Source organism: Diabrotica virgifera, chromosome 8 (assembly GCF_917563875.1).
Source record: "Diabrotica virgifera virgifera chromosome 8, PGI_DIABVI_V3a".
NCBI lineage: Eukaryota > Metazoa > Arthropoda > Insecta > Coleoptera > Chrysomelidae > Diabrotica > Diabrotica virgifera.
In genome coordinates, this window is record NC_065450.1 from 207,120,770 (window position 1) to 208,183,564 (window position 1,062,795).

The 1,062,795-nt window shown below is 33.1% G+C and overlaps 10 protein-coding genes across 23 annotated transcripts in view; 4 read left to right on the forward strand and 6 right to left on the reverse strand.

Moving 5' to 3' along the window:
- LOC114331046 (gustatory and odorant receptor 22-like) overlaps positions 1 to 15,589 on the reverse strand; it is a 39,556-nt gene extending 23,967 nt beyond the window's left edge. The window contains exons 1-2 of the mRNA XM_050659202.1: positions 15,495 to 15,589; positions 6,788 to 6,984 (exon numbers count right to left, since the gene is read on the reverse strand). Of these exons, the coding sequence (XP_050515159.1) occupies positions 6,788 to 6,973 (186 nt within the window). The 5' untranslated portion in view covers positions 6,974 to 6,984; positions 15,495 to 15,589. The remainder of the gene's footprint in view (positions 1 to 6,787; positions 6,985 to 15,494) is intronic.
- An 8,717-nt stretch (positions 15,590 to 24,306) lies between these two features.
- Positions 24,307 to 255,439, reverse strand: LOC114331044 (probable phospholipid-transporting ATPase IA). 12 transcript variants are annotated; one of them, XM_028280509.2, is made up of 19 exons: positions 255,279 to 255,439; positions 162,978 to 163,104; positions 115,006 to 115,162; positions 112,946 to 113,129; positions 107,347 to 107,507; positions 106,987 to 107,184; positions 99,379 to 99,656; positions 98,866 to 98,972; positions 93,366 to 93,587; positions 92,700 to 93,225; positions 92,405 to 92,643; positions 90,208 to 90,405; positions 87,818 to 88,029; positions 84,965 to 85,361; positions 82,518 to 82,636; positions 82,326 to 82,460; positions 80,468 to 80,566; positions 54,770 to 54,855; positions 24,307 to 36,053 (listed from the first exon to the last, which is right to left on the reverse strand). In XM_028280509.2, exons 2-19 carry the CDS (start codon positions 163,078 to 163,080, stop codon positions 35,956 to 35,958), a joined length of 3,519 nt encoding a protein of 1,172 aa, XP_028136310.1. In that variant the 5' UTR covers positions 163,081 to 163,104; positions 255,279 to 255,439; the 3' UTR covers positions 24,307 to 35,955. The 12 variants fall into 12 exon arrangements, with proteins under 12 accessions (XP_028136310.1, XP_028136312.1, XP_028136311.1 ...); XM_028280511.2 differs by lacking the exon at positions 255,279 to 255,439 and adding an exon at positions 254,823 to 254,997; XM_028280510.2 differs by lacking the exon at positions 255,279 to 255,439 and adding an exon at positions 240,252 to 240,417.
- Positions 255,440 to 269,987: 14,548 nt separating this feature from the next.
- LOC114331043 (RNA polymerase II subunit B1 CTD phosphatase Rpap2) lies at positions 269,988 to 293,605 on the forward strand. The gene is made up of 8 exons (XM_028280508.2): positions 269,988 to 270,382; positions 270,473 to 270,584; positions 276,434 to 276,723; positions 281,850 to 282,004; positions 287,343 to 287,876; positions 290,950 to 291,166; positions 293,156 to 293,308; positions 293,394 to 293,605. The coding sequence occupies exons 1-8, from the start codon at positions 270,309 to 270,311 to the stop codon at positions 293,563 to 293,565; spliced, it is 1,707 nt and encodes a 568-aa protein (XP_028136309.1). The 5' UTR covers positions 269,988 to 270,308; the 3' UTR covers positions 293,566 to 293,605.
- A 22,976-nt stretch (positions 293,606 to 316,581) lies between these two features.
- On the forward strand, positions 316,582 to 328,283 carry LOC114331042 (guanine nucleotide-binding protein-like 1). Its single transcript, XM_028280507.2, has 7 exons — positions 316,582 to 316,746; positions 316,845 to 317,170; positions 320,206 to 320,346; positions 321,124 to 321,334; positions 324,450 to 324,956; positions 327,649 to 327,873; positions 327,964 to 328,283. Exons 1-7 carry the CDS (start codon positions 316,665 to 316,667, stop codon positions 328,215 to 328,217), a joined length of 1,746 nt encoding a protein of 581 aa, XP_028136308.1. The 5' UTR covers positions 316,582 to 316,664; the 3' UTR covers positions 328,218 to 328,283.
- A 7,820-nt stretch (positions 328,284 to 336,103) lies between these two features.
- On the forward strand, positions 336,104 to 339,813 carry LOC114331041 (40S ribosomal protein S10b). Of its 2 annotated transcripts, none has more exons than XM_028280504.2 (3): positions 336,104 to 336,201; positions 336,439 to 336,639; positions 339,483 to 339,813. In XM_028280504.2, the coding sequence occupies exons 2-3, from the start codon at positions 336,440 to 336,442 to the stop codon at positions 339,754 to 339,756; spliced, it is 474 nt and encodes a 157-aa protein (XP_028136305.1). In that variant the 5' UTR covers positions 336,104 to 336,201; position 336,439; the 3' UTR covers positions 339,757 to 339,813. The 2 variants fall into 2 exon arrangements, with proteins under 2 accessions (XP_028136305.1, XP_028136306.1); XM_028280505.2 differs by having other exon boundaries at positions 336,148 to 336,255.
- A 6,918-nt stretch (positions 339,814 to 346,731) lies between these two features.
- LOC114331040 (anaphase-promoting complex subunit 10) lies at positions 346,732 to 364,784 on the reverse strand. Its single transcript, XM_028280503.2, has 3 exons — positions 364,596 to 364,784; positions 364,289 to 364,525; positions 346,732 to 347,817 (listed from the first exon to the last, which is right to left on the reverse strand). The coding sequence occupies exons 1-3, from the start codon at positions 364,702 to 364,704 to the stop codon at positions 347,606 to 347,608; spliced, it is 558 nt and encodes a 185-aa protein (XP_028136304.1). The 5' UTR covers positions 364,705 to 364,784; the 3' UTR covers positions 346,732 to 347,605.
- On the reverse strand, positions 350,566 to 359,813 carry LOC126889250 (52 kDa repressor of the inhibitor of the protein kinase-like). The gene is made up of 2 exons (XM_050657348.1): positions 358,662 to 359,813; positions 350,566 to 354,197 (listed from the first exon to the last, which is right to left on the reverse strand). Exons 1-2 carry the CDS (start codon positions 358,975 to 358,977, stop codon positions 351,784 to 351,786), a joined length of 2,730 nt encoding a protein of 909 aa, XP_050513305.1. The 5' UTR covers positions 358,978 to 359,813; the 3' UTR covers positions 350,566 to 351,783.
- Positions 364,785 to 371,874: 7,090 nt separating the features above from the next.
- LOC114331049 (uncharacterized) lies at positions 371,875 to 899,688 on the forward strand. The gene is made up of 25 exons (XM_050659330.1): positions 371,875 to 372,248; positions 379,488 to 379,664; positions 413,235 to 413,371; positions 415,771 to 415,979; positions 424,430 to 424,635; positions 454,102 to 454,290; positions 506,309 to 506,427; positions 580,507 to 580,684; positions 616,716 to 616,882; positions 620,282 to 620,897; positions 621,993 to 622,235; positions 623,130 to 623,836; positions 632,685 to 632,884; positions 638,092 to 638,684; positions 648,564 to 648,806; positions 701,054 to 701,214; positions 711,699 to 711,948; positions 722,538 to 722,817; positions 758,389 to 758,572; positions 794,324 to 794,534; positions 809,264 to 809,443; positions 873,176 to 873,280; positions 876,024 to 876,250; positions 886,864 to 887,099; positions 897,707 to 899,688. Exons 1-25 carry the CDS (start codon positions 372,113 to 372,115, stop codon positions 898,020 to 898,022), a joined length of 6,270 nt encoding a protein of 2,089 aa, XP_050515287.1. The 5' UTR covers positions 371,875 to 372,112; the 3' UTR covers positions 898,023 to 899,688.
- Positions 394,124 to 909,947, reverse strand: LOC114331039 (RWD domain-containing protein 2A). Of its 2 annotated transcripts, XM_050659333.1 has the most exons (6): positions 909,783 to 909,941; positions 841,308 to 841,446; positions 752,024 to 752,060; positions 632,588 to 632,610; positions 411,081 to 411,647; positions 394,124 to 395,719 (listed from the first exon to the last, which is right to left on the reverse strand). In XM_050659333.1, exons 5-6 carry the CDS (start codon positions 411,643 to 411,645, stop codon positions 395,421 to 395,423), a joined length of 864 nt encoding a protein of 287 aa, XP_050515290.1. In that variant the 5' UTR covers positions 411,646 to 411,647; positions 632,588 to 632,610; positions 752,024 to 752,060; positions 841,308 to 841,446; positions 909,783 to 909,941; the 3' UTR covers positions 394,124 to 395,420. The 2 variants fall into 2 exon arrangements, with proteins under 2 accessions (XP_050515290.1, XP_050515288.1); XM_050659331.1 differs by lacking the exon at positions 841,308 to 841,446 and having other exon boundaries at positions 394,125 to 395,719; positions 909,783 to 909,947.
- A 74,667-nt stretch (positions 909,948 to 984,614) lies between these two features.
- Positions 984,615 to 987,058, reverse strand: LOC126890421 (piggyBac transposable element-derived protein 4-like). Its single transcript, XM_050659334.1, has 3 exons — positions 986,719 to 987,058; positions 986,546 to 986,659; positions 984,615 to 986,486 (listed from the first exon to the last, which is right to left on the reverse strand). Exons 1-3 carry the CDS (start codon positions 986,987 to 986,989, stop codon positions 984,991 to 984,993), a joined length of 1,881 nt encoding a protein of 626 aa, XP_050515291.1. The 5' UTR covers positions 986,990 to 987,058; the 3' UTR covers positions 984,615 to 984,990.
- Between the last annotated feature and the right edge of the window lie 75,737 nt (positions 987,059 to 1,062,795).

Genomic DNA, 1,062,795 nt, shown 5'->3' on the forward strand with positions numbered 1-1,062,795 from the left:
TATATACGATTTTATTTATATAACAGTACAGACGAATTTATTTTTACAGACTTTACTTTACAACTTTTAGCTTAAAAACTAACTCTAATAACAGCGCTCTCCGCTTAAATAGCCAATAGGTCCTGTTCTCGAAATGTCTACATATCCCTCGGCCTAATGAATATTCTGGAGATCTTCACTCCCAGCGCCGTCGCTTCTGTGACGTCACGGCTACTGTTATTCCGACGGTTGGAATTCTCCCAAGCCGGGGACTGTTTATTGCGCCGATTCGAAACTCTTTCGTTACAGTATTTTTGAAAAATTTAAACGCAGAATGAAATATTACATTATTACTGATGGCCGAAAGTGACTGAAAACTTCTATAACGTTTATCACAGAGGTGAAAAAAAAGAGAACTTACGTTATCATTTCTAAGTATGTTCCTTGCTGTCTTTCTCCTTTTCATAGGCGTAACCAGGGGGTTTTGGGGGTTATAACCCCCCATTGGGATGTACTTTGAGCTCTATACGCTTAACACCATAGCTCTCAGAGACCTTCCAGTAGTTGTACCCCCCCCCCCCTTTCAGGTAGTTGTAACCCCCCTTAGGATTATCCTGGTTACGCCTATGCTCCTTTTAATGATGGTCAAAAGTTCTCTGTTACTTTTCCATTTTGTGCAACACCATTTCGTCCATGGTATTTCGATATGATTGGTCCATGGTATTTTCACAATTCCCCTAAAAAGCCACATCTCAAAAGCTTGCAGCTTTTTCATTAAGTCAGCATTAACAATCCAATAAAGAAGAATAGAGTAGACATAACATTTTTATTATTATCCCTGATATTTATAGCGTTCTCCGCCTTCCGGTTGCCAGTTTCCAACTTCGTCCATCATTGAATTCGTCAGGGTAAAGGTTCCTTTCCGACATTGTCTTCTGAATACCGCCTATAGCCAGGATTGTTTTGGTGTTCCTTTCTTCTTTCTTTTCCTTGGCGTCCATTTTAAACTTTGTTTTTGGCAGCCTGTGGTCGCCCATTGACGTCGTACATGACCATACCAGATCAGTTGCCTCCTTTGAATTTCGTCTATGACGGTTGACTTGACATAACATTTTACCATCCGATATCAGATTTGCAGATTGAATCTTTGGTTACTCAAAAATTTCCTCATCTTCAAAAAGGCTGCTCTTAATTACTCTATTCTTGATCGATTTTCTGAAGTTCATTTTTTATCTGGATCCTTGTTATGGCTTAATAGTCAAATACAATTGACTGTAATACATACAACTTTGCGGTCAAAATATAATAAAACATTTCCACCCCCGAGATGGGGTCGCAACCACTCCCATGGTAAAAGCGGCTTTCGGCATCATATAGATTTTGATCCTTGGACTATCCACTACTTATTCTCAAATTTTCAAGCAAATCGATTCATCCTGTAAAAATTGCGAGGTGAAAAGCTTCGGTTCCTGGACTAATTTAGCCCGATCAAAGAACAATCTGACCCCAAAAAAAAATAAAGGAAGGATGAAAATTTGGGAATAGGTAGTTGAAATTGTCTATTATAATATAAGAAAAAGTTTACAATTCTACATCCCTTCCATTTTAAAAAAATGGATGGGAATACCCACCTCTCGAAGATGAAAAAAATACATTCAAAATAAGACCGGAATTGGATAAAATGACCAATTCTAAACAACTTTTCTTCTATAGAGTTTTTTCACTAAGTCAATACTTTTCGAGCTATTTGCGAGTGAATATGTTCATGATTAACAAAATAAAACATGTTTTTGGACGGTTTTTCGGAGATAACTCAAAAAGTAAGTATTTTAGCGAAAAAAATATTCTTAGCAAAAATATAGCCCATAAAAATTGAAAAAAATGGTGAAAACATCAGGTCTGTAGACCCAGTATAAGCAGAGTTGCAGCTAATGAAAAGTAGGTTCTTCTTCGTCAAATTCCAAATCGAATATTTCAATGCGAAATAACCCAAAAACGGAGCATTTTTAGGGGAAAATTCAATTTAAATTTTTTTAAGTGTTTAAAATAAGGTTTACTTTTGTTTTTTAAAAAAACTTGTAATATTAAAAGTAAGTGAATTACGCTCAAAATATTGTTGGTCCCTTTTTTTATTTTTTGGTAAAAAAATCGCGAAAATCACCTCCTAATTAGCATTACATATAAATTTTAACATTACCACTACAGAAGTAACTTTGTATATGTATTATTTATATGATCGGTAAGTTTCATCGGTTCAAAGTGCTTCGTTTTGAAAAAGCTGTATAGTTAAAATGGCTTGAGCGAGTAACTAATCACGAGTTAGGCAAATTTTGAACAGCCATAGCATTACCAATTTTTGTCTAGCAAGAAAACAAAAATAAAAAATATTCAGAAAAGCAAAACGTACATTTTATTACTCTTTGAGATTTTTGATATTCCGAATTGTTTTTAAGTTAATTCCATAAACAATTACGATTTTTTTCAACATTAAAAAAATGTTTTATTTTACACCTAATTTTTTTCAAAACTGAGCACTTTGAACCAATTAAACTTATTGATAATATGAACAATACATAAGTAAAATAACTTGTAAAGCGCGTAAAGATTAATTTTATTTGATAAGCTAATTAAAGGGTGATTATCGCCATTTTTTTACCAAAAAAATAAAAGGGACCAACAATATTTTGAGCGTAACTCACTTACTTCTAACGTTAGAAGTTTTTTTTTAAACAAAAATAAAACTTTTTTTAAATACAATAAAAAAGTTGTAATTAATTTTCCCCGAAAAGTGCTCCGTTTTTTGGTTATTTCAGATTGAAATATTAGATTTGGAATTTGACGAAGAAGAACTACTCTGCTTCTACTGGGTCTGCAGACGTCATGCATACACCATTTTTTTTTCAATTATTTATAAGCTATATTTTTACTAAGAATATTTTTTTAGCTAAAATACTTACTTTTTGAGTTATCTCCGAAAAAACCGTCCAAAAACATTTTTTTTTTTTTTGTTAAAAATGAACACATTCACTCGCAAATAACTCGAAAAGTATTGACGTAGTAAAAAAACTCTATAGAACAAAAGTTACTTACAATTAGTCATTTTATCAAATTCTGGACTTATTTTGAACGTAAATTTTTTCACTCCCGAGAAAAAAATTTTCACCCCGTATTTTCCAATTTTTGTAAAATGGAGGGGATGTAGAATTGTAAACTTTTTCTTATATAATAATAGACAATTTTAACTACCTATTCACAAATTTTCATCCTTCCTTTATTTTTTTGGAGGTTTTCGTAAAATTTTCCGTTCCCTGATCGGGCTAATTGTAACAAGCTGAAAATTGAAGCTGAAAATTGAGAGTCAATGATGCAATACGTATGTTTCGTAAACGGAGCTTAAGGCACGTTTCAGCTTAAGATTTGTTGGTGAAATCAGGCATTAGTCATCAGGAAACCTTTTGATATTATATTTCCGAGTTTAATTTTGGCTGTAGAGTTTCTACTCGTATAATATATTTCTTTCAACGCCTGTATGACTTGGATTTATGAGAATTTTTTCTAATATCTACCATAGTCTATTAATGGATACCGTGCCATATGCCCTCGTTAGATCTGTTATTTGCTATACTTAAATGCAACCATTGAACCGTAGAACAAAAATAACGCAAAATAAAAATAAGAGTTACAAACAGTGCAAAGAACAATCACCATTCAATATATATGTAGTTTACTTCAAATGTCTAGAAAATATACGTAGGTATATACACTTGAGTCCATGATTCTTTACCCTTGCCTCATCATTTAAAGCAGGGATCGGCAACCTTTTTCGGATGGCGGGCCATGTTCAAAACAAAATCTTTTATGCGGGCCGCATATTCAAATATAACAAATAGTCTTCTTCTTCTTCAGTCTGTTTGCATCCACTCCTGGACAAAGGCCTCCAATGAGTTCTTCACTTCTCTCTGTTTTGTATTATTTAGTGCCAGTTACTTGTGCACTTGTGCTTTGATATCGTCTAGCCATCGTTGTTGTGGTCTTCCACTACTAAGGCTTGCTCGTCTGGTCTCCGATGTATAATGTTTGTCGTCCACATTTCGTTGTTTTGTCATGTCCCGTGTCCTACCTAGTTTCATTTAATTGCGCAATTCTTCCAATTACATCATCCACCTTCGTCCTGCTTCATATGTCCTTATTTTCGTATATGTATGTTTTTTCAGAGATACTCGTAACATAGCTTATTCGATGGACCTGTGTTTTCTTAATCTATACAGAGCGAGTTTTATGTATGTAACACCTCAATTATCTCGGAAACGGCTTGCACGATTTTTATAAATTTTGGTATGTAAGGGTCTTGTGATACGGCCGATATGAAAGTGGTATTTACATTGTTTTCGGATCTTTCGTTTTTCTGAAAATCTAATGAACTTTCTTATTTGAAATAGGACACCCTGTATATTTTTTGCGTTTTGAAGTCATTAAGAAATGCTGATTATTTTTTATAATATTCCCATACCTATAAATGCCATAATTTCGTCGTTATTGCTATATTTATTTAACAAAAAATTTAAAACAAGTTTAAACGTTAAAACGACCAGACATTATTTTAGGTTCTTTGGATCATTTTAAATAAAAAAAGGTCCCTTGTAATTTTTCTCTAAAGTCGATCGTTTTTGAATAGTTATAAACAATTTTATACTGAAAAAAAAACGAAAAAGGACGGTTATAAAAATTAATTTTCTCGGACCGACCAGACATTATTTTAGGTTCTTTGGATCATTTTAAATAAAAAAGGTCCCTTGTAATTTTTCTCTAAAGTCGATCGTTTTTGAATAGTTATAAACAATTTTATACTGAAAAAAAACGAAAAATGACGGTTATCAAGGCTCAAAATCCGAAATAAAAAATATTACTTTTGTAATTACAACCTAAATTCAAGTTCAAACCTTATTATACGCAGTTTGGACTTATTTCATTTTAAAAGATTGTTTTTTAATTGTTAATGCAGCATGATCGCCCGTTCTCTCATAAGCGATTCTCATGGGAAACTGATAGAAGAAAGCATCAAATTTAATTTAGGCTCTTCGTGATTTAAAAAAAAAATGTTTTTTATTTATGTTTTTGATTATTGAAAATCGTCATTTTTCGTTGTTTTCGGTATTAAATTGTTTATAACTCAAAAACGTTCAAACGTACAAAAATGTTCGTTGTTTTCAGAATTAAATTGTTTATAACTTTAGAGAAGGATTTTAAAGAACATTTTTTGTTAAATAAATGTAGCAATTACTCCGAAATTGCCGCATTTAGGTATAGGGAATATTACATAAAACATAATCAGTCTTTTTTAAGGACTTCAAAACGCAAAAAATATACAGGGTGTCTCATTTGAAATATGAAAGTTCATTAGATTTCCGGAAAACGGAAGACCTGACAACAATGTAATTACCACTATAATATCAGCCTTATCACAAGACCTTAAAAGATTTTACACACCAAAATTTATAAAAATCTTGCAAGCCGTTTCTAAGATAGTTGAGGCGTTCCATACATAAAACTCACTCTGTATATTCATTTTTCATCTGTTTTAAGACATTTATAACTTCCTCGTTAGTAATTTTGGTAGTATTTCAGATCCTACATTTAACATTTTCATACCGTGGTTTTCTGGTTTTGCTACGCTGAATGAGTAGGTAAATTCTGTATAAATAGTAATCTTCAACAATATTTTTTATTATCTTATTTTTGTCGTTTTATTGATTCCATTTTTATCTTTTATCTGGTGTATTTGTGTCGGTCTTTACTACTTATTTAGAGTTTTCAACACTTTCAAACTCTTGTTTTTCTCTATAATATTTTTGATTTGTTCGGTGTTGTTGCCCCTGATGTCTTGTCTTATTCTTTTTCTTATTGCCTTATTAAGTTTCTTATATTCTGGTGAATTTCGGTCCATGCAACTTCTGTCCTTAATCGTCTGTTGTGTTTCTGTCTTTAATTTTTTATTTTTCATAAATTTGTTGATTTTTCCTAAAATTGTATTAGTGCTTTGGCGGGCCGCACAAAAAGTTGCAAAGGGCCGCATGCGGCCCGCGGGCCGCAGGTTGCCGACATCTGATTTAAAGCATACGAAATAAGTCGGAAATATATTCCACGATCACGGATTATATTATAAAATTTGACGTTATCAAATAAATAGAATTTAAAATTTTGGTGCAAAATTACAGCCACATTTGAAGTAGCTTACTTAATTCTTTTAATATCATGAGTGACATTAAATACTTGTTATGATTTAAATATTTAAAATTATAATATTTTCTGTTTTTTATTTATTTTGCTTTTACTGAAATTTAAGCAAAACCATTCCTTAACAACTGTGAATGAGGTTAACTTTGTATGTAAATTAATGGCAAAATAAATCACACTTACCGCAAAATTTCAAACTCCAGTATAAAATTAGTTGTAAAAACAACTGTTGGTTTAATATAAATAACTTCTAAATGCAAAAACAGCAAAAAATAAATCAAACCAGTGACAAGTAAATCATAAGTAAACAAACGAGAAACGTCACAAATTGTACTTAAAATCTGAAAACGTCCTTAAGCGTCTCTTTTGTACCTATCTCTTTTCGATATACTGACTTTAGAGCGTTTATAAAAATAACATGTGTTTTTACTTAATAACGGGCGGTATTTGATTTGTATTTAGTTTCATGCGTGAAAGAGAATGATGCTAGATAAAAAGTGTGTGTTTTACCTCGCCAGGTATTAATAACGCAGGGGTAAAGAACCCCATGGACTCAACTCTACAAAATTCTTACTCTAAATAATAGAAGAAGCAACTTGTGATCTTTGTAAAATTGATCATGGTCATCGATGATTTGTCCATCGGAAGAATCCAATTCTTGTCTTTTAGCAATTTCCTGAGCACGTGCCGAGCTTTTTCTGATCAGTTTTGTTAATTTAAGTTCGTCGCCATATAAATCTGCCAGGTCTTTTATTTCCATGATGAATATAACTGAAATAGAAAATGTTTCATTGAAAAAATAAAATTATTTTAAGACAATCATTATTATTTTGAAAACCTACGGAATTTTTTGTTATTGTAATTCAAATATCAGCAGGTTTTAGAGCAGTGCTTTTGGATTCAATGAATAATATAAAGATGTCTATACATTATACGAAAGAACGATGCATATAAACAGATCCAGCAAAGAAGAACCCGAGAAAAACAACAAAAATATAAAGACCTTAGAAGAGAAAAAAAGTGAATTCATAGAAGAAAAAAGATAATTTATGAAAATAGAATACTGAAAGAACTTGAGGCATTAAAACAGGAAAATCAAACAAAAAAATCCTATAAAACTCTGAATAATGTAAGAAAGGAATTCAAACGAAGCTAAGACTATGTAAAGATAAGGAGGGGCACATACTCAATACAAAAGAAGAAATATTTAGAAGGTGGGTGGAACACTAAAAGAACTAATTACCATCGAAGTAGAAGATCCAAATCAACCACCCCCAGGAGCAACCAACAACACACCATTAGAGCCTCCATTAATTCAAGAAGTACGGTATGCAATAAAACACCTAAAAAATAATAAATCTCCAGGAAGATATGGTATATCCGCGGAATTTATTAAATATGGAGGTGCTACTCTGACTAATCAAATATATAAAATAATACTGAGAGCCTGGAATGAGGAACAAATCCCGGAAGAGTGGTGTGTTGGAATCGTTTGCCCGCTACACAAAAAGGGTGATCAATTGGAATGTAGAAACTATAGGGGAATAACCCTCCTTAATACAGCTTACAAAATATTTTCGAGTATCTTATATGGTCTTCTAAGTGCACATTCAGATGAGCTTCTTGGAGAATATCAAAGTGGTTTTAGGCCTGGTCGATCAACAACAGACCAGATCTTTGCGCTAAGGCAAATACTGGAAAATACCAATGAATTCAATATCGACACATACCATCTTTTCGTAGATTTTAAATCGGCCTATGATAGTGTCCTAAGAAATAAATTGTATGAAGCCATGGATGAATTCCACATCCCTGATAAACTGATAAGATTGGTTAAGGCCACAATGCGTAAAGTCGTTTGCAAAGTCGAAACACAAGGCGAACGATCACAGGCGTTTGAAACGAATGTTGGGCTGCGACAGGGAGATGCGCTGGCGTGTCTCCTCTTCAACATAGCTCTGGAAAAGGCGGTCAGAGATGCCCGAATAGACAACAGAGGAATATTTTTAATAAATCATCCCAAATTTTGGCACATGCAGATGACGTGGACCTAGTTGCCCGCACAACAGGCATACTAGAAGAAATGTATACCACCTTCTCAAATGCCTAAAAAAATATGGGCCTGAAAGTAAACGAGGAGAAAACTAAGATGATGGGATTAACACCCAACAATAGAGCCAGAAACATCGGTCACCAATTCACTGTTGATAATTCTACCTTTGAAGTGGTGGACAATTTCACATACTTAGGCTCCCTGATCACCAAAGAGAACGTCATGACGGAAGAAATCAAGCGAAGGATAATCCTAGCGAACAAATGCTATTTTGGACTGAGTAGATATATGAGAAGCAGAAACGTAAGCCAAAAAACAAAAATAACCATATACAAAACCCTTATTCAACCAGTGTTGACATATGGATCGGAGACATGAACCATCTCCAAGGTAGATGAAAACCTTCTGCTTATATTTGAACGAAGAATCCTGAGAGGAATATTCGGTGGCATCTGTGAAAATGGTATTTGGAGAAGGAAGTACAACTACGAGGTATATCACAGATATAAACATATATTTAGCAGTAAAGACGTAGTATCTCTTATAAGAATAGGAAGACTAAGATGGGCAGGACATCTAGCAAGATCACAGCATAACAACCCTCCTAGAAGAAACCTTATGTCACAACCTGTGGGAAGTAGAAATAGGGGTAGGCCAAAACTTAGATCGAAGGATGGTGTAGACGAGGATGGGATAAAAATAGGCGCAGCAAACTGGCAACGGTTGGCAATAGATAGGAATGACTGGCATAGTAGACTTGGGAAGGTCGCGGCTCTTTCATAGGGCTGTAGCACCATTGACGATGATGATATATTATCCCTTATGAACTAATATCTGAACTAAGAGATCGCCAGTAAGAGGAAGGAATGTACTGTCAGATGACAGACTACGGCGGCAAGAGGAAGAGGTGTAGTAATTAAAGCTATAAGACTGGATGTGGTATAGCATGCGCGAAAGAAAGTACTGATCAAGGAGATCCGCGCCGAGAAGAAGAAGCACTGAAGAGAACGGTGTGACAAGTTGGATGAGGACGTATGGGGTTGGATGCTGAAGCTGAGCGAACTGTACCTTTTAAGTCGTTGTTCTCTGCTTTTAACACAGATAAACTCGATGAAGCGTTGAGTGACCGAGAGACACGAAAAGCTCCAGGACTCGATGGGATATCAGGTAAAACGTATCAAGTATCAGCAGTTTTGAGGGGGCATGGCTTAGATTCATAAATATTCATATAAAATTCACATAAATACACTGCTTGAAACACAGCGATTTCCAACAAATGGCAAAGGGAAACCTTTTTTTATATATGGGAATAAAAGTGAGCTTACCCCAGTCATTTGACAACTTTCCGGTATTCCAGATTTCATTTCAGATTCTAAGTATTCCTTCAATCCCTACCTCTCCCATTTCTTTAAGTGCCTCGGCTGTTATTTCATCTTCCCCTTCTGCTTTTCTGAATTTTACCTTTTTTATTACCGCTTCAATTTCTGGTTTTCTTCGTCTTTCTTCTACAAGGTTGATTCTTCCAGTCATCCATTGTTTTTTCCTATCTATTTTTTCTTTGAGGTTTATGTGACTGATGGCTTCAGTCATCCACTTCTTTTTGTGTATTTCCACGTTTTGTCTGGGTCTCAGGTAGTCCTGGTAGGTCAGCTTTTCCTAATAAAATATAATGCTTAGCTAAAATTGTTTAAGTGTTTTGGAACCAATCTTTGTCTTTTATTTGTAGTTGTCTTACTGTGTGGACTTAATGCGGAATTCCGCTCTAATTCTTGTCTAACTGGTTTTGTCTCCACATTGATTCTGAGCTCATCCAACGTTTAGTGACAAGAATATAATCTCTTTGGTTTTTGTATCGTCCTCCAGACAAAGTCTGTGTTGATAATATTCGCAGATGATGTTTAAACATTGTTTATTATACTAAGATCCGTATCGATGGTGAACTGAAGCAGCCATTTCACTCGACTAAGTCAGGATCGTCCATCGTTCCTTTGAAATGGTCAGCTACTTTCGTTTTTCCTATTTTTGCAATCCAACCTCCTACAGTAATCATCAATCTTCTATATCAAAATGACACACTAGCGACCAATACAGGCAAAACGTAGCATCGGAAGATCCCAGAAGAGACGGCTTGATGATTTCAAAAAGTATGCAGGAAATAGGTGGTTTTAAATACCATATCTTCTTCTTCTTCAGATGCCATCTCCGCGACGGAGGTCTGCACATCATAGCTATTCTGACTTTAGAGACGGCTGCTCTGAAAAGCTCATTTGATGTACATCCATACCATTATCTCAGGTTCCACAGCCACGATATTCTGCGTCTTCTTATGCTTCTTTTTCTTTGAATATTTCCCTGCATAATCAATTGGAACAAGTTGTATCTCTCTCCACATGTAATATGTCCGAGTTATTCTAATTTTCTGGTTTTGATGGTATCTAAAATTTCCATTTCTTTATTCATCTTCCTCAGAAATTTTTTGTTTGTGACGTGTTCTGTCCACGACATTTTCAGAATTCTTCTGTACACCCACAGCTCGAATGATTCTCGTTTTTTCATTGGTGCTGCATTCAAAGTCCAAGCTTCCATCCCATAAACAAAGTCGAGAAAACGTAGCTCCTAGCTAACCTAACTCTTAGCTCCAACTTCAAATCCCTTGTGCAGAGCACTTTCTCATTTTGTTAAAATTTGCTCTAGCCTTTTCTATTCTAATTTTGATTTCCTGGAAGTAATCACCTGTGGAGTAGTTAATCATTGTTCCAAGATATGCATATTGGTCTAGTCGTTCGATATTGGTTCCGTTTATGAAGGGATTTTCGTTATTTAAGTTTTGATATTTTTATAAATTTTGTCTTCTTGACGTTTATTGTTAGACTGTATTCTTGTCCAAACTCTGCTATTCTGGTCACCAGCCTTTGAAGGTCCTAAATATTTTCGGCTGAGATGACAGGGTCATCCGCATATCTAATGGGACCTACATTTACCTTTATTCCAGCTGTTTCGCCCTCAAGAGTTTTTCAAGATCTCTTCCGAGTAGGCATTAAAAAGAATTGGCGACAACACGCATCCCTGTATCACTCCACGTCTAATTTCAATTTCCTCTGACAACTGTTCGTTAACACGTACTTTTGCTCGTTGCTTATAGTATAAATTCGATATAATCCTGAGGTCATTGTAGTCTGTCTTCTTTGACTACAGGACATGCATAATTGTTCATGTCGTACTTTGTCGAATGCTTTATTATAGTCAATAAAACACACATATATCTTGATTGATGACATATTATGCTTGAAATATTATATGGCAGAATATTATGAAGAAATATTAAAGTGGCTGAAAAAGTAGAAGAAGTCGATTCAAATGGTAAAAAATATGTTTTGGTATCTTATGATGAGTGCCATTAAGTACGATTTCAGACAAACGACTAACCTGTTAATTAAAATACAGTTATAAGTAATAGACCTCAAATCGGTGTCGATTCCAATTTATATTATTTATTCCCGTATCAAACCCAACAGGTAGGTTTCTTCTTTTTTATGCACTATATATGTTAAATGAAATAGATAAGCTAATAGCCCAATAAATGACCGTTTTGGAGTGTAATTTCCAGGGGCAACTCCGAATTACATGAAAATTTGGATTTAGGTTCTACTTACCCTCCACTTCAAAGTTGAATTTGTGCCGTTGGTTGCTTTTACTTGGGGGTGACATTTACCCCTTCTCGGGGGGTGAAAAACGCGTGTTTAAAATGTTTAAAATAAGGCCGGAAATGGATAAATTGACTTTTTTTAAGCACCTTTTGTTCTATAAAGTTTTTTACGTAAGTCAATACTTTTCGAATTATTCGCGATTTAAAATGTTGATTTTTCGACAAAAAAACTACGTTTTCAGACCGTTTTTCCCAAATAACTCAAAAAGTAAATATTTTATCGAAAAAAATATTTTTAGAAAAAGTGTAGCCTATAAAAAAACGAAAAAATGGTGTACCAGTAAAGTCTACAAATTAAGTAGAAGCAAAGTTGTAGCTCATGAAAAATACGTTCTTATTCGTCTAATTCCAAATCGAATAATTCAACGCGAAATCACCGAAGAAAAAAGTGTTTCTCGGGAAAACCTTATTAACATTTTTAAAGTATCGAAAAAAAGCTTATTATTTGTTGTTTACAAAAGTTTAGAGCATCAAAAATATACGAGTTACACTGAAAAAAAAAAGGTTGGCCCCTTTTTTTGGTAAAAAAAATCGTGAAACCTCCCTCTATTTAGCACCCTAAATGAAATTAATAGTTTGGCTTTACCATCTATTTTAACTGTATGTGTATTGTTTATATGATATGTAAGTTTGATTGGTTTGAAGTGCTTATTTTTGAAAACATTTGGTTTTAGAGTAAAAAAAATTTTCTAAAAATTTCATTTTTTCAAAATAACTTAAAAAGTATTAGTGATAAGAAAAATCTTAAAGATTAAAAAAATGTAGGTTTTGCTATTACAAATATGCTAGTTTTATTTTGTTTCTCCGTAAGACAAAAATTGGTTAAGATATGGATGTTCAAAATTTTCATACACTCGTGATTAGTGACCCATTTTTTGAGCCATTTTTTGAGCGGCCGTGGAGTAGCGGCAATACCGCTGGCCTCATACGCCAGTGCACGTAGGTTCGTGCACTGCCAAAGACAAACCATTTTAATTTCCAATAATGACACTAGCCGTCTCACCGTGCCTCGGAGAGCACGTTAAGCCGTCGGTCCCCCTGGGCTAGTGTACATCGGCACTAGTTACTTGAAACAGGTTTAAAGATGTAAATGGCGCCGGAACTATCCGAAAGGATCTCCCCGGCAAAAATGCCATACGACATTATTATTAGTGACCCATTCAAGCTTTCTCAATTATAACCCTTTCAAAAATAAACACTTTAAACCGGTGAGACTGACAGATCATATAAAAAAATAGATAGGTAAGTAAATTGTTTGTAAAGCGGTAGCGATTAATTTTATTTGGGGAGCTAAACACGGCGATATTTTCATGATTTTTCACAAAAAAAAAGAGGGCCAACTTTATTTTGAGCGTAACTCGCTTATTTTTAATGCTAAAACTTTTGTTAACAATTAAAACAAAGCTTTTTATAAACACTTTAAAAAAGTTTAAATGGGTTTTTCCCGAAAAGTGCTTAATTTTTCGGTGATTTCACCTTGAAATATTCGATTTGGAATTAGACCAAAAAGAACGTATTTTTCGTGAGCTACAACTTTGTTTTTATTTGATTCATGATACACCATTTTTTTGGGTTTTTTATAAGCTACACTTTTGCTAAGAATATTTTTTTCGATAAAATATTTACTTTTTGAGTTATTTGCGAAAAACTGTCTGGAAACGTAGTTTTGTTGTCGAAAAATCAACATGTTCAATGGCAAATAACTCGAAAAGTATTGACTTACGTAAAAAACTCTATAGAACAAAAGTTGCTTAAGATCAGCCAATTTATCCATTTCCGGTCTTATCTTGAACGTATGTTTTTTCACCCCCGAGAAGGGGTGACTGTCACCACCCAAGTAAAAGCAACCAACGGTACAATTTCAATTTTGAAGTGGAGGGTAAGTAGAACCTAAATCCAAATTATCATGTAATTCGGAGTTGCCCCTGAAAATTACACGGTATCGCCGAATTTCCCGTTCATTTACTGGGCTATAATGTGAATTTACAAAAAATATTTATCTAACAATAAAACACTGAAAACGTTTGTTTTCTATACTTCCACAAAATTTATTATAACTATGTGACTACAGCTGTTTCGGCAGAGTGCCTTTCTCAAGTGATTTAGATTACTATGGGTTTGCCTTTTTAAAGTCTTTAACTGAAGAGGTGGGGAGCTGTTTGTCTCGAGTTGGTCATTCACAATTATATTTGTATTTTTCAATTTATTAATTTCCATAGATTCTAATAAAGATAGCTTAAGGCCTTTATTTTGAATATGCAGAATTTGAAACTGTTCATTAAAATAATGATTATGATTTAGAAGGTGAAGTGCGTATGTACAAGTGTCTGTTTTTCTATTGTTGAAAGCCCTTTTGTGTTCTGCTATCCCTTTGCCAAAGGTTCTGCCAGTTTGACCGATGTAAGTTTTCGGACAGTCACCACAAGTTAGTTTGTAAACACCACTCTGTAGTTGTTTACTGAATTTGGTTTACTGCTATTTGGCTATAATGGCTATAACGAACAACCAATTAACAAAATTTTAAACCAAAAACTCCATAAGAAAGCCCTGAAATTAGTCTATTCACCATCGCAGAAAGAACCCAGTACCTTCTGCTCTATCACATATACTGGCAAGATAACAACAAAAATAGCCAGATACATAAAAAAAGAAAGGAATAACACCAGCTTCCAGAACTAACAATAACTTAAGCAAATATATTAAGAACAATAAGAGCCGAAAGAGAAAACAACTACAGAGTGGTGTTTACAAACTAACTTGTGGTGACTGTCCGAAAACTTACATCGGTCAAACTGGCAGAACCTTTGACAAACGGATAGCAGCACACAAAAGGGCTTTCAACAATAGAAAAACAGACACTTCTACATACGCACTTCACCTTCTAGATCATAATCATTCTTTTAATGAACAGTTTCAAATTCTGCATATTCAAAATAAAGGCCTTAAGCTATCTTTATTAGAATCTATGGAAATTAATAAATTGAAAAATACAGATATAATTCTGAATGACCAATTCGAGACAAACAGCTCCTCACTCCTCAACCTCTTCAGTTAAAAACTTTAAAAAGGCAAACCCATAGTAATCTAAATCACCTGAGAAAGGCACTCTGCCGAAACAGCTGTAGTCGCATAGTTGTAATAAATTTTGTGAAAGTATAGAAAACCAACGTTTTCAGTGTTTTATTGTTAGATAAAATGAACTTCCATCAAGTCACGGTCGAATCCACCAATTACTTTATTTATTTGTTTAGACTTTTTTGAATTGGCGTATTAACACTATGTACCTCACATATACAAACAATTTTGACATATTATGATAACACACACTCTAAATATTTGATGAATTCGACCGTTACTTGATAGAAATTCATTTTATCTACCAAAACTTTTGTTTTCAATACTTACACAAAATTTATTACAATCTATTTTGACTACTACAGCATTTTCAGCTAGGGTGCTTTTCTCAAGTGATATCAATTAAAAAATATTTAAATACTACTTGTATTTGAAGACTATACTTACTTTTTCAACCCAAAAGCTATACCATTAGCACCGACAAAAACATAAACCTACCCCTAGCCCTGTTGAAATCGGCAGAGCTGGCCACTCGACCATACAGAAATTGACGTCGAATACAATTCAAAAAAATTACAGGATTAATTGAAATGTAGGTAATGGAAAATCGATAGTGGATTGGTAGGTGTAGCGTGGCCTGGGCGACAAAATTGATGTATTTGGGGTGAAAAAAGATTAATTACCGTCATTCATTTATTTGTAAGAGAGTTCACGTGAATGGCAATTTGTTAAGGGTGAAACGATCAGTCATTTGTTCTTTTCATATAGAGATCTTGAATATCGATGGAGGTGCCTTCAGTAATTTTTAAAGAATGACTCAGTTTTACATTTGTCAATGTCATTAGCTTTTAATGCGTTTGTAAAAACTTAAAAATACGGCTTTATTCAAGTTCATTAGCAGATCGATAATGTTACGTTACTTGAATAACGTTAATAAGAGCCGAAAACAGGAAAAAATGGATTAGTAAAATTAGCAAATGCATTAATATTTTCATTATCTATAGACTTCAGGCTATTTTTGTTCTTTCGTCTGCACCAATAGGATTCTGGACGAGCTGGTTTCTGTTCCCTGGTCTTGGCTTCTCCAGTGGAGAATGTTTGTTCCTAGCCCTGGACGTTTGGCTGTTACCGTACCCAAAAGTTAGATTGTTTAGTAAATATTTAAAAAAAACTGCACGCTAAAAAATTCGGAAAATCCTACTATGACTGCGCCAATTATGATAATCAAATTGACGCTAACTCGAAGACACTATAAAATATTGGCAAAATCACATCCTCGTTATATCGTTGTTTTGTCCCTGGTAGGTACCTACAATGCCATTGCTAACACGGGCGTTAAAGTCACCCTTAATGAACATAATAATTTTCTTAAATTTCATTTAGTGTGCTCTAGAGATGTTCGTAGAAGTTTTCTCTTGTATTTCCATCTTCTTTATTCTCAAGTGCGTAAATTGCTAAGACATTTAAGGCCTTGATGTCTGGTTTAATCTATGCAACCTATTCTTTCTAAGATATATAGATAAGTACTAACCGTAAAAGGCCTGGGAACTCGTGAAGCTCTTTTTTCACTTAACATACTTATACACAGGTGCCTGGACGTCAATCAAGATATATATGCGTGTTTTATTGACTATAATAAATCATTGGACAAAGTACGACATGAACAATTAATGCATATCCTGGAATCAAAGAAGCTGGACTACAATGACCTCAGGATTATATCGAATTTATACTATAAGCAAGGAGCTAAAGTACGTGTTAACGACCAGCCGTCAGAGGAAATTGAAATCAGACGTGGAGTGAGACAGGGATGCGTGTTGTCGCCAATTCTTTTTAATACCTACTCAGAAGAGATCTTGAAAAAGCTCTTCAGGGTGAAATAGCTGGAATAAAGGTAAATGGAGTTCCCACTAACAACATTAGATATGCGGATGACACTGTCATCTTAGCTGAAAATATTGGGGATCTTCAGAGGCCGGTGACCAGAATAGCAGAGTTTGGACAAGAATACGGGCTAACAATGTATGTGAAGAAGACAAAGTTTATGAGAATATCGAAAACTCAAAGAAACAACGAAAATCTCTTCATAAACGGATCCAATATCGAACGAGTCGACCAATATACATACCTTGGAACAGTGATCAACTCCACAGGAGATTACTTACAGGAAATCAAAATCAGAATAGAAAGGGCTAGAGCAAATTTTAACAAAATTAGAAAAGTGCTCTGCACAAGAGATTTGAAGTTGGAGCTAAGAATTAGGTTGGCTAGGTGCTACGTTTTCTCGACTTTGGTTTATGGAATGGAAGCTTGGACCTTGAATGCTGCATCAATGAAAAAACTAGAATCATTCGAGCTGTGGGTATAGAGAAGAATTCTGAAAATGTCGTGGACAGAGCACATCACAAACAAAGAGGTTCTGAGAAAGATCATCGTTGTCCTCGCTTTGAATCATTTCTGCTTTTATTCAGTTTCTGGTAAAGCTTTTTCGTCTCTGTGGGCTTACTTATATAGTTTTTTTTTCACAATTTCTTCGGTGGATTTTCTTTTCTTCTTTACGTAGTTGTTTATAATCCTCCTGTACTTGTCGGGTCCTGTGCTACTGTTTCATCGGTAAATATCAGCTTTATTGGTCATTTCCGTTATAATCTGACAATTCGTCAAACCAGTCATCTGGTCTTATTCTTCTTAGTTTACATTCCATTCCTAATACTTCTTTAGCTGCTTTTTTTACGATGTTTCTGCACTATTTCCACTCATCATTCATGTTTTAGTCTGTTTTCTAGTTTGGGGTGTATATTATCTTCATATTATCTATTTTTGTTCATTTCTTCGAGTCCTCCTACCTTGTATCGTTCAAGTTTAGAACCTCTTTCCCTTTTTTGTGTTTGAAATATTGTACCTTACCCTACTTTCGACCAGGCAATGATCTTCTTCTTAACGTGCCCTATCAAGTCCCCTTGAGGTTGGCGATTAACATGGCGAAACTGTTTCTGTCTATTCTAAATAGTTGTTCTGCTTTCTTTATTCCTATCAACTCCCTGATATTCTTTAACCAAGAGGCCTGCTTTCTACTAATTCCTCTGCGTCTTTCGATTTTACCCATCATGATAAGTGGAAGAATATTATATCGGTTTCCCCTTACTTCGTGTCCAAATATGCCATCTTTCTCTATTTGATGTTATCAAGCAGCTCGCAGGCAGCATTTGCTCTCTTAAGAACTGCCACATTTGTCAGCATAAGCCGTCCATGGTATTTTCAGTGTACGTCTGTGCAGCCACATATCAAAGCTTCGACACCATACAAGAGGACTAACCATATGTAACATTTAATCATGCGCTTTCGAAGTTGAAATTATCATTACAGATGAAGAATGACCTCATTTTAAAAAATGTCGTGCGGGCTATGTCCATTCTACATTTTATCTCTGTGGGGACAGTATACAACCCTGTCTGACACTTCTTTGTATTTTACATATTTCTGTTGATTTTCCATCTATGCAAGTTGTCGCTGTTTGACGCCAGTATAATTTTTCTATGATTCGTACAACTTGACTATCAACTCCGTTATCCTTTAATAGATATTTTAATAAATTTGTGATGTTGTACTCGATCAAAGGCCTTCTTATTTCTGAAGTCAAATTGTGTTTCATCCTGGTGTTCTTCACATTTATCTCTGATTCTACTGTGGATTATACGTAGAAAGATTTTCAAAGTGTGGCTCATGCTTATCATTCTATAATCGCTACAGTTTTTCGTTTGTTTTTTTTTTGGTAGGGTTATGATGAATTCGGACTTTAACCAATCTTTAGGGATATCACAGTCGAACAAACATCATTGAAAAGTTTGACCAGTATTCCAATGTTTTCCTCATTTATAAGCTTTAGGTAACATCTTTGTCGGTATGTTGTCAGGACCAACGGCTTTCTTGCTTTTTGCCAATATTATAGCCTGTACCTAGTAATTCTGATTTTAGTCATTCTGGTCCTTCACCTAGTCTCCTTTTCTTCGGGTCTATCATCACTAAAGACTGGATTATATGCAAAATGCATATGCATATATATGCTGCATATTTCTCATGTTTTTCATAAATGCATATGCCTTGCATATTTGGAGATTTAAGAGCATATAAATGCATATTTTGATGGGAATTTACTCTACCCCATTTAAAAATAAGGTATATATTAGTAACATCAACATCCATTAAAATAAAATGTGAAAGTAAATATTTTGCTGTTAAGCTCCTTTGTTGTTGTACCCATAAACATAATGGGCGTTATTTATAGCTGCAGGTATCATTATCCGGATATTTAAGATTTATAGACTTCTCAGAATTTACAAATTACCTAAGTAAATACCGATTATATTTTGAATAACATTACAAATATTACCTGTACTTTCTGCTGGTGTCGGCCAACTATGAATTATTCTGGGAAAACCAACCAAAACGAAATTTTAAGCATTTTAAGGGTAGGATAGATTATTTTATTTTATGAATGGTTAGTCTTAAATCAATCGCCGATTATTCAACTTTTGTGATTGCAAGTTATTGACTATACTGTGTAAAAAAATCATTTTATTATTATTGTGAAAATGCCTAAAGTAGCAAGGGAAAAATCAAGTCTTCTCAGAAGTTGGATTGGAAGTAACAATCATCTAAAAGTTATCGACAGTGAAAGTATGTTTTGCACCATTTGTGATAAAAAGGTAAGTTCTCCACTTCAATAGATTTTTAAACTTATCAAACTTCTTTGCACATCTATGTGTCTGTCTATTCTAAAATGACAAACCGTCCCATTTCTTCAAAAACTGTTTTTTAAAGTTCGCAACGGTTTGGCTTATACAGAGCGAGGTGTTGAGAGTGGCCCACCCTGTATACTACGGTACACTGACTGTACTTTATTGTTTGACGATTTCAATTTCACTTTGAGAAATAAAAAAAAATTGGGGGAGGTTTAAAAAGTTTGATCATTTTAATGTAGGTATCTATTTACGAAAACATCTAAAACATCATTATCATTATATTCCAGATTCCATGTCAAAAGAAATTCCAAGTAGTTCAACACATAAAAACTTCACTTCACCAAACTAAGCTATCAAAAAATGATAATAAACCTCGCCAGCAGATTCTACAGAACAGTTTGCAGATTCAGAATACGTCAGTTGGGCAAGAAACCTTTGCAAAGGATTTATGCCATTTTTTTTTTAACTGCAATATCCCTCTGCACAAGTTAGAACATAAATCGTGTCAAAACTTTTTAAAAACTTATTGCAAGATTAAAGATAAACCAGCTCAAATACCAAGTTCTTCAACTCTTCGGAAAAAATATGTCAGTGCATGTTACAAAGATGTGATGACGAGTATTAAAAATCAGTTAAAAGCCGAATATCTTTGGATTTCCGTCGACGAAACAACGGATACAAAGGGTCGACAAATTGCGAATCTAATTGTTGGAGTTCTTAACGACTCTGGCGATTTTAAAAACTCATACTTAATTAGTGTAAAATGTTTGGAAAAAACAAACTATGCTACAATAGCTAGATTTGTTAACGAATCCCTAACAAATTTTTTTTTACCTGATCAAGTACCATTTGAAAAAATATTATTAATGCTTAGTGATGCCGCCTCATATATGATGAAAGCTGCATCCAATCTTAAAATCTTTTTCCCTAATTTAATTCACTGTACATGTTTGGCGCACGGCCTAAACAGAGTTGCAGAGAAAGTTAGAATTGAATTTCCCAATGTAAACACCTTAATAAATAATGTAAAAAAAGTATTTCTGAAAGCACCACTACGTGTACAGGTATATAGGGAGATGCTTCCCGATATTCCTTTACCACCAGAACCAGTATTAACCAGATGGGGAACTTGGCTTAAAAGTGCTATATTTTTATCTGAACACTACGACGACATCAAAAGCGTTATTTCAAGTCTTGATCCGACTTGTACCGCTATTGATAACTGTCAAAATATTTTTAAAGAAAAGTCTATTAAAAATCAATTGTTGTATATAAAATCGAATTTCGATATCATTGAAAGTTCAATTACAAAATTAGAGGCTCAAAATTTATGTCTTCACAATAGTATGTCTATTGTTGATTCGGTTAAACAGAAAATAACAAATCTGAATGGGGAAATTGGAGTAAAAATTAAAGATAAACTTGATGACGTTTTAAACAAAAATGAGGGTTTCACTTTATTGCGTTCAATAAATAATATAATCAATTTTGGAAACTTCGATGAAAATATTAATATGGATCCGTCTCTAATAGCAAAGTTTAAATATGCCCCAATTACATCTTGTGACGTTGAGAGATCTTTTTCTGCCTATAAACAAATATTAACAGATAGAAGACATAATATTAGTTTAGAAAATATGAATCAATATATGATTATTTATTGTAACAATAAAAATATGTAAATTTGTTTTATTGTACTCTTTTTATAATATTAGTTTAGAAAATATGAATCAATATTGTAACAATAAAAATATGTACATTTATTTTATTGTACTCTTATTTATCTTGTGGTCAAAATAAAATATTTTGCCGTTTTATTTGTCACAAAACCTGAAGTTAAAAAAATATATTAAGAAATAATAATACAATTTGGTTTAAATTCAAACCTATTTATTTATTTTTATTATTTTTTATTTATTTATGTATTTAACGTAAACCATAAAATTATTCATATAAAAATAAGTGCATATATAAATGCATATTTGCATGTTAATTGTGCATATTCAGCTTGTTTTAAAATGCATATTGCATGCATATTTTAGACATTTTTTAGTGCATATTTTCCAGTCTCTAATCATCACTATACAGTTCATTTATATAATTATACCAGGTTGTTCGAATTTCGTGTTCGTCTATTATCATTTTTCCCGACGAATCGGTTATAGTACCTATGTGGAGTTTTCTTATGATAAAGACCAGCTACTTCTCTAACTTTTTTAAACATATTAAACGTATCATGTTTTTCATTCACCTTTTCTAATGCAATTCAATTCAAAGGTAATGATCAGAATCCACATCTATTTCTCAACTGATGCAGACGTTTATTACATTCATTTGGTGTCTTGAGCCTAATAACATGATATATTTATTGTTCGCCCGTCTGGTGCTTTCCAGGTGCCTTTATGTATATTTTTTATAACTATGTCCTGTCAATAAATCATCATGTTAAGCGATCTTGCTAGATTTATTAACCTTTTTCTGTTGTGATTTGATTGCTCATGGAGACTGTGCTTATCTATTGTGGATTGATATTGATGTTCTCTTCCAACTTATGCATTTAAGTCTCCATAGAATATGTTTATATCATTTTAGGGCATGACTGGCACGCGCTCTCTAATTCATCCTACAACTTTTCTTTAACTTCGTCTTCTCTTTTCTCTGTCGGGACATGCGCATTAATTATACTAGAGTTGAAGACACATTCTTTGCGTCTTAAAATCCACATTCTGGGGCTAATGGCTCTGAAAGCTATTATTACATGGTTCATTCACTTGTGTATAACTGAACAGATTTAACTGAAATCCTCAAGGGCACTTGCACCGTATTCTTTTTCTCATGATCATCTTTCAGTGCGTCACAGTTTTTCGATTTCTCTCTAACGCATTAAATTGTATGTGACAGAAAAACAGGCACGTCTGTGAACACTTTGGTAATTATTCTAGTTCGGTGATTATTCTAGTTGTCGATAGATGGCGCCATAATCAAAAAAGAATTATTTATTAAATAAAATAATAATATTATCAATATAATCTGTACAATTTATAAGACTATACAAATGAAAGAAAATACCATTTTATAAATGCAATAGACACAATTGATTTGGTTTTATTCCAAATTGAAAATAAAATTTGACAACTGTCAGATTTAACTAAAATGTCACGTTAGAATAAATGTCATAAATGTGTATTATCACGGACTTACCTTTTTTTCTATAATTTGTGACGCACTGAAAAATGTTCATGAAAAGGAGAATATCAACGAACTTCTGTCGTGTATTTTCCTTGCGGTTTCAGATAAATGGGTTTTACTGTCTATGAATCTAGTGTCTATTTTTAGAATCGCAGCTTTAGAAAATCGTATGGTTTCTTTTTTTCCCTTAAGGTAACGTGTGATCCACAATTATTGTCACCATAGGTGGCTCTGAACGACAGAAATAGCTATACAGTGCATGTCTATTATTATTTCAGATATACTTTCGAGTTTACGTCAACTTTGACAGATACTTGTCAGTGTACCTACGTCAAATTAAAAAACACTATAATTGAACATAAAAAGTAGCAGAGGAAGCAAAATTTTAACTTTATACGAATTAAAAGGTCTTGAGATTGGGTATCTTTTCAACGTGTTTTCAATCTTTATTCTTTGTTTGGAAAAGTAATCATAACAACACTGAAAATAGCCGCAGTTGGCCGTGACGTCACACTCCGGCGGTTTTTCAGATTAAAACAAGACATACGTAATTTTTTGCACGGATAGCTTTGATCCCAATAATTGTGGATCGCCCGTTATGATTCCGACAACGACTGCAGACGGCTGTTGCAAATGTCGCCGTGACAGACGTCACTACTTTGCACTATTAATTTGTATGAGACTGATTCCGACTGCAACTGCTGCCCGGCAGAACGTCAGTTGCTGTGACGCCCGACGGCTGACGACACACTTGACCAAACGCAGTACTGCCGTTAGTGCCGTCGTGAAGATGGACGACATGGAGGTGTTAACAAACGAATAAATTGATTATTTTATTCATATAGTGTCTATCCCTGCTGATTCGACTGCAAAAATCCGAATTATAAAAATTCACATATGAAAGAAATTGTTTGGAAGGATAACGCGCAAACTCAGCACAAGAGGCTCCTGTCACGCATTCTGAATATAATATCCAACAAGCTATTTTGTGTCTATGTAGTTCGTTTAGAAGATTTTGGAGAGCTTCAAATCTATAAAAGGTTCGAAAACTTATTCCATATCACAAGATAATACATGGCTTTTTAAATCTTCTCTTGGTCACACTAAGATATAACCTGTGTTGACTTTATTGAGAATGTATCAGGTATGGACTTTGCAACGTAGCAAAACTTTGCAACTTAAACAGCCTTTTCGCTTTTTAAAAAAATGTTATCGTTACGTGGCGCCATCTAATTTAGATGGCAGAAAACAGATAGGTACACACCCCTTTGTGTCTCTAAACTACTTAGATTCCGCTGAAATATTTGAAAAGGCATTAAATAAAAGACTGTTATTTTACAACATTTATTTTAAATATCCAGTTTATCATATATAAAAATCAATAATCAGTTTTGTTAAAAATGGTGTTCATATTAGATAGAAAAAAAAACAAAACATTCGTAATACATCTACCATTTGGTGTTGATCGATAACAGATTTAAAATTCTTTACAAGGATACTTTGGACAATGATTTTGGTACTAGGATTAATCATGTACGTTCAATAACCGAAAGTGTGGTGGACAACCAGAAGGTTTAAAGGTTTTTGCATAATATACAAGAATCAAAAACCGCTAAATGCCGTAAAAATGAGTGACGCACACAATATTCCAGCTACAAATGAGCTGATATGAATATTACGTAACGCAAAAATGTAGGGGAGGGAAGGGTAAAGTGAAATAGTGGGGTAAAGCGAAATAGCTCGTTTTCAAATTCTTCCGCAAACGAAGTCATCACTGTTTACAATCCAATCGAGGTTTAGAAGTAGTAGGTACGCGCTTATCGGCCATTTTTTACCGGTCGTTTGTCGATATTATTGAAAATATCACTGTTTATACATTCTTGGGCGATTGTTTGTAAAATCTGTAGGTGTGTGTAATTGATAATTCTTTTATATTATTTAACTAAACATATTTCTGAAAGCAACACACAAAAGCAATCATACTTAACATTCTTTTATATAAAATATAGATTGTTAGGATAGGGTTAATAGCTATTTGTATAACAAGGGAGGAAAGTGTTACTTTTCCTCCCGAGAATGAAGTTTACTGCCCGACGCGTAGCGGGGGGCAGTAATCATTCAAGGGAGGAAAAGGCACTTTACTCCCATGTTATACATATGGGTTTTCCACCTTCCTCAAATAACAAGTCATTTTTTCATTTTTACTTAATTTATTTATGTAACTAACCAACAAAATTTATTAGAACTAAAACAACAAGTAGGTACAATATAACTGTCAACTGTCAAATATAAGTCAAATTATTAATGTAAACATTGTTAAATCAAAATAACAATTTACTGTTTTTTACCATTCTGCAAAATACAGGATGTTTTATAAATAAACGTTAAAATGTATAGATACTTCGTAATAGAAAATAGATATTATACCATGAATGAAATACCATGACGTCATTTTTACTTTTCCTCCCTAGGGAGGAAAAGTACAACTTTGCTCCCTACAATCAGGTCCGGAAAAGTATACTTTCGGTAGAGGTAGGTGGAAAAAATTTTTACTTGACATGTTTGCTTTTAAATCCATTTGGGGTAATGTGAAATGTTAATAGTCTAAGAGCTGGGAGCGGATTTTGTGCGTGATAAGTAATATGGAAAAACTATACGGGGATATGTTGATTTAGTTGTGTACACGACTTTCACCAACGGCCGGAAACCAGAGTTGGGGCCGAGGGTAGTTATAAGGGGTCAAAGTCGCGGATTTTATTATTTTTTTTATGACGCTCATGATCGAGATAGTTCACCGAAATTTGGGAATAAGTAGGTCATGACGTACCTAAGTAAAATCTCTAGGGGCTCAACGCTGCGTGGCCGACAAAGGGGTGGGGGTAGGAGTGAATATAAAAAATATAAGGGGCTTTTTGCGACGTTCGTGATTGAGATAGTGCACTAAAATTTGGGTATAAGTAGACCATGACATAAATAATTAAAATCCCCAGAGCCGGAAACCAGAGTCGGGAAGGAAGGTAGTTATAAGGGGTCAAAATTCTATTTTTTATTATTTTTTTTGTGACGCTCATGATCGAGATAGCGCGCCAAAACTTGGGAATTAGTAGGTCATGACGTAACTAAGTAAAATCTCCAGGAGTGGAACGCTGCGTGGCTGACAAAGGGGTGGGGCAGGGGTGAATATAAAAAAGTGTAAGGGGTTTTTTGCGACGTTCGTGATTGAGATAGTGCACCAAAATTTGGGAATTAGTAGACCATGACATAACTAAGTAATATCCCCAGACGCGGAAATCAGAGTGGCGGACGAGGGTAGTTATCAGGGGTAAAATTCGCGGTTTTTATTATTTTTTTTTGTGGCGCTCATGATGGAGATACTGCACTAAAATTTGGGAGTAAGTAGGTTTTGACTTAACTAAGTAAAATCTTCAGGGGCGGAACGCTGCTTGGGGTACAAAGGGGTGGTAGGCAGGGGTGAGTATAAAAATATATGGGGTTTTTTTGCCGTTCGTGATCGAGATAGTGCACCAAAATTTGGGAATAAGTAGATCATGACATTACTAAGTAAAATCTCCAGGGGCGGAACACTGCGTGGGGGACAAATGTTGTGCCGGGTCACAAAAAATAATACACACTGCGACTTTGACCCCTTAAAACTACCCTTATCCCCAATTCTGGTTTCCGGCTCTGAGGCTTTTACTTAGCTAAGTCATGGTCTACTTATTCCCAAATTTTGGTGCACTATCTCAATCTAGCACGTCGCAAAAAACCCCTTATATTTTTTATATTCACACCTACCCCCACCCCTTTATCGGCCACGCAGCGTTCCACCCCTGGAGATTGTACTTAGTTACCTCATGACCTACTTATTCCCAAATTTTGGTGCACATCTCGATCATGAGCGTCACAAAAAAAATAATAAAAACGGCGATTTTGACCACTTATAACTACCCTCATGCCCAACTCTGGTTTCCGGCTCTGAGCATTTTACTTAGTTATGTCATGGTCTACTTATTCCCAAATTTTGGTGTACTCCCTCAATCACGAACGTCGCAAAGAAAACCCCTTATATTTTTTCTATTCACCCCTGCCTCACCCCTTTGTCGGCCACGCAGCGTACCACCCCTGGAGATTTTACTTAGTTACGTCATGACCTACTTATTCCCAAAATTTGGTGCACTCTCTCGATCATGAGCGTCACAAAAAATATAATAAAAACTGCGATTTTGACCCCTTATAACTACCCTCATCCCCAACTCTGGTTTCCGGCTCTGGGGATTTTACTTAGTAATGCCATGATCTGCTTATTCCCAAATTTTGGTCCACTATCTCAATCACGAACGTCGCAAAAAACCCTTTATATTTTTTATGTTCACCCCTACCCCCACCCCTTTGTCAGCCACGCAGCGTTCCGCCCCTAGAGGTTTTACTTAGTTACGTCATGACTTACTTATTCCCAAATTTTGGTGCACTATCTCGATCATGAGCGTCATAAAAAAAATAATAAAATCCGCGACTTTGACCCCTTATAACTACCCTCGGCCCCAACTCTGGTTTCCGGCCGTTGGTGAAAGTCATGTACACAACTAATTCAACATATCCCCGTATAGTTTTTCCATATTACTTATCACGCACAAAATCCGCTTCTATCTCTCCGACTATAATAGATGGGGCAAAGTGAAATATCGTTTCACTTTGTCCCACATGTAATTATACTTGATTGCCACCATTAACAAGGAATATCTGTATTTCCAGGTGTAATATGCGAAAATATAAACGAAAAACGACCTAACAACAATAGTCTGTGGAGTCAATGACATCTGTAATCAGATCTTTGCGAACGGGCATCCTTTGCCAAAATCAAGCTGCTATGCAACACGGATTATCTGTTGCTATGTTAAATCGGAGGATTAAATCCGAAAAAAAATTTAGGAAGAAGCACCAAGTAAGAAGCTAGGCCGATTTCAAATCGTACTCTAGACTATTTCACTTTACCCAACCATGCGGGGCAAAGTGAAAAAAAGACAATGCCTGACAAACCCTCGCATTACAAAAAATTTATTGTCTCCATTTAATTTATATTTCGATATATTGATCTTAAACATTACTGTAATAAGATATGTTATTTACAAAATTCCATTTCGAAAATTGTAAAATTTATTTAATTTCAACGTTTAGCTATTCCACTTTACCCTACTCTCCCCTATTTTCATTTTAATGGAAAATAAAATTCTAGTTTTATTTTGAAAGATAATTCCATAATATTTGCTAAATTTGCAGTAAAACTGCGCCACAAAAGAGTAACTTTGATACAGTTTGCATTTTGAGGCTCTTTTGTGGCGCGTTTACTTCAAATTTAGCAAATAAGAAAAAAATTTCAAAATAAAACTAGAATTTTATTTTCTATTAAAATAAAAAATGTATTTTTGCGCCACGTAATATTCACATCAGCTCTTTTCTAGCTGGAATATTGTGTGCGCCACTCATTTTTACAGCGTTTAGCGGTTTTTTATTCTTGTATCAGGAGTTTTTCATAACTTTTTTATAAATTAAATATATCAACTTATATGTAATCTCGATTACACGTTAAGCGTTATAAATGGTCGCCTTTGTCACATTATTGCCCAAATGATCTAGCGGTTACGACACTAAACTTGTGATAAGGTAATCCGAGTTCATATCCCAGCCGTCCCAATACTTTTTTTTTCGATATAATTTTTTGTGTGCATCAAATGTACATTGTCGTAAGTACATCGTATATACAATTATGTACAGCATCGAAGTAAGTCCTCCAGTCCACTGAACTAACGAACTGATTCATTTATAGTGATCCTGATTAATTTTTGATACTTCGTTGTACAACTAGTTATATGAAAGCCAAATTTAAACATAAATATGTCCAAAAAGTATTAAAAATAACTACCATCGTTCTTTTACAGTGATCCTGATTCGTTTTCTTCTTTCAATTCATTGTAAAATTGTTTCTCATCTCAATTTCACTTCATGTACGTCGTAAAATCAACGAAGTTATAGTAAGAAATGATGCGACAGCCTTGCACCAAAAAACAGTCATAGAAACAACCAGAATCTTGGACAATTGTATCAAAACCGTAAAATTTGAAGCTGAGTTGTACAAGTACTTGTATGGGAACAAAATTTAAACAGAAACATGACCAAAAAGTACTAAAAATAACTATCATCGTTGTTTTCCAGTGATCTTGATTTATTGTGTTCTTTGATTCAATTGTAAGCTCGATATTTTACTTCACCTTAGTTTTAGAATCAGCGTAGCTGGAATAAAAACTGATGCGGCGACCCTGTGACCAGACACAATCGGAGAAATGATGTGAATTTTCGATAATTGTATTAAAAACCTTCAAGTATTTTATTTCTATATTTATTATTTCTTTTGTAAATTTTGTATTAACAAAATTCATTTAAGAACTGATAATTTTTTATTAAAAACTGAATTTTGACTGAATCGTTACCAAAAAATTATTCCTGAAGATTAAATTAAAATTCTAAATCAAAATGTTATCAGAGACACATTCTAAGCATTAAGTTGTCATAATAATATGATTTATTTTAAAGCATTACATCAAGCACCAAATATAAAAAGATAACAAAATATAACAAGAATTGGTAACATGAAGAAAACATGTTTATTGTTCCAAAAAAAGCTTGTATCACTTTTTTTGAATACTTAAATATAACGGTGTAAGTAAATGCTGGATAATTTGTAATTACTCATCGGTACATCTCTAAAATTTTATGAATTTTCAATGTTTAGTAATAATCTTCAAGATTCAAACAACTCAGGAGATTCTCATAGAAATAGCCGTGAAATATCAAAAAATATAATCTTTCCTAGTCATTTTCGTAGCTTCGCCCAAAAAAATCACTTGGACTTAAATCTGGACTACAAATAGGTCATTATCAACATGAAATTTTCACAAAATCTAAAGATGTAAAAAAGTAGTCGGTGAGTTTAGAATGCAGGAATAAGAAAATAGTTTTGAAGTTCACTCTGGCGACAATTCAACTAAACAATTATGTCGCCCTATGGAGCAGCTAAACTACAGAACTAAATACGAAAAGGCACGTTAATTTAAGTGATTTTAATCTATTGTAAGTCTAAAACGAGTGACTGTAGATTGTAGTTATTTGACACACCGAGTTACAATAAGTGGGCAGAAAGTTCTGGAATCGATAAAATAAACTTTCTGTTGAAATATCAACATACTTTTTTTTCTATTTTTGTTTCTCCTCGTATACTTAGACAAAATTTTGCTGGTCCAAAACTAACTAACTATAGAACAACAGACTGTTGTTTGCTATAATCCAATAGCAATTGAAGCAATTTGCTAAAGAATCCAAATCTGCAATAAAAATTTGGGGTCCCATTTAAGATTTTAAAGTAACCCCCCACCCTACCTCCGTGGGGGTCGTGTTTGGTACCATTCGATTTGAAAGTGTATTTTGCAGTTTTTCGATCTGATGTTAATTTTATAAAATATCGCGGGGTTTCTATTTAAAATTTTAAATTTACCCACACCCCTCTCCGTGGAGGGTTATGTTTAGTAGGTACCATTTGATAGATTTCTGAAAAATATTGAACACGTATCTTTTAGTTTTTCGATCTGACGTTCATTTCGCGAAATATTCGCTTTTTTCTTATGAAACTTTGTGACTCACCCATTTCCGTATAAATTTTCAGATTTTTTAAATACACACTCTTTTGCATGTGCTTAACTTACCTTATCTTAATCTGACAATTTCGAGTATTTTTAAGGATAGATTTTATTTCGGGCCCCCCTTAACGAACTTCCCTGTGTTAAGAGCCAATTTATGGTAGAGATACTGGCATTTATGACACCCACACAGGTCGCGTCATTATCGCAAAACAGAATATTTTACCCCTGTAAAGCTACCTGTTATATAAAGAAATATAAACTCATTCTTAATTTTTTTTTAATAAACATCCATTTAATTTGTAATCTGTAAATTTTACAATAGGCAAATGTTAACGACAGTAAACACACTAAGGAAAACTGTCCAGTAATATAAAAAGTGACTTTTCTATGGCATATCCCCCACATACAGGGTGTTTCATTAATTATTGTCCATATAGTAAGTGGAGAAACCTTAGCACAAAATACGAAGATTTAACCTAAAACACTTGAATAAAATGTGGTTCCTTACTGAGTTACAGGGTGTTTTATCTAAAAATTTAAAAAGTATTTTTGCTGAACATTTTAACACTATTCAACGTATCCTTTTCATACTTGGCAGAAAGTGCGACTACTATAGACCCTACTAAATTATGATAAACAAACGTTTCTAGCTACTACCAGAGGCGTGCGACAGGGGATAGTGAATGGTTGACCCTTCTCAAATTCTACGCCACTGGAGGAATTACTCATTTAGTACAATTTTTAGATTCTCCAATATTTTCTACGTAAATAATATACTCCTCATTGGTAACGATAAAGTCATTAGTTTTCGAGATATTTGAAGTTAAATATGAAACGGCACAGTTATTTTGATTAATTTATGATATTATGATTCAGGTGATTAAAATTTAAAAATTATTTTTACCCAGCACTTTATAACTATTTGGCGTATCCTTATCATACTTAGCAGAAAGTGTAATCCTACTAAATTAAGATAAATAAACGTTTCTAGCTACTAACAGAGGCGTACGACAGGGGATAAAGTCTGGTTGACCCTTCCCAAATTCTACGCCACTGACGAAATTGCTATTTTAGTGTACTTTTTATGTAAATAATATACTCTTCATTCGTAACGATAAAATGATTAGTTTTCGAGATATTTGAAATTAAAAATGAAGCTACACAACACATTAATCAAAATAACCCTGTGGTTTCATTTTTAACTTCAAAGATCTCGAAAATTAATGACTTTATCGTTACGAATGAAGAGTATATTATTTTCATAGAAAGTATTGGCGAATCCAAAAATTGAACTAAAATAGCAATTCCGCCAGTGGCGTAGAATTTGGAAAGGGTCAACCTTTCACTTTCCCCCGTCGTACGCCGCTGGTAATAGCCAGAAACGTTTGTTTAACATAATTTAGCAGTCTGTACAGTACCTATACTTTCTGCCAATTATAAAAAGGATACGTCAAATAATTTTAAAATGCTGAGTAAAAATAGTTTTTAAATTTTTAGATAAAACACCCTGTAACTCAGTAAGGAACCACATTTTATTTAAGTGTTTTAGGTTAAATCTTCGTATTTTGTGCTAAGGTTTCTCCAGTTACTATATGGACAATTATTAATGAAACACCCTGTATATGTTAAAAAGATGTTTTTATGTGAAAAAATCATTAGACAGCTTGGAATAACAATAATTAATAAAAAATAATCGCAATCTATTTTATAAATTCCAGAAAAATCTTCCCCCTAATGAGAAATAAACTATCAACATAAATTCCAACATCTGTATCAACAATTATATATAAAAATTACATCAATATAATATTAAAATTAAAAAAATTCAAACTTAACAATGGATGGTATATGTAAAACATAACTAAAATTAATATTTACATTTTTAGACTTATTAAATTAGATCAAGATAATTTCGTTATAGTGGACAATATAAAACAAACATTGCTGAAATTACTTGGTTGGTGACAATAAGTGATGTCATAATATATCCAAAAATGAAGTGGTATTAAAAAGGTTTGATTTTAGGTTCTGTCTATATAATTAGCCTTCTTGGGTCCATCTTTGGACATAGGCATCCTCAATCCTTTTCCATTCTTCTCTGCTTATCGCTACAGTCATCCACCTAGAGCCCACTCATTTGGGGCTTTCCTCTGCTTCGTTTATATTCCCACGGTCTCCAATTTATAAGAATTTTGTTCCATCGGTCTTCTTTTTATCTCATATTGTGTCAGGCAAATCTCCATTTCAATTTTGCAACTTACTGTCTAGATTTTAGGTTAGAGGGTTAGAAAACATTGTTAGTTCTAATAGTGAAAATACTATTATTATACCAAATCTTATTTGTTTAACCTGACGCTTTTTTATTTTTCTTCTTCTTTGTGTGCCGTGTTTGTTTTCAAGCGTTGGCTACCGTCGTATAGTCGTATTAACAAGCTGATGAAATGTTTCTCGGTCGGTAGCTATATTAAACAATTCCTCGGCCGTTCGACCTGTCCATTGTCTAATGTTAAGCAGCCAAGACAATTGTTTTCTTCAAACCCAGCGTTTTCTTTCGATTTTGCCCTGAATGATCTGAAAGAAGAGGGGCAATTAAACAGATTTGTGTAATGTATAAGCTGCATCGTCACCTTCATAAGACACCCGATTCGTTGGTAAAGTAGTGTCCTAAATCTAGAAAGAAAAATCACCAACCAAATCAATTTCAGTTCTTGTAAATACTGTTAAAAATCTGTTGACTGAATAATGTATATTCTATTTTGACACTGATCGACTAGGTACGTGCCACTTCTAATCTTCGATTTCCCGCGGAAGTTTTGTTTATCATTTTTGTTTTCTTTATAAATCTAACAATAAAACACTGAAAACGTTTCTTTTCTATACTTCCACAAAATTTATTATAACTATGTGACTACAGCTATTTCGGCAGAGTGCCTTTCTCAAATGATTTATGGGTTTGCCTTTTTAAAGTCTTTAACTGAAGAGGTTGAGGAGTGGGGAGCTGTTTGTCTCGAGTTGGTCATTCAGAATTATATCTGTAATTTTTAATTTATGAATTTCCATAGATTCTAATAAAGATAGCTTAAGGCCTTTATTTTGAATATGCAAAATTTGAAACTCTTCATTAAAAGAATGATTATGATGTAGAAGGTGAAGTGCGTATGTAGAAGTGTCTGTTTTTCTATTGTTGAAAGCCCTTTTGTGCTCTGCTATCCGTTTGTCAAAGGTTCTGCCAGTTTGGCCGATGTAAGTTTTCGGACAGTCACCACAAATTAGTTTGTAAACACCACTTTGTAGTTGTTTTCTCTTTCGGCTCTTATTGTTCTTAATATATTTGCTTAAGTTGTTGTTAGTTCTGAAAGCTGGTGTTATTCCTTTCTTTTTTATGTATCTGGTTATTTTTGTTGTTATCTTGCCAGTATATGTGATAGAGCAGAAGGTACTGGGTTCATTCTGTGGTGGTGGATAGACTAATTTCAGGGGTTTCTTATGGAGTTTTTGGTTTAAAATTTTATTAACTGTTTGTTCGTTATAGCCATTGTTTACTGTAAAATAACAACAAAAATAACCAGATACATAAAAAAGAAAGGAATAACACCAGCTTTCAGAACTAACAACAACTTAAGCAAATATATTAAGAACAATAAGAGCCGAAAGAGAAAACGACTACAGAGTGGTGTCTAGAAACTAACTTGTGGTGACTGTCCGAAAACTTACATCGGTCAAACTGGCAGAACTTTTGACAAACGGATAGCAGAACACAAAAGGGCTTTCAACAATAGAAAAACATACACTTCTACATACGCACTTCACCTTCTAGATCATAATCATTCTTTTAATGAAGAGTTTCAAGTTTTGCATATTCAAAATAAAGGCCTTGAGCTATCTTTATTAGAATCTATGGAAATTATTAAATTAAAAAATACAGATATAATTCTGAATGACCAACTCGAGACAAACAGCTTCCCACTCCTCAAACTCTTCAGTTAAAGACTTTAAAAAGGCAAACCCATAGTAAACTAAATCACTTGAGAAAGGCACTCTGCCGAAACAGCTGTAGTCACATAGTTATAATAAATTTTGTGGAAGTATAGAAAACAAACGTTTTCAGTGTTTTATTGTTAGATAAAATGAACTTCCATCAAGTAACGGTCGAATCCATGAATTCTTTATAAACATTCACCATAAGCAGATTCTTGGCGAATACTACCGTTATCGTTGGATTTCTTTACAATTGCTCGATCATTCAGTTTTCATCATCAGCTTTGTGTTCCAATTTAGATTTCTTACTAACGAACTTCTAGTTTCCATAGCATCATTACAACACACCATCAACAGCGTCTTGCAGAGTGGCATAACGTGATGTGGTTCCAGGCATAGACATATAATATCTATTAAAATGGGTGACGATTGCGACAGAGATGAATGAGCCTATTATGTAGGAAGTCTCTTTCTAATCGGAGGAGTTCATCCAATCGGCGACAGTGGGAAAGTGACGTGATCGACAAACCCAACGTCATTGGATAAACCCCGTCGATTAGAAAGAGACTTCCCACCTAATAGGCTAATTTATCTCTATCGTCACCCATTTTAAGATAGCAGCGTGCAGTCTAGATATTATATGTCTATGGTTCCAGGTTGAATTTCACAAAAATTTGGAGGTTATATTAGGTTAGGTGATCAATTATCTATTTTATCAAACGTCTATACATGTATTCTCGTCAACAGATTCCTAAACATGTCAAAATATAACTTCTATATCAATACAAATTAGTGACTATAACTCTAGAAGAGTTAATGTCCAAAAATAGTTGTAAATTTTTACGAAAATACCGTAACATAACAAGTAGTAATAAGATTCCTATATGTGCAAAAATTATACACAAACGTTGAAGAAGCGAGCGAAAGAAGAAACAATATGGCACTTGTCTACAGTTCGAGCTACTGTATGGCCTCTAAAATATTTAGAGGCATATATAGAGTAAGTTTAGTTTGGGCACAGCCTCTTTTTCCACTCGCCTCTTCCGTTGGTACTATAAAAACCAATTCAAGCTACTCTAACGTTAAAAATGTTACCTTTTAAACACACATTATGCATTTTACATAACTGTTAGAATTTTCGTAAAAAAATAATCCGGAACAACCGAGTCTTCTGTCCATCACGTTGAAAGCGAGACACAGAAGATCGGGTTGGACCGAGCAATAAAATTTTCTGTTTTATCTGTCAGATTTACACTTTGATCCGAAAGGGATATAAGTACTTTCGAGACTCTCCCTGCTGACGTTCTTCTACATTCCGTCAGGCTTCGGGATGTTGGTGTTGTAGGCTCTTATAACGGCTGATTGCGATACTGCTCCTCCTTCTTCTTGGGAAAAAGCGAAACCATCTGTCAAAATACAAAATATATTAGAAAAGGGAAGGTGAATTAAGGGGTAAGTTGCGTATGTTTTGAGTCATGGCACCAACTTGTATAAACTGTTAATTGGTTACGTATGATTTTCATCATGAAGGATACTAAGATTGACTAAGTAAACTTAGGCTACTTGTACTAAACTACTTGAGTAAAGTAGTTCTTTCAACGCAAGTTATTTTTCTTATAAAACTGAAGGTGGTACCATTGTCTCATCTATGGATACCCCGTCTCCGGTCTCACATATGGATCGGAGGCATGGACCCTAACCAAAACAGACCAATCCTCTCTCATCTATTTTTGAAAGAAAAGTACTACGCAATATATTAGGAGCGTTCTGTGAAAACGGAATGTGCCTGTAGTATATAACTGTAGAATATCTACAGGTGTAAGTTTGGTAGAAAATATATTACCACTATAATCAAACGAAACCGTCTGCTGTGAGCAGGATATGTAACTCGGGCAGCTTACATCTGCAGAGGGCAATAAGAGAGGGCAATCCAAAGTTGAGGTGGATAGATGGGGTAACACAAGAGCTGAGAAAATCGGTGTCGCCAATTGGAAAATTCAAGTAAGTAACAGATCAGAATGGCGCAGAAAGCTTGGTAAAGTCGACATCCTTTGACACATGGCGTGCCACGCTTTAATCGGGATAATAGTCTCAGGGGCCATTGATATCCACGGCAATGAAAGTAAGTCATACGTGTATATCAAAAAATGAGCGACGTGGCCCCTGGCAAAATATCTGTATATCTCATATATAGTCTGAGCGTCTGAGCGACGCGGAACGCAATGTGTTAAGTGATGTAGCACCGTGATGCTGAGGTACCCAATCATCTTAATATCTTGATCGATTTTCCCCACTTTTCCATGTTCTATTTTACTGGAGTGACCCCTTTTCTTATCCTATTCATAGTTTTCCACGTTTTCCCACGTTTCCAAGTCTAGGGATTTTCCGATCCATTGAACCTAGGGAAGAGAAAAATATTGTGTTCCAAAGAATATTTTCCTGGATATCAGTCACTTTCGTTGCATTGGAGCTAAAACACTTCCTTGTGGAAGCCCGTTCTTTTGATTTCCCCATCTACTTACTTTGCCCTCCAGCACGAGAACGATAACACGTTTTGCAGCAAAGAATCCACGACCCTGATGGTGATCATTGAGAGTCGTACAATTTGTGCAGCAATGTTTTATGCCTTATTGTGTCAGAATGCTGTCACACATTGAAGTCCTCTTCCTTGTGTTCTGTTTGCTGGGTCCTCTTTGTTGTGGAGTGAGGTGATTGTCAACATTTTTTTTCACTATGCCTCTCTTATAATTTGGAAAAGTGAAGAAATATACTTAAACAACAAACAACCTTTTAAAGGGTAGACAAACAACTTAATATACGTCCAGAAAAAAATGTAGAGATCAGTGTTGGAAACTAATATACAGCGTGTCCCAAAAGTAGCGGAACGGTCGAATATTTCTCGAACTAAACACCGGAGCGAAAAACTGAAAAATACGTTTTCAATAATTTTTAAAAATCTATCCAATCACACCAAACGCAATCCCCCACTCCACTCGCTAGATTTGGGGTGGGGGTAACTTTAAAATCTTAAATAGAAAAAACCAGTTTTTATTGCAGATTTTGATTCCTTATGTAAAAGTAAGCAACTTTTATTTGAGACATTTTTAGAAAGGTGGATAGATGGCGCTATAATCGGAAAACACAATTTATTGTAATACCATAGGTAAATTATAAAACACTCTAATATCTCGAGATATTATAAAATATGTGTTTAATATTTTTCACAAACCTATCGAATAACACCAAACATGACCCTCTACACAACCCCCTACAGATGGGGTGGGGGTTAACTTTAAAATGTTAAATGGCAACCTATATTTTTTATTGCAGATTTGGATTAATCATGAAAAATTGAGCAACATTTTTTAGAATTATTGATAGATGGCGCTATAATTGGAAAAAGACTTTTATTAGCGCCATCTATCAACCATTCTAAAAATTGTTTCGAACAAATGTTGCTTAATTTTTCATGACAAATCCAAATCTGCAATAAAAAATGGGGGTTGCTATTTAAGGTTTTAGAGTTACCCCCCACCCCACCTCCAGGTTGTGGAGTGGGGAGTCGTGTTTAGTGCCATTCGATAGTTTTTTGAAAAATATTAAATACGTATTTTTTGTTTTTTCTTTGGAAGTGTATTTCTCGAGATAGTAGACCGTGTCTATTATTTACCTATGACATTAGGATAAATGATTTTTTTCGATTACAGCGCCATCTATCCATAGTTCAAAAAAATGTTTCGAATAAAAGTTACTTAATTTTGCATAAGAAATAAAAAAATTAAATAAAAACTTGGGGTCTCCATTTAAGATTTCAAAGTTAGCCCTCGCCCCACCTCAAGTGGGTGGTATGGGGGGTCGTGTTTTTTGTCACTCAATAGATTTTTGAAAATTATTGAACACGTATTTTTCAGTTTTTCGATACCATGTTTATTTCGAGAAATATTCGACCGTTCCGCTACTTTTGGGACACCCTATATAATTAAATCAACAACAAGGGACTACAATATATCCGACATCATCAAATGAAGAGTTGACCATGTGAAAAAAATGACACATAACAGAGGACTAAGAAGACAATGGAATGATCCCGCGAACTGGGAAAATATAGCTAAGCGAAGCTACACTTTCGACAGATTATTTAATAAGATTGAGAACAAACTAAATCCAGTAAACTGCGATAAGAAATATATTAATCGTCAAAGAAATCATCCACCATTCCGCCCTGATTTGACACCAAGTGAGGTATTTTCGTTACACAACACAATTGCTTGTGATATATGAAAATCAGTTATCCATATGTATGTACTCAAACCGTCCCGACCTCATACTGTGCGAGGGAAACTCTACTGAATCGGAGTTCACACAGAATAAACTGGGTGGGACGTTGGACGAAGAAACGTATTTTATACTTACCACATTTGGAGTGGAAAATGCTTTTAAAGTAGGCTTAAACGACTATTTAACAACGATGGGTCCATTGACTCAAAACATATGCAGAAATCTTCATAAAGCTATTAAGGGACATAATGTGTTTCGTTGCTTGTCATGTTTTTTTTTGTTTTTTCTCTTCTTCTTTTCCGACTTTCCTATTCATATTTCCAATAATTATTTTTATATAGTAGATATTTATGTATATTTGCTATTAGGTATGGATCCCGCATAAGAAAAAAAAGTTGATTAATAGCAAGCTGAAAATTTGTTAATAGCTTAACGGTGTCTAGTCGGACAAACTTTGATATATGGGAACACTGGAACAGGGGAAGTTTTAATGGTGGAACAGGTTAAAAATTTGAAACGTCAGACTACGAAAACGTCAGATATATTTTGTCCGACAGAACTTCCAATTGATTTGTTACCCTTTCATTAAACTCTCATGCAAAAATCAGACTGCTATTACTAACCAACATGATTCCTGTCATTTGACATGTTCTTTGTGTTCCACTCATTAAAATGCGCATTTGGTGATAAATACCAGTCTGATTTTTGCATGAGAGTTTAATGAAAGGGCAACAAATCAATTGGAAGTTCTGTCCGACAAAATACATCTGACGTTTTCGTAGTCTGACGTTCCAGATTTTTAACCTGCTCCACCATTAAAACTTCCCCTGTTCCAGTGTTCCCATATATCAAAGTTTGTCCGACTAGACACCGTTAAACTAGTAACAAATTTTCAGCTTGCTATTAATCAACTTTTTTTTTTCTTATGCGGGATCCAGACCTATATAAGGGTGCCTAGCTTTTCGTAGAACTCTGTTTTGATTTCTAAATCTTTATCTTCAGCGGATGCATGTACGTTAACGATAGTTATTTTTTCGTAACAATCTTAACCAAACAAAAAAGTACAAAATTAAAGACCTTGCTTATAAATGACCAGGAATAACTTCGTTATTGATCATCGTAAATCCTCATCAGATAAAACATGACAAACAACAGAGCAACAAGATTATGATACTTCTTAAAAAACTTTCTTAGTGAGTTAAAAACTACATAATGTTATTATATCGTTAAATTCCACTACTAATACCATAATATCCATCTTTTCTTTGTTGGTTCTACTATTTCGTTAATAAGAATTAAAAATTAAACCAAATTAAACCCAAATAGTTAGTGGATTCTTGTTAAGCTAAGGTTTTGCGTAGGTCTTAGGCAGGCCGCACATCAAAGAAACATGAAACGTAAATTACGTTTCATGGAAATAAACCACTGCTAAACAAATATATGTCCGGCCATTTATGAAACTCGCCGAAAATAAAAATGTGTCATGAGCATGAATCACACTCGTTTCATTGGTAGGCGGACTTTGAGATTTGTTTAGCAGTGTTTTCTTTTCATGAAACATGTTTTTCGTTTCATGTTTCATGTTTTTCGATTCATGTTTCTTTGGTGTGCGGCTTGGCTTACAGTCTGTGTACCTTTATTTGTTTCATTGAAATTATATCATACAGGTTTACAAAAAAGCTCTTCAAAAAGATTCATACCCTAAAGTTTTATTATAGGATATATTTATATTATACAGGGTGGTGAATTGGAAAACGGGCCATAGGAAACTCAATGTAAAATTCTAAACTGTTGAATTCCTGCTTCCTTAATTATTCTACATCAAAAGACATGACAAACTATTTGTAGAGGATTGAAATCTTTATTGAAAACAATTGTTACAATTGTTCTACGAATTAAACACATTCCAAAATTTTGTAAAATATAATAAATTTTATCAAAGTATTTGCCAAATTTAGGCCACACATAGTGCAAAAATGTGTATAAGGTTGCCTTCGGTCACAATGAAATTATTATAAATATTAACAATATTTTGAACTGTCAGTAATTTTATTTTATCGTTTTTATTGTTTAAAAAACAATGAAGTCGAAATAGAGGAGAAAGTAGTAATAATAAAGATGTTTTATTCAGTCAATAGTTTGCGTACTGTCAGAAATAGTAACGTGTGGCCTTACTTTTACGCACTTACTTAGGTATGGCAAATGTATTCAATTTTTCAAAATTTTGGAATCTGTTTGAAGTCGTAGAACAATTTTAACTTTTGTTTTTAATACAGATTTTAATCCTCTATAAATAGTTTCTCATGACTTTTAATGTAAAATAATTAGGGACGCAGAAATTCAACAATTTAGAATTTTACATTGAGTTTCCTATGGCCCGTTTTCCAATTCACCACCCGGTATATACCTAGACAGCACGTTTGAATACAGCACGTAGAGACCTAAAACTTTTTGCATTGTGTCCAGGATGATGTCAGGAAAAAAGCCTACTATAAAAAATGGGTGGAAATGCATAAATGCATTTTAAGTGCATAAAATGCACCCAAAAAGCATAAGCATGTCAAATACGCACCAGATTTTGTCACTCGGGGGGTTTTTGGGGTCGCTTAACACGAATAAGCCATCAGAAGCTACGCCCGGAGCACCTGCTGCCCAGTGTCACTGCTAAGACACGCCATTTTCTGGAGTTTTGAGGGTTCTTGGCATTAAATTGGCGCAAACAGATATCTCGGAGGATTTTTGGGGTTGTTGAAAACAATTATGCCATAAGAACGACACACGGAGCACCTGGTGCCTAAGGTCACGTCATCTTTTGGAGTTTAGAGTGATTGAGGTACTAAATTGGTACAAAAAAATGACAGAGGAAGGATTAGGGATGCTGAATTCAAATACGTCATCAGAACAGACCCCCGGAGCATCTGGTGACCACGATCACGGCTAAGGCATGTTATCTTCTGGAGTTTTCATGGTTTTTGGGCACCAGGTGCTCCGGGGGTAGGCGTATCCTTGTTTAGCAACCTCAAAAACCTCGAGTAATCTGTTTTGTATCTTAGTAGTGAACCTAGGCACCAGGTGCTGCGGTGATCGGTGCTGATGGCGTATTCGTTTTCAGCGATCCCAAAAACTCCAGAGTAACAAAATCCACCCCTTAATACACCCCTTTTTTAACATGTTTATGCACTTTCTGATGAATTTTATGCATGTTAAAATGCAACTATGCATTAGAGCAGACTTTTTTCTTGACATCATCCTAAACATAATGCAAAAAGTTGCAACTTGCTAGATGCTGTATTTATGCCCTGGTCTAACCAGGTAATCATCAAAAGGGCAATAGGAAACAACTCCGGCTTCCATAATTATTTTACATCAAAAGTCATGAGATTCTTTTTGTAGAGAATCAAATTTGTATTGAAAACAAAAGTTAAAATTGTTCTACGAGTTAAACACATTCCAAAGTTTTGCAAAAATATAATAGACCAGGGCGCATGTGTAAAAATATTAGTACATTTGGACGTTGAGAGGTAACTCATATTTTTTTGCAGAAATTGTTTGAAAATAACTCATATAATAATATTTGAGTTATCCTCCCACTCAAAAAGGTCCGGAACATTGTTTAAATAATCAAAATGTCAAAAAATTAAGGAAAATTTCGATTTCTTTCTTCGTTTTTTGATTATAACTTTAAAAATATTCATTTCCGAGAAAAGTTGTACTAGTCCAGAAAGCCACTGCGCATCCGCTAGGAAAAATATTCTAATTCAGATTTTTTGCACAATCTTACTCAAAAAGGACTCCTTTTAACAAATTTGCATGTTGCCAGGACCAAAAGGTGGTCAAACATTTTTTAAACGTTTTTTTTTTTGTTTTTTTCCTAAAATTATTTTTTTTTTGCATGGAAAAAGTTTTTTTAGGTTTTTTGGATCATTCCAAACAGAAAAGGTCTTTAGTGACTTTTCTCTAAAAATGATAGTTTTTGACATATAAGCGATTAAAAATTGCGAAATCGGCCATTTTTAACCCTCAAAAACTATGTGAAAAAGTGAAAATTTTAATGTTGCCAAGGTAGGTAGATATTCTTTAAACATCGGTTGATAAAATCCCGAAGAGTTTTTTGCAATACAATATTCAAAACTCCTATTTTTTTTAATTGCCAATCAAGCGTGCTCGACACTATTTTCCACCGACAGTATGGTGCAAATGAAAGGAATAAATTCGTTATTTCGTAAACCGGCGACTTTAAGGAAAAATCCCGAAACATGTCGATTTTTATTTTTAAGTTATGATATTGTGGCATATATGGTATACTAGTGACGTCATCCGTCTGGGCGTGATGACGTAATCGATGATTTTTTTAAATGAGAATAGGGATCGTGTGGTAGCTCATTTGAAAGGTTCTTCAATTCTCTATTCAGTAATGTAAACATTTACATAATTATTTATACACGGTGTCCTTCTACTTCTTTTTTTGTCAAATAATTTAATTTAATAAAATTTTTTTGGACACCCTGTATAAATAATTATGTAAATGTTTATATTACTGAATAGAGAATTGAAGAACCTTTCAAATGAGCTAGCACACAACCCCTATTCTCATTTAAAAAAATCATCGATTACGTCATCACGTCCAGATGGATGACGTCACTAGTATATCATATATGCCACAATATCATAACTTAAAAATAAAAATCGACCTGTTTCGGGATTTTTCCTTAAAGTCGCCGGTTTACGAAATAATGAATTTATTCCTTTCATTTGCACCATACTGTCGGTGGAAAATAGTGTCGCGCACGCTTGATTAGCAAATAAAAAACAAAGAAGTTTTGAATATTGTATTGCAAAAAACTCTTAGGGATTTCATCAATCGATGTTTAAAGAATATCTACCTACCTTGGCAACCTTCAAATTTTCAGTTTTTCACATAGTTTTTGAGGACTAAAAATGGCCGATTTCGCAATTTTTCAATTTTTATTCGCTTATATGTCAAAAACTATCATTTTTAGAGAAAAGTCACTAAAGACCTTTTCTGTTTGGAATGATCCAAAAAACCTAAAAAAACTTTTTTCCATGCAAAAAAAATAATTTTAGGAAAAAAACAAAAAAAAAACGTTTAAAAAATGTTTGACCACCTTTTGGTCCTGGCAACATGCAAATTTGTTATAAGGAGTCCTTTTTGAGTAAGATTGTGCAAAAAATACGAATTAGAATATTTTCCCTAGCGGATGCGCAGTGGCTTTCTGGACTATACTGACAAAGAAGTTGCGTTATTAAATTTCCTACAATATAGGATTCGTTAAAAATTTTAAAAATTGTCACCCTTGTTGCAAAATAGCAATAATTGCGAAAAAAACGATAAAAAACAAGTATTCGCATTTTACGTTTTTCAACCATTTATGCTTCACTTAGGACCTTCATATTTTACCCAAAAAAACTTTATGATATAAGAAAACAATACTGTGAATTTCATTAACATCGGTTCAATAGATTTTGCAATCCAGACTGAAAATAAAGGAGACAGCAAGTTGAATTTTTTACATATAGAAGAATACTGTACCTTTGATTTGCATTTTTCAAAATTAAAATCGGTTAACCACTACGGCGTCAGGATTTTTTTTAAATTAACATTATTTTTTGGTGCTACGCGCAGGACAGCGGATAGTTTGCTCTGATTGGGCATTCCAATGACCTTTGATAATGATTGATAAATTTTAATTTTTGGTACATTTCGATATAGATATATAAATTTGTTTATTGCAAAATAGTAACACATACTCTGTCCTTTGAAATAACACTTTTTTGACAAAAACTTTGTTCATATATTTTAAGTTAGAGAATAAAAGTTTATTATTTTTAAACATATGAATTTTTTTAAACAATATTTCACAAACAATAATCAAATTAATTTGATTTTTGTGGAATTAAAATATTCAAATACAAGAAAATATAGAGTAAGGGAATAATATATTAGATAAAGATTGGAAGAAATTTTGGTGGAAATCAACTTGTGTGAATCGAACACCGCTGTCCTGCGCATAGCACCAAAAATTAATGTTTATTTAAAAAAATTCCTGACGCCGTGGTAGTTAATGAATTTTTTAATTTTAGAAATGGCAAATGAAAGGTACAGTATTCTTCTGTACGTAAAAAAAATTCAACTTGCTATCTGCTTTATTTTCAGTCCTGCAACATTTTGAAAAAATGAATTTTTTTTGCGAAAGCTGGATTGCAAAATTTATTTTGCAAAATCTATTGAACCGATCTTAATAAAATTTACAGTATTGTTTTATAATGTCATAGAGTTTTTCTGGGTAAAATATGAAGGTACTAAGTGTAGCATAAATGGTTGAAAAACGTAAAATGCAAATACTTGTTTTTTTATGGTTTTTCGCAATTATTGCTATTTTGCAACAAGGGTGACAATTTGTGAAAATTTGTAACCAATCCTATATTGTAGGAAATTTAATTACGCAACTTTTATATCAGTACAACATTTCTCGGAAGTGAATACTTTGAAAGTTATAATCAAAAAACGAAGAAAATAACCGATTTTTTTCTTCATTTTTTGACATTTTGATTATTTAAATAATATTCCGGACATTTTTGAGTGGGAGGATAACTCAATTATGATTATAGGAGTTAATTTCAAGAAATTTCTGCAAAAAAATATGAGTCACCTCTCAACGTCCATCTCAAAATAGATGCGTCCTGGACTATAATGCATTTGCCAGAGTATTTTTGTCAAAGTTAGGCAACACGTAGTTCAGAATGTGTATAAAGGGTTGCGTTTGATCACAACGAGATTAGGTAACAATCGGTTTGTTCCAACTCGATACAAAACCGTTCTTGAACGGTTACGAGTATGCGCAGTAACGAAAACTGTGTTACTGCGCATAATTATTCGTTATTTCGCATGCGCGTAACGATTCAAGAACGGTTTTGTATCGAGTTGGAACAAACCTAATATTTGAATTGTAAATATTTTATTTTATGAATAAAAGGTACTCAGTGAAGAAGAAGGTAGCAATAATAAATATGTTTTATTCAGGCAATAGTGCGTGCACTGTCAGTTCTTTATTTAGCATAGCAAGGTTTAGCAAGATATTTTTCCTTTGAAAGTTACGTTAGTTTTTGCCATTCCTAGTATGAATCTTCTTTAAGAAATCATAACAACATACCAACTATGTAAGATAAACCTGTATGAAAAAATATTGATCATAAGCTTATATTCAAGCGAAAAAACTCTAGCTTTTAAGGCGTAAGTTAAAAAAAGCAACTTCTTGTTTCTCTGTTCCATTCTATTTTTTATTTACAAGAATTATTTTATATAATATCAAAAAGTAAATAAGAGAAAGTGAAAATACGGTGTAGTTGTTTCTTGTCGCTGTGAATTTTGGGTTCCGGTGGAAAAATTATTCTAGAACCTTTAAACCAGTTATCTTGTAGTGTATCAGCACACAGTATTTAAAAAATAATTTTGCCGAATACTCGACGCAAAAGAAAAATATATGTTTTTATTTCAGTCCTATCTTCCATCGTTGATTGATATAGATCAATCAACGCTTACATATATTCAGAATAAGAATCGTTAAAGAACTTAATTATTAAAATACTTTGTGACTAAAATTTTAAATCAGAAAAGGAGGTTACAGAATATGCAAAAGTTTACATAACAATACATGTTTACATAACATTTATAACAACATAAAACCAATCCATACCAACAGATACTTAAATTAGGTACCACTCAAACCACAACGTAAACATGAAAAAGGAAATTATCAAATCATTATATTTATGATAGAGCCTAAAATACCTGCTATAATGAAAATTCATTTCAGGAAGAAAAAACCTGCTAAAATCGGTTTTAACAAAAAATTATTACTCATTGTCATATACAGGGTGTTTCATTGGGAAACGGAAATACTTTACTGGTTAATAAAGGTCACCGAGCCGGTTCTAGATATACTACATTTTTTGCCCTATCGACTTTTATAACCGAGTTACAGGGTGTTTTAGCGATTTTGCCAATTTATTTCCTAAGCCATAACTTTAGAACCACCCTGTATATTTTCTTGATATTTGGTACACATATGTCTCATTCAAAACCCAAACGACCAACATACTAACCATAAGAAAAATCCAGGACCGGATTAACAAAAAATTATAAAGTAATTGTGACCTTGAAACAACACCCTGTATATTAAAAATTTGAAAATTTGTTTGCGTATTATACAAGAGCATAAAAACTACGTTAAAAGGTACATGTCAAATTTTTGCGCAGATAATTTAATCACGGCTATTTTGAAATCATATTGATTAATTCTGTTAAGGTGACAAAAAGCTGCCAGAAAATTAAGAACAATCACAATGTAATAAGAAAATCGATTCGAAATCTTTTAAAACGAGCAAGGAAATGCATCGAACAAAATGGCGGACATTTTGAGCAACTGTTATAGTTCAAATATTTTTAATTAATGTTAAATTGTTGAATTGTTTAAACGAATTTTTTTTATTGGATATAACTGTTTTTTATAATTCTTTACTAAATCATTAAAATATCCCAATTCTCGCAATTCTAATTTTTACTAATGTGCATACAGCTACAAATCCAGAGAAGCCATGAAGCCAGCTTAGTAAATAAGTATTTAGTATTTTTAAAATAAGTATTGATTCATTAACATTAAATTATTAAAAGTTAATAATACCTGGTTTTTAATCTCGGAGTTCTTTAAAATTCCAATATAATTTCAAAATTGATGTAATTAAATCAACGGCGCAAAAAATTAAAATGAACCTTTAATCACAGTTTTTTATGATCTTTTAAAATGCGCAGACAAATTTTAAAAATTTTAATATACAGGGTGTCAATTCAAGGTCACAATTATTACTTTATATTTTTTTGTTAATCCGGTCCTGGATTTTTCTTGTCATTAGTAATTGGGTCGTTCCAATGTGGTAAATAAGTATTGATTATTTTTAAAATGAGTACTTATTCATTAACTTTAATAATTTATAACTAAAAGTTAATAATACCTGCTTTTTAATGTCAGAGTTCTTAAAAAATTCAATATAATTACAAAATTAAAGTCATAAAATTGTCTGGCCCAAAAATTGAAGCGAACCATTAAACTTACTTTTTTGTGCTCTTTTCAAATATGCAAACATATTTTCAAAATTTGAATATACAGGGTGTTGTTTTAAGGTCACAATTACTTTATACTTTATAATGTCTATTCAGTTTTGACGGAAAAGTGTATAGACAAATAGATGACGTTGCAATGGGCTCTCCTTTAGGACCAGTTTTCGCGAATACTTTTCTATGTCACCATGAGAAAACATGGTTAGCTGACTGTCCAATTGATTTTAAACCACTTCTTTATAGACGATACGTGGATGATATTTTTCTCATCTCCAAACATGCCTACCGATCACATTCAACATTTTTTAGATTATCTCAACCAGAAACACCACAATATGAAATTTACTAGTGAAATTGAAGTCAATGGAAATCTGCCCTTCTTAGGAATTAACATCTTCAGATCACTTTCAGGTTTTTCCACTTCAATATATAGAAAACCAACCTTCACCGGCCTGTATATAAACGCAGATAGCTTCATTCCCAACAAATACAAAACAAGTTTAATCAATATACTTGTTCACCGCGCTTTCACTATCTGTTCAACCTGGCAATTCCTACATGAAGAGTTAGAAAACATAAAGGTGATCTTAAGTAAAAATGGTTTTTCGTTGAACTTCTTAGAAAGATACATCAGGCGTTTTTTCAATAAAAAATTCCAACCAAACAGCAAAGTAGAATAAATCAAAGAAAAGATATATATCAAACTTCCATATACTGGTTACCACAGCTTACAAATCCGACGCAACATCCGTAGAACAATTAAAAAAGCATTTCCCTCTATAGAATTAAAATTTGCTTTCACGACTTTGGAAAGAATAGGATCTCGTTTCCATGTGAAAGACATGATTCCTAGTGATCTCGCATCTAACATTATATATCAATTCAAATGTAGTAGCTGTGCAGCTACGTACGTCGGGAAGACTCGACGTCACTTTAATGTCAGATGTTGCGAACACTTAGGTGTCACTCCTCACTTAGGAAGACGATCAAGAACAATTCCAAATTCAGCGGTATTCCAACACATGACTGATTCTGACCACCCTATTAGTCGTAAGGACTTCTCAATCATTGGCCATGCAAGTTCTCCAACGGAACTCAGCATCAAGGAGGCATTATCCATATTTCTTTTGAAGCCACCCTTAAACACGCAACAAGACATGGCGTGTTTGAAATTATTGACTTAACCCAATGATTGTCAATGTCATTTTTACGTTTTCATTAATTATTGTTTGTTCCTTTAAAATTATTTTAAAGCATCCGCTCAAGAAACTTATTATTCTGACGATGATTAAAGTAATAATTGAAACGTCACCATGAATTTTAATTTAGTTATGGGTTTTATCTTTAAGTTTATTATAATTTTTTGTTAATCCGGACCTGAATTTTTCTTATGGTTAGTATGTCGGTCGTTTGTGTTTTGAATGAGACATATGTGTACCAAATATCAAAAAATATACAGGGTGGTTCTAAAGTTATGGCTTAGGAAAGAAATGGGCAAAATCGATAAAACACCCTGTAACTCGGATATAAAAGTCGGTAGGGCAAAAAATGTAGTATATCTAGAATCGGCTCGGTGACCTCTATTCACCATTAAAGTATTTCCGTTTCCCAATGAAACACCCTGTATAAACAAGGAATGTCACAATATTGAAGAAATGAAAAAACAAAACAATAAGCAATCCAGAAACGCTCACAAGGGACTTAAAGATTATAAAAATACCATACGTAAAGGACTTGTTGGAAAATTTTAAAAGGAGAGGAAATAAAAGTACAACATTACAACAAAATTAGAAGTGTTAGAATAAAAAAGCATGAAACATACATCAAAAACAGCGGCTTCGACAAATTATTGATATTTAAAAATGCCTGGCATAATGAACACAGAGTACAACAGAAGGATCACCAATAATCATAAAAGAAACAGACATGAAGGAATAGAAAAATGAAAGAATGTCATCCTACTTAATGAAGAAAAATCAATAGAAAAAAAGAAACCCATCAGCAGAATGTAGCAGGGTTGCCAATACTAAAAGATGAAGTCAACAACAAGAATATATCAACACTAACTAATTAATAGAAATTCGGGGACACACCTACAATTATATGTAATACATATACAACACACAATACATAAACATATAATATATAAAAACATAATACACAAACGCATAATATACAAACACACAAAATAATCAGAATTTGGTATCATCCTGAGGGTAAAAACTACAGCCCCAAAATTTTCAACTAAAAAGCATGGCTATTTGCCTACAAGATCGAGGCCAAAGTAATCACTCGTTGAGTTTGAAATAACATAACCCTAAACAACTTTGGTTATAAATAAATTCAACAACAATCAATTGTGGCTTAATCCCATATAAAACAATATTTAAATATTCTTTTTCTCATGAGCATCTTTCAGTGCGTCACAGTTTTTCGACTTCTTTCTAACGCATTAAATTGTATGTGACAGAAAAAATGCACGTCGGTGATTAGACATTTATTTATAACATTTATTCTAGTTGTCGATAGATGGCGCTATAATCGAAAAAAATTATTTACGAATTATATAATATATCTACGAATATAATCTGTACAATTTATAAGACTATACAAATCAAAGAAAATACCATTTTATAAATGCAATAAACACGATTGATTTGTTTTTATGCCAAATTGCAAATAAAATGTGACAATTGTCAGATTTAACTAAAATGTCATGTTAGAATAAATGTTATAAATGTGTATTATCTATCATTTGTGACGCACTGAAAAATGCTCATGAAAAGGACCATACCTATATACAGTGATGAGCGCGCTAGTAACCGGCAAAATAGCATAAAAGATGAAAAACGTATTGAGTTGTAAGATAAAAAGAAATGCAACTAGTCGAGCTGGGAAATTTAGCGATATTTCCCTAAAAATTTACATTATATTGATTGTTTCCCACCTTTAGATGTATCGGACGAATTTGGCAACTTCCACTGTCACAGTGACAGTTTTAGTTGACATACTCCTCTGATACGTGTAAAGGTGGGAAACAATCAATATAATGTGAATTTACATGTTAATATCGCTAAATTTTCCAGCTCGACTAGTTTCATTACTTTTTATCTCACAACTTAATACGTTTTCCATCTTTTGCGCTATTTTGCCGGTTATTAGCACGCTCATCACTGTATTCGCGTATTGTATATTGATCCCCCTACTATCTACGCCACTATAAGAAAATTCTGTTCATTTTCAACACAGTAAATCGTTACGCTGTAAATAAAAATCTGTAAAAACCATAAAATATCTAAACATGTGAAAATGTATATATCTCTATATTAAATTCACAATAAAGATGCACTAGAAATAAACAAACCAAGACACGTTTAATGTTACGAGAAGCACTCCCGAATCATGTTTTACAATGTATGAACTTTGTAAATCATGATTTGAAATTTACAAAGTATATACACTCAACCAAACTTATATGGAATCATCTGATATTTTTTATTATTTTAAGCGAATTAATGCTAAATTAAATTTTCTTCCATCGCATCTCTCAGGAGCCTAACTACACGTTATAGAACCAAATTATAGTAGAAGAGGCAGCGCTGAAAAATCTCTTTGAATTTACTAAAGCTAAATTTTTCACAGTTGATTACTGTGAGTCTGTAGAGAAACATTCTGCGGTGGGTCAAGCGAAACGTAGAACAGGGGTTAGTGAGAGGGTATCAAAGTTCCTTTCCTACGAAGGTAATTAAATCCTTTTACTAAGGGTGAGAATCAGTACACATATTTTAAATTAAATATAAATAAAAATTATTATAGTCGGTCAGCTGTATGACGGGACAGAGCCGGTCGGTCTGCCCCAATGAATGTACAGGGTTATTCATTATATTTTGACCCCCTTGTAAACTGCTTTATTTATAGAATTAGAAAAAAATGTAAACTACAAAAGTTATTCGATTTTAAAATTATGATTTTTGACATATATATCGTACTAGTGACGTCATCCATCTGGGCGTGATGACGTAATCGACTATTTTTTTAATGGGGATAGGGGTCGAGTGCTAGCTCATTTGAAAGGTTATTCAATTCCCTATTCAGTAATATAAACATTACCATGATTAATTATACAGGGTGTCCAAAAATGTTTTTTAATAAAATTAATTGTTTAATTAATAATTCAATTTTGTTTGGACACCCTGTATAAATAATGATCTTAATGTTTATAGTACTGTATAGAGAATTGAATAATCTTTCAAAAGAGCTAGCACACGACCCTTATTCTCATTTAAAAAATAGTCGATTACGTCATCACGCCCAGATGGATGACGTCACTAGTACGATATATATGTCAAAAAATCATAATTAAAAAATCGAATAACTTTTGTATTTTACATTTTTTTTAGTTGTGTAAATAAAGCAGTTTAAAAGGGGGTCAAAATATAGTGAATAACCCTGTACATTCATTGGGGCCGACCGACCGGCTCTGTCCCGTCATAGAGCTGACCGACTATAATAACTGTTATTTTTATTCAATTTAGAATGTGTGTACTGATTTTCAGCCTTAGTACATGGATTTAATTACCTTCGTAGGAAAGCAACTTTGATACCCTCTCAGTAACCCCTGTTCTACGTTTCCCTTAACCGACCGCAGTATGTTTTTCTACACAATCACAGTAATCAACTGTGAAAAATTTAGCTTTAGTAAATTCAAAGAAATTTTTCAGCGCTGCCTCTTCGTCTATTAACACACCTGCGAGCTATTAAAGTTGGTTGGATAAAAATTAAAGGATCTTTTTTGCCGATCATAATTCCTCCCCAGAACATGACCCCTCCTCTTTTAAATTTATGAACAAATCTGGCAGCTCCGTTCTTGCTTATCTGATTTGCCCTCTAAGTACACGAATTCGTTAATCATCTGCTTTTACACATCCTACTTTCGTTTGAAAATAGCACACTTTTCCAATTTCCAATGTTCCAATTGTGGTGTTGAAGACACCAATTTACGTGATTAATCTTGTTCTGCCTGATTAACTCGGAATCCCGTAACTTCCTCCTGCTATATAGTCCTTGGGCACGGCAACTCTTCTTATCGTTTCAACTAAAATATTTACACCTATAGCTTCCAAAAGCTGCAGGTTTCAAATACATAGTGATTCCATGTAAGTTTGGTTGAAAATACATTGTAAATTATGATTTGGCAATGTTCCTCGTAACATTAAACGTGTCTTGGTTTGTTTATTTCTAGTGCATCTTTATTGCGATTTTAGTATAGCTCTTGTTAATAACTGGTTTAAGGCAAATCTTCAATTCAAGATGGTTTTGTGGATGGATATTTAATAAAAATTTAGAAAAATCAACAAAAAAAAACGTTTATTGAAATTGAGTCTAGTAAGTTAGTTGAGTTGCTCTTTATCGAATTTTTATGTTTCTTTGGAATCCACATTGCGTTACTTCTAACGTTGGATCTATTTTAGCCCATATTCTTTTCTCTACTGTTCCTGCAAATACTACTCCTATTATACCTATACTTGATATGGTTATGACTATAGTTGGTACCGCTTGTCTTGTCTCCCATCTTATTATTATTAGCAGATTAATGTGTTTCCAGTCCTGTGGTATTTTCGCTTTGTTCATTATGTCGTTTGTGTTCCTTTCTCTATATTTTATCATGTTATCTAATATTTCCTGGTAGTTTTCTGTATCTCTTTTCTTTTAGTTTATACCTTTTTATTTTTTCATTTCCCTTTCTTCTCCTCTTGTCTTCCTTTCCTTCTATTGTTTTCAGTCTCATATGATTACTAAGTAGTAGTCGCCTCCAATCACTGTCTTTCACCTGTTTCTTCTACTCTGTTCCATTTATTAAAGCTCACCAGAAAAAGTCTATTTTTAATTTTTCGTTTCTGTTTTCAGCTACTATTGTATATTTGTGTATGTCTTTATGTTTAAATTTCGTGTTTGTTATGACCAGTCAGTTTTCTCTACATTTATTTTATTCCTTCTCTGTTTTTCTTTACTATCTCTTAATTTCCTTACATTGCTTCCATGCATTCCTCTAGTCCGTTGATGCTATTTCAAACTCTTCCATTTAAGTCGCCCATTATAATCTCTAATTGTAGCCCATCACAAAATTGTCTCCCACTTCTTTTCTTGCGTTCCCTATTTCTTACTTAGTTACTCACTCCGTAGCGTTACAATCCTTCCTGAGCTATTATTTCGCCACCGGAGTCGAGGTGGTCTACACAGAGTTCTTCCAGTTGGGACTTCATCCCATATCAGCCTAACTATTCTTTCGTCAGAATGTCTTCTGAGGTGTTCTGCCCATACGACTTTTCTGGACTTTATTTCTTTTAGTTCTCTATTTCACCGTTCGATAATACTTGTATAAGAATCCCGTTATTACTTCATTGCAGAAATTTATTCCTGGGAGAAAAATGTATTTTCAAAAATTTCAGAGGGCGCTGTAATTCAAAAACACAGTGGTGTCTGTTTTCTGTCGTCTAAACTAGATGACCCTACTAGTAATACTACTCTGTTATGCGGGAAAGTTGCTTAAGCATCTTCTGCATTAGAAAATCTTGTGGAAAAATATTAAAGCCAACAAAACATTTCGTAGCATGGTGATCTAGAACAACAATTTTAAACAAAATACTCAATAGTGTCTTTAAGATTGACCAAATATCCAACACACAAAACCCAATAATCGAGACTCACGTGATAGTTCGACATCTTGTTCTATCCTGGGAGCCGTGCTCCTCCTGGTGAAGACGTTCCTCAGCAGCCGGGCAGTCTCAGACAGTCTGTAACCATGTTTCGATACTCTAGCGCTATCTAAGCTCACGGACTATTAAGGAGCTCTCGACCACGCTTCTTGCGGTCGATAGGGGGTGGATACAGAGGGGATACAATAGGTTAAGATGAGTTAGACCAAGCGCATGCGATTCAAGCGATAGGTGGGTGAGGTGCGGGAAGAATTCAGCTAAAAGAGGTTAACCGTGGTATCAGAGACCAGAAAGTACTTATTATTATCCTAATCCTGTTTTCCGAATTAAGTGATTTTTACCATGTTATAGCCTTATTCATTAATAATATGACTGTAATAATATTGTTGCTAGACAGGTAAACTGTCATTGTATACAGGGTGTACGAATCAAACTGTGTTCTTTTCTCAACGTTCGCATCACCCTGTGGACTATCCTAGCATTTATAAAATACTGAAATTAAAACCCAACTATAGCCTCAGGTTTTCTTAACATTCTGTTTTTAAATTCATTCGCTTATGTTGGATAATAAAAAAGTTAGGTACTTTAACAACGTGCCAAGTTCGTCATCAGTACAGGGTGTTTCGAAATAATTGCGGCAAACTTTAAGGGGTAATTTTAAACATGAAAATAATGACAGTTTGCTTTATAAACAAATGTCCGCAAATGTTTCGTTTCCGAGATACGGTGTGTTCAATTTTTTTACAAACTGACGATTTATTTATTGTTTCAAAACCAGTTAAGATATGCAAATCAAATTTGGTGGGTTTTAAGACGTAGTTATTGCACATTTTTTGACACACAATTAAGAACTTTATATTCACCATTGGCGTGCATACGGGTAATATGATCGGTCATAATACCCGTTTGCGCGATAATGGTGAATATTAAATTCATAATTGTATGATTAACTATTTAGTGGGAAATAAGCCACAATTAAATTGAAAAAATAATTTTATTAACGTTTCGAAGCCCAAATCGGGTTTCGTTGTCAAAATACAAAATACTACTAAAATAAACAAAAATGTTGTTGCTAAGTAAAAAAATTCTTCTAATAATTTATTTAATCTGACTCATTTATATTGGCAATTCAGACGTATATTTACATTTTAAAGTAGAAGACTTTAAAATGATATCGCTAACATTTATGAGTTGCGTTCCTGGGATGACTTTACTAAAAGATAGTTCATTCGATTACATGAAATCAATCCCAACTCAAGAATATCCGTCACAAAAAAATCATAGCATGTGATTTGTCTTTAAAAAGACAAACAAATGCAACGACGACAGTAAAATTCTCGCGTTAGAGATTCCATAGTAAATCACGAGGGAAAACCAGGAAAAAACCTCGTGATACTATCCCGACATCGTAAGTATTTGGTCTTACATTTAATTTACTTTCAAAAAACTAATACCAAATTCTGACTTTAATATGTTTAAATTATAAATAATATTAATAATATATAGATATACAATACGTAATACTAAAATATAAAATTTGTACTAACTCGTTATTGACTTACTAATCGTGGTATTTTCTTTCTATTGACTTCCTCTTTCAGTATGTGTACCCACATCCTACTGCATTCTACCGAGGAATTTGCGACACAATTGGTTTCATTTAGCATAATTAGAGTCGCTTCTTTACTATCTGATTCGTTCAGGACTACACTTGAATCTCTCCACTGAACTCTATGTTCATTATCCCATGCATGTTAACATATTTGAGATCTATCAAATTCTCTATTTTTAATATATGTAAGACTGATGTTCACTTATTCTAACGTTTAATGGTCTTGATGTTTCACCTAAATAAAACTGTTCGCATTCACAAGGTATTTTATAAATGCAATTATTTGTTCTTTCTTGTTCATTGTTAGGTTTAGTTTTAGATAGAATAGATCTCAATGTGTTTGTTGTTTTGAATGTTGTTAAAATGTTGAATTTATTTCCTATTGTGTTAAGTTTCTCGGATAGTCCTGTTATATATGGTATTGATATTTTCCTCGTATTATTTCTTGTGAATGTTGTAGGATCCCGTTCTAAGTTGTTCTGTTCCATTCGATTCAATCTTGACAATTCCTTATTTGTAAACGATAAAGGATAATCATTTTTTAATAAAACAGATGTTAACAATTGTTTTTCTTCTAAAAATGAATTTTCGTTAGAACAAGTAATTTTGGCTCTATCATATAAGGATTTAATGATTCCCTTTTTAACGTTGAGGTTGTGATTTGATTTGTAATTGAGATATCTGTTGGTGTGTGTTGGTTTTCTATACACTTGAGTCTCATATCCAGTTATCCTTCTTTGAGACTAAAACATCGAGGAAAGGTAAAGTGTTATTGTATTCTTTTTCCATTGTAAATTTTATTGTCTCTTCTTGATCGTTTATAATATTCAGGAATGTATCCAACAATTCTGATCGATGAGGCCATATTGAAGACACATCATCTACATATCTCCACCATACTGTGGGTTTTAAATTTTGTTTAGAAATTATATTAGTTTCGAAATCCTCCATAAATATATTAGCCAATAATGGAGATAAAGAAGAGCCATTGCTAAACCAAAATTTTGTTTATATAATTTATTATTTAGTTGAAAATAGGTATTATTAGTACATAATGTCAATAACTCCATTATAGCTGATACATTTAGTCTTGTCCTAGTTGTCAATGTATTATCATTCTCTAATTTCGTTTTGATTATGTATAAAGTTCTATCTAATGGCACATTTAGTAAAGTCGTCCCAGTAACGCAACTCATAAATATTGGCGATATCATTTTAAAGTCTTCTACTTTAAAGTGTAAATATACGTCTGAATTGCCAATATAAATGAGTCAGATTAAATAAATTATTAGAAGAATTTTTTGACTTAGCAACAACATTTTTGTTTATTTTAGTAGTATTTTGTATTTTGACAACGAAACCCGATTTGGGCTTCGAAACGTTAATAAAATTATTTTTTCAATTTAATTGTGGCTTATTTCCCACTAAATAGTTAATCATAAAAATGCCACAAGGAAATAGCTTCAGAATCTTAATTGTATGTCAAAAAATGTGCAATAACTACGTCTTAAAACCCACCAAATTTAATTTGCACATCTCAACTGGTTTTAAAGCAATAAATAAATCGTCAGTTTGTAAAACAATTGAACATCCCGTATCTGGGAAACGAAGCGTTTGCGGACATGATTATAAAACAAACTGCCATTATTTTCATGTGTAAAATTACCCCTTAAAGTTTGCCGCAATTATTTCAAAACACCCTGTACTAATGACGAACTTGGCAAGTTGTTAAAGTACCTAACTTTTTTATTATCCAACATAAGTGAATGAATCTAAAAACAGAATGTGAAGAAAACATGAGGCTATAGTTGGTTTTTAATTTCAGTATTTTATAAACTCTAGAATAGTCCACAGGATTATTCGAACTTTGAGAAAAAAAACTCAGTTTGATTCGTACACCCGGTATACAATGGCAGTTTACCTGTCTAGCAACAATGTTATTACAGAGATATTGATAATGAATAAGGGTATAACATGGTAAAAAAATCACTTAAATCGGACAACAGGTTTAGGAAATTCGAGACATCAAAAATGATCAAATTTTCAGTGGATCGATTTTTTTGCACCCGAGTGTGTATAAGCGACCTTTTTAAAAAACTAGATATTTTTAAGAAAACAATTTTGATTGAAAATTAGGGTACTTTTTCGATAATTAATTAATCAAAAAAGGTAGGTTTCCATCAAATTTTGTGAATTTTTTTTTGTGGAAGATAAATAAAAAAACCAAAAACTCCGTTATTTGAATTTTTCGTATAAATTTTGAGGTTTTGTGAAAAAAGTATAAACACAAAACTTTTTACTATCTACGACTTTGCTATTTAACGTTTTCCATTGAACTTGTAGTTTAGCTGAATATCGTGATAAACCGTTTTTACTTAAAATAAATATATTTACAATAAATTGTTTTTTACCCTTAAAAACTTACCCCCTTCCACTTCCCGACCACAGATCGCCCCTAAATTATTTTTCTTTAATATTCGTTGTATTTTCTTCCTTTTGCAATAGATTCAATCTTGTTACTATTTTTTGTCTCAAAAATTATCGGCACTGGCCTAATCACTTTTCTTGTAATAAAATGACTATAGCTATAGTCCACAGTACATCGTCTTTTTGGAAGATAATTACAAAAAGACTAAGTTTTCACTCTAATGGCATATAAAACAACATACATAATGCTATTCTACACCCCACCAGAATGAAAACAATGGGAACCTTCTCTGGTTACACCTCCGAGGCTTCTACAATTTGCAAGCCATACGGATGCTGAGACTAAGGAAGATGAGGGAATTCTACAATTTACAATTCATGTCACATCTGCTCAGCGCGGTAAAGTTCCAACGAGAATGGTTCCCTTCATACTCCACACAGAGTAAATGTAAATCAAAAATGAATAACCATTTTCATAATTTCATTTCATATAATCATTTCATTTTTTATAATTACAAAAGTCAAAGATGGTCTTAACTGCTTCGTTTGAGCGAGTCTACAACATTCTGAAAAATATTAGAGTGCAGGTTGGAAGCGTTTCCGCGTCCCGCGACATTAACATATTTACGTTGTCGGACTAACGAAACGCGGCTGTAAATTTGTCGGGCAAGAGATCGACAATATTTCTTAATTAAATATAAATCCTTTAAATCGAAAATTAAGAGTTTTGTAATAACAAGACTACTGCACTAGAGTGACATGTTGCGGGTGTCGGACTCTACGATTTTGGTATTACAAAACTTTTAATTTTCAATTTAAAGTACTTATATTTAACTAATAAAGATTGTCGATCTCTTGTCCGACAAATTTACAGTCGCGTTTCATTAGTACGATAACGTAAATATGTTAATGGCGCGGGACGCGGATACACGTCCAACCTGGGCTCTGAAATTTTTCAGAAATAGGTCTGGATCCCGCGTATGGAAAAAAAGTTGATTAATAGCAAGCTGAAAATTTGTTACTAGCTTAAGGGTGTCTAGTCGGACAAACTTTGATATATGGGAACACTGGATAAGGGGAAGTTTTAATTGCGGAACAGGTTAAAAATTTGGAACGGTCAGTAAATTTGAAAACGTCACATGTATTTTGTCCGACAAAACTTCCAATTGATTTATTACCCTTTCATTAATAGTCTAAGAGCTGGAAGTGGATTTTGTGCGTGATAAGTAATATGAAAAAACTATACGGGGATATGTTGAATTAGTTGTGTACAAGTTTTTCACCAATGGGGGGAAACCAGAGTTGGGGCCGAGGGTAGTTATAAGGGGTCAAAGTCGCGGTTTTTTTAATTTTTTTTGTGACGCTCATGATCGAGATATTGCACCAAAATTTGGAAATAAGTAGGTCATCACGTACCTAAGTAAAATCTCTAGGGGCGCAACGCTGCGTGGCAGACAAAGGAGTGGGGGTAGGGGTGAATATAAAAGATATAAGGTTCTTTTTGCGACGTTCGTGATTGAGATAGTACACCAAAATTTGGATATAAGTAGACCATGACATAAGTAAGTAAAATCCCCACACCCTGAAACCAGAGTGGGGGAGGAAGGTAATTATAAGGGGTCAAATTTTCGTTTTTTATTATTTTTTTTTGTGACGCTCATGATCGAAATAGTGCACCAAAATTTGGGAATAAGTAGGTCATGACGTAACTAAGTAAAATCTCCAGGAGTGGAACGCTGCGTGGCCGACAAAAGGGTGGGGCAGGGGTGAATATAAAAAAATGTAAGGGGTTTTTTGCGACGTTCGTGATTGAGATAGTGCACCAAAATTTGGGAATAAGTAGACCATGACATAACTAAGTAATATCCCCAGAGGCGGAAACCAGAGTGGCGGACGAGGGTAGTTATAAGGAGTAAAATTCGCAGTTTTTATTATTTTTTTTTGTGGCGCTCACGATGGAGATAGTGCACCAAAATTTGGGAGTAAGTAGGTCATGACATAACTAAGTAAAATCTCCAGGGGCGGAACGCTGCTTGGGGTACAAAGGGGTGGTAGGCAGGGGTGAGTATAAAAATATATGGGGGTTTTTTTGCCATTCGTGATCGAGATAGTGCATCAAAATTTGGGAATAAGTAGATCATGACATTACTAAGCAAAACCTCCAGGGGCGCAACGCTGCGTGGACGACAAATGTTGTGTCAGGTCAAAAAAAATAATACACACTGCGATTTTGACCCCTTAAAACTGCCCTCATCTCCAACTCTGGTTTCCGGCTCTGGGGATTTTACTTAGCTAAGTCATGGTCTACTTATTCCCAAATTTTGGTGCACTATTTCAATCTAGAACGTCGCAAAAAACCCCTTATATTTTTTATATTCACACCTACCCCACCCCTTTATCGGCCACGCAGCGTTCCACCCCTGGAGATTATATTTAGTTACCTCATGACCTACTTATTCCCAAATTTTGGTGCGTCATCTCGATCATGAGCGTCACAAAAAAAATTATAAAAACGGCAACTTTGTCCCCTTATAACTACCCTCGTCCCCCACCTCTGGTTTTCGGCTCTGAGGATTTTACTTAGCTTTGTTATGGTCTACTTATTCCCAAATTTTGGTGCACTCTCTCAATCACGAACGTCGCAAAAACCCCCTTATATTTTTTGCATTCACCCCTGCCCCACCCCTTTGTCGGCCACGCAGCGTGCCACCCCTGGAGATTTTACTTAGTTACCTTATGGCCTACTTATTCCCAAATTTTGGTGCACTGTCTCAATCACGAACGTCGCAAAAAACCCTTTATATTTTTTATATTCACCCCTACCCCCACTCCTTTGTCGGACACGCAGCGTTCCGCCCCTAGAGATTTTACTTAGTTACGTCATGACCTACTTATTCCTAAATTTGGGTGCACTATCTCGATCATGAGCGTCACAAAAAAAATAATAAAAACCGCGACTTTGACCCCTTATAACTACCCTCGGCCCCAACTCTGGTTTCCGGCCATTGGTGAAAGACTTGTACACAACTAATTCAACATATCCCCGTATAGTTTTTCCATATTACTTATCACGCACAAAATCCGCTTCTATCTCTCCGACTATAAACTCTCATGCAAAAATCAGACTGCTATTTATCACCTGTCATAATTCCTGTCATTTGACAATTTCTACGTTTTCCACTCATTATAATGCCCATTTGGTGATAAATAGCAGCCTGATTGTTGCATGCCAGTTTAATGAAAGGGTAACAAATCAATTGGAAGTTCTGTCCGACAAAATACATGTGACGTTTTCGTGGTCTGACCGTTCCAAATTTTTAACCTGTTCCACAATTAAAACTTCCCCTTATCCAGTGTTCCCATATATCAAAGTTTGTCCGACTAGACACCCTTAAGCTATTAACAAATTTTCAGCTTGCTATTAATCAACTTTTTTTTTCATACGCGGGATCCAGACCTAAAAGTGGTAGACTCGCTCAAACGAAGCAGTTAAGACCATCTTTAAGACTTTTGTAATCATCTTCCAAAAAGGACGATCTATTGTGGACTGTTACTACTCGATTGCGTAACTTCTGGTCTCTGTTTCCACTCCTACGGGTGAGTAAATGTGACAAAAGGATATAAACCAAACATCATGCAACGAATCAATACTTACATATTGCAAATTGCTCCAACGCATGCAATGGTCTTGCAAAAAACAAATTGATTACTCAAAACAAAATATCTTAACAGTTATCGAAAGGCCTATGACATAGTCGAACTTACATTCACACGGTAACGAAAAAAATAACAACAAAAATGATCTACAATGATTTATATATAATTAGTTCCTCGATATATTGGATAACAGTATATAAAGGTACATCTTAAATGGTGTGAATATAGAAAAAAATGGAATTTTAGTAACTCCTTTAAGTTTTATAACAATGAACAGCAAATATTTTATTTGTGGAGTAAACCATCACTTATATATCCACTTGTTATCTATTGTGTAAATAGGAAGCACACATCCATTGTTTCTGTCTCAGAGTTTATTTTTTTTCTGTGTTACATGTTGGTTTTTGGTCTCACAAAATGTTAATAACATACAAGAGAAAAAAAATATAATATGAGTTCCCAATGAGCAAACAAGAGTTTTAGAAAAGTTTTAAAATATATTAAGGAACTACTACTCTTTGGTCTGCAGAACCCCAGGACCAGCATTTCAGAAAGATTCTAGCTTATGCAGAAAAGGAGACTTACTGGAAAAAGAAATTACAAGAAAGATTTTGTGTTTACGACGAAAGAAAGTCTTAATCCATCGATACTTCTAGATTCTGACCAGCTGTAAAAACATTGCAATAACTATCCAGACTGGGTTGTGTGTTTCCTTTGTCCCATTCCTTTCGTGATCAGATGGTCCCTTCATCTATATGCATCATATGCGTATCTGAGTACCATATGGCCAGGTATGCTGCAGGGAATTGCTTTGGCACCCTTACTGTTTAGTTTAGGCATTGCAGACCTGCGTAGCATAAGTTCGATAATGTTTTAGATTATATTGATGCATTAGATATTGGTTTGCAATACCCCATTTGTTTTTAATTAGTTACTCTTCTTCTTGTAGTTCCTTCTCCTATCGTAGGTTGGCTATCATCACAGCTATCCGTACTTAGAGGAAGGTCTATCCTTACTTAGAGGAAGCTCTTATCCTCAGCTCCAGAGGAAGGTTTCGATTAACAAACATTATTGTTATTTTTATAAATGCTTGTCTTGCAATTTCAATGTGTGTCCTGATTTCTCTACCTTGGTCATTGTTTTCATTTACCCAGGTCCCCAGATATTTGTAGTTATTCACTCTTTTTACTTGTTTTCTCTCGATATCTAGCCTTCTCACTGTATGTTGCTTAAAAATAATCATGAACTTGATTTACTTAACGTTCATTTGTAGTCCATATTTTATACTGACTTGATGTAATCTATTTACTAATCGTTGCAGTGCTTCTAGACTGTCTGCAAAAATAGCGGTGTCGTCTGCGAATCTTATGTTGTTCAAGATGTTTCCGTTTGTTGATATACCTACCATGTTCTTTCTCTGATACTGCTTCTTTAAAAATAGCTTCGCTGTTCAGATTGAATAACAATGGAAACAACACGTAGCCCATACTTATGTATACCATACGTTAAATAAGAAAATATGGTCAGGAGTTATCATTTATGTGATATCTCGTATTAATGGTTTTGTTAAAAGGTTTAAAAACTGAACTCGTACTAATCGCAGATAAACTATGACTGCCTCACCAAAGAAATAGAAAAAATATAAAATAAAGACATTTTACATGTGGCACACACTATCTAGCAGAGGCTAGAAATAGCAAAAATAGTACTACTTACAGACACTGTATACTGATGCAATATCTGAAAGTACTAACCTTAGTTAAATTACCAGCGTAGAGTTTTAAAGATGACGAAAACACTAGGTATCTGCCTAAGGAACTCATAGCAAAGTATAACTGCAGGAAGAAAAGAAGCAAGCAACAAATCCAGGTTCGAAAAAATCAAGTCATAAAGACTAGGTAAAATCAAGTAAGGAAGGTCCAGAACAGATATATATATATATATAGAGGATTAGATGACTTCAAATAGGCAGAAAGAGTATTTGATGAAAAAATCTTGAATGTGAGAGATTGATTGCATGAAATTATAAGTTAAAAAACTATTTTAACATTTATCAAAAATATAGTTTTTGCACTGACTTTTACTACCAAGACAACACCAGAAGCAATGCACTAAAGTATTAAAAATTTATCCACATTTAAATTTTAACATTTTTTCTCCATGAAGAGCTTGACAGATCCTATAAAACATTGTTTCACGTTAAGAATGGAACATTGCGGTTATGGAGATCAGTGTTGCCAAACCTCTAGGGCACGGGTGGCTACTTGACTGCCGATAAACGATCCATTCTAATCAGTACGGCGTGGCATCGGCGCGCTTCTATCGTTCATAAGAAATACATTGGCCTATCTAAGTAACGTTCCGTTCATAACGTAAAACGCTGTATAGTAATGTTTTTCATAAAGCAAATAGTCTCCAGTATAAAATAAAACTAGAACTAGGTAAATTTTCTATATTCACACCTCAGGATACAATACAAATTTCGCTTGATAACCGAGTTTAAGAGAAGACATGCTGGAAACATTGACAGTGTTAGTTCAATATCAATGTCAGAATAAAATTTTGGTCCCTTGATTACACGCAGAAAAGATAATTTTAATATTAAATATTTCTATTTAGTAATTTTTGATCTATATTACCTATGAATCACTAAAATATTCTTTTGTACTTTTCCTATCGTACTTAAAATAATACATATATTCATGTAATAAGAGTAGTTGAAAAAAAAGTTGCAAAAAAAATCAAATATGATTTTTTTTATCAACTACTTGGAATCTGTATTAATTGGTATTTTTGTGAATTTATAATATAAGTATGTATGTCCAACAAGTAATGAAAAGAAAGGTTATTCGATAGAAAAATCATCAAAGCACATACAAGGATTTTGGAGGAGATAAAATGATGTTAGCTAAAGAACTAAATATGCTCATCAATACCGAGAAGACTAAGTGCGTAGTAATTTCCAAAGAACCGATAAGATGCAAATTAGAAATCGACTCAAAAACTGTGGAACAGGTGAATCACTTCAAATATCTTGGAGCGAAAATAACAAGCTATGGAAATCTCTCAAAAGAGGTCAGAGAACAAACAATGAAAGCAGCTAGAATCTTGGGATGACTGAAAGAAATCGTTTGGACGAACAAATATCTAAATACTGAAAGCAAAGTCAAAATATACAAAACAACAATAAGACCTATGCGGCAGAAACAAGACCAGACACAAATATAGTACGTTACAAATGATGAGAACAGTTGAAATGAGAACAATAAAGTATACAAGGCAAAACTCTACTTGACAGAATAAGAAGTGAAGACATCAGACAAAACTGTGGAATACAGGACATAGGAAGGTGGGTCAGACAGAGACGAAGATATTGGAACAAACATATACAGAGAATGAGACTCGTTAAAAGCGCAAAAACGAATAACCCAGTAGGTAAAAGACCACAGGGTAGACCACCAAAATGGCGAGAATGCTGGACCTCATCGTCGGGGAAAGACTTAATGGCAATGAACAGGCAGTAGCCTACTAGCATGCTCTGTCATGCTAGAAGGAAGAAGAAGAAGAAGAAAATTATGTCTGCAGTCTCTAAAGTAACGTAAAGTTCGTGTAACCTTCTTGGTCTAGATCTGCAGATGTTGTAGATATCGTAAATCTGTATTTTCTGAACAGCTTTTTTACCAGATATACCAGGGTCTCGTAATCTGTAGAAGCAGGATTCAGATTTTCAAATTTCTGGTCAGGCTCTCTTAAGGAGTCATGTCATTTGGCCCAGTATGGAGTCTGGGTTTATTGAAGCTACTACTTTTCATACAATTGTATGTACAGTATTCTAGGAATTGGGTTCATGAGTAAGTTAGCTAGATTATTCTATTTTTATTACAGCCACTCGTGTGCCTTCTACCGGGTAAAGGATACTTGTGATCAAGAATGAGATAGAAATGTTTCTGCTCGACCCCAGCTTTCAAATATTCCCTGTTCTAGGAATCTACAAGCTAGCACACCATGATGATGTAGAAAATACTTTTGTTCTCTCATGAGATGGCCCAAATATCCAGGTTTTCTTCTTTTTATAGTCTGCATAACTGCCCACTTCTCCTAAGTGTGCTGTATTTAAGAATCTAGAGATATATATCATCTAAAACGGCATCAATTAGGAAGCATCTCTATCTTGCCAAACCCGTTATTTTGATTTGTTATTTAGCTTGTTGCAGTTTTCAGTTACAAAATGTATCGATTTATATTTAGGATATACGTACAGCAATACATCAAATCATAATGAGGGAAGACTCAAATAAGATGACACCAGAACTAATCGTCACTGAGAAGCTTAACACAATTATACTAACTAGAGAACAAAAAGTCAGAACTATTAATGGGGATTCATTTGATGGATCTAAAACTGCTCATAGTACTGTATCAGGAGTCTTTGAGCAGACATGTAATTATAAACAATCTTACAGCCTAGGTCAATATACAATTGTCTTCCAGGCTGACGTTTTTACTTTTCGAGCCTACGTTAGTGAAATCATGGATGGAAACACCAAAGAGAATCAACATATATATCGATAGCCAAGCCTTGTAGGAAGGAAAAACCATTGTAGGCCCAGAACCCTTTTGTAGCAACACTAAAGATGCTACAAAATCGAAGTTTAGAAATGGCTGATAGGAAATCAACAAAATAAATAAAGAGCCATTCAAGGGCAAATCCAGACTAAGAAAATTATCAAGAATAAAAAACTCTTGGACAATTTGATGACCCTCAATAAATGACAGATCAAAAAGGTCACGGAAATGGTGACTGGACGTTGTTGTTTTAGAAAACACCTATACAAACTAAGTAAGATGAATGAACCATGGTGCAGAAAATGCGAAATAGAAGAAGAGACTTTCATATACATATTGTGCAATTGCAATGTGCTAAGTGATATAAGCCAGGAATTCACTGTTCAAATGAGGACTGAATCAGAAGAAATCCTAAAATTACTAATAAGGAAACGGTTCCCCACAGGACAAGGTATGGTACCAAGGTCTTTCGATCAAGTGCCAGGGATTTCCGAGTTTCACCTGAACTAATAGGAACAAGAAGAATACAGATTCCAAGTAACAAAATAAACTAAACAAAATAATTTTTAAGTTTATAGCTTCTTTTAAAATCGTTTTACTAAAAAATGATCATCTGATATAATATTATTAACTGAACAAACACTTGGTACTGTCAAATTCAACAAAATTCTTACAAAATCTGGTAGACTATAAAATTGAACAGTAAACATTAAAAACACTCATATTTGTGCGTGATTTTGTGCGTTCATTACTTTTAAAATACTCGTATATCAATATAATACTGCTCTTTAAAGGATAATATCACAATTTTTTTTATCTGGTGTAGTATCACACGTGATTTCATAAACTAAAACTCGCTTTAACAACTTCTTGTTCAAAAAATATTTATATTAAATCATCTAGATAAAAAACAAGAAGTTGTTTGGGCGAGTATGTTGATTTATTTCAGTACGAAGTTGATAAAAATTGGAAGTAATTATATGTATTGTGCGTATACAGTTTTGGAAACAAATTCAACTACATGAACAAGCAATTGCACTTCATAACTCCTAGGTTTTTACCAAACGTGACCAGAAGTTGAACCAGAAGTCAATATTTGAACTCTTCGTGTAACTTTGCGTCGATTGATATACAATTTCACTAGTTTTGAGTCATTTTTGTCATAGCTTTTTAACCGGTAGTGATATAAAAACCGGAAGTATATATTTGCTCTTGTGTTGATAAAGCGTCTCGAATAATATGTTGCTTGTACTATTTCTTTAAACTTTTCTTTAAAACAGTACTTCCGGTTGCAACTCTGGAGCTGCATGTTCGAGGTCAAATTTCTCACCTTTACTACCATCCTTGGATTAAAAGTTCTCATTCAACACCTCATTTGTCATTAAATCTCTGACGATTAAACTTTCAATTGGCTAAGATAACGGGATCATCCACATAGCCCACGACATGATGTATGCCGTTGCAGAGTCTAGCTGTCAACCCCTCCAAAACCAAATTCCGTAAGAGAAGAGGTAAGGCTCTTAGTATGCAGCCTATCCACCTGCAGCTTGTTTGGTCTATTCCTTTCAGTGGAATAGCCCTAATGATCGTTCCGTGTGAAGTGTCGAATGCTCCCCCTATATCGAAAAAATCAGCCAGCATCACTTCAGTGGGGAAGTGTATCTAGCAGTTTTCTATAGTCTTTAGTATAAATGCCAACAAACGATCTTGATCAAGAGGTTGAAATACGAACTCTAATACAATTGCCAGCAATTGAGGCTATTAAAAGCGTTTGAAATGTGGGTTTTTAGATTGTAAAATACCGGAAAATAAGTTATCTAGGGTATATTTATAGAGAAAAATACGACTTCCTACGACTTAAAATGAAGAAGCTTAAAACTTCCTTAGAGGGAGAATAAAATGCTCTGAGTTGAAGAGTCTGAAAGACTGAACAGTCCTGGATACTCAATTATTATGAGGAATATCATAAAATAAGCACTTTAACAAAATTATCGCAACACGTCAGGAACGAAGAAGACTCATTAAACTCAGGATGTGAACCTCTGGGTACTTTTAAACATACCCAAATAAAAATATTGAGTCGTGAAGTCTCCGTTCGTGTTTTAAAGAAAAAACTGAAGACAAGAGAGAAACAGAAGGAGATCATTTTTTTGTTTAAAGATATTTTTTTATAATATTGGTTGCCAAAATTTTTTGTTTCGGTGATAGTGAAATGTGTCAGTCATAAAAACTTCACCACAAAATGACTCATACTCAGATACCTTTATGAACCTCGTTTTCATGTTTAAAGGAAAGATGGAAGGTTACAGAAGCCTAGATAGAAGAGCAAGAGTTTTGTTCTGTCGCCAACGTGAATCGTATAATACTGGTTGTCGATATTCTTTTGAAAGGTGGCAGCTAAACAAATACGACAAAATCATTCATCCTCATTCATATCTGGTGACACTACCGATCATTTTAATCGTCAATGCTACGTTAGGTCGAGACTAAGAATATTTGCAATTTCTGTCAAGTATCTGTAAGAAAACAGGTCATCTCGACATGTTTTCTGTCATTACGTCATTGAATATCCTTAAAATACTGTTATTTTCATGCCAAATTAAAGGCGAAAATTTTTGGTTTACTACAACTTTGTACTGAAATAACTGTCACATACTTGAGGTGTTTTGCAAAAGATATGCCTTGTCATTTTAAAAACTACTTGTGGTCAATATCATGTAGGATTAGGCCTTTTAAATAGTCTGCCTTCAATTATGACATATACAGTGATGAGCGCGCTAATAACCGGCAAAACAACACAAAAGATGGAAAACATATTAAGTTGTGAGATAAAAAGAAATGAAACTAGTGGAAATGGGAGATTTAGCGATAAAAACATATAAATTTACATGATATTGATTGTTTCATGATATTGATTGAGAGGAGTATGTCAACTAAACCTGTCACTGTCACAGTGGCAGTTGCCAAACTCGTCCGGTACGTCTAAAGGTGGGAATCAATAAGTAGAATGTAAATTTATAGGTTTTTATCGCTAAATATCCCACCTCCACTAGTTCATTTCGTTTTATCTCACAACTTAATGTGTTTTCCATCTTTTGCGTTATTCTGCCGGTTATTAGCGCGCTCATCACTGTATAACAAAATATCCATGTTTACCGAGGCTCTATTTTCAAGATTTTATATTTACGGCGTCCTGTCATAAGCGATTCATTACAAATTAAAAAACAATGTTTTAGAATAAAACAAGCCAAAAACTCTTAGAAGATTTGAACTTGAATTTTGGTACTTGATGATTTCAAAAATAATATTTTTTATTTGTATTTTTGAGCCTTAAAAAGTTTTGGTTTTTTTTTTACAATTTTAAATTGTTCATAACTCGAAAACAGTCAACCAGAGAAAAATTACAAAGGATCTTTATTGTTCACAATGTTTCAAAGAACCCAAAAAAATCTATCCGGATTGATTTTTAAAATTTATGAATAAAGAAATACTGTTTGAATAAATTAGGACCATTTTTCGCATGGCCGACCTCATGAACCTTACTCTGGGGTATGAAAATGAATGAAGAATGTGATGCTGCAAAAAAAATCTCATGGGAATATTTTTCCGAACGTAAACATGGTATGCAGTATGCATTTTTTTGTCTCTCTAAAAATATATTTTTCGTTCACACTGCGAATACGAGGGCGGGTCAATAAGCCCTTAACTATTTTAATGAAACACAGGTTTTTATATAAAAAGTTATTTTACTTTTCAACATAGTTTCCTTTGAAGTCTATACACTTAGTCCAACATTTCTCCATTTTTTTATGCCTTCCGAAAAATATGATTTGTCGAGGTTATCAAAATAGGCATTTGTCTGTGAGATAATTTCTACAAGTTTAGGAACAAGAAATAGTCAGTAGGGGCACGGGCTAAATCTGGAGAATGAGGCGGATGAAGGAGAAATTCGGAGAATAATTCATAGACTTTTACCAAAGAAACTGCACATGTGAGCAACTTTGCGTTGTCCTGGTGGAAAAGACCTTTTTTCTTGGCCAAATGCGGTTGTTTTTTTTAATTCCTCATTAAATCGACCTAATAAGTTGTTGTAATATTTGCCATTGATTGTTTTCCACTTTTAAAGATAGTAAATGTGAATGATACTGCGAGCATCCCAAAAAACGGGCGCCATGACTGTATTGGCTGACAAACCCACTTTTGCCTTCTTTTGCACCGATTCGCCCTGAAAAAAAATCCACTCTTTTGACTGCTGTTTGGTCTGCTGTATTTTAGAGTGGATTCACGTTTCACCCACGGTTACAAAACGACGCAAAAAGTCGTTCATATTGCATCTGTGCTCGATTATGAGAAAATGTGGCACCCTCCTTGCAGAAAGCTTTCTCATACCCAAGTGATCATTCAAAATTGAAACCACCGAGTCATGTGAGATGCCTAAGGCTTCCATAATCTCTCTCACTTTCAATAGGCTAAAACTATATCGTGAATTTTTTTAATTGAGAGACCTCAACTGGATGTCCAGAATGTTCGGCATCTTCCGTGCTTGTCACATTCAACAACAGGAAAGCACTTCTTTGTCATGGATGGATCGTGTAGAGTTCCCATAATATCTATCAAGCTGAGCCTTGGTTTGAGTGATGGTTTTTTTCCTCAAAAAAATAATGCTTAGTGAGCAAACAAAATTCACATTTTCCATTTTCTTCTCAAAACGCGCAGTAGTCTGCTATCAACGCCTGCCAAACACAAGCTAAATGACGCAGATTGTTCAAATTTAGGCCGGAGTCAAGTGACAGTTGCCTGTTGATAGGAGCAGTGTTGCCATTCAAATTAAGAGGCGGGAAATTCAAAAAGTCAAGGACTTATTGACCCACCCTCGTATTTCAGCCTATCTGTGGGTCTCATCAGACAGTGACAGATACTTCAAGACAGACTCTGAAAACTAAGTATTCTTAACCAAATGACCAGATCAAACCACGATTAATAATACGAACATATCTTTTGGAAAACACCTCTGTTCACTAAGACGAACACCACTCTACGGTACTTTTTGGATTCTAGCTAATACAGTTACATGTCGTCGTTCTCATCTGATCCTACTTTGATCTGACGGCGAGACAACGTTTACTCTTGACCATCTCACAACGGCTACTGTGCTGTCACAGAAAATTCAATGTTTTTTTTTTCGAAAGAAATACTACTTTTGGGCAACACTAGTATGGTTTTTGCTATGGGTTTCTTATCGGGGTTTATAACGTACTCGTATGATATGGTCATAAAATTGTTTTTTAATTGTAAATAAATGACGATGACAAAATTTTGATGAGCACTGTACCTACATATAACATTTCATACACTGTTTTTATTAATTCGAAGTATGGCGTACTTCAGTTCCCATGACAAAATTCGTATGGGTGTGATTATGTTGAAATAACGCAGAACTTTCCACTAAAATAACCTCTCTGGTCCCCAAGTATCTAATAAAAATTTCTATACTGACAGTCAGATTTTTATAGTCTTGCTGAAGGTATAAAGAACCAAACACCACTATAGAGTTTAAGTAGTGAAAAAACGCACAGTTTGTGGTAAGTTTCAATTAGTCCTATTAATTTATTTAAATATGATGTAAAAGAAAGATACTTCCTTCTTTATAGGGTTTCTTTCTACACCAGTTTACATCCCTGGTTATTTTGTACCATGTTCTGCCTTTTTGTCGATAAGGACATACCTGAGGATAACGCACCCTTGCTTTTGTGTCGGTCTCTCAATGCCAACCCGATTTCTTGCCATACGGTTTTTCCGAGTTCGTGAACTTTCGAAATTAAGTTATTTTGTATTTTATGGAGATATTAGTATTAATTCGTATTAATTCCAATCATTAGAAAGTTACGTTTTTTGTATTTGAATTAAAGAACATGACTCATTTGATATTTAGTAAAAATTAATGCACCTTTTTTTATGATCCCAAAAATGCTATGTCATTACTTTTTGTAATCGATTATAAAAGGAACTGAAAAGCTTTTAATGATTTATCAGATTGTAGCCCTTATTCATTAATTTTTGAGTAACCATTATTAATAATTTATGTTCAGATTTTATTTTGTTTTAATCTAGGACTGCAACCTAGTGAGTAATAAGATTTTTTATGTAGTATTTGTCTGTATTTTTAGAGTATTGAATAAATACATTTTTTAAAGTTTATTATTATTACTATTTTTGAGTACCTAATGATTTAACGGATTTAATCTAGGATGTATTTTTTTTAATGTACTATATTAGTAAACATGTCAATTTTAGCAGTGTTGATTATGTTTCTTTATGTCGTCTATAAGTCCCTTATGAGTCTTATGTTAAGTTATTGGCCGCCCAATGATTTGTATGTCCGGATAATTTAGTTTTTGAATATTTATTTTCTCTTTCCTCTTTTAAATCTCCTGTATTTATGAGATATTCGTTCTTTAAACGTGACAACCAAATAGTTATTTCTAACTGTGTTTGCTCCTTTGAAAGACCTAACATCTAAAAGTTTGGAACAGTGTTTTGCATCAATGTCTACATGACCTATTTGGTTAATTGTTTTATTATAAGGAGATTTGCAAGTTCCCTTATGCATGCCCTTGTGGAGAAATCGTGTCCCATCGATTACCATATTCTTGATCATAATAACAAAATTTATGAGTCTCAGTCTGCGTGTAGGCTCTCTTTACCAACGGAGGAAAAAATTATAAGAAAAGGTATAAAAGATAGAAAATATCCATGTGGTTTTTGAATAATGCAAGTACATGCTTTACTAATTTATAATATTATAGTCCTCGTATATAAACCCTTTCTTGGCATTGCGGTTTTGCAATTCTAAAATTGTATACATTATGCCATATATTCGCAAGGCAAGGACAACCATGTTTTTAAAGATTGCTGAAGCTAATATTGGTTTCTTCATTATTTCCGGTAATTTCGACATGTAAGAACACTTCAGTCCATCATCTACAAGTAGAGAACAACATTCAGTAAATCATCCTCAAATTCAACATCACATAAAAAACTTTCACCTGCAGCACGAAAACATGAAGAAGCTAATAAACAATCACCTGCAGCATCAGTACATGAAAAAGTAGTAGCAGTTTCAGTAAGCAGTTTTCTGTGGCTTGTACAAGTATTTTGGAACCAAAAATCTTCTCTTCAGTTAAGGACAACATAGCATAAGGAACCAGACAACGGTGTGTGTTGTCCTAGCTTTTTTTAACGTATATTCAGAAATATACTTTGGGTTTGCGGTTACCCTGGAAAATTTGTCGCAGACAATTCCTAACCTCACCTTATATAAATTATACCGTTAATAGATAAATATACACGGTGTATTTACTTTTAGTTAATATTAATAATTAATTATTAAATTATACTAGGTAAATCTAACTTGTATATTTATCTATTAACGATATTATTTATATTATTTTAAAGTGCGCATGCGTTTTCTGACAACTTATCCAATTTTCTGACAATCTCAGGTACCCGCGAACGCAACTAATATTTAACGAAGCTAAAGGGAAACTTGGCGTTATTACTCAGGTTTGCCACTCGGTGTGTTAAGCTTATGTAACGGCGTTGTAACGGTCTGACCTTTCACGGGACTTTTTCTTGGAGTTGGTTCAGTTTTTGTTAGTTCCGTGATGTTTATCATCATCATAAAAGATGATGATGGAAATACCATAACAAACCCAGAAGTTATTACAGCGGTGTGATACGACCGAGCCAGGCAATAATACAGAGCAAAGAAGTTATGAAAAAAAAACTGTAAATACTGAAACCGGAAATTGTGGCGACATCGACAATACAATGCTAAAAATTCAGAAAAGCAGAAAGGGAAGATGTAATAGCTGGGACATTAAAAAAATAGAGGATGTAGCGATTAAAGTAATTCTTAGAATCTGCAATAAAATCTGGAATACCGGAAAGTGGCCGAATGACTGGAGTAAGCTCACTTTTATTCCCATATTATATAAAAAGGGTTCAGATCACCGACAGATTGCAACAATCTCATGTGAGCAAAGTACTCCTCCCATGGGAATGTCTTAACAACGTTAAAAATACTTCAAATCTCCAATAAATACCACTTTCACACTCAATATTGTGTGTATATGTGTGTGTAATAAATACCCCTTCCTCCCTTAAGTTCGAAAAGATTGAACAGTGACCTCTATCATTATTTAAAATATGAAAAATGTGAAATCCTTTACAAAACATGATATGTCGTCAATTCAGATGTTAAAATACAATTCCCCTATCAGTATAATTTGAGTATCAATAATGGAAAAATAATACGAAGTCAATTGTAGTAGACTAAAAGACTACGTTCTAAATAAGGATCGATCTCAATAACCGGTGCCAAAATAGTCTACGAAACAATCAAAGCAACGAGTGTGTTTCTTTTTCTTTATGCAATACGATGTCTCGAGTATCAAATTTATTGTTATCAAAAAATGCCTTGTTCAGAGGATTGCAATATGTTATTATATAATTCAATTTGTAAGTATCTGTGAAATTACATTAACTAGATTAATTTAGACGTTCTAAAAAATCTCCTGGCGCTTTTGCAGATTAATTAAACTAAAACTTTGTATACACTTATAGATAAAAGATCCTACGAATACCATTATAAACCCAGATAAGCACCACGTGATCGTAAAAGCTTGTCAAAACACTCGATGACTTATATTTTTCTTAAAGCACAGGTGCTTGCCGTTGAATGAGATGAGTAAAATCAGTTAAAATTGCAGTGTCGAACGTGCACAAAATCAACGCAACACAATAACATCACGATGAAAGAGAAGAACAGTATAGGCAAGAACAATCACCAATCACTAACGAAAAAAAGTTACGTTAGAATTACATTATGGTACTGATAGAACAGTAAAATACATTTTAAATAAGATTCTGTTTGTTGTTTATTAGTTTATTGGTATATTTTAAGATTTATTGTTTTTTGTTATTACAAGGTAATTCAGTGAAACGGTACGATTTGACAACGCTGTTGACGATAAAATAGAGGAGCCGCGGGCTTGCGACGTAAACGTTGTGAATCTAGAGAGTGGGAAGTTTGGTTATCATGGAGGCGTGGTCTTGTGAATAACGCGCATTTGCTGTGAAAGCTTATTACAAAAATGGTGAAATTTTTATGCGTGTATAACGAGCATTTCGTTTACACTACCATTTGCCGCCCCGCGCAGTAGTTCCGTCTAACATGGCTATTAACACTGGGTTTAGGAACTTTGAAAGTAGTGGTTCAATATCACAGAAAAGAGTGGCAGTGTCTGCTCGCACACCACAGAATATTGAAGCGATGCCAAAATCATTACATGCTAGTCGTCTCAGGGATCTTCGAACACTCGCGTGAAATGAATTTGGCACCGCTTCAATATTCTGTGGTGTGTGAGCAGTTTTGACACTGCCAGCGCTTTTTTGTGATGTTGAACCATTACTTTCAAAGTTCCTAACCCAAGTCTTGTAACTTAGTCTTGTAAACGGGGCGGCAAATGGTAGTGTAAACGAAATGCTCGTTGTACAAGCACAAAACTTCCACCATTTTTGTAATAAGCTTTCACAGCAAATGCGCGTTGTTCACAAGACCACGCCTTCATGATAACTAAACTTCCCACTCTCTAGATTCACAACGTTTACGTCGCAAGCCCGCGGCTCCTCTATTTTATAGTCAGCAGCGTTGTCAAATCGTACCGTTTCACTGAATCACCCTTTATTTGTATAACTGCCTTATTTTTCCCCTAGCATCCCTCAATAGTTATTGAATTTAATATTATAGCTGAACAAAACAAACCTGGGCACCAAAAACTATTTGAAGAACTTTAAATTAGTTTCTTCATAAATTAGTCAAAATAACCTTGGAACAGAAATTTACCCATACATCAATGAACAGATTGTAATAACAAGATTAAAATTTGATAGAGATCATTGTCACACAAATCGGTCTTGGGCATATGGAAAACTGAGAGAAACTTTTAGAAGTGAGTTGCCCACATGCCTAAAGAGAAAGGTATTTGATCAGTGCGTCCTTCCAGTCTTGACATACGCAGCAGAAACACTTAAAAACGAAAAGATCAGGAGAAGAACAAAGGTAACTGACGTCATCGAAAGGATTGTCAGACTAAAATGGAGATGGGCAGGACACATAGCCAGAATGACATGGGCGATGAACAAAAAGGTTATTGGAAGCATCGGTCGACCGCCTTCAAAATGGACTGACGATTTAAGAAGGACAAATAAAAACTAGATGAGAGCCGCGCAGGATAGACAGGGTTAGAAACAAGAGGAGGGGGCCTATGTACAGCAGTGGACTTTTGAGGCTGGATGATAATAAATAATAATAAGAAATCATCAAGCTAGCGAGACCAGTTTCCTCAGAAGAGTGAAAGGCATTATAAGACTTCATAGACATAGAAATTTGACAAAGGTAATTAGTACAAAAAAAAAAGTGGAAGCGACACAAGGTAATGGATCTGAGCCAATAGATAGATCCTTTTCTAATCAGCGTAAAGTTGAACGGGGAAAGAATTAACCCAGGGGACGAGTTTTGCACGGAGAATCTTTACGCCTCCTTCAACCGAAGCTGGCAAGAAGTCTGTTAGCAGACCTTTACTTGCCTACCTTTGTTTATTAGGTCTTCCGTAGATATTGACGAATATTCTGTAATGAACTGCTTCGCCTGCTTTTGTTCTGGTGAATTCCTCCATTATTCCAGATAATTGTTTCCCCTTTTTCACTGGAGCGAGTTACAGAATATTGGTCAATATCTACGGAAGACCTAATAAACAAAGGTAGGAAAGTAAAGGTCTGCTAACAGACTTCTTGCCAGCTTCGGTTGAAGCTGGTAAGATTGGCAGATGATGGCCTATGCAGATTCTGTCACCTAGAAGAAGAAACAGCAGAGCTCATTTTATGTCAGTGTCACAGCCTGGCAAAGTAATAGTAGGCTAGTAAAGAAAAATATTTGGAAACGACATCCAGGAAAAATACCACCGTTGCTTAAAAACCTGAGATACAAAGGATACCCAGAAAAGATCTGTTTTTTTATCTAGCAATTCTATAACTAAGTGGATACAGCAGTCCAAGAAGAAGAAAGGGTACTCACAAAACAATTCACAAAATAGTGTTCAGGTTTTTTAGACCAGCAGTCCCTTATTTAGTATCTTGTAATAACACAAATCGTAACGAACTTTTTAGCATTTTTGTTATTTTTTTTATCGTTCAAACTCTTTTAACCAAAACAAAGTTACTAAACCAATGTTTCTGTTTTAAAACTGTGTCATTTAATGCACTGATGTATATTGAGTTTATTATATACATCAAATCAATTTTTATTATGTTTTTTACGGTACAAACGACTAAAACAACACATATTTTTGTTCAGAATCGTACAGATTTTCAATGTATAATTTATGTTTGAAAATGACACTGATAAAACTAGTAGAAGTATTAGTATACATTTTTGTTGAAAATTTACGAAAATTTTGAAAATATTGTTAGTATACATTTTTGTTGAAAATTTACGAAAATTTTGAAAAGATTGTATTAGTCGCAGAGGCTGACATAATGCGTGAATGATAAATACATGTTTTGAAAAAGTTTCAATGAAATACTGTTACATTTCTGTGAGTTGTTCTTGCTGAGAAACACTTTCAATTTGAAAAAACTCAGTGTAACGTGCTTGGCAGTAAAAAGGTAATGCATTTTGAAAAATCTAAGAGGCAAATTTGATTTTTTTTAGTCTCTAATCACAATAATGTCATATTAGTCTGAAGAGATCAAAGGCAGCTATAGCGTCTTTCTTTAAATTCAAATAAAACAATGAAATGTCCAATTTTATATTACTCCGGCACATAAGTCAGTCTGAATTTGACACATGGCATGGTTTAAGATTTTGATATCCACTAGGGTTTGTGAATTATTCGCATAGATCTGTGACTTAAAAAAGGCATGAAAAAGTCTAACGGGGTCAAGTCTCCCGATCTCGTTGACCAATTCCTATCTCTACGTAAGATGACCTTCTTCTTTGGGTGCCGTGTCATGAGTCATATGTTGGCTGTCATCAGGTTTACAATTTCCTGAAACCTTTCTGGACTGCTGCGCGAAATAATTCTTCTACTGTGGAACCACACCACTGACTAATATTATGCAGCCTGACCAATCCAGCTCTTTGCCTTCAATTTTTTTTCCTATCATAAGGTGAAGTAGATGGTATTTCTTCTTTATGTGCTGTGCTCGATTATTGAGCGTTGGCTATCAAATTGGCTATAGTAATTTATTTTGTTGTCGGCCGCTCGAAAAACGGGTGCAGAGGATCTGTTAAACCATTCTCTCAGGTTTTTAAGCCATGACGTTCTTCTTCGACCTGCCCACTTCTTCTTCCGTCTACCTTGCCTTGTATGATTAAATGGAGTATATTATATCGCTCTGGGTGGCGCATAACATGGTCAAAATATTCCAGTTGGTATTTAGGTCCTCTAATTATATGGCTGAAGTATTCTGTTTCTCTCCTCTTTATAATGTTTATGAGCAGACGTTCTGAATTCATCACTTTAAGAACATATTCATTGGAAGTGTGTGAAACCAACGATATTTTCAAGATCTATAGATAGCGCCACAATTCGAATGCGTCTAATTTGTTATGCATTGTGGTTTTTAATATCCATATCGCATAAATGTCACGTTTTATGTCAAACGTCAAATATCACGTTTTATGTCAAGCGTCAAATGTCACATAAATGCCACGTTTTATGTCATACGTAAAATCTCACATATTATATCACGTTTAATGCGAACTACGTCAGTCGGTAATGTAGATTCCTTCGACGTAATATGACGTTAACATATATCGCTCTCACTCGTTATCATATATCGCTACACACGTAACGAAGCTACTTCTCTCTACAACACATTGATTGTCCTGCCCACTTTTCTCACACTACTTAGAGGTTTTGTATTTACTTTATCATGACGTATTTTTGAAAGGCGTACATGCGCGACTTTTTAAGCAGAAATGGTACTGTTATGTTTGTTTAACAGTTTATGTTGCAAAATAATTTCATATTTTGCACACCCCCGTATTTCTTGATGTATTTCATCTTAGCTGCACTATAACCTACTTTACTTAAATTTACTACTACTTACATTCACTTAAATTACTGTGACCGAAACTACAGCCAGTTTAGTCATCAAAATGCATTCTACAGTCTACTGCCCGGTGAGATGATTCGTTTCGATACGAAATTGAAAGCGTTTCTTCGGTACACCAAGATGAATTAAACATATCAACGTTACGGAAGCGCCAACATTGCGCATGCTTCGAACGAGACACACATTCAAAAACTGTTCGTCACTCAGTTCAAAATGTAACTACGGAAATACAATAGGGATACTTACGAATTTTTCGGCTCGCCCCTGTACACTTCCGGGTCGCTTTTCTTGATCTCGCTCTCCCGTATGAGATCCGTTAGAGATTTAAAAATGGTTCCGTGGATACTGCAACAAATAATACCACAGACTTAATATTTACTCGAAGAAAAATAAATAAAAAATATTACATATTATTATGTTTGATATCAATATTCGCGTATTTTTTGTCGCCTTGTAGCCTGATTACATTGTTTTATCGCGTGTCATATGCTTTACAAGAGCTAAAAAACTTGTTTATTTGGACTTTGGTTTACGAGGTCCCGGGAGGTAGCTCCCTAGCCACCTGATCGTCCGTACTTCAGTCCAATCGATTTTTATGTTAGATGCCACACAATTAGATTATCATTTTGTGAAAGAAATTTGTAGCTCAAGCAACGAACAAGTTGTAAAAGATTTCTAAAAGGAAATTTCATTTCAGTCCTTTTATTTTATTTTTATGTATGAAAACAGAAAATTCTTGCATCAAATGATTATTATATTTTTTATAGTGTGTATGTAACTACATCACACTTTAAAGGTTTTTATTTTTTTAGATATAAAATTTTCTCATCACTCATGACTAATATCGTATATATAGTTCGTCCGCTATAACTTTTCCCATGCGTCACGATTCATTTTCAAACAAATTAAGTCAAAACATAAAATGAAACGAACGTCGATGTGTGTATACATTTTATATACTGTATACTATATACTACACACATCGGCGTACGTTTCACTTTAAGTTTTGACTTAATTTGTTTGAAAATGAATTCTGACGGATGGGAAAAGTTATAGCGGACGAACAATAGGTCTGTATTATCTTGTGCTGTATGACCTGAGTTGGCTCTCTACAACAATCGTGCACCACCAAAGAATTTGCCTGTCCTAATGCCACGCTGAAAAAATAGCTTACCAGTGATGCACTGCTGAGCAAATCTCTCAGCGGTGCATCTATGAAGCAGAAATACGTCTATCAGAACGAAAAATAAACTTATTGACTAATCCGTCGAATGAACTGCAGCTAAAACGTTAATATCTTAACTGAGATCAAAGATATTCTCTTGGAAGCAGGATATGTGTCCAAATGGACACCAATCAAATATTACGAACATTTGGCACATTCTTTAATTGCCTGGTGTGCAGTTCCTCCCCATTCTGGGCTCTTGTTATGAGCGTTTGGAGGTCTAATCCTGCTCATGATTAATTTGTTGTTAACTAACCACGTATTTATTGTCTGCCAAGAGTATGTCTGCTTTCTGTTTTCTCTTCATCTTCAGTAACAGGGAGTTAAATATGGCATTATATAAATGTCCGTCTGTGGTAAGATGTTATGCGTAAGAGTTTGTAATTCGTAATCCACGTTATCTTGCTCAGAAGAGCATCTACAGATTGAAATACGTTTAATCAAAATGAAGAAATGAACTTAATCACTTTTTCATAAAATTAAGAATCTGATGTGATTGGCACATAATGACCTATGCATATTCTGTCATCTAAAAGAAGAAACAGCAGAGGATATTTTATGTCAGTGGGGCAGCCTGACAAAAAAACGGTTCTTTTCATTGGTAAAGAGAAGCCACCGAAAAAGAACTACATGGAACGATCACTCTCGAAGTTATTAGACCGTTTATAAAGGATCGGGCTAGATGATGTAATCTAGGGCTACAGAACCACAAGAGATCTGAAAAGTTCACAGTGGAATATGACAAAAGCCAAGCTTTATAAAAATATTTTTTCTAAAAAGTGATAATACTGTTAAATGTTTTTTTTTTCGATATTACATGAATAGTTTTGTTTTGCGACGAACGTACATAGTAATTAATTTTATATTATGTATACTCACATTTTAATTGTAAAATCAGGCAACGCAGTAACAATTGGCACAACAAACAGGCCTAACCAGAACAGAGTCGAAGAAAACACCATGATGTACATTCCCGACATAACTGAACCAAACGGTATGGTAGGCCAAAACATACTAGAAATGAAAAATCAGTTATGCAATACCGCAAATTAAAATTATACCAGTACATACCTGTAAACAATAATAAAGAGAAACCATAAAACTATAGATCCCCATATAGCGCAATGGGTCAACCACGTCCAGGAGTTCGTCACAAGTCCAGCTTTTAGGCAGACTGTGATCACGACGTACTGAAAAAAAAAAGTTGATGTAGCTTTGCATAAAAATATCATTTGGTGTTATAATGGTAGTTTTGCGCAATATGGACCAGAACAAGACGTCATTACATTATCTCCATAATACATTTAATCTGAACACTAGGTACATAAAACTTTGTATAATTTTTTAATTCCGTTCTGTATAAAGTTTAATAGTCTCTAGTTTTTAAACGTTTTAATTTAAAAGACTAAGTTTTAAAGTTAAGAATAAAAATGGTATACATTTTTATTAGTTTTAATTTAAATTTTAAAAGAATTTTCTAAGAAAAACACTTTTGTGTCTGTTCGACCGAGCATAAACAAAATTTGAATATTTATTTTACTAAGCCTAAAGTGTCTTGGGTAAATCACATTCTTTGTCTCACAAATAATTATTGTTGTTTGCATTGCCAGATGCTTCTACCAAGATAGTTACAATCTTTCTCTTCAATCGTTTTCTTACCCCCGGAGAATTTTTACTGGCGAGAAAGCGAGGATATGTGTGAGAAATATGAGGGTTCTCGGTTGAGATCTTGAATAGGTCATGGGTTTGGTGTTTCGCTAAGTGATGGGATTGCCCCAGTACCATCATTTCAACTCAGTCCATTTGAGAGTCAAGTAAAACTGTTTGTCTTCGTTCGCTCGCCCGAAATGAGAGTGACCGTATAAGTTTTGTTTTCATTTTCGTGAAACATAGTATGGCTTCCCTAATTTCCAATTTATCTTTTGGTCACAAGAGACAGAACATGTCCGCCGTACTACACATACTTAAACTGTATTCTTCAAAGGACATCGCACACATCTTATGGAAAATATAATGTCACTCAAATTCAATAAAATTTATACGAATAGATGCGTTTTAAATTAACGGTCAAATCTTATCATTGCGCCAACTATATATTTTCAATAATAAGAGCAGAAATTGATATAAATAAATCTGAAATCAAATGGGTACGTACATAAGTTAGAGAGAGAAAAAATATTTTAAAATACCCAAATTGTCGGTACTCCATAAATCAGCGGATTAGTTTCACTAATCCGCTTAGACCCAGCGGAGTTTAAGCTCTTGTGAATAGCACCCAGAGCAATAGTAATTGTAACTGACACTTTTACTGACTCAAAAAATGTGATTTCGATAAACTTTAATTGCAATTTGCGCCGTAATTAATCATAATTAAGAGTTGGCGCAATGATAAGATTTGACCGTTAATTTAAAACGCTTCTATTCGTATACATTTTATTGAATTTGAGTGACATTATATTTTCCATATCGTGTGCGATGTCCTTTAAGCTAAAATTTGCAGGTGGGGTTATTAAAATTCCTTCTGTAGTGTTGGGGCTAATATCGGAATGGAAATTTGCAGTTTATCAGGTATTTCTCTCGGTGACCAATTTTGTTTTATTTCATAATCGAGTTAGGTCATTTTATAATTATTCAATTATAAAATATTGCATTACAAAAAAGGAACCGTAAAATGGGGTTACTTTGACCGCTGGGGTGAATTTGACCGAAAACATAGAAAAAAATCTATTGTGATATACTTCAGCCACCCTGTATAATTTTTAAAATTATTTTTAACGATTATAAATATCAAAGAATTCATTTTTAAATTAAAAAAAAATTAATATTCCAAGGGTTGTTAAATCCACCGATATAACGAATTAAGAAAAATGGTTTAAAAAACGGTCAAATTAACCCCACCTAAAAGAAAAATAAGTTTAACAGGCAAAAAGCATATACGGTCAACTTCCCCCCAGATGGGGTGAACTTGACCAAAAGCATTTTTTATTTTTTTTCTAAGTCATGATTATTTTCTTGTAATTATAATCTAAGCTACTGAAAGCAGACGCCTAAACCCATAACATATTTGCATATACAAAAATGTAGTAAAATTTAAAATATGATTTTTATAGGATTAAAGTACAAAATCGGTCAAAGTCACCCCATTTTACGGAATATCCCAAATTACAGTCATATACTGCTTTGGGATATTGCTCCTTTTCCAGATGAAAATATTAAATCTTAAATATAATCTTTAACTCAATTTTAGTTCCGCCGAAATCCACGAGAGGTCGTCATTGTGACTTAACGTCGCCAATCACTTGCTATATGACGTTTACAATAATTTTACAAAATGGCGCCTGTCCGTAATTTTTAATTAATGTTACTAGGTGTCATAGGACTTTAGATACGCACTGGGGATACTTAAGACACTACAAATTTTTAGATTATTAAAAAAGAAAGTCTTGAGCTGATAACTAAGAGTAAAGTTGTAATCAATATGTTAAAACAATGGAGATGGCGTAAAAAATAGAACTTACTGTATATACACAATTTCCTAGAACCAAATATCCTCCGTCGTGTCCATTTAGCCACAGAATGTCGTGTTGGTAAGCCAGTAAAGGCAACCAGAACAAAAGAGCCGAATGGACCATTCCATTTATGATCCACACCCAAAAGACCTTAATGTTGAACAGCTCTCCACTCTGGGACGGTTTGTACAGCTTCGGGAACTGCATCATCTTGTCAGAGCTGCAAGGTTTGTCGAACAGACCCATAGCTAGAGGTGGTAGCGCTGTGAAGATGACGTTGTAGAGACCGATGGTCCACCGCTCAAAGAGGATCTGCCCGGACCAGCCGGAGTAGATTGCGAACCACAGTTCGATGACGTAGAGACAAATGTTCTTGTAGAAACTGTACAGGATGATCTTACACATTCTGAAAACAAGTAGGTAAGTTTAAAAATGTTTTCATTCTTTTTCCAAAGTTAGTTTGCCAAGTGTCGGCTTTTGAGATTCTTTGATGTAAATGCCGACCATTGGCGTGGAAATTAAGAAAAAGGATTAGTTCATCAAACGCATATTTCAAGAAAAATCATATAATTTTTATTAATTTTTGCATAATTATATTCAGGAAAATCTCTTAATTTTTGGGCAGAAATTGTTTAAACAATTTTTTAAACAAATTCAAAATATCACCTTTTGGGCTCCAAAAAATATTGTTTTAGGTTTTTGGGTGACTCTAAATAAGAAAGTTACTGTGTCATTTTTCTCAAAAGTTGATAGTTTTCGAGTTATAGGCGATTTAATATCTGAAAAATGCGAAAATACGCATTTTGGAGGCTTAAAACTCATATATTATTATCTTTGAGGTTCTCAAGAGCTTCAATTGAAGTTTATATATTAATTTTGAATATTCTGAACAGTAATCGGGTCTAACTTCAATTTAGACCGTTGTTTTTTAATTGTTAATTATGCGCATCCATCACATGTTTATGCCGTATACTATTTCAAAAATCTCTTATTTTGCTTTGTTCTGAAAAACATTTTTATGTTTATTTTGTGTCATTCTAAACAAAAAAGGTTTCTTGTCATTTTCTAAAAAAGTTAATAGTTTTTGAGTTCTAAGCGATTTAAAATCTGAAAACAGCAAAAATACGCATTTTCGGGGCTCGAAAACTCATATGTAAGTTATAATTTTTGAGGTTATCGTGTGCTTAAATTGAATTCTAAACATTCATTTTCAAGATTCTGAAGAGAAATCGTTTCGAACTTTAATTTAGACCGTTGTTTTTTAATTGTTAATTATGCGCGTCTATCCGATTATTATGCCGTATACCATAAGAGAAATCTCTTATGAACTTCTCAGAAAAATGAAAAGAAATATTTTGTGTTTAGAATGGCCTACAAAATCTAGTTTTTCAGGGTTAAATAAGAGATTTTTGAAATAGTATACGACATAAAATCGGATGGACGCGCATAATTAACAATTAAAGAACAACGGTCTAAATTGAAGTTAGACCCGATTACTATTCAGAATCTTGAAAATGAATGTTTAAACTTCAATTTAAGCTCTTGACAACTTCTAAACATCAGTTTTTAAGCCTCTAAAATTCGTATATTCGCATTTTTCAGATCGCCTATAACTTGATTCGCCTATAACTCGAAAACTATCAACTTTTGAGAAAAATGACAGGGTACCTGTCTTGTTTAGAGTGACCAAAAAATTTAAAAGAAAATATATTTTGGAGCAAAAGAGGTGATGTTTTACATTTAGTTAAAAAAATTGTTTAAACAAATTCTGCACAAAAAAATAGCTCGGCGCCCTTCAGATATGTTTAAGGGGATATTTTTGAACAAGAATCTGCAAAGAAATCGAATTATAATTTTTTTTCAGATTGGAACGTCCTCACAATATGGACTATCTACCTATTTTCTTTATAATAAACTAATAAGTTATAAACTGTTCATTGATAAACGTCCTTTGCAACAGTGTCAACCCTACTCAGTTTTTTATTTCGTCGCTTTCGTTTTAAGGAATGATATGTAACAGTTCCTAATTTAACAATTTTATAGATCGTCTTATACCCGATTTTTGTTAATTCCTGAATCCTCGAAACAATTGCATTATCAGTCATTCCAGTTTATTTTTTTTAAACGAGTTCACATTGAACGTGCAAATCGTTATTTTTTAATTCTAGTAATTATTTAGTAGCAAAATATAACCTAACCTTCCAGTTACAACTCCGCCACTGTTGTATGAACAAATTTTGGTTGTAGAGACACAGATGTTCCGCGGTGTTGTTATCGTAAAAAACGATGCCAAGTTAAGTTTAGGCAGAGTAGGGAAGAACTAATACTAATAAACTAATAGTGTTCTTTTATTTTTGAATTGAAACGGAATATATAAGTAATGGATGTGACCATCACAGTTTGGTTTTTTATTACTTAAAATTTAATACTTTCGATGTTTAAACTTGTTTTACTAACATTAAAGCAAATTCTTAATAACTTGTCTCTTAACTAAAATCATCAACATGGCAACGTCAATGTAAAAGGAGCTTCTTAATTTGGTCCAGACTACAGTGTTGCCGATACTCCAAAATTTCTTTAAAGTATAATATATACAAAGTTGCTTCAATTTATTAGTGAAGCCCCATTGAAATTTTAAGTACCTAGTTAACTAATTTATATATTTTTTAAGAATTTTTTCATATTATCTTTCTAACAGTGTCATTGACTAACAATTGAATATTAAAGTAGGGAAAACATTTTCAGAATATATAAACTTTGGAATTTTACGAAATATATCTGACAACCTTGATTCGAAAGCCGGTCAAAGCCGGTATGTTGGAAAATTATTAGTGGATAAACTGTACCGGTAGAGATTTGTACCTTGAGTAGTTCCAGGCCCCATGTACCAACAATAATCTCAACAGGAACCTGAATTGCGCTATACTGTAGTCTGAAGCGCAAGCAGCTTGAAGACCTTCCACTCCTGAGATTCCCACTCCAACGTGTGCTTTCTGGATCATAGCTACGTCGTTTGCGCCGTCTCCAATGGCGAGCGTAACTGTCTTCGTGTATTTAGTTACATATTCTACCACCTATAAATAAAATAAACCCTCTATGTACGAAAAATCATTGCAATAATCGGCCAAAACCCAGAATACTGTTATACGCCAGTCAATGGGGAGCAAGAATAGGATATTACCTCCGAATTCTATCCTACTGCATGGATTTTAATGAAATTTTGGGAATAGCCTCTACTTATCTCCTATTTCAAAGTCTACCCTATGCCGATGTGTGCTTTTATCTTGAGGGTGGTTACCACCCCTTGTTAGGGGTGTAAAATTTTATGGTTAAAATGACCACGGAATTCGCTAGAAAACCTAATTCTAAGCAAAAATTGTTCTATAATTTTTTTTGAAAACTCAATACTTTTTGAGATATTCGTGGTTGAAAATTAACCATTTTCATTGAAACATAATACCTTTTCGAACGGTTTTTGCGAATACCTTAAAAACTATGCATCTAGGTTATCAGAAATCACAGAGACAATTGCCCTCATAAATCTTCTAGTTATAACACAAAAAGAGATACGGTGGGTGAAAATAGTTTGTTTTTTGGTACATTCTCAAATTGGTGTATTCAACTTAAAATAACAGAGAAACGGTCGATTTTAGGTGTATAATGCTACTAATACTTTTTGTAGTGCTTGAAAAGACCTTTAAAATGAGCTGTATTAAAGGTCCATTACATTAAAACTAAGCGAGATATGCTGCAAACAAAATTGATAACTAATGTATTTTAAGAAAAAATGAGAATTAATTTTAACCCCCATCCACCAAAATGTAAATGCATCGTTTTTCTTCTACAATACCTTTTATTATAGTGTTATTTCTATGTTCAAAAAGTTGGACGGGTTTAAAATGAATGGTTTTTGAAAGAAAATATCAAATTATAGAGCGCATTTTTAAAATTTCTTAAAAATCTTCCTTTTTCTCCATGTAACTTGAAAATGGTAAGAGATACAGTAATGAAAAATAAAAAGGAAATTTTTATCTGAAAAAGCCCTACATTTTTGTGTGGTATCTTTTTTTCGTATCTCTTATCTTTTTCGAGTTACATGGAGGAAAAGGAAGATTTTTAAGAAAATTTAAAAATACGCTTTTTAATTTGATCTTATTTTTTTCAAAAACCGTTTATTTTAATCCAGTCCAACTTTTTGAACATAGAAATAACACTATAATAAAAAGTATTGTAGAAGGAAAATGATGTATTTAAATTCTGATGGATGAGGGGTTAAATATACTTCTCATTTCTCCTTAAAATACATTAGTCATCACTGTAATTAATTATATTATTTTGTAACCTATGTATGTTTTTAGTTCTTACCGTAGTGAAAAAGAAAAAAAAAATTAATATAGTTGTATTTATTAACATAGTACGTAGGCATTGTTATTTGTAAGCTTTATTTTTTTTTATTTTTTATTTTTAAGTGTATACTGGACAATTTTATACTTATGAACGAATAATAATTTTATATGTAGTTATGTGGCTAAAGGTTCTGAACCAAGGCCAGAATAAAAAAAAAAATTTTTGCAGAATATCTCGTTTAGTTTGAATGTAATCGACATTTAGTATTGCTCATTTTAAAGGTCTTTTCAAGCACTACAAAAGTTATTAGTATCATTATACACCTAAAATCGACAGTTTCTCTGTTATTTCAACTTGAATACATCGATTTGAGCATGCAGCAAAAAAACAAACTCTTCTTACCTACCATATCCCTCTTTGTATTTTAACTAGAAGATTTATGAAGGAACGAATCTCTTTGTTTTTTTATAACCTACAGAAACATTTTATATAGTTTTTTTGTTAGATGCATAAGTTTTAAAGATGCATAGTTTTAAGGTATTCGCAAAAATCCGTCCGAAAATGTGTCATTTTTCAATTAAAATAGCCAATTTTCTGCCATGAATAACTCAAAAAGTATTGAGTTTTCGAAAAATAATTATAGAACAGTTTTTGCTTAAAATTAGGTTCTCTAGCCTCTTCCGTGGCTATTTTAACCAAAACATTTTTCACCCCCGAGAAGGGGTGGGAACCACCTCCAAGGTAAAAGCGCACATCGGCATAGGGTAGACTTTGTTTCTTGAGTTATTCCCTAGTTACTGTGAAAATATCAAGTAAATCGATGTAGTAGGATGGAATTCGGAGCCAAATACCCTCATTGACTGCCCTATTAAGAATGTTGCTTAATAAATGATTTTGATACTTACTTCGGCTTTTTGCATCGGCGACACCCTACAGCAGATCACGACTTTGCAGGAAACGCATAATCTGAGAAAATCGTTCCTTAGTTCACACGTCAAACAATACGTCAATGTTTTGCCGTCAATTATCAGTGCCAGCTCGTTTTGCTTTTCCAAATTTACGCCAATGTCTTCACAATGTCTTAAAATTGCTTCCCTACTTTTCTAAAAGCAAAGTAAAAAGTGAAAAAATATTCGTATAAGGTCCTTTTCATGAGCATTTTTCAGTGCGTCACAAATGATAGAAAAAAAGGTAAGTCCGTGATAATACACATTTATGACATAATATTCTAACATGACATTTTAGTTAAATCTGACAGTTGTCACATTTTATTTGCAATTTGGCATAAAAACAAATCAATTGTGTTTATTGCATTTATAAAATGGTATTTTCTTTTATTTGTATAGTCTTATCAATTGTACAGATTATATTCGTAGATATATAATTCGTAAATATTTTTTCGATTATAGCGCCATCTATCGACAACTAGAATAACTATAATAAGTGTTATAAATGTCTGTAATCACCGACGTGTTTTTTTTCTGTCACATAGAATTTAATGCGTTAAAAAGAAATCGAAAAACTGTGACGCACTGAAAAATGCTCATGAAAAGAACTTTAAGTACACATATTTTCAAGGTGTGTGACTGATATATTATAAGCAGCTAGGGACTGATTTCAGTGGTACCAAAGAATATAATTGATGAAAAGTGTTAAAGAATGTATGACAGAATCTACTAGAGAAGTATACATAACTGATTTTAGAAATCCTTAACAACGTGTAAGTAATCGATTTTAAAGGTTCTTAGGAACGCTAAACCGAAGGTATGACTAATTTTAAAGGTACTTAAAAACACAGTAAAGGCGTATGACTGATTTTAAAGGTACTAAAAAGGTGTGACATATTTTTCTCATCTCTTGTTTGCTTAAAACATTTTAACAAATTATGAAAAGCAGATTAAAAGCAGTAGGAATAAAAGAACTATAGATTGTGGTTCTCAATAAACAACTGGTATTCAGTTATCGTACTCAAATAATAAATTATCTCAAAAATGAATAACCATTTTCAATTTCGTTGCAACACGAAACTACAGCCGCATCATTATTCGAGTTCAATCAGAGAGTGCAGCAAGCACCTCTACCGCTTTCGAAACTTATTAGTCTCTCATCAGGAGGCACATATGCTCTGACCCAACAAGAACAGACCCCGACGTGCAGTCACGAATTGCAACGAACGAAATGACTGGGATGCCCTAGCGGCAACTGCTAGCAAAAGACTAAGTTTTCAATGTAATGGCACATAAAATAACATCAAAAATATTACTCTACATCCCACCAGATTGAAAACAATGGGAACCTTCTCTGGTTACACCTCCGAGGCTTCTAAAATTTGCAAGCCATAAGGGATGCTGAGACTAAAGAAGATGAGGGAATTTTACAATTTATAATTCACGTCCCATCTGCTCAGCGCGGTAAAGTTCCAACGAGAATGGTTCCCTTCGTACTCCAATCGGAGTAAACATGTAAATCAAAAATGAATAACCATTTTCAATTTCGTTGCAACACGAAACTACAGCCGCACAGAGAGAGCAGCATATGTGCCTCCTGACGAGAGACTAATAAGTTTCGAAGCCGGTAGAGGCGCTTGCTGCACTCTCTGATTGAACTAGAATATAGTGTGGCTGTAGTTTCGTGTTGCAACGAAATTGAAAATGGTTATTCATTTTTGATTTACATGTTTACTCCGATCGGGGTGAAGGGAACCATGCTCGTTAGAACTTTACCGCGCTGAGCAGATGGGACGAAAATTATAAATTGTAAAATTTCCTCATCTTCTTTAGTCTCAGCATCCGTTATGGCTTGCAAATTTTAGAAGCCTCGGAGGTGTAACCAGAGACGGTTCCCTTTGTTTTCAATCTGGTGGGATGTAGAGTAATATTTTTGATGTTATTTTATGTGCCATTAGATTGAAAACTTAGTATTTTAATAAATTATCTATCTACCATGTTCTTGACATCTCAGGGGTTTATGACCCCTAAAAATCAGCTAAAAACGTGTGACGGATGTAAAAAGTCGTAGGAGCTAATTTTAAAGACACTTTAGAACTAGATTTTACGTAACTGATTTTAAAAGCAGATAGAAGATGCTAGTATTGATACTTACGTCCAATCCGTCTTCATTAAGAATAAGCAGCTGCATCCCTTGGGATAGAAGTCTACAAGAGTATCCAATGTTTATGGCAGTTTCTTGTTTATCACCCGTCAATACCCAAACGTTAATATCAGCTTGAAGTAGAGCTGCTATCGTATCAGGCACCCCTTCCTGTAATTTGTCTTCTATGGCAGTAGCTCCGACCAATTTCAATTTACGTTCTATCAAGTTTGCAGCTTCCTCTATTTTTTCTATAAAAAAAACAGATACTAAATACCAGAAACAAAACTATACCTGGGTTTAGTACCTTCTCTATGTTGTAAAGATATGCTGGCTTTATGATACATCTCTTTCCAGTGCTCAAAATCAGCTTCTTTCAATTCTGCCACTGCTAAACATAAAGTTCTCAATCCTTCGCTAGCGAAATGCTCCAAATGTTGAAGAATCATGTCGCAATGTTCTCTACCGGAGTTGTTGTCTAGTCTTTCGTATATAACCGAATCTGCGCCTTTACAGAACAGCTTTATTTTACCTTTAGGATCTCTCACTATAACGCTCATCCTCTTTCTAGCCGAAGTAAACTCAAGTACAGTCAGTATCTCATATCTTTCCCTGGTGCCTAAGGCATCGATTTCTACATGATCTGGAGTTCGGCTTTCGAAGACGTATCCGTATTTGGCAGCTCCATACACTAGCGCCCTCTCGTCTGGAGATGCTGCATGGTAAATCACTTCGCCCTCTGGCGTCTTCTCTGGGATAACTGTATGACAGACAGACAGAAGAACCAGCATTTCGCGCATCAAGTGGGCATTTTTGTGGCCGTCGCGAAGACTCTGAAGATAAACATCGAAAAATATAAAACTAGTATAGTTAAAAAAAAACAAAAAGTTATAAGAGACAAGAAAATATCAAATATACTCGTAAAAACGAACAAAAAGCAACAAATAGAGTATAAGGAAAGTTTTTTCATTACCTTTACTAAGACCGAGTCTTCTACGTTCTCTGTTGTCCCAAAGACATCCCTACCGATGGCTAGCTTCTTAAATTCCATAATGTTTCTTGTTAGGGTGCCAGTCTTATCGGAAAAAACATACTTAACTTGCCCCAGCTCTTCGTTCAGATTGGAAGTTCTCGCCATCGCAGGGGTGTTTGTCTCTGCGTGGTACATTTCTGCATCCATGTTGATAAATATAGCCTAAAGACGTTGGTTCATTAAATTTATTAGAAATATTGACAAACAAAATACAAAATGGGTTATGTGGTAAGGTAACGAGAGTTAAAAGTTAATGACAATGTGGCAACACTGTATTGACCGCAGAAATTCAGTAAGAAGTGTTTTTATTGATGAGCTACACCCATTTCGTAGGGGGTTGTTTATAGTTTGCTTCATGAGGCCTCCAGGAGTTAGTCTTCATACCTCGCACCTCACAAGTATTAGGCAAATGAGTAGACGAGTATTCGCTAAAAACTTCAATTGCATCATATATATCTGCATGAGGTATAAAAGGGATGCAGAGATGTCGACTATCTAGTTCAATGTTTTTCAATATGTGGGTCGCGACCCCCTGGGGCCTTACTCGGGGGTGTCGACTGAAAGAAAAAGTTGAGGTTCTTAAAACACAATTTTAGTGGGAAGGATGTGCTTGTTTGTTTTTAAAAAGTTTATCAAATTGTGGTACTACTTTTGAAAGGTTACTAATCAAATAATTTTCTAATTGCAGTCTATTTTTCTTTTTAGTTTTAGTGTCTACCATTGAAGAAAATGTCAGTTCACACAGGTATGAAGTGGCGAATTGCACTAATAATTTAAAAGGTTCCCTTGTCAGCTCTGGATATTGGTGTTTTATTTTTATCCACAATAAAATTCCATTTTAACCATGACATCAGCAGCTAAATCTAGAAGATCAACATTCTTTCATTTTTGAAGATATTCCTATTTAGCGGCGAATCGATTGAGGGTAAAATTTGATTGATCCGCGCGCATGCGCACACCGACATTATGGTATTAGTTGTTATACGGGCTCTGATTGGGTGTTGAAATTTTGAAATGATCTGTCAATAATTGTTCAATATGGAGGTTATCGGTAAACAAAAATATTGTATAATATTAGTTTTTATTGATGTGTGGACAGAAATAAAATCAAATTTATAATTATAGTGACTTTTTAAATAGTTTTGAAAAGCCGCAGGTACGTAATTCTAAATGTTTCAGTTGGAAATACCTAATAGTTTCCACCCTAACATCAAGTTCACTATGGAACTAGAACCTTCCCAATCAATTAACTTTCTTGATCTCTGGACAAATCCACCCTAACATCAAGTTCACTATGGAACTAGAATCTTCCCAATCAATTAACTTTCTTGATCTCACTATTACCAGATTAGATGACCATTTCGATTTCAGTATCTATAGGAAACCAACACAGACTGATCATGTCATACCTTTATCTTCTAACCACCCTATGTCACATAAATATGCAGCTTTCCATAGTTACATCCATAGACTTGAAACTATTCCTTTATCACCATCAAACTATGATAAAGAACTTAATATTCTTCGTCAAATAGCGTTCAACAACGGTTACGATCCTAATATTGTCTACAAACTTATTCAAAAGAGACACCTTAGAGTCTTGAGAGAGACTGCTTTCCCTAGAGATTTGACCTTCAAACCCTCATATGCTTCCTTACCATATCTTCATGAACGTCTTTCTGGAGACATTAGATATATTCTTAAAAGAGCAGTTGATAATACTCATATTTCTTTCAAAGTGCCCAACAATCTGGGACAGTGTCTTACCAATTCCAAAGACCCTATCAACTACATGGATCGTAGTGGTGTGTATAGATTACAATGTTCTGATTGTGACGCTACATATATAGGTAGGACCTGTAGATCCTTATCTTCACGCTCCTTAGAGCACACCAAAAGAGAAAACACTTCTACTTTCTCTCAACATCTTGTAAAAAACAAACATACCCTTAATATCCCAGAAGATGTCTCGTTATTACATAATATTTCACAAAAAAACTTCCTAAAATTGGACCTGTATGAAGACTTAGAAATAGTTAAAGAGAAGCAGAGAAGTCCTAATTGTGTCAATCGCCATGTGTCATTTAACCGAGATTTTCAACCCCTACACCGTCAACTTTTTTCATAAACCACATCAGATACAATCTCCTCTTCTCTGCTACACCATTCATGACTACCACATACATCTATTTCACTACTTATTGTCGATAAGCAACATCTTACTTTAACACTTTAATATTCTTTTGTACCTTATCCTCTTACATCCCCATTATTTCTCACCAGCTTTGACAATTTCATACCACTAATACAACACCTATTGGTATTGTTGACTGCATAACTTCCTGTAACGTAAACATTTCATTTCCCTATTTTGAATACTTAATTAATGCATTATTTCTAGGAAAAAAAATCTTTCATATTTTGTGAACATCTTTTATTTTTACTATTTGTAAATTTGATACTGTTTTTTATCTTAAAACATTTAAATTAATCTTTAACGTTGTGGCTGAAGTAATATTACAACTAGGTTACATTGACAGTTCCTGATGTCATTTCGGGTTGCTCTTGAATTCACTTGTCAGTTGGCCATTGAAATCCAATATGTGAGGTTTTCTCCAAAAAAAGTTCCAACCACGTGGGGAGAGTCCTGTGTTGCCCTGGGTAACATCCAGGTTTATCTATAACATCCGATGAATTTTATATAAATATGTAAAATATCTTTATTATTTACATTTAAAGGGTTTTTACCCTATACATTTTGGTGGCTCAGGCATGCAAATTTTGTAAGTATGACCTCTTGTTCTTGAAAACTTCTGTCAATTTTAACTTTTATCTCATTTAATTAGGTTATACTTAATTTTAGGGCTTTTAAACACTGATGATGGATTCCTTAATCCGAAAACGTTTTGTATTGTGACCCTTATTTAGGGTATTTTAATATATACCTTTTACAAGAAACTTGGTATTTTTGTGATTTATGGTATACAGCCAGCTACAGGAAGTTTATTTTCCTCGTGGATTTTTTATATAATAATATACCTACAATCATAAAATCTATAAAATAAATAAAAAAATAATAACTTGCTTGGAGCTTGAACCCACTTCACGTCTACCGCGCCGTACGAAAGTTGACGCCATTTCAAACTGCACCAAACTCTCGTATATGTCATGTGGGAATATACACAAACTAAACGTTTACACCATAAATTTATATGAATTTAATAAAATTATTAGTTTGATTTTTGTCGAAATAAAATACAACAAAATATAGAGTAAGAAAACGATATATGAGATGAAGATTTGTAGAAAGTTTGTTCGTAATCAGATTATGTAAATTAAAGCATTGCCTACTAATAGGTAACTACATTATTTTGTTTACATTTTCCAAATAGATAGGCATTGAAACTATTAGGTATTTCCAACTGAAACATTTAGAATTACGTACCTGCGGCTTTTCAAAACTATTTAAAAAGTCACTATAATTATAAATTTGATTTTATTTCTGTCCACACATCAATAAAAACTAATATTATACAATATTTTTGTTTACCGATAACCTCCATATTGAACAATTATTGACAGATCATTTCAAAATTTCAACACCCAATCAGAGCCCGTATAACAACTAATACCATAATGTCGGTGTGCGCATGCGCGCGGATCAATCAAATTTTACCCTCAATCGATTCGCCGCTAAATAAGAATATCTTCAAAAATGAAAGAATGTTGATCTTCTAGATTTAGCTGCTGATGTTATGGTTAAAATGGAATTTTATTGTGGATAAAAATAAAACACCAATATCCAGAGCTGGCAAGGGAACCTTTTAAATTATTAGTGCAATTCGCCACTTCATACCTGTGTGAACTGACATTTTCTTCAATGGTAGACACTAAAACTAAAAAGAAAAATAGACTGCAATTAGAAAATTATTTGATTAGTAACCTTTCAAAAGTAGTACCACAATTTGATAAACTTTTTAAAAACAAACAAGCACATCCTTCCCACTAAAATTGTGTTTTAAGAACCTCAACTTTTTCTTTCAGTCGACACCCCCCGAGTAAGGTCCCAGGGGGTCGCGACCCACATATTGAAAAACATTGAACTAGATAGTCGACATCTCTGCATCCCTTTTATACCTCATGCAGATATATATGATGCAATTGAAGTTTTTAGCGAATACTCGTCTACTCATTTGCCTAATACTTGTGAGGTGCGAGGTATGAAGACTAACTCCTGGAGGCCTCATGAAGCAAACTATAAACAACCCCCCACGAAATGGGTGTAGCTCATCAATAAAAACACTTAGTTAAAAATTAACCTGTCATATTTAAGACTAAGGTGTACAGCATGTTAAAATTAGAAATGATGTAACAACACACTCCATTGTGAAAATTATCATTTAGAATTCATTAAGCTAGTTGTTATAATTAAAAATGTATTCACGTATACTGTAAATGCAGTGAGGCAAACCACATTACACAAAAGTTTCGTGTTCAATAACTAAATTCAGTAAAAAAAACTTTATTATCGAGAGATCTAAGATTTAAAAAGCAATTTTGTGTTGATTACAGTTATCGAATTTATTTAACTTATTGGTAGCTGTTGGAATTCATGTGGGTAAGTGTGTAAGAGATCACAATAGGGGTGACTAAGGTGTAAAAATGTCTTAAATAATATGGGCGATGTATCATTAAGAAAGCACAAGCTCAAACTTAGACGACTAATTCTTAAAGGCATCGCAGGCTGGCCGGATCCCTAAGGGTCCAAAAACCAAAACCTTAATAGGATGATGACAGTAGGGGCTGGGGGTATGAGATGTCTGTGAGGGAATTAGTGGGAAAGGGACATGAACGAAACCTAGAAAGAGAATTAGACTTTAATTGGTTTTACTAAAGATGAGTGTTATATTTTGGTAATGACAGATTGAAAAGGTACGGTGAGCATAGCCATAAGTAGAAATATGATGGTGGGTTGTATGTAGATGAAAATTTGTATATGTGGATGTCTGTGGATGATGATATCAGTAATTTGTATGTAATTATGAATAGATAAAAGTGGTTAGCTGGCTGAAGATGACAAAAGGATTATTGTGGCTGGTACCAGATAAATTATTATAAGTGTAAATGTGAACGAAGCAGTAGAAGGGGGGTGGAAAGTGATATTGTAAAAGTGTTAAGAAAAAAGTGGTCGATGGAGTGGTTGGAAGTCCCGATTGAACGAAACATGGCGGTTGACACAATTCGGACTTTTCTGTTTTTCCTTTATTATTTCTAGGTCCTCGTACAAGTCTAATTTGAAGAATTCTTTTTGTGGGATGTTGTGAAGTAGAGCGACATCATCTGGGATATTCAACGTATGATTTTTTGTTTGAGATGTTGAGAAAAGGTAGAGGTGTATAAAAAAAAAACTCGTAAGTATATGAGAAAATATTATATTTACCTGTACGAACCTGACGACTTCCAATGTTACTTGAAGCGATATTGGTATCAAATTGTTAAAAAGAATCAAAAATGTAAGTAAGTTGTAGAAAAAATTATAGGAATGATCTGAAACAAAAAACATTTAATAGTATAAAAATGTATCGCGTCTAGAAAGAGTGTGGAACTTTCCCATTTGTGATTTTTACTTTGTTTAAGCTTCTGAAAGACCACAAGGAATTGGAGTTTGTAATTTGACAATCAGGCTACAGTTGGACTATATAAATCCACGATTTTATTTTCTAAAGTTGCCTTTAGTTAAAAGCGAGTGAGTGGATTATCATAAAATTATAAGAGAATGATAACAGTTATGTGGCCAGAAAATTTTCCCGACTTAAACCCAATTGAAAAAAATTAAAGAACATTTTTTAAGCGTGGCAAATTAATACTCACACTTATTCGTCCAACTTTATACCACACTCTTTCTAGATGTTTTATATCATAGTAAAAATAGAGTCTTAGAAATCAAACTTACCTTCTAAACCAATATACCAGTCACTATCAGCATGACTTTTGGTCCACAAAACGTTAAAAATGGAACAGATCAAGCACATCACGAACAGCACACCGAACAGAAGAAGGATCTGGACATTGGTCATCTTATCGACTGTCGAACGCTTTAAGGGTGGGATGGCAGAGTTCTTCATCAGTTTGGTCTCGTGGCCGGTGTATATCACGATTCCGAAGACCCAAGCGGTGTTTCGCAAGATAGCGCCGCGAAGAAGGATCTGGTCCGGTCCAAGAGGTTCGGGACTAAGGAAAGAAGTTTAAAAAAATGTAATTGCAGTAAGTTATCAGAAGTTATGTTAACTTGTAAGCAGATATAAACTCATATAAACAATATAACCAAGAGGGCTGCACGACTCTCTGGAACTACAGATAAGGTGTAGGTAAAACCTGGGGGTTGAAACAAAAGGTAATCTGTTAATAATGACGTCAGTGATACGACTTACAGTTACTTGGTTCAGTACTTTGGTGGTACTTTCAGTCTTGTTTGACCTAGGTAAGGTGAATGAATCATAGCGCAGCAAGTGCGAAATGGAAGAAGGTACTGCCATACACATCATATGTCATTGCAATGTATTAAGTGATGTGAGGCATGAATTCACTGGTTGAACTGAGGATTGAACCAGAAGAGGTTCTAAAACTACCAATAAGAAAACTGTTGGCCTTCGTTGAGGCCACAGATCGTATTACAGTTTAATGGAAAAAAACATGGATGGTACAAAGGTCTTACGACCAAGTGCCAGAGACTAACTAGTTTGGCTTGAACTAAGAAGATGAAAAAAAAAGAAGAATAGATCTATAGTTTTAAAATAGAAATAGAACTAATTAACCATCTTTAGTAACATCCCGTTAACCTTTGTTCCGCTGCCAAAGACCAAGAAGCCCAAACACTGTAGTGACTATAGATTGATCAGCTTAATGTCACAATTATTTTTTTTTCTTTATTAATAACAGCATCAACCACTTAGGTTGCTTACAGAACAGAACTTAGGTTAGGGTTATTAGCTGTACTATAATTAATACATGGTTACTTAAACCTAATACATAGTATTTTTAATTATTACATACGTTCACAGTTAAGTAACAATATTATAATTTACAAATTAGAAATGGGATTTACAAAATGTTAACAGTGGTTACAGTTTGTTTAAATCATTAATGTCTTTCAAATAATTTGTTAGCTTACAGTGTGGTCTTAAGACTGCTTATAGACTGTTAGGTATTGAGTGTTTTTTCGTTTGTTTATCACTTTTCTTTAAGGAACGATTTGTAGTCGGAAACAGAGACTAAGTTCACTAACACTGAAAACGCACTGTGTATTGCTTCTCTGGTATGAAAAACTGCTTTTTCGTTTCCTTGAAGTCTAATGTGTGATGGAACCCGTATAAAGCCTACTTGCTGCCTAGTGTTCTTTAGGAAATGTAATTGTTCTATTAAAATGCCTTTAGGATTACTTGTATATAGCTGTTCTATCGTATGTAATGCCCTGAGAGAGTCGGTAATTATGACAGATTTTGGAAATTTTTGAGTACGAATATGAATGAGGGCTTGCATAATTGAATATAGTTCTCAAGAGTAAATACTGCAAGTGGAAGATAATTTAAATTGTAATATAGTATTCGAATCTATAACTGCTGATCCCACACCATCCATAGTTTTGGATGAATCTGTATAAATATGACAATGATCTGGGAAAGAAGCATGTATGTTGAGAAACGATTGAATAATTGTTGTATTGGTGGTATCAAACTTATTGTATTCAGAAAGAGTTAGATCACATATTGTAGAACGAAAGGTCCAGGGAGGAGAAGTGACTGTATTTGGCTGATCAAAAAATTTTGGCAATTAAATATTAAGGAGAGAGAGATATCTGTCTAAAGGGGTTAGAAACCGTTAACATTCCATTGAAGAATCGGATCGAAGATTTTAGTTTATTTCTTGAGTTGAATTTGTTGTACCATCACTTTATTGATTATCGGCATCGTTAGCATTTTGTGGATTTTGTTTATTAATTTAGTGCATTTGGTTTTCATGCTTTTTTCTGTAAGATACGGCTTAATTGTTGTTATCATGCCAATAAAGTTGGGTATATCCGTTGTGTATGTTTGTAGTAAACTCAAGGGATCAGTCGAGCTAGTACAATTTTCAAAAAAGTCAACAGTTTGTTCATATGTTAAGTTAAAATTATTTGACATTTCGTGACATATTGTATTTGTTGGCATCATCATTTCTTGAATTGATGTGGTAGCTTCAGTTTGCTTTTTTTGTTTCTTTTTGGTTTGTGTTGGTATTTTAAATTCTTTATTTAATTCTTCAGTGGGAGATGGAGTAGTATTAATTTCCGAAATTGTTCTCTTATTGGTCGTTGACTGATCCTTAGATATACAATTAGTTTCCATAAATAATACGGGAGGTATTAAATTAGTATCTTTTTGTTGGTTAAGTGAAGGTTCGGCACTAGAATTACTGACTGGATGATCTGGTTCCATTTCTAAGGGTGATGCATTAGACTGGGGGGATTCTTGCGGTTGTTGTTGTATTGGTTGTTGTGGTTGGTGTTCGATATGAGAGGAATAATTTTGTTGATTATGATTTGGACAATTTGCTGCAATGTGATCTGTTTTCTTACAGATAAAACACGAAGGTTTATCTAAACTTAAAAATATGCGATACGAAGTTTGTTCATATGTAATTAAGAAAAAAGAAGAAAGGTCTATATCTACAAGTGGTTGAATATAAGTTTGTCTTCTAAAACTGAGGACGTGTTGAAATTCTGGAAGTTGACTACCGATTCTAAGGAAGGTTAAAGGTGACATTAATTTAAGACCTAATCTGTTTAACCCATTCTCTATTAGAATATGTGGAATAGAAGGGCAAACATTTGATAGTAACAGTCTTTCGTTCCGAGTTACCAATTTTCGTGCTTTTAGATTTTCGCCTTTAATTGTTATTTCTGCTGGACCGGACATACATTTTTCCACCAAGGATTCCCTGGAGAGATAAATATATATTTTGTTATTTGATAGTCTTGATGAAAATAAAATATTCCGTGGATGAACAACTTCACCAAAAGCTATTAAGTACTCTTCTATTTTAGTATCAGGCAGCGCATTAAATAAAATTGATTGGTGCTTTGAAGGGAACTGAATTAAAATGTTGTTAAGCACAGCGGAATATGATGTTTTGTTTTGAGGTTGTTGATCGTCAGTCATGACTGTTGACAAATTTGTTAGGTTGGATCCGGTATCATTTGTTACGTGACCAGACAGCTCGTAACGCGACAGTTCGTAACCGGACAGTTGGTAACGGACAATTCGGACAGTTCGTAAAGGTTCACGTAAAGGTATGTAAATAAATGACCCACCGCGCACCGGTCGACAGTCGAACGTTCTTAAGCGGTGCGCGGTGGGTCATTTATTTACATGCATAGCAAAATCTGCCGATTACTCTTAGCCGAGCCGATCGCTCTATGCCGGTTCGGTGCGTGGCCTGCTTAACTATACAAATTCGTAACGGACAATAATTCGTAACGTCCAAATTGAATTATTATGTTTATTTTTGTTAACGTGGAAACTAACTTTTATTACAGTTATAATTGAAATTATGTTTATCAATTTAACCAATCAGTATGGATAAACATGTTTAAAACATTTTATATGTGTTTCAGAATATTTAAAAGTCTTTAAACAACAAACAAATATATTTAAATAAGTACATAGAAACTTTTAACATTATTTTTAAAATTTTATCACTCTTATTGTTCCTTTTTGCATATACCTAGACAAAGGAACAATGACAAAGGAACAATTCCTGAAATCTTTAATCTGACAACCGTCTTTAGACATTCCAAACTTTTTAAATAAACATTTTGTAAAGGAAAGATTATAATTACCTGTTATTATAATAAACCTTGTGATTGGTAATAGCTTTGGGGCATTCAATCAACGGTTATAGTTGATAAGAGGGATGGCTTGTAATACTTTAATATGTACTTGGTTTTTAACTACTTTTAGTATATTCTGAAACACGAAATATGAAATGCCTTAAAAATGTTTATCCTGATACTAATTCGTTAAATTGATAAACATTTCATTTATAACTGTAATAACAGTTAGTTTCCACGTTAACAACAATAAACAGAATAATTCAATTTGGAGGTTACGAATTGTCCGTTACGAATTTGTATAGTTACGAACTGTCGCCGTTACGAAGTGTCGCCGCTACGAACTGTCGCTGTTACGAATTGTCCGTTACCAACTGTCCAAGTAGTAGTGTCCAGTTGTAGAACCAAAACTGGTTCTGATAACTGGCCATTCAGCCGTCACTTAACCTTACAAACGGTATGCTTTGTAATGTTTTGAATAAATAAAATAATATCTCACTGTTTTATTCCATAAGCTAACTGCACTATATAGGGTGAGGCAGATAACTGGCAAACATCTCGAGAACTAAAGGCAACAGAATCATGAAAATTGGAATAAAGCTGTTTTGAGGGATGATCTATTTAATGAAAATATTTTCATCTCTTTGCAACTTCCGGTTATACCGGAAGTTGCTTATAACTTGGTTTTTTTAAATGGGACACTCTGTATGTTTTTACATTTTTGGATTCTCCTCAATATCTTCTTTCTTAAAATATGAGTTTTTGTAATATTATACCGGGTATTTTAAAAGATATTTACGTTTTTTTATTAATTTCGTAGCAACATTCACACCCTGTAGAATTGTAATAGTTTGACATTAAAAACTCTGTTTACGTTCAAGTGATTTTTAATATAGTCTATTATTGTTAAGAATCATTAGTATAGCTAATTTTGAAATTTTAATATACAGGGTTGGTCGAAACTCGGAATGAATATTTTCTCAGTTTTCTTAAATAGAACACCCTGTATTTTAGTATTGTAATGAAATGATATTTCATAGTACTTTTTTATTTTATAAGTATTCCCTATATCTAACTGCTTTAATTTGTGAGTTATTGGTGATTCAAGCTAAACATTAATTGCAACAAAAAATACGTAAAATTTTATTAGGTTGGCCGTGAAAATATTCAATCACAAATAATTTTTCGGAAATAAATACATATTAATCCAGACTGATCCTTAAAATTACCAATAATGGTTTAGCTATCAAAATACCTACGTAGTTAAGATTGTTGGTGCGACTTACAATTAAGCACAAATTAAAGCAGTTAGGTATAGACAATGCTTAAGAAAAAAGTACCATAAAATATCATTTCATTACAATACTAAAATACAGGGTGTTCCATTTAAGAAAACTCAGAAAATACTCATTCCGAGTTTCGACCAACCCTGTATACTAAAATTAAAAATTTAGCTATACTAATGATTCTTAACAATAGTAGACTATATTAAAAATCATTTGAACGTAAGTAGAGTTTAATTTGTCAAACTACAATTCTACAGGGTGTGAATATTGCTACGAAATTAATAAAAAAAACGTAATTATCTTTATTATTATATTCGGCCCAGTTCGTGCCCAGTTGAGCCCACTTCCGGGCGCCTTAGGTCCATTCTGAGACCGGATTCGGAATCAGAAGGCCCCAATTACTAACTATGCCGAATTTCATGTACTTCGGACGACTTTGAAGTATCTCACGTTTTTACGGAGGGATCTGAGAGAGACTTATATCGATTTTTCTCTACCGAACCTTGACAACCCATTGACGGAAATTTCGAAGAAATTTAAGTCGTCCGAAGTGGATGAAATTTGGCATGGTTAGTAATTGGGGTCTTCTGATTCCGAATCCGGTCTCAGAATGGACCTAAGGCGTCCGGAAGTGGGCTCAACTGGGCACGAACTGGGCCGAATGTCAAAGTTCGGTAGAGAAAAATCGATATAAAAAATTCTCCAGCTCCAGCTGTTTGCGCCAGAGGCATGTTGATTTTTTTCATGATAGATTGATCCTTTCCGAATAATTTGACGTAAAAACCAGCGCCCTGGGTCCAGTAGTGGCTGCTTACCGATTTTTCAACCGAACGTCTACATGCCAGATGTATGAATTTTCAATCCCATTTTCGACCATTATCGAATGCTTCAACTTTGACCGCATTTTTTTACCTTAAACGGCCGTTCCCCTTAAGCTTTACATTTTCCGGAATGAAAATTTTCTCGGCAATCGATTGGGACCCATCACACTTTTCCATCTCTTATAGTTTGGCTGGAAAATCGACTTTTCCGTATTTTTGTAACTTACCGGCCCACTTTAGCATGTAGACGTTCTGGACAAAAATTCCTGTGTAGCTCCTAGTGAACCTAGGGCGCCGGTTTTTGCGTCAAATTATTCGGAAAGGATCAATCTATCACGAAAAAAATCAACATGCCTCTGGCGCAAACAGCTGGACCTGGAGAATTTTTTATATCGATTTTTCTCTACCGAACCTTGATATTCGGCCCAGTTGAGCCCACTTCCGGGCGCCTTAGGTCCATTCTGAGACCGGATTCGGAATCAGAAGGCCCCAATTACTAACTATGCCGAATTTCATGTACTTCGGACGATTTTGAAGTGGAGATAGCTCAGGCTCGTCTCAGACATGTTCAGTGGCAAATTCCTAAAACATTATTTAGTCACGAATTCGGCTTAACGTACACTTCATCTACTTAAAATATTTGTTAGCTATCTGATTCCTTGATTTATTAGTAACATTTTGTAGTTGGAGGAAGTCATAAGATGGTCTAATTAATTAATTAAATGGGATTTAAAAATTCATACATCTGGCATGTAGACGTTCGGTTGAAAAATCGGTAAGCAGCCAGTACTGGAGGTAGGGCTCTGGTTTTTGCGTCAAATTATTCGGAAAGGACCAATCTATCACGAAAAAAATCAAGTTGCATCTGGCGCAAACAGCTCGAGCTGGAGAATTTTTCATATCGATTTCTCTAGAGGTTCGGTAAAGAAAAATTCAGTTCGTGCCGAGTTTAGTCCACTTCCGGAGGAGCTAGGTCCATTCTGAGACCGGATTCGGAATCAGAAGGCCCCAATTACTAACCATGCCAAATTTCATCCACTTCGGACGACTTTGAAATTTCTTCGAAATTTCCGTCAATGGGTTGTCAAGGTTCGGGAGAGTATAACATTACAAATCCTTATATTTCGAAGAGAATCCAAAGGTTATGCATGCAAGAATATTCAGAAAGTATGAAGCGGATATGAGTAATAGACAGTTTGGCTTTCGTAATGGTTTCGGAACAGTCGAAGCTCTGTATAGTTTCACAAATCTTGCCCAAAAATGTGAGGCAACAAAAAGATCTTTTCGTCGCATTTATAGACTACGAGAAAGCTTTCGACAAAGTTAAACACAAAATTCTCATGGAATGTCTAAAGCGAAAAGGACTCGACACAAATAAAATCTTGATTGGAACTAACAGGCTGTGGCTGTTGTAACATTAGATGGAAATAGAACGGATGCGCAACAGATAAGTAGAGGAACGATACAGGGTTGTGTACTTTCACCATTACTATTTAATATATGTATACTCCGAAGAGTTATTTATAAATGATGAAGAGACGTTTTTGTTCGATTAAGATACTTCCAAGAATGTAAAAAGTACTTACGATCGTCCAGATTGTCTGATGACACCGTTGAATTCATACAAGTGTTTATTGGGCGGCTCACACTCGATGGTACCGAACAGCTGCACCAGGTCTTGTATGCTCGTCAAAGTGGAGGTACTAGACAGAGCTTGCCTGATTTTCAAGTTGGTCTCTCCGTCTAAATTTGCCGTTTCGATAAAACTCATTCCTTGAGGCTCACTGAAAAATTATTAGAGATATGTTCAATTTGTTCAGCAGATCAGGTGGCCTGTTATAATGAGAATTCAACAATCGCACAGCTCTTATTTTAAAATATACTTAGTACTAATCGTAAGCTTACAGATCCTTTAACAACATATTTTACAATATTTTTTATTTTACCTTGAAGATAAAAGGACCAGATCTGCCGGAAAAAAATCGTTGTTCCAAACCTTCACTATATCTCCCACCACTACGTTCTTCCACCGCACATGTATCCAGTTGTCCCCCCTCAACACCTCTACTTCCCTATGGTTCGTTTCGTCATCGGCTCTATGTCTTTTCTACAACAAAACCATTTAAGTGAGAATATAATAAGGGCAAGCACATGACAGGCGCTTAACGCGCATTTTGGCAACGTGCGTTTACAACTGTGCAGTGATGAGCGTGTTAATAACCAGCAAAATAGCGTAAAAGATGGAGAACACGTTAAATTGTGAGATAAAAAGAAATAAAACTAGTAGAGTTGTTAAATTTAGCGATCTTCTTCTTAGCCTTCTATCGTCCACGTTTGGACATAGGCCTCTCCCAACTCCTTCCATCGGTCTCTATCCTGAGCAACATATTTCCAATTCGTTCCGGCTACTCTTTTAATATCATCAACCCATCTCATCTGTGGTCTTCCTCTCGGTCGTTTACTTTGGTAAGGTCTCCAATGTTGTATCGTGGCATGACATTTAGCGATAGTAACATATAAATTGACATTATATTGATTGTTTTCCACCTTTAGACGTATCAGAGGAGTACGTCAACTAAAACTGTCACTGTGACAGTGGCATTTCTCAAACTCGTCCGATACGTCTAAAGGTGGGAAACAATCAATATAAGGTCAATCTATAAGTTACTATCGCTAAATTTAACACCTCCACTATGTTCATCTCTTTTTATCTTACAACTTAATATGTTTTCCATCTTCTGCGTTATTTTGGCGGTTGTTAGTGCGCTCATCACTGTATACATTTTATTCAGTTCGTACACATGTTAACGCGCGTGTTAATTCATTAAAACGCGCGTTAGCATGTGTACCGCCTGCTTAAAATTTATGTATGGTCGGTACAGTATAAATCCCGATTCACGTCATCCGCGTCATGGCAAGTGACGTCACATGATACCAACACAAAATATTTAAGTCGTAGGTATTATATTATATTAATGTCACATAGGTGATATTATATTATATGGCTCTTTGAGCATTAAAATTAAACTTAATTTTAAACTGATTATGAAACAAAGTTTTTCTAAAAAAACACAAGATTGATAAAAAGAGTACCTATAAGAAAGACTAAAATCTGAAAACAGAAGTATGTACTATACTTTATTTCACGTTAAGAATATAACGTTACGCTTACGGAGATCAGTGTTGCCAAACCTCTCGAGCACGGTTGGATACTTGACTGCCGATATACGATTCATTCTAGTCAGTACGGCGTGGCATCGGCGCACTTCTATCGTCTATAAGAAATAAATCGGGCTATATCGGCAATGTTCTATTCTTAACCTGAAACGATCTATAGTGTGTAACTTTAAGCGCCGGACTCCACTTGCGATTTGTAGTCGCGCGATTGTTTTGTCGCGAAGAACAAAAACAATGTGTTCAACAATTTTGTTGAAACAATGTGTTCAATCTTCGCGACAAAACAATCGCGCGACTACAAATCGCAAGTGGAGTCCGGCGCTTAAGCACCACAGTTTTTTTACATACATTGTTCACAAATTATACAAAACCATCATTTGTACAATAATTGTAATGAATCGATCAAAAAACTGAAACTTAAATAAAGCTGAAGAAAAAAGATTGATTAACATTTTAGTCGAGGAAATGAAGCATTTTGGCTCGCAATTTTTTCGTCCAGCATGGATTTACTTGAAATTTTCACAGAAGGTAGGCAATAGTCCAAGGATCATTTTCTATATCATGCCGTTGTACGCTAAAACCTTGTGGGTAGTTGCCACCCCATCTCGGGGGCGGGAATTTTTTATTACTTTTTAACCATGTAAATCCATGTAAAAAGTAATTCTAAGAAAAAAATGTTTTTTACATTTTCTTCGTACAACTTACATTTTTCGAGTTATTCGCGCTTGAAAGTAACAGTTTTTCGATGAAAAAATCTACTTTTTTAGAGGGTTTTTGAAAATACCTCGAAAAATATGCATTTGATCACAAAAACTGTAGATATCCAAATTGTATCTTTTAGTAACACAAACCAAATTATTTTTCTGTTATATAAGACTAATACAAACCGAGATACGGCATGTTAAAAGTTAGCTTTTTTCGTCAAATGCATAATTTGAAATATTCAAAGTAAAAGAACGGAAAAACTTTGCATTTTTCGAGGAAAACGTAAAGTATATTTCTTCAAGCATACAGTTAGACCTTTTAAAAAATAATAATTAAAAGTTTCTAGCATGAAAATTAAGCGACTTATGATAAAAAAAAAGATCGTTACCTGCTTTTCTCTATGAAAAAATTAGTGAAAACAACCCCCTAACTACCCTCCTGATTAAAAATTGATCTTCACTTTTCTGTAATTCATTTTATATTTGTATTATCAATACACATAAGAAGTTTGACCTATTTAAAAGGGCTAATTTTAAAAAAATTTGAGTTTAAAGAAAAATTAATTTTTTGGAATTTCCCATTTTTTACCATTTACTTTAAAATATCTCTGAAAATACTGGAGATACGAAAAAAATGATAGACTACTAAATTGTAGCTTTTTTAATAACTAAAATTCCCTTGTGCATAGATTTTCATTACAGTGAACAGTTAGCGAGATATAGCTATTTAAAACCTCTATTTACGAGTAAACACCCCCTTATTCGAGCCCTTTAAACCCACCCTAATTAAAAACTAAGGGATCTTACGGAATTTAATTTACACAGTCTTATAACTCTTCAAAACTCCTACAAAGTCATTTTTTAAAAAACTTTTTATCGCCAAAAATGAAGGAGCTATGTTTATAAAATGATTTTTTTTTTTCGAAAAATTCGGATAGTCCCCTTATGGATAATTTTCAACGTATGTATAATACCACACCGCAGACGTTCGGATACAATCAGCGTCTCTTTGCAAAGACAATGACGTCGACTTTGCAAAGTAACAAGACACTTACTCAACATACACACTACACATGACACTAATACACATGTTGTGACTGGATGAATGACATAAAGTCCATGCCATTAAAAAAAATACCACAGAAAAGGTTCATATACTGGAAGATGACTTAAAAACTATTTGTATTTGCACATATTTGTAAATTCGTATTTTTGTGTACATAAATGTTTTTGTAATTCTTTAATTCTACTTTTTTTCTGTATAATCTATTAAAATATCTACTTGTAAAAACTGTAATGTTATTAAGGGTGGCTTTTAAGGGTTGAAATTTTATGATATTATATCCTAAAGTATAAAACAATCATATAACCAATCAAAACCAAATTTTACCCATATTAAAGTTTACAATGTTTTTATATAATTTTTGACAATAAGGGGTAGTTTACACCCCTAAAAATAATCAACGCCCTTAGGCATGATATACAATATGAAGTACAGGGTGAGATGATCCTAATCCCACATTTTTATGTAAATCGATGCAAGCCGAAATTATTCTTTTAGGATAAGTAAATTTTTTATACAAGGTGTCCCAAAAGTAGTGGAACGGTCGAATATTTCACGAACTAAACATCGGATCGAAAAACTGAAAAATACGTGTTCAATCATTTTCAAAAATCTATCCAATGACACCAAACACCAACCTCCTCTACACCCCCTGGAGGTGGGGTGGGGGGTAACTTTGAAATCTCAAATGGAAACCCCTAGATTTTCTTGCAGATTTGGATTGTTTACGTAAAAGTAAGCAACTTTTATTCAATACATTTTTTCGAACTGTCGATAGATGGCGCTATAATTGGGAAAAACGATTTATTCTGACCACCATGGGTAAATTATAGAAACGGTCTAATATCTCGAGAAATACACTTCCAAATGAGAATCCAAAAAAAGGTTTTTAATACTTTTCGAAAACCTATCGAATAACACTAAACATGACCCTCCAACCCACCCCCTGGAGGTGGGGTGGGGGTAACTTTAAAATATTAAATAGCAACCCCACTTTTTATTACAGATTCGGATTCGTCATGAAAAACTAAGCAACATTTATTCGAAACATTTTTTAGAATTGTTGATAGACGATTTAATTGGAAAAATACGATTTATTAGCGCCATCTATCAGCATTTTTAGAAAATGTTTCGAATAAATGTTGCTTAATTTTTTATGACGAATTCGAATCTGCAATAAAAAGTGGGTGATACTATTTAAGATTTTAAAGTTACCCCCTACCCCACCTCCAGGGGGTGGGTTGGAGGGCCATGTTTGGTGTTTATCGATAGGTTTGCGAAAAATATTAAAAACCTGTTTTTTGGCTTCTCATTTGGAAGTGTATTTCTCGAGATATTAGACCGTTTCTATAATTTACCTATGGTATCAGGATAAATCGTTTCTCCCAATTATATCGCCATCTATCGACAGTTCGAAAAAATGTCTTGAATAAAAGTTGCTTACTTTTACGTAACGAATCCAAATCTGCAAGAAAAACTAGGGGTTTCCATTTAAGATTTTAAAGTTACCCCCCACCCCATCTCCAGGGGGTGTAGTGGGGGTTGGTGTTTGGTGTCATTGGATAGATTTTTGAAAATGATTGAACACGTATTTTTCAGTTTTTCGATCCGAGGTTTAGTTCGCGAAATATTCGACCGTTCCACTACTTTTGGGACACCCTAACAAGGATGGTTTTAAGAGTTGAAATATCATGATAGTATATCTTAAAGCATAAAACAATCATTACAGTCGGAAAAATGAAAGAATACCCATGAACGAACATATAAAACACGCTGTATTTTCCTGTCACCGTGTCACAAAGAAAATTGTCCAGTGCAAGTACATGTAACAATAATATTTACATGTACTTGCACTGGCCAATTTTTTGTGTGACACGGTGACAGGAAAATACAGCGTGTTTAATATGTTCGTTCATGGGTATTCTTTCATTTTTCCTACTGTATGTAACTAATAAGAACCAAATGTTGACAATATTAAAGTTTAAAATGTAATTTAATAATTGTTTACAAAGAGGGGTATTTTTCACCCAAAACAAAAAGCGTACAACGGCTCAATATAGAAAATGAACTAGAGGGTGTAATGAGGCTAATTCCAAATTTTTGTACAAATCGATGCTGGACGAAAAAATTGCGAGGTTTTGTCATTTTTTCAGCTTCATTTCCTCGACTATTTGAAAATCTAATTGTAACAAAATATTTCAAAGTAAATAAGTAATGAAAAAAGTGTTGATTTTTTATTCTATTTTACTTCGTTATACTACACAAGCGGCTTAAATTGTTTTTAACGTAAGATTATTACTTAAGTCTTGTTTTCTATTTCTACTTTTTTTTTATTTATCGTGAATAATGAATGAATATCGTAATGAATATTAATTTGGTTCGTTGTATAATCTGCAATAATTATCTGATATATTTGATTTAACATGAATTCAGGATTTTTTTTGTAATTTGGCAACAACGTCAACTTAGATCTCTGACATAGATAATGACGTGCGTCGGGATTTATACTGCATCAACTGTAGTTGTAATCGCGCGTTATCCAAACGCGCGTTATGCGGTTGTCATGTGAACTTTCCTAACTTTAGTCTAACGTTTACTTACGACGTCCTCTATGATTTCCTTGATGGCAGATACAGATAATATAAAAATTAGAGGCACTAAAGTGGTGTATCGGCCAGTGGGCGAAACGTCGGGGATCTGTTGTAACATCGCTATCATAAGAAAAAACACGTTGGCCCATCTTCGGAACTGTTCGAACAGGAACAGGGGTATGAATCTTACAATACTGCAAAAAAAAACAATGTTAGTATAAATACTTAAATAATATTAAAAATAATATGTTTTTTCTGCTATTTGCGCAGTCATTTCATAACCGAATCGACGCTATTTTGGACTAAATACTTGGAAATCGCACGGTGATAAGTCAGGACTGTAAAGTGGATGTACTCAGAGTCCCCATCTCGTAATTCCAAGCAGATTTTGAACTATACCTGATACCTGTTATCAGGGCTGAGCACTGCAATTGATATTTATTTTAAGAGCAGATTATTTATTATCCAAGAGCATTAACGTAATGGTTTAAAAGGGTTGACGTTGCAGGATTCAAAAGCCGCAGTCAGAGTAGATGGAGAACCGACTCCCTTGATTGACATGGACATGGGAGTAAGACAGAGAGGCGCTCTACCAACCATGCTATTCAACCTAGTTCTTGAGTCAGTCATCAGAAAAACCAATGTAACAGGCCATATAAACACCAACACTGTACAAACTGCTGCATATGCAGACGATGTAGCTATCATTAGTAGGAATTAGCCACAACTAATGGAAACGTCCAAAGAAATTGATCCTGAAGCACGGAAAAGGGTGCTTAAAATAAAAGAAGCAAAAACGCAGTACATGACCGTCAAAAGAACATCAGACAAAGAAAATAATATCACAATAGACAACTACACTATTGAACGTATAGATGTCTTCACATATCTGGGCACAGAAATCAATCAGAAGAATTCCGTAAGTAGCGAAGTTAATGCACGTATTTCCAGCTGGAATCGTACATACTATGCTAATAAAATATTGATGACATCGAAATTATTAGACATAGGAACCAAAATGACTATCTACATAACGTTGATTAGACCCGTAGTAACCTATGGTTGCGAAACTTGGGCAATGACGAAAAAATATGATGCCCAACTTAGGACATTCGAGAGAAAAATACTGAGAAAAATATATGGCAAGGTGCAAGAGGAAGACGACACATGGAGAATCAGGAGAAACGACGAGATTAATGAATTGAATGAAGGTTATGATATTGTAAGATTTGTAAAAAGTCAAAGACTTTCATGGCTGGGATATGTCCAGAGACAAGGCGATGCAAAAACAACAAAGAAAATATTACAATGGAAGCCGATATGAAGGCAAAAAAAAGGAAGGCCCAGAACGACATGAGTGGATGACGTGAAAGATGACCTGAAAACCATAAACATAAGACAATGGAGAAGAAGTGCACAAGAGAGATCTGAATAGAAGGACATAGCCAGACAGGTAAAGACCCATCCAGGGTTATGATGACAAAAGAAAAAGATTAACGTAAGGAAAAATAAAGGGCGAGTGGTGGGTTGCGTGTTGGAAAGATTCCAATGAAAGTTACAGAAAAAAACCGATAACACTGCCAGAATGTCAGCTACAAGGCAGTGAAAATTAGTCAGAGTTAAAAAGAGAAAGGAACAACGAATTTATGGATCAGAAATGAGAATGCTTAGTTGGATGATTTAGGGTAGCATCTCCTATTTTACATTCCCGGTAGAAGATAGACCTAATTCAGAGATGCGACCTTGTCCACGTGAGCTATAATTAATTATCTCCCAATCTCCTGGTATCTCGGAGAAATTGTCTTAGATCCATTCTCTCCCTAATTTCCAAAGTTTCCCTTCCCATATCCTACTCTGATGTCGGGCAGCAGCATCATCAGTACTAAGATAGAACATAAGGGAAATTATCCTGGATCTTCTTACATAGAAGAATGACAGTATTCTTCAAAATTAGTGAAAGGGACTCCAGCCTTTGTTTATAAAGTCCATTAAAAAAATTAAGAGACATCTTATTCACCATTTACAATACCTTGAACATATTTCTGTACTTTGTTTAGGATGTTATCTTACCTGTATTTGGCTGTTGATACCCTATTATTAACAAATTTGGTAACTGGCGGTTGCGTCCTATTGATAAATATCACACGTTGCTCGGCACTAACTCTAGGGTCAGCTGAGGTCTCAGTGTCCCTGTCCAGTGCAGATGATAGTTTTCCATCTTCCTCATCTAAAAAAAAAACATTTCAAATGTAACAATAATATTATTTTCGTACTTTTCTACTATTACTAATTTTATGTTGTGCTGATTTCAATCTGAGTTTGATCGTGAGCTTCATCAGATGTTCATAGATTTTAAAAATATCAAAAGTAATTCAAATTCATAAAAAAAAATTTTAATGCACAAAATAGTTATAGACCTATATCTACGAGTATAGTACCAATAATGGGTAAAACTTTTGAAATCTTAATTAAAGACCGTATAACAAATTATTTCTTTGTATTTAAAGGTATAAATGAAAATAAAAGACAACAAAATGTTCACAAAACATGATGATTTTGAAGTTGGTTTGCCGTTGGATCCCTCATTTGCTCAAAGAAGAGCAAAGAGCGGTTCGCGTCAATTGGTGTCGAAAAACATTGGAACGGTTCAACAAAGGAAGCTCAAAAAACGTTTATAGTATTGTTAGTGGCGATGAATCTTGGATTTACTCCTACTAACCGGAAAATAAACGCCAATCCGCTGTGTGGGTGTTTCAAGATGAGGAAAAACCAACAAAAGTGGTCCGTTCTCGAAGTGTGTCACAGAAAATGGTCGCAACTTTTGTGTCAATATCTAGTCATGTGGCAACAATTGCTTTAGAAGACCGAAGAACGGTTACTTCTGATTGGTATATAACCGTTTGTTTACCAGAAGTTAGCGCGAAACTCCGACAAAGCAACACACAACGGCGAATCATCCTACATCATGACAATGCAAGTGGTCACACTGCCCAAAAGACAATAGAGTTTTTGGAACTTCAAAACATCGAATTATTAAACCATCCACTGTATAGCCCCGACCTAAGTCCCAACGACTTCTTCACGTTTCCAAAAATCAAGAATTCAATGCGTGGGCGGCGATTCCAGTCGCCAGAAAAAGCCATCGATGCCTTTAAAACAGCGATTTTGCAGATGTCAAGTAAAGACTGGAATAACTCTTTTATCAATCGGTTTGAACATATGCAAAAGTGTGTCGATCCTGGTGGGATATTTTCAAAAGCAATAAAGTATTTTAAGGGCCGGTTGTTCGAAAGCTAATCAACAATGATCATTATCAAATATATAATTACTGTCACCAACTGTCAATGTCAACTTTGTTTGGGTTGCTGAAAACATAATATGAAATTACTTAATCAATTATGTTAATAATTGTTATGTTAATTGATTAACTAATCTCATAATTTTAATCAATTATGTTTTCAGCAACCCAATAAAAGTTGACATTGACAGTTTTGGTGACAGTAATTAAATATTTGATAGTGATCATTGTTGATTAGCGTTCGAACAACCGGCCCTAAGTCTATATATTTTTTGTTTTTATGGCTATATGCAAAACTAAAAAGACAACCTATCGTATAATAAAAAAAATAGCGGAATCCGTTAATCTGTTCACGAGAAAATCAACTATGACAATGAGCATAACTTTTGCGGTCAAGTGTATATTTCACTGTTGCCAAAATTACCAAAGGGGCTTAAAAGTGTTTGAAATAACTGTATTTTCTTTAAATTTGTGTTTTTGAAAAAGTGAAAAATTGTTAGGTTAGCAAAAACCTATAAAGAAAACTTATTTTGAATTCTTTTGTGGAAGAAACTATTATTTTTTCTCGATCGCGCTATATAAGACTCTGAAATACCTACAGTATTGTGTGTAACAGAAAAATCAATTTAGAAGATTTGATGCATTAATCTTACCTGTACAGTAGTCAGATTCCTCATAAAATAGATCCGTATAACAATAACTTAAACAATATTTGTACAGATTTCTTCGCACTCCACTAAAAAACCTACTCACAAAATTCAACCGTCTAAAAACAGACATATTCCTGATAAAAAGTAAAAGATTCCAAACTAGAACAACGGAGAATAAAACAGATGATTGAGCTCATAATTCGAAGGACATTACACGATATTATGTTTATTATTCATCGATTCATTAACTTTCAAAACATCATCTAATTATCTCTATCATAGAATGTTTTGCTTTTTAGTTGGATAATTGAGACAATTTATCAAGTTTTTATATAAAATACATGAAAGTAAATCTTGGTGAAGAAAATAAGTGCATTACTCTAATGGCAAATGACAAAGATTATAAATTTGAGAAGGTAACTGAATTTGAGTACCTACCTTCGAGTAACAGTTACAAATAGAGGAAACGAAGAGAGAGAGATAGATAAACGGTTGTTGAAAGCTAGCAAAGCAGTAGGTTCGTTAAACGCACTGTTGAAGGCAAAAAACATGTCCAGTGCAGCCAAGATCCGAACGTATGAAACAATAGTGAGACCAACGGTGTTGTATGCATGTGAAACTTGGACAATGAACCAGAAAGAAGAAATAAAGCTAGAGGTTTGGGAGAGAAAAATATTGAGAAAATTTTTTGGTGGTATAAAGGAGGCTAACGAGGAATGGCGCAGAAGAACAAACCAGGAGCTAATGGAGATGTATAAGAAACCTAAAATAACTCAGAAAATCAAGGCACAGAGAGTTAGATGGTTGGGTCATGTTTTACGAATGTTTTACGAATGCCACAAGAGAGAAACGTCCTAAGAGTTTTATCAGCAGGAGAAAAAGGGAAGAAAAGAATAGGGAGACCACGAAGGAAATGGTTTGATGCCGTCCGGACTGACCTAGAAGAAATGGGTACAAGAGACTGGAGAGGACAAGTACAGGACCGCAAAAAGTGGAAGAAATTAGTCAAGACTATCGGAGCCAAGGGCCCGTAAGGCCTGTAGTGCTGTTAATATATAGTTAAATCTTATCTTTATACAATAGATTCAAAAGTTTACATAGTGCTTCTTGAGCAAAAAGCTGGTATACGGGGATATTCCTGCACATAAAGTGATATACGTATACGGTATACGGGATGTTCCAATAATATTGGAGGTCTATCTGAGGCCACGATATTAGAAGCAGGGCCGTCTCAACCCGGGGGTGCAAGGGGTGCGAGGCACCCGGGCGCCAAGTCCAAGGAGCGCGAGCCGAACACTTGCTAGGCTAAAACTTGCGCTTCTTGTCCTTAAAAAAACTACAAATACCAAATATATATAATTGCACTTTCGGTATTTTTTACAAAGGCTATTAATGCTTAAAAATAGTTAAAGTTTAGTGAAAAGTAAAAAAAATGGTGTACGTAATATGATGTCTGTATACATACCCAGTAGAGGCAGAGTTGTATCTAATGAAAAGTAGGTTCTTATTTGTAAATTCCAAATCTAATATTTCAACGTGACGCATAACCCAAAAATGAAGCACTTTTCGGGGAAATCTCATTACAGCTTTTTAAACTTAAAAAAGCTTTATTTTTGTTTTTTTTTAATCGTAAAAGTCACCTCCTAACTAGCATCCCAAATCAAATTAATCGTTACCGCTTTACAAGTTACATTACTTAGATATCTATAAAAAAATTGAAAAATTTGGTTTTATTGTAAGTGATTTTTCTTATTTTGCAAAAAATGCTTTTTTCCAAATTTTATTTGAGATCCCAAAAATCTCAAACAGTAAAAAAAATGTAGGTTTTGCTTATTTAAATATTTTGCATTTTTTTTTCTGTAGGACAAAAAAGATATAGCTGTTCAAAATTTACATACACTCGTGATTAGTTTACTATATAGGTCTGGATCCTGCGTATGAAAAAAAGTTGATTAATAGCAAGCTGAAAATTTGTTAATAGCTTTGTTGATTTAGCAAGCTTAAGGGTGTCTAGTCGGACAAACTTTGATATATGGGAACACTGGAACAGGGGAAGTTTTAATTGTGGAACAGGTTAAAAATTTGGAACGGTCAGACCACGAAAACGGCACATGTATTTTATCCGACAAAACGGACTTAAACTCTCGGAACAGAGACTAAACTCTCATGAAAAATCAGACTGCTATTTATCACCAAATGGGCGTTTTAATGAGTGGAACATGTAGAATATGTCAAATGACAGGAATTATGACAGGTGATAAATAGCAGTCTGATTTTTGCATGAGAATTTAATCTCTGTTCGGAGAATTTGAGTCTATTCTGTCGGACAAAATAAATGTGCCGTTTTCGTGGTCTGACCGTTCCTAGGTTCGTTTATCTGAATTCATCAACAAAGCTTGCCGAAGTTAGCGCCGGACCCCACATGCGATTTTCTAGTCGCGCGATTGTTTTGTCGCGAAGATTGAATACATTGTTTCAAATACAAGTCAATCCACAATTATTTAGTCGCAAATGGACTGACTTGTATTTGAAACAATGTGTTCAATCTTCGCGCGACTACAAATCGCAAGTGGAGTCCGGCGCTTAGAGAGCATTTTCTAGGTTTTTATTACCGGTTACTGATATTACCGGACAATGATTAGCAAATTATTTGTTAGAATTTTTGAAATTAAGGAATTATGATTTAGATGATTTACGAGACCAAGGATATGATTATGGGGCAAATATGAGGGGAAAAATATTGGCCTTCGAAAAATAATAATTTTAGACATAAATCCTCGTGCGTTTTATGTATCTTCTGTAGCTTACAGCCGTAATTTGGTGCTAAATGGTGCTGCTAAATGCTCATTGGAAATAACAATTTTTTTAATTGTTTAAGAAATTTATGTTTTTTTTTCGCATCAATATTACAGTGGAATGTCATAATGAATGAGATACCCACTATTAAATGAAAATCGCTTTCAAATACGCGATGGGAGAGTAGAATTGACTCATTAAAAATATTTTGTTTTAATATGGGGAAAATTTACGATGCATTTTTACTCAATTTTTGATAACAAGTACGACAATGGCACAAGAAACATCGCAAGCTCATTGATGACAAAATTAAACAACTTAAAGTTTATCTGCTATGTCGTGAGATGGAACAATATTTTCAGCAAAACTTTGCAAACGAGCGATATTATTATTTCGAAAGCTGTAAGGTGCTTGATCAAGTTAGTAAATATTTAGCCAACAACCGCACTGACATTGTATTTGAGCAAATATTAATTTACTTAGTATGTTCGGTTCGCTAAACTCAGATAAAACTGGCTAGTGATTTTAGTAAGTAATTTTGCCAATTTGGTAAAATTGGCAAAAAAATAATTACTAAATAGTTAATAATTACTAAATAGTTAGTAATTTTGCCAATTTTGGCAAAATTGGCCAAAAACAAAAAAATTACCTACTAAAATCAGTAGCCAATTGAGTCTGAGTTTATCGAACAGACTATATCAATTGCTAAAAAACTAGATTGCGCAACTAAATTTTCTGTACTGTTCGTCCATGTCCTCGAAAAACACATTTCAATTACTGCGGTTGTAGACGAGCCTCTTTTAGACCCAAAATAATATTTTAAAGTTAACTTCTATTAATATTTATTGGACATTGCCATTGCAAAATTAAGTGAAAGATTTGAAATGTCGAGGGAACATAATTATATTTTTTCTTTCTTGGAAAATATATTGAGTTGGAGAAACTCCGAAGGAAACTTAAAAAAACACAATGTTTAAATTTACAAAAAAAAAACTAGCGCATTAAGAAAGCAAACATAATTAGTTTTAATTTTAGCGTTCCTACAACCTATACCTAAAATCTTCTGGCAAAAGGGGGCGCAAAGATGAGTTTTGCACCCCGGCGCCGTGTATGATTAAGACGGCCCTGATTAGAAGGTAAAGTACAGGGCAAAAGAATAGTTGGAAAATGCCAGAAGTGGTGGCTGAAAGACCGGAGAAGTAGTGATGTTGATTATAGTTACCTACTTTCGAGTATTGGTTACAAATCGTTACTTTTGTATAAAGTAATCATTTACAGTATTCGTTACTTTGATTACTATGATTAATTTTGATACTTTTGTATTTGAGTACCGGTACGAGGTAGGTATTTTGTATAGGTACTTCCTGTATTCCGATATAACAACGACCTTCACCGATCTGTTTAGGGGATAAAAATGATTTGATTACTATGATTACTTTTGTTACTTTCAAAGAAATTGAAAAATTTTATAATGATTTAGGAAAAGCATCAGCATCTCCAAAGAAACACGAGCTCAATATCGTCATTGTGGATTTTAATCCGTATATGCGCACAGGTAGTAAAATTAGAATCTACAAGACTTGCATAGCATATGGCATATAAGTCCGCGAAGACACCAACAAAACGAAACAGATGCTAAGAGTTGCCGAAATGAAACCCCTAAGAACAATAGTGGGGAAAACAAGAAGAGACAGAGTAAGAAATACAGATATTAGAGAGCAATTCAAAATTCAAGATATTGTAAGATGGGGAAGGCAGCGCAAGAGGATGTGGTACAACCATGTAAGACGAATGGATGAGAATATACTCCCAAAAATTGCCCTAGAAAACAACCCGCCCAGTTCAAGACCCCTCGGAAGACCACCTAAAAGATGGAGGGATAGTTGGCAATCTACCTCCCAGGAAATTAACCAGAGGCAGCTTCAGAATTAAACAGATCGAAAGATCTCCAAGAAGAAAAAGAAGAAGAAGAGGATTTTAATGCGAAGATTGGCGAAAGAGACCATGAAGATATCATGGGAAAATATGGTCTGGTAACACGAAATAATGAAAGAGGAGATGTTGGCATCTTTTTGCGACAGGCAAATAAGACATGCGGAAACACAATCACAATTCCATAGAAAAGAATGTAATGAAGAGTAAAAGATATCGCCAGAAACAAATCGAAACAATTATCCCAAAGAGATATGAGAAGTCCCAGATCTAAACAATAAATCTGAAACTTCTCTTGAAACCACTTTCTGGTAACATCCTTAATCTCCGCCTCTTACAATTTATATCGGCAAGAGACGACGAATAAATGAGACGAAAGGGCCTCCATAATATGCAGTCACATTCCGTCTATTCGTCTAGGAAAAATTCCAACGAAAGTTGATTCCGTGTACTCAAAATATGAGTAAAATAAAAAATTCTTCTTCTTCTTCTTGTGCCACTCCTATCGGAGATTGGAAATCATTAACGCTACCCTGACCTTGTTTACAGCTGACCCCTAAAAAGTTCATTAGTGGTGCAGCCAAACCACTCTCTTCAATTCCGCAACCATGACATTCTGCTACGGCCTGGATTCCGTTTTCCATCTATTTTCCTTGAATTATATTTTAAAGTAATGCGTATTTATGTTCTCTGATCAGGTGTCCTTCGTATTACTTCAATGAAACATAAGCTGTTTTTTTTTTTTTTTTTTTATTAACAAAAATCGCATCAGCCAAATTGGCTATTAGCGAAACAATAGTGGTGAACAATAATTTTTATTACATTTGTGTTTTTATATATTGTATAAAATGTTAATTGCACTTAGGAACCTCTTTAAATTTGACATATTGCACTGTAGGCCTAGAATGTCACTCAGTTTGTTTGGTATATTGTACAATATGCGCTTTGGCGTTAATGCTGCGCAATTCTCCAATAAATGTTTGATTGTTAACTTTTCTTCACAGTTGTCACATCTTGGTTCTTGTTTGTAGGAAAACACATGACTATTAGTTAATCGCGTATGACCCAATCGGAGTCGCGTTAATATTACCTGGTCTCTCCGACTTGTTGGTAATGTTGGCCAGGGTTTTATCGATTTTTTAATTTCGCGTAGCTTGGCCGATGACACTTTCCACTTTTCTTCCCACATATACCGCACTTTACGTTTGACCGCCGCTTTCACATCCGCACTCGTAAATGTTTCCGTACACTCCGCACTATCACTAGTTGCAGCTTCTTTTGCAGCGTTGTCTGCCTCTTCATTTCCTTGAATTCCAATATGGGATGGTATCCAGAGGAATATGATAATTTTTCCATTCAGTTGAGCGGTATGAACTTCTTGTTTTATTTTGATGACCAAAGGATTAGATGGGTAGACATATTGGATTGACTGTACCGAACTTAGAGAGTCTGTGAGTATGATATATTTGGTATTACTGGACGCATTGACAGCAAGGGTGGCCTGGTATAGAGCGTATAATTCAGCAGAGTAAATAGAGTACTCTGAAGGGAGTTTGTATTTATTTGTTGATGTTGGGGTTATGACTGCAGCACCAGTGCCTTCATTTGATTTAGATGCATCGGTGTATACTTGTGTATACTCCTTGTAATTGCGGAGTATATCATTGAAGGCGGATTTGATTAACTGTGGATTTGTTGAATGTTTATCGAAAGAAATGAGGTGTGTTAGGCACTGAGGGTTCTTTATTTGCCACGGAGGAATTGAGGACAGTTTGGAAGGAAAGCATTCTGGGAACGCATAGTTTATTTGATTTAAGTAGCTTCTAATTCTTGCGTAGAAGGGTTTGGCCGTTCTTGGTTTATTTATGAAGAGATTTGGGAACTTTACTGTAAAACAATTTTGTATAGTAGGGTTTTTTGAGTTACACCTGATTTTTGCGGCGTATGCTACACTTAAATAAACTCTTCTGTCTTCTAAGGAGGGTTCTCCAACTTCACAATACAGACTTTCGATTGGTGTTGTGCGAAAAGCTCCAGATATTATACGTAAAGCGAGATTGTGAAGACTGTCAAGTTTTTTCAGCAGCGTCTTAGCCGCTGTAGAATACACAGTAGACCCATAATCTAATTTTGATCTGATTAATGTTCTGTATAACATTAAAAGTGTTTGGCGATCCGCACCCCATTCTTTATTGGCCAGAGTTTTTAGAAGATTTAGTCGCTTGTGACAAGATAACATCAGATTTGTTATATGAAGTTTCCAGCTTAGGGTTTCTTCGAATGTCATGCCCAAGAACTTAATTGACGTTGCGCGCTTTAGGTTTTCATCACATAGTCTTAGGTTGGGGATATTTGTGACGTTTCTCTTTGAAAATAGGATGAAGCGAGTTTTTTCAGCGGAAAAACAGAAACCTGTTTTTTGTGACCAGATTTCTAAGTCTTGTATAAAGTTCTGTGTATGACGAAATATATTTTGTATATTTTTACCTTTGCAGAAAACTACAAGATCATCTGCGTAGACTCGTGCCTTTACAGGCGATTTTAGGTTTTTGAGGATATCATTGATTGCCACTATGAAGAGAGTAGGACTTATAACCGAGCCTTGAGGGATACCATTTTCTGGATACATTATATCTGATGTTATGTTATTTGTCCTAACTCTGAAAGTTCTATTTTGAAGGAAATTTTTAATAAAGAATAGGCTGTGACCTTGAATGTTCCAACTATGTAATTTTTTTATTATATAGTCGTGCCAGGCTGTATCGAAAGCTCTTGATATGTCAAAGAAAACCGCTAGACATTTACCCCCTAGTGCGAATGCTTCAGAAATGTCACTCTCCAAATCTATGATATTATCTATAGTTGACCTTTGGTCTCTAAAACCACTTTGTTCTGGAATAATCAAATCTTGTCTCTCCAAGTGCCATCTTAGTCTATTGTTAATAATCTTTTCTAGTAACTTACACATGGCGCATGTTAAAGATATCGGTCTGTATGACTCGGGACTTGTCTTAATACTATTAGGTTTTTGTATAGGTATTACTATGGATTCATGCCATTTTCAGGAAATTTGTGTTGAAGCCAAATAATGTTAAACAGATCTAGAAGTTGTTTGTGAGCGCTCGCTGGAAGGTGTTTAATAAAAATACTAGGAATATCGTCCGGGCCAGCGCTAGTTTCTTTAATATTTGACAATGCTTCCGTATACTCTAATTGAGAAATGGGTAAATTTAACGGTTCATCTGTGTTAGTAGTAATGCTAATTTTCTTATTTTCTTCATGTTGTTTGTAATTAATGAAAGATTTTTTATAATTAATATTACTGGATCGGTTTTTGTATGTGTTAGCAAGGATTTTAGCAATCTCAGTATTACTAGTAACTGCCTTTCCATTTCTCTCGAGGCTTTTGATATTCTGATTGCTGTTTAATCCAGATATTCTTCTGACTTTGTTCCATACTTCAGTCATGGGAGTGTTTGCATTTAATGTTGATACATATTGAGTCCATGACTGGCGTTTGGCATTTCTAGTTGTCTTCTTGGCTATTGCACGTTGTTTTGTATATTCAATTTTATTCTCGAGAGTCTTGTAGCGCTTGTATTTGTTAAAAGCTCTTTTGCTAGATTCAACTGCTGTTTTGCATTCATGGTTCCACCATGGGACGGGGTTGCGTTGTTTTATGTATGAAGTTTTTCCTATTGCTCTTTCTGCTGCTTCTGTGATAATGGTAACAATGTTCTTAAGGGTCTCGTCTATGTTTGAGGTGCTTTTAAATGTGGTCATACTGCTTTCGACTAAATTTGAAAAAAGATTCCAGTTAGGTTTTTTTAAATTCCATTTTGGGGTAAATGTCCGTCCACGTTGGTTTTTGTTGTTATGAATAAAAATTGGGTAGGGATCACTGTTATACAAGAAATCCAGCCTATCCCAGGTGAGCTGTGGGGGTCAGACCTGGTTCGCATATCGTAAGGTCTATACATGAAGATTCACCGTTCTGTATATTAAATCTAGTGGGTCTGCCGTCGTTTAAGACTGAAAGGTTGGACTGTTCAAATATCTCTTCCAGCAATCTTCCTCTGGTATTTATAGTAGAAGAGCCCCATGAAAAGTTGTGAGCATTAAAATCGCCCAAAATAAGCCTGGGTTGGGGAATTTGTTGTAAGAGTTCAGTTAATGCTTCTGAGTCTACTTGCGTTGATGAAGGTAAGTATAAGTTACAAATGTAGATATTTGGACTCGAGTTAACTTTAATGCAAATTGCTTCTAGATTAGTTTGGAGAGGAACTACTGTAGTTTCAATTGACTTTTTTACAAAGATAGCTACACCACCACTGGCTTTATCTTGGTTAGTTCTGTTTTTGCAGTAATTTTTAAATTTTTTTAAAGCTTGTATGTTTTCATTTTTGAAATTAGTCTCCTGAAGACAAATTATATCTGGATTGTGTCTGGACAGAATTATTTGGAGCATTGGAAGGTTATTATAGAAACCGTTAATGTTCCACTGCAAAATTGATGAGAAGCCCATTTATAATAAATAAAACTGAAATTTGGGATTGTCACAGAAGTTCATGACTCTATTCTTGAGAAAACTCACTTTCAGTCTCTGATGCCTCAGTATCCGAGTAAGCCATCTGTAAATGCTTCAATAGTTTCTTTCTAATTTTTGTACATCTAGCTTTAATCGATCTTTGTTTGAAATACGGGTATATTGCTGTTAGCATTTTCACTAAAGCTTCAAATTCGCTAGTGTAGTTTTTTATGATGCTGACTGGGTCCTGTGCACCATAAACATTTTCAAATAGATCGGATATTTGATCAAAATCAAGAACAAATGAAGGGTTTTGCTCTGAGATGAATGCCTTGGTCGGTTCCATGAGTACGTGAGTTGGAGTCTTTCCCTTACTTTTCTTTGGTTTTTTAGCTGGAGCAACATTAGGTTTAACAAATGGTTCAAGACTTTGGTTTTCTGAATTAGCATCTTGCGCTAGAGGAGGTGTAACAATGTCATCCAAACTGCGTTTTGAGCTATTTTGTGTGGACTGGGTTGTATCTATATTGATAATTGGTTGTGAGGTTGGAGTTTTGGAGGGGTTGGTTGAAAGTATTTCGGAAGGTATGGGTTGCGATAATGATTGGGAGTGGGGGTTTTGGTTATAATTTTCAGAAACTGATTCTTGGATTGTTTTGCAATTTGCTGCAGTGTGGCCTGGCCTTTTACATGAAAAACAGATCAAGGAATCTTGTGCAAAATAAATTCTATAGTTGGTGTTATCATAATTCATTAATATGGATTCAGGTATTGGGGCAAGCGGTGGTGTGATAAAGATTTGTCGTCTAAAACTATAAATGTGGTTGAATTCCGGCAAACCGGCGCTTATCTTGAGAAATGACATGGGAGACATGGGTTGAAGGCCCAATTTTTCAATTTCTTGAATTAATACAGCATGCGGTATGGAGGGACAAGCGTTTGACAGAATTAGCCTTTGTGATGGAGTGATTAGTTTGCGTGCTTGGACTTTTTGGTTATTAATTTCTATGGATCCTCCATAATTATTCATGAAATTTTCAACAACATTTTTGTTTGCAAGGTACATACACACTCTGTTGTTAGAAAGCCTTGAGGAAAATAGGATATTTTTGGGCTCGATCAACTTTCCTAGTGAAATCAGATAATCTTGAAGTTTAAGGTTTTCAATGGATGGGAATACAATGGCTTGTTCTTTTGTTGGAAATTGTTGTTCAATCAAAGCAGTAGAATAAGTTTTAGTAGTGTTTTCCATTTGGGCGCTCCTGTAGTCAGAAGTCCCGGCAGTCGGATTTGACATATTTTATTTATTATTCAAAACTAAGTAAATCCCGAAATACGGACCTGTCTTACAACAGGTGATTTTATCATGTCGTTATAGATAACGAATAAACGTGTTTAGGGTTTTTTGTACCAAACCGACTTCTGATAAATAATAAATTCCAGTGAAATAACTTGGCTTTATGTAATTTTAAAGAGTACTTACGTACAATAATTGAACGCACTATAATACACTTATATATGCGAAAATAAAAATTTTTTACTCATTAGCTACTATCTAAATAACTATTTTGTTTGGAGCTGACAAATACGCACCAACTAGTATACCTGCCAGGACCGAACTCCCATAAGCTGTTTTATCCCAAAGTTTAGAAGATAAAAACGTACACAAAATATTAGATATCAATGAACAGTTAAAATAATGGAAAAATTGCATTTCTTAATTATTTGAAGATGAGGGAGTAGAACACTATACACCGATTGCTAAAATAGGTCCATCTATAACAGAAAGTGGGGTTACATGGGCAATACTAACGGCAAAAAAATGGAAAAGGACTTGGCACCGATGAAGTGAGTGCTGAAATACTAAAATTTTTGGGAGAAAATGGATTTAAAGGACTGTGTGGTCTATTTAACGGAAATTATGACACTGGAATACTAGTCGAATTTCCAGTTATTCTTAAGCATATTCTTGAATCCAATAGTTCGTAGTCAGAGACTTGAAAAATCAGAATGCTGTTTTTCTGGGTTGTAAAAATGTACTTTTCATCTAGCTAGGTAATAATTACAGGATTCTAGCATACAGGGTAGTTTTGGATGGCATTCAAAAGCTGTAATACAAACCAGAATATTCAAACTTGAAGACAGAAATATAATTTTGTTTTCTACGTACCAAGTGTATGAATCTAGCCTTGTTCGGAAATATCAGAAATATTGTGATGCAATATCTTTCTTCTACTGTGCAAAAAACTATTAAAATTGGACTATAAATTAAAAAGTTATTTAGATAAAACTTTGTTAACATTGTGAAGCAACCGTTTTTTATGCCTGAGTATATTTTGCTGCCATTTTTATGTACAGGACAGGGTGAGATTCGTTGTCTGTGATTCCAATAATATTGCACAACAATACCCGTTCTAGGTGAGGACGCGTTGATAAAGAAAAAGGCGCAGAAAAAGACGGAAAACAAAAGAACAAATAAGAAAAGTGCCAAGGGATAAAAAAATAGTGAAATATTCCATTTTTTTGCTTTTCTTCATTTAAATATATTGTCCAACGCTCAATTCCATTTAGTAATGCATAATTTTGTTTTTTATTTTAATTACAAATTAGAGCTTTTTTCTATTCTGCTCTTATTATAAGTGTTATCTCTATTGACGGAAATTTAGCGATACTAAATCAAAACGTTTCATGTCCTCTGCTGATCATATTATTATAAATTATTTGGAGCCAGGATGGCCTTATTGGAGGATATAGTACTTTTATTAATTCAATATATAATTTATTCATTAGATATTTAAGCTGCTCCTGCTATTTTACAGAATTGTAAGCGGTTTAAGACTAAAAGGCATGAGACCATCACCAACGTCCTTTAGAACATGACGAGATGGCTGACAATCAACTCGAAAATACCACCACAGTCTTAAGATCGGACAAGAACAGGCCTAGGGGCTAATATAAGAAGAACAAGTCAAGAAATCTACAGATGATGACAGCTGCAGTCTTCATGCAATATATTCCGTTGTTATATTGTAGATTGCAGATCACTTATGCTGGGGCCACACTAACGTCTAATGCCGTCAATTATCGCATTATTTGACATTAATGCTGGGCCACACTAGCGTTAACGTTTAACGTTCATTGTCGTATTAATTTATACACCAAAAATGATGAATTAAAGTGACTGGCCACACTTATTTTAGCGCGTAGTCAGTAGAAATCGCGTTTTTTAATCAAATACTTTTAAGAAGGAAGTAGAAGCTGCTACGCTGTTATATTTTATGAGTGCTAACTATTATTTTATGAATTTATTACATATTTTATAAATGGATCAAGCAAAAACCAAGACTCAAAAGAAGATGGTGGATGACAAAAACGCACAGAAAACTATTTTTTATATCTATTTAAATAAGTCGTATGTATAGTATCCCATAAATTATTTTTTCATTACACCACTCCATGTTCGTAGAATAGTATGTATTTCACAAAAACAAATTACACTTCTGCAGTGCAAGATAGAACTTGTTGCGTATAACTAAAACAGCGCTAGTGGAGCCAAAACAACGCGATAAGTGACGGAGTAACTCCTTTGATGTGTCGAAAGAAACCGACACTCGAGCTATCGTCTAACGTTTAACGTGATTAATAATGGCATAAAGAGACGTTATTAATCACGTTAAATGTTAGGCTATAGCTCGAGTGTCGGTTTCTTTCGAGACATCAAAGGAGTTACTCCGTCGCATATCGCGTTGTTTTGGCTCCACTAGCGCTGTTTTAGTTATACGCAACAAGTTCTAGCTTGCAGCGCAGCAGAGTAATTTGTTTTGTGAAATAGGCATACTATTCTACGAAAATGGAGTGGAGTAATGAGAAAATAATTGAATTTTTAAGAGTGTTTGAAACAGAACCTTGTTTATGGGATCCCCGACAAAAATCACACAAAAATCGTGGTGTTCATGGTGACGCTTGGCGACGAATTGTGCAGTCATTATCTTTTCCAGCGACGGTAGGAGATTTAAAAACGAAAAAAGACACTATTCTTATGGGATACTATACGACTCATTTAAATAAATATAAAAAAATCGTTTTCTGTGTATTTTTATCATCCACCGTCTTCTTTTGCGTCTTGTTTTTTGCTTGATCCATTTATAAAACAGGAAATTCATAAAATAATAATTAGCACTCATAAAATATAACAGCATAGCAGCTTCGACTTCGATCTTGAAATTATATGATTAAAAACGCGTTTCCTGCTGACTATACGCGCTAAAATAAGTGTGGTCAATCACTTTAATGCGCAATTTAATCCATCATTTTTGGTGTATAAATTAATACGATAATGAAGGTTAAACGTTAACGTTAGTGTCGCCCCAGCATTACTAATTCCTCAGAGCGCCGAGATTCAAATGATTAATACAAAAATAAAATATTTAATAAACCCCAAAGAAAATTTACCGCGATACGCCTATGTCCAATTTGTAATCAATTAATGCTTACAAAACGACGACGACGAATCCTTAACGCGCTTAATGAGATTTCTACGTAAAGGTAATAAAATAACCTTAAATCTAATTATTGATTTTTTGAAATAGTTCAATAATAGATTGACTTCTGGCTCATTATGTGAGCATACCGGTTTATAATGTCGATATATTTCTATTTTGGGTAATATAGCCGATATTAATAATGTAGGTTGTAGGTATAGGGTTTGATATTGTTTAGTCACGTGCCCAGAAAAACTTCGTAACATTCAATTTTTAGGAGATTGAAATCAAAGAAAGTAAATATACCTACACCTTATAAACCTTAATTTCCACCATGTCAATAGCAATTTTGATAAATAGAGTATTAATAGGTGTTTGTAAAAATATTTAGTAAGTATATTATACAATTGTTTTTGTACATTTTTTACTGTATACAGTTTGTACTAATTTTAGCCTATAACTTATAGGAAGGAAAAGACTATCGTGGCTAAGAAACATCCGACACTAGACAGGGCTAGTGTAATGACTACAACTATGTAATTGACCGTGTATGTGAGCTGTGATATGTTTATGTAGGTTATTTACGTTTAATTTTTTGAATAGTTTAGTTTAGTACCATAAACTTTGTAAAATTCCCAAGGCCTAAATGTGTTTTTACTGACAAACTTAAAGAAGGATAGAAGTATGTACAATGTAGAGGTAGCAACACAGTCAAGTTCACATTTTACATTTTCTACAACCCCTTGGACTACCCCTGTCCGGATTTGGCCTTAATAAATTATGGTAACCCTACCTATAAGTCACTATAGTCATTATAGTCACACAATTTTGTGCACTCTGTAACGAACGGCCTCTCAGCGGATCACCGGCAAGGTACCGAGCGCGAATCAACTCCAACGCACTCCCACTAGACGTCCTCCACTACCGATGGATGCCAGGTGAGGGACCGCCGGTATTTAAGAAGAGAGCCGAGGAAGAACTTGCGGCGAGAGAGTCTTGCTAAGCTTTAGGCTCCCTGACTAAGTAGTATACTGAACTAGTAAGCTAATCTGGGCGACAGAACTCTGTAGTGAAGAGATGCTTCGCTCGTAACTAAACAAAATCCGTGTAATCGTGTAGTGAACGGTTGCTGCTATCTCCGATCCGGAATTGTTGTATGGATCTACTTAGGGTGGCCCTTAAAAATGAAATTTAAAAATTTTCACCTCTCACCACCTAATATTGTTCCATAAAATTATAAATTTTTATTGAAATCTGAAAATATTTAAAGGTGGCCCCGGGCCCCTGAGGCCGCATGCAATTGAAATTAGACGTGTACTACCAATTTCTGCCAATAATGTAAAAGATATCAATAATTAATCGCTTATCAGTTACAATTAAGCACAGGAATAGAGTATTAAAATCGGTAAAGATGAAGTGAAATGGACTTGGACAACAATAATAATGCTAACGTTGGTGCGGCTACGACTTCTGAAGGTGAAACCTTACCTAAAAGAGAACGAATCAAAATCATGACTTCTGTACTTTCATCTGTCCTCGATAGAACCCAGGTATCGTCCAGGAAAGCCACATTTATTATTGGTAAGGTCGCATGTAGTCTTGGTCATGATGTAAGCTCGTTAGTCATCAGTCGCAGCTCTATTCAGTGCGGGAGAGAGATAATTCGAGACAAGATTGCAACAAAATTAACCATTGCTAATGGGAGTCTTAATTTCCAAGAAACATGTAGATCGCCGTCCTGTTCTTGTATCAAATGTCAATGGTAGATATGAACAGCTATTGGATGTTCCAAACTTACACAAGGGAACGGCAATTGCTCAGGCAAATGCCATTTTGGAATATTTGCAGGAGGTATTATTCATCAAGCCGCTGCTCTATGTTTCGATACTACTTCATGCAACACAGGGCCGAAGTCTGGGAGATGTACCATTCTTGAGCGTAAGTTGAGAAAGGACTTGCTTTTTTTAGCCTGCCGCTACCACATTTTAGAACTCTACATAGAACATAGTTATATCTCTGTTTGATAAGGTAATGAGTATTAACTCCTTACCTCATCAAACACAGATATAACTATGAGTTCCATAATTATATGGCCTCCAAAAAAGGGTTTTCAAAATATTCCAAGACAGCTGGGAAATTATAGATAAAAATACTTTTGAACTGGCTTCCACAGATCCTGCTTTTGAAGCTATGATTTCAAAAAATCGCAAAGACACTTTAAATTTTGCCATGGAACACTTGCAAGGAGTTCAACCAAGAGATGACTACAAAGAATTCTTAGAGTTGTCAGTAATTTTTCTGGGTAAAGTTCTCCTTTCTATTATCCTGGAGCCATGCATAGGGCGAGATGGATGTCTAAAGTTATATAATATGCTATAAAGATGTGGTTGTTTTGCAGCCAATTTAAGTTGACAGCTTCGGAGCTGAAATAAATTTGTAATTTAGCGGCCTTCGCAGTCAGCGTATACTTGAAGGCCTGGATACAAGCATCATTAGCTATTGAAGCGCCATTTAATGATTTTCGGCTCATGTAACAGCTCTTTAACTACCCGAACCAAAGAATTGCCACTGTAACAAGCCAAAAACTTCAAAAACACTTATGGTATCTATCTAAACACCTCATCCCGATGAGTCTTTTGATTCCAGGATACTTCCAGAATCAAAAAGATTAATGGTTGGAGCTATGGAAAAAGAAGCTCCTGAACACCCTCCAAAACGTGCTACCGATATGAAATCTTCTGCATTTTTGGAGATCAGAGGTCTGGAGCAGTTTTTTACTGTAAACTCCAAACAATTCTTTAACATGAACATGCTTTCACTTCCTGATGACTTTTTGAAAAGAGATCCGGTTCAATGGAAAGATAATGAAAGTTTCAAGGCAGCCAAAAAGATGGTGAAAAATTTATTGACGGCAAATGATAGGGCAGAAAGAGGAGTTGCACTAATTGAAGACCTCAACAAAAAACTCACTAATAAGGAAGAACAACTACAATACCTTTTGCAAGTAGTTACGGAGCACCGAAAAATGTTTCCGAGCTCTACAAAAAGCGAAATCTTGAAAACAAAACAACAAAGAAGTTAGAACTATAGTGACCTTTTTTTATAAGTCAAAAATTATAGAAATTATTTATTTTTAATAATAAATTATTAAAATTCTTTTATAATGGCAATATACTAACTTGAATAATGAATATGCGAAATTTCCAGCCCCGGGACCACCTCTAAATATTCACTGATTTTCATGAAATTTCGCACGTTTAAGTTTGATGTATAATGGAACACTTTTGGGGGGTGAGATGCTGAAATTTTAAAATTTAAATTTTCTCACATATTTTAAGGGCCACCTTAATGGATACCTATATAGTTATTGATATTTTGATTGTGAGAGTATGTGTGGTTACACTGGATTGAAGTGTAATTGAAAGTCTGTGCGTAATTGCTTCTTGTATTACATTAATTGCGTTTACTTTTGATAGTAAATACAATTTTTTTTTCTTTTGCAGACGTCCGCAATAGGGCCTTTCTTCGGGGGCGGAACGAAGACGGGATATTGTTTTATTTTATCATTTTGATTTTACTTTGTATATGAATAACAAGAATACATTTATTTTATTTTAACCTGTATTTTAATGAGTCTGTTGTCCGGAAACCCGTCACCGTCACAACTCTCCCGTATTAAACATAACTAAAATCTTTCTCCATTTACAAGCCCTATCTCACTATTTTCGTTATTAAAGTAATCAAAGAATAATTATGGTTTGTTTTGTGTTTTTGGGTGAATTATACCAATCAATATAATTATTAATTTGAAATTCAAAACACGTTGAAGAATAGAGATAAAAATAGACGCATAAAAAACTATGAAATGATTCCGTTTTTCTATAAAGGAAATACTGTAAATGTATTCGCGTGCTACTGAAATCAAAACACGGAATATTCGGGAAAAGACTTTGATATAAATCGTTGATTAGTTGGATCTACGGGGTCCAAGAAAAATATTGTTTGAGTTTCGGTTTAAAATAATAGGCTGTTCATCTGTTCAATAAGTTTTGCGGTTCGATAAGAAAAGCACAATTTTGTGGTTTGAGATACACTTTATTTTACAGTATAGTCTCCCTGAACATCAATACACTAGTTGCAACGGAAGTTAGAATCTGGAACGGCTGCAGAATAAGATTCCACAACTGTTGGACCAGTCAACAAAAACGCATGGATTTTTTAGGTATTGAAACAGATGAAAGTCGCTAGGGGTCAAATTTGATGAATACGGTGGATGCTTCAACAACTCGAACTTCAATTCATGGATTTTAGCTATTGTCAAAATGCTAGTTACTACTAGTAATTACTAACTAGGTTGCAGTCCTTGGTTAAACAAAATAAAAGATTATTCTGAATGTAAATTAAATTAATAATCGTTACTTAAACGATTACTGATTAGTGGATACAACCTGTAAACCATTAAAAGATTTTAATGGTTTAATTATTCATTATAGTAATCTATTACTAATAGGAATGACACATAACATTCTTCTGATAGTAAAAAAAGGTGCGTAAATGAATGCAAATATGACAATATAATTTTTTTATTTAATTATATACAAAGAAATTATATCGCTTTAATTCTATTACATGCAAAAACTTCTATTTTAAATGGCATTTCGCACTTGTCGAAACAAATTATCGAAATTTCATGTTAATGATCTAAGACTTTCAGTCAACCTTATGATATGACATAATATGTCATATCATAAGGTTTGTCATAATATGTCATATCAATAGTTTTAAGTGAAAAAGGGCAGTGACCCTCAGGCTGGATCCCTTTCTTACCTAATCGGCAAAAAGGTGGTGCTGACGACATGTTAAAGGGTACAGCAACTAAATTCCGGAAGATAAGAAATCTCTAGGAAGATAAGAAAATATTTCTTTGTTATTGTTTGAATTAATTAAGATAATTAATTAGACGTAGAAGAATGCAAAGACTTAGAGGCCGAAGAGCAAGCCGGTTTCCGCGCTGGCAGATCCACCACTGACCACCTATATTGTGTAACACAGTTAACAGACAAACAAATAGCCTACAATCAAGAACTTCATTTAGTGTACATAGACTTAAAAAAAAGCATACGATACTGTAGCACAAAGTAAACTTTGGGAAGCCCTCGAAAGAACTAACATCAGTCTGAACCTCATTAAAGCTGTAAAAAATCTATATAGTCGGTTCGCTAAACTCAGACGCAACCGGCTAGATATTTTAGTCGATAATTTTTTTGTTTTTTGTCAATTTTGCAAAAATTGGCAAAATTACTAACTATTTAGTGATTATTAACTATTTAGTAATTATTTTTTGCCAATTTTACTAAAATTGGCAAAATTACTGACTAAAATATCTAGAAAGTTGCGTCTGAGTTTAGCGAACAGACTATACCACCATAATATAGCAAAAGTTAAGCTAGGCAAGGAAATCTCGTCAGTATTTGAAGTGAATAAGGGACGTCCATCAAGTTAGCAGAACAAAGTCAGCAGAACATAGTTATTCTTATACAATAATTAAGTATAAATAAAATGCAAATTTAATGTTCCAAGAAAAAATGTATTGCTCTTTTTTTAAGTTATCCCATGTTCTGCTAACTTGATAATCAAGCTAGCAGAACAGTAAATAGTTCAAAAATTTGATAAATAATCATCTATAATTGAATGCCAAAGTAGTCTCTAAATTAAATGCAAATTTAATATTCCAAGAAAAAATTTATTGCTCTTTTTTTTTAAGTTATCGCATGTTCTGCTAACTTGATAATCAAGCTAGCAGAACAGTAGTTCAAAAATTTGATAAATCATTTATAACTGAATGCCAAAATATTCTCCGAATTAAATGCAAATTTAATGTTCCAAGAAAAAATTTATTGCTCTTTTTTTTTAAGTTATCGCATGTTCTGCTAACTTGATAATCAAGCTAGCAGAGCAGTAGTTCAAAAATTTGATAAATCATTTATAATTGAATGCCAAAGTATTCTCTGAATTAAACACAAATTTAATGTTCCAAGAAAAAATGTATTTCTCTTTTTTTTAAGTTATCGCATGTTCTGCTAATTTGATAATCCAGCTAGCAGAACAGTAGTTCAAAAATTGATAAATCATTTATAATTGAATACCAGAGTATTCTCTGAATTAAATGTAAATTTAATGGTCCAAGAAAAACTTTATTGCTGTTTTTTTAAGTTACCGCATGTTCTGCTAACTTGATTTCAAGCCAGCAGAACACTAGTTCAAAAATTGATAAATTATTTATAATTGAATACCAGAGTATTCTCTGAATTAAATGCAAATTTAATGTTCCAAGAACAATTGATTGCTCTTTTTTTAAGTTATCGCATGTTCCGCCAACTTGATTTCATTCAAGCTAGCAGTAGTTCAACTTTAACATTGAACAGTAGAATAATTATTGATAAAATATAAATAGTTGAATACCACAGTATTCCAACAAAATAATGTTCCAACAATAATGTTCCAAGAAATGTTCCAACAATAAATTTAATTAAGAAGTTAATAAACCGTGGGAATTTTACCAATAATTACTACCAAAAGCAGATGCGATTAGAAACTCTAGAGCCATTCTCCCTCACTGCACAATATAAGTTTTTGTACCATATTCGGGGTTGTCAATTTAGTAGATTTTCTACTAGATCTACTAGAATCTGGTAGAAAATACATATAGTAGATTTCAGTAGTAGAACATGCGGTAACTTTTAGAACGGTATGCGGTAGAACATTAAATTTGCATTTAATTCAGAGAATACTTTGGCATTCAATTATAGATGATTTATCAAATTTTTAACTACTGTTCTGCTAGCTTGATTATCAAGTTAGCAGAACATGCGATAACTTAAAAAAAAGAGCAATAAATTTTTTCTTGGAACATTAAATTTGCATTTTATTTACACTTAATTATGGTATAAGAATAACTGTGTTCTGCTAACTTGATGGACGTGAATAAGGGTCTTAATCAGGGCTGCTGTCTATCGGCGACGCTATTTAAAATATATTTGGAGCAAGTTTTGAAATCCTGGAAAAGGAAATATAAGAATATGGGTATACCGCTAAATGATACACACTCTATGTTTTGTTATACATGATATACACTCTATGTTTTGCGGATGATGAGTTTCTTATGGCCCAGGATTATCACGATATTGAATATATGACCAACAAAATCATAGAAGAATACCGGAACTGGGGTTGAGAAGTGAATACCAAAAAAACGGAATATATGTGCGTTGGAGGTATACAGCAGGATCTAGCGTTGGAAAATGAAATATCTATTAATCACTGTCAGGAATATAAATAAATACTTGGGGCTTAAAATTACACAAAATTGAACATTAGAGAAGAATATCCAAGAAAAGTGGAATACAAGGAAGGAAAGCTATCGCATTATGGAACACAATCCTATGGGATCGAAGTATCTCCAAAGAAAATAAGCATAACATCTAATATATAGCAGCGTATAAACCCACCAAATTCCATTTGCATATCTCAACCGTTTTAGATCAATAAATAAATCGTCAGTTTGTAAAAAAAACTTCAACACCCATTATCTCGGAAAAGAAGCATTTGCGGACTTTATAAAGATGTTTATAAAGCAAAGTGTCATGAGAATTATCCCTTAAAGTTTGCCATACTTATTTAAAAACACCCTGACGAAAAATAAAGCTAGTTGTTAAAGTACCTAACTTTTTAATTATCCAACATAAGCGAATGAATCAAAAAACAGAATGTTAAGAAACCATGAGGCTATAGTTGGGATTTCAGTATTTTATAAATGCTGGAATATTCCACAGCGTCACGCGAACTTTGAGAAAAAATCACAGTTTGATTAGTACACCCGGTATACAATGATAATTTACCTGCCTAGCAACAATACTATTACAGCGATATTGTTGAAGAATAAGGCTATAACATATTAAAAAAAAAATAAATCCGACAACAGGTTTAGGAAATTCGAGACACCAAAAATTGCCCATTTTTAAGGTAATGCGTTAATTTCTTGGAGAAGTGTAGAATAACCTTAACGAACTTTAATTGAAACATACACAATCAACCAAGCTTAACGCCATCCCTAATGGGAGCTTTTTAAATTGTTACTCTTCCTACAAATATTTACCCAATCGAACATCGGCAACAAGCTCATTACAAGCGCAATAACACTCATTCATATTGTCGAATAACGCTAGCTCTGTTTACTTAACGTACATATTTGCGCATGTTTTCGCTAAAAGCTTTCGAAGCGTTTTTCCGTGCGTTTCGAACCAATTGCTGCATTATTTACAACAGCCTCGGACTTTTTTACGACAGGAAAACAGGATTATGAGAACCAGCTGTACAAGTGGTGACCTTAGAAGGAATGTGTCGTAAATATTCATTGGAAATTGATTGGAGGGTAAAACGCAATATTACGTCACGACGTAATTATTAATGCACAAAAACTAAGCACAATAAAAGTTATACGGAGTGAGTTAAGGTCTCTTGTAATTGTTTAAACAAACGAAAAAATTTTTTCCAAAAAATAACTAAAAGCAGACGTGTCCTACTCAAGTACGTTACTGTACATGCCCACTTCTTTCAAAAAATGACAAAATGGATACCTGTTGAAACCCTACCTCGGTTTTTCTTGTCCTTTTCAGTTCACACGTGAAGTATAACATGTCGCACTATAAAATCTATACACATGTGGTATAAACATGAAAGTACAATAAACCCGAAGAGAACAACGCAAATATTGTTATAAACAATTAACAACAATCTACTTAATCAGTTCGTCAGTAACAAAGTTCGTTCAATCATGGCGAGATTTCAAGAATTGAAGTATCGGCTCCATATTCCGGAGTTGTATTTTCACAAAGACTGAGAAAAATCATTTACACAGTGGTGTATATAAACTGACATGTGCTGACTGTCAAAAAACTTACATCGGTCAAACGGATAGAACCGTTAATAAACGTATAGCAGAACATAAAAGAGCTTTCAATAATATAAAAACAGATATCTAACAATAAAACACTGAAAACGTTTGTTTTCTATACTTCCACAAAATTTATTACACCTATGTGACTACAGCTGTTTCGGCAGAGTGCCTTTCTCAAGTGATTTAAATTACTATGGGTTTGCCTTTTTAAAGTCTTTAACTGAAGAGGTTGAGGAGTGGGGAGCTGTTTGTCTCGAGTTGGTCATTCAGAATTATATTTATATTTTTCAATTTATTAATTTCCATAGATTCTAATAAAGATAGCTTAAGGCCTTTATTTTGAATATGCAGAATTTGAAACTGTTCATTAAAAGAATGATTATGATCTAGAACAGGGGTCACCAATTAGTTTCCATGGGGGTCCGTTTCGAAAACCTAGGACACTTTCGGGGTCCGGATTTATGCTGCCTGTGTCTGACTGTTCTGATTCGGTTTCTTTGTGTATTCTTGTTAAAAAATATCACCTATAAAAAATCAGAAAGGTGTCGGGCGAAATTTTTGGGCAGAAATTGTTAAACATTTTTTTAACAAATTCAAAACATCACCTTTCTTGCCCCCGAAAATATGTTTTTAGCATTTTTGGGTCATCTTAAACAAAAAATATCTGTCACTTTATTAAAACTTAACAGTTTTCAAGCATCACATATGCATATTTTTGCATTTTTCAGATTTTAAATCGCTTATAACTCGAAAACTATCAACTTTTCAGAAATATGACACGAGCCTTTTTTGTTTACAATTACCCAAGAAACCTAAAAATACATTTTTCGAGGCAAAACGTAATTTTGAATTTGCTTAAAAAAATGTTTCACCCTTCTGATTTGTTTAAAGGGGACATTTTTGAACAGGAATTATCAAAAAAATCGAGTCAGAAACATTTTTCATACGAAAGTGGCCTCACACATGGACTAATATGGAAAGGAAAACTAATAATATCTGATTGTTTTTTGGTTACTGTATACTTTCCTGTAAGTTTTCCTGGTACAATAAATAAAATATAAATTCATTGTCTTGATGTTATTATCAGTATATTTTGAAAACAGCAGTATTGTAAATTGTTACTGAAAATATTTTAAAAGTTAGGAATTTATATTTTGGATGCTAATTCAGTTTTTAGACATCTTCAATGTTGTAGAAAGGAAACTGAGGAGTTTAAAATAAATAATCATAGTACAAAATGCTAATTAACATGTTATCTTTTCTACATTAGTTTCAATGCAAGGTGTTTGTTGCAAACTTATTAAATCTGAAAATTATTTTAATTAAATGCACATCTGAAAAGTACTCCTACTTAACATATAGTAGAGAGGAAATGAATATAAAAAATGCACATGACAATTTTATATTACAGTTTACTTAATTTCAAAATTAATGATTAGTAAGTATAACAATAAGGGAACTCTTTACAAAATTAAATTATCAGAGGGAAAAATGACATTTTTTATGTACAACCAGTCTTGGAGTTTAGTGCACCTGAGTCTCATTAGGGAGTTGAGATATTCATCTGTTAAGTGAGATCTCTACCGATTTTTAATAAAGTTCATTCTTGATAAAGTGGGTTCGCACACATAAGTTGAGCCAAACATAGTACACAATTTCATAGCCAAACATTTTCAAAATAATTGCCAAACACTAGGTATATCCTGAATTTATTGACGGTCCGCACAAAACCAGTCCACGGTCCGGATGCGGACCGCGGTCCGCTAATTGGTGACCCCTGATCTAGAAGGTGAAGTGCGTATGTAGAAGTGTCTGTTTTTCTATTGTTGAAAGCCCTTTTGTGCTCTGCTATCCGTTTGTCAAAGGTTCTGCCAGTTTGACCGATGTAAGTTTTCGGACAGTCACCACAAATTAGTTTGTAAACACCACTTTGTAGTTGTTTTCTCTTTCGGCTCTTATTGTTCTTAATATATTTGCTTAAGTTGTTGTTAGTTCTGAAAGCTGGTGTTATTCCTTTCTTTTTTATGTATCTGGCTATTTTTGTTGTTATCTTGCCAGTATATGTGATAGAGCAGAAGGTACTGGGTTCTTTCTGTGGTGGTGGATAGACTAATTTCAGGGCTTTCTTATGGAGTTTTTGGTTTAAAATTTTGTTAATTGTTTGTTATAGCCATTGTTTACTGCTATTTGTTTAATGATGTTCAGTTCTATCTCGAAGTTATTTTTTGACATGGAAATTTCTGTCAGTCTATGTATCATGCTATGGTAGGCTGCTAATTTATGTTGTGTAGGATGGGATGATGAAAATTATGTATAGTTGTGTCAGTATGGGTAGGTTTATGATATACGGAGAACTCATATTTGTTGTGTAGTCTGGTAATTGTTACATCTAGAAAGTTTATGGACTTATTCTGTTAGGTTTCTATTGTAAACTCAATGATCAATATCAATTAAACTCTATGGTAAACTCAATATCAAATAAAAACAGATATGTATGCACTTCACCTTGATAATAATAATCATTCTTTTAACGCCCAATTTCAATTGCTCTACATTCAAATATAGGTTTTAAGCTTTCTTTATTAAAATCTATACAAATTAGTAAATTAAAAAATACAGATATAATTTTGAATGACCAACTTGACACAAACAGCTCTCCCCACCATAACTTATTCATCTAAAGAACAGACAAATAGTAAAAATATATCACTTGAGAAAAGCACCCTAGCCGAAAATGCTGTAGTAGTCAAAATAGATTGTAATAAATTTTGTGTAAGTATTGAAAACAAAAGTTTTGGTAGATAAAATGAATTTCTATCAAGTAACGGTCGAATTCATCAAATATTTAGAGTGTGTGTTATCATAATATGTCAAAATTGTTTGTATATGTGAGGTACATAGTGTTAATACGCCAATTCAAAAAAGTCTAAACAAATAAATAAAGTAATTGGTGGATTCGACCGTTACTTGATGGAAGTTCATTTTATCTCATAATAAAACGCTGAAAACGTTTGTTTTCTATACTTCCACAAAATTTATTATAACTACGAGATTACAGCTGTTTCGGCAGAGTGCCTTTCTCAAATGATAAGTGATTTAGTTTACTATGGGTTTACCTTTTTAAAGTCTTTAACTGAAGAGGTAGGGGAGTGGGGAGCTGTTTGTCTCGAGTTGGTCATTCAGAATTATATCTGTATTTTTTAAATTATTAATTTCCATAGATTCTAATAAAGATAGCTTAAGGCCTTTATTTTGAATATGCAGAATTTGAAACTCTTCATTAAAAGAATGATTATGATCTAGAACAGCGGTGCTCAAAGAGTCGATCGCGATCGACCGGTCGATCGCCAAAGTTTTTGAAGTCGATCGTGATTCACGGAAAAAATACAAATGAAAAAGATGTGTACACTAATTTACTTCTGCATACATATGTGAGGTGGTTGAAATAATTAGTCCCGTAATAATTTCTTTTCTAGAAGAACGAGGGAAAAATTTACTTCAAAACGAAAAGCTCATTGATCTGGCTTTCATATCAGATTTAGCAAATCATTTGAACCTCCTTAATTTGGAACTACAGGGTAAAAATAACAATTATCGATATGATGAGCGCAGTAGATTCCTTTGTCAACAAAGTGTTATTTATTATTGATTAATCAAATGAACAGAAAGGATTTAACAACTTGCTGTCGTTGAAAAAAAGGTTAACCGCCCATTTAAATTATAGTATTTATTATGAGACGGAGATGCAAGTAGTTCATTGCGAGTTTGAAAGACGCTTGGCTGATTTTAAGAAACTGACAGATATTGTAACATTCATGTCTAATCCATTTGCTTGGAAGACGTGGAAAAAATTGCCACTGAAGTATTAATTACTTTCAATATGGAGATCATTTCCATCCAAAATGAGGCACTGAAAATAATTTCGGATACTTATATACACCTTAAGTCCAGAGCGGCTGATAAGAAATTTTGGTCTTTCATAAGGTATAACAAATATCCACCTTTGAGGCAAATAGCTCTGAAGCTCATAGCATTCTTTGGATCAACGTACTTGCGTGAGTCTGCACTTTCCCAAATGAAGGTAGTGAAATCAAAGTATCATAATGGGCTAACTGAAGAACATATCTCATCATGCTTGCATCTGGCCCTCGATAATTCCGTACCATCATATGAAAATCTTGTGAATATTATGCAGTGTCATGCATCAACATCCAAATAAAATTAGGATGAAAAACATGACTTTAATTACAACTCTCTGAAGTTACAACTTTTTATGAAATAGAAATGTGCAACAAAGTTTTTTATTTTCAAAACTGTTGTTTTTTACTACTAGCAGTCGATCGCTGGACGCTTGCAGTTTATGTGAACACTATGGACACTAATCTAGAAGGTGAATATGTATAAGATGCGTATGTAGAAGTGTCTGTTTTTTTATTGTTGAAAGCCCTTTTGTGTTCTGCTATCCGTTTGTCAAAGGTTCTGCCAGTTTAACCGATGTAAGTTTTCGGACAGTCACCACAAGTTAGTTTGTAGACACCACTCTGTAGATGTTTTCTCTTTCGACTCTTATTGTTCTTAATATATTTGCTTAAGTTGTTGTTAGTTCTGAAAGCTGGTGTTATTCCTTTCTTTTTTATGTATCTGGCTATTTTTGTTGTTATCTTGCCAGTATATGTGATAGAGCAGAAGGTATTGGGTCCTTTCTGTGGTGATGGATAGACTAATTTCAGGGTTTCTTATGGAGTTTTTGGTTTAAAATTTTATTATTTGTTTTTTCGTTATAGCAGCCTACTATAGCATGATACATAGACTGACAGAAATTCCCATGTCGAAAAATAACTTCGAAATAGAACTGAACATCATTAAACAAATAGCAGTAAACAATGGCTATATAACTAACAAACAATTAATAAAATTTTAAACCAAAAACTCCATAAGAAAGCCCTGAAATTATTATATCCATCACCATAGAAAGAACCCAGTGGGGTGTATTCTGTAACACCTCCGTTAAATTTTAGAGGCCTTTAAAATTTTAGCTCCCGCTAAAAATATTTTGGTATTCTGTAAATTATGGATCCGTTAAAATCATAACCTAAACCGTTAAAACTCCCTCTAAATAAAAATATTTTAGAGGATGTCAAAATTTATCAGTCCGTTAAACGTGGTTTGATTATTTTTGTTGGGTTATGTTTGTATGAATAGTAGTTTGTTATTCTTGTATTATACTGAAGATAAATGTTTAAAAATGGCAAATGGCTTTTTATAATGTATTTGGTGAAGAAGTACTTAATAAATAATAATGAAAGGTAAGTCTCATTTTACTTTAAAATCGACACACTACACCTATAAGTAGGTAACAAAATTCAAATTTTTGGTTCTTTTTGTAGAGCTGATTTCAGATTACAACAAAAACAAAAAGTAATTGACCTGAAAGTAACTACAATTACCCTTTCAAAGGAAGTAGGTACCTACCTACCTAGAAATGTGATTGAAAAAGTGTTGGAAGTCAAAGATGTTTGTCAAAGCAATTAAATCCTATTAATGCAGATAAAATTATTTAAAGTTATTGTGGAACAATACAAAACATACCATATGTTTATAAAGGTGAAGTTTCAGAAGGTTTATAACCAGATGCAGATTAATAAGATGAACTTAATGTTATTGAAAATAGACCATTTGACCAAAATTAGTGTCGAAGGGGAGAAGAAATAAGATATGCAATTTTTCAGCAATATTTTAATGTATACCTTTATAAATAAAAATGTTTAATTGGAAAATATGAGTTTTACTAAAAAATAATTAAATACAATAAATATTGTTTTCTAGGAAACTGACAATTTCTTCTTCTTAAGGTTTTTGGCCTCTGATAGTCAATTTTCGGTCAATTTCTAGGTTAAAAGTAGTTCAAAAACGATCAACGTGCAACGTTGCCGTATTTGTTCCAAAACCTTTTAGAGGATTCCTCTAAAAAAATATTATTGTAGCGGTCCTCTTTAATATGTGTTTACAGAATGTCAATCTAACCTAAAAATTTTAAAGGACTGTTAAAAGTTAAATTTTATAGGCCTCTTAAATTTAACGGAAATGTTACAGAATACACCCCAGTACCTTCTGCTCTATCACATATACTGGCAAGATAACAACAAAAATAGCCAGATACATAAAAAAGAAATGAATAACACCAGCTTTCAGAACTAGCAACAACTTAAGCAAATATATTAAGAACAATAAGAGACGTAAGAGAAAACAACTACAGAGTGGTGTCTACAAACTAACTTGTGGTGACTGTCCGAAAACTTACATCGGTTTGTACAAACTGGCAGAACCTTTGACAAACGGATAGCAGAACACAAAAGGGCTTTCAACAATAGAAAAACAGACACTTCTACATACGCACTTCACCTTCTAGATCATAATCATTCTTTTAATGAAGAGTTTCAAATTCTGCATATTCAAAATAAAGGTCTTAAGCTATCTTTATTAGAATCTATGGAAACTAATAAATTAAAAAATACAGATATAATTCTGAATGACCAACTCAAGAAAAACAGCTCCCCACTCCTTAACCTCTTCAGTTAAAGACTTAAGGGCAAACTCATAGTAAACTAAATCACTTAAGGAAGGCACTCTGCCGAAACAGCTGTAGTCACATAGTTATAATAAATTTTGTGGAAGTATAGAAAACAAACGTTTTCAGTGTTTTATTGTTAAATAAATAAAGGCAGACGTGCTCTACTCAGGTGCGTTAATGCGCTGTATTATACATGCCCACCTCTTTTAAAAAAATGACAAAATGGATACCTGTTGAAACCCTACCTCGGTTTTTTCGTGTTCTTTCCAGTTCACACCTGAAGTATAACATGTCGCACGTTAAAATCTATACATACGCGGTATAAAAATGAAAGAACACTACATCTGGGGAGAATAACGCAAATATTGTTATAAATATTTAACAAAATCGACTAAATCAAACACTGCACATCTGTCATGACATTGTAGCAAAATCTGGATAGGCAAAAGGTACTCACGTCCAAAAAATCGGCTCCTGAGTATATGGCGGAGTTCCCTGTAGAACGACATCGCATCTTTTCGAAAAGTTCGTTCAATCATGGCGAGATTTCAATAATTGAAGTATCGGCTCCATATTCCGGAGTTGTATTTTCACAAAGACTGGGAAAATCGATGGGATCCGTGTAGCGCATGCGGCATCATGCTATGCATACGATTTACGTAGCGGTTAATTTTTCACGGGTAGCGCAGGAAAACAAAAATAAAAGTTTCAAACGGGGAGAATATCAACCGTTCAAGCGTGAAATTGCACTAACAATACGAAAAGGTTGTGGCAACATTTAAATACATTTATGTATTTTCCGAACTATTTCAAAATTAATAACGACTGGTAATCTCAAATAGTCCAGAAAGCCACTGCGAATACGATAGGAAAAATATTCTGGTTCGGATTTTTTGCACAATCTTACTAAAAAAAGGACCCCTTTTAAGAAATGTGCATGTTGCCAAGTCCAAAAGTGGGTCAAAAATTTTTTGAACTTTTTTTTTGTTTTTTTCCTAAAATTTTTGTTTTTTTTGCATCGAACGAAGTTTTCTTAGGTTTTTTGGATTATTCCAAACAGAAAATGTCTTTAGTGATTTTAAGTTGATAGTTTTTGTCATATAACCGATTAAAAATTAAAAAATTGCGAAATCGGCCATTTTTAACCCTCAAGAACTATGTGAAAAACTGAAAATTTCAATGTTGCCAAGGTAGCTAGATATTCTGTAAACATCGATTGATGAAATCCCGAAGAGATTTTTGCAATATAATATAGAAAACCCTTTTGTTTTTTTAATTGCTAACCAAGCGGGCGCGACACTATTTTCAACCGTTGCATGTACAGTGGAACCCCGATAAGTCGGCCCCCATAACCCGGAAGTCCGGCTAACCCGGACCGATTTTTATCAGACAAACATTTCAACAATAAAAATGTATGTAATATAATATTTGAGAGATAATGGGTATTTGTGTAATTTGAACTACATATACGATAGTAAAAATGACTCATGGCACACGACGTTCATTGTCGTGTTATCGGAAACAACAGGCACCTGTAGTATCCTTCATTTATTTTAAACTGTCTTAGCATTGTTTAAGAAAAACTAAAATACTATTAAAAAATTATCTTTTAAACAATGGTCTTAGTCTTCACTGTTATTAAATAACAAAACATCTTTACGATTGAGACCGTATTGTGTGTAGTACAGTCGTATTTTTCGCTTCCGTTCTGTGATCATTCGTAAATCTATTCAGATTTTGTGTTTGCGTGTTTCTTTGTCTACGTAATGGCAACAAAACGTAAAAACGTTGTAGTGACAATGGAAAAGAAACTAGAAGCATTAGGTAGAATTGATAAAGGCGTAATTGATACGTAATTTAGATGTGTACTGTGCATATATAGTCCGTCTAGAAAGTATCCGGAATTTTATATGTTTCCTAATTTTAATAGATTTCCTTTTTGTAACATTTTAAGACAAAAGTAATGCATCAAGTAGGTTGTGCCGATAGTAGGTTATGGACAAAATCGCATGATAACACCACCTGTCTAATATTGTTTTTTGTAAACAGACTTAAGATTTGTGAAATAATGTCGCAAGTAGAAAAAAGAAAAGTGGTGGAATATTTGTATAGAAAGGGTGTCCGAAACGTTAAAAAATTAGTGTAAATTGACTGAACTCGGAAAAAGTGCAGTGTATGAGAGAATAAAGAGGATAAAAAATGACATAGCTATGAGACATAGACCAGTTTCTGGCTACATATGGCTAAAAAGCAAGGCAAGGAATCAAGGAATCCAAAAAAAATCCCTACAATGACACCTCTGCAAAGGCAACGAAGAATAGATTTTTGTCAACGTTTTCAAGGAGATAATTTTAATAATGTCTTTATATCTGATGAAAGTTGTTTCCAGCTTGGTGCAAATCATCTAAAAGTCCTATCAAGAGAAAATGTTACCGTTCAAATTTAAAAATTTCCCACTAAAATAATGGTTTGGGGAGCAATATCTCAACGTGGTGCTACACCTCTCTGTATAGTTAATGGTACTGTTGATAGTGCGAAATATTGCGACATCCTAAATGGTTTTCTTCTTGAAACGGCTCATGTTTTATATCCAGAGGGGTGGTGTTTTCAGCAAGATAATGCAATATGCCATACTTCTGCTTATACTCAAGGTTTGATTCGGTCAGTTTTACAGGCCTGGAACACCATTACCGAAAATTATGGCCTTGACCTAGTTTCGGGTGTACCTGGACGTTTAGTTAAGTGTTTAGATTTAAATGGAGGTTGTACAAGTAAATGAGATGAATTATTTGTTGAAATTTTATATTTCAAGTGATAGAAATAAATACCGTAAAATTATAATTCTGCTTTCTTTTTTCCGGATACTTTCTAGATGCACTATATATTTCATGTTATTTCAATTATAACGGAGTTTACCTGTAAGTATACCGTATTTTATTAATTTGTACCATTTTCTCCTGCTAACCCGGATTTTCGATAACCTGTACTCCACCTGTATTTCCACTGTACCTATTGGGACCGTTCGGAAAGTTCGGAAAAGCGACACCTGGTTTCTTCGCTCTGCACTTTTATTCGTACTTTTAACTATATTGGCCAATCATATGATCCTGGTTACTGGATAATTGTCAAGGCCATAGTCCAAAAAAAAATAATAAGAAGAAAAAATAAGATTTAGGTTATGTTATTAAAACGTAAACAATTGTATGTAGTAAATAAAATTAGTTATTAAAATGCAGTACTGCAAGCAAAATACAATTAGTTAAATTTAATTTTATATAATAATTGCATATCATATCAATATTGTGGAGCAATATATATTTTTTCTTCTTAAATGACAATAGGTATGAAATGTACGTCAATTTGACAATTTCAATTGGCAATATGAATTATTTAAGAAAGTTGCAATATAGGGCTTTTCATTCACAGTCATTTGTTTCGAGCTTCTGTCATGTGTCACATAATATTAATATATCTACGTCATACGTTATTGGTATATAACAATGATACAAACCAAAGACGTATGGCGTAGATATATTAATATTATGTGACACATGACAGAAGCTCGAAACAAATGACAATCGATGAAAAGCCCTATTTCTCCGCTATTCGCGCACGATCTTTTCGCGGATCCCTTCCGAGTACTTGCACACTGCGAATAATATGTACCCGGAAAACATTTTTAGTTTAAAAAAATTGTTTGACCCATTTTTGACCCGGGCAACATGCAAATTTGTTAATAGGAAACTCTTTCAGGTAAGACGTTGAAAAAATATTGAATCGGAATATTTTTGTTGCACATACTGGGTTGGGCTAAAGAATGGAACTAAGCAAATATCTTTGAAACGAAAAGAACAATCTTTTTGAAACTTTGCATGCAAGTACAGTGACGCAAAACGCATCTGTTGCTATACTTTTTGTTACTAGTTCACTTCCGGTTTCACCGGAAATACCCTTAACTTATTTATTTTAAATGGGACGCCCTGTATATTATTGCAGATTTTGAAAGAACTTATTATTTTTAATTCATACATACCAAATTTGGAAGAAAAAAATAGTTAAAAAGTGTCTGTAGATAATTTTTTGTATTAAAAATAAACGACTACTACCATCCATACTATAGACTAAAACTATTGTTGTATTTATTTGAATTTAGCATAATAGGTAACTGCTACTGAACTAATTGACAGAAATAAGTTTTATTCAAAATAGTTCATTTAAGTGAAAGAGATCGCATTGAAATATTAATGATAATCGGTCATGGTGATCGTGTTAGAACTCATGACGAGGTGTGTAATATTTTTATTGAATTGCATCCTGAAAGAAATCCTATATCACGTTCAACGGTTACTAAAACATGAAACGTTTTAATGCAGCTGGGATAGTCAAAAATTTGCCAAAAACTGGAAGACCACGGACTGCAACGAACGAAGTTATTAAACAAAATATTGCAATTGATTTAGAGGAATCACCTTAAACTTCCACAACAAATTTGGCACTAAACCATGGAATAAGTCAACGTTCTGTAAGGAGAATATTGAAAATGGAAAAATATCATCCGTTTAAGATACAATTGGTTCAAGAATTGTCAGATGATGATTTTGACCGACGGCTAGAGTTTTGCGAACGAATGATGGACATTTGTAACAATGACGAACATTTTGCAAGTAATGTAGTGTTTTCCGTTGAGGCAACTTTTTGCTTAAATGGAACCGTTAACCGCCATAACTGTAGGTATTGGTCGAATGAGAATCCTCGTTGGATTATTGAAGCACATACCCAACATCCACAAAAGTTAAATGTTTGGATGGGAATTGTTCAAAATAGACTAATAGGCCCTTTTTTCATAGACGGAAATTTGAATGGTGACAAGTATTTAAATTTACTAAATAACCAAATTATTCCTGCACTTCAACAGAATGGCGAGTTACCACAAAATTTTTGGTTTCAACAAGATGGAGCGCCTCCCCGCTATGATCGACGGGTTAGGGACATTTTGGATATGAATTTTCCAAATCAATGGATTGGACGTAGAGGATTCCTAGAGTGGCCAGCTCGTTCTCCCGACCTCAACCCGTTAGATTATTTCTTTGGGGTTATCTAAAATCACGGGTTCACGTTAATAGACCAACATGCTTGCAGGATTTGAGACAGAGAATAATTGATGAATGTGATCTAATACGTGGAGAAATTCTGGAAAGAGTGACTCAAGAATTTATTTATAGGCTTGCACGTTGTCAAGAGGTGAATGGCGGGCATTTTCAACATTTGAAATGATTTTTTTTTATTTTTATTATCATTGGTCTAACGTAAATAAATTAACCTATTTTTTAACTATAAAAAGATTTATTTCTTGTTTTAATGGTTTTTTCTTCCAAATTTGGTATTTATGAATTACAAATAAAAAGTTCTTTTAAAATCTGCAAAAATATACAGGCTGTCCCATTTAAAGTAAATAAGTTAAGGGTATTTCCGGTGAAACCGGAAGTGAACTAGTAACAAAAAGTATAGCAACATATGCGTTTTGCGTCACTATACTTGCATGCAAAGTTTCAAAAATATTGTTCTTTTCGTTTCAAAGATATTTGCTTGGTTCCATTCTTTAGCCCAACTCTGTATACTAGCACATTACATACAATGTTGTATACATGCAGCGGTTGAAAATAGTGTAGCGTAGGCTTGATTATATATAGACCGGTCACTCTAGTAGCGTATAGGTCGCTCAGGTTCATGAATTCATGCGGTGTATTGGTCCGCATAAACCCTCTTCATTATCCTTTATAGATTTTCGTGTTTTTTTGCTTTCCCTGTGATCCGTTTCCATTCTTTCCTATTCTGTATTTTTTCTCTCCAGCCTGTAATTTCCAAATTGGATATATCCTCTCGCAGTTGATGTTCCCATCTTATTTTCGGTCTTCCTCTAGGTCTGTTTATTACTGGCGTCCAATTTGTTATCTGCCTAATTAGTTCATCCACTCCTCTTCTTTGGATGTTGCCAAACCATTTTAGTCTTTGTGCTTTAATGAAGCTCACTATGTCTTCTCCTTCCATTAGATTTCTTATTTCGTGATTCATCAGAATTCGTATTTCTCCTTGATCTGTTTTAATTGGACCATGTATTCTCCTGATAATTTTTCTTTCTATTATTCTCAGTTTTTCTTCATCTTTTTTTGTAAGGCACATTGCTTCTGCTCCATAGGTGATGAGTGGTCTAATTGCCGCTCTATATATCTTTGTCTTTGTTTTCTTACTCAGGTTTTTATCTTTAAGTAGTTTGTGGTATTTCCAGAATGCCCTATTCCCTGCTTTAATTCTTTCATTTATCTCAATGCTTCTTCTGTTTTGACCATCTACTATCACTCCTAAGTATTTAAAGCAGTCAACCCTTTGGAATACATTATCACTTATTCTTATTTCTTTTATTCTATTTATTTGGTCTTGATTTCTCGTACTTATTAAGTATTTTGTTTTTTTCTGGTTAATTATTAACCTCCTGATTTTTGCCTCTCTTGTCAATGTTAGCAATGCATCTTCTAGACTTCTCTTGTCGCGGGCTATCTATCCTAGGTCATCTGCATAGGCGTGAAACGTAGGCTTGATTAGCAATTAAAAAACAAAGGAGTTCTCGATATTGCATTGCAAAAAACTCTTCGGGATTTCATCAATCGAGGTTTAAAGAATAACTACCTACCTTGGCAACATTGAAATTTTCAATTTTTCACATAGTTTTTGAGGGTTAAAAATGACCGATTTCGTAATTTTTAAATTTTTAATCGCTTATAATGTCAAAAATTGTCAACTTTAGAGAAAAGTCACTAAAGGCATTTTCTGTTTGGAATGAACCAAAAAACCTAAAAAAAACTTTGTTCGATGCAAAAAAAATAATTTTAGGAAAAAAACAAAAAAAAACGTTTAAAAAATTTTTGACCCACTTTTGGACCTGGCAACATGCAAATTTGTTAAAAGGGGTCCTTTTTTAGTAAGATTGTGCAAAAAATCCGAATCAGAATATTTTTCCTAGCGGATGCGCAGTGGCTTTCTGGACTAAAAGTGAAACCACAAATAGTAAAACGAAAATTTATTTAAAAAATTCAGGACGCGTTTCGACGTATTTAACACACCTATCCAACTAAAAAAAACGTGCAAAAACAGCTGACTGTCTTGTTGGTGAGATAGCTTCGACAAAAACTTCACAGCAAATAAAAAAAATCATACTTTTGTTGTACAACTTCCTCTCATATTTTTGTTGTCTGTCATAGATTGAAACAAATACATCATATTATGAAAACTGCAAAGTTCCCGATGTTTCCAAACCTAAATAGATACTTTTCTTGTTGATCGAAGAAAACTTATTAATTATTTCGTCTTTATTCGATCTTTATATACGACGTATATGCTTGCTTGACCTACCCTTGGCGCATATACAATGAGACACATACATAATATACAATGTATAGAAAAAGTCATTGGTTTTACAGCCAATGAAAATTAAAGCAAGTCACAGATTCGACCGTTACTGTAGGCTATTGATTATGTATTTTAGAAAGAAACTACAACGTTAACAGGGTTTTATTGTTTCATATAGTCAAGTGGATCTCTATATTTGAAAAAACCACGGAGTTCTACCATTTAAATGGGTGCGTTTTTAAGAAAGGGGTTAATTAGTCCCTAGGCACAGTCCGCTTAGGGTGAGTTCTAAGCACATTTAGTGCAAACACGTCTATAGGAAAATTGTTCCAGGTTAAATTTAGTATCGAAATTAGGGCGCGAGGATCTATATCCACTGATATATATCACGATATATATTGTGATATATATCATGATATTTATATTATATATATATATATATATATATATATATATATATATATATATATATATATATATATATATATTTGTACAAATATTATCGACCGTACTGTGTTAAATAGTAATGTTTGAATAACGGCAATTCGGTCAGTTGAAAGAAAAGTTGAAAAAAAAAAAAATTCCTTTCTAAGTTTTCTACTATTACCTTTCCACCTTAAAATTTCGTAAATGTATAATTTCCTTTTTTACTTTGACCTATTCACTAAAAATTGTATATATCAGATATAGTCCTGTCGCCAGGGGGGGTACAACGGCCTTCTTAATTCAGATGGACTTACCCAAGTTTTTTTTATGTATTTTGACCCGTAGAACACGAATTTTTTGGGTAACAGTTGATCCGGATGTCGATAAGATTGTTATAAACAAAGAAGTTGAGGAATGACATAACAGCGATTTCTTGCAAAACAAAACATTTTTTTGTATTTTTTGGGTCATTCTAACCAAAAAATGTTCCTACAAGTTTTTTCGTAGGATGCATAGTTTTCGAGATAAACGCGGTTAAACTTTCAAAAAATGGAAAAATTGCAATTTTTGAACCCGAATAACTTTTGAATAAAAAATAAAATAGCAATTCTGCTTACCGCCTTTAAAAGTTTAAGTCAAATTATATCTGTTTTGAATATTTGTATTGCTAAAAATTTATTTTTTGATTGTTAAAAAAAACTATAAACACATACTGTTTTCCGTGCCTAATACATGCGTTTTAATGCATGCTACTTAGAAATAGCCCCGCTTGCACTTTTACCTCCTCTACGTACTCGTTCGATTTTAAATGAGAAATCATTGAAACATCACTCAAGCACTAGGTGTTTATAGCTTTGTTTTAACAATAAAATAATACATTTTTGGCAATACAAATAATTAAAACCGATATAATTTTACTTGAACTTTCAAATGCGGTAAGCAGAATTGCTATTTTATTTTTTAATCAAAAGTTTTTCGGGTTCAAAAATTCCAATTTTTCGATTTTTTGAAAGTTCAACCGCGTTTATCTCGAAAACTATGCATCCTACGAAAAAATTTGTAGGAACATTTTTTGGTTAAAATGGACCAAAAAATACAAAAAAATGTTTTGTTTTGCGAGAAATCGCTGTTATGTGATTCCTCAACTTCTTGGTTTATAACAATCTTATCGACATCCGGATCAACTGTTACCCAAAAAATTCGTGTTCTACAGGTCAAAATACATAAAAAAAACTTGGGTAAGTCCATCTGAATACAGGAGGCCGTTGTACCCCCCCTGGCGACAGGACTAATAACATTCTATTAATATAAAATATATTGCAGTTACCATAACTCCCCAATAAGTCAAAATAAAATCTGTCATTTTCTAAATCAATTTTCAAAATAATGTTAAAGAAATTTAAATTTTTACTCTTATAGTTGTAAGTATCGAAATATTTAAGTTTGTCCATGTCTAATATTAATAAATTTGCAGTTTTCTCCTGAAGAAGTCACCAAATAGTGACGAAATATTGAGACTTAAAACAAATAGAGTTTTCTTTCAACTGACCGAATTGCCGTTATTCAAACATTACTATATATATATATATATATATATATATATATATATATATATATATATATATATATATATATATATATATATATATATCGTGATATATATCAGTATTTTATTTCGTCTTGATTTTTACATAAGAAGGTTAAAAAGCGGCAACGTCGCAACTGCGTTGACTTGCCTTCTAACAGGAATTCAAATCATCCAGATCAACCAATTCAAATTAAGAACTTTTATTACAAAAGGAGGAATATTGCTCTAGATTCGCCTCATTTTTTGGCAAACTTACTGGACCATCGCTTTTTGGGAGAAAGACTTACTGCCTAACAAAAAGAGCAGGCTTATGAATATTTAAATTCTCTATTAAAACCCAGATTTTGTTTCGTTTGTAATGGCCCTAACTTCGAAGTCTAAACCTTTTCCGTCTTTCATGTACGGTCCAAATTTCAAAAAAAAACATCTCCATTATTATGGTGGAAGTCTGTTCCAATCGCTGAATCTGCTTGGCCTGAAAACATTTCTCGAACGAATTAACCAATTACTTACAGCAGTAGCCTCAACGGCAAGCATTGAAAGGTGCTTTTCAAGCTTTGGACTTGTGCATTCCAAATTACGAAATAATTTAGTAACCGAAAAGGCTGCTAAACTTGTATTCACGTTTAAATATTTAAACAGTTCTTCATACCAAAAACATGACAATTTGGAATGGATTTGGCCTGAACAAGAAACTGAAAGAAGGGAAAATGAATAGGCAGAATTAAGTCTTGGGTGCTTTACTGGTTTTGATTCAGACCAGACACTTACGATGTTGAACTATCATCAATTAATTTACTAAATTTGATTGTGTTTTTTAAATGTTCAGAATTTTAAGTTATTTTGGAAAAATAGAAATACCTATATTAGACCAGTAAGGATCTGTGAAAAAAACGTCTATTTTTGGATGTGAAAGTATTTTTGCAGATAAAGGTAGGTGACACCTTCAGTAATAATAATTGACTTATGCTCCTTCTCAAATATGCCCGGAACATTAATAAAAAAATTAAAATATTTAAAAATTTCGAAAAACGTCGATTTTTTTCTGCTTTCTTTCCTTATAACTTTAAAACGATTCGTTTTGGAACAAAGTCGTAGAGAAATAAAATAAAGATAATTGAATTTTGTATGATATACGACTGGTCAAAAATGTCTTAACGTATTACCTATTCTGCAATATAGCAATAAACACAAAATAAGGAGGCAAAATACGCCTGTTGTTATTCAATGTTTTTAACCACTTTGGTGGCACTTAGAACCTTAGTAATTCGCTTAGGAAATTCTTTGTAACATACTTAAACCGTGTACCAAATTTCATTAAAATCGACCTAATAGATTTTGCATAATAAATTTGCAATCTAAATGTTTTTAAAAAAGATCAAATTTTTTAAAATCTTTCTGAACAAAAAATAGACCATTTAGAAGTTGTCTAATTTTTTTACATATAAAGAGGTGCTCTACCTATCTAATACACTTTACAGAATTAAAATCGGATTATTTAAGGGGCCTCAGCAATGTTTTAAACTTATAAACAATTTTTTGGCTTATAAACAAATAGCTTTGTTTAATAATAAAAAAATTAATTTTTAGCAATGCAAATAATTAAAACCGGTATAATTTGACTTAAACTTTCAAATGCTGTCAGCAGAATTGCTATTTTATTTTTTAATCAAAAGTTATTCGCGTTCAAAAATTGCAATTTTTCGAATTTTTGAAAGTTCCACTGCATTTATCTCGAAAACTATGCATCCTACGAAAAAACTTGTAAGACCATTTCTTGCTTAGAATTACCCAAGAAATATAAAAAAATGTTTTATTTTGCGAAAAATCGATGTTATGTAATTCCTCAAGTTCTTTGTTTATAACAATCTTATCGACATCCGGATCAACTGTTACCCAAAAAAATCGTGTTCCACGGGTCAAAAAATGCATAAAAATCTTGGGTAAGTCCAACTAAATAAAGGAGCCCGTAGCACCCCCTCCTGCCAACAGCACTAATTTGTTTATAAGCCAAAAATTTTTTTATAACTTTAAAACATTGCTGAGGCTGCTTAAACAATCCGATTTCAATTCTGTAAAGTGCATTAGATAGGTGGAGTGCTTCTTTATATGTAAAAAAATTGAAAAATCTTTGTATGCTCTAGTTTTTGTTGTGCAAGATTTTAAAAAATTTTAATGTTTTAAAAAAAGTTTAGATTGTAAAATTATTATGCAAAATCTAGTAAGTCAATTTTAATGAAATTTGGTGTACGGTTTTAGCACATTACAAAAATTTTCTAAGCGAATTAGGAAGGTTCCAAGTGTAACCTAAGTGACGGAAAATCATTGAATAAGGACAGGCTTGTTTTGCCCACTTATTTTATATTTATTGCTATTTTGCAGCAAGGGTGATAAATTAAGACATTTTTAACCAATCGCATCTGATAGAAAATTTAATTATCTTTGTTTTATTCCTATACGACTTTGTTCCAAAATGAATCGTTTTAAAGTTATAAGCAAAAAAATTACAAAAAAAACGAAATTTTTTGAAATTTTTAAATATTTTATTTTTTTTATTAATGTTCCGGGCATATTTGAGAAGCAGCATAAATCAATTATTATTAACGAAGTTATCACCTAACTTTATCCGCAAACATCTGAATGCCACCTCTCACATCCACCTAAAAACAGATCCTTACTGGTCTATATGTTTAAGTTAATGTTTTCAATTTTGTTAGTTAATTTAGTTGTTACTTGGATACTCGTATCATTTTGTTTTCTGTTTATGTAACATAGTACCATACGTACGTTTATATTTTTGTATTTTTTATTTAAGGTAAAAATATATCTTTTATATTGTTACATTCTACATTTAGAGTCTTATTTTGGTCAATTTAGTTTCTCTATTGAAATGTTTTCCAAAATATCATAAATATCATGTAAATATCACATTTTGGATATATATCGGATATATATGATATATCCGATATTTTGATATTTATATAAATATCATGGATATTTTGTGCCCTGATCGAAATATCACATTTTAAAGTCAAAAACATGTTTTTTACAAAAATATATCCAAAATAAAAGCAAGAAAAAAACATGAAAGATAGCAATTTTGTTTTTTGCCCCATAACTTTTTTCCACGGGGATGCAGGTATGAACATTGCTTCACAGAAAAAAAACTTCCATCCTTCCTTTTTAAAAAGGCGTTTGGTAGAAGTCCCTGTAATTTACAATTTCCAAAATATGATTTTTCAAATTTCGCCATTATACTTTCTCCACCTCTTTTTGACATCCTTTTCGTGAATTAGTAGGGGTTGAAATAAATATTTCCCCAAAAATCCCCCCAAAGTTAAAAAATGGTATAAATTGATATTACAAAAAATATCTTTAATATAATTATTACACAAAAGTTTGGGGGTGGGGGGGGGTTTAAGGGACCCAATATTTATGGGGTGTACAAATTTTACTATATTAAGATGCCATAAGAATGCCACATGTCCATTTTCAATAAAAAATCTATAATAGTTTTCGATATATTGGAAAAAATTTATTTTCATTTTGTAACTTCAAAGGGCTGTAACTTTTTTATATGCACATTTTTGAACTAAGTTAATTTAGGTTTAATCGAACTATTGTTGTACCAGAATATGTGATTTAAATTATGACCTGCCTTTTTGTCACACCCTGTATGTAAGGTGTATCATAAAATTTAGATCTTCATTTAGAATCCGTTTAACTTTCAGCTCTTTAGATTAATAATAAACGGAAATACGATTTTAAGAAAAACAAATCGTATAGGGCTTTTTATTCACAGTCATTTGTTTCGAGCTTCTGTCATATGTCGTATAATCCATGTATATTAATATTATACAACATATGACAGAAGCTCGAAACAAATGACAATCGATGAAAAGCCCTTTTGAATAAAATAATCCGTATTGAATAAGAACATTATTAAATTTTTCTTTCTTCAAACATATTTTCGATATACATTTATACATATACGATGTATATACAAACGATGTATATATAATGACAGTTCTAATGGTGAGCCTTATATTTAAGCATAAAGATAGAGCTGAGAAAGCAACACCCAACACCAAAACTAACAGAAACAATGGACTAATATCTTGCTTATGTACAAGGTGTTACATTAAAAAATATTTTGATTTTAGTGTCTCTCTTAAATTTATTTGAAGTAAGTTTTTTAACTGTAGTTAGAATATTGACATTTTGTAGCTTATTCATAGGGCTTTTCATCGATTGTCATTTGTTTCGAGCTTCTATCATATTTCATATGTTGTGTAATCCGTGTATAATATTAATATACACGGATTATACAAAATATGACAGAAGCTCGAAACAAATGACTGTTGATGAAAAGCCCTGTTATGCAGCGCTATGCTCTGCTGTCACTGTTTTCACTTCAACAACTCGAAAGGTTGTCTTCTCTTGTGTGTTGCGCATTCCTAGAGTTCGCACCATATCTCCGTACTAGTCGAAACATTTCTTTGCAAATCTTCTTCCTCTTCATCTTCGTCCTTTATATAAAAAATTTTGCTTGTTCATTGGCGGGTCGTTGCCGCTATGGAAGATTATTACTCATAGTCGTAACCAGGGGGGTTTTGGGGGTTATAACTCTGAGCTGAGCTATAGCTCTATAAGCTTAACACCATTACTATTCCATACCCCCCAGAGACGATCAAGTAGCTGTAACCCCCCCCCCCTTAGGATCATCCTGGTTACACCACTGTTATTACTCCATCTTTTATGCGATCGGCCGATACATCTTCGACCACTAGATGATTTGCTCCTCGTTTATCATTTTATCACCCTTTTTAATAATAGGATTAGCTCGCTTGTCCTCCATTTTTCTGGTATTTGATGGTGTCATATAATCTAGTTAATTGTTGTTGTCAGTTGATGCTTCATAACCGCTCCACCATATTTCAACAATTCATTTGGTATTCCATCTTTAACTGCAGCTATTCTGTTCTTTGGCTTTTCAATGATCAACTCCACAGGTGATTACTTTCAGGAAATCAAAATCAGAATATAAAAGGTTAGAGCAAAGTTTAACAAAATGAGAAAAGTGCTCTGCACAAGAGATTTGAAGTTGGAGCTAAGAGTTGTAAATTGTGATAAATACGTATGCTTTATAGATTACCAGAAAGCATTTGACAAAAACATTACAAATTAATAACTCTAATGCAAGAAATTGGAATTGACAACAAAGATCTAAGAATTATCAGAAATATTTATTACAATCAAACGGCCAAAATAAAAATAGACGACCATTTAACTGATAAAATTGCAATAGAACGAGGAGTACGACAGGGCTGTATTTTATCTCCGCTATTATTCAATATTTACTCTGAATGGGTATTTAAGGAAGCTTTAGTTAGACGGTTGTGCGAAAGGATTATTAATAAATGGTGAATGGTTGAATAACAGTAGATATGCAGATGACACCATAGTCTTTGCCGATAATCTGAATGATTTACAGATATTATATAACAAATCGTATAACAGAAGTCAGCAACAGACACGGACTAGCTCTTAACATAAAGAAGACCAAATTTATGACAATTAGTAAAAAAAATACTAAACGCTCAACTTACAATCAACCAACAAAATATCAAAAGAGTTGAGCAATATACATATCTGGGTACGAATTTAAATAACCAATGGGACTACTCAACAGAAATTAAACAGCGAATAAAAAAAGCGAAAGTAGCATACGTTAGAATGAGACCCATTTTCAACAGTCGAGACATATCATTTAAAACAAAATACCGTCTGTTGAAATGCTACATATTCACAGTTCTGCTCTACGGAATGGAAGCGTGGACACTAACTGTTGCATCTATGAATCGGCTCGAAGCTTTCGAAATGTGGTGTTATTGGCGTACCTTACGTATATACTGGGTTGACCGAATTACTAATGTGGAAGTCCTGCGTAGAATGGGGAAAGAGTGTGAAATTCTCATAACCATCAAAACAAAAAAATTAGAATATCTAGGACCTGTAATGAGAAATCAAGAACGTTACGGCCTTCTCCAACTGATTCTCCAAGGGAAGGTAAACGGTAAAAGTGGACCGGGAAGAAGACGCATTTCCTGGCTTCAAAATTTACGAAAGTGGTATAACACGACTACCACTGAACTGTTCCGCGCTGCGGTAAACAAAGTCAAGATAGCCATGATGATCGCCAACATCCGGAATGGATAGGCACTTTAAGAAGAAAAAGAAGAAGAGTTAAGAGTTAGGTTGGCTAGGTGCTACGTTTTCTCGACTTTGTTTTATGGAATGGAAGCTTGGACCTTGAATGCCGCATCAATGAGAAAACTAGAATCGTTCGAGCTGTGGGTGTACAGAAGAATTCTGAAAAAACCGTGGAGACAACAAGAGGTTCTAAAAAAGATGAATAAAAAATGAAAATCTTAAATACCATCAAAACAAGAAAATTAGAATATCTCGGACATATTACACGTGGAGAGAAATACAACTTGCTCCAATTGATTATACAGGCAAAGATTCAACGAAAAAGAAGCAAGGGAGACACAACCTGAGAGAATGGTACGGATGTACATCAAATGAACTCTTCAGAGCAGCCGTCTCTAAAATCCGAATAGCTATGATGATTGCCGACCTCCGTCGCGGAGATGGCACTTAAAGAAGACAAAGCTTTTCAATGATTTTTTATACTTGATCTTAGGTGAACTTCTTCGTATTTGATAATTTCTGGTGTTTATATTATATGTATTTATATTTTCTATGTGTCTTGGATCTATTAATTCCTTCACCTCCGCTCTTTAATCTCAAAGCGTCATACTTCTTTTTGTAACCCATAAAAACATTATCCCATTCGTTTGACAAGCGATCCCAGTGCTCGTTTTTAATTCTACTTACAAGTGCATGTGTTTCATTTCTTATTCTCTTGTAATCTTCTTAAGCTTTTTGCGTCTTATTGGACATGTTCCTTAGCTAAGCTTTTTTCTTTTCCTGGCATTTGCCCTTCACCTTTGTATAACACCACAGAGTTATTCGCTTTGGTAGATACTCGCTTTTTTCTTTTCGCCCAGAGCTTCTCTAGCTGAGTCTAAGATGTCTGCTTTAATTATTATTACCCAGCTTTCCTCGTTCCATTACTTTCTATTTCACCTTTTATTGGCTAAAAAAATGTAATTCACACTTTTTATCTGCTATTTACTACATTTTTAATATAACACCGTGTACACAAGCAAAGGAAACAATCCATAGGTAAGAGAAAAGAGGATAAAGATACGTTACAACTTAAACCCAGATTAAAGCAACACGACATAAAAAACATGATAATATATGAAACATTATGCACTAAAATATTTTTTTGGTTAATTTTGTAACCTGGGTTAAATTTGCAACGAATCAAACGGAAGAGGTACCTGCGGGGGGAGGTCCACGATGGTCATCTCGGTTTCTGGTAGAGCCGTTGGTTGGACTGACGGGGGTCACCTGGCCGAGCTCGAAACTCTGCTCTCTCTGCATTCGTCCCTCGATTCACTGGACACCCTGGATTGAAGGTATGTTAGTATATCAATTATTGTTTAGTTCCTAACTTTCAGAGCCGCTTTTTTAAACAGTTTACAAATAATAATAAGTGTTTTTACTTTAAAATTTTGTGATTACTATGTTATTTTAATAATTGTACCTAAGATGAATAGAGAACGTGAACTCACAGAAATTGTCAAGAAACGTAAAACATCTTATCTTGGACACATATTTAGACATGATAGGTATAACTTCCTTCAACTTATTATAGAAGGGAAAATATAAGGAAGGTGCGGCCCGAGTGCAAAGAATGCATCAAAGAATGGACAGGATTAGACTTTCAAGGTCTAAGGCCTTTCGCACACACAGCTATAAAAAAGAAACTAAACTAGTTGGTAACTAGAATTGTCAACTGGTTATCAACTATGGCTCGCACACAACGCTACTGAAAATTAATAAAACGAGTCACTTCTTGACTGTACTTTGTACTGAGTAGCTTTGTTAGGCGGTGTTTAAGTTTATATAATGTTGTTCCGAAGCTATTTTCTTGTGGAATTTTTGTAATTAACTAGTTTTTGATGGGAAACAAGCCACAATTTGACTAAAAAAAAAAAATTTATTAACGTTTCGACGTCCAAATCGGATGCCGTTATCAAAATACAAAAAATGTTAATGAATTAAACAAAAATGTTGTTGCTTAGTAAAAAATTCTTCTAATAATTTATTTAATCTGACTCATTTATATCGGCAATTCAGACATATATTTATACATTTTAAAGTAGAAGACTTTAAAATGATATTGTTGTTATTATTTATTGTCACCGTTGCATGTAGTTGTATTTTTAAAGACAGATCACTTGTTATGATTTTTTTGTGACGGATGTTCTTGAGTTGTGGTTGATTTCATGTAATCGAATTAACTATCTTTCAGTAAAGTCGTCCCAGCAACGCAACTCATAAATATTGGCAATATCATTTTAAAGTCTTCTACTTTAAAATGTATAATATATGTCTGAATTGCCGATATAAATCAGTCAGATTAAATAAATTATTAGAAGAATTTTTTACTAAGCAACAACATTTTTGTTTAATTCATTAATATTTTTTGTATTTTGAACGGCATCCGATTTGGACGTCGAAACGTTAATAAAATCATTTTTTTAGTAAAATTGTGGCTTATTTACCATCAAAACTAGTTGATTAAGTTTATACAGGGTGTAACAAAAATACAGGTCATAAATTAAAGTACATATTCTGGAACCAAAAATAGTTTGAATGAACCTAACTTATCTTAGTACAAATATGCACATAAAAAAAGTTACAGCCCTTTGAAGTTACAAAATGAAAATCGATTTTCTCGAATATATCGAAAACTATTGGAGATTTTTTATTGAAAATAGACATGTGATATTCTTATGGTAGGAACATCTTAAAGAAAAATTATAGTGAAATTTGTGCACCCCCTAAAAATTTTATGGGGTTTTGTTCCTTTAAACCCCCCCCCCCCCCAACTTTTGTGTACGTGCTAATTAAATTAATATTATGGTACCATTAGTTAAAAAACTTTTAAAAAACTTTTTTGCCTCTTAGTATTTTTTCGATAAGGTAGTTTTTATCGAGATGCGGCTTCTTTTTTAATAAGTTTACATACAAAATTTATGGGGGATTTGTGCGTTTAAACCCCCCAAATGTTTGTGTACGTTCCAATTAAACTATTACTGTGTTACCATTAGTTAAAAACTTTTTTGCCTCTTTGTATTTTTCCGATAACGTACCTTTTATCGAGATGTGGCTTCTTTTTGAATACGGTTCAAAATATATCTAAAAATGTAAATCATAAATAAATTTTCATATTATTACGAAGTCTCCATAATCGTACTTAACCATATACAAATATGTGGTGGATTTGACAAATATTCAACTTATCTCGATAAAAACTGACTTTTGGAAAAAGTACTAAGAGGCAAAAAGTTTTTAAAACATTGTGTTTAACTAACGGTACTACAATTATAATTAAATTGGAACGTACAAAAAAGTTTGGGGGGTTTAAAGGAACAAAACCACCATAAAATTTTTAAGGGGTGTATAAATTTCACTATAATTTTTTCTTAAGATTCTACAGCCATAAGAATGCCACATGTCCATTTCCAATAAAAAATCTCTAATAGTTTCCGATATATTGGAAAAAATCGATTTTCATTTTGTAACTTCAAAGGGCTGTAACTTTTTTTTGTGCATATTTCTACTAAGGTAAGTTAGGTTCAATCGAACTATTTTTGGTTCCAGAATATGTGATTAAATTTATGACCTGTATTTTTCTTACACCCTGTATAGGCACGGATGTTTTCCACTTCTTGCACTAATTTTATATTAAACGACTCTTCCGCCAATTTCGCGTGTTAAACTTTAATAAAATATCACAAAAGGCTAGAAACCAGTCCCCAAGCGACCTGCATGTCCAGTCCGCTTTCGACTGATCACTCCCGCACTATAGACCGGCTGCTAACTAGTAGCGCTGTGTGCGGACACTCATTAAAATACATGGGCAGTGACTAGTAAGTAACTGATTGGTAACCAAAGTTACCAACTGGTTTCTTTTTAGTAGCTGTGTGTGCGGATGGCCTAATAAGAAAAGACCAAAATAGAGAAGACTTTGCAGAAGTCATCGCAAACCTTCGCTAAGAAGACGGCATCCAAAGAAGAAGAAGTACCTAAGTTATGTAATACTTACACCCTTGGACTTCCTCGTGAAGAACGAAGAAGAAAGGCTTGAAGACGAATGAAATAAGATAAATGAAACTGAAGAAAAATATGAGAGGGAAGAGGAGCAATCATAAATTCTTGAAGAAACAAGCAAAAAACTGGCCAAAAGCAAATCACTCGTAATAGATAATCTGTTAGTCGAACTGTACCAGGTGGTGAATAGTCAAACGAGCCATATTAAACTTAATGGGAAATTATAAACTGTTGAATTCCTACTTCCCAAATTATTTCATATATCAAAAGTCATAAAATACTATTTGTAGAGGACTGATATATGAATTGAAAACAAAATGTTAAAATTGTTCTGTTAAACACATTACAGAATTTTGCAAAAATATAATACATTTGCCAGAGTATTGTTGTCAAAGTTAGGCCACACATAGTACATAATGAGTTGCGTTCGGTCACAATGATATCAACATTTTTGTTGAATTGTCAATATTTTCATTTCATGATTTATTGTTTAAAAAGCAATAAATTAATGAAATGGTTCGGTTGAAGAAATATCAGCAACAATGTTGTATTCAGGCAATAGTGCGAGCACTGCCAGAATCTTTATTTAGCGTAAGATATTTTAATAGATAATTCCAGGTTATACAAAAATTCAAAGAATTTTAAAAAATTAGAAAATCTACGATTTTTTTGATTTAAATCTGTCTCCTGCCATCCCCCGATAGTACTATTTCTAGGTCTACCCGTTGTCAAGGAGGTTCTGCAGAAGACAAATTTACACCAAAACGTCCGTAGTTCTCGGTACAAAAATAAAACTATTTATACCGTAGTATGGTTAGAACGCTCTCTAAGGGGAATAAGTGAAATGAATGTCGACTCGATTCAAGTTTTCTGTTTAACCCAGATATGACAATATCAAAAGGCACAGATAGGAAAATATTCCAATATGCGGTTCAGAGAACCTGTATGAAACGAGTCTTTATCAAAGACTTGTGACTATTGTCATATCTAGGTTAAACAGAGAACTTGAATCGAGTCGACATTCATTTCGATTTTAAAAAAGTTTGGAATCTTGATTTGAAAAATACTGGAATCTTGATTTGACTTTGATATGTTTAGGGCAATGGAAGTCCTAGGAATGCAAAATCAGTTGGTAATGTTGTAGCGTTTAACCTTCCGATGACCAACCTTTTTTTGTTACACGGATGACCAAGGGGGGGGGAGGAATGGGTCAAAAATGTCGAAAATGACAATTAACAAAAAAATAAACTTTTTTTTTAATTTTTAATTTTTAATTTTTTTTGGCATGGACTTTATGTCATTCAGCCAGTCACAACATGAGTATTAGTGTCATGTGTCTGTTGTATGTTGAGTAAGTGTCTTGTTACTTTGCAAAGTCGACGTCATTAGCGTAAAACTACTTGTAATTACACATAATAGACGCTATTTTACTAAACATCAACTTCAGAATATATTTTTTATTCGTAAAATATAGGGAATTTTTTTTATTTCAAAATATGAGGATATGTAGAATGATATTAAAGTCAAATAAAAAAATAATGAGTTAAAAATTAAAAATACTTTTGAATTTTGCATGCTTAAGAATAGAGTTTTTACGAGGAAATCGAAAACGTCCAATATCTAAAACATTGGACAACTATCGCAATCTAGTAAGATAGTGTCAATGTGGAATCGCGATGCTTGTTCGCATTATGAGTTTGATCGAAAAACGTTATTTGATGTGTATTAAAATGAATGGTGAACATTTTGAACACTTATTGTAAATATTTTTTGAAAATTTGCCAGCTGAATTATGCCCATCCCTGTATATGACAAGAAGAAATGACGATTAGTAAAGCCACGAAAAAGTTAGTAAGAAAAAAAAAATGATTTTAACCTTACGTGACTAACATTGGGTCTGTGACACCGACCAGTTAGAGCTTTTACGATTATATCCAAATCGTTCGTTGTGAATCTTCGCCACTATCAGTAACTGCCAGATTTATATGCCTGTTTTTAGTGTTGAAGTTTGAGTCTTCAGTGTCAACTAATTATGCAATTATCGGCAAATCTTTTCTCAGAGATCTATGTTGGACCCATGACCTACTCGATGAAAAAAATATTTAGCTTAACGAAAGACCGTGCAAACCAGTGCTGATAATTTAGTAACCCAATTGCCAGGAGTAAAAAGTGAACCTAGGTACAAGAAAACAGCAATGGAAATATTGAGGTTGTTTTTGACAAATCAGATGTTATGTGATTTGGTTCTTTTCTTTGGTACTTTGCTAATGTTAAAGAGGTTTAATAATTTAAAAATAGGTATCATTTATGTTTAATTTTACTCCTTCAGGGAGTAAACACAATCCTACACTTAAAAGTGTGTCAATGGAAACATTTTTTTATGTCGGTTTCTGCGACCCCAGAAAACTTATGTTAGTTGCGGAAGGTTAAACAAAAAAATATTTTCTTGTTAGAATAAATAGTCAACCCCGTACAAACTAATAAACTACAGGAATCTGACGATAAAACCGCCATAAAACAAAGTTATAACATTTTTATGTGAGCCATAATGAGTGTGAAATAGCCTCGCAAATATATGACATATAAAGTTAAAAATATCGTTGCATATCAAACAAAATACTTCGAACAGTTCATAAATTCGGGTCAAGTATTTTTAATCGTATTTTGACAATAGGTTTTAGTCCAGAAAGCCACTGCGCATCCGCTAGGAAAAATATTCTAATTCGGATTTTTTGCACAATCTTACTCAAAAAGTACTCCTTTTAACAAATTTGCATGTTGCCAGGACCAAAACGTGGTCAAAAATTTTTTAAACGTTTTTTTTTTTTTTGTTTTTTTTAGGTATTTTGGATCATTTCAAACAGAAAAGGTCTTTAGTGACTTTTCTCTAAAAATGATAGTTTTTGACATATAAGCGATTAAAAATTGAAAAATTTCGAAATCGGCCATTTTTAACCCTCAAAAACTATGTGAAAAACTGAAAATTTAAATGTTGCCAAAGTAGGTAGATACTCTTTAAACATCGATTGATAAAATCCCGAAGAGTTTTTTGCAATACACTATTCAAAACTCCTTGTTTTTTAATTTCTAATCACGCGTGCGCGACACCGTTGCATGTGTATTCAGTATGGTGCAATTGAAAGGAGTAAATTCGTTATTTCGTAAACCGGCGACTTTAAGGAAAAAACCCGAAACAGGTCGATTTTTATTTTTAAGTTATGATATTGTGGCATATATGGTATACTAGTGACGTCATCCGTCTGGCCGTGATGACGTAATCGATGATTTTTTTAAATGAGAATAGGGGTCGTGTGGTAGCTCATTTGAAAGTTTCTTCAATTCTCTATTCAGTAGTGTAAACATTTATATAATTATTTATACAGGGTATCCAAAAAATTTTTATTAAATTAAATTATTAACAAAAAAAGAAATAGAAGGACACCCTGTATAAATAATTATATCAATGTTTATATTACTGAATAGAAAATTGAAGACCCTTTCAAATGAGCTAGCACACGACCTCTATTCTTATTTAAAAAAATCATCGATTACGTCATCACGCCCAGATGGATGACGGCATTAGTATACCATATATGCCACAATATCATAACTTAAAAATAAAAATCGACCTGATTCGGGATTTTTCCTTAAAGTCGCCGGTTTACGAAATAACGAATTTATTCCTTTCATTTGCACCATACTTTCGATGGAAAATAGTGTCGCGCATGCTTGATTAGCAATTAAAAAACAAAGGAGTTTTGAATATTGTATTGCAAAAAACTCTTCGGGATTTCATCAATCGATGTTTAAAGAGTATCTACCTACTTTGGCAACATTTAAATTTTCAGTTTTTCACATAGTTTTTGAAGGTTAAAAATGGCCGATTTCGCAATTTTTCAATTTTTAATCGCTTATATGTCAAAAACTATCATTTTTAGAGAAAAGTCACTAAAGACCTTTTCTGTTTGGAATGATCCAAAAAACCTAAAAAAACTTTTTTCCATGCAAAAAAAATAATTTTAGGAAAAAACAAAAAAAAAACGTTTAAAAAATTTTTGACCACCTTTTGGTCCTGGCAACATGCAAATTTGTTAAAAGGAGTCCTTTTTGAGTAAGATTGTGCAAAAAATCCGAATTAGAATATTTTTCCTAGCGGATGCGCAGTGGCTTTCTGGACTATTTAATCAAATTTGCTCGCTAACAATTCCCACTTTTCGCGCGGTAGCAAATATGAACAGGTAAAATAGTACAGTCAATGAGAGTATTTGCCTCGGAATTCCGTCCTAATGCATCAATGTACTTAATATTTTCCCAGTATACACAACCAAACTTATATGGAATCATCTGATATTTCTTATTATTTCGTGCGGATTTAAAGAAACGAACTCACGAATTTAATAACAAATACATAACAATTAAATAAAACAATAAAGTATTTAAAAAACAAATTGAAACTAGTTCTTTTAAAGTCGATAGCATAAAAAATTTCAATGTAAAATAAGTAATGTTTAAATTGTTTTTATTTATTTTTTTTTTGTTTTTTTTTTGGTAGTGAGTGTTATTACCTCTAGTCCTATGCAAGCTTTAGTTTGCGTGGGCACGCTCCTAATCAAATTATCAACATTTTGTTGTGGTAGGTTGCTCCATTCTTCAAGAGCAGCTTGTACTAGCCGTGCGGTGTTTTGTGGATTATCCCGGCGAGCTCTAATTTTTCTTTTAAGCATAACCCACAAATACTCTATAGTATAGGGTTAAGCTCGAGTGAACAAGCAGGCCACTCCAAACAAGAAATACCTTCTGCTTCAATGATGTCTCTAGTCACTCTAATGGATGTGGAGGTCCATTGTCATGCATGAAAATTAAATTTTCTTCTGTTGCACGTCTCCAGAGCCTAACTATAGGTTATAAAAATATCTGTGAGCAGTTAAAGTTGATTGGATGAAAATTAAAGAAGTTTTTTTAAAATTCACTTTCCTCTCCAGAACATTACACTTCCCGTTTTATATTTGTAAACAGATCTGACAGTTTTCGTTCTTGCTTGTCTTCCTCGACCTCAAGTAGGTACACAATTTCGTGGGTCATCTGTTTTACACAAATCCTGACTTTTTCTAAAAATAGCACATTTTGTCAATTCCCAATGTTCCAGTTTTGGTCGTGAAGACACCAATTTAGGCGATCAATCTTGTGCTGCCTGGATAACTCGGGAACCGACAACTGTCTCCTGCTGTATACTTCTTGGCATTAACTCTTCTTCTTATCGTTTCAACTGAAACAGTTACACCTGTAGCTTCCAAAAGCTGCCTTTGGAGCTGCAGGTAAGAAATTGTTGGGTTGGAAAATTAAACGAGCATGGCGAGCCGTTATTACTTTTTGGCTACTTTCCTTTGCTTTATTTTTGAGCTTTCCTAGTTCCTGTTACCTAGCATAGGTTTTGGACAGAACGCCCTGTGTTACGCCTAGCTCTGCAGCTATCTCCCTCTGAGAACATTACTTGCTCCACAAGACCAATAATCTTTTCCCGTTGTAAGTTCTATAACCCCACGTGAGGCCTATTTTCGTTTTTGGACGCAAATAGTACAGCCACTTATTTGTGATTAATTAGCGCATGGTTTCTTATGATTTCCATTACAGCTAGGGAAAAATATTTTTTTTAAAAAACGTCTTTTTTTAAAACTTGACAACTTTGGGGCGTCACCAACTTTGGGAGCGTTCAAGTATTACGTAACGCAGTTTGGGGGGAGGGGGGTTTTGTAAAACGTTACGGCGCGTTACATGTGGGGGAGGGGGTTCGAACAGCGCGTTACGTACCATTCTTTTTTAATTTAAATAAAAATTGATTATCGTTATCCATAACATAATTTCTTTTATGTTTTACATAGACCCCTGAATTGTATTTTGATTTGTCTACTGATTTTTCAGTAGACCCACTGATTTGAACAACGATCTACTGAAAACTGTATAAAACCTACTGATTTGAACTCCAATCTACTTATCTACTGAAAACTGTATAAAATCAACCGAAAACTCTGAAAAAAATTCATTGCTCAAATCTAAACCATTTCTCATTCATATTATACAACCCAAAGCCCAACATTCAACAGCGCATAATCTTCTTTCGTTTCACTTCACCTAAATTATATTTGATGGTAAAGTTAGCGACATAGGATTTTCAGGGTAAAATCATGTAAAAATGATGTCAAGTGCCTAACCTAAGATAACAAGAGATTCTTTCGTTGAGAATTGTTTTGTTTTCAAAAGACCATGTGTCATATTATGTTTCCAATATCCGGAACTGTTCCCTCGGAGTTATTTATGGGTTTATCTGATGAATAGATAGGTAGGTACTTTATATTTTGGTAAAAATGAAATGGGTAATTTAAGTCCATAACATGCAGTATCGTTTTCAGCAGTAGGTAGGTATTCATTAATGTTTTAAATACGCAGATTTTCAAATTATTTAAAAATGTCTTTAAATAAAAAGCATTAAATACAAAACCCACTATATTGATACTTAGTTTAGAAAAGAGATAGATATTTTAAAAAGTAATACCCTTATTTAAAGTGTGATTCCTGAATTATTAATTTCAAAGTTTTATGTGATTAACATCTTGACGAAAATTATACATAATTTCAAAATTTCACCTTGCATTATTCATAATAGACTCTACATACACATTTTTGAGATGAGGTTGTTAAGCAGCTTCTAGAAACAAAAATATACAGGGTGTTTAATTAAAATTAAAGATAATGGACTACGCTAGGCTTGCATGAATCACCCTGTACATTTAAATTTATGTTTAAAAAGCACACATTTTTATATATGAAAATCTACAAGTCCCAGCGTTTTTTAATAGTTATTTGTGATATACGTGTTAAAAGTACACGTTTAAGGCACGCATGTGAAAGTTTGCAGAATGAGCGATAGCGAGTTCTGCAATTCACATGAGTGCCTTAAAAATGTACTTTTTAACACTTATATCATACAATATTTTTTCTACAAACGTAATTACAGGACAATATCTACAAAAACTTTTATTTGAACTTGACTGACATTACATTTTTATATTTTTTTGACATTACATCAAAATTGAATATACGGTCAATACGAACGGCAGTGCCTTAAAAAATTTTTAAAGCACTAGTGCCTTAAAGTAGCATTTTTAACGCTCGTATGGAGTGCTAAAAATTGCATTTTTAACACGGTTGTAGAAAAAATTATTTAAAACAAGGACAGAAATAATTTTATTCCATAAGTGCCTTCTTATATATTATATACAAAGTGTTTCAGAAAAAGGTAACACGATCTCTACGATAGGTGAAAAATTAAAAAATAATTGGGGTTTGCTTACTAAATAATTTATGTAACGGCATGCGTTTTCACGATACAGGGCGTTGAAGAACAAAAAGTTTTACACATTTTTTTCACTATTTTTCCGAAACTACTGGTAACATTGTATATTATTCGTTATACAACAATTTTTACTAAGCAAAATAAAATGTTGAAATAATAAATATGTTATTTAATTTTAAGCTTTTATTAAAATAGATAAAATAGAAGAATGCATGAGAAGAACAATAAAGAATGAAACCAAAAATGTATGTAAGGATGGGGCCAAGTAGGGAAAATGTAAATGTAAATGTAAAATTAATAATAAAAGATTATTATTGTAAGTTTTGAACATATTTCATGTCATGGGACATGAAATTTCGAGTGACAGGGATAACCAGACACATGAACTGAATAGAAGAATCGTTCTTGGGTGGGCAGCATTTGGAAAACTGAGAGAAACTTTTAAAAGTGAGTTGCCCACATGCCTAAAGAGAAAGGTATTTGATCAGTGCGTCCTCCCAGTCTTGACGTACGGATCAGAAACACTTACCTTAACTAAAGCCTCGGCTACCAAACTAAGAGTAACGCAGAGAAGAATGGAGCGCTCAATGTTAGGAATAACTCTGCAAGACAAAATCAAAAACGAAGAAATCAGGAGAAGAACAAAGGTGACTGACGTCATCGAAAGGCTAGCGAGGTTGAAGTGGAGATGGGCAGGACACATTGCCAGGATGACAGATGGGCGATGGACAAAAAGGTTATTGGAATGGAGGTCAAGCGAAGACAAGAAAAACGTCGGTCGACCGCCTACAAGATGGACTGACCACTTAAGAAACCTAAATAAAAACTGGATGAGAGCGGCGCAGGATAGACATGGTTGGAAACGAGGGGAGGAGGCCTATGTTCAGCAGTGGACATTTAAGGCTAAATGATGATTGTAAGTTTTTATTATTACCTCAAATGCCATTAAAATAATAACAAAGTTCTTTTACCGAGTTTCCGGTACTTTTCGCAGCCTCGTTTTCCAGTTAGGTTCAAATGGCCACTTGGGTGTTACGTAACGTTTAGGTAGGGGGAGGGGGTTCAGAAAAACGTTACGGTGCGTTACATGGGGGGAAGGGGGGTCAAAAATCCTCAAAAATTGCGTTACGTAATACTTGAACGCTCCCTTTGGGGTGGGTGATAGACATATGCTGTCGGGAAATAAATAGGAAATATAGCCCTCTTCATTTTACTATTAAGTAAATTTTTCGCAAAAACCACAAATTACCCCCTTTAACCTTCGTAAGGCGGTGCGGGTGCAGCTGCACCCCAGACCTAGTTTTTCTCACCTATCTTTTTTAATAATTTTTTTTATTTTTGTCCATTTTTTTATTCGCATTAAATTCAATTCTAAACGCACTCCACCCATAACAGCATTTAAAACTCTTTGAGTTTAAGTGTTTTTTTTTTTGGAAAAATGACTGTAGGGTGCATATGATGAAAATTTCATATCCTGAATTGGGCGTTTCTGATGTTACACCTGGAGCTAATGAACAAGGTCGGTGTTACTTATGTCACAGAAAAAGACAGAAAGTCCCGACATAACTGTATTGTGTGTAAAAATTTTGTGTTTCTCACTCTGTGAAAAATTTCATGTGTTTGTGATGTAATGATAATAATTTTTTTTAAGAAGAAATGAGTACTTTGTTTGTAAAATTATGTTTCATAGTTTAATAAGCAAGTCCTATTTATCTTTCAAATCAATTTCCCCGACGTGCACATATGAAAAACAATGGATGTACGGATGGGGTGCAAATGCACCCCACACCGTCGTTTACGTAAGAATCTAAGCACCGCCTTACGAGGGTTAAAGGAGTCAAAAGGGGGTTCCGGGGCAAAATTTTGAAGAAAAAGTTAGTCTCATAATAAGCACTCCTTGATATACCAGAAAAAAAAACAAAACGGGACTTGTGTCCATTTTGCGAGGTTCAACCTCTGTTTCCTACCCTAAACTATACAAAAATTTAAGGTTTTTTGCCAAAATTTTTGATTTTTTTGCATTACTGTAGCATAGAAACGGTCAGAGATATCACTACTTTAAGTTTTATTTCTTGCGCCCTTTAATCCTTTACCTTTTAAAAACTAAAAATTTTGAATTGATGTGATCAATGTGGTTTTATTAGTCTATTAAATTTCCTTTAAAATGGTTCAAATTGATGCGGTATCTTGAAAATGAACGGAGTTATTATAATAACACCAAATAGTCCATTCTTTCACGGTTTTTGCTCTAAATTTTAAAGAACCGCTTGGATTGACATGAAATTTGGCATACGCATAGCTTAGATGTCAAAGAAAAAAATGATATTGTGCCGATGTGTGCTTTTGCCCTGGAGGTGACTTTCACCCCCTCTTGGGGGTGAAAAAATATATGTCCAAAATAAGTCCGGAAATGGGTAAACTGACTAATTTTAAGTAACTTTTGTTCTATAGAGCTTTTTCGCCAAGTCAACACTTTTCGAGTTATTTGCGAGTGAATATGTTCATTTTTCAACAAAATAACCACATTTTTAGACGGTTTTTCGCAAATAACTCAAAAAGTAAGTATTTTGTCGAAAAAAACGTTCTTAGCAAAAATATATCTTATAAAAAAGTAAAAAAAATGGTGTACGCGTTAGGTCTCTGGATCTCGTAGAACCAGAGTTATAGCCAATGAAACATAGATTCATATTCACCAAATTTCAAATAGAATATTTCGACGTGAAATATCCAAAAAATTAAGCACTTTTTGGGGAAAACCCATTATAACTTTTTTAAAGTGTTTAAAAAAAGCTTTATTTCTGTTTTTACAAAAAGTTTCTAGCATTAAATTTAAGCAAGTTACGCTCAAAATAAAGTTGGTCCCTTTTATTTTTGCAAAAAAAAAAATCGGGAAGACCACCCCCTAATTAGCAACTTAAATGAAATTAATCGTTACCGCTCCACAAATTATTTTACTTATGTTGTGTTTATATGATCTGTAAGTTTCATTGATTCAAAGTGCTTATTTTTGAAAAAATTTGGTTTCAAAATAAAATTTTTAAAAATTTAAATTTTGAAAAATATGCTTTTTTTCAAAATAACTTAAAAATTGTTAGAGATACCAAAAATGTCGAAAAATAAAAAAAGTCAGATTTGCTTTTTTAAATATCATGTATTGTTTTGTTTTTCTGTTAGACAAAAATTGATTAAGATTTGGTGTTTCTAAATTTGCATACATTCGTGATCAGTGACTCGTTCAACCCCTTTTAACTACAGCCCTTTCAATAATAAGGACTTTGAACCGATGAAACTTACAGATCATATAAACAATATATACACGAGTCAAGAAACTTGTGAAGTCGTAACGATTAAGTTCATTTAAGATACTAATTAGGGGGTGATTTTCTCGATCTTTTTACCAAAACCAAAAGTGACTATTCTTGTTCTCATGATCATTTTTCAGTGCGTCATTAATTATGACGTCATATACTGTATTGGGTGTGTCGAGACTTATTTCATGTAATTATTGACGAATCTTGACAGATGCCAGAATCGTACTTAGCCATAGGTGAAAAGTTTGTGGAATTAAACTAATTAGTAATTTAGAAGATTTGATTTTTACACAATATATGTTAGGTATTTTTTATAAAGGGGAATAAAATTAAAAAGTAAACAATATTGTTAATTAAATTTATAAATATGGAAACATTAAAAAATGACACAAAACTATCCATAAACTATGTTTTTATCTTCTTCTCTAGGTGCTGTCTCCGCTTCAAAAGTTGGCAATCATCAGAGAGATCTTTATTTCTGAAACCGCGGCTCTAAATAATTCATTGTTATTACATCCAAACCAGTTCCTAAGGTTCTTCAGCCATGAGTTACGTCTCCTTACTATGGATCTTTTTCTTGCATAACGATCTGAAGTATTAGATATACATCTCTCATCACATGTCCCATATATCTCAGTTTTCTTCTTATTTGTTAGTTTTTCTCGTTCCTTATGCGTAAGTCTCATTACCTCCACGTTGGCTATTCTATCTACTCATGAGATATTTATCACTCTTCGGTACATCTTGAATGTCTCTAGCCTCCTCACGCCAATGACTAACTTTTAACGAACTAAATTCTAAACCAAAACACAAAATAATGCACAAAAACGTTGTGAAACACAAGGGAATTCGAAATTTCAAAATGACAGGTACACAAAATAATGACCTGAATAATAACCGTCACTTGACTCTTTGACACTTCTAAAAAATGGCCAAAATGGACGAAGTTCTCGTCAAATGTTCGTAATACGTGTATTTGATTGGCTAGAAAAAACGCGCATTCTAAATATCAACGAATCAAAGGTAGGTTAGGAATAGACATCTTATGTATATGTATAACCATTATAATGCTGCATTATTTTTGTGTTTAATCACGGAGCTACCGCTTTTTCCGTCCCATCTAACTTAATGCATTAGAGAGAAATCGAAAAACTGTGACGCACTGAAAAATGATCATGAGAACAAGAATAACTTTATTTTGAGCGTAACTTGTTTAATGTTGATGCTAGAAATTTTTTTTATAAAACAAAAATGAAGCTTTTTTTAAACACTTTAAATAAGTTGTAATGAGTTTTCCCCGAAATGTGCTTCATTTTTGGTTATTTCACAATAAAGTATTCCGTTTGGAATTTGACGAATATGAACCTATTTTTCATTAGCTATTACTCTGCTTCTACTAGGTGCAGAGACGTGATATATACACCATTTTTTTTTTAAATTTACAAGCTATATTTTTGCTAAGAATGTTTTTTCGACAAAATACTTACTATTTGAGTTATTTGCGAAAAACCGTCTAAAAGCGTAGTTATTTTGTTGAAAAAAGAACATATTCACTGCCAAATAACTCGAAAAGTATTGACTTAGTGAAAAAACTCTATAGAACAAAAGTTACTTCAAATTAGCCAGTTTATCCATTTCCTGACTTTCTTTGGACGAATATTTTTTCACCCCCAAGAGAGGGTGAAAACTACCCCCAGGGCAAAAGCACATATCGGCACAATATCACTTTTTTTCTTTGACTTGTTAGCTATGTGTATGCCAAATTTCATGTCAATCCAAGCGATTCTTTAAAATTTGGAGATTTTGCAATATTTTACCGTTAAAGAACGGACTAAAACAGGAACGAATGATAGTGGCTACATGATGTAGATTCGAATAAGTTATAGTCTGTTTTTAAACCAAGAGGAGTAATTCAAATTTCCTGCGCCGTAAAGCTTATTTGTAATTGGTCCAACCCCAGGCAAGTATACTCCACTGTTATCAAATTTTGACACTAATGACATTTATAAAATTTTGACACATTGGCATTTTATAGGTTAATTAAATTATATTAGCAATTTTTTGTATTTTCTGCGTTATTCCTTTAATTTTTAGATTTTTAGTCTGTTTTTATATAAAAAACAGTTGTTGTTAGAAGTCTTTAGCGACGTATTAGTATAATATAATATTTATGGATTACCGTCAAAGACCGAAAAAAGATGTATTTGGAGATATTTCTAGTGAATTTCTTGGGTGTGAATCTGTCTTTTTAGTTTACTCCTCTTGGTTTAAAAACAAAGCTTAGTTATGATGTTGTGACTGGCTGTATGGCATTTACCAATGCGAATTAAATAATTAAAAAAAAGTTAGTGACATGACTATTTTTCTTTAAAGCTCTAAAAAATGTTTACATATTTTGTATAAATTTTTTTCTCTGGTTACACCTCCGAAGTTTCTAAAATTTGCAAGCCATAACGGATGCCGAGATTAAAGAAGACGAGGAATTTGTTGGAACTTTACCGCGCTGAGCAGATGGGACGTGAATTAAAAATTGTAAAATTCCCTCATCTTCTATAGTCTTAGCATCCGTTATGGCTTGCAAATATTAGAAGCCGCGGAGGTGTAACCAGGGAAGGTTCCCATGGTTTTCAATCTGGTGGGATGTAGAGTAATATTTTTAATATTATTTTATGTGCTATTAGATTGAAAACTTAGTCTTTTGCTAGCACTTGCCGCTAGGGCATCCCTGTCATTTCGTTCGTTGCCATCCGTAACTGCACGCGGAAATTGTCCTGGTTGGGTCAGAGAGAGCAGCATATGTGCCTCCTGATGAGAGACTAACATAATATAATCGATGATCCTCTTATACCGTAAGGTGTCGAGGTGTCTTCTTTACTCGTTATTCTCTGCGAACTTACGCCACTTTTTTCGGTCCCTAGCTAATTCTTTGGCTTCCTGCCACGATTTTCCTCTATTCTGCAATATTTCCATCACACTTGTATTCCACGTTTTCCTTGGTCGGCCTCTCCTGTTTTTCCCTATCGGCCTCGCTTCCCATGTCATTTTAACCTGTCTGCCGTCGTTCATTCTAAATAAGTGCCCAGTCCATTTTAATCTCTTTTCATGGATTTTTTCCTGTAATGATTTTACTTTTAATTCTCTTCTAATATCTTCGCTACGTCTTTTATCGGTTCTCCTAGCTCCCACGACTTTTCTTAAATACCTCATTTCGGCGGCTTGCAATCTCTTTTTTTGTTTGTCGTTCAATACCCAATTCTCTGCTCCATATGTATGTAGTGATAGGTAAGTAAATTGTTTTAAATATTATCATTTTGCTTTTCCTAGATATTTCTTTTTTATTTAAGAAGTTGTTATACAGCGAATGATATGTTCTTGTGGCTGCTTTTATCCTATTTCCAATTTCGTCTTCTTGTGTTCCCTTCTTATTTAAAATTATTCCAAGGTATTTAAATGTATCTACCTGTTCTATTTTTTTGCCTTGGATTTCAATATTTAGCTTAACATCTTTCTTGGATATTGCCATTACTTTTGTTTTTTCCATATTAATTATTATATTGTAATTTTTTAATTCTGCCTCCCAGATTCTTATGTTCTCCTCCAGAGCTCTTTCAGTTCTTGCCACAATGACAATATCATCTGCAAATACACAAGCTTCGATTTTTATTTGTTGTAGGTTTCTGTATCCTAGGGTAAAGTTTTTTGTTTTTGGTCAGCACTTTTTAATTACTTCGTCTATTACACAGATAAACAGTAGGGGGCTCAATATCCCTCCTTGTCTGACTCCGTCGTAATTCGTAAATTTGCTGGCAATAAGATTGCCTGTTCTTACCTGATTTATGGTATTGCAACACAAACTCTGGATTGTTGTTATCAGTTCCATATCCACTTCCTTATTTGTTAAGCTTTGCCATATTCCCCCTCTGCTCACCATGTCAAAAGCTTTTTCATATCTAGGAATCCCAAATATACTGTTTCATCCTTTAGTATGGATTTTTCGATGATCTGCTGTAGAGTGAAGATATGGTCCTGGACGCTATGTGCGGGCCTAAGCCCACTTTGAATATCTGCTAATCTAGGCTCGACTAAATTCCGTAGCTTCCGCTCTAGGATAATTTCGTAGACTTTTAATATTGAGATGAGAGAAAAATAAGTTTCGAAACCGGTAGAGGTGCTGACTGCACTCTCTGATTGAACTGGAACATAATGCGGCTGTAGTTTCGTGTTGCAAAGAAAATGAAAAATGGTTATTCATTTTTGATATCCTATTTTTGTTCTCATTGCCTGGAGTATTTTTAATTGTATTTTGACAATAGGTTTAATCAACTTTGTTCGCTAACAATTCTTACTTTTCGCGAGTATAGCAAATACTAAATAAAAAAAGGTAAAAGGTGAGCTTGATAAACAAATTGAGTAGGCGTATACAAAAACGTACGTACTTACGTCATTAGATAATCATTTTTTTATGAGCTTGTACAAGGATAGGGGAGTTATTGAATGATTCTATGTAGTTATTATTTCAAACGAAAACGTTAGGACGAAATTGATATCTCTACTTACGGGACAAATCGTTAAAATTGCTTTATAAGAAAACTCCGTTTGAAACTTATTGATATTAGACCAGGGAAATAATGATTTTCCCAAGTCACTCCTTGATAGAGGTAGATAATATCTACCTCTATCAATAATATCTACCTCTATCAAGGAGTGACCAGTTAGATATATTATATCTAACAACTGATTTTGATAAAGTTGGTAATAACAATGCATAATAAGCAAAATATGCAAAAGATTAAAGGTCATTATTTACTTATAAACAATATCAGTATGGTGCAAATGAAAGAAAAAAATTCGTTATTCCCTAAGCCCGCGACTTTAACCCCTTTACATGCACGCTCGAGTTAACTCGAGCGCGCTAAACTGGCCACTGTGCACACTCGAGATAATTCGAGCGGCGTTGTTCTTTATGTGTCTATAATTCCTCACACTCGAATGCAATCGAGAATTGAAAATAACAATGTCAAAGCAAAAACAAACGTTTTTTGACTTACACTTACCACTTCTTATTTATTTAAGTATGTATTCAGTATTCACAAATTTGGGTATTCATATTCTGATTCTAAAATATGTAAAATAAAATATAGTATAATAATAATAGGTTTAATAGGAAATTGTTGAATGCTCGAATATATGAATTTTACAAAGGCAAAGGCAGATATCGAGCACTGAATTTATTTAATCTTGCCCAAGTATACTTTCGCTATCTAGAGCATCTTCAGGGGCATTTCGTCAATAAAGAGAAGGTATTATCCTCAAATGTTATTTAATATGAAAGAGTTTGGTGGCAACTTAAATTAACATATAACTACACACTTAATAACAAAGGACAAAATAGATAAATTTGAGTGCCTGGTAAGGTTCTATATTTTTGCAAGATGGAAGCAGAATTCAGGTTCTACATACTGTATAAACAATTCTGCTTCCATCTTGCAAAAATGTAGAACCTTACCAGGCACTCAAATTTATCTGTCTTGTCCTTTGTTAAGTGTGTAGTTATATGTTAATTTAAGTTGCCACCAAACTCTTTCATATTAAATGACATTTGAGGACAATACCTTCTCTTTATTGACGAAATGCCCCTGAAGATGTTCTAGATAGCGAAAGTATACTTGGGCCAGATTAAATAAATTCAGTGCTCGATATCTGCCTTTGCCTTTGTAAAATTCATAAAAAAAATAATAGGTTTGTTCCAACACAACGAAAAACCGGCATATAACGATCACGCTCCTGCGCAATAAACAAAAAAATGATCGTTGATCGCATCGTCCTTCCGAATGTTTTAACAAAAATTGTGATCGCCCAGTAACAGTTTCATGACGATAATTTTAGTAATCGGATAAATGCAAGTACTCGTTGGGCTGACTTGAGCACTAGAATCACTTTTTACATTAAAAAAATTGAATTTTTGGCCGGTCTCTAAAAAAAACTGTGCATTAAGGTGTTAAGAAAAAATCTTGGAACAGGTCGTATTTTATTTTTAAATTATGATTTTTTGACATATATGTCACACTAGTGACGTCATCCATCTGGGCGTGATGACGTAATCGATGATATTTTAAATGAGAATAGGGGCCGTGTGCTAGCAAATCTGAAAGGTTATTGAAATCTCTATTCAGTAATAAAAACATTAACAAAATTATTTATACAGGTTGTCAAGAAAAATTGAAATAAATTGACACAAAAAGAAGAATGTATCTAATTAATTTAATTCAAAATACATTTAACTGCTGTCAGATAACAGAAAATATTGTTTATTTGACAAATAAGCATTGCTTTTCCCTTAAATTCAATGTTCAAACTGCCACCCACCTGCTTCTTGGTAGTTTGAACATTTAATTACCATTGAACTGCCAAGAGGCAGGTGGGTGGCAGCTTGAACATTGAATTTAAGCGATAAGCAATGTTTATTCGTCAAATGAACATTTTTTTCTGCTTTCTGATAGCAGTAGAATGTATTTTGGATAGAATATATACGCTCTGAGCTTCGCTGGTGTCGCTCCTAGCGGACTAGTAATTCAACTTTCACCGGTAATTTTTAAATTTCTTATTTAATTGTTATCGCTTAATATTTACCATGCAAAAAAGTAATTAAATTGTAATCGATTTTTTTAAGATTTTGCTAATCATTTTGACGTTCTATTGATAAAATATGAATTTCTTACTTCGGATACTTTCACAGTTATCGTGTAGATGGCGCCAAGATTAATAGATTAATTTATAATTACATATTATGGAACATTAAAAAAACTTAAATTTAGTATTTAAAACATAAGTATATTTAAGGTAAAAATATATACCACAGCTTTGACCAACTAATATTTTTTATAATTAATGTTTTTAATTTTAATTTTAAATTAATCACTTTGACATTTATGTCAAATTTCCAGTAAAGGTTTACAGACTTGCCACTACTGGCGCTCGTGAATTTGTAAATATCCCCTCTACGTACGAGCTCACAGCGTATAGGATATTTTTGGATAGCAGTAGAATGTATTAAATTTAAAAAAAAAGGTTTGGACACCCTGGATAAATAATTATGTTAATGTTTATATTACTGAATAAAGAATTGAATAGCCTTTCAAATGAGCTAGCACACGACCCCCTATTCTCATTTAAAAAAGATTTACGAAATAACGAATTTATTCCTTTCATTTGCACCATACTGTATAAACAATGTAAGATCGCTAGTTGATTTTTAACTTGGGTCAACCAACCTAAGTAGAAAGAGTGATTACAACTACATTGGCACTATAATAAACGAAGAATTTAATTCAGAGAAATAAGGAAAAAAATATCCTGTTGGTGACACAACCCCCTTCAGCCCGAAACTAAATTTTTTGCGTAGTATGGACATCTATAATAGTAACCTATATGTTTCCTGCAGCCAATTTTGATGATATACATAGTTATAAACAAATGAAGATCAAAAAACGGTAAATTTTCGCTTGTTTCGTCTATTACCAAAAAGTTGAGCTGATGCTTAAATCTTAACCTAAATTTTAATGCAATTGGTCAAATAGTTTAAAAGTTATTTAATTTGTTTATCCCAAATTATTTTTTTTGCAACACTCTAAGTCAGAAAATGATGAAGTTACAGTAATACTTTGAATAGTTTATGAAAGAAGAAGATTTACACTATTAATTTAATTTAAAAAAAAATGACAAAAAATAATTCTAAATATTGCAAAATTATTTTGCAAGAACATGTAAATTAAAAAAGGGGGGCTAACTTCGTCCCTAATTGTCATAGGACAATTGTTTTTCTTTCTAAATGTGTATAAAAATTCAGTCTTTCTAAATATAAAAATTAAGAAAAAATTGTTTTTCTACTGGTAACGGTTAAAAAGTTATTCTAATTGTTTATAAGTAAACAAAAAATCGACATGCTTTTGCAAAATAATTTTACATTGTTTAAAATTACTTTTTGTCATTTTTTTTAATTAGGTTAATAGTATAAATGTTCTTCTTTCATAAACTGTCCGAAGTATTACTGTAACCTCATAATTTTCTGACTTATAGTGTTGCAAAAAAAATGAATTTGGGATAAACAAATTAAATAACTTTTAAACTATTTGACCAATGGCTTTAAAATTTAAAATATAATTTAACCACAAGAAGTCTCAGCATTCCGTGTAATAAGAAGGTTCTAACTTAATTTTTACATGAGTTATGAACGTTTATAAAATCTCAAAATTTATGACTTATTTTGCAATTTTCTAAGCAACAAATAAGGATAGACATATATGAGTTTATTATTCTCAAATTTGTTTAGAATGCCTCACTTTTTAGTAATAGACGAAAAAAGCGAAAATTTACCGTTTTTTGATCTTCATTTGTTTCTAACTATGTATATCATCAAAATCGGCTGCAGGAAACATATAGGTTATTAATATAGATGTCCATACTACTCAAAAAATTTGGTTTCGGCCTGGAGGGGGAAGTGTCACGAGAAAAATCTTATTTCTCTGGACTAATTGACTAACAATCAGGAGATATGAGAGCCCATCGAAAAAAACTAGATCCACCTTCAACCCCGGGTGACGGCTTTCTTCAAGAGCCACAACCTCTCTCTTGGTACAAGAGTAAGAATGTCTTCTCTATCATTTTTTATGTTGTCGAATCATAAACCTTGAACGAAGATATGTGCAGAAGATTGGAAGAATTTGAGATGTGGCTATCGGAGAATACTTAACCCTTAAACTCCTAGCCTTACATATATGTAACGCAGAAACCGCTAAAATCTTAAGCCTTAAATTCGGGAAGTGATTCTAATTTTAACTAGATGATGATGTAAGACTGTCAAGGGACACTACTTGTTTACTAGTTTTCAGCAGTTGGTTCGACCTGTTTATTTAGTTGAGTGTTTTATGTGACGGTGTTTATTATTTATGGTAAAAATGGATCTCAAGTTTGAGTAAGTATAGTTTTACTATTGTTTTGTTATTATTAAAGTGTTTTCAATTGAGAATAAATTAATGTCTTTTCTTATCGATAATATAAATTTTTAGAAATTGTATCCTGGTTTTGTAAAAAAGCCTTTAATTTTTGGTGTTACATATATGTAACGCTAGGAACATATGGGAGCAAAATCGGAACTTTTGGAATTGTAACGTATTCTTTGTTCCAGAAAAGCGTTTTCTATTCAAGAAGCGCTGGAGACGATTGATGCCGTTGACACTTTAGACGTTGGTGCTATATAATAGGTACTGAAACCCCAGAATTGAATGTGCTTACAGACGAGGAGTTTGGTGATGAGGAATATAATGATTTTAACAGGCTGTCCGAGAGAATTCTAAGAGCACCTGTTGAACTTGTTTTACGAAATAGTGAAAGAGATTTCGAAATATATGATGATATTGACGAGGCTAAGCCTTCCAGATCATCAGCAAAAGCTAAAAAACTAGTGGAAGGAAAGTTGAAGTTGATCTTATGGACCAGAATGTAGCTAGATACCAAGTAGGAATTTAGTCTAAAAAATGATGGTGGTGTCTATTGACATTGATGCTGGACATATCTATGGACATAATGGTCTATTTACATTAATGCTGGACATAACTGGACATAATAGATCCTATGATCCTATACCACAACTAGAATTTCGAAGGTATCTAGTAACATCGTATCTTACGAAATATGGTACCAAACCAAAAGATGCAGGCAGGCCATCTTCGTCCAAAGTAGTCGTAGATATAAAATATGATAAGATTGATCATCTCCTGACCTATATTCCTGATAAGAAAAGGAGACGTTTTGCAGATGAATGCTGTAGTTCATATGTGCGTACCATGGGTTGCAAGTGCAATGTGGGAGTGTGCATCAAGTGCAACATAGATTTTCATCTACAATAACTTGATTATGATTTTTCATTTACCTAGTTGTGTATTTGTTTGTTATTTTGAAATTTATAATCGGAAATATTTTAAATATGTTTGCTCCTATATCTTCCTAGCGTTACATATATGTAACGGCAATTTTATAAAAAATCAAAAATAATTAAGAAAAAAAATTTATGTATTTTGTTTTAAAACCTTCTCCTGAATACATCAAAATCAAAAATCCTCAAGTCATAAATGACGAGGTCCTCAAAAGAATGAAGAACCGAGAGGTACTGACCACCATCAAATTTCTAAAATTATAATACTTTGCAGACGTTATACGAAATGAATCCAGATATGCCATCCTGCAAGGATGAATGTTTGAAAATGGTCCAGAAAGAACATCCTGATTAAAAAACTTCAGAATCTGGTTCAACAGAACATATGTGCAGCTTCTCCGTGCTGCTGAAGATAAGATAAAGATTGCCATGATGATCGGCAACATTGTAATAATAGATGTCAAGAAAGGGATTATATGACAGACGATGATTTAGTCATCATATCAAACGCGAAGTTGATACTTATAAATGCAAATGAAAAATTAGATAAGAAAGCAAAGAAAATAGGGCTGGAGATAAACTAGCACAAAACAAATTCCATGATGATAGGGAAGGACGACACAACAACTGAGAAATATCTAATGAGACAGAACCATAAATTTGAAGCTGCATGCACATTTAACTACTTGTGAGTAAAAATAGGGAAACCGGAAAAAAAGAACAGAGGAAAGAACGATAAAAAGGCAAAAAAAGCATATTGAATGAATAGAAATCTGCCGAGAAGCAAGACTCTTAGAAGATGAACCTATACAAGACCTTAATAATACCAGGGGCGTAACAAAGGCCACCGCAGCATGAAGCTTGCGGGGGGGAGGCAATATGTCAGGGGCCCCATCTTGTCGTCTTAATATGTAAAACTGTGTTATTGTTAAATTATTGTGCGCATACATAGGCAAAGTTTTTTAAGCAATGCAGTATTGAAAATAAAGTTGCCCATCAGATGATACAATGTATCGTATGTATGTATTGTATGCATGTATTAATAAAATTGTAGATATATTCGCTGATAGTAGTGCACGAAGAAAGTTATTCATCTCATGGAATAATACTATGTAATAATATAGTGGTTTATTAATTTTCTTTTTATTTTATTCTATACCAACAAAGATCAAAAATGTAATTTGTCATAAACAGTGTATGAATACACTAACAGCCCAGTAAATGACCGTTTTGGAGTGTAATTATCAGCGTCACGACGGCGTATTTGCTTGGCAACTTGGATTTAGATTCTACTTATCCTCAACTTCAAAGTGGAACTTGTGCCGTTGGTTGCTTTTACTTGTGGGGGTGAAAGTCACCTCTGGGTGATGAAAAACATACGTGTAAAATAAGTCCGGAAATGGATAAGTACATTGACTAATTATAAGCAACTCTTGTTCTATAGAGCTTCTTTATTTAAGTCAATACTTTTCAAGTGACTGCAAGTGAAAATGTTTATTTTTCAACAAAAAAAAAACACGTATTCAGGAGGTTTTTCGCAAATAACTCAAAAAATAAGTATTTTATTATTTATAATTTAATTAAATATTATCAAAAAATTATCGAATTTAGCAAAAATGTAGCTTATAAAAAACAAAAAAAAATTATGTACGTACTCGTGAAGTTTATCGACACAGTAAAAGGAAAGTTGTAGCTCATGAAAAATTTGTTCTTATTTGTTCAATTTCAAATCGAATATTTCAACGTGAAATAACCAACAAACGAAGCACTTTTCGGGGAAAACTCATTGAAATTTTTTTAATGTTTTAAAAGGAGCTTTATTTTTTTTATAGCATTTTATAGCAAGCTTCTAGCATCAAAACTTAGCGAGTGACGCTCAATATAAAGTTGACCCCTTTTTCTGCTAAAAAAATAAGTGAAAATCTCTCCCTAAGTTGGATCGGTTCGAAGTATTGGTTTTATAGTAAATAATGTTTTTATAAACACCTGTCCTGCTTGCTACGAGAAAAATGTTTTTATTTTTGTGCTGAACGGTAGTAAAGGTTGTGCTGAACGAGGTAAAGTGTGAGCTAACCTAAGCTATGCATGAATCATAAAAAAGTTCATGCCCCCCCCCCCCCCCCGAAAATGGGTCTTGGATCCGCCCTTGAGTATTAGTGATACCAAAAATCTCAAAGAGTAAAGAAATGTAGGTTTTGCTTTTATATAAAAAATAAGCACTTTGAACCCGTAAAACTTACAGGCCATAGAAAAAAAGTTAAGTAATTTGTAAAGCGGTAATGATTAGTTTAATTTGGGGTGCTAAAGAGGGGGAGATGTTTTTTACCAAAAAAGTCTTTAACTGTATTTTGAGCGTAACTCGCTTAGTTTTGATGATAGAAATTTTTATAAAAAGTAAAAAAACCTAGAACTTTTTTTAAAGACTTAAAAAAAAGTTTTATTGATCTTTTCCCGAAAAAGGCTTTATTTTTTGGTTATTTCACGTTAAAATATTCGATTTGGAATTTGTCGAAAAAGAACAATTTTTCATGAGCTCCAAATTTGCATTTACCTGGTCGATAGACTTGATTTTTGTATGAGCTACATTTTTACTACTTACTAATACTTGCTTTTTGAGCTACAGTAGAACGTCGATAATCCGGACGTCAAAAATCCGGACCGTCAAAAATCCGGACCGTCAATAATCCGGATTTGTATCTAGCAGAAATATCTGACTCTTTTAAAATAAATTAAGAACTTAGCTGCGAAAAACGAACCTCTACCGCAGTTCAAAAATATTTTACACATTTTTTTAAAAGCCCAAATAGTGCTGATGTTTTTTACACATGCTGCTATTATAAATTAATTACAATACAGTGTGTAAACATAAAAAAAAATATTTTGATTAATTTCACCTCTAGACACTTTACTGTACAAGAGAAAGCATAAAATTTTAAAACGTTTGTTGTACTTTAATGTGTATAGTGACGTTTTTTTGAGGTAATTTCGATAATCCGGATAATTTGATAATCCGGATGGGGTCCGGTCCCAATTAATCCGGATTATTGACGTTCTACTGTATTTGCAAAAAACCGCCTGAAAACGTGGTTTTTCTCGTAAATAACTCTAAAAGTATTGACTGGACCACTTCGGTGGTAACATTGAAAATTACACGGTATCGCCGTATTTCACGTTCATTTAATGGGTTATATAATAATAACACATATATAAGTTTTTGTTACACATGCCGCATTTAGTAATTTTTTAAAGGGGGCCCTATTTCCAATTCTGCGGGGGGCCCCGACGGATTTAGTTACGCCACTGAATAAGACCTGTTGTTACATATGGGATAGAAATAACGCCGATTAACAAGAAAGAGGAAGATAGCCTTCTGAAATTTGAATGACAAGTAATGAGAACTATACTTGGCCACAATGTAACAAGAGAGGGAGAACGCAACAAAAGCCGAAATTGAAGAATAATTAAAGAATTAATTAATTGAGAAGGATAACTAACTGGACACCACTATGGCCCTGGTATAGAAGAAGGCGTGGAAGAAGATGGCTGGATGATGTAGAAGAAGATATAAAAACAATGACTGTTAAAGAGTGGAAAGTTCAATGCAAGGACTGGAAGAAATGGAAAAGAGTCACGACAGCAGAAAAGACAAACAGCACACAGCAAGCTATAAATGACATAGAGGAGTTATCCACCTTACCCAAGAATAGGATTTTGAACGCTATGTCGTTAGCTATAATCCCTATAGACCAGGAGGGATCTGTTTTTAGGTGGATTTTAGGTGAGAGGTGGCATTCGGATTTTTGCGGATGAAGTTAGGTGATAACTTCGTTAATAATAATTGATTTATGCTCCTTCTCAATTATGCCCGGAACATTAATAAAAAAAATAAAATATTTAAAAATTTCAAAAAATTTCGTTTTTTTTCTACTTTCTTTTCTTATAACATTAAAACGATTCATTTTGGAACAAAGTCGTATATTCGTATTAAACTTAATTTAACACCCTTGCTTCAAAATAGCAATAAATATAAAATAAGGGGGCAAAACAAGCCTGTCCTTATTCAATGTTTTTCCATCACTTAGGTTACACTTGGAACCTTCCTAATTCGCTTAGAAAATGTTTGTAATGTGCTAAAACCGTCCACCAAATTTCATTAAAATTGGCTTACTAGATTTTGCATAATAATTTGGCAATCTAAACTTTTTTTAAAAAATTAAAATTTTTTAAAATCTTGCACAACAAAAACTAGAACATACAATGATTTGTCAATTTTTTTACATATAAAGAAGTACTTTACCTATCTAATGCACTTTACAGAATTGAAATCGGATTATTTAAGCAGCCTTAGCAATGTTTTAAAGTTATAAACAATTTTTTTAGCGTATAAACAAATTAGTGCTGTGTCCAGGAGGGGGTGCTACGGGCTCCTTTATTTAGATGGACTTACCCAAGTTTTTCTATGTATTTTGACCCGTAGAACATTCAAAAAATCGAAAAATTGCAATTTTTGAACGAGAAAAACTTTTGATTAAAAAATAAAATAGCAATTCTGCTGACAGCATTTGAAAATTTAAGTCAAATTATACCGGTTTTAATTATTTGCATTGCTAAAAATTAATTTGTTTATGAATAAACATAGCTATTTGTTTATAAGCCAAAAAATTGTTTATAATTTTAAAACATTGCCGAGGCCCCATAATCCCATTTTAATTCTGTAAAGTGTATTGGATAGGTAGAGCACCTCTTTATAAATATGTAAAAAATTAGCCAACTTCTAAATAGTCTACTTTTTGTTCAGAAAGATTTTAAAAAATTTGAACTTTTTTAAAAACATTTACATTGCAAATGTATTATGCAAAATCTATTAGGTCGATTTTAATGAAATTTGGTAGACCATTTAAGTAAGTTATAAGAATTTTCTAAGCGAATTACTAAGGTTCTAAGTGCCACCAAAGTGGTTAAGAAACATTGAATAACAACAGGCGTATTTTGTGCCCTTATTTTGTATTTATTGCTATATTGCAGAAAAGGTAATACCTTACGACATTTTTGACCAGTCGTATATCATAAAAAATTCAATTATCTTTATTTTATTTCTTAGCGACTTTGTTCCAAAACGAACGGTTTTAAAGTTATAAGCAAAGAAAGCAGAAAAAAATCGATGTTTTTCGAAATTTTTAAATACATATTTTAATTTTTTTATTAATGTTCCGGGCATATTTGAGAAGGAGCCTAAGTCAATCATTATTACTGAAGGTGTCACCTAACTTTATCTGCAAAAATCCGAATGCCACCTCTCACATCCAAAAATACACGTTTCTTTACAGATTAGTCCTGGTCTACTAGGGATTTCTCATAATTAGTGTGACCAACTAGCCCGAATTACGAAGTCGTGTCCCGGCGTCCCGTACAAGTCTTCCGGACCATCCGAATTTTCAACGTTTTGGTAAAATTCTATTTTGAATACGTTATTCTTCTAATTCACATCAAATTGAATTGGTGGGACGAAAAAAAGTCGACAATTTCTAGAGTTTAATTCTAATACCACATCCATAACGCATGCATTTTATATCGGTGGACTTCTTTTCGTTTCTGTATTTTAATTATCGTCTTCTGAAAAAATAATGGCCCGATTTTCATTGAAAAGTCCCGGATTTCAGGTACTTTTTTCAGCCTTGTCCCGGATTCGACTGAATTGGAGTTGGTCACACTACTCATAATTAATGAATGAATGAATGAATGAAAAGGCTGGCAGAAAGAATGACAAGGAACGAAAGTATAACCTAAAACACGAGAAAGAAAAATTCGAGAAATCTCATATCCTCCTCGCAACTATAACTTACCATAACGTAAAATATCACATGCCCCCGGTAGGAGGCGCCGAATAAAACACCTGACTATCGCTCGCGACAGGCCGCCGTTAACTAGATCCGTCTTCCTGGCCTTAGGTGTAGTTTTCGACGGACGTCGTCGGCGTCTGTCTGAGCGCCGTTCTTTGTCAGACACGCCGAAACGATCTGCTGAAGCTAAACAATAATACAGCGGACGAATTTGTAAGGATGACCTTCCTTTTGCCACTTATGCCTCCTACAAGGTGTGACAGTTGGAGTGGAAACTGATGTTATCTTTAGTTTCTGGTTATAAAACTGAAAATATCAAAAAAATGTCTTGTTTTCGAAAAAAAAATAAGAGTATTATGATTGAACAAATCATAATTGTACTAATTAAGACATAATACTATACCACAGAAAAGATGTTATAACATTTAGGATAAACGAAGGATACAAATCTAAACTTCCACACGTTCATGAAAAATTCCATGCTTGTGTACAAATCTTATGAAATGGTTTATCTATGTGTATGACAAGAAATCTTTAATGATATTGCATAATAATATTTGTTGTGAGCCTGTAGCCAGCAGAGACTGGATATTGAATGATGCATATACAGGGTGTTTCATTGGGAAACGGAAATATTTTAATGGTGAATAGAGATTACCGAGATGGTTCTAGATATACTACAGTTTTTACCCTACCGACTTTTATAACCGAGTTACAGGGTGTTTTATCGATTTTGCTTATTTCTTTCCTAAGCCATACTTTAGAACCACCCTGTATATTTTTTTGATATTTGGTACACATATGTCTCATTCAAAACCCAAACGACCGACATACTAACCATACGAAAAGTCCAGGTCCGGATTAACGAAAAATTATAAAGTAATTGTGACCTTAAAACAACACCCTCTATATTCAAATTTTGAAAACCTGTTTGCAATTTCAAAATGGCACAAAAAACTAAGTTTAACGGTTCCGCTTCAATTTTTCGGCCAGACAATTTTATGACTTTAATTTTGAAATTATATTAAATTTTTTTAAGAACTCTGACCTTAAAAAGCAGTTATTATTAACTTTTAGTTATAAATTACCCGACCCAATTACCAATCACAAGAAAAATTCAGGTCCAGATTAACAAAAAAAATGTAAAGTAATTGTGACCTTGAAACAACACCCTGTATATTGAAATTTTGAAAATTTGTTTGCGTATTTTAAAAGAGAATAAAAAACTGCGTTAAAGGTGCATGTCAAATTTTTGCGTAAATAATTTAATTACGACAATTTTGAAATCATATTCATTAATTCTGTTAAGGTGACAAGAAGCTGCTAGAAAAATTAAGAACGATCCCAATGTAAAATTTTTAGAAAATCGATTCGAAATTTTTTAAAACGAGCAAGAAAATGCATCGAACAAATTGGCGGACATTTTAAGCAACTGTTATAGTTAAAATATTGTTAATGTATGTTAAATTGTTGAATTGTTTAAACGATTTTTTTTTATTAGACATAGTTATTTTTTTTTAATTCTTTACTAAATCATTAAAATATCCCAATTCTCGCAATTCTAATTTTGAATGATGCGCATACAGTTACAAATCCAGAGAATCCATGAAGCCAGCGTAGTAAATAAGTATTAAGTATTTTTAAAATTTTATTGATTCATTAACATTAAATTATTAAAAGTTAATAATACCTGGTTTTTAATCTCAAAGTTCTTTAAAATTTCAATATAATTTCAACATTGATGTAATTAAATCATCTGCGAAAAAATTAAAATGAACCTTTAATCACAGTTTTTCTCTTTTAAAATGAGTTTCAAAATTTCAATATACAGGGTATTGGTTCAAGGTCACAATCACTTTATATTATTTTATTAATCCGGACCTGGATTTTTCTTGTCATTAGTAATTGGGTCGTTCCAATGTGGTAAATAATTATTGATTATTTTTAAAATGAGTATCTGAGTAATTTATAAATGAGCTTTTAAGTTTCAGACTTCTTAAAAAATTCAATATAATTTTAAAATTAAAGTCAAAAAATTGTCTGGTCGAAAAATTGAAGCGAACCAATAAACTTAGTTTTTTGTGCTCTTTTCAAGTATGCAAACAGATTTTCAAAATTTCAATATACAGGTTTTAAAGTCACAATTACTTTATAATTTTTTGTTAATCCGGACCTGGTGATTAGTATGTCGGTCGTTTGGGTTTTTAATGAGACATAATATGTGTATCAAATATCGAAAAAATATACAGGGTGGTTCTAAAGTTATGGCTTAGAAAAGAAATGAGCAAAATCGATAAAACACACTGTAACTCGGTTATAAAAGTCGGTAGGGCAAAAAATATAGTATATCTAGAAGCGCCTCGGTGATCTCTATTCACTGTCTATTCACCATTAAAGTATTTCCGTTTCCCAATGAAACACCCTGTATATATTAAATTTGATTAAATTTTTGTAGGAGTTTGAATGCTGTTAGAACTTAGGATATTCAAAAAAGATCTGACCAATATCACCCAGTTTTCCGCAATATTTCAATTATCGTTTTCGACCACATTTATTTTAAATAAATTACTTGGATAGCACGCATGTCCAAAGCTTAGTCGATTTATGGTGGTTATATATTTACGTGGAGCTTTAAAACTTTTAAACAAAGTAGTCTGTGGAATAACTGGTTGTAAAATGATGTTATCTTGTAAGGTTTGTGAAGCAGTACCTAATAGGCCAGGGTAATAAAACAAAAATATACCCTGTTCGTGACGCTTCAACAGCCAGGGTACTGAAGCGTTTTTTCGACAGGTAATACCTAGAAGAACAAATTGTAACTATTTCCTGCGTAGGATCTGGCGGCCATTTTTATTTATAAACAATTTAGTGTAAAAAACGGCCTTTTTTCCTTTTTTTTCAAATCAATGGAAAACATTAAAACTTATGATTTTCTTAGTACAAACATCTTCGAGAGAATGGAAAAAGCTTTAAAATGGCGAATTACAAAGTTTGATATACTCATTTATTGTTAATATAATTGCGAATACAGGTCAAAATAACAGAAAAGTTAATTTCGCAATAACTATTATAAAAATAAGTATACAGCTTTGAAATTTTTGTCAAATGAGGGCTCTTTGGTGCTTAATACGTGATAGAAATTTCAAAGCGATTCATTCAATTGTTTAAATTTTATTCAAATTGTTTATCCCAGAGAGCTTTTTTTTCAATAACATAAGTCAGAAAAAAATGATATTAGAACCATTCTGCAGGTGTCAAGTGAAAGAGCATGAGTTAAACTTTCAAATTGGTTTAAAAAAAGTAAATAAAAATTCATTTATTAGTAATAAATAATTATGCAAAAGTATCGTCAATTCTTCCTTATAAATTTTTGAATAATTTTTTTTCAAAAAAATCTATTTTTTACCGTGCAATGTTATGTACATGATAATTGATGAAAAATTGTAATAAATATATATAATTTGTGATATAAAAAAAATAAAAATGTATAAGGAAAAATTGACCATACTTTTGCATAATTATTTATTACTAATAAATGCATTTTTTATTCACTTTTTTTAAACTAATTTGAAAATTTGGCTCATGGTCTTTCATTTGATACCTGTAGAATGGTTTTAACATTATTTTTTTCTGGCTTATGTTATTGCAAAAAAAGCTCTCTGGGATAAACAATTTGAATAAAATTTAAACAATTGAATGAATCGCATTGAAATTTTTGTCACATATTAAGCACCAAAGAAACCTCATTTGACAAAAATCTCAAAGCTGTACACTTATTTTTAAAATAGTTATTGCGAAATTATTTTTTTTTTTTAATTTCGACCTTTTTTCGAAATTATATTAACAATAAATAAGTATAATATTAAACTTCAGAATACGCCATTTTAAAGCTTTTCCATTATTTCGAAGATGTTTGTACTAAGAAAATAAGTCTTACTGTTTTCCATTAATTAAAAAAAAAGGAAAAAAGGCCGTTTGTTGACACTAAATTGTTTATAAACAAAAATGGCCGCCATATCCTACGCAGGAAAATGGTTGCAATTTGTTCTTATAGTTATTACCTGTCGAAAAAACGCTTCAGTACCCTGGCTGTTGAAGTGACATGGGAAAAACCTTATTACTCTCGACTATAAAGATACATTGATCTTTGTAGCAGTAAAGAATATGGCAATAAAGTGTCTAATGTTACACTAGTTTAAGCTAAGAAGTCTAGATATTCATTATTTTTGAGTCCAATATGTGCCTTAATCCAAATAAATTTTATATTGAAGCCAGATAGTCTAGGCGCCAAATAGAGGTCACCGTGTCATTTTCAATTCTGATGGACAAACTCAACGGTTTCTTATGGATTTTGGGCTGCTGATTACAAATTTCGAGGGGGATTTCGATCCGAGTGGTCAAAAAATTGTTATAAACAATTTAATTGTTTATAAATTGTTTATAAGGCTCTGGCTCATAAACTAAAAGAGATAAAAAAATGTTTCAAATAAAATTTGTTCCCTAATAAAAAACGAGGAATCAACCGTTTACTAAACTTAAATCGGACAATTAGAACTCAAGATATTGTAAAATTAGTGCACAATGCAAATTGCAAATTGAAAAATAGGTATTTTTCGAAGCTTTACCGATCGTAACTCGGCTTCTACGCATGCAAATGAGCCTTATAAGATGTCCTTTTAAAGCTTAATTAAGAGGCTTCCAAACACAGTTTGTTAAATTATTTGATCTTCATTTGTTTTAAAGTTATACCCGTTTGAAGTTATAATTTTCTTAAAAAAATTGTACATTTATTTGTTTATAAAGGTTTCAAGCAAACTTGAGCTATAAACATTTACACTTTAATTAACAATAATGATAAAACAACTCAAAAGGAACAATTTGAGCTTAGGAAAATGTTCGTAAGTTTATTTTTAGCTAAGATGTCGATATTTTAATGGCGCGCTATGAGGCGCATGATTGGCTCACAGTCAAGTAAGTATGTATTCTTCGACGCTTTATCGATCGTAACTCGGCTTCTACGCATGAAAATGAACCAATATGTGATATCCATATAAAAATGGATCGAGTTCTTTTGCAGCATCATCATTGCATATAAAACGAGCATTTATGATGTGGCGGCATACACACAATTGACGGGCCTTGATGATGCTGCAAAAGAACTAGATCCACTTTCTATGTATATCATATAGATAATTAGACTCTGAAGCCTCAAAAAGTTTTAGTTTTACTGCCTACAAGAACAGACTTGTACCACCATGTAACTGTTAAAATTTCGCTAAGAACTTATGCAGATGTAAAAAAGCTGATATTACCTGTATATCTCTATGCATATTTGCAGATGCATGAAAAAAATGTTTGTAAAAATAGTATTAATAAATAATATCAACTTACTTTTTAATTATACTTCTGAAATATTAGTTTTTAATGTTTTTTTCTCATTTAGTGCAAAAAAAAAGAAGACAATGTAAATAGAATGAAAGGTGATACGAGGTACAGTATGATGATTTAATTATAAGAATTATATGATAAAATTTTATTAGGATCTTCAAAAATGAAAAATGAAGATAACGTATGTATACATAGAAATTATAATTTGCATCGAGAAGTTAGCGCGTGAACCTTTACGCGGTGAGCCGATCTTGCACCTCATAGCGCGCGCCATTAAAATATCGACATCTTGGCCAAAAATAAACTTATGAACATTTTCGTAACCTGAAATTGTTCTCTTTGAGTTTTTCTTTCATTATTGTTCATTAAAGTATAAATGTTTATAGCTCAAATTTGCTTGAAACCCTTATAAACAAATGAATGTACAATATTTTTAAGAAAATTGTAACTTCAAACGGGTATAACTTTAAAACAAATAAAGATCAAGTAATTTAACAAACTTTGTTTGGAAGCCTGTTAATTAAGCTTTAAAACAACACCTTCTAAGACGTATTTGCATGCGTAGAAGCCGAGTTACGATCGATAAAGCTTCGAAAAATACTTATTTTGCAATTTGCAATTTGCATTGTGCACTAATTTTACAATATCTTGAGTTCTAATTGTTAGATTTAAGTTTAGTATACGGTTCTTTCTTCGTTTTTTATTAAGGAACAAATTTTATTTGAAACATTTTTTTTATCTCGTTTAGTTTATGAGCCAGAGCCTTATAAACAATTTATAAACAATTAAATTGTTTATAACAATTTTTTGACCACTCGGATCGAAATCCCCCCTCGAAATTCGTAATCAGCAGCCAAAAATCCATAAGAAACCGTTGAGTTTGTCCATCAGAATTGAATATGACACGGTGACCCCTCTGGCGCCTAGACTAAGAGTCTACTAAATGCTTTAACTGATACTTTATTAAAAATATATAATTATTACTAAATGTTTTTAGCAAAACAGTAGCTTTTTATGTTCGTCAGAACTGAAATGCAGTCTGAAAGACTATCTGAAACATGATGTCTAATGGATTCGTATACTTAACGTTTTCTATGAAGGGATGAAGTGGTAATATCCTCGTTTTCTCTATTCCTCTATTCCACTGCAGTTGCCTTTAACCCTCACAATATAGTAATATACACTCAATTGTCCTTGTGTGTATATGTATATTAGTAGCATGACATATGGAATACTAATGAGTGGTAATTAAAGAAATAGATAAAATATTTGTTTGTGGGTATTAATTCTTAGTAGTTTTTGTTGTTAATGGATATAAATAGAACTAGATGGCTGAAATAGAAATACATACAAGGTGGGATTTTAGTACGACATTGGTCGATAATTACATTATGTGATACAGACTACCCAAAAAACTTATTTAGAAAAAATGCAATTTTGTCATATTTAGGTCCCTCTCTTAATATCTTTGTTAAAAGTCATTTTAAATAAGTAGGTATATATACCAAACCAAACTTATAAGGAATCACCATATACCAGGTCTCTATTACCGTACTTAACCCTATACAAATAATAATATGTGGTGGATTTGACAAATATTCAAAATATCTCGATAAAAACTGGTTTTTGAAAAAGTACTAAGAGGCAAAAAAGTTTTAAAAACAATGTGTTTAACTGATGGTACCACAATAATAATTTAATTAGAACGTACACAAAACTTTGGGGGGGGGGGGTTTAAGGAACAAAACCCCCATGAAATTTTTATTCGGTGTACAAATTTCACTATAATTTTTTCTAAAGATGTTTCTGCCGTAAGAGTGCCACATGTTCATTTTCAATAAAAAATCTCTAACAGTTTTCGATATAAGTATTGGAAAAAATCAATTTTCATTTTGTAACTTCAAAGGTCTGTAACTTTTTTTATGTGCACATTTGTACTAACAGTCCTGTAGCCAGGGGGGTACAACGGCCTCCTTAATTCAGATGGACTTACCCTAGTTTTTTTAAGTATTTTCACCCGTAGAACACGAATTTTTTGGGTAACAGTTAATCCGGATGTCGATGAGATTGTTATAAACAAAGAACTTGAGGAATTACATAGCAGCGATTTTTCGCAAAACGAAACATTTTTTTGTATTTTTTGGGCGATTCTCAGCAAAAAATGGTCTTAAAAGTTTTTTCGTAGGATGCATAGTTTTCGAGATAAACGCAGTTAAACTTTCAAAAAATCGAAAAAGTGCAATTTTTTAACCCGAATAACTTTTGATTAAAAAATAAAATAGCAATTCTGCTTACTGCATTTGAAAGTTCAAGTCAAATTCTATCGGTTTTGATTATTTGCATTGCTAAAAATTAAGTTTTTATTTGTTAAACAAAGCTATAAACATATAGTGTTTCCCGTGCCTAATGCATGCGTTTTAATGTACGTAATCTACGTAGAAATTGTATGTATGCGCGCTTACTCGTTCGATTTCAAATGAGAAATGCATTCAAAACATCATTCAATCACTATGTGTTTATAGCTTTGTTTAACAATAAAAAAATTAATTTTTAACAATGAAAATAATCAAAACCGATAGAATTTGACTTGGACTTTCAAATGCGGTAATCAGAATTGCTTTTTTATTTTTCAATCAAAAGTTATTCGGGTTCAAAAATTGAAATTTTTCGATTTTTTTAAAGTTCAACCGCGTTTATGTCGAAAACTATGCATCCTTCGAGAAAACTTGTAAAAACATTTTTCGCTTAGAATGACCCAAAAAATACAAAAAAATGTTTTGTTTTGCGAAAAATTGCTGTTATGTGATTCCTCAAGTTCTTTGTGTATAACATTCTTATCGACATCCGGATCGACTGTTACCCAAAAAATTCGTGTTCTACGGGTCAAAATACATAAAAAAAACTTGGGTAAGTCCATCTGAATTAAGGAGGCCGTTGTACCCCCACTGGCGACAGGACTATAGGTAAGTTAGGTTCAATCGAACTATTTTTGGTTAGAGAATATGTGATTTAATTTATGACCTGTATTTTTGTTACAACCTGTATAATCGCAAGGTTGCTGTACGAGTCTCGATATTTCGCGTCACGCTAAATATTATTTCGGGCCGGTGCAAAAAAAACATCATACTGAACAATAAGGAGTATTCGCTTAAAAAAATAAACAATCAGACGCTGAAGGGTAAAAGGATCCACGTGAAGAAGTTTGTACCGTCTGCTAATAGGTAGGTACTAGTTTACTGAAAAGATTGCAGAAAATAATGAAACGAATCCACCCTGTATACGAACGTGATTTTAACGATCCGCATCAGTTTTTATGACATTTCCGCTCATTTTCTATTTTCCGGCTCGGAAAAGGTGATGATCGATAAACAAAACAAAAATTTGCTATCTTCGGGGTTGGTTGGCTGTGCAAATATAGCAGCCAGTGCGAAACCGTTACCCTTTAGCGTTAGCGAAAAGTGTAGTCTTAATGCAGGTGGATACAAATTGGGTAAATGTAAATGTCTAAAAGGTCTCAGCGGGGTCCGGACAAATAATCCCGGACAAAAAGCCCCACAAATTATCCCTAGACAAAAAATCCTCGGACAAAAAATCCCCGGACAAATAATCCCCGGACAAAAAATCCCGGAAAAATAATCCCCACAAATTTTTTTGGACAAAATATCCCCACAAAAAATCCCGGACAAAAAATCTCCAAGAAATATTTGCTGCCGAATGAATAGTTGTCTAAAAGTATTCCCGAAATTTTACGAAATTTCGAATTTCAAATCCGTGCTGAAAACTTCAAAAATTTACATGACAAAAGAGTGAGTTTTTCAAAAATCGTGGAAGATTTTATGGGGAATGAGCTAAGGCCCCGTTCTCATGACAGGCGCGTAACACTTACATTTAGGTCATTAAAACTCGCGTTGGCATGTGAACGGTCTCAAGTAAAATGTATGTAGTTGTAAGCGCCTGTCATGAGAACGGGGCCTTAGCTCATTCCCCATATCTTCCACGATTTTTGAAAAAGCACACTCCTTTCTCATGTAAAATTTGAAGGTTTCAGCATGGAATTGGAATTCGAAATTTGGTAAAATTTCGGGAAAACTTTTAGAGAACAATTCGGCAGCAAATATTTCTTGGGGATTTTTTGTCCGGGATTTTTTGAGGGGATATTTTGTCCGGGGATTTTTTGTCCAGAGATAATTTGTGGGGATTTTTTGTCCGGGATTATTATTTGTCCGGGGATTATTTGTCCTAGCTTCGTCTCAACTGTGTGACAAAGTAATTTACCTTGATTGGCACCCAAAAAAATCTCGCTAGATTCTTCGTTTTTGTGGACATATTTCCTGGTCATTAGATAATTCACAAGTTTTCGCATGGCAAATAGCAGTATGTTTTTGAAAGCAGGAGAAAGCATTTATATGTAATCTGTATAAAAATTTGGGAATCTGCGAATCGAGGATCAAAACTATTGTTGGTTTTGCTGATGATCTAGATGAAGTCACTCATTCTACAAGAGATGTGAGAGGTGTTTTCACAACTAGAGGAGGAAACAAGTAGACTCTTGTACTTGATACTTGGTCTGGGTCAAAAATCCGAGATCAAGAATTAGGCAGAACATAAATATTTATAAAAAAACAGTAAAATCCTGTATAAAAGGTATATTTAAAAACCCTCAAAAGGGCCACATCAAATTCACATAACTAGTTTTCGACTGGTTTACCAGCCATCATCAGTGCTTACCTAAAATGAATATAACGTGCAATGTACATGCTAACCACCAAGATAGTATTATACAAAAATATGTGTAAATAGTAGTCCGTCAAGGAAACATTGGTTTAAAATGCTACCTTAATCCTAGATGTTTAAAATATTTTCTAATTTGCCCTAGGTAACATCTGAAATCTAGATATGACTTGTACACATGTTGGAAGTGAGACGGCAAGTATATATTTTTTATAAATATTATAGAGACGGCATATATGAGATGGCATATTTTTTATAAATATTAATGACCACAACTTCGAAGTAGTAAAAGAGTATTATAATTATAATTATTATAAGAGATTATTAAAATTTTTTCGCGTTTGATAGTAGGGCTTTTCATCGATTGTCATTTGTTTCGAGCTTCTGTCATGTGTTGTATAATATGTGTATAAGCGTACTTATATCCAATGGCTGCCAAATGATAAACAATTTATTTTCAGGAGTTAAGTGAAATACCCATAGATGTCACTATTGGTTTTAAATTGACTTGTGTTCTTTGGCCACAACATTAAAATGGGTATTAACTATCTATTACTGTACTTGTCTCCAACTTGAACAGAATTGCACTTATACCCCTTGGCTTATAGACGCCTCATATATGGTCGGTGCTCCTATATGGCATGGAAGGATGGACTTTAAAAATATACACAATGAATAAGCTAGAGGCATTTGAGATGTGGATTTATCGACGAATCGTTAAAGTTCCCTGGATCACACGAATAACAAATGAAGAAATCCTGAGAATTGGTACAGAACGATAACTGCCATGCACAATTAAACAGAAAAAAAACGGCATACCTAGGACACGTAATTAGAAACGAAAGATACCAATTTCTGCAAACCCTAATTGAAGGAAAGATCGAAGGAAGAAGAGGAGTGGGTAGGAAGAAAATGGCATGGCTCCGTAATGTCAAACAATGGACAGGGCTAAGAAACATAGAAGACCTAATACACACTGCAAGGGATAGAGAAAAATGGTCAAACGTGACCGTGAACATCCATTAGTGGATTGCATAAGAAGAAGAAGAATAAGGAAAAGAGGTATAATATAAAAGTTTAGAATTTCCCATTGGCTTTTCTTTAAGTATAAGTATAAAAATTAAGTATAAAAATACCGTTGTACTCTTCTGTTATAAAAACTTTACCATCATACTTTTCTACATCGAGTATATAGTCCAGGGTAATAAGGTTTTTTCCATGACCCTTGAACAGCCAGGGTACTGAAGCGTTTTTTCGACAGGTAATACCTATAAGAGCAAATTGTAACTATAGTATTTTTACTACAAAAGCGATATTACGTAGGTCAAAATTTTTTACGTAAGAGAACTGTCAAAATATTAGAATGTGACTTTTCATTATTGCCATGTTTATAATAAACATGGCAATAATGAAAAGTCACATTCTAATGTTTTGACAGTTCTCTTACGTCAAAAATTTTGACCTACGTAATATCGCTTTTGTAGTAAAAATACTATATTTCCTGCGTAGGGTCTGGCGGCCATTTTTATTTATAAACAATTAAGTGTCAAAAATGACATTTTTCACTATTTTTTTCAAATCAATGGAAAACAGGAAAACTTATGGTTTTTAGTACAAATATCTTCGAGATTATGGAAAAATCTTTAAAATGACGTATTACAAAGTCTGATATACTCATTTATTGTTAATATAATTGCGAAAATATGTCGGAATTGCAAAAAAAATATTTTCGCAATAACTGTTGTAAAAATTAGTGTACAGCTCTAAAATATTTGTCAAATAAGGGTTCTTTGGTGCTTAATATGTGATAAAAATTTCAAAGCGATTCATTCAATTGTTTAAATTTTATTTAAATTGTTTATCCCAGAAAGCATTTTTTTGCAATAACATAAGTCAGAAAAAAATTACGCTAGAACCATTCCACATGTGTCAAATGAAAGATCATAAGCTATATTTTCAACTTGGTTTAAAAAAAGTGAATAAAAATGCATTTATTAGTAATAAATAATTATGCAAAAGTATCGTAAATCTTTCCTTATATACTTTTTATTTTGTTATATAAGAAATTATATATATTTATTACAATTTTTTATCAATAATGATATAAATAACATTACTCGGTAGTTGTACACTTAAAACAGGGTAAAAAAGTTAATTTTTTTTGGAAAAAGTTATTCAAAAAATTTGTAAAGAAAAATTGACGATACTTTTGCATAATTATTTATTACTAATAAACGCATTTTTTATTTACTTTTGAAACCATGTTGAAAATGTAACTCATGCTGTTTCAATTGACACGTGTGGAATGGTCCTAACGTCACTTTTTTCTGACTTAGGTTATTGCAAAAAAAATGTTCTCTGGGATAAACAATTTGAATAAAATTTAAACAATTGAATGAATCGCTTTGAAATTTTTATCATATATTAAGCACCAAAGAACCCTCATTTGACAAAAATTTCAAAGCTGTACACTAATTTTTACAACAGTTATTGCGAAAATATTTTTTTTTGCAATTCCGACCTTTTTTCTCAATTACATTAACAATTAATGAGTATATCAAACTTTGCAATACGTCATTTTAAAGCTCTTTCCATAATCTTAAAGATATTTGTACTAAAAAAATCATAAGTTTTACTGCTTTCCGTTGATTTGAAAAAAAAGGGGGAAATTCCATTTTTTGACAGTTAGTTGTTTATAAATAAAAATGGCCGCCAGAGCCTACGCAGGAAATAGTTACAATTTGTTCCTATAGGTATTACTTGTCGAAAAAACGCTTCAGTACCGTGGCTGCTGAAGTGTCAAGAATAGGGTATATTTTTGTCTTATTACCCTGGCCTAATATCCCTGAGCGTATTATTAAATCTACGCAATATTTTCGTTTCCAATATTTATAATAAAACTTATATATAACTGTTTCCGATTTTCCGTGCAGTTATGGATCAGTTTATTTTCCATAATATTTTCTGCTTGAATTTTTTATAGAGCCGGTGGTTTATGTTATCAGTTTCCTTTTTTAATCGCGATAATGTATCGTATGGGTTATTAATATTTATGATTCGAGCGACAAAACTTTGCGTTTTTTTATATACTTATACGCGAATCGCCTCATATTAAGGCGGAGATACATATGCGCTCTGCGCGGTGTGCGAGCCGCTCGCGCGCAGCATGTTCGTCAGATTAGTACGTGTTTTCAAGTGGTGCACAAACGGCTCGCACACGGCGCACCACGATCTAAATTCTGTCGGTTTTTCAACAAACGCTTTGAAGGTTCGCAATACGTATTTGGACGGGTTTGCGAGTGGTTTGTTGGTTTTGGCGCGCATGAGTTGAATATTTGTTAGTAATGGAATGGTCGGAACTGTCGGAAGGAAATATCTAACTTATTGATGTTTACCGTGGAAAATCATTATTGTGGGATCCTCAATAAAGAACCATATAATTTAGAAACAACTTAAATCCGATCTGAACGGAAATAGAAGCTGAAATAAAAAAATGTACATGCGGACCTTTTTAAAAAATGTCAGTTCATTGTTGTACTAAAAATAACGTGTATTAAAAACAAGATTTACTATTTTATTTGGGCATAAGCCACAATTCGAGTTTGAAATCAAGTTTATTTGACCTTTCGCCTTTCACTTCGGAAATAGTTATCAATATCAAAAAAATATTCATAAGCAGATATATATTATGTGTCACCGGAAAGCGAAATAGGTAACGCACGACTTGGAGAACCTATAGTTTTCTAACTTCGTGTCTGGTGAAGCAACGCAGTTGAAACAAGCGGATATATTATAATTGTGTCACCGGAAAGCGAAAAAGGTAAGGCACAACTTGGAAGACCCAATAGTTTTCTAACTTCGCTTCTGGTGAACCAACAGAGTTGGAACAAGCAGATATATTATAATTGGGTCACCGGAAAGCCAAAAAGGTAACGCACAACTTGGAAGACCCAATAGTTTTCTAACTTCGCTTCTGGTGAAGCAACGGAGTTGGAACAAGTATATATGTTACAATTGTGTCGTCGGAAAGCGAAAAAGGTAACGCACATCTTGGAAGAGCCTATAGTTTCCTAACTTCGCTTCTGGTGAAGCAACTGAGTTGGAACACGCAGATATATTATAATTGGGTCACCGGAAAGCCAAAAAGGTAACGCACAACTTGGAAGGCCCAATAGTTTTCCAACTTCGCTTCTGGTGAAGCAACGGAGTTGGAACAAGTATATATGTTACAATTGTGTCGTCGGAAAGCGAAAAAGGTAACGCACATCTTGGAAGAGCCTATAGTTTCCTAACTTCGCTTCTGGTGAAGCAACTGAGTTGGAACAAGCAGATATATTATAATTGGGTCACCGGAAAGCCAAAAAGGTAACGCACAACTTGGAAGACCCAATAGTTTTCTAACTTCGCTTCTGGTGAAGCAACGGAGTTGGAACAAGTATATATGTTACAATTGTGTCGTCGGAAAGCGAAAAAGGTAACGCACATCTTGGAAGAGCCTATAGTTTCCTAACTTCGCTTCTGGTGAAGCAACTGAGTTGGAACAAGCAGATATATTATAATTGGGTCACCGGAAAGCCAAAAAGGTAACGCACAACTTGGAAGGCCCAATAGTTTTCCAACTTCGCTTCTGGTGAAGCAACGGAGTTGGAACAAGCAGATATATTATAATTGGGTCACCGGAAAGCCAAAAAGGTAACGCACAACTTGGAAGACCCAATAGTTTTCTAACTTCGCTTCTGGTGAAGCAACTGAGTTGGAACAAGCAGATATATTATAATTGTGTCGTCGGAAAGCGAAAAAGGTAACGCACATCTTGGAAGAGCCTATAGTTTCCTAACTTCGCTTCTGGTGAAGCAACTGAGTTGGAACAAGCAGATATATTATAATTGGGTCACCGGAAAGCCAAAAAGGTAACGCACAACTTGGAAGACCCAATAGTTTTCTAACTTCGCTTCTGGTGAAGCAACGGAGTTGGAACAAGTATATATGTTACAATTGTGTCGTCGGAAAGCGAAAAAGGTAACGCACATCTTGGAAGAGCCTATAGTTTCCTAACTTCGCTTCTGGTGAAGCAACTGAGTTGGAACACGCAGATATATTATAATTGGGTCACCGGAAAGCCAAAAAGGTAACGCACAACTTGGAAGGCCCAATAGTTTTCCAACTTCGCTTCTGGTGAAGCAACGGAGTTGGAACAAGCAGATATATTATAATTGGGTCACCGGAAAGCCAAAAAGGTAACGCACAACTTGGAAGACCCAATAGTTTTCTAACTTCGCTTCTGGTGAAGCAACGGAGTTGGAACAAGTATATATGTTACAATTGTGTCGTCGGAAAGCGAAAAAGGTAACGCACATCTTGGAAGAGCCTATAGTTTCCTAACTTCGCTTCTGGTGAAGCAACTGAGTTGGAACAAGCAGATATATTATAATTGGGTCACCGGAAAGCCAAAAAGGTAACGCACAACTTGGAAGGCCCAATAGTTTTCCAACTTCGCTTCTGGTGAAGCAACGGAGTTGGAACAAGCAGATATATTATAATTGGGTCACCGGAAAGCCAAAAAGGTAACGCACAACTTGGAAGACCCAATAGTTTTCTAACTTCGCTTCTGGTGAAGCAACTGAGTTGGAACAAGCAGATATATTATAATTGTGTCGTCGGAAAGCGAAAAAGGTAACGCACATCTTGGAAGAGCCTATAGTTTCCTAACTTCGCTTCTGGTGAAGCAACTGAGTTGGAACAAGCAGATATATTATAATTGGGTCACCGGAAAGCCAAAAAGGTAACGCACAACTTGGAAGACCCAATAGTTTTCTAACTTCGCTTCTGGTGAAGCAACTGAGTTGGAACAAGCAGATATATTATAATTGGGTCATCGGAAAGTCAAAAAGGTAACGCACAATTTGGAAGACCCAATAGTTTTCTAACTTCACTTCTGGTAAAGCAACGGAGTTAAAACACGCAGATATATTATAATTGGGTCACCGGAAAACGAAAAAGGTAACGCACAACTTGGAAGAGCCTATAGTTTCCTAACTTCGCTTCTGGTGAAGCAACGGAGTTGGAACAAGTAGATATGTTATAATTGGGTCACCGGAAAGCCAAAAAGGTAACGCACAACTTGGAAGACCCAATAGTTTTCTAACTTCGCTTCTGGTGAAGCAACTGAGTTGGAACAAGCAGATATATTATAATTGTGTCGTCGGAAAGCGAAAAAGGTAACGCACATCTTGGAAGAGCCTATAGTTTCCTAACTTCGCTTCTGGTGAAGCAACTGAGTTGGAACAAGCAGATATATTATAATTGGGTCACCGGAAAGCCAAAAAGGTAACGCACAACTTGGAAGACCCAATAGTTTTCTAACTTCGCTTCTGGTGAAGCAACTGAGTTGGAACAAGCAGATATATTATAATTGTGTCGTCGGAAAGCGAAAAAGGTAACGCACATCTTGGAAGAGCCTATAGTTTCCTAACTTCGCTTCTGGTGAAGCAACTGAGTTGGAACAAGCAGATATATTATAATTGGGTCACCGGAAAGCCAAAAAGGTAACGCACAACTTGGAAGGCCCAATAGTTTTCCAACTTCGCTTCTGGTGAAGCAACGGAGTTGGAACAAGCAGATATATTATAATTGGGTCATCGGAAAGTCAAAAAGGTAACGCACAATTTGGAAGACCCAATAGTTTTCTAACTTCACTTCTGGTAAAGCAACGGAGTTAAAACACGCAGATATATTATAATTGGGTCACCGGAAAACGAAAAAGGTAACGCACAACTTGGAAGAGCCTATAGTTTCCTAACTTCGCTTCTGGTGAAGCAACGGAGTTGGAACAAGTAGATATGTTATAATTGGGTCACCGGAAAGCCAAAAAGGTAACGCACAACTTGGAAGACCCAATAGTTTTCTAACTTCGCTTCTGGTGAAGCAACTGAGTTGGAACAAGCAGATATATTATAATTGTGTCGTCGGAAAGCGAAAAAGGTAACGCACATCTTGGAAGAGCCTATAGTTTCCTAACTTCGCTTCTGGTGAAGCAACTGAGTTGGAACAAGCAGATATATTATAATTGGGTCACCGGAAAGCCAAAAAGGTAACGCACAACTTGGAAGGCCCAATAGTTTTCCAACTTCGCTTCTGGTGAAGCAACGGAGTTGGAACAAGCAGATATATTATAATTGGGTCATCGGAAAGTCAAAAAGGTAACGCACAATTTGGAAGACCCAATAGTTTTCTAACTTCACTTCTGGTAAAGCAACGGAGTTAAAACACGCAGATATATTATAATTGGGTCACCGGAAAACGAAAAAGGTAACGCACAACTTGGAAGAGCCTATAGTTTCCTAACTTCGCTTCTGGTGAAGCAACGGAGTTGGAACAAGTAGATATGTTATAATTGTGTCGTCGGAAATCGAAAAAGGTAACGCACATCTTGGAAGAGCCTATAGTTTCCTAACTTCGCTTCTGGTGAAGCAACTGAGTTGCAACAAGCAGATATATTATAATTGAGTCACCGCAAAGCCAAAAAGGTAACGCACAACTTGGAAGACCCAATAGTTTTCTAACTTCGCTTCTGGTGAAGCAACGGAGTTGGAACAAGCAGATATATTATAATTGGGTCACCGGAAAGCCAAAAAGGTACTATTGGACCTATTGGGTTGTGATTATTAGGTCCTAAAACCAAAAAAGTTAAGTAAAATTTTCCATTTTAGTGGGGACTTCCCAATTTGTAATTTAATTTTCCATTTCCAACAATCTTTTTACCGATTAAAGCGCCATCTATCCATAATTCAAAAAAAAGTTTCAAATAAAAATTATTTATTTTTATACAAACAATCCAAATCTGCAATAAGAAACGGGGTCTACCATTTAAGATTTTAAAGTAACCCCCCACCTCACCTCCGTGGGGCGTCGTGTTTGGAACCATTCGATAGATTTTTCAAAAATATTGATAAGTATTTTGCAGTTTTTCGATATGATGTTTATTTTGCGAAAGATCGCGGGATTTGTATTTAAAATTTTAAATTTACCCCCCACCCCTCTCCTTGGGGTTCAAGTTTGGCATTTTTCGATAGATTTTTGAAAAATATTGAACACGTAGTTTTTAGTTTTTCAATCTGACGTTCATTTCGCGAAATATTCGCTTTTTTTTTTGTGAAACTTTTTGACTCACCCATTTCCGTAGCCCCGCTCAAATCGTCATATTTTTGAAATATAGACTCTTTTGCATGTACTTAACTTACCTTATCTTAATCTGACAATTTCGAGTATTTTTAAGGATAGATTTTTTTTCGGGCCCCCCTGAACGAACTCCCCTGTGTTAAGAGCCAATATATGGTGGAGGTACATCTGCAGGGTACCACGTTTCTCCCCATATGATAATCTGACGCGCTCGAGTAACTGCAAAAATCCCCGCTTGGGCTCCCCTACCATTATATTTGTGTTGCCGGGAAGCGAAAAAGGTAGTTCCCGAAATGTTCCCAAACTGTGGCTTATTCCACATAAAATAGTAAATTGCATAAGATGACACAAGAAAATAGTTTCAGAACAATACCAAAATAAGATGTAGTAGAAGTACAGGACAGAGACATGATTATCTACAATTACTAAACGTTCGTAAGTTTCCTCTGGATCGTCAAAATGAAAAATTTTAACGAACAATAACCGCGCCACGAACGCGCGGCGCACACACGGCGCGGAGTTCGCGGCGCGGATATCTGTCTCCGCCTTAATACACACATTTCTTTGTATACCATTACGCATTTTTATGCTAGAAATAACAAACACTCGTCATAGAAACGTAAAAAGGTATAGGCCTGGATCCGCGTACCAAAAAAAAAAAGTTTATTAATAGGAACCTGAAAATTTGTTAACAGCTTAACGGTGTCTAGTCGAACAAACTCTGATGTATGGGAACACTGGAACAGGGGAAATTTTAATTGTGGAACGTGATTTTAATTGTGTAACGTGTCATCCTGACAAGATGAGTATGATTGTGAAAACTAGCAGGTTGTTTTTAAGTTTATTCAAAAGCAAACTGTATATAATACATATATGATATGAAATAATGTTTTTCCGACAAATATTTTTAGCCCGATCAAAGAACAATCTGACCCAAAAAAAAATAAAGGAAGGATGAAAATTTGGGAATGGGTAATTGAAATTGTCTATTATTATACAGGGTGTCTGCGTAACTTGGAACCATATGGGAAACTTTTTCAATATCAATTTTACGAAAAAAAGTCATTCTTTATAAAGTGCTCTGCATAGTCTAAAACCTAAGATGCAATCATCAGATATCAAATTTTGTCAACAGTATACGAGGTATGTCAAAAAATATTAATTTCGCTCAAGAGCAAACTACCTTTATATTTCAAAATATCAAAAAATTTTATTAAGAAAAGTTATTTGTAATTAAAAACCATATTCAAATATGCAACAACAGCCTTCTACTTGAAAAAAAAAATTTCTGAAATTTTCCTAAATTACCGATTCCGAACATCATTTTTATTTGTTAGACATGTAATAACTCTTTTATTAATAACTTTAGGAAAAAAGTTATTCTTCATAAAAATCTGTGCATGGTCTAAGCCTCAAGATGCAACCATCAGTTATCCAAGTTTGTTAATTTTATACGATGTGTGTCAAATAATATGAATTCTAGAATTCTTTCTAAATTCATATTATTCGACACACCTCGCATAAAATTAACAAACTTGGATAACTGATGGTTGCATCTTGAGGTTTAGACCATGCACAGATTTTTATGAAGAATAACTTTTTTTCCTAAAATTATTAATAAAAGAGTTATTACATGTCTAATAAATAAAAATTATGTTCGGAATCGGTAATTTAGGAAAATTTCAGAAATTTTTTTTTCAAGTAGAAGGCTGTTATTGCATATTTGAATATGGTTTTTAATTACAAATAACTTTTCATAATAAAATTTTTTGATATTTTGAAATATAAAGGTAGTTTGCTCTTGAGCGAAATTCATATTTTTTGACATACCTCGTATACTGTTGACAAAATTTGATATCTGATGATTGCATCTTAGGATTTAGACTATGCAGAGCACTTTATAAAGAATGACTTTTTTTCGTAAAATTGATATTAAAAAAGTTTCCCATATGGTTCCAAGTTACGCAGACACCCTGTATAAGAAAAAGTTTACAATTCTACATCCCCTCCATTTTTCAAAAATAGAGGGGAATACCCCCTCTCGTAGGTGAAAAATATACATTCAAAATATGTCCGGAATTGGATAAAATGACTAATTCTAAGCAACTTTTGTTCTATAGAGTTTTTTCCCTAAGTCAAGACTTTTCGAGTTATTTGCAAGTGAATATGTTCATTTTTAACAGAAAAAAAACATGTTTTTGGACGGTCTTTCGGAGATAACTCAAAAAGTAAGTATTTCAGCGAAAAAATATTCTTAGCAAAAATATAGGTTATAAAAAACTGAAAAAAATGGTGTATGCTTGAGGTCTGTCGACCCAGTAGAAGCAGAGTTGTAGCTAATGAAAAGTAGGTTTTTCTTCATAAAAATCCAAATCGCATATTTCAATGTGAAATAACCCAAAAACGGAGCACTTTTCGGGGAAATTCATTTCAACTTTTTTAAAGTGTTTAAAAAAAGGATTATTTTTGTTTTTTAAAAAAACTTGTAACTTTAAAAGTAAGTGAGTTACGCTCAAAATATTGTTGGTCGCTTTTATTTTTTGGTAAAAAAAATAGCGAAAATCGCCCCCTAATTAGCATCACAAATAAATTTTATCATTACCACTTCACAAGTTACTTTGTTTATGTATTATTTATATGATCTTTAAGTTTCGTCGGTTCAAAGTGCATATTATTGAAAAAGCTGTAGTTAAAATGGCTTGAACGAGTAACTAATCATGAGTTTAGGCAAATTTTGAACAGCCATAGCATAATCAATTTTAGTATAACAAGAAAACAAAAAAGGAAAAATATTCAAAAAAGTAAAACGTACATTTTATTACTCTTTAAGATTTTTGGTATTACTAATAATTTTTAAGTTAATTCCATGAACAATTCCATTCTTTTTCAAAATTAAAAAAAAAATGTTTTATTTTAAACCCAATTTTTTTCAAAACTGAGCACTTTGAGAACTAATGAAACTTATACAGCGTGTCTACTTGAGTTGGAAACATATGGGAAACTTTTTTATTATTAATTTTACGAAAAAAAGTTATTCTTTATAAAAAGTTCTGCATGCCCCAAAACCTAAGATTCAATCATCAGATATCAAATTTTCTGAATATTATACGAGGTATGTCAAAAGATATGAATTTCGGTCAAGGGTAAAGTACCTTTATTTCTCTCAATATCGAAAATTCTTATGATAAAAAGTTGTTTGGAATTAAAAACTAAGATCAAATATGCAATTACATGCTTCTTATTGAAAAAAAAAATTTTTCTCAAATGTAAGGATACCCAACATTGTTTTTAATTATTACAAATATGATAAATCGTTTATTATTCATTTTACCAAAAAAATTATTCTTCGTAAAAAGCTTTGCATGGTCTAAAATCTAAGACACAACCATGATATATCAACTTTTATTAATTTTATACGAGGTGTGTCAAAAAATATGAAATTCGCTCAATATTATAGCACCTTTATATTTCACAGTATTTCAATTAGAAGGATGTAATTGCATATTGACACATAGTTTTTAGTTCTAAACAACTTTTTTAATAACTGTTTTCAATATTGTGAAAAATAAAGGTACTTTACTCTTGAGTGAAATTCATATTTTGTGACATAACTCGTATAAAATTAATAAAATGTGATATCTCTTGGTTGCATCTTCGGCCTTATGACCTACAGAGCTTTTTATAAAGAATACCTTTTTTTCGTAAAAGTAATAATAAAAGAGTTATCGTATGTGTAATGAATCAAAACGAAGTTAGTATCAATAAATTTGAGAAAAATTTGGAAAATATTTTTTTCCAATTAGAAGCATGTAATTGCATATTTGAGCTTAGTTGTTATTTCCAAACAACTTTTCAGAATAAGCATTTTCGATATTGAGAGAAATAAAGGTACTTTACTCTTGAACGAAGTTCATATTTTTTGACATACCTCGTATAATATTCAGAAAATTTGATATCTGATGATTGAATCTTAGGTTTTGGGGCATGCAGAACTTTTTATAAAGAATAACTTTTTTTCGTAAAATTAATAATAAAAAAGTTTCCCATATGTTTCCAACTCAAGTAGACACGCTGTATAATATAATATAAACAATACATAAGTAAAGTAACTTGTGAAGCGGTTACGATTAATTTTATATGGGCGAGCTAATTAGGGGGTGATTTTCGCGATTTTTGTACCAAAAAATAAAAGGGACCAACAATATTTTAGAGCGTAACTCACAATGTTAGAAATTTTTTTAAAAAACAAAAATAAACCTTTTTTTAAACACTTTAAAAAAGTTGTAATGGATTCTCCCCGAAAAGTGCTCTGTGTTTTGGTTATTTCACATTGAAATATTCGATTTGGAATTTGACGAACAAGAACCTACTTTTCATTAGCTACAACTCTGCTTATACTGGGTCTGCAGACCTCACGCGTACACCATGTTTTTCAATTCTTTATAAGCTATATTTTTACTAAGAATATTTTTTTCGCTAGAGTACTTACTTTTTGAGTTATCTGCGAAAAACCGTGCATAAACATGTTTTTTATTTGTTATCATGTTATCATGGTGTATGCATGAGGTCTGTAGACCCAGTAGAAACAGAGTTGTAGCTAATGAAAACTAGGTTCTTCTTCATAAAATTCCAATTCGAATATTTCAATGTGAAATAACCCAAAAACGGAGCACTTTTCGGGGAAATTCATTTCAACTTTTTTAAAGTTTTTAAAAAAAGATTATTTTTGTTTTTTAAAAAAACTTGTAACTTTAAAATTAAGTGAGTTACCCTTAAAATATTGTTGGTACCTTTTATTTTTTGGTAAAAAAATAGCGAAAATCGCTCCCTAATTAGCATCACGAATAAATTGTATCATTACCACTTCACAAGTTACTTTGTTTATGTATTATTTATATGATTTGCAAGTTTCGTCGGTTCAAAGTGCATATTTTTGAAAAAGCTGTAGTTAAAATGGCTTGAACGAGTAACTAATCACGAGTTTAGGCAAATTCTGAACAGCCATAGCATAATTAATTTTAGTATAACAAGAAAACAAAAAAGGAAAAATATTCAAAAAAGCAAAACGTACATTTTATTACTCTTTAAGATTTTTGGTATTACTAGTAATTTTTAAGTTAATTCCATGAACAATTCCATTCTTTTTCAAAATTTAAAAAAAAATGTTTTATTTTAAACCTAATTTTTTTCAAAACTGAGCACTTTCAACCAATGAAACTTATAGATAATATAAACAATACATAAGTAAAGTAATTTGTGAAGCGGTTACGATTAATTTTATTTGGGAAGCTAATTAGGGGGTGATTTGCGCGATTTTTGTACCAAAAAAATAAAAGGGACCAACAATATTTTAGAGCGTAACTCACTTATTTTTAATGTTAGAATTTTTAAAAAAAAAACAAAAATAAACCTTTTTTTAAACACTTTAAAAAAGTTGTAATGGATTCTCCCCGAAAAGTGCTCTGTTTTTTGGTTATTTCACATTGAAATATTCGATTTGGAATTTGACGAATAAGAACCTACTTTTCATTAGCTACAACTCTGCTTATACTGGGTCTGCAGACCTCACGCGTACACCATGTTTTTCAATTTTTTATAAGCTATATTTTACTAAGAATATTTTTTTTCTACAACCACTATTCAAAGTGCACTTTTCTGCACGGTTTTATGTTAGCAAACTTGATATTTTCTCACAGTATAAGATATTTGACATTAGTGTGCAGAAAAGTGACGTTTCTGTGCCGCAAAGTGACGTTTCTGTGCCGCAAAGTTCTTTTCTGCACAGTTGACTACCTCATTCTGAGTAACGTTATATTCTGTTTACATCCGTGGACTACCGCATTCTGAGTAACGTTGTATTCTGTTTACATCCGTGGTTAAACTTTAGACAAATATATAACCTATAAGACAATTATTATATTTAACTATAGCATAGAAACTAAATTATGGATGTTACAACTGTTTTATTTTACAATTTTATTCTTATTAAACATTTTATAATTATCAAATAACCAATAAGGATTTAGCAACCTGTGCAAGAGACGTCGAATTAAGTAGGTTTTGTGTAAATCCGTGACTGCATAAATATAATGTCAATAATGTGTAATAATTGTTTAAATTTAAACAAATTAAGGCAGTGCATTAATTTTTTAACTGATTTATGTGCAATTTATTTAGGTATAAGGAATTTAAATTGATTAGTAGGTATTAACTAAATACAGTTTAAAATTTATCACATAGGTACCTATTATAATTAATCGTCGTTTGGAAATTGTGATTTTTATTTTTAGGAAAAACTGTGCTTGTAGAAAAAGTATAGTGTGAAACACGTGCAGAAAGGTAATTTCTCACTCGTTTGAATTGCGGCACTCGCTTGCGCTCGTACCGCAACTTTTCAAACTCGTGAGAAATTAGTACCTTTCTGCACTTGTTGCACAATATACTATTTTCTACGACCGTGCTAAAATAGCCACTTCCACGCACACATTTCGTTTCCGAAAGTTGCACTTACCCACACGGCGTGCGTGAAAGTAAATTTTCCCGCACGGCGTGCGGGAAAGTAAAATACCTTGTAATATGGCATTATAATATATTATAATACATGCAATAAACTAATATTTATATATTATTTACTAATTTATTTCAAATTTATCTTATTGTGTTCATGTTTTAATGAAATTAGCGCGATAATTCGATGAAATAAAATTATTTTGACATATTATTAAAAGTCAGATCAGTAGAAAATTACAATGGTTTTGAATCGTCGGCATGGAAACCAATATCGGCGTCGTGGTAACCCATTATATTAGAAAGTTTGATTTTGACAACCTTGCCAAAGAATAATTAATTTGTGTATTTCCACTTCTAAATAAAAATTGATATAACTCTATTTTTTGTGGCTATTTTTCCAAATTTACGGCCCTAGAAAAAATATTGTTCCTAACTCATGCGGAAAGTGTCTTCCCCGCACTCGACTGCTTGCCCGAACTCCGCTATCGCGTCGTTCGGGTCAACGGCAGTCTCGTGCGTGAAAGTATCACTTTCCGCACTAGTTAGGAAAATAACTGTTTCCACCTACCTCTACCGAAAGTATACTTTTCCGGACCTGATTGTAGGGAGCAAAGTTGTACTTTTCCTCCCTAGGGAGGAAAAGTAAAAGTGACGTCATGGTATTTCATTCATGAAATATAACTTATTGACGCCCTGTACAATATCTATTTTCTATTACGTAAATATCTATACATTTTAACGTTTATTTAAAAACACTCTGTATTTTGCAGAATGGTAAAAAACAGTAAATTGTTATTCTGATTTAACAATGTTTACATTAATAATTTGACTTATATTTGACAGTTGACAGTTATATTGTACCTACTTGTTAGTTTTAGTTCTAATAAATTTTGTTGGTTAGTTACATAAATTATTTAAAAATGAAAAAATGACTTGTTATTTGAGGAAGGTGGAAAAACCATATGTATAACATGAGAGTAAAGTAGTGATGTAACGAATATTCGTATTCGCATTCGCATTCGCGAATATTCGCATGTTTTTGCATATTCGCATTCGCATCCGCATTCGCGAAATTTGTGCGAATGTTTTGCGAATATGAAAACGAGAAAAAAAATAATTTAAATATAATATTAAGTTAATAAAATCAAAATCTATTCACTTCTCATCGTTTTTTATTAAGAAACGGTAACTTCACCTCAAACATGCAGCTACTCTCAAATGGAAATATGCAGGACAAAACAGCAGACAAAGAGACGGAAGATGGAATGAAGCGATAACTTACTGGAGACCTTGGGACTACAAAAGAGGAAGAGGCAGACCACAGACCAGATGGTCGGATGATCTAAAGAGGGACCAGATCGACAGCATTAGCACTGAACCGAGAAGAGTGAAAAAATAAGAGGGAGGCCTACGTTCAACTTTGGACAAATGAAGGGCAATAAATAGATAGAACTTAACCTTGTATAATCACATGATCAGCCTTCACTTTTTTTATTATTTGGTATTATGTAATAAAGCTCAAGATTCAGATTGATTTACACTAAATATCAATTAACTTTTCATTAAAAATTTAGGAAACATTACAAAAATAGAAACAAATTAAAAAAAACTGGACATTCGCATCCGCATTCGCGAATGTCAGTAGCAGATATTCGCATTCGCATTCGTATTCGCGAATGTTAAAAAAATGACATTCGTTACATCACTAGAGTAAAGTGCCTTTTCCTCCCTTGAATGATTACTGCCCTCCGCTACGCGTCAGGCAGTAAACTTAATTCTCGGGAGGAAAAGTAGCACTTTCCTCCCTTGTTATACAAATAGCTATTTCACTAGAGTACTTACTTTTTGAGTTATCTGCGAAAAACCGTGCATAGACATGTTTTTTTTTGTTACTCGAAAAGTATTGACTTAGTGAAAAAACTTTATAGAACAAAAATTGCTTAGAATTAGTAATTTTATCCAATTCCGGGCCTATTTTGAACGTATATTTTTTCACTGACGAGAAAATATTTTTCACCCCGTATTTTCCAATTTTTGTAAAATGGAGGGGATGTAGAATTGTAAACTTTTTCTTATATAAAAAACAATTTCAACTAACTATTTCCAAATTTTCATTCTTCCTTTATTTTTTCGCTGTGTCTAGGTACACGCTAACGTGTACGCAAATAAAAAAAGTTAGGTACACGCTTAAACGTCATCAAGTCAGTGACGTCATTATTTAGCGTGTACTATGACTGGGTTTTTTGGTACACGCTAATTTGAGCCGCGTGTATGCTGTGGTATTTAAGTATCTGTAAGTATCGCGAGTGTCAGAGTGTGGTTAGAATTTGTCTAATCGCATTATGTTTACACTTTAATATTGATTTGTAAAGAGTTTCCTTATTTTTTACTTGTTTAGTGTTTTTTTTTTTAATTAACTATATGGAGTGTGGACAATTATTTAGTTCTTTTAATGAGTTTAACAACATTCTAAAACAGTATGAAAAAGATAAGAGACAAAAATTAGTGATTAACGGTAGCAGAAGTAATAAGATAAAATATACGGGGCGATTGATTAGTGTGATAAAGCTCAGTAGATCCGCAAGTAATAGATAGCAATAAAAGTTAGTATCAAAAATTTTAGCAAACTTTGAGCTTCATATTACAAAATTACTAAAATTAGTTAGAATGTTACAGGGCGTTCGATAATATACTGGCGGACCAAACTTATGTTTTTTAAATGGAACACCCTATATTTTATTTTATGTTCGAAATCTTCTTAACTTCCATATCACAAAAATATAAGGTTTATTATGTTATACAGGATATTTACAAAGTTATAACCAATTTTCTATGAAAATCGTAACAAGTTCAACTCCCCGTATAAATAAAAATAAACACCAAATAAACTGGTATAATTAACTTACGTATAAAAATTATTTTAGCAGTATTTTGTATATATCATGTTAACTAATATTTATTTTGCTAACCTGAATATATACTTTTATACAGGGTAGCGAGAAAGTATGGAAACACGGTGATTTCTCACGATTTTTATAAATTTTGGTGGGTGGGGTGACCTAATGCGGCTGATATTATAGTGGTAATTACATTGTTGTCAAATCTTCCGTTTTTCTGGAAATCTAATGAACTTTCTTATTTTAAATAGAATACCCTGTATATTTTTTGAAGCGTTTTGAAGTCCTTAAGAAATATTGATTATTTTTCATGTTATGATCCCTATACCTAAATGCCATAATTTCGGAGTTATTGCTACATTTATTAAAAAAGAAATTTTTAACAAATTATACAAATTTTTTTTGGTCCGGGTAGATATTGTTTTAGGTTCTTTGGGTCATTAGAAACAAAAAAGTCTTGTGTAATTTTCCTAAAAAGTTAATCGTTTCCGAGTTATAAACAATTTAAAACTGAAAAAAAATTGAAAAATGACGATTTTTAAGGTTCAAAAACACAAGTAAAGAAATAATTTTTAAAATTACGAAGTACCTAAATTCAAGCTTAAACCTTTTTTAATCAGATATCTATAAGAATTTTTGGCATATTTTATTCTAAAACATTGTTCTTTTTTAATTGTTAATAAAGCTCATATGCGTGGATGGGCTATTGGGCTGCATTAACAAATAAAAAATAATGTTTTAGAATGAAATAAGACCAAATCACTTATCGGCATCTGATAATAAATAAGGTTTGAACTTGAATTTAGGCACTTCATAATTTCAAAAATAATATTTTTTACTTATGTTTTTGAACCCAGAAAATCGTCATTTTTCGATTTTTTTCAGTTTTAATATGTTTATAACTCGGAAACGATTAACTTTTGAGGAAAATTACAAAAGACCTTTTTTGTTCCCAATGACCCAAAGAACCTAAAATAATATCTACCCGGTCCAAAAAAATAAATTTGTATAATTTTTGTTAAACATTTTTTTTTTTTTAATAAATGTAGCAATAACTCCGAAATTATGGCATTTATGTATAGGGAACATAACATGAAAAATAATCAGTATTTCTTAAGGACTTCAAAACGCAAAATATATACAGGGTGTTCCATTTAAAATAAGAAAGTTCATTCGATTTTCAGAAAAACGGAAGATTTGACAACAATGTAATTACCACTATAATATCGTCCGTATTAGAATACCCTTACCCACCAAAATTTATAACAATCGTTCAAGCGGTTTCCGAGAAATTACCGTGTTTCCATACTTTCTCGCTACCCTATATGCATATTGTTTTATTACAATTAAGTTTGAAACATCTGAATAGTTTTGCTTCCCTTCCCCTTCCCTTAATAAAAATATTTTCTATCAAACAAACAACAAACACAAGGGCCGGTTGTTCGAACGCTAATCAACAATTATCATTATCAAATATTTAATTACTGTCACCAAACTGTCAATGTCAACTTTGTTTGGGTTGCTGAAAACATAATTAATTAAAATTATGAGATTTATTATCAATTATATTAATAATTATTGTTATATTAATTGATTATAGTCTCAGAATTGTAATCAATTATGTTTTTAGCAACCCAACCAAAGTTGACATTGACAGTTTTGACAGTAATTAAATATTTGATAGTGATCATTGTTGATTAGCGTTCGAACAACCGGCCCTTAAAATATCAAAATAGCGTGTACCAAAATATAAAGTCACCGCGCACGCTAAATAATGACGTCACTGGCTTGATGAAGTTTAATTCGCGTGTACCTAACTTTTTTATTTGCGTACACGTTAGCGTGTACCTAGACACAGCGTTATTTTTTTGGAGGTTTTCGTAAAATTGTGTTCCCTGATCGGGCTAGTTGGGCGTTTTAATAATCCGACACGTAGAATTTTAATTTGATTTTGTACAAACTTCTAATTAATATATTTTCCTGTTCGACTCAAAAAATACTATAAATTTTACCAGAATTTGTACTTTAAAATTTTGTATTAGAAAGAGGTACTAGTCCGAGAGTCGGACTACCGACGTCATCAATTGCGACGTTGCCTTTTTCTCTTCATGGCCTGGCCACGGTACAGCATAAATATATTAAGTAATTAAATATGTACTTTCAAATTTTGGTTGTTCTATAATTGTTCAACTTATCCTCGTATAAACTCCTCTTCCACACTTAAAATCTCTAGCTAGGTGTAAAAAACTGAAAACAACTCTCCGTGTCAACTGTTTGTAAAAAAGTAATTTTACGATGGAAACAAAGCATTAAAAACTATCTTCACGGGAATACAAAAACGAGAACAAGGCTTCCACCCCCGCTACACCCCTCACACCCTCCGGATCCTTTGTTTCGCGTGTCTAACGTGGTGGCGGTCGTCTGCCGAGCCCTTTTTTTAGTAATAAAATTAACAGAATCGAAAGAGATTTGCTGGAAAATTAAGTGACACTGGGCGAGACCATAGATGTCGTATCAGATTTTGCGGAACACTAATAGCACCGCAAGGAGTGTCCCTAAAGGGACGTTCAAGGATAGGTGGTGCAATCCCAGCCTTCTCGGCAGGATGAAGTCACTGACGGAAACAGGGCAAGGTTTTTTTACAGAGTGTCCCCTATTCAGTAATTTATTCCACTTAAATTTTTTTGAAGTTATACTTCTTTAGGCACGTTGGGTGTAAATTTATATGTGCTCGAATTCTTCAAAAGTTTTGGTCCTGAGCGCAGCTCAAACCTTATACGGGCTCTGATTGGGTAATTACAATGACCTGTCAACAATTGTTCAATATGTCGGTTATGGGTAAACACATGTTGTGTATATTAGTTTTTATTGTTGTGCGGACAGAGAAAAAAGCAAGTTTATAATTGTAGTGACTTTTTAAATAGTTTTTAAAAGCAACAGGTACGTAATTATTGTAAATGTTTCAGTATTGTAATAAAAAATTACATATGTACTTACCTATTTGGAAAATGTATGTATGGTTCAAGTGGAAATCGGTGGGACTGTGCATTTTATCAATGAAATAAAATATGCCTCAGAGACTCCAGAAGCCGCTAACGATAAAATGTTTTAACATCGCATTAATCATTGTTAATTAGTCGACGGATTATTAGTACTGTGAAAATAATAAGACGAGAACTGGACGATAATTATTATAAAGAATAAAATTTAAAGTTTTTTCTACTTTAATGACAAAAAAAGTAAGCTCATTAGCAGAAACCAATTCAAATTTATTTTGCACATCATATGTGAAACATTATTTGGTTGAAAAATCTCATTTTTGTTGGCACAAAAATATATTAATTTGTCTGGACTAAATTACAGTTCTGTTTATCTTGTTATTATCAACATGCACACAGTGTTGCCCAAACTGAATTTTGTTACTTTGGGTGTAAATTTGTTCCACGGATCTCCGAGGGTACATTACAGGGTTATTCACTATATTTTAACGCCCCCTGTAAACTGCTTTATTTACAGAATTAGAAAAAAATGTAAAATACAAAAGTTATTCGATTTTTAAATTATGATTTTTTGACATATAATATATATCGTACTAGTGACGTCATCCATTTTCGACTATTATCCATAATCGACTATTTTTTTAAATGGGAATAGGGGTCGAGTGCTAGCTCATTTGAAAGGTTATTTAATTCCCTATTCAGTCATATAAACATTAAAATGATTAATTATACAGGGTGTCCAAAAAAAAATTTTTAATTAAATTAATTGACACAAAAAAAGAATGTAACTAATTTATTTAATTTAAAATTATTTTTACTGCTGTTAGAAAACAAAAATAAAAGTTTATTGCACAAATAAACATTGATTTTTGCTTAAAATGTTCAAACTGCCAAGAGGCAGATGGGTGGCAGCTTGTACAGTGAATTTAAGTAAAAAGTAATGTTTATTTGTTCAATTAACATTTATTTCTGTTTTCTGACAGCAGTAGAATGTATTTTGAATTAAATAAATTACATACATTCTTCTTTTTGTGTCAGTTAATTTAATTAAAAAAAATTTTTTTGAAACCCTGTATAATTAATCATGTTAATGTTTATATTACTGAATAGGGAATTGAATAGCCTTTCAAATGAGCTAGCCCCCGACCCCAATTCCCATTTAAAAAAAATAGTCGATTACGTCATGACGTCCAAATGGATGACGTCATTAGTACGATATGTATGTCAAGAAATCATAATTTAAAAATCGAATAACTTTTGTATTTTACAGTTTTTTCTAATTCTGTAAATAAAGCAGTTTACAGGGGGGTCAAAATATAATGAATAACCCTGTACATACCTATCTAGTGGGTAATGCTTTGATTTACATAAATTTATTACCAACAAAATTTCTACCAATCTTCATCTAATATATTGTTTTCTTACTCTATGTTTTGTTGTAATTTAATATTTTAATTCCACAAAAATCAAACTAATTTGATTAAATTCAGAACTGTCAACGAGTAAAACGTTTAGTTGACCTATCTTCGCACATGACAGGTACGTATATATGGTTAAATAAGTAGAGGCTTAGATTCAAATCCTAAGCATCCGAATAAAAGCGGGTTCGAATCCCAATGCAAGTTTTTATTTTTTTATACATTTTATGATTGTAAGTATATTTGTTATATATATATTTTTTTAGAAAATGCGTATTTAGTTAAAAATTTTGCCAACAATTATTGTTCAGAAATCATTTCTTTGTGGCATTTTACAATGTGTTTTTGTGTGTTTTATTCTTTTATTTTTTTAATTTTTGGTATTGTTTCAATAAAAATTTTTGGAAAGTAGTAAGTATTAAAATTAGTTTAATATTTAAATAAAATATAAATAAACTGTGTAAAGTACATATTAATTTCGTTGGAATCATATAACAAAAGTATAACTTCTTACGTGCGTACAAAGTACACACACATTCTTTTTTTAACACGTGACATAATTCGCGCAATATTTGAAACAAGTTTTCTCTTGCTACGTCTTCTTCTCCTTCTTTCTTTATTTAAGTGAAATGAAAGATTTTAGAGTAAGTTTCACTGTGAAAAACCCTTAAAGAAGGTGGATGCGTTGCACCAACAACCTCTTAAGGGAGTAGGCGCAAAATTTCGGGCCAATGTGTTTTAAATGCATTCATTTTGTTGAATCTTAAGAAATAAGTATTTTTGAAAAATTTAAACGCAGTATCAAAGATTGCATTATTACAGAGGGCCGAATGTCCCTTAGAACAGTGTTTTTCAATCTGTGGGTCGCGACCCCCAGGGGGGTTACGAAGCTTTACTCGGGGTGTCGCCGATTGAAAGAAAAAGATGAGGTTCTTAAAACACAATTTTAGTGGGAAGGATGTGCTTGTTTGTTTTTCAAAAGTTTATCAAATTGTGGTACTATTTTTGAAAGGTTACTAATCAAATCATTTATTTATTGCAGTATATTTCTCTTTTTAGTTTTAATGTCTACCATTGAAGAAAATGTCAGTTCACACAAATATGAAGTGGCGAATTGCACTAATAATTTAAGAGCTTCCCTTGCCAGCTCTGAATATTGGTGTTTTATTTTTATCCAAAATACGTCGACACTTTGGGAATAAAATTCCATTTTAAGAATGCCATCAGCAGGTAAATCTAGAAGGTATTCTTTCATTTTTTTGTTGACATCAGTCAGATCTATTGATGTGTCCAACAAAGGGTTTAGAATCCATCTACGCCTATTGTCAGCTTCAGAGTGCAACTCTGGAAAGTATGTCAAAAGTTGCTCTTGTAAATTATGCAAGCTCTGTATAATGCAAGGAAAGTGAGCCGATACTGCAAAACTGTGGTCTGTTGCATTATCTTCATCAATCTTCTGAACACATGTAAAAGACTCAAACATTTTGTTTTGCAGAGAGGTTGGCCACAAACTAAGTTTTGCGTGTAATGCTTTTACTTTATCTTTTGCTGTTAAAATATTCTCTTCTCTTCCTTGAAGGTTCTTGTTCAAATTGTTAAGGTGGCTAAAGAGGTATGTCAAAATGCTTATTTCAAGAGCCAATAGGGTCAGAAAAACCGTAAGCATATTTAGATTTTGCATCTTGTAAGAACATTAACAATTCAGAAAAGAAAAGAAACCATATACCTTACTCGGTTTAGAGTACAAAATGACCACGTTTCGTTAAAGTAATCTGAGAAGCATTGTTGGAGTGTTCTCCTAGCGGCGCCGCTTGGTACTATTGTATCTCGGTAAACAGAATACTGACTCGTGGTCGAAATTTATTTTTACTCATTAACAATTCAGCTCTCAGTTCCAGGACTCTTGTCAATACCTTTCTTTTGGATAGCCAACTGACCTCTGTGTGATAAAGGAAATTTTGATGAAACGAGTCCATATCTTCACAAACGATTCTGAATAGCCGGTTTGCAAAGCTTTAACTTTGATAGAATTTACAATTTTTATTACTTCCTTGAGAACATTATTTATATCAGAAGGTACTACCATAGAGCCTGTCGATGAGGAAAACAGTGTGTCCAGGATATGTTTGGCATTATCGATTTTATTTTGCAATGAGCCCGCTATTTTTGCCATTCATAGCTTTAACACCATCGCTACAAATAGCGATATATTTTTCTCAATCAATATTGTAGTTGCAAGTGCTTTCTAAAAACATATTTTAAAAAACATATATAGATTTCTTCCATGATATTGTCATCTGCTTCAAAGTGCACAAACACTGCAAACTGTGCACAGTCGGAAACACCTGTAGATTCGTCAAATTGCAAAGCAAAATGTTGGCTGTTCTTTAATTTTTGGCCCGCGTGAATAAAAGATAAATGTACCAAAATAGGAAATAGTATATTACGTTATGAGGCGGAGAAGCATGACTTTTCTTGACGCGCCCGATATTACGAGCCGAACGAAGTGAGGCGCGTAATAGAGGGCAAGTCAAGAAAAGTCGCTTCTTTGCCGAATAAAGTATACTATTTTTTCTTCAAACGTAGCAATTTTCAACCATAAATAGTACAATTCATACGCTATTTTTACTCGAAATTAACTGTGACAACTATCAAAGTCGTCTAGATGTTAGAAATTAAAATAATTAAGTCGTCGGTGGGATTTGCGTCTCCCTGGTTACAGTTGTTTGACAGTTGTTTGCAATTATTAAAGACAGCTTATTGTTGTTGTAACCGCAAGCGCAAATTTAGTGCGAAAATGGAAAACCTAAACGAAATTGAGTCCGCGGCTAATGATGCAGTAGCACGTTTGGGGCCCTCCAAGTCCGGAATAAAGTATCGGTTAGCGTACAAGCACTTACAAGAGTGGTGCGATACAAGAGGAGTACGGCAAGTTACCGAAGACGTTTTACTGGCATATTTTAATATAATGGAAAATGAAAATAAATGGAAATCTTCTACAATGTGGTCACGATACTCTATGATAAAATCCGAGTTAGTTATTAGAAAAAATGTGGATATAAGCAAATTTTTAAAGTTACGTGCCTTTCTGAAAAAGACAAGCGAAGGATATACTGCAAAGAAGTCTAAAGTTTTCACTAAAGACGAGTTTGATAAATTTTTGTTTGAAGCGCCAGATACGTTGTATTTAGGATTAAAGGTAAAAAAAATTATATTGCAAAGCATGTAGTATACTCTACTAAATTATAAAAATATTTCAGATTGTTTTGTTAATTAGGGTTACCGGCGCCTGTCGATGCGACGAAATGGTAAAAATGAAGACTGTGGACATTGAGGATAAAGAAAATGTAATAATTATCAAAATCCCAGACAGTAAAACAAAACAAATTAGATCTTTTACGATAATTGGTCAAAACTACATTAAACTGTATAAAAAGTATGCATCACTGCGGCCTGAAAATTTCACAGAAAACCGATTTTTTATCAAGTACCAAAATGGAAAGTGTTACCGAAGCGTCATGGGAATATATTCGATCAGCGCAGTAGCCCAAAAAGTAGCTAGTTATTTAAATTTAAACGATGCAAGCGCATACACGGGTCACTCTTTACGACGAACTTCAGCAACACTTTTAATTGATGGAGGCGGAAATCTAGAATGCCTCAAACGACATGGGGGCTGGAAATCAAGCACGGTTGCCGAAGGATATATAGAGGATTCAATAAGAAATAAGAACGATAATGCTCAAAAAATTTTAAACCCTCATGATTCGCCAACATCGGGAATGATTGCTGAAAGTTGTGCTCGACCATCAGTATCATCAACAATTACCAATGCGTATCAAGAATCGGGAACATTTTTGCACGGTTTCAATTTTGAAAATGCCTCATTAACTAATTGTACTTTTAATATTACTATAAATAAAAATGATGTTTAATTGTTGTTAATAACATTTGTATTGTTGCTTTGTGACATGTTTCATATTGTTGCCATGACAACATTTTTCCCTCCGCCGCGCCGTAAAGAAATGGGAAAAAAAACTGCTGCCGGCGGAGACATCAAACTTTGACAGGATCAAGTTAGATAAGTAATGTCATCATTATTTGACGTTTGAAGAAAAAAATTATTACGTAACGTATGTAGTTTTTAATTAAATTATTTCTTTGGCTTTCTATGACACCAGGGGGCGCCAGAATATTTCAACCTCTAAAGGGGTCGCAAAATCAAAAAGATTGAAAAACACTACCTTAGAATAATGTAGTAGTACTAGTAACTAACAATCCAAATAATTCTGAAAGAACTGATCAAAAATCACCGCAAAACTTTAAAGTGATCAATTAAATTGTATCCGCTGTGAGCTCGTACGTAGAGGGGATATTTATAAATTCGTGAGCGCCAGTAGTGACACGTCTGTAAACGTTTACCGGAAATTTGACATAAATGTCAAAGTGATTAATTTAAAATTAAAATTAAAAACATTAATTATAAAAAATATTAGTTGATCAAAGCTGTGGTATATATTTTTACCTTAAATATACTTACGTTTTAAATACTGAATTTGCGTTTTTTAATGTTCTGTAATATGTACTTATAAATTAATCTTGGCGCCATCTACATGATAATTGTGAAAGTATCCGAAGTAAGAAATTAATATTTCATTAATAGAACGTCAAAATGATTAGCAAAATCTTTAAAAAATCTATTACAATTTAATTACTTTTTAGCGTTGTAAATATTAAACGATAACAATTAAATAATAAATTTAAAAATTACCGGTGAAAGTTGAATTAGTAACCGCTAGGAGCGACACCAGCGAAGCTCAGAGCGTATAGAAAAATATAAAGCATTCATCAAAAACAAATTAGATTTTTCTGGATGCCTCGATACTGCTTTCACTTATCTTTCTACAAATTGGACACTGTCTTACAAAATATTGTTATAATTTATTATCAATATATCGTGGTTTAGCACCTCATATCATCCTACTGATGTATGTATTATACAGGGTGTCCCGAAAAGATTGGTCATAAATTATACCACAGATTCTGGGGTCAAAAATAGGTTGATTTAACCTCACTTACCTATATACAATAGTGCACACAAAAAAAGTTACAGCCCTTTGAAGTTACAAAATGAAAATCGATTTTTTCCAATATATCGGAAACTATTAGAGATTTTTTATTGAAAATTGACATGTGGCATTTTTACGACAGCAATATCTTAAAAAAAAAATTAAGTAAAATTTGTGCACCTCATACAAATTTTATGGGGGTTTTGTTCCCTTAAACCCCCCCAAACTTTTGTGTACGTTCCAATTAAATTATTATTGTGGCACTATTAGTCAAACACATTATTTTTAAAACTTTTTTGCCTCTTCGTACTTTTTCGATAAGCCAGTGTTTATCGAGATATTTTGAATATTTGTCGAATCCACCACATATGTGTATATGGTTAAGTACGGTTATAGAGACCTGTTAACAATCTGAAAATTTATTTATAATTTACATTTTTAGGTATATTTTGAAAAAGAAGCTACATCTCGATAAAAGGTGACTTATGAACAAAAGACTAATGAGACAAAAATTTTAAAAACACTGTGTTTAACTAATGGTACCACAATAATAGTTTAATTGGAACGTACACAAACATTAGGGGGGTTTAAAGGAACAAAACCCCCATAAAATGTTTACGTAAATATATTGAAAAAGAAGCCGCATCTCAATAAAAACTGGCTTATCGAAAAAATACTAAGAGGCAAAAAAGTTTTAAAAACGTTGTGTTTAACTAATGGTACCACAATAATGAATTAATTGGAACGTACACAAAAGTTTGGGAGGGTTTAAGGGAACAAAATCCCCATAAATTTTTTATGGGGTGGACAAATTTCACTATAATTTTGTTTTAAGATGTTCCTGACATAAGAATTATACATGTCCATTTTCAATAAAAAATCTCTAATAGTTTTCGATATATTGAAAAAAATCGATTTTCATTTTGTAACTTCAAAGGGCTGTAACTTTTTTTGTGAGCACATTTGTACTAAGGTAAGTTAGGTTCAATCGAACTATTTTTGACCCCAGAATGTGTGGTATAATTTATGACACATTCTTTTCGGGACACCCTGTATAATCGGTGTCATTTATCTAAATTTCACAACCGTAAAAAATAGCTTCCTGGTTGTTAAATTTAAACTGTTATCCTTATCATTCATTTCTACAATTATTTTTTCAGTACGGAAGAACTAACTATGTATTAACATAATAATGAACGTTTTTCCATTCATATATGGGAAAAACCAATTAAATGAAAAAATAAAATCTATGAATGACTGGGCTTAAAATAGTATAGATAGAAATTTACAGACGGAGATATGAGTATGGCCGAAACATAAACTTGCTTGGAATCTATCAAGTGCCACTAACCAATTAGAAGCATTAATCGTTAAGAGTATGATTTCTCACTCAACATAAAATATACAGGGTGCGAGGAAGTCTGGCAACACGGTAATTTTTCGGAAACCGCTAGAACGATATGTATGGATTTTGGTGGGTGAGGGTCTTTTAATACGGCCGATATTATAGTGGTAATTACACTGTTGTCAAATCTTCCGTTTTTCTGGAAATCTAATGAACTTTCTTATTTCAAATAGAACACCCTGTATATTTTTTGCGTTTTGGAATTCTTAAGGGATACTGATTATTTTTCATATGATATTCCCTATACCTAAGTGCCATAATTTCGGAGTTACTGCTACATTTATTGAAAAAAAATTTTAAACAATTTATAAAAATCAATTTTTCGGCCCGGGTAGACATTATTTTAGGTTCATTGGATCATTGTGAACAAAAAAGGTCTTTTGTAATTTTCCTCTAAACTTAATCGTTTCCGAGTTATAAACAATTTAAAACTGAAAAAAATCGAAAAATTACGATTTTCTAGGTTAAAAATCACAAGTAAAAAATATTATTTTTGAAACTACGAAGTGCCTAAATTCAAGTTTAAGCCTTATTTTATCAGTTACCGATAAGCAATTTGGTCTTGTTTCATTTTAAAATATTATTTTTTAGTGGTTAATGCAGCCCGATCGCCCGTTCTCTCATATGCGCTTCATTAATAATTAAGTAAAAAAAAACAATATTTTAGAATAAAACATGCCAAAAATTCTTATAGGTGTCTGATAAAAGAAGGTTTGATCTTGAATTTAAGTGGTTTCCAATTTCAAAAATTATTTTTTTTTTTTTGTTTTGAATTGTTTGTATTGTTTTTGAACCTTGAACATCGTCATTTTTCGTTTCTTTCAGTTTTAAATTGTTTATTACTCGAAAACGTATAATTTTAGAGAAAAATTACAAAAGACCTTTTTTGTTCCCAATGATCTAAAGAACCTAAAATAATATCTACTATCTACTAATAAAATTGTTTAAAATTTTTTTTAATAAATGTAGCAATAACTCCGAAATTATGGCTTTTAGTTATAGGGAATATCATATGAAAAATAATAAGTATCCCTTAAGGATTCCAAAACTTAAAAAATATATAGGGTGTTCCATTTGAAATAAGAAAGTTCAGTAGATTACAAGAAAAACGGACGATTTGACAACAATGGAATTACCACTATGATATCGGCCGCATTAAAAGGCCCTCACCCACCAAAATCCATAAAAATCGCTCTAGCCGAGCGGTATCCGAGAAATTACCGTGTTGCCAGACTTTCTCACAACCCTGTATAGAGTCCAATCATCAGATATGTGACCTCCAAAAACGAGACTGACAAGCTAAATTTTCCCGAGAATGTCAATTTTGGGACAAAAAAAAGATACAAAAAACAACGATTTACTAAGAATTTGTACGCCGAAGAAAAAAATGTTTCAAACAAGAAATGTAGCTGACATGATTTTGAAGAAACATTTCTTATAGTAGTCCTGTCGCCAGTAGGGGTACAACGCCCTCCTTAATTCAGATGGACTTACCCAAGTTTTCTTTATGTATTTTGACCCGTAGAACACGAATTTTTTGGGTAACAGTCGATCCGGATGTCGATAAGATTGTTATAAACAAAGAACTTGAGGAATCGCATAACAGCGATTTTTCGCAAAACAAAACATTTTTTTGTATTTTTTGGGTCATTCTAAGCAAAAAATGTTTTTACGAGTTTTTTCGTAGGATGCATAGTTTTCGACATAAACGCGGTTGAACTTTCAAAAAATCGAAAAATTGCAATTTTTGAACCCGAATAACTTTTGATTGAAAAATAAAATAGCAATTCTGCTTACAGCATTTGAAAGTTCAAGTCAAATTCTATCGGTTTTGATGATTTTCATGGCTAAAAATTAATTTTTTTATTGTTAAACAAAGCTATAAACACATAGTGATTGAATGATGTTTTCAATGCATTTCTAATTTGAAATCGAACGAGTAGGCGCGCATACAGAATTTCTACGTATAGGCCAGGGTAATAAGACAAAAATATACCCTGTTCGTGACACTTCAGCAGCCAGGGTTCTGAAGCGTTTTTTCGACAAGTAATACCTATAGGAACAAATTGTAACTATTTCCTGCGTAGGATCTGGCGGCCATTTTTATTTATAAACAATTAACTGTCAAAAAATGGCATTTTTCCCTTTTTTTTTAAATCAATGGAAAACAGAGAAGTTTATGATTTTTTTAGTACAAATATCTTTGATATTACGGAAAACGCTTTAAAATGACATACTACAAAGTTTGATATACCTATTTATTGTTAATATAATTGCGAAAAAAGGTCGGAATTGCAAAAAAATTATTTTCGCAATAACTGTTGTAAAAATTAGTGTACAGATTTGAAATTTTTGTCAAATGAGGGTTCTTTGGTGCTTAATATGTGATAAAAATTTCAAAGCGATTCATTCAATTGTTTAAATTTTATTCGAATTGTTTATCTCAGAGAGCATTTTTTTTGCAATAACATAAGTCAGAAAAAAAAGTGAATAAAAAATACATTTATTAGTAATAAATAATTATGCAAAAGTATCGTAAATCTTTCCTTATAAACTTCTTGAATAACTTTTTTCAAAACAATTAACTTTTTTACCCTGTTTTAAGTGCACAACTACCAAGTAATGTTATTTATATCATAATTGATAAAAAATTGTAATAAATATATATAATTTCTTATATAACAAAATAAAAAGTTTGTATCCCGAATGAAGTACGTGCCTCCTAGTGGCGGGATACGGGCAACAATACATTGGCTTATAGGGCAGTCCTTACAGTAGGGATCCTGGCCTATACAGAAAAATGCAGGCGGGTGTGGGGTAATACTGCACTTTGGTTGCATTGGTGGTGTATTGGCTAAACGTGCAGGACAGGGCAGGGTATGGTGCTGATAGAAAAGGCATTCAGGCATCAAATATCCAAAAATCTTTTCAGGCCATAATAATGAAAAGACCTTCTCCAAACGAAATAAAAACTTATACTGAAATGATGGCATCTCCTGAGGTAAAATGTTCCGGAAGTAAAATGAGCCTCCATTCGGATCTCCGGGTGAGGACTATCTCAGGGGGAACACCATTGCAGGTTAGAAAAATCAGGATAGGGTCTTGGAATCTTGGTAGTCTTACAGGTAAGAGTCTGGAGTTAGTGGATGCGCTCAAACGAAGAAGAGTCCAAATTGCTTGTATTCAAGAAACTAGGTGGAAAGGACAAAGGGCGAAAGAACTAGGTGATGGATATAAATTGTGGTATGTAGGGAGTAGTAACACTAGAAATGGAGTTGGTATAATTGCTGATAGTGAAATGAAAGATAACGTAGTAGATGTTGTAAGAACGAGTGATAGAATGATGTCAGTGAAATTTGTAATTGATAAAGAGGTATTGAATGTTGTGTGTGTGTATGCTCCTCAAACAGGTCTGGGTGAGAATGAAAGAAGAGCTTTCTATGATCAATTGGGAGACATACTGAGTGATATTCCAGCGGAGGAGAAAGTTATAATAGGAGGTGATTTCAATGCACATGTGGGCCAAGCCAAGACAGGATATGAAACAATACATGGGGGATTAGGCTTTGGAACTAGAAATGAAGCTGGAGATGACATGCTAGAATTAGCAACAGCATTGGATATGGCGATTGTTAACACATTCTTTAAAAAGAGAGAAACTCAACTTATTACCTACAAAAGTGGACAACATCAATCCCAAATAGACTACTTCATGATAAGGAAAGAAGACATACGTGAATGCAAGGACTGCAAGGTAATAGTTAGTGAGACAGTAAGCCAACAACATAAGCTGCTTGTTCTGGACATCGAAGTAAAAAGCGAAACTAAACAAAAATATCGGAGAGGACCACAAAAAATCAAGTGGTGGATGCTAAAAGATGAGAAGGAAGGTCTATTCAGGGAAAGAATAGTAGAAAAAATATGTTGGAACATGAAAGGAAGCCCTAACACAATTTGGAGAAAAATGGCCAATATTATTAGAGAGACGGCTATTGAAATACTTGGGAAAACGTCAGGAAAGAAGTTTGAAGATAAAGAGACTTGGTGGTGGTCAAATGAAGTACAAGGAAACATAAAAGAGAAGAGAAAATTATATAAAAAGTGGCAAGAAACCAGATCGGACATAGATCTTCAAAACTATATGGTCGCCAAAAAGGAAGCGAAAGTAGCAGTAGCAAAAGCTAAAGCAGAAGCGTATTCAAACCTATACGATCAACTTGATACCAGGGAAGGCGAAACGAAGATATATAAAATAGCCAAACAGAGAGCAAAGAAAGCAAAAGATTTTAATCAGATTAGATGTATCCGAGATGAAAATAATAAAATACTAGTTCACGAAAGGGATGTCAAAAAGAGATGGAGAAAGTACTTTGACAGCTTATTAAATGAAGAATTTGACAGACAGCCTGTAGAGTCAACGGAGACAGTAGCAGCAATGGTCACCAAAATAACCAACAAGGAAGTGGCTCAAGCGCTTCAAAAAATAAAGAAAGGAAAAGCGGTAGGACCAGATGATATTCCTGGGGAAGTATGGAGAGCATTGGGAGAGACAGGAACAAGGTGGCTAGCAGGTCTATTTAATAGAATTATGGAAGTTGGACAAATGCCAGACGAATGGAGAAGCAGTATACTGGTACCTGTTTACAAAAACAAGGGAGATATACAACAATGTACAAACTACAGGGCTATAAAACTGCTTAGCCACACCATGAAAATATGGGAAAGAGTAATTGATAGACGGATACGTGAAGAAACCGAAATATCCGAGAATCAATTTGGCTTTATGCAGGGTAGATCAACAACAGATGCAATTTTCATTATAAGGCAGTTGATGGAAAAATACAGGAGTAAAGAAACAAACGCTCATATGGTATTCATTGATCTTGAGAAAGCATATGATAGAGTTCCTCGAGAGATTCTGTGGTGGGCACTCAATAAGAAAGGAGTCCCTGGTGAATATGTAAAGATTGTGAGGGATATGTATGAGGGAGTAACGACTAGTGTTAGGACAGGTGTGGGAGAGACTGATAAATTTCATGTGAAAGTAGGATTGCATCAAGGTTCTGTGCTTAGTCCGTATTTATTCTCATTAGTTTTGGACCAGATAACAGCGAAAATACAGGGTAACATTCCATGGTGCTTAATGTATGCTGATGATGTCGTGTTAGTAGGAAATAGTGAAAGAGACTTAGAACAAAAACTGGAACAGTGGAGACAAGCTCTGGAGGAAAAAGGTTTAAAACTTAGTAGGACAAAAACAGAGTATTTGGAATGTTCATTTAAAGATGGAGCTACTACAAATAAAATGGTATCTTTGGATGGTGAAATGATTGTAAAAAGCAATAGTTTTAAGTACCTAGGATCGGTATTACAGAGTAATGGAGAAATAGATGGAGATGCATGCAGTAGAATTAGGGCTGGATGGATGAAGTGGAAAGAAGCGAGTGGTGTGTTGTGTGACAGAAAAATTCCAATGAAGCTGAAGGGAAAATTCTATAAAACAGCCATAAGACCAGCTATGATGTACGGAACTGAATGTTGGGCAGTGAAAAAGAAAGAGGAACAGCGAATGCATGTGGCGGAAATGAGAATGCTTAGATGGATGAGTGGAGTGACAAAGAAGGATAAAATTAGAAATGAGTATATTAGGGGAAGTCTAGGTGTGGCACCAATTGATGCCAAAATGAGAGAGCATAGGTTAAGATGGTTTGGTCATGTTCAACGTCGAGACGTTAACCACCCAATACGAAGAATAGCTGAAGTGCAGATTCCTGGAAGGAGTAGGAGAGGAAGACCAAAGAAGAACTGGGGGGAGACGATAAGGCAGGACATGTTGGTAAAGGGGATTAACATTGATATGGCCCAAGATAGAATTGTGTGGAGAAATGCAATTAGGGAAGCCGACCCCGCATAGGGATAAGGCAAAGAGAATGATGATGATAACAAAATAAAAAGTTTATACGGAAAGATTTACGATACTTTTGCATAATTATTTATTACTAATAAATGCATTTTTTATTCGTTTTTTTTTTAACCAAGTTGAAAATATAATTCATGCTCTTTCATTTGTCACCTGTGGAATGGTTCTAGCGTAATTTTTTCTGACTTGTTATTCCAAAAAAATGCTCTCTGGGATAAACAATTTGAGTAATATTTAAACAATAGAATGAATCGCTTTGAAATTTTCATCACATATTAAGCACCAAAGAACCCTTATTTGACAAAAATTTCAAAGCTGTACACTAATTTTTGCAATAGATATTGCGAAATTAAATTTTTTTGCAATTCCTACCTTTTTTCGCAATTATATTAACAATAAATGAGTATATCAAACTTTGTAATACGTCATTTTAAAGCTTTTTCCATAATCTCAAAGATATTTGTACTAAAAAAACCATAAGTTTCACTGTTTTCCATTGATTTGAAAAAAAAAGGGGAAAAATGCCATTTTTTGACACTTAATTGTTTATAAATAAAAATAGCCGCCAGAACCTACGCAGGAAATAGTTACAATTTGCTCTTATAGGTATTACCTGTCGAAAAAACGCTTCAGTATCCTGGCTGCTCGAGTGTCATGGAAAAAATCTTATTACCCTGGACTAGTATATTATGTACATTAAAACGCATGCATTGGGCACGGGAAACACTATGTGTTTATAGCTTTGTATAACAAGTAAAAACTTAATTTTTAGCAATACAAATAATCAAAACCGACAGAATTTGACTTGAACTTTCAAATGCAGTAAGCAGAATTGATATTTTATTTTTTAATCAAAAGTTATTCCGGTTCAAAAATTGCACGTTTTCGATTTTTTTAAAGTTTAACCGCGTTTATCTCGAAAACTATGCATCCTACGAAAAAACTTGTAAGACCATTTTTTGCTGAGAATCACCCAAAAAATACAAAAAAATGTTTTGTTTTGCGAAAAATCGCTGTTATGTAACTCCTCAAGTTCTTTGTTTATAACAATCTTATCGACATCCGGATAAACTGTTACCCAAAAAATGCGTGTTCTACGGGTCAAAATACTTAAAAAAAACTTGTGTAAGTTCATCTGAATTAAGGAGGCCGTTGTACCCCCACTGGCGACAGGACTATAGCTACTTTTTGTGTAGAATGAACCGTTTTCTCAAAAACAACACTTGAATCGACCGGCGATTTTGAATCTCAGTTACGCGCGCGAAATCAATTACAGTAGAACGTCGATAATCCGAACGTTCGCTAATCCGAACGCAAAAAAATTATAAAATTAAAAAATATGATCTCGGAGCGAATTTTTGGATTTAATGTGACAATATGGGCAAACTATGACCGCGGATTTTTGTTTTTGTTTATGCACAAATACATACAATATATTTGTTTATTAGGTATGCAGGTGTTTTATTCCTTGTAACTAACACGTATGTACATATGTAGTATGTTTATGTGCTTTGTATGTATTTTGAACATATGTTCGATAATCCGAACAATTTGATAATCCGAACTACCGCTTTACAAATTAGTTCGGATTATCGACGCTCTTCTGTAGTTAAATAAAATTTGTATCAACTTGATGGTAAATTTTTTTGCATTTTTCCGTAAATGAAACTGATTCTATAAAACTGTTAAATAAATAAACGTTGGGCGATTTTTGTCATGTGTTACGAATCTCGTGAGATCAATGAGATTGATCGGAGCGGATAATGCTCTCCTAGTGAATCGCATAACTGATTCGGACTTGGAAGAGCTTCTAGACAACTCTAGACCTCTCTCTCTTCCTTAGAACATACCAAAAGAGAGAACACTTCAACTTTCTCACAACATCTCATACAAAATAATCATACTCTCAACATCCCAGAAGACGTCTCATTGTTACATAACATCCCTCAAAAAAACTTCCTAAAATTTGACCTGTATGAGGACTTAGAAATAGTTAAAGAGAAGCAGAAAAGTCCTAATTGTGTTAATCGCCATGTTTCTTTTAATCGAGATTTTCAACCCCTACACCGACAACTTTTTTCATAACACATATCATCTATATCCTCTCATCTTATGTGTATCATCATACTTTTGACTATCATCTACCTTTTTTATTTCTATACAAATTTTCTATAAGCAACATCCTACTTCAAAGTCTCAATACATTTTATTCACATTTTATCGTTCCACATTCTTATTATTTCACTTCTACAGCAATTTAGACATACTTCTACATTATCCGGTTTATTTTCTACATTATTGATTATCTCCACATCCTTCCACCCTGATTATCCACCCTTCTTCCTTATTCATCCATTCATTTTCGGGCGGTTTGGGGTTGAGTCTCTTGGGTTATCAGTCTTATCAAGTGTTTTTAGTCTCATTCTCATTCGCACATAACAACAAAATTTCTTCAGCCAAACGAAATGTACCATCACTTTCCAATTTTGTCAAGTTTATCTGTACTCAACAAATTAGATCAAATTATCAGTCATCAAAACACTCACACATTAATCAATAACTTTATTGTACAACTTGTATAACTTGAATTGTACATTTATGTACAAATTAAACAAATTATGATATCCTAGACGTATTTCGTAACAGGCCTTTTTAATAATTCTAAGTCTATTACCACTTCTGAAAGATCCTAATGTGTTGCTGACTGCATAACACCTAGTACCTATTAATTTGTCACGTTCATATATTTTTGTATTTAATCATCACATATTTCACAATTTTACATTTATGTTCGAATATTTCTAACACCAATATATGGATATTTGATAATGTTTTATTTTCAACATCAACATAAACTTTAAATTCGTTGGCTGAAGTAACAAAATAGTTCATAACGTCGCATTGACAATCTGTCACTGGCATACTTCTAAAATTCTTTCACCTTTCAGTTCAGTTGACACTGAACCTCAATTTTCAATATGTGAGGTTCATTCCTTGCATATCACATCCACGTGGGTTAGAGTCCTGTGTTGCCCTGGGTTATATCCAGGAATATTTGCAACATCCATCTGTTGTAATAAAAATATGTAGTATCATTTAAGCTCTTGAAACTTTTAAAGGGTTCTTACCCATAACTTTTTGGTGGCTCACGCATGCATGCTATTGTAGGTATGGCCCCTGTCAATTCTTAACCTTAGTCAACTTTTATAACATTGTCTATTATTAATTACGTTATACTTACTTATTTTAGGGCTTAACACTGATGATGGATTACCTATTAATCCGAAAACGTTTTGTTTTCTGATGTAACCCTTATTGGGGTCTTTTAAATATACCTTTTACAAAGGATCTTGTATTTTTTTTCTAGACCTCTCAGTGAATCAACTGTTTAAATAATCTTCGAACTGTTTATCTGAATTTTCTCGAATATTAGTACTTAGGTATAAAAAAACATATATTATTTATAAAGGAACGAATAACTTACTTGTCAGATAAAGTGATAAAGGTGTTCTAATAAGGTAAACCATACAAATCTGAACAATATCTTAACGAAACAATCAGCAGATTTACTTAGAAAAACACTTTACGGAAACTTGAAGATACCAAATTCATTTTTACGAAAATTTTATAGACACTTATGATTCACTTAATCCTACAATAGCGTCATTTATATGAAAGATAACGTCTTTTATCCTTTTATCTTAAAATTCCTGATAGTTGGTCTTCATTGGAATAAATCTGAAGATATCTTAGGAAAAATATGGCGATAATGAAATAAAAAAATCATAAATATCTATATTATTATAACTAATTCATTCGAATAATGATAGCAGATGATAATAACATGTGTTTTATAGATTTTAGAATATTACGTTAACAGCTAGATAGAGGTCAGTGTAAACACAATTAGAAACCTTAATAAGGAAGGTACTTAGAGCGCTCATTTTTTTCATTTTCATGCTTCATGCATTAAGTAAGTTGCCTGTTGTGGTACTCATCGTCTTCTATGGCATTCATTCTTTGAATGTATTCATTCCAATCTTATTTGTATTGTTTATATAAGTATGTTTAGCTTTGCTCTTGTTAGTTCATTTATCTTCGTATTTAACACATCTTATAATATCTTGTCTTGCCCCTTTATGTGGCTTTCTTTTCTTTTTGTAGCTGTCCAGATCTCTCTTCCGTATATGACGGTTGAATCCTATGGATCTGCGTATGACTGTCTTATTAATGATTTCTGTATAGTTACTTTTTTGTTCGTAATTTTCTATGTTCTTTGACTTGGAGTTATTAAGGTATTGTTTATATTCTATTGCTAATAAGACTCATTAAAGCCACAATGGATGAAACTCAGGCATGTGTACGAATACAAAACCACCGGACAGACTTTTTCAAAATTTCGCAGGGACTAAAGCAGGGAGGTGGGCTGGCCCCAACATTGTTTAACCTGACACTGGAGTATGCGGTTAGGCACATACAAACTGGACGAGGAAACCTACTGACCAACCGAACGGTTTAACTGGCCGCTTATGCCGATGATATTAATATTATGAGTAGAACATCAACAGGAGCACAGGAAACATACGCAGAGTTAAAAACACAAACAAAAATGCTAGGTCTGGAAATTAACACAGAAAAAGCCAAAATAATGACTCAGACGAGAAGAAATATAGTCCCACAAAACATTAGACATGAAGATGACATTGAAACGGTTGGAAAGTTTACATACCTGGGAGTAGAAATATATGCCGACGGATCAGAAGACGGAGAAATACGGAAGAGAATAACGCAGGCAAACAGAGCTTATTTTGCCCTCTCCCATATATTGCGGTCTAAAAGTGTCCACCGAAATACAAAGATGAGAATCTATAAAACTTTAATTCGACCAATAACATGCTATGGCAGTGAAGCCTGGGTCCTGAAAGAAACATCCAAAAACAAACTCGACACGTTCGAAAGGAAAGTACTGAGGAGAATACTAGGACCTGTGAGGGAAAACGGAATCTTTAGAAGTACAACAACGAACTTTATCAACTTTATAAGGAAGCACCCCTGTCAGACTTCATTAGAATACAAAGATTGCAATGGGCCGGACATGTGATAAGAATGGGAGAGGACAGGCTACCAAAACGAGCACTGAATGCTAGAATTCAGGGAAAGAGACCGGTTGGAGAGCCAAGAAAACGCTGGGAAGACACAGTAAACAGCGACGCACAAGCCCTTTTAGGAGTCCGTGTATGGAGAAGAGCAGCCACAGACAAGCAAGTCTGTGGAGGCAAAAAATAAAGGAGGTCAAGGCTCAATTTGGGCTGTAGTATCGTAAAAGAAGAAGAAGAAGTTTATATTCTATTAGTTTCTATTTTGCTTCTTCTTCTTCTTAACGTGCCCTATCAAGTCCACTTGACGTTGGCGATTAACATGGCGAAACTGTCTCTGTCTCGAGCTATTCTAAATAAGTGTTCTGCTTTCTTTATTCCTGTCCACTCCCGGATATTCTTCAACCAAGAGGCCTGCTTTCTACCAATTCCTCTGCGTCCTTCGATTTTAGCCATCATAATAAGTTGAAGAATATTATACCGGTCTCCCCTTACTACGTGTCCAAAATAGGCCATCTTTCTATATTTGATGTAATCAAGCAGCTCGCGGGTAGCATTTTGCTGCTTTTTCTAAATCTGTCGACCATATCTATCATTATCCCTTTTCTTTTCCTTTATCGTCCCTTTTTCTAACTATTTCGTCGGCCAGTTTTTTACTCTTCTTCTTCTTCTTTCAGGTTCCTGTCTGATTATTATTGAACGTTGCCTGATCATATTGTCAATAATAACTTCGTTTAGGGCAGCTTGAAATAGATTAGCGGATGTCTGTTGACACCACTCTCGGAGATTTTGGAGTCAAGATGTTCTTCTTCAGCCTATGCTGCTTCTTCCGGCGATCGTGCCTTGTATTATGAGGTATAGGTTACACTAGCTAGACCAGTGGTTTCCAACCTTTTTGTACCTGCGCCCCCCTTTAAAAAAATAAAATTGTTGTGCCCCCTTAATTTTTTAACATATCTAATTTTATAAATTCTCAACTCAATCTTGAAAATTTGCTATCACTAGATATGTCTATTATCATTTCCTGCTCTGCTATCGTAAGGCCAAAATCATCATATTTTTCAATCACAAACGGGTTTCTAATCCATTCATATTTGAAAACGAGAATTGCTTTCATAGACTGGTCAAATGATTATTATTATGAACTTTACTTTCTTCTATTTCATCAGCAAGACAGGTAATTTTAAAAGTGGAAAACATGTCAAAATTTTTCAAACTTATTATTATTATCACAGTTATTATTACCCACTGTTCTAATTTTTTCATAAATGCAGTAATCTTGTCTTTCTGCGTAATTGCACGCATTTGAAGCCCTTGCATTGATTTATTTAAAATACTGCGTCTTTGAAGAATATTAACTAAATACGCAAGTTTACAAGGAATTTCTTGCCATAAAACAAGTTTGCTTATTCTCTATTATTATCAGTAAGAAATATGGCGATCCCTTCTTTTAGCTCAGATACCCTTTAAAGTACTTTGACACGAGAAAGCCAGCGTGCCTCACAATAATATAGAAGTGATCTATATTCTGAACCCATGGTATCACACAATTTTGCGAAAAGCCTTCCTCTTTACAGCGCTTATAATAACTTCAAATACTGTTAGTAGATCTTCATCCATATCTCTTAAAACAAGCGATTATCTATGAATCATGCTATGCGTATGCGTACAAACTGCACGAGGAGCCAACTTTCGAGCTCGTGCGTGTAGACTGGCATTTTTCCTTGCCATAGATGGAGCTCCTCATAGTGGAGCTGTGCATAGTTCCACACAGTTCTCCCACAGAATATCATTTTCATTAAAAAAATTATCAATGATATTAAACACTTACTGTAGTATTGCCTTCAATAAGTTAACAGAATAACATGTTTTCTCTAACATCAGTTTCCACAACATATCTTACATATTATGTTATCAAGTGTGCGTCCTTAAGAACATCGGTAACCTCATGTACTTGCAACGCGCAAGTAGATAGTTTTATTTTTTCTATTAATTGATCGCAGAGATCTTCAGATATTCGTCTTCCCATCGTATTAGCAAGTGGAATGATTTTAAGTTGATCAGCATATGATTCACGGAGCATCATTTTTGTGACACCTATTCGACTTCTGTGGTTTGTATTCGAAAATGATATTTTGTAAACAGCTGCATGCCCCCCTTGTAACACACTCGCGCCCCCCTAGGGGGGCGCGCCCCACAGGTTGGAAACCACTGAGCTAGACTCTCTGGATGTCTCATTACATGGCCAAAATATTGTAACTTTCAAATTTTTCTTGTTTTCGTTATTTCTGTGCTCTTTTTGATTCGGTATAAAGCTATTTAATTTCTTATTCAATCAACCCAATTTATCCGTATTATTTGTTGGTTGATCCACATCTAAAATGCCTTCAATTTTTTCATTAATGTCTCTGTAAAGGCCCAGTTCTCCATGTCATACACAATGTGGAGAATATGTAGCAGAAGATTAGTCACATAAGGTGGCTCTGGCTTTGTCAATTTGTATTCTTATTTCTTTGTTTATATCCCAGTTATCGTTTATGTTGGCGTTTAAGAGGATCGGTACGTATTTTGGGCTGCAATGCTATTCAAATGGGGATTCATTTTTTTCGAATCCTGAGAAAACTAATAAGTATTTTTGAAAAATTTAAACGCAGAATGAAAGATTACGTTATTAGCGAGGGCCAAAAGTCCCTGAGAACTTCTGTAATGTTTATTTTAATAAGTTACAGGGGTGAAAAACTAAGAGAAAATATAGTGTGCTTTTTAATTTCAAAGATCTCATTCGAAGGAAACTTCTTATATGTATATTCTAAGGGACTTTCGGCTCTCGATAATAATTTAGTCTTTCATTTTGTGTTTAAATTTTTTAAAAATATGTATTAGTTTTTTCAGGATTCGAAAAAAATGGACATCATGTCCGTGGAAATCGAACATTCGCTATTTTTGTCATACAACGCACTCATTCGAATATAATGTTATGACAAGATTGTTTGTCAGGATTCGAAAAAAATGGACATCATGTCCGTGGAAATCGAACATTCGCTATTTTTATCATAGAACGCACTCCTTCGAATATAATGTTATGACAAGAGTCAAGACAGTGACAAGTAGAGATGTGTCCGACCCGCTATTTTGATATAGTAGTTCATTCTGCTACTGCTTTTTAACGCTTTTACGATGATAATAAAATCAATCAAAGAGCTGTTTATTAAATAGTATTGATAGTGTATTTGAAAAATAATAATTGATTTAAGGAGTACAATTAATAAAAAGTTATTTATTGTTTATACAGCGTGTCTACTTAAGTTGGAAACATATGGGAAACTTTTTTAATATTCATTTTACGAAAAAAAGTTATTCTTTATAAAAAGTTCTGCATGCCCCAAAACCTAAGAATCAATCATCAGATATTAAATTTTCTCAATATTATACGAGGCATGTCAAAAAATATGAATTTCGGTCAAGGGTAAAGTACCTTTATTTCTCTAAATATCGAAAATTCTTATAATAAAAAGTTGTTTGGAATTAAAAACTAAGATCAAATATGCAATTACATGCTTCTAATTGAAAAAAAAAATTTTTCTCAAATTTATGGATACCCAACGTCGTTTTTAATTATTACAAATATGATAACTCGTTTATTATTCATTTTACGAAAAAAAGTTATTCTTCATAAAAAGCTTTGCATGGTCTAAAATTTAAGACACAACCATGATATATCAACTTTTATTAATTTTATACGAGGTGTGTCAAAAAATATGAAATTCGCTCAAGATTATAATACCTTTATATCTCACAATATTTCAATTAGAAGGATGTAATTGCATATTGAAACATAGTTTTTAATTCTAAACAACTTTTTTAATCACCGTTTTCAATATTGTGAAAAATAAAGGTACTTTACTCTTGAGTGAAATTCATATTTTTTGACATACCTCGTATAAAATTAATAAAATGTGATATCTGATGGTTGCATCTTCGGTCTTAGGACATACAGAGCTTTTTATAAAGAATACCTTTTTTCGTAAAAGTAATAATAAAAGAGTTATCGTATGTGTAATAAATAAAAACGAAGTTAGTATCAATCAATTTGAGAAAAATTTGGAAAATATTTTTTTCCAATTAGAAGCATGTAGTTGCATATTTGATCTTAGTTTTTATTTCCAAACAACTTTTCATAATAAGAATTTTCGATATTGAGAGAAATAAAGGTCCTTTACTCTTGAACGAAGTTCATATTTTTTGACATACCTCGTATAATATTGACAAAATTGGATATCTGATTATTGAATCTGAGGTTTTAGAGCATGCAGAACTTTTTATAAAGAATAACTTTTTTTCGTAAAGTGAATAACAAACAAGTTTCCCATATGTTTCCGACTTAAGTAGACACGCTGTATATTATTTATGAAACATCCAAGTACTTGAAGTCATTAAAGTTCAAATAAAAGTATTATTTTATAAGAGTTTGTTCCGATAGTAACCGTAAATAGGTACGAGTTTAGCTATAAAGTAGAGTGCCCATGGTGGCATAAAATGTAATAAATGCTAATGCTTCAAGTACGTACTACATTTTTGAAGATTTCACTACACTTAAAAAGCATTTGCTTTTCTCCGTAGTATTTGCTACTATTTACCAGCCTACATAGAAGAATGTACTACGCTTTTGAAGTATGTGCTTGTTTAGTAGTATTTTGCTTCAGTTTAAGTAAAGTTGGTGGGTGGACGTCTTCGGCGTAGGTATTTTTTTGTTACAATATGGCAGCATTTATGAATGTATGCCATTGAGAAATTTACAAACTAAGAAGAAGATTCTTAATTTTTGGGGTCATTCTTTTATGAAATAAAATTTAACATTTGTGAAGAAGATTAACAAATAACAATTGTTCATTTTTCTATTCTTCGCTTTTCAGTAACACATTTCTTGTAACAACGTCCCATATTTTAATTTACGCAAATAAAGAAATAAATAAAGTATTTATAAATTAATTGAGTAATACTACATTTATACAACGCAGTTCTTCACATGTTCAAACCTTAGGAATCTAAGCTTTCCATGGTAACAGTACATTATTAAAATAACTTTACAACTTTTTTTCTTTTTCGACTATTTTTATAGTATATAAATAATGGTAACCACTGAATACATAATTAGTGAAAAAATTATCCTATCATTTATACAAGTAAAGGTTATCCAAGAACATTCAAAAACTGAACGAAACCGAAATAGCCATCGCTACCTTTCTAATAACAATGTCACTGTCAACCTAATGTTTACATCTGCAGTTTCCATACCAGTGAGAATTTTACTACAGGTAATTTGCCGGTAAAGACAGAAAAAGTAGGGATAGCCGTAAAATATTTGCGAATTATGTACCCATAGCCTTAAGTAGATGGTACTACTTATTGTGTCCTCTTTCTAACTGTACTCCATATGCTCTCATTGTTGTTCTGAAGCTATTTCCTTGTGCCATTTTTATAATCAACTATTTTCAATGGGAAATAAGCCACAATTTTACCAAAAAAATGATTTTAGTAGTATTTTGTATTTTGACAACGAAACCCGATTTGGGCTTCGAAACGTTAATAAAATCATTTTTTTGGTAAAATTGTGGCTTATTTCCCATTGAAAATAGTTGATTATATGCTCTCATGTTAATTGGTTGTAACTCTGTTTTTCTGACAACCATGTGACGATAGCGCATCTGATTCGCATTATCAACTCACCAGCGATGCGTACACATGCGCTCCCACTATTTTCCACTACTACCAACAAAGGCGAGGAGATGGGTCGACGGAATAATATAAAAGGAGCGAACCACAAACCATACATACTCATAGACGTTTCACGTAAATTGTCAAGGTCAAGACAGCAAATTAGTTACCATTCCAATCAAGAGATGCCGCTGTCAGTCAATTCTCTTGTCATAATTAACAACTGACAGTTGACAATTAAATTAATTTCTTATTTACTTTTTATTTTACAGTTTGTGGCTTAATTATTTTATTATAGTGGTGTTACGTTTTTAATTAGATTTAATTACAATTTTAATAAGTGCATTAACCTTCTCTCCATTTTTATGAGCAGAATTTTTAGTTTACATTGATCATCCCGTGTTGTGTTTCTCCACATTAAAAAAAACAATATAATAGATCCCGAAACAGTTTATTCCAATAGACAAGTGTGTCATCAACATTTCGGACCTATATATTTTTGGAAGTTTGTAAAAGATTATAAGGTAATATTTATCTAAACAATCATCCTATCTACAAGATTTTTTCAAAAATTTTCATTCAACTCGATACACATTAGTTCTTTCACGTGACACATAGCAGTAGTGTTTAGCATTTTGAAAACAAATTGGAATATTTGAAGTTTTTAGTAAAATATGGAATAAAACATTGAATTGTATTTCTGTTGTTTTAATTTCCTGCGAAATTTCATCAAAAATTCCGCAAAATTTATAATTTGAAATTCTCACGTAACTAAAATTTGTCAATATAGTTCCCATTCCAATCAAGAGATGGCGTTAATTCGATCCGAAAGATTAACATGGTCGTGAAACGTCTATAAGTATGTATGGTTTGTGGAGCGAACGCTGTAACAGTCAGTAACTAGGCAGTCTATGGAGAACTGATCTAAACACTTGACTAGTGGCCAAAAGACATTGCCTGGAAGCCAAACGGACTTTTATGTATTGAGTTAAAAGCCAAACCGTCCAGCTATTTAGAATTAATAAATCGCTGACCCGTTATTTTCTGACTGTCTATTGAATGGCCTCTCCCATTTTCGTCTTTACACCAATGTGTCCTCTTTCATCTTTACACCATCTGTCCTATATTGATGTGTGTGAATGTACTGACAAAGCGTCGTGTTTATCACATATATTAACTATACAATCGAACCCCTATAAGTCGGCATCCGATAACCCAGAAGTCCGGCAAACCCGGACCAATTTTCATCGGACAAAACAAAAGTTTTTCACTTTGACTGAGTTTTTTACCAAGAAATAAACAATACTCTTCACAACTTTACGTAATATAGATGTACAGTGCATATGTATTTCATGTTTTTGCGATTAAAATGAGTATTTGTTTATTATTTATATGTATTTTATTAATTTTTACCATATTCTCCGGCTAACTTGGATTTTCGATAACCCGGATCGGTCGCAGTCCCGATTAATCTGACTTATCGAGGTTCCACTGCACTTACAGTAGAACCCCGCAAATCCGAACTAATTGGGGGAACAGCCTGTTCGGATTCCGAAAAGTTCGGATTATCCGAAAGTTAACCTAACAAATAATTCAAAGATTTCATTGTCGTTGATTTTGAGTAGTTGCACCTTGCACCTGTCTCACTCACTCCCTCTCCCACTAAGTTTCAAATCACTGCCTATCAAAAGTCTTGCCTCAAAAGAAGAAGCTTGTGCACATGAATATGCAAAGTTTGACTCTTATGGCCTGTTGTAATGCTGCAGCAACAACGAAATACCTTTAACGATCATTGGAAAATGTAAAAAACTACGAGCTTAGAAATACGTTAACATGAACTCTTTGCCTGTTTATTATAGGACCCAAAGGAAAGCATGGATGAATAGTGCACTTTTTAAGAAATGGTTTGAAAAACGATTTGTTCTATCTGTTTCGAAATTCATTAAGGAAGTGGGGCTTCCCAACAGAGCCCTACTTTTCTTAGACAATGCTACATCACACGCCGGAGTCAAGGGACTTATATGTGATGAAATTAAAGCTGGTTTCCTAAATGTGACCCCATTATTGCAACCCATGGACCAAGGTGTTCTGCAGTTTATAAAACTGCATTATAGAGATTTGTTACGGACTGTATTAGAAAGTGAGGAAAGTTCCACTACTGATATCTTAAAAAAAATCACCGTAAAAGATTTCATCTATTGGTTGGCTGAGGCCTGGGAGAACTGCCTTGAGACTTTAATTAGAAAATCGTGGAAGAAGTTGTGGATAGATTTACAATTTGAAGAAGCTCCATTTTTTGTCTTGAATTTTTTAATTTTTGAAGATATTCTTCTTTAGCGGCGAATCGATTGAGGGTAAAATTGTACATGAACCACGCGCCTGCGCACACTGACAGTATGTAGTTCATTGCTAATCTTTCAAGATAGGTATGTATGTATCTGTAACCGTGCAAATAAGTCATTAAAAGAATATATTAGTGGTTTTAGGAAATGTTTTATTTATTATAATTCTTGTGTTTCTGGATTTGTGTTTCCCTGTAGTAAAATAATAAAATATGTAGGCATAACATTTTTACAGTTTGTCGCCGTGTTGTGTAATTATATCCGAAACTTACGTGTCAATTCAAGTGGCTCGATGGCGTAGTTGGCAGAGCGGTGGGACAGAGAACGGAAGCACACGGAAGGTCGCGGGTTCTAATCCTGGACGATTCATACTTTTTTTTATTTTTCGTTATTTTAATAAAAATTTTTTGAAAGTGGTAGATAAGAAAGTTAGTTTAATTTTTAAATAAAATACAAATAACCTGTTAAGTATATTTACTTCGTTTAAATTACCTATATAATAGAAGAATATCTTCTTACGTGCGTACAAAGTACACACACATTCTTTTTTTTCACTTTCCGTTGGTTCGGATTTGCTGAACGTTCGGATTAGTGGGGTTCGAATTTACAGGGTTATACTGTATTTTTATTTACAGATAGCCGTCAGATAAAAAACCGTCATCATTGTATATTTATGCATGTAAAAGTAAAAAACCCAAGTACCTAATATTGTTTATCAGAAAGCATAACAATTTATAATAGTTTGAATTTTAGATTTCCATCTCATCATTTATTACAAAATTTAATGTAGCTTTACCTGATGAACAGCCAACTTGTCAACAGGCAGATTGTCTTGATGGGAGAGAATTTTTGACTAGACAAAACTAAGTATAGTGGAAATATTAAAGTGGAGCTGAAGGGGTTAATTGTTTTGATGCTGATTTGATAAAAAAATGCTTTGTTCTATATCGAAACAACTTCTTTTTATCAAGAGGCACCACAAGACAAAATTACAACAATTGGAGCACAAATTTATTGAACATACACCATATTAGACAGATTTTGATCATGCAACCATTTCCTGTCCCTAAACTTAAAAAATGAGAATGTTTCCATCCAAATTTCACACAATTAAGAAAATTAATGTTTAGAAGAACTAAAAAGAATTGGAAAAGATATTAGAAGATGTATTAAGGGAAAAGAAAAAAAAGGTGATATAATTGTGAAAAGTGAGAGCTTTAAAAACCTATGATCAGTATTACAAAGTAATGGGGAAATACACTCACCGGCAAAAAATTCCGCCACCCAAAATGTTTGATTAAGTTTGACAATTTATAACTTTATTATTTGTACTCCGATTTTCAAGATTCTTGCGTGAATGGAAGCATTGTATTTTCTCCTAACTTTAAAAAGTTCTGTGGAACAAATTGGAAGCCTGATTTTTTAATGGCATTGACTTTATGTCAATCAGCCAGTCACAGGCTGATTTTGTTACATACTCCTTTTTTATTATCCTGGAGATATTCCTAAAATTTTGCCTTTTGAATTATCCGAATATCTCTTTTCTTGTAAGAGCTGTACAATTTTTTGTAAATAAAAACACTGATTGACTCATAAACATAAATATCTCAAATAGTGGTTGGATTGATAGATTAGAATGGCCTGCATACAGCCCAGATCGCAATCCTATTGAGCAATTATGTGATCAATTAAAATAGCTATTTGCCGTCTCCTAGGCCTCCAAAAAATTTGGTACAGTTATGACAATGATAAAGGAATATCGGGCTATTCCCCAGACAAGGATAACACATCTTTAATCGATGAAAAACAGATTTCGAGCAGTCGTTGTCGCTAGAGGTGGACATACCCGCTATTGAATTGTTTTGTTTTTAATTTTGTTTTGTGTTGTTAATTTTAGAGCATTTGATATTTTTAATTAAGTAAACCATCAAAACAGTGTTTTTATTTACAGCTTTTAAAACAAAAGAGATATTCGGATAATTCAAAAAACAAAATCTTAGGGATACCTCCAGGATAATACAAAAGGCTGATATGATAACAAAATCAGCCCTCCAATTTTTTCCACAGAATTTTTTAAAGTTAGGAGAAAATACAAAACTTCCATTCACCCCCGTATAATGCCATCTAATCAAAAAATTTTTGTTGCCGGAATAATAACAAACGATATCAATACACGTACCTACAAACTGATGTAAGAATCTTGAAAATCGGAGTACAAATAATAAAGTTATAAATTGTCAAACTTAATCAAAAATTTTGGGTAGCGGAATTTTGTGCCGATGAGTGTAGATGGAGATGCATGCAACAGAATTAGGGTTGGATGGATGAAATGGTAGGAAAAAAATTCCAATGAAGCTGAAGGGAAAATTCTATAAAACAGCCATAAGACTGGCTATGATATACAGAACTGAATGTTGGGCAGTTAAAAAGAAAGAGGAAGAATGAATGCATGTGGCAGAAATGAGAATGCTTAGATGGATGAGTGGAGTAACAAAAAAGGATAAAATTAGGAATGAGTATTTTAGGGGAAGTCTACGGGTGGCATCAATTAATGGCAAAATGAGGGAGAATACGTTAAGATGATTTGGTCATGTTCACCATCAAGACGTTAATTATGCAATACGAAGAATTGCTGAACTGCAGTTTCCTGGAAGAAGCAGGAGAGGAAGGCCAACCAAAGAAGACCTAGGGGGAGAAGACCTAGGACACGTAGGTAAAGGGGATTGATGTTGATGTGACCCAAGTTAGAAACTTATGGAGATAATGGCAAAGATAATGAATGAAATAAGAGAAAAGAAAATAGCTATGCAAAATAAATTTAAAAATGTAAAATTATACTTATAATGGTGTCCTTACATTTTCTGTTAGCAGAAATTGTCTCTACAATGCATACCATGCTCATGCATAATATTCAACTGATTGACTTATGGAGTTCTCTATTGTATTCTCCTTTTCATGAACATTTTTTAGTGCGTCACAAATTATAGAAAAAAAGGTAAGTCCGTGATATTACACATTTATGACATTTATTCTAATGTGACATTTTAGTTAAATCAGACAGTTGTCAAATTTTATTTTCAATTTGGAATAAAACCAAATCAATTGTGTCTATTGCATTTATAAAATGGTATTTTCTTTCATTTGTATAGTCTTATAAATTGTACAGATTATATTGATAATATTATTATTTTATTTAATAAATAATTCTTTTTTGATTATGGCGCCATCTATCGACAACTAGAATAATCACCGAACTAGAATAATTACCAAAGTATTCACAGACATGCCTTTTTTTCTGTCACATACAATTTAATGCGTTAGAGAGAAATCGAAAAACTGTGACGCACTGAAAGATGATCATGAGAAAAAGAATATAGTGTCTAAAATAATGACATCTTGTGAACACATAATGAAAACAAATAACACAAATAGTAGATAGTAGATAGTAACACAAATGTGTAGATAGTAACACAAATTTTGAGAATTCACTAAAATGGCTCAAATATAATGGTTTCAAAGATATAACAAAGAAAACAGTAACTTCATTATAAAAATCTAGATATTCCTTCTGTCACTGGAAAAGAAATTGTAATACTGAGTTGTCACAGATAATACCTTTTGGACAGTGCCAGTACAGTAAAACCTCGATAGAACGGATCTCTATTTAACAGACTTCGGATATAACGGACAAAAATCAGAGCAAATGTAAAAAAAAATTTGAATGCAAAAAATTATGAAAAATCGAATTCTAAAAGGAAAAACAACAAGGACAGGATCTCGGCACTGCTTTGTGCTAACACTGATGGATCGCATGGATTAACTAACTAAGTACTATAATTATTATTGTTGGTAAATCTCGTAAACCTAGTGTTGTCAAAGATATAGGTACTCATCAAAAGGTATCATCTGCCCGTTTCATATTATAGCTCTAATATGGCATGGTTCACCTGAGATATTTTCAAAAATTGGTTTTTAAAGGATTTGTGCCTGTAGTGAGAAAATTTCAAGAGAAGAAACTGGTAATACCGCCTAAAGAGGTGAAATGTTTAGACAAAGCTCCTGCTAATGCACCTGAAATTATTCTAAATTCAGAAGATGGCAACTTTAATTGTATGTTTTGCCAAAAAATACATCGGTTATTCAACCCATGAATCAGTGAATATTTTGTCAACCAAATGAGTATATTGCAGCAGAAAGTTTTTAGATGAAGTAGAAAAGTAAAAAAGTTGTGAACAAAACTTTATTAATTTTTTAACTTACAGATACAGTATTTCTCATGATCATCTTTCAGTGCGTCACAGTTTTTCGATTTCTTTCTAACGCATTAAATTGTATGTGACAGAAAAAAAGGCACGTCAGTGATTACATTTCGTCGGTGACATTTTTATAACATTTATTCTAGTTATTCTAGTTGTCGGTAGATGGCGCCATAATAAAAAAAAAATTTTTTTTTAATTAGATAATAATATTGTATAATTTATAAGACTATACAAATCAAAGAAAATACCATTTTATAAATGCAAGAATCGCATTTGATTTGTTTTTATTCCAAACTGAAAATAAAATGTGACAACTGTCAGATTTAACTAAAATGTCATGTTAGAATAAATGTCATAAATGTGTATTATCACGGACTTACCCTTTTTCCTATCATTTGTTACGCACTGAAAAATGATCATGAAAAGGACAATACATGTACACTGTATCTAAATACAGTACCTACATAATTTAAAAAAAAATTGATTGATTGTAAACCGATTTTTATACAACAGACTTTCGCCTTTAACGGGCATCCTGTCCCCCCAATTAGTCCGTTATATAGAGGTTTTACTGCATTTGGCATCGACTCAAGCTCTATAACCATTTAAATAACTGTACAGATATACCACATCATACACTTACCAATTCTAATTTACTCATATTCATATTTAAACACTCTGGGCCTAACTTAATACACACCACACATTGATTCAGTTATAACATCATATTTTATCAACATTGTAAATAAACAACCATAAACAAGGATATCTAAATCTTTATAACTTTATAGTATGAATGACTCTTTGTGTTAACAGGAAAAGATACTAAAGAAATAGTGTACCAAATTTTTTATCTTTTATATCTGATAAAAGATAATGAATATAATATACTTATAGATATGTGTATGAATTTTCTTTTACTAAATATATGAAGTTGTACAAACCAAATTAGGAAAAACCTGTACAGGTAATAGAAGCAGTTAGAATTGTCATAACATATGAAGTCATATCTATTAATTAAGCATTCTAAGAGCGCATTATATCAATTCCAATTTAAATTCTGATAACATTCTGATAACTGTAATTGTTTAAAAATTACCTCTTGTTTTTTCTAGAATTGTGCTATATGTGCTTCTTTTGCTGCCAAACTTTAACATACTCTCACTCACGCACTACTAGTATTTTTACACTTAACAACAATACATTTTACAAAAATAAATATTTACGAGTCTTAAAAAATTTCTATTTTTTGACACTGACACTGGTGTGTATTTTAAAACAAGGTTACGCCTCTTCTTCTAATTCGTGATTAGACAAAATGGCCTACGTTAAAGTTAAAGTGGTCAAGCAGCCACGGTGACCTAAAGGTGGGATTACGAGGACCGATCATTCGACATTCATAAAAAATATTTAAATATTTTATTACTGTAAAAAAAAACAAATAAAAATGACCATGATTGAAATAGGTGGTGAACTAGGGAGTAAATATAATTTAATACCTTAATACGATGAAAACAATATTTTTTTAATACCTTAAATTCATGGTACAATAAACTTTCATATTTTCAATAACAGATAGCAGATAGTTCACAGACCATATATACTTATAGACGTTTCACGACCATGGCGGATACGATGCGTATCGAGTGTACGTAATCCGGGCCCATGTTAATCTTTCGGATCGAATTAACGCCATCTCTTGATTGGAATGGGAACTAAATTGACAAATTTTAGTTACGTGGGAATTTCAACTTATAAATTTTGCGGGATTTTTGATGAAATTTCGCAGGAAATTAAAACAACAAAGACAATTCAATGTTTTATTCAATATTTTACTGAAAACTTCAAATATTACAATTTGTTTTCAAAATGCTAAACACTACTGCCATGTGTCACGTGAAAGCACTGATGTGTAATATTGAGTTGAATGAAAATTTTTGAAAAAATCTTGTAGGATGATTGTTTAGATAAATATTACCTTATAATCTTTTACAAACTTCCAAAAATATATAGGCCAGAAATGTTGATGACACACTTGTCTATTGGAATAAACTGTTTCAGGATCTATTATATTGGGTGCATTCAGCAGAAGCAATCGCTAACTAATCGATTAGTGATTTTCTGCTGAATGCCACATAAATTGTGGCATTCAGCATGTAAATCACAAATCGATTACTAATCGATTAGTTAGCGATTGCGTCTGCTGAATGCACCCATTGTTTTTTTAAATGTGGAGAAACACAACACGTGATGATGATCAATGTAAACTAAAAATTCTACTCATAAAACCGGATGGTTAATACAATTGATTAATATTGTGATTAAATCTAATTAAATAACACCACTATTGGGACCGTGCAAGTTCGGCAAAGCGACCTCTATTTCTACGCTCTGTACTTTTTTTCGCACTTTTAATTATATTGGCCAATTATATTAGTCCTGGTTGCTGGATAATTGTCAAGACCATAGTCCAAAAAAATAATAAGAAGAAAAAATAAGATGCAGGTTATGTTTAGCAAACGTAAACAATTGTATGTAGTAAATAAAATCAGTTATTAAAATGCAGTACTGCAAGCAAAATACAATTAATTAAATTTACCTTTATATAATAATTGCATATCATATCAATATTGTGGAGCAATATATAATTTTTCTGCGTCAATGACAGACGGTATGAAATATACGTCAATTTGACAATTTCAATTGACAATATGAATTATTTAAGATAGTTGCAATATTTCTCTGTGACTCGCGCACGGTCGTTTCTCGTTTCCCTTTCCAAGTACTTGCACACCGCGAATAATAAAATAATTAAACCACAAACTGTAAAATAAAAAGTAAATAACAAATGAATTTAATTGTCAACTGTCAGTTGTTAAATATGACAAGAAAATTGACTGACGGCGACATCTCTGGATTGGAATGGTAACTAATTTGCTGTCTTGACCTTGACAATTTACGTGAAACGTCTATGAGTATGTATGGTTTGTGGTCTTGACCACAAACCATACATACTTATAGACGTTTCACGACCATGTTAATCTTTCGGATCGAATTAACGCCATCTCTTGATTGGAATGGGAACTAAATTGACAAATTTTAGTTACGTGAGAATTTCAAATTATAAATTTTGCGGGATTTTTGATGAAATTTCGCAGGAAATTAAAACAACAGAAAGACAATTCAATGTTTTATTCCATATTTTACTGAAAACTTCAAATATTCCAATTTGTTTTCAAAATGCTAAACACTACTGCTATGTGTCACGTGAAAGCACTGATGTGTATCGAGTTTAATGAAAATTTTTGAAAGAATCTTGTACATAGGATGATTGTTTAGATAAATATTACCTTATAATCTTTTACAAACTTCCAAAAATATATAGGTCCGAAATGTTGATGACACACTTGCCTATTGGAATAAACTGTTTCAGGATCTATTATAATATTGTTTTTTTTTAATGTGGAGAAACACAACACGGGATGATCAATGTAAACTAAAAATTCTACTCATAAAAATGGAGAGAAGGTTAATACACTTATTAAAATTGTGATTAGATCTAATTAAAAACGTAACACCACTATTGGCTCCGTGCGTCTCCCCTCTACGTACAGTCACGTGATACGCTGTCAGATTTTGTAAGGACGTTTTAACATTGAGTCTTATGGGATTATTTTGTTAAACTTGAATATTTTATTTTGTAGTGATAATAACCGAATACAATTGCTAGAATTCATTAGTTATTAATTTATACTGTAATTTATAGTGCAACAAAATATTTTCTTTTTCGTTAATAAATATTTATTGACATAAACTGCGATAGTGAGGTTATGCATACAAAATCAAACTGATAATCAATATTGGAAAGTGAAGAATTTAGAGTGCGTTTTTATTTTCTGTTTATATTAATACATAATATCACTAGCGTGACACGACATTTTTTTAAATGTCTCATTTAAACATACACAAAGCGTCCTTATAAAATTTCAAAAAACCGCCACCATGAGCAGGTCGGTCGATTTTGCTTTGACACTTTGTTAACGCTCGGAGCGAATTGGGACCGTGCAAGTTCGGAAAAGCGACACCTATTTCTACGCTCTGAACTTTTATTCGCACTTTTAATTATATTGGCCAATCATATGGTCCTGGTTACTGGATAATTGTCAAGGCCATAGTCCAAAAAAAATAATAAGAAGAAAAAATAAGATTTAGGTTGTGTTATTCAAACGTAAACAATTGTATGAAGTAAATAAAATTAGTTATTAAAATGCAGTATTGCAAGCAAAATACAATTAATTAAATTTACCTTTATATAATAATTGCATATCATATCAATATTGTGAAGCAATATTATATAATTTTTCTTCTTAAACGACAATAGGTATGAAATGTACGTCAATTTGACAATTTCAGTTGACAATAGGTATGAAATGTACGTCAATTTGAATTATTTAAGAAAGTTGCAATATTTCTCCGCTATTCGCGCACGATCGTTTCGCGTATCCCTTCCAAGTACTTGCACACCGCGAATAATAAAATAAGCCATAAACTGTAAAATAAAAAGTAAATAACAAATTAATTTAATTCTCAACTGTCAGTTGTTAAATATGACAAGAGAAATGACTGACAGCGACATCTCTGGATTGGAATGGTAACTAATTTGCTGTCTTGACCACAAACCATACATACTCATAGACGTTTCACGTAAATTGTCAAGGTCAAGACAGCAAATTAGTTACCATTCCAATCCAGAGATGTCGCTGTCAGTCAATTCTCTTGTCATATTTAACAACTGACAGTTGACAATTAAATTAATTTGTTATTTACTTTTTATTTTACAGTTTGTGGCTTAATTATTTTATTATAGTGGTGTTACGTTTTTAATTAGATTTAATCACAATTTTAATCAATTGTATTAAAACCTCCTCTCCGTTTTTATGAGTAGAATTTTTAGTTTGCTTTGATCATCCCGTGTTGTTTCTCCACATTTAAAAAAACAATATATTAGATCCTGAAACAGTTTATTCCAATAGACAAGTGTGTCATCAACATTTCGGACCTATATATTTTTGGAAGTTTGTAAAAGATTATAAGGTATTTATCTAAACAATCATCCTACAAGATTCTTTCAAAAATTTTCATTCAACTCATTACACCTCAGTGCTTTCACGTGACACATGGCAGTAGTGTTTAGTATTTTGAACATAGAGTTAAATATTAGCATAGAGAGAGTGTCATTCAGAGCGAAGTGACGACACCATCTTTTTTATTTGGATTAGTGCTGTTTCACTCTTACGCATAGTAAAGCTGCTACAGTTGTCCTCCTCTTCCGTGCCTATATTCACACTGAATGTCATTATAGATTCTCGATACAATGTGTTAGAAGGAGATGCAGCAAACCAGTCCCTGAGATCTTGTCGTCAGGAAGCGCGGAAGGTAGGCTCCCTCTATGTTAATATATACCTCTATGATTTTGAAAACGAATTGGAATATTTGAAGTTTTCAGTAAAACCGTAAAACTATGATTTTTGGTTATATTGGTATTTCAGCCCCGATTACAACACTACCTACTAACAGAAAGACAATACTTTTAGTAGGTATTTTTTATGTAGGTAGATGGAACTTTTAAGGTAATTTTAACTCATAGTATAATTATTGAATAAAACATTGAATTGTCTTTCTGTTGTTTTAATTTCCTGCGAAATTTCATCAAAAATCCCGCAAAATTTATAATTTGAAATTCCCACGTAACTAAAATTTGTCAATTTAGTTCCCATTCCAATCAAGAGATGGCGTTAATTCGATCCGAAAGATTAACATGGTCGTGAAACGTCTATGAGTATGTATGGTTTGTGGTCTTGACCTTGACAATTTACGTGAAACGTCTATGAGTATATATGGTTTGTGAGATAGTTCATTCGCGATTGAAACGGAATATAGAGGGCAGGTCGAATGCAAGAAAATGGCCGATATAAATGGTATAAACAAACATTCAATAGAGGAATAGAACAATACCGATTTGATTTAAAATATTTTAATGTACTCATAATGCTCAAATTTACTAAAAATTTTTAAAAAGTGACCAAATTCCATTCAAATCAACAATTTTCTGGTGTGTTTATACCACTTATAGTAGTTTAAATTTATTCCACCAGAGGTCAGCTACTTTGTTTTTCATCGCGGGGTCACGGTTATTAGACTTTATTACGGTTGCCTTGTCCGACGGTGGTGGGGAGACTTATATTTTTGACTTTACGTCACAAGAGTTTACATTCCCATATTTTTAAATGATTTTCGATCATTGAATGTGTTATTGTGTATATATGTGTATTATTTGTGTTATTATGAAATAATAAACGTTCCGGGGAGAAGATCAAGAGGACGATCACCAACTAGATGGTCTGACCAAATAAAGCATTCAGCTGGAAACTCATTCTGCGAAGCTCTTAGAGCAGCTGAAGATAGAGACCAATGGAGAAACATTGTTAGGAATATTGGAAGAAATCACGATCCTCAGTAATGGGGAAACGACAGGAGAGAGAGATGAAATAATAAGACAAATAGTACACATTTTATCTTATACCGGGTGGTGAATCGTAAAAAGGGCCATAGGAAACTCAATGTAAAAGTCTGAATTATTGAATTCCTGCTTCCCTATTTATTTTTCATCAAAAGTCATGAGAGAATACTTGTAGAGAATTAAAATCTGTATTAAAATCAAAAGTTAAAATTGTTCTACGAGTTAAATGCATTCCAAAATTTTAAAAATATGATACATTTGCCACAATAGGTATGTATGCGTGTAAAAGTTAGGCCACACGTTACTATTTAACTGACAGTGCTCACACCATTGCCTGAATAAAAAATCTTTATTATTAATCCTTTCTCCGCAACTGAGGGTATCTTATCAACTGTATTGTTTTTAAACAATAGATGATAAAATAAAAATATTGACAGTTCAAAAATGTGAACATTATTGCATTGTGTGTGGCCTAAGTTTGGGCTGAAAACTAGAATGTATTACATTTTTACAAAATTTTGGAATATGTTTAATTACGTAGACCAATTTTAACAGTTGTTTCCAATACAGATTTCAATCCTCTACAAATAGTTTCTAATTTCTTTTGATGTAAAATAATTAGGGAAGCTGTAATTCAGCAGTTCAGAATTTTACATCGAGTTAATGCAAAATTTTGACGCATGTCAAAATTCCCAATGTGTTTTAATTGTATTCATTTTTTTCGAATCCTGAGAAAACTAATAAATATTTTTGAAAAATTTAAACTCAGAATGAAAGACTACATTATTACCGAGGGCCGAAAGTCCCTGAAAACTTCTATAATGTTTATTTTAATAAGTTACAGGGCTGAGAATAAAAGAGAAGTGTGATATTTTATTTCAAATATTTCATTCAATAGAAACTGCTGGTTTATTCTAAGGGGCTTTCCGCCCTCGGTAATAATGTAATCTTTCATCCTGCGTTTAAATTTTTCTAAAATACTTGGTTTTCTCAGGATTCGAACAAAAATATATTACGATTCAAATGACAGTACACTCTCGTGACGTAATCGTACCCTTAATGTTCATTGGTTAGTCGATCTAGGCAACCGTAGTAATGGGTGCATTCAGCAGACGCAATCGCTAACTAATCGATTAGTAATCGATTTGTGATTTACATGCTGAATGCCACAATTTATGTGGCATTCAGCAGAAAATCACTAATCGATTAGTTAGCGATTGCGTCTGCTGAATGCACCCAATGTCTAAGAACCGTGGTCTTTGGTAAAGAATGGGCCATAGCTTAACCTCAGATTCCTGAGGTTAAAATAGATCGATTTAAGCTAACTTACCTTGTACCAAAGTTGATAATAACCCAAATACAGGGTGTCAAAGTTAAACTTTTATTTTATTTATTCTTGAATATTTCCTGACAGGCATGGGATAACAACGCGAAATTTGGTAAGCAAAGGGTTTTTTGGGACGAGAAATCTAAATTCACTACCAAAAATGATGTATTACCCAGAGGGCGCCACATACGTCTTTTAATGCTCATTTAATACGTTCAGAGTTTTTTTATCCCCCACTCTACATACTTTTTGAATCACAATTTTTATTCTCTTAATATTTTTACTTAAAAAAGCTAGGCATACTGCATTGATCTCGCTAAACTCAACTGTTTTTGAGATAAACGCATTTTAAATCGGCGATGCAACATAATTTTTTGCATAGATATTATCATTGTAGTTACACCTGAAAAAAACTTAAAACCATAAAAATGTACAAAAATATATCGCAAATTTCTTCAAATGCAATTTGCGATGCAATGACCTAAATATGAGAACTGGCACAATTATTATAGTTTCAAGTTTATTTTTCGGGTCTAACTACAATGATATTATGCACAAAAATATGTTGTATCGCAGATTTAAAATGCGTTTATCTCGAAACCAGTTGAGTTTAGCGAGATGAATGTAGTATATATGTTACCGTTAAAACCCGATTTCAGTTAAAACCCGAATTTACTAGGAAAAACTAGTTTTAACTAAGCGCTTTAGACAATTCTAGTTTTAACTAGTCAAAACTAGATTTGACTGCTAAATTCAGTTAAAACTAGAAATCGCGAACGGATTTCATTTAGAGTAGTTTATATGCGATTCTCTTGGGATTGCATTTTGATTAAATCTACCTGACAGCGACTATTCGTTTCTGAATCACAATATAGGTTTGGACACAAGACCTCTATTCGTTTTAATATTTTTAGTCTTCTTCCGTTGGCAGGTTTCACACATTGGTATAAAACTACTGATCACATCAATAAAAAGTTATATTTGCCTATTTCCTGGCGGTTGCAGTCTTCAACCTATCCCGATTTTCATGAAAAATAGCAACATTATTTTATATGCTTCAATTACCCAAAAATATTTTCGACAGGTACATAATATTTGATGGGATCAATTTTAGAAGCTAACTTTTTTATCTCGCCAACTTCAACAATTCTAAATCTAAGTCTTCGATTTTGTAATGGTGTTTTCTTGGCAGACAGTTCCGTATCTTGTACTTCGACCATTAATTTATTATAATATGCTTTTGGTCACAACATTGTAGTGACGTTCTTTCTTCTCTGTCTCTTCCATTTGTAAAATCACTTCCAAAACACGTTTTTTTCACGTTCTTATACCTCTGCTCTCAATCTGATCTTCGATATTATCACTAATGGTGAATAATACACAGTGGTGTAATATAATCAATAAAAACGATGCAAAACTATCAACAGTTTCTCACAATACTTTGCTACCGACCGGCCGCCTTCGTCATTAACACTACCCCGAACAAGCCGTAATACATACTTGTCTCTTGCAACAATTTTAACTGGTATTCGCCAGTAATTCCAAAAAAGCTACTTTGAACTAATATAAACTACTCTTACTCTAAATGAAATCCGTTCGGGATTTCTAGTTTTAACTGAATATAGCAGTCAAATCTAGTTTTGACTAGTTAAAACTAGAATTGTCTGAAGCGCTTAGTTAAAACTAGTTTTTCCTAGTAAATTCGGGTTTTAACTGAAATCGGGTTTTAACGGTAACATATATACCTTTTTTAAGTAAAAGTTTTTATTCAAAAAGTATGTAGAGTGGAAGATAAAAAAACTGAACGTATTATATCGGAATGGGACGTTTCGATGCCGCCGGTTCATCGCCGGCCGTTTCGATGCCGCCGGTTCATCGCCGGCCGTTTCGATGCCGCCGGTTCATCGCCAGTCCATTTCATCGCCGTTATATCTCGCATTTCTTAGAATTCCTAATTAATACTAAAAATAACTAATAATTGTAATTGTCGAAAATTCGGAAATATATCAGATAGCGATTAATTGACTGGCGATGAATCGGCCGGCATCGGCATCGAACTGGCGGCATCGAAACGGCGGCGATGAAACGTCCTAGACCCTATTATATGAGCACTGAAAAACGTATGTGACGTCTTCTGGGTAATACATCATTTTTGGTGGCGAATTTAGATTTCTCATCCCAAAAAACTCCCGCTTACCAAATTTCGTGTTGTTACCCCATACCTGTCAGGAAATATTCAAGAATTAATAAAATAAGAGTTTAACTTTGACACCCTGTATTTCGGTTGTTATAAACTTTTGCATTAAGGTAAGTTAGCTTAAATCGACCTATTTTATTCTCGGGAGTCTAAGGTTAATCATGGCCCATTCATTACCAAACACCCTGTATATATTACAATGTTCTTGAACTCCTAAGTGGATCATAGAGCTTGAGTGAAAATCCGCCATCGGGATCTGTTTTGCGCTAAGGATTCACCTCATTCCAAGACTTTCCTTGACCTCTTATCCCGTCCATGATGGATCTTCTCCAAGTTTGTGATGGGCGACCTCTTTTTCTTTTTCCTTGGGGATTCCACTCTAGGGCAGCCTTTGTAATACTGGAACTATCTTTTCGGAGTGTGTGACCTATCCACCCCCACTTTCTGGATTTTATTTCATTTTCTACCCTCTTTTGTTGGGTCAGGTGTAGCAGATCTCCGTTTCTGATGGTGTTTGGCCAGAAAATACGGACAATTCTTCGTAGACATTTGTTAACATATACCTGCAGTTTATCTGTAAGGGTTTTGGTCACTTTTCAGGTTTCACATCCGTAGAGTATAGAACAGACATAAAATTTGACTGGAATATTCGGATCTTTGTCCTTGTAGTGTACTCGCCAGACCCCCAGACAAGGTTAAGCATGCTGAATGCTTGTTGTGCTTTTCTTATCCTTATACGAATATCGTCTTCTGTACCTCCGTTTTCTGTTGATAAGTCGCTTACATATATTTTAAACAGGTGTATAAATATCAAGTTTTTTTAGAATATGTAAACTACATAATTTTAGATTACTACATGCTTAATTATTATCATTAAAACATAGCTTAATATTGAATAAGTTTATGTGTAGGTAGTGCGAGCATACAGGGTGAGTCATGAGGAACTGTACATACTCCTACCTCGTATAGAGGCCCCTATTGGGAATAACAAATGACCATTAAAAAGTGTCTGCTCCCATTGTTTAATAATATACAGGGCGAGTTTCGCATTTTGACAGAAATTTGTATTCGTCATAATTCTTGAACGGTCAGATCGATGTGTCTCTTATTTTGGTCAATCGTTACACTATTACCACCTAATAAACTGATTTATTCAAACTAGAAAAAAATCAGGGGTGGCTTTAAAAAATTAGTTCGTTTGAGTCTTAGAAAAAATTTCACCCTGTATACGCTTTTTGAAAACTCTAATATGAATTTTACAAATTAGACAAATAGGCAATTAAAACGGCATATTTATTTTTTCCCCAAACGATTACTTATTTTTTTATAAACAATCAAATTTGACTATGAATTAAAAGTTTGGTAAAGTGAACCATAAATTTAAAAAAATTAACTTTTATTACAAAAATTAATTTTTTTCAAAACAAATATTTAATTTATGTTACCATCCAATCAACTGATTTATTCAAACTAGAAAAAAATCAGGTCCGGCTTTAAAAAATTAGTTCGTTTGGATCTTAGAAAAAATTTCACCCTGTATACGCTTTTTGAAAACTCTAATATGAATTTTACAAACTAGACAAATAGGCAATTAAAACGGCATATTTATTTTTTTCCCTACACGATTACTTAATTTTTTTTTATTAAAAAATCCAATTTGTCAAAATCGCAATTTTACCATAAAAATAAAAAAAAATTAAACGTTTTTCTTAAAATTAAAAGTTTTACCATTTTTTTTTTTTTTCTATAACACGTCTAGATCTAAAACTCCCCATTACACTTCACTTTGGACTCTATAGTTTAACATAGACGTGATCGAATAGATAAATTTTAAATTTTTTCACCTAATTTTGCAATTTTCGAATCTGCACCTTTTATTTTTAAAAATTTATAACTTTTACGAGAAGAAGACTGAAAGTCTACAACAATTTTCATAGTCTTCATAATGATCAGAGATATGCGCTGTAAAAATTTCAGAAACAAATATTAAAATGAAACAGACAGAGTTGTAGCGAGTTAAACCGTGATTTCATTTTTTTTTTTTCATTTTTAGGTTAAAATTCCGATTTTGACAAATTTGATTTTTTAATAAAAAATGAAGTAATCGTGTGAGGAAAAAATAAATATGTCATTTTATTTGCCTATTTTGTCTAATTTGTAAAATTCATATTAGAGTTTTCAAAAAGCGTATACAGGGTAAAATTTTTTAAATACCAAAACGAACTAATTTTTTAAATCCGGGCCTGATTTTTTTCTATTTTGAATAAATCAGTTAATTGGGTGGTAACATAAATTAAATATTTGTTCAAAAAAAATTAATTTTTGTAATAAAAGTTATTTTTTTTTAAATCTATGGTTCACTTTATAACAAACTTTTAATTATTCATAGTCAAATTTATTTTTTTTATAAAAAATTAAGTAATCGTGTGGGGAAAAATAAATAAGCCATTTTAATTGTCTAATTTGTAAAATTCATATTAGAGTTTTCAAAAAGCGTATACAGGGTGAAATTTTCCCTAAGACCCAAATGAACTAATTCTTTAAATCCGGACCTGATTTTTTTCTAGTTTGAATAAATCAGTTGATTGGGTAGTAACATAAATTAAATATTTGTTTAAAAAAAATTAATTTTTGTAATAAAAGTTAATTTTTTTAAATCTGTGGTTCACTTTACCAAACTTTTAATTCATAGTCAAATTTGATTTTTTTATAAAACATTAAGTAATGGTGTGGGGAAAAAAATAAATATGCCATTTTAATTGGCTATTTGTCTAATATGTAAAATTCATATTAAGTTTTCAAAAAGCTTGTACAGGGTGAAATTTTTTCTAAGACCCAAACGAGCTAATTTTTTAAAGCCGGACCTGATTTTTTTTCTAGTTTGAATAAATCAGTTGATTGGGTGGTAAGTGGTAATAGTGTAACGATTGACCAAAATAAGAGACACATCGATCTGACCGTTCAAAAATTATGACGAATACAAATTTCTGTCAAAATGCGAAACTCGCCTTGTATATTATTGAGCAATGGAAGCAGACACTTTTTAATGGTCATTTGTTATTCCTCATAGGAGCCTCTATACGAGGTAGGAGTATGTACAGTTCCTCATGACTCACCCTGTATAATAAAAAAGAGCGTAGCACTTGGGGAGTGCCAAGAGAAGTGAATACTTTGGGTCCGATTCGATTGATTCCATTCGAATTCAATTTTATTTTAATTTTTTTTATTTAATATTATTTAATTTTATATACTTTTATTTAACTTTATTCAGTTATTAAGACATTGGGAATCTATATTACCATAAAAAATGTGTCGCACTATATTTTTCAGAAAAACTGAACAAATCAATCACTATAATGTTGAAACCACCCCGAACTCAGTGAATAATATAAAATTCTGGATCCATTCTTAGTTTTGTCGTAAAAATATGTGTCGCACTATATTTTTTGGAAAAACTGAACAAATCAACCTCTATAGGGTTAAAACCATCCCGAAACCAGTCAAAAATTAAAAAATCGAAATCTATATTTCATGAAAAAACTTAACAAATCAATCCCAGAAGATTGAAACCGCCCCTAACCCGGTCAATAATATAAAATTTGGTGTCTACACTTAGTTTTACTATAAAAACAAGTGTCGCACCATAATTTTTGGAAAAACTGAACAAATCAAACCCTATAGGGTTAAAACCAAAGCCAGTCGAGAATAGAAAATTCGGAATCTATACATTTAGTTTTGGTATAAAAACATGTGTCGCACTAGATTTTTTGGAAAATAACTGAACAAATTAACCACAAAAGGGTTGAAATCACCCCAAACCCATTCAATAATATAATTTCAAGATCTTTACTTGAAATAGTCAAACCCTAAAACCAGTCAAATTATAGAAAATTTGGGATCTGTAGGTACTTAGTTTATTAAGGCCCGGTCTTTTTAGCTCTGAATAAATAGTTATCGGGAAGTTTATCTGGCAGATATCATGTAAATCTGTTAAATAAACTTCTAGATATCTAATTATTCGGAGGTGAAAAGACCGGGCCTAATAAAATTAAAATAAGTGTATATGGATGTACATTACTGTATACTACAAGGTTACTACACGAGTCTCGATTTTTCGAATGACTCCAAATACGATTTCGAGTCCGTGCAAAAACACCATACCGAGTGATAAGAAGTATTCACTTCAACAAACAATCCTTAGCTTGTTATATAGTATAGTACTAGCTATGCCTACTATAATATACACACAACCAAACTTACATATATGGAATCATCTAATATTTTTTATTAAAGGAAAATAAAGCTAAATTTAATTTTCTTTCCTCCTTTGCACCTCTTGGAAGCCTAACTAACCTCTTGCTTGGGAGCCTAACCAAATCAACATACCTGCGAGCTATTAAAGTTGGTTGGATGAAAATTAAAGGATTTTTACCGATCATAATTCCTCCCTCTGAACATGACCGTTCCTCTGTTAATTTGTGAACAAAATCTGTCAGTTTCCGTTCTTGCTTGTCTTCTTCCCCCTCCATGTACACGAATTCGTTAATCATCTGATTTTACAAATCCTAAGTAGTTTTGTTTGAAAATAGCACACTTTTCCAATTTCAAATGTTCCAGTTTTGGTGTTGAAGACACCACCGGCGCCCATATAAAAATTTTCAGGGGGGGGCAGACGTGAAAATGTTGCACATTATATTTTGTATACTTTGGATAACCATATATAGTTTAAAGCAGCCGAAAAGCCAGGGGGCCACGCCCCCCCCCCTGCCAATGGGTATGGGCGCCTATGGAAGACACCAATTTACGTGATCAATCTTGTGCTTCCAGGTTAACTCGGGATCTCGTAACTTTCTCCTGCTATATATAGTCCTTGGACACGGCAACTCTTCTTCTTATCATTTCAACTAAAATACGCCTATAGCTTCCAAAAGCTGCAGGTTTCAAATACATAGTGATTCCATATAAGTTTGGTTGAGTATATATTATATCTCATATACCTATTACATCTCGTATGGCTCACTATTTGCGGTGTGCAAGTACTTGGAAGGGAATTGAGAAACGATCGTGCGCGAATAGGGGAGAAATATTGCAACTTTCTTAAATAATTCATATTATTTTCAATTGAAATTCTTAAATTGACGTATATTTCATATCTACTGTCATTGAAGAAGAAAAATTATATGTTGCTCCACAATATATTCGCGGTCAGACAGACGGACAGACAACCTAGGTCTAATTTCTTACCTTTAGTACTATCCTTGGATTATAAGCTTTAATTTGACACCTCATTTGTCATTATACCTAGTATAATGACGAAGAAGTAAATGTTATTATTCTATTATTCTTGTAGGTACCTACATTTAACATTGATTGAAATATTATGAAAGAAATATATAGAAAACAGCATGGCAACACTGTGATGCACAAACATAAAATTTCAGCCACATTCAACTGTGCCGGCTGTGCGTTACATAGGGTGCTTTAAATCCATAATGTCCAAAATTTTTATATGGGCGCCCGTGATTATAAGTAAAAATCTACAAATACAAAAGTTTAATAGATAAAATTAAATGCAATTAGAGGACAAAAAATCAGGACAAAAAAGTCCTGAAGTCCATAAATATTTGACTGATTAACAACAAAATTCAACAAATATATTTATTAAAAATTCAAGTAACATTACTGAACGTGTGGTGTGAGTCGAGCTTTAGCCAGCTGAATTCGATTGGCGGAATGCGAAATGGTGCAAGGTGCAATGACGATTATTTTAGGGAAATACAGTGGAAAAAACATATTTCGCTTCAAACAATATTATGCCTTAAGTACTTATAGAATAGCAATAATATAACCGGTTTTCTTTTTTCCTGCTACTAATGAATATTATTTTGAATATTCTGAGCAGAAGAGTAGTAGTTAATTCGTCTTATTTTTTTTGTTTGAAACTACAACACTAGACAAACACAAACGTCATTTTATATTGACGTCTCCGCTCCGGTATCTAATAGTGCATAGTGCAGTGCAATAGACACAAAAAGGCCAAGACTTTAGTAGTCTGAATGGTGTATTTATGTTTTAGGAACTAAAAATGCAAGACTCTTTAGATGATTACGTTAAATTAGCCAAAAACATTCAATCAGAGGGTAGCTCCAAAGAGACGCAGTAAGTGATCATGAAAGTTATTGTGTGAAAAAATAGGACAAAACTCTTGCAAAATCTTGCATGATTTCATAAAAACCACTTTGTTTGTAGGAAAGATGTCCAGATTGCTGCTCTAAGGAAAAAAGAATGCGAAACGAGAGCGTTCAAAATTGTTGAGTTTTCAATAGAAGGAAAATTGAGACCAGAAATTTTTACCAGATGTGTAAGTCTAAACTTTTAATGCTATTGCGTGTATGACTGTCTTATAGGCTAACTTGCAAAGTTTATTTTGTTGTTTGGGGAATTCCGTATGAAACATTTGAACAGTCATTTATTTTCCAGCACTTTCTGACCTGTGGAACTAAATTGTTCCAACAACTACTGATGTATGACAAATAGGTTCTTTTTATGAACCTCCTCCTCTATCTTTTCATCTTCTTAAAGATGTAATGAAGTCATATAATTTGTTTGACTATTTCTGTACAATTATCTCTCTACTGTGTGTGTTTTTGCTTCAGAGAATGAATGACCAGCCATGTCCTTCATTTGGTCAGACCATCATACTGGAGATCTTCCTCTGGATCTTTTGCCTGCTATGTTACATTCAAATGTATATATTTTGTATATTTTGTGTACTGTATGTACAGTTAGGATCACTGAATAGTTTACACCTTAATTTTTATTACCAGAGAACGGCAGTTCTTGCCAGTGGCGCATACCTATACCCCCTACACGCGACACTATATATACACGAAATTTTCGATTTTCTAAATCTGACTGAATTGAAAATTGGGCCAACTCACATCTTAAAGTTCAGGAAAAGACTCACCCATTCATTCGTCAACCATCCATGTTGGTCCAAGGGTGTGGATTTTACGGCCCTTCCTATTTAGGGTCTGTTTTTCGTTCTCGTCCCCAAAACTCCCAAAAACTTCGAAAATTTAGCTCCGACCTTTGCGGCTTATAATAGAAGCAATCATTACCTTTCCAACGCATGTCTAATTTTGAAAATCGGTTATACCGTTCAAAAGTTACTGAGCTCAGAAATATGAGTCACTTTTTATTTAAAAAAGGGAAACTGTTTGTGGATATGTTTGTATGTATGTATGTATGTGTAGAAAAGTTAAACCGATCTGAATTTTTCTTTCTGTGTTTGAAGAGGGGGTGAGGGCTGATTCAGAACCGGTGTAGTTTGTGAGTTTTGACTACCCATAAGCCAGCTATTGGACTTGGTAGATACAAAACGGCATATTTTTTGGCGGTATATATCTTCGGTTCAAAAAGAGACAGGAGAACAGTAAATACACCAAATCAATAGCGCTGAGTCAAGCTTTCAAATGGTGTCTAAGCAGTCAGGATCAGACATACACACGGCTCAGTATAGCCAAAAAACTGAAAAACTAAACTTTGAAAATTTTGGTTTTTCGACAATTACTCAAAATTTCAACCTACGAATGACTCCAATAACTGAGCGTTTGTAGAAGAACTCTAGACGAATCTAATGGTGTATACCTTATATCCAGGAAATTTCGAATTTTTAAGTTATTCGTGGTGTGCAAGTACTTGGAAAGGGAAACGAGAAACGACCGTGCACAAGTCACTGAGAAATATTGCAACTATCTTAAATAATTCATATTGTCAATTGAAATTGTCAAATTGACGTATATTTCATACCTTCTATCATTGACGCAGAAAAATTATATATTGCTCCACAATATTGATATGATATGCAATTATTATATAGAGGTAAATTTAATTAATTGTATTTTGCTTGCAGTACTGCATTTTAATAACTGATTTTATTTACTACATACAATTGTTTACGTTTGCTAAACATAACCTGCATCTTATTTTTTCTTCTTATTATTTTTTTGGACTATGGTCTTGACAATTATCCAGCAACCAGGACTAATATAATTGGCCAATATAATTAAAAGTGCGAATAAAAGTACAGAGCGTAGAAATAGAGGTCGCTTTACTGAACTTGCACGGTCCCAATAGGCTTCATAAGTATGGTCAAATCTATTTCTTATGGGGAAATTTTCAACCTCAATAATTCCTGTAACAGCTTCAGTTATCATACTTGACCTTAGATGCATAAGATCCTTTTTGTCAGTACGGTTCAAACTCATGTTTAGTGAACAAAATCGGTTAAGCCGTTTAGATGTTATTAAGCTACAAAAGTATAATCCAATTAACGATTATTCCCTAAATGGGTTATGTAGTTGTAGTGGTTATGACGCTAATTTGATCTGGCAACAGGCAATGCTAGTTCATTTACCGGCCATCCCAATATTTTTTTCAATCTATTTCGAATAGAAAAAAAAATCTAGTGTACATTCGATGGACACTAGATTATTTGGGAGATAATGCGACAAAGGCGACCATTTATAAAGCTTAACGTGTAATCGAGAAACATTGCATTCAACTTTATACATTTAATTTATAAATAACTTTGAAAAACTCCTGACACAAGAATAAAAAACTGCTAAACGCCGTAAAAATGAGTGGCGCATACAATATTCCAGCTACAAAAGATCTGACATGAATATTACGTGGCGCGAAAATGTATTTTCATTTTGATGCAAAACAAAATTCTAGTTTTATTTTAAAAGATTTGAAGTAAACGTGCCACAAAAGAGTTTCAAAATTCAAACTGTATCAAAGTTACTCTTTTGTGGCACGTTTTACTTCAAATTGGGAAAATATTATGAAAAAATCTTTTAAAATAAAACTAGAATTTTGTTTTGCATCAAAATGAAAATACATTTTCGCGCCACCTAATATTCATATCAGATCTTTTGTAGCTGGAATATTGTATGCGCCACTCATTTTTACAGCAATTAGCGGTTTTTTCTTCTTGTATTGTAATACTCTACAAGTACAGTGTCATATGGATTTGTCAAAGTCAAAAAATTTCAAAAAGTCAATGCTTGTCAAAAATATGGCTAGTGTTGAAAAATAAAATAAAACGATATCAAACTCCTCCAAAATGGTTAGAATACATTTGAGTGGTATGCAAAAAGCAAGAGCAATTGCCAAACTCAAAGAATGTTGTTCACTAAGGAAAGTTGCTGCAGATTTGTATGCAAGCCATTTGTGCATAATATATGGAAAATAAAAGAAAGATGGGATAATTATCACTCTATAGCAAGGTTGGGCGGTTCAACAGGGCAGAAGATCTCCACAGATCAACAGGATGAGTTATTAGTAGATTATTTGAGAGAATCTCCTTTTGTCAGAGCTCAAAAAGCTAACGAAGAGACAGCGTTTCCGGGCAGTATTTGCACTGCACGTAGAAGAATTACACAAATTATTGTTTGTTATTTAACATTGTTTATCATTATTTAATATAAAATAGATTTAAAATAAAATGGATATTTTAAAACCATGCTTCCCTATTTTCGTTAACTATTAAGACCATAATCCATTTTATTCAAAAAAACTTCTTTCTATACTATCCATTTTGTTAAATTTTGTAAAATATATTTATGTATATTATTTTTATTTTTTAATTTTAATCAACCTATTGTAGATACACCACTGTTAACGTCACTTTGACGTAAAAGATGGGTTTAAACGAGGTAAAAATTTAAAAAATTGGCTCCTAGATACGTAAGCCTGTAAACTATTCAATGATCATAACTGTACAGTTGGAAAAATGATAGAATACCTATGAACAGTCACATCAATCACTTATTTTGTATTTGCTGTCTTTCTCTATAAATAACAAATGTGTGTTATAGAAAAAGACAACAAATACAAAATAAGTGATTGATGTGATCCTTCATGGGTATTGTTTCATTTTTCCGACTGTACTGGAAGGAAAAATAAGGACCTTTGTTATTATTATTATATTATTAAATATCATTTGTTACATGCCTCCTTCGTCTATTAGGTATATATCCAAAATATCTCAGTATATTTTTGTTGATAGTTTTCGTGAGTCCAGTTTTTATGTTAAATTCTTCTAATATTGAATTATTTGTGTGATGTGTGGTCCATGGTATACACAACATTCTAGGGTAAACCCTCACTTCAAATTGAAATTATTATAGCCATTATACGCTTCGAATAAGATTTTTTGATGGTCTATGTTTCTGAAGCATAGGTGGCGATAGGAAATATTAATGCTAACAAGTCATAATTTTGTGTTTTTTTATAATGTCAGTGTTCTTCCATATTTTGTAAGTTTCACTGTTGCTGATCTGGCCATTGGGATGCATCAATGGATCTCATCTTGGCCACCCTCCACTGTTAGTGATGACAGAGCGTATATAAGTTAGTCGTCTAACCACTTCATAACCTGCCATGTTTCTATCTATGTTGATTCTTTCTGTTTCTATTGATGATCATTACTTTGGTCCTTTGTATATTTATTTTCAAACCAGCTTCTGTACTCACTGTGTCCAGCTTATTCATAATTTGTTCTAGTTCTTCTGATCAAGACGTCAGTATAACCATATCATCACCATATCCTAGTGTTTGATTATTCTTCCTCTTATTGTTGCTCCACATTGTTCTCATCATTCCTCAAAAACTTGACACATAATGTGTTCACTGTATGTATTATATAGAATGGGCAATATTATACATCCCTGCTGAACTTCAAAGCCACAAGTTTTTCAAAACCACCTTATTAACTCATACATTAGCAGTATTAGGTACCTATTGTTGTTCTGAAGCTATTTCCCTGTGGCATTTTTATAATCAACTATTTTCAATGGGAAATAAGCCACAATTTTAAGAAAAAAATGATTTTATTAGTGTTTCGAAACCCGATTTGGGCTTCGAAACGTTAATAAAATCATTTTTTGATAAAATTGTGGCTTATTTCCCATTGAAAATAGTTGATTATAGGTACCTATCTATGTCCAGTTTTGGTAATAGATTTGATATCGTGGCATATCCATTTCTCTAAGTAAATCAGTGAGTGAAAGAACAATATAAATGCCAAAAACGACATTTTGAACTGAGCAAACACCGGGCAAAAGAACAGTATAAACACAACTCTCTGCGATTCAATATCGACAGGGCAATTTGGTAGATGAGTGAAAGAACGGGAGGAAGGATTCATTTAGTCATTGATAGTAAAGGGTTAACAATCTTGCATTCCATGCATTGTTAATAAATATTTCTAAACAAAACCAATAAATGTAGTTTCAGAATTGTGTTTTTTTGTAATTGAGTGAAAGAACAGTACATGTACATGATACATTTTTACAAATATCTTTCTTCTGGAGTTTGTTTTAATAAATTTTATTTGGCCATTTAATAAATAAGCACAAAAGCTACAACTTTACAATGTATGAAAATATCAAAAAACCGCTAGATTTTTGTTTAAATGGTTTTTTAAATTTTCTTAAAATGACAGTTTTGGAGATGTACTATTCTTTCACTCACCAATTCAAGTACATGCCACATTTTAAGTTATCGAAGGCCTTGGAGTAGTCAACAAAGTACAAATATGTTTCTATATTAAATTCTTGGGATTTTTATATTATATGATGAATATTACGAATGTGTTCTCTTGTTTTCGTACCTAGGATGAATCCCCATTGTTGTTGGGAAATTTGTGGTAAGAGAATTGATTTTAGAGTCTTTTATTGATAGTGGTTAGAAGTACTTAGCTTGTAGGGGATATCAATGCTACTGTACGGTAACTGCCATCTGTGGGTGAACCTCTTTTACATATGGGAATAAAAGTTAGTTTACTCCAGTTATTTGAAGTTTTTCAGGTATTCCAGATTATTACAGATTCTAAGCATAACTTCAGTCCTTACCTCTCCCATTTCTTTGACTGTCTCAGTTGTTACTCCATCTTCCTCTTCTCCTTTTTTTAATTTTACTTTTACTAATCTGATTTCAGTATTTGTGATTATTTTTCATAATTTTTTAATGTTATTGTCTGAGTCATTTTTAGAGAATAGTATTGCGCAATATTATTTCTATATCCTTGCGTAACTTGGTGGGTTTTTTATGAGCATCCTGGCATAAATTAATTTTTTTATTTTCATTTTAAGGCCAATATTCTATCTATTTTTCAGTTTAACATATTTTTTAATATTGTAGCTTCCATACATTAATCAATCACATTATCAAGATATAGTTGAAGAAAGGGCTATTACAAAGCTATGTGGCTACTCAGTATGTGGAAGAAAGATTCCAGAAATGCCCAAAAAACAGTTTTACATATCAACTAAACATAACAAAGTGTATGACATCACAGATCGGAAGAACTATTGTAGTAACTTTTGTTATAAAGCTAGTATACATATAAAAAAACAGATCGATGATAGTCCTTTATGGTTGCGCAAGCTAGATTCCATTCCAGAGTACCAATTTTTAGGTAGTGAAGGAGGGTGAGTTTACTTTTTTTTGTCTATTTTTAAAGGTTAACTTTGTTCGCATAACATTCAGAATCATTTGGGATGATATATTTCAGTAAACAAGTATCCAAATAAATAAAAGGACTTAATATAGGAGTGCAACAGAGAGATTCACTATCAAATGTAGTTATTCCTATAGTAGCATTAATAGGAGCAAGTCACAACTAATAGAAGTATATAAGGTAATTGATCCTCAGGCACAAAAGATAGGGCTTAAAATAAACTAAACAAAAACCAAGTACATGACTGTTAAAAGAACACCTACAATGAAAATAATATCGCAATAGACAACTATACCATCAAATGTGTGGAAGCTTTCACATATCTGGGCCCAGAAATCAATCAAAAGAAAAAAGCAGTGAAATTAATGCACATATTTTTAGTGGGAATCGTATCCGAGTATAGATGTATCCGAGATGTATAGATGACATACGAGAGTATAGATGTATCCGAGTATAGATGTATCCGAGTATAGATGTATCCAGGAATATATGTATCCGAGATGAAAATAATAAAATACTAATTCACGAAAAGGATGTCAAAAAGAGATGGAGAAAGTATTTTGACAGTTTATTAAATGAAGAATTTAACAGACAGCCTGTAGAGTTAACGGAGACAGTAACAGCAATGGTCAACAGAATAACAAATGAGGAAGTGGCTCAAGCGCTTCAAAAAATAAAGAAAGGAAAAGCAGTCGGACCAGATGATATTCCTGGGGAAGTATGGAGAGCATTGGGAGAGACAGGAATAAGTTGGCTAGCAGGTCTATTTAATAGAATTATGGAAGTTGGACAAATGCCAGACGAATGGAGAAGCAGTATATTAGTACCTGTCTACAAAAACAAGGGAGACATACAACAATGTACAAACTACAGGGCTATAAAACTACTTAGCCGCACCATGAAAATGTGGGAGAGAGTAAGTGATAGACTAGTCCAGAAAGCCACTGCGCATCCACTAGGAAAAATATTCCGATTCGGATTTTTTGCACAATCTTACTCAAAAAGGACCCCTTTTAACAAATTTTCATGTTGCCAGGACCAAAAGTGGGTCCAAAATTTTTTTAATCGTTATTTCCTAAAATTATTTTTTTGCATGGAACAAAGTTTTTTTACGTTTTTTGGATGATTCCAAACAGAAAAGGTCTTTAGTGACTTTTCTCTAAAGTTGATTGTTTTTGACATATAAGCGATTAAAAATTGAAAAATTGCGAAATCGTCCATTTGTAACCCTCAAAAACTATGTGAAAGACTGAAAATTTGAATGTTGCCAAGGTAGGTAGATATTCTTTAAACATCGATTGATGAAATCCCGAAGAGTTTTTGCAATACAGTATTCAAAACTCCTTTGTTTTTGAATTTCTAATCACGCGTGCGCGACACTATTTTCCACCGTTGCATGTGTATACAGTATGGTTCAAATGAAAGGAATAAATTCGTTATTTCGTAAACCGGCGACTTCAAGGAAAAAACCCGAAACAGGTCGATTTTTATTTTTAAGTTATGATATTGTGGCATATATGGTATACTAGTGTCGTCATCCGTCTGGGCGTGATGACGTAATCGATGATTTTTTTAAATGAGAATAGGGGTCGTGTGGTAGCTCATTTGAAAGGTTCTTCAATTCTCTATTCAGTAATATAAACATTTATATAATTATTTATACAGGGTGTCCTTCTACTTCTTTTTTTGTCAAATAATTTAATTTAATAAAAATTTTTTGGACACCCTGTATAAATAATTATCTAAATGTTTACATTACTGAATAGAGAATTGAAGAACCTTTCAACTGAGCTGCCACACGACCCCTATTCTCATTTAAAAAAATCATCGATTACGTCATCACGCCCAGGCGGATGACGTCACTAGTATACCATATATGCCACAATATCATAACTTAAAAATAAAAATCGACCTGTTTCGGGTTTTTTCCTTGAAGTCGCCGGTTTACGAAATAACGAATTTATTCCTTTCATTTGAACCATACTGTATACACATGCAACGGTGGAAAATAGTGTCGCGCACGCGTGATTAGAAATTCAAAAACAAAGGAGTTTTGAATACTGTATTGCAAAAAACTCTTCGGGATTTCATCAATCGATGTTTAAAGAATATCTACCTACCTTGGCAAGATTCAAATTTTCAGTCTTTCACATAGTTTTTGAGGGTTACAAATGGATGATTTCGCAATTTTTCAAGACCTTTTCTGTTTGGAATCATCCGTCGTGTGGTAGCTCATTTGAAAGGTTCTTCAATTCTCTATTCAGTAATGTAAACATTTAGATAATTATTTATACAGGGTGTCCAAAAAATTTTTATTAAATTAAATTATTTGACAAAAAAAGAAGTAGAAGGACACCCTGTATAAATAATTATATAAATGTTTATATTACTGAATAGAGAATTGAAGAACCTTTTAAATGAGCTACCACACGACCCCTATTCTCATTTAAAAAAATCATCGATTACGTCATCACGCCCAGACGGATGACGTCACTAGTATATATACAAGTATAGTATATGCCACATATCATAACTTAAAAATAAAAATCGACCTGTTTCGGGTTTTTTCCTTGAAGTCACCGGTTTACGAAATAACGAATTTATTCCTTTCATTTGAACCATACTGTATACACATGCAACGGTGGAAAATAGTATCGCGCACGCGTGATTAGAAATTCAAAAACAAAGGAGTTTTGAATACTGTATTGCAAAAAACTCTTCGGGATTTCATCAATCGATGTTTAAAGAATATCTACCTACCTTGGCAACATTCAAATTTTCAGTCTTTCACATAGTTTTTGAGGGTTACAAATGGACGATTTCGCAATTTTTCAATTTTTAATCGCTTATATGTCAAAAACAATCAACTTTAGAGAAAAGTCCTTTCATTTGCACCATACTGTCGGTGGAAAATAGTGTCGCGCACGCTTGATTAGCAATTAAAAAACAAAGGAGTTTTGAATATTGTATTGCAAAAAACTCTTCGGGATTTCATCAATCGATGTTTAAAGAATATCTACCTACCTTGGCAACATTCAAATTTTCAGTTTTTCACATAGTTTTTGAGGGTTAAAAATGGCCAATTTCGCAATTTTTCAATTTTTAATCGCTTATATGTCAAAAATTATCAACTTTAGAGAAATGTCACTAAAGACCTTTTCTGTTTGGAATGATCCAAAAAACCTAAAAAACTTTGTTCCATGCACAAAAAATTAGGAAAAAAACAAAAAAAACGTTTAAAAAATTTTTGACCCATTTTTGGTCCTGGCAACGTGCAAATTTGTTAAAAGGGGTCCTTTTTGAGTAAGATTGTGCAAAAAATCCGAATCGGAATATTTTTCCTAGCGGATGCGCAGTGGCTTTCTGGACTAGACAGATATGTGAAGAAAGCAAAATATCCGATAATCAATTTGGCTTTATGCAGGGTAGATCAACAACAGATGCAATTTTCATTGTAAAGTAACTGATGAAAGAATACAGGAATAAAGAGACCAGCGCTCATATGGTATTCATTGATCTTGAGAAAGCATATCATAGAGTTCCTCGAGAGATGATGTGGTGGGCACTCAATAAGAAAGGAGTCCCTAGCAAATATATAAAGATTGTGAGAGATATTTATGAGGGAGTAACGACTAGTGTTAGGACAGGTGTGGGAGAGACTGATAAATTTCAGATGAAAGTAGGATTGCACCAAGGCTCGGTGCTTAGTCCTTATCTATTCTCATTAGTTTTGGACCAGATAACAGCGAAACTACAGGGTAGCATTCCATGGTGCCTAATGTATGCTGATGATGTACCTAGTGTTAATAGGAAATAGTGAAAGAGACTTAGAACAAAAACTGGAACAGTGGAGACAAACTCTGGAAGAAAAAGGTTTAAAAGTTTAAAACTAAAAACAGAGTATTTGGAATGTTCATTTAAAGATGGAGTTAATACAAATAAAATGGTATCTTTGGATGGTGAAATGATTGTGAAAAGCAATAGTTTTAAGTACTTAAGATCGGTATTACAGAGTAATGGAGAAATAGATGGAGATGCATGCAGTAGAATTAGGGCTGGTTGGATGAAAATTCCAATGAAGCTGAAGGGAAAATTCTATAAAACAGCCATAAGACCGGCTATCATGTACGGAACTGAATGTTGGGCAGTGAAAAAGAAAGAGGAACAACGAATGCATGTGGCGGAAATGAGAATGCTTAGATTAAGATGGTTTGGCCATGTTCAACGTCGAGACGTTAATCACCCAATACGAAGAATAGCTGAAGTGCAGATTCCTGGAAGGAGTAGGAGAGGAAGACCAAAGAAGACCTGGGGGGAGACGATTAGGCAGGACATGTTGGTAAAGGGGATTAACATTGATATGACCCAAGATAGAATTGTTTGCAGAAATGCAATTAGGGAAGCCGACCCCGCATAGGGATAAGGCAAAGAGAATGATGATGATTTTCAGTGGGAATCGTGCATATTATGTAAATAAAAGATTAATGACATCGAAATTATTATATAAAAGGACCAAAATGGCTATCTATTAGTAGAACATTAATTAGACTGGTAGTAACCTATGTTTATGACAATTTAAAGACAAAAAAAGATGCAGCACACTGAAGCACAACTCAAGACATTCAAAAGATCGATACTGAGGAAAATATGTGGCCCTGTGCAAGAGTAAGACAGCACATGGAGAATTAGGAGCAACAACAAGAATGATGAATTTAATGAAGGGAAGGGCACAACATTCATTGTAAGATTTGTTAAAAGTCAGAGCCTATCATGGCTGGTACATATCCATAGATAAGAAGATACAGAATCAACAAAAGAAATATTACAATGAAAGCCGAAAGGAAAACAAAAAATGAAGACCCAGAATAATATGGTCGGATGATGTGGAAAACGACCTGAAAACTATGAATGTAAGACAATGGAGGAGGACACGATAGAGGTCAAAATGGAAAGACATAGCCAGGCATGCAAAGACCCATCCAGAGTCTTTAAGGGTTTATAAAACAGAAAAGATATATTATAATTCAAACGATTGCTAATAGACTTTTCATATAATAGATCTGACATGTTTTTAGAGAAATAATTTGCCATTTTCAGGGGCTTACCAGGTGAACTTATAGACCAAGGCATATCTAAACCTGTAGTTGAACCTTTATTCACTTCCGTGGGTAGCTTTACTAATGTTTCTTTAGAAGATATGATCAACAAAGAAAAAGGGTCCAATAGAGACCAAAATAAAGCAAAACAAACAGGTAAATTAGTCTTATTATTACTAGATTTTGTTGAAATAATCTACTGTTCCTATAAATATCATACTATTAACTGTTTTCGAAAAGATTCTTTAAGGGGGAGGGGCATGGTTTGAAATCAACATTTCAAGCACATTTTTGTGATTTGTTTTGAAACTATGGTAGAATTATTTTATTTTTAAATTAAATAAGCATATTAAGTACAATTGAAAGAATATTAAAAAAACCTATAGGAAAAATATTGAAAAATATGCCAACAGTGGTAAATTTGTACAGACACCTCAAAAAAATGGATATTGCGGTGGTCATCATAACTGGTTACTGGATCATGTAAAATAAAAAATTAAAAAGATTTAATTAGATTATGAGTTTCTCAAGGTAACGCTGTCGGAGTTTTTTTTTATTTTTAACGATTTTTTAGTTCTTGGTATACTTCGGAAGTTAAAAAAACCAAATTGTAACAAAAGTGTGAAAACCAAAAAATAAGCATAAAAACAAATATATCTCGACAGCGTTAAATCACGAAATGTCTACAGAGAATCTATGTAAAATTTCAGGAGGAACGGCTGTAGTAGTTTTTGAGTTGCAATGTCCACCGCATTTGAAAAAGCAGTTTTGAGAAAAGCTCGTTTAAAGTTTTGACAACTCCGTCTATGTCTTCTTTTTTGTCTGTCAAATCGTAAAGTGATGCACACCGGTATATGCTTTTGAATCGCGAACTAATCTACAAAAGAGAAGGTGAACAGTTGTTGAGCATTTCTCACTACCCTCAAGCATGCTGGCGCGAAACCGCGGCAAAGCGAGTCAAAGGTATAGGTATGAAAAAAAAGTTGATTAATAGGAAGCTGAAAATTTGTTAATAGCTTAAGGGTGTCTAGTCGGATAAACTTTGATATATGGGAACACTGAAACAGGGGCAGTTTTAATTGTGAAACAGGTTAAAAATTTGGAACGGTCACACCACAAAAACGGCACATTTATTTTGTCCGACAGAACAGACTTTAACTCTACGAACAGAGATTAAACTCTCATCCAAAAATTACACTGCTATTTATCACCAAATGGGCGTTTTAATGAGTGGAACATGTAGAATATGTCAAATGACAGGAATTATGACAGGTAATAAATAGTAGTCTGATTTTTGCATGAGAGTTTAATCTCTGTTCGGAGAGTTTAAGTCTGTTCTGTCGGACAAAATAAATGTGCCGTTTTCGTGGTGTGACCGTTCCAAATTTTTAACCTGTTCCACAATTAAAACTGCCCCTGTTCCAGCGTTCCCATACATCAAAGTTTATCCGACTAGACACCCTTAAGCTATTAACAAATTTTTAGCTTGCTATTAATCAACTTTTTTTTCATACGCGGGATCCAGACCTAGGAGAGATATTCAACATGCTGTATCTTTGGTAATTTTACTCCGATCAATCTAAAATTATCAGTGAATATTCTTGAATTTATGCACTTTCATTTAAAATAATAAATCAAATTGGATTTCAAACCGTACTCACCCCCTTAATAAAGGTAAATGCCACTTCTTTATGCAGTTTTTATGTTATTGTGCTTCATTGCTACTATATTATCCAGTGGCGGCTCGTGGCTTTAGGGACAGGGTCGGCAAGGTTTTGTCTCCTCAGATAGGTATGTCATCTAATTAAAAGGCTTCAATTTCATATGAGATTTTTGGTTTTTGTTTTATTTTTATTTTTTTTTTGTTTTTTCCTATAAATTTAGAACCTAAACCTGTTTATAAATTAACTCTAGTCTATGTTGTTTCGAAGTAGCAAAATGGGTTATAACGTCATTGTAAAATTTATTATTGTTTTAGAGGGATTTTAAAAGTTTTTTTCTATTGACATTCGAGACAAGCACATCATCTCTTGTTTTATGGTGTTTCGACAATACGTTTTGACTCTTTTGATACAAGAGAAATCCCGTTCATTTGAGGCAGAATTTGCCCACATTTGAGAACAATAATTTATTAATTTCGGAAACGGTTTGTTGTACCTAATGAATTGCAGTACCTATAGGTATAAAATTATACATATTTTGTAACTTATCCCACCTTCCGAAAATATTTGAATCAGCATATAAAATTTCATTTTTTTATTTTATTTGATTAAAGAATGATGGATAATTTTTAATGAACTTGTCTAATAAATATTTTGAAAATTCTTTGGCGTAACTTTTAAATTTTGAATCGTCAAAGAGGTACATGACTTATGACAGTGAGTAAATAAAGCGGGGGTGTAATAGTTTTAACTTTTGCCTGGAGACCATACAATTCACCGGACATCAAGGCCGTCATAAGTTTGCCTTACCAATTTATTTTTGATATCCAAAAATTTTAATCTGTCCTTTAAAACACCAAAAATATATTCTGTCTTATGGCTTTTACTCACGTCTGAAAACCTAAAAACCTCTCATAAATATCAGACGTAACGCGTATCGAAGAACAATTGATAATTGTGAATGACATGTTACCTCTCAGTAGTTTCGTCTACTTCTACCGAAAAGGATCAAAATGTAGCTACTAATTGATTCTTTCATTCTGTGCTGTTTTAGGTACTCCGCTAAACCTCTTCGATACAGAAAGTAAATTAGAAAATTCCAGATCGTATTTGTTAAACAATTTTATTTGTTCTCTATAATTAACTTGATTTAACGAATTCTCCGATTCATCCCGTCCCCTAAATGGTAATTCCTGGCAACTTAAAAAAAACTACAATAGCAATAATTAAACGACGTAAAACTACTTATTTCATAGTTTCATCCCGGGCGCCCGGGACGTACAGTTCACCAAGAATAGCTGAAAGTCTGAAATTCTAACTGCCTGCGCGAACAATGAAGTGAGAACGCACTCGGAAGGAAAAAGATAGCCTGTACGCGCGGGTGAACTTTAAAATATAGGTACAATCGGAGACACAAATATAGAAACGTAAAGTTTGAATAGTTTCTAATAGGTCCCGTACACAATTATTATTACTGTCATTACTTTTCTTCAGTATATTTGTAGTATTTTTTTACAAAGTGATATGTAATAAAATAGATCCAACAAAAACCGCTTGTGTTGCTATAAATTATGGCATTATAAACCAAAAATTATATTTTTATATTGACTATTTATACTTTATATTACCATTACATTGACCAAAAGGTTTCGGAGAAAAAGGGCGTAAGCAGTAGGGTAATAAAGTAGTAATAAAATCGTCTATTGCAATACTAAATAGAAATTAAATGTTCGGTCCCGGTGAAGCATAAATATGGTGTCTTTGTACCAGTACCTTTTGTTAAAAGAGATATTTATAACCTTTCTCGTATCCATTTTCATAGCATTTGTCGTCATCGTTTTATTCAGTCCACACAAACTTTTCACTAATTTAAAATCAAAACTGACATTTTTTTCAGCGACATATTGCTTCATAGAAGCCCATACTAACTCTATAGGATTCAAATCCAGATAATATCTTGGGTAACCGTAAAACTGAATGTCCTTTATCCTCGAGTATTTTGTCAATTTCATAGGCTTTAAACAGAGGTTTGTGTAATTTTATAATGTCGTATAATTCAAATTTCAACATGTCATCTGTAAAGGAAATATTTCGCGTTGTCAGCCACTGCTGCATTTCTGCTTTCCTGGAAGACATAGTTGGACATTTCTCAGTTTGTACGTTGTGATACGGTGCATTATCAATCACTAAAACGCTGTTCGGGGGCAAATTTGGTATCAGTTTTTCCTGAAGCCACTTTTTGTAAATGTCGTAGTTCATTGCATCATGATAATCTCCTGTTTTTATAGTAGGTTTGTAGCGCAGATAAGCGTTTTTAACAAAACCACTTTCACCTCCAGCATGCACTATCACAAGCATCTGTCCTTTAGATACTGGTTTTTGTATGCCCTTGTTTGAACTATCAGACCAGCTCTTTTGGTAGGTATGAGATGAATGGACGTATGTTTCATCCATGTATATAATTGGGCGATTTGCGTTCCTGTAACGTTTCATACTACGCAAGAAATTCAGTCTAAGATGTTGAATACTGGGCTTTTCCATTAATAATTTTCTATTAGTTCTGGTTTTTCGCCAACGAAATCCCATCTTTGTAATTACTGTTCGTAGGCTTTCTATGGAACCTGAGTAGTTGTACTCCTCTGCAAATGTTCTGTGTATGCGTTTCACAGTTGGGACTTGTTTTTGTGTTATACAAAAATCCATTATATAACGTCGAAGACGCCCTATATCAAAATCGTCCGAGCACGTTTTTGAAGCGCTTTTTTTTCTCTTTTTGTTTGGAGTTACAAATGAGGAATATTCGCCATCTTCAATTAATTGCATTTCCCGAGCAATTTTTTGAACGCTGCTTAAACTAACACCTGTTGCCAATACCATACGTTCCTGCACTTTTTTCAAATCTCTACACGGTTCATTGTTTTTCGCTTCATTTATCATAAAATGAATCACGTTTGCTATCACTTCCCGTGTCTGATTAAAAATTTAAAACTTTTCCCTTCAGATTCGATTTAAACAAAATTTGCAAATTTTAAATTGATTCTCCTTTGCGGTTCGTACTTACAAAAAAATGTTTCGCAGACTGTACCGACTTGTTCACGTTACAAACGATAGATATTAAGTGAACGCTCAGTGCGAGATCCGTCGGATGACGAATGCGCATCATGGGCGTGGTTATTTTCAGACTTTCAGCTATTCTTGGTGAACTGTACCTAGCCCGTACGTGACTAGGTACTTGCCTTGCTGCCGTTTGCAGATCACCGATCGGCAGATTGGTATCTGCCGGACTTGCTATTCAAATGAATACGGCGAATGTATAATTGGTTGCCTATCGGCTCATATTCCATAGCTTCTTATTACAATCAAATCGTCAATCTGGGGACGGCTTGTCGAAGCAGGGCTATCGCAATCGGGTGCATGGCTATAGGATCATTAATTTGAAAAGTCTCTTACGCACAGGAATCACTTAACGTATCGGATCGATCGAATTCTTTTAAAAACAATGAATAAAATTTAGTCTGTATTATCTCACAGGTATTTTTTTATTTCACATAAACAAATATCATCAACTCTGATTAAATTAAATATTTAAAAAAATCTATAATGTGTCCATAAATGTGTGGGTCGGCACTGCCGACCCTGATCAGCGCCACTGATATTATCTAAAAATTACTTGATTCATGTCTTTTTATTGGTTCTTCTTAGTTAATTTCTCAGATTTCTTTGCTTGATTCATGTCTTTTTATTGGTATTTCTCAGTTAATTTCTCAGATTTCTTAAAATCAAGCTTCATTTATGTCCATCTTATCCCAGTGATTAGTGAATTGATGTTACAGGAAATAAGAAAAAGTCCAAATTGATCAAAACCATGCAAACAATCACAGAAATAGAACAAATAGAAGAAGAAGAGACAACTATACAAGTAAAGAAGGAACCTGTCGGCTACAATCCCTTACAAAAGTCATCTAGTCTACCAGTGATAATTGAAAATGAAGAAAACATTGAAAACAAACCAGAATCATTCGAATCTTCACACAGTATATCCCATACGAAGACTAGCTTTAAAAAGACGAGAACAAAGTCTACAAAACTTCCTAAAATCGATATTGAAGACCAAATTAAGAAAGTGGTAAAAGAATGGTTGACTTTAGAATCTCTGATATTTTTATATGGTGAACCTAAAATTAAAACTGTTTTGAATGAGAAAAAATTAAGTGAGTATTTTGAAAAATTGCAAATAGACAATTTACAGAGGGACCAACAAATTAAATATATGGATATATGTAGAAGGCTCAATTTAAGGGAAATGGCTGATGAAAAATTTGATAATTCCTTAATTGGAACAAAGCTACAGCCTCCACCAGATTATGGTAAGTCAATATTTTTAGGTTAGGTTTATTTTTAGTGTAGGCCTGTAGGCATATATTATATAACTAACAAAACTGGATACAATTTTTGTTTTCTAATTAATGGTTTTATCTCTCTATAGTTCCCAATTCCAACCCTCCTTGTGGAGTATTGGAGGCTTATGCATTTCTTGGCCAAAAGTGTAAAATTGCCGACTGACCGTGTTAGCGCATCTTCTTTCTTGATTATTCTCTGGATAAACTGTGTACTAGTTCCTTCCATTCTATTTCATTTCTTGCTCTGTTTTTGACACCCCATCTTAGTCCAATTTTTTTGCGTTTTCTCGTTGTAGTTCTTTTTTAGCTGTTGTCTGGCGTAGTTCTCTTCCAGCAGTTGTATCTTTCCTCTCTTTATTTTCCTTTTTGGTTGGTATTCAAGTGCTTGTCTCGCTATGTTGTTTTAATCTTTCCTCAGAGTATGGCCAATCCATTTCCCTTTTTTCCCTTGACTGTCGCAGATATGTTAGTTTGTTTTATTCTTTCCCATAGTTTTGTATTAGAAATTCTATGTATGTTGGGCCAGTATATTTTCAAGATTTTTCTTATTAAAGATTTGATTACAAAAGGTAGTTGGTTTGGTTGTAGTTTCATCCTGTTCCTGCTCTGTAAAGTAGTATATTTTTGATGCAAGTATGATTTTATAATATTTTCTCATCAGATCTTATTCAGGTATGTCAACAGAGCAAAAACTTGCAAAAGTACATATGAGCCGCTCAGAGGAAAAGTGGTATAACTGCATATAACTTAACTGTTGGTAAATAAAGATTTTTTTCATGTTAACGAACTAAACACTCTCAGTAATACTTATTGAGCCAGTTGTGACGGATTCTTGACAATATTTTGTTGAAATTTATAAGGGATGCCGAATTACAATGATTGAAGTTCTTTGTTCCTTTATACATAATTAGAAGAATACCATTTCACTAACAAACGTTTTTGAGTTATACCACTTTTTCTCAGCGCGGCTCATATTGAGAAATCAAAAAAGACTTGCAAACGTATTAAGAAATCAAAAAAAGACTTGCAAAAAATAATTAAAAGTCAATTAACATGAAGGAGATAATTATTATCACACAGTGTTGCCCCATTAGAATCTTAGTTTTTATGGGAAATACTTAAAATATTAGCAGGTGTGGTATTCTGCCTAACTGTGGAATATATATTTACAAAATATTGCCTTCTGAATCTCTTAAACAATAAAATATCAATACTTATGTTCTAAAAATAGATGCATGTCTTTCTAATCTCCCCATCGGAATGAATTTCAAAGTATTTATAAATAAGTATGTATGACCAACTTTAAGGGGTAATTCTACCTGAAAAGATTATGACAGTTTGCTCGATAAACATATGTCCGGAAATACAACTAAGAATTTTATATTCACCATTGGCACGCATGCGGGTAATGGCCTGAAATATTCTAAAGAAAATAATAGTACGCTACTGAGATATTTCAAATTAAAAATAACTTTTTAATTAATCGTTCAATAGGGAACTTGCACATTTTTTTATTACATAATAATGTTCAGTTTTGTATAACAATGCGATTTCCAAAATTTCACGCTTCAAAAACTCATAATAACTTAGAAGTACAAATTTAAAGTCTTCTTTATCTTAAAATAGTTCAAACGACCCGTGACGCCACAGAGTTTAACTATGTGGTTCCGTTTATGGTTATATTTACGTATGTTCTTCTTCTTCTTCTTTAGTTTATTGGCCTCCACCTACTTGGGTATTTGGCCAGCTCGTCGTCGGGGAATAAAGGAAAAATATTTATACTCTAATGACATTTATCGTATGTCGTTGTAATAATATATACCAGTTTGTTGAGATTGGAGTTTGATACAGTTTTTGAAGGAAAGGAAAGAAGGTTTACTATTGAAAATAAAACCATTTTGTAAAAGTACAAATTTTCTATGAATAGTTCAAACGATCAAAAACACTTTTAACGTCACGTAACTGTATTTTTTACTGACGTTTATAATGTCTAATTAAAATTATATATACAATTGGTGTAGAATGTAAACATACAACCCCGTGACGTCACGACGCGTTTTGGGGTGGCTGGTATAAGTTGAATTTTTAGTCGTCTTTAGGGGCCAAACGAAAGACAAAACTTTTTTATCTTTGATACAGGTTCTAAATTATGTTCTGTTGTGATTTATACCATTTTTCTCGAATTTAAAATTTTATGCAAGTTCCCTATTTGTGACAAAAAATGTATCTTCCCATTTTTTCATGCGACGCGCCGTTTTTATGCAAAAAATATCTTAATGCTTACAAAGTATAAGTTTCTATACATTCATATAGAAACTTACGCCGAATATTTTGTAAGCGTTAAGATGTTTTATTTTTTGCAGGAAAACGGCGCATCGTATGAAAAAAAGGGAAGATACATTTTTGTCACAAATTCAACGAGGAATTCAAAAATGATTTTTAATTTGAAATATCTCAGTGGCATACTATTTTTTTCTTTAAAAAATTTCAGACCATTACACGTATGCGCGCCAATGGTGAATATAACATTCTTAATTGTATGTCAAACAATGCGCAATAAGTACCTCTTAAAACCCACCAAATTTCATTTGCATATCTCAATCGGTAAGTAGAACAATAAATAAATCATCAGTTTGTAAGAATAATTTCAACACTCCGTATCTCAGAAACGAAGCATTTGCGGACCTATGTTTATAAAGTAAACTATCATTATTTTTTCATGTATATTTACCCCTTAAAGTTTTTCATACTTCAAATAATGAATGGGTTGCATGTGAGAGTACATACTAATGTAGTAAAGAAAGAAAGACGTTCTCACAAATCTTTGTTTTACAACTGACGACCGGTTTCGCTGTCTACAATTTGCACAGCATCCTCAGATGAGGATTACCTCCTGAGGAGATTACCTCCTGAGGAAGCGAAACCAGTCGTCAGTTGTAAAGATTTGTGGGAACGTCTTTCTTTCTTTACTACACTTTGTCATACTTATTTAGAAACACCCTGTATATACATATTATCATAATATATTTATCATTTTTAGCGAAAATTAAGCAAGAAAATAAGGAGCTCACCATCAAAGTGAAGTGTTTCTTTAGCGGGGTAATGTTAGAGAAGGAAGACAGTAATTTTCCGTCGAAAACTAAAAAAACTGAAGAAAATAAAGACTGTACCGAAAGTCCTGTAGTATTACCATTAGTTGATGTAAATTCTCAGAAGGCATTAAGAAGAAAAATATTCTTAACGGCCGTCAATAAATCGTAAGTAACTAATGCTTTTGGTTAACTGTGTCTAGATGCGTTAGTTGAGCTTTCTATCTCGTTTTTGACATCATCTGCAACATTTATACCGGAAGCCTTCCAAGACTTCGTTAAATATTATTTCCGAGTACACGTTAAACAAAGTTGGGGATAACATGCGACCTTGTCTGGCACCTTTTTGAATGAAAATTTTGTCTGTTTCTTTGCCGTGTACCAGAATAGAAGCTTCTTGATTCCAATATAGGTGTTGTAAAAGTTTCAGATCTTTGTCCTTCTAATTCCAATCTTATCTAGATACTCAAACAGTTTATCATGTTGGACCCTATCAAACGCATTTTCAAAATCTATAAAACAGTCGTAATTTGGTTTCTGTATTTCCCATGATCTTTGATGTCAAATAGTAAAGATATTTATTTTAGATCTTTACATACTCATATGCTCTTTTTTATGTATTATTATGCTCTCTATTTTCTCTCTGTTAAGATATTGATCAGCATCTTATTAATTTGATTAATTAATTAATTATTTTAATTACTACTCATGGAAACAATACCAAAATTTAATAAAACTTTCCAATAAAATTTATTCTCAGGGCTAATTGATTTTAAAGTATTACCTTTAGTTTGTGGCTTCTAGTATTTCTCGTTGCTCACTTCATCCAGGACAAAACAAGGAAATAAATGTACTCAAAATCATGTAAATTCTACAAATATTATTCATTTATATGCTATACCATAAATATACGATTCCAAATGTATGCTTAAACGCAATTTTGTTGTAAAAATTTCTTATCTAATAAATTAATCTTTAATTCTACTAACTCCTTTTTTTAACAAATTTTCCTTTAAAAGATTCGGTAGACTGTTCTTATTATTATAAAAATAAAACAAATTTTAATTTTCACGTTTTTAAATAGATTATTTATATCTTCTATGAATTTATGAATAAATGAACTATGCTGTAAAATTGTCAAATTAAAAAAAATATGGTATGTAATATAAAACAACTCTCTCCTTTTTACAAATAATCTGACTAACCTTTTTTATCTTCTATACTTCTTATCATTGATTGTGTTGTCCTCGGTTCCCCCACACGTGCTCCTTCGGATGCTGCGACTCTCCTTTTCTTCCAACTGCTTCACCAACAAACAGCACTCGCTCGAAATCTCCTCAATTTAGTCTCTGACTCGATACAAACAATATCAATCTTTATACTTCCAAGATTTTTTTCTCAGCTGGATGTCTTATGCAAAATTTATAAAAACCGCCTACTCGTTCCGTACAGAAACTGGAATCTATTCGGACATGAGGGGATTTTACTTCTCGACTCGATCACGATTTCGTCTCAACAGAAATCTGCTTATACGGCCACCAACTTAACCACTTCACACAAAATCACTACTTTCTGAACTGGGCTGCTCTCTTCATATCTTAATTACACAGTAACTTTTTTCCTTCATCAATCTGAGACTCAAACACTCTGTTTTTCCTCCATCCATATCTTCTCGCCAATCGCAAGCATTCTATCTACACATTACATCCCTACTTTCCTTTTTTAAAAACAAATAGTGTTGTATACAAAATTTCCCGTCTTGTCAAATTCCAGGAGATACCAAAATTAATTTTTGTTTTACATGCTAGAAAAAACCCTATATTCGAAAACTAAACAATTTTGTTTATTACCGTCTTTACTTTCTAGGAAGCATTTAAAAATGTTCTATTGTTCACGTCAAACGCAAATACATCCACTTTTTAAAACCGATTGTAATTTAGTTATATTGTTCTTGAATTGTTAAGTCCGTTCGTAGAATCTTAATCACTAATGTTTTTCACTTTCCACGAAACACTGCTTACGACTAAAAATATATTATTTACAAATTTTGGCCATATACAGGGCGATGAAAAGTTACAATCTTGTGGTGTGGGATATAAAATGAATTCGCTAAATTTTCTCCATAAAAATTATATTACAGTATTTTATTGTTTTTAGGATGCAACAACTGCTGCAAGGTTTGCGAATTAAGTTTTACAACACGATACTTACAGATTTGCAGAATCTAGTTAAAACTTTCAACCTTAACGCAGATAATATTGTATTTAGGCCAGTTGTATGGAATTACATAAGTATAATATTGCTCAATATGTAAGTAATCGGCAATATCCATAAATTAGCTTACGTTTGTAAACTTTAGACTTTGGAAGTTTATTTTTTATATTTTCTCTTTTAGATTATCTATTCGTGATTCGGATATTAAAAAAGTATTGGAAGAAAAGGCTTCACAGGAATACATAAAGCTCGAAATGTCCATTTTGCCTAATAAGGAAGTAATAATAGGTCATGTAATGAAGGAGGTCTCTGATATTGATCTTTTCATTGAACACTATATTTCCTCCAATTGATGTGATTATTTATTAATTTTAAGTAAACATTAACAACTAATGTGATTTGTTTTATTTATTATTGTTTTATTTGCTCATCTTCACTATAAAACATACTTTAAAAATCTAGGTATATAACAAAAGTGAAGACCTAGAACAGATACAAAATGGATATAAGGAGGACAATAAACGATAAGATAGAAAACATCATAAAGTCTGTTAAGAACAGAAAAAGTCCTGGGCCAACCGATATCCCCAATGAGATGCTTAAACACGGAGGCAAAAAATTGCAGAACGAATTACTACCCTTATTTAAGAATATTATAGAAGAACAGAGAATACCGAGCGAACGGAAAAACAGCATAACAATACCCATTTTCAAAAAGCGAGAGAAAAGATCCAGAAAACTATAGAGGAATATATATAACAGCACTACAGGCCTTAGAGGCCCTTGGCTTCGATAGTCTTGACTAATTTCTTCCACTTTTTGCGGTCCTGTACTTGTCCTCTCCAGTCTCTTGTACCTATTTCTTCTGGGTCAGTCCGGACGGCATCAAACCACTTCCTTCGTGGTCTCCCTCTTCTTTTCTTCCCTTGTTCTCCTGCTGATAAAACTATTAGGACGTTTCTTTCTTGTGACATTCGTAAAACATGACCCAACCATCTAACTCTCTGTGCCTTGATTTTCTGAGTTATTTTAGGTTTCTTATGCATCTCCATTAGCTCCTGGTTTTTTCTTCTTTCTGGTTCATTGTCCTAGTTTCAAATGCATACAACACCGTTGGTCTCACTATTGTTTCACACGCTCGTATCTTGGCTGCCCTGTACACGTTGTTTGCCTTCAACAGTACCTTTAATGAACCTACTGCTTTTGCTACCTTTCAACAACCGTTCATCTATCTCTCTTCGTCTCCTCTATTTGTAACTGTTACTCCAAGGTACTCAAATTCAGTTACCTTCTCAAATTTATACTCACTTTATCACGTGCGCTTAGAGTAATCCACTTATTTTCTTCAGCATTGTCTCCTCTCATTTCCATACGCTTGGTTTTTCCTTGGTTTATAGTCGGGCCATATTTTTTTGCTTCTTCAAATTGCTTGAACATTTTTTGAAGTTCTACTCTTGAACGTGTCAGAAACACCAAGTCATCTGCAAAACCTACACACTGTTGTCTCCTGTTAAGAATCCTGCCGCTTGTCTCGATATTGGCTCCTCTAATTATCTTTTCTAGTACTAGAGACATAACAGTGATCATGGGTGATTTCAACGCAAAAATTGGCGAAGGAAAATGCTACCCTAATGTAGGATCATATGGGCTTGGCGAACGAAACGACAGAGGAGATCGCCTAATAGAATTTTGCCAGGAGCATAATGTTATAGCCGCAAATACATTCTTTAAATTACCTAAGCGACGCCTGTATACATGGAAATCACCAGCGGACAAAGAGCACAAAATTGTCAGAAATCAAATTGACTACATCCTAATAAAGCACAGATATCGAAACTCAATTCAGGCAGTAAAGGCATATCCAGGAGCAGACGTATCCTCTGATCACAGTCTTCTTATTGCTAGGTTTCAACTTCAACTAAAAAAGACGCAAAAAAGCCGCAACAACAATAAACTTAACATACAGAAACTAAAGTCAGAAGAAACAAAAGAAAATCTGAAACACGAAATCAACACAAATCTAGACAGAAACCCAGGAAATAATTGCAACGTAGAACAGCAGTGGCAATTCTTCAAAACCTCTATATTAGAACCAAGTAAGAAAGTACTTACTACAACCAAATGTAAGAAAGAAGAATGGATGACGGAGGAAATTCTAGAGTTGATGAATGAAAGAAGAAAAAACAAAACCATTAATAAGACCCGCTATAAACAGCTTCAAAACCAAATAAGAAGAAAAATTAGGGAGGCTAAAGAAACCTACTTCTCTGAAAAATGTAAAGAAATAGAAGAACTGCAAAACACATATGACAACTTCAACCTACATAAAAAAGTCAAAGAACTAGCCGGAATAGGAAATAGAAGAACCTCAAATATATTGCTCGACAAAAATGGAAATATTATAATGGAGACAAAACGAAAACTACGACGATGGAAAGAGTATATCGAGGAACTATTTCATGACCAGAGAGAAGCTAGTACATCCGTAGATAGCCAAACGGGAGATGTAGGCCCAGAGATAACCAAAGCAGAGGTTAGTCAGGCAATAAACTCTATGAAAACCAATAAATCTGCTGGTCCAGATGAATTGCCTAGCGAGCTGATAAAGTTGGTCAACGAGAAAAACCTGGACATAATAGTAGAACTGTTCAACGCTATCTATACTACAGGAATCATCCCTAGAGAAATGTTGACATCAGCCTTTGTGTGTTTGCCAAAGAAGGTGAATGCAAAAGAATGCAGTGACTACCGAACCATAAGCTTAATGTCACATACCTTGAAAATTCTATTGAAAATTATCCACGCCAGAATACACTCTAAACTGGAGCTGGATATTAGTGACACTCAATATGGGTTCCGCAATGGCATGCGGGTACCAGAGAGGCATTATTCTCCTTCAACGTGCTGACACAGAGATGTTTGGATGTTAACCATCCTCTGTTTTATAGACTACAATAAGGCGTTTGATAAAGTAAAACATGATCGACTCATGGAAATCCTAAAAAATAAAAATCTAGATGAAAGAGATTTAAGACTAATAACACACCTCTATTACAATCAGCGAGCAATAGTAAGAATTGAAAAAGAATCATCTGAAGAAATGGAAATAAAGAGAGGAGTCAGGCAAGGCTGTATACTATCACCTCTATTATTTAACGCTTATTCTGAAGAGGTAAGGCGAGAAACTCTGGAAGATGAAACAGTCGGCATAAGAGTAAATGGAGTCTTAGTTAACAACATCAGATATGCAGATGATACAGTAATAATAGCCGATAGTTTACAAGACCTGCATAGACTCATGAGTAAAATAGTAAGGTGTAGTAGGGAGTACGGACTCTCTCTCAATATCAAAAAGACGAAGTTTATGAAAATTAGTAAAAACAACCATAATACTAACGAAATCTTGATAGTAGAGGGCCAGCAGATCGAAAGAGTAAAAAAGTACACTTACCTAGGAACACTTATAACAGAAAATAACGACTACACTGCAGAAATAAAAGTCAGAATCGAAAAAGCACGTTCTAATTTTATAAAAATGAAAAAGGTCCTATGTAGCAAAGATTTAACATTAGCTCTTAAACTACGCCTAACAAAATGTTACGTCTACAGTGTTCTATACTATGGAGTGGAATCATGGACGTTAAATGTAGAGACAATGAGACGACTTAACGCCTTTGAAATGTGGACCTATAGAAAAATTATGAGGGTTTCCTGGGTAGATAGAGTTACAAACAATGAAGTACTGAGAAGAATAGGTAAAGAAAAGGAAGTTGAACTTACAATTAAAGAAAAGAAGCTACAGTATCTCGGACATGTGATGCGGGGCGAGAAGTATGGCATCCTACGACTCATAATGCAGGGAAAGATAGATGGCAGAAGAAGCATCGGAAGAAGACGAATTTCATGGTTGAAGAACCTGAGAGAGTGGTTTGGATGCAGCTCGAAACAACTATTTAGAGCTACTGCCTCAAAAATTAAAATAGCTATGATGATTGCCAACCTCCGTAGCGGAGATGGCACCTGAAGAAGAAGTACTAGATTGAATAAGTCTGTTGACAGAGGTCCCCTTGTTTTAATCCTGTGTTGTAGTGATGTTGAAAAAGTATCTATTCGTTACAAAGGACTCATTAGTTACGAATACCGAAAGTAACGATTACTATACAGAGAGGCAAATCGTTACTTTGATTACTCTGATTACTTCTTACCAATCGTATCGGAGCGAGTAACGACTATTGTATCTACTTTGATGACTTCGGACCAATTGTATCAGAGTGAGTAACGACTATTGTATCTACTTTAATTACTTCGTTACTTCATACCAATCGTATTAGAGCGAGTAACGACTATTGTATCAACAACCAGTACATTACTTTCTAGATTCTAGACTGACCGGAAAAATGTGGAAATGATAATGTTTCTACAGTATGATCAACAACTTTAATTTTGTATGTATTGCATTGGTTTTATTATAATTAGACCAGGGCATTTAGGGAAGGCATACAAAATACCTACCATAACAAAAGTAATCAAAGTAACGAATACTGTAAATGATTACTTAATTCAAAAGTAACGATTTGTGACGAATACTCGAAAGTAACTATAATCAACATCACTACTCTGTTAACGTTAAACTGATTTGAAAAACTGCCTTCTATCATGACTTTATTGACTGTGTTGGTTAACGTCATTTTAACTAATCGTATCAGTTTCTCTGATATTTCTATTGCTCTCATTGCTTCGTATAGCCCGTTTCGTAAGATATGGAGTCGTAAGCCTGTTTAAAATCGATAAAGAGCATGTACAAGCCTAGATTTTGTTCATAACTATTGTTTTGTAATAATGTTGGCAAAAAAATTTAATCGGTTGTTCCTCTTCGCTGTCTGAAACCAGCCTGGTATTCTCCTATTATCTCTGATTCATAAATTTTCAATCTAGTTCTTATAATTTTTGCTAATACCTTATACACCACTTCTAACAGTGCGATTCCTCTGTAATTTTCACATATGGTCTTATCACCTTTCTTGTGAATTGGGCAGATGAGTGCTGTGTTCCATTGCTCCGGCATTTTTTCGTTATAAGTCGAGCTTTTTTTTGCTGGAGTATATTTCCTCCTACCTTTAGGATCTCTGCTGGCACTCCGCTTTCTCCGGCACTTTTATTATTTTTTAGGTCTTTTATTACTGTTATTATCTCCATTTCTGTCGGTGATTGTGTTTGTTGTGGTTCCGCTTCTTGTATTTGTTGTTCGATTTCTTGCCCTCGTTGTTGCATGTCTGTTTCTGTTTGGTCTTTATCGTTTAATAATTCTCCGAAGTATTCTGCCCATCTATTCAATTTTTCTGTCTTGTCTCCCAGCAACATTCCATCTTTATTTCTGCAAAACATTGTGCATTTATTTTGAATGAAAAATCCATAGAATTTAATAAACCTGCATATATGTGTCTCGTCGATATGACCAAGGCTTTTGACAGAGTGATAGATAGATAGATAGATAGATAGATACATTTATTTCCTTTTAAAATTTTACAATTTTATGGAAAGGGTGAGAACAAATATTTCGTTCCTTTTTTTCATCCCAAGAAACACACAATATGTTTATTTTAGGGATAAACAAAAGAAAGAAATAAATAAAAAAAAAAAAAAAAAACAACGAGTTATATAAGAATTAATTAAAGATACAAAGTATAATTTACGTATTTAACTATTCATTTATGATGAAAGACCTAAGTTTTAGAACATTCCAGATATAGCTAGCTATTATTTTAGCTGAATATACTGTAATGTTATTTAAGGTGTTTGCCATTTCGACATCATGAATTATGTGCACCCCCGCCGAATTTTGCATGTTTAGTTTATAAGACAAAACTAAAGATTCATTTAACTTAAAAATAGTTTTATTTTTTATTATAGTTTCTTTCATAGGTGAGAGATACGTTTGAGTTATAAAGCATGAAACAGGAAAGTGGTCTGATAAAGTACACGTTGTATTTACGTAAACATCATTAACAAAGTGCAAATGTGAGTTATTTACCCAAACTAAATCTATTGTACTCTTGCCCATAGGGCCGACGAAAGTAAATTTTGCAGGCCGATCAGAAATACACCTACCATTTAACAGACAGAACCCGTTAAAATTCATGAAATCAAGAAGGCATCTACCTTTTGCATTAATTACAGTATCTAAACTTTGTCTCTCGTCAAAAAAAATTTGTGTTTTCAAATATTTCAGGAGGGGATACGTCATTGTCTGAAACACGGGAGTTAAAGTCTCCTCCAATAATTATAGGTGTATCATTAAATTTCTCTAAAATATTAGATAACACCTCCTGAAATAGTGACAATAAATATTCAATACTTAGACTAGGTTTAAAATAAACGTTACAGACTACAAATTTATGATTATTGCTAGATATTAAACAAAAGATCCACCAAGGTGATTTATCAATACAAACAGAAGAAAGGTTGGGATTACAAAAAATTGATAGACCACCGCTAGCCCTACCCAAGGATTTTTCTTTTATGGCAACTGAACTGGCACATGAGTAAGTAGATAAATAATTTGAAAATTTTATATTTTCGGTAATAACCCATGTTTCCGATAAACAAAGAATGGGTATATCATTGAAATCACTTAAAAAGTCATTAACACTATTAATTCCTTGTGAGTTCCAAAAAACAATGTGTACTGATTGCTATTCAGATTTCGAGGAGGCAGGTTTTACAACTTTTAGGCCAGACTCTCGATTAGGTGAAGACTCTTCCTCGCGAACTCTTTTGTTGGATAGTATTTGAACGATTTGCGGAACTCCATAAACATATTTAATAGTGAGATTTGTTTCAGTTTTTAATCGTAACTCTAGTTCTGCACGTAAATCATTTAGATGTTGACGCTGTTTAGGTGTCATATCAGAGATTATCTTAACTGAAGGATATAAATTACGAGACATATTCTTCTTGTTTCTCAAAACGTCCAATGCAGCCTTAGGAGTCCCAAAAATAACACGATAAAGACGAGGTTTGTTATTATTAGTATTTTTTCCAAGACGATAGCCGGACTGGATACAATTCGCAGAATTCGGAGATAAGTGCGTAATTACTTCTTTAATTATGCGAGCGTCATCTTCGGGTGATCTTTCAGGAATTCCCAGGAGTAGGACGTTCTTTTCCCGCTTCAAACGCTGAGTAGTTTCGTAATATATATCATCTTGTGACGGAGTTGGAGAGTTCACTAGTTTTTCCAAGGAACTAACTTTTTCACGAAGAAGATTATTTTCATCACGAAGAGCGGATACATCCTTCATGCAGTTTTCAAGCATTTGTGATTGTGTAGAAAACTTGTTATTTAATTCTGTCACAGAATTTGTGAGAATGGATAATTTGTCCATAAGTAAATCAAACTGATGGTTGCTGAGTAGCGAGGCTGAAGACATAGATGGTTCATTCTGAAGAGTAATGTTATTCGGAGAGGCTCTACAGGTATTACAATGCCAGTTCTCAAATGATACGGATGTTTCATTGCAACCATTTAATTCTGATCGAGCACATCTTTTATGGCATAATTTGTTGCAACTTAGACAAGAGACCTGGCTATCGATCTCCATTAACAAATTATTGCAATATAAGCACAGACAATTTGAAGACATTCTTCTAATGAGGTGCAGGTTTATGTTTTTTTGAAGTTGTTAATTAAACTAATGTATGTAGTAGATCCAAAAAAGACTTACTGTTTGATTAATTAAAAACAATCAATGGCACGAAACTATATATTTTAGAGAGCAATTGTAAACACGTCTGTACACCACGGACTTTCAGTTCTCACTCCATTGCTCCGGCATTTTTTCGTTATAAGTCGAGCTTTTTTTTGCTGGAGTATATTTCCTCCTACCTTTAGGATCTCTGCTGGCACTCCGCTTTCTCCGGCACTTTTATTATTTTTTAGGTCTTTTATTACTGTTATTATCTCCATTTCTGTCGGTGATTGTGTTTGTTGTGGTTCCGCTTCTTGTATTTGTTGTTCGATTTCTTGCCCTCGTTGTTGCATGTCTGTTTCTGTTTGGTCTTTATCGTTTAATAATTCTCCGAAGTATTCTGCCCATCTATTCAATTTTTCTGTCTTGTCTCCCAGCAACATTCCATCTTTATTTCTGCAAAACATTGTGCATTTATTTTGAATGAAAAATCCATAGAATTTAATAAACCTGCATATATGTGTCTCGTCGATATGACCAAGGCTTTTGACAGAGTGCGACTAAAGGACGTGTTAGAAATAATGGGAGAAAAAGGGCTAATTAACCTAGAACACGATATTAACAAACAATGTAAAACAAAAATAAGAGTAGGACATTTGACAACAGAAGACATAGTTATAATTATAGGAATCCGTCAAGGCGATTCACTGAGCCCTTTCATATTTAATTTAATAAACCTTCCCAGAACAGATGGAGTTACGATGGGTAATACCTTCTTTAGAGTTGTTTGTTACGCTGACGATGCTGTCCTTATCGCCGATTCTGAAGACAATCTCCAAATGCTACTGTATGCTTTTAATAGGTGCTAAAGAACTAAATATGCTCATCAACACTCAACACCGAGAAGACTAAGTGCCTAGTAATTTCCAAAGAAGCGATTAGATGTAAATTAGAAATTGACTCTAAAACTGTGAAACAGGTGAATCACTTCACATATCTTGGAGCGGAAATAACAAGGTATGGAAATCTCTCAAAGGAGGTGAGAGAACAAACAATGAAAGCAGCTAGAATCTCGGGATGCCTGAAAGAAATTATATGGAAGAACAAGTAAGTATCTAAATAATGAAAGCAAAGTCCAAATATAATTATAAGACCTATTATAACATATGCGACAGAAATAATTAAAGACCAGACACAAACAGATGAACATTACAAATTTGAGAACACTAAGAATAAGTATACAAGACAAGACTCTACGTGGCAGAATAAGAAGTGAAGACATCAGACAAAACTGTAATACAGGACATAGGGAGGTGGGTCAGACAGAGACGAAGATATTGGAACAAACAGAGAATGGACTACAGCAGACTCGTTAAAAGCGCAAAAATGAATAACCCAGTATGTAAAAGACCACCAAAACGATGAGGGGAATGTTGGACCTCATCATCCGGGGAAGACTTGATGGGAGCCTACTAGCATGATTGATCGTGCTAGAAAGCAGAAAACACTATAAAACATAGTAAACTGTACAGAATCATAAGAGAGAAACGAAAATAAGGATTGGTATAGTTCGTCTATTATCGAATCTCTGTCTGACTGTCAAAAGAACACCTGACAATGAAAATTATATCACATATCGGCCGCACTACATGAAATGCCATTTTTTTACCATTTCAGAGTGGCGCCAAATGTAGTCAACTTACATTTGCCCGAGTTTAAATTTTCCTTAATAACAAAATTTCGTTTTTTTGGCAGACGAAAGTAGACCAAAGCTCACGGGTTAAAATGTTTGAGTAGAGAAATCTCATGTTCCCGGAAAGTTATCCAGGTTCATCGGCTTTATGTCGTATCATTTTTTTTATAATGTAAATTTCATATTAAATCCAACCAATGTTTGGTTTTGGGGCTAGTTAGCACGTAAAATGAGTTCACTGAGCATGGACTGATAAGTTCGAAAACGTTCTGAACAGTTATGTAATCCATTTGGATTTTTTAGAATTTTAATTCTTAATTAAAATAATTGTACCAATTACGAAAAGATTTTTTACTTCATGTGAAAAGTTATTTAATAATTTTTATTATTTTAAAACCATAATAAATTGACAGCAGAACACTTTTTACCACGGTTATTAGACTTTATTACGGTTGTCTTGTCCGACGGTGGTGGGGAGACTTATATTTTTGACTTTATACGTCACAAGAGTTTACATTCCCATATTTTTAAATGATTTTCGATGATTGAATGTGTGTTATTGTGTATATATGTGTATTATTTGTGTTATTATGAAATAATTAGACAAATAGTACACATTTTATCTTATACCGGGTGGTGAATCGTAAAAAGGGCCATAGGAAACTCAATGTAAAATTCTGAATTGTTGAATTCCTGCTTCCCTAATTATATTACATCAAAAGTCATGAGAGAATTATTTGTAGAGAATTAAAATCTGTATTAAAATCAAAAGTTAAAATTGTTCTACGATTTAAATGCATTCCAAAATTTTGAAAAATATTATACATTTGCCACAATAGGTATGCGTGTAAAAGTAAGGCCACACGTTACTATTTAAGTGACAGTGCTCACACCATTGACTGAATAAAAAAATCTTTATTATTAATCCTTTCTCCGCAACTGAGGATATCTTATCAACTGTATTGTTTTTAAACAATATATGATAAAATAAAAATATTGACAGTTCAAAAATGTGAACATTATTGCATTGTGTGTGGCCTAAGTTTGGGCTGAAAACTAAAATGTATTACATTTTTACAAAGTTTTGGAATATATGTTTAATTACGTAGACCAATTTTAACAGTTATTTCCAATACAGATTTCAATCCTCTACAAATAGTTTCTAATGTCTTTTGATGTACAATAATTATTAGGGAAGCTGGAATTCAACAGTTCAGAATTTTACATTGAGTTAATGCAAAATGTTGACGCATGTCAAAATTCTCAATGTGTTTTAATTGTATTCATTTTTTTCGAATCCTGAGAAAACTAATAAATATTTTTGAAAAATTTAAACTCAGAATGAAAGACTACATTATTACCGAGGGCTGAAAGTCCCTGAAAACTTCTATAATGTTTATTTTAATAAGTTACAGGGCTGAAAATAAAAGAGAAGTGTGATATTTAATTTCAAATATTTCATTCAATAGAATCTGCTTGTTTATTCTAAGGGCCTTTCCGCCCTCGGTAATAATGTAATCTTGCATTCTGCGTTTAAATTTTTCTAAAATACTTGGTTTTCTCAGGATTCGAAAAAAATCATGTTACGATTCAAATGACAGTAAACTCTCGTGACGTAATCTCACCCTTAATGTTTATTGGTTAGTCGATTTAGGCAACCGTAGTAATGTCTAACAACCGTGACTTTTTACCACATTTTTCTATGATTTTTCTAGCGTCATAAAGTTAGCGAAACGGTTTTTTCAAAGTCGTTATTTTGACTTCTACCATAGCTCAAAAAATTGCACCTCGTTTGCGGATAATTGCACCATTAAAAATTTCATTTGCGGAGTTTCCGTTTTCGAGATATAAGCAAATGAAAAGTGGAAATTTCGGCGCAGCGCTAAAAATAAATGTCGATTTTCAGGGTATAAAATGCCGTAAAGTCACTAAATAACCATATCAAAAAATTGCACCTCGTTTGCGGTTTATGAATAAACTGGTTTTAATTGAAAATTGTGAAAATTGAAAATGTTATAAAGGAAAAACGATATTAATGTTGGTTGCCTATACTGTAGGGGCAAAGGAACTCCTCCTGACTTAAAGGTAATCCCTCCTTTGAAATTTCATTTGCGGATATTCCATTTTTAAGTTATATCAAAATGAAATTTCTCGGGACAGCGCCAAAGTATATATTTCCATTATCGGGATATTTATTAAAAGCTGTAAAAATAACAATAACTATATCATTTAATTTCTTCTGGTTTGAGGATTACGAATAGACCTGCTTTAAACTAAAAATCAAAAAGCTTAAAAATTTTCCGAAGAAAAAAATTTTCCATTTTGGTGGTCCTAAACTGTATTTGCAAAAGTATTATCTGTATTGTAATGTATATCTAAAATGACTGTTTCTGACGTAAGAAAATCCCTCCATTCGAAATTTCATTTGCGGATTTTCCGTTTTCGAGATATAACCAAATAAAAAGTTGAGATTTCGAATAAATTTTCATTTTCTGGGTAAAATCACCTAATTGCTCCTCGTTTGCACATTATAAATAAACTGGCTTTAATTGAAAATAATAAAAATTGAAAATTTTATAAAGAAAAACGATATTAATGTCGGTTGTGGTTGCCTACACTGTAGGGGCAAAGGCAAAGGAATAGTAGTGATGTTGATTATAGTTACTTTCGAGGATTCGTTACAAATCGTTACTTTTGTATAAAGTAATCATTTACAAAATAAAAATGTGTACCATTTTTATTCAGTTACAATGCGAAGGCAAAACAATCTTACTTTTTAATTAGAATACGGAGTGCAATCCAGCTCTCTGAATCGAGATTTTCGATTCTTATAGGAATCTCATCGGAGAGAGCTTAGGCTGGTTCTCCATATCCTAACTGACCAGCACCCAGGGCCGGCGATAACGGGCCTGCAAGGGATGCACTGCAGGCGGGCGCCCCTGTTTAGGGGGCGCCAAAATGAGTTTTTTTCTGCTGGTACTATACAAAATACTAAATTAAAAGAATCCGAAGGGCGCCTATGCTAGTTTCTCAGGCGGGCGCCTTATACCCTAGCGCCGGTACTGCCAGCACCGAGAGCTTTTCCAACACATTGCAACTGAAACAAATAGGGTAGGTGACTAGCGTCATCTGGCAATTGAAAGATGAAGTTTTTCAATCCTAATAGCAACATTAATAATATTGAAAAACATTAAAAATATTACTAAAAGATTTTTAAATTGAAAACTTATTGGTCCACTTCCCTGGTGACACCTCCAAGGCTTCTACAATATGCAAGCCAAATGGATGCTGCAGTGAAGACAAAGGGAAGGAATTCTACACTATGCAATTCACATCCCCGTCTGCAGCTTGGTAAAGTTCCAACGGAAAATGCACCTATTTACTCTACGGAGTAATACGACTATAAAGTAAAAATGTATACCATTTTCATTCAGTTGCAATGCGAAGGCAAAACAATCTTACTTTTCAATTAGAATACGGAGTGCAATCCAGCTCTCTGAATTGCGATTTTCGATTCTTATTGGAATCTCATCGGAGAGAGCGTAGGCTTGTTCTCCATATCCTAACTGACCAGCACCGAGAGCTTTTCCCACACATTGCAACTGAAACAAATAGGGTAGGTGACTAGCGTCATCTGGCAATTGAAAGATGAAGTTTTTCAATCCTAATAGCAACATTAATAATATTGAAAATATTAAAAATATTACTAAAAGATTTTTAAATTGAAAAACTTATTGGTACATTTTCCTGGTGACACCTCCATCCATCCATCCATCCAATGGCACTACAGCCCAAATTGAGCCTTGGCCTCCTTCAACAAGCTTCTCCAATCATTTCGATTTACCGCTGTTCTTTTCCATGAACGCGTTCCCAGGAAGTTCCTGGCATCCTCATCGACTTCGTCTTCCCATCTCTTTTTAGGTCTTCCAACAGGTCGTTTTCCCTGCATTCTTGCATTTAGCAATTTTCTGGGGATTCAATTCTCATGCATGCGGACCACGTGCCCTGCCCACCGTAATCTCTGCAGTTTAGTGTATTGTGCTAGAGTTGGTTCGCTATATTGCTCGTATATTTCTCTATTATACCTAATTCGCAAGTTGTTATTTTCACTTATTGGGCCCAGTATCCTACGGTATATTTTTCTTTCAAACACATCTAATGCATTGGCAGATTTCTGTGTCACCACCCATGTTTCGCAGCCATAACTTACTATGGGCCTGATTATTGTTTTATATACCCGGAGTTTTGTTTTCCGGCGTACGTCTCGCGATTTGAATATGTGGCCCATCGCGAAATAGGTTTTATTTGCCAGCACAAGCCTTCTATTTATTTCCGGTTCTTCATTGCTTGCAACCAGATCCATTCCTAGGTACGTGAATCTATTCATATGTTGTATATCGTCAATAAAGTGTTGTTGCGCCGGTATATTTGATCTGGTTTGTATGAGTAGTTTTGTTTTATTTGTATTTATTGCTAGCCCTACTGCTTCTGCACTCTGTTTCAACTCAACGTAGGTTTCTTCCGCTACATTTATTGTTCTGCTCATTATGTTTATATCATCTGCGTATGCTGCTAATTGGGTAGATTTGTTTGTAAGTATGTTATTTCCTCTCACCGTCAACCGTCTAATTACATATTCAAGAACAAGATTAAAAAGCGTTGGAGCCAGTCCGTCGCCTTGTTTCAGTCCTTGCGTTATCGTAAACGCATCAGTGATCTGTCCTTGAATACATACCTGTGCTTCTGTTTCTGTCATTGTCATTTGCACTAGTCGTATTAATTTTGATGGTATGCTAATTTCTTCCAATATATTAGGTAGAATTGTTCTATCTATTGAATCATAGGCTTCTTTAAAATCTACAAAGAGATTGGGTGCGTTCGGACGACCACAGCGGCTGGACAGCTGAGCTAGCAATAGTTGTCAGACGTCACCGCTGGAAGTCAGCCGCTGAGAGATTTACTAAGCTTTCCCTATCACGGCTGGATACAACCACTCAGCCGATTTCTGCTGACAGTCAGCCGCTATGGTCGTCCGAACGCACCCATTGTAAACGTCCATGTCATATTCCCATGTTTTGGCTAGTATTTGTTTAACTGTAAATAGTTGGTCAATGGTAGATCTATTTTGCCTAAACCCTGCTTGATATTCCCCGATGATTTTTTCCGTGAGAGGTTGAAGTCTTCGATTAAGGATGTTTGTGAATATTTTGTATCCCGAACAAAGTAAAGAGATGCCTCTATAATTCTGACACAACAGTTTGTCTCCTTTTTTATGAATAAGGCAGATTATACTTTTCTTCCATTGTTGGGGATTTCTTCTTCTATCCATATCTCTCGTATTAGCTGGTACATCTGTTGTGTCAAATTCCTTCCTCCTTGCTTGAGTAGTTCTGCCGGTATTTTATCTATTCCCGGTGCTTTATGGCTTTTTTGTTTGTGGATTGCCGTTTGGACCTCCTCTAGCTTTGGGGGTCTAGTTAATTCATTTTCTTCTCCATCTTCCCCAGTTCTTGTTGTTGTACCTCCTGCCATGTCTGCTGCTGCCTCTGTTGTTGTAATGGTGGTTGTGCCCCTTTGTTTAATACTTCCTTAAAATATGTCATTCAGGTTATCTTAATTTCGTCCATATCGCTAATGATTTCACCCTTCTTATTTTTGCAGAGGCTAGTCTTCGGTTTGTATCCCTGTCTTAAATGTTTGATAAGTTGGTATGAACTAAGTGTTTATCGTTTCCTTAAACTCCCTTTCTATATTTAGTATCCGTTGGTTTTCGTACTTTCTCTTTTTCTACCTGCACAGTTTATCTGCTCTTCGTCTTTTGTTCTCAAATTCTGTTTTTCTCTCTCTAGTACGTCTGAGTATGTAATTCTTATGTGCTTTATTTCTTTCCTGTATAGCTTGTTTGCATTCTTCATCGAACCATGTTTCTTCTCTCCGTTGTGTCTTTGTTCCTAGGATTTCTTTCGCTGTGTTTAGTATGATACTGCTTATGGTGTTCCATTGATTTTCTATTGTGGAGTCTGCTCTGTTTTCTTCTAGTAATTTTTCATCCACTGTTCTCTCAAATCTTTCTTGTATCTCAGGGACTTTTAGGTTATCTAAGGTTAGTTTTTCTTGTTTTGGATATTTTTCCTTTACCTTTCGACTGATTTTGCATCTAAACCGTGTCTGCACTAGTAGATGGTCTGAGTCACAGCTTGCGCCACGTCTGCTTTTTACATCTAATATACTCGTCGCCATTCTTTTTTCAGTCAGTATATGGTCTATTTGATTTATTGTGTTTCCCTGTTTCCCTATTACCCCTATGTACTCTTCTTCTTTTCCGATCTTGGCGTTTGTGTCGCCTATCACCATTTTAATGTCGTTTCTTGGTATTAGGGAGTTTTTGTTGCTACGTAACGTACGCATCTCCGTATACGTAAAGCAACTAACGTGTCGTAGAGGATGAATGTTAAAAATAGGTAGTTTTTGTAACTGCCTTAACGTAACGTAAAGCAAATCGTAAAGTTACTTTTAAATTCCGTTGACATTCAAAAAAATTACGTATTTTTTATGGGAAATAAGCCACAATTTTACTAAAAAATGAAATATAATAATAATATACGTCTTAATTGCCAATATAAATGAGTCAGATTAAATAAATTATTAGAAGAATTTTTTTACTTAGCAACAACATGTTTGTTTTATTTTAATAGTATTTTGTATTTTGACAACGAAACCCGATTTGGGCTTCGAAACGTTAATAAGTTCATTTTTTAGTAAAATTGTGGCTTATTTCCCATAAAAAATACGTAATTATAAAAATGCCACAAGGAAATAGCTTCAGAAAAACATTCAAAAAAATAAAACAATGTTCACACAATATACAATTAATATACAAATGTAAAAAAAGATAAATGAATAATGAAATTGTATGGTTTTAATTGCTTCTATTTAAATATAAAAATATTATTTTTCCTTAGGTTAAAATTTTTTTTATTTTTGTTTATACCTACTTTTTAGTTGTAAATTATTGTATACCTACATCAGAATTCCAGTAGGTATAATGTAAATAGTGTGGTAATATTTATTTGAAAATTTTACTGAAACTAGGTCATTTGTTTATCTAGTTATTAATTGTGGTGATCACTGTATTTCTTAAATTAATACAAGATTTGTTTGTTTTGCTTTATTAATAGACAACTTAAAAACAATATAATTTTAAATCTATTATGAAGTTCCAATTTCCAATTACAAACAGAATAATTTTACTCAAATAGACTAAACCAATAACCAATATATAACCTTAAAATGTTTATAAACGGATAGTACGCTGATGAAATGTTCATTTGGTAGGTAATCGGGCAAGATCCTCGTGTGCATTCGGTGACTTTCGGCTCGATAGGGATGCGTATGAACCTAACGTACCAGCCCGTAACCTTAGGTAATACGTATCGCGATACGGGAGTTCAACCATTAATGCGCAAGCGTATATGTCAAAAAGATGCGTTACGTTTACGTATTTGTGTGCACAAAAACTCCCTGAGTCATAGATTCGTTCTAGATCTTGATAAAAGGCTACCTTAGTGTCTTCTTCCTGTTCATTTGTGGGACAGTGCACATTTATAAGGGTTATGTTAAAGAAATGCGTTTTTATCCTAAGCTTGCAGATTCTTTCATTGATGGCTTGAAAATCTGTTATCAGGTGCTTCATTTTATTATCTACGATAAAGGCTACTCCAAATTCTTTATTTCCTTCATCTTTACCGCTATACAGTATAGTGTGTGTTTTAGTGTCCCGGCTACGTTTTCCCAACCATTTAGTTTCTTGTACTGCAGTGATTCCTATTTTATATCTTTTCAGTTCGTGTAGAAGGATCCTCTGTGCTCCTGGTCTATTTAGCGTTCTGACATTCCATGTTCCCAGCATAAATTCCATATTCCGTTGCCAAAGTCGTCGTCTTGATATCCGTCCATTCCGAGGCCTATCTGAAGGTTTCGTAGTAGTACTTTTTTACAAGAATAGGTTACTGGCCTATCGCCCAACCCCCTTTTCGGAGGACCATTTCTCCCTTCCTCGTCAGCCCTTACCCTACTTTCCACTGGGGTTGGTTACCCAATCTCCGGTAAGGTTGCTCAGGTTCTCCAGGGTTCACCCGTCCGGTGACACCTCCAAGGCTTCTACAATTTGCAAGCCAAATGGATGCTGCAGTGAAGACAAAGGGAAGAAATTCTACACTATGCAATTCACATCCCCGTCTGCAGCTTGGTAAAGTTCTAACGGAAAATGCACCTAGTTACTCTACGGAGTAATACGACTATAAAATAAAAATGTATACCATTTTTATTTAGTTGCAATGCGAAGGCAAAACAATCTTACTTTTCTTACTTCATCTTTTAATTGCCAGATGACGCTAGTCACCTACCCTATTTGTTTCAGTTGCAATGTATGGGAAAGCTCTCGGTGCTGGTCAGTTAGGATATGGATAACAAGCCTACGCTCTCTCCGATGATATTCCAATAAGAATCGAAAATCGCGATTCAGAGAGCTGGATTGCACTCCGTATTCTAATTGAAAAGTAAGATTGTTTTGCCTTCGCATTGCAACTGAAAATGGTATACATTTTTATTTAATACGCTCTGAGCTTCGCTGGTGTCGCTCCTAGCGGATTACTAATGCAACTTTTACCGGTAATTTTTAAATTTATTATTTAATTGTTATCGCTTAATTCTTACAACACAAAAAAGTAATTAAATTGTAATCGATTTTTTTAAAATTTTGCTAACCATTTTAACGTTCTATTAATGAAATATTAATTTCTTACTTCGGATACTTTCACAATTATCGTGTAGATGGCGCTCAGATTAATTTATAATTACATATTACAAAATATTAAAAAAACTTAAAATTCAGTATTTAAAACGTAAGTATATTTAAGGTAAAAGTATACACCAGAGCTTTGACCAACTAATATTATTTCCTATTAATGTTTTTAATTTCAATGTTTTAAATTAATCACTTTGACATTTATGTCAAATTTCCGGTAAAGGTTTACATACTTGTCACTACTGGCGCTCGCGACTTTTTAATTATCCCCTCTACCTACGAGCTCACAGCGTATAGTCGTATTACTCCGTAGAGTAACTAGGTGCATTTTCCGTTGGAACTTTATACCAAGCTGCAGACGGGGATGTGAATTGCATAGTGTAGAATTCCTTCCCTTTGTCTTCACTGCAGCATCCATTTGGCTTGCAAATTGTAGAAGTCTTGGAGGTGTCACCAGGAAAATGTACCAATAAGTTTTTCAATTTAAAAATCTTTTAGTAATATTTTTAATATTTTGAATATTATTAATGATGCTATTAGGATTGAAAAACTTCATCTTTCAATTGCCAGAAGTCCCCTACCCTATTTGTTTCAGTTGCAATGTGTGGGAAAAGCTCTCGGTAGCTGGATTGCACTCCGTATTCTAATTGAAAAGTAAGATTGTTTTGCCTTCGCATTGTAACTGAATAAAAATGGTATACATTTTTATTTTGTAAATGACTATTTTATACAAAAGTAACGATTTGTAACGAATCCTCGAAAGTAACTATAATCAACATCACTACTATTCCTTTGCCTGTGCCCCTACAGTGTAGGCAACCACAACCGACATTAATATCGTTTTTCTTTATAAAATTTTCAATTTTTATTATTTTCAATTAAAGCCAGTTTATTTATAATCCGCAAACGAGGAGCAATTAGGTGATATGGTCATTTAGCAATTTTACGGCTTTTTATACCCAGAAAATGAAAATTTATTTGAAATCTTTTATTTAGTTTTATCTCGAAAACGGAAAATCCGCAAATGAAATTTCGAATGGAGGGATTATCCTCAAATCAGGAGGAATTATTTTAGATATGGTGGATAATACTTTTGCTAATACAGTTTAGGCTAGCTATTTTTTCTTCGGAAAATTCTTAATTGTTATGATTTTTAGTTAAAAGTTAAAAATTTTAGTTTAGTAAAAAGGTATACTCATAATCCTCAAACGAGGAGGAATTAAAAGATATGATTATTTAGTGCTTTTATAGCTTTTGATATTTACAAAAAGGAAATAAACACTTTGGTGCGGCGCCGAAAATTTTTATTTTTTATAACTCTAAAACGGAAAATCCGCAAATGAAATTGTGAATGGAGGGATTTTCTTACGTCAGAAGCAATTATTTTAGATATACATTACAATACAGATAATACTTTTGCAAATACAGTTTAGGACCACCAAAATGGAAAATTTTTTTCTTCGGAAAATTTTTAAGCTTTATGATTTTTAGTTTAAACCAGGTCTATTCGTAATCCTCAAACCAGAAGAAATTAAATGATATAGTTATTGTTATTTTTACAGCTTTTGATAAATATCCCGATAATGGAAATATACCGTGAGCACGTAAAGGTTGGAATAAATTTATTTTCTAGGTAATGGATGATTTTGGAAAAAAATCCCGAAACAGGTCAATTTTTATTTTTAAATTACGACTGTTTGGCACATATATCATACTAGTGACGTCACCCATCTGGGCGTGATGACGTCATCGATGATTTTTTTAAATAAGAATAGGGGTCGTGTTATAGCTCATTTGAAAGGTAATTAAATTCTCTATTCAGTAATATAAACATTAACATAATTATTTATACGGGACGTCCAAAAAAAATTGTTTTGGATTAAATTTATTGACATAAAAAGAAGAATGTATGTAACTTATTTAGTTCAAAATACATTTTACTGCTCTTAGAAAACTGAAAAAAATGTTTATTTGTAAAATAATCATTGCTTTTCGCTTAAATTAAATTTTCAAACTTTCACGAGGCTGGTGGGTGGCGGCTTTAATATTGAATTTAAGCAAAAAAACATATGTATTTGCCAAATAAACATTTTTTCCTGTTTTCTGATAGCAGTAAAATGTATTTTGAATTAAATAAATTACACATTATTCGTCTTTTTATGTCAATAAGTTTAATTCAAAAAAATTTTTTTGGACACCCTGTATAAATAATTATGTTAATGTTTATATTACTTAATAGAGAATTGAATTACCTTTCAAATGAGCTGTCACACGACCCCTATTCTTATTAAAAAAATCATCGATGACGTCATCACACCTAGATGGGTGATGTCACTAGTATGATATATATGCCAGTAAGTCGTAATTTTAAAATAAAAATTGACCTGCTTTGGGATTTTTTTCCAAAATCGTCCATTCTCGAGAAAATGAATTTATTCCAACCTTTACGTGCTCACTGTATACTTTGGCGCTGTCCCGAGAAATTTCATTTTGATATAACTTAAAAATGGAATATCCGCAAATGAAATTTCAGAGGAGGGATTACCTTTAAGTCAGGAAGAGTTATTTTGACTATGGTACATACTAGCCTTCAGGGCCGTCTTAACCCGGGGGTGCAAGGGGTGCGAGGCACCCGGGCGCCAAGTCCAAGGGGCGCAATCTGAACACTTGCTAGACTCAAACTTGCGCTTTTTGCCCTTAAGAAAACTACAAATAACAAAAACATACAAGTGCACTTTCGGTATTTTTTACAAAGGCTATTAGGGCTTACTACTCCTACGATATAGAAATGAAATTTGAAACCCATTTAGATTATTCCGGCAATAATTTTAAAAAGGTGACGCTTACACTATGTTGACCAATATTGAATGTGGAGTGACAGTGTATCACAATCTTGTAAAAATTATCAATGTATCCGAATTGCCGCGATAAATCGCTGCAATTTATTGTGACGATAAATTGCAGCGATTTATTGATTCTTTTTAAGCTGTTCAGACGCTGCGATAAATTGTTGCGATTGATTATAAACTGAAACAACTCGATCGTTACAATAAATTGATGCAATCCGATACCAACTCCAATCCAATTACAAATCCGAAAAATCTCTGCGATTTACCGTTTACACACAATGATAAATTGAAACAACTCGATTGATATCTATAAATTGCTGCGATTTATCGCTGTGTCTAAACGCTGCCTAAACAAAATGTTAAAGTCAACTTCTATTATTATATATTGGACATTGCCATCGCAAAAGTAAGTAAAATATTTGAAATGTTGAGGGAACATAATTATATTTTTTTTTTTTTTTCATGTAAAGTATATTGAGTTGGATAAACTCCGAAGAATACTTAAAAAACAACAAAGTGTGTAAATTTACAAAAAAAAAACTAGCGCTTGGAAACAGATCTGATATAGCTTATGAAGATCTATTCCATGAGTTAGAATAAAATTGTTACCAATATTTTTTTAAAAAATAGACACAACTCCACTCGGTATTTTAAGCTATAGATATATTCTAAAATAATTTACTCTCCGTTTTCCAAAATATTTCTATATGTCAAAGGATAATATTTCACCTTTCCAGTAACAATAGCTGAAGGAGAAAGGTCTTTTTTAAACTTAAATTGATCAAAAATAATTGGCTTTAATAAAGTAGAGAAAAGAAAATAAAAATAGGAACCATGTTTTTTAATATACAAGGTGGGCCAAAGAAAACAGTCCACCTCGATATTTCGCAGTAGTTATTAGATTTTAAGGAAATGGAGAAACATTTCGATTTTTATTTTTATATTGCAATTTTTTAGCATATATTTCATACTGGTGACGTCATTCATCTGAGCGTGATGACGTAATCTATCATTTTTTTTAAATGGGAATAGGGGTCGTGCGTAGCTCATTTGAAAGGATGTTCATTTCCCTATTCAGTAATATAAACATTAATATCACTATTTATACAGGGTTGCCAAAAAAATAATTTTTGAATTAAATTAATTGACGCAAACGCAAAAGAAGGATGTATGTAATTTATTTAACTTAAAATACATTGTACTGTTGTCAGAAAATAGAAAAAAAAATGTTTATTTCACAAATAAACATTTCTTTTCGCTTAAATGAAATCAAAAACAGCCTCCCACCTACCTCTTAGCAGTTTGAACATTTAATTTAAGCGAAAAGCAATGTTTATTTGTCAAATAAACATGTTTTTCTACTTTCTGCAGCAATAAAATGTATTTTAAGTTGAATAAATTACGTAGATTCTTCTTTTTCTGTCAATTAATTTAATTAAAAAATTATTTTTTTGTCCACCCTGTATAAATAATGATATTAATGTTTATATTTTTAAATAGAGAATTCATCCTTTCAAATGAGCTACCAACCACGCCCCTTATTATTCCCATTTAAAAAAATCATCGATTACGTCATCACGCCCAGATGGATGACGTCACTAGTATGAAATATATATCAAAAAATTGTAATTTAAAAACAAAAATCGACCTGTTTCGGCATTTCCTTAAAATCTAATAACTATTGCCAAATATCGAGGTGGACTGTGTTCTTTGGCCCACCCTGTATAAATAAAGAAAGCCAACATAATTAGTTTTAATTTTAGCGTACCTATAAACCTATATAATCTTCTGACAAAAGGGGGCGCAAAGATAAGTCTTGCACCCCGGCGCCGTGTATGGTTAAGACGGCCCTGCTAGCCTTACAGTTTAGGTTTACCAAATGTGAAAATTATTCTGGCATTCCTTTGCCCCTACAGTATAGGCAACCAACATTAAAATCGTTTTTCCTTTATAACATTCTCAATTTTCACAATTTTCAATTAAAACCAGTTTATTCATAATCCGCAAACGAGGTGCAATTTTTTGATATGGTTATTTAGTGACTTTACGGCATTTTATACCCTGAAAATTGACATTTATTTTTAGCGCTGCGCCGAAATCTCCACTTTTGATTTGCTTATATCTCGAAAACGGAAACTCCGCAAATGAAATTTTGAATGGTGCAATTATCCGCAAACGAGGTGCAATTTTTTGAGTTATGGTAGAAGTCAAAATAACGACTTTGAAAAAACCGTTTCGCTAACTTTATGACGCTAATTTTTCTACAAAAATTTTTCTGGCAAAATAATAACGTTCTTTGCTTAGAGCCATCTACTGGGGAAATCTAAAAACAATTTTGACAGCTAACAGCTGGTAAAATAAAAGTAAATATTTAAATGGTCGGATTTTTGAGTAATAATTTTCAGTTTGCTTTATAATGCCTCAAGGTAGAAGAAAAGTCCCATTTAGTGGAAAGGCCAAAAAAGAACAACTCAAAGCAAAGAGACAATCTAAACAAGGTGACACCTTTTAGTTAACTAAACAAAAAAACATTAATTTTTGCACTAGTAAAACTTGTAGAATGTCAATAATAAAAAATTTTGAATAATCGTTTTAGGCTCCCGAAACACTCCATTTCTTCTTAAAAAACACGACGAAGGTGAGACTTCGGGTGTTGATGTCGAAAAACTGAACTTTCAACCAACAAGAGATGGAGGATCCAGGCCGAACAGATATGCATTGCAATTTTTTAAAGAGAGCCAACAAGAAGTCTTGAGGCAGAAGGAGATCGCAAGACACAGCTTGGAGCCCAAAGAAGAAAAGGATTTAGAAATAGATGGAAGTGAGTACTTTGATAAAGCTTTAGATTTTCCGAAGAGGCCACCATGGGAATATGGAGTGGAGAAGAATCAGCTAGAGGCACAAGAACATCGTTACTTCACGGTAAGTCATAATTATTGTTTTCTGGTAAGTAATATTACAGGTGATGGTGCTAGAAGACAAGGAAATTTCACTGATTTACATTAATGCTGTGAGAAAGTTGTACAATGATATGCCGAGTTCAATAAAGATTGGACAAAAAGTGATAAAAAAAAGAAAAAGGTGAGCAAAGTACTTCTCCAAGGCTGCTGCATTGCACCTACGCTCTTGAAGATTTATTTGCGGGGATTTTGGATATTTGGAAAAAAAATGTGAACTAATGAATGTTAAAATTAGAGATCAAAAACTGTACTCATAGGCGTAACCATGGGGTGGTTTTGGGGGTTATAACCCACCCTTTTGGATGTACTTTGAGCTATATACTCTTAACACCATTATTATTCCATAGCCCCCAGAGACCTTCAAGTAGATGTAACCCCCCCCCCTTAGGATCATCTGGTTACACCTCTGGTACAGCGTATATTTTGCAGATGAGCAAGTAATACTTGCCAAAGGTCAAGATGTTAGGTTTCCATTACATATTGAGAAAAATAGATGAAGAATGTACCAAGTGGGGTTTATCAATTAATGCATCAAAACCAGAGTATGTAGTAATGGGAGGTGAAGGAAGGTACTCAGAACTAAGAGACACATGCTGAAAATACTGGTAGCTACAGTAGAACCTCGATTAACCGAGGTAATTGGGACCAAGAGTACCTCAGATACGGCAAAATTCAGATAACACGGAACGTAACCTAAATATAGTACAATATAAAGACCATTGTTAGGTTAACATAAAAATTGGGACAAATACACATTGTTTTGGTATAAAACGCATTTAATAATACATAACCTTAAAACAGTTGAATCTCAAATACACTACATGTGAATCAATTATCATTTTTAACAAAGAAGTCTTTGATACTTTCTCATTAAAATTTATAAAATTCATATTAGGATGGCCTCGGTTAACCCAGAATCTCGGTTAACCGGAAATCGGTTAACCAAGGTTGCACTGTATAAATATCTCAGTGTGAGCATTACAAATGATACAAAATCGGAATACAAAATAAATAGCACTAGAATTGGTCAAGCTAATTCAGCAATATGTCAACTGAATAGGATACTCTGGAATAAACACAAATGGTGAACCTCTTTAACACAATCTATAGAACAGGCATCATACCAAAGAACTGGCTCTCCTCTACTTTTGTCACAATCCCGAAGACGAATAATGCCAGAGAGTTTTCAGACCACAGGACTATAGCATTGATGAGCAACACATTGAAAGTATTTTTAAAAATAATTCACAAAAGAATATTTAATAAATTAGAAGAGGACATAAGTGCCACACAGTTTGGATTCAGAAGTAGACTGGAAATACGGGAAGCTTTGTTTGGTCTGAGTGTGTTAATGCAGAGATGTTAGGATGTAAACCAAGACCTCTATGTAGTTTTCATAGATTTTGAGAAGGCCTTGGATGAAATCAAACACAAAAAACTTTACGAAATCCTAAGAAGTAAAAACATCGACAGTCATGACATTAACATCATATCCAGGTTGTACTGGAGGCAAACAGCAAAAATCAAGATTGATAATGAGTTAACTGAAGAAATTGAGATTCGTCGAGGTGTGCATCAGGGTTGTGTGCTTTTTCCACTACTATTCAATATACATATAGAAACAATATGTCAGAAGCACTCCTAGAGCAAAACATTGGTATGAACATTAACAGATACTTTATTAACAATATACAATACACTGATGACATGCTAATAATAATAGATAACCTAGCAAATTTACAGTTTTTCCTGGAAAACATAAACACTTACTTGTATACCAACAAGTATGGTCTAAAACTGAACATCAAAAAGACTAGATTTATGATTGTAAAAAAGAAGCTATACAGCAATGTGAATTTAACCATAAATAATAAGCAAGTTGAAAGAGTTACATCCTACAAATATTTAGGGGCTTGGTTCACTGATACTAATGACATCACCAGACAAGAGAAATTAAGAGGCGAATAGAAATAGCGAGACAATCATTTATCAAAATGAAAAAGTTCCTTTGCTGCCGGGACATAAATCTGAAATTAAGAACGAGCATGTTAAGGTGCTATGTTTTCTCCATTCTGTTGTACGGCATGGAAGCTTGGACACTGAAAAAGATAAACATCAAAAACATTGAGGCATTCAAGATGTGGTGCTACAGGAGAATGTGGAAAATACCATGGATAGAGAGAGTAACAAATCAAGATGATTTGCTGAAGATGGGGAAGGAATGCGAAGTCATAAAAACCATACAAACAAGAAAACTGGAATATGTAGACCACATGATGAGGGGAAAAGTACTCCCTGCTAAAGCTCATAATCCAAGGAAAAATCTCGGGAAAGAGAAATGTGGAATGTAGGAGGATTTCCTGGTTGCGAAATTTATGGGAGTGGTACGGGTGCAGTTCAATACAATAATTCTTCAAAGCTGCAGCCAACAAAGTTAAGATTGCTGTGATGGTAGCCAAAATCCGATAGGAGACGGTCCTGTAAGAAGAAGAAGGAATAAACACATCACTCAAAACACAAAAATTAGGATATACAAAAGTATCATAGAAAGTATTGCTACATATTATGGTTCAGAGCTGGACCAAGGAATCCTGGAGAGCATATGGGCATAGACATTGACATCCTGGAAACTATAAAATGCAAAGGGCTCAAATGTTATGGCCATGTCGAAAGGACGAATGATTGAAGATGCCCAAAGAGAATGTTACAGTAGATCCCAACCAACCACAGGAAAAAGGGAAAGCCAAGAAGATCGTCGACACAAGAAGTAAATAGTGCAATAGAAGATAGAGGTCTACAAGCAGATGACTGCAACAATCGCAAGCGTTGGAAACTGGGATGTGACAAATGGTGACAACTGTAACAAACTCCTTATATCAAGTAATGAACAATTTGAGGCCATCCAAGACTGAAGAAAAAAACACTAAAGGATCAGAAGTTATTTGTATAGTTGACAATGTATAATGCATTATATTATGACAAAAATTATTGTTTTAGGAATATATCAAGAACATTCAAGAGAAATATGACTGGAAAGAGTTAAGTCTATTTGAATTAAATCTGGAAACATGGCGACAACTATGGAGGGTTCTGGAAATGTCAGATATTGTGTTGTTCATAGTTGATATCAGATTCGCTGTAAGTATTTGCATTTACAAACACAAAATTAGACATTTTTAGATATTAAATATAGAGTTATTTGATGTTTTCATAATGGGAACGACATATTTATTTACTTTTACTTGAATATTCACTTGTTTTATATCCTTTTTTGTCCCTTTCCTTCTTTTCATTATTTTCTTCAGTCAGTTTCTTTAGCAATTATTTCCTTTTTGGCTCTATTTGTGTAATGTTTGTGTTGTTTACTAGGTTTTACTAATTTTAGAGCCCTGTATATTTCTGTCAAAACAGTCTTTACATTTTTCTGTTTTTGAAGCCTAAATTGAATTGAGTTATGCAATATTTGGGACTGTGTAAAATGTATTTGTTTGACTTAGTATTAAATAGTTTGTCCTCATTTGGCCTGGTAAGGGTGTTTACTACCTAGTTTTGAGTTTTTCGTTTGTTTCCATGTTTAGAGACAAATTTTAAGAAAACATATCATTTTTTAAATCTAATTTTGTGTGTTAAGGGTATTTTTGGTCTAAAAAAGTAGGATTCCAAGGAAGTATACCCCCCAAAGAGTCTTTAGGGAGTTTCTTTGTTGGAACATTAATTTTAGCTGAGTTGTGTTCTAAATATATTTGAAATTGTTGTATGTAATATTGGTATTTTTCTCCATGTTTTTTGTTTTTGGTATGTTCTGTAAATACACTTTTTTTTAATTCTGATGTTTGTGGCTTGTGGTGATGTTTTGCATATTCTTTTATTACAAGTGTACTCTTAAATGTGTTACTTACCACTATTAATTTGCAGGCACTAATGTTTCCTCCATCATTATACGAATATGTAACTGATACACTAAAGAAGAACTTTATATTAGTAATAAACAAAATAGATCTAGCTCCTCCTAGTTTGGTAGTGGCATGGAAGCATTATTTTAAGGAGAAGTACCCAAATTTGCACATAATAATGTTCACAACAGTTCCTGGATACAATTTGCAGGGCAAGCAGTCAAATGTTGCAGGTAATTTCTTAACAAGATGTATTAAATAGTGTGTTGTTATGCCTTCTGGTCCCAATTAATTAAAACTCAGGTTTTCCGATAACATTATATTTAATTCGAAGCCGATGATTCACTACATAAGTTGTTTACAATATTAACTTGACCTATCCTATACGTGAATACCTTCCAACTACATCGATAATCATAATACTCTTTCTCGACCGAGTTAATGTTTATATACACATTTAAATAATAACAAAACATGACAATTCAATGTTACTTGCAGTTATTGAATCCAAGAACAGATACTACATGGATTAATGACTTTGAATGAGTTTTAAACATCTTTTGTACAGGGTGATATTATAATACCATACCTCCCCGTTTTGTTAAAATTACATATTTTTAAAATGTGATGCTCCTCTTTCCCTTTTACAAAAATGTTTATGGTTACCTAATACTATTTTCAAAAATTAAATTTCCTAACTATCCTAACTAACTGTAACATGGTACGTTTCAGAGTTTTTTTTTAATCCTAAAAATTGTTTATTATTATCACTAATTCACTTTCTGTTCCGTCTTGCTTTTTAGTCTTTTCTCCATTCACAAAACAGTGTCCACATAAAAACAGTGACTAAACCTATCGGGATTTTTAATATAGTCTTTTAGTGCCTATATGCATCTCCTATAAGCAGGGGAATAATCTAATCTACCTAACTAAAAATCTCGTATCTAACTAAAAGTCCTAAACTAAGCTAATATTACTCGAATAAGTAAAAAAATGTATCCTTTACTCTATTAATAATTCCTATTTCAGTCTTCTTTTGATTTATTTATATATGTCTTACTAACTTTAAAATAATGTACCTATAATAAAAATGTAATCTCTCTAAACATTTCTAATATTTCTCTAAACTTCTAATAACTCTTTTGTAGCTATAATAAAGATTTAATCTCTGTTGCTGAATGTCTAAAAATTTCACTTTTTGTGTCCCTTTGCTTACTATCTACTAACACTATTGTAAGATATTGTCTATCCTTAATTCAAATACTTCCATTTTCCGCGAAAATTTAACCTGAATTCATTATCTACGTTTAAAAATAAGTTATTTATAATTAACATTACTTTAGAGAAAAAAAAATTTACAGCTTTAATTCTTAGACATAATTCAATGATTAGCTACTTATTTGATATTATTCTTAATTTTGCTTCTTTTCTTGCAATTTTTATGTGTCTTCTTTCATTTTTCCCACATATTTTACTAAAAATTCTCTTTTTTCTTTCTTTTCTTCTTGTCTGGTACTACAACTCATATAATTAATTTTTCTTCATATAATAGCACTTCTACAGTGTATATAATTCATCTTCATATACATATTTCATATAACAATCATATATCATTTATCTCATATATCATTTCATATAACATCAAAATCAGCTCCGATACCTTCGTTTTACCTTAATAAAAGAGGTTTCACTCGGATGTCTTAGTTCTCCGCCAATATTAACCCGAATTTTCGCCCTGATCTGTACGCACCATTTAGGTGGTATAGTTAACTCAAAACACGAAATAGGTATTTTATGCGGTTCAAATTCTTCTAAAAATATCACAACCTCAATCCCTTGCTTTGAGGCCGTTGTTTATTCACGAATAATCATGAATAAAATAGGTACCCATCAAAACACAGAGTGGGTCTCTAATAAGCTTTCAAGCTTCTATAAATCACTTAGTACCTTCCTAATTTGACAAGAGCCGTGGGTTTCTTATTGTCTCAAGTTGCCTCATAATATTTAGCTTATAAAATCACTTAGTACCTTCCTAATTTGACAAGAGCCGTGGGTTTCTTATTGTCTCAAGTTGCCTCATAATATTTAGCTTATAATATTGTTAGTTCTTCTTCTTATCTATATAGTTCTTCTCCAAATTCCTTATCTCGACGCATCAGGTCGGTTCGTTAAAAATATATCTCTTGCTTATAGCAATGTTTGTTGTATGTCATCACTAATCATTATTCATTAAAAAAATCATTTATATATCATTTATCACACAAAATTATTAATTCAGGTTCATATCATACAAAATTTAACACAAAATCGATGAAAATGTATCTATATAATCAATAAATATCAATAATAAAAACAACTGGCTAATAAAAATTCAATAATAGTATACATATTCGACAAAAATTCAATAAAAAAATAGCATATGCAAAACTTAGATAAAAATATTCAAAATAAGTTTATATCTCATACTTCGATAGAAATTTTTGGAAAAAATTCGACATTCCTTAAAATATTCAAAAATAACCGTACTAGAAATAGAAATCGGATAGATTTTTCAAATAAATTCGATAAAATTTAAAATTCAATAATAGCATATATAATAAACTTTGATAAAAATATTCAATTCAAAAAATCACTTCATGTTTCAAAATTCATAGATATTCTTAAAAAAAAATCGATACTTCATAAATTATTCAAAAATCAGAAAAGATAAATATTTAATGTTCAATAATAATATAAAAACGAGGGAAGCATTTTTAATAAAGATAGACATTCTTACTTACATTTTATCACTTTGTCTTTGTTCCCTGGGTTCTCTGCATCTTCGTCCTGGTCCATCTTCGCCGTCTCCGTTTCCAATTTGTTACCGCCATCTCTGCTCCTTTCAGAAGATTTCCTCTAATCTGCAGGATCAGCCATGTATTAAATAGTGTGTTGTTATGCCTTCTGGTCCCAATTAATTAAAACTCAGGTTTTCCGATAACATTATATTTAATTCGAAGCCGATGATTCACTACATAAGTTGTTTACAATATTAACTTGACCTATCCTATACGTGAATACCTTCCAACTACATCGATAATCATAATACTCTTTCTCGACCGAGTTAATGTTTATATACACATTTAAATAATAACAAAACATGACAATTCAATGTTACTTGCGGTTATTGAATCCAAGAACAGATACTACATGGATTAATGACTTTGAATGAGTTTTAAACATCTTTTGTACAGGGTGATATTATAATACCATAAAGAGTACACAAAAGCTCTATTTTCTTGTTGATCCTCCAAGTGGGTGATATAGGGGCTAGTTTTTTTCAGTATATGATTGATGATATTTTCTTAGGTCTTCAAGTAAGAAGAAGGAAAGGCAGAATACGCATGGCAGCCGAAGGTGCCCAACAGATTCTAGAATCTTGTAAGAAGATCGTCGCTTCTCAAGTAGATTTATCTTCATGGAGCAACAAAATTAAGGAGGAGATGAATGTTGAGTACAACGACCAAAGCGAGGATGTCGACATAGGAGAAATCGTTCACACCAAAAACGTGGACACCGAGTTTTTCCAGTACGAGAAGTTTAACAAAGGAATACTTACTATTGGATGTTTAGGCCAACCGAACGTGGGGAAGTCTTCAGTGATGAACGCTTTGATGGGAAAGAAGGTTGTTAGTGTATCTAAAACGCCTGGGCACACTAAACATTTTCAGACCATATTCCTCACGTCCAATGTTAGACTTTGTGATTGTCCAGGCTTGGTGTTTCCGTCCAAAGTTACTAAACCGTTACAGGTGTTGATGGGAAGCTTTCCAATAGCGCAGTTGAGGCAGCCATTTACTACTGTTAAGTATATAGGTAAGTCAATTAGTTTTCTTATCTAGATGAATATAGATAGTTTTGGATTATGGCAATCGACTGACTGTAACTTTTGGTATGAAGAAGAATCTTGATCCAGCATGTTTAACTGGTTTTCTTAATTTACTTGTAAACTTAGCTCGTTTCGAGCTATGTATGTATTCTCGTCAGAACGAGAATACATACAAGGACAATACCTGAAAGATTCCAATACATAGGAGCGACATTCACCAAGAGACCAAATATGAAATAAGAAATCCAAGCGAGAATTATGGCTTGTAATCGTTGTATCTTCGCTATAAACAGGAAATTAAGAAGTAAAACCATTTTTAAAAGGGCTACGATAAGAATATATAAGACAATGATAATACCTATAGCATTTTATGCTAGTGAAACATGAACAGTCAAGTTTTGCAGATGAACAAATCCGAACAAGTCATGCTCCAATGTGGGAAAGGAATGTTCTCAAGAAAATATTTGGAGAAAAGCTATGGAATGAAATATGGAAAAAAAATCAAATATAGAACTAGAGAAGATGTATGGAGCACCGAATATAGATATTTTCACAGATTTTTGCAGAACATTCCAGTTATTGAGTAGATGAGGCTGATACTTAGTTTTTGAAATGTTTTTATCTTTTCATGGTTTTCTTCCGTTTCCAGGCGAGTTTCATGAAGGTCGTCGAAAATTGGGTATTGTGCCAATTCTGTTCTAAGAGGATTGGGACCAATATCCGGTACCCCACCCCACCTACCCCACCTTTGTTACTATTAAGTGCGTTTCAGATAGTGTTGCCCAAAATCGGCCTTGGTCTTGCAGTCTTGGTCTTGTTCTTGCGTTTCCCAAGACCAAGACCGCCTAGTTTTAGCAAGACTAAGACTTACCGTGCAAGACTTGAGCAAGAACAAGACTAAGCCTGCTAGACTCTTGCGTCTTGCAGTTAGGATTGAGTGTCATTTTAGGGAATATAGTAGTTCGACTATATACTTAGATACTGTATGAGAAACAAAAAAATTTGTAACAAAAATTTTGAAAATTAGACTTATGCACATGACGAACAATACCATAAACATACATAGCGAATCAAAATATCCATTTAAAGAACACTTGACACATTTGACACGTAATTAGAGGTCATTATTACAATGTAAAAATAAAATATTTTGTACATTTCTTCCCAGCAGACGACTTCTCTGAAATTAATTGTCCGGGTTATGAGAATAATCGCCTTCTAATGATAACATAACATTCTTGATTTGCGACGCCGATAGTAATATCGAATATCGTATCCAAACTTTTTAAAAAATATATCACCTTGGTGATAAAAAATATATCTAATAAGTAAATAATTTTTTTCATTATTAGTTTTCTAGGAATTTAAACACCACAGATATTATCGGTATATAGAATAGTAAGACTATTATGTATTGTTTTTGCTGAATGTGCTATGAGGTAACTCGGTTAAACAAAATTTGCCGAAGCAGCGCGTATAATATTTAAAAGTATTATACCGAAACAAAAGAACAGATAATGCCGGATGCCCTAACAAAATACCGAAATATTATTTAATAACGATATACACTTCTCCAAAAAATTTACACCACCTTATTAACGGGTCATTGTTAATGTTTCGAATTTCCTAAACCTGTTGTCCGATTTAAGTGATTTTTTTAATATGTTGTCTTATTTTTATAAATATTGCTATAATAATATTGTTGCTAGGCAAATCAATTATTGTCATTGTACACCGGGTGTAGGTATTTACCAATCAAACTGTGTTTTTTCTCAGAGCTCTAGCATCACTCTGTAGAATATTCTAGCATTTATAAAATACTGAAATTAAAACGATAGCCTCATATTTTCTTAACATTATGTTTTTTTATTCATTCGCTTATATTGGATAATAAAATACATAAGTTTCTAATAAACTTTAGTTAGTTAGAACATAGGCATGGATCACTTAGATCGTGGGTTCAAACCCCACCCGGTGTCAATTGTCTAGATCAGTAATTCTCAATCTTTTTGAGTCATGTACCACAAAATACTAATCAACTATAATAATTGTGGTTCTGATTTTGGCTGTTTTTGCGTTTTGTGTACCACCGCAAATAATGATATGTACCACCAGTGGTACATGCAACACAGATTGAGAACCGCTGGTCTAGATATTTATTAATTTGGCTGGTCTTTACCATGGCTATGATATTCCAGCTTAAAATGTACCTCTCTGTTACGTTATTCAAAGATATGCAATAGGCTAATAGGCAACTGTGAGACTTGCAAGACTCTTGCGGCAAGACCAAGACCGGGAGCGCAATACTAAGACCAAGACTAGGTGTACTGGCGCAAGACCAAGACTGTCTAAGTCTCGTCTTGGTCTTGCATTTGGGCAACACTAGTTTCAGATCTCGATGAGAACCAATAAACGACTTCTGCTTTAACTCTTACCTTTCCTCAGACCTCTTACCTTCTTCTTTTTACAGTTCAGTACTGTCTATCCCACTGATAAACTTTTTTGCCGTATATCTTTAAACTTAATCATAGTATTTATCAACTCTAATCTTAGTACTCTAATCATTTTAAGTGTACTGGGGCTCTTTAAGTACTCCCTTGTTGAAATGTTATTTTTTTGTAAGAATTTCCTAAAGAGCAGTTTTCAATGATTTAGTTATAAAAACAATTCTATTTACAGCTGAAAGACTGGATCTAGTGTCCATTCTGAAGATTGAGCACCCCACCAACGATGACACTTGGTCAGCTATGGATGTATGTGACGGATGGGCGAAGAAGAAAGGATTTTACACCGCAAAAGCAGCCAGATTGGATTCTTATCGAGCTGCTAATAGTTTGCTGAGGATGGCTCTGGATGGAAAGATTTGTCTGTGCCTCAGACCCATTGGTTACTCAGATAAGCAAGGTAGATCCTAAATTTATAAGAGAAATTGTTCTAAAACTACTAAGTAACCACTTTTATCACTTTATGTGTATATTTTATACCATTTTCTAGATTTCTGGAAACAACATCCTGATGTTAAAGTTGTAGAATGGATCCTAGCAAAATCTGATGTTGAAACTGAAGAATGCACAGCTTATGACAGTGATAGTTCCGAAGAATTGCCAAAAATATATGGTGTAAATCAACAGAAAGTTGAAGAGTCCAATAAGAGTCAAGATGAGACTGATACAGATAGTGATGAAGATGATGAAGATATTAGACTTACTAAAAATAAATTTGCAGCTTTAAGTGCAGATTTGAACTGATTTGTGTAATACATATATTATGTTCAGTCCTGTTTTTATTGAAAATAAAATCTTTTTGTTATTTTTCATTTGACTTTCACTTGCAAACTAAGGAAAGTCTATTTTCAGTAGTGATGTTGATTATAGTTACTTTCGAGTATTCGTTACAAATCTTTACTTTTGTATAAAGTAATCATTTACAGTATTCGTTACTTTGATTACTTTTGTATTTGAGGACCGGTAATCATATCGAGAATCGCATTTCTCAGTATTTCGTATAATATCCGATATAACAACGACCTTCATCGATCTATTTAATGGATAGAAATAAAATGATATGTAATTGTTCTGTCATTGCTGCTCCACAATATCAGTAATCTCGAGTAAGCTGTTTGCATAAATTAAGTGCCAAAAACAAACCCTCGAAACTCTAGATGACGTACCTTAGCAGTAACCCTGGGCACCCAGGTGCTTCGGAGGTCGGTTCTGATTGCATATTCGTGTTCAGTGACCCCAAATACCCGAAATAAGAAAATCTGGCCCTTAATATACTGATTTTAACATGCTTATGCATTTTTCGATGCGTTTTATACACTTTAAAATGTAATAATGCATTTCCACCTATTTTTCTATTGTAGACTTTTTTCCAGACGTCATCATCCTAAACCTAAATACAATGCAAAAAGTTGCAAGTCTATGTACCTACTATATTTAAAAATAGATTTATTCCTGTGTTTTTGGTGTTAAATACCCTGGTCTAATAAAAACATTGCCATACCTGGGTACATGTAAAATTAAAGTCGATGATCATAGTCTAGAAATATTATCATTTCTACATATTTTCTGGTCAATCTAAGCTATTATTTTAGGCCTGATAAGAATAGTATGTATTTATTATTAAAATCTAATATGTTGCATTTTTATTTTCAAATGAACTAACATCTGTAAAATTCTGTGAATTATCTACCTCGACAAATCGTATAGACATCTGTTTCTGGGTGCATGCTTTGTTAAATGATATACCTCTCTCTGTTTTAGCTACTTCTCAGCGCCCTGTAATCCTGTAAAACTCTTCATAGCCTTCGCTCTTAATAGATAAAATTTTAGTTAACTGTACTGATACCGAACACTCATAGAATACCGGTCCGACTCCGATATCAACCGATTGTAGATACAATACTCAACATAGGTACTCGCTCTGATACGATTGGTACGAAGTAATCAGAGTAATCAAAGTAACGATTTACCTCTCTGTATAGTAATCAGAGGCGTGCGGTCCATGGAAGCGGGGGAAGCGCCGCTTCGCTATTTATTCGTCGATATAAGAAAATATATTATTAATTAATATTTAATAATAAAATTTCTTTCCCTAATCCAAAATAATCTACATGTTACCTAGCCAATAGGCTCTGAGCTTCGCTGGTGGCGCTCCTGGCGGATTACTAATTCAACTTTCACTGGTAATTTTTAAATTTATTATTTAATTGTTATCGCTTAATATTTACAACGCAAAAAATTAATTAAATTGTACTCGATTTTTTTAAGATTTTGCTAATCATTTTGACGTTCTACTGATAAAATATGAATTTATTACTTCGGATACTTTCACAATTATCGTGTAGATGGCGCTAAGATTACCGTTTATTTCAATCAACGATATTACGGAACATTAAAAAAACTTAAATTCAATATTTAAAACGTAAGTATATTTAAGGTAAAAATATATACCACAGCTTTGACCAACTAATATTTTTTAAAATTAATGTTTTTACTTTTAATTTTAAATTAATCACTTTGACATTTATGTCAAATTTCCAGTAAACGTTTACAGACTTGCCACTACTGGCGCTCGCGAATTTGTAAATATCCCCTCTACGTACGAGCTCACAGCGTATAGGCATTGAAAAATATTAAAAATTAATCGCGTACGAACGAACTCAATATGCACACAATTCAACTATTTGGTCCACTCCTGGCAGAAGCGCATCTCAAAATCGCTGCTTGTCATGCAGTTGTCCCTTTTAAAATTGGTCAGGGTTCAATGACCGCACCCACTAGTCGCGCGAATTTTGGTATGCCATGGAAGCGCTCGTCGTACCGCCTTCCCGAAAGTGAGATGCTCCGACTGTTACTGCTGCTAAGGGGTGCTTAGGTATTACATACATTCGCTTAAAGAATATTTCGATTTAAATTTTTTGCAGAGATATTTCCTTTTACTGATCCTTTATTTGACATTTTACAGAAATCAAATGGTATTGCATTTTGTATAAGACAAATTGATGACTTTATTAATACGATAATTAAAAAAACGAGAGCAGTTTAAAAATATTTGGGATAAAACTGAACATATGGGGTTTGAACATGAAAGAAAAATAATGAAGATTGATAATTTCGGAGACAGAGAAAACAGAGGAAACAAAGAGACCTTTTGATAATATTCTACAACAAATGAATTCTAGCTTTCAAAATTTTAACGATTTAAAATTTGTAGAATTATATATAATCTTAATATTTCTAATTATAATTCATCAAAATTTCCCACAGAGGAATTTATGTCATTACGATTAAATAATGAAAATTTTTTGATATCCCAGCTTTGCATTCTCAGTTAAATATCATTTTTATGAAACAACTGACATGAATGATAAAGAAATACCCAGAAATCTGGGATTTCTTTATAACTACTGGTTTAAACAAGTCTCTGTGTGAAATGGTCAAGTTGTGTGAATTAGTACTACCATTGTTTATATAGGGATAGTTGTTCAGCCCAATAGGAAAATTTGATTCAAATTGAGACAGTACCCAGATGTCCCCACAATTTCTGTCAGGGTCGCAACGTCAAAATGCATAGACACCAAGTTGGATACGATCCTATTCATAATACCCCAACTCGCATACATATTAAGAAAAATAAATATATATGGAAGAATATATTTAGAAATTGAATTAATGATGTCATGCTATTATATATATAATGTATAGTAGCATGACATCATTAATTCATTTTCTAAATATACTCTTCTATATATTTATTTTTCTTAATATGTATTCGAGTTGGGGTGTTATGAATAGGATCGTATCCAACTTGGTGTCTATGCATTTTGACGTTGCGACCCTGACACAAATTGTGGGGACATCTGGTGACTGTCTCAATTTTAATCAAACATATTTACCTATTGTGCTGACCAACTATCTCCCTATATAAACAATGGTACTACTAACTATCCGAGCCACAAGTGCATCAGTTGAACGAAGTTTTGGAGTATTAAGATGCATTAAAAGTTTCAAATTAAGAGTTTAAAAGAAATTCAACAAGCGAAGACAGACTTTGAAAGTATGCCCTATTATCCATTAAAAAAGACTGCATTCAACAATTATCAGAAGTTGATAGGAGAATAGACCTCGAGTATAAATAAGTGTCATTTTAGTGAAAGTTGTGTCTTGTGGAAAATGCCTCGGAGTATATTTTTTTTAAATAGGATTCTTCTTTAGAAAACCAAGCCCGGCGCGAGGACTCAAGGCCCGAGCTAGCAATACAGATCAATGATAGGTCACTAGTCACTAGAAATAGCGGGAATAGAGTGCCTCACGCATTCAAGCGTCACGGATTTAGTGTGTGAGTCCTTGTACGCAGGACGTCTCACATAATTTAGTACTTTGCTGATAGAGAGCCCCTGCGCCTCAGAGTGTTATCAGGTGGAAAGTTGCTCGACCCTCGACCCTTAAGAAAATATTTTTATATCCTTATTGAATCGCTTCCCCTTTCGAAAAAAGTCACCGCACGCCACTGATAGTAATGGTTACTTTCGGTATTCGTAAGTAACGAGTACTTTGTAACGAATAGTTACTTTTTCAACATCACTAATTTTCAGATGATTCACAATTGGGGTGAGGTAGGTGGCTTTTGGCATATTCCATTGCGACCTTTTCAGATCTATTGTGGTCCTCTAATCCTAGATCAGATTCTCTAGCATGATTCTTTTTAGGTCTAATAACTTCGTGACTGATCCTTCCATGTAGCTCTTTGCCGGTGGGTTTTCTTTGCCTTATGCAAAGAACTGCATTTGTCAGGTTGTCACAATGACATAGAATGTGCTCTGTTGTTTCTTCTTCAAGCTTCTTCTGATGCTTGTCATCATCTGCCCATCACATCAGCTTTAACTGACTATTCAGCTTACAGTGAACTGTTTGCTTATTAGGTCTTTGCTTATTAGGTTTAAGTTAAGGATTAAGCTTAAGTTCCGAATAGAATGGAGAGGATCTGAACCATCTAAGATTTGCCGATGATATTGTTTTAATATCTGATATTAAAGTTGTTAAAGCTACAAAAATGCTGAAAACGCTGTATAAAGCGTCAAGAACAGTTGCTCTTAAAATTAACACATCAAAGACAAATTTATGTCCAACCTTGCAGTCAGTAATAAAATTCAAAGTCATAGCGTCGACCAAGTTCTTCTTGGAAAGTTGGAAATCATCATGGCAATGCGGATCCTGTTGACTGCCGCTCTAAATAGCTCTGCACTACTGCATTCGAACCATTCCCTTAAGTTCTTAAGCCAGGATGTTCTTCGTCTTCCCACATTTCGCTTTCCTCGTTTTTTGCCTTGCATAATAATTAAGTTGTAATAATGAGTATTTTTGGCCTCTCATCACATGTCCCAAGTTTTCGTCTTTTGATAGTTAATATTATTTCTGGTTTATTTCCTATCCTTCTAGTTACTTCCAGTTTGACATTCTTTGAATCCATGATATTCGTAGGATTCTTCTGTAACACCAAAATTCAAAGGCGGCCAACTTATTCAGATGGATGGACTTGTTTTAATGTCTGGATTTCAAGCCATAAAGAAGAGTAGAGAACACGTAACACCGAAGCATCCTTAGGCGTAGTTCTAACCTTATATCCCGACAACAAAGAAACTTTTTAAGTTTAATGAATGATGCACGTGCTATTTTAATACGTGTCTTAATTTCCTTGGTTTGGTCTACACTTGATGTTATCCATGTTCCTAAGTATTTGTAGTTATATCCACACTCTCAATTACAGTATGTTCAATAGTCAATTGGATGTTTGCGTGTGCTGATTTAGTCACGATCATGCATTTAGTTTTCTTTAAATTCCTATTGTTGGCATCTATCTTGTCGACCATTGCCTTTGTATATCATAGGAATCACCAATTGTTCGGGCAGATCTGATTGGAGGATTTCTAGACCTCAGTCGCTGGTGCTTTTTTGAGATGTCTGGTATGTCTTGATGGATTGGTAATTGTATGTTGGCTACAATTTTCTGGTACTCTGTCATCTTCAGTCCGTACTAATGACAGCGTTCATTACATTCTGTGAATCATTGTTGTTAATATCCGTTATTATTACTGTATCGTCTGCAAAACGTAAGCTGTTCAAAACTTCTCCATTGATAAATTAATAATACCTTGTATTGAATCTGAGAGCGCTTTTTGAAATACCGCTTCACTGTAGACATTGAAGAGTAGTGGGGACAGCACGCAACCCTGACGGACTCCTCTCTGTATTTTGATGTTTTGAGTGTTCTGGTTGTCAACTCTTACCTTGGCAGTTTGATTGCAATAGTATACAGGGTGTCCAGAAACTCTACCGACAAACCAAGACGGGATATTCCTCAGATAATTTTAAGACAATTTAACCCAATTCACCTAGTCCGAAAATGCTTCTTAACGGAGCTAGAGCTCTTTGAAGATGGCGTCATGAAATTAGTATTTCTTAAATACCTCCAGAACGCTTCTATTTAGAAAAACAGAAATTGGTATGCTTATTTACTTTTCAGAGATAAATCGATTCCATCCATTGCAAATTTCTAGTACCGGTCATAGGCGTCCGTTTTGGGTAGAGCAACGGGTATTTTATCGCATAACTTTTTTGTCCTTAATTTTATGCATTTTTGACACCGGATTATTAAATTGTGAGGTATTCTAGTACTAAAAGGTACTCTTGCTTTAAGTCCGTAGGACACACCGTTTTCTAGAAAAATCGATTTGAAAGATTTTCGTTTTTGAAATTTGAAAAAAAATTGAAAGAACTTTTCAACAAAAAACGAAGTATTTTACCAACATAAAGTAAGAGTAACTTTTAGTAATCGAATACCTCATAATTTAATAATCTAGTGTCAAAAATTCTCAAAAATTCAAGACAAAAAAGTTATGCTATAAAATAACTGTTGACCTACCAAAAACGGACGTCTATGACCAGTACTAGAAATTCGCAATTAATGAAATCGATTTGTCTCTGGAATATAAATAAATGTACCAGTTTTCGTCTTTCTAAACAGTTTTTTTTTTAATTTTTTTTTTAATTCAAAAAGCGAAAAATTTTCAAATCATTTTTCTAGAAAACGGTGTGTCCTACCGATTTAAAACAAGAGTACCTTTTAGTACAAGAATACTTCACAATTTATTAATCCACTGTCAGAAATGCATAAAAGTTAAAGATAAAAAAGTTATTCAATAAAATAACCGTTGCCCTACCCAAAACGGACGCCTATGATCGGTACTAGAAATTTGCAATGGATGGATTACATTTATATCTTGAAGACAAATAAGCGTACCAATTTTTGTTTTTCTAAATAGAAGCGTTCTGGAGGTATTTAATAAAAACTAATTACAAGACGCCATCTTCAAAAAGCTCTAGCTCCCTTAGGACGCATTTTCGGACTAAGTGAATTGGGTTAAATTATCTTAAAATTATCTGAAGAATCTCCTGTCTTCATCGTTTGTCGGTAGGGTTTCTGGACACCCTGTATAATATTAGATATAATTTTCATATCAGGACTGTCAATATTTTTGCTTTTTAATAGATCTACAAGCTTTTTATGTTGAACTTTATCAAATGTCTTTTTCAAAGTCTACAATAAGACATATCAGTAGGATTCATGTCCATGCATCTCATCTGGGCCAGCACATTCAAGCCGAACAAAGCATCTCTTGTGCTCATACCATTTCTAAAGCCAAATTGTGTACCACTAATTTCAGTGCTGGCGCTAGGGTGTAGGTACTCGCCTGTATAACTAGCAACAGGTGCCCCCCCCCCCACAGACATACACACAGTTACTCATACAACCCCAACCTCGGGGACATTATGTGTGTTCTAATGGAACAGTGAGAGACTCACGCGCATGTCCGAAGATCAAACCGGTCACACCTGTGTAACCTGTAGTGGTATCTATAGGACCGCCCATAACCTGGAGTGGTCTATCTGACCCCCAAGCCACAAGCTATACCACCACCCCTCCCCATCGCAGTACATGAACGAATGAGGAGGTTTTGTACTGAACGTTACCTTGCGGATGCCCTGGGATGGGACATCCTCTGTATTACTTTATGTGGTTAAACCACCCGATTTTAGGGGTAGCTAGAAGAGCTTTTATCTCCCTATTAATGACTTGATTTTGGACTTGTGTCCTAAAAATGTGTGTTGCGGGCAGCGAAGCACCGACTTACGTCGGTGTCCCGTTATCCGCAAATGTTATTAATGGTAAATAAAGTTCGATTACAGTTTTATTGGACCAATCATCTGACAACACAACTTCACTTTAACTCTTTTTAAGAAATTGGCTAAGAGAACTAAGAATGTTTTTTGTCATTTCTTCTTTTTCTGCTTTTCTTTTTCGATATATGCCCCAGATAATTTTTTTTTAAATCCATTTTTAAATAACTAAATAAAAATAAAAACTTTTGAAACCTCAAGATTAGGCTTCTGCAGTAATGTGAAACCGTCATTTAATAGTTTTTAATAACTGTAGTTTTTGTTTAATGGAGCTGTGCAATAATAATAATAGATTAAAAACTCACACAATAATAACAAATTCGAATTTTAAATTTCCCCCTTACACGCGTCCTTCTAAATAAACCCGTGTTTTGATTGGTTCAAAACTCATGTTTTGATTGGTTCCATGCTTGACAACATTGACATTAGGTGACATGCGCTTTCTTATCCTTCTTTCTGATTTTTGACAGCTTATATAGAAGTTTATCAAGTACGTGAATTTTAAAAATCATTGTATATTTTAATCATCCATATAAATTTTCACGTAATATTTCTTTTTTCTACTAAAATTAATGTGTTATAATGTTCTATTTGTGATATTGATGTGATTTTTTCAAAATTAGTGTTCAAGAATAATAACCCTTAACCTGAAAATATAGTGGACTTGTTTTTTACTATTTGCTATTATTTAGTGTATTCGGTTGAATAATAATAATTTTTCTTTTAGGATGTTGATGCCAAAAAAGAATAGAGTATGTATTTACGAATACCTCTTCAAAGAGGGAGTCATGGTAGCTAAAAAAGATTACCATGCCCCAAAACACCCCGAACTAGAAACTATCCCTAACCTTCAAGTAATTAAGGCTTTACAATCACTTAAATCAAAAGGTTACGTAAAGGAACAATTCGCCTGGAGGCATTATTATTGGTAAGCCTATTTATTATTTACTTGTTTCTTGTAGGTTATACTTTTGGGCATGTACCTGTTTGTTTTACTTTAAACACTACTAATGACTTAATTATCTCATTATTAAACTCAGAAACAGTGAATAAGTCTATTTTTGATAAAATATGATTCCCATTTTGGCTAGTTGGTAATATTTTTAGTTGTTGAAGGCATAAGTCAAGATTTTGTTCACATTCTTCTTTACTCGATTCATGAATAATTATGTTCGCAAAATATGAGTGAGTTTCTAAGAGACTGGATAGAATTTGATCAATAATTCAATTGAACTCTAAAGAAGCAGTGTTAATTCCAAAAGATATATGATGCATTCAATATGTTCCTCGATGTGTTGATATAGTTCAGATACTACTGCTCTCTTCCTCTACTGCTAAATGAAGATATGCTTTGAATAGGTCCAATTGACAAAAATATTGTGAATCTTTTAAGCCATTTAAGATATAAGAGATATATCGAAACCATTGTTTTATAATAAAAAATCCTTTATTTTGACATATAAACAAGAGTTTTAATGTCAAAATAAGGGAATCTTTTATTAAAGGACGATATTAAATAGGGTTTCGATATCTCTCTATTGTCGATTTTTCTGATTGGACAATTTTAACACACAATTTTATCATTAACACCAATTTTGTAATCTACACAAGTCTCACATCATCAGCTGAATAATGACCACTGGTGAACACCAATCACTATAGTTGACTTCGATATAACTCCTTGAGAACCAATGCCGTCAAGTTATTTTTCAACAATATCACAAGGAAAAATTCCTGTACTGGCTGTATACCATAAATCACAAAAATTAAAAACCTTATTTTGTAAAAGGTATATGTATTTAACCCATGTAACTTATGTACAGTAGGAAAAATGAAAGAATACCCATGAACGAACATATAAATCACGCTGTATTTTCCTGTCACCGTGTCAAACAAAAAATTGGCCAGCGCCAGTACATGTAATAATTATTATTACATATACTTGCGCTGGGCAATTTTCTTTGTGACACGGTGACAGGAAAATACAGTGTGTTTTACATGTTCGTCCATGGGTATTCTTTCATTTTCCGACTGTATGTGATATTTTTCAACATTTTTCCCAAGTGCCTAAGGTACATATCATTCAGGCAATTGTGTATTTATGTGCTTTTCCATTTTGTTTAAAAATATTTTAGAATTTTGTCTACACGTTAGTTTTTTATACTGGGTGGACCAAAAGTCAGTTAACCGTTTGGTATATTAATAAAAGCAAAAATATCTTAAGTAAAAAAAAAGTTTGTTCATTGTAAATGAGTAGGTACAAAGAAGTGCATGCTTTACATTTTATGTTCAAAATGTAAACCACCATTTTTACATCATCAATACATTTTTGGCAACGCTTATACACAGTGAAACAAGTCTTTCTACAGACTTCCAAGTTGGCACGGAGAACTTCAAATTGGCAAAAACTTTATCTTTAAGCAGGGCACAAAATATCCATGATATTTATATAAATATCAAAATATCAGATATTTATATATGATATATATATCCGATATATATCCAAAATGTGATATTTGTATGATATTTATGATATTTTGAAAAACATTTCAATAGACAAACTAAATTGACTAAAATAAGACTCTAAATGTAGAATGTAACAGTATGAAAGATATATTTTTACTTTAAATAAAAAATACAAAAATATATACGTAATTCCAAGTAACAAATAAATTAACTAAACATTTTTACATTAACTTAAACATATAGGTATTTCTATTTTTCCAAAATAACTTAAAATTCTGAACATTTAAAAAACAAAATCAAGATGATGGTTCAACATCGGAAGTGTCTCTGAATCAAAACCAGTAAAGCACCCAAGACTTAATTCTGCTTCTTCATTTTCCCTTCTTTCAGTTTCTTGTTCAGGCCAAATCCATTCCAAATTGTCATGTTTTTGGTATGAAGAACTGTTTAAATATTTAAACATGAATACAAAGTTTAGTAGCCTTTTCGGTTCCTAAATTATTTCGTAATTTGGAATGCACAAGTCCAAAACTTGAAAAGCACATTTCAGTGCCTGCCGTTGAGGCTACTGCTGTAAGTAATTGGTTAATTTGTTCGAGAAATATGTTTTTATCAGGCCAAGCAGATTCAGCGATTGGAACAGACTTCCATAATAATAATGAAGATGTTTTTTTGAAATTTGGACCATACATGAAAGACGGAAAAGGTTTAGACTTCGAAGTTAGGGCCATTACAAACGGAACAAAATCTGTGTTGATTGAATTTAAATATTCATAAGTCTGTTCTTTCTGTTCCACAGTAAGTCTTTCTCCTAAAACGATGGTCCAGTAAGTTTATCAAAAAATGAGGCGAAAATTAGTATGAAATAAAATATTGATATATATCATGATATAATATAATATAAATATCATGATATATATCACGATATATGTCAGTGGATATATATCCTCATGCCCTGTCTTTAAGTACTCTCCACAAGGCAAAATCACAGGGCGTCAAACCTGGCAAACACATTCAATTGTGTCTTCTCCCTATCCAATCACTAAACTGGTCATTTAGAAACTAACGAACTTGCAATCCGTAATGAGGCATTGCACCGTCTTGCTGAAAATATCTAATACCTTGTGACTGGATTATTTACAAGGCCTTCACAGAGCATTATTTCACAGAGCATTATATATTTTCTTGGAGACATCACAAACTTGCGTGTGACTTTTTTTGATGTCAGTGTTAACTGACTTTTGGTCCACCTGGTATATTTTCAACTACAATTATAAATTATTTACAAAAACCATTTTTTTTAAGGTATTTGACTAACTCTGGCATCGAATACCTCCGCACATTCTTACACTTACCTGGAGAAATTGTCCCATCTACCTTGAAACGCCCAGCAAGGACAGAAACCACCCGTCCTAGACCAGCTGCTCTCAGATCTGAGACATCTAAACCTTCAGAAGACCGTGCAGGATACAGAAGGACTCCTGGAGGCCCTGGAGCTGACAAGAAAGCTGATGTTGGTCCAGGAACTGGAGATGTTGAGTTCAGGCAAGGATTCGGACGTGGACGGGCACCACAATAAATTTATTGATAAGTTAATTTTTATAAATTGATCAGCCAATAAAAAGTTTGGTTACAATGTTGTTTTACTCTATAGTATAGTTTATTTCCTTTTCACTTGAAATGGTGTATATTAGTTCATAATGAAGTTTAAGTAGTAGGTCACTGAAATGCTTGTTACTTATGACTAGTGTGGCCAACTCCAATTCAGTATTAATTCGGGACAAGGCTGAAAAAAATACTTGAAATCTGGGACTTTTCAGTGAAAAAATGGCCATTTTCCAAAAACAGAAAAAAAAAACATTTATCAGCCATCATTGCATGAGGCATGCCTCGGAGAGCTGATTCATGTGTACACCTATACATGAATTGATATTGTTTGTGAATCGTCTTTTCAGAATGATATTTAAAATACAGAAACTAAAGAAGTCCACAGTTTGAGTTTTTGTAGAACTATAATACCATGATATAAAATGGATGTGTTTTAAATGGTATTAGTATCACACTCCAGAAATTGTCAACTTTTTTTCGTCCCACCAATTTCTTGAAGAATAACGTATTCAAAATGTCAAAATAGAATTTTACTAAAACGTCGAAAGTTCAGATGGCCTGGTAGCCTTGTCTGGGACATGACTTCGTAATTCGGCCATGTCCCAGATTTTTTGGGCTAGTTGGACACACTATGACCTTCGAAGCTTATGATGTCTCGTGGTATGCACTTCTTCAATGTATCCATTTAGTTGACACAGATTACTTAGGATCTGTGTGTATAAGCTTCACTTAAGGTCTGTTCTCTGTCTCCAAATTCGTATCAAGGACTAATTCGTAATGAGTTTCCACTGCTACTAAATATCTCTCCTTTCTTCCTAAGATAAATCAGTACTTAATTCCATCATTAATTTTATCAGAAATGCAAAAATAGTGGTATAGTTTCAAGAATTCAACAATTAACAATATGAAAACACTCATATCACATGCACAAGGTCTGTACTCACTTGTTACCAAAACTTATTGGCAACAAGTTTCTAACTACATGATAATAACTTTTGTGTTAAACATTGAATGTCTTCACTCGGACTACAAGCAGCAATTAACATTTTTAGTCTATTTCAACATCTTGCTCTTCTAATAAGCAATTCTACTTATTCATTGGCAGATTGATATGAAAGGTTGTCACTCTATCTTTTGCATAATCGACCCATACTTCTACCAATTTGCGATTTATCTCTTGCTATTTTGATCACATGGGTCTCCCCCACCTGCTTATGTTGTTATTCCATTATTTTTTTTTCTGTTTAGTGTCTTTATACACAGTACTCTATAATTTCTTTTAATGTCTTCTCTTTTGACCTCCCAGTGTATTTCCTGTAATTCTTCTCAGTATCTCATCCCTGCTGTTTCTAGTAGTCTTGTGTTGTGGCTGTATCAGGTCTTGTTTCTGATGCATATGTCATAAAATGGCATTATAAATTCTTTACTTCATCTCAGTGTAATAGTGGTATTAACCCTTAACTGGTGACCCTATTTTTAATTACATAGATGGTGACCATGAGTCTAACAGACTCCTGGCTAAAAAAAGCTGGCACCTAAAAAATACAATCAAACAGTTTTTAACCTTTAACTACACGCTACACACTACACTTTGTAAGCCAGATATAAGAATTCTACTGGAAATATATTTAAAAATTTAATTTTTGACCTTGCTTATTTTTCTAACCTATCACTGGAATGTGCTTTACAATTTGGTTTTAGTTTCGTTATAATCGGCGTTCTGGAAAGATCGTAATTTATATTTTATTATTTGTTGTTTCCGGTGGTGGACAATATACCCCAGGATTATATTACTATTATAAGTCGCAATATAAGTACATATTTTAATTGTTTTTTAGTCATTATGGCAAAAAATATATTTTTCTTTGTAAACAATAGGTACTTTTTCTCCTGTAAAAAATCACATTTAAAAAAATTTTTTATTAGTAATTTTATTTATCATGGAATCCAGTTATTCCATGATTCCAGTTATAAATCCCAATTGGCTTACTGAAAAGGAACTCCAAGTATTCACTGATGCCGAATAAGGTTTATAACAAACAACTAAGTGTATTTTTTCAAAAAAAAATTAAACAAATCCGCTGTTTTTAAGTGTATTTTCTTGTGGCGTACAAAGTAAGCCACGGGTGTAGTTATGTTATAACTTGATGCGCGGGTAGTTAAAGGTTAATAATAAAACAATATTGTAATGTCATTTTTATTTAGCCAAAAAGAAAAAAATCAAACTGTAGGACTTATAACAAAAACAGAAAAAATGGTATAACATGTTTTATAACACAGAATTTTTAAAGTCATATTCCAAAAAAAAAAATTAAACATACAAACAAATATAATATATGTATGTTTAAAAATAGGTACATTTTATATAAAAAATTGTTAAAAACAACATAATTGCACTTCTGCACAAAACCTGCAAATCACAAAAAACGTTAAAAATCTATTCTACCCTGGTACAATTTATACAAATTTTATCACTTTCTATATAATATCCTTCTTCCACATCATCATCAGTAATGTCACTGTTCGCCTCATTATACCATTTTGTGCACACTTCTTCGAAATCATTGTCTAATACCATTGATTATAAACTTACCCATGTGTTTATTAATCAATGCTAATACTCTTACAGCTTTACGTGAACTATCCATATTAAAATAACACTAATGGTGACCTTGCGTCTAGTAGACTCGGCGACGTAAATATTTCGAAAACGGAAATTTACTCTAAAAGCTAGGAAGGTACACCGAATTACAGGTTGCTACGTATTTGTGGCGAGAAACGCAGACGCATGGTCACCAGTTAAGGGTTAATTAATATAATGTCTACTTTAACTTTCACATGTCCAATGAAAATGAAGTACTTTTCACAGCTGGCACTTTTGTGGTTTTATCATGAAAAGTCAAAAAGAAAGAGATTTTTGATAAACAGGCTTTCGAATCCTTATATCTATAGATTATTCAGTGAGTTTATTGAGGGGATATTAAGTTTTACCACAGATTTGTTGTTCTTGACAGTGGAGTCAAAGCAGAAATAACAAAGCATATTAAGATTAATTTCGAGCACATTGAAAATTAAGATTTATTAGCTTATAGAGTGAATATAATATAAAGTCAAAGTAATTATTTTATTATTATTCTTTAAATTATTTATTTATTTAAGACTGATTAAATTTGACTTTATAATAAGTTAATAAATATTAATTTTCAACTTGCTCGAAATCAATCCAAATGGACTATTGCTGTTCTTCCCCTGTACCCTTCATATCCTTAGTGCTTCTATGATTCTCCGGATTTGTGCTTATAGATTAAACTTTAAGAACATGTCTGTGGTGGAACTAAGGTCAAGGCTAAATATCAGTTCCTTAGAAGACTACAGGGTTAATCCAGTGGCGGATCCAGCATCATCAAGAGGGGGGCTGGTTGGCTATATTTCTATGAAAAATAAATTACCCGTGTTGAGCTGGCCCCCCCCCACTTGCAAAAATTAAAAAACAAATAGCCCTGATTTATGAGCTATTTATGAGCTCTCATATTCCGCAAACTAAAAATTTTGAGCTCGTTCCACTGAGCAGGAATTTAATACCCTAGTGGGGGGGGCTGAGTCAGCCCCCCCCCCCCCACTACTTAAAAATAGGAATATTGAATCGGTTTTTGCGGCAGAATTACGAGCTATTTAGATCAGTAAATTGCAATTTATTTTGTATAGTGCAGTCACTGAAGGTAAAAATCAACGATTACCTTCAATTTCGGTGAACCTTCATCGATTTTCACGAAAATTGGTCAGTGGTTAGAGGATACGTCAAGAAACAAAGGTGACATGGTACCACCTTGCGCCTTTACCCTGAGGGTGGATACCGCCCCTTCTCGGGGGTGAAAATTATTTTATAAAAAATAACTGCACAAATCAATAAAAAAACAAATTAAAAGCAAAATTTATTATACAAAGTTAATAAAATAAGTCAATACTTTTTAAGTTATTAAAGATCAAAGATTTTAATTATTTGTGAAAAAAATGCATGTTTTGAAGAGGTTTTTTGTAAATCACTGAAAAACTGTAAGTTTTTACAAAAAAGTTAATAGTAGTTTAATTCGTATAGCTTATATTCTAAGAATAAACTCTAAAATCACGCGCCTTTCGATTATTGAACTACAATCCCTTCGCAAGAAAACCATCCCTTATTCCCGGCTTAAGAGAGGGTTGTACTTAAAATAATTTAAATTAATTATTTGTCGACTATATATTGTTTAATAATTTATGAGCTCGCAAAATATACGCATCTCAATTATTGAATTGCCATTTTCTTTCTATAGTGCAGTCACTGAAGGTAAAAATCAACTATGACCTTCGATTTCGGTAAATCTCCATTCATTTTCACGAAAATTGGTGAGCGGATTTTGATACTATCAACTTTTTCTAAATCTTATTTTTGATGGGTATTTCAAAGTACTTTGACAAGTATTTAGTACCTAAGTGTTATAAAATGCATCTTTTTCCCGTTATTTAAGCTTGAACCCTTAGATTTGAACAGTCGCGGAAAAAAATATACATTTAATTACCAATAACTTAATTTAAATTAACATTAAAGGTTTTTCAAGTAAGCAATTTATTATATTCTTTATTAGCTTCAATTTTAGTGATGAAAACTTTTTTGTAAAAACTTACAGTTTTTGAGTCATTTATGAAAAATCGCTCTAAAGCATGCATTTTCTTTACAAAAATTAAAATATTTGATCTTTAATAACTCAAAAAGTATTGATTTATTTTAATCACATATAACAAATTTTGCTTACAATTTGTCCCTCTCTCGATTTGTGGGGTTATTTTTAATAAAGTAATTTTCACTCCCGAGAAGGGGTGACATATACCCCAGGCTAAAACCCCAAGTTGTTATTGTCAATTCGTGAAAATAAATGGAGATTTACCGAAATCGAAGGTAATAGTTGATTTTTACCTTCAGTGACTGCACTATAGAAAGAAAATGGCAATTCAATAATTGAGATGCGTATATTTTGCGAGCTCATAAATTATTAAACAATATATAGTCGACAAATAATTAATTTAAATTATTTTAAGAACAACTCTCTCTTAAGCCGGGAAAATGGGGTCGTTTTCTTGCGAAGGGGTTGTAGCTATGTAATCGAAAGGTGCGTGATTTAAGAGTTTATTCTTAGAATATAAGCTATGCGAATTAAACTACTATTAACTTTTTTGTAAAAACTTACAGTTTTTCAGTGATTTACAAAAAACCTCTTCAAAACATGCATTTTTTTTACAAATAATTAAAATCTTTGATCTTTAATAACTTAAAAAGTATTGACTTATTTTATTAACTTTATATAATAAATTTTGCTTTTAATTTGTTCATTTATTGATTTGTGCAGTTATTTTTTATAAAATAATTTTCACCCCCGAGAAGGGGCGGTATCCACCCTCAGGGTAAAGGCGCAAGGTGGTACCATGTCACCTTTGTTTCTTGACGTATCCTCTAACCACTGACCAATTTTCGTGAAAATCGATGAAGGTTCACCGAACTTGAAGGTAATCATTGATTTTTACCTTCAGTGACTGCACTATACAAAATAAATTGCAATTTACTGATCTAAATGCGCGTAATTTGGAAGCTTATAAATTATTAAATGATATGCAGTCGCCAAATAATTAGTTTAACGCATTTTAAATACAACTTTCTCTTAAGCCGGGAAGATAGGGTGGTTTTCTTGCGAAGGGGTTGCAGCTCAATAATCGAAATGCCCTTGATTTAATAGTTTATTCTTAGAGTATATAAGCTATAGGAATTATATCCGCAATACGATATATTTTAAGTTTTCTCAGCATCTTTCTCTTAAGTTAAATCAATTAAAGGGTTGTTTGGGGGTGAAGGGGATGAGCTCAAAAATCGAAACTATATAATTTCAAGAGCTCATAAATAGCTCGTAATTCTGCCGCAAAAACCGATTTAATATTCCTATTTTTAAGTAATAGCCTTGATTTATGAGCTATTTATGCTGACTCAGCCCCCCCACTAGGGTATTAAATTCCTGCTCAGTGGAACGAGCTCAAAATTTTTAGTTTGCGGAATATGAGAGCTCATAAATCAAGGCTATTTGTTGTTTAATTTTTGCAAGTGGGGGGGGGCAGCTCAACACGGGTAAATAAATTAATGTTTTTATAATCTTTATAAATAACTTGGTTTGAGAGGGAGGCCGATCGCCTCCATTGCCCTCCCCTGGATTAATGTGATCTAATTTTTTCTGTATAAACTACCTGACCATACCACAGACTGTTCCGATTTATTAAGTCTTATCAACTTTATATGTAGCACTAGAATTCTTAGAGACATGCCTGTGTTTTCTATAAAACACTATCACACAAACTATGTATGGCAAATTCTCTCCAATTAACAGGATTCAGATACCGGGAAATTACTTTGGTCAGTCTTATGACCTGGTGGATATAAGATCTGTAAGATTTAAGCACTGCTTGACTGAGTATGTTAGGAATCGAAGATGAGTGACCTTTACCTTGGAGTCTCCATTTCATTTCATTTTAATTGTCAGAGATTTTCATTTTAATAAGATTTTCAGGAAATTTAATTTACTTAAATTAACACGTTGACTGACAGTGCATCAACTGTATAAGCAAGAGTTGTGACACTATATTATGTACTTTGCAAGGTAGAATAGGGAAAAATGCAACGTCTATAGACGTTGTGTCACATAACATTAATGGGAAGTTCAGTTCAGCACTTCAGCGCTGGTGCAATCATAACATATAAAAATTGTGTCTTTGAAAGTTTGTTTATCCTGTAGAGCGGTTAATTAAACAATATTCTTATCATTTTTAAGTCATCTACTTTCTTCTAATATTAGACCCCTGGTCTTTTCTTCGTCCATCAGCTTTATGAAATTACCAAATCAGCAATTTAGTCCAAAGTAAAAAACACAAATTTTTCACTTTTTTAACAAAATAATATAATTTATTCACTTATAAATACTAAATTGAAATACATAATGTACAAATCTGTTGTTTTAAACTATTGCATTCTTCGTAACTTTTAATATGTCCAGTGTCTAGCAGATCAGAATATATTATATTTCAAATTTTTACTCAATTGATACATGTACAGATGGTTCCTAAAAAAAACTGATACGACTCTTAGTAAGATTTGATCATTTTGAGCAGTGTATGATTGGTCTGACATTATATTATATTTATTATGACAGACAAATAATAAAATAGACAAACAAACAGTCATTTTTTGAGGTTGAACAGAATAAATTATCAGTAGTAATTGCACAAGAGCTCTAAAATTCTATATTAATTTTAGAGTTCGAGTGCAATTTGTTGCGATTATTTCATGAATAAAATTGTTCAAAACCAAAATTTTACTGTAATTTATATATGTAAGTACCAATCAGTGAAATTAAACACACAGTTGTTATAAATATGTATTTGACGGTTGAAAGTCATCACTTTTATAATTTTTAAAACATTTGTCATTAATGTCACTGAATGTATTTTTTCGTAGCAACGAAGGGCATCTGACGTAATATGCTTAACAACGGGAGATTATCAAAAATTATCACCTGAATTTGCATGTCTGTAGCTTTCTATTGGTCAGAATCTCCTATGAATGAAATAATCTGACAAATTTTAAGATTTGGCAGTGGCAGTGACAGAATGAAAATAATAAATATTTTTCCTTCAAAATACACTGCTCAATTTTCTACAAAATACGCTCTAAGAGTCGTATCAGTTTTTTTTGGAACCAGCTTACACCAAAATAAACAGTCACAGTACAAATTACAATATTTTCATGACTATCTTACAGTAGCATGCTTTTGAAACTCTACAGTTGAAAAATTCAAAAAATTCTCTATAGGTATTCCTGGATTTTCGATCGGACTATGTATTTTTATCTGCCTCATGTGTGTGTCCCTCCCATTTTGGTGATTGCTAGTAACAGCTATCTGGATCATGAATACTCTGATAGGTTTATCTCTGATGTCTTTAATTGGTATGTGGACCCAACCTAAAACAAGAGTTTTCAAATTAAAAACATCTCATCAGTTTCTCATAAAACATAATTTTTTATTCAAAACTAATTGATTTCTATGTTTTTACACCGAAAGTGTTTTTTATGACATGGAATGATTTTATTTTAACCCGGGAGCAGTCATGCTGTTAGAAAAAATCCAACATGTTATCCTTTTCCGTGATAACTTGATGAAAAATTTTGCAACATAACTTTCCACTCATAGGTACCTCGAGGAAGGGTGTAGTAATGCGTAGGTTTATTTTTTCTCCTTCTTTTTGTGGAATTTATGGCTTTGGTGAGAACCAATTAGCTTTAATAATTGTTAGAAATAAATATTTCTAACATAACAAGGAAATAAAAATACTATAAAATAAACTAGCAAGTAATTTCGCAACTAAATGTGTCTGAACAAAAATTTAGTCAAGTAACTTAGTCACAAGCCTTTTTAGGAGTCTGTGTATGGAGAAGAGCAGCCACAGACAGGCAAGGGTGGAGGCAAAAAATAAAGGAGGCCAAGGCTCAATTTGGGCTGTAGTGCCGTAGAAGAAGAAGAACTTAGTCTAGTCAATCCATTTTATTCTATATTTTTCAGCTGAATCAGTGGAGTTCATTAATTGCTGCAAAAATGTCATTATGCTGGTGCGAAGAATTAACTTTAAAATTCGTTTCCAAATATTTAGAACATAAACTGTTTGTAATTTTATTACTGCAGGAATTGTGATTCTTAAAAGTAGTGATAGGTAGAATCGAAAACTTTCGACAATCGAGATCTATTTGAAATTCATCAATTCTTGATTTGTTTAATGTTTATATTTGTTAATGACTCTCATACTCACTGAAATATCTTTAAGAAATGATAGGCTGAATGACTTTGATGATCTTGAGAATAAGCATGATTTCTCTGTTAAATGGGGGATACCTATTAAAAATAAATACAGTGGAACCTGCATAATTCGAACTTCCATAATTCGAAATCTTCTTTAATTCGAATTTTTATTTTGGTCCCTAGCATTTCCTATACATATAAGTAATGGTAAAAAGTCGTGAATAATTCGAATTATATTTTGGATAATTCGAACTTTTCTGCTATCTTTTCTGAATATCTTAGAATCTTTTGTCATTACTGAGAAGCTAAATTCTAAAGAACAGCTAAAAATTTCGGCGCTTTGGAAAAAATAAAGTCGATCTTTTTATAGCTTGCAAATGTTTTAATTGGTATTTTTGGCCGAATTTTGTTAGCCCATTTTTTTAGGTTGACAAAACTCGGGCAAGAATAGGAATTAAAACATCTCTAAGCAATAAAAATGATCAACTACTGTTTCTTTTGCTGATCAACTACTGATATTTATCATTTGCAGATGTTTTTGTAGCTAATCTTTGGTTTTGTAGATTTATTTTTTAATTCGAATTTTTGGATAATTCGAATTTTTTAATGGTCCCCTGAGATTCGAATTATCCAAGTTTCACTGTATCAGGGCCGGTTTTTCAGTGCTGGGTTAACCCAGATTTTTCGGTTACCGAAATTTTTATGGTTAATCAGTTTTTCAGTACTAGGTTATCGCTTAAACCCGTTTAAGTTGACCAAGATTTTAACCGATACTCGCTATCATAGGTGGTTTAACTCCGAATTTTCCGACAGACGTTTATCTATATTTGCTGACAGAAGAGGTTAGTTAAATTATGACATTTTGTGTTATCGCGGGAAATATTGTATTATGTATTATTATATTCTTGATTATATCTTCATCATCAGATGAAGAATCGGAACTTGAATGCATTAATCATTTTTGTAATGTTATGTTATTTATAAAATAGGTTATGAAATTCTATTTTGTTTATTTTTCTGTCAAAAATCTATAGAATTACACATCTTGGTTTAAAGCACAGAAAAACGATATAAGGGTTAAAATATTGGTTAAAATTTAAACTAGGTTAGCTAACCAAAATTTTAACCGCTCACTGAAAAACCGGGCCTTAGTAGGACTATTAATATAACTCAGCGGCGGATCCAGCATCATTAAGAGGGGGGGCCGATTGGCTAAATTTCTATATACAGTAAAACCTGTGTTACCGGCCACCTGCCAAAATCGGCCACCTGTACTAACGGCCAGTTAAAAAATTCCCCAAACCAATTATACGTAGACTACAAAAACTGGAAATACCGGCCACCTTTCTATATCGGCCAATGGTTCTTTCATTTTTAGTGGCCGTTAGTACGTAGTACAGGTAATGGAGAATGCAAAATACCCTAACAATACCGATTATTATGTCTACTACTGGACTCATTCCGAAGAACCTCCTCGAAAACATAAAAAAGCTGAGTCTCTAAATGAATATCTTTATAAGACCATGCAGAAAGCTGTACATATTACTCTCGACTGCCAGATGTGTATGAAAATTGTTGGGAGATACTCCAGCCAGCATACCACGTCACCTAGGTCTCGATAACACGGAAAAAGTCACACCAGAGCTCAATCTTTTTGTTACCGCTGGTATCGGGATGAGTAAATTTTTCTCTTAGAGAGAGTGTGAACAGTATGGCTAAATCTGGATAATAATAAAAATAATCATGTAGGCGTAAAAATGTAGATAATACAAAAGTATATTTTATTAATTTTATTAATTTTTCATACAAAAATGAAATCATTTCATTTTATCTAAATAAAGCATATTGATAATGAATAAAAAAATATGACAAAAAAATTTTAAGAAACGCTTTTCACCAAAATTAAAAGTATTATAAAAAAAATCAACTAAAAACCAAAAAATAAAAAAAATTGAAAAAATCTTAAACATTCGTCAAAGAAAAGCATGGCGCGTCTTCATCGAATAAACGGTTTTCGCCCCACGCTTTTCTTTAACGAATGTGTTAGATTTTTTCAATTTTTTTTTATTTTTTGGTTTTTAGTTGATTTTTTTTATAATACTTTTAATTTTGGCCACTCGTAACTAAAGAAAAGCGTTTCTTAAAAAAAATTTTCATATTTTTTTATTTTTTACTTTTTAGTCTTACACTTTTCAAACAATAAAATATATCGCCATGTTTATTAAAATATATGTATAAAACATATGATGTACAAACATGAAAAGTAGTCGGAATCGGCAAAAAATTTAAAACTTTTTTGTTTATTTATGAAGCATAACGTAAACAATTAACGTAAAAACTCAAATCTGTAAAAGTTTCAAGTTTCTTCATTGTAAAAAACAAGAGAATTTAAGCATTTTCCGTTTTTTTAGCAATTAATAAACATAAAAAAAATATTGACTATTCGTGTATTGTTCCCGCAAATGCATATGTCTGCAAATTTTCAGTCATTTGCATTGAAGAAAAGGCAGTCAAAGTAACGTCTAAAGATTTTACCCAGACGATTGAACTAAAGAAAAGCGTTTAATTAATACGCCAAAACGAATTCTAATGTTAATAATTAACATAAGTATTTGTTTTTGTGAACAATTATTGTAGCACAAAAGTCTCTACCGGTGGTTTTTCTAAGACTACGATAAAAACACGAATTTTTTTAATTCGAGTTTTGGTTGAAGTTTTGTTTTGTATCGTATTGAAATTTGACACGAATAAGCGTAGTCTTTTATATAAACAAATATATGAGCGTTCAAAATTTGAAACTTTATTGTTTATTTATGAAGCATAACGTAAACAATAAACGTAAAAGTGAAATTATTTATAGTTCATATCATTAGCTACAATCCGTAAAAGTTTCATGTTTCTACATTGTAAAAAACAAGAGAATTTAAGCGTTTTCCATTAAAATCGTTTTTTTTTATTTAAACAATAAACAAAAAATTCGTGTATTGTTCCCACGAATACATATGTCTGCAAATTTTCAATCATTTACATTGAAAAAAAGGTAGTCAAATTAACGTCTAAAAATTTGACTATTTTTAAAACTAAATAAAAGCGTTTAAAAAAGTAACATTTAATTGGTAAGAACGTAAAAAGAGTTATAATACAAAATCTAAACGATGTGTTCTTGTATGCGCGTAACGATCGATAACTTTATCGATATTAATATGAATATCATGATGAATATTCATCAATGCCAAGCCAACTAGCCTCTCTTCAACCATAGTAGACCGTAGCCAAGTTTTAAGTCTCCTCAAGGTAGAGAATGTTCTTTCAGCACTAGATGCACTCAAAGGTAATGTCGCAAATATTTTCAAGAAAGTATGAATTTTAGGATAAATATCAATATCACAAAACTCTAAAAGTTTTACACTATCATAAGACAAGTCGTATTTTTCTCTTTTCCAATATGCTTCCCAATATTCCAACTCTGCTCTTAGAGTTTTATATACAGAAGCTGAACTTTCATTGAAAAAAACACAATATTTATCAGCTAGAATATGAGCAGCATTTGCTATTGACTCTTCGTCAGATTTTTCTAACAACTCAGGAAATAAAATTGAGAAACTGTATAAATTTAACGTTTCTTCAGGAAAGCGAGATTGTAAATCTTCGATGACGTTATCAAGTATTGGAATGTATATAGACCGTTTAAAATAGTCTTGAGGGTTTTCACATGGATAATTTTCCCGATTTCGCTGTTTTTTCGCTAGACGAGGAAGTTTTATCTCTATACTGAGTTCATCCGCAATGCCACAAATTTCATCATACAAACTTGAAAATATTTCATTACATTTTTCTCGCTTTCGATTTAAAATCTTCAAAACATCATTAAGCATATCACGTGCTGATTTTAAATCGATTTTTGGCCTTTGAAAAAAACGACTTAATGGCAAAGTATGAGAAAGTACTTCTGATAAGCAGATAGTCGTCACAAGAAATTCAGGTTCAGATGTTGCAGATATTAATATCTTAGCCTTTGCAGAAGTCTGTGAGTCACTCCACGAAGATACAGCGTCAAGGCATTCGTGAATTTTTGGCAGAGATTCTCGAAATTGAAGAACTCCGTTGTGACGTTCAACCCATCTCGTCTCACACAAACCACTAAGCTGATGTCCCATCATATTCTTAAGAGCTATATTTCGTTTTGCCGAAGTTTTAAAAAAAGAAATTACTTGTTTCATCGTTCCAATCGCATTTCTGACAGATTGAACTGATGAAGATTTACCAATCGAAAGATTTAAAATATGGTTAAAGCATGGTGAATAAACGGCATTAATAGCTTCATTTTTGAAGGTAACCACTGCACCAACAGTTTCAGAAACCATTACAGAGCAGCCATCTGTAGTCACGCCTACACAATTCTTAACTTCTAAAGTTGATTTTTTTAAAGTTTCTAATACAACTTGAGCTAAGTTGTAACCTGTTTCTTTAATTTCATTCTCTGCTTCACAATCAGTTTTATTTGAATTTTTTATCTCATTATAGAGATCAATGAATTTAATAAAATCCTCTCTAACTTTGCCTTTGTATAAATATCTTGCTACCAATGTCATTTGAGAGATATGAGCAATATCTGTAGTCTCATCAAATATTATACTGTAAAAATTAGCTTCTTTGATTCGACTTATTATTACATCTAATATTTCTTCTCCAAAGCTATTAATAAGCTCATTCTGTGAGGTCTTACTTATAAAAGTTGCTCGAGCTGAAGATTGTTCGAGGTGATTTTTCAATTCTAAATCTCCACTTTGAATTCGAAACTTTAGTAATTCTCTAAAGTTTCCTTCATTGATAGGGCTAGCAACAGTATTAATGTTTAATTGTCCATCGTCACGATGACCTCGAAAAGATATACCTTGCCTACCAAGATAATTTATGCATTCAACTATTGGTCTTAAACGTTTTCGATTTTCCAACACCTGTTTCAACCTCTCATTATGGACTTGGTTAACAATATCTAAATTAGGATTTTCAATAAATTTTAAGAATTGTTTCGCAGACATCAGAGATTGAATGTGATAATCACGTGATGCGTGATTATCAAGAAAGCCGTCTTTTCCAAAAAGCTTCGTAAATTTACATAATGGTTCGGACACTAATTTTTTCACATGAACATTTTTGTGATTACCTCCAACATTCAGAAATAATGCACAATATTTGCAAAAATATCCTTTTTTCGCTTCGGACAATACAAGCCATTTATATTGATCTAAATGCTTCTGACTAGCATATCTTTTACCTTCTACGCCATTCTTCATCTGCATCGAATAAGGGAACTGATAATTTTTAGGAGGAACCCAATGATTTTGTAAAATTCCTTTTTTTGTTAAGTCATCGATTTTAAAACCAATATAATTTCCAATATCTAAAACAAGGTTTGGTGCACTCGTCTTTTCACTAACGTTCACCGATGAACGTTCATCGTCCTCATCTAAACACATTTGCAAATTTTGATAGTCATCTGAGTATGTTTTTGTGGAAGTTTGTGTAGAATTGCGGTTGTCAATATCTGAAATTGAAATGATGTAATATTATGTATTCGGGAGGTATTCGGAAGTGAATATTCCAAAAAAGTAGTTTAAAATGGTATGCTATTATATTAGGGAGGTAAATAGCATATTATCTACGAAAAAAGTACAAATAAAGAATGCTGGAAATGCAGGTATGCTTCGGCTACGCCTCGGGCGATAAGGCTGCGATTTCTCGTATTCTTCATTTACTTCCCTGAAGCATAATATACTATTTTTTTGTTTTTTACCGTTTTGTGCGACGACTTTAGGTCAAGGCATGATAAGAATGGAAAAAAAACTGTTACTAATGAATTGGCAGTATGTTTCCTCTTCAAGTATCAAAATTTCTTTATTATTGAAAAAAAAAATTTTGAGTAAATATTTTTATAAATTTTTTAAAATTTATATTGGTAAATATAAATTTTTCATTTTGGGAATTATTATCTATGTATACAAACATATTTCTGAAATACATCAATATATTTTAAGAAATTTTTAATATTTTCAATGTTTTGTTAAGGTTTTAAATTCCAGTATTATAATTTCTTTATATTAAAAAAAAAATGTTAATATTTTTCTTAAATTTTAAAATTTGTTTTCGAAAATATTAATTTTTTAATTTTGACAATTATTCAGTTGAACAAACTTATTTCTGGAATTTGTCAGGATATTTTAAGTAAGTCTTGATATTGTTCTGAAGCTATTTCCTTGTGGCATTTTTATGATTAACTATTTAGATGGGAAATAAGCCACAATTAAATTGAAATTTGATATTTTCAATATTTTAATAATTTTTTTTTTTAAATATTTATTAATATGATTTTTCGTATACAACCGTATATACAAAACTACTTCATCGATTTTGATTTAGAGGGTCTCATTTTATTTATTTTTAAATATTCTTAATGTTGATCCAAAAAGTTTAAAAAAATAATTTTTTTCATTTTTTAGTAAAACGTTTGGACAGTATGGAAATATGTATATCTCTAAAATTTATTTATCAATTTTAACGTAAAAAGTCTTATTTTTAAAAATTCTTGTAGTTGATGCACTAACAGAAAATGACATGTGAAATTATCAACAAAAAAAAAAAGAATCTAAAAACATAAAATTGTAATATTTTTCGATATAAAAAAATTTGGGAGGTACACCCAAATTTTTCAATGTATACACCAACAACTCCAAAAAACAAACCAAATAAGATTTTGCGCGTTAAAATTTATCATCAAACTTCGGAGATATGTTTATATACACATTTGTCGAAAAAAAAAAACGATAAATCGATATTTTTTGATATATTTTCGCTTAAACATAAAATATTTACACATATGATTGAAGGGTTTCAAAAAAACAAAATGAGACTTTCTAAATTAAAATCCATGCAGTAATTCTTGAGATATAAAGAAATACCTTATAGCGAAAATTGAAGAAATTCGAGAAACTCATAAACTGATCTTTCTAAGGGAGGCATGTATACTACTTTTGACACTTTTGTTATCCTGGACCTTAACTTGATGAAAAGAAACGAAATGACAAAAGTTTATGCCATAATTACAGGGGAATAGCGCTACTAAACGTTACATATAAAATACTTGCAGTACATATAAAAGACAAGATAACACAAAAGATAGATAATGACATAGGGAAATATCAATGTGGATTCAGAAGAGGACGCAGCACAGTGGATCAAATTTTCCTGCTACGTGAAATACAAGCGTAAAGCTACGAATACGGAGAAAATACAGTGGCCCTATTCACCGACTTGAAACAAGCTTGGGACAGGGTAAAACGAAAAAAAATATACAAGGCAATATGCGAAATTAGAATTAGTGAAAAATTAATACAAATGATAAAAGTGACACTCAGAGAAACAGAGAATAGGATTAAAATAGATGGAAAGGAAAAAGGAAACAGATAAGTTTAAGGTCAGTGAAGGGGTGCGACAAGGATACCCACTGTCGTCATTGTTGTTCAGTATCCTTCTTGAAATTGTCATTAGAGAAGTCGAAGGTGAAGTTAACAGGACAGAACTTGTATATGAACGAAAACACCAATGCTTGGCATTCGTTGATGAAATAGTACTGATAGCCAGAAGTAAACAAGAAATAAAAGAAATACTAAAAAACCTAGAGGCGAGAAATAAAAGGATATGCATAAACCAAGAAAATATACGGAATGGACAGAACGAGAAAAGATACAAGGACAATAGCTGACGATAAGCACAGTAGACAAAATAGGTAAATACGAAGAAGTAGAAAGATTCCAAGATCTAGGAGCGATATTCACTAGGATACCAAATACGAACGAACAAATCCAAGCAAGAATTATGACTGGTTGTATCTTTGCTCTAAACAACTTATTAAGAAGTAAGAACATATCTAGAAGGGTTAAGATTAAGATAAGAATATATAAGACAGAAAGACAGTGATAAAACGTATAGTATTATTTGCCAGTGAAACATGGACGATGAACAAATCCGAACAAGCCATACTGAAACTGTGGAAAAGAAAAGTCCTCAGGAAAATATTTAAAGGAAAGGTATGGAATTGAATGCGGATAAGAAGACTAGATGTAGAACTAGAGACGATTTATGGAGAACCGAATATAGCAGGGATCATAAAATCACAAAAACTGAGATGCTTGAGAGCTTGGGACATATCCAAAAGATGCCAAACACGAGGCTTCCCAAAAGAATTTTAACGGGAGGTATAGCCTAGCAGGAAAGAAGGAGAAAGGTAGACCGAAAACCAGATGGAAGAAAGGTGTTTAAAGAGACAGAAGAACTTAAAATTACAAATTGGAAAAATAAAGCAGCAAGGAGGAAAGAATGGAAAAGAATGACACCAAATACGACCCCCTACTACACCCCCTGGAGGTGTGGTGGAAGCTCAATTTAAAATCGTAAATGGAAACCCCCAGTTTTTATTGCAGATTTGAACTTCTTACGTAAAAGTAAGCAACTTTTATTCGAGACATTTCTTCAGATTCTGGATAGATGGCGCTATAATATATAGAATATAGAAATATAATAATATAGAAATAGTCTTTCTTGAACAATACACTTCCAGATGAAAAACTAAACATCACGTGTTTAATATTTTTCAAAAACCTCCCGAATGACATCCTATCGTGTTTGGTGGTATTCGATAGGATTTTGGAAAATACATATTAAACTTGTGTTTTTTGATTTTTCATTTGAGAGTGATTTTAGAGATATTAAACCATTTCTATAAATTACCTATGGTATCACGATTAATGGTTTTCCGATTATAGCGCCATCTATCCAGAATTCGAAAAATTTCTCGAATAAAAGTTGCTTACTTTTACGTAAGGAATCCAAATCTGCAATTAAAACTGAGGGTCTCCATTTAATATTTTAAAGTTACCCCCATCCCACTTTCAGGGGGTCGAGTGGGGGGTCGTGTTTGGTATCATTTGATAGATTTTTAAAAATTATTGAACACATATTTTTCATTTTTTCGATTCGATTTTCATTTCGCGAAATATTCAACGGTTCCGCTAATTTTGGGTTGGGACACCATATACATAATACATAAAGTTGATGAAAGAAAAATAGATATAATATGTAGTAAATTATCATTAAAATTTAAAAAACCTACGAAATGAGACTTTATAAATTAACAACTTACAGTAGTTTCGGAAATGTAATAATGAATTAAACGAATGTAATTTTCAAAAAATCAAAACTACTTTACCTTTTTCAATGCAAACAAATTCATGTCGAAATAGTTTTAATGTTATTTCGCAATGGGAAAAAACATCATGTCATGTTACACCTCATTTAAAAGCGTTTGAAATACTGATTACAAAAATGTATAATACCTACATGCACAAAATTTTGGTCAAATGCTTTTTAAACACATTCATTTTTTTCGAATCCTGAGAAAGCTAATACGAGAATTTTTGAAAAATTTAAAGGCAGAATAAAATACATATTACATTATTACCGAGGGCCGAAAGTCCATTAGAATAAACAAAAGGTTTCTTGTGAATGATATAGGTATTTGAAATTAAAAATCATACTCAATTTTCTCTTCTTTTTCACCCCTGTACTTATTAAAATAAACATTATAGAAGTTTTCAGGGACTTTTGTCCCTCGGTAATAATGTAAAAATACTTTTTAGTTTTCTCAGGATTATAAAAAAATGAATGCATTTAAAAAGCATTGGACCGAGATTTTGCACAAGTATTACCTATACATTTTTGTAATCACTATCTCAAAAGCTTTTAAATGAGGTGTCACATGATGTACTTTCCCATATGAAGTTTAAAATTTAATTCATTACCATAATTTTATATGTGGATGATTGCATCCCGCGACATAAATGACTATCTATCGTACTCGTGCATAAATAATACTCACGTCTGTCAAACGTGATATAGAATAAACTTATAACTTATATAATATGTAAGACATACATTTCATGCATATAAGACATACCTTTTTCCATAAAACTCTCGAAAGTAGAATTGGGATTTACTGCATCATCGTTGATTTGTATCGGACGCACTGAAAAATCGCATGACTTGTTTTGAATGCTCTCAGAACTTAAATTTGATCCAAGATCAGTAGGTCTCATAGTATGATCTATCTGATAAGATGTACCTTGTACATATTTATTATCTTCATTACTATTAATATTATCACTATCACCCAAATTACGTTGATTTTTAAAAAAATAATCAGCTATATTGCGACATTTGAATTTTTTACTTTTCAAGTTCTCGGTAGAAGCTTCTTTTCGTTTATTTGACATTTTATAACTCTTCGTAAATCACAAACTATATTAATATAAAAAAGAAGAATAAACTCAAAATAATATTAATCACTCTAACAATTTACAAACTAAGATCTGTACGAATCAGTATTAGAGATGTTACTTGCATCGATAGACAAAATACACTAATGACTAATAATAATTAATAAGCAAAGGGTGTTCTTTTTTCGTGGTCAGCAATCAGCAATCGTTTGAACATAATACATTTATATTTTCGGCAAATTAATATAGTTTTGCTGGGCGCGCTATTTTCGAGAGATTTTCGAAGAATCCGTTATCTGCAACCGATTTTATAATTATACGAGGGTGGACATGCTTAGGTATGCGTTCACAGTATATACATTACATATTTGTTTAAATATGCTTATTGTAATCATTTTTAATTTTTAATGACTATACCTAAGAATTATAAATTACTCATTTCCGAATACACTGGCGTCACTGGCCCGTTTTAGACAAGTCCCATACAAAAAAATATATTTGTATGTAATTCATATAATATTGTAATTTTAAAACATGTATAATTATCCATTTGAAAAATAAATGAATGTTTTTGTAATCTTTATACAGTAAAACCTGTCAGTAACGGCCACTAAAAATGAAAGAACCATTGGCCGATATAGAAAGGTGGCCGGTATTGCCAGTTTTTGTTGTCTACTTATAATTGGTTTGGGGATTTTTTAAACTGGCCGTTAGTACAGGTGGCCGATTTTGGCAGGTGGCCGGTAACACAGGTTTTACTGTATTATAATTAAAAAAAATAAATCACTTGGGTTGAGAGGGGGGGCCGATCGCCCCCATCGCCCCCCCCTGGATCCGCCACTGATATAACTATTTGTAGTTATGTTTCTCCAGCTAGTATTTGAATGCGTCAGTTTAAGTTCTCGAGACATCTCAAAAATTTTCTTCTTCTTCTTTTCGTTGTCATTATGCCCTAACCATCTTTTACCCATTTCTTCCACACCTTCTTCTGTCCACGTCTCCTGCCATTACCTTCATCTGTTGCACTGTTTTGCCTCTCTTGGTCCCGATTTTTTTAATTTGTTCAATTCAGCCCTTTCTAGGTCTGTCTCTTCTTCTTTTCTCCTGTCTTTTGGCCTCTCACCTTCTTTACTAGTCTGTTCTCGTTCATCCTAGTTAATTGTCCAAACCAATGCAGTTTTCTTTTTTCAATTGTTGTCTCTATTGGTTCCTGTTTTAACATGTTTCTGATGTTTTCTTGCCTTTCCCTGTCCATCTTCCTCTTTCCAGATATTTTTCTCAGCTGTTTCATTTCTGCTGCATTTATGACACTTTCATGTCTTTTATTTGTAACCCATGTCTCGCTTGCATATAGAAGAGTTGGTAGTGTGATTGCATTATATACATGTATTTTTGTTCGAAAATTTTCAAGAATCAAATACTAGTAGATTCTTGGTATTTGAGAACCCCATCACTATTTAAAAGGGTATCTCTCAGGTGTATATGAGAAATTTTCACACAGTTTATTTCCTTTATCGAGTTGTAGGCTCTTTTAAAAACATAACTCATTTGTGAACTGTATTCAAACAGTAGGTAGTGTATATTATTAAATTATTCGTTACTTGACTAAAATACTAGCATAGTGTGAACTAGCTTTTATGAAAGTGGCACTATCCGCTCCGAGCTTCGCTGGTATCGCCACCTACCTACAGGATTATTAGTATAACTTTTACCGGAAATTTTCTGGAACGAAAAAAGTGTTGCCTATACTCTGTGAGTTTCGCTGGTATGGCTGCTATCGCCATCTAACGGTTGACTAGTGTTCCTATTTCGGCCGGAATTTTAAAGAGGACAGTAGAAAAGCAAATAGTAGTTGTTTCAAACTTATTATTTAATTCTTCTCGTGTAATATTTACAACTTAAAGAAGTTATTGGATTGTAATCGATAATTAATAGCAGTAAGTACAGAATTTACTATTCATAAAGCAAGAAACCCATTATGAACGGCCAGCACGGCACAGCGCGGCACAGCCCGGCACGGCACAGCACAGGCCGGCCCATCCAAAAACCCATTTGTAACGGCCAGCGCGGCACGGCACCGGAAAAATGATCATTTGCCATAAATGATAATGTATTTTTATTAATAAAATATATACAGAGAGGGGCTAAATTATCGAATAAATTCATTTTCTCTAAAATGGACGGCTTTGGAAGAAAATACCAAAACAGGTCGATTTTTACTTTTAAATTACAATTTTTTGGCATATACAGTGGAACCTCGATTATCCGTCACCTCTGTTAACCGTCAGGGTCCATTAAGTTATATATTGTATACACAAGTAAAAATTGAGTCATCAATTCATTTTGTTTGAGCATTGCGATAAGCCAAACGAAATTCATTGAAATGTACACGTGCAGTTATGCCATCACCGCATTTTTTATGTAAATAATTTTTGTTCTTATTCAGGGCTCTGGATTAAATTTCAATTTAAATAGGTAATGATAAATGATACCATACAGTAAAACCTCGATAGAACGGACCTCTATTTAACGGACTTCGGATATAACGGACAAAAAATCAGATCAAATGTAAAAAAAATTGAATGCAAAAAAAATCGAATTCTAGAAGGAAAGACAACAAGGACACGAACTCGGCACTGCTTTGTGCTAATGCCAATGGATCGCATGGATTGACTACTATAATAATTGTTGGTAAATCTCTTAAACCTAGTGTTGTCAAAGATATAATCATCAAAAGGCATCATCTGCCCGTTTCGTATTATAGCTCTAATAGGGCATGGTTCACCAGATATTTTTAAAAATTTCTTTTTAAAGGATTTGTACTTGCAGTGAGAAAATTTCAAGAGAAGAAACTGGTAACACTGCCTAAAGAGGTGAAATGTTTATTGCTTTTAGACAATGCTCCTGCTAATCCCCCTGAAAGTATTCTAAATTCCGAAGATCGCAACTTAAATTGTATGTTTTGCCAAAAAATACATCGCTTATTCAACCCATGAATCAGTGAATAATTTCTTCAACCAAATGAAGTATATCGTAGAAAGTTTTTAGATCAAGTAGAAAAGTAAAAAACTAGTGAACAAAACTTTATTCCTTTTTTAACTTACAGATTTGTATATACAGTACCCACATAATTAAAAAAAAATTTGATTGATTTTAAACCTATTTTTATACAACGGACTTTCGGCTTTAACGGACATCCCGTTCCCCCAATTAGTCCGTAATATCGAGGTTTGACTGTACTTTTAGAGCTCTATTTTTAGAATCGCAAGCCGAAAATAAAAATGTACATCACACAAATTATTAGTTAATATCTGTGTGTCACCATAACAGTATGATTTTTATTTTTTTAATGTTCTATTAACCGTCTTCTCGATTATACGTCATACCCTTGGTCCGGTGCCCTGACGGATAATCGAGGTTCCACTGTATTTCATACTAGAGACGTCATTCATCTGAGCCTAATGATGTAATCGATGATTTTTCTAAATGGGAATAGGGGTTGTGTGGCATCTCATTTGAAAGGGTGTTCAATCCTCTATTCAGTAATATAAACAATAATATCATTATTTATACAGGGTGGCCAAAACAATAATTTTTAAATTACATTAACTGACGCAAAAAGAAGAATGTATGTAATTTATTTAACTCAAAATACATTGTACTGCTGTCAGTAAATAGAAAAAAATGTTTATTTCACAAATAAACATTTCGTTTCACTTAAATTAAATCACAAACAGCCTCCCACCTACCTCTTGACAGTTTGAACATTTAATTTAAGCGAAAAGCAATGTTTTTTTTGCCAAATAAACATTTTTTCTATTTTCTGACATCATTAGAAAGTATTTTGAGTTAAATAAATTTCATACATTCTTCTTTTTTCGTCAATTAATTTAATTAAAAAAGTATTTTTTGGCCACAAATGAGATGCCACACGAACCAGATTCCCATTTAAAATAATCATAGATTACGTCATCACGCTCAGATGGATAACGTCACTAGTATGAAATATATGCCAAAAAATTGTAATTTAAAAATAAAAATCGACGTGTTTCGGGATTTTTCTCCAAAGCCGTCCATTTTAAAGAAAATGAATTTATTCCATAATTTAGCCCATCTCTATATAGGAGAAAAATGTTATGTATTGTTTTAATTTTATTTTAGAAACGCATCATGTCATCTATGATATATTTTAAAAACTATCGTATAATAAAAGTTTTTAAAAGACATAAACTACACAATTTTAATGAATATGCATCATGTTAAAAAAACGAATTCATGGTTAAAAGATAATGTACGTACCTGTCCATTGATCAAAATGTTCGGATATTTGTACCTATGCATTGTCCTTTTTCTTGCTATCGTGATAACCTGGGTCCGATGCATCATACAAAAATGGGTATTCTCTGACACTCTCAATTAAAAGTTCGTCCATATTATTTCAAAAGAAACAACGCGCTTTCAATTAAAAAATCAACAATATAATATTTTATAACAATTATGACACACCGGCGCCGACTGGCCGTTGAGGCCGTTCGACTCCAACGGATTTTATTCTACTCGGATAATTTCGGCCGTTCCGTTTGCGTGCTGGCCTGTGCCGGGCCGGGCTGGCTGCTCATAATGGGTTACGTTGCATTTAAAACTATACAAATGAATTTGGACTGTCCTGTGCCGTGCCGGGCTGTGCCGTGCTGGCTGTTCATAATGGGTTTCTTGCTTTATGATTATTTATAAGATTTTGCTTATCGTTTTGACGTTTATGTTGATAACTAATATTAGAAAAAATTTATTCTGCAAAAAAGTATAATAATTTAATGTAATTATAGTATAATACTTCTTAAATATTAACTTATGAATGACAGTTAACGGCATCCTACGTTTGCTGTGATTGGTCGTTATCTTCATGCAATCAAATTTTGATTCAGGATTGGATTGTAAAATTGAAACCGTCAAAATTCGAGAGTGTGCTAACTGATCCTTTAGCTCAAATTTTTCTACCGTTTTAAAATTAAAATTGTGTTTACTTACTTTTTTCTAATTGCATCAATCCATTTTTGTCGTTGAATTACCTTATGCTTGGCACCAGGAAAGTTGTAGAATACACAGTTACTATTGTAACCAGTATTTCGACACTCTTTAATACAACTTTCGTTATTTAAGAGCTATAATATGCAACTCTTAATGCAGAACATCAAAAAGCAAATTTCCAGTAAAGGTTTACAAAATTGTCACTACTGGCGCTCGCGAATTTGTAATTATCCCCTCTACCTACGAGCTCACAGAGTATAGGGATTTGAAAAGAACATACCTGAGGGTTCTGTCAGCATTATAACCTCTATTTCTTGGATATCGTTAAAATGTGTGCCTACTCTAATCGAAATTCTACTGGGAGTGTAACTTTCGTCCAACTTATAGTCTGTGTAGATGTAAATATCGCTTATGGTTGTCTTTTTTTGGAACTGGATGTTGACTAAATGTGGCAATTGTCCATCTGATTGCCAATAAGTGTCTGCTCTGTCGTCTCGGAGTTGGTCCACACCAAAACCTATAAAATAACAATGATTTTGAAGACTGTATAAGTCAGACAAAGAAGTTAAAAGCTGAAATATACGAACCAGGTTTGCAAGACGACAAACTCCAAATAGCTTGAGAACCAACTTCTCTTACATTGCCAGTTCGTTCATTCTTAATGGGATCAACATCTCCCGTGCTTTTTAACGACATTTTGGATAACGCTTTAATTTAGATTTAGGCTGCTCCGGCTGTTGTTATTTTGATTTTTGAATGAAAATTACCAAATGTCAAAGTCAAGTAGCTGTCACTATTGACATTAATGACATTATCCTCTGCATCTTCTTTTTATATACCTTGAATGTTGATGTATTCAATCAACCTTAAATAGAGAACACGAATACAGAAAATTTACAAACAATTAACGGATAAAGTTGAGATTATTGAGCTAAAGGTAGAGATGATATAGAACTAGAAGAGCAGAAAACTGAGCTATCAAAGTTGGGAAAAATAAATAAAGCATTTCAGTCCATTACTAGAAACAAGTTACCGTGAGCAGAAAACCTACACGCAGAAATATTCAAATGTGGCAGTCAAACATTTGTAACCCTCTTTCATAAACTATGAATACATGTACGGGAAGAAAGCGCTTTACTAGAGAATTGGAATACAGTAGAGCGTCGATAATCCGAACTAATTGGTATAGGGGTAGTTCGGATTATCAAATTGTTCGGATTATAGAACATATGTTCAAAATACATACATATCTCATAAACATAGTACATATGTACATATACGTACGTTTTAGTTACAAGGAATGAAACACCTGCATAATAAACAAATATATTTCTGCATAAACAAAACAAAAATCCGCGGTTATATTTTGCCCATATTGTCATATTAAATCCAAAAATTCGGTCCGCGATCATATTTTTTAATTTTATAATTTTTTTTGCGTTCGGATTAGCGACCGTTCGGATTACCAGGGTTCGGATTATTGACGCTCTACTGTACTGCAATTATTATGCTCTATATTAAAAAAAGTGCTTCACTGTTCCAACAAGTTTAGGATTTTCCTTCTTAATATGGCATACAAAGTTTTGTCTCTGATACTTAATGAACGACTATCACAGTATACTGACAATAGGGCTTTTCAACAATTCTCATTTGTTTCGAGATTATACAACATATGAACAGAAGCTCGAAACAAATGAGAATCGTTGAAAATCCTATTCCTATAGATTCCTACTAAAGCGGCTTCTTAAAAATAGATCTACCATTGATTAGATCAGATTATCCATCAGACAAAATACAACATAGACTGCTAAGTAGACTTTAAGGCAGCGTACGATTGTTGAGAGATCTCAATTTATTATATTCAGCTATTATTGAATATGGAATAGGCACCAAAAGGATTGGTAGAGTTAACCAAAATCATGATACTATAAATAACAAGATAATATTTTTGCGCATCCTGAAGAGAGAGGAGTTGTGACCTAACTGGAGACCTGCAAGTTCGTAATGGTTCGTAATAGTTTTTAATGTCCGCGACTAGTTTGAATTGTTCGTGGTTGTCAGCTTGTAAGTGTATTTTATATTTTATCTTTGTAAAAGTGAGATGTCTTTTATAAACAAATAACACAAAAAAGTAGTTTATTATTATTTTGCTAATTGAATAATTCCATCACACAATGCATAAAAATCCCATTTAACTTTACCAGGAATTCAAATTCAAATTCCGGTCTCCAGTTACATCATGCGCGAACTCGGACTCGGGAAGATACTATCTTGTTATTTATAGTATCATGACCACAATGATATTGAGGAAAATCGAAAGTAAAGTGTGGGACAAGGGAAAGTTTCAAATCAGAACTAGGTAGGTATTTAAATCTAACAGAGGACTGCATCAGGGAGACGTGCTGTCAAGCACGCTGTTCAACCTAGCGTTACAAAAAGCTATGGGAGACTCGGGAATAAACTTAAAGGGTACAATATATATCACAACGCAAAATTTGCCCAGTTTTATTATTCACTCACACTTATACTTAATATTTTTCACTAGAGTGCACTTCCTTCAGATTATTTTTGTCGTGCTTAATTTTGTCATAAAATTCAGTGCATGGAATGTTAAGTTGAATTTGCACGTAAGCAATACTTCCACAACGCATTCTTCCATCCTCCTCCGATCGCCAGAAAACATGTTTTTCAACTGTGAAATTTTTTTTTCTACTGGTGCTGAAGTACCGGGTAGACACATAGCAAATTCCACAATTTTTTTTATTTCGGCATCTCAATGTGCTGCTTCTGAAAAAGGGGGAAAATCTGGACCAATTTCTCAGAGTAACTAGCTTCATTAGAATTTTGGAAGAAGCTTTTTGCCAATAACACCTCATCAAATAGCTCATTATTTGGGGTTTTGATTTGAGGTTTTTGCGTTTTATTTATATTTTCTGCTGCTTTTTCGATTTCACTCCAGTTAAAAGCTCATTTTTCAAGCAGATCCACTCAAAATCTTCGACCCCGTCAAAGCTGTTTTCCCACAATTCCAAATATGAAATGTAGCACTCATAAAAGACACTAGGAAAATAATATTTCAGGCCTTGGTATAGCTGCAGGATCCTTTCCACAGCTAGCTGGTAATAAAGACAGAATTCTTGTATTTCCATGTTTCACTAATTTTTTGTACTTGATGTCAGTATACATATATAGTCCGTCTAGAAAGTATCCGGAAAAAAGAAAGCAGAATTATAATTTTACGGTATTTATTTCTATCACTTGAAGTCTAAAATTTCAACAAATAATTCATCTCATTTACTTATACAACCTCCATTTAAATCTAAACACTTAACTAAACGTCCAGGTATACCCGAAACTAGGTCAAGGCCATAATTTTCGGTAGTGGTGTTCCAGGCCTGTAAAACTGACCGAATCAAACCTTTATCTCGTGGCGCTGCTCGTTTCACTTCAATCTTCATCAGTCCCCATATGTTTTCAATGGGACTAAGATCTGGAGATGCTGCTGGCCACGGAATTGTTGCCAATTCGTGTTCTTGCATCCAAGCTTGAGTATAAGCAGGAGTATGGCATCTTGCATTATCTTGCTGAAAACGCCACCCCTCTGGATATAAAACATGAGCCGTTTTAAGAAGAAAACCATTTAGGATGTCACAATATTTCGCACGATCAACAGTACTAAAGAGAGGTGTAGCACCACGCTGACATATTGCTCCCCAAACCATTATTTTAGTGGGAAATTTGGAAATTTGAACGGTAACATTTTCTCTTGATCGGACTTTTAGATGATTTGCACCAAGCTGGAAAAAAATTTCATCAGATATAAAGACATTATTAAAATTATCTTCTCGAAAACGTTGACAAAAATCTATTCTTCGTTGCCTTTGCAGAGGTGTCATTGTGGGGATTTTTTTTGGATTCCTTGATATGTAGCCTTACTTCTTCAGTGACATGCGAACAGTTTCTGGCCACACTTTTATTCTTCGTTGATTTCCAAATCTGTTCGCTAATTTTCGAAACCCTAGGCGCGGATTTTGTCATCCTAAAGCCACTAAAGCATTAAAATTGTTTCCACGAATCTTACGCGGTCTACCCGAAACTGGTCTATGTCTCATATCTATGCTATTTTTTATCCTCTTTATTGTCTCATACACTGCACTTTTTCTGAGTTCAGTCAATTGCACTAATTTTTTAACGTTTCGGACACCCTTTCTATACAAATATTCCACCACTTTTCTTTTTTCTACTTGCGACATTATTTCACAAATCTTAAGTCTGTTTACAAACAACAATATTTGACAGATGGTGTTGTCATGCGATTTTGTCCATAACCTACTATCGGCACAACCTACTTGATGCATTACTTTTGTCTTAAAATGTTACAAAAAGGAAATCTATTAAAATTAGGAAAAATATAAAATTCCGGATACTTTCTAGAGGGACTATAATAATATATACAAAAATATGTGTATACTTTTACAACGATAGCCTCTATTTTGGCAGGAAGATCATTAACTGCATGTTGGATTGTATTGTAAACGATGTGTGCGCTGCAACCAATGCCTTTTATGTTAACGCCGAGACCTTCCTTGAGTCTAGAGTAGACGTTGTTGGTGCCTCGCCTGGTTAGCCCTCCGAAATTCGTATTATAGTTATCATCACAGAAAGCAGTCACCTTCTTTTCTATTTCGTGTTTTTTGAATAGAGAGTTATCAAGTAAAATTCTATCCATCCGTTATTTTGACACGTAAACGCTATTTTTTTACGGTATAAGATTTAACGTATATGTAATTTTAGAGTTATCAAGTGGTCGAATTCCTGCTTCACGTTAATAGTTGGCAGCTGTCAGTCAAATTTCGTATTTGACAGCAAAATAATTAAATTTGTTTAATTTTTTTTCTGCTTTTGTTTTCTTTCACCCAAGATACATAGTATTTTGTAATTTTGCCTTGTTTTGTACAATTTGGATTTCAAATTTTTGTAAAACATATGGAAGAGATCTTAGAACAGGCAATGTTACTTGAAGCCAATGACAATGATATAGAGTACTTAATACTAAATCTCGTTTTAAATGATGATAACGTTCAAAATCAAAATGTACATCCTGTCTTTAATTTCGATACCTTAGAACCTGAACAAGCCAAACAGTATTTTCGGTTTGAAAAACAGGATATTCCAAGGCTTGTACAATTGTTAGGGATACCAGATATAATTGTAACAGAAACTGGCCATACCTGTACTGGTAAGTAATGCTGAGAGGAACTAAAACTTTAAACTCAACCAAACCAAAACAGACAACCAAAACCAAGCCAAGAAAACAAAAACAAAACACCTTTTAACATACAGAAATAAAATTTCATAACACAACATATTTATTACATGAACATGACAGAACTGAAATGGCCGAGTCACTCCGAGTCTTGCCGAATTGGTGCGATTCGCTGCTAACGTTACCGTATTTCAAGCCCGCTATCCGACCTACCGTAACGGAGTACGTTAACGTTAAAATCATTTCCGTTATTCAATATTCATACTGCGCATGCTCCATTGCTAAAATAACGTTACCGGTTTCTCCTCGAGTTACTTGATAACTCTCTATTATAGACATTATGTGATTTGCCAATATTTCAGACGTTTCTCCGGCGACAAATCGAAAATCGAGTAACTTTACAGACATATACCTCTCTCAGGTACAAACTACCTATACAACTATCGGTGCCAATTTAACATCATGTTTGTTTGATGTATCTGTTGAAATACCTACTTAAAATATTGCATTATTTTAGCTCGTTGTGTAGTTCATCTCTTGCCATCGGTGCGATCACTCCCGTCATGATCCCTTCGCACTTGATACGTTCAAACCCGAATTTGGGCTCAGACAGCTTCGATATTAATTTTGGGGAGCAATTAGATGTGTTAAAACTTATATCGTGCATTGCTGTATGGAATGCAAAAGTAGTTTCGTTAGCAGCAATAATAGAAAGTTCATTTTCTGCGGGTCCGATTTTTGAAAAACGGTGTTATGGTAGATAAGGTACTTGCGTTGGCCTTTTGTTTCGAGCACTTTACTTGATCAATGGCCGGGGTGTCGGTTTTGTTCGAGTTTGACCGGAACGCTAAGCAAACAGGCCGAGATGCCGGGACAGGGATCTCAAACCGGGACGTATGGTAGGGGAGAGTTGGATAAAACGAGATAGTCGGATAAAACGGGATACCTAGCCTAGAGACCCAACTAGTGCTGCTATCAATCGGACAACGACGAAAACTTGTTCTCAGTCGTCATTTTAACATTCTCAGTTCGTTTTACCTCGATGCCATTATTTTATGAAAAGTTTTTGTGTTTAGAATTATTTGACTCTATTTTTTTGGTACTTTGTACTTTTAAGTGCGTTGTTTTCTACATTATATTGCCTACATATATAAACATATAATTCCGGTGACTATTACATTTAATTAAGCACTCATTAACGAATATTCTCACATGTAGTCTATCTAATTTTACTTTCACGTTTAGGTATGAGCCATTTTTGTTTTGAAAAATGTCTGAGTTGGACAAAACGGGACACAAGGCCCCGTCTCACCATCAAATAATTGACAGTTATTTGATCAAACTTGACAGTTAGTGACACAAAGTGACAGTTAGTATGTATAGTTTGTGTCACTAGTCAAGTTTGACTGTCAAGTTTGATCAAATAACTGTCAATTATTTGATGGTGAGACGGGGCCTTTACGAGTTGGATAAAATGGGATATAGTTTTTTATGTCCCGTTTTATCCACCTATTTATTTTTTGGCCTATTAATTTTTTAAATAGCGATAAAGCGTGTTCTCATACTGCAGAAAAGAACACCATATTTTTATGTGACTTTTGTTCTGATATAGGTACGTACCTAGTCCTAAATAAAAGGTCTTATTTCCCATTTTGCAATAAAACATAAAAAAGGCCTATTTCTAAGTTTCTGACTACTGAAGATATTGTTTTTTCAAAGGTAAATTTTGCACTGCAGTCTTATATCTACTTAAATATACTTTTTAGATAATTTTATGCAAAAAATTAAATATTGTGAACCTATCCCGTTTTATCCAACCGTGGTATGCTAAAACGGGATGTGCAGGACTTTAATAAATATTTTTTTTACTATTTTCCAGTCATTAAAAATAGCTGAAAATATGTTTTTGTGTGCTTCAATAAATGTTATACCTATAAAAAATAACAATATGATAATTTCTTTAACATTTTTTCCGTAATAAAAATAAACAAGAATGGTATCCCGTTTTGTCCAACTCTCCCCTAAGCCTATGCATAGCTAACCCTTGTTGTTTTGGTCTAGTCCCTCAATTAACACCCAGTGCTCACTTACTAATCGAAAACATGGGCAAATCCGACTCGAGATGCAGAGTTACTACGAATCTGTGAAACCAAAGTATTGACCATATAAGGAGGAGTTGACGAACAGGGTCTTTGCAGAAGAAAATAAACTGCCCAAGATGCGTGGGCTACGTTATGCAGATGGATCAAAGTGCAGGACGACCTAAATTCAGATATATGGACGATGTGCAGGAAAGTTTAAGGGAGATTAGAGTAATGTGATGGAGGTGCGGACACACAATCGACAGGGAAGGATAGAAGAATGTTTTAACGCATGCAAGACCCACGCAGAGCTGTAGCGTTAACTGATGATGATGATCTAGATAAAAATACCGAAAAGAGCAAAGAAGGGAAGAAATTGCACTTAAGATAAAGGTATAAATAAAAAAAAACATATGGACACAATTTCAACGCGTTGCTTAAAAAGATATGATAGAAAGCAGAACAAAAAGTCTAATGATTATTTTACATATTTTATATTTCAAATTTCACTTATTCTAACAGCATGCCAAGACTCCCGCCTAAAATACTCATGTAGGTACCTAAAGCGAAAACTGTTCAGAAAAACTTCTAAACGTTGTATTTCTAATGTTATCCTTTGATAGGAAAACATAGAGCGCACGCCACTGGTACGCTCAGACGAGTTTTTCATTATGAAAAAAGATAACGACAAGCAAAAACTTCGAAAGCTCGCCAAAGCTTAGTTTAATGAATATGAACGTAAATCAATAAGCTCAAAATGTTAATTTCTATATTTTTTGTGATTTTTCTCAAATTAGATTTCAGTTCTCAAGGCGTAATTCCATTTAGCTCTTACATTACCGAATTGACTGATAATCTGATAGCGAATCTCCGAGCTGATCCGTCTCTAAATGGTGAGTACAGTTTTTTTCTTATTCTCTTCGGCAAATTTATGTCAATACAATTTAATTGAAATACTTTCAAGTTAATTAATACTCCAGGGCAATAAGCTAGAAATAGACCATGTTCGGGACACTCAAAGATCCAGGTAGCTCACTACTTTTTTAGTTATTGTAGACCTATAGGTAGAAAACCCATCTGTTTCCTGCCTAAAGTTCGCGTCCGTTTTTTAATTATTAACAATTTAGTGCAAAAATCTCGATTTTTTCGATTTTTGCACCCCATTCAAAAGCCGAATAGTTGACAAAATTACAAAATTTAATGTTTTATAACGTTAAAAAAACTTCAAAATGCCGATTTTTGAAAGTTAAAACGTTAATTTGTCGCTACGCAAACTGCAAAATAAGTGAAAATCGTTATTTGTTAATAAATTTTACCAAAATTACCTTATAACTTTAGTTTTTCACCCAAAGTTGAGTATTGGGGTACTTAACAAACCCTCAAAATTTGAGACCGATCCATTAATTAGTTTAAGAGTTATTCTAATTATTTATCCCAGAGGCCTTTATTTTTCAATAACATAAGACAGAAAATAATGAAGATAGGGCAATTCTGCGTATGCCAAATGAAAGTAGAAAACTGATGCTATCAAAATGTACTAAAAAAAGATAAAAAAATTATCTAATATAGTCAAAAATCCTAATGCCAAATTTGTGAAATTTTGTAGTTTATAAACATTTAGAATAACTTTAAAAATATTGTCCGTAGAAAAAATCATTTTGCATATTAGAAAAGCTGGTATTTTACACGAATTTTTAAAAATGTAGTTCAATTGGTAACTAGTCGCGGTAAGTGAAGGGGGAGCTGGGAGCCGACAAATGCACGAGTTCAGAAACTAAAAAAGGCAACTTAAAACTAGTATCAGTTTCTATATCTCGGGATCTACAGAATATATTTTTATCGTTCTTTTTTTAATCTGTATATAATTTTTCGGTACATTACAAATATGCAATTTGTCTCGACATTTATTAATTAATAAACAGTCTAATTTGTTTAAACAAATTTTTCCCAAAAATCCATGATTTTAATCATACTATCGTTATTAATCATAGAAAAAGTTAAGGTATACTTTAATAAATAAATTATCGTAAATAAATAATTATCTAATAAAAATCATTTATTTATTAAAGTGTACTTTAACTTTTTTTATGATCATTAATGATACTTTGATTAAAAATAGATTTTTGTAAAAAAATTTTTTCAAGAACTCTTTAAACAAATTAGACTGTTTATTAATTGATAAATTTATAAACAAATTGCATATTTGTAATGTACGTAGATATTACATACAAATTAAAAAAAGAAAGATCAAAATCCATTGACTTGATCCGGAGATACAGAAAATTGTATTCGTTTGAAATTGCTTTTTCGGTATTTTAACTCGGTGGATTTGTAGGTTCCCCCTAGTAATCGTTTGAACTATATTTTTGAAAAATCGTAGAGGGTACTGTGAAGGTACAATGTTTGTGCAAATTTTTTACGAAAAAATAACAAATCTCATACTTTAAAATGACAGTAATGAGTTTTCTTAATTATTATAAGCAAATTAGATGTGAAATAAAAAAAAACATATGGCTAACTTTGTCCCAAATGAACCCAGGCTAATTTTTTTTTATTTGAAAATTCGTGTTAAGATACTATATTTTCGAATATATAAAAAGATTGTTTCTACGGACAACATTTTTAAAGTTATTCTAAATGTTTATAAACTACAACATTTCAAAAATTTGGCATTAGGATTTTTGACTATATTAATTATTTTTTTTAAATACATTTTGATACTGTCACTCTTCTACTTTCATTTGACATACTCAGAATTGCCATATCTTCATTATTTTCTGTCTTATCCTATTGCAAAATAAAGGTCTCTGGGATAAATAAATAGAATAACTCTTAAACTAATTAATGGATCAGTCTCAAATTTTGAAGGTTTGTTAAGTAAGCCAATACCCAACTTTGGGTGAAACACTAAAGTTCTAAGGTAGTTTTAGTAAAAGTTATTAACAAATAACGATTTTCACTTATTTTGCAGTTTGCGTAGCCACAAATTAACTTTTTAACTTTCAAAAATCGGCATTTTGAAGGGTTTTCAATGTTCTAAAAAACTGAATTTTGTAATTTTATGTCAACTATTTACCTTTTGAATGGAGTGCAAATAATCGAAAAAATCGCGATTTTTGCACTCAATTGTTAATAATTACAAAACGGACGCGAACTCTAGGCAGAAAACAGGTAGGTTTTCGTCCTATAGGTCTACTTATTCCGCATAGTCTTACTCCCTCTTAATAATCCAACTCTTTGGATTATTTGGTATCTACCTAGTGCTATACCAGCCCTATAGATACTTCACGGGATGGGCCATAAAGTATCCAACCCTTTTTGTAGTAGGACAGGATATATTCCACCCTACCCTGGATATTTAAATGGAGCAAAGTCATTGGTATATTTAGTATCTTAGAATCTACCTAGTAGGTACTATGATAATTCTAAGGATCTTTCATAGGATGGGCCATAAGATATCCAATCCTTTTTGTAGTAGAATAGGAGATATTCCATCTTCCCTTGGATATTTAAATGAACAAAGTGGTTTAAGTCCCCACTTTACATTCCCTGGTTTAATTTTTATTACAAAGAATTCCCAGCAATATTTTCTAGGCCGTTTAGGTCTTCTAGCGTTTCAGCTTAGGTCTGCTTATCAATAATAATTGTTGTAATCAACTATTTTCAATGGGAAATAAGCCACAATTTTACAAAAAAAAATGATTTTATTAATGTTTCGAAGCCCAAATCGGGTTTCATTGTCAAAATACAAAATAATACTAAAATAAACAAAAATGTTGTTGCTAAGTAAAAAAATTCTTCTAAAAATTTATTTAATCTGACTCATTTATATTGACAATTCAGACGTATATTATACATTTTAAAGAAGAAGACTTTAAAATGATATCGCCAATAATTATGAGTTGTGTTCCTGGGACGACTTTATTAAAAGATAGTTCATTCGATTACATAAAATCAATCCCAACTCAAGAATATCCGTCACAAAAAAAATCATAGAAAGTGATCTGTCTTTAAAAAGACAACCAAATCCAACGATGACAGTAAAACTCTCGCGTTAGAGATTCCATAGTAAATCACGAGGGAAAAACCAGGAAAAAAAAACCTCGTGATACTATCCCGACATCGTAAGTATTTACTCTTCCATTCAATTTACTTTAAAAAAAAATTGTGGCTTATTTCCTATTGAAAATAGTTGATTATAAAAATGCCACAAGGAAATAGCTTCAGAACAACAATAATTGTTGAACTTGGTAAGTGGTTCTGTAGTAGGAGCTCTAGTGTTTCCTTTTAACTTCGGCATAGTACAATCAGGTTTTTTAAGTAGACCTGGTCCCTGTGCCGAATCCTTGCAAAGAATCTGGATCAGGGAATCAAGATTCCTCATGGTTCCTCTTATTTCTTTATGTCCGTTTCATATTATTCCAGTCCAGTAATCCAGTGATTATCCAGAACAGTGCTGGATTGGATTATATCGTCCACATTATCCAGTTATTCAAAACCTGTAAGATCGGAAACACTATTGTGAAAATGCTTTTAATGCCATAACCAAGCACTGGATTGGCCGTTCACGCTATTCCAATGGCGCTGGAATGAAATATATTCATTCCAGTCATTCTAGTTAATTGGACTGGGTTGATCACTGGAATGAATATTTCCAGTACAGGTTCACCGAACAGTAATGTATTCACTAAGAGTTTTACGAAATAACAAGCTATGGAAATCTCTCAAAAGAGGTCAGAGAACAAACAGTGAAAGCAGCTGGAATATCGGGATGCCTGAAAGAAATTGTATGGAAGAACAAATATCTAAATACTGAAAGCAAAGTCCAAATATATGACAACAATAAGACCTGTTATAACATATGCGGCAGAATCAAGACCAGACACAAATAGAACGTTACAAATGATGAGAATAGTTGAAATGAGAACAATAAGAAGTATACAAGGCAAAACTCTACGTGACAGAATAAGAAGAGAAGACATCAGACAAAACTGTGGAATACAGGACATAGAAAGGTGAGTCAGACAGAGACGAAGATATTGGAACAAACATATAAAGAGAATGGACTACAGCAGACTCGTTAAAAGCGCAAAAACGAATAACCCAGTATGTAAAAGACCACAGGGTAGACCACCAAAACGAAGGCGAGAATGCTGGACATCATCGACCGGGGAAGACTTGATGGCAATGAACTCGCAGTAGCCTACTAGCACGATCGATCATGCTAGAAAGAAGAAGAAGACTAAGAGTTTTCCTATACTTCCTAGTTTCCCAATTCTTTGGTTTTATTCGATAGCCTCGACACTTCCATTCTTAGGTTTTCCAGTTTTCTTCTCCATAAAGATATTTTGCCTGTTATTCGTCTTGGATTTGATTGGGCAGCTCTTCTGGCGATCACACCTTAAAATATACAAAAGTGTGTGTGTATAGGTCATATATTTCTCAATAAAAGTAATAAAAAATATTTAGCAATAAAGATTACCAAATAAAAGTGAAAACAAAAATTTATTAGGGGAAGGTGGGAAAATAACGCGCACCATGTTTCTCGCTCTCTGAGAATTATTATAAAATTTCGGCTAGTGCTGATCTCTAGCGGTCAACCAACCAAATATTGTCGGTTATTGCAGATTCTGTAAAGTTCACACCCGTGGCGCTAACATGCATTTGTCTGTTTGCAACGTGGCCGTTATAATATTTTGCTACGACAAAATAAGCAAGGTAAGCCAAAGTGTTTAACTTATTTAGTTGTTTTTGAGTTTGTATAAATCTATGGTATTTTAGCCTTTGTTTAACCATAATTTTTCTTACATTAATTACCCCACTTTTTTATATTTATTATTGTTTCGAAAATATACGTGAGGGGTAATACCGCGCGGTTTTTACCCGTGTTGAGTTATGTGGTAAAATATTTATAATACTTTATTTTTTTTTATTTTTTTACTTTACATAGATTTTGTTGATTAATGGCTTTTTTTTGGGCCTTTTTTGCTTACATTATTAATTTATTTTTTTATATTACCAATAATTGTTTGTCAAAGTAGACAATAAGTTTGTTGCGCAGATTTAATTAGAGATTTAAGTTTTTTGTTTGTTTAAAAACAGTTTGCAAATATTTTGTGTTTTTTTAATACGTATTTACATAAATATCATAGAATATACACACACCGGCAAAATTAGCCGAACACGTTAAAAATGGGACATGTTTGATGTCTCGTATTTCATAAACCAGTGGTCCGATTTGAGTGATTCTTTTAGTATATTATAGCCTTATTATTTAAGAATATCGGTGTAGTAATATTGTTGCTAAACAGGTAAATGTCATTTTATACCGGGTGTAACAAACATACTGTGTTTTTTTCTTAAAGTTCGGAGCACCCTGTGGAATATTCCAGCATATATAAAATATTAAAATTAAAACTCGATTGTAGAATTATGCTTTCTTAACATTTTCTTTTTTGATTCATTTGCTTATGTTGGAAAATAAAAAAGTTATGTGCTTTAACAACAAGCCATGTTTTTTTATCAATAAATCTTCATAGTAGGGGAGAAAAGTATGCTAAATTTGCAATTACTCGAGCGTTCTTGTGACCTGGAGTGGATTGTGAAGAGTGGGTGCTACAACCAAAAAAAGTTAAGTTAAGTTTTCCATAAAGTGTGGGACTCTCCATTTTTCAATTTAATTTTCCATTTCCACCAATCGTTTTTTCCGATTATAGCGCTATTTATCCATAATAGGAAAAAATGTTGCGAATAAAAGTTGCTTATATTTTTACGTCAAGGAACCAAATCTGCAATAAAAATTGGGGGCTCCTATTTAATATTTTAATGTAGCCCCCCCCCCACCTCCGTGGGGGGTCGTGTTTGGTGCCATTCGGTAGATTTTTGAAAAATATTGAATAGGTGTATTTTGCAGTTTTACTATCTGATGTTCATTTCGCAAAATATCGCAGGGTTCGTATTTATAATTTTTAATCTACCCCACACCCCTCTCCGTGGGGTGTCACGAGCCCCCACGGAGGTGGGGTGGGGATTTAATTTAAAATCTTAAATAGGAGCCCCCAATTTTTATTGCAGATTTGGATTCTTTACGTAAAAATAAGCAACTTTTATTCGACATATTTTTTCGAATTATGGATAGATATCGCTATAATCGGAGAAAAATGATTGTTTCAAATGGAAAATTAAATTAAAAAAGGAAAAGTTCCCCACTTTATGGAAGAACCTTTTTCTGATTTTAGCACATACTCTTCACAATCCAATAGGTTCCCATAACGCTCGAGTAACTGCAAATTTAGTATACTTTCCTCCCCTACTATGAGGATTTATTGATGAAAAACATGGATAGTTGTTAACGCACATAACTTTTTTATTATCTCACATAAGTAAATGAATTGAAAAGGAAAATGTTAAACAAGCCTAAGTCTACAATCGAGTATTAATTCTAATATTTTACATATTATGCTAGAATATTCCACAGGGTGTTCCAAACTTTAAGAAAAAAACACAGTATGATTGGTACACCCGGTATAAAATGGTATTTACCTGTCTAGCAACAATATTATTACAACGATATTCTTAAATAATAAGGCTATAACATACTAAAAGAATCACACAAATCGGACCACTGGTTTATGAAATACGAGACATCAAACATGTCCCATTTTTAACGTGTTCGGCTAATTTTGCCGGTGTGTGTATAATAAATTTTTAACGCGCGATATTACCCCTCTCTGTGCGCGAAATTGCCCCACGGGGTGGGGAATACAGCGCAAATGCACTAGTGTAGAAAAAATATTATTATTAAACTGTTTGAATAGAACGAAATTGAGCATAGCCAATTTTTGGCCAATACCATAGCCAACAGGCCAATGCAAATTTTATTTTCAAAATCAGTTTTAGTTGCTCGTAATTACCTTTTCCGCTTAAGTGCGCGGTATTCCCCCACCTTCCCCTACTACCAAGCAAACCCAGATCGACTTCAGTCGATCTGAATTTGCTCGTACATCATAACTCTTATAAACAATTCTCTCCCTGTCACCTCAGAAATAATTCCATTACTCCCCCTATAAATCCACTTCCCCAAACGAGATCCCTTTTTAAAACACAAAGTTTTACCGTATAAAAAATTATAGGTGAATCATCATCGTCGGAATTATCCGAAACTTCCAAAGAATTCATCGACAAACACATCGAACAATACAAACGGCTCGTGCTAACTTCTCAGCAAAAGGAGTTTTATAGATCAAAGAGGAGTTTGGATACCGGCTCTGGGGAGGATGACGGAAGCGAGAGAGAGGATAGAGTTACAGGTAAGGGGAAAACTACAATATAAGCCAGTAATAAAAATAGAAGCTATGCCGAGTGTTTGTAAATAAAATAGAAGGTACACTGGGAAATATGTTCAGTTTGTTGATGTCGGCCGGGGAGTTTTTTACGTACTTATACACGGTGATTCAGGAGTTTGAAATATCGAGGGGTTCGAGCGAAAACCCGATAAATGCCAAAATTATGAAATCCGGTATTTTTATTTCTGCGGTATTAAAAACACGTCTCCTACCACTGATAAATGTTATTATTTGATATTAACATTTTTGAGCACAATAACTAATAAAAATCAAACATGGTAAAAACCGTTAACTCGTATTTTTAAATATTAGCAAACCGATATACATATAACTTTACTAATAAAAATACTTTGTTGTAAACATATTTATAATATGATATTCCGGTAAAATAATTTATTTTCTTTTTCCTGTGTAAAGTTACTAATTTTATTAGAAATATTTCTGAGTTAAAAACTGATAATTAATTTTATAGGAGACAAAGATTACAAAATTGTCAATTTTGAAAAACTATATTCATGCGAAAACCCAATAAATAATTTTAGACTATGATTACTTTCTCCTGCGAAAACCCAATAAAACATGGCGTAAATTGGAAATTTATTATTAAAAACAAAAAGACGGTTAGAATGGGGCCCATATTTATAACGAAAAACAAAATCAGAGCTTCCAAGGTACCACAGCAAATCAATAGTAGTAAATTTAAATTTAATTGTACTAAAAAGTTGTCTGAAGACTATAGACACAAACTCTGTAGAAATTACTGGAGTCTAGTAGCAGTATACTCCAGAAAATGTTTTATTTTGTACAATATAACTGTCAATATGAAAAGATATTGGTTTGAATTAAAAAAAACTACTCTGCGCCATAAAAGAAAAAACAAATCAGATTTATTGGATATCAAATTTAAAAACCGGTAATAAGATCGTAGATCGAATTCCAGACTTAGTGATGGGAGAACAATTGGAAGAAGAAGACATTTTACCTTTTTATTTTCTAAAAAGAATGTAGATTCATTTTTTTTGTTGAGTAATATACAGTTAAATCTTATTTTATAATTAAAAAAATTAAAAATAAAAACCAATAAAACCAAATGTTATACTCATTCAACGAGGTAAAACCCGATAAATATCACGTTTTATTATTTTTTGTAAATACGTTTTTATAAATTAAACTTACAATAAATTATTCTAAATAAACATTAAAATCTCTACCATTTGGCTATAACAAATGTTTGATTAAACTTCCTATGATGATTTAAAATCTTCTTCAAACTTCCTAAAATCTTTAATCGCGATTATCTCGAAACAATGTTTTTGTTAGTTATCGGGTTTTCGCTCGAACCCCTCGATATCTCCGTTGTTTGAAAAGGAACATGAAAAAATTATGGATAAAGTAAAGGTACATCTATGTCAAGTTCAAATGAGTAAAATTTCATATTTCTACCATTTTTATGCCCTTTGCCGCTATCAGTAGAAACCTAGAAAAATATGCACGTTATGTTTAAATATACAGTGATGAGCGAGCTAATAACCGGCAAAATAACGCAAAAAATGGAAAACATAATACATTGTGAAATAAAAAAAAGAGACGAAACTTGTAGAGGTGGAAATTATCGATACAAACGTATAAATTACCATTACATTACATAGTTTCCCACCTTTAGACGTCTGTGACAGCAGTATTTTATACAATTCTCCTGTCACATTGACAGTTGTCATACTCCTCCGATAAGTCTAAAGGTGGGAAACTATGTAATGTAAATTGATACGTTTATAACGATAATTTCCATCTCTACTAGTTTCATCCCTTTTCACTTTACAATGTTTTCCATCTTTTGCGTTATTTGGCCGGTTATTAGCGCGCTCATCACTGTATACGTCGAATGGCGGTACTTACATTGTTGTCAGATTTTCCGGTCTTCTGAAAATCTAATGAACTTTCTTATTTTAAATGGATATCACTCTATATATTTGTTGTATTTTAAAGTTCTTAAGAAATAGTGATTATTTTTAATCTAATGTTCTCTATAAACTAAATGCCATAATTTCTGAGTTATTGCTTTTACATTATCTTCGCCGAAGTTAAAATAATATTTTATTTTTATATATTATAATTATATGTAATTATAATTATAAGTATATTATAATTATAATGCATTATGTAGATGAATAAACTCGTTTAATTTGAATAATATTCAATAATTTATATCCTAATAATACCGCAACAAGGTCTGTTAATAAAATAGTAAAAAGTTTAACGAAACTGGTATTAATTGGTCATACAGTAAAAGGTTTCAGACAGCAGCTGAAAACAAATCCATGTTAGAGGTATTTCAATATTTGAGTATTAGAAAAATTAACAATTTTAGAAAACTAGCAAAGGCAGATAACAGAATCTCAAAATATTTACTTCAATACAGCAAGCCGTGTGATTTTTAAAACTTTGCAATATAAATCTATTTTGCAACATTCCTGCTTGCTCAATTCTTCTTATCTCTGTGGTAATCCTATCTTTATATTTATTGTTATGATCTGCTTTCTATTACTTTTATATTACTTAGCATTTATTGAACTAATTATTGAATTGACGCACGCAAATCATACAAAAATAAATTAATAAAAAATCTCAGGGTGCCTTTTTGTCATAAAAAATTAACTAAATTATCTTAGGTTATACTTATCCTTTCTCGTGGCTTCAGTATCTCTTAGTTGATCCCTATCGGGATAAAATAGGAAAAGGAAATAAATAGAAAAACCATAAATAAGCACATACAAATACCTTTATTATCAAAAGCAATGCTCTGAAAATCTATCAATTAAATCCTGTGGGCATAATTGTCCAAATGAAACTTTTACCATATAATTAAACTAATTCAAACAAATATTTATCGCTTTGTTCCTGATACCATTAATAAAATAAGCTAAACAAACAAATTTAGGTATTTGCAAAACTATGTACTTATACATACTTCCTATTAAATTTTTGAAATGTTGGAATCTTAATTCATATGCTTTTACGCAAAATTTTTAACTTATGATTATAAAGAACATCTATCACATAAGTTATTGACTGACCTTTTTGATTCACACACAATGATGTCTCCTCTTGACCCAAACAGCTCTTCCTTGTTGATTATGTTCGGCTACCAATCAAAGCCCTCTCCGTTCTCAGCATCAATCCAGCAGAATACCAGCAACTATTTCTCCCAAACACAAGCCAGGACTCTTTTGACCAGTACTCGTTCAATAAACTCCAAAACTCTCTCCTCTCTTTCTCTCAATAATAATCTCCGGAGACCCAAGTATCTTTTTTACTTGGTGTCACAAATAATTTTAATAACTATAGTTTTTGTAACTTACTCTCTTGGACTTTACAGAATCAAAGAGGTTTTTCTTCTCAATTTGATTTGTCTCTCGTTCCACTTTTCAGCTACTCTCCACTATCAAACAACCACTAGTACTTGCTTCTGAACTATCCGCGAAAACTTTCGACTGCCCTTCTCGGATGCCGGTCACACAATGATCTTTCTTTTCCAAACTGTCTCAACATTCAAAGATCTCTTTTCCCCTTCCAAATTGCCAAGCCAATCAGAAACATTTCTCTTTCCACATTCCTCTTTTTCATTCGAAAAACCCAGGCATTCTTTCAAACAATACTTCTACTCAAAATAATCACTTTTCGGAAATTATACAAATATTCTTGGGCTTAAACAAACAGACTTAAAATTCCAAATCGCTCTACCTTTATTTTTCTAAAAACTAATAATTACAGCTACCTGTGGATTTTACCTTTCACGTAACAAACAATCTTTTTAAGTTATAATCCTAAATAAATTGTATTTTCACTTCACTCTATTTACAAATGTCTTTAAGTCTTCAGGGAAAAACTCATTAAGGATAAACCCATTGCGTAAAAGCTACCTTCTACTAAATAGTTACAAATCAATATACAGGGTGTATCAAATTCATGTGCCCGCGTTATAATTAAAAAATTAAAATTTTTACTCTATCTTTGATTGTAAAGTGATACATAATATTATATACTAACATATTTCTCAAATTGGGCTCTTTACCGCCATTCTTTACTAAAATATGAATATGTGTGCCAAATATTTCGACAAAGTATTTAAAAGTAAAGCTACAATCTTGGAACGCGTTTTTGGAACGAATACGCGGGGTGTTTTATTTAAAATTATTGTCATATTGTGGTTTCAAGTTTAAAAATCGCGTATTATTTGTGAATACCCTGTATATATTTGTATCGCTTTCGATACAAATTCTTGAAAGAAAGTTATGACACCTACTCTTTGTGTGCTTAGGTTTCCAAGACATTATATTTGTAAATGGATGAACTACTACATTTGAAAAGTTAAATATGAAGATGAACTATTTTTGCCTCTGTCAAAATTTTTGAAAAAAGATTCATAACTAAAAAAATATGAAGTATTGAGGTAATTTCCGGTATAACCGGAAGTGGCATGTCTGTCAGTCTGTCGACAATATGTTCTTTACATTCGTCATAACTTATAATCCCCATAGTTAATCGTTAAAGGCACTCTAAGAGATGAAATGGGAAATGTTAAACTCTTTCCAACTTATCTATTTTTTTACAACACGAGCCATAATAATAATATGTAATATTATGAATTCACCATCACCGTCATTTAGTATACTTTTCCATTGTCTCTATTAATCATCATATCGATGCTTTTTAATAAAAAATACATCCCAACTGCCTTGTTTTCATTCTAACAGTCTGTCTTCATTCCCGCTATATAACATATTTCATCTCTATTGAGAACTCGTCAGGTAGAGCTACAAGTTAAGACAGATTCAGAGAGGAAAATACAGAATTCTTAAGTAAACTTCACTCTTAACACCGTAGTATTCAAATAAAGCACTATACTAAATTTACAATCAAGATGCAGTAGAAACAAACAAACCAAGGCACGTTAAATGCTACTAGAAGCACTCCCGAATCATAATTTACAATGTATACACTTTTGAAATCATGATTTGGGATTTACAATGTATTATACTGTTGTAGAATTGTTTTTTGTTTTGTAAAGAAATTCAGAAAAAATTAAATTTATATCAACGACCATGAAATGATAGTTTTTCATCACCCTGTATTTTCATCACCAAAATTGTTTAGAATTTAATTTTGCTATTAAGCAAGTGTTTCGGGAAAAAGTGAAACGACTAATAAGTGATTCGACGAAATGCACGGGACATGAACAAACATTTTGGTGATTAGAAAGTGGACATCGTTGACGAAAACAAAAACAGCTTTAAGATCCTTTCCGGGAAGGTTTTTAATGTGTTATACAAATTGTATGAGGTTTAGATTTTAAATAGTAGAAAGTAAAAAGAAAGTAAAAGTAGAAAGTAGGAAAGAACTAATTATGATATCCCTTGAAATATGACAAAATGGGAAAGTTCTGTGAAAAAAAATTTAGTTCAGAAGAAATGGGTATGAAAGGTTTTGAGAGAGGCGTGGTTTTGATTGAGTCGGAAAGATGAGGTAGAAGGGAGTCGGAATTTGGCGAGAGACGAGAGGTCACTGTGTAATTAACATCGGTGGAAGGCAGTCCAGTTTTTTGTTTTAAAAAGTTTAGTAATCAGTGTAGAGTGTGTGTAATCGGCCTTTGCGAGCAGAATCAAGTTGAAACCAAATTGTCGACCGGTTGAAGAGTCAATTTTCCTGGTCCGAGGGAGCTTCCTTTGTTTTGTCTAGAACGAGTAGCTGATTAATATCTTTTTGCACAAGATATCGAACAAGGAAAACTGAGTAACAGAATTCGAGCAAATCCTGTATGATTTTGGAAGCAGTCGTGACGAGAGGGACTTTTTCGCAACATCCAGAGAGTACATGTTTGGAAGAATCAAGGACGGCGCAATCCAGAGAACGAGGCAGTGAAGAAACAAAAAGGTCAGTCAAATTATTTGTCGGAATGGAGAAAATTTGTTTATATTAAACCCATATTTGTTTATTTGTTTATTTGTTTATTGAATTTTTCTTTTACGCAGTTACTCATTTAAAATTTAAGAAATCAAGTCAAAAGAAGAAAAGTAAATTTTATTTAGTATGAGTAAATAATAAATTAATTAAATAATTTTTTTTTTCAAAACAAGGAGATATCAGAGTTAGAGTTTAATTGATTAAGTAAGAGATTCTTGCAACAAAGTTTAAATTTAATATTTTTTGAATCACATGTACACGGCTTATTTGATAAAAACAATAGATTACATTTATATGATATTGAGTGTTTTCAATTTCCCTATTTCCACCCCGGAAGAAGTAAGCAATCAGAAATATTAGAAGCCACAGATCACAGGTATTGTCTACAATACAAAATTAGCCCCGAGAATAAAATTGATTGGAAAATTGAATTTGAATTTAGTTTTTGTTTTACATAGGCAGTAAACAAAATAATTGAATAATTAACTAAAATAAGAATTTGCTAATCAATCTAATTAAACAGATATAATAGAGCATAACAATACATACATTGTAAATTATGATTTGGGAGTGTCCCTAGAAGCATTTAACGTGTCTTGGTTTATTTATTTCTATTGCACCTTGATTGTAAATTTAGTATAGATAGGTTACATGGCAGAAAAACAGAGTGAGTGTCTTTAACCTACGCCCGCTACAATTTTTTCAAATACTTTACTTTGTTTTATTTTTAATAACCTATAACCAGCTCTTCAGTAATAAACTCTTCAAACTAAATTAAGTTTCTAATTAAAAAGAGCAAAAAATATAACGCTATAACACATTCAACGTCTTAAAAACTTGTAAACTCTTTTAACATCTCGCGACTAGTTTCAAATTACTTGAAATCCCGAAAGTTCTGAAAACTTTCTTGGCAAAAAATCTCTTAATAGAGAAACCACAGCGAATATCCTCCCTTAATCGTTGAATACACAAAGCAAGAAGTTTTAGGGGGGATGCGATGTGTAAGATAGTGTTCCACATATTCCAAAAATACTTTTAAAAATCAAAAATTGTGAGCTATTTAAATTTGTGAAAAAGAAAAAGTAAAACACGAAGAAAATGACACAGTAGCTGTTTAGTCATTAACCATTATCTATATCATACAGAAGTAAAAACTTCGTTTGTACAATGGTATAAAAAGTTTATTAAACAATTATTAAAAAGTGATCCAAATGGATTACAAAACGTTTTCGATCTAGATCAGATCATCTTCAGTGCCTAGAATGAAGTATTTCCACGTTAGAATGAATGCAGAAGGTTAAAATTGTGACTAGTTAAACAATGTGGTAAATACTAACATTCTATTTAGTAGATGAAACTAGCAACCTTATAAAATTGGTAACATCAAGAAATATGATTTACATGTCAATAATGTGATAATTGTAGCGACTCCAAGTCGATGTTAAAAGATTTTCCGATGATCCTGGACGGTTTCTTCAATTGGAACTGTGCAGTCGATAAAGCTTTTACGAGACTCTTGTCTTGATCACTGTTTTGATTGGCTTAAAAATAGGTGTTTTGGGTCTGTTGTCTTTCACAGGAAGATACTTCAGAGTATGTTAGTGATATTGTCTGGACCAGGTGCTTTCCTTGGTAAAATTCTTCTGATCAGTTCACTTATTTCCCTGGTTGAAGTGGGATTTATTATTTCTTCTTGTTTTTCGAGCATTTCCAGTTCTGTTTCTTCAACTTCTTCGATAAAGTATATAAGGCGTGTAGAAGCCAAGGGATACAAGTGCATCTTTGGAACTTTTGAGAAAATCAAGTTTGAAGTTTAACACCTTTCCTAAATTCTGCCGCTTGTGTTTCAAAACAGTTAGTGATTGGCTGGTCTTTTTAACTTTAAAAACTTTTATGTAATAGTATATTTATATCAGATTGAAAAAAACTTAGCATTTTATAAGATATTTTAGAATAAGAAACAGCACTTATACCCATTGTCTTCCAAATAAATACTTGGACTGTACTTGTACCTTTATTCTTTTACATACATAATCACTATTGATTTTAAATTCACTTGTATCCTTTGTACACAACAATAAAATGGGTATTGACTATCTATTACTGTAGGTACTTACTTCCAACTTGAAAAATTGCACTTATACCCCCTTAGCTATTAGACGCCTCATATTTCGTCTTGTGGGGTTGTCATATGGGGTTGTAGTCTCCTGATAATTCCTTTAAGGTTAAACCCTAATAAGTTTAACCCCACGAACTCTGATCATACAAAAACAAGGCTGATTTTCAGGTACCGAAAGCAAAACATAGTAAAATCTTAAAAAAGTGCGTACAACGTCCAAGATCTTGAAACAAAAATAAAATATATCATAAAGGATTATATATACCATCGTACAGCTTTGAGCGTCCGCTGTTGAACATAGACTTCCTCTTCTTTCCGTCTCCGTCAAGAGTAAAACTAGCGCCAATTCTTTCAAGTATTTATTAACCAAAATATAGCACTTTATTATTTATAATTTAATTCTTGTATATATATATTTCTATAGAGCATTTAATCCTTAAATAATATTATAAAATGGCTGCTTGTCATGTAACAAAATTTATTATAACTAAGATGCATTTTGAATTTCCCAAATCCTTAAAGAAGAAGGGAGGATATGGCTACACATACATTAAAATGTAAAACGAAGACAGGAAGTGAAGAAGGTGGACGAAATCGAGAAACAATAGACTCAATAAATACTCGTAGAGTCAAAATTGTCTACATATTAATAAAGAGAGATCAGGAATAAACGAGGAAGAAGAAAACAAAGAAATAAAAACTTATAAAGAGACACTCGAATAAAACAAAAAACGAAAAAAGGTGCAAACTTGTGTGAGACTGACAAAAAATAGTAAAAATAACTTTAAAATGAAAACAGAAGCGCAATGGAGAACGTAAATAAAACAAAAAGGAAGAAAGTCTTTATAGACGAAATGACACAAACTAAGAAGTGAGAAGTGGACTTTACCAAAAAAAAGTATGTCAGAAATCAGAAATACCTCCATAATTGACTTTAAAATTTGTTAACAAGAAAATAACTTAAAAAGTATACTCAAGAAAGCTATGATTACTATAGCGTTGTATTTTACAGCAAACCATCAATTTGCATTTACAAATATCCAAATCTTAAAAATAATGAATCTTTACAACAAAGCAATAACGAATATAAAAAAAATTTACAAAAAACACTTATATTACAAGCGATTTTACTAAAAGGCTCCATTCACTTTACGTATGACGTAATAATAACGTCATTAATAACAATAACAGAATATATAATAATAAAATGCAGAAAGCTGTACTACTCGCGACGGCCAGAAGTGTACGAAAATTTTTGGGAGATACACCTGCATTTCAAGTCACCTAGGGCTCGATAACACGGAAAGAGTCCCACCAGAGCTCAATCCTTTTGATACCGTAGGTATCTGGGATGAGTAAATTTTCCCTTAGAGGGAGTGTGAGCCGTATGGCTAAATCTGGACAATAACAACTTATTATTTAGATGCTAAGAAGAAGAACTTATTTTCAGATGCAAGCTGAGACATCTAGGTACTCTACATCGCGCTATTTGCGCAGTAGATGACATGACACAACACCGATCAAACTGAGGGAACCAGAAATGTACATAAACCACATCACTAAAGACGAAAAAATGCACACCTGGATGGGTAAACTTCTGCACGGCCGACATCCCAATGAGGTCAGCCAAGACTATGTCGACAATACAGCGTCGAACTATTGGTTGACATAAGGAAAGATGTTCCCTGAAACGGAGGGTTCATTACTAGCCATTCAGGATCAGGTTATACCAACCAGAAATTACCTGAAATATATCATCAAAGACCCTCAGGTTCAAAAAGCGATTCGAGTGTTAAAAGTTGGTGTGAACACAAGTTGATTTGCTCTCTGGTGAAAAAAGTTGTTTTAGTACGGAAGTAAACATTGGTTTTTGGTGAAATTTTCACAAAGTGTGTGGTGAATTCAACATTTCAACTGTAAGTCATCTTTCTGTTGATTTGATGCACATAAGAGAGGAGATTTGCAATAATATTATACAGAACAATATTTTTTTAAGTTACAAATACAACAAACATTGAATATAACAAAAACGTGTATAATTAAACATTAATGAATATTTAATTACTGAAAGCCATAAATAAATTAGCAAACAGAAGTACGGCCAAATATTCTGCGACGTTGCCGGCGTGTGCAAAATATCTGAGACCTTACCAAAACGTAATTAAAAATAAGAAGATAATAATAATAATAATTACTATTAGACACAGGTTACATTTTCCTATTTTTTGTGTATATTATAAGCTTTAAGTGAACTAAAAATATATTTTTCTCGCATTATATTGATAAAGATTTTCAGTCTAGAAAACAAACAACAAGACAAATAGATGAACAACGAAGAAAATAAAAAAGAAGGAAAAAGACACAAACCGGAGCACGACAGCTCGATTGAAGAAGACAAAGAAGAGCAACATAAAAGCAAAAAAGCTCCAGACACGCGCATAAAAAAAGTAAGTACAATATTAACGGACATGGAGGAGATTAAGATATTGCTGAGCCAGATGAGGCAAGAAATTAAAGAAGATATCCTGGAAAGCAAAACAGAGATTAAAGATGAAATCAAGGATATGAAAAACGAACTGGAAGATATTAAGCAGAAGCTTAAGCAAAACAAAGCAGAAACAGAAAATTTAAAAAGAGAAGTAGAAAAAAAAAAGAACAAAAATGGGAGAAAGAAAACGAAGAACTCAAAAAAGCGTTAACACTCATGGAGAATAGATTAGAGAAGATCGATAAAGAAAAAATACGCAATAAATTAATCATAACAGGAATTCAGGTAGATCTGGAAGATGAAGTTAGACTAAGAGAAAACATACAAAAAATGATGGAAACAGAGCTGCAACTGAAAATAGAAGTTAAAAGTGCGTTTAAGATAGGATACAAGAAATGTATAATAGAAACGAAGAGCTGGGAAGACAAACAGAAAATACTGCAAGAAAAAGGTAAACTCAAATACACAAGAGACTGTAGAGAAATATACATAGATGCAGCGCTGACATTCAAGGAAGCAAAGATACAAAAAGAAATCAGAGACATAGCAAAACAACAGAGAAGCAAAGGAGCAAAAGTAAAAATCAGATACCAGAAATTAGAAATAAATGACAAAGTGCTAAAATGGAATGCAAGAGAAAATAAACTTATAGAAATTGAAAATGTCCCAAAAAACTAGACAAAAGAGAATGGATGGATGAAAAGGAAACAGACAATGCAAACGAAGAGGTAAATGAGTCACGGTATATTCAAAATAATAAGAAAAATACAAAAAAAAGGAAGAGAATTAAAAAAATGACAAAAAAAATTGGAACATGGAACATCAGGACACTGCTAGAAGAAGGAAAAATGGAAGAGCTAGCGACACAGTTGAAACAATACAATATAGATATTGCAGGAATTCAAGAAACCAGGTGGGGGGGGACATGGAAAAATCGAAAAAGAAAATTATACAGTATGGTATGCTGGAGAAGAAAAACAAGGATATGGAGGAACTGCTTTTATTGTAGTAGGGGAAATGAGGCATAAAGTTATGGAATTTAAACCCATAAGTCAAAGATTATCATACATAAGAGTAAACAGCAAACCGAATAAGTTGTCCATAATAAATGTCTATGCACCCACAGAAAACAGTGATGACTTAATAAAACAACAGTTCTATGAAGCACTAGAAGAAAATGCCGAAAAAATCCCGGGAGAAGATATATTAATTATTATAGGCGATTTCAACGCACAAATAGGTAAAGAAAAATGCTTTAGGGAGGTTGCAGGGGAAAACTCATTACATAGCACAACAAACAATAATGGAGAAAGATTATGTAATTTAGCAGCGGCATTAAACATGGACATAAGTAGCACGAGATATAAACACAAAAACATACACTAGATAACATGGATGAGACCAGGCAGTCTGGAGGGGAATCAAATAGACCATGTACTTATTAAAAAGTCACACAAACAGTCGATAAATGACGTGAGATCTCACAGAGGGGCAAACATTGATTCGGACCATATGCTAGTGATTGCAAAATGTAAAATAAAAACAACAAAGAATGAAAGACGAAAAACACACGGAAGATGGGACGTAGATAAATTGAAAGATAAAGGAGTAAAAAGAAGATTTGTAAAAGAAGTAAATGTAGAGATGCAGTTCAAGGAGGAACAAGAAATGGAGGAGCAGTGGAAAAAAATCAAACAAGGAATAAACACTGCAGCAGAGAAAGTAGTTGGAAAAATGCAAAAAGAAAGAAGAAACAATTGGTTTGACGAAGAGTGCAAACTAGCAGTGGACGAAAAGAATAAAACAAGATTGAAATGGCTAAGCACAGGTAAAGAAGAGGAACAAGAAAAATACCAAGATCAAAGGAAAAAGACAAAGAAATTGTTTAAATCAAAGAAAAATAAAAAAGTAGACGAAATTATGAACGAGATCGAAACAGAAAATAAGAGACACAATTCAAAACCACTGTACCAATACTTAAAGCTAGGTAGTAGAAAACGGACAGCTAATGTAGCCATAGAAGCAGAAACATGGCAGAAGTATTTCGAAGAAATGTATCAAGAAACGGATGTAGAAGAAGAAAGAGAAACAATAATGAACCCGGAACAAGGTGAAGAAGAAGAATTGACCTATACAGAAGTAAAAGATACAATATGCAAACTGAAAAACGGGAAAACAGCGGGAGACGACGGAATATGTGCAGAACTTATAAAATACGGGGGTGAAGCACTATACAGAAAGATTTATGAACTAATACAGAATATATGGAATAAGGAAACAATGCCCGAAGAATGGAAGAAAGGAATTATTGTGACAATCCCAAAACAAGGAGACCACAGGATATGTAAAAACTACCGAGCAATTAATTTACTGAATGTAACATATAAAGTACTGACTGGTATAATTAGAGACAGACTAACAATATACACAGAACAAAGCATAGGAGACTACCAGTACGGTTTCAGAAAAGGAAGATCCACGATAGATGCTATCCATACACTAAAACAAGCGATAGAGAAAACATACGAGTACGACGGAGAAGCACATATACTTTTTCTAGACTTTAAACAGGCTTTTGACAAACTAAGTAGAAGAAAAATGATCCAAGACTTACAAGAGAGCAAAATACCAAATAAAATTATAAGAATGATAGAAATGACAATGCGAGATTCCCAAGCAACAATAGACACCGGAAGAGAGAGAACAGAAATAATAAAAATTAAAAATGGAGTAAGACAAGGAGATGCGCTCTCAACTGTACTATTTATTCTATCATTAGATAAGATAATAAAAAAGTTGTCAAACGCAGGAACTATAAATAAAAATACAGTACAAATAATTGGATATGCGGACGATATAACCATAGTAGCAACAGATAAAAAGGCATTAAAGAAAACCTTTCAAGAAATAGAAAACGAATCCAAACTAAGAGGACTGGAAATAAATGAAAATAAAACAAAATACATGAATGTAAGTAAAAAAAAGAAGACGCAACTGACAGAAATGACAATAGACGCACACAGCTTCGAAGAGGTTGAAACATTCAAATATTTGGGAGTATTAGTCAACAGAAGAAATGAAAGTGTAGATATGAAAAGAAGAATTCAAGCAGGAAACAAAGCATTCTACAGAAATAAAAAAATTTTCAAAGATAAGAAGATAAGCCGAAATACAAAAATGAAAATCTACAAAACGACCATAAGACCAATAGTGCTATATGCTTTGGAGACATTCACATTAACAGCAAGAGAAGAAGAGCAGCTGAAAGTTTTTGAGAGAAAAATTATGAGAAAAATTCTGGGACCAAAGAGGGAAAACGAAGAGGATGCAAGGCAATGGATGAACCACGAAATACAAGAATGGATGGGTCAAGAGAACATAGTAAGAGCAACAAAAGCACAGAGAATTAGATGGTATGGACACATAATGAGAAGAGAGAAGAACAATCCGTTAAGAGTTATAACCGAATGGATACCACCAGGTACAAGAACCAGAGGCAGGCCTAAACTCATATGGAGACAACAAGTGGAAGAAGACTTAAGAAGTATGGAAATTAGAAATATAGGAAGCAAAATCAGAGAGAGAGAAGAATGGAGAAAGGTAGTGGAAACAGCGAAGTCACACCAGCAATTGTAAAACCAAAGTCAGAATGGGATGATCCCCCACAAAAAGGATCTTCAAGTGAAAACAGCTTCAGCTTCCTCGGGAGCGTACAGCTTGTATATATATATATATATATATATATATATATATATATATATATATATATATATATATATATATATATATATATATATATATATATATATATATATATATATATATATATATATATATATCATCAAAGACCCTCAGGTTCAAAAAGACAGATGCCTATATGGATGTCAAGCCCAAAAAACAATCCAACATCTTACAGGGGGCTGCCAGGCATTTGGCAACTGAATACAAGGAACTGCATGACGCAGTGGGAAAAATCATTCATCAAAAGATAGCTATCAAGCTGGGACTTCTCCAAACGGACCATCTCCCGTATTATCAATACGTTCCTGACAGTATGCTTGAGGATGGCAACTACAAGCTATACTGGGACCGTACTGTGCTCACAGACCAAAGAGTGGCACATAATAGACCAGATCTCGTAATAGTTAATAAATTAACAAGACAAACAACACCAATTGATGTGGCGATACCTAACAACAATAATCTACGTAGTAAATTTACTGAAAAGATCGCCAAGCACAGAGATCTGGAAATTCAAATACGAAGGCAATGGAGAATGCAAAGTACCCAGATGATACCGATTATTATGTCTACTACTGGAGTCATTGCAAAGACCCTTCTCGAAAGCATAAAAAAGCTGGGTCTGAATGAATACCTTTATAAGACCATGCAGAAAGCTGTACTACTCACGACGGCCAGATGTGTACGAAAATTTCTGGGAGATACTCCAGCATACCAAGTCACCTAGGGCTCGATAACACGGAAAGAGTCCCACCAGAGCTCAATCCTTTTGATACCGTAGGTATCTCTGATAAGTCAATTTTCCCCTTAGAGGGAGTGTGAGCCGTGTGGCTAAATCTGATAATAACTACTCGCAATGGCCAGATGTGTATGATTACAAATTTTTGGGAGATAAACCTGCATACCCAAGTCACCTAGGGCTCGATAACACGGAAAGAGTCCCACCTGAGCTCAATCCTTTTGATACCGTAGGTACCTGGGATGAGTCAATTTTCCCCTTAGAGGGAGTGTGAGCCGTATGGCTAAATCTAATGATAATGATAATAACAAATTTGAAGTGTGTTGTTCAGGATAGAGATCGATGGACAGATTTGGGAGAGGCCTATGTCCAAACATGGATAACAAAAGGCTAACAAGAAAATTAGAAGAGACGAGAGAAGACTTGCGACTTATCTACAAGAATCACTAGAACAAGGCATGATTTCACAATACGTAACGTGCTTATAGAAGCGTATCCTTCACAACACATTTCATTATTTCACTCTAAGAACCAATGTCTTTCCACTATTAAGTACTTCTAGTCCTAGAGTGTTACGCATAGAAACATAATTTTTCTTTTGATCTTTTGATTCCATGTACTCTTTTTCAACTACCGTAAAATGAATGAAAACTTTTAACATTTACTAATAAGTTAAGAACTAGTACTCGATCTCGCTTCCACCCCGAATAGATCTTTAAATATATAACCAACGCTATGGTCTTCTAGGTAATGATGCAGTTCACCCATATCCATGTGATTATACTTAATTCCGTTGTTCTGAAAAACCACTTCTTCGAATTTGTCGAACTTCAAAAACTTGCGACCTTCTTCTTCTTTATCGTCCTCGATGACTTTACAGAAGATTTTTTTCCAGCTCATGGATTTGATGGCCTGCCAGCATTCTTGGACGTCCGCGGCAGCTCCTTCGATGCAAATGATCCCTGGTTTTCCTAAAAAACAACATGTAAATTTCAAAGTTTTCAAATACTGTTTAACCCACGATTAGTTTACCGTGAGTAAACGTTGCTATACAATATTACTTTAGCAAATTAAAATAATATACGACGACACTTTTCGATAGAACTCTTTATTGATTACTATACGTGTTTACAGATCTAATTTTCGCTCGCTACTGAATACTATTAAAATTACAAAACGACTCTCGACCAGAATAAATCCCTGGTGGTGGGGAAAACAAAAATGTCTATATCTGTCCTACAAAATTTCTCTTTGAAAAAAAAAAAGGTAATTACAAACCGTTGAAAACCGTTCACCACTGTCCTTCTCAGAAGGGGACAATAACCACTTGACTGGCCTAACTTTCCAAATACCTACTTTCTAAAGAGGATTATGATACAAATGACAAATGTTACCCAGAAATATACGTAAGAATAAATGTATTTTAATCTTTTAAGTGATTTCTGGAAAATAATTTACCCAAACTTTAAGAATGGTCTGATATGAATTTACGTCGTAAAATAAAATCGAAAAAACTAAAATTAACTAACTTAACGGAGACGGAACAAATACTATACCCCAGGAAACAAAACATTTAAAAATTAAAAAATTACTGCCAGCTATTTTCAACTGAAATATCTGGGGAAAAGTCAATAGAAAAGGAATACCATCTCTTGGGTATCGACATTTTTACGGCGTCATGATTTTTTATTAACACTTTAGCAAAAAAAGGGATGACTTTCTTGAAAACACTTATACTCTGGGCTAATTAGCAAAATACAAGGAAAAGTTATTTACCAGCAATTTTATTGCTGGAATCGAATCTTATGATTGTATAGATTAATAATATAGGTACGCAAAGTCCGCAGATCGTGTGCTACTTTTTTTATAAACAAAATGGCGCCCGAAAATCGTGTTTTCTTCAATTTTTGCTCTATAACTCCAAAGATATTAACTTTACACCAAAAACACCCAAATAAAAATTCACCGTAATTAAATTCTGCATAGAGAAGTGTTTTTCCCGATTTACTTTGACAAAAATTTTCCCCAGAAAATGCGGATTTTTCCAACAAAATCTTTGATTTTCAATTAAAATTTTAGATAAGTAATTGTTTATCAATAACTAAATAACTTGGTAACCTAAAAGCTCTTTTCCTATAGATTATAATTCCAGAAGCCGATGGAAACTGAATGAACAGTTTAGCAACAATTGAATTGTTAATTAAAAATTTACGGTCACTATTCGCGGTGTGCAAGTACTTGGAAGGGGAAACGAGAAACGACAATGCGCGAGTCGCGGAGAAATATTGCAACTATCTTAAATAATTCATATTGTCAATTGAAATTGTCAAATTGACGTATATTTCATACCTTCTGTCAATGAAGCAGAAAAATTATATATTGCTCCACAATATTGATATGATATGCAATTATTATATAAAGGTAAATTTAATTAATTTTATTTTGCTTGCAGTACTGCATTTTAATAACTAATTTTATTTACTACATACAATTCTTGACGTTTTCATAACATAACCTGAATCTTATTTTTTCTTCTTATTATTTTTTTGGACTATGGCCTTGACAATCATCCAGTAACCAGGACTAATATAATTGGCCAATATAATTAAAAGTGCGAATTTTAGTATAGAGCGTAGAAATAGGGGTCGCTTTGCCGAACTTGCACGGTCCCAATAATAACCACAACAAATATTTATGATACATAAGAATAACTATGATTTTTGGATAAAAAGACACTGTACCTATCTAATGTACTTTATAGAATTGAAATTGGACTATTTAAGCGGCCTCACGAACATTTTAAAATTATAAACAATTTTTTGGCTTAAAAACAAATAGAATATCTCGGGAAATATTAAATTAAATTAAATAATGGTTGAGTCAACCATTTCCTGTCCCCTGTCGTACGCCTCCGGTAATAGCCGGAAACTTGTATTTAATATAATTTCATAGGATGTATAGTACTTACACTCTACCAAGTATGAATAGGATACATCGAATAGTTTTAAAATACTGAGCAAAAATATATTTTCTTAATTATTAAATAAAACACCTTGTAACTCAATAAGGAGCCATATTTTATTTAAGCGATTCTGGCTATATCTTAATATTTTGATGTCTAGAATCTACAACTCAGAGATTGAACATTCTTAGTGAACCCCCTCTATAAGCAAAATAATATATTTTACTACTAAGAAAAAAAAAAAAAAAAACAAGAAGGAAAAACGACAAAAAAATTTGTTAATTAGTAAAAAATTCCCAGAAACCCGATTATCGGAACAGCATTTCAAAATGTTTAATCTCCGCGACGTTATTAAAAAAACAAATTATAAACAAATTAGAGCAATTTTCAAATGCCATTTTAGAGAAGAGTGAAATTGAAATTTAAATTTATCAATACATTTATCGAAAACATACATACAAATAAAAGTAATGAGGTTTTACACAGATTTACATTTTTTTGGTAACAACCGCGTTTTTGCAATTGAAAATATAGTAACAATTAATAGACAAATAAAATTATTCATAAATTATTAAATATTTTTTAACCAATGTTTTTTTGTCTAATACTGGTAACATAGATCAACTTCTACTATTAAATAAAATAATTTATAATGCTCATTTTTTTTTTGAAAAATGGCTTTGGCAGTTTTTTCAAAAAAAAAAAAATGAGCACTATAAATTATTTTATTTAAAATTATTTAAAACGCAAATAATATTTTTTTGCAAATTTGGTTTTTATATTTTATATATAATTATTTAAATAAATAGGGGGTCAAATTTAACTTAGTAAGTCTTAGGTAAAATATATATCCTTCAGCTTTGTAGAAAAAAATCCTAAAGACCTTCATTAAAATGTAAATTACCTCAGCAGTTAAAAAAGTAAAAATTGTGCAAAAATGACCCCTTTTTAATTATTTAAACAATGATTTCCTCATATGATTTCGATCCTTTTTTGAAAATATCTTTTGTATTCACCTAAATTTTGATTTTATTAGGCTATACGCTATGAGCTCGTAGATAGAGGGGATAATTAAAAATTCGCGATCGCCAGTAGTGACCAGTCTGTAAGTTTTTACTGGAAATTTGACATAAATGTCAAAGTGATTAATTTAAAACATTGAAATTAAAAACATTAATAGGAAATAATATTAGTTGGTCAAAGCTGTGGTGTATATTTTTACCTTAAATATACTTACCTTTTAAATACCGAATTTAAGTTTTTTTTAATATGTCGTAATATGTAATTATAAATTATTCTAAGCGCCATCTACACGATAATTGTGAAAGTATCTGAAGTAAGAAATTAATATTTCATTAACAGAACGTTAAAATGATTAGCAAAATCTTTAAAAAATCGATTACAATTTAATTACTTTTTAGCGTTGTAAATATTAAGCGATAACAATTAAATAAAAAATTTAAAAATTACCGGTGAAAGTTACATTAGTAATCCGCTAGGAGCGACACCAGCGAAACTCAGAGCGTATAATGTGTTTCCACCGTATGTCAGCATTTCGTCTAATTTAAAAATAATAATCTCATAATATAACCTCAATTAATATATAAATTTAATATAGATACATCCGAGTCAGTGGCGGCCCGTGAGGTAGTGCCATAGAGCCATGGCACTACCTTGCTAACTATCCATAAACATATAAAACTTTTTAATTTTTTTGTGTGTATTTCTTTTGATCTTCATAAATTATATAAAATATGGCAACTATGGGCGCAATACAATCCCTGCCGACAGCGGAGAATATTCGACAGGAGAATCTCCTTCGCGCCGAAGTCAGTACTGGCACGAGTAAAGAGAGAAAGATTTTACGAGCATTATATGTAAGTGACAGAGAAAGTGCTATATTGGACTATTAGTATACCTTAACATTAGAATCTCTGTGCCAGGCACGAGGGTATGAAGCCAGGTCTATCTATTTTAAGTTTCTTTACGTGCTGGTTTGTCGCTTTTATTATGTATATTTTCTGTTAAAAAGTTTTTGTATTTTAAACTTTTAGTGCATCATGATCGTGGGTATTTTGATAATATTTTGATTATTTATTAAGTTTAATTTATTAATTGACAATAAAGATTAGTATTTTAAAATTTTTTTTGGTGGTTTTTCGCTAGAAAAAAAAAAACTACAAATGTTATAAGGTGTTGTGGAGCTTTCGAGTTAGCTTTAAGAGGTCACGACGAAAAAGAAAATTCAGAAAATAGAGGCATATTTAAGAAGCTGGTCAATTTTAGCGCCGAATTAGACAACGACTTAAAGGTTCATATTATTCAAAGTACCAGATCTTTCAAAGGTCTACCTTCTCCGGACATTTAGTTGCTTCTAATTTATCTAGTGTTAACATTTTTAAAAATAGACTTGATAATTCTTTATTTTCTTTGCAAGACTAAATAATTTTAGGACGGCATTATTTATTGTTTCAAAATTTTGTTTGAAATTGTAATCTTTAAAATTTTTATTAGTTTTATAACGATATTTTTCTTTGTTTTGAACATTATGGGAGCTTTACAGGATTGAATTGTTTTAGGGCGACATTGTTTTATTGTTTCAATATTTTTATTTGATGTTTGTTAATTTTTAACTTTATTCTTAATTTGTATTAGTTGTAAAATGATATTTCTCTTTGTTTTTGGGCATAATAGGAGCTCGCTCCTCTGCCCTTATTTGATTTATAATAATAATAATAATAATAATAATAATAATTTACCTGTGGGAGTTTTTTGTCAGTTCTTCTATCAGGCGCGGCCCCCTGCGAATGGGGGATGCTTTCTGGGTATTCGTAGCGCCAATACCCAGAGAGTAGCAGGATCACTTGCCGTGGAACAAAAACTGACACCTGGCAGTAGGTATAAAATGCACACCCATGAGAATGGAGATTAATAATTTATGTTTAGGATCGCTGCCTGGGGATCGCCAGGGCACGTCTGGAGCCGGCGCTGGACGTGACAGCATGCGGGACGTCGGTGGCAGGGTGTTGAGGAGGCGGGCCCCTGTCATACAATCAGCTACAGCCCAACCACAACCACAACCACAAGCGAGCCAAACAACAACAAGAGCTCCACCCGCTGAAGGTGCTGCGCTGGATCATCAGCCGGCGCTCACTCAAGCGGGACGACCGAGGCAGCGCATGAAATGGACTGTGTCTATTAATGAAAACATTTTGCGCTTCTATTACAAGGTGACAAACCTCGGTCAAGAAACAATCGGCTACCGACAACAGCTGTATGCCGAATTTTGCAGGACATACCCAGATATTCAAGTAACGGAGCAACGAGTATCAGACCAATACCGGGTAATTATAAGAAACAACCTTATCCCAGAGGCTAGACGCAATACCATCAGAAGCGAAGTCGAACGGGAGATTCAGAACGATGTTGTAATTGAAGATCAAGTCCATGTTGAAGTTCATAAGCAGATTCCTGAGCTTGCCATACAAGAAACTCAACCTGACAATACAGAGCAGGAAAACAACGAGTTACGTGATAACCTAGTAAGCGAAATGGCACGTGCGGTACAGGAGTTTAATGGAACAAACCCACTTAGCAGACCACCGCTACCACGAATAAACTCTTGTAAGAAACTAGGTGCGCTGTTACAAATTGTGAACACTGAAGTCCTACCTAATTATGTCGCAGAAGCCCACACATTAGAATATTTGCACATGCTAATCTACTGTGCAGCAACAGCAATTGCTAATATAATGGGCGTTAAGATCAGAACACGACGGGGTACTAATAACGAAAGAACTGGTAACAGAATTGCACCTTGGGAAAAAAGACTGCTCGGAAAGATTGAACTACTACGTAAGGATATTGGCATAGTCACAGAATACGTACGAGGTGTAACAAGTAGAAAAGTCATCAAGAGAGCTGAAGAAATAATGCTGAGTACCGCAAGACACTCAAGATATGATCCAGAAAACAACACAGCCCATCAGTGTCTGGATACATTAAAACAAAAACTCTCCGTTTATTCAGGGCGACTAAGGAGGTACAAAGTTAGTAACAACCGCAAAAGCGACAATGCTCTTTTTGAGAGTTCTGAGAAGGCGTTCTATCGAAAACTCAATTCCACTGTAGAACGTGTCGATAAGACTTACCCAAGCCAAGAAGAAATTCATGAGTTTTGGGGAAATCAACTTTCCACACCAGCTGCTCTTAACAACAATGCTGGATGGATAGAAGATACGACACAGAACTGCCAACACTACATTACTACCCTTTACGAACCCTTCACTTCTGAAGAAGTCTCAAATATCATCAAAGAGCTTCATAACTGGAAATCTCCTGGACCAGATGGAGTTCAAAACTTTTGGCTCAAGAAGTTTTGGAGTGTTCATGAATGCTTATCAACATTAATTAATCATGTTATTTCTAATCCGCAGGATATACCAGCATTCCTAACTCAGGGTACCACTTATTTAATACCGAAGGATCAAAATAACACCCAAGATCCAGCCAAATACCGCCCAATTACTTGTCTTCCAACTTTGTATAAATTGGTCACATCTTGTGTAGCCCGGCGTATCTACCAACACTGTGCTCTGAACAATATCATAGAACCTCAACAGAAAGGATGCGCTAAGGGTTCCATGGGATGCAAAGAACAACTCATCATCGACTCAGTCATTTCTAACCAGGCATATTCCAAAAAGAGGAATCTTTTTACTGCTTTCATTGATTACAAGAAGGCCTTTGATTCAGTGCCGCATGAATGGCTTATAGATATATTGAGAATATATAAAGTCGATGATAATATAGTGACCTTTTTAGAGCATATAATGACAGAGTGGAAAACTAGAATTCACCTTCAAATACCTGGTGAAATTAACATCGAAACTGAAAATATCGCAATCAGCCGGGGCCTGTTTCAAGGAGATTCGTTGAGTCCTCTGTGGTTCTGTCTAGCTATGAACCCACTATCTCAGCTATTGAACTCCACAGACGCAGGTTTTAGCATCAAAAATAACAACAATGTGGTGGCGAAGCTTAATCATTTATTGTACATGGACGATTTGAAATTAATGGCTTCCACTCGAAACCAACTCGATGAGATGCTAAAAAATGTAGAAACTTTTTCTAATGATATTAGTATGCACTTCGGACTAGACAAGTGCCGTATTTTAAATATAGTCAGAGGAAAAGTACAGCCCGGAGGATTCGATATGCAAAATGGCCAGAACATCGAGGCCATGGGTGAAAACGATATGTATAAATATCTTGGAGTAAAGCAAGCGCGGAAAATTGACCATAAACAAATGAAAACAGAGATAACTACAGAGTTTATACGAAGGGTAAAACAGCTGCTTCGCTCACAACTTAACAGTAGAAATTTGTTTAAGGCACTAAACACCTACGCATGTTCCGCGCTTAGCTATTCGTTTGGCATTGTTAAGTGGACAAAAACGGACATAGAGAATCTTCAGCGAAAAGTAAGAACACACCTCACAAAGGCACAAAAACACCATCCTAAAAGTGCAGTAGAAAGAACAACATTACCTCGGAATCTAGGAGGAAGAGGACTTATGGATATAGGTGAGCAATTAGATAAACAAATTGCTAATTTAAGAAATTATTTTCAGTTGCAAGCTGAGACATCTACTTTACATCGCGCTATTTGCGCAGTAGATGACACAACACCGATCAAACTGAGGGAACCAGAAATGCGCATAAACCACCTCACTAAAGACGAAAAAATGCGCACCTGGATGGGTAAACCTCTGCACGGGCGACATCCCAATGAGGTCAGCCAAGACTATGTCGACAATACAGCGTCGAACTATTGGTTGACATCAGGAAAGATGTTCCCTGAAACGGAGGGTTCATTACTGGCCATTCAGGATCAGGTTATACCAACCAGAAATTACCTGAAATATATCGTCAAAGACCCTCAGGTTCAAAACGACAGATGCCGATATGGATGTCAAGCCCAAGAAACCATCCAACATATTACAGGGGGCTGCCAGGCATTTGCTGCAACTGAATACAAGGAACGGCATGACGCAGTGGGAAAAATCCTTCATCAGGAGATAGCTATCAAGCTGGGACTTCTCCAAACGGACCATCTCCCGTATTATCAATACGTCCCTGAGAGTATGCTTGAGGATGGCAACTACAAGCTATACTGGGACCGCACTGTGCTCACAGACCAAACAGTGGCACATAATAGACCAGATCTTGTACTAGTTAATAAATTAACAAAACAAACAACACTAATTGATGTGGCGATACCTAACAACAATAATCTACGTAGTAAATTTACTGAAAAGATCGCCAAGTGCAGAGATCTGGAAATTCAAATACGAAGGCAATGGAGAATGCAAAATACCCAGACGATACCGATTATCATGTCTACTACTGGAGTCATTCCGAAGACCCTCCTCGAAAGCATCAAAAAGCTGGGTCTGAATGAACATCTTTATAAGACCATGCAGAAAGCTGTACTACTCGCGACGGCCAGAAGTGTACGAAAATTTTTGGGAGATACACCTGCATTCCAAGTCACCTAGGGCTCGATAACACGGAAAGAGTCCCACCAGAGCTCAATCCTTTTGATACCGTAGGTATCTGGGATGAGTCAATTTTCCCCTTAGAGGGAGTGTGAGCCGTATGGCTAAATCTGGATAATAATTTATGTCGGAGAAGTTTTCTGCTTATAAGCATCAGTTCTCCGAATCATTTCTTAATGAACCATGGAGACAATTTTAATTTTTAAGCAAAACTCGGTTTAAAACTGAATTAGAAGTAGGTACTGTATTAGCGAGACGAATTAAGTACTGCCTCTGGGGCTGTTTCGCTATCGGTTTTATTGTAGAGGGAAGGTTTAAAAAGCACATTTGAAGAAACTATTAAACTTTTAAGTATTTTAGTTACCATTCCTATATCAACATCTGAAGCAGAACGCTGTTTTTCGATGTTTACATCGAAACCTAGTGCTTTAGGTATGCTATCTGCAGAAAAGCATTTTGTAAATTGTATTGATAATTTTAATTATAAAGTCATTGAAAACTTTGCAACCAAAAAATAGAAGAATGAACTTCATATATCGTAAACTTTAAAAGTGACATTACAAAAATTTGTGCATGTGTGTGAATAATGAAATAGTATTATTTTTATAAATTGGTAAATAGAGACTAAATCGTAATAACAATTTTCAAGCACTATCAGCAGTAAATGCTGGTGGTAGGTTAAGAGGTTTTTATTATTAATTAATTTACGGAACTGTTTTGATCAATGTTGGACAATTGCTTGGCACCTCAGATCAATAAACTTAAGATATGTACATAAGATAAAAGTATCCGCGCATATTTTTTTTTTGGTTTTTGTTGTCAGTATACCTTTTTTTGACAATATCGTGAATCCGTCACTAAAAATTTTGGCGGCTGCCCGAGTTGTGGCACTACCTTCTTAAAGTGGTACGAGCCGCCACTGATCCGAGTAATTTCCCGTTAATGAGTTCATCATAAAGGAATATTAAATATATCCAATGTTTGCCGTCTAATACTCGGTACATTATAGGTTGAGTGTACCTTTTGCTTCTATCAATGTTGATTTTTGTAAAATTACTCTATTCTGCTGAGCAAACTCTATTACCGTACGTACGGCGGGATTGGCCCGGAAAGAAACGGAACACTTCCAAGTTAAAGTTACTGCGGCAACTTTGGTAATTAGCCAAAGCACACATCTCAAAATCCGTTTATAATACTTTGATACCCGACGTGGCGACCAACTCCTGGCCAAATGCAGATATTATGAGTTGCTGCTGCGGCCAATATATGCTGAATGCTCCCAGATAAGCCCTGCACTCCGGCAACTCTCCGTGAAGTTTGTCAATCACGAAGTTGACAAAGTTTAGGAAGTGTGTCGCTCAATTAGTCTTATTTTAAAGCAGTTTTCGAAGTGTCGATGGTGTGCTACTAGGTAAAGTCAATGCGAAGGTGAATGTGGAAGTCCAATAAGCTGATCGTTGACGAGACTTTGATGTAGCACTACGAGAACGTCAATAGCAACTATTCACATTTAAATAACAGACCTACATTCGTCAATTACGAGGTGTGTTACAAAAATTCTCTCTAAAAGGTGCTCTAAAAACCATAATTAAAAATGTTTTCAAAAGTACTATGATTATTTCATTCATAGGAGATTCTGACCAATAGAAAGCTACAGACATGCAAATTAAGGTGATAATTTTTGATAATCTCCCGTCGTTAAGTATATTACGTCAGATGCCCTTCGTTGCTACGAAAAAATACATTCAGTGACCTTAATAACAATTAATGTTTTAAAAATTATAAAAGTGATGACTTTCAATCGTCAAATATTTATAAAAACTGTGTGTTTAATGGTACTAATTTGTACTTACATAAATAAATTACAATAACATTTCGGTTTTGAACAGTTTTATTCATGAAATAATCGCAACAAATTGAACTCGATCTCTGAAATTAATATAGAATTTTTGCTCTCGTGACACTTTGACATAATTTCACTCGCCTTCGGCTCGTGAAATTAAAACTGTCAAAGTGTCACTCGGGAAAAATTCAATAATTTCAGAGCTCTTGTGCAATTACTACTGAACATTTCATTCATAAATATTTGACTATAATTGTAAATATTACTGTCTTAATAATAATTACTGTCATAAGTGCTTCAAAAAAAAAAAAAAATAAGGAAAGGAAAAGCAGTCGGACCAGATGATATTCCTGGGGAAGTATGGAGAGCGTTGGGAGAGACAGGAATAAGTTGGCTAGCAGGTCTATTTAACAGAATTATGGAAGTTGGACAAATGCCAGACGAATGGAGAAGCAGTATATTAGTACCTGTCTACAAAAACAAGGGAGATATACAACAATGCACAAACTACAGGGCTATAAAACTACTTAGACGAAGATGAAGAAACCGAAATATCCGATAATCAATTTGGCTTTATGCAGGGCAGGTCAACAACAGGCAACATTTTCATTGCAAGGCAACTGATGGAAAAATATAGGAATAAAGAGACCAACGCTCATATGGTATTCATTGATCTTGAGAAAGCATATGATAGAGTTCTTGGAGAGATTTTGTGGTGGGCTCTCAATAAGATAGGAGTTCCTGGCGAATATGTAAAGATTGTGAGAGATATGTATGAGGGAGAAACGCCTAGTATTAGGACAGGTGTGGGAGAGACTGATAAATTTCAGGTGAAAGTAGGATTGCACCAAGGCTCGGTGCTTAGTCCTTATTTATTCTAATAAGTTTTGGACCAGATAACAGCGAAACTGCAGGGTAGTATTCCATGGTGCCTAATGTATGCTGATAATGTAGTGTTAATAGGAAATAGTGAAAGAGACTTAGAACAAAAACTGGAACAGTGGAGACAAGCTCTGGAGGAAAAAGGTTTAAAACTTAGTAGGACAAAAACAGAGTATTTGGAATGTTCATTTAAAGATGGAGTTACTACAAATAAAATGGTATCTTTGGATGGTGAAATGATTGTGAAAAGCAATATTTTTAAGTACCTAGGATCGGTGTTACAGAGTAATGGAGAAATAGATAGATATGCATGCAGTAGAATTAGAATTAGGGCTGGATGGATGAAGTGGAAAGAAGCGAGTGTTGTGTGACAACAAAATTCCAATGAAGCTGAAGGGAAAATTCTATAAAACAGCCATAAGACCGGTTATGATGTACGGAACTGAATGGTGGGCAGTGAAAAAGAAAGAGGAACAACGAATGCATGTGGCGGAAATGAGAATGCTTAGATGGATGAGTGGAGTGACAAAGAAAGATAAAATTAGAAATGAGTATATTAGGGGAAGTCTAGGTGTGGCACCAATTGATGCCAAAATGAGAGAGCATAGGTTAAGATGGTTTGATGATGTTCAACGTCGAGACGTTAATCACCCAATACGAAGAATAGCTGAAATGCAGATTTCTGGAAGGAGTAGGAGAGGAAGAAGAAAGAAGACCTGGGGGAGACGATAAGGCAGGAGATGTTGGTAAAGGGGATTAACATTGATATGACTCAAGATAGAATTGTGTGGAGAAATACAATTAGGGAAGCCGACCCTGCATAGGGATAAGGCAAAGAGAATTATGATGATGTAAATATTACTGTCTTACTAGTAGTTTCTGACATTTCTGATATTTCAAGAACGCACTTGTCATTGCCACAGCACAGCTAAATCTTTCAGGAGGTACCCACAATGTACCACAAAAAAATTCACTGAAATGGGCAGTGTTACATATTTCGTACCGCATTTACATTCTTCTTCTTCTTTAAGTGTCATCTCCGCGACGAAGGTTGGCAATCATCATGGTTATTTTGACCTTCGAGGCAGCTGCTCCGAAGAGTTGCCTTGAGCTGCAACCAAACCATTCTCTCAGGTTCTTCAACCAGGAAACGCGTCTCCTTCCTACGACTCTCCTACCTTCTAATTTTCCTTGAAAGATGAGTCTCAAGATGTTTTATCTTTCGCCTTTCATCACACGTCCGAGATATTGCAATTTACTTCATTTTATTGCGCTTTCAATGTCCCTCTCTCTGCCAATTCTCCTTAACACTTCTACATTAGTGACTATCTACCCATGAAATCCTTAACACTCTTCTAAATGTCCACATTTCAAACATAGTCTAGTAAAATAAAATTACACTACATGTAAATTAAAATGTAAATTCGTACAGGTTGAAACAAATTTTATATCAAAGTTTAGGTGGGTACAAAAGATATTTTCACGAAAGTATCCAAATCATACAAGGGGATCATTGTTTAAATAATTAAAAAGGGGTCATTTTTGCAAAAAAATTACTTTTTTAACTTCTGAGGTCATTCAATTAATAATGAAGGTCTATAGGATTGTTATCTGCAAAGTTGAAGGGCAAATCTTTCACATAAGACTTACTAAATTAAATTTGGCCCCCTATTTATTTAAATAATTACTAAATTAAATTTGGCCCCCTATTTATTTAAATAATTATACATAAAACTTTAAAAACAAATTTGCAAAAAATTATTTTTAGCGTTTTAAATAAGCACTATAAAATATCTTATTTTACAGGAGAAGTTGCGCTATATTATCAGTATTAATCAGAAAAAAATTGGTCCAAAATATTTAATATTTTTTGAGATATTGAATTTGTTTATTAAATGTTACTCTATTTTCAATTGCAAAAACGCGGTTGTTGCAAAAGAAATATTCGCCTGTATTAAATCTTATTATTTTTATTTTTATGGATATTTTCGACAAATGCATTGATAAATTCAAATTTCAATTAAAGTTCCCCCTAAAATGGCATTTGAAAATTATTCAAATTTGTTTTTTTAATAACGTCCCGGGGATTAAATATTTTGAAATGCCGTTTCGATAATTGGGTTCCTGGGAATTTTTCACTAATCAACAAATTTTTTGTCTTTTTTTCCTTTTTTTTTTCTTGGAGTTATATTACTACGGGCCCTTTTAGGGTTAAGTTTCATTAAGAATGTCTAATCTCTAAGTTGTAGATTCTAGACCTAAAAATATTAAGATTGGTCTAAAATCACTTAAATAAAATGTGGCTACTTACTGAGTTACAGGGTGTTTTATTTAAAATTTAAAAAAATATTTTTACCAAGTACTTTCAAACTATTTGACGTATCCTTATCATACTTGGCAGAAAGTGTGGGTACTATACAGTCTACTAAATTGTGATAAACAAAAGTTTCTAGCTACTACCAGAGGCGTACGACAGGGGGTAGTTAATGGTTGACCCTTCCCAAATTCTACGCCACTGAGGGAATTACTATTTTAGCAAAATTTTTCGATTCTCCAATACTTTCTATGTAAAGAATGTACGCTTTACTGGTAACGATTAAGTCATTAGTTTTCGAGATATTGGACGTTAAAAATGAAACGGCATAGTTATTTTGACTCATTCATTCATTTATTTTAAACTTCCAATATCTCTCAAACTGATGACTTTATCGATACCAATAAAGTTATTTACATACAAAGTATTGGAGAATCGAAAAATTTCGCTAAAATAGTCATTCACTCAGTGACGTAGAATTTGGGAAGGGTCAATCATTCACTATCCCCTGTCGTACGCCTCTGGCACTAACTAGAAACGTTTATTAATCACAATTTAGTAGGGTGTATAATAGCCACACTTCTGCCAAGTATGATAACGATACGTCAAATAGTTTTAAAGTACTTGGTAACAATAATTTTTAAATTTTTAAATAAAACACCCTGTAACTCAGTAAGTAAATAGCAACATTTTATTTAAGAGATTTTAGTTAAATCTTAATATTTTTAGGTCTAGAATCTACAACTCAGAGATTCGACATTCTTAATAAAATTTACCCCTAAAAGGGCCCGTAGTAATATAACTCCAAGAAAAAAAAAGAAGAAGAAAAAACGACAAAAAAATTTTGTTAATTAGTAAAAAATTCTCAGAAACCCAATTATCGAAACGGCATTTCAAAATACTTAGTCCCCGCGACGTTATTAAAAAAACAGATTATAAAGAAATTTGAATAATATTCAAATGCTATTTTATAGGGGAGTTTAATTGAAATTTGAATTTATCAATACATTTATCGAAAATATACATAAAAATAAAAATAATGAAATCTTAAGCAGGTGAATATTTCTTTGGCAACAGCCGCGTTTTTGCAATTGAAAATACAGTAACATTTAATAAACAAATTCAATATCTCAAAAAATATTAAATATTTTTTAACCAATTTTTTTTGCTTAATACTGGTAACATAGCGCAACTTAGTCTGTAAAATAAGATATTTCATAGTACTTATTTAAAACGCTAAAAATAATTTCTTGCAAATTTGTTCTTAAAGTTTTATATACAATTATTTAAATAAATAGGGGGTCAAATTTAATTTAGTAAGTCTTATGTGACATACTTACAACTTTGCAGAAAAGAATCCCATAGACCTTCATTAATAAGTGAATTACACCTCCGCAGTTAAAAAAGTATTTTTTTGGCAAAAATGACCCCTTTTTAATTATTTAAACAATGATCCCCTTGTATGATTTGGATACTTTCTTGAAAATATCTTTCGTACACACCTAAACTTTGATATAAAATTTGTTTTAACCTGTACGAATTTACATTTTGACTTTTTTTTTATTTTATTAGGCTAACACGTTAATAATTAAATAAGCCACAAAAAAAATTGTGGCTTATTTCCCATTGAAAATAGTTGATTACGAAGTTCACAGGTTCTAGCTTGTCTGGATATTTCAATTGCTACTAAAATATGACGCCAGTAGGTAGAGTTTGAAGCATAAGAAGGTAAGTATAACAATGTTGAAATATACCAATGACACCAACTTACCTGGCATACAAAATCCAGTTAATTCCAATTGATTCGCCAACTCCACCAACTCCCTCCTCTTCGTCTTGCTATAAATGTGATGCGAATAAATCCAGTGTCTCACAAACTTCTCATCCCTTACATCTTTCTTTTGAGGCTGCTCCTGTTCAACCCGAATATACTCTTCAGCGTTGTCTTTGATCCAAGAGATCGCCGAAAATATACAAGGTTCCCCTTTTTCTTGACAAGCCATGAAGTCACACAAGTCTTTGTTAATTTTAACATGTTGGTGCCGGTCGAATTTATGATTTCTTACGAACAATTCCGGTTCTACATTGGGGTATTCGTGAGGAAGGGTGATGCAAAGCTCGAACTTTGCGTTATCTTGAATGATGTTGACAGTGATGTCGAGATATGGTGGTGAAATGGTTGTTTTGTCGTTCACGTAGTCTCTTATGTCGGATAAAGTACAGATATCTTCGACTTTAAGTTCTCCTGGGTTGTACAGGAGAGATTCTAAGATTTCTAGCTCTGACAGTTGTATCTCTAGGTTGGATTTGAGTTGGTCTGATGATATCTTCGTCATTTCTGAAAAAAATTAATATTTGCTTAACACATATTATATCAATTTTGTAAACAATATGAAATTATGATAAAAATCATATATTATATCGAGCCATTAAAAAAGCTTATAGCAAAAAACTACTTATGCTATAAGTTGCCAAAAAAACATAAGCTGGCTTCGTTCAAGAAACAACCTTCTAGTTCTGCAATAATTCTAATTGTAAAGAACTTTAAAATAACTGACTATTGGTGAGAATATACCCCACACTTTATGAAATGGTCCTCCACCTTATGGAAAACTTAACTTTTTTTGGTTTTAGGACCTACTCTTCACAACCCAATAGGTCCCAATAACGCTCCAGTAACTACAAATTAAGCATACTTTCCTCCCCTACTACAATGGCAATCCGTCCTATTTCTTAGCTGTGACCACAGAGTCAAATGAATATAAATATGTGTCAACGAAATAATTGTTTTTAAAAATTAATTATTGTTATTTTAATAAATAAATATATTACTAGGAAAGTCAAAGTTTTCAAAAATGTATAAACATTCTCAATTTCTTTGCAACACGAAAATTCAGCAGCTGCATAATACTGAGAGTGCAAGAAGAGTCTATACCGGTTTCGGGGGTTGTTTTCCCCTCATCAGTAGTCCCATATCCTCTTCTCTCAGATTCTTCCACGTACCACACTTGTGTAACCAAAGAAAGTATTCCACCTATTGTTAATCTGGTGGCATGGAGACAATATTTATTGTCGTTTTCTGGGCTACTTCGATTGATAACTTAGTTTGTTTTTCGGTAGATGGCCCTAGTTCATCCATGACATTTCTTTCTTTGCAATTCGGAAAGGCCTAAAGTGTGGTACGTGGAAGAATCTGAGACAAGAGGATATGGGACTACTGATGAGGGGGTAACAACCCCCGAAACCGGTATAGACTCTTCCTGCACTCTCAGATTTGACCATAGTATTATGCAGCTGCTGCATTTTCGCGTTTCAAAGAAATTGAGAATGTTTATACATTTTTAGTTCATTTACTCTTTTGAGTATTAAGGAATCTTTCTTGTTGGAGCTTTTACCACGCTGAGCAGATGAGTTGTGAATTATTTAAAATTCTCTCATCTTAATTTCCTCGGCATCCTGTATGATTTATAAATTTTGAAAATCTCAGGAGGTGTAACCAAAGAAAGTATTCCACCTGTTGTTAATCTGGTGGTATGGAGACGATATTTATTGTCGTTTTCTGTGCTACTTCGATTGATAACTTACTTTGTTCAAAGTTTTCAACATAATAGAAACAATAAACATATTCAAAAATATTAAAAATATTCCTAAAAGATATTTAATTGACAACTTATTGGACTATATATAAATATATTATTTTTATGTTAATTCATGTTAATGATGGTTCTTCCACCTGAAAAATGTTTATTTATAGCATAATTTGCTGTCGTATAAATTTTGACGCAATGAAGATCCACGATTAAAATGAGCATTAGAAAAATGCATTATGATGAACTCACTCCTTTTTCCTGTGACATATGTTTTTCCAAAATCACTAATAAAATTAATACTTAAATAAATATCTAACACTAATTAATCTTTTTAGAGCTGCTGCCGTATACAAATATATCTTTATCGCCTTCAAAAGATGTAATATTTTTCCAGCAGAATTCTCAATGGTATCTGGTATCTTTAGAGACAACCAATTTAATCTCAGATCTTATGAGAATTATGAGATATCAGGTAATGGATTTATTTCTTTTTTATTACTATTTTCTTTTTTACTAATAGGTGTTTATCCTGTCTGCTTATACTGACACGGTTTTAAAAGTGTTTAGACCTTTTGAGTATTGTGACCTGTGAGTATTGTGACCTATGATTAAGAATGTCGCCGAATGTGAAATATGTGCTAAAATGCTTTAATGAGTGACAAAAATAGCTGGTATCAATAGTGTGGCTGATTAAGATTCTGGAGGTAATATTAGGTGCAATTGATTGTCACGTACAAAGGACATAACAAATGTTCAAGAGGAGGAACGAGCTTCACTTGACGTAAGCTTCATATGGTCCTGATTTAGCATATTGTGACTTTTTTTACATTTGAATAAGAACCGATCAAGACTAAAGAACTGATCAAGGCCTACATAACTGTACCAAGCTGTATAATTTAATATATTTGCTGATGAAAAAAAAAAAAACGAATTATTTTAAAAGAAAATGGTCGCTAATATAAAATAATTCAAAGTTCAAAAACAGAACCGTTTCTACGGTTCAGCCACCAGAACCACCGGAAACGAACTCATAAGACTACAGTGGAACCCCGATAAGTCGGCCCCCGATAACCCGGAAGCCCGGCTAACCCGGACCGATTTTCATCAGACAAACATTTCAATAATAAAAATGTATGTAATATAATATTTGAGAGATAATGTGTATTTGTGACTTGCGTAATTTGAACTATACGATAGTAAAAATGACTCATGGCACACGGCGGCAGAGCGATTATCGGATTATCGGAAACAACAGGCACCTGTAGTATTTCTTTATTTATTTCAAACTGTCTTAGCATTGTTTAAAAAAGACTAAAAGACTATTTAAAAAATTATTTTTTAAACAATGGTCTTAGTTTTCACTGTTCCTAAATAACATAACATCGTTCCGATTGTGACTGTATTATGTGTAGTACAGTCTTGTATTGTTCGCTTGCGTTTGCTTAGGTTTGTGTTTGCGTGTTTTTCGTAATTTAGATGTGTAGGTACTGTGCATATATACAGGGTGTAACAAAAATACAGGTCATAAATTAAATCACATATTCTGGGACCAAAAATAGTTCGAATGAACCTAACTTACCTTAGTACAAATATGCACAGAAAAAAAGTTATAGCCCTTTGAAGTTACAAAATGAAAATCGATTTTTTCGAATATATCGAAAACTATTGGAGATTTTTTATTGAAAATAGATATGTGGCATTCTTATGACAAATGCATCTTAAAGAAAAATTATAGTGAAATTTGTGCTCCCCATAAAAATTTTATGGGGGTTTTGTTCCCTTAAACCCCCCAAACTTTTCTGTACGTTCCAATTAAATTATTGTTGTGATACCATTAGTTAAATTCAATATTTTTAAAACTTTTTCGGCTCTTAGTATTTTTTCTGTAAGGCAGTTTTTATCGAGTTGCGGCTTCTTTTTTAATATGTTTACATAAAAATTTTATGGGGATTTTGTTCCTTTAAACCCCCCAAATGTTTGTGTACGCTCTAAACTATCGTAAACTATCACTGCGATACCACTAGTTAAACAAAATGTTTTTAAAACTTTTTTGCCTCTTTGTATTTTTTCGAGAAGGCACCTTTTATCGAGATATGGCTTCTTTTTTAATACGGTTCAAAATATACCTAAAAATGTAAATCATACATAAATTTTCATATTATTACCAAGTCTCCATAATCGTACTTAACCATATACAAATATGTGATGGATTTGACAAATATTCAAAATATCTCGATAAAAACTGACTTTTCGAAAAAGTACTAAGAGCCAAAAAAGTTTTATAAATATTGTGTTTAAGTAATGGTACTACAATAATAATTTAATTGGAACGTACACAAAAGTTTGGGGGGGTTTAAAGGAACTAAACCCCCATAAAATTTTTATAGGTTGTCCAAATTTCACTATAATTTTTTCTTAAGATGCTACTGTCGTAAGAATGCCATATGTCCATTTTCAATAAAAAAATCTTTAATAGTTTTCGATATATTGAAAAAAATCGATTTTCATTTTGTAACTTCAAAGGGTTGTAAGTTTTTTTATATGCACATTTGTACTAAGGTAAGTTAGGTTCAATCCAACTATTTTTGGCCCCAGAATATGTGATTAAATTTATGACCTGTATTTTCGTTACACCCTGTATATTTCATGTTATTTCAATTATAACGGAGTTTATCTGTATGTATACCGTATTTTATTAATTTTTACGAGTTATCGAGGTTCCACTTTACTTGGTTATGCCCAAATTGCAAATAATATGAAAGGGTGGAGATTTGTCATAATTAGGGATAAATCGTCACCATAAAGTCCAAATCGGCATTATTGACACAAATATAATATTTTTCTGTTTTTGTCTCATAAATGATTTTTTAGAATGGTATCGTTACCTCTATCATGGAAGTTAAAATCCACAATGGAGAAAGGGTAGCTACGTTCAATCTGGGAAACAGAACGTTACTAGTCGTAGCTGAGAATTCACGTGGAGCTAATCAGGCTACAAACATCTATGAGTTCGACTTAAATGAAGATTTGAGGCGAATCCAGCAGTTAGAAGGGGTTGGTTATACAGATGTCACCATATGGTAAGAAAACTAATGAAATAAAAAATTTTAGTAGTTCCAAAATGACACAAAATCTAAGCATCGGATAAAAAAGTTTATTTGAAGAAAGTGTATTTTTTTGTTCTTCTTAATGGCGGTACAGGCTCGTTTTTCTAATATTGTATTTAATTACAGACTAATTTCCACATATTAATATATTTTTCAAATTGGGCTCTGTACCGCGATTCTTTATTATATTACGAATACGTGTGCCAAATATCTCGAAAAAATATTCAAAATTACAGCCGCAATCTTGGAACGCATTTTTGCTACCTGTTGATCGCTACTGTATCACCTTAAATCGCTACGGTAAAAATGGGGTAATTAAATATGTTATTTATAGTATCCTTCTTTTAGTAGATGAGCAAAGGTTTAATATGACAGTTTTTGAATTTTAGTCCGATCCTTTGTTGCTTCGAAAATTTCAAAATAAAATTAAAATTTCGACAATAAAAAAATTGCTATAACTTTTGCGAAAATGACCTTAAGACTCATATTTCATGAAAAGTTGAGTCAAACAGTCCATATAATGCACAACAATTTTTAAGAGGATTCGTCAAGTAGTTTAAATATTATTTAGTTTGTTTATCCCAAAGAGCTTTTTTTGCAATGTTATTGTTCAGAAAATAATAATGATATAGCAATTCTGTGGAAACCGCGTGAAAGAAGAATAGTTTTATTTTCAAAGCATTTAAAAAATCATTACAAAGTCATTTTTGTCATTCCGAAAACATTTTTCTAAAGTAGGGTCATTTTGGCTTACAAACAATTTGAATATCTTTGTTAATATTGACTCTAGACTAAAACTACTTTGGGATTTGAAAAGCTGGTATTTTTACACCAATTCTCAAAAAAAACCTTTTTGCCTAGGTTAATCAGGGTCAAAGTTAGCCACTTTTTTTTATTTAATTCACAGCTACTTTGTTTATAACAATTAAGCAACATAACTAGCGCCATTTTGAAGTTCAAGGTATATAGTCTATGTGTAAAGTTTGACTAAACTTTGAACTTCAATAAAGTGGTTAATAAAGCTTTAAAAATTACGTTCTAAGTCGATTCGTGGTCGGTGGAGGGAAAGAGGGAAATAATGATTAAAATCCGTGCACTCAAAAAATAAAATTGATTCTTCAAACAAATGCTGCAATTAATATCTCCGGAGCTTGTTGAAGGATTTTGATCATAATTTTTTTAATTTGTATGTACTCGTAGTCTCGTAGAGTACGTTATGTACACATATTCCCACCTAACATTATAAAATGTTAGGGGAACCCCCCCTTCTCACTCAGGGATATGAAAAATAGATTACGACCGATTTTAAGACCTACCTAATATACATAATAATATATAATTTTATAACAATCGGTCAAGCGGTCTCGGAGAAGTATGACAACTAACAGTGTGACAGGAGCATTTTATAGAGGCAAATATATACAGTGCTAGTCAAAAGTCCGTACCCCCCTCGTATCTTTTGAACGGTTATACCTATAATAGTGAAATTTGGAGGAAGGAAATAAACGGACGTAAGCTTCTTAACTAGTCATGACAGGTGACGTAATAGTGACAGATGACGTTACAGAGCCACTGTGACCGATAATTTTAAATGGGACCTTATGGCAAGTGATACCTCGTTTGAAAGGTATTGAAAATACCTATTCAGTCATACTAATTTTGTTTGAGTTTAAGCTGATTTTGATGAACAAATGAAATAAATATAAAATTGTAGTTTCGCATTTAATTAATAAAAATTCAAAATTCCGCCTATGATTACTTGTCAAACAGGTTGACGTTGACGTAAAAACTACTAGAGAATTAAAAAACGTCACCTTTTTTGACAAAAAATCCATAGGCGGACATTTGAATTTTTATTAATTAAATTTGAAACTACAATATTATATTTATTTAATTTATTCACCAAAATCAAAATCAACCTAAACCCAAAAAAATTAGTATGACTGAATAGGTATTTTAAATACCTTTCAAACGAAGTATCACTTGCCATAAGGTCCTATTTAAAATTATCGGTCACAGTGGCTCTGTAACGTCATCTGTCACTATTACGTCACCTGTCACAACTAGTTAAGAAGCTTACGTCCGTTTATTTCCTCCCTCCAAATTTCCCTATTATAGGTATAACCGTTCAAAAGATACAAGGGGGGGTACGGACTTTTGACTAGCACTGTAGATGGCTATTAAAAAATACGGGTTGGTGATAGGAGAGCGAAAATTAAGGGTTGTCTGTATTTTTTAATTCTACATCATAGAAAATTAAGGTAGACAATTTTGTCCAAAAAATAAAAAAAAATGTCAAGGGGGCAACCCCCCTTATAATTTATGGGCATGAAAAAGATTAGAACCTATTCTCAGTCCTACAGAATAAACGTGTAAAATTTCATAAAAATCGGTCAAGCCGTTTCGGAGGAGTATGGTAACTATCACTGTTACAGGAAAATTTTATGTATATAAAAGTAACTGTGAATTAAATAATAAAAGTGGCTAACTTTGACCGCAATTAACCTAGGATTTTTAAATTCGTGTAAAAATACCAGCTTTTGAAATCCCAAAGTAGATTTACTCTACAGTTAATATTAACAAAGCTTTTCAAATTGTTTTTAAGCCAAAAATGACTCTACTTTAGGAAAATGTTTTCGGAATGATAAAAATGACTTTTTATTGATTTTTTTAAATGCTTGGAAAACATAAGTGTTCTTCTTTCATGTGCTTTCCACAGAATTACTGTATCATTATTATTTTCTGAACAATAACATTGCAAAAAAGCTCTTTTGGATAAACAAATTGAACAAAATTTAAACTAATTGACGAATCGTCTTGAAATTTTTTGTGCATGACATGTACTGGTTGTCTCAACTTTTCATGCAATCTCAAAGTCTTAAGTTAATTTTCGCAAAAGTTATTGCAAATTTTTTATTTTCGAAATTTTAGTCTTTTTTTGCAATTAGCGAAGCAACAAATGATCGGACCAAAATTCAAAAATTGCCATTTTAAACCTTTGCTCATCTACTAAACGATGAATGCTCTAAATAAGATATTTAATTACCCTATTTTTACCTGTGACGATTTAAACGAAAAAACTGCCATTTTTGACACTTATTTATTATTCTAAAATTCTCATCCGAACTGTGACGGGCATTTTTGTATGTATAATTTATTAGGTATATAGTACCCAAAAAACCCATTTGCAACCTGGCTGCTCAAGTGTCCCGATAAAAACCTTATTTCTCTCGACTATAGTGTTTCTCGATAGACTCGGTTTTCTGCAAAAGAACTGTTTATTATAATATGACAACAACACAGCAGTCCCAGGTGTAGCTAAAAGTGTTAAATAAAACAATACTCTTTGGTATATTGCTCCCTAATACAATAAAGAATTTTACGAAGACAATTCTTGTCTTCCTGCCATTTGATTGAACGCCTGGAAACGGAAACAAAACAATAAAACCGAACTAGAAGCGATAAGTCACCATAAATGTAATTATAAGAGAAAGCAAACGACTCCTACACGTGCCCGTCCATTCCATTACCACTCTATAACTGCGCCGGACGAAAAACATATAAACAGCAATTCACCAGCTCCTGAAACATGAGTGATGACGCTATCCCAGTTCGTTTTTCACCCCTTCACCTCGTCTGCTGTTCCTGTTGTACATAAAACATACAAAAGAGTGGTACACTTTTAAAAATGCGTTCCGAACTTTTGCGATATGGAAAAATCCACAAAAGTGTGAAATTTTTTCATAACATCCAATATTAGTATGACACGATGCTTCTCCATCACATTCGTGGACATCCTAAGGGTCTCCTCCCTGTCGGGGCTTCCTCTCAGATTAACCTGTAAACATGATTCAGTCCATATTAGAAGTTGGGACTTAATATCTTGGACTACGCTACGTCGCTAGCCCTATACATCTGTTGGACCTTGGCATTTGTCCTTATTCTGTACTGGTTAGTATTCGGGTCATATAGGGTCCTAAGATCCTTCCGAGGATTTTTCTTTCAAAACATTAGAGTTTTCTTTCTAATACTTTTCGTCAGCGTCCACGTCTCACACTCATACACTCACAGAGGTCTAAACACTATTTTGTATATTATTATCCTGATCCAGCGTAGCAAAACCCGCAATAGTCCAAGTAATGAAGCTTAAAATAGGACAAAACCTCGCAATTTTTACAGAATGGATCCATTTGCTTGAAAATTTAAGAATAAGAATAAATATGGGGGTGGTTGCCACCCCATCTCGGGGGTGGAAATTTTTTATTATATTTTAATTGCAAAAGTTGGTAAAAACGTTCATTCTAAGAAAAAACCTATACATTTTTTTTGATAAAATTGATAGTTTTAGATTTATTCGCTATCGAAAGTTTTAGTTATATATCGAAAAAATCAATAGTTTTAATAAGTTTTCTGCTAATAATTCCAAAAGTTTTCGTTTTATCAAAACAATTTTAATTAACAAAAACGTACCCTTAAAAAAAATAAACAAAACCGTTTTTTTAATTTTCTTTAAGACCAATAGTAATCGAGCTATACTTTATTATATGTTGGCTTTTATTCGTCAAATATTGTAGTTTCAAAGACAAAAGACGGGAAAACTATGCAATTTTCCAGGACAACTTGTTCAAACTAATTTAAAGTACTTAAAAATATCTAGTTCCAGAAATAAAAAAAAGTCTCTAGCTCAAAAATTAAGTGACTTATAATGAAAAGAATGTCAGTCCCCATTTTTTCAGCGAAAAAGTGATCGCAAGCAACCCCCTAATCACCACCCTAATTAAAATTAGTCATTAAGTTTATTTGGTCTTTTTTATTTATGTATTATTAATAGGTTTGAGAAGTTTGACCGGCTTAGAATGATTAATTTTTAAAAAATGGAGTTAAAAGCGAATAACGAATTTTTGTAGTTTGGAAAAAATGACCTTTTCTTCAGAATAGCAAGATTAGCATCAGAGATACAAAAAATGTGTAAATATGAAATTGTAGCTTATTTAATTCCCAAGAACGTGGTTTGCAAAAATTTTCTCTACGGCAAAAGTTGAGTGAGCTATTGACAATTAAAACTTGTAATAACATGCAAGAACCACCTTTACCAACCCTTTCAAAGTCACCTCTTTTTGCGACTGAGAATTTTAAAAAGATTTAATATTAATAGGCTTATAGATTTTGTAAAAACCTATAATATTATTTTTTACCAAACTTTTTAAGATAAAAAATAAAAAAGTTACGGTTAAAAAATCAATATATTTTTTTGAAAAAGAAAAGAGAAGTCCAATTGGAAGTATAATAATGTAAGTTGGCGGTGTTTTTAGTCATTGGCCTTATTCATTCTTATTTATTTATGTATTATTAATAGATTCTAGAAGTTTGACTGGCTTAGAATGATTAGTTTTTAAAAAATCTGGAGTTAAAAGCGAATAACGAATTTTTGTAGTTTGGTAAAAAATGCAATTTTCTTCAGAATAGAAAGATTAGCATCAGGGATACGAAAAAATGTTTCAATATAAAATTGAAGGTTATTTAATTCCCAAGAACTTGGTTTGAAAAAAATTTTTCTACGGCAAAAATTGAGTGAATACTAAATGAGTATATCGAAAACTATTAATTTTATCAAAAAAAAATGTATAGAACATTTTTTGCTTAGAATGAATGTTTTTATCAACTTTTGCGGTCAAAATTTTCACCCACGAGATGGGGTGGCAACCACACCCATGGTAAAAGGGCCATTCGGAATCATATAGATTTTGATCCTTGGACTATCCACTAATTATTCTTACGCTTGGTTTCATAATCAACTTAAAGTGAACATTAAGTAAAGTTCACTTTAAAGTTGACATTTACCCATATAAATTGCATTGATAAAGGTACCAACTTAAAATTTGAAGTCCACTTTAACTGATTATGAAACCGAGGGTTAAATTTTCAAGCAAATCGATCCATTCTGTAAAAATTGCGAGGTGAAAAGTTTTTTTTCGGTTCCTAGACTATAATACTAATGTAGGATCTAAAACATTACCAGAAATTACTAACGAGGAAATTGTAAATGCCTTAAAACAAATGAAAAATCTCCTCGAGATGACGGAATAACAAAAGAGATGATTACAACTGGAGGTAAAATTACTTTGGAGGCAGTTAAAATCCTAATGAACAAGTGACTCGTTGGGGGTGTTATTACACAAGAAAGGAGACAAACACAAACTCGAAAATTACAGACCAAGAAGCCTGTTACCACATCCATACAAACTGCTTACCAAAATAATTACCAACAGACTATCAAATAAATTCGATAGTTACCAACCTGTTGAGTACCTTTATTTTATTGTTCTGCAACAAGGCAAGTTCTAAAATTATCTTTGCACAATTCATATTGCAAATACAAAATAAAATAATGCTATAAAATAATGCTGAATAATATTATACACGGTGGTCGCGCGATAAGAGAATATCTCACGTTAGGCGCACTGACTTAACAATCGGGCCATACTAAGTCAACTGAACCACCATCTAAGCAGACGAGTCTATTCGATTGTAGAGAAAGGATAATTCAGAGACTAGAAAGAAGGAACTACAGCATGTGTAATTTACCAGAGAAAAAGTTGTGTGCAATATTCTGAAACCGTGAGAGAATCTCATATAGCGACCAATGCCGGGTTAAGCAAAGTTGTTGTACATGAACCCCTGAAGGTTGCTGAGTTGGTACGATCAATCTAATTAAAAAGGGGGTTGCCCCCCCGACATTCTTTTTTATTTTTTTGGACAAATTTTCTTAATTTTATATGATGTAGAACCAAAGGATACATATAACCTTAAACAACCGTTTTTTCTAATAAACAGTGGTTTTTTGTGGTGTCTGCGTAAATAATGATTATGTACTTAGGTTGGTCGTATTAATTCAGAAACCTTCCCGGGTTCATGTACAACAACTTTGCTTGAGGTCATCATATATTATTATGATCAAATGCATAGTTTACGATTCTATAAAGGGCATACCTACACACTTTTTTATGTGTCGTATAAATAATAAAAACGTGGTATTATAAAAATAATTATTTTTCAAATCAAAATGTCAATTTTAAAAACAAAAAAAAAAACTTCCAAAGTGTGGAATGGAACCCGGCTCGCCTGGGTGAAAGCCAGGAGCTAGGTATTTTAGGCCATGATGGATGTAACCTACGGAGAGAAATATTTGACATAAAAGTTGTAGGGTTTTTCCATCTAGTTTCATATGTTATCTTGTTTTGCCTGAAAGCCTCGGTGTTGGGTCACCTGACGCATCATTTGTTATAAACTTTGGAACACCTAACTAAATAAAGAAAAACACTCATGCTAAAATGCTCCGGTCAAATTTGACACTACCTCCTGGGCTATTATAAAGCATGTCCAAAGTTGGTCCAAAATTTGTTTCTGGCCAACGATTTTTTTTTCAAGTTGATAATTTAACACATTTTGTTAACATTATAATTATTGATTTACATGGATTGTGCATACTACACATTTCACACCGTATGCTATTAACGAAAACATTGAAAGAGATAAGAAACATGACAAATGCAATGTAATCAATACCCAAATTAAATTACAAATTAAATGAGTCACATACATAAAATTCTTTTTTCATGACACCCTCAGTCGTTTCGCTAGCGAGGAATAAAGTTAAATAGTTCAATCTCAATCAAAAACACAGACTGTCGCGGACCGCGGACCATGGGAAGACCTCTGTCCGCGGTGCGTTGTTGTCCGTGGTCGTCGGCTGTGCGTGATGATCCGCAGAATCGCAGACCGTGGGAAGGAGCTATAAGAGAACATATGCGAAACGAAGACGTGCGAAGCAGGGCGAAGGTGGTAGATGTAAATGGAAGAATTGCGCAAATGAAATGGAACTGGGCAGGACACGTGGTACGGCAAAACAGCGACAGGTGGACGAGAAACATTGTACATTGGAGACCATTGCAAACACAATCGTAGTAGAGGAAGATCACAAAAACGATGGCTAGACGACATCAAAGCCAAAGCGGGGAGAAACTGGCACCAGATAGCAAAAAACAGAGAAGAGTGGAGAGCTCATGGGCCTTTGTCCAGGAGTGGATGCAAACAGGTTGAAGAAAAATTAAACAAATCTCACAAGCAGAACCAAAGTTTTTGATTATTAAAAGTTCAGCAAAAGCACATCGGCTGATTACTTTTGCCCCATCTTGTATGTTTAAAATAATTCAATCGAGGAAGACGCGCTACCATAGAAACTACTGTCGTAAGTTACGCAATAAACTCTCGCGTGTAGAGTCCGGAGTTTTTATATGTTCCGTGACGTTTTCATAGTGTACTCTTAGATATTGCCAAGAGCGCCATCTGGAGAATGTGAGTTGCTTCACAACTCTCCATTTCCACGTCTCTCCATTATGAGAACTAATTGAATTTATCCTTAGGGAGGACAACACGAACGTATTTATGTCGCTTGTCGGATTTATGGGGAGCTCAGCCGTTTCTACTTCTTCTATTTCTCGGCTGTACAAGTGGCGCGGCAGGCATTTTGATATCCTGCAGGACATCCGTGCAGGGGCCACGAGGGTATCGCCGTTTTCTATTGGAGATTCGGCGTTTATTGGAGTTGCCTACGCTATAAATGAAGATGGTGAGTATTTATTAATCATGCAATACCGCGATATTATTTCCCGAATAGGCCTGGATCACGCCTACCAAAAAAATGGATTAATAGCAAGCTGAAAATTTGTTAATGGCTTAAGGGTGTCTAGTCGGACAAACTTTGATGTATGGGAACACTGGTACAAGGGAAATTTTAATTGTGGAGCTGGTTACAGGTTTCAAACGTCAGACTACGAAAACGCCCCATGTATTTTGTCGGACAGAACTTCCATTTAATTTTGTACCCTATTATTAAACTCTCATGCAAAAATCAGACTGCTATTCATCACCAATATAATTTCTGTCATTTGACATGTTCTACGTGTCGGACTTATTAAAATGCCCAACAAATTTGTCGGACAAACATTTTTTCATGTTTGCTATTGAATAAACTTAAAAACAACCTGCTAGTTTTCACAATCCTAAACTTGTCAGGATGACACGTACCACAATTAAAACTTCCCCTGTTCTAGTGTTCCCGTACATCAAAGTTTGTCCGAATAGACACCGTTAGGCTATTAACAAATTTTCAGCTTGCTATTAATCAACGTTTTTTTTGGTAAGTACGCGGGATACAGGACTAGAAATACGACAGCTAGTCCAGCCGCGATATATTATTATGTAATGGACATTTTTCGTAGGAGTTTACTATTTTGCTGGAATCACGTTAGGATGTCTCAATAATAACGATATGCGCCACTCGCAAATTTTGTGCTTAATTTTTTTTAACATAATCTAAAAAAAATTAAATAGTGTAGGAAACAGAGGTTGAACCTCGCAAAATGGACACAAGTCCGGTTTTATTCTTTTTCTGGTATATCAAGGGGTGCTTATTATGAGACTAATCTTTTCTTAAAAAATTTCGTCCCGGAACCGCCCTTTTCATCCCTTAAAGGGGGTAATTTGTGGTTTTTGCGAAACGTAACCCTTCCTGTACGTTTTGCTAAAAATTTACTTAATAGTTAAAAGAAGAGGACTATATTTCCTATTATTTATTTCCCGACAGCATATGTCTATCATCCACCCTTTAGCGGGGGTGGCTCCCCAAAGTTGACAAATTTTTAAAAAAGATATTTTTAAAAGAAATTATTTTTCCCTAACTGTAATGGAAATCAAGAAAAAACCCTGCGGAAATTAATCACAAATAAGTGGCTGATTTTTCGGTGTAGGTTTCATTTAAGGGTAATTGCCTATTTTTTAATTACAGGGTGCTACATCTTAAAAACCCCTTTTTATACCATTTGAACCGCTTATGCTAGAGTAAAAAAACTTACAGCAATTATCCATGTCATCATCATCACTGGCTCGACAGCCCTTTCTGGGTCTTGGCCTGTTCCAGGATTCTTCTCCATTCTGATCTGTTTCGTGCTTTTTTTCTCCAGTTTTTTATTTTTAAGGTTATTATATAATTTTCTATTTGTTCCAAATATCTCAGCTTCGGTCTTCCTCTTGTTCTTTTTCCTACTGGCATCTGTTTGAATATTTTGTTTGGTTTTCGCCTTCTTCCATTCTTTCTACATGTCCCATCCAACGCAGCCGTCCTATTTTAATGAATTTTATGATATCCGGATCCTGGTATATTTCGTATAGTTCAAAGTTGTACCTTCTTCGCCAAATTTCGTTTTCTTTTGTGCCCTTATCTCAAGATTTTTCTTTCAAAAATTATCCATGTACTGGTGTTATTTACAAATTTGTGTAATGCACCACCATTTTTCCCGGAACCACCCCAAAAAAGGAGAATTAATAAAGGAAGTGATTTTCTTGGAATCCTTCACACACCATGCCCTTTATTAATATGCTTCATATATCATTTTGTGCGCGTTCTTATTACTCATGCATGGACACCAAAAGCTATTTCTTGATGCAACCCCTGTAGCCAAGAAAAAACAATAAAATGGGGGGTTGAAAAAAACGCATATGCTCCATCAATAGGGTTTTTCATAAATATATATGGTTATTGCAACATCCCTGCAGAAACTACCCCTATCCTTGAAAATAAACTGCAGAAACTACCCCTATCCCTATTTTTTTGAAACAAAACTTATACAGAATTAAATACCACTATTTCTCTACAAATAAGTTCATATGCATTTTTTTCGTATAAGCAACCGTTACGCCACAGTGGCGCCGTAAACCCCAGAAATGTTTTGGCGGGATGCAGTTTTTGTTTTTTTTTCGTCACCTATTCATTTTATTGATAATGTACTTATGGAAAATAAAAGAACACACTGTCTGCTACACATTATAACGTATGCATAGTTTACTTTCTTTGCACCCTAAAGCCAAAGTGGTGGCCCAAAATCAATTTTTGAGTATTTTCTTTATTGATTCTCCTTTTTTTGTGGTGGTTCCGGGGAAAATATGGGAGTGCATTATACAAATTTGTAAATAATACATGATTACATGGGTAATCGCTGAAAGTTTTGTAACTCTAAAGTGGTTCAAATGGTATAAAAAGGGGTTTTTTAAAATGTAACACCCTGTAATTAAAAAATGGGCAATTGTACTTAAATGAAACCTATACCAAAAAATCAGCCACTTATTTGTGATTAATTGCCGCAGGGTTTCTTCTTAATTTCCATTATAGCTCGGGATAAATAATTTTTTTAAAAACAACTTTTTTAACAACTTGTCAACTTACTTTGGGGCAACACCCCCGCTAAACGGTTGGTGATAGACATATGCTGTCGAGAAATAAATAGTAGAAAATATAGTCCTCTTCGTTTTACTTTAAGTAAATTTTTTGCAAAACATACAGGAAGTGCTACGTTTCGCAAAAACCATAAATGACCCCCTTTAAAGTGATGAAAAGGGGGGTTCGGGGCGAATTTTTTTAAGAAAAAGTTAGTCTCATAATAAGCACCCCTTGATATAAAAGAAAAAAAAAATAAAACTGGACTTGTGTCCATTTTGCGAGGTAAGGGTACTAACCAGTGTCCATACTGTACGACTAATAGGAACGGACACAAATTGCAAATAATCTAACTACACTGATGAACCAAATGAGGCCAAAAAATTGGAATCAAATCACACTGTAAAATAATAATATCGATCTTTAATTATAGTCTTGTCGCCAGGCACGGTACAACGGCCTCCTTTATTCAGATGGACTTACCCAAGTTTTTTTATGTATTTTGACCCGTAGAACACAAATTTTTTGGGTAACAGTTGATCCGGATGTTGAAAAGATTGTTATACACAAAGAACTTGAGGAATTAAACAACAGCGATTTTTCGCAAAACAAAACATTTTTGAAGATATTCTTCTTTAGCGGCGAATCGATTGAGGGTAAAATTTGATTGATCCGCGCGCATGCGCACACCGACAGTATGGTATTAGTTGTTATACGGGCTCTGATTGGGTGTTGAAATTTTGAAATGATCTGTCAATAATTGTTCAATATGGAGGTTATCGGTAAACAAAAATATTGTATAATATTAGTTTTTATTGATGTGTGGACAGAAATAAAATCAAATTTATAATTATAGTGACTTTTTAAATAGTTTTGAAAAGCCGCAGGTACGTAATTCTAAATGTTTCAGTTGGTATACCTAATAGTTTCAATACCTATCTAAACAAATGTAAACAAAATAATGTAGTTACCTATTAGTAGGCAATGCTTTAATTTACATAATCTGATTACGAACAAACTTTCTACAAATCTTCATCTCATATATCGTTTTCTTACTCTATATTTTGTTGTATTTTATTTCACAAAAAATCAAACTAATAATTTTATTAAATTCATATAAATTTATGGTGTAAACGTTTAGTTTGTGAATATTCCCACATGACGTATACGAGAGTTTGGTGCAGTTTGAAATGGCGTCAACTTTCGTACGGCGCGGTGGACGTGAAGTGGGTTCAAGCCCCAAGCAAGTTATTTTTTTTTTATTTTTTTTTATAGATTTTATGATTGTAAGTATATTATTATATAATTTTTGAAGATATTCTTCTTTTTTGAAAGTGGTAGATAAGACAGTCAGTTTGATTTTTAAATAAAATAAGTACAAATAACCTTTTAAGTATATTTACTTCGTTTAAATTACCTATTATATAATAGAAGAATATCTTCTTACGTGCGTACAAAGTACACACACATTCTTTTTTTTTGTATTTTTTGGGCCATTCCAAGCAAAAAATGCTCTTACAAGTTTTTTCGTAGAATGCATAGTTTTAGAGATAAACGCGGTTGAACTTTAAATAAATCGAAAAATTGCAATTTTTGAACCCGAATAACTCTTGATTAAAAAATAAAATAGCAATTCTGCTTACCGCATTTGAAAGTTCAAGTCAAATTCTATCGGTTTTGATTATTGGCATTGCTAAAAATTAATTTTTCATTGTCAAACAAAGCTATAAACAAATAGTGTTTCCCGTGCCTAATGCATGCTACGTATAAATTGCCTGTTTGTAGACGCGTCTACTAGTTCGACTTTAAATGGGAAATGCATTGAAAACATCACTCAAGTACTATGTGTTTATGGCTTTGTTTAACAATAAAAAAATTAATTTTTAGCAATGCAAATAATCAAAACCGATATAATTTGACTTGAACTTTCAAATGCGGTAAGCAGAATTGCTATTTTATCTTTTAATCAAGAGTTATTCGGGTTCAAAAATTGCAATTTTTCGATTTTTTGAAAGTTCAACCGCGTTTATCTCGAAAACTATGCATCCTACGAAAAAACTTGTAAGAACATTTTTTGCATCAAATGACCCAAAAAATACAAAAAATGTTTTGTTTTGCGAAAAATCTCTGTCATGTAACTCATCAAGTTCTTTGTTTATAACAATCTTATCGACATCCGGATCAACTGTTACCCAAAAAATTTGTGTTCTACGGGTCAAAATACAAAAAAAACTTGGGCAAGTCCATCTAAATAAAGAAGGTAGTTGTACGCCTGGCGACAGGACTATTAGCTCTCTGTATAATTATTTATTAAACGTACTACAATATTTTTGTCAGTTATGTAAAATTTCATTTCAGTTTATTGGATATAATATATTTTATTTCTGTATACTTTTTAATCGTTCGACCGTAGTGTAATATTCATGGAATTTCAAACATTTCAACTCAATAAGGCTTTGTTTATAAGAACTGTCTGTTACGTTTTATAATCATACGTATAACCTACAAACACATAATCTTTATTTTAAATATACAGGGTAAGCTTTCAGTGAAACTTCTTCTTCTTTAAGTGCCGTTTTCCAATCGGAGGTTAGATATCATCATCACTATCTTTACTCTATCTACTGTTGCTCTGAAGAGTCCTATGGAACTGCATTTAAACCAGTTCCTTAAATTATTCAACCATGGTACTCTCCTTCTTCCTATACTTCTTTCTCCTCTTATTCTTCTCTGTATTATCAGTCTTAGCATTTCATATCGCTGTCCCCTCATTACGTGTCCCAGATATAGTAACTTTCTTATTTTTATTGTGTTCATTAATTCGTTTTTTTCAAATTTCTCGCAATACTTCCGTGTTCGTTTTCTTCTGTGTCTATGCTTTTCTCGAAAAATCCAGGTTTTCTCAACAAAATCTTTCAACTAAAATTTTAGGTAAGTAATTATTTATCAATAATTAAGTAACTTCGTGACATTAAAGCTTTTTTGGTATGGATTGTATTTCCAGAAGCTGGCGTAAATTGAACGAATAGTTTAGCAATAATTAAGTTGTTAATTAACAATTTACGGTCACAACAATAACCATAAAAATTAGGATACACCAGAATAATTATGATTTTCTTATAAAAAGGAACTATACTTATGTAACGTACTTTACAGAATTGAAATTGGACTATTTAAGCGGCCTCAGGAATGTTTTAAAAATGTAAATAATTTTTTGGCTTATAAACAAATAAAATATCTCGGCAAGGATTAGATTAAATTAAATTAAGAAAACGGCACTCGAAAGGAAGTGGCAGGACGCTTCTTTTAAAAGAAAAAAAGATTTATTGCGATGAGTGGTTCCTGAGATACGACCAGTCAAAGTTGACCAGCATTTACGGCGAAGTTATAAACAATAGGATGGTAATTTTCAAATCATTACCTTTTCATTTCGATCCTTTTTCTACACAAAATAAAATTTTTGAATAATTAGAAGATGACAAGCACCAATCTGCAGTTCTTTTGGGTGCTCATATATTTTTCAAGCACAATATTTAAAGCTTTCCAAACAATAAAGATTTGGAAATAATTTGTAAAATATTTCTGTTATTTTATCAAAATAGAGGAATGATCCAAATCCAGCCTCCACTACAGTATACCACTGTACTCGATACAAGTTTTCCACCTTTACAAAAACAACCAATACGCCATTGTTGAAATATTTTACTGTAAAACAAACATTTTTTCCAAAGCTGCTTTCTACTATTTCAGAAATGAAATAGTACCTTTTGAAAAGCCCCTAAAATAGAATTCTCATCAACGTAAACCTATAGTATTTCTACGTGTCCATGGGACTTTGTGGCAGGAATCCAGTTCACAATGTTTAATTGAAATGGTGGCGTGATGCAACGCGACGCAATTCCGGAATTGCTAGTTTTTCGATGTGCGCTTTTGAGGTACGAAAAAAGTGTAATTAGTTTATTGCCCTTTAATAAATAATTGTTTAGTTTTAATTACTTTGCGGAGAAACTGAGCTTTTCTGGCTAATAGAAATCAAAATAAATGACATTGTTTCACAAATTTTCTAACAAAGTGTTCTTCCCCTTATGGTATCATCTTTGTTGAGTCAACGAAGTTAATATGTATTGTTATGCTCTGTATATTCTCTCTGTCATCTCTGAGATTTATCAACATATTCTTATTTTGATTAATTAATAACTTTGAGATAAAATTAAAAATGATATGAATCATTTAGTTAAGGGCGCAGGCGCAAATATTTTACGGCTATCCCTACTTTTTCTTTCTTTACACGGCAAATTACGTGTAGTAAAATTTTCACTGCTATGGATATGTACATAAACATTACTTGACAATGAGATTGTCACCATTAACTTAGAAATGACTTTTGAATGTTCTTGAATAACTGTTACTTGTATAATCGCTTAAATTATAAATTCCGTTAATTAATATGATAATGTTTTCACTAACTATGTATTCAGTGATTATAATAATTTATATACTATGCAATAAACACTAATAATTAATCAAGAAAAAAGGAACAGTGATAAAGTGATTTTTTGAATAATATAATTTGCTCCTATGGAACGCTTAGATAAATTTTGAACATCTTTAACAACAAAATACTTGGATCACAGAATATATCCTGGTATAGTCTCTGCTTGGGATTTTCCATAAAAATAATAAACAATAATAAATAACCGTTTATTAATTTCACGTATTAAATAAATTATTTATCAAATTATACACTATCAATATTATTTAATAAACAACTCAAAATATTCCTGACGCCGTGTCCAATATCTAAAATTTTCACTGTCTTGTCAGCACATTCTGTTCGATTGAGTGCATTGTATGACATAAATAGCGAATGTTCGATTTGGAAAATATTAACACGGACATGGTGTTTATTTTTGCGAATCCTGAAAAAACTAATAAATACTTTTGTAAAATTTAAACGCAGAATGAAAGACAAAATTATAATAGAGGGCCAAAAGTCCCTTAGAATAAATAAAAAGTTTCTTTTGAATGAGATATTTGAAATTAAAAATCGCACTAAATTTTCTCTTAGTTTTACTAATAGAAGTTTTCAGGGACTTTCGGCCCTCGGTAATAACGTAATCTTTCATTCTGCGTTTAAATTTTTTTAAAATACCTATTAGTTTCCTCAGGATTAAAAAAAAATGAAACCCCTTTAAATAGCATTGGAGCCGAAAGTTTGCGTCTATTAAACTTCACACAAGTGTTAGTTGGTTCGTCGCTTTCCATGGATGGAATGAGTTTGCGATGTGTTCGCTGTAAATATATTTTTAACGAACTGTACAACGAGCAGTTCGCAAACAATTCGGCTCGCATATGTTTACCCGGCTTAAGATTTGCAAAATTGATCCGAATAGTCCAAATAAGTAGAATGAAAAATATTAACACATAAGTATCTAATAACCAAAGAGCTACCACCACAATACTCATACTGTAGATGCCTGATAAAAGTCCAGCACATTCTTACAGAATGTCCACTTTTACTCGTATGAACGAAGCATCAACAACATTTTGAAGAACCAAGTCAATATTCAACATCCGCTAATAACCTTCCATGGTTGATGCGGCTTTATGTAAATAAAAAAAAAGTAGAATGAAATCCGTTTGGTTGAGTTTTTTTGCATAAAAAAATATTTGACGCCACTGTCGTCTTACCGAAACCTCATAATTATAAAAAGCCGACGAAATCGAGACTTTAGAGAAATGCGCGTATTTTAATCCTGTCTTTTGAGGACCGCGTATAATAAAACATTTAATAAAGTCCGCCAAACAAAGGACGAACACAACACGCTGTGTTATTAGAACAACCCGATATTATGCCGCGCAGATTAAACAAAAATATTTGTCGTTAAGAGCGGTGTATTCGAAAGGATATTTGAAACCGACGAGGCACGGACAAAATTGCGGATTTTTTATTTAATTCAAGAGTATTAAGTAAAATTTTAGATGGAATGGGAGTAATTACTTTGAAATTTTGATTACCTTTTTAATTTCACTGCTTTTTCTGTAAGCCTATCTATTTGGGTGACGTGTTTAATCTGGCAGCGGCAGAAGAATACGAGACAAGCGAGCTAGTCCTAATATTCAAGAAGAGCGAAAAAAAAGTAATCAGAAAGCTGCAGGGTTATGAATTTGCTAAATAGTCTAGGCGCCAGAGGGGTCACCGTGTCATATTCAATTCTGATGGACAAACTCAACGGTTTTTTATGGATTTTTGGCTGCTGATTACGAATTTCGAGGGGGGATTTCGATCCGAGTGGTCAAAAAATTGTTATAAACAATTTAATTGTTTATAAATTGTTTATAAGGCTCTGGCTCATAAACTAAAAGAGATAAAAAAAATGTTTCAAATAAAATTTGTTCCTTTATAAAAAAACGAAGAAGAAACCGTTTACAAAACTTAAATCTAACAATTAGAACTCAAGATATTGTAAAATTAGTGCACAATGCAAATTGCAAATTCCAAATAAGTATTTTTCGAAGCTTTATCGATCGTAACTTGGCTTCTGCGCATGCAAATAAGTCTTAGAAGGTGTCGTTTTTAAGCTTAATTAACAGGCTTCCAAACAAAGTTTGTTAAATTACTTGATCTTCATTTGTTTTAAAGTTATACCCGTTTGAAGTTACAATTTTCTTAAAAATATTGTACATTCATTTGTTTATAAGGGTTTCAAGCAAATTTGAGCTATAAACATTTATACTTTAATGAACAATAATGATAGAAAAACTCAAAAGGAACAATTTGAGGTTATGAAAACGTTCATAAGTTTATTTTTGGCCAAGATGTCGATATTTTAATGGAGCGCGCTATGAGGCGCAAGATCGGCTCACCGCGTAAAGGTTCACGCGCTAACTTCTCGATGCAAATTATAATTTCTATGTATACATACGTTATCTTCATTTTTCATTTTTGAAGATCCTAATAAAATTTTATCATATAATTCTTATAATTAAATCATCATACTGTAGCTCGTATCACCTTTCATTCTATTTACATTGTCTTCTATTTTTTGCATTAATGAGAAAAAAAAACATTAAAAACTAATATTTCAGAAGTATAACTAAAAAGTAAGTTGATATTATTTATTAATACTATTTTTACAAACATTTTTTTCATGCATCTGCAAATCTGCATAGAGATATACATGGAACATCAGCTTTTTTACATCTGCATAAGTTCTTAGCGAAATTTTGACAGTTACATGGTGGTACAAGTCTGTTCTTGTAGGCAGTAAAACTAAAACTTTTTGAGGCTGCAGAGTCTAATTATCTATATGATATCCATATAAAGTGGATCTAGTTATTTTGCAGCATCATCAAGGCCCGTCAATTGTGTGTATGCCGCCACATCATAAATGCTCGTTTTATATGCAATGATGATGCTGCAAAAGAACTCGATCCATTTTTATATGGATATCACATATTGGCTCATTTTCATGCGTAGAAGCCGAGTTACGATCGATAAAGCGTCGAAGAATACATACTTACTTGACTGTGAGCCAATCTTGCGCCTCATAGCGCGCCATTAAAGTATCGACATCTTAGCCAAAAATAAACTTATGAACATTTTATAAGCTCAAATTGTTCCTTTTGAGTTGTTTTATTATTATTGTTAATTAAAGTATAAATGTTTATAGCTCAAGTTTGCTTGAAACCTTTATAAACAAATAAATGTACACTTTTTTTAAGAAAATTATAACTTCAAACGGGTATAACTTTAAAACAAATGAAGATCAAATAATTTAACAAACTTTGTTTGGAAGCCTCTTAATTAAGCTTTAAAAGGACATCTTACAAGGCTCATTTGCATGCGTAGAAGCCGAGTTACGATCAGTAAAGCTTCGAAAAATACTTATTTTGCAATTTTCAATTTGCATTGTGCACTAATTTTACAATATCTTGAGTTCTAATTGTCGGATTTAAGTTTAGTAAACGGTTGTTTCCTCGTTTTTTATTAGGGAACAAATTTTATTTGAAACATTTTTTTTATCTCTTTTAGTTTATGAGCCAGAGCCTTATAAACAATTTATAAACAATTAAATTGTTTATAACAATTTTTTGACCACTCGAATCGAAATCCCCCCTCGAAATTCGTAATCAGCATCCAAAAATCCATAAAAAACCGTTGAGTTTGTTCATCAGAATTGAAAATGACACGGTGACCTCTATTTGGTGCCTAGACTAAAATATGTACTACCAAACAGCAGAGATCAAAAGACGAGTTAGACTGGAATGGACAGCATTTGGCAAATTAAGCTACATCAAAATCATAAAAACGCAAAGAGCAATGGAGAGAAAAATGTTGCACATAAGACTAATGAAAGAATATAATAATTACACTTTTATAAAAAAGAACTCTTTTATAATAAAACGTTTTTATTATTTATAGGAGAGAATATAAAATAATTTGACGATATAAAATACTTAAAACTCCAAAAATTACATTATAATAAAAAAGTACTTTTTATAATAACACGGTTTTGTTATATACAGGACACAACATGTTCCGAAAAAATAAAATATGAATCTTTTGTAGGTGTATTAACTGTTAAAATTATAATTCCAAAAATTACACTACTATAAAAAAGTACTTTTTATAATACCACGGTTGTTTAAAATGGTATAATATACAGGGTGGTGAATTGGAAAACGGGCCATAGGAAACGCAATGTAAAATTGTAAACTGTTGAATTCCTGCTTCCCTAATTATTCTACTTCAAAAGACATGAGAAACTATTTGTAGAGTTGAAATCTTTCTTGAACACAATTGTTAAAATTGTTCTACGAATTAAACACATTCCAAAATTTTGTAAAATATAATAAATTTTATCAAAGTATTTGCCAAATTAGGCCACACACAGTGCAAGAATGTGTATAAGGTTGCCTTCGGTCACAATGAAATTATTATATTAACAATATTTTGAACTGTCAGTATTTTTATTTTATCGTTTTTATTGTTTAAAAAACAATAAAGTCGAAAAGATGTCCTCAGTTGAGGAGAAAGTAGTAATAATAAAGATGTTTTATTCAGTCAATAGTTTGTGTACTGTCAGAAATAGTAACGTGTGGCCTTACGTTTACGCACTTACTTAGGTATTAGGCTATTGATAATGTTCAAAATAAGAGAGCTAAAAGGAACTACAACGTTAACGGGATTTTATTGTCTCATATGGTCAATGGATCTCTAAATTTGAAAAAACCGCTGAGTGCTACAATTTAAATGGGTGCGTTTTTGAGAAAGGGGTGAATTAGTCCCTAGGCACAGGGTGCATAGGGTAAGTTCTATGCAATTTTGGTACAAATATGTCTACAGAAAAATTGTTCCAGATTAAATTAACTATCGAAACGTCACCTCTTAAAGTGAAAAATACTTTATTTTACAAAAATATATTCAAAAGAAAAGCAAGGAAAAACACGAAAGGCAGCAATTTTGTTTTTTGCCCCATAACTTTTTTCCACGGAGATATAGGTATAGGCATTACTTTAGTGAAAAATAACTTCTATTCTTCCTCTTTAAAACAAAGCTTGGTAAAAGTCTCTGGGATTTATAGTTTCTCAAATAGAATTTTTCAAAGTTCGCCGCTCACATCATTTTTGAGACATTTTCCCCATTATTTCGGAAACATTGTTCTGTAACTTTTTTCTACGCATTTCTAGGTATATGAAATGGTACATTTAGTAGAAAGAGAAGTCAATTATCTTTAAAATGGTCTATTGTATAAGGTTACACGACTCTTTATAAGCAAGCTATGCTTTTTCAAGGTTTTATACTTTTAAAAATTTTTGATATTTTTAATGATTATTTTTTAAATTTCTCATTGTGAATATTTTCCTTGTAAATTTAGGTATGTACATTGTAAAGCTTGTTTTCTTTGCTTTAAAATGGTGTATTGCAAAAAATTCTAGGACTACTTTAAACAAGATCTTCGTAGGATATCCAAGGGTATCCGTAATTAGAGAAAAATTTTAAATTTTTTTTATTTTTTTCAATTAGAAGAATGTAATTGCATATTATAACATAATTTTTAATTCCAAATAACTTTCCTTAATAACACTTTTCGATATTGTGAAATATAAAGGTACTTTACTCTTGAGCGAAATTCATATTTTTTAATATACCTCGTACTCTATTGAAACAATTTTATATCTGATGATTGCATCTTAGGTTTTATACTATGCAAAGTATTTTATAAACAATATTTTTTTTATAAAGTTAATAATAAAAAAGTTTTCCATGTGGTTTCAACTTAGTAGGACTCCTTGCATGTGTATCTGTCACATTTTGAAAAAGCATATCTTGTTTAAAAATAGTCCTAGAATTTTTTACGATACACCATTTTAAAGCAAAGAAAATAAGCTTTCTTTTTTATTGTACAATGTATATACCTAAATATACCATAAAAAACGTTATAATAAGAAATTTAGAAATAATCGTAAAATATATAAAAAATCATTAAAAGTATAAAACTTTGAACAACCATATCTTGCTTAAAAGTAGCCATACAGCCTTCTATAGGAGATCATTTTAAGGGCAATTAACTTTTCTTCGTATTAAATGTAACAATGCATATACCTAAAGCTACGTAGAACAAAGTTACAGAACAATGTTTGAGAAGTAACAAGCAAAATGGGCCAAAATCGCTGTGAGTGGCAAACTTTGAAAAATCATATTTTGGAAAATAAAAATCATAGAGACTTTTACAAAACGCCATTTTAAAGAGAAAGGATGAAATATTTTGTTTCGTAAAGCAATGCCTATATCCACATCCCCGTGGAAAAAAGTTATGGGGCAAAAAACAAAATTGCTATCATTTGTGTTTTTTTCTTGCTTTTCTTTTGAATATATTTTTGTAAAAAAAAAGTATTTTTGACTTTAAAAGGTGATGCCTCGATAGTAAATTTAGCCTGGAACAATTTTCCTGTAGACATGTTTGTACCAACAGTGTATAGAACTCACCCTAATTCGCCCTGTGCCTAGGGACTAATTCACCCCATTCTCAAAAACGCACCCCTTTAAATGGTAGCACTCCACGGGTTTTTATTATTTAGAGGTCCATTGACCATATGAAACAATAAAACCCCGTTAACGTTGTAGTTCCTTTCCAAAATACATAATCAATAGCCTATATGGCAAATGTATTCAATTTTTCAAAATTTTGGAATCTGTTTAAGTCGTAGAACAATTTTAACTTTTGTTTTTAATACAGATTTTAATCCTGTACAAATAGTTTCTCATGACTTTTAATGTAAAATAACTAGGTAAGCAGAAATTCAACAATTTAGAATTTTACATTAAGTTTCCTATGGCCCGTTTTCCAATTCACCACCCGGTATAATATTTATATATAATAATTAACTTATAAAATATGAATTTTAAGTATATCAACTTTTAATTATTTATTAAAGAAATTAAAAACAGATACGCAACAGCCGTGTTTCAACTAGGGAACTCTCGATCTGCAGACTAATGCCACTGACCCACCATCAATTTGTAGATATCGATTTATTAACGTACTTTAAAATCTCATTGCATTAGTCACATTTTAAAAATAGTTTGAAATAAAAAAAATCGATTTATCCATACAGGGTGATTGATTAGTGGGGTAAAGCGCCGTAGATCCGTTATAGTAATACATAGCATAAAAACAACAAAAATTGTAGCCAACTTTGATTACAGATTGATAATCAGTAGAGAGCGGAATACATGCAACACAACATTATCAAAATATGCGCATATATATATGCATTACTTTTACTACAAATATGCAGGTATTTTTTCTAAATTTGTCTAAATATGCAAATGCACATTAAAAATACTCAAAAATAAAACAATATATTAAGTCGTAAGATCTTCAGAAAAGTTGCCTTCAAAAATACGTACAACTATCCTCAAACAATCCAAGCCCTCATTTTTTCTAAAACATTTTTTAATTTATTTCTAATTGTAATCCCTGTATTTCCGGGAATTTTTTGACAATGAGCAGAAAAAGTGTTAACAAGATTAACCGAATCACTTTCCGAATCACTGTAAATTCCTTTATTCTAATGACTAAGATCTGGTAAAAAACTAAAATTAACTTTTATGAACATAAGTTCTTTAGCAATTTGTACGTTACTTAAAGAACAAAGTACGTTATTTAAGCTGAAGAGCAAAAGCGGAATTGTCCACAATTTTGATGCTTCTCTCTATGTCCGTCTTTATAGAAGTAAAAGCGAATTTGTCGAATAAAAACACTCTTTCCAGAAAAATTTCTTTTGTGGGAAATGATGCTTTTGTTTGTCAGTTCCTCATTTAAAAAATGAAATGTGAAAATGAATGTAACTTACGAGTTTGGAACAGGCCTTGCAAAATACTTTGTCTCCACTTAGCTTTAACTCGGGAAAACACTTTATCCAAGCACTTTTTTGAATGGTAGACATATTTAAATTTAATATATACCAATCACTTCAAAAACACTAAATACGATACAACGTTTACTTTAAACAAATGTTGGCCGGAAACTGACAAAATAATTATTAGACCCTTAAAAGCAGGTAGGTACCTACGACTTGCTACGCTAATAAAATAATATTTTTCTGGGAACAATCATATTAGTTAAATTCAGGTAGTAATGGGAAAGTCCAAATGAGCGATAGATAGATAAATAACGAGCTCGTTCATATCGAAGTTATAGAATTCCAACTAAGAGAGGAAAATTTTAAACTTTTATATAATTTATTTTTAAAATATGCAAAATAAATCGTGTTTAGCTTAAATATGCAATGTTGTGTTTGTTGTCTGAAAATATGCAATATATGCATCTATATGCACTTTGCATAATATTCCGCTATCTAATAATCAGTAATCGTAAATTGTCAATTTTAGACAATTCAGTCCTGGCTTACGTAAAATTTGGATAGATTTATACCCGTAATTAATAATTTGGTCTAAAAAATGAAAATATCTCGAAAACTAATAAATTTAGACATGGGGCATGTTATATAAAAATTAAAGTACGGTAATGGTAATTTTCGACAGTGATATAAAATACAGGGTGTTTCATTTAAAATTACTGAGAAAATAATGTACTGGCGTTTTGACTCACCCTGTATTCAATATAAAGAAAATTAGCAATATCGATCATTTATGCAAATTTTGACAATAAATACAAAAATATGGCATCAATAAACCATTGCCGTTGTGCTTATTTTTATTTATGCAGGGAGTTAAACTTCCTACGATTTTCATATAAAATTGGTTATAACTTTGTAAATACCCTGTATAACATACAAAACCTTTATATTTTTGTAATAGAAAAGTTAAAAAGATTTCGAATATAAAATAAAATACGGGGTGTTCCATTTAAAAAAACATAACTTTGATTTGTCACTATGTTATCGAACACCCTGTAACATTCTAACTAATTTTGTAATGTGAAGTTTAAAGTTGGCTACAATTTTTGTTATTAACTTTTATCGCTATCCATTACTATAACGGATCTACAGAGCTTTACCCCACTAATCAATCACGCTGTATAATAGCAGTTAAATATTGCATTGTTAGCTAGTTGTAAGCTATTCTGAAAATTTCAGGTACACTTCGCGTCAAAAAAAACTGGTACAACTCTTATAACCGAAATCGTGTTTTTCAAGTTGTGTAAGTTGATCTTGTCACAAGTGTCATTCTAATTTCTAGGGCAACGTTGCCAGTTCAACGAAAATATTATATCAAACTAAGTAAAAGCAGGTGCGACAGACCGCATTTTTTAATATACTAAAAACTAAAACAATTGTAATTTTCCGTCATCTCAATTAAGTATCCATACATTGATTCGTGTTTTATTATAATTTATAAAAATATTTCAATTCAAAAATAATGATAGATAATAAATTTTGACATAACTTTAAATTATTATGTTTAATGTCAACTCGAGAGGTGTGATTGGTTTCTCGTAAATTGTAGGACAAAACTGCATTAAGTTGTGTAGAATAAATAAAACACACTGGACAAATTTAAAATTAATACAAAATGAATAACTTTTGCAGTGAACACGTGTGGAATTTAAATACAGTGCGGTGGAATAAGTGTTGCCCCCCCTGTTAACTTGTGTATTTTAAGAATATAAGCAAAACGCTCGCACAGGTCGATTTTTAAACTAACCACAGTATATTATAGCATCAACGTTTCGAACTTTACGCGAACCCTCTTCAGGTGACAGCCATAACTTTGATTTTTTTAAATGGTAAAGTACATCATGTGACACCTCATTTAACAGCTTTTGAAATAGTGATTTCAAAAATGTATAATACTTTAATCCTTTTTGAGATCGTAGGCGCAAAATTTCGGTCGAACACTTTTTAAACGTACTTATTTTTTTCGAATTCTGAGAAAACTAAGAAGTATTTTTGAAAAATTTAAACGCAGAATGAAAGATTATATTATTACCGAGGGCTTACAGTCCCTTAGAATAAAAAAAAGTTTCTTTTGAATGAGATATTTGAAATTAAAAATCACACTAAATTTTCTCTTTTTTTCACCACTTTGACTTATTAAAATAAACATTATAGGAGTTCTCAGGGACTTTGGACCATAGAGAATACTGTAATATTTCATTCTGCGTTTAAATTTTTCAAAAATATTTATTAGTTTTTTCAGGATTCGAAAAAATGATTGCATTTAGAAAGAATTCGACCGAAATTTTGCGCCTACGCTCTCAAACAGGATTAAAGTATTATACATTTTTGAAATCAGTATTTTAAGAGCTTTTAAATGATGTGTCACATGTTGTACTTTCCCATTTAAAAAAATCAAAGTTATGGCTGTCACCTGAAGAGGGATCGCGTAAAGTTCAAAACGTTGATGCTATAATAGACTATGGTTAGTTTAAAAACCGACCTGTCCGAGCGTTTTGCTTATATTCTTAAAATAAACAAGTTAACAGGGGGGCAACACTTATTCTACCGCACTGTATATGTATTACAATTCGAAATATACATTTTAAACGTTATTTTTTTGTATCTAGATTTAGTGCAATTCCGTTATCTGTGATGGCAACAACAAAGTGATTCACGAACAATAATTGTCAGTCTGAACACAGGTTTACATTGGGAAAAAAAAGTGTACCAGTTTTATAGGACGCGAAGTGTACCTAGGTAGCATAGAACTATTTTTAAAATTGATTACAAAATTTGCGGAGGCCGTGACACCAACCAAGCCAAGTATATAAAAACGTTTAAAAAAACAAAAGTTAGCGGGATGTTAGACAAAAAGATGAAAACTTAAAATGGAGATTTGCTGGACACAATATAAAAAGAAGACCGATGGAACAAAATTCTTATAAATTGGAGACCGTGTAAATATAAACGAAGTAGAGGAAAGCCCAAATGAGATCGGCAGATGATATGAAGAAGCACATGGACTCTAGGTGGATGACTGTAGCGACAGACAGAGAAGAATGGAATTGAAGAGGCCTTTGTCCAAAGATGGACCGAAAAAGGCTAATTAGGTAGATAGACCCTGAAATTTAGAACTAAAATTTTGCAAGACCGAAAAAATCAAATCAGTTGCTTTACAAGATGAGCAACAAGGTTTCCGTAAAAAATTCGCCATAAAACATATAACATAGAGAAAGCATTAGAATACAATAGATCCACATTTCTATGATCGACTTGAAGAATACCTCTGACAGAGTAAGACTTAAAGATGTAATCTTTGTAGTTTACTGTACCCCATTAGGTACACTGATACCCATAATTCAATCTTCAGTGTCCACTGCTGTATCTCCCTCGTATGGAAACGTTTTAGATCGACAGTCCAACGTGTTGTGGACGAACTCTGCTTCGGTAGGCATCATCTTTTGGTCCCCATTCCAGTATCCGCTCTGTCCATCTGTTATCTGCCATTAGAGACACGTGACTTGCCCAGCTTTACTTCAGTGTTGCTACTCTCTGTACTGCATCAGCTCCTGACCTTCGTCGTAGCTGGCGGTTTGGGATCTTGTCTCGCAGTGAAACGCCCAACTTCCTTGTCATGGTCAACGCTTCCGGTCCGTAAGTAAACACTGGCAAAACACACTGATTAAAGGTTTTTCTCTCAAAACATATTGGTATGTCGGACGATTTGAAAATGTGGTTCAACTTGGATGCGCAAGACAGTCTTATACGACGGAGAACTTCAACGGTTTGGTTATCTTTTCCTATGCGAATCTCGTGGCCTATGTATTTATAGGCGATTTATAGGCGATCTGGTTTATAGGCCAAGGTGTGAGGGACCAGGCACCTGGCAGAAATTGTGCGACTGAATCCAAATCTTCATTTAATTTAAGCAAATCTCAGCGAATTGGTGCATGTAACGTCCAGGGACTGATCCAAAACTCTGGAAAGTTACACATAATTAAAAAAGAAATGGCAGACCACAATCTTTCGGTACTGGGACTCTCAGAAATTCACTGGAGAGGAAAAGGGCATTTTAAAACAACTGCTGGCAACGTCGTCTATTTTTCAGGCCCAGATAACAAAAGTACAAATGGAGTCGCAATAATTGTACCCTCTAAACTTAACGACTGCGTAATTGGATATAATACTATTGATGACAAAATAATATCCCTTAAAATGAGAATATCCGCCAATACCCTACACCTTGTCCAGGTATACGCTCCTACAACAGCTGCACAACAAGAAGACATCAACATGGTCGTCTAGAAGAAACTGTTCGCGCTATTCCGAATCGTTAACTCGTCATAATTTTAGGAGATTTTAACGCCAAAGTGGGTCATCTAATGAAAATATTGAAGGAGTGCTGGGCAAAAATGGACTGGGACAGAGTAATGAGAATGGCGACGGTCTAGTGGAGTTCTGTGTAGAACAACATCTTACAATTACAAACACGTTATATCAACATTATCCACGGAGATTATACACATGGCGCAGCCCAGATGGACGAACAAGGAATCAAATAGACTACATCCTAATAAGATCAAGATGGAAGTCGTCGTCCATCAAGTGTAAAACATATCCCGGCGCAGACTGTGAAAGCGCTCATCAACTCATGGTATTGAACGCTCTACTTCGTTTTAAATTCCCCAAAAGAAGACCCCAGAGAAAAGTCATGTCTTTAAATCCATCAAAAATCAATGACTTCCAACAAAACCTAGAAGATGCTCTTTCTTTAGACCAAGTAGATAGTGACCCTGAGAGCACTTGGATCTATCTCAAAGATAAGGTAATCGAGGCTGCAAAAGACTGTAAGGCAGCGGTTTCCACTGGCCGTAAGCCATGGATATCCGATAATACGTGGACTGTGATTCAACGCAGAAAAGAACATAAAACTAGATACGGAACAAACGATGAATACAGAGCGTTATCGAGAGAAATCAGAAAACAGTGCCGCAAAGATAAAGCTGATTACATCTCTCAAATATGCAGAGAGATAAAGGAACCTGGCTGTCGAAATGAACCGAGGGACTTATTCCAGAAGATCAAACTCTTTACCAGAGAATTTAAACCTCAAACGTGGTCTGTAATAGATAAGGAAGGTAATTTAAAGACCGATACTGATGAAATATTGGAAACATGGCAAAACTACTGTGGCGAGCTATATAAAAATAACGGGGTATCAGCAGAAAATCAGTGGCCTTCTGACTACCCTAGAGAACCTACTGTCTTACTCGCTGAAGTCAAAGATACAATGAAATCACTAGAGTGAAATAAATCCCCAGGCATTGATTCAATACCATGTGAAATACTACAGTTACTAGGTGACAAAGGATTACATAATATGTAATATGTGTAATGATATTATGTAATGTAATATGTGTAATGATAACGAGCGATCCACAATTATTGGGATCAAAGCTAGCCGTGCAAAAAATTACGTATGTCTTATTTTAATCTGAATTTATATCATCGGTTTATCAATTAATTTTGATTAACATTATAAATCATAAAAAATCAGTCAAAACCTTTAACAAAGAACTTTAATCAAAAATAAAAAGAATTAAAAAAATTATAAGTAACAATAATAAATAAAATCACACAAGATGCTGTATAATATTTCCACCACCAACATCTTTACATAACCTAACTTTTCTTGTTAAGTTGACGTACACTGCAAAGTTGACGTAAACTGGAAAGTATATCTGAATTAAGAATAGATATGCACTGTATAGCTATCTCTGTCGTTCAGAGCTAGCTATGGTGACAATAATTTTGGATCACACGTTATTATCATCCATTCTATCTGTGTAGCTTTTTGGAATTCAGGAAAATGGCCATCTGATTGGTGTACCTCAATTTATATCCCACTACACAAAAAAGGAACTACTACCGTACTACCAGATGTGAAAACTACCGCACACTGTCACTAATAACACATGCTAGTAAAATCTTGTTGTATATCATCAAAAACAGATTAAAAACCTATCTACATTACCAAATACCTCAGAAACAAGCGGGGTTTGTAAAGGGTAAAGGTACAAAGGAACAAATCCTGAACCTGAGACAACTCATTGAAAAGTCAGAATTTCAAGTACCTATGATTATAAGCTTCGTTGACTACCAAAAGGGATTTGATTGTGTAAGCTGGATAAATCTGTGGCCAATTTTAATAGAAATGGGCGCACCAATGCACCTGGTGACACTTATTAAAAATCTGCACCAGTCTAATATAGCGACAGTACGACTAGATCAGAAGTTCTCAAACCAATTCAAGACCGAGAGAGGTGGTAGACAAGGATGCGTGTTGTCACCTGCCTTATTTAACATTTATGGTAAACATGTTATGAGGATGGTTTTAGAAGGATGGGCCGGTGGAGTAACAGTAGCTGGTAGGAAAATCTCCAATTTAAGATTTGCTGATGACACTATACTTATAGCAGCAAATGAGAAAGAAATGTTTGATCTTCTGCGAAGAGTTGAGTACGAAAGCAATAAAGTTGGTCTGAAAATCAATAAAGCTAAGACAAAAATAATGGTGGTCGACAGATTTGACACTATTCAACTGACTAACATATTACAGGAAGACCAGATAGTAAACACCTTTATCTATCTTGGGTCTAGTATAACTAACGATGGTAACTGTGAAGCAGAAGTCCGGAGACGTATTGGTATGGCAAAAAATGCAATGAGCCGCCTAACTAAAGTTTGGAAAGACAGATCTATCTCTCAAAATATCAAGATGAGACTGGTGAATGCCCTTGTATTCTCAATATTTCTATACGGAGCAGAGACTTTTACTCTTCGCGCATGCGAGCGCCAAAAAATTGATGCCTTTGAGATGTGGTGCTGGAGAAAAATACTGCGCATACCTTGGACAGCTCATAGGACAAACGTTTCTATTCGAGCACCAAAAAATTGATGCCTTTGAGATGTGGTGCTGGAGAAGAATGCTGCGCATACCTTGGACAGCTCATAGGACAAACGTTTCCATTCAAAACCAACTCAATATTAAAAAAAGGCTGTCCACAATATGTCTGCAACGTATTTTGCAATTCTTTGGTCACGTGGTTCGCAGATATGACGATAATTTGGAGAGATTAATTGTATCTGGAAACGTTCCGGGAGAAGATCAAGAGGACGATCACCAACCAGATGGTCTGACCAAATAAAGCATTCAGCTGGAAACTCATTCTGCGAAGCTCTTAGAGCAGCTGAAGATAGAGACCAATGGAGAAACATTGTTAGGAATATTGGAAGAAATCTCGATCCTCAGTAATGGGGAAACGACAGGAGATAGAGAGAAATCTGGTTTATGGATCATGTTTCTTCGCTTATCTCTTCGATAACTACAACATTTGTCATCATCTGGGTTTTAGATATATTTATTTGCAATCTCCCTTCAAGCAAGGAAAGGTGGAGCTGATTTAAAAGTTATTTGGCGTCTATCAGCTATTATAGTGAACAGTTTCGGTGATATGGTGTCCCCTTGAAGTAGGTATTTCTCCACGTATGTCCCCACGAATTTCTGAGTTTGACGATCACCCACCCTAACAGATGTTTCGTTTTGTTATACAGTGTGAGTGGGGAGGAACGCACCAAATAAGACTGTATAATATATGTAATAATAACTAAAAATAACTCATATGTTTTTATTCGATTTTCATTTGTTTCCTAGATACGGAGTGTTAAATTTGTTCTTACAAACTGATGATTTTTAAAGAAAAAAAAACAGTACGCCATTGAAATATTAAAAAAAAAATATTTTTGAATTCCCCGTTCAATTTCTGACAAACAATATATCTTCCCGTTTTTTCAGACCACGCTTCGTTTTCATGTAAAAAATAAAATATCTTAACGCTTACAAAGTATTCGACATAACTTTCTACACGTTCATATAGAAACTTCGTCGAATACTTTGTAAGCGTTAAACTATTTTATTTCTTGCATGAAAACGAAGCGTCGTATAAAAAAAAACGGGACGATAGATTGTTTGTCAGAAATTGAACGAGGAATTCAAAATAATTTTTAATTTGAAATATCTCAGTGGCGTATTATTTTTTTTCTTTAAAAAATTCATACCATTACCCGTACGCGCGCCAATGGTGAATATAAAGTTCTTAATTGTATGTCAAAAAATGCGCTATAACTACATCTTAAAACACACCAAATTTCATTTGATTATCTCAATAATGAAATATTTACAATAATTACGTACCTGTTGCTTTTAAAAACTTTTTAAAAAGTCACTACAATTATAAACTTGCCTTTTTGTCTATCCTGACAATAATAAAAACTAATATACACAACATTTGTTTACCCGTAACCGACATATTGAACAATTGTTGACAGGTCATTGTAATTACCCAATCAGAGCCCGTATAACGTTTGAGCTGCGCTCAGAACCAAGACTTTTGATGAATTCAAGCACATATAAATTTACTCCCAACGCGCCTAAAGAAGTATACCTTCAAAAATTATTATGATGATCGTCCATATTCAAAACAAACATCAAATAACCTTAAACACCAACGCCATTCAAAGAAAAAGGTTGAGTTTTTCTGACGTCCGGCCCTGGATTTTTCCGATACTTAATATATAAAGGCAAAGTTTTTATATCACGCCACTCAATTTTTTTCACTTCGTAAAACCCAAAACCTCAAATATCCTGTTTATACACCTCCACCAAAACCCCATATTAGTCATTAAAACCACAATTTCCACTGGATGTCCCTCTCCCGCTTTCCCATCGCGAGGCTCTCTTTATCGGAATTTCTGAAAATTAATCCACCTCCTTTATCCGCTGAAACGGTGCCCCTTTTTCGAACCTCAATCATGTATCCAGCAGCGAAAAAACAGCGATTTCGGATACGTGTATATGGAAATCGAAGAAGAGGTACAACCGTAATAACACCAAACCGTAGAGTTAATACCTCTAATACGCACCGAAAATAAATTGAAAACTCGTTCTACGTCCCATACACATCCCTGTGTGACTTATACAGGGTTATACGGGCTTTAGAGGTCCTCAAATCAAGTATATCCCTCTAACATAGTCCAAGTAATGAAGCTTCGAATAGGACAAAACCTCGCAATTTTTACAGAATGAATCGATTTTGCTTGAAAATTTGAGAATAAGTAGTGGATAGTCCAAGGATCATAATCTATATGGTGCCGAAAGGCGCTTTTACCATGGGGGTGGTTGCCACCCCATCTTGGGGTGGAAATTTTTTATTATATTTTGACCGCAAAAGTTGGTAAAAACATTCATTCTAAGCAAAAAACGATCTATACATTTTTTTGATAAAATTAATAGTTTTCGATTTATTTGCTATCGAAATTGTTAGTTTTATATTGAAAAAATTAATGTTTTTAATAAGTTTTCTGCTACTAACTCCAAAAGTATTGGTTTTATCAAAACAACTTTACTTAACAAAAATCTACCTTTTAAAAAATAAACAAAACCGCTTTTTTTAATTTTCTCTAAGACCACTAGTAATCGAGCTATACTTTATTATATGTTAGCTCTTCTTCGTCAAATTCTAAATATTGTAGTTTCAAAGTCAAAAGACGGCAAAACTATGCATTTTTAGAGGATAACTCGTTAAAACTAATTTAAAGTATTTAAAAATATCTATATCCGGAAATAAAAAAGAAGTCTCTAGCTCAAAAATTAAGTGACTTATAATGAAAAGAATGTCAGTCCCTATTTTTTTAGCGAAAAAGTGATCGGAAGCAACATCCTAACCACCACCCTAATTAAAATTAGTTATTGACCTTATTTGGTCTTCTTTATTTATGTATTAATAATAGGTACTAGAAGTTTGACCGGCTTATAATGATTAGTTTAAAAAAAAATGGAGATAAAAGCGAATAACGAATTTTTGTAGTTTGGAAAAAAATGGCCCTTTCTTCAGAATAGAAAGATTAGCATCAGAGATACGAAAAAATGTTTAAATATGGAATTGTAGCTTGTCTAATTTCCAATAATCTGGTTTGCAAATATTTTTTCTACAGCAAAAATTAAGTGAGCTAGTGACAATTAAAACTTGTAATAACATGCAAAAATCACCTTTACCAACCCTTTCAAAGTCACCTCTTTTTGTGATTGAGGACTTTAAAACGATTTAATATTAATACGCTTATAGATCTTGTAAAAACCTACAAAATTCTTTTTTACCAAACTTTTTAAGATAAAAAATAATAAAATTTCGGTTAAAAAATTAATATATTTTTTTGAAAAAAAAAAAAGAAGGAGAAATACAATTGGAAGCATAATAATGTAAGTTAGCGGTGATTTTAGTCATTGGCCTTATTCATCCTTCTTTATTTATGTATTATTAATAGATTCTAGAAGTTTGACTGGCTTAGAATGATTACTTTTTAAGAAACTGGAGTTAAAAGCGAATAACGAATTTTTGTAGTTTGGTAAAAAATGCCATTTTCTTCAGAATACAAAGATTAGCATAAGAGATACGAAAAAATGTTCAAATATGAAATTGTAGGCTATTTAATTCCCAAGAACGTGGTTTGAAAAATTTTTTTTCTACGGCAAAAATTAACTGAATCGTAAATGAGTATTATCGAAAAACATTGATTTTTTCCATATATAAAACTAACATTTTCATAGCGAATAAATCGAAAACTATTAACTTTATCAAAAAAATGTATAGAGCATTTTTTGCTAAGAATGAATGTTTTTATCAACTTTTGTGGTCAAAATATAATAAAAAATTTCCACCCCCGAGATGGGGTGGCAACCATCCCCATGGTAAAAGCGCCTTTCGGTATCATATAGATTTTGATCCCTGGACTATCCACTACTTATCCTCAAATATTTAAGCAAATCGATCCATTCTGTAAAAATTGCGAGGTGAAAAGTTTCGGATCCTGGACTAAACAGGCCAAATCGTAAAAATTATCTGTTGAAGTTGATATCTTTTTTGAAGAAAATATAGGCAAAAATAACTTATTTCTAAATTTTCTGCTAAAAATTTTGTCTAGAATAAGTGCTAGGTGAGAAATAGTGAAGACCGTCTACAGACGGTCTTGTCGGGTTATGAGTAAAAAATAAATTTGGTAGATGTTTATTATAAAACAAGATTTATTAAGAAAAATGAGTATATAACATGTTATTTTTGATGGTGGTAATCCAAAAAAACAATTTTTACCGACTGTGCCGCATAAATGGAGGTCACATTTGAAACAAACAAGCTGCGTATCAGATTTTTTACACAGCTTACACCGCTTCTTGCCTTTTCGATCAACCCAAACGGGAAAATGGTTTTCACCATCAAAACGTACATCAGCAACTTGATGAACCGCTCTTTTTTTAACACCAGATGAACTAGTTTTACTAGAAGAACCAGGTTCACCATTTCGAGCTGATGATGGTCGACCTACATTTCGTTTTTCCTTGAAAGAAACAAGGCCTCTCCTCTTCGCAACAGTCACTGGAATTATTTGCCTTTTCGGCACGTATACGTTTATATAGTATGAATGCGTTTGTGGCGGCCATGTCGACAAAATGATAGAATATCCGAAACTAATAAATAAAACTAATGCTGAAGAAGCTGGTGGTTGATCAACATTGCTAATATCCATTGACAAATTTATATCATTTACAAATGCATCAGTTAGCTCAGCTTCAAGCATTTCCTGAATGCATTCGTCAATAACTTGTGATTTAGCCTCTGATACCTCGGATAGGTTGTAAGGCTTTTCAGGCTCAATACTATCACCAACATAGTCGGGATCCAGAATACTATCGTCACTACTATAAATGCTATCGTCGATTTCAACGGAATCAATAAAGTCGAATAATTGTTCATCAGACAATTCTTCCAAATTGATTTTGTTCTTATGGTTACGATTTAGACGATGCATCTATCACAGAAAAGAAAAATAATAGAACAACAGGAAAATAAGCATGTTCCTACGCACAAAAAGATAACAAAATTTCATACTGAAGAGGATAATTTTTATACGTAAACCGGCAAGACCGTCTTGAGATTGTCTTGGTATTTTTGTTTATAAAGCCTATTTACACAATAGTTTTTACTAAAAGCTTATTATATTACTGAAACATGAAATATAATCTACTTACCATAAAATTATCAAGTTGATCACTTTGATCTAAACGTGTTTTTTGACGATTTAAAAATAATGTTTATGAAGAAATAATTTTCACTGCCACTTTATGGGATGTTAGCACTTGACTAACGATAATAACGTAATCGCGATGCCAGAATGTGTTTAGTTGTATCGAATAACGTCAAGTAAGGTTTATTAAAAATGCATGTCGTTACTGTGGCAGCAAAAACCATTCGTTATAAGTTTTATCAGCTAAAATGCAAAGACCGTCTTAAGACGGTCTTGCCTGTTTGAGGGATATTATCGAATCGCAAGATTATATTATAACACAAACTGAAGAATCTCAGATGCAGAATCCACCAATTTAATAAGAATTAAAATGGTAAATAGTATTTTAAAACTGAGATTTTTCGTGTTGAAAGTTCTTACTGGTACATCCTTAATCTGCGACTTTTTCAATTAATAAGACAGCAGACGACGAATATAAACGATCACATTCCGCTTTCATTCATCTAGGAAAAACGGACAGCAGAGGAACTTTCAGTACTCAAATCCGAGTAAAGGAAATAAAAATAATAAATGATGGTTTTGCTTGTTTTCGATTCAGAGGGTTGCACACCAGCTAGACAGGCTCTGTTTCTACCATTTCAGGCGTCCTCAGTAGCTTTCGTTAGTGTGCCTACCTCTGGACCGAAAAACAGCTCTACCATCATTTTAAAGGGAATCTGAAAAATAATTCAAATTTCCCATCAGACGCGATACAGCGACATCTACTAACAAATTGAAGAATCTCAGATGCAGAATCCACCAATTTAATAAGAGTTAAAATGGTAAATAGTATTTTAAAACTGAGAGTTTTCGTGTTGAAAGTTCTTACTGGTAGTTCGATGGCCCTACTCGAGTTATTAGGGAACAAAAAAAGAATGAAGGAAATTGCTCCATGGGAAGCCGAGAAAATGCATTTTGTTAACGTGTACCGATTTTGAACTTTGAGGGTTACATTTTCTCCAACTTAATTTTTGATTGGAATTTTGCTATTTTTGGCAATTTTCACACGTATTATCGATAGTTTTTATTATAATAATATATGTTATGAGGATTTTAAAGATATGAAAATTGGTGTGGAGAAAGAGGACAAAAATAAAAAGGTGATGGTTTGAAAATTATGATCCTATTGTTTATATCTTTGCCGTAAATTCCGGTCAACTTTGACCGGTTGTATCTCAGGAACCACTCGTCATAATTAAACTTTTTTTCTTTTAAAAGAAGCGTCCTGCCGCTGTCTTTCGAATACCGTTTTCACAATTTAATTTAGTTTAATATTTCCCGCGATATTATAATTGTTTATAAACCAAAAAATTGTTTATAATTTTAAAATATTCCTGAGGCCGCTTAAATAGTCCAATTTCAATTCTGTAAAGTACATTAGATAGGTATAGTGTCTTTTTATGAAAAAATCATAGTTATTCTTATGCATCATAATTATTGTCGTTATTATAGCGACCGTAAATTTTTAATTAACATTTTAATTGTTGCTAAACTGTCCATTTAATTTACATAGACTTCTGGAATTATAATATATGCGGAAAGGGCTTTTACATTACCCAGTTATTTAATTATTGATTAACAACTACTTATCTAAAAGTTTAGTTGAAAATTAAAGATTTTGTTGGAAAAACCCGCTTTTTCCGGGGAAAGTTTTCGTCGAAGTAAATCTGAAAAACACGTCTCTATGCAGAATTTAATTGCGGTGAATTTTTATTTGGGTATTTTTGGTCTAAAGTTAAAATCTTTGGAGTTATAGAGCAAAAATTGAAAAAACACGATTCTCGGGCGTCATTTTGTTTATAAAAAAAGTAGCACACTACCTGCGGACTTTGCATATCTATATTATTAATACATACAATAATAAGATTCGATTCCAGCAATAAAATTGCTGGTAAATAACTTTTCCTTGTATTTTGCTAATTAGCCCAGAGTAATAAAACTTAACAAAAGTTTTTACACAATAAAGTTAAACGTATGTATATAAAATAATTCTTTTAAACAAAGCCTTCATTGTGTTAAATTTCTTTTTCCATCGCATTCGACATTCGTTTGTGACAACCAATAAAGTTGTCATTAAATTCGACAGTAACGAGACCTTAATATCGTCTCGGAAGGAATTCCCTTCCCCAAAACAAACATTGCGGTCGAACAACCCTGTACTCTCCCGGTTCTGGTCTTTAATAAAATATAACCGATGGGGATTGGGGTGGTTCGATTCAGGGTGTCTCCTTTCAGGTGAGGAAAACGACGACGTCTATTCGGAGATATTGAAATACAACGTGAACACCGACAAGTATGAGCTCTTCCAGAAGATATTGACGTACGGCTGCGAAGATATCAAATACTTCGAGATTGATATCGAGGATGAGGAGGAGGAAAGACACATCGAGAGTTTCCTCGTCGTTGCCAATTTATATCACGAAGGTAAGGAATATTTTTCTGTCGTTTTGTATTCACGTCCACTCGACGAAAATTATTTTTGTAGCACAAAGATCAACAACATGATAATACGAGTAGATAAATAGTACATTCTTTCACGGTTTTTGCTCTAAATTTTAAAGAACCGATTGGATTGACATGAAATTTGGCATGCGCATAGCTTCCATGTCAAAGAAAAAAAGTGATATTGTGCCGATGTGTGCTTTTGCCCTGGGGTGACTTTCACCCCCTCTTGGGGGTGAAAAAATATAAGTCCAAAATAAATCCGAAAATTGATAAACTGACTAATTTTAAGTAACTTTTGTTCTATAGAACTTTTTCGTCAAGTCAACACTTTTCGAGTTATTTGCGAGTGAATATGTTCATTTTTCAACAAAATAACTACATTTTTAGACGGTTTTTCGCAAATAACTCAAAAAGTAGGTATTTTGTCGAAAAAAACGTTCTTAGCAAAAATATGGCCTGTAAAAAAGTAAAAAAAATGCTGTACGCGTTAGGTATCGGGACCTCGTAAAGCCAGAGTTATAGCCAATGAAAAATAGATTCATATTCACCAAATTTCAAATAGAATACTTTGAAGTGAAATATCCAAAAAATTGAGCACTTTTTGGGGAGAATCCATATAACCTTTTTAAAGTGTTTAAAAAGAGCTTTATTTCTGTTTTTATAAAAAGTTTTTATCATTAAACGTAAGCAAGTTACGCTCAAAATAAAGCTGGTCCCTTTTGTTTTGGCAAAAAAAAAAATCGGGAAGACCACCCCCTAATTAGCAACTTAAATGAAATAAATCGTTACCGCTCCATAAATTATTTTACTTTTGTTGTGTTTATATGATCTGTAAGTTTCATCGATTCAAAGTGCTTATTTTTGAAAAAAATTGATTTTAAAGTGAAATTTTTAAAAATTTTAATTTTGAAAAATATGATTTTTTTCAAAATAACTTAAAAATTGTTAGAGATACCAAAAATCTCGAAAAACAAAAAAAAGTCCGCATTGCTTTTCTGAATATCATGTATTTTTTTGTTTTTCTGTTAGACAAAAATTGATTAAGATTTGGTGTTTCAAAATTTGCATACATTCGTGATCAGTGACTCGTTCAACCCCTTTTAACTACAGCCCTTTCAAAAATAAGGACTTTGAACCGATGAAACTTACAGATCATATAAACAATACATACGCGAGTCAAGAAACTTGTGAAGTCGTAACGATTAAGTTCATTTGAGATACTAATTAGGGGGTGATTTTCCCGATTTTTTTACCAAAAAAAAAGGGATTAACTTTATTTTGAGCGTAACTTGTTTACTTTTGATGCTAGAAATTTTTTCTATAAAACAAAAATTAAGCTTTTATTAAACACTTTAAATAAGTTGTAATAACATTTGTGGTTATTTCACGTTAAAGTATTCCATTTTAAATTTTACGAACGTGAACCTATTTTTAATTAGCTATAACTCTGCTTCTACTAGGTATACAAACGTGATATATTATACACCATTTTTTAAAATATTTTACAGGCTATATTTTTGCTAAGAATCTTTTTTCGACAAAATACTTACTATTTGAATTATTTGCAAAAAACCGTCTAAAAGCGTGGTTATTTTGTTGAAAAAATGAACATATTCACTGGCAAATAACTCGAAAAATATTGACTTAGTGAAAAAAACTCTATAGAACAAAAGTTTCTTAGAATTAGTCAGTTTATCGATTTCCGGACTTACTTTGGACGAATATTTTTTCACCCCCAAGAGGGGGTGAAAACCACCCCCGGGGCAAAAGCACATATCGGCACAATATCACTTTTTTCTTTGACTTGTTAGCTATGTGTATGCCAAATTTCATGTCAATCCAAGCGGTTCTTTAAAATTTAGAGGTTTTGCAATATTTTACCGTTAAAGAACGGACTAATAAATCAATCATAGGTTTTTAAAGGTGTCATTTAAGGGCATGGGCGCAAATATTTTACCGCTATCCCTAATTTTTCTGTCTTTACACGGCAAATTATGTGTAGTAAAATTCTCACTGGTATGGATATGTAAACACTACTTGAGAAATGTCATCATTTACTTTAAAGAGATGGCTTTTGAATGTTCTTGGATAACTGTTACTTGTATAATTGCATTATTAATGCAGTTAATTAATATGATAATTTTTTCACTATACAAACTATACATTGATCACTAACTAGCGATTGTAATAATTTAGATACTGTACAACAAAAACTAATACTCAATCGAGAAAAGAGGAAAAGTGATAAAGTGATTTTTTAATAATATATTGTTACTATGGAACGCTTACAATTTTAAACATCTTTAACAACAAAATACTTGGATCACAGAATATATCCTGGTGTATTCTCTGCTTGGATCTTCCATAAATAATCAATACTTTTTATTAAGTTCACAAATCAACTATTATTTATCAAATACACTATCAATATTATTTAATCAACAACTCAAAATATTCCCGATGCCATGTCAAATATTTAAAATTGTCACTGTCTTGTCACCATATCACCATATTCTATTCCTCTCAGTGCGTTGGATGACAAAGATAGCGAATGTTCGATTTGGATAATATCACCAAGGACATGTTGTCCATTTCTTTCGAATCCTGAAAAAACTAATAAATATTTTTCAAAAATTTAAACGCAGAATGAAAGACTAAATTATTATCGAGGGCCGAAAGTCGAATAAATAAAAAGTTTCTTTTGAATAAGATATCTGAAATTAAAAATCACACATTTTCTGTTAGTTTTTTCACCCCTGTATCATATCAAAATAAACATTATAGAAGTTTTCAGGGACTTTCTGATCTCAGTAAGAACGTAATCTTTCATTCTGCGTTTACATTTTTTAAAAATACTTATTAGTTTTCTCAGGATTCGAAAAAAAAATGTATCCCATTTAAATAGCATTGGAGCTGAAACTTTGTACCGATCCCCTTAATAGTGAGCGCACTAATAACCGGCAAAATAACGCAAAAGATGGAAAACATAATACTTGCGAAATAAAAAGAGATGAAACTAGTAGAGATTACCGATTTAAACGTACTTATAACTACTCAACATTACATTACATAGTTTCCCACCTTTAGACGTCTGTGACAGGAGTATTTTATAAAATTCTCCTGTCACAGTGACAGTTGTCCTACTCCTCCGATACGTCTATAGGTGGGAAACTATCTAATGTAATGTTAATATATACGTTTATATGGATAATTTCCACCTCTACTTGTTTCATCTCTTTTTATTTCACAATGCATTATGTTGTCTATTTTTTGCGTTATTTTGCCGGTTATTAGAGAGATATCGCAAAGGCAAACGTTATTAGTGTGTCAAGACGTAAATAAGGGATAACGGTGTATTCCAACACAGGCATCAACAGAGTTATCGCAAATGTTCTGGGGGCGGGCCTTAACGTTATTATGACAACCGACTTTTGGGATTAAAATGTAACCTGGAAATTAATGTTGAATAATAATTGTTTTTTATTGAAAAATGAATTTGGATATTGAGCAGGTTGACATGTATTTTAATTTTAATGATTTGACAAACAATAAATATAAATAATCAGTATCAAAATAATATAAAATATCATAACCACAAAAAGTAGTCTATTGTAGACAAAATAAGAACGCAACGTATTTCTCAACACAAGAAACAAGATGATTCACAGTTTTTAGTTTATAAAATTTGTATTCTATAAATTATTTTTATGTTTCATCCCAAATGTCAAATTAGCGTTAACGTTATTACCGTCCCTTATTTCAACCTAAATAGCGGGACACGTTATCCGGTATTAGCGTAACATTCACTCTGCGCTTGCGTACATGTCAAAATAGCGTATTCCGCTATTAGCGTGCGATAAAAATGCATTTGCGATATCTCTCTATTAGCGCGCTCATCACTGTATTCGCTCTGTGCAAGTACTTGGAGGGGTTATGAGAAACGATCGTCCGCGAGTAGCGGAGAAATCTTGTATCTTTCTTAAATAATTCATTGTCAATTAAAATTGTCATATTGACATATTTCATACCTACTGTCATGGTGTTATAATGTTGTTCTGAAGCTAGTATTATATTGTGTTATAAAAAATTGTAAATATACAACAAGAAATTGTCAATTTAAGTCTCATCTTGAGTCAATTTAAGTCAATTAGTTTCCAAGTTCTAAGCACAAATCAATACAAAGAGAAAAGTGGATTTCCATCTTAATAAAGCAGAAGTAAGTAATTTTATGTACTTTATGCACTTTATTGCCTAGTTAAAGTGTACTTTAGGTTGTCATTATGAAATCGGGCATTAATGTTGCTCCACAATATTTATATAATATGCAATTATTAAAGTGAATCTAATTAATTGTATTTTACGTACTTGTAATTCTGCATTTTCATAATTAATTCTATTTACTATACAGGGTGAGGCAGATAAAGGGCCTATTAGAAATATCTCGAGAACTAAACGCGACAGACTCATGAAAATTGGCATGAAGGGGTTTTGAAGAGTGATCTATTTAATGAAAATATTTTCATCTATTTGCTAATTCCGGTTATACCGGAAGTTGCTTATAACTTCGTTTTTTTTAAATGGGACACCCTGTATATTTTTACATTTTTGGATTCTACTCGAAGTCTTATTTCTTAAAATATGAGGTTTTGTATTGTTATACAGGGTAGTTTAAAAGATAATTAGGTTTTTTTTATTAATTTCGTAGCAACTTTCACACCCTGTAGAATTGGAGTAGTTTGACATCAAGAACTTTGTTCAAATGATTTTTAATATAGTCTACTATTGTCAGAAATTATTAGTATAGCTAATTTTTGAATTTTAGTATACAGGGTTGGTCGAAACTCGGAATGAGTATTTTCTGAGTTTTTTTAAATAGAACACTCTGTATTTTAGTATTGTAATGAAATGATATTTGTCGTACTTTTTTTATTTCTTAAGCATTCCCTGTACCTAACTGCTTTAATTTGTGCTTAATTGTTAATCGCACCAACAATCTTAACTACGTAAGTATTTTGATAACTCAACCATTATTGGGAATTTTAACGATCAGTCTAGATTAATATGTATTCATTTCCGAAAAATTATTTGTGACTGAATATTTTCAAGGCCAACCTAATAAAATTTCACGTATTTTTTGTTGCAATTAATGTTTGGTTTGAATCACCAATAACTCACAAATTAAAGCAGTTAGATATAGGGAATGCTTATAAAATAAAGAAGTACCATAAAATATAATTTCATTATAATACTAAAATACAGGGTGTTCCATTTAAGAAAACTCAGAAAATATTCATTCCGTGTTTGGACCAACCCTGTATACTAAAATTCAATATATAGCTATACTAATAATGTTTAACAATAGTAGACTATATTAGAAATCATCTGAACGTAAATAGAATTTTTGATGTCAAAGTACTATAATTCTACAGGGTGTGAAAGTTGCTACGAAATTAATAAAAATACGTAATTATCTTTTAAACTACCCTGTATAATAATATAAAACCTCATATATTAAGAAAGAAGACATCGAGTAGAATCCAAAAATGTAAAAACATACAGGGTATCCCATTTAAAAAAACGAAGTTATAAGCAACTTCCGGTATAACCGGAAGTAGAAAATAGATGAAAATACTTTCATTAAATAGATCACTCTTCAAAACCCCTTCATTCCAATTTTCATGATTCTGTTGACTTTAGTTCTCGAGATATTTCTAATAGGCCCTTTATCTGCCTCACCCTATATACCTACAATGTTTATCTTTTAATAACATAACCTCAGTCTTACTTTTTCTTCTTCTTCTTTTTGGGCTATGGCCTTGACAGTTATCCAGTAACCATGACTAATAAAATTGGCCGATATAATTAAAAGTACTACAAATGTTGCTGAGCTATGACACTAGGTGTCACTCTTCCTAACTTGTACGGTCCCAATGGTGTACTCAGCAGAATGTGTGGTTAGCCCAGTAAATGAACTGGAAATACGGCGATACTGTGTAATTTTCAGGGTCAACTCCGAATTGCATAAACAGTTTTATTTAGGTTCTACCTATCCTTCACTTAAAAGTTGAAATTGTGCCGTTGGTTACACTCACCCCTTCTCGGGGGTCAACAAATGTTTAAATAAGTTCGGAAATGGATAAATTGATTAATTCTAAGCAACATACGTTGTGTAGACTTTATTACTGAATAGAGAATTGAGCACCGTTTCAAATGAGCTACCACACGACCCCTAATCCCATTTAAAAAAATCATCGATTACGTCATCACGTCCTGATGCATGACGTCATTAGTATGAAATATATATAAAAAAATTGTTATATAAAAACAAAAATGGACCTGTTTCGGCATTTCCTTAAAATCTTATAACTACTGCCAAATGTTAGTGTTGCCCAAATGCAAGACCAAGACCAGACTTAGACAGTCTTGGTCTTGGTCTTGCGCCAGTACACCTGATCTTGGTCTTGGTCCTGGTATTGCGCTCCCGGTCTTGGTCTTGGTCTTGCAGAAAGAGTCTTGCAAGTCTCGCAGTTGCCCATTAGCCTATTGCATATCTTAGAACAACGTAACAGAGAGGTTCATTTTAAGCTTGAATATCATAGCCATAGTAAAGACTAGCCATATTAATAAATATCTAAACAATTGACACCGGGTGGGGTTTGAACCCACGATCTAAGTGATCCCTGCCTATGTTCTAACTAACTAAAGTTAAAACCACCTCTTAAAACACACAAAATTTCATTTGCATATCTCAACCGGTTTTAGAGCAATAAATAAATCGTCAGTTTGTAAGAAAAATTTCAACCCCCCCCTATTTGGTAAACAAAGCATTTATAAAGTAAACGTTTATGAAGCAAACTGTCATTACTCTTTCGTGCAGAATTACCCATTAAAGTTTGCCATACTTATTTAAAAATAATCTGTATTATTGATGAAAAACATGGCTAGTTAAAAAATAACCTAACTTTTTTATTATCCAATATAAGAAAATGAATAAAAAAAACATAATGTTAAGAAAATATGAGGCTACAGTTGGGCTTTAGTTTCAGTATGCTATTGCATGCTAGAATAATAAGTTAGCATAATGCTAGAATATTCCACAGAGTGAGAAAAAACACAGTTTGATTGGTACAACCGGTATACACTGACAATAATAAATTGACCTGTCTAGCAACAATATCTATTATTATTGCGATGTTTATAAAGAATAAGACAGCATATTTAAAAAATCACTTAAATTGGACAACAGGTTTAGGAAATTTGAGACATTAAAAATGACCCGTTTTTAAGGTGGTGCGTTAAGTTCTTGGTGAAGCGTATATCGTTAAAATAATATTTCGGTATTATATTTACACGATATCCGGCATTATCTCTATAATTTTGTCTGGTTATGATACTTATAAATAATAGCCGCGCTGTTTCGGCAAATTTTGTTTAGCCGAGTGCCTCATAACACAGGACACAGTCAGCAGAAACAATACATAATAGTCTAACTATAATAATGTATACATACTGATAAGATATCTGCTGTTCAGATTCCTAGAAAACTAATATTGCAAAAAATTATTTATGTAAATTTTTACAGGGTGTTTCATTAATAATTGTCCATATAGTAACTGGAGAAACCTTAGTACAAAATACGAATATTTAACCTAAAACACTTAAATAAAATGTGGTTCCTTACTGAGTTACAGGGTGTTTTATCTAAAAATTTAAAAACTATTTTGGCTCAACAATTTAAAACTATTCGACGTATCCTTTTCATACTTGGAAGGAAGTATACGTACTGTACAAGCTACTAAATTATGTTAAACAAACGTTTTGGCTATTACCAGAGGCGTACGACGGGGGAAAGTGAATGATTGACCCTTTCCAAATTCTACGCCACTGGCAAAATTTCTATTTTAGTTCAATACTTGGATTCTCCAATACTTTCCATGAAAATAATATACTTGTCATTCGTAACGATAGCGTCATTAGTTTTCGAGATATTTGAAGTTAAAAATGAAAGGACACGGTTATTTTGATCAGTGTATTGTGTCGCTTCATTTTTAATTTCAAATATCTCGAAAACTAATCATTTTATCGTTACAAATGAAGAGTACATTATTTACATAAAAACTATTGCAAAATAAAAAAATACACTAAAATAACAATTTCGTCAGTGGCGTAGAATTTGGGAAGGGTCAACCAGCCACTATCCCCTGTCGTACGCCTCTGGTAGCAGCTAGAAACGTTTATTTATCTTAATTTAGTAGGGTGTACAGTATCTACACTTTCTGCCAAGTATGAGAAGGATACGACAAATAGTTTTAAAGTACTGGGTACAAATAATTTTTATATTTTAATCATATGAATCATATCATAAATTAATCAAAATAACTTTGCCGTTTCATATTTAACTTCAAATATCTCGAAAACTAATGACTTTATCGTTACCAATGAAGAGTATATTATTTACGTAGAAAGTATTGTAGAATCTAAAAATGGCGCTAAAATAGTAATTCCTCCAGTGGCGTAGAATTTGAGAAGGGCCAAACATTCACCATCCCCTGTCGTACGCCTCTGGTAGTAGTTAGAAACGTTTGTTTATCATAATTTAGTAGAGTGTCTAGTAGTTGCACTTTCTGCCAAGTATGAAAAGGATACGTCGAATAGTTTTAAAATGCTGAGCAAAAATATTTTTTAAATTTTTAGATAAAACACCCTGTAACTCAGTAAGGAACCACATTTTATTTAAGTGTTTTAGGTTAAATCTTCATATTTTGTGATAAGGTTTCTCCAATTACTATATGGACAATTATTAATGAAACACCCTGTATAAGTGCTAATAAGTTTGGATACGATATTCGATATTACTGTAGGCGTCGCAACGCAGGAATGTTGTGTTATATGAATATGATAAGAAGACGACTATTCTCAAAACCAGAACAATTAATTTCAGAGCAAAGAAGTCGGCTGCTGAGAAAGGATGTACTAAAAATTTTTATTTTTACATTATAATAATGACCTCTGAGTACATGTCAAATGTGTCGAGTGTTCTTTTAATGGATATTTTGATTCGTTATGTATGTTTACGGTATTGTTCGTAATGCGCATAAGTCCAATTTTCAAAATTTTTGTTACAATTTTTTTTGTTTCTCATAGAGTATCTAAGAATATAGCTGAACTTATTTACTCCCTAAAACGACCCTCAGTTCTAACTGCAAGACGCAAGAGTCTCGTAGGCTTAGTCTTGTTCTTGCTTAAGTCTTGCACGGTAAGTCTTGGTCTTGGTCTTGCGAAAATGCAAGAACAAGACCAAGACTGCAAGACCAAGACCGATTTTTGGCAACACTACCAAATATCGAGGTGGACTCTTTTCTTTGGCCCACCCTGTATAGAGAAATCTTCCGTTTTGTCTCTGTTGAGCAATTTTTTTCGTTTTTCTTTAATAATTGCTGTAGATAATCACGCCATATAAGTCATATTAATTCAGCTGGAATGTTTAAAGTAGTTATGGTTTGTGTTTGGATAAGCTTGATGAAAAAACATTTTTGGCAAGAGAGCAAACGAGTAATAACGTCGAATCACGTGGTTTAGCGATCTCGATATCCGGAAATGGTTCACACGCTCGACAAACGATAAGCATAACACCCGAAAAAGCGATACCGCTTTCCACTCACTCCCACTCGCGCCGCCCCCAGAGATATTTATCTGCCACCATATTAAAAAACGGCATCCCGGAAGCTCGTCACGTAACAAACATTACCTCCCTCAAAGTTTACAAATTTCTGAAACATGAGCCCTAATATTACAGTCTAGACGAGTGCCTTCCTTTTTTCTGCTAACACGTTCTCCGGTATTTTCAGGAATCTCCCTTAAAATATTCAGACGTTATCACGTCCTGGGACTATCTAGCGGCCTACCTTGTTACCATAAAAATTCTATCACCCCATAAATCCCGAATAAAAAACGCCATTTTTTGTGTAACGGCGAGGGATCAAACAGCCTCGATATATGAGACAATAAAGACCCCACATCTTTTCAGATTTACATAAACTTTGATTAAGGAAAGGTATCGGAACGAGTACAAGCGAACTAAATCGTGCGACAGAGATCCCTTTTTTCAATATGACCAAATTTTACTGCTCGGATTTATGCAAAACCTGAAACCGATATCGATACAGTCACGAATGTAAAGGGAATAAAGACATGGTCGATTTTTTGTCCGTCAACTGACGACTTATACAGGGTGTTTCATTAATAATTGTCCATATAGTAACTGGAGAAACCTTAGCACAAAATACGAAGATTTAACCTAAAACACTTAAATAAAATGTGGTTCCTTACTGAGTTACAGGGTGTTTTATCTAAAAATTTAAAAATTATTTTTGCTCAGCATTTTAAAACTATTCGATGTATCCTTTTCATACTTGGCAAAAAGTGCGACTACTAGACACCCTACTAAATTACGATAAACAAACGTTTCTAGCTACTACCAGAGGCGTACGACAGGGGATGGTGAATGGTTGACCCTTCTCAAATTCTACGCCACTGGAGGAATTACTATTCTAGTGCCATTTTTAGATTCACCAATACTTTCTACGTAAATAATATAGTCTTCATTGGTAACGATAAAGTCATTAGTTTTCGAGATATTTGAAGTTAAATATGAAACGGCACAGTTATTTTGATTAATTTATGATATGATTCATATAATTAAAATTTAAAAATTATTTATACCCAGTACTTTAAAACTATTTGGCGTATCCTTATCATACTTGGTAGAAAATGTAGGTACTGTAAACCCTACTAAATTAAGATAAATAAACTTTTCTAACTACTACCAGGGGCGTACGACAGGGGATAGTGGCTGGTTGACCCTTCCCAAATTCTACGCCACTGACGAAATTGCTATTTTAGTGTACATTTTTGATTTTGCAATACTTTTTATGTAAATAATATACTCTTCATTCGTAACGATAAAATGATTAGTTTTCGAGATATTTGAAATTATAAATGAAGCGGCACAATACATTAATCAAAATATCCGTGTCGTTTCATTTTTAACTTCAAAGACCTCGAAAACTAATGACTTTATCGTTACGAATGAAGAGCATATTATTTTCATAGAAAGTATTGGAGAATCCAAAAATTGAACTAAAATAGCAATTTCGCCAGTGGCGTAGAATTTGAGAAGGGTCAACCATTCACTTTCCCCCGTCGTAAGCCTCTGGTAATAGCCAGAAACGTTTGTTTAACATAATTTAGTAGTGTGTACAGTACCTATACTTCCTGCCAAGTATGAAAAGGATACGTCGAATAGTTTTAAAATGCTGAGCAAAAATAGTTTTTAAATTTTTAGATAAAACACCCTGTAACTCAGTAAGGAACCACATTTTATTTAAGTGTTTTAGGTTAAATCTTCGTATTTTGTGCTAAAGTTTCTCCGGTTACTATACGGACAATTATTAATGAAACACCCTGTATAATTAAAAAATTCATTGTCAGAAATCCGAATTGCTGTTCAATATTGTTAACACTTTAAAAACCATTTATTATCACGACATAGACATTGTGACATAGTTTATTGTGACATTATGTTTGGCCTATTACAAACCAGACTCAGTAAAACGAAAATTTAATTGAAATAAACATATTCAAATAATAGACGGAGAGGCAGCGTCGAAAAATCTCTCTGAATTTACTAAAGCTAGTTTTTTCACAGTTGATTGCCGTGATTGTGTAGAGAAACATATTGCGGTCGGTCAAGCGAAACGTACAACAGGTGGCACTGACAGCTTGTCAAAGTTGCTTACCTGCGGAGGTGATTAAATCCATTTACTAAGGCTAAAAATCAGTACACACATTCTAAATTGAATATAAATAAAAGGTATTATAGTCGGTCAGCTGAATGACGGGACAGAGCCGGTCGATCGGCCCTAATGAATGTACAGGGTGATTCACTATATTTTGACCCCCTTGTAAACTGCTTTATTTACAGAATTTACAGAAAAAAATGTAAAATACAAAAGTTACTCGATTTTTTAATTATGATTTTTTGACATATACAGGGTGCGCCAAACCTCTGGTTTTCTTTGATTACGGCTAAATTATGGGATACACAAAAAAATGTTTTAAACAAAATTAATGTATATCGAAGCCGTCTACAATTTAAAATTATTTTCGAATATACAGGATGAGTCAGAACGACGGTACGAACCAAAGCTATGTTTTTTTTTAATGGAACACCCTATATATTAAATAATTTTAAATGTATTTTTTAAAAATATTAAGAATTTATGTAAGGTATTATAGGCCTAAAGTTAACAATTTTCGAAATATTTACACTTTTATTGAGAAAAATGGTAATATTCAAAGGGCTGTGAATTAGGCGCTGAAGGTAATAAAAATTTAAATCACATGTCAAAGTTTTTTTAGTGTACTGTTATTGTTAAATAAATTAAAATATTTGACATATAGCCATAAAATATACAGTGTGATCACTATTTGCAAATACAAAATTTTCTCATTTTTTTAATGGGACACCCTGTATATTAGTATTGCCATTTGTAGTAAATATTACAGCCTTTCTTTTGGTATAAGGTTGTATGTACCTAGCATGTTCCGTTTTGTAGATATTTAAAAAAAACTATAGATTTTACGTTTTTGCGGATTTTTTATTAAAAAATTTTTTTGCAAAAAAAAATTATAATCTGGCTTTAAAAACATACATTAAAATATCAAATATGAAAAAAAAAAAACGTAATTAAAGATTAAAATAGATCGTATACTAGTACGATTCAATTGAATTTAATATCTTAAAATTATTTTACAAAAAATTTTTTACCATACCAATGAATGCATAAATTAGTTACCAAATTAAATAAACAACCAAATTTGATATCTACCCTAGTAATTTTTCTACCACAGCTACTTTCCTGTACCAAATTAATTGTTAGTTATATTGTATTTACGAGTAAGATCAGTTAAACTTTTAATTTACCTTTTAAATTTACTTACATCTTGAGAACATAATAATTATAAAGTATGCTTTGAAACAAATGAATGTTAAATGTATTAGTCAAATTATTTATTAATATAAATAGTATTAACTGGTGTCACAAAAGCTGGTAACACTTTTGTAGTTGAAATTTTTGTAACAATTTTTTATAAGTATTTTAAATTTTAATTTTTCAACCGAACAATTGGTGGATATGACATTTATTTTGGGCGAAACCATTAGAAATTATTACCAGCTTTTGTGACACGACTACATAGATACTATTTGCTTTATAATATACTTCCATAACGTTCATTTGTTTCAAAGCATACTTTATACGTTCTCAAGATGTAGGTAAATTAAAAAGGTATTGACTGATCTTACTTGTAAATACAATTTAACTAACAAAATTGGGTACAATAAAGTTACTAGGGTAGAAAAATTTTTAGGGTAGATTTTAAAATTGGTTGTTTAATTTAATAATTAATTTATCCATGTTAATTACTTATTAGTATGGTAAAATATTGTTTGTTACATAATTTTAAAGTTATTAAATTCAATTAAGTTGCACCTGAATACGTTTTATGTTAATCTTTAATTACGTTCTTATTTTCATCTTATGATATTTAGTGTATGTTTCTAAAATCAAATTATAAATTTTTTTTGGAAAAAACATTAATTAAAGTTATCGCGGATATAAAATATCCGCGAAACGTAAAATCTATAGTTCTTTTTAAATATTTACAAAACCAAACATGCTATGTCCATACAACCTTATACCAAAAGAAAGGTTGTAATATTTACTACAAAATACAATACTAATATACAGGGTGTTCCATTTAAAAAAAATGAGAAAATTTTGTATTTGCAAATAGTGATCACACTGTATATTTTATGGCTATAAGTAAAAGATATTAAATTATTTAAAAATACCACTATCTTATAAAAACTTTGACCTACCACTTAAATTTTTATTACATTGGAAACATAATCCACAGCCCTATAAATATTACCATTTTTCTCAATAAAAATGTAAATATTTCGAAAATTATTAACTTTAGGCCTATAAGACCTTATTCGCGGTGTGCAAGTACTTGGAGGCGAGACGAGAAACGATCGTGCGAGAATGGCGGAGAAATATTGTAACTTTCTTAAATACCCCTTACGCTCCATACACTCACAATTGTGAGCGTCTTATTTATAAGTGATATTAGGTTTAAAATATCATTTTGCACCAGTTGCTGCTCTACGACACGATAGTGGGTGCACGTGTCTATCATATTGTCGCGGGAGATTACCGAAAATTTGCTTAGATCCGTATGATATCGTTCAGTGAATGGTAACAACTTTCTGTCAAGTGTGTTAATATGGCTTTTAGACGTAAGTACACATTTTTATTTGTTTTAAAATATTTATTTTGGTGGATAGTCGTCACAAATTGTGTATGTTTACCTATTTAGACAAAATCATTCAATACTAATTTGAGGTTACAAATCCACAAACGTGTTTTGAAGAACAACACGTTTGTGAGGGCTAGGAGTGAGCGGTGTCAATGTAAGTTTTGAAGTGTTTCACGTTTATGTAGGCCGGGAGTAAATGGTGTAACAATGCAAAAAAAATAAATAATGATTCAGTGAACAAAACTGGTAACAAGGGTTTCTTTTTCAGGAACAACTAGAAAAGTTGACATGGCGAGACTGGCTGCTCATCCAGATGAAATCTACGAACTGCTGGATGAAATTGATTCCGATTTGGAAATTAAACTCAGAGATGATGATGATGATTGGGTACCGTCTGAAGAGGAGAATTTGTCTGTACAAGATTATGAGATTGAAGAAAGTGATAAATCTGATGAAAGTGGAGAGGAAAATGATTCAGAAGTTCCCAGTACTGTACAAAATCTCCAAAAATCATCAATGCTAAATTGGGATAGAACTAATCCATTTAAAAATGAAAATATACCCGAAACAATACTTCCAGATCCCACTGAAGTTTTAACACCATGGTGTTACTTTGAAAAGTATTTAGGAAACTCATTTTTTCAACTGTGTGCAGAACGTACTGCACAATTTTATTTACAAAAACACGGAAGGGAACTTAAACCCAAAGTAACTCCTGAAGAAATAAAATTTTTTTTTGGAATCCATGCAGTGATGGGTTGTTTAAAATTCCCTCGAATTCATTTATATTGGAGCAGTCGCTTTAAACTTCCTGTAATTGCGGATGCAATTCCAAGAGATAGGTTGTACCTCTTGAGAGTCAATCTTCATATTGTGGATGTATGCACGGTAACAGAAGAAATTAAAAAAAAAATAATCGTCTGTGGAGAGTTCAGCCAATGATCGTCAGAAGCCGATGTCGGGAATTAAAGAGAGAATCTGAAGCTGCATTCTCAATAGACGAACAGATGATTCCGTTTCTTGGTCGATGTGCTCTTCGGCAATATGTAAAAAATAAAACAAGACCCGTGGGTTTAAAAAATTTCGTTTTATCAAAAAGTGATGGTACTGTCCTAGAACCCACACATTTAGTCAAACGATGGGATAAAGCTAGTGCTAGTCGTGTAGAGGTTCCATGTCCAAACGTAATTAAAATTTACAACGAAAAGATGGGTGGAGTTGATATCTGCGATCAGATGATGGAGTGTTATAGAACTTTCTTCAAAACTCGCAAATGGACATTAAAGGTAATCCTACATCTATTTGATTTAGCTATTGTTAACAGTTGGATGGAATACCGTCGCGACTGCCGAAGTAACCAATACAAATCAAAAGATATTAAAGATTTATTATCCTTTCGCTTAGAACTAGCAGATTATTTGTTATGTGGAACGAAAAGTCCAAATACAGAAACCGTGGACACAGAAGATGAACATGAAGACCCTCGTCCAAAGAAAATGAGACCGTCACCTTTACCTTGCACTGACAATAGATATGATGGTTTTAATCACTGGCCTGTCTTGGAAGATCTAAAAAATCCTTTATTGTTGCAGATTGGAATCCTGTAAGAGAAGGTCAAGAGTTTCATGTAGCAAATGTAAAGTTTATCTCTGTATGAGCAAAAATCAAAATTGTTTTTTTAACTTTCACAACAAATAATGTGTTAAAAATATACTAGTTATTAACATTTGTAATAAATGACAATATTATGTGTACTTAATATTACTAATAAATGTTGTGAAATGTTGTAATTTATTTATTTTGTTTTCTAGGGGGAGTAGTCATACACTCCCATTACTCACAAATGTGTCAGTCACACAATTGTGCATGTCATGCATATACTCCTGGGAAACACAATCGTGAGTATCAATAAAATCTGTCAAAGTGACATAGCAAAATTCTGAAAAAAATTAGTATATCTCTTTGTTCCCATATAAATTGAAAAATAGACTGAACAACTTTATATGTCAACTTACATTGTTTCGGGAGTGTAAGGGATAAGTCATTGTCAATTGAAATTGTCAAATTGACATATATTTCATATCTACTGTCAATGAAGAAGAAAAATTATATATTGCTCCACAATATTGATATGATATGCAATTATTATATAAAGGTAAATGTAATTAATTGTATTTTGCTTGCATTACTGCACTTTAATAACTAATTTTATTTACTACATACAATTGTTTACGTTTTAATAACATAACCTGAACCTTATTTTTTCTTCTTATTATTTTTTTGGACTATGGCCTTGACAATTATCCAACAACCAGGACCATATGATTGGCCCATATAATTAAAAGTGCGAATAAAAGTGCAGAGCGAAGAAACCAGGTGTCGCTTTTCCGAACTTGCACGGTCTCAATACAAATTTTTCATATTTTTAAAAAGTATATTTAAAAATGATTTAATATATAGGGTGTCCCATTTAAAAAAACACAACTTTGGTTCGTACCGTCGTTCTGACTCACCCTGTATAATCGAAAATAATTTTAAATTATAGACGGTTTTGATATACATTAGTTTTGTTAAAACTATTTTTTTGTATATCCCATATTTTAGCCGTAATCAAAGAAAACCAGAGGTTTGGCGCACCCTGTATATCGTACTAGTGACGTCAGCCATCTGGGCGTGATGACGTAATCGACTATTTTTTAAATGAGAATAGGGGTCGCGTGCTAGCTTACTTGAAAGGTTATTCAATTCTCTATGCAGTAATATAAACATTAAAATCATTATTTATACAGTGTCCAAATTTTTTTTTAATTATTAATTAAACAATTAATTTAATTGAATTTTTTTTTGACACCCTGTATAAACAATCATGTTAATGTTTATATTACTAAATAGGGAATTTAATAACCTTTCAAATAAGCTAGCACACGAAGCCTATTCTCATTTAAAAAAATAGTCGATTACGGCATCACGCCCAGATGAATGACGTCACTAGTACGATATATATGTCAAAAAATCATAATTTAAAAATTGAATAAGTTTTGTTGTATTTCCCATTTTTTTCTAATTCTGTAAATAAAGCAGTTTAGGGGGGGTCAAAATATAGTGAATAACCCTGTACATTCATTGGGGCCGACCGACCGGCTCTGTTCCGTTATACAGCTGACCGACTATAATAACTTTTATTTATATTCAATTTAGAATGTGTGTACTGGTTTTCAGCCTTAGTAAATGGATTTGATTACCTCCGCAGGTAAGCAACTTTGACAAGCTGTCAGTACCACCTGTTCTACGTTTCGCTTGACTGACCGCAGTATATTTCTCTACACAATCACAGTAATCAACTGTGAAATAACTGGCTTTAGTAAATTCGGAAAAATTTTTCAGCGCTGCCTCTTGGACTATAAATAATAAAAACACGGAACAGAAATGACCGATCAATACTCGATCGCCCGTATGGAGAAAAGTACAGTGGCCTCTGAGCAGTACTCAAAGATCCGGAGGTAGAAGCTCTTACCAGATCAATACTCTGGTCCGAATTTAGTTCTCTATCGTTATTCACAGGGTTTTATACTTTTGTCCAGTATTTTATCTCCAGCGCGTATCAATGGTAGAGGTAGGTTGTTGGTGGGAGAGCATGCATACAATGAGAGGACCAACCACCGGCAAGTGATGATAGAGTCATACCTACACCCCGCAGCTCTTTGGAAAAAAATGTAGCATACATTTATTTATGGAATTAATATTACACCCATTCGGAGGTCTTACCTCCCTCACATGGTTCGATCTAAGTCTTTGACGTGCACCATCCCCTATTGCATTTGGTACTATCGAACAGTTTTAGTTTTACCATTATCGGTAATACAACTGATGTTACTGTGTAAGGTCCTGAATATTTTGGTGCTAGCTTGCTGGTAAAAGCTTCACCAGACGAGGTGTGTATTTATCCGCTGGCTCGTTCTGCTTTTGCTTCCTGTTTCTGATTTACTCCTCCAGTTGAAGCAAATATCGTCTGGGATAGAAAGCTTGCTTAAAGTCTTCGCTGAAGCCTGTCCACGACTTCCAATACTTGTTGTTGGTTCCGTACCATAGCAATGGATGATCTAACTATTCTGGTAATGCTTTTAATAGATCTCGTTTATCGATATTTTAGGCTAGGCTTAATTCGTCTAGCCTTTCCATAAAGTCTACTGCATCTGAGTGCTATTTATCAAAGTTTGTACTCCATCTGGTTTAGTAACTCTGCCGGCGACATCTGTCTTGGTACTGTTCTTCTTCTTCAAGTTCCCTGTCCGTTGCGCATGTTGGCTATTAACATGGCAATTCTGATCTTGTTTACGGCACTTCTGAATAGTTCGACCGATGTGATCCCGAACCACTTCCACAGATTTTGGAGTCACGAGTGCCATCTCCTACCTGGCCCGCGCTTACTGTCTATTTTTCCCTGGAAAATCAATTGCAATAGACGGTACCTATAGTGTCTCAATATGTGGCCTAGATATTCAAGTTTTTTTTTGTTTAATTGTACTCACGATTTCTTTCTCTTTTCCGATTCTGTCGATTATCTCTATGTTGGTGACATGTTCGGTCCAGGATATATGAACAATGCGTCGGTACACCCATATTTCGAAAGCTTCTAGTTTTTTCGTGAGTATCTCCAGGCCTCCACTCCTTGGTACAGGTTTTCAATTATATTCTACGGAAACAAATTTTTTGGGATATTATGTCGACTTCAGATTCTTTAGAAGGCTTGACTTTTGAAATCGTTTCTTTTAGTTCTCCGCATTCTCCGGTTTCTTTGGAATCTAAGAACTCCGTTTTAGCTAACAATATTACATATTCAAAAGTGCCGCCCCTGTCTTATACCACGATCAATTATAGATGTTTTTCTTGATTAAATCTACTTAAATTGACGTTGCTAGTTTAGATACAGCGAGAAATTAAAATGTTCTTATTCTACACTATATTATTATATTACAAAACAAATCTTCCTGAGGCCATCTTACCTTTCCCTGTCATTATTTACTAAATGAGGAGACATTTTAAACAGAAAAACAAACAAAGCTCCTACAAGAGCGCAAAAAATGTACTTATTCGCACCCTTGCCGGTGCCTTTAAATCCTTTTCGTCCTTTCTGGTGAAATATCATTTAATTTTGTCTCGGAGTTGGTCTGAAAAGAGTGCATAATGGAGGGGAAAGCACACAGCGCTACTACCACATAACCATCCGAATTATCTATGCTTTTCTAGTGCAGGGTCGGGCCTTTGTAGACTAAAACCGTATTTATAGGTTGGAGAAAATGTGTCTACCTTCATGTAACTCGATTTCTGGTAGTAACCGATAAAAATTTTTGAGGTAACAATCGTGTCATACAGAATTTAACTAGCCATTGTAACGGGAAGCTCTGTTAGATACCAGACGCAGTAAAACACAAGTTTAATTTAAATAAGTAATAAATAAATTAAATAAATTAAATAAGTTAAATAAACTAAATAAATTAAATAAATTAACTAAATTAAATAAATTAAATAAATTAAATAAATTAAATAAATTTAATTAATTAAATAAATTAAATAAATTAAATAAATTAAATTCTTCTAAAAGTGCCTATCTTGATGTTGGCGACCACATTGACCCATCTTATTCTATTTACGGCAGCTCGAAATAGATCAGATGGTGTTAGACCAGTCCATTTCCTAAGATTGGCCAGCCAGGATATACGTCTACGTCCAGGGCCTCTCCTGCCCTCAATCTTGCCTTGTAGAATCAACTGTAGCAGTCGGTATTTTTCATTACGCATAATGTGGCCGAAGTAAGCCAATTTTCTGTTCTTTACGGTGTTAATTATTTCTTTGTCTTTTCTTAGTCATTGGAGAATAGTTATATTAGTTGTGTGGTGTATATATGAGACCCTCAACATACGTCGGTAGCACCACATTTCAAACGCCTCTAACCGTTTTATGGCATCTTCTGTCAGGCTCCAGCTTGCAACTCCGTATAGGAGGACACTAAAGACGTAACATCTAAGAATTCTTATTCGTATATTGATACTTAAAGACAAGTTGCACAGAATTTTCCTAAGACTGTTAAAAGAGCTTCTGGCTTTTGCAATACTTATTTCGTAGCTATGATCCCAAGTATTCTTAATGTTGCAGCCCAGATAGCATTTTTTCTGTACTCTCTCTAGGGGTGTATTGTTTACTGTAATTTGGGTATAAATTAAATACATTAAATAAATTAAATAAATTAAAAACATTAATTAATTAAATAAATAAATAAATTAAATAAATAAATTAAATAAATAAATAAATTCAAAAAATACATAAATAAATAAATAACAACATATGCACAATAAAAATAATGCACGTCTGCGCGTTGCTGCAGACAAGATAAAGATTGCCATGATGATTGGCAACATTGGCCACGGAGAGGCACACCAAGAAGAAGAATTCTCTTTCGAGAAGCTACGATCAGCCATTGACCTTCTCATTATAAAGTGAGATAGCGAATTCTAATGACACATTATTAATTAAGCAGATGATTTTAAACAATAGTAAAAAAACGCTGGACGGAAGGGCCGCCCGAGAACTTTATCGTACCGATCTATTATCGTTATCGTACTAGATACTGGCATTCTATAAAAATAGCAAAGTTACTCGTTATTTTGATATTTTAGAAACACCTTTATACTTGAAAATATTTTATGGTTCTACGCATCATTAATTCCTGCATTTGAGAAAATGTTCGATGCCATATTTCGGGGACACACTATAGATGTATAGATTATTGCATAAATCAATAGAATATAATAGTCATACTTTCATTTCAAATTAGTTCATTTTTCTGAGAAATTAATGGTTTACAATATTTGCATTTCATTCTATTTCTATTACGCCAGTCAATGCGCGAGATTAAGAACAAGATATTACCTCCGAATTCTATCCTACTGCATGGATTTTAATGAAATTTTGGGAGTAGCCCAATGTCCTGATTCAAAGTCTATCCTATATACTACGGCGCTTTTATCATGGGGGCGGTTCCCACCACTTCTCGGGGGTGGAACATTTTTATTTTCGAATTACATGGAGAAAAAGGAAGATTTTTAAGAAAATTTAAAAATGCATTCTATAATTTGATCACATTTTTTACAAAAACCATTCATTTTAAACCCGTTCAATTTTTTGAAAGTAGAAATAACACTATATTAAAAGGTATTGCAGAAGAAAAACAATGCATTTAAATTCTGGTGGATGAGGGGTTAAATGTATGTACTTTTCATTTTTCCTTAAAGTACATTAGTCATATATTTTTTTGCACCATATCTCGCTTAGTTTGAATGTAACCGGCATTTAATGGTGCTCGTTTTAAAGGCCGTTTCAAACACTACAAAAGGCGTTGGTAGCATTATACACCTAAAACCTACCGTTCCTCTGTTATTTCAAGTTGAATACACCAATTTGAGCATGCGCCAAAAAACAAACTCTTTTCACCTACCATATCTCTTTTTGTATTATAAATAGAACATTTACGAAGGAACGAATCTCTTTGTTATTTATAATCTAAAAAATGTTTTATGTTTTTAGTTCGATGCATAGTTTTTAAGGTATTCACAAAAAACCGTCCGAAAATATGTCATTTTTCAATGAAAATGGCCAATTTTCTACTACGCATAACTCAAAAAGTATTGAGTTCTCAAAAAAAAGTATAGACCTGTTTTTGCTTAGAAATAGGTTCTCTAGCCACTTTCGTGCTTATTTTGACCAACATTTTCAACCCTCTTGAAGGGGTGGGAACCGCCCCAAGATAAAAAGCGCCATAGTATATAGGGTAGATTTTGTTTCTTGAGCTATTCCCTACTTACTGTGAAAATATCAAGTACATCGACGTAGTAGGATGGAATTCGGAGCCAAATACCCTCATTGACTGCCCTATAATAATGCTCTGCTATGATCGCGTGAGAGAGAACACACAAGATTATAGCAAAATTTCTATTTACATTAACTTTTCGAGTTTTTGAGCTACAGCAACGAGTTTTATGTCATTGTAAAGGTAATTTTGCATTGTTTTAAAATGTGTAAAAATATACAGGGCGTATCTAAAAAAATTAAGATTTTTTTTCATTTCCGGTTCAATCGGAAGCCATATTTTGGGTAAAATTTATTGTGATAATAGATAATAAAGTACCATAGACGTCTGCAAAATTTCAAAATTTAGTTTCTATTACAAAGGAAGTTACGGGCACTCGAATATTTTTTTATAAAAAATTTATAACTCCCCTCCTATGGGGAGTTAAGAAATCTGACTAATGTTATTCAATTTACCGAAAGGATATCAAAACTATATAAAAAAATAAACAAATTCCTTGGAGCCATTTTTGAGAAAATCTAGTTCAAAGTTATGTCAAATTTTGACCCCTTAAATATAGGCAACCCATAACTTTTTCTGAAAAACAATAATATTCCTCTTTCCAAATTAAACTTATCTTAAACAAGTTTTTAGATAGGTAGGGAAATGTGTCGGGTGAGCGGTCGGCCATGTTGGCCGCAATTTTGAATTTGGAAATGTCAAATTCCGTATTTCTATTTACCTATCGATGAGCTAACTTTGAGTTAAATTTCATTCGTTTCGGTCAAAATTTGCAAAAATGAGCCCTAAATAACCCCCCTATTTCGCCCCCCCTTAAGAGGTTTTTTTAAAAGCTTAGTTTCTCGACAAAATTCTCTTAAACTTACTCATATTGAATTTCATCGAAATCGGTCCGGTAGTTTTTGCTGGGCGGTGGCGACATACGTACGTACATACGTACGTACATACTTCCGACATGCTTTTTTTATTTGCTTTTTAGACTCAGGGGGACTCAAAACGTCGAAAAAAAGTGAAATCTGAAAAAAATTTTTTTGCACGATCCTATAACTTTATCTATTATACTATACTACGTATGGAGTACGATAAAGTAAAAATGCCAAAGACAAATCTACATATTAGTTCGGTTATTACAACACTCAAAAAATTATGTTAAATATTACTGCGTGAAAGTCCAGTTGCACAGTCCTGTCCTATGAAGGCCAATTCTGGTCCCACCCAACCAGCTCTTTCCTTGATAACACTTAATAAAACAATAGTAAAATAAGTGGAAGTTGGCCGAACGTGCCTCTACGTGTATAAATACACGGTAGGCACTGTGAAATTTGCATCGAAAATACGCGAAAAGGCCACATGCTATTGGATTCCGTATGCAGATTCGTGAAGGCGAGGCGTTTAGAGTCTGCTTAGCATTTAGCGCGGCATCATAGACCAGGAAGTTTTTCAAACATGTCAAAATTTAGTCGCTAGTTAAAAAAGTTAGATATACTATTTCTTTTTTTTTCTCTATATAGTTAACAGAAGAGTAAGAATGGAAAGACCACATAAGCCGAATGACAACAAATAGAGGAGTAAGAACAGAACTAAGGACAGTGAGAGACGGTTCCCTAATAGACAATCTTCTTCTTCTTTAGGTGCCGTGTCTGTATTCAGACGTTGGCCGTCATCATGTTTACAATTTCTTGAAATCTCTCTCTATCGGGTGCTGCGCGAAATAATTCTTCTACTGTGCAGCCACACAATTGTCTAATATTACGCAGCCATGAAAGTTTCTTTCGACCAATCCATCTCTTTCCCTCCACTTTTCCTTGTATTATAAGGCGAAGCAGATGGTATTTAGGTCCTCTAATTATATGGCCGAAGTATTCTGTTTTTCTTCTCTTTATGATGCTTATGAGCAGACGTTCTGAATTCAGCATTTGAAGAACATCTTCATTGGAAGTGTGCGAAACCCACGATATCTTTAGGATTCGTCGATAGCACCACAATTCGAATGCTTCTATTTTGTTTAGCATTGTGGTTTTCCATGTCTCACAACCATACAATAGGATAGACCACACATAACATTTCAGCACCTTCTTTCGAATATTCATCGACAGGTTTCTGTTACATAAAACTGGTTTCCAGGTCATAAAAGCCTTCCGTGATATTTCGATCCTAGTTATTATGTCTTCATCAGAGTCACAATTTACATTTAACCAGCTGCCAAGGTACTTGAAATGATTTACCCGTTCTAATTCCTCTCCATCAAGAGAAAGCTGACCTTGATCTATATTAATCTTTCCAGCTGCCATCCAACTTGTCTTTGAAATGTTGATTTTAAGGCCTCTCCGATAACTTGCTTCACTGACTAGATTTAGTAGTGTCTGAAGATCTTGTAAATTTTCAGCAAGAATGGCTGTATCGTCAGCGTATCTAATATTGTTGATTACTTCTCCGCCTAGCCTTACTCCCTCTTGTCTGCCATCCAAAGCCTCCCTAAAGATTTCTTCAGCGTACAGATGAAAAAGGGTGGGTGATAAAGCACAACCTTGTGGTACTCCACGTTTTATCGGCAGTTTTTCAGTACGACTGTAATATAAGTATTTCAGCAGTCTTATATCGTAGTGTCAAGTCCTGCTGCCTGCAGGCAATCGAAAAGTGTATCATGTTGTACTCGGTCGAATGCCTTCTCGAAGTCGATGAAACAAACATGAATAGACAATCTAAGACTAGTCAATCCTAAGACAATCAGTGGGAAGGCCACGAAAACAATGGAACGACAAACTACTGGCGGCACATTGAAATGACAGACATAGTAATGTCTACACAAAAAGAAGAATAAGAAGAACTTTTTTCCGGGAGAATTAATTATAATATTCTTCGAGACCATTTGTCTCCTCTTTTTTTGATGTTATTTTTCTTCTTTAAGTGCCGTCTCCATTAAGAAGGTTGGCTGTCCTTACATCTATCTTCACCTTTGAGAATGCTGCTCTACACAGCTCATTCATTCATTCATTGATTAAGCATCACAATCCCTATAATCCAGGGCCCATCTGTTTTGAGATGGACGTTGAGAGGTGACCCAAATTTTTTTGCAGAAATTGCTTGAAAATAACTCAAATAATAATATTTGAGTTATCCTCCCTCTCAAAAAGGTCCGGAACATTGTTTAAATAATTAAAATGTCAAAAAATTAAGGAAAAATTTGATTTTTTCTTCGTTTTTTGATTATAACTTTAAAAGTATTCATTTCCCAGAAAAGATGTACTGACATAAAAGTTGAGTAATTAAATTTCCTACGATATAGAATTATATAAAAGTTGAAAAAATAGTCATCCTTGTTGCAAAATAGCAATAATTGCGAAAAAACCCATACAAAACCAAGTTTTCGCATTTTACGTTTTTCAACCATTTATGCTAAACTTATGACCTTCATATTTTACCCAGAAAAACTTTATGATACAGTAAAACAATACTGTAAATTTCATTAAAATCGGTTCAATAAATTTTGCAAAATAAATTTTGCAATCCAGCTTTCGCAAAAACAATTCATTTTTTCAAAATGTTACAGGACTGAAAATAAAGCAGATAGCAAGTTGAAAATTTTTTTGCTTATAGAAGTGTACTGTACCATTCATTTGCAATTTGCAAAATTAAAATCTATTATCTACCACGGCGTCAGGATTTTTTTAAATAAACATTAATTATTGGTGCTACGCGCAGGACAGCAGTGTTCGATTCACATGAAGTTGATTTCCACCAAAATTTCTTCCAATCTCCATCTAATATATTATTTTCTTACTCTATATTTTATTGTATTTTAATATTTTAATTCCACAAAAATCAATGTAATTTTATTATTGTTTGTGAAATATTGTTTAAACAATTGTATATGTTTAAAAATAATAAACTTTTATTCTCAAATTAAAATATATGAACAAAGAAAGTTTTTGCTAAAAAAAGTGTTATTTCAAACAAATTTATTTATTTATATCGAAATGTAATAAAAATTAAAATGTATCAATAATTATCAAAGGTCATTGGAATGCCCAATCAGAGCAAACTATCCGGTGTCCTGCGCGCAACACCAATAATTAATGTTTATTTAAAAAAATTACCGACGCCGTGGTGGTTAATCGATTTTAGATTTGCAAATTGCAAATGAAAGAAACAGTACACTTCTATAAGCAAAAAAAATTCAACTTGCTATCTGCTTTATTTTCAGTCCTGTAACAGTTTGAAAAAATGAATTTTTTTTGCGAAAGCTGGATTGCAAAATTTATTTTGCAAAATCTATTGAACCGATCTTAATAAAATTTACAGTATTATTTAACTGTATCATATAGTTTTTCTGGGTGAAATTTGAATGTCCTAAGTTTAGCATAAATGGTTGAAAAACGTAAAATGCGAGTACTTGTTTTTTGTATAGTTTTTTCCCAATTATTGCTATTTTGCAACAAGGGTGACTATTTTTTAAATTTTCAACCAACTCTATATTGTAGGAAATTTAATTACACAACTTTTAAGTCAATACAACTTTTCTCGAAAATGAATACTCTTGAAGCTATAATAAAAAAATGAAGAAAAAAATCGAATTTTTCCTTACTTTTTTGACATTTTGATTATTTAAACAATGTTCCGGACCTTTTTGAGAGGGAGGATAACTCAAATATTATTATTTGAGTTATTTTCAAGCAATTTCTGCAAAAAAATTTGAGTCACCTCTCAACGTCCAAATGTACTAATATTTTTACAGATGCGCCCTGGTCTACTAGGGATTACAGCTAACGCCATGGCGTACAAAATCCTATTCTTGGATGAGGTGGAATAGTCCTCTGCCATTTTACAGCTTGCTGTGTGTCTTTGCTGTTCTCGTGACTTTTTTCCATTTCTTCCTGTCCTTGCACTTAACTTTTCAGTCTTTCACATTAATTGCTCTTATGTCTTCTTCTACATCATCCAGCCATCTTCTCCTGGGCCTTCCTCTACACCTGGGCCACAGTGTTGTCTAGTTAGTTATCCTTCTCAACATATCTGATTGTGGGCGTCTCTGTATATGTTCTATCCAATATAAGCGAAGCGATTTTATGTATCTGACTACGTTTTCTCTCTTTAATTCTTCTTCAATTTCGGCATTTGTTTTCATTCGTATTTCTCCCTCTCTTGTTACATTGTGGCCCAGTATTGTTCTTATTGGTTTCTTTCAAATTTCAGAAGACTATCTTCTTTCTTGTTAATAGTTGTTGTTTCCATCCCATATGTAACAACAGGTCTTATTAAGGTCTTATACATATAGGTTCATCTTGGTTCTCTTGCTCAGGGTCTTGCTTCTAAGCAGATTTCTATTCACTCCATATGCTTTTTTGCCTTTCAAAATTCATTCCTCTGTTCTCCCTTCTTCAGTTTTCCCTATTGTTGCTCCCAGGTAGCTACAGGTGGACACAGTTTCAAATTTATGGTTCTGTGCTATTAGATATTTCTGATTTGTTGTGTCGTCCTTCCCTAGCGTCATGTATTTTGTTTTGTGCTGGTTCATCTGTAGCCCTATTCTCTTCGCTTCCTTATCTAATTTTTCAACGGCTTTTACAAGTGTCATCTTCGTCTTCGCTATTATGACTAGATCGTCTGCATATGCTACTAGTTGAAGTTGATCTGTAATAATGTTTTTCAGCTCAACAAAGTTAAAATTGTACCATTGTCTCAAGTTGTTTAGCCAGGACATACGTCGATGGATTATGTTTCTTCTGACCAGTATCTTTCCCTGAGTAATGATCTGCAGCAACGCACATCTCTCACCATTCATGACATGACCCACATACTGCAATTTTCTTATTTTCATTGTATTTAATATCTAAAGGGTGATTCATTTAGAGATACTTTTTTATAAAAGAAAAAACAGTGAAAAACATTAATTTTATTTGAAAATTTTTATTGTCGTAAAAAAGAACCATTCTTTAAAATTACTTCTTAAAGATTCTTCTTCTTCTTGTGCCACTCCTATCGAAGATTGGAAATCATCAAGGCTACCCTGACTTTGTTTACAGCTGGCCTAAAAAGTTCATTAGTGGTGCAGCCAAACCACTCTTTCAAATTCCGCATCCACGACATTCTTCTACGGCCTGGATTCCGTTTTCCTTCTATCTTAAAGATAATTTCTTTCAAGTGTTGATCATGACTGCGGTTAAGACGGTCCATTCTGAAGATCTAATTCTCGTTGACGCGTTCGAGCTTTTTGATTGGTATTTGACCAGTGACTCGAACACCCACTGGAACACTATATTCCCGTGGAAAAAAGTTATGGAGCCAAACACAAAATTGCTTTCCTTCGTGTTTTTTTTTTTGCTTTTTCTTTAATATATTTTTGTAAAAAAATATATTTTTGACTTTACAAGGTGACATTTCGATAGTAAATTTAATGTGGAACAATTTTTCTGTAGACGTGTTTGTACCAAAACTGCATAGAACTCAACCTAATGCACTCTGTGCCTAGGAACTTATTCACCCCTCTCTCAAAAACACCCCCCTTTAAATGGTAGCACTCAATATGAAACAATAAAACCCCGCTAACGTTGTAGTTGCTTTCTAAAGTACATAATCAATAGCCTACAATATTATACTCCCATGTTATGTGAGTTACATAATATATTATAATCAAAAATCTTTTTACCATATATAATGGTGTAAGGGTGTTTTGATTGGTATTTGACCAGTGACTCGAACACCACTTAAAATTCCTTCTATAGTTTGTCCTGGACTATAGAATAGTATAAATGAAAAGGTAACATCGCCACACCAGCCAGGATAATAAAGAGACAAAGGATTCGTTTTCGAATTAGGATAATGGGTAAATGGTTGAAATTTTCCGTTTCTCTCGCTCTGACATGGCGACGAGAAGCTGGCGTTATGACCGAATTAGCCAGAAGCAGATGAATCGTCCGGCGGTCATGGAGACGGGGATTCTCTCCGGGCGGATCATGCCTTGTTTAGCTCCTGTTGTTTTAAATTGTGATTGCACGAGCCGTATTCCAAGATAATTTTTTTAAATGAATGAAGTAAAAAACAGACGTAGTCGCAATCATTTATTGTTGAACTTCCAACGACCGGTTTCGCTCTCTACAATATGCAGAGCATCATCAGGTCAATGGTTACAAGTAAACTAAATGATACCGTTACAAGGAGTTATTTCTGTAGTCTTTAATAACATGATTTATTGCTCAAATTTTGTTAATCAAGTTGCATCAGAGTTGGGGTTCTAGACTAGATACGACCCGAGGAAGAGAGCTATACAAAGTAATAAACAACGATAATCTAGAAGTAGTAACAACACGAGAACCAACGTACTGGCCAACCGACTTAAATAAAACACCCGATCTTCTGGACTTTAGCATAACTAAACAAATTAACAGGAACTATATGCATGCGGAGTCATGTTATGAACTTTCTTCCGATCATTCGCCAGTTGTTATAACACTAAATAAAAAAAATTCTCCACAGGGAAAAACCATGTGTATTGCAAAACCGAAAAACAAACTGGAACATCTTTAAACAACTGGTCGAGGAGCGACTTCAACTAAACATTTCCCTAAAGACCAATGAGGAGATCGAATATGCAATAGAACACCTCAACTTAGTTATACAACAAGCTGCCTGGGACTCAACAACACCCAGCAACAATGAAATGAAGAGTGAATACACTTCAATATCAATAAGAGAGAAAATAACCCAGAAAAGAAAACTCAGAAAACAGTGGCAAGCAACTAGAGCGCCACAAACAAAAACGCAGTTAAACAATGCTGTTAAGGAGCTAAAAGAAATGATAGCAACAGAAAAGAATCTACAATTCAGTGAACACATAAAACAACTAGATACAACTGAACAAACAAACTACTCCCTATGGAAGGCTACTAGAAAATTAAAAAGACCCCAATACAATATACCACCATTAAAAGAAGAGCAGGGCGGATGGTTAAAAACACCAAAGGAAAAAGCAGAAACATTTGCAAACCACCTAAGAACTGTGTTCATTTCCAATGAAACAACTGACCCCAACCAAGAGGAAACAATAAACCAAGCACTTGAAGAACCATACCAGCTAGAATTACCAGAAAAAAGATTCAAAAAAGTGAAATAAAGGCCACAATAAGATTCAATACCAACCCTAAAAAAGCTCCAGGGTACGACCTAATCACAGGACAAATATTACAAGAACTGCCGGAAATAGGATGTACATATCTAACACAATTATTCAATTCAATCATGAAAATCAGCTATTTCCCGCCACAATGGAAAGTAGCCGAAATAACACCCATTTTAAAACAAGGCAAACCACCTGAAAGGGTAGAATCATACCGGCCCGTCAGTCTGCTACCAGTGCTATCCAAAGTGTTCGAAAAACTTTTATTAACAAGACTAACGCCTCTCCTAGAAGACAAGGGAATGATTCCAACTCACCAATTTGGATTCAGGCAGAAACATTCTACCATTCAACAAGTACATCGAATAGTAAACAGAATCCATAAAGACCTCGAAGCATCCAGATATTGCTCCGCCCTGTTTATAGACATAGGACAAGCGTTTGACAAGGTATGTCAGCAGGGGCTGACGAGTTGTTTGCCTCTAAATTATTACACACTATTAAAGTCATATCTTACAAATAGATGCTTTAAAAGTCAAATACGACAATGAAATATCAGAACTCCAACCCATAACAGCGGGTGTCCCCCAGGGAAGTGTACTGGGTCCTGTCCTGTACCTACTCTATACTTCCGACCTTCCAACATCACCTGCCACAACAACAGCTACATTTGCAGATGATACTGCGATCTTATGCTCCAACAAGAATCCATACATCGCATCAGAACTACTACAAAATAACATAACTGAAGTCGAAAAATGGTTACAAAAATGGAGAATTAAACCAAATGAGCAAAAGTCGATACATGTAACATTTACAACCCGTAGAGGAACCTGTCCACCTGTATGGATTAACCGCAAACAAATACCACAGAAAGATGATGTAAAGTACCTTGGGATTCACCTGGATAGAAAGCTCACCTGGAAAAAACACATATTTTCCAAGCGAAAACAATTGGGCCATAAAGTGAGAGACCTATACTGGCTAATAGGAAAACAATCCCAGTTATCAACACAAAATAAATTACTCCTATACAAAGCGGTGTTGAAGCCAATTTGGACCTATGGGATAGAACTGTGGGGAACAGCCGCAAATTCTAATATAGAAATTATACAAAGGTTCCAATCCAAAATACTAAGGATGATCTTAAATATACCGTGGTATATCACCAACAACGCCGTACATCGAGATGCAGAGGTAACTTATGTAAAGGAAGAAATTACATATCGAATAAAAAAATACAAGGACCGATTGCGGGAACACCCAAACCACCTAGCAAGGAACTTGATGCAGATGTGTGCAGTGCGCAGGTTAAAACGTAAAGTGACTAGTGATTTAGTGTGAGCTAAAAACAAGTGTAGTGTTTATTTATCTTTTCCCAGAACCAATAATAGTTTGGTAGACTAACATTAAGAGATATTAATGGGTATGTTCGCCACATGTCAATAGTTTAGCCGACATAAATATTACTTAATGCTTATTACTTTGTAAAAAACGGCAGATTGTAATAAATTGGGATGTCAATAATAAAAAAAAATGTTAATGGGGATTCGATTGGATAGACGGACAATGCTGCATAGGTTAACAAGTATATGGGCAAGTCCTTGAGGGTAAGATAAAAGTGGCGAAAGACAGCCAACAAAGGACCCCGCAGAAACCTTATGGGAAATGGCTCTCTGTCAAATGCTCTGAAACTTTGGGTTCTGGTAGTCCTTGATGTGTAGAACAAAAGACTCAATGGGCGCGTAGCTCCAAAAAATCATGGTTTTAAGATATAAGCCTCTGAAGTTATAGGTACAGTGAGGACGTTTGAGTTGGAATAAATTCATTTTATCGAGAATCTGCGACTGTGGAGATAAATTACAAATCAGGTCGATTTTGATTTTTAAATTATAATTTTTTGGCATATATATCATACTAGTGACGTCATCCATCTGGGCGTGATGACGCAATCGATGATTTTTTTAAATAAGAATAGGTGTCATGTGATAGCGCATTTGAAAGGTTATTAAATTCTCTATTCAATAATATAAATATTAACAATAATATTTATACAGGGTGCCCAAAAACTTTTTTGAATTAAATTAATTGAGACAAAAAGAAGAATGCATATAATTTATTTAATTCGAAATACATTTTACTGTTGTCCGAAACCAGAAAAAAATGTTTATTTGATAAATAAATATTGTTTTTCGCTTAAATTCAATATTAAAGCTGCCACCCACCTGCCTCTTAGCAGTTTGAACATTTAATTTAAGCGAAAGGGGTCGTGTGATAGCTCCTTTTAAAGGTTATTTAATTCTCTGTTTACTAATATAAACATTAACATAATTATTTATACAGGGTGCCCAAAATTTTTTTTGAATTAAAATAATTGAGATTAAAAGAAGAATGTATATAATTTATTTAATTGTAAATACATTTTACTGCTGTCAGAAAACAGAAAAAATGTCAATTTAAACCATAAACATTACTTTTCGCTTAAATTAAATGTTCAAACTGCTAAGAGGCAGGTGGGTGGCAGCTTTAATATTGAATTTAAGCGGAAAACAATATTTATTTATCCAACAAACATCTTTTCCTGTTTTCGGAAAACATTAAAATGTATTTCGAATTAAATAAATTATACAGCGTGTCTACTTGAGTTGGAAACATATGGGAAACTTTTTTATTATTAATTTTACGAAAAAAAGTTATTCTTTATAAAAAGTTCTGCATGCCCCAAAACCTAAGATTCAATTATCAGATATCAAATTTTCTCAATATTATACGAGGTATGTCAAAAAATATGAATTTCGGCTAAGGGTAAAGTACCTTTATTTCTCTCAATATCGAAAATTCTTATTATGAAAAGTTGTTTGGAAATAAAAACCAAGCTCAAATATGTAATTACATGCTTCTAATTGGAAAAAAATATTTTCCAAATTTATTGATACTAACTTCGTTTTTATTCATTACACATACGATAACTCTTTTATTATTACTTTTACGAAAAAAAGGTATTCTTTATAAACATCTCTGTATGTCCTAAGACCGAAGATTCAACCAACAGATATGACATTTTATTAATTTTATACGAGTTATGTCAAAAAATATTAATTTCACTCAAGAGTAAAGTACCTTTATTTTTCACAATATTGAAAACGGTTATTAAAAAAGTTGTTTAGAATTAAAAACTATGTGTCAATATGCAATTACATCCTTCTAATTGAAATACTGTGAAATATAAAGGTGCTATAATATTGAGCGAATTTCATATTTTTTGACACACCTCGTATAAAATTAATAAAAGTTGATATATCATGGTTGTGTCTTAGATTTTAGACCATGCAAAGTTTTTTATGAAGAATAACTTTTTTTCGTAAAATGAATAATAAACGAGTTATGATATTTGTAATAATTAAAAACGATGTTGGGTATCCATAAATTTGAGAAAAATATTTTTTTTTTTCAATAAGAAGCATGTAATTGCATATTTCATCTTAGTTTTTAAATCCAAACAACTTTTTATCATAAGAATTTTCGATATTGAGAGAAATAAAGGTACTTTACCCTTAGCCGAAATTCATATTTTTTGACATACCTCGTATAATATTGAGAAAATTTGATATCTGATAATTGAATCTTAGGTTTTGGGGCATGCAGAACTTTTTATAAAGAATAACTTTTTTTCGTAAAATTAATAATAAAAAAGTTTCCCATATGTTTCCAACTCAAGTAGACACGCTGTATATATTCTTCTTTTTGTCTCAATTAATTTAATTCAAAAAATTTTGGGCACTCTGTATAAATAATTATGTTAATGTCTATATTATTGAATAGAGAATTGAATATCCTTTCAAATGAGCTATCACACGACCTTTATTCTTATTTAAAAAAATCATCGATTGCGTCATCACTCCCAGATGGATGACGTCACTAGTATGATATATATGTCAAAAAATTATATTTTAAAAATAAAAATCGACCTGATTTGTAATTTATCTCCAGAGTTGCCCATTCTCGAGAAAATGAATTTATTCCAACTCAAACGTCCTCACTGTACCTATAACTTCAGAGGCTTATATCTTAAAACCATATGATTTTTTGGAGCTATGCGCCCATAGAGTCTTCTGTTCTACACATCAAGGACTACCAGAACCCAAAGTTTCAGAGCATTTGACAGAGAGCCATTTCCCATAAGGTTTCTGCAGGGTCCTTTGTGTTTGATATTTTGTGTGTGACATGGAATAAAACGTAATGTCATATATTTTGCCTTCTCTAAATCCTTGCTGGTAGTTCCCAATTTTTTTCTCTGTAAATTGAGACTCTAGTGCTTAAGTCATTGTTTGAAGTTACGTCTACAGAGTGTAATTATTATCAGTAGCTGTCGATTTAGGGCAGTCAATGATAAAATTTTACCTAACCAACAACTGTAGTGTAATAATTCAGTAGCTAATAAAACCATTTTTTTACTCCACGACTTCAACATTTATTTATTAATATCGATCTTTTTCTATTTTTAACGAAGCTTTCGCGATTTTATTTGTGTATTTTCATCTTCCGTTAGTTTTTTGGGTTTCCCTGGGTAACCATATTGTTTATCTTCAAGCCTATTTTCAAGGCACAATTTCCAAGTCGGGAGAATATAATTGCCTACAATTTTTCGAAATAACTTTTTTGGACGTTCAGTACCAGAATGGAATTATAGACCAATGTCGCTCTAAAAACTCACCCTGCATGTATCAAAAAACCTATTAGACCCTTTCACGACAATAAGATTCCCTCGTTAGCTACTCCACTGTGTCATTCTGTCATCCTGACAATTTTATGATTGTGAACACTAGCAGGTTGTTTTTAAGTTTATTCAATAGCCAACTTTATATAATACATGAAAAAAATTTTGTCCGACAAATATATTTATTTTATTTATTAAGCACAACAGGCCTTGTAGGCCTAGGGCTAAAATGTTTACATTTCTGATTACATAAATAATATAATAAATAACTTAGTATAACTTACATAACTTATAAAACTTGTAAATTTTATTTAAGTACACTTCAGTCTTTTTATACACTCCTTCACCACCTCTCTCCATCTTCTTCTGTCCAATGCTAGTTCTTTCCATCTCTCAATGTTACTTTTCTTCAAGTCTTCATATACACTGTCCTTCCACCTTTTCCTTGGCCTGCATTTCCTCCTCTTTTGTATTGGTCTTCGTGAGAGTACCATTTTTGGCATTCGTTTACTTCCCATTCTCTCTATGTGCCCCAAGTATCGTATTCTCTGTGCTTTGATCGTCGTCGTAATCGTTGGCTCTTGATATAGTTCTTCCAATTCTTTATTGGTTCTTCTTCTCCACTGACCTTCTATCTTCACACCTCCATATATTGCTCTTTGCATTTTTCTCTCCCATCTTTCTAATAGGTCTGTTTCTGACTTTTTGAGCACCCATGTTTCACTTGCGTATGTTACTGTAGGTCTGATAACAGTCTTATAAATTCTTATTTTTGTTTTTCTTGATACGTATTTGGATTTCAATAATGTGCGTAATGCTCCATATTTTTTATTTCCTTTAGCTATTCTTGCCTTTATCTCCCCTTCTTCATGACCATTTTCATCTATTTTGGCTCCCAGGTAAATAATTTCTTTGGCTCTTTTGAACGAGTATGTTTTTTCTCCATCTATTTGTACTATGATGTTATTCTCTTTTTCTTTTTGGATCTCTCCCATTATCATATACTTTGTCTTTTCTTCATTTATTTTAAGTCCGAATTTTTGGGCTTCCGTTATTATGTTTTTCATTAACTTTTGTAGTTTTTTTTTGCTTGTTGCTAATAGCGTCAGATCATCTGCAAATGCTATGCATTGGTGGCCGTTTTTAAATATCGTTTCTTGCATGTTTATTCTGCTTTTCCTGATCATTCCTTCCAATGTTAGATTGAATGCCATTGTTTATAGTGGGTCTCCTTGTCGTAATCCTTCCTTGGTTTCAAACTTTTTGGATGTATACCCTTTCCAAGCTATTTCGTTTGTTGTGTTTTCCATCGTCATCTTTATCATCCTAAAAATTTTACTTGGTATCCCCAGTTCTTTCATGAGTTCGTACATCTGCTGTCTATTTACTGTGTCGTAAGCCTGCTTAAAGTCTATGAACAAAGCATATAGTACTGTTTTATGTTCGTAACAGGTAGTCTGTATTTCTTTTAAGGCAAATATTTGGTCAGTCGTTGATATGTTGTTTCTAAAACCTGCCTGGTATTCCCCCAGTATTTTTTCCGAATAATGACTTAGCCTTTTTCTTATACTTTGTGCCAAGATTTTGTAAACTATTTCTAAGAGTGCGATGCCTCTGTAGTTTTCGCATAGCATTCTATCACCTTTTTTATGAATAGGGCACATTCTTGCTATGGTACACTCTTCTGGCATTTTTTCTACTTCCCATATTCTTTTTATCAGGTCATATATCTCTTTCTGTAGTCTTTTCCCTCCTGATTTTATCATTTCGGCCGATATTTCTGTTATTCCTGGGCTTTTGTTATTTTTCAAGCTCTTTATTTCGTTCTTTATTTCTTGTTCTGTGGGTATTTCTATTGCTATCTGATCATCTTCAATTTCATGGCTTGTTTCCTTTTGTACTTCGCTCTTATTTAGCAGTTCTGTGAAATAGTTTTGCCAGTTTTCCATTATTTTTTCCGGCTCATTTAGCAACATCCCTTTATCATCTCTCATATATGGGTTGTTTTTTTGATATCCTCTTTCCATTTTTTTTGCTTCCTGGTAGAATGATCTTATTTCTTTTTTTTAAAATTTTTCTTCTATTTCTTTCAGTTTGTTCTCATTGCATTTTCTCTTTTTGCTTCTACATTTTATTTTCATGATTTTTCTCAATTCCCTGTATCCTTCTCTAGTGCTTTCTTCGTCATTTGTGAGATTTTTGAGTCTTACTTTTCTTATTGCTTCTGCTACTTCTTGACATTCTTCATCATACCAATCTTTTGTTTTCTGTTTTCTTTTGGTTTTCGCTAGGATTGCTTTACTTGTGTTCAATATTGCTTCTTTGATATTTTGCCATTGTTTGACTGGGCTTGACGTTTCTTGTTCCCTGATTAGTCTGTTGGTTATTCCCTGTTCATACTTCTTCTGTGTGTTGTTATCTTTTAGTAGTCCTATGTTGAATTGTTTTCCAATTTTTTCCGTTGTTTTATTGTTTCGCTTTATGTTATGCTCGATTTTGTATTCTGCTCTCACCAAGTAGTGGTCAGAGTTACAGTCCGCTCCTTTCATGCTCTTTACATTTATTACATTGTTTGCATGCTTCTTCTCTATTAAAATATGGTCTATCTGATTTACTGTCTTCTTATCAGGGGAAATCCACGTTCCTTTATATATATCTTTTCGGCGTAATTGTGTGCTTCTTATCACCATTTGCCTTTCTGTTGCAAAGCCTATTATTCTTTGGCCATTATCGTTCGACAGCTCATGCTTACTATATTTCCCTATTATGTGTTCGTATATATTCTCTCTTCCGACTTTGGCGTTGCAGTCTCCCATTATTATTTTGATGTCAAACCCTGGTAATTTATCATATTCTCTTTCCAATTGCTCGTAGAATTCATCTTTTTCTTCTTCTGTGGCATCTTCATTTTCCTTCACCTTCATCTTTCCTTCCATTTTCGCTGTATTATAAAACCTGTTCCTAACCTTCTGGTTTCTCCCCCGCTTTTAAAAATACCACGTCTTCTATTTCTACTATTTCTGTCTCCAATTGTTTTGTCTCTTGTAAAGCTATTATTTTTACATTATATCTTTTAATTTCTCTAATTAATTCTTTGAGTTTTCCTGTTTCGTATGTGCCTCTTACATTCCATGTACCCAAGTTGACTTTAGTTTTCTTTTTGTTATCTTTACTTATTTCCTTGTCCATTGCCTGCGTCGTTTCCGTCTTATTTATCTCTGTTGCAAACTGTATCTTGTCATTTTTCGGCTTTTCTTTTTTATTGCTGTCTTGATTTGTTTTATTTCCATAGTTCGTAATCCTCTTCTTTGCATTTTTCGTCGTAATTTGTTTCCTTTCATTGCTATTGCTTAGTTTTTTGCTTTGGTCTCTACCACCAACGTTTGGTTCATTCCATCCCAGCGCCATATTTCATGATCGGCATATATTTTCTTATACCCTACTTTCACTTTTCTCCCTTCCTTTCTTAGTTCTTGCGCTTTTTGTCTGACACGTTTCTGTACAATTCTGTCGTTCTTTGATAGGTCATCGTTGATATAAACTGGACCTTCTTCTCGATTTCTCAATTTGATTTTGTTTCGCATGATTTTTCTTTTATCTTCTTCCTTTTCAAGCTCAACCAAACAAACTTTTTCTCCTAACTTCAGAGCCTTCTCTATTTGTACATCTACTTCTAATTCTGTCTGCATAAAATTTTTCATTGCATGTTTTAGGATATCTGGGCCATTTGTATCTATGTTCAAACCCTGTATAATTATATTTTTCCGCCTTTTTTGATTTTCTAAACTTTCAAGCCGTTCTTCTATTTGATAAACTGCCTGTTTTAGTTTCGTGTTTTCTGCTCTTAATGTTGTATTCTCCTGGCGTAGCTCTCTTATTTCATCTCTATATTCTTTCTGCTCTCTACGCATCTCGCTAAGTTCTCTTGATTGTTCCTCGATTTTTAAACTTACTCCTGCCATCATTTCCATAATTTTTTGTACATTCTCCTCCATTTTATCCTTTCTGTAGGAGGGAGATCTGCTTATTTTTCGACTTTTGTTAAAAGCCCGTTCCAATTCTTCTTCTTTTCTCTTCTTGTCGTTTTCGTCTGTCGTGGTACCGTCACTTTCTATTCGAAATAGCTCTTCGTATTTTTTATCTTCTCTGCTCATTACAACTGGTTCGTTTTACTGCGTTAAAGGTCTCGTTCGGACTATCTCCGCGGAAACTTAACCTTTCTCAGTGTAACGTCTTACTTTTTTTCTTTGATAAAATTATATTGAGCAGTACATACTATTTCGCTCCTCCCTAGTTACAGGACTTCCCTGTCGACTTGGCAACACCGCGTTCCAATCGAACAAGAATCCACTTCGAATATCGTAATATTTATGACGTTTTATTTGTTTGGGACAAATATATTGGGAGTTTTAATAACTCCGACAAATTGAACATTTCAAATGACAAGAATTATGTTGGAGATAAATAGCAGTCTGATTTTTGCATGAGAGTTTAACGAAAAGGTAACAAATCAATTGAAAGTTCTGTCCGACAAAATACATAGGACTTTTCGTAGTTTGACAATCGAAACCTGTAACCTGTTCCACAATTAATACTTCCCCTGTTCCAGTGTTCTCCTTCATCAAAGTTTGTAGGACTAGACACCGTTAAGCGATTAACAAATTTTCAGCTTGCTATTAATCAACTTTTTTTGGTACGTGGGATCCAGGGCTATTAGGTATACGTGTTGAAACATAAGAGTGATACCGAGCATATTCAACTATTGTAACAAAAACCTTCGCAAATTTTAATCCTCTGATATCACTGGCTATTTTTTATTCATCCACCGAACCATATTTACTTCAGCTCTTGTGTAAGCGCACACCACTCTACTGGCTGCAGGCCAAGTTGGGGTAAATTTTCACGTGTAAATGAGGATGTGCATCACCACTGTACCACTTCTATGCTTGCCCGCTACAAAGTTAATTCCACATCACTATGTATGAGAATATTCAGGATCTTGTTAATGCATTTCAGCGAATTGAAGATGCGAATTTGATTTGGGAATAAAAACGTCCGCTGCTATTTTAATTTTTTTTAAGCCCAAAAGGCTAAATATTTAAATTTATACATTTTATTTTTCAAGTTAGCAACGCGAGCATTATTAAGTAACAGAAAATCGGAAAAAATTACCAGAAATGAAGAAAATCAAATGTTTTTAGATTACACTGAGGTACCTAGTGTCACAAATTATATAATCTTCCTCAGTAGGCTATTGGTTATGTTTAAAATAAGACAGTTTAAAGGAACTACAATGTTAACGGGGTTTTATTGTTTCATATGGTCAATGGAACTCTAAATATGAAAAAACGCGGAGTGCTACCATTTAAAGGGGTGCATATTTGAGAAAGGGGTGAATTAGTCCGTAGGCACAGGGTGATTTCTATGCACTTTCGGTACAAATACAGTGGAACCTCGATAAGTCGGATTAATCGGGACCGCGGCCGATCCGGGTTATCGAAAATCTGGGTTAGCCGGAGAATATGGTAAAAATTAATGAAATACATATAAATAATAAACAAATACTCATTATAATTACAAAAACAAGAAATACATATGCACAATACCTACATCTAAATTACGTACAGTTGAATACAGTAACTATTGTTTATTTCTTGATAAGAAACTCAGTCAAAGTGAAATAATGTTTGTTTTGTTTGATGAAAATCGGTCCGGGTTAGCCGGACTTCCGGGTTATCGGAGGCCGACTTATCGGGGTTCCACTGTACGTCTACAGAAAAATTGTTCGAGGTTAAATTTTTTTCCAGGGACTTTTTCCCCATTATTTCGCAAACATTGTTCTGTAACTTGTTTCTACGCATTTCTAGGTATATGCAATAGTACATTTAGTAGGAAGAGAAGTCAATTACCTTTAAAAATGGTCTATGGCATAAGGTTGTACGACTATTTTTAAGCAAGTTATGGTTTGTCAAAGATTTATACTATAATACTTTTTGATATTTTTTACGATTATTTTTGAAATGTCTCTTTTTTTTCTTTTTCATTTAGGTATATACATTGTGCAATAAAAAAGAAAGCTTATTTTCTTTACTTTAAAATGGTGTATTGTAAAAAAATTCTAGGACTATTTTTGAACAAGATATCCGTAGGATATCCAAGGGTATCCGTAATTTGAGAAAAATTTTAAAACTTTTTATTTTTTTCAATTAGAAGAATAGAATTCCATATTATAACATAATTTTTAATTCCAAATAAGTTTTCTTAAACACTTTTCGATATTGTGAAATATAAAGGTACTTTACTTTGGAGCAAAATTCATATTTTTTAACATACCTAGTATATTATTAATAAAATTTAATATCTGATGACTGCATCTTAGGTTTTAGACTGTGCAGAGCATTTTATAAAGAAAATTTTTTTTATAAAGTTAATAACAAAAAAAAAAGTTTTGCATATATGTAATTCCAACTTAGTTGCATATGTATATGTCACACTTTGAAAAAGTATATCTTGTTTAGATATAGTTCTAGAATTTTTTACAATACACCGTTTTAAAGTAAAGAATAGTATATTGTACAACAAGAGAGAAAAAAGACATATTTCTCACGAGCGCAGAAGTTTGTTGGCACGAGCCGAGGCACGAGGCGAGTGCCGCAAATCAAGCGAGAGAAATATGTCATTTCCTCTCGTGTTGTACACTGTACTTTTTCTATGGATGCGTTTTTGTCAAGAGTTAAAACTTCAAAATTAAATAATTTAGGTGCTTTTAGGTATATTATATGCCTAAATTGAAATAAAATACATATATACACATAGGTATTTAATAATCTTAATATTTATAGACTTTATTTATTTAACAATATAATTCACAGTTGAACATTCTTATAAATGGTAATTTTTGATAAGTTTTGACAAGTGTCAACACATTTTGTTTGACAAAAATAATTGTGTTTGTATTGTGCATGTTACCATGGAAATGGCGATCATATGTATGTAAACCGGCGGTGAACCCGTAAGAAAAAATATTTCTCACTGCAATGGCCGACTTTTCTCACTGCAATGGCCGACTTTTCTCACTGCCTGAGAAATTGTTCTTTTGAATGTATATAAGTAGTGAGAGAAGTTGCATATTGTTTAGCATCCATAGAAAAAATAAGCTTTCTTTTTTATTGCACAATGTATATACCTAAATGTAAAAAAAGTTATAATGAGAAATTTAAAAATAAACGTAAAATATATCAAAAATCATTAAACGTATAAAACTTTGAAAAATCATGTCTTGCTTAAAAATAGTCATACTGCATACAGCCTTCTCCAATAGACCATTTTAAAGGTAATTCAATTTTCTTCCTACTAACTGTACCATTACCTAAAGCTGCGTAGAAAAAAGTTACAGAACAATGTTTGCAAAATTACAAGGAAAATGGACCAAAATCGCTGTGAGTGGCAAATTTTCAAAAATCATATTTCGGAAACTATAAATCCTAGAGACTTCATTCAAACGTCATTTTAAAGAGAAAGGATGGTAGCTTTTTTTATAGAGCAATGCCTTACCTATATCCCCGTGGAAATAAATTATGGGGCAAAAAACAAAATTGCTTTCCTTCGTGTTTTTTTTTACTTTTTTCTTAATATATTTTTGTAAAAAAATATATTTTTGACTTTAAAAGGTGATATTTCGATAGTAAATTTAATCTGGAACAATTTTTCTGTAGACACGTTTGTACCAAAAGTGCATAGAACTTAACCTAATGCACCCTGTGTCTAGGGACTAATTCACCCCTCTCTCAAAAACGCCCCCCTTTAAATGGTAGCACTCAATATGAAACAATAAAACAATGCCTACTACAATGCATAATCAATAGCCTACAATATTATACTCCCATGATATGTGACTTACATAATATATTATAATCAAAAATCTTTTTACTATATGAGGGTAAAGGTTTAATTTACTTCTTTCATTTTTTGCATTTTCATGTCAACAGCTTTGCGTCTGCCCATGGCACTCCTCTTCTCTCCAATATCATTTCGATGACTTCATCCCATGTTTTATTTATTTTTTTGCCTTTCAATATTTTTCCTTCCCATACTCCTCACACTCATATTGCACCTCCTTTCATCCTCAGCTGTCTCTGTTTTATAAACTCAGTTTTTTCAGTTTCTTCATTATATCTGTGTTCCTTATTCTATCCATTTTGGTAGTACCTTTAAGGCTAATACCACACGGGCGATAATTTACGGCGCCGTAAGAGCAGTAAACCTGACGAGGCATTAATTGACTAACTCCTATTTCATCTACAATTGGTAGAGGAGTTAGTCAACCAATGGGTTTACTGTAACCCCAAAAGAAGTGGCGTCCTGTATCTCTTTTCTTTTCTATGGTAATTTTACCTATCTATCTTTATATCTGTTTCTCTCTCTTCTCTAATCTACCTTCTCTTGTCTTATCTTTACCTATTTCTTCTATTGGCCTCATTCCACGTTCCAAAAGCTAGTTTCGAACCCACGACTCGCTTTCCACCAACCATCTGGCTGCCGTTCGCAGTGTCTCCATTGGTGACCTTTCTAGCACCATCCAAAAAAGGTTTCCGAGGTTACAAGTTTATGAATGAATCTTTTTCTTCTTTTGGTGCATATTCGTTTGGAATATTGGCGGTCATTCTAGCTATAATTATTTTATTAATTAATGCTTTAAATAGATTAGTTGTTGTGGAGAACCATTTTCTCAGGTTCTTTAACCATGATATTCTTCTTTTCCCAATTCCTCGCTTTCCCAATACTTTTCCTTGAAGCATTACCTTCAGTAATCTGTATGTAGCGCAGTTTCTCATTATGCGTCCGAGATATTCTAACTTTCTCCTTTTAATGGTATACATCAACTCTCTTTCTTTCCCCATTCTTCGTAGTACCGTCTCGTTGCTTATCTTGTCCGTCCATGATATCCTTAGGATTCGCCTGTATAGCCACGTCTCGAAGACTTTAAGTCTTCTCTCCATCGCTTCAGTGAGTGTCCAGGACTCAACTCCGTAGTATATTATTGAGAAGATTATAACATCGTAGGATCCTTACTTTTATCTCCAGATTAAGGTTGTGGCTTTTAAAGAGTCTGGCCATGTTATTGAATGCACTCCTAGCCTTCTCTATTCTACATTTTACTTCTTGTAAGTGATCCTATTGTTCGTTTACTATTGTTCTAAGATAGGTATACTGTTTTACTAGGTCCACTGGTGTATTCTTGATAAGCAGTTGGGCGTCTCTAATTCGATTTTATTTTTGCTGATGACCATACATTTAGTTTTTGATATGTTTACTTGTAGTCCAAATCTTTCCCTTACTTCATTTACTCTGTTTATGAGTTGCTGTAAACTGTTCAAACTATCTGCAAAAATAATGGTGTCGTCTGCATAACGGATGTTGTTTAGGCATTCTCCATTTACCTGGGCTAATTAGCAAAATTCATGGAAAAGTTATTTACCAGCAATTTTATTGCTGGAATCGAATTATAAGATCCTATATATTAATAATAGAGGTATGCAAAGTCCGCAGATAGTGTGCTACTTTTTTTATAAACAAAATGGCGCCGACAAATCGTATTTTTAATTATTGCTCTATAACTCCGAAGATTTTAACTTTACAACCAAAACACCTTAATAAAAATTCACCGCAATTAAATTCTGCATAGAGATATGTTTTTTACGATTTGCTCCAATGAAAATTTTCCTCGGAAAATGCGGGTTTTCCTAACAAAAACTCTAATTTTCAAATAAAGTTTTAGGTAAGTTATTATTAATCAATAATTAAATAACTTAGTGACATCAAAGCTTTCTTGGTATAGATTGTAATTCCAGAAGCCGGTGAAAATTAAACGAATATTTTAGCAACAATTCAATTGTTAATTAACAAATTACGATCGCAATAATAACCAAAATAATCATGATACATTGATCAAACTTATAAAGATTATAAAGATGAGATGCTTATTTAATATTTTATCAACGAAATATAAATTTTTCTTTTTTTTGCATAATCTTTAAATTTTGAAAAAAAAAAAATAGTTATAATACGCTGGTCTAATTAGTAAAGTACAAAGAAAGGTTATTTACCAGCAATTTTATTGCTGGAATCGAATTATAAGATCCTATATATTATTAATATAGATATGCAAAGTCCGCATATAGTGTGCTACTTTTTTTATAAACAAAATGGCGCCGACAAATCGTATTTTTTTCAATTATTGCTCTATAACTCGGAAGATTTTAACTTTACACCAAAAACACTCAAATAAAAATTCACCGCAATTAAATTCTGCATAGAGACATGTTTTCCCGATTTGCTCCGACGAAAATTTTCCTCGGAAAATGTGGGTTTTCCCAACAAAATCTCGAATTTTCAAATAAATTTTTTGGGCCAGTAATTATTTATCAATAATTATATAGCTTGGTGAAATAAAAGCTTTCTTGTTATAGATTATAAATTCAGAAGCCGGTGAAAATGAAACGAATATTTTAGCAACAATTCAATTGTTAATTAACAATTTACAGTCGCAATAACAACCAAAATATTCATGAGACATTGATCAAACTTAGAAAGATTATAAAGGTGTGATGCCTATTTAATATTTTGTCGACAAAATATAAATTTTTCATTTTTTGCATAATCTTTAAATGTTTAAAAAAATTGTTATAAACAAATTAACATTTCTCAGAAATTGTTTATTATATTCTAATTTAAAAAAATACTTAAAATGCGTATTTCATAGGTCTTGAAAATGAATGCTTTAAAAAAATTTTCCAACCATTTGCAAAAAAGTTATGAAACAGCAAAGTAAATATACCAAAGCTTCGTTGTTTATAATTTGTTTTAATTGTTTCAAAGCTTAAAAGTGAGTCTATGGTACAACCTAATTACTCACAAAGAATGTCAAATATTAGTGCAATGGTTATATTTTAATCAAAGATTAAAAATACTTTTTTTTTGTAATTTTTAGCGCAAACGTAGGCCTGATACAGAGTCGGAGCTAAAATGTTCACTCGAAGCGACTGACACGCAGCATGCATTATTTATTAAAAGTGTACATCACGCGGCCGGTCGTCGCTCCGAGTGAAAATTTTAGCTACAGTACTATGTTACTCTACTTTCGCGCGTGTAAATTATAAAAAAATATAATTATAATATTTAATTAACATATAACCATTAAACTGATAATCGATATTTTTTGTAAATAATTAGCTGTACTTTAAACTCACTTTTACGCTTTGAAAGAATTTAAAAAAATTATAAACACAATAGTAATCGTATGTTTACTTTGCTGTTTCATATCTTTTTTACAAATGGTTGCAAAAAAGTTTTAAAGCATTCATTTTAAAGATATTTAAAATGCGCATTTTAGCTATTTTTTAAAATTATAATATAATAAAAACTTTCTGAGAAACGTTAATTTGTTTATAACTATTTTTTTTAAAACATTTAAAGATTATGCAAAAAAATAAAAAATTCATATTTTGTCGACAAAATATTAAATAGGCATCTCATCTTTATAAGATTTCAAAGCTTGATAAGTGTATCATAATTATTGTGGTTATTATTGCGACCATAAATCAATAATTAACAATTGAATTGTTGCTAAAATATTCGTTTAATTTTCCTCAGCTTCTGGAACTATAATCTAAACCAAAAAGGCTTTTAAGTCACCAAATTATTTAATTATTGGTAGATAATTACTTATCTAAAACTTTATTTGAAAATTAAAGATTTTGTTGGGAAAACCCGCATTTTCCGAGGAAAATTTTCGTCGGAGCAGATCGGGAAAAACGCGTCTCTATGCAGAATTTAATCACGGTGAATTTTTATTTGAGTGTTTTTGTTGTAAAGTTAAAATCTTCGGAGTTATAGAGCAATAATTGAAAACAACACGATTTTCGTGCGCCATTTTGTTTATAAAAAAGTAGCACACTATCTGAGGACTTTACATACCTATATTATTAATATATAGGATCTTATAATTCGATTCCAGCAATAAAATTGCTGGTAAATAACTTTTCCCAAAAATGGCCTATTCTCCGATAATCAGTCCAGACTAATTTAGGAGTATTCCATACCCGCAATTTTCCAAGGCTTCACCAAATATTTCCTCTGAATATAGGTTAAATAATATGGGTGAAAGTATACATCCTTGTCTAACGCCTCGCAGAATCTGGATCGCTTCCGTTGGTTCATCTCCAAGATTTGTTCTTATTGTGGCTGATTGGTTCCAGTATAAATTATGTATTATACGCCGGTGTTTATCACCCATTTGGGCTTTTGTTAGAACATCCATTATTTTTCGGTGTTGAACTATATCAAATGCTTTTTGGTAGTCCACAGAGCAGGTGTAAATATCGCAAGTCATATCTCTGCATCTTTGAAATAATACCTCTAGACTAAACAGTGCATCTCTTGTACCTACGCCTTTCATGAATCCAAACTGTGTGTCTTGTATTCTCTTCGCATAGCTTGCATTATATGAATGAATATATGATAAAAATTTGAATCTTCAAAAAAAAATCTTGTCTAATGCCTTCTTTTTCTCTCCTCATTTACATACACACAACTTCCCCTCCCTCCCCCAACAGCCCTCCCCCCTGTTTTACCCATTCAGTCCCTTTTTATCCTTCTTTATTCCTTAACAATCAAACAAGGTTATATTTTTTACAATATTCTTTGGAAAAACTCTAAATAAGTATGTACCGTTTTTAATTCTACACAAAACTTTTGCCAAATGCCAACAAATTTATATGTCGAAACAATTTTAAAATAGTACAATTACCCCAATAAAACTTTTTAAATTAATTATTTCCATTGATTCGAAACGCGAATTAAACAAAATAGTAAAAGCAAGTGAAGCGTAAAGGAAACGGGCCGTGCGCGGGGTTGAAAGGGGAGTGTTTTTTCCGTTGTCATATTTTCACATGAGTGTAAATGATAATTCTATGAAAACAATTGCGACATAACGGCCGATTCAAAATAAACATTGTCAAAATAAATAATTGCACAATTTCGGGGCGCAACCAATTCAACTAAAATAACTGGACAAGTCGTGACACGGTGCGCAAAATCACGCAAAATACATGGCCGGTAATCCAATGGACGAAGGAATTATTTTAAATATGTTTGTAAAAAAATATATTTTTTCACTTTATTGATTTTTTTTGGATATACACTCATTGGCACAAAATTCCGCCTCCCAAAATTTTTGATTAAGTTTGACAATTTACAACTTTATTATTTGTACTCCGATTTTCAAGATTCTTGCATCAGTTTATAGACACATGTTTTGGTGTCGTTTGTGATTATTTCGGCAACTAAAATTTTTTTGCTTAGATGGCATTATACGGGGATGAATGGAAGCGTTGTATTTTCTCCGCGCTGTATAAAAAATTCTGTGGAAACATTGGAGGGCTAATTTTGTTACATACTCCTTTCGTATTATCTTGAAGATATTCCTAAGATTTTGCTTTTTGAATTATCCGAATATCTCTTTTCTTGTAAGAGCTGTACAAAATTTTGTAAATAAAAACACTTATTGACTTATAAACATAAATATCCTAAATAGAGCTTGGATTGATAATATTAGAATGGCCCGCATGCAGCCCAGATGTCAATCCTATTGAGCATTTATGGGATGAATTAAAAAAAGCTATTCGCCGATTCCTAGGTCTCCAGAGAAAATTTGGTACAGTTATGGCCCGCTAGCATATAAACATTCCGTATGTATTTGGAACCTAGGAGTTTTCTATTGGTTCGTTGCAGCACGCGGTCATATTTTAACCAATAGGCGGCGAGGTCCCAAACGCATATACGGAATGTTATTCGGTTCCAAATTCATATACCGAATGTTAAATATTCGTACACCGAAAAAGATAATTTTTTATTAGAGTCTGTTAAAAGGAGATTAATTTTAAAATATTTGTTACTGTATTATTAAATAAAAACAAAACAATTATAGTATTTGGAATGTTATTTGGTGCGAAATTCATATACGGTATTTTAAATATTCGTAGAACAAAAAGACGATTTTTATTAAAGCCAATTAAAATGAGACTGGTTTTTGATAGTATATTATGCAACGAGCATTTAATAATGGTCATTATAAAGCGAGTATAAGGGATACGAAACGAGCCGCCTAGCGGCAAGTTTCGTATAGAGTAAGAGATTCATAATGATAATTAAATGCAAGTTGTTTACACGATTTTTTCTATGATCATTCACAAAAAAATATATTTAAATTTATTAATTTTGTAACGCAAACAAATTAAGTAGTTTGTCATCTGACAGTTTGTTTACATATTGAGAACTGTCAAAGAGTATTTATTTGATTCGCCATTGGTTACTGCGCGTGTGCCACCTTTATCGCAAATGTCATATCGCGATTCTATAGGTTAAAAATCTGTATCCTAATGAAAATATGTATCATAATGAAGTGCATTATGATACAAGTAGTGACATCATAATTGATATATTATAGTATGAGAATAGAAAAATTATTGTTAATGTATTATTAAAGATCCACAAGGAAAAAGGTTTTCCTGTAGTTGTCTGTATACCATATAATACAAAAAACGAATAAAGTCCTTTATAAAAAGTCTACATTTAAAATCCCTAAAAAGGGCTACATCACAGAACTAGTTCTAGATTGATTGACCAATCATCATCAGTGCTTTCCTAAAATGAATATAACCTGATAAAATGATGCAAAGGTTTTAAAATTTTGACAACGTTTAAAAAAAGTTGTAGGTTATACTCACGTGACCTTACCATGCTAATCACCAAAATATAATATTACAAATTTTATTTACATATATTACATAATTACAAATATTTTGGTGGTTAGCATGTAAGATCACGTGAGTATAACGTACAACTTTTTTTAACCGTAGTCAAAATTTTAAAACCTTTGCACCATGTTATAAGGTTATATTCATTTTACGAAAGCACTGATGATGATTGGTCAATCAATCTAAAACTAGTTCTGTGATGTAGCCCTTTTTAGGGATTTTAAATATAGACTTTTTATAAAGGACTATATTCGTTTTTTTGTATTAAATGGTATACAGCCAACTACAGGAAAACCTTTTTCCACCTACCTCTACCGAAAGTATACTTTTCCGGAGCTGATTGTAGGGAGCAAAGTTGTACTTTTCCTCCCTAGGGAGGAAAATATACTTCCTCCCTAGGGAGGAAAAGTAAAAGTGACGTCATGGTATTTCATTCATGAAATATAACTTATGCCCTGTACAATATCTATTTTCCATTACGTAAGTATCTATACATTTTAACGTTTATTTAAAAACACCTTGTATTTTGCAGAACGGTAAAAACAGTAAATTGTTATTCTGATTTAACAATGTTTACATTAATAATTTGACTTATATTTGACAGTTGACAGTTACATTGTACCTACTTGTTAGTTGTAGTTCTAATAAATTTTGTTGGTTAGATACATAAATAAATTAAGTAAACATAAAAAAATGACTTGTTATTTGAGGAAGATGGAAAAACCATATGTATAACATGGGAGTAAAGTGCCTTTTCCTCCCTTGAATAAAGTGCCTTTTCCTCCGCTACGCGTCGGGCAGTAAACTTCATTCTCGGGAGGAAAAGTAGCACTTTGCTCCCTTGTTATACAAATAGCTATTTCCTTGTGGATCTTTAATAATACATTAACAATAATTTTTCTATTCTCATACTATAATATATCATTTATGATGTCACTACCTGTATCATTATGAACTTCATTATGATACATATTTTCATTAGGATACAGATTTTTAATACAATAGAATCGCGATACAGATACAATAGAATCGCGATATGACATTTGCGATAAAGGTGGCACACGCTCAGTAACTAATGGCGAATCAAATACATACTCTTTGACAGTTCTCAATATGTAAACAAACTGACAGACTGACAAACTACTTAATTTGTTTGCGTTACAAAATTAATAAATTTGAATATATTTTTTTGTGAATGATCATAGAAAAAATCGTGTAAACAACTTGCATTTAATTATCATTATGAATCTCGTACTCTATACGAAACTCGCCGCTAGGCGGCTCGTTTCGTATCCCTTATACTCGCTTCATTATGATTATCATTAAATGCTCGTTGCATAATATACTATTAAAAACCAGTCACATTTTAATTGGCTTTAATAAAAATCGTCTTTTTGTTCTACGTATATATAACATACCGTATATGAATTTCGCACCAAATAACATTCCAAATACTATTATTGTTTTATTTTTATTTAATAATACAGTAACAAGTATTTTAAAATTAATCTTCTTTTATCAGACTCGAATAAAAACTTATCTTTTTCGGTGTACGAATATTTAACATTCCGTATATGAATTTGGAACCGAATAACATTCCGTATATGCGTTTGGGACCTCGCCGCCTATTGGTTAAAATAAAACGTTAAGATGTTTTATTTTTTTTTTGCATAAAAACGGCGCCGCATTTGAAAAAAAGGCAGGCAGGATTTTTTGTCTTAAATTGAACCAGCAATTCAAAAATGATTTTTAATTTGAGATATCTCAGTGGCGTACTATTTTTTCTTTAAATAAATTCAGACCATTACCCAATGACGAATACAAAAATCTTAATTGTATGTCAAAAAATGCACAATAACTACCCCTTAAAATACACCAAATTTCATTTGCATAGCTTAACCGGTCTTAGAGCAATAAATAAATTGGCAGTTTGAAATAAAAATTTCGACACCCCGTATCTCGGAAACGACGAATTTGCGGACATATGTTTATAGAGCAAACCGGCATTATTTTTTATGTAGAATTAGCCCTTAAAGTTTTTCATACTTATTTACTAACACCCTGTATATGTATTTCAATAATCAAATATCACTATATTCTTTTAGATACCATTCAGCACGGAAGGTTACCGAAGCCCTCGATTATATATAAATACATGGACAATTACTTTTATCCTTTTCAAAGTATTTACCAAAACGGAGTTGTACAATGGGAACCGATTCAGGTAAGTATTTTTAAAATTAAAAAAAAATGCTTTCCATAATTAATTTGATATAGTAAAACTAGGAACTATTTTATATTTAAAAAGTATTTGATATGTATGTGTTTAAAACTATACAATTTTTTATTTGATTAAATAGAGAAGAACTTCTTAAAGTTCATCTGTACAACTGCTTTGTAAAAATACACCGTCTGGAAACTACATACCAAAACGGGCTTTACAATAGGTAATGAGTCACGTAAAGTTTCGGACTCTTTATGGGGCTTCTGATGCACAGATTCATCTTACGCTCCAATGTCCCTCCCGCTTTTAGCTCTGACCGTCACGATAAAAAATTCCCAGCATCTTTTCTTAGAGGCTAAAGCGACAGTCTTGATGATTATTGTCTTTGAGGGAAGTGATAAAAGCAAATAAACTAAGACACTGTAATTTGTACGCCGGTGTCTCAAAAAAGCACTACAATCATATTTCTGACGATTTTAGTTAGATGAATCACCGTTGAGTATTAACTCAATTCTTATGATATAAATTCTCAATACTCAAATATCAATAAAAACTTTAAAAAGGGTAAACCCTGTAGTTGGCTGTATAGTATACCTTCGATAAAACAACGTGGAATGAAGTAAACACTTCTGTTGTATATATTGTTGTGATCTTGATTATTGATATGAGATAATAATTTTATATGTCATTTAATTTAATCAATGCTTTAATAATAATCTAATTAATTTACCAGATCACATATCAATATGTTTTCAATCTCAGGGCTTTTTTATAAAATTAATTACTTACATACGTGGCTTCTAAGTATTTCTTAATGGTTCCTAATCGGGATAGGAAAGAAAAGAGTAGAATAATAACACATATGGGTTACAATTGTAATCAAAATATTGTTTATTTTATTTAAATGGCAATCACTGCTTAATATTTGCTATATCTTATTATTCTTAAACATAACATTTATACATGGGAATCTTATTTCCTTTTGATTTCCAATTGAAAGTTTTTATTAACATTTAACTATTATGATTTATCAGCAACAATTCTATTTAAGTTTGATGAAGCTTTTCTGATATTATTGATTATGTTTCCTCAATTTTAAATGTGGTATTTACTACGAAAAAACCCATATATTCATGTCCAAACAAATGAGACTGACCTTTTTTTTGGTGCACTGAGAATGTCTTCACATAAGACCCGTTTCCTGCTGTCCTTGGCTGCAATCAAACCTCGTCCTGGCTTCCAGTAATGTTCTCCTCTGAAACTAACTCGTATATCTCTCGTTTCCTGCTTCTGTTGTGATGCTGTCTTCTACCTTTTTCGAAACTGCAATCAGCTACCGGGAACTCTTGGCTCAAGGAGGTTCTTTTACTCTCAACTTGGCCTACCTCTCGTTCTACGATAGATACTCCACACTCACGGAACTACACCGACTTTCTCACTCCTCGAACACTACCGTCTACTACTCGACTTCACTTCTCGACAGCTCAAAACATTCTGATCTCTATTTGTCATTCATTCCCCTACTTTCTAAATATCCCTTCCAGATTCACAAACCAAAATTCCACCACCAACTCTCATTCGCAGTATTCCTCAAAACCAATTTTTAAACTTTCTAAATATGCTTAATGGATTTCAAAGAAAATAGTTAATTCCCATTCTAAAATTACTTTCTACTATATACAAATTTTAATGACCTTTTAACGATTTCACTTGAGTCTTATTTAATCACTTCTTAAAATTAAATATAACAATTTGTTGTATACAGGTTGTTCTAAATTTATATGCCCGTGGTTGAGAAAATTGAAAATATTTTATATTAAATTGAATTCTGTTTATAATTATCAAATTTTAATTTTCATATCACATAGAAATATAACAAATCCCCGCCTTGTATTCGATAAAATTTATCTGCATTTTTAAATAAATTTTCTCGAGGCAAAACCAACTCCCTGTATATTTCCTTACTTTAATCTACGTCTTATACCCCTTCTTCTTGTATTACTCTAATTAGTCCCACCTGTAGAGTAATTGTTTCCTTATTTTCAGTGTCCTCATCCTGTGTTAGAGTGTCGGCTATTATGTTGTCTTTCCCTTTTTCCCATATCAATCTTCTGTCTTTTTCCTCAGATTTTTCACATACTTTTACCGTGCATTCTGCATCCTCGTTTTCATATGCCTCCTCTTCAAATGCCACTGTTTCGATTATATCTTTTTCGCTTTCATTTGTTAGCTTTATTTCTCCTTCTCCTGAGCTCATCTCTTCTTTTGAGGAATCCCAGTTTTCTTTTGCTTTTGATACTCTCAATTTTTCTTCTTCTGGGCTCAACTCTTCTTTTGAGGAGCCACAGGTTTCATTTTCTTTTGTCTTTTTCTGACTTTTTCTCCCTTTTCTTCTTTGTCCTTGCTTCGTTGCCAAATTCATTTCCACTGTTTGGTCTTTACCTGATTCGTCCGTATTATTTTTAAAATCTATCACTACATGTTTTTCTGCCAATTCGTCAACTCCTACTATCATGTCATGTGACATGTTTGGCATTATTACACATTGTAGTGCATACATCTTCTTACCCAGTCGTACCATTACTCGTATGCCTTCATTTATAGTTGCCAATGTCCGTTTGTTTGCGCCCACTAAATTTACCCTAGGTATTTTATAAATTAAATTCGTTAAGTTAACTTCTTCTATTAGTTTTCTGTTGACCAATGTTATTTCAGATCCAGTGTCTATCATAATTTTAATTGGTTTCTCGTTGATAAATCCATCCACAAATTTTAAATTAACTCCATTTTTCTTTTCGTTGTTTCCTGCCAATTTAATAAACTCCTTGGGGTGACAAAAGATTCCTGTTTGATTTTTGGTTTTTAGTGAGCGCCGTCGTGAAAAGACGCCGGTTGCTCATCGTTGTTTATATTTTCGTCATAATGTCTCTCTCCGTCATATTCATCTGTCTGGGTATTATTTACTTCTCTTCTATTTTCTCTTGGTCTGTCGGATCTGTTTCGGTTTTCTCGATATCCCTGTTCATTTTGTCTACCATTATTTCTGTTTTCTTGATTTGAGCGTGTGGTGTTTCTATTCTGGTATTCTCGATTTCTGTCCTCATTCCATTGCCTATTTCTTTGTTCATAATTTCCTCTTCCGTTGTCTCTATTTTCGTTTTCCCTTCTGGGATTAAAATCTCGTCTTGTATAGTCCCTCCTATTTTGATTTCTATCTCTGTAATCTTGTGTTTCTCGGGGCCTGTAATCTTCTCGCGACCTTCTTGATTTTCTTTCTCTTAGACGTGATTCTCTTATTTGTAGGAATTGGCATAAACTATCTATGTCTTTGTAATTTTGCAATGTGATATGGTCTTCCAGCGTTTCCTCGAAATGTCTTGCAATCAGTTCGACTAATTGTTCCGATGAGTAATTATATTGTAAATGTTTTGCATTATTGTAAATTTGCAAAGCATATGTCCTTTCTGATACACCCATCCTATCATTGTATCTCCCATTTTGCAATTCCTTGTTAATTTCCAATTGTTGGACTTTTCCCCAGAAATAATTCAAAAATTTTTGTTCAAATTGTTGCCAATTGCCGAATTCTTCTTCTTTACTATCGAACCATAGGCTTGCTTCATATTTGAGATGGTTTCTGATAGTTTCTTTTGCTGTTTCGAAATTTCCGATGTGCTGTATTTTCTTTTTCAGGCTATTTATGAACGGCACTGGGTGTAATCTTCTTACGTCCCCGCCAAACCTTATCTTCACGTCATCTGTGCTATGTATAACCATTTCTCTTCTTTCTCCGACATTTTGTTGAGTATTGATTTCCGCAATCTTTCTTTCCACTTCTTCTATGTCTGCTTGAATAGCGTTTTGCAACTTGTTTTCCAAACTTTCCATTTCTTTTTTCTGGCAATTCGTTATCTCCTTTATTTTGATTTTGATTTCTTTAATCTCTAACTCCTGTTTCTCGCTCTTTTCTGCAATCTCTTCTATTTTTTTAACCATTTCCTTCTTAATACTCTCTATATTTCTGTTGTTTTCTTCTATGGCTTGTTTTGTTTCCTGTTGATTGTCATCCATTTTTTGCTCCACTTTATCCATTTTCTTTGATGTTTCTTCCTGATTTTTATCCATTTTCTTTGATGTTTCTTCCATGGCTTGTTTCGTTTCACGTTGATTTTCATCCAGTTTTTGTTCCATTCTTTGTGACTGGAGTTGCATCATTCGTAATATTTTATCTATTCCTGATAATTCTTGCTGTTCTGATGCCATGATTGTCGTGTCTAAAATGTCTTCTTGGTCTGAATTATTCTCTTGATTTGAATGTTCTTTTTGTTTTTTGTTGTCTTTGCTTTGGCTTCTTGTCACAGACATTTGTTTTCAAGAAGTACTGTCCCCGCCAAATATGAAATTTTACTAGTATGTTACCAAGACGACTTTTTCTCACCCAAATATTATAAATTGTCAATAAATATATCAAATGTAATATCGTAAAAATAAAATATTAAATCAGTTATGTAAAATTTGTACCTAAAGAGATCTAAAATTTTATGTTATCAAATGTAAGTATCTCACTTTTTACCACAGGCATATAAATTTTCAAATACCGGCTTTACTCTTTCTATCCTTCAAATTTGCCACTAGAAATACTTTATAATGCCCTCCACGTTGGACGACAGTTGTTGTGGTCTTGATTATTGATATGAGATAATAATTTTATATGTCATTTAATTTAATCAATGCTTTAATAATAATCTAATTAATTTACCAGATCACATATCAATATGTTTTCAATCTCAGGGCTTTTTTATAAAATTAATTACTTACATACGTGGCTTCTAAGTATTTCTTAATGGTTCCTAATCGGGATAGGAAAGAAAAGAGTAGAATAATAACACATATGGGTTACAATTGTAATCAAAATATTGTTTATTTTATTTAAATGGCAATCACTGCTTAATATTTGCTATATCTTATTATTCTTAAACATAACATTTATACATGGGAATCTTATTTCCTTTTGATTTCCAATTGAAAGTTTTTATTAACATTTAACTATTATGATTTATCAGCAACAATTCTATTTAAGTTTGATGAAGCTTTTCTGATATTATTGATTATGTTTCCTCAATTTTAAATGTGGTATTTACTACGAAAAAACCCATATATTCATGTCCAAACAAATGAGACTGACCTTTTTTTTGGTGCACTGAGAATGTCTTCACATAAGACCCGTTTCCTGCTGTCCTTGGCTGCAATCAAACCTCGTCCTGGCTTCCAGTAATGTTCTCCTCTGAAACTAACTCGTATATCTCTCGTTTCCTGCTTCTGTTGTGATGCTGTCTTCTACCTTTTTCGAAACTGCAATCAGCTACCGGGAACTCTTGGCTCAAGGAGGTTCTTTTACTCTCAACTTGGCCTACCTCTCGTTCTACGATAGATACTCCACACTCACGGAACTACACCGACTTTCTCACTCCTCGAACACTACCGTCTACTACTCGACTTCACTTCTCGACAGCTCAAAACATTCTGATCTCTATTTGTCATTCATTCCCCTACTTTCTAAATATCCCTTCCAGATTCACAAACCAAAATTCCACCACCAACTCTCATTCGCAGTATTCCTCAAAACCAATTTTTAAACTTTCTAAATATGCTTAATGGATTTCAAAGAAAATAGTTAATTCCCATTCTAAAATTACTTTCTACTATATACAAATTTTAATGACCTTTTAACGATTTCACTTGAGTCTTATTTAATCACTTCTTAAAATTAAATATAACAATTTGTTGTATACAGGTTGTTCTAAATTTATATGCCCGTGGTTGAGAAAATTGAAAATATTTTATATTAAATTGAATTCTGTTTATAATTATCAAATTTTAATTTTCATATCACATAGAAATATAACAATATGTATTGTTATATTTCTATTTGATATGAAAATTAAATTTTGATAATTATAGACAAAATTCAATTTAATATAAAATATTTTCAATTTTCTCAACCACGGGCATATAAATTTAGAACAACCTGTATACAACAAATTGTTATATTTAATTTTAAGAAGTGATTAAACGAAACTCGGGACAATGCGCTTAAAATAAAACTCAAGTGAAATCGATAATAGGTCATTATCGTTGTTCGCGGAAGGTTCGATCATTAGCCGATGCTAAATAAGACTTAGTGGAAGTAGATAATAGATCATTAAATTTTGTAATTAGTAGAAAGTAATTTTAGAATGGGAATTAACTATTTTTCTTTTGAAATCCATTAAGCATATTTAGAAAGATTAAAAATTGGTTTTGAGGAATACTGCGAATGAGAGTTGGTGGTGGAAGTTTGATTTGTGAATCTGGAAGGGATATTTAGAAAGTAGGGGAATGAATGACAAATAGAGATCAGAATGTTTTGAGCTGTCGAGAAGTTAAGTCCAGTAGTAGACGGTAGTGTACGGAGAGTGAGAAAGCCGGTGTAGTTCCGTGAGTGTGGAGTATCTATCGTGGAACGAGAGGTAGGCCAGGTTGAGAGTAAAAGAACCTCTTTGAGCCAAGAGTTCCCGGTAGCTGATTGCAGTTTCGAAAAAGGTAGAACACAGCATCACGACAGAAGCAGGAAACGAGAGCTATACGAGCTAGTTTCAGAGGAGAACATTACTGGAAGCCAGGACGAGGTTTTGATTGCAGCCAAGGATAGCAGGAAACGGGTCTTGTGTGAAGACATTCTCAGTTCACCAGAAAAAGGTCAGTCTCATTTGTTTGGACATGAATGTATGGGTTTTTCGTATTAAATACCACATTTAAAATTGAAGAAACATAATCAATAATATCAGAAAAGCTTCATCAAACTTAAATAGAATTGTTGCTAATAAATCATAATAGTTAAATGTTAATAAAAACTTTCAATTGGAAACCAAAAGGAAATAAGATTCCCATGTGTAAATGTTATGTTTAAGAATAATAAGATATAGCAAATATTAAGCAGTGATTGCCATTTAAATAAAATAAACAATATTTTGATTACAATTGTAACCCATATGTGTTATTATTTTACTCTTTTCTTTCCTATCCCGATTAGGAACCATTGAGAAATACTTAGAAGCCACGTAAGTAAGTAATTAATTTTATAAAAAGCCCTGAGATTAAAAACATATTGATATGTGATCTGGTAAATTAATTAGATTATTATTAATGCATTGATTAAATTAAATGACATATAAAAATATTATCTCATATCAATAATCAAGATCACATCAACTGTCGTCCAACGTGGAAAGCATTGTAAAGTATTTCTAGTGGCAAATTTGAAGGATAGAAAGAGTAAAGCCGGTATTTGAAAATTTATATGCCTGTGGTAAAAAGTGAGATACTTACATTTGATAACATAAGATTTTGGATCTCTTTAGGTACAAATTTTACATAACTGATTTAATATTTTATTTTTACGATATTTACATTTGATATATTTATTGACAATTTATAATATTTGGGTGAGAAAAAGTCGTCTTGGTAACATACTAGTAAAATTTCATATTTGGCGGGGACAGTACTTCTTGAAAACAAATGTCTGTGACAAGAAGCCAAAGCAAAGACAATAAAAAACAAAAAGAACATTCAGATCAAGAGGAAAATTCAGACCAAGAAGATATTTTAGACACAATAATCATGGAAACAGGAATAGATAAACTATTACAACTGATGCAACTCCAGTCACAAAAACTGGATGACAATCAAAGAGAAACAAAACTAGCAATGGATGAAGCAAAAAGGACAATGGATAAAAATCAGGAAGAAACATCAAAGAAAATGGATGAAACACAACAAAAAATGGATAAAGTGGATCAAAAAATGGCACAGCAAAAAATGGATGACAATCAAAAGGAAACAAAACAAGCAATAGAAGAGAACAATAAGAAAATAGAGGAACGCATAGAAAAGTATGAAAAGGAAATAAAAGGATGTTTGACAACAATGAAAAACGAGATAGAACAGCAAGAAATGAAAATTAAAGATCACATGCAAGAACAAGAAATTAGAATGAAGGACCACATGAAAGAACAAGAAATGATAATTCAAAACAAAATGGAGGAGTTAACGAATGGCCAGAAAAAGGAACTAGAAAATTTGGAAAATAAGTTAGAAAATGCTATTCAAGTAGACAGAGAAGAAGTGGAAAAAAGAATCACAGAAATAGAAAAACAAGTCACCGAAAACAGGACGCAACAGAATGTCGGAGAAAGAAGAGAAATGGTTATACATAGCACAGATGACGTGAAGATAAGGTTTGGCGGGGATGTAAGAAGATTACACCCAGTGCCGTTCATAAATAGCCTGAAAAAGAAAATACAGCACATCGGAAATTTCGAAACAGCAAAAGAAACTATCAGAAACCATCTCAAATATGAAGCAAGCCTATGGTTCGATAGCAAAGAAGAAGAATTCGGCAATTGGCAACAATTTGAACAAAAATTTTTGAATTATTTCTGGGGAAAAGTCCAACAATTGGAAATTAACAAGGAATTGCAAAATGGGAAATACAATGATAGGATGGGTGTATCAGAAAGGACATATGCTTTGCAAATTTACAATAATGCAAAACATTTACAATATAAATACTCATCGGAACAATTAGTCGAACTGATTGCAAGACATTTCGAGGAAACGCTGGAACACCATATCACATTGCAAAACTACAAAGACATAGATAGTCTATGCCAATTCCTACAAATAAGAGAATCACGTCTAAGAGAAAGAAAATCAAGAAAGTCGCGAGAAGATTACAGGCCCCGAGAAACACAAGATTACAGAGATAGAAATCAAAATAGGAGGGACTATACAAGACGAGATTTTAATCCCAGAAGGGAAAACGAAAATAGAGACAACGGAAGAGGAAATTATGAACAAAGAAATAGGCAATGGAATGAGGACAGAAATCGAGAATACCAGAATAGAAACACCACACGCTCAAATCAAGAAAACAGAAATAATGGTAGACAAAATGAACAGGGATATCGAGAAAACCGAAACAGATCCGACAGACCAAGAGAAAATAGAAGAGAGGTAAATAATACCCAGACAGAAGAATATGACGGAGAGAGAAATAATGACGAAAATATAAACAACAATGAGCAACCGGCGTCTTTTCACGACGGCGCTCACTAAAAACAAAAAAACAAACAGGAATCTTTTGTCACCCCAAGGAGTTTATTAAATTGGCAGGAAACAACGAAAAGAAAAATGGAATTAATTTAAAATTTGTGGATGGATTTATCAACGAGACACCAATTAAAATTATGATAGATACTGGATCGGAAATAACATTGGTCAACAGAAAACTAAGAGAAGAAGTTAACTTAACAAATTTAATTTACAAAATACCTAGGGTAAATTTAGTGGGCGCAAACAAACGGACATTGGCAACTATAAATGAAGGCATACGAGTAATGGTACGACTGGGTAAGAATATGTATGCACTACAATGTGTAATAATGCCAAATATGTCACATGACATGATAGTAGGAGTTGACGAATTGGCAGAAAAACATGTAGTGATAGATTTTAAAAATAATACGATGAAACTAACAGAAGAAAAAGAAAAGGAACAGGACAAGGAACAGGAGAAACAAAATACGGACGAATCAGGTAAAGAACAAGCAGTGGAAATGAATTTGGCAACGAAGCAAGGACAAAGAAGAAAAGGGAGAAAAAGTCAGAAAAGGATAAAAGAAAATGAAACCTGTGGCTCCTCAAAAGAAGAGTTGAGCCCAGAAGAAAAAAATTTGAGAGTATCAGAAACAAAGGAAACCTGGGATTCCTCAAAAGAAGAGACGAGCTCAGGAGAAGAAGAAACAAAGCTAAAAATGAAAGTGAAAAGAATATGATTGAAACAGTGGTATTTGAAGAGGAGGTATATGCAAACGAGGATGCAGAATGCACGGTAAACATGTGTGAAGAATCTGAAAAAAAAAGACAGAAAATTGATATGTGGAGAAGGGAAAGAAAAAGAATTGCGGTTGATGTTAAGAAACTACGAAAATTTGATAAATGAGGAAAACAAAGTGGCTAAAAAGTACGAACATTCATTTGAGGTGAAAAACTTGGGAAATTTTCGATCAAAGACTTACCCGATTCCATACAAGTATCGACAAGAGGTGAAAGAAGAAATAAATAAAATGTTGGAAGATCAAATCATCGAAAGATGTGATTCACCGTATGTTAACCCGATTGTGATAGTAAAGAAAAGCAATGGAGAATTGAGATTATGTTTAGATGCCAGGAATATCAACCAGCACACTGTATCACAATATGAATCACCTCTAAACATCGAGGCCATTTTTGGAAGAATCACCGGGTCACACATATTTTCGAAAATTGACTTAAAACACAGTTTTTGGTTGATACCGTTAGCTGAAAAGTGTAGAAACTACACCGCTTTTTCTATTGATGGTATTGTCTACCGGTTTAAGGTAGTGCCATTTGGATTGCAGAGTGCTTGTGCTGCACTCGTCCGAGCTCTACATACCATTTTGAATCGCCATGAAGATTTCATAGTTCATTATATCGATGATTTATTAATTTTTTCACAAGATACTCAGAGTCATCTGGAACACATAGAAATAATTCTGAAAGAATTGGACACAGCGGGATTGAAATTAAACATTGAAAAATGTCAATTTTTTCAAAGAGAAGTCATTTATTTGGGTTTTCAATTGGACACCAAAACAGTAAGATTAGCTGAAGACAGAGTCAAGCTCATAGATGAATACCCAAGACCAACGAATTTGAAAACATTGAGAGGTTTTCTTGGCACGATAAATTATTTTAAAAAGCTGATTCCCGATTTGAGCCAAAAGGAAATCCCTCTGATAAAATTGCTTAAAAAAGGAATAAAATGGAATTGGAAAGAAGAACAGGAGGAAGCTTTCGAAACATTAAAACGAGAATTCTCAAAAGGAACGAAAATATACCACCCCATTTACAATTTACCTTTTATACTCCGAACTGATGCGTCCATACAAAAATTTGCAGGAGTTCTGTCTCAAATACAAAACGACCAAGAAGTACCGATATGTTTTATATCTCGAGTGACTAAAACACATGAGAGAAAATATAGTGTTACAGAATTGGAGTTTGCCAGTGTACTATATTGCGTAAACAAATTGAGGTTTTACTTATTGGGAGCAAAATTCACAATCGAAACAGACCATGCAGCTTTAGTACATATCATGAAGAATAGATTAGTAAATAATAGAATACATAGAGGCATTCTATTATTACAGGAGTATGATTTTGAGTTCCGATATATAAAAGGAAAAGACAACATAATAGCCGACGCTCTAACACGGGATGAGGACACCGGAAAAAAGGAAACAATTACTCTACAGGTGGGACTAAATAGATTAATACAAGAAGAAGGGATATATTCGTTAAATGAGATAAGGACAAACCAGGAAGACCTAGAGGAAAGAGAGAAAAGAAGAGCGGAAGTAGAAAATAACATATATTTTAAGAGAATAGACGGAAAAGAACTATATTTAGTGACACAGACATTGGCCGAAAAGATAATAAAGAAATTACATGAGGACAATGGGCATATCGGTAGCAGAAAAGTTTGGCTCGTTTTTAGGGAAAATTACATAAGCCGACAGGATTACCGCATTGCAAAGGAAATTACCCAGAAGTGCGATGTATGTCAAAAATATAAGAGTCGGAATTTCAAAAACGAAAATGTTGCCAAAAATATTGAAGCCCGAAACAAACTAGACATTGTAGCAATAGATATGTTAAGCGATCTAATTATGACCACTAAAAGGAACAAACATATTCTGGTAATGGTGGATTTGTTTTCAAAATACGTAAAATTATATAGTTGCCGCACCACAAAGGGGGAAGAAATATTAAGAAAAATCGACAATTTTATAGCCATAGTAGGAACACCAAAAAAGATTCTACTGGACAATGCAACGTATTTCCGAAATGATCGTTTCAAGGGACAACTTCGAGAACGAGGAATAGAGACAAATTTTGTCAGCATCAGGCATCCACAGAGTAATCCTTCGGAACGATTCATACAGGAAGTGACGAAATTTCTTCGCATTGCAACAGATTGTCAACATCGCCACTGGGACAGGAAAATGGCGAAAATAGAAAGGTATCTAAATACAATTCCGAGCACAGTAACAAAAGAGACCCCAGAATACATCATGAAGGGTGTACTGCCGATAAGGCCATGGGAAGACCAAGAGCCAAAAGAATATCAACAGGTGATTGAAACCGTACAGAGAAGATTACGGCGAAGCAACGAAAAATATATCCAAAGACAGGAACAAAATAGAAAAAGAAGACCAGTGACTTTCCAAAAGGGTGAAAAAGTACTCGTGAGGGCATTACGAGTATCAAATCTTCCTGGGGGCATTTGCGCAAAGTTGATGCCTGTTTTCGAAGGCCCGTATATCGTGAATAATGAAAATGGGATAAATAGTTATGAGTTGAGGCACAGGAACTCGGAAAAGATCCGAGGAATTTATAATATTCACGATGTATACAAATATCACGAATAAAAGACAGATACATGAAGTAGATAGTAAGTTAGGATATAAGACGTAGATTAAAGTAAGGAAATATACAGGGAGTTGGTTTTGCCTCGAGAAAATTTATTTAAAAATGCAGATAAATTTTATCGAATACAAGGCGGGGATTTGTTATATTTCTATTTGATATGAAAATTAAATTTTGATAATTATAGACAAAATTCAATTTAATATAAAATATTTTCAATTTTCTCAACCACGGGCATATAAATTTAGAACAACCTGTATACAACAAATTGTTATATTTAATTTTAAGAAGTGATTAAACGAAACTCGGGACAATGCGCTTAAAATAAAACTCAAGTGAAATCGATAATAGGTCATTATCGTTGTTCGCGGAAGGTTCGATCATTAGCCGATGCTAAATAAGACTTAGTGGAAGTAGATAATAGATCATTAAATTTTGTAATTAGTAGAAAGTAATTTTAGAATGGGAATTAACTATTTTTCTTTTGAAATCCATTAAGCATATTTAGAAAGATTAAAAATTGGTTTTGAGGAATACTGCGAATGAGAGTTGGTGGTGGAAGTTTGATTTGTGAATCTGGAAGGGATATTTAGAAAGTAGGGGAATGAATGACAAATAGAGATCAGAATGTTTTGAGCTGTCGAGAAGTGAAGTCCAGTAGTAGACGGTAGTGTACGGAGAGTGAGAAAGCCGGTGTAGTTCCGTGAGTGTGGAGTATCTATCGTGGAACGAGAGGTAGGCCAGGTTGAGAGTAAAAGAACCTCTTTGAGCCAAGAGTTCCCGGTAGCTGATTGCAGTTTCGAAAAAGGTAGAACACAGCATCACGACAGAAGCAGGAAACGAGAGCTATACGAGCTAGTTTCAGAGGAGAACATTACTGGAAGCCAGGACGAGGTTTTGATTGCAGCCAAGGATAGCAGGAAACGGGTCTTGTGTGAAGACATTCTCAGTTCACCAGAAAAAGGTCAGTCTCATTTGTTTGGACATGAATGTATGGGTTTTTCGTATTAAATACCACATTTAAAATTGAAGAAACATAATCAATAATATCAGAAAAGCTTCATCAAACTTAAATATAATTGTTGCTAATAAATCATAATAGTTAAATGTTAATAAAAACTTTCAATTGGAAACCAAAAGGAAATAAGATTCCCATGTGTAAATGTTATGTTTAAGAATAATAAGATATAGCAAATATTAAGCAGTGATTGCCATTTAAATAAAAAAAGAATGTGTGTGTACTTTGTACGCACGTAAGAAGTTATAACTTCTATTATATGATTTAAACGAAATTAATATACTTTTTATTTATATTTTGTTTAAATATTAAACTAATTTATACTTACTACTTCTCAAACATTTTTATTAGAACAGTGCCAAAAATTAAAATAATAAAAGAATAAAACACACACAAACACATTAAAGAAGCCACAAATGATGTTTGAACATTAATTGTCGAAATTGTTTTTAACTAAATACGTATTTTCTGAAAATACAATTATATAATAAATATACTTACAATCATAAAATGTATTAAAAAAAACAAAAAAGAAAGTTTCTATTGGGACTCGAACCAGCGCTGATAAGCGCGGTTGGTATTGGAATTCATTCGCCTTCAAGCTTAGCCACGGACACTATGTGTCATTATTTACGAGGATCGACTAATTAAACGGATTAAACTTGTGATATTTTGATATTTTGAAAATTGATCAAATTATTTTAATTTTGAATTGAAATGATTTAGAATTGAAAAAATACAACAAAACATAGAGTAAGAAAACAATATATTAGGTGAATATTGATAGAAATTTTGATGGTAATCAAATTATATAAATAAAAGTATTACATACTATGTATTTTGGCAGATCAAATAGGTAGGTTTATACCCATGATACATTAACAATTATTACGTACCTGTTGCTTTTAAAAACTATTTAAAAGTCACTAAAATATTATAAACTTTTTTGTTTATGTCCTCACAACAATAAAACTAATATATACATTTGTTTACCTTTAGCTTTACCTCCAAACCACAGCTGTCCTACAGCTGCCATATCGGATAATTTTTGACATGTCATTTGAACATCCAATCAGAACAAAGTTATAATGCGCATGCGCCGGGCTGATAGGTTTTAACATATAAAAATTCACCCTCTATCGCCGGTAAAGAAGTATAACTTCAATAAACAATATTTTGATTACAATTGTAACCCATATGTGTTATTATTTTACTCTTTTCTTTCCTATACCGATTAGGAACCATTGAGAAATACTTAGAAGCCACGTAAGTAAGTAATTAATTTTATAAAAAGCCCTGAGATTGAAAACATATTGATATGTGATCTGGTAAATTAATTAGATTATTATTAATGCATTGATTAAATTAAATGACATATAAAAATATTATCTCATATCAATAATCAAGATCACATCAGTATATGAATTTACTAAAATTCTTAAAATTTATCCACGAGGAAGTAGAAAATGTACAAAACGTTTTCGGTCAAACTGACCATCATCAGTGTAAACGTTCAGTGTACAAGTAGTTGAAACTAGCCACTTCAATAGGTGTAAAAACCTCTAAATTATATTATTGTTACATTAGACATTAAAGAGCAGTCGACATTAAGTCGATGTCTCGAAAGATTTTTAAGTTAACATGTGGATGTACTTCATCCTTGCTCGAAAATTGCACAATACGCCAGTGAATGGGAGCAATAGTAGGATATTACCTCCGAATTATATCCTACTGCATGAATTTTAATGAAATTTTGGGCCTAGCCTCTACTTATCTCCTAATTCAAAGTCTACCATATGCCGATGTGTGCTTTTATCTTGAGGGTGGTTCCCCCCCTTTTGAGGGGTGTAAAATTTTTTTGGTCAAAATTACCACGGAATTCGCTAGAGAACCTAATTCTAAGCAAAAACTGTTCTATATTTTTTTTTGAAAACTCCATACTTTTTGAGATATTCGTGGTTGAAAGTTGGCCATTTTCATTGAAACATATCTTTTCGAACGGGTTTTCATGAATACCTTAAAAACTATGCATCTAAGTAAAAAAACTCTATTAAACATTTTTGTAGGTTATAAAAAAACAACGAGACACTTGCCTTCATAAATCTTCTAGTTACAAGACAAAAAGAGATATGATAGGTGAAAATAGTTTGTTTTTTGGTACATTCTCCAATTGGTGTATTCAACTTGAAATAACAGAGAAACGATCAATTTTATAGGTGCATAATGCTAATAATACCTTTTGTAGTGCTTGAAAAGACCTTTAAAATGAGCTATACTAAATGTCCATTACATTAAAACTAAGCGAGATATTGTGCAAACAAAATTGATAACTAATATATTTTAAGAAAAAATGAGAAGTAATTTTAACCCAATCCACGAAAATGTAAATGCATCGTTTTTCTTCCACAATACCTTTTATTATAGTGTTATTTCTATGTTCAAAAAGTTGACGAATTTAAAATAAATGGTTTTTGAAAAAAAAAGATCAAATTATAGAGCGCACTTTTAAATTTTCTTAAAAATCTTCTTTTTTCTCCATGTAACTTGGAAATGATAAGAGATACAGTAATGAACAATAAAAAAAAATTTGTCTGAAAAAGCCCTACATTTTTGTGTAGTATCTTTTTTTGTATCTCTTAGATATCTTTTTCGAGTTACATGGAGGAAAAGGAAGATTTTTAAGAAAATTTAAAAATGCGCTCCATAATTTGATCTTATTTTTTTCAAAAACCATTCATTTTAATCCAGTCCAACTTTTTGAACATAGAAATAACACTATAATAAAAAGTATGGTAGAAGAAAAACGATGTATTTAAATTCTGATGGATAAGGGGTTAAATATACTTCTCGTTTCTTCTTAAAATACATTAGTCATCAACTTTTTTGCAGAATATATCGCTTAGTTTGAATGTAATCGACATTTAGTATTGCTCATTGTAAAGGTCTTTTCAAGCACTACAAAAGTTAGTAGTGTCATTATACAACTGAAATGGACAGTTTTTCTGTTATTTCAAGTTGAGTACACCGATTTGAGCATGCAGCAAAAAAACAAACTCTTCTTACCTACCATATCCCTCTTTGTATTTTAACTAGAAGATTTATGAAGGAAGGAATCTCTTTGTTTTTTTATAACGTACAGAAATATTTTATATATATTTTTTTGTTAGATGCATATTTTTTAAGGTATTCGCAAAAATCCGTCCGAAAAGGTGTCACTTTTCAATGAAAATTGCCAATTTTTTCAAAAAATAATTGTAGAACAGTTTTTGCTTAAAATTAGGTTCTCTAGCCTCTTTCCTGGCCATTTTAACCAAAACATTTTTTACCCCCGAGAAGGGGTGGGAACCACCCCCAAGATAAAAGCACACATTGGCATAGGGTAGACTTTGTTTCTTGAGCTATTCCCTACTTACTGTGAAAATATCAAGTAAATCGATGTAGTAGGATGGAATTCGGAGTCAAACACCCTCATTGACTGCCCTACAAGGCAATGCTAAAGTGAGAGGTTAAGGACCAACTGTCAAATATGTTAAATTTCAATAACCCGAGTTAAGAGAAAATCGGTGGACTTAAATCGCCATAAGTAAGTATGTACAAATCTGACATTGCAAAAATTACGACTGTTTACTATTAATTATCAATAAATACAAGCACCTATAATCTTCTTTTGTACGCTGTCTTATCCTTAAGGACGTTGGCCAGTACATTTGTCCATCTAATCTTATTTGCAGCCACTCTGAATAGGTCATATTCGTCCATTGTCGTAGGTTTTTATTCCAAGAGTTGCGTCTTCTCTCTAGTCCCCTTTTGCTATTGATTTTGCCCTGGATTATAAGCTGTATCAGTTCATAATTTTGATTTATTACGATGTGACCAAAATATTGTGTTTTCAGTTCTTTTATTCTAAGCATAAATTCTCTTTCCTTATCCATCCTCCGTAAGACTTCCGCATTTGTCGTATGGCTGATGTAGGATATTTTGAGCATTATACGGTCACATCAGAGTTCGAATGCTTGGATTCTTTTTTGCGTTGCTTCTGTCAGTCTCCAGGCTTCAACGCCATAAAGCAAAGTGGACAAAAACATAGCACTAAGTAGGGATGCAATCCAGCAGCATTTTCAATCCAGCTGGATTTTTGCAAGATTGGCCTGAATCCAGCTGGATCCAGCGTGGATCCAGCAAAATGTGGAATCAAAAGAAAAACACGATTTCAATGTTATTTTGGCTGTATTCGAAATTTCTAAACAACAGAAACATGAATTATTTAGTTTTTTTGGAAATGAGACCTTAAAAAACGTAGGCCTAACCTACTGCGCACAGAACTGCACATATAGCTGGTTGCGGAGAAAGCCCTTTCGGCCTCTATACTGGTCGGTTTTAAGATCATTAAATAGTCATAGACCATGAACAAATGATCGCCTTTCACTCCTTCAGTCTCATAAATGGCCATTTCTTTTTCCAAAATCTTTTCGTAATCTTTTTGAGAATCAGTTTTTTTTTTGTTATAAAAGTTTTCTCTTTCTTATTTCAATTCAATGTTCTTGGCATCAGTCCTTGTTCCAAAGTCAAATTCACGGGCTCCGGATTAGTTGGCCCATCTTCTTTCATTATGTCCTCTTGCACTGGTTCCACAATCACTTGTTTATACGACTTCAACAAATTTTTCATCTCTTGTCTTGGATTGTTGAGTCCTTCGCCATACTTTTTTGGATTTTGTAAGTCCACTAATGTACCTGTAATTTAAGAGAGGTACTGTTCCGCGACTCCGTTACTTAGTGCTTCAAATATATCGGCACTAAGGCTAGAGTCCTGGCTATTTAGTTTGTCTAAGGCAAATTTCATTATTGTGTCGGTCGTTATCAAAGTCAACTCACATCTGCAAATAGCTTTTACAGCCAGTTTCACCGGTTAAATAGTGGCGATCAACTCTTATTGACCATTCGCCAGCAGAGAATTTATCTCAGAATCAATGTCTATCAACGCTTTATCGATGCAAACTTTTAGGCTGTAGAAGCTTTTCAGCATACTGAGCTACTGCTAGCGTCATAGAATGGCAAGTTGCCGACTCACAGCTTTGAATAAAGAGGCTAATGAAGACATTAAGTCACTTATTTCGAATTTGACATGTTTGCGGATCCGCGCTGCTGGATCCAGCAAGGTTTGCTGGATCCAGCATGTAAAAAAAAGCGCTGGATCCAGCTGGATTGCTGGATGAGGGATCCAGCAATTGCAATCTCTATCACTAAGTACTCTAGTTCTCAATGAGATACCCGCTGGCGGTTGCATAGAACTTTTTGCGTTTTGTAAAACATCTATGTGCTTTTTCCAGACGTGTTCTTATCTGTAGTGAGTGGTCTCAAGTTTCAACAAGATTATTTCTAAGTTACGTTATTCTTATTACACTTTCCAGATATGTTCCAGCGACAATGACCTTTTCCCTTCTGTTTTGGTGATTGCTGGTGACCCTCGTTTTTGTCTTCTTTGTATTCAAGTTCATTCAAAATTCTCTACAGGCTGTCGTTACTCGGTCCATTAGATATTGCAATGCTTCAGCATTATCAGCCAGAATGACCGTATCGAAGGTTACTTATACATTGCCCGATTATAATTATAATTATAATTATACCATCCGAGGTGCCTTCCAAAGCTTTCTTAAATATCTTTTCAGAGTAAACGTTGAACAGCAAAGGTGACAGGACACATCCCTGTCTTAATCCCTTCTCGATATTGATTTTTTCAGATGTTTCGCTTTTTATTCCGATTTTAGCCTTTTGTTCTTGGTAGAGGTTTAAAATGATCCTTAAGTTTTATCGTCGATATTACATAATCTTAAAATATCTATTAGTTTAGCTTGTTTCACGAGGTCAAAAGCCTTCTGAAAGTCTATCAAACACAAGTATACGTCAGAATCGACATCTCTACGTTTTTCAACTAGCACGCTTATTGAAAAAAGTGCTTCCCTTTATAATAGAACTCCATATGTTACGGGGTAGTTACCCTGAGGAGAGGGTTGATTTGGTAAAACACTATTTACTCATACTATATTTATTGATTACTTCTAAATATCTGTAACGAGTTGGTGGGCTTGAGGTCTAACTATCTAATCATGTATCTGAATCACGAATGATGATTAATAATAGAATGGAACTGAATGATTCGCGATGCTTTGCTGTAACTGTAAATAAACTAGAAAAGTGTTGATGTTTTTAATGCTGACACGGGCTGGCCATGAATTAGAAATAATAATGATTAGCTGACAAAGCGTTATTGAAAACTAGGTGCACTTGTGTTGAGCAATCGGTGTCACCTCATTATTTAACAACAAACGTGATGTTTGTTTTGTAGGTCATTTAAAAATTAAATGAATATGTGTTGCTCTTATTTTGGATGCTGATCATCCTTTACATCCTTACCCTTCCGGAAAAAAATTTTCTAACTACCGACAAAGAAGAAAATTTTTCTAGACAACGCCACCAACTGATTACTTTTAAAGATTTATACAAAATTATACAAATACAAAATACCATATAACAATACACAATACAAATACAAAATATACAAATATAAAATATACAAATATACAACTTTTAACACTATAAAAAAATTAGTCATCAAACATCGTCTATTCTTACTTATTCCTTTTCTTAATCTCGCGAAAATGTATACTCAGAAATTGTAATCTATATTTTGCCTTAATTCACAGATAAAAAAATATAACTTTAACTCCTACATTTGAACTTTACTTTTTTTATTCTAACTCTTTCACTTTTAAAACAATTATTTTGATTTTCTCACTTTTACATGTTCTTCTATTAAAAATTTCTCCTCTATTTTTCTCTTCTGCTTGTCCGGTACTTTTACTAATACATATTTTTCATTTTCTTTATACTTAGTACTTTCTTCATAGTGTACTATTAAACATAACTCTTCTTCTTCTTCTTCTTCTTCTTCTTCTTCTTCACTATTTCATTTACCATTTACTTCATAAATTCTACTTCTCTAACCTTTACCTACTCGGTGGGTAGTTTTTCGCAGCTTTAAATCCTTTAATTTGCTTCCGGTCCTTTTGCACGTCCTTAGTCGTGAGAAGGTTTGTTCCAAAAAGGCAAAATTGATAGTTTTGTGCGTCTCTAAAATCTTCTTCTACTTCTCGCATCCCTAAATTCTTCCTGTCTGAACCTAGTGCTCCCCCTTAGTTGAGAATAGGATTACTTCAAAACAAAAACTAGGCATGCTAAAATCTTCGAACTTAAATTTGTACTTTTTCCTTGACAAGATTCTGTTTTTTTTATTGTCTCGCGTCTAGATTGTCTCAAATCATTTATGCTTCTACTATATAAAAATCAGTTATATCATTAATTCATCATCATAAAACAACAAATCATATTTATACCAAAATTCGACCGATATTTAAAAAAATTGAAATAAAAAAATCTTATTGTCGGTATCAAAAAAAATGTTTAGGAATTAGGAAATAAATTAGGAATAATATTGATTAGCTGACAAAGCGTTATTGAAAACTAGGTGCACTTGTGTTGAGCAATCGGTGTCACCTCATTATTTAACAACAAACGTGATGTTTGTTTTGTAGGACATTTAAAAATTAAATGAATATGTGTTGCTCTTATTATGGATGCTGATAATCCTGTACACCTTAGTGATCGCCATCATCGGATAATTCTGATAGAGCACGTAAAGAAGAAAAATAAAATTATTCTTTATATATTTATCAAAAAAATACAATCTTTTTGTTTAGAAAAATTCCCTTCCCGCTCTCCCCCACGAATGCAAGCGCGAACCAGGTGGGCGGGCTATTATAAAAAATGCACCGTTTCCTATCAGAAATACACGAAAGCCGAACAGTATATTCCATTTTGGAGGTTTTTGTGAGGGCTCTTAATAACATTAGCCGGAATGAAACAAAACTTTCTCGATCATATTTCATCCAAGTTTACAAACTTCGAGCCTTCATTATAAATGAACAAGAGCGAATAAATCTACGCTACACGGTTTCAATTTTCAGTTTTTTTCTTCTTCTTTTGACATGTTAATAGATACTTTCGCAATAAAAAGTAGTTTGTCATTTCGGGTTCGGAGGAAAGGACTTCAGACACTGTTTAAGATTTAAATTGAATTCACTAGGTCGAATAAATTGTCCCAGTGTGTGTATCGGTGATTTATCGGTTGGGAATTTATATTTGTGGAAATAAAGAAGATACAAGATGGTTAAAAAAGGGTTTGACTTGTTTTGTATATGAAAAAAATTTGTTTTGTCAAGCAGACAAGTTAAATCAATTAATGATTACTCTGGCCTGGCTGGGTGATTTTTGAGGCCGGTACATTTATAGATGATCTTTTATATTTCATATATAATTCAAAAATGCAATTCATTTGTTTCAATCCGACCAGGTTTATTTACCATTTCAAATTTTCGGAAAGTCAAATTATTATCGAAATACATGACAGAGAACAAGTATTATTATTATGGTTATTGTTTGAAAACAGATTTGCATTTTATTACAAAATATACAGCAAAATATTACAGGGTGATTGATTCGTGGGGTAAAGGTCAATAGATCGGCTATAGTAATAGATAGCAATAAAAGTTAATAACAAAAATTGTAGCCAACTTTGAGCTTCACATTACAAAATTAGTTAGAATATTACAGGTTGTTCGATAACACAGTGGCATACCAAACTTTTGTTTCTTTTTTTAAATGAAACACCCTATATTTTATTTTATATTCGAAATCCTGTTAACTTCTCCATCACAAAAATATAAAGGTTTGTTATGATATACAGGGTATTTACAAAGATATAACCAATTTTGTATGAAAATCAGAACAAGTTCAACTCCCTGTATAACTAAAAATAAGCACAACAGCAATGGTTTATTAATGTCATATTTTTTTATTTCTTGTCAAAATTTTCAAGAATAATTGACATTGCTAATTTTCTTTATATCAAATACAGGGTGAGTCAAAACGCAAGTACATTATTTTCTCATTAATGTTAAATGGAACACCCTGTATTTTATATCATTATTGAAAAGTAACATTACCTTACTTTAATTTTAATATAACATTCCCTGTGTCCAAATTTATTAGTTTCCGAGATATTTTCATTTTTCAGAGCAAATTATTTTAGGTGTCTAAATTTATCTAAATTTTAAATAAGCCATGACTGAATTCACAATTGACGATTACTGATTATCAATCCGGTAATCAATGTAACAATGTAGCAAATAAAGAAATAAAAATAATTTATTAGTACTTAATACATTTTACAAAAAAAAAAAAACACAACCACAACATGCAACATTTTTGAAACAATTAAAAACTACTTTTTTATGTAAATGTAACAAATAAAGAAAGAAAATTAGTAATACATTTTACGAAAAAACACTAAAACACAACATTTTGTGAAGACAATTAAACACTACTTTTGTATGTAAATGTAACAATGTAACAAATAAAGAACGAAAAATAATTTATCAGTAGTACATTTTGCAAAAAAAACATGTTTGAAAAAATTAGAAGCTACTTTTAATAAAATATTTTTAACATTTAATTACATAAGGTGTTCAAAATTACCTCCTAACACATTTATGCACGCCTAAAAACGATCATTGAATACTTACTCTACGAAGCATTTGTAAATTAACACATCGAAATACGCTTTGTATTCTATTTTTCATCTCATCCCTTTTTGTTGGAGGCATTTTATAAACTTCATTCTTAACGTAACCCCAAAAAATCAGTCCAGTTTATTAAATTCTGGTGATTTGGGTGGCCACGCTACTAGTCCATTGAAAAATGAAAATATCTCGAAAACTAATAAATTTAGACATAGGGAATGTTATCTAAAAATTAAAGTACGGTAATGGAACTTTTCAATCGTGAAATAAAATACCATTTACCATTACGTTCCGTTTAAAATTACTAAGAAAATAATGTACTTGCGTTTTGACTCACCCTGTATTTGATATAAAGAAAATTAGCAATATCAATAATTCTTAAAGCTATCATACTTTTTAGAATATTCTTCTATTTCACTACATTGATTTGCCAGCCAGGTGGATTTGGCCTCTTTTATTTTCTTTCCTATTAATCTCTGTATTTCCTTGTATTTTGCCTTGCTCCTCCCTTTATGTTTCCTTCTTTCCTCCATTAGCTCTAGGATTTCTGAAGTCATCCATCTCTGTTTTATTATTTTTGTGGGTAATACCTTCTTTCCTGCCTCTACTAACGTTTCTTGTATCATGTTCCATTTGTCATTAACATCTGTTGTTTTTATCACGTCTTGTTTTATTTTCTTTAAGTTATCATTTATTTCTTGTTTTAATCTCTGACGTACAGGTTCTTCTTTTATATTTGAGACATCAAATCGTGGTATATTTGTTTGTTTTTGGATCTTTTTCAGTTTTATCTTCATTACGCCTACTAATGGATTATGATCTGCATTTATGTCAGCTCCGGGGTATGTTCTCACAGAATTTATAATGTTTTTATATCTGGATTTGATTAAAATGTAATCTATCTGGTTTCTTACAATGTGATCTTCCGAATCCGCCGGTGATATCCAGGTATAAAGTCTTCTTTTAGGTAATTTAAATAATGTATTCATTACTACCAGCTCCTCGCTTTTGCAGAATTCGACAAGTCTGTCCCCCTTTCATTTCTTTCTCCCAAGCCAAATTGTCCCACACATCCATCTACTTTTCCTTTTCCAATCTTGGCGTTGAAATCTTCCATCACCAACAATATGTCATATTTTTTTTGTGGATCTTATGATTTCGTTCAATTGCATGTAGAAACTTTCTATCTCGGCCTCATCTTTGTCGGCAGTAGGTGCATATATTTAAAAAACGTTTATCTTTTTAGAGAATGTTTGTAACTGAATCATCATCAATCTTTCTGAGTAGGGGGTAAAACCAACGACAGATTTATTTGTCTCTTTGTCTACAAGTATGGCAACTCCATATCGATGTCTTGGATTATTGTTACCAACATAATACATCATGCCGTTGTTTGTGGTTAGTTTTCCTGAATCGGGCTATTGAACATCGCTGATACCGAATATATTTATCTTAAGGCGATCCATTTCAGCTGTTAAATTATCGAGCTTACCTGGTTGATACAAACTCTTCACGTTTCATGTGGCCAGTCTTAGGGTTCTTCCTTTTTCTATTTTTTCTAAACCAATGGTTTTCTTGGTTTCCTTCTGATTATGAGGGTTTCGTTTGCTCACGACCGAGAGGCCTCATATTCTTCAAGTGTACCTCTCCTGCTGGATCTTGGTTTCCGACTTCCATGATCAGTAAGGTGTCTTTGGGCTTTCAGATGCCATTATGATTGTCTAGGAATGCCATTTTAGACCTTTAATACAGTGGTTTTCCGTTCCCTTCCGTATCGTTATGCCGTCGACCACTTCATTGGTTCATCCGCCTTTAGGGCCAATTTCTTGACCCTAGGACAAAAGAGTGCCCTACCACTTACCAACTCATCCGCCCGAAGCCGTTGGTCAGTAAGTGGGGGATTGCTTATACCGGCAATCATTCGGTGATATTCTCTACAATACTGAAATTATCCAATAATACTCCAGGGAAATAAGGCAAAAATATACCATGTTCGGGACAATTGACCAGCCAGGTTGCAAATGGGTTTTTTGGATACTACATATATGTATACCTAATATATTATAAATACAAAAATGCCCGTCACAATTCGGACGAGAATTTTAGATAATAACAAATAACTGTCAAAAGTTTTTAGTCTTACTTTGCAATTTCCGAAGCAACAAATGATAGGACCAAAATTCAAAAACTGCCATTTTAAACCTTTGCTCATCTACTAAAAGATGAATACTCCAAATAAGATATTTAATTACCCTATTTTTACCTGTAGCGATTTAAACGAAAAAACTGCCATTTTTGACTCTTATTTGTTAATAACTAAAATTCTCGTCCGAACTGTGACGGGCATTTCTGTATTTATAATGTATTAGGTATATAGTACCCAAAAAGCCTATTTGCAACCTGGCTGGTCAAGTGTCCCGCCAAAAACATTATTTCTCTGGACCAGGGGTCTTTTTTTAACTTTTTTTAGTAAGGGCCGCAAATTAAATTAAAAATTTTTGGTATATTACCGAGGGCCGCAATATTTGTTACGTTAACATGTTCGAATTTTTTACTAATTTTGTTTGAAATCAACATTTCAAGCACCTTTTCTTGAATTTTGTTTGAAATTGTGGTAGAATTATTTTATTTTTAAATTAAATAAACATATTCAGTACAATTCAAAGATTATTAAAACAAAAATTCAAGACCAAATATTGAAAAATAACCCAACGGTGGAAAATTTTTAGAGGCAGCTAAAAAAAATGGATTTTGCAGTACCTAGAACTCGTCAATGGATCATATGAAACAAAAAATTCAAAAATATTTTATTAGCTTATGAGTTTCTCGAGGTAACACGGTTGAGCTTTTTAGTTTTAACGATTTTTGAATTTTTGATATCACTCTAAATACAAGTCAAAATAACGAAATTTTTGTAGAAAAGGGTGAAAATTTACATATTTATTATTGTTAACCAAAAAATATCTCGACAGCGTAACCTCACGAAATGTCTAAAGAAAATCTATGAAAAATTTCAGGTGGATCTGTCAAGTAGGAAGTTTTTGAGTTACAATGTCCACCGCCATTGAAAAAAGCAGTTTTGAGAAAAACGCGTTTGGTTTGACAACTTCTATTTCAATTTGTTTTTTGTCTGTCAAATCGTAAAGTGATGCACGCCAGAATATGTTTTTAAATCGCAGAGTAATTTACAAAAGAGAAGGGAACAGCTGTTGAACGTTTTTCACTACGCTCAAGCTACTGAAAAACGAGTCGAAGGTAGAGATTTTTAACATGCTTTACTTTCGGTAATTTTACTCCGGTAAATAAAAATAAATATAGTTATGTACTTTTATTACAAATAATAAAAAAATCAAAAATTTCAAATTTTTCAAACCATACCACTCCCCCCTAAACAGTATTTGCACTTAATTAAGCATGGTATTTCCCTCAAATATATGTGTATCTATATATTTATTTATTTTTATTTTATGTATGAACCTATTTCTTTTTTCCCTAATATTATTCTGAAGCTATTTCCTTGGAACATCTTGTCCAATTTATTATTTTATTTGGGAATAAGCCACAATTTAAGTTTGAAAATAAATTTATTCGACGTTTTGATTTCCACGTCGTAAATCGATATCAAAATTCAAAACATTAATAAATTAAGCATTTATTTAATTAGTTTAATTTATTAATGTTTTGTATTTTGATAACGATTTCCGAAGTGGAAATGGAAACGTCAAATAAATTTAATTTCAAACTTATATTGTGTTTTATTTCCAAATAAAATAGTAAATTCTATTTTCACATTGCTATTATTTACTTAAATATTTGAAGGGAAATTCCGTGCTTAAATATATGTAAACACGCATAATACGGAATATGCAACACGCGTCATTTAAATCAAAATAAACAAAGTTATAAATTTGAAAAATCTTAGATTCCCTTCATTGTTTTTGTTTTCTTTGAAAGAATTAGATAATATATAAAAATATGCACGATAGATTTAATCCTATTGAACGAATAATTAACAATACTAGTTATAATTGACGACGTTGGCGTTGACTACTTGCAAAACATTTACATTTTTGCACAATATCTGCTCATGGATTAAGCAGTGAAAAATAATAACTGATGTTCTGAAAATTGTTCATGGACGTAATCTTTAAGTTTTCTCAACCTTACAATATTTGCTTCTCTTAAATTTGGTGCTCCGTCAGTTGTTACACTTACTTGGTGGTTACAACGCTAATTTAAAATTTTCCCAACAGTTCCAGACTATGCACTTCAAAAATATCGTTTCCATTTGTTGAAATTTCGTGGATTTCATTGAGGGAGCCGACAAAGCTCTGCCGGAAACCAAAATAATTGCCCGCGTTATGTTGAAAATTTGCGGAAAAATCACCCGCTGCGAAAGTATTAATTAATAGCTGCATTATCTTTATTTATTTTTATTAGCAATAATTAAAAAAATCTTTAATCAAAATAATTCACTTTTTTCCGCGGGCCTCAAAAAAATGTATAAATGGCCGCCTGCGGCCTGAGGGCCGCACTTTGCCCACCCCTGACTCTGGACTATAAAAACTCAGCCTGTATATATGAAAAAGTATACATATCTTCTGTGACAGTGAGTACGTGATCCCTGTGACATACTTTCCCGTTTCGCTCTAATAAAAAACTACTTTTCTTTCTCTATTTACCAAAAGTTCTCTTCAAAAAACTTTTCGCGTCTGCCAACGAGGGTCACAACTCCTTATCGCTCCCCTGAAGTTGCAGCTTCGGCGATTCATTGTAAAGTCGATCGACCATGCCGCTCCGAATTCAGGTTATGTGTGCTTACTCCGTTCCGCGACGTTTCTTTTATTGCGTCCACATTAACCCCTCATCAGTAAATCAGCGCCGTTATTGGTTTTCTTTTGGAAGGTATCGGTCGGCGCTACTTTTCTGGTATTATACTTTAATACGAGAACATTTGGCACTGAGTTTTAGTCATTTATGGGAGTGTTGAAGTATGAATGCAGTTTTTAGGTGCATTAAAAGATAATTTTACGAAGAAGCTTATAGTAATTTTGTGATTTAAACGTTTTACGCGATATAAAATGAGTCTGTCGACAAATGAATCTTTATCGAATAGGAGTAAGTGACAATAGATATCATGGTATCTATACAAAATGCTTATTCGAATAAAAATCTCACTCTCAAAAAAAAATGATGGAATATACTGTTCTTTATTTAACACATTTACTCTAACTAAAAACTAACAAAAGGATACGTAAATATACGAGTATATGAAAGGTAAATAATACTGAACTATACCTATTACTAATACTACAACTAATGAAAGTATACAGTGCTAGTCAAAAGTCCGTACCTTCCCTCGTATCTTTTGAACGGTTACACTTATAATAATGAAATTTGGAGGGAGGAAATAGACGGACGTAGGCTTCTTAACTAGTCATGACAGGTGACGTAATAGTGACAGTTGGCCTTACAGCGCCACTGTGATAGATAATTTTAAATGGGACCTTATGGCAAATGATACCTCATTTAAAAGGTCTTGAAAATAGCTATTCAGTCATACTAATTTTTTTGGGTTTAAGTTGATTTTGGTGAATGAATTAAATAAATCTAACATTGTAGTTTCGCATTTAATTAATAAACATTCAAATGTCCGCCTATGGTTTTTTTTGTCAACAAAGTTGACGTTTTACAGTTCTCTAGTAGTTTTTACGTCAACGTCAACCTTTTTGACATGTAACCATAGGCGGAGATTTAAATTTTTATTAATTAAATGGGAAACTACAATTTTATATTATTTCATTTATTCATCAAAATGATCTTAAACTCGAAACAAAATTAGTATGACTGAATAGGTATTTTCAATACCTTTCAAACGAGGTATCACTTGCCATAAGGACCCATTTAAAATTATCGGTCACAGTGGCTCTGTAACGTCATCTGTCACTATTACGTCACCTGTCATGACTAGTTAAGAAGCTTACGTAGGTACGATTAATTACAGGGATCCGATCCGTCAAATGTCCGTAAACTGCGCATGTGCGAGGCGACGGAGTTTGAATGTGTCAAACCCTGGTCAAACCACAGTATCATAGATAAGGGATAACAAATTTAACAGAATACATCACCCAATGTATTGTAACGAAAGAAAACTCTTGATCGGCGCCCGTAATAGTAAACAACAAGAGAATGACGTAATCTAATCTTCGCGGCGAGAATCCCGAGAATTCTGGAAGGTAAATCACGTGGGCGTGCTGGCAGACAAACGGATCGACTGGTATAGAGATGGGAGATATCGAGATGGGCGCGGATATTTCTGGAATGTTCCATTATAACTTTATCGCATATATAAATACGGCATATTTGTAAATAGAGTTTAGTCTTAAGCCAAAGTTTGTAAAGTAAACTTGTATAAATAAATAATAAAGTCGTAAATAAATACCCGAACGCTCGTTTTTGTTACAGTTGGTGTCGGTGTTCGGTAAACTTAGTGCGATATAAATAAGTGAATTACAGAGAGACTTTAAAAGACTTTTGAACTTTATTCGTCGGGAATAACCGGAGTGAGTTAATTGTTCGGTATTCGGAAAGACTTTAAAAGACTTTTGGACTTTATTCGTCGGGAATAAAAGTGCGTTGATTGTTCGGTATTCGGAAAGACTTTTAAAAGACATTTCGGAAAGTACGTGTGTGCCGACCAAAGATGTTGCTACAAGAACTTACGGTAAAACAGCTCCGTGAACAGCTAGAGGAACGGGATCTGGACAGCAGTGGGCTCAAGATAGTCCTACAAGCACGACTCGAGGAAGTCTTAACGAAGAACGGAGATGATCCAGAGACGTTCCACTTCCAGTCAGCAGAACAAGCAATCTTATCGAAATTAAAAACTGTTTCTGAAACGATCGGTGATACTTCTAAGATAAATAATGAGAAATTCGAAACCATTTCTCAAAAGATCGATGAAACTTCTAGAAAGAACAACGAAAAACTTGAAGAAGTTAGTAGACAGAACAACGAAAAACTTGAGGAAGTTAGTAGACAGAACAACGAGAAACTTGAGGAAGTTAGTAGACAGAACAACGAGAAATTCGAAAGTGTTTCTCAAAAGATCGATGAAACTTCTAGAAAATTCGAAAGTGTTTCTCAAGTAATTAAAGACGTTTGTAGACAGAACGACGAAAAATTTGAAGAAGTTTCTAGAACATTCGATAGGATACAGAGAAGCGTAGACGACAGTAAAGAAATGTTAGAAGAGAAGATCAGACAACTAGAGACTATGGTAACCAATACGAAAGTCCTACCTTCAGTTAATGCAGTAGTTTTGGCCGTAGAAGAGAAGATCAAAGAATTAGAGAGCATGATAACCGATACAAAAGTGCAACCGTCAGTTCATGCAGTACCTTTAGATCCTGTAGTGAAAGATGAACTACCGAGAGAAGAAATGTCGCATAATATGAGATTCAAATTACCACCATTTGATGGAAAGTCCTCTTGGTCCATATACCTTAAACAATTTGAAGCTATTGCGACCGCCAATCATTGGACCGAACAAGAAAAGGCTGTTTCCTTGACTGCTGCTTTACGAGGTGATGCTGCAGATATATTAAGGTCAATTCCTAAGGGTCAAGAAAAATGTTACCAGACCTTGTTCACTCGTCTAGAAAAACGCTATGGAGATGCTCATCTACAACAAGTATACAAAGCACAACTGCGAAGTAGAAGTCAACGAGCAAGTGAGAATCTGCAAGAATTTGAAGCAGATGTTGCTCGTGTGGTGCGGTTGGCTTATCCGGAGGCGCCAGACAGTATTTTAGAAGAAATTGCCGTAGATACCTTCATCAATGGGTTGAAAGAGAGTGAACTACAGAAAGCCTTACGACTAACAAGACCGAAAGTTTTAGGTGAAGCACTTGCTATTGCCTTGGAACACGAAGCAGCTAGCCAAGCTTCACGAAACAATCGAGTAATAGCCGTGGAAAAAGGCGATAAGAGAAAAGATGAACGTTTGGTGGAAATGGTACGGAGGGTGATTCGTGACACGATGCCGAAGAGACGCGTGAAGAGGGCTGGAAGAGTTCGTTCAAATACAGATGCTTCCTCGATACGGCCATGCGGTGAAAGTTGTAATCACCGGCTTAAAGTAGAGGAACAGCGTTGCCCTGTGAGACGAACTACCGTAGTTAATGAACAATGGCAGCCCCAACAGTTACAACACGCCCAAGAAGATGATCCATGTATAAAAAGAGTATTGGATTGGATGCGGCAAGGTGAGAGACCTAGTTGGCAGAACATTAGTGCATGTAGTCCAGAAGTCAAGGCCTACTGGAGCCAATGGAATTGCCTGGTACTAAAAGATGATCTTCTGTACAGAACCTTTGAGAACGATGATGGTACAGAATCTAAGCTTCAGTTGATTGTACCTAAAAGTAAAGTGTCAGAAGTATTGCGTCAGTTGCATGACGGTACATCAGGTGGACACTTTGGTATTACGAAGACTCTGCAAAAGATTCGAGAACGGTTCTATTGGGTGAACTGTAAAGATGATGTAAGAAGATGGTGCCAGAAATGTGAACTGTGTGCATCCGGTAATGGTCCAGTTGGTAAAAAGAGAGCACCCATGAGACAGTATAATGTTGGCAGTCCTATGGAAAGAGTAACAATCGACATTGCAGGTCCATTTCCAGAAACTGATGCTGGAAATAAATACATCCTGGTAGCCATGGATTATTTTACGAAATGGACCGAGGCCTATGCATTACCAAATCAAGAAGCTGCTACCGTTGCAGAGGTACTTGTTAAAGAATTCTTCAGCCGATTTGGTGTTCCCTTGGAGATCCACTCCGACCAAGGGCGAAACTTTGAGTCAGCTCTTTTCCAAAACGTTTGTAGATTGATTGGTGTCAATAAGACCAGAACAACACCCCTGCATCCTCAATCAGATGGGATGGTCGAAAGGATGAACCGAACGATGGGTAAACACTTGTCCAAAGTTGTATCTGAAAATCAGCGAGATTGGGACCAACACATTCATTTATTCCTGATGGCCTACCGCTCGGCCGTAAATGAAACTACAGGTCAAACACCAACCTGCCTGATGTTGGGTCGTGAAGTTCGTTTGCCCTGCGACCTAGAGTTTGGCTGCAGACCTTCCGAGGAACATGTTGCAGGCGAAGAATACGTCGACCGCCTGAAGTTACGAATGAACAACATTCATGAATTTGCCCGACAACACATCCAGATAGCCAGTGACAGAATGAAAGATCAATATGATTCTCGATGCAAGAATGAAAGCTTCGAAGTAGGTGATCTTGTCTGGCTTTATAATCCACAACGTCGTCGCGGCTTGTGTCCTAAACTGCAAAGACAATGGGAAGGACCGTATGAAGTTAAGAAGAAAATAAATGACGTAATATACAGAATTAAGAAGTTGCCAAACGGTAAACCAAAAGTTATTCACATAAATCGTCTTGCACCATATGCTGGCTCAAATGAAACAGAAGAAGCCCGAGTCCTCCAACAGGAGATGAAAGACGCCGCACAGCCAAGTTTTAATCAATTTATGTCAAATTACGCAGCGAGAAAGAGTGCTAGATTCGGCGTGACCACAGAAGTTCAGCAACATCTGTTTGGTGTTCCAGAAAACGTCTCTAGCCCACTGTGTTGCCCAAGACCTCGAGATGACTAAAGGAATCTCGTCCGTATTCAATAGAAAGTTCGGTCGCCTGGACGGGTTAAGAAATCAACAACCTAAAATTGGAAGAGTACTGCGATTGGAAGATGGTCCTCGATCCTTGTTGTATATGGTGACCAGGAAGTTTTATACGGACACGCCAAGCTACGAGAACATATGGCGTGCTCTAACTAATTTGAAGAAAATCGTGTGTAATTATGACATCAAAGATTTGGCTTTACCAAAAATAGGCCATGCAGTAGAAAATCTGGATTGGAAGATTGTGAGAAGCATGCTTGAAGTGGTTTTCAGAGAAACTGGCGTACAAATCACTGTGTGTTGCATGAACCCGAAGATGTCGTACCCTTCAAGACAGTAGACTGTTATTTCTTCTTGAAGGGTGTATGCAGAGCTGGAGAGTCGTGTAGATTCCGCCATCCTGGGCCTTCATGTAGAGTTGCTGATCGGGACGCTCAGATCTTAAGAGGGGAGTAGTGTAACGAAAGAAAACTCTTGATCGGCGCCCGTAATAGTAAACAACAAGAGAATGACGTAATCTAATCTTCGCGGCGAGAATCCCGAGAATTCTGGAAGGTAAATCACGTGGGCGTGCTGGCAGACAAACGGATCGACTGGTATAGAGATGGGAGATATCGAGATGGGCGCGGATATTTCTGGAATGTTCCATTATAACTTTATCGCATATATAAATACGGCATATTTGTAAATAGAGTTTAGTCTTAAGCTAAAGTTTGTAAAGTAAACTTGTATAAATAAATAATAAAGTCGTAAATAAATACCCGAACGGTCGTTTTTGTTACAGTATTCTGTGTTAATACTGTGGTTCAACACTTCAACTGAAATTTTTAATTAATTAAGGTGCATTTAAGGGGGATCTTGTCTTGTAGTCGAAGGGTTATTATTGTACTTTAATCTTTGATATTGCTTTGTGTTTGTATGTCTTTAAAAATCACAATATAGTAGTTTATTAATAAAAAATTTAAAATATGTATTGTGATTATTTACAAATTTAACTACAAAGATATTTTATTCATATAGGTACCCCTAATTAAAAAAAGTATTGTGATTATTCACTAATATAACCACCAGGATATTTCATTCATCTACCATTAATTCCCCTCTGCTATTAGAGGGTAGGTACTGCAAATTTGTAAGTGCTGCACAAACTTGAAAAATAAAGCGAAGTTAGAATATTACCATGAATTGAAAAACATTTAATTCTTCTGATTGCTTGTTCTACATGAATTCTTCCTCTGGTCACTGCCCTAATACAAGAAGTTACTTGTTCTTTAGTAAACTGTGGTACTACCCTTAACTGCAAGAATTAAATCACCAGGTCTCATTTGATGCACAATACCACCATCCTGGACATTTTTTGTCTGATGTAAAAATCACTAATTAGGAGCAAACAAACCTTTGAAACTATTTATGTGTTTATAGACCTATAAGTTGGTTTTTGATGTGCCAATAATGTTGGTTTTTGGTATGTCACTTCTGTACAATCCACAATAATATGTAAAAGTGCTGTAAACTATAGGTGAACATAATTTATTTTTAAGTTGTGATGGTATATTTTTTATTAGCTGGATGAGCAAAAAATTTCATGCATAACGATTAACAATGTATACATAATATTTGCAATAGTTACTCTACTGCAGCCAGGTATGTCTGCAACAAATTTAAACGTAATTGCATCAATGTCATGAATAATTTTATTGATCTTATTTAAAGTTATACATACTTCTTTAGGCACGATCGGGGAAAATATTGAGGATGAATTTTTATAAAAACGACAGTATGAAGTACATGCACTCACGCACAGTATAAAGTTAGTTGCTAAATCTTTCAAGTTACGTATATATCAATACAAATAAAGTGCGAAAAAGATATATCAGTGTTTTTAGTAAATATATTTCTTGATTATTTTTGGTCTTTGGATTTGTCTTCTTCGGGAATATGATAATAAGTATTAAAATATGATGAAAAGAAAATTAAAAACAATCTTAATATTATTTGTAAAATCTGTCAAAATAATTCATTTTCTTATCAATTTTACAGCCATAACACACTGACTTACACGGTGGTCATGATTGATAACTATAGTCAAGCAATGTTGGCCGCTGTTATATTTTGGATAACATATGTTGGTGACTGCTTAGGAACGTCTTATGTTGTTGTTTTGCCTTACTTTTTTTTTTTTTAATTTTTGCTATTTTAATAAACAAATTTGGTAAGAAATAAGTATTAAAATTAGTTTAATATTTAAATAAAATACAAATAAACTGTTTAAAATATGTTTATTTCATTGAAATCACATAATAGAAGTATAACTTCTTAGGCGCGTACAAAATACAACACATTCTTTTTTTTTTTGTTAAAACTGTGATATTTCACCCATCCATGATCCATGATAATATTCTAACTGAATATTACTTAGCATATTAAATATTAAACAATATTTCAATATAGAGTTGTTGTTATTCCCATGTACACTTTCACTAAATTGTGATCGTTCTTGATATGCTGAAATGGAAATCTATACTAGAATGCTAAGCTGGAACAACGTTGTAACCGCATTTTATAGTTATCAAAAAAGACAATAATACATTATAATTGTACCTGTGATATATTTTTTTATAAAGACACAATCCTTGTTAGTCATATCACATTGCTTTCAATTTTATAAATTACACAAAATCAAGGATTTACACATAAGATAGTACTACTGCATTTCTTCAGCATCTTCACCAGTCCTATTTGAAAATATGGTGAGAAGATTTTCTTTATCTTCTTTATAAAAGTAGCAGGAACATAAAATGAATAGTTTTACTCCGTTCAGCAGATTTCCTAAAAATATGGTGTCATTATCCCTTAAATTTACAATTTTAGATATTTTAGTACTTACAATATCAATGATAACCATTCGGGTACCCAACACATTACCATTTTATAGAATAACGTACAAGCAATATAAATATTTCATTTCTACAAACAAAAATAAAACTTGACGTCTATCAAATGTCACAAATACTACGTGTGAATTTAACTGACACTGACAGTTGACGGATCGGGTCCCTGTAATTAATCGTACCTAGCTTACGTCCGTTTATTTCCTCCCTCCAAATTTCACTATTATAGGTATGACCGATCAAAAGATACGAGGGGGGTACGGACTTTTGACTAGCACTGTATATTGTATCGGTATTGTTCTTATTATGCAAATCAAATAATTAGAAATAAGACATTTATTTAATTGCAGGTGCTGGTGTTATAAATCAATTAATTGAAGTGTGTGTATGAAAGTTAGATATTTGTAGGGTACCTTTTTCATATCTGAAGCTTATACATATCTGAAGAATGCGTGTATCTGCATGGCTTGCCCAAGCTGTCTTAAATGGGTTTGAGCATGGGAGTAGTGCGTACAGGACCGTATTGGTACGTAATTAAAACATACACACACAAAGTTAAACTAAATAAAAGAATGAATAATAATAAAAACTTATGATATTAATTACTAATTAAATATAAATATAATTATATGTGCAGGGACGGAACAAGTATAATGTTCCACTCACTAATATATTCTATTATTTTCTCTCTTCAGGCTTTTATCGGTAATATATATTATGAGCTCATATGGCATATGCCTTACTCAGCTGGGTTCTTAAGTATCCCTTACCAAAATATGCTGCAACCTTAGGACTCGAATTACAGCTTGCATTGATTTTGCGAAGAACCACTTACAATGCAAACGTACAATTAAAGTATCATCTACGACGATTATTCTTCGACTGTCTTTATGTTGTGTTTTTACATAACGTGGGGTACGAAAAAGAAAGCTAGTGCCTGACGTTAGCAGATATTGGAATTCGTTGGAATCCGTTCTTCATTTTTATTTCGTTGTCGTTTATGTTCTGTGTATGTTTTATTCAGTTCTGTGAATTCAGGTTATGTGTTCTTATTCCGTTCCGCGACGTTTCTTTTATTGCATGGTATTTATACAAATTGCTTATGCGAATCAAAAACTCAATCTCACTGCAATCACTCTTAAAAAATCATTGGAATATACTGTTTTTGCCTACACAACAGATAAACAGAATGACGGAAATCCAACGAACTAAACAAACTCCCCATTTATAAAAGTTTTGATGTCAGAACTTTTGTTAGGTACTTTATGTTGTAGATTTGGTTCCAATATATTCTACCAGTATGGTATAACTAGACCCAAACCCAGACATCCAAAATGAAAGTTATCCTCCAACACCAAATTGTTCTATATCGTCCATATAATGTTCAGAAAAAAGTCACACCATTTTGAGCGTCGGGTTTGGAGGGGAGAGGGGGGATAATTCGGTAAATTCGTAGTTTTCTACGTTTTTCGTCAATATCTCTAAAACTATGCGGTTTAGAATGAACAACCTCCTATACAAAAAGGTTCTACATTAAATTTAAAATAAAAAAGGTCCTATGCATAATCCTTCTAAAATAAACGGTTCCAAAGTTACGGAGGTAGTATAGTATAATTGGTCTAAAAAAGGTCTAACCCAGACATGCAAAGTAAAAGTTTTCCTCCAACACCAAATTATCCTATATGGTCCACATATTGTTCAGTAAAAAGTTACACCATTTTGAGCGTCCGGTTTGGGGGGGGGGGGGGAATTATAGTAGTTACATATGGCATTGTTAGCTACTTCTAAGCTATTCTAAAAATTTCAGGTACCTAGATAGCCTAGAACTATTTTTAAAATGGATTACAAAATTTGCGGAGACCGTGACACAGACAAAGCCAAGTATATAAAACGTTTAAATATTGTTAAAATAACCGTAAAAAAACATCGGATAAATAGGTGTAAAATTAGAAATAAAATCACGTCATAGTAGTTTAACCCGGGAGCAGTCACGCTGTTAGAAAAAATCTACAATTTTATCCTTTTCCGTGATAACTTGATAAAAAAATTTTGCAGCATAACTTTCCACTCGTAAGTGCCTCGAGGAAGATTGTAGGTAATGCGTAGGTATTTTTTTTATTTTTTTGTTTTTTTTTGGAATTTATGGCTTTGGTGAGAACCAATTAGCTTTAAAATTGTTAGAAATAGATATTTTTAGCGTAACAAGTAAATAAAAATATTATAAAATAAAAATTTGTTTGAAATTGGTATTTAAATTTATATTGCTAGATTTAATCAATCGCGTTACTGCTTACGTGACAGAAATGAACTTTTCTCGGGTTAAGAATATAATTCTAAAGCCATATCATAAAGCTTCTAATTTATTCAAACTTAATAGTCTACTTAACTATCCTTTTATCTTTATACAAATTTTTCTTTATGTTGTTCTGAAGCTATTTTCTTGTGGCATTTTTACAATTTTAACTATTTAGAATGGGAAATAAGCCACAATATTATTAAAAAATGATTTTTATTAACGTTTCGACGCCCAAATCGGGTGCCGTTGTCAAAATACAAAATACTATTAATATAAACAAAAATGTTGTTGCTTAGTAAAAAAATTCTTCTAATAATTTATTTAATTTGACTCATTTATATCGGCAATTCAGATACATATGATGATACATTTTAAAGTAGAAGACTTTAAAATGATATTGCCAATATTTATGAGTTGCGTTCCTGGGACGACTTTACTGAAAGATAGTTCATTTTTTCATTTTTTCATTCATTCATTCAAATTCCTCGGTGGAATGCAGTAGGATGTGGATACCAATACTGAAAGAGGAAGTCAATAGAAAGAAAATACCACAATTAGTAAGTCAATAGTCGAGTTAGTACATATTTTATATTTTAGTATTACTTATATACCCATGTATTATTGATATTATTTATAATTTAAACAAAATTATAGTAAAGTCAGAATTTGGTATTAATTTTGAGAGTAAATTAAATGTAAGACCAAATACTTACGATGTCGGGATAGTATCACGAGGTTTTTCCTGGTTTTCCCTCGTGATTTACTATGAGATCTCTAACGCGAGAATTTTAATGTCACCGTTGCATGTGGTTGTCTTTTTAAAGACAGATCACATGCTATGATTTTTTTGTGACGGATATTCTTGAGTTGGGGTTGATTTCATGTAATCGAATGAACTATCTTTCAGTAAAGTCGTCCCAGGAACGCAACTCATAAATATTGGCAATATCATTTTAAAGTCTTCTACTTTAAAATGTATCATCATATGTATCTGAATTGCCGATATAAATGAGTCAAATTAAATAAATTATTAGAAGAATTTTTTTACTAAGCAACAACATTTTTGTTTATATTAATAGTATTTTGTATTTTGACAACGGCACCCGATTTGGGCGTCGAAACGTTAATAAAAATCATTTTTTAATAATATTGTGGCTTATTTCCCATTCTAAATAGTTAAAATTTTTCTTTGTCAAACAGACTTTTATTTAATAAAACAAAAGATATTTTCTTCGTTTTTTTTCCGATCTCAACTTTACCGCACTATATCAAAAACGTTTTTCGTTCAGTTCGTTTCCTAATAGAAATTAGGCATCGTAGCGCTGATCGTGAATTTCTTAGGAAACGTTGTGTGAGCAAATAAGGGTTTTGATGGCTACAACTTACAAACTAATTATTGTTCTTGAAAAGAGTTTCTTTAACGAAATCGCTTCGATAGACAGACGGGTTGGCAAAGAGGGTTCCAGGCCTGGAATAGGGAACATTTTAGAGTGTTGTTCTGAAGCTATTTCCTTGTGGCATTTTTGTAATTAATTCTTCTAAATGGGAAATAAGACCAAATTTAACTAAAAAATGATTTTATTAGGACGTTGCTGTCAAAATACAAAATATTAATAAATTAAACAAAAATGCTGTTGCTTAGTAAAAAATTCTTCTAATAATTTAATTTAATCTGACTCATTTGTATCGACAATACGGACATAATATATTATATACATTTTAAAGTAGTAGACTTTGAAATGATATTGCCAATATTTATGAGTTGCGTTCTTGGGACGACTTTACTGAAAGATAGTTCATTCGATTACATGAAATCAACCCCAACTCAAGAATATCTGCCACAAAAAATCATAGCATGTAATCTGTCTTTAAAAAGACAACCACATGCAACGGTGCCAGTAAAATTCTCGCGTTAGAGATTCCATAGTAAATCACGAGGAAAAACCAGGAAAAAAACCTCGTGATACTATCTTGACATCGTATTTGGTCTTAAATTTAGTTTACTCTCAAAACTAATACCAAATTCTGACTTTACATATATATTGTTATATTTCTATTTGATATAAAAATTAAATTTTGATAATTATAAACAAAATTCAATTTAATATAAAATATTTTCAATTTTCTCAACCACGGGCATATAAATTTAGAACAACCTGTATACAACAAATTGTTATATTTAATTTTAAGAAGTGATTAAACGAAACTCGGGACAATGCGCTTAAAATAAAACTCAAGTGAAATCGATAATAGGTCATTATCGTTGTTCGCGGAAGGTTCGATCATTAGCCGATGCTAAATAAGACTTAGTGGAAGTAGATAATAGATCATTAAATTTTGTAATTAGTAGAAAGTAATTTTAGAATAGGAATTAACTATTTTTCTTTTGAAATCCATTAAGCATATTTAGAAAGATTAAAAATTGGTTTTGAGGAATACTGCGAATGAGAGTTGGTGGTGGAAGTTTGATTTGTGAATCTGGAAGGGATATTTAGAAAGTAGGGGAATGAATGACAAATAGAGATCAGAATGTTTTGAGCTGTAGAGAAGTGAAGTCCAGTAGTAGACGGTAGTGTACGGAGAGTGAGAAAGCCGGTGTAGTTCCGTGAGTGTGGAGTATCTATCGTGGAACGAGAGGTAGGCCAGGTTGAGAGTAAAAGAACCTCCTTGAGCCAAGAGTTCCCGGTAGCTGATTGCAGTTTCGAAAAAGGTAGAACACAGCATCACGACAGAAGCAGGAAACGAGAGCTATACGAGCTAGTTTCAGAGGAGAACATTACTGGAAGCCAGGACGAGGTTTTGATTGCAGCCAAGGATAGCAGGAAACGGGTTTTGTGTGAAGACATTCTCAGTTCACAAGAAAAAGGTCAGTCTCATTTGTTTGGACATGAATGTATGGGTTTTTCGTATTAAATACCACATTTAAAATTGAAGAAACATAATCAATAATATCAGAAAAGCTTCATCAAACTTAAATAGAATTGTTGCTAATAAATCATAATAGTTAAATGTTAATAAAAACTTTCAATTGGAAACCAAAAGGAAATAAGATTCCCATGTGTAAATGTTATGTTTAAGAATAATAAGATATAGCAAATATTAAGCAGTGATTGCCATTTAAATAAAATAAACAATATTTTGATTACAATTGTAACCCATATGTGTTATTATTTTACTCTTTTCTTTCGTATCCCGATTAGGAACCATTGAGAAATACTTAGAAGCCACGTATGTAAGTAATTAATTTTATAAAAAGCCCTGAGATTGAAAACATATTGATATGTGATCTGGTAAATTAATTAGATTATGATTAATGCATGGATTAAATTAAATGACATATAAGAATATTATCTCATATCAATAATCAAGATCACATCAATATGTTATTTTAAATTATAAATAATATTAATAATACAGAGATATATAAATAATACTAAAATATAAGATATGTACTATCCTCGATCTGTTATTGACTAATCGTGGTATTTTCTTTCTATTGACTTCCTCTTTTAGTATGGGTAACCACATCCTACTGCATTCTACCGAGGAATTTGCGACACATTTAGCATAATTAGAGCCGCTTCTTTGATTTTTCTCGTTTTACTATCTGTTTCTTCCAGGACTATACTTGAATCCCTCCACCGAATTCTATGTTTACTATCCCATGCGTGTTGACATATTTGAGATCTATCAAATTCTCTATTTTTAATATAAGACTGATGTTCACTTATTCTAACGTTTAATGGTCTTGATGTTTCAAATAAATAAAATAGTTCGCATTCACAAGGTTTGTTATAAATATAATTCTTTGTTCTTTCTTGTTCAGTGTTAGGTTTAGTTTTAGATAAAATAGATATCAATGTGTTTGTTGTTTTGAATGTTGTTGAAATGTTGAATTTATTTCCTATTGTTTTAAGTTTCTCGGATAGTCCTTTTATATATGGTATTGATATTTTCCTCATATTATTTCTTGTGAATGTTATAGGGTCCCGTTCTAAGTTGTTCTGTTAAATTCGATCCAATCTTGACAATTCCTTATTTATAAACGATAAAGGATAATCATTGTTTAATAAAATAGATGTTAACAAAATTGTTTTTCTTCTAAAAATGAATTTTCGTTAGAACAAGTAATTTTGGTTTGACTTGAAGTCAAACTTCTTCAAACAGTTTGAAGTTTGAATATATTGCGCTACGTGTTTATTTCCAATTCTAATTGAGAGCTTACCGCCTTCTGTTTTTACTTATTTGGACAGGTCTGAACTTTGCTACTCCACAAATTAGTTATAATTCATATTTATTTAGTACAGTGGAACCTCGATTATCCGTCTCTCCATTAATTGTCACCTCTGTTAACCGTCAGGGTACATAAAGAAGTTGTATTGACTACAAAAGCAAAAATTTTAATGTAACAAAAAAATAAAAAAAAAGTTAATTTGATTTGTGATGAGGACACAAACGGCTATCTATTGCTGACACATAAAGAAATCGTTGAAATGGCAACAAAGGCGGACCAAACAGATTCAGAAGCTGACACAGTCTTGGAATTTGACTATAGCTATGTTGATGAACCTATTGTACCTGACAAAGATTTGCGTAAATAATCTAGAGAAGCTGCATCGCATATGCAATAATTTATCGAGTGGTATTCTCAACAAGAAAAAGCCAATAAAGCAGATTGCATAATCTGTTGCCGATTAAGAAATGCAGCCGTCGCAAAATGTGAAGCAACAGTAAAACAAACAAAGATTTCAGAATATTTTAAATTGATTCGATTGTACCAACACAAATCCCTCTTATATTGTCAAACAAACCATACAAATGAAATTTGAGAGTTGTACTATGAATTTTTATTTTTTTTAATGTTCTGTTAACCGTCTTTTCGATTATCCGTCATACCCTTGGTCCGGTGTCCTGACGGATAAACGAGGTTCTACTGTATATGCTTGGCTTGTTTGTTGTGTTTATTATGAAGTGTGGATTTGTGCGATAATGTCTGAACCTTAACCTTTTTCGGCTCAGGAGTCGCTCAGAATACGTACCAGAACAAAGTGAGTCCGATTTTGAAGATATCCTCACTGCAAAAATTAAGAGAAAACAATCTGTAGACGAAGCAGAATTAATCACAAATAAAAAGAAATATAATTTATTTGATATTTGCGGCAGGCGATTGCAAAACAATGAAAATTGCAAAGTGCACATTATGTACAAATAAAGAACAGCGTTATAAAATGACATATAGTGGAACTAGCTCTTTAAAACGGCATCTAATGAAAAGTCACACAAAATTATATGAAGAAGAATTTTCGCAGAAAACAACAATTTCTAGGACAAGTAGTAACACAATAAAACGTTGGATCCAAAATTGTTACAAGGACCTGGTGAGTTTTACACAATTAAGTACATTTAGTAACAATAGAGTTTCAGGGTTCGAAACAACACAATAAAGGGAGAAATGGGTTTAAAAGAAGTGACTGACTGAATAAAGAGAAAATAGCTTACATGGTATGGACATATTCAAAGAATGACAGAAGAAAGGCTAAAGAAAGTAGCTAAATGGATACCACCAGAACACAGGAAACGAGGAAGACCAAAGAAATCGTGGATGGAAGGAGTTAGAAGATCAATGAGCGAACGAGGATTGAGAGAAGAAGTGGCAATTGGGAATCGGACAACGTCGCAGGACGTTCTAACCCGAATCTATATACAGTCGAACCCGCTTATTGGAATAGTCTTCGTGCCAATCAAAAATATTCCTATAACCGGGATATTCTAATAAGCGATCATTGGTCGCTTGTAGAAACATTTCGGGACCTCAAATTTTTATTCCTTAAACCGGGATATTCCTTTAAGGGGTATTCTAATAAGCGGGTTTGACTGTATAGTACATTTAGTACGGCACCGGTTTACTCCTGATACGTTGAACCTACTCTGTCAAAAATATATTATGTTTTGTTGTTTCTTCATAAATTTGTGTTGAAGTAGATTAAATTACACTTAGTATTATAAAAAACCATCCAACGGTATAACTTTGGTATTATAGAAAAGTTATCGTTGACAGAACAGAAGGCATAAAATTATCACCAATAAAACGAAACTTGTTAGCAAGCAATTTTACGCGTAAATGTATAATTTTCTTGAATTTACGACTCTATTTTGACTTGAATCGCGTCCCGTATCAAGTTATTTTTATATGGGACTCACTGAATTTTTAATTTTGTTATCTTAATTGGCATCTTAATTAACATTTATATCTGGAAAAAAACTATATCTACTAAAATAAATTATTTTTTAAACTCTTTCAAACTAATTTGACAAACAGTTTAAATTTTCAAACCTGTAACCATTGTCCGATTTGATTTGACTTGAAATATTTGTCAGAAGGATTGACTTGAGTTTGACTTGAAATTAAGTCAAACTCAAGTAAAGTACCCCGCACAAACCTTATGGAAATTAGGTCCCAGTGGATTTCGTTCATACTTTGGGAAAATACTCTTTAAAGCATCCTGATAAAAAGTTCTCATGGGCACAACTAAATCGTATGAAGAATTTTCAAGATATAGAGGCACAAACTCGGAATATTATTCCTCGGAAGATTTACTGGGTATTCCAATTCCCTGAGTTACTGGTTATCTGGCAACACGTAGAAGTTTGGATCAAAGAAAAGTACTAGTAGTCTAGGATTTTTTCCTGGCTATCCAATGGCGACCTTTACTTTGACCTTGACCTTCAAAGGACGTCATCTTCTAGAGTTTCGAGGGTTTTCGGCATTAAATCGGTATAAACAAATTACTCATGGGTTTTTCGGATCGCTAACGAATATGCCATCAGAATTGACCTGTGGAGGACGTGGTGGCGAGGGCCACTGCAATGGACGTCATCTTCTAGAGTTTCGATAGTTTTCGGTATTTAATTGATGCAAATGAATTACATACTGGAGGGTTTTTTGAGGTCGCTAAACACGAATATGCCACCACAACCGACTCCCTGAGCACCGGCTTCCAAGGTCAATGAAAGGCGCTCCTGAAGTTTCGAGGGTCTTTGGTACTACATTATTCCAAACGGATTAGTTATAGGTTTTTGAGGTTGCTGAACACGAATACGTGATCAGCACAGACATAGGAGCACCTGGTGCACAAGACAGGTCATCTTCTGTAGTTAAAAACCTAAGAGTAATCCATTTGATTAATCCGAAACTCCAGAAGATAACCTGTCTTGGGCACCAGGTGCTCCTGTGTCTGTGCTGATCACGTATTCGTGTTCAGCAACCCCAAAAACCTATAACTAATCCGTTTGCATTAATGTAGTACCAAAGACCCTGAAACTCCAGGAGCCCCTTTCATAGACCTTGGAAACCAGGTGCTCCAGAAGTCGGATCTGGTGGCATATTCGTGTTTAGCGACCTCAAAAACCCTCTAGTAATTCATTTGCATCAATTAAATGCCGAAAACCATCAAAACTCTAGAAGATGACGTCTCTTGCAGTGGCCCTGGCCACCACGTCCTCCAGAGGTCAATTCTAATGGCATATTCGTGTTGAGCGATCCCAAAAACCCATTGTAACCCAATACTCTGGGTATTGTGAATGAAGGGAGTAAAAGGTAAAATTGAGGTAGAAGTAGAAGAGGGAAATTATTGAAGATATTAGTTAAGCTGAGCTCAGAAAACCAAGTCAAAAAGGCAGAGAGACACTAAATCTCAAGTGGGGAGTTCGGGCTAGCTTTATTACACTTAATATTGGTTTTGAAATATGAAAACAAAGATATTGGATGATGATATGTTATACACAAAGAAGAAAATGAGATCTTTTTTTAATACAAAACTCAATGCGACTAGATGAGACACTGGGAATAAAAGAGTACGAACAGTACGATAAGTGAGGAAGAAGAAGATGGGCGCCAACTGGGGCTATCTTGGCCTAGAATTTGAAAAGCTAATTTTACTTTACCTTTAGCGAAGAAACCTACCTTCTGGGCCTAGAATTTGAACAGCTCGAGATTTTTGTAACGAACAACAAGAAATCAAATAAATAAATGACACTGAGACAATTTCTTGAAACACCACAAAATTCAATATTTACCTTGTAATGCTATGTTATGTACTGTTAGTAAGAACTGAAATAAAAAGCAAAAATACTATTGACAAATATATTTATAATAAATATACTAAAGAACATATAAATAGCTGTTACCTATATATGTATCAGCAGACAGTATTAAAAACAATAGTGGTGTAGAGATAGATAAGGCCAAACGAGCGTTAACAAATAACAAAAATCACCACTATTGTGCCAAGTAAACAAATATTAGTAAGATTCAATAATCAAGTCCAGGAGAATAACCAAAAGTCTTAACTTAAATGTTAGTATATAAACAATGGTCCTGGGACTGACAAGTGTCCAAGTAGCTAACGTTCCAGATCTATGTGTTCGTAGTATACTTACAACATAGATACTGGAGATATACAGAAAACACTAGATATGAGTAGGTCAGAAACTCTTTTAATTCAAATTTTGTTTGTAAAAAACCCTTTTAATTTGAAAATTACTCTTATTTACAACCCCTTTTTATACCCTTATTTCTCTTCCCTATTAAATTTTAAAAACTTGATTTATTCTTAACTATTATTATCCATTATGTATTTAATAATTATTTGAAATCCTATTTTATTAAAAAAAAAACAAAACTAGCACTCCCCTATTAATTACAAAAGAAACTAAGTCAAAAATGTACCTGATTATGTGCACATAAAAAGTTTACAGGCTACTATATCATAGTTATGAATGAGAAGCAACTTGACTTTACTTTAACAAAAAAAAAATAAATAAACTAAAAGCTTATATTATCTTCCAAACTGTTATTCCCACGAAGACAGGTCTATTTAGGGTGAAATCCTCTTAGCACTACAACATCCAAAGTGTCTGGAAGGCTGTTTGAAACGAAGCCAAGTTATTGGTGTCCTGTTGATATGTTATGTAAATATAGGTAAGGCCTTTAACAATTTCCCTTAGGGTGCTCTACAACATTCCAAGGATTTGGACTATGGGATGCGGCGAAGTCTACAAAGTAACATAATGAATATTTAAAAGTTTCCATGAGTAACTGTAACAGTTTAGATTTCCCGTACCAGACCAGACAAAACATTACTGGTTCCTCCCAAACAAAACATTAGGTTATGTCTAAATCTGTGACGAACTGAGTGGTTGTCAGTCCAAGCATTTAAAGAAGCATGCGCGTTCACATGCATCTGCGCGATAAAACTTCGAAATCATTGGTATCTTTTTATTCGATCATCAAAAAAAAAATGATAAGTAAATGGACAAGAAATGATTTTAAAATGGAAGCTTTACATAAAAACTACATGAAATTCTACTGGATTAGGAAATGAGTCTATACTCGCAATCTTATAGTTTGTATGTTTATTAGTTGTTACAATCGAGGGGCGACCGGTTTCGAAGCTTACATTTTATGCTTCATCATCAGGCCCAGTACAAATAGTCTTCACGTGTACAAACTACTCGCTAAAATTAACAAAAAAGGCGAAATGTACATATATATAAAAATATAAAAAACAACTATGTCTAGGTTGTGATCAAAAAACACACCATAAAGCAAACCAACTGTGGAGTATTGAACTCAGTGTTCCATAAAGTGTATATTGTGACTTTTTATATTGGGAGTGACCAGTCTGATGTAAATTGCTTGGTATATAAATTTTAATATATACTACCCTCAATCCTCAATTGCTTAAGGGTTGAGGGAGTGTAGACAAAAGAGTATAAATGATCAAAATACACATAAAGTTTTTTTTGCAATAGGTATGTACTTACATATCAGTACTTCGAACTGTTCTACAGCCAAGGATAATTTTTTTTTCTCGGAAGTCACCAGCCCCATCAAAAAGCAGATAAATTATATCTTTTGGATCTTAAATTGGATGAAATTCTCCTGTTCCTCGCAAACTAGATCCCAAAGTTACGATATAAATTATGAATTTAGGCTGTCTTCAATAAGAAATAATAATCTACCCTTACCTAGAATCTGTGTGCAGCTTACGGTTGTTAATAATTGGTCGCCATTATAGTGTGGTTTTAATACTTAAATTGGTATATCTTTGGTTACTGTTGATTTAAACGTTGGATTTTTGGATAACTAGTATTTATGATGTTTTTATTCCATTTAAATAGCGTATAATTGATGGATTCTAGATCTTCGCCGCTTAAAAAAGAGAAATTTTGCTGCACACTATACGCACTTTATGAGTTTCTGACCAGAACTGCCGGTATTTCGCTCGATAACGGAAATCTATCGCGGCGAAACAAGCCCTCTGATGGTAAAAATACTTTCTAAATTGATCGCCGGCGGCACGAAACGAAATTTCTGGAGGGATAGTACTTGTTAATTTTATTTATCAATTTTAATTGAATTAATCGAAAATCAGTGTAATCAATTTCAAATGGTCCGTAGCATAACTGCTACACCATGAGTAATCTGTTTATATCAATTTAATGCTGAAAACCCTCGAAACTCCAGAAGATGACGTCCGTTGAAGGTCAAGGTCAAAGTAAAGGTCGCCATTGGATAGCTAGGAAAAAATCCTAGACTACTCGTACTTTTCCTGGATCTAAACTTCTACATCTTCTACATGCCAGATAACCAGTAACTCAGGGAATTATAATATTCCGAGTTTGTGCCTCTATATCTTGAAAATCCTTTATACGATTTAGTTGTGCTCATGAGAACTTTTTATCAGGATGCTTCAAAGAGTATTTTCCCAAAGTATGAACGAAATCTACTGGGACCTAATTTCCTTAAGGTTTGTGCGGGGTACTTTCAAACATTCAAGTCAAACTAAATGCACACAATACAAAAATTTACATTTTTAATATAAATGAGCCGAAGTACATTTTTGTAAAACAGTGAAGATATATTTAAAAGTGCACATTTTTTCTAAATGATTTCTCCCACCTCTGGAATCCGGCGGCATTCGACCCTGGCGTCGTCAAAAACCATTCTACTAAGTCTTTCTTCGGGGAATTTTCCTCTCCAAATGACAATTTAATCTCACCGAATATCCTTTAACATACCAATGAAATACCAAATTAACTCTGATAGATATAAACTTTAAAGGCTGTCGTCGGTCCGAGCTAAGAATGAGAAAAGAAGGAGGAATTTAATAAAAGGGAAATTGCTAATGTACGTATTGTTTGGATAATCTCATCATCGTAAGGATAATTTATATCTAGACCGAATCTGGAGAAGTCTGCCGCGTCGAAATAACCGAATATTTTATGGTGAGGATATTGCGTCACACGACGACGAACAACGATAGAGATGATTGGCAAAAAATGTAATTGTGCACAAATTTAACGGCGCACTACTACAACCGACTTCGGGAGGCACTCGGGAAATATTTAAACGGCAAATTTCTCAAGTTTTGGTCTAATATAAAGTTAAGCACGAAATTTGAGATATCTATTTGCTTCTTTCGTGTCATCATTTGGAATTAGAATAGAATAGAATAGAAATATGCTTTATTGTCATGAAAAATTTAACAATTTTATAGACAAAGCTTACAAGAATCATAAATAAAAACAATAACAAATACAATTTACTAAAATTATACAAATCGTCAAATATAAATAAAACATAATAAAGTCAAATAAAAATCAGTAACAAGCTATTGCAAAATTTAAAAAAAATTGCAAATTGCGTAATCTACCTAAATAAATTTAATAAGTGATTTAATAAGTTATGCTGCTGCATATGACACTCAAATATAGATTAAGATTCTACTTATACATAAGAATACTGTAATTTCTTAGTTATTGGTTAAGAAACTCTGCTATTGAATAATATGGTCTTTCAGATAAATAGGCTTTTGTCATTTTACGGAACTTGGGGAAAGATGTTGCAGATTTAAGTTGTAGAGGGAGATGGTTGTATAGTTTTTTTTGCAGAATATAATATAGATTTCTTTACTAACTCACTGGACGGGATCGGTAAATAGATGTCAAAAGTAGAATTTCTGGTGGAATAGTCATATCTAGGTCTTTCTGGAAAGACATGTAGATGTTTACGAATTAAGCAAACAGTTTCTAAAATATATAAAGAAGGTAATGTTAGAATTCTGTGATCTTTAAAGTAGCTTCTGCAATGTGTTGTTCTTCTGGGGCTAAACAGATATCTGATTGCTCTTTTTTGCAATTTAAAAATAACATCGGATTGGGCAGCTGTACCAAAACCCCAAAAAGGCAGACCATATCGAAGATGGGACTCGAACAATGAAAAGTATGTTATTTTGGAAGAGGCTAAATCCATTTCCTTCGAGACAGATCTTATTGCAAAGCAAGCTGAGGATAGTTTCTTGCTTAACACATCGATATGAAGGGACTATTTAAGGTTGCTATCTAAAAAAATACCAAGAAACTTTACAGAATCAACGATACTGATCTGGCTGTTATGAAGAGGTAAGGGTTGAAGAGTTCCTTTATAGGGTAATGCGACTGTTTTATCTACGTTAAAAGAGAGTAAATTAGAATCTGACCAGGATTTTATTGTGAGTAGATCAGAAGTTATAGTAGCATGAAGAGTTGCGATATTTGAGTTGCTCCAAGTGATACTGGTATCGTCAGCAAAAAGAAAAACTTTTCCATCGATTTTTAAACTAGTGATGTCATTAATAAAGATAAGGAAAAGTAGAGGACCCAATACTGAACCTTGTGGTACCCCACATACAACATTTCTGAGACTAGAGTCTGTATCATTTGCTCTAACCAGTTGTTTTTTATTTTCCAAGTAAGATTGAAACCAGTTCAAAGAAATACCTCGAATTCCATAGAAATCTAGTTTTTTTATCAAAATGTCGTGATTTACACAATCAAAAGCTTTGGCATAATCACAAAAAACAGTGGCAGTGTGGAGATTATTGTTTAATGCTTGATAAACCTCATGTAGTACAGAAATCATGGCATCGGTGGTACATTTATTATTTAAAAAGCCGAACTGATTTTGTGATAAAATTTTGTTATCAACGAGAAAGGACATAAGTCGGGCTTTTATGAGTCTTTCAATAATTTTGGAGAGTACCGGTAGTAATGCAATAGGTCTATAATTGCAGGCAATAGATTTTTCACCACCCTTATGAAGAGGAATAATGATGGCCGTATTTAGGCACTCTGGAAATCTACCTTTCTCAAAAGAATCATTTATTAGAGAGATGAGGACTCTCAACACATTGTCTGGGAGATTTGAGAAAATTTTTATGGATAGTCCATCGGTACTACAGGAAGATTTGCTTTTGATACTCTTGATTGTTTGGATCAGTTCAGATTTACCAATCGGTCTTATAAAGAATGAATTCGAAACCTTTCTTGAATTAGGGAGATAGGAAATGGGATCTTGTTGTGACACAATAGTTGATGTTATATTTTTACTCACATTAACAAAGTATTCATTTAGATTTTCTGGGTCTGGAAGGGAAAATGTTTGAGCTGTGTGAGTTTTATTTCGAAGATCGTTTATTATGGACCAAGTTTCTTTTGCAACACTTTTGGAGCTTCTGAGACGATTTTGATAATACAATTTTTTAGCCGATTTTATAAGTTTTAAATAGATTGCCCTGTACTTGGTGATATATTCAATAACAGAGACGTTGGTAGTAAATTTCTTGATATACAATAGTGAACGCATGTTTTTGGCTGATATGCGGACACCTTTGGTAGTCCAGGGTTTGCGATGTTTTTGCTTAATTGTGATTAAAGGAAATGCTGTATTGAAGATACAGACCAGCTTATTCAAAAAATCACTGAAATTATGATCGACGTCCAAGGAAGGAAAGTGCCACTCAGAGGTTAAGCATAAATTTTGGAATTTACGAAAGTTCCGACCGGAAAAAATCCTGCCTAAACGTCGAGTTTTCGAGGAGGACTTGCTAAAGATGTTAAACTTCGTATAAACCGCTTCATGATCAGATAGTCCCGCATTAACAGTTGTAGCGCAGACATCAAGGGGTGAGAAATCTGAGACAATATAATCAATTATGGTAGATGAAGTTTTTGTAATCCTTGTAGGAGAATCAATGTGCATTGATAGACCATATGATTAAAATATGTTGACCAGGGATATTTGTGTAGCACAAGCAGCAGCATAATTAATGTTGAAGTCCCCGCATAAAATTTTTCTGCTTTTATGTGGCAGGTCATCTAACAAATTAAGCAGGTTCTGAAAAAATAGTTCCACGGAAGAGTCAGGTGATCTATAAATGCAAATAATATAAAGATTAAGGTTCTTACTGTAAACTAAGGAAAACTCAAAGAATGCTTCACTTAATAGAAAGTCATATTTTGTTACAAGAGAAAAATCATTATTTGTAGAAAGAATTAGGGTGCCTCCATGAGCTGAACTTGGACGGTCATACCTAGCAATAGTGGAATATTTTTCTACAAAAAAAGGCAAAAAATTGAAATTGAATATTTCTTTAGTAACGGTTAGGTATAATAAATTAGAAAATAATTTAATGGAAAACAAACAAGATACCAATGGAAAACAACGAAATACAGCTATAAGAAAGTAAGTAATAGGAAAAAACTAAATAGGATAAGAATCATAGTTGGGCGTGGGCCAAATATGGATACTTCTTCATTTTCCTCTTATCCATTTGGTCGTGTATTCTTTTCTTTTTGTCATTGATCGAGTAAATATTCAGTTCTTGTCTCATGTCTCCATTTCTCGAAGAAAATTAAGTTATTCATCATTGTCTCCTTCAATGGAAACCCATTTGAATATAACACACTAAAGGAAAGTTGGGTATGGCAGTAAGCGATGTATATAAATTTTTAAAGTTTGGGCATAAGGAAGAAGTCTTATGAGTTAAGTCCGGTGATTATACAGATTATACACAAGGGTGGATCGATTATCGCAATATTTTTAAAAAATTGACACATTGATTTGGAATACCCACCAAAAGTTTCCTTTTGTAACGACAATAGAAAAGTGTTATTACAACTTTTTGATAAAATTACATCTTCTGTCCTCTACCGGCCTTTGAAAAACGAAAAAAAAATGTTGGAGTAATAATCACAAAATAAAAAAAAATTGACAAATTAATTGGAATACCCACCAATTTACCTTTAGTAACGACAATAAGAAAATATTATTACGACTTTTGGATACAATTACATCTTCTGCCCTCTACAGGCTTTTTAAAAACGAAAAAAACAATTTGTTGGCATTATTAACAGAAGCCGGCCAAAGTCCTGGCGGCCCTGGTTTGTTTAGTCTATTAGTCCCATCTTCGGGGTGAGGGGTGCTGCGACTTTGGACTTTCAAGAAACAAACTGAGAAGAGTAAGAGATCAATCAAGAAAAGGTTTTATGCAACACTCTCCCGAAACTTTGAAGGCCATATATTTTGACGGTATGAAAGATAAAACCTTCGTTATCGAAAATATTGAAGGCAAGCCCCACAGAAGAACCGCACTCGAAGAGCACGTTTCATTAGTTCAAGAACCAGGCTCCATATTTTTAAGTCACACAGTACCTACCCCTTTCTGGATCGGCTCTAAGCATTTATCAAAGTATTGGGAACTTTTTAGAGAGTTATAGGATAGGTATAATGTATAATATAGAAGAACTAGTGGTAGTAGGATATGACGGAACTGTGGTAAATGCGGGACGAAAAAATGGTATAATTTTTCAACTAGAGTTAAAGTTGGGCCGTCCTTTACAAAGATTTTTCTGTCAGCTTCACGCTAATGAATTGCCTTTACGGTATCTTTTCCAAAAGCTTGACGGTCAAACTTAAAGTCCAAAAGCTTTTGCAGGGACTATAGGAAATCAAATAGTGCATTGCGAAAATATGCCGGTTGTAAACTGTGACATTATTGACTGTGAAGACTGTGACCAGAAGTAGATTTAATTGCCTTAAGTGCCGATCAGAAATATTGGTTTCAAATTTGTGTCGCAATTTCTTGAGGGGAATGTTCTGTGGATTTATTAAACCAAAGACCTGGAAAGTTGAGTCATTCTCGATGGCTAACGTTGGCGAATCGCATTATACGTGTTTATGTTAGCACTGAAAATCCAACATCAGAATTAAAGGAACTGACCAAATTTATTGTCATGGTTTATGCTCCTTTTTGGTTTCAGATCAAATGCAATTCATCATGTGTGAATGGTGCAAAGCATGTTTTACAAACAATTAAGCGTAGTCGATATTTAGAGCAAAATTTGAAAAGTTTTATAGACTATGTAATTCAAAGAAATGCTTATTTTGTACATCCGCAAAATCTTCTGCTATGCCTGCTGCATGACACCCGCCCGTATATAAGAGAGCTTGCACTTCGTCGAATTCTCAATGCAAAAACTAAGGCCAATAATGATTCATCTAACATCCGACCTTTTATTATTCCACAAATTAATTTTGACGCAGATGACTATATTGATCTTATTGATTGACAAAACAATAAAATAAGTTGCCCTCCATTGCTTCAAGGTTTGAAAGTAGAGTATTTGAAAAATATTATTTCCGGATCTCCTGAGAAAATCATTGACATCGCTATATTTCCCTGCCACACCCAATCTGTAGAGAGAATCGTGAAGCTCGTAACTGAAGCATCTTCATCGGTTATTGGGTCACAAAAAAGAGACAATTTTATCAAGGAAAAAATTGATTCGCGCAAAGATGTGCCAAAATTTGAGTCCAAAAAAGACTACAAATAATAGATAATCAAAATTAAGGGGGAAGGTAGGGAGTGGGTAGAAAAATAAATATGACATATTTCAAAAATATTTCAATTGGATATCATTTTTATAATAATAACATGTACTTATTACTTAACTGTTCAATTTAAATCATAAGTTAGTTTTTTTTTATTTTTTTATCTTTTCAACCCCCGGTAGAGGGCAGAAGATAATTTTTTTTTGAAAAATCGCAAATAAAGATTAGGTTTGTAATACTAATTGGTAACTTTTGCGCACTATTCCAAAACAGTTTTCGAAACTTCGATTTTTCGATCCACCCTATTATACACTTCTTTAAGAAATTAACGCACCACCTTCAAAATAGGTCATTTTTGATGTGTCGAATTTACTAAACTTGTTGTCCGATTTAACTAGTTTTTTTTAATATGTTATAGCCTTATTATTTAACAATATCACTGTGATAATATTGTTGCTAGACAGGTAAATTGTCATTGTATACCAAGTATACCGATCAAACTGTGATTTTGCTCAAAGTTCGCTTGGCCCTGTGGAATATTCTAGCATTTCTAAAATACTTTAATTAAAACCCAACTATAGCCTCATGTTTGCTTAACATTCTGTTTTTTTATTCATTGGCTTATGTAAGATAATAAAAAAATAATGACAGTTTGCTTTATAAACATATGTCCGCAAATGCGTAGTTTCCGAGATAGGGGCTGTTGAAATTTTTCTTACAAACTGACGATTTATTTATTTCTCTAAAACCGGTTAAGATATGCAAATTAAATTTGCTGCGTTTTAAGAGGTAGTTATTTTAGTAAATTTATTTTAGTAAATTAATATTCACCATTGGCGCGCATACGGGTAATATGACCCTTATGTGCGCCAATGGTGAACATAAAATTCTTAATTGTATGTCAAAAAAATGCGCAATAACTAACTCTTAAAATCCACCAAAGGGCCTAGCCGGGTAAGATGATGAAAAGTGCCCCCAACTCGACTCGAATTTCATATAGGTCACCGTTTAGCATATATAGTGAAACTAACTTTCTGAAATTTTTAGCCCCTAGGTGGTCATGTGACCCACCTAGAGCCTAATTAGGCTTTTTATGTTTTTATTTTTTATCTCAGCCGCATCGAGAACTAGTGAAAAACTTTAAATAGAAAATTTGTAAGATTTAAAAAGTTCTGTGCGAAAAATTTTTTTTTTTAATTTTTGGCGGGAAATTTAAATTTTAGAACGATTTAAAAATTTTAAATGAGTATAAAAAAATAACTGAGACATTCGTTTTCACGAAAAAAATATATAACGTGTATTTTTGCATATTTCACTCTGAATTTTTTCAAATTTTTAAAATTGGTGAAACGCACCTTCAAAAATAAAAAACCGCATTTTTTCGGTTTTTTTTTCGTTTTTTGATACAATTTTATACATTTTTTCAAAAAAGGTAACACCGTCACTGGAGCAGGTAAAAAAATTAAAAAGAATTGGGGTTTGCTTAATAAAAATTTTTTGTAACACCATCCATTTTCAAGATACAGGGCGTTGAAGAAAACAAAATTTTGCACATTTTTTACGATTTGGCCGAAACTACTGGCAACATTGTAATAAAACTCAGCGGGTTTTAAGAGGTAGTTATTGTGCATGTTTTGACATACAATTAAGGATTTGATATTCATCATTGGCGCGCTTAAAGGTAATGGTCTGAACTTTTCAAACAAAAAAAGATAGTACGCCACTGACATATTTCAAATTAACAATCATTTTTAAATTCCACATTCAATTTGCGATAAAAAAACTATCTTTTCATTTTTTCATACGAGGCGCCGTTTTGCTGCAAAAAATAAAATATCTTAACGCTTCCAAAGTATTCGAATTAGTTTTTATAATGGACGTACGAGTTTACGTATATGTAGATGTAGAAACAACTACTAAAGATCGAATACTTTGTAAGGGTTAAGATGTTTTATTTTTTGAATAAAAATGGCGCGTCGTATGAAAAAATAGGAAGCTAGATTTTTTGTCACAAATTAAACGAGGAATTCAAAAAGGATTGTTAATTTGAAATATGCCAGTGGCGTACTATCTTTTTTCTTTAAAAAGTTCAGACTTTTTCCCGTATACGCGCCAATGATAAATATAAAATTCTTAATTGTATGTCAAAAAATGCACAACAACTACCTCTTAAAACTCGCCAAATTTTATTACAATGTTTCCAGTAGTTTCGGCAAAATCGTAAAAAATGTGTAAAATTTTGTTTTCTTCAACGCCCTGTATATTGAAAATGGATGGGATTACAAAAAATTTTTATTAAGCAAACTCCAATTATTTTTCAGTTTTTTACCTATTCTAGTGACGGCATTACCTTTTTTGAAAAATATGTATAAAATTGTATCAAAAAACGAAAAAAAAAAACCGAAAAAATGCGGTTTTTTATTTTTAAAGGTGCGTTTCACCAATTTTAAAAATTTGAAAAAATTCAGGGTGAAATATTATGCAAAAATACACGTTATATATTTTTTTCGTGAAAACAAATGTCTTAGTTATTTTTTTATACTCACTTAAAATTTTAAAATCGTTCTAAAATTTAAATTTCCCGTCAAAAATTAAAAAAAAAATTTCGGACAGAACTTTTTAAAGCTTACAACTTTTTTATTTAAAGTTTTTCGCTAGTTCTCGATGCGGCTGAGATAAAAATAAAAACTTAAAAAGACTAATTAGGCTCTAGGTGGGTCACATGACCACCTAGGGGGCTAAAAATTTCAGAAAGTTAGTTTCACTATATATGCTAAACGGTGACCTATATGGAATTCGAATCGAGTTGGGGGCACTTTTCATCATCTTACCCGGCTAGGCCCTTTCATTTGCATATCTCAACCGGTTTTAGAACAATAAATAAATCGTCGGCTTGTAAAAAAAATTTCAACACCTATCTCAGAAACGAAGCATTTGCGGATATACGTTTATAAAATAAACTGTCATTATTTTTTCATGCAGAATTACCCCTTAAAGTTTGCCATACTTATTTAAAAACACCATGTATTGATGAAAAACAAAGCGAGCTGTTAAAGTACCTAACTTTTTTTATCCAACATACGCAAATGAATCAAAAAACAGAATATTAAAAAAACATGAGGCTATACTTGGGTTTTAATTTCAATATTTTATAAATGCTAGAATATTCCACCGGGTAACGCGACCTTTGAGAAAAAATCACAGTTTGATTGGTACATTCGGTATACAATGACAATTTACCCGTCTAGCAGCAATATTATTACAGCAATATTGTTAAAGAATCATCATCATTCTCTTTGCCTTATCCCTATGCGGGGTCGGCTTCCCTAATTGCATTTCTCCACACAATTCTATATTGGGTCATATCACTGTTAATCCCCTTTACTAACATGTCCTGCCTTATCGTGTCCGCCCAGGTCTTCTTTGGTCTTCCTCTCCTACTCCTTCCAGGAATCTGCACTTCAGCTATTCTTTGTATTGGGTGATTAACGTCTCGACGTTGAACATGACCAAACCATCTTAACCTATGCTCTCTCATTTTGGCATCAATTGGTGCCACACCTAGACTTTCCCTAATATACCCATTTCTAATTTTATCCTTCTTTGTCACTCCACTCATCCATCTAAGCATTCTCATTTCCGCCACATGCATTCGTTGTTCCTCTTTCTTTTTCACTGCCCAACATTCAGTTCCGTACATCATAGCCGGTCTTATAGCTGTTTTATAGAATTTTCCCTTCAGCTTCATTGGAATTTTTCTGTCACACAACACACCACTCGCTTCTTTCCACTTCATCCATCCAGCCCTAATTCTACTGCATGTATCTCCATCTATTTTTCCATTACTCTGTAATACCGATACTAGGTACTTAAAACTATTGCTTTTCACAATCATTTCACCATCCAAAGATACCATTTTATTTGCAGTAACTCCGTCTTTAAATGAATATTCCAAATACTCTGTTTTTGTCCTACTAAGTTTTAAACCTTTTTCCTCCAGAGCTTGTCTCCACTGTTCCAGTTTTTGTTCTAAGTCTCTTTCACTATTTCCTATTTAACACTACATTATCAGCATACATTAGGCACCATGGAATACTACCCTGTAGTTTCGCTGTTATCTGGTCCAAAACTTATTAGAATAAATAAGGACTAAGCACCGAGCCTTGGTGCAATCCTACTTTCACCTGAAATTTATCAGTCTCTCCCACACCTGTCCTAATACTAGTCGTTTCTCCCTCATACATATCTCTCACAATCTTTATATATTCGCCAGGGACTCCTTTCTTATTGAGTGCCCACCACAGAATCTCTCGAGGAACTCTATCATATGCTTTCTCAAGATCAATGAATACCATATGAGCGTTGGTATCTATATTCCTGTATTTTTCCATCAGTTGCCTTACAATGAAAATTGCATCTGTTGTTGATCTGCCCTGCTTAAAGCAAAATTGATTATCGGATATTTCGGTTTCTTCACGTATCCGTCTATCAATTACTCTCTCCCATATTTTCATGGTGTGGCTAAGTAGTTTTATAGCCCTGTAGTTTGCACATTGTTGTATGTCTCCCTTGTTTTTGTAGACAGGCACTAATATACTGCTTCCCCATTCGTCTGGCATTGGTCCAACTTCCATAATTCTATTAAATAGACCTGACAGCCAACTTATTCCTGTCTCTCCCAATGCTCTCCATACTTCCCCAGGAATATCATTCCCCGTTTGTTATTCTGGTAGCCATTGCTGTTACTGTCTCCGTTAACTCCACAGGCTGCCTGTCAAATTCTTCATTTAATAAACTGTCAAAATACTTTCTCCATCTCTTTTTGACATCCTTTTCGTGAATTAGTATATATTATTGTTAAAGAATAAGGCTATAAAATGTTAAAAAAATCACTTAAATCGGACAACAGGGTTAGAAAATTCGAGACATAAAAAATTAGCGATTTTTAAGGTGTAGCGTTAATTTTTTGGAGAAGTGTAGTAGCAGAGCAATAAAAACGGTGCTATTTTTGTGACATAAATTTACGAACAGGTGATTAGAAGCAACACTTTGGTGCAATATTTGTGCATTCTTCTTTATATAAGCAATTTTTCATGTTCATTGGCGGGTTGTTGCCTATATGGAAAGTTGTCACCCCATCTCTTGCGCAGTCGGCTGATATTTCTACCTCTTGGTGATAAGGTACTAGTAGACTTTAGCAGACCAAAAATAATCATTTTTTTCAAGAATTTTTTTCTCAGAACCTTTATTAAAAATGAACATACAACTTTTTACATGTTAATATCTAACTCTTAGAGAGTACAAAAAATATATATCTTTTTTCATTTATGCACGTACACTAATAATGTAGAGGGCGCAAAAGTCGAGACCTCGAAAAATGATAGCGGACAGTTAATCTCAGGATTGGGATATCTGAAACAAAAAAATCGTACTGCATTTGAAAAAGGAATGTTTCTTACGTGATAATTTTTCCACAATTTGACCAAAAAATAAAAAATAAATAATTTTTGACCATGAAAAACTGAAGAAAAACAGGCGATTTTTTCACAAAATTTTTTCAAATTCCCGTAAAATATTTTTTTTACGGAATTTTTCACTAACGGTGGTAAATTATCACGTAAGAAACCTTCCTTTTTCCAATGCCGTACGAATTTTTTGTTTCAGAGATCCCAATCCTGAGATTAACTGTCCGCCATCGGAACTACTTTCTTTCGAGGCCTCGAATTTGGCGCCCTCTACAATATTAGTGTACGTGCATAAATGAAAAATGATATATTCTTTGTATTCTCTAAGAGTAAGATATTAATATGTAAAAAGTTTTATGTTCATTTTTTATAAAGTTTCTGAGAAAAAAAATCTTGAAAAAATGATTATTTTTGGTCTTCTAAAGTGTACCAACCGTTTAACGAAATAACCGAATATTTTATGATGGAGATATTGCGTTACACGTTACACGACGACGAACAACGATAGAGATGATTGGCAAAAAATGTAATTGTGCACAAATTTAACGGGGCACGACTACGACCGCCTCGGAAAATATTTAAACGGCGAATTTCTCGAGTTTTGGTCTAATATAAAGTTAAGCACGAAATTTGAGATATCTGTTTGCTTCGTGCCATCATTTGGATTGAAATTTAATATTTCTTTAATAACGGTTCTCATAAATTAAACAAGAATTTATTTAGCGGAAAACAAACAAGATATCAGTAAAAAACGAGAGAAACCTACAGGGTGTAACAAAAATACAGGTCATAAATTAAATCACATATTCTGGGACCAAAAATAGTTCGAATGAACCTAACTTACCTTAGTACAAATATGCATATAAAAAAAGAAAAGCTACAGTCCTTTGAAGTTACAAAATGAAAATCGATTTTTTCGGATATATCGAAAACTATTAGAGATTTTTTATTGAAAATGGACATGTGGCATTCTTATGGCAGGAACATCTTAAAGAAAGATTATAGTGAAATTTGTGCACTGCATAAAAATTTTATGAGGGTTACGTTCCCTTTAACCCCCCCAAACTTTTGTGTACGTTCCATTTAAATTATTATTGTGGTACCATTAGTTAAATTCAATATTTTAAAACTTTTTTGCATCTTAGTATTTTTTCGATAAGGCAGTTTTTATCGAGTTGCGGCTTCTTTTTAATATGTTTATGTAAAAATTTTATGGGGGTTTTGTTCCTTTAAACCCTCCAAATGTTTGTGTACGTTCCAATTAAACTATTTCTGCGGTACCATTAGTTAAACACACACAGTGTTTTTAAAACTTTTTTTCCTCTTTGTAGTTTTTCGATAAGGCACCTTTTATCTAGATGTGGCTTCTTTTTTAATATGCTTCAAAATATACCTAAAAATGTAAATCATAAATAAATTTTCATATTATTACCTATGATTCAATAAAATTGTGTTTTGACTAGGAAAGTTTTGGGGTAGTTCTCATTTCTTTCATTATATATGGATTTTGGGCTGCTGAATCCGAATATGAGGTTTGCAGACAAAATTTCTTGCCGGAACATTGAAAAAATCGCGAAAAATTTCAGCTTTTTTCCGCCTTTTTGCTCAAATCTCGAAAACTATTAACTTTTAGTAAATAGTCTGTTAACATAAATTAAAATACTTAAAATTATCTACAAATATCACTATTTACTTTTTTTTTCAGACGAACCGTTCGGTCTAAAGTACAAGTTGAAAATTGCCAATTTTTAACGGTCTCGGCAAAACCCACTTTTTATATTCCAAAACTTTATTTTTTATTAGAATGCTGTCATTTGATAAATTTCTCCTAGTTTTCTGTACAAATAATAAATGTTAGTTCATAGGTATGGTATGTCTCTTGTGACAGCTTCCATGAGTCCATTCCGTCCTAGGAGGCCGGGAATGTCTCTGCTTATCCCTTAGAGCCACAGAAGATCAGGCACAGATGGAGTCACAGTTTCAGTTGGTGTGAACATTTCCTTCGGATCTGTTATCTTGATCTCTGATAAACCTTGAGGTTTTGTCCTTCTAAAAATGAATTAGTTGAATAGCTCCCTGACTTCCATAAACCTCAGGCGCGGGTTTCTTTTTTATCCGAGGAATGGATTGCTTAGGAGCTACTGCATGTTTTGGTGCAACACAAGAAATGCCACATATGACGTGGTATTCGTCGATTGTATGTACGTTAAAATCAGCGTTATCGTACACCTGCTGTAGTCCATTCTTTCACGGTTTTTGCTCTAAATTTTAAAGAACCGCTTGGATTGACATAAAATTTGGCATACGTATAGCTTACATGTCAAAGAAAAAAAGTGATATTGTGCCGATGTGTGCTTTTGCCCTGGGGGTGACTTTCACCCCCTAGGGGGGGTGAAAAAATATATGTCCAAAATAAGTCCGGAAATGGGTAAACTGACTAATTTTAAGTAACTTTTGTTCTATAGAGCTTTTTCGCCAAGTCAACACTTTTTGAGTTATTTGCGAGTGAATATGCTCATTTTTCAACAAAATAACCACATTTTTAGACGCTTTTTCGCAAATAACTCAAAAAGTAAGTATTTCGTCAAAAAAAAAACGTTCTTAGAAAAAATATAGCTTATAAAAAAGTAAAAAAATGGTGTACGCGTTAGGTCTCTGGATCTCGTAGAACCGGAGTTATAGCCAATGAAAAATAGATTCATATTCACCAAATTTCAAATAGAATATTTCGACGTGAAATATTCAAAAAATTAAGCACTTTTTGGGGAAAACCCATTATAACTTTTTTATAGTGTTTAAAAAAAGCTTTATTTTTGTTTTTACAAAAAGTTTCTAGCATTAATGTTATGCAAGTTACGCTCAAAATAAAGTTGGTCCCTTTTGTTTTTTCAAAAAAAAAATCGGGAAGACCACCCTCTAATTAGCAACTTAAATGAAATTAATCGTTACCGCTCCACAAATTATTTTACTTATGTTGTGTTTATATGATCTGTAAGTTTCATCGATTCAAAGTGTTTTTTTTTGAAAAAATTTGGTTTTAAAGTAAAATTTTTAAAAATTTAAATTTTGAAAAATATGCTTTTTTTCAATAAAACTTAAAAATTGTTAGAGATACCAAAAATCTCGAAAAACAAAAAAAAGTCAGATTTGATTTTCTGAATATCACGTATTTTTTGTTTTTCTGTTAGACAAAAATTGATTAAGATTTGGTGTTTCTAAATTTGCATACATTCGTGATCAGTGACTCGTTCAACCCATTTTAACTACAGCCCTTTCAATAATAAGGACTTTGAACCGATGAAACTTACAGATCATATAAACAATATATACACGAGTCAAGAAACTTGTGAAGTCGTAACGATTAAGTTCATTTAAGATACTAATTAGGGGGTGATTTTCTCGATTTTTTACCAAAACCAAAAGGGACTAACTTTATTTTGAGCGTAACTTGTTTAATTTTGATGCTAGAAATTTTTTTTATAAAACAAAAATAAAGCTTTTTTTAAACACTTTAAATAAGTTGTAATGAGTTTTCCCCGAAATGTGCTTCATTTTTGGTTATTTCACGTTAAAGTATTCCATTTGGAATTTGACGAATATGAACCTATTTTTTATTAGCTATAACTCTGCTTCTACCAGGTGTAGAGACGTGATAATAACACCACTTTTTAAAAAATTTTACAGGCTATATTTTTGCTAAGAATGTTTTTTCGACAAAATACTTACTATTTGAGTTATTTGCGAAAAACCGTCTAAAAGCGTGGTTATTTTGTTGAAAAAATGAACATATTCACTGCCAAATAACTCGAAAAGTATTGACTTAGCGAAAAAAACTCTATAGAACAAAAGTTACTTAAAATTAGCCAGTTTATCCATTTCCTGACTTTCTTTGGACGAATATTTTTGGACTGAAGAACGTCCACAACTTCTTAATGAAGATAATGACCAGTCTTTACTGTCAGAGATATCTTTTGTACAAGAAAACTTAAGAGCAAATAGTAGCGATCAACAGGTAGCAACAAACGCGTTCCAAGATTGCGGCTCTAATTTTGAATATTTTGTCGAGATATTTGGCACACATATTCGTAATAAATAATAAAGAATGGCGGTGCAGAGCCCAATTTCAGAAATATGTTAGTATGTGGAAATTACTCTATTCAAATAAACTTTTTCATCCCGTGCCTACATTTTGTGTCACATTGGAACTACTAAAAATCGATTTTTTTATAACAAGAAATCGAACGTCACTGACTTGGCAACATTTCGCGCCTATGTGTATAAAAATTATTGTTTTTGATAGTATAAACGTCACTGTCAGTATCGAATTACCGACGCACTGTTGCCTCACTTTTGAAAGTTCGCAGAACTTTCGCAATCTTGGACCGCGTTTGTTGCTACCTGCTGATCGCTACTGTGTGCTCTTAATAACACTAACTGAAGTAACTAAATTCCTAATAACGATGAAAAATAAACGAGCTTCTGGACTTACCAGTCTCCTGATTGAACCTTTAAAGTATGGACTGGACTAGCTACTGCAAATACTCGCTTTACTGCTACATAATGTGAAACAGTTCAGCACAACAAAATGAATTCGCAACAAATTGTGTATCACAATGTTATACAATTAACGTGCTGTGCCGTACTTGGTAAAGCGCAGCAACAATGTAAGTTTACACAAACCTTGAATCCCCTTGTGAGATGTGAAGGGTAGCGGCTACTGCCGCGAAGCGAAGACACCACTGTCTTCTCAGTAGGCCAGGAACAAAGTAATTTTGTGTAGGTATTGTCTCGGAGGTTGGTTAAAAAACTATTTTGTCGAATATGACGGGAAGCGTGGGTGTATAACTACCAACACGATTTGAAATTTTAACTAAAGATACTTGTTACACTACTGTTCATTGTTTGACAACATTTTACCAACAAACAGTGTATTGTTCGATGGTACAGCAACAGTAGTTCCTACGAATAAGGAAAAAAAATATCCTGTTGGTGACACAACCCCCTCTGGAGAGATCAAGATCAAGGAACGGTAAATTTTCGCTTTTTTCGTCTATTACCAAAAAGATAAGCATTTTAAATAAATTTGAGAGTAAGAAACTCATAAATCGTATAAAAAACTTCAATATGGCGTTCGCTGAATATGTCTCTCCTTATTGGTTGCTTAGAAAATTGCAAAATAAATCATAAATTTTGAGTTTTTATAAATATTCATAACTTATGTAAAAATTAACTTAGAACCTTCTTATTACACGGAATAGACTTCTGAGACTTCCGCTGCTTAAATCATACCCTAAATTTCAAAGCAATTGGTCAAATAGTTTAAAAGTTATTTAATTTGTTTATCTCAAACTAATTTTTTTTGCAACACTATAAGTCAGAAATGATGAAGTTACAGTAATACTTTGGATAGTTTATGAAAGAAGAAGATTTACACTATTAGTTTAATTAAAAAAAATGACAAAAAATAATTTTAAATATTGCAAAATTATTTAGCAAGGACATGTGAATTAAAAAGGGGCTAACTTCTTCCCTAATTGTCCTAGGACAGTTGTTTTTCTTTCTAAATGTGTACAAAAATTCAGTCTTTCTAAATATGAAAAAATAATTTTTCTACGGGTAACGGTTAAATAGTTATTCTAATTGTTTATAAGTAAGCAAGAAATCGACATGTTTGTGCAAAATAATTTTACAACTTTTTTAAAATTACTTTAAAATTACTTTTTGTCATTTTTTTAACTAAGTATAAAAAATTTAATTAAGTATAAATGTTCTTCTTTCATAAACTGTCCGAAGTGTTACTGTAACATAATTTTCTGACTTATAGTGTTGCAAAAAAAAAAATGAATTTGGGATAAACAAATTAAATAACTTTTAAACTATTTGACCAATTACTTTGAAATTTAAAATATAATTTAAGCATAAAAAGTCTCAGCATTCCGTGTAATAATAAGGTTATAACTTAATTTTTACATAAGTTATGAACATTTATAAAATCTCAAAATTTATGACTTTTTTGCAATTTTCTAAGTAGGAATGGCGGTTTTTGACCAAACACCGGTTTTCGGTTATACCGGTTTTTTTGCTTACGGTTTAACCTTACGGTTATAACCGGCCAAAAAACCGGTTTTTCTAAAAACCGGTTATTGGTTTTTTTAATCCAATTGGTAACAATGTTACAATTACAATGCACTTTAGTTTGCGATACTCCACTCGACTCGATACTCGATATCAATATGGTCAAAATTGGTACTACAGAAAGAACATCAATATCAATATAAATAAAACAATTTTTAATAAAACCATTTTATTCTATTAATTATTATATTTATTTATTATTTTATTATAAAAAAGGGTTCAAGGCAGGTTTTGGTATTATTTTATTATTATTACGTATTTATTGATTATTATTAAATATAATATAGCGTGCTGTGATAGAGATTAATATATACATATTGCAATAATATACAATTTAACCCAACCATTTCAACTTATAAAAAATTTCCCAGACTCTTTCAAATGGGATTTAAAAAAAATAATATCAGCATAAATATTTTACTTAAAAATAAATTGGATAATGCAAGTTTTCTTGTATTTTTACAACCATCAAAAAAAATTATTATATATTTCTTTTAACACGTTTGTATATTTGTATAATAGGTATATTTTAACTGATTTAATACTTCCTGTATGGGTGTATCCTTTTAAAAACGTAGGGAAATCCTTGGAGAATCGTATTCGTAATCGGTAATTCGATATTCATAGTCAGAACATTATTTTTGGTAATCAGAAAAAGTGATTCACCCACTTTCAATGTCAAGAGTCAAGTGTGAAAAATAGATGATGTTTGCGTCTACTTCAACCAGATCACTTCTTACGTAAATATTATGATTACAAATATCTTTTCAACGAAATATTATAATAAACTTAATTGTTTATGGCTGATGTGAGTTTGCACTTTCAGTTTGCTTCTATATTTATAAAATGAAATTTGAATTATGGTTTTGTTTGGAATAATTACTTGAGAATAATAATTATGATTGGGATCCAAAATAATACCTAACCTAATCCTAATCACCGTAAAAACCTAATAACCGGTTTTTATTTTTAAAAGAAAAAACCGGTTATAACCGGGATAAAAAACAACCGGTAAAACCGGTTATTGCGAAGTAAAAAAACCGGTTTTAGGTTAAAACCGGTAGGTTTTTCCCATCCCTATTTCTAAGCAACAAAAAAGGATAGACATATTCAGCGAACGCCATATTGAAGCTTTTTATATGATTTATGAGTTTCTTATTCTAAAATTTGTTTAGAATGCTTTACTTTTTAGTAACAGACGAGATTATCGTTTTTTGATCTTCATTTGTTTATAACTATGTATATCATCAAAATCGGCTGCAGGAAACATATAGGTTATTAATATAGATGTCTATACTACTCAAAAAATTTGATTTCGGCCTGGATGGCGATGTGTCACGAGAAATATCCTATTTCTCTGGACTACAGAGTCAATCCTCGTCTCCCGAGTGGACGTTAAAATTAATCAGATAAACCCTTTTCACACTGTAAATGAATATAACTTTAGAGCACTCATGATACATTATGGTTTACGTTTTTCCACATAAATGAACAAATATTTCACACATAAATGAAGCATTTTTTAGTGTTAAAATATCGCTTTTTTATTTTAACTCTCATTCGGTGCATTTCTTTTATATAAATTCAATAAAATCGCTATTTTTTTAACGAAAACCTCATTTTCTATTCGACTTTTGTTTCCTGATTCTGTCGATGGATAGCGAACCCAATTAGACAAGGCGAAAACGGCGGGCTCGTTGGAAAATATATTTGTATGAGATTTTTTTGCATAATCACATTTTTAATACACCCCAGAATAAGGTTCAAGAAGTCGCCCACGAGAAAAGTGGTCCAAGTTTTTTTTAACAATTTTTTTTAATCAAATTGCAAAAATTATTATTTTTGTTCTGGACAATTTTTTTTAGGTTTTTTAGACCATTCTGGACAAAAAAGGTCTCGTAATTTTTCTCTGAAGTTGATGGTTTTCGAGTTATAAGCAATTTAAAATTTGAAAAACGCAAAAATGGCCATTTTTAAGACTTAATAACTCGGTTAAAAATTATTATTATGAAAGTCAGAAAGTGTCTAAATCAAAGTTTAAAGCCCCCCCTACAAGATCCTGAACAAATTTGTGTTATTATTTGATTACTAAGCTGTTATTTTTAATTATTAACAATAAGCCGTAAGAACGTATTGACGCGACTGTAAATGTGAGTGCGAGTAAGATGTCCCATTGGACTGCCGGAATGGCATCTCTCTCGCACTCACCATAGATGGCCGCCTAATATGTGCTGGCGCTCATTATTATTTCTTAAAAGTAACAGCTTAGTAATCAAATTATAACAAAAATTTAATCAGGATCTTGTAGGGGGCTTTCAACTTTGATTTAGTCACTTTCTGACTTTCAGTAGTAATTGCACAAGAGCTCTGAAATTATTGAATTTTTCCCGAGTGACACTTTGACAGTTTTAATTTCACGAGCCGAAGGCGAGTGAAATTATGTCAAAGTGTCACGAGAGCAAAAATTCTATATTAATTTCAGAGGTCAAGTGCAATTTGTTGCGATTATTTCATGAATAAAACTGTTCAAAACCAAAATTTTATTGTGATTTATTTATGTAAGTACCATTAAACACACAGTTTTTATAAATATTTGACGATTGAAAGTCATCACTTTTATAATTTTTAAAACATTAATTGTCATTAATGTCACTGAATGTATTTTTTCGTAGCATTTGACGTAACATACTTAACGACGGGAGATTATCAAAAATTATCGATTTAATTCAGATTTCTGTAGCTTTCTATTGGTCAGAATCTCCTATGAATGAAATCATAATAATAACTTTTAACCAATTTATTAAGCCTTAAAAATCGCCATTTTTCGTTTTTTTCAATTTTAAATTGTTTATAACTCGAAAACGATCAACTTTAGAGAAAAATTACAAAAGACCTTTTTTGTCCAGAATGGTCCAAAAAACCTAAGAAAAATTTTTACGGGCCAAAAATATTGATTTTTGCAATTTGATTAAAAAAAATTGTTAAAAAACATTGGACCACTTTTCACGTGGGCGACTTCTTGAACTTTATTCTGTGTTTGTCTCACGAATGTGATTATGCAAAAAAATCTCATGGAAATATTTTTTCTAACGAACACGCCGTTTTCGCCTTGTCTAAATGCATGATCGGTACTAACCGAGATGGAGAAAGATAAAATAAAATTCGGAGAGCCGCGGCTCGATTTATTCGATTCATTGCATAAAAACAAATGAAAACTGTTTTGTCGAATGCTGAAACGTTCGATCTTTGTCGGATTTACATATTTATTTTCCAGTGCAAATCTGTCTCACCGCTTTGTGTGTATTATTTATGTACATGCATTGAGGGCTAGCTCTTCGGGCGAGAACAAAAGAGAGCGGATATTGTTTCTTGTATAATTCGGATAGAATACAACAGGTTGTAATATTTATTCGCAGTTATGATAAGAAGTATGTATTATAATATTGGAGTTTACTACATTATCATGGTAGATCAGGGCGCATCTGTAAAAATATTAGTACATTTGGATGTTGAGAGGTGACTCATATTTTTTGCAGAAATTACTTGAAAATAACTCATATAATAATATTTGAGTTAACCTCCCACTCAAAAAGGTCCGGAACATTGTTTAAATAATCAAAATGTCAAAAAATTAAGGAAAAATTCGATTTTTTTCTTGGTTTTTTCATTATAACTTTAAAAGTATTCATGTCCGAGAAAAGTTGTACTGACATAAAAGTTGCGTTATTAAATTTCCTACAATATAGGATTAGTTAAAAATTTTAAAAATTGTCACTCTTGTTGCAAAACAGCAATAATTGCGAAAAAAAAAACATAAAAAACAAGTATTCGAATTTTACGTTTTTCAACCATTTACGCTACACTTAGGACCTTTATTTTTCACCTAGATATGATATAATAAAACAATACTGTAAATTTCATTAAGATCGGTTTAGTAGATTTTGCAAAATAAATTTTGCAATCTAGTTTTCGCAAAAAAAAATTCAATTTTTCAAAATGTTGCAGGACTGAACGTAAAGCCGACAGCAAGTTGAATTTTTTTTACATATAGAAGAGTACTGTACCTTTCATTTTCAATTTGCAAAATTAAAAGCGGTTAACTACCACGACGTCAGGAATTTTTTAAATAAACATTAATTTTTGGTTCTACGAGCAGGACAGCGGATACGCTTGCTCTGATTGGGCATTCCAATGACCTTTGAAAATGATTGATAAATTTAAATTTTTAGTACATTTCGATATAAATAAATAAATTTGTTTATTGCAAAATAAAAACATATACTCTGTCCTTTGAAATAACTCATTTTTAGCAAAAACTTTTTTGTTCATATATTTTTTTAACTTAGAGAATAAAAGTTAATTATTTTTAAACATATGGAATTGTTTAAACAATATTTCACAAATAATAATCAAATTAGTTTGATTTTTGTGGAACTAAAAAATATTAAAATACAAAAAATATGGAGTAAGAAAATAATATATTAGATACAGATTGGAAGAAATTTTGGTGGAAATCAACTTGTGTGAATCGAACACCGCTGTCCTGCGCGTAGCACCAAAAATTAATGTTTATTTAAAAAAATTTCTGACGACGTGGTAGTTACCGATTTTAATTTTGTAAATTACAAATGATAGTTACAGTATTATTCTATGTATATGTAAAAAAAAAAATTAAACTTGCTATCTGCTTTATTTTAAGTGCTGCAACATTTTGAAAAAATGATTTTTTTTTGCGAAAGCTGGAGTGCAAAATTTATTTTGCAAAACGTATTAAACCGATCTTAATGAAATTTTCAGTATTGTTTTACTATATATCATAAAGTTTTTCTGGGTAAAATATGAAGGTCCTAGGTGTAGCATAAATGGTTAAAAAACGTAAAATGCGAATACTTGTTTTTTATGAATTTTTCGCTACTTTGCAACAAGGGTGACAATGTGACAATTTTTTAAAAATTTAAGTACAACTTTTCTGGGAAGTGAATACTTTTAAAGTTGTAGTTAAAAAACGAAGAAAAAAATCTAATTTTCCCTTAATTTTTTGACATTTTGATTATTTAAACAATATTCCGGACCTTTTTGAGTGGGAGGATAACTCAATTATTATTATATGAGTTAATTCCAAGCAACTTCTGCAAAAAAATATGAGTCACCTTCAACGTCCATCTCAAAATAGATGCATGAGCCCTGGACTATGGTACAAGTAAGGCATGTTCAATAAGTTTTGCGGTTCGATAAGAAAAACACAATGTTATGGTTTGAAATTATTCAGTATAGTCTACCTGGACATGAATACACTTGTTCCAACGAGATTCCTATTTGGAAACTCCATTCCTGAAGTGAAAAATACGCGTCCACAGCTGTTATGACCTTATCATTTGATGAAAAAGGCTTTTCACGCATCAATTTTTTTAGATATCGAAACCGATGAAAGTCGCTAGGGGCCAAATCTGATGAATACGGTGAAAACTCCAACAATTCGAATTTTAATTCATGGATTTAGGCATTGTTAAGTAGTCCAGGAACCGAAGTTTTTCACCTCGCAATTTTTACAGAATGGATCGATTTGCTTAAAAATTTGAGAATAAGTAGTGGATAGTCCAAGGATCAAACTCTATATGATTTCAAAAGGCGCTTTACCATGGGGGTGGTTGCCACCTCATCTCGGAGGTGGAAATTTTTTTATTATATTTTGACCGCAAAAGTTCATTCTAACCAAAAAATGTTCTATACATTTTTTTGATAAAATTAATAGTTTTCGATTTATTCACTATCGAACGTGTTAGTTTTATATCGAAAAAATCAATGTTCTTGGATAATACTTATTTAAAATTCACTCAATTTTTGTCGTAGAAAAAATTTTTCAAACCCAATTCTTGGAAATTAAATACCCTACAATTTCATATTTAAACATTTTTTCATATCTCTGATGCTATTCTTTCTATTCTGAAGAAAATGGCATTTTTTATCAAACTACAAAAATTCGTTATTCGCTTTTAAATCCAGTTTTTTGAAACTAATCATTTTAAGCGAGTCAAACTTCTAGGATCTATTAATAATACATAAATATAGAAGAATGAATAAGGCCAATGACTAAAAACACCGCTAACTTACATTATTATGCTTCAAATTGGATTTCTCTTTTTTTTTTCAAAAAAATATATTGATTTTTTAACAGTAACTTTGAATTTTTTATCTCAGAAAGTTTGGTAAACAAATTTTGTAGGTTTATACAAGATATAAGACTATTAATATTAAATCTTTATAAAATCCTCAGTCGCAAAAAAGTGGACTTTGACAGGGTTGGTAAAGGTGTTTCTTAAATGTTATTACAAGTTTTAATGGTTAATAGCTCACTTAATTTTTTCCGTAGAAAAAACTTTTGCAAACCAAATTCTTGGGAATTAAATAAGCTACATTTTCATGTTGAAACATTTTTTCGTATCTCTGATGCTAATCTTTCTATTCTGAAGAAAACGCCATTTTTTTCCAAACTACAAAAATTCGTTAAACTCCATTTTTTTTTAAACTAATCATTCTAAGCCGGTCAATCTTCTAGAACCTATTAATAATACATAAATAAAGAAGACCAAATAAGGTCAATAAGATCACTTTTTCGCTGAAAAAAATAAGGATCGGCATTATTTTCATTACCTACTGTCACTTAATTTTTGAGCTAGAGACTTTTTTTATTTCTGAAGATAGATATTTTTAAATACTTTAAATTAGTTTGAACCAGTTATCCTCGAAAAATGCATAGTTTTCCCGTCTTTTGACTTTGAAACTACAATATTTAGCGTTTGACGAATAAGAGCTAACATATAACAAAGTATAGCTCGATTACTATTGGTCTTAGAAAATAAAAAAAAACGGTTTTGTTTATTTTTTTAAAAGGTAAATTTTTGTTAAGTAAAGTTGTTTTGATAAAACGAAAACTTTTGGAGTTATTAGCATAAAACTTCTTAAAAACATTGATTTTTTCGATATAAAACTAACACTTTCGATAGCGAATAAATCGAAAACTGTTAATTTTATCAAAAAAATGTATGGAACGTTTTTTGCTTAAAATAAATGTTTTTACCAACTTTTGTGGTCAAACTATAATAAAAAATTTCCACCCCCGACATGGGGTGGCAACCACCCCCATGGTAAAAGCGCCTTCGAACTATCCACTTCCTAGTTTCAAATTTTCATGTAATTCGATCCATTCTGTAAAAATTGCGAGGTTTTGTCCTATTTTAAGCTTCAATACTTGGAATAAAGATGTTCATATGACACGATGCACTGTCCTGATGAAAAATGTTTTTTTTCTGCAAACCGGTTCATTTTTCTCGAATTTTTTCCTTTAGTAATATCCAGAATTTATTGTTTTACCAGTTTGCAAGTAATATTACCCTCACATTCCAAAAAGCTGATGCTAATCCCTCTTTCTCTTTCGAAAAAAAGAGAGGGCAGAATCGTGTGACTTCTTCAAAAGTTAAAACCAGAAAGAGAGCTTTTTGTTTGCAGTGTCTAAGAAAATGTCTGTCCATGGATAGGATCAAACTAGGTACTAGGAATTATTATTCAGGCTTGGCCTACGTAATTATTTAAAATTAAAGTTAGATTTATGACGCTGACGCATTTGTAAAAATCTGTTTACTAAAACTTGCCTTTCTTTTTCAGGATGTCTACGGAACTTCGTTGTTATTAGGATTAACTACAAATGGTATTACATCGTACCAATATGATGGTTGGCATTTTGTAAAAACGTCTATCAAGTTCAAAGACGATACTGCCCAGAAAAATATGTCCAATTTTCAGACGATACATGGCTTTAAAGTAGCAGAGAAGAACGTTTTAGGTAAGCAGCATACAATTTACTTAACGTATCTCGTAGAAGAAAAAACAACAATAAGATATGGCAACTGTGTAAAAAAAGTGTCGACGTTAAAATTGAATGACGTGCAATAAAGTGTAAAATAGGTGAGACAATGAAGCAGTAAAAAGACCAAAATCTACCAAATTTTTGCAGTTGGATGCATCTCACTGAAATTTGTTGCATTAGATAGTAAGAACCTTATAATCTGAAAACAAAATCAGTGGAAACTGGTTACTCGGAAATTTTTGGGGGAACTGAAGACGAATATTATATCGGCGATGGTTTCTGAGGCATCTGATGTCCAGGGTGAGCCTCATCTCCTGGAGTTTTGTGAAAATGCTGTAAAAAATCAATGCTTAGTGGTTATACGGGGGTTCTTGGGCTCACTGAACACGACTATACCGTTATCGATGGTCTCTAAGGCACGTGGTGCCCAGGACACACTGATTTTGTATCAAATTTCCATAAAACTCCAGGAGACGATTCTTCTCCTGGGCACCAGGTACATCGGTGACCATTGCCGACATGATATTCGTGTTCACCGACCCAAAACCCCTTGACTAACGATTTGCACTGATTTTGTATAGAATTTTACAAAGCTACAGGAGATGAGGCTAGCCCTAGATACCAGGTGCCTCGTATACCATCGTCGACATGATATTCGTGTTTAGCGATCCGAAAACCCGCTGAGTAATGAGTTTTCACGGATTTTGTGTGAACGGCCGTAGCTCAACGGCATGATCACTAACCTCATACGTCCGAGCACGCGGGTTCGAGCCCTGCCAACGACAATCAATTTTTCATTTCTAAAAACAATCCGAAAGGGTCTCCCCGGCAAAAATGCCATACGATATTATTATACGGATTTTGTATCAAACTTCCACCAAACTCCAGTAGACGAGACCCGTCCTTAGCACCAGGTGTCTTGGAGACCCTTGCCGTCATGATATTCGTGATGAGCAATCCCGAAAACCTAAGCAATGAGTTTGCATTGATTTTGTATTTAATTTCTATAAAACTTCAGATGCGGCCTATAGCCCTATCAGGGAACGCAAAATTTTACGAAAACCTCCAAAAAAATAAAGGAAGATACAATTCTACATCCCCTCCATTTTACAAAAATTGGAAAGTACGGGGTGAAATTTTTTTTTTCGGGGGTGAAAAAATATACGTTCAAAATAAGTCCGGAATTGGATAAAATGACTAATTCTAAGTAACTTTTGTTCTATAGAGTTTCTGAAGTTATATTTCTTTACGATCGAGAGTGAAATTTTATCACATTCTGGGCGCATGCGCACACAGACAGTAGTATGTATTTCGTTGCTAATCTTTCAAGATGTATGTATCAGCGCTGTCAGCGCAAATAAGTCATATTATATAATATAAAAGGATATATTAGTGTTAAGTATATGTATTATTTATTATAATTTTTGTGTCTTTGGGTTTGTCTTCCTCGGGAATAAAATATTTTATAATAATAGTAAGTATATTTAAAGTATTTTTGTATACTTCACTTGGTCAGTATATTAGACATCTTGTAACCTGTCAAAGCAGAAGGGTTATTAATTTCTGATTTTTTGTTTTCTTGTTAGACAAAAATTGGTAATGCTATGCCTGTTTGCCTAAACTCGTGACTAGTTACTCGTTCAAGCTATTTTAACTACAGCTTTTTAAAAAAGAAGCAATTTTAACCAATGCAACTTACAGATCATATAAATAATACATAGACAAAGTAACTTGTGAAGTGGTAATGTTAAAATTTATATGTGATGCGATTTTTTGCGATTTTTGTACCAAAAAATAAAAGGGATCAACAATATTTTGAGCGTAATTCACTTACTTTTAATACTACGAGTTTTTTTAAACAAAAATAAACCTTTTTTAAACACTTTAAAAAAGTTAAAACGAATTTTCCCCTAAAAGTGCTCCGTTTTTGGGTTATTTCACATTGAAATATTAGATTTGGAATTTGACGAAGCTGCAACTTTGCTTCTACTGGGTCTACAGACCTCATGTATAAACCATTTTTTTAAATTTTTTATGGGCTATATTTTTGCTAAGAATATTTTTTCGCTAAAATACTTACTTTTTGAGTTATCTCCGAAAAACCGTCCAAAAACATGTTTAATTTTGTTAAACATGAACATATTCACTAGCAAATAACTCGAAAAGTATTGACTTAGTGAAAAAACTCTATAGAAGAAAAGTTGTTTAGAATTAGTCATTTTATCCAATTCCGATCTTATTTTGAATGTATTTTTTCATCTTTGAGAGGGGGGCATTCCCCTTCATTTTTGTACAATGGAGGGGATGTAGAATTGTAATATTTTTCTTATATAATAATAGAAAATTTCAACTACCTATTCCCAAATTTTCATCCTTCCTTTATTTTTTTTTGGTCAGATTGTTCTTTGATCGGGCTACTATCCTGGGCACCAGGTACCACGAAGATAGTAATAGTGAACTTATGTCGATCAATTATTTCCAAATTACAAATTTATTATGTTTTACCACTTCGAAATGCACTTTGGAAAATGCATTTTTCTTGTTCGATAATGCAATTTTCATTTTTTTATCATCACTTTATTTCACAAAGTTTCCTACGGATCTCAGGAATCGAACGCAATAAGTTCTATTGAGGCAAACATTTGGCAGGCTTATTGCTTCACTATCTCGCCTAAAAGAAATATTATATGTTCTTCTTTTTTTTGGCATCATAACCCTGGATGTGTCTTAGCCTGTCTGGTATGTTCTTCCATTCAGATCTTTCTTGTGCCTTCTTCTCCATTTTCTTACGTTCATGAGTTTCATTTCGTCTTCCAACGTTATCCAACAAACTCGCCCCTTCGTTTTTTTCGCCTTCTTATCGGTTTCCATTGTGAGATTTTCTTTGTTGTTTTTGTCATCGTCTTGTCTTTGCAAATATCCCAGCCATGACATCCTTTGACTTTTCACAGATCTTACAATATCATAAGCTTCATTCAATTCATTAACCTCGTTGTTTCTCCTGATTCTTCATGTGCCGTCTTCCTCTTTAGTCGAGGCATTGAAGCACAAAAATAGGTCTTACTGTAGATTTTTGGCGTAGTAAGACGGATTTTAATGCAGTTTGGTGCGCTGGATTCGTGAGAATGTCAGGAAATTTTGTGAACTAATGTAATGAATCAGAAGTCTCAAATTGCATTTGTGCATAAGAAAAATGCATTTCGGTAAATAGTGGGAAAATTGACTCAATTTTCTTACTCGGGGGTTTTTGGGGCCACTGAAAACGAATATGAGGTCGGCGAGAGTGTGCAAACTACCTGGTGCCTGCAGCGGGTGTAATAAACGTCTTCTTTTGGAGTACTGTGGTAATTTATCATATAATTGGCTTAAACTCATTACACGGGGGTTTTTGGGGTCGCTGAAACTGAATATGAGGTCGGCGAGAGTGTGGAAACTACCTGGTGCCTGCAGAAGGTGTAATAAACGTCTTCCTCTGGAATATTGTGTTAATTTATCATATAATTGGCTTAAATTCATTACTCGGGGGTTTTTGTTTGGGGTCGCTGAAAATGAATATGAGGTCGGCGAGAGTGTGCAAACTACCTGGTGCCTGCAGCGGGTGTAATAAACGTCTTCCTCTTGAGTATTGTGGTAATTTATCATATAATTGGCTTAAACTCATTACTCGGGGGTTTTGGGGTTGCTGAAAATGAATATGAGGTCGGCGAGAGTGGGCAAACTACCTGGTGCCTGCAGCAGGTGTAATAAACGTCTGCCTCTGGACTATTATGGTAATTTGTTAAATAGTTGGCCCAAACTTGTTACTCGGGGGTCTTTGGGGTCACTGAAAATTAATATCGCAACGATTAAATTCTAATTTCATATCATTTAAAGCAGTTTGAATTAAGGCGCAAGTGGATGATGTGGTTTTGCCTTGAGAGAAAATTATTAGATACAGAATGTACTTAATGGCTATTGCCAAAAATAAAAAGATTGTCATTGGAAAAATTCTTTCATCTGTTGATGCATTTACCCAGCATTTAAAAAGGGTATATTTACAAACACAAATTTGGCTGCATGGATAGGCAGTAACATGAACCCAACCGATTGGGTATGGGAATTACAAAATAATGTTTTAATTCCAGTTAGAATGACTCAGCCACCTGGTCCTCCAAACATTTTAAATTTAATATTCTGTAGTTGTAAGTCAGACTGCGGCAACTCATGCGGATGCAGGAAGCATGGGTTAGTTTGTAATTTAGCCTGCAAAAATTGTGCAGGCTCTGATTGCACAAATATTGCATTGGACTCGAGAGAGGAAGGCAATAGTGAAGAAGAATGAACTTTAAAGATAAATTACAATAAATTTTGTATAATGAACTTTTTTTAACCATAAATATATTATAATAATAAAAAATTATGTTTATTTATAATAAAAATACCACCCTTTTCGATCACTATAGTTACATCGAAGAAAATAGATTACCCCAAAAACCCCCGAGTAACGAGTTTAAACTAATTATATGATAAATTACTATAATACTCCAGAGGAAGACGTTTATTACACCCGCTGCAGGCACCAGGTACTTTGCACACTCTCGCCGACCTCATATTCGTTTTCAGCGACCCCAAAAACCCCCGTGTAATGAGTTTAAGCCAATTATATGATAAATTACCACAATACTCCAGAGGAAGACGTTTATTACACCCGCTGCAGGCACCAGGTAGTTTGCACACTCTCGCCGACCTCATATTCGTTTTCAGCGACCCCAAAAAACCCCGAGTAAGAAAATTGAGTCAATTTTTCCAACTATTTACCGAAATGCATTTTTGAAATGCATTTTTTTATGCACATATGCAATTTGAAATTTCTTATTCATTACATTAGTTCACAAAATTTCCTGACATTCTCACGAATCCAACACACCAATCCGCTTTAAAATCCGTCTTACTGCAAAAAAATCGACACCTCAATCCTTCAATGCCTCGACTACTTGTACAGGCCATATACTTTTCTCAGTATTTTTCTCCCGAATGCCCTGTGTTGAGCTTCATCTTTTTAATATAATACATAAATATGTCAGTATTCCTTTAACTTCATTATAGTGCAGTTACTGAAGGTGGATATGAACTATTATCATCGATTTCGTTGAACCTCCATGAAAGTTGACATAGTTCCAACTTGCGCTTTTACCCTGGGGGTGGATGCTACCCCTTCTCGGGGGTGAAAATTATTTTATTAAAAATAGCCCTATAATTTGATAGTGGGACAATTTATAAGCAAAATTTGTTATATATCGTTACTAAAATAAATCAAAACTTTTTGAGTTATTACAGATCAAAAATTTTAATTTTTCGTGAGAAAAATGCATGATTTTAACCGATTTTTCATCAGTAACTCAAACACTAAGTTTTTACAAAAAAGTTGTTTTTACCAAAATTGAAGCCAATTAAAAATGAAATAAACTCTTTACTAGAAAAACTTCTTAATGATAACTAAAAGTGAGTTATAGGTAATTGAATGTATATTTTTTTCGGCGAGTACACAAGTATTCAAGCTTAAATAACGGGAAAATTATGCATTTTATAAAATAAACTTATTAAACATTTGTCAAAGTACTTAGAAATATCTATCAAATGAGCCCCCGAACAATATGTAGCATAAATATCATTAATATTTATGCTACATTTTTTTTTTCAAAATTTATCTTTTAAGGATTTTTACAAAAAATGTTATTATTTTTTGTAAATAACTCCGTTAATTTTTAAGATATGAAGTTCACCTAAAACCGATTTGAAAACTAATTCCAAGGGCTATTAAATCACGTTGAATTTAATCTTTTAAACCCCTTACTTTTTTTAAAAATAAAAGGTTAAATGGTTCCGGTTACATGGTTCTCACAGCAAAATTTAAGCTTTATACGTTTCTATCTCGGTTATTTTTTAACCTACCGAAATAGCAAAAAGGTAGTATATTTGATACAGGAAAAACTAAAATTTGGTTATATATCATTTTTTACGTATATTGAGTATTTCTGCAGTTATTATCACAAGTATATGAAAATTACGATAATTTTAAAAATTCTGATTCTTTTAAATTATCTGATTTTTAAAAATTCTGATTTTTTCAAAAATGTGCATTCTAAACCGGTAAAAATTGTTGAAATCAATACTTATGCTAATATAAAGAAATTCTTGTAAGGATTACTATTAATTTTAAATTTTGTGGAAATGGCGTATGTTTTATTTTTCACTTTTTCCTAAGAAATTCGAAAGGGTTCTCTTATTTTCATCATAAATTGCTTAATTTTGATGCTATTAACTTCTTCTAGAGCTCATTTGATAGGTATTCCGAAGTCATTTGAGTATATAATATGTATTGTATTTTATAAAATGCACAGTTTTTCCATTATTTAAGCTTAAATACTTAGATTTGAGTACTCGTCGAAAAAAAAATATACATTCAATTGCCCATAACTCACTTTGAATTAATATTCGTTTAGTTCTTTAAGTGAGGAGTGTATTCAGTTTTTTATTATCTTTCATTTCGGTTATATTAACTTTTTTGTAAAAGCTTATAGTTTTTGAGTTATACGTGAAAAACCGCTTTAAAACGTGCATTTTTTACGAAAAAATAAAATCTTTTATCTTTTATAACTCAAAAAGTATTGACTTATGTTAATAACTTTATATAACATATTTTGCTTATAATTTATCCCTCTATCGATTTATGTTACCTTTTTAATAAAATAATTTTCACCCCCGAGAAGGGGTGGCATCCACCTCCAGGATAACAGCGCAAGTTGGCATAATGTCACCTTTGTTTCTTGAGGTATCCTCTAATCACTCACCTTCAGTGACTGCACTATTATTATAATATTTCGATTTTCCGGCTATAAAACTCTTAACAGAATTCAAGCTGCTGTATTGGAGAACTTCTCCCTCTACAAATACAGAAATTACACCTCTCCCTGTTAAAGTCGCTTCATACAGCGACGAGTATGAAATTTTTGTTAATTAAAGTTGACATTTACTTTTAAAACCACTTTCTGTAATGAACAGAAAGTTGGTGCGAATCTTGTGGTAAAAGAGGCCAAATATGACGTCTAGGAGATATGGAATTTTCCGAACGACAATTTTTCGCACCGTAACTTGACTGGTTTCTCTGAATTCTTCTAGAATTGTATAACCTGATAAAGAAGAAAATTACTTTTTAAAAAATCGAATAAATTATTTAGAAAAATTAGGGGAAATTATGTGAAATCAAATGTGAGGCATAAGTTAGGGATAAATACAACTTAAATAAATAATAAAACACAAAAAATGCACCCCACTCTACAGGGTGTAGTATTAATAATGTTCAATCTCTGAGTTGTAGATTCTAGACCTCAAAATATTAAGAATTAACCCAAATCACTTAAATAAAATATGGCTCCTTACCGAGTTACAGGGTGTTTTATTTAAAAATTAAAAATTTTTTAATTAAAAAAAAAAAACTTAAATTTTATTTAAAAATTTACTTAGAATAACTCAAAAAGTAAGTATTTGGTCGAAAAAAATTCTTATCCAAAATATAGCATGTAAAAAGTGAAAAACATGGTGTATACATTAGGTCACCATACCTAGTAGAAGCAGAGTTATAGCTAATGAAAAATAGGTTCATATTCGTCAAATTCCAAGTCGAATATTTTAACGTGCCATAACCAAAAAACGAAGCACTTTTTGGGAAAAACTCATTTTAACTTTTTTAAAGTGTTTAAAAAATGCTTATTTTTGTTTATTAAAACAATTTTTTAGCATCAAAAGTAAAAAAGTTACGCTCAAAATAAAGTTGGTCCCTTTTTTTTGGTAAGAAATCGGGAAAATGACCCCCTAATTAGCATTTCAAATGAAATTAATTGTTACCACTTCACAAGTTTTTTACTCGCGTATGTCTGTATTGATCATGTGATCTGTAAGTTTCATCCGTTCAAAGTCCTTATTTTTGAAAGAGCTATAATTAAAAGGGCTTGAACGAGTTACTTATCACGAGTGTATGCAAATTTAGAAACACCGAATCTTAACCAATTTTTGCCTTATAGAAAAACAAAAAAAATACAAAATATTCAGAAAAGTAAAGCCGACTTTTTTTATTGTTTAAGATTTTTGGTATCTATAACAATTTTTTAAGTTATTTTGAAAAAAGCATTTTCTTCAAAATTAAAATTTTTAAAAATTTTACTTTAAAACCAAATTTTTTCAAAAATAAGCACTTTGAATCGATGAAACTTACAGATCATTATAAACACAACATAAGTAAAGTAACTTGTGAAGCGGTAACGATTAATTTCATTTAAGTTGCTAATTGGGGGGTGATCTTCCTGATTTTTTTTGCCAAAACAAAAGGGACCAACTGTATTTTGAGCGTATTTTCCTTACATTTGATGCTAGAAATTTTTTTAAAAAACAGAACTAATAAAGCTTTTTTTTAACATTTTAAAAAAGTTGTACACCGTTTTTTTCACTTTTTTATAGGCTATAGTTTTGCTAAGAATATTTTTTAGACAAAATGCTACGTTTTAAGTTATTTGCGAAAAACCGTCTACAAACGTGGTTATTTTGTTGAACAATGAACATATTCACTTGCAAATAACTCGAAAAGTATTGATTTGGTGAAAAAACTCTATAGAACAAAAGTTACTGAAAATTAGTCAGTTTATCCATTTCGGGACTTATCTTGTACATATATTTTTTCACCTCCCAGATGGGGTGAAACTCACCCCCAGGGCAAAAGAACACATCGGCACCATATCACTTTCTTTCTTTGACATGTTAGCTATGCGTATGCCAAATTTCATGTCAATCCAAGCGGTTCTTTAAAATTTACAGCAAAAACCGTGAAATAATGTACTATAAACCATCTTTTCTTTTTGTTTTATTTGTGTTAATGTTTATATTACTGTCAATGGAAATAATACATCATCGATTATAATAATAATAAATCATCAATATCATCAATAATAAATCATCGATTACGTCAGCACGTTCAGATGGATGACGTCACTAGTATATGCCAAAAAATCATAAATTAAAATCAAAAATCGACATGTTTCCAGAATTTCTAATAATGTTGTTTATTTCTTCTTCTTGTAGTGCCTATCCGTTTCGGATGTTGGCGACCATCATGGCAATCTGCACTTTGCACACTGCTGCTCTGAAAAGATTTGTAGTGGTTGTGTTGAACCACGTTCGTAGATTTTTCAGCCAGGAAATCCTTCGCCTTCCTGGTCCTCGCTTTCCCTCTACTTTTCCCTGCAAGACCAGTTGCAGCAGTCCATATCTCTCACTGTTCCTCATGATGTGACCGAGGTATTCGATTTTGGCTGTTTTTATTTTGATTAACAGCTCTTTTTCTTTTTTCATTCTCAGCAAAACACCCTCATTAGTAATGTGGTCGGTATAAGATATCTTCAGGATTCGACGATAAAGCCACATCTCAAAAGCCTCAATTTTCTTGCAGGTGGCGTCTGTGAGAGTCCACGACTCAACTCCGTACAACAGTATAGGAAATATATAACATCGTAGTAATCTGACTTTTATGGGTATCGACAAATCATGACATTTGAACAACTTTGCCATTTTTTGAAATGCAGATCTTGCTTTCTCTATCCTACATTTGATTTCTATAGAATGGTCCCAATTTTCATTGACGTTCGTACCAAGGTAGGTGTATGTTTTTACTCTTTCTATTTGTTGACCATTCACACTGATTCGTCCAAATTGCTGTTCATTCTTAGAAATCATCATACATTTGGTTTTCTTAGTGTTTAGTGAAAGTCCGTATCTCTGACTGACTTCTGCGATTCTGCTCATTAACTCCTGTAGGGCTTCAGAACTGTCAGCGAATACCACAGTGTCGTCTGCGTATCTTATGTTATTGATACATTCTCCGTTAATTCTAATTCCGGCTTCAACATCATCCAATGCTTCTTGGAAGATTTCCTCAGAGTAGATGTTAAACAGCAGTGGGGATAGTATACATCCCTGACGGACCCCACGTTTGATTTTGATATCGTCGGATTCTCCTGCCTCTGTCCGGATAGATGATGTTTGATTCCAGTATAGATTGCTGATAATCCTTAAATCACAGGTGTTTATTCCAATATTGGTTAATATCTCCATCAGCTTGTCGTGCTTTACTGTATCGAACGCTTTATGGTAATCAATGAAACATGCATAAATATCGCAATTCACGTCTCTACATCGTTGAAATAGCACTTGTATACTAAATAGAGCCTCTCTTGTACCCACTGCATTTCGAAAACCAAACTGTGTTCGGCTGATTTTTTCTTCGCACAGTCTATATATCCTTTGATGTATAATTTTTAGAAATAGCTTTAAAATATGGCTCATTAAGCTGATGGTTCGGAAATCACTGCAGGATACGGACTTTGTTTTCTTTGGTAAAGCAACAAACGTCGACTTCAACCATGCTTTTGGTATTACTCCGCTTAAATATATGTCGTTAAATATTTTGGTTAGGCGTTGAGTACCGTCGGTGTCAAATAGTTTTATGAGTTCAGCATATGCATTGTCAGGTCCAGAAGCTTTGCCATCTTTTAGTTGTGATATTGCTCTTTCCACTTCACCTGATGTGATTGGTAAGTGGTCATCACATATGTAGGATGGAGGTTGTTCGGATCTAGTATCATCAAAAAGTTCCTGTATGTATTTTGTCCATATGCAGATTTCTTGATTTCTGTCTGTGATGATATTCCCCTGTTGGTCTCGCAATTTGCTAGCTGTGTTGGATTTCTGAAGACCAGCTGCTTGTTTCACCTTTTTATGCATGTTAAACGTATCATGTTTTTGCTCTAACGACTCTATCTCTTCACACTGTGATTTTAACCAATTTTCTTTGGCCTTTCTTATTTCAGTTCTTATTTGTCTCTGAATCGTGTTGTACATTATTTTGTTGTTTTTTGATTTTCTTCTTTCTTCCATAAGTTGTAGTATATTGTCGTTCATCCAACTTTTTCTCATCTCTTTCTTTTCTATTAGATGTTCTTCTCTGATGTTGTTAAAGGTTTCACATATATTTTGGAGTGATTCTTCGGCATTATATGTTTGCTCCACATTAATTAGCTTCTCTGAAAGAATCTGTGCGACTGTCTCTTTTGTTTTCTTATCTTTTAGTATTCTCATATCGCACTTTTTGTTGCTGTTCTTTTTTGCAACCTTCTTGAATCTAAACCTAAATTTACCAACAACAGGAACATGATCTGATGATACGTCAGCACCGGGGTAACCCTTAACCGATAGGCATCCATTACGGAATCTCTTGTTCACCATTATGTAGTCAATTTGATTCCGTATTACGTTTCCTGGTTGATCTTGCGGGGAGACCCAGGTGTACAAGCGTCTTGGTGGTAGTTTGAAGAATGTGTTTAGTATTGTAAATTCTTCTTCTTCTACAAACAATTTTAATCTGTCTCCCCTTTCATTTCTCTGTCCTAGACCAAAATCACCTATGAATTCACCGCTTCTCCCTTTACCAATTTTCGCATTGAAGTCACCCATAATGATAGTTATATCTTCTTTTTTAAGTCGTTTAAGTGACTTTATCAACAACTCATAGAATTGCTCTAGATCTTCTTCTGGTTTATCGCTCGTGGGGGCATACACTTGTAATATATTTAATTTGACGGGGCTAGAATTCAGTTGGATTATTATTAATCTTTCAGAAATAGGTATAACATTTGTAACATATTGACGTAATTGGGGAGACACGATTATTCCAACCCCATATATATGTTGACCATCGTCATTTCCTGAGTGGTATACCATATGGTTGTCAACAATACAAGCACCACTATTTGGCCATCTCATTTCGCTTATGCCCATTATACCGATTCCGAGTCTGGTCATTTCTTGAATGGTATTATGAATTTTTCCAGCCTGATACATTGTCTTCACATTCCAGGTACATATTTTAATAATCAACTCTGCTGTTCTTAGAGACACTTTTCCAATTCTGTCACAGGGGTTTCGCTGGGTTACGACCTGAGAGGCCCTGTGGTCTAAAGGTGGATCACCTCCCCTGCCGAATCTTGGCTTCCGTATTCCATGATTAGTAACTATTTCCACTTTAGTTGGATTTGCCATGATAGCTTTTCTAGAGATGTCATCAGGGACCTTTAATGCAGTGGTTTCTCGTTGCCTTCTGCATTCTGATGCCGTTGACCACTTTCTTGGTTCTTCCGCCTTTGAGACCAGTTTCCCAGTCTCAGGACAACAGAGTGCCCTTCCATTTACCAGCTCGTCCGCCCGAAGCCGTTGGCCAGTAAATGGTGGATTGCTTATCCCGGCAAACACTCGGACGTCAGAGCCTCGTTAGTTGTCTAGCAGGATGTACCAGATGACCGTGATCTAGATCACCATACGAGCAGGTGAGGTTGGCATTTGAACAGGAGAGGCTATATCTTACGCATCACTATCCCTTAAAATTGTTTATTTAGCTAATAATTAATTTATGCGTTACTTTATGAACGCACTGTAGAGGTCGACGTTTTATTAATTTTACCTAAAAAGAAGACTCCCAGAATAAAAAAGAGCATTTTAAGCATCCTGTCTTGCAATGATGTGATATTTGTGCGTCACAGCCGCCTGATATTGCTACATATAGCTCTGGGTGAGGGAAGAGGTGGTTCCATATTTTGTTTATGACGACACCTCGAAGAAAGTTTCAACAAAAAGTTAAAAGCATCGTCGATACTCGCTTCAGTAGCAAATTCGAGTCACGATCGCTTTGTACTACACAAGGAACATAAAAATTTCCGTCCTGCGATACATAATACTCCAGTGGTGGCAGTCAGCTGAGTTTATAGAAGGATTTTCCTCTAATCTGAATAGAAATGTTGTTTTTAGTTTATTGATTCTTTTATTTATTTAACATTGTTAAATAAAGTGGTTTCTAGCGACTGTCCAATAACTGCAGCATATCAGGTAACAGATAATTTCTACAGAAAACCAGACTGATTGGAAGGATTCGAGCTATATCTGGCGATAACTGCGACAGAAAAGCAGACTGATTGATGGGATTCGAGATACAACTCCACCTATTTAGCTAGATAAAATTAGTAATGTACTAAGAAAATTATTGTCTACAAACGTTACATTAAAAAAATATGATGCATTAAAGTCAAGCATAAGACCTGGTATCTTCTTTTTCTTCTAGTTCACTAATGAAGTTTGGATATAACCATTGCAAATTTGTATCTATCTTTTGCTTTTCTTATTAAGAGTCTGTCTGTTTAACCCGATTCAGAAGCGAATGTTTTTCTGCCAGAATATATTTGTCATCCACCACGACCTTGTTTTTCGGTGCTCCACATATTATGCTGCCTTTTTTCTTTTAATATTAATCAAAAGTTCTACGTCTCTGCCGATTCTACGTCTACATTTCGCTCGTAATATGATCTGTCCGTTATTCTCTTCGTTATCCGTTCTATTTTATGTTATTCTCTTCGTCTCGTAAAAAAACACATCTCAAAAGCTTCCAGCTTTCTTATTAAGTTAACATTAACAGTCCAAGCTTCGGCTTCATAAAAAAAATATAGTCAATATAACATTTTACCATCCGATACCGGATTGGCAAATTGAATCTTTGGTTACTTAGACATTTCCTTATTTTCTTAAAGGCTGCTCTTGATTGCTCTGTTCTTGATCGAGTTTCTGATTCCGGATTTAGATCCTCAGTAATCCAGACTCATAATGATACAAAGTGGAATACATAAATCAAAACGAAAGAGCAGTCAATTTACAAGCAGTGGACACTTACAATAAAGTTCTGCTATACATAAATAAATGAAAGGCAACAATATTTTCAGAGCTTTAGTGGACTCAACGATTCCTTCCCTAGCTCTTTAGGTTAGGTTAGGTTCAAATGAGTGGCCGCTTAACACCCTTTGTCTCGACCTTAAAGGTCTGTTGTGGCTCATCCCTAGCTTAAAGTTGTCCCTTCAGCCCAGCATTTTTAACAAAGTTTATTATAGATTTAGATGAGACACTTCTACAAGGTCGTAGGGCTCGAGTTGAAATGCTCAAATGTATTCAGCCTTATTCCATCCAACCCTTTGCAGTTACACAGAACTTATTCTACAGAGGACTGAAAGAAAGTTTTCCTTGTCAGACTAGCTAGTAAGAATATTTATCTTTGAAGTGTGCTAGATAGGACATTACCATATTGCCCTCTTACCATAATTACTAGATTATCCGCATAGGCCTGCACTTCTATCCTCTGTTCGACAAGAAACGGGATGAAGCCATTCACCAGAAGTGACCACAGGAGGGGAGAAAACAGTCGGTTTTGGCTAAAATCTCCTCTCCTGGCAGGTCTGTTAGACTCAGCCTATCTTTCAGTATTGCTATGATATACCTAAATACGGTAGCGGATATCCCTTTTAATGCTGCTAAACCTAAAATAGAATTTGATGTTGCATTATTAAATGCGCCTTTATATCTAGAAAGTACATTAATGCAATCTCTCCATTATTTCCTATCTCGTATATCTACTTCTTTTTAGGGAAGACCGATTCTTTACCGAATAAACTTTTTTCTTCTTTGTTTATTTGTATAATCTATCCTCTGTCTCTTAAGGGGCTATACTATTTAGTCTTATTTATCGTATGGCAAGGGACTATACTAGTTTAAAAGTACGAAATTCATATACTTTTTTGGGAATTTCTAACATAAAAAGTACTCGACCAATTCTGTTGAAAATTTGCATAAGCATTTACTATAAAAAGAAGTACGTGTAAAATAATTTTCATTAAAAAAATATTGAAAATAAAACGATTTATGCGCCACTTACTGGCACCGTGAAAATCAAAAGATAGCTCCATTCCTGCAGTGATTGGAACTAATAGAGATCCTATTGTCTATACCACCAAGTAGGGGTTTTTTGATCGGATAAAAAATGTTTATTTGGCGGTTTTTGAATCTGAAAATGTTTTAGCCAACTTTAAAAAAAATTTTCAACACTTGATGGTATAGGAAATAACTTATATTTCAATAATCACTTTGAAAGTTTATGTTTCAGGATCTCTATTAGTCCCAATCACAGCAGCAGTGGACCTATTGTCTTTATTTTCACGGTGCCAGTAGATAACGCATAAATCGTTTAATTCTCAATATTTTTTATGACATATGTATGTTTTACATATAAGTACTTCTTTTTATAATAAATTCTCATGCAAATTGTCACAACAATTGGTACAGTACTTTTCAAAACTGTACCTATTACTACGTCTGCAGTAATAAGAACAGTGCTATTTGATTTGTCACTTTATTCTTTCCTAAAGATATTCTACATTTAACCCATTAACACTTTTATCGATAAGTACTATCTCTATTACTTCTTTTACCTTTTTCTTTAAATTTCCAACAATATCTGATTTTTCTGGAACATACTTCTCTCCGCTCAGTTGGTTGTTCTCGATCCGTGTACAACAGGCCGCCTTCAGAAAAGAACACAAATCGGAGAATAACAAGCGTATGCGCATATTTTTCTACACTCATTGCAAACTTTGAAATCAAAGAATTTCGGCAATCGAAAATCTCAAAACTTCCTACGAAAATTTTTTGCTCAATTAGAAATCCAATGAAATCAATTAATTTGTGGTCATCTGATTGAATACAACCAATAAAACCAACATTATACTGAAAACAGATCCCATGGGCTGTTTTCACTCAATCATGTAGCTATGGATACCTACATTTCGTTTCATTTCGATTTTGACATTTCAAATATTCAATATTTCAAAATGTCACGATTTGGTTGTAATACTGATGAGAATATTAATGAAATTATCGAATCAAATATACCAAAGAATACTGTTTACAGTAAAAAATTTGTATGGAAAGCGTTTATGGACTTTTGCAATGATAGAAAATATGAATTAGATGGAAATCGGACGGTGGAAGAATTGGCGTCGATTTTAAAGGATTGGGCTGTGAACATGAGAAGAAAAGATGGTACAGAGTTTAAAGAAGCTACTGTCAAAACCATGTGGAACCTAACAAGTAAGCTTTTACAAGAAAAGTATTATAAGGAAATGAAAGTAAAATAAATAAATTTTTCTAATTGTTCCTTTGTTAATTGCACATTTAAATAAATTGTTTCTGCTCTGTATTTTTTTTTCATAACCAGCAAAAAATTTTCTATCCGAATAACCCTCGAACATTGATAAATGCTCAAAAATTTTTTAACAACTTTCTCAAGCTTGTTGCTTACAGGCAACAGACCTCCGCCTACGGCGTCGGTCTATTTCCAAGCAACAAGCTTTCGAAATCTGTTATAAAATTTTTTCGAACAATTATCAATGTCCTTGGGTTATTACTACTGAAAATTAAATTTTTTTGTAAAGAAAATCGCATGTGCTGCAACGATTTTATCCTCTATTCTATAGAAATTTTGGCATAATTGCTACTGGTTCCTCAAGGGTTTTATTTAAGGCTCATAAGTAAAATACTCATTTTTAAGATTTAAAACTTAAACATGTAAATGGTAATAGATCAGTATCCGCAATTTCCTTCTTTATGCCACTTGAAAGGTTTTTTTTTTCACCGTAAGGAACCTGCAAACAAGGCATATCAGCACGTCGTGAAAACGAAAAATTTTACTTTGAAAAATTTGCCGAAACTAAGGAAAATTATTACATTTTCAGAAAAACGAACCCGGTTCAACTCTAAATTTCCTGTTCTTTCTGCTTATCTGAGAAGACATTTTCAGTACACAAAAGGCATAATAGACGGAGAGGCGCTCTTTGAATTTACTAAAGCTAAATGTTGCACAGTTGATTACTGTGATTGTGTAGAGAAACATACTGCGGTCGGTCAAGCGAAACGTAGAACAGGGGTTACTGAGAGGGTATCAAAGTTGCTTTCCTACGAAGGGAATTAAATCCATTTACTAAGGCTGAAAATCAGTACACACATTCTAAATTAAATATAAATAAAAGTTATTATAGTCAGTGAGCTGTATGACGGGACAGAGCCGGTCGGTCGGCCCCAATGAATGTACAGGGTTATTCACTATATTTTGGCCCCCTTGTAAACTGCTTTATTTACAGAATTAGAAAAAATGGAAATGCAAAAGTTATTCCATTTTTTAATTATGACATTTTATTTTTTGACATGTATATCGTAGTAGTGACGTCATCCATCGTTATGATGTAATCGACTATTTTTGAAGTTATACTTCTTTACCGGCGATAGAGGGTAAATTTTTATATGGGAAAACCTAGCGACCGGGCGCATGCGCATTATAACTTTGTTCTGATTGGATGTTCAAATGACATGTCAAAAATTATTCAATATGGCGGCTGTGGCACAGCTGTAGTTAGCTTATTTATGGTTGTTGCGTTTTAAAATTTGTGTGAAAAGAAACAACAAACAAAAGTTAGTTAACAGTTATACTGCCTTTTTAAATAGTTTTCATATACCTATATTTTTGGACTTTTGGACTATTTTGGACAAGGAAAACTCATTCTAATTTGGTAAGTACTTTTTATTATAATCATATTGTAATTATACATTTGGATTAGGTTGAAATACATACATTTATTTTCTCAAGAATGCGGATTTTAGAGAGAAATCCCAAATTAGGTTCGATTTTTATTTTTAAATTATGATTTTTTGGCGTAGATTTATTTATCTAGTAGGTATGTAATGCTTTGATTTACATACTTAATTTGATTACCATCAAAAGTTCTACCAATCTTCATCTAATATATTGTTTTCTCACTGTTTTGTTATATTTTTATATTTTCTTCCACAAAATTTAAACTAAATAATTTAATTTTCAAAACAACTGTCAAACAGTAAAACGTTCAGTTACCGTATTTTTCCACATGATAAATAATGTGGGATTGGACGAGTGAGTCTACGCTTCGATTACGAGTCAAAGCGGCACGAAATTCAAGGGTTCAATTCCCGATGCAAGTTTTATTTTTTTATTTTTTTATGCATGTTATGATTGTAAGTATATTTGTTATATAATTTTTTTTTCAGAAAATGCGTATTTAAAATTTTTGCCAACAATTATTATCGTTCAGAAATCATTTTTTCTTTGTGGCATTTTTCAATGTGTTTGTGTGCGTTTTATTCTTTTATTTTTTTAAATTTTTGGTATTGTCTTAAAAATCACATAATATGTAGTAGAAGTATAACTTCTTACGTGCGTACAAAGTACACACACATTCTTGTTTTAAATGACAATACTGCCGTGCTTAGCCAAAACGCCGTATCTACATAGACATCACACTCGAGTAAAATCGATTTTTGTTTAAGAATTCGTATACATTTACACAGGATACAGCAGAAGATGCGGTGTGTTTAATGTGTTTTGGCTTAACTTACGTCATTTTTAGTAAGCAAATAAGATATATATGCACATTTGGGTTAAAAAGAGGTAACAATTTAATCTTTTCAGATTTTAAGCAATTAATTTAATTAAAAATTTATTTTAGACACCCTGTATAATTATTCATGTTAATGTTTATATTACTGAATGTGGAATTGAATAATCTTTAAAATGAGCTGGCACTCGACCCCTATTCCCATTTAAAAAAATAGTCGATTACGTCATCACGCCCAAATGGATGAAGTCACTAGTACGATATATATGTCAAAAAATCATAATTTAAAAATCGAATAACTTTTGTATTTTACGTTTTTTTCTAATTCTGTGAATAAAGCAGTTTAAAAGGGGGTCAAAATATAGTGAATAACCCTGTACATTCACTGGGGCCGACCGACCGACTCTGTCCCGTCATACAGCTGAGCGACTATAGTAACTTTTATGTATACAGTACAACCTGCCATATCCTGATCTGTCATATCCGGACCTCCCCATATCCGGACGGTTCTGCGCCGTCCGGATCTACCGAAATCTACCGAGAAAGGCAGTCCTGCTGTTGGACAACGCACTAAAAGAAGAACTAAAAGATGGCGAAATAATGTATTATAGAATCTATAAAACGTGTCTATCGATGAAAGTTATTGACGGCGTTGATTACTGGAATGTATGAAGGAGAAAACGTTTCAGAGACTATAAAAGAAGTAGTGGTCTTGATATCCGGATTTTTTCATATCCGGATCGATCTGTCGCCACATTGATCCGGATATGGCAGGTTTGACTGTATTTAATTTAGAATGTGTGTACTGATTTTCAGCATTAGTAAATGGATTTAATTACCTTCGTAGGAAAGCAACTTTGATACCCTCTCAGTAACCCCTGTTCTACGTTTCGCTTGACCGACCGCAGTATGTTTCTCTACACAATCACAGCAATCAACTGTGAAAAATTTAGCTTTAGTAAATTCACAGATTTTTCAGCGCTGCCTCTTGGGCTATAAGGGATGAAATACTGGTATCCAACGGTCTAAATATCTAAGCTACAAAAATTCTTTCTAGCATTTTCCTACTAAGTACCTTGGACATTTAAGATTTATATTATTAATTTATACTCTTTTATGACTGCTCTTCTCTTTTTTTTTATTAAGAAGCCCCTACTAGTAACTTAAAATCGGTCTAGCTATGCTCCATCTTTTCGGAGACCGGGGGACTGCAGCTAGCTCCCTCGGGAACCCTTCCTGGTTACGTCGCTTCGTGTCGATACCTACTATGGATAAGGTGGCAATATAAAGTTTCCCACTATTCCTAAGTTCTGGATAGAAAAAGATGAAAAATATTCCAAGCCGTCGGCGGCTCCGGCTCTAATTTCAACGACGAACGGAAAACTGGAGAGGCCTTTTCCTACGGGAAATCGTTCCGTAAACTATCTACACAACTATTTATAATGCATGTATAATTTATCGACTTTGGAAATTGTTTAGAGTGGGCATCGGTCCTTTTACTACTCTACGCCGGTAAGAGCTCGTGTTTTCAAGTAATTTTTCCCTTGAACTTTCGAAAAACTACATACATACTACAACGGATCATAATTTTTATGAAGTAAATATTAAATTCAAAAATATACATTAATGTAACGCAGATAGAGTGCGTAAAACAGTATAGCTACCTGGGAACTATTATAAACGACCAGTGGAGCAACGTACAGGAACTAAAGTGCCGTATAGGAAAGGCAAGAACGGTTTTTACTAAAATGAGCGCCATCTTCAAAAGCCACAACATATCCCTAGATACAAAAATGAGATATTTGAGATGTTATGTTTTCTCTATACTATTGTACAGAGCGGAGGCATGGACGCTTACAGTGGCCACTATGAAAAAACTTGAAGCGTTTGAGATGTGGCTCTATAAAAGAATGCTGAGAATATCCTGGACAGCAAGAATCACGAACAAGGAAGTTATAGAAAGGATGAAGAAGGAATCGGAGATTGTGTTTACCATCAAACGCATAAACCTGCAGTATCTGGGACACGTTATGAGAAATCAACACCGTTACTCCCTGCTGCAGTCCATATTGCAAGGTAAAGTCAAAGGTAAGCGGGGACCCGGTAGAAGGAGAATATCATGGCTGCGGAATTTGAGAATATGGTTTAAGAAAACTTAAACGGAACTGTTTCGAGCCGCAGCGAGCAAGGCTATGATTGCCAATATGATTTCCAACATCCGAAATGGATAGGAACCAGAAGAAGAAGAAGAAATATCAAATGAAGTGAACATTTTGCATGGTTGGCTATTGATTATGCCCAAAGGAACTAGGGGACCAAAGGAACTACAACATAAAGGCGTTTTATTATTTCATTTGGTCAATGGGCCCCTATAGATGAAAAACCATTTAAAGTGGTGATTTAGTCCATTTTTATTTTTTTTATTTTTAACTAGAATTCTATATATTTTTCAAACATATACATAGACCTGGATCCCGCGTAAGAAAGAAAAGTTGATTAATAGCAAGCTGAAAATTTATTAATAGCTTAACGGTGTCTAGTCGGACAAACTTTGATGCACGGGAACACTGGAACAGGGGAAGTTTTAACTGTGGGGCATGATAAACGTGTCGTCCTGACAAGTTTATGATTGTGAAAAATAGCAAGTTGTTTTTAAGTTTATTCGATAGCCAACGTTATGTAATATATGCGAAAATGTTTGTCCGACAAAAATGTTGGGCATTTTAACGAGTCCGACACGTAGAACATGTCACATCACAGGAATTATGTTGGTGATGAATAGCAGTCTGATTTTTGCATGAGAGTTCATTGAAAGGTTAAAAAAGCAATTGGAAGTTCTGTCCGACAAAATTAATGGGAAGTTTTCGTAGTCGGACATTCTAAACAGGTCAAATATAGACAAAAATGCTGGTGATAAATAGCTTTCCGACAAAGACGAAATTTAATTAACTAAATTATTTCTTACCAAGAATGACTGTTGTCGGAAAAAATAAGGGGTAGATTTTGTAGTCGGACAATTTAAAAAAATAATTTTTGAAATTTCAATAAGGGGTGATTATTCTATGTCAAAAGTACCTGCAATCAATTACAATCGATATCTTTCGATTTATGTCAACATCAAGCAAATTATATTATGGATTGAGTGGTCTAGCTATCTTTGTCTGCCACATGCGCGGGATCGCTTGGTTAAAAGAGATAGATAGACCACCTATCGACTTTTTGCACTGTATTCCCTGTCTACCCTTATGTCTATGGATACATTTCCATTTAAGAAAAACTGTCACTTTTGACAATAATTCATAATAAATTGCAATCGTAACTTCAAATTTAAACTAATCGATTTATTTTGGCAGCAAATTATTTCTTGCCATGTGACATATTAATTACATTATTATTTCATTTGTAGAAAGTTGAGAAAAATTACGTTATACAATTTTAGTAATAATTTATTTAGGTACCCTTTTTCAATCAAGCAAAGCATTATAGCACGAAGAATGATATTCAATAGAACTTTCACAATTATCTGGCAACTGAACCTCATTGAATTGATGACCAAGTATTTTACTAACTTTGTAAAATGTTCGAAAATTACTCAAAAATGTTCCGTTGAATGGTTTCACTTTTGATTTGGCGACTTAAAATTTAAACTGTTGACACTCAAAAATAGACACAAAAACACTCCATAGTTAATATAAATTTTAATTTCCAACACACGTGGCAAACAGTAACTCAGAGACCATGTACTTTCAAATACTACTTTGTATAGCACAAAGTGTCACACTGACAAATGCAGCCTTCTAATACATACTTCTAAGCATAATGTGTCATATTTACATCTATTCTTATAAGCACCGAAGTTTTAGACTCTTCACATTTTTCAATGTCGTTTACAGGGTTAAGATTTGAGTATGAAAAAAAATGTATACAACGTTTTTTGTAGGAAATTTTCCGTACTTTCTGATGCGCCTAATTAGAAAACCCTAAGAGATTGCTTTCACATGTTCTTTGACATTTTTTATTGTAATTTTGAGAATATCTAGAACAAACTCCACCCAAGAAAATAATTGTTTTGCAATGTATACATGCATTGATACTTACCTCACTGTTTTTGGAGTGTGCATGTATATAAATGCACATGCAAATATGTGAATATAATTAATAATATACAACTAAAATAGCTTTATCAATATGTGACTAAGTCATTCTGAAAAAATGTTTTTTATTTATTTCCTTCGATTTGCCCAAACTTTTTGTCCGACATATAACTTTTTGTGTTACAAAATATAATTTGTACATAAATAAATCAAAATTAGCTTCCTATTTATCACCAACATTTTTGTCTATATCTTACATGTTTAGAATGTCCGACTAGGAAAATTTCCCATTCATTTTGTCCGACAGAACTTCCAATTGCTTTTTTAACCTTTCATTAAACTCTCATGCAAAAATCAGACTGCTATTCATCACCAACATAGTTCCTATGATGTGACATGTTCTACGTGTCGGACTCGTTAAAATGCCCAACCTTTTTGTCGGACAAACATTTTTTCATATATTATATAACGTTGGCTATTGAATAAACTTAAAAACAACTTGCTATTTTTCACCATCATAAACTTGTCAGAGCGACACGTTTATCATGCTCCACCGTTAAAACTTCCCCTGTTTCAGTGTTCCCATATATCAAAGTTTATCCGACTAGACACCCTTAAGCTATTAACAAATTTTCAGCTTGCTATTAATCAACTTTTTTTTCCTACGCGGGATCCAGGTCTAACATATACGTGTACAGAAAAGTTGTTCAAAATTAAATTTCCTGCCGAATGTTACCTTTTAAAATAAAAACTATTTTTTTTTTGACAAAAATATATTCGAAAAACGAAGCAAACAAAAATGAAAAAACAGGATTTTTCTTTTTTGTCCCATAACTTTTATCGACTGGGTTATAGTTATATAGACATTGAGTCACAAAAAACTTTTATCCTTTCTCTTCAAAATGGCGTTCAGTAGAAGTCTCGAGATTCATAGTATTGCAGTTACGATTTTTTAAATTTCGGCCATTCATACAATATTTAAGCCATTTTCCCTAAAAATCCACTAGGAAAAGAAAATGTTTTCCTGTAGTTGGCTGTATAGCTGTATACCATCAATCACAAAATTGGAAAGAAATCCTTTGTAAAAGGTATACATTTTTTTATTATTAAAATCCCTTAAAAGGACTACATCACAACAAAACGTTTTCGATTTTTATAAAAAATCATCATCAGTGTTCGATCTAAAAATAAGTATAACCGATTTAATGAATATAAAGTTAGTATTTAAATTTTGACAAAGGTTAGAGCAAGTTGGTTATACTTACAGACTGGATGCTAGCTGAGCCACAAAAGAAAAATATCTGGGTAAAAACCCTTTACATATAATATAGATGCCTTAAAAGTGCGTACTTCAATAAAAAGCCCTGTGATGGTCACATGGCAACCAGGATAATGCCCTAAGGTAATGTATACAGATTTTCCAACACGTGGGATCCAAATTGAGTTGATTACATTTCAATGACTTAATGGCAACTGAATGCGAAATGAGTGATGTTTCTGAAAGGTGTCAAAAGACAGACGGACAACGTGACGTGGAAGTTACCCTGTATTACCACAGCCAACTAATTGTAGTAAAATATTTTTTTAAAATTTACACAGTAATAACAAACATCAACAAAGTTGTGGCTATAATTACATTTAAGTACCTTGAATATGTAAGATGTACGTGAGTATGAAATGATTTTTATAATGTAAATAGAGAATTAGCCAGAATGTATGCAGCCATCTATACATAATTTAAATGAAGTTGAATTAGTTAGCAAATAATGGATCCAATTATGGTAAAGAACATCTTGGACCAAATAATTAAGTGGAGATATTTTCGCTAATATGTTTTATTTATATGGAAAACTAGCTGACCCGGCAGGCTTCGTACTGCCTCAATAGATAAAAACAAACTTTTGTATACAATAAACTTAAAATAAACAAAAGGAATTCGTAATTAATAAACAAAAAATGCTCGATGTGAATGAGGTTTTATTATTATTTTTAATTAATTACACATGATGTTTGCACTAATAAAGTTTAGTTAGAAGTAACAAAATGAAGTTTGTAGTGGAACAGTTACAATCTTAAATTTGTTTATCTTATAATGAATATAACAGCTTTATTATATCTACATTAAAAACAACCCTCTATTTATGATTGGGTTCGGGGAGATTCCAAGTCTATAGGTGTTGATTAAATAAAATTAAATTCAATTAAAATTAAATAAAAAAGTAAATGAAGTAAATTAAAATTAAATGAAATTGAATAAACGTAAATAAAAATAACTAAAAGTGAATAAAATTAAATACAAATAAATAAAATCATATTAACTTAAATACAATTAAATAAAGCTAAAAAAATTAAATAAAAATAATAAATAAATTAAAAAATAATAATAAAATTAAATAAAAGAAAATATAGTCTAATAAAAATAAATAAAATTTAATAAAATGAAATAAAATAAAATAAACGAAAATAAATAAAATTCTTAAATTAAATAAAATTAAACAAAATTAATTAAAATTTAATAAAATTTTATAATTTGCTGCTTGTTCTTTTCGTGTGCTCAGAATTTTTCTCCTGCTTACGGTTCCGTTTAGAGATATTTTTTGAAAATTTCGCAAGATTAAAAAAATCATATTTTGCCAATTTGAGTCCCACAGTTTAACTGTTCCACTTCTCTTCTATGAAATTTGTCGCTCGTTCTTCTTCTGTCCTCAGAATATTGCTACGGCTTGAGATATTGTATTTTGGACACCGATTGCGCTAGAGAAACAATTTTAGTACCGTTTTGCTCCGGATTCAGCAAGGAGTCTACCTACTTAATTTCATATTTTTCACGTCATTATTATGAGAGTTACGGCGTCATGGGCAACCCCCTAATGACGTACGGGTATGAAATATAGACAGCAACCTACTCCCAGTCCAGTCCAATATACCTGCAAAATTTAATAACAATCGGTAACTTGGTTTCGGAGGAGTATGGTAACAAACACTGCGACCGGAGAATTTTTATATAGATGTAAAATATTTAAATGGCTATTAAAAAATAACGGTCCGAGATAGAAAATTGAAAATTTAGGATTATATGTATCTTTTGCTTCTACATCTCATAAAAATAGTAAAAAACGGTTTTTCCAAAAATTAAAAAAATATATCAGGGGGGGTAACATACGTGTAAAATTCCATAAAAATCTGTTCAGTCGTTCTCGAGTTATAAATGGTGTAACTAACATAACCACGACTTTCTTTTATATACAGAGAGAGTCTGTAAAGTGGAATAAATTCAATATCTCAAATACTAATTGTTTTTTTGGAAAATGCTCAGACCCGTCGATTAGTATTTCAAATTGTCCTTTTTGACATTCAATAATAATGTATACAGGGTGTCCCAATTTAGAGATATGACGTCATCGTCGATTTTCTTAAATGGCAACACTGTCATTTTGATAGCTAATTTGATAGGGTTTGTAAAGTTATACATAACTGCAAAATATCAAATTTTTATTCTCTACCATTTACAAGATAATAGAAAATAACAAAGTTATATCTGTAATTTGGAATATATTCAATAATTAAAATACTAACTGTTTTTTTGAAAAATGCTCAGACCCGTCGATTAGTATATCAAATTGTCCTTTTTGACATATAATAATAATGTATACAGGGTGTCCCAATTTAGAGATATGACGTCATCGTTGATTTTCTTAAATGGCAACACTGTCATTTTGATAGCTATTTTGATAGGGTGTGTAAAGTTATACACAACTGCAAAATTTCAAATTTGTATTCTCTACCATTTAGATGATAATAAAAAATAACAAAGTTATGAAAAAGAAGTAATCAACTAATAATTGAATTTAATTATTTCAATAAATTAAGCAAAAACTCATAATGTTGCCCTCAATTATTGTCAAATTGTCAATGGGCAACGTTATGAGCATTTGCTTAATTGAAATAAATAAATTCAATTATTATTTGATTACTTCTTGTTCTTCATAACTTTGTTATTTTTTATTATCTTGTAAATGGTAGGGAATAAAATTTTGAAATTTTTCAGATGTGTATAACTTTACACACGCTATCAAAATAGCTATCAAAATGATAGTGTTGCCATTTAAGAAAATCAACGATGACGTCATATCTCTAAATTGGGACACCCTGTATACATTATTATTATATGTCAAAAATGACAATTTGATATACTAATCGACGGGTCTGAGCATTTTTCAAAAAAACAGTTAGTATTTTAATTATTGAATATATTCCAAATTACAGATATAACTTTGTTATTTTCTATTATCTTGTAAATGGTAGAGAATAAAAATTTGATATTTTGCAGTTATGTATAACTTTACAAACCCTATCAAATTAGCTATCAAAATGACAGTGTTGCCATTTAAGAAAATCGACGATGACGTCATATCTCTAAATTGGGACACCCTGTATACATTTTTATTGAATGTCAAAAAGGACAATTTGAAATACTAATCGACGGGTCTGAGCATTTTCCAAAAAAACAATTAGTATTTGAGATATTGAATTTATTCCACTTTACAGACTCTCTCTGTATATATATATATATATATATATATATATATATATATATATATATATATATATATATATATATATAGATGTAAAATATTTAAATGGCTATTAAAAAATAACGGTCTGAGATAGAAAATTGAAAATTTAGGATTGTTTGTATCTTTTGCTTCTACATCTCATAAAAATATTAACAAACGGTTTTTCCAAAAATTAAAAAAATATATAAAATTTTTTTTTATTAAAAATCCCTTAAAACGGCTACATCACAACAAAACGTTTTCGATTTTTATAAAAAATCATCATCAGTGTTCGATAACCTGGATGCTAGCTGAGCCACAAAAGAAAAATATCTGGGTAAAAACCCTTTACATAAAATATACATGCCTTAAAAGTGCATACTGCAATAAAAAGGCCTGTGATGGTCACATGGCAAACAGGATAATGCCCTAAGGTAAGGTATACAGGTTTCCCAACACGTGGGATCCAAATTGAGTTGATCACATTTCAACGACTTAATGGCAACTGAATTTTATACCTTTTACAAAGGATTTCTTTCCAATTTTGTGATTGATGGTATACAGCCAACTACAGGAAAACTTTTTATTTTCCTTGTGGATTTTTTAAAAAAATATATCAGGGGGACAGCCCCCCTTATGACGTACGCGTATGAAACTCCATATTATCCTATTCTCAGTCCGCTCGAATATACGTGTAAAATTTCATAAAAATCTGTTCAGTCGTTCTCGAGTTATAAATGGTGTAACTAACATAACCTCGACTTTCTTTTATATATATATAGATTTTCATCAACACAGTTGGACTTACTTCAATTTGAATAGGAACCACAATCATCAACCTATCCATATAAATAAAACATCTTAGCGTAAATATCTCCATTTAATTATTTGGTCCAAGATGTTCTTTACCATAAATGGATCCATTATTTGCTAACTTAGGGCATTATCCTGGTTGCCATGTGACCATCACAGGGCTTTTTATTGAAGTATGCACTTTTAAGGCATCTATATTATATGTAAAGGGTTTTTACCCAGACATTTTTCTTTTGTGGCTCAGCTAGCATCCAGTTTGTACGTATAACCAACTTGCTCTAACCTTTGTTAACATTTAAATACTAACTTTATATTCATTAAATCGGTTATACTTATTTTTAGATCGAACACTGATGATGATTTTTTATAACAATCGTAAACGTTTTGTTGTGATGCAGCCCTTTTAAGGGATTTTAATAAAAAAACATTTTATACCTTTTACAAAGGATATCTTTCCAATTTTCCATTTTCCCTATTTTTTCTATAAACACTGTTCTATAACTTTTTTCTACGCAGTTTTAGGTTTCTGCAATACACATTAAATAGACAGATATGTAAATAACTTTTAACATTATCTATTACAGAATCTTCTAGGACAAATTTTAAGCAACATAAGGTTCTTCAAATTTTTCTAATTTTACTCTCGGGACCTTTCGATCCGTAGTCGAATCAATGACCCACGACTACACGACCTCACTGTTTATACGGTTACTCGGACATTATGACAAATCACGGTATCAAATAGAAGTGAAGTATAAATTATACAAATGTTTTAATAATGCGTATTATCTTAATCCCGAGGAAGACAAATCCAAAGACACAAACATTATAATAAATATATTTACTATAAAAATACTACTTAATATATTCTTTCCATACCTTTTTTGGACTGATACATACATAAATTAAAATATTTAGCAAATAATATTTATAGACGTCAAGAGCGTGTATATTTATATTCTTTGGATTTATAGGCTATTGATTATGTACTATAGAAAGGAACTACAACGTTAACGGGGTTTTATTATTTCATATGGTCAATGAATCTCTATATATGAAAAAACCACGGAGTGCTACCATTTAAAGGGGTGCGTTTTTGAGAAATGGGTGAATTAGTCCCTGGGCACAGGTTACATTGGGGTGAGTTCTATGCACTTTTGGTACAAACACGTCTACATAAAAATTGTTCCTGGTTAAATTTCCTTTCTTAATATAACTTTTTAAAGTCAAATATACTTTTTTTTACAAAAATATAGTCAAAAGAAAAAGCACAAAGAAACCCAAAAGAAAGAAATTTTGTTTTTTGTCCCATAACTTTTGTCCACGGGGATAAAGGTATAGACATTGCTTCACAGAAAAAAAACTTACATATTTTCTCTTTAAAATGATGTTTGGTAGAGGTGATTAGGATTTACAGTTTTAAAAATATGATTTTTCAAATTCTCCACTCATAGCAATTTTGGGCAACTTTACTTGTTATTTCGCAAATATTGTTCTGCAACTTTTTTCTACGTAACTTTAGGCATATGCAATGGTACATGTAAGTGGAGTTTTATATTTTTTAAAATTATTTTTTAATTTCCCAATATAACTTTTTTTTGTTCTACATTTAGGTATATATTATAATAATAAAAAAGAATGCTTATTCTGTTTACTTTAAAATGGTGTATTATAAAACATTCTAGGATTATTTTTGAATGAGATATGCTTTTTCAAAATGTAATAAGTACTTGCAACGATTTTTGATTTTAAAATTATTTTTTAAATTTCTCATTATAACTTTTTTATGTGATTGTGTGTTATGATTGAATCTTATTTTTTATAGGTAATACTTTGGATCCACTTGACTCGGCCGGGAAAACTTCAAAATATGGATTAATTCCAATATTTACTGTCAAAGCTCCTGCTCCACAAGCTTTGCTTGAAAAAAATAGCATGTAAATGTACCAAAGGATGTACAAAAAACTGCGGTTGTAGGAAGATAGGAATTAGTTGTTCAATATTCTGCAAAGGGTGCCTGTGCATGGGTACTAATTGTGGGAACTCTAAGATAACAACTGAGGTGTGAGACAAAGATATTGAAGCTAAGGCTAACGAAGAGATGGACTTTGATTTTGAAAATTTTTTAAAAGTCAACGTTTAAATAATTTTAACTAAAGTGATGTTTTCTAAGACTAATGTTTATGTAATTTTTGTAAAAGAAATAATTTTAAATAATACAGGTAAAAAAATATCAAAGAATCACTCGGTTTCCATTATTTAAATATAGATGATACACTATTTTAAAGAAGAACAGAAAGTAAGCCCTCTTTATTGAGCAATATATAGTATATTCATGTACAAGAAAAAAAGTTATAATGAGAAACTTAATCGTAAATAATTATATCTATTTTTTTATGTTGAGTATTATACAGGGTGTAACAAAAATACAGGTCATAAATTAAACCACATATTCTGGGACCACAAATAGTTCGAATGAACCTAACTTACCTTAGTACAAATATGCACACAAAAGAAGTTACAGCCCTTTGAAGTTACAAAATGAAAATCGATTTTTTTGAATATATCGAAAACCATTAGAGATTTTTTGTTGAAAATGGACATGTGGCATTCTTATGGAAAGAACATGTTAACGAAAAATTATGGTGAAATTTGTGCACCCATAAAAATTTTATGGGGGTTTTGTTCCCTTAAACCTCCCCAAACTTTTGTGTCCGTTCCAAATAAATTATTATTGTGGTGCCATTAGTTAAATTTAATATTTTTAAAACTTTTTTGCCTCTTAGTATTTTTTCGATAAGGCAGTTTTTATGGAGTTGCGGCTTCTTTTTTAATATGTTTACATAAAAATTTTATGAGGGTTTTGTTCCTTTAAACCCCCCAAATGTTTGTGTACGTTCCAATTAATATTACTGCGGTATCATTAGTTAAACACAGTGTTTCTAAAACTTTTTTGCCTCTTTGTATTTTTTTGATAAAGCATATTTTATCGAGATGTGGCTTCTTTTTTAATATGGTTCAAAATATACTTAAAAATGTAAATCATAAATAAATTTTCATATTATTACCAAGTCTCCATAATCGTACTTTACCATATACAAATATGTGGTGGATTTGACAAATATTCAAATATCTCGATAAAAACTGACTTTTGTAAAAAGTACCAAGGGACAAAAAAGTTTTTAAAAACTTGTGTTTAACTAATGGCGCTACAATAATAATTAAATTGGAACGTACACAAAAGTTTGGGGGGGGGGGGTTGAAAGGAATTAAACCCCATAAAATTTTTATGGGGTGTCCAAATTTCATTATCATTTTTTCTTAAAATACTACTGCCATAAGAATACCACATGTCCATTTTTAATAAAAAATCTCTAATAGTTTTCGATATATTGGAAAAAATCGATTTTCATTTTGTAACTTCAAAGGGCTGTAACTTTTTTTCCGTGCATATTTGTACTAAGGTAAGTTAGGTTCAATCGAACTATTTTTGGTCCCAGAATATGCGATTAAATTTATGACCTGTATTTTTGTTACACCCTGTATAATATATAATATTATATAATATAATATTATATTATACAGTCGGAAAAATGAAAGAATACCCATGAACGAACATATAAAACACTCTGTATTTTCCTGTCACCGTGTCACACAAAAAATTGGCCAGCGCAAGTAGATGTAATAATTTATTATTACTCCAGGCTGTGGGTGAAAAATAGGTCGATTCCAGGATATAATTCAGGAATTTTTGAAACCTATCAGCTGTTGTAAAGGACGATGCCAGGAATAACTTCTACTAAAATGTGACCAAAAATATTGTGAGCTTTTTTTGTTATTGCGATTTTCATTTGTTAAATTTGCAATTTTTAAAGATTTTTAATTTTGCAGCTTAGGATATTGATTCTAGGGAAAAACTTTTTAATAGAAAGTTGTAGTAAATTAAAAAACCTACAATTTGAGCTATGATAAGTTTAATTTCGTTTATTGGTTATTGCAACACAGCCTGCGAAAAGTCCAAAATGGCCGTTTTTTACAATTGCGTTATTTATTGAACAAATAATTTTTTTTATTTTTTAAGGCTTTAAAATGAAGATCATTCAATTCCAAACATAAAAAAAATTGTAAGGCCGGATTAACGAATTTGATTCTTAGATATTATAAATTGTTTATCCCAAGAGGTCAAATGTCGAAGGCTATAACTTTTTGAAAAAAAAAATCGTAGAGAGTTGGGAAAACATCCAATCTCCTTCTAAAGAGTTATATTTTCATATTCTGATGTAAATAAATGCGTAAAACATTTTTAAACTTCTAATTATTGGGTTTGAAAATAAGGGGCCAAATTTCGTTATAAGCATTTAGAGCTGAAGCGGCCCTGTACATCCTATGAGTTTTTAACTTACAGATTATTGTTGCTGAAGATGAAACGAAGATTTGTAAAAAAATAAAAAAATTCTACGACCAACTGAAGCCGAGCTAAATGTTGGGCTTGAAAATAAGGGGGCAATTTTCGTTATAAACATTTAGAGCTGAAGCGGCGCTGTACATCCTATGAGTTTCTAACTTACAGATTATTGTTGGTGAAGACGAAACGAAGATTTATAAAAAATGAAAATTTTCTACAGCCAACTGAAGCCGAGATAATTGTTTCTTTTTTCTTAAATCGTAGTGCCTTTATTTACAACAATTAAGAAGTTATTTTACAGTCGTTGACTTAAAAAAGACTTATATTATCTTAAATTAAAAATAATTATAAAATATAGTTACATTTAATTATTAAAAATTATTTTTAAAATCGGTGCTTTTCCGAGCGTCCGAATTTTGCAAATCGCCCGGCTCGCTTCAAATCCGCGCGCTCGGAAAATTTTTACGTAACTTGTATTAAATTTTGACCGAAAACAATTTAATAATATTACCATTATAATATACAGTCTATTTACCACTGTATTTGTTTTTCTTGGTAAACTTTTATATGTGAAATCTCATTTCTGAACAAATAATATTACAAAAATGATACATATAATATATGAAGTATATAACTATATTTTTAATTATTTCATTGTTATATAAATATAATAATAATAATGTTACTTCTTATTATACAATATAAAACTTTTTCTTCTTGTAGTGACTATCCGTTTTGGATGTTGGCGACCATCATGGCAATCTGTACTTGCACACTAAATCGGTACTGCTGCTCTAAAAAGATTTGTAGTTGTTGTGTTGAACGACGTACGTAAATTTTCTAGCAAGGTAATAATCCTTCGCCTTCCTGGTTCTCAGTTTCCAAATGGGGTTTGCCAAATTGCCATGATGGTCGCCAACATCCAAAACGGATAGTCACTACAAGAAGAAAAAGTTTTATATTGTATAATAAGAAGTAACATTATTATTATTATTATATTTATATAACAATGCAAAAATTAAAAATATAGTTATAGATATGTATCATTTTTGTAATATTATTTCTTCAGAAATGAGATTTCATATATAAAAGTTTATCAAGAAAAACAAACACAGTGGTAAATACACTGTATATTATAATGGTAATATTATTAAATTGTTTTCGGTCAAAACTTAATACAAGTTACGTAAAAATTTTCCGAGCGCGCGGATTTGAAGCGAGCCGACGATTTGCAAAATTCGGCCGCTCGCAAAAGCACCGATTTTAAAAATAATTTTTAATAATTAAATGTAATTATAGTTTATAATAATTTTTATTTTAAGATAATATAAGTCTTTCTTTAGTCAATGACTGTAAAATAATTTCTTAATTGTTATAAATAAAGGCACTACGATTTAAGAAAAAATAAACAATTATCTCGGCTTCAGTTGGTTGTAATTTTTTTTATTTTTTATAAATCTTCGTTACATCTTCAGCAACAATAATCTGTAAGTTAGAAACTCATAGGATGTACAGGGCCGCTTTAGCTCTAAATGTTAATAACGAAATTTGCCCCCTTATTTTCAAACCCAAAAATTATTTCGGCTTCAGTTGGTCGTAGAAATTTTTTATTTTTTTATAAATCTTCGTTTCATCTTCAGCAACAATAATCTGTAAGTTAAAAACTCATAGGATGTACAGGGGGGCCGCTTCAGATCTAAATGTTTATAACGAAATTTGCCCCCTTATTTTCAAACCCATAAATTAGAGGTTTAAAAATGTTTTACGCATTTATTTACATCAGAATATGAAAATATAACTCTTTAGAAGGAGATTGGATGTTACAACAACTCTCTACGATTTTTCTTCAAAAAGTTATAGCCTTCGACATTTGACCTCTTGGGATAAACAATTTATAATATCTAAGCAACAAATTCGTTAATCCGGCCTTGCAATTTTTTTTAGGTTTGGAATTGAAAGATCTTTATTTTAAAGCTTTAAAAAATAAAAAAAAATATTTGTACAATAAATAACGCAATTGTAAGAAACGGCCATTTTGGACTTTTCGCATGCTGTTTTGCAATGATCAATAAACGAAATTAAACTTACCATAGCTCAAATTGTAGGTTTTTTAATTTACTACAACTTTCTATCAAAAGGTTTTTCCCTAAAATCAATATCCTAAGCTGCAAAATTAAAAATCTTTAAAAATTGCAAATTTAACAAATGAAAATCGCAATTAAAAAAAAGCTCACAATATTTTTGGTCACATTTTAGTAGAAGTTATTCCTGGCATCGTCCTTTACAACACCTGATAGGTTTCAAAAATTCCTGGATTATATCACGTTTTTTCACCCCCAGGCTGGGGTATATTACATGTACTTGCGCTGGGCAATTTTCTTTGTGACACGGTGACAGGAAAATACAGCGTGTTTTATATGTTCGTTTATGGGTATTCTTTCATTTTTCCGACTGTATATACTATATATAATATAATATTATATAATATATAATATAATGTTATATAATATATAATATTATATTCTATAATAATATTATTTTATTTTTATATTATATTATAAAAAATTGTTAAAAGTATAAAAACTTGAAAAAGCATAATCTCTTTAAAAAAAGTCGTACAACGTCATACAGTAGACCATTTTAAAGGTAATTGATTTCTGTTCCTATTACGTTTACCATTGCATACACCTAAAGTTACGTAGAAAAAAGTTACAGAACAATATTTGCGAAATAAGGAAAATTGCCCAAAATTGCTGTGAGTGGCGAACTTTGAAAAATCATATTTCCAAAACTATAAATCCTAACTACCTCTACTAAACAACATTTTAAAGAATAAATATGTAAGTTTCTTTTCTGTAAAGCAAGGTCTATACCTATATCCTCGTGTACAAAAGTTATGGGACAAAAAACAAAATTTCTTTCTTTTGGGGTTCTTTGTGCTTTTTCTTTTGAATATATTTTTGTAAAAAAAAGTATCATTGACTTTAAATAGTGATATTTAGATAAGAAATTTAACCAGGAACAATTTTTGTGTAGATATGTTTGTACCAAAAGTGCATAGAACTCACCCTAATGTAACCTGTGCCCAGGGACTAATTCACCTATTTCTCAAAGACGCACCCCTTCAAATGGTAGCACTTCACGGTTTTTTCTTATATATATGTCCATTGACCATATGAAATAATAAAACCCCGTTAACGTTGTAGTTCCTTTTAGCTATCTTATTTTGAATATAATCAATAGCCTATTAGCAACGAACTCCGTACTGCCGGTGTGCGCATGCGCGCAGAATAATAAAAATTTACTCCTAATCGCGCCTAAAGAAGTATAACTTCAAAAAGAAAGCTTATTATCTGTACTTTTAAATGGTCTATTGAAAAAGATTCTAGGAGTAACGGTAACTAAGATATGGGTTGTCAAAGTGTGATGCTTGCAACGATTGTTACTAACTTGTAGGATTGTGGGTCGTCCTTCCATTCAGGGATGTGAGGAATTGGACCTTGGGTGTATAGGATGGCTTGTTGGTCTGCTGGTTCGATTTCTAGGGATAAAGGGATGTTTTCTAGGAGGTTGCGGTATTTCAAGTTCTGTAAGAAAATTGCTAAGAATTCGTAAACTCTCTTAGGCAACTGTATGTATCAAACACCTCCCAATATTTCCACAAAACGATTTACAACAGATCTCAACATTTACTCCGACGTCAAATTTTTCTGACGAACACCTCATTTAGAGAAAAGGAAACATAATAAAATATTTCTTTAGTTGCAGCTAGTACAACAGAACACGAAACCAAGATATTTGAAATTAGAATTCCAACAAGTAATGAAGTAAAAGAAATGCACGATCAATTGTTTAATTGGTGTGTAGATAAAATGAAAGCTTTTGATGAAGGAGACGATAATGTTCTAGGAAATGTTCGAGAAGATAATGTAAGTATTCAGTTTATTATTTTTTAAAAAGTTATTCTGACTCTTACGAAATGCACCTGGTGGATCATAAGTGCCTTCACACTGTAGTCTTTTTCAACTTGTCCTTAGGGAATGGTCGATTGGAATTTCTTGGCTAACTATTTATTCTTGGTACTCAGAATGACTATTAGGTTTCCGAGGGCAGACGGGTTATTATAAGCCGTTCTACTACACATTCTAGGAAAGCAGCGGGAAATCATCTAGAACCTAATTTCCCAAGAAACAATCATGGAAATGGCTGATAAATACTGTATGACACCAGTATACGGTTACAGTAAGATACGTTTTGACACCTCACATTCAATATTTATGGTGAACATATCATGATAATGGCTTTAGAGGGATGGGTCGATGGAGTAAAAAATCTGAAACATAAATTAGTATTAAATATTATATCAAATAATAAGCAAGTAGCAAAACTCAAAGATCTAACGGTTGGAACATACATACTTTCAAAGAAGCAAGAGAGTTTATACATCTAGGATCACAAATCAACCGAAGTAATATAGTAACTGCAGAAATTAACAGATGTATAAATCTAGCAAATAGACATACTACGGATTAAAGAAACTTTTAACATCAAGCATAGACACAAAAACAACGGACATCTTGATATCTTCTTCTTCTTTAGGTGCCGTGTCTGTATTCAGACGTTGGCCGTCATCATGTTTAAAATTTCCTGAAACCTCTCTCTACAGGCTGCTGCGCGAAATAATTATTCTACTGTACAGACACACCATTGTCTAATATTACGCAGCCATGAAAGTTTCTTTCGACCAATCCATCTCTTTCGAAGCAGATGGTATTTAGGTCCTCGAATTATATGGCCGAAGTATTCTGTTTTTCTCCTCTTTATGATGCTTATGAGGAGACGTTCTGAATTCATCATTTGAAGAACATCTTCATTGGAAATGTGCGAAACCCACGATATCTTTAGGATTCGTCGATAGCACCACAATTCGAATGCTTCTATTTTGTTTAGCATTGTGGTTTTTAACGTCGATGTCTCACAACCATACAATAGGATAGACCACACATAACATTTCAGGACCTTCTTTCGAATATTCATCGACAGGTTTCTGTTACATAAAACTGGTTTCCAGGTCATAAAAGCCTTTCGTGATATGCCGATCCTAGTTATTATCTCTTCATCAGAGACACTATTTACATTTAACCAGCTGCCAAGGTACTTAAAATGATTCACACGTTCTAACTCCTCTTCATCAAGAGAAAGCTGACCTTGATCTATATTAATCTTTCCAGCTACCATCCACTTTGTTTTTGAAATGGTGATTTCAAGGCCTCTCTGATAACTTGCTTCACTGACTAGATTTAGTAGTGTCTGAAGATCTTGCAAATTTTCTGCAAGAATGGCTGTATCGTCAGCGTATTGTTGATTCCTTCTCCGCCTAGCCTTACTCCCTAATGTTTGTCATCCAAAGCCTCCCTAAAGATAGATTTCTTCAGAGTACGGATTAAAAAGGGTGGGTGATAAAACACAACCTTGTCGTACTCCACGTTTTATCGGTAGTTTTTCAGTACGACTGTCCCCAATTTGGATAGAGACTACTTGGTTGTAATATAAGTATTTCAGCAGTCTTATATCGTAGTGTTGTCCTGCTGCCTGCAGGCAATCGAAAAGCGTATCGTGTTGTACTCGGTCGAATGCCTTCTCGAAGTCGATGAAACAAACATAAACGTTCTTTCGGAATTCACAACTTTTTTGTAAGAGAACGCGCATACAAAATAGTGCTTCTCTAGTTCCTAGACCATTTCTAAATCCAAATTGCTTAAAAGGCACCCTGAGATTTTTCTTAAATTTTATGTATGATTTGCGACAACTGACTAATTAATCAAATAAATACTAATTATTATAAAAGTAAGAGAAAGCAGAGCATAACAATATACTATTAACAAACACATTGAAAGAGATAAGAAACATGAGAAACACACTGTAGTCGATACCCAAATTACAAATTGATGAATCATTTACATGGTCGACCTTCCGTCGTGTACAAACACACATACCAGTCCCGCGACGGATCCAAACTACTCACGATCTAATATTTCAGCGATCTAGAATGTCGAGGGGCATAAACGTGCAGATAAAATAGAGGGATTCGTAAAGGGATTGGCCGGTGGCAGTCCAAATCTGTTAAAAATCACCTTCGTGTGTGCCCAGCTAATGATAATGATAAAGTTGCTCCTAATATCTTAAAATTAATTTTTGTGGATCACAACATGCAGAAAAATTTTAAAATCAAAACTTTCGAGCTGATTTTCCGGTTTCAGCTAAAGATCGCTACCGGACAAGCAATGCTATATCAAGCGATTGATTTTGACAGCGAACTATACATTTGATATGAGGGAATTTAATTTCAAACAAACGATACTTTCGCCCCAACCAAACATATATTATAACATATAGTTGTCAGCCAGAGACCGCCGAAATCTAAAACATAAATTAGTATTATACGAATTAAAACTGTTCACAGAGAACAACAACATATGAAACTAAACTGTTAACTGGCGGCCACGTCGCTCATCACAAAAGTTGTGCTAAATAACAATTCGGTCGAGGCAAAAGTTCGGCGGAGGCCACCGCCGCCTCCACCACCGCCAACGCCAGCGCCGCCCCCGTATCAAAACGGTCTGGCGCTTTTAGACAATATTCATCTAAAGTTCGCGTTCCGATATAATTACTAATACGGTTAATTGCTCTACCTGGCAGAAATACAGAAATATTTTGATATGAGGTTGAATTTTGGTTTTAATAAATGTATAAACTCTACGAAAATATTATGCAGTTTTCTGCGAATTTTGAGGATGAAAAATTGCACTCAATTTTAATTGGTAAATCGTTTATTGCAATACAGAATAAAAAATTCATAGGAATTCAATCAATTTATAGGAAATAGCTTCCCATGCAAATCCAAGCTGGCTTATCTAGTGCCAACTTCTTCTTCCTTAAGTACCGTCTCGCAAATCGGAGGTTGGAGATCACCATCACTATCTTTACTCTATCTACAGCTGCTCTGAAGAGTTACCCCAAAATCCCCAAAAAGGGCTACATCATAGAACTTGTTTTCGATTGGTTGACCAATCATCATCAGTGCTTACGTGATCTAACATGCTAACCAAAATATTGTATTTTGGTGGTTAGCATGTTAGATCACGTAAGCACTGATGATTATTGGTCAACCAATCGAAAACTAGTTCTGTGATGTAGCCCTTTTTAGGGGTTTTAAATATACTTATACCGTTTATAAAGGATTTTATTCGTTTTTTTTATAAAAGGTTTTAATTAATTTTTTGATTACAATAATTGTTATCTAAAATGTAGTAATCTTATAATTTCAGGTACCAGGGACAGCCTCCCAAACAAGAAAAACTGATCTAAACGATCTGATAACACAACTAAAAGAACAACGATCCAAACTTACAATAATTGAAGAACAATTACAAAACTCACTACAATCATCAGGAAATCATACTTTGGACTATGACTTAAGCGTAAAAACAATAGCCTCGAACTCTACAGTTGAATGCGATGAAATAATTGTCGACAGCATTAACAAAATCGATATAAACAAACTATTAAACAACACGTTGGACATAAACGACGATTTTGAGCTTGATTCTGATATAAAAGTAGATATAGTTACATTCAAATCCACTGTACTTGCAGTGACATTCAACAACCATCCCACTGATAGTATTGTCTATACAAATTTAAATCAAAGTCTTCACAATTTGGTCATAAATGGAACCGTAACGTTTAAGGATGATGTTAAGATTAAAAACACTCTCAATAACATAACAATAAGTCAAGATACGATACTTCTGAAAAATGAAGATCAAAATTTCGATAACTTGAGAGCCAGTGCAGTAAGCGCAGATAGGATACAAGCAAAAGCGATGAATGGTAGACAAATAGAAAAAATTAATGATACAGAAACAACTACGGCGGCAATAGGTGAGTATTTTCAATAGCAAACTAGCAACGTAACCGTTTATGAGACTTGTAACTAAATTCAGTATTTTAGTCTTTCAATATTAAGTATTAAATTTAACAGTTTATTTTTAACAAAATCAATGGGGAGATCCCAGTACATCAATGGGAAGATCCCAGATCTTCAATACAAACGAAGTTTTTTACTTCTGTATGATAGTTTATTTTTACTATATTATACACCTGTTAAAATATATGCCTACATGTTTATTAGTTTTGCTGTGGCTTAGGACTCTGTCTAGACGTGCCTACATGCAGGCAGATCCAACTCTGTCTATCATCATCATCAACCCGTACTCGTCCACTGCTGGACATAGGTCTCCCTCAGCTCTTTCTATCTTTCTCTGTTTTGTGCGGCTTGCATCCAGTTGCCGACAATACGCTTCAGATCGTCAACCCATCTGGTTGGTGGTCGTCCTCTGCTCCGTAGTGCTTCTTCTCGTGGTCTCCACTCGATAATACGTTTTGTCCATCGGTTGTCTGACAATCTGGCGACGTGTCCTGCCAAATTCCACTTGAGCGACGCGATTCTTTCGACGGCTTTCGATTTCTTCTTCGTTTGGGATTCGATCCCTCAGGGAGACACCCAACATCTGGCGCTCCATAGCCCTCTGAGTTATGCGAATATTGTTCACTACCTTTTTTGTGAGTGTTAATGTTTCCGCTCCATAAGTGAGCACAGGCAATACACACTGGTCAAAGATTTTCCTTTTCAGGCATATGGGTCAGTCCGATTTAAATACATAGCTCAGTTTACCAAACGCTGCCCAGGCTAATCCTATGCTACGTGGGAGCTCGCACGTCTGGTTATCTCTTCCCAACCGAATTTCATTACCCAAGTACTTATAAGATACAGTCTGCTCAATATCCATTCCATCAACAACAATATTACGATTTAGCACCAGATTAGTCATTATTTGCGTCTGGTTGATATTAATCTTTAGTCCGACCTCTAAGGAAGCCTGATATAACTTGTTCAACATTATTAAACTCTCTGTATATATTCTCATACAAATGTCATCATTTAAAAGTATTCTAACAAAAACAACCATCTTTCAGATACTACAATCTCAAACGAACCCACAACTACCATCCCCACAACAACTGCCCTCCCGAAGAACACAGTCAAGAAAATGAAAACATTGAAAGCCAGAAATTTGATAGTGGATGGACTCATCAACGATGTAGAAATGTCTGTTCTCGAAAAATACGCCCTAAAGAAAGTCGGGAGGCAAAATATTACGGGTCAGTTTTTCTTCGATAAGATTGTGACGGAGCAACTTAGTACAGAATGGCTGACAAGTAAGAAACTTATTTAATTAAAATCTAGATTGATATTGTTAGACAAAGATGCATTTAGTAAGTTTTTCATAAACCCCTGAAGTTAAGTACAGTTTGCATTCACTTTTTTCTTCTCTTTCAATTGTAGTTGGTGATTTCCTTTACCTTTTATCACTTCAGCTTCTTAATGCATATACAAAATTGTTTTAAGTTGGAATCTGTTCTCTCAGACATAATGATATTACGAAATTTCTCTGACAGCTTAACATTTACTGTCTCTTTGGCAACTATCCGGTCAAGATCACTTAGCAGTTTTTCCTGATAACTGTATCTACAACACTGACAGAGCTGTTATATATAAGCTCTCCTTCAACACTCAATAGACTTTTAATTTGACCCGTTTATACCCAGGACACTTGTGTTTATAACATATAATCATTCTATATCTACAATAAGTTCTTCTGAAGCTGCTCTACTGTGATGAAGGATCACTCAGACCCCACTGGGACGAATCCGAGACTGGAGAATTCTTATTTCTAGGCTCAGAAGAGTCAGTCATTCCTTTTCTGCCCCCGTATCCATTTTGATCCCACGACTTGCCTCAGATAGGACAGTGAATCTAATCATGAGTTCCCCAGTTGTCTGGGGCTACGTTTAAGTTACACTTCCCTACCTGCATAATGCATCCCCTTCGCACGATGGTGTTACACTCCAGATCGTAGTAGTTACAGAACCGATCTAAACAATATGATGAGTCAGTTGTGTGGCGGATGTCTCAGTGTTTGGATCATAAACAATGAATCGAACAACTGGTAATCGTCTTCCATGACTTTAATATCTTGGACTGATTATCTACATTGCTGAAGATCTATTTGTTCTGAGCAAAGTCTACCGGCTTAATTTGTTTCTTTTCAGATTCTAAGATACCAGATGCCTTGATAACAATCAACAGCCCAACCATTGAGCTTGAAAAAGCAGTTTTTACCCAAAAACTCAAAGTGAAGGATCTGTTAGTAACACGAAACATGAATGGTCTGCAAGTGAACAGAGGCGGTGAGCTTCAAGTTCTATACAAGAATGTATCAGAAGTCCAGCAGATCAACGGCGAAAAAACCTTCGATAATCTCGTACTGTTAAGTCCTCCAGAACTACGTGGCAAGAAAATGGGCAAAGCGTTTGATAGATTCAATGCAATATTGAACGTGACGAAAGATTTAACTTTAAACAAGACTATAACGTTAACTGGACCTGTTATTGTGGAGAGACATCTAAAATCCCAAGATATTATTTATAGAGAGGGTGGAATTAATGAAAGAATAGATCTTTCTGAAGTAAGTACGAAGCAAACAACTGGAAAAGCTGCAACGGAAAATACCACATCTTTAGACTTCGGCAGTACCCAGCAAAAAGACTTCGTCATACTACAAAATGGTAGTTCACATAAACCAGAAGATATTCACCGATTAAACACTGACCCAAAACTAGAATCTCTTTTAAGGGTAATACGACAAGGTATTAAGTTAACAGATGACAAAATCGATGGTACTATCGATCTTCGACTACCATTGAATGTAAAAGAAGTTGAGGCAGGTCACATCAATGGTTTGGATGCCCATACATTTGTAAGTATATCCATATTAGCACTTTTATTTCTTATATCTGGTAGCCACTTCCTATTTCTTGTGACTGTTATTTTATTTTATTTGTCCATAGAACCCATGATACTACGACAACCAGAGATAAAGCCACGCGCATGAATAAGCCTGTCTCTCTCTCTCTCTCTCTTCTACGCCTACGTCACTGACCGACAAACGCCAGGCCAAACGTTCGATTTTTAACTTGGGTTTGTTATTTTTATGCAGTTTGCGAAAGTTTTTGGAAAGCATAAAGGTATATTTTCGGGATAAAATTCTTAAATATAATTAGAAATAGTCATTACTGCCCTTTCAGCATGGTATTATTGTTAGTATTAAATCTTTGCGACTACTCTTTCTAGATTTAAAAAAAGATTTCAACATCAATTATATGACAACATATAATTTAAATCAAGATTGCTTAGAAGGACTATTCTCAGTAATACGTGCGATTGGAGGTTTACATGATCATCCGTCTCCTTTGCAATTTAAATACCGTCTTCGTAATTTTATTATGTGTCGGAACGATGAAGTTATTTCACTCTCAGCTAATGTAAGTAACCTACCAGAAACATCAAACATGTCGCTTCAAAACATGAAAGCAGGAAGCTCTTTGAATCTTGATTGTTAAAACAATGACGTAGTAGATTCAGTGATGATAACCGAACCACTCTTTAGTCAATTAAATCTTCCAGTAACTTCAGAAAATGAAAACCATTAAACAGATTTTGAAATGGAAGAGTTGTATCATGATGGACTAGAAAATTTAGGGTTTCATAGCTTTCAAGCTACCACATGAAGAGAGTTTGGGCAGTTCTACAAATAGTAACACTTCTTCCTCGTGAGTAAATAATATCTCTGAAGGGGGTTTGGTGAAGCCTTCAGAAATATTACTTACGAACTGTCGTGAACTAGAAAATATTTTTTGCCAATTCAATGGGGACACTATTAAAGTTGGCATCAAAAATTATCAAAAATCTTTATTGGAAAGATCAGTTCGTGTTAAAATATCTGGTGAAGTGACAAAAAACTATTTTTTAGATGCCGGATGTATTTTCGAATGCGAGTTTTGAACCAAAAGGTGAAAGAAATGTCTAAAATACAAAAAAAATTGCAAAAATCGTTAAGTAATTTTTTTTTGGGGGGCCGAGGGATGTGCTCTTTTTCTAGTCGGCGTAAAGCTGAGCGGGAAAACAACTAATCTCAGGGGATGACTTTTGCTTGGAAAGTCTTATGACTTTGCACCTCCTTAAACCATCTCAAGACTGCTGGGTACTCCCAACATTTATTGGGGGTGTGTAATCTTTGATTGACCCTTCTCGTGGTGGCCCTGTTGAAACTAAACTTAGCGGATCTTGACTACATAGATAGTCGATAAACAATCCCTGCGGTAATTTGCAGATAGATAAGGTTATACCTGGAGAATAGGATAGTAATATCAACTATAGTTAAAGCAACCATCAAAGCAAGAGTAGGTGGAGGCTGTCCACAAGGAGGAGTTCTGTCATCTCTACTTTGAGCAACCTTGGTAGATGATCTCAAAAATCTCTCCACAGAAGACTTTTTTGTCTAGGATACACTGACGATATATCAATCGTCATCAGGGGCAGGTTTGCCAAGCTGGTGTCTGGGAGAATGTAAGCAGCTCCAAATATAGTTGACGACCGGTGTAAATAAGAGAGACGGATAGATCAATGCTCAGAAAACAATCGCCAACTGCACCCAAAGGACAGCACTAGAAGGCTTAAAACTACCGGTGCTGGGAGGAACAGAGATTTTATTTGCCAAAAAAACAAAATACTTTGGGGTTTATACTGATCATAGGTTGAAATGGAATACTCACATCCTGAAAACCACACAGAAAGCTACTATGTCCTTGGGCAAATGTAGAAGAATGTGCGGTGAGAATTGGGGCTTATTGGACCTTTTAAAAAGGGCCAGACTAAAAAATGTAATCTAGAATTAGAAGACCAATAGATCTGAAAAGGTAGCAGTGGAATAGGCTAAACGGCCACCTCTTTAAATCCATCTAAATCTATCTACTTAATCTTGTTTTTGTAATTTTAATACTTTTTTGCAACTTTAGTTTTTTTATTATTTGTTAATAAACCATCTTTTATTTGACGCGGTTTATTTAAAGTTTTCTGTATGTCAAGAAACCTCTTAAATTTTTGCAGTGAAAAAACTATTACGTTTTATAGTACAGTACCTACATAATATATTGTATTATTTTACTGGTATGATTATAATAATTCATCAAAGTATAAATTAAACAGTGTAACAGAACAGACGAACGGCAATTTCAGTTATGTAATAACACGAGAATGTATAAAACCGTAAAACTCTATGCTTTCCCATAAGTCTCCCTACAAGTTTGTCGGGCGCTGATGTCATGCGCGCATCGGTTAAAAGTTGTTTTTGAAGTGGCTTTATCTCTGGTTGTCGTAGTATCATGATAGAACCGGTCTATGCGACACTAGATATTAATACACTCTCCTAACAAGAAGCAATAAAATATTCATTTTTTTTTTCATTATTACACTTTCGGCGACACGCTTTAATTACTATTTTGCTAATGTTAATTTTTAATAACTTTTTCAAAATGAAATAATACGTCCCATCTAAAATTCACATTCTTTCGGCTCATAATATCAATACGAAACCAGATGTTAATGGCCTGTTCAGTTTATGTATGGGAAACAAAAATTCCACATTTAATAAATTACCTTTTCATACCTCAGGGGTCACCAATTAGCGGACTGCGGTGAGCTAGTTTTGTGCGGACCGTCAATAAAATCAGAATATACCTAGTGTTTGGAAATTTTGAAAATGTTTGGCAATTAAATTTTGTACTATGTTTGGCTCAACTTATGTGAGCGAAGCCGCTTTATCAAGAATGAACTTTATTAAAAATCGGTAGAGATCTCACTTAACAGATGAATATTCTCAACTCCCTAATGAGACTCAGTTGCACTAAACTCACTCCAAACTTCAACAGGTTGTACATAAAAAAATGTCATTTTTCTCTCTGATAATTTAATTTTGTAAAGAGTTTTCCCCCTTATTGTTATACTTACTAATTACCCCAGGTTGTGGGTGAAAAAACGTGATATAATTCAGGAATTTTTGAAACCTATCAGGTGTTGTAAAGGACGATGCCAGCAATAACTTCTACTAAAATGTGACCAAAAATATTGTGAGCTTTTTTTTTAATTGCGATTTTCATTTGTTAAATTTGCAATTTTTAAAGCTTTTAAATTTTGCAGCTTAGGATATTGATTTTAGAGAAAAACTTTTTGATAGAAAGTTGTAGTAAATTAAAAAACCTACAATTTGAGCTATGGTAAGTTTAATTTCGTTTATTGGTTATTGCAAAACAGCATGCGAAAGGTCCAAAATGGCCGTTTTTTCCAATTGCGTTATTTATTGTACAAATAATTTTTTTTTATTTTTTAAAACTTTAAAATGAAGATCTTTCAATTCCAAAAATAAAAAAAAAATTGCAAGGCCGGATTAACGAATTTGTTGCTTAGATATTATAAATTGTTTATCCCAAGAGGTCAAACGTCGAAGGCTATAACTTTTTGAAGAAAAATCGTAGAGAGTTGTAACATCCAATCTCCTTCTATAGAGTTATATTTTCACATTCTGATGTAAATAAATGCGTAAACCATTTTTGAACCTCTAATTTTTGGGTTTGAAAATAAGGGGGCAAATTTCGTTATAAACATTTAGAGCTGAAGCGGCCCAGTACATCCTATGAGTTTTTAACTTACAGATTATTGTTGCTGAAGGGGAAACGAAGATTTATTAAACAAATAAAAAATTTCTACGACCAGCTGAAGCCGAGCTAAATGTTGGGTTTGAAAAGAGGGCAAATTTCGTTATAAACATTTAGAGCTGAAGCGGCCCTGTACATCCTATGAGTTTATAACGTACAGATTATTGTTGCTAAAGACGAAACGAAGATTTATAAAAAAATAAAAAAAATTTACAACCAACTGAAGCCGAGATAATTGTTTATTATTTCTTAAATCGTAGTGCCTTTATTTATAACAATTAAGAAATTATTTTACAGTCGTTGACTAAAGAAAGACTTATATTATCTTAAAATAAAAATTATTATAAACTATAATTACATTTCATTATTAAAAATTATTTTTAAAATCGGTGCTTTTGCGAGCGGCCGAATTTTGCAAATCGCCCGGACCTCGATTTTTGACCCTTCGCTTCGTTATCGATCATTCGCTATCTGTACACTAAACAGATACGAAGCGAATACGTTCGATAACGAAGCGAAGGGTCAAAAATCGAGGTCCCGGCTCGCTTCAAATCCGCGCGCTCGGAAAATTTTTACGTAACTTGTATTAAATTTTGACCGAAAACAATTTAATAATATTACCATTATAATATACAGTGTATTTACCACTGTATCTATTTGTTTTTCTTGATAAACTTTTATATGTGAAATCTCATTTCTGAAGAAATAATATTACAAAAATGATACATATAACTATATTTTTAATTTTTACATTGTTATACAGGGTGTCCCGAAAAGAATGGTCATAAATTATACCACACATTCTGGGGTCAAAAATAGTTCGGTTGAACCTAACTTACCTTAGTACAACTGTGCTCATAAAAAAAGTTACAGCCCTTTGAAGTTACAAAATGAAAATCGATTTTTTTCAAGATATCGAAAATTCTCAGAGATTTTTTATTGAAAACGGGCATGTATCATTCTTATGGCAGGATCACCTTAAAACAAAATTATAGTGAAATTTGTCCACGCCATAAAAAATTTATGGGGATTTTGTTCCCTTAAACCCCCCCAAACTTTTGTGTACGTTCCAATTAATTCATTATTGTGTTACCATTAGTTGAACACAACGTTTTTAAAATTTTTTTGCCTCTTAGTATTTTTTCGATAAGCCAGTTTTTATCGAGATGCGGCTTCCTTTTTACTATATTTACATAAAAAATTTATGGGGGTTTTGTTCCTTTAAACCCCCCAAATGTTTGTGTACGTTCCAATTAAACTATTATTGTGGTACCATTAGTTAAACGCAGTGTTTTTAAAACTTTTTTGCCTCTTAGTCTTTTTAGTCTTTTAGTCTTAAAAGTCAACTTTTATCGAGATATGGCTTCTTTTTCAAAATGTACCAAAAAATTTAAGTTATAAATAAATTTTCAGATTATTAACAGGTGTCTATAATCATACTGAACCATATACAAATAGGTGGTGGATTCGACAAATATTCAAAATATCTCGATAAACACTGGCTTATCAAAAAAGTACTAAGAGGCAAAAAGTTTTAAAAATATTGTGTTTAACTAATGGTGCCACAATAACAATTTAATTGGAACGTACATAAAAGTTTGGGGGGTTTAAGGGAACAAAATCCCCATAAAATTTTTATGGGGTGCACAAATTTCACTATAATTTTTTTTTAAGATGTTGCTGTAATAAAAATTCCTCATGTCCATTTTCAATAAAAAACCTCTAGGAGTTTTCGATATATGAAAAAAAAACGATTTTCATTTTGTAACTTCAAAGGGCTGTAACTTTTTTTGTGTGCACTATTGTATATAGGTAAGTGAGGTTCAATCAACCTATTTTTGACCCCAGAATCTGTGGTATAATTTATGACCAATCTTTTCGGGACACCCTGTATAAATATAATAATAATAATGTTACTTCTTATTACACAATATAAAACTTTTTCCTCTTGTAGTGACTATACGTTTTGGATGTTGGCGACCATCATGGCAATTTGGCAAACCCCATTTGGAAACTGAGAACCAGGAAGGCGAAGGATTACCTTGCTAGAAAATTTACGTACGTCGTTCAACACAACAACTACAAATCTTTTTAGAGCAGCAGTACCGATTTAGTGTGCAAGTACAGATTGCCATGATGGTCGCCAACATCCAAAACGGATAGTCACTACAAGAAGAAAAAGTTTTATAATGTATAATAAGAAGTAACATTATTATTATTATATTTATATAACAATGAAAAAATTAAAAATATAGTTATATATTTCATATATATGTATCATTTTTGTAATATTATTTCTTCAGAAATGAGATTTCACATATAAAAGTTTATCAAGAAAAACAAATACAGTGGTAAATAGACTGTATATAATAATGGTAATATTATTAAATTGTTTTCGGTCAAAATTTAATACAAGTTACGTAAAAATTTTCCGAGCGCGCGGATTTGAAGCGAGCCGGGCGATTTGCAAAATTTAGACGCTCGCAAAAGCACCGATTTTAAAAATAATTCTTAATAATTAAATGTCACTATATTTTATAATTATTTTTAATTTAAGATAATATAAGTCTTTCTTTAGTCAATGACTGTAAAATAATTTCTTAATTGTTGTAAATAAAGGCACTACGATTTAAGAAAAAAGAAACAATTATCTCGGCTTCAGTTTGTTGTAGAAAATTTTTATTTTTTTATAAATTTTCGTTTCATCTTCAGCAACAATAATCTGTAAGTTAGAAACTCATAGGATGTACAGGGCCGCTTCAGCTCTAAATGTTTATAACGAAAATTGCCCCCTTATTTTCAAGCCCAACATTTAGCTCAGCTTCAGTTGGTTGTAGAAATTTTTTATTTTTTTATAAATCTTCTTCTCGTTTTTAGCAACAATAATCTGTAAGTTAAAAACTCATAGAATGTACAGGGCCGCTTCAGCTCTAAATGTTTATAACGAAATTTGCCCCCTTATTTTCAAACCCAAAAATTAGAAGTTTAAAAATGTTTTACGCATTTATTTACATCAGAATATGAAAATATAACTCTTTAGAAGGAGATTGGATGTTTCACCAACTCTCTACAATTTTTTTTTCAAAAAGTTATAGCCTTCGACATTTGACCTCTTGGGATAAACAATTTATAATATCTAAGCAACAAATTTGTTAATTCGGACTTACAATTTTTTTTTCATGTTTGGAATTGAAAGATCTTCATTTTAAAGCTTTAAAAAATAAAAAAATTATTTGTACAATAAATAACGCAATTGTAAAAAACGGCCATTTTGGACCTTTCGCAGGCTGTGTTGCAATAACCAATAAACGAAATTAAACTTACCATAGCTCAAATTGTAGGTTTTTTTAATTTACTACAACTTTCTATTAAAAAGTTTTTCTCTAGAATCAATATCCTAAGCTGCAAAATTAAAAATCTTTAAAAATTGCAAATTTAACAAATGAAAATCGCAATAACAAAAAAGCTCACAATATTTTTGGTCACATTTTAGTAGAAGTTATTCCTGGCATCGTCCTTTACAACACCTGATAGCTTTCAAAAATTCCTGAATTATATCCTGAAATCGACCTATTTTTCACCCACAGCCTGGAGTAAATCATTAATTTTGAAATTAAGTAAGCTGTAATATAAAATTGTCATGTGCATTTTTTTATATTCATTTCCTCTCTACTATATGTTAAATAGAAGTACTTTTCAGATGTGCATTTAATTAAAATAATTTTCAGATTTAATAAGTTTGCAACAAACACCTTGCATTGAAACTAATGTAGAAAAGATAACATGTTAATAAGCATTTTGTACTGTGATTATTTATTTTAAATTCCCAAAATTGAAGATGTCTAAAAACTTCATTAGCATTCAAAATATAAATTCCTAATTTTTAAAATATTCTCAGTAACAATTTACAATACTGCTGTTTTCAAAATATACTGATAATAACATCAAAACAATACACAATGAATTTATATTTTATTTATTGCACCAGGAAAACTTACAAAAAAGTATACAGTAACCAAAAAACAATCACATAGTATTAGTTTTCCTTTCCATATTAGTCCAAGTGTAAGGCCACTTTCGAATGAAAAATGTTTCTGACTCGATTTCTTTGCGGATTCCTGTTCAAAAATATCCCCTTTAAACAAATCAGAAGGGTGCCGGGTGAAACAATTTTTTAAGCAAATTCAAAATTATTACTTTTTTGCCTCGAAAAATGTATTTTTAGGTTTCTTGGGTAATTATAAACAATAAAGGTCTCTTGTGATATTTCTGAAAAGTTGATAGTTTTCGAGTTATAAGCGACTTAAAATCTGAAAAATGGGAAAATTTGCGATGCTTGAAAACTCTTTTAAGTTTTAATAAAATGACAGATCTTTTTTATTTAAGATGACCCAAATATGCTAAAAAACATATTTTCGCGGGCAAAAAGGTGATGTTTTGAATTAGTTTAAAAAAATGTTAAACAATTTGTGCCCAAAAATTTCGCCCGGCACCCTTTTGATTTGTTTCTAGGGGATATTTTTTAACAAGAATCCACAAAGAAACCAAATCAGAACAGTCAAGACACACGCAGCATAAATCCGGACCCCAGAAGTGTCATAGGTTTTCGAAACGGACCGTCAGGGAAACTAATGAGTGACCCCTGTCATACCTTATGTCAATAAATCACTTTTTAAATGCACTCGAAGACGGTTCTTAAAATCACATAATGACAAGTTCAGTAGAGTCACAGCGGGCACCCTGTGCGGTCACAGCCTCGCTAGAATAACAAACCCTCGTTCGAGACATTTTCACGTTCTTTTTACCGATTAAAATAACTATATTATTGACAGACAGTTTGTTGTTTTTACATTTATTTTAATTTCATTTAATCGTTTCCGTGGACAATAAGCTCACACACGCATCCAACCACACCACGAAACACACTTATTTGAATTCTTGTGTTATTATCTGCTTACCTGTTATATATGCTGGTATATAGCTGAAACAAAAAAAAATAATGAATACATTAGACACATGTTCTGTTTTAAATAACACATAAGAATAATTTTGTAGATTGTGCAAGGATCTAATAAAACTGTGGAGATCAAGGGATGGAATACATTTGAAGGAGATTTAACGCTTGACGGTGATACTCATATAATAAATATAAATGGTGTTAAAGCCCAAGATTTGGAAAATAACTTTCTCACGGTACATACAGATCAAACCATCAAAGGAAAACACCACATTAAGCACGTTATAATCAACAAAAGGTATGTAGCCAAAAATATAAATGAGATAAAGCAATTTCGTTTATTTTTCGCTCTGAAAACTATTTGAATTATTTGTGTGTGTAGAACGGATTTATATTTAATGTTTTCAACGCTTTCAATTTTCTCAAATAAAGAAGAAGTACATAAATAATTATAAATTCTATTATAGTAAGGTAAACAATACAGTATGTTCCAGTTTTGAAATCAAGTTTAACAGTCCAAAAACGACCGATTACCAAATTTCGTGTTTTTATCCCATGCCTGTTAGGATAATAAATAAAATAAAAGTTTAACTTTGACACCCTGTATTTCGGTTATTATCAACTTTCGTACTAAGGTAAGTTAGCTTAAATCGACCTATTTTAACCTCAGGAATCTGTGGCAGTGATATTTCTCAAGTGAAGACCCTCACATGATTTGGTCTTCTTTTGATATCCAAGGGGTAGATCATTTGAATGTCGCAGACATACAAAATACTGAAGCGGTTTTTTAAGATGTTCTTCTAAAAGCCGTATTACATCACCCTTCACGCCAGTATTTACGACTGTTTCGCACATGCAATAGCTCGATTTGATACTTTCTGATATATAGGCCAGGGTAATAAGACATAAATATACCCTGTTCGTGACACTTCAGCAGCCAAGGTACTGAAGCGTTTTTTTGACAGGTAATACCTATAGGAACAAATTGTAACTATTTCCTGCGTAGGATCTGGCGGCCATTTTTATTTATAAACAATTAACTGTCAAAAAATGGCATTTTGCCTTTTTTTTTCAAATTAACGGAAAGCTTATGATTTTTTTAGTACAACTATCTTCGAGATTATGGAAAGAGCTTTAAAATGACGTATTGCAAAGTTTAATATACTCATTTATTGTTAATATAATTGCGAAAAAAGGTCGAAAGTGCAAAAAAAAAATTATTCGCAATAACTGTTGTAAAAATTAATGTACAGCTTTGAAATTTTTGTCAAATGAGGGTTCTTTGGTGCTTAATATGTGATAAAAATTTCAAAGCGATTCATTCAATTGTTTAAATTTTATTTAAATTGTTTTTCCCCGAGAACATTTTTTTTGCAATAACATAAGTCAGAAAAAAATGACGTTAGGACCATTCCACAGGTGTCAGATGAAAGAGCATGAGCTACATTTTCAACATGGTTTAAAAAAGTGAATAAAAAATGCATTTATTAGTAATAAATAATTATGCAAAAGTATCGTCAATTTTTCTTTAAAAACTTTTTGAATAACTTTTTCCAAAAAATTAACTTTTTTACCCTGTTTTAAGTGTACAACTACCGAGTAATGTTATTTATATCATAATTGATAAAAAATTGTAATAAATATATACAATTTCTTATATAACAAAATAGAAAGTTTATAATGAAAGATTTACGATACTTTTGCATAATTATTTATTACTAGTAAATGCATTTTTTATTCACTTTTTTAAACCCAGTTGAAATTATATCTCATGCTCTTTCATTTGACACCTGTCGAATGGCTCTAACGTCATTTTTTTCTGACTTATGTTATTGCAAAAAAAATGCTCTCTGGGATAAACAATTTGAATAAAATTTAAACAATTGAATGAATAGCTTTGAAATTTTTATCTCATATTAAGCACCAAAGAACCCTTATTTGACAAAAGTTCAGAGCTGTACACTCATTTTTACAACAGTTATTGCGAAAATAATTTTTTTTGCAACTCCGACCTTTTTCGCAATTATATTAACAATATGAGCATATCAAACTTTGTAGTACGTCATTTTAAAGCTTTTTCCATAATCTCGAAGATATTTGTACTAAAAAAACCATAACTTTCCCGATTTTTCATTGATTTGAAAAAAAAAAAGTGAAAAATGTCATTTTTTTGCCACTTAATTGTTTATAAATAAAAATGGCCGCCAGATCCTACGCAGGAAATAGTTACAATTTGCTCTTATAGGTATTACCTGTCGAAAAAACGTTAGTACCCTGGCTGCTCGAGTGTCATGGAAAAAACCTTATTACCCTGGACTAATACCAAACAGCGGATACCCGTATCCCAAATATTTGCACCCTGGATCATGCACAAGTGTTATGTGTTCTTCCACGATCGATTGACCATAAAACTTGGCACTGTTTTTTACTTGAGCTAAAGTTTTGTCTTTGCATCAGTAACTTTCTTCTTTTACCGTTGTTCTCTCTGATTATGTTTGTTTTTGTTTTCTCTATCAATCGAGCTTATCACCATTTTTCTGGGACCTCTTTGATTTAATAGAAACTCGCGCTCATCCAGAGGCACTTTTTGAGATTTGCTACAAAGACAATTAATTAATCATAGTGTCACATTTGCAAGCTGCAAGATCGAAACGTGTAGTTTTACTTTTGTTCTTAAAGCATTGAATTTTGGCCTGTTCTTAAATGGTTTGATAAGTTTCATATATTTGTCATGATAGGCTTTTAAAAGCTGAATAATTCTTGTATGTTAAATTATTGGAACTAAAGCCTTTTTCCATATTTCCTCCAATTTAATTGCAATCTGTTCGGCAATACCAGCAAATTCTAGCTCTTTCTTGCTGAGTTTTTTATCCTCTTGCAACCAAAAAACTTCATCGCTTGTTTGTATTTCGGTAAAGCATTTTCATGTATATTTGGTGGTGGCCCAAAAATGGGGCGGTCCACAGCACATTTTGTTTTTATTCCCCATGATCCTGGTTTACCTATTTTAAAAATCTTTAATTTACAAACAACAATAATAACGAAGTAAGGCATCGCACCAAACACAAGTGAAAATCACACGCACGGACTCACAAAGCGGGACATTTCAAAGGGGTTGGGGAGACTGAAAAAACAAATAAAACTTCTATCTAAAAACTAAATATCGTTTAAATTTGTAATTGACAACATTTTAAGTTTTCTTTAATTAATCTTAGATTTGCACATATCTTATTCCAAATAATTTACATAAAAATCAGCTATTTAATAAAATTCAAGGGTCGGTAAGGGGGGGGGGGGGTAGAAAATTCGCTTAGAAAAAAAATTAAAAATACAAATATGCTGAAAAATAACACTAGCAATTTGTTCACGCTATTAGATTTCCAACTTTTATTTTTTCGATGCACCCTAATCTTCATGTTTCCATATTTTACGCGCGCACTGTATATGATCTATCATTATTCACTTTTGGAGGATGAAAATGTATAAATAAATTAACATTCATTATTTTCCGTCCCATAAATAAGGCTTCCGGCTCATAGAAGAAGTGATTTCGGCCCAAGTCGATTACAATTTTTTATCGATATTGGGCAATGAAAGAAAGATGAGTTGGGGATGGGAGCCCTTAAATCTGACGATGGCCTACGTCGAGAGGGAGCCACGTGAATTACGTGGTGTGGAAAAAAGGTTGGTGAGCCCTTAATGGAGCGGTTTTTGGCCGTTAATGGCCGTGATTTCTACGATCGTCGTCGATTCGGGGCCGCCGCCTCCGGGGGCAGGGGGATGCCGCCCCGCGCTGCGGTAATTAACTGCTGGAGGGTTGGCAAAGTGTTAAAAGGATGAGTACGTTTCCGACGAAAAAAAAGGACGATTTTATCACCTCGATGGAGTTTCACTTGGCTGTTTTCAAATTTGGGTATTAATGGATTTTTATGAATTGATACTTTGTCGGCTCGTCTCCAAGTTGCCAATTATTGGGAACGGTAATTTTAAGAGGGAGAGAACAAGTATTTTTTTAGCCTCAGTTTAACAAGTGGAACAACTGATTACCCAGTTAAAATCAAAACAAAAAAATGACGTGATAAATGAAATATACCGGGTGAGTTTTTAGTGCGGCATTGCTCGATAGTTCCATTATGGTTCAGAATATATAAAAAAGGTATTAATTATTATTAATTATTATTGCGAGATATTTTTAGTTTTCTTCAAAGGGTACCCCCGTTAAAATAGGCAAAATTTCCTCACTCCCAGAACTCATTCTATGATAATCTATGTTCTTTCTACGATATTAAAAAATAAACGCAATTTTAGCACATCACTTCTCTCCCCTCTCACTACCAAAACACAGTAATTTTTTTTGTTTTTATCATTTTTTTTTCGGGGGGCTGTAATCAACTTATAAAAATTAAAAAAATTCACACTCATTTTTGAGGTACTTACAAAAGTTGTTTATTTTTAAAACGTTTTTATGTACTTGGCTTGGTCTTTGTAACTATGTCACTATATCCGCAAATTTTGTAATCAATTTTAAAAATAGTTCTATACTATCTAGGCACCTTAAAGTTTCAGAATAGCTCAGAACTAGCTAACAATGCAATATTTAACTGCTATTATATGGATAAATCGTTTTTTTAATTTCAAACTATTTTAAAAATGTGACTAATGCAATGACATTTAAATTCCATTTTAAAGTACGTTAATAGATCGATAGGTGGTGGCTCAGTGGTAGAGCATTACACTGCAGATCGAGAGGTCTTGAGTTCGAACCCGACTGTACGTATCTTTTTTTAATTTTTTTAATAAATAATTAAAAGTTAATATACTAAAAATTCATATTATATAAGTTAATTATTATATGTAAATATTATATGTTAATAATTTTATATTTGGTCCTATAAATAACAATGAACACGTTTTATTATAAAAAGTTCTTTTTTATAAAAGTGTAATTATTTATAGACCCGTAGGTTGAGTGAACATATAAGAGAGAACATAAACAAATAGATCAAATCAAGATTTTTATAGGTTATATATAATTTAAAGTCAATGAAAAAAACATCTCAACATGTTTTTCAAGGGTTTTTAAGGAATTTTGCGAGAATTGAAATAACATACTACCTATTTGGGGGATCAAAGGTGTTTCGCCCAATTTCAGAAATACTTCAAATTATATTAGCCTATAAAAAAACCTATGCGTGTGAATTTTTTTTAAATTTTGAATTGATTGCAACCCATCGAAAAAAAATAATAAAAATGAAAAAATTACGTTTTTGGTAATAAGGGGAGGATGGAGGCGTGGGTGGTGGGCTAAAATTGCACTGACTCTTATTTTTTAATCACATACGTAGAACGTAAAAAACTTAAAAAATAAGTTCTGGGAGTGAGGAAATTTTGCCTATCTTCGCCTAATAGTGGTTCTTCAAAGAGAAAATGTTTCGTAATTTTTACAATTTTAATAAATATATAAATTCTTTAAAGACTTCTTTCACACCAAGCCTTCCTTTTTAGCCTAAAAGTTAATGATACAATAAAATTGGGAAAACACTCCTGGGCCGACGTAGTCAGTGTTGGTGGCAACCAAACCATCGAAGGAACTCTCACAGTACAAGATGTTACAGCTACATCAGTATCAGTAAAAAATCTCCAAACCCACGGAAAAATTAACGGCCTTAATATATCATCTATGCTCAAAGACTTAGTACCAATCGAGGGCGACGTGAAGGTACTTGGCACCAAAACTTTCGAGACCATCAATATAACGCACTTGCTTCTGGACAACAATTTCGATCTTAACCAACACATCAAAGATCTTAAATCAAAGAATTTGGTTCTAAACAACGTCGATAACTTAGATGCCGTTACAGCAGAAAAAGTTTATTTTGGTGAAAGCTGCAATGGCCTGCCAAAAGAGAAATTTGAAAACTCTAAAGAATCAGAAAATGGTACCATAAATGTCGACGATGAAGATGAGTTTGATACTATTACTGTTCTTGGTACGGTTTTTGTGGAGAATAATCATATAAACCATGTCGACATGGACGACTTTGAGGAAAATACCGTAAAAATCGATGAACCTTTCAAGTTCAACAATGCAGATTTTGGTAAGTATGTCCTCCTCTTATTCTTTACTTGAGCCCTTGTCAGAGCGAAGTGATACTCTAAATATTGTTAGCTCACTGTGTCCATAGGTTGCGGTTCTGTGCCAGATTAATATTTTCATGTAGAGATTTCCCACCAGTTTTCATTTGTTCTGCCCATCGTGTTGAAGATAGACCCGTTCTTGTGGCTATGTGGCTGACGTAATTTAGGTATGCTGGGTTTACTTTTTTAATAGCCCATCTTTGATATGAAGCTCTTCCTGAATTAACAAATTGGTTCTGTGTTCTGCCCAGGACACTATAAGAATTCATCTGAAGCTCCACTCTTCGAAGACTTCGATCTTGCTTCTATTGATGTTTTAAGATTTTTTAAGAGTCTATGTTTCAGCTGCCTATGCAGCGATGAGAAAAATACGGGCATTGGCCCAACTGAGCTAAGTGTTCCTTGTTATTGTTCGGTCTTTTTAGACAAGACGAAAACGGCGGGTTCGTTGAAAAAATATTCCCATGAGATTTTTTTGCATAATCACATTTGTAATACACCCCAGAATAAGGTTCAAGAAGTCGCCCACGAGAAAAATGGTCCAAATTTTTTTAACAATTTTTTTAATCAAATTGCAAAAATTATTATTTTTGGTCTGGACAATTTTTTTTTAGGTTTTTTAGACCATTCTGGACAAAAAAGGTCTCTTGTAATTTTTCTCTAAAGTTGATGGTTTTCGAGTTATAAGCAATTTAAAATTTGAAAAACGCAAAATGGCCATTTTTAAGACTTAATAACTCTGTTAAAAATTATTATTATGAAAGTCAGAAAGTGACTAAATCAAAGTTTAAAGCACCCCCTACATGATCCTGAAGAAATTTGTGTCATTAATTTATTACTAAGCTGTTATTTTTAATTAATAACAATGAGCGGTTAGATCGTATTGACGCGGCTGTAAATGTGAGTGCGAGTAAGATGCACCATTGACTGCCGGAATGGCATCTCTCTCGCTCTCACCATAGACGGCCGCCTAATACGTGCTGGCGCTCAATATTATTACTTAAAAATAACAGCTTAGTAATAAAATTATGACAAAAATTTATTCAGGATCTTGGAGCGGGGGCTTTAAACTTTGATTTAGTCACTTTCCGACTTTCATAGTAATAACTTTTGTTTTCACTTAATTTTGAAAAAATATGAAAACTTTAAATTATCCACGTCCGTCTGCCCGTCTGTCATCACAACTCCAATACAACTCCAATACATACGACTCCATCACAACGTCAATATACCAGCTAGAATGACAAATGAGGTGTCAAATGAAAGCTTATATATAATATTACCTAGGCTGTCTGTCCGTCGGTCTGTCTGACCGCGAATATAACGCCTCCGTCCTTATACCAGGTAGAATGACAAATGAGATATTGAATGAAAGCTTATAATCCAAGGATGGTACTAAAGGTGAGAAATATTACCTAGGCTGTCTGTCGGTCTGTTCGACCGCGAATATATCTCCTACGTCATTGTATCAGGTAGAATGACAAATGAGGTGTCAAATAAAAGCTTATAATCCAAAGATGGTAATAACGGTGAGAAATTTGATCTAGGATGTCTGTCCGTCTGTCCGTCCGACCGACCGAGAATATAACTCCTCCGTCATTTTACCAGGTAGAAAATGAGATGTCAAATGAAAGCTTATAATCCAAGGATGGTACTAAAGGTAAGAAATTTGACCTAGGCTGTCTGTCAGTCTGTCCGTCCGACCGCGAATATAAGTCCTCCACTATACCAGACAGAATGACAAATTGAGGTGTCGAAAGAAAGCTTAGAATCCAAGGATGGTATAAATGTGAGAAACTTGACCTAGGACTTCCGGTTGTAGAAATGCGACCAGAAGTACTGTTTTAAAGTCAACGGAATAGTACAAGTGATATATTATTTGGCGCGACTTCGCAACAAGAGAACAAATATATACTTCCGGTTTCATGACTATCTGCCCGTCTATCTTTCTCCTCCGTTTTTAATACAGATAGAATGACAAATGAGGTGTCGAATGAAAGCTTATAACCCAAGGATGGTATTAAAGATGAGAAATTTGACATCGGATTTCCGGTTTTAGAGTTGCAACTGTAAGTACTGTTTTAAAGTCACCGAAATAGTGTAAGCGATATTACATTCGAGGTGCCTTAGCAAGATGAGAACAAAAAATGTAAAATTTTGGTTTTTATATCATTTCCGGAAAAGTAGTTCTAACCAGAATGCCGTTATAGTCGCAGAAATATTACATGTAACACATCAATCGAAGCGTATTGAAAAGTTGAGTTTTGAATCTTTAGTTTCGGTTTTGAAGTTATTTCTGTTTAAACAATGATGACCCAAAGTTTAGTAAAAATGACTCAAAATTAGTAAAATCGTTTATCAATCGGCGCAAAGTTATATACACGAAGCGTTCAAATATCGACTTCCAGTTCTACTTTCGATTAATTTGGGTGAAAACCTAGGACTGGCGAAGTCCAATTATAGCCTAATAAAATAAAAAACAGTCAAAATGTAAATTCGTACAGGTTAAAACAAATTTTATATCAAATTTTAGGTGGGTACAAAAGATATTTTCAAGAAAGTATCCAAATCATACAAGGGGATCATTGTTTAAATAATTAAAAAGGGGTCATTTTTGCAAAAAATATACTTTTTTAACTGCTGAGGTAATTCACTTATTAATGAAGGTCTATGAGATTTTTTTCTGCAAAGTTGAAGGGTAAATCATTCACATAAGACTTACTAAATTAAATTCGACCCCCTACTTATTTAAATAATTGTATATAAAACTTTAAAAACAAATTTGCAAAAAAATTTTTTAGCGTTTTAAATAAGCACTATAAAATGTCTTATTTTACGGTGTAAGTTGCGCTATGTTATCAGTATTAATTAAAAATAAATTGGTCGAAAAATATTTAATATTTTTTGAGATATTGAATTTGTTTATTAAATGTTACTATATTTTCAATTGCAAAAACGTGGTTGTTGCCAAAGAAATATTCACCTGCTTAAGATCCCATTATTTTTATTTTTATGTATATTTTCGATAAATGTATTGATAAATTCTAATTTCAATTAAACTGCCCCCTAAAATGGCATTTGAAAACTATTCAAATTTGTTTATAATTTGTTTTTTTAATAACGTTGCGGGGATTGAGTATTTTGAAATGCCGTTTGGATAATTGGGTTCCTGGGAATTTTTTACTAATTAACAAAATTTTTTTGTCGTTTTTCTTCTTCTTTTTTTTCTTGGAGTTATATTACTACGGGCCCTTTTAATGTAAAATTTTATTAAGAATGTCGAATCTCTGAGTTGTAGATTCTAGACCTAAAAATATTAAGATTTAACTAAAATCTCTTAAATAAAATGTGGCTACTTACTGAGTTACAGGGTGTTTTATTTAAAAATTTAAAGATTATTTTTACCAATTACTTTAAAACTATTTGACGTATCCTTATCATACTTGGCAGAAAGTGTGGCTATTATACACCCTACTAAATTGTGATTAATAAACGTTTCTAGCTAGTGCCAGAGGCGTACGACAGGGGATAGTGAATTATTGACCCTTCCCAAATTCTACGCCACTGAGTGCATTACTATTTTAGCGTAATTTTTCGATCCTCCGATACTCTGTATGTAAATAGCTTTATTGGTATCGATAAAGTCATCAGTTTGAGAGATATTGGAAGTTTAAAATGAATGAATGAATGAATCAAAATAACTATGCTGTTTCATTTTTAACGTCCAATATCTCGAAAACTAATGACCTAATCGTTACCAGTAAAGAGTATATTATTTACATAGAAAGTATTAGAGAATCGAAAAATTTTGCTAAAATGGCAATCCCCTCAGTGGCGTAGAATTTGGGAAGGGTTAGCTAGAAACTTTTATTTATCACAATTTAGTAGACTGTATAGTACACACACTTTCTGCAAAGTATGATAAGCATACGTCAAATAGTTTGAAAGTACTTGGTAAAAATAATTGTTAAATTTTTAAATAAAACACCCTGTAACTCAGTAAGTAGCCACATTTTATTTAAGTGATTTTAGACCAATCTTAATATTTTTAGGTCTAGAATCTAAAACTTAGAGATTCGACATTCTTAATGAAACTTAACCCTAAAAGGGCCCGTAGTAATATAACTCCAAGAAAAAAAAAAAAAGAGGAGGAAAAAAGAAGAAAAAATTTTGATAATTATTGAAAAATTCCCTGGAACCGAATGATCGAAACGGCATGTCAAAATATTTATGCCTTGCGACGTTATTAAAAAAACAAATTATAAACAAATTTGAATAATTTTCAAATGCCATTTTAGGGGGAAGTTTAATTAAAATTTGAATTTATCAATACATTTATAGAAAATATACATAAAAATAAAATAAATAAGATTTAATACGGGTGAATATTTCTTTGGCAACAACCGCGTTTTTGCATTTGAAAATAGAGTAACATTTAATAAACAAATTCAATATCTCAAAAAATATTAAATACTTTTCGACCAATTTGTTTTTTGTTTAATACTGATAACATAGAGCAAATTCTCTTATAAAATAATATATTTTATAGTGCTTATTTAAAACGCTAAAAATAATTTTTTCCAAATTTGTTTTTAAAGGTTTATGTATAATTATTTAAATAAATAGGGGGTCAAATTTAATTTAGTAAATCTTATGTGAAAGATTTACCCTTCAGCTTTGCAGAAAATAATCCTATAGACCTTCATTAGTAACTGAATAACCTCAGCAGTTAAAAAAGTAATTTTTTTGCAAAAATGACCCCTTTTTAATTATTTAAATAATGATCCCCTTATATGATTTGGATACTTTCTTGAAAATTTTTTTTGTACCCACCTAAACTTTGATATAAAATTTGTTTCAACCTGTACGAATTTACATTTTGATTTACATGTAGTGTAATTTTATTTTACTAGACTATTACTTGTTAACCAATTTATTAAGCCTTGAAAATCGCCATTTTTCGTTTTTTTAAATTTTAAATTGTTTATAACTCGAAAACGATCAACTTTAGAGAAAAATTACACGAGACCTTTTTTGTCCAGAATGGTCCAAAAACCTAACAAAAGTTTGTATGGGCCAAAAATATTGATTTTTGCAATTTTATTAAAAAAAAATGTTAAAAAAAATTGGACCACTTTTCACGTGGGCGACTTCTTAAGCCTTATTCTGGGATGTCTCACGAATCTGATTATGCAAAAAAATCTCATATGAATATTTTTTCTAACGAACCCGCCATTTTCGTCTTGTCTATTTAGCCCGATCAAAGAACAATCTGACCCAAAAAAAGGAAAGATGAAAATTTGGGAATAGGTAGTTGAAATTGTCTATTATTATATAAGAAAAAGATTACAATTCTACATCCCCTCCTTTTTACATTTTACAAAAATAGAGGGGAATACCCCTTCTCAGGGGTGGAAAAATAAACATTCAAAATAAGTCCAGAATTGTATAAAATAACTAATTCTAAGCAACTTTTGTTCTATAGAGTTTTTTCACTAAGTCAATACTTTTCGAGTTATTTGCGAGTAAATATGTACATTTTTAATAACAAAAAACATGTTTTTGGACGGTTTTTCACAAATAACTCAAAAAGTAAGTATTTTATCGAAAAAAATATTCTAGCGATTCCTTAATCTCATTCGTCTAGTACTTTCCTCATTATATATTCAGAATATGTATTGTATAATAATGGTGATAGTATGCAGCCTTTCTTTGTTTTTAACACATTTGAATATGTTTCGTGTACTTTAACTTTAGCTGACTTTTTTTCATACAGATTTCTTATTAGGTTAACTAGGTGGTTTGTGTACTCTACGAAACAAAACAGCATTGGTATATTGTGTTCCATCGCTTTTTCTATATTATCAGTCTGCTGTTCAATATCTGCTCACGCATTTCTTTTCCCGCTTCACTGGCGACCCTACCAAGGCACCGAGTATAAGAATGAAGTAATGCAGGAACTAACAAAACTACTAAAAATAGAGCACAACTTTTCAATGGCATACCATCCACAGTCCATTGGAAGTTGCGAAAAACTACACAGAACATTAAACGAGTACGTAAGAGCATTCATAGACGAAGACAGAGAAAATTGGAACGTGTGTTGCAGAATGTTCACATACTGCTACAATACAACCCCTAACGCATATCATGGCTACACACCGTTTGAACTGCTATATGGCAGGAAGGTTAACCTACCGGAAGACCTTACACAGGAGATTCAACCACGTTACAATATAGATATGCCTACTACAATGAGTTACGGTACAAACTACAAAGCGCACACGAGAGAGCTAGAACCTTCTTACTAAAGCAAAAAAAAGAGCGGCAAGAAAAGCATAAGCCCAAAGCAACACCACAACACTTTAAAATAGGAGACCTAGTCCTGGTAAAAAGGGAAGAGAATGGTAAGTTTGATAGTCTTTATGTAGGCCCCTTCACAATAACAGAGGTAAATAACGTTAATTGTAAGATCAGAATGGAAAACAATAAAATCAAGGAAATACATAAGAATATATTATATGCTTACAATCCGAGAACACAGTGAGTGACAAGTGAAACGGGAACAATGTTGATAACGAACATTTTTTTTCTTTGTATTTAATTATTAGTTATAGGAAATAAATAGTTAATTTGTATTGATTAAAACGCAGTAATCAGTTGGTGGTGCTATCTGAAAATTTTCTTCCTTCTCTGAAGTCAGAAAATTTTGCCAGGAGGGGAAAGATGTATTGAGATTCACAGCATCCATTATTAAGCATCCAATTAAGAGCAAGACACACTCTTTTAAATTTAAATGTCCTTGGTAAACAAACACACGTTTGTTTATTATACATATTACGTGACCCAGATTACTCCACACAAGTGTACCAGTTGTCAATCCTGCGGTGTCAGCGATTCAATATTACATATTCCTCAAAGCCGACTCAGCATAAATAATATCAACACTTTCTCTTTTATTTATATACACAGAAAACATCGGGAGGCATTCTAATATCATTGCGTGATCAATCATCATTGATAATTGAGATGCACCAGAGGGTGAACATACATTAGCACACCAACTCTTTACAGTCGTACTCCGAGTTGATAATAAATGAATATACTGCGAGTAGTGTTTACTTCATCAACCCCTATCGTAGGGGGTAACTACCCCCAACCACTCTGAGATGGTCCAGATGATGTAGAACTAATATACATGTAGCAGGATTGTGTTTGCTTAAGGGATTAAGGCAATGGTTCTCTAATTGCTGTACATGGTTAGTGGTTCTTTTTTTGATAGGGATAAAGGTTGATTCGCACCACTTATCAGACCATTCACCTATGATTCATGTTAAACATATCCAGTATTACATCTTTGCCAATGTTACCCATTACTTTTAGAGTCTCCCTGGTATGTCATCTATCCCTGGGGTTTTTGAAGTTATACTTCTTTACGATCGAGAGTGAAATTTTATAATGCCGGGCGTATGCGCACACAGACAATATTATGTAGTTCGTTGCTAATCTTTTAAGATATGTATGTATCAGCGCTGTCAGCGCAAATAGGTCATTAAAAGGATATATTAGTGTTTTTAGTAAATATATTATTTATTATAATTTTTGTGTCTTTGGATTTGTCTTCCTCGGGAATAAGATATTTTATAATAATAGTAAGTATATTTAAAGTATTTTTGTATACTTCACTTGGTCTATTAAATTTGTCAGTATGTATGAGAATTCTTGTAACCTGTCAAAGCAAAGGGAATATAGCTCAGTGGTCGAGCGTGTGACCAGAGATCGAGAGGTTCCTTGTTCAAAGCCCGGACGATTCATATTCCTTTTTCGTTTTTTTTTTAATTTTTGGCATCGTTTTAATAAAATTTCTTTAAAAGTGGTAAAATTTCGTAAGAAAGTTAGTTTAATATTTAAATAAAATACAAATAACCTGTTAGGTATATTTATTTCTTTGAAATTATTATACTAGAAGTATAACTTCTTACGTGCGTACAAAGTACACACATATAGTGCAGTCACTGAAGGTTTTCACCTTCGATTTCGTTGAACCTCCATCGATTTTCATGAAAATTGGTGAGTAATTAGAGGATACTTCAAGGAACAAAGGTGACATGACGCCAACTTGCGCTTTTACTTTGGGGGTGGATGCCACCCTTTCTCGGGATTAGAACAAATTTTGCTTAGAATTTGTCCCTCTATCGAAATATGGGGTTATTTTCAATAAAATAATTTTCACCCCCGAGAAGGGGTGACATTCACCCCTAGGGTAAAAACGCAAGTTAACACCATGTCACCTTTGTTCCTTGAGATATCCTCTAACCACTCGCCAATTTTCATGCAAATCGATGGAGGTTCAACAAAATCGGAGGTATAGTTGGAGAAATTTATATTGTGAAACAGCTTTAAGGTCGGCAAAATTTGGTATTCTTTGTCAAAGATGTTTTAAGAGGCGGTTCACTTGATGACATCTGTTTTTCACACCCACATAATCGGTCCCCTCAGACATTTACAAGTTTTACAAAACTTTTAGTTCAGTAGTATGTCTTACTGGAGTATAGGTGTGTGATTTAAAGCTCGATAATGGAGTGTAAAATGTTGTTTAATTTAAGATTAATTAATTAATTAATAATTAATTTTAGCACATACGATATGTCCTGCTTTAACGGTATATCTAAGTAAAAATAAATATTTTTAATTACATATTTAATCACCAGAAAAAACAACCAGCCTCCGAACTATATTAAAGGGGAACTAGCAGGACTTACACAAATCTGACCCGTTTCACTGTATTGGTTACTTAAACTATAATAGCTCATATCCACCTTCAGTGACTCCACTAACATTCTTTTTTTCTTTCTAAGTTGGTTGAGGGCCTTCTCTACGTCTGCTAAAAATCTGCTCTACTTCTGCAAAATGATTGGTTCTGCCTCTTTGGTTGCATGTTTCTTCTGACACACCTCATTTATATGGTTGTTTTTATCTCTGATGCATATACATTTTGGTTACTTGCTGAGCTTAAATATGTGGTTTACTTTAAAGTAAAAATAGCTTGCTCAATTTCCCTGAATTCGTCTTTGTACAATTGCAAAAGCTATATCTTCTTCTTCTTTTGCCCTTTAATTCGTCCAATTCTGAACATAGCCTTCCCCCAGTTTCCTCCATTCGCTTCTGTTTAGTGCTTTCTGTTTCCAGTGCTTTCCTCCTATCTTTTTAATGTCGTCTCCCCGTCTCATCTGGGGTCGTCCTCTTGCTCTCTTTCCTGTCCATGGTCTCCATTGTTGTATCGTGCTATTCCACCTATTGTCCGTTTGTCTAGCGTTATGACCTGCGAAGCTCCATTTTAGCCTGGTTATATGTTGACCTGCGTCTTTGACTTTTGTTCTATTTCCGACCCAGTTGTTTTGCTTTTTGTCTGTCAATTTTACTCCTAACATTGCTCTCTCCATGGCTCTTTGTGTCTTTATTATTTTATCCATGTTTGCCTTGGTCAAAGTCCATGTTTGGCATGCGTATGTGAGAATTGGGAGTATGCACTGGTCAAACACTCTTGTTTTTAAGTATTGTTGTATTTTTTTATTCTTTAGGACCCATTTTGATTTTCCAAATCCTGCCCAGGCTAATCTGACCCTTCTTTTTACCTCCGCTGTTTGGTTTTCCTTATTTATTTTTATAATCTGTCCCAAATATATATAATCATTAACCGGTTCTATTGTGGTGTCGTTTAGTATTACGTTTCTATTGTCTTGTGTGTTTGTCATTGTTTTTGTTTTGGCAAAATTCATTTTTTTTAGCTATATAAAGCTATATAAACGATTCAAAATCTCAAACTTTTCAAATTTTAGGCAAACAAATGGTTGTTTTACCATCGGTTACCATTCATGGACAAATTGAGAACCTAGATCTTGACAACATCTTCGAGAATGGAAAAAACGAAACTCAAACACTTTTGGATAAAATAATTTTTGATAATGTTATCTTCATCAATGGTACTGCAAACATCAAAGACACACTTAACGGGGTTAACATGACAGATCTTTGTGGAATACTTTCAACTGCAAAAGAACCAAAGACGTTGGTTGTTGAAGGTAAGTAAAATATCTATTTATAAAACTAACGAACAACAAGGTTATTGATTCAGCAGCAGCTCAGTTATTGATTCTCAACCTGTCTTCAGCTAATATCAATAAGGTAGCAAACAATATCAACCAATATCAACAACTTCTTGTTGAAATTATTTTTAAAAATATTACATCGAAGACTTTACAGAATCTGCGAAGAACAAGTATTCCTAACGCAATTTGGTTTTATGAAAGGTTTAGGAACAAGAGAAGCCCTGTTCAGTATACAAGTTCTCTTCCAGCGTTGTCGGGACATGAATTGTAGAGTATACGCTTGTTTCACCGATTACCAAAGGGCGTTTGACACAATAAAACACAACAAAATGATGGATGTTTTAAAAGATGCGGGAATTGACGGCAAAGATTTACGTATAATCAAGAACTTATATTGGAATCAGTCAGCTTCCGTTAAAGTGAATAATGAAATAACATATGATATAAAAAATACCTCGAGGAGTCCGACAAGGATGTATAATGTCACCCCTTTTATTTAACTTATATTCAGAGGCAATTTACCAAGAAGCCCTAGAACATATGGAAGCAGGAATCCTGTTAAACGGCGAACTATTAAACAATTTTAGATAAGCCGATGATACCGTTACCTTTGCTGACACCGCACAAGGGTTAGAACTTTTGGACAGCTTGGGTATTAGTGCACCCTAATTATGTCTGTGTAGATTTTGGCATTGGATCCGAGCATGATATGTAACACCGTTGCCGTATCCTCTATTTTTTCATACTATCACTTTACAATTTTTTGTGATATTATACATGTATGTGAAATGTGTCATTTGTGTATTTTAGATATGTTCTAATATGTTATGTATAGATAGGTTTTTACTTGATTATTTTAAATCATTGTGAAGTTTAACTTGCTAAAAACCATGTAATATTGTGTACCTAATGTGTAAAAAATAAGTAGTTTTGAAACACCAATTAAGTAAAGTATATTATGTTGTTGTTTTCACCAATTTTGAGAAAATGTGATAACGTTGAATTATCCACGTCCGTCTGTCCGTCCGTCCGTCTTGTCTGTCTGTTTGTAAACTCAACTCCTCCGTCATTATACCAGGTAGAATGACAAATGAGGTGTCAAATGGAAGTTTATAATCCAAGGATGGTACTAAAGGTGAGAAATTTATCCTAGGCTGTCTGTCCGTCCGACCGCGAATTTAATTCCTTCGTCACTATACCAGGTAGAACAACAAATGAGGTGTCAAATGAAAGCTTATAATCCAAGGATGGTACTAAAGGTGAGAAGTTTGACATAGGCACGTCGAATAATATACCGCCTATACAATTTCGGTGACTTAAAAGTGCATACGGTTGCGACTCTAAAACCGGAAGTCCGATGTCAAATTTCTCATCTGTAATACCAACCTTGAGTCATAAGCATTCATTCGACACCTCATTTGTAATTCTATCTGTATTAATAACGGAGGAAGTTGTATTCGCGGACGTACAGATAGACGGACAGACAGTCATTAGACCGAAAGTATATATTTATTATCGTCTTGTGAAGGCGCGTTGATTAATATATTCCAGCATTGTACTATTCCAGTGACTTTAAAACAGTACTTCTGGTCGCATTTCTAAAACCGAAAGTCCTAGGTCAAATTTCCACCTTTTGTACCATCTTTGGATTATAAGCTTTCATTCGCGGTCAGACGGACAGACAAACTAGGTCTATTTTCTCAGCTTTAGTACCATCCTTGAATTATAAGCTTTCATTTGACACCTCATGCGTCATTCTACCTAGTATAGTGACGGAGAAGTAAACGTTTTTATAAAATTATTCTATTATTCTTGTAGGTACATTTAACATTGATTTAAATTATGAAAGAAATAAAGAAAACAGTATGGCAACACTGTGACGCACAAGCATAAGATTCAGCTGTGGTTTACAGAGGGTGCACTAATGTCAAGCTGTCCGAACTTTTAATGAACAAAGTGACAGAGGTTAGTAGCAAATATGGACTAAAAATTAACACTTCTAAAACTAAAGACATGACAATCAGCAAAGAAAGAATTGAGAGGGTACAGTTTACCATCAACCAAAAAGTAGTAGAACGTGTTCCAAAATACACGTACCTTGGCACTACATTAAATGAGCACTCGGACCACTCCCAAGAAATACAAGCTAGAATAGAAAAAGCAAGGGCAGCGTTCATCCAAATGTTCAAGCTGTTCATATCACACAATTTGAATTTAGAACTGAAACTCAGATTCCTCCCATGTTATATATCAGTGATTCCCAAAGTGGTCCAGGTGGACCCCCAGGGATCCACGAGGGATTCAACGGGTGTTTTCGTTGGCGTGAAATAAAAATGGGGGTTCACAAGTTGCAAGTCCACGAAAATTTTATAGCGATGTGGTATTTATTTAAACAAATTTGCATTTTTGTTGTTGTAAAATATCAATGGAAAAAAGAATATTTTAATAGCAGTGACTCAAAAATGTTATTATAATGCATCATAACAAGTTATTTTGATTAAAAACAAGTTTTTGATCAAACTTTAGTGTAAAAAACGTTAAAATACCGTTTTTTTTTTACATTTTTCTCCATTTCGAAAACACATGTCTTTCGATTTGACTGAAAATTTGCCCACAGATAGCCAAGACACAGGACTTTAAGTGGTTAAAAAAATTTGTATCGTTTTACAATACAAAAAAATACGTGGAATAATATCAGAGTCAAAAATATAGTCTACTGTAAGTACAATTGCTTCGAAAAATATCGACCATACGAAAAAAATGGTTAAGAAAATTATAATAATTATTGTAAACACAATTTATTTGGATCAATTTCAGTACCTACCATTTTTGTCGAAAAGTTGAGAATTGCGGAGATATTGAACAAAAACCACTGCTATCAAATCAATCAGGGCTTATGCTCGCGCCTTTACCGCATACGTACTACCTGAAATATTGATTTTAGCAAAAACATGAAAGAGATGAAAATTGTATAAAATTTAATTCTCTCCATTTTTGTATAGATACATTTTTGTTATAAAGCTAATAATAAACGAGATAATTCAATAATTATGCTGTAACTGTCACTCTTTCCCCCATAACTCGGAAAATATCGACGGCACAAAAAAATGTATAAATTATACGAAATCATATTTTTCACAACTTCAGTTCTTACACTTGTTGTCGAAAAGTTAAATATGGCAGAGATATTGAGCAAAAACTGTTCTCCTTTATTCGCGATTTTAAATTTACACTACTATTGACCCCCTTAAGATTAGAAAAATAGAATCTTGCTTGGGTAGCTCGGCATGCTAACCCGACTGTACTATATAATTTTGACTCTTTATTGCATGCAACTTTTCTTGTATTGTAAAACTATACAAATTCTTTTAACCATTAAAGTCCTGTGTTTTGGCTATCTGTGGGCAAATTTTTAGCCAGATAGAAGAACATGTATTTTGGGAATGGAGGAAAATGAAAAAAAAAACAGTATTTTATCGTTTTCTACGCCAAAGTTTGATCAAAAACTTGTTTTAAAACAAAAAACTTGTTATAATGCCTAATAATCACATTTTGGATAACCCTTCTATTAAAACACAATTTTTTCAATTGATAATTTACGATAAAAAATGCAAATTTGTTTAAATAGATTCCAAATCACTGTAAAATCACTTAAAATCATATTTTGAAAAAAAAATCGCTGAATATTCAATGTCTTATTTTTACCCCCCCCCCCCCCCCATGTTTTTCATTGGAAGTATGGTAAAAGCAGGGGGTCCACCGAAACCAGTATATTTTTTAAAGTGGTCTGGAGAAAAAATAGTTTGGGAACCTCTGTTATATATTCTCCATCTTATTATGTGGAGTAGAGTCTTGGACTCTAACGGAAGCAGCAACGAAGAGATTGGAAAAGCGTTCGAAATGTGGACATGTTAGAATAATTCTTAAGATATCATGGATGGACAAAATATCAAATGCCAAAATACTCCAAAACCTTAACAAAGAGAAGGAAATAATGTGCACGGTGACAAGAAGAAGATTAGAATTTTGACAAGATGACTGCTTTAACAACTCACATTTGCCATCAAACATTGTCAACCTTCTCCAACCAGTGACGTTGCGCGGTAGTTTTCTTTCACTCTACCTCTGATACCTCGCGTTTTCAACAGCTGGTAACCCTAATTTGAGGCCATTTTTTCACAGGCAACCTTATATCATTATTTCAGAAAATAGCTTTAATTTAATATAAAACAATGCATCTACTGAATGAATGAAATTTTTTATTTCAAAAATGAATTAATATCAATTTAATAATTACTACACTATTCCAAGAAATTAACGCACCACCTTAAAAATGTCACTTTTTGACTAGCAACCCCATCACTGTTTCTCATATTCTTAAGTTCATATTAAAAAATGTTATTTTAATTAACTACTTATGAACGGATTGATTTTGCAGTGGGATCTCGTACTATCAATATTAGTCCAGGAACACCGCTAACTTATATTATTATGTTTCCACTTTGATTTCTCCTATTTAAAAAAAAATATTGATTTTTTAACCGTAACTCTTTTATTTTTTATCTTAGAAAGTTTGGTAAAAAAGAATTTTGTAGGTTTTTACAAGATCTATAAGCTTGTTAATATGAAATATTTTTAAAATGCTCAGTAGCAAAAAGAGGTGACTTTGAACGGGTTGGTAAAGGTGGTTTTTGCATGTTATTACAAGTTTTAATTGTCAACAGCTCACTTAATTTTTGCCTTAGAAAAATTTTTTGCCAACCAGCTTCTTTGGAATTAAATAGGCTACAATTTCATATTTCAACATTTTTTCGTATCTCTGATGCTAATCTTTCAATTCTGAAGAAAAGGCCATTTTTTTTCAAACTACAAAAATTCGTTATTCGCCTTTAACTCCATTTTTTTAAATCAATCATTCCAAGCCGGTCAAACTTCTAGAACCTATTAATAATACATAAATAAAGAAGACCAAATAAGGTCAATGACTAGTTTTAATTAGGGTGGTGATTAGGAGGTTGCTTCCGATCACTTTTTCGCTGAAAAAAATAAAGACCGACATTCTTTTCATCATAAGTAACTAAATTTTGGAGCTAGAGACTTTTTTTATTTCTGGAGATAGATATTTTTAAATACTTTAAATTAGTTTAAACAAGTTATCCTCGAAAAATGCATAGTTTTCCCGGCTTTTGACTTTGAAATTACAATATTTAGCATTTGGCGCAGAAGAGCTAACATATAATAAAGTATAGCTCGATCACTATTGGTTTTAAAGAAAATAAAAAAAAACGGTTTTGTTTATTTTTTTAAAAGGTGCATTTTTGTTAAGTAAAGTTGTTTTGATAAAACGAAAACTTTTGGAGTTATTAGCAGAAAACTTATTAAAAACATTGATTTTTTCGATATAAAACACTTTCGATAGCGAATAAATCGAAAACTATTAATTTTATCAGAAAAATGTATAGAACGTTTTTTGCTTAGAATGAACGTTTTACCAACTTTTTCGGTCAAAATATAATAAAAAATTTTCACCCCCGAGATGGGGTAGTAACCACCCCCGAGATGGGGTAGTAACCACCCTCGAGATGGGGTGGCAACTACCCCCATGGTAAAAGCGCGTTTCGGCATCATATAGATTTTGATCCTTGGACTATCCACCACTTATTCTCAAATTTTCAAGCAAATCGATCCATTCTGTAAAAATTGCGAGGTTTTGTCCTATTTTAAGCTTCATTACTTGGACTATATGTACATAGGTACGTGAAACAGGAATTATTTTATTGAAACCTTGAAAAGTGAACATAAAGGCAAAAGTCATTAGCCAATAACAGTAGGTCATTAATATATTGAAAATAATTAATAGACGGGCGGCCATTAATGCATCGGGAACACCGAAAATCTATCGATAATTGATTTATATCGTAATGTATGGGTGATTTAATTAACTAATACAAAATTTATATTTTCCCGTGTTCCCTCTAATTATTTACCCTAATATGTGGTCAACATTTTAATAAACGTCTACTATTTTGTTTCAATTGTTGCAAGGGTTGTTGGATGGGGATCCATCATAATATCTAATGTCTAATGGGATGATTGTGTGCATTAGCGGATTGGCATTGTGTCAGTTGACAAAAAGATACAGGGGAAGTTATTCCTGACAGAATGCAAATGACTCAGGGTTGCAAAAAAACATGTTTTTTTAATTTTAAACAAAACAGATGTTCTTTTGTTTTAAACGTTTTTTTGTAAATTGTATGTTTTAAACAAATAAAACATGTTTAAAACACGTGCTTTTTGTTTTAAACGTTTTTTGCTTTAAACATGTTGTTTGTGTTTTTAAATTTAATATTTTAAACAAATAAAACTTAGAAGATAACATTGTTTAAATCATATTTCCTTAAACATAACATTAATTGAAGGTGTTTGATCTATTATTCTACTAATTGACCAGGGCATTTAGCACTAAAAACATCCGAACAAATTAATTTTTAAATACAGCAGCTAGAGACTTGCAGTTTTTTGCATTATGTTCAGGATGACGTCAGGAAAAAAGTCTACTATTCAAAAATGGGTGGAAATGCATAATTGCAATGTAAAATGCACAAAATGCATCCAAAATTGCATAAATATAAAAATAAAGTCAAAATCAGTATACTAAGGAACAAAATTTATTATTTGGGGGGTTTTTGGGGTCACTGAATACGATTACGCCATCAGAACTGATCCCCGGATCACCTGGTGCCCAAGGTCACGGCAAGAGACGTCATCTTCTGGAGTTTCGATGATTTTCGGCATTAAATCAATGCCAACGGATTGCTCATGGGTTTTAGGGGTCGCTAAACACGAATATGATAAGAGAATTGACCTCCGGAGTACCTGGTGCCCAAAGTCACTACTAAGGCACTTCGTCTTCTGGAGTTTCGAGTGATTTCGGCACTAAATTGATGTATCTGGACTACTCGGGGAGTTCTTGAGGTGGTTAAACACGAAGATGCTCTCAGGATAGACCTTAGGATCACCTGGTGCCCAAGACCACTGTAAGGGAGTCACCTTCTGGAGTTTCGACGGCTTTTGATATCAAATTGATGCAAACGGATTACTTATGGGTCTTTGAGGTCGCTAAACACGAATATGCCATCAATACCGACTCCCTGTGCACCTGGAGCCCAAGCTCACTGCAAGGGTCGTCCTCTTCTGGAGTTTGAGAGATTTCGGCATTAAATTGATAAAAATGGATTACTAGGGTTTTTGAGTCGTTAAACACGAATATACCATCACAACTGACCTCTCGATAACCTGGTGCCCAAGGTCACTGCAAGGGACGTCATCTTCTGGAGTTTCGAGGGCTTTCGGTATTAAATTGATGCAAAAGGATTACTTACGTGTTTTTGGGGTTGCTAGACACGAATATGATATCAGAATTGAACTCCGGAATATCGAGTGTTGTCGGCATAAAATGGATGCAAATGGATTCGTCGAGGAGTTTTTGAGGTCGCTAAACACGAATATACCATTAGAACAGACCCACCGAACACCTGGTACCAAGTGTCACTGCAAGGGACGTTATCTTCTGGAGTTTCGAGAAATTTCGGCATTAAATTGATGCAAATGGATTACTGAGGGGTTTTTGAGGTCGCTAAATACGACTATGCCATCAGAACCGAATCCCAGAAAACCTGGTGGCCAAGGTTATTGCTAGGGGAGTCATCTTCTGAACCTTCGAGAATCTTCGGTACTAAATTGATGCAAACGGATTACTTATAGGTTTTTGGGTTTGTTGAACTCGAATACGACATCAGATCTAACCCTCTGAGCACCTGGTACCTAATTCAGGTCATCTTCTGTAGTTCCGAGGATTTTAGGCATTCAATTGATGCAAACGGATTACTTACTAATCGGATTTTGGCATTGTTGAACACGTTTGCGTCATCAGAACAGACACCAGAGCACCTGGTACCCAGGGCACGTCATCTTCTGGAGTTTCGAGGGTTTTCGGTACTTAATTGATGCAAATGGATTACTCTTGAGTTTTTGGACTCAACGTCCCTTGCAGTGACCTTGAGCACCAGGTGATCCGGTGGTCTGTTCTGATGGCATATTCGTGTCTAACACCACAAAAACCCCCGAGTAATCTATTTTTATCAATTTAATCACAAAATCCCTCAAAACTCCAGAAGAGGACGTCCCTTGCAGTGACCTTGGGCTCCAGGTGCACAGGGGGTCGGTTCTGATCATATTCGTGTTTAGCGACCTCAAAAACCCTCCAGTAGTCCATATGCATCAATTAAATGCCAAACACCCTCGAAACCCCAGAAGATGACGTGCCCTAGTAGCGACCCTGGGCATCCGGTACTCTGGAATTCAATTCTGATGGCATATTCGTGTTTAGCGACCCCAGAAACCCGTAAGTAATCCGTTTGCGTCAATTTAAGATCAAAAGCGCTCGAAACTTCAGAAGATGACATCCCTTGTTGTGACCTTGGGCACCAGGTAATCCGGTGGTCTATTCTGATGGCATATTTGTGTTTGACGACCTCAAAAACCCCCCGAGTAATCCGTTTGCACCAATTTAATACCGAAAACCCTCGAAAGTCCAGAAGATGACGTCCATGCAGTGACCTTGGGCACCAGATGATCTAGAGGTCTGTTCTGATGGCATATTCGTGTTTAACCACCTCAAAAAACCCCCCGAATAGTCCAGCTGCATCAATTTAGTGCCAAAATCTCTCGAAACTCCAGAATATGACGTGCCTTAGTAGCGACCCTGGGCACCAGGTACTCCGGAAGTCAATTCTGATGGCATATTAGTACTTAGTGACCCCTAAAACCCGTCGGTATTCCGTTTGCATCGATTTAATGCCGAAAACCATCGAAACTCCAGAAGATGACGTCTCTTGCATTGACCTTGGGCACCAGGTGATCCGGGTGTCAGTTCTGATTGCGTAATCATATTCAGTGACCCCAAAACCCCCAAATAATAAATTTTGTTCCTTAGTATACTGATTTTGACTTTATTTTTACAGTGCAATTATGCATTTCCACTCATTTTTGAATAGTAGACTTTGTTCCTGACGTCATCCTGAATATAATGCAAAAAACTGCAAGTCTCTATGCGCTGTATTTAAAAATTTATTTATTTTGTGCTAAATGCCCTCGTCTATAAATAATAGATAAGAAATTTCCTGGGGAACCCCAGACTATTTACTATTTATAAATTCGCATTGCAAGTTAGCTATTGCAATAACGTCTACTGTCAGTTATTTTGTGGTGACCCCAGCTCATTTTTTGGCAAAGGACCATCGCACACATCTTATGGAAAATATAATGTCACTCAAATTCAATAAAATTTATACGAATAGATTCGTTTTAAATTAACGGTCAAATCTTATCATTACGCCAACTTCATATTTTCAATAATAAGAGCAGAAATTGATATAAATAAATCTGAAATCAAATGGATACGTACATAAGTTAGAGAGAGAAAAAATATTTTATAATACCCAAATTGTCGGTACTCCATAAATCAGCGGATTAGTTTCACTAATCCGCTTAGGCCCAGCGGGGTTTAAGCTCTTTTGAATAGCACCCAGAGCAATAGTGATTGTAACTGACAGTTTTACTGACTCCAAAAATGTGATTTCGATAAACTTTAATTGCAATTTGCGCCGTAATTAATCATAATTAAGAGTTGGCGCAATGATAAGATTTGACCGTTAATTTAAAACGAATCTATTCGTATAAATTTTATTGAATTTGAGTGACATTATATTTTCCATAACATATGTGCGATGTCCTTTACTTGATCATCCCTTTAGTGGAAATAAACTTATCATCCATCCATTATCAATTATCATCCAGAAGTATTTTTAATTATTATTATTATTACCAGGCAAAGTGTGTACCCTTTAAACTTTAAACCATATGTTTTCTAAACATCTAATTGCGAATGTAAAACCATTAGCATGGCGGCGTTCTAAGAAAAATATAAATAGTACAGCATTGAAACTTGCTCAACAGCTTCACACAGCTATTGCATCGTCAGCCAACATATAAAGACTCTTCTCATCATACGGTTTACCATTCCAAAGTACGTAATCGGCTAGGCCTACTAGGCAAAGTCAAAGCTTCCAAGTTGGTTTCAATTTTTAAAGAACTTAATTCCATCAGTGATGACGTGACTGATCAGATTGTTGATTTAGATTACAAGATTACTATGAGACTGAAACAGTTTTGACAAATTGATTAACTCTTGTATGCAAAACGTTTTAAGTTTTCCATTTTTTTTTCTGTGTTACGATTATTAATCAATAAATAATATGTATGTTAAAAAGTTTATATAATGTATTTAATAATTTTTTTTGATGTTCATTATACATATTAATAAAGAAAACGAAAAAAAACACTTGTTTAATTTAAGTGTTTTAAACATGTTTTAAACTATTTTAAATAAAAACTGTTTTAAACACAAACAAATGTTTAAAACATGTTTAAAACAGTTCATTAAAACAAAATGTTTAAAACGAAACAACCCTGCAAATAACAAATATAAAATATGAAATGAGTGTCGACTCATTTCGTGTTTCAGACACTCATTTCATCTTTCCCCGTTAGAAGTCGTTCTAACCATACTCCGGTATAAATATTTAATTATTTATACAGACCAGTCGCAGTCGGTGCGTTTTGATTCAAATCCTTCTTGCAAAGCCTCTTTGATAACAGGTAAACCTAGAAACACGTGTCAGGGGATGGCAAGAGACTCGAATAGGGAACTTGCATAAAATTTAAAATTGGAAAAAAATGTTATAAATCACAACAGAACATAATTTAAAACATGTATCAATGATAAAAAAGTTTTGTTTGTCTTTCGTTTTTCCCCTAAAGACGATTAAAAATTCAAATTATTCCAGCCAGCAAAAAACGCGTCGTGACGTCATATGGTTTTCCATTTATATTTTGCACCAAAAAGTAAGCAAAATTAATTAGACATTATAAACGTCAGTAAAAAATACAGTTATGTGACGTTAAAAGTGTTTTTGTTCGTTTGAACTATTCATAGAAAATTTTTACTTTTACAAAATGGTTTTATTTTCAATAGTAAACCTTCTTTTCTTTCCTTCAAAAACTGTATCAAACTCCAATCTCAACAAACTGGTATATATTATTACAACGACATACGATAAATGTATGATTATGAATGATATAAATGTATGAATGTAATTAGAATATAAATATTTTTCCTATATTACCCTACGACGAGCTGGCCAAATACCCAAGTAGGTGGAGGCCAATAAACTAAAGAAGGAAAAGAAGAATATACCTAAATATAACGCTGTGTCTAGGTACACGCTAACGTGTACGCAAATAAAAAAGTTAGTGACAGAGCGTTGGAATTTGTTTAATTGCGTTGTGTTTATACTTTAATTTAAATATTGATTAGTAAAGAGATTTCTTATTTTTTTTATTTGTTTAGTGTTTGTTTTTAAATTAACTATGCAGTGTGGACAATTATTTGGTTGTTTTAATGAGTTTAACAACATTTTAAAACAGTATGAAAAAGTTAAGAGACTATAAATTAATATATATTTTTTTAGTTATAAGTGAAATACAGTATTTAGTATTACAATATAGTACAATATGTTACAATTTAGTATATACAATATTTAGTATTACCGTCCAAAATTAAAATAAAAGGAAGACTAATTTAACTAAAAAAATGATGCTATTAACGTTTCAACGTCTAAATCGGACGTCGTTGTCAAAATACAAAATATTATTAAATTAAACAAAAATGTTCTTGCTTAGTAAAAAATTTTTTCTAATAATTTATTTAATCTGACTAATTTTTGTATTTTGACAATGACATCCGATTTGGACGTCGAAACGTTAATTAAATCTTTTTTTAGTTAAATTGTGGCTCATTTCCCATTTAGAATAGTTGATTATAATAATTAACTTACGTATAAAAATTATTTTAGCAATATTTTGTACGTGTCATGTCAACTAAATACATATATTTATTTTGCTAACCTAAATATATACTTTTATTATATACATTGATTTATTACAATTAAGTTTGAAACATCTGAATAGTTCTGCTTCCCTTCCCTTAACAAATATTTTTCTATCAAACAAACACTAAACATATCAAAATAGCATGTATTTACCAAAATATACAGTCACTGCGTACGTTAAATAATGACGTCACTGGCTTGATGAAGTTCAATTCGCGTGTATGTACCTAAATTTTTTATTTGCGTACACGTTAGCGTTTACCTAGACACAGCGAAATATAACCATAATAATAACTAATGTAAAACTAGGTGACGTCACGGGCCGTTCGAACTACTTTAAAATACCGAAGACTTTAAATTTGTACTTCTAAGTTATTATGAGGTTTTGAATCGTGAAATTTTGGAAATCTCATTTTTATACAACACTGAACATTATTATGTAATAAAAAAACGTGCAAGTTCCCTATTGAATCAAAACTAAACCGTCTATTTTTAAATATAAAATAGTTAGACTCTACTCGACACTCGATAGTTACATTTGGTTTGGATTCAGAGAACAACACGGACTGTTCTGAAGTAATCAAGAAGTCGAAATGTAGGTACATAAACAGATGGTGGTGGTCTCTGAAACAAATCAAATCTTAACTATCTTTATTTACCTTCGTTCTTACTTCCGAATTGGAAACGTAGGAAACGAGAATTCGTTTCCGACCTAAGAAATCTTCCATATTTTTATTTTTAAATATTATTTATTTGGACTTACTTTATACTCCGGTCAACTTGTACATCCGAGGGAACAAAAATTACCATCAAGCTGAAAATTGGCAGGATTGTTCAAAATACAATCATAAATGAAATCTAAAAAGTCCTCATAAATCCGACCCGAGCTAAAAGATTTACGCGGGGTCAAAGGTCACCAAATATAGTTTTTAGCAATTTTCAGCGAAACGGTAAGCTTTATCATAAAATTAGTTCTAACAAAAAATGTAGATTATATAATTATGTATAAAAAATGTGTTATTTCTTTTTTTCCTAAGAACCACCGTTTTTGAGATACAACGATTCAAAAAGTTGTAATCGTCATAATATGCGCACACGTTTCCGCACCACCTTTGAGGTAGTGCACGTAGCGCGTTTTTTAACGTGGTTTACCCAGTAGGCCCATTCCACGGATCTGTTATAATTCTGTTTAATTTGAAGCTCTTGATTAAATGATATTGGCAAGAATTAAAAATGATAAAAGTTATAAAAAGCGGTATAGATTAAAAAAAAAGGTAAATTCATCCAACTGGTTCATAATTTTCTAATACTTCTGCTTCCTCTTCTCCTTATTTTTCTTCTTCTTCTTCACCGTTTAGTTCTTCTTGTTATTCTTCTTCTTGTTCTTATTCTTCTTGTTCTTCTTCTTCATCCTGGGTGCAAGTAAATTGCCCCAATAATGACACATCGCATGGCTCCTCGATAGAATCAAATGATTCCTCAATTGTTGGTAATTCAACATTGGAGCACGACCGGTCTTGACAATTAGTGCATGCTACCGAACCAAACAGTCCAACTTTTTTGCAACCACATTTAGCGCTACATCCCTTTTTACAGTTGCAAAAAATTGTGTTCAAGAGTTTTTCCGGCGCAGGTAGGAGTAAAGTTTGAATTGGTTCTAATGAACTGTCGACTAATTTCCATCCCCAGTCTTTTGGATCTAGCTGATAACCAAGCCACACTTGAACTTGGTAATATACTCGAAAAATATGTTGATGAGCAGCCGCTGAGGTTGGAGGAAGACAAGATAATTGCACTTGTTTTTTATTTCGAGTATTTTTAAAGAAACATGCATATCGAAACTTATCTAAGCACGCAGTATTTTAGGCGCTCCATACATAGAGAGAAGAAAGCTAATTCCGTTGGAAATAACTTCTTGTGGAGTTGAATTGGTTTTTTTCTTAAAACTTCAGCACATTTAAGTAAAATTAGGTTTCACACGTATATTCACTTTGAAGTAGTACTTAAGAGCAAACAGTAGCGAAAACGCGTTCCAAGATTGCGGCTGTAATTTTGAATATTTTTCGAGATATTTGGCACACGTATTCGTAATATAATAAAGAATGGCGGTACAGAGCCCAATTTGAAAAATATATTAATATGTGGAAATTACTCTGTAATTAAATACAATATTAAAAAAACGAGCCTGTACCGCCATTAAGAAGAACAAAAAAATTCATTTTCTTCAAATAAATTATTTTATCCGATGCCTACATTTTGTGTCATTTTGGAACTACTAAAATTTTTTATTTCATTAGTATGTAGTTCCAAAATGACACAAAATCTAGGCATCGGATAAAAAAGTTTATTTGAAGAAAGTGTATTTTTTTGTTCTTCTTAATGGCGGTACAGGCTCGTTTTTTTAATATTGTATTTAATTACAGAGTAATTTCCACATTAATATATTTTTCAAATTGGGCTCTGTACCGCCATTCTTTATTATATTACGAATACGTGTGCCAAATATCTCGAAAAAATATTCAAAATTACAGCCGCAATCTTGAAACGAGTTTTGACTACCTGTTGATCGCTACTGTATCACCTTAAGACTAATTAATAACTCGAGGGTGTCATCTACCTGAACGATTTCGCCACCGAGGAAGATAACGGTGTAATTTGCATAATAATAAACAAACTAAATTTGCATAAAGCTTATTGTATATTAAAATGTTTATTAGTACCTACTTAGCAATAAACATTTTGCCTAGAAAGTTGCCTTTCATTATTATGTTCAAATCTTTTTGAGAAAAGAATAGGTTGGGTGATTAGATTAGCTGACGTACCTATAGAACGTGTTTATTCCGGCAAAACCCATCTTTACAAATTGAATAAGACGCATAAGTAAGAAGAATTATTATAAGTTAATACTTTGTCATATCAATTTACTATTTTTGTTGGGAATAAGCCGTAAAATTGAAATAATAATTCTTATTACTTTCGCGTTATATTCACTTTGTAACGATTTTTTTGTTGGCACTGTACAGCTTATACATTGCACCCCTCGGTAGACCGCAAGCTGTATAGTAGAAACATTATCTTATAATATCTTACATTATTATGTGTAATATAAGTTAGGCCGACCGATAGAATATTATGTTTACTTGTATTACAGCTTCAGTGATGTCTACAGGGTGAGTCACCACTAACGGGACGGAAGATTACAGCGAAATGGTAAAGGATTTGAAAAAACATTTAAATGAATAGTTTGTAAGTTGATAAAAGCTACATTTTAAAATTATTTTGAAATATACAGGGTGTCCCAATAAATGGCGGTGTATCAAAGTTATATTTTTTCTTATGGAACACCCTGTATTTTCTTGCACTTTGTAATTGTCCACAAAAATAAGGTACAGTTGCATAAGGCTTCGCTATACCTATGTACAGAGTGTTCTGAGTTATGTTGACTTTTCTTAAAATGTAAAGTTTTAAAAGAAGGCTTATTCTGAAGTTATTTAAGAAATTATAAAAACATTACTTTTACATCTAAATAGTTGGATATTGGTTGAATGTATTCCATGATTAATTATTACACATTTGTCTACAGGGTGTTCCAAATTTATAGTTTCATTATTGGAGTATTCAATGTGTCATGATTCTTATTTTAAATGGAACACCATGTATATTAATAAATAATTATACTAAACAAATTTACCTCTTTCGAATGGTATATGATGTCCTATAACTAGGTGTCATAGTTTCTGCGTAATTTACAATTATTTAAATTCTTATTCTGTAAATCGATTTTAAAACAAAAGATGTAGTTAATTAATGTCATTGTATGACATTCTCATTTTATGACAATACGGTCTGGTAATTACCTTGTAATTAATGCATTCCATGATTGATTATTACACATTTATTTACAGGGTAAATTGAGGGTCATCCGTCAAAATTTACAGTTTCATTATTAGATTATTCAATGATGCATAATATGATGGTTATTTTATTAGAACGCCATGTGTATTAATCAATGATTATACTAAACACAGGTTCCTCTTTTGAATGGTATATAGATGTTCTATAACTAGGAGTCATAGTTTTTGAGTAATTTACAATTTTCTTAAACGGTACATCGATTTTAAAAATATTTGTAGTCACTGTCGATTTTTAAGGTAGGTAAATATGTAGGTATATTTTTATTTGCTGATTTGTAAAATAAATTTTTTCGTTATTGAAAATAACTAAATACATAATAAAACATCAAGAATCTTAACAAAACAAATACATAAATAATACAAAATGAACCACAACTTACTATGTATACCTAAGTAAAAAATTATCAGTTACGTAAAACATGTTCAAAATGTTTATACAACAAGCGATTTTAAATGATTTGTTTTCATTATTTAACATAGCTGGTATTATAGACGCAAAAGCGTTCGAAATTCTTAATTTCATAAAAATGTCATCTGAAGTAGTAGGCTAGGATGTGTAGCATTTACAATATTTTTAATACAACCCCATTTAACAAAATTCATCTTGGTCAATCCTGGTGATCTAGGTGGCCAAATATATGGACAGAATCTATCTATCCATTAATTTCTAAATTTTTTGCTGAGGTTCCAAAGGATCCAAAAAACTTGTTTTAAGAAATTTAAAAAAGTTGCTACATTCAGATTTTCGTCAAAAAAATACGGGTGGATACTGTACTCACTCAGACTACTGCCCCAAACATTAACATTTCATCGGTGTTGGCGATCAACAGTAACATGTTTGTTTATCATAATAAAATGAAAGCTAGAAGATTATTATGAAAAGTAGGTAGATTCGTCTATACACAATACATTCTTAAAAAAACAGGACTTTCTTCAAATTCTAAAGTCTATAAACGAAACGTTCCTGTTCTGTCGAATGCTGGTGTAGTTGAGTTGTATACAGATGATCGTGGTTTTTCTTGTGTATTCTACATACACTTGTTTGACTGATTTCCAATTGACCCAAAATTTTTCTCGTACTAGTAATTGGGTTTTCCGTAACAGAAAGTAGGACATCAAGTACGTTGACGTTATCAAAAATAAATGGTTTATTTTTATTTAAATTTTCATACCTATGCAATATTACCAGTAGCACGGAATCTATCGAGAAATCTCTCAAAAACGTCCTTTTTTGGGTGTCTTCTATCAGGATACTTTTAAGCGTAAACTTTAGAAGCTACGAGTCAATTTTAAAAACATTCCCCGACGCAAAGTAGCATTGTCTACTCTTTCATAGATAGCGTGATTATTCATTTTTAGGAACAATTAAATTTGAATGTATATGGCTCTGCCAAAGCCGGCTCTGCCAAAGCCATTTTTAAGTAAAAAAAATTGAATATCATACACGGATGTTTATAGTTTTGATAATTACCAGACCGTACTGTCATAAACTGACAATGTCATACAATGTCATTAATTAACTACATCTTTTGTTTTAAAATCGATTTACACAATAAGAATTTAAATAATTGTAAATTACTCAAAAACTATGACACCTAGGGATAGGACATCCATATACCATTAGAAAGAGGTACATTTGTTTAGTATAATTATTTATTAACATACATGGTGTTCTATTTAAAATAAGCATCCTATGACACATTGAATACTCCAATAATGAAACTGTAAATTTGGAACACCCTGTAGACAAATATGTAATAATTAAACATGGAATACATTTAACCAATATCCAACTATTTAGATGTAAAAGTAATATTTTTATAATTTCTTAAATAACTTGAAAATAAGCCTTCTTTTAAAACTTTACATTTTAAGAAAAGTCGACATAACTCAGAACACTCTGTACATAGGTATAGGGAAGCCTTATGTAACTATACCTTATTTTTTGCGGACAATTAAAAAATGCAATAAAATACAGGGTGTTCCATAAGAAAAAATATAACTTTGATACGCCGCCATTTATTGGGACTCCCTGTATATTTAAAAATAATTTTAAAATGTAGCTTTTATCAACTTAGAAACTATTCAAGGACGAAGAAATCCAGGCCGTAGAAGAATGTCCTGGATGAGAAATTTGAGAGAGTGGTTTGGCTGTACCACTAACGAATTGTTCAAAACAGCAGTAAATAAAATTATAATCGCCCTAATGATAACCAATCTCCGATAGGAGAGGCACTCAAAGAAGAAGAGAATTACGAGGTGTGAAATTTAAAACTACTATTAAGAGTTTCAAGTGGTTTAAATTGAGGAATAGAAAATTTGAATGATATCTTACAGTTCTTACACACAATTTGTTGTATTTGAATTTAAAGACAGGAGCGCTTCATTAACGACCCCATACATCGAATATTCAGTTTAGAATAGACCACATAACGGCCGTAAGTGCCCGGCCTATCGTGATGAACACGCATAAAAGAATATTTCAGCTTTATCGCCGAAATAGAGAAGAGTAGGTACCGGACGCGGACGACACCCCGGATAAAAGCCCTCGGTATCAGTATCGTTCTGGATCTTAAACTCATTCAGACTCTCCAACGAGTGTGACCCATTAATTAACCAGAGATTCCATCTCTGGACTATCCTTGGAGGAGATGCTTCTCTTTTTCGGCGGCAATAATTTTTTACGGCTGTCCGAAAGCTATTAGGTCCTCGCCACGGTCCACCGTTCACGGGATTTAGCGCCAAAAGAGTGGACTTTTCTATTTTGCGCCCGGCCGATAGAGGGCCGGTAACTGCCCGACTGAGGCACATAAAGAGATTTGTTTCTTTATTGGAGAGTGACGATGGAAGTTTGAGGAAATTGGCCGGAGAAGGAGTTTATCGGCGGAGTTATGATTGTCTTCGATATAGGGAACGACATTTTTTCTCGGTTGACACATACAACAGAAGATTAGACATCAGTAATGGACTATTAACGAAGTTGTTTCTAAATGATATCAACGTATCCAGAAGAAGGTATAGACATTTTTTATGTATAGAAAAACGTAGCAAGAGAGAGTAGGTATTTATTTATCGATCTTATAATACCTTATGCACGCATCTGTCAACCATCATACGAAATTTGACAGTAGACCAGGGCGGATCTGTGAAAAAACGTCTATTTTTGGATGTGATAGGTGGCATTCGGATTTTTGCAGATAAAGTTAGGTGACAACTTCAACAATAATAATTGACTTATGCTCCTTCTCAAATATGCCCGGAACATTAATAAAAAAATTAAAATATTTAAAAATTTCGAAAAACATCGATTTTTTTCTACTTTCTTTGCTTTTAACTTTAAAACGATTCATTTTGGAACAAAGTCGTAGGGAAATAAAATACAAATAATTGAATTTTCTATGATAAACGACTGGTTAAAAATGTCCTAAGATATTACCCTTTCTGCAAAATAGCAATAAATACAAAATAAGCCTGTTTTTATTCAATGTTTTTCAACCACTTTGGTTGCACTTAGAACTTTCGTAATTCGATTAGAAAATTCTTACAACATACTTGTATCGTTCACAAAATTTCATTAAAATCGACCTGATAGATTTTGCAGAATAATTTTGCAATCTAATTTTCTTTTTAAAGTTCAAATTTTTTAAAAACTTTCTGAAGAAAAAGTAGACCATTTAGAAGTTTGCTAATTTTTTCACATATAAAGAGATTCTCTACCTATCTAATACAATTTACAGAATTAAAATCGGATTATTTAAGCGGCCTCAGCACTGTTTTAAAGTTTTAAATAAAATTTTATATAAACTTATATAAGTGCTTTTGAACAAATAATTTATAAACTTAATTTTTAAGGCTTATAAACAAATCCAGTGAGAACGTTTGAGTTGGCATAAATTCACTTTCTCGAGAATAGGCGTCTCTGGAGATAAATCCCGAAACAGGTCAATTTTTATTTTTAAATTCTAGTTTTTTGATATGTTATATATCATACTAATGACGTCATCCATCTTAGCGCGATGACGTAATCGATGATTTTTTTAAACGAGAATAGGTGCCGTGTGGTAGCTCAATCTAAAGGCTATTCAATTTTGTATTCACTAATATAAACATTAACATAATTAAGTTTTCACTCTAATGGCATATAACATATCCCACCAGAATGAAAACAATGGGAACCTTCTCTGGTTACACCTCCGAGGCTTCTACAATTTGCAAGCCATACGGATGCTGAGACTAAGGAAGATGAGGGAATTCTACAATTTACAATTCACGTCACATCTGCTCAGCGCGGTAAAGTTCCAACGAGACTGGTTCCCTTCATACTCCACACAGAGTAAATGTAAATCAAAAATGAATAACCATTTTCAATTTCGTTGCAAAACGAAAATACAGCCGAACCATATTCCAGTCCAATCAGAGAGTGCTGCAAGCACCTCTACCGGTTTCGAAACTTATTAGTCTCTCATCAGGAGGCACATATGCTGCTCTCCCTGATCCAACCAAAACAAACCCCAGCGTGCAGTCCCGAATTGCAACGAACGAAATGGCATAGATGCCCTAGCGGCAACTGCTAGCAAAAGACTAAGTTTTCACTCTAATGGCATATAACATATCCCACCAGAATGAAAACAATGGGAACCTTCTCTGGTTACACCTCCGAGGCTTCTACAATTTGCAAGCCATACGGATGCTGAGACTAAGGAAGATGAGGGAATTCTACAATTTACAATTCACGTCACATCTGCTCAGCGCGGTAAAGTTCCAACGAGACTGGTTCCCTTCATACTCCACACAGAGTAAATGTAAATCAAAAATGAATAACCATTTTCAATTTCGTTGCAAAACGAAAATACAGCCGAACCATATTCCAGTCCAATCAGAGAGTGCTGCAAGCACCTCTACCGGTTTCGAAACTTATTAGTCTCTCATCAGGAGGCACATATGCTGCTCTCCCTGATCCAACCAGGTAGCAGTTGCCGCTAGGGCATCTATGCCATTTCGTTCGTTGCAATTCGGGACTGCACGCTGGAGTTTGTTTTGGTTGGATCAGGGAGAGCAGCATATGTGCCTCCTGATGAGAGACTAATAAGTTTCGAAACCGGTAGAGGTGCTTGCAGCACTCTCTGATTGGACTGGAATATGGTTCGGCTGTATTTTCGTTTTGCAACGAAATTGAAAATGGTTATTCATTTTTGATTTACATTTACTCTGTGTGGAGTATGAAGGGAACCAGTCTCGTTGGAACTTTACCGCGCTGAGCAGATGTGACGTGAATTGTAAATTGTAGAATTCCCTCATCTTCCTTAGTCTCAGCATCCGTATGGCTTGCAAATTGTAGAAGCCTCGGAGGTGTAACCAGAGAAGGTTCCCATTGTTTTCATTCTGGTGGGATATGTTATATGCCATTAGAGTGAAAACTTAGTCTTTTGCAGCAGTTGCCGCTAGGGCATCTATGCCATTTCGTTCGTTGCAATTCGGGACTGCACGCTGGGGTTTGTTTTGGTTGGATCAGGGAGAGCAGCATATGTGCCTCCTGATGAGAGACTAATAAGTTTCGAAACCGGTAGAGGTGCTTGCAGCACTCTCTGATTGGACTGGAATATGGTTCGGCTGTATTTTCGTTTTGCAACGAAATTGAAAATGGTTATTCATTTTTGATTAACATAATTATTTATACAGGGTTTGAATAAAAAAAAATTGAATTAAATTAATTCCAATATTTAGATTACGTCATCACACCCAGATGTATGACGTCACTAGTATGATATTTATGCCAAAAAATTATAATTTAAAAATAAAAATCGATCTGTTTCGGGATTTATCTCCAGAGTCTCCCATTCTCAAGAACATGAATTTATTCCAACCCAAACGTCCTCACTGCATTTATTTATAAGCCAAAACATTGCTTATAACTTTAAAACAGTGCTGGGGCCGCTTAAATTATCCGATTTTAATTCTGTAAAGTGTATTCGATAGGTAGAGAACCTCTTTATATGTAAAAAAATTAGCATACTTCTAAATGGTCTACTTTTTGTTCAAAAAGTTTTTAAAAAATTTGAACTTTAAAAAAAAATTAGATTGCAAAATTATTATGCAAAATCTATTAGGTCGATTTTAATGAAATTTGGTGGACGGTTTAAGTATGTGGTAAGAATTTTCTAAGCCAATTATGAAGGTTCTAAGTGCAACCAAAGTGGTTGAAAAACATTGATAAAAACTGTTTTTTTTGCCCACTTATTTTCTATTTATTGCTATTTTGCAGAAAGGGTAATAATTTAAGACATTTTAAACCAGTCATATATTATACAAAATTCAGTTATCTTTATTTTCTTTTCATACGACTTTGATCCAAAATGAATCGTTTTACAATTATAAGCAATGAAAGTAGAAAAAAAAAATCGATATTTTTCGAAATTTTTAAATATCTCAATTTTTTTATTAATGGTCCGGGCATATTTGAGAAGAGGCATAACTCAATTATTATTGTTGAAATTGTCACCTAACTTTATTTGCAAAAATCCGAATGCCACCTCTCACATCCACCTCAAAACAGATCCGCCCTGGTCTACAGGGAAAAGACTAAAAAGTTAAGAAAAATAAAATAATTTTATACACTTTAATATACGAATTTTTTCCCCTTCTTTTATTAAAAAGTAATAAACAAATCAAAGATAAACACGGAAATATAATTAAACTAGAACATGAAATAATACAAAGATGGAAAGAACACTTCGAAGAAATATAGTCAAAAACCGTCCACTATACTACTCGCGAAGTTGGTCGAAGTTCAGCGAGCACGAGAGTGTAGAGAGGTACTTCATGCGATATCGCTTCGCCTCGGGCTACTTCCATTCTGTGTCGGTTTTTTACGACCGAGTCAAAGGACGCGAAGTTAGTTTCTTGCCGCGCGAATGTGTTTCTCGAAGTTGAACGAGTGTGTAGAGATGCACTTCGGACAGCTTTCCCTAGTACTTCGTCAGGCACGTAGCCAGGGAATGTTCTTGAGGGGGGTCCAAATACAACTCAAATTTTTTGATAGGTTAGACGGTAAGGTATTGAAAAAAATATTCAGAATAAATTTTAGATCCATATGCAAAATTTGAAAAAACTATTTTAATATTTCAAAAATTGCAATTACAAGTGTTTACTACTTTACTAAGATATAACATATGACGACAATCTCACCCTAGTAAAGTAAGTTGTTTTTAATAGCTAATTTCACCATTGTATCTTTAATATCATTTTAGCTTCCCTGATGATGTTAGTGACTACTAACGAAATATAGAATTCCGTAGAAAAGAGTACACCAGTCTTCTATTCAGCTGTCTACTCAATAATTTTGGGTTATTTGATATACAGGGTGTCCCGAAAAGATTGGTCATAAATTATACCACACATTCTGCTGTCAAAAATAGTTCGATTGAACCTAACTTACCTTAGTACAAATGTGCTCATAAAAAAAGTTACAGCCCTTTGAAGTTACAAAATGAAAATCGATTTTTTTCAATATATCGAAAACTATTAGAGATTTTTTATTGAAAATTGACATGTATCATTCTTATGGCAGTAGCATCTTAAAACAAAATTATAGTGAAGTTTGTCCACCCCATAAAAATTTTATGGGGGTTTTGTTCCCTTAAACCCCCCCATACTTTTGTATACGTTCCAATTAATTCATTATTGTGGTATCATTAGTTAAACACAACGTTTTTAAAACTTTTTTGACTCTTAGTATTTTTTCAATAAGCCAGTTTTTATCGAGATGCGGCTTCTTTTTTAATATATTTACATAAAAATTTTATGGGGGTTTTGTTCCTTTAAACCCCCCAAATGTTTGTGTACGTTCCAATTACACTATTATTGTGGTACCATTAGTTAAACACAGTGTTTTTAAAACTTTTTTGACTCTTAGTCTTTTTTTGAGAAATCACCTTTTATCGAGATATGGCTTCTTTTTCAAAATATACCTAAAAATGTAAATTATAAATACATTTTCAGATTATTAACAGGTCTCTATAATCGTATTTAACCATATACAAATATGTGGTGGATTCGACAAATATTCAAAATAGGTCGATAAACACTGACTTATCAAAAAAGTACTAAGAGGCAAAAAAGTTTTAAAAACATTTTGTTTAACTAATGGTGTCATAATATTAATTTAATTGGAACGTACACAAAAGTTTGGGGGGGTTTAAAGGAACAAAACCCCCTTAAAATTTTTATGGGGTGCACAAATTTCACTTTAATTTTTTTTTAAGATGTTGCTGCCTTAATAATGCCCCATGTCCATTTTCAATGAACAATCTCGAAGGGTTTTCGATATATGAAAAAAAAATCGATTTTCATTTTGTAACTTCAAAGGGCTGTAACTTTTTTTGTGTGCACTATTGTATATAGGTAAGTGAGGTTCAATCAACATATTTTTGACTCCAGAATCTGTGGCATAATTTATGACCATTCTTTTCGGGACACCCTGTATTATCATCATCTTACCTTCTGCATTCAAAGTTGAATATAGGCCTCCCCTAATTTCTTTCAGTTCTGTCGATCTTGGGCTTCCAGCAACCAATTCCCAGCAACCCTTTAGACGTTGTCTGTCCATCATGTAGGTGGTCTACCTCTACTTCTTCTGTCCGTTCGTGGTCTCCACACTGTAATTTTTTGGGTCCACCACCGTTCTCTATTCTGGCTACATGACCCGCCCAATGCCACCTCAGCTATGCTATTCGCTCTATGACATAATCTGTGATGATGATTTGATATCTATACAGTGCTCTTCAGATAAAACTATCTTAAATTACTTTTGAACCAGTGATTTTTAGAAAAAAGCAAAAACACTTCAAATAATAATTGAAGGGGGAGACATTATGCCATATTTAAGCTTGCCAGGAAAGGCAGTTTGAAAGTCACCCCCCGTATCATCCCTTAATTTTTTTTTTAAATTACTACCCCGTTTTGTTATCTCATATTTGGATTCTCCTCTTTGTGCTGATTTCAAAAATGTATAAATAAAAACACTTCATGCTTAAAGTGATTAGTTTTTTTTTCTCTGATTTTGGCTTTGGTTTAGAACTAGAACCTTTAGCCACGTAATTGTATAACTTATCACTAAGTCAGGGGAGTAATGTGTAGTGTGTGTGTTGAGTAAGTGTCTTGTTACTTTGCAAAGTCGACGTCATTGTCTTTGCAAAGAGACGCTAATTGTTTCCGAACGTCTGCGGTCCCTCCGGTGAGTACAAGTGATTAGTTTATGAGATAAATAAATACAAGAGCAAGAAAACTGGATTCAATAAAAATTATTTTTTTAACAATTTTATAACATTTAGAGTGAACATTTTTTCACTACCAAAAATTTTAACAATAATTATTCAAGCTTTAAACAGTTGTTTTGGCACGTACAAAGAAAGATTAGACATCAGTAACGGACTATTAACGAAGTTGTTTTTAAATGATATCAACGTATCCAGAAGAAGGTATAAAAGTTTTTTAGGAATACGTGATAAAAAACGCCAAAGAAGGCATGTATTTATTTATCGTGTAATACCTTACATTCATATTCTTAAAATTGCAATATAAAATGTAAAAAATAGCGAAAGATATTACAAAATTGCACAAACACTAGATCTTACGACTGAATCCAAACCTTAACTCCACTAAGATGGACAAAATGCTCTCACTCCCAGAATTCAATTTTTTTATATATTTTTTTTCATTATGATCATCAGTGGCGTTACAACTCTTTATGAGCCAAAGCCTTCTTCAGAACAATCCTTTATTCTCCCCTGTCTCTGGAAACTCTTTACCATGCTCTAATTCCAATAGATTTTAAATCATTCTCTAAGTTGTCTTGGTACCTAAGTCTCGGTCTTCCTCTTGCTCGTTGTCCTCTCGGTCCTGTTCGGTCAAAAACTTTTCTGACTGTGGCATCTTCCTCGCGCCTGATTACATGACCTATCCATCAAAGGCGTGCTACCTTCAGAGCCGGATTTAAGGCAGTGGGGGCCCCTGGGCAGAATTGGTGTGGGAGCCCTACCTCCTACCATTAAAAAAATGTTGATCTACTTTTATAAATATATTTTTAAATAATAAAAAGTACAAGAGCTGTAACTTGTTACAGTAAAATATTAAAAATAACAGTAAGATGTATGGTTAAAGTCCGGGAAGTTTTCGAGGTACTTTAATTAAAAATTTCTTGATTATGTGTATGTGGGACATATCTAGTTGCATTAAGACATCGTGGCCAATGCTCATTATAGAGAGATAATTCAAACACTCTTGGCCCATCATAGACCGAAGTCGATTTTTAGTTAAGTAACTTAAATTTTGAGAATGATCTCTATCCACTGCAGTTAGTTAACATCAGAACTAGACTAAAACAAAGTGTCACCTCAACATTTTTAAAAGCATCATTCATATTCTTTTCTTATAGCAGTTCGTACATTTGAAGTCCTTTGCTTATATTTGATGAGCTGATTTCCTCTTTAAATGCAATGCAGAATCTTACAAACTGTACCAGATGGACACATAAGTTTTCTAAATGATTGCTGTAAATGTTTAGTGGGCAGGCTTTAGTGAGTGAGCTTCAATTTCATTGAGAGTTAAATTTTCCAATTTTCCAAAATTATGTAAAAATCCAAAATTGGAATGAATGGATTCATATGTAGACAGCCTCTGAGTTAAAGAGGTAATGAAGTGATCTATTATAGCGATATAATTTTAAGTTCTAAACTTCTCTGATGTTCTCATATTTTTCGAAATTGTCACGTCTTGACTGTATAATTTATTTAAGTGATCTAAGTGCTGCCACTCCTAAATTAACATTTGGATCTTGAAGAATACGCTTGTGCTGTTTGTCTTCCCAATATCCCATCTGTTTCCAGTAAACACATTCGATTATAGGTACAAACCATTTGCAATTGCAGTTTTAAATTATTCCTCTTCCGAAATTTTGGATAATGCTCCTTTAATCTGATTATAACCTTTAACTAGTTCTTTTGCGGCATCACCTCCATAACCATCAAGTAGTATTTGCTCTTTTAGGAACAATAATATTTTTGCCACGGTCTGCGTTGCTGTCGCTTAAAGACGCAGCTTTTAAACATTCTGTTAACAAGTTGTATATATATGTAGAGGAAGTGAAAAATACATATAGTTAGTTCTTCTAAGAAATTAAAGAATGCTGTGCTATGCTAATACATGCTTTTGAAACTAAATTTAGAGAGTGGGCGACACAAGGAATCCACAACTTCAAGATATTAAAGTACGTATCCAAACCCGGATGGGTGCTCCGTGCTCGGTGTAGCAGCTCCACATAGTGGATACGTTGGTGCTCTTCCCACGGCGGCGCTCACCCTCTTTGATTCAACCGATTTGCGGGTTATATGTAGGGGAGCGCATGCCGTATCCATTTGAGTAGCTACACCGAGCAGGGAGCACCCACGTATGGAAACGTACCTTTTTGTTGTATAATTTCAGCCTGAACACCATTGTATTTTCCACTGATAACTGACGCATTAACGTAGGACGGTCTCCTGCAGTTTTTCAAATCGATATAATGTTCGTACAAAAATGTCATTAGAGAATTAAATATATCTTCTGCTTTATGACCGCGACTTGGCAAAAATATGGTAAACCTTTCAACAGGAGTGAAACCTTCTATGTAACGAAATATCACAGTTAATTGATTGGTATGAACTGAATAATATTTTGACTTCTTAATCCTTAAAACTATTTCATTTAATACGTTTTGACCCATCGGATGTACACTTTCCTCACATATGGTTTATGAATAGTGTGACCAACTCAAATTCAGTCGAATTCGGGATAAGGCTGAAAAAATACCTGAAATCCGGGACTTTTCAATGAAAATCGGGCCATTTTCATCATTTTATTGATTAGTTAACATCTGTATGCTGACAATGATAATTACATTTTTGTGTGTTTTTGACGTTACGACTTCCAATCCGGAAATCGTTCTCAAAAATAGAAAATAAACTGAAAGAGAAAATATAACCTTAGGTTAATATAAAAATGTAATTAATTATCATTACAACCAATTGTGGCTTAATCCCATCAAACATATAATTGTCAAACATGCCACAAGAAAACAACTTCAGAAAATTTTTATGTTGATTACTTCTTACTATCATATTTGTCGAACGATAGAATTTGCTTAAAAATGAAAAGAAAGCTTTTAAAAATCAATCCTTTCATATTTTTAATTGACCTCAGCGAACAAAATATATTCTTAAAATATAATTCTTAAAAGAATAACATATACAAAATTTCAAAATAGAATTTTACCAAAACGTTGAAAATTCGGATGGCCCGAAAGCACTGTCCGGGACGCCGGGACACCACTTCCTAATTCGGGCCATGTCCCGGATTTTTCGGGCTAGTTGGTCACACTATTTATGAAAGATAGTTGACATGTCCGCTTCCAGGATTTGAATATTTATTAATATGGTGGTTCAAAAATTGATCATATTCAGCTAATAACTGGAGTATTTCCAAATAATTTTCATTTTGTAATAAACTCGACAACTCATCTTCGCTGCGAAATGCTAAATCTCGTTCACAAATAAACTTTATAACACTAAAATTAGTCTTTTGAGTATTCTCCAATAATTCTGTATTGCTTCGGCTTGTTTTGCTATTTCAGTATCAATACGCCCAATTCTTTCGTGTGCTTTAGATATTTCGTGATCCATAAGCCTACTATCTGCATGTTTCCAATCACAAAATCCTCTGTGGCTAAAATGTGTACGAACAATAGATAAAAATTTACAAACGAATCAATACACTCACCCAATGGAAGGTGAAAAACATGAATAATGTATTATATTATCACTCCTACGCTCCTTCATTTTATACTTGACATACATTGTCGATGTCGAGTTCCTGTATCTCCTGCCAATATCTGTTTAAATGAACCTCTTATGTTTGAGGCTTTGTGGGGGCCCCCAAAATGTGGGGGCCCCGGGCAGCTGCCCAGCCTGCCCCCCTTAAATCCGGTCCTGGCTACCTTAATCAATTTTACCACGTCAGGTTCTCCAAAACTTCTATACAACTCAAAGTTGTATCGCCTGCGCCACAAACCATGTTCTTTTATGCCTCCATATATTCGTCTTAGGATTTTTCGCTCAAAACGTTTGAGCAGTTCTTGGTCATTCTGTGTAAGTGACCAAGTTTCTGAATCATATGTTAGCACTGGTCTTATCAGTGTTTTGTAGACAGTCAATTTAATTTTTCTAGGTATTTTTGAGGCCGTCTTCTTAAGTCATAGTAACCCTTATTGGCGAGCTTCTTTTAAATTCTTCACTGACATTGTTATCTTTAGTTAGCAGCGAGCTTAAGTATATGAAGGTGTCAACACCTTCCAGTTCTAGGTCGTCAATTATTATTCTTGTAGGTTTCGGGTTGCTTGACCTAGTGCAACACATATATTTGGTCTTTTGAACATTTATATTTAGTCCCATTCTCTGTGCAGATGCTCTTAACGACCGACATGCTTCAGTCAGATCTGTGGACCTACCTATGATGTCTATGTCATCTGCGTACCCGACAATTTCTACTGATTTGTTAAAGATAGTACCATCTGTATTAATCTGGGACTCTCGAATTATTTTTTCTAATGACAAGTTAAATAAGAGACGCGATAGTCCATCACCCTGTCTTAGTCCATTTTTGCAATGGAAGGGTCTTGAGAAATCGTTTTGGATTTTTACCATGCTCTCTGCTCATGTGAGTGTAAGTTCAGTTAATTGGACAAAATGAAGCGGTATTTGAACTTCTACCATAGCAAGTAGCAGTTTACCTCTATTCTTCTTCTTCTTGTGCCACTCCTATCGGAGATTGGAAATCATCAAGGCTACCCTGACTTTGTTTACAGCTGACCTAAAAAGTTCATTAGTGGTGCAGCCAAACCACTCTCTCAAATTCCGCATCCACGACATTCTTCTACGGCCTGGATTCCGTTTTCCTTCTATTTTTCCTTGCATTATATTTTGAAGTAATGCGTATTTATGACCTCTCATCAGGTGACCCAAATACTCGAGTTTTCTTCGTTTTATCGTTAATAAAATTTCTGGGTCTCTTCCTATCCTTCGTATTACTTCAAGATTTCTGATTCTTTCAACCCAACTTATCTTCAGCATTCGACGGTAGCACCACATCTCGAAACTTTCAATTTTTTTTATGTTGTTCTGTTTGAGAGTCGAGGCCTCTATACCGTATAATAGCGTGTTAAATACGTAGCCACTTAGCATTCTTAATCGTAGAGGGATGCTTATATCTCTGTTGCAGAAGAATTTTCTCATCTTTATGAAGGTGGCCCTGGCAATTTCGACACGTCTTTTTATTTCATTGTTTTGGTCTCCAGTTTCGTTTATTAAAGTTCCCAAGTATTTATAACTTGATACTTTTTCAATTTGAATGCCGTTTATACTAATATGTGCTGGTTGTGTCATGATTTTACTGAAGACCATATACTTGGTTTTTTTGATATTAATGTTTATGCCATAACTGTTGCAAGCAATATTTATGTTTGTAAGTAATCGTTGTAATTCTTCTACTGTTCTTGCAACTAGTACAGTGTCGTCTGCGTATCCAATATTATTTACAACCTCTCCATTGATTACGATTCCTTCATTTGCTTGCAAAAGGGCTTCCTGGCAGATGCTTTCACTATATACATTAAACAGCAGTGGTGACAAAATGCATCCCTGTCTTACTCATCTACGTATTTCTATTGCTTTTGATATCTCGTTTTCTATTTTGATGTTAGCTTTCTGATTCCAATATAAGTTGAGAATTATTCGCAGATCTTTATTATCTATGTCTTTTCTTTCAAGAATGTCTCTTAGCCTATCGTGGCGTACTCTGTCAAACGCTTTTTCAAAATCGATAAAACATGCATGTACTTCTTGATTAACGTCTAGGCATCTTTGTGTAAGAACATTCAAACCGAAGAGAGCTTCTCGAGTACCTAGTCCTTTTCTGAACCCCATCTGTGTATTACTAATATCTGACTCCAACTTTTGATAAACTCGGTTGTGGATGATTTTTAGAAATATCTTTAGTAGATGGCTCATTAAAGATATTGTTCGATGTTCTGAACATTCTTTTGCATTGGATTTCTTTGGCAGTGTAACGAATGTAGACAGCAGCCACTCTTGAGGTATAATACCAGTATTGTATACTGTGTTAAATAAGTGCAACATTATACCTATTGATTCATCATTCAAGAGCTTTAGTAATTCAGTAGGAACCTCATCGGGTCCATTTGCCTTTCCAGTTTTGGAATTTCTAAGTGCCATTTCTACTTCACATTTTAGGATTTCAGGTCCCGTTTCACCATTTACCTTGTCAATGTTATTTCTGTTGTCCTCAAACAATTCTCTTATGTATTCACTCCATCTAATATTTTTTTCTGTTAAGTCTACAATAATATTTCCGTCTTTGTCCTTAAGCAAACTTATTTGATGTCTTCTTTGGGTTCCTGTAAGTTCTTTTGCTTTTTTATGTATATTAAATGTGTCATACTTTCTTTCATAGTCTTCCATTTCTACACATTGTTCTTTAATCTATGATTCTTTGGCCTTCTTTATTATTTGCTTTATGTTCTTATCAACCCCTCTGTATTTTTCTGAATTATTCTTCAATTTGCGTCTTTCATCCATTAGTTCTAGTATGTCTGGTGTCATCCACACCTTATGTTTCTTTGGAGATTTGGTTAGGTGTTTCTTTCCCGTAGTTCTTATTATAGTGTTTATATAGTTCAGTTTTTCATCTATGTTGTCTGTTCTGTGGATTTGGTTTTCTGCTACACTGAGGTCGGTGTTGATTTCTTCGCGCACTGTTTGTCGTCGGTGTTCACTTTTAAGCTGACTTAAGTCTAACGTTGGGATGATGGTTTTTCTCATTTTATTTGGTCTAGCTTCTAACACAGATACTACTGGATTATGATCCGAACCGATACCAGTTCCAGGGTAAGTTTTAGTAGATTTCACGGCATTACGGTATCTTTTTGTCACCATTATGTAATCTATTTGGTTTCTGATTACTTTTTCTTGTGTGTGTTGAGGTGACGTCCACGTATACAGTCTCCTTGGGGGTAATTTAAAGAATGTATTAGTTATTATTAAATCTTCGCTTTGACAAAACTGAACTAAACGATCACCCCTTTCATTTCTATTACCTAAGCCGTATTCACCGACATTTTCTCCAACTTTACCCTGACCTACCTTGGCGTTCAGATCGCCCATTACTATGTTAATGTGTTGTCTCTTTGTTGTTCTCATCACCTCTTCTAAGTTATTATAGAATTGTTCTATTTCCTCTTCGTCTTTGTCTGCTGTAGGAGCGTACACTTGTATGATGTTTATTATGAGTACCTCTATTAACTGAGTCGTATTTGGCCTTGAAGTCCACGAATATGTGGTGGGTGTCGACGCCGGATTTTAGGGTTTTTTCAAGGATCTGCTTCACTGTAAATATCTAGTCCGTTGTTGATTTATTAGGACGGAAACCGCACTGATATCCTCCGCAACAATATAAAGTGAAAACACTTTATATTTTTTTATATGTGATTAAATAATAACACTCAGAGCGCAATTTTAGCCCAACACCTTTAAACCCATAAAAACATGTTTTCAGAGTTTTTAATGGACTTCGCAATTTTTGGCGGGGTTAATAATATTTCTTGAGATCGATACAACTTGAATTAATTTTAATTATGAATATTAACTTTTTTAGTTTCTCAAAAGACAAAAAATTTAAACACCTATAATACACCTGCACACTCAAACCAATATTCTTGGATTTCTCATTTAAATTAGGGAGGTTTATCAAAACCCTCTCCAGAATTGACGGTGCAAATACTTTTTATTAAGTTCACGTCTTAAATCAATTATTTATCACATACACTATCAATATTATTTCATCAACAACTCAAAATATTCCCGATGCCAAGTCAAATATTTAAAATTGTCACTGTGTTGTCACCATATTCTATTCTATGTCATGACAAAGATAGCAAATGTTCGATTTGGAAAATATCACCACGGACATGGCGTCCATTTTTTTCGAATCCTGAAGAAACTAATAAATATTTTTAAAAAATTTAAACGCAGAGTCAAAGACATAATTATTATCGAGGACCGAAAGTTCCTTAGAATAAATAAAAAGTTTCTTTTGAATGATATATTTGAAATTAAAAATGACACTACGTTTTCTCTTAGTTTTAAACCCCTGTAACTTATTAAAATACACATTATAGAAGTTTTCAGGGACTTTCGGCCCTCGGCAAGAACGTAATCTTTCATTGTGGGTTTAAATTTTTCAAAAATACTTATCAATTTTCTCAGGATTCGAAAAAAAAACGTATCCCATTTAAATAGCATTGGAGCAGAAACTTTGTACCGATCCCCTTAAGTTAAAATCGCCAAATTAAATTTAAACGGTCTACTCACCACGTGACGTTTTGCGCAAATCTGACCCACATTTGGAGCGCTACGTATCATATCTTTCTTACATTGTATCAGGAGTGCAACCCACCACCCACCGAAGAAAAACATAAATGAAAATGAAAACATTACAAAATCAATGGGAAAATCCCAACAGTTGGCTGTATACCATAGTTTAAAAAAACTCATACAGAAGTAAAAACTTCAAGTTTTATACTGGTATAAAAATTGTTTATTAAAACTTCATAAAATGTCGTGCAAAACGTTTTAGTTCTAATTCAGAACATTTTCAGTGCCTAGAATGAAGTATTTCCACGTTAGATTAAGGCAAAAGGTTAAAATTGTGACTGTTAATAAGAAAAACATGTGGAGAATACTTACATTCTGCTAAGTAATTGAAACTAGCACACTATTTAAAGTGGTAACTTCATAATACATGGTTTACATTTTAAATTTTGTAAAAACATTGTGACTACCAGTCGATGTTACCAGATTAAATTAAGAACATGCTTAAAGGGCACCATGCTTCCCTGCTCGAAAAAAACTAGGTACTTGCCAGTTCAATGGGCACAGACCAACTAATAAAATAGGAAATGGACTTTCAATATGACAAAGAGTGACATGACAAGACAAGGTAAAGTCAATTTTTGGCTAAGAACTTCAAAAAGTGTAATTTTAATTTTGGATTCAGTTAAAATGTAATGATTGTTAGTAACTGTTTGAAAATGTAATTAAAATTGTTTAAATTTTTTTTTTAAATTAAGAATCTATTGTAAAGTCTAAATAAGCAACTAATTAAAATTGTTTAAATTTTTTTTTTTTAAATTAAGAATCTATTGTAAAGTCTAAATAAGCAACTCTCTATTCCAGAAAAAACTTTTGGATTGTTGGATATAAAGTGGGTATGTTTCATGGTTGAAAATGTGACGTCATCGATTGTAAAATGGTAAGGTGAAAGTTTAATTTTGTTGAAATGAGATATATACTACATAGTAAACAATTAATGACCTGACGTGGAAGGATTGGAGGCTAAATAAAGCAAAAATTCTAATTTTAAATGCTTTTAGAAAAATGTACTGTTGGTTGCCTAACATGATGAGAAATGTTAAGATTTAGCTGCCTACTATTTATTATTCCGTCTGTTAAAAATGGGAGAGGAATTGTGGAAAAATTAAAGTAACTAAAAGAATACAGATCAGGAAGTGAACGTTAATGTTAAAGAAATAATTTTAAATAATAAATTTAATAAAATTATGTAATGAAATTAATAACGAAAAGGGGAAATAAAATATGTTACAGCACAATCCAATTGAACTTTATGTTGTTTTCGATGGACTAAAATAATTCAAGGAAATATACCATGATAGGCTTACAGACGAAGTGGGTGGTGTGTGAGTGAATATATATCTCATTTCATTAAACAAAATTAAACTTTCATCTTATCATTTTACAATCGATGACGTCACATTTTCAACCATGAAACACACCCACCTTATATCCAACAATCCAAAAGTTTTTTCTGGAATAGAGAGTTGCTAATTTAGACTTTACAATAGATTAGAAATATGCTTTATTGCCATGAAAAATTTTACAATTTTATCGACAAAGCTTATAAATAGTAAAAAAAAACAAAACAGTAACAATCCAATTTACTAAAATTACATAAATCGTCAATAAGTTAAATAAAATAAATAAATAAATCAAAGAACAGAAATAATCAGAAATTAAACAGAAATAATCAATTGCAAAAATTTAAATAAATTGCAAATCCATAGTCTACCTAATAATTAATAAAAAAGGTTTAAAAGTTAAAAAGTTAAGCTGCTGCATATTAAAAAAATAATAAAAATACTACTTGTGCAAAGGGTACTGTAATTTCTTAGTTATTGACTAAAATAATCTTCTACTGAATAATATGGTCTTTCAGACAGGTAGGCTTTTATCAGTTTACGGAATTTGGGAAAAGATGGTGCAGATTTTAGTTGTAGGGGGAGATGGTTGTACATTTTTTTTGCGGAATATAATATCGATTTCTTTACTAACTCCGAGGACGGGGTCGGCAAATAGACGTCAAACGTAGAATTTCTCGTGAAGTAGTGATGATTAGGTTTTGGTGGAAAGACATGTAGCTGTTTACGAATTAAGCAAACAGTTTCTAAAATATACAAAGATGGAAGGGTTAAAATTCCGTGATCTTTGAAGTAACTTCTGCAGTGTGTTGTTCTTCTGAGGCCAAACAGATATCTTATAGCTCTTTTTTGTAATTTGAAAATAACATCGAATTGGGCAGCTGTACCAGAACCCCAAAAAGGAAGACCATAACGAAGATGTGATTCGAACAAAGAACAATATGTTATTTTTGAAGATGCTAAATTGAGTTCATTCGAAACAGATCTTATAGCATAGCAGGCTGAAGAGAGTTTCTTTCGTAACAAATCGATATGGAGGGACCATTTAAGGTTGCTATCTAAAAAAATGCCAAGATATTTTACAGAATCAACGGTACTGATCTGGCTGTTATTAAGAGGTAAGGGTTGAAGAGCTCCTTTATAAGACAATGCCACTGTTTTATCTACGTTAAACGAGAGTAAATTTGAGTCAGACCAGGTTTTTATTGTAAGTAGATCAGAAGTTATAGTAGCATGAAGAGTTGCAATATTTGAGTTGCTCCAAGTGATACTGGTATCATCAGCAAAAAGAAAGATGTTTACATCGATTTTTAAATTAGTGATGTCATTAATAAAGATAAGGAAAAGTAGAGGACCCAATACTGAACCTTGAGGTACCCCACATACAATGTTTTTGAGACTAGAGTCTTTATCATTGGCTCTAACCAGTTGTTTCCTATCTTCCAAGTAAGATTGGAACCAATCTAAAGAAATGCCTCTAATTCCGTAGAAATTTAGTTTTTTTATCAAAATGTTGTGATTTACACAATCAAAAGCTTTTTTGTGATAAAATGTTGTTTTCAACTAGAAAGGACATAAGTCGGGCTTTTATGAGTCTCTCAATAATTTTGGAGAGTACCGGTAGTAGTGCAATAGGTCTATAATTGCAGGTATTAGATATTTCACCACCCTTATGAAGAGGAATAATGATGGCTGTCTTCAGGCACTCTGGAAATTTACCTTTCTCAAAAGAATCATTAATTAGTGCGATGAGGACTTCTAACACATTTTCTGGAAGATTAGAAAAAATTTTGATCGATAGACCATCAGTACTACAGGAAGATTTGCTTTTGATACTATTAATTGTTTGGATTAGTTCAGATTTAACGACTGGTTTTATAAAGAATGAATTCGAGACCTTTCTTGAATTAGGGAGATATGAAATGGGATCTTGTTGTGGCAAAATAGTTGATGTAATACTTTTACTCACATTAACAAAGTATTCATTTAGATTTTCAGGGTCTGGAAGGGAAAATGTTTGAGCAGTGTGGGTTTTATTTCGAAGATCCTTATTTTATTCGAAGATTCTTATTTTAAAAAAAATTTAAACAATTTTAATTGCATTTTCAAACAGTTATTAACAACCATTACATTTTAATAAAATCCAAAATTAAAATTACACTTTTTGAAGTTTTTAACCAAAAATTGACTTTACCTTATCTTGTCATGTCACTCTGAAAGTCTATTTCCTATTTTATTAGTTGGTCTGTGCCCATTGAACTGGCAAGTACCTAGTTTTTTCGAGCAGGGAAATATGGTGCCCTTTAAGCATGTTCTTAATTTAATCTTGTAACATCGACTGGTAGTCACCATATTTTTACAAAATTTAAAATGTAAACCATGTATTATGAAGTTACCACTTTAAATAGTGTGCTAGTTTCAATTACTTAGCAGAATGTAAGTATCTCCACATGTTTTTCTTATTAACAGTCACAATTTTAACCTTTTGCCTTAATCTAACGTGGAAATACTTCATTCTAGACACTGAAGATGTTCTGAATTAGAACTAAAACGTCTTGCACGACATTTTATGAAGTTTTAATAAACAATTTTTATACCAGTATATAACCAGAAGTTTTTACTTCTGTATGAGTTTTTTTGAAAACATTACATTTTATAGACTCTAACAAGATAAACACAATGAAAAGAAAATCTTAGCCCTTTCCCTTTAAGAAAATCCTAACCCTTCTCGTTAATACTTTTGACTTTTAACCATCCGCTGAGAGGAAATCGTTCGAGATGACGGTAATGGATTCTCGCTTACCAAAACGTCACATTTTAACAAAAAGCCAATCGGACTATTTAACATTTAAACGAATTTTTTCAGACCGAAACTTACTCGATTCCTGTCTAAAGTTCCACTCTATTCAAAACCAATTTTCTGTATCTGCTCGTTTCTTTTCCTTTCATCAGAGCGGAGGCCACATCCAGAAAATTTAAATTTTAAATAGAATTGTCGAGCTGGAATACAACGCTGTTTTTAATGATTCGATTGATTTGACTTACTATTGTGAACCGATTCCTTGAGTCCGAGTCAAATCATTGGCATTATAGATAAAGTCTATTATAAACGTTATGATAAAAACTATAAATTAACAACTAATAGAAAAACGCTGGACGGAAGGGCCGCCCGAGAACTTTATCGTAGCGATCTATTATCGTTATCGTACTAGATACTGGCATTCTATAAAAATAATAAAGTGACTCGTTATTTTGATATTTCAGAAACACATATACTATATACTATGGCGCTTTTATCATTGGGGCGGTTCCCACCACTTCTTGTGGATAGAACATTTTTATTTTCGAATTGCATGGAGCAAAAGGAAGAATTTTAAGAAAATTTAAAAATGCGCTCTATAATTTGTTCTTATTTTTTTCAAAAACCTTTCATTTTAAACCCGTCCAACTTGTTGAAAGTAGAAATAACACTATATTAAGAGGTATTGCAAAAGAAAAACAATGCATTTAAATTCTGGTGGATGAGAGGTTAAATGTATGTACTTCTCATTTTTCCTTAAAGTACATTATTCATATATTTTTTGCACCATATCTCGCTTAGTTTGAATGTAACCGACACTTAACGGTGCTCGTTTTAAAGGCCTTTTCAAACACTACAAAAGCATGAGCACTTTGAGCATGCACCAAAAAACAAACTCTTTTTACCTACCATATATCTCTTTTTGTACCTATTATAGAAAATTTACGAAGGAACGAATCTCTTTGTTATTTATAATCTAAAAAAAAATTTATATAGTGTTTTTAGTTTGATTCATAGTTTTTAAGGTATTCACAAAAAACCGTCCGAAAATGTGTGATTTTTAAATGAAAATGGCCAATTTTCAACTACGCATAACTCAAAAAGTATTGAGTTCTCAAAAAAAGTATAGATAAATTTTTACTTAAAAATAGGTTCTTTAGCCACTTCCATGCTTATTTTGACCAACAAATTTTCCACCCCCTTGAAGGGGTGGGAATTGCCCCAAGATAAAAGCTCCATAGTATATAGGGTAGATTTTGTTTCTTGAGCTATTCCCTACTTACTGTGAAAATATCAAGTACATCGATGTAGTAGGATGGAATTCGGAGCCAAATACTCTCATTGACTGCCCTATAATAATGCTCTGCTATGATCGCGTGAGAGAGGACACACACAAGATTCTAGCAAAATTTCTATTTTCTGTAACTTTTCGAGTTTTTGAGTCACAGCAAAGAGTTTTATATCATTACAAAGGTAATTTTGCATTATTTCAAAATATGTAAAAATATACAGGGCGTATGTAAAAAATTAAGATTTTTTTTCATTTCCGGTTAAACCGGAAGCCATATTGTGGGTAAAATTTATTGTGCTAATAGATAACAAAGTACTATATATGTCTGCCAAATTTCAAATTTTAGTTTCTATTACAGAGGTAGTTACGGGCACTCGAATATTTTTTTATAAAAAATTCATAACTCCCCTCCTATGAGGAGTTAAGAAACCTCACCAATGTTATTCAATTTACCGATAGGATATCAAAAAATAAACAAATTCCTTGGACTTATTTTTGAGACAATTTAGTTCAAATTTATGTCAAATTTTGACCCCTTAAATATAGGCAACCCATAACTTTTTCTGAAAAACGATAATATTCTTGTTATAGCCCCATCTCTAGGCTATATAAATGTTTTTTCAAATTAAATTTATCTTAAACAAGTTTTTAGATTGGTAGGGAAATGTATCGGGTGGGGGGTCGGCCATGCTGGCCGCCATTTTGGATTTGGAAATGTCAAATTCCGTATTTCTATTTACCTATCGATGAGCTAACTTTAAGTTAAATTTCATTCGTTTCGGTCAAAATTTGCAAAAATGGGCCCCAAATAACCCCCCTATTTCAGCCCCCCTTTGAGAGGTTTTTTTCAAAAGCTTAGTTTCTCGACAAAATTCTCTTAAACTTACTCATACCGAATTTCATCGAAATCGGTCCAGTAGTTTTTGCTGGGCGGTACGTACGTACATACGTACATACTTCCGACATGTTTTTTTTATTTGCTTTTTAGACTCAGGGGGACTCAAAACGTCGAAAAAAAGTGAAATCTGAAAAACTTTTTTTTGCACGATCCTATAACTTTATCTATTATACTCATACTGCGTATGTAGTACGATAAAGTAAAAAGCATGGAATGGAAATAAACCTAAAGAAAACTGAATATCTAACAACGGTGTATACAGAAATACAACATCTGGAAATAGACCAAGGTTAACAAATCAAAGGAGCAGACAGGTACAAGTATTTAGATGTCATAATATCAAACAAGGGAGCTACTGAAGAAGATAAAAAAAACTAGAACAGATAAGATAAGAAAAGACTACAACGAAAGTTGAACCCGGTACTAGGAATAAGAATATCAGTATAAAAACAAAAAGAAGAATACATAACACCATGACAAGAAGTATTCTGACTGAACGAAATAAAACCAACAGTGATGGAATTCCTAAGAAGAAGCTGCAGAACAACAAGAAGAGATGGAATAAATAATATTGAGATTAAGAAAATAATGAGAATGAACTCAGATATAATAGACTACACATAACAGAAGAGATTAACCTGGTATGAACATGTCAGAAGAGAAGACAAAAAACGTTGGATAAACAGAATAACAGAATGGAGCCCGATAGGAAGAAGCCCGAATATCTTTCAGAAATGACGTGGACGAAGCAATGGAAAACAGAAATCTACAGGAAGGGGACTGGCAATACAGAAAGAACTGGAGAGAATGGTTGAGTGAAGGAATACAGTGAAAACTGTGGAAATCCTTAGTATATATCATATAACTACGCAGAGCCGTGCGGTACATCTTTTCAATATGATGCAAGTCTTCGAAATGCCGCCCCCTAAATATTATTGAAACTTAATACTAGTATTTATTTTTATTAAACGAAATTACACAAAATGAACGAAAAAAATTTTTATTTTAAAAACAAAACATACTTTAAATTAAAAGAAAATTGGAATTAACATTAATACATATTTATGAAAATTACAATTTTATCCTTTTGATTTTAATTTTGGCAAACTCGTCAATCAGATTGGTGTAGTCTAAAGTAGCAGCTAGTGGGGACTCTATCCAAATAAGTGCTATTTTTTTAGTTTTGTTTGTCTTATGGAGCTTCGTAAATAGTTTTTAATCATTTTTAATTTTGAAAAACTTCTTTCCCCGAGCTACCGAGACAGAGAGTGTTAATAAAATTCTTAGGGCCGCTACTTTCTGCACCTCGCATGATAAAATTCCTCTAATCGGGGTTTAATCGGGACAGATAATACCGGCTCTTAGTGATACGACTATATTTGGGTATAAAGAAATTAGGTTATTTTGGCACAAATTGTTCAAAACCTCTAAAGGTTTCATGGAGTATGGTATCATTTGGGATAAATCATGCAATATTTCTTCTAGAAAATAATTTGCCTCTATATCCGATTCTTTTTCTATGAAAAGTATTAAATGAAGATTTTCTAGTATTTTTGTAGTATTTTGTCATCCTTCCCTTGTCTTATATTTCCCTCCATTTTAAAAATATATAATATAAAAATTTAAAATTTTTATTATGAGTTTCTAAAAGCGAATATCGAACAATCAAAGAATTGTAGACAATGTTGATTATATAATGATAATGTAGATGAAAAAATTTACTTTAAATTTATCTTCCTCTTTTGAGAGCTGATACACAGATCAAATTGACGCATTTTTCTCTTGCCTCAATATTCATTTTCAGCAGGAAATTTTCATTTGGTTATAGCCAAATTGTCAGTAAATTTTGATTTTTTCCATAGTTTCTGACAACATTTTTACACAATCTGACAAATTTATAGTTACATGTTGCAACATCTTCTAGACTGAATTTATATGAAATAAAATATCATGCCAAAGAACAACACGGCATATAAATTTATAATTTTTAATATTTTTTACTAAGCCTCATGCTTTGACTTTAGTTTCTGAATCATTGTTGACGTCTTCTATTATTTCGAATAACGCATTATATATTTCACAAAATTGAAATCTTAGAGGTTTCAATGCATCTATTCGACTTAACCATCTAGTAGTACTAAACGGTTTTAATGTTAGTTGTGAAACATGTTTTTTTCAGAACTTCCCAACGCTTTTTAAAACCAGAAAAACAGTGTATAGTTCTTGTATAATACAAAAAAAGGTTGTTGTTTCTGTAGAAGAAGACGCTGCGTCATTTATGACTAAGGTGGCATGCACAGGGCACGAAAAACGCCCTCGGATATTTTTCAAATATTCTGTTTTGCACACCCTTTCTTATTCCTTTCATTTTAACCCCGTTATCATAGCCTTGTCCTCTGAGCCGTTTTAAATCAAGAACTAATTTTTCCAAATTTGTCAAAATAAGTTCTGTTAAACCTTCACCAGTTAAATATTTTCGGTTGACACTTGGTCCCAGGCGCGGATACAGAGGGGGGTCAACGGGTCCATGGACCCCCCTATTGTATTTTGTCTATAAGTATTTCTTTTATTATTTATTATTTTTTTTGTCAACCAGAGCTCAATTCTTTTGATACCGTAGGTATCTGAGACGACTGAATTTTATCCTTAGAGTAAGTGTGAGTCGTATGGCTAAATCTGGACAATAAAATATTTGCGGTACGTCTGACCCCCCTATTATTAATTTCTAGATCCGGGCCTGCTTGGTCGTATATATATTTTTAAATTCAAAAATGAATAACCATTTTCATTTTCGTTGCAAAACGAAAATACAGCCGCGCCATACACCAATATTTTTAATTATTGAATGGCTCAATTTATATTTTTATTTTACTGATTCTGCCGCCCCCCTTGTGATGCCGCCTGATGCGGCTGTCTCATCGCATCATAGCACCACACGGCCCTGTAACTACGACTATAGTGGTCTCTGCTGATCGGAGACTGTGTTCGGAGTTCCGAGCGTCACAATCACTAATAGAATGTGTTCTATACATTTACAGCAAAGCAGGATGGTTGCAGGACGAATGAAGGTATAATAAAATACCTCTACAACAGATCAATTGAAAACATAATACAGGAGCTGCAGCTATATGTGCTGCTCAGGTAATAAAATGGAAAAAATAGACAATTCTTAGAGATATCGAAACGAAGGTTGAGCGCCCAATCGTAGGGGGTATCAGCACAAAACAAATTTGTAGAGTACGATGATCCCACAATAAATTGACGAATGTGATAATCTACCTGGTTCTCACGCTAGTTAGACCTGTTGCCGTTATACGAACACCACGGTGAAAAAATTCTTCAGGAAGACAAAGTAAGAAATAATATCCCCAGAAAACTCACCGATATCAGGACAAAACAATAATACCAAGACTACCAAGCTACCAAGAGCTATTAGCTATTACCTGTCCTTCTGCTATTTTACCTGCCAGAACTGGAACAGATTAACCCCAGCCAAAAAATTGATGTTATCCTCAACTAAACATGTACAGTAACATCAAGATGTATGAAGCCATTTCCATTTGCTATAGAGCCGCTGGTTTTGCTAACCCGAACTCTCGCAAATGTGCACATGAATTCATGGAACAAACTCAAGTTCCAAAGAGTAACGCCAACTAAACTGGGTCTTTAGACACGAAACATGTACGCAATAAATGCTAGCACGGCGTCTTATAGAACATGGAACACGTACTGACCTGACCAAACTGCGCTAGTACCTGCAGCTTTGGCAAGCGTTGAACGTAGCTCGGACTAGGAAAAAGAACTAGGTACTGGTGAACAGGGATCTCGTGAAATGGGTGGAGCTTGTACTGCGGAGACAAAGAAAGCCTTCAATCAGAAAAAGATAAAATTTACCTGAATATTACCGCTTTGTTCTATATGTGCACTATGTTCTATATGTGCGCTATGTACCGCAATGTTGTCAATATGTGAATGACCACAGTAATATTCGGTATTTTTAGTATATCTAAAGAAATGAGTTTTAAACTCATTTCTTTAATTTTTAAAATTTTTAAAAGATTGTATAGAATAAAAGGAAAGCACTTTAATTTTAAAAGATCCTAATTGGAAAACTGTATTACTGATAAGAATTTAACGTTTCAAAATAAATATTTAAATAACGCAATAATTATATTATTTTTACTATCATTTTAATATTTTAAATTCATTTTAATATAACAGTAAAAAATTCGGCAAAATTATTTTATTTCATTTAAAAGGTATGTATAACATTACATATCTATTGTAAAATATTACTGAATATTTCATTCATAGGAGATTCTGACCAATAGAAAGCTACAGAAATAAAAATTAAACTGATAATTTTTGATAATTTCCCGTCGTCAAGTATATTACGTCAGATGCCCTTCGTTGCTACGAAAAATACATTCAGTGGCATTAATGACAATTAATATTTTAAAAATTATAAAAGTGATTACTTTCAACCGTCAATTATTTATAACAACTGTGTGTTTAATTGTACTAATTTGTACTTACATAAGTAAATTACAATAAAATTTTGGTTTTGAACAGTTTTATTCATGAAATAATCGCAACAAATTGAACTCGATCTCTAAAATTAATATAGAATATTGGCCCTCGTGACACTTTGACATAATTTCACTCGCCTTAAACTGTCAAAGTGTCACTCGGGAAAAATTCAATAATTTTAGAGCTTTTGTGCAATTACTACTGAAAATTCTGAAACAATAATCACATTAATGAGTAACGTTGTTTGTGTTGAGTGAATGTATGTTTCATCCATATACACTACAGGGCATTAATGAGTAACGTTGTTTGTGTAGAGTGAATGTATGTTTCATCTATATACACTACAGGGCGATCTTCTTCTCTGTACTTATGAACAGCTCTTAAGTAGTGTATAGGTACGAAGCTTATGAATGTCATATCTTGCCATTAGAAGTCTTCGATTTGTTTTTTATTTTCTCCAAGGGAAACCAGTGTCTCTTATAATTAATCTTCTAAAATTTCTTAAAAACTACCATGATCGCCTCAACCATCTCTGAATTTAGACATAATATTTTTTAGCTGAGGTACTTATGCATCGCTCGTATGCACCTCTTTGTCAATGTCTTCAAAAGTTTGCTTCTTTTTTCTGTTACAATGTTTTCTTGGAGAGGAAAACGAGGAGCATTATCCTGCAATTACATATATTCCATTAGTGCCAGCATAAAGAAGCTGCTATGGATACCATATAAAATATGGTATAAGTATTTGTTTACTACTTTCTCTAAGGTATAACTTGTTCAATTTTAGTTTAACTGAGACTCTACAGATTATTGTACTTTTGGAAACACCTGTCGCGTCTACCACACGCTGTTTTATGCTATGATGAGGTATTGTGACACCTTCTTCAGCTTCCTTTTTTATGAAGGCTAACATATTAGCATTTATTTCTCGACTTTGACTATTAACACGTCGTTCGGATAATTTAATTTTAAGCTCCATGCTACAATTAGGGCTATGAGAGCCAGAGTGGCCTAACTGATTTTAACATTACTTTATATAATCAAAGAAAATGATCAAAAGCTAGCAATGTCCCATTGTTTTAGTCGTTTTATGTTGACCAAGAATCATTACTGGTCAACATACAATTACTAAAACAATCGGACATTGATAGCTTTTGATCATTTTCTTTGATTATGTAAAGTAATGTTAAAATCAACTAGGTCGTTCTGGCTCTCATGGCCTCAATTAAATAACACTAATTTAGGTATATCTCCTTTTTTATATTACAATTATTATTATTTACTTACCTTTACAGTTTTTAATTTTAGAGTTCCAAAAAGAACTTTTGCATGAAATGAATAAAATTAAAATAATTAAAACATAATATACATATACAAATACAAAACGTAGAATAACAACAATAAAAAAAAAACGAAAAAAAAAAATAAAATCAAATTTAAATACCGCGAGTAAAAGAAACAATGCAACACTGTAAAAATTCTGAGGAGATCGTTCTGTAACGTCTACTCACGAATGGCTTTGCTCCACCCCCATTGCCCCCATTTTCAAATTTGTTTCGGCGCAGTGACAACTTTATTTCACGAGATATCTGTTGGCCTTGTACTCGAGAAGCTCTCTTCGGTTTGAATGTTCTTACACAAACATGCCTAGACGTTAATCAAGAAGCACATGCATGTTTTATCGATTTTGAAAAAGCATTTAACAGAGTCCGCCGCGATAGGCTAAGAGACATTCTTGAAAGAAAAGACATAGATAATAAAGATCTGCGAATAATTCTCAACTTATATTGGAATCAGAAAGCTAACATCAAACTAGAAAATGAGGTATCAAAAGAAAATAGAAATACGTAGAGGAGTACAACAGGGATGAATTTTGTCACCACTGCTATTTAGTGTATACATATAGTGAAAGCATCTGCCAGGAAGCCCTTTTGCAAGCAAATGAAGGAATCGTAATCAATGGAGAGGTTGTAAATAATATTCGATAGGCAGAGGACACTGTACTAGTTGCAAGAACAGTAGAAGAATTACAACGATTACTTACAAACATAAATATTGCTTGCAACAATTATTACATAAACTTTAATATCAAAAAAACCAAGTATATGGTCTTCAGTAAAATCATGAAACAACCAGCACATATTAGTATAAACGGCATTCAAATTGAAAAAGTATCAAGTTACAAATACTTGGGAACTTTAATAAACGAAACTGGAGACCAAAACAATGAAATAAAAAGACGTATCGAAAGTGCCAAGGCCACCTTCATAAACATGAGAAGATTCTTCTGCAACAGAGATATAAGCATCCCTCTAGGATCAGGAATGCTAAGACGCTACGTATTTAACACGCTATTCACTCAAACAGAACAACATAAAAAATATTGAAAGTTTCGAGATGTTGTGCCACCGTCGAATGCTAAAGATAAGTTGGGTTGAAAGAATCACAAACCTTGATGTAATACGAAGGATAGGAAAATACCCAGAGACTTTGTTGACGGTAAAACGAAGAAAACTCGAATATTTGGGTCACCTGATTAGAGGTCATAAATACGCATTACTTCAAAATATAATGCAAGGAAAAATAGAAGGAAAACGGAATCCAGGCCGTAGAAGAATGTCATGGTTGCGGAATTTGAGAGAGTGGTTTGGCTGCACCACTAATGAACTTTTTAGGTCAGCTGTAAACAAGGTCAGGGTAACCTTGATGATTTCCAATCTCCGATAGGAGTGGCACAAGAAGAAGAAGAAGAAGATTGTAGCTCAATATTAGCCCCAAAATTTTGAACTTCCGAGTACAAAGAATAAACTAGTAAGTACAATCTACGACAGATGATGACAGAAGATACTTTATCGCAACAATTATTATATTACTATTACTAGGCTCGAGAGAAAGCCTAGATACAGAAACTGGCAACAACATACATGAAAATTCTTGGAGATATAGAGATATACGGCGACTGAGTAATAAATATGTCTTACATTATTATAAAAAGATATAGATATAAGAAGATATCCCCCCGCCAAGCAAACAATGGAAACCCGAACAGGTAATATACAATTTTAAAAAAATCTCAAATCATTCCATTCCTATTTAACGACTCTTTCACTCAAACTCACCTCTATTACACAAACGGATAAACCCTGTCAACGACACACACAGCCCTTGATTAAATTAGAATTTGGGGACCTATAGGAACCATTATTAAAAGTTAAGGTTGTTTGTAGTGTGTCTGTAAGGATGTATCCAATAGGGTTTTGTCCTAAAATACGTGATTTGGTGAGGATTGTTTGAGAAATGGTAGCGGTAGTGTTTCTTCACAACGCAATACACTAAGAATTATACAGTCGGAAAAATGAAAGAATATCCATGAACGATCACATCAATCACTTATTTGGTATATGCTGTCTTTTTATAACAAACGTTTGGTATTTAAAGAAAAAGACAGCAAATACAAAATAAGTGATTGACGTGATCGTTCATGGGTATTCTTTCATTTTTTCGACTGTATGTTACACTGACGATTTTAACATTTGAAAAAATCCAACTTTCTGAAGTATAATATCTCCATACTGTCAAATGCTTTTTCGTAGTCTACGAAGGCAAGAAATCTAATTCATTTAATGTTCTTAAGTGTTAGCAGATGGTTTTATGTACTATATTCTTTACGGAAGCCAGCCAGTCGATAATTTGGTAATTATCCATTTTGTAAGTCAACCGGTTGTTAATAATTTTCATATACAGTTTGTACACATGACTGAGCAAAGATATAGGTCTCTAATTCTTTAAGTCACATTTGTTCCCTTTTTTGTGTAGGAGTATTTAATACTCTTACGCACTATCCTAGTGATTCTTATTAAGTCAAGTTTCAACAAAAATTATAACATACTCACATTGCAAAAATTATCTTCTAAGCAACGACCGCAGATCTTAAAAACTAACACGGCTTTTGTTATTGTTAGATTGCCGGTTACATACTTTACAAAACAAAATACTTCTTCTTCTATTCTGCTTCTCCTTTTTGTGTAGACATAACTCTGTTTGTTTCTTCAATGTGCCTCCAGTATGTTGTTCTTCCATCGTTTTCGTAGTCTTCCCACTGATCGTCTTCCTATTGAGGAACCGTCTCTCGCTGTCATTACTACTCTATTTGTTGTCATTCGGCTTATGTGGTCGTTCCACTCTACTCTTCTGTTTTTCACCCAGTTATTAATGTTGTCTACCTTGCATCTCTGTCGTAAATCTGTACTTCTAGCTCTGTCCTATAGTTAGTCCTGTCGCCAGGGGGGGGGTACAACGGCCTCGTTAATTCAGATGGACTTACCCAAGTTTTTTTTATGTATTTTGACCCGTAGAACACGAATTTTTTGGGTAACAGTTGATCCGGATGTCGATAAGATTGTTATAGACCAAGAACTTGAGGAATCAAATAACAGCGATTTTTGGCAAAACAAAACAATATTTTGTATTTTTTGGGTCATTTTAAGCAAAAAATATTTCTACAAGTTTTTTAGTAGGATGCACAGTTTTCGAGATAAACGCGGTTGAACTTTCAAAAAATCGAAAAACTGCAATTTTTAAACCCGAATAACTTTTGATTAAAAAATAAAATAGCAATTCTGCTTAGCGCCTTTGAAAGTTCAAGTCAAATTATGTCGGTTTTGATTATTTGCATTGCTAAAAATTTATTGTGTTATTGTTAAACAAAGCTACAAACAACTAGTGCGTGAGTGATGTTTCTATGATTTCTCATTTAAAATTGAACGAGTAGGTAGAATAGGTACTAGTGCAATCAAGACTATTTCTACGTTACATGCGTTAAAACGCATGTAAAAGCACGGGAAACCCTACGTGTTTATAGCTTTGTTAAACAATAAAAAAATAAATTTTTACCAATGCAAATAATCAAAACCGATATAATTTGACTTAAACTTTCAAATGCGGTAAGCAGACTTGCTATTTTATTTTTTAATCAAAAGTTATTCGGGTTCAAAAATTGCAATTTTTCGATTTTTTTAAAGTTCAACCGCGTTTATCTCGAAAACTGTGCATCCTACGAAAAAACTTGTAGAAATATTTTTTACTTAAAATGGCCCAAAAAATACAAAATATTGTTTTGTTTTGCCAAAAATCGCTGTTATTTGATTCCTCAAGTTCTTGGTCTATAACAATCTTATCGACATCCGGATCAACTGTTACCCAAAAAATTCGTGTTCTACGGGTCAAAATACATAAAAAAACCTTGAGTAAGTCCATCTGAATTAACGAGGCCGTTGTACCCCCCCTGGCGACAGGACTAAGTATCTTACCATCGATTTTTCGAAGGGTTTTCATCCCTTCTGTTTCTAGCATTTTTTTGTACTCACTGTTTTAGCTCACTGCAGCACATGTCATTATTGGCCTGGTGACTGTTTTGTAAATTCTGTCTTTTGTTCCTTTCCCGATAATTTTCTTTCTCCATATTGTTGCATTTAAGCAACCTTACTTTTAATTTTAAATTTAAATAGTATTATAAATTATAAAAAATGAATAACCATTTTCAATTTCGTTGCAACACGATACTACAGCCGCATTATATTCTAGTTTAATCAGAGAGTGCAGCAAGCACCTCTACCGGTTTCGAAACTTATTAGTCTCTCATCAGGAGGCACATATGCTGCTCTCTCTGACCCAACCAGCACAAACCCCGGCCTTCAGTTACGGATTGCAACGAACGAAATGGCATAGATGCCCTAGCGGCAACTGCTATCAAAAGACTAAATTTTCAATCTAATAGCACATAAAATAACACTAAAAATATTACTCTACATCCCACCAGATTGAAAACAATGTGAACCTTCTCTGATTACACCTCCGAGGCTTCTAAAATTTGCAAGCCATAACGGATGCTGAGACTAAAGAAGATGAGGGAATTTTACAATTTATAATTCACGTCCCATCTGCTCAGAGCGGTAAAGTTTCAACGAGAGTGCCTCCTGATGAGAGACTAATAAGTTTCGAAACCGGTAGACGTGCTTGCTGCACTCTCTGAGTGAACTAGAATATAATGCAGCTGTAGTTTCGTGTTGCAACGAAATTGAAAACGGTTATTCATTTTTGATTTACATGTTTACTCTGATTGAAGTACGAAGGGAACCATTCTCGTTGGAACTTTACCGCGCTGAGCAGATGGGACTTGAATTATAAATTGTAAAATTCCCTCATCTTCTTTAGTCTCAGCATCCGTTATGGCTTGCAAATTTTAGAAGCCTCGGAGGTGTAACCAGAGAAGCTTCCCATTTTTTTTTCAATCTGGTGGGATGTAGAGTAATATTTTTAGTTTTATTTTATGTGCTATTAGATTGAAAATTTAGTCTTTTTACTACCGGGTGTCCACTTATATTTTCCCCCATTTTAACTACCTATAACTTCTAAACGGCTCAAGATAGAAATATGCGGTTTTCGCTGAAATGTTTTATTTTAGTAAAAGTTTTGTCTGAATGGATTGAATTTTTTATATCGCTTTTAAATACGAAAACAAAAATGGCTAATATTTGAAAAAAAACTTTGTTGACTTTTTTTTAATGGAACACCCAGTATATTTTTTTGTAAATTGAAAGAAAGTTCATTCACCTATCCAGCGATATAAAGTTTTTCAAAATCGGTTGTCAAATCACTAAGTAATTAATTTTTAAAATGAGAGGTGCAACGTGGATATCACATACCTAAATAACATAACTAAGCAAATTGATATTATGTTATGTGATTTCCACATTGCATCTCTCATTTTAAAAATTAATTGCTTAGTCATTTGACAACGAATTTTAAAAATTTTTATATCGCTGGATAGGTAAATGACAGTTTTTTCAAGTTTTTAGGTAAATGACCATTTTTTATATCGCTTTTAAATAAAAAATGGCGGATTAAAAAAAAACGTTGTTGACTTTTTTTATTAAAACACTCAGTATATTTTTTCGTAACTTGAAAAAAAAAACGGTAATTTACCTATCCAGCGATATAATTTTTTTTAAATCGGTTGTCAAATGACTGAGCAAGTAATTTTTAAAATGAAAGATGCAATGTGGAAATCACATAACATAATATCAATTTGCTTCGTTATGGTATTTAGGTATGTGATATCCACGTTGCACCCCTCACTTTAAAAATCAATTACTCAGTGATTTGACAACCGATTTTGAAAAACTTTATATCGCTGGATAAGTGAATCACATTTCTTTAATAATAGTCTCCCGTTTTATACCGCTCACGTGGCTTTGGGAGTATAGCAGGGTAGTCTGCTATATCTAGGGCCTACGGTATACAAGGAAGGTAACAGGGCCAGTGCTACGCTTCAACCGCCTATTATTACCCCTGGTTTTACCCAAGGTACTCATTTTAGTCAGGCTGAGTCGACCTGGGGCCTATAAACATTTTAAAAATGTCTAGTTGTTCTTGCCGGCGGTAGGATTTGAACTCCGGACCACCGGCACGCTAGCCTAGCACACTACCACTCGGCTACGCCGGCCCTCACATTTCTTTCAATTTACAAAAAAAATTCTGGGTGTTCCATTAAAAAAAATTCAACAAAGTTTTTTTCAAAAATCCGCCATTTTTATTTTCGTATTTGAAAGCGATATAAAAAATTAAATCCATTCAGTCAGACAAAACATTTGCTAAAATAAAACATTTCAGCGAAAACCATATATTTCTATCTTAAGCCGTTTAGAAGTTATAGGCAGTTAAAATGGGGGAAAATATAAGTGGACACCCGGTATTATAAATTAAATTATAATCATATAAGGATGTGGATGATCAAATATTTTTAATGGATCTATATTCAATATACTTTATACAAAACTAAACTAACATAACGTTGGCACACTCACACACACTAATACATTGAATTTTTCATTATTTATAGGTAATGTGCACTTCGTAAAGGGCCCGAAGATTCAAGAGTTCAACGACAAAGATGCCAGAGATCTGGACCAAACCATCTGGTTTACTGATAGCGCAGCTGTATTAACTGGTCACCTTAGTCTTAATGGAAATGTTACCGCCAGAGATTCCATAACAGTCGGTGTAAGTTTTAAATAATTACTGGGATTTTCCCATTGATTTTGTTTTAAATAATTTGTTGTTTCTAACTAGTCTCCTTCTTCTTAGACCGTTTCCCATTATGAATTGGCCGTTTTCATTCTCCACACCACTCTATTCTACCAGTCATCTTCTCTGAGGTCTCTATCTATCATCGCATTTTTCTATTGCTATAAAATTCAGATTCAAATCAGACTGATAAGTCTGATAAGCCATTCTTTAAAAATATTCCTTAGAGTTCTTCACTACAGAATCTCCACAAAATGCAATAAGGTTATTGGTTGCTCACAATTTGGATTTCGAAAAGGCCTGGGTACCAGAGAAGCACTAGTTGCAACCCAAGTGCTAGCTCAGAACTGCTATGATCAAAGGAAATATGTAATGATGTGCTTTATAGATTATGAAAAAGCCTTCGATCGAGTACAACATCATAAACTCGTACATATACTAAAACAACTCGACATAGATCAAAAAGACATTCGCTGCATAGAAGCTCTTTACTGGAATCAAACAGCTGTCGTCAAGGTGGATAATGAAACAACGCAAGCTCAAAAAATTCTCAGAGGTGTAAGACACGGATGCATTCTCTCCCTACTACTGTTCAATCTATATTCAGAAAGTACCTTCCAGGAAGCTCTTGAGGAATGCGAAAGCGGCATCAAAGTAAATGGTACCTGGGTCAATAATATACGATATGCGGATGATTCGGTCTTAATAGCAGACAATATAGAAGACCACCAAAACCTTCTTAATAAAATTGGAGAACACAGCGAGAACATGAGACTTAGCATCAACATAAAAAAGACGAAATTCCTTATAACCAGCCGTCAATTATGTCAACATCAAAATGCAAGACTAGCATAAATAACAAGCAAGATGTAGAGCGCGTAAGAAAATTTCAGTACCTGGGAACCTGGCTATGTGAGGACTGGATGTCGGATATGGAACTTAAATGTCGGATAGAAAGGGCCAGAAGTGCATTCAGACACGTCTTTACGAACTCTGACTTTGACCTGAACCTAAGACTAAGATTCACGAAATGCTATACAGTGATGAGCGTGCTAATAACCGGCAAAATAGCGCAAAAGATGGCAAACATATTAAATTTTGAGATAAAAAAAATAAAACTAGTAGAGTTGTTAAATTTAGCGATAGTAACATATAAATTGACATTATATTGATTGTTTCCCACCTTTAGACGTGTCAGAGGAGTATGTGAACTAAAACTGTCACTGTGACAGTGGCATTTCTCAAATTCGTTCGATACGTCTAAAGGTGGGAAACAATCAATATAATGTCAATGTTACTATCCCTAAATTTAACATCTCCACTAGGTTCATCTCTTTTTATCTCACAACTTAATGTTTTCCATCTTTTGCGTTATTTTGCAGGTTATTAGTGCGCTCATCACTGTATATGGTCGGTGCTCCTATATGGCATGGAAGGATGGACTTTAAAAATAGACACAATGAATAAGCTAGAGGCATTTGAGATGTGCATTTACCGCCGAATCCTTAAAGTTCCCTTGACCGCACGAATAACAACTGAAGAAATCCGGAGTAAAATTGGTACAGAACGACAACTGCTATACACAATTAAACAGAGAAAAACAGCATACCTGGGGCATCTAATTAGAAACGAAAGATACCAGTTTCTGCAAACCTCAATTGAAGGAAAGATCGAAGGAAGAAGGGGAGTGGGCAGGAAGAAAATGTCATGGCTCCGTAATGTCAAACAATGGACAGGACTAAAAAACATAGGAGACCTAATACATACTGCAAGGGATAGAGAAAAACGGTCAAACGTGATCGCGAACATCCATTAGTGGATTGCATAAGAAGAAGAATAATAAAATTCAGTTTACTTACGTTTTATATTTTTGTCTGTTTCTATTTTCTTTTTCTAAATTCTATTCAGTTTCTCTTCAACACTGTTATCAAGGTGTTTCTATGTATTTTTCCCTTTATTCCTGTTTTTGCTCAGCTTTCCTAATTTCTTTTATCATTTAGTATCAGGTTTATATGGGATTGAGCCACCATTGTTGGAGTACACGAAATGAAAATTACATTTCTTAATTAACTACTGTTTGACGTTTCGACTTCCACTCCGGAAATTGTCCTTAAAAACTTTTCTGATGACGACTACAAACATAATTCTAAATTAAACATGCTACAAGAAAACAGTTCCAGAACACTGTTCTTTTGTCATGCTTCTCAAACAGAGTCATCTATCTTTTTTATATTGTTCCATATTTTTTAAACATCTGATCCAGTACCATCAAACTCACTGTTTTACTTTTGCAGATCATAAGTTTTACAAAATTAATTATTGATGGATTCGACCGTTACTTGATGGAAGTTCATTTTATTTAACAATAAAACAATGAAAACGTTTGTTTTCTCAAAATTTATTAAAACTATGTGACTACAGCTGTTTCGGCAGAGTGCGTTTCTCAAGTGATTTAGTTTACTATGTGTTTGCCTATTTAAAGTCTTTAACTGAAGAGGTTGAAGAGTGGGGAGCTGTTTGTCTCGAGTTGGACATTCAGAATTATATCTGTATTTTTCAATTTATTAATTTCCATAGATTCTAATGCCTTTATTTTAAATATGCAGAATTTGAAACTGTTCATTAAAAGAATGATTATGATCTAGAAGGTGACGTGCGTATGTAGAAGTGTCTGTTTTTCTATTGTTGAAAGCCCTTTTGTGTTCTGCTATCCGTTTGTCAAAGGTACTGCCAGTTTGACCGATGTAAGTTTTCTGACAGTCACCACAAGTTCGTTTGTAAACACCACTCTATAGTTGTTTTCTCTTTTGGCACTTATTGTTCTTAATATATTTGCTTAAGTTGTTGTTAGTTCTGAAAGCTGGTGTTATTCCTTTCTTTTTTTATGTATCTGGCTATTTTTGTTGTTATCTTGCCAGTATATGTGATAGAGCAGAAGGTACTGGTGGTAGGGGAGCAAAGTATGCTAAATGTGCAGTCACTCGAGCGTTATGGGGACCTATTGGGTTGTGAAGAGTAGGTCCTAAAACCAAAAAAAGTTAAGTTAAGTTTTCCATTTTAGTGGGCGCTTGCCATGTTTTAATTTAATTTTACATTTCCAACAATCGTTTTTTCCGATTATAAAGCCATCTATGCATAATTCGAAAAAATGTTTCGAATAAAAGTTACTTATTTTTTCGTAAGGAATCCAAATCTGCAATAAAAAATGGGGGCTCCTATTTAAGATTTTAAAGTAACCCCCACCCCACCCCCGTGGGGGGTCGTGTTTGGTGCCATTCGATAGATTTTTCAAAAATAATAAATAAGTGTATTTGACAGTTTTTCGATCTGATGTTCATTTCGCGAAATATCGCGCGATTCGTATTTAAAATATTAAATTTACCCCCACCCTTCTCCGTGGGAAGTCGTGTTTGGTATCATTCGATAGATTTTTAAAAAATATTGAGCACATATTTTTTAGTTTTTTGATCTGTCATTCATTTCGCGAAATATTCGCTTATTTCTTGTGAAACTTTGGGACTCACCCATTTCCTTACGCCCGTCTCAAATCGTCAGATTTCTGAACTATTAACTCTTTTGCATGTACTTAACTTACCTTATCTTATATATTATATAGATAGATATAGATAGATGTTTTTTTCGGGCCCCCCTTAACGAACTCCCCTGCATTAAGAGCCAATATATGGTAGAGGTACATCTGCAGGGCACCAGGTTTCTCCCTATATGATAATCTGACGCGCTCGAGTAACTGCAAAAATCCCCGTTTGGTCTCCCCTACCATGGGTTCTTTCTGTGGTGGTGGATAGACTAATTTCAGGGCTTTCTTATGAAGTTTTTGGTTTAAAATTTTGTTAATTGTTTGTTCGTTATAGTCATTGTTTAGAACTGAACATCATTAAACAAATATCCGTAAATAATGACTATATCGAACAAACAATTAACAAAATTATAAACCAAAAACTCCATAAGAAAGCCCTGAAATTAGTCTATCCACCATCACAGAAAGAACCCAGTACCTTCTGCTCTATCACATATACTGGCAAGATAACATCAAAAATAGCCAGATACATAAAAAAAGAAAGGAATAACACCAGCTATCAGAACTAACAACAACTTAAGCAAATGCAACAATAAGATCCGAAAGAGAAAGCAACTACAGAGTGGTGTGTACAAACTAACTTGTGGTGACTGTCTGAAAACTTACATCGGTCAAACTGGCAGAAACTTTGACAAACGGATAGCAGAACACAAAAGGGCTTTCAACAATAGAAAAACAGACACTTCTACATACGCACTTCACCTTCTAGATCATAAACATTCTTTTAATGAACAGTTTCAAATTCTGCATATTCAAAATAAAGGCCTTAAGCTATCTTTATTAGAATTTATGGAAATTAATAAATTGAAAAATACAGATATAATTCTGAATGACTAACTGGAGACAAACCGCTCCCCACTCCTCAACCTCTTCAGTTAAAGACTTTAAATAGGCAAACACATAGTAAACTAAATCACTTATGGGTAAGTCTCTCGGTAGCCGCCGAAGAGACAAGACGTGCAGAGTGCGGACGAGCAGCAGTAGCAGCGCAACAAGTCGAGGAGAGGGAAGTGCTTTAGTGTAACGTACTTCTTAGTACGGCTGTGAATGTAAGCACAGCAACACTAGAGCGCTCGCTCTCGCTAGACGCGAAGACGTGGAAGCAGAGGCAAAAGCCAACCTCTTGGATGTGGTGAAACCCAGGAAGTTTGATTTCATTGAATTTTCTGAGACATTGCAAACAAGGGTTGGAAAGCAGAATAAGCAATAGCGGGCTCGACGTGAGCCCGCTACGGGATACTCTCTGTGCCTCCGATAGGAATGGGTACAGTTTAAAACACTGTACCTCGACACTGCAAGGTGTAGTTATTTAGAATACATCTTGCAGCCCCGGCCCCTAAGGTCAGAGAGTTGAGAAAATCAAGAGGATCCCGTACCTAGTTCTGTCTAGGTACGAGAACTACCGCGCTGTTGTGCAGGGAGCCAACCCTGAAGTCGATGTGGTGTCGGGCCAATCGGCTGAAAAAAAGGCTTCTTCTAAAAGTTAGGTTACCGCTCCCAACCAAAGATGACACGAGTCAGATCTCGGTCACCCCCCAGATCCAAGGCGCTTTCCCCGCCAAGATATGCAGACTCTAAAGAGTCCCTCCTGTTACAGCACCCTGAAGAGAGCAGCGATGACCACTCGAGCGACCAGGAAGATGGCAAAGACGGTTTTACGATCCAAAATCGTAGAATAAGAAAAAAGAAGAAGAAGTCAAAAGGCAAGGACTCCACGCAGAACGTCGAGACCACCGAGAACGTCACCGAAGCCACCCAGGAAGTCGAGGATTCCCAGAACATCGGGGCCACCCAGGAAGTCGAGGACATGGACGAAGACGTCCCAGGCGCCGAAGGCGGGGGCACTACCAAACGTCAGCGGTTTGAAGAGGATGCCGCCAGCGAAGACGAGCTGACAAGGGCCAATGCAGAAATCAACCGACTCAGAACCCTGATGAAAGAATTTGCAGCAAGCGTTGATGCAAACAACAAAAAATACGAAGAGGTGATCGCACAACAGAAGGCAGAGATCAAAGAGCTGAATACGGAGATTCGACGAATGAGCGAAAAGATGGATGCCAGATTCGACGAGTTGATAGCTCTCCAGAAACAACTCGCAAAGAAACCGGAGAAGAAAAACCCCGAAAAGACGGACAAAAAGCCACCAGTAGAGCAGCCTGCCACCAAAAAGATGACCACCGAGCAGACTCGACCACCCAGCCAGAAGGCTACCACCTCGACGAAGGAGGCGTCCACCCAACAGAGGAAAAAGAGAAAGGAAGAGTTTCCACCCCTGGTGACACACCTTCCACTAACCGACGAGGAAGACGCCGCATGGACGTCCAACCAAGAAAAAGCCATGAAACTAGCTCCCCAGGTACAGCTACCCCTCCCCGAGGAACCAGTGCCGTCCACGAGCACAGATAGGGACGCGCTTGCCGCTTCCAGTCAAACTGATACAGTGTCAATGGAAACAAACCAAGACGAAGAAGCCGTGTTACCTGAAAACCAGGTAACACCATACAGAAAACCGCCTGTAATTAAGTTACAGAGTGTCAGCGAGACAGGGGCTATTCTTACCATAGCCCAGGGCAAAGGCATCATCACCACAAACAAAATCTCCAGAAGTGGCAGAGAGACGCTCATCCAGGCTAAAAGCCCGGATGACTACAGAAAGATGACAAGGATAGTGGAGGAATATGCAGAAGCATACGCCGCCAAAGAGAAAAAGAGGCTACAATGGATAGCCTTTCCACTCGACGAAGACAGGAAACCAAAATTAGTGTTACGAGGATTGCCCACGATACCACCGAGAAGGCAATCCAAGAAGACATGGCAAACCAATATGGAATAACCTGCCACACAGCACGTAACATGTCTACGAGAGTAGGGAAAAGGAGGCCACTACCCATGTTTGTCATGACACTGGATCAGGAAGACGTGGAAAAAGCAAAGCGGGTAACGAACCTGTGCCACATGAAAGTTGTGGTAGAGGACCTACGCAAGGCAGCAGGACCGACGCAGTGCTTCAACTGCCAAGGGTACCATCACGCCCAGAACTCGTGTCACAAGGACCCGAGATGTGTGAAGTGCGGCGAAGAACACCACTCAAAGCAGTGCCAGAGAGACAGAGAAGTCAAGGCAACGTGTGCCAACTGCAATGGGAGCCACCCAGCCAACTACAGAGGATGTCCTAGGTGCCCAACCTGGGGGAGGCCGCCACCACAGAGGTCACAACAGCGACCACCACCAAACCGAAGACAGCAGGCAACCGGGGTATCCTACGCGCAAGCCACGCAGGGAAACCAACCAGCGCAGAACAACACACCGTCCAACCGACCAACCCTCCCAGACGAAGAGTACCTAGTCAGGATGGTCACAAACATCGTGACTAAGGTAGTACAAGAGGTGATAATCAGCACCAGGCAGGCACAGAACTAATGGCAGAGAGGGGATACTTGAGGATAGGCTCCTGGAACCCGGGCGGCATAACCACAAATCAGAACATACTAGATGAACTCGCCAACAGATACGAGATGGACATCGTAGCAATTCAGGAAACAAAACTGACCAACAACTTCAACCTAAAGTTTCCTGGATACGACGTATATAGGAACGACCTCACTAAAAGATCAGGAGGAACGGCCATCCTAGTAAAGAAGGGTATTAGACACACCAGTTACACTACTCCACCACTGGTCAACATGGAAGCCACAACAATAGAAGTTAACATGAGGCAAGGCGCAATAAGGATCACATCAGCCTACGTAAGACCACAAGACCCTTTAATGGACGATGACCTAGATGCGTTCCTAAACATCGCCGAACCATCCATCATAATAGGAGACCTGAATGCAAGATCCCCCAACTGGAACGACAGAGCTACGAACAGAAATGGACGACTACTAAACAGATACATAGAAAACAACGAAGACACAATGGCAATGGGCCCAGAAGAACCTACCCACTACCCAGGAAACGCACTTCCGACACACATCGACTTAGTTGTAGCCAAAAATCTAGGACTGCAATCAGAATTAATCACGCTGGACGAAGGATCAACTGACCACCACCCCATCCTACTAGAAATCGGAACATGGGAAGAGACAAACCCGCCAAAAAGAACAAAAAAGAAAATAAAGTGGACTAACTACAAAAGGTTAGTAAGTGAAGGAATAAACATAGTGCCAGTAATAAACAATCCAGAAGAAATAGAAGGAAAAGTCCTAGAGTTCGAAAATATCATCCAAGAGGCAATTAGAAACAGCACAACAGAGGAAGATGTCGAGATATTCATGGGAAGGTTCAAAGACATACCACAAGAAACACAAGAGTTGATAAGGGAAAAAAATAGAGCAAAGAAAACAGCAAGAAGAACAAGAAACAGATAGATAAATCCTGGGCAAATATTTTAAATAGGGAGGTCCAAACGGCCCTAAAACTCCACCGTAGCGAAAAATGGGACAACGTCGTACAAGAGATGGAAGAACAAGACCCAAACATGAGAAATGTCTGGAAGCTCCAGAAAATGCTGAGAAGCGACAGGAAACCCATCCCCCCACTACATGGAAGATACGGCATGGTATACACCATAGAAGACAAAGCAGAGGCGATGAGGACTACACTCGAAGATGAATGCAGACTGAACTTCCACCAAGACGAAGACGACGACTTCCTGGAAGAAGTCGAAGAACAAGAAGAAGGACCAGAAGACCCAGAGGACTTCATCCCCCCAACATCACCGGAAGAAATCAATGAACATATCAAAAATAGTTCACCGAGAAAAGAGCCTGGCCTCGACGAAATAACCAACAGAGCCCTAAAATATTTGCCCAGAAAAGCTATAGTGTATTTCACAAATATTATAAACGCAATATTAAGATTCAAGACATTCCCAAACAGATGGAAAGAGGCCCGTGTCATCATGATTCCAAAACCTGGCAAGAATCACACATTCCCACAGAACTACAGGCCAATCAGCTTACTTCCAGCGATCAGCAAGATAGTGGAAAGAATCATCCTCAGCAGACTGCAAGCGGAAACAACCCGACTAAATATCATCCCAGAGGCTCAATTCGGATTTAGAGCAGAGCACTCCAGCGAACTACAAGTCCTCAGGCTAACCGAGTACATAGCAGCCGGTTTCAATGATAAGCAGTACACTGGAGCAGCGTTCCTGGATGTAAGCAAGGCATTCGACAGAGTCTGGCACAAGGGGCTCCTATTCAAAATGCGGGATTACGGGTACAGCGGAGCGATGACGAGGCTAATCTCGTCGTACTTGGGCGGCCGGAGGTTCAGGATTCGGATAGGACAAGTCCTGTCCGAACTCGGAATCCCGGAGGCTGGAGTACCACAGGGAGCGGTCCTGTCACCCCTGCTGTACACGATATACACCGCAGATGTACCTAGAACACCAGGTACCCTCATGAGCCTCTACGCCGACGATACAGCAATAGCGGCCAAGCATAGAAACGCAGATATAGCAGTGACCAACCTACAAACTGCACTAGAAGAAATTGAAGCATGGTGTATCAAATGGAAGATAGCCATAAATTCAGAGAAAACACAAGCGGTTCTATACAAGAAAGGGAGACAGCAGCCAGAGGAACAATTGAGGGTGCAGAACAGGCCCATCGAGTGGAAAAACGAAGCCAAATACCTAGGAGTCATTATGGATAAAGGATTAACCTTCCAAAAACACGTAGAAGCCACAGTCCAGAAGGCCAACATAGCAAGAGCGAATCTAAGAGGACTCACAGGCAGAAAAAGTAAACTAACACTCAAAACAAGGTTAAGATTGATAAATAGTATAATCCTACCGGTATTAACTTATGCGTCTCTCGCATGGGGACACGTATGTAATACACACAAGAAGAAGATCCAAGCAGTCCATAACAACAGCTTGAGGAAGGCCGTCAGAGTCCCAAGATATGTAGCTGAAAGATTCCTGTTCAGAGAACTCCAACAGGTGAGAGTCACAGAAACCATGACAGACAAGGCAAGGGTCAAATTCGCAGAGTTAGAACATCACCCAAATTACATACTGCGAGAGACGCTAAGATACGACGAGTTCCACCGATGGAAGCACAGACGCCCGAAACAACAAATTATAGGATAAACTAAAAGTGATAAGTGATAGTAGTGTGTTCGTAGCTCGAAACAAGTGCCGAAGATAGCGTTACCCACGAAGTCCAAGTACCACGACCACCTCCAAGGTAAGCAAATATTAGAAAATTAGAAGGGCCTTAAGCCCCCAAAAAAATTTATATAAAATAAAAAATGGCGAAAGCCCCCCAAAAAATTAAAAAAACCAAAAACACAAAAAAATTAGAGCATCGAGTCATCGGGCGGGGCCCAGCAGGGCCCAACAGGGCTCAGTGGGGCTCGGCACGATGACTCGGGGCCCAAGCAAGCAATTTTTAGTACCGCGGATAAGTTATTAAGAAGATAAAGGCATAGAGCGCATCACGCTGGGCCTAGTTTTTTGCATTCGATTAGGGTACCACAGTGGAATCTTATTACCCAGGGTTCCATTGTGAAGAGCATTTGGCTACGATAGTTGTGCCCCCATCGCGCATCAGCGTGCTATGGGGGGGAAAGGGATGGCCTGGGGCATTGGAGCGAGGTGGGGTGATCCCTGTATAACTCGGGTCAAAACACCTCGCCCCAATGACTTGTTACACCCGAATGTACTCCTTCGAGAGGGTGAACAAATCCCACAGGTCGGGTTAAATCAAATTGCTTGCTGCTTGCAACTAAATCACTTGAGAAAGGCACTCTGCCGAAACAGCTGTAGTCACATAGTTATAATAAATTTTGTGGAAGTATAGAAAACAAACGTTGCAGTGTTTTATTGTTAGATAAAATTCATTATTTTCAGGGTCTCCTAAACGATATCAATCTTGAACACATCGCCAAAAACTACCTTAGCAAGACCAAGTATCAGAAAATTGTAGCCCGTATTAATATAGACAACACTACGATCTTCACAAGCGAACTGGTGACCCCAGTGGTTGTCGTGAAAGGGCTAATTAACGACATAAAACTGGATCAGTTTCTGAACTCCAGACTCCTACACAGACCTCAGTTGCTCGAAGAGTTGGTTTATATCGAAGAAGTAACAACAAATCGTGAGTATATTCTCAGTTAAAACTTATTGTGCTTATTGCATTTAAAAACTATCAATGTTAATATCTTCATTGAATTAGTTGTATAGAATTTCCCGTACAATGTTTTTTGGATATTCACGTTAAATTAATTATTAAAATAGAAGCTTAGAAATATAGGGGAGTCAATGTATATAGAAAACTGGCATTTTTTCGTAAAAAATCAAACAAGCTTATATTTTTCTAAGACTGTTGTTGTTAGTTTATATATATTTTAAAGTAAAAAGCTCTATTAACAGCTATAGTCACTAATTTTTTATTAATTGTTTAAACAATAAAAATTCTTTTGTATAAATAATTTTAAAAATATAGGTGAATTCATCATTTTATTTTGACCAAAAATGTTTCTGTTTTGTTTTTGATTGTGCTCAATCCGAATCTGACAGTACAATTGAAAAATTAAAAAAATTTTTAGATCTTATATAGTACGTACTTAGGTATACGTAACTTGAAACCATATGGGAAAATTTTTTATTATCAATTTTACGAAAAAAAGTTATTCTTGTGTCACACTTTCCGCCCACTGTACTTATGCACATAATTTTTTTATGTGATTTTTTTAAAGATAGCTTTACTGTTCTTCTTTTATTTCCAATTTGTAAAATTGAATTAGATTAATTAGTTAAAAAGTTATGTTCAATAAACTCAACCGAGCAGCTCTCCGAACGATACCATACTTTAGTGTTTCACCCAAAGTTGGGTATTGGAGTACTTAACAAACCCCTTAAAATTTAAGACCGATCCATTAATTAGTTTAAGAGTTATTCTAATTGTATATCACAGAGACCTTTATTTTACAATAACATAAAATGAAGATAGGGCAATTCTGCGTATGCCAAATGAAAGTAGAAAGCTGAGCAAAATGTACTAAAAAAAGATAAAAAAATTATCTAATATAGTCAAAAATTCTAAAATAAACAAAAAAATTATCTAATATGTAAAATTTTGTAGTTTAAAAACATTTAGAATAACTTTAAAAATATTGTCCGTACAAAAAACCATTTTACATATTAGAAAAGCTGGTATTTTATACGAATTTTTAAAAATGTAGTTAACTTGGTGACTAGTCGTGGTAAGTGAAGGGGGAGCTGGAAGCCGACAAATGTACGAGTTTAAGAACTAAAAAAGGCAACTTAAAACTACTATGTATCATTTTCTATATCTCGGGTTCTACTGAATATATTTTAATCGTTCTTTTTTTAATTTGTACGTAATTTTTCTGTATATTACAAATATGCAATTTGTCTAAACATTTATTAATTAATAAACAGTCTAATTTGTTTAAACAATTTTTGAAAAAATAATTTTTTCCCAAAAATCTATGGTTTTAATCATACTATCATTATTAATCATAGAAAAAGTTAAGGTATACTTTAATAAATAAATTAACTTCAATAAATACTTATCTAATAAAAATAATTTATTTATTAAAGTGTACTTTAACTTTTTCTATGATCATTAATGATACTATGATTAAAAAAATAGATTTTTGTAAAAAAAATATTTTTTCAAGAATTGTTTAAACAAATTAGACTGTTTATTAATTAATAAATTTATAAACAAATTGCATATTTGTAATGTACGTAGAAATTATATACAAATTAAAAAAGAAAGATCAAAATTCATTGAGTTGATCCGGAGATACAGAAAATTGTATTAGTTTGAAATTGCTTTTTCGGTATTTTAACTCGGTGGATTTGTAGCTTCTCTCTAGTAATCGTTTGAACTACATTTTTGAAAAATCGTAGAGGGTGCTGTGAAGGTACAATGTTTGTGCAAATTTAAAAAAAAATACAAATCCCATTCTTTAAAATGGCATTAATGAGATTCCTTAATTATTATAAACAAATTATATCGAATTAAAAAAAAATAGCTAACTATGTCCCAAATGATCCCAGGTTAAATTTTTTTATTTGAAAATTCGTGTTAAAATACAAGCTTTTCGAATATATAAAAATATTGTTTATACGGACACTATTTTTAAATATATTCTAAACGTTTATAAACTACAAAATTTCAAAAATTTGGCATTAGGATTTTTGACTATATTAATTAATTTTTTTATCTTTTTTTAATACATTTTTATACTATCACTCTTCTACTTTCATTTGGCATACTCAGAATTGCCCTATCTTCATTATTTTCTGTCTTATGTTATTGCAAAATAAAGGTCTCTGGGCACTCAAAAAAATTTAGTTCGTATTATTGATTAACAGTGATTACTGAATAGTATTTCGTTGTCACAACAATTTAATTTGTTGTTTCAACGACCTTTTAGACATTGACGAATGTATTTGGTTATCGTCACAATGATTGAATAATTATTGTGAGAATAACTAGAGTACATTAATCAATAACACTCAATTTATTCAGCCAATAACTTAGTTTCAAATATTTAATAAATACTGTTAATTCTGGCAGCAACTCACGTTCTTGATTTCGTAGATGACAAGCAATTACCTTGGTTTATCGTGACAACGTACAGATTTCATTAAAACAATGTACAAATGTTGTTAATATAGAGTAATATATGATTATTGAATAGATGTAAATTGATTGTTGTGACAACGAATGCATTAATCAATCTACTACTGCATTTAATACCCACAATCAATGCGTTCATTGTGACAATAATCGTAATTGTTGGGACAATAAATGTTTTGCTTGACCATTTGAAAGCTAACGGCTTTTCCTTATCGTGATACCCCTAGCTTCTCTGTGTTACCGAAGTGCCGAATAATAATTGCATTTCGTTTTCAAGTGTAGTCCGTAGTAGAAGGAAGTTTTTGTGTGTCTATTATCGTGAAGTTTCGGTCGAATTCCTTTTAAATGTATTCATTTTTTTCGAATCCTGAGAAAACTAATTATTATTTTTGAAAATTTAAATGCAAAATAAAATATTACATTATTATCGAGGGTCTGAAGTCCCTGAGAACCTCTATAATGATTATTTTAATAAGTCACAGGGGTGAAAAAGAGAAAATTTAGTATGATTTTTAATTTCAAATAGGCATACAATTCAACAGAAACTTTTTGTTTATTCTAAGGGACTTTCTGCCCTCGGTAATAATGTTATATTTTATTCTGCGTTTAAAATTTTCAAAAATACTTATTAGTTTTCTCAGAATTCCAAAAAAAATGAATGCGTTTAAAAGGAATTCGATCGAAATTTTGCACCTACGCTCTCAAAAAGGATTAAAGTGTTATACATTTTTGGAATCACTATTTCAAACGCTTTTAAATAAGCTGTCACATGACGTACTTTCCCATTTAAAAAATCAAAGTTACGCCGCGCCTGTCACCTGAAGAGGAATCATGTAAAGTTCGAAACATTGATGTTATAATATACTTTAATTATTTTAAAAATCGACCTGTCCGAGCGTTTTGTTTATGTGCTAAAACTAAATAAGTGAATAAGGGGGGGGGGTGTAACACTTATTCCAGTACACTGTATAAGTGAAATCATATGAAAAATCACACAGTGTAAAGTCCTTTAGGTTAAGGACAAAAAAGGGGGATTTAAAAAATTATTAATTAATTAATTAATATCATACATTGGGCTATTGCATTCAGTAATTATTAATATAAAATACGTTCATAGTAGGAATGAACGAAACTGATTGTAAGAATGAATAGAATTGCTTGTAAGAAAAACCGTATTTATTGTGGGAATGAACGGAATTAATTGTAACAATAAACGGAAATAATTGTAGAAATAAACGAAATGCGTTAGGAGAAATAACACTGTTATTGACACAACGAATAGTCTTCGTCGGTCAATTAACGACGTTGTTGTTTCAATAAATAGTGTTCGTTGACTCAGTGAACAGAGTTCGTAATATGAATAAATAGTGTTCGTTGACTCAGTGAACAGAGTTCGTAATACCAATAAAGTGATATTATGGTATACATAATGAATGTTCATCCATTCAATAAACGTAATACATTGGCTCAACTAACGAAAATAATGAATTGATGAACATCGTTTTGTTGTCCCAATAAAACCAAGAATTGGACAAATTTTAAGTATTGCGTTTGTTGTCTGAATTAACATTTTTATTGATATTACGTACCTTTTTCGTTGAGTGGGATAAACAAATAGAATAACTCTTAAACTAATTAATGGATCGATCTCAAAGTTTAAGGGTTTGTTAAGTACCCCAATACCCAACTTTGGGTGAAACACTAAAGTTCTAAGGTAGTTTTAGTAAAAGTTATTAACAAATAACGATTTTCACTTATTTTGCAGTTTGCGTAGCAACAAATTAACTCTTTAACTTTCAAAAATCGGTATTTTGAAAGGTTTTCAATGTTCTAAAAAATTAAATTTTGTAATTTTATGCCAACTATTTAGCTTTTGAATGGGGCGCAAAAAATCGAAAAAATCACGACTTTTGCACTAAATTGTTAATAGTTAAAAAACGGACGCGAACTCTAGGCAGGAAACAGGTAGGTTTTCTTCCTATAGGTCTACAATAACTAAAAATGTAGTCAGCTACCTGGATCTTTGAGTGTCCCGAGAAAATCCTTACTTCTCTGGACTAATACATCTTCTTTCTTTAGACTTCTTGATTTGAATGTGTCTTTACTTGTTTTATTATTCAGCCCTTGATTTGCCGTTTTATATAAACTTATTTTTTTAAGATGTAAGTATACAGAAAATAGACGGTTTGTATCTACACAAAGAGTTTAAGTAACTAGTTTATGACCAGTTATAATAATATATGTAGAGAAAACAATAACTTTTATATAACATGAACTTTTTTAGTAGTCTCGAATGATTTCTATCTCGGCCAATCTCGACCCAACTAAAATTCCCTCGCTAGTCGCCTACTAAAACAAAAATAAAGTAAAACTGAGAAGGAGCTGAAACAAATTGCAAAGTTTTACAATAACGGTTAGCACAATGTATATTCGGATTGTCTATCGACCTATTCTTATAGATGTTATATAGCGAACTCCTCCGGAAGTGAGTTAAAGTTTTGCTCATAAAAGTTATTTTCTGACAATATGAGGTGATTGTTTATATTATGCAGTCTGGGAATTGAGTCGGAAACGGGTTTATCGGGGTTGGATTTGGTAAATGGTCTAGTTTATTAGCCGAATTGGGCTCTTAACAAACAACGACAAATATTGGATACGTGAAAAAAGAAGGTTGCAAGTATAAAGATAGAGGATTTATGAAAACAAAATAGTGTCTAGAACAGATAGAAAAAAAAAACACTGATTTTGGTCTAGAAGTCCCGGCATGGTTTTCAGTACCATGGTTTCAAGGCATGGTCCCCGCATGGTTTCAAGAATTGATTAGGCCTGTTAGAATTCAAATATAATCTGCTTCAACCAGAAACTCGGCCGTCTTGAACAAAATATAGTTTATAATCCATATATCTTGAATGAAAAACGCAAAAATGAACCCAGTATGATTTACTAAAATATTTTTTTCTACGGCCTGCTAAAACAGCCACTTTCCCGTGCGCATTTTGTTCCAGAAAGTTGCACTTTCCCGCACCAGTGCGGGAAAGTAAATTTTCTCGCACCGTGGGAAAGTAGAATACCTTGTAATATGGCTTTAAAATAATATATTATAATACATCCAAGAAAATAATATTTAGATATTATATACTAATTTATTTCAAATTTATGTTATTATGTTCATGTTTTAATGAAATTAACGCGATTATTTCATTCATAGGAGAATCTGACCAATAGAAAGCTACAGAAATCTGAATTAAATCGATAATTTTTGATAATCTCCCGTCGTTAAGTATATTACGTCAGATGCCCTTAGTTGCTACGAAAAAATACATTCAGTGACATTAATGACAATTAATGTTTTAAGAATTATAAAAGTGATGACTTTCAATCGTCAAATATTTATAAAAACTGTGTGTTTAATGGTACTTACATAAATAAATTACAATAAAATTTTGGTTTTGAACAGTTTTATTCATGAAATAATCGCAACAAATTGCACTCGACCTCTGAAATTAATATAGAATTTTTGCTCTCGTGACACTTTCGACATAATTTCACTCGCCTTCGTCTCGTGAAATTAAAACTGTCAAAGTGTCACTCAGGAAAAATTCAATAATTTCAGAGCTCTTGTGCAATTACTACTGATAATTCGATGAAATAAAATTATTTTGACATAATGTTTAAAAGTCAAATCAATAGACAATAAAAATAAGTATGTTCGCGGAGACAGTCCCTGACAGTCGCATGCGCACTTTATTTCCATATCATATTTATTTATGTATTATCGTTGATTGATAGATATACCAGTATATTAATATCTAGTTAATAATTAATTAATAATATTAATTAATAGTAAATATACCTTGTATATTTATCTACAGTCGGAAAAATGAAAGAATACCCATGAACGATCACATCAATCACTTATTTTGTATTTGCTGTCTTTTTCTATAAATAACAAACGTTTGTTATAGAAAAAGACAGCAAAGACAAAATCAGTGATTGATGTGATCGTTCATGGGTATTCTTTCATTTTTCCGACTGTATCAACGGTATTACATATTAAATTTATATTATGTTAAAGTCCGCATGCTCTACTTGTCGTGTACTAGTCAGGGACTGTCTCTTGGTTTTGAAGCGGCGTCATGGTAACCAATTTTATTGAAAGTTTGGTTTTGACAACCTTTTCAAAGAACGTATTCGTTTGTGTATTTTCACTCCTAAATAAAAATTAATAAAACTCTATTTGTTGTGGCTTCTTTCCAAACGTACGGCCCTAGAAAAAATATTGTTCCTAACTCACGCGGAAAGTGTCTTTCCCGGACCAGTACCGGAAAGTAAAATTTCCTGCAGTAAATTTTACTTTTAATATTTGACTGATTTTAAAATATAACTTTTGCTTTATAATTTCATTTTGTTGTAAATTTATTTTCCTATTGTCTATCGAGTCTATCCTTCTCCTCAAAGGCAGCTAGCAAAAAATACTTTGAAGCCACGTTTGTTCATTTTTTATTAGTAAAAGAGCCCTGAGATATCATATTAATTTCGTTAATTGATTTCTTTAATTTGATTTTAATTTTATTTAATTTCTGACATTTGAGCAAACCACAACAATACATATTATAATGCATGCAATAAACTAATATTTAGTAAACAAAATAATTAAAGAATAGTATTTTACACATATTTTAGTAGTGGTAGGGGAGCAAAGTATGCTAAATGTGCAGTCACTCGAGCGCTTTGGGTTGTGAAGAGTAGATCCTAAAACCAAAAAAGAATGTGTGTGTGTACTTTGTACGCACGTAAGAAGTTATACTTCTATTATATGATTATAAACGAAATTAATATACTTTTTATTTATATTTTATTTAAATATTAAACTAATTTATACTTACTACTTCTCAAACATTTTTATTAAAACAGTGCCAAAAATTAAAATAATAAAAGAATAAAACACACACAAACACATTCTAAATGCCACAAATGATTTCTGAACATTCATTGTCGGACAATTTTTTAACTAAATACGTATTTTCTGAAAATAAAATTATATAATAAATATACTTACAATCATAAAATGTATAAAAAAAATAAAAGTTTCTATTGGGATTCGAACCAACTTATCAGCGCGGTTCGTATTGGCGTTGTATTGGGGTTCATTCGCATTAAACGCTTCGCCACGGAGACAACGTGTCGTTATGTGCGAAGATCGACTAACTCGACGGATTAAACTTTTGACAGTTTTGAATTACATAAATCAAATTATTTTGATTTTGAATTGAAATGATTTAGAATTGAAAAAATACAACAAAACATAGAGTAAGAAAACAATATATTAGGTGAATATTGATAGAAATTTTGATGGTAATCAAATTAGGTATGTAAATAAAAGTATTACATACTATGTATTTTGGTAGGTTCAAATAGGTAGGTACCTATGATACATTTACAATCATTACGTACCTGTTGCTTTAAAAACTATTTAAAAGTCACTACAATTATATATAAACTTTTTTGTTTCTGTCCTCACAACAATAAAACTAATATATTATACATTTGTTTACCTTCATATTGAACAATTATTTATTATTGACAGATCATTTCAACACCCAATCAGAGCCCGTATAACGACTAATACCATACTGTCGGTGTGCACATGCGCGCAGCTCAATATAAATTCACCCTCAATCTCAATCGCGCCTAAAGAAGTATAACTTCAAAAAAGTTAAGTAAAGTTTGCCATTTTAGTGGGACTTTCCACCTTCTAATTTAATTTTCCATTTCCAACAATGTTTTTTTTAGATTATAGCGACCTCTATCCATAATTCGAAAAAATGTCTCGAATAAAAGTTACTTATTTTTACGTAAGGAATCCAAATCTGCAATAAAAAATGGGGACTCCCATTTAAGATTTTAAAGTAATTCTCTACCCCACCTCCGTGGGGGGTCGTGTTTGGTGCCGTTCGATAGATTTGTCAAAAATATTGAATAAGTGAATTTTTCAGTTTTTCGATCTGATGTTCATTTCGCGGGATTCGTATTTAAAATATTAAATTTACCCCCACCCCTCTCTGTGGGAAGTCGTGTTTGGTATGATTCGATAGATTTTTTGAAAAATATTGAGCACGTATTTTTTAGTTTTTCGATGTGTCATTCATTTCGCGAAATATTCGCTTTTTTTGTGAAACTTTGGGACCCACCCATTTCCTTACGCCCCGCTAAAATCGTCAGATTTTTGAAGTATACACTGTTTTGCATTTACTTAACTTACCTTATCTTAATCTGACGATTTCGAGTTTTTCTAAGGATATATTTTTTTTCGCCCCCCCCCTTAACGAACTCACCTGCATTAAGAGCCAATATATATGGTAGAGGTTCATTTTCAGGGTACAAGGTTTCTCCCCATGTAATAATCTGACGCGCTCGAGTAACTGCAAAAATCCCCGCTTGGGCAACCATAGATATAAATGTAGTTTTTAAACGCTTTTATTTAGTTCAATTGTTTGCGTCAAATCTTTAGACGTTAATTTGCCTGCCTTTTCTTCAATGGAAATGAATGAAATTTTGCAGACATATGGATTCGCGGGAACGATACACGAATAGTCTATCAAATTTTTTTTATATATTTATGAATTGTTTAAATAAAAAAAAAACGATTTTAATGGAAAATGCTTAAATTCTCTTGTTTTTTATAATGTAGAAACTTGAAACTTTTACAGATTGTAGCTAATTATATAAACTATACATAATTTCACTTTTTAAGTTATTTGTTTACGTTATGCTTCATATATAAACAATAAAGTTTCAAATTTATCCGGTTTCTGTCCGATTTCAGCGAAAAAAAGTTATGGCACCGCAGAGGGACGAATGCTGGCCTTAGTATTTTCGTGGGCTTCGACTGTCCATAAAACGCAAGGTTCGACTGTTGACTACGCTGCGCTGTCGTGAACTTGGGCCCGAAAGTGTTTGCGTAAGGACAGGCTTAAAAGCCTGCATTGAGCCTGCAAAGCTTACGATTCATTGAGCCGAGTGCGATCATTAAGGTACTTATCCATACAAGGGTGAACCCCGCTCGGTGTAGCTGCTCAAATGGATACAGCATGCGCTCCCTTAAATATAAACCGCAAACCGGTTGAAACGAAGAGTGTACGCGTCAAGCGGCGATCACCGACGTTTCCACTTTTAAGTGGAGCTACTACACCGAGCGAGGTTTACCCTTGTATGGATACGTACCTTTAGACGGCTTGCGCATCGAATAACTGCATTGCGAAAAATTAACAGCGTCTACACCGTGCAATAGTAAAGTATTACAAGAAATGCAAATACTGCGAAAACTGTAATAGTTGTAAATAATGATTTTGATTTAAGAAATGTATGAAGAAATTACAGAAAATGTACAATGTATGTATCAAAAGTTAAAATAAATGCAAAAAAGGTATCTGTCATATACCTACATCCTTTTTTTTAAACATGAGGATATATTTTAATGTTTGGAAAGTATAAGAGTAAAAAGTAAAAAATAAAACAATATGAAAAAAAAATGTTTAAGAAACGCTTTTATTTAGTTATGAGTGACTAAAAGTTACAACATAAAAAAATCAACTAAAAAGCTAAAAATAAAAAAAATCAAACTCGACGGATTATTCGACAAAAACGTTCGTTGAATGAACAAAAAAATGAAAAAATCTAACACATTCGTTAAAGAAAAGCGTGGGGCGAAAACCGTTTATTTGATGAAGACGCGCCCCACGCTTTTCTTTAACGAATGTGTTAGATTTTTTCATTTTTTTGTTCATTCAACGAACGTTTTTGTCGAATAATCCGTCGAGTTTGATTTTTTTTATTTTTTGCTTTTTAGTTGATTTTTTTATATTTTAACTTTTAGTCACTCATAACTAAATAAAAGCGTTTCTTAAAAAAAATTTTTTCATATTGTTTTATTTAACTTCCTTTTCAAGGAAGTGTATTTCGAAATTTTCGGATAATAAATATATTTATTATCTCGTTCCTCTCGGCCCCCATTTCACATGTTCTATTTAGTTTTACCGAGCACCTACTAATATAGTGTGTTGTTTCAGAGTTGGAAGGAAATTATCTCGTGAACAAATTGAATCTAGACACAGAGGTGATGAGATACGACAGGCGAAATGTGATTACGGGCACCAAGACGTTCAGCAACCTCGACGTCGACGTCCTCAGTCCAGAAAGGAAAGCGTCGGCTGCGATGAAGACGCCGGCATCCCGGGTGCAGGATGTGGATATCGGCCAATGGATGGAGACGATTGTCTTAAATAGTGGAGGGTATAAGATCAACGGTAGGAAGAGATTTAGGGTTATCGAAACTAAGGATAGTACAAGGTGAGTTGCTTTACTCTTTGTGGATTTTGAAGTTATATTTCTTTAGGCGCGCTTGGGAAAAATGTTGAAAGTGAATTTTTATAAAAACGACAGTATGAACTACACGCACATAGACAGTATAAAGATAGTTGCTAAATCTTCCAAGTTACGTATGTATTAGTGCAAGTAACGTGTAAAAAAATATAATGTATTGGTGTTTTTAGTAAATATATTTATTATAATTTTTGTGTCTTCGTTGGGAATAGGATAATAAGTATTAAAATATGATGAAAAGAAGATTAATGGTAAAAAGTTGTAACCCACAAATCAACTTTTTTCAGAAAGTAGAAAAAACGTTCCATTTAAGTAATTTGATCACGAATTATCCTAATAATTTTTGTCACTAATTTGTAGATCAATAATTAATCTAAAAACGAATGAAAAAATATTAGGTTTTTTCCTCATCAAATTACTTAAATGGAACGTTTCTTCTATTTCCTGAAAAAAGTTGATTTGTGGGTTACAACCTTTTATCTTGCAACCTGATGATGTCGTGTTAGTAGGAAATAGTGAAAGAGACTTGGAACAAAAACTGGAACAGTGGAGACAAGCTCTGGAGGAAAAAGGTTTAAAACTTAGTAGGACAAAAACAGAGTATTTGGAATGTTCATTTAAAGATGGAGCTACTACAAATAAAATGGTATCTTTGGATGGTGAAATGATTGTGAAAAGCAATAGTTTTAAGTACCTAGGATCGGTATTACAGAGTAATGGAGAAATAGATGCAGATGCATGCAGTAGAATTAGGGCTGGATGGATGAAGTGGAAAGAAGCGAGTGGTGTGTTGTGTGACAGAAAAATTCCAATGAAGCTGAAGAGAAATTCTATAAAACAGCCATTAGACCGGCTATGATGTACGAAACTGAATGTTGGGCAGTGAAAAAGAAAGAGGAACAACGAATGCATGTGGCGGAAATGAGAATGCTTAGATGGATGAGTGGAGTGACAAAGAAGGATAAAATTAGAAATGAGTATATTAGGGGAAGTCTAGGTGTGGCACCAATTGATGCCAAAATGAGAGAGCACAGGTTAAGATGGTTTGGCCATGTTCAACGTCGAGACGTTAATCACCCAATACGAAGAATACCTTAAGTGCAGATTCCTGGAAGGAGTAGGAGAGGAAGACCAAAGAAGACCTGGGGGGAGACGATAAGGCAGGACATGTTGGTAAAGGGAATTAACATTGATATGACCCAAGATAGAATTGTGTGGAGAAATGCAATTAGGGAAGCCGACCCCGCATAGGGATAAGGCAAAGAGAATGATGATGATGATGATGAACCTTTTACCTTGCAACCGTCGATATTATTTGTACAATCTGTCAAAATAATTCATTTTAGTATCAATTTTCGGCCATAGTACACTTGACTTACACGGTTGTCACTCGATAACCTTAGTCCAGCAGTGTTTAGTGCGGTTATGTTTTGGATGGCTGACCGCTTACGAACACCTCATGTTGTTGCCTTGCCATACTTTTTTTTGGTATTGTTTTAATAACATTTTTTGGGGAGTAGTAAGTTATAAAATTAGTTTAATATTTAAATAAAATACAAATAAACTATTTTAAGTATATTTATTTCGTTGAAATCATATAATAGAAGTATAAGTATAGTATAGTTGATCCAAAAGATGGCATAACCCAGACATCCAAAGTGAAAGTTTTCCTTTAACACCAAATTGTTCTATATGGTCCACACAATGTCCAGAAAAAAGTCACACCATTTTGAGCATCGGGTTTGGGGGGGAGAGGGGGGAGAAATCGGTAAATTCGTAGTTTTTTAAGTTTTTCGCCAATATTTCTAAAACTATGCGGTTTAGCATGAACAACCTTCTATACAAAATTGTTCTACATTAAATTTGAAATAAAAAAGGCCCTATGCATAATCTTTCTAAAATGAATGGTTCCAAAGTTACGGAGGTAGTATAGTATAACTGGTCCAAAAAAAGGCCTAACCCAAACATCCAAATAAAAGTTTTCCTCCAACACCAAAATGTTCTATAGGGTCCACATATTGTTCAGTAAAAAGTTACACCATTTTGAGCGTCCGGTTTGGGAGGGAGATGGGAGAGAAGTCGGTAAATTAGTAGTTTTTTTAAGTTTTTCATCAATATTTCTAAAACTAAGCTTTAGCGTAAACAATGTTCTATAGAAAAATGTTCTACATAATATTTAAAACAAAAAAGGTTCTATACATAATTGTTATAAAATCAACGGTTCCAGAGTTACGGAGGGTGAAAAGTCGAGGTTTTCGATACTTTTTATATTTTTTGGGCAATATTTATGATATACCTATACCAAAAACCCAGACATCCAAAGTGAAAGTTATCCTCCAACACCAAATTGTTCTATGTGGTCCACATAATGTTCAGAAAAAAGTCACGCCATTTTGAGCGTCGGGTTTGGGGGTTAGAGGGGGGAGAAATCGGTATATATAAAAAGTATCGAAAACCTCCACTTTTCACCCTCCGTAACTCTGGAACCGTTGATTTTATAACAATTATGTATAAAACCTTTTTTGTTTTAAATTTTATGTAGTACATTTTTCTATAGAACATTCCTTGCGCTAAAGCACAGTTTTAGAATTATTGACGAAAAACGTAAAAAACTACTAATTTACCGACTTCTCCCCCATCTCCCCCCCAAACCGGACGCTCAAAATGGTGTAACTTTTTACTGAACAATATGTGGACCATATAGAAAAATTTGGTGTTGAAGGAAAACTTTTAGTTTGGGTGTCTGGGTTAGGCCTTTTTTTGGACCAATTATACTATACTACCTCCGTAACTTTGGAACCACTCATTTTAGAAGGGTTATGCATAGAGCCTTTTTTATTTCAAATTTAATGTAGAACAATTTTGTGTAGAAGGTTGTTCATGCTAAACCGGTTAGTTTTAGAAATATTGACGAAAAACCTAAAAAACTACGAATTTGCTGATTTCTCTTCCCTCTCCCCCCCAAACCCGACGCTCAAAATGGTGTGACTTTTTTCTGAACATTATGTGGACCATATAGAACAATTTGATGTTGGATGTCTGGGTTTGGGTCTAACTATACCATACTATATACCTTCTTACACGCGTACAAAGTACAAACACACATCCTTTTATTTTAAGTTTACACTTTATTAAAAGGAAAAATTATGTTACTTATAGTGCAATTAAGTGATAATAAATTATGTATAAATATATTAATATACCCGAGCAGCTTAGCCCTAAAATATGCTTAAAAACAGAATATACGCACCAAATTTTTTTTGTATTTCTAATGCACCAAACCTTTTGTTTTAATCGATTCTATATATTATTATGTTCTGTATTTTCTCCTTGTTATGAGATTGACAAGTATCTTATTAACTAGATTAAATAATTAATTATTTTAATTGCTACTCATGAAACAAAGCCACAATTTAATAATTTTTTTTCAATAAAAAATATTCTCATGGGTAATTGATTGGATAATAAGTAATTGTATTACCTTTATTTTGTGGCTTCTAGTATTTCCCGTTGCTTGCTTTATCCAGGACAAAGCAGGGAAAATAAATATACTCAAACTCATATAAATTTTGTAACTACTATTTATTTATATACTATACCATAAATATAAAAAAAATTCAAATTTATGCTAAACTTTATTCTGTTGTAAATACTCTTAGTCCGTTCTTTAACGGTAAAATATTGCAAAACCTTTAAGAGGATCGGTACGTATTTTCGGCTGCAATGCTATTCAAATGGGGATTCATTTTTTTCGAATCCTGAGAAAACTAATAAGTATTTTTGAAAAATTTAAACACAGAATGAAAGATCACGTTATTAGCGAGGGCCGAAAGTCCCTGAGAACTTCTATAATGTTTATTTTAATAAGTTACAGGGGTGAAAAACTAAGAGAAAATTTAGTGTGATTTTTAATTTCAAATATATCATTCAAAATAAACTTTTTATTTATTCTAAGGGACTTTCGGCCCTCGGTAATAATTTAGTCTTTCATTCTGCGTTTAAATTTTTCAAAAATATTTATTGGTTTTTTCAGGATTCGAAAAAAATAAACACAATGCCGTGGTAATATTTTCCAAATCTGTCTTTGTCTTACAACGCACTCAGCCGAATATAATATTGTCAGCATATATTGTCAGTCAGACACTGACAATCAGTGACAATTTTAAATATTTGACATTGCATCGGGAATATGTTGAGTTATTGATTGAATATTATTGAAATATAGTGTATTTGATAAATAATTGGAATTAAGACGTGAACTTAATAAAAAGTTATTTATTGTGTATTATTTGTGGAAGATCCAAGCAGAGAATACATCAGGATAATATACTCTGTGATCCAAGTATTTTGTTGTTAAAGATGTTCAAAATTGTAAGCGTTCCATAACAATATATTATTAAAAAATCACTTAAACACTTTTCTTTTTTTCTCGATTGAGTACTAGTCTTTGTTGTACAAATAAATTATTACATAGGTCTGTTCGTACAGGAATCAGAAACTATCACTGACTATCAGCAACTGCACGACGCATGCGTGTTTCAATATTAGCGTTCGCACAATTGAAACACGCATGCGTCGTGCAGTTGCTGATAGTCAGTGATTCCTGTACGAACAGACCTAGTGTTAGTGAAAAAATGATCACATTTATTTACTGAATTAATAATTTCCAATTATAAAAATAACAGTTATCCAAGAACATTCAAAACCCATCTCTTTAAATTAATGATGACATTTTTAAGTAGAATGACATTCTAATAATGTTTACATATCCATACCAGTGTGAATTTTACTACACGTAATTTGCCGTGTAAAGACAGAAAAAGTAGGGATACACGTAAAATATTTGCGAATTATGTACCCATAGCCTTAAATTTTAAAGAACCGCTTGGATTGACATGAAATTTGGCATACACATAGCTAACAAGTCAAAGAAAAAAAGTGATATTGTGCCGATATGTGCTTTTTCCCTGGGGGTGGTTTTCACCCCCTCTTGGGGGTGAAAAAATATTCGTCCAAGGAAAGTCAGGAAATCGATAAACTGGCTAATTTTAAGTAACTTTTGTTCTATAGAGTTTTTTCACTAAGTCAATACTTTTCGAGTTATTTGGCAGTGAATATGTTCAATTTTTCAACAAAATAACCACGATTTTAGACGGTTTTTCGTAAATAACTCAAATAGTAAGTATTTTGTGGAAAAAATATTCCTAGCAAAAATATAGCCTGTAAAAAATTTAAAAAAATGGTGTATATGTCACGTCTCTACACGTAGTAGAAGCAGAGTTATAGCTAATGAAAAATATTCGTCAAAATCCAAATGGAATATTTTAACGTGAAATAACCAAAAATGAAGCACATTTCGGGGAAAACTTATTACATCTTTTTTAAAGTGTTTAAACAAAGCTTCATTTTTGTTTTATAAAAAAAAATTCTAGCATCAAAATTAAACAAGTTACGCTCAAAATAAAGTTAGTCCCTTTTGGATTTGGTAAAAAAATCGAGAAAATCACCCCCTAATTAGTATCTTAAATCTACTTAATCGTTACGACTTCACAAGTTTCTTGACTCGTGTATATATTGTTTATATGATCTGTAAGTTTCATCGGTTCAAAGTCCTTATTATTGAAAGGGCTGTAGTTAAAAGGGGTTGAACGAGTCACTGATCACGAATGTATGCAAATTTAGAAACACCAAATCTCAATCAATTTTTGTCTAACAGAAAAACAAAAAAATACATGATATTCAGAAAAGCAAATCTGACTTTTTTTGTTTTTCGAGATTTTTGGTATCTCTAACAATTTTTAAGTTATTTTGAAAAAAAGCATATTTTTCAAAATTTAAATTTTTAAAAATTTTACTTTGAAACCAATTTTTTTCAAAAATAAGCACTTTAAATCGATGAAACTTACAGATCATATAAACACAACATAAGTAAAATAATTTGTGGAGCGGTAACGATTAATTTCATTTAAGTTGCTAATTAGGGGATGGTCTTCCCGATTTTTTTTTTGCAAAAACAAAAGGGACCAACTTTATTTTGAGCGTAACTTGCTTAAATTTAAAGCTAGAAACTTTTTGTAAAAACAGAAATAAAGATTTCTTTAAACACTTTAAAAAAGTTATAATGGATTTTTCCAAAAAAGTGCTTAATTTTTTTGGATATTTTACGTCGAAATATTCTATTTGAAATTTGGTGAGTATGAATCTATTTTTCATTGGCTATAACTCTGGTTGTACGAGATCCAGAGGTCTAACGCGTACACTATTTTTTTTACTTTTTTATAGGCTATATTTTTGCTAAGAACGTTTTTTCGACAAAGTACTTACTTTTTGAGTTATTTGCGAAAAACCGTTTAAAAATGTGGTTATTTTGTTGAAAAATGAACATCTTCACTCGCAAATAACTCGAAAAGTGTTGACTTGGCGAAAAAGCTCTATAGAACAAAAGTTACTTAAAATTAGTCAGTTTACCCATTTCCGGACTTATTTTGGACATATATTTTTTCACCCCCAAAAGGGGGTGAAAATCACCCCCAGGGCAAAAGCACACATCGGCACAATATCACTGTTTTTCTTTGACATGTAAGCTATACGTATGCCAAATTTCATGTCAATCCAAGTGGTTCTTTAAATTTTAGAGCAAAAACCGTGAAAGAATGGACAATCTTATCTAATCAAAAAAAAACTTTAATTCTATTATCTCCATTTGTGAACCAAAATTCATTCAATCAGACTGTTCTTATTATTATTAAAAAAAAAACAAAATTTAATTTCCACTTTTTAAATAGATTACTTATATCTTCTATGAATTTATGAATGAATAATTTATGCAGTAATACTGTTAAGTTAACAAAAACAAATATGGTATGTATAGTCGGTTCGCTAAACTCAGACACAATTGGTTAGTGATTTTAGCAAGTAATTTTGCCAATTTGGTAAAATTGGCAAAAAAATAATTACTTAATAGTTAATAGCTACTAAATAGTTAGTAATTTTGATAATTGTGGTAAAATTTACCAAAAACAAAAAAAATTACCAACTAAAATCACTTGCCAGTTGTGTCTGAGTTTAGCGAATCGACTAAAATGCAAAACAACTCTCTCTTTTCACAGATAATCTGACTAACCTTTTCTAACGTCATTATTTCTTCTGCTGGATTGTGTTGCTCCTAGTTCTCCCACTACGTGCTCCTCGGATTCTGCAAACTGTCCTTCTCCTTTAAACTGTTTCAAAAAACGGCACTCGTTCGAATTCTCTCCTCAAATTAAAATCTCTGACTCGATAAAAACAATATCAATTTTTAGAATTCCAAGATTTTTTTCAACTCGGTATCTCGTGCAAAATTTATATAATATGGCTACTCGTTCCAGACAGAAACTGGAATCTATTCGGACACAAGGAGTTTGTACTTCTCGACTTGATCACGATGTCGTCTCACACGAGTATGCTTCCACGGCCACCAAATTAACACACTTTACACAAAAATACTACTTTCAAACTCGACTGATTGCTTTCGATGGTAATTACACAATGAGACTATGTAGAGAAATAAATTGTCACTTTTCCAAAATTTTCCTTTTTTATTTTGTATTCTAAGTACTTATCGGACTGCCGTACATGCCTTAATTGTATAGGAGGTTTACCACAATAGCTGAAGACTACCAAATTATAAAGCATACTTCACACTGTTTTTCCAATATACAGGGTGAGTCACCACTAACGGGACGGAAGATTACAGCGAAATGGTAAACAATTTGAAAACAAATTTAAATTAAGAGTTTGTAAGTTGATAAAATCTACATTTTAAAATTATTTTAAAATATACAGGGTGTCCCAATAAATGGCGGCGTATCAAAGTTATATTTTTCCTTATGGAACACCCTATATTTTATTGCATTTTTTAATTGTCCGCAAAAAATAAGGTATAGTTTCATAAATCTTCCTATACCTATGTACAGCGTGTTCTGAGTTATGTTGACTTTTCTTAAAATGTAAAGTTTTAAAAGAAGGCTTATTCTTAAGTTATTTAAGAAATTATAAAAAAATTACTTTTACATTTAAATATTTGGATATTGGTTGAATGTATTCCATCATTAATTATTACACATTTATTTACAGGGTGTTCAAAATTTACAGTTTCATTATTGGATTATTCAATGTGTCATATGATTCTTATTTTAAATGGAACACCATGTATATTAATAAATAATTATACTAAACAATTTTACCTCTTTCGAATGGTATATGGATGTCCTATACCTAGGTCTCATAGTTTTTGCGTAATTTACAATTATTTAAATTCTTAATCTGTAAATCGATTTTAAAACAAAAGATGTAGTTAATTAATGGCATTGTATGACATTGTAACCTTATGACAGTACGGTCTGGTTTTTATTTTATAATTAATATATTCAATGATTGATTATTACACATTTATTTACAGGGTGTTCAAAATTTACAGTTTCATTATTGGATTATTTTTTAATGTGTCATATGATGCTTATTTTAAATAAAACACCATGTATATTAATAAATTATTGTACTAAGCACAGGTTCCTCTTTCGAATGATATAGGGATATTCTTTAACCAGGAGTCATAGTTTTTGCGTAATTTACAATTTTCTTAAACGGTAAATTGATTTTAAAAATAATATTTATAGCACTCTCGGTTTTTAAACTGTACGAAATAAATATTTGTTTACTGTATCATAATGAAATGAAAATTATGTCTATTTACTAGACCATTATTATGAAAAGTAGGTATATTGGTCTGTACACAATACATTAAAAAATCAGGATTTTCTATAAAGTCTAAAGTCCATAAACGATAAGTTAAATATTTATCATAATCCTGTTTGGTCTAATACTGGTGTAGAGTTTTATATGGATAACAGTGGTCTCTCTTAAGTATTCTAACAGTCGTTTGACTGATTTACAATTCACCCGAAATTTTTTCTTTACTAGTATTTGGGTTTTATGTAACAGGAAGCAGGACATCAAGCTCCTTAAAGTCATCACAAAAAACTGGTTTATTTTTATTTAACTTTCCGTATGCAACATTACCAGTAGCACGGAATCTATAGAAATCTCTCAAAAATGTCCTTTTTTGGGTGTCGTCTATCAGGATACTTTTGAGCGTAAACTTAAGAAGTTAAGATACAATTTTGCAAACACTCCCCAATGCAAAGTACAATGTCTACTCTTTCGTAGATAACGTGATTATTCATTTTTAGGAACAATTAAATTTGAATATCATACACGGATGTTTATATTTTTGATAATTACCAGACCGTACCGTCATAAAATGACGATGTCATACAATGAGATACATCTTTTGTTTTAAACTCGATTTGCAGATTAAGAATTTAAATATTTGTAAATTACGCAATAACTATTAGACCTAGGTATAGGACATCCATATACCATTCGAAAGAGGTGACTCCGTTTAGTATATTGGTGTATTAATCTACATGGCGTTCCATTTAAAATAAGCATCAAATGACACATTGAATAATCCAATAATGAAACCGTAAATGTTGAACACCCTGCAAATAATTGTGTGATAACACAGGCCAACGATGAAAAAACTTTTTTGATAAGATTACCTCTATCTTATGTATTTTAGTGTGCTGAGTCCGAAAAGCAAATTAAAAATACTGCATTACCCACCATTCTTTCACGATTTAACATTTAAAATTGCGTAATTACCTTTGAAACCAAGATGATTACTAAGGCAAAGGAAGCTTGTATTGCATTAAAAAAAGTTGTAACCTACTTTTTAGGTAATGTGAAAGACCCTAACTACGACCTTATATTAGCTAATTTATTAGATAAATTTTTTAAGATATTAGATAAGATTTAAGATTTGGGATGTCAAATGAGCCTCAAAATCCACCTTTTGCATAACCATATTGACTTTTTTCCTGAAAATCTGGGTAATGTCAGTGAAGAACAAGGTAAACGATTCCAGTAGGATATCAAGGTGATGGAGAAACGATACCAGGGACGTTGGAACACCAATATGGTGGGTGATTACTGTTGGTCACTTCATTGGGAACAACAGAGTGCCTCACATAGGAGAAAAAGCTACTTCAGAAGTGTTACATAAAAAAGAGAAAGAAAATACAGAATCATTTACTCCTGAAATGATTGCACAGACCTATACTATTACACAATAATAATTAGATAAAAGGTTTTATTCCAATAATGTATCATTTTAATGTATTTGGGTATTTTGTCTTTTTCAAATTATTATAATGTATAATAAACCAGTGTCATATTGCGGGAAAACTATGGGTGATACGTAAAATCTAATTTCAGATTCTTTTTTAGCGCCAAAAAATACATAGGGTTCACATAAATTTGTAAGAAAAGTTTTATAAAATTTTTTTTTGTTGGCCTGTGTAATTAATCATGGAATACATTCAACCAATATCCAAGTATTTAGATGTAAAAGTATTTTTTTCATAATTTCTTAAATAACTTGACAATAAGCCTTCTTTTAAATCTTTACATTTTAAGTAGTCACCATAACTCAGAACACTCTGTACATAGGTATAGGGAAGCCTTATGAAACTATACCTTATTTTTTGCGGACAATTAAAAAATGCAATAAAATATAGGGTATTCCATAAGAAAAAATATAACTTTGATATGCCGCCATTTATTGAGACACCCTGTATATTTCAAAATAATTTTAAAATGAAGATTTTATCAACTTACAAACTACTAATTTAAAATTTTTTTCAAATCTTTTACTCATTTCGCTGTAATCTTCCGTCCCATTAGAGATGACTCACCCTGTATAATACAAATTGACAAAAAATTTTCCCCATACTCATATTTATGAATTAGTAGACACTCGGCAATAAATATCTACCGTTTATATCTTAATTGCACCAGAACTTAAACAATTCGGTCGGCGTATTTTGTAATCAGTTCATGCTACAGCTATTCCCGATTGGAACATGCAGATACGATACCCCCAATAACTCCTCTTTCGCTGCGAGCGAGCGGCGCAGCCTGTGGAGCCGCTAAAGCCCGAAATTCAATATTTTTTACTATAAATATGTCGAAACACCGGGAGCAATTATGGAACGGGAGAGGTGTTCTAATTGTGCAACTAGAGCTTCTCTAGTGGGTTAGTTGTGTAATTGCTTTTGTGTGGTTCGGAAATTAAATTTTTCTTGTTGTTTCCGTGTCGGTTTTTAAAGGGGGCAATAAAAGCAACTATAATATACATTCCAAGAATGTACGCGATACTCAGGAATATTTATTGATTGCCAGGGTTGTACCCATTTAATAAAAATATAAAAGATTCTTCTTCTTAAAGTTCCCTCTCCTATCGGAGGTTGGATATCATAATGGCTATGGTCACTTTGTTTGCTGCTGCTCTGAACAGTTGTAATGAACTACAGTTAAACCATTCTCTAAGGTTCCTCAGCCAGGAGAAGCGTCTTCATCCTATGCTTCTTCTTCCTTGGATCCTCCGTTGCATAATAATTCTCAGCAACTCGTATTTTTCTCCTCTGGTAATGTGACCCACATATTCCAGCTTTCTAGTTTTTATGCCCTTCATAAGTTCTAACTCCTTATTTAAACGTCGTAGCACTTCAACATTGGTAATCCTTTGAACCCACTGAATTTTCAATATTCTTCTGTAACACCACATTTCGAACGCTTCTATTTTTCTTATGTGTTGTCTCTTCAATGTCCAAGCTTCCATTCCGTATAGCAATATAGAAAATATGTAGCATCTTAGAGTCCTCAATCTGAGAGGCAACTGAAGGTCTTTGTTTGTAAGCAGTGTCTTCATTTTTATAAATGATAAAAGATTACATGAGTGCAAAAGAAGAAGAACATAGGGCTTACACTAAAGGCGAATTTAGACATTCACTTTACATGTACATTGCGGATGATGGATGAATAGCGAAAGTGTAGATTGAAAAGGTCAGCAATTTACATTTTCACTGACGGAATTCATTTCACAGTCTTTTCAAAATGGCGAATAGTCCTGGCGTGGAGTTAATAAGTAAAGCATTACTAGAAGAATGTCGAAAATTAGAAAAAAATCAAGAAGTTTGCCTCTTTCAACCACAATAAACGAGGAATATAAGCATCAGCGCTTTCTGCTCCACTCTTTTCTGACTTCCTAATTGTTGCTAACTCAACAATAATAGCGAGTGTGGATAGTTTTTATTTTTGATTTTATGTCGCCTATATTTAATCCAGATAAATGTAGCTGTTTTAGTAGGGACCAGTTTGCATTTTCACAAAAAATATTATTTTATGGTAGTCTTCAGATTTATTATTCCACAGGCACTCATGATTACGATATATTTCTAGAATTAATAACTATTCATCAAGAAGAGATTAAACAGACCTATATAATATATACAGAGTTGGGATAAAGTATGGAACCAAGCAAATATCTTTGAAACGAAAAGAACAATATTTATGAAACTTTGCATGCCAGTACAGTGACGCAAAAGGCATCTGATGCCATATTTTTTGTTACTACTCCACTTCCGGTTTCACCGGAAATAACCTTAACTTATTTACTTTAAATGGGACACCCTGTATATTTTTGCAGATTTTAAAAGAACTTGTTATTTTTAATTCATACATACCAAGTTTGGAAGAAAAAAACTATTAAAACAAGAAATAAATCTCTTTACAGTTAAAAAATAGGTTAATTCATTTACGTTAGACCAATGATTAAAAATAAAAAAAATAATTTCAAATGTTGAAAATGTTTGCTGTTCACCTTCTGACAACGTGCAAGCCCACAAATAAATTCGTGAGTCACCTTTTGCAAGATTTCTCCACGTATTCACATTCATCAATTATTCTTTGTCTCAAATCCTGCAAGCATGTTGGTCGCCTAACGTAAACACGTGATTTTACCTGCACTTTTTACCAAAAAAAAAATCTAACGGGTTGAGGTCCGGAGAACGAGCGGGCCACTCTATGAATCCTCTACGTCCAATCCGTCGATTTGGAAAATTCACTTCCAAAAAATGAAAATTCATCACAACCGATTATCATTAATATTTCAATACGATCTTTTTCAATTAAATGAACCATTTTTAATACAACTTATTTCTGTCAATTAGTTCAGTAACAGTTTTACTTACTATACTAAATTCAAATAAGTCAACAATTGTGCATGTAAACAACAATTTTAGTCTACAGTATCGATGGTACTCGTTTATGTTCTACTAAGTTGTATTAATACAAAAAATTATCTACAGACACTTTTTAACAAATTTTTTCTATCAAATTTGGTACGTATGAATTAAAAATAACAAGTTCTTTTAAAATCCACAAAAATATACAGGGTGTCCCATTTAAATTTAATAAGTTAATGGTATTTCCGGTGAAACCGGACGTGGAGTAGTAACAAAAAATATGGCAACAGATGCCTTTTGCGTCACTGTACTTGCATGCAAAGTTTCATAAATATTGTTCTTTTCGTTTCAGAGATATTTGCTTGGTTCCATACTTTATCCCAACCCAGTATTTAATAAACTCCATACAATGTATAATACAACATACAATTCTTCAGAGTGATGTGTGAATTAAGTTGATATAACTATAACACCCCAAATGACCAGAATGTGAAGGAATTGTAACATTATATATTCTCTACCTATAAAGTGAACAAGTAGAAAACCAAATTTTAACAAAATTTCGCCCAGACAAACATGAGCTCCAGTTTGCAGTTACTTTCTCGTTAAATTGGCAAAAGGCAATGTAGTTATGTGCGATATAACATTGTATAGAATGCATTTAGGCTGAGGTTTAAACAACAAATAGGGTAAGGCGGTAAGGCAATAAAGTACACTTGGCGTCATATAAAACGGGTACACTTTTTTTTCCCAATGTAAACCTTTATTCAGAATGACAATTATTGTTCGTGAATCACTTCGTTGTTGCCATCACAGATAACGGAATTGCACTAAATCTAAATACAAAAAAATAATGTTTAAAATGTATATTTCGAACTATAATACATATATGTATTTAAATTACACACTTGTTCACTGTAAAAGTTATTCATTTTGTATTAATTTCAAAATTAATTTTTAATTTTTCCAGTGTGTTCTATTTACTCTACACAACTTAATGCAGTTTTTGTCCTACAATTTACGAGAAACCAATCACACCTCTCGATTTGACATTAAACATAATAATTTAAAGTCATGTCAAGATTTATTATCTATCATTATTTTTGAATTGAAATATTTTCATAAATTATAATAAAACACGAATCAATGTATGAATACTTAATTGAGATGACGGAAAATTACAATTGTTTTAGTTTTTAGTATATTAAAAAATGCGGTCTGTTGCACAGCCCCGTTTTTACCTAGTTTGATATAATATTTTCGTTGAACTTGCAACGTTGCCCTAGAAATTGGAATGACACTTGTGACAAGATCAACTTACACAACTTGAAAAACACGATTTTCGGTTATAAGAGTTGTACCAGTTTTTTTTGACGCGAAGTGTACATGGAATCAGGTTTTTTGCTCCAAATTTAAAAGAACCGGTTGGATTGACATATAATTTGTCATACACATAGCTAACATGTCAAAGAAGAAAAGTGATATTGTGCCGATGTGTGCTTTTGTCCTGGGGGTGACTTTCTCCCCTTCTCGGGGGTGATAAAATATACGTTCAAAATAAGTCCGGAAATGGATAAACTGGCTAATTCTAGGCAACTTTCTCGTTTTATAGCAGTTTTTCACTAAGTTAATACTTTTTGAGTTATTTTCGAGTAAATATATGTTCATTTTTCAACAAAAAAAAAACACGTATTTAGGCGGTTTTTTGCAAATAATTACAAAAGTAAGTAGTTTATCGAAAAAAACATTCTTAGCTTCAAAAAAATCTAGCTTCGAAAAAAGTGAAAATAATGGTATATTATGTATGAACTCTCTAGACTCTAGACTCTAGACCCAGTATAATCAAAGTTGTAGCTAAAGAAATACAGGGTGAGGCAGATAAATGGCCTGTTAGAAATATCTCGAGAAATAAAGGCAACAGAATCATGAAAATTTGAATGAAGGAGTTTTGAAGAGTGATCTATTGAATGAAAATATTTTCATCTATTTGCTTATTTCCGGTTATACCGGAAGTTGCTTATAACTTCGTTTTTTTTAAATGGGACACTCTCTATATTTTTACATTTTGGGATTCTCCTTGATATCTTCTTTCTTAAAATATGAGGTTTTGTATTGTTATATACGGTAATTTAAAAATTAATAAGGTTTTTTATTAATTTCGTAGTAACTCTCACACCCTGTTGAATTGTAGTAATTTGACATCAAAAACTCTATTTATCTTCAAATGATTTTTGATATAGTCTACTATGGTTAAAAATTATTAGTATATCTAAATTTTAAATTTTAGGATACAGGGTTGGTCGAAATTCGGAATGAGTATTTTTTGAGTTTTCTTAAATGGAACACCCTGTATTTTAGTATTGTAATGAAATGATATTTTATGGTACTTTTTTATTTCTTATGCATTCCCTATACCTAACTGCTTTAATTTGTGCTTAATTATTAATCGCACCAACAATCTTAACTAAGTAGCTATTTATCTTCAAATGATTTTTGATATAGTCTACTATGGTTAAAAATTATTAGTATATCTAAATTTTAAATTTTAGGATACAGGGTTGGTCGAAACTCGGAATGCGCATTTTCTGAGTTTTCTTAAATGGAACACCCTGTGTTTTAGTATTGTAATGAAATCATATTTTACGGTACATTTCTATTTCTTAAGCATAAACTTAATTACATAGGTAATTTTATAGCTTTATTTTGATATTTGGTAGTTTCTACTAATAGGTCTGAATCCCGCGTATGAAAAAAAAGTTGATTAATAGCAAGCTGTAAATTTGCTAATAGCTTAAGGGTGTCTAGTCGGATAAACTTTGATATATGGAAACACTGGAACAGGGGCAGTTTTAATTGTGGAACAGGTTAAAAATTTGGAACGGTCACACCACGAAAACGGCACATTTATTTTGTCCGACAGAACAGACTTAAACTCTCCGAACAGAGATTAAACTCTCATGCAAAAATCAGACTGCTATTTATCACCTGGCATAATTCCTGTCATTTGACATATTCTACATGTTCCACTCATTACAACGCCCATTTGGTGATACACAGCAGTCTGATTTTTGCATGAGAGTTTAATCTCTGTTCGAAGAGTTTAAGTCTGTTCTGTCGGACAAAATACATGTGCCGTTTTCGTGGTCTGACCGTTCCAAATTTTTAACCTGTTCCACAATTAAAACTTCCCCTGTTCCAGTGTTTCCATATATCAAAGTTTGTCCGACTAGACACCCTTAAGCTATTAACAAATTTTCAGCTTGCTATTAATCAACTTTTTTTTCATACGCGGGATCCAGACCTATAAGGATCAGTCTAGATTAATGTATTTATTTCCGAAAAATTATTTGTAATTGAACATTTTCACCGACAACCTAATAAAATTTGACGTATTTTTTGTTGCAATTAATGTTTGGCGAATGGCGAATTCTGGCGAATTAGAATAAATGATGCCCTTATCACACTTGGACGTATAACACGTCACAAGAAACTCAGCATTGTCGATATACAGTCATGAGTGCGCTAATAACCGGCAAAATAACTCAAAAGATGGAAAACATATAAGGTTGTGAGATAAAAAGAGGTGTAACTAGTAGAGGTGGGGGATTTAGCGATAAAAACCTATAAACTTACATTATATTTATTGTTTCCCACCTTTAGACGTATCTGAGGAGTATGTCAACTAAAACTGTCACTGTCACAGTGGCAGTTACCAAAATCGTCGATACGTCTAAAGGTGGGAAACAATAAATATAATGTAAAGGACCCCACAGAAACCTTATGGGAAATGGCTCTCTGTCAAATGCTCTGAAACTTTAATATCTTTTAGTCCTTGATGTGTAGAACAAAAGACTCCATGGGCGCGTAGCTCCAAAAAATCATAGTTCTAAGATATGAGCCTCTGAAGTTATAGGTATAGTGAGGACGTTTAAGTTGGAATAAATTAATTTTCTCGAGAATGGGCGACTCTGGAGATAAATTACGAATCAGGTCAATTTTTATTTTTAAATTATAATTTTTTGGCATATATATCATACTAGTGACGTCATCCATCTGGGCGTGATAACGCAATCGATGATATTTTTAAATAGGAATAGGGGTCGTGTGATAGCTCATTTGAAAGGTTATTTAATTCTCTATTCACTAATATAAACATTAACATAATCATTTATACAGGGTGCCCAATTTTTTTTTAATTAAATTAATTGAGACAAAAAAAAAAGAATGCATATAATTTATTTAATTCGAAATACGTTCTACTGCTGTTATAATATAATATGTTGCAGTAATGTGGAGATGAACCTCGCTAGAGGTAGGAATACACTAAGTACTCATAATACGTTTATTTAATCACTATATACGCTAGTAACTAGTTGGTGGACGAAAGTCTATATTCTACCTACATTGATGGTTGAATAATGAATGATGAATAATGACTGATCTCTTTCTTTACTTGCTACGTATCTATAATCAATCCCAATTGTTTGTTATGATTCCATACCTGACTGTGACCATGAAATACTAACAGTACCAAATTGCTGACTCCGTTGTTTTCCAAAACGAGTGATCTACATTGCAGAAGCAATGTCACCTACTTTTACGAAATCAAAACAATGCATGCAACTAATATTTGTTTGAGACTTTAAAAATTAAATCGATATAGGTTACTCTTATTTTGAATGATAATATAAATCCTGTACACTGTCAGAAAATAGAAAAAATGTTTATTCCATAAATAAATATTATTTTTCGCTTAAATTCAATATTAAAGCTGCCACCTGCCTCTTAGCAGTTTGAACATTTAATTTAAGCAAAAAGCAATGTTTATTTTTCAAATTAACATTTTTTTCTGTTTTCTGACAGCAGTAAAATGTATTTCGAAATAAATAAATTATATACATTCTTCTTTTTGTCTCAATTAATTTAATTAAAAAATTTTTTGGCCACCCTGTATAAATAATTACGTTAATGTTTATATTAGTAAATAGATAATTGAATTACCTTTCAAATGAGCTATCACACGACCACTATTCCTTATTTAAAAATAAGGGGCGGGGGAAGTGGAAGGGAGGGGGTTGACAAATTAACATTTTTTTCTGTTTTCTGACAGCAGTAAAATGTATTTCGAATTAAATAAATTATATACATTCTTCTTTTTGTGTCTTCTTCTTCTTCTTTTGCCCTTTAATTCGTCAAATTTTGAACATAGGCTTCCCCCAGTTTCCTCCATTCGCTTCTGTTTAGTGCTTTCTGTTTCCAGTGCGTTCCTCCTATCTTTTTAATGTCGTCTCCCCATCTCATCTGAGGTCGTTCTTGCTCTCTTTCCTGTCCATGGTATCCATTGTTGTATCATGCTATTCCACCTATTGTCCGTTTGTCTAGCGTTATGACCTGCGAAGCTCCATTTTAGCCTGGCTATATGTTGGCCTGCGTCTTTGACTTTTGTTCTATTTCTGACCTAGTTGTTTTGCTTTTTATCTGTCAATTTTACTCCTAACATTGCTCTCTCCATGGCTCTCTCAATTAATTTAATTAAAAAAAAAATTTGGCCACCCTGTATAAATAATTATATTAATGTTTATATTAGTGAATAGAGAATTGAATTTCCTTTCAAATGAGCTATCACACGACCCCTATTCCTATTTAAAAAATCATCGATTGCGTCATCACGCTGAGATGGATGAAGTCACTAGTATGATATATACGCCAAAAAATTATAATTTAAAAATAAAAATCGAGCTGATTCGTAATTTATCTCCAGAGTCTCCCATTCTCGAGAAAATGAATTTATTCCAACTCAAACGTCCTCACTGTACCTATAACTTCAGAGGCTTATATCTTAGAACTATGATTTTTTGGAGCTACGCGCCCATGAAGTCTTTTGTTCTACATATCAAGGACTACCAGAATCCAAAGTTTCAGAGCATTTGACAGAGAGCCATTTCCCATAAGGTTTCTGCGGGGTTCTTTATAGTTTTTAATCGCTAAATCTCCCATCTCAACTAGTTTTATTTCTTTTTATCTCACAACTTAATATGTTTTCCATCTTTTGCGTTATTTTGCCGATTATTAGCGCGCTCATCACTGTATAACAAAAAACTGCTATACAAACAAATACTGAAACTGAAATCGTATGGACGTATGGTTACCAGCTCTGGGCTGTGAAAATTCAAGTAATATCCAGATCAATCAGAGGTACTAGAATGAAGTGTTAGAAAGACGACTCAAACGAAGAAAACAGAGCTTCAGTGAAAACGCGCCATTGGGTTCTATTTTGCGCTAAGGTCTTCACCTCATTCCAAGACTTTCCTTGACCTCTTATCTCGTCCATGATGGATCTTCTCCAAGTTTGTACTGGGCGACCTCTTTTTTTCTTGGGGATTCCACTCTAGGTCAGTTTTTCAATACTGGAACTATCTTTTCGGAGTTGGACCAATCCAGCCCCACTTTCTGGAGTTTATTCCATTTTCTATCCTCTTTTGTTGGGTCAGGTGTAGCATATCTTCGTTTCTGATGATGTTTGGTCAGAAAATACGGACAATTCTTCGTAGACATTTGTTAACAATGACCTGCAATTTGCCTGTAAGGGTTATTGTTACTTTCCAGGTTTCACATCCATAGAGTATAACAGACATAATATTCGACTGAATTATTCGGATATTTGTCCTTGTAGTATATTCGCCGGACCTCCAAACAGGGTTGAGCATGCTGAATTCTTGTTAAGTTTTTCGTATCCTCATACGAATATCGTCTTCTGTACCTCCGATTTCTGTTATGACACTTCCAAGATACGTAAAGTTTTCCACATTTTTAATCTGCATATTGTTGATAGTAAAAAGCATGCTGTTCCTTGTATTTATTCTCAAGGATTTGGTTTTACTAATATGGATTTTAAAACCTATTTTATTGGCTTCAGTGGAAAGTGTTTCCAATTGGTCGGTCACATCTTGGAACCTTTGTCTGAACAGGCAGATATCATCGGCGTATTCTACATCACTTAGGCGTGTGGTTAACGTCCATTGTATCCCTTTTGTGTCGGAGTCTAGTTTGGAGAGAACATAATCTATAGCTATGTTAAAAAGAAACGGAGAAAGCACGCATCCCTGTCTGACTCCAGTAAGTACGTCAAGTTCGTCACTGTTGATCTTATTGTGTGTCATGCTGCATGTCGCCTCAGTGTACAGTAACTTTATAATGGAAATTATTATTTTATGAGGAATGTTTCTTAGCTCTAAAATTTTCCATATAGCAGCATGATATAGGTTGTCAAAGGCACGTAAACACAGTTGCATTTCTCCACACAATTCTATCCTGGGTCATATCAATATTAATCCCCTTTACCAACATGTCCTGCCTAATCGTGTCCCCCCACGTTTTCTTTGGTATTCCTTTCCTACTCCTTCCAGGAATCTGCACTTCAGCTACTCTTCGTATTGGATGATTAACGTCTCGACGTTGAACAGGACCAAACCATCTCAACCTATGCTCTCTCATTTTGGCATCAATTGGTCACACCTAGACTTCCCCTAATATACTCCTTTTTAATTTTATCCTTTCTTGTCACTCCACTCATCCATCTAAGCATTCTCATCTCCGCCACATACATTCGTTGTTCCTCTTTCTTTTTCACTGCCCAACATTCAGTTCCGTACATCATAGCCGGTCTTATGACTGTTTTATAGAATTTTCCTTTCAGCTTCATTGGAACTTTTCTGTCACACAACACACCACTCGCTTCTTTCCACTTCATCCATCCAGGCCTAATTCTACTGCATGCATCTCCATCTATTTCTCCATTACTCTGAAATACCGATCCCAGGTACTTAAAACTATTGCTTTTTACAATCAGTTCACCACCCAAAGATACCATTTTATTTGTAGTAACTCCATCTTTAAATGAACATTCGAAATACTCTGTCTTTGTCCTACTAAGTTTTAAACCTTTTTCCTCCAGAGCTCGTGTCCACTGTTCCAGTTTTTGTTGTAAGTCTCTTTCACTATTTCCTACTAATACGACATCATCACCATACATTAAGCACCATGGAATGTTACCCTGTAGTTTCGCTGTTATCTGGTCCAAAACTAATGAGAATAAATACGGACTAAGCGGATATGAAATTACGGACATGAAATTTATCAGTCTCTCCCACACCTGTCCTAACACTAGTCGTTACTCCCTCATACATATCCCTCACAATCTTTACATATGCACCAGGGACTCCTTTCTTATTGAGTGCCCACCACAGAATCTCTCGAGATACTCTATCATATGCTTTCTCAAGATCAATGAATACCATATGAGCGTTTGTTTCTTTACTCCTGTATTTTTCCATCAACTGACTTATAATGAAAATTGCGTCTGTTGTTGATCTGCCCTGCATAAAGAAAAATTGATTCTCGGAGATGTCGGTCTCTTCACGTATATGTCTATCAATTACTCTCTAACATATTTTCATGGTGTGGCTAAGCAGTTTTATAGCCCTGTAGTTTGTACACTGCTCTATATCTCCCTTGTTTTTGTAGACAGGTACTAGTATACTGCTCCTCCATTCATCTGGCATTTGTCCAACTTCCATAATTCTATTAAATAAACCTGCTAGCCACCTTGTTCCTGTCTCTCCCAATGTTTTCCATATTTCCCCAGGAATATCATCTGGTCCTACCGCTTTTCCTTTCTTTATTTTTGAAGAGCTTGAGCCACTTCCTCGTTTGTTATTTTGGTGGCCATTGCTGCTACTGTCTCCGTTGACTCCACAGGCTGTCTGTCAAATTCTTCATTTAATAAGCTGTCAAAGTACTTTCTCCATCTCTTTTTGACATCCTTTTCGTGAACTAGTATTTTATTATTTTCATCTCAGATACATCTAATCTGATTAAAATCTTTTGCTTTCTTTGCTCTCTGTTTGGCTATTTTACATAGCCGTATTTTATATAGCCTTTTATATAGCGTAAACATAGTTTAGGTGTTGAATAATAATAAAAAAAATGCTGATTCCTTTTTGAAGAGTATTTGTGAAGACCCGGTATATTTTACCCTTACGACCTGATAACCTGGAGCTGAAATTTCCGTATCTAAAAGTAATAACAATGCAGTATAGTTTTCCACTTTCCATTACCGGTATTTTCGCTCTTCCCGAACGGTGTCTTATCCCCTTTATCACAGCAATCCTATTATAGCGTGACGTCTATGCCATGTAACGTTTGCAATATCCTCCAACCAACTGTAGTATAGCTTGCAGTGCAGGGGAGCTGTGGTAGGTAATATTCACCTAATGGTAGCGTTGAAAGCAGAACTTTCCTAATTAATGTTCGGCAGCACATTATTGTTAAGTAGGCCGTTGCGGTGCAATAAAAGCGTAAACTAAACATCTAAGGCTGTCTCTACCGGACGGTGGTTCCCCTCTGCCGGAACGAGTCTATATTTGGTGTGTGTGTTTCTGGTAATCGAATTTTGAACCGATAGCATCCATTATTGTCTAATGGATACCATTTACTAATATCAGCTACGTACAGCAATTTATACGTTGTATCCAATAAGGAAAGGAGAACGTTTCAAGGGAAGATAGGTAGACACAATCGAAACAGGTGGAAATAAGTGACAAATACGGATGAGCATCGGTTTAAAGAGCTTCTTAAGATAACTCTTAATAGAATCAAGCAGAAATGTGACGAGACAACAACGGGAAACAAACAATTCGGTTTAAAAAAAGGATTGCAACCAGGGAAGCTTTGTTCTCAATGCTAACATTGCTTCAACGGTCATGGGAAGTGCACAAGCCAATTTACGTCTGCTTTATAGATTTTGAGAAGGCGTTTGATAGGGTTCAACATGATAGATTGTTTGAATATCTAGAAATGATTGGAATAGATGATAAATATTTGAGACTTTTACACCATCTATATTGGGATCAAGAAGTTTCTATTCTGGTAGACAGCAAAGAAACAGACAAAATTTGCATTCAAAGAGGTGTCAGACGGGGTTGTGTCCTATCCCCAACTTTGTTTAACGTTTACTCAGAAATAATTTTTAACGAAGCCTTGGAAGGGCAATGTGGAATTCGAATCGGGGGAGAAATTATTACCAACATCAGATATGCAGATGACACCGCGATCATGGCTAAAAGTATCGAAGATATTCAATTCCTTATAGATCGAGTCACTAGAGAATACTCTAATAACGGACTTAGCATAAATACAACAAATACTAAGTTACTTGTGGTTAGTAACCAAGACGTCGGCCCTATGCAACTAATTGTCAGTAATGAACCGATAACAAAAGTTAGCCATTTCAAATACCTAGGATGTTGGATAAACGAGACACTAAATCTGGATGAAGAAATTTAAACTCGTATAGAAATTACAAGAGGGGCATTATGAAACTTAGATCTATTCTGAGCAATTCTCAGCTGAATTTACAACTAAGAATCAAGTTCCTAAAATGTTATGTGTATTCTGAATTACTATATGGATGTGAAACCTGGATCATGAAGGTTAACATGATGAACAAATTAGAAGCCTTCGACATGTGGTCATATCGTAGAATGCTTATGCGTTATGTATTTATTAAATGGTAATTAACACAACTGAAAAGTTCAAAATATTTCCTAAAAAATATTTTTACACTCTTTTCAATGGCGGTATTACCTTTTTGAAAAATTTATACAGTGAGGACGTTTGAGTTGGAATAAATTCATTATCTCGAGAATGAGCGAATTTAGAGAGAAATCCTGAGACAGGTCGATTTTTATTTTTAAATTATTACTTTTTGGCATATATATCATACTAGTTACGTCATCCATCTGAGCGTGATAACGTAATCGATGATTTTTTAAATGAGAGTGGGATCATGTGATAGCTCATTTAAAAGGTTATTTAATTCTCTATCCAGTAATATACACGTTAACATAATTATTTATATAGGGTGTTCAAAAAATTAATTTTGAATTAAATTAATTGAGACAAAAAGAAGAATGTATGTACTTAATATATTTAATTCAAAATACATTTTAGTGCTGTCAAAAAACAGAAAAAAATGTTTATTTGACAAAAAATATTGTTTTCGCTTAAATTCAATGTTAAAGCTGCAACCCACTTATGTTTTAGCAGTTTGAACATTGAATTTAAGCGAAAAACAAGGTTTATTTGTGAAATAAACGTTTTTATCTGTCTTCTGATAGCAGTAAAATGTATTTTGAAATAAATAAATTGCTTACATTCTTCTTTGTGTCAATTACTTGAATAAAAAAAAATATTTTTTGGTCACCCTGTATAAATAATTAGGTTATTGTTTATATTACTGAATATAGAATTTAATAACCTTTCAAATGAGCTATCACACGACCACTACTCTCATTTAAAAAAATCATCGATAACGTCATTACGCCCGCATGAATGACGTCACTAGTATGATATATATACCAAAAAGTCATAATTTAAAAATAAAAATCGACCTGTCTCAGCATTTTTTTCTAAATTCACCCATTCTCGACATAATGAATCTATTCCAACTCAAACGTCCTCACTGTATATACAGGTGGAAAGAATTGAAAAAATAAAACGACATATTTTTACATAAAAAAACAGTAAAAACACAAATTCTGGTAAACCGATTCTTTCGGTTCAAGACCTCGATATTACTCATCAAAAAAAGAAGCTATATACCAAATTTGGTTGAAATTTGACGTCTCGTTCAAAAGTTACATAGTTCATAGTTACAAGTTCATTAGTCACATAGGTATAGTCGCCATATTGAATGCCCGCCATTTTTGTAAAAGGAACAAAAACTGAGGTGGCGTCGTATCTAAATTTGAACCTTTATATGTGTAGTACATGTGGTCCAAATTATATGCTTCTACCATTAAATGCACAATAATTCTTATAATATTTGCACGAATCTGCCGCACATGGGTACATGTGAAGATACGTTTTGCATTTATTAAATGGTAATTAACATAGCTAAAAAGTTAAAAATATTTGCAAAAAAATATTTTTGCGTTCTTTTCAATGGCGGTATTAACTTTTTGAAAAATTAATACATACAGGGTGAAAGAATTGAAAAAAAATTTGATTAATAGCAAGCTGAAAATTTGATAAAAGCTTAACGGTGTCTAGTTGGACAAACTTTGAAGTACGGGAACACTGGAACAGGGCAAGTTTTAATTGTGCAACAGGTTAAAAATTTGGAACGTCAGACCACGAAAACTTCACATGTATTTTGTGGAACAGAACTTCCAATTGATTTGTTGCCCTATCATTAAATTCTCATGCAAAAATCAGACTGCTATTTATAACCAACATAATTCCTGTCATTTAAGATGTTCTACAGGTCGCACTTATCAAAATTCCCAGTTGGTGATAAATACCAGTCTGATTTTGGCATGGGAGTTTAATGAAAGGGTGACAAATCAATTAGAAGTTGTGTCCGATAAAAGAAATGTGAAGTTTTCGCAGTCTGACGTTCCAAATTTTTAACATGTTCCACAATTAAAACTTCCCCTGTTCCAGTGTTCCCATACATCAAAGTTTGTCCGAGTAGCAATACAACAATAACAACAAATTTGCATTAAAAAAATTAATACATCAAAAAATGCTGGATCCTTTGTAATATACATAAAAAGACAAGCACCCAAAACGTATGTTACAAAATAATTGTTGGACCGTTCACATTAACAGCAAAGTCGACTGTAGCTCCAAATGGGCGATATCCATTTGGAGACTGTCCAAATAGTTCGAAGGAAAGAACATTTACGATTATGCAACAAACTAATCTCTTGATGTCGCCAACAAAATGAATCCAGCACTTGATAACCCGTTCGGTTTTTCTACGAACTTGATGCACTTCCTTAGTGGGGCCATAAATCCGCTGCAAGTGGATTATTTTTCGTCGTTTATCTTTTCAGGGAAGGAATGCCGCATGTGTTGGAAAATAAACCTTTTTTTAGAAAATAAAGTAAAAAGGCGCTAAATTGATATGTTTCTATTGTTTTGTTTTCAAGCTATTGCTAATTGTATATTATTCAACGAGCATGTAATGATGGCTATTACTCACGATAATGAAGTTTGGGACACGAGCCGAAGGCGAGTGTAGTAATTCATCAAAGTGAGTAATAGCCATTACATGCGAGTAGAATACTATACTTTTCCACGACCTTTTTTATTTTAATTAATAAAAAAATAATTATCAACAAAATAAATTTTGTTTACCAGTAGTAGGCGGCTGAATAATTGGTTGCCTACTATTAGCAAATGCTAACAAATACAACAAGAAAATTGTAACAAATACAACAAGAAATAGTCAATTCAAGTTATATTCGTTTCCGAAAAATTATAAGTACAAATTTGTACATACTGTCAATGTAATAAATAGGAAATTACTATTATCGGTGAACGTGTTTTATAAAGTTATAATGTAACTATATTTATATTTAACTATACAGGGTGTAACAAAAATACAGGTCATAAATTAAATCACATATTCTGGGACCAAAAATAGTTCGAATGAACCTAACTTACCTTAGTACAAATATGCACATAAAAAAAGTTATAGCCCTTTGAAGTTACAAAATGAAAATCGATTTTTTCGAATATATCGAAAACTATTAGAGATTTTTGAAATTTGTGCTCCCCACAAAAAATTTATGGGGGTTTTGTTCCTTTAAACCCCCCCAAACTTTTCTGTACGTTCCAATTAAATTATTATTGTAGTACCATTAGTTAAATTCAATATTTTTAAAACTTTTTTGGCTCTTAGTATTTTTTCGATAAGGCAGTTTTATCGAGTTGCGGCTTCTTTTTTAATATGTTTACATAAAAATTTTATGGGGGTTTGTTCCTTTAAACCCTCCAAATGTTTGTGTACGCTCCAATTAAACTATTACTGCGATACCATTAGTTAAACAAAATATTTTTAAAACTTTTTTGCCTCTTTGTATTTTTTCGAGAAGGCAACTTTTATCGAGATATGGCTTCTTTTTTAATACGGTTCAAAATATACCTAAAAATGTAAATCATACATAAATTTTCATATTTTTACCAAGTCTCCATAATCGTACTTAACCATATACAAATATGTGGTGGATTTGACAAATATTCAAAATATCTCGATAAAAACTGAATTTTCGAAAAAGTACTAAGAGCCAAAAAAGTTTTAAAAACAATGTGTTTAAGTAATGGTACTACAATAACAATTTAATTGGAACGTACACAAAAGTTTGGGGGGGTTTAAAGGAACTAAACCCCCATAAAATTTTTGTAGGGTGTCCAAATTTCACTATAATTTTTTCTTAAGATGCTACTGTCGTAAAAATGCCATATGTCCATTTTCAAGAAAAAATCTTTTAATAGTTTTCGATATATTGGAAAAAATCGATTTTCATTTTGTAACTTCAAAGGGTTGTAACTTTTTTTATATGCACATTTGTACTAAGGTAAGTTAGGTTCAATCAAACTATTTTTGGTCCCAGAATATGTGATTAAATTTATGACCTGTATTTTCGTTACACCCTGTATATTAATATAAGAATATAACTATATTCACACTTCCAATAAACACAGAAAATAGGCTAAAGTCACTGTTACTGAAAATGATAATCGTCCAAATTCGAAGTTAGTTATTGATGTAAATTACAATAATTATTATTGTATTACATAAACATATAAACAAGTTTAAGTAATTCTTTGCAGTATTTATATAACTAACATTAAAAGTGGCATGCACCACTTGAACCTAACTTCAGCCCATGAGTAATGACACGTGAGTAATGAACTCACGGGTAAAGTAATGTGTGTTATTATCTATTGAAAAATAGTGAATAATGAGCATGTTATACCGGCTTGCCTTATGCTGTTAAAAAAATGCTGAAAATGGAATTTTATCAGTTTACCTTTTCAAACTTTGAGGTCATTTAAGGCCTTAAGGGTAGTTTGAAATTAAATAATGCTGCAGGCAATTTTCTTAGAGCATACTTTTCTAAAAATTTTGGTTTTTGATTTATTGATCTAGGACAAACCTCAGTATAAATATTTTCTAAAGAGCAAAGCCATGTTTTCCGTGAAAATAATCGACACGCTTTAACAATAAATAGCCGTCATCGGCAAACCAAAGTTTTTAAAAATAAAATGAATGCAATTTTGTACTCTCTATAGACTGAAGTTTAAAAGGCATAAAAATAAAAAATATTAAAAATAGTCAAGCAACCACCTTTGGACCACTTAGCTTGGATTGACCCCATTGCGACATGACACTTGTCCTTCAGTTTATTTAAATTATAGTCAACTAACACAAGCAGACAAGCAGATACTGCTGCCTTTGGACTTGGCCGAAGCAATTTTTTACTAAAATAAAACAACCTGGATTGAACTTACATAAACTCTACTGGATGATTAGCAGAAAACCGCAACTAACAACATAAAAAAATACTTATATCTACAATAAAACCATGTGGACTTATGGGATACAATTATGGGGTAGAGCCAGTAATTCTAACTTGGAAATTCTTTAAAGCTCTACGAATGATACTAAATGATTCCTGGTACGTGCCCAATGAAGCGATAGGAAGAGAATTAAAAGCTCCTATGATCAAGGAAGAAATCTCCAGCTTCAGCAGAAATAACAAAGGGAGACTAATTGTGCATCCCAAAGTGCTGGGACTTAACAACTAGATTTTAATATCAGAGATCTGATCAGGGTGTCTGCCGCTGAAAATGAGGGGTTTTAGGGGGTTGCGTTCGCACGGTCGACTCGCTCGCGTGTCCCATAGGGAAGGCGGTTGTCTGAACCTGGCGATCGGACTGAATCTCACACACCAGAGGAGAAGGCAGTGCGTCAGGCTTTTCTTGGGATACTGCTGCCTCCTCTGATGGTCTTATGAAGATTTCCTCCTCCCCTCCCCAAAAAAATTAGACTGAAATTAATTGAATTTATGTTCTGTCTTCATTTAATGTCTGATTAACACGAAAACTCATTGGACGTTCCAAAAAACAGAACTAAAAAGTGAATACAAATAGTAACTTTTCGAATTTTGTATTTTTTATCTATTTTTTCTTACCTGCTATGAATGTATTGTCCAGTATGCTGGTATATATCTGAAACAAACAATAATAAAGCCATTAGATTTTTGCATTTTACTAACAAATAATATTTTTTGTTCTAAACAAAAAGTAAGAACAATTTTCTAGATCCTTTACGAAACTGTAGAGATCAAATGATGAAATAGTAGACGGAGAGCTAGAGGCGAGAAATCATCGTCATAAGCAATATGGAGTTTGGCATGTGAAATGTGTCTATTGTATATTGATAACTATGACCCCTTTCAGGCTGACACCTCAGTGGATACAGGAAGTAGCAATAAGGGATGAAAGGGGAAAGTTGGTGCAGTCATTAAATGTTTTCACCTTCTATTTTGTTAAACCTTCATCGATTTGCAATGAAAATTGGTCAGTAGTTAGAGCATAACTCAAGAAACAAAAATGATATGGTGCCAACGTGCGCTTTTACCCTGGGGGTGGATGCCACCCCTTCTCCGGGGTGAAAACTATTTTATTAAAAATAACCCCACTAATCGATAGAGGGACAAATTTTAAGCAAAATTTGTTACTTCTAATTATTAAAATAAATCAATAATTTTTGAGTTATTAAAGATCAAAGATTTGAATTTTTCGTGAAATAAATGCATGGTGTAAAGCGGTTTTCCGTGAATAATTCAAAAACTGTAAGTTTTATCAAAATAGTTATGATTACAAAAATTGAAGATAATAAAAAATAAAAGAGATTTATTATTCGAAAAACCTTTGATAATTAATAAAAAGTGAGTTATAGGTGATGGAGTTTACATTTTTTTCGGCTAGTACTAGTGATGAGCAAAGCAAGAACAAGACCAAGACCAGGCTAGTCTTGGTCTTGGTCTTGTTCTTGCAAGCTTGGTCTTGGTCTTGCAGCTAAAAGGCAGTCTTGGTCTTGGTCTTGGTCTTGCACTAACCGGTCTTGTTCTTGGTCTTGGTCTTGCTGCAAGAGTCTTGCTGGTCTTGCCTTTTTGGTAGTAATAATTTGAACCAAACAATTTCGAATAAAATGTACATTGAAATGAATAAAGATGTGAAGAATGAAACTATATTTTTTGCTTTAAAATTTTAACAGAATGTAGAATGTAGTTTCAAACGGATACCAATTTTAACATTATACATTCACCTAATGACCTAATTATTTCCCTCTATATAAAGAGATTAGAGTATATTTTTATAATGGTAATGTTTATCAGTAGGAAAAACCTGCATTTACAACCCTTGTTGCAATTGCCGGCCTTCGGTTGTGTCACGTTGTGTTTTGCATGCTATCGATACCTGCCACCTGCCTTCAGACCACGTCTTGAGTCTGGATTATTATTTATTGCCCCTGTATTTTAATAAAATGTTGAAAAAGAGCTTCTTAAAGGTGCCACAAATGGTCGGGGACCTTCAATTCACGGATTTTACTAAAAGGGATAAACGGTTTATAGTTGTTAACAGATAATGATCTGCTGCCTTTCACTAGAACACTGTAGTATTTATGCTACGAGGGTCAAATTTAAGAACATAAATTAAATTTTTTTAAGAGAACACAATCAAATATTTTTTACTCTAATCATTATTTAATATAATTAACTTTTTTTATAAACTAAATAAAACATACCTTTTAGTAAATACGTACATATTTACCATACCTATTTATAGACCTAATACTATAACATAATAACTAAACCTAATGGGGAGTTATAAACGCTTAATCCTGTAATTTGTTATCTTGCAGTACTTTAATTTTATTTAAACTACAACATTGCTCTCGTAACATGAGTTATTCGCACTTTTTATGTTCACATATTTTTGGATTGAATACCCATTATGACATTTAAAAAGTTGAAAATATTAGGATGTGGGTAGTAAAAACTAGAATTTAAAACACACTGACATGATGCGCATGCATTTCAAGTGCGGCACATACTATTTGTACTACTGGCCCTTTCTGGGGAAAACCTAGATTCTTCCAAATAGTTTTCAACTATGAAATCAGTAAAATTATTTACGCGTTTGTCATCCAGGATTTTCACAAATAATTCAACTTCCAACTTTCGTTGATTGTAAAAAATTATTCCAAAAAATAATTTTAAAAATTTCCCAGTATCGGAATTTTTGTCATTATACTCAGAAACTGAACCTAAGCTTTGGATTTTGCGATACCAAGCTTGACACATTACAATCGACAACCAGTTATTTTTTATGCAGGCCACAATGCTTTCACAGCATTGTGAATCCCTTTTCAAAATCTATTATGATATTTTTTGTATGCACTTTAAATTTAACGACCTACATTTTTCCTCGGTTATGCGAAAAGAATTGAAATAAGTGTCAGTATTTTTATTAGACAAAAAAGCGAAAACTACTGGTACATAAAAACCGTTTTAATTGCATTTTTTTTAAATGGATTACCCTATCTATAATTACATTTTTTTGTCTTACAAGTAATTTCAATTGTCCTTGAACTGTCGCCGTTTGAAAACTTGCCTTCTGGACACTTTGAAGGTTGAGAAAATGCAAACCGTTTGACTTAATCAAAACGACTTAAAAATATAACCAAAATATTATGTATTTTAAAAATTCGATATTGTTTAAGGTTTCTTACAATGTCAGTATATATTATTGAACTAAAAAAATAAAGTTAAATAATAAAAACCAATTTTTCTCAAAAAAGTGCAAGAGTCTTGCAGGTTGGTCTTGGTCTTGTTCTTGCAAGCTTGGTCTTGGTCTTGGTCTTGCAACCAAAAGGCGGTCTTGGTCTTGGTCTTGGTCTTGCTGCAAGACCAAGACCAAGACCGCAAGACCAAGACCAGTCTCGCTCATCACTAGCTAGTACCCAAATCTATATCATTTTATAAAAAATATTTACTGAACACTAGTCAAAGTGCTCAAGAATACCTATCAAGTGAGCTCCAGATGAAGTTTATAACGTCAAAGCTAAGCAAGTGATGATGAAAATAAGAGAACCCTTTCGAGTTTTTAGGAAAAAGTGAAAATTAAAACATACGCTATTTATATATTTGTTTTGAAAATTGTTAACAGGATAATTTTTAAAGGAATTTCGGGAATGAAGTTAGGATTATAATTTATTATCAAGTTCGTTTTATTACAATTTAAATATAACAAGTTAAAAATGCGAGCATTATTATAACGAAACTTTGTTTTTTATGTATTTAAATTCCTAATATGGAAAATTGCTATTATGAAAAGTTGTTTAGAATTAAAAATTATGTTTAATGTGCAATTATATCCTACTACAGTAAAGCCTCGATACAACGGACTAATTGGGGGGTCCGTTAAAGCCGAAAGTCCGTTATATAAAAATAGCTTTAAAATAAATCAGATTATTTGGAAATGTGTCCTCATTTTGCTATAATAAAAAGTTTATTGAAATTCTTTGTAAAATACAACGTTTGGGATCCACGGGGACCCCGTTATTATGCAATGTATGTTAGTAAAGGCAGGGTTAAGTATGTATAAGATTAACAGGACGTTTTAAATTTTTTTACATTTGACCTTATTTTTGGTCCGTTATATCCGAAGTCCGTTAAATAGAGGTACGTTATATCGAGGTTTTACTGTATTAAAATATTGTGAGCTATAAAGGCACTTTACTGAGCGAATTTCTTGAGCGAAATTCATATTTTTTACACATCGACTAAAATCGATACAATTTTATATAATATTATGTTTATGATTGCATCTTGGATTTTAGACCGTGCAGATCTTTTTATGAAGAATAATTTTTTTTCGTAAAATTAATAATAAAAGAGTTATAAATGAAAACGATGATTGGTAGGTATCTCTAATTTGAGAAAAAAATTAAATATTTTCTTTTTATTCGAAGAATGTAGATAATAGCTACATTATTATAATAATTATTAACTATTTAATTATAATAATAACAACTATCGCATATATTAGAACACAGTTTTTAATTCCAAACAATTTTTCGTAGTAACAATAATTTGAATCAGTGTGAAAAAAAGGTACTTTAATCTTCATATTCATTTTTATTCATATTTTTTAAAATACCTCTTATAATATAGATAAAATTTGCTATCTGATGATTGAATCGTAGGTTTTAGACGATGCAGAACTTTTTATGAATTATAACTTTATTTCGTAGAATTAAAAATAAAAAAGTGTCCCGTAATATATGTGTCCAACTTAAGTAGACACACTGTATATTATACAATATAATATACATAATACATAAATCATTGGGTAGACAGCACCAAAAATTTGTAACCTGCCATTTAACATTACTTACATTAAAATTAATAAGTAACATTTATTTATTTGATATTTCAATTCTTTTACAGCTTATATGAAGTAATATATTTTTGAAATAATATGAAATTTTCATTAACATTTTTACGTATAGTGTCTCCATTGTAGAATTATCTCGCTATCTAAAATTGCTAAAAAATCATAAATTGCTGTCACGAGATGCAACTTGTTTTTGAGGTCGGTTATCTCGAAGATGGTTTGAGATATCGAAATGCCGTTTTCAGATTTGGATTCAGGAGACAAAACTACATTGACATCGGTACATAAGCTTCAGATATTGCAGGGGTGCAAGGCAGGAACGAACGAACGGACTTTGCGGATTTATAAACGAAATCAAAATTTTCGTTGAAATTTTGTCATTTTTTCATTAACTTCTAAATTTTTTTTATTTACAGATGCAAAGAGTCTGTAGCAATCATGATGGTATCCGCTCGTATTATCAACAGCTTCTGGTAGAATAATATGACAGTATTTTAACTTGCACATTTTTCTAATATTTAATTTTTCTTTTGCAGTTTTCAATGTTTTTTCACTAAATAATTTCACAGCAGTATCTGTATTAATTGTACAATTTATTTTAAGCACGCAAGTGTATTCTGTTGCCATGTTGAAAACAGTTATATTTTGGGAGTATAGGTATAATATATATTCAATACAAACGCCGACTCCGAAATGACAGTAGCAAGTACCTATACAATAGCGTCAATTTAAGAGCACATGCGTGAAGTTACGAATGATAAAAATAACATATTATTATTAATTAAATGTATGTTACTAAAATATTATTTTTATATTATTTCGATATTTAATTGAATTTTTTCTATCGATATAAACTTAGTGGCGGTTCTAGGCAGGGGCAAGGGGGCAGCTGCCCCCCCCCCCCCCTTCAGTTTTTACAGTACTTTTGTACTATAATTTTCGTTAAAAAGGCACGTTATCTTGTTTATTCACCGGTTGTGTTCCCTTGCCCCCACTTTTTTTGGTCTAGAACCGCCCCTGTATAAACTGAATATGTACAGAAACTGAGGGTGTCCAATAATGGGCACATTTGACATAATATTCAAATACATTTTTGCTATATTCTATATAAATGTCTTAAAACAATTTTAAAAACTTATATAAATAATATAATAATTAAGCTCCAAATTTTTGGAGCCTAAACTTTGAAAAATGTTTGTAGCATAATGTTTAATGGTATCAACATTTCCGGGAGTTCATTTGATACATATTTCTTAGTACTTTGACAAGTGTTCAGTAAATATATTTTATAAAATGCACCGTTTTCCCGTTATTTGAGCTTGAGATTTGGGTACTAGCCGAAAACAAAAAAAAAAAAAAATAACATTCCATCACCTATAACTTACTTTTTATTAATTCTCAAAGGTTTTCGAATAAGAAATCTCTGTTATTTTTTATTATCTTCAATCTTGGTGATCATAACTATTTTGATAAAATTTACAGTTTTTGAATTATTTACGAAAAACCGCTTTACATCATGCATTTATTTCACGAAAAATTCAAATCTTTGATCTTTAATAACTCAAAAAGTATTGATTTATTTTAATAATTAGAAGTAACAAATTTTGCTTAAAATTTGTCCCTCTATCGATTAGTGGGGTTATTTTTAATAAAATAGTTTTCACCCTCGAGAAGGGGTGGCATCCACTCCCAGGGTAAAAGCGCACGTTGTCACCATATCAGTTTTATTTCTTGAGGTATGCTCTAACTACTCACCAATTTTCATGTAAATCGATGGAGGTTTAACAAAATTGGAAGTGAAAACCTTTAATGGCTGCGTTAACTTCCCCTTTCATCCCTTATTGCTACTCCCTGTATCCACTGAGGTGTCAGCCTGAAAGGGGTCATAATTATCAACATACAATAGACACATTTCACATGCCAAACTCCATATTACTTATAACGATGATTTCTCGCCTCTAGCTCTTAGACTATAGGTTTAAAGGAGATTTATTGGTTGTCGATGATATTCACATCGATATATCAAATACTAATACCTCCTAATAAAAACTCCATATTCTATAGAAGACTGATAAGTACATTTTCCTTTTAGTTTGAGAGGTACTTTCAATGGTCAACAGTTAGATAGGCACACCATAATGATGAGGAACACAGATCAGAACATCACAGGAGTAAAGATTTTCACCCCCGCTAAAAACAAGGAAGTTTATTTCAAAGGACTGAAAGTGAAAGGTCGTGTCAATGGCGAAGATTTCGAGGAACTGATTCATAATCAGGTAAGTACATCTTTATTTCTAACTAAAAAGTCTTCTTTTTCATTCTAACTTTAGATTGACTGCATTATGTTTGTATATGTTTACATTTTCATTCCATTCTGTATTCTATTACTTCTTCTATATTTTTCTATCTAGCAAATTTTGTCACGTATTTGGGCGCGATTCTGCAGAAAGGATCCAAACCACACTTTGTTAAAACTGAGATATTAGCCAAAAACTTTACGATAAAATTTAAAATTCTCTAATAAAAATAATCATGGTTTAACATTAAAATCTTGAATATATACATTGGATTTGATTTCACACATACTGTTTGATTCAAGAAAACAGTTGTTTAAAAAAAATCCACTTTTGTGGCTTGGTTCCCTTCTGCAAAATAACTTAAGTGAATTCACAGTTAACAATAATTTATTTTCCATTATTGAGTTACATAATCAGGCGTATAATATAAAAAAATGTTAATATGAAATTACGGGGATTTAATAATTTGTTCGATTTCAAAATCTGGAAGTCCCGTGAATTCAAGAAAACAGTTGTTTAAAAAAATCTACTTTTGTGGCTTGGTTCCCTTCTGCAAAACAACTTAAGTGAATTAAAAGTTAAAAAACATTTATTTTCCATTATTGAGTTACATAATCAGGCGTATAATCTAAGAAAATGGTAATATGAAATTACTGGGATTTAATCATTTGTTCTGGAAGTCCCGTGAATTCAAGAAAACAGTTGTTATAAAAAATCCATTTTTGTAGCTTGGTTCCCTTCTGCAAAATATAACTTAAGTGAATTTGCATAAAGGAACCAACCCACATGGATCTTTTCTGCAGAACACTGTCATGCTACAACGATAATGTTGGTTGGTTCTTTCGCTCATAAAGGACGGTATATATCGTATGTGGCTTGGTTCTTTTCTACGCAAGTATCTACGAGGTATTTTACAACCTATGAGACTGTTAATAAGAAAAATACATATTTGTGGTTTGGTTCCTTTCTGGAGAATCCCGTCCATTTAACTAAAAGGTGATTAATTTAGAGGTACTTTTTTCAAAAAGAAAAAACAATGAAAAAAAATGAATTTTATTTGAAAATCTTTATTGTCATACAAAAGAACCATTCTTTACAATTACTTCTTAAAGACAATTTCTTTCAAATGTTGAACGTGACTTTGGATTTTAGGTAGCCCCAAAGGAAAACATCTAGAGGTATGATATCACAGGATATAAGCGGCCAATTCACTGGTCTGAAGCGTGAAATAAATTGCTCACCGAATCATTTTCACAGTAAAGCCATGCTTTTTGCGTAAATTGCGTGAGTGGTACTTTCGAATTCATTGGAGCACATTTCGCATACGAAATTAGAACAAATTCACTCGAAATCCAGTTTCTTGTATTTTCAAAGGCTTTGTGTACGAATTTTTTCGTATAAGACGACTCCATTGGATCAACCATTCAAATGCTTTGGGCCTTTCCTTTGGTAGGTACCTGGTAGCCCGATCAAGGAACACAAAACTTTACAAAAACCTCAAAAAAATTAAAGGAAGGATGAAAATTTGGGAGTAGGTAGTTGAAATTGTCTATTATTATATAAGAAAAAGTTTACAATTCTAAACCGTCTCCATTAAAAAAAAAAATAGGGAAATAAGGGTTGGTTTTTCATTAAAAGTGCTGTATTTTAAAAATAATGAAATAATAAAAAAAAATGTAACAGTGAAAAATAAAATAGTCATCAGAGTGATTTAACCTTAAAGATTGGTCTTAAAATTTTTTTTAGAACTCGATTATTTTATGAGATATAGCCTATTTTTAATAAGGGTTGAAAACCAAAAATTTTTAAAACGGTCTAATTCGGTTAGTTTGGTATCAATTAATCTGAAAATTGGTGAACACACTCTTTACAGATCTATTAAGGGCTTGAGGTTAAGATTTTCCAAAAATTTTCAAAAAAAATTACGGCCAGTGGAAAAATTTTGGAATTTTTTTTTTGAATTTTTGGAAAAAGAACTGAAAACTTTGGTTTTTCTTGTAAGTATGTACTTACCTGAACGAATTACATGCTCGTGCACGTATCCTATATTATTTTAAATAAAATTAACATGAAGTAAAACTCCCTAGTGTAGTTGGTATATTTAATAAAAATTCTAAAAATTTTTAAAAATCCCAACGGATTACGTTCAAAACGTTTTCGGACTTATCAGTCCATCATCAGTGAACTCTCTGTCCTTGCTAAATAGCCACAATGCCAAACACTGGTCAAGATGTATGTTCTAACTACATGGTGAAATCTGATCTACAATTTGGCTTACATTGGATGCCAACGGATTAGTACTAGGAACATGATGCTCTACTCCATTAACTAAGAGATTTTTTTATTATTAGGTCTACATTGAACTACGTTTAGTCTGTCAATCTAAGACAGACTAAACGTAGTTCAATGTAGACCTAATAATAAAAAAATCTCTTAATTAATGGAGTAGAGCATCATGTTCCTAGTACTAATCCGTTGGCATCCAATGTAAGCCAAATTGTAGATCAGATTTCACCATGTAGTTAGAACATACATCTTGACCAGTGTTTGGCATTGTGGCTATTTAGCAAGGACAGAGAGTTCACTGATGATGGACTGATAAGTCCGAAAACGTTTTGAACGTAATCAGTTTGGATTTTTAAAAATTTTTAGAATTTTTATTAAATATACCAACTACACTAGGGAGTTTTACTTCATGTTAATTTTATTTAACTAGATGGTATACAGCCAACCTTCGGGTATTATCCCGTTTTATTTTTCTATATTATTTTCTTTTTGAATTAAGTTAATAATTTGAAAAACTATAATTTTAAGGTACATACTTGTATTTTTAAGTTAATTGTTTCAATATAAACCTATACAATAAAAATCTATCAAAATTTCTCAAAAAATATTTCTTTTACTAAATATTTATTAGGTTTTCTAAAGTTCATTTAAAAATTAAATTAACTTAATTAAAAATAAATGTACTCTATTAAGAGGCTACATCAGCGCGTCAATATTTTTTTTCGATAGTTCTCAGAACTTTCAATAGTGCTGCAACAGTGTGTCGGCAGTACTACAGTGTCAGTGACACTATACGCTATACTATCAGAAACAAAGGCACAGTAATGTGATAACAATAATTATTATACTCATAGGCGCGCTAAATGTTGCCATGTCAGTCAAGTTCGATTTCTTGTTATAGATAATCGTTTTTTAGTAATTCCATTGTGACACAAAATCTAGACATGGGATAAAAAAGTTTATTTGAAGAAACTGTATTTTTTTTGTTCTTCTTAAAGCGGCACAGACTCGTTTTTTATATTTAATTCAATATTAGAGTAATTTCTTCATACTAACATGTTTCTTAAATTGCGCTCTGTACCACAGTTCTTTACTATATTGCGAATATGTGTGCCAGATATCTCGACATAATATTCAAAATTAAAGTTGCAATCTTGGAACGCTTTTTCGCGCGCTAATGTTGCCTCCTAAGTTATAAAGGATCAAATGAGTATGAAGTACTAAAATGATAAAAGGTGCAATGAAAAATCGTTTATTGTATATCGAACTGGATCGTCACTGTTTACATTTAATTAATTAATCTAAATTATTCAAAGTTCATTTTCATCTTCGTCTGATGTAAAATTTGTGTCTGAATCAACTTCATTTATAACAGAATCAACTGTAAAATCATAATTTTGGGTCTCTTGGCAGCTACCATCTAAACTATTATCATCTTAGTCATCAGAAACTATAATGTCTTCCTTTTTATGATTTGTACAATTACCAGTTTGACAACTTCCGATGCAGCATGAAAACGGTTCTCCTTTTTTTTAATACATATTTTTGTCTACATTCTAATTTCATCACAGTCCAAAAGCATTTTGTGTCTATTATCATCTTTTCTTTCTAAACTTACACTTTTTAATGTTTCAATTCCACGTTTGACAATTACAATTTTTTCGTTATCACATTCTAAATGTTTTTCACAAATAAAACAAGAATTATTATTATTTGTTTCACTGTTCGCACTCATTGTAAATATTTACACAATTATTTAATAACAAACAGATCACTTTTATTGATAATAAGTTATAAATTCAAAAACTTTGACAGCCGAAAACGATAACAAAACATTGCAGCGTGAACATTGCTCCAATTTTTTAGGTTATGTTCGTCTACTGTGTTTAGGAAGCGCGCCGTTTTCTCTTTTAACCAACTTTTTCACCTGTGTTTACGTGCCCCATATATTTTTATCTTTGCAATAAGCCTGTTGCATATATATGTAATATGTTATTCAAGCCTTTTTTAATATGTTTCCATATTTTCATTTAAAAAAAGGCTTTCAGAAAAGAATGGCATCGATTTTATTAAAACATGACATTTTTTTGTAGTTGTTTATAATAAGTGAGTCTTATTTAAAAAGTATTCTATACTTAAGAAAAATATATACCGCTTTCGAAAGAGTACATTTTCAAGTACCTACAAGCATATTTTTAAAGTTTTTTTATGAATTTTCAACAAAGATATTATTGATTGAAATCTTGAAAATTGACTTAAAATAAAAATCAAAAAAACATCCATTATTTATCGCCATACAAATTTTTATCCTTTAAAGTAACGTTGTGCAATTTTAAATCCAAATGTTAATTAGCCATCGTAAAACGTAAATCTAAAAGGAATTTTAATTTAAATGACTATGTAAATTTTTGTGACAAAAATTATGTGTTGCTCTAAAAACTTGTATTAGTATATTTTAAAACATATTTTTCTAAATTAAATAATTTGTAATTCACAATGAAAATATATTCACGGTAAAATTGATATTTTTCTAAAGGTATTGTGTTTTTTCGTACATTTTAATATGTTTAATATGTAAAAAAAAGTTAGTTAATTTTAAAATGTGACATTTTTGTTGCGCGCGCAATTCAAATAAGCGCCCCTGTTAAGTACTTTAAAAAGGGCTATAGGTTAAAAACGAATCAAGATGCAAATAAAGTTTTTAGTCAAAATGTTAGGATAAAAGTACCTTGATGATTTTTAAATAAAATTTTTTGTTATTATTGCCTTATTTTCCGAAATACAGCACTTTTAATGAAAAACCAACCCTTATTTCCCTATTGTTGTAAAATTTAGGGGGTGTAGAATTGTAAACTTTTTTTATAAAATGATAGACAATTTTAACTACCTGTTCCCAAATTTTCATCCTTCCTTTATTTTTTTTGAGGTCAGATTGTTCTTTGATCGGGCTATGGGGAAATCGGAGAGAAGAGGATATGGAACTACTGATGAGGAGGAAAAAAACCTCCGAAACCGGTGTAGACTCTTCCTGCACTCTCCGATTTAACCAGAGTATTATGCAGCTGCTGCATTTTCGTGTTGCAAAGAAATGGAACATTTTTATACATTTTTTTAGAATGGTTTTAGATGACAAAATCACCATAAAATAGGTTAAGTAAAACGGTCAATTATTCTTCTTTTTTTTTATTATTTGAGTTTTGGTTGTTCGAATTTGCAGTGTTGCCGGTGCAAATGCTTCTCGTATACGTATATACCATTTCGAATGACATTCAAAAATACACATTTAGATTCATATGCGAGATTTTTCATTTGAGTTAACTCGTATACGAAACAATTAGATTGAATTCGAAAATACGACCCCAGGTCTATCGATGATATATATGAATACACGAATTGAGATACCATTTAAAGAAAACAGATCCACTGTCACTCGACGTGACATCTTCCTAAAACCTTCCGACATTTTGGGTTGCTGCATCTGGTCATGGAATAATTTGTGGTTATTATGTAGAGGTCGACATTTAACACCGTTTCTATTTTTTTGTGTAGCCTCTAGGTTACTGTTTACAACGCAAAAAGGGTTTGTGTTAGTTAGGTAACACCAGAACCTGGACAGAACTTACAAAAAATTAATAAGAACAGCAGAGAACAGAGATGAACTTGATGTTGTAATAATGTTAACATTCGGTTAATTAATCTGCAGTGATGAGCGCACTAATAACCGGCAAAATAACGCAAAAGATGGAAAATATATTAAGTTGTGAGATAAAAAGAGATGAACTTAGTGGAGGTGTTAACGTTAGCGATAGTAACTTATAGATTGACATTATTATATTGATTGTTTCCCACCTTTAGACGTATCGGACGAATTTGAAAAATGCCACTGTCACAGTGACAGTTTTACTTGACATACTCCTCTGATACGTCTAAAGGTGGGAAACAATCAATATAATGTCAATTTATATGTTACTATCGCTAAATTTAACAACTCAACTAGTTTTATTTCTTTTTATCTCACAACTTAATATGTTTTCCATCTTTTGCGCTATTTTGCCGGTTATTAGCATGCTCATCACTGTATACGCCACCGATACCAAATCTATGTACATGTATTATGAAACCAATAGTTCATTTGGGTATATTATTCCTTCTTGAAATACCCCAATCATATGAGTATTCACGCGTGATAACAACACATATTACTCTAACATACGACACCAAAATGCATGTTTTCACTAGGCATATATCCTGACCACAGTAAATACACTGGCCGATACAAACTGGGATATCATGGCATATCATTCTATAAAGTCATGCTGTATTTTGTAAGTTGTGGGAATTACACTGTTCCACAGTTCAGCTAAATTCTGTCAAAAGCTATATACAGTTGTTCCAACAGATGATTGCACATGCATGAAATTATTCACGAATTAATTTTTATACTAGGTCTCTTTTTATTTTGAAACTAGTATCGCAAATAAAATAGCAAAGACCCGGATACAGAATGAATTATTAAATATAATAATAGACACTAATTTAAATCTGAAACCTTCCTTATTAGAACCACTTTCTGTTAACATCCTAAATCTCTGCCTTCCACAAATTACAAGGCACAGAGACGACGAATATAGAAAGCGAAAAGGATTCTACAAAATGCAATCACATTTCGCTTTCATTCCTACTGTTTACCTCGTCTTCTGGAGTTTTCGGCAACTTCATTAAAAAATTAGTCGAGAATCATTACTCAGGGGTTTTTCTGGTCGCTGACGGCGAATATGACATCGGAAGTGATTTCCGGAGTACCTGGTGCCCAGGGTACTTACTGTTTATCTCGTAACTAATGATTTTTGACCAATTTAATGAATTTGCCGAAAACTTGACAGAAAACGAGGTAAACAGTGAGTACCCTGGTCACCAGGTACATCGGAGATCACTTCCTATGTCATATTCGTCGTCAGAGACCCGAAAAACCCCCCGAGTAATGAATTTTTATTAATTTTTTAATGAATTTGCCCAAAACTCCAGAAGACGAGGTAAACAGTAGGTACCCTGGGTACCAGGTTCTCCGTAGATCACTTCTGATGTCATATTCGTCGTCAGCGACCCAAAAACCCCCGCATATTGATTTTTGACTAATTTTTTAAAGAATTTGCCGAAACCCCCAGAAGACGAGGTAAACAGTAGGTACCCTGGGCACCAGGTACTCCGGATATCACTTACGACATCATATTCGTTTTCAGCGACCCCAAAAACCCTCGAAGAATAAATTGAACTAATTTCCGCCGATAATTGACGAGTTCTGAATTTTTTTTAATGTCTGTTTGAGATGCACTTTTAAAATGCATTTTTTGTAAGCAGTTTTTCAATCCCAGATAGCACATGACATCCCGAGGACGTCCGTTTCAGGTCCCAATTAAGTCCGAATGTACGAGGACCTCAATCGGACGTTCCCAGGAATTACAAATCCAGACGTCCTCAGGAAGTACGATTACGGACGTCCCCAGAACGTTTGTTTCAGGTCCCGCTAAGTCAGAATGTAATGGGACCTTAATCGGACGTCCCCAGGAAGTATGATTACAGACGTCCATAGGAATTACGAATCCAGACCAGTTCAGGAATGGATCTAATAACCTTCAGTTATTTGGCATTTGCAGTGTTGCCATACTTTAATTGTTTGATTCTTGTATAATTCCAATCAATGGTATAATATACAAGAATAGTAAGATTAATATATAAGTAGAGATAGATTTATAATCTAAACAAAATTTATACAGTTTATCTTCATTTATCAGTTGATCTTCCTTTTTATAAAAGTGTTGGTTAACTTTGAATATAATCTACTGAATAATTTAAATTTCAATTAATGTCTTAATAGTAATAATTAATAAAAAGAATTTAAATCATCTTTTGATTTAAAAACATTTATACAGTTGATCTTTATTTATCTTCTTTTGTAACAATTTTAATGAACTTTGATTTAAAATGCCTCTTTTGAGTTTTTTCTATTCAGTATTTACACTGATATTGTATTATTTACTTTTCCAAACTTTATTTTTTTGGTGCTTCAAAACTATTGAAGCAGCGATTTTTAAATGTAACTTTATGTGACGTGGTTATGTTTGTGAAAAAATTAAGGATACGGCAATGGTGTCATATTATGTCAAGCTAGAACCCTGCCTGGCCAATCATAGGATAGGAATTAGATTAACCGTTATAGAAGGACATGTTATTTTCTATTCATTCTACATTCTACAAAAGATTAACTTTCTAATGCAAACAGAGGAACAATTTGTACAGCTAGATACAATACTTCAGCAAACACCCGATTTTAATTATGGCATAAGTGTTTTTATATAAGGTAGCAACTTACGTATATTCTTTTATCTACGATTGTAGGTAAAAAAATTATCAAAATTTGGAGGAGAAGGAACATAAAAAGACGGCTTATTGTTTGTTAAATTTTAATAAAAAATTGTTTGATATATAGGTAATAGGTATGTGTTTTTTCATTTTAAATGCAGATTTCATCTTTAAAAATTATGAGTAAATTTATATAAAATAATTTTAGACTTTTCAACATTGTTTAATAGTAATTAATTAAACGCCATGTTTAAAATTTCTGAAAACATTTTACATAATGCCCTAAAAAGGTTTGGTCGGAGGTTCCAAGGAGGTTTTGGACGACCGTCCCAAGGAGGTTTTAGTCGGACGTCCCCAGGAGAGTTCGGTCGGACGTCCTGGGCACGGATGATTTTGTAACATCGGACGTCCTCGGTACGTACCGAGGATTTCCCAGGACCTGAAACGTACGTCCGCAGGACGTACGAATGTCCTAGTGGTACATCCCGGGTACGTCCCAGGGATGTACTTGTGCTGTTTGGGATATTATCTAATAGCTAGGGATCACAAAGTTTCCTGGCGCATTCACGAATCGAATGCAAAAAGAATTATTAAGATCCGTCTTGTCCTTTTTATTTCCGAGCTAAGGCCGATTTTAGTGCTTTATTCCTTCGTCTATCAGATATCACAAAGAATCTGCTTGAGAACAATCTCGACTTTTAACTTCCAATTTAACAATTTTGATTGCCAGTGTACAAAATCAATACACCGGTCGAAACCGAGCCCTCGTATTGTAATGTAGAGTTTTGTTCCAGTTTATTCATGTTTTAACTCCGTTTAATCGGTATCCAAATATCCTACATGACAAATTCATTACCGCGTGCGATGGAACTTTCCGTTCTAAAAAATTACACTTGTCAGCGGATCTGACAGTCGGCCATTATTTTCGTTGTTGCCCCTAAAAGTTATCCGACAACTGTGTGCCAGTAGTATGTAGTGGAGTAAAAGTTGTGTGGTATGTTTGAATGATAATTACTGTGCTTTTCCACAATGTTTACACTTTTAAAACGTAAAATATTGCGTTGTATACTGTTTTGTCAAAATATGTATGTTCCGAGTCATCCGAAAGATGTGAGGATCACAGATCCATTAGCCTAATGAGTCAGACTTTAAAGATATTCTTAAAAATACTACATCAAAGATTATACAAAAAATGTAAATGGGACATCAGTGATCCTCAGTTCGGGTAGAGGCAAGGTTTAGAAACAAGAGAAGCAATAGTAGCAACATAGGTGCTGGTCTAAAATTGTTACGATCAGAGGAAGGACGTGTTCCTATGCTTTTTAGATTACGAAAAAGCGTTTGATCGTGTCCAACACCACAAGTTAATGCAGATACTAAAAAACTTGATACAGACCAAAAAAACATAAGATGCATTGAAAACTTGTACTGGTATCAATACTCCAGGAAAATAAGGCAAAAATATACCATGTTCGGGACACTTGAGCAGCCAGGTTGCAAATGGGTTTTTTGGGTACTATATACCTAATACATTATACATACAAAAATGCCCGTCACAGTTCGGACGAGAAATTTAGTTATTAACAAATAAGTGTCAAAACTGGCAGTTTTTTCATTTAAATCGCTACGGGTAAAAATAGGGTAATTAAATATCTTATTTATACTGTTATTCTTTTAGTAGGTAAGCCAAGGTTTAAAATGGCACAATTTGAATTTCGGTTCGATCATTTGTTGCTTCAGAAATTGCAAAATAAGACTAAAATTTCGAAAATAAAAAAATTGCTGTAACTTTTGTGAAAATGGCCTTAAGACTTTCATATTGCACGAAAAGTTGAGACAAACAGTCCATATAATGCACAAAAAATTTTAAGACGATACGTCAATTAGTTTAAATTTTATTTAATTTGTTTTTCCCAATGAGCTTTTTTTTCGCAATATTATTGTTCAGAAAATAGTAATGTAATAGCAATTCTGTGAAAACCACATGAAAGAAGAAAAGTCATGATTTCAAAGTATTTTGAAAAAATCATCAAAAAGTCATTTTTACCATTCCGAAAACATTTTACTAAAGTAGGGTCATTTTTAGTTCATAAACAATTTAAATAACTTTGTTAATATTGACTGCAGATTAAAATTACTTTGGGATTTGGAAAGCTGGTATTTTTATACGAATTTTCAAAAAAACAGTTTTTGCCTAGGTTAATTACAGTCAAAGTTAGCCACTTTTTTTATTTAATTGACAGCTACTTTGTTTATAACAATTAAGCAACCCAACTAGCGCCATTCCGAAGTTGAAGGTATATAGTTTATGTGTAAAAGTTTGAGTAAACTTTAAACTTCAACAGAGTGGTTAATAAAGCTTTAAAAATAACGTTATAACGAAATCGATTTGTGGTCGGTGGACATAAATTATTAAAATCCGTGCACTAAAAAGATTAAACTGATTCTTCAAACATATGCTGCGATTAATATTTCCAGAGCTTGTTGATGGATTTTGATCATAATTTTTTTAAATTGTATGTACTCGTAGTCTTGTAGAGTACGTTATGTACGTAAACCCCCACCTAACATTTCAAAATGTTAGGGAGAGTTCCCCTTTTCACTCAGGGATATGAAAAATGGATTACGACCGATTCGAAGATCTACCGAATATACGTATATAATTTCATAAAAATCGGTCAAGCGGTCTCGGAGGAGTATGACAACTAACACTGTGACAGGAGAATTTTATAGATGTAAATATATAGATGGGTATTAACAAATAGGGTTGGTGATAGAAAAGTGTAAATTAAGAGTTGTATGTATTTTTTAATGCTGCATCATATAAAATTAAGATAGACAATTTTGTCCAAAAAAATTTAAAAAAATGTCAGGGGGGCAACCCCCCTTATAACTTATGGGTATGAAAAATAGATTAAAACCTATTCTTAGTCCCATAGGATACACTTGTAAAATTTCATAAAAATCGACCAAGCCGTTTCGGAGTAGTATGGTAACTAACACTGTTACAGGATAATTTTATGTATATTGAAGTAACTGTAAATTAAATAATAAAAGTGGCTAACTTTGACCGTAATTAACATAGGCGAAAAGTTTTTTATTTGAAAATTTGTGTAAAAATACCAGCTTTTGAAATTCCAAGGTAAATTTACTCTACAGTCAATATTAACAAAGCTATTCAAATTGTTTTCAAGCCAAACATGACTCTACTTTAGTAAAATGTTTTCGTAGTGACAAAAATTACTTTTTAATGATTTTCTTCAATAATTTGAAAACAAGACTATTGTTCTTTCATGTGGCTTTCACAGAATTTCTATATAATTATTATTTTCTGAACAATAACATTACAGAAAAAAGCTCTTTGGGATAAACAAATTGAATAAAATTTAAACTAATTGACAAATTGTCTTATAATTTTTTGAGCAGTATATGGACTCTTTGACTCAACTTTTTGTGAAATATAAAAGTCGTAAGGTCACTTTCGCGAAAGTTATAACAAATTTTTTATTTTCGAAATTTTAGTTCTATTTTGCAATTTTCGAAGCAACAAATTATCGGACCAAAATTAAAAAACTGCCGTTTTAAACATTGGCTCATATACTAAAAGAAGAATACTATAAATAAGATATTTAATTATCCTATTTTTACCTGTAGCGATTTAAACGAAAAAACTGCCATTTTTGACACTTATTTGTTAATAACTAAAATTCTCGTCCGAACTGTGACGGGCATTTTTGTATGTATAATGTATTAGGTATATAGTACCCAAAAAACCCATTTGCAACCTGGCTGCTCAAGTGTCCCGACAAAAACCTTATTTACCTGGAGTACAAACGGCACAATTAAAAATAGACAATTCTATATCCAAACCCATACATTTAGAAGGGGTATTCGACAGGGATGTGTGCTTTCTCCTCTTTTATTTAACAATTATTCGGAATCCAAATATCAAGAGCCTTTGGAAGATGCAGAGATGGGAATCAAAGTGAATGGAGTATTGATCAATACCATACGACATGCTGATGATGGTGTCTTAATTTGTATCAACAGAGTCGATCTTCAACAACTTGTCACTATAATCGGAGAATACAGTAAGCGAATGGGATTCAAGATTAATACCAAAAAGACCAAATTCATGATCATCTCCAGAAACTTGGATGCACTTGAAAACTCCACCATGACACTGACTACCAAGTCCGTTGAAAAAGTAAGCAAATTTAAATACCTGGGAACGTGGCTTTTTGAAGACTTGGCATCGGACAGGGAAGTAAATATCGCGTTGAGCAAGCTGGACAAGCTTTCGCAAAATTCAAGAAGATATTGACCTGTTCAGAGTTCCATCTTCAACTGAGACTAAGGTTTACTAAGTGCTACGTATGGACGGCCCTGTCATGTATATGGCGTAGAGGGCTGGACACTCAAAACGCGGGATATAAACAGATTAGAAGCCTTCGAAGTGTGGCTTTATCGCCGTATCCTAAATATATCATGGACAGCGAAAGTCACAAATGTATATGTGGCGACACGCTTTAATGACTATTTTTGCTAACTTTATTTTTTAATAACTTTTCTCAAAACGAAATAATATGTGTCATATAAAATTCACATATAATATACAAACCAGATGCTAAGAAGGGCCGTTAAGTTTTACGAAACGAAATGTGTCCCTAACCATATGTTTTTGGGTGTTCAGTTTAACAAACTGAATTCCCCATAAATTAATTACCTTATCAGACCTTATGTCAATAACGCACTTTGAAAATGCATTCGAAGACGTTTCTTAAAACTACAGAAAGGTTCCGAGCTTTTAAAACGCCAGATGTAGTAATTTATTGCCTTTCTAGCCATATTGTAAAACCGCAAACATGATGATAATAGTGTTGTGGTCTCTGCAGTATCGTCATGACAGGCAGGCAGTTCAGACTCCCCTTCGCTGCCCTCAAACAATAAACAACCCTTTGACGAGATGAATAAGCACGCCTTTTAACCAAAAATAAAATAAATATTACTGCTCGTTGTTTACACTTATTTTTAATTGATTCCGTCAACTACCAACGGAACATATATGTCCGTAAAAGAATCAACGAAGAACGCCAACTTTCCGAAACCACCAAGAAAAGGAAAACGGCGTATCTGGGTCACATGACGCGAAACGAAAAATACAAGTGCCTTCAACTTATAATCGAGGGTAAAATTGAAGGCAAGAGAGGAAGAGGACGCAAGAAAGTGTCCTGACTCCGAAACATAAGGCAATGGACAGGGGTTAACGACATAATATACAATATCTGATACACATTTCAAGATACAGAGAGTTATTGGAAAATGTGATCGCTAACATCCATTAGTGGATCTGCATCTGAAGAAGAAGAAGAATGAGTCTTTCCAGTACTGATTACAAAGGAGATGTAAAATTATATAACATCTTTATATTTTTTTTATCCATAAACCTACAAAAAGGACAAACAAAGATGATAAACAGCAGTTCTAAACCCATAGTTTGGAAATCCCCAATCCAGCCAGAAGCATACATAACAATATAGCTAAAACTCTATAACTGAATACCAGACTCTGTTAAAAACGCACAGTTCAACAAAATTAAAAAAAAAGAAAGCAAAACCGAAAATACCAGCAAATATACAAAAGCTGTAATGGAAATATGGCGAAATATAAGCGAGACTGAAAAGGGCAACAAAATAAAGAAGAGTATACAAAACTAAATACAAGAATTTCAGCAGAAAAGTTTAAAGGTAATTAAAAAAGAACTCACACAAAAAAAAGAAAGAAATATACAAACTGGCACACAAAGACAGAAAGGTAACAGTAAACAGGACATTCTGAAAATAACTACAGAGAAATATGCAGTGTGTCAATTTGAAAAGGTGTCACCCTCTAGAATTTGGTCCTTTAGAAAATATAAAAATATGCAAAAACACCTCAAACGGGACATTCTGTTTTTTAACTACATTATATCAACCCTCTAGCGGGGGCGGACACAGCACCCAAAATTTTTAATAGAAAAGGCGGTTAAGTGATACCTTATTTTAAAGATCGTTCAACTACCTTTTCAAAAATACGACATATATTATATTTCTTTTCAGTACTTTTGGAAAAATTTTGGCCTCAATACTCCAAATATTTTTTGGATTTCTGAACTCGATATTTAATATCTTCACGGTTTTACATGATTTTTCCAAAAATTCTCCAAAAAATACTCAAAATACTCCAAAAAAATTTTGGAGTTCTGAACTCGATACTTAGTAGCTTTACGGTTTTACTTAATTTTTCCAAAATATTTTTGAAAAGGTCGTTGAACGACATTTAAAATTAGGTATCACTCAACCCACCGTTACTTTGAATATAGAAAATATTAAATTGGTCATTAAAAGAATGATTATGATCTAGAAGAGGAAGAGCGTACGAATTTGTTTTTCTGTTGTTCAAAGCCATTTTATGTTCTGCTATACGTTTGTTGAAGGATCTACCAGTTTGCCCAATGTATGTTTTTTGGGCGTCACCACATGTAAGTTTATATGTAAGTGCTTTTTCTTTTGGAAGTTTTGGCTCTTGTTGTTAACTTAAGCAAATATTAAATTCGATAATCCGTGTGTACAAGTTAAAAATTTGGATTATAATAAAGTAGTTATTTAAATGATAGTGTTCGTATTAATATGAAAGAAAGGCTTAGTTAATAAATTAGGTGAAAACTGGTCTACAAAATGTCTCCCTCACAGATAGCTTTGTCGTGTTTTTACATATGTTTAGATTTTTTATAGGGACCAAATTATAGAGGGTGGAACCCTCTATTTTTGGAGTTCTGAACTCGGTACGGAACATGAACTCGATACTTAATATATTTACAGTTTTACTTGCTTTTTCCAAAAATACTCCAAAAAATACTCAAAATACTCCGATACTACAAAAAAATGTCAATTTGGAGTTCAATACTCCAAAAATTTGAGTTCTGAACTCGATACTATATCTGTACGGTTTCACTTGATTTTTTTCAAAATTAATAAAAAGAAATATAGCGTATGTGGCATTCTTTAAAAGGTTGTCGAACGACCTTTAAATGAGGTATCACTCAACCCTCCTTTATTTTGAATATGGAATTTTTTTTTAAATTAGTCATTAAAAGAATGATTATAATATAGAAGAGGAAGAGCGTACGAATTTGTTTTTGTATTATTCAAAGCCATTTTATGTTCTACCATACGTTTATTGAAGTTTCTACCAGTTTGCCCAATGTATGTTTTTTGGCAGTCACCACATGAAAGTTTATAAACACCAATGTGTAAGTGATTTTTCTTCCGGCTATTGATCTGAAGTTTTGGTTCTTGTTGTTAAGAGGAAACAGTAGCGATCAACAGGTAGCGAAAACGCTTTCCAAGATTGCGGCTGTAACTTTTAATATTTTTTTGAGATATTTGGCACGCGGATTCATAATATAATACAGAATGGCGGTACAGAGCCCAATTTGAAAAATATATTAATATGTGGAAATTACTCTGTAATAGGGATGTTCACGATTAAGAAACACCCTAGGAATAATTGTCCAAAATTTCAACAAAATTGAAAAAGCCTTTCTATAAAAAATCTTTATTAGAAATCTAGCATTATTTTAAATTTCAAGAACGCTTCTCTATTGGCCTGACGTCACTAGTTGCATACCCCAAGCGCGCGCTATTCTCATAGTGTTACTGTTTACCTGTTTGACGTTTCAGGTCATTTTATTTTGTTCTCTTCTTGTTTTATCAGGGTTAAAGTGGAGTTTTATAGTGAATTTGTTTAGTTTAAAGTGGATAGACTGTTTGTAAGGACATATTTTGGGTTTTACAAAAATAAACAAATAAAATGGAAGAAGGTTTTCAGAAAGCCGATTCGTATAAACTACCGACTGTAGTGTAGATGTAACAATGGTGTATGATTTATTGGCATCTTGTAAAAAAATAAATCTACCACAGCTTTACTGAGTGTATATTCCATATAATTTTCCATGTCTTCTTTAAGCTAAAAAATAAATGCTTAATACTCCACAAAAAAAAATAGAGAAAGTTGTATGCATGCATTGTACGCATGCATGTTGTATACATACATTGGCTGGTTTTTACTTTACCTTGGTTAGGTGTATTAAAAATATTTTTATTCTTCTTCATGTGCCTTGTCCGTTGTGGACGTTGGCTATCATCATGGCAATTTTAATTTCATTTGAGGCGTTTCTGAATAACTCGATCGATTTTTGTCCAAATCATTGGCGTAAGTTTTTAAGTCATGAGTGTCTTTTCTTCCGAGTCCGCGTTTGCTCTCTATTTTACCTTGCGTTATCAGTTGGAGTATACGATATTTATCATGCCTCATGATATGACCGAAATATTTAAGATTTCGTTTCTTAATTGTAAAAGAGATTTCTTTTTGTTTTCCCATTCGACAATTCGACGCAATACCTGTACGTTGGTGTGGGTCGCCCAGGATATTTTGAGGATACGTGGGTACACCCACATCTCGAATGCCTCTAGCTTTTTCATTAATGTTTCCATTATTGTCCAGGCCTCTGCGCCATATAGCGAGACCGGAAATAATAACATTTTAGCAGCCGCATTTTTAGTGGGAGAGATATTATGTCGCAATGGGTGAAAATATTTCTCATGCATGTTGTTAAATGTTGCTATGTCCTTTTCAACTCTAGATCTTATTTCGGTTGTTTCGTATTTCGAGTTGACAACTGTTCCAAGGTAAAAAATATTTTTGAACTTGGGTATTATACATTTTCATTTCAACCAATCTTTTCACTAAATTATTAATGATTTTAATATAATATAAAGTCATACCTACATCCACATGTAGTTATTTCAAGGTTTACTTTTACTGTATGTATTATTAGAATCCCGTTTTTAGGAATATCCCAGTTTAAGGAATACAAATTTGAGGTCCCGAAACTTTTTCATTTACTCTTTAAGGGGGTAGGTGCAAAATCTTGGTCCAATGCTATTTAAATTCATTCATCTTTTTCGAATCCTGAGAAAACTAATAAGTATTTTTGAAAAATGTAAATGCAGAAAGAACAATTACATTATTACCAAGGGCCGAAAGTCTCTGGAAAACTTCTATAATGTTTATTTTATTAAGTTAGTTCTTTAAGTTAGTTATTTTAAGTTCTAGCTGCAACAAACCATTTCTTTTTCTGTTTTAAATTGGCTGGAACGGTAATAAAAATCTTGTCAGAACTGTTTTTTGATGTATTTACACACCCAGGAACAAAACACCACTTATTTGGCTTTATTTTTAATAATTAAATACGTAAAAAACTGCGCACATTCAAATACACTGAGTAAATAAGTATACAAAACTAGTCGTCGATCAAAGACGTTACGACTGCTGATGTCACAGACCGTAGCCTCGCTGCAGGGTATCGTTTTTCTAGCCTCCAAGAAAATCAACATTATGAACTCATTTATCTTAAAAAATATACATTTTTAAACAGTTGTATGATTGTTACGTTTTTATATACCTTGTAATCTATTGAATGTAACTATATTTAAAAATTAGTGAACATCCCTATTAAATACAATATTAAAAAAACGAGCCTGTACCGCCATTAAGCAGAACAAAAAAATACACTTTCTTCAAATAAACTTTTTTATCCGATGCCTAGATTTTGTGTCATTTTGGAACTACTAAAATTTTTTATTTCATTAGTAGTTCCAAAATGACACAAAATCTAGGCATCGGATAAAAAAGTTTATTTGAAGAAAGTGTATTTTTTTGTTCTTCTTAATGGCGGTACAGGCTCGTTTTTTTAATATTGTATTTAATTACAGAGTAATTTCCACATATTAATATATTTTTCAAATTGGGCTCTGTACCGCCATTCTCTATTATATTACGAATACGTGTGCCAAATATCTCGAAAAAATATTCAAAATTACAGCCGCAATCTTGGAACGCGTTTTGGCTACCTGTTGATCGCTACTGTATCACCTTAAGGGGTTACATAGGTCTTGCGGTTTTAAAAAAATTAAAAATTATATCCCGAAAACTAAAAATTACTTTTTTTTTATAATTAGAACACGTAAAAGTATAGTACCTAAGGTACTCTCAAAAAAAATTTCAGTCAAAAATATTCATTTTTGTAGAGTTGACTGCAATTTTTCGACAACAGCCCTTTTTTGCGGTTGGCAACATAACTATATCCAGTCTCATCTGAAATAAAAAAAATCAAAAAGTTTCTTGTAGTTTATACCTCTGGCTAGTAAATAAACGAAGGAATTAAAAGAAAATGAAATTTGAAGATTTTACATAAGTTAACACATTTTCGACCCCAATTTTTCTCATTTTTTCAAAAATAGCCATTTTTAAAGTAGTTTTTTTTTTATAAAACAAAAACAACTTCACCTAATAAAAATTCCTTCGTTCATTCACTAGCCAGAGGTATAAACTACAAGAAACTTTTTGATTTTTTTGATTTCAGATGAGACTGGACTTAGTTATGCTGCCCACCGCAAAAAAGGGCTATTGTCGAAAAATTGCAGCCAACTCTACAACAATGAATATTTTGGCTGAAAATTTTTTTGAGAGTACCTTAAGTACTATAATTTTACATGCTCCAACTATAAATAAAAATAATTTTTAGTTTTCGAGATATATTTTTTTTAAAAAGTCACTTTTTTACCCGCAAGACCTATGTAAACAAATATTAAACCTGGAATAAGTGAGTGACAATAAGTGTGTATAAGTTAAAAAATTGGATTATAATAAAGTAGTTATTGAAATGATAATGTTCGTATTAATATGAAAGAAAAGCTTAGTTAATAAATTTAGTATTCCCGGAGTTGCTACACGCCCGTTTACTACTTTAAGAGCATCTCACTCATGTTAATTTTTAATATCTCTTCACAAAGTTTCCTCTTGGCAACTTTACCTCAACACGAACAACTTTCTGGAACAGAAATTCTCCTATCTAGTGCAATTTTATTGGTGTAGCCGAAAGTTGGAAAGCTGCGATTGAAACTATAATATTCACCTGTTTGTACGGAACATGAATGTAGTTAACTTTCTATTCTCCCGTTTTGTATTTTTGATATACATACAACGCTCTCTGATGCATACATTCGCCTGATTATAAGTTGGGAATATAAGGTTCGCCCGTTAACGTATCGCTAGCTTTAAGCCCTTTTTGTTTCTATTCATTCTTAACGAGATAATGCGATAGAAGCTGAAATGATGAAGCTTCGTTAAAAAGTGTTGAATAACCAGAGAGGTGGGCGTTTACAAAGCGTTCTACTGTACAGGGTGTGCAACTAAGGCTCTCGGCCATATCTCCGAATAAAACAAAATATCAAAATTATGTATGAACGAAAATGTGCACCTCAGTATTCTTTGACGTACAGCAAGTTTTTGACAAAGTATTACATACAGTGTGACGTTGGTCACCCATCCAACGATGATTAGGGCCAGGCTAAATGACACAATTTCTAAAATTCCAGGGATTGATAGCTTCTCGTTTTCACCGGTTTCAGCTGTCACACCTCCGCTATTGCCTGCTTGGTTTATGAAGATCTGTTGGTACCCCGTCAAAATAGCCCCGTCAAAAAAGCTCCGACAAAATAGCCCCGACATAATATCCCGCACACAAAATAGCTCCGACAAAATAGCCTGCAGACAAAATCGCCGCGGAATAATAGCCCGCCGACAAAATAGCCCCGACAAAATAGCCCCGAAAAAAAAAGCTCCCTTCAGAATTCATCATGAAATAATTCCTTAAAAATACATTTTTTCGGAAATGGTAATTATCCTCTATTCAGATGTTTATCTTAACCACATTAAACAAAAATTGTCTTTTCAGAGAACTCGAGTCCTGTCTTTCCTGTCTCTTGGAAGTTTGAACAATAAAGTTAAGCAAAAATCAATGTTAATTTATGATATAAACATTTTTTTCTGTTTTCGGGGAACAGTAAAATGCATTTTAAATTAAATAAATTAAATACATTCTTCCTTTTTGTCAAATAATTTAAATTAAAAAAAAAGTTTTTGGACACCTTGTATAAATAATTATGTAATTGTTTATAAGAGGCTGTTTTAGCCGGGGCTATTTTAGCCGGGGCTATTTTAGCCGGGGCTGTTTTGACCGGGGCTATTTTGTGTGCGGGCTATTTTGTCGGGGCTATTTTGTGTGCGGGCTATTTTGTCGAGGCTATTTTGTGTTGAGGCTATTTTGACGGGGCTTTTTTGACGGGGCTGTTTTGACCGGGCTATTTTGACGGGTCACGGATCTGTTCCTCTTTTTCTTTGTTTTGGTTGTTTCCCATCTTAAGTGTAGAGCTGCATACCTCAATCTACCTTTTTGTCCCCGAAAATATGTTTTTAGCATTTTTGGGTCATCTTAAACAAAAAAAATCTGTTATTTTCCCAAAACGTGACAGATTTCAAGCTTTAAGCGATTTAAAATTTGAAAAATGCGAAAATAAGCATTTTTGAAGCTTGAAGACTCATGTTTAAATTATTATTTTTGCGGTTCTCAAGTGCCTAAATTGAAGTTTATACATTCAATTTCAATTATCTAATGAGTAATCGGAGGTTATTTCAATTATTTAGACCGTTGTTTTTAATTGTTAATTATGCGCTATAATCCGCGCGAAATAAGCCCCGATTACACATTAGAATCTTGAAATTGAACGAATAAACTTCAATTTAGGTACTTGGCCACCTCAAAACTGATAATTTGCATAAGTATGAGTTTTCAAGTATCGAAAATGCCTATTTTCGCATTTTTCAGATTTTAATCGCTGATAACTCGAAAACTATCAACTTTTCAGAAATATGACAAGAGATCTTTTTTGTTTAAAATAACTCAAAAAAGGCAAAAAGGTAATTTGTTTAAAAAATTGTTTAGCCCGGCACCCTTCTGATTTGTTTAAAGGGGACATATTTGAACAAGAATCCGCAAAAAAAACGAATCAGAAAAATTTTATTTTGGACACAGCAACAAAGTAATATTTTAAAAGTTAAGAATTTATATTATGAATGTTAATGACCCTTTCTTTAAATCAAGTTATTAACATGTTATTTTTTTCTACATTAGTTTCAATGCAAGCTGTTTGTTGCAAACTTTTTAAATATGAAAACTATTTCAATTAAATGCACAGCTAAAAAGTACTCCCACTTAAATCTACTCATAGTAGAGAGGAAATGAATATAAAAAACGAACGTGATAATTTTATATAGCAGTTTATAGTATAGTACCTATAGTTAATCCAAAAGATGGCATAACCCAGACATCCAAAGTGAAAGTTATCCTTCAACACCAAATTGTTCTATATGGTCCACACAATGTCCAGAAAAAAGTCACACCATTTTGAGCGTCGGGTTTGGGGGGAGAGGGGGGAGAAATCGGTAAATTCGTAGTTTTTTTAAGTTTTTCGCCAATATTTCTGAAACTATGCGGTTTAGCATGAACAACCCTCTGTACAAAATTGTTCTACATTAAATTTGAAATAAAAAAGGCCCTATGCATAATCTTTCTAAAATGAATGGTTCCAAAGTTACGGAGGTAGTATAGTATAACTGGTCCAAAAAAAGGCCTAACCCAAACATCCAAAGTAAAAGTTTTCCTCCAACACCAAAATGTTCTATATGGTCAACATATTGTTCAGTAAAAAGTTACACCATTTTGAGCGTCCGGTTTGGGAGGGAGATAGGAGAGAAGCCGGTAAATTAGTAGTTTTTTTAGGTTTTTCGTCAATATTTCTAAAAATATGCTTTAGCGTAAACAATGTTATATACAAAAATGTTCTATATGAAATTTAAAACAAAAAATGTTCTATGCATAATTGTTATAAAATCAACGGTTCCAGAGTTACGGAGGGTGAAAATCAAGGTTTTCGATACTTTTTATATTTTTTGGGCAATATTTATGATATAACTATACCAAAAACCCAGACATCCAAAGTGAAAGTTATCCTCCAACACCAAATTGTTCTATATGGTCCACATAATGTTCAGAAAAAAGTCACACCATTTTGAGCGTCGGTTTTGGGGGGGGGGGGAGAGGGGGGAGAAATCGGTAAATATAAAAAGTATCGAAAACCTCCACATTTCACCCTCCTTAACTCTGGAACCGTTGATTTTATAACAATTATGTATAGAATCTTTTTGGTTTTAAATTTTAAGTAGAACATTTTTCTATAGAACATTCCTTACGCTAAAGCATAGTTTTAGAAATATTGACGAAAAACGTAAAAAAACTACTAATTTCCCCACTTCTCCCCCACCTCCCCCCCAAACCGGACGCTCAAAATGGTGTAACTTTTTACTGAACAATATGTGGAGCATATAGAACAATTTGGTGTTGAAGGAAAACTTTTACTTTGGATGTCTGGGTTAGGCCTTTTTTTTGACCAGTTATACTATACTACCTCCGTAACTTTTGAACCGTTCATTTTAGAAGGGTTATGCATAGGGCCTTTTTTATTTCGAATTTAATGTAGAACAATTTTGTGTAGAGGGATGTTTATGCTAAACCGCTTAGTTTTAGAAATATTGACGAGAAACGTAAAAAACTACGAATTTGCAGATTTCTCCCCCCTCTCCCCCCCAAACCCGACGCTCAAAATGGTGTGACTTTTTTCTGAACATTATGTGGACCATATAGAACAATTTGGTGTTGGAGGATAACTTTCACTTTGGATGTCTGGGTTTGGGTCTAACTATACCATACTATTACTTAAATTCAAAATTAATGATTATAATAAGTACATATGTACATATAACAATAAGGGGAAAACTCTTTACAAAACTAAATTATCAGTGAGAAAAATGACATTTTTTATTATGTACAACCTGTCTGAAGTTTTGAGTGAGTTTAGTGCAACTGATTCTTATTAGGGAGTTAAGATATTCATTCAAAAGAGATTACTTCCGAAATCAGATCTTTAAAAATAAAAATGTATCTAAGAATTTATGGAACATTATAAAAAATTTAAAAAGTACAAAAGAACAAGGAAACATTCCCGAAATACTCACAGAAAATGGAATTATCACCAAAGATAATACTACAATCTCAAATTATTTTGTTCGTTATTTCACAGAAATTGGAGAAACATATGCTAGGAAAATAATACCCCCTCAATCATATACGCCTATACAGGGTGTTTGGTAAGGAATGGGCCATAGCTTAACCTTAGGTTCCTGAGGTTAAAATAGGCCGATTTAAGCTAACTTACCTTAGTACAAAGTTTATAATAACCGAGATACAGGGTGTCAAAGTTAAACTTTTTTTTTTTTATTATTATAGAATATTTCCTGACAGGTATAAGATAACAACATGAAATTTGGTATGTGGGGGTTTTTTGGGTCGAGAAAACTAAATTCCCTACCAAAAATTATGTATTGCCCAGAGGGCGCCACATACGCCTTTCAGCAATCATTTATTACGTTCAATTTTTTTTATCCCTCACTCTGTATAATTTTGACATTAAAATTTTTATTCTCCTATTAGTCTTACTTAAAAAAGGTATACTTCTTTCATCTTCCTAAACTCAACCGTTTTCGAGATAAACGTATTTTAAATCTGCGATACACCATCATTTTTAGCATAATATCATTGTAGTTACACCCGAAAAATAAAACCATAAAATTATCCAAAAATGTATCGCAAATTTCTTCAAATGGAATTTGCGATGCAATGACATCAATTTGAGAACTGGTACAATTATTATGGTTTAAAGTTATTTTTCGGATGTAACTACAATGATTTTATTATGCTAAAAATGATGGTGTATCGCAGATTTAAAATGCGTTTATCTCGAAAACGGTTGAGTTTAGGGAGATGAAAGAAGTATACCTTTTTTAAGTAAAACTAATAGGAGAATAAAAATTTGAATCTCAAAATTATACAGAGCGCGGGATAAAAAAAAATTGAACGTAATAAATGAGTACTGAAAGGCGTATGTGGGCAATACATAATTTTTGGTAGGGAATTTAGTTTTCTCGACCCAAAAACCCCTACATACCAAATTTCATGTTGTTATCTCATACCTGTCAGGAAATATTCAATAATAAATAAATAAAAAGTTTAACTTTGACACCCTGTATCTCGGTTATTATAAACTTTGTACTAAGGTAAGTTAGCTTAAATCGGCCTATTTTAACCTCAGGAACCTAAGGTTAAGCTATGGCCCATTCTTTACCAAACACCCTGTATATAAATCTTCAAACTATTCCATATATTTGACACCGGTCTCAGAAAGTGAAATAGAAAACATTATAAAAAACCTAAAGAAAAATAAATCTCCGGGAATTGGCAAAATAACCGCTGAAACAGTAATAAATATAAATAGAAAAGACGAAGTAGTTTTCAATCCTAATAGTAAATTATTAATATTGAAAATATTAAAAATATTACTAAAAGATTTTTAAATTGAAAACTTATTGGTACACTTTCCTGGTGACACCTCCAAGACTTCTACAATTTGCAAGTCAAATGGATGCTGCAGTGAAGACGAGAGGGAAGGAATTCTACACTATGCAATTCACATCCCCCGTCTGCAGCTGGTAAAGTTCCAACGGAAAAATGCACCTAGTTACTCTACGGAGTAATACGACTATAAAATAAAAATGTATACCATTTGTATTCAGTTGCAATGCGAAGGCAAAACAATCTTACTTTTCAATTAGAATACGGACTCCGTATTACGGAGTGCAGTCCAGTCCCTTGAATCGCGATTTTCGGCTCTTATTGGAGCCTTTATCGGAAGGAACGTAGGCACTGTTCTCCATATTTTAACTGATTCGTATCGAGAGGTTTTCCCACCCATTGCAACTGAAGTGATGACAGTAGGTGGCTAGCGCCATCTGGCACTGGAAGACGTTTTTCAATGCCAGATGGCGCTAGCCACCTACTATCATCACTTCAGTTGCAATGGGTGGGAAAACCTCTCGATACGAATCAGTTAAAATATGGAGAACAGTGCCTACGTTTCTTCCGATGAAGGCTCCAATAAGAGCCGAAAATCGCGATTCAAGGGACTGGACTGCACTCCGTATTCTAATTGAAAAGTAAGATTGTTTTGCCTTCGCATTGCAACTGAATAAAAATGGTATACATTTTTATTTTTTATAAATAGAAAAATTAAAAAAACCATTAGTTGAATTAATAAATCTAAGATTTGAAACTGGAGTGTGCCCGGACTAGTTTAAACGAACTGTTATAACTCCTATTCTTAAAATTAGTGATAAAGGTATTCCTTCAAACTATAGACCAATTTCACTAATAACAACCTTAACAAAAATATTTGAGAAGTCACTTAAAACTTGACTAACAACTTTTTTCAATAAGCATAACATTATATCAACTTCACAATTTGGTTTTCGGGAAGGTATTTCTACAAGTGATGCAATTACAGAACTTGTTAATGACATATTATATGATAGAGTTGACAAAAATAAACCTACTGCTTGTGTATTTCTGGAGTTAGCGAAAGCGTTTGATACGGTAAGCCATCCACAACTGCTGGAAGCATTGGAAGCATGCGGAGTGCGCGGAATTACACATGTTAATTCAAAGTTATTTAAATGAAAGACAAAAAATAGTGAAGGTAAATAACACTTATAATGATCAACTCATCCTAAAATGTGGTGTACCTCAAGGTACAGTTTTAGGTCCATTACTATTTAACGTTCATGTAAATGACTTATACAACATAAACACCGAAGGAAAAATAATCAGTTTTGCTGATGATACTGCTATTTTGTATAGTGCAGACTATTGGAAAGATTTAAAAAATAAAATTAAAGTAGATATGTTTAAAATAATTCAATGGTTCAGTTATAAAGGGTTGACAATTAACTTCGAAAAAACTTTTGTTATTCCATTTTGTAGTAATAAAGTATCACTACTATCTTTTAATCATATAAGCATCAATAACATGGAACGTAGCATAACGATTAAAATATCCAATAATATAAAATATCTGGGTATAATTATCGACTCACATCTAAGGTGGCATAAGCATATGAACGAACTAACAAAATGTTTGAGAGCTATAGTTCCTAAATTTAAATATATAAAATCAATAATCGATGTAAAATACTTAAAAATACTATATCACTCACTTGTTGAGTTCAGAATTAGATACAGAATACTTGGCTGGGGTGGTGTATTAAAAACATACTTAAAAAAAGTTGACATATTGCAAAAGAGAATACTAAAAATAATATTACATAAAAAACGCACATACTCAAGTCATCTTCTATTTATTGAAGCAAAAGTAATGGATACAAGAAAACTATACATATAATATGTATTCAATATTACTATACATATATAACAAAAATCATATACTTCATAAACTATGCCACCCCTACGAAACCCGTAATAAAACAAATAAAAATGTTAAAGCTGAAAGTAGCAAAAAAAATTAGGACAAAGATACATTCTTTATCAAGCTCCAAAAATATTTAGTTCCTTACCTGAGATGTATAAAATATATATAACTACTCTCAACTCACCAGTGATGGTTAAATCAATATTTAAAAAATATATACTTAAATTAGATCGCGGCTATGTGCAAAATTTAATGGATAAAACAACTATTATCATTTTGTATGGTTTAACACTTTCACTGCTGATGTCACGAATACGTGACCTTAAGTTATTTTGTCAGGTGCTGACGACATACTTGCGTGACATCTGACCAGTTATATTTAACAGAGCATTTTAAATACAGCGTATGCAGCAGATAATTCAGATCTTGTTAGCGTGTTACTAAGGCACAAAGTATTTAATAGTATATTATATTAAGTATGGAGAACGGTAAGGGTTTTATACCGATCGAAGACAATTGTTTGGAGGAGGAGCGGAGCGACGACTCCAATTATTGTCTGAGATCGGTTACCCTTAACGTTCGACATGCTTATAACGTTTTTTGCACGATTGATACCATTATAAATGATAAAATTAAACATTTTCGTCATATTGACTAGTTTCATTCATTTTATCAAGATAGATACTTTGGTTGTTAGGTAGTAACTAGGGTGCATAACAACAATGGAGAATTGAGTTTTTATTTAGTTGTCAATAATTTTAAGTCCAATTTTGATTATTATAACTTAAAATATGAGCGAAAGTAAATTTGAAGAAATTGAACGAGCTTGGGAAGAAGGGTGTTCCGCAATTATTCCCGAAAAATTCAAAATCCGTTATCAAAATACCTACCAAAGTTTTAAAAAATGGTGCGAAGGCAAGAATTTAATAATCGAAGAAAAGACTCTATTGGCATATTTCATTCAAAGACATATGCAGTTGAAAGCTCCTGGAAGCCTTTGGGCAGAATATTCAATGATTAAATCCACCGTTTTTCTTTATGATGGCATTGATATTTCTAAGTTTTCAACTTTGATCGCGTATTTGAAGAGAAAAAATGTTGGCTATAGGCCTAAGAAATTTCAATATTAATAAATAATTTGTTAGTTTTCTTTATTCTTTCAAAAAATAAATTAAAATTAAGAGATTTTTTAACTCGACGGTAAGTGAATTACTTACCGTCGAGTTGGAGTACTTACCGTCGAGTTGGATTACTTACCGTCGAGTTGCTAGTAAATGTCACCTACTGACGTAAAATATGTCACGGTAAACAGTCAAAAATGATCAATCGTGCAAAAAATATGTTTGCCGTTTTCAGAATTTCCCAATGAGACGGCATTCGGCAATCGGGCATGCTAGAGTAGGGGATACAAATTAGCGAGGTCAAGCCGGACACACGTTCAAATAATTCGAGCAGTGCGAATGTATTGAAACAGTTTTATTCTAATTGTTTTTACTGAGTTTTATTAAAATTGTCTTCAATAAACTTTTAAAGTAGTAAAAATATATTGACACGCATGCGTGTCAGTTAGCACTTGGCAAAAAATTATACCTAGGTGCGCCCGACACGCATGCGTGACATTGATAAAAAACAACTAAACTCCCTATACAGGGTGATTGATTAGTGGGGTAAAGCTCAATAGATCCGCTATAGTAATAGATAGCAATAAAAGTTAATAACAAAAATTGTAGCCAACTTTGAGCTTCACATTACAAAATTAGTTAGAATGTTACAGGGTGTTCGATAACACAGTGGCAGACCAAACTTATGTTTTTTTAAATAGAACACCCTATATTTTATTTTAAATTAGAAATCCTGATGACTTCTCCATCACAAAAATATAAAGGTTTGTTATGTTATACAGGGTATTTACAAAGTTATAACCAATTTTGTATGAAAATCGTAACAAGTTTAACTCCCTGTATAAATAAAAATAAGCATAGCAGCAATGGTTTATTAATGCCATATTTTTTTACGCATTGTCAAAATTTTCAAGAATGATTGATATTGCTAATTTTCTTTATATCAAATACAGGGTGAGTCAAAACGCAAGTACATTATTTTCTCAGTAATTTTAAATGGAACACCCTGTATTTTATATCACTATTAAAAAGTACCATTACCGTACTTTACTTTTTAAATAACATTCCCTATGTCTAAATTTATTAGTTTTCGAGATATTTTCATTTTTTAATGGACCAGTAGCGTGGCCACCCAAATCACCAGAATTTAATAAACTGCACTGATTTTTTTGGCGTTACGTTAATAATAAAGTTTATAAAATACCTCCAACAACAAGGGATGAGATGAAAAATAGACAACAACGTGTCTTTCGTTGTGTTAATTTACAAATGTTTCTTAGAGTAAGCAGCTCATTCAATGATCGTTTTTAGGCGTGCATAAATGTGTTAGAAGGTAATTTTGAACACCTTATGTAACTAAATATTAAAAATATTTTATTAAAAGTAGCTTCTAATTTTTTCAAACATGATTTTTGCAAAATGTATTACTGATAAATTATTTTTCGTTCCCTATTTGTTACATTGTTACAGTTACATACAAAAGTAGTGTTTAATTGTCTTCACAAAATGTTGTATTTTGTGTTTGTGTGTTTTTTTGTAAAATTTATTACTAATTTTCTTTCTTTATTTGTTACATTTACATAAAAAAGCAGTTTTTAATTGTTTAGAAAATGTTGCATGTTGTGGTTGTGTTTTTTTTTTGTAAAATGTATTGCTAATAAATTATTTTTATTTATTTACTTGCTACATTGTTACATTGATTACCGGATTGATAATCAGTAATCGTCAATTGTCAATTCAGTCATGGCTTACTTAAAATTTAGATAAATTTAGACACCTAAAATAATTTGCTCTGGAAAATGAAAATATATCGAAAACTAATAAATTAGGACATACGGAATGTTATATAAAAATTAAAGTACCGTATTGTTACTTTTCAATAATCATATAAAATACAGGGTGTTCCATTTAACATTACTGGGAAAATAATGTACTTGCGTTTTGACTCACCCTGTATTTGATATAAAGAAAAATAGCAATGTCAATAATTCTTGAAAATTTTGACAATACGTAAAAAAATATGGCATTAATAAACCATTGCTGCTTTGCTTATTTTTATTTATACAGGGAGTTAAACTTGTTACGATTTTCATACAAAATTGGTTATAACTTTGTAAATACCCTGTATAACATAACAAACCTTTATATTTTTGTGATGGAGAAGTTAACAGGATTTCGAATAAACAATAAAATATAGGGTGTTCCATTTAAGAAAACATAAGTTTGGTTTGCCACTGTGTTATCGAACAACCTGTAACATTATAACTAATTTTGTAATGTGAAGCTGAAAGTTGGCTACAATTTTTGTTATTAACTTTTATTGCTATCTATTACTATAGCGGATCTATTGAGCTTCACCACACTTATTAATCACCCTGTATATGAGCTTCAGTTTAGTACTAAAGCAATTATAAAGCCCAAAAAATTAAAATTTTTAGAAAAAAAATGCCGCACCGGGCAACTCCATATCATAGAAGCCAGCAGCGAAAGTGTTAATGAATATGTTCATTGCATGAATGTCATAACATCAAAGTGGGTATAGTTTTCATCATTAGAATAAAACAAATTATAAAAAAATAAAAAAAAAATAAAAAAAAAAGAATAATATAAATACGTTGTACAAATTGAAGTATAATTTTAATGTAGATGTAATTAGACTAAGGGCCAGTTGTTCGAACGCTAATCAACAATGATCACTATCAAATATTTAATTACTGTCACAACTGTCAATGTCAACTTTGGTTGGGTTGCTGAAAACATAATTGATTATAATTATGAGATTAGTTAATCAATTAACATAATAATTATTAACATAATTGATTAACTAATTTCATAATTGTAATCAATAATTATGTTTTCAGCAACCCAATCAAAGTTGACATTGACAGTTGGTGACAGTAATTAAATATTTGATAGTTATCATTGTTGATTAGCGTTCAAACAACCGGCCCTAAATTAATTATGTATATTTTATGTAACAGTATTCTACTATCTTTTTAATGTATTACACGATATACACACTATTCCCGTGCTCGACCATTTTTGGTTTTAACGGATAGTGCCAGATGTTTATTGTTTTATGCGTAAATAATATACTTATTGTAAAATTCTTATACAGATACATGTACATGAAAACTAATAAACATATTATCCAGATTTAGCCATACGGCTCACACTCCCTCGAAGGGGAAAATTGACTCATCCCAGATATATACGGTACCAAAAGGATTGAGCTCTGGTGGGACTCTTTCCGTGTTATCGAGCCCTAGGTGACTTGGAATGCAGGTGTATCTCCCAAAAATTTTCGTACACTTCCTGGCCGTCGCGAGTAGTACAGCTTTCTGCATGGTCTTATAAAGATGTTCATTCAGACCCAGCTTTTTGATGCTTTCGAGGAGGGTCTTCGGAATGACTCCAGTAGTAGACATAACAATCGGTATCGTCTGGGTACTTTGCATTCTCCATTGGCTTCGTATTTGAATTTCCAGATCTCTGTACCTGGCGATCTTTTCAGTAAATTTACTACGTAGAGTATTGTTGTTCGGTATCGCCACATCAATTAGTGTTGTTTGTCTTGTTAATTTATTAACTTGTACGAGATCTGGTCTATTATGTGCCACTGTTTGGTCTGTGAGCACAGTGCGGTCCCAGTATAGCTTGTCGTTGCCATCCTCAAGCATACTCTCAGGGACGTATTGATAATACGGGAGATGGTCCGTTTGGAGAAGTCCCAGCATGATAGCTATCTCTTGATGAAGAATTTTTCCCACTGCGTCATGCCGTTCCTTGTATTCAGTTGCAGCAAAAGCCTGGCAGCCCCCTGTAAGATGTTGGATGGTTTCTTGGGCTTGACATCCATATCGGCATCTGTCGTTTTGAACCTGAGGGTCTTTGATGATATATTTCAGGTAATTTCTGGTTGGTATAACCTGATGCTGAATGGCCAGTAATAAACGTTCCGTTTCAGGGAACATCTTTCCTGATGTTAACCAATAGTTCGACGCTGTATTGTCGACATAGTCTTGGTTGACCTCATTGGGATGTCGCCCGTGCAGAGGTTTACCCATCCAGGTGCGCATTTTTTCATCTTTAGTGAGGTGGTTTATGCGCATTTCTGGTTCCCTCAGTTTGATCGGTGTTGTGTCATCTACTGCGCAAATAGCACGATGTAGAGTAGATGTCTCAGCTTGCAACTGAAAATAATTTCTTAAATTAGCAATTTGTTTATCTAATTGCTCACCTATATCCATAAGTCCTCTTCCTCCTAGATTCCGTGGTAATGTTGTTCTTTCTACTGCACTTTTAGGATGGTGTTTTTGTGCCTTTGTGAGGTGTGTTCTTACTTTTCGCTGAAGATTCTCTATGTCCGTTTTTGTCCACTTAACAATGCCAAATGAGTAGCTAAGCGCGGAACATGCGTAGGTGTTTAGTGCCTTAAACAAATTTCTACTGTTAAGAAGTGAACGAAGCAGCTGTTATAACCTTCGTATAAACTCCGCAGTTATCTCAGTTTTCATTTGCTTATGGTCAATTTTCCGCGCTTGCTTTACTCCAAGATATTTATACATATCGTTTTCACCCATGGCCTCGATGTTCTGGCTATTTTGCAGATCGAATCCTCCGGGCTGTACTTTTCCTCTGACTATATTTAAAACACGGCACTTGTCTAGTCCGAAGTGCATACTAATGTCATTTGAAAAGGATTCTACAGTTCTTAGCATCTCATCTAGTTGGTTTCGAGTGGAAGCCATTAATTTCAAATCATCCATATACAACAGATGATTAAGCTTCGCCACCACATTGTTGTTATTTTTGATGCTAAAACCTGCGTCAGTGGAGTTCAATAGCTGAGATAGTGGGTTCATAGCTAGACAGAACCACAGTGGACTTAACGAATCTCCTTGGAAAAGGCCCCGGCTGATTGCGATATTTTCAGTTTCGATGTTATTTTCACCAGGTATTTGAAGGTGAATTCTAGTCTTTCACTCTGTCATTATATGCTGTAAAAAGGTCACTATATTATCATCGACTTTATATATTCTCAATATATCTATAAGCCATTCATGCGGCACTGAATCAAAGGCCTTCTTGTAATAAATGAAGGCAGTAAATAGGTTCCTCTTTTTGGAATATGCTTGATTAGAAATGACTGAGTCGATGATAAGTTGTTCTTTGCAACCCATGGAACCCTTAGCGAATCCTTTTTGTTGGGGCTCTATGATATTGTTCAGTGCACAGTGTTGGTAGATACGCTGGGCTACACAGGATGTGACCAATTTATACAAAGTTGGAAGACAAGTAATTGGGCGGTATTTGGCTGGATCTTGGGTGTTATTTTGATCCTTCGGTATTAAATAGGTGGTTCCCTGAGTTAGAAATAATGGTGTTTCCTGCGGATTAGAAATAACATTATTAATTAGTGTTGATAAGCAATCATGAACACTCCAAAACTTCTTAAGCCAGAAGTTTTGAACTCCGTCTGGTCCAGGAGATTTCCAGTTATTCTTTGATCATATTTGAGACTTCTTCAGTGGTGAAGGGTTCGTAGAGTGTAGTAGTGTAGTGTTGGCAGTTCTGTGTCGTATCTTTTATCCATCCAGCATTGTTGTTAAGAGCAGCTGGTGTGGAAAGTTGATTTCCCCAAAACTCATGAATTTCTTCTTGGCTTGGGTAAGACTTATCAAGATTTTCTACGGTGGAATTGAGTTTTCGATAGAAGGCCTTCTCAGCAGTCTCAAAAAGGGCATTGTCGGATTTTCGGTTGTTACTCACTTTGTACCTTCTGAGTCGTCCAGAATAAACGGAGAGTTTTTGTTTTAATGTATCCAGGCACTGTTGGGCTGTGTTGTTTTCTGGATCATATCTTGAGTGTCTTGCAGTACTCAGTATTATTTCTTCAGCTCTCCTGATGACTTTTCTACTTCTTACACCTCGTATGTATTCTGTGACTTGACCAATATCCCTACGCAGCAATTCAATCTTTCCGAGCAGTCTTTTTTCCCAAGGTGCAATTCTGTTACCAGTTCTTTCGTTATTAGTACCCCGTCGTGTTCTGATCTTAACGCTCATTACATTAGCAATTGCTGTTGCTGCACAGTAGATTAGCATGTGCAAATATTCTAATGTGTGGGCTTCTGCGACATAATTGGGTAGGACTTCAGTGCTCACAATTTGTAACAGCGCCCCTAGTTTCTTACAAGAGTTTATTCGTGGTAGCGGTGGTCTGCCAAGTGGGTTTGTTCCATTAAACTCCTGTACTCCACGTGCCATTTCGCTTACTAGGTTATCACGTAACTCGTTGTTTTCCTGCTCTGTATTGTCAGGTTGAGTTTCTGGTATGGGAATCTCAGGAATCTGCTCATGACCTTCAACAGGGACTTGATCTTCAATTACTACATCGTTATGAATCTCCCGTTCGACTTCGCTTCTGATGGTACTGCGTCTAGTCTCTGGGATAAGGTTGTTTCTTATAATTACCCGGTATTGGTCTGATACTCGTTGCTTCGATACTTGAATATCTGGGTACGTCCTGCAAAATTCGGCATACAGCTGTTGTCGGTAGCCGATTGTTTCTTGACCGAGGTTTGTCACCTCAGTCGTCCCGCTTGAGTGAGCGCCGGCTGATGATCCAGCGCAGCACCTTCGGCGGGTGGAGCTCTTGTTGTTGTTTGGCTCGCTTGCGGTTGTGGTTGTGGTTGGGCTGTAGCTGATTGTATAACAGGAACCCGCCTCCTCAAAACTCTGCCACCGACGTCCCGCATGCTGTCACGTCCAGCGCCGGCTCCAGACGTGCCCTGGCGATCCCCAGGCAGCGATCCTAAACATAAATTATTATTCTCCATTCTCATGGGTGTGCATTTTATACCTACTGCCAGGTGTCAGTTTTTGTTCCACGGCAAGTATCCCTGCTACTCTCTGGGTATTGGCGCTACGAATACCCAGAAAACATCCCCCATTCGCAGGGGGCCGCGCCTGATAGAAGAACTGACAAAAAACTCCCACAGGAAACATATTATTACTATATTATTATTATCTGCTAGCTGAGATCTGTACCGATTTTTAATAAAGTTCATTCCTGATAAAGTGGCTTCGCAAACAAAAGCTGAAACAAACGTAGTACACAATTTCATGGCCAAACATTCTCAAAATTGCCAAGCACTATATATTCTGAATTCAATGGCAGTCCGCACAAAACTAGTCCACGGTCCGGATGCGGACCGCGGTCCGCCAATTGGTGACCCCTGGTCTATTGTCTCGTGTATTATCATCTTCGTTTTTCCTGATATCTATTTGTTGTTAAGGAATCCTCTATTTAGTGCCTTTAATATGTTTTTGTTGCGTTTTGTCTTATATGTATTGTGTCCATAATTTCTTTTTGTCTTTTATTTCGATTTTTATTTTCGACTTTTATTTCCTTGTATTTCTTATTCTTGTCCTCCGTACTTTTTATTTCTATTCTTTTGTTGTAAAATGTAATTTACTATTTTTGATGGGAATAAGCCACAATTGTACTCTAAAATTAAATTTAGGTATTTGACATTTTGATTTCCACTTCTAAAATTGTTCTCAAAGTATCAAACAATAATAAATTAAACATTTTTTAAGGATATTTTGAAGGTTTTTATTAATATTATTTAATGTTTCAGGCCTACAAAAATAGAGAAAACGTATTCAACACACCCCTGAAATTCTGCAACAACATAACAGCAAGAAACGTCATATTCGAGAAGAGGTATTCAAATATCGATGTACCTGAACTACTAAATAACATCACAACACTAGGAACGCTAAACCACATCAAAGATAAGTACAAGAGTTTACAAAATATGACTGAACAAGTAGAGACGTCACTAAAGGGTACGTAATTTTAAATCTCCTCTTACAACCTTTAACTTTACAAAATTCATCTTAATTGCAATATTTGTCTCTCTCTCTCTCTCTCTCTCTCTCTCTCTCTCTCTCTCTCTCTCTCTCTCTCTCTCTCTCTCTCTCTCTCTCTCTTGTTTTCCTATTACTTAGGATCATGATTTCCTCCAATATTCCCAACAAAAATGTAACCAAAAATATTGTGCGCTTTTTTTATATTGCGATTTTCATTTGTTAAATTTGCAATTTTTAAAGATGTTTAATTTTGGAGCTTAGCATATTCATTTTAGAGAATGTTATGTTTAATTTCGTTTATTGGTTATTGCAAAACAGCCTGCGAAAAGTCCAAAATGGCCGTTTTTTACAATTGCATTATTTATTGTACAAATCATTTTTTTATATTTTTTAAAGCTTTAGAATGAAGATTTTTCAATTCCAAACATAAAAAAAGTTGTAAAGCCAGATTAACGAATTTATTGCTTAGATATTATAAACTGTTTATCCCAAGAGGTCAAATGTCGAAGGCTATAATTTTTTGAAAAAAAAAATCGTAGCGAGTTGGTGAAACATCCAATCTCCTTCTAAAGAGTTATGTTTTCATATTCTGATGTAAATAAATGCGTAAAACATTTTTAAACCTCTAATTTTTGGGTTTGAGAATAAGGGGGCAAATTGCGTTATAAACATTTAGAGCAGAAGCGGCCCTGTATATCCTATGAGTTTTTAACTTGCAGATTATTGTTGCTGAAGACGAAACGCAGATTTATAAGAAAATAAAAAAATTCTACGAGCAACTGAAGCCGAGATAATTTTTGGGTTTGAAAATAAGGGGGCAAATATCGTTATAAACATTTAGAGCTGAAGCGACCCTGTACATCCTATGAGTTTCTAACTTACAGATTAAAGTTGCTGCAAACGAAACGAAAATTTATAAAAAAATAAAAAATTTCTACAACCAACTGAAGCCGAGATAATTGTTTTTTTTTTCTTAAATCGTAGTGCTTTTATTTAGTGCGTTTAGTAACAATTAAGAAATTATTTTACAGTCATTGACTAAAGAAAGTCTTATATTATCTTAAAATAAAAATTATTTTTAAAATCGGTTCTTTTGCGAGCGGCCGAATTTTGAAAATCGCCCGGCTCGCTTCAAATGCGCGCGCTCGGAAAATTCTTACGTAACTTGTATTAAATTTTGACAGAAAACAATAATATAAAACTTTTTCTTCTTGTAGCGACTATCCGTTTTGGATGTTGGCGAACATCCAAAACGGATAGTCACTACAAGAAGAAAAAGTTTTATATTGTATAATAAGAAGTAACATTACTATTATTATATTTATATAACAATGAAAAAATTAAAAATATTTCATATATTATTATACGTATCATTTTTGTAATATTATTTCTTCAGAAATGAGATTTCACATATAAAAGTTTATCAAGAAAAACAAATACAGTGGTAAACAGAGTGTATATTATAATGGTAATATTATTAAATGGTTTTCTGTCAAAATTTAATACGAGTTAATATTTTTTAATATTTAATACGAGTAATTATATTTTATAATAATTTATATTTTAAGATAATATAAGTCTTTCTTCAGTTAATGACTGTAAAATAATTTCTTAATTGTTATAAATAAATGCACTACGATTTAAGAAAAAAAAACAATTATCTCGGCTTCAGTTGGTTGTAAAATTTTTTTATTTTTTTTATAAATCTTCGTTTCGTCTTCAGCAGTTTTAATCTGTAAGTTAGACACTCATAGGATGTACAGGGCCGCTTTAGCTCTAAATGTTTATAACGAAATTTGCCCCCTTATTTTCAAACCCAAAAATTATCCCGGCTTCAGTTGGTCGTAGAATTTTTTTATTTTTTTATAAATCTTTGCTTCGTCTTCAGCAACAATAATCTGTAAGTTAAAAACTCACAGGATGTACAGGGCCGCTTCAGCTCTAAATGTTTATAATGAAATTTGCCCCCTTATTTTCAAACCCAAAAATTAGAGGTTTAAAAATGATTTACGCATTTATTTACATCAGAATATGAAAACATAACTCTTTAGAAGGAGATTGGATGTTTCACCAACTCTGTACGATTTTTTTTTCAAAAAGTTGTAGCCTTCGACATTTGACCTCTTGGGATAAACAATTTATAATATCTAAGCAACAAATTCGTTAATCTGGCTTTACAACTTTTTTTTATGTTTGGAAGTGAAAGATCTTTGTTTAAAGCTTTAAAAAATATAAAAAAATGATTTGTACAATAAATAATGCGATTGTAAAAAACGGCCATTTTGGACTTTTCGCAGGCTGTTTTGCAATAACCAATAAACGAAATTAAACTTACCATAGCTCAAATTGTAGGTTTTTTAATTTACTACAACTTTCTATTAAAAAGTTTTTCTCTAAAATCAGTATCCTAAGCTGCAAAATTAAAAATCTTTAAAAATTTCAAATTTAACAAATGAAAATCGCAATATAAAAAAAAAGCGCACAATATTTTTGGTTACATTTTAGTAGAAGTTATTCCTGGCATCGTCCTTTACAACACCTGATAGGTTTCAAAAATTCCTAAATTATATCCTGAAATCGACCTATTTTTCACCCACAGCCTGGGGTATATCTTCATCTTCTCTAAGGGTTCTCTTGGTCTTCTCCCCAGAACTTTTTCAGAAACTATACATAATTAACCTCTCTAAGAATTTGCTGCAGACATGTTCAGTAAAGTATTTTTTTAATGTCAAGTTGGTTAATAATGAAAAATTTTGTCCGATGGGCTTTCCAACGTATGCGCGCAGCATTCTTTTCCAACACCACATCAGAAAGGTGTCAATTATTTGGCGTTCTTGTGAGTGAAGATCCAAGTTTCTGCACCGAATGGATCGATTTGCTTGAAAATTTGAGAATAAGTAGTGGATACTCCGATGATCAAAATCTATATGATGCCGAAAGGCGCTTTTACCATGGAGGTGGTTGCCACCCCATCTCGGAGGTGGACATTTTTTATTTTATTTTGACCGCAAAAGTTGCTAAAAACATTCATTCTAAGCAAAAAACGTTCTATACATTTTTTTGATAAAATTAATAGTTTTCGATTCATTCGCTATCGAAAGCGTTAGTTTTATATCGAAAAAACCAATGTTTTAATAAGTTTTCTGCTAATAGCTCCAACAGTTTTCGTTTTATCAAAACAACTTTACATAACAAAAACGTACCTTTTAAAAAAATAAACAAAACCCTTTTTTATTTTCTTTAAGACCAATAGTAATCGAGATATAGGTACTTTATTATATGTTAGCTCTTCTTCGTCAAATGCTAAATATTGTAGCAAAGTCAAAATACGGGAAAATTATGCATTTTTCGAATATGACTTGTTCAAACTAATTTAAAGTATTTAAAAATATCTATCTTCAAAAACAAAAAAAAGGCTCTAGCTCAAAAATGAAGTGACTTATAATGAAAAGAATGTCAGTCCCTATTTGTTTCAGCGAAAAAGTGATCGGAAGCAACCTCCTAATCACCACCATAATTAAAATTAGTCATTGACCTTATTTGGTCTTCTTTATTTATGTATTATTAATAGGATCTATAAGTTTGAACGGCTTAAAATGATTATTTAAAAAAAATGGAGTTAAAAGCGAATATCGAATTTTTGTAGTTTGGAAAAAAATGGCATTTTCTTCAGAATAGAAAGATTAGCATCAGAGATACGAAAAAATATTTAAATATGAAATTGTAGCTTATTTAATTCCCAAGAACCTGGTTTGCAAAAAAAATTTCTACGGTAAAAACTGAGTAAGCTATTGACAATTAAAACTTGTAATAACATGCAAAAACCACCTTTACCAACCCTTTCAAAGTCACCTCTTTTTGCGACTGAGGACTTTAAAAAGATTTAATATTAATAGGCTTATAATAATATATCTTATAAAAACCTACAAAATTATTTTTTACCAAACTTTCGAAGATAAAAAATAAAAAAGTTACGGTTAAAAAATCAATATATTTTTTTGAAAAAATAAGGAGAAATCCAATTGGAAGCATAATAATGTAAGTTAGCGGTGTTTTTAGTCATTGGCCTTATTAATTCTTCTTTATTTATGTATTATTAATAGATTCTAGAAGTTTGACTGGCTTAGAATGATTAGTTTTTAAAAAACTGGAGTTAAAAGCGAATATCGAATTTTTGTAGTTTGGTAAAAAATGCCATTTTCTTCAGAATAGAAAGATTAGCATCAGAGATACGAAAAAATATTTCAATATGAATTTGTAGGTTATTTAATTCCCAAGAACTTGGTTCGAGAACATTTTTTCTACGGTAAAAATTGAGTGAATCGTAAATGAGTATTATCGAAAAACATTGAATTTTTCGATATAAAACTAACACTTTCGATAACGAATAAATCGAAAACTATTAGTTTTATAAAAAAAATGTATAAAACATTTTTTGCTTAGAATGAATGTTTTTATCAACTTTTGCGGTCAAAATATAATAAAAAATTTCCACCCCCGAGATGAGGCGGCAACCACCCCATGGTAAAGCGCCTTTCGTCATCATGTAGATTTTGATCCTTGGACTATCCACTACTTATTCTCTCAAATTTTCAAGAAAATCGATCCATTCTCTAAAAATTGCGAGGTGTAAAGCTTCGGTTCCTGGACTTAAGAATACCAGCGCATTCACTAGTCTCATCCTGATTTTTCAAGAGATGCATCTGTCTTTCCTAATTTTAGTGAGGCGACTCATCGAATTTTTTGCCATAGCAATTCATCTTTGAACTTCTGCTTCGCAGTTCCCATCTTTAGATATACTAGATCCGAGATAGCTGAAGCTGTCAACTATCTGATATTCCTGCAAATGGTTACTCAGCTGAATATTCTTGAATCTGTCTGCCACCATTATTTTGGTCTTGCTTTTATTAATTTTCAGACAAACTTTAATGCTTTCCAACTCAAATATTCGGAGGAGATCTGGAAATACTTACTGAAGCGTATTTTCTAGGCTCATTAACGAACATTGGCCGATATTCGGTAAAGCCTGTTGAGTTCAGAAGGCCTTTATTAGCTTTATCTGATAATAACAAAGAACGACCTCCATCTGGATAACTGGGGTCTTTACTAGAAGAAAAGCGCTAAAATTATTACTTTCACTAATGTTCAGGAAATAATAGATTCTATAGGTATGTAAGACCAAATGCTTTGGTATAATATACGACCGAAAGCTGACTAGGACATATCCAAATTGGCTCACTTGAAAAATAAAGGCAACTTTAGAAAAAATGGTTAAACCCAATAGTGAACCTATGGATATGCACAAGTGTAGGTAATAAGGCAAATGATAATCGACGGTTCAGTAGCTTCTTCTTCTTTAAGTACCGTGCCCAAATTTTAGGCGTGGGTAGCTTCCATGACAATTTGCCGATATCGTTCTCGACCTAGCGCGGCTGATAAACCAGTCCAGTGACGAAGGTTTCGGAGCCATGAATATTTCTTTCTACCAATTCCTCTTTTTCCGTCGATCTTTCAGTTGAGTATTAACTGCAGTATCCTGTATCTGTTACCTCTCATTATATGCCCCAGATATTCAAGTTTTCTCTTTTTTATCACCTTCATTGAGTCATCTTTGCCGTGACCTACTCTGTTTAAGACTTCTCTGTTTGAAATGCTTTGAACCCAAGATATATGAGCATTCTATGATATGACCACATCTCGAAGGCTTCTAATTTGTTCATGTTAACCTTCATGATCCATGTTTCATATCCATATAGTAATACAGGATACACATAACATTTTAGGAACTTGATTCTTAGTTGTAAATTCAGCTGATAATTGCTCAGAATAGATCTAAGTCTCATAAATGCACCTCTTGCAATTTCTATACGAGTTTTAATTTCTTCATCCGGATTTAGTGCCTCGTTTATCCAACATCCTAGGTATTTGAAATGGTTAACTTTTGTTATCGGTTCATTACTGACAATTAGTTGCATAGGGCCGACGTCTTGTTTACTAACGTTAAGTAACTTAGTCTTTGTTGTATTTATGTAAAGTCCGTTATTAGAGCATTCTCTAGTGACTCGATCTATAAGGAATTGAAGATTTTCGATACTTTCAGCCATGATCGTGGTGTCATCTGCATATCTTTCTCAATAGCTTGGTGGAACAAAACACAGCAGTCAAAAGCAGTGTTGAGTGTTACAGGAGCCGTTAGAACTTCCCCAAGGGACGCTGGGGAAGATTCAGTTAACTTATTACCTACATCAGGTCTACAGCACATAGGATGTTATAAAGTCATGCTCCTGTAAGCGTATTACAGGCAACAGACAAGCAAAAGCCAAAATGTTAAGAAAAAAGGGTTTTAAAAATGTAAGGAACTTGAAACGTCCTATATCTATCAAAACAATTGAGAAATTTGACTCTAGTAAGTTAGCGTACCCTGTATATTTGCACAGCAATATGGCAACATCTCCTAGTTTAGTTTTACACTTGACTAAAATCGGCACGTTAACCTTTCCTTCGGAATAGTTTATGTTTTTCGCTTAGCTGAATACCTATTAGAGTTCTCCACGATTGCCCAAGTTCATCAAACTTCCAACAAATTTTCCCGAGATCGCATGTACCGGTAGATTCTCTCCACAAGCCGACGATCAACTTCGGGAGGTTCGATGTATTAAGTGCGTTCAGTTGTCTGTGAAGGTTAACAACCATCAGCTTCAGTATCGCCTCATACAAATTATAAACTAAATTGTGATGTATCGATCTGGTAAGTTCGGTCCTATTAACCAGCAAAGGGCATGAGTGTCTATGTCGCTGCGAGACTTGGGATCGGTTTAATGGAGATGCAACGGCAACCGCCCTGCGTGCTGCAGGAAATTGCAAATGGGAAAGAAGTACGGAAGTTGGCCTTTTTCAAAACTTTGAAGAACTGTAACTCGGTCTCCTATCTTGAATGTCATTAGTGGTGAGCTGGGAATAAAAATTGGATATTGATAACTTAACGTGTTACTACACTGCGCGCCAGAGAAAACGGGCACCACACAAAATGGGTCATTTTTGATGTCTCGAATTTCCTAAACCATTAGTATCCTTATTCCTTAACAATATCGTTGTAATAATATTTTTGCTAGACAGGAAACTTGTCATTGTATACCGAGTGTACCAATCAAACTGTGGTTTTTGCTCAAAGTTCTCCACACCCTGTGGAATATTCTAGCATTTATAGACCAAGGCGCATCTGTAAAAATATTAGTACATTTGGACGTTGAGAGGTGACTCAAATTTTTTTGCAGAAATTGCTTGAAAATAAATCAAATAATAATATTTGAGTTATCCTCCCTCTCAAAAAGGTCCGGAACATTGTTTAAATAATCAAAATGTCAAAAAATTAAGGAAAAATTCGATTTTTTTCTTGGTTTTTTGATTATAACTTTAAAAGTATTCATTTCCGAGAAAAGTTGTACTGACATAAAAGTTGCATAATTAAATTTCCTACAATATAGAATTGATTAAAAATTTAAGAAATAGTCACCCTTGTTGCAAAATAGCAATAATTGTGAAAAAAACATACAAAAACAAGTATTCGCATTTTACGTTTTTCAACCATTTATGCTATACTTAGGACCTTCATATTTCACCCTGAAAAATTTTTTGAGACAGTAAAACAATACTGTAAATTTCATTAAGATCGGTTCAATAGATTTTGCAAAATAAATTTTGCAATCCAGCTTTCGTAAAAAAAATTCATTTTTTCAAAATGTTACAGGACTGAAAATAAAGCAGATAGCAAGTTGAAAATTTTTTTGCATATAGAAGTGTACTGTACCTTTCATTTGCAATTTTGCAAAATTAAAATCGCTTAACACCACGGCGTCAGGAATTTTTTTAAATAAACATTAATTATTGGTGCTACGCGCAGGACAGCGGATAGGTTGCTCTGATTGGGCATTCCAATGACCTTTGATAATGATTGATACATTTTAATTTTTATGACATTTCGATATAAATAAATAAATTTGTTTATTGCAAAATCAAAACACATACTCTATCCTTTGAAATAACACTTTTATTAGCAAAAACTTTCTTTGTTCATATATTTTAACTTAAATAATAAAACTTTATTATTTTTAAACATATGCAATTGTTTAAACAATATTTTACAAACAATAATAAAATTAGTTTGATTTTTGTGGAATTAAAAAATTAAAATACAACAAAATATAGAGTAAGAAAATAATATATTAGATAAAGATTGGAAGAAATTTTGGTGGAAATCAACCTGTGTGAATCGAACACCGCTGTCCTGCGCGTAGCACCAAAAATTATTGTTTATTTCAAAAATTTTCTGACGCCGTGGTAAATAATCGATTTTAATTTTGAAAATTGTAAATGAAAGGTACAGTAGACTTCTATAAGCAAAAAAAAATCAACTTGCTATCTGCTGTATTTTCAGTCCTGTAACATTTTGAAAAAATGAATTTTTTTTGCGAAATCTGTATTGCAAAATTTATTTTGCAAAATCTATTAAACCGATCTTAATGAAATTTACAGTATTGTTTTACTGTATCATAAAGTTTTTCTGGGTGAAATATGAAGGTCCTAAGTGTAGCATAAATGGTTGAAAAACGTAAAATGCGAATACTTGTTTTTGTATGGTTTTTTTCGCAATTATTGCTATTTTGCAACTAGGGTGACTATTTTTTAAATTTTTTACCAATTCTATATTGTAGTAAATTGAATTACGCAACTTTTATATTTGTACAACTTTTCTCGGAAATGAATAGTTTTAAAGTTATAATCAAAAAACCAAGAAAAAAATCGAATTTTTCCTTCAATTCTTGACATTTTGATTATTTAAACAATGTTCCGGACCTTTTTGAGAGGGAGGATAACTCAAATATTATTATTTGATTTATTTTCAAGCAATTTCTGCAAAAAATTTGAGTCACCTCTCAACGTCCATCTCAAAACAGATCCGCCCTGGACTATTATAAAATACTGAAATTAAAACCCAACTATAGCTTCAGGTTTTCTTAACATTCTGTTTTTTGATTCATTCGCTTATGTTAAATAATAAAAAAGTTAGGTACTTTAACAACTACCCATAGCCATGTTTTTCATCAATACAGAGTGTTAAAAATAATAAACTTAAAGATAAAACCCATAACTAAATTAAAATTCATGGTGACGTTTCAATTATTACTTTAATCATCGTCAGAATAATAAGTTTCTTGAGCGGATGCTTTAAAATAATTTTAAAGGAACAAACAATAATTAATGAAAACGTAAAAAATGACATTGACAATCATTGGGTTAAGTCAATAATTTCAAACACGCCATGTCTTGTTGCGTGTTTAAGGGTTGCTTCAAAAGAAATATGGATAATGCCTCCTTGATGCTGAGTTCCGTTGAAGAACTTGCATGACCAATGATTGAGAAGTCCTTACGACTAACAGGGTGGTCAGAATCAGTCATATGTTGGAATACCGCTAAATTTGGAACTGTTCTTGATCGTCTTCCTAAGTGAGGAGTGACACCTAAGTGTTCGCAACATCTGAAATTAAAGTGACGACGAGTCTTCCCGACATACGTAGCTGCACAGCTACTACATTTGAATTGGTATATAATGTTAGATGCGAGATCACTAGGAATCATGTCTTTCACATGGAAACGAGATCCTATCCTTTCCAAAGTCGTGAAGGCAAATATTAATTCTATAGAGGGAAATGCTTTTTTAATTGTTCTACGGATGTTGCGTCGGATTTGTAAGCTGTGGTAACCAGTATATAGAAGTTATATACAGAAGTATAAATAAATATGTTAATGTTTATATTAGTGAATAGAGAATTGAATACCCTTTCAAATGAGCTATCACATGACCCCTATTCTCATTTTAAAAAAACATCGATTACGTCATCATGCCTAGATGGATGACGTCACTAGTATCAAATATATGCCAAAAAATCGGAATTTAAAAATAAAAATCGACCTGTTTTGGGATTTTTCCTTGATATCGCCGGTTTACGAAATAATGAATTTATGCGTTACTTTATGGACGCACTGTAGATCTTTTCTTTGATTTCTTCTACTTTGCTGTTTGGTTGGAATTTGTTGTTGAAAAAACGTCTGATGTATCTTTCTAAGAAGTTCAACGAAAAACCATTTTTACTTAAGATCACCTTTATGTTTTCTAACTCTTCGTGTAGGAATTGCCAGGTTGAACAGATAGTGAAAGCGCGGTGAACAAGTATATTGATTAAACTTGTTTTGTATTTGTTGGGAATGAAGCTATCTGCGTTTATATACAGGCCGGTGAAGGTTGGCAATTCCTACATGAAGAGTTAGAAAACATAAAGGTGATCTTAAGTAAAAATGGTTTTTCGTTGAACTTCTTAGAAATATACATCAGACGTTTTTTCAATAACAAATTCCAACCAAACAGCAAAGTAGAAGAAATCAAAGAAAAGATCTATATCAAAAACCTAAAATCCTTTATAAAAGGTATATTTATTAAAATCGGTCAACCGATTGAAAACTAGTTCTGTCTTTGATGTAGCCCTGTATAGGGATTTTAATAAATATACCTTTTATAAAGGATTTTATGTTTTTGTAATGGTATACAGCCAACTACAGGAAATTTTTCCTCGTGGATCTATATCAAACTTCCATATACTGGTTACCACAGCTTACAAATCCGACGCAACATCCGTAGAACAATTTAAAAAGCATTTCCCTTTATAGAATTAAGATTTGCTTTCACGACTTTGAAAAGGATAGGATCTCTTTTCCATGTGAAAGACATGATTCCTAGTGATCTCGCATCTAACATTATATACCAATTCAAATGTAGTAGCTGTGCAGCTACGTACGTCGGGAAGACTCGTCGTCACTTTAATGTCAGATGTTGCGAACACTTAGGTGTCACACCTCACTTAGGAAGACGATCAAGAACAGTTCCAAATTCAGCGGTATTCCAACATATGACTGATTCTGACCACCCTATTAGTCGTAAGGACTTCTCAATGATTGGTCATGCAAGTTCTCCAACGGAACTCAGCATCAAGGAGGCATTATCCATATTTCTTTTGAAACCACCCTTAAACACGCAACAAGACATGGCGTGTTTGAAATTATTGACTTAACCCAATGATTGTCAATGTCATTTTTTACGTTTTCATTAATTATTATTATTTGTTCCTTTAAAATTATTTTAAAGCATCCGCTCAAGAAACTTATTATTCTGACGATGATTAAAGTAATAATTGAAACGTCACCATGAATTTTAATTTAGTTACAAACTGACGATTTATTTATTTCTCTAAAACCGGTTGAGATATGCAAATGAGATTTGACAGGTTTTAAGAGGTAGTTATTGCGCATATTTTGACATGTAATTAAAAATTTTATATTCACCATTGGCGTGCATACGGCTAATATAATCTATATGCACCGAAATTGTATGTCAAAAAATGCGTAAAAACTACCTTTTAAAACCTACCAAATTTCATTTATATATCTCAACCGGTTTGCGAGCAATAAATAAATGGTCAGCTTGTAAAAAAAAATTCGACATCCCGTATCTCGGAAACGAAGGATTTGGGGACATATGTTTATAAAGCAAACGGTCATTATTTTTTCATGCAGAATTACCCCTTAAAGTTTGTCGCACTTATTTAGAAACACTCTGTATTGATGAAAAACATGGCTAGTTGTTAAATTACCTAACTTTTTTATTATTTAACATAAGCGAATGAATAAAAAACAGAATGTTAAGAAAACCTGAGACTATAGTTGGGTTTTAATTTAAAGTACTAGTACACTTTAGAAGACCAAAAATAATCATTTTTTTCAAGAATTTTTTCTCAGAACCTTTATTAAAAGTGAACATAAAACTCTTTTCGTATTAATATCTAACTGTTAGAGAGTACAAAAAATATATCTTTTTTCATTTACGCACGTACACTAATATTGTAGAGGGCGCCAAAGTTGAAGGCCTCGAAAAATGATGGCGGGCAGATACCCGGGCAAACAAAAAAATCGTACTGCATTTGAAAAAGGAAGGATTCTTACGTGACAATTTACCACAATTTTACCAAAAAAAATAAAAAATAAATATATTTTAACCATGAAAAACTGAAGAAAAACGGGCGATTTTTTCACAAAATTTTTTCAAATTTCCGTAAAATCTTTTTTTTGCGGAATTTTCCACTAACGGTGGTAAACTGTCACGTAAGAAACTTTTCTTTTTCAAATGCCGTACGATTTTTTTTGTTTTAGAGATCCCAATCCTGAGATTAACTGTCCGCCATCGGAACTACTTTTTTTTGAGACCTCGACTTTGTCGCCCTCTACAATATTAGTGTACGTGCATAAATGAAAAGAGATATATTTCTTGTATTCTCTAAGAGTTAGATATTATTATGTAAAAAGTTTTATGTTCAGTTTTAATAAAGGTTCTGAGAAAAAAAATCTTGAAAAAATGCTCATTTTTGGTCTTCTAAAGTGTACTAGTACTTTAAACCTTTTATAAAATCTAGAATATTCCACAGGATCTGGTGAACTTTGAGAAAAAAAACACAATTTGATTGGTACCTACACCCGGTATATAATGACAGTTTACCTGTCTAGCAACAATACTATTACAGCAATACTATTACAGCTATTGTTAAAGAATAAGGCTATATCATATTAAAAAATCACTTAAATCGGACAACAGATTAAGGAAATTCGAGACATCAAAAATGACCCATTTTGTGGGGTGCCTTGTGTGCCTCAGTGTATGTTACTTTTAACAAAAATAAAATTAACAGTCTGTTTTTCATTAAATTACACTATGAAATGTTTTATTTCTTAATTTATTACTATTTCACTAACGGGAATACCAGAATATTTATTACTATTTCACTACTACAGATTACTTTTCTACGCAGATGATGCAATCTTAATAGCCGAAAACGAAGATGACTTACACCGCCTACTACAAAAATTTAAAATAACCGCCGAAAAGTATAACCTGACACTATCAACAGAGAAAACCCAATCGATGGTAATATCCAAGAACCTAATTAGATGTAAATTAGTAGTGGACGACCATATTATAATCGAACAGGTAATGGATTGTAGATACTTGGGTATGGAAATATCTAGCGGCGGGCATCTGTGGCAAGAAACAAAACAGCAGGAAACGAAAGCAGCGATAATATGTGATTTCCTAAGGGATATAATCTGGCGGAATAAATATATGAGGACCGAAAGCAAAGTCTGCATTTGTAAGACATGTGTTAGACCCGTACCGACATACACAGCTGAGACAAGGGCCGAGACAACAAATACCAAACAAATAATGAGAACAACAGAGATGAAAACCCTAAGATCCATAAGAGGTATCACACTCAGAGATAGAATACGAAACGAAGACACATTGAGAGAGCTAGGCATTCAGAGCCTAGTGAGATGGACAAGAGCACGACGACGCATGTGGAGAGACCACGTAGATCGGATGGACCCTGAACGTATGGCGCAATGGGTGAAGACACAAAAGCCCAAGACCAAGCGACCCATAGGAAGACCCAAAAAACGATGGTACGAGAGCTGGAGCTCCGTATTGCAGCAGAAACTGTAACAGAAGAAACAGGACATATTCCTATTAAAAGTAGAAGAAGAACACCAGATAGTAGGCAGCTTCAACTATCTCGAATCTAGTATAACTAACCATGGCAACTGCGAAGCAGAAGTTAGAAGACGTATTGCTATGACAAAAAATGCGATGAGTCGCCTAACTAAAGTTTGGAAAGACAGATCTACCAGTCAAAAATGAAGATGAGATTTTGTGAAGGTCTACTAGTCAAAAATGGAGATGATTGGTGAATACACTGGTATTTTTAATATTTTTATACGGGGCAGAAACTTGGACTCTTTATGAATAATAAATCCAAAAACTTAATGTTTTTGAGATATGGTGTTGGAGAAGAATGCAGCACATCCTTTGACAGCTCAGCTAACAAACGTTTCCATTTTTAATCAAAATTTCAATAAAAAAAGTTGTTCACAATACATGTGCAGCAAATTCTACAATTCTTTCGTAACGTGATTCTCGGAGGTGATGATAATTTAAACAGATTAATTTTTTTCTGTAAACGTCTCGGGAAGAATATCAAGACGACGCGACGGTCACAAACCAGATGGTCCCACCAAATTCAGAACTCAGCGTGCCACTCATTCCCAAAACCCTTAGATCAGCTGAAAATAGAGACTAATGGAGAAAATTTGTTAGGAATATTGGAGAAAATCACGATCCTCAGTAATAAGGAACTGACAAGAGAGGTTTCGAGGTTCTCTCGTAGACCAACTTGATTCAGAATACCATTTTTGGTTAATACTTGTAAATAATAGAATATGGTAGTTCTTTCTCCCTGAAGTTTTTTCATGAATCTCCTATTGTATTATCTCAGCGTTTTCCTATACAAGTCCTACTCTTCATTGGATTTGACCTTATAAAATGGTCTTTTTACAGCTACCCTAAGCTTTTGTACGTAGTTGGTCCATCAAGATCCTGTTCTATATTTTCTTGATCTTTTTGGACAGGTTTTCTGATGGTCTACTATTCTGGATATTCTATCTACACATACTATTATCTACACTATAAACCGTTATATTTATATTTATTTACCATGTGGTTTGAATTTTACTGTAGAACGAAGGTTAATCTGAAAATATCTTTCTAGGCCAAGCATATTTCCTGGACTACTACAAACCAGCTCTACTAAGTTTCGACATCGCAGATCTCATACCGCTAACCTGTACTACTGGAGAACAGAGGATAGTGAGTTTTAGAAATGAAAGTGGTATCAGCATAGTGAAATTTCTGGAATGGGATGAAAAACTAGAGATGTTCGTCAACGCAAGTAAGTATTTTATTAAGTGTCTATAAAATACGCTGTAATTGTACAATTTACTGTAATAATTTTACCATGTGTAACCATAATTTTTCACCCCTTAACCTCCCCTTGTTGAGAAGTCCATAATCCTATTAGGTTAAAATTTATGTTAAAAAAATCTTTGTTTACAGTTTCACTGCACTCTACTTAGGTATAACTGAAATAAGAAAGTGGTAAATTTTTTTCAAACTTTGACCACCCTGATAATTTTCCACCCCTAAACCAATCATATTTGGAAACGTTGCCGCTACATACTCAGAGCATACACAGGCGACCCTATAGACTTTGTAATGGCAGTCGAAGGGTCAATCGAATATACAGTATGTCCCTGTAAGTTGTATCCATATGGAAAACTTTTTTATTATTAGTTTTACGAAAAAAAGTTATTCTTCATAAAAAGCTCTGCTTGCTCCAAAACCTAAAATTTAACCATCAAATATCAAATTTTTTGAATATTATACGAGGTATGACAAAAAGTTTGAATTTCACTCAAGAGTAAAGTAGCTTTATTTTTCACAATATTGAAAATTGCTATTATGAAAAGTTGTTTGGAATTAAAAACTGTATTTTAGTATGCAATTACATCCTTCTAATTGAAAAAAAAAATTGAAAAGTTTTGGATAACTAACATTATTTTCAATCTTATATAAATCCTTATATGATAGAGCCAAAATTACTTGTTCTAACAAAAACTCCTTTTTAGCAGAAAAACAATTGTTAACATCTGTTTTATTAAAAAATGATTATCCTTTATCGTTTAAAAATAAGGAATTGTCAAGATTGGATCGAATGGAACAGAACAACTTAGAACGGGATCCTACAATATTCACCAGAAATAGTACGAGGAAAATATCAATACCATATATAAAAGGACTATCCGAGAAACTTAAAACAATAGGAAATAAATTCAACATTTCAACAACATTCAAAACAACAAACACATTGAGATCTATTCTATCTAAAACTAAACCTAACAATGATCAAGAAAGAACAAAGAATTGCATTTATAAAATACCTTGTGAATGCGAACAATTTTATTTAGGTGAGACATCAAGACCATTAGACGTTAGAATAAGTGAACATCAATCTTATATTAAAAATAGAGAATTTGAGAGATCTCAAATATGTCAACACGCATGGGATAATGAACATAGAGTTCAGTGGAGAGATTCAAGTATAGTCCTGAAAGAATCAGATAGTAAAAAGAGAAAAATCAAAGAAGCGGCTCTAATTATGACCAATTGTGTCGCAAATTCCTCGGTAGAATGCAGTAGGATGTGGTTACCCATACTGAAAGAGGAAGTCAATAGAAAGAAAATACCAAGATTAGTAAGTCAATAATATCGAGCTAGTACATATTTTATATTTTAGTATTACTTATATATCTAGTATTATTAATATTATTTATAATTTAAACATCTTACAAGTCAGAATTTGATATTATTTTTTGAGAGTAAATTAATGAAAGACCAAATACTTACGATGTCGGGATAGTATCACAGGGTTTTTCCTGGTTTTCCCTTGTGATTTACTATGAAGTCTCTAACGCGAGAATTTTACTGTAGTTGCATTTGGTTGTCTTTTTTAAAGACATATCACATGCTATAATTTTTTATGACGGATATTCTTGAGTTGGGGTTGATTTCATGTAATCGAATGAACTATCTTTCAGTAAGTCGTCCCAGGAACGCAACTCATAAATATTGGCAATATCATTTTAAAGTCTTCTACTTTAAAATGTATAATATATGTCTGAATTACCAATATAAATGAGTGAGATTAAATAAATTATTAGAAGAATTTTTTTGCTTAGCAACAACACTTTTGTTTATTTTAGTAATATTTTGTATTTTGACAACGTCACCCGATTTGGGCGTCGAAACGTTAATAAAATGATTTTTTTCATTTTAATTAAGGCTTATTTCCCATATAAATAATTAATCATAAAAATGCCACAAGGAAATAGCTTCAGAATAACATTATTTTCAAGTATTTCAATTCAGATTACTCTTTTATTATTAATTTTACGAAAAAAAGTGATTCTTAATAAAAAGTTCTGCCTGGTCTAAAACCTAAAATACAACATGTCAAATTTTATCAATTTTATACGAGGTATGTCAAAAAATATGAATTTCGCTCAAGAGTCAAATACGTATAAAGACGTATTTAAAATTTAGTATAAAGACGTATTTAAAAAGTTCTTTCCAAAACTTTAAATATTTCGAAGTTCTAAACCTTTTTGAAGGATCAGACAGGCTGCCGACGAGTTTGTACAACATCGAATATCTCAAAAATAGGTATACATTTCGTGGGGCAGAAAAGTAAGTTAAAAAAAAACAATTATAAAGAGGACCGATGGAGGTAAGTCCAAATATTTACTCAAATCTTCCGCTGTTTGATAATTCTGATATTGATATTGATCAAAATAATGAAAATTTAACGTGCAATACCTTAAACGGCGTTTCTAAAACACCTAAGGCCATAGCGGAAAAGAAAAAACAGAACAACATGGAACCAGAACACGAATCAGAAATAGTAGAGAAAAATAAAACTAAAAACAAAAATAAGAAGGCAGCAAAACGTCAAAGGCCGAATGAGTGCCAGGAAGATGAAGATTCAGTGGCTGAAATGAAAAAGCAACTAAAAGAAAAGGACGAAGAAATTAAAAAACTCAGAAACCAAATCCATCAATTGAATGAAAAAATCAATGGACTACAAAATACAATAATAAACTCTCAAGAAAAAGTAATCGAAACTATAGATAAAAGATTCGACGAACTTAAAAACGAAAACCAGACAACCGATATACAAATAAATGAAAAAAAATCGATGACAGCAATCCCAAAGAAAAAAATTGAAGATACTAATAATAACATCGCAAATACAAAAAATTTACCCATAACACCCACAACAAAAACAAATGAAGATTTCCCTTCCCTGCCAAAAAAGGTCGGAAAAGACAACAGCGTGCCATCAACATCTAAGGTACAAGAACTATTTCCTTCCCTACCGAATAAGGGCAGGGAAGAGACAATGGAAACAAGCGAAATTGATAATATCCTTATCACCGAACAAAACAATCAAGAAAGCACTATAAACAGGTCCAAACCAAAACCACCCGTCATAAAACTACAAACAGTAAACGAAACAGGAACAATATTGAAAATTGCTGAAACTCAAAAGATATACACAGACAATAAAATCTCCAAAAACGGAAGAGAAACACTCATTCAAACAAAATGCCCTGAAGATTATAGAAAATTTACCCATATCTTGGAAGATTATAACAAAGAAATCAAAATTCACTGGATCGCCTTCCCATTAGACGAAGATATTAAGCCCAAAATGGTTATTAGAGGACTTCCCTCAAATACAAAACCTATAGATATACAAACGGAACTATTAAATAAACATGAAATAAATACAATTAACGTAACAAACATGAAGTCTAGGAAGGCAGACAAAAAATCTCTGCCAATGTTTATAATTACAGTGGAAAAAGAAGACGTACCCAAAGCCAAGAAAATTACCAACCTTATGTACATGAGAGTAGTAATAGAAGATCTAAGAAAGAGCAACGGACCAACTCAATGTTTTAATTGCCAGGGCTTTCACCACGCCCAAAATGCATGCTTCAAAGACGCTAGGTGCGTAAAGTGCGGAGAAAATCACAAGAGTAAATTCTGCCAAATTCCAGCAGAACAAAAAGCAAAATGTGCTAATTGCCAAGGGCAACACCCGGCAAGTTATAGAGGATGCCCAAAGATACCTGCCTGGGGAAGACCCAGACAAATAACAATAGAAAACAGAACACAACAACCTAAAAGAAACAATGGGCAATCGTACGCCCAAATCACCAAACCAACCCAAAACCCAACAACAGATTCGACCATATTAATTTCAAAAGAACAACAAAAAGGACTGGCCACGTTGATAGAAGAGCTAGTCATAAAAACGGTAAGTGAAGCGATTAAAAATGTAAAAATAGCACTGAACTAAGGCACGAAACTAGGGGATACCTGAAGATAGGCTCCTGGAATTCAGGCGGCATAAGAACTAATACAAACGTGCTGGACGAATTAATAAATAGATATGAAATGGATGTCGTAGCATTGCAAGAAACTAAACTAACTCATACCATCAATATCAAGTTTCCAGGATACGACATCTACAGGAACGACCACAGAGCAAATTCAGGAGGAACTGCTATCCTAGTGAGAAAAGGAATAAATCATACATTACAACATACGCCACCACTAAACACTATGGAAGCAACAACAATAAAAGTCCAGATGAGACAAGGTGAAATAAGGATCACTTCAGCATATGTAAGGCCAACAGATCCTTTAAACGACGACGACCTGAATACGTTCCTGAACGCCGAAGAACCGTCCATAATAATAGGAGACCTAAACGCCCGATCCCCTAACTGGAACGATAGAGCTACAAACAGAAACGGTAGAATACTGAATAATTATCTAGTGAACAACGAAGACACCATGGTGATTGGGCCCATCGAACCAACATACTTTCCTGGAAATGCTCTACCAACCCATTTAGATATAGTAGTGGCCAAAAGCCTAGGACTACAAACTGACATCCGAACCTTAAACGAAGGATCAGCAGACCACAACCCCATACTCATAGAAATAGGTACATGGGAAGAAGATAACAGAACAACAAAGAAAAGAAAGAAAACCAAGTGGTCTAACTTCAAACGCCTAGTGAGCATAGGAATTGGAAACATTCCTACAATTGACAATCCACAAGAAATAGAGGAAAAAGTCCTAGAGCTCGAAAACATCATAAAAGAAGCACTAAGAAATAGCACTACTGAAGAAGAATATGAAATTCATATGGGAAGATTTAGAGACATAAATCAGGAAATAAAAGAAATTATAAGGGAAAAGAACAGAGCCAAAAAGAGAGCCAGAAGAACAAGAAACCAGGAAGATAAAAATAGGGCAAATCGACTGAATCGACAAGTCAAACAGGCACTAATAGACCATAGAAGCCAAAAGTGGGAAAACTACATAAAAGAAATGGAGGAAAGGAGCCAAAATATGCAAGAAATATGGAGGCTCCAAAGAACTTTAAGAAACGATAGAAAACCCATTCCCCCACTACATGGAGAAAATGGGATCGTCTACACAGAAGAAGATAAAGCCGAGGTGATGAGAAGGACACTTGAAAGAGAGTGTACACTGAATTATCACCAAGACGAAGATATAGACTTTATCGAAGAAGTCGAAGAAACAGAACTAGAAACGCCCGAAGAACAAGAAGAAATAATAAATCCCACATCACCAAGAGAAATAAGTGAACTGATTCGAAAAAGTTCACCAAAGAAAGCACCTGGTCCAGACGAAATCACTAACAGAGCTCTGAAGTATCTTCCCTCGAAAGCAGTTGTGTATTTGACAAATATAACAAATGCAATACTAAGATACAGGCTCTTCCCAAATCGATGGAAGGAAGCCCATGTAATTATGATACCCAAGCCAGGAAAGAACCACATATTTCCTCAAAATTACAGGCCGATTAGCTTACTTCCAGCAGTCAGTAAGATAGTGGAGCGGGTCATCCAAACCAGGCTCCAATCAGAGACAGACAGGCTAGGCATAATCCCAGAATCACAGTTTGGATTTAGAGCTCAACATTCCAGCGAACTTCAAATATTAAGACTTACCGAATATATAGTAGCTGGATTCAATGACCAACAATATACGGGAGCAGCCTTTCTGGATGTAAGCAAAGCCTTTGATAGAGTGTGGCATGAAGGACTGACATACAAAATGAGAGATTATGGATACAGCGGGGCCATGACGAAACTTATCTCCTCGTACCTAAGCGACCGGAAGTTCAGGGTCCGGATAGGACCAGTTCTATCAGAACACGGAATGCCGGAAGCTGGAGTACCACAGGGGGCAGTTTTATCACCCCTTCTGTATACCATATATACAGCAGATGTTCCAAGAACACCCGGAACATTGATCAGCCTTTATGCAGACGACACTGCAATTGCTGCAAAACACATGAACCTAGATATAGCTGTAAGAAATCTACAGACGGCATTGGATACAATAGAAGAATGGAGTATCCAATGGAAAATAGCGATAAATCCAGATAAGACCCAAGCGGTTATCTTCAAAAAGAGAAGAGATAACCCAGAAGAACAGCTAACATTGCAAGACAGACCCATCGAATGGCAAAACGAAGTTAAATATTTAGAAGTCACAATGGACCAAGGTCTTACATTCACATCACATGTCAACGCAACAGTCCAGAAAACAGCAGCGGCCAGATCGGCAATAAGAGGACTCACAGGAAGAAGAAGCAAATTAGCTATGAAAACAAAATTAAGACTGATAAATAGCATTATACTGCCAATAATTACATACGCATCTCTTGCATGGGGTCACATAAGTCAAAGTAACAAAAAGAAGATACAAGCGGCACACAACAACTGCCTCAGAGAAGCTGCAAACGTGCCCAGATACGTCGCCGAACGGTTCTTATTTAGAGACCTAAAACAAATAAGAGTACTGGATATTATGGAGGAAAAAGCCAGAACAAAATTTGCTGAGCTAGAAGACCACCCAAACCGGATATTGCAAGAGATATTAAGGTATGATGTGTACCATAGATGGAAACATAGGAGACCCAAACAACAAATATTAGTAAATATATAATAAAGGCTAGATAATCGTAGCTCTATCAAAAGAAGACAACCTGCTCACCTTTGGCATCTCATTATATTTATTAATGTTGATTTTTATAATTTTCAGACATCCCTCAAAAAAAAAATATACAAAAAACTTCAAAACGGCTTCAGCCACTAAACAAATCAATAAAATATTAACAATAGGCGAAAGCCACAAAAAAAAATATTAGTAACAAAACCCAAAAAAGGGCATGAGGGGCCCACATCCTCGAGCGCCGAGTCGCCGAACTGGACATAGCCCAGAGCGGGGACTCGGCGCCCGAGCAAGCAAAACAGATCGAAGATAAGTCACTAGAGATAGCGGGAATAGAGCGCCTCACGCTGGCCTGCATTGATCGGGGTAGGATTTCATATGGGAGTCCGTGTACCCAAGACTCCCATATGATAAGCACTTTGCTGATTGAGAGCCCCTATAGCGCATCAGAGTGCTATCGGGGGGTAAGTGGATGGTCTGGAGCATTGAAGCGGGGTGGAGTGATTCCTGCTTACGGGAGTTAATCCTCCTCGCCCCAATGAATTGTATCACCCGAATGTCATTCTTTAGGGGTGAGCAAGTCTCTCAGGCTGGGTTAAATCACTATGCTTGCTTGCTTGAGTCAAATACGTTTATTTTTCACAATATCGAAAATTGTTATTATGAAAAGTTATTTAGAATTAAAAACTATGTTTCAGTATGTAATTACATCCTTTTAATTGAAATATTCTGAACTATAAAGGTATGTACTTTACTTTTGATATACATTTATCTTTTTTGACATACCTCGTATAAAATTGATAAAACTGGATATAAGATAGTTGTATTTTAGGTTTTAGACCATCCAGAACTTTTTATTAAGAATCACTTTTTTTCGTAAAATTAATAATAAAAGAGTTATCAGAATTGAAATAACTGAAAATAATTTAGTTATCCATAATTTGTCAAAATTTTTTTTTTCGGTTAGAAGGATGTAATTGCATATTAGAATATAGTTTTTAATTCCAAACAAATTTTCATAATTAGTGTAGGAAACAGAGGTTGAACCTTGCAAAATGGACACAAGTCCGGTTTTATTTTTTTTCAGGCATATCAAGGGGTGCTTATTATAAGACTAACTTTTTCTGAAAAAATTTCGCCCCGGAACCCCCCTTTTCACCCCTTTAAAGGGGGTAATTTATGGTTTTTGCAGAACGTAGCCCTTCCTGTACCTTTTACAAAAAATTTCTTTTATAGAAATATGAAGAGGACTATATTTTCTACGATTTATTGCCGACAGCATCTCTCTATCATCCACCGTTTAGCAAGGGTGGCGCCCCAAAGTTGACAAGTTTTTAAAAAAGATGTTTTTAAAAAAAATATATTTTTCCCTAACTGTAACGGAAATTAAAAAGAAATGCTGCGAAGATTATTCACAAATAGATGATTGATTTTTTGGTATAGGTTTTACTTAAGGGTAATTGCCCTTTTTTTAATTACAGGGTGTTACATTTTAAAAAACCCCTTTTTATACCATCTGAACCGTTTATGCTAGAGTAAAAAAACTTTCAGCGATTACCCACGTACTGGTGTTATTTACAAATTTGTATAATGCACCCCCATTTTTTCCCCGGAACCACCCAAAAAAAAAGAAGAATTAATAAATAAAGTGATTTTCTTGGAATCCTTCACACACAATGCCCTTCATTAATATGCTTCATATATCATTTTGTGCAAGTTATTATTACCCATTCATGGACACTAAAAGCGATTTCCTAGTGCAACCCCTGTAGCCAAAAACAATAAATAAAATGGGGGGTTGAAAATTTTTTTTTGTTTTTTGCTTTTTAATCCTTATGAGCATATGCTTCATCAATAGTGCTTTTCAAAAATATATATGGTTATTGCAACATCCCTGCGCAAACCACCCCTATCCTTGAAAATATACTGCAGAAACTACCCCTATACCTTATCCAGCATGTTTTTACGATTTTCTCATTACCTATTCATTTTTTTTAAACAAAACTTATACAAGGTTAAAGACCACTATTTACTCTAAAAATTAGGTCCTATTCATTTTTTTCGTTTAATACAACCGTTACGGCACAGTGGCGCCGTAAACCTCATATATGCTTTGACGGGCTCCAGTTTTTGTTTATTTTTTCGTCATCTGTTTGTTTTATTGATAAAGTACTTATGTAAAATAAAACAACACAGTGTAACCTACAAATCATGACCTATGCACATTTTACATTCTTTACTCCCCAAAGCTACAGTGGTGGCCCAAAAATAATTTTTTTCATATTTTCGCCACCTACATGCATTTTATTGCGTTAATGCTACCTTAATAGCACAATATTCACCCCTAAGTGGTCGCTAAGCAGTGGCGGATCCAGGGAGGAGTGATGGGGGCGATCACCCCCACCCCTCTCAAACCAAGTGATATTATATTTGAAGATTATAAAAATATTCGTTTATTTTTATAGAAATACTTATATTATATTAATATTATTTTTATAAGAATGACTCTTTAGGCTTTAGCGACAGTGGCGGATCCAGCATCGTTAAGAGGGGGGTGCCAATTGGTTAAATTTCTATAAAAATAAATGAATGTTTTTATAATCTTTGAATATAATATCACTTGGTTTGAGAGGGGGGGGAGGTGATCACCCCCATCACCCCTCCCTGGATCCGCCACTGCGTAGCGACCACCTAAGGGTAAATATTGTGCTGTTAAGGTAGCATTAATGCAATAAAATGCATGTAGGTGGCGAAAATATGCATAAAATTTATTTTGGGCCACCACTGTGGCTTTGGGGAGCAAAGAATGTAAAATGTGCATAAGTCATAATTTGTAGGTTACACTGTGTTGTTTTATTTTGCATAAGTACTTTATCAATAAAACGAACAGATGATGAAAAAAAAAACAAAAACTGGAGCCCGCCAAAGCATATATGATGTTTACGGCGCCACTGTGCCGTAACGGTTGCTTATACGAAAAAATGAATAGGACATAATTTTTAGAGTAAATAGTGGTCTTTAACCTTGTATAAGTTTTGTTTAAAAAGAATACATAGGTAATGAGAAAATCGTAAAAACATGCTCGCCAAGGGATAGGGGTAGTTTCTGCAGTATATTTTCAAGGATAGGGGTGGTTTGCGCAGGGATGTTGCAATAACCATATATATTTTTGAAAAGCACTATTGATGAAGCATATGCCCATATGGATCAAAAAGCAAAAAACAAAAAAAAAAATTCAACCCCCCATTTAATTTATTTATTTTTTGCTTCAGGGGTTGCATTAGGAAATTGATTTTGGTGTCCATGCATGGGTAATAATAACGTCCACCAAATGATGTGTGAAGCATATTAATAAAGGGCATTGTGTGTGAAGGATTCCAAGAAAATCAATTTATTTATTGATTCTTCTTTTTTTGGGGTGGTTCCGGGGAAAAAATGGGGGTGCATTATACAAATTTGTAAATAACACCAGTACATGGGTAATCGCTGAAAGTATTTTTACTCTAGCTTAAACGGTTCAGATGGTATAAAAAGAGGTTTTTTAAAATGTAACACCCTGCAATTAAAAAAAGGGCAATTACCCTTAAGTAAAACCTATACCAAAAAATCAGTCAATTATTTGTGAATAATTGCCGCAGGATTTCTTCTTAATTTCAGTTACAGTTAGGGAAAAATATATATTTTTTAAAAACATCTTTTTTAAAAACTTGTCAACTTTAGGGCGCCACCCCCGCTAAACGGTGGATGATAGAGAGATGATGTTGGAAATAAATCGTAGAAAATATAGTTCTCTTCATATTTCTATAAAAGAAATTTTTTGTAAAAGTTACAGGAAGGGCTACGTTCCGCAAAAACCATAAATTACCCCCTTTAAAGGGGTGAAAAGGGGGGTTCCGGGGCGAAATTTTTTCAGAAAAAGTTAGTCTTATAATAAGCACCCCTTGATATACCAGAAAAAAAATAAAACCGGACTTGTGTCCATTTTGCAAGGTTCAACCTTTGTTTCCTACACTAAATACCAATTTTCAATATTGTGAAAAATAAAGCTACTTTACTCTTGAGTGAAATTCAAACTTTTTGACATACCTCGTATAATATTCAAAAAAATTGATATTTGATGGTTAAATCTTAGGTTTTGGACCATGCAGAGCTTTTTATGAAGAATAACTTTTTTCCGTAAAATTAATAATAAAAAAGTTTTCCATATGGATACAACTTACAGGGACATACTGTATAAAAAAACTGGACATCTGGTTGTGATGCATTGTATAATGCATAAATCTAAACAATTACCTCTTCTGTGATGTAGGCCATACGCTAAATAAATATAGATCTAAAGACAAATCACATGCTACGATTTTGTGACGGATATTCTTAAGTTAAAGTTGATTTCATGTAATCGAATGAACTATCTTTCAATAAAGTCGTCCCAGGAACGCAAATCATAAATATTGGCAATATCGTTTTAAAGTCTTCTACTTTAAAATGTATACATATATGTCTGAATTACCGAGATGAATAAGTCAAATTAAATTAAATTATTAGAAGAATTTTTTTACTACGCAACATTGGTTTAATTTATTAATATTTTGTATTTCGATAACGACCTCCGAAGTGGGAGTCGAAATGCCGATAAAATCATTTTTCAACTTTTGTGGCCTATTTCCCAATTAGAATAGTAAATTAAATAAATATCACAAAGAAATAGCTTCAGAACAATTTTAATTTTTAAACATTTTTGACAATAGATTATTAAACTGAGGTACTCTAGTACTAACAGTTACTCTTGCTTTAAGTCGGTAAAATACACCGTTTTTTTTTGAAAATTGTTTTCAACTTTTTTTCCAATTCAAAAAACGAAAAATTTTCGAATCTTTTTTTCTAGAAAACCGTGTATCCTACCGACTTAAAGCAAGAGTACCACTTAGCACTAGAATACTTGACAATTTAATAATCCAGTGTCAAAAATGCTTAAAGGTTAAAGACAAAAAAATTATGCAATGAAATAACCGTTGCCCTACCCAAAATGGAAGTCTATGGCCGGTACTAGAAATTCCCAATTTATGGAATCGATTTATCTCTGGAAGATAAATAGGCGTACCACTTTTCGTTTTTCTAAATAGAAGCGTTCTGGAGGTATTTAAAAAGACCTAATTAAAAGGCGCCATCTTCAAAGGACTCTATTATAGCTCCCTTAGGAAGTATTTTCGGACTAGGTGATTTATGTTGAAACTTAAATTTTGAGCTCAGAAACCTGCAGTTAAAATATTTCGAATTATTAATGAAACACCCTGTATAAAATTTAAAATAGGATTATCAACAAATTGCAGCGCTTGTTTCGTCTCTTTCGTGCTTTTGGTCTTTGTCGTAAAAACGAATAACGTTTTATTTTTGTCTATACATAGTATAGACGGTTACTAAATATTACTACGCACTGCTAAACAGTTCCTATACAACTATTATACCATATAAATAATTAGCAAAGTTTTAACAAGTAAATTTTAGAGAATTCGTTCTCATTTCTCAACTACGTACACATAATTTGTTCAGGCGAATTATTTTAATTTAAAACTTGATGAAAATAAACATGCTGCCAAGCAAACGACGTTTGATACTGTTCCCACGTGTGTGATATATAGGGTGGCAATTTGAAAACTTCTCGTGTTACCATCTGCATTTTTCAATTATTTTCCTTCCTGCCAATTTATCCCGGTTAACCACTGCCAGACGGAAAGAGAATAATGAAGGATACCGTTATGTCGAAAATGTATAAGATCCTTCTGTAAGAATAAATTACCTTCTCCTTCAAGTTGAGTTTCCAGCTCAACAATGTGAGTATGTGTTGTGTATTAAGAGGAAACAGTAGCGATCAACAGGTAGCGAAAACGCGTTCCAAGATTGCGGCTGTAATTTTGAATATTTTTTTGAGATATTTGGCACACGTATTCGTAATGTAATAAAGAATGGCGGTACAGAGCCCAATTTGAAAAATATATTAATATGTGGAAATTACTCTGTAATTAAATACAATATTAAAAAAACGAGCCTGTACCGCCATTAAGAAGACGAAAAAATACACTTTCTTTAAATAAACTTTATTATCCGATGCCTAGATTTTGTGTCATTTTGGAACTACTAAAATTTTTTATTTCATTAGTAGTTCCAAAATGACACAAAATCTAGGCATCGGATAAAAAAGTTTATTTGAAGAAAGTGTATTTTTTGTTCTTCTTAATGGCGGTACAGGCTCGTTTTTTTAATATTGTATTTAATTACAGAGTAATTTCCACATATTAATATATTTTTCAAATTGGGCTCTGTACCGCCATTCTTTATTATATTACGAATACGTGTGCCAAATATCTCGAAAAAATATTCCAAATTATAGCCGCAATCTTGGAACGCGTTTTGGCTACCTGTTGATCGCTACTGTATCACCTTAACAGTTATTTGAAATTCGTCCCAATATTTCTGTATTGATCACTCTGTCTGTCCGAGGTATCCTCAGAATGTGGCGATATAGTCCTATCGCCAGGGGGGGTACAACGGCCTCCTTTATTCAGATGGACTTACCCAAGTTTTTTTCATGTATTTTGACCCGTAGAATACGAATTTTTTGGGTAACAGTTGATCCGGATGTCGATAAGATTGTTATTGACCAAGAACTTGAGGAATTACATAACCGCGTTCTCTCGCAAAACAAAACATTTTTTGGTATTTTTTGGGTCATTCTAAGCAAAACATGTTTCTACAATTTTTTTCGTAGGATGGCTAGTTTTCGAGATAACCGCGGTTGAACTTTCAAAAAATCGAAAAATTGCAATTTTTGAACCCGAATAACTTTTGATTAAAAAATAAAATGGCCAGTCTGCTTACCGCATTTGAAAGTTTAAGTCAAATTATATCGGTTTTAATTATTTGGATTGCTAAAAATTTATTTTTTTATTGTTTAACAAAGCTATAAACACATAGTGTTTCCCGTGCCTTTACATGCATTTTAACGCATGCTACGTAGAAATAGCCTCGATTGCACTAGTACCTATTCTACCTACTCGTTAGATTTTAAATGAGAAATCATAGAAAACATCACTCACGCACTAGGTGTTTGTAGCTTTGTTTAACAATAACACAATAAATTTTTAGCAATGCAAATAATCAAAACCGATATAATTTGACTTGAACTTTCAAAGGCGCTAAGCAGAATTGCAATTTTATTTTTTAATCAAAAGTTATTCGGGTTTAAAAATTGCAGTTTTTCGATTTTTTGAAAGTTCAACCGCGTTTATCTCGAAAACTGAGCATCCTACGGGAAAACTTGTTAGAACATTTTTTACTTAGAATGACCCAAAAAATACAAAAAAATGTTTTGTTTTGTGAGAAACCTCTGTTATGTAATTCCTCAAGTTCTTGGTCAATAACAATCTTATCGACATCCGGATCAACTGTTACCAAACAAATTGGTATTCTACGGGTCAAAATACATGAAAAAAACTTGGGTAAGTCCATCTGAATAGAGGAGGCCGTTGTACCCCCCCTGGCGACAGGACTAATATACCCATATTTCCAAAGCTTCTAATTCTTTTATATAGTTACTACTTTTAACGTCCAAAGTGAATTTTTAGCTAACGCTAATAACAAAATGGGTCTTATTTCACTTCTTACAGTGCACTTGCAAAGATCTGGTTGCACGGTTACAAAGATCTGGTTGTATCAAGCATCAGGTGATGCTGACTCACTAATAGTTTTAACAGCTAGGGATCTGGTGATGATATAAACCTACTAGTTTTGTTGACTGTCCACACACCATCAGAGAAGAAATTGAAAATGGTGGTACCAAAGAAAGGCAATCAGTAGGAAAAAGTCTACACTATTGCTGACATTCGGCAAGGCATTGGAAATATGAAGGATGTACTCCTTGTAATTTACGCCGTTACAGGATGTGACACGGTATCAGCTATCTATAAGAAGGGAAAAATTACACCACATAGGGCAGTGTAAGCCAACGATGTTCTTAGTAGAAAACTTCTAGTCTTTAACGACCCCAAAGCTGACCCCAGTGCAGTAGCTGACGCCGGAAAGCATTTCCTTCTTGCGATGTTTGGCGCCAGGAACATGGAAGATCTAGATTGTTTTCGCTACCAGTCTTCGCTACGCTACCAACTCATGGTATTCAAGTACCTATGATTATATGCTTTGTTGACTACCAAAAGGCATTTGATTGTGTAAGCTGGATAAATCTGTGGTCAATTTTAATAGAAATGGGCGCACCAATGCTCCTCGTGACACTTATTAAAAATCTGTACCAGTCTAATATAGCGACAGTACGACTAGATCAGAAGTTCTCAAACCAATTCAAGACCGAGAGAGGTGTTAGACAAGGATGCGTGTTGTCACCTTGACTTATTTAACTTATGTGAACTTATGGTGAACATGTCATAAGGATGGTTTTAAAAGGATGGGCCGGTGGAGTAACAGTAGCTGATAGGAAAATCTCCAATTTAAGATTTGCTGATGACACTACACTTATAGCAGCAAATGAGCAAGAAATGTTTGATCTTCTGCGAAGAGTTGAGTACGAAAGCAATAAAGTTGGTCTGAAAATCAATAAAGCTATGACAAAAATAATGGTAGTCGACAGATTTGACACTATTCAACTGACTAACAGATTACAGGAATACCAGATAGAAAACACCTTTGTCTATCTCGGGTCTAGTATAACTAACGATGGTAACTGTGAAGCAGAAGTTCGGAGACGTATTCGTATGGCAAAAAATGCGATGAGTCGCCAAATTAAAGTTTGGAAAGTAACGAGTAATGAGAGAGTTAAAGACCAGGTATCTGAAGACTTCACCATTAAGTCCGGATTAAGGCAAGGAGACCCCCTATCAACTTTACTGTTCAATATAGTGCTTGAGAAAATAGTGAGAGATAGTAATATGAACCGTAAAGGTGATATAATGTATAAAGGACATCAAATTATGGCTTATGCGGATGATCTAAAAATTCTAGCAACCAGTGAAAAGTACTACAAGACATAATGAGCAGAATGGTGGAAAATGCCTTTAAAATGGAATTGCAGCTAAATCAAAATAAATGCAAAGTTATGAGAGTAGAAGGAGCACGACAACCCTTGCAGTTCGAGCTAAACACTTTACGGGGAAAATGAAAATAGAGGCAGTAGAAGAATTTGTATATTTAGGAGCTAGAATAACTGAAAAGTGCTGGGAAGAAAGAGAAATTGACGCAAGACTTAGAAAAGCAAATAAGACAGCAGGAGTTATAAACCATCTCCTAAGAGCAAAACAGTTGTCACGAAACGCAAAACTTCGTCTATATAAAACTACGCTAAGACCAACACCAATATATGGATGCGAGACATGGCTCTTAAACCAAAAGTCTAAAGAAAAATTGTCAAGATGGGAACGCAAGATTTTGAGGAGAATACTCGTAGGAAAGAAAACATAAGATGGTTATATTAGGCGAACAAATAAAGAGATTTATCAGATCTACACAGAACCAACCATAGATATGATCATAAAAAGAAGGAGATGGCAGAGGCTGGGTGATATTGAAAGAATGCCAGAAGGAAGAACACCGAAGTCAATAGCTTGGAAGAAAAAGAAGGAGAGACCTAGAAGACGATGGCGACAAGCTGTTATAGCGGATTTGGAAGAAAATAATGTCCAGAATAGGGATGTTCACAAAAAATTAAAAAGTCATTTCAAACATGTAAAACGATTAAGAAACACCCTAGGAATAATTGTCCAAAATTTCAACAAAATTGAAAAAGCCTTTCTATAAAAAATCTTTATTAGAAATCTAGCATTATTTTAAATTTCAAGAACGCTTCTCTATTGGCCTGACGTCACTAGTTGCATACCCTAAGCGCGCGCCATTCTCATAGTGTTACTGTTTACCTGTTTGGCGTTTCAGGTCATTTTATTTTGTTCTTTTCTTGTTTTATCAGGGTTAAAGTGGAGTTTTATAGTGAATTTGTTTAGTTTAAAGTGGATAGACTGTTTGTAAGGATATATTTTGGGTTTTACAAAAATAAACAAATAAAATGGAAGAAGGTTTTCAGAAAGCCGATTCGTATAAACTACCGACTGTAGTGTAGATGTAACAATGTAGATGTAAATCTACCACAGCTTTACTGAGTGTATATTCCATATAATTTTCCATGTCTTCTTTAAGCTAAAAAAATAAATGCTTAATACTCAGAATACAAAAAAAATAGAGAAAGTTCTATGCATGCATTGTACGCATGCATATTGTATACATACATTGGCTGGTTATTACTTTACCTTGGTTAGGTGTATTAAAAATATTTTTATTCTTCTTCATGTGCCTTGTCCGTTGTGGACGTTGGCTATCATCATGGCAATTTTAATTTCATTTGAGGCGTTTCTGAATAACTCGATCGATTTTTGTCCAAATCATTGGCGTAAGTTTTTAAGTCATGAGTGTCTTTTCTTCCGGGTCTGCGTTTGCTCTCTATTTTACCTTGCATTATCAGTTGGAGTATACGATATTTATCATGCCTCATGATATGACCGAAATATTTAAGATTTCGTTTCTTAATTGTAAAAGAGATTTCTTTTTGTTTTCCCATTCGACGCAATACCTGTACGTTGGTGTGGGTCGCCCAGGATATTTTGAGGATACGTGGGTACACCCACATCTCGAATGCCTCTAGCTTTTTCATTAATGTTTCCATTATTGTCCAGGACTCTGCGCCATATAGCAAGACCGGAAATAATAACATTTTAGCAGCCGCATTTTTAGTGGGAGAGATATTATGTCGCAATGGGTGAAAATATTTCTCATGCATGTTGTTAAATGTTGCTATTATGTCCTTTTCAACTCTAGATCTTATTTCGGTTGTTTCGTATTTCGAGTTGACAACTGTTCCAAGGTAAAAAATATTTTTGAACTTGGGTATTATACATTTTCATTTCAACCAATCTTTTCACTAAATTATTAATGATTTTAATATGATATAGAGTCATACTACATCCACATGTAGTTATTTCAAGGTTTACTTTTACTGCATGTATTATTAGAATCCCGTTTTTAGGAATATCCCAGTTTAAGGAATACAAATTTGAGGTCCCGAAACTTTTTCATTTACTCTTTAAGGGGGTAGGTGCAAAATCTTGGTCCAATGCTATTTAAATTCATTCATTTTTTTCGAATCCTGAGAAAACTAATAAGTATTTTTGAAAAATGTAAATGCAGAAAGAACAATTACATTATTACCAAAGGCCGAAAGTCTCTGGAAAACTTCTATAATGTTTATTTTATTAAGTTAGTTCTTTAAGTTAGTTATTTTAAGTTGTAGCTGCAACAAACCATTTCTTTTTTTGTTTTAAATTGGCTGGAACGGTAATAAAAATCTTGTCAGAACTGTTTTTTGATGTATTTACACACCCAGGAACAAAACACCACTTATTTGTCATTATTTTTAATAATTAAATAAGTAAAAAACTGCGCACATTCAAATATACTGAGTAAATAAGTATACAAAACTAGTCGTCGATCAAAGACGTTACGACTGCTGACGTCACAGACCGTAGCCTCGCTGCAGGGTACCGTTTTTCTAGCCTCCAAGAAAATCAACATTATGAACTCATTTATCTTAAAAAATATACATTTTTAAACAGTTTTATGATTGTTACGTTTTTATATACCTTGTAATCTATTGAATTTAACTATAATTAAAAATTAGTGAACATCCCTATTGGAGAACCATATCACTCAACAAAAAAAAAATGGAAAGAAATAACCGAGCTCTGGGCCTAAATGACCTGTTTCAAAGCTCTCTATATATATTTTTGATTTATCTTATTGACTGAATTTTGCAACAATCTGTCAGAAATCTTCTTCTTCTTCTTCTTCTTCTTCTTATACTTGTTGTAGATCTATCGACCTGTTGATCCCGACGTTGAAGTATTTTTTGAGAGGTAGACTGCCAGCTATCTCTCCACCTTTTTGGTGGTCTCTCCGGTGGACGCTTGCCTGCTGGTTTTCCTACTAGCGGAATTCATGATAGTCTGTGTTCCTCCATTCTTTTTACATGACTGAACCATTCTCTTCGTCTTTGCCTGCCCCATCTGACTACATCTTGCAAGCCACATTGTTCCCTGATAATGTTTCGTATTCTATCTCTTCTTGTCTTCCCTGCTATTGCTCTTAGTATCTTCATTTCGGCTGTTCGTAGCATGCTTTTGGTTTTATTGGTGTCTTCTCTTGATTCAATACGATAGGTCATAACAGGTCTGATGCAAGTTTTATAAATTCTAACTTTGCTGTCCATTCTCATATATGGGTTATTCCAGACCACATCTCTCAAACATCCGGACAAGACAGCGGCCTTGTTAATTTGTCCTCTTAGGTCTCTGGCTGGATCATGATAACTTGATAACTCTACACCTAGATATTTGAACTGGTTTAGCTGTTCTATGGGTTTCCCCTCTACCACGAGCTTGCATCTAATTGGGTCTTCCGCAACGGTAATGCATTTTGTTTTCTGCGTGGATATGTTCATGTTGAGTCGTCGACATGCTTGATAGAATCGATAAAGTTGTCTTTGTAGGTCATCCTCGTCCTCTGCAATCAGGGCTGCATCATCCGCATAGCACACTATACTGATTCTACTGTGGCCGAGTCTGTATCCTAGTTGTAGCGATTCCACATCTTCTATTATTTCATCCATTAGCATATTGAATAGAAATGGACCTGAGGCTATCTCCATGCCTGATTCCTCCTGGTGTTGGTCGTAGGGTGTCGTCTGTTTTAATTTTTGTCGTGTTGTTATTGTTCATTTGTTTTATGACTTCAACAATGTTTGCCGGTATCGTTTTTTGCTTCATTTTCTTTATTATATCGCTAAGTCTGACTCGGTCAAATGCTTTCGTTCGGTCTACGAAGAAAATATATGCAGGTTTGTTATATTCTATCGACTTCTCTTTCACTTGATTCATGACAAATGTTGCGTCTGTCGTTGACAGTGTTCTTTATCTGTGATTCCAATTTATCCTTGAGTATGCCTGTGAATAACTTCATTGTCGTATTTAAGAGAGTTATTCCTCTGTAGGTGTCCGGACATGATCTTTGTCCTTTCTTAAAAATCGGTATTTGTCAGAAATCACAAACAAAAATTGTTATACAAAAACCAGTTTTCTGTCTAGCTATATATTATAAATTTATGGATAAGGCGTGACCTATAAAATACTGTAGCCGTACCATATCACTGCAATATTGCCATTAGGTAATGAAAGCATACAAAAAATGACATTCTCTCACGGAAAGATTTATGGAATCCCGAATGTAAGCCGGGTGTCGGACAAGCAGCGACCGTCATCCGAAGATTCCTGCGGTCAGAAGTCCCGAATCCGTGCGAATCCTTTCCGAAAATCCTTCTGGTATGGATGTGTAAGCGAGAAAGATAAATGTTGGTCGTCGGCGGCGTAGAAGGCGGGCGGGAATCATTTAGAAAATTGGCCGAGTCGGCAGATTTGTTACTCGATATCCTTATCCTTCGTCCTTATCCAGGACGACGGAGCCGAATCACTGTCGTCGCGAGGATTCCTTCATGGAGGAGAAATCGGGATTAAAATTCCGGGAATAAAGTGCTTCTAATTTGAGGTAATTATTTACCAGACGACCAATTAGCTAACTTGGAGATGGATCGGCGTCTTAGCAAAAGTTCTTTTTTTAACGAAAAATTAAATGTATTATACAAAAGGGCAAAATTACACAAAGCAATGAATATTAATTAAAAAAATTATTTTCTTATAAAAGGTCTAACTGAACCCAGTTAAATTTATCGGCAAACAGAGGAGGAAAGTTGAAAATGAGACAGACAGTGTATCCGATTCGAAAAAATAAAACACATTATGTAGGTAATAGATACTATGTGCAACAGGTGTTGCAGTTTTCCTTTTCTTTTCACCTGTACGCCCATATTTTAAAAGAAATATTTTTTTGGCTTCTGTGTTTAGTGTCAAAGCTTTAACATCATAATAAAGTACACTGGATATGTGACATTTAGGGACAAATCTTCATTGATACAATTTTCTTTATTCTGTTAAAATTTCCTCGTTTTCTCTTATTATTTCCTCTAGTCTGGCTCTTATGTCTACTATAGTTGTGACTTTCAGGTATTAGCATGCCTAGATAATTATAGTTTTCCACTTTCTCAATTTTTTCACCACCAATGCTTAAGGTTTCATTATTATTGACGTTTTCACTAATTCCCATGTACAATACAATTTTTACTAAGTCCCAATACAAAAATCCCTTCAGATTTTTTAAATCGTGTTTTGAATTGAATTAAACATCGTTTAGAAATATTTTGTTTGTACATTGTTTTAGTTCCATAAAAGTTCTGTTGCAAGTATATATAGTATAATGGATTTCTACGGCTGTCGCCGCCTCTCCATACCCAGCTTCCAATTTTTTCTATCGTAACACATATCTTCATCTAATTGCCTCGAATCCATTGCCTCCTGAATATTGTTCATCCAGCTTCTCCGTGGTCGTCCTCTTTTTCTTCTCTCCGGTGGGACCCACTCTAATATTTTTCTCGGCCAGCGAATGTCATTCATTCTTTTAACGTGACCGAACCATGTCAGCTGTCTCTTTTCAATATCGTCTATTATAGTTTTTTCCACCTTCATATGTTTTCTAATTGTTTCATTTCTTACATGTTCTAACCTTGAGGCCTGACAACTTCTCAAAAAGTCCATTTCTGTACTAAGTAGCTTCTTTTTATTTCTTGCATTTATCTCCCAAACTTCTGCACCGTAGATTGTAGCGCTCTTCATATACTTTCATATATTCTTCTCTTTGTTTCCTTCCTGATATCTTTGTCCTATAAAATTGAATTGAGGGATCTAGTGATGCTTCTACCTTTATTGATCCTATGTTGTGTTTCATCTTCACTATTTCCTCGTTTGTTAAATATAGCCCCCAACTATTTTCATTGTTTCACACCAACAATATGTCCTTGTTCCAATGGTAGATTTTCAATGTCTTCGTTTCCCACTATGAAGTATTCTGACTTGTCCATATTTATTACTAATCCTGCTTGTTGGTAATGATCATTTAGCTTCCGTATCATATAGCTTAAGTCATCTTGATCTTGGGCTATAACAACTTGGTCGTCCGCAAAGTATAATTACTGTTAATAGGGAGTCGTCTCCCACTTTCAGTCCCATCGGTTTTACTGCTTTTGTCCACCTCTGTAAGGATTGGTCAAGGTATATTTTAAAGAGAGTGGGAGATAGACAACATCCTTGTTGGAGGCCTTTTGAAGTATTAAATGCCTCAGCGAAATTTTTGCCGTTTTTGATTCTGGTGTTAGTGGTCTCTTATAACATTTTAGTTGCTTGTGTGAGTTTTCCATCGATACCGATGTCTTTCATTGACTTCCATAGTTCTATTATGGGGGCACTATCATAGGCTTCGCTCGATAAGAGCGAAGTGGGTTTCCTGATTTCTCTGTATTCTTTTTTCTAGTGCTATTTTTAAAGTGAAGAGATTGTCTACGGTTGAACGTCCCACACGAAAACCAGTCCATATTTTATTAATTCAGGATTAATTCCTCCAGCCACAGGTGCTTTCCGGGATTTCATAGCTTTAATTGCTTTTATCTAGTTCTATTTCGTGTTCTCTCTGTATATCATTCTCTTTTTCATGTGTTCTTGTTATGTATTGTGGTCGTTTTTCTACTAATAATTCCTTAAAATGTTGTTCCCACTCGGTATCAGATATTCTCTTAATTGTGTGCCCACCTTTTTGCGATGTTCTGACATTATTTATCATCTTCCATGCTTCTGAACTCCTAGTTCCTCCTAATTGTTGACATATGTATTCACATTTTTTTATCCAGGTTGCGTTTTTTCTTTTAATCACTTCTCTTTTTACTTCTCTATTTAGGTCCCTGTATTGTTGCAAGTAACCAGTAAAAATTAAAATTGTAGGTAAACCATTTACGACTAGTAACAAAATCATGTAAACAGAAAACAATAGTATTAATTTCAAAGTTTTATCCGAAACAATTGCCCCGGCCGTGACCGTGTATTTCTTAACTTTTCCTATTAAAAACTTCACTGTATCGCAATAATTTTCTCCGTAGCTTTTCCATTAAACGGTTGCGGCTAAACCCCTCGACGGTTCCCGCCGCTGATAGGAGCGTCCCTGGTGCAGCGATGGGGAATCCATTCCGTAACGTAACTTTAAAATGTGGCCGTTTGAAAGTACACCGATATGGCCGGTTCCGGTGATTCCAACAAATGGCCTTCTTGCCTTCAGAGCTTCGGTTTTCTTTTATTTCGAAACGTGTTTCACGATTTAAGAACGGAATCTACCTTATAGACTTAGATGCGGTAAATGCTAGGTAATGGTCTTCTAAATTGTCATAATCACTCGTGGAATGGAGTATAGATAGTTCGTTATATTGAACTGATCAGTAAATGTTTGGGATTTTCTTCAAGAAGACTATTAGCTAGCACAACATATATTTTTTTTAACATCAAATTTATTTGCAATTTGTACTAATGATTACAATAAGTAAATTGATTAATTAAATTACAAAGGACTTGCAGGAGACTGTCCAGGCAGCGACCATAACCTATTAAATCATAATTTTAGTAACAAAATTATTTGTCACACACGGAACAAATGTGAACAGAAAGAGACCAAACAATGGAAGCAGCTAGAATTTCGGGATGACTGAAAGAAATCGTATGGAAGAACAAATATCTAAATACTGAAAGCAAAGTTAAACTATTTAAACAACAATACTACCTATTACAGCATATGCGGCAGAAACAAGACCAGACACAAATATAAGGTTACATACAAATCATGGGAACAGTTGAAATCTCAACTGGATCGCAACTAGATATACTAATAAGTATACAAGGCAAAACTCTACGTGACATAATAAGAAGTGAAGAAGACATTAGATTAGACAAAACTGTGGAATACAAGGCGGGTCAGACAGAGACGAAGGTATTGGAACAAATATACAGTGCGCTGGAATAAGTGTTACCCCCCCTTATTAACTTAATTATTTTTAGCACATAGACTTGAACAAGTCAATTTTTAAAATAATCATAGTATATTATAGCATCAATGTTTCGAACTTCACGCGATCCCTCTTCAGGTGACAGTGATAACTTTGATTTTTTTAAATGGGAAAGTACATCATGTGACACCTCATTTAATAGCTTTTGAAATACTGATTACAAAAATGTATAATACTTTTTCCTTTTTAAGAGCGTAGGCGCAAAATATCGTTCGAATTATTTTTAAACGCATTTATTTTTTTCGAATTCTGAGAAAACTAATAAAATTTTTGGAAAATTTAAACGTAGAATGAAATATTACAGTGCTATCGAGGGTCAAAAGTCCCTGAGAACTTCTATAATGATTATTTTAATAAGTCACGGGGGTGAAAAAAAGAGAAAATTTAGTCTGATTTTTAATTTCAAAGATATCATTCAAAAGAAACTTTTTGTTTATTCTAAGGGCCTTTAAGCTCTCGATAATCATTTAATCTTTCATTCTGCGTTTAAATTTTTCAAAAATATTTACTTATTAGTTTTCTCAGGATTCGAAAAAAATAAATTCTTTTAAAATAATTAGAACGAAATTTTGCGCATATGCCCTTAAAAAGGATTAAAATATTATACATTTTTGTAATCAGAATTTCAAAAGCTTTTAAATGAGGTGTCACATGATGTACTTTCCTATTTAAAAAAATCAAAGTTGTGCCTGTCACCTGAAGAGGGATCGCGTGAAGTTCGAAACATTGATGCTATAATATACTATGATATACAGCATATGAAAAAAGATAACATCACTGATGGAAATCTCCAAGTGGTTCGCTGTGTATACCATAATATTAAACAAAAAAAATCTTTATTTAATTTTAATTTTCTATACATTATGATTTAAGTGTTATGTTTATGAAATCTATCTATCAGTGTGTATCCTCCAATTTTGAGAATTTCAGCTGGTATGTTGTCAATACCTCGGCTTTATGATTCTTCAGTGCTTAAAAAAAAGTGACTTTAAAAAAATTATTTCTCGAAAACTAAAAATTATTTTTATTTATAATTGGAACATGTAAAAGTATAGTACTTAGTAGAGTACCATTTAGGATTTTGAAGTAACCCCCCACCCCACCTCCGTGGGGTGTCGTGTTTGGTACCATTCGATAGATTTTTTAAAAAAATTTTGAAACTGTATTTTGCAGTTTTTCAATCTGATGTTCATTTTGCGAAATATCGCGGGGTTTGTATTTAAAATTTTAAATTTACCCCCCATCCCTCTCCGTGGGGGGTCATGTTTAGTACAATTCGATAGATTTTTGAAAAATATTGAAGACTTATATTCTTGTTGGAGCTTTTACCACGCTGAGCAGATGAGTTGTGAATTATTTAATATTCTCTCATCTTAATTTCCTCGGCATCCTGTATGGTTTATACATTTTGAAAATCTCAGGAGGTGTAGCCAAAGAAAGTATTTCACCTGTTGTCAATCTGGTGGTATGGAGACGATATTTATTGTCGTTTTCTGTGCTACTTCGATTGATAACTTACTTTGTTTTTCGGTAGATGGCCCTAGTTCATCCGTGACATTTCTTTCTTTGCAATTCGGAAAGGCCCAAAGTGTGGTACGTGGAAGAATCTGAGAGAGGATGATATGGGACTACTGATGAGGGGGAAACAACCCCCGAAACCGGTATAGACTCTTCCTGCACTCTCAGATTTGACCATAGTATTATGCAGCTGTTGCATTTTCGTGTTGCAAAGAAATTGAAAATGTTTATACATTTTTAATTCATTTACTCTTTTGTTTGAGTATTAAGGAATCTTTCTTGTTGGAGCTTTTACCACGGTGAGCAGAAAATTCTCTTATCTTAATTTCCTCGGCATCCTGTATGATTTATACATTTTGAAAATCTCAGGAGGTGTAACCACAGAAAGTATTCCACCTGTTATTAATCTGGTAGTATGAAGACGATATTTATTGTCGTTTTCTGTGCTACTTCGGTTGATAACTTACTTTACTTATTTTTTAGTTTTTCGATCTGACGTTCATTTAGCGAAATATTCGCTTTTTTTTGTGAAACTTTTTGATTCACCCATTTCCTTACGCCCCGCTCTAATCGTCAGATCTTTGAAATATACACTCTTTTGCACGTACTTAACTTACCTTATTTTAATCTGACAATTTCGAGTATTTTTAAGGATAGATCTTTTTTTCGAGTCCCTGTGTATTGACATACACGGCGGAGACAAGACCTGACACATCTAAAACGAGACGACTACTAGAAACAACAGAGATCAAAATACTTCGACGAATATCAGGAAAAAGTCTGTTGGATAGGGAGAGAAGCGAAAACATAAGAAGAGCATGCAATGTAGAAGACAAATGGATGGGTGACAAAACGGAAACAGGAGTGGAACGAACACATTAGTAGAATGGCAGAGGATAGGATAGTACGAACAGCACGAGATAAGTCACCAAATGGATGAAGAAGTATTGGCAGACCAAGAAAAAGATGGTGCGATAATTCAAACAATTTAGGAGGCTAATCTTGAAGAAGAAATAGGCTTTAAAGCCTACTTACAAGGCTTGTACGTAGCTTGGACGTACAAGGTACATACAGGCTTTTAAAGCCTACGTACAAGAAAGAAGAAGAAAAAGATATACATAGGCCTCTTAATACCAAAAATAAATTGTGCCAAAGAATAATAAGTTTTGCAACTCTTAGGGCAGGTATCCACTATGTTCGCGTCCCTCTTGCGCTCCGCGCTCCTATAACTGCTCCACATAGTAGATACAGTCGGAAAAATGAAAGAATACCCATGAACGATCACATCAATCACTTATTTTGTATTTGCTGTCTTTTTCTTTAACAAACGTTTGTTATTTATAGAAAAAGACAGCAAATATAAAATAAGTGATTTATGTGATCGTTCATGGGTATTCCTCCATTTTCCGACTGTACGTTCACGCTTAGATTTGCCGCACAATCATAGGGAACAATAGAGGAAAGATAGAGAAAAGGGTAGAAAGATAGATTGATCTTACTAGGACAATAAAATATAAGGAATTGAACATCTTTTATTATGGAATATCTTCAATATTATTCCAGAGAATCCACCCTGTATGTAGTGTTGTTTTCTAAGTGACGTAGAGTAAAGTAATTTATGAGATTCCCCAGATTAGTCTTTTTTCGCAAACAAAGCGAATAAGTACTTTTTTTCGGTATGAAGCAAAGCTGCTTGACGTCCGCAGGCCGCTGGCTGCTATGCTACAAAATTCCTCGAGGTTACGTGTGAAAATCCTTTTTTGTGAAGACGCTAAAACACGTACGTGCAAAAATAATCCTCGAGCCTTTTTCAGGCACCGAGAGCTCGATGGATTAAGTAGCCAGATGCATACAGAGTGAAAAAAGAACAATGATAAATCTTAATAGGATTTGAATGCCCTGCTGTTACGTGGCTCCTCTCCAGAAGGTTAATTCTGAAGCATACATTAACATTGATTTTATTGATCTGGTAAAATTCGATTAGCAATGTTTCGATCAAGCTACGGAACAAATGACCATCTGCAGACTATAGACAAAGTGTCTTATTTAAACAATTATATATTTGGTTTTCCATGTAGTTATTAATCACCCTGTAGAATTCTGCATATTTTCCTAGTCTGGAGAATTTCACCGTCTATATATTATCTAAATGACATACCAAATGCAAATGCAGGTCATAAATGAAATCACATAAACTTACGTGCATAGAAATCGGCCCACTTAAAAATTTGGTCATTCTTGATGTCTCATATTTCCTAAACCTGTTGGCCGATTTAAGTGATTTTTTAGACATATAGCCTGATTCTTTAACCATACCACTGTAATAATATTGTTGCTAAACAGGTAAATTTTCATTGTATATAGGGTGTACCAATCAAACTGTGTTTTTTTATCAAAGTTCGGATCACCCTGTGGAATATTATTTATAAAATACTCAAATTAAAATCCAACTATAGCCTCAGGTTTTCTTAACATTCTGTTTTTTGATTCATTCGTTTATGGTGGATAATAAAAAAGTTAGGTACTTTAACAACTAGACATGTTCTTCATCAATACACGGTATTTTAAAATAGGTGCGACAAACTTTAATAGTGCAGTCACTGAAGGTTTCCACCTCCGATTTCTTTGAACCTTCATCGATTTTCATGAAAATTGGTGACTAATGAGAGGATACCTCAAGAAACAAAGGTGACATAATGCCAACTTGCGCATTTACCCTGGGGGTGGATGCCACCCCTTTTCTGGGGTGAAAATTATTTTATTAAATATAATACCATAAATCGATAGAGGGTCAAATTCTAATCAAAATTTGTTATAGTAAGTTATTAACATAAATCAATACTTTTTGAGTTATTAAAGATCAAATATTTTAATTTTTCGTAAAAAAAATCATGTTTTAAAGCTGTTTTTCACGTACGAGTATAACTCAAAAACTATTAGCTTTTACAAAAAAATTATTATTATCAAAATTAAAGACAATAAAAAATTGAATACACTGTTCACTCAAAGTACTAAATTAATGTTAATTCAAAGTGAGTTATGGATAATTGAATGTATATTTTTTTCGACGAGTACTCAAATCTAAGTATTCAAGCTTAAATAACGGGAAAACGATACATTTTATAAAATATACCTGCTAAACACTTATTAAAGTACTTCAAAATACCTAACAAATGAGCTCCAGAAGAAGTTAATAGCATTAAAATTAAGCAAGTTATGATGAAACTAAGAGAACCCTTTCGAATTTTTTAGGAAAAACTGAAAAATAAAACATACACGATTTCCACAAAAATTAAAATTTATAGTAATCCTTACAAAAATTTCTTTATACTAGAATAACTAATGATTTTAACAATTTTCACCGGTTTAGAATGCATATTCTTGAAAAAAAGATATAATTTAAAAAAATCAGAATTTTTAAAATTATCGTCATTTTCATTTTTTTTTTGATAATAATTATAAAAATACTTAATATACGTAAAAAATGATAAATCACCAAATTTCTGTTTTTTATGTATAAAATATTTTACCTTTTTTACCATTTCTGTAGGGTGAAAAATAACAGAGATAGAAACGTTTAAAGCTTAAATTTTGCTGTGAGAGCCATGTAACCGTGACCCTTTAATCTTTGATTTTTAAAAAAGTAAGGGGTTCAAAAGATTAAACTTAACGCGTTTTAATAGCCTTTGGAATTACCTTTCAAACCGTTTTTAGGTGAACCTGATATCGTAAAAATTAACGGAGTTATTAAAAAAACGATAACATTTTTTGGAAAAATTTTTAAAAGATAAAGTTTGAAAAATTTTTGAAGAATAAATTTTAATGCTTATAATTTAAGCATTTTCCCGTAATTTAAGCTTGCATACTTAGATTTGGGTACTCGCCGAAAAAAAAAATGTTATAAAATGCATCATTTTCCCGTAATTTAAGCTTGACTACTTAGATTTGGGTACTGGCCGAAAAAAATATGCATTCAATTAAATATAACTCACTTTTATTTAATATTAAAAGGTTTTTTTAGTAGGGAGGTTATTTAATTTTTTATTAGCTTCAATTTTGGTAATAATAATTTTTTTGTAAAAACTTATAGTTTTTGAGTTATCTATGAAAAATCGGTTAAAAACATGCATTTTTCTTACGAAAAATTAAAATTTTTGATATTTAATAACTCAAAAAGTTTTGATTTATTTTAATAACTTTATATTACAATTTTGCTTAGAATTTGTCCCCCATCTCAGTAGGTGGTTATTTTTAATAAAATAATTTTCACCCCGAGAAGGGGTGGCATCCGCCCCCAGGGTAAACCATGGCACAATGTCACCTTTGTTTCTTGAGATATCCTCTAACCACTCACCAATTTTCATGCAAATCGATGGAGGTTGAACGAAATCGGAGGTAATAACTCATATCCACCTTCAGTGACTCCACTTTAAGGGACAATTCTGCATGAAACAATAATGAGAGTTGGCTTTATAAACGGATGTCCACAAATGTTTCGTTTCCGAGATACGAGATGTTGAATTTTTTCTTACAAACTGACGATTTATTTATTGCTTTAAAAACAGTTGAGATATGCAAATGAAATTTGGTAGGTTGTAAGAGATAGTTATAGCGGATTTTTTTATATAAAATTAAGAATTTTATATTCACCATTAGCGTGCATACGGGTAATATGATCGGTCATATTACACGTATGCCCGCTAATAGTAAATATTAAACTCTTAACTATCTCTTAAAACCTACCAAATTTCATTGGCATATCTCAACCGGTTTTAAAGCAATAAAATAAATCGTCAGTTTGTAAGAAAAAATTCAACATCCCGTATCTCGGAAACGAACCACTTGCGGACATACGTTTAACAAGCCAACTGTCATTATTTTTTCATGCAGAATAATTGAGGCTATCAGCGCAAAAGTGGTGTAACCCCAGACTACTTACTTAGGAGATAATAAGGAATTAAAATTTGGGTAAACTGATTTTTAATTTAATTTTTTTGTAAACATTATTTCATTTGTTTTGTTTTTGATTTATAAAAAATACTTTAGAATCTACACTAACTGTATAGTTTTGTGTTAATTAAGCTAATAATTAGAAAAAAAAAATGTGGGTTACACCACTTCTGCACGTATCATATTTTGGTTGTATGTGAAATAATAAACAGGTTACACCACATGAGCACAAGTTTTATTAGGAAACAATGCAAATAGTACATAAGTTATGGTATTCTTCGTCTGACTCATAATGAAACACTTCATTCTGGACTCTTTTAAGGCTATTATAGAAAGTATGATGTACTGGCGGGATGAACTGTAACAATTCAAAAAGGTCTTTTTTATTTTTTTCAGCAATAGTTGGTTTTTCCAAAGCATCTAGTTGTACTACAGTTTCTGACTGCCTTTTCTTCACACTGACTTCGTCAAAGAGAACTTCTTCATTATTTGAGTATTTGTAGAAGATTGAAAATGGATGAAGTTTATGGAATTCTAACCACTGAATTTTCAACCACTCCACTTTGGTTTTACCAACTGAAATTCTTCGATTAGTTATATTTTTTTCTAGTGGTTTGGAAGAGAAAAAATCACTTGCAGTCAGTTGTATAACTTTGAATGTTTTTTTTTTCGAGCCGTTTTAATTACTTCAATCCAGTTATATGGTACATATATTTCCTTAAAGAATTTTTTATTTTTTTCTATTAGGCCAAAATCTTGGTCACAGGGTAGATATGAGTGTCCACTGACCAAAAATATATGATCTATTTCTTCAATAATGAACTCCGGATTAGAAACCACATACTGGCAAATCAATGACAACTTAATATTTCTATTTTGCCCCCCACACTGATCGGAGTACATGATTACTTTAACGAGGTTACACCACTCTTGCTCTATAGTTTTGCTTAATATGACCCGTGCAAAAACAAATTTTTTTAGCGCCATCCGTTGATGGGTATTAAAAGGTGGCTTACACTACTGTTGTATTGAAGATTATAATGTAACGAATGTATTTTACACCAAAACAGCATTTTGCAAAAATGTGGGTTACACCACTTTTGCGCTGATAGCTTCAATTGTCCCTTAAAGTTTGTCGCATTTATTTAGAAACACCGTGTATTGATGAAGAAAATGTCTAGTTGTTAAAGTACCTAACTTTTTTATTGTCCAACATAAATGAATGAATCAAGACACAGAATGTTGAGAAAACCTGAGGCTATAGTTGGGTTTTAATTTCAATATTTTATAAATGCTAGAATATTCCACAGGGTGATGCGAAATTTGAGAAAACAAACACAGTTTGATTGGTACACCCGGTATACAATGAAAATTTACCTGTTTAGCAACAATATTATTACAGTGATATTGTTAAAGAATCAGACTATAACATGTTCAAAAAATCACTTAAATCGACCAACAGGTTTAGGAAATATGAGACATCAAAAATGACCAAATTTTTAACTGGTCCGATTTCTATACATGTAAGTTTATTATGGGACCAAAATTAGTTTGATTGAACCTAACTTACCTTAGTACAAATCTGCACATAAAAAAAGTTACAGCCCTTTGATGTTACAAAATGAAAATCGATTTTTTCCAATATGTCGAAAACTATTATAGATTTTTTATTGAAAATGGACATGTGGTATTCTTATAACAGGAACATCCTAAAAAAATAATAGTGAAATTTGTGCACCTAATAAAAATTTTATGGGGGTTTTGTTCCCCTAAACTTCCCCAAACTTTTGTGTACGTTCCAATTAAATTATTATTGTGGTGCCATTAGTTAAACAACAGTTATTTATGAAACAGCGACAGCGGCGCGAGTGTTACATCGCGTAAGTTCGCAAAAAGTACCTCACGCACAGTTTCGTACAATATTTTATCTACGATAAACAAATAAAAAAAAAACTGTAACTCTTCGTCACTGGAATTAATTTCTATTCTACAATTTTTAGAACTTTGACATTTAAAAATTTTAACTTCTTTCAAACCACAAAACTGTCAAAACTTTTGTTGTAATTTATTGCTCACATGTCATCACCATGACAACGCGAAAGTTAAGGATATTTGATTATATGAAAGTGTGCCAAAAAACAGTGCGAAAAAGTAAATCCCATTTAACATACATTGTTACTTCACGCACACTTTAAATCCTTCACGCACTGCTATCTATAATGACAGTTTTCACAAACTAAAAACTATACATGAGATAGAGTAGATAATAGTTATTTATGAAACAGTTCGTAAAGTATGCTTTTTGCAAATGCATGCGATGTTTAGAGCACGAGCGACAGCGGGGCGAGTGCTATACATCGCGTATGGTATTAATACAAGATTGCTATTTAGGGTGGCAGTGAGTAAAATTAAAATAGCTATGATGGCAACTAACGTTTTGGACATGGTACATGAAGAAGAAGATATATGTATCAATTTAAATATTTCATAACCGTTTGTAGTTACATTTACATGGAGATATGACTGTCTTACTTATAATCTGTATGTCACTTGGGATTACAGTAGATGGAATTGATTGAACAAATACTTTTAAAATAAATTTTATGTTTGTCGAAACTTTCATAAACATACAACGTCGAAAGCTTTTCAATCTGCTAGTCTTTCATTGTAAAACAATGTATGTCCGAAGTCATTGCGAGACGCTAAGATCAGTATATTTTTATCTGATTTAGAAGAAGAAAGCCTCGGTTATACTCAACTTGGCAAATATGTCCGAAATAAAATGGGAAATGTTTACACTCACGACGTGCAAACACTGGAAAACGTCATACAAGTACAAATCTATTTCTATTTTATTTTTAGTAGTCCGGATATTCTACTGACCGCGCCACGTACTGAGATATTGAACCTTGTGCATTCGCCTACGGAGACGTTTTCCTCACGATGGATTTTATTACGGCTTATATTAAAGAGCGCGCTTTGTAAAAGTGTAGCAATTTACATGATATTTACATAATGGTTCGTTTTAAAAATGGTAAGTGATGTACTTGAAGCAATTGCATTGTTCAGATTGCATCTCAATTATTCTGATATAATTTTCTTGGTTTCTTGGGAAATATAAAACTGCGGTAGACAAGAATTGCGATTTGATATCTAGGGCTTGACATTCTTTCAGAAAAAGAACTGAGTAAGGTGAAAACTATAAAACTGTTTCTTGGCTTACTTGTTCACAGGCACAGGTTCAAGGGCACAAGACAGATCTGAATGGAAGGGCGTAGCCAGACAGTCAAAGACACATCCAGGGTTATGATGTCAAAAGAAGAAGAAATTTGAATAAAAAAAAAATATTGAGATCAAAAACCTTAACAAGGTATAGGTATGGAATAGTCAAAGCAAAACTTTAGAGGAACAGCATGATCACAACAAAATCATGTACAATTCAAAAAACTGATAAGTGATCAAGTAGAATTACCAGTAACGAACTAGGCGACGAATCGAGGACAGAATCCAGGTATTAGCGAAATAAACACTGTAGAAATAGTAAACAATGAAAATCAAATAACAAACAAAAGTAAAAAAAATCAGCATTGGAACTTGGAATATTAGAAGTCTAGCTGGTAGAGAAATTGAACTTGTTATGGAGTTCAAGCAGACTAATCTGAGACTACTTGCACTAACTGGAGTAAAGAAAAAAGGGACGGGAGAGATGATTATTAATGATTGTACGTTAATGTACAGTGGAGTCGACAGTTCAAGGTGGGCACAAGCGGGTGTAGGATGCCTAGTTAACAAGGATTTTGTTAATAATATAAAAAGTTGGGAAGCAATTAATTTAAACAAGCCTATGATTCAATAGATAGAACAATTCTGCCTAATATATTGGAAGAATTTGGCATACCATCAAAATTAATACGACTAGTGCAAATGACAATGACAGAAACAGAAGCACAAGTATGTATTCAAGGACAGATCACTGATGCGTTTACGATAACGCAAGGACTGAAACAAGGCGACGGACTGGCTCCAACGCTTTTTAATCTTGTTCTTGAATATGTAATTAGACGGTTGACGGTAAGCGGAAATAACATACTTACAAACAAACTTACCCAATTAGCAGCATACGCGGATGATATAAACATAATGAGCAGAACAATGAATGCAGCGGAAGAAACCTACGTTGAGTTGAAACAGAGTGCAGAAGCAGTAGGGCTAGCAATAAACACAAATAAAACAAAACTACTCATACAAACCAGATCAAATAGACCGGCGCAACAACACTTTATTGACGATATAGAACATGTGAATAGATTCACGTACCTAGGAATGGATCTGGTTGCAAGCAATGAAGAAGAACCGGAAATAAATAGAAGGCTTGTGCTGGCAAATAAAGACTATTTTGCGATGGGCCACATATTCAAATCGCGAGACGTACACCGGAAAACAAAACTCCGGGTATATAAAACAATAATCAGGCCCATAGTAAGTTATGGCTGCGAAACATGGGTGGTGACACAAAAATCTGCCAATGCATTAGATGTGTTTGAAAGAAAAGTATTACGTAGGATACTGGGCCCAATAAGTGAAAATAACAACTGGCGAATTAGGTATAATAGAGAAATATACGAGCAATATAGCAAACCAACTCTAGCACAACACACTAAACTGCAGAGATTACGGTGGGCAGGGCACGTGGTCCGCATGCATGAGAGTAGAATCCCCAGAAAATTGCTGAATGCAAGAATGCAGGGAAGAAGACCTGTTGGAAGACCTAAAAAGAGATGGGAAGACGAAGTCGATGAGGATGCCAGGAACTTTCTGGGAACGCGTTCATGGAAAAGAACAGCGGTAAATCGAAATGATTGGAGAAGCTTATTGAAGGAGGCCAAGGCTCGATTTGGGCTGTAGTGCCATTGGATGGATGGGAAGCAATTAATGAACGATTAATGACAATAACAACCGACCTAGACGGAGAGAACATTTGGACTATTATAATTGCTTATGGTCCTAATGAAAATGATAGTAAGAAAAACAAAGATGAGTTTTGGGGTAAGCTGCAGGAAATATATGAAAACAGTACTAGTCCAATCCTGATAGTATGTGATTTAAATGCAAGGGTTGGTAAGGAAGCCCAAAAAAGCAATGACGTCATATGTAAATTTGGAGAGACTACAAAAATATTAACGGTGATATATTAATGGATTTTTGCAGATTAAACTGTCTAGTTATAATGAATACTTTCTTTCAGCATAAAGCTATACATAAATATAACCGTGTAGTTCCAAGTCGGAATGAAAAATCTATTATTGATTACATCATAATAGAGAAAATTCACAAAATAAAATTCAAGATGTGAAAGTGACTAGAAATTCAGAATTAGGAAGCGACCATTTTCTAGTTGTTGGAAAAATAAAAGAGAAAGAACAGAACACAAATAATACTAGAAATGCAAATATACAAGAAAAAAGATCTGTAAGAACACATAAATTAGCCAACATTGAAGTGAGAAACAAGTTCAACAAAACCACTGACGAAAATTTCAAAGAAAAATGGATACAAAGAAAAACGATTGAACAACAGTGGAAATTATTCAAAGATACTATTTCCAATGCTGCTGGTGAAATTTGCGGATATACAATTAGTGGTGGGTCAAAAAAAAGGACTAGCTGGTGGAGCGAAGAGATAAAAATAGCTGTGAAAGAAAAGAAAGTAGCATGGAGAGCTTATCTAGAAAATAACAGTTCACATATTTATCAGAAATACAAAGAAGCAAGGAAGCTTGTGACAGAAAAAGTTAAAAAAGCTAACTCAGAAGAGTGGGAGAGATTTGGAGAAAAGATGCACAAAGTGGTTTCCGACCGGGGCACAGCGTTCAAGATCATATCTTTACTATAAGACAAATAACAGAAAAATTCCTTAATTTTGACAAAGATATATACATGTGTTTCATAGACATGGAAAAAGCCTTTGACAAGATACCCAGACATCACAATTGGAAAGCGCTTGAACAGTTCGATGTTGGAGTAGAACTAATTGATGCAGTAAAATCTATGTACTGGAAGAGTTGGAACATTGTGCGAGCTTTAAACTGTGAATCAAACAAATTTGCTACTACAAAAGGAGTAAGGCAAGGTGGAGTTTTGAGCCCACTGCTATTCATTATATAGTTATAGTCAAAGCCCGAATTTCAGGCACTCCTAGGTTTGACTAGGCAATCCTCAGGTCTGACTGACGGTCTTAGTCAAAGCCCGAAATAAATTACAGTTTCGGCCTTTGACTAGTCAAACCTAGGAGAGACTAAGTTGGTCAGGCAAAGGTCGAAATTTAATTTTATGAAATCGGAGTTTGACTAGTCAAACCCCGATTAGCTGTTAAAATGCCGTAATTTGTTAGATTAGGTTTAAAAAAACGTCATTTTTTAATTTTAGTGTTTATTATTTTTATTTGGTCCTAATTAAAATTAAAAAATTTGTAAATGTATAAACATTCTCAATTTCTGTGCAAAACTAAAATGCAGCAGCTGCATAATACTCTGGTTAAAGCGGAGAGTGCAGGAAGAGTCTATACCGGTTTCGGAGATCTTTTTCCCCTCATCAGTAAACCCATATCCTCTTCTCTCCGCTTTAACCATTTACCATAGCTTAGGGCCTTCCCGAATTGCAAAGAAAGAAATGTCACGGATGAACTAGGTTATGACTTATAAATTGTGAAAGTCTCAGGAGGCGTAACCAAAGAAAGTATTCCACCTGTTGTCAATCTGGTCGTACGGAGGCGATATTTATTGTCGTTTTCTGCGCTGCTTCGATTGATAACTTAGTTTGTTTAAAAAATTTGTGTTTATTTTCACTTGTTAAGGCATTATCGCAATTAGAGTTGCACAATACGTTAGACTTTTTACACTTACATAATTTTGAAGAGCATTTCTTATGACAATAGCATTTTATAAAGCCTTGTCCTCCAAATTCAGAATCTTTTTGTTGTTCTGAAGCTATTTTCTTGTGGCATTTTTACAATTTTAACTATTTATAATGGGAAATAAGCCACAATATTATTAAAAAATGATTTTTATTAACGTTTCGACGCCCAAATCGGGTGCCGTTGTCAAAATACAAAATACTACTAACATAAACAAAAATGTTGTTGCTTAGTAAAAAAATTCTTCTAATAATTTATTTAATTTTACTCATTTATATCGATTTGGGCGTCGAAACGTTAATAAAAATCATTTTTTAATAATATTGTGGCTTATTTCCCATTATAAATAGTTAAAATCCGAATCTTTTGTACTAATTTCTCTCATAGACAGCTTAACGTCTGAAACATCTTCGAAATTAAGAGAATTCTCTTTGCATTCTCTTATTTGATTTCTTGAAAAAAAGTGTGTTTACTGTTCCGTATTTCATACCAACTCTATATAAACCGTTAATTTTTTTATCTTGTATGATACAAACATTTTTTCGAGCAGCTCCTTTGGCTCTGTCAAAGCTGGAGGTAGATATTGTTGCCGTTTTTTCGATCGGAATTGGAGGACATTTTTTTCACTTAATTGTCTCATGGCATTAGCCTGGGCATGAAGACCTTCCACCGCCTTTACTTTATTTTTTTTTTATTTTTTCTGTCTGTGTACAATGCATGCATGTAACTTTTCTTTCAAAACCTTCATAGTATGCACCTAGTGTTCTGTCAGCGCACACAACATGTACCACCTGATTACAAATTATGCAAGTATGTGCGTCAGAGCTCCCCTTTTGGCAAATACAACAAACCACATCTAAGGAAGTAATCTGAATTTTTTGACAATTTTCTTTCTCTCCTAGTGACGACGGTCCAAGGGCTTCGTTAGTATTATGATGATCCTAAGATTTTTCTCCGATTGCAATATCTTTTTTCACAGTTGACGATGACATTCCTATTCCATTTGTTTGTGCTAGAATAAAATTCATATACTTAGTCAAATCAAATTACGTGTAAATAATAATCAAACTCCGTTCGCTCCACTCAGACGCATTTTGACAGATTCAGACTAGAAAAAGATTAAAATAAAGGAAAGGCGATTGAAGGTATTCATGCCCAGGCTAATTATATCAAACAATTAAGTGAAAATAAAAAATTCCTCATAATTCGATCGGAAAAACTGTAACAATATCTATCCCCAGCTTTGATAGAGCCAAAGGAGATGCTCGAAATATTTTGGGTATAATACAAGATAAAACAATTGACGGTTTATATAGAGTTTTTACGAAATAAGGAACAATAAACACACTTTTTTCAAGAAATCAAATAGGAGAATGCAAAGGGAATTTTCTTAATTTCGAAGATGTCCAGGCTGTCTCTAAGAGAAATTAGTACAAAAGATTCTAAATTTGGAGGACAAGACTTTATAAAATGCTACTGCAATAAGAAATGCTCTTCAAAATTATGTAAGAGTAAAAGATCTAACGTATTGTGCAACTATAAATGCCATAATGCCTCAACATATGAGAATAAACACTATTTTTTTATTTTAATTACGACAATATAAAAATAATAAACATTAAAATTAAAAAATTACGTTTTATTAAACCTAATCTAACAAATTACGACAGTTTAATAGCTGATCGGGGTTTGACTAGTCAAACCCCGATTTCATAAAATTAAATTTCGAGCTTTGCCTGACCACCTTAGTCTCTCCTAGGTTTGACTAGTCAAAGGCCGAAACTGCAATTTATTTCGGGCTTTGACTAAGACCATCAGTCAGTCCTGAGGATTGCCTAGTCAAACCTAGGAGTGCCTGAAATTCGGGCTTTGACTATAACATATATATGAATGAAGTAATAGAAAAATGTAGTAGAGAGTGCCGAAAATTGGATTTAGGTTACCATCGTTTAAAAGGTATAACTCTAAGTGAATGTGTATTTGCAGACGCCATTGCATTGATAGCAAGCTCAGAGAAATCTTTACAAAACAACCTAAATATATGGACGAGAGAACTTGCAGACAAAGGAACCAAAAAAAATTTAGCAAAGACCAAAACTCTACTTATATCCAAGACACCGAGAGAAATACATATAAATCTAGATGAAAATTTAGTAGAACAAATGGAGGTATTTGAATATTTAGGAACTATAATAGATGGAAAAGGAAAAATGCAAAAAGAGCTGAACAACAAAATTGCTAAAAAATCACGACTATATCACTCCCTGAATTCAGTTTTCATTAGCAAAAGAGAAATTAGCAAGAAGACAAAAGTGTCAGTATATAAGACAATATACCTCCCTACTTTGCTATATGGAAGTGAAACATGGACGATAACTGAACGGGAGAAGAGCAAGATACAATTTTCCGAAATTAAGTATTTACTAAGAGTAGAAGGAGGTACGCCAATGGACAAGGTAAAAAATGAAACGATAAGAAGCAACCTAGATGTTGAGAGTGCCAACAAAGCAATAGAAAGATCACAACTAAAATGGTTTGGTCACTTAAATAGGTTAGATCGACATAGGCAAGTCAAGGTAGTTTAGGAAGCAAAGGGAAGTGGTACAAGGAGAAGAGGAAGACCGTGTCAACAATGGAACGATGCTGTGGGAAAATCACTACAAAGCAGAAACCTCACATGGGAGGAAGCCAAGAAAAGGACATCCAACAGGAAACTTTGGAGAGATATGATTAGGAACTAAAAACAGATTTCTCGACACCTCACGGTAAAAGAAAACCGGATTATATAGATAATTTAAGAGATAATTAAGCGTTTCCAAACTTTTGGTGAACTCTGTATATGAAACTTTTATGTAAGTTTCATATTTCTTTCCCATCTCTTTTCTACAGTGCCACAGTTTTTCAATAAAGTAAGCAAATAAACTGAAGCGATGCTAAGCATGCCATTATTTCAATCTCTTCTTAAAGACGGTTACATTTTTCCGCAAAAGCGGCTTCCTTTAATATTATTTTGAAAACACTATGCTCAAAAATACGATTGTTGGAATATGTAGAAACATATAGAGGATTATTAAAGAGAACGGAAGTGAACGCCGGCGCTTATATTTCAAAAATGTAATAAAAGAAAAGTCCCCTGCGATTTTCTCGTAGTATTAAACATAGAAAATTGTCTCTTATTTCGACCACAAAGACATTCTCCACTTTAGCAGTCCGAAAAACACCATTCTGGACGTTTGTGATTTATGGGGGAGAGCAGCGCGGATTCTCGAGGAAAAAAATAATAAAATTATGAAGATTTAATGACCTGGAAGTTATAAATGAGCGTTGCAACACCCGTTCATTCAGAAACGAAGTATATATAATATAAAACAGCAAAACAAGTGATCGTAAAAAACAGGGGTCGAGGTTCAATCGAGGAAAATAAGAATGTTAAACGGTGTAATATTTCTTTGCATTTCGAAGACAATCGGCCTAATAAATATGGACCATTTGACATATTGACATAAAAAAACTTCTAACTATCTTCTGAAAAATTCCTAGATAGATTCTGACTGCAAGAAAAATTATACCAATAGTGGTATGATACTATCGACATCCGCCTAACAGTAGCGAAAATGCCGGAGTCCACGTTGTAAACCAGCATGTATGCCGGGCTGAGCTAAGCTACAAGCATTAACCCGCCGGCGCCGGTCGAAGAACTTAACTTGCAACTACATTCTAAACGAACTTCACTTGATGAGTTCAGGAATAGAACTCTTCAACTTCCCAAACTTGACGGCTCCTACTAGACTGCCCTACAGCTCAAACGTGACTTCTTGACGGCTCAAACTTGACTACTTAACGGCTCAAACTAGACTGACTTTTTCGGTCTCCACAACTCAATCCTTCAGAAACCAAATGCCCCTTCCAAAATCATTCGATCTCCCCATCAGTAATCCTCAACCACCAATCATAGACTTAAGGCACTTACTCAATGAAAATCTTAAATAATAGGAAATGGAAAACCAGATACGCTTTGGGTTGAACCCTCTGGCGTACACCAAAAACAGCTCATCCAATCACCAAGAAAATAAACAAAACGGATCCCAGCAGATACTACACCCCAGTTTTCCCATGAAAAGCCTGATTTAGCTGTCTTTCAAATCGAGGCCCCTTCTCAGACGAGTCAGCAAAAAAGACACTTGGTTACTAAACTTAGAACCACTTCATCTCTATAAGATATAAACATTTTCCAGTCCCGCTGTCGGTAAAAACAATTTACTGAAAGATTTACGACTGTGATTCTTTTGACGGTACAAATCAACTTAAGGTCCCTCAGATAAAGAGATATGAATCCGCATGAGAATCGAGAACGAATTACGTAATACCATAGATTTGCGAGAACCTGACAATTCTCTGAAACACAAACATGATTTTAACGAAGCGAGAAGATAGGGTGAAGCGATGATTTTCCGCATCGTTAGTCTCCATTCTAAGATTTTCTTTGTCCATCTTCCATCTTTGAATCTGGCGACATATCCCGTCCAGTTCCATTTCAGCGATGTAATTCTTTGAACCTTGAACTCTATCCCTGAGGGATATATTCAACATTGACATTTACATTACTCTATGTGCCACATGACGTATATTATTGTACGAAATGCTTTCAGTAGCCAGCAGCACTACGATTTCTTCTTCTTCTTTATTATTGGCTTTTATTCTTCTAAATAATCAGCCAGTACATTCTTTTTTTCATGTTAAGGGCCACTGTAGTGAGTCTGAGAGTGTACCTCATGGTCTTTTATGTTTGAAAGCATGTTCCAGAACTGCCGTAAAGATTTGGAAATTAACGTGGCTCCTTGTCTGAGTTTGTTTTTGTGTAGTCTTACGGTCAAGGTTTCTCGACATATTAGACAGTTTCTATAATTTACCTATGGTATCACGTTGACTTGCCTCTACATAAATTTACTGTAAAAGAAGTCAAACACATTGTAAAGCATGAAATCAACATAAAAAAGGCACCTAGATTCGATCTAATTTCTGGAAAAATCCTACAAGAGTTACCTGAAAAATGTTACAAACTCATAACCTTCATATTCAACGCAATGCTACGGACGAGTTAGTTCCCCTGCACCTGGAAGGTTGCACAAATCATCATGATCCCTAAGTCCGGATAAAAACCAGAAGTCGTCTCCTCATATAGACCAATAAGTCTGCTCCCAATGTTATTCAAAGTTTTCGAAAAGCTCTACGCCAGATCATCAGTTTGGATTTGGAAAAAAGTACGGAACAATTGAGCAGGTGCACAGATTAGCAGCTAACCAAATCTACAGGGATCTGAACGGTAGCTCGGCAGCCTTCTTGGATATATCACAGGCATTTGACAAAGTGTGGCATAGCGGCTTACAATTTAAATTGAAAGAACTCTTACCCTATCCCCACTATCTACTACTAAAATCCTACCTATCAGGCAGACATTACTTCGTGAAACAAGGGAGTGACCTTACTGCATTACATCCAATATATTCTGGCGTTTCTCAAGGTAGCGTCTTGGGAACTATTTCTCCTTTATACAGCTGATCTGCCAAGAACGAGAACCACCACTGTAGCAACATTCGCTGATGACACGGCGATCTTGGCATCCCACACCAATCCGGCCTCAGCCTCAAAGAACCTTCAGACAAACAGATAAAATCCAAAAGTGGTTAAAAAGATGCGTCTCAGAGTTAATGAAACGAAATCTATACAAGTGACATTCACTTTACGCAGAGAAACATGTCCACCAGTAAAAGTCAACGACTGCTACCTCCCACAAGCTGACGATGCTAAATATCTTGGCATGCATTTGTGCATGCGGACATATGGTATACAACCTTGGGGAACCGCCAGTAATTCCAACATTGACATCCTTCAAAGATTCCAAAACAAAGTGTTGCGAACCATCGTCGATGCACCTTTCTACATCCCCAACAGGGTCATTCTACACGACGTCAAGTTGGAATCCATCAAGGAAGTGATCTACCAGTTCAGTGTTCATTACAGTTAAAGAGTGTCAGTGCACCCTAACGTGTTGGTCAACCGCCTAAACGTGCCCGATGTCAACGAAGTGCGTAGACTTGGACGCCTGGTGCATGCCGACCTGTCTACAGGACTCAGATAAGTTTTAGCTTCCAAGGACATATAGACACCAATAAGTACTCTCATTGTCAAAAAAACACTAAAGTTAAATTTAGCTAGTTCTATAAAGGAGATCACTCACTGGAGTGATACTCTACATGTCAATCTCACATTTGTCAAAGCAAACGCTTATTGCCTGTAAGGCTAGAAATTTGTCTAGTGATAATTCATAGCACACCAAGGCTAAAATCCATGACCTGGCAGGCATCAGCGGTGCACGTGTATCTACCAGGTGAATTGAAAAGTGCATAGTTTAGGGGTAAAATAAACTTTCTCCTGTAAGGTTTAAATTTAAGTATGTGCTTGAGTAAGTCATTTAGAAAAAATGTGTACAATGACAGGCGATTCTGAAGAGCATAAGACCTTGCCAGGTGAGGGGAAAGATTAGGAGTTTTTCCTAAAATTATTGTTTTTGCATCGAACAATTATTTTTAGGTTTTTTGAATCATTCCAAACAGAAAAGGTCTTTAGTGATTTTTCTCTTAAGTTAATAGTTTTTGTTACATAAGCGATTGAAAATTTTGAAAATTGCGAAATCGGCAATTTTTAACCCTAAATCGGACATTTATCTAAAAATTTCAATGTTGCCAAGATACGTAGATATTCTTTAAACATTGATTGATGAAATCCCGAAGAGTTTTTTGCAATAAAATATCGAAAACCCCTTTGTTTTTTTAATTGCTAATCAAGCGGGCGCGACACTGTAGGATAAGTGAGGACGTTTGAGTTTGCATAAATTCATTATCTCGAGAATGGGCAAATTTAAGAGAAATCCTCAGACAGGTCGATTTTTATTTTTGAATTAGGACTTTTTGGCATATATATGGCAGATATATGGCTAGTGACGTCATCCATCTGGGCGTGATGACGTAATCGATGATTTTTTTAAATAAGAGTAGGGGTTGTGTGATAGCTCATTTGAAAGGTTATTTAATTCTCTATTCAGTAATATAAACATTAACATAATTATTTATACAGGGTGTACAAAAAAAATGTTTCTTCTATTTGTCAAATTTAATCAAAGTTAATTTAATAAAAAAAATTTTTTTGTACACCCTGTATAAATAATTATGTTAGTGTTTATATTAGTGGATAGAGAATTAAATAGCCTTTCAAATGAGCTATCACACAACCCCTACTCTAATTTAAAAAAATCATAGATTGCGTCATCATGCTCAGATGGATGACGTCACTAGTATTATATATATCTATATACCAAAAAGTCCTAATTTAAAAATAAAAATCGACCTGTCTGAGAATTTCTCTTGAAATTTGCCCATTCTCGAGATAATGAATTTATGCCAACTCAAACGTCCTCACTTATACTACAGTGTCGCGCCCGCTTGATTAGCAATTAAAAAACAAAGGGGTTTCCGATATTGTATTGCAAAAAACTCTTTGGGATTTCATCAATCAATGTTTAAAGAATATCTACCTACCTTGGCGACTTTGAAATTTTTAGATAAATGTCCGATTTAGGGTTAAAAATGGTCGATTTCGCAATTTTCAAAATTTTCAATCGCTTATATAACATAAACTATTAACTTAAGAGAAAAATCACCAAAGACCTTTTCTGTTTGGAATGATTCAAAAAACCTAAAAAAATTGTACGATGCAAAAAAAATAATTTTAGGAAAAACCCCTAATCTTTCCCCTCGCCTGGCAAGGTCTTATGCTCTTCAGAATCGCCTGTCATTGTACACATTTCTTCTAAATGACTTACTCAAACACATACTTAAAAAACCTTACAGGAGAAAGTTTATTTTACCCCTAAACTATGCACTTTTCGATTTACCTGGTAGATACACGTGCACGGCTGATGCCTGCCAGGTCATGGTTTTTAGCCTTAATGTGCTATGAATTATCACTAGACAAATTTCTAGCCTTACAGGACGACCGTTAGTCGGAGGGTTCGCTAGCTCTTAGACTATTAGGGGTTATATAAAAAAAATGGTATCACGATAAAACGTTTTTTGCCGATTATAGCGCCATCTGTCCACAACTCGAAAAAATGTCTAGAATAAAAGATGCTTACTTTTACGCAAGGAATCCAGATGTATTTTTCAGTTTTTCGATCCGACGTTTATTTCGCGAAATATTCGACTGTTCCGCTATTTTTTGGACACCCTGTATAATACAATTGCAAACATGCAAACAACGCTAAAATAACGTCTACATTTACCTTGATTTTTCAGCATTATTCACTTGGGCGAAATCCTTCCTTGTTACATTCAACTTCGCTTAAGCCATTATCATCAAGCCGTAATCGAATCCGTGTAATTTTATGTGAAGAAATCAAAATAAAGTTTATGCACAATTTCTGAGTGGGTGAAATTATGAACTCCATCAACTAGAGTATGCAAATTCCTGCAATTTTCTTAAATTGCTGTAATAAAACTCTCAGTAGTTTCAGTTACAGCTCAGAGCTCAACTTGTCTTTTTGGCCGTCTTCGTAAAACGAAACTTGATCCCGATATTTGCGAAATATCCAGGATAAACCGTATCCAGACGATAAAAGACATTTTTAATAATTAAATAAATTAGCAGTGTATTTTCTTATAAAATAAAAGATAATCGATATCACGTATAAAGTGATGAGCGCGCTAATAACCGGCAAAATAGCGCAAAAGATGGAAAACATATAAAATTATGACATAAAAAGAAATAAAACTAGTGGAGGTGATAATATTGATTGTTTCCCACCTTTAGACGTATCAGATGAGTATGCCAACTAAAACTGTCACTGTGACAGTGGCATTTCTCAAACTCGTCCGATGCGTCTAAAGGTGGGAAACAATCAATATAATGTCAATTTTTAAGTTACTATCGCTAAATTTAACACCTCCACTAGTTTTATTTCTTTTTATCACACAATTTAATATGTTTTCCATCTTTTGCGCTATGTTGCCGGTTATTAGTGCGCTCATCACTGTATATGTTACGGTAAAAGTAGATAATTGGTAATTGTATACAATTACCAGAGTCGACGGTAAATGTAGGAAATTATTTTCAATTATCTACTTTTAACGGTAATTGTATACAATTACCACGGACCAGAGGTAAAAGTAAGCAAAATGGTGAGATAAAAACAATAAATTCCAACAGCTTTTTAAGAAGTGTGATTTTTATTGAACTGAATTAAAAACAAGAGACATTTTGTTTAACCTGAATTGAGCTTTTTTGCCTGAATTAATACTACTACTTTACTTACTTACTATTTGCTGTGACATGGCAAACTCTTATGGAATTACACAACTTTCCATTTTTTTACATTTACACTTATCTGTTTTACATATACTTTTGCAAGCACATTGCTGATATGACAGCTTTGCCCATCCGATAATAGCTATTTGTATAACAAGGGAGGAAAGTGTAACTTTTCCTCCCGAGAATGAAGTTTACTGCCCGACGCGTAGCGGAGGGCAGTAATCATTCAAGGGAGGAAAAGGCACTTTACTCCCATGTTATACATATGGGTTTTCCACCTTCCTCAAATAACAAGTAATTTTTTCATTTTTACTTAATTTATTTATGTAACTAACCAACAAAATTTATTAGAACTAAAACAACAAGTAGGTACAATATAACTGTCAACTGTCAAATATAAGTCAAATTATTAATGTAAACATTGTTAAATCAAAATAACAATTTACTGTTTTTTACCATTCTGCAAAATACAGGATGTTTTATAAATAAACGTTAAAATGTATAGATACTTCGTAATAGAAAATAGATATTATACAGGGCGTCAATAAGTTATATTTCATGAATGAAATACCATGACGTCACTTTTACTTTTCCTCCCTAGGGAGGAAAAATATTTTCCTCCCTAGGGAGGAAAAGTACAACTTTGCTCCCTACAATCAGGTCCGGAAAAGTATACTTTCGGTAGAGGTAGGTGGAAAAATGTTTTTTCTACGACCGTTTTATAATATGCTCATTATTCGCTATTTTTGAATAGATAATAACACCCATTACTTTACCCGTGAGTAATATTTCATTACTCACGCGCTGAAGTTACTCACATGTCATTACTCACGGGTTGAAGTTAGATTCAAGTGGTGCATGATACTTTTAATATACCTATTAGCAAATAAAATTACTTAAACTTGTTTATTTAATAAAATAATCATTTTTTCTACGACCGTTTAATAACATGCTCATTATTCGCTATTTTTTCATAGATAATAGCACACATTACTGTACTCGTGAGTAATAATTCATTACTCACGGGCTGAAGTTACTCACGGGTCATTACTCACGGGCTGAAGTTGAAGTTAGATTCAAGCGGCGCATGCCACTTTCAATATTAATCGTATATAAACTGCAAATAAAATTACCTAAACTTGTTTATTTAATACAATAATTATTGTAATTTATACCAATAATTAACTTCGAAAAATTTTTAAAGGAATTTTAACTGTAACAATGTCAGTATATTTTTTACGTTTATATCTTGTTTACTAAAAATTTTGACGTTTATAATTTAATTTAGTGACAGTGACATTAGCGCATTTTGTTTATGTTAATTGGAATTTATAACTAATGTTTGTTTGTTTTTATTTATTATATATTTATTATATATTTATTATATATTTATTATATATTTATTATATATTTATTATATATATATTTTATTTATAATATATGTATATATTTATTTATTTATTTAGCGTATGGCTCTATCACAGTTTTTGTATTTTTCAAGTTATATTGTGTTAAATATGTTATAACATATTATGTATAGTTATATTATTATATTCTATATAGTTAAATGTAAATATACATTATAACTGTATATATGAAATACGTCCACCGACAACAGCCATTTCCTATTTACAGTAGACTCCCGTAAGTTCGGCCTCCTCGGGACCGGACCCTAGGCCGAACTTAAAAGTGGCCGAACTAACCGATGCTTATCTAAAAAATGTCCATTTATTGTTTGTATGGATCTAGCAAAAACAAAAAAATTGTACATTAAGTTGAAGACAACACAGTGGAATACTCTGACATATATTTAACACATATGAAAAGTTAGAGCGTTACAAAAATACTATTAAACAATAGTTACAGAACTCTAGGCCCAATAAAATTTAAAAATAGTATTTCACATGGGTTTTTTGGCTTCTTAAACACTTAAAAAAGTAAGTCATTTTTTTTTCTGAATTTTTTTTCTAATGATTTTTGATGTGCAAAGTCACGCCACTTTTTAATAATCATTCCATCGATGGCAGTTGCTTATTTTTGCTGTTTGACGTAGGTAGCTGCCAGTTGCAAAGCTGTTTTGCCTTCAGCGAGGCTCATTTTATTTTCTTTATCTTCATCCTCATTATCAGCAGCATCTGTATCGTTATCCTTCTCATTTTCTTGGCGAATGACACACTCGGCGATTTCGTCGTCGTCCAAAACCTCGTTGTGTAGCTCCTTTTCAAAGTCGATCCACTCCAAAACATCTTTTTCAACAATTCGGGACCACAGTTCGGTAGTTTCTGAAGGTCGTGCAATAGAGCTACATTGTCATCAGGTTCGTTAACAAGAATGTTGTTTGGCTCATCTGCAAGATTTGGCCAAAGTTTTTTTCAAGACCTTACAAACGTCGATGGTGGTATTTCGACGTATGCCTCGGCCGACATGTACACAACATCCATCATATTAACTGACTTCAGCACTTTTAAGAGGTCTAAGTTGTCATCAGCCTCCAGTTTGGAAAGAACTTCAGAAAGCAGTTTTCGGCGATACTTTCTCTTGAAGCACCCAAGGACCCCTTGGTCCATTGGCTGTTGAGGACTGGTTACATTGGGTGGCAGGAACAGCAATTTAATTTCTTTTTCATCGTCACACTGAAGACCTTCCTGGTGAGTAGGCGCGTTGTCAAGCAGTAGAAGTTCTTTGATAGGCAGATTTAATTTTGTCAAATGGTTTTTCACTTTCGGAACAAATTCGCACACAAACCATTCCCCGAACAAATATGTGTCCATCCGTGCTGATTTCTGCGACCGGTAATACACTGGTAGAGTTTCCATGTTTATGTTCTTTAACGCTCTCGGTTTTTCTACTGTGCCAATGACAAATAGGGGTATCTTGTGGGTCCCCGAGGCATTTGAACACAAGGCGACCGTTATCCTCTCTTTGCTAACTTTAAATCCTGCCGCAGATGTTTCTTGTGAGGTGGCAAAGGTTTTTCTGGTAGAAGTCTAAAACTTAACCCAGTTTCGACGATGTTGTAGATTTGCTTTGGACTCAAGTTTTGGTCACCAATGATTTTTTTAAATTTTGCAGAACAATTTTGCAGACCCCGTGTCTCTTTTTCCATCGGGAGAGCCATTCCTCACTAGCCAAGAACGCGTCTTCTGGTTGAAGCTTTGAGTGCAAGATCATAGCCTTCTCTTTTACGATTGGTCCAGTTAACGGGGTTCCTCGTCTTCGTTCTTGAACGAACCACAACCACAGAGCATCTTCCACCAATTCGTGTTTTGCTTTTCTCAGTGTGCAACGCTTCTGTAGAACTTTTTCCGTTTAAATCTGTGCACAAAAGCCTTCAATAGTTTTTCTATTACGTCGCCAGTCGTTGATTGTACTTTTGCCACGTTTTTGTTTCTTTTGTATCACATTTAAATCTCTGCAAATACTTTGCACGAATTCTCCTTTGTCCAATCTTTCCAGAGCTTCTAGTCTCTGTTCCATTGACTTGTACTTACGTTTACGCGTTTTACTCATTTTTAAGCAGTTTAATGCACGACGCGAAACAGTTATTGTCCACACACACAACAAGTATACTGTATATATAAACAGTAAAAATTGCAAGTGAAACAAGAATGTGTGTGACTAATGCTCAGAGAGCCGGCCGGACTAAGCGGAGACCGAACTAACCGAGGCCGAACTTACGGGAGTCTACTGTATTAGATTCACTGACAGTAGGTACAAATTTAAGCTTATAATTTTTCGGAAACGAATAGAACTTATATTGACTATTTCTAGTTGTATTTTTACAATAAATAAGAATTTAGTAATAGTAGGCAACCAATTATTCAGCCACGTACTAGGGGTAAATAGCATTTAGGTATTTTTGTAAATTATTATAATTTAAATCTCGAGTAGTTCATAATTAAATTTTTTACTAATTAAAATAAAAAAAGGTCGTAGAAAAAGTATAGTATTCTACTCGCATGTAATGATCATTACATGCTCGTTGAATAATATACTATTAATTTATACCAACAATTGAATATGAAAAATGTTTAACTGTAACAATGGTTTAGTATATTTTTTACGTTTAAATTTCAACATTTGACATTTTAAGATTGACGTTATTAAAAGGTAAATATAAACAATCGGTATTAATTCCGTAAAAGGGCTTACGGATATGAAATTTATATCAATGAATGATCTTTTACTTACTGTTGATTGTACAATAGATTTAAAATTGAGAGCACACGTTATTTTTCATGTAATTGACTTAAAATATGTCTTATTTTTAAAAGCCATCGCCATTCCATGACACCAATGACAACTGTTTACTGTTTCATTGTTTAATAAGCTCAAGGAGGGTAATTTTAACAGTGTTGCCATAGTTATATAAAATATGTTTTATTATGAAAAATAAAATCTTTAGATTTTAAATAATGTTAGTTGTTGATAATTATATTTTTCTACTTATCCAAATAAAAAAGGTCGTAGAAAATGTATAGTATTCTACTTGCATGTAATAGCTATTACTCACTCTGATGAATTACGACACTAGCATACGGCTCGTGTCGCAAACTTCATCATCGTGAGTAATAGTCATCATTACATTCTGGTTGAACAATATACTTTTTCTAAAATACTTGCGCAATTAAATGTTTAGTCTTGGAACCATGTCTGAGAAACGAATGATTCTTTGTAGATGGTAAATTTATTTCTGTTATACAACTGTAGCAGTCGCGTTTCTTTAGTACCCAATTGGTATAATTAAACTCATAAAAACAGCCCAACATTTCTAGAATCACTTCGTGTCCTGTCAACATCCGGCACTCTTAATTTTACCGTATCACAGACATTACCGGGGGAAATTTCAAGTTTGGTGTTTTACGCATTTTCTTCGATTTCTTTGCACGTGCCCGTTTAATTGCAACATAATCTCGCATTGGATTCATTCACTGATGATTGCTCAGGTTTTTCTGATTCTTGTTCTATTAGAAGCTCATTTGGTTCATCCACTTCTGCTTCTTGACGTTCTTAAGAATCTGGACCTAACTGGGTTTCTTCTATTAGTTCTTTTCCAAATCTTCTTCAGTCGCAATATTTTCTAGATGATCTTCTGGCAGTGATGTAGTTTTGAAACCGATTTTGGCAGGAACCCCAAACATAGCTTCATACGGACTGCACTAGATGCCAGAAGGGTAGGCTCGGTTCTTGGCGAGTTGTACAGATCAAAGACTCTCTGACAAATTGTTTGTTTGGTTGCTTTACAACCAGGAACTTCGTATATTTTCAATGTTATTATTCGCACGTTTAACAGATCCTTGTAACTGACTGTATTGGCTTACCGTGCACTATCTTCAAATTTTTCCACATGGTGCACAGTTTTTCTATAAAGGGTCGTTTAAACACAGCGATAAATCAAACAACTTATCAAGGTCAATCGAGTTGTTGCAACTTATCATTGTGTGTAAACGGTGCATTGTACAACTTATCAAAGTTGGAGTTGGGTTGAAGGTGGTATCGCATTGAATCGCAGCGTCTAAACAGTGTTTCAACTTGTCATCACAACTAGTTGCTGTGACTTATCGTTGTGTTTAAACGACGCTTAATGAAGATAATATCAAGAATATCTTATGAAATTTCTTCTGTACGGTTAGTTTTTAACGGCCGTAATTGTACAAATTTCGTTATGTTATTGTTGTTAGACAGATAAATTGTCATTGTATACCGGGTGTACCAATCAAAACCCTGTGGAAGATTCTAGCATTTATAAAATATTGAAATTAAACCCAACTACACCTAAGGCTTTCTTAATATCCTGTTTTTTTTATTCAACTATAAAGTACTTTAACAACTAGCCTTGTTTTTCTTCAACCGGTATGCACGCCAATGGTGCATATAAAATTCATAATTGTATGTCAAAAAATGTGCAATAACTACCTCTTAAAACCTACCAAATTCAATTTGCATATCTCAACCGGTTTTAGGGCAATAAATAAATCGTCAGTTTGTAAGAAAAAATTCAACATCCCTTATCTCGGAAACGAAGCATTTGCGGACATAAAGCAAACGGTTATTATTTTTTCATGCACAATAATTACCCTTTAAAGTTTGTCGCACTTATTTATTAGAAACACCCTTTATTGATGAAGAACATCAGTTGTTAAAGTAGGTACCTAACTTTTTTATTATCCAACATAAGCGAATTAATCAAAAAACAGAATGTTAAGAAAACCTGAGGCTATAGTTGGGCTTTAATTTTAATATTTTATAAATGCTAGAATATTCCACAGGGTGTGGTGAATTTTGAGAAAAAAAACACAGTTTGAGTGGTACACAATGACAATTTACTTGTCTAGCAACAATATTATTACAGCGATATTGCTAAAGACTAAGGCTATACCGTATTAAGAAACACTTAAATCGGACAACAGGTTTAGGAAATTCGAGACATCAAAAATTACCCATTTCATGGGTGGCCGGTTTACTCTGACGTGCAGTGTATGTTACTCAAAGCATACTTCTAGAATCTCTCACAACGTATTTTATAATAGTGTAACGAAAGAGAACTGTTGGCCCACCCCCGTATAACGGTACACAACTCGAGAATGACGCAATCGAGTATTAAAGGCGTCGGCGGAGGGGTAAAGATAGTTCGAGAACATACCTCAAGTAGGCTCACCGACAGAGCATGGACAAGTGGTAGAGATGAGCGTGGATTGTTCCAGAATAACGGCTAGAGTATACAACGACACGAATTTTGTAAATACAGTTAGTTTAATCTAGAGATTTGTAAAGTAAATTTGTATAAAATAAATAAAGTCGTATATAAATACGAAATGGCTCGTTTTATTACAATAGTTTATTTTGTAATATGATTAATATGATTTTTCTACGATCGTGCTACAACAGCCACTTTCCTGCAAGTATTTCGTTTCCGAAAGTTGCACTTTCCCGCACAAGTAAGGGAAAGTAAATTTTCGCATCACATACGGCGTAAAAGATATAGGGGGTAGGATTAGCAAAGGCGAAGAGAATTGACAAAATGATGTAAAAACGATGGTAGGGCACATGCTACCAATAATTACGTTAAAAGGAAACACAGCGGGCAAGTGACGACTGAGGGACGACCAAAGATATGGAGAGATAGGTTGCAGCTTGAGATAGATTTCAAGAAATACTTTAGCAACGGAATTAATAGATCGTCAGATCTACACCAAATACACGAAGAAAAATAATTTCCTAACCATACAGATAAGCGCTCAAAGTACAAATGATAATAAATATTATATAAAATGCAAAATTATTGATAATATAAACAATAAGCCAATAAAGTTAAGAAAATGAAAGAAGAATAGTGGTTTCATGAAGAAAGCAAATACCTAATGATGAGCGGAAAACAAAAAATCAATAGATGAAAATTTGTAACCACACAGAAAGTATAATTGAAGTGGCGAAACGGATAGAAAGTATGGAGAGGAAAAAAACGATATACATGGTGTCTCGAAAAGATTGGTCATAAATTATACCACACATTCTCGGGTCAAAAATAGTTCGATTGAACCTAACTTACCTTAGTACAAATGTGCTCATAAAAAAAGTTACAGCCCTTTGAAGTTACAAAATGAAAATCGATTCTTTTCAATATACCGAAAACTATTCAACATTTTATATTGAAAATGGACATGTATCATTAATATGGCAGGAACACATTATGGCAGGAAAATTATAGTGAAGTTTGTCCACCCCATAAAAATTTTATGGGGGTTTTGTTCCCTTAAACCCCCCCCCCATTTTTGTGTACGTTCCAATTAATTCGTTATTGTGGTACCATTAGTTAAACACAACGTTTTTGAAACTTTTTGCCTCTTGTATTTTTTCGATAAGCCAGTTTTTATCGAGATGCGGCTTCTTTGTTAATATATTTACATAAAAATTTTATGGGGTTTTGTTCATGTAAACCCCCCAAATGTTTGTGTACGTTCCAACCAAACTGTTATTGTGATACCATTAGTTAAACACAGTGTTTTTAAAACTTTTTTGCCTCTTAGTCTTTTTTTGAAAAGTCACCTTTTATCGAGATGTGGCCTCTTTTTCAAAATATACCTAATAATGGAAATTATTAACAGGTCTCTATAATCGTACTTAAGAGCAAACAGTAGCGATCAACAGGTAGCAAAAACGCGTTCCAAGATTGCGGCTGTAATTTTGAATATTTTTTCGAGATATTTAGCACAAGTATTCGTAATATAATAGAGAATGGCGGTACAGAGCTAAATTTGGAAAATATATTATTATGTGGAAATTACTCTGCAATTAAATATAATATTAAAAAAACGAGAATGTACCGCCATTAAGAAGAACAAAAAAATACACTTTCTTAAAATAAACTTTTTTATCCGATGCCTAGATTTTGTGTCATTTTGGAACTACTAATGAAATAAAAAATTTTAGTAGTTCCAAAATGACACAAAATCTAGGCATCGGATAAAAAAGTTTATTTGAAGATAGTGTATTTTTTGTTCTTCTTAATGGCGGTACAGGCTCGTTTTTTTAATATTGTATTTAATTACAGAGTAATTTTCACATAATAATATATTTTTCAAATTTAGCTCTGTACCGCCATAATCTATTATATTACTAATACGTGTACCAAATATCTTGAAAAAATATTGAAAATTACAGCTGCAATCTTGGAACGCGTTTTTGCTACATGTTGATCGCTACTGTTCCCTCTTAACCATATACAAATATGTGGTGGATTCGATAAATATTAAAATATGTCGGTAAACACTGGCTTATCGAAAAAGTACTACGAGGCAAAAAAGTTTTAAAAACATTGTGTCTAATTAATGGTGTTAGAATAGTAATTTAATTGGAACGTACAGAAAAGTTTGGGGGGGGGGGTTTAAAGGAACAAAACCCCCATAACATTTTTATGGGGTGCACAAATTTCACTTTAATTTTTTTTAAGATGTTGCTGACATAAGAATGCTACATGTCCATTTTCAATAAAAAATCTCTAAGAGTTTTCGATATATGAAAAAAAATCGATTTTCATTTTGTAACTTCAAAGGGCTGTAACTTTTTTTGTGTGCACTATTGTATATAGGTAAGTGAGGTTCAATCAACCTATTTTTGACCCCAGAATCTGTGGTATAATTTATGACCAATCTTTTCGAAACACCCTGCATAAATGACTAGAAAGTAGATGTGAAAATTAAAAATGAAATAAAATTAGGAGACAAAACTTCCGAATAAAATAGAAAAATATAAAATTATGCAAAATAAAAACAAACTCGTACAATACCAGGCGATAAAATAAACACTTTATATTTCTATATTTATCGATATTATTATAGCATATCTATATACAGTCGGAAAAATGAAAGATTACCCATGAACGATCACATCTATCACTTATTTTGTATTTGCTGCCTTTTTCTATAAATAACAAACGTTTGTTATAGAAAAAGACAGCCAATACAAAATAAGTGATTGATGTGATCGTTCATGGGTTCAAACGTTTGTTATTTATAGAAAAAGACAGCAAATACAAAATAAGTGATAGATGTGATCGTTCATGGGTATTCTTTAATTTTTCCGACTGTATTTGTAGTAAAAAAGCCCAACGTCCGTCTTTATCAGTTCGTACATGTTCAATTGTATGTCATCCTCGCTATCCGCGATCCTTCGAAATCCTACTGACGGCGCCACGCGAAAAAAGATTTCGTATAATTGGCTCAATCTTTCCCCTCGGCTCTTTTGCGGATGCCCGCAAATGGAGTCTCTAGGAGTCAAGAGAGACAGATAGCCTGACTATCGGGGGTTTTATTGCTTTTGTCGGTTTTCTGTTAATGGTCGTAGAAAAAAAACTCACGCGATATTCTTATCGGTTCTTTAAAGACATCAGACAAAAGGACATGTAGCGGAAATGTGGATTCTGGAGATGTGTGGCCGATCGGGACCATTGTTTTGAAAAGAAAACCGTTTCGAAGGGACAAAGTCAGTGTTAATGGATATAAAGCTAATATGTTATCAAACTCTTCTAAACAATAAATATAAATCGTTAGTTATCAATGAGAATAAACAATATTTGCAAAAGTCAAATATCAAACCACTGCACATGTCACAAAGTGGCTCAAAAAGTTCATAAAATATCAAGTTCTTTTTAGGGCTTTTGACGAAACACCGACTTTCGCTTGTACCGGTTTTTTTACTTACGGTTTAACCTGACGGTTATAACCGGTCAAAAATACCGGTTTTTCCAAAAACCGGTGTTCGGCTTTTTAATCAATAGTTAATACCCATTACGTTACAATATTACATTATTTACATTGCATTTTAGTTTGCATTATTCATTCGAATCGGTATCAATATTATCGATATCGAGATTATTGAAAGAATATAAATCGATACCAATAACACTGATAAACACACAATTTGCTGCCGGAAATTGTTTTACTGTTTCTAGGTAATTTGGGTCTGCTGAATCCAAAAATGCCACCAGATTTGCTCTATAAGATCGTTTTCAGAAAATTCGAAAACAGATCACATATCTAACATATAGGGTAATTTAACGCAGCACCACCCACCTATATGTAGTGCTGCTACCCATCAAATAAACAAAACACGAACAAAAAGTAAGATATTTATTATATAACAATATACTTACAAAAATTATTACATATATCTGCCAAAAAAACTTAACCTTTCATCTAACCTAACCGGCATCGCAGCACAAATCTATTATTCGGCGTCACCTAAAAACTTCCTTTTCTGTGATTTTCTTGCAATGGCTTTAAAAGGACGGTCCCTTTAAAGACTCCAGCAGTAATCGTCCATCATGTGAGTGTCCCATCTCCCCTGATACTCCTCTTCCATCGTTTTGATATATTGGTGGAAGCAAGCACTGGTAAGAAACGTCCTTTGAATTTTGTTAAAAACAGTATGAGATGTACAGTGGGTGAATTTTGTTAAAATCGAGCCTGGAATTATTCACTATAAGAATACCTTAGACCTTAATCAACCGTTTCAATGCATTAATTTCAAAAGAAGAGGCAAAGAAACCATTAGCAAAATGGACCCCGATTTACGTTACCCAGGACAAAATTCTATACCCAAGTAGAAAAAAAAAAGACCTCCTCAACTTGCTTCCATACATTTTACCAGTATTTCACCAATTCTATAAAGATAACCTCAAATGAAGCAGAGAATACCTACACTGATGACATTCCTGATGAAGCAAATGAAGAGATAGTGCAACTACATAGTTGACAAAAAAGAAAGTACAAATGTGAAAACCACGTAAAAAATGACAGTTATGGTATAAATAAATTTGAAAATATATATTTAAAATGAAGAAAATAAATCAACGAAACAAACTTTCAGGATGAAGGGAAAAATGTAAATATGTATTAAATAATAAAACTTAAATAATATTGATTTGTTTTCCATATCAGTTTTTGTTTATTTTTTGTATTATTTTACTTAATTTGTATTATTACTTACTTGGTTTATGATGAATAAACAATAAAACACAAGTTTTTGTCTTGCTAAATGTTCTTCTATTATTATATATTAAAACCTGCTACTTTGCTCTTAAAAATCCCCATTATTATTATTATTAAATTTTATTTTGTATCCTTTTTGTTATGGTTTGTGTTATGCGTTAAGCGTGTTAAGTTCATGATATTTGTGCAATTTGTGTTAAGTCCATGTAAGAAAAAGTTTATTATTTTTTTTATAACACTTATATGGTTTGTTTGTATTATTTATTGATTATGTTATTGAGAGAAAGAAATATTTAATTGATCCAAAGTAATTAACAGAATTTTGAGGGATGCCTTCTTGTAAAAACTCCAAAAGTATAACTCGAACATATTATTTTAAACTTTAAACGCGTTTATCTCAAAACATTGTTTTAGGACTTAACTCTCTTTACACACTGAGCACAGATACAATATATGAAATAAATAACTATATTTTTAATTTTTTGATTGTTATATAAATATAATAATAATAATGTTACTTCTTATTATACAACATAAAACTTTTTCTTCTTCGACTAGTGACTATCCGTTTTGGATGTTGGCGACCATCATGGCAATCTGTACTTGCACACTAAATCGGTACTGCTGCTCTAAAAAGATTTGTAGTTTCCAAATGGGGTTTGCCAAATTGCCATGATAGTCGTCAACATCCAAAACGGATAGTCACTACAAGAAGAAAAAGTTTTATATTGTATAATAAGAAGTAACATTATTATTATTATATTTATATAACAATGAAAAAATTTAAAATATAGTTATATATTTCACATATATTGTATGTATCATTTTTGTAATATTATTTCTTCAGAAATTAGATTTCACATATGAAAGTTTATCAAGAAAAACAAATACAGTGGTAAATAGACTGTATATTTTAATGGTAATATTATTAAATTGTTTTCGGTCAAAATTTAATACAAGTTACGTAAAAATTTTCCGCGCGCGGATTTGATAGTCCTGTCGCCAGGGGGGGTACAACGGCCTCGTTAATTCAGATGGACTTACTCAAGTTTTTTTTATGTATTTTGACCCGTAGAACACGAATTTTTTGGGTAACAGTTGATCCGGATGTCGATAAGATTGTTATAGACCAAGAACTTGAGGAATCAAATAACAGCGATTTTTGGCAAAACAAAACAATATTTTGTATTTTTTGGGCCATTTTAAGTAAAAAATATTTCTACAAGTTTTTTCGTAGGATGCACAGTTTTCGAGATAAACGCGGTTGAACTTTAAAAAAATCGAAAAATTGCAATTTTTGAACCCGAATAACTTTTGATTAAAAAATAAAATAGCAAGTCTGCTTACCGCATTTGAAAGTTTAAGTCAAATTATATCGGTTTTGATTATTTGCATTGGTAAAAATTTATTTTTTTATTGTTTAACAAAGCTATAAACACGTAGGGTTTCCCGTGCTTTTACATGCGTTTTAACGCATGTAACGTAGAAATAGTCTTGATTGCACTAGTACCTATTCTATCTACTCGTTCGATTTTAAATGAGAAATCATAGAAACATCACTCACGCACTAGTTGTTTGTAGCTTTGTTTAACAATAACACAATAAATTTTTAGCAATGCAAATAATCAAAACCGACATAATTTGACTTGAACTTTCAAAGGCGCTAAGCAGAATTGCTATTTTATTTTTTAATCAAAAGTTATTCGGGTTTAAAAATTGCAGTTTTTCGATTTTTTGAAAGTTCAACCGCGTTTATCTCGAAAACTGTGCATCCTACTAAAAAACTTGTAGAAATGTTTTTTGCTTAAAATGACCCAAAAAATACAAAATATTGTTTTGTTTTGCCAAAAATCGCTGTTATTTGATTCCTCAAGTTCTTGGTCTATAACAACCTTATCGACATCCGGATCAACTGTTACCCAAAAAATTCGTGTTCTACGGGTCAAAATACATAAAAAAAACTTGGGTAAGTCCATCTGAATTAACGAGGCCGTTGTACCCCCCCTGGCGACAGGACTATGAAGCTAGCCGGGCGATTTGCAAAATTCGGCCGCTCGCAAAAGCACCGAATTTAAAAATAATTTTTAATAATTAAATGTAACTATATTATATAATAATTTTTATTTTAAGATAATATAAGTCTTTCTTTAGTCAATGACTGTAAAATAATTTCTTAATTGTTATAAATAAAGGCACTACGATTTAAGAAAAAAGAAACAATTATCTCGGCTTCAATTGGTTGTAGAAAATTTTTAATTTTTTTATAAATCTTTGTTTCGTCTTCAGCAACAATGATCTGTAAGTTAGAAACTCATAGGATGTACAGGGCCGCTTCAGCTCTAAATGTTTATAACGAAAATTGCCCCCTTATTTTCAAACCCAACATTTAGCTCGGCTTCAGGTGGTGGTAGAAATTTTTTATTTTTTTATAAATCTTCGTTTTGTCTTTAGCAACAATAATCTGTGAGTTAAAAACTTATAGGATGTACAGGGCCGCTTCAGCTCTAAATGTTTATAAAGAAATTTGCCCCATTATTTTCAAACCCAAAAATTAGAGGTTTAAAAATTATTTATGCATTTATTTATGAAATATATGAATATGAAAATATAACTCTTTAGAAGGAGATTGGATGTTTCACCAACTCTCTACGATTTTTTTTTCAAAAATTTATAGCCTTCTACATTTGACCTCTTGGAATAAACAATTTATAATATCTAAGCAACAAATTCGTTAATCCGGCCTTACAATTTTTTTTATGTTTGGAATTGAAAGATCTGCATTTTAAAGCTTTAAAAAAAAAAAAAAATTATTTGTACAATAAATACCGCAATTGTAAAAAACGGCCATTTTGGACCTTTCGCAGGCTGTTTTGCAATAACCAATAAACGAAATTGATCTTACCATCGCTCAAATTGTAGGTTTTTTAATTTACTACAACTTTATATTAAAAAGTTTTTCTCTAGAATCAATATCCTAAGCTGCAAAATTAAAAATCTTTAAAAATTGCAAATTTAACAAATGAAAATCGCAATAGAAAAAAAAAGCTCGCAATATTTTTGGTCACATTTTAGTATAAGTTATTCGTGACATCGTCCTTTACAACACCTGATAGGTTTCAAAAATTCCTGAATTATATCCTGAAATCGACCTATTTTTCACCCACAGCCTGGAGTATTAGTGACACAACCCCCTCCAGGACGAAATCAAATTTTTTGAGTAGTATGGACATATATAATAATAACCTCTATATATTTCGTGCAGCCGGTTTTGATGATATACATAGTTATAAACAAATAAAGATCAAAAAACGGTAAATTTTCGCTTTTTTCGTCTATGTATTACCAAAAAGTGAATCATCTTAAACAAATTTGAGAGTAAGAAACTCATAAATCGTATAAAAAATTTCAATACGTCGTTCGCTGAATATGTCTATCCGTATTGGTTACTTAGAAAATTGCAAAATAAATAATAAATTTTGAGTTTTTATAAATAATCATAACTTATATAAAAATTAACTTAGAACCTTTTTATGACACGGAATGCTGAAACTTCTGATGCTTAAATCATACCCTAAATTTTAAAGAAATTGGTCAAATAGTTTAAAAGTTATTTAATTTGTTTATCCCAAATTAAGTTTTTTGCATAAGTCAGAAAATGATGAAGTTACAGTAATACTCTTGATAGTTTATGAAAGAAGAAGCTTTACACTATTAATTTAATTAAAAAGAGGCCAAAAAATAATTTTAAATATTGCAAAATTATTTTGCAAGAACATGTGAATTAAAAAAGGGGGGAGGCTAACTTCGTCCCTAATTGTCCTAGGACAATTGTTTTTCTTTCTAAATGTGTATAAAAATTCAGTCTTTCTAAATATGAAAAAATAGTTTTTCTTTGGGTAACGGGTAAAAAGTTATTCTAATTTTTTATAAGTAAGCAAAAAATCGACGTTTTTGCAAAATAATTTTACACTGTTTAAAATTACTTTTTGTAATTTTTTTTAATTAAGTTAATAGTATAAATGTTCTTTCATAAACTGTCCGAAGTATTACTGCAACCTCATAATTTTCTGACTTATAGTGTTGCAAAAAAAAGAATGTGTGTGTACTTTGTACGCAGGTAAGAAGTTATACTTCTATTATATGATTTAAACGAAATTAATATACTTTTTATTTGTATTTTATTTAAATATTACACTAATTTATACTTACTACTTCTCAAACATTTTTATTAAAACAGTGCCAAAAATTAAAATAATACAAGAATAAAACACACAGAAACACATTAAAAATGTCACAAAAGATTTCTGAACATTAATTGTCGGAAATTTTTTTAACTAAATACGTATTTTCTGAAAATAAAATTATATAATACATATACTTACAATCATAAAATGTATAAAAAAAATAAAAAAAATAAAAGTTTCCATTAGGATTCGAATCAGCTTTTATCAGTGCGGTTGGTATTGGGGTTCATTCGCCTTGAACGCTTCGCCACGGAGGCAATGCGTCATTATTTGCGAAGATCGACTAACTAAACGGATTAAACTTTTGACATTTTGAATTAGGTAAATCAAATTATTTTGATTTTTAATTGAAATGATTTAGAATTGAAAAAATATAACAAAACATAGAGTAAGAAAACAATATATTAGGTGAATATTGATAGAATTTTTGATGGTAATCAAATTATGTAAATAAAAGTATTACATACTAATCATAGATACTATGTATTTTGGTAGGTTCAAATAGGTATAGGGACCTACCTATGGAATTTTTTATTAGGATACTGATACATTTAACAATTATTATTACTTACCTGTTGCTTTTAAAAACTATTTAAGAGTCACTACAGTTATAAAACTTTTTTGTTTCTGTCCTCACAATAATAAGACTAATATATTATACAACATTTGTTTACCTCCATATTGAACAATTATTCATTATTGACAGATCATTTCAACATCCAATCAGAGCCCGTATAACGACTAAAATACAATACCATACTGTCGGTGTGCGCATGCGCGCGGATCAACAATAAATTCACCCTCAATCTCAATCGCGCCTAAAGAAGTATAACTTCAAAAATTAATTTGGGATAAACAAATTAAATAACTTTTAAACTATTTGACCAATGGCTTTGAAATTTAATATATAATTTAAGCACAAGAAGTCTCAGCATTCCGTGTAATAAGAAGGTTCTACCTTAATTTTTACATAAGTTATGAACATTTATAAAATCTCAAAATTTATGACTTATTTTGCAATTTTCTAAGCAACAAATAAGGATAGACATAGTCAGCGAACGCCATATTGAAGTTTTTTATATGATTTATGAGTTTCGTATTCGAAAATTTACCGTTTTTTGATTTCATTTGTTTATAACTATGTATATCATCAAAATCGGCTGCAGGAAGCATATAGGTTATTAATATGTTATAGATGTCCATACTAATTAAAAAATTTGGTTTCGGCCTGCACGGGGATGTGTCACGAGAAAAATCTTATTTCTCTGGACTAGTACTAATGTAAAACAACATGAGATTTAAGAATTTGTACATTAAGATACCACTATCCACTTATACTGTTAATTAATGTACATATTGTAGCTGTTTACTTTTTTCTGTTTCTGTAATTGTTTCGATATACTTTCCTCTCATTTTTATGTTTATTTTAGGCGCTGATAGAAGTATGGGAAGATACCCGAATTATATTAACGAATTTTTCATCGATAATTCTGACAAAATTTATTTAGAACAGAAGATGCCGCAGCCGCAAGAAGGTAAGAACATTCAAATAAAGAACAAATCAAACGAACTCGTTTCGTCCTTCGATTTCAGTAAATAGTATACCGGTGTTTCTATTACGAGGGTAGATTGATAGAGATCTAGCTTTTGATAGAAAAAACAAGGTTTTTGGGATTAAATCGAATTATTTTTTAACAAAGTTCCCTCTTAGCTCGGTCCACTTAGTAAGACGATGTTACAATTTTTTTATCCCATCTGAATAGTACTTTTGCTCGAGCTCTTCAAAATAGGCCGAAGTTTCAGCGGCGACTTCATCGTTTGTTGCTGAAATTGTTTGAAACATATGGGGAATACGGTTCGTATTCAACCAATTCATAGACCAATTCATGTAATTTTGCCATGGCGACGGCCGATCGGTGAGCCGGTGCGTCTTGGTGAAAGAGCACTTTTTGCGTGCCAAACAGGGGCGTTTTCGACGCAATTCGGCATCGAATGGATCCAATAATGCTGAGTAGTACTCGCCATTGATTGTTTTTCCTTTTTCCAAGTAGTCGATGTGATTGTAGTAGTCGATTGTTGATCATTTCCGGCGTGGTGACATCATTTGGCCTCCCCTCATCAAAAACACTCGTACGACCACGAACAAATTCAGCTTTCCAAAATTTTATTGTTTCTAACGAAGGTGCAGCCTCACCCTATACTTCGTCCAGGTCGGCTTTGATCTGCACATTCCCCTTTTTGTGGGGGAACTTAATCACTGAACAATACTCGATTTTTTCCATTTTTCTGAAAAGACAATAGTTGTTTGCTTCCGACTTCTGTAAAAACCAAACTAATAGTTTTTTGGCCTAAAATTTTGGCAGACGTCATGTCATGAATGGCAAATGTCAAAACCGAGAGCAATTAGGTATCAAGTAACGCCATCTATCAAATGTGAGCGTATACAAGTATACTTAAATTAATAATAGCCAGTAAATAGTCACTTGGCTATTTTTCACGTAATAAATATTGACAAGTTCAAGTTAAAATAAATATATTCTGAAGTTTCGATGTCCTGAGGTTTGAAAGGCCTTTCGAGTCCGTTACGTATGTAACATCATCATCTAGCTCCAGCGTCCACCACTCCTGCATATAGGATTCCGCATGTTTTCCACTTAGTGTGATTTTGAGCCATCTGAATTTGTAGTCACTCTTTCTATCTCATCGATACTCCTCGTCGGGGGGTCGACCTTCTGTTGGCTGGTATTCGGAGTCTCCATTCCTATGTTACATGACCGGTCCAGTTAAATTTTAGGGTGAAGTCGAGTTCGCTCCGCTTCGTTCAGGTATATTTTAGAAGGGTACGAATTGGCTCCCGCATGAATGCGGGTAGGCTCTCATATAATCGCGGAAACATTAGACATTGTTGCCAAATCGTGTAATATTTATACTGCTTAGGAAATTTACATAGTGATATAAACTTTTTATAGGAAAATTATACTTTTAGACAAATACTTTTAGAGTTGGTTTTAGTTCAACATTGGCATATGTGGCAATTTTAACACAAATTATCGGTGTCGGCCGGTATGCGCTCGACCGTTTTGCGCTCTTACCTGAAATCGGCCGGTTTGCGCTCTACACTCTAATACCCAAAAGTTAAGTTAGGACCGAAGGGTTAGGTCTTCCTCCTTTCCCATAGATATTTCTAGGAAGGTACCTGTTTCTAACAAAAGGAGAAAATTTGAAAGAAGTGACAACGCTGGGTGATATTTTCGACATGTTTAGGTAAAATAAATTTTGTCTATGGGAGCCAATTCGGACTCTACCTTTTTTAGTTCAGGTAAAATTCTTACCATTGGGAGCGAACTCGACCCCGTCCAAATTTTAGTATTCTTTCAATAACTTGTGCTATTCCTGCCCTTCGGTTGTAGCAACATTAGTAATTATTCTGTTACTTAGACATACCCCTAACATTATTCTCTCCATTGCTCTTTCCACAACTTGTAGTTTACTGTGAGTAGTTGTTCTTGTTAGTGTTAGTGTTTCTACACCATAGGCCATCACTGGCAGATTGTACTGATTAACTACTTTTCTTTTCAGACACATTGGAATCCTAACCATATTCATCCTTCATCTCTCAAATGCAGCCCAAGTTCCCTCTTCTTTTCAGCTCGACTGTTTGGTTGTCTTGACTTATCATGATCTCATGGCTCAAATACTTGTAGTAGCCAAATAGCTAGATGTGCTTTTCTTCAACTGAGATAATTTTGCTGTAGACCAAATTGGCCATAAATTGCTTTAGCATCCACCTTTTTGGTAGTAGTATGCAGATATTGGACCATTGTCTGCGCCTGTTCAAGGTTAAGCGCAATCAGAACTATGTCACCAATAAACTTAAGATTATTTAAAAAAATTCATCTACATTGATGCTTTTGCCATTTCATTCCAACATATTCATTCATCCAATGATTCCAACTTGTAAATAATTTAGAAGACATCTTGTTTACTTGCCGAAGGGCTCTTTCAATACGAAAGGTTTCAGTATCCTCATTAAGTCCGACAAAAGCTGTAGCATGCTCATCGATGTATTTGATGAAGGATATGGTTTGCAAATGATCATTTGTTCCGTATCTAGCTCTAAAATTTTTTTGCTCTCAAAGTTGATAGAGTTCTAGTTTTAGTGTCAATCTCTTAGTTATTATCTTCTTGTTTTCTCTATATATCTAACGTAAATGTGAGATAACAAGCTAATAGGCCTATAGTTCTTCAGCTCCGTTATACCTTCCTTTCTTGTTTCAGATAGCACACATATAGGAACATTCATGACGTGCAGAAACGGATCAGTTGTTACCGCTGCTGAATTTTTTACAAGAGGAACGATAGTGGACATGTCTTTCCAACTGAAGTCTCAGGAGACTTGGTGTATACTCTTTGTAGACTCCAGGTTCGACATCAACATTAATTGTAGAGGAAAGGATAAAAAATTTGAACCAAAACAAATAATTAAGAATAATTCTCCAGTTTTGGTAAGTAGATATTTTTTTTCTGTAGCCAACCCGAAAACTAAACTTTCGGTATGATTTTTATTAAAAAGAAAGTTCCACTTTTAGTATAGTATAGTTGATCCAAAGGATGGCATAACCCAGACATCCAAAGTGAAAGTTATCCTTCAACACCAAATTGTTCTATATGGTCCACACAATGTCCAGAAAAAAGTCACACCATTTTGAGCGTCGGGTTTGGGGGGAGAGGGGGAGAAATCGGTAAATTCGTAGTTTTTTAAGTTCTTCGCCAATATTTCTAAAACTATGCGGTTTAGCATGAACAACCCTCTATACAAAATTGTTTTACATTAAATTTGAAATAAGAAAGGCCCTATGCATAATCTTTCTAAAATGAATGGTTCTAAAGTTACGGAGGTAGTATAGTATAACTGGTCCAAAAAAAGGCATAACCCAAACATCCAAAGTAAAAGTTTTCCTCCAACACCAAAATGTTCTATATGGTCCACATATTGTTCAGTAAAAAGTTACACCATTTTGAGCGTCCGGTTTGGGAGGGAGATGGGAGAGAAGCCGGTAAATTAGTAGTTTTTTTACGTTTTGCGTCAATATTTCTAAAACTATGCTTTAGCGTAAACAATGTTATATACAAAAATGTTCTACATGAAATTTAAAACAAAAAATGTTCTATACATAATTGTTATAAAATCAACGGTTCCAGAGTTACGGAGGGTGAAAAGTCGAGGTTTTCGATACTTTTTATATTTTTTGGGCAATATTTATGATATAAATATACCACAAACCCAGACATCCAAAGTGAAAGTTATCCTCCAACACCAAATTGTTCTATATGGTCCACATAATGTTCAGAACCAAGTCACACCATTTTGAGCGTCGGGTTTGGGGGGAGAGGGGGGAGAAATCGGTAAATATAAAAAGTATCAAAAACCTTCTCTTTTCACCCTCCGTAACTCTGGAGCTGTTGATTTTATAACAATTAGGTATACAACCTTTTTTGTTTTAAATTTTATGTAGAACATTTTTCTATAGAACATTCCTTACGCTAAAGCATAGTTTTAGAAATATTGACGAAAAACGTAAAAAAAACTACTAATTTACCGACTTCTCCCCCATCTCCCCCCAAACCGGACGCTCAAAATGGTGTAACTTTTTACTGAACAATATGTGGACCATATAGAACAATCTGGTGTTGAAGGAAAACTTTTACTTTGGATGTCTGGGTTAGGCCTTTTTTTGGACCAATTATACTATACTACCTCCGTAACTTTGGAACCGTTCATTTTAGAAGGGTTATGCATAGTGCCTTTTTTATTTCAAATTTAATGTAGAACAATTTTGTGTAGAGGGTTGTTCGTGCTAAACCGCTTAGTTTTAGAAATATTGACGAAAAACGTAAAAAATTACGAATTTGCAGATTTCTCCCCCGCTCCCCCCCAAACCCGCCACTCAAAATGGTGTGACTTTTTTCTGAACATTATGTGGACCATATAGAACAATTTGGTGTTGGAGGATAACTTTCACTTTGGATGTCTGGGTTTGGGTCTAACTATACCATACTATTTGCACAAATTCGTTGAACTACCAAAAACAACTATTTTCGGGATGATTTTTATCACGCTTGTAACGATTTTTTATCACTTTTGGAAATATTTGGAGTATCTACGTATAGGCCTGGATCCCGCGTACCAAAAAAAAGTTTATTAATAGCAAGCTGAAAATTTGTTAATGGCTTAACGGTGTCTAGTCGGACAAACTTTGATGTACGGGAACACTGAAACAGGGTAAGTTTTAATTGTGGAACAAGTTACATGTTTCGGACGTCAGACTACGAAAACGTCCCATGTATTTTATCGGACAGAACTTGTAGCACCAGCGTGGATGACAAAGAAAAAAATAATATGTAATACGACAAATTAAACAAACATAAAAATATCGATACTTAGTGCTACGTAACTTTACGGAGTACCTCGGTAGCTCTAAGTCTTCAGAGATCTAGGGGTGTGGATTCTTAATAGATTTTAATAAACTCAAATGCTCGGGGGGTCGCACTTGGATAAAAAGAAAATGAAAGAAGAAGCTTACATAAAACTTCAAAAAAATAAATAAAGTAAAAAAGTTAATAAAAATATATAGTCATCATAAGATACAAACACATTTACATCAATATAAATATAACATGACCTTACCTTAGTGTTCTCATGTTGATTTCTTCCTTATGAACAAGAGAAAAGGGATCAGATAATAATATTATCAATAAAAAAAATTAAAATTAAAATAAAAAAAAATGAAAGGATGGATCCCTTGTAGACAATATAAGAGATTCTGTCTACAAAAACAATAAAAAAGGTTTACAAACAATACCTTGTTATATAGTCCTGTCCTCATTCTTCACGTTGTGAATGTCCAAAGCACGCACTTTTCACTGAATTTAGATAAATAATAGTACAAAAATGTTTATTTCCATGAAAAGTTTTAGGTCTGGTTCCCGCGTATGAAAAAAAAGTTGATTAATAGCAAGCTGAAAATTTGTTAATAGCTTAAGGGTGTCTAGTCGGACAAACTTTGATATATGGGAACACTGGAACAGGGGAAGTTTTAATTGTGGAACAGGTTAAAAATTTGAAACGGTCAGACCACGAAAACGGCACATGTATTTTGTACGACAGAACATACTTAAACTATCCGAACAGAGATTAAACTCTCATGCAAAAATCAGACTGCTATTTATCACCAAATGGGCGTTTTAATGAACGGAACATGTAAAATATGTCAAATGACAGGAATTATGACAGGTAATAAATAGCAGTCTGATTTTTGCATGAAAGTGTAATCTCTGTTCGGAGAGTTTAAGCCTATTTAGTATGGTATAGTTAGACCCAAACCCAGACATCCAAAGTGAAAGTTATCCTCCAACACCGAATTGTTCTATATGGTCCACATAATGTTCAGAAAAAAGTCACACCATTTTGAGCGTCGGGTTTGGGGGGAGAGGGGGGAGAAATCTGCAAATTCGTAGTTTTTTACGTTTTTCGTCAATATTTCTAAAACTAAGCGGTTTAGCATGAACAACCCTCTACACAAAATTGTTCTACATTAGATTTTAAATAAAAAAGGCCCTATGCATAACCCTTCTAAAACGAACGGTTCCAAAGTTACGGAGGTAGTATAGTATAATTGGTCCAAAAAAGGCCTAACCCAGACATCCAAAGTAAAAGTTTTCCTTCAACATCAAATTGTTTCTATATGGTCCACATATTGTTCAGTAAAAGGTTACACCATTTTGAGCGTCCGGTTTGCGGGGGGGGGGGGGGAGATGGGGAGATGGGGAGATGGGGGAGAAGTCGGTAAATTAGTAGTTTTTTTAAGTTTTTCGTCAATATTTCTAAAGCTATGCTTTAGCGTAAGGAATGTTCTATAGAAAAATGTTCTACATAAAATTTAAAACAAAAAAGATTCTATACATAATTGTTATAAAATCAACGGTTCCAGAGTTACGGAGGGTGAAAAGTGGAGGTTTTCGATACTTTTCATATTTACCGATTTCTCCCCCTCTTCCCCCCAAACCCGATGCTCAAAATGGTGTGACTTTTTCTGAACATTACGTGGACCATATAGAACAATTTGGTGTTGGAGGATAACTTTCACTTTGGATGTCTGGGTTTTTGGTATAGTTATATCATAAATATTGCCCAAAAAATATAAAAGTATCGAAAACCTCGACTTTTCACCCTCCGTAACTCTAGAACCGTTGATTTTATAACAATTATGTATCGAATATTTTTTGTTTTAAATTTCATGTAGAATATTTTTGTATATAACTTTACGCTAAAGCATAGTTTTAGAAATACTACTACTACTACTATCGGTTTACAGCGTTCTCCGACGCCTTCCGACTCCTAACCGCCATTCTTCTCTGTTTAACCATAGACCTGGAGGGATTTCTCTTTCCTCTAGTTCTTTTTCAATTCCCTCCCTCCAGCTTCTTCTCGGCCTTCCTCTTTTTCTTCTCCCTTGTGGTGTCCATGCCAAAATCTGTTTAGGGATCCTGTCATCTGGCATTCTCTGTACATGGCCGTACCATACCAATTGTTTTGTTTTTATGTCATCAAGTATTGTATGTGTTACTCCCATCATTTCTCGTATTCTCTCGTTCGGTATCCGATCTCTTCTTGATTTGCCTGCTGCTCTTCTTTAGAAGTTTTAGAAATATTGACGAAAAACTTAAAAAAAAACTACTAATTTACCGGCTTCTCTCCCAGCTCCCTCCCAAACCGGACGCTCAAAATGGTGTAACTTTTTACTCAACAATATGTGGACCATATAGAACATTTTGGTGTTGGAGGAAAACTTTTACTTTGGATGTTTGAGTTAGGCCTTTTTTTGGACCAGTTATACTATACTACCTCCGTAACTTTGGAACCATTCCTTTTAGAAAGATTATGCATAGGGCCTTTTTTATTTCAAATTTAATGTAGAACAATTTTGTATAGAAGGTTGTTCATGCTAAACCGCAAAGTTTTAGAAATATTGGCGAAAAACTTAAAAAACTACGAAATTACCGATTTTTCCCCCCCAACCCGACGCTCAAAATGGTGTGACTTTTTTCTGGACATTGTGTGGACCATATAGAACAATTTGGTGTTGAAGGATAACTTTCACTTTGGATATCTGGGTTATGCCATCTTTTGGATCAACTATACTATACTAATTCTGTCGGACAAAATAAATGTGCCGTTTTCGTGGTCTGACCGTTCAAAATTTTTAACCTGTTCCACAATTAAAACTGCCCCTGTTCCAGTGTTCGCATATATCAAAGTTTATCCGACTAGGCACCCTTAAGCTATTAACAAATTTTCAGCTTGCTATTAATCAACTTTTTTTCATACGCGGGATCCAGACCTATTTCAGCAAAAAATAAATAAACTTCCAAATCTACTTATATTGACTTTTTAAAATATCTAAATAACTTCTAATTAACTTCTTGAAGTATTCGTTATTAATATTGACACCCAATGCATGAATTTATCGATGACTGCTTCCAAAAAAAAAAACTTAGTGTATTACGCACTAAAACTAACCAGCTTTTTTGCCTGAACGCGGCAACGCCATGATTTCTTCATAAAAACTTCGAAATCGGCTACATTCTCACTTAAATTCTCTATCCAAACTTCCACTTAAAAAACTAAAACTAAAATTTCAACTCAACTCTTCAGAAACCGCTATAAGCGGTCTCTGCCCGAGGCTACAACTAAACCTCTGACTTCAACTTCCAAAACTTGAATTTCTAATCTCACAACTTGAATCTATCTCCTCAAACCAAAACGCGTACTTCCAAAAACCCACTATATTTCTCTCATTCTACCCTACTCATCCAATCAATCAATAAGAAAAAAGTTTAATCCGTCTTTCTTTCATCATTAACTAATAAAAAAATAACTAAGCTTCCTACACTTAATATCGACCAATAGGGAAAAACAAAATATATTCTAAATCCAACCTCTTTGGTAGGGAATTACACTCTTTAACCAACCTAACATTTTGAAGAAAGGTATTGCTGAGTCCACAATTAACACCCGCGCTTTCTGATACTGATATTAGCACTTATGTGTATCTAACTCCCAGGATTCGTGGAGCCAAAACGATCATTAGCTACATTGTAACACTTTTTTACATCACAAACTTAACACAGGAAATCAAATATAGATACCTATGACCGTAAAATGTAATAACGTCTTTATTTAACAAGACGGATAAACTTCAAATTCTCACGTTTTTTTTTTCGGGACAGAAATAAATTCCTAGTGGCATATGAAGCGATATTCTTATGTCTACAGGGTGAGACAAAAATATGTAAAAATCGCATTTACGATTTTTGTTTCTGAATGAGGCAAATTAATTGAGTTCTTTTGAACCGTTTCAAACTTCAAATTGATTTGTTAACCTTTCATTCAACTCTCATGCAAAAATCAGATTGACATTTACCACCCATATAATGCCCGTCATTTGACATGTTCTACGTGTCGGACTTATTAAAATGCCCAACATATTTGTCGGACAAACATTTTTTTTGATATATTATATAAAGTTTGTTATTGAATAAACTTAAAAACAACCTGCTAGTTTTCACAATCATAAACTTGTTCCACGGTTAAAATCCCGTTCCACAATTAAAACTTCCCCTGTTCCAGTGTTACCATACATCAAAGTTTGTCCGACGAGACACCGTTAAGCTATTAACAAAATTTCAGCTTGCTATTAATCAACTTTTTTTTGGTATGCGGGATCCAGGGCTAGTAGGCGGCTTTAAAATAGTATAAATTTATATTTTTATTATGACAGCGCTTGTCATATAAGATTCGAACGTATTTTCGCTTTTCCATTTCGAATAATCAGTAATGAACGTGACACCGAATTGATTCCACATATCCACATAAGCCACATTATCACTAACTTGATTCTATCTACCGCTGTTATATAATTTTTAATTATACAGGGTGTTTCATTGGGAAACGGAAATACTTTAATGGTGAATAGAGGTCACCGAGCCGATTCTAGATATACTACACGTTTTGTCCTAGCGACCTTTATAACCGAGTTACAGGGTGTTTTATCGATTTTGCCCATTTCTTTCTTAAGCCATAACTTTAGAACCACCCTGTATATTTTTTTGATATTTGGTACACATATGTCTCATTCAAAACCCAAACGACAGACCTGCTAACTATAAGAAAAATCCAGGCCTGGATTAACAAAAAATTATAAAGTCATTGTGACCTTAAAACAACACCCTGTATTTTGAAATTTTGAAAGTCTGTTTGCAGATTTGAAAAGAGCACAAAAAAATAAGTTTAATGGTTTGCTTCAATTTTTCGGCCAGACAATTTTATGACTTTAATTTTGAAATTATATTCAATTTTTTAAGAACTCTGACATTAAAAAGCAGATATTATTAACTTTTAGTTATAAATTATTAAAATTAATGAATAAATACTCATTTTAAAAATAATCAATACTTATTTACCACATTGGAACGACCCAATTACTAATGACAAGAAAAGTCCAGGTCCAGATTAATAAAAAAATATAAAGTAATTGTGACCTGGAAACAACACCCTGTATATTGAAATTTTGAAAATTTGTTTGCGTATTTTAAAATATCATAAAAACTGCGTTAAAGTGTGCATGTCAAATTTTTGCGCAGATAATTTAATTACGGCAATTTTGAAATCATATTGAATTCTGTCAAGGTCACAAGAAGCTGCCAGAAAAATGAAAAACAATCCCAATGTAATTAGAAAATCGATTCGAAATCTTTTAAAACGAGCAAGGAAATGCATCGAACAAAATGGCGGACATTTTGAGCAATTGTTATATTTCAAATATTTTTAATTTATTTTAAATTGTTAAATTATTTAAACGAACTTTTTTTATTAGATATAACTGTTTTTTTAATTCTTTACTAAATCATTAAAATGTCCCAATTCTCGCAATTCTAACTTTTAATGATGCATACAGCTACAAATCCAAAGAATCCATGAAGCCAAAGTAGTAAATAAGTATTAAGTATTTTTAAAATAAGTAATGATTCATTAACATTAAATTATTAAAAGTTAATAATACAGTAGAGCGTCGATAATCCGAACCCTGGTAATCCGAATGTTCGCTAATCCGAACGCAAAAAAAATTATAAAATAAAAAAATATGATCGCGGACCGAATTTTTGGATTTAATATGACAATAGGGCAAAATATGACCGCGGATTTTTGTTTTGTTTTTGCAGAAATACATACAATATATTTGTTTATTATGCAGGTGTTTTATTCCTTGTAACTAAAACGTATGTACATATGTCTTATGTTTATGAGCTTTGTATGTATTTTGAACATATGTTCGATAATCCGAACAATTTGATAATCCGAACTGCCCCTGTACTAATTAGTTCGGATTATCGACGCTCTACTGTACCTGGTTATTAATCTCGGAGTTCTTTAAAATTTCAATATAATTTCAAAATTGATGTGATAATTAAATCAACGGCGAAACAATTAAAATGAACCTTTAATCGCAGTTGTTTATGCTCTTTTAAAATGCGCAGACAAATTTTCAAAATTTCAATATACAGGGTGTTGGTTCAAGGTCACAATTACTTTATACTTTTTTTGTTAATCCGGACCTGGATATTTCTTGTTATTAGTAATTGGGTCGCTCCAATGTGGTGAATAACTACTGATTATTTTTAAAATGAGTATTTATTCATTAATTTTAATAATTTATAACTAAAAGTTAATAATACATGCTTTTTAATGTCAGAGTTCTTAAAAAATTCAATATAATCAAAATTAAAGTCATAAAATTGTCTGGCCCAAAAATTGAAGCCAACCATTAAACTTACTTTTTTGTGCTCTTTTCAAATATGCAAACAGATTTTCAAAATTTGAATATACAGGGTGTTGTTTTAAGGTCACAATTACTTTAAAATTTTTTGTTAATCCGGACCTGGATTTTTCTTATGGTTAGTATGTCGGTCGTTTGGGTTTTGAATGAGACATATGTGTACCAAATATCAAAAAAATATACAGGGTGGTTCTAAAGTTATGGCTTAGGAAAGAAATGGGCAAAATCGATAAAACACCCTGTAACTAGAATAGAATAGAAATATGCTTTATTGTCATGAAAAATTGTACAATTTTATCGACAAAGCTTATAAAAAGTCAAGAAAACAAAACAATAACAATCCAATTTACTAAAATTACATAAATCGTCAATATATTTACAATAATAACAATAATAATGAAGTTAAACAGAAGTAATCAATTGCAAAATTTAAGTAAATTGCAAATGCATAGTATACCTAGTAATTAATAAGATTAAAAGTTAAGCTGCTGCATATGACACCCAAATATAGACAAAAAAAATGATAATAAAAATACTACTTGTGCAAAGGGTACTGTAATTTCTTAGTTATTGATTAAGAAAATCTTCTACTGAATAATATGGTCTTTCAGATAGGTAGGCTTTTGTCAGTTTACGGAATTTGGGGAAAGATGCTGCAGATTTAAGTTGTAGAGGGAGATGGTTGTAAAGTTTTTTTGCGGAATATAATATAGATTTCTTTACTAACTCAGAGGACGGGGTCGGCATATAAACGTCAAACGTAGAATTTCTCGTGAAGTAGTCATGATTAGGTCTTGGTGGAAAGACATGTAGATGTTTACGAATTAAGCAAACAGTTTCTAAAATATACAAAGATGGAAGGGTTAAAATTCTGTGATCTTTGAAGTAACTTCTGCAATGTGTTGTTCTTCTGAGGCCAAACAGATATCTAATTGCTCTTTTTTGTAATTTGAAAATAACATCGAATTGGGCAGCTGTACCAGAACCCCAAAAAGGAAGACCATAACGAAGATGTGACTCGAACAAAGAAAAATATGTTATTTTGGAAGATGCTAAATTGAGTTCATGCGAAACAGATCTTATAGCATAGCAAGCTGAGGATAGTTTCTTCCTTAACAAATCGATATGGTGGGACCATTTAAGGTTGCTGTCTAAAAAAATACCAAGAAATTTCACAGAATCAACGGTACTGATCTGGCTGTTATTAACAGGTAAGGGTTGAAGGACTCCTTTATAAGACAATGCTACTGTTTTATCTGCGTTAAACGAGAGTAAATTAGAGTCAGACCAGGTTTTTATTGTAAGTAGATCAGAAGTTATAGTAGCATGAAGAGTTGCAATATTTGAGTTGCTCCAAGTGATACTGGTATCATCAGCAAAAAGAAAGATTTTTCCATCGATTTTTAAACTAGTGATGTCATTAATAAAGACAAGGAAAAGTAGAGGACCCAATACTGAACCTTGAGGTACCCCACATACAATGTTTTTGAGACTAGAGTCTGTATCATTTGCTCTAACCAGTTGTTTCCTATCATCCAAGTAAGATTGGAACCAATCTAAAGAACTACCTCGAATTCCGTAGAAATTTAGTTTTCTTATCAAAATGTTATGATTTACACAATCAAAAGCTTTGGCGTAGTCACAAAAAACGGTGGCAGTGTGAAGATTATTGTTCAGTGCTTGATAAACCTCATGTAGTACAGAAAAGATGGCATCAGTGGTGCATTTATTATTTAAAAAGCCGAACTGATTTTGTGATAAAATGTTGTTTTCAACTAGAAATGACATAAGTCGGGCTTTTATGAGTCTCTCAATAATTTTGGAGAGTACCGGTAGTACTGCAATAGGTCTATAATTGCAGGTATTAGATATTTCACCACCCTCATGAAGAGGAATAATGATGGCTGTCTTCAGGCACTCTGGAAATTTACCTTTCTCAAAGGAATCATTAATTAGTGAGATGAGGACTTCTAACACATTTTCTGGGAGATTAGAAAAAATTTTTATCGATAGACCATCAGTACTACAGGAGGATTTGCTTTTGATACTATTGATTGTTTGGATCAGTTCAGATTCGGTTCAGAACTCGGTTATAAAAGTCGGTAGGGCAAAAATTGTAGTATATCTAGAACCGGCTCGGTGACCTCTATTCACCATTAAAGTATTTCCGTTTCCCAATGAAACACCCTGTATTAATTATTGTTTTATTTGTTTTATTTTAGGCTTCTGTTGTCCAAACCAATGATCACCTCTTCTTAGTAACCGTCCATAAGGACGTCGAAAACAAAACTTCAGTCTGGACACTCAACAAAGACAACCAGTTCGAAGTTTTCCAAAGGTTCCACGATGGTAATCCTATCGGTATATCTACGCTTGCGACGGATCAGGATATATTTGTAGCCATCGCTTACGAGCATTTGCCCAAGACAAAAGACTTCGGAAAAGTTATAATAAGAAGGTGAGTTCTTTGTTAACTAGGTTAATAATAACATTGCAGCTGTCATATGAACATTGTCAAAAGCTTTTTGGTATTCGTTAAAGTTTTTTTTTCATTTTATTAAGTGCAAATTTACAATCTACTCCAATTACAACACAGAGTATTTAGCAAATAGTACCAAAGTCTTGAATCCTGGCATGCTTTGGGCACCATCCATCGATGGTTCTCCAATACACCTAATCAGTTAGGTCCTCTGGCCATGTCCTTTTCAGTCTTCTTCCCACAAGTGGCGGCTGGTAGAGTTGTTGAATAGTTTGACTTTCATGGGCGAAATTTCTTTCTTGGGCTTTGGTTGCATGTAGTCTAATAACATCTTCGATGAATGGTATCCCAAGGTCATTATGGATAGTTATATTGGAGACGTACCATGGTGCATTCGCTATCATGCGCAGCGTCTTTGATTAAAAAGTTTGCAGTATTTTAGTGTTGCTCGGTTTGCTGCAGCCCCATAACTCTATGCCATAACTCCATATCGGCTTTAGTATAATTTTGTATAATAATACTTTGTTTTCTAATGATAACTGGGATCTTTTACCTAGCAGCCAATACATTTGTCTGACTTTTAAATTTAGTTGAGCTTTCTTGGTTTTGATATGGTTCTTCCATGTCAGCTTTCGGTCCAAATGGAGTCCCAGGTACTTGACATCTGATTTTAAGGGGATAGGAATGTTGTTAATATGAACCTGTGGACAGTCGATCCTTCTTGTTGTGAACGTAATTTGTGAAGACTTTTCACCGTTTACTTTAATCTTCCATTTTGTTAACCATGTTTGAAGTGAACTTAAATAGTTTTGCAGTTTGTTAGAAGCTCTATCTGGGTTATCGTCTGATGTAAGGATTCCTGTATCGTCGGCAAATGTGGCCATAGTAATGTCATCATCGGCAGGTATATCAGCAGTGTAAAGGAGATAAAGGAAGGGACCGAGGACACTACCTTGAGGTACTCCGGATTGTGTAGGATGATATTTGGAAAGTGAGGTATTTACTTTGACTTGGAAAAATCGCTCGTTCAGATATGATTTTAATATCAGGTATATTTCATTAGGCATATTCTTTTTCACTTTATACAACAGGCCTTTATGCCACACCTTATCAAATGCTTTTTCCACATCAAGGAATACTGCCGCACACATTTTCTTTCCCTCTAAAGTTTCTTTTATATAATTTACGATCCTATGGCACTGCTGTATTGTTGAGTAGTTCTGTCGAAAGCCAAATTGATGGTCAGGTATTATGTTATTTATGTTTATTCTTTCGAGAATTCGGACTAAAAGAAGTCTTTCGAAAATTTTTGACATTATTGGTAGAAGGCTTATAGGACGATAGGAGGAGGGTTCTGTAGGCGGTTTGCCCGGTTTCGCAATCATAATTATTTGTGCGTATTTCCATTGAATAGGAAAGTGACACAGTCTTATCATGCTGTTATATACAATAGTTAGCAGGACTATCGCTTTTCTAGGCAAATGCTTTAGTACATCACCATTAATTAAGTCATAACCTGGAGCCTTATGAGGGTTTATTTTATTTATCGCCTTCCAGATCTCTGTTGGTGTACATGGTTTCAGTGGTAGTGATAATTGACAAGGAGCGTCGAGAAATGTGTATACTTCTTCATCTTCAGCATTGACTTCTGTATGTAGACTAAATACCTGGGCGAGGTGTTGTGCTAATGTGTTTGATTTTTCTTCATCAGTTTTTGCCCAGCTTAGATCCGATTTTCTAATTGGTGGAATAGATGTTATTGGTCTCTTGAATTTTTTGGTCGCTTGCCATAATGAATGGTCATTAGGTGTTAGGTTGGAGATGTAATATTTAAAAGTCTCATTACGGGCCTGGATTAAAGCTGTACGCAGTTGATGTGTTAACCGATTTAATTGTGTTTTATCCCGGGGATTCCTTGACCGCTGCCATTTGGCTCTAGCTCTTCTTTTTCATTTAAAATTTCTTTAATTTGTAAAGGAATGTTATGATCATGGGTGGTAATTTTTTTATCATCTGGAGTTGACTTCCATGCAGCATCTTGTATTACTTCTGTTAAATGTTGCACTGCTTTTTCTATTTCATGGGGTTCTTTAATTCGATGTTTTAAGCTTATATTTGTGTTAATAATAGCTTGAATTTGTTCCCAGTTGGTTCTTTTATTGCAGAGTTTTGCCACAGGTTCCTTCCAAATTACAGTTGTACTTAGTGTTATGATTATTGCGGTGTGATCTGAACTTAAATCAAGACTGGGTTCTATTTTGTAATGTATATTTGAGATACCTTTGATAACGGCAAAGTCTAGCAGGTCAGGAATCCTGTTTTGATCGGTCGGCCAATACGTTGGCTGACCTGTCGAAAGGAAGTTTAAATTATTTCTCTGCGAGCACGCCAATAAATTTCTACCCTTTGGTGTTATAAGCCTCGATCCCCATACGGTGTGTTTGGCGTTCCAGTCTCCAGCTGCTATAAATCGGGGTCCTAGTTCTTGAAAAAAGGTCTCGTATTCTTCAATTGATATGGAGTGTCTAGGAGGACAGTGAATTGCTGCAATGGCAAGTGGCCATGTAAATGTTTCTATTTTTAGTATGGTTCCTTGTATTTTAGGTGTGGCGTAATTTTGTAGGAAATAGTGTTTAATAGAAGATTTAATAATAATTGCTGTTCCTGCGTGAGCAGTTCCATCAGGATGATGAGTAAGGTACGTTGTGTATAAAGGGATTTTTACTACTGTTCTTTCGGTTGAGTGTGATTCTGAGATGAGAAGAACATCTAATTTATTTACTTTTAAAAATGCTGTGATTTCCTGTACATGGTTTGGTAGTCCGTTGGCGTTCCAGGCGGCTATTCTAATTGATGGAGCCATTAATTCGTTATTTTACTAATGACTGTTGTTAGCATGTTCAGGATCATGCTATTTTGGTTCAGAAGTTGATTAAATAGATTTTTGAATTCATTTAAGAAGCTTGACATCATGTGTGTTAAATCTTCACCATTATTTGGTCTGTTGATGTTTCCTGAGGTTACTTGAGCATAATTCATTCCATTTTGCGCATATTGTTGATTCATTTGGTGCAGTGCTGGATTGGGATTTATGTATCCTTGTGTGTTTCTAGGTCCAGTTGTGTCGTTATTCCTGTTCTTTGCTTTTAATAAGTCTCGATAAACAGTGCAGCCTTTATAGTTCGCTGGGTGGTTGCCCTTGCAAAGAGTACATGTTGCAGGTGTGTCTTTCGGCTTTGTGCAACTTTTGGTGTCGTGTGATCCTCCACATTTAACACATTTACAAGGTTTATAACAGTATGACTTAAAGTGTCCGTATGCCTGACATCGAGTGCATTGCACAATGGTGTTCTTGTGTTTCGGAGCTTCTACTCTAATTCTGGTATTGTATATAAATTCCACATTAAAAACTTTATTATTGTTGTTTTTTGGTTCCAAATCGACGAAAAATAATGGTAGGGGCTCTTTTGTTACTCTGTGCCGGATGTTTAAAACATTTTTGACTGTGTAGCCTTGCCTTAATAATTCAGATTTTATTTGCTCTAAGGGTATAGAATGGTGTAAACCTCTTAGGACGACTCTATATGCTCTTTCTTGTTTGAGTTGATAGCTATGGTGTACTATTTTTTCTTCTCTCATGTAATTTATTATTTTTCTATAAGAATCAGGTGTTTTAGCATTTATTTTAACAACATTTTCAGGAAGAGTGGTAGTATAATATGTTTCATCTTCAGTAACTTGCGCTATAGAGTCAGTCATTGCTTTGTAGTCTATTACTCCGTAAGCATAAATAGGGGGCGGCTTGGGATCTTTCGTTTGGGTATTTGGGTTGTCATCGTTTCTTTTACTGGTATGGATTTGGTTTGTATCTGCGTTTTCTTCTGAGAGAGTTTGAAACCTATTAGATGTGCTTACTGAAGCACCTTGCTCAGTAGTTTCTGCTATTTTTCTACGTTTTCTTTTTGATCTCGACTGTTTTAGTTATTGCCACGGACAAGCATTTGCATCACTTTACATGTTTTCATCGTCACTTGATGAGGACGGTAGGGAATAATCTATTCCTTCTTCGAAAGTTTTTGAGTGTATCTCTGGCTGCGGAGGAACTGAGTTTTGGCTCATTTGAGGTAAGGATAAATTTTGGAAATTAGATGGATGAGTGTACATATTTGGAAGAGGTGGGAATTGATTTTGATAATAGTGCATCATGTCTGCTGATACAGAGTTGTGTTGTTGCATATATTGATGATTTGGTTGCATTGGTATCATTGTATTTGAGGGTTGATTTATTTGTGCATTATATATATTGTTGACTGGACCGGATCCGTTCCCATTTCCAGCCAAAAACATTTTTATAAATGGATTATTAATATTTCTTGTCTAGTGCAATTGAGTCGCACCCAAGAATAATAAAATAAAAACATTTGAAAATAAATTGCTGATAAAAAGTCTATATAGTCTTTGTGTAATTCTAATTCTAATTAATAGTCTATTTGGACACTTTGAATTTGGTAAACACTTACCCAGCTTGTGGATAGTGTAATGTTCTTGCTGGACCACTTTCACTATTTTTAAACGATGCTAATTCACTATTTTTGAGGTATTAGTACTCAACAAACAATGGCTGATGTTTACCATATAGTGGGTCAACTGCACTATATTCGTTAAAGTAAACAAAAACCTTCCTCCTCTGGTCATAGCATTTCTGCACTAATAACTCCATGCAAAAAGTGCTTCTTGTATTCCTAAACCCTTTCTGAAACCAAACCGATTAACAAATAGAAGATATTACGCACATGCTACTGCTGCATTTAACCCGGGAGCAGTCGCGCCGTTAGAAAAATCTAACATGTTATCCTTTTCCGTGATAACTTGATGAAAAATTTTGCAACATAACTTTCCACTCGTAAGTGCCTCGAGGAAGATTGTAGTAATGCAAGGGTATTTTTTTTTATTAAAATAAATTTTTGTGGAATTTATGGCTTTGGTGAGAACCAATCTGCTTTAAAATAGTTAGAAATATACAGGGTGTCCAGAAACTCTACCGACAAACGAAGACAGAAGATTCCTCAGATAATTTTACGACAATTTAACCCAATTCATCTAGTCCGAAAATGCTTCATAAAGGAGCTAGAGCTATTTGAAGATAGCGTCTGGTAATTAGTTTTTCTTAAATATCTCCAGAACGCTTCTATTTAGAAAAACGAAATTTAGGACACATAATTATCTTCCAGAGTTAAATCGATTCCATCCGTTGCAAATTTCTAGTACTGGTCATAGGCGTCCGTTTTGGGTAGGACTACAGTTATATTATCGCATAACTTTTTGAAGTTATACTTCTTTAGGCGCGATTGAGATTGAGGGTAAATTTATATTGATCCGCGCGCATGCGCACACCGACAGTATGGTATTAGTCGTTATACGGGCTCTGATTGGGTGTTGAAATGATCTGTCAATAATTGTTCAATATGGAGGTTATCGGTAAACAAAAATATTGTATATATTAGTTTTTATTGTTGTGAGGACAGAAATAAAATCAAATTTATAATTATAGTGACTTTTTAAATAGTTTTGAAAAGCCGCAGGTACGTAATTCTAAATTTTTCAGGTGTATTCCAATAAAAAAATTATCTTCATACCTACTTACTATTTGAAAAATGTAAAAAAAATAATGTAGTTACCTATTCGTAGGCAATGCTTTACTTCACATAATCTGATTACGAACAAACTTTCTACAAATCTTCATCTAATATATCGTTTTCTTACTCTATACCTATTTTATTGTATTTTAATTCGACAAAAATCAAACTAATAATTTGATTATAAACAAAATGTCAAAAAGTTTATGGTGTAAACGTTTAGTTTGTATATATTCCTACATGACGTATACGCTAAGGTGGTCTAGTGGGAAATCGATCGACTCTCGTACGGCGCGATAGACGTGAAGTGGGTTCAAGCCCCAAGCAAGTTGTTATTTTTTTATTTTTTTTTTATAGATTTTATGATTGTAAGTATATTATTATATAATTTTTTTCAGAAAATACGTATTTAATTAAAATTTTTGGCAACATTTATTGTTCAGAAATCATTTGTGGCATTTTTCAATGTGTTTGTGTGTGTTTTATTCTTTTATTTTTTTAATTTTTGTTATTGTTTTAATAAAAAATTTTGGAAAGTAGTAAAGAAATTGTTTAAGGTATATTGATTTCGTTGAAATCATATAATAGAAGTATAACTTCTTACGTGCGTACAAAAGTACACACTTTCTTTTTTTTTTTGTTTTTAATTTCTAAGCATTCTTGAGTCTGGATTATTAAAATGTAAGGTATTATAGTACCAAAAGGTACTCTTACTTTAAGTCGATAGGATACACCGTTTTCTAGAAAAATCGATTTGAAAATTTTTTCGTTTTTTGAATATCAAAAAAAAATTCAAAAAAAAAACTATTTAGAAAATCGAAAACTGGTACGTTTATTTATATTCCAGAGATGAATCGATTTCATTAACGGCGAATTTCTAGTACCGGTCATATGCGTCCATTTTGGGTAGGTCAACGGTTATTTTATCGCTTAACTTTTTGTCTTTAATTTTTAAGAATTTTTGACACTAGATTACTAAATTATGAGGTATTCTAGTACTAAAAGGTACTTTTGCTTTAAGTTGGTAATATACACCGTTTTTTTTTGAAAACTTTTTTCAAATTCAGAAAACGAAAAATTTTCAAATCGATTTTTCTAGAAAACGGTGTGTCCTACCGACTTAAAACAAGAGTACCTTTTAGTACTAGAAAAGTTATGCGATAAAATAACCGTTGCCCCACCCAAAAAGGACGCCTATGACTGGTACTAAAAATTCACAATGGATGAAATCGATTTATCTCTAGAAGATAAATATGTGTACCAATTTTTGTTTTTCTAACTAAAAGCGTTCTGGAGGTATTTAAAAAAAAACTAATTACAAGGCGCCATCTTCAAAGAGCTCTAGATCCCTTAGGAAACATTTCGGACTAGATGAATTTGGTTAAATTGTCTTAAAATTATCTGAGGAATCTCCTGTCTTCGTTTGTCGGTTCTGGACACCCTATATATTTTGAACATAACAAGTAAATCAAAATATTATAAAATGAAAATTTGTTTTAAATTCGTATTTAAATTCATATTGTTGGATTTAATCTAATCGCGTGACTGCTTACGTGACAGAAGTGAGCGCGACTGTTCCCGGGTGAAATAATTCAAAAGATGATGGCTCAAGATGAGGAAGATATCAGTTACATGGTAAGAAAGCTAAAAGAGAAACACAGAAAGGTAGGCCTGGAAATAAATATGAAAAAAGGAATACTGGCAATATCGGAAGAAGACGTCAAAAATTTGGAAATAGAAGAATACGTAGAAATAAAAGGAACGAAGAATTTTATATACTTGGGTTTTATAATGCCGAAAAACGCAACAGGAGAAGAAGATATAAAAATAGATTGGAACAAACAAACTCTTGCATAAGACAACTGGAATAAAAATATCACAGAAAAAAACAAAAAAATTATATACCAAACAATAGTACGAATTATCATTACATATGCCGCAGAAATTTGGATTATACATAAACAAAAAACAAAGGAGCATCCTGACGACCGAAATGGAATACTGGAGAAGATGCTGTGGCCTGACCAGAAGAGACAGGGTTATCAAATGAAGAGATAAGGATAACAATGAAAATAGAAAAAGATGCCCTGCAGTATATAGATGAAAGCAGACTAAAATGGTACACATGCGTAGAGCAGAAAATAATTGGATAAACAAGGTTGCAGAATGAAGTCCAAGAGAAACAAGAAGGAGAGGACGACCGAGAAGATCATGGAAAAATGAAGTCGACGAAGCCATGTCAAAGAAAGGATTGGAATACGGAGACTGGGAAGACCGTGAAAAATGTAAGTCCTAGCTTATGGATGGGAAGCGGCACTAGCTGTAGACAACCCTTAAGAAAATATAAGCAAAGACGATCTGAAGAAAACTATAAACTTTAAGTTTCAGTTTATTGGTTTCAGTAAGATGGTGGTAAACAAAGAAAAAATAATATTGTAATTCAAATTCGACAGCCGCTACCAGGAGATAAGAGAGATAAGCATGCTGCGATGCACGTCTTCTCTGTCCTTTTTACGAACGAAGATATGTGTAAAAAATTGGAAGCATCTGAGATGTGGTTATATCGGAGCTTACTTATGACCCCGTGGACCAAACGAGTCAAAAATGAGGAGGCCCTCACCACCAAATCTCAAAAGTTATAATACTTCGGGCACATTATGCGAAATGAATCCAGATATGTCCTGCTACAAGCCATCCTGCAAGGAAAAATATTTGGAAAGCGAGGCCCAGGAAGAAGTAGAACATCCTGGTTAAAAAACCTCAGAACCTGGTTCAATATAACATCTGTACAGTTTTTCCCCACTGCTACAGACAAGATGAAGATTGTCATTATGATTGCCAATATTCGTCACGGATAGCCAGATCAAGAAGCAGACTCCAGCTATCTGTAAATCCAAAGACAAATAAAATATATACAGAGGAAAATATAAGCATTTTATTTTGTCATTTACTCAAAGTTTTCCACAGTATTATAGTCCAAGTAATGAAGCTTAAAATAGGACAAAACCTCGCAATTTTTAAAGAATGGATCGATTTGCTTGAAAATCTGAGAATAAGTAGTGGATAGTCCAGTGATCAAAATCTATATGATGCCGAAAGGCGCTTTTACCATGGGGGTGGTTTCGACCCCATCTCGGGGGTGGAAATTTTTTATAATATTTTGACCACAAAAGTTGGTAAAAACATTCATTCTAAGCAAAAAATGTTCTATACATTTTTTTGATAAAATTAATAGTTTTCGATTTATTTGCTATCAAAAGTGTTAGTTTTATATCGAAAAAATCAATGTTTTTAATAAGTTTTCTGCTAATAACTCCAAAAGTTGTCGTTTTATCAAAACAACTTTACTTAACAAAAATTTACCTTTTGAAAAAATAAACAAAACCGTTTTTTAAAATTTTTTTTAAGACCAATAGTAATCGAACTATACTTTATTATATGTTAGCTCTTCTTCGTCAAATGCTAAATATTGTAGTTTCAAAGTCAAAAGACGGGAAAACTATGCATTTTTTCGAGGATAACTTATTTAAACTAATTTAAAGTATGTATTTAAAAATATCTATCTCCAGAAATAAAAAAAAGGTCTAGCTCAAAAATTAAGTGACTTATGATGAAAAGAGTGTCAGTCCCTATTTTTTTTTTCAACGAAAAAGTGACCGGAAGCAACCTCCTAATCACCACCCTAATTAAAATTAGTCCTTGACCTTATTTGTTCTTTATTTATGTATTATTAATAGGTTCTATAAGTTTGACCGGCTTAGAATAATTAGTTAAAAAAAATGGAGTTAAAATGAATAACGAATTTTTGTAGTTTGGAAAAAAATGGCCTTTTCTTCAGAATAGAAAGATTAGCATCAGAGATACGGAAAAGTGTTTAAATATAAAATTGTAGTTTATTTCATTCACAAGAATCTGGTTTGCAAAAATTTTTTTCTACGGCAAAAATTAAGTGAGCTATTGACAATTAAAACTTGTAATAACATGCAAAAACCACCTTTACCAACTCTTTCAAAGTCACCTCTTTTTTCGACTGGGAATTTTAAAAATATTTAATATTAATAGGTTTATAGACCTTGCAAAAACCTACAAAATTCTTTCTAAGAAACTTTCTAAGGTAAAAAATAAAAAAGTTACAGTTAAAAAGTCAATATATTTTTTTGAAAAAAAAAAGGAGAAATCCAATTGGAAGCATAATAATGTAAGTTAGCGGTGTTTTTAGTCATTGGCCTTATTCATTCTTCTTTATTTATGTATTATTAACAGATTCTAGAAGTTTGACTGGCTCAGAATGATTCGTTTTAAAAAAACTGGAGTTAAAAGCGAATAACAAATTTTTGTAGTTTGGTAAAAAATGCAATTTTCTTCAGAATAGAAAGATTAGCATCAGAGATATGCAAAATGTATAAATATGAAATTGTGGGTTATTTAATTCCCAAGAACCTGGTTTGAAAAAAATTTTTCTACGGCAAAAATTGAGTGAACCGTAAATGAGTAAGTATATCGAAAAACATTGATTTTTTCGATATAAAACTAACCTTTCGATAGCGAATAAATCGAAAACTATTAATTTTATCAAAAAAATGTATATAACATTTTTTGCTTAGAATGAATGTTTTTATTAACTTTGCGGTCAAAATATAATAAAAAATCTCCACCCCCGAGATGGGGTGGCAACCACCCCCATGGTAAAAGCGCCTTTCAGCATCATATAGATTTTATCCTTGAACTATCCACTATTTATTACCAAATTTTCTGTAAAAATTGCGAGGTGAAAAGCTTCGGTTCCTGGACTATTATAATTAACTGCATTTAACACATTGTCAAAGCATCTTTGGTAAATTAAATGTCCCCTACACTTTCTTCTTATAGCAAATATTAAAATTATTTTAATAATAAATCAATAAAGTATGCAGCCATAATACACACATTACTCTCTTTTTGATTTTTTAGGTTCGACAACACCCGAAACTCATTCCTACTCTTCCAAACTATCCAGATTCCACTACCTACCAAAGTCCAACTGTTCCTTCTCCCTTCCAAAGAAATTGTACTCTACGTCGTCACCGAAAATCCATCAGAGCCACTGGCGGGCTACCTCTATAACGGAGTAGAAGGGTTCAAGAAGAAAATTGGAAGTACTGCAATTCCAAAGGTTAAAGATATCAGAGCCTTTTCGTATAGAAATCAACATTTTGTCGTTATGCAGCACGCCAAAGACGTTAGCGTGCTTCAAGGAGTTTTTAAAGGAACTAAGATTGATAATTAAACTTTAAAATGCCCAATTGGGAAAACAAATATACAGTGCCGGCAAAAAATCTTTATAGAGTAAATAAAACAGCCTTGTAGTCGATGACAAACTGCATTCTCTTGGGGATGGATTGAGCAAGGTTCAAGAAATATGCTTCCATGGCTACCTACGACCTCTTTAACTTCTTCTTCAGCTAATTTATATTGCTCAGTCGACTCTCTTGAATCTTATTTTTCATAATATTCGAGGCTTTCTCCATGGGATTAAGGTCGGGCGAGTTACTCGGCCATTCCAATACGTTGATATTGTGATGATTCAAGAACTCAATCACTGTCTTGGCCTTATGAAGTCCCATTCGTGAATTTCCCAAAAGTTCAATAAATGTTGTTCTAGCATAGTCACATAGTTTCTGTCCCTCATTGTAACATTCTTAGGTAAGAAATACAACCCTGCTCTTCCTTTGTTTCCACTAAACGCACCCCTTACCATTATGCTTTCAGGAGATTTGACGGTTTTAACTGTGAACTTTGGATCGTACCTTGACGCGGTGAGTACACGACGAACAAATTTGGAGCTCCTTGTTACTAACCTGAACGTACTTTTGTCACTGAAACTAACCTTTTTCAGTTGTCCAGTGCTGATACTTTTTCCAGAAAGCTAATCTTTTTTCCTTCATTGCTTTTGTAAGCCAGATCTTCTTTGCAGCAATTGTCTACTTGGCAATGTTAGATCTTTCTGAAGCCGGTGGCGAATCTTTCTTGTTCAAACGTTCTGAAGAAGATCAGGATATTTAGTTTCGAGTTCCTTGGTAGTTATGGAATTGTTTAACATTACTGAAAGCCTGGTGATGGTGTCAGTCCTGGATGATGATTTTTTTAGGAACGCCAGGACCAGGATCTATTTCTGGAACAGTTCCTGAAGGCAACGACGCAGCCGACCGTTTCTATTGACACATTTCCTCTCTTGAAATACGAATATCATGTGCTATGGTAATTACAGACTCACCTTTCTCAAGTAACGTTAAAGCACGATCTTTTGTTTTCATTTGTCAGTTTCTTTCAACCCTATTTTAACTTCAATTTAGAATTTCATATCTTAAACTTTACTCAATAAGTTAAAAGAAGTTTAAATTTGACGACTCGCACAAAACCAACTGCATGTAGATTATAAACGCTCAGAACAAACCAAAGAAACTAAGCGGCCAGTAAACGACAGTTTTTTTGCCGGCACTGTATAATATAAAATACCGATACTGTTGTGCAAAATTCCTTTTGTTATATTGTTCGTTTTGTCTTGTAAGTAAATGTGCATTTAGAATATTTTCTGCTGGTTACTGAACCACATCGCTTCACTACTTTATTTTGTATACAAGATGCCCTTATTAAATGCCGATGTTGTTTCAGAACTTATCATGCCTTTTTAAACATAATACATACTTATACATAACAATATAGAGTTATGTTCTTTGAGAAAAAATATAGGTATTATACTTTTTTATTATATGTTTGATCTTTCATTTTGATATGAGTTATTTAATATTTCATCAATATGTAATTAAAATTCTATAAAAAATATCATTAACGGGCATATTGTAATTGTTTTTAATTGTGTATTGTGTTAATAAGTTATAAATTTGTTTGTTACATATGTTATTGAAAGTTTACATGTATTATTTAAAGCATTAAATAAAGCATTACCGTTATTAGTTGTATGTTTTTGTTATTATTTATATTTGTAGAAACGAACCGGTGTACTAAGGACGTATGTGATCTAAGTACATAAATATGTGATTTTCATGTACCATGTCCTTTCAGAACGTTGGTTACCATCATAGCTATCTTAACTTTATTCACTGCCACCTTAAACAGCATGCTTGTATCAATAACATACCAACATCGCATGTTCTTCGACCATGAAATCTTTCTTTGTCCAGGACTGCGTTTGTCTGCTATTTTCTCTTGTAAGTACAAAGGCTCTGAAGATTCTCTCTGAAATCTTCAGAGAATAGAATTCATGGAATGTGCATTTGCAGACGATATTTTCATTACAGCAGAAAGTGAAAGAGTTTTGCAAGAAAACCTTACAGTATGGAACGACATACTAGCAGAAAATGGGATGAAGATAAATAAAAGTAAAACCAAAGTAATGGCAGTATCACATGAACAACAAAATCTAAAAATTAAATTACACGATGAAGAACTGCAGCAAGTGTCGCAGTATCGCTATTTGGGAGTAATTATACAAGAAACAGGCAAACATAATGTTGAAATAAATGACAGAATAGAGAAGGCGGCTCGGACATACCATGCATTAAATAAAGGATTTATAAGTAAAAGACAAGTATCAAAAGCCACAAAGATGAATGTATACAAAGTTATATTCAGACCAATTCTAACTTATGGGTCTGAATCATGGGTCCTTAATGACAGAGAAAAAAGCAGAATACAAGCGATGGATATGAAATATTTACGTAAGGTCAAGGGGATAACTAGGAGAGATAGAATAAGAAATGTAGATGTCAGAGCAGAATTAGAAATTCCGTCTGTGTTGGAGTTTGTAGAAAATAAACAATTAAGTTGGTGGGGACATTTGCAGAGAATGAATGACAACCGACCAGTCAAACAAGTGTGGGAAGCAAGAATTCAACATAAACGTGGAAGAGGCACACCAAGGAAAACATGGGATGACGTGATTGGAGACACACTTAAGAAGAGAGGAAAAACGTGGATGAAAGCAAAAATATTAGAAGGAGACAAAAAAAAAGTGGGGAAAATTTGTACATGAAATTTAAGTGTAAACTCTTAGGGGTAACCCTGGGAGTAATTCTCGTACACCTTACGGTAAAACGAGTAACTGATTAACTATAGTATATATAAGCTATAAGTACAAAGGCACGTATACATATTCTCTCCACTCGGTATGCGAGCAGCTCGCGCGCAGTGGCGCACAAACGGTACGTACACGGTGCACCACGATCTAACTTCTGTTGGTTTTTCAACAAACGCTTTGATGGTTCGCAATACGTATTTGGACGGGTTTGCGAGTGGTTTGTAGGTTTTGGCGAACCTGAGTTAAATAATTGTTAGCAATGGAGTGGTCGGAACTGTCGGAAAGAAATACCAAACTTATTGATGTTTACCGTGGAACATCATGATTGTGGGATCCTCAACAAAGGACCATTAAAAAAAACAACCTAAAGCTGATATCGGAAGGGAAATAAAAAATATACATGCGGACCAATGTAAAAAAAGGTCATTTCATTGTTGTCTTCTTACCGGCGTGAGAAATACAAAATAAGATTTACTATTTTATTTGGACATAAGCCACAATTCGAGTTTGAAATCAAGTTTACTTGACGTTTCGACTTTCACTTCGGAAATCGTTATCAATATCAAAAAAACATTCATAAATTAAAAATTTAACTTTGTTTCTGGTGAAGCAACGCAGTTGGAACAAGCAGATATATTATAATTGTGTCACCGGAAAGCGAAAAAGGTAACGCACAACTTGGAAGATCCTACAGTTTTCTAACTTCGTTTCTGGTGAAGCGACTGGTTTGAAGAACCTATAGTTTTTAACTTCGTTTCTGGTGAAGCAACGGAGTTGGAACAAGCAGATATATTATAATTATGTCACTGGAAAGCGAAAAAGGTAGTCCCTGAAATGTTCCAGGACTGAAACAATCGCTTAAAATTCAAGATTTTTTACGATTTTATATCAGAAGAGCAGAAACGCGAAATGGGTCGACTTTATTGGAAGATGATAGTTCATTCAATTACATGAAATCAACTTTAACTTAAGAATATCCGAAAATCAGAAGAAATAAAATCAGAGAATATCAGAAAAATCATAAATGATTAGGTACAGTAAAATCTTCTGTTAGTGATCCCATAGTAAATAAGGAGGAAAATAATCTCATGATACGATCCCGACAAGGTAAGCATTTGGTCTTGCATTTAGTTTACTCTCAAAATTAACACGAAACGTTTGATAGTTATTTATGATATAAGTGTTAAAAGTACAATTTTAAGGCACGCATGTAAAAGTTTGCAGAATGAGCGAAGCGAATTCTGCAATTCACATGAGTGCCTTAAAAATGTACTTTTTAACACGTATATCATACAATATTTTTTTCTACAAACGTTATAATTTATAAAATACAATATTTTTGTTAATTGCTGAAACCATAAAACCTATGACCCTTAAAAGGTAGAACTGGTTGTCTACACTCGAGGAGAAGGTCTGAAAATTCTTAACGAAAATATTTTACCGTTACATAAACTTGTTTTTTCTACAAACGTGTTAAAAATGCAATAATACAGTTTTAAATTAAATTTTAAAAAACCTTTTAAACCATCTTTTTCAAATTGCGCAAGTTATACTATTAATATTAATGTTAATAAATGAAATATAAATATTTTGACGTTTCACAATTTGTCAATTCACTTTTAACTGCAGTGCCTTAAAAATTTTAAAGCACTAGTGCCTTAAAGTAGCATTTTAACGCTCCTAGGGAGTGGTAAAATTGCATTTTTAACACGGTTGTAGAAAAAATATTTTATTAGAGATATTTTACTGTTTATTTGAAACATCAAATAAACTTGACTCAAACTCAAATTGGGGCTTATTCCACATAAAATAGTTTCAGAATAATACCAAAATAATATGTAGTAGAAGTACAGGACAGAGACATGATTATCTACAATTACTAAAAGTTCGTAAGTTTCCTCTGGATCGCAGAAGGTTCGTCAAAATAAAAAAAAATTCAACAAACATTAACCGCGCCACGAACGCGCGGCGCTCACACGGCGCGGAGTTTGCGGCGCGGATATCTATCTCCGCCTTTGGTAAACAATTTGATCAACTTGCTCAAATTTGGTACTATTTACATATATTCTGTTGTTTACTTATTACGAGTAGGTATATTGATTTTCCGTATGTTCAGAACCAGACCTGCTTCCTTAGGCAGGCCCCACATCAAAGTAACATGAAACGTGAAACATTAAACGTGAAACATGAAACAAATAGATTTTAAAAAAAGTAACCGTTTCATGTGATAAGCTAATTGATAAAACAAAAATAAAATTTGTATAGTCGGCAATGGATAGTGACGTGTCGTTGCTGTCGGCGCCGCTCTTTAATTGCTTTTTAATATCAAAGAAACGTGAAACATGAAACAAAAATAAATTGTGAAGAACGAAACCGTTTCATGTTATATAGTGTAGGAAATAAAGGTTGAACTTCGCAAATAAGTGCGGTTATATTTTTTGTTTCAGTATATCAAGGGGTGCTTTTAATGAAACTAACTTTCTCTTAAAAGATTTCGCCCCGGAACACCCATTTTCATCCCTTTAAATGGAATAGTTTGTCGTTTTTGCGAAACGTAGCCCTTTCTGTACGTCATTGCAAAAAATTCCTCAATAGAAATATGAAGAGGACTATATTTCCTACAATTTATTCCGCGACAGCATATATCTGTCATACACCGTTTAGCGGAGGTGGCGCCCCAAAGTTGGCAAGTTTTTAAAAAAGATGTTTTAAAAAAATATATATTATTCCCTAACCGTAATGGGAATCAAGAAGCAACCCAGCGACAATTAATCACAAATAAATGTCTGATTTTTTGGTATAGGTTTCATTTAAGGGCAATTGCAAATTTTTAAATTACAGGGTGTTACATTTTAAAAAACCCCTTTTTATACCATCTGAACCGCCTATGCTAGAGTAAAAAAACTTTCAGCGATTGTCCAGGTACTGGTGTTATTTACAAATTTCTATAATGCACCCCCATTTTTTTCCGGGACCACTCCCAAAAAAGGAGAATTAATAAAGAAAGTGATTTTCTTGGAATCCTTCACACACCCTGCCCTTTATTAAAATGCTTCATATATCATTTTGTGCAAGTTCTTATTACCCATGCATCGACACCAAAAGCGATTTCTTGATGCAACCCTTGTAGCAAAAAAAAAATAAAGGGGGGATTGAAAAAAAAATATTTTTCTCGCTTTTTGACCCATATGGACATGCTCCATCAATAGGGTTTTTCATAAATGTATATGATTGTTGCAACGTCAAGAAGCAACCCAGCGGCAATTAATCACAAATAAATGTCTGATTTTTTGGTATAGGTTTCATTTAAGGGCAATTGTCCATTTTTTAATTACTGGGTGTTAAATTTTAAAAAGCCCCTTTTTATAATATACCATCTGAACCGCTTATGCCAGCGTAAAAAAACTTTCAGCGATTACTCATGTACAAGTATTATTTACAAATTTGTATAATTCACCCCCATATTTTCCCCGAAACCGCCCCAAAAAAAAAAGGAAAATGAATAAAGAAAATATGCAAAAATTGACTCTGGGCCAACATTGTGGCTTTAAGACGCAAGGCGTTCTTTTATTTGTCATAAGTATATTATTAATAAAATGAATAGGTGACGAAAAAAAAAAACAAAAACTGGAGCCCGCCAAAGCATTTCTGAGGTTTGCGGCGCCACTGTGCCGTAACTGTTGTTAACATGCTCTCCAAACTTATTTTCAGGGATAGGGGTAGTTTCCGCAGGGATTTTGCAATAACCATAATATATAAATGTATATATATATATATATAAATATATTTATATAAAAACCCTACTAATGGAGTAGGATTTTTTCCTACCCCCTTTAAAGGAATGAAAATATGTGTTCCGGGGCAAATCTTTAAAAAAAAGTTAGTCTCATAATAAGCACCCCTTGATATACCAGAAAAAAAATACCGGACTTGTGTCAAGTTTGCGAAGTATAATCTCTGTTTCCTACACTAATATACTAATCAAAGAAACAAAAATAAAATTTGTATAGTAAATAATGGAAAGTGATGATGACGTGGTCGTTGCTGTTGTGGCAACTCTTTTATTACTGTCCAAAAGTCATAACCATAATACATAATATTTGGTTGCAAACGAATTAAATAATCATCTTGCTAAATTTCAATAATTTTATAGAATGAGTATTCAAACATTTACATTGTTTTATTGTGGGTCCTGGTTTAAAAAAACGATATTTTCTTGTTATTGTCTATTCGAGTACCACTTCACGTTATAATTATTGTACAACTCTTCATTCTGCTCCACCACAAAATCCAATACAATATTAAATTCTTGGTCGCATTCATTTTACGCACGTAATTAATTATTCAAAACAATGAAACTGATATCGAAAAAGAGAACACGTCCTATTTCATGAAACACGTTTCAAGAAGATAAAAATGTTTCATGGACATGAATCACACTCGTTTCATAGATATGCGGACGTCTATTTGTTTAGCAGTGTTTTATTTCCATGAAACGTGTTTCTTTGGTGTGCGCCTTCGGATGATAAAAATGTTTCACACTCATGAATCACACTCGTTTCATTGGTATGTGGACTTCTATTTGTTTAGCATTGTTTTATTTTCATGAAACGTGTTTCACTTTTTATGTTTAATGTTTTACGTTTCATGTTTCTTTGATGTGCCCTACAGCTCTTAGCGACAAGCGACACCGTAAGTAATGTTTGCAGATTTTTTCAAATATAAGTAAGGAGTACTGTGTCTAAGATAAAGAATATCGTGGCTTAAGAACTTAATGGAATGTTTTGAGTGTGCGGTTCTTCTTTTTATTAAGGTGAATTCTTCTTTCGAAGGATAGTGATCATCATGATAAACTGAACTCAGTTCACTGTTGCTCTAAAATTCTGGATACACGAGCAACTAAACCACTCTCTGAAATTACGCAGTCATGAAATTCGTCGCTTGCCAACGCTACGTTTTCCTAAAAATTTTTCTCTGCATGCTATTCTGCAGAAACTGATATTTTATTCCTCTCACGTAACCAAGGTTTAGTCGGTTCGCTAAACTCAGACACAACTAGCTAGTGATTTTAGTAGGTAATTTATTTGTTCTTTGCCAACTTTGACAAAATTGGCAAAATTACTAACTATTTAGTAATTATTAACTATTTAGTAATTATTTTTTTGCCAATTTTAATAAATTGGCAAAATTATTTACTAAAATCACTAGCCAGTTGTGTCTAAGTTTAGCGATAATAGATATAGTCGGTTCGGTCGGTTTTTATTTAATTATTCACTCGAAAAAGTCTCAAAACACCTTAGTGATATTTGCTAAGAAATTGTCAGAAATTAAAAACAGTTGACCCTTAAAGAGGACCAGAATCCTGTCCTGTTAGTGGGTAACTAGACCAGGTCGGATCTGTTTTGAAGTGGATGTGAATGGCGGCATTCTGATGTTTGCAGAAAAAGTAACTCATAACTTGAGTAATAATAATAATTGACTTATCTCTCTCTCAAATAGGTCGGAAATGTTAATAAAAAAATTAAAATAATTAAAAATGACTAAAACCATATACTATTTTTACTTTCCTTGCATATAACTCTAAAACGATTCATTTTGATGCAAAGTCGTACGAAAATAAAACAACGATAATTGAATTTTCTACATGATACGGCTGGTTAAAAATGTTTTAATTTATTACCCTTGCTGCAAAATGGCAATGAATAGAAAAAAGGGTGAAAGCAAGCCTGCTTTTATTCAATGTTTTTCAACCACTTAGGTTGCAGTTACAACCTGCGTAATTCGCCTAGAACATTTTTATGATGTAATAAAATAGTCCATTAAATTTCACTAACTCGATCATACAGTGCACTCTGGAATAGGTGCTACCCCCCCCCCCCCCCTTAATAACTTAATTATTTTTAGTACGTATAAGCGAAATGCTCGGACAAGTCCATTTTTAAAATATTCATAGTAAGTATATTATAGCATCAATGTTTATATATCAATCGAATTTTACGCGATCCCTCTTCAGGTGACAGGCATAACTTTGATTTTTTTTTAATAGGAAAGTACATCATGTGACACCTCACTTAAAAGCTTTTGAAATACTGATTACAAAAATGTATATTACTTTAATCCTTTTTGAGAGAGTAGGCGTAAAATTTCGGTCGAATTATTTTTAAATGTATTAATTTTTTTCGAATTCCTGAGAAAACTGATAAGTATTTTTAGAAAAATTTAAACGGAGAATGAAAAATTAGTATTATCCATGGTCAAAGGTCCCTGATAACTTCTATAATGTATATTTTAATAAGTCACAGGGGTGAAAAAAGAGAAAATTCAGTCTGATTTTTAATTTTAAATATATCATTCAAAAGAAACGTTTTGTTTATTGTAAGGGACTTTCTGTACTCGGTAATAATGTACTTAATTCGAAAAAAAGGATTCGAAAAAAATAAATGGGTTTAAAAGGATTCGACCGAAATTTTGCGCCTACGCTTTCAAAAAGGATTAAAGTATTATACATTTTTGTAATCTGTATTTCAAATGCTTTTAAATGAGGGGTCGCTTGTTGTACTTTCCCATTTAAAAAAAAATCAAAGTTTTGATGCAACTTTTTGCATAATATCATTGTAGTTACACCCGAAAAATAAACTTGAAACCATAATAATTGTGCAAGTTCCTATTAGCCAGGGAAGTAGTGTCAAATTTGACTGGAGCATTTTAGCATGGCTGCTTTCTTTTTATTTAGTTAGATATTCCAAAGCTTATTAACAAATGATGTGTCAGCTGGCCCAAAACCGGGGATTTTAGACAAGAAAAGGTAAAATATGAAACTTGATGGAAAAACGCTACAACTTATGTCAAATATTTATCCACGTGACTTGCAACTCTTAATAGCCTTGCTGATTTCTCTCCTGGCTTTCACTCAGGCAATCCGGGTTCAAATCCTGGCGTTGAAATTTTTTTGTTTTTAAAATTGATATTTTATTTCGAAAAATAATTATTTTTATAATAAGGGAATATTGGATTATTAAATTCCGTTATTCAGCGGAATACTGGATTTATTGTGTTTTGATTGATTTGCACACTTTCGATAGCTATTTTCTATTGGATATATTGCGTTTGGAAGGAATTGGCTGTAACCACTGGATATATTTCATGACAAAGCTATTTAGTATTAATTTAACTCAAATTCTAAAAAAAAACAGGATTTATTGCGTTTTGATTGATCGCTCCTCATACAGACAAACATCCATTTTTATATACCTACCTATTATAGAGAACAGGGAAATATTTAGATTGCTATTAAAAAATGGGGGTTGGTGATAGAAAAGTGAAAAATTAAGGTTGTATGTATCTTTTGGTTTCACATCATATTCCATTAAAAAAAAAACAGTTTGTCCAAAAAATAAAAAAAAAACTCGGGAGGAGGTGGGGAGGGCAACCCCCTTTTCCACTTAGATTGGTCGTACTAACTCAGGAAGCTTCAGGGGTTCATTTACAACAACTTTGCTTATTAAGCTCAATCATAATATTTATGATCAAATGCATAGTTCTATTTCATGTTCTATGCATAATTCTATAAAAGACATACCGATTTTTTTATATTGTCTTGTATAAATAATACAAACGTGGTATTATAAAAATAATTATTTTTCAAAATAAAATGTCAATTTTAAAAACAAAAAAAATTTCAACGCCAGGATTTGAACCAGGATTGCCTGAGTGAAAGCTAGGAGAGAAGTCAGCAAGGCTATTAAGGGTTGTAAGGCACGTAGATAAATGTTTGACATAAGTTGTAGCGTTTTTCCATCAAGTTTCATATTTTACCTTTTCTTGTCTAAAATCCCCGGTTTTGGGCCAGCTGACACATCATTTGTTAATAAGCTTTGGAATACCTAACTAAATAAAAAGAAAGCAGCCATGCTAAAATGCTGCGGTCAAATTTGACACTACCTCCCTGGCTATATGTCATTGCATCGCAAATTCCATTTGAAGGAATTTGCGATACATGTTTGGAAATTATTAATACATACTTATTACGCAAAAAAATATTGCATCGCTGATTTAAAATGCGTTTATCTCGAAAACGGTTGAGTTTAGCGAGATGAATGCAGTATACCTTTCTTAAGAAAAATAATAAGGGAATAAAACTTTTGATTGAAAATATATGTAAAGTGGAAAATAAAAAAAATTAAACGTATTAAATAAGCGCGTGAAGGACGTATGTGGCGCCATCTGGGTAGTTTATAATTTTTGTGGCAAATTTAGATTTCTCGTCCAAAAAAACCCGCTTACCAAATTTCGTTTTGTTATCCCATGCCTGCCAGGAAATATTCAAGAATAAATAAAATAAAAGTTTAACTTTGGCACCCGGTATTTCGGTTATTATCAACTATCGTACTAAGGTAAGTTCCTACCTAATCGACCTACCTATTTTCGAGCCTATTTTAACCTCAGGAATATAAGGTTAAGCTATGACACATTCATTACCAAATACCCTGTATAATAAATAACTATTCTTTTTCCTTTGAGCTGTGAGCTATGTGTTGTTGAGCAAACACACCCTGTAATTACTAAATAAATAATTAATATGATATATCTTAGTAAAACTGTTTTGTCTGCAGTAGATAGGGAAATTAATGCAAATTTTATGCATATAAAACAGAGTCCTTGGTGTATATTTACTTCCACATATACCTAGCTAAAGATCACTGATGAAATTAGAAAGGATATTTACTAATATTGGTGTACTACTTGCATTTGAAAAATAAACAAAAATAAACTATTATTAAATCCTTAATATTTCACTTATCAAGATCATTAAAATATGTACCTCTACCTATTAATATAATATATTTATCACTATCATTGATAAACAATGCCAATGCGCAACAACGCGAATACAAGTTTGTGAAGAGCGTAATCAATGGAAAAATGATATAATTTCTATTAAAAACTTACGTGATCTTAGCTGAATTCAAAACACACCAAATAATACACAAAAAACTCACTTTTTCACTTAAAAAACAGTTCTAAATCACCTTTAAATTTGGGATAAAACAGAATACTAACATATGATTCTGACAACTTAGGTTATGTTGTCAACACAACACACGATTCTTGAATGAACGCGCTGTTGCCAGATGTACGAACATACGTATAAAATGTCTGTAAAATTTTATTTTTCGAAGATCATAGATAAGAGTTAAGTACCTATTAATCCTATTATAGACGAATGATTAATTCAATAATATTAGATAAAAAAGATCAAGGCGGGTTTTGTTTATATTTGATTCAGAGTTGGACCACCATCTCCATATAGCTATTTCAGCATCCTTATGCCTCATCATTATTATTATATATTAATTATTAATTATTAATATACACAGAAAAAACAATTATTTTAGGATTCTGAAAGTGAGCTTCGAACTACTTATATCTTATCTATGTGATGGATAGTTAGAGTTTGAAAATATCGACAGAACGACTATGATGATTAATTCCTGGTGGAATGTTTGCTGCGGCTACTTAGAGCACTTAGTTTGCTTATCACTGTGAATCACTCCGCATTCTTATTGTGTATTGTCAAAATTTTTTGTATGTCTTGGCTTTGGTTACATTTCCTTCCACTCTTCCACTTCTTCTGACTTTCAGGATTATGATTTCTATCATGACCTTGTCCTCCCATCTCTCTCTAGGTTTTCCCCACGGCAGGGCCGTAACTACCATTGGGGCAACCAGGGCAGTGCCCCGGGGCCCCCGGCCAAGGGGATTCCCGCAGATGCCCTTTTTGACCGTGCATAGATTTTAACTTGGAAAATAAAAATATGTATTTTAAAAGCAGATCCCAACAAAATATTTTCAAATGACACAATTTTAAAAAGACCTTACAGTGGCACCCTAGACCTCAACATAAAGTTTTATTTTTCACTGGGGAAATTGGTATTTTTGACTAAAATGCAATTGGAGTAGAATCCTCAGAAGGGGCCCCTGAGGCCTGAACTAAGCTGGGGCTCCCGAGACCTTAACATAAAAATTTAAATTATTACTTAGAAAATTAGTTATTGCGGCGTAATAAAACCTAAAATGCCATTGGAAGAGGGGCTCGGGCTAAGCTGGGGCCCCCGAAACCTATCGTAAAGATATAAATTGTTATTTACTGAAGAAATTAGTTATTTTGGCGAAATAAAAGCTAAGATGTAACCGAAATGCGGGCCGCCGGTCCCAGCTACTTTGTCTTAACCAATCTACCCCAGACCACATCTTGGTACGTGAACGGAACTACATGGTACCACATATTGTAAAGAAAGGTAAGGGTAAGATGGAATGAGAACATTGGAATCAGCTCCACCAGTACTACAGCATAATAAATCTAACAGCAGTGACGGTACTCGCCTTCGAGAGTGTCACTGCTGAAGGTACCGGATATCGTTTTCTAATATCCTCGTCAAATAGGACTCAGATCTCATTAGAGCTGTATATAATTACTTCCCGACGGTCTCCTCCTTTTTGACATCTTCCTATTTCTTTCAATTTTTCTTCCACTTTTTCCATATTGAATTTTACCGCATTCTTGAATTTTTCTTTCACCTTTTAAATTTTCTGTATCTCCTTAGCAATCTGCTTTACGTCTTCCTGCATTTTCTCTAAATAAACCTTCATATCTTCATATTTTTCTATTCGGTTTTGAAGTTTCAAGAAATTTTCTTTTTATTGATTCATTATATTATTATCTCATTTTGTTTTACTGTCTGTTTATTTTGTTGTTTTTCTTTTAAATTTTTTAAAGCGAATAAAAAATAAGGTGATTTCAAAATTATTTTGTGTTGGTCAACTAAAATAGTAATATGTAGATCGTAGGTAGTAAGAAGAGAAAGAGGAAGACCTCAGATGCGATGGAAGGACGATATTGTAAAAGCTGCCGGAACTAACTGGAAAAACGCAGCCAAAGACAGACGGAAATGGAAAGATTTGGGGAAGGCCTATCTCCAAATTTGGATAGGAATGGGCTAAAAGAAGAAGAAGATCTCAGGTACAAGAAAGAATATTCAGTCATGGAATGCATTAAAATGCGTTTTCAAGGGGCTAAATATCGAACATTTTTTCTGACCCCGCCTTCCGCTGCGCTGGGGGGTAAACCCCCAGACCCCCCGGTAGGGGCCCCAGATCACCTTTGCCCCGGCGCCCCTAACATCGTAGTTACGGCCCTGCCCCACGGTTCGGTGTTTCAGATTCTGACTTCTATCCGGTGACCTTAATCAGTAGTTCGTTTTTCCTTCCCTCTATATATCAAATCCATCTCAGTATCTGTGCTTTAATAAATATATTTTCCTTTTATTATGTCTGTTATTTTATGGTACATTGTTCCTCTCATTTCTCCCTTTTACCATTCTTATCGTGCTCACAATCTTCTCATGATTTTCCTTTCGAATATTTTCATTCGAATCGTTTGTAACTACTGATCTGAGGCGGGATTACGAACACTCGATGCGAGATCGCAAAACGAACCGTAGGCAAACTCGATGCGTTCATTTCTCCGTTTTCCATTCTTATCGTGCTCACAATCTTCTCATGATTTTCCTTTCGAATATTTTCATTCGATTCGTATGTAACTACTGGTCTGATTGCAACTCGGTATATTTTCAGTTTTGTATTTCTGGACCAGTTCTTGCCCTATTAGTGGCTATTGGCCTATGGTATCTTAATCTTAAGTATGTTTTGTTCCCTGCTGGTATTCGCTCTACTACTTCTTCACCTCATTTATTTTTACGATTCACGATTACTCCAAGTATTTCAATTGTTGAACACTTTTAAAAGTGTAGTTTTGGATCTTGATTTCTCACCTCTTGTTTCTTCTCTTTTAGAGCAGGATTAGATATTTTGTTTTTCCTCGTTAATTTTTAGACCCCTTTTCCCTGCTTCATTTACCAAGATTGTTAATGCTTCCATCGATACATTTTTATCTTTCCTCATAAGCTCAAATTTGTGTTGAGGATGGAGCTATAGTTCGTTTAATCCAGCTGGACTTGAAAATTATTTCTACCGCTATATTAAAAAGTGTGGTTGACAGGTAATTGCCTTGTTGCACCCTGTGTCAACTGCAATTGTGTTTGTACTACCATCTTTATCATTTTTTCAATCGTTCTTACAAATTTTACTAACAAGTTGTCTTCATTGCATTGATAGTTTATAGTCCTTATGGTAATGAATAATATTTTTACCTTTTTCGTTTAAAAGGAAGAAAAATAAAACCAACAGTATATAAATATTAAATGGGACGTTTTGAAATTAAAAATTACCTAAAATTTTCTGCCAAATTTCTACAGAAACCATTTCTTTGCGTCAGCGCGGCAACGTTGTAACTGTAGTGCAGTGCACACGTAAGTATTCCGTGTTTATAATCTCAGATTGTAGTCCAGCGGAAAAAGAAGTGATGGTGGAAGTATGTATAAATAATATAACTAATGCTAATATTTTAATATAATTTAATAGGTAACTATGATGATTTATGTTAGGACTTTCAAAATAATCGGCACTATTCTTAAAAAAAGGCAACAATAGTTAACAGTGAAATTCATCATACAATATAAAATTAGGAATTTATTTTTATCTACTTAAAGTTTAATAACATTTGTACAGATATCTCTGGAGTAGATAGATTGACATTTAATGTATATTTAGTAAACTATTTCGATAATTTAATTACTATTTTTATCATAATCTTGCCTGGATTTAAAATTCTAAAATTATTTGTATCAAATTGGTAATAACAAGCGAAGAAATTAGTTGGTGTTCCTTCATCTTCATCTCGTCTTTTGGGTAGGTATGTCTCGATATCTGAATCTGAGATGCTCAAGATGACCTTGGTAATTCGTCAAAATAAACATTTATTTTAATCTAAGATTGTGGTTTTATATTTATTAAGAAATAAAGCTTCGAAAAAAGACAATATCGTTATAGAGGCCGTAAAGATTGGAGGACACAGACTTTTAATGAACATAAAGGAACTGTTCAACGTATGTCTGCATCAAAGTAAAACACCTACAACTCTAACACTCTTGACACTAACAACCACCTCCATTGCATAAAAGGGATTATAGAAAAATACATCGAATACGATAAAAATACAATACGATAGAAAGCATTTGATACGATAAAAATTAACAACATAATGAGATCGTTGGAAAAAAGTCGTATAGATTATCGGTACTCCACATTGATAGGGAACATATACAATAATGCAACCATGACCGTCCGACTACACAAAGATACCAAAGCTATAAAAATCAAAATAGAAATCAGACAGTGAGACACGCTATCTCCCAAACTCTTTACAGCAGTACTTGAACATGCGTTCAAACAATTGTAGTGTGACGCCAAAGGAATACATAGCGAAAAGCTCTTCCACCTACGATTCGCAGACGACATAGTTCTGATAACAGACAACTTAAAAGAGATTAGAACTATGCTGACTGAGTTAGATGCCGCCTGTAAGAAAGTTTGTTTAAACATAAATTTTGGAAAGACGCAATACATGACAAACCTGGTACCAAGCGAAAATCCAAAATTCTATGGACCAATGCTATTTCAACGAAATAGCATTGGTCCATAAATATAAATACGTAGGGCACGAAATTCAAATTGCCAGGGACAAACTTCCGAACTACATAGAAGAATCACAGCATGGGCCGCATATGGAGCCCTTTCAGACATCTTCAACATGCCAAATCATCTGAAAAAGAGACGTTCGACCAATGTGTGCTTCCAGTAATGACTTACGGCTTCGAAACACTATGGTTAACCCAGGCCACAGTAACCGAACTTAACCCTTTGTGGGCGGACTTTTTTTGTTTATAATAGATAATGAATAATTTGTTTTTAGGACATACTAGAGCACAAAATAGACAAAATTAAAGTTTTTTATATTATATTTTTGTAATTATTACAAAAAAAGGTGGTAACCATGTGGAACCACTAGACCACAAACGAAAAAATTATTTAGCGTGAAATAGAATGAAACATTTTTTTTTAGCGTCAGATCCATCCGATGGGATATCTCTTAGTAAATTATAAGCGTCATTACTTGTTATTTTACTCAAATCAAGACGTCTTTTTATTTTGGAATTCTATAAAAAAACATACCTAGGTACTAGATACCGATGGCCTAGTGGCACCTATTGGAACCACCAAACAAAATATCAAAATTCACTAAGTTATCTTCGCAGTTCATAAAGTGTCAATACGGTAATATTTAAATACATCTATCCATCAAGAAATTAACATAATACAAATTTTTTATCAGCAGCAAAATGTTTGTTTATTTACAGCAATAAAGTAACCTCACTGTCATCCACTTGTGAGCGCGCCAAATGTATGATGTACACTATGCATAATTGCTCCTTGAATTTTGTAATCACGTTATCGGTGAAATACAAGACGTATACATTGCATTCATCCGGTAGTCCCAGTGTACGATTACTCGGACAGTAAGAAAAAATTTGTTTTAAGGTGCTTCCATGGTGGAGCCACTAGGCCCCAGAGGGTTAAAGTGGTCCAAAGAAGAATGGAACGGTCACTACTTGGACTGACTCTCAGATACAGGGTTAGAAACGAGGAAATCAGAAAAAGAACAGGCGTCACAGATGTCATCTAGCCAATAGCATGGCTAAAGTGGAATTGGGCGGGCCATGTAGCCAGAATGAAGGACGGGAGTGGAGACTATGAGTATAGTTAGAAAAAGTAGAGGTAGACCATCTACATGATGAACAGACGACATCAAAAGGGTTGCTGGGAATTGATTGCAGGAAGCCCAAGATAGACAGAACTGGAAGAACTTAGGGGAGGCCTATGTTCAACTCTGGATGCAGAAGGTTGGATCATGATGAAAGATTGTGGTTAAGTTTAACTAAAAATAGTACTTACTTAGTTACCTACTTACTTATTTATGGTTTTACTCAGCCTATTCTATTTGCCGTTTATCACATACTAATCGACATTTCTTCTAGTCATATATATCTTCTTTAGTGAAATCATTTTTTATTACTGTGTTTATTTGTCCGTTTCACTGTAATCTATGACGTTCTCTTCTCCTCCTTTTATTTGGCTTTCATTTTCAAGTTCTCAAAGGCGTTCTTGCTTCGTCTATCCTTCACATATAGTTGTTCCATTTTATCTTCGCCCATGCGTCACGATTAATTTTCAAACAAGTTAAATCAAAACATAAAGTAAAACGTACTTTGATGTGTAGTATCATTGATACGTACTGTCATTGGTAATAATTAGGAAATGAAATGGCTATTATCCCATGCACGTTGGCTGAATGACTAATGTCTATGCCATTAAACGAAAAAAAAATCCCGTGGACATATTTTGTAAAGTTATTTTATTGAAGTGTTTCATCTTTTTCACTATTGAGGATTTTGATGGACTCAACATTAAACAGCTTGTACATCAATACATAGACTATTACTAATATAAAGGTAAATATGGAATGGTAATAAATAAATTGAAAAAAGAAACAAAACGTTAAATAGTAATACTTGAAAATAAACAAATAACTTTCTATTCGGCAGAACTCCAGCCACTCTCATAAATATTATTTGACATAAAAAATAAATAGGTACTTACGGGAAGTAATCAAATTAAGAGAGAACAGTTGTACCTACTTCCCAGTATTTTTCAGAATAATTTTCTTTTTTTTTGAGAACGATTTCCGGAGTAAAAATCGAAGCGACAAACATAATACTTAAATTTTTTTTAGATTTTATATTTGTGCACATTTACATTCACCCCTCTAAATACGCTTAACCTTGCACTTGATTTCTTTGCCGGTGGTAATCCTCCGTTCCTAAAACTTCGGAAAAAGTTTCGTATAATCCCAATAGTGAATGCCAAAGAAGGCCCTGCAGAGTTACATCCCACAAAGCCAAATTCTCCGACTTCTGAACAAGTTCTCCGAGCTCCACATAAGCGATGCTACCGGATGATAACCAAAAATTGGTTCTGAGTTCTGACCGACAAGAGAATAATTTTATTATCCGTATTTAAGAGTATCCATCAGCGCGCAATATTTTTGTTTTCCGAAAGTTCTGCGAACTCTCAATAGTGCGGCAATAGTGCGTCGGCAGTACGGCAGTGACAGTGACATTAATACTATCAAAACCAATAATTATTATATTCATAGGCGCGCTAAATGTTGCCAAGTCAGTCAAGTTCGATTTCTTGTTACATATAATCGATTTTTAGTAGTTGCTATGTGACACAAAATCTAAGCATGGGATAAAAAAGTTTTTTTAAAGAAAGTGTATTTTTTTGTTCTTGTTAATGGCAGTACAGGCTCGATTTTGTAATATTTTATTTAATTATAGAGTAATTTCCACATACTAACCTATTTTTCAAATTGGGCTCTGTACCTCCATTCTTTACTATATTAAGGATGTGTGTGCCAAATATCTCGACAAAATATTCAAAATTAAAGCCGCACTCTTGGAACGCGTTTTCTGCGCACTAATGTTGCCTCTTAACTTTGGGAAACATCAGCAATATTATAAATAATAGTAGACTTGTCGCATACCCAAAAAATAGCAAAACCAAACCAAAAAATGAGCAATAATATAAATAGTGGAGGTGGTTTAAATTATTAAATAAGATTTTGACGATGGTGGCAATTTGACCTAACGATTGAGGGCGAATATTAAACGAATTCTGTAAAGAGGACGACGTAATCATTACAAACACCTCGTATAAACTATCCTAAGCGACAACTATATACTTTGAAAGTCCTATTTGCCCATTACACTCACCCTGGGTCTTCAAGAAATCAAATTTATTATATTTTATATACAGAGAGGGGCTAAATTATGGAATAAATTCATTTTCACTAAAATTGACGATTTTTGAGATAAATCCCGAAAGAGGTCAATTTTATTTTTAAATTTAAATTTTTTGACATATATCATATATTAGTGACGTCATCCATGTGGGCGTGATGACGTAATCGATGAGTTTTTCAAATAGGAATAGGAGTCGTGTGGTAGCTCATTTGAAAGATTCTTCAATTTTCTATTCAATATTATAAACATTAACATCGTTATTTATACTGGTTGACCAAAACAAAAAAATTATTTAATTGAAGTAATTGACCCAAAAAGAAGAATGTATGTAATTTATTTAACTCAAAATACATTTTACTGCTGTCAGACAATAGAAGAAAATGTTAATTTACAAAATTAACGTTGATTTTGGTTCAAATTAATTGTTCAAACTGCCAAGAGGCAGGTGGGAGGCTACATTTAATTTAAGCGAAAATCAATGTTTATTTGTAAAATAAACATTTATTTTTTCTATTTTCTGACAGCAGTAAAATGTATTTTGAGTTAAATAAATTATATACATTCTTCTTTTGCGTCAATTAAAATTCAAAAATCATTTCTATGATTTTTTTTAATGTTAAATGGTGTTAATGTTTATATTATTTTATGGAGAATCGAACTTCCTTTCAAATGAACTACCACACGACCCCTATTCCCATTTAAAAAATATATAGTTAAATATAAGGATGACGTCACTAATATGATATATATGTCAAAAAATTATAATTTAAAAATAAAAATCGACCTATTTCGGGATTAATCTCCAATGTGTCCAATTCTAGAGAAAACGAATTTTTCCCATAATTTTGCTCCTCGCTATATGTATGTAAGTATGTACATACCTACTTGTAAGTCAAAGCTTCCAAAATGCCGTCACAAGGGCACTACATTTCCACGAGCAGATATTGAATAATACAGCGGTCCGCAACTCTGGGGTCGCGACCCCTTATGGGGTCGCGAAAGATCTTTATGGGGTCGTCAAAAAAGTAAAAAAGTCAACAAGGTCCTGTACTTATCGAATTTTATTAAGGTTTATTCGTAAAATATAACCTCTCTTTACTTACACAATTACACAATGTCCTTAAAACGGAGAGAATCGAAAATAATTTGAAATCCATGATATAAAGTGGGAATATTGTGTATCTGTGTGTACAGACGGCGCAGCTGCATTGACCGGCTCCCGAACAGGATTCAAAGCAAAATCAAAGAATACCTATCGCCTAAGTGGTAGATATGTATTCTTTGGCAAAAGTAACTAAGATTGCACCTCACGTAGGCTTTGTTCACTGTATGATTCACCATGACGCCTTTGCAGCAAAACATTTGCAACCAGATGTAAATAAAGTGTTGAAAAAAGTTTTAACAATAATAAATTTTATTAAAGCTCGCGCATTAAACAGTCGCCTTTTCAAAATAATGTGTCGCGAAATACGAAAATCTACTGCTACATACGGAGGTCAGGTGGTTATCGCGAGGAAAAATACTCCAACGTGTATTTGATCTCAAAGATGAAATCAGAATATTTCTACTTGAACGGGAACCAAAGCTAGCGGAATATTTCTTGAATGAAAATTGGCTGGCAACATAGTTGCTATCTTTCGGACTTTTTGAAAAACATGATTTAAATCAATTGTTGCAAGGGAAGAGTACAAATGTATTGATTTTGGCTAACAAAATAAAAGATTTTTGTAGAAAAATAAGTTTGTGGATAGACGAAATCAGTGCTGAAAACTACGAGATGTTTGCATGTTTGGAGAAATTTTCTGAAGAAAACAATATAAAGCTCGAAGAAGAAATTAAAACCAAAATTATCTTGCATCTTACAAGCCTTAAGCAAGACTTAGTAATACGATTCCCAGATACGTCACACGGCGACCAATGGATAATTAATCCATTCACTTGTGATCTTAACTCTGCGAAGATAAACTTAAAAGAAAAGGATCAGCTGATCGATTTATTGTCCGATGAAAGCCTTCGATCTATTTTCAAAACCACGGATCTATCCAAGTTCTGGATAATGATGGAAAAGGAATATCCACTGTTATACAAAACATACATACCAGTGCGAGACAGCTTTCTCCACATTGCTATAAAAACAAAATATCGCTCCAGATGTAACTTAGAACCTGATTTGACGGTGTCTCTTTCTGATAATATATCACTAAGAATTAATATACTGACTTCAAGTGTACAAGCACAAGGTTCACATTAGTTTGTAAACTTACGTATATTTAAAAAAAAATAAAATGTTAAAATAATTGCTTGTCTCATTTAATGCCATCATAAATATTATGTTAAATGCATAGTTTGCTCTAATATTACTTTGCAAAATAAATAAACTCTTCAACATAATTTACGAAATAAAAACAGCTAAGTACAACATGGAGGATAATTGAAGTTTGCCTTAATTTCGTCCTGAACCAACCTTTGCACTTGTTAATTTAGGATGTTTTTTCTGGGGTCGCTCATAACTCTTATTTTAATTTTGGGGTCGCAATATCAAAAAGGTTGCGGACCGCTGGAATAATAGATCATCAAACTACGAAACATAAGAACAAGAGTTACAAGACGCAAGAATAGAAAATTTAGTAACAAGATCGACAAAACTGTAATCAACAGATAAGATTTGGATTAGGACATATTATTATACGCTTAACAAATGAATACCATATTACTTCTTCTCTTCTTATTTTTGAATAGATATGACTCTGTTTGTTTTTTCAATGTGCCTCTAGTAAATTGTCGTTCCATCGTTTTCGTCGTCTTAACACTGATCGTCTTCCTATTGGGGAACCGTCTCTCGCTGTCTTGACTACCCTATTTTTTGTCATTCGGCTTATGTGGTCATTCCATTCTATTCTTCTGTTTCTTACCCAGTTACTAATGTTAGCCACCTTGCATCTCCGTCGTATATCTGTACTTCTAGCTCTGTCCCATAGAGTCTTACCATCGATTTTTCAAAGGATTTTCATCTCCGCTGTTTCGAGCTATCTTTTTGTCCTCTCTGTGCCGGGTCGTGTTTCTGCCGCATATGTCATTATTGGTCTGATGACTGTTTTGTAGATTCTGCCTTTCATTTCTTTTCCAATATTTTTATTTCTCCATATTGTGTCATTCAGGCAACCTGCGGCTCTGTTTGCTTTATTAACTTGATCTTCCACTTCTGTTTCGAGCCTTCCGTAGCTAGATAGTGTGATGCCTAGATATTTAAACTCCATCACTTGTTCTATTATCTGACCTTCCAGCTCCAATTTACATCTTATTGGATCTGCTGTTATAACCATGCATTTTGTATTTATTGAGGAAATTAACATGTTAAATTTTCTGGCGATTATGTTGAATTGGCGCAGCATACGTTGTAAATCATCTTCACTTTGAGAGATTAGTATTGCATCGTCCGCATAGCAGACTATTTTAAGTTGTTTTTCTCCCATTTGGTATCGTTTTTAGTTCTTACTTTTTTATTATTTCGTCCATGATCAGGTTGAACAATAAAGGACTCAAGGAATCCCCTGTCTTATCCCATTGCCGTCTTCAATTGGGTCAGTTAGTTCATCTTCCACTTTTACTTTTATTGTGTTGTTCTGGTAGATGTTTTCTATCGTTTTAATTATTCCCAGAGGTACCTCTCTCGAGTATAACAAGTGGATAACGTCCTTTAATGTGACCCTGTCAAATGCTTTCTGTATTCCAACGATTTCTCCTGAACTTGCCTCATTATAAATATAACGTCAGTGCATGACCTTCCCGACCTAAAATCTTGTTGTTACTGGAAGTGTTAATCCTATGTGCGGTAAGTGTATCTACAACATATATCTTATCTTACTCGAATGCCTGGCATTCAAATGAAAGGAAAAAATGTAACCTATCTATGTATATTATGTAAAAGTCTATGTACAGTTGAGTCCCTGAATCTTTACCCGTGCGTCATCATTTAAAGCATACGAAATAAGTCGATGATAAGTCGGAAATTGAAATTTACTAAACGCAACAGCAAGTGACAAATGTAAAAAAAAATCTTTGAAATACCGAGTGGCGCTAATATTCACATAGCTTGATATACCTTAAATGCAAACAAAAAAAAAATAGCCACCATTTTTAACGCTTTAGTACATGTCGACAGCGTCGTAGATACTTATCATTGTTTTTTATAGAGCAACAGAAGGCTCAAAAATTCTATTTAAAACGTGCAATATTTCATTTACTTTAGCATGAAAAATAAAATTCCAGACGGAGAGATTATAATCTTACACAAAATAAAAACAGAAAAGGGGCATGCTGTATCATACAGAGTGGGTTTTTATTTGAAGTAGATTCTTATGCAAACAAAAGGGAAAAAGCTGTGATCTATTATCATTTGAAAATAAAAATGTAAACAACTGAAGACTCTGTACTTTAAAATATATTTTTAGAAGTTTTATTATATCTTTCAAGCAATATTTTTAATCAAGTTAACTTTTACCGTCTAGTTTGCCTATACAAAAGTCATTAACAAATACAAACTTAAAATAGATATAGGCTGTTGAGTTTCGATTCATTTCTGAATCTCTTCTCCTACACGTGTTTCTGGGTCTACCCGTCATCAGAGCGCCTAAGTAGACTGAACTGAATCAAAACCTACCAGCTGGTTGCCAGTTATAGTAAAATAATATAGTATGCATTTAACAAAATATTTAACTAAGGCTGACTATAATAAAGTAGGAGCCGGTATATGTGAAATTTGCTAATCATTTTAGGCACCATAAAAGAAAACGAATGAACACTGTGCCCTCACTTTTTAGTGGCGCATCAAACTTTCTACTTATGGACGGGATAAATAAATTAAAAGGTACCGTCCATCACTTCCAAAATTCAATTTTTTTCATTTTTTAAGTTTTATGTAATTAAAAAATAAGACTCAGCGTAATTTTAACCCACCACCCCCTTCCCTATTCCCCCATCATCAAAAACTTCATTTTTCGTTTTTTTTAGGTGGGGTCCAATCAATTTTAAAAATTCAAAAAATTCATAGGCATAGTTGACGTTTTACAAAACATCTCTATTTTTTATAGATCCGTAGGCTGAGTGTACATAACCTCAAAAAATTAAAAAAATATATTTTTTTTTGGAAAAAGATATAACTTTTGTTTTGGAGGGGGCTGGTGGTCTAATTTTTTTTCTATTTTGTGTATTTTAGTAAACACTATGTTCTTAATTTTTTTCAGAATTTTCCGAAAGGTTCGCCACTTTCAGAAATCTAAAAAAACTGTTTTTTGGGAATTTTTGGGGATTTTCCCTAGTTTATAGACTTGAAAATAGATCAAGTCAATGTTTTTTTATAGGTTATGTGCACTCAACTTGCGGATTTATAAAAAAATAGACATGTTTTGTAAAAGCGTCAACCACGCCTATCAATTTTTTGAAATTTTAAAATTGATTGGATCTCACCTAAAAAAAAAAAAAAAAAAAAACGAAAAATGAAGTTTTTATAGAAGCATATAACTTAAAAAAAATGAAATAAAATTGAATTCTGGGAGTGATGGAGTGTACCTCTTAATTTATTTATCCCGTCCATAAGTGGAAAGTTTGATGCGCCACTGTAGACGCATGTGCCACTAAAAAGTGACTGCACTGTGTTCATTCGCTTTTTATTAGGTTCTACTATTTAAGTTATAAGCTCTTATCGTGCCTAAAATGATTAGCAAATTTCACCTATAGCGGCTCTTAGTCTATAAATCCAATCTTAATCAAGCCATTGGCAAAAAACCCCTTATATTTTTATACTCACCCCTGCCTACCACCCCTTTGTACCCCAAGCAGCGTTCCGCCCCTGGAAATTTTACTTAGTTACGTCATGACCTACTTACTCCCAAATTTTGGTGCACTATCTCCATCATGAGCGTCACAAAAAAATAATAAAACCGCGACTTTGACCCCTTATATCTACCCTCGTCCCCCACTCTGATTTTCAGTTCTGGGGATTTTACTTAGTTATGTCATGGTCTACTTATTCCCAAATTTTGGTGCAGTATCTCAATCACGAACGTCGCAAAAAACGCCTTATATTTTTTATATTCACCCCTACCCCCATCCCTTTGTTGGTCACGCAGCGTTCCACCCCTAGAGATTTTACTTAGTTACGTTATGACCTACTTATTCCCAAATTTTGGTGCACTATCTCGATCATGAGCGTCACAAAAAAAATAAAGTTCGCGACCTTGACCCCTTATAGGTACCCTCGTCCCCCACTCTGGTTTCCGGCCGTTGTAGAAAGTCATGTACACAACTAACTCAACATATCCCCGTATAGTTTTTCCATATTAATTATCACGCACAAAATCCTATCTCAGCTCTTATACTATTAGTTTTAGGCTGCCTCTCTAGTTGAGATATCATAGTTTGATAGAAGCTAAATTTGGGTCATCGTTGACAAGAGAACCCCGTGTTTCGTGCATCTAACAAAGGTAATTAGTTTTACTTTCGTCAGCGATTTTTTATCATTTCCAAATTATATTGTTTACAATTGGTAAATTATTATCGAAAATTAGTAGTCCACTTGTGTAAATATAATAACAAATTATTTCATGTGATCTTCGGGGTGATAAAATTATACTGTTTTATATCGGATATTAATTCTGTCTTCTTCTTCTTCTTCCTTTTTTTTGGGTTTCGATTTTTTTTAATCATTTACCCAGTACATGTTATTGGTTATGCGCGTCTTGCTCAAGGCAATACACAACCAGGTGTCCTGTCAACTTCAGATCTATTTTTTTATCTTTGGTCCTGTGTGGGATATTAATTCTGAATATTTGGTATTGAGCAGTCTATATAAAAACTTAGTTTGAGTTTGACTGAATTTCAAACTGTTAGTTAAATATATAGGCTTGCTTAGATAACATAGAACATAGGCTTAAGTAGATCAGTGATTCTACTCTTAATGTCCTAAAGGTGGGTTTATTACCCCTATTGAACAAATCAAATTCAGTAGTGCAAAGGTAATCAAAACGTACCTACCTTACATCTGTTGTTTATATCTCCGCTACCACAAATTGCATGGTGGGCATTAGAGTCGACTCGTCACTGGGCAATTATGGAAGGGTCAAATAAGACAGGAGTAGACTACAGATATAAGACTTTTATCAATAATATTTATGTGAAAGCAGTTTCAATACATTTAGGAGAAGAGAAAACTGTTCCCGCTAAGAAGAGGTATTCGACAAAGAGTCACCAAGTCACAGCTGTAGTTCAATTTAGCGATAGTAAAGATTTTTAAAATGCTGAACTGGAGGGAATACGATATAAATATTATGTAAGGATGAACAATCTCAGATGCAAACACGATATCATCATTAGGGCTTTTCATTTCGGGTGCAATATTTGCCGCTCTTCCTTAGAGCTCTCGGATTCGCTTATTGCGGTGAATCACTCCGCATTCCACTTGTATGTTGTCAATGTTTGTTGTATGACTTGGCTTTCATTACAATTTTCTTCCACTCATTTCGATATGTGCATAGTTACCTCCAGTTTCTCATTTCCAGAATTTTGATGTCTCTCATGACCTGGTCCTCCCATCTCTCTCTAAGTCTTCCCCTTGGTCTTTCAGTTTCTGGTTTCCATTTCCAGCTGGTAATCTTCTTAATCAGTATAATCAGAGGATAAGTTCTTGTCCTTCAGAAACCTATGGTATCTCCAGTATGTTTTGTTGCCTGCTAGTATTCGTTCCGTTACTTCTTCACTTTTCTTGTTTTGGCCATTCACTATTACTCCCAAATATTTAAATTGTTGGACCCTTTCAAAAGTGTAGTTTTCTATTTTGATTTCTCTCGTTTTTCCTTCTCTCTGCGTGTCCCCGTCATCTCAGCCTCTGTGCTTTAATAAATCTAACTATATCTTATCCCTTCATTATGTCTCCTATTTCATGGTTCATTCTTCTTCTCAATTCTCCGTTGTCCATTCTTATCGGGCCCATAATCCATCTGAGGATTTTCCTTTTGAATATTCTCAATTTTTCTTCATCTATTTTCGTGATGCACATTGTCTCAGCTGTGTACGTATCTACTGGTCTGATTGCAACTCTATATTTTCAGTTTTGTATTTTTAGATAAGTTCTTGTCCTTCAGAAACCTGTGGTATCTCCAGTATGTTTTGTTGCCTGCTAGTATTCGTTCCGTTACTTCTTCACTTCTCTTGTTTTGGCCATTTACTATTATGTACTCCCAAATATTTAAATTGTTGGACCCTTTCAAAAGTGTAGTTTTCTATTTTGATTTCTCTCCTTTTTCCTTCTCTCTGCGTGTCCCCGTCATCTCAGCCTCTGTGCTTTAATAAATCTAACTATATCTTATCCCTTCATTATGTCTCCTATTTCATGGTTCATTCTTCTTCTCAATTCTCCGTTGTCCATTCTTATCGGGCCCATAATCCATCTGAGGATTTTCCTTTTGAATATTCTCAATTTTTCTTCATCTATTTCCGTGAGGCACATTGTCTCAGCTGCGTACGTATCTACTGGTCTGATTGCAACTCTGTATATTTTCAGTTTTGTATTTCTGGATAAGTTCGTGTCCTTCAGAAGCCTATGGTATCTCCAATATATTTTGTTGTCTGCTAGTATTCGTTCCGTTACTTCTTCACTTCTCTTGTTTTGGCCATTCACTATTACTCCCAAATATTTAAATTGTTGGACTCTTTCAAAAGTGTAGTTTTCTATTTTGATTTCTCTCGTCTTGTTATCTTCTCTTCTAGAGCAGAGTAGATATACCATATATGATGAATATATGATGATATGTAGATACCAACATATGATGAATATTTAGACATCATTCAAAAAATGAAACAGAAAAGAACACCTGGCCCAGATAAAATTCCCAATGAGCTAATTAAAAACGGAGGGGAAAAGTTATTAACAAGCATCCATAACCTAGTAGTTAGAATATGGGAAGCAGAAGAAATGCCCGAGGATTGGAAAGAAAGCAGAATTATACCAATATTTAAGAAAGGAGAAGTAACAAACTGTAACAACTATAGAGGAATATCTCTACTGAGTACAACATATAAAATTTTAACAGCCCTCATCAAACATTATTTCACTTAATTCACAGAGAAAAAAAATTGGAGACTACCAGCAAGCATTCAGAGAAGGCAGATCCACTACAGATACGATCCACATGGATACACAAACAATCTAAAAATGCCACGAACACAAAATAGAACTCCACATCCTCTTCGTAGACTTCAGACAAGCCTTTGACTGTATTGGAAGAAACAAATTATTTACTGAAATAAAAAATAAAGATATACCAGCAAAATTAATCAGATTAACAAAAATGACCCTGGATGAATCTCGAGCTAAAGTAACAACAGAAGAGGGTAGCACAAAATCAATTGCAATAGAAACAGGAGTGCGACAAGGCGATTCCCTGTCAACCACATTATTCAACATAGGAGTAGAAGGAACTGTCAAGGCCAGCAAAATTAAAGGAACTATAGCCCACTCCTCAACACAAATAGTTTCATATGCAGATGATTTAGTTATTATGGGAAGAGACAAGGAAAGATTAAAAGAAGCAGTAACAATCCTGGCAAAATAAGCACGGAAAAGAGGTCTAAAAATTAACGAAGGAAAAGCAAACATGATATAGTTGAAATTAAAGTGAACGGAGAAGATCTGAAAATAAGAAAAAAAAACAAAAGTGATGATGATTGTCAGATTTGAATATATAAATTTTTAATTCAGATCGAAAAGTTCTCGAGCCGTACCTGTCGCACTCTCTAAAAGCGCCAACAAGATAAGACAAACTAGTTTGAATTACACAAACAATTTCTACTACATCCAACATCCTCGTCTCAAATTACCAACCACCACCGAAAAGGTAGCTATAGCGTGGAGATTTTCCAAAGTCAGAGGAAATTCAGGAAAACTGTGCAGTGGAAAATTGTTATCTCGCTACGGGTCCACCGGGAAAGCTTCATAAAACCCAACTATCACAAGATCGTGTCTCGTCGTGTCGCTCCAACTCTACCGGGTGACAATTGATACGCTCGTTTGGACACAAAAGGAAGTAATTGAAAAAGTACGATTGAACAGTTGCAACATTGTTGAGAGTTGGTTAACGTGAGGCACTCCTTTATTATTTCCCGATATATGCATAGATGGCTTTAACTGGTTCGGTATTCAAACACTTCTGTTAAATTCTGTTACGTAAATTTCTAGTTTATTAATCTTTTTCGTAAGCTATTTGGACAGTTCGGGTATGTATAGTTACGATCATTGAATAGTTTACAAGCTTACGTATCTAGGAGCCAATTTTTTAAATTTTTACCTCGTTTAAACCCACCTTTTACGTCAAAGTGACATTAACAGTGGTGTATCTACAATAGGTTGATAAAAATCAAAATAATATAAATATATTTTACAAAATTTAACAACATGGATAGTATAGAATAGTTATTTATGAAACAGTTCGTGTATGAAAAAGTATGCTTTTTGCGAACGCACGCGATATTTAGAGCACGAGCGACAGCGGAGCGAGTGCTATACATCGCGTAAGTACGCCAAAAGTGCTTCACGCACAGTTTCATACAATATTTTATCTACTCTACCATAAACAAATAAAAAAAAACTGTAACTCTTCGTCACTGGAATTCATTTCTATTCTACAATTTTTAGAACTTTGACATTTAAAAATTCGAACTTCTTTCAAACCACAAAACTGTCAAATCACCATGACAACGCGAAAGTAAAGGATATTTGATTGTAGGAAAGTGTATCAAAAACAGTGCGAAAAAGTAAGTCCCATTTAAAATACATTGTTACTTCACGCACACTTTAAACACTTCACGCACTGCTATCTATAATGACAGTTTTCACAAACTAAAAACTTATATATAATATGACATAGAGTAGATAATAGTTATTTTCCTAACTAGTGCGGAAAGTGATACTTTCACGCACGAGACTGCCGTTGACTCGAACGACGCGATAGCGGAGTTCGGGCAAGCAGTCGAGTGCGGGGAAGGCACTTTCCGCATGAGTTAGGAACAATATTTTTTCTAGGGCCGTACGTTTGGAAAAAAGCCACAAAAAATAGAGTTATATCAATGTTTATTTAGAAGTGAAAATACACAAATTAATTCTTTGACAAGGTTGTCAAAACCACACTTACAATATAATGGGTTACCACGACGACGATATTGGTTTCCATGACGATTCAAAACCATTGTAATTGTCTACTGATCTGACTTTTAAATATTATGTCAAAATAATTTTATTTCATCGAATTATCAGTAGTAATTGCACAAGAGCTCTAAAATTATTGAATTTTTCCCGAGTGACACTTTGACAGTTTTAATTTCAAGAGCAGAAGGCGGGTAAAATTATCTCTAAAGTGTCACGAGGGCAAAAATTCTATATTAATTTTAGAGATCGAGTGCAATTTGTTGCGATTATTTAATGAATAAAACTGTTCAAAACCAAAATTTCATTGTAATTTATTTATGTAAGTACAAATTAGTGCAATTAAACAAACAGTTGTTATAAATATTAATTTGACGGTTGAAAGTCATCACTTTTATAATTTTTAAAACATTAATTGTCATTAATGTCACTGAATGTATTTTTTCGTAGCAACGAAGGGCATCTCACGTAATATACTTGACGACGGGAAATTATCAAAAATTATCGGGTATAATATCACAAGAGAGTGAGAATAAATTGAAAATAATGCGACAGTTTTTCGAAAATTTGTTGTCTGGCAATATACACGAGAGCCCGCAGGGCTCGAGTGGCTATTGCCCAATGACAACAAATTTGAGTAAAAATGAAGCATTATTTTCTTATTTATTCTTACTGTCGTGTGATATTCCTAAGATTATTTTTTAATACGTATATTATGGATATTTTCTTAAATGTGACAATTGTCAAAACTAGGAAACTGGTTGCCATTAAACAGAAACAATCTACTTAAAAAATTCTATCGGTAATTTTCTACAGTAGATAATTCTCAGTATAATTTTAATCTGATTGGACGGAATTAAACATGTGATCAAATATCTTACTATACGATTAGAAGTTAAAATCATTAAAAAATAATCGATTTAATTTAGATTTCTGTAGCTTTCTATTGGTCAGAATCTCCTATGAATGAAATAATCAGTAGTAATTGCACAAGAGCTCTAAAATTATTGAATTTTTCCCGAGTGACACTTTGACAGTTTTAATTTATATATTTTTTAATATTTATAAATTATGTCAAAAGTGGTAAACAAAAGAAAGTTTTTTTAAATGCTTTAAAAACGTTGGAATGAGTTTTCTCTAAAAAGGTGCTTCATTTTTTGGTTATTTCACGCTGAAATATTAGATTTTTAAATTTGACTAATATGAACCTAATTGTCATTTCTGCTTCTGCTGAGTTTAAAAACCTTATACATAAACTATTTTTTCTCACATTTTTGTAAGCTATATTTTGCTTATTTTTTTTCCTGACTTATTTTGAACGTATGTTTTTTTCATTTTATTTTTCTTCCAATTGCGCACTTATTTTGAACGTATGTTTTTTCACCCCCAAGAAAGGGTGAAACTCACCCCAGGGCAAAATCGGCACAATATCGGTTCTTTAAAATTTGAAGCAAAAACCGTTAGTAAATGGACAAGGACGCTATTCCAAAGTTTCAGCATTTCTTCCTTTTGCCAAACTACTAATGTCAAGCAAAATATTCTTTTTTTAAGTCTTTTGCTGCCTTTTTTAAGATCTCAGCGGGGATACCACGTTCTCATGCCCTTTTGTTATTTTTTAGGTCTCTTATTATTGCTTCAGAGTTGATTACTCGCACGCACTCTTCTTCTTGTAGCAAATTCTCATTTCCCTCTAGTTTCCCTTCTTGGTCTATATTTAACATATCGTCAAGTATTCCACCCATATTTTCAGTAGTTTCTCTTCGGCAGGCCGCACATCAAAGAAACATGAAACGTAACTCACGTTTCATGGAAATAAAACACTGCTAAACAAATAGACGTCCGGCCATTCATGAAACGTTCCGAAAATAAAAATGTGTTATGGGCATGAATCACACTCGTTTCATTGGTAGGCGGACTTCAAGATTTGTTTAGCCGTGTTTAAGTTTCATGAAACGTGTTTTACGTTTCATGTTTCATGTTTTTCGTTTCATGTTTCGTTGGTGTGCGGCTTGCCTTAGAAGTACAAGTTCGTTGTTTTTGTAAAACTTTGTATTATTTTTTTAGTTTACCTGGATTTCTTAAATTTTGGTAGACATTTTTTACCTCTTTCTTTATGTATGTTTATGTAAGTATAGTCCATTATTTCACGGTTTTTGCTCCAAATTTTAAAGAACCGCTTGGATTGACATGAAATTTGGCATACGTATAGCTTACATGTCAAAGAAAAAAGTGATATTGTGCCGATGTGTGCTTTTGCCTTGGGAGTGACTTTCACCCCCTCTTAGGGGTGAAAAATATAGGTCCAAAATAAGTTCGGAAATGGGTAAACTGACTAATTTTAAGTAACTTTTGTTCTTTAGAGCTTTTTTGCCAAGTCAACACTTTTCGAGTTATTTGCGAGTAAATATGTTCATTTTTCAACAAAATAACCACATTTTTAGTCGGTTTTTCGCAAATAACTCAAAAAGTATGTATTTTGTCGAAAATACGTTCTTAGCAAAAATATAGCCTATAAAAAAGTAAAAAAAAAAAGGTGTACGCGTTAAGTCTCTGATAGCCAATGAAAAATTGATTCATATTCACCAAATTTCAAATAGAATACTTCGACGTGAAATATACAAAAAATTAAGCACTTTTTGGGGAAAACCCATTTTAACTTTTTAAAAGTGTTTAAAAAAAATTTTATTTCTGTTTTTACAAAAAGTTTCTAGCATTAAATTTAAGCAAGTTACGCTCAAAATAAACTTGGTCCCTTTTGTTTTTGCAAAAAAAAAATCGGGAAGACCACCCTCTAATTAGCAACTTAAATGAAATTAATCGTTACCGCTCCACAAATTATTTTTCTTATGTTGTGTTTATATGATCTGTAAGTTTCATCGGTTCAAAGTGCTTATTTTTAAAAAATTTGGTTTCAAAGTAAAATTTTTAAAAATTTAAATTTTGAAAAATATGCTATTTTTCAAAATAACTTAAAAATTGTTAGAGATACCAAAATTCTCGAAAAACAAAAAAAGTCAGATTTGCTTTTCTGAATATCATGTATTTTTTGTTTTTTTGTTAGACAAAAATTATTAAGATTTGGTGTTTCTAAATTTGCATACATTCGTGATCAGTGACTCGTTCAACCCCTTTTAACTACATCCCTTTCAATAATAACAACTTTGAACTGATGAAACTTACAAATCATATAAAAAATATATACACGAGCCAAGAAACTTGTGAAGTCGTAACGATTAAGTTCATTTAAGATACTAATTAGGGGGTGATTTTCTCGATTTTTTTACCAAAAACGAAAGGGAATAACTTTATTTTGAGCGTAACTTTTTTAATTTTGATGCTAGAAATTTTTTTTATAAAACAAAAATGAAGCTTTTTTTAAACACTTTAAATAAGTTGTGATGAGTTTTCCCCGAAATGTGCTTCATTTTTGGTTATTTCACGTTAAAGTATTCCATTTGGAATTCGACGAATATGAACCTATTTTTCATTAGCAATAACTCTGCTTCTACTAGGTGTAGAGACGTGATATGTACACCATTTTTTTTTTAATTTTTTACAGGCTATATTTTTGTTCAGAATGTTTTTTCGACAAAATACTTACTATTTGAGTTATTTGCGAAAAACCGTCTAAAAGCGTGGTTATTTTGTTGAAAAAATGAACATATTCACTGCCAAATAACTCGAAAAGTATTAACTTAGTGAAAAACTGTATAGAACAAAAGTTACTTAAAATTAGTCAGTTTATCCATTTCCTGACTTTCTTTGGACGAATATTTTTTCACCCCCAAGAGGGGGTGAAAACCACCCCCAGGGCAAAAGCACATATCTTCACAATATCACTTTTTTTCTTTGACTTGTTAGCTATGTGTATGCCAAATTTCATGTCAATCCAAGCGGTTCTTTAAAATTTAGAGGTTTTGCAATATTTTACCGTTAAAGAACGGACTAACTAGTAGTACTTACTTATTTTGTAAAAATTCTATTAATTTTTCGTGCTTGTTTTATCGAACTCCTTTTCAAAATCTATAAAAGATAAATATGCGTCTTTACGTGATCGCGACATTTTTGCATGATCACAATGACATTAAACAAGTCCTCCACACACCGTTCCTGAAACCAAATTATTCTGAACCAATCGTCTTTTTCTAAGCTATTATTTCCTTTCTAAGATTTTGAGTGTTTCGTTATATTGCCGCTTGTATATTCCTCTTTGGTAATAATTATTCTCGACTGTAAATAGGTATTTGTTTTTTGTAACTTTGGTCACGTCTCATATTTCACTTTTGTAGATATTAATGAGTTACAATTAAATGTATATGTTATAGTCAAAGCCCGAATTTCAGGCACTCCTAGGTTTGACTAGGCAATCCTCAGGTCTGACTGACGGTCTTAGTCAAAGCCCGAAATAAATTACAGTTTCGGCCTTTGACTAGTCAAACCTAGGAGAGACTACGTTGGTCGGGCAAAGGTCGAAATTCAATTTTATGAAATCGGGGTTTGACTAGTCAAATCCCGATTAGCTATTAAAATGTAGTAATTTGTTAGATTAGTTTTAATAAAACGTCATTTTTTAATTTTTATTTATTATTTTTGTATTCACGTAATTAAAATAAAAAAATTAGTGTTTATTCTCACATGTTGAGGAACTATGGGAGTTGCACAATATGTTACACCTTTGACATTTACATAATTTTGAAGAGCATTCCTTATTGCAGTAGCATTTTATCAAGCCTTGTCCTCCAAATTTAGAATCTTTTATACTAATTTCTCTTAGAGACAGCTTAACGTCTGGAACATATTCGAAATTTAAAAAATCTCTATGCATTCTCTTATCTGATTTCTTGAAAAATGTGTGTTTATTGTTCCGTATTTTGTACTAACTTTATATAAACCGTCAATTATTTTTTTATCTTGTATGATACCCATAATATTTCGAGCATCTCCTTTTGCTCTGTCAAATCTGGGGATAGGTATTGTTACAGTTTTTCCGATCGAAATTGGAGGAAATTTTTTTTACTTAATTGTTTCATAGCATTAGCCTGGGCATGAAGATCTTCCTTTATCTATTTTTTTATATCTTTTCTGTCTATGCACAATGCATGCATGTAACTTTTCTTTCAAAACCTTCATAGTATGCACCAAGTATGTCAGCCCACACAATATGTATTATCTGATTAAAAATTATGCACGTATGTGCGTCAGAGCTCTCTTTTTGGCAAATAAAATTCTTTGACAATTTTCTTCCTCTCCTAGTGACGGTCCAGGGGCTTCGTTAGTATTATGGAGATCCTGAGTTATTTCTCCGATTGCAATATCTTCTTTCACAGTTGACGATGGCATTCCCATTCCATCTGTTTATGTTAAAATAAAATTCATATACATACTTAGTCAAACCAAATTATGTGTAAATAATTATAATCAAACTCCATTAGCTCAACTCAGACGCATTTTGACAGATTCAGAGTAGAAAATGTACAACACAAAATTTCCTACCACACAATATTAACAGTTCAAATAAAGTTTCATTAAAAAAAGAAGAATTATTAGAAATATTGGGAGTGTATACTAAACTCCTACAATTTTGTGGAACCTATTTCCTCAAAATATCTTTATTCTGTATAAATAATTTAATAATATTTTTAAATATTTATTGTTAAATAATTTTGTCACCTCTGCATACTATCACGTCTATTATTTAACGCTTATTCTGAAGAGGTCATGCGAGAAACTCTGGAAGATGAAACAATAGGCATAAGAGTAAAATGGAGTCTTAGTTAACATCAGATATGCAGATGATACGGTAATAATAGCCGATAGTTTACAAGACCTGCAAAGATTCATGAGTAAAATAGTAAGGTGTAGTAGGGAGTACGGACTTTCTCTCGATATCAAAAAGACGAAGTTTTTGAAAATTAGTAAAAACAACCATAATAGTAAATAAGTACACTTACCTAGGAACACTTATAACAGAAAATAATAACTTCACTGCAGAAATCAAAGTCAGAATCGAAAAAGCACGTTCTAATTTTATGAAAATGAAAAAGGTCCTATATAGCAAAGATTTAACATTAGCTCTTAAAGTACGCCTAACAAAATGTTACGTATACAGTGTACTAAACTATGAAGTGGAATCATGGACGTTAAATGTGGAGACAATGAGACGACTTAACGCCTTTGAAATGTGGACCTATAGAAGAATTATGAGGGTTTCCTGGGTAGATAGGGCTACGAACAACGAGGTACTGAGAAGAATAGGTAAAGAGAAGGAAGTTGAACTTACAATTAAAGAAAGAAAACTACAGTATCTCGGACATGTGATGCGGGGCGAGAAGTATGAAAGATAGATGGCAGAAGAAGCATCGGAAGAAGACGAATTTCATGGCTGAAGAACCTGAGAGAATGGTTTGGATGCAGCTCAAAACAACTATTTAGAGCTACTGCCTCAAAAATTAAAATAGCTATGATGATTGTCAACCTCCATAGCGGAGATGGCACCTGAAGAAAAAGAAGAAGAAGAAGAAGAATTTTATCATTTGTTTTAGCGTAAACAAATTATAATTACGGAAATACGGAACAATAAACACACTTTTTTCAAGAAATCAAATAAGGGAATGCAAAGAGAATTTCCTTAATTTCGAAGATGTTCCAGACGTTAAGCTGTCTCTAAGAGAAATTAGTACAAAAATTCTAAATTTGAAAAACAAGGATTTATAAAATGTTACTGCAATAAGAAATGCTCTTCAAAATTATGTAAATGTAAAAGGTCTAACGTATTGTGCAACTCTAAATGCCAGCATGCCCATGCCTCAACATGTAAGAATAAACACTAATATTTAGATCTGAATTACGACATTATAAAAATAATAAACATTAAAATTAAAAAATGACGTTTTACTAAACCTAATCTAACAAATTACGACATTTTATTAGCTGATCGGGGTTTGACTAGTCAAACCCCGATTTCATTAAATTAAATTTCGACCTTTGCCTGACCAACTTAGTCTCTCCTAGGTTTGACTAGTCAAAGGCCGAAACTGTAATTTATTTCGGGCTTTGACTAAGACCGTCAGTCAGACCTGAGGATTGCCTAGTCAAACCTAGGAGTGCCTGAAATTCGGGCTTTGACTATAACATATATATGATATTCTTCTTTATTTCAATTGCTTTTAATATAGTTTAATTATAGTTCACTCGCTTATTTTCTTTGTATATCGTAGTATTTAGCAGCTTGTCCTAGACTGAACGACATGTCCAGACTTCCTTTTTCATGTCCTCATATATTATGTAAATTATGCCCTATTTAACTTTTTAGTGGTGTTTTGTTTTTGTTCATTATCAAACTTTTATTTTAATATTTTGTTACTCCACTACAGAAAAACCAGTCCTGCAGTTGATCCCTTACCATTTTTTCAGTGCGTTATTAATTTTGACGTCATATTTTGACGTCGGATTTTAAGAATGTCGCAAATCATTACATGATATTTTATTTAAATTTGACAGTTATCAGAATATACAGCGTGTCTACTTAAGTTGGAAACATATGGGAAACTTTTTTGTTGTTCATTTTACAAAAAAAAGTTATTCTTTATAAAAACTTCTGCATGCTCTAAAACCTAAGATTCAATCATCATATATCAAATGTTGTCAATATTATACGAGGTATGTCAAAAAATATGAACTTCGTTCAAGAGTAAATTACCTTTATTTTTCTCAATATCGAAAATTCTTATTATGAAAAGTTGTTTGGAAATAAAAACTAAGATCAAATATAAAATTACATGCTTCTGATTGGAAAAAAATATTTTCCAAATTTTTCTCAAATTTATTGATACCAACTTCGTTTTTATTTATTACACATACGATAACTCTTTTATTATTACTTTTACGAAAAAAGGTATTCTTTATAAAATGCTCTGTATGTCCTCAGACCGAAGATGCAATCATCAGATATCACGTTTTATTAATTTTGTACGAGGTATGTCAAAAAATATGAATTTCACTCAGGAGTAAAATGCCTTTATTTTTCACAATATTGAAAACGGTTATTAAAAAAGTTGTTTAGAATTAAAAACTATGTTTCATTATGCAATTACATCCTTCTAATTGAAATATTGTGAAATATAAAGGTACTATAATCTTGAGGAAATTTCATATTTTTGACACACCTCGTATAAAATTAATAAAAGTTGATATATCATGGTTGTGTCTTAGATTTTAGACCATGCAAAGCTTTTTATGAAGAATAACTTTTTTTCGTAAAATGAATAATAAACGAGTTATCATATTTGTAATAATTAAAAACGATGTTGGGTATCCATAAATTTGAGAAAAATTTTTTTTTCAATTAGAAGCATGTAATTGCATATTTAATCTTAGTTTTTAATTCCAAACAACTTTTTATCATAAGAATTTTCGATATTGAGAGAAATAAAGGTACTTTACCCTTGACCGAAATTCATATTTTTTTACATACCTCGTATAATATTGAGAAAATTTGATATCTGATGATTGAATCTTAGGTTTTGGGGCATGCAGAACTTTTTATAAAGAATAACTTTTTTTCGTAAAATTAATAATAAAAAAAGTTTCCCATATGTTTCCAACTTAAGTAGACACGCTGTATATTAAATATAATCTTCAATATTTATACAAATGTTTGCCAGAATATTAATATTTAAAATATTTTAATGTAAAAATTAATAAATATAAAGTCAAATTTCACTATACAATGCCCGAATGACATGAAATACGTCTTTATATTTACGTCGCTGAAAAATACTAATCTAGAAATTATAATTGTCATTTTACCATATTATATTGTGAAAATACTGTCACGATCGATTTCTTTTTGTGTAAAATTATCTTTATTTGCATCATTGATTGGTTATCTATTTAGAGTATTGTAATCCCCAACCAATTATTGAAGTTATACTTCTTTACCGGCGATAGAGGGTGAATTTTTATATGGTAAAACCTAGCGACCGGGCGCATGCGCATTATAACTTTGTTCTGATTGGATGTTCAAATGACATGTCAAAAATTATTCAATATGGCGGCTGTGGCACAGCTGTAGTTAGATTATTTATGGTTGTTGCGTTTTAAAATTTGTGTGAAAAGAAACAACAAACAAAAGTTAGTTAATAGTTATACTGCCTTTTTAAATAGTTTTCATATACCTATATTTTTGGACTTTTGGACTATTTTGGACAAGGAAAACTCATTCTAATTTATTAAGTACCTAGTTTTTATTATAATCATATTGTAATTATACATTTGGGTTAGGTTGAAATACATACATTTATTTTCTCAAGAATGCGGATTTTAGAGAGAAATCCCAAATTAGGTTCGATTTTTATTTTTAAATTATGATTTTTTGGCGTAGATTTATTTATCTAGTAGGTATGTAATGCTTTGATTTACATACTTAATTTGATTACCAACAAAAGTTCTACCAATCTTCATCTAATATATTGTTTTCTTACTGTTTTGTTATATTTTTATATTTTCTTCCACAAAATTTAAACTACATAATTTAATTTTCAAAACAACTGTCAAACAGTAAAACGTTCAGTTACCGTATTTTTCCACATGATGAATAATGTGGGATTGGACGAGTGAGTCTACGCTTCGATTACGAATCAAGGCGCCACGAAATTCACGGGTTCAATTCCCGATGCAAGTTTTATTTTTTTATTTTTTTATGCATGTTATGATTGTAAGTATATTTGTTATATAATTTTTTTTCAGAAAATGCGTATTTAAAATTTTTGCCAACAATTATTATCGTTCAGAAATCATTTTTTCTTTGTGGCATTTTTCAATGTGTTTGTGTGCGTTTTATTCTTTTATTTTTTTAAATTTTTGGTATTGTCTTAAAAATCAGATAATATGTAGTAGAAGTATAACTTCTTACGTGCGTACAAAGTACACACACATTCTTGTTCATCTATAAATTATTTTAATATGCAAATATCCGTTAACGAATACATAATTTTCTAAGTTAAAGGTACCTATAATAATCATAGAGGTACGTTTTTTCTGTCACTTCCAACTGTAATGCGTTAGAAAGAATTCGATAATCTGTGACGCAAAAGGGTTTGGGATGATCTGTATAACTTTGTTTATGTTAATAGTTATTTAACCAACAACTGTATTAATAAGGGCGATTAACAATTGAGATATTTCAACGCGTGAGCGGAGTGAGCGCGTTAATGTTCGAGATTGTTAATCGCCATTTTAATTCACGAGTTCGTTACAAAACTTTTCCGTCGACCGTACTTTTCAGAAATAAAGATATATCCATCTTTTGATTTTTCAAATACACAGAATTTTAAACAATACAGTAAATAAAGACAGATAGTACTGTACTAACAGCGGCTACTTGATTTTAAATTTTTTAGTCAAAATATAAATAGGTATATGTTTGGTTGCCTACACCACAGGTCACTGCCAATCACAGAGCGTTTAATTAATTTATGCAAGCAATGTATGTTGTGTTGCCTATAATGAAATCGTTCATTAATAGAAAATCATTCATTACTAGGGGTAATTAATCAATGATTTTGAGGGTGTTAAAATTGATCAGAAATGGACGGTCGACGGAAAATTATATTTTCGATCTTAACACAGAGTTGAAACTAAACGGTTGAACAGTTTCGGAATGCAATATGGAATGTTTGCAAATACTGTCTAATAGACCTAGGAAGACACTTTGAAGTAGAAAACAAAAAAAGGTAAATTTCACAACGAACGTATCACTAAGATACGTTAAAGTTCAACTTCTAAATGTGTTCATTAAGTAATATACGCCGAAACACTCCCCGACATCACGTAACAAAAGACAACATTGTTATTTCGTTAGTTTATGAGATCAAAACCGCACCTTTTGGCGCGATACACGTCCTCGAAGTGTATAACAAAACACGCTTCAAAACCCTCAAAGAAACGCAAGTTTTCGTTCATTAAGGGTTAATGTCTTCGTCAACGAAAGCCGAAGAAAGCTGAAACATCTTAACTCGGCGAAACAAGGCGGGGAATAATAAATTTTCAACCCTTTTGCCAACATAAATTCTCAAAGAAGGTGTACATAGGCCTCGACAAGAATGAATTCCAAATATATAATAATTAAATTCAAGATCTAAGTAATGGGGCTCCCTGAAATATTGGTCGATCTGCCAGCGGCGTACATCTCTAATTGGGAAACAATAACAAATTATCTAATTTAAATTTATAATATCATAATTTTAAAGAAGTGTGTTGGAATACATGAGATATAGAAATTTACAGCAAAAAACAACCAAGTGTTTTACTCTAAGCTCCCGGAACGAATCATGGTCGGTGACAAAGGCTGTCGTCGATGGTATTGTTCAAGCTATCTATATAGTGTAATAGGTAAGATTTGTAGCTTTCTTTGGGTTGTTCTTCTTTAATATTAGGCCGGCAGCTGGTGTTTTCTGGTAATTAAATATGTAGTTAAAAATATTTATTTACACTTAGGTAAATACCGTTAAAGCAGGACATAATATTGTATGTGTTAAAATTAATTTTATCAATTTTTTAATAACATTTAACCTCTCAGGGACCTCCCTCTTACCGCATGCTTGCATTAATAACTGATGTAGAATAGCTTTTATAATTAATCTTGTTATTGTTAGAATTACTGATACTAAAAGAACTTTATAAAACACAGTTAGATCTAAAATTACTTTAGGTATACAGTTCAAAACTTTTAAAATTCAGCACAAAATGCAAGCATGTCCCCGCTCTTTTCTTATTAACAATACAAAATCTAAAAATATTTTTTTAACCGAGTCTTTTCATTAGTACACTTATGCTTGGAAAATGAATTGCACAACACAACAATTAAAATACTGATACACTTAACTCATTTTCTCCTTCTTCCGTATTTTCTTCGTCACTATCATCGCCCAATTCAATAATAAATTTATTTCCACCATTAATGTGGAAGTGCCCAATCTTCTTATAATATTCTTCCACTTTGATCACTTTGGCGATTCTTTTCTGCCAGTCTACTTTGGTAATATTGGCTACTTCTTTTTTAATTATCTCAATTAACTTTTTGTCAAATTTAGGAAATGTATTTGAACGCCTTATACTTGGTTTTAATTGTACCCAAATTAACTCAATAGGATTGAAAACACAAAAGTAGGGGGGAAGTCTCAATATAGTGTGTCCATGCTTTTCGGCAATACTCTCTAGAGCGTATAATTTTCTAAATTGCTTCGTGTGTAGAACTTCAATAAGTTGTTTTTTGTGTAAAAATCTTCGAAATACAAATCATTTTCCATTAAAAACTTTTGCAGGTCAGCTTTCTTTGAAGATGTATTTGGTATTTTAGTGAGCTGTCGGGAATGATAGGAAGCGTTGTCAAGCACTATTACGCTGTTTTTCTCCAAGTTTGGGATCAGCGAGTTTTCAAACCAATCTTCAAAAATGTCAGCTTCCATATTCTTGTAGTAGTCAACGTTACAATCTTCCATTTTCTTCCCACATAATTTTAAAGCATTCGGAACCCATCCCTCACTTCCTCCGCAATGTACAATAATTAGCCGCGAGCCTTTATTTGCAGGCATTTCTGGCATGCACAATGCACATGCTTGAACCACCTGTCCATCCATTCTTTACTGTATCGTGGGTACCATACCAAGTTTCATCTAAATAATAAATTCTCCTATTTTCTTGCCTATATTTAGTAATTTCTTCTAGGTACATATTACGTCTGTTGACTATTCTTTGGCTTTCCATAATTGCTTGAAGTTTATTTATTTTTTTGAACTTAAAGCCCATTTTTTTATCCAATTTTGAAGAGTTTTCTCACAGCAGTTCATATTTCGACCGGTTGTTTCCAATTTCTTTCTTATTATTTCTATTGTAGGTATTTCATTGCTTGTGTAGCAGTCGTATATTGTGGTTTTCAATAGTTTTACAAGTGAAGGATTTAAAGGTCTTGAAAATTTGTAGTCACATCGTTTCTTGCGATGATAGGGTTCATTTTTAACTATTTTATATACAGTAGAAAGTGGAATTTCTGTTAAATCAGAGGTGGCTTGTGCCAATAGGGTTTCATCGAAGCCGAATTTCGTACGTAGATTTTTGTATACATTCAGACATACTTGCTGTGTTTCTGCATTTAAATGCATTTGAGGCTTCTTTACGAGCTCTTTTTTTTAGTAATTACATTCACACTAGCATTGGCAATTTCTACAATATCAGCGTTATCGTAAGCGATATTTACATTATCCCACGGGCGTCACATCACTATTCACATTAATTAAATTGCAATAATCAACACTTGACACTCTCCAAACGAAATACTAAACCAATATTCAAAATAATTACAACAAACAAAACACTCGTATCACTTAACACACGTACACTCCAGTACTAATACACTGCTGGCTACCGAACTAAAACTAAGGTTTTGCACGAAACTTGTGAAGAGATATGCGGGAGGTCTGGCCGTAAAAACACAGATGCTTCCAAAGGGCCGCTTCTTAAACGTTTGACCTAACATCTATATTTGAAGAATATCATATTTCACTGGCTTAAAGCTATTCTACAATATTTTTACTTGGACAATACACCCACCTAAACTTTAGCAGAGAGGATTTCTCTGACCGGTTATGGTTAACTCCGGGAGCTGTATATTTAGGGTAGTTTTACAGTGTAATTTAGGATTAGTGATACGAAGAAAAAAGACAATGTTGTAGTGCGGGATAATAAAACTTGCACTGCAGGATACCAGACGCATGGAGAAACAGCATAATGATACCAAGATGTTCAAGAAAGGAGACAAAGAAGACCCCAACAATTAAAGAGGTATAAATCTACTGAACACCGCACTTAAGCTAACCACACAAGTCCTAACCAACAAAATCAATAAACTAACAACTTTATCAGATGAACAACAAGGATTCAGATCCGGAAGATTCTGCGTAAACGCCGTATTTGTACTAAGTCAAATCACAGAAAAGGCCATCGAGTACAATAAACCAGTATATCTATGTTTTGTAGACCTGACAAAGGCTTTCGGTAGCATCCAAGTCGAAGACGTCTTACACCTACTGTATAGAAGAAACACTCCAATAAATATTATACGAAGAGAAGACGAAGTCGAAGTATTATACGAAGAAATAGTCGAAGACGTCTTACACCTACTGTATCGAAGAAACCTACCAATAAATATTATACAAACCATCGAAAACCATCTACTTCCATAATCGAATACAGACAAAGATTAATGGAAAACAGTTTATACCAGTACAAAGTGGAGTCAGACAAGGTGACTCATTAAGCCCACTGGTCTATATAATGGACGAAACTATAAAATGGACTATAATAATGGACGAAATAATAGAAGCAGTATGTAAAGGTCATGGTTACATAATGGTGAACAAAGAAATCCAAATATTATGTTATGCAGACGACGTCGCATTAATCGCCGAGACAGAAGACGATCTCCAAAAATTAACACACATCTTCAAAACAACAGCCAATAAATACAATATGGTAATATCAGCAGAAAAACAAACGGATGACATCTAAATACCCATTACGATGTAAAATCGAAATCGATGGAAAAATAATAAAGCAGGAAGAAAGGTTTAGATATCTGGGAATAGATTTGATATAACTAGTTACGGATATGTTGAAGAAGAAGTACGGCAACAAAACTTAAAAGCAAGTAAAGTGGCTGGATCCCTTAATGGCACACTCTGGAAGAACAAACACCTAAGACAGGAAACAACAAAGTTGAAAATACTTCGACGAATATCAGAGAAAAGTCTGTTGGATAGGGCAAGAAGCGAAAACATAAGAAGAGCATGCAATGTAGAAGACATAAATGGATGGGTGAGATAAGGGAAACAGGAGTGGAACGAACATATTAGTAGAATGGCAGAGGATAGGATACTATGAATAGCACGAGATAAGTCACTAAATGGACGAAGAAGTATTGGCAGATCAAGAAAAAATGGTGCGATAATTTAAACAATTTAGGAGGATGATATTGAAGAAGAAACATGCTTTAAAGCCTATATACAAAAGGAAGAGGAAGAAGAAGAAGAAGACAAGGTTTTGTTTTCATTTTAGGTAGGTTAGAGAAAGTATGTCTGGGAGACAGTTGAAGAAGAGAATTGACTAGGAATTAGTTTGGAAGGTCAGAAGCAAGTGAGAAGATAAAAATAAGGGAACGAAGAAAATTTTAAAGAACTCAATTGTCAAAATTGTGGAGGAGTAAAATCAATTTCATAGATTACAAAGAAAAAATTGGAAGTGTTTGTTTTACAGTGAGTCCTGGAAAAGATTGAAGATAGCTGAGTTATTTGCTCTCCTGATTTTACGTGGCTCGAAAATTTTATGAGCCTACGTTTGGTCTGAATGAGACAAACGATTGGGGTTTTCAGTCCGATAAATTTTGAACTAATTTTGGAACAAAAATTATATTTTTTTTATCAAAAAAAAAATTATCATGGATAAATTTTCGTGGTGTAAGAAGTTGAGTACTCTTACTTTGCTTCTCGCTTATTTCTTTCACCATATCAATACTTGCCCATTGTTACTTCTGCAGCATCTTGTACCTCCCACAAATTTTTGAAAAAGTGTACGTAAATAAAAAGTTACATAATCAGTTGTTAAAAGGTACCTTTCAAATTAACTATTGTTAAGTTAAGAATATTTTTTACCGTATATTTTGTTCATACCCATGAAAGGGTTAAAATCCCAATTGAAAAACCGAGGTGAGATTCCATTTCTACGTCACTGAAGTCGAGCGGAAATTCATGCCGAAAATGAGAAGAATAATAAACAGAGTCGTAAAGAGACCGAGAGAGCCCATAAACGTTGGGCCGTATTACTATATATTTTATTATATAGGGTCGGTCGGTCGATGGGCGCTTTTGTGATAGAGATCCAATAAATGCAAGCCAGAGGCCCATCTGTATGTGTGCGGCCCCGGCCCAACAAAAATTTAGCCCTGCCGGTCTAGCCACGCAGGATGAATATGAAGTGTTGTATGAATCGCAAACACTATCCGGTGGATTCGCGTAAAAAATGCCGATGGTCAAAGGGTGGATTTTCACTGAATCATAAAATATCGTAATTTTTTTGCAAAGCGAAATAATTCTGTCATTTGATTTCGGACTGTAAGACACTATAAACGGAGATATAGTTGTTCCATTTTATCTTTGCCCATGAAAGATTCTAGAACGTATCCTTTGAAGTCTTATGAACAATCAAGAATAGCGCAGGAATCTCTTGAGGTGATTAAAGACGGATCATATAATGTCATTTTTATTGGAGTGAGCCTTAGCAATTTTCAAGATATGAAGAAATCTGGATTAGATATCACATCATTTTTCAAGAAATCCAGGATTCCAAGTATAACCCCCGCAAAAATGAAAGAAAAATCACCAAATAATCAAACTGATAAAGAAAATTCCTCAAAAGTCCTTTACCTGAAACTGATGCAGACAGCATTACCGATTTAAATGAAGATGTGGAAAATGTTTCGATGTATTCTGCTTCGACGGAAGATTTAGAAGAAGATCCAAAATCATATATTTATTTTGAAGATATGTACCCGGAATTTGTTTCAAGTCAGCCTTTAGCGAACTATTGTTAACAAAATAATGTCCCAACTGAAGTTTCAGAAGTAGTGGATCAAGCGAAAGAATTGGAAGAAAGCAGGATGGAATCTTCGAAATCGTTTTTTAGCAAATATTTCGAGAGTCCTTCAAAAGAAGAAACAGTAGATCGGGAAAAGTTGAATATTAGCAATGAAAGTATGGATTAATCTTGTGTTCAGTTTCTAGGAAGATCCAAAATATTATTGAAGAATTTATTGATGTAGTTGAGCAGTTCATTGGCACTAACCAAGATACAATATCAGTAGAATATCAACAAAATCGAAGTTTGAAGAGAAAATCTTCAGAACTTACTATTTCGGAATATTTCGGAAAATCTGAAGAACCAAATGAAAATTATTGCATAGAATGTAAGAAGAATATTCCGCTTGAAGATTTTCTCGATCATGGTGACTATCATGTTGCCAAAAGACTGCAAGAAGAACTTAATAAACCTAGCAGTACAAACAATACGTCAGCCAAAAATTCCATCATTAAAGTTAAAGGTAAAAAACCGGCTAACGGAAACATCACCAAATTTTTTAAGAGGTTATAGATTTTCTTTTTTAATAGTAAAATTCTCTGGGCAATTCATTTTCAAACAAGTTACATCAAAACACAAAGTAAAACGTACGTCGATGTTGTGACGGGTAGCCCTTTAGGACGACAGACTCAGTAAAACACAGGTTAAAAACAAAGTAAATATATTTAAGATATTTGTATACAGTTCAAAATAAATCTTCTGCAAAGGAAGAATAACATTATACTTAGTACGGTTATCAAAACATTATAGTAATATTAAAACGATACAATACACAACACATTATATTTACAATAACAATCTCGCTACATGGAATCAACCTATCTACACATTCAGACTCGGAGACATCGCATTTCAATCCAATGAGATAACACTGAACAGCAACACACAGTCACCCGTTCATCGTTACTACCGCTAATTGCAGTAACGGTTCCGGTAAAACGCCACGTCAATACTGAGGCGCCTACCCAGGCAAAGTACAGCCTCAACCCGGCGCATCTCTGCCATTGAGCTATTCCTAATTCAACACGTCAGAAATAACTGATTTTACGATTCTCCTCCTCGTCTTAAATACGCTCTCGGTGCCACTTCTATTTCGGTTTCGTCTAGTGGGGTATGTAGAGGGGATACACCAACACGGATACTCCTTCGATCATCTACGGTCGACCTGCCGACCGCCAGCTGTTGCATCATATCATTACAATGTGTAGTATCATTAATACGTACTGTCAGTGGTAATAATTAGGAAATAGCTATTATCCCGTGGACATATTCTCTAAAGTTATTTTATTTAAGTGTTTAATCTTTTTTCACTATTGAGGAGATGCACTCAGCATTAAATTCTTGAACATCATACCGACTATTACTAGTATAAAGATAAATATTGAACGTCAATAAATAAATAAAAAAAAAAAAACAAAAAGTTAAACAGTAATTTCGAAAATAACCAAATAAGTTTTCATCGACCGAACTAAAGCCACACTCATAAATATTACTTGTCACGTTTGCGTAAAAAATAAATAGGAAGTAATCAATAGCAATCAATCGGAAGTAATCAAATTAAGACCGGACAGTAGTTAGTCGTTCTAACAAAAATTATATTTTAAAATAAAAATTACAATAACATATACCTATAAAGACTTTAAAGTTAAATAATTTGAAAAACCAAATAAATAATAAATTCAAATAATAACCAACAAATAAATGCGTTAATGTCACTGTCACTTAAAATCGTAAACGTCAAAATTATTAATAAACAAGGTATCAACAATGTTGTTCTGAAGCTATTTTCTTGTGGCATTTTTATAATCAAGTATATTCAAATGGGAAATAAGCCACAATTTTACCTAAAAATGATTTTATTAACGTTTCGACGCCCAAGTCGGGTGTCGTTGTCAAAATACAAAATAATACTAAATAAACAAAAATGTTGTTGCTTAGTAAAAAATTCTTCTAATAATTTATTTAATCTGACTCATTTATATCGGCAATTCAGACACGAATTATACATTTTAAAGTAGACGACTTTAAAATGATATTGCCAATATTGATGAGTTGCGTTCCTGGGACGACTTTACTAAATAAAATTATAAATTTACTAAATAAAATCGAAACGTTAATAAAATCATTTTTAGGTAAAATTGTGGCTTATTTCCCATTTGAATATACTTGATTAAGGTATCAACAACATGCCATATTGTATATTCATTGTGATCTCTATGGACACGCGGCTTAATTTTGCGATAATAGTTTCTGTGAGCTAAAAAGAGACCTAGTTTAAAAAGTAATTCGTGAATAATTTCATGCATGAGAAACGTTAGAGTGGAAGAACTATATTACACGAGCGGCACACCTCCACGAAAACGTTTATTTCTCAAGATGCTGATCACTGGCGGTGAATGGCTAATTTTGGTCTTTCTTTATGTTATTGATGGTGCTGAAAACGAAAATGAAGTTTATTTTGAATTTTAAGTGGGGAAACACTGACAAAAACGCAATTTTACCCTAAAAATCACGTTTTTCTGTATTTAACTCGCAACAGGTCTGCTCAGCTTTAATATTTTTTTCTTAAATTTTTGCAGCACATAATATACAAGCCTTCAGTCTTATTCTGACAAAAGTTATGAATTTTTTAAAGTAAATGGTGCAGAGTAAAATTAAAGTGCAAAAGTTGAGTGAAAAAATTTCAAAATTAGCTTTTTAATCAAGTTTTTGTTAACATAATAGGGTACAAAGAAGTTTTAGATAAAAATATTTTATTGAGAAAAAAATTGTTCATCTTTTAATTTTAAGAAAAACTTGATTCCATTTTTTTATGTTTAGGGGGTAAAATTGCAATTTTGACAACGTTCCCCCAGTTAAAATTCAAAATAAACTTTATTTTCTTTTCCAGCACCACCAAAAGCATAAATTAAGACCATTCAGCACCGGTGGTCAGTATCTCGAGAAATAAGCGTTATTTTGGGGGTGTATAACGTTGGTATTAAACGTTACACCAATTTTTTTTTCTAGAAAACATTTGACCTAAAACTCACCAGAAACCTTCTATGTACTCTATATTTTAACGCAATCGTGATTAAAGAGCTACCTTTCAAATTGCGTCACTCAACTTTTGCGATTTAATTTTGCAATTCATGAATCTGCACCTTTTAATTTAAAAAATTCACAACTTTTATAAAAATAAGACTGAAAGCTTACAACAGGTCCCATAGTCTTCAGAAAGGTGAGAAGTATAAATATGCTACAGAAATGTCAGACAAAAAATATTAAAAAACCGATCAAAATCATAGCAAATTAACGCAAAAAAACGTGATGTATTTTTTTTATTTTTAGGGCAAAATTGCGTTTTTAACGACGTTATCCCACCTATTCAAAATTAACCTCATTTTTGTTTTCAGCACCATCAAAAACATAAAGTATGACCAACATCAGCCATTCACCACACTGTGGTCAATACCATGTCATTTTGGGGGTGCCTGCCGCTCACCTATACAGGTACAGAGCAATATAGTTTTATAACGGTTGGCATAATCACACAAACGATAACATAGAGCAGAGACATTATATTTGGTGTCATTTTTGTTGTTCTATGTCTTAAGGGGGTGGTAAAAATTACTGGTGGTCTCGTGCCAGTGCCAACCACTTTGGACCCTGCATCAATCTCAATACTCCGGTATATTTCATGTATATATAAAAAAAGGCTGCCATCACAATTGTTGATGCAGGAAGGCTGGCCATTGTTCCCCAATTTGCACATCATCCAAAGGACTATGTGACAACATTGAGCCCTCGGAAGACAGCTCTGACATAGACGTAGAAGAGACTAAAGAAAGAGACAGAGGTATGTAGAATCTCACAAGTTATTTTGTAGTCATTCATCTCTCCTTGATATATGATCACAAGTCAGTATCTCACCACCTCTTTTATTTTCCAGGAGAACGACCCCTGACGCTGACGATAGAGCAATCAGACCCTGAGCCAGGATGCCATCCAAGAACCTCAGCACAATGCGGAAAGTATGTTTAATCTCACAATCTATTTTGCAATCCTCACCTCTCCTTTAGAACTGATACCACCTCTTTTATTTTCCAGAACAAGCAGAATACGTATCGGGACCCATCGCCACCGGAGAACCACAGCCAGCACCTTCTAAAAAACAATGGCTCATATAATTTTGTATTATATGTACAACATTTTGTATTATAATTTGTAATATTAATAATCATGATATTTTGAACGTAATTACCAAAGAACCAATAAGATGCAAATTGGAGTTAGACAATCAAATTATACAACAAGTAATGACTTTCAAATATCTGGGAATTAATCTATCAGCCGACAACAATATCGAAGAAGAGGTAAAAGACCAAATAATTAAAGCCAGTAGAACGGCCGGATGCCTAAACGACACAATTTGGAAAAACAAACACCTAAGATTGGAAACAAAGGCCCGAATATACAGGGTGTCCCGAAAAGATTGGTCATAAATTATACCACACATTCTGGGGTCAAAAATAGTTCGATTGAACCTAACTTACCTTAGTACAAATGTGCTCATAAAAAAAGTTACAGCCCTTTGAAGTTACAAAATGGAAATCGATTTTTTTCAATATATTGAAAACTATTAGAGATTTTTTATTGAAAATGGATATGGGGCATTCTTATGGCAGGATCATCTTAAAACAAAATTATAGTAAAATTTGTCCACCCCATAAAAATTTTATGGGGGTTTTGTTCCCTTAAACCCCCCCAAACTTTTGTGTACGTTCCAATTAATTCATTATTGTGGTACCATTAGTTAAACACAACGTTTTTAAAACTTTTTTGCCTCTTGGTATTTTTTAGATAAGCCAGTTTTTATCGGGATGCGGCTTCTTTTTTAATATGTTTACATAAAAATTTTATGGGGGTTTTGTTCCTTTAAACCCCCCACATGTTTGTGTACGTTCCAATTAAACTATTATTGTGGTACCATTAGGTAAACACAGTGTTTTTAAAACTTTTTTGCCTCTTAGTCTTTTTTTGATGAGTCACCTTTTATCGAGATGTGGCTTCTTTTTCAAAATATACCTAATAATGTAAATTATAAATAAATTTTCAGATTATTGACAGTTCTCTATAATCGTACTTAACCATATACAAATATGTGGTGGATTCGACAAATATTCAAAATATCTCGATAAACACTGGCTTATCGAAAAAGTACTAAGAGGCAAAAAAGTTTTAAAAATATAGTGTTTACTTAATAGTGCAACAATAATAATTTAATTGGAACGTACACAAAAGTTTGGGGGGGTTTAAGGAAACAAAACCCCCATAAAATTTTTATGGGGTGAACAAATTTTACTTTAATTTTTTTTTAAGATGTTGCTACTATAAGAATGCCACATGTCCATTTTCAATAAAAAATCTCTAGGAGTTTTCGATATATGAAAAAAAATCGATTTTCAGTTTGTAACTTCAAAGGGCTGTAACTTTTTTTGTGTGCACTATTGTATATAGGTAAGTTAGGTGCAATCAACTTATTTTTGATCCCAGAATCTGTGGTATAATTTATGACCAATCTTTTCGGGACACCCTGTATAAGTCAGTTATTAGGCCAGTTATGACTTACACGGCCGAAACAAGACCAGATACAAGCAAAACACGAAGACATCTGGAAACCAACGAAATGAAGATCTTAAGAAGGATTGCTGGAAAAGGACTACAGGATAGGGTAAGAAGTGAGGAAATCAGACGCATATGTGGAGTAGACAATATAAATACCTGGGTAAAGAACAGAAAAGAAGAGTGGAATGAGCACATAAGCAGGATGTCTGAATCAAGGATAGTAAGAATAGCCAGGGACAAGTCACCGTTAGGCAGGAGAAGTATAGGACGCCCAAGGAAAAGATGGAATGACAACTTAGGGGCAGAATGAAAGGCACCGTTGAAGAAAAACAGGCAGTACTGCCTATATAAAAGAAGAAGAAGAAGAAGATGATATTTTGAGTTTTATTTTGTTAGATACTGCTTTTGTTAGATTTTGTGATACTGAATTTGTACAATTTCGACCTTTTTTTCTTTTTAATTATTTGCGCAGAAAACTAGGGACAATGTATCAAATGACAGCATTCTAATAAAAAATAAAGTTTTGGAATGTAAAAAGTGGGTTTTTCAGAGACCGTTAAAAATTGCCACTTTTCAACTCGCACTTTAGACCGGACGGTTCGTCTAAAAAAAAAAATAAATAATGATGTTTGTAGAGAATTTTAAGTATTTAAGTTCAGTTAACAGACCATTTACTAAAAGTTAATAGTTTTCGAGATTTAAGCCAAAAAGCGGGAGAAAGCAGAAATTCTTTGCTTTTTTCGCGATTTTTTTAAAGTTGCGTCACGAAATTTTGTCCGCAAACCTCATTAGTGATAAAACCTAAGATAATTGTAACTAGTGTACAGTGTACACATACTATACAGGGTGCGCCAAACCTCTGGTTTTCTTTGATTACAGCTAAACTATGAGATATACAAAAAAATGTTTATAACAAAACTAATGTGTATCAAAGACGTCTATAATTTAAAATTATTTTCGATTATACAGGGTGAGTCAGACGGACGGTATGAACCAAAGTTCTATTTTTTTAAATAGAACACCCTATATATTGAATTATTTTTGAATCTATTATTTAAAAATATGAATAATTTGTATAAGGTCTTATAGGCCTAAAGTTAATAATTTTCGAAATATTTACATTTATATTTAATTTCGAACGAGTTAATCAATATCTTAAAAAGTTTAACCTGCTTTCTACAAACCAATTTGGTTTTAAAAAAGGATATTCCACTTCAGATGCTATAACATCTGCTACTGATTATTTATATAAGATGCTGGACAGTGGTTCTCCTACTTTAGCAATATTTTTAGATTTAGCGAAAGCATTTGATACTGTTAGTCATCAACAGTTATTAAGTGCTTTGGACGATCTTGGAATAAGAGGAATACCATATTTACTATTTCAAAGTTATTTAAAAAATAGATTACAAATTGTCAAAATTAATAACAAACTTAGTACTAAAAGAACCATTGAGTATGGTGTGCCTCAAGGTACTGTTTTAGGCCCTTTATTGTTTTCAATATATACAAATGATCTAGCGGCAATGAAAATAAATGGAAAGATTATTTGTTTTGCTGACGACACAGTTATACTTTACACTAGTAATTCTTGGAATGAACTTAAAACTTTGGCAGAAACAGAAACTGTAAAGGTTCTAGATTGGCTAAGTAGGAAACTACTGACAGTTAATACAGATAAAACTTACTTTATACCATTTTCAATATATAAAAATAATTTACCCGAATTCATGGAATTAAATCTAAACTATAATAAGGCGTACATTAAAATAAATAGGAAAGAATACATAAAATATTTAGGCGTTTATATAGATTGTCACTTGAAATGGGATATACATATTGATATGGTATGTAAAACTCTAAGAATGATACTATACAGATTTAGATATCTCAGCAACATTCTTGATTTATCTTACTTAAAGATGGTATACTATTCCTTAATAGAATCACGTCTTAGATATGCCATTATAGCATGGGGTGGAACATATTCCTCACATTTGATTAAACTCGAAATACTTCAAAGGAGATTTTTAAAAATAATGTTAAAAAAACTCGCTTATATTCATCAGAACTTCTTTATCAGCAAGCTGGTGTTTTTAAAATTAGACAATTATATTTATTAAACATAATTTTGCATACATACAAAAATAAACAAATATTGAAATCAATAGATCATAATTACGACACTAGAAGAAAACTTCATGACTATGTAAAAATTATTAGTAATTTTAAATCAATTGGTAAACATAATTTCACATACTATATTCCTAAAATATTTAATTATTTACCCGAAATTTATAAAATATATTTGAGAAAAATAAACTCATTCAACATGATTAAATCCATTTTTAAAAAATTTATTAAGAACACTGGAACTGAATTTTTGAATGCGATCTTTAATTAAATTTATAATATAACTACTAATATATAATATATTTGTTATGCATTATGAGTTGTTATGAGTTATGTATTGTTAATTTTTAATATTTGTTATGCGTTTTTGTATTGTTAATGTTTAATATTTGAATAATGTAATCCCTGAGCACAACCTCTGGTTCTTCAGGGAATTTCTTCTTTTGGTTTATTTACTATTTATTTATATGTGAAAATATTTAACTTAAAATTAATTTATAATTATGTTAGTATTGAATTATTCTATTATAATATTGTTATATATGAGAGCATAATGAGAAGTAAATAAACATTATTATTATTATTATATTGAGAAAAATGGTAATATTTATAGGGCTGTGGATTATGTTTCCAAGGTAATAAAAATTTAAGTGGTATGTCAAAGTTTTTATAATATACTGTTATTTTTAAATAATTGAATATCTTTTACTTTTAGCCATAAAATATACAGGGTGATCAGTATTCGCAAATACAAAATTTTCTCATTTTTTTTTAAATGGTACACCCTGTATATTAGTTTTGTATTTTATAGTAAATATTACAACCTTTCTTTGGTATAAGGTTGTATGTACCTAGCATGTTTCGTTTTGTAGATATTTTAAAAAAACTATAGATTTTATGTTTTTGTGGATTTTTTATTAAAAAAATGTTTGCAAAAAAAATAATAATAATCTGGTTTTAGTAACATACACTAAAATCTCAAATATGAAAATAAAAACGTAATTAAAGATTAAAATATATCGTATGCTAGTATTTTTTGTACAATTCAATTGAATTTAATAACTTTAAATTATTTTACAAAAAATATTTTACCATACTAATGAATGCACAAATTAGTTACTAAATTAAATAAATAACCAAATTTTAAATCTACCTTGGTAATTTTTCTACCACAGCAACTTTCCTGTACCAAATGAATTGTTAGTTATATTGTATTTACGAGTAAGATTAGCTTAACTTTTAATTTACCTTTTAAATTTACTTACATCTTGAGAACATAATAATTATGATTATGAAGTATGCTTTGAAACAAATGAATGTTAAATGTGTCATCCAAATTACTTATTAATATAAATAGTATTTACTGGTGTCACAAAAGCTGGTAATACTTTTGTAGTTGAAATTTTTGTAACAATTTTTTATATTTTAAATTTTAATTCTTCAACCGACCAATTGGTGGATATGACATTTGTTTTTGGCGAAACCATTAGAAATTATTACCAGCTTTTCTGATACGAGTAGGTACATAGATACTATTTACTTCTTAATATACTTCCATAACGTTCATTTGTTTCAAAGCATACTTTATACGTTTTCAAGATGTAGGTAAATTAAAAAGTTATTAACTGATCTTACTCGTAAATACAATATAACTAACAATTAATATGGTACAGGAAAGTTGCTGCGGTAGAAAAATTACTAGGGTAGATTTAAAATTTGGTTGTTTATTTAAGTTAGTAACTAATTTATGCATTCATTAGTATGGTGAAATATTTTTTGTAAAATAATTTAAAGTTATTAAATTCAATTGAATTGTACTAGCATACGATTTATTTTAATCTTTAATTACGTTTTTATTTTTATATTTTATATTCTAGTGTATGTTTCTAAAACCAGATTATAGTTACTTTTTTTTGCAAAAAAAATTTTAAATAAAAAATCCGCAAAAACGTAAAATCTATAGGTTTTTTTAAAATATGTACAAAACAAAACATGCTAGGTACATACAACCTTATACCAAAAGAAAGGTTGTAATATTTACCACAAAATGCAATACTAATATACAGGGTGTCCCATTAAAAAAATAAGAAAAATTTGTATTTGCAAATAGTGATCACACTGTATATTTTATGGCTAAAAGTAAACGATCTAGTCTGTTCGCTAAACTCAGACGCAACTTTCTAGATATTTTAGTCGGTAATTTTGCTAATTTTAGTAAAATTGGCAAAAAATAATTACTAAATAGTTAATAATCACTAAATAGTTAGTAATTTCGCCAATTTTTGCAAAAAAGGCAAAAAACAAAAAAATTATCGACTAAAATATGTAGCCAGTTGCGTCTGAGTTTAGTGAACATTATTAAATTATTTAAAAATAACACTATATTGTAAAAACTTTAACCTATCACTTAAATTTTTATTACCTTGGAAACATAATCCACAACCCTATAAATATTACCATTTTTTTCAATAAGAATGTAAATATTTCGAAAATTATTAACTTTAGGCCTATAAGACCTTATACAAATTTTTCATATTTTTAAATAATATATTCAAAAATGATTTAATATACAGGTTGTTTCATTTAAAAAAATAAAACTTTGGTTCATACTGTCGTTCTGACTCACCCTGTATAATCGAAAATAATTTTAAATTATATACGTCTTTGATACACATTAGTTTTGTTATAAACATTTTTTTGTATATGTCACAGTTTAGCCGTAATCAAAGAAAACCAAAAGTTTGGCGCACCCTGTATATCCATTGTGGTGAAACTAGGACCAAACAACAATTTTCGATAATTATTATGTTTAGAAAATTAAGGGTAATTTACCTTTAATTATCAATGATTAAACATAAATTAATTAGACCTAAATAATTATTATCGAATGGGATTCATTTGGGATATATTTAATTTGCAAATATTAACGCAACTATTAATTTGCCACGCGTTGTTTGTTGTAGCTTTCACGGTATGGATTTCAATTCGTTTGTTTGTGAAATATTCATGAGAGGAAGGCAATTGGACAGATCAACGCAATGACTGACTAATGTCCTAATTACGAACTTATTACGAATGCTTTGTTTGTTTCATTTGTTTATTTTCTACTTTTTTTCCATCAAACTGATGTTGTTTTTATACAAAAATAATACAACGGTCTTTATAAAAACCTATTTAAAGCAGAAACATAAATATCGTCACCTTCTTGTCTTAGTTTTATACAAGATTTGTACAAGAATTTATAAAAGAGATTAGTCTATCCACCACCACAGAAAGAACCCAGTACCTTCTGCTCTATCACATATACTGGTAAGATAACAACAAATACATACAAATAGATAAAAAAGAAAGGAATAACACCAGCTTTCAGAAGTAACAACACCTAGAGCAAATATATTAAGAACAATAAGAGCCGAACGAGGAAACAACTACAGAGTGGTGTCTACAAACTAACTTGTGGTGACTGTCTGAAAACTTACATCGGTCAAACTGGCAGATTCTTTGACAAACAGATAGCAGAACACAAAAGGGCTTTCAACAACAGAAAAACAGACACTTCTACATAAGCACTTCACCTTCTAGATCATAATCATTCTTTTAATGAAGAGTTTCAAATTATGCATATTCAAAATAAAGGCCTTAAGCTATCTTTATAAGAATCTATGGAAATTATTAAATTAAAAAATACAGATATAATTCTGACTGACCAACTCGAGGCAAACAGCTCCCCACTCCTCAACCTCTTCAGTTAAAGACTTTAAAAAGTCAAACCCATAGTAAGCTAAATCACTTGAGAAAGGCACTCTGCCGAAACAGCTGTAGTCAGATAGTTATAATAAATTTTGTGGAAGTATAGAAAACAAACGTTTTCAGTGTTTTATTATTAGATAAAATAAACTTCCATCAAGTAACGGTCGAATCCATCAATTATATAGAAGAGATACTATGACCACTCTGAAAAAGTTCAAAACAACACAAAATGCAAATTAGTATGCCTTAAGCATATTCATAAGCGTTTAGACCAGATTAATACATCTCAGTAGCGGAGTAGCGAAGGACATGAGTTAACTTTATTATAGAGAACTAAAAAATTTTGAATTTTGTACATTTGTAACATACACAATGAACTGAATTGCTAGGAAGTAGACAATGGAACAATCTTATATTCCAAAGGAATAAAAATGGCCTCTGAATTAGGAATAGCCTGGATTATTCATGGGACAAACAAATCATGATTTCCAAAGTTTATACATTGTAAATTATGATTCGGGAGTGCTCCTAGTGGCATTTAACGTGTCTTGGTTTGTTTATTTCTACTGTATCTTGATTGTAAATTTAGTATAAATATAATATTTTAGAATTGTCTCATAAAATTTATAATTATTAAGATATATTGCATTAATGCACAAACTTTATCGCAGAGAGACTGTTAAAAAATAGTTTTTATTATTGTAAGTAAACAATGTTTCAAAATTATGTTTTCCGCAAATCGCCAGGAAATTTTGACATTCCTGTCAAAATTTCTTGAAGAAAAAGTCAGGACTTCCTTACTGTAAGGAAATGTCATTTCCTTACTGTAAGGAAATGATATTTCCGTACAGTTGTTAGTGTTCTACATAAATTGACAATTCAACCTCAATACGTTTCCATAGTAACCCAAGTAATTTTATTAGGAATTTCAAAGCACCATTTATTTGGGAATAAAATTATCACGTTTTTTTTAAATCAATCAATATCTGTCGAATTTTAAACGATTTGCGGAAAAATAGTATGTTTACCTCGTAGGAAAAGCCACATTCCTGGACTCTGTGTTGCTAAGTCTCGGCTTGCGCCTCGACTTAGCAATCTTCACAGTCGTCCAGGAATGTTAAGCTTTTCCTACCCGGTAAACAATGTACTATTAATTATATATAAACATATTTTCTGCATATGTATTAAATTTCGATATTGTCAAAAATAGAGATATTATTGAGCAAGGAGCACATTTTTACACACTTCCTATACAAGTAATAAAATTTGATATCATAATGGGATATTGTAAAGATCTTTTTCCTTAGACTTCTACAAATATTTCAAAATAAAAAGTAGCCACATTAAGCTAGTACTTCTAGAGTTATAAAATAAAAAAGGTGTAAAAAATAAGAGTCAGAAAAAATGGAGGGTATCAGATAAAATTAGAGGGTGCCAGAAAAAATTGAGGGAATCAGAAAAAAATGGATGGTGTCAGAAAAAATTAGAAGGAGATACGATAAAATAGGAGTATATCACAAAAAATTGAGTGCAGTGACTATAGTCTGGGCAGATTATCGGAGAACAGGCCATTTTTGGGAAAAGTTATTTACCACCAATTTCATTGCTGGAATCGAATCTTATGATTGTCTATATTAATAATATAGGTATGCAAAGTCCGCAGTTAGTGTGCTACTTTTTTTATAAACAAAATCGCGCCCGAAAATCGTGTTTTTTTCAATTTCTGCTTTATAACTCCAAAGATTTTAACTTTACACCAAAAACACCCAAAATCCGGAAAATTCGGGTTTTTCCAACAAAATCTTTAATTTTCAACTAAAATTTTAGATAAGTAATTGTTTATCATTAATTAAATGACTTGGTAGCATAAAATCTCTTTGTGTATAGATTATGATTCCGATGTAGCCGATGGAAATTAAATGAACATTTTAGCAACAATTAAATTGTTAATTAAAAATTTACGGTCGCTATAACAACCACAATAATTATGATACATAAGAATAACCATGATTTTTGTATAAAAAGACACTGTACCTATATAATGTACTTCAAAAAAATTGAAATTGGACTATTTAAGCGGTCTCAGGAATATTTTAAAATTATAAACAACTTTTTGGCTTAAAAACCAATAGAATATCTCGGGAAATATTAATAGTAGATTATACCACGAGTCAATAATGATGGCTATTATTCCCGAGGAATATTTACGAACCGAGCAGCGTTAGCGGCGAGGGAGTAACATTCCGAGGGAATGAGAGCCATTATTGCGAGTAGTATACTCTAATTTATCTACGACAAATTAATTAATTTAAGATTTTTAATGAATAACTTTATTTGTTAAAAACATTAAAATTAGTAATAGTACAATTAATAAACTGAATTGGTTGAGAATTATCATTAACTTTAGTAGAGTTTTTAATACAAATATTTGGGATCTCGATTGCTGTAGAACAAGAAGATGGTACATTACTGTTTATCTCTTTAGCGATAGTATCTGCTGTAGTTGCCTTGTTTTTCATAGACTGATCAATGTATTCTTCAGCTACCTGTGTTGACTTCCAACCCCCATGACGCTTTAATCCAGTTAAATCGCCTCCTCCATCAATATACAGAGTGGCAGATGATCTGCGATAACAATGGCCGGTATAACTTTGAGGATTTGGCAAGTTTAAATATTTGGCAATCTGCCTACCAATATCTGCAAATTTGTTCTTTCCTATACGTTGTATTGTACATTTAGATTTTTGATAATTTAGAAAGAATGAATTTATTTTCACATGTGACGGACGGAGATCGATGTATTTCTTCACAATATTGTAAAACGTACTGTTTATGGTAAATTTTCGTACAATTTTGGTTTTAGACTTGGGGATTGTTATTAATAAATCTGTTTGGAGATCCTTCACGTCTTGTATATTCATTTGATAAAGTTCGTTTGAGCGGCATGCACCCATAATTCCAATGATCAATATTACCTGAAGCAAATAAGCATATGAGTTTTTGAATAAATCAAATTAAATATGTATATTTACCTTATGTAAAAGATAAATTTCATCAGGAGCTTTGTCAATAAATTTCCTAATTTGCTCTGGGGTTAGAGTGGAAGACTTTTTTGCTTGAAATCCTTCCGATTTTCTCTTTAGAAACGCTCTTAGTTTGCCGTATTTTTCCAGATCAACGTCATGGTTTATTCTCAACATAGATTTAATCATTGAATAGAATGACCATAATGAAGACGGTTTATATTTTGCACTTAATTCAGCGAAATAGGCCAGCAGAACATTTTCGGAAAATGATTTCGCGTTGTTTCGAACACGCCATTCGTTGAAGGTTGCGTACGTTTTATTATAAATGGATTTCGATGTTTCAGGTATTAAGGTAGATTGTGTTGCTGTAGCTAGTTCTACAATTTCTGGTGGTGTACAATTAAAAGATTTTTCATTTTCGTCCATCTCAGCACAAACTGTCAAATATACCATTCGTTTGACAGTGACACTTTTTGAGGTTGATTATTTTATTTCCGTGGTGAATTTTGTGATTGTTGTGCCAGAGGGATTAATAGCTATTAATCCCGCATTATTAATCCCTAAGGGATTATTATATGGCATTATATTGCAAACACCACAAGTATAATACATATATTATGTATCAATCGTAGATAAATTAAATTAAATCATGAAAACGGTACTGGAAAAAAAGCGGCAAGACGCTTCTTATAAAAGAAAAAACGTTTAATTGTGATGAGTGGTTCCTGAGATACAACCGGTCAAAGTTGACCGGCATTTACGGAAGAGATATAACAAGAGGATCATAATTTTCGAATTTTCGATAATATCTTCTTTCTTCACACCAATTTTCATATCTTTAAAATAATCATAACATATATTATTATAATAAAAACTATCGATATTACGAGTGAAAATTGCCAAAAATAGCAAAATTCCAATCAAAAAATAGGTTGCAGAAAATGTAATCTCAAAGTTCAAGATCGGTATACGTTAAAAAAATGCATTTTTTCGGCTTCCCATGGAGCAATTTTCTTCAATTTTTTTTTGTTCCCATGTAACTCGAGTAGAACCATCTAACTAACGTATTATTAAATGTCAAACTTGCTTTTGTTTTGTTATAATAAATTAATTTATTTATTATAACAACATTTTTAATCTGTTTAAATAAAGATTGTTTAAATAATTGTACAGCTTTCAAATGAGAATATTTGTGTTTTTAACGTTAAAAGTTTCACGTGTAGTAAGTTAATCTAAAAAAAGTCTCCAACTGGAAAAAATATGTAGTTTTCTTTTCTTATAAATAAATGAATATATTATAACAAAACAAAAGCAAGTTTGACTAATAATAAGTCGTTAGTTAGATGGCTCTACTCGAGTTACTTGCGAACAAAAAAATAATGAAGAAAATTGCTCCATGGAAAGCCGAGAAAATGCATTTTTTTAACGTATACCGATTTTGAACTTTGAGATTACATTTTCTCCAACCTGATTTTTGATTGGAATTTTGCTATTTTTGGCAATTCTCACTCGTAATATCGATAGTTTTTATTATAATATGATATATTAGGATTACTTTAAATATATGGAAATTGGAGTGAAGAAAGAGGATAAAAATAAAAAGGTGATGTTTCGAAAATTATGATCCTATTGTTTATATCTTTCCCGTAAATGCCGGTTAACTTTAACCGGTTGTATCTCAGGAATAACTCATCACAATTAAACGTTTTTTCTTTTAAAAGAAGCGTCCTGCCGCTTTTTTTCCAATAACGCTGCTTTCATGATTTAATTTAATTTAATATTACCCGAGATATTCTATTTGTTTATAAGCCAAAAAATTGTTTATAAATTTAAAATACTCCTGAGGCCGCTTAAATAGTCTATTTCAATTCTGTAAATTACATTAGATAGGTACAGTGTCTTTTTATACAAAACTCATAGTTACTCTTATGTATCATATTTATTGTGGTTATCATAGCGACCGTAAATTTTTAATTAACAATTCAATTGTTGCTAAACTGTTCATTCATTTTCCATCGGCTTCTGGAATTATAATCTATACAAAAAAAGCTATTGATAAACAATTACTTATTTAAAATTTTAGTTGAAAATTAAAGATTTTGTTGGAAAAACCCGCATTTTCCGAGGAAAATTTTCGTCCAAGTAAATCGGGAAAAACACGTCTCTATGCAGAATTTAATTACTGTGAATTTTTATTTGGGTGTTTTTGGTGTAAAGTATCTTTGGAGTTATAGAGCAAAAATTAAAAAAACACGATTTTCGGGCGCCATTTTATTTATAAAAAAAGTAGCACACTGTCTGCGGACTTTGCATACCTATTTTATTTATTTATACAATCATAAGGTTCGATTTTAGCAATAAAATTGTTGGTAAATAACTTTTCCTTGTATTTTGCTAATTAGCCCAGAGTACTATAGAAGGCAATTGATTTTATTCACCGTCGCGTGGCCACGGACAAAATTACTAGTCATAAAATAACAATATAATATTGACAATTCAAATATTGGTAGTCAATGGTAATATCTGACTGTATACTGTATTGCGACTAAACGCAACCAGTTATACACATCCTGCACTACGTGAGACCTAAGTTTTAGAACAATACTCTGGTAAATGTAATACATTTTTGCAAAATTTTGGAGTGTATTTAATTCGTAGAACAATTTAAACATCTGTTTTCAATAGAGATTTCAGTACAAATAGTATCTCATATACAGGGTGTCCCGAAAAGATTGGCCATAAATTATACCACACATTCTCGACTCAAAAATAGTTCGATTGAACCTAACTTACCTTAGTACAAATATGCCCACAAAAAAAGTTATACCTAGCCCTTTGAAATTACAAAATGAAAATCGATTTTTTTCAATATATCGAAAACTATTAAAGATTTTTTATCGAAAATGGACATGTATCATTCTTATGGCAGGATCATCTTAAAACAAAATTATAGTAGGTTTTATCCGCCCCATAAAAATTTTATGGGGGTTTTGATCCCTTAAACCCCCCCAAACTTTTGTGGACGTTCCAATTGATTCATTATTGTGGTACCATTAGTTAAATACAACGTTTTTAAAACTCTTTTGCCTCTTAGTATTTTTTCGATAAGGCAATTTTTATCGAGATTCGGCTTCTTTTTTAATATATTTACATAAAAATTCTATGGGGGTTTTGTTCCTTTAAACCCCCCAAATGTTCGTGTACGTTCCAATTAAACTATTATTGTGGTACCATTAGGTAAACGCAGTGTTTTTAAAACTTTTTTGCCTCTTGGTCTTTTTTTGATAAGTCACCTTTTATCGAGATGTGGCTTCTTCTTCAAAATATACCTAAAAATGTAAATTATAAATAAATTTTCAGATTAATAACAGGTATATCATAGGTCCTTAACCATATACAAATATGTGGTGGATTCGAAAAATATTCAAAATATCTCGATAAACACTGGCTTATCGAAAAAGTACTAAGAGGCAAAAAACTTTTAAAAACATTGTGTTTAACTAATGGTGCCACAATAATAATTTAATTGGAACGTACACAAAAGTTTGGGGGGTTTAAGGGAGCAAAACCCCCATAAAATTTTTATGGGGTACATAAATTTTACTTTAATTTTTATTTAAGATGCTGCTGCCGTAAGAATGCCACATGTCCATTTTCAATGAAAAATCTCTACGAGTTTTCGATATATGAAAAAAAATTTATTTCCATTTTGTAATTTCAAAAGGCTGTAACTTTTTTTGTGTGCACTATTGTATATAAGTAAGAGAGGTTCAATCAACCTATTTTTGACCACAGAATCTGTGGTATAATTTATCACCAATCTTTTCGGGACACCCTGTATAGATGTAATATATTTAGAGAAGCAGGAATTCAACAGTTTAAAATTACCCATTGAATTTCTTAAGGTCCGTTTGACGATTTACCACCCGGTATAATATAAAGTTGTTTTAATTTGATTTATTTAATTTTATTAATTTTTTTTACATAAAAGTATATAGACATTTAGAAAATATTCCTGTATTTTCAGTGAATTCCATATACCTCTCGTCTTACAATTTAATTTGGTTGAAAACACCTCCATTTTTCACCCCTTACATAAAGCACCACCAAAATCTAACAGTCTCCCAACTAAAACCCTTTCATCCCTAAAACAATCCAGAGACTTCACCCCGTCGCTTCTAGAAAACCACCCCATTCTTTTTCCTTTCAGATGCATCTCGAGCCCTCCACCCTCTCTGACCAACGCTCATTAATCTTCTTCTCTTATTTCCGGTGGTGCGTTTTTTCTACACCTCTGTCATTCCGCCTGCCTAATAGACCACATCCCGAAAAAATCCTTTAATAATTCCGGGGCTAATGGCAGGACAATACGGGTTGAGGTAGGTGTGGGTGAAAAATGACGCCAGAGAGAACGAAAGAACAGGGGTTAGTCAATTATGTTGTTATGTTCTTTTATTTTTCTTTTGTCACAATATGAAAAACTAGAATACTTTACTGAATATTTAATATAATACAGCACAATTAATTGCAAGAAAAATTACTTCATGAGACATGACCAGTGGCGTAGGAATCCACCAGGGCCGCCGGGGCAGTGCCCCGGGGCCTCCGAGGTAAGGGCCCCCGCGAGACTCCTGGGAAAAAAGGAGGGTCATTGTCTAGTTTATGTACTTCTCGAATTTTGACAAACTAAATATACGTACGTGTTCAGAATGTTCTTTTAAACAAAATATCTATTACTATTTTCCCGGTATTACTTACTAAATTTTCTGGGATTTTTCCATTGCCCCTCAAGGATCCCATCAACTTCGTCGCAAATACGTAATTAAGTACGCAATTAGTGTGACTGTTTGCCTCCTCAGAACGTAAAAACATGGCACAAAACGGCAAAAATCTTATTTTTAATCGTCGATTGTGTCGTAAAAAAGCTTTACCGGCGAAATTGTAAACTATTTTTTGTTTATAAGAACTTGCAGAATTTTTAATTTGTGGCGAGTGGCTGCCTGGCAGGTAGTGGGTGGGGAGGGGATCGCAGCCCTAGCGGCGAAGAGCGAATGACCTTGTGTCTATTGTTCTCAGTACGTAGTCAGTAATCAGTTCGTCAACACTCCTGCCTCTGACGTATTGAAATGCCTAACCAAGCTAAATTTGACAAGTCAAAAGAAAAAGGAAAAGGATGAATCAATTCAGCTGAAAAAGAAGCTCGAATCTTTCAAATTTGTTTTGCTGCTGGTTATTCAATGTAAAGTTCTGGAATGTATTAATATAGTGTCTAAAACTTTGCAGTCGGAGACAGTAGGCCTACTTTCAGCCTACAACTTACTCAATAACACTCTTCTAAAACTGAAAGAGATGAGAGAACAATTTGATGATTTCGTATGTGAGGCGACAACAATTTGCAACCGTTGGGGTAGTCAACCTGGGTTTTCTCAGAAAAGACAGATCAAGTCCAAAAAACATTTTGACGAACTGTGTGAGGACGAGAGGTTGCAGGAACCGGAATCATGTTTTAAAGTAACAGTGGTTCTCCCTATGATTGACATATTGTGCAGCCAAATACAAGCACGTTTTCTAGGAATGAAATCTGTTTTAGATACTTATAAAGTAACTTTTCCTGAATTCCTGTCAAAAGCAAGTGAAAGTGAAATTCATAACTGTGCTGTTGAATTTGTGAAAAGGTTTCCTAATGACATCTCTCCTTCATTCCCATCACAAATTTGCTCCGTAAAAGAAACTTTCAAAACAGAGCTTAAAACCATGTCCACTGTCAAAGAGCTTGCAGATTTATTGCTCATTGCTCTTTGTCTTCAACTTATCCTGATGTGTGTACAGCGTGCGTCATGTACTTGACAGTCCCGGTCACCGTCGTTAAAGCGGAGCGCTCATTCTCAAAGTTGAAGATAATTAAGAACTATTTGAGAAGTACTATGGGCCAGGAAAGACTCGCAAATCTGGCGATACTTTCAACTGAAAATGATCGTGCCAAACAAATTGACATTGATAGTGTTACAGATGATTTTGCTTCAGCAAAAGTTAGAAAGAAAGACTTTTTTAAATAAATACAAGCTGACATGTCAAAATTGTACATATTCAACAAATTATTAAATGATATGATATTTTAAACTGGTGTTTTAGTTTTAATCTATATTTCCTAAAGATTTAAAAAAGAATATAAAAAAATATTACACCTAAAAAATATATTTAACTGAATATGCAGAGTTCAAGTTAAGTTTATATAAAAAAATCATTTTGAGGCTAAGCATGATCAGCTTATTTAAAAGTAGATTAAAGAGCTAGTACTGCAAAATAGTTAGATATTTTAAAATAAAAAAAAATAAAATCAATTAAAAAATTTGTATTCACCCAAAAGCAAGCTGAAATTTTTTTTGTAGTAGGGGCCCCGTGAGTGGACTTGCCCCAGGGCCCCCGGATTTATCGCTACGCCACTGGACATGACACAAGAAAACAGGTTCTTGAACTGTTTTCTTGTGTCATGTCTTAAGTTAAAAAATGTTCTTCTTCTTAACGTGCCCTATCAGGTCCCATTGACGTTGGCGATTAACATGGCGAAACTGTCTCTGTCTCGAGCTATTCTAAATAGTTGGTCTGCTTTCTTTATGCCTGTCCACTCCCTGATATTCTTCAACCAAGAGGCATATTTTTTACCAATTCCTCTGAGTCTTTAGATTTTACCCATCATAATAAGTTGAAGAATATTCTATCGGGCTCCCTTACTATTTCTACATTTGATAATATCGCACCCTCAGTGCAAGACTGCAGTAACTCAAAATTTTATGAAAATGAAGTAATCATGGAATTCGATTGTAAACATGCATATCTATCCCCTGTAAAACTTTAGTAACTTTCAAATGCAATGGGCTAAATATTACAACAACAACAGTTTAACTATTTTGCGTTTTGAACATAAGTTCCGTGCAAAACTGTTGTAACTCTAATGTAACAGAGTTACAACAGTTTTGCACGGAACATTGCAACGGATTCGATAACAAGCAATGAAAAAAGTAAGATATTTGTTATTTTAATATCTATATCTGTGGTGTTTAATTTTAATATACAGAGCGTCTACGTAATCCATTAACGGCTGAGACAATAAACAAAGTTTTTCGAGACCACTCTATTCATGTAAATTTTATGTCCTTTGTGTAATACAGTAAAACCTGTCAATAACGGTCACTAAAAATGACAGAACTAATGGCCGATATAAAAAGGTGGCCGCTAATACCAGGTTTTGTAGTCCAAAAATTTTGGTTTGGGGAACTTTGAAGCTGGCCGGCTAGTTCAGGTGGCCGGTTTTGACAGGTGGCCGGTTACACAGGTTTTACTGTACCTATTATATTTATTTTCCATGCGATTTTAAAAGGGAAAACAGTTAGGTATCTTAAAACTTGTGTATTGACAATACTGAGAGGTCAAAAATATCTATTCTCAGAAAACTTGCCAAAGAACAGCCAAAAATTCAAATGACCAAAAAAAAAAGATTTGGTATACTTATGCCATTCGGGTGTGATACCAGAAGCCCACCATAGTTTTTATAAAAATATTTTGGCACAAGATGATGTACGAGGAGAGGACAACAACTACGGTAAAACCTGTCAGCAACGGCCACTAAGAATGAAAGAACTATTGGCCGATATAGAAAGGTGGCCGGTAATGCCAGTTTTTGTAGTCTAGATATACAGTAAAACCTGTCAATAACGGTCACTAAAAATGACAGAACTATTGGCCGATATAAAAAGGTGGCCGTCAATACCAGGTTTTGTAGTCCAAAAATTTTGGTTTGGGGAACTTTGAAGCTGGCCGGCTAGTTCAGGTGGCCGGTTTTGACAGGTGGCCGTTAACACAGGATTTACTGTACATAATTGGTTTGGGTAATTTTTAAACTGGCCGTTAGTACAGGTGGCCGTTGTTGGCAGGTGGCCGGTAACACAGGTTTTACTGTAAAAGTAAATGTGTCTACGCTTTTTACAATTTTCTCCGTGCAAAACTGTTGTAACTTTGAAATTCTAATACTAAATGTGTAGTGATTAACAATTTTTTCCGTGCAAAAGTGTTGTAACTTTGAAATTCCTAATTTTTTTTGCGTTAATATTATTTTATTTAAATTTCTATTTTTAATGTAATATAGGCTGAAAAGCATGTAAAATCATAATTAAATGTTAATTTTTCTTAAAATTTGTGTCTTATTTCACCGATATTAGCACGAAAATAAACAAAATCGTCTTTATCTCGAAACTTATTTATTTTGACTTACTACAGTCTTGCACTGAGGGTGCGATATTATCAAGCAGCTCGCAAGTAGTATTTGATCTCTTAAGGACTGCCACATTTGTCAGCATAGCCGTCCATGGTATTTTTAGTGTACGACTGTGCACGCACATTTCAAAGGCCTTCAAACAATTAATGGTGGATATTTTTAATGTCCTTGCTTCAACACCGTTTAAGAGGACTGACCAAATGTAACATTTAATCATACGCTTTCGAAGTTGAATATGAATATATTATATATTTCGTGATATATCATATTTAATATTGTTGTCTAAACCAAAACAATCCAATAATCGGCAAGACTATCACAGTGTTAAAACAAACATTTCCTATTCAGGCCTCTATCTATTCAACATAAGAAACATTCATTACCAAGAAATTATTTTAAGGGATTTTTCTATTAAAACTCAACAGTATTTCAAAAACTTGCTTCTTTTAATTCAGAACAAACGTTCGCTAGGAAACCCTTAAGCAATGATATAACGAGCCAGCGGAGTTTTGACGTCAAATATTTAATTCTCCAAATTTCATAACGAGCTGGCAAAATTTGTTAAAGCTAAGCTTGTCTTATTCGGACATCCTGTCATTAGTTTTAGGAATTATGCTGAGGATTCGTGTAACACGTTGTGGAAAGTTGTAGGCTGTAATGCAATGGGGAAAACGAATCTCTTGATTAATGAAAGTATCGAGTTGCTTACCAAATTTTATAAGATTTACAATAGTGGTTGTATTACAATTTATGTTACTATGTGCTTAAAACTATATTTGAATCGCTTATTTATAAAAGGATATAAGTTACTACTTTTTATAAATTGAGATTATGACAAAAATTTGTTTTCAATACTTATACAGTGGAACCTCGATAACTCGGATTAATCGGGACCGCGGCCGATCCGGGTTATCGAAAATCCGGGTTAGCCGGAGAATATAGTAAAAATTAATAAATAACCTCCATTACAATTACAAAAACATGAAACACATATGCACAGTACACATCTAAATTACGTATAGTTGTATAGAGTGTAGAGTTTTGTTCATTTCTTGGTAAAAAACTCAGTCATACTGTAGAGATGTACCGACACCATAATATGGTAGGTCTGGATCCTGAGTACAAAAAAAAATTGATAAATAGCAAGCTGAAAATTTGTTATTAGCTTAAGGGTGTCTAGTCGGACAAACATTAATATATGGGAACACTGGAACAGGGGAAGTTTAACTGTGGAACAGGTTAAAAATTTGGAACGGTCAGACCACGAAAACGGCACATGTATTTTTTCCGACAGAACAGACTTAAACTCTCCGAACAGAGATTAAACTCTCATGCAAAAATCAGACTGCTATTTATCACCAAATTGGCGTTTTAATGAGTGGAACATGTAGAATATGTCAAATGACAGGAATTATGACAGGTGATAAATAGCAGTCTGATTTTTGCATGAGAGTTTAATCTCTGTTCGGAGAGTTTATGTCTGTTCTGTCGGACAAAACAAATGTGCCATTTTCGTGTTCTGACCGTTCCAAATTTTTGACCTGTTCCACAATTAAAACTGCCCCTGTTCCAGTGTTCTCATATATCAAAGTTTATCCGACTAGACACCCTTAAGCTATTAATAAATTTTTAGCTTGCTATTAATCAACTTTTTTTTCATACGCGGGATCCAGACCTATGGTAGCATAATATCATATTATGATGCTGCAATAAATTTATTTTAAAGATTCGTCTTTATCAATCCTACCTAATGTTTCTAGTTTCTTTTCCATTGTCACTGCAACATTTTTACGTTTTGTTACCATTACGTAGACAAAGCAAACACAATCTGAAGCACGATTACATTACAGAACGGAAGTGATTAATAGGCTGTACTACACACAATACAAGAATTTTTAAATAGTCACGTTTTTTTTAAACAATGCTAAGACAGTTTGACATAAATAAAGAAAAAGGAATACAGACAGGTGTCTGTTCTTTCCGATAAGCTGAGACGGTCGCTCTGGCTGCCGCCGTGTGCATGAATCATTTTTACTATTGTACTTATGTGTTCAAATTACACAAATACACATTATCTCTGAAATATTATTTGGCCTACATACATTTTTATTTGATAAAATTGTTAAATTGTTTATTTGTTAAATTTTTGTCTGATGAAAATCGGTCCGGGTTAGCCGGACTTCCGGGTTATCGGGGGCCGACTTATCGGGGTTCCACTGTATTTAACGTTTAGTCATAAAAGAATATAAGTCTTTAGTACTGTTGATAGGTAGGTAGTCAACAGAATATTCCATTTATTTATGAAACGATATAAGTCATTGACTTATATCATTTTATAAGCCGCTAATCTTCAAATGGCATTTTGGATTGGTAGAACGCAAACTCAATCGCATGGATAGGCTGTATACACCAATGGAAGTTTTTGAAGCAATCTGTAAATTCTGCAAATGTTACTGTACAAATGGTCAGAACTAATGACATTTTGGATTTTAAAAATTGGTGGTCCAAATATTACGAAAAAACGTGCCATTCGGTTGAAACTTCCGCTACATCTATTCAACGTTCACAAAAGGAGTTATTCGCAGTTTCCAGCTTTATGGAATTCCGCTACAATCATACAGAAAAAGGATTTGTTGAAGCATTAAATCTTATTGATGGAGCACTAACCAGTCCCGTTGTTCTAAAAAGTCATAACAACGAAAATGTTCAACTTCCAAAGGAACGAGCTTATCCTACGGAAAAAATTCCGATTAACATTAAAAAAATCAATGATATTCGAAAGATTACTAGGTATGTTCCTGAAAATGATCAAGAATTTGATGAGGAAATAATGATTGGCCAACCACTGAAGTGGAAAGTACTAACGTATGAGTATCTTATAAAAAACTACTTTTAATTTTTTTTTAGTTTAAAATATTTCACTCGTTAATAACTGATAATAGTCTGGGTAGATTATCGGAGAATAGGCCATTTTTGGGAAAAGTTATTTACCAGCAATTTTATTGCTGGAATCGAATCTTATGATTGTACATATTAATAATATAAGTCCGCAGATAGTGTGCTACTTTTTTTATAAACAAGATGGCTCCCGAAAATCGTGATTTTTCAATTTTTGCTTTATAACTCCAAAGATGTTAACTTTACACCAAAAACACCCAAATAAAAATTCACCGTAATTAAATTCGAATTTACTTCGACAAAAATTTTCCCCGGAAAATCGGGGTTTTTCCAACAAAATCTTTAATTTTCTCCTTTTTTTTTCAACAAGGGATTTTTTATAATATGTTTAACTTTAGTCACTCGTAAGTAAAGAAGAGCTTTTTTTGAAATATTTTTTTCATATTTTTTTATTTTTTACTTTTTAGGCTTACACTTTTCAAACATTAAAATATATCGTCATGTTTATTAAAATATGTATAAAACATAATATTATGATGTACAAACATGAAAAATAGTCGGAATCTGCAAAAAATTCGAAACTTTATTGTTTATTTATGAAGAATAACGTAATCAATTAACGTAAAAAGTAAAATTATGTATAGTTCATATCATTAGCTACAATGTGTAAAAGTTTCAAGTTTCTTCATTTTAAAAAACAAGAGAATTTAAGTATTTTCCGTTAAAATCGTTTTTTTTTATTTAAACAATTAATAAACAAAAAATATTTTATTGACTATTCGTGTATTTTTCCGGCGAATGCATATGTCTGCAAATTTTTAGTCATTTGCATTGAAGAAAAGGCAGTCAAATTAACGTCCAAAGGTTTGACCCAAACGATTGAACTAAAGAAAAGCGTTTAATTAATTAATACGACAATACGAATTCTAATGTTAATTGTAGCACAAAACGTTTCTACCGGTGGTTTTTCTAAGACTACGATAAAAACACGAATTTTTTGAATTCGAGTTTTGATTGAAGTTTTGTTTCGTATCGTATTGAAATTTGACACGAATAAACGCCAATTTATATATAAAGATATGTATGGAATGATGACCCTTCATCATTTTATATATTTCCAACTAAATTCACATTCACTTTACGAGTATTAGCCAATGATTTTGCTTATTTATTTTTATATTTGTACTCGATTATCCAACATTATTTTATATATAAAGATATATATGAGCTTTCAAAATTTGAAACTTTATTGTTTATTTATGAAGCTTTACATAAACAATTAACGTAAAATGTGAAATTATGTATAGTTCATATCATTAGCTACAATCCGTAAAAGTTTTTTAAAATTTTCGGTATTTCACCCTAAAGTCAACGGCTTACGAAAAAAAGAAACGAATTTATTCCAGACATTTGCACCATGCTGTAGAAAAAAAAAGTTTATGATTGACATTTTGCTCTTGGCATTTTAATAAAATGTTTGGCACATATTGCAACTGCATGCCAAACTTTCTGAACAATAAGTATCATACGTAACAAATTCTAGTTTTGCCTGAATTTTGTATTTTCTATTTAATTAATAACAGTAAAATTCATATTTTCATACAGTTTAAAAATCATATGCTACTGTGATCATTGACACGCAGTTAGGTATAATGTTATAAAGTTTACATAAAAAAATTATTTCCAAACATATTTGTCAAACGCCAGCAAACGTGATCAAATCAAATTGTTTTTATCGAAGTGGAAGCGTAGGGATACAAATTATTTACAATTTCGATATTTAGCTTAAATTCTCTGTCGGCTACCGATGGTGCAAAATTGTTTCACAAACAGAAAATAAAATTCATAAAACACATTTAAAAGTGAATCGAAGCGATGTAAACATACACCTGACATTTTTTTGACACGTATGTGGTTATTCGAACGAGAAAAAATATTGAAAGTATGTTAAGTTTTTTAAAAATTTATTCTATTCGCTGTGTGCAAGTATTAAAAGGGGACACGAGAAAGGATCGTGCGCGTATAGTGGACAAACCTTGAAAATTTCTTAACATATTGTTAAGATCTGCTTCTTATTAATTTTATATTAATTATTATTTATTTGATTAACTATTTAATTGTCGCAAATCATACATAAAAAATGAATAAAAAATCTCAGGGGGCCTTTTTATAATATTAAAAAAATGTCTAAATTATCTTACGTTATACTTATCTTCTCTCGTGGTTTCAGTATCTCTTAGTTGATCCTAATCGGGATAAAATAGGAAAAAGAAATAAAGCAAAATATAAAATAAACATACAGAATTGTCTTTTATTTATCAAAATCAATACTCTAAAATTTATCAAATCTAAAACCTGTGGACACAGATGTCCGAATGAAATTTTTACCACTTAAATTTATTTTAGTTAAAAACAAAACAATTTATCGGTTTGTTTCCGATGACTTTGGTAAAACAAACTAAACAAAACAAATTTATGTATTCGCAAGATTACCTATATTTCCTATTTACTTTTTGAAATATTGGAATTTTAATTCATATGCTTTTTACTCAAACTTTTAATTTCCGAACATAAAAATATCTTTCACATAAATTGACTAACATTTTGCTTCACTCACTCTGATGTCTTCTCGTGACCCAAAACAGCTCTCCCTCGTTGACTATGTTAAAGGCTACTCATCAAAGCCCTCTCCGTTCTCCAGCTTCAAAACTATCAGCATACCAGCACCAATTCTCCAAAACGAGGTATTTCGTCTCAATTTGATCTGTCTCTCGTTCCACTTTTCAGCACTATTCTCCACTATCAAACAACCACTGGTACTTGCTAACTACTTATCCACGAAAACGTCGACCGCTCCTCAGCGCTGCCAATAACATAATAATTTCTTTTTCAAACTCACTCAACATTCAAACCACTTTTCCCCTTCCAACTTGCCAAGAATCATAAACATTTCTTTTTTCCATTCGACAAACAAACAGTCATTTTCAAAATTATTCCGACCATCCTAATTACTTTCGGGGAACCCTACAATATTTACTCGGGTTGAAAAAAAGATATCAAAATTCCAAACTTTCTTTTAAACCATTTTTCTAGAAAATGATAATTACCTCTACCTGTGGATTCTATAATTCCCGTAATAAACAATCTTTTTCCATTTTAAATCTAAATACATCGTCTTTTTCACTTTAATTATTCACAAAAGTCTTTAACGGTTCATCGGAAAGCTCATTAAAAAAAGAAATCCACTTACATCCAAACTAAATTCTAATAAATATTTACAGATCAATATACAGGGTGTATTAAATTTATGTGCCCTCGTTATTTAAAAAAAAATTTAATTTAATTTTCATTTTGCCTTTGATTGATAAATTGAAAACACAATAATATATTTCTTAAATAATTCATATTGTTAATTAAAATTGTCAAATTGACGTATGTTTTATAACTACCATTGACCATTCCAGGTCACGTGACTTTGACAGCGTCGCAGAGGGGTACATATTGTGTTTTCAGTGTTATTTTTGCTATTTTCTCGTTCTATTATAAAATTCTGTGATTTTAACTACAAAAATGTCAAATATTGGTTATTATTACACCCTCACAGGGGATGCAAAAACCCGGCATAATCAGAAAATCAGTATTCTTGACCCACAACTCCTGTCGATCTGTTGACAGTGCATTTAAAAATCTCGATCTTTAAATGATGCTGGTATTCTAAAAAAACACACTTTATCTTCTTTTACCTTTACTGGAACACTTTACAACTGAACAGAACGCTGGTATTTTATTCATATTTTTAAATTAAACAATGGTTTTCTGCACTAAACGTACTTTTTTTACAAGATGTTTGCCCCTCAGCCGCTGTCAAATGACGTCACTCTGGAATTGTCAATTATTAAAGAAAATGGGATTTCGCAAATGATGTGTTATAAATTGTAAAAATTATATGTTGCTCCACAATATTGATATGATATGCAATTATTAAAGTGAATTTAATCAATGGTATTTTGCTTGTAGTACAATGTTTACCTTTTAATAAAATAACCTCAATCTTACTTTTTCTTCCTATTCTTTTTTGGGCTATGGAATTAACAATTATCCAGTAACCAGGACTAATATAATTGGCCAATATGATTAAAACTGCTACAAATGTTGCTGAGCTAGGAAACCAAGTGTCGCTCTTTCGAACTTTATTTTAAACTTATTTAAATAAACAACAAGAACAAAATTCTCCAAAATTAATTAACATCTCATCAAAGAATAAACGCATCATGACAAATACATTGGGGTGCAAAATTAACCGGACATTCAGATTTTTCCTAAAAACTGGCATCTAAAAAAAGTTTAAGATGTTCCCAATTGAGTGTGTAATAATAAACAAAATTTAAATGTCAAATTTATTACAACTCAAGAATGTTAAAAGAATAGAAATTTAAAAAAATTTAAAACCTACAAAGAGATATTTTTTTATTTTAATAATTATTGTATTACCTCCACGAGCCCTAATTAGGGCTCTCATTCGATCAGGCTTAATTTCGGTTAAGACAGGAAAGTCTGCCTGAGGGATTTGCTCCCAGTCGTCACGAACTGCTTCCTCCTATTCATCCATGGTTTCAAACACCACGGTTACGTCAAATACGTCGTCCCGGAATATCGTCCTTGTGGTCCATAGTAATAAACAAATTCCAATTTCATCCAAGTAATCCCTTGATGAGCATTATCTTGCATCAGATGAAAGTTGTCTGCAGCAAATGAGCCAAATAGTACTACATGATCTTCCAAACATTCCTCAGTATAGCCTTGAGCATTCAAATTACACCCTTGAATCGTTGGGAAGTTCTGTATGAGTCTCTAGGAAAATGCCTGCCTACACCATTATACCACCTCCACCAAATTGAACTCTCGGAGTAAAACAACATTGTTGATAACGTTTACCAGTTCTTCTTTAAATCCTACGCCGCCTATCTAATGAGTATCTGTTAAATCTTGATACATCTGTGAAAAGCACAATACTTCAATCGTCATCACCCCAAATAAGATGTTCGCCAGCGTAATGAAAACGTTTCCTCCGATGATCGAAGTCCCGTGACCTTTTTCCCGAGGTGCCGTGGTCATATTACCCGTATGCACGCCAATGGTGAATATAAAATTCTTAATTGTATGTAAAAAATGCGCAATAACTACCTCTTAAAATCTACTCAATTTCATTTGCCTATCTCAACCGGTTTTAGAGCAATAAATAAATAGTCAGTTTGTAATAAAAAATTAACATCCCGTATATCGGAAACGAAGCATTTGCGGACATATGTTTATAAAGCTAACGGTCATGATTTTTTAAGCAGAATTACCCCTTGAAGTTTGTCGCACTTATTTAGGAACACCCTGTATTGATGAAGAATATGGCTAGTTGTTAAAGTACCTAACTTTTTTATTATCCAACATAAGCGAATGAATAAATAATTACACTTTTATAAAAAAGAATTTTTTATAATAAAACCTTTTTATTATTTATAGGAAAGAATATAAATTAATGTAACGATTTAACGATAACATGCTTAAAATTCCAAATACACTCTATAGTCCTGTCGCCAGGGGGGGTACAACGGCCTTCTTAATTCAGATGGACTTACCCAAGTTTTTTTTATGTATTTTGGCCCGTAGAACACGAATTTTTTGGGTAACAGTTGATCCGGATGTCGATAAGATTGTTATAAACAAAGAAGTTGAGGAATTACATAACAGCGATTTCTCGCAAAACAAAACATTTTTTTGTATTATTTGGGTCATTCTAACCAAAAAATGTTCCTACAAGTTTTTTCGTAGGATGCATAGTTTTCGAGATAAACGCGGTTGAACTTTCAAAAAATCGAAAAATTGCAATTTTTGAACCCGAATAACCTCTGAATAAGAAATAAAATAGCAATTCTGCTTACCGCCTTTAAAAGTTTGAGTCAAATTATATCTGTTTTGAATATTTGCATTGCTAAAAATTTATTTTTTGATTGTTAAAAAAAACTATAACACATAGTGTTTCCCGTGCCTAATACATGCGTTTTAATGCATGCTACGTAGAAATAGCCTCACTTGCACTTTTGCCTCTTCTACCTACTCGTTCCATTTTAAATGAGAAATAATTAAAAACATCACTCAAGCACTAGGTGTTTATAGCTTTTTTAACAATAAAATAATACATTTTTAGCAATAAAAATAATTAAAACCGATATAATTATACTTGAACTTTCAAATGCGGTAAGCAGAATTGCTATTTTATTTTTTAATCAAAAGTTCTTCGTGTTCAAAAATTGCAATTTTTCGATTTTTTGAAAGTTCAACCGCGTTTATCTCGAAAACTTTGCATCCTACGAAGAAATTTGAAGGAACATTTTTTGGTTAGAATGGCCCAAAAAATACAAAAAAAATGTTTTGTTTCGCCAGAAATCGCTGTTATGTGATTCCTCAACTTCTTGGTTTATAACAATCTTCTCGACATCCGGATCAACTGTTACCCAAAAAATTCGTGTACTACAGGTCAAAATACATAAAAAAACTTGGGTAAGTCCATCTGAATACAGGAGGCCGTTGTACCCCTCCGGGCGACAGGACTACTACTAAAAAATTACTTTTTATAATATCACGGTTTTGTTATTGTACATATAGGACAGAACACATTTGGAAAGAATAATTAACTTATAAAATATGAATTTTTAGTAGGTGTATTAACTGTTATTTTTAATTATGACTCCAAAAATTACATTAGTATAAAATAGTATTTTTTATAATACCACGGTTGTTTAAAATGGTATATTATAATTTTAAGTATATAAACTTTTAATTATTTATTAAAACAATTAAAAAAAGATACGCAACAGCCGGGTTCCAACTGGGGACCTCTCGATCTGCAGTCTAATGCCACTGAGGCACCATCAATTTGTAGATATCTATTTATTAACATACTTTAAAATATCATGGCATTAGTCACATTTTTAAAATAGTGTGAAATTAAAAAAAAATCGATTTATCCATACAGTGTGATTGGCCAGTGGGGTAAAGCTTTGTAGACCCGTTATAAGTAATAGATAGTAATAAAAGTTAATAACAAAAATTGTAGCCAACTTTGATTACAGATTGATAATCAGTAATCGTAAATTGTAAGTTTTAGACAATTATTCAGTCATGGCTTACTTAAAATTTGGAAAGATTTAGACCCGTAATTATTATTAATTTTGCTCTGAGAAATGAAAATATCTCGAAAACTAATAAATTTACACATAGGGAATGTTATACAAAAATTATAGTATGGTAATGGTACTTTTCGATAATGATATAAAATACAGGGTGTTCTATTTAAAATTACTGAGAAAATAATGTACTTGCGTTTTGACTCACCCTGTATTCAATATAAAGAAAATTAATAAAACAACCATTTACGAAAATTTTGACAATAAATAAAAAAATATGACGTCAATACACCATTGACCTTGTGCTTGCTTTTATTTATACAGGTAGTTAAACTTGTTACGATTTTCATATAAAATTGGTTATAACTTTGTAAATACCCCGTATAACATACCAAACCTTTATACTTTTGTAATAGAAAAGTTACGAAGATTTCGAATATAAAATAAAATACAGGTTGTTCTATTTAAAAAAACATAAGTTTGGTCTGCCACTATGTTATCGAACACCCTGTAATATTCTAACTAATTCTGTAATGTGAAGCTCAAAGTTCGCTACAATTTTTGTTATCTTTATCGCTATGCATTACTATAACGGATCTACGGAGTTTCACCCCACTAATTATTAATCACCCTGTAAAATAGCAGTAAAATATTGCATTGTTAGCTAGTCCTAAGCTATCCTGAAAATTTCAGGTGTCTAGGTAGCCTAGAACTATTTTTAAAATGGATTACAAAATTTGCGGAGTCCGTGACACCAACCAAGCCAAGTATATAAAATGGTTTTAAAAAAGAGATTGTTGAGAAAATCTGAGGCTATAGTTGGGTTTAAATTTAGTATTTTATAAATGCTAGAATATTTCACAGAGTGTAGTGAACTTAAAAAAAAACACAGTTTGATCGGTATACCCGGTATACAATGACAGTGTACCTGTCTATCAACATTATTATTACAGCGATATTGTTTAAAGAATAAGACTACAACGTCCTAAAAAATCACTTAAATCGGAAAAAAGGTTTAGGAAATTGAGACATAAAAAATGGTCCATATTGTGGGTGGCCTGTTTTCTCTGACACAAAGGGTATATGCCAAGAAATCATAATTTCAAAATCAAAATCGACCTGTTTAGGGATATGTCTCCAAAATCATCCATTCTCGAAAAAATTAATTTATTGCATAATTTTGGCCCTCACCATACAGCGTGTTTCATTAAGAATTGTCCATATAGTAACAAACAGTTTACACATATTGGGATACTCTAACTGGTGTTAAAAGATAGTTTTCCGCTGTCACCAGAAGGGTGCTGTAGAGATATATACTTCCTTTTCGCCCCTTTTTCCCCCTTAAAATTTACGCCACTGTCGTAATAATTATTTCAGGATGTTTTTTTGATTCTTCGTTATTTTTACGTAAATATCATTCTGTTGTCTCACTGCGATAGAGTGAGTAGTTTTCAAGTTATTTGCGTTTAAAGACAATGGATTCAATAAGTTTATGTATTTTAAACGTGTATTTATAGTATATTAAGTATGGAGAACGGTAAGGGTTTTATACCGGTCGAAGACAATTGTTTGGAGGAGGAGCGGAGCGACGACTCCAATTATTGTCTGAGATCGGTTACCCTTAACGTTCGACATGCTTATAACGTTTTTTGCACGATTGATACCATTATAAATTATAAAAAGTATATAAAACTTCGTCCATTACAAGTAAAATCCAATCATTTGTTCTTAAGATACGCTAAAGGAAAATGTTGTGCTCAAGTAATAGGGAAAGGGACAATCGGGGGCTGGCCTTCTCAAATTGCCAAATTCTTAAATTTGCCTAATCCCGAGAACTATACTGGCCATTCGTTCAGGAGGACATCAGCAACGCTTTTGGCTAATAAAGGTGTTGATGTCCTCGGATTAAAGCGTCATGTAATCAATACTAGTAATACTACTAATGTATGCGATTCTGCAGGAGTTTCTGTTAGAAGTGAAACCACAGCCCAAACAAGTGGGATTTCATTAAATAATTTAACAAATTTTACCATAAGTTTCAATATTGTAACCTCGGAAACCTTTTTTTTTGGATGGTGCTAGAAAGGTCACCAATGGAGACACTGCGACGGCAGCCAGATGGTAGGTGGAGAGTGAGTCGTGAGTTCGAAACTAGCTTTTGGAACGTGGAAGGGAGCCAATAGAAGAAATAGGTAAAGATAAGACAAGAGAAGGTAGATAAGAGAAGAGAGAGAAACGGATAAAAATATAGATAGGTAAAGTTACCTAAGATAAGAGAAGAGATACAGGGCGCCACTTAACTTTTTGGGGTTGAAAGGGGAAAATTAAGATACCTTAGAAATGAAAACAGGTAGGTAAGAAAAGATAATGAGGTTCTGAGACCAAATACAAGAAAAGATATAGACAGTTAATTAGTAAATATTTAGCGGTAATTTATTATCAGGGAATTTATTATGAGTAGATAAATAAAACTAGTAAAATAAATAAAAAACAATATATTAAACAAATGGCTCACCAGAAGGGTGAGTCCAAAAAAACACACAAGAAATAAAGAGAAAACAATGTAATACACCCATCAAAACTGCTCCAACAATTAATGTGTTGTGGTGTACAGTTAGAAATAAACAAAAATTATGATGGAATAAATACAAGTAACATATTATAACAAAAACATGCACAATTAAAAACACAGTAAAGAGAGCCTGGTTATGAATTAAAAAAAAAACAAATCAAGCATCTATAATGAGAAATCTCTCTTTACTGGTTTTAGGGCTTATCTCGAGATAACTGATATGGTAAATTTAATGATTGGATAGAAGATATAAAGTACAAAGATATATTAAAAATAAAATGCAAAACATACAAAGTTAACAAACGTTTACTGTTCAAAAATCAAAAACCACCCCGCACTTGGTTTCATAAACAAAAAGCCAATCGCACAGCTATTAATGGATTAGTGAATGTTTGTACTTAGTTTTGACAACGAAAAGTTTTATTAATGAATAAAAAACTATTGAGGAAATCGCTGATGAGATTCATCGAAGGTTAGCCTTAACCACAGATGAAGATATGTTGAGGTAGATAGCCCTTAGATTGCTCTATTTTTGGAAATAGTTTTAGGTATGATTATTAAGACATTTACAGTTGTTCTGCCTCTTAATCTGCACTGACTCTATATTATTTACTTTACTTAGTAAGCAAACACTGAAGTTATTTGGTAATTGAATCTAAGCGGATGTTAGATCCAGTTACAGATACGATACGAGAGTGAATATCACTCAGATAAGATATATTGTAGGTAAGGTAGATGGTAGATAAGGTATTAGATACTAGACAGACGTCTGTACCCCACGATACTCAGCCACGAACTCCTTGGAAGGTTTATATACGAAACAGATAACAATACTAGTTGATTAGGGTCTCTATAACTTATTTGTGTTTGTCGTACCGACAACGAAATGTGCTAGTACCGCTAAGTTTCTTCCGCTATGGTAATAAAATTAGCCAGGGGTAGTTATTTACGGAAACGGTCATAGGCGTACCCGTAATGAGTGCTAGTGGGCTTAAAATTTACCCTAACGGGTAAATTAATTATTAACTAATCCTAGTATATAAAAAAATGTTACAATATTAATAAATAATTCGTTAGTTTTCTTTATTCTTTCAAAAAATAAATTAAAATTAAGAGATTTTTTAACTCGACGGTAAGTGAATTACTTACCGTCGAGTTGGAGTACTTACCGTCGAGTTGGATTACTTACCGTCGAGTTGCTAGTAAATATCACCTACTGACGTAAAATCTGTCACGGTAAACAGTCAAAAATGATCAATCGTGCAAAAACGTATTTTAACTCATGTGTTTAAAATACACATAATCTTATTGAATCCATTATCTTTAAACGCAAATAACTTGAAAACTACTCACTCTATCGCATTGAGACGAAAGGATGATATTTACGTAAAAAGTAAGGAAGAATAAAAAAACATCCTAAAATGATTATTACGACAGTGCCGTAAATTGTAAAGGGGGAAAAGGAGCGAAAAGGAAGTATATATCTATAGAGCACGCCATAGGCGTAACCAGGATGATCCTAAGGGGGGGGTTACAACTACCTAAAAGGGGGGGGTTACAACTACTGGAAGGTTTCTGAGGGCTATGGTGTTAAGCGTATAGAGCTCAAAGTATATCCCAATGGGGGGGGGTTACAACCCCCAAAACCCCCCCCTGGTTACGCCTATGGAGCACGCCTCTGGTAACAGCGAAAAACTATCCTTTAACCCCAGTTAAAGTATCTCAATATGTGTAAACTATTTGTCAAGTTTGAACAAAAGCTATTGGAAGGTGCTAAAATAATGGGCTAAAATCATTTTAGATTATTTGTAATAAAACACTCTGTATCTCGGTAAGCAGGAATATTTTATTTAAGTGTGTTAGGTTAAATCTTCGTATTTTTGCTAAGGATTCTCCAGTTACTATATGGACAATTCTTAATGAAACACCCTGTATAATAATTTGCACATGAAAACAGTTTCAGAATACTTTTTTAATTATTTGAACATATCACACCCTGCTGATAAAACACTTTAAGAACGATTAATATTTTGAATGAATTATGAAGCCGATCCTGCTTGAAGTTATTCAGTATCCAAAGCACAAAACGTAGAGAAGTATAAAAATGCAAGAGAACGAGATGCTGATATTGTATAATTTGACACAAGAGTAATGTTGCGTTTTGTGAGGTATACACCTATTTTTGATTTATTGTGTTCTATATTTCCTTATGATTGCCTCTTGGCGGATTTTCGGTGAATCACTGTTACCCGTACTCTTGATGGATGGCAAGCAGAAACGCCAAAGGTTAATATTTTTAAAATTGAGTGAGTTGGGGAAATTAAAGAGAAACATATTCAAACAGAAAATAACGTTACTACGAGGATTTGAAAATGATATTTTAAGTCGGACATTTACACAGTAAAAGAGTACCTTTTACATAGTTTGCATTTTGAAGCTCTTCTGGGGAGCGTTTTATTTCAAATTGAGCAAATATTATGGAAAAATCTTTCAAAATGAAACTGGAATTTTATTTTCCATCAAAATGAAAATATATTTTCGCGCCAAGTAATATTCATATCAGGTCTATTGTAGCTGGAATATTTTATGAGCCACTCATTTTTACGGCGTTTAGCGATTTTTTATTCTTGTATCAGGAGTTTTCCAAAGTTTTTTATAAATTGAATGTATGAAGTTGAATGTAATGTTTCTCGATTACAAGTTATGCTTTAGAAATGGTCGCCTTTGTCACATTATCCTCCAAATGATCTAGTGGTTACTACACTAAACTTATGATAGAAAAATCCGAGTTTAAATCCCAGCCATCCTATTACTTTGTTTTTCAATATAATTCTTTGTGTCAATGGAATGTGCTTTAGATTTTTGATTCTATTCGAAATAGATTGAGAAAAAAATTTTGGGATGCCCGGCAAATGAACTCTGATTGCCCGATCAAATTTAGCGTCGAAACCACTACAACTACATAAACCATTTCGGCGATAATGGTTTAATCGATTATACTTTTGAAGTTCGATAACTTCTAAACGACGTAACAGATTTTGATTACTAAACATGAGTTTGAAATATATTGACAAGTAGTATTTGATGCATCCAAACCCGTTTTTTTCAATGGGAAATAAATTTGATCATATTTATGAAACCTATAACTTATAAATTCGAATTTTATTAGATATGAGGTATAGATCGTTAGCCGCGTCTAGTCCTCCTGCAAAGGCTCAATTATTGGCGCAATTTGTAGGTTGAAATATTGAGCAATTGCCGCAAACTGTATGTCTGATCTTGACCGCTTAAGCACCATTTATAAGCTTACTCAACGCTATTGATTTAGTGTGTTTGTGGGTTTCCTGTCTCTCCTTAAACCGAAGAAATGTACCTCCCAAAAATATGCCGTTTTGTACATACCCAGTACTATAGCTGACTTATGGGTGGCCAAAAGTCAAAAACTGAATATATATCCTTTAGTTCTGAATTAGCCCTGACCCCCTCTTGAAACACAGAGAAAAGTTCAGATCGGCGTAACTTTTCCACACACGTACACACATACATACAAAACATTTTCCCGTTTTTATATATAGGCCATTAAAATGTTACATTTTTAGGCCATACCTTGCATTTGTTAGAGGAGTCAATTTTATTTCTTTAACACGTTAAGCCCCGGACCATCATGACATAATTTTTCTGTCAGACCGGAACATTTTTTTAATAATTTTGAAATAAGAATGTGTATAACTATTTATTTCTATTCTAAAATAAAAACAAAATACATTTTTTAAGTAAAAAAACAGCATGTACCAACAGGGTACACACGGTCTATTTATAATTATTTTTGTAATTTGTTTTAATGTGGACCATGTGTGCCATATTGGCTCACACCAGGAAGATAATCAAATACCTTCTCCCTAAGATATTTTAAGTTTAAAAATACAAAAACAATTTATTTTTTCAAAGAACATGTATGAATATTCACAAAACACTTAACACACATATATGCGGTATTAACGGCACATGCCGGACAAAAAGTTTATACCCTTTTGGCATTCTTCATCGCTGATGCTCTTCCTTCACGGTTCGAAAAGTTCTTGTAACATGCTGAACACCTTCCCCTTTTCTCTTTCTCGTCCAACGTATGCAGAGTTGTTAAAGAGTTTTCAGAAGTTGTTAAAGAGTTTTCAGAAGTTGTTTGAGGCATTAAAAGACTTTGAACAATCTGTTCACGGAACTCAGTAATTGAGAGATGTTTGCCAGTAACAGATTTGTAGAGAACTAAAGAGTTCACAAGTGCGGTATTTGTTAGTAATTCCACAGCCAATTTACGATACCACTTCATACTTCGTCGAACAGGGGAATTATATGCAGCCTTTTGATCCGACACATCGATAAAAGATTTTGCAGAATTATAGTCAACAATGGTCGATGGTTTGGGAACAGGTCCACGTTTTGTTTGAACATCTATCATCAAAGGAATATCCTTGGTCGTTAAAAACAAAACGTCCCGTTTATCTTTCCATTTTCCGATAACAACTTTTGTATTACTCTGTAGATACTTCATGTCACCTCTTTTTAATTTTGCATTGACTACCGCTTTGGGATTATGTTTCCTATTGGAACGTAATGTTCCGACTAAATGGGTTTTCCTATTATTTAAATCATGAGCCAAGTCAACACTCGTATAAAAATTATCAGTATATAAACTTCTGCCTGTATCTAGAAGCGGTTGCATAAGTTCCATCACCACTCTGGATGCTAACGACTTTTCAGATGGTTGCATCTCTTTTCCACCGTACACTTTAACGGCGTACGTATATCCATCTGCGACGCAAAGTTTAAACAATTTGACTCCATATTTGTGTCTTTTTCCAGGAATGTATTGCAAAAAACTAAGTCTACCACGAAATGGCACCATAGTTTCGTCAATACATAACGATTCTCTAGGAGTACACATTTTCTGAAACTTTTCATTTAGTATTTGTACAAGAGGAGAAATTTTGTAGAGTCTGTTTCCAGGTGGGCAGCTCTCGTTATCTGAAATGTGAAAGAAGTGTAATAATATTTCAAATCGACTTCTACTTATTTCACACATTTTAGAAACTTCATTTTTGTAAAGTAAATTGTTACTCCAATAATTTCTGAGTTTCGGTTTTCTGTCTAACCCCATCCAAATAATGAGAGCCAAAAATCGAAGCAATTCTTTTCTGTCAATTGGTCTCCAGTTACTCATAAGCGAATGTTTCGTTATTGACTCATTTACAATACCAGCGATTATGGTTTGTTCGGCGTATTTATTAGTTTCAGTAACCAACAAATCTTGCACTTGACGGTCGATAAACAGTAGGTAGAAATCTATTGGTTTGTGGTCTGTAAGTTTTGCGAGTTCTTCCTGATTTATTCCTGAAGTAAATGATAGTTCGAACTTATTGAGATCATCTGGATTTGGCACATCGCTCCATGTTATTTTATTTCTTGATACAACATCGTCAATAACAGCTTCCAGGCTAACGTTTGCAGATTCAGCTTTTTCTACAAAGCAAAAAAAAAGTAAACTACAAACAGAATTTGTGCATTCCTAAATAACTTACCTATCCTTCTTGTATCAGCCTCCTTTTGGATACAACTAGGACCTGCAGTTATTTTATTTCTTGATACATCGTCAATAACAGCTTCCAGGCTAACGTTTGCAGATTCAGCTTTTTCTACAAAGCAGAAAAAAAGTAAAGTACAAACCGAATTTGTGCATTCTTAAATAATTTACCTATCCTTCTTGTATCAGCCTCCTTTTGGTTAGAACTAGAACCTGCAGTAAATTCTTTGCAATTTTGTGTTTGTTTGCAAATTTTAGCTTTTTTTCTACGAGGCTCATATTCACTACTGTATGAGTCTGAAGAACCATCAGTAACATTTTCATTGTACACTGGATCGGCATCAGAATCATAAAACGTACTTTCAGACATACTACTATCACTAAAGTCACTCTCCTCAGCAAGTCTGCGAAGTTCGTCTTCCGATAGTCCTTTACGGAACATTATCTTATTTTTTAGTTCCACTTTTTAACAAAAAACTGAAGAGAAAATAGTGTTACCTTCGTTAGACGTTCGAACCGATACTGACTGAAGCATGTTAGAAATTATAACCTAACCTGTTTGTGAACACGTGGTTTAACGGACCAACCTCTGATTTTGTTTACCACAGACCGTTTACACACATTTATACATAAGAAAGCACGGCAAATGCGATCCTCGACGAGCCACGGCATTAGGAACACGACACTTCGCTGTGGCCTGATAGGTACACACGGTCCCAGATAAAACTAGAGTGTGTGCCAGTGTGGTACACATGGGGCTTAACGTGTTAATATGTAGGTGGTATCAGTAGAAGTTTAAGTTCAAGTTTTTGGGGTCGCCACCCTTGTCCCCGGGCCGCCATCTTGGAAATGGGGTGCAAAGGGGTTTCGCGCTATATCTCGTAAATTACCAACTCTACGGAAAATCTAATTAAACATAAAATGTATCAAATTAAATTTTCTACAATTTTGTTTCTATTACTTTTTTTCGTCAAGTGATCAACAAAAAAGATATAAACAAAAATAAGTAAAAATTTTTTAACAAGTTTCCTTTTGGAGGTTATAACTTTTTTCAGTTAATTTTAAAATAAAATAGCAGTATATCAATTTTGTAGAGTGTTTTTCAGCGAACAATTTCCACTGTAAGGTTATTTAATTCTATTTATTTATATAGGTTTTACAGGGCACCAAACTTGACCAGATGCTCGAATGCTCACAGAGATACAATAAAAAAAGGTTAGGCTTACTTTTATATCTATATATATTGTTATATTTCTATTTGATATGAAAATGAAATTTTGATAATTATAAACAGAATTCAATTTAATATAAAATATTTTCAATTTTCTCAACCACGGGCATATAAATTTAGAACAACCTGTATACAACAAATTGTTATATTTAAATTTAAGAAGTGATTAGAAGAAGCTTACGAAACTCGGGACAATGCGCTTAGAATAAACAAAGTGAATGGTGCGTACCATTATCGTTTTTCGTGGAAGGTTCGATCATTAGCCTATGCTAAATAAGACTCAGTGGAAATCGATAATAGGTCATTATCGTTGTTCGCGGAAGGTTCGATCATTAGCCTATGCTAAATAAGACTCAGTTGAAGTAGATAATAGGTCATTAAATTTTGTAAATAGTAGAAAGTAATTTTAGAATGGGAATTAACTATTTTTTTTTTGAAATCCATTAAGCATATTTAGAAAGATTAAAAAATTGGTTTTGAGGAATACTGCGAATGAGAGTTGGTGGTGGAAGGTTGATTTGTGAATCTGGAAGGGATATTTAGAAAGTAGGGGAATGAATGACAAATAGAGATCAGAATGTTTTGAGCTGTCGAGAAGTGAAGTCCAGTAGTAGACGGTAGTGTACGGAGAGGGAGAAAGCCGGTGTAGTTCCGTGAGTGTGGAGTATCTATCGTGGAACGAGAGGTAGGCCAGGTTGAGAGTAAAAGAACCTCCTTGAGCCAAGAGTGTCCCGGTAGCTGAGTGCAGTTTCGAAAAAGGTAGAAACACGGCATCACGACAGAAGCAGGAACGGGAGCTATACGAGCTAGTTTTCAAAGGAGAACATTACTGGAAGCCAGGACGAGGTTTTGATCGCAGCCAAGGATAGCAGGAAACGGGTCTTGTGTGAAGACATTCTCAGTTCACCAGAAAAAGGTCAGTCTCATTTGTTTGGACATGAATGTATGGATTTTTCGTATTAAATACCACATTTAAAATTGAAGAACATAATCAATAATATCAGAAAAGCTTCATCAAACTTAAATAGAATTGTTGCTAATAAATCCTAATAGTTAAATGTTAATAAAAACTTTCAATTGGAAACCAAAAGGAAATAAGATTCCCATGTGTAAATGTTATGTTTAAGAATAATAAGATATAGCAAATATTAAGCAGTGATTGCCATTTAAATAAAATAAACAATATTTTGATTATAATTGTAACCCATATGTGTGTATTATTTTACTCTTTTCTTTCCTATCCCGATTAGGAACCATTGAGAAATACTTAGAAGCCACGAGAGTAAGTAATTAATTTTATAATTCGCCCTGAGATTGAAAACATATTGATATGTGATCTGGTAAATTAATTAGATTATGATTAATGCATTGATTAAATTAAATGACATATAAGAATATTATCTCATATCAATAATCAAGATCACATCAATATATATATTTCTTATTCATACAATTTATTATGATTTTAACATTCCTATGCTATTAGTATTTTTGACCTTTCTCCCCACTATAAAACTTATAACCGTAAGCATATATAGAAAAGGCCCAAGAAGTTGTTTGAGTACAAATTCGCCTGTCCAGATAAAGAATGACGCAACCGCAAAATGCAAAATTCTTAAGAAGAACAAAAAAAAAAACGATTTTTGATATCAAAATTATAAAGTATGATAAAATTAGCCATCCACCAGACCGTGACCAGGATCTCGAGATATAAGCGTTTTTTGGGGTGTGCCGCTTGTCTATGAAGTAACATAACTTTTTTCCTATTGTATATTTTGACTTAAAATTTTCCAAAAAAACTTCTTCATGAACTATATTTTATTGCTGTGTTGGTTAAAATTATAAACTAAAAAGTTTGTCACTCAACTTTTTAACTAAACATGAAACTAACGAAATATGTTGACAAAATGTTCAAAAATTAACAACTCCTTTTATAATGTGTCTAAACATTTTGGACAAATTTCATTGTTATCTATATACCTCAAAGAGGACACAGTAAAAGTTTCAAAAGGAAATATTTACAGCAACCAATGATAGAGCGAGGTAAATTTGAAAAATCATAAAAATTAATTTTTGGCATTTTTATATAAAATTTGACTTTTGAACATGTTCCACCAACTCTAAATAAAAATAAACTTCATATTCGGATTCAGCGACCTCGAAAACATAAAAAATGATCAAAATTCGTCATTCACCTTAAATTTGATTTTCGTGGTCGGCATAACGTAATTTTAATCAAAGTATTGTTTTTAATGTATTACTATGAGAATTATTAGAGGATCTGGTCAAGTTTGGAGCGCTGTAAAACCTAGATAATAAATAAAATTAAACAACTTTATAATGAAAATTGTTCATTGAAAAATCCTCTCCAAAATAGCTATTATGTTATTTTATTGTGAAATGAACGGAAAAAAAGTTATAACCTCTAAAAGGAAACTTCTTACAAAATTTTCTCTTATTTTTTTTTCTCTGATTCAGGCCTTGGTTTAGAACTAGCCTTTAGCCACGTAATTGTATAACTTATCACTAACTCAGGTGTAATGTGTAGTGTGTGTGTTGAGTAAGTATCTTGTTACTTTGCAAAGTCGACGTCATTGTCTTTGTAAAGAGACGCTAATTGTATCCGAACGTCTGCGGTCCCTCCGGTGAGTACCGATCCCACAAGGACAGAAACTATTTTCATTTATTAATTTATAATAAATGAAAAAATTCCTTACCCTGGTGGGATTCGAACTCACTACCATTCGCAACTTTCGATCCAAAGGTTAGGCGCTCTTACCACTGAGCCACGGAGGGGGTTCTTATTTTTGTTTATAACTTTTTTGTTGGTTACTTGACGATAAAAAGTAATACATGTAACATTGAAGAAAATACGCTACAGTAATAGTCCTTTGTGCTTGTAATACGAGCCCTAACAACTATATTATGTTGGAACAAGCAGTTATTTTACAAATAAAATGCCAATTTACCGAAATTATTTTATTTAATTTTTTTAATAATTGTAGATATGCAATTAACAACTTTTTTTTTGCGTGTAGAATTATTTTTACAATTTAATTATATATTTCATGTTGGTTACTATTTAACTAATTGTTAGATAATCAAAAAACGCTGACAACTAAATATTGGAACAAGCGGTTTTTAACTAATTAAAATAAAAATTAATAAGGCGTAACGTCGCCCTTAGCTTGAATGACAGCCTGAACTCTATTAGGCATTGTATCAACTAGGCCTTCACAGAACTCAGGAGTGAAACTATTCCATATTTCTTGCAATTTAGTACGTAGTTGTGGCAAAGTACGCTGAGGGTTATTTCTTAGGCGTTGTTTCATTTTGTGCCAAAGTGTCTCTATTGGATTAAGATCCGGGCTACTAGAAGGATGTGACAAAACTTTAATGTCATGTTCTCCCATCCATTTTTTGGTAGATTTAGCCATATGGCATGAGGCTCCGTCCTGTTGAAAGATAAAATCTCCGGATGGATATAACCTTGCCGCACTTGGTAAAAACGAATGTTCAAGGATATCTTGATATTTGGCTGCGTTTACTATGCCTTCAATAAAATGTAAAGTTCCCACCCCTTTGGCCGACATACAACCCCACACCATGATACCCTGTGGAAACTTTACAGTCCTTTTGAGACAATCTTTATGGAATGCTTCTGTATTTTCCCTAATCACACGCTTTCGGTAATCTCCCACACAGACATCAAATTTGCTTTCGTCGCTATAGATAACTTTGTCCCAGTCAAGTTTGGTCCAAGAAAGTTTAGATTTAGCCCAAATATAACGATTCCTTTTCTGAGCTTCCGTCAACAATGGTTTTTCTTTGGCCTATTCAAATAAAGAAAAAAATAGAAAATTTATATCGCAAATAAAAACCTATCAAACATACCTTATAAAAACTAAAACCGCTTTTGTGGATATATTTGCGACAACATTCTCTGGAGAAATTCATTCCAGTTTCTCTATTCCATCTAGCAGTTACTTCTCGTAGTGTATTTCTTCTTCCCGACTTACATATTCTGACTAAATGTCTGACACTCCTTTGAGAAACAGCTTTTGGACGGCCTGAGCTTTTGCCGCGAACATCAATACTGGCAGTTTCACCATATTTCTTAATTATATTAAACACTGTAGATGTTGCTACCGTTAATTCACTGGAAATTTCACGCATTGTTTTACCCTTGTGGTACTGATTAATAATGATTTCTCGCACTTTTGGATCAGTAGGTTTTCCGCGTGCCATTATTGTATTTTACCGATAATAACTGACAGTTGTTAATTTATTCAAACTCAAATGGCTCGTTATAATAATTATTGTGGACAACAAACTAGCTACTCGTATGTTTGATTTCAAAGCCTTCTTTCCGTCAAGCTTATAAAACTTCACTCGTTTCTCGCCAGGCACGCTAAAACGCCAGGAAATTTTAAAATGTTCCAATATTTAGTTGTCAGCAGTTTTCGATTATTAAACAATTAATTGAACAGTATTCAACATAAAATATATAATTAAACCGTAGAAATAATTCCATACATCATAAAAAATGTTGTTAATTTCATATTTACATTTAAAAAAAAATGTAAATAAAAGAATTTCGGTAAATTGGCCTTTTATTCGCCAAATAACTGCTTGTTCCAACATATAGTTGTTAGGGCTCGTAGATGTTTTTAACTTTTCCGACCTCAAAACAATAGCAAAGTTGAGCATTTTTCAACAGTCAGACAAGGTTTTTTCCAAATTTTTCCATCAATTAAAAAACTGCATAAGAAAAATAGAAGTATTTTTATATCATACATGGGATCTATCTCTATTCATAGTGGTATTTTGAACCTTTTGACGTAAGTTAAACTTTTGAATTCTAAAATCAATTATTCATTAGAGACCTTTTTATTGTAGCATAGCTCTGACGATGGCTTTATAAGCCGAAAGCGCTCAGCTAGGAATTATTTAATTTACACACTTCAAAAGCACACTTCTCCTTATTTACCTGTATTCATAAGTGTGTACAAAACTATTTCAGTCTTTACATTTATAAAATTAATCGTTGGATTTTCTTCTTCTTCTTCTTGTGCCACTCCTATCGGAGATTGGAAATCATCAAGGCTACCCTGACTTTGTTTACAGCTGACCTAAAAAGTTCATTAGTGGTGCAGCCAAACCACTCTCTCAAATTCCGCATCCACGACATTCTTCTACGGCCTGGATTCCGTTTTCCTTCTATTTTTCCTTGCATTATATTTACATAATATCAAATTTGGATTTTACATAATATCAAATTTAGCACTTCCACTTTTTTCTGTTAAAAACCATAAACTCTCTACACTTTTACTTACAGCAGTAAAATATTCACTTCACAAGAGAAGTTTGAGGTCCGCAAATAAATGTAACCCAGTTTTTAAAAAGTCCAAAAAGTCTCTAGACCTAACTTAAAACTGGTTATACGACATTGTAATATGAAAACTAATCTGAAAAGTTTTCGGAACCGACCAAAAAATAACTTTTAATTCTATATTCATAGTTCAGCACCTATTACGAGCTTAGACTGTAACTTTTAATTGATTTTGGGAAAAGAGTATTTAGCTGGGAAAAAGTTCAAAAAGAGGATTTGAAATCTGAACGGAAGTCGATGGTTTGAGAAAATGTGTAAGACAAATTTTAGAAGAGAATATTTTTTTAATTGCTGTACACACAAAACAAATAAAGCATTGCACCATCCAATTGAAAATTTTCCCATCATACAGGGTGTAACAAAAATACAGGTCATAAATTAAATCACATATTCTGCGACCAAAAATAGTTCGAATGAACCTAACTTACCTTAGTACAAATATGCACATAAAAAAAGTTACAGCCCTTTGAAGTTACAAAATGAAAATCGATTTTTTCGAATATATCGAACACTATTAGAGATTTTTTATTGAAAATGTACATGTGGCATTCTTATGGCAGGAACATCTTAAAGAAAAATTATAGTGAAATTTGTGCACCCCATAAACATTTTATGGGGGTTTTGTTCCCCTAAACCCTCCCAAACTTTTGTGTATGTCTCAATTAAATTATTATTGTAGTACCATTAGTTAAATTCAATATTCCTAAAACTTTTTTGCCTCTTAGTATTTTTTCAATAAGGCAGTTTTTATCGAGTTGAGGCTTAATTTTTAATATGTTTGCATAAAAATTTTTGGGGGTTTTGTTCTTTTAAACCCCCCAAATATTTATGTACGTTCCAATTAAAATATTACTGCGGTGCCATTAGTTAAACACAGTGTTTTTAAAACTTTTTTCCTGTTCGTATTTTTTCGAGAAGGCACCTTTTATCGAGATGTGGCTTCTTTTTTAATATGATTCAAAATATACCTAAAAATGTAAATCATTCATAAATTTTCCTATTATTACCAAGTCTCCATAATCGTACTTAACCATATACAAATATGTGGTGGATTTGACAAATATTCAATATATCTTGATAAAAACTGACTTTTCGAAAAAGTACTAGGAGCCAAAAAAGTTTTAAAAATATTGTGTTTAACTAATGGTACTACACTAATAATTTAATTGGAACGTACACAAAATGTTGGGGGGTTTAAAGGAACAAAACCCCCATAAAATTTTAATGGGGTGTCCAAATTTCACTATAATTTTTTCTTAAGATGCTACTGCCTTAAGAATACCACATGTCCATTTTCAATAAAAAATATCTAATAGTTTTCGATATATTGGAAAGAATCGATTTTCATTTTGTAACTTCAAAGGGCTGTAACTTTTTTTATATGCACATTTGTACTAAGGTAAGTTAGGTTCAATTAAACTATTTTTGATCCCAGAATATGTGATTAAATTTATGACCTGTATTTTTGTTACACACTGTATACAATACAAAAACTTTTTGACATTGAAATCTGTTATATTTTTGTATGTTCAACTTCGTGAAAATGAAAAAGATTTTATGCAGCAAAGATCTGACACTGGCTCTTAGAATAAGGCTAATTAAATGTTATCTATAAAGTTTGCTTTACTATACCGAGAGAAAAAAATGCTTGACATAAAGAAACTTTATTAATATTTAAGAAAGATCGGCTTGGCATATTGTCTAAGAAATATATCTTTGTAGGTAAGATATCATTTTCTAAAATATTTCAAATAAATTTTAATATACCCAAAGAAATACATCTTAAACATGATTGAACTATCACTTTCTTGGAAACTGCAAACCCATTTGTCAGAAAGAAACTATACTTGTCATAAGAATATATTTTCTTGACATTACAAAACTACTCTTCTTTCTGAGCAATAATATTTCTTAGTAAGGAATATTGTGATCTTACCATTATTAATTAATGTATTTAATGTTAAGAAATATATTTCGCAGATATAATTGTATATTTAGAATAAAGTTACATTTCTTAAAAATAAAGTGATAATACATACGGCGAAATAAATCGTTATGTTAAGATAAAATTATTCTTTATTAGATAATAAAAGCAGGATATAAAACGTTAGATATTAATACATACAAATAATTTCTCCACTCTTAAACCACTGGCTCCTATAGGTACCTACAATAATAAAAGGATGGAGAGGCAAATCAAACTTCCTTATTTTTCCTACTTTTTGTTAATAGTACTTTGTATATCAGCAATTACTTAAAACAAAACCGTTATGTAGAAAGAGTAAACTTATTTTAATAAAAAAATTTTTATAAGGATATAAGTACATACTTATTTTGACAAAAGGAAATAAAAAATAACAAATACACGGGCCTACATAATAACTATTAATTTTTTGGTATAAGAACGGTAGGTATCAGTAAAACAGTCTACAATCCAAAACCTTTCTTGGCATTTCAACAAATAATTATCAATCATATTTAGTTCAGACATGACTTTTTTTATCCTACCATTTTGGTTAATTTTTTTCTTTTTGTTTATGAAATATTAATTATTTTTCTGTATAATGTTAAGTCACACAATAGACATTGTTTAGCTAAAACAAGAAGAAAAATACAACCAATGTAAAACATTGAAGCAGACATATATTTTGTAATTTTATTTATTTATATAATCTAAAAGATACAGCAAACCTAATCATTAAGAAATTTTATTACGGGAAAGTATTATTAATATGCATCTTAAGTTATTTTATATCTATTAACTTATTCAGTTTTCGGCAATAAAATTTCTTAACCGTTAAGATGTTTATTTTAGACTAACTAATATTTCTTTATGACAAATAAAGCACACGCCATGTTTAATATAACGTTGAATTGTAGGATTGTATATAGAAGACTATACATTCAAGAAACATACATATTATAGTTTGTATATAAGTATACATATTTTTATATAGTAACTAACATGTATATAGTTCTACCATATATGGAAGCCCCTAGTTGGTTAATAGCCCCTTTCAATATTGTTCTGAAGCTTTATATTATATTGTTCTCTCCGAGAAGGCTTCAAAAATGATAATGAAAATGTTAATAAACACCCATTTATAATAAATAGTTGTACTCCATATAACGGGATAATTAATTAGTCAGATTACGAGAAAGTTTCAACTAAGTTTGCGTTTGCTAGCCATTTAGAGTAGAATGTGATCATCTTCGTCATCAGCTGGGTACAATTCATTGAATTTAACTACCAATATAGTATTGATGAGTACCTGAAGTTCCTGATAACATAACCAACCCCACACCTAAGAGTAGCATTCCTTCTTTTTAACATACAACTATCATGGACGACCGTTCGATATGGAATCGAGTTGTGCAGTCAGCCAAGATCCACCTCGAACTGTAGTGCTACAAGAAGAGGAAGATTAAATTTTAGAATCGACAAATGACAAAATTGAATAAGAGGATAAACATTTGGAATAAAAATAAAATAAAATTGAGTAACTAGGTCCATTTTCTGTTGGAATTTACCAGCTGAACAGACGGGGTCGTGAATTGTAAGTTTTGAATTTCTCTTGTCTTCTTCGTTTCAGCATCCACCTGGCTTGCAAATTGTAAAAGCCATGGAGGTGTTACCAAGGAAATGAACCAAAAAGTTTTCATTAAAGACCTTTTAGTAATATTTTTAATATTTATTAATATTATTAATGTTGCTGTTAGAATGAAAACTTTACCTTACCTTTCAGTTGCCAGATGACGCTAGTCACCTACTCCATACACGTCAGTTGCATTGTGGGGATAAGCTTTCATGGTTGGTCACTTCGAGTAGAGAGCAGCAGGCCTACGCCTCTCCGATGATGACTCCAAAAAGAGTCGAAAATCGTCAATTCAGAGTGCTTGTCTGCGCTCCCTATTCTAAGTGAAAAATAAGATTGTTTTGCCTTCGCATTGCAACTGAATAAAAATGGAATTTTTATTTTATTTTTATATTGGTTTTTACTCCTTTGAGTAACTAGGTCCATTTTCTGTTGGAAATTACCAGCTGAACAGACGGGGTCGTGAATTGTAAGTTTTTGAATTCCCTCTTGTCTTCTTCGTTTCAGCATCCATCTGGCTTGCAAATTGTAGAAGCCATGGAGGTGTTACCAAGGAAATGGACCAAAAAGTTTTCATTAAAAACCTTTTAGTACCTAATATTTTTAATATTTTTAATATTTTTTAATATTATTAATGTTGCTATTATGATGAAAACTTTACCTTACATTTGGAATAACATTTTTCCTTCTTACACTGATTTTCTGTTACCATGTGGTAATTTTTAGTTTTACACAATTCTTGAAATGAGACGTTCAGCATCGTATTAAATACGACCCTGAAAATGGCCTTTTGTGCACTCCGGGTGCTTGCGAGTGAGTGTTTTTGCTAATGTGTCTATTTACAAAAGGTGTTTTAAACAGGTTTCCGCTAAAAGGTCTCATTAATATGCCTTGTTGCGTGTCTTCCGAGTTGTAAGTGGCAGAGAAGGAGATGCTTTCAAAACAAGGGCTATCTCCGCATTGACAAAGCTCGTTACGAGACATGCACAATTGAAAGCTTTTAGTTGATACAGCGAATAAATTTTTATGTCGATTTATAGAAAACTAAAGAGAACAAAACTCTTTAAAATTAGGTATTAGTCGAAGCAATAAAGCCCTGAACCTCCGACAAAAAAAAAACGACAAGACGGCCCTTAATAATTTTTTTTGCATTCGATTAGTGAATGCACCAGGAAACTTTGTGACCCAAAGCCATAATATAATATTAAAAAAATACATACAAAAAATGCATTCTTAAAGTGCATCTCAAACAGACAATAAAAAAGATTCAGAACTCGTCAATTATCGGCGGAAATGAGTTCGATTTTGATACTCGGGGGGTTTTTGAGGTCGCTGAAAACGAATATGACGTCAAAAGTGATCTCTGGAGGACCTGGTGCCCTGGGTACTGGCTGTTTACCTCGTCTTGTGGAGTTTTCGGCAAATTCATTAGAAATTAGTTAAAATTCATTACTCGGGTGTTTTTGGTGTCTCTCACGACGAATATGATATCGGAAGTGAACTCCGGAGTACTTGGTGCCCAAGTACCTACTGTTTATCTTGTGACTAATGATTTTTGACTAATTTTTTAATGGATTTGCCTAAAACTCCAGAAGACGCGGTAAACACTAGGTACCCCGGGCACCAGGTACTCCGGAAATCATTTCCGGTGTCATATTCGTCGTCAGAGACCCCAAAAACCCCTGAGTAATGAATTTTGATTAACTTTTTAATGAATTTGCTGATAACTACAGAAAACGAGGTAAACAGTAGGTACCCTGGGTACCGGGTACTCCGTAGATCACTTCCGATGGCATATTCGTCGTTAGCGAACTAATAAAACCCCGAGTAATTATTTTTGACTAAATTTTTAATAAATTCTTTTCCGAAAACTCCCCAAAACGAGGTAACCAGTAGGTACCCTGCGCACCAGGTACTCCGGAAATCACTTCCGATGTCATATCCGTCGTTAGCCACCCCCAAAAACACCCGAATAATGATTTTTGACTAATTTTTTAATGAATTTACCGAAAACTCCACATCTACGAAAACAGTAGGTACCCTGGGCACCACGTACTCCGGAGATCACTTTAGACGTCATATTCGTTTTCAGCGACCTCAAAAACCGTCGAGTAACAAAATTGATCTTATTTCCGCTGATAATTGACGAGTTCTAAATTTTTTTTGTCTGTTTGAGATGCAATGATTGAGATCTGTAATGTGCGGTTCAATATTCCGAATAGGCCTGGATCCCGCGTACCAAAAAGTAGATTAATTGCAAGCTGAAAATTTTTTAATAGTTTAACGTTGTCTAGTTAGACAAACTTTGGTGTACGGGAACACTGGAACAGGGGAAGTTTTAATTGTGGAACAGGTTAAAAATTTGAAACGTCAGACTACGAAAACGTCACATATATTTTGTCGGCCAGAACTTCTAATTGATTTGTTACTCTTCCATTAAACTCTCATGCAAAAATCAGACTGGTATTCTTTTTCTCATAGGCATCTTTCAGTGCGTCACTGTTTTTCGATTTCTTTCTAACGCATTAAATTGTAGGTGACAGAAAAAAAGCACGTCCGTGCGACAGATGGCGCTATAAACGAAAAAAAATTATTTACGAATTATATAATATATCTACGAATATAATCTGTACAATTTATAAGACTATACAAATAAAAGAAAATACCATTTTATAAATGTAATAAACACAATTGATTTGTTTTTATGCAAAATTGCAAATAAAATGTGGCAACTGTCACATTTAACTAAAATGTCATGTTAGAAAATAAATGTTATAAATGTGTATTATCACGGACTTACCTTTTTTTCTATCATTTGTGACGCACTGAAAAATGCCCATGAAAAGGACTTTATTTATCACCAACATAATTCCTGTCATATAACCTGTTCTACGTGTCGGACTTATTAAAATTTCAAGTTGGTGATAAATACCAGTGTGATTTTTGCATGAGAGTTTAATGAAAGGGTAACAAATCAATTGAAAGTTCTGTCCGACAAAATACATGTGACGTTTTCGTAGTCTGACGTTTCAAATTTTTAACATGTTCCACAATTAAAACTTCCCATGTTCCAATGTTCCCATACATCAAAGTTTGTCCAACTAGACAACGTTAAACTATTAAAAAATTTTCAGCTTGCTATTAATCAACTTTTTTTTGTACGAGGGATTCAGGCCTATTCGGAATATTAAACCGAACATTGAACCTTGGAAATGTTTTCCCACCAAAAGAAGAGATCAACTGACAATAACCCGTCTTAGATTAGGTCATACCAATGCTCCATACAAGTTTTTGATTCCAAAAGGATCCGAACCGATATGTGAGCAATGTTGTTATTTAGTCTGTTCGGTAAACTCAGACGCAACTGGCTAGATATTTTAGTCGGTAATTTTGCCAATTTTAGTAAAATTGGCAAAAAATAATTACTAAATAGTTAATAATTACTAAATAGTCAGTAATTTTGCCAATTTTTGCAAAATTGGCAAAAAACAAAATAATTACCGACTAAAATATCTAGCCAGTTGCGTCTGAGTTTAGCGAACCGACTATAACGTGGATCTCTCGGTGAAACCTTATTACAAACTGTCCATTCTCCTTAGCAAGAAGCAATTACGATATCCCAACAAATCTAGAGAAAGCACTTGTTGCAAAGTATTTTTTCACCAATATGTTAAATTACTTAAAGGCTATTAATTTTGTAAATACATACCTATTAATATTGTAAACTATTTGGTTTATAATAACTTTAGGATTGATGCGAATTTGTAAATAAAAAAATACCTTTTTTCTCTGCAGAAAATTGTATCTACCATATTTATAATCGCTTTAACGTTTTTTTAATTTCCTGCCTGGTATACAAACTCCTACACCTTAGTCAGCACACTATTCTTTTGATGTTTTCGTAAGGCAAAAGTTCCACTCACATCTCCGTAAAACTCTTTAGCTTTTGCCATACATAAAGTCAAAAAGAAGTAAGTTAGAAAGTTTTTGTAGAATGCAGGACTTGTTATGAATAAGAAGTATGCCATTTTCATTCCATTATAAATATTTTTAGTGATTTTAAAACCACTGTATTAGAGAGAGATTATCTTCAGGTACAAGTTTTCTACGTTTCAATATTGGAATGTGCATGTTTTATTTATGCCCGTTTCAAGTGTAGGTGCAGTTTTAACTGTGTTTCTATATAGGGTGATTGATTAGTGGGGCAAAGCTTTGTAGATCCGTTATAGTAATAGATAGCGATAAAAGTTAATAATAAAAATTGTAGCCAACTTTGAGCTTCACATTACAAAATTAATGAGATTGTTACAGGGTATTCAATAACATAGTGGTAGACCAAACTTATGTTTTTTAAATGGAACACCCTGTATTTTATTTTACATTCATCATAACATCATTACAAAAATATAAAGGTTTAGTATGTTATACAGGGTATTTACAAAGTTATAACCAATTTTATATGAAAATCGTAACAAGTTCAACTCCCTGTATAAATAAAAATAAGCACAACGGCAATGGTTTATTGATGCCAAATTTTTTTATTTATTGTCAAAATTTTTATAAATGATTGACATTGCTAATTTTCTTTATATTGAATACAGGGTGAGTCAAAACGCCAGTACATTATTTTCTCAGTAATTTTAAATAGAACACCCTATATTTTATATCACTATCGAAAAGTACCATTACCGTTCTTTAATTTGTATACAACATTCCCTATGTCTAAATTTATTAGTTTTCGAGATATTATCATTTATCCATGGACCAGTAACGTGGCCACCCAGATTACTAGAATTTAATAAACTGGACCGATTTTTTTAGGGTTATTTTAAATATGAAGGTTATAAAATGCCTCCAACAACAAGAGATGAGATAAAAAATAGAATACAAAGTGTATTTTAAAGTGCTAATTTACAAATGCTTCGTAGTGTAAGTAACTCATTCAATGAACGTTTTTAGGCATGCATAAATGTGTTAGGAGGTCATTTTGAACAACTTATGTAATTAAATATTTAAAATAGTTGATTAAAAGTAGCTTTTAATATCTCCAAAAATGTTGTATTTTGTGTTCATGTTTTTTTGTAAAATTTTTTACTGATATATTATTTTTCGTTCTTTATTTGTTATATTGTTACATTTACATAAAAAAGTAGTTTTCCATTATTGTTTTCACAAAATGTTTTATTTTGGGTTTTTTTGTAAAATTTATAACTAATAAATTATTTTATCGCCAACTGTCACTAAAGTCATTCATTATGGTACTCATTTGCCCTCATTTGCGGCAGTAAAGTAACACTAGTACTAAAAGAAGAATTTTACTTTACCTGTCGCGAATAATCCAGATTAAGTGTAAGTGGCCGAGTGCAGTAATAGATTATTTATTTGAGTTAACTGTTAACTTAAAAATATTGTACAAAATTTACTATATTTTGTGATTTTGAAATTCTGTAGTATTTTGTGATTATATTCATATAAAATAAAATCAAAACTTTACCGATTTAGTAATTATTCAATATTGATAACTATCGATTAAAAATCGGCCATCATGCAAACGTCATCTGTCACCAATGTCATAAAATTTTTATTACGTCTAAAATTTAAAATATTCTTAAATTGTAAATTGTAAGTAAGTGTTAAAACCAATATCAAATTGTTGGCGATAAAATTTTTTATGCACCACGTCAGTAAAGACTCCTTATCGAACTGGTCTCTTATTCGCCTCGCTCGCTACGCTCGCTCTTTCTTTATTTGTTACACTTCCATACAAACGAAGTTTTTATTTGTTTCAAAATGATGTATGTTTTGGTTGTGTTTTTTTTGTAAAATTTATTACTAATAAATTATATTTCTTTCTTTATTTGCTATATTGTTATATTTATTACCAGATTGATAATCAGTAACCGTAAATTGTCAGTTTTAGACAATTCAGTCATGACTTACTTAAAATTTGGGAATATTTAGACCCTTAATTATTAATTTGCTCCGAAAAATGAAAATATCTTGAAAACTAATAGGTTCTAAATTATAGTATACAGCCCATACAATATAGATACCTTTGGACGTCATTATCTACGTCAGAGATCTAAGTTGACATCATTGCCCAATTATAAAAAATTGCTGAATTCATTTTAACTCAAATATATCACATATGTAATAATTATTGTGGAAGTGAATTATACAACAAAACAAATTAATATTCAATGTAAATAAATAAGAATATTAGAAAAAGAAAACAAGAATCTTACGTTCAAGTAAATAATAAAAACAATAAATATAATAAAAGAAATACTTATAGTAAAGAATAAAAGCAAATCTGAAGTGTCATCACCGCAACTGTCAAATGAATGTTACCAATTTATGCCAAAATGTCCCCTCTTGACTTCTTTATCTACATTTACTTTTGCTTGTCTTTATATTTAACTTGAAAAGTACTTTTTTGTATTATTATTATCAATCAAGTATCCATCTTTGTATTTCGTTGCATTAATATTTCGTGATTCCTTAATCTTCTTGTGTTGTACAGTCGGAAAAATGAAAGAATACCCATGAACGATCACATCAATCACTTATTTTGTATTAATTTGCTGTCTTTTTCTATAAATAACAAACGTTTGTTATAGAAAAAGACAGCAAATACAAAATAAGTGATTGATGTGATCGTTCATGGGTATTCTTTCATTTTTCCGACTGTATAAGACAAGATAATGTATTAAATATTACCTCAGGTATTTTGCTACTTAATCTAATGATCTAAATCTGTACCCGGTTTAAAGCAAAGACACTTCAAAGAAATAAGATAATAACGTTTCTTTTAAAGAAATCTACAAAGAAAATCAAAAAGATGTTTTTCTATTCCGCATTAGAGATGGAGATGATCATTTTTTGCACAAAAAAATATAAATTACAATACTAAAGTAAATCTGCATCCACAAAGATATCATTTTTTGTTTACATGCTAACAGCAAAATAAAGGATAAAACGAGAATAAACGAAAACGAGTATACAGTGAGGACGTTTGAGTTTGCATAAATTCATTATCTCGAGAATGGGCAAATCTGAAGAGAAATCCTCAGACAGGTCGATTTTTATTTTTAAATTAGGACTTTTTGGCATATATAATACTAGTGACGTCATCCATCTGGGCGTGATGACGTAATCAATAATTTTTTTAAATAAGAGTAGGGGTCGTGTGAAAGCTCATTCGAAAGGTTATTCAATGCTCTATTCAGTAATATAAACGTTTACATAATTATTTATACAGAGTGTGCAAATTTTTTTTTAATTAAATTAATTGAGACAAAAAGAAGAATGTATGTAATCCATTTATTTCAAAATACATTTGAGTGCTGTCAGAAAACAGAAAGAAATGTTTATTTAAAAAATAATAATTTGTTTTTCGCTTAAATTCAATGTTAAAACTGCCACCCACCTGCCTCTTAGCAGTTTGAGCATTGAATTTAAGCGAAAAGCAATGATTATTTGTGAAATATACATTATCACCTGTTTTTATGACAGCAGTAAAATGTATTTTGAATTAAATAAATTGCTTGCATTCTTCTTTTTGTGTAAATTAATTTAAAAAAAAATTTTGTACACCCTGTATAAATAATTATATTAATGTCTATATTACTGAATAGAGAATTAAATAACCCTTCAAATGAGCTATCACATAACCCCTACTTTCACTACGCACTACACGTATCACTCAAAGAAATTCAAAACATAATCAACAATAATAATCTATCAAAAAAGAAAGCACCTGGCTACGACTTAATCACAGGTGACGTAATTAAAAATCTACCTGCCAAATCAATTGAAATGCTATCTCAATTGTGTAATGCGATATTAAGGCTAAAACACTTCCCAATTCAATGAAAAATTGCGGAAATTATCCTTATACAAAAATCATGAAAACCACCAAATGAGCCCACTTCATATCGACCAATAGTTTAATGCCAGTAATGTCTAAGATCATGGAAAAAATAATAGAAAAAAGACTTCTAAAAATATTAACAGACGGAAATATGATACCCGACCATCAACTTGGCTTTAGGAGAGAGCATGGTACCGTCGAATAAGTTCACAGAGTGGTCAACGTTATAAATACAACATTTTTGAAGAAAAAAGTTACTGTTCAGCAGCATTCCTCGATGTTAGCCAGGCTTTTGATAACGTTTGGCATCAAGGACTGTTGTATAAACTGAAAAAGAACTTATCAGAGGAACTATTTACACTCCTGAAGTCGTATTTATCATAAAGATACTTTCGAGTGAAGTTTGAGTCAGACTATACAAAACCATATCCCATCAGTTTAGGTACCGCAAGGAAGCGTTCTAGGACCACAACTGTATCTGATTTACACAGCCGACTTACCAACAAATCGTGATACAACGACCACCACTTTTGCAGACGATACTGCAATCCTAGCAGTACACAAAAATCCCGTCGAAGCTGCTGCAAATCTCCAGAGAGTAATAAATCAAATAAATACAGGTACACAAAATTGGAGAATTAAATTAAATGAACAAAAATTAAACCATATTGTTTTTACAAAATGTCACAGTGAATCACCTACAGTAACGGTAAATAATAAGGTAATTCCCTCAGTTACCTCTGTAAAGTATCTGGGCATGCACTTGGACAGGCGATTAACCCGAAGAACCCATATATGGAACAAACGGAAAAAAACTGGGCATAAAATTTAGTAAGTATTATTGGCTTCTAGGGCGAAAGTCTCACGACAAGAAATAAACTGCTAGTCTACAACACAATATTCAAATCAGTCTGGGCATATGGTCTGCAGCTCTGGGGAACAGCATTTAAGTCGAATGTATCCATAATTGAGAAATTCCAGTCCAAGGTGTTACGTTCAATAATAATCGATGCTCTTTGGTTTGTTATTAACAGGGACATCTACAATGATCTGGAAACGAAAACCGTCAGTGAAGTGATAGTGGAGTTAAGTGCAAAATACATCGTACGTCTTGAAAGCCACGCGAATGTGCTTGCAATTAATTTGTTAGAAAACAAAACGGTTAAAGAGACAGACACCATTAGATTTACCGCACAGACATTAATATTGTTACAGTAGCTAAGTTAATATTTGTACATACAGTAATAGTCCAGGGTAATAAGGTTTTTACCATGACACTCGAGCAGCCAGGGTACTGAAGCGTTTTTTCGACAGGTAATACCTATAAGAGCAAATTGTAACTATTTCCTGCGTAGGATCTGGCGGCCATTTTTATTTATAAACAATTAAGTGTCAAAAAATGGCATTTTTTCCTTTTGTTTTTCAAATCAATGGAAAACAGTGAAACTTATGGTTTCTTAGTACAAATATCTTTGAGATTATGAAAAAAGCTTTAAAATGACGTATTACAAAGTTTGATATACTCATTTATTGTTAATATAATTGCGAAAAAAGTCGGAATTGCAAAAAAAATTAATTTCGCAATATCTTTTGTAAAAATTAGTGTACAACTTTGAAATTTTTGTCATATAAGGGTTCTTTGGTGCTTAATATGTGATAAAAATTTCAAAGCGATTCATTCATTGTTTCAATTTTTTTCAAATTGTTTATCCCAGAGAGCATTTTTTTTACAATAACATAAGTCAGAAAAAAATGACGTTAGAACCATTCCACATGTGTCAAATAAAAGAGCATGAGCTCAACTTGGTTTAAAAAAAGCGAATAAAAAATGCATTTATTAGTAATAAATAATTATGCAAAAATATCGTAAATCTTTCCTTATAAACTTTTTATTTTGTTATATAAGAAATTATATATATTTATTACAATTTTTTATCAAATATGATATAAATAACATTACTTGGTAGTTGTGCACTTAAAACAGGGTAAAAAAGTTAATTTTTTTGGAAAAAGTTATTCAAAAAGTTTATAAGGAAAGATTTACGATACTTTTGCACAATTATTTATTACTAATAAATGCATTTTTCATTCGCTTTTTTTAAACCAAGTTGAAAACATAGTTCATGCTCTTCCATTTGACACCTGTGGAATGGTTCTAACGTCATTTTTTTCTGACTTATGTTAGTGCAAAAAAAAATGCTCACTGAGATAAACAATTCGAATAAAATTTGAACAATTGAATGAATCGCTTTGAAATTTTTATTATATATTAAGCACCAAAGAACCCTCATTTGACAAAAATTTCAAACCTGTACACTAATTTTTACAACAGTTATTGCGAAAATATTTTTTTTTGGCAATTTCGAATTTTTTCGCATTTATATTAACAATAAATGAGTATATCAAACTTTGTAATATGTCATTTTAAAGCTTTTTCCATAATCTCAAAGATGTTTGTACTAAAAAAATCATAAGTTTCACTGTTTTCCATTGATTTGAAAAAAAAAGGGAAAAATGCCATTTTTTGACAGTTAATTGTTTATAAATAAAAATGGCCGCCAGATCCTACGCAGGAAATAGTTACAATTTGTTCCTATAGGTATTACTTGTCGAAAAAACGCTTCAGTACCCTGGCTGCTCGAGTGTCACGAACAGGGTATATTTTTGTCTTATTACCCTGGCCTATAATGTAATATTATCTCAATAGAGATGTGTGGCGCTGGTCACAATCTCCACATGTCACTTTTTTTTCACAGATAAAATGTGACCCTGTAAATTGGGCACCCTGTATAAATAATTATGTTAACGTTTATATTAGTGAATAGAGAATTAAATAAGCTTTCAAATAAGCTATCACACGACCCCTTTCGCTTAAACTAAATGTTCAAACTGCTAGGAGGCAGGTGGGTGGCAGCTTTAATATTGAATTTTAGCGAAAAACAATATTTATTTATCAAATAAACAATTTTTCCTGGTTTCGGACAACAGTAAAATGTATTTCTAATTAAATAAATTATATACATTCTTCTTTTTGTCTCAATTAATTTAATTCAAAAAATATTTTGGGCACCCTGTATAGATTTGTTAACGTTTATGTTATTGAATAGAGAATTTAATAACCTTTCATATGAGCTATCATACGACCCCCATTCTTATTTAAAAAAATCATCGATTGCGTCATCACGCCCAGATAGATGACGTCACTAATATGATATACATGCCAAAAAATTATAATTTAAAAATAAAAATCGACCTGCTTCGTAATTTATCTCCAGAGTCTCCCATTCTCGAGAAAATGAATTTATTCCAACTCAAACGTCCTCACTGTACCTATAATTTCAGAAGGTTATATCTTAAAACCATGATATTTTAGAGCTATGCGCCCATTGAGTCTTTTGTTCTACACATCAAGGACTACCAGAACCCAAAGTTTCAGAGCATTTGACAGAGAGCTATTTCCCATAAGGTTTGCGGGGTCCTTTGAGAGTAAGAAACTCATAAATCGTATAAAAAACTTCAATAGGCGTTCGCTGAATATATCTATCCTTACTGGTTGCTTAGAAAATTGCAAAATAAATCATAAATTTTGAGTTTTTATAAATATTCATAACTTATGTAAAAATTAACCTAGAGCCTTCTGATTAAACAGAATGCTGAGACTTCTGGTGCTTAAATCGTACCCTATATTTCAAAGCAATTGGTAGAATAGTTTAAAAGTTATTTAATTTCTTTATCCCAAATTCATTTTTTTTTTGCAACACTTAAGGTCAGAAAATGATGAAGTTACAGTAATACTTTGAATATTTTATAAAAGAAGATTTGTAATATTAATTTAATTTAAAAAAATGACAAAAAATAATTCTAAATATTGCAAAATTATTTTGCAAAAACATGTGAATTAAAAAAAGGGGGCTAACTTTGTCCCTAATTGTCCTAGGACAATTGTTTTTCTTTCTTAATGTGTATAAAAATTCAATCTTTCTAAATATGAAAAAATAATTTTTCTACGGGTAACAAGTAAAAAGTTATTCTAATTATTTATAAGTAGAGCTCGGGAAATATGCACTTGAAAAACCCTAAACTATGCATGCAATATGCACAAAAAAACAGTTGAAATATGCACTAAAATATGCTTTTATGCATTAATGCATATAAATAAAAAACGCAGTAATCCTTGTGTTGAAGGTGTTTAATTTATTTTATGCTAGTCACAAATATTTATTTATTGAAATATCTATTACATAGGTACTTTCCTCCCCTACTATAAGCTAATAACAAATTTTCAGCTTGCTATTAATAAACTTTTTTTGGTACGCGGGATTCATGCCTATTACATTTTAACGTAAAATTACATTCAGCTTATATTTTTAGACAAATATTTAAAAATTAAAACAATAATTAAATTAAACATATTACTTACCGCTTTGTTTATCGTGCAAAATATATGGCTGCCATCAATGATTTTGAACTATGTTTTACTATGAATCCACTTCTGCAGAAGAATTGATTTACTTGCACTTTGTTTTAGCATTATCAAACACTTTTGATACACACTTACACTTACACAGGTCTTTACTGAACTAACTACCGTTGCAAAGAAAACTGAATTAAGAGTTTGTAAGTCCAGTGCCTTATTGCAGGATAGGCACATGCCGGTATTTTCACAATAATATTACCATTGTTTAAAAAAGAATTACCACTGTTTTTTTAACAATGGCATTACCTATAAATCAGTCACTTTCGAACTATAAGTTGATACTTGGACATTAGTACAGTTAAAATTGTTAGACAAGTATATTAAGACGAAATTAAGCTTGATCAATTAAACTTTTTTTTTTTAATTTTAAGGACAAAAGGGCAAGTTCTTTAGCAGAACAGAATTCAAAATTATTCTGCACGTTATACCTACCTATTTGAAGCCTTATTTGGTTAAGACATCTCATTTTTTGGTAATAAAAAATATATTAATTTGTCTGGACTAAAGGTGGTAAAATAATATGGCCTGACAGGCCGACATATTGAATCTGCCGACAGACGATAAATAAACAGCCAGCGTCAACTACAATTTGTTATTTGTTAAGCTTTCGGCTTATGGGCTTCTCACATTGTCTATGGGTCTATTGTCCTATTATGCTAATACCAAGATATCATTATATTTTTATCTACCTAGCTAAATTGCATTACTTGTGTCCTCAGATGCTTGTCTGTATTGTGATATATATCTGAAAAATGCCAAAAATATGCACTTTTAATAAATGCATATGCATTTATACAATTTATCCAAAATATGCAAATATGCACTTAATATGCATTTTGCATATTTCTTGAGCTCTATTTATAAGTAATCAAAAAATCAAAGCATTTTTTTTTAATTAAGTTAATAGTATAAATGCTCTTCTTTATTACTGTAACCTCATAATTTTCTGACTATAGTGTTGCAAAAAAAATAAATTCGACAAAAACAAATTAAATAACTTTTAAACTATTTTACCAATTGCTTTGAAATTTAGGGTATGATTTAAGCACCAAAAGTCTCAGCATTCCATGTAATAAGAAGGTTGTAAGTTAATTTTTACATAAGTTATGAATATTTATAAAAATTCAAAATTTATGATTTATTTTGCAATTTTCTAATCAACCAATAAGGATAGACATATACAGCGAAGTTTTTTATACGATTTATGAGTTTCTTACTCTCAAATTTGTTTAAAATGCTTAACTTGGTAATATAAGAAAAAATCGAAAATTTGCAGTTTTTTGATCTTCATTTGTTTATAACTATGTATATCATAAAAATCGACTGCAGGAAACATATTATAGGTTATTAATATAGATGTCCATACGACTCAAAAAAATTTGGTTTCGGCCTGGAAGGGGATGTGTCACGAGGAAAATCTTATTCCTCTGGACTATTTGTATTATTGTTCTTGCTAATTTTCATAAATTTGGTTTTTTTATGTTAAGAGAGAGTTGGTATTCTCCACTATATCTTAATATATTTTCATTATTCTTTCTAGGTCTTTCAAGTTTTCGGCTATTATGACTCTATCGTTGGCATGCCTAATGTTATTAATTAATCTTCCATTCACTTTTATGCCAACTGTCTCGTCGACAAGGATGAAATTGAGCGGCCGTAATTATTAACACACTTGGTAGAATTTTGCCAAAAGTAAAGTGGTGTATTGCGTCAGTATGTCTACACAATATAGTTTGAAAACAAACCTGCATTTGTTTTAAATAACTTTTTTGGATATTCTTTTTCTTAAAGTGCCCTCCCCTCAATGGAGGTCGGTTACTATAATTACAAATTCTTCTATACCTTCAGCTGTTCTTATTAGGCTTTCACAATTTAGCCCTGTATATAGTCCAGGGTAATAAGGTTTTTTCCATGACAATTGAACAGCCAGGGTACTGAAGCGTTTTTTCGACAGGTAATACCTATAAGAGCAAATTGTAACTATTTCCTGCGTAGGATCTGGCGACCATTTTTATTTATAAACAGTTATGTGTCAAAAATGGCATTTTTCGCTTTTTTTTTCAAATCAATGGAAAACAGGGAAACTTATGGTTTTTTTAGTACAAATATCTTCGAGATTATGGAAAATGCTTTAAAATGACGTATTACAAAGTTTGATATACTCATTTATTAATATAATTGCGAAAAAAGGTCGAAATTGCAAAAAAAATATTTTCGCAATAACTGTTGTAAAAATTAGTGTACAGCTTTGAAATTTGGTTTTGGTGCTTAATATGTGATAACAATTTCAAAGCGATTTATTCCATTGTTTAAATTTTATTCCAATTGGTTATCCCAGAGAGCATTTTTTTTGCAATAACATAAGTCAGAAGAAAATGACGTTAGAACCATTCCACAGGTGTCAAATGAAAAAGTATGAGCTATATTTTCAACTTGGTTTAAAAAAAGTGAATAAAAAAATGCATTTATTAGTAATAAATAATTATGCAAAAGTATGGTAAATCTTTCCTTATAAACTTTTTATTTTGTTATATAAGAAATTATACACATTTATTACAATTTTTTATCAATTATGATATAGATAACTTTACTTGGTAGTTGTGCACTAAAACAGGGTAAAAAAGTTAATTTTTTTTTGGAAAAAGTTATTCAAAAAGTTTATAAAGAAAAATTGACGATACTTTTGCATAATTATTTATTACTAATAAATGCATTATTTATTCACTTTTTTAAACCACGTTAAAAATGTAGCTCATGATCTTTCATTTAACACCTGTGGAATGGTTCTAAGGTCATTTTTTTCTGACTTATGTTATTGCAAAAAAAATGCTCTCTGGGATAAACAATTTGAATAAAATCTAAACAATTGAATGAATCGCTTTAAAATTTTTATTACATATTAAGCACCAAAGAACCCTCATTTGACAAACATTTCAAAGCTGCACACTAATTTTTATAAAAGTTATTGAGAAAATATTTATTTTTACAATTCCGACTTTTTTCGCCAGGGGCGTAACAGAGGGCCCCGCAGCATGAAGCTTGCGGGGGGGCCCCAATCGCTTAAGGGCCCCATCTTGTCATCTGATATTATGTAAAAATCTGTTATTCTTATATTATTTTTACGTTGTCTGTTTAAATTTAAAAACGTAAAAATTTCTAACTATAGTATTTTTACTACAAAAGCGATATTACGTAGGTCAAAATTTTTGACGTAAGAGAACTGTCAAAACATTAGAATGTGACTTTTCATTATAATAATGAAAAGTCACATTCTAATGTTTTGACAGTTCTCTTACGTCAAAAATTTTGACCTACGTAATATCGCTTTTGTAGTAAAAATACTATAGACGTATTTGCCAAGTGAATCATCTCATAATATCTAGAAACTTAATCCCTTACGGCCTACCGAAATTTTATGGCAGCGACAATAAACTATATAATGCTTTGTACGTGACTATTGAAAGATATTAGAATTGCAATTTGCCGAATTTAAGAACAATATTTTTAAATCTAAATGGGTTTTCTTTCTCTCTGTTCTTTACCTACTTTTAGTATTTCGATACAATATTATCGCCAGTAATTTCATATTGGTTGTTTGCATTGAATGTTATTTATGTTTGTGTTGTTTTACGGGTATAGTTGCATCAACAGATAAACGGTAAGATAAGGAAATTGCATAGTTGCATAGTTACATTGCATTGCAATGTAGAAAAACTTGCATAGTTTCGGTTTCGGAAAAAATCAAACAAGCTTATATTTTTCTAAAACATTTTTTGTTAGTTTATATATCTTATCTTAAAGTGAAAAGTTCTACTCACAGATGCTTCTAATTGTTTATTAATTCTTTAAACAATAAAACTGTTTTATATTAAATAATTTTAAAAGATATCATGCTCTGAATGGTCTTAAATCTGAGATACAGAATAAGCCAGATAAACCATCAGATATCAAAGCTTATCAATTTTATACGAGGTAAGTCAAAAAATAGGAATTTAACTCAAGGATAAAGTACTTTTATATTTAACAATATACGATTTTAATTTTAATATGTAATTACATCCTTGTAAATAAAAAATTAATTTTTCCAAATATTTCTCAAATTACCGATAACCAACATATCATTTTATTACAATTATAATAACTATTTTATTATTAATGTTTTAATTTTACGAAAAAATTCTTTATAAAATTCTTATCAGATTGTTTATAAAAAGCTCTGCATTATCTCAAAACGAAGATTCAATCGTAATATATCACATTTTACCAACTTTATACGAGGTATGTCGAAAAATATGAATTTCTCTCTAAGAGTTAAGTACCTTTATAATTCACAATATTTCAACTGGAATGATATAATTGCATATTTAAACATAGTTTTTAATTGCGAACAACTTTTTATAATAAAAGTTTTCAATATTGTAAAATATAAAGGTGGTATAGGTACTATTGAGCGAAATTAATATTTTTTTATATACCTCGTATAAAATCAATAAAATTTAATATCTGATTATTGCAACTAAGGTTTTATACCATGCAGAGCATTTTATGAAGAATAACTTTGAATAACAGACCACGAAAACGGCACATGTATTTTGTCCGACAGAACAGACTTAAACTCTCCGAACCTCCGAACAGAGATTAAACTCTCATGCAAAAATCAGACTGCTATTTATCACCAAATGGCCGTTTTAATGAGTGGAACAAGTAGAATATGTCAAATGACAGGAATTATGACAGGTGATAAATAGCAGTCTGATTTTTGCATGAGAGTTTAAGTCTGTTCTGTCGGACAAAATAAATGTGCCGTTTTCGTGGTGTGACCGTTCCAAATTTTTAACCTGTTCCACAATTAAAACTGCCCCTGTTACAGTGTTCCCATGTATCAAAGTTTATCCGACTAGACACCCTTAAACTATTCACAAATTTTCAGCTTGCTATTAATCAACTTTTTTTCATACGCGGGATCCAGACCTATAACTGTTTAACGCGGGAGCAGTCGCGCTCACTTCTGTCACGTAAGCAGTCGCGCATAGAACAAAATCTAACAATACGAATTTAAAACAAATTTCAATTTTATAAAATTTTTGTGGGCCGGCGTAGCGAAGTGGTAGTGTGCTTGGCTCGCGTGCCGGTGGTCCGGAGTTCAAATCTTACCGCCAGCAAGAACAACTAGACATTTTTAAAATGTTTATAGGCCCCATGTCGACTCAGCCTGAACAAAATGAGTACCTTGGGTAAAACCAGGGGTAATAATAGGCGGTCGAAGCGTAACACTGGCCCTGTTACCTTCCTTGTATACCGTAGGCCCTAGATATAGCAGACTACCCTGCTATACTCCCAAAGCCACAGCGGTATAAAACGGGAGACTATTATTATTTAATATTTTTATTTGCTTGTTATGTTAAAAATATCTATTTCTAAAAATTTTAAAACTAATTGGTTCCAACCAAAGCCATAAATTCCACAAAAAAAATAAAAATTAAATTAAAAAAAATTAAAAAAAAATCCTACGCATTACTACAATCTTCTTCGAGGCACTTACAAGTGGAAAGTTATGTTGCAAAATTTTTCAATAAGTTATCACGGAAAATGATAAAAAGTTGGATTTTTTCTAACGGCGCGACTGCTCCCGGGTTAAAAGGGGCCCCATTTCAAATTCTGCGGGGGGGCCCCGACGGATTATGTTACGCCACTGTTTTTCGCAATTATATTAACAATAAATGAGTATATCAAACTTTGTAATACGTCATTTTAAAGCTTTTTCCATAATCTCAAAGATATTTGTACTAAAAAAATCATAAGTTTTACTGTTTTCCGTTGATTTGAAAAAAAAAGGGGAAAATACCATTTTTTGACAGTTAATTTTTTATAAATAAAAATGGCCGCCAGATCCTACACAGGAAATAGTTATAATTTGTTTCTATAGGTATTACCTGTCGAAAAAACGCTTCAGTACCCTGGCTGCTAAAATATTACGAACAGGGTATATTTTTGTCTTATTACCCTGGCCTAATATTCAACAGTATAACGAAATTCTCGAACAATGTCACGTTAAAAACTCAAACTCACCCTGTATTAATGTATTAAACGCATCTGTTATAAATTGGTAGTCAATAAAACTCTAAAAACAACATTTTTTTATTAATATTACCTGACCTTAGTCACCCTGAAAGTACTCCATTACGGATTCAACATAAATATCTCACTCACTCCAATCTAGTCCGAAGGGAAAGCGGCATTTTTCTCCGTTTCCCATTTAAACTCCAGAATCTGCTCCGTATTCCAGGTAAAGCCAGTTTTAATTCGTCGAACAATTAGAAGAAAATTCAGTATTGCCGTCACGTAGGGCATTCTAGTGGCTTCAGACAAGCATTTACATGCCACCGGACAGATTAGTGCGACTAACAGTGATTAAACGTCCCTATTATTAACGCGAGCGGCGAAGGACGAACAAGAAGGACATGAAAATCCTGCTCCTTATTGCCGAATCTGACAGCTGAATGATAATACACCTTAGACAAAACTTGGGCACGGTTTTTTCTTGTAGAGCCAGATGGTTTATCTAAACAAAAGTTTTCTTTTAATACGTTTCGACGAATTTTCTTAGTAACCGTGTATACGTCACATTTTAGATTCATTTTAGGAGAAGCAATAAAGCACTAAAATTGGCCTTACCTCCGAAAAAAAAAAAGAATGTGTGTGTAGTTTGTACGCACGTAAGAAGTTATACTTGTATTATTATGATTTCATCGAAATTAATATACTCAACAGGTTATTTGTATTTTATTTAAATATTAAACTAACCTTCTTTACCTACCACTTTTAAAAATTTTTTACGCACTGCCACACGCTCTACCACTGAGCTATATTCCCTTTGCTTTGACAGGTTGCAAGATTTCTCGTACATACTGACAAATTTAATAGACTAAGTGAAGTATTCAAAAATAGTTTAAATATAGGTACTTATTATTATAAAATATCCTATTCCCGAGGAAGACACAAAAAATATAATAAATAATACATTTACTAAAAGCACTAATATATCCTTTTATATGATATAATATGACTTATTTGCGCTGACAGCGCTGATACATACATATCTTGAAAGATTAGCAACGAAATAAATACTGTCTGTGTGCGCATGCGCCCAGCATTATAAAATTTCACTCTCGATCGTAAAGAAGTATAACTTCAAAAAAGGACAATGTGCCAGGAAACTTTGTGACCCCGAGCCATAATATAATATTGAAAAACTGCATACAAAAATGCATTCTTAAAGTGCATCTCAGACAATATAAAAAATTAAGAACTCGTCAATTATCGGCAGAAAAATGAGTTCAATTTTGTTTTTGGGGTCGCTATGTTCAATGGGGTTTTTGGGGTCGCTAAAAACGAATATGACGTCGTAGGTGATCTCCGGTGTACCTGGTGCCCAGCGTACCTACTGTTTACCTCGTCATTAAAATTCATTAAAAAATTAGTCAAAAATCATTACTCTTGTTTTTAGGGTCAATAACGACAAATATGATATCGGAAGTGATCTACGGAGTAGTGATGTTGAAAAAGTAACTATTCGTTACAAAGTACTCGTTACTTACGAATACCGAAAGTAACGATTACTATACGGAGGGGCAAATCGTTACTTTGACTACTTTGATTACTCTGATTACTTTGTTACTTCGTACCAATCGTATCAGAGCAAGTACCTATTTTGAGAAGTATCTACAGCAATCGGTTGACATCGGAATCGGACTGGTATTCCACGAGTGTTCGGTATCAGTACAGTTAAGTAAAATTTTATCTATGAAGGGCGAAGGCTATGAAGAGTTTTACGGGATTACAGGGCGCTGAGAAGTAGCTGAAACAGAGTGAGGTATATCATTTAACAAAGCATGCACCCAGAAACAGATGTCTATACATACGATTTGTCGAGGTAGATAATTCACATAATTTCACAGATCTTAGCTCCTTTGAAAATAAAAATGCAACACATTAGATTTTAATAATAAATACACACTATTCTTATTTGCATTTCCACCCATTTTTCTATTGAAAACTTTTTCCTGTTTCAATATTTCCCTAAAAATAATTTATTTTTTCCTAAATGTTTTGGTTTATGTGTATTTTATTGTTATGATCCAATAAATTTAAAATAATATCTGCCCGGGCCAGAAAAAATTTGTAAAATTTATAAAACAAATCATTTTTAATTATTAATTAGTCTGGACAAAATTAAGTCGGGCACCCCCTGTTTCTAATAATTTTTAACGTAATAGATCCATTATCCAAAATTTCTATCCATTAAATAGATCGGTGAAAGTCGTTGTTATATTATCGGATCTTATACTTATGCGAAACAATGAGAAATGCGATTCTCCATATGATTACCGGTACTCAAATACAAAAGTAACAAAAGTAATCAAAGTAATCAAAATAACGAATATTGTAAATGATTACTTTATACAAAAGTAACGATTTGTAACGAATACTCGAAAGTAACTATAATCAACATCACTACTACGGAGTACCTGGTGCCCAGGGTACATACTGTTTACCCCGTCTTGTGGAGTTTTCGGCAAAAACATTAATAAAAAATTAGTCAAAAATCATTACTTAAGGGGTTTTTGGGATCCCTAACGACGAATATGACATCGGAAGTGATTTCCGGAATACCTGATGCCCAGGGTACCTACTGTTTACCTCGTCTTCCGAAGTATTCGGCAAATTCATTAAAAAATTAGTCACGAGATAAACAGTAGGTACCCTGGGCACCAGGTACTCCGAAAATCACTTCCGATGTCATGTTCGTTGTTAGCGACCCCAAACAACTCCCGAGTAATGATTTTTGACTAGTTTTTTAATAATTTTTTTACCGAAAACTCCACAGAACGAGGTAAAAAGTAGGTACCCTGAGCACCAGATACTCCGTAGATCAATTTTGATGTCATATTCGTCGTTAGTGACCTTAAAAACCCCCCGAGTAATAATTTTGACCAATTTTTTAATTAATTTTAATGACGAGGTAAACAGTAGGTACAGTAGGTACCCTTGGCACCAGGTACTCCGGAGATCACTTACGACGTCATATTCGTTTTCAGCGACCCCAAAAACCCCAGAGTAACAAAATTGAATTGATTTCCACCGATAATTGACGAGTTCTGAATTTTTTATTTTCTGTTTGGGATGTACTTAAGGAATGCATTTTTTGTAAGCAGTTTTTCAATAATATATTGTGGCTCGGGATCACAAAGTTTCCTGGCGCATTCACGAATCGAATGCAAAAAGAATTATTAAGATCCGGATTGTCCTTTTTTTCGGAGGTTTAGCAATTTATTGCTTCGACCATTTCTAAATTTCATATTTTTGTCATAATTTCCTTTTAATTTGTTCTGCTTTTCACCCCTTCTTTCTTCTTCTTCTTCTTCTCATGTTATTTTTGGGCAGACATGGCTGTCTGGTTTTTCAATGTGGCTACAGTAAGTTGTCGTTCCATTGTGTTTGTTGTCATCCCACTTATCGTCTTCTTATTGGGAAATGGGCCATCAGAGTCTTTACTACTCCATTTGTTGTCATTCTGCCTATATGTTCGTTGCATTCTATTCTTCTATTTTTCTTACCCAGTCCTTGATCTGTGCTTCTAGCTCTGTGCTGTAGTGTCTTACTCTCGATTTTTCTAAGGGTTCTCTAAGGGTTTTCTAAGGGTTCTTATTTTTGCTGTTTCTAGTATTCTAGCAATCTGGTAGATATTATTGATCGCTTTGATTATTCCTACAGGTATCTTTAAGTACAATAAGTGGATAACGTCGTTTAATTTCACCCTGTCAAATGCCTTCTTAAGGTGGACAAAACACACATATGCCGATATGATATATTCTAATGATTTCAAAAACTTGTTTTTCTTCTGCTTATGACATAATATGTTATAATTATATAAGTCGAAGTAATTAACCGATACAGTACCGGCACAACAGTCTTTCAAATAAAATGAAGAAAACAAAAATTAAAAATGAACAATTTTGAAAATAATAGCATACCGACTACATCATCACCATCGAAATAATTTAATGCAGTAATCAATTTGAATAAAAAGAAAATAGGAAAAGGCTTTATTGTCGGCTACTGGCGACGAAAGAAAATAAAAAAAGGATAATGTCGAAGCCATATTAAAGCAAATTGAAAATATTTTAACGACAACATCTCCTTAACATACGATAAAAGTCATTGAATTATGCAACTTCGTTATAAACACAACGGGATAAAAATTTCCTGAAGCCGTAGCTAAAAACTACACAGAAGATTTTGATGCATGTCACTTTAATTTTAATATTAAAACAGACGAACCACTCTTCGGAGCCACTGTTTTTTGTGACTACGCCAAAGCTTTTGATTGTGTAAATCACAACATCTTGATAAAAAAACTAAATTTCTACGGAATTAGAGGCATTTCTTTAGATTGGTTCCAATATTACTTGGATGATAGGAAACAACCGTTTAGAGCAAATGATACAGACTCTAGTCTCAAAAACATTGTATGTGGGGTACCTCAAGGTTTAGTATTGGGTCCTCTACTTTTCCTTATCTTTATTAATGACATCACTAATTTAAAAATCGATGGAAAATTCTTTCTTTTTGCTGATGATACCAGTATCACTTGGAGCAACTCAAATATTGCAACTCTTCATGCTACTATAACTTCTGATCTACTTACAATAAAAACCTGGTTTGACTCGAATTTACTCTCGTTTAACGTAGATAAAACAGTAGCATTGTCTTATAAAGGAGCTCTTCAACCCTTACCTCTTAATAATAGTTAGATCAGTACCGTTGATTCTGTAAAATTTCTTGGTATTTTTTTAGACAGCAACCTTAAATGGTCCCTCCATATCGATTTGTTACGGAAGAAACTCTCTTCAGCTTGCTATGCTATAAGATCTGTTTCGAACGAACTCAATTTAGCATCTTCCAAAATAACATATTTTTCTTTGTTCGAGTTACATCTTCGTTATGGTCTTCCTTTTTGGGGTTCTGGTACAGCTGCCCAATTCGATGTTATTTTCAAATTACAAAAAAGAGCAATAAGATATCTGTTTGGCATCAGAAGAACAACACATTGTAGAAGTTATTTCAAAGATCACGAAATTTTAACCGTTCCATCTTTGTATATTTTAGAAACTGTTTGCTTAATTCGTAAACATCTACATGTCTTTTCACCAAGACCTAATCATGACTACTTCACGAGAAATTCTACGTTTGACGTCTATTTGCCGACCCCGTCCTCGGAGTTAGTAAAGAAATCGATATTATATTCCGCAAAAAAACTGACAAAAGCCTACCTGTCTTAGAGACCATATTATTCAGTATAAGATTTTTTTAGTCAATAACTAAGAAATTACAGTACCCTTTGCACAAGTAGTATTTTTATTATTTTTTTATCTATATTTGTGTGTCATATGCAGCAGCTTAACTTTTTAACTTTTAAACCTTTTTTATTAATTATTAGGTACACTATGCATTTGCAATTTATTTAAATTTTTGCAATTGATTATTTTTATTTTAACTTCATTTTTATTATTATTATTTAAATATATTGACGATTTATGTAATTTTAGTAAATTGGATTGTTACTGTTTTGTTTTTTTTTTGACTATGTATAAGCTTTGTTGATAAAATTGTAAAATTTTTCATGGCAATAAAGCATATTTCTATTCGATACTCTGTGGATCTACAAAGTGGCTGAAACAGTCAATTTTGTAGCCCCGATGATTGTTTAATGGACGCCACACTGGCCAGGATCGGCGATATTGGCTGGCAACAGTCGCTTGGCTAGCCACTATCGCTCGTGTGGAATGGCACGTTTAATTTACATAAGAATTTACGGCTAATTATCGGAAGCTACATTGTGGATCCATAGAAACGAGCTGCAGAGTGGTTCTTCTGTTTTAACCTGAATATATTTAATACGTAACCTAATTTACACCTTATCAAATATTTAGTTTCAATTGCCAACCATAATGTTCACTCGTGATGGTCTGATAAAATCGAAAACGTTTTGAAATTTTAATCTGTTTAGAAAATTTCAATTTTTTTATAAAACATTGAAAATGGGTCGGCGTAGCTAAGTGGTAGTGTGCTTGGCCGTGCCGGTGGTCCGGGGTTCAAATCCTACCGCCGGCAAGAACAACTAGACATTTTTAAAATGTTTATAGGCCCAAGGTCGACTCAACCTGAATAAAATGAGTACCTTGGGTAAAACCAGGGGTAATAAGAGGCCCAGTAGCACTGGCCCTGTTACCTTCCTTGTATACCGTAGGCCCTAGATATAGCAGACGACCCTGCTATACTCCCAAAGCCACGTGAGCGGTATAAAACAGGAGACTATTATTATTATACATTGAAAATGTGTAATGCCACAGAAAGGTTCTGGGCTTACAAAGCTTTCTCTCGAGCTTTGTTCTGAACACATATCTGCTCGTTCATTCCCATGCACCCCTTCATGACCCGACACCCATATTAAAGACACTTTATTGGTTGTCGACGAGATTTTTGCAGCTTTTCACCAGTTTTGATTTCGTGAGTGGGTTCTTTACTGACAGAATAGCCGTTTGTCAATGTGTGTAAATATCAATTCACTTAGCTTTAGGGTCTCCATCTATGATTTCATCAATGCAGGCCACCAAGGCAAAAACTTCAGTCTGCAACACAGCTGTATATTGACCTAGACTGTAAGATTTATTATAGTTGCATGTTTGCTTAAACACTCCTCATCCAGTACACTGGGCAGTTTTAGATCCATCAGTGAATCTTATTAAGTCTTCATCAATATTTGGGACTTTTTTTTCTCTAGAGAGTATAGTTGTGTTAATCTTGTCAGAGAAGTTTAGTTCTGGTGTCATATAATTCCTGAGTTCCTCATTAAGCTAGCTTCCTTAAGTGTAGTCCCAGTATATCCAAGGCTTCTGTTATATATAGAGATAAAAGAACGTGGTAAGAGAGATCCCACAAAATTGCAAAGCCGTCTTTCTCTGAACCATAAGTAGGTTCGAGTATGTTCCCTTAAAGTGAAATCTTTTAACATCGATATCATAACATCATATCGCTTCAATTTTAATTTTAAAAACACTTAAAATATATTTAATTTAAAGGTTATTACATCTTTCCAAGTAGCTCGTTTCATAAGTTCACTGATGATGGTCTGATAGGACCGAACACGTTCTGAAATTTAATCCATTTGGAAAATTTTAATTTTTTTATAAAAATAATTTTTAAATGCATATTTTATACTAGACTACCTATACTATCACTACACTATAAGTTTTTCACTAGGAGTGTTCCGAGCCGTAACGGCCGATTTCATTAATAGATATATCACGCAAATCTCATCTGGTTAGACAAATCAGACAACCGCCCAACTCAACCTCCGCTTACACTAAATCATAAACTCCATCCATCCACCACTCCATCATTAATTGTCCAAAATTACAGCTATTCTGCTTACTAAGATTTACCTCTAATTATCCCGCTGTACTATCAGCAGGGCTAAAGGGTGAAAGGGATACTCCCGTCTCTCGAGTGGATACACGACGAATGTGCGTGCTCCAAACCGTGCTACGAGAGACGTGATGGATTCGAGAGGACAATCGCTGATGTTTTGTTGATGTAGATATGTCAAATTAGGATTAAATTGAGGACTTGGGGATTGCCTAAGGGGAAAACTGACGATATGTTTGAGCAAAAACTTTCTTAAGACCTCTCAAGCAAAAAGTTTGATAGTAGTTGTTTATTATCCTATTTTTTTGTGAATAAGGCAATTTATGAGGAAGAGCAGGGTTATGATCATTATAAATTCAATGCTTTTTATTTATGTCTTTTTATGCAGCTTTTTTTGATGAAGAAATGTTGAAAAAAATGTTGTTTTATATATTTTTTTATAAATTGTCTATCGTTATAAATACCGGTAGACGTCTGTGTCGTACGACGTTGATTAGTAGAAACCTAATAGTAGGGGAGGAAAGTATGCTAAATGTGCAGTCACTCGAGCGCTTTGGGGACCTATTGGGTTGTGAAGAGTAGGTTCTAACACCAAAGAAGGTAAGTAAAGTTTCCCATTTTAGTGGGTACTTTCCATTATTAATTTAATTTTCCATTTCCAACAATCGTTTTTTCCGATTATAGCGCCATTTATCCATAATTCGGAAAAATGTTTTAAATAAAAGTTACTTATTTTTACGTAAGAAATCCGAGTCTGCAATAACAAATAGGGGCTCCTATTTAAAATTTTAAAGCAACCCCCCACCAAACATCCGTGGGGGTCGTGTTTGGTGGCGTTCGATAGATTTTTCAAACTAGTCCAAGTAATGAAGCTTAAAATAGGACAAATCCTCGCAATTTTTACATAATGGACCGATTTGCTTAAAAATTTGAGAATCAGTAGTGGATAGTCCAAGGATCAAAATCTATATGATGCCGAAAGGCGCTTTTACCATGGGGGTGGTTGCCACCCCATCTCGGTGGGGTGGAAATTTTTTAGTATATTTTGACCACACAAGTTGGTAAAAACATTCATTCTAAGCCAAAAACGTTCTATATATTTTTGTGATGAAATTAATAGTTTTCGATTTATTCGCTATCGAATGTGTTAGATTTATATCGAAAAAATCAATGTTTTTAATAAGTTTTCTGCTAATAACTCCAAAAGTTTTCGTTTTATCAAAACTACTTTACTTAACAAAAATGTACCTTTTGAAGAAATAAACAAAATCGTTTTTTTAAATTTTCTTAAGACCAATAGTAATCGAGCTATACTTAGTTATATGTTATCTCTTCTTCGTCAAATGCTAAATATTGTAGTTTCAAAGTCAAAAGACGGGAAAACTATGCATTCTTCGAGGATAACTTGTTGAAACTAATTTAAAGTATTAAAAATATCTATCTCCAGAAATAGAAAAAAAGTCAAGGATTCACAAGGAATCAATTTCTAGCTACATTTGCCATTAATTCCATATAAAAAGTAGATTTCGCCAAAATGTTAGATACCATTATCTTCACCCTAGCCCTTCAATTGCAAATTATTAGTTTAGTTAATAAATGTGATAATTTTTTCACTAACTATCTATTCAGTGATGGTAATAATCTATATGTACAAAAAACTAATACTCAATCCAGAAAAGAGGAAAAGTGTTAAAGTGATTTTTTAATAATATATTGTTACTATGGAACGCTCACAATTTTGAACATCTTTAACAACAAAATACTTGCATCACAGAATATAATATTATCCTGATGTATTCTTTGCTTGGATCTTCCACAAATAATACACAATAAATAATTTTTTATTAAGTTTACGTTTTAAATCAATTATTTATCAAATACACTATATATCAATATTATTTAATCAACATCTCAAAATATTCCCGAGGCTACGTCAAATATTTAAAATTGTCACGGCCTGTTGATTGTCACGGCCTGACACAATATTCTATTCGACTGAGTGCGTTGTAAGAAAAAGATAGATTTGGAAAATTATACCACGGACATGGTGTCCTTTTATTTCGAATCCTGCAAAACTAATAAATACTTTTAAAACATTTAAACGCAGAATGAAAGACTAAATTATTACCGAGGCCGAAAGTTGCTTAGAATAAATAAAAGGTTTATTTTGAATGAGATATTTGAAATTAAAAATCAACACTAAATTTTCTCTTAGTTTTTCACTTCTGTAACTTATTACAATAAACATTATACAAGTTCTTAGGGACTTCCGGCCCTCACTAATAACGTAATCTTTCATTCTGCGTTCAAATTTTTCAAAAATACTTATTAGTTTTCTCAGGATTCGAAAAAAATGTATCCCCATTTGAATAGCATTGCAGCCGAAAATACGTACCCATCCTCTTAAAAACGTTTAAACTCGTGTACCGACTATTTTATCAGCAAGTGAATCCGGCACATGTGTTATAATTACGGTGACCATATCTTTTGAAAGAAAAAAAAGTACAAAAAACAAAAATGTATTAAAAACGCAAAATTTATCTTGTTATTGGGCAAATATAACTTTTTGGCATTAAAAATAAATAAACTATGTAGCTAAACATAAAAAATTATATCAATTAAACTAAACAACACATTACTTTAACTTTGAAAAAGTTACAAGCCTGTAATTAAGAGTTTTTAGATGATGGACCTGGAATAGCCTCAACTTCTTCCGGTTTTTTGCATTATTCATACTTTTCTGAATTTAAAATTAATTTAAGAAGGTCAGGCTTCGACTGAAGTAAATGAAACATTTCATACAATTCTCATCAAAACTTTCGCACACCAGCATCGCTGCCTTGAGAGTGGATATGGACATTTGTGACTTTTCCGACGTCCAATAATAATTATTTATTACAGAAAATAAACGCTCGATAGCCGCACTAGTACCCGGAAGACAATAAATAAATTCGCATAATATTTGTAAGTTTTTCAGTTTGAATAGATCTACACATTTAAAAACTTTAAGCCATCGATCCTGACTATTTTTTTCTTCACTGTTCCACTCAGCAATTTTTTCACTTGTAGCCACGTCTTTCAAAATTCCCAGTTCGTCAAAGAGTTGATCTTCGTTTAACATGGTTGCCTTGGTATACAATTTAAAAGCTTCGAGAGAATAACAAACATCGTTCCATGTTATTTCACTTCTTATGCGAGCTCCACACTCTCGCCGAAGTCGATCGAGGTTCAACAAGTACGAGAGTGTAGACGGCCACCTTGTGTAACTTTGCCTCACTTCGTTCTACTTCCATTCTCTGTCGGTCTGGTCAAAGGGATCTTTGTCGGTATCACACTTCCTCGCGAAGTAGAAGGAATGTGTAGAGAGGGTACTTCGGACTTCGGTCAACTTTGGCGAAGTAACTTCGCCGAGAGTGTGGAGCCCGCTTTAGATCTATGCTTTTGAATAGTTTAAATTCATGAAAATTTGTACTCCAGTTTTCTAGGTAGGTTACACATTTTGTGTAAAAATGTTTCACTTGTGCACTGAAGTTTTGTGTACGACCACCGCACCATAAGCCTAATGTTTCACACACTTAAAATGTTTTTAAAGATCATTCATAAACTACCAAACACTTGATATGGATATTGAAGAAACCCACTTTGGATTTACACTACTAATCCAGAGATGCTTGGATGTGAACCAGGATATGTACGTCTGTTTCATAGATTACAACAAGGCTTTCGATAAAGTCCGCCACAAAGAGCTAATGGACGTCCTCAAAAGCAAAACAGTTACAATACAATGACCTTTGAATTATAACAAATCTATATTATAAACAGCAGGCACACATACGCATTAACGAACACACATCAGAAGAGTTCGAAATTAAAAGGAGTGCGACAGGGGTGTGTATTGTCACTACTACTATTAAATGCATACTCTGAAGAAATTATGAAAAAAGTTCTTGAGGGAGAAACAGCAGGAATAAAGGTACCTAAATGGAACGCCAATTAACAACATTAGATATGCGGACGACACTATCATAATAGCGGACAACCTCCAAGACCTCCAAAAGCTAATGAACAAGATAGTTGAGTATGGAGAACAATATGGATTATCAATAAACATCAAGAAAACTAAATTTATGAGGATATCAAAAACCCAAAATAATGATAAAAGCCTGACAATTAAAGGTAAAACTTTAGAACAAGTTGAAAACTACAACTATCTTGGCGCAATAATTAATCACACAAACGATTACTCCAAAGAAATCACAGTTCGAATAGAGAAGGCAAGAACCAACTTCAATAAAATGAGAAAGGTAGTTTGTGCAAGAGAACTGAAATAATTAAGATTTGAGAGGCTGGCAAGGTGTTATATTTCTCGACTCTGCTTTACGGGATAGAAGCATGGTCAATTAACGCGTCGACTACTAAAAAGTTGGAAGCATTTGAATTGTGGGTAAAGGTACCTGAAGATAGCATGGACCGAGCCTGTAACAAACAACGAAGTCATGAGAAGAGTCAACAAAAGAATGGAAATATTGGAAACCATCAAGACACAAAAGCTGAAATACCTGGAACAGTATACAAAGAAATTTGTTTAAAAGTAGTAAAAGATAAAAATATTCATTTTTTAGAAAAAAATAAGTACATTCGCGTGTCCTTAGAAAGGTTTTAAAGTACATTAGGACAATATTTAAAAATAAGTACTGTCCTACTTAAATAAGTACATATGGTCACCGTAGTTATAATCCATATAATAATATTGTCTGTTTATCATAACCCTCTATTAATTCCACTTGAACCAGAAACCTCATGCAGTGGACAAAATCTGAAGTTGTATGAATAATTTCATGTATGTACATGTCTTTATTTGACACTCTAATTAAGACGTTGTCCTATAATTAGTTATTACATTTGTCAATAAGTATATTTCTCTATAATTTTTGAACTTATATCGTCACAAATATAAAAAATTCCGTGTTTCACATACATTGAGAGTTGGAAGTAAACAAAGTGGTGTAAAAATATAACTTTATTTTTCACAGCTGGCCATTTTAATTAGAGCACCGAGAGGGATATAATCTACTTCCATTAGAATAAATGAATTGCACTTCTCGCTTCATGAAATTGCATCAAACCGGCGCAATGGACGTTTTTGACGAAAATAAAATAAAACAATTTCTCTAATTTATTTAAATATTTCGCTTTTATTTCGAAGCTGCTTTTAAATGCTGGAAAACCACTTTTAGCGCAATGCATTATTATTTACGGTACATCGAACGAGCATTATAACTGGGTTAAATATTTAAGTGTTGTTTTCTAGATCAAAACAACAGTACGAACAAAATTATAAATATGTCTAGACGTGATCATACAAAACAGTTATACAGTCAATAAATTCATTATTATTCCGTAAACCGACGACTTCAATGAAAAATCCCGAAACAAGTTGATTTTTATTTTTAAATTACGATTTTTGTGCACATATATCATACTAGTGACCTCATCCATCTGGACCTGATGACATAATAGACGGAGAGCTAGAGCCGAAAAATCATCGTCATAAGTAATATGGAGTTTTTTCTGTGAAATGTGTCCTTTGTCTATTGACAATTATGACCCCTTTCAGGCTGACACCTCAGTGGATACAGGAAGTAGCAATAAGGGATGAAAGGGGAAAGTTAGTGCAGTCACTAAAGGTTTTCACCCCCTATTTTGTTAAACCTCCATAGATTTTCATGAAAATTGGTGACTAGTTAGAGCATACCTCAAGAAATAAAACTGATTTGGTGCCAACTTGCACTTTTATTCTGGTGGTGAATACCACCCCTTCCCGCGGGTGAAAACAATTTTATTAAAAATAACCCCACAAATCGATAGAGGGATAAATATTAAGCAAAATTTGTTATATCATGTTGATAATAGAAAGAACATATTATATTAATTAATTGTATGTTAGTAAAATATTATTTTTATATTATTTCGATATTTAATTGAATTTTTTTTATCAATATAAACTGAATATGTCCAGAAACTGGGGGTGTCAAATAATGGGTACATTTGACATATTCGAATACACTTTTGCTCACAAAGTATTGATTTATTACTTAAAATTTGTCCCTCTATCGATTTGTGGGGTTATTTTTAATAAAATAGTTTTCATCCCCGAGAAGGGGTGGTATCCACCCCCAGGGTAAAAGTGCAAGTTGGTACCAAATCATTTTTATTTCTTGGGGTATGCTCTAGCTAGTCACCAATTTTCATGCAAATCGATGGAGGTTTAACAGAATAGGAGGTGAAAACCTTTAAAGACTACACCAACTTTCCCCTTTCATCCCTTATTGCTACTTTCTGTATCCACTGAGGTGTCAGCCTGAAAGGAGTCATAATTTCGTCAATACACAATAGGTGATTTTTCGGCTCTAGCTCTTAGACTATAATGGATGATTTTATAAATGAGAATAGGGGGCATGTGATAGCTCATTTGAATGTTTATTTAATTCTCTATTCACTAATATAAACATTAACATAATTATTTATACAGGGTGTCCAATTTTTTTAATTAATTGACAAAAACAGATGAATGTATGTAATCCGTTTAAGTCTAAATATATTTTACTACTGTCAGAAAACAGAAAAATGTTTTATTTGAAAAATAAACACTGATTTTCGCTTAAGAGGAAAGGAATATTTTGACGCCTGTCAAGATGTTCAATGTATTTTAAATGTAATAATTTTTTTCGAATCCTGAGGAAACTAATAAGTATTTTTAAAAAATTTAAAAGCAGAATGAAAGATTACTTTACTACCGAGGGCAGAAAGTCCCTTAGAATGAATAAAACGTTTCTCTTGAATGAGATATTTGAAATTAAAAATCACACTAAATTTTCTTAGTTTTTCACCCCTGTAACTTATTAAAATAAACATTATAGAAGTTTTCAGGGACTTTGGCACTCGCTAATATCGTAATATTTCATTCTGCGTTTAAATTTTTCAAAAATACTTATTAGTTTTCTCAGGATTCGAAAAAAATGAATCTTATTTAAATAGCATTGAAGCCGAAAGTTCGTACCCATCCTCTTAAATGACATGTTCAAACTGCCAAGCCTTAGTTGGGTGGCAGCTTTAACATTGAATTTAAGCTAAAAGCAATATTTATTTGTCATATACAATAACATTTTTTTCCTGTTTTCTGCTAACAGTAAAACGTATTTTGAATTAAATAAATTACATACATTCTTCTTTTTGTCTCAATTAATTTAATTTAAAAAAAAACATTTTTTTCAACACCTTGTATAAATAATTATGTTAATGATGAAACAGTTGAAAGTGTGAGTCCATAAATGCAATGGTTAGATAAAGAAAAGGGTCAATACTCACAATATTATCATTTTATTTGATCTTAACAAGATTGGCAACTAGTTTCAGGACTCCATGTCCCATCATCAGGCCAGAATAAGAGGTCAAATTGTTTGTTGCTAAAACAAAATCAAAAGATATCAGTTACAAGAAGTAGTCTTGCAGTCAGGGTATGTGAATGCATTCAAGGTCATCATCTCCTCACGATAGGACCACGTTCACTACGATGTTAGGTAGGGACTTTGGTTAGTTGTGTGTGTTTTTAAAAATTGAAAAAAACTGTATCAAACTATTATGTGGCAAAATTGTGGTATTATGTTGTTCTTCTACCAGAAAATGTTCTTCAAAAAACATTAATGGTCGCTTAATAATTTTTTTTGAAAAGGTGTTTTCGTAAAAATCAATGTTTGTTTGTAATGTACATTCAATAAGATTATGTGTATAAAATTGTAAAATTGAATCCATTACATCAAAACGCAAATAACTTGAAAACTACTTACTCTGTCGCATTGAGAAAAAGGATGATATTTACGTAAAAAGTAACGAAGAATAAAAAAAAACATGCTGAAATGATTATTACGACAGTGGTGTAGATTGTAAGGGGGGAAAGAGGCGAAAAGGAAGTATATATCCTTACAGCTGCACGCCTCTGGTAACAGCTGAAAACTATCTTTTAAGACTAGTTAAAGTACCCTAACATGTGTAAGCTGTGTATCAAGTTTGAACAAAAACTATTAAAAGGTGCTTGAACAATGGGCTAAAATCATTTTAGAATATTTGTAATAAAACACTCTGTATCTCGGTAAGAAAGAATATTTTATATAAGTGTTTTGGGTTAAATCTTCGTATTTTGTGCTAAGGTTTTGTCTTTTTGAACAATTATTAAATTATCTTGACTTTCAGTTTCACTAATGTACGCCCATGAGCTTAAACAGATGTTCCCAGCTGCAAAGCATCAATTGGTAATCTTTATAAAAGAGCTTATACTAATTACCACTTGTTTTGCTATAATTTTCGCTCATTCCCTCCCGAACCGGTACGCTCAAAGAATGCTCTTTAAATTTGTTCTCCCTTGTAATCCCCTGCAGTCCTCGTACGCAATTAAAACGCCGTAAATAATGGTAACAACATCAGTTAATGGCACTTTTCTGCATTGACATTACCGATGAGAGGTTACACTGGCACAGTTAAATGCTATGTGAAAATGACATGATAATTTTTGAGGGGGTCCCAAAAATGTTTCTTTGAAATATGTCAGTGTTTATGAGAAACGGTTTTGCAAATATAACGTATGTAAAGGACGTATCATAAAAATGGGGGAAAATGAAGTAATACATTATTGCAATATCCCAAAACAATAAAACACTGAAAATCTTTTGTTTGCAATACTTCCACAAAATTTATTACAACTTAATGTCACCACAGCTGTTTAGGTAGAGTACCTTTCTTAAGTGATATACTGAAACAAAAACGACAAGCTACCCCAGATAACTGAAATAATATCGAATAATGTTTCAATCATCCATGATAGCTATCGTTCACCCTGGCCTAGCTCAGTCTCCCAACGTGTGTGTTCGTCTTGTCCTAATATTAAATATAACCTAGGAAGCGTTCAAATATTACGTAACGCAATTTTTGAAGATTTTTGACCCCCCTCCCCCCATGTAACGCACCGTAACGTTTTTGTGTACCCCCCTCCCCCTACCTAAACGTTGTTTTAATCAATTTTAAAAAACGCGGAGACCCGTAGATTTTCATATATAAAATGTGTGCTTTTTAAACCTAAATTTAAATATAAAGGGTGATTCATGCAAGCCTACCGTAGTCCATAAGCTTTATTTTTTAACACCCTGTATGTTTTTATATTTTTAAAACCTGCTTAACAATCTGTAGGGTGATCATTTAAAATTATGATGTATGGAAACCACTTATGGAATAAAATTGTTGTCATGTGTCATTATTTTAGAAAATTATAAAAATGCTAGGATACGTCAACTTTTAAATTCAACTATGGACTATTTAAACATAAATTTGAATATACAGGGTGATTCACTCATGTCTAGCATAGTCCATTATCTTTGATTTTAATTAAACACCCTGTATATTTTTGTTTTTAGATGCTGCTTAACAACCTCATCTTAAAAATGTGTATTATGTAGGGTCTATTATGAATAATGCAAGGTGAAATTTTGAAATTATGTATAATTTTCGTCAAGATATTAATCACACAAAACTTTGAAATTCATAATTCAGGAATCACACTTTAAATATGGGTATTATTTTTTTTAAATATCTATCAATTTTCTAAACTAAGTATCAATATAGTGGGTTCTGTATTTAATGCTTTTTATTTAGACTTTTTTAAATAATTTGAAAATTTGCGTATTTAAAACATTAATGAATACCTACTGCAGAAAACGATTTCAGAAAACATACATGATTTATGAACATGTAGTCCCTCTGCAACCTCTTAAATAACATCTGTATCTTTTAATCTTTTGTTGTGGAGACAGGTCCATCTAATTATTGGAAACACATGTTACCGTGCTTTACAAATTTTAAGATTTTTTCACTTGAATAGGTAGGTACTATATTGTCCTGTTGTCGGAACATGAGCGGAGCGTGAGGGTGCTACATAATACAATTCAGGGGTCTATGTAAAACATAAAAGAGATTCCGTATTTTTTTTCATTTAAGTTAAAATGTTTTGATAAGGTCCTTTTGAGGGTTTTTAAATATACCTTGTATACAGGATTTTACTGCTTTTTGTATTACATGGTATACAGCCAACCACAGGAAAACTTTTTCTTTGTGAATTTAAAAAAAAATAATGTTACGTAACGCGCTGTTCGAACCCTCCTCCCCCCATGTAACGCACCGTAACGTTTTACAAGACCCTCCCCCCAAACTGCGTTACGTAATACTTGAACGCTCCCCTATGAAAACAATACTTTAGCCAATTAAGTTTATTGTTCAATGAAGATATGATAAAAATATGACTTATCAAATACATTAACAAATATATTCAAGTTATTGCCAAAAACTAACAATTTCTGGATTATACTTATGGTTTATTGCAGGGGTGGGCAAAAGCCGGCCCGCGGGCCGGATCCGGCCCTTTTGCTTACTTTATCCGGCCCGTTGAGAAATCCAGCAAGCAATTTTTTTTAAGAGCATAGGCGCAATGCTTTTTAAATTTTTTCTAATCCTGAGGAAACTATTAAGTATTTGTGAAAAATTTAAACGCTGAATGAAATATTACATTATTGCCGAGGGCCGAAAGTCCCTGAAAACTTCTATGTTTATTTTAATAAGTCACAGGGGTGAAATTAAAAAGAGAAAATTTAATGTAAAATTTAATAAAAAATTTTGGTCTTGGTAAAAGGTATATTATTTTAAAAAGCCCTATAGGGCTACAAACATCGAACAGAACGTTTTCGCTCTAAAAAGAGCATCATCAGTGTTGCAAGAACATGGTGAGCCAACCAAAAAATACGAAGGTCAAAGCCTTTCAAAAATGGACTAAAAGTCACATCAAAATGCTAACATAGCAAATTCCAAAGGATGGATATAATCCCTAAGGATATGGCCCTAGGATAACATATGACTCCCACACGTTGTAAGTGGGTCAAAGGTAACAAATTAGGTCATTATGTTACAAGAGCTGACAGGCCAGTTGCCTGTCAGCTCTTGTAACATAATGACCTAATTTGTTACCTTTGACCCACTTACAACGTGTGGGAGTCATATGTTATCCTAGGGCCATATCCTTAGGGATTATATCCATCCTTTGGAATTTGCTATGTTAGCATTTTGATGTGACTTTTAGTCCATTTTTGAAAGGCTTTGACCTTCGTATTTTTTGGTTGGCTCACCATGTTCTTGCAACACTGATGATGCTCTTTTTAGAGCGAAAACGTTCTGTTCGATGTTTGTAGCCCTATAGGGCTTTTTAAAATAATATACCTTTTACCAAGACCAAAATTTTTTATTAAATTTTACTTGTAATTAATGGTATACAGCCAGCTACAGGAAATTCTTCCTAGTGGAAAATTTAATGTGTTTTTTAATTTCTAATATCTCATTCAAAAGAAACTGTTTGTTTATTCTAAGGGATTTTCTGCCCTCGGTAATAATGTAATCTTTCATTCTGCGTTTAAATTTTTCAAAAATATGTTTTAGTTTTCTTAGGATTCGAATAAAAGGAATGCATTTAAAAAGCATTGGTCCGAAATTTTGGGCCTACGTTCTTCATCTCTTTTATGCGGTTTTGTTGAAATCAACAGTATTAGTGTTCGTAGTGTTCAATGAAATGAATCTCTATCTTCTGCTTTTCTTAAAAGCATCTATGTTTAACCCAGTCCAGGCGCGAAAATTTTTCGGCAATGGTATTTTTGTCGTCTACCCGGACCCTTTTCTTTCGATTTTACCCTTCATAATCAGCTGCTGCAACAACTTACAACAACGTACTTATCATTTCTAAGTATGTGCCCTTTCTCCTTGCTGTCTTTCTCCTTTTAATGATTTCTCACCATTTTGTTCGTAATATGATCGGTCAATGGTGTTTTCAAAATTCTCCTAAAAAGCCACATCTCAAAAGCTTCCAGCTTTCTCATTAACCCTTAAACGCCCAACCTTTTTTAGGTTCCATGTACGCCCAAGGGTGGGTAAAAAATGTCCACCTCGAAAATAGCTAATATATTTATTGAGAGTTGTTGAAAATGGATTAAACTTAAGAATCTTATGCTTAATAAACACAGCATCTTCTAAAATATTAATATAAACAATTTACAAACCTTACAACAAAATTACAATGTACATCAAAATTAACATACCAGTAATTCAGATTTGTCGATTTTCTCCATATTCTTTCTTTCAGCCTCCTCATTGGCGGATAATTATGTAGATTATGTAATTATGCATCGATAATTATATGGATTATCTTCCTACCAACGAGAAATTAGAAACCTTTAGTAACAAGTTTTGCCAAGGGTGTACTTTTATGCCCATCCATATTTAACTCAAGATGCTGCTTTTATTTTCAAAAATATTGGTAGAACCAAATTAACATTCGATAATGGGCTGTCTTTTTAACAATAAATAATTTTAAAAAAAATTTAAACACGTAATAAATATGTTACAAGAGAATACGCATTAGGTGGACATTTTTTACCCACCCTTGGGCGTTTAAGGGTTAAGTCAGCATTAACAATCCAATAAACGAGAATAGAGTCGTACCATTTTTATTATTATCCCGGTTTTTTATAGGGTTCTCTCCCTTCCGATATTCCGGTTCCCAGTTTCCAGCTTCGTTCGTCCGTCGTTGCGTTCGCCAGGGTGAATGTTCCTTTTTGACATTACCTTCTGAATGCCACAGACCTAGGATTGTTTCGGCGCTCCTCTCTTCTTTCCCTTGGCGTCAATTTTAAAATTTGTTTTGGCAGCCTGTCGTCGTTCATTCTTTCTACATGACCATACCAGATTAGTTGTCTCCTTTGAATTTCGTCGATGATGGTTCACTTGACATAACGTTTTACCATTCGATATCAGATTTGCAGATTGAATCTTTGGTTACTCAGAAATTTCCTTATCTTCATAAAGGCTGCTCTTGAATTTCTGAATTTCATTTTTTATTTGGATCCTTGTTATGGCTTAATATAATGGACCATATTAAAAATTTCGTTATTTTACTGGGAACAAATGGCTCGCATGTACACCCACACCCAACTACATACAAGTTTATTTAAACTACAAGTTTATAATATAATATTTCAATATACTTATGTGTGTCAATAATTATTAAAATATAATAAAATAGTTATAATAAGACAATAAAATATAAATATCATAAACAGATTTACATATCACACCAATGATTATCTATTCCACAACTATTCAAATAAAAATACGCCTGAGGTCCAAAATGAATTCAGCTTTCGGCGCAAAAAAGTATTATGTCTTTGTCCAAATTCTTTAAAATGATACTTATAGTATTGTTGTCAAAAAAATTTCTTGGGCAGAGAAAAACATCCACCAAAAATATTAGCGTGTGAGCAGTGTACATACTGGGTATGGTATAGGTCTCCGGCCCGGGAGACATTTTGAAAATTTCATTTTGGCCCGCGCTTAAAAGTATTTGCCCACTCCTGGTTTATTGGTTCGATGGTAACTCCTTGATGTCGAATGGTATTGCTGTTTCTGCAACTAGCTCTGGGGTTCTAGATGTTGTATTTCCCCAGGCCTCTGGATGTTGTTCCTTGCAGTCTAGTTGAGATTCATTGCAGTATAGATGATTCGCTCCTCGTTGTTGTATCACCGGTGATTGAGGATTCTTCAAGCTCCCGGAGGGAGGAAGGTGATCTTTATCCCAAAAACTAGAAGTTAAAACACATACCAAACATCAAGAAGTAGAAACCAAAACGAGCCTTTGCCAAATAGCCGTAAAAAGTAGCAATTGGCAAAGGAATATAACAAAATTAATACTGACGGATACTAGTTAAATAATTTGATTACCAAATGCATGTTAGTATATTAGAAAGAAATAGGTATTTAAAACTGACCATGTGCATGGATGGTTAGGTTAGATACGTAAAAATGAATATAAAGAAGTAGGTATGCATGTAGAAATATAATGACTGTAATAATTAGAATTCTTACACCAAGAGAAGATTTGTTGAAATAAAATAAATCTATTATAAGCTCATCTCTTTAAATAAATAAATTTTGCCCTCTCCATTATTGTCACTGTCATTGAAATATGACAGCGCAAAGTATAAGGAGATGGACAACCATGATCCGTATTAAATAACAGATACCTACAGAGTAAGAATATATGAAGTACGTTCAATGTGATGATTTAGATGTTAGATGGAAATAGATATAGTGGATAGAGGGTAACAAAACAGGGCGCCAAACAGGTTTTTAACGGGAAAACAAGTTAAGGAGAATTCAGAAGATAAGAATAATGAAATTTGTGTCAAATTTATTAATTCAGAACTATATCTCTATTTTTTAATTTATTAATTTCCTTAGATTCTAAGAAAGATATCTTAAGGAATTTATTGTGGATATGGAGAATTTGAAACTGGTCGTTAATAGAACGGTTATGATATAGACACGTGTACACGTGGACACGTTGCCAGAATGAAGGACGGAAGATGGACTCAGAGCTGGACCAAGAGCCGATAAACGTATCAGAGGAAGACCACCAACACGATGGAAAGACAACAAAAAACTGGATACAGAAAGCACAATATAGAACTTTGGAGACAAACAGGGGAGACCTATGTCCAGCAGTGGACGGAGAGAGGCTGATGATGATATAGAAGGTGAAGTGCGTACGTAGAATCTATTTTTCTATTATTGAAAGCCTTTTTGTGTTCTGCTATACGTGTATTAAAGGTTCTGCCAGTCAGTTTGACCGATGTTATGTGATAATTTTTGAGATGGTTCTAAAAATGTTTCTTTGAAATATGTCAGTGTTTACGCGAAACGGTTTTGCTCATACATATAAAGATTATGTATGTAAAGGACGTATTTTCCTTTTTATGAGCATTGTTCAGTGCGTAACAAATGATAGGAAAACGGGTAAGTCCGTGATAATACACATTTATGACATTTATTCTAACATGACATTTTAGTTAAATCTGACAGTTGTAACATTTTATTTTCAATTTGGAATAAAAACAAATCAAATGTGTTTCTTGCATTTATAAAATGGTATTTTCTTTGATTTGTATAGTCTTATAAATTAAACAGATTATATTTGTAATAATATTATCTAATTAAAAAATTTTTTTTATTATGGCGCCATCTATCGACAACTAGAATAACTAGAAAAAAATGTTGTAAATGTCTGTAATCACGGACGTGCCTTTTTTCTGTCACATACAATTTAATGCGTTAGAAAGAAATCGAAAAACTGTGACGCACTGAAAGATGATCATGAGAAAAAGAATATCACAAAAATAAACCAGTACAATATTACAACCTTCAAAACAATAAATAAAGAATTTATCAGTTACAATAGGTCGAAATGTCGAAGATAGGTACAAATTTACACAATGTATTTAAAAATAATAACGTATGTAACGTTTGTACATTATGGTTCGGAGCATGGTTAGTGACACAAATATATCCGCAGGCAAATAATTGGGGATTAACTGTTCTTTCAACAATTTTTCGTAATTTTCTGCACAATGTAAAAATCAAAACGGCATTCGGTATGGAACTCTTTTGCCCACCATCGTATATTATAACCAACCTGCTTTACCTTTTGTACTATTTAGACCATATTTTCCAACAACCAGATGGTTAATTTCTAAAGCTCTTATATCCGACTCGAAGGACCAATATGTATGTAGGAGATAGAGATAGTAGATAGCACAACTCTTAATCATTAACATCAAATAAATAGGTTTGTTAAAACTAAATTAAAAATAAAACTTACATCAGCCACAGTATTAGCGTAGCCCGATTTCTAAAAGACATTTTACCTGCAAACGGATGCATCAAACTATGGGCTGGGGGTTGCACTAACGTAAGATAAAGTGACCACATATGCTAGTCGAACTCTCACAAAGACCGATATAAGACACTACAACCGAAAATAAGTTATATGCATCGTATACGGAATAAAACTAATGAGCCCCTACATCGAAGGTTAGAGGTTTAACGTCATCTCCTAGGTCAGCGTCATCTGCTACGTCCAGTCCTGTAACGTCTCCTAGATCAACTAGTCAGGTAGAGTTTAGAAGTAAAACATTAAGATTTTGAGGTACTCTACATAAATGATGTCTCCAACAAGGTTCACACTTATCATGCGAGACCTGTAGCAAAGAAGTAGATCTGGAATTTTTAGCATCGGCTCTAGAAACTGATACTGTTACTGTTACTATGTAGGTACTGTGTAACTAGTACAATAAATTATAGGGAGATATCCTACGAAACCCAGATTTCCCGATTTACAACTATCAAATGACTATATAAATATATTATTTGAGGTAGCCGAAATTTAGCAGACCCGGAATTTGACAAAAGCTCTAAATAATTATAGCGATGAATTTAGTTCATCTTAAGGAAAAAATGGGGACAGTGTAGTAAAGGAATCACTTAATTAGCGTATAATGACTAGGAAATGAGGGAGCTATATAATTAAGTATCTAGTGGCTCAATAAGTTATAAATTGAAACCTTTAAAAGAGGAAGTCTTGCTGTTGATCACTTAAATCTTTCTATAATCCACTCACTCCAAAGTTAGTAATCAGAGTGACTCTGTTTAATAAGTCATAATCCTTATTCCAGTGAAACAATCATGCAAGTTAATAATAGTGTTTGTAATCTCATATTTTTTCATCTCGCGCGTTATATTTTAATCAAACTCTAATAATTTTCTTCGGGAAAATCACTTATGTGCTCAGTAAACGCTCTTTAAAGCACAAGTGAAAGAAACTGTGTAAGAACGAGTAAGAAGCAGCTCGAGGCGGTAAGAGAAGCAAACTTAGGGCTTTCAATAAAGATTATGATCACTTATTGTGAAATATTTAAAGGAAATATTGGCTAATAAAGCGAAAGAGGATATACACGTTATGGATGGCTATTCATCATTTTTTGGTGTTCTCCTTTTTCATCGCAGTAGTAGAGGCGCTTGTGTTGCAAAGCGTAGGTAGGCAATTCGCACAATATACGTAAAAAGTTGTTATTGAAGGGGAGAGAAAAGAAGTAGAAAAAATAGTTAGACAGTGAAAAAAGAAAGATACTGTCTCAATGGTATTTTATGGAATAAGAACGCTGTACAGGATTGATATACATGAATTTTTAGGAAAAGGCAGTTTGTTTTATATGTGCAGCAATAGGCAGAATATCACATATCCAAGTCGACTTGTCTTGGATGATCATCTAATCCTTGTGAAACTCGCTCTAGATCCACTTTTTCTTCTTGTGGATAGATACAACATGTACACCTGAATATCAATAGCAATCTGTATAGAATTCTGACAAGGGGCCTCTTGACTCCAAAACATCCTCTAGAAAGACTGCTGTAAAGTTCTGGCAGCACACATTTAATGTGTGATTCTGGCAGTACCAATGGTTAAAATGTACGGGATTTCATCAGGACTTTACCACTTCCGAAAAAGGAAGAAAAGATACAGAGATTCCCATTGAGCCCAATACACCTTTATAGTTCCACTGTAGTTGTTTGTTTCTTGCCAAATACTCCATTTCTCGTAGACTTTTACGTCATTATCTTTTTTTTACTCTTTTTAAGGTTTTTAAGCAAGTCTTATTATTATATTCCTTCTATTTAACAGTAGTTATCTGGATACGCACTTTTTCAGTCATTTTCTTTTATTCTTCATGCTAACACTGGCTTAAACATGTAATTATTTCAAATTATCTTGAAAAGTTTGGAAGGTTGTTTATACATTCTTCCCTTCATCTATTTTCGATCCTGATCTGACAAAGGCTTTCGATCGCATCCAAGTCGAAGACGTCTTCCATTTACTGTATAGAAGAAACATACTAATCAATATTATATAAACCATCGAAAATATCTATTTTCTGGAAAACTAACGCAGTTTATACCAGTACAAATGTATCCCCTTATTACGTGTCCAAAATAGGCCATCTTTCTATATTTGATGTTATCAAGCAGCTCGCGGGTAGCATTTGCTCTCTTAAGGACTGCCACATTTGTCAGCATAGCCGTCCATGGTATTTTCAGTATACGTCTGTGCAGCCACATTTCAAAGGCCTCCAAACGGTTAATGGTGGATATTTTTAATGTCCATGCTTCGATACCATACAAGAGGACTGACCAAATGTAGCATTTAATCATGCGCTTTCGAAATTGAAGTTGCAAGGTATCATTACAGAAGAATGACCTCATTTTTAAAAATGTCGTGCGGGCTATCTCGATTCTACGTTTTATCTCTTTATCTGGATCTATTTGTTCAGTAATATGGCAACCAAGATATTTAAAATTGGGTACTCTTTGAATTATATGGCCATCAACATATAACCGTGAATCTTGATGGGCCAAACGGCTAAATACCATGTATTTTGTTTTTGAACAGTTTATATTTAAGCCAAACTCTCTTCCCACTGTGTCAATGACATTTAAAAAGTGTAATCCATTCATATCATCACTTAAAATAACTGTATCGTCTGTATATCTGCTTGTATTTACCATAATTCCATTAACTTTCACACCCCATTCCAAATTAGGCAGCGCTTCCTTAATATTCTATCTGAATATAAATTGAATAACAGTGGGGACAGTATACAACCCTGTCTGACACCTCTTTGTATTTTGCATATTTCTGTTGATTTTCCATTTATGCAAGCTGTCGCTGTTTGATGCCAGTATAATTTTTCTATGATTCGTACATCTTGACTATCAACTCCTTTACGCTTTAATATTTTAATTAATTTGTGATGTTGTACTCAATCAAAGGCCTTCTCATAGTCAATAAATACAGCAAAGACGTCTTTCCTTTGATCTCGGCATTTCTGCAATAACACATTTAGTGCAAAGAGTGCGTCCCGGGTTCCCAGTCCATTTCTGAAGCCAAATTGTGTTTCATCCTGGTCTTCTTCACATTTATCTCTGATTCTACTGTGGATAACACGTAGAAAGATTTTTAAAGTGTGGCTCATAAGGCTTATCATTCTATAATCGCTACAGTTTTTCGGACGTTGTTTTTTTGGTAGGGTTATGAATTCGGACTTTAACCAATCTTCAGGGATATCACCAGTCGAAAAAACATCAAATAAAAATATACTTATTCGAAATAAGGACGCTGAGATCCGCTCTTGATACCTGTGAAAAATAATTAAGGTCAATGCTATGAAAACTGAAACAAAGCGACGATGCATTGATCACCAAGATGAGAATAATCACTGTTTATTCTGGGTTAGAGGTGGCCGAACTAATCACTACTCGATCCTGCAAGGAACGGGAAGCGACTAATCAACACTTGGTCGCAGTCGTGACGGTTTGGCCTTAGATCAATACTCCAATAATCGGTTTGGGAGCTCTTACCAGATCAATACTCTAGTTTGAACTTGACGGAGCTGTCGGCATTAGGTCAATACCCATTTGCCCATCGAAGTTCTTATTCAGATCAGTACTCTGGTAAAACTTAATTTCTGGCTACCACTGAGCTATCGATTCCCTATCAATTTATGTACTTTACAACGAGATCTAAACGTAATTGCATTATTTAGATTTAAAATGGATTAAAAAAAATAAAACTCAATGCACCTATACAAAAGCTATTAAAGATTGCATTTTAATCGAGTTCTGAGCTATTCTGAAAATTTCAGGTGTCTACGTAATCTGGAAGTATGTTTAAAATGGATTACAAAATTCCCCAGACATAGTGACAAACAACAAGCCAAGTATAAAAAACGTTTTAAAATGATGGACATTAGAGGAGCCATTGTCGATGACATCGGGAAAAACCAATAATTGGTATGGCAAATAAAGAGCCGGCAATCGACAGAACGACAGAGAAAGAAAAGAGGAAGGTTACGAAACAATCCACCCGACTATCGTTCTTACTGATTTTCTTTCTGAGAAAATCCTGCTGTTATGTGTTAATAATGGCGAGCAAGGGGAAAATTGAAAATGTAGGTGATTATGAGGGTTTTATGGCCTCAACCTAATGATAGATAGAGGTTTAGGAGATTAAGATGCGTCAATTATTGTTCAAAATATAGGTATACGGACGCGTATGGTTTGTTTAATACGTGCTGGGGAATGAGTTATGTGGGTATTAATATCTCTTTTATATATATAAAAAGAAAGCAAGTAAATATTTGAACGGCGTGGAAGTGTTTAGATGGGGTCTGTTTGGATTTTTTGTTGCTCGTGCTGCTGTTTGGCAAATAACATTATATTTTAGCAGTTTGATCGCTCAAGTGGAAGGCAAACACATTGATCTACCATGGATTCTTTGATTTAATTTTATGAGTTTAGTGAACTGAGAAGAAAAATACATATATTTTATATATCGTTTCAAAATACTAATTACTAGGAATCAATGCAAGAATATTTTTATTTAAGCGAATAATCTTTTTTATCGAACTGACAGGTGTCATGTAGAATAGTATAACTGAAAATACGTATATATTACCGAGTGACTAATCGGCAAACGAGCCATAGCAAACTCAATGGGAAATTCTAATCTGTAATTTCTGCTTCCCTAATTATTTTACATCAAAAGTCATGAGAAACTATGGGTAAAGGAATAAAAAGTCTACGTTAAAAAATCAAAAATATGCCTTTCAGAAACATGGGAGAGCAAAATAAAGAGCAAAATATGGAGGCGCGAGAATAGATGGTCAAGACGGATTATTAAAGAACTAGAAGAATAGTCATATAACGAACCAAAAACACCGACAGTAATCAAAGTACACCGAATACGATTTTTAGGAAATATTAAAAGAATGGAAAAGATAGCAAAGTCGAAAATGGTACTCTTACGAAAGAAGAAACAACACAAAAAGAAGAAAAGGTAGACCAAGGAAGAGATGAAAGGACAGCGTATATGAATACTTACAAAAAACTAATATTAAAAATTAGATAGAAATGTATTGGACAGAAAGAAATGGGAGAAAGTGGTAAAATATGAATGGAAAAATTACAAGAAATATTAAATATATTTTAAGGAAGTAGGAGCAAAAGCTTGGTCCAATCCTATTTAAATGCATTCATCTTTTTTAATCTTAAGAACATCAATAAATATTTTAAAAAAATTCTAACGCTGAACTAGAGATAACATTACTACCGAGGACCAAAAGTCCCTGAAAACTTCTACAATGTTTATTTTAATAAGTTACAGGACTGAAAACAAAAAGAGAAAATTTAGTGTGATTTTTAATTTCAAATATTTTATTCAAAAGAGTCTTTTTGTTTATTCTAAGGGACTTTTGTCCCTCAGTATTAATGTAATCTTCTATTTTGCGTTAAAATTTTTCAAAAATATTTAAGTATTAGTTTTCTCAGGATTCTAAAAAAATGAATGCATTTAAATTGCATTGGACCGAGATTTTGCGCCTACTCCTGTAAGTGCAGTACATTACTAACTGTAACGGAAAATTAAACTTTTCAAACCTAGGAGTTTAATGCGTGTTGAGCTTTTGAAGTTATACTTCTTTACGATCGAGAGTGAAATTTTATAATACCGGGCGCATGCGCACACAGACAGTATATAGTTCGTTGCTAATCTTTCAAGATATGTATGTATCAGCGCTGTCAGCGCAAATAATTCATTAATAGGATATATTAGTGTTTTTTTGTGTCTTTAGATTTGTCTACCTCGGGAAGAAGATATTTTATAATAATAGTAAGTATATTTAAAGTATTTCTGTATACTTCACTTGGTCTATTAAATTTATCAGTATGTATGAGAAATATTGTAACCTGTCAAAGCGAAGGAAATATAGCTCAGTGGGAGAGCGTGTGACCGGAGATCGAGAGGTCCCGGGCTCAAATCCCAGAGGATTCATATCCTTTTTTTTTATTTTTGGTATCGTTTCAATAAAAATTTTTTAAAAGTGGTAGGTAAGAAAGTTAGTTTAATATTTAAATAAAATACAAATAACCTGTTAAATGTATTTATTACTTTGAAAATATATAATAGAGGTATAACTTCTTACGTGCGTACAAAGTACACACACATTCTTTTTTTTTTTAATAAATGGTTAACCAACGAGAAAGGATGAAATTCGAGTTTTCAACGCCTAAAAAATAACTGAATCAAAATATCGACTTAAAGACAAAAACCTCTACAGAAAACCAGTCAGAATTAAACCCCGAAAAGTCATCCTCAACATCCGATCTACCTAGCTTTAGATTGGTAATCCGTCTTGGGAAAATTGCAAATACTCCTCAGTGTGAACCACAGTGTGAAGTGTCAACCTCAAGGGATAATCGGATCAAAATCATTGTCGAACTTTAAATGATAAATGAGTTGGACTTTGGGTCAAAAGTAGAAGAAACAAATAATCAACTAAAAAATTTTAAGAGAAATATAGTTGTCATGCCTAAAACTAAAAAAACTTTTTAGTTTCAGACGGGAAATAAAATTTTAAACGATTTGAGTTCTAAGAGATAAGATGTAGTTTGGCCCTTCTAAATTTATACTAAACTTAAAGATAAACTGAAACTGGGCTAGATTAATTGACAAACTGAAAGAGACAAAAGCTTGGCAATTACCCTTGTAGTTTACTTATAGTGTGGACCCAGAGTGGAGTTTACTCTTACATCATGTGTGGAATAATAGCACCAAGTTGCCAATTTAAGTCTGCTTCAACGTATTTGTACGGGTCTATTATCTCACAAGTTACATTGGACTGTCTAAACCGTTGATTTTAACCAGATGTTTAGTATTTGATACGTATTATACAGGGTGTAACAAAAATACAGGTCATAAATTGAATCACATATTTTGGGACCAAAAATAGTTCGATTGAACCTAACTTACCTTAGTAGAAATGTGCACAGGAAAAAAGTTACAGTCCTTTTAAGTTACAAAATGAAAATCGATTTTTTCCAATATATCGAAAACTATCAGACATTTTTTATTGAAAATGGACAGTCTGAAATGGACAGAAAATAGCATTTTTATGGCAGTAGAATCTTAAAAAAAATTATAGTGAAATTCGTACACCCCATAAAAATTTTATGGGGGTTTTGTTCCTTTAAACCCCCCCAAACTTTTGTGTACGTTCCAATTAAATTATTATTGTGGCACCATTAATTAAGCACAATGTTTTTAAAACATTTTTGCCACTTAGTACTTTTTCGAAAAGTCAGTTTTTATCGAGATATTTTGAATATTTTTCTAATCCAACACATATTTGTATATTAGTGGAGTCACTGAAGGTTTTCACCTCCGATTTCGTTAAACCTCCATCGATTTTCATGAAAAGTAGTGAGTCGTAAGAGGATACCTCAAGAAACAAAGGTGACATGATGCAAACTTGCGCTTTTAGCTTGGGGGTGGAAGCCACCCCTTCTCTTGGCTGAAAATTATTTTATCAAAAATAATACCATAAATCGATATAAGGACAAATTCTAACCAAAATTTGTTATATAAAGGTATTTGTTATATAAATAAATGCTTTTTGAGTTATTGAAGATCAAAGATTTTATTTTTTCGTAAAAAAATGCATGCTTTAAAGCTGTTTTTCACGTATAACTCAAAAACTATAAGCTTTTGTAAAAAAGTTATTATTACCAAAATTTAAATTAATAAAAAAATTAATACATCTCTCACTTAAAAAGCTAAACTAATGTAAGTTAAAGTGAGTTATGTGTAATTGAATGTAAATTTTTTTCGACGAATACTCAAATCTAAGTATTCAAGCTTAAATAACGAGAAAACGACGCATTTTATAAAATATATCTGTTAAACACTATTCGAAAAACTTCGGATCACCTATCAATTGAGCTTCAGAAGAAGTTAATGGCAGTAAAATTAAGCAAGTTATGATGAAAATAAGACAACCCTTTCGAATGTTTTAGGAAAAAGTGAAATATAAAACATACGTTATTTCCACAAAAATGAAAATTTATAGTAATCCTTACAATAATTTCTTTATATTAGTATAAGTAATGATATCAAAAATTTTGACGGGTTAAGAATGACAATTTTTGAAAAAAAAGGTATAATTTAAAACAATCAGAATTTTTAAAATGATCGTAATTTTCATTTCTTTTGATAATAACTCGAAAAATACTCAACATACATAAAAAATGATATATAATCAAATTTTAGTTTTTTCTATGTAAAATATTTCACGTCTTTTTTTATTTCTGTAGGGTAAAAATTAACCGAGATAGAAACGTTTAAAGCTTAAATTTTGCTACGAGAACCATGTAACCGGAGCCATTTAACTTTTTATTTTTAAAAAAGTAGGGGGTTTTAAAGATTAAATTTAACGTCATATAATTTCCCTTGGAATTAGCTTTTAAAATGTTTTTAGACAGACCTAATATCGTAAACATTAACGGAGTTATTTAAAAAAAAAACTAACATTTTTTGGAAAAAATTTTAAAAGATAAATTTTGAAAAAATTTTGGAGCATAAATTTTAATGCTATCAACTTGTTCGAGGACTCATTTGATAGATATTTTTAAGTACTTTGACAAATGTTTAATAAGTTTATGTTATAAAATGCATCATTTTCCCTTTATTTAAGCTTGAATACTTAGATTTGGGTACTCGCCGAAAAAAATATACACTCAATTACCTATAACTCACTTTCAGTTAACATTAAAAGATTTTTTTAGTAAAAAGTTTATTTATCTATCTATTAGCTTCAATTTTGGTAATAATAACTTTTTTGTAAAAACTCATAGTTTTTGAGTTATTTATGAAAAATCGGTTAAAAACATGCATATTGCTCACGAAAAATTAAAATATTTGATCTTTAATAACTCAAAAAGTTTTGATTTATTTTAATAACTTTATATTACAAATTTTGCTTAGAATTTGTCTCTCTATCGAATTGTGGGATTATTTTTAATAAAATAATTTTCACCCTCGAGAAGGGGTGACACCCACCTCCAGGGTAAAGGAGCAAGTTGGCACCATGTCACCTTTGTTCCTTGATATATCCTGTAACCACTCACCAATTTTGATGCAAATCGATAGAGGTTCAACGAAATCGGAGGTAATAGCTCATATCCGCCTTCAGTGACTGCACTATATGGTTAAGTACGATTATGGAGACTAAATATGTAAAATTTATGATTTATATTTTTAGGTATATTTTGAACCATATTAAAAAAGAAGCCACATCTCGATATAAGGTGCCTTATTGAAAAAATACAAAGAGGCAAAAAAGTTTTAAAAACACTGTGTTTAACTAATGGTATCACAATAATAGTTTAATTGGAATCTACACAAATATTTAGGGGGTTTAAAGGAACAAAACTCCCATAAAATTTTTATGTAAAGATATTAAAAAAGAAGCCGTAACTCGATAAAAACTGCCCTATCAAAAAAATACTGAGATGCAAAAAGTTTTAGAAATATTGAGTTTAACTAATGGTACTACAACAATAATTTTATTAGAACGTACACAAAAGTTTGGGGGGGGGTTGAAGGGAACAAAACCCCCATAAAATGTTTATGGGTTGCACAAATTTTACTATAATTTTTCTTTAAGATGTTCCTGCCATAAGAATGCCACATGTCCATTTTTAATAAAAAATATCTAATAATTTTCGATATATTCGAAAAAATCGATTTTCGTGTTGTAACTTCAAAGGGCTGCAACTTTGTTATGTGCATATTTGTATTAAGGTAAATTAGGTTCATTCGAACTATTTTTGGTCCCAGAATATGTGATTTAAATTATGACCTGTATTTTCGTTACACCCTGTATATTTTACTAAACTTAATATGTAACATTTTATTTCTTCATATTTTTATAACATTTTTTGAATAAAAAACCGCACATAATTAATGAAAAAATGCCTCGTAGTATCTGTCAATAACTCTACTGTACAAAAACACTTTCGTTACTATTGTCTGTATTTTTAGCCCATTTTCCAGAACAAGTTAAATAATCAACCCTCTATCTATGTTGTAGTGAGCGAATTGGCTAGTTAAGCTTAGCTGTGTTTATTATTATCCAGCTACACTCTAATCGGCACAATATGTGTACTAATGTCCGTTTGAATTACCACGAATATTTCATTGTGCAGATTCCTGATCCTCATACAGATTAATTGCACTACTACCAGTTACATGATCAAAGCTTTAAGACACACTGTTGCTCTCAAAATATGTATATATGTTACACTTGAAGTTTCCGCGGGAGCTATACAGGGTGTCCCAGACTAATTTAGCCACGCTATATCTCTTAAACGAATAGAGATTTTCGAATGGGACAAAAAGTGGTGTATTCTACTTGTAATACACTTTAATATGACGTAGAAAAAAACATCCCCTAAATATTCATCCCTTAGTTACAACCCCTAACTTTAATTTTTTTAATAGCACCCTTTATATTTTTTTATAGTTTTGGAAGTGGTCTTTTATCGTCTATTCAACAGATTTATTAAAAATAAAATCAATTCGTAAATAATCAAGACATCAATTTATTTTTTATTTTTGTTAAGTGTCCCAGACTAATTTATCCAGGCTATATTTCTTAACAAAATAGAAATTGTTTAAAACTGGACAAAAACTGATCTATTCCATTTTAATATTAAACTATTTTCACTTTAATATGGCCAAGAAAAAATCATCCCCTAAATATTCCTTTAGTTACAACCCCTAACTTATTTTTTTTAATAGAATCCTGTACATTTTTTTATAATTTTGGTTGGAGTCTTCTATCGTCTATTCAACAGATTTTTTAGAAATAAAATCTGTTTGTAAGCAATCAAGAAAATATCAGTTTATTTTTTATTTTTGTCAATTATGTGTCCCACACTAATTTTTCCAGGCAATATCTCTTAAACGAATAGAGATTTTAGAATGAGACAAAAACTGATCTATTCCATTTGTAATACACCTTAACATATGGCGCAGAAAAAAATAATTCCCTAAATATTCATCCCTTAGTTACAACCCCTGACTTAAATTTTTTTAATAGCACCTCGTACATTTTTTTATAGTTGTGAATATTGTCTTCTGTCGTATAGTCAACACATTGTTTAAAATAAAATGGGTTTGTAAGGTATCAAGAAAATATCAGTTTATTTTTTATTTTTGTTAAATTAATCAAGATAGCCTTAAAAAAATAGAATAGAAAAAGTATGCTTTATTGTCACTGAAATTAGATAAATCAAACGTCAATATTTCAAAATAAAATAATGAAAGTAAAACAAAAACAATTTTCATTCGAAAGTCTCTATTCGTTTAAGAGATATATCCCGGAAAAGTCAGTCTGGGACACATAATTATCGACAAAAATAAAAAATGTACTGATATGTTCTTGATTACTTACAAACAGATTTTATTTCTAAAAGATCTGTTGAATAGACGATAGAAGACCCCAACCAAAACTATAAAAAAATGTACAGGGTGCTACTACAAAAATTTAAGTTAGGGGATGAATATTTAGGGTATGATTTTTTCTTCGCCATATTAAAGTGGAAATAGTTTAATATTATAATGGAATAAATCAGTTTTTAACCATTTAAAAAATCTCTATTTTGTTAAGAAATATAGCCTGGATAAATTAGTCTGGAAACTTAATTAACATATTTAATAAAAAAAATTGATTTCTTGATTATTTAAAAACCGATTTTATTTTTAATAAATCTGTTGAATAGACGATAGAAAACCATATCCAAAACTATATAAAAATATACAGGGTGCTACTAAAAAAATTAAAGTTAGGGGTTGTAATTAAGCAATGAATAGTGACTAATTTACAAACAAATATTGAGACCTGTATGGACTTATGGATGCCCACTATGTGGGGTGTACTAGACCAAGTAATATAACAGTATTACAAAGATTCCAGAACAAAATACTAAGACATATTGTAGATGCTCCTTGGTATGTGACAAATAGTGATCTCCATAAGGACCTAGGAATGGAAACTGTGGATATAATCATCAATAAGATGGAAGGAAGTCACGAGCAACGACTTCATATGCACGAGAATATTGAGGCAATCCATTTTCTCGATACCACTGGGTAAGTTAGAAGACTGAAGAGGACTAAGTCTTATGAACTAGTTTAAGTGATAGTTGATCGTGAAAAGCAGACCATAGTGCTTGTGCGCGTTAGTGTGTATGCTAGAATAGTGCACTATCTTGTTAGGTTAGATAAGAGACGCTATGTGGTAAGCTCTTAATTTTAAGGAACAGTAATAATTTAGGTTAGATTAAAATTGCTCATTGGTCAAGTATGACCAGATTGTAATTGTAATAATCATCATCGTAGTGATGATTATGGAAAAAAACACCTTTTTGAATGTTGTAGAAAGCCGTTGAGCATCATCTCTTTGGTTTAGACCCTTGGGATTTTTTTTCAATTTCTGTCGATTCTCTGAATACACGTTTTCTTTTGATTACTATGTTAGCTAACATCGTCGTTTGGTTCAGGTTTATTGTATGTCATGTAATTGCGGCATGTTGTGCAAGGGATGCCGTTGTTTGTCCCCTTTGGGTGGCATTTCGGTGTTCTTCCGGTCTTACATGGATTCTTCGGTTGGTCCGTCCAATGTACGACTTTCCACAATCTCCACACGGAATCTCGTATACTCTTTGACTTTCTAACGATATTTTGGTTTTTGCTGTTGGTAAAATAGTTGGGATCTTTCTGTCCGTGCACCAAGTACACCAGGGGCTGTTAGAAGATAACTTTGAAAGAAGAATCGAATTCTACGAAAATATTACGGAACTATATAACAGAGATTAAGCTGCTTTTATGCTCATCCATCACACAAACCTACAGATATATCGATACTGGGCAATCGAAAATCCAATCCATTTGATGAAAAAATATTGGACACAACATCTTGAGGAGGCGAATGGTTGAGCCGGCAATATAAACAAGCATATTATAGGGCCATTTTTTATTTTATTTCTTCACAAATATATAATGCTAAAGCTGAATCAGCAATTTCCAAATATAAATTATTTATGGTTCCAAGAGGATAAGGCTGGTTGAGGTACGAATTTACTTAACGTTCTACCAGGTAGAATGGGATCTATCGAATGGCCACCAAAACTTCCATATTTGACGCCGTTAGAGTTTATTTACCAATTTCGGTGTGTATATGTTACAGTTCAAGTTGATTCTCAGTTAGAGTTGACTTTTCCTAGTTCTAGTCAACTCCAACTGAAACGAGCAGTAAAAGTTGATTTGAAAAATTTAAATCAACTTTTACTAGTTGAAGTTGACTCTTCCTAACCCTTGTTAGTAAAAGTAGATTATACAATTTATACGAGTATAATCTCACGTGCATTTTTGATGAGTATGCGTCTCTTTTTTTTTGACCGTTTCAACTACTTATTAGTGTAGGCTGTAACGTCGCCCCCGTTAGGTAAATTATTCTGATTAGATTTTTTTGCGCAAACTTTCTCAAACAAATACATCCAGTGTCAGGCGGTACCGCGGTCGAAAAATTGTTAAACCAATTTTGGTTAACCAAATTCACAAAAATAATTCTTCTCTACTCTACCTCATATTATGTTTAAGTTTTTATTGTGTGAAAATTGTAAATATAGATAGCAGTACATGAAGGGTTTAAAGTGTGCCTGAAGTAATAATGTATTTTAAATGGGATTTACTTTTTCGCACTGTTTTTTAGCACACTTTCATATAATCAAATATCCTTAACTTTCGCCTTGTCATGGTGATGATATGTGAGCAATAAATTACAAAAAATTTTGACAGTTTTGTGGTTTGACAGAAGATTGAATTTTTAAATGTCGAAGTTCTAAAAAATTGTAAAATAGGAATGTAGTCCAGTGACGAAGAGTTGCAGTTTTTTTATTTGTTTTTTGGCGGATAAAATATTGTATGAAACTGTGCGTGAAGTACTTTTTGCGCACTTAGGCGATGTATAGCACTCGGCGCGCTCGTGCTCTGAACATCGCGTGCGTACGCAAAAAGTATACTTCACGAACTGTTTTATAAATAACTAAGTATTTCACTCCGGACATTTTTTTTTTAATTATTTTGGTCATTCGGAGCAGAAAAGGTGTCTTGTGATTTTTCTCTAAAATTGATAGTTTTCTAGTTATACGCGATTTAAAATTAGAAAAATGCGAAATGACCATTTTTAAGGCTTAATAACTCGATTAAAAACTATTATTATGAAAGTCAGAAAGTCACCTAATCAAATTTTAAGGCCCCCTCTGCCCCACAAGTTCCTGAAGAAATTTTTGTCATTATTTTATTACTAAGCTGTTATTTTTAATTATCAACAATGAGCGCTAAAAGCGTATTGAGGCGGCCGTCAATGGGCGCGTTCACCGGATGCAAACGTTGGCAATCAGTTTGCGCTTTATGGTTCTGAACGACTTGCTAACGTCAAACATGTTTGGAAAGCGGTCGCCATTTTTGCAAACATAACATATTTAAGTTGAACTTTGCAAACGTGTTGAACATTGAAAAAATATGGCGGGAATTTAAATTGTATATATTGTAGAATATATTGATAAGGGTTTTATATATAAAATAAAGGCTACTGAAGACATTCTGCTACGTTATTATCTATTAAATAAATTTTCTTTTTTCCTTTAATAAAAAAAATAAATTCAAAAACGTATTTATTGAGAAAATTTATTTTAGGTTACGTTCAAACCAAGCAAGCAAAATGTCAAATTTTAACCTAAACAACCAACCGTTCAGCTCGCTGTCAACAAGTTTAGAATCAAAGCGCAAACATTTGTGAATGTGTTTGCATCTGGTGAACGCAGTCAATGTGAGTGCGAGTAAGATCCTTCATTCCGACCGTCCATTGGTGCATCTCAGTCGCACTCACATTGACAGCCGCCTCAATACGCTCCTAGCGCTCATTGTTAATAATTAAAAATAACAGCTTAGTAATACAATAATGACAAATATTTCTTCAATACTTTGTAGGGGGGTCGTTAAAATTTGATTTGGTGACTTTCTGACTTTCATAATAATAATTTTTAACTGAGTTATTAAGCCTTGAAAATAGTCATTTTCCCATTTTTCAAATTTTAAATCGCGTATAACTCGAGAACAATAAATTTTACAGAAAAATCACAAAAGACCTCTTTTACTCCGAATGGCCCAAATGATGTAAAAAAATGTCCGAAATGAATTTTTTTGTGTATTTGTTAAAAAAAAATTGTTTAAACAATTTTTCGATTACGGTACCATATGACACCCTGTGGATTCGTTATAAGGACCTCTTTTTGAGTAAGTTTGTGCAAAAGAATCGAACTGGAATAATTTACCTAACGGCGGCGACGATACAGTCTGGACTATAGTTATCACGATTTGAACATAATATACAGTAACATTTAAATTCTAGAATCGGTTGTTTGTGTGAATCAACTTTTACTACATGGCATTGGGAAGAGTATACTTTAACTAGTTGGAGTCTACTTTTACTAGTAAATGTTGAAATCTTCATTTTATATTTATAATCAACTTTTACTAAAACCAGCCGTTTGAGTCAACTCGAACTAGCAAAAGTCAACTCCAACTGGATAATCAACTTGAACTGTAACATATTTATAAAGGAAGGCATCGGTTACGTCATTACGTTTGTCAGAAATTTGTCGGTTACTGATATAAAGAATTTATTCCGTAGATATTTGCATCATATACTACAGTTGAGTCCCTGAATCTTTACCCGTGCGTCATCATTTAAAGCATACCGAATAATTCGATGATAAGTCGGAAATTGAAATTTACTAAACGCAACAGCAAGTGACAGTTAGTAACTCGCTGTAGCGTTTAGAAAATTTCAATTTCCGACTTATCATCGACTTATTTCGTATGCTTTAAATGATGACGCAGGGGTAAAGATTCAGGGACTCAACTGTATATGTATAAACATTTGGCTATTCCTAAGATAAAACCGTTAGTAGTTTGTATTGGTTGATATCGTTCTTGTGTGTTTATTTATTTATTAAGTAACGATAATTGAGTACAAAAGCAATTCATAAAACAGTTGATTGTCCTTAACGGTGAACGGTTTCCAGGATAAGGAACTGCCCCTGCGTTACTGATCGACTACAGACTACAGCATGGTAAAACGACATTGCATCCCGATAACGTGAGATGAATAATGAATACGGCCGATGTCTCAGCATCTACAATCGGGATTTCTCAACTCAAACTTGCAGAATAATTGACTCTGGATCCGTAACTACGAATTACTGTACTTGTATGTACCAGTAAATTAATGACATGAGAAGATCCTAACCTCTCCGTGTTACAGTTGATTAGTTTATGCGAGTATAAACTACAATTCTGTTGGATAATAGGTAGTTGAGTAACGATGACAAATATTAATGTTCTCAGGAAGTTTAATATGACAGAAAATGCTCGTCAAAAGTTACGGATATAAACAATTATGCTCATTTTAATAGTTGATTTTTTCGTGAACAGATTAACGGATTCCGCTAATTTTTTTTTTGAAGTGAAAACTTCTTTAGGGACCTTGTTAGATTTTTGGATAGGGGAAAAAGCATTGAATTCGCGACCGTCATCGCGACCATCATTGCGACCGTCATCGCTTATGCTATATATTATTTGTATGTAGGTATATATAAATTGTATAGAAGTATTAAATTGAAAATAAATGTAAAACCTATTTTACGATGAATAAAAGGATTTATTTCGCGACCGTCATCTCTTCAGCGAAATAAATTTTGTACGTATCTATATTATGTGTATATGTACATAAATTGTATAGAAGTATTTAAATTTAAAATAAATATAAAACCTATTTTTGGATGGGGAGAAAGGATTTATTTCGCGACCGTCATCGCGACCGTCATCTCTTCTACGAAATAAATTTTATACGTATCTTTATTGAAGTAAAAACTTCTTTAGGGACGTTGTGCACTTTTTAGACGGCAAAAGTATTGAATTAGCGACTGGCATCGCGACCGTCATCGCTTCGGGGAAATAAATTTTTGAAGTGAAAACTTCTTTTGAGGACGTTGTGAACTTTTTAGAAGAGGAAAAATTACTGAATTGGCGACCGTCATCGCTTCGCCAAAATAAATTTTTGAAGTGAAAACCTCTTTAAGGACATTGTGCCCTTTTTGGATCTAAAAAAGTATTAAATTAGCGAACATCATAGCTTCGATGAAATAAATTTTTAAAGTGAAAACTCCTTGAGGGACGTTGTGCACTTTTTGGATGGGAAAAAATTATTAAATTAGCGACCATCATCGCTTCGACGAAATAAATATTTGAAGTGAAAACTTCTTGATGGACGTTGTGCACTTTTTGGATGGGAAAAAAGTATTAAATTAGCGACCGTCATCGTTTCGACGAAATAAATTTTTGAATTGAAAATTTCTATAGGGACGTTGTGCACTTTTTGGATGGGAAAAAGTATTAAATTAGCGACCGTTATCGCGACCATCATCGCTTCGATAAAATAAATATTTGAAGTGAAAACTTCTTGAGGGACGTTGTGCACTTTTTGGATGGGGAAAGTATTAAATTAGGGAACTTCATCGCTTCGACGAAATAAATATTTGAATTGAAAACTTCTTTAGGGACGTTGTGCACTTCTTGGATGGAGAAACAGTACTGAATTTGCGTCCGTCATCACTTCACTGAAATAAATTTTGTACGTATATAAATTATGTGTATGTATACATAAATGGCATAGGGCATATGCTTCACGTGTATTATATAGGTATAGCACTTCTTTTTGGATGGGAAAAACATTGAGCTCGTAATTTATTTACTATAAGAAGTTTTCACTTCTGTCGGCACTCTCACGAGTGCCTTCAATTTTTTTATTATTTTATATTTTTCTTTAGTATTTATCTTCTTCTTCTTAAGGTGCCGAGACCGCTTGTCGATCGTTGGCTCTCATGTTGCGCAGCATATTAACAATCATTGTCTTATTTACAGCCGCACGAAATAGTTCAGTGCTAGTTTTCCCAAACCATTGGCGTAGGTTTTTAAGCCAAGAAGTTGTACGGCGACCCACACTTCTTTTTCCCATTATTTTACCTTGCATGACAAGGTGAAGTATGTCATATTTTTCTGGGTGACGCATTATATGACCAAATTATTCCAATTTGCGCCTTTTAACCGTGTTCGCTACTTCGCAACTTTTATTCAAACGTTGCAAAACCCTTTCGTTTGTGACTCTTTCTACCCAACTGATCTTCAGAATACGGCGGTAGACCCACATTTCAAATGCTTCTAGGTTTTTTAAAAGCGATTCTGTCAGTGTCCATGCTTCAACCCCGTAAAGTAGTACTGGGAATATATAACATCGGACCATTCTTATGCGAAGTTCCAAATTTAGATCATGACTGCACAGGATTTTCTTAAATTTCATAAAACTTGTTCTTGCTTTGGCAATTCTACTTTTTATTTCTGTACTAGGGTTCCAGCTTTCATTAATATGAGTATCCAGATATACAAGGTTACTTACTCGTTCAATTGAGTCATTACCGATTGTTACGTTATAGTTATTTTTATTTACGGCTGCCTGTTTACTAATAACCATAAACTTTGTTTTTCTTGCGTTGAGTTTGAGTCCATATATCGCGCAGAATGCCACCATTCGATTCAATAACGCTTGAAGATGTTCAATTGATCCAGTCAGCAACAAGGTGTCATCTGCGTATCTGATATTGTTCATAAGCATACCATTAATGAGTATTCCCTCTTTTGCGTTTTCCAAGACTTCATTTAAGATTGTTTCAGCGTAAAGATTAAACAACATTTAGCATCTTTGAATTAAAACTTGGGTTGCGAATAGTGCATCACGCGTTCCAAGGCCACAGCGAAAACCGAATTGAGTACTTGAGATTCTTTTCTCAATTTTTCTATATGTTCTTTGATGAATGATTCTAAGAAACGTTTTCAATACATGACTCATTAGGCTGATGGTGCGATAGTCGCTGCATTTTGTGGCTGTGTGTTTTTTTGGTAGTACAACAAATGAGGATTTAAGCCAATCTTTAGGAATTTTTCCGCTTTCATAGATTAAGTTGAACAATTTCGTAAGTATCTTAATGCCCTCGACACCTAAAAGCTTTAGTGTTTCTACGTAAATCCCATCTGGTCCGATCGCCTTCCCGTTTTTTGCGTTCTTTATAGCGTATTGCACTTCTTCCTTAGTTATTGGAGGACCGCTTATGTCATTTAGCGTTTCTAGTTCGCTTCTTTCATCATCGAATATTTCCTTTATATATTCTGTCCATCGTATTAGTTGACCTTCGATATCGATTATAATTTTTCCGTTTTTATCTTCGATTAGTGGAGGATTACATTTTTTATTCAGTCCTGCAACTTCTTTCAGTTTTTTGTGCATATTGAATGCGTCATAGATACGCTCGTAGTTCTCAATTTCTTTACATTGTTGTTTATGCCACTCTGATTTAGCTGATCTTATGTTTCTTCGAATTATACTGTTTAGCTTTTTGTATTCTGTCAGATTAGCATTCTTCTGTCATCCACTGTTGCTTATTCCTACGCTGATTTTCCATTAGATGGTCTTCTTGGACTTTTTCCAATGTTTCTTTGCATGACTCCCATAATTGTTCTTCTGAATTTTTATTTCCCAATTTCTGAAACTGATCTTCTAATTTATCGGTTACTATTTCTTTCACTTCCGCATTTGAAAGTTTATCTTTGCTGATCCTAGGAGATATTTTGGGTTTTTTAATCTTTTTAAATTTAAGTAATACTTTAGCTGCTAGTAAGTTGTGGTTGGAGGGTATATCCGCTCCTGGATATGTTTTGGAGGACAAGATAGCATTTCTATATCTTTTTGATATACAGATATAATCAATTTGATTTCTTACTATTCTTCCATAAGTGTCCATAGGAGATTTCCAGGTGTAAAGTCGTCGCTTAGGCAAGTCAAAAAAAGTGTTGGATATTACTAATTGTTTTTCTATACAAAATCTAATCATTCTATCTCCACGGTCGTTTCTCGTTCCTAAACCAAACTTGCCAACGACATCTTCTTCACTACCTCTTCCAACCTTGGCATTGAAATCCCCCAATACAATGTTTATATCTTGGCTTCCTGTGAGTGATAATAAATAGTCTAGATCTGAATAAAAGCTTTCGACAACTTCATCGTCATATTGTTGTGTAGGTGCATATACCTGAATGATGTTTAAGTCTGTACGATTTGTTTTTATTTGTAACATTATTAACCTATCTGAGTATAGCACGATATTTTTTACTGATTTTGCGACATTTTGTTCTAAAATAATTGCCACACCATTTCTATGTTGCGGATCTTCTTCACCAGAGTAGTAAATTTCATAATTATCTATCGTTATATGGCCAGAACCCGGCCACCTCATCTCGCTTACACCTAAGATATTTATATTTAACCTTCGCATTTCCTTGATCGTATTGTGAATCTTTCCAGATTCAAACATACTTGTAATATTTCAAGTCGCTATTAAACGTTCCTTATCTATTACCAAATTTGATGAATTACAGGGAATTCGCTTGCTGACGACTGGGGAAACCCTGCTGTTTCCCACGCCGAATCTTGGATTCCGAGTCCCATAGAGACTCAGAACAATAGAGTGCCCTTCCGTACCTCCTGGTAACGGTTGATTGCTTATACCGGCGCAAATTCGGTTTTTATTTAGGTTTAGGTTCGCAGTATCGCAGCCGGTTAAATCATTATTTGATTGTCGCCTGCGACTTTATGGCACCGCACCTGTTAGGAATTGTATTCCTTAGCCGCGAGCCACTAATGACACAGCTGCTGTCCTGTGTCATGTCCTCAGTTGATCCGCCGGTACTTATTTGGCGAAGCCTTATTCGTACCTGTCCTGTATATCTACAGGAACGTTCCCTATCAGCCATTGGGACGCGCCGTGTTGGGGTTAAGGACTTCCCCATCCAGGTCTGTCTTTCACAAAGTACTGAAAAACCCCTACCCAATTCAGAACTCCTCCTCCATGCAAACTAGACCTAGCACGGTTAGTATTTATACAGTTGTGCAAATGCTTACTCAAACTTCTTTTTTGTACTTATACCAGGTGGAAGAAAAGTGATGTTTTCTTATGTTAAGTTTAAGACGCCCTCTTATGTAAGGAGGACGAGGTACAAATGTGAGTATACATCAGAACAATATTGTAGTCTTATGTTTTTGTGAACATTTTGTTTTTTGAATGTCTCTGATATCTTTAGTAATAATGAAGATATGTGGTTTTATTCTTTAACATTGTGTTTTAACTGAAACAAAACTAAATTAACAATAAAAAATAGCAGTTAACAAAACTTTAAAAACAGACAGGCACATAAGGTAAACAGTTCTTATCAACACTTATAAGAGTTATTTGTCGTCCAGGTAAGCGGTATGCACAACGCAACATAAGAAAGACGAGATTGTTTAATGGAGGCTCTATAATGTTTTGGGGTTGAATTTCCTTGAGAATAAGTAAGGAATTTGTGTCTACGTGGAGGCTCTTTAAATACCGAGAGATTATTATTCCACAGAGGTTTTCCTTTAAACACTCTCTTACTTTCGCACTATATGTAGGAAATAGACATGGCCTCCTCACGTATCACATGTGGTAAGTTATAACACATATTAAAGAGTAAAACTGTCTAGTTTCTTTGTTATTAAAGATATCAGAGAAATAAAAAAAATATTCGCAAAATTAAACTATAACATAATATTGATGCATGTCCACCTTTCTGCCTTTTCCTCCATAATGGTGTCTCGAACTTTTTATTTCGGTTAAAACACATGTTAAATTACAAAACCGTCTATTTTTTGTGTTTCTAAAGATATCAGGGACATTCAAAACACAAAATATTGATGTATACTCACACTTCTATACCTCCTCCTCCCTACTCCATCGTCTCAAACTTAACATAAGGAAAACATTTCTTTTCTTCCACCTGGTATTAGTACAGAAAATAAGTTTGAGTAAACCTTTGCACAACTGTGTAAATAGTTAACAAAAATCTAAAATAATAAAAAAAATAGCGGAATCTCTTCACGAAATCTGTATTTTTTAAATTATTAATTTTCATAGATTTAAATAAATTGCATTTCTCATAGGTTCTGCCAGTTTGACCGATGTAAGTTTTTGGACAGTCACCGTAAGTCACTTTGCATACACCACTATACAGGGTGATTCATTAAGAATGTCCAATCTCAGAGTTGTAGATTCTAGACATCAAAATATTAAGATTTAACCCAAATAACTTAAATAAAATATGGCTGGTTACTGAGTTACAGGGTGTTTTCTTTAAAAATTTAAATAAAGTGTAGGTACTGTACACCCTACGAAACTGGTAAACAAACGTTTCTACATACTACCAGAGGCGTACGATAGGGGATAATGAATGGATGACCCTTCCCAAATTCTACGCCATTGGCGGAATTGCTATTTTTGCGCAATATTTGGATTCTTCGACACTTTTTGTGTAAATAATGTACTCTTAATTAGTAAGGATAAAGTCATTATTTTTTGAGATATTTGAAGTTGAAAATGAAACGGCACAGCAATTTTGTGCTATGCATTGTGCCCATTCACTTTTAACTTCAAATATCTCGAAAACTAATGACTTTATCGTTACGAATAAAGAGTACATCATTTACATAGGAAGTATTGGAGAATCTAAAAATTGCGCTAAAATAGTAATTCCGCCAGTGGCGTAGAATGTGGGAAGGGTCAACCATTCAATGTTCCCTATCGTACGCCTCTGGTAGTAGTCAGAAACGTTTATTTAACATAATGTTGCATTGTGTACACTACCTACAAATAGTTAATATTTCACCCAAATCACTTAAATAAAATGTGGCTCCTTATTGAGTTGAAGGATGTTTGATTTAACAATTTAAAAATTACCTATTTGTACCCAGTACTTTAAAAGTATTTGACATATCATTATAATACTTGCCAATAAGTGTAGGACTGTGTATCTTGCTACGCAAGGCACGTTTCTCGCTACTACCAGAGGCGTAAGACAGGGGAAATGAACGGTTGACCCTTCTCAAAATCTACGCCACTGATGGAATTGCTATTTAAGCATAATTTTTAGATTCTCCAATACTTTCTATGTAAATAATATACTCTTCATTCGTAACGATAGATAGCATCCTTGGTTTTCGAGATATTTGAAGTTAAAAATGAACGGGCTCTCAACACATTAAACCAAAATAGCTATGCCGCTTCATTTTCAACTTCAAATAACGAAAAATAATGGCTTTATCCCTACTAATGAAGAGTATATTATTTACATAGAAAGTAATGGAGAATCCAAATATTGCACTAAAATAGCAATTCCGCCAGTGGAGTAGAATTTGGAAAGAGTCAACCATTCACTATCCCCTGTCGTACGTCTTTGGTAATAGGCAGAAACGTTAGTTTATCATAATTTCGTATGATGTCCAGTACCTATATTTTCTGCCAAGTATGATAACGATACGCGAAATAGTTTTAAAGTAATGGGTGAAAATAGTTATTCAATGTTTAAATAAAACACCCTGTAACTCAGTAACGAGCCACATTTTATATAAGTGATTTGGGTTAAATCTTAATATTTTGAGGTCTAGAATCTATAACTCGGAGATTGGACATTCTTAATGAATCACCTTTTATAATTGCTTTTTCTTGCCGCTTTTATTGTTTTTAATTTATTTGCTAAGTTGTTGTTTGTTCTGGAAGCTGGTGTTATTCCTTTCTTTTTATGTGTTTAGCTATTTTTGTTAATATCTTGCTTGTACGTGTGATGAGCAGAAAGTACTGGGGTTTTTCTGTGTTGGTGGGAACAATAAGCATGGCGCAGTTTAAAAATTGAAAACACATAGATTTCAGTTGTCTATCAGTGGTACGTTGAAAGAAAAATAAAAAATTAAAAAATAAAACAATGTTACAATGCCATTCAATAAGCAAGTTAAACTTTCGTGGTTACGTGATCCTAGCAGATTGTTATAATCATTATACAACCCTGGTTTATCCATTGTTTAACATAGTCCTCCACCAGATATTTCCTTCTTCTTCTATTTTGCGCCTCTGCCATTCAATTGGTCACAATTCTTGTGAGGTCGTCGGTTTATCGCGTCAGGGGTCTACCCCGTGGTCGCCACTCAAGCAATTTTTTTGTCAATCTGTCGTCTTTTATAAAAGACGACAGATTTTTATAATAAATTTCAATAATTACATCTTCACCATTAAAATATAAGC

What these genes read in the sequence shown, in the direction of transcription:
- LOC114331044 (XM_028280509.2), bottom strand. Translation starts at nt 163,080, where the DNA reads ATGCAGAGAGAGCAGAGTTTCGAGCTCGGCCAGGTGACCCCCGTCAGT. An exon ending in AGGGGCGAGCCGAAAAATTC is followed by an intron (nt 54,856 to 80,467) that starts GTAAGTATCCCT and finishes ACATGGTTACAG; the next exon opens with ACTGTCTGAGACTGCCCGGC. An exon ending in ACAAGATGTCGAACTATCAC is followed by an intron (nt 36,054 to 54,769) that starts GTGAGTCTCGAT and finishes GTATTTTGACAG; the next exon opens with ATGGTTTCGCTTTTTCCCAA.
- LOC126890421 (XM_050659334.1), bottom strand. Translation starts at nt 986,989, where the DNA reads ATGTTCCGTAAAGGACTATCGGAAGACGAACTTCGCAGACTTGCTGAG. An exon ending in GGCTGATACAAGAAGGATAG is followed by an intron (nt 986,660 to 986,718) that starts GTAAATTATTTA and finishes TCTGCTTTGTAG; the next exon opens with AAAAAGCTGAATCTGCAAAC. An exon ending in GGCTGATACAAGAAGGATAG is followed by an intron (nt 986,487 to 986,545) that starts GTAAGTTATTTA and finishes TTTGCTTTGTAG; the next exon opens with AAAAAGCTGAATCTGCAAAC.
- LOC114331040 (XM_028280503.2), bottom strand. Translation starts at nt 364,704, where the DNA reads ATGTCGTTAAAAAGCACGGGAGATGTTGATCCCATTAAGAATGAACGA. An exon ending in TTTGTCGTCTTGCAAACCTG is followed by an intron (nt 364,526 to 364,595) that starts GTTCGTATATTT and finishes GTTATTTTATAG; the next exon opens with GTTTTGGTGTGGACCAACTC. An exon ending in AATGCTGACAGAACCCTCAG is followed by an intron (nt 347,818 to 364,288) that starts GTATGTTCTTTT and finishes CTCTTGTTTTAG; the next exon opens with GTTGGGTCCACATACCAATT.
- LOC126889250 (XM_050657348.1), bottom strand. Translation starts at nt 358,977, where the DNA reads ATGTCAAATAAACGAAAAGAAGCTTCTACCGAGAACTTGAAAAGTAAA. An exon ending in CGAGAGTTTTATGGAAAAAG is followed by an intron (nt 354,198 to 358,661) that starts GTATGTCTTATA and finishes TTTCAATTTCAG; the next exon opens with ATATTGACAACCGCAATTCT.
- LOC114331042 (XM_028280507.2), top strand. Translation starts at nt 316,665, where the DNA reads ATGCCTCAAGGTAGAAGAAAAGTCCCATTTAGTGGAAAGGCCAAAAAA. An exon ending in AAGAACATCGTTACTTCACG is followed by an intron (nt 317,171 to 320,205) that starts GTAAGTCATAAT and finishes TTATTGTTTTAG; the next exon opens with GAATATATCAAGAACATTCA. An exon ending in CAAGCAGTCAAATGTTGCAG is followed by an intron (nt 321,335 to 324,449) that starts GTAATTTCTTAA and finishes ATATTTTCTTAG; the next exon opens with GTCTTCAAGTAAGAAGAAGG.
- LOC114331041 (XM_028280504.2), top strand. Translation starts at nt 336,440, where the DNA reads ATGTTGATGCCAAAAAAGAATAGAGTATGTATTTACGAATACCTCTTC. An exon ending in GCCTGGAGGCATTATTATTG is followed by an intron (nt 336,640 to 339,482) that starts GTAAGCCTATTT and finishes ATTTTTTTTAAG; the next exon opens with GTATTTGACTAACTCTGGCA.
- LOC114331043 (XM_028280508.2), top strand. Translation starts at nt 270,309, where the DNA reads ATGCAAGACTCTTTAGATGATTACGTTAAATTAGCCAAAAACATTCAA. An exon ending in CAGAAATTTTTACCAGATGT is followed by an intron (nt 270,585 to 276,433) that starts GTAAGTCTAAAC and finishes TTAATATTGTAG; the next exon opens with CTTCCATACATTAATCAATC. An exon ending in AAATAAAGCAAAACAAACAG is followed by an intron (nt 282,005 to 287,342) that starts GTAAATTAGTCT and finishes TTGATGTTACAG; the next exon opens with GAAATAAGAAAAAGTCCAAA.
- LOC114331039 (XM_050659333.1), bottom strand. Translation starts at nt 411,645, where the DNA reads ATGACGAAGATATCATCAGACCAACTCAAATCCAACCTAGAGATACAA. An exon ending in AACTGGATTTTGTATGCCAG is followed by an intron (nt 395,720 to 411,080) that starts GTAAGTTGGTGT and finishes GTTGTTTTTTAG; the next exon opens with GAAAACCAGGGATCATTTGC.
- LOC114331049 (XM_050659330.1), top strand. Translation starts at nt 372,113, where the DNA reads ATGTTAATTTCTATATTTTTTGTGATTTTTCTCAAATTAGATTTCAGT. An exon ending in TGCCAATTTATATCACGAAG is followed by an intron (nt 454,291 to 506,308) that starts GTAAGGAATATT and finishes ATATTCTTTTAG; the next exon opens with ATACCATTCAGCACGGAAGG. An exon ending in GGAAAAGTTATAATAAGAAG is followed by an intron (nt 887,100 to 897,706) that starts GTGAGTTCTTTG and finishes TTGATTTTTTAG; the next exon opens with GTTCGACAACACCCGAAACT.